Below are 1,126,161 nucleotides of genomic sequence, written 5' to 3'. Positions count from 1 at the left end.
TAGCAAAGATTACAATTTATATCAGGAATGTAAAAATAATGCAGAATCCCAAAGCCAATCAGGTCACTGTACAGTCATGGCACTCAGCATTACACCACATAGGCGGCTATAGAGACGTAACACCCATTGTAGTGTTGGACGACCGAATGACAATGTTTCCCCTGATAAACCCCCACATATTCTATTGGGGGGAAACGCATCAGGATAGGAACGAGGAGCACAAGAACAAGTTAAGTACAATACCTCTCTCTTATATACAGTTGAAACCTTGAAACCAGAAGTTTCCATCCACTATCTAAGAAGACTCATATACATGTTTTTCTCACTATCTGACATGAAATCAGAATAAACCTTTCACGTTTTAGGTCAATTAGGAACCAAAATTATTTCTATTTGTCAAATACCAGAATAATGAGACAGAGAGACAGAGAGAGAGAGAGAATGTTTTAAGGCATTTTTATTACTTTCTGCAAAGTCAAAAGTTTACATACATTTCATTAGTATTTGGTACCAAATAAAGCCCGCCTTAGTGTATGTAAACTTTTGACTTTACAGAAAGTAATAAAAATGCCTTAAAATATTCTCACTCTCTCATTATTCTGGCATTTGACAAATATAAATAATTTTGGTAATTCTAATTGACCTAAAACGGGAAAGGTTTATTCTGATTTCATGTCGGATAGTGATAAAAAATGCATATGTATCATTTTAGATAGTGTATGTAAAATCCTGGTTTCTATTGTATGTAGCATCGGGCTATTAACATTTATATGTAAGGTGTCAAACTGTAGGCATGTATTCCAGATTAAGGGGTACTTCTCACAGCAAGAATGCTAGCGAGATCGCTGCTGAGTCACAGGTTTTGTGACGCACCAGTGACCTCATCAGCGATCTTGCTGTATGTGACACTAAAGCCCGCTTTACATGCTGCAATGTATCTTACAATGTATCGGCGGGGTCACATCGTAAGTGACGCACATCCGGCATCATAAGGTACATTGCAGTGTGTAACAGCTACGTGCGATTGCGATTGAACGGTAAAACATTCATCGCACGCACATCGTTCATTCCTCATGAATTGAACGTCAGATTGTTCATCGTACCCGGGGTAGCGCACATCGCAGTGTGTGACACCCTGGGAACGATGAACAGATCTTACCTGCGTCCTGTGGCTTCCAGCCGGTAATGCGGAAGGAAGGAGGTGGGCGGGATGTTTACATCCTGCTCAGCTCCGCCCCTCCGCTTCTATTGGCCGGCTGCCGCGTGACATCGATGTGATGCCGAGCGTCCCTCCCACTCCAGGAAGTGGACGTTCGCTGCCCACATCCAGGTCGTATGAACGGGTAAGTACGTGTGACGGGGGTTAATCGTTTGGGCGACACGTTCAACAAATTGAACGTGCCACACATACGATGGGGGCGTTGCAAATCGCATACGATATCGTATGCAAAATTGCAACGTGTAAAGCTGGCTTAAGCAGCGACCTGGCCCATCCTGTGAAATCGCTGATCGTTACACACTGCTCTGGTTCATTTTTTGCCCGTTGCTCACCCGCTGTGAAGCACACATCGCTGTGTTTGACAGCGAGAGAACAACAAACTGAATGTGCAGGGAGCAGGGAGCCAGCTTCTGCGGATGCTAGTAACCACGATACACATCGGGTAACCAAGCAAAGGCTTTGCTTGGTTACCTGATCTTTACCTTGGTTACCAGCGTCCGCAGCTGCTAGAAGCCGGCTGCCTGCTCCCTCCACACGTAGCCAAGGTACACATCGGGTAACTAAGCGAAGCGCTTTGCTTAGTATCCCGATGTGTACCCTGGCTACGAGTGCAAGGAGCCAGCGCTAAGCGGTGTGTGTAACCAGTGTAAATATCGGGTAACCAAGCAAAGCATTTTGCTTAGTTACCCGATATTTACCTTGGTTACCAAGCGCAGCATCGTTTCCACGAGTCGCAGCTGGCTGGTGGCTGGTCACTGGTGAGATCTGCCTGATTGACAGCTCACCAGCGACCATGTAGCGACGCACCAGCGATCCTGACCAGGTCATATCGTGGTCGGAATTGCTGGTACGTCATTTAGTGAGATGATACCCTTACACTAGAAGCTATCTATTTAGTCAGAGGCAATCATTACCTATATACTATAATCCGGATACTATGTGTTACGAACCGGCACCGACATAGCCGCAAGCAGCCTGCTGCGGTTCCTGTTTCGCCCAGGCTGCCGTTGTTGGCCGTGCTTTGGGTCATCCAGTTGGCTGCTCCTTCCACCACGTCTAAGTGTGGAGAGGCGGTTAGTGCGCATGCGCGTGCCGATTTACCCCAGCCAGAGTCTAAGCCCGGTGTTTTGCCTAGTAAGCATGCTCAGCCTAATTGTGTTATTTCTGAGACTAAAGGCCGCTTTTTCGTGACCGATATCGCTAGCGTGGGTACCCGCCCCCATCGGTTGTGCGACATGGGAAATCGCTGCCCGTGGCACACAACATCGCCCAGACCCGTCACACTACTTACCTGCCCTGCAACGTGCACAGGTACTTGGACTTCGTGCTGTGTCTAAATTCTGGGATGTGCCTACTGAGCATGCTCAGGCAGATAGTCTGATTTCTGAGTCTGTTGTTCAGGCTACTGAGCATGCTCAGGCACTTAGTGCATCAGAGGCTCGGTCCGGTAAGGACCTCACTGAGCATGTCCATGAGGTGGCAGGCCCTGATAGGGCAGAGGATGTCAGGTGTCTTGATGATGTGGCCACTCCGGACTGGCTCACAGAGGCCCGCCCCTATGATCTGGCACCTCACCATTGGTCGTCAGACGATGACTGGTGAAATGTTTGGGGCGTGGCTGCCATGAGGTCATCAGTGACGTGGCGGTTCCGGATAGGCCGCTGGTGACGTCGCTGATGATATGGCACTCTGCTATTGGACCTTCGTGGTTCCAACCTGGGTTTGGGGCGGATCTAGGTTATAAAAGGGGCTCGAGACAACATGGAGGTGCGCAGTCTTCACTCATATTCACTTAGAATTCATGGGGGCATAAGCCTTGTTGGAAGCGGTAGGTAGGGCTAGGCGAATGGTGCCTGTCATGCCAAGATTCGTGGCTCAGCACATGAGGGTCAGGCGCCGTGCTTCCTTGCTACCGTTCCTGTTGTGCAACAGCAGTCCAGTGGTGTTAACTGGGCTGCGGCTGCTGCGTCATCTGTCCAGTTGTGCCTCCTACGCACACAGACAGCATACCTGCTGCGTCACCTGTCCGAGAGTGCCCTCTACGCACACGGACAATGCACCTGTTGCACCACCTGTTCGGTTGTGCCTCCTACGCGCATGGACAGCACACCTCAGGACCCCTGTGGAGTTAACAGGGTGTTCCAAGATTGGGTGTGTGAACATATTATCCTCCTTGGCTTCCCAGTCAACGCTACTGGTGTGATCCCTTGGCCTGACGTGTCCTCTACACACGTGGACATTCAAGTAGTGACCAGAAACGCTAATCGAAGGACCGCTCGGCCTGTCGTGTCTGACACACGTGGCCGACAGGGCGCTGTCGCAGCGGTCATCTCGGTCAACGCTACCTGGTCACCATCCAGCCTGACGTGTTCCCTGCACATGTGGTCGGGGTTGCGCCAATTCCACCGAAACGCTAACTGGGTTGTCGTCCGTTCTGACGTGTCTCTACACACGTGACCGGTTCCCTGGGTTATCTTAGAGCTATCCAGCTCTATAGTCTCCGCCTAACCCACAGGGTGCCAGCAGCTCCATTACCATCTGGAGCACGGTGGGACCCGACTGGTGATTGGAATATATACCCCCTGGTCCTAATCTGCCGGTTCCCCCGTAACACTATGGTATGACATTTGTCCTGGACAATTTGATTTACAACTATGAGACTGACCTGCACTTAGCACTTTAGGGTTTGGTGGTGTTTTTTTGTGAAGGGACTTCTTGTTAGGGTGTTTAGATGGCTAGTCGACGTTGAGCGGGGGCAGCAAAAAATATGGTGTTTACTTCCACTGTCAGGCAGGGATGTTTTGAGGGAAAGTAATAACTCCTTTTCTTCGGCCTCTGACCCTTTCTTCTTTGTGAAACCCTGCCATCATATCTAGCTTGCTTCATATATCCTGCAATACCCCCTTTTTAGAACATCGTTGTGCTTTACAAACTTTCATCAATTTTTCTCTGTTGTCCTCCTCCAGGGAGGTTATCTATAGTGTCATGGGTTGTAAACTTCTTGGTTATCTTGCATACCATGGACAACTGGACATCAAGATCTCTGGAGATGGACTTGTAACTTTGAGATTGTTGATATTTTTAAACAATTTTGGTTCTCAAGTCCTCAGACAGTTCTCTTCTCCTCTTTCTGTTCTCCATGCTTAATGTGGTACATACAGACACACAATGCAAAGACTGAATCAACTTCTCCCCTTTTATGGTTCAGTAAGTTTTTTTTAGCTATTCAATAATTAACAAATATTTATTACAACCATATACTTAAATATAAAACCATAGACAGAACAACATCATACAAAAGGGATTAGGTGTCAGTGAAGAACACATACCATAAAACATAAAATAGGGAAACACATTAAGGAACACAATAGGGGAAGAGAAGTACCAGTTCAAGTACAAAAAGGCCTATATAATTCCTAGATTTAACATGGCTTGGTTAACCAAGTCCTAAAATCAGGAGAGCTCCTAAAGGAAGACCAGGGTAACCAAGCCCTAATATATATATAATATAAGACAGCCAATGATCTGAAATTATTAGATTTTCCATCTGCATTAAAAAGTCTATAGATTCAGCCCACTCGGGCTCGGACTAGCCCACAGGGAAACAGGTGAGTCCCCCCGATGGGCCCCTGTGCAGAAATGAGCCACTTACCCCCAATATGAGCAATTTGGCCTCATTACATTAGATTCACAATGTACAGAAAAAACAGCATTTCATTATTAACTCAACAAACTTCCAGTGCATTATTACATAGAAGTACAGATACATGTGTGAATGAGGCTAATATAATATTTGAATGTAGCTGAACAGTGGGGCCCTAGAGTCAGTGTTATGGGTGGGCCCTTGACAGCTCATTCTGACACTAAACCCACTCCAGCTTAGAGGGGGAGTAGATGATCTCCAGTGTCAAGAGATGACTTGTCTCATTGCTGACAAAAATATTTAGAAGAGTCCTTTCTTGATGGACGAAATTGACATTGGAAGTACCGAAAGTAACACTGCTTCTAGAGAGTTCCGTAGTGTTATACCATAGAGTTTAATAGGTCAAAAGTCAAGTCTAAAAGTTGGTTAAAACCCAGATAGGCCCACCCAATATGAGTCATATTACCCACAGCTGAATCGCATCTCCAACAGTTATCAGATGTACCCAGGAACACGTGATGATTACGCGCTGGGGTTCTATACCACCTGGACAAGACCTTATAGTTCGTCTCTTGGATATGACAAGATATGGAGATCTTATGAGTGACGGTAAAGATTTTATCCCACTTGGTAGGAAAAACTGATCTTTTCAGCACCCGTTCCCACACACCCTGAAATGGAGCCAGGGTATTTAAGCTTTCTGCCTCCCTCAACAAACCACACAGCAGAGAAATACAGGATGGGTCATTTATATGGATACACCTAAATAAAATGGGAATGGTTGGTGATATCAACTTCCTGTTTGTGGCTCATTAGTATATGGGAGGGGAATTTTCAAGATGGGTGGTGACCATGGCGACCATTTTGAAGTTGGCCATTTTGGATCCAACTTTATTTTTTCCAATAGGAAGAGGGTCATGTAATACATCAATCTTATTGAGAATTTCACAAGAAAAACAATGGTGTGCTTGGTTGTATTATAACTTTATTCATTCATTGGTTATTTACAATTTTATGACCACTTATAAAATGTGTTCAAAGTGCTGTCCATTGTGTTGGATTGTCAATGCAACCCTCTTCTCCCACTCTTGACACACTGATAGCAACACTGCAGAAGAAATGCTTCCACAGGTTTCCAGTATCCGTTCTTTCAGATGCTGCACATCTTGTAGCTTCACAGCATAGACAATTGCCTTCAGATGACCCCAAAGATAAAAGTCTAAGGGGGTCAGATCGGGAGACCTTGGTTGCCATTCAACTGGCCCACGATGACCAATCCACTTTTCAGGACACTGTTTATGCTTGGACCTGACACCCATAATGTGATGGTGCACCTAAAAATTAGCTAACAATGATGGCAAAGGGAAATTTCCCTCCTAGGGCAACAGTATTAAAAGACTGCAATATGACTGGGGCCAAATTTTCCTTAAATAGCTTAAATAAAACTTAGGTGAAAATCCATCAGGACCTGGACTCTTACCTACTTGCAAATCCTTACTCACCCTTAAAATTTTGTTCAACTCAGGGAAGGACATAACCTTAGTGCAACCTGTGCGGTCACACAGGGGCCCGGGAGGAAAGTGGGCCCATTTTCATCACCAAAACATGTGAAATTGTGCATTATGAAAGCTATTGGGCTGCAAAGAGCCCATATACTTTTCAAGCACAGGGGCCCCTTTCTGTCTGTGTCCGCCAGTGATTCAACTGAAAGTTTTTTTGTAGATCCTGTGACTGATACTCGTCCATGGATGGGAGGCAAAGCCGTCCAAATATGCCATAATATCCTTGGTTTTATCTACTTCTCCAAAAGCGGATCCTCCAATGTTGCATAAGGCAGAATAATATGATCTAAATTCCTCCAAAATGTCCAAGGGAGAGTAAATCTGACCCTTCGAAGGAGAATTAATGTTCATTTTATGTGAAGGACATAGTCAAGGGTGGAGAGCTTGAGAATGCCACCTGACACATTTGTTGACATGTTCAAAATAACCCTTACAAATATTGTCACATAGGCAAAGGGATTTATCTAATCTAATATTTGGAGGATTTGTCTCTGTACATCAGAAATCTACGCCTTAACAGTATCAGAAGATCTGGCCTTATTAGTACTTTCCAACTGGGCCATAATAAACAAGTAGAGGAACGGAGAAGGATGACTAACAGGAAACAAACATGATCAACAAAGCAAACATGACAGACATAGGGAGACATTTGAAACTTCCATAAGCCATGATAAACTATTAACCCCTAGCAGGAGAAAAAAGGTCCGTATTAACAGGCCCCAATACCTAAGTGGGGTTGATGAAGCCAAGACAGAGTAAGCCTCCACAAGAGACCCATATTACTCATATATCCAAAATATGTATATGTGGCACCCCTGACCTGGTCAGGCACCACTGAGTACTGCACCCATGCTGGGGGCAGTACAATACAGGTAATCAAGAAGGCTGACCGAGGTGTGGCACAGGCGCATAGTAAACAGGCCTCCCACATGGACATTTGGTGGACCCCTGGGGAATCCAAGAGGGAGCATGGCCTCCATCTCCACTCAAGGGGTGTGGTAGAGAGCCTGGTTGCTAAGTTGCGTAGGCAGGCACAGTAGGGAGGAAGTAGTGAGCCAGTTAGTGAGTGCAGCTCAGGGAGAGCAGACACATGCAGCAGACCCTGGATTCTGGCACAATCTGACAGCGCACGTGCAGTAGCTACCGACGGGGGAGAACGGTCACCTGGGAGTGCCACCCAAAAACCACCCGAGGCTGGAGGCAAGCGGTGGCTGAGTAAGGGGACTGCCAGGGAGGTACCAGGCCCAAAGGGTAACAAGTCCCAGTGCAGAGATTTATTCAATTTTCTCCTGCCAAACCTGCCGGAGGGAGCACTTCAGACCCCCACCACAACACCACAGAGTCCGCAGCCACGTAGCAACGAGAGGGCCCATAGCTCACAAGAGGAAAGCAGCCGGAGTGACCTGGTCCAGGCTACAAGCAAACGGCCGAAAAGAGGGGAGAACAGGCAGCAGCAACTTCCCTGGGTGACCCCCGTAGGGACTTCAAGTCGGAGTCACCCCAAAAACATCAGGGCTAGAGAAGGTGAGTCGGTAGTCACCCTCACAGTCAGCCTAAAGGAATTCCTGGTTTCTCCTGGTTATTCCCAGCTACGCCCGGGTACTCACCCTGCCATCTCCTGTGAGTAAAAACCCTGAAAGACTGTCTGGACTGTGCCTGAGTCATTCTGCGACCTGTGGTTCCACACACCTACACAGGGCCCCGGGCCTTGCCTCACTCTCGGGAGGCCACTACATCTAGCTGCATCCAACATCAGCTGCAGGCGTCCCCTAATCTGCAGTGGCGGTCCCCTGACCGCAATACCGAGAGTGGCGTCACGAAACTACATATAAAGAAGCAACCTACCTGTGACCAGACCATCCCATGTGGAGTCCCTGAAGGTAATGCACCGATACAACACCTGGGCTGGGCTCCAGATATAGTATACCCAGCAGAACAGAGAGAGAATCAAGAAGAAAGAGAGAAAACAGAGAAAAGAAAAAATAAGAGCAGTAGAAAAAGGAAGTGGAAGTGACAATGGTAGAGTAGGTGCAATAAAGTACCAAATATTTCCTGATACAAATACTTAAACTAAACTCCTGGTCACCATCTATAGACATCAATAATGACCAAATTGAAGATCTAGTGACGGTAACAAATACAGATCAGTCATCCTGGAGAAGACATTGTCTTTAAGATGCCCATCATGGCGAGATAAGCATTGCAACTTTGGTGGGTGCACTGTCTCCCAATCAGCAAATGGGATCAATGGGGGTAGAGTATGAAGTGCCGGCCAAGATGGATCTGAGGCAAGTCGAAGGCAGATGGGGGACCTCCTGACTATCCTAAGTTCTTGAATACTGCAGAGCGTCCATTTTACTTTGCAATAAGTTGAAATAAGAACCCCCAGCTGTAGGAGATCCATTGGTCTTGAAGTAGCTGAGAAAGCGGTCATAAGGCTCTATGAAAGAAGTGTACGCCTGGTCAGATTTGTGAGAATAACAATGTCACAGCCTTCCAGTTGTATGTTCTTTTTAGCTCTTGCAGCTTGAAAGATGGCTTCCTCCTCCTTAAAAAAATGAATGTGGCACACATCACATGGTTTTGAGGCCACGGTGGATTTGGTTTCAAGATCTCTGTAAATTCTATCCATTTCATTAAGATAGTCATCCTTCCTCCGAAGTAAATTACAGAATAAAGTATTAATAGTTTTCTCCAGCATGCAGGAAAAGATTTCTTCAGACGGGCCACGAATACAGAGATTGTTTCATCTGTGATGGTTTTTTATGTCATCTAAATGTGTTAGAATGTCTGAGATCTGAGTGGTATGTTCAGATATAATAACATGTGAGTCCTCTATTTTATAATATAAGGACACTGTGTCAGACTATAGGTCAGACACTTGTGTAATGTCCTGTTTAACAGATCAAGGGCCCAAATCCCCGACCCCCACTGCCAATGGGTGAGTGGCTTGGACCACAGTCAGCTCAGATCCCGCATCAGAGAGTAGAGTCTCAGCGATGTGGTTTGGAGCCAGAGAAATGTGTGATGGTGTCTTCAGCCCTGAGGGAGCTGTTCTGTAGCGTAGGTAGCGAGAAACCTACTGCAGCTCAGGCCAGGAGTCGAGGATGTTCACTTCCTAACCATGGACATAGTTGTTACGGGGGGCTGTCTGATAACCTAAAGGAGTATCAGACAGTCAGGGTCCACCGTGCAAAGACTCTGCTGCAGACTATGGCAGAGTGCAATACCTCTGTTAACTCACAGAAGGATATAATAAGTAAGTAAAGCAATTCCTCCCTTACTTGGAGGGTGTGTGGAATGATCTCTGTTAATAATCACAGAGACAAAGGCAATGTGTGCGAAATGGCACCTACCTAGGTCCGCTCTTCTAGTGGTGCAAAAGAGACGAACAGCAGCGTAAGCCGCACAAAGCTCCTACCTGCGTTCGCTCCACTAGTGTGCGAGGACACGAACCACTAGATATGGCACCTGCCTAGGTCCGCTCTTCTAGTGGTGCAAAAGAGACGAACAGCAGCGTAAGCCGCACAAAGCTCCTACCTCTGTTTGCTCCCCTAGTGTGCGAGGATACGAACAACTGCCAGACGCAGTATAAGGAACGTTACCCTAGCGGCAACGTCCACCTACGAGTCGAACCACAAGGCCCAGCCAGACCATGTGCCTCAGGCACCTGCCTATGTCCGCTCCCCTAAGAGGTAAGGATACGGACAGCAGCCGAAGCTGTAAGGTATAAGAACGCTACCCTGCCGGTAGCGCTCACCTAGCATAGACAGAGGAATGCCTAGAGGAACGCGCACAGAGCGTCTACTCTTATGCATGAACCAAGTTATACGCACCCCGCAGATCCAACTTTGTAAAAACTTGAGCTCCTCTCAATCTGTCAAAGAGCTCCGTAAACTTGTTGGGCAGCGAGAGGTGAGGGAGGGTTGGAGTAGGCTTGGTGACTGACACCATTGCAGCCGCTCGAGCTACCACATCATCCATATCAGCAGCAAGAGCAGACTTCTCCAGAGCCCTCACTCTGGCATCAAGCTGCAGCATGAACTGACGTAGATGCTCTATCTCCGCCATGCCAGCCAGACCCTGGCGCAGTCTTACTGTTACGGGGGGACCGGCAGATTAGGACCAGGGGGTATATATCCTAATCGCCAGTCGGGGCCCACCGTGCTCCAGATGACAAAGGAGCTGCTGGCACCTGAGGGTTAGGCGGAGACTATAGAGCTGGATGGCTCTGAGATAACCCAGGAACTCTGGGAACCGGTCACGTGTGTTGGGACACGTCAGACCGGACGACAACCCGATTAGCGTTTTGGTGCACCTAGCGCTACACCAACCACGTGTGCAGGAAACACGTCAGGCCGGGTGGTAACCAGGTAGCGTTGACCGGAAGACCGCCACGAAAGCGCCCTGTCGGCCACGTGTGTAGGACACGTCAGGCCGAGCGGTCCTCCGATTAGCGTTTCTGGCCACCTCTCGACTGGCCACGTGTGTGTAGGACACGTCAGGCCAGATGGGTACACCAGTATCGTTGACCGGGAAGCCGAGGAAAATAAGGAACACCCTGTTAACTCCACAGGGGTCCTGGAGTACGCTGTCCGTGCGCGTACGGGGCACAACCGGACAGGTGGCGCAGCAGGTGCGTTGTCCGTGTGCGTAGGGGGCACAATCGGACAGGTGGCGCAGCAGGTGCGTTGTCCGTGTGCGTAGGAGGCACAATCGGACAGGTGACGCAACAGGTGCGTTGTCCGTGTGCGTAGGGGGCACAATCGGACAGGAAGCACAGCAGCCGCAGCCCAGTTAACGCCACTGGGCTGCTATAGCAAGACTGGAACGGCAGGAGGGAAGCACGGCGCCTGACCCTGATGTGCCGAGCCACGAATCTTGGCGTGACAGGCACCGTTCGCCTAACCCTACCTACCGCTTCCCAACATAGGCTTATGCCGCAATGAGGCTCTAACATGGAGGTGTGCTCTGACTGAGCAAATGTGAAGACTGCGCACCTCCATGTTGTCTCCAGCCCCTTTTATAACCTGGGTCCGCCCCAAACCCAGGGTGGAACCACCAAGGTCCAATAGCAGAGTGCCATGTCATCAGTGACGTCACATGCGACCTATCCGGAACCGCCACGTCATTGATGACCTCATGGCAGCCACAGGCTTAGAAAGCAGACTATCAGTTTGAGCATGCTCAGTAGGCACATCCCAGAACTTAGACACAGCACGAAGTCCAAGTACCTGTGCAAAGAGGCTGTTAGGGTTAATTGTGGGAGCATGCTCAGTAGCCTGAACTGAGGACTTAGTCTCAGACATAACACAAACAGGCTGAGCATGCTCACTAGGCAAAACACCGGGCTTAGACTCTGGCTGGGGTAAATCGGCACACGCATGCGCACTAGCCGCCTCTCCACACTTAGACGTGGTGGAAGGAACAGCCAACTGGACGACCCGAGGCACGGCCAAGAACGGCAGCCGGCGCCTGGGCGCAACAGGAACCGCAGCAGGCTGCTTGCGGCTATGGCGGCGCCGGTTCGTAACAATAGTAGTGTAGAATAGAAGAGAGGAAAAGTCTGTGGGAGTACAAAAAACCAAGGGACTTGCAGGATCTCTATCATGCCATCAGCAAGTCATGTCCTTCTCCCTTTTTTATCTGGTTTCAGGTGTGATTTTCATATTGCCCACACCTGTTACTTGCCACAGGTGAGATTTAGTGATGAGCGACCACCACCATGCTTGGGTGCTTGGTACTTGTAATGAGAAGTTGGATGCTCGCATTGGCATGACTTGATTGCTTGAGTATAATGGAAATCAATGGGGAACTCGAGCATTTTTCCAAAAATGTTTGAGTTCCCCATTGACATCCATTATGCTCAGGTACTCGAGTCGCCCCTATCCGATCATCAACTGCTTGTTACCAGTACCAAGCACCCAAGCATGGTAGTGTTCATTCATCACTAGTGAGTTTGGAACTGTGGAAAAATAAGCGCAATAGGGTCTTACCCTTATAGGCACAGGGCAACGGAAGGGGGAGCAAATATACTCACCAACTGCAGTTGTGAAAGTCACAACTACTGTAATCGTATGTAGAAAAGGATCAAGGCAGCGGCAACCCAGTGGCTGATAACAGAGAGATAATGGAAGAGGGTTTCTATACCGCGCCAAAGATCACAAGTCTGGATGTCAGATTAATGAGGCTTTATTAAATCATAGGTCTACGCATTTCAGGAGCTCTGCCCCCTTCCTCAGGACCATAGAATAGAATTTGAGATTTGATGTGGTCTATTCTATGGTGATTTGATGTGGTCTATTCTATGGTCCTGAGGAAGGGGGCAGAGCTCCTGAAACGCGTAGACTTATGAATTAATAAAGCCTCATTAATCTGACATCCAGACTTGTGATCTTTGGCGCGGTATAGAAACCCTCTTCCATTATCTCTCTGTTATCACTAGTGAGTTTGAAAGAGCACCACATGCTTGAAGTAAAGTTGTTTACCCACAATTTTGGAATGCTGCCAACAATTTTGTCTGTCCTATTTTTGGGATTTTGTGCAAAATTATGTCTAATTTGCCTTTTTTTTCCTGTTTTTTTTTGTGCTGCTCCAATACACAGAAACGAAATAAACGTGTATGACAAAACGTGCAATTGCAATAATTGTCCGGGAGAAATACTTCATTTTCTGGAACAATTGTAAGGGTGCCAACACTTTTAGCTAAGACTGTACATGCAAGTGTGCAGCCATATGGATCTCTGTATGGCAAAGTATTACAAAATCATGCTCCAAAAAGTTCCATTTGCCTAATGTAGAATCAGAGAGGGCCCATAGTGAACTGTGGAAGTGTATAGTTGCTGTTTATGGCTTTATAGAACTCAGAAATTGTAGCATTGAGCCCGTCATGACGCACCTATGCACCTCTACTTGATTGGAACTGTCATTCTGCGCTGACAAAAAGTACAGGTGCTCGGTGCATCAAGGCGGGGCCAAACATTTAAATCCACCTTCCCTCCTGCTTGTTTTCCCTCTATCTCCGCCCTTCCATCCTCTTTAATTTACAACTCTAGCTTCATAGAGCCAGAGAAAGGAGGAGATAGATGGGAAATCAGCGGGTAGGAAGGTGTATTTAAATGTTTCGTCACCATGATTCACCGAGCGCCTGTACTTGGTTTGAACAGTTATTATGTACTGAAACAATCCCTTTAAACAGCATTCTGTATTCTGCAGGCACTGTTTTAGGGTAATGGTGAAGTACACTAGTGGATTGCTCTATATTAATAAATTGCTCTATGTACAGTTATAGCTAAAACTTTTGGGACTGATACAAATTTTCTTTTTCGCCAAGTTTGCCGTTTTAGTGTTTTTAAATCTTTTAGTAATATGTTTCTATGGTTACTGAAGTACAATAATCATAATTTCATGAGTTTTTAAACATTTACTGACAGATACATCAAGATTCCGCTAAGATTGAATATTTACACTGTTCATCTTATTTGTCAAGACAGTTCGCCCTGGCAAATCTTGAATGATGACAACACATTCTTCCCTAATCAGTGCTTGGAGTTTATCACAATTCCTGTATTTTTGTTTGCCCACAGGTTAGTATTTATCACAGGTTGGGATTGAAATTTGTGGAGGTTAATGATCATGGACCCAAAATTGTCAATGTTTTTTTCAACAGTCACTTAGTTATTACTTGTGACATGGTCTCCAGCATGCTGGACATAGCATTGTTCATCTGCAAATTGTGCCTGTTTCATTGAGCGAAATTGTTCTTGGAGGAGGTTTACGTTCCTGTCAGTGTTCTTATGCAAAATTGAGAGTGATCCCACTTCATGGTTAAATGGAACCTGTCAACTAGAATATGCATTCTGACCTATCAGCAGACGCATGTGTGCCCTAATTACACCTCCCTACCCATCCCTGTTTTGTAAAATTGTACAATATGAAAGTAATAAAAAACGTTTTATTACCTTCATATTTCCTATGTAAATTAGAGAGCTTCTGGTCACAGGGGCGACGCCTTGCCCTATGGACGTCTGCATACTTTCCGTGGTATCACGCCCCTGTGGGCGTGATACCATGGAGTCACATGAGCGACGTCACCGTCACTCATTCTATCCTGCGCGCATTGTGGCAGGCTTCTTTTCCGGGTGTTCACGCGCCGGCCTCAGACACGCACTGCGCATGCGCAGTGCGCGTCTGAAACTGACAAGGAGAAACCGGAAGAGAAGCCTGCCACAATAGTAAGTGTAAATGTCCGCAGGCTAGCATGAGCGACGGTGACGTCGCTCATGTGACTCCATGGTATCACGCTCAAAGGGGCGTGATACCATGGAAAGTATGCAGGGGCAAGGCGCCGCCCCTGTGACCAGAAGCTCTCTAATTTACATAGGAAATATGAAGGTAATAAAATGTTTTTTATTACTTTCATATTATACAATTTTATAACACAGGGATGGGTAGGGAGGTGTAATTAGGGCACACATGCGTCTGCTGATAGGTCAGAACGCATATTCTAGGTGACAGGTTCCCTTTAAAAAGCAACTCCACTCATACGTGGTGACTGTTGTCATAATGCAAGACTCAAGGTAGTGCTCACATTTTCTTCTCTGGGCAATCATTCTTACAGATGTGCAAAACAGTGTAAACGGGATTTATCAGAAAAAAAAATACTTTATCTACATCCTCTGCAGTCCAATCCCTGTTCTTCCTGTAAAATGTCTGTCTGTCTTAAAGTTTTTTTGGAGAGAAGAGGCTTCTTTGCTGTCCTTCTTGACACCAGGCTTGCTTTGAAATGTCTTCACCTCACTGTGTGTGCAGCTGCACTAGCAGCACCTGCCTACCCTGCTGCCATTCCTGAGCAAGCTCTGCATGGATTTTAACTGATCTCGTAGCTTAATATTCTTAAGGAGACTGTCCTAGTGTGACGCCCTGGGCAAGCCAGGGGTCACAGGTCACAACACCACATGAACCCCACATTCCCTGCAGGTACATCAAGCTAACCCAAAATCCTTGTTGCCTTCCTCCAGGGGCTGATGTCCACACCAGGGGGTGGGCCAGGCAGTTGGCTCCGCCCACTGAGGAGTTCACAGCCCTGGAGGCGGGAGGAACCAGGCAGATAGAGTTTGGACAGGAAGAAGAACAGAGTTGAGTGAGGGAAGTGAAAGTAGAAGGAAGTGGTAGAGGAGCTTAGGAGAGAAGCTGAAGTAAAGTGAAAAGAAACAGTTTTGTAAAGCCTGAAGTTGGTCCAGGTGTGTGCCCCGGACAGTGAAAGCAAGGTCAGCAGACGGCGGTGAAAGTCTGCAGGGGAACTGCTCGGAGGTTGCTGGAAGGACCGCGGACGGGTGGTGACCCGGCGGTACCGGAGCAGTATACGAAGAACAGTCAGCACCAGGGCAGGGGCCTTTCGGATCCCGGCAAGGCTAGGAGTCGCCATAATTTGCCAAATCCGTCAGTGAAGGGGACGTCTGTCTCCTAACAACCAAGTCCCGATTGAAGGCAACAGCCCGACCGTGAAGGGGAGACACCGCCACCGCCAGGGCACCAGTTTCCCAGGGCCAGCGCCTGCGGGCAAGAGTAGAGCTCCTTCGGCCCAGCTTGAAGCCGAGGAGTGGGTAACCGGTGGGAACCCATCGCTACCAAAAGGACTTTACATAGGTGCAGGGAAGAGACCGTCACCGCTAACTGCAGGGAACATCAGCACCGTGAACCGTCCGAGGGACCCGTCCAACCAGCCGTTTGTTTACCGAGAACTGTGTCGTGTTTACTGGCTGAGTGAGTACCTCCATGCCGTGCGGCACAGCGCTGTCCCTGCGCCCCTGTACCTCTACAGGCCCCATCCCCGCCTGTTCGCCATCCCAATCCCATCACCGGGCCCCGGGAGCACCACAACCCCTACCCACGGAGGGCACATCAACAACTGGCTGCTCCATACCATCACTCCCGGGCTCCCCATACAGAGCAGCGGTGGTGTTAACAAATCACCACAACCGTGGGTGGCGTCACGGACAATAAACTATCCCAAAACACCAAATCCCCTTTCACTCACGGGCGAGGAGCGCCGCTAGAGTCCCCGGGATCCGGCCCATCGCTCGAGCCACCGAGCAGCAGCAGGCCGTAGCAGCCGCGGCAGCCGGACTCGAGCAGTGGGAGAGCGCGGCGTCCCCTCCTCCGCCCGCGACAACTTGGCGTCACGAACAGGATCTTACCACTCTGCCGTTGGGTAGAGGTGTGCCTTGTGACCGCCGGAGGCATTCGGCCGGAAAAATTCAGAAGTCGCCATCTTTGGCGCGAAAAGTTTCCGCTCGAGCGTCTTCTCGAGTAGTAGAGGCGCAAAGGCCAAAACCCCGCCCCGATAGAGGAGGGGCCGGAAAGAGGCTAAGGGGGACGGAAACAAGATGTCTGCGCCCGACAGAACCGCTGGAACCGCGGCCCTGTAATGAAAATGTGCCAGAAGCCCCGGCAGTGATTGTGCCAGACCCCGAGCCCGGGACCGTGGCATGGATGAAAGCCCGGGTGATTCAATTCCACCAACGTCAGCAGGATCAGATCTTCAGGATGATGGAGCAGTGGACCCATGAGGTGGAGATGCTGATTACAACTGCCCCGATGTACGAAGGGGGAAATGATGTAGCAGAGTCGACTGGTGACCCACGTCCCTATGTCCCACCAGGACCGGCCGCTGCGGCTGAGGGGCCCGGCCTAGTCTCGGCCTATGTATCACCCTCACCGTTACTTATGGGGCGCCTCAGTGTAAGCTCGCCTGATCTGCTGCTCCGTGCTACTGCAGAAGGATCCGATGTGCTGGATGCTGGAGGCCAGGAGGCTGCGGCAGCTGGCGGCAATCCGCCTGACGCAGAAACAAGAGGTGATGGCCCCAGCCCCGGGTCCGCTGCTGAGTTTGAAGAGGCAAGTGAGCGTTCCCGCTATGTAGGAGACCCCGTGGTTTTCCATACCCCGCGTACCGGTGGAAATGGGTACTGGGCACCCCTGTCACAGCAGGCATGTCAGTGCATGTTTGAGATGCTGGTGGAGGGGGAGGGATCCGCCTTCGCTGAAGACTCGGAGTAGCGGCAGCGGAGCACCGTTGCACCGTCCCCGTTGGGACCACCAGTGTGTTTGTTAAAAAGTTTAAAATGATGATAAGTAAATGGAACCGCACAGTCATCTGATTTACCGTGATTTGCAACCGGCCGTGGCCGGCACCGTTGTCCCCGTGGGGACCGTTTGAAAAGAGTTTGCATGAGGAACTGCTCATGGACAAGCCCGTGAACTTGCAGGGCAACCACAAACGTTAAGTGGCTTGTAAATAAGTTGTGTTACCGTTACCGTTTCCGCAATTGCCGCCTCCGGAGAGGCAGGTTGGAGGGAGGGCCCACAGCAGAGCAGGCTGGGGCCCAGCCACCACAGGAACCGGTGGCTACCCTCTGGAGGGGAAGGACAGATCCCGCTCGGGTAACTTGTGCTGGACTGGGGTCAAGGGGTGCTGCCTGGGCTTTAGGGGCAGCATCAGGGCCAGGTTGCTTGGGTGGGAGAGAGCGGAAACCGTAACCGTACACCGTTTGAAACCGTTTAAGAAATGTGCCTCCCGATGTGGGATGATGTCATAATTTGTAAATATGTTACCGTTTTCCTATCTTTTCAGAAAAACAAAAGGAAAATAAAACCGGTGTTGGACGGGCAGCCCGAGGACGTTCTGCGTTTTGCTAAGGGGGAATGTGACGCCCTGGGCAAGCCAGGGGTCACAGGTCACAACACCACATGAACCCCACATTCCCTGCAGGTACATCAAGCTAACCCAAAATCCTTGTTGCCTTCCTCCAGGGGCTGATGTCCACACCAGGGGGTGGGCCAGGCGGTTGGCTCCGCCCACCGAGGAGTTCACATCCCTGGAGGCGGGAGGAACCAGGCAGATAGAGTTTGGACAGGAAGAAGAACAGAGTTGAGTGAGGGAAGTGAAAGTAGAAGGCAAGGCTAGGAGTCGCCATAATTTGCCAAATCCGTCAGTGAAGGGGACGTCTATCTCCTAACAACCAAGTCCCGATTGAAGGCAACAGCCCGACTGTGAAGGGGAGACACCGCCACCGCCAGGGCACCAGTTTCCCAGGGCCAGCGCCTGCGGGCAAGAGTAGAGCTCCTTCGGCTCAGCTTGAAGCCGAGGAGCGGGTAACCGGTGGGAACCCATCGCTACCAAAAGGACTTTACATAGGTGCAGGGAAGAGACCGTCACCGCTAACTGCAGGGAACATCAGCACCGTGAACCGTCCGAGGGACCTGTCCAACCCGCCGTTTGTTTACCGAGAACTGTGTCGTGTTTACTGGCTGAGTGAGTACCTCCGTGCCGTGCGGCACAGTGCTGTCCCTGCGCCCCTGCACCTCTACAGGCCCCATCCCCGCCTGTTCGCCATCCCAATCCCATCACCGGGCCCCGGGAGCACCACAACCCCTACCCACGGAGGGCACATCAACAACTGGCTGCTCCATACCATCACTCCCGGGCTCCCCATACAGAGCAGCGGTGGTGTTAACAAATCACCACAACCGTGGGTGGCGTCACGGACAATAAACTATCCCAAAACACCAAATCCCTTTTCACTCACCGGCGAGGAGCGCCGCTCGAGTCCCCGGGATCCGGCCCATCGCTCGAGCCACCGAGCAGCAGCAGGCCGCAGCAGCTGCGGCAGCCGGACCCGAGCAGTGGGAGAGCGCGGCGTCCCCTCCTCCGCCCGCGACACTAGCACTTGCTGGACTTTCTTAGGCACCCACTGTAGCTTTCTTCACACCAGGGCTTAAATTGAGTGGGAATTAGAGATTTATAATTAAGTTAATTTTTTTGAAATTCATCTGACTCCTTTTCTTAGCAATCAGTTTATGCAACATTCCACTATGAAAACTCAAACAGCAAACTCTGAAAAACAAAATTTGTATCACTATGATGGTACTTCTTTCATTTGCAATAATTTTTAAATTATGGTGCTCAGAACTTCTTTAAGTTGTAATTCGATTAAAAAAATAGTTTTCAGACTGATCACTTTGTTTATTAAAGATTTTGCCACCATACAAATTGACGCACTACACACAACGAAGACACTGCATGTGTATAAGCCTTTACATTTACTTCCATGAGAGTTTCTTTAAAGGCTAATGCGGGCGTCACACGAGACGAGCTATCGCGCGATGCAACGTCGGGGTCACGGTTTTCGTGACACACATCTGGCATCGCTTGCGACGTCGTCTCGTGTGACACGTCCGAGCGACGCAGAATCGCTCACAAATCGTGAGTCGTGTACTCGTCGCTTATTTTTAAAAAACCTTACCTGCGTCCAGCGGCTCCCGCCGGCTATGCGGAAGGAAGGAGGTGGGCGGGATGTTTACGTCCCGCTCATCTCTACCCCTCCGCTTCTATTGGCCGTCCGCTGTGTGACGTCGCTGTGACGCCGAATGTCCCTCCCCCATCAGGAAGTGGATGTTCGCCGCCCACAGCGAGGTCGCTCAGCAGGTAAGTACGTGTGACGGGGGTTTAACGACTTTGTGCGCCACGGGCAACTAATTGCCCATGACCCACAAACGACGGGGGCGGGTATGATCGCTCGTACAATTGCACGATAGACCGTACCGTGTGAAACCCGCATAAGTTTTGATAGATGTATCTCACATGATTAATCCCTTATGCATTACACAATTCTGGCATATATTTGGGTTTTTTAAGTCTAAAAAGTGACAATTGGTGTTATGGCCACTGTTCAGTAACATATCCCATATTTTCGAAAACCACACAACAGTATACATGCAGATGATCCCTACACAAGTCAATGATTTATGCTTTTATAATAATCATGAACCTAGTCTTCAGTATCGTCTTTGACTTTCCTCAGCTGTCCCGGTATGGATCTTGAAATATGTCCTGATACATTTAATATCCTACCAAGTGTTTGTGGCTTCTGGTGAATGCTTTGGTGACAGCCCCAAATTGTGCATAACAGTGGCTTATCCAGCAGAGTTAGTAGCATAGTTTCCAACTGGTCTGGTATCCGGGGACAGGTCCACACGTGCTTCAAAGCTTTCATTGCTTCAAATGTGTTGCTTTTCAACTAGCAACAAACTAAATTGTTCCACTGACTCTCAATGCATTAATTCTCCTAGTTTTATATTTTTGAACTTGGTCCACATCATATGGATAATATTGATGCAGATTAGTGCGACCTGTACATATAGACTCCTTTGAGAGGAAGAAAACAGGGTCTCTAGTGCCAAATATTTGAGTCCGCAATCCTAAAAGCCAATATCAACCATTTCAACCCCTTCACGACCGGCCGATTTTGTGCTTTCCATTTTTTTCGCTATTCTTCTTCTGAAAGACATAACTTTTTTATTTTTCAGTCAATCTGGTCATGTGGAGGCTATTTTTTTGCGGAACGAGCGGTACTTTTAAAATGGAACCATGAGTTTTACCATATAGTGTAATGGAAAACGGCAAAAAAATTCCAAATGCGGAAAAATTGCAAAAAAGTGCGATTGCACTATTGTTTTTGAGATATTTTATTCACTGCGTTTACTAAATGGTAAAACTGATGTGTCACTGTGATGCCTGAGGTCAGTGCGAGTAAACACCAAACTTGAATAGGTTTACTTTTATCTAAGGGGTTAAAAAAAATTCAGAAGTGTGTCTGAAAAAAGTGATGTATGTATGTTTTGCGCCAAAGTGATGACTTATTTTTTGCATCTTGGGCTGACGTTTCTAATGGTACCAAAAGGAAGTCAGTTCAGTTCAGAGTAGTAAGTCAGGAGTGAAGTAGAAGTGGAGGAGCAAACTGACCGTGTCCGAGTGTGTGGCCCGGGCACTAAGAGCAAGGTTGGCAGACGGTGGTGGCCGTCTGCAGGAGAGGCAGATCAACGTGGAACCGTAGGACCGGGGACGGGCGGTGGCCCGCCGGTACCGAACCGGGGAACGAAATGAAGCCAGCACACAGAGGCAGGGCCTACGGACCCCGACCAGGCTTGGAGTCGCCATTAGAGGTCAAATCCATCAGTGACCGGAACCCCAGGGGTTTCCTAACAGCCAAGACCCGATTGAAGGCAACCGTCCAACCAACAGAAGGAAATACAGCTACCGCCACAGCTAGAGTTCCAAGGGCCAGAGCCTGCGGGCAAAAGGGCTCCTCCGGCACATATATACGCTGGGGAGCGGGTTACCGTTGGGAATTCATCGGGACCGAACATACACAAAGGTGCAGGGAAAGGCAGCCACCACTAACTGTCCAGGAGAAGCCACAGCAGCCGGCTGCGGGACCCGTCCATCCAGCCATTTGGTTTACCAGAGACTTTGCGTACCTTTGTGGCTGAGTGAATACTACCGTGCCGTCTGGCACCGCACTGTGCAGTCCAAGCGACCCTGCACCCATCCAACCCTGCCTCCCCGTCATCTCACCGGGCCCTGGGATCACCAACCCCTACCAACGGAGGGGGAAAACAACATCCCAGCTTCTCCCTGCCATCGCTCCCGGGATCCCCGTCACCAGCAGCGGTGGTGCCCAACCTCACCACAACCCGTGAGTGGCGTCACGGACCAAATCCCCAAACCAAACTACCCCCTTTCACTCACGGGCGAGGAGCGCCGCTCGAGTCCCTGGATCCGGCCCACCGCACGAGCCACCGAGCAGCCATCGCATCAGCGCCGGACCCGAGCGTTAGCGAGCGCAGCGGTGTCCTCCCCCCGCCCGCGACAATTGCATTTTGTGGAAGTATGCAGCGACCAAGAAACGGAATTTTGTCATTTGAAATTTTTTGACGCTACACCGTTTACCAATAAGATTAATTGATTTTATATTTTGATAGAGCGGGCATTTCCACGTGGCAATACCAAATGTGTGTATATTTTTTATTTTTTTAACCCTTTAATTTTCAATGGTGCAAAAGGGGGGGTGATTTGAACTAAGAGGTATGTTTATTTTTTTTTTTAATTTTTCAAAAAAAATGTAAAACTTTTTTTTTTATATTACTTGTACCCTTATGGGACTATAAGGATAAACAGTCTGATCGCTTATTCATTTCTCCCGATCAGAGCAGCACCACTCAGATCGGGAGAAATGGTCATCGCCTGTAAGCTGCAGTACTTGGCTGCTAATTAGAACAGGACCTTAGTCATGTAAGCTACAGGAGTCATCACATGCTACCATGATGACCACCGGATCCACGTGATCACGTCACGTGACTTCCTCTATCGGGCGGTGAGTAAACTTCTACCACGTTCGCCGTTAGCTGTCACATCTTGACAATGCCATTTAAGGTGTTAAAAGTTATGGGTGGATAGCAATTCCATTTGTACCTGCTAGGCACACATGTCAGCTGTACAAATCAGCTGACATGTGCGCGGATTCCCGCCTGCAGCCCGCAGCAGCAGGTGGGGATTAACACTATGACCGCTAGGACGTAACTTTACTGCGTGGTCATTAAGGGGTTAAAGGGAATCTGTCACCACATTTGACCTATCTAAACTATTAATACAAGCATACAGGTTATAGATTGCTAAAAAAAAACGTCATACATCATGTGGTTAAATCATCTTTTATCACTCTATGTACAGTAAATGTGGTCTTCCAGGCTATGGGGTGGATGGTGCCTGGAAGATAACTCCGCTTACAGAGATTATTTTAAATAGGAGGAGGTACCAGCATGATGTGTAATGGCCGCTCTCTGCTCCCCTAATTTTCCTGAAGAGCTGTGTGTGATTATAACTGACACATCTGCAGGTTCCTCTCAGCTTTAGCCTCCACCTCACAGGCAGACAGGGTTGCAATATTGTCACAATACAGCAAAGCTCAGAGCAGTGGCGTACCACCAATGGCAGCATTCCATGTGACTGCTATGGGACCCGTGAGCTGGTTGGAGCCGCCACTCCATGATGTACAAGCTCCTGTACTTGGTTTGAACAGTTATTCTGTGCTGACAAAGTCATTTTGAGGAGTATATCCGGGACGCTCAGTATCGGTGAAAAATGGCACCGGGAACAACAGGCAGGTAGGTAGCAATTACATACCTATTATTGCTTAGGCATTTTTTTTTAAGAAGTCACGAATATACCCTTTCAGATTGCCAGAATTCTCAATGTGGTGTAACTGACACAAGGTAAAGCGAAGCTGGGATTGCTGAGATGTTGCAGAGACACACTGCAGAACTGGATTTTGCATTGGTATCCCAAACTCTATTAGCACACTGAAATACGTATTTAAGACAAACACAGACAAAGAGACAGAGACAGACAGGGAAAGAGGCAGCCAGGGAAAGAGACAGCCAGGGAAAGAGACAGACAGGGAAAGAGACAGACAGGGAGAGAGACAGACATGGAGAGAGACAGACAGGGAGAGATACAGACAGGGAGAGATACAGAGTGAGACAGAGACAGAGAGAGACAGAGAGAGATAGACAGGGAAAGAGACAGCCAGGGAAAGAGACAGCCAGGGAAAGAGACAGCCAGGAAAAGAGACAGACAAGGGAAAGAGACAGAGAGAGACAGACAGAATGGGAGACAGACAGGGAAAGAGACAGAGAGAGACAGACAGGGAAAGAGACAGACAGGGGAAGAGACAGGTAGACAGGGAAGAGACAGACAGACAAAGAGAGAGAGAGTGACAGACAGGGAAAAAGCCAGACAAAGAAAGAGAGAGAGAGAGAGAGAGAGAGAGAGAGAGAGAGAGAGAAACAGACAGAATGGGAGACAGACAGAGACTGGGAGAGAAACAGAGAGACAGTTACTATCCCGGGCAACTCCGGGTCCTACATGTAGTAAATTATAAATAGGCAACAAACTAAGGCCACTTTCTTGACAGTACAATATGAAAACAGTTGCAACTTGAAACATGGGAAGTTGTGATTTTTTTTTTTATTGGCTATATGTTATAAAATCATTGGTGTCAATTCATCATGCTGGCATAGCGCATGCTTGTAGTACTCTGCACCAAATTCATTAAGAGGTGCATGTCACGTCCCCCTCCAATCACTGCACCAGAAATGCTAATCCAGACTAGAATAGAATTCTGGTGTTTACGACGTCATCACTTTTGATAAATTTAAAAGGTGAGACCACACTCCTGTCCCACCATGGCTCCATCCATTTTGAAGGAGCTGATTTAAACTGGAGTAAAAACACCAAATTCACAACATTTTTGAGGAACTCCCCGTTGTGCAAAAAAGTGTGTACTTTTCAAAGCTTTAATGTAGTTTTCAACTGTAAAACCTTTGATGAATCAGGCTCATTGTGTCACCTTATGTATTCACATTATGCCTTAAAATGCACTGTTTTGGGGAAATTACATAGTAATTAAGGCGTTTGCATGTTCTCCCCGTGTTTGTGTGGGTTTCCTCCAGGTTCCTCACATTCAAAAGACATAGTGATAGGGACTTGTGAGCCCCAATGGGGATAGTTGCCACGATGTGACTGTAGAAAAACGAGGGACAGAGGATCCTATGCTGTCACTCACTCTAGGGATCCCAAGGCTATCCCTAACCTCAGGGTTAATCCTAATGGTGGCAATGACTTAGTCAGGTGCATGGCTATGCTCCTGACCAGAACAAATCTGATTCTCCCATCCCATCAGGGAAGGAACAGGCAAGAGTGAGGTGTAAACACAGATAAAGACAGGCAGAGGGAAACTCAAAACTCTGACAGACTGCAAACTCACAGAAACAAACAATAAAAGACTCAGGAGAAAAACAAGAGCAGGAAGGTAGCAACAAAATGACAATAAGGGGTAACTCCATAACTTCACACAGCAATAAGTACTATAACCACCAGTTAGTCTGGATCACAACTCCTCACCTGACTAACTAGGATAAACTATAGCTGGCATAGAAAGGAGCTAGCTAGCATATATAGGAGAGGAGCAGATGTGATTGGCTTCCCCACAACATGTGATCAAAAGAGACTTGCAAGTAGACCAACAGAGATTAACTCTTGCTAGCCTGCCTCTGAACTTCTATTCTATTGGTCGATTCCTGAGTCTCCCTGCACTGATCACAGATATCAGAGAAGTTATCAGGCACAGCATCAGAATCTGTAGTCTGAGCAGGTCCCAATCGTGCCATGACAGTAGGCGATATTTTTAAAAACCTCGGTATTACAACAGTGATGATCACGCCTGTAAACCTCTATGGAATTAATAGCGCTATAAAAGTGAGTAAAATATAAAATACATCAGGTAACAATATACAACTTGCCCACATTGAGTTAATGTAGCTTTACTGATGGCCTCCAGAAATTGTAAAGGGGGTTAAGTCCTTGTAACACAGTTGGCAAAGAATTCTGAAAGCTTAAAACTGTTCAACCCAGAGTAAAGCAATATCTTATCAGATGTGGCCAAAGGTTGAAAGTGCAAAGGTACAATGATTAAACTGTTTGCATACAATATAAAGTGTTTAAACGCTATACTGGGGCAATATATGGGAATGTGAGGCCTCTGTACTTTATAGTATCATAGTTCATTACGTATCACATTTATCAAAACAAAAGGTTTCCTTGGAAAACCCCATCTTTCAGAATCTGATAGTGATAGCTAACATTATACTTAACAGATGACACAAATTCCTGATGAGGCAACTAATCATTTATCATGTTATCAAGTAACTAATCAGCAAATAGTAAAAATCTAAAGAGTAACAAAACTCACATTGAAGGGATTGTCAAGGCTATGGGCACTTTTGGCATTGCAAAATGATTTAGATAATAAAATTGACTACATTTCAGCTTCCAATTTTCATTTTCGCATTTATTTTCAGACCACCCACAGTATGCAGTTTGCAGGCAGATGCAAGTTTTAGACTTTTTCTCCTTTGAGAGTGTCTCTCCCAGTAATATAGGCTGGATAATAATAATATAATAATAAGTTTTATTTCTATAGCGCCAACATATTCCACAGCGCTTTACAATTAAGAGGGGACATGTACAGACAATATGAGACAATACAAAAAAACAAAATTAAGATACCAGGAGGAGTGAGGGCCCTGCTCGTAAGCTTACAGTCTATGAGGAAATAGGGGAGACACAAAAGGTGAATGGGGGGGAGAAAAGCTTGTCATATATGGTCCAGCCATCGATTTAATAGTGTATTCAAAAGCAGCTGCATGAACCCGTCGGTGAGAATTTATACAGGTACAGCGGACGAGAACTGGAAGTAAAGCTGGATGTGAGCTCTATGTGTCCAGCATGCTTCACTAACTATATATCAGCTCAGATTTTATCATTAACTTACATCATCTTTATGTGCTTTCCTCCTTTTCAATAATTTATTTTCTCTGCCCTCCCTGTGACTGTAAATGGTTTCCCTCCCTCTGCACGGTGGAGATATTTGTACTTTCTGCTACTTCTTACAGCGAGAAAATGGATAGGAGAGCATAGAGACCATTGAGACCCAAGAGCAGGAGCTCTGACAAATTTATAATAATTTTGCTAAGCATTCATTTTAATAAAGGATGAAATGGTAGAAAAAAAAATTTAAATGAAGACTATTTTAAAAGTTGCTTAAAGGGGTTGTTCACTGGTCAGACAACCATTCCTCAGAGTGTTTGCCTCCGTTAAAATAAAAACACTTGTACTCACCTCCGGTGCTGGTGCCATTCCTGCAGTGTCGGTACTCGCTGTCTCTGGGTTCATGTGACGTTGGCTTCACGTGCTGATTGGGCACAGGGCTCACCTGACGTAACAACATCACATGAGCCGAGCGAAGGCGAGTGCCGACACTGCTGGAACGGTTCCAACACCAAATGTAAGCATAAGGCTGGAATCACATTTATGTGTGTAAAATCGGTCCAAGTAGCAGGAAAAAAAGTCGGCGAATTTTAGTTCACTAGTCATCAGTGTGCTGTCAGTATGCTGTCAGTGTGCAATCGGTTTTTACCCTCAGCAGCTGCTACTCATGTAATGTTATGTACAGAAGCATTTACATTGTTCTCTGCTACATGCATGAAATCTATTGTGAAAAACGCATGTCACTAGGATGGTCCGTATGCACCCATAGACTTGCATTGGAAAGACTCGTGCGAGAAACTCACCAAAACGCAGCATGCTGCGATTTTTTTCTCAGTCCAATTTGGACTGAGAAAAAAATAGCAGATGGGAGCTGCCTCATTGATTAACATGTGTCCGAGTGCAATGCGAGATTTTCTCGCATTGCACTACTGCGAGAAAATCGCAAGTGAGAAGCCGGCCTAATTAGTGTCATTTTAACGAGGGCAAACACTAATTGTTAATGAGTTGTCCTGGTAGTGGACAATCCCTTTAAGCCCTATACGACCCATAATATGCTATGTACGTCATAAGTAGTGTTGAGCGAGTATTCATACTTGCTACACTCATAATGAGTACTGTATAATACTCGTGTATTCGTTCCGAACAGCATGTGCAATGGAAGTCAATGGGGAATACTTGCAATGTAACGAGTTACCTGAATTCCGCACTATTCGTTAGTCGCATGAATAGTACAGTATTCGGGTTACTCGTTACTTTGCACACGCTATTCGGAATGAATACGCAAGTATTAGATAGTTCTTGTTATGAGTATAGTGAGTCCAAGTAGTTAGGTATTCTCTCAACTGTACTCATGAGATGTCTTTCTGCGGCATCTTTCCCTGCAGATGAAGGCTGAATTATTCAACCTTTATCTGCTTCTAACAGCTGTGAGTGGAGTGGTGCTGTTAACCTGTTAAATGATGCTATCAATCTCTGAGAGCAGCATTTAACAGTCGCTGGCACGCTGCTCCTAGCCCTCATCAGTGTGACTGTGATGACTTGCCATGACAGCCAGGGGTCAATTGATGACTCCTGTGTCAGTCATCTCAGGACTCCTGTAAAAACTAGCCCGTTGCTGGTGTTCATAGGAGACTGTGATTTTTTTCTATATATATAGCAATGCTGTGGCACTGCTGTGTATAGGACAAGTGATAAGACTATTGCAGATTCAAGTCCCCTATGGGGTCTATTAAATAAATTACAAGATAGAAAAAAATGTTTAAAAATATTAAATAAAAATATATGAAAAGTTCAAATCAGCCACCTTCTACTACATTAAAAATTAACAAAACATTTTAAAAAAACCCACATATCTGGTATCGTTGCATTTGTAGAAGTCCGATCTATCAAAACGTGCATTTTCTTGGCGGTTCCAATAACAGAAAAAAATATAATAGACGATAAAAAAAATCTTATATATGCCAAATAATATAAATAAAAACATCAGCTTTGGTTCTCTGGGTGCAAAAATCAAGCCCTCACACAGCCCCATATCCCAAAAATGTAAAACATTATGTAAGGCCTCTGCCACACTCACGTGAAAATCATGCACGTGCCGAGAGACACATATTTCCCCTGCGTGTTGCGTGCAGGTAAGTACGTGTCTCTGGTACGTGCGGGCCACGTGTGTTCTACGTGTGCTGTCCGCGATAGCACACGTAGAACCGGTAATTTGCATACTCACGTGGTCCGCGCTGCTGTCCGTGGTGCTGATCCTCGGTCTCCAGCCCTGCTGTCTCCCCGCTGCTGCCAGGCAGTGAAGTGAATATTAAATGAGCATAATGAGCGGCGGTCGGCAGCAAGTGACAGCAGCGGCAGAGACAGGAGGGCTGGAGAAGGTGAGTAAATGGTTTTTTTTTTTTTTTCACTGACACGTGTGTTTTCTCCGGCGCGTGTCACACGGGACCGCATCCACACTACATCCGTGTGGTACGGGTGCGGGCCGTATGACACCCGCGCTGCCGGAGAAAACACTGACATGTCAGTGTTTAGAAAAACGCACACACATACAAACGCACACGGACACACATTCCGTGTGGTTTTACGTGTGTGTGCCTGCTACAATAGGGTAGCATTGCTGAACGTGTCTCTGTGCCGCCGGTACGTGCAAAAAATGGCAAACACGTCCTGGCGGCACGGATGTGTGTCGCAGGCCTAAAGTTGTGGCACAAACAAGATTTTTTTTTTTTTGAATGTCTGAATTTTTTTTTACTACTTTAAACAAAAACTAGTTTTATGGTAAATTGAAAGCTGTAAATAAAAAACAACAAAAAAAAAAAAGCAACTGCAGAATTTCACTTTTTTTGCTATTTTGCCACACTTGGATTTTTTTTCTCACTTACCATTGCATCATATGATAAAATGAATGGTGTCATTCAAAAGTACAACTTATCCCACATAAAACAGGCCCTCATATGGCGATATAAAAAAATCCCCATTTTTAAGGGGTTAAGTTTGTATTAAGGAAGCAAATGAACAATAGAAAAAAATCCAGCTAAGGCCTCTGCCACATTCACGTGAAAATCACGCACGTGCCGAGAGACACGTATTTTCCCTGCGTGTTGCGTGCAGGTAAGTACGTGTCTCGGGTACGTGCGGGCCACGTGTGTTCTACGTGTGCTATCCGCGATAGCACACGTAGAACCGGTAATTTACATACTCACCTGGTCCTTCCTGCTGTCCGCGCTGCTGTCCAAGGTGCTGATCCTCGGGCTCCAGCCCTCCCGTCTCCCCGCTGCTGCTGCTGCCAGGCAGTGAAGTGAATATTCTATGAGAATAATGAGCGGCGGTCGGCAGCAAGAGGCAGCAGCAGCAGAGACAGGAGGGCTGGAGAAGGTGAATTAATGTTTTTTTTTTTTTTTCACTGACACGTGTGTTTTCTCCGGCGCGTGTCACACGGGACCGCATCCACACTACACCCGTGTAGTACGGGTGCGGGCCGTGTGACACCCGTGCTGCCGGAGAAAAAACGGACATGTCAGCGCTTTGAAAAACGCACACACGTGCAAACGCACACGGACACTCGCTCCGTGTGGTTTTACGTGTGTGTGCCTGCTACCATAGGGTAGCATTGCTGTACGTGTCTCCGTGCCGCCGGTACGTGTAAAAAATGACAAACACGTACCGGAGGCACGGATGTGTGTCGCAGGCCTAAAGGTGTACATAGCCTTTAAGTTTCTTGAATCCAGTGTCATTTTGTGGACGGTCTTTCTCCAAATGCCGATTGATGGCTTTCTATGCATATAGAATATTTCAGGCAATGATTACGCTCTTTTCATTGGCATTAACGATGCAAGAAGAAACAAGCACTGACGGCAATGGATGATCAAGTAGCTAAACTGTCATTAACATCTTTTCGGCTTCTTCCATATCAGAATATAAAGACAGGAAAAGCCAGTGGAAAGAGCTATTCTTGGTGTAAAGGTAAAAGCCTGACGGGCCCCATTATAGAACAGGGAGAACTGTCAGGATTACACAGGATACATTTGAAAATTGGCACTGCTACCATTGCTCCATTATGACTTCAAATAATAGAATAAAGGCCCCGTTACGCACAACGACGGATCTAACGATATATCGCTGGAGTCACGGATTCACCTTATCGTCCATCGTTGACATGTCGGTCCTTTTTAAAAAATCGTTGACTGTTGAGGACGCAGGTTGTTCGTCGTTCCCGAGGCAGCACACATCGCTACATGTGACACCTCGAGAACGACGAACTACAGCTTACCTGCGGCTGCCGGCAATGAGGATGGAAGGGGGTGGGTGGGATGTTACAGCCGCTCATCTCCACCCCTCCGCTTCTATTGGGCGGCCGCTTAGTGATGCCGTTGTGACACCGCATGAACCGCCCCCTTAGAAAGGAGGCGGTTCCCCTGCAACAGCGACGTCGCTAGACAGGTAAGTCCGTGTGACGGCTCCAAACGATTTTGTGCGCCACGGGCAACGATTTGCCCACGACGCACAAATGATGGGGGCGGGTGCTTTCACCAGTGATATTGCTAGCGATATCGCTGTGTTTAACACCCCCTTAAGTCCTAAATCCCACTTGCAGTCAAACTCATCCAACCTTTATTGCAAATTAGGTTGATTAGACAAAAAATTCCACACTTAGAGCAAAAGTTTAACAATCCTCTATGAGGCCTAAAACACACTTCCGCAAAAAACCGTCCATGTGACACGGTCCGTTTTTCGGTCCGTATTCCGTTTTTGTGGGGTGTTTCTCCGGTGCGTATGGCATCCGTGTGATGGCGTATGCGAGCCGTGTGTGCGTGTGGAATGTCCGTATTGACATAAAATACGTACGTGTGCTGTCCGTTTATAAAGGCCCGCATTCTTACCCAATTAATGTTGTTAATCATTCATCATGAGATCCTGGTGTTATTGTTTGCCATCAATTGACCTGATAGATTGGTAACAAGTGTTTCAGATTTCGTGATTAAAAACGCACACGCACGAAACGTGCTGAACACGGACATACTCCGTATGCGGTCCGTGCAGGCATGGACCCATAGACTAAAGCGGGTCCGTGCCTGCGTGCTGCCGGCCAAAAACCGACATGTCGTCCGGGTAGAAAAGAGCACACACGTACTTACCACACGGACACACGTTCTGTGTGATTTTACGTACACACGGAGACCCATGTTATTCAATGGTAGATGGCACACACACGTAAAATCACACGGAACGTGTGTCCGTGTGGTAAGTACGTGTGTGCTCTTTTCTACCCGGACGACATGTCGGTTTTTGGCCGGCAGCACGCAGGCACGGACCCGCTTTAGTCTATGGGTCCATGCCTGCACGTACCGCACAAGGAGTATGTCCGTGTTCGGCACGTTTCGTGCGTGTGCGTTTTTACACTTGCAATCTTATTTTTTTTTTTTTTTTAAATTAAATTCAGTATACTTACCTTTTTTCTGCTGTTCTCAGTCATACTTACATTGGCGCTCAGTTTTTTTCTTCCCCCGGCTCATACCGCTCCCCGATCACCAGCGCGGCGAGGAACAGCTGTGCAGAGAATGCGCGGCAACAATTACTTTGAATATGCCGGCCGCTCATTAATCAATCTCGTATTCCCTGCTTTCCCCACCCACAGACGCCTGTGATTGGTTGCAGTCAGACACGCCCCCCACGCTGAGTGACAGCTGTCTCACTGCACCCAGTCACAGCAGCCGGTGGGCGTGTCTATACTGTGCAGTAAAATAAATAAATAAATAATTAAAAAAAACGGCGTGCGGTCCCCCCCAATTTTAATACCAGCCAGATAAAGCCATATGGCTGAAAGCTGGTATTCTCAGGATGGGGAGCCCCACGTTATGGGGAGCCCCCCAGCCTAACAATATCAGTCAGCAGCCGCCCAGAATTGCCGCATACATTATATGCGACAGTTCTGGGACTGTACCCGGCTCGTCCCGATTTGCCCTGGTGCGTTGGCAAATCAGGGTAATAAGGAGTTATTGGCAGCCCATAGCTGCCAATAAGTCCTAGATTAATCATGTCAGGCGTCTCCTCGAGATCCCTTCCATGATTAATCTGAAAATTACAGTAAATAAACACACACACCCGAAAAAATCCTTTATTAGAAAAAAAAACACAAACACATTCCCTGGTTCATCCAATCCGCTAGTCAGAAACCTGGGAGGAGGAGGGGCTAGTCCGTGGAGTTGACAGGAGATGGACATCTTGTCAGAAAGACGTTCAATTGAAAGGAGAAGGCTACACAAATTAGAGGCGCACATCCAAAATATATATGAAAATACTAGAATTTTATTAAATCCATGAAAACCACACGATTAAAAACATTAAAAACATACACAAAGTACAAAACGACCTCTGTATAATTTAGCCATGGCTACAAAAGCAGAGAACAATGTATAGAATTCAAATACAGTTCAAAGCAGGTGGATGATACAATTCAATCACAGATAATTAATAATAACCTAGTTCATAACAGTTGGTGGGATATAGCCTGAATTCAATAAGGGATAATACCATAATTATAGAATTTTCCCATATAAATTATTCCAACATCAAGTATCCATATATGTATTTATGTATATCTCAAATATAGAGGAATACACCCACATAACTATCACATATAAATAATTAAATCCACAATTGAAGATCATCAGACCAAAAAAAAAAAAAAATTGCTGTTAAATTTTTGTACATAACACAATCCTGTAATGGTATTAAGTTGCAAGGCAGAGTAGTTTGATAACCCAGGTAAGAGTATAATTACACAATATAATAATCGTGTGCCAACCACTGAGCTACCCAAAAAGGCGTTGCTACTGACGCAGAGCATAAGGAAAGGGTTAAGAAAAAAAAAAAAAAGAAAGACGTTCAGTCGCTCTAAGGCATTCAGTCAGAAGTTGACGTGCAGACAGAAAGTGTAAAGTGACTGATTGGGCTAAAAGATGTACGGTTGCCATGCATCAGTTCTGTTCTAGGAGATCAGAGATGAAATTGTGACGCCCCTGGACTAGTCAGGTCGTCACAGGGTACTGCACGCTCTTTATCTCCCAGTGCAGGACTCAACCCCCATGGTTCTGGCTTCCCAACTTGCAGCACTGCCTCCACCAGCATCTAAAAATCCTAATCACACCCTGTCAGGCACACCAGTGGGCTGCTAAGCTGGAATAGGGCCGCCCAGCTAGGAGGCAGGGTGGTGGGAGGTGACAAGTCAGTTCAGTGGTAGCCCTCAAGCTGTGAGGAGCTCAGGGAAGCTGGGAGTTGGAGCTCCCAGAGGAAAATATGGATTGGGTTGCAGACGGTGGTCTGGACCCGGAGGAGTCGGAGACCCGGTCGCGGGAGATTGGGACTGGGTGCTGGCTTTGTCTTGGAGGACGGTCGGCAGCTGCAGTCCAATAGCTGGTCTGGGGCTGAAAGCACGTCGGGGTACTGGACACTAAGTCGGGGAGAAGCTTCAAACAACCCGGCAATTAACCTGCGTCGGACAGGGCCTTTATGGACTGTTTCCACGAAGCTTAGAGATCAGGGGCACTAACGCAACGAGGGGGATAGGGCTTTCCAACCAAAGCAGCCCACTGAAATCCCAAGCGTGAGCTCCTGAGAGCAAGCTCCTCTGCTATCCATAGTAGGGAGCGGGGCCCTGAAAGCTCCAAGCTTACGAGCCACCTGAACACTTTCAAATTCTGTGCACGGAGGCAGGCTACAGACCACCAGGTAGTGCTGCAGGGGACGGAACCCAGATGAGCTCCCCCAAGAGGGCAGCGGTACCCAGAGACTTGGTTTACTACGTTGTCAGTGTCTGCTTTCCTTCTGAGTGAGTACCCGATTAACCCCTGCTACCAGCGAGCCTGCGCTCTCCCTGCAATCCATCCCACCATCCGGGGTCCCGGGGCCTTTCCCTACCCGTGGAGGGTAACATCATCTGTCTGCCCCACTCCATCGCCAACGGCAGTGGCGGTACTCCCTATTACCGCACACCACAGGTGGCATCACGAACTATCTAACTCCCCTGTAAATAGCCCACCAAGACGTTTCTGAGCGGCCCCGACCCCTGGGTCCGAAGACCCTCGAGTCACGAGTAGCATACCTCCCAACCGTCCCGGATACAGCGGGACTATCACGCTTTGCATTGTTTGTCCCGTTGCCACGGGTGGGACGGCCGTCTCCCGGGCTCCGCCCACCCACTCTCTCCCCGCCTCCCTGCTTTTCCCTCCTACCATCCTAACACGTGACGTGGCATAACAGAGAGGAGCGCGCTGCCCGAAACTAGTCTCTGTCTCTGTGCTGCTGCTAAGGTATGTAGAATCTCCCCAGCGCTGATTCCCCTCTCGGCCGGAGCCTGTCTGTGCGTGCGGCCGGCCGCCTCTCTGTGCGGTCGGCCGGCCGCCTCTCTGTGCGGTTGGCCGGCCGCCTCTCTCTGCGGGCGGATGGCCGCCTGTCTCTGCGGGCGGACGGCCGCCTCTCTGTGCGGGCGGCCCGCCGCCTCTCTGTGCGGGCGGCTGATCGCCTCTCTGTGCGGGCGGCCCGCCGCCTGTCTGTGAAGGCGACCGGCCGCCTCACTGTGCGGGCGACCGGCCGCCTCACTGTGGCTGCCTGCGTCTCCGTGCTGGAGGCCCGCTGGCTGCCTGCGTCTCCGTGCTGGAAGCCCGCCGGCTGCCTGCGTCTCCGTGCTTTGGGCCCACCAGCTGCCTGCCTCTCCGTGCTGGAGGCCCGCCGGCTGCCTGCCTCTCCGTGCTGCAGGCCCGCCGGCTGCCTGCCTCTCCGTGCTGGAGGCCCGCCAGCTGCCTGCCTCTCCGTGCTGGAGGCCCGCCGGCTGCCTGCGTGTCCCTGCTGGAGGCCCGCCGGCTGCCTGCATGTCCCTGCTGGAGGCCCGCCGGCTGCCTGCATGTCCATGCTGAATGGGTGTGGATGGGGAGTGGATATGGGCGTGACTATAAAATGGGTGTGGTTAGGGGGCGTGGCCTAAAAATTTGCCGCGACGCGCGTAGCGCACCGCAAACTTTGTCCCTCTTTTCCTTCTTTAAAAGTTGAGAGGTATGGAGTAGCGACACCCAGATCCGAGCAGTTCGACCACTGCTGGTGCGGGACTCGTCCGAGACAAAATCCCTTCTTCCATTAATGCTTTTGTTAAAAATAAAGAAGGATCATAGGGCATCATACCTACACATTTTTGGAGAAAGAGAACATGAATAATACTAACAAAAAATGAGAATGCATTCTACTTCTAGAAATCCTTTATGATTCATAAGTTGTCATTAGCAATGTAATGGGAGGAAGATGGCGTGCCCTTATAATCTCCGGTGACAATATTTAAGGATATATAAGACACACGATAGCCTTATGGCTAGTGAGAAGAATGTTAACAGCTGCCTGTTGGTGAAGGAACTCTTCTACCCTTGTGCAATTGGCTCTTTGCTACTGTAAGATAACAAAACAAAGCTTGCAGAAGAAAGGGAACGTTAACAGTATTGGGGTTTTCCACTTCAGGTCAAACTTTTGGAAAGTAGATAAGCTTTCTAAATACTAAAAGTGTGTAATATACACACTGTTAGCATTTTGTTCTGCTTGCCAGTTCAAGTGGTCATCATGTGACCACAAGAATGGGATTTGTATACTTGTGGCCATGTGCTTACTAGATTCTCATTTGCTTTTCTTAATAAAATATTATTTTTTATGTCTTAAAGGAATTTCCACCCAGGGTAAGCTTTTGACAAGTAGTGCAGCTTGCTGAATGTACACAATGTGTAATACAAGCACTATAAGTATTTGGCTCTGTTTGTCATTTTGAGAGACCAACACAATAAAAAAAAGTAGGCTATGTTAAAGTTTAAATCTACATAGAGTATATCAAAAATTACTTTACTCCTTAAAGGGGTGGTTCACTATTTAGCTTTACTAGCCACATCGATATAACGTTCAAAAGCAAGGCTTTTCTCAAATACCTTGTGTTGGTAATAGTGCCTCTCAGCGGTGCTATTGCAGTCCGCTCATCCTTATCGCGTGACCCCCGGGCTCTGTGACCTCTGAACTCCAGTGATGTCACGTCAACTTTCAGTTGACCCAACATCACCAAAGCCGGCCCCAGTCTCCGTGAGTTACTGGGCTGTGGGCAGAGTTTCACTGCTTGTTACAGCCCAGCATCTCATGCGCTCCCTCCTTTGCTGCAAAGCACCGCAAGCAGGAGCAATGCTGGGCTGTGATGAGCAATGATATGCTGCCCACAGCCCAGTCAGTCATGGACACTGGGTCTGGCCTCAGTGATGTTGGGTCAACTGGAAGTTGATGTGTGCCGTCCCCGCGACAGCCGACGGGCTGCTCAGACCCGGATCCGCAGTGGCTCGAGGGGTCTCCGGATCCGAGGCGGGGTCGCGCGACTACCTCGGAAATAAAAAGGGGAATTTTGTGTTTTGGGGTGGTGAATGGGATAATGTTTGTGACGCCACCCCGGTGCGTGGTAATGGGAGAGACCACCGCTGCTGTTGGGGATCCCGGTGACGATGTTGAAGCAGCAGGATGTTTTAACCCCTCCGTGGGTAGGGGGTTTGGTGTCCCGAGGCCCGGTGATGGAATGAAGTGGGGAACCCGTCGGGGTGAAGGGATATCGGGAACTCACACAGTCCAAAGTCACTGACGCTGACACCAGGTAAACCAAACTCTTGAATGCTCTGCTGCTCTTAGTCGAGCACGCCGGGTCCGTGCCCCTTTGGTGTTGCTAGTTGGTCTGAAGCCTTGTCCCTTGGCACTGTGTGTAACTTGGTGGATCCCTTTCGCCTAAGACTACTCGGGTCCCACTCACCTGCGTGGCTAGTGTGGAGCCCACCCGCGGTAGTCGCACCAGGGACATCATTCCGCCTTCAGGGATGCCACAGGGTCTTCACTTTGGTGTTTCTCTGGCAACAGGTATGTCAGGTTTATTTATATATGAGTCGTGACTCCACTCACGGTTTGCGGTCAGGGATATGGGTGACCGCCACTGAAGATTTAACGAGCATCTGGGGCTGATGGAGTCTGAAGTCGGATGGTGTGGCCTCCCATGAGTGAGGCGGGCCCCAGGGGCTCAGGTGTGTAGAACAATAGGTCCCAGAATAACTCAGTCTCAGTCCAAAATGTCTTTCAACGGATTTTTACTCACTTTTAGATGTTTTGTGAGGTACCCGGGCGATGCTGAGATTAAACCAGGTGAAACCAGGTATCCTTTAGGCCGGTCTAAGGGTAACCATTAACTCGCCTTCCTAGCACTTCTTGTTTCGGATAACCCCTGACTTGAAGTACCGTGGGGTTCATCCAGGGAAGTCGCTACTGCCTTTTCTACCCTTTTTGGACCGTTTGCCGGCAGCGAGGACCAAGGGAGATGGCCCCAGGCTTGATCCCCCTTATGGGCTCCCTCGTTGCTGCTGAGGCTCAGACTCTAGATGGTTGGTGAGGTACTTGTAGTTCCCCTCACTGGCAGGTTTAGCAGATCAATAAATAGACATCTACTCTAGGGACCTGTTCCCTGTGCATGCCTAGTCACCAGCAGTCCCCGTACTCGACCGACTCTCTTCAGGTGTCTTTCTGACTTACTCTCTGGTAACCGTTCTCGCCCGCTAATGGCTACTTCACGTGCAGGGTCTGACTAGTGTCTGCGCACACCTGCGGCTCCTATCAACCACTGCGCTCCACTCCCAGACTGGCTCTCCTCCTACTTTCCTGACAGCCTCTACAACTTTAGCTCCCAGCTCCTCCACTACACCCGTTGATGAGATGTGGAGGCAAGCCCCCTTTTGGGTCTGCCCAAGGGTCCCCTCTCAAGGTGTGGGAGACCTGGTTGCTATGTGTCTGTGCGTACACACCCTATTCCAGCCTTTAGGATTACCTGGAAGTACTGACCCAGCATGGGTGCAGTACTCAGTGGTGCCTGACCAGGTCAGGGGTGCCACATTCCCCCTTGGTTATCAACAGCACGTCCTCAGACTGCAAAGACAAGAAAAGAAAAAATACAACTTTTCCCACACAGGGGATATATATACATTTAAAACATACCAGGTACCATTCCACCACCACCCACAAGTCCTGGACCCACCCAGAAACTTCCAGGAGGCAGATCACCAGTCCCTTTGGTGACCAGGTCTGGGCCATCTGTATCCCAGACCATTCCTCCAATCTTCCTCTCCTGAGGATGGCGGTGTAGGGTAGGTCCCATAAACAGACGTGCCAGCTTCCGTGTGTTGAAGAGCAGGCCCCATAAACAGACATGCTCCCTGGTGGTGCAGAGCCATGCCCCATAAACAGGCACACTCTGGGATTGGTACCACTGAGGTAACTTTTTACACTGTGAGAGTTTGTGGTTATAGACAGTTCATAACCTGTGATCCATTGTTTTAAAGAGCACGTAACCAGGTGCTAAAGCATATTTTAAAAGGTTCTCGCAAAAGTCCTTGCAGGCACATTCTTGAACGTTACTTAACTTTCAGAAAAAAAACATTTTTAAACATTTTAAACTAAACAGATTCTCTATAAAGACATTTTAGACTTAAATAGATTTACGCCTAAACTGCTCTCACTCGCCGCCGCTCTCTGCGGGCTGGTCTCCGCATTACCATCATCAGCAGGCAACCAGGTGACATACATGCTGGGACTATATGCTACCAGTTCTTCCTCCCTGGCAGGGGGTGCTGCGACCTCCTCCGAATAGTGGGGGAACAGCAGCGCGGCCTCCTGGCCTCCCTCTCTCTCAGAGGGTGTGGCGACCTCCTCCGGTCGGTTGAGTGGCAGCTTGTTGATGAAGTACCTCTCCACCAGGTGTGCTGGGAACCGAGCATCCAGTTCTCTCTTTAACTGAGCCAGTTCTTTGTCCGCTTCAGGGCGGAGCGCAGGTGCTGGTTCCCCAGTCAGCGACTGGGGCGCTGTGACCGCCTCTGGTCTGGAGGTAGGAGCTGGTTCCCCAGTCAGCAACTGGGACGCTCGGACCACCTTTGGTCCGGGGGTAGGAGCTGAATCCCCAGTCAGCGATTGGGGTGCTGTGACCACCTCTGGTCTGGGGGTAGGAGCTGGATTCCCAGTCAGCGACTGCGGCGCTGTGACCGTCTCTGGTCGGGCAACTGGGACAGGAGGCGTTGCGGCCTGGTCTGGTCTGACCACGGGCGTCGCTTCAGGTGTTGCATCAGGTGTCGCACTGGACATCGCATCGGGCATCGCACCGGACATCGCACCGGACATTGCACCAGACATCGCACCAGACATCACATCTGGCATTGCACCGAACATCGCACCGGCTTCTACCAGGTGGAACAGGGGCCGTTTTGTACTCACTCAATTTCATGCTGGAGACATCTTGTAGCAGGGTCGCTATTGCTGACGATGACTCCAGTTGAGCATGGCAGCTCCTCCAGGCGGCCCTCGCTGCATCGACAACCGCAGGTTTCTAATTGCCATGATCATTCTCTTCCTCCAAGCGGCTACCTCTCACCTGCGCTGCTCTTCCATGCAATCGGCAATTCTTTCCACTTTTGCCTCCAGCTCCTCGGCAGCCATGGGCCTGGTCCAACCCTGCTCTCCCTTGTCACCATCCACTGACGCCATCTTGTCTCTCTCATTGCTCATAAGGTTCTGTTCAAGCTTTGATCTTAGTTTCGCGTTTGGTTATTCTCCTCCCACAGGACTGGGACGTCCCCACAGTCCCGGGACAGATCCGCCCCCATCTTCGCCTTTCACTATGTCAGAGCGCTCTTTCCATGCTTGGACAGACACTCTTCTCCGTGGGCGGTTACTTTTCTTCTGCGCGGGCTGCAGCTTTTAAAATCACGCGCTTTTAATGGCAACAAAATGGCGGCGGTTCAAATTTTTGGATCGGACCGCTGAGGCACACTGTCACCTGTCTAAACAGGTCTAGTCCTTGATCCTGTTCGTGACGCCAGATGAGGAGCCCACCTGCAGTAGTCGCCTCAGGGACATCATTCCGCCTTCAGGGACGCCACAGGGTCTTCACTTTGGTGTTTCTCTGGCAACAGGTATGTCAGGTTTATTTATATACTAACCACTAACGGTTTGCGGTCAGGGATATGGGTGACCGCCACTGCAGATTTAACGAGCATCTGGGGCTGATGGAGTCTGAAGTCGGATGGTGTGGTCTCCCGTGAGTGAGGCGGGCCCCAGGGGCTCGGCTGTGTAGAATAACAGGTCCCAGAATAACTCAGTCTCAGTCCAAAATGTCTTTCAATGGATTTTTACTCACTTTTAGATGTTTTGTGAGGTACCCGGGCGATGCTGAGATTAAACCAGGTGAAACCAGGTATCCTTTAGGCCGGTCTAAGGGTAACCATTAACTCACCTTCCTAGCACTTCTTGTTTCGGATAACCCCTGACTTGAAGTACCGTGGGGTTCATCCAGGGAAGTTGCTACTGCCTTTTCTCCCCTTTTTGGACCATTTGCCGGCAGCGTGGACCAAGGGAGATGGCCCCAGGCTCGATCCCCCTTATGGGCTCCCTCGTTGCTGCTGAGGCTCGAACTCTAGATGGTTGGTGAGGTACATTCTAAAATGCTGTATATAAGAGCCCAGGCCGGGGGTATAACATAAAGAACACTTTATATTACTTACCTAACGGTCGCTGCGGTGGGCCTTATGGGCGTCTCCGTTGTCCGCTGTCGGCGCCGCCTCTTTTGTCCATCTTTGTGCTCCTTCTTCTCTAGCCACGGTGCATGACGGGTCCGACGTCATACACACTCGCTTTCAGGATTCAGGTGCTGAGCAGGCGCACTTTGATCTGCCCTGAGCAGAGCAGATCAAAGTATTGTAGTGCGCCTGCTCAGGACCGGCGAGTGTGTATGACGCAGCCGCGTCATGCACCCAGGCTTCAGAAATAGGACGAAGAGGGCCGAAAGAGGCGGCACCGGACAACTGAGACGCCCATAAGGCCCACCGTAGCGACCGTTAGGTAAGTATTATGAAATGTTTTTTATGTTATACCCCCGGCCTGGGCTCTTATATACAGCATGTTAGAATGCTGTATATAAGAGCCCGGTGGTGGTGGGCACAGCTTATAGGCCAAAAAATGGTGACAGGTTCCCTTTAAACCACATCTTATAGGTGATTATCAGATTGGGAATGATCACTAATGAAAATTTAAAAATAAACAAACTGTTTTATGTGATATGTTAACCACAGCTATTTCACAAAAGTATTTATATGTTTACGTAGTTGTCCTCAGTGACAATGCCAGTCTGTATGCCCCAGTTATTTTGGATATGTGGACCTCATAAAAGGATTTACTCCTCACGCCATACTTTAAAAGCCAGGACAAAAGAGCAGATTTAAAAGCATCTCCTATTTTAGCAGATCTGGCACATCCATACTTTATATAGATGATCATTCGTTTAAATGTATGGCCAGATATGGCTTCATCTGGGATAACAGCAGATTACAATGGTTAGAAAATCTAGACACCGCTATAAACTGATGTCAGCTATTGTTTAAGAAGTTAATGTTCTACTTGAGAAAGAGACAAAACTATTGATTGGATTTGATACGCAAAGAAAAAAATTATATTAAAGGTTCATCTAAGTTTCTGTCTTTGCAATATTTCCTGTACTTTAGATCTTTCATATCATATAGTTCCCAAAAGTGTTGTGATAAGTTAGTTGTGCATATACTGATTGTTGTTGACTTTTTATTCTAATGTGTTTGTTATTACGTCGAGTAAGTCTAGTTTCACTTTACTCCTTTACGCTTTGTTTAACTTGGCAATATCACACTGGTTCAAGGTATTTTTACTTCCAAAAACAAATTTCATTTAAACTATAAATTCTGTTCTTTAGCGTAAGTGACCTACCAATAAAGAGCGGAATTTATAAAAAGCCCTATATTCTACATTAACATTTAAAATTATTTAAAAGGTGGTGTAGTGCCCCACGGGGCAGGTGTTTTAACCTACTTGTTGGCGGGTTGGGGGTGCAGATCCTCTGTCACGGGGTGGCCTGGCCCGGTTCCGTTGCCCCGAGGTGTACAGAATGGAGGGTTGGAGGGTGGTAGGGAGGATAGAGGTAGTAGGACCTGTTCTGATGTCATTCCCATGTGATCAGAAGAGGCGGGGCCTCAGCCAACATAGCTGATACCAATAAGTAACATTTTTCTATTGGCTGAGGCCTCGCCTCTTCTGGTCACATGGATATGACATCAGCACAGGTCCTTTTAGTCACAAAGTAAATTGATTCTATAATAGAATTAGCATAAATAACAGGGGTAGGGGGTAACTATGAACATCCACCCCAGCTATCAGCTGATCGGCAGCTGCTGTTAGTCAAAAAGCTGCTCATTTTACAAACTTTACTTGCTTGTGTTTCAAAACCTATACATCCGAGCTGACCACTAATGGTATGTAGAGAATCAGCCTGATAGTGCCAGTATAGCACTGGATTTAGGTTATATAGAAAAATCCTGGTGATTGGTGGGCTTTAAATCTTCTACCACACATGCTCATAGGCACCTGTTGTATCAACATTCTAGGATAGGATTTTGTTAGTGTGATAAGGCAGCAGCAATTTTTATTATGTCTATGGTGAATACCTCATTAGACAAAATTAATGATTTGCTAATCAAGGGTTATTAGGAATTTATTTATAATTATATTTTCTTTCTTTTTTTTTAATTCCTGGAGAACTCTTTAAGTACATTATGTTATGAAAGATACGTGTTTAAAATTGCAGTCCCATAACTGCATTTGACAGTATTAAAATTAGTTTGGATTTTGGTGGAAATGGTGACTTGAAAACACAAAACATCTTCATGACAGACTGCCCCTTACAAAAATCAATAGGGAACATGTCATCAAAATCGCTTAGTAATTGTATCTATACATAGAACAATGGTTGCACTCCCATGTAATATAAAGCACACTGGGCAGTCTCATGTATAAATCACAATGTGAATGATATGGAGTTACACCATATGCTTTATTCTTGTGTAACTTTATCCTTATTTCCGTATATTCACACTTGGCAGACTTGTAGAAACTTCTGCAACCATCCCGTTTATCTAAGTCGAGTTTACAAAAATCCATGTGAGATTTTCATGAAAAAAAAACAACTTTCAAATTTATAGAACATATTTTCAACTACAATAATATCTGCCAACACATCAACTCCAATAGGCTTAAAGAGGTTGTCCACTACTCTTACATTGATGGCCTATCCTTAGGATAGGTCATCAATGTCTGATCGCCTGGGGTCCGACACCCCTCACACCCGCAGATCAGCTTTTCTCAGTCCCAGTCGCAGCAGTAGGCAGCTGGAAATTCTCAGTTCTGGAGCTGCCCCATCTTCTGATAGCAGCAGAGGCCAAGCACTGCACAGCTTCCTCCTATTGATTTCAATAGGAGGCGGATGTGCAGTACCCAGCCGCGGCCACTATCGGTTGGCGGGGCAGCTCCAGAACTGAACATTCCCAACTGCCTAATGCGGCCACCAGCCACAGCTGATCATCCAGGTGCAGGGTGTCGGACCCGAGACGATCAGACATTGATGACCTATCCTAAGGATAGTCCATCAATGTAAAAGTAGAGGGCAACCTCTTTAATATCTGACATACAAAAGTGCTCATATTTGCTTATCAGTAGTAATATCTTTGTCATATAGATTTCCAGTTGAGGAGATAGAAAAGCATGAAAATAATGTAATATTAAAAACTATAATTGCACAAGCAACATTGTATAGCCAACCTACAACAGAAAGACAAACAGGCCTTAATGTCTGACAATCTCTAGGTAATGTTAAACCTCGAAGGCAGAAAGACACACCTCATATATTATTCATTTAACATGTCTGGGCTAGCTTAGTTTATGTAGCTTACAATATTGCAAAGTATCTTTACGACCATTTACCTAAGATGCTGTCATGGCAAAATTTGGAATCAGTTGCCCGGAGGATGGGAAAATATATCATACTATGTAATGGACTATTAACTCATTACAGTTAAAGAGCACAAATCATCAGGGTACAACTAAAGCTCATTCACATTTCAATTTTTCACGTACATGTTTTTTGTTTGTTTTTATTTGAATGTGAAAAATGGACCAATTTTCCTAGGTATTTTGGATAAGATTTTCATCCGAATTTTGTCGTTGGGTCAGATTCTACCAATAAAGTTTCATCGGTATTTGTAGTTTAAATGAAGAAACTGATGGAGGTCTCTCAAGCTTCTCCTATCAAACAGTAAGCAAAAAACAGGCAGCACTAGAATGCAACTAATATGCCATCATTATGCTAGCCGAGTTTTCATGGACCACGTAGATTTGCATAGGTGATTTTTATCCTTAACTAGGCTCAAAATCCGACATATATATATTTTTTTGTGGACACTCAGACCACTAACATAGTGGGCATGTAAACAGACTCATAGACTATAATGGATACATGTTCTAGTCATGAAAAACAAGCGCAGAACACATATATGAGAAAATTGGATGTATGAAAAGAGAATAAAGTTGAACCAAAATATTTACACAACATGATCTATTGGCCACGTCAGTAGTCTGTGGCTACCAGACCAATGCCCTGGGGATCTCCTATAGGCCAGCATTGCTTGCACCTCTTATGATTAGTAGGTCCGTAACATCATTGTTTAGTTCCTCTCCATCACTGACATATTACATTCCATGTGAATATTCATACCCTTTCTTTTTGACTGACCGATGATTTGTATTAAGAAAAATTGCCATGTGTTCTAGTTAGAGATGAGCGAACCTTCGGAGGTTCAGTTCACAGAGCACATTGGAACCTTAGACAAGTTTTTTTTTGTGACCCTGACTTGAACCGAACCCCAGTGGAACTCAGTAATTGGTTAGTTTGTAACTCCGCCCACATACAGCCAGCCATAAGTAGAACACTTCCTGGGCAGGGTGGGCAGGGTTTTTCAAATTTTATTTGCATGTGCACATTACATCTGATCGCGCTGATTTTACCCCCAGTGTGGAGCCAGGAGCCATTCAAACATTGCACGCAGCTCACACAGGGCTGAGCATCAATCATACCCAGGCACGGCGCTGCTCGCTTGAGTGGTGTGCACTCGTAACTCACTCAAATATCTAACCCAAACTCCATTTCTTTTGTTGGCTGTTTTTGAACCCAAACCTTAAACCTCAGGTTCGCTCATCTCTAGCCCTAGCTTGGTATGACTTACGAATCAAACTCCCCCATTCAAGTGATTGGTCCACTGAAAAAAATGGACTGCACATAAGGCCCCCTTCACACGTCCGTGAAAAACACGCACGTGTGTTACGGGCCGTTTTTCGGGTCCGTGTCCCGTTTTTGTGTCCGTTTTTATGGTCCGTGTGGCACCTGTGTGAATTGCGTATGCTAGCCTTGTTTGTGTGCAGAACGTCCGTATGTGCGTGTGGAATTAACGTGTATGTGTACGTGGAATGTCCGTGTAGAATGTCCGTGTGTGTGATGCACAATGTCGTTTATAAATGTCGGCTGACAGCAGACAGAGTTGCGCGATGAGAATGAACTCGGGTGAACTTCACCCGACTTCATCCTCATACCGCGGCTCTGTCTGTGTCGAGTACTGATTAGCGGTCACCTGTAAAGGATTCACCGGTGACCGCTAATCCCCCGAGTGACTGAAGTTTCCCCCCCTCTCTCATACTCACCGTTCCTTGATCTCCGGCGCAGCGCTGCACGGCATTCACACTGCTGCGGCGGCTTTTACTATTTTGAAAAAGCCGGCCGCCCATTAAACAATCTCCTATTCCCTGCTTTCCCCGCCCACCGGTGCCTATGATTGGTTACAGTGAGACACGCCCCCACGCTGAGTGACAGGTGTCACACTGCACCCAATCACAGCAGCCGGTGGGCGTGTCTATACTGTGCAGTAAAATAAATAAATAAATAATTAAAAAAAACGGCGTGCGGTTCCCCCCAATTTTAATGCCAGCCAGATAAAGCCATACGGCTGAAGGCTGGTATTCTCAGGATGGGGAGCTCCACGTTATGGGGAGCCCCCCACCCTAACAATATCAGTCAGCAGCCGCCCAGAATTGCCGCATACATTATATGCGACAGTTCTGGGGCTGTACCCGGCTCTTCCCGATTTGCCCTGGTGTTTTGGCAAATCGGGGTAATAAGGAGTTATTGGCAGCCCATAGCTGCCAATAAGTCCTAGATTAATCATGTCAGGCGTCTATGAGACACCCGCCATGATTAATCTGTAAATTACAGTAAATAAACACACACACACCAGAAAAAATCCTTTATTAGAAATAAAAACACACACATATACCCTGGTTCACCACTTTAATCAGCCCCGAAAAAGCCCTCCATGTCCGGCGTACTCCAGGATGGTCCAGCGTCGCATCCAGCGCTGCTGCATGGAGGTGACAGGAGCTGCAGAAAACACCGCCGCTCCGGTCACCTCCACGCAGCTAATGAAGACAGCCGTGCGATCAGCTGAGCTGTCACTGAGGTTACCCGCTGTCACTGGATAAAGGATTTTTTCTGGTGTGTGTGTGTTTATTTACTGTAATTTACAGATTAATCATGGAGGGTGTCTCATAGACGCCTGACATGATTAATCTAGGACTTATTGGCAGCTATGGGCTGCCAATAACTCCTTATTACCCCGATTTGCCAAAGCACCAGGGCAAATCGGGAAGAGCCGGGTACAGCCCCAGAACTGTCGCATATGATGTATGCGGCAATTCTGGGCGGCTGCTGACTGATATTGTTAGGGTGGGGGGCTCCCCATAACGTGGAGCTCCCCATCCTGAGAATACCAGCCTTCAGCCGTATGGCTTTATCTGGCTGGCATTAAAATTGGGGGGAACCGCACGCCGTTTTTTTTAATTATTTATTTATTTATTTTACTGCACAGTATAGACACGCCCACCGGCTGCTGTGATTGGGTGCAGTGTGACACCTGTCACTCAGCGTGGGGGCGTGTCTCACTGTAACCAATCATAGGCGCCGGTGGGCGGGGAAAGCAGGGAATACGAGATTGTTTAATGGGCGGCCGGCTTTTTCAAAATAGTAAAAGCCGCCGCAGCAGTGTGAATGCCGTGCAGCGCTGCGCCGGAGATCGGGGAACGGTAAGTATGAGAGAGGGGGGGAAACTGACCGACAGACTGTGAGAGAGGGACAGACAGACAGAGAGACCGACAGAGAGACTGACCGACGGACTCAGGGAGATTGACGGACATACACAGAAATAGAAAGAATAGCCGACATCACTAGAAATAAAAACACCAAACGGACACGGACTATAGGTAGATGCATACGTGTTTACTAACGTGTGTGCACATACCCATAGACTTTCATTGTGTCCACGTGTGCGTGCTCCGTGCAGATAACGGACATGCATCCGTGCCAAACGCAAACACATACGGATCTCGGACACGCACACACGGACATAATGAAATAACGGACGTGTGACCACAATCATAGATTAACATTGGTGCACGTTTGGCCGTGTCTCCGGTATATACGGAAACGGACCAAACACGCACGTGTATCACGGACGTGTGAAGGGGGCCTAAAGATGAGTGTAACGCCTGTGCCGGCATCCTTGCACTCCCCTATCCCCCTCCCCAAGCGTGGACATCGGTTCCCCCACCTGTCTAGGGATCCTGCGGGGTGGTCCCGTTCTTGTCCCATGCTGCAGTCTCATGGAGCGTTTGTACTCCTGACAGGCTCCAGGCCTCTGCCTGTAGGGCGCCCATGGGCACGCTCCTTTCTTAAAGGGCCAGCGTCCTCCTAACCCGGATGTACTTCCCAGGTCAGCTGGGAGGCTGTAGGTATTTAAGGCAACTCTGCTCTTTGAGAGTTGCCTGGGCAATGAGTTAGACTTAAACTCATTGCTGAAGTCAGGTTCACTAGCACAGTACTACTGACATTTATACATAATGCTAGCTTAGTTGCTGAAATATGTTTGCATTACAGAGTGCTGCTGCTGTATCACTTCCTGATGCTGCTACGAGCTGCCACACCGGCCACCTATCATGATACCTGCTACCTTGAAGTATCATCACCAGTTGCTGCCGTCCATCCATCCATCTATCTCGGATGAAATCTCTATACCAGCTGCTGCTGCAATCCTCTACCATAGATTGCTGCTCTCGTACCCCTGGAGCCAGCTGACGCAACACCAGTCTTCCTGAGTGGCGCCCAGACCAATACCTGCAGCGCAACACCTCCACCATCAGTAGCTCTGGAGAAGACCAGGCGCAGGTCCGTAGTCAAGCCCCTCTGGGTTTTCTGTGTGTTGCGGCCCAGTGGGTTCACTAACACCTCAGCTCACCCGATGAGCAAATAATGAGTTGGGGTAAACACATCATAATTTCTTTGCGCATGAGAGAAACAGATGACACATAGATGGTAAAAATACATACACTGACCAAAAACCTGCTGCGAACCTGCTTCACACTCGCATAAAATCCAAGGAAAAAAATTAAGGCCACGTGCACATGTTGAGTATTTGGTGAGTTTTTATCTTGGTATTTTTGGCCAAAACCAGGAGTGGGTGAAAAAAAATGCAGAAGTGATGACGTGTTTCTATTATATTTTTCCTTTGATTGTTTCACTCCTGGTTTTGACTTACAAACACTGAGGTTCAAAACTCACAAAATACTGAACGTGTGAACACGGCCAAAGGGTATAGCCTCAAATTTCTATAGCACAAAAAACAATGTGTGAGCCCATCCTTATTTGCACAACCATAAAGGGCCATCAAAAGGTAAAAAATATATATATATAAAAAAATACTACTCAGCTGACCACTCACTTCTCTGGGCCTCCACTCCACACTGTCACCCATTCAATCCTTGTCGCATGTTCTGATTCCCGCATGCCCCCGACACACATCTTCACATCCTAACCTTTCATGTGATAGTGCAGAACCCTCACAGGTCTCATCAGTGCTGAACATTCCGGCCTTGCGTGAGAGGCCTGGGGATTTCAGCATTCTGACCGGACGGGGTGACAGTGAGGAGCGGAGGGGACGAAAAGAGTTTTTTCGTTTTCTTTTTTTTTGCTTCTTCAGAGACCCCCAGAGCAAAACAATGACCATTAAACTTGTGGAGAATGACATCTCAGCGAACTGAATTTTCCTGGAAAATCTGTATAAACAGACAAATTTCAATTCTGCCGAATTTGCTCATTTCTTTCCTTTATGTTCTTCTGACCATTAAGACTTTTTAGCTCAAAAAGTTGAATGATACTGGGGGGAAATCTGGCATACATAAAATATCTCCAGGGGAAAACTGGAAAATATTTGCACACAAATTTTGTCCGAGTTTTTGAAAAATCACAATTGAGGAGTACGAAAACATCTGGAGAGTCCAAACCTCAACCCCAGTGTTAAAAAACAAAAAAACAGATGAACATAGGCGCAAAATGGAAAGGTGAATACGAAGCAAAACACACAAAACTAGCCAAAAGAAAAAGTGCAAAAGCAGTGATGAATCAACCCATAAATACTAATGTTATTTCACAAATTCATCTGGTATATATTTTGTTATATTGAATGCAGAGAAATATCGTTGGCAAATTTTCTTTAGAGAGAGAATTATTATTACATATTGTTGCACAAAAAAGCAAAAACAAATTGAAGAATAGAAGAAGAGACAGAAAGAAGTAAAGAGCCCCATATACTGGGGAGTTCAGGCTCTTCTATTGCAGCATAGGACATGGCCCTGCCTGCTGTATAGAGTAGCCGTATGTCTGTCCTCAAATGCACAGTAATGTACAGTGTCTCCTGGGACGATCCTTCATCAGGGAATATTAACAACTGTGAGGACAGACAGGGAAACATAACACAACATGGTCAGTGGAGACACATACCAGACATTGGCAGGCGCTGTCACTTCTTCAGCCTTTTCTGACACTTCTGATCCGGTACTTCAGCATTGCGTGGTCAGAGTTTGGAGGAATGTGGGAGGTAACAGGTGAACGTTCACCTGCGCCTGTGTGTATCCAGTGACATGGGGACATGGGGAGGGGAGGATAATGACAAGGGCGGAAGCTACGTCTACAGTTCTGCAGGTGATTCCACTACCAGCTCTGTTAGGCAGTCAGAAGAAAAGACAACAAAGAGTAACAAAGAGTAAAGCAGTTAGAAAAGAAATATGGGGGACAACAGTAAAAAAGAAAGGCATGGACAACACAAAAATATCAGAGGACTCAAGGAGAGGACAATCGCAAAATGAGAAATAGCCCTTCATTGAAAAACCTGCAAGTATATGAAAGAACATTGAACCTTTGGGTTAAATGCACACCAACCCAACAGACTTCTTCATAGAAACTCTCTCAGATCTCGAGACAAAATTGCTGCACATTCACTGCACCCTATGCATCGCAAGGTGTAGGCCGCAATGAATAGCAGACAAACATTGATATGCTGGACTCACATGAATATATGACAAAACGTCATTCTCATCCACGAGAGTAGGACGATTTTTTCTCACTTGTCATCAGTGTGCAATTTTTCTTAGCAGCTATTAGTGATTTACAGTCATTTACAGGAAGGACCATTTACAGTGTTCTCTACTACATGATAGGATTGTATCCAAAAAAACGGACGTCACTAGGATGGTCCATGTGCCGTCCGTGTGCCGTCTGTTTTTTTCTCGCACCCATTGACTTGTATTGGCGAGTCTCAGACTATTTCGGCAGCAAATCGCAGAATGTTGTGACTTTTCTCTCATCCAGAGTCTGCATGAGAAAAAAGCTGACCAGCTGCTCTGCCTCAATGAATAACATTGGTCCTAGTGCAATACGAGATTTTCTCGCATTGCACTCATCCGATTCATGCACTCATGTGAGCCTACCCATATGCTGAGGATCTGAAAATGTCAAATGTTCATTTACTTTTATACTACTACTACATTCGGTATCATTCAGACAAGTATGCAAAAATTGATATAAATGTCATCAGTGTATGATCTGTGTGTCATCAGTGTGTGGTCTTCTGTGTGTCATCTGTGTATGATCTGTGTGTTATCAGTGTGTGGTCTGTGTGTCTTCCATGTATGGTCTGTGTGTCATCCGTGTATGATCTTTGTATGGTCTGTGTGTCATCTGTGTATGATCTGTGTGTCACCCGTGTATGGTCTGTGTGTCATCAGTGTGTGGTCTGTGTGTCATCCGTGTATGTTCTGTGTGTTATCAGTGTGTGGTCTGTGTGTCTTCCGTGTATGGTCTGTGTGTCATCTGTGTATGATCTTTGTATGGTCTGTGTGTCACCCGTGTATGTTCTGTGTGTTATCAGTGTGTGGTCTGTGTGTCTTCCGTGTATGGTCTGTGTGTCATCTGTGTATGATCTTTGTATGGTCTGTGTGTCACCCGTGTATGGTCAGTGTGTCATCAGTGTGTGGTCTGTGTGTCACCCGTGTATGTTCTGTGTGTTATCAGTGTGTGGTCTGTGTGTCTTCCGTGTATGGTCTGTGTGTCATCTGTGTATGATCTTTGTATGGTCTGTGTGTCACCCGTGTATGTTCTGTGTGTTATCAGTGTGTGGTCTGTGTGTCTTCCGTGTATGGTCTGTGTGTCATCTGTGTATGATCTTTGTATGGTCTGTGTGTCACCCGTGTATGGTCAGTGTGTCATCAGTGTGTGGTCTGTGTGTCACCCGTGTATGGTCTGTGTGTCACCTGTGTATGATCTGTGTGTCACCCGTCTATGGTCTGTGTCATAAGTGTGTTGTCTGTGTGTCATCCGTGTAAGATCTGTGTGTCACCTGTGTATGGTCTGTGTGTCATCAGTGTGTGGTCTGTGTGTCATCCGTGTAAGATCTGTGTGTCACCCGTGTATGGTCTGTGTGTCATCAGTGTGTGGTCTGCGTGTCACCCGTGTATGGTCTGTGTGTCACCCGTCTATGGTCTGTGTGTCATCTGTGTATGATCTGTGTGTCACCCGTCTATGGTCTGTGTGTCATAAGTGTGTTGTCTGTGTATCACCCGTGTATGGTCTGTGTGTCATAAGTGTGTTGTCTGTGTATCACCCGTGTATGGTCTGTGTGTCATAAGTGTGTTGTCTGTGTATCACCCGTGTATGGTCTGTGTGTCATCTGTGTATGGTCTGTGTGTCATCCTTGTAAGATCTGTGTGTCACCCATGTATGGTCTGTGTGTCATCAGTGTGTGGTCTGTGTGTCATCCGTGTATGATCTGTGTGTCACCCGTGTATGGTCTGTGTGTCATCAGTGTGTGGTCTGTGTGTCATCCGTGTATGGTCTGTGTGTCATCAGTGTATGGTCTGTGTGTCATCAGTGTGTGGTCTGTGTGTCATCCGTGTATGATCTGTGTGTCACCCGTGTATGGTCTGTGTGTCATCAGTGTGTGGTCTGTGTGTCATCCGTGTATGGTCTGTGTGTCATCAGTGTATGGTCTGTGTGTCATCCGTGTATGGTCTGTGTGTCACCCGTGTATAGTCTGTGTCACCCGTGTATAGTCTGTGTCACCCGTGTATAGTCTGTGTGTCATCAGTGTATGGTCTGTGTCAGTTTTAACTATCAGTGTTGTTCACGCATGGATAAAGAAATAAGTAAATTAGACTATGTTCACATGCAGCGTTTTTTTAACTTTTTTATGCAAATGTTTTTTGGTTTTTTTGCAGTGTTTTTGAAGCATCTTTGGTGAATAAAACTAGCTTTATTAAACATGTTCTGTACACAAAACACACATATAATCTACTAGAAGGTGGCCCGATTCTAACGCATCGGGTATTCTAGAATTTACGTATTGTGTACCGTATTTTTCGGACTATAAGACGCACCGGACTATAAGACGCACCCTGGTTTTAGAGGAGGAAAATAGGAAAATAAAACTTTAAGCAAAAAAATGTGGTCATGACACACTGTTATGGGGCGAGGATTTGCTGCTGACACTGTTATGGGGGTAATGTCCCCAAATTCTCTACTAAGGTACCCCATCCTGGTAATGATCCTCCTGTCTTGTATATGATCCTGCTATAAACCCCCATCCTGCTCATATACCCCCATCCTGCTCATATACCAGCATCCTGCTCATATTCCCCCATCCTGTTCATATTCCCCCATCCTGCTCATATACTCCCATCCTGTTCATATACCCCCATCCTGTCATATACCAGCCATCCATCCTGCTCATATACTCCCATCCTGTTCATATACCCCCATCCTGTTCATATACCCCCCATCCATCCTGCTCATATACTCCCATCCTGTTCATATACCCCCATCCTGTTCATATACCCCCATCCATCCTGCTCATATACCCCCATCCTGTTCATATACCCCCATCCTGTTCATATACCCCCATCCATCCTGCTCATATACCCCCATCCTGTTCATATACCCCCATCCTGTTCATATACCCCCCATCCATCCTGCTCATATACTCCCATCCTGTTCATATACTCCCATCCTGTTCATATTCCCCCATCCATCCTGCTCATATACTGCCATCCTGTTCATATACCCCCCATCCATCCTGCTCATATACTCCCATCCTGTTCATATACTCCCATCCTGTTCATATACCCCCATCCTGCTCATATACCAGTATCCTGCTCATATACTGCCATCCTGTTCATATACCCCCATCCTGCTCATATACCAGTATCCTGCTCATATACTGCCATCCTGTTCATATACCCCCATCCTGTTCATATACCCCCCATCCATCCTGCTCATATACTGCCATCCTGTTCATATACCCCCATCCTGTTCATATACCCCCCATCCATCCTGCTCATATACTGCCATCCTGTTCATATACCCCCATCCTGTTCATATACTTCCATCCTGTTCATATACCCCCCATCCCTCCTGCTCATATACTCCCATCCTGCTATATGCCCCCATCGTGCTCAAATACCATCCTGGTATATGGCCTGTATCCTATAGCACAGAGAAAAAAAAACAAACGTTTATACTCACCTGTTCCTCACTCCCTGCAGCCGATCATCTTCCTCTCTGCACCACTGACCTGTGTGTGTGTATGTGGAGCCGTTCCCCTGCAGCACGCGATGTCTTCCTGTCTGTGCCGATCAGCTGATCAGCACAGATCAGCTGACCGGCACAGACAGGAAGACATCGCGTGTTGCGGGGGAACGGCTCCACACACGGGGACGGGTGAGTGTACTGATTCACTGCACCCCGTGCTGATTATGACGCACGGAGGGCAGTGAATACAGCCGCACATGATCACTCCAGGCTGTAATTGCCAGGGGTGATCATGTGGACCGGCTCTTTACTATGCGCGCGTCCCCGCTCGTCCTCCCGCCCACCTGTCAGCGCCGGCTTCTGCGCTGAGAAATGGGCGGGAGGATGGGCGTGCATATGTAATGAGCGGGCACACGTGGTCACAGCAGGCTGCTACAGCCTGCTCGTGCCCCCGATGACCCGCTCCACCGCAGCACCTCATTCCCCGCAGCCACAGTCAGACCATAAGACGCACCCCCAACTTTCCCCCAACATTTGGGGGAAAAAACGTGCGTCTTATGGTCCGAAAAATACGGTAGTTAATGTATGATTTTTGTTTTATTGTTTTATATATACAGTGCCTACAAGTAGTATTCAACCCCCTACAGATTTAGCAGGTTTGATAAGATGCAAATAAGTTAGAGCCTGCAAACTTCAAACAAGAGCAGGATTTATTAACAGATGTATAAATCTTACAAACCAACAAATTATGTTGCTCAGTTAAATTTTAATAAATTTTCAACATAAAAGTGTGGGTCAATTATTATTCAACCCCTAGGTTTAATATTTTGTGGAATAACCCTTGTTTGCAATTACAGCTAATCATCGTCTTTTATAAGACCTGATCAGGCCGGCTCAGGTCTCTGGAGTTATCTTGGCCCACTCCTCCATGCAGATCTTCTCCAAGTTATCTAGGTTCTTTGGGTGTCTCATGTGGACTTTAATCTTGAGCTCCTTCCACAAGTTTTCAATTGGGTTAAGGTCAGGAGACTGACTAGGCCACTGCAGCACCTTGATTTTTTCCCTCTTGAACCAGGCCTTGGTTTTCTTGGCTGTGTGCTTTGGGTCGTTGTCTTGTTGGAAGATGAAATGACGACCCATCTTAAGATCCTTGATGGAGGAGCGGAGGTTCTTGGCCAAAATCTCTAGGTAGGCCGTGCTATCCATCTTCCCATGGATGCGGACCAGATGGCCAGGCCCCTTGGCTGAGAAACAGCCCCACAGCATGATGCTGCCATTACCATGCTTGACTGTAGGGATGGTGTTCTTGGGGTCATATGCAGTGCCATCCAGTCTCCAAACGTCACGTGTGTGGTTGGCACCAAAGATCTCGATCTTCGTCTCATCAGACCAGAGAACCTTGAACCAGTCTATCTCAGAGTCCTCCAAGTGATCATGAGCAAACTGTAGACGAGCCTTGACATGACGCTTTGAAAGTAAAGGTACCTTACGGGCTCGTCTGGAACGGAGACCATTACGGTGGAGTACGTTACTTATGGTATTGACTGAAACCAATGTCCCCACTGCCATGAGATCTTCCCGGAGCTCCTTCCTTGTTGTCCTTGGGTTAGCCTTGACTCTTCGGACAAGCCTGGCCTTGGCACGGGAGGAAACTTTCAAAGGCTGTCCAGGCCGTGGAAGGCTAACAGTAGTTCCATAAGCCTTCCACTTCCGGATGATGCTCCCAACAGTGGAGACAGGTAGGCCCAACTCCTTGGAAAGGGTTTTGTACCCCTTGCCAGCCTTGTGACCCTCCACGATCTTGTCTCTGATGGCCTTGGAATGCTCCTTTGTCTTTCCCATGTTGACCAAGTATGAGTGCTGTTGACAAGTTTGGGGAGGGTCTTAATTAGTCAGAAAAGGCTGGAAAAAGAGATAATTAATCCAAACATGTGAAGCTCATTGTTCTTTGTGCCTGAAATACTTCTTAATACTTTAGGGGAACCAAACAGAATTCTGGTGGTTTGAGGGGTTGAATAATAAATGACCCTCTGAATAAACTTTTCACAATTTAAAAAAAAAAAAAAAAAGAAGAAATAACATTCTTTTTTGCTGCAGTGCATTTCACACTTCCAGGCTGATCTACAGTCCAAATGTCACAATGCCAAGTTAATTCCGAATGTGTAAACCTGCTAAATCTGCAGGGGGTTGAATACTACTTGTAGGCACTGTATATATATATATATAGATGTTGTGTGTAGTTGCCAGTGTTTGTGTAGGGTGCGGTAAATGTTCTGGGTGTTGTCTGGGTGTGGGGGTGTGTGAGAGCGGTGTTGTTTGTGTGTTGCGTTGTGTGTGTTGCGTTGTTTGTGGAGCGCTGTGTGTCTGCAGCGTTCTGTGTGTGTGGTGCTGTGGGTGTTGCGCGGTTTGTGTGGGTGTGGAGTGCGTTTGTGTGTTTTGGGGGGAGGTATGTTTTGTGCAGTGTGTGTGTTGCGTGGTATGTGCGTATATTTATGTATGCCGCGGTGTTTGTGTGTTGGGTGTTGTGTGTGTGCGGCGTTGTCTGTGAGTGTGGGTGGGTGTCTGTGTAGGGCGGTGTTTGTGGTTCCCAGTGTGTGTGTGGTGTGTTGTGCGGTGCGCGTGTGGCGGTGTGTGTTCTGGGGGGAGGGTTGCACCCCTCATCGTGCTCCATCCCCCATGCTGCGCACCTCCCATCGTGCTCCTTCCCCCATGCTGCGCACCTCCCATCGTGTTCAATCCCTCATGCTGCGCACCCCCCATCATGCTCCATCCCCCATGCTGCACACCCCCATCGTGCTCCATCCCCCATGCTGCGCACCCCCCATAGTGCTCCATCCCCCATGCTGCGCACCCCCCATCGTGCTCCATCCCCCATGCTGCGCACCCCCTATTGTACTCCATCCCCCATGCTGCGCACCCTCCATCGTGCTCCATCCCCCCTGCTGTGCACCTCCCATCGTGTTCCATCCCCCATGCTGCGCACCCCTCATCGTGCTCCATCCCCTATGCTGCACACCCCCCATTGTGCTTCATCCCCCATGCTGCGCACCCCCCATCGTGCTCCATCCGACATGCTGCGCACCCCTCATCGTGCTCCATCCGACATGCTGCGCACCCCCCATCGTGCTCCATCCCCCATGCTGCGCACCCCCCATCGTGCTCCATCCCCCATGCTGCGCACCCCCCATCGTGCTCCATCTCCCATGCTGCACACCCCCCATCGTGCTCCACCCCCCATGCTGCGCACCCCCCACCGTGCTACATCTCCCATGCTGCGCACCCCCCATCGTGCTCCATCCTCTATGCTGCACACCCCCCATCGTGCTCCATCCTTCATGCTGCACACCCCCCATCGTGCTCCATCCCCCATGCTGGGGCCGCCGAGGGCGGGTCCGAGCGTGGCAAGGTGTGCTGGGGCGGGGCTGAGCGGGCGAGGCGTCAGTGTATGCCGGCTCCCTGCACATGTGTACTGGTGTACGCTGGTAACCATGATACACATCGGGTAACTAAGGGAACCGGTTCCTATAGTTACGCGATGTGTATCATGGTTACCAGCATACACCGGTTCCGTCACGATCCAAGCATCGCAAGGTTATGTCCGCCGGGGGCGGGGCCGAGTGTGGAGCAAGACAGACAGACAGAATAAAGCAATTATATATATAGATACCCAAAAACACTGCTGTAAAACAAGTCAAAAAGGCTGCAACCTCTATGGTGAAAACTCAGAAAATGGGTGTATGTCTGAATGAGGTCTTTTGCTTAATTTTCTAGAATATCTATGGTGACAAGCCCACAGTAAAGTGTACATACACACGGCAGATTTGTGAATTGGGATCTGTGGGGGGTTCTGTAAAGGTTTCAGGAAGTTTAACAGCAAGAATAGTGCTTTATTTTTGCTTTAAAAAAAAATAAAGAAACCTCCAAACAGAAGTGTGAACAGAGCCTAAAGGCTACTTTACACACTGCGATATCTTTCCCGATATCGCTAGTGTGGGTACCCGCCCCCATCTGTTGCGCGACACGGGCATATCGCTGCCCGTGCCGCACAACATCGCCCAGAGCCGTCACACATACTTACCTGTCCGGCGATGTCGCTGTGACTGGCGAACCGCCTCCTTTCTAAGGGGGCGGTCCGTGCGGCGTCACAGCGACGTCACTGAAACGTCACTGAACCGCCGCCCAATAGCAGCGGAGGGGCGGAGATGAGCGGGACGTAACATCCCGCCCACCTCCTTCCTTCTGCATAGCGGCCGGGAGGCAGGTAAGGGGAGCTTCCTCGTTCCTGCGGCGTCACACGCAGCGATGTGTGCTGCCGCAGGAACGAGGAACAACTTCGTTACTACTGCAGTGACGATTTTTAAGAATGGACCCCCATGTCGCCGATTAGCGATTTTGCACGTTTTTGCAAAGATGCAAAATCGCTTATCGGTGTCACACGCAACGGCATCGCTAATGCGGCCGGATGTGCGTCACAAATTCCGTGACCCCAACGACTCCGCATTAGTGATGTCGCAGCGTGTAAAGCCCCCTTTAGACCCTTCAAGAGAAAACACGTCAGTCTGAACCAACAATCCATGAAGCAAATGCTCTTGCACCAAAACTAATTGGAGCAGGGCTGCAGATCGACTTGTTATTATGGTGAATTTTACTATCCGTGAGAAAGGTACCATTTTTTTTTTTGTTTTCTTTTAAGATTTCATCATTGTAGTATTCTCGTTATATCCATGCGGCATCCAGTATTTTCATTTTTATTTCACTGAAGAGATATACTTGTTCCCAAGCCGATAAAACAACCCCTGGAAGAATTATATTCAAATTATATGCAAATTCATCAAAAAATAATGGATCCCCATTGTATAGTCAACTCTGATCCGCAAACACGAATCAGAACAGAACCTGCCCTGAGTCTCACGGATCTCACACACGGAGCTGTGATATTCAGGGATGCGTGTCTAAAGTAAATCCATGAAAAAATCAGACAGCACAATGATATATCAGAACTGCAGGAGGGTCATACAGAACGGAGAACTCCAAGCACCTTAACCCCTTCACCCCAGACCAGTGGCGTAACTAGAGTTTGATGGGCCCTGGTGCAAACTTTGGACCGGGGCCCCCCTCCATGTACACAACACTTAGGGTACGGGATAATGATGCTGACACTTGGCTTTTACCCACAGCACCCAGGTTTCCCATGATCTAAAATCCCTCTATCAGCACCCAGCTTTCCCATGCTTTGTCATACCTCTTTCCCTCAGCACCCAGCTTTCCCATATCAGAACATGGGAAGGCTAGGTGCTGAGAGATGTATAGCAGATCATGGGAAAGCTGGGTGCTGAGAGATGTATAGCAGAGCATGGGAAAGCTGGGTGCTGAGAGATGTATAGCAGAGCATGGGAAAGCTGGGTGCTGAGAGATGTATAGCAGAGCATGGGAAAGAGCCCTTTTCCCTCAGCACAAAACATTCCCATCCCATACTTGTATCTTTTTCCTCCCTCATATATAGTTCTCCAAATACTATAATGGCCCCCACATAGCCTTCCATATAGTATAAAGTGTCCCACATAACCCTTTATATATTAGAATGCACCCCCATAGTCCTCCATGTATTATAATGCATTTCCCATAGTTCTCCATATTTTATACTGCACCACAGTCCCCCATGCTTTATAATGCACCCCCACAGACCATGTGTAAGGTAGCCTCCATAGTCCTCCATATATTATAATGTAGCCCCCATAGTCCTATATGTATTATAATGCAGCCCCATAGACCTCCATGTATAATGCGCTGCTATAGTCTATGTATAAGGTGTCCTTCATGTTTATTATGCAGTCCCATAGACCTCCATGTATCATGCAGCCAGCACCCCCAGGCCTCCATGTATTATGCAGCCAGGGCCTCCATGTGTCATGCAGCCAGCCCCACCAGGTGTCATGCAGCCAGCCCCACCAGGGCCTCCATGTGTCATGCAGCCAGCTCCCCCAGGGCCTCCCTGTGTCATGCAGCCAGCCCCCAGGGCCTCCATGTGTCATGCAGCCAGCCCCCCCAGGGCCTCCATGTGTCATGCAGCCAGCCCCCCCAGGCCCTCCATGTGTCATGCAGCAAGCCCCCCCAGGCCCTCCATGTGTCATGCAGCAAGCCCCCAGGACCTCCATGTGTCATGCAGCCAGCCCCCCCAGGACCTCCATGTGTCATGCAGCCAGCCCCCCCAGGGCCTCCATGTGTCATGCAGCCAGCCCCCCCAGGGCCTCCAGGTGTCATGCAGCCAGCCCCCCCCCAGGTGTCATGCAGCCAGCCCCCCCAGGGCCTCCATGTGTCATGCAGCCAGCCCCCCCAGGGCCTCCATGTGTCATGCAGCCAGCCCCCCCAGGGCCTCCATGTGTCATGCAGCCAGTCCCCCCAGGGCCTCCATGTGTCATGCAGCCAGCCCCCCCAGGGCCTCCATGTGTCATGCAGCCAGCCCCCCCAGGGTCTCCATGTGTCATGCAGCCAGTCCCCCCAGGGCCTCCATGTGTCATGCAGCCAGCCCCCCCAGGGCCTCCATGTGTCATGCAGCCAGCCCCCCCAGGGCCTCCATGTGTCATGCAGCCAGCCCCCCCAGGGCCTCCATGTGTCATGCAGCCAGCCCCCCCCCCCAGGTGTCATGCAGCCAGCCCCCCAGGGCCTCCATGTGTCATGCAGCCAGCCCCCCCCCCCAGGTGTCATGCAGCCAGCCCCCCCAGGGCCTCCATGTGTCATGCAGCCAGCCCCCCCAGGGCCTCCATGTGTCATGCAGCCAGCCCCCAGGGCTTCTATGTGTAATGCAGCCTGCCAGCCAGCCCCACCAGGGCCTCCATGTATCATGCAGGCAGCTTCCCCGGGCCTATATGTGTCATGCAGCCAGCAAAATAAAAAAACAAGTACCTCTCAGCTCCTTCTGACCCCTGCGACTGCGGTAGTTATGCCCCTGCCCCCATATGTCACACACCCTGCTCTCTATACAGCCTGCACTGCCATATCACACACACCCCCTGACCCACATATCTCACCCTGCCCGTACCCCAACTTACCCCTCTCAAACACTCTGCACCCTTCACATGCTTCTGTCACAGTCTGCAGCCCTCATATCCCACTCACCCTGCAGCCCCCACCCTCATGTCCCCTCTTTTCTCATTACCACTCATGTGTTCGAAGTATCATAGTTTTTAAGGTTGAAGGGAGACTCTAAGTCCATCTAGTTCAACCTGTAGCCTAACATGTTGATCCAGAGGAAGGCAAAAAAAACCCCAATGTGGCAAACAAGTTCCAATGGGGAAAAAATTTCCTTCCTGACTCCACATCCGGCAATCAGACTAGTTCCCTGGATCAATACCCTGTCATAAAATCTAATATACATAACTGGTAATATTACATTTTTCAAGAAAGGCGTCCAGGCTCTGCTTAAATGTTAGTAGTGAATCACTCATTACAACATCATGTGGCAGAGAGTTCCATAGTCTCACTGCTCGTACAGTAAAGAATCCTCGTCTGTGATTATGATTAAACCTTCTTTCCTCAAGACGTAGTGGATGCCCCCGTGTTCCAGTCGCAGGCCTTGGTGTAAAAAGATCTTTGGAAAGGTCTCTGTACTGTCCCCTCATATATTTATACATTGTGATTAGATCCCCCCTAAGCCTTCGTTTTTCCAAACTAAATAACCCCAAGTTTAATAACCTGTCTTGGTATTGCAGCCCACCCATTCCTCTAATAATCTTGGTGGCTCTTCTCTGAACCCTCTCCAGTTCAGCTATGTCCTTCTTATATATCGGTGACCAGAATTGTACACAGTATTCTAAGTGTGGTCGCACTAGTGACTTGTACAGAGGTAGAACTATATTTTTTTCATGAACACTTATACCTCTTTTAATACATCCCATTATTTTATTAGCCCTGGCAGCAGCTGCCTGACACTGTCCACTAAAGTGAAGTTTACCATCCACCAATACACCCAAGTCTTTTTCTGTGTCTGTTTTACCCAGTGTTCTACGATTAAGTACATAATCATAAATGTTATTTCCTCTACCCAAGTGCATGACCTTACATTTATCTACATTAAACTTCAATTGCCACTTCTCAGCCCAATCCTCCAATTTACATAAATCTCCCTGTAATATAAAATTATCCTCCTCTGTATTGATTACCCTGCAGAGTTTAGTATCATCTGCAAATATTGAAATTCTACTCCGCATGCCCCCAACAAGGTCATTTATAAATATGTTGAAAAGAAGTGGGCCCAATACTGACCCCTGTGGTACCCCACTATGAACTGAGACCCAGTCCGAGTACGTACCATTAATAACCACCCTTTGTTTCCTATCACTTAGCCAGTTTTTAACCCAGTTACACATATTTTCCCCTATCCCCATTATTCTCATTTTATGTACCAACCTTTTGTGTGGCACCGTATCAAAAGCTTTTGAAAAGTCCATATACACAACATCCACTGCATTTCCCTGGTCCAGACTTGAACTTACCTCTTCATAGAAGCTGATCAAATTAGTTTGACAGGATCGATCCCTCATAAACCCATGTTGATACTCTGTCATAAGGTTATTTTTCTTGAGTATCTTCTCCTGCTTTCTCCCCGGCATCCTGTGTCTCCTCCCACACAATCACATGGGCGTGACATCATCGCAGGTCCTGGTAGGGATGGTTTCCGTCTGCCGTGCAGGAGCACATCTCCTCTGCAGCAGGTCAGGAACGCCTGGTGGCCTCTCCAGGTCAGGGGCCCCTCTGCCCCCTGCAGACACTGGGCCCCCCTGACTCACAGGCCGGCCCCCTAACGGTCGCGCAGTCGGCCACTACACAGCGGCACTACACATAGGGGCCCGGCAGCCGGCTCTGCAGAGCGGCTGCCGGGCCCCTATAACCCTGCGGGCCCGGTCGCAGTGGCGACCTCTGCGACCGCGATCGTTACGCCCCTGCCCCAGACGACTTTTATGTTTTTCCATTTTCGTTTTTTCCTTTCTTCCAAGAGGCATAACTTTGTTTATTTTTTTTCTATCAATATAGTCTTATGAGGGCTTGTTTTTTGAAGGATGTGTTGTACTTTTGAATGACATACATTCATTTTACCATATAGTGTACTGGAAAACGGTAAAAAATTAGAAGTCTGCTGAAATTGCAAAAACAGTGCAATTTCACAATTGTTTTTTATTTACCATGTTGGCTTGTTGACTATATGGTAAAATTGACCTGGCAGGATGGCAATATGATTCCCCAGGTCAGTACGAGTTTGTAGATACCAAATATGTATACCTCTTTTTTTTTTCTTTTCTTTTTTTACCACCTACCCCTTTTACCACCATTTTTAATCTCCAGATTCTGGTCCTCATAGACTTATATGAGATCAATTTCGATCCAGATTTTTTTTAATCCAGTTTGGTCAGCCGGTCCAAGTTATCTACAGATTTCTCCAGTTCATCCTGAAGTTTTGAAATTTTTTAGATGTTGTATATGGTTTGTTTGTGACATTTTCAACCATGTTTCACAGGATCTTCTCATCAGTCTTCCTGTTCCACCACTTCCTGCAAAGTTCTTGACAATGTCACGAGTAACATTCTTCATATGGCTAGAGATGAGCGAACCCATAGAAGTTTGGTTTGACGGCTGCAGTCGAACTGAACCTCCATTGGTTCGAACTTGACCTGAACCGCAATATAAGTCACTGATTAGTGTGACGCCCCTGCACTATTGGGTCGTCACAGGGTATTGCACAATCTGTCCTCCCGTTCAATATCCACCTCCTTCTTGATTTTGGGTCCCTAACCATATGGTGTTGCCTACATCAGCTAATCAAATCCTAGATTCCCCCTGCACCACACCCACCAAACACACCAGTGGACGGCTTGAGTGGAATAGAGTCGCCCACCTGGGGGGTTGGAGAGGGGAGGTCAGGAGTATCAAGAGGGGAGAGTCGAGTTTAAGAAGTGAAAGTGAGAGGAGGTCAGAAGCAGGGCTCCTGGGAAGCGATCTAGATGGCAGACGGTGGTCTGGGCCTAGAGGAGCTGGACCCCCGGTCGCAGGGGATCGTGGCAAGGGGCACGGACCTGCCGAGGAGTACAGCCGGCGACCTTGCACCATCACTGGGCTGGGACCAGGGCACGCCGGGGTACGTGGACCCCAGGGCGGGGAGTAGCTTCAAGCAACCCGATAATTTACCTGAGAATGGAGTCTTCAAGAGCCGTTCCCACCCGTTGCAAAACCAGGGTACTAGCTCAATGAGGGGGATAGGACTTTCCCCTCAAAACGGTCCAGAAAATCCCAAGCGTGAACCCTGAGAGCAAGCTCCCACACTTAGCTATAGTGGGGAGCGGGACCCAGCAAGTTTCACACTACCGGACCACCAAAGAAGTAAACTTAGTGCTTAGTGCCAGGAGGCAGGTCACGCATCACCAGGCAGCACCATTAGGGACGGGACCCAAACTGAGCTCCCCTCAGTGGCAGCGGTGTCTAGAACTTTGGTTTATCCAGTTGTCAGTGTCAGCTTAATGGACTGAGTGAGTACGCAAGTGACCCTTTTGTATCCAACAGCACTCCCTGTTACACGTCGTGGCTCTCTTGTTGCAAGGAATGAGGTGGTCCCCCATTCCTTGTCGGCCACGAGCCCTACTGCTCAGCAGCACCAAAGGTCTGGGAGACTGTGCAGTCTGCAGGAGTTGCCTTCTCAGAGACACAGCAGAAGGGTGACACCTAGTGGTTCTCCCCTTGCAGGGAATGGAGCGGTCTCCCATCCCTTGCCTGCCACGAGCTCTCCTGCTCAGCATCATGGAGGCTCTGGGAAGTTGTGCAGTGTGCAAAGAATAGATGCTCAGGGAAGCAGCAAGACTTCCCATGTCTCTGCACATTGTGAAGCCGGGGATCCCGCCTTTATGACCCAGAGGCAGGAGGATGAGCATGTGCTCCACGTGACGTCTTCTGATTCGCTCACTGATATCACACGGCCCCATGACGAGGCTGGTGATGTGCTGAATCCTGACTGGCTGGGCCAGGACGTCACGAACCCTGATTGAGTCACGCCCGTCTCGCGCCCGCCCTTGGGTGGAGCTACACCTCCTTAAAAGCTCCCCCTGCCATCATGGCGGGGCGCGACCGTCCTTCTATGTTTGGATGTCTGGCAGCGTGCTGCCACGCCACTGCTCAGGCATTACTGTCTCTTGTGGGCTTGGCCCTTGCTGCTCCGGCAGTACCTCGTTTGCAGGCCGTGTTCCTGCCTTGCTGCTCCGGCAGTACCCCCGTCAACAGGCCGTGTTCCTGTCCCAGGTGAGCTCCTCAAGTCTCCATTGGACTCACCTGGTTATTGAAAGCACACGTGCGTGGGCACCTCTGTGCTACCCTCGTGCCATATTCTCGTGACTTCCACTGGCACACGTGCGTGGGCACCTCTGTGCTTCCCCGTGCAACAGGTACACCGAGCCGTGAGATCTGTGCCATACAACCCTCACGGGTTAGGGCAGATCGGTGTACATAGATCGTCTGTGACATTCCAGACGATCGCTAGCAGCAACCCGCTCACTCTTCACCCACCATAGCGGCGGTCCCTTACACCGCACAGTGGACCTTGACCGGCGGAAGCAGTCCATTTCCCATCTTGGCACGCTTCCCCGGGTCCCCCTCGTAACAACTCCCCCTCCCGATAACTGAGTCCTGGGATATTCCCCCTACCCGTGGAGGGTCACAACACTTGGCTGCCCCATTCCATCATCCCCGGGTACTCCCATCTGCAGCGGTGGTACTCCCAATTACCACAAACCATGGGTGGCGTCACAAACTCTAATACATCCCCTGTAAATACCGCCCTTCATTTGAGTAGCTGCATGACTCCCGGGTCCGGAAACCCTCGAGCCACCGTGGATCTGGATCGGAGCAGCTCAGCTGCTGCCACGGGGGCACACCTCAAATTCCTGGCGTCACGAACAGGATATGAGCAGGACCCACTTACCTGGGTGACGTGCGCCTTAAAAGTTGAAACCGAGAGTCAAAAGTCTCATTTCCCGCTAATTCCGCCATCTTCCACCATCTTTTGGCGCCCAAACTTCGTCTTCTCCACAAAAGCTTGCAAAGCAGAAGCCCCGCTCTTCGTCCTGAGAGTCATCCTGGAACCGGAAGTTCCCAAAGGGCCATAGCACCAAAGTCAGTGGTGGGCGAAAACCGAGGGGGCGTAACGGCATGTAGCAGCGGAAGAGAAGCAGAGACGCCAGGACTCTGCCATAATGTTCCTGGACCCCGCAGAGGAAAGATGGCGGTTGAGAGGAGCTGGTCACCGGAATGTGCTGTTCCCGGGACCGCGACCTGGATTGCGGAAGAGACAGAGCAGCTTTGCAGAAGGATGCAGACTCCTTAGAAGGATGCGGAGCAGTTCCTGTTCATATTGGACCACTGGAGAGAAGAGATGAGGAGCCTGGCGGTAGCCGTGCGAGCCCGTGAGATCGAAATCCCACGTGAATAGATAGTAAGCGGTTACCCAGTCCCTGACGATTACCCTAACCCGGCCGATGCGGCTGTGGGATCTGGTCCACCCCCGCTCCCAGCAAGCACTCCGCCGCCACCAACCCCGTCTTCGGCGGACGCCGAGCTACCTACTCCCACCATAGCAGCAGAACCTTCAGCCCCCGTTTATGAAGAAGCAGCTGCAAAACCCCCGGTTCCATCACCCGACCAGGTCACGACAGCGGTCACCCCGACACCTGCCAGACCAGACCCGGCCGCATCACCGGGCCCGTCCTTAGAGGCGGAGCACCCGGACTCTGCAACCTCGGCTGCGGAGCAGTCGGTTTCCTTGTTCACAATGGCGGAGGTGGAGCCTGGAGAGCTGCTGGTTCTGCCACCCATCCCAATGGCTGTTGGGGCCGCAAAAGCACAACTAAAGCCTATGCCAGCTAGGGAGCCAAGGCTGGACGCTGACGCCCCCTACTGGGAACGACACCAGCAAAAGCTGCGACCCGAGATGACAACCCAAGACCAGCGGCAACGGGACATTGTTGCCCGTGCCCGTAGAGAGAAGGAGCATTTGAGAAAGGCCACCTTACATATCAGAGGGCCGTGGCGCAAGGGCCATGTAAAGCGATTTGACCCCGAAAAAGGGTGGTGGTTCCTCTGGGAAGCAAACCTCTCAGAGGAGGTGTTTGTCGCTCGGAGAGAGATAGAGCAACATCTCCCGAGGGGACACTCGGGTCGTAACCTGGAGCCGGGAGAGGTGGTTACCTACACTCGGCATTGGAGTGAGCGGGGCTGGTATGCCCAAGATGTGAAGAGGCTCGCTATGGTTAACGAGCAGGTTCAACCAGCCGCCGCCGTTGATTACAAGCCTCCAAGCGAGCGGTACCTTTAATGTGAAAAGTATAAACTGTTAGGTATCTGCGTTTTCTTTTATTGTTGTTTTTTTTTTAACTATATTTTTATTTAAAATTTTCAATAACATATAACACTGGCATAAACGAATTCAGCATTGAAAATTCAATTCAAAAACATTACATTGTCCTGTTTGATCATCACAAGTTCTATACCAATTTTTAGAATCAATAACTGTAACATGGCAAGGTAAAGCAAAGGATAGCAGCGACCCCTTAACCCAACATACTTATCATTCCCCCCATTTAACCCTTGTGAACGTGGTAATGACATAGAATAAAGAAGTCCCACTCAAAATCGGTTATTTCCTCCTTGCCCACCTTGGTTCCTTTTAGTCACCTTTCGGCCTTTCCTCCCCCACCTCCAAGCCATCCAATGTACCCTTCAATTTTTCGGTATGATACCAGACTATGTCTTTGAAAGGTGACATATTCCTGACTATGTCCTCCCGAGTACAATAGGCCAATATGAATTTTTTTCCATTTGTTAAAGTGCTGTCGTATTCTATCCGCCCTCCTTTCTGCATCAAATCCTTCTATTTCAAGAATATGTGTGGCGCCCTGGACTAGCCAGGTCGTCACAGGTAACACACACCCCCACCCCCCACTAGACAGTACCATTAGCCAAACATAAAATCCTTGTTGCCTCCCTCCAGAGTCTGATGTCCACACCAGGTGGGGCGGAGCCAAGCGGTTGGCCCCACCCACCGAGGAGTTCACAGGCCTGGAGGCGGGAAAAGTGACAGATAGAGTTTGGAGTTTGAAGTGAGAGGAGTGAGCACTTGAGTGTCTGGGTTTGTGGCCTAGGCACCGACAACAAGGTTGGCAGACGGTGGTGGCTGTCTGCAGGAGTGGTGAAGCAACGCGGAACCGTAGGACCGGGGTCGGGCGTTGGCCCGCCATTACCGACCGGGGAGCGAAGTGAAGCCAGCACACACAGGCAGGGCCATCGGACCCCGACCAGGCTTGGAGCCGCCGACAATAGTCAAATCCGAGTGTGACCGGAACCCCAGGGGTTTCCTAACAGCCAAAGACCCGATAGAAGGCAACCGCCCACACCGTGAGGGTATACAGCTACCGCCTAAGGCTAGAGACCCAAGGGCCAGCGCCTGCGGGCAAACGGGATCCTCTGGCATCCATACACCGGGGAGCGGACTACTGTTGGGGATCCATCGTAGTCAAACAAGTACACTAAGGTGCAGGGAAAGACAGCCACCATCACCTGTCCGGGGAGAGACACTGCAGCCGGCTGCGGGACTCGTCCATCCAGCCGTTTGGTTCACCGAGGACTTTGTGCATCTCTTACTGAGTGAGTACACCCGTGCCATCCGGCACCGTGCCGCGCTGTCCCTGCAACCCTGCACCTCACCAACCCTGCCTCCCCGTCACACCACCGGGCCCCGGGACCACCGACCCCTACCTATGGAGGGGGAAAACAACATCCCAGCTGCTCCCTACCATCGCTCCCGGGATCCCCGTCACCAGCAGCGGTGGTGCCCATCTTCACCACAACCCGTGGGTGGCGTCACGGACTAAATCCCCCATACCAACCACCCTTTTCACTCACGGGCGAGGAGCGCCGCTCGAGTCCCCGGATCCGGCCCACCGCTCGAGCCACCGAGCAGCCGCAGCAGCGCCGGACCCGAGCGTTAGTGAGCGCGCAGCGGCGGTGTCCTCCCTGCCCGCGACAGATGCATGAGCTGACACAAGATCTCTTCAATCGTAGGGACCCTAGACTCCAACCATTTATTAAGTATCGCTCTCTTGGCTGCCAGAAGTATCACATGTATAAGTCTGGGTGGGTTAGTCATCTTCCCTTTAGTATCGTTCCCCTCCTCCCAATGGTGAAAAAGAGCGAACCCAGGTGAGAGCCGAACTTCAAGACCGCACAACTTTTGCATACAACTTTTGATATGTAACCATAATGGACTCAAATGGGGGCAGGACCACAACCCATGAAGGAGATCCGTTCCACTACTCTTACATTTAGGGCAAAACGTAAGCCTGTCTGGTTTTGTTGCTGATGGAGGGAGATTGAAACCATAAATTGCCTTGTGCATAATTCTGAATGTGGGTTTCTCGCCAATACTCATTTAAAATTGATTTACGAAGAGTATTCCACCCTCCCCTAATTTTTACCCCCATAGACGGGTCGTCAAATTTTCTTTTATTGTTTTACAAAGTTTGTTATTTTCCATATAGAAGTAATGTTATGAAACAAAAGCGTTTTACTCAACCAGGTTCAAATCATTAGAGAAAGTCATCTGATTGGGAAGACGATCGTATAATGTGTGTGTGACGCCCTGGCAAAACCAGGTAGTCACAGATACATCTAATCCTCCTTGGTAATATGATCCCACACTGGTACAGTTCTACAGACACACCCCTCCCCCCAGTGTAAGAGCTAAACTGAGCAGCAGGGGAGGGGCTGGTGCAGAGTGTGAGAGGAGAGGGAGCAGAACAGACCAGGGTGTGGAAGCTCCCGACTGCTGTGGAGTGTGGAGCGAGCTCCAGGAGTGTGGGAAGGAGCCAAGGTGGCCGGAGCAGGGTAGTGGCCCGCCAGCATAGTAATCAGGCTTCGGATTGTCGCTGTGGAGTGGGCTCCCCGTTCCAAGCTGAGGAGTTGAGGAGGCTTCCTAATGTAGTGGACAGAGAGAGAAAGGGCCCTGCGGTACCGGGTGTGGGATCTGAACACCCTTTGTACCAAAGGCTACGGACACCGGCAATTTCTGGTTAATCCCTGACTCTGTGTGAGTTTTCTTGCAAAGCAAACTGTGAGTAACAACATCCCCCGGTCCAACCGGGCACGCAGGTCTCAAACGGCCGCCCATCACCCTGCACTACAAAGCCCAACGGGTCCCGGGGCCACCATCCCTAGCCACGGAGGGGTTAACATCTCGCTGCATCACCATCGGCCCCCGGGTACCCTCATAACTGCAGCAGTGGTGTCCATCTTCACCACAACCCGTGGGTGGCGTCACGGAACATATGTGACGCCCTGGGCAAGCCAGGGGTCACAGGTCACAACACCACATGCACCCCACATTCCCTGCAGGAACACCAAGGTCAAAACACAAATCCTTGTTGCCTTGTTGCCTTCCTCCAGCCTTCCTCCAGGGGCTGGTGTCCACACCAGGGGGTGGGCCAGGCGGTTGGCTCCACCCACCGAGGAGTTCACAGCCCTGGAGGCGGGAAAACCAGGCAGTTTAGCTCAGGCAGAGCTTGAGTGAGGAGTAAGCAGATGAGTCTTAGAGTTGAAAGAGTGCGGAGTGAACAGTGGAGTTGTAGAAGAAAAGGAAAGTAGAGAAAGAGAAAAGTGACAGCAAGAAGCCTGAAGTTGGTCCGGGTGTGTGCCCCGGACTGAGACAGCAAGGTTGGCAGACGGCGGTGACCGTCTACAGGAGAGATTGCTCGGAGGTTGCCGAAAGGACTGTGGGCGGGTGGTGACCCGGCGGTACCGGAGCGGTATACAAAGAACAGTCTGCACCAGGGCAGGGGCCTTTCGGATCCCGGCAAGGCTAGGAGTCGCCATAATTTGCCAAATCCGTCAGTGAAGGGGACCACTGGGTCTCCCAACAACCAAGTCCCGATTGAAGGCAACAGTCCGACCGTTAAGGGGAGACACCGCCACCGCCAAGGCACCAGTTTCCCAGGGCCAGCGCCTGCGGGCAAGAAAGGGGCTCCTCCGGCTCACATCCAGGTCGGGGAGCGGGTTACCGGTGGGAATCCATCGCTACCAACAGACTATACATAGGTGCAGGGAAGAGACCGTCACCGCTAACTGCAGGGAACATCAGCACCGTAGCCGTCCGAGGGACCCGTCCAACCAGCCGTTTGTTTACCGAGAACTTTGTCATCATCTTTTGGCTGAGTGAGTACCTCCGTGCCGAGCGGCACAGCGCTGCCCCTGCACCTCCACAGGCCCCATAACCCGCCTGTCCACCATCCCAACCCCATCACTGGGCCCCAGGACTACCAATCCCCTACCCACGGAGGGGCAAATCAACAACTGGCTGCTCCATACCACCACTCCCGGGATCCCCAGCCAGAGCAGCGGTGGTGTCCACACAATCACCACAACCGTGGGTGGCGTCACGGACAATAAACTATCCCAACAACCAAACCCCTTTCACTCACGGGCGAGGAGCGCCGCTCGAGTCCCCGGGATCCGGCCCATCGCTCGAGCCACCTAGCAGCAGCAGGCCGCAGCCGCAGCCGGACACGAGCAGTGGGAGAGCGCAGCGTCCCCTCCTCCGCCCACGATAACTTGGCGTCACGAACAGGATCTTACCGCTCTGCCGTTGGGTAGAGGTGCGCCTTGTGACCGCCGGAGGTGTCCGGCCGAAAAATTTCAGAGGCCGCCATCTTTGGCGCGAAGAGTTCCCGCTTGAGCGTCTTCTCGAGTAGCAGAGGCGCGAAGGCCAAAACCCCGCCCCGATAGAGGAGGGGACGGAAAGAAGCTAAGGGGGACGGAATGGCGGCTGGCTGCATGTGAACGCAGCTATAAAAGCAGGGACGCCAGGACCCTGCAACCATCTTGTTCCTGGGAGAGACCGCCAGCAACATGTGGATGCCGTCTAGAAGCACCGTAGCCCCCGCGCCGGGAACCGCGGCGTGGGTGGAGATCCGGACCGCGCAGCTCTACCAGAGGCTGCAGGTCAAGATGCAGCTCCTCATGGAGGAGTGGGAGACCGACATGGCGGATGTCATAGCGGCCGTGCGGAGACGCGAGGAGGAAGCTGAGGAAGGGAGGGTGAGTGACCCACGCCCCGATGCCCTTGAAGGGCCGGTCATCGCAGCTGCGGGACCCGGTCCAGACTCTCTCCCCCTGCTGCCTCCCTCGCCACCCGTCCCGGAAGCCGTCACCCCACCACTAGGCCTGCTGCCACCGCAACCGGTAGCGATACCCAGCATGCCCGCCCCAGCGGGCTGACCTGCAGCCGGAGCCAGTAGCCGCCCGGAGATGTTGCCGTGGAAGGTCCCGAAGTCTGAACCGGAGGCATCCCCTGAGAAGTCCCCCGAGCCGGAGCTGATCACCTGTTCCGGTCCGAAGGCCCAACCGCGGAAAGCCCCTGTGCCCATCCCCCACACCTCGGCTGAGGTTGCGCCGGGTTGCCGCTGCAAGGTGGCGTCCAAGGCCAAGAAGCCGCGGGACCTGCCGCCCAGAACCCTAACAGTGGGCAGCGTCCAAAATGTCCCGCGGGGCCCGACCCGTGCGCCGGAGCTCGCAGCAGTGCCGTACTGGGACAGGGAGCCGGTACCGTTGGGCCTGGAGATTGAAGAGAGAGAAAGGAAGAAGGCGGAGCTGGTGGCCCGTGCAATCAGAGAAAAAGAGAATCTGAGACAAGCGACTTTCCGTGTCCGGGGCCCGCTGTATGAGGGGCAGGTGAGGCGGTTTGATGTCCGCCGGGGCTATGGATTTATATATGAACCGGGCCTGGAGGCCGAAGTGTTTATAGCCCGGCGGGATGTGAACGCTCATCTGCCAGAGGAGCACCCCGGTCGGAACCTGATGCCGGGTGACCTGGTCCAGCACACCCGGCACTGTGGGGAGAGGGGGTGGTTCGCCCTTGATGCAAAGTTGAGGGGCAACCAGGAGTCCCGTGTGGGCGCTGCACCTCCTCCCCCAGAAGAAGTCGAGGACTCTGAGTAGGGCAGCGGAACCCCGTTGTCCAGTCCCTGTTGGGACCAGAAAGTCTGTGTTTGAATTACTGTTTAAAAGTTTTGCAAATGATGACCGGTGGCTACCCTCTGGAGGGGAAGGACAGATCCCGCTCGGGTAACTTGGTGCAGGACTGGGGTCAAGGGGTGCTGCCTGTTTTCTTAGGGGCAGCATCAGGGCCAGGTTGCTTGGGTGGGAGAGAGCGGAGACCGTAACCGTTAACCGTTAAAACCGTAACGTTTAAGAAATGTGCCTCCCGATGTGGGATGATGTTTTTCTACTTGTATATATGTTACCGTTTTTTATCTTTTCCAGAAAAAAGAAAATAAAACCGGTGTTGGACGGGCAGCCCGAGGACGGTCTGCGTTTTGCTAAGGGGGAATGTGACGCCCTGGGCAAGCCAGGGGTCACAGGTCACAACACCACATGCACCCCACATTCCCTGCAGGAACACCAAGGTCAAAACACAAATCCTTGTTGCCTTCCTCCAGGGGCTGGTGTCCACACCAGGGGGTGGGCCAGGCGGTTGGCTCCACCCACCGAGGAGTTCACAGCCCTGGAGGCGGGAAAATCAGGCAGTTTAGCTCAGGCAGAGCTTGAGTGAGGAGTAAGCAGATGAGTCTTAGAGTTGAAAGAGTGAGGAGTGAACAGTGGAGTTGTAGAAGAAAAGGAAAGTAGAGAAAGAGAAAAGTGACAGCAAGAAGCCTGAAGTTGGTCCGGGTGTGTGCCCCGGACTGAGACAGCAAGGTTGGCAGACGGCGGTGACCGTCTACAGGAGAGATTGCTCGGAGGTTGCCGAAAGGACCGTGGGCGGGTGGTGACCCGGCGGTACCGGAGCGGTATACAAAGAACAGTCTGCACCAGGGCAGGGGCCTTTCGGATCCCGGCAAGGCTAGGAGTCGCCATATTTTGCCAAATCCGTCAGTGAAGGGGACCACTGGGTCTCCCAACAACCAAGTCCCGATTGAAGGCAACAGTCCGACCGTTAAGGGGAGACACCGCCACCGCCAAGGCACCAGTTTCCCAGGGCCAGCGCCTGCGGGCAAGAGAGGGGCTCCTCCGCCTCACATCCAGGTCGGGGAGCGGGTTACCGGTGGGAATCCATCGCTACCAACAGACTATACATAGGTACAGGGAAGAGACCGTCACCGCTAACTGCAGGGAACATCAGCACCGTAGCCATCCGAGGGACCCATCCAACCAGCCGTTTGTTTACCGAGAACTTTGTCATCATCTTTTGGCTGAGTGAGTACCTCCGTGCCGTGCGGTACAGCGCTGCCCCTGCGCCCCTGCACCTCCACAGGCCCCATAACCCGCCTGTCCACCATCCCAACCCCATCACTGGGCCCCGGGACCACCAATCTCCTACCCACGGAGGGGCAAATCAACAACTGGCTGCTCCATACCACCACTCCCGGGATCCCCAGCCAGAGCAGCGGTGGTGTCCACACAATCACCACAACCGTGGGTGGCGTCACGGACAATAAACTATCCCAACAACCAAACCCCTTTCACTCACGGGCGAGGAGCGCCGCTCGAGTCCCCGGAATCCGGCCCATCGCTCGAGCCACCGAGCAGCAGCAGGCCGCAGCCGCAGCGGCAGCCAGACCCGAGCAATGGGAGAGCGCAGCGTCCCCTCCTCCACCCGCGACACATAGACTACCAAAATCTCCCCTGTATATAATCACCTTTTTGTTGTGTTGCCTTGGATAACAGTCTGGGTCACGCCACCATGATACCCTCAGAAGTGACCCCTTGGCCCCGATCTGAGTACCCCCTATCCCTGGGCGACACACGTGCACCAGGTGCATGGACTTCGTTACATTTATGCACCAATGTTTAGTAGTGAAAATGGACCATCGTCATGGGACTAGTTATGACCAACACAACTTGTGTACTGTATATAGTTGCACCTCCTGTGCCCACCAGAGTCGTCTTTTGCAATACCTGGGACTTTAACCTGGTCACGGACCCACAAATAGGTATGCAGTGGGTCAGGTTGTTTGGGTGGCGGGTTGATGGGATCCGGGACGTGGGACTGGACTGTCGCAGGAAGAGGCTGCAACGGAGCAGGTTGAGCCTCCGCTACTAGCGTAACCGGTAGCATTCCACTGTTGAAATGATGAACTCTAAAGTTGTTGTAACGTTTAAGTGCAAAGCCTCCCTAATGTGGGATGAAACCTGTTAATAAAATGTTCTTCTTTCTATTTTACAGTTTTTTAAAAAAAAACAAAAAAATAACCTCTGATGTCGTCTAGCTCGAGGACGAGCTACGTTTATCCAAGGGGGAATGTGATGCCCCTGGACTATCGGGTCGTGACAGGGTATTGCACAATCTGCCCTCCCGTGCAGTATCCACCTCATTCTTGGTTTTGGGTTCTTAACTATATGGTGTTGCCTACATCAGCTAATCAAATCCTAGATACACCCTGCACCACACCCACCAAACACACCAGTGGACGGCTTGAGTGGAATAGAGTCGCCCACCTGGGGGGTTGCAGAGGGGATGTCAGGAGTGTCAAGAGGGGAGAGTCGAGTTTAAGAAGTGAAAGTGAGAGGAGGTCAGGAGCAGGGCTCCTGGGAAGCGATCTAGGTGGCAGATGGTGGTCTGGGCCTAGAGGAACTGGACCCCCAGTTGCAGGGGATCATGGCAAGGGGCATGGACCTGTCGAGGAGGCCAGCCGGCAGCCTTGCACCATCACTGGGCTGGGACCAGGGCACGCCGGGGTATGTGGACCCTAGGGCGGGGAGTAGCTTCAGCAACCCAATAATTTACCTGAGGAGAACGAAGTCTTCAAGAGCCGTTCCCACCCACTCCAAAATCGGGGTACTAGCGCAACCAGGGGGATAGGACTTTCCACTCAAAATGGTCCAGAATATCCCAAGCGTGAACCCTGAGAGCAAGCTCCCACACTTAACCATAGTGGGGAGCGGGACCCGGCAAGTTTCACACTACTGGGACCACCAAAGAAGTAAACTTAGTGCCAGGAGGCAGGTCACGGGTCACCAGGCAGCACCATTGGGGACGGGACCCGAACTGACCTCCCCTCAGCGGCAGTGGTGTCCAGAACTTTGGTTTATCCAGTTGTCGGTGTCAGCTTCATGGACTGAGTGAGTACGCAAGTGACCCCTTTGCATCCAACGGCACTCCCGCTCACCATAACCGAGTCCTGGGGCATTCCTCCTACCCGTGGGGGAACACACTTGGCTGCCCCGTTCCATCATCCCTGGGTACTCCCATCTGCAGCGGTGGTACTCCCAATTACCACAAACCACGGGTGGCGTGACGAACTCTAATACATCCCCTGTAAATACCCCCCTTCATTTGAGTAGCCGCACGACCCCCGGGTCCGGTGACCCTCGAGCCACCGCAGATCTGGATCCAAGCTGCTCGGCTGCTGCCGTGGGGGTGGCACATTAGTAGTTCAATTCTCCGTCCACATAGAGACAGCCATAAGTAGAATACTTTTGGGAAAGGGTGTTTTTTTCCATTTTTTGGGGGGTTGCATACTACATCTGATCGTTACCCCCAGTACCCGCCATTTAAACACTGCAAGTGGCTCTCACTGGGCTGAGCAACGAACGTTCCTGAGCACAGCGATGTTTGTGCTACTAGTGAGCATATGTAGCGTCCTAGGTATTTTAACCTACTCGTTACCTGGCCAGGGGTGCAGATCCTCTGTGTCATCACGGGGTGGCCTAGCCCAGTTCCGTTGCCCCGAGGTATACAGGAAGGAGGATTGAAGGGTGGTAGGGAGGATGGAGGTAGTAGTCGTGGGGTTAGAAAAGTCTATTAGGATTGTGACGCCATCTGTGGTACGCGGCCAGGAATGGGGGCAGCCGCAACAAGGTCTCTCACCGGGGCAGATGTCGGGTGCAGCCGGGATGGTGTCGCTCCCCACAGGCAGAGCGGGATTACCCCGGGGAGGATGGCAGGGGTGGTGGTAGTCCCCGTTGGTGCCTCAGCGCTGGGCGACGGCACTGGTATTGGAGAGGCAGAGTTAGGGGCTGCGGTTCCAGGTTTTTTTACCCACAAGTCTTTCAAGCGCTGCCCAGAGTACCTTTCCCTGCCACAATGGGCTCTAGCCGATCCCGCATCCATGAAAGGTCAAGTCTGGTGTGTGTGTCAGCCTGTGAGCCCTTTCCTCCTTTGATGCGCTAAGTATCGGACCCCCGTGGCGTGAAGCACTTGAGGGTCTCGGTGTCAGTAAAAGTATTCCGTTCTGTATGCTGATAGCGCGTTCTATTATGGGGCCGGTCCTCAACCCCGGATCCTATGTGCTATTTGCTGCAGACTCATGGGACGGGTCCGGTGAATTTTCGTAGCTGTTCCCCGTGACCCTTGTAGAGTTGGTAGACAACGTGAAGTATGCCTGCCCTAGGATTCTGTATCCTGTCAGTGCCAGTCCTGTGGAAGCAGCTGCCTTGCGATTGTGTTGAATGCCTTAGCCCAAAGAGCCGCTCGTGGCACGTCTGCTCTGCTCTGTGTCTGCAGCTGTTCTTCCCTGATGTAGTTGTGTTGTGTGTTCTGAGCTGTTGCCCCCAGCCGCTGCCATCGACTGGTTCACTGCTCTCACCAGGTCAACCCGCTCTTCCCACTGTGTGCTCTCTCTCCCCCTAGTGGTTGCTTCTCCCTTACCCTGAGTTCTCAGTCCAGTGGATCTGTAAACCCACCGCTGTATTGACCCCCTACTGTGATCCAACCCTGGCCTGGTCCCCATTGGGGAGGGCAACCCATTGACTGTATGTTTGTGCATGTGTAAACCGGCATCGACCTTCCTCGGACCCAGGATGAGTACTACACCCTAATGGGGGTGCAGTACCCTGTGGCGCCTGAATCCGCAGGGGTGCCACACATGCGTAAAGCATCCGAACTTCGAACTCAAACGATGTTTTTTTTTTTAAAGTCGATGTTCGGTTTGGAAAACGAACACCAAACATGGGGTTCACTTATCTCTAATAATGACATTTCGAACGGAGTCAAAGTCAGGATGCAAAGGCCCTTTACAAGATAGTCTTGTACCGTGTGTGGAAATAATAGTATTTCTAGTCTGCTCATGCAGATTTCTTATCCTTGTGAACAAGGAAAATATAAACAAAACCAGATGTATTTTACCATTAAAGCCACAATTCATAGAATAATTAGTCAAACACGCTGCATCCAAATTGCTGCGGATTTCATGCGGAATTTTTGAAGAAAACGTGCGAAATTCGAGCGTTATTCCTGCGGATTTCCCCCCCTGTATCTCCATAGTAGAAAGGCAGGAAATCCGGTGGAAAATTCGCATGAATAATTGACATGCAGTTCTTTGCGGCTGCGGGACATCCTCAGAACTGAAACATCACTCCCCATATCCCATAGGTAACATGGGGAGTGTCTGTACTTATGCAAACCTGCAGATTTATCTGAAAAATCTAGGAAATCAGCAGGTTTTCCACAGCAAAATCCACAGGTATTTTCTCCTGTGGGCACAGGGCCTTACAGTTTTCTGTGTTACTATGCAGTGCTGTATGACCAGTAGTGTTCTTTAGCAGTAATGCCAAATTGCTTCATCACATTCTAGCAGCTTTTTATGGCCTTTAAATGCAAATACTTTCTTTAAAATCATTAATTTTAATTTACTTGTTGACTTATTTTTATTCATTTTATATTACTTTAAAATAACATTTGAATTTTTCAGAACCAATAACTAAGTTTCCATAGAGTTAAGTTAAAAAAGCTCAATGTATGGTCATCCAAGGGGGATCGTTTCTCCTTGTGGAGAGTGCCAAGCCGGCCATGCAATGCCCCAATGGTCATCAAGAAATGAATTAATATTGAAACTTGAGGGATTGATTAGGTGGCCCTATGCTCAGTCAAGAGATTTTAAGCAGTAATTGTCATGATACTTCCTATCCCCAATAGCGAGATACTTTATTAATGCCTGCAGGCTGTGCACTAGATTCATAGATGTTTTCAGATCTCATTGTTAAGATGTCTGAAGAAGCAGACCAAGCTCTGCAAAAAGATGAGTGATGAATGTCAAGAGTGCTGCCTGTAATGCTAAGAGGTTAACCTTTAACTAGAGATTGTGGAATTCCCCTTTTCACGTCTTCTGGTATCGGCACAGCTGGGTAAGTATCTGTCAGTATTTTCTTTCACTGAAGGTGACATCACTGGTTTCACTGTAAAGTGATTGAAAGGTGAATAGAAAAACACTGGCTGCAATTTCTGTTACAATGTTGTGACTGCAGATTTCCTCGCCAAACCATGACATCCCCTTTAAAGTACACTTCTGAGGTCCCCCAAGTCTACCCTTTACACACAGCACTTGGGTATGAAGAGCCTAAACTGAGCTACTTCACCAAAAGGATTTATACCTGACTGGTCGGAGGGCTTTAATGTGATATTCCCGTGTATGAATTATTAAATTATTTTAAACATTTCTGGACCCCTGTCTTGAAGTTGAAATATACTACATTTCTCCCCAACATGTTTCACTGTTCCATGCCAGTCACCAGGGAATTGGAACAGAGACCTGATGTCATACCTATGTCCCAATCCCCTGATGAAACCACAAGAGCGGTGAAACATGTTGAAAAGACATTTATTATGTGTAATGTTATATATCATCACAAGGTGCTAGACAGTTTATACAGCTATAGGCAATATTCAGAACCATTCAGTAATTAACGCGTTAAGGAAGTTTTTTGGGCCATGCAAAAAAAATAGCAAATTAATCAAATATATGGAATCTTAACAGTGTGTAATAAGCTAACTATTAGAATTCACTATTTCACAGTCCCAGAAGTCATCAAGTGGCCATTCATGTGATTTGCGTACTTGCGATCATGTGATGGACACTTTCTCTTCCTTTTTTCTAAATGTTATTAACCTCTTTAATATGAAAAAAATAACAATAGAAATGAGTGCATTATTTTAATTTATTTTGTTTGACTACAATGTTATAGGTTTTATAGGTTTTACTATACATCTATATGTTGTGTGTGCAGCACAACAGAAGGTATATGTACCAAGATGGGCATATGATGAGGGTCATATATGCCAGGATAGGGATCATATATGTAGCGCCCCTGAACCCTTCAGGGCACTACTAGGTACTGCATTCTGGCACAGATGGAGGGCCTACTCCCAGGGACCTGGAAGCTCAATGCCAGTACCAATCAACACACATAACATCCCCAGTTCCCTCACCCAGACAGGGATGACTGACTAGTTGGGGAAACAATGGATGGCCACCCAGGGGTGGAGCCAGTCCAGTCCACTAGCCAACAGCCCGGGAGGAGGAGACAGACAACAGGTCAGTCAGTGGTGACAGTTTGAGGAGACGGACGTGTCTCGAGACGGGGTCATGTAACGGTGGCCTGACTGGTACAGGAGAGTGGTTGTCAGGGACGGTACGACGAGGTACCCCTGGAACCAAGGCACCGACTGGACACAGGACCTTAGGTTAGGTGAACGCTTCAAGCTGCCTGACAAATACCTGCACAGTGAGGTGACCTTCATGTACCTCAGTGAACCAAGAATCCGGGGGCACCAACAGTAGCGATTGAGCCAGGGATCAGAACAGAACACTGACCCTACAGGGTTCACACTGCCCGCCGTACGGACCAGAGCCGGACGACCAACAGGAGGGGACCCCCAGACGCTCCAAGCTACGGGGTTCCACAAAATGTCAGGTGCGGGGGAAAGAAGCCATCAGGGTACCACATCGGCATTGGGACTACAGGGACCAGGGGTCTGAACCAGCTGTCCGGCGTCTCCATCTGCTGTGAGTAAAACCAGAGTTGCACTGCATTCTCATCTCGTGGTATCCGTTCTTTCCACGCCGCACCCCATCATCTACACCCTGGGGCTCAGCCCTACTTGCGGAGAGTCCAACATCCCAGCTGCCATCACCACCAGTTCCAGTGGCCATAGACTGTGCAGCGGCGGCTCCAACTACTTAGCCACAACCTGCAAGTGGCGTCACGACATAAACTCTTTCATCTCCCCTGTATATATTGTAAATATACCCCTTTTAAAAGCTACCCCCAGGGTCATGAAACTGGGCAACGGCCATAGCACACCCTGACACAGCATCTCCGTACATATACGGCCCGGGACCGAGTACCCCATAGCCCTGGGGCAGCACATATATACCAGGATGGGGGACATATATACCAGCATGAGGGACATATATACCATGATGGACCAAAATGGGGGGACACATATTCCAGATTGGGGGACAGATATACCAGGATGGGGGCCATATATACCAGAATGGACCCAGGATGGTGATCATATTTACCAGGATGGGGGACATATATACCATGATGGGCCCAGAATGGGGGGACAGAAATTCCAAAATGGGGGACAGATATACCAGGATGGTGACATACAGTCAGGGCCAGAAATATTTGGACAGTGACACAAGTTTTGTTATTTTAGCTGTTTACAAAAACATGTTCAGAAATACAATTATATATAATATGGGCTGAAAGTGCACACTCCCAGCTGCAATATGAGAGTTTTCACATCCAAATCGGAGAAAGGGTTTAGGAATCATAGCTTTGTAATGCATAGCCTCCTCTTTTTCAAGGGACCAAAAGTAATTGGACAAGGGACTCTAAGGACTGCAATTAACTCTGAAGGCGTCTCCCTCGTTAACCTGTAATCAATGAAGTAGTTAAAAGGTCTGGGGTTGATTACAGGTGTGTGGTTTTGCATTTGGAAGCTGTTGCTGTGACCAGACAACATGCGGTCTAAGGAACTCTCAATTGAGGTGAAGCAGAACATCCTGAGGCTGAAAAAAAAGAAAAAATCCATCAGAGAGATAGCAGACATGCTTGGAGTAGCAAAATCAACAGTCGGGTACATTCTGAGAAAAAAGGAATTGACTGGTGAGCTTGGGAACTCAAAAAGGCCTGGGCGTCCACGGATGACAACAGTGGTGGATGATCGCCGCATACTTTCTTTGGTGAAGAAGAACCCGTTCACAACATCAACTTAAGTACAGAACACTCTCAGTGAAGTAGGTGTATCTGTCTCTAAGTCAACAGTAAAGAGAAGACTCCATGAAAGTAAATACAAAGGGTTCACATCTAGATGCAAACCATTCATCAATTCCAATAATAGACAGGCCAGAGTTAAATTTGCTGAAAAACACCTCATGAAGCCAGCTCAGTTCTGGAAAAGTATTCTATGGACAGATGAGACAAAGATCAACCTGTACCAGAATGATGGGAAGAAAAAAGTTTGGAGAAGAAAGGGAACGGCACATGATTCAAGGCACACCACATCCTCTGTAAAACATGGTGGAGGCAACGTAATGGCATGGACATGCATGGCTTTCAATGGCACTGGGTCACTTGTGTTTATTGATGACATAACAGCAGACAAGAGTAGCCGGATGAATTCTGAAGTGTACCGGGATATACTTTCAGCCCAGATTCAGCCAAATGCCGCAAAGTTGATCGGACGGCGCTTCATAGTACAGATGGACAATGACCCCAAGCATACAGCCAAAGCTACCCAGGAGTTCATGAGTGCAAAAAAGTGGAACATTCTGCAATGGCCAAGTCAATCACCAGATCTTAACCCAATTGAGCATGCATTTCACTTGCTCAAATCCAGACTTAAGACGGAAAGACCCACAAACAAGCAAGACCTGAAGGCTGCGGCTGTAAAGGCCTGGCAAAGCATTAAGAAGGAGGAAACCCAGCGTTTGGTGATGTCCATGGGTTCCAGACTTAAGGCAGTGATTGCCTCCAAAGGATTCGCAACAAAATATTGAAAATAAAAATATTTTGTTTGGGTTTGGTTTATTTGTCCAATTACTTTTGACCTCCTAAAATGTGGAGTGTTTGTAAAGAAATGTGTACAATTCCTACAATTTCTATCAGATATTTTTGTTCAAACCTTCAAATTAAACGTTACAATCTGCACTTGAATTCTGTTGTAGAGGTTTCATTTCAAATCCAATGTGGTGGCATGCAGAGCCCAACTCGCAAAAATTGTGTCACTGTCCAAATATTTCTGGACCTAACTGTATATACCAGAATGGACCCATGATGAGGATCATACATATCAGGATTAGGGACATATATACCAGAATTGGCCCAAGATGGGAGACATATATACCTGGAAGGGGCCTAAGAAGGAAAACATTAGTACAGAATTGGGTGACATTATCCGCATAACAGTGTCAGCAACAGATGCCCCCCATATCAGTGCATTACGACCACATTTTTTGCTTTACTTTTTGTTGTATTTTCCTCTTCAAAACCGAGGTGCATCTTATGGTCCAGTGCATCTTATAGCCCAAAAAATACGGTACTTTAGAAGAGCTGCTGTACTCAGTGATTTGCTGTAATGGTGATGTATGTGTGTCGCCCACTGCTCCCAGGGACATCTATCCACCTGCAGGGACGCCGCGGGGACTCCACTTGTTGGTATTTCTGGACACAGGTATGTCACGTTTATTTACATGGGAATCGTGACGCCACTCACGGTTTGCGGTCAGGGTTATGGGTGACCGCCACTGCAGGTTTAACAAGCGTCTGGGGCTGATGGAGTTTGCAGTCTGGTGGTGTGGCCTCCTATGAGTGAGGCTGGCCCCAGGGGCTTGGGTGTGTAGAAAAATAGGTTCCAGAATAACTCAGTCACAGTCCAAAGTGTCTTTCAACTCATTTACTCACTTTAGGATGTTTTTGTGAGGTAACCCGGCCGATGTTGAGATAAACCAGGAGGAACCAGGTATCCTTTAGGCTGGTCTAAGGGTAACCGTTAACTCACCTTCCTAGCACTTCTTGTTTCGGATAACCCCTGACTTGAAGTACCGTGGGATTTATCCAGGGAAGTCGCTGCTGCCTTTTCTCCCCATTTTGGCCCGTTTGCTGTCAGCATGCACCAAGGAAGATGGCTCCAGGCTCGATCCTCCTGTTCCCCGTGCGTGCCTAGTCACCAGGAGTCTCCGTAAACGACCAGCTGACTTCCTCAGCGTCTTTCTGTCCAACTATTGGTAACCGTTCTCCCCCGCCAACGGTTACTACACGTGCAGGGTCTGACTAGCGTGTCCGCACACGTCACTCTCCTTCTCCTTCTCACACTTTCTGCTTGCCACCCTTTCTGCTTGCCACACTTTCTGCACTTCTCCACTTCAGACTGACTAACTCCTCCTACTTTCCTTACAGTCACTGCCACCTTAGCTTCCAGCCCCTCCCCAACACCCTTAGATGAGATGTGGAGGAACACCCCCTATTGGGTCTGCCCAAGGGTCCCCTCTAAGGTGTGGGAGACCTGGTTGCTATGTGTCTGTGCGTACACACCCTATTCCAGCCTTTGGATTACCTGAAGGTACTGCCCCAGCATGGGTGCAGCACCCAGTGGCGCCTGACCAGAGCAGGGGCGCCACATATGCTGTAGTCGTGATCTGAGAGCATGAGTAACAGCTTTGTCTGTTATTTTATACTTATACAAGTCTGTGCTGTAATAGAAGTTTTTCCTGAAAAAATAACAAACATTTAAAATAAAGACATAGAGAAACTGAATTCAGCCAACAGTTACCGTATATACAGTAGGTAAACTGGGTGCTACAGCAGCATAATGACTAGAGTTGAGCGCGGTTCGTGGTTCGTGGTTCTCCAGTTCACGGCTCGAGTGATTTTGGGGGCTGTTCTAGGTCGAACTAGAACTCGAACTTTTTTGCAAAAGCTCGATAGTTCTAGATACGTTCGAGAACGGTTCTAGCAGCAAAAAAACAGCTAATTCCTAGCTGGCTTTCCGCTGTAATAGTGTAAGTCACTCTGTGACTCACACTATTTTTTTTTTTTCCTTGTCTTCCTTCCCTAAGCGCGCGCGTGTAGTGGGGCGGGCCAGCATGTCAGCCAATCCCAGACACACACACAGCTAAGTGGACTTTTAGCCAGAGAAGCAACGGCATGTGTGATAGGATGTCCATGTCACATGTCCCTGCATTATAAAAACGAGTATCTGCCCGTCCGGACGCCATTATCTCTTCTGCGTCCTTGGTGTCAGACATCACTGGCGCAGCTCCGTCCTGAGTCCTATCGCCGATACTGCTGTATGCGCTCCATACACAGCGCTGGACAGCTTAGGGATAGCACTTTCTATCAGTCCTTTTAAGGGCTCGTACCGGCAGAGTTTAACAGCTACACAAGATGACAGCGTCTGTGTAGCTAAGGTCAGGGATTTCCTCGCTGCATTTCCCCATTAGGAGGGAATAGAAAGGCAGGCTTCCTCTCCTCTACCCAGAGACCCACAACCCTGGCACTGTACCCTCCTGTCCTCTGCACACTCCAACTCATTATAACTAAGCCATTATACTAGCAAACACTGAGTGTACCTAGTGTCATCCTAAACGTGGCTATTGGACTTCTGTATAGTCCCAGTAGTGCACAGATATTTGCAGCACGTCTGCCTGCATTGCACACTCCAACTCATTATAACTAAGCCATTATACTAGCAAACACTGAGTGAACTTAGTGTCATCCTAAACGTGGCTGTTGGACTTCTGTATAGTCCCACTAGTGCAAAGATATTTGCAGCACGTCTGCCTGCATTGCACACTCCAACTAATTATAACTAAGCCATTATACTAGCAAACACTGAGTGTACCTAGTGTCATCCTAAACGTGGCTATTGGACTTCTGTATAGTCCTAGTAGTGCACAGATATTTACAGCACGTCTGCCTGCATTGCACACTCCAACTCATTATAACTAAGCCATTATACTAGCAAACACTGAGTGAACTTAGTGTCATCCTAAACGTGGCTATTGGACTTCTGTATAGTCCCACTAGTGCAAAGATATTTGCAGCACGTCTGCCTGCATTGCACACTCCAACTCATTATAACTAAGCCATTATACTAGCAATTTATGCTGCCAGTTTAAGGGCCGTAGTTGCATTGTCAGGGATATTTATTCTTTATTATTCTGCTGTTAATAAAGCTAGACCACTGCTGCAATCTACACCACCTCTCAATTTTTACTACCACATTTTCAGTGCACAATCTTGTCGCAATCAACATGAGTGGCAAAATGACAGATGCTGGTGGAAAGGGAAAGAGGCGTGGTGGAAAAGGAAAAAAAGGGTTTGTCCGTGGGGAAGGTGGCAAAGCTCCATTATCATCTGCTGAAGATAGACCATCTACCAGCAAAAGTAAGATGTCTACTACTTACCGTGGACAATCCGATGTGCTCCCTTTTTTACGGACACGAACAACAGGAACAAAGCTAGATGATGGCCAAAAAAGGAAAATGCTTGAATGGATCTCAAGTGGTCCAACAAGTGCCCTCTCAGCCACTTCAAGTACCGCATCCAAAAAACACCAGTCCTCTGAGTTGTCATCCCAATCAAACTTGCTTTATCCCAGCTCTGAAGTCTCCATCAGCCCTGCACAGTATGGTGGAACTGAGATGGCTGAGTCTGCAGAGCTGTTCAGTCACACTATAGCCTGGGAATCAGAGGTCTGCTCCCAAGTTACAGTGAGTACAGACCAGGAAATGGTCTGCAGTGATGCCCAGAACCTTTGTGACTCTGATTCAGGCCGTGAGGACCAAGTTTCTGAGCGTAATGTTGACCCTTTGTCACAAACTGTAACACCTGTGGTTATAGACAATGAGGAACATACTGATGACGATGAGACCCAGATACCAGATTGGGATGACAACTTAAATATTCGGTCAGGGCAAGAAGAGGCTCGGTCTGAGGGGGAGGGGAGTGCAAACACAACAATTGATGATGAAGTTCTAGATCCCACCTACTGTCAACCCCCAATCAGGCACTCGAGGAGGTCAACAGAGGCGGTGGAGGAGGATGCAACCGACGACGAAGTTACCTTGCGCCTTCCTGGACAGAGTCGGAGCACTGGTAGCATGTCTACAACTGCATCATCAGCCACCACTCTGCCTCTGAGCACTAGTCGGGGGGGCTCAGCAGGTCGCATGCCCTCTAAGCCTTGCCTAGCCTGGTCCTTTTTTGACATAGCAAAAGATCGCCCAAATTATGTGATGTGTAAAATTTGTCGTGATTCTCTTAGTAGAGGTCAAAACCTCAGCAGTTTGACAACTTCTTCCATGAATCGTCACATGAATAAATATCATAGGTCCCGGTGGGAAGCTCACCATGCTGCAATGCGGCCTAGATGAGCGAACCATCCACGGCCTGCCCCTTCCAGTGCATCCGCGCACTCTTCATCTTCTAGGACTGTGGGGACAGCTGTCACACCTGGTTTTCCACACACAACTTCCACCACTGTAACCGCAACAGGCAGTTTGCTTGGTAGGTCGTCAGTTGGTTTGGAAGGGGAAACAAGTGAGTGTGTACAGCTCTCTCAGACATCGATAGCACCAACGTTGGATGAAGGCAACATCATGTCTCTGCCTGCACTTTCCTCACAAACCTGCATTTTTCCAGGGACACCCTACTCAACACCGTCTACACACAGCAGCCAGATCTCTGTCCCTCAGATGTGGTCAAATAAAAGGCCATTTCCTGCGACCCATGACAAAGCTAAGAGGTTGACTATCCCTCTGTAAGCTCTTGGCTACCGAAATGCTGCCTTTCCGCCTAGTGGACACACAGGATTTTAGAGACCTTATGTCTGTCGCTGTGCCCCAGTACCAGATGCCTAGTCGCCACTACTTCTCTAAGAAAGGTGTGCCCGCGCTACACCAGCATGTCGCACACAACATCACCGCTTCCTTGAGAAACTCTGTGTGTGAACGGGTGCATTTCACCACCGATACTTGGACCAGTAAGCATGGACAGGGACGTTACATGTCGCTGACTGGGCACTGGGTAACTATGGTGATAGATGGTGAAGGGTCTGCTGCACAAGTCTTGCCGTCCCCACGACTTGTGTGTCAATCCTCTGTCTGTCCAAGTTCCGCCACTGCTTCTGCCTCCTCCACCTCATCTGGGTCCTCAAACAAAGAGAGGTAACCCTGGCACACTACTACTCCCAAAAAAAGAGACGTGTGTTGATATAATGCTGAATTTTATTTTGATTCAAATAGTTAAAAAATGTGTACACGTGATTCGTCCACAATAAGTCGACGTTTCGGCAGTATGCCTTCGTCAGACTGGACTTTTTTTATCTATGTACAATGAAAAATAACAATAATCAATATCATGCACATACAATCTTGACAAAAGAAAACATACTGTCCAACATAGAAGTAATAAACGAGGACAAAATACCTTATAGAAGATGCATTTAGTCATATGGTTACAACATAAGAAATATTCCGTAAGGACATTTAAGTCCAAACAAGGGTATATAAATCATCTAAGGATATAGAAATAGAACTTGGGTGCCTAACTATGGTGGTTACGTGATATGGTAGAGTTATTAGTGGAGCCGATCCTGCAGTAAGAGAGGAAGATATGAATTTAGGAAGAAAAAGAAAGAAGGAGGGAAGCAAAAGAAAAGAGAGAGCGAAAAAGGAGAAAGAATGTCAGGTTAGGGCAAAGAGAAGTATAACCATGTGATCATACAATAGAAGTGTAGGGAATATGGATTTGGAAGGAGGATAGCAACCTACGGAACTCACCAAGATTAGTATGTTGGAGAAAAAAAAAAAATCTGTAATAGGTAGATCCTATCGCCTAAGTGGCTTGAAAAAACTTTGAGCTGAAATAGAAAGCACGCATATCAACAACATGTGAGACATATTATCCTATAGGTTTAAGGTCACTATAATATATATATAAGGGGTATATTACTTGTGTGGAATCAAAAAGGCTATGCCACATGAATGGTGGCGTATATTTGAACTTACAGTAGGTGCCTCTCAGCGTGGGTATATAGGGTATACTAAATTAAAAAGGGTATATGTTTAACCGCCATAGGTGCAGTATCGCCATGTTGTCAATGATTTTATGAGGTCTGCGTCTATTGTGTGTGAGCATATCATAAGTGTTTCAAAGCTCAAACGTGGGGTTGATACCTAAAAGTAGTGACGTACTGGGGTGCTTTATGCACTGTAGCCTTTATGGGTCGTTTCTGCAATGGAGTTGCGCCACAGTGGTCTATGCTTGAGCAGAAATAAAAGAGAAATACGTCATATGTCATATGTATAGGTTTAGATTAACAGTTTGAGTATAAATAGGTACCTATGGGCTGTGTGGCAATATTAAATGGCTAGAATTAAACCTCAGCGAGATTGGTCAGCACAGTCCTGCCAATAAAAAAGAGATACGTCATATGTCATATGTATAGGCTTAGATTAACAATATGGGTATAGATAGGTACCTATGGGCTGTATGGTAATAATAAATGGCTAGAGTGAAACCTCAGCGAGATTAGTCAGTCAAATCCTGCCAAGATAGAGAGAAAAAAAAGGGCTATAACATATATTCTAACAAGTGAAATAGATGTAATAAGCCTCTGGTTACTATCCGGTTGTGACTGGTTACCTGCAGGTAGCAATAGGATGGGGTGATTATGTAGTCACATGGATATAATTATGTGCAGGCTTGTGCCTGCATCGCTCTGTATAGAAAAAGAAAAGAAGCAGGACATTCCCAAATAGTCAATCCTACATCAAGTGAGTAATCATGTATCAGTGATCAAGGGTAAGCAATGGTACTATTTACTTTACCAATAGATTACGGTCTGTATGTGCAATGTCACCGGTAGGACCGGGAAGGTAAATGACCGAATTCCTAGTGAAAGTAAGAAAGGTAAGAAAAGGAAGGTTATACAAGCAGTATGTAGTATGAGGAAAGAAGGAAAAGGAGTCGGCTACCATAACTCACCTGTGCTGCCGCGGGACGTGTGGGCTGGTGTGAGAATCCTGCAGTATGTGCAGTGTCTAGCGCTCCGGGGTTTAAGTAAGGAGTGTGGGCGTGTATCACTGACTCAGCTTCCTGTCTTTGGATACCGGAAGTCGGGGGTCCAGGGCGCACACCACGCTCACGCCGTGCGCGCCCCAGGCCCCGCCCCCCGCAAGTGCATCATGGATAGGTGTGGGCGTGTAGGTAACACCTGACTTCCTGTTACTGGAATACAGGAAGTCGGTGTGGTGGAACGCAAGCCGCGCATGCGCAGCCCACGCTCCAATCCACACACTCGCCGAGGCTTAGTGTAAGCTTATACCAAGTGCTGTTGACGTGAAACTAGCAAGATAAACAGTGCGTCAGTGTAAGTGAAAGCCGATCTTGGTTTCCAGAGTGCTAAATGATGCAGGGAGGAAGTGCAGCTATAAAACTGATGTGTCGGCCAGTGCTCAGGATCGGGATATCTTAGCGTTTCTGTAAAATAAAGGATATTGTGTCAATATTGGCATGAAACAATAAAACAACAGATGCATATCCATACATGTCATATCCAGAGGTGAAGAGGTTACAACAATAGTAAGAGATAAAATCATTCATATGACTCATTATACGTTCCTGAAATGTAATCTAAATATTTACCAGATTGACACAGAAGTGTCAAGAGGTCATGAATACAATCGTTGGAAGAGCCAACTGTTAACCATAAAGAGTGTTAATGAATTGTCTCATATTTCCGGTTTAAACCGTGGGGTTCTAGTGTATTCAGGGTATGGATCCACCTGGCCTCCCTATCAAGGAGGCTTTTAACTCTGTTGCCTCCTCTGCGTTTAATATCAACGTGGTCAATGACTTGAAACTTAAGGTGGGAAATACGGTGCCCAGTTGTCAGAAAATGATGGGGGATGGGCAACATGGAGTTGCCACATCTAATGTCAGACTTATGTCGACTAATGCGGTCCCGGACATGCTGGGTAGTCTCCCCAACATATCCGAGACCGCATGGACATTTGATGTAATAAACTACAAATGAGCTATCACATGTATAGAAACCCCTGACCTGGAAGATCTTGCCTGTTCTTGGGTGTGTGAATGTACTGCCCTTGGTTACGTTGGCACATTGTGCACATCCCAAACAGGGAAAAGTGCCTTTTTGTTGAGTATCAAGAAACACTTGACGTGGAACGATTTTGGATGAGCCAATGTCAGCACGTACCAGGTGATTTTGCAAGTTGGGGGATCTTTTTGAGCAAAAGAGCGGTGAGTTATGGAAAGCTTCTATTTTAGGGTATGCTGCCTTGAGGAGTGGCCAGTGTTGATATATGATTTTTTTGAGTAGGGGTTGAAATGGATGGTATGTGGTTACACATGTTACCCGATTTGATGTAATTGTTTTGTCAGATGTAGAACTTCTCATATCGGCCACTTCCCGCGGGTAACCCCTAAGCTGGAACTTGAGGCTCATTTCCTCATGTCTGGCCTTCCTAATGTCCGATTTAGTGACTAGTCTCTCGACCCGTGTGTGTTGTGATACTGGTAGAGCTCGTTTCACATGTCTTGGGTGATTACTGGTGTAAAAAAGGAGACTATTTTTGTCTGTAGATTTTGTGTAAATATCGGTGACCAGGAGACCCGTGTCGTCCTTAATCACCATGCAGTCAAGGAAATTGATCTGTTTAAGATCATGGTGGATGGTGAAGGTCAACCCTGGCATAAAACCGTTGAGGTCAGTGAAGAATTCAAGTAGACGATCCAAATCCCCATCCCATACCAAAAAAATGTCATCAATGTACCTTCGCCACATTAGGGCGTGCCTGTTGATGAGTGGGTTGGGGTGGACAAATCGATCCTCAAAGGAAGCCATAAAAATATTCGCGTAAGGGGGCGCCATGTTGGACCCCATGGCGGTCCCCTTCCGCTGCATGTAACATTGGTCTTCGAACATGAAATAGTTCTTCTCCAAGACAATATTAAGCAGATCAAGACAAAATTGTTTGTTGTTATTAGGAAGAGTAGTGTATTCATCTAAGAACCACCGAACCGCGTTGATACCTTCTTCATGAGCAATGCTTGTGTACAAGCTGTTCACGTCTAGAGTAACTAGGTATGCCCTAGTGGGAATATGGTGAAGGTCCTTGATTATGTCCAGAAAGTGTGTGGTGTCTTTTACATAGGAGGTAATGAGTGGTATGACAGGGGATAATATTTTTTCTATGGTTTGTGCTGGTGGAGAGAGTATGGAGTCAGTCGAGGCTACTATGGGTCTGCCAGGTGGACGGGTGAGGTTTTTATGTATTTTTGGTAGTGTATAGAATACAGGGATAGTGGGATGTAAGTTGGTAAGAAAATTTGCTAATTTCTGATCAATGGTTCCCATCTGCAAGTATTGTGCGGATACAGAACCTATCAGGGAAGATATTTTGGATGTTGGGTCCCTAGGGATTGGTTCATAGGTATTTGTATCTGCAAGTTGTTCTAGGATCTCTGTAACATAATACTCACGATCCAAGATAACTGTTGCCCCGCCCTTATCGGCTGGCTTAATAATAATATTTCTATTGTCTTTTAGACTCTTGATGGCCCTGGACTCCTCAATGCTCAAATTGTGTTTCAACTGAAAATTCCCTTTATGTATGTCATTGTTGAGGTTGTCAACATCTTTCGTGACTAATGAAATGAAGGTCTCTATCGGGTGATAGTGTCTAGGTGGCATGTAAGAACTGGTTACGGTTAGCCCAAGATCTTTAAGATTGAAGCAGGTGCTGTCGCCCTGTAAGGGCATCAGTCTGGTGTCACTGGCATCGAAATGCACCCTCAACCTCAAGGACCTAAAGAAGTGGTTTAATTCCTGTTCTACAAGAAAAGTATCATAACGCGAAGTGGGACAAAAGGATAATCCTTTTTGCAATACTACGTGTTCGGCGGGCGACAAGTTGTAGGAGGAAATATTGTAGACAAGGTTGGTGTTACCTGAGATCGTGTCCATATCCGGGCCTCTCTGTTGTTGGCGAATCTTTCCCTTCCCCTGCCTTGTCTTCTTATGGGTGGTCTGCGCTGGTCTAAAAAACTGGACGGCTGGCGAGTGGTTCCAAATTCTCCGTCTGAATCGCTGGTGGAGGCATAACCCCCATATCTGTAAGAGCGCTGGACATGGAAACTTTCCCCAGACCGCCATCTATAAACCAAGCCTCTAGCGTAGTCTTCTTGGTCACGAAGAAACTTGTGCCGTTTTTTAGTTTCTAAATTAGCACGAAAATTGGTTATGAGATCGTTAGCTTTGGCCTTCAGTTGGTCCAAATCCGATGCGGATAAAGATTGCTTGAGTTGTTTTTCAGTTGATTTAATCTTGTCGGATACTTGTTCAATTTCTTTCTGTAGAAATTCGATAGTCAAAGTAATAATATCTATGGAGCACTTGTTGAGTATTGCTTCGAACTTATCACAAAATAGGGGATTTTCGGAAAACAGGGAATAGGAGTCACACAGCTGAGGAGTTGTGGTCAGCTCTGCGGTCCGAGTTTAATAAATGGTTGTCTCCACTCAACCTGCAGCCTGGTAAGGCCGTGTGCGACAATGCTGCAAACCTGGGTGCGGCCCTTCACCTGGGCAAGGTGACACACGTGCCTTGTATGGCTCACGTGTTGAACCTTGTTGTCCAGCAATTCTTAACACACTATCCCGGCCTAGATGGCCTTCTGACCAGGGCACGAAAACTGTCTGCTCACTTCCGCCGTTCAACCGCCGCAGCTGAGCGACTTGCATCTCTCCAGAAGTCTATCGGCCTGCCGGTTCATCGCCTGAAATGCGATGTGGCGACACGCTGGAATTCGACTCTCCACGTTACAGCGACTGTGGCAGCACCGCCGAGCCCTGGTGCAATACGTCATGACATATAGCCTGGGCCAACGAGATGCAGAGGTGGGGCAGATCACCCTGATGGAGTGGTCTCAGATCAAGGACCTATGCACCCTTCTGCACAGTTTCGACATGGCGACGAATATGTTTAGCGCTGACAATGCCATTATCAGCATGACAATTCCAGTCATTTACATGCTGGAGCACACGCTAAACACTATTCGGAGTCAGGGGGTGGGACAACAGGAAGGGGAGGAACTACAGGAGGATTCATATGCGCAAGGGACAACAACATCACCAAGGTCCAGACGTTCATCATCACCAACGCAGCAGGCATGGGACCATGGGGGACAGGGATCAACAAGGGCGCATAGTAGCAGGCGAAATGTTGAGGAAGGTGAAGGAGAACATGAAGAAATGGAGGACGAACTGTCCATGGACATGGAAGACTCAGCAGATGAGGGAGACCTTGGTCAAATTTCAGTTGAAAGAGGTTGGGGGGAGATGTCAGAGGAAGAAAGAATGGGTAGCACCTCTATGCCACAAACACAGCGTGGACTTGGTCCGCATGGCTGCGCAAGACACATGAGTGCCTTCTTGTTGCACTACCTCCAACATGACCCTCGTATTGTCAAAATTAGAAGTGATGATGACTACTCGATTGCCACACTATTAGATCCCCGGTACAAGTCCAAATTTTGTGACATAATTCCAGCCATAGAAAGGGACGCACGTATGCAGGAGTATCAGCAGAAGCTGTTACTCGATCTTAGCTCGGCTTTTCCACCAAACAACCGTGCAGGTGCAGTGAGTGATTCTCCCAGTTGTAACTTGCCAAACATGGGACGGTCTCGTCATCTTCAACAGTCTACCCGTACCAGTAGGACCGTATCTGGTGCTGGTAACAGCAATTTTATGGAATCTTTTCATAATTTTTTTAGACCCTCCTTTGCAAGGCCACCAGAGACAACAAGTCTGACACATAGTCAATGGCTGGAGAGGATGATACAGGAGTATCTCCAAATGAACATCGATGCCATGACTTTGCAAATGGAGCCTTGCTCATTTTGGGCTTCAAATCTAGAAAAATGGCCAGAGCTCTCCAGTTACGCCTTGGAGATTTTGTCGTGTCCAGCTGCCAGCGTTGTCTCTGAACGTGTCTTCAGTGCTGCTGGGTGTGTGCTGACAGATAAGCGCACGCATCTGTCCAGTGACAATGTGGATAGACTAGCGTTCATCAAAATGAACAAGTCATGGATCCACCAGGAATTTACTACCCCTGTGTCATCCTGGGGAGAGTAAATGCTTGTGGATTTGTAATGTGCTTGATGCAAATCAAAACATCCTGTTTGCAACTAGGGCACAAGTGCTGCCACTGATAAGGTGTCTGTGTGGCCCAATTTTTTGAAAAAAGGGAGACTCCGCTTGGAGTAACCCTTACTTACATTGTTTTTAAAAGGAGCCAAGATGAACAAGTCATGGTTCAGCAAAGACTTTGCTACCTACCCCGGTGTCATCCTGGGGACGGTTAAGTATGGCGTATTTTTGAATGTGCTTGATGCAAATCTAGCTGTGAAGTGTACAACTGGGGCACAACTGCTGCCACTGAAGGGGTGGGTGTGTGTGGGGCCCAATTTTTGGAAAAAAGGGAGACTCTGCTTGGAGTAACCCTTGCTTACATTGTTTTTAAAAGAAGCCAAGATGAACAGAGCTGGGATCAGGAAAGACTTTGCTACCTACCCCGGTGTCATCCTGGGGACGGTTAAGTATGGCGTATTTTTGAATGTGCTTGATGCAAATCTAGCTGTGAAGTGTACAACTGGGGCACAACTGCTGCCACTGAATGGGTGGGTGTGTGTGGGGCCCAATTTTTTGAAAAAAAGGGAGACTCCGCTTGGAGTAACCCTTGATTGCTGTGTTTTTTTAAAATGATCCAAGATGAACAGAACTGGGATCAGGAAAGACTTTGCTACCTACCCTGGTGTCATCCTGGGGACGGTTAAGAATAGCGTATTTTTGAATGTGCTTGATGCAAATCAAAACATCCTGTTTGCAACTAGGGCACAAGTGCTGCCACTGATAAGGTGTCTGTGTGGCCCAATTTTTTGAAAAAAGGGAGACTCCGCTTGGAGTAACCCTTACTTACATTGTTTTTAAAAGGAGCCAAGATGAACAAGTCATGGTTCAGCAAAGACTTTTCTACCTACCCCGGTGTCATCCTGGGGACAGTTAAGTATGGCGTATTTTTGAATGTGCTTGATGCAAATCTAGCTGTGAAGTGTACAACTAGGGCACAAGTGCTGCCACTGAAGGGGTGTCTGTGTGGCCCAATTTTTGGAAAAAAGAGAGACTCCGCTTGGAGTCACCTTGCAGTGTTTTACATGATTTTAGAAGGGCATGCCATGCCTATATCTGTGTCTCGTCCTCTTTTTCCTCGTAACGCTGTTTTGTTTTCACATGAGAATTTGTCCTTGTCACTTTCCCATGTGTTTGTGTTGTGAGTTGTTTGTCCCCTTTTGGACACCTTTGAGGGTGTTTTCTAGGTGTTTTTATGTGTTTGTGATTGCCTGACATTGTTTCCTATGCAGTTTGAGTTCGGTTCGTCGAACGTTCGACGAACCGAACTCGAACGGGAGCTCCGTTCGGCGAACCGACCTCGAGCCGGACCGCGACCGGTTCGCTCATCTCTAATAATGACCCAAAGCACACATCCAAAGTACAAAAGAATGGTTAATTGGAGGTAAAAAACCCAACTTCTGGGTGCTTCCAATTAAAACTGTAAGTGAAGATGAAATGGCAAATGAGAAAAAAATATAAAAAAATGTTATTAAACTACAATGCATTTTGGCTATAAACAGCTTTCTTCATGTTTCTGTCCCAACAGAATTGTTAAGTAGGAAAAATTGGTAACTAATTAGCAAATTGTAGGAATATTAAAATATAATTGTCACGCTCCCCGGCTCCCCTGTCACGCTCTCCGGCTCCCCTGCCACGCTCCCCGGCTCCCCTGCCACGCTCCCTGGCTCCCCTGCCTCGCTCCCCGGCTCCTCTGCCAGGCGTCCCCCGCTCCACAGCCTCCATGCCCCATCACCTGCGGTCCCCAGGCAGCCCGGTCCCCGCTCCCGGCGCCCGTCGGCAACTCTGCTCCAGCCCGGCTCTCCTGCCTCCTGTTCACCGCTCCCTGCTCTGGCGTCTGGCACCCGGGCCTCGCGCATGCGCATTAGGGCGCGCGCGCGGTCATTGACCCTCTCTTAAAGGGCCAGTGTCCTCAAACAGGATATTGAAGAATCAGGTACAGGGTATATAGGGAGATCCTTTCCAAGTGGGCGGGGCCTGTTCTTCGTGTTTTGCTAAGCTAGGAGTCAGGTCTCCTTGTGTCTTGCGGTATACTTACCTATCTCTCTCCTAGAGCCGCTCCTGCCTCGCCAACCGGTCCTGACGATACCCGAACCCCGAACGGTGACGGTCTGCCATCCCGTCAGTCCCTACCATCTCCGATCCCTGTGGTGACCCGTCTTCTCGCTCCGTCGGTTCCGGACTCTGCCTGACGTCATCTCGGCCTCTGAACCTGAGCTCCGTCACCCGGACTACCTTCAGTGACTCCGTGGTCCCAGGGACTTCTACACTCCACACTTCTGAACGGACTGTCCTGCTACCCGTAGTGCTCCGGCTACCGGGCACCTTGCCTTCGGTGAGGTGTTCAGCCCAGTGGATTCACCTCCTGGGTCTGCCCGTCCACCTGGCCCTAACAGTAAGAACAGGCCATGGATCCCGCCGAAGCACTAGCGACCGAGCTGGGCACCTTGCAGCAGGAACTCGTACGACAGCGCGAGACCCAGTCCCGCATGCTGGCCTTCATGTCCTCGGTGGATACCCGCCTGCACACGCTGCAAGCATCTGCCACGTCCCTGGCATCTCAGGTTACTACTGCACAGTCCACGGCCACGGTTCCCGTGGCGGCTACCTCGGGAGCTTCTAAACTCCGCTTGGCCTCTCCACCCCGATATGCCGGAGATCCCAAGACCTGCAGAGGATTCTTAAACCAGTGCTCCCTCCATTTCAAGCAGCTTCCGCACCTGTTTGCCTCCGACCAAGCCAAGGTGGCGTTTGTGATGTCCCATCTAGAGGGTGAGGCACTGGCCTGGATGAACCCCTTGTGGAAGAAGGAGGACCCTGTGACCACTAACATCCAGGACTTCCTGCAGGCGTTTAGAACCATCTTTGACGAACCCGGATGTGCCGCCGCATCCGCCTCATCACTCCTCAGGCTACGTCAGGGGACCATGACGGTGGGGCAGTATGCCATCCGCTTCCGCACTTTGGCCTCAGAATTGGGGTCGAACAATGAAGCCCTCACCGCCGCCTTCTGGGAAGGACTCTCCAGCCGTATTAAGGACGAGCTGGCAGGCCGCGATGTTCCTTCCACCCTGGATGCCCTGATCGCACTAGCCACACGCGTGGACCTCAGATTCCAGGAACGATCCAAAGAGGTGTCCCATGAGAGACGTCCGATACGGCATTCCTCTCCTCCGCAGAAGCCCGCCGTCCTTCAGTCAGCGTCGTCTGGTGTCTCTGTCCACGAGCCCATGCAGATTGACCGTTTGCGGCAGTCCGAACAACGCCGAGCAGAACGGCTCGCCAAGGGCCTCTGCTTCTACTGCGGAGAGGGCACACACCTGCTACGTTCCTGTCCAGAGAGGCCGGGAAACTCCAAAGCCTAGGGTTGGTAGGAGAGGCCACCCTAGGTGCTGGGACTCTCTCAGACCTGGTTACGTGGACTGTTCAAGTGACAACGGGAGAGACGCGGTTCACGGCCGAGGCGTACCTCGATTCCGGGGCAGCAGGCAATTTCATCCAGCAGGCCACAGTGGACAAGTACCAGGTGCCTGTTACTCCACTCGACAAACCCCTCGTGATTGCCTCTGTGGATGGGAGACCCCTCTCTGACACCATCTCGTGGATCACCAAGCCGGTGGAACTACGTATCGGTGCCCTGCACACCGAGAACATCGCTCTCTACGTCCTCCCACACATGTCTCATCAAATCCTGCTGGGACTCCCCTGGTTACGAACACACGAACCGTCAGTCAGCTGGTGTACTGGTGAAATCACCCGATGGGGCTCCTCTTGCCACGAGAACTGTCTGAAGACTATACAGCCCATCCGACGACCTCCGGTTCCGGAGTCCCTACCGGGACTGCCCTCGGCCTATTGGTCCTTCGCGGACGTCTTTGATAAAAAGGAGTCAGAGGTACTGCCGCCACATCGTCCTTATGACTGTGCCATCGACCTACTCCCGGGAACTACACCACCTCGAGGACGGATATATCCTCTGTCTCCTGCTGAAACAAGGGCCATGTCTGCCTACATCACGGAGAACCTGGCAAGGGGATTCATTCGGAGATCCTCCTCTCCTGCTGGAGCAGGCTTCTTCTTCGTTAAGAAGAAAGAGGGCGACCTACGCCCATGCATTGACTACCGGGGATTGAACCAAATCACCGTGAAAAATAAATACCCCCTGCCGCTCATCCCCGAATTGTTTGATCGGCTTAGAGGAGCTCGTGTGTTTACCAAGTTGGATCTTCGGGGTGCCTACAACCTGGTCCGCATCCGCTCTGGGGACGAATGGAAGACCGCATTCAATACTCGCGATGGGCACTATGAATACTGTGTGATGCCCTTCGGCCTGTGTAACGCACCAGCAGTCTTTCAGGAATTGGTGAACGACGTGTTTCGGGACCTTCTCTACGTCTGTGTGGTGGTGTATCTTGATGACATCCTGGTCTTCTCTCCGGACCTCCAGACCCACAGAGAGAACGTGCAGCTGGTACTACAAAGACTGAGAGAGAATCGGCTGTACGCCAAGTACGAGAAGTGTGTCTTCGAGCAGTCTTCTCTTCCCTTCCTGGGTTACGTAATCTCCGATACCGGTCTGCAGATGGACCCGGAGAAGGTCTCTTCCATTCTCAATTGGCCCCCTCCTTCCGGACTGAAGGCAATCCAACGCTTTCTTGGATTCGCAAACTATTACCGTCAGTTCATCCCTCACTTCTCTGCCCTGACTGCACCTCTCTCCGCCTTGACCAAGAAGGGGGCTAATCCAAAGGACTGGTCACCTGCGGCCGACGCCGCGTTTGGCTCCCTGAAACAGGCATTTGCTTCTTCCCCTGTGCTCCACCGTCCTGAGTTAAACCGACAGTTCACCTTGGAGGAGGATGCCTCCTCCTCGGGAGCCGGAGCAGTGCTCATGCAGAAGTCCTCCTCCGGGAAGATGGTTACTTGCGGTTTCTACTCCAAGGGCTTCTCAGCGCCTGAACACAACTGCACCATCGGTGACCGAGAGCTATTAGCAGTCAAACTGGCTCTGGAGGAATGGCGCTACCTTCTGGAGGGAGCAGTGTACCCCGTGATCATTTATACGGACCACAAGAACCTGGAATACCTGCAGTCCGCTCAGCGACTGAACCCACAGCAAGCCAGGTGGTCCTTGTTCTTTGCCAGGTTCGATTTTCAGCTCCATTTTCGACCCGCGGACAAGAATGTGCGAGCAGATGCCTTGTCCAAGTCATTCATGCCCATGGAACAGGATGAGGAGACATCCCAGCCCATCATCTGCCCAAGTAAAATCATTCCGGTGGCTCCTGTCACCCTGGCCCAGATACCGCCCGGGAAGACCTATGTCTCTGAGACTGACAGGCAAAAAGTGTTGCACTGGGGCCATGCCTCAAAAATAGCCGGCCATGCTGGTCAGAAGAAAACATGGAGTACAATTGTACGTCACTAATGGTGGCCATCCCTTCGCACGGACGTCGCTTCCTTTGTCTCAGCCTGCTCCTCTTGTGCCAGGAACAAGACGCCCAAACACCTGCCATATGGTCGTCTTCTGCCTTTGCCTATACCCTCCATTCCGTGGCAACACATTGCAATGGACTTTATTACAGACTTGCCCCTGTCCTCCGGACACACAGTCATATGGGTCGTGGTGGATCGGTTCTCCAAAATGGCTCATTTCGTCCCTATGGCTGGACTGCCCTCTGCCCAGGAACTCGCTGACGCCTACATACAGCACATCTTCCGGTTGCATGGCTTTCCATCACACATTGTGTCCGACAGAGGAACTCAGTTTACCTCCCGCTTCTGGAGGGCCCTCTGCAAACATCTGGGAGTGGCTCTGGACTTTTCTTCAGCCTACCATCCTTAGTCGAATGGCCAAGTGGAACGAGTCAATCAGATCTTGACCTCCTTCTTACGTCACTACGTTAACGCCCATCACGACGACTGGTCCACGCTTCTTCCTTGGGCAGAATTCTCCCATAACCACCACGTCAGTGAGTCCTCCTCCAGCTCTCCCTTCCATGCCATTTACGGACTTCAGCCTTCCGTCCCTTTACCTGTATCCTCTTCCTCGGATGTCCCTGCTGCTGATGCTGTAGTCCGTGACTTTACAACAATTTGGGACTCTGTCAAGATGTCCCTTGGACGTGCTTCCCTGCGGATGAAGAGACACGCAGACAAGAGGCGTCTGGATCCTCCGTGTTTCTCTCCAGGAGATCTGGTCTGGCTTGCTTCCAAGTACGTCCGATTGAAACTACCATCATACATGCTGGGTCCTCGCTACATCGGGCCGTTTCAAGTCCTCAGCAAAATAAATGAGGTCTCCTACAAGCTGCAGCTCCCGGCCACGATGAGAATACCCAACTCCTTCCACGTCTCCATGCTCAAGCCGGTTGTCCTTGGTCCCCATGACATCTATGCGGTAAGGGATATCGTGGCCATGAAAACCGTACGGGGCCGACAGTTCTTCCTGGTGGACTGGGCAGGATATGGTCCTGAGGATAGGTCCTGGGAACCCCGGGAGAATGTGAGTACTCCCCTGATACGTGCCTTCCTGTCCCGGTTGCGGGGAGGCCGGCGTGGGGGAGGGGGTACTGTCACGCTCCCCGGCTCCCCTGCCACGCTCCCCGGCTCCCCTGCCACGCTCCCCGGCTCCCCTGCCTCGCTCCCCGGCTCCTCTGCCAGGCGTCCCCCGCTCCACAGCCTCCATGTCCCATCACCTGCGGTCCCCAGGCAGCCCGGTCCCCGCTCCCGGCGCCCGTCCGCAACTCTGCTCCAGCCCGGCTTTCCTGCCTCCTGTTCACCGCTCCCTGCTCTGGCTTCTGGCACCCGGGCCTCGCGCATGCGCATTAGGGCGCGCGCGCGGTCATTGACCCTCTCTTAAAGGGCCAGTGTCCTCAAACAGGATATTGAAGAATCAGGTACAGGGTATATAGGGAGATCCTTTCCAAGTGGGCGGGGCCTGTTCTGCTAAGCTAGGAGTCAGGTCTCCTTGTGTCTTGCGGTATACTTACCTATCTCTCTCCTAGAGCCGCTCCTGCCTTGCCAACCGGTCCTGACGATACCCGAACCCCGAACGGTGACGGTCTGCCATCCCGTCAGTCCCTACCATCTCCGATCCCTGTGGTGACCCGTCTTCTCGCTCCGTCGGTTCCGGACTCTGCCTGACGTCATCTCGGCCTCCGAACCTGAGCTCCGTCACCCGGACTACCTTCAGTGACTCCGTGGTCCCAGGGACTTCTACACTCCACACTTCTGAACGGACTGTCCTGCTACCCGTAGTGCTCCGGCTACCGGGCACCTTGCCTTCGGTGAGGTGTTCAGCCCAGTGGATCCACCTCCTGGATCTGCCCGTCCACCTGGCCCTAACAATAATCTTTCTTAGGTCGTTAAAAATAATATATTCTGGTCAAAGACCCAAACCGACACATATTACAAAATGACTCACCACCAAACCAACAATGTGACACAAAAACACACCAATATGTTATGCACGTAAGCCTATTCCACTGCAACCGCATTCACACCCTACTGGTTCATGTACAGACTAGTATCCCTAGCTGTGAAACACCCTAATGGTCCCTACATGGACCGGAATATCACAAGCTGCACCACTAAAATACCACAAGATGGTCATGTCTGCCTGAAAGTCCATTGACTTGTTTTTTGTACCTCTGAAGGAACCAGAGGGGGGTTTCTAAGCACTACAAACTGACATAGGGAAAGCGTGAAAAGATAGATGAGGACCCAAGGTGAGGAAACACAAAACATGTGCACAAGTGGACAAAGGAGAAATAATAAATGCAAGGGTACACTCCTTCCAACCTAACAGAAAACATAAGATAGATGTAGGACAAGCAAGTAAGGAAAAAAACAGAGAAAACAACAATGGTTTCTGCCTAAATCCCTTAACTGCTGGGCTAGAACCCCTTAGCAGTAATCCACATAGAAATGTAGACAGCAGAGAAGGCTGGAATTAGGAGAGTAAATAGCCCCACCTGGGATGTGATAGCACAGATACAATAAACAAGTGAGAACGCCTGATAACTGCAAATCAAATGAAGAGAAGCAAAGGTGAAATAATCATAAGCATTTGGACAGAGACTGACCAGGCTGTGGCTCAACAGGGAAGGAAACTCACCACTGAGCAAGAAGCCATCGGCTACAGTTCTGAGACTGAGGCATGACAGTACCACCCCTTCTACGAGGGACAACTGGACCCTCCCAAGCTCCCATTATCTGATGTAGCTGATGGAATTTTCTCACCAGGCGATCTGCCTGAAGACCGCCTGAATCAACCCAGGAGTCATTCTCAGGACCACAACCCTTCCACCTGACGAGATACCACAAAAGGCATCTGACCCGCTTAGAACTCACTGTACCTCATACTCCTGATCCTCTTCCAAATCCACCTCAATTGCATCTCGAGACCAGGTGTCCCTTCAATTTTTTTTAAAAGGGGAAAATGAAAGGACTTTTTTATCTTCCAAGTAATAGGGAGTTGAAGTTTAATTGTCACACTAATCAAAACTTCAATAATCCTGTAAGGAACTACAAATTTGAGGGCAAGACTCCTAGATGCCTCTTCAAGACATAGATTTTGCAGGATAACTACACAGACTCTCTCACCCTAAAGGCATGAGCCATCTTATGTCTGTGGCAGGCACCTTTGTTAGCCTGGTCACTAGTCAAGTGAGTACCGGGTCGCAACAGACTCTTGTTAGACAGGAGTAAACTTGCTGTTACCCGAAGAGAGATCTTAGTCCTGACACAGACTCTGCAATTCCGCACATATTCTTCAGTATCCTTATGTGCATTCTGCCACCAAAAAGATCTAGAAAGAAACCTCCACATGGTAAAAAATCCGGGTGCCTGCTAAAATAGAACCTTGTATTTCCCTAGGCAGATCTATTCGTAAAGTTACTGGACTGCTTTGACGGGGATAGAAGGAAGTTCTCAATTATTTTTGGCTCATGCAAATTGTATTTCACCACCATCCTTTCCACCACCATTTGTAAGAAAAAAAAATCACAGCTGCCATCAAGCCTGAGGTTTGTAATGGGGAGGGTCTATGATACCCCCATTACTAATCATGTAAGTAATAAGAAATAAACACAAAACAGATAGAAAAAGCCTTTATTTAAAAAATAACAAAAAAACTCTCTTTCTCCAATTTATTAACTCCAAAAGACCCCTGCAGGTCCAACGTAATCCACACTATGACCTCCCCTGATGACCTAGATCCTGAGGTTGCAGTGCACGGTCACATTAGTAATCTGGAATTGAGTTTAATGAGTTCATCTGAGATGAGTTCACCTGAGGTCACAGCTGGGGTACCATGGTACTTGCCATCTGTCAATCCTCCTCTATCTCGACTTAACCCTGTGCTACCTGATATCTAATCTACCACAGTCCAGCCCGCCTGATAGGTGAGACGACCCCAGCTCTGCTACATCGAGAACCTAGACTCCGCTAGCAGCATTTACAAGTTAAAACATATTTATAACAATCAAGACCATTTAATACAGTTAGTACAAATCATCTTTCGCAGTACAGGTAGACAACATAAATAGCATAAAACAATATAGGGACTTGACCACCTCTACAGTCAGACTGTAAACGATTACTGATCAGCTTGAACATAACCAATCCGCGGAGGTTTAACAGCTGAAGAGTATACAAACTCTGCCCTGCCCTTCACAATAGCCTCAGCCACTCATTGCTGCACCCTTCTACAAAGTAAGCATATCTTGTACTCTGTGGGCTAAATTATTACTTGGTTACAATTCCTTTATGACTTTTTTAAGCACGTAAAAGAAGACAAGTATTTCAAGCATTTTAATGGAATTTTACTACCTTTTTTCTGACGTTGTTTAATGCTTATGGAGGATACTCTAAAAAATGCCATATCCAGCGCATGCTGCGTTTTTTATAAATCACATATTACACCCAAAAGAAATATGGCAAAATTAGAGTTGAGCGAATCGGCTATAATCCGGGTCTGCCGGATCCGGATCGGGTTGCCGGCGAAGTCCGGATCCGATCCGGAATCCGCAGCTATGTAAATGAGTGGGGAGTCGGATCCGGGACCAGAGAGAGGGAGAGGGAGAGGGAGAGGGGTAAAGAGAGGGGGAGAAAGAGAGGGAGAGAGAGGGGGAGAGGGGGAGGGGGGAAGGGAGAGGGAGAGGGGGAGGGGGAGGGGGAGAGGGAGAGGGAGAGGTGGAGAGGGAGAGGGGGAGGGGGAGAGGGGGATGAGAGGGGAGAGAGGGAGGGGGAGGGGGAAGGGGAGAGGGTTAGGGGTAGAGGGAGAGGGGGAGGGGGAGAGGGAGAACCCGGATCCCGGGTAGTGGTCGGACTCGGATCGGAACCTCGAACCGGGCGTATCCGGATTTTTCAGATCCGGGTCCGCTCAACACTAGGCAAAATCCATATTCTATATAGAATTTTGAAAATTTCACCATGGAGATGGGCTATATGCCCACGCTGCATTTTTGCTGTATTTTTTCATGCAGATTTTAATCAATACTGCAAGAAAAAATGCATCCCAGCAGTCTATGAGAATCCTGACTTGCTGTGCACATATTGCAGATTTTTTTGCTTGTAGATTGTGGTGCAGAAAAAAATCTGCAAAATGTCAATTATTTCTGCGTTTTTTCCTGCGTCTAATATAATCCACTGCAGTGCTCGATCACTACAATCGATTATATCTGTTAGTGCTGCACTCGTAGTACTGACACTTCGCCTCACGCACCATGCATTCGTCAGAGACCTGATCACCAGGAAGAGGTCAGTGATTCCTCGCCCTACCTCCTGAATGCTGTGATCGCACTGATCACTACATTCAGTTGTTTAAACTACCGAGAGCGGCACGGGCAGTGAGAGCTGTAACATCAGCTGGGGTCCTGGCAGTGATCGCGGGGGTACAGCACAGGAACCCCCGAGATAGCCATGACTAAAAAACCATGAAAAACGAATGGGAAAACACATGGAAAAAATGCGCAAATGCAATATAAAAAAAGCATGTTTTTTTTTTCTGCTGCTTTTTTTCCTGCCAAAACATGCAGTTTTCTGCGTAGAAAATCTGCACACAAATCTGCCAAGTGGGCATATATCCTTAATGTAATCTCTGTAAGCACCAGTTTAGAAAAAAAATAACCACACAAAAGAAACCATAATATCACCCGTCAAAACACTCTCTATAAACAAACCATCGTTCACAAGCTCCCCTAAGATATTTGCTTTGCATACATTACTGTCATTTCCCCTTGATTCAAAGAAAAATGGGGTCTTTTTGGACCCACTGATTTGAGATCAGTATGTTCTCTGTATTGAGGTGTGCCTGACCATATGTTGGACCTTGCAATAATTAGGAATATTTCCAAGAAAGCAAAATGCTGAGAACATATTCTTCTTCTCCTCCAGAAGGGATCACACACTTTAGATACGGTAGTCTTTAAAGATTAGATAAATAGCAAAGATATTTATTCTGGCAACAAGACGACATTCATAGTTAGCAATGAATATGTAAAATTTGACTCACACCTGCTTTTGTGAATTTCATTTGTTTGTTCCATTTTTAGGAACAGGCAAATATAATTAATGTCCAAAATGGATCTATTGCATATTTGCTGCAATCAGAAGCAGAGGGAGCCATTAATTATTATGAGGACCGTCCCAGTTCTATTTGTCCGATTTTTTTAACACAAGAAAAAGCGCATCATGCAGAACTTTTTTATTCTAAAAACTGACACTTAAAAAATCCAAGATGAACCACAATGGGGCACCTCTGCTACCTATTGGATCAGTTATGTAGCACATCTGGTTGAAAGTGAACCTTTCACCAAATTTTTAATGTTGAACTGGACATACGATGTAATAGTGGCTGAAGAACAGAATAAAACTCAGACATATTGCACTGCAGAGATATTAGCAGTCAAAGTATTTGACACCTAATGAGTTAACTTTTATAAATCCAAGTGGGTGATATCAGATAGTTTTCACTTCCCCCTGTATACAATTAGGTCCAGAAATATTTGGACAGTGACACAATTTTCGCGAGTTGGGCTCTGCATGCCACCACATTGGATTTGAAATGAAACCTCTACAACAGAATTCAAGTGCAGATTGTAACGTTTAATTTGAAGGTTTGAACAAAAATATCTGATAGAAATTGTAGGAATTGTACACATTTCTTTACAAACACTCCACATTTTAGGAGGTCAAAAGTAATTGGACAAATAAACCAAACCCAAACAAAATATTTTTATTTTCAATATTTTGTTGCGAATCCTTTGGAGGCAATCACTGCCTTAAGTCTGGAACCGATGGACATCACCAAACGCTGGGTTTCCTCCTTCTTAATGCTTTGCCAGGCCTTTACAGCCGCAGCCTTCAGGTCTTGCTTGTTTGTGGGTCTTTCCGTCTTATGTCTGGATTTGAGCAAGTGAAATGCATGCTCAATTGGGTTAAGATCTGGTGATTGACTTGGCCATTGCAGAATGTTCCACTTTTTTGCACTCATGAACTCCTGGGTAGCTTTGGCTGTATGCTTGGGGTCATTGTCCATCTGTACTATGAAGCGCCGTCAGATCAACTTTGCGGCATTTGGCTGAATCTGGGCTGAAAGTATATCCCGGTACACTTCAGAATTCATCCGGCTACTCTTGTCTGCTGTTATGTCATCAATAAACACAAGTGACCCAGTGCCATTGAAAGCCATGCATGCCCATGCCATCACGTTGCCTCCACCATGTTTTACAGAGGATGTGGTGTGCTTTGGATCATGTGCCGTTCCCTTTCTTCTCCAAACTTTTTTCTTCCCATCATTCTGGTACAGGTTGATCTTTGTCTCATCTGTCCATAGAATACTTTTCCAGAACTGAGCTGGCTTCATGAGGTGTTTTTCAGCAAATTTAACTCTGGCCTGTCTATTTTTGGAATTGATGAATGGTTTGCATCTAGATGTGAACCCTTTGTATTTACTTTCATGGAGTCTTCTCTTTACTGTTGACTTAGAGACAGATACACCTACTTCACTGAGAGTGTTCTGGACTTAAGTTGATGTTGTGAACGGGTTCTTCTTCACCAAAGAAAGTATGCGGCGATCATCCACCACTGTTGTCATCCGTGGACGCCCAGGCCTTTTTGAGTTCCCAAGCTCACCAGTCAATTCCTTTTTTCTCAGAATGTACCCGACTGGTTTTTTTTCAGCCTCAGGATATTCTGCTTCACCTCAATTGAGAGTTCCTTAGACCGCATGTTGTCTGGTCACAGCAACAGCTTCCAAATGCAAAACCACACAACTGTAATCAACCCCAGACCTTTTAACTACTTCATTGATTACAGGTTAACGAGGGAGACGCCTTCAGAGTTAATTGCAGCCCTTAGAGTCCCTTGTCCAATTACTTTTGGTCCCTTGAAAAAGAGGAGGCTATGCATTACAGAGCTATGATTCCTAAACCCTTTCTCCGATTTGGATGTGAAAACTCTCATATTGCAGCTGGGAGTGTGCACTTTCAGCCCATATTATATATATAATTGTATTTCTGAACATGTTTTTGTAAACAGCTAAAATAACAAAACTTGTGTCACTGTCCAAATATTTCTGGACCTAACTGTAGTTACATAGTTACATAGGTTGAAAAAAGACATGGGCCCATCTAGTTCAACCTACCTCCTCCAATTATACATTTTGTCATTAAGTCATTTATAACCGACAATGTTGTGTGTACTGAGGAAATCATCCAGCCATTTTTTTTAAAGCTGTTATAATATCTGCTATTACTACCTCTTGTGGTAGGGCATTCCACAGTCTGACTGCTCTAACTGTAAAGAACCCTTTCCTATTTACTGTAGCTGCCAGAATTGCCTTTCTTCCACTCACAGTGAGTGTCCTCTGGTCCTTAGTATTGTCTTTGCGAGGAATAAGTCATGTGCCAGTCCTTTACATTGACCACACATGTATTTATACATATAAATGAGATCTCCTCTGAGACGTCTTTTTTCTAAGCTAAGCAAATCTAACTTTTTCAACCTGTCATCATATGGGAGGGCCTCCATTCCTTGTAGTAGTCTAGTTAGCCGCCTTTGAACTGACTCTAACTTCTGAATGTCCTTTTTAAAATGTGGAGCCCAAACCTGGATCCCATATTCCAGATGTGGCCTTACAAGTGATTTATAGAGGGGTAACAATACGTTGGGATCACAGGATCTAACCTGTTATTTTATACACCCTAAAATGTTGTTTGCTTTTGCAGCTGCTACTTGACACTGAGTACTGCTTCTCAGGTTACTTGTATCCAGAATCCTCAAGTCCTTCTCCTGTTCTGTAGTCCTGAGTTTACTTCCATTTATTGTATACGCAGCTATAGAATTACTTCATCCCAGGTGCCTTACTTGACATTTATCAACATTAAATATTATTTGCCAAATGTCTGCCCATTCTGAGATCTTATCCAGATCGTTTTGTAATATTGTACTATCAAGATTTAATATCCTACATAGTTTGGTGTCATCAGCAAAGACTGACACTTTACTATCAGTCCCATCCACAAGATCATTAATAAAGAGATTAGAAAAAAAATCGGTCCTAGCACAGATCCCTGAGGCATCCCACTGCTGACTATAGCTTAATTAGAGAATATACCATTTATGACTACACTATATTCCCGATCTTTTAGCCAATTCCTTACCAATCTGCTTACAGTTTCCCCTAATCATTGCGTATGGAACTTCAGTAAAATACTGTTATGTGGCACAGTATCAAATGCCTTTGCAAAGTCCAAAAAAATCACATTGGTTGCATTACCAATATCCAGATTTGCACTTACCTCCTCATAGAAACCCAACATGTTAGTTAGACATGACTTATCTATGACTAATCCATGCTAGTAATCAGTTAATATATTATTCTCTCTACATATCGTTGCATGTAATCTCTTATAATGCCCTCAAAAATCTTGCACACCACTGATGTCAGACTTACCAGATGGTAGTTGCTTGGATCCACCTTCTTACCTTTCTTAAATATCAGTACCACGTCAGTCCTTCTTCAATCCTGAGGTACCAACCCTGATACAAAAGAGTCTAAGAAGATAAGATACAGCGATCTGTCAATTACTGAGCTCAATTCCCTCAATATCCATGGATGAATGCCATCTGGCTCGGGGATTTGTCAATATTTAATTTACTCAGATGCAGGTGTACTTCTTCTTGTGTTAAATTAGTTACATCAGGGGAGACTTTTATTTTTGCCTTGTTGAGTGATCCCTGGAACAGTCAGTTCCTTAGTGAACACAAATTAAAAATGCCTGTTTAATATTTCAGCCTTTTCTTTGTCCTTTATAATTATCCTGTTATAATCTTTTATGGGGACGATACCATAATCTTTTTTTTACTTTTGCTATTGATGTATTTATAAAAATGTAGGGATTTATTTTAATGTCTGTGGCTATTATTGTTTCAGCAGCTAATTTTGCTTGCTTGATTTCTTTTTTACATTTCCTATTCAGAATTTTATACTGTACTTCTGAAATGCTATTTATATATTCACAGCCTTCAAGATTTTGAACGCCGTTTGTTTTTGTTTTATTATACTTTGTCCTGTCTTATTTATCCATAGTGGTTTCTTTTTATTCCTGGACATTTTATTAAAAGAGAGTATAAGTTTTTTCAAGACTCTAGTAGTATATCCTTAAACTCGCCCCATATGTATAGCTAATATGTATTCTCGGAACAAAATGAAAAAAAAAATATGTATGTATATTTGTTCCACTCTTCACAAAAAAAAGAACAAAAATTGGACACTCTTGACTTGATGACAACTCCTTTTTAACCCATTGAGGAACAGGCGGTTTTTCTTTTTTGCACGTTTGTCTTTTTCTTCCCTTATTCCAAGAGCCATAACTTTTATATTTTTCTGTCGATATAATCACGTGAGGGCTTTTTTTCGATGGATGAGTTGAACTTTTGATTGACATTGTAACGTACTGGAGGTGGATTCACGGGACCGTGCTCTGGACTCCCCCAGCGAGGCAACCAGGAGCTAACCACTATACAGGGACCGTCCGGTCACCCCACCAGAGGGCCTAGATGCACGGTAGCCGGAACACTAGGGGTACGGGGTCTGAGTCCTTCAAAGATCTGCACAGGGAAAGTCTATTAGTCCACAGGGAACCGTAGACAGGACGGATGTCCGGAACCAGGTTCAGGTGCTGAGAAGGAACAGCCGACGGGGTCCGGATCCAGCGAGAATAGCAGGCTGAGGTTACCAGGTGGAATCGGGGACCGGTGACGGGATCAGGCTGAGGGAAGATGGTGGGATCCACAACAGACAGTCACCGGGATGCTTCCTGGAGGATCAGCAATCTGGACCAGGTCAGGACGGCAGACGGGCTCTGTGGAAGAGACAGTATTATACGGGAGACAAGGCACAGAAAGACCTGAACACCTAGCTATGGAAACACGTTGTTCAGGCACCACCCATGTGTAACAGGAAGGCTTTTATACCCTGCACCTGCAATCAGCCACATCCTGTTCCAGGGATGTTGGCCCTATAAGACCAGGTGACTGAGCGCGCCCGCGCCCTAACGCATATGCGTGAAGCCTGGGAGCCAGAGGCAAGCACAGAAGGCCGGGGACAGGGCGCAGATGAACCGGGGACACAGAGACCGGATCAGTGGGTACAGAGCGGTGCCGGAACACCGGAAGCGTGACAGACACCTTCCATTTTATCATATGGTGTGATGGTAAGCAGGAAACAGCCAAAACAAAATTGAAATTCTGCAATTTTTTTATTTATAGCATTCACCTGCTACCTGGCAGTATGATTCTCCAGGTTGGCACGATTATTTATTCACCAACATGTATAATTTGTGATTTAATTAGGTGGTGAAAACAATTCTGAAATTTTGACAAAAAACATTTTGCTTGTGTTATGACTTTCTGAAAGCAGTAAAGTTTTACATTTTGGCGTTATGGAGCTGTGCAAGGGCTTGTTTTTTTGCGATCCAGTGTTTTTATTGATATTATTTTGTGGGGTATATATATATATATACAGTGCCTACAAGTAGTATTCAACCCCCTGCAGATTTAGCAGGTTTACACATTCGGAATTAACTTGGCATTGTGACATTTGGACTGTAGATCAGCCTGGAAGTGTGAAATGCACTGCAGCAAAAAAGAATGTTATTTCTTTTTTTATTTTTTTTTTTAAATTGTGAAAAGTTTATTCAGAGGGTCATTTGTTATTCAACCCCTCAAACCACCAGAATTCTGTTTGGTTCCACTAAAGTATTAAGAAATATTTCAGGCGCAAAGAACAATGAGCTTCACATGTTTGGATTAATTATCTTTTTACAGCCTTTTCTGACTAATTAAGACCCTCCCCAAACTTGTGAACAGCACTCATACTTGGTCAACATGGGAAAGACAAAGGAGCATTCCAAGGCCATCAGAGACAAGATCGTGGAGGGTCACAAGGCTGGCAAGGGGTACAAAACCCTTTCCAAGGAGTTGGGCCTACCTGTCTCCACTGTTGGGAGCATCATCCGGAAGTGGAAGGCTTATGGAACTACTGTTAGCCTTCCACGGCCTGGACAGCCTTTGAAAGTTTCCACCCGTGCCGAGGCCAGGCTTGTCCGAAGAGTCAAGGCTAACCCAAGGACAACAAGGAAGGAGCTCCGGGAAGATCTCATGGCAGTGGGGACATTGGTTTCAGTCAATACCATAAGTAACGTACTCCACCGCAATGGTCTCCGTTCCAGACGAGCCCGTAAGGTACCTTTACTTTCAAAGCGTCATGTCAAGGCTCGTCTACAGTTTGCTCATGATCACTTGGAGGACTCTGAGACAGACTGGTTCAAGGTTCTCTGGTCTGATGAGACCAAGATCGAGATCTTTGGTGCCAACCACACACGTGACATTTGGAGACTGGATGGCACTGCATACGACCCCAAGAATACCATCCCTACAATCAAGCATGGTGGTGGCAACATCATGCTGTGGGGCTGTTTCTCAGCCAAGGGGCCTGGCCATCTGGTCCGCATCCATGGGAAGATGGATAGCACGGCCTACCTGGAGATTTTGGCCAAGAACCTCCGCTCCTCCATCAAGGATCTTAAGATGGGTCGTCATTTCGTCTTCCAAAAAGACAACGACCCAAAGCACACAGCCAAGAAAACCAAGGCCTGGTTCAAGAGGGAAAAAATCAAGGTGTTGCAGTGGCCTAGTCAGTCTCCTGACCTTAACCCAATTGAAAACTTGTGGAAGGAGCTCAAGATTAAAGTCCACATGAGACACCCAAAGAACCTAGATAACTTGGAGAAGATCTGCATGGAGGAGTGGGCCAAGATAACTCCAGAGACCTGTGCCGGCCTGATCAGGTCTTATGAAAGATGAATATTAGCTGTAATTGCAAACAAGGGTTATTCCACAAAATATTAAACCTAGGGGTTGAATAATAATTGACCCACACTTTTATGTTGAAAATTTATTAAAATTTAACTGAGCAACATAACTTGTTGGTTTGTAAGATTTATGCATCTGTTAATAAATCCTGCTCTTGTTTGAAGTTTGCAGGCTCTAACTTATTTGCATCTTATCAATCCTGCTAAATCTGCAGGGGGTTGAATACTACTTGTTGGCACTGTATATATATATATATATATATATATATATAATGTTTTGATCTCCCGTTATGACATTTGTTACTGTGTTGTTGTGGTGGCCGAAAAATTGCAACTCTGGCGATTTGATTTTTTTCATGGGGCTGTGCGAGGATTTTTTGCACCTTGAGCGGATGTTTTTGCAGCTATCATTTTGGGTGGACGCAATGTTTTGATCACCTCTTATTGCAATGTTGCGGCAGCAAACACATAATTCTGACGTTTTGATGTTGTTTCTCATTACACTCTTTACCGATCGGATTCATTTACTTCATATTTTGATAGATCAGACTTTTACAAACTCATATATTACCATATATATGTATTTTACTTTCTTTTTTTAAAAAAAAAAAAATTTCTTCATTTTTATAAAAGTGGTTGATTTTAACATATTTTTTTCATAACTGTTTTAAAAATGTATACTTTTTTCTGTATTTAATTGACCCCTTAGGGAACTTAAACTTGCAATGGTCTGATCACTTGTTCTAAATACAGCAATGCCACAATATTGCACTGTACAGAAGAAGGCTACATTCCCATGACCATTCCGTTTTTTCGGTCTGCAAAAAACTGTCCTGTTTTCCCATGGATGCATCCGTGTGACATTTGTATGACAACAGCATCCGTCCCGTTCCATTTAGTATATGGTCCGTGTGACATCCATGTGACTTCTGTCTTATTTTGCGGACTGCAAAAAATGGAAGGAGAGTTTCATACAGTCCAGGGTATCTGACCAGATGCTGGTCCCCATATAAAATCAATGGGAACAGAATCTGGCGCAAAGGGGTAGGAGCAAGCGCTACATACTCACCAATCACCGGGGCGGCTGTCACACTGCTCCCGTGGCAGCTTTGTTCTTCCCAAGACGGCCGCTAATTAGGCTCATACATATTCACTCCTCCCCCATCTGTGATTAGTTACAGTCAGACGCGCCCCCATGCTGAGTGACAGGTGTCAGATTGCAACCAATCACAGTCGCCGGTGGGCGGGTCTATATCGTACAGTACAATAAATAAATAGTTTAAAAAAAATGGCGTGCGGTTCCTCCCAATTCTGATATCAGCCATGAGAAAACCTCACAGCTGCTGGCTGGTATTCTCAGGTTGGGGAGACCCACATTATTGGGAGTCCCCCAGCCTAAAAATATCAGTCAGCAGCTGGCCGGAATTGCCACATCCATTAGATGTCACAGTGCCGGGACTTTACCCGTCTCATCCCGTTACTCTACTGTGGTGGCAAATGGGGCAATATATGGGGTTGATACCAGCTGTGTAATGTCACCTGGCATCAAGTGGTGGTGATGTCACGGCATCTATCAGATACCCAATATTACTAACCCAGTCAGTAATAAAAAAAGAATAGACAACAAACAAATTTTTATTTGAAAAAACACTCCCCAAAACATTCCCTCTTTCACCAATTTATTGGAAAGAAAAAACAAATCCGGGTTCGGCGTAATTCAATAAGGGGGTCCCATGATAATCCATACTCACTGTCCCAGTCAATGAAGAACAAAATGTTCCCCATTGGCTGGGAGAGCAGTGCAGTAAGCTGAGCTAACATCAATAGGTCAGCCCAGGTCACTGCAGGGCATAACGAGTGCCAACGTCATGAGGTTAGCTAAGTACATTACCTGCGGTGAAGTCTGCTGCACTCCTGAAGTCAGCGCTCACCACTGACTTCCATTATCCGCCGCGTTCACAAGCGAAGTATCGCAAGCGGCTTGTGACGTCACCGCTAGTCACAGTCTCGGGCCGCCTGCGAGACTTGTGAGAACGTGGCGGGCATGGAAGTCAATGACGAGCGCTGACATCAGGAGTGCAGCGTACTTCATCATGCAGGTAATGAACTTTGCTAACCTCCTAATGTTGGCGCTCACCTTCCTTGCAGCTGCTGACACGCTACAGTGCAGGCAGATGCTGACACACTGCAGTGTGGGCAGATGCAGGCATACCAGTCCTACACAAAAGACATTGAAAAGATGGTCCTGTCAGTAGGTCCGCAATAAAACAGGAACTGAACAGGACAGACGGGACAGGCGATTGAATGAGCCCAAAATCACAGTTTCCTATGAACATCGACCACAGCCTGGTTTTCACAGTGGTACTGTGATGACAGACACAGGAGTCATCAGCTGATCCCTACCTGCCATGACAATGTGGCGCCCCTGACCTGGTCAGGCACCACTGAGTACTGCACCCATGCTGGGGACAGTACAATACAGGTAATCCAGAAGGCTGACCGAGGTGTGACTACACAGGCGCATAGTGACCAGGTCTCACACATGTACCTATGAGAGGACCCCTGGGGATCCCAGGAGGGGGAAAAGCCTTCACCTCCACTGGAATAGTGGAGGGGGCCAAAAGCCTCCATCTCCTCTCAAGGGGTGTGGTAAGAGAGCCTGGTTGCTAGGTGGCGTAGGCAGGCACAAAAGGGAAAAGAGAAGGAGGAGTAAACAGTCTGCAGCAGAGTGTGGAGGAGTGAAGAGCAGGAAAGTGAGGCTCTGACAGGAGCAGCAGTGAAGGTCCCAGATGTGAGCCGGTTCAGAGCAGAGTCCAGGGAGCTCCGAGGAGAGCTGACCCCTTCCCCTGGGCTGCTGTAGTCTGACAGCGTCCGCGCAGTGGCTACCGACGGGGGAGAACGGTCACCTAGGAGTGCTACCCGAAACCCATCTCCAGCTAGAGAGAGAGCACAGAGTGGGAAGTAAGGAGACTGCTAGGGAGAACCAGGCCCAAACGGGCGGCAGATCCCGGAGCGGGGATAGATCCACCTTTCCTTGCTAAACCTGCCGGTGTGGGGCCCTCAAAGCCCACACCACAACACCTAAAAGCCGCAGCCACGTAGCCACAGTTAGGGCCCACAGTTCACAGGAGGCAAGAAGCTGGAGTGATCTGGCCCAGGCAACAAGCACACGGCAAACGAAGGGGAGAGAGGCTTCAGCAACTTCCCTGGGTGACCCCCATAGGGACTAAAAGTCGGGGTCACCCCAAACCACCAAGGGCTAAGGAAGGCGAGTTGGTAGTCACCATCAGAAGTCAGCCTGAAGGATACCTGGTTCCCGCCTGGTTCATCCCAGCTACGCCCGGGTTACTCACCCTGCCACCTGAAGTGAGTAAAAACCCTGAAAGACATTCTGCCTGTGTGGAGTTATTCTGCGCCTTGTGGTTCTACGCACCTACACAGGGCCCTGGGGCTTGCCTCACTCTCAGGAGGCTATTCCAACTAACTGCACTCACCATCAGCCCCAGGCGTCCCTCAACCTGCAGTGGCGGTCCCTACTGGCCGCAATACTGAGAGTGGCGTCACGACAAGAAGAAGATCTCCTACCTGTGACCAGATCCAGCTGAGTGGAGTCCCTGAAGGTAATGCACCGACACAACACCTGTGGGGCTTCACATCTGGCGTCACGAACAGGATAAGGACTAGACCTGTTCAGACAGGTGACCATGTGCCTGGGCGGTCCGCTTGGAAAATTGGAAGCGCCGCCATATTGCCACCATGAAAAGCGCGCTGAAAAACAACAGCAGCCCGCGCTGGGAGAAGTTACCGCCCACGAAGGGGTGTGGCTACCCAGAGATCCCCTGCAGAGTTCTGACCTCGCTTGTGAAGAGAGCGGAGGCGTTCAGAGACGTCGGGACAGAAAGGGAGCCAGAAGCCTGCTGCTGGGAGAGGAGCTGCTGAAAGAGGCAGAGCGGAAACTGAACAGCTTGTTACTAGAGGCAACGACGAGTCCACTGCTGGGAAATCGTACAGAAGAGGGCGCAGAAGAAATGGCGTCTGACCGCAGAAACCCAGAACCGGGCTCCGCTGCCTGGTGGTATCGGGAGCTGGCCCAGTTGTGCGACCGACTGGAGACCCGGGTCGTGGAGCAGATCAGAGAAGAACGCATGGAACTTCTGGAGATGGCTGCCGCGGTTCAGGCCTATGAGGGGAGAGCCGCGCGCCGAGTGCCAGATCGGGCGGTGACGACTCAGACCCCGATGCTGCCACCGATGGGTGAGTCCAGTGATACCCCTGCCAGCGCGAGTGCCCCGACCCCTGCTGCCACGTCCGCGGTCCCTGAAGAGGCGTCCGGCGCGGCGACGCTGAAGCAGGCCGCAGCCACGCCAGGTGCGGCCCGCCAAGCCCAGGCCGCCGCAGCGATGCCCTGCTCGGCCCACCAAGACCCGGTCCCTGCAGCGATGCCCTGCCCGGCCCGCAAAGAACCGGCTGCCACCGCGACCCTCATCCACGCCGCAGGTGTGACGCTGACCCAGGCCGCCGCCTTGCTAGGCCCGGCCCGCCGAGACCCCACCGCAGCAGCAACGCTCGTCCGCGCCGCAAGTGAGGTGCTGAACCAGGCCGCAGCCCCGCCAGGTGCGGCCCGCCAAGCTCCGATCGCTGCAGCGACACCCAGCCCAGCCTGCACCGATCCCATCGCGACAGCGACGCCGATCCAGGCCGCCGCCATGCAGGGCGCGGCCCGCCAAGACCAGGCCGCCGCCATGTCAGGCGCGGCCCGCCAAGATAAGATGGCATCACCATTTACCCCGGCCTGCAAGGCCAGAGCAGACACCGCTCCCCAGTCCAAAGAGGTCCCTGCTGGAAAGCCCACGCTGGGGGAGGACCCCGCATACTGGCAGCTGAAGGCTGACATGGAGGCCAAGTTTCCACAATGGTTGGTGGACCAGTACATACTCCCTCCGCATACCCCCAAGACGACTCCTGCAGCAATCATGCCAAAGAGATCCCTGCCTGGGCCTGCTGAAGAAAGTCCATCCCCAGCACTGCCACCAAAGGAGTGCTCAGAAGAACTAAGGGGGAGGGGAGGCCAGGAAGCTGAGGAGCTGACTCAGGAGCCACCAGCAGTGGATCCATGCCCAGAGCCGGAGATGTTGCCATATTCTCGCTGGGATGAAGAGGAAGATTTATCCAGCAACCTCACCTGGGAGCCTGCCAGCAGTGAAGCAGCCACCCAGCAGAATCAAGCCCGCAAGACACGGCGCCGTAGCAGAAACCAGTTGTCACCTGCTCCGCCATCCCCAGAGCAGAGAGAAGTCACGGCCCGAGACCTAGAAGAAAAACGGTTCCTGAGAAGAGCCAAAGCACAGGTCAGAGGACCCCTTTGTAGAGGAATAGTGGAAGACTTTAGCCTGAAGTCAGGATACGGGTTCATCGTTGCACCTGGTATCAAAGAAGGCATTTTTGTCAATAGGAGAGACGTCAGAGCTAATTTGCCCAGAGGACATCCTGGAAGGAACCTGCGTACAGGAGACTCCGTACAATTTACAATGCATCAAGGAGAAAGAGGGTGGTATGCGCTAGATGTAGCACCATGTCCTAAAGAAGAAGAAAGGAAAGACAGCGATAAAGAAAGAAAAGACAAAGGACCTACTGACGAGACTACCACAGATGAAGAAAGAGATCGAGAAACCAACAGGTGCCGCAGCCCTACAGGCCCAAGCCCTGGTGAGGAGGAATCCACATAAAGTACAGAAAGAAGCCCAGTTTGACAAGTTTGAAGTTTTGCAACGTTTACAAGTTTAAGAATGTGCCCACATAAACTGATGTGAGAAATAAACCTTAAGGCTATGAACTGGCTATAGCCACAAACTCTCGCAGTGTAAATAGTTACACCAGAGGGCACCACCACCACCAGAGTCAGCCTGTTTAGGGGCTTGGCTCGTCTGCAACCAGGGGGCACGTCCGTATATAGGGCCTTGGCTTACCTGCAACCAGAGAGCATGCCTGTTGATGGGGCCTGGCTCTCCACCACAAAGAGGGTACCTGGTCAGCACCAACTGTGGAGGCCGCCTCTACATCCTGCCAGAAGAGGCTGAAGGCGCGGATCCACCAGGCCAGGTATTCACTGAAGACCACCAGCCCATGGAAGCCGCCTCTACATCCTGCCAGAAGTGGCTGAAGGCGCGGCCAACGTGAGAGGGTTTTGGGTGGGTTAACGGACTTGTGGGTGGAGGGTGGTGATGTATGGTACCTGGTGCTTTAAAAATGTTTTACATGTTTTAATGTTTTATGCATTTTAAAATGTTGTCTTGCAGCCCGAGGACGTGCTGGTGATAACTAAGGGGGAATGTGGCGCCCCTGACCTGGTCAGGCACCACTGAGTACTGCACCCATGCTGGGGACAGTACAATACAGGTAATCCAGAAGGCTGACCGAGGTGTGACTACACAGGCGCATAGTGACCAGGTCTCACACATGTACCTATGAGAGGACCCCTGGGGATCCCAGGAGGGGGAAAAGCCTTCACCTCCACTGGAATAGTGGAGGGGGCCAAAAGCCTCCATCTCCTCTCAAGGGGTGTGGTAAGAGAGCCTGGTTGCTAGGTGGCGTAGGCAGGCAAAAAAGGGAAAAGAGAAGGAGGAGTAAACAGTCTGCAGCAGAGTGTGGAGGAGTGAGGAGCAGGAAAGTGAGGCTCTGACAGGAGCAGCAGTGAAGGTCCCAGATGTGAGCCGGTTCAGAGCAGAGTCCAGGGAGCTCCGAGGAGAGCTGACCCCTTCCCCTGGGCTGCTGTAGTCTGACAGCGTCCGCGCAGTGGCTACCGACGGGGGAGAACGGTCACCTAGGAGTGCTACCCGAAACCCATCTCCAGCTAGAGAGAGAGCACAGAGTGGGAAGTAAGGAGACTGCTAGGGAGAACCAGGCCCAAACGGGCGGCAGATCCCGGAGCGGGGATAGATCCACCTTTCCTTGCTAAACCTGCCGGTGTGGGGCCCTCAAAGCCCACACCACAACACCTAAAAGCCGCAGCCACGTAGCCACAGTTAGGGCCCACAGTTCACAGGAGGCAAGAAGCTGGAGTGATCTGGCCCAGGCAACAAGCACACGGCAAACGAAGGGGAGAGAGGCTTCAGCAACTTCCCTGGGTGACCCCCATAGGGACTAAAAGTCGGGGTCACCCCAAACCACCAAGGGCTAAGGAAGGCGAGTTGGTAGTCACCATCAGAAGTCAGCCTGAAGGATACCTGGTTCCCGCCTGGTTCATCCCAGCTACGCCCGGGTTACTCACCCTGCCACCTGAAGTGAGTAAAAACCCTGAAAGACATTCTGCCTGTGTGGAGTTATTCTGCGCCTTGTGGTTCTACGCACCTACACAGGGCCCTGGGGCTTGCCTCACTCTCAGGAGGCTATTCCAACTAACTGCACTCACCATCAGCCCCAGGCGTCCCTCAACCTGCAGTGGCGGTCCCTACTGGCCGCAATACTGAGAGTGGCGTCACGACAAGAAGAAGATCTCCTACCTGTGACCAGATCCAGCTGAGTGGAGTCCCTGAAGGTAATGCACCGACACAACACCTGTGGGGCTTCACAACAACACATTGTGGACACGCTGATAAGAAGTCAGAACAGAGATTGTCAGCAGTATTTAACAGCCGTGGGTGAAAAACCAATCCACCCACACCTGTTAGAAGTGGATGAAGGATGAATAATTCAAGTCTCCCAGTCCCTAAATACGCTGACGTCCCGATGGTTCCTAGCTCCAATTGTTATGCACTCTCCTCTCCCCAAGCCCAGCAGGGACACCAATGCTGTTACCTTCTTATCCACCTGCTTGTCCTTGCAGGCATATGCTTATCGCATGGCCCTCTACTCTAGCGCATGGCCATCCATGAGTGTCTTGATCCCCTGTCCCCATGCATGGCCATCCTGATGCTGTGTGGTCCTCTGCTCACTTGCATGGCTACCCACGTGTTATGCTGACCCTGGTTCTACTCCATGGCTTCCCATGTGGGTTTCTTCCCCCAACTCCTGCTGAGGTCCCTAGGCTACAGGCCCTGCACATGCTGCACTGGATTTCCGACTCTTCAACCTAAGGTGCATGCTGCCTGCCTGTCCCTTTAAATGGAAGCACGCTCATTTTCCAATGGCGTCTCCAGCCTATTGATGGGAGGCACCAGGTATTTAAAGTTCCGTCCTCAGTTGGGAGGGGCCTGAGCAAATCACTAAGTTCCTAGCCTAGTCCTGTTGTGCTGGTTGGGTCAGACTGTTGCTCTGGTCAGCCTGTATCCAGCAACAGTCCTACCTGTAACCAGTTACCTGTGATCCTGGACCTGTCTAACCTCTACCTTACCTATCCATGTCTCTGTGTGCTGCCTTAGGTTCGATGCCTGTAGCTAAAGTCTGGTACCCGTACCTGTTCCCATTCCTGTCTGGTTCCTGTGTCTGTCTTATCTGACTTTTAGTACCCATCCAGTCCGTGGCTCCACTCTTGTCCTGCTGTTACCCTGCGCCGCTCAGCTACCACTGCCCCAACATAGTCCTGGGAGTGGCAGTATATGTCATGGGAATGTCATTGTGGTGGCCGTTGCCTGGTTCTGTGCCCTGGGCCCTTTTTGTAATGGGGTGTATTTACAGGGGATTTAGGTTAGTGTTCATATGTGACGCCACTTGCAGTGTTGCTGGTGGTAATTGCAGCCTGGATGGTATGCCCTCCGCAAGCAGGGCTGGGCCCCAGAGGATGGGTGATGTGATGGGTGTCGGAAGAAGGTAGTGTGACGACATGGACTCTCAAGGGTTAAAGTTTCTTAAAATTCAGCCAGACAGGATGATAGATTGTTTATAGACGGGGGATAAGTCCCTCATTGTTTTTACAAGACTCTTCTTGACTCATGTAATTGTGTTGGCCACTGAAAGCCAGATGTATTGTTTCTCAGACTTTTCCAGTAATCATTGTATTGTAGTTGTGTATTGCTAATGTGATTACCTTAGTAGCCATTGTCTAGTCGGTGACTCCCAGACTACATGTATACCCTCAGTCTTTCTGTGGACATCATTTGGATGAACATTGTCCATGCAGCTTGAGATTCATCCAATGGGAGAGGCGATCTTGTCCAACCAATCGATGAGGACGCAGTGTATCCAAATGGAAGGCTGTGGCTGTAAAAGGGATTTCTTTAAGCCACCAGGTGGTTGTTGATGGATGCTGATGGATCCAGTCTAAGCTCTTTGGAGCTGACTAGAGGATCAGGATATTTTATGGCTTCAATCTAGGGACTCCGGTTCCGGTTGGAGACCATATCCACAGCCTAGGGATTTCGACCCCGGCTGCCAGGATTAGATCATCATACCAGGACTACCTAAGGAGGACACTCAGGTTGGGACAATCCGGTCACCTGGCTACAGACTTTGCAGACCTCACACAGCTTCCTAAATCTGGCATTATTCCTTTCTCGGTGGGTGCCCGCCAAAAGCGGGGTGCTGCTGGATTGGAGTAAATAGCCCTGGAACCTCTGAGGCATGGACATTCTAAATCCCTGGTGAGCCAGCGGAAGGGTGCAGACTCTGTTGCCTGTTACATTTGTGTGTTTTGCTGGTTATGTGTTATGTGCCGTTAATTGTTTGGGGATCCAATAAAGTCTAATTGTTGTGATTCCCTCACCCTGTGTTGTCTGAGTAGTGTTACGCCCACGGTTAAGGAGGCCGGCGTTCAGTTGAGATGAGCCCTGAGCCACGCTGTCTTTCTAAAGGCGGCGGGTTTTAGTGGACGAGAGCACCCACTGAGCCCCGTGTCTCCACAGGTAGTCCACACAGAGGTATAGTGCAACTGGTTTTTACTCACAGCTGGTTGATGGTAACAGGTTACCCGAGGCCGGCTGGTTTCACCTCTAGGTCCCCTTCGTCCCAGTACCAGTTTAGTACTCTGGTACCTTCTTCCCCTGGACCTGTCTCTGGTAAATGGGTTCCCGTGGCGTAGAGCAACTCGGGGTCCCCGTCTGGTGGTTTGTCCACTTCTGTCCGCCTGACGGTAGCATGAACCCTGTAGGGTTGGAGTCTCTGGTCCTGTCCCCGGTTCTCCCTTTGCTACTGAGTCTTCGGATTCTTAGGGTCAGTGAGGTCCTTGATGGTCCCCTCGCTGTGCAGGTGTTAACAGGTCAGCTTGAAGTTCATTCCTGTCCTAGGGTCCTGTACCCCGTTGGTGCGTAGTTCCAGGAATACTCTACTGTACTCCACCGGCATCTACTCTCCTGGGTACCAGGTTACCATTAACCTGAGTCAGCACGTCCCTTCACGTCCACCTTCACTCTCTTACTCCTTAGACTCACTACTCTCCACATCCTACCCCTCTCACCTGGTCAACTAGTGGACTGGTTTGGCTCCACTTCTAGGCAGCCATCCATTGGTCCGACCCTAGCTATGTACCATTGTATGGGGGATTGTTGGGGAAAACTGGGATTACCTGAGTTTTCGGTGTTACCGGCACTGCTCTCCCAGGTTCCTAGGGTGTAAGCCCTGCATCCTTGTGGGGATGCAGAACCTTGTAGCACCCTGATGGCTTCAGGGGCGCTACATGAACTTGTATACTTACACTGTCTCCAGCACTGCTGTCATATTTACTTCCGGGAACGTAGTTAGTGCAGTGAATATTCACGAGGCAAAATGAGCGGGACCCGGAAGCAACAGCAGCACCAGAGACAGCAGCGGCTGAGACAGGTAAAGTATAAAAATCCATTTAATTTCAGTGAATGGGTGTCATCTGGAACTTGACAGACAGATGTCACACGGATAACATCAATGTGCGGTCCGTGTCACATCCGTGCTACTGGCCAAAAATGGACATGTCGTTGTGTGGTGCACACAGACATGCATGTGCTCCACATGGACACACTGCGTCAAAACATGGACGAGTGAGCAAACCCATTGGGTCTACATATGTCTGTGTCTCTGGTACGTGTGGAAATGGACACCACCTGTACCGAAAACATGGACATGTGAAGGAGGCCAAAGGCAGGGAGACGATTTTTGACCTGCATAGCACAACATAAGTCTGTAAGAGGTTAAGCATTAATTTCGTTTGTGTATTCCTAAAAACAGAACCGACAAATGGAAAAACCAAATGCAAATGTAACCTTATTGTATTTACCATATTGTGATATGTGAAGAACCCTTAGGCTGGGTTCACAAGACCGTATATTCTCCATCCGAGAAAAATTCCAGTCCAATTCTGCAATCAGACTCTGATCAAAGTTTGCTCAGAGTGGGATCCGTTTTTTTCATGGATGTGGAGAGGGAAAAAAAAGTTTAATCGGTGAAATTTGGATTGCATTTGGAGGTCATTCGAGTGTGATCCGATCTTTTTCAGACCCAATAAATTTGAATGGCCAAGTGCCATCTGACTCTCGGAAGCGAATCGTTCTTGCTGCAATTTTTTTCCTCCTACTAGTCTGTCTGAGGAAAAAAACGGAATAATATTGTCCTGAGTGTGATGTGATTTTTTAACGATTAGCACTAAGACTGAAAATACATCCGTCTGCACGAGCCCCTACTATAATGATATATCACTAGCTATAACAGCTGTCCTCATGCTGATCTCTAGCAGCGTCCTGAGGGCACTACTGTCATTGGGAAGTGTCGGTGATACTCTAGAAATCCTGCATTGTCCTGGGAAGGCAATTATTAAAATGTGTTTTACCTGAAGATGCTAACGTTGGGGATGTGGCGTACTGTATATACACGTATATGATACTGGTAAGAACAGAGATGTCTCGAATAACTAAGACCCATGGGAAATGTGTTGTACTTAGTTTCAGCTCTGCAAACACCGGCTCATATTTCTGCTGCCAGGAACATCATCATGCCTACCATTGGGAGGGACTCGCTGCACACAAGGAATGGTTATTTTGTTAACTCCTTGGTCAGTATATGGAGTATAGTATCCACTAAAACATGATTTTCTCTATGAAGTTTTACTATTTTTTTTGTAATGGAGTTTTGCCATATTAATCTCTGACAACCCACCATTAGGAGAACAGAGGTCCTCAGGTGATGAAACCCACTGACGTAGGAGGAGAATAGAAAGATGTGCATAGCTTTCTCCATATAGCTTTACACGAGTTATGGAAACACATCAGCAATCATACAATGTTAGAACACTTGTAACGTCCTGGAGATGGATTCACGGGACCGTGCACCGGACTTCCCTGGAGAGGCAGCCAAGAGCTAACCCCTATACAGGGACTGTCTGGTCACCCCACCAGAGGGCCTAAATGCACGGCAGCCGGAACACAGGGAGTACGAGGTACGGGTCCTTCAAAGATTGGCACGGGAGATGAGTAAGAGTCTCATGGTAACTGGAGGCAGGCCAACTAGCGGGAACCAGGTGCAGGTGCCGAGTAGTCCCAGCCAACGGGATCCGGATCCAGCGGGAAGTACAGGCTGCAGTATCCAGGTGAAGTCCAGGTGACGGGTTTCAAGCTGACGGGAGATGGCGGAATCCTCAGTAAACAGTTACCGGGACACTTCCTGGGAGATCGGCACTCAGGGACCAGGTCAGGACGGCAGACGGGCTCTGCGGAAGACACAGGGTTAATTGGGGTGCAAGGCACAGGAAGACCTGAACATCTAGCTCAGAGAACATGTTGATCAGGTATCGCCCACCAGAAAAGGGAAGTCTTATATACCCTGTACCTGTATCATGTCATATCCTGTTCCCGGGATGCTGGTCCTTTAAGACAAGGTGAGTGAGCGCGCACGCGCCCTAATGCGCATGTGCGAGGCCTGGGTGCCGGAGGCCAGTACAGGACGCTGTGATGGAGATGCAGGGGAGCCAGCCAGGGTGTCCTGGGTCGTAGGGAGACGCCGGGACCGGTGAGCGGGAGGCACGGAGGATGCAGAGGAGGGGAAGTGAGAAGAGGAGCCGCGGGCAGGAGAACCGGGGGCTGGAACGGTGAGTGGCAGGCGGCACCGTGGACCGGGAAGCGTGACAATACTCAACTATTTCCATAAATGTCGTAGACCAAAGTGATCAGAGCCATAAACATCTTTCAATTCATTCTTAGCTTAGATGTCCAGGAGACTATCAGAACAGACAATTAACTTCCAGGGTGCCCCACATTCTCGCTACTTTCTGTTCCTGCACTTATCTAAACTGAGGTCGATAACGGGGTACTTTGGGATTTTGTTATAGGGTCTATAAATGGGGCCTGGAGTTGTTAATGTTTCTACTTTTGGGTCTGTAAAGTGTGGTTTGGGGTCCTTATATATTCAAAAGGTCAGATTTGGGGTCTCAGTCTACACTGTGTGCAGAATTATTAGGCAAATGAGTATTTTGATCACATGATAATTGTTATACATGTTGTCCTACTCCTAGCTGTATAGGCTTGGGAGCCAACTACAAATTAAGTAAATCAGGTGATGTGCATCTCTGTAATGAGGAAGGGTGTGGTGTAATGACATCAACACCCTATATAAGGTGTGCTTAATTATTAGGTAACTTCCTTTCCTTTGGCAAAATCGGTCAGAAGAGAGATTTGACAAGCTCTGAAAAGTCCAAAATTGTGAGATGTCTTGCAGAGGGATGTAAACTTTTGAAGCGTGATCACCGAACAATCAAGCGTTTCATATCAAATAGCCAACAGGGTCACAAGAAGCGTGTTGGGCAAAAAAGGCGCACAATAACTGCCCATGAATTGAGGAAAATCAAGCGTGAAGCTACCAAGGTCTCATTTGCCACCAGTTTGGCCATATTTCAGAGCTGCAACGTTACTGGAGTATCACAAAGCAGAAAGTGTGCCATACTCAGGGACATGGCCAAGGTAAGTAAGGCTGAAAAACGACCACCTTTGAACAAGAAACATAAGATAAAACATCAAGACAGGGCCAAGAAATATCTTAAGACTGATTTTTCAAAGGTTTTATGGACTGTTGAAATGAGAGTGACTCTTGATGGGCCAGATGGATGGGCCAGAGGCTGGATCAGTAAAGGGCAGAGAGTTCCACTCCGACTCAGACGCCAGGAAGGTGGAGGTGGGGTACTGGTATGGGCTGGTATCATCAAAGATGAACTTGTGGGACCTTTTTGGGTTAAGGATGGAGTGAAGCTCAACTCCCAGACCTACTGCCAGTTTCTCGAAGACAACTTCTTCAAGCAGTGGTACAGGAAGAAGTCAGTAATTTTTTGGGGTTTTGTTTTTGCACGTCAGAAATGTTTATTTCTAAGTTTTGTGCAGTTATATTGGATTACCTGGTGAAAATAAACAAGTGAGATGGGAATATATTTGGTTTTTATTAAGTTGCCTAATAATTCTGCACAGTAATAGTTACCTGCACAAACAGATATCCTCCTAAGATAGCCAAATCTAAAAAAAAACCACTCCAACTTCCAAAAATATTAAGCTTTGATATTTATGAGTCTTTTGGGTTGATTGGGAACATAGTTGTTGATGAATAATAAAAAAAATCCCCTAAAATACAACTTGCCTAATAATTCTGGCCACAGTGTATTAATATTCAAGATTTATCTTCTCAAAAGTTGGTAAGTATGAAGCAAGTACTAAATCCCATTCAGGAAAAAATGTGGAAAATCAGATTGAACTCACCATTCGTACAACACATCTTTATTCAGAGTACATTAAAACTTCAGGGAGGACTGCATGGCAAGGATGCAGGGCGCACAGACACCAGCAATTTCATGTGCGTGTGAAGCACGCAAAACTGTTATTGTCTGCACGCCCTATGCCCTTGCCATGCAGTCCTGCCTGAAGTTTTAATGTAATCTGAATAAAGATGTGTTTTCTGGATGGTGAGTGCAATCTGATTTTCTACATTTTTTCATAAATGTCATATGACTTTTTTTCTATATGTGTTGCACCACATCCTCTTTTTTTCTACCATTTGTTTGTTTTTCTATGATACTGAATGCTTGGGTGGTGCCAGGGTTTTTTCTTTCTTACTTAAAGGAGTTGTCTGACATTAGCATTGCAAAGTGTGAGCAAAAGTAAGTGTGAGTAGAATTGTTTGTATTTAGTTGTTTAATTACTTAACATTTGTTTAGTGCTATCCCCATTAGAAAATGTGCTCCACTATTGCTAATGCGATCCAGTGTACATCTTGTCTCATGTATGCAGTCCTTGAAAAGCCGTTCGAGGGTGCATACTGTTGTTCGAGATGTGAGCAAGTTGCACATTTGGAAGCCCAGATACTGGATCTAAATGAGCAGCTGGCAACTCTGAGATGCATTAGCAATATGGAAAGGAGTTTGCTGCTCACTGAGCAGCAGCTTGCTGGGTCAGATGTGGGGGAGGATCGTAGTAGGGAGCGGCAGGACGGTGAGGTAGGTAGCTGGGTGACAGTTAGAAAGGGGGGTAAAGGGAAAAGTGCTAGGAAGGCTAGTCCTGAACTGACACACCCCAATAGGTTTGCAAACTTGGCAGATGAGGGGGATGTCATTACAGGGGTAGCATTGCTGCAGCAAGGCATGACCTCTGAACGCCAGAGGAGTGTCTGCTCCAGTAAGGGGGGGAATAGGAGTGCAGGGCAGGCAAGACAGGTACTGGTAGTGGGGGACTCAATTATTAGGGGGACAGATAGGGCAATCTGTCACAAAGACAGGGATCGCCGAACAGTGTGTTGTCTTCCTGGCGCTCGAGTTCGGCACATCGCTGATCGGGTTGACAGATTACTGGGAGGGGCTGGGGAGGACCCAGCGGTCATTGTACACATTGGCACAAATGACAAAGTTAGAGGTAGGTGGAAGGTCCTTAAAGATGATTTCAGGGAATTAGGTTGTAAGCTTAAAGCATGGACCTCAAAGGTGGTATTTTCGGAAATACTACCTGTGCCACGAGCCACACTAGAGAGGCAAAGGGAGATCAGGGAGGTTAACAGGTGGCTCAGGAATTGGTGTAGGAAAGAGGGTTTTGGGTTCCTGGAGAATTGGGCCAACTTTTCAGTTGGCTACAGATTCTATGCTAGGGATGGGCTGCATCTTAATGGGGAAGGTGCAGCTCTGCTGGGGCAGAAAATGGCTAGAAGGTTGGAGGAGTGTTTAAACTAGGAATGGGGGGCGAGGGTATTCACTTTATAGAAGGGGAATGTAGTGCAGATAGTGACCAGGGCACAAGTAATGAAATTGGGGGTGGTACGGGGGGAAGGGTTAGGACAGTTAATACAGTAAGCAGGAATACAGGTACAGAGTCATACGTAACGTGCATGTACACTAATGCCCGAAGCCTCACAAATAAGGTGGAGGAATTAGAATTAATATTGTTGGAAGAAAATTATGATATAGTGGGGATATCAGAGACATGGCTGGATGAGAGCTATGACTGGGCTGTTAATTTACAGGGTTATAGCCTATTCAGGAATGACCGTACAAATAAGCGAGGGGGAGGTGTGTGTCTATATGTAAAATCATCCTTAAAACCCATCCTGCGTGACAACATATGTGAGGGTACTGAGAATGTAGAGTCCCTATGGGTGGAGATAAGGGGGGGGAGAATGAATAATAAAATACTGATAGGGGTGTGTTATAAGACGCCGAATATTATGGAAGAGGTAGAGAATCTCCTCATAAAGCAAATTGATAAAGCAGCGAGTCTCGGAGAGGTAATTATTATGGGGGACTTTAACTATCCTGATATAAATTGGGGAACAGAAACTTGCAGTTCCAGCAAAGGAAATAGATTTTTGATAACAATGAAAGATAATTACCTTTCACAAATGGTACAGGACCCCACAAGAGGGGGAGCACTACTAGACCTTGTACTAACCAATAGGCCAGACCGCATATCAAATATACAAGTTGGGGGTTACTTGGGGAATAGTGATCACAAAATAATAAGTTTTCATGTATTCTTTAGTAAGATGTCTAGTAGAGGGGCTACAAGGACACTAAACTTCAGGAAAGCAAATTTTAAACGGTTGAGAGATGATCTTAGTGCAATAAACTGGGATGATGTACTAAGTAATAAAAGTACACAAAGCAAATGGGAGACTTTTATGAGCATCCTGAATAGGGCTTGTGCAGAAAATATACCCTATGGGAACAAACATGCTAGAAATAGGAGGAAACCCCTATGGCTAAATAGAGCTGTAAGGGAAGCAATAAAAGAAAAACAGAAAGCCTTAAAAGAATTAAAGAGGGTAGGTAGTGATGAGGCATTATATAATTATAGAAAATTAAATAAAATATGTAAAAAGCAAATTAAGTTAGCTAAGTTTGAGACAGAGAGACTCATTGCGAGAGAAAGTAAAAATAATCCTAAAATATTCTTTAACTACATAAACAGTAAAAAACTGAAAAGCGATAGTGTTGGCCCCCTTAAAAATAGTCTTGGTGAAATGGTGGAAGGGGATGAGGGTAAAGCCAACCTGCTGAATGACTTTTTTTCTACGGTTTTTATACAAGAAAATGCCATGGCAGATGACATGACCAGTGATACCATAAATTCACACTTGAATATTACCTGCTTAACCCAGCAGGAAGTACGCCGCCGCCTCGAAATCACTAAGGTTGACAAATCTCCGGGCCCGGATGGCATACACCCCAGAGTACTACAGGAATTGAGTTCTGTGATAGATAGACCATTATTTTTAATCTTCTCAGATTCCTTAATAACAGGGTCGGTACCGCAGGACTGGCGCATAGCAAATGTGGTGCCAATATTCAAAAAGGGGACAAAAACTGAGCCGGGAAATTATAGGCCAGTAAGTTTAACCTCTACGGTTGGTAAAATCCTTGAGGGTTTCTTGAGAGATGCTATATTGGAGTATCTCAAGAAAAATAACCTTATGACAGAGTATCAACATGGGTTTATGAGGGATCGATCCTGTCAAACTAATTTGATCAGCTTCTATGAAGAGGTAAGTTCAAGTCTGGACCAGGGAAATGCAGTGGATGTTGTGTATATGGACTTTTCAAAAGCTTTTGATACGGTGCCACACAAAAGGTTGGTACATAAAATGAGAATAATGGGGATAGGGGAAAATATGTGTAACTGGGTTAAAAACTGGCTAAGTGATAGGAAACAAAGGGTGGTTATTAATGGTACGTACTCGGACTGGGTCTCAGTTCATAGTGGGGTACCACAGGGGTCAGTATTGGGCCCACTTCTTTTCAACATATTTATAAATGACCTTGTTGGGGGCATGCGGAGTAGAATTTCAATATTTGCAGATGATACTAAACTCTGCAGGGTAATCAATACAGAGGAGGATAATTTTATATTACAGGGAGATTTATGTAAATTGGAGGATTGGGCTGAGAAGTGGCAATTGAAGTTTAATGTAGATAAATGTAAGGTCATGCACTTGGGTAGAGGAAATAACATTTATGATTATGTACTTAATCGTAGAACACTGGGTAAAACAGACACAGAAAAAGACTTGGGTGTATTGGTGGATGGTAAACTGTGTACAATTCTGGTCACCGATATATAAGAAGGACATAGCTGAACTGGAGAGGGTGCAGAGAAGAGCCACCAAGATTATTAGAGGAATGGGTGGGCTGCAATACCAAGACAGGTTATTAAACTTGGGGTTATTTAGTTTGGAAAAACGAAGGCTTAGGGGGGATCTAATCACAATGTATAAATATATGAGGGGACAGTACAGAGACCTTTCCAAAGATCTTTTTACACCAAGGCCTGCGACTGGAACACGGGGGCATCCACTACGTCTTGAGGAAAGAAGGTTTAATCATAATCACAGACGAGGATTCTTTACTGTACGAGCAGTGAGACTATGGAACTCTCTGCCACATGATGTTGTAATGAGTGATTCACTACTAACATTTAAGCAGAGCCTGGACGCCTTTCTTGAAAAATGTAATATTACCAGTTATGTATATTAGATTTTATGACAGGGTATTGATCCAGGGAACTAGTCTGATTGCCGGATGTGGAGTCAGGAAGGAAATTTTTTCCCCATTGGAACTTGTTTGCCACATTGGGGTTTTTTTGCCTTCCTCTGGATCAACATGTTAGCCTACAGGTTGAACTAGATGGACTTAGAGTCTCCCTTCAACCTTAAAAACTATGATACTATGATACTATGATACTATGATACTAGCTTACAAAAACATTTTGAGTTTATCTGTGCTGTATTGTCATATAAAACACCCCTACATTGTTATTTTTTGTTTTCTAACTTTTGTTCCTCTTGAATTATCCCTTTATTCTCTGCAGCTCTTTGTTTACGTTCAGCTCCAGCAAACCCGATAACTTCCTGTGCCAAACCTCACAGTCAGAGCTGGCACCGCTCAGCCTCAGTGTCCAGCCCCACCCCAGTGTCCAGCCTCGCCCCCTGCCCGCCCCCTGCACACACATTCCCTGTCAGTATTCTGCCCCAGCACCTGACCTGTTATCACTCTAGCAATGGAAATAACAGCCCCACATTGGGCTCTGCACCACACACACACACACACACACACATCGGGCTCTGCGCCCCACACCACATCAGGCTCTGCAACCCTCCCTCCGCCCACACACACATACACACACACACACACACTCACACACATGGCGCTCTGTACCGCCCCCCCCCCCCCATCGTTTTGTACCGACCCCTACCCCCATGGGGAACACATGTGGGCTACATTCACATGACCGTTCCGTTTTTGCGGTCCGCAAAAAACGATCCATTTTTTTCACGGATGCATCCGTGTGTCATCCGTGTGCTTTACGTTTTTTTTGCGGACCGCAAAAAACGGAGGCAGCAAGAAAGATAAATAGATGCGAAGATATAGAGATGAATAGATAGATATAGAGACAGAGAGATAGAGGGATGAATGAATGAATGAATAGAGAGATAGATAGATAGATGGATAGATAGATGGATGAGAAAGACATATATAATGTCCTACCCCCCTTCATATTCTAAGCTGGCACCCTTTAGTGACTTTCATGTGGCACTAAAGGGTGCTTAACCTTGTATTTAGCCAAAAAATAAATAATTAAAAAAAAAAAAACACGACGTGGGGTCCCCATATCTTTTGTAGCCAGCTAGAGTAAAGCAGACGGCTGCAGCCTGCAAACCACTGCTGGCAGCTTCACCTTGGCTGGTAATCCAAAACAGAGGGCACCCCACACTGTTATTTTAAATTAAATAAATAAATTAAAACAAAAAAACATGGGGTCCCCCCAAATTGGATCACCAGCCGAGGTAAAGCGGACAGCTGTGGTCTGGTATTCTCCGACTAGGGAGGTCCATTGTTATTGGACACTCCCCAGCCTAAAAATAGCAGGCCGCAGCCGGCCCAGAAGTGGTGCATCCATTAGATGTGCCAATCATGGTGCTTTTCCCCAACTCATCCCATGCCCTGGTGCGTGGCAAATGGGGTAATATATGGGGTTGATGCCAGATGTGTAATGTCACCTGGCATCAAGCCCTGGGGTTAGTGATGTCACGCGTCTATCAGATACCTGACATCACAAACCCAGTCATTAATAAAAAAAATAGACAACACAAAAAGTTTTGTTTGAAAAAACACTCCCCAAAACATTCCCTCTTTCACCAATTTATTGAAAAGAATAATCAAATCCGGGTCCGGCGTAATCCAATAAGGGAGTCACATGACGATCCATACCATAGTCAATGTCCCAGTCAATGAAGAGCAGAATGTTCCCCATTGGCTGGGAGAGTAATGCAGTGACCTGAGCTAACATCAATAGGTCAGCCCAGGTCACTGCAGGGGATGACAAGCGCTGCTGCCAGGAGGTTAGATGAGATCATTACCTGCTGTGACGATCTTCCCTTCACTCCTGTCAGCGCTGTCACTGACTTCTATGCCCGCCGTGTTCTCAGCAGTATAGCCCGTGACGTCACCGCTAGTGATGTGAGAATGCAGCGGGCATAGAAGGCAGTGAAAGCTCTGACAGGAGTGAAGGGAAGATCATCACAGCAGGTAATGATCTCATCTAACCTACTGGCAGCAGCGCTCGTCATCCCCGCGGCTGAGAAGCTGCTGATACTGCAATGAAGGCAGCCGCGGGGCAGGAACGGGATAAAGACTGCACGGGCACTCCTGCTATCCTGAGCAGGGGGCCCGGTACTGGCGGTGACACCGTGGGCGGGGAGAGTATGGGGTGCGAAGGAATGTGTGGGAGGGTGCAGGGAAGGGGGCGGAGACTACACGCACTGTAGCCGCCCAGCAGGGCGGCAACAAGCTGTTCCCAGATTTGCATGTCAACATGGTCCTGCCCATGTTGACATGAAATGACCGGAAGCAGCAAAATCGCAGCAGGAGCGGTCACATGACCACTCTGAGCCGGGGGAGAGGGGCTGACAGCAGGGCAGGTAAGTGCTCACTATCTATTTACCTGCCCCAATGTAGCCCAATAGGGTAATAATAAAAAAAAAGTCAAAATAAGCCAGATAACCCCTTTAAGTACTAAATTCCAAATGTCCCAGCTCATTGAGGATAATATCAGTCAAATGTTATTGGAATATTAAAACTTTATAATCCAGAAAAAAAAATTAAGAGTAATTTAACTCTGGTAATTTTTAAAAAATATTTTCTAGGTCCTTAAACTGCATATTGGTGAATCCGGGTCCTGAAATTCAATATAAATTTTTTAAAATACTTTATACTGAATCAGTTCTCATGAGTAAGTTAGGATCCTTGTATCCCCAATGATCGCTCAGAAGGGTTAGGCTACATATGCACGCTGCGTTTTTTGCCGCATTTTTTGGTGCAGTTTAAGGCCATATGTGCATGTTACGTTTTTTTCTTGCATTTGGTTGCGTTTTAAACTGCACTGTGTCATTGACAAAATGCATGCGTTTTGCTTCCCAGCAAAGTCTATGATAAATCAGAAATTCCTTGCGCACATTGCTTTTTTTAAAGCACCGTTTTGTTTGGCAAATATTTGTCAAAATCGTTGCCTAAAAAAAGCAGCATGTCACTTCTTCATTGCATTTTGTGAACATTTTCCACCCATTGAAATGAATGAAGTGTGTCAAAATGCAACCAAAATGTTTAGCTGTGCATTTGCACTGCCTTTTGGTTGCATTTTGGATCCGTGCTTGTCAACAAAAACACAGGTCACCAACTTTTCTCCATTCTCTCTCTCTCTGCTTCATTTTTTTTAAATCAGATACTTTTTTATTAAAACAGAATACATACAACAGAATAACAAATCGGCATCCAAATTAAATTTATCACATCTATTACCCCTTTAACTCCCCCTCCCGTCCCCTCCCCCACCCCGGCAGCAACACTTCTCCCCGATACTACATCCCATATAGTACACACTTATAATACCCTCCAACTGCAGTATAGCAACCATCCCGTTCACCCCTATGTGCAGGAGGAACAACTAGTAACACAAATAAAACAAAACACACACATCAGAGGTCTCAGACGGCTATCTCCGTCCCATATCAGTTTACTGGTCCATCACTCGTCCTATCCGCATTGCAGCCAAGGAGACCATAGCTTCTCAAACATTTTAACATTCCCCCTTCTTTCATACACTCCCTGTTCAAGCTGAAGAATACATTTCACCCCTTTAATGTACTCTCCCCTGGTCGGGGGGTCTTTTTTAATCCAGGACCTGGCGATTAGCTTTCTTGCCGCATACAGCAGCCTAGCAATGGCAATTTTCATAGTATTTTACACCCCAAGCTCCTCAACATATCCCAATAGGCATAGCACTGGTTCCCTGGGGAGGACACACCCATATGTTCTTCCTATCTTGTGGATAACCTTAGTCCAAAAGGAGACCAGTCTCGGACAAGACCACATCATGTGAAAAATACCTGCGTCAGATCCCTGACACCTTGGACACTCCGAATTCCTTTTCAACCCCATTTTAAACATCAGTAAGGGAGACCTATATACCCGGTGAATCACGTATAGGTGAGACAGTCTGGCTGGTTCGCTCATGGAAAGTTTAGGGACATACTCTAAGATACTCTCCCACACCTCCTCCGTTATCGGCCCAACTTCCTCCTCCCATTTAGATTTAGCTTTAATTGGGTAGTCTAAAAGAAAGGTATGTAATATATCTTTATACGTGCCAGAAATGATCCCTTTAGTGCTTCCTCCGCCCTTACACACATACTCCAGCACCAGGTCAGTCTGTATGGCCACACTTTGTTTAGCCGCTTGGGCTGCAATCGCATGTTTTAATTGACTGTAGTGGAGCCAGCCGGACGCCGGTAACTGAAACTCACTCTGTAACTGTGGGAACGATTTCACAATTCCTCCGTCCAATATCTGATGCATGTATATTACACCCTTGCGTCTCCACTCCTCAATATTCCCCATTTTCTGAATCTCCGGGAGATTACTGTTATCCCAGATAGGTGTAAACTTAGTTAACCGGGTCACCCCTCTCACCCTTTTCAGCCTATCCCAGGTCTTATTTATAAGTGCCATTGTAGGAGATGTTCTACCCAGGAGCCCCAGCGCACCATCCTCTAGTCCCATTACCAATGGACTTTTACCCACTATGTATTCCAGTACTTCTTTAATGCCCCCATCTTTCTCTCGATCAGACCAACCCCTGAGGTGTTGACATTGCGCCGCTATATAATACAATTCCGGATTTGGGATTGCTAGACCCCCCTCATCCTTCGGCCTTTGTAAGGTCTCTAATCGCACCCTAGGCTGCTTTTTACCCCACACCAGGTCCCTAAACAGCGAGTTTATCCCTTTAAATCTTTTCCTTGAAATACAAACAGGGGCATTGTGCAGTATGTATAGGAGTTTAGGCATTACTACCATCTTTAGTAAATTAACCCTTCCAACAACTGACAAATGTAGCTTGTTCCAGGCATCCACCTTGGCTCTCAATTTTTTAAGGAGAGGCCATAAGTTCACCTGTATGTATTTTTCTACTGGCAGAGATATCTGGATACCTAGATATTTAAATTCATCCACATTCTTCAATTTGTTAGCCCCAGTATCCTCATTTGTCCAGGCTACTTCCCCATCCACCTTAAAGAGGCTCGATTTAGACCAATTAATGGTCAGTCCCGAAACTTCTCCAAATTTCTCTATTATCTGCATGGCATGATCCAATGAGGCTGATGGATCCCCCAAGAAAAGTAATAAATCGTCAGCATAAAGAGCTATTTTCTCCTCTAAATGCCCATACTTAAATCCATGGATCTCCTTTGATTTCCTAATGGCCGCCGCCAGAGGCTCTATTGCAATAGCAAATAGGAGCGGCGATAGTGGGCAGCCCTGTCTCGTTCCCCGGTGCAACTCAAACGCTGAGGAGGTCATACCGTTAACTCTAACTTTAGCAGTAGGCCTATTATACAACAGCTGTACCCACTTTACAAACCGTGGGCCAAAACCCATATGCTGCAACACTTTCCACAGATACCCCCACTCAACACTATCGAACGCTTTCTGGGCATCTAGCGAAGCGATCACCCTCCGGCCAGGGTTGTCAGGCGGCAACTGTAGATTAAGGTACAATCTCCTGATATTAGCAGCTGTCGACCTATTGGCCATGAACCCTGATTGGTCCATATGTACAGTTAGGTCCAGAAATATTTGGACAGTGACACAAGTTTTGTTATTTTAGCTGTTTACAAAAACATGTTCAGAAATACAATTATATATATAATATGGGCTGAAAGTGCACACTCCCAGCTGCAATATGAGAGTTTTCACATCCAAATCGGAGAAAGGTTTTAGGAATCATAGCTCTGTAATGCATAGCCTCCTCTTTTTCAAGGGACCAAAAGTAATTGGACAAGGGACTCTAAGGGCTGCAATTAACTCTGAAGGTGTCTCCCTCGTTAACCTGTAATCAATGAAGTAGTTAAAAGGTCTGGGGTTGATTACAGGTGTGTGGTTTTGCATTTGGAAGCTGTTGCTGTGACCAGACAACATGCGGTCTAAGGAACTCTCAGTTGAGGTGAAGCAGAACATCCTGAGGCTGAAAAAAAAGAAAAAATCCATCAGAGAGATAGCAGACATGCTTGGAGTAGCAACATCAACAGTCGGGTACATTCTGAGAAAAAAGGAATTGACTGGTGAGCTTGGGAACTCAAAAAGGCCTGGGCGTCCACGGATGACAACAGTGGTGGATGATCGCCGCATACTTTCTTTGGTGAAGAAGAACCCGTTCACAACATCAACTGAAGTCCAGAACACTCTCAGTGAAGTAGGTGTATCTGTCTCTAAGTCAACAGTAAAGAGAAGACTCCATGAAAGTAAATACAAAGGGTTCACATCTAGATGCAAACCATTCATCAATTCCAAAAATAGACAGGCCAGAGTTAAATTTGCTGAAAAACACCTCATGAAGCCAGCTCAGTTCTGGAAAAGTATTCTATGGACAGATGAGACAAAGATCAACCTGTACCAGAATGATGGGAAGAAAAAAGTTTGCAGAAGAAAGGGAACGGCACATGATCCAAGGCACACCACATCCTCTGTAAAACATGGTGGAGGCAACGTGATGGCATGGGCATGCATGGCTTTCAATGGCACTGGGTCACTTGTGTTTATTGATGACATAACAGCAGACAAGAGTAGCCGGATGAATTCTGAAGTGTATCGGGATATACTTTCAGCCCAGATTCAGCCAAATGCTGCAAAGTTGATCGAACGTTGCTTCATAGTACAGATGGACAATGACCCCAAGCATACAGCCAAAGCTACCCAGGAGTTCATGAGTGCAAAAAAGTGGAACATTCTGCAATGGCCAAGTCAATCACCAGATCTTAACCCAATTGAGCATGCATTTCACTTGCTCAAATCCAGACTTAAGACGGAAAGACCCACAAACAAGCAAGACCTGAAGGCTGCGGCTGTAAAGGCCTTGCAAAGCATTAAGAAGGAGAAAACCCAGCGTTTGGTGATGTCCATGGGTTCCAGACTTAAGGCAGTGATTGCCTCCAAAGGATTCGCAACAAAATATTGAAAATAAAAATATTTTGTTTGGGTTTGGTTTATTTGTCCAATTACTTTTGACCTCCTAAAATGTGGAGTGTTTGTAAAGAAATGTGTACAATTCCTACAATTTCTATCAGATGTTTTTGTTCAAACCTTCAAATTAAACGTTACAATCTGCACTTGAATTCTGTTGTAGAGGTTTCATTTCAAATCCAATGTGGTGGCATGCAGAGCCCAACTCGCGAAAATTGTGTCACTGTCCAAATATTTCTGGACCTAACTGTATTAGGTTAGATATAACTCCAGTCAGCCGGTTTGACAACACCTTAGCCAGAAGCTTCACGTCCGCTGTTAATAACGAGATGGGTCTATATGAGTCTGGAAGCCTCGGACTTTTATCCTCCTTAGGAATTACTACTATTATTGCTTCTCTCATAGATTCAGGCAATATACCTTCCCCCTCCGCCACCTCAAAGACTTTCAATAGTTTGGGTAATAGGATTTCTTCTAACTGTTTATAAATTTCAACTGGTAGCCCGTCTGCTCCCGGTGCCTTGTCATTGCTCATGCCATGCAGAGCGCCCTCCAGTTCATCAATAGTAATAGGTGACTCCAGTTTATCTCTATCCACCACAGACAACACCGGAAGCTCACCTCGCTCAAGAAATGAGTCCACCTCTTCCACCCTCATCTCTCCAATAGAAGAATATAGCGTGCGATAGAAATCTTTAAAGACCCCAAGGATCTCCTCAACCTCAGTGACCTGTGTCCCCTCCACTGTGTCCATACCATGCACAAATGAGCTACACCTTTGAGCTGCAGCTATGACCGATAATAGATGACCAACTTTTTCTCCCTCCTCATAAAAATGCAATTTTTGGAATGCCTGCTTCCTTACCGCCTTCTCCAAAAGCATCTTATTAACCTGTTCATGCGCCTGCCTAAGATTTTGCTTCGCGTCCGTAGTAGTACTCCGGATTGCTTCCAGCTCTGCCTTATCTAAGGCCTCCAGGCTATTTTTCTCATCCTAAAAACACAAAAAAACTGAGCTGTAACAAATGTTCAATAAACATGCAACATTACAAGCATGTGAATTGCAGCCTCAAGACTAGAAAAAAACCAAGGAGAAAAATTGTAGGAAAAATACCCTGACTATAAATAAATAAATTGCAAGTGCTTAATAACAGGGTACTTAGTATATACATTTTTGCAAAAAGGTAAGAAGCTGTCTCACCTCGTCACGGTGTACCCATCTGAGACAGTCCCTAACCTACTAAAGTTAAAAACATATTCTGTACCTGACTTGTGTCATGTCCAAACTTCAATATGAATGGTAAAGTGGTCAGCTGGGTCCCAGATTAAATACACAGCAAAAAGTGAGAAGCAGGTAATTGTTCAGCCTCAGTATCAGGAGGGCTGCACCCCCAACTTGCATTAAAGCAAGATAACAGACAAAAAACACAAAAAAACTGAGCTGTAACAAATGTTCAATAAACATGCAACATTACAAGCATGTGATTTGCAGCCTCAAGACTAGAAAAAAACCAAGGAGAAAAATTGTAGGAAAAATACCCTGACTATAAATAAATAAATTGCAAGTGCTTAATAACAGGGTACTTAGTATATACATTTTTGCAAAAAGGTAAGAAGCTGTCTCACCTCGTCACGGTGTACCCATCTGAGACAGTCCCTAACCTACTAAAGTTAAAAACATATTCTGTACCTGACTTGTGTCATGTCCAAACTTCAATATGAATGGTAAAGTGGTCAGCTGGGTCCCAGATTAAATACACAGCAAAAAGTGAGAAGCAGGTAATTGTTCAGCCTCAGTATCAGGAGGGCTGCACCCCCAACTTGCATTAAAGCAAGATAACAGACAAAAAACACAAAAAAACTGAGCTGTAACAAATGTTCCATAAACATGCAACATTACAAGCATGTGAATTGCAGCCTCAAGACTAGAAAAAAACCAAGAAGAAAAATTGTAGGAAAAATACCCTGACTATAAATAAATAAATTGCAAGTGCTTAATAACAGGGTACTTAGTATATACATTTTTGCAAAAAGGTAAGAAGCTGTCTCACCTCGTCACGATGTACCCATCTGAGACAGTCCCTAACCTACTAAAGTTAAAGTTTTCTCATCCTGCCTCGTCTGTGTTTTACGTTTACAGATATCCCTGAACAGGAGCCCCCTGAGGTATGCCTTCATCGCATCCCATACCACCAGCGGACCAGTGCTACCCTCGTTGTGGATAAAGAAATCCCCAAGATCCCGTTCTATATTCCCCATATTAATATGACGGATCCATGCTGGATGAAGCTTCCACTCTCCCCTCCTTCCCCCTGTCAGGGTCCCCCGTCGTATGGACACTAGAATTGGGCTATGATCTGAAATCACTCTTGTCAGATATTGCATGTCGCCTATCATTGCATCCATCAGATCACTAGCTAGAGCCATGTCAATGCGGGACAGAGTGTTATGCGAAGCCAAATAACAAGAGAAGCAGGATACCCTCCCATTCCTCACTCGCCAGGCATCCACCATTCCAAGTTCCCCAATAAGAGTACCAAACGAAGTCATACAACTATCCTGGATACCTGGAGGTCTACTACTCCTATCCCAGTACAGATCTATCACATTATTGAAGTCCCCCACCAGTAAAAAAGGGATTACTCCCCCCTTCTCAGAGAATTCCCTCATCTCCCTTAGTTTGGTGCACTTATATGGAGGTGGTATATATATTGCAGCTATACACATGAGTCTGCCAAATATTTTACACTTGACGGCCACACACTGTCCATCTTTATCCACATACACTTCTATCTCTTCATATTCTCGACCACTCGACCACCGTGCGGAGCTGCCGCCCGACCACAGTGCGGAGCTGCCGCCCGACCACCGTGCGGAGCTGCCGCCCGACCACCGTGCGGAGCTGCCGCCCGACCACCGTGCGGAGCTGCCGCCCGACCACCGTGCGGAGCTGCCGCCCGACCACCGTGCGGAGCTGCCGCCTGACCTACACCCCACCTATTGTCTCCTCCCCATAATCCTATAGAATGTAAGCCCGCAAGGGTAGGGCCCTCTTCCCTCTGTACTAGTCTGTCTACTGTAACTTGTATACGTATTTTGTATGTAACCCCCTTCTCATGTACAGCACCATGGAATTAATGGTGCTCTATAAATAAATAATAATAATAATAAAATAATAATATTGCACAGAGTTATGGATCAGCAGTGATACACCCCTTGCATAGTTGGAAAAGGTGGAGTGATAGGCCTTCTGCACCCATCTCCTATTTAAAACATGTGTTGTCTCCTTTGTGAGATGCGTTTCTAGTAGACATATTACTGACGGGTTCTGGTCTTGAACATATTTAATTATTGCCGCTCTCCTAGACCTATCTGATAACCCTCTAATATTCCAACTCAACACCTTAATTCTATCCCCCATTATCCCACCCAGAAAAACCATCAAACCTTGTAGTATCTCCCCATGCTGCCTCCACCCTACCCCTTTCCCCCCCCCCCCCCTGCTCCCCTCCCCTCCTGCTCCCTACCACTTCCTGTTTTTGAGTACTCCCGTGAAGCATCGGGTTTTCCAAGCCTGGTCCATAATCCCTACTAAATTCCCCCCTACCTCCCTCGCCTTCCCCTCTTAGACACATTTTAAAACTCGTCCCTTTTCCAACAATTCTCCACTCCCACCCTGTCTATGTATAATCATATTCCACTCAACCAATATAACAGTAAAATGGCGAACAGTAATTAAACTGGAATCTGAAATTGTAAATACCACCACCGCGCCTAATTAGGCAGTCCCCATGTCCTGCGAAGCTCACATCAAACCCTTCGCATTCCCCCTGCATACTACCTCAATCCCAAAGGGAAGGAGGAAAAAGAAAAAAAAAAAAAAAGGGGGAGAAAAGGAAGAAAAAACAAGAAGGGTCTCCTGTAAGCTCCTAAGGATGTCGTAGAGCCTCAGCCGGCCTTCTCCAACACACTGCAGATTCAGACAGTCAGCTCATTCCTTCAAACGGATCCGCTTTTCGTTTGCGTCCAACCACTGCATGGCTTCCTCCGGAGTTGTAAAAAAGTGCACCTGCTCCAACGCCGTCACTCTTAGCTTTGCCGGGAACATCATTGAGTATTGCACCCCCATCTCTCGCAGGCGCCTCTTTACTCCTGTAAAAGTCATACGTAGCTTTTGAACAGAAATGGAGTAGTCCGGGTATATGGAAATTCTCTGGCCGTCAATCATAAGATCCTCCATGTCTCTTGCCTTTCGCAGTATAGTGTCCCTGTCTCTGTAGTTGAGGAGCTTGGCTAGCATAGTGCGAGGGCCCCTGCCTGCTGGTTGTGGCTGCATCGGGACTCTGTGTGCACGTTCCACGGCATAGAGCTTGGATAAGACATTAGCACCCATTTTCCCCCTGAGCCAGTCTTCTACATATTCAGTGGGGTTTCTTCCTTCCGCTTTCTCAGGGATGCCGACAATTCGGATGTTATTTCTTCTAGAGCGGTTCTCTAAATCATCATTTTTTGCCGTGATTTCAGCTATCTGCTGTGCAAATGTTTTTTCTCTCTCTCTCTGCTTCATACTTATTTGTCGGCCACTCATTAGGCTCATATCATATTCACTGCTTCCCCCGCCCACTGGCGCCTATGATTGGTTGCGCACAGATGCGCCCCCATGCTGAGTGACAGCTGTCTGACTGCAACCAATCATAGCCGCTGGTGGGTGGGTCTATATTGTACAGTACAATAAATAAATAATTTAAAAAAAATGTTGTGCAGTCCCCCTCAATTTTGATACCCAGCCAAGATAAAGTTCCACAGCTGGGGGCTGGTATTCTCAGGCTTGTGAGACCCACGTGTTTAGGAGCCCCCAGCCTAAAAATATCAGCCAGCAGCCTCCCGGAATTTACGCATTCATTAGATGCGGCAGCCCCAGGACTTTACCCGGCTCATCCCGATTGCCCTGGTGCGGTGGCAATCGGGGTAATAAGGAGTTAATGGCAGCCCATAGCTGCCACTAAGTCCTAGATTAGTCATGGCAGGCATCTAGCAATTGTGTTCCGTTTGGTCCCCCTGTTAGAGAAAAGCAAAAAGTTGAAGAAAAACAAAAAGAAGGAGGTTTCACCATCGTTTTTTGTTTAATTTCAAGTTTGGCCCATTGGACATGATAATCAGAAATGTGTTAAATAAAAATTGGCAAATCTTAGAAAGTGACCCTGCTTTAAAAGAAGTTACTCAATTTAGACCACTTGTCACATATCAGAGAAGCAACAATCTGAAAGATTTATTGGTAAAAAACAGGATCCAAGTCTTCAACTTGGTTAGAATGATTCTGCTCCTTGGGCAATTTTCAGTGCAGTAATTGCCGATTTTATAACTTACACATTACAGCAAATCCTTTGCAGATTGGATCCTTCACCCATTTTGTAAGGAAATTTATTTCTTGCAAAACAAAATTTGTAGTATTCACAATTTTTTGCCCATGCCGCCGTTACTATATTGGCAAAACTATTCATCCTCTATACGTTCTTTTCAAAGAACATTACAATTCTATTATGTCAGGAAAAGGTTCTCCAAAACTGATTGCCCATATACGGGATATTCATAATAGCAATCTTGATGTGATGAGTTGTGCTGGCCTCATAAGGGTTAATCTCCCTCCTCAAGGGGAATATTTACAGAAACTTTTGTTGAAAATGGAGGCCAGAGTAATAATTAAATACAAGGCACAAGGGAACCTAGGTTTAAATGACAGAAATGACCTGTCTGTTTTTTTTATAATTCATAAATTGCATTTCTATGAATATTTATTGTACCTCATGCTTGTATATCCGTTTCTTTTTTTTTCCCCCTCTTTTCATGTGCACTCCATGTTTTGTTTTTAATTGTAGCAGTGACTTAGACTGGGTGCACCTTCTTTTAGGAGATGGTTTCTGTCCAGCTGCATGGACCCGTAGAAGCGCACGCCTGCGCGAAACAGATGTAGTCCAGGGAGAGCTTTCACCCGGCCTCACCATTGCAGTTTTTATGCACACGGATCAATAAATAGTTTTTCACCTTTTTTGGCTGTGAAGCAGTGTCACATTTTTCTTCTTATAATTTTGCATTTCTGGATGAACTCTTCATGAAACGTGCACCTAAGGCCAAATTGGTAATATATATACTGTATGGAGGATCTGAGCCCCTTCTCCTGCTCCACCAGCATGTGAATAAGGTAACCTTAGGTTGTGCAGGACCGTGTCTTCCTTTGTGTTTATAAGTCCTAGATTAGTCAAGGCAGGCATCTATGAGACACCCTCCATCACTAATCTGTAAGTGAAGGTAAATAAACACGAACACCCAAAAATCCTTTATTTGAACTAAAAGACAAAAAACACCCTTTTTCACCACTTTATAACCCCCCCAAACACGCCTCTAGGTCTGACGTAATCCACACAAGGTCCAACAACGCTTCCAGCACTCCTACATCTGACACAGCGAGCGGCCATAGAGCTTGATTGCTCGCTGTGAGCTCCACGCAGCAACTGAAGTGAGTCGCGCTATCAGAGGTGACGTCACTCAGGTTAGCCACTGCCACAGCTGGAGTCCTCCACCTGTGACAGCAAATCACCCGAATGACTGAAGTGAGCCGTATGATCTGCGGTGCTGCCACTCAGGTGATTTCCAATCACAGCTGGAGTCCTTCACATGCGACCGCAAATCATGCCACGACACAGATAGAACCGAGAGATGAGAATGAACTCTGGTGAACCTCTGACATTACAACTAGGGGCCCTGCTCTACTGCCTGTGTCGGGCACTGACGTCACCCAAGTTCATTCTCATCACGCGGCTCTGTCTTTGTCGCTGTCAGCGGCCAGTCATGCTCTATGGTGCTGCTGAGACAGGACAGCGATGTAGCAGAGCTGAATCACTGTGGGACCGCACTGTCAAAAGCGCATTCAAAACGCATCCAAAATGCATGTGTTTTTGATGCGGGTTTTGTTTCGAACACAGTGTTTACAATTGTCAAAGTCTGCCAGAGGGTGCATTTTTTGTCAAATCAAGAACGCAGCATGCGGACATACCCTTATTGTCAGAAAGTTATCACTTTTGACTTCCCAGCAAAGTCTATGAGAATTCATATTTGCGGTGCGCACGTTGCAGTTTCTTTGTCTGTAGTTTATTTGTCACAAACTTCTGTCAAACTGCAGCATGTTCTTTCTTTCTGTGTTTTTTCCCTGCATTTCTCACTAATGATGGGAGGACTCGCAAATCAATCCCCCACCGACTCGGGGTCGGCAAGGGATTGATCCCTGGTATCTGGCCAGATGCTGGACTAGAATTTGGTGCAAAGGGGTAGGAGCAAGCGCTTCATACTTTCCGAGTCACCGGCGCGGCTGTCACACTGCTCCCACGGCTGCTCATTAAGTTCTTGGGCTGCTCATTAAGTTCATTGAATATGCACTGCTTTCTCCACTAATCGGTGTCTGTGATTGGTTGCAGTCAGACTCGCCCCCACGCTGAGTGACAGCCTGTCTGACGCTTCCAATCACAGACCCGGTCTGCGGGTCTATTGTACAGTAAAATAAATCAATAAGTTTGCGTAGGGTTCCCCCACATTAGTATACCCAGCACAGATAAAGCATATGGCAATAGGCTTCAGCCCCAAGCCATGCACTTATCTTGGCTGTATATCACAATAGGAAGAACCACATGCGGCTTTTTTTTTTATTATTATTTTAATAAATAATTTAGAAAAAACAGCGTACGGTCCCCCCACTTTTGATACCCAGCCAAGATAAAGCCAGACAGCTGGGGTCTGGTATTCTCAGTCTGGGGAGACCCATGGTTATTGGCAGCCCCCCAGCCTACAAAAAGCAGCCTGCAGCCGCCCAGGATTGTTGCATCCCAGCACTTTACCCTGCTCTTTCCAATAGCCCTGTTTGGCAGCAATTAGGGTAATAAGGGATTAATTGCAGCTCACAGCTGCCACTAAGCCCTGGATTAGTGATGGTTAGGCATCTATGATACCCTCATCACTAATCTGTTAGTGAAAAGAAATAAACAGAAATCTTGAAAAATCCTTTATTTTAAATAAAATAAATAAAAACAACAAAACACCCTCTTTCACCCTTTTATTAACCCCAAAACACCCAGGTCTGGCATAATCCACACAAGGTCCCATGACTATTCCAGTACTGGTACATCTAAATTCACAACAAGTGGCCATAGAACATGCCCATATGCTGTGAAGTTCAGACAGAGACAGAGTGAGTTGCGTGATGAGCAGTGAGGTCATTCAGGTTAGCCGCAGCCACAGCTGAAGGTTCCCACAGTCTTCCATCTGTCACTGCAGGTAACTTACCCACAGGTGACTTAAGTGACCTCACCTGAGTCCATTGAGGGGATAGGAGCAAATTTACTGAGTCTCTGGCGTGGCCGTTCATTCAGTTCTGGGTCTGCCCATTACCTTCATTGCATATGCACTGCTTTCCCCACCCACCGACATCTGTGATTGGTTGCAGTCAGACGCTCCCCCACCCTGAGTGGCAGCTTGACTGACTGCTTCCAATCAAAATATTTGGTGTAAAGTCCAACAGCTGGGGTCTGATATTCTCAGGCTGAGGAGACCCATGCTTATTGGGCCTCCTAGGCTAAAAATAGCAGCCTGCAGCCACCCAGGATTATCGCATCCATTAGATGCAACAATCCCAGCACTTTACCCACCTCTTTCCAATTTCACTGGTGCAGTGGCAATCTGGGTAATAAAAAAAAAAACCAAGACTGCTGGTACATATAAGGCACCAAAGTATTCTATACAATAAATCAAAAATAAATGCCATGGACCTTTGTTGTGCAAAAATGCATGTAAATATCTTTATTAGCAGTGGCAAAACAGCAACACACACTTAAAATAATTTAAAAATTGGAGCAACAGCTCATACAAATCTGGGTAATAAGGGGTTAATGTCATAAGAAGTTAATGCTCACAGCTGCCACTATGCCCTAGATTAGTAATGGGACGCGTCTATGAGACCCTCCCATTACTAATCTGTTATGCAAAAAAAGGTTTCGACACCGCTTCAGAGCATTTTTCTGCCAGGAGGTGCCAATTTGGTGCTGAAATGTCTGCACCAGATTTCAACCCCAAATTTGTACCTTCTGGCACAAAATAAGGGTTTTTTTGCATTTTTGGGCCAGGAGATGCAAATTTGGTGCTGAATTTTGTACACCATATTCATGCATCCAATCTACATCTCCTGGAAAAAAAAATGCGTTAAAACCGCACGCGTTATTATGCAGTAGTGATAATTTTTTTTTTTTGCCAGGAGGTGTAGATTGGGTGCAGGAATACGGTGTAAAAAAATCAGCATCAAATTTGTATCTCTTTGCAGAAAAACGCAGTTTTCTGTCAGGAGATGTATGTCTGTGAACCTGAGTTTACTGAGGTCCCATGAGGTCAGGTTACCTGTGGTCACAGGTGGAGGGCCATAAGAACCTCCAGCTGTGCCCGCAACTAATCTGAGTGACGTCATCGCTGATGGCGTGACTCATTAATTCTCTGCCAGAAGCTCAGAGCGGTCGGTCATGTTCCATGATCGCACTCAGTGACTGCAGACATGTAGCAGAGCTGGAGTCATTGTGGGACCTTGTTTGGATTATATCAACCTACAGAGGTGTTTTGGGGATGGCCTCCTCCTCTTTTCTCAAACTCCTCTCCTCTTCATCTATCTCGCTACCCAGGTCCTCAGCTGCAGGTGCCCCAGAGGTAGAGGGTAAAGTCATCACACCTCGGTCCCTCTCCCTTTGAGGTTGTTCCTGTCGCCTCACTCGTGAGGGGGGCATACTCTTACTCTTCACAGGACCCTTACTCTTTTCACCTCTGCTGGTACCTTCCCCCACCAACTCCTCAGCACCCTGTGGAGCTGTGGCAGGATGAAGGACCGCATTGGCGAAGGAGCGTGGGCAACGGCTAAACGGGTGACCCAGATTCCCACACAGGTTATACCAAATGGCCTTACACGTGGTGGCAAGATGGTCATGTGCCCCACACAGTGCACACTTCTGTACCTTACAAGCAACACTGAAGTGGCAGGGGCTGCTGCACTTGTGACAGACCGTCGGCTGCCCCTGATTGTGGATCAGGATCCGATCCCTCCCCAGGAACATTGAGGGAGGGATGTGGGCAACAGAGTTTCCCGAAACTTTCAACTTTACCATGAAAGTCCAGGCACCAGTCCAGAAACCAAATCGATCCCGCACTTTCTCGGGAACCTGGACCACCTCGCCATAGTGGCTGATCCAGGTCATGATGTCAACACAAGAAAGTAACATGTTAGCTATAATTACGGTCACTTTCTTAACTGTGTTCTGCCGAATAACTGCCTCTACCTTGATGGTACTCCATGCAGGGGTATTCTTGGCCAGCTCAAATCGAGACCAGAAGAGTTCCAAGCCCTCTGGAGTCATGAAACTGGCTTCAAAATGGTAGTGCCAAAAGGCTGGATAAAACCAGACAGGTTGTGACCTTTAACGCCCATTCCCGATTAAAGCTCAGCTATTTTGTCCCTGCAATTTCAGGGACATGCCTTATCGCTCAAGGTGGACCATCGGAAATGGACCATGTTCTTTGTGGCACTACCTCGCCTTGCTGTGGGGAGGGACCACACCATGGGTCCCTCCCATTTTATCTTGAAAGACTGACAAACCATGTCTCTTTATCCAAAAAGACAGGTCCACCACCCCCTCCCCTACTGTCAAGGTTTCCTATCCCCTCTTCAGGGCGCTCAGGAGACACTGTTGCAAATCACCGGCCCCAAAATCATCAGACAAAACCTCAGCTACTCTCCTTCCTCTCCCCCCGGCAGTGGCCACCGTGGCATACGTGCTAGCCCTTGGTGCAGGGCCAGAGTCCGCCACCAGGGGGGCAGTGGAGCCCACAACAGTCTCCCCCCCTCTCTCTCCTCCCTCTCTCTCTCTCCCCTCTCTCTCGAATTGTAATATTCAAAGCAGCCACAGTAGGAAGAAGTTCAATATCAATATCATTCATAACCTCAGCCACAACCCCTGATGTATTCACAAGCTTCATACCTGACGGGTCGGCCACTGCCGCCATTTCAACATTTATGGGGCTTGGCCCTTTACTCTCTCCCGTTCCCTCACCCCCACTGCAGACACCACCGGGCTCTGTGGGGAAGGAGGTGATGGGAAATTTTCCACACTGTTTATGTTGGGAGCGGGGGCCCGCACAGGGCCCTCCTTTTGGCCCTGCTTGACCTGCCGCTCCCCATCAGACATGTACCCCTGGCCTGCCGATAGACCCTGGGGCACATGCTTCCTAGGACTGGCACGAGAGGTGGTGGGCTCCGTGTCAGACACAGACATATATCTGTACGCCAATGTGGAGCCCTGGACAAGCCAGGACGTCACAGGTACTGCAACAACACACCCCACACCCCGGTTAGGCACATCAACCGCACACACAAAATCCTTGTTGCCTCCCTCCAAGGGCTGATGTCCACACCAGGTGGGGTGGAGCCAGGCGGTTGGCTCCTCCCACCGAGTTCACAGTCCTGGAGGCGGGAAAAGGGTTCAGTTCAGTTTGGAGTTGAGGAAGTAGTAGTGGAGGAGCTGACTGGCCGTGTCCGGGTACGTGGCCCGGGCACAGAAACAGCAAGGTTGGCAGACGGTGGTGACCGTCTGCAGGCGAGGCCGATTGACGCACAAACGTAAGGACCGGGGACGGCGAAGAGAGGCCAGCACCATTCGGCAGGGCCTGCGGACCTCGACCAGGCTTGGAGTCGCCGTTAAACCGGTCAAATCCGTCAGCGACGGAAACCTCTGGGGTTTCCCAGCAGAAAAGACCCGACTAAAGGCAACCGCTCAACCGTGAAGGGAAATACAGCTACCGCCACAGCTAGAGTTCCCAGGGCCAGCGCCTGCGGGCATAAGGGGCTCCTCCGGCAAATATACCGCTGGGGAGCGGGTTACCGGTGGGAAGCCATCGGGGCCGAGAACACAACACCGGTGCAGGGAGAGACAGTTACCGCCAACCTACCGGGAGTGACCGCCGCAGCCGTCTGTGGGACTCGTCCATCCAGCCGTTTGTTTTACCAGAGACTCCGTGTACATTACTGGCTGAGTAAGTACTACCGTGCCGTCTGGCACTGCGCTGCCCCCGCGACCCTGCACAAGGCCAAGCCCCGCAATCCACCTTCCAGTCAACAACTCCGGGCCCCGGGACTACCAAAATCCCCCTACCCACGGAGGGGAGAGAAACATCCCAGCTGCTCCCTGTCATCGCTCCCGGGATCCCCGCACAGAGCAGCGGTGGTGCCCCAACCTCACCACACACTGTGGGTGGCGTAACAAACCGACATCCCAAACCCCAACAGACCACCCCTTTCACTCACGGGCGATGAGCGCCGCTCGAGTCCCCGGATCCGACCCACCGATTGAGCCACTGAGCAGCAGCAGCCGGACCTGAGCCGCAAGCGCGGTCGAGCAGCGCACCCCCTGCCCGTGACACCACCACCTCCCGCATCCTCCTGGCCTGTTGTTTTAAAAAAAATTTCTCTTCCGGCCCTCATCTCCAAAACAAAATTATGATAACTCCACTGGGGACTTCAGGTGCTGCATCGGATCTCTCGTAATAGCCCATCCCCCTCAGAGGAGGATGAGCTATTTGTCTCCATGTCCTTCTCCCCTTCATGTGTCTCCTACCCTGGGCACACGGAGGTGTTGCTTCCAGGAACATTACAGTACAGTTTGTTTTTACTTTTGCCTTTATCCTTAGCGGGGTGAGTGGCGACTGCGGGAAGGTTGTCCTTCTCCTGGCCAGGTGTTTTCACCACGGGCACGGCAGTAGCCCCCCGGATCCCTGAACTGACACTTTCCACCAGCTCCCCCTGCTTACCGCTGCTAGTGGAAACCCACCCACTCACGCCAGCACAGCCTGTATTCTCGGCAGCACTGCTAGGCTGGGTTCCCCCTTCCCTGCAGGCGCCAACCTCACTGGCCTTAGCAGGGGGCATGGCGCCGGTTGTTGGAGCCATGCGGCTCCGTGGTTCACCTTCTATTGCAGCACCCCCCACCATCTGCGACGTCACCTCCGCCGACGCCACTTACAGTGATGTCACTTCTTCTAACGTCACTTCCGGTTTTGGGGATGTCACATGGAGGGCCGCCGCAATATTGCCATGTGGAGATGCAGCAGTATCTGGTGCTGCCACGGTTAATACACCTTCCCGTCCTGGACTCCCCGGCCGCTGCAATGACACAAGGAGTGGGGCCACCCCCGGCTGAGAAGCCAAAACAGACCCCCCCAGCCGAAGACCCCGAAGGGACTGTTACCGCACCTCTGGCCCCCGAGTTCACTGCCCTCATGGCTGCGAAGCGGTCATCGTTCTGAAGCTTCTCCATGAAGGATCCCCTCATGGAGAGCAACGACTGCCTCCAGTTCGGCCCGGAGGGCCCTGACCGTCGCACCATGTACTTCCCAGTATCGATTAGTGCAGTGGTCCCAGGAGAACCTGGCATTCTTCAACTGTTCCCGCAAATCCCACATTTGCCGCCCCGTTTCCTCAAACCTCCGGAAAATATGCCCAATCCTCTCGGCGTATGCTATGGTGTCCTCATCGGGGTCCAGGGCCCCCCAACACTCTTCCATGCTCAAAGCTGTAGTGGATGGTGAGAAATGGAGCCTGATAGTTAACAGTTCAAAACATTGTTACCCTTTTGCTTGTCACTGTATGTGGTCGAAAAATGCTTTCAAGTGTCCCCCCAGAGTGGATAGATGCTCAGCATGATGCAAAACACAAGGGCAATGACAGAAATGGAATAGAATGAAGGCCCTGGCAATAGGGAGAAGGGGCACCTCCTGCAGCTCACCTGAGTCTTTACCCTACATTAACTAACGCACCCATACGACTTCCTCACTCATTTCGCCATTATATGCCTAGGTCCTCGCTTGCCCTCAACTCACCCAGGCTAGTGAAAAAGCCAGCAAGAACAGTAGTCTCACCGCTGCAATAATACAACACAAGGTAAGGGAGAAAGTTAGAGAGAAAAATAGACACAAGAAGGAAAACACTCAAAATTCCTCCAATAAAGCTAAACACCACAGCTGCAATAATCCTGACTCCTCAGCTTCTTCCAGAGACAGGCACCTTCCATAGTAGTCAACATAGAAATCGAAATCTATAACCGGCGTCAGATTGTAAGACACGTGACATTTTATTCTTAAGGGGAGTGGTCACAAAAGAGCTACACCTGAAAATAAGGCTACTAAGGACAACCAGATAGGAAAGAGTCCTTATCTCCTACAGCACTAAAAGAAAGTAGATTTACTCAAATACAAGTTGTAGACCTGTGAACAATAAGTCATCGTGACCTTCTGGTGCCAGACTCGTCAGAAATCTCCCCAGAGTGGGACACACTCATAACATCCAAGCACAGTGCTATGCTAGGGAAGGAGCCACATATTGGAGTTCAGATTTTGCTGTCTGCCAGTGTAGCGCCCTGGAAAACCAGGTAGATGTACATGTAGGCCCCCGTATAACAAATATCCCACGAAGGGTTAAATCAACCGACCTGAAACCCTAGTCACCCCCCTCAGGGAAGGACGGACACACCAGTGGGCGGGAACAGGCGGATAGGGAACGCCCACCTAGGGGTCTGGAGAGCCCGGGGCGTGAAAACAGTCAATTAGGTGATAGTTGAAGTTTGGAGTGGAGGTGCAAGCTGACAGGTGCCAGGGTCGGAGCCCTGACACCTTGACTAGGTGGAAGATGGTAGCCAGAGTCTGCAGGAGATGGGACGACGGCTGCGGAGATCCGAGGTGGACCGGGACAGGGTTGGAGCCCGCCGGTACTGACACCGGAGAACCAACCCAGAAACCGTGTGCACAGAGAGGGTACTTGGACCCTGAAGCCAGGACCGGCACCGATGGCCTAGCTAATTAACCAATTGAGGGCACTATTTTAGGTCCTGTCCCAACCTAAGTCCCGAAAAGTAGACAACCACCCACAGAGAGGGATAGGGCAACCACCATAGCCCGTAGATCCCAACGGTCAGCGTCAGACGGGCACAGCTCTCAACCAAAGGACCGGGAGCGGACTCCCGTAGGAAGTCCTACCTACAACACACTGAGTGCAGAGGAGAGAGACTTTGACTACCAACCCGGGTGTGGAATCAGATACACCCGTCTGCGGCAGCCGGCCACCATCACCTTGGTTTACTACAGGACTTGTGTGCTTTATTTGACCGTGAGTAACATCCCTGGCCTGGCCGGGTGCGCCGGACCCCTGCACTCACTATCCTCAGCATAGAGACACTGGGCCCCGGGGACATCCATCCCTACCCATGGAGGGGTTAACATCCAGCTGCCAGCCTAACGTCACCGGGAGCCCCGCAACGGCAGCAGTGGTGCTACATCTCACCACACACCATGGGTAGCGTCACAGACATTTTACAACCAATCCCGTATAAATATGTCCCCCTTTTATTCGGAGTGTCCGCGTGACCCCCGGGTCCGGAGAACCCCTCGAGCCGCACCGTAGATTCGGATCCGAGCAGCACCGGCTGCTGGCATGGGGGCGGCACACCAGAAAAGCAGAGCCCCCATATGTGACCCCAATTTACAAACTATACACTCAATATTATCACACAGGTGTGTCACATAATTTTATACCATTGATTGTTGAAGAAAAAATATATACATTTATACCACAAAAGTTTAGTTTTAGCATTAGATTTTACCATTTAATACTGGGAAATTGGTAAAAATGGCACTAAAATTTGTCACATAATTTCTGACAAACATGGCGATACACAATATGTGGCTGTACTGTACTGCGTGGCCACAAGGTGAGACTTACAAGGGAAGGAGCACTATTTGACTCTTGAAGCACAGGTTTTCCTAAAATAGTTTGCAGACTCCATATACAGAGCCCCTACGAGCTAGAATACCAGAATCCCCCCCACCCTGCCCACCACCACCTAAAAGTGACCCCACTTTTTAAATTACACCTCTTTGAGAATTTATCTACAGCTGTAGTGACGATTTTGACTCCACAAGTGTTTCCCAGAATCAAGCAGCAATGGATCTTGCTGAGTAAAAATGGCAAATCTGTCATTGTGGTGCGCAGTACATTGTGCCCAGCTCGTGATTCAGGAGACATGCACCCCATAAATAAGCAGGCTCCCCCCACTACAGAAAAATCAAACATGGATGTGTGCCACCCCGATGATGACCAGGGTGCTCGGATCCGGGGTGGTCGTGGCTCGAGGGGTCTCGACCGATGCTCGGCGGACACTCAAAACTGGAGAAGGGGTTATTTACAGGGGAAGTGTTCGTGACGCCACCTGCGGGGTGCAGTAATGGGAGTACCGCCACTGCGGCAATAAGGACCGAGGCAGATGGTGGGGAGCAGCAAGGTGACAGTCCCTCTGCAGTTAGGTAAGGCCCCGGAGCTCGGGTGATGAGGAGATGTAAAAGGAAGTGTGCAGGGGCAGGCGGTGGTTAATGCACTGTATAGGCGGAGATAAATTGAGGCACACACTGTTCTCAAACAAGTCTCTGTGTACAGCTGCCGCTACCTGGAGCACGTCCCGGTCCCCGGTACCACCGGTGTCACTAGTAGGCCAGAACCTGCCTCCGTGCACTATTTTGTGTCTGTGTGGGTCCCTTTACCTTGAAGCTGTAAGGGCCAGTTCTTCAGTCTTGGGTGAAGTCTTGCTCCTAAGGGCTGGCACTTGGGACCTCAGTGGGTTGCTTTGTTTGGAAAACCCTGTCCCCTGCGTTGTGATGATGCCCTCAGTCTCGGAGCTCTAGGAAGGTCCCTGAAGTCCCTCTTCCTCTGCAGATTAATTGCCAGGACGATGAATCGGCTCCTGACCTAGGGTCCTGTACCCCGTCGTGCTCGGTACCGGTCAGTTCTGTTAGTTTCTGAACCCAGACACGGACTCCTCTGGTCCCGGACCACTGTCTGCAACCCAACTTCGGTCTTTCTAGCTCCCCGGGAGCTAACACTCCAGCTCCTCTCACTTTGAGAGCTGTCACTACTCTGACTTGGTCCCTCCCAGCAGTCTGCCTGACCCCTAGGTGGGTGGCCCTGTTCCAGCTAGACCAACCCACTGGTGTGTCTGACAGGTCATAGTGTGAGGTGTGGGATGGGGTTTGTGGTGCTGATGGAGGTGACACCGGCTTCTGGGAACCTGGAACCATGGGGGGTAGGTCCTGCACCCTGGGGGAAAAGGATGCAGTTCCCTGTAGCACCCTCATGTACTCAGGGGCCCTACAAATGATAAATGTGGTCACTGTGAGGCTCAGAAGGGAGGTGAGGGGTACATTTGGATTTTGGCACTCAGATTTTGCTGGATTTCTTTTGGGGGGAGCCATAGTGCTTTTCCAGAACTTTTCTGTTAACAGTAATTTGAAACCCGCCTATATTTCTATTGATAGATGATGCACCTGAGTAGGGACTTTGTATTTTTGTGTGGATTGAGTTGCAGCTTTTATTAAAACATTTTACATAAATGGATCATATTTACCCTGTACTCTACGCTGAGCGCTTGCATTGGGGATTCCATCTAAATCTCTTGACATGATATAGATGAAATCCCCGAGAAATCAATTCACTATATTGAGGCAGCAGAGTCTGGTCTCTGTTCGGCGGTATCTCTCTTTTCAGAGCATGCTATATGTGTTAAATAAACGGGCATCGCTAGATTATAGGCTAGAGAGAATCCAAAATTACTCTCTCTGCCTCATTATAGTGAATGTTCGGTCAGGGGCAGTGTCTGAATTAAGTATTTCACAGATTTACTTGTAAGTGCTTAACGTCGAGCATAGCAAAAATGTTTCCCAACCTTACGGCAATCTCTTGGAGAAAGAATGAACAAATCAATAGCAGGTCAGAAATTGCTTTTATTTCTTTTTTAAGCTATTCACCCTGTGGTATAAGTGACTAAATTGACTTTATTCTTTGGGTCGATGCAAGTACAGCAATACCAAATTTATATTGGGTTTTTTTATGTTTGACTACTATCAGGCACTAAGAAAAGATTTTATTAGAAAAAGTTTTGCATCATTATATTTTGAGAGCTATAATATTTCTATATTTATGCCTATAGAATCATGTGAGGGCTTATTTTTTGAGAAATGAGTTGACATTTTTATTAGTAGCAGTTTCGGGCACATAACATTTTTTGATCGCTTTCTATTCTGATTTTTTTGGAGGCAGAATTAACATGAAACAGCAATTCAGGAATTGTTTTAAGTTTTCACACTGTTCACTGTGTGGTAAAGGTGATAAGATGGCTTTATTCTTTAGGTCAGTATGACTACAGCGATATACACATTTATATTATTTTTTATGTTTTGCTGCTTTTACACAGTAAAAGCACCATTGAATAAATTGAGCAATAATAATAATAATAATAATAATAATAATAATAGAAACTATTTTAGAGAAAAAAGAATTGTTTTTTCATTGCTACGTTCTAAGAGCTATAAGTACTTTATTTTTCCTCTGACTGAGCTGAGTGAGGGCTTGTATTTGTGTGACAAGATGATGTTTTCAGTGATACCACTTTTATTCACATGCGACTGTTTGATCGCATGTCATTCAACTTTTTTTGTGTAGTATGATGAAAAAGTATAGCTTTTTACCAAGATATTTTATGGTGCTTACTTAAGGGGTTAAATAGTGTGCCAGTTTTATAGATAGGTCATTCCAGATGTGATGATACCAAATATGTGTGCTTTTATTGTTTATTTTTGTTTTTACATAAAGATATGTATTTCTTGGTATTTATTATATATATTTAATTTGTGTTCACTTTTTTAGTTAGTAATTATATGGGAATTTAACTTTTATTACTCTGATCACTGATGGTGTCATGTATAACAATGCACATGCATTATATCTTTCACTGTTACGCTGACATTACGCCTTTTAGACCATGCTCCTGGCATGATCTAACAGGTCACCATAGCTGGCATACCTGGAAGTCATTTTTTGACGTCGGATTGGGATTTCAACTATCGGCAGCACGCAGTTACATTGTGGGGCTGCCGATCCAGTGGGAGAAGGAGTGCACTCCCTCTCCCAGCCTACTAAATGCTACGATCACTATTCATTACTGCATTTAGATGGTTAAACAGCCAGGGGTGGCATGGGCACCACGCCTGCCTGTGACAGCAGGTGCTTGGCTATCACTTATGCTGAGCTCCTGGGAGCGATTGTGCAAATACAGCTTATATGCCCTCTTGATCGCCATGATCTACTTATACATCATAGGTAGGGAACCCCTCTCGACCATGACGTATAGATATGTAGTGAAGGGGTTAAGACATCTTTATTAAAATTTTATAGAATTTTGTTACTCTTTAAGAACCCTAGGATATAGTCTCATATAGATAAATACCCACGCATATACAGTTAGGTCCAGAAATATTTGGACAGTGACACAATTTTCGCGAGTTGGGCTCTGCATGCCACCACATTGGATTTGAAATGAAACCTCTACAACAGAATTCAAGTGCAGATTGTAACATTTAATTTGAAGGTTTGAACAAAAATATCGGATAGAAATTGTAGGAATTGTACACATTTCTTTACAAACACTCCACATTTTAGGAGGTCAAAAGTAATTGGACAAATAAACCAAACCCAAACAAAATATTTTTATTTTCAATATTTTGTTGCGAATCCTTTGGAGGCAATCACTGCCTTAAGTCTGGAACCCATGGACATCACCAAACGCTGGGTTTCCTCCTTCTAAATGCTTTGCCAGGCCTTTACAGCCGCAGCCTTCAGGTCTTGCTTGTTTGTGGGTCTTTCCGTCTTAAGTCTGGATTTGAGCAAGTGAAATGCATGCTCAATTGGGTTAAGATCTGGTGATTGACTTGGCCATTGCAGAATGTTCCACTTTTTAGCACTCATGAACTCCTGGGTAGCTTTGGCTGTATGCTTGGGGTCATTGTCCATCTGTACTATGATGCGCCGTCCGATCAACTTTGCGGCATTTGGCTGAATCTGGGCTGAAAGTATATCCCGATACACTTCAGAATTCATCCGGCTACTCTTGTCTGCTGTCATCAATAAACACAAGTGACCCAGTGCCATTGAAAGCCATGCATGCCCATGCCATCACGTTGCCTCCACCATGTTTTACATAGGATGTGGTGTGCCTTGGATCATGTGCCGTTCCCTTTCTTCTCCAAACTTTTTTCTTCCCATCATTCTGGTACAGGTTGATCTTTGTCTCATCTGTCCATAGAATACTTTTCCAGAACTGAGCTGGCTTCATGAGGTGTTTTTCAGCAAATTTAACTCTGGCCTGTCTATTTTTGGAATTGATGAATGGTTTGCATCTAGATGTGAACCCTTTGTATTTACTTTCATGGAGTCTTCTCTTTACTGTTAACTTAGAGACAGATACACCTACTTCACTGAGAGTGTTCTGGACTTCAGTTGATGTTGTGAACGGGTTCTTCTTCACCAAAGAAAGTATGTGATGATCATCCACCACTGTTGTCATCCGTGGACGCCCAGGCCTTTTTGAGTTCCCAAGCTCACCAGTCAATTCCTTTTTTCTCAGAATGTACCCGACTGTTGATTTTGCTACTCCAAGCATGTCTGCTATCTCTCTGATGGATTTTTTCTTTTTTTTCAGCCTCAGGATGTTCTGCTTCACCTCAATTGAGAGTTCCTTAGACCGCATGTTGTCTGGTCACAGCAACAGCTTCCAAATGCAAAACCACACACCTGTAATCAACCCGAGACCTTTTAACTACTTCATTGATTACAGGTTAACGAGGGAGACGCCTTCAGAGTTAATTGCAGCCCTTAGAGTCACTTGTCCAATTACTTTTGGTCCCTTGAAAAAGAGGAGGCTATGCATTACAGAGCTATGATTCCTAAACCCTTTCTCCGATTTGGATGTGAAAACTCTCATATTGCAGCTGGGAGTGTGCACTTTCAGACCATCTATATATATAATTGCCTTATTCTGTCTGTCTGTCTGTCATGCTCCAAAATTGTGTCACCGTGACATGTCCTTACGGTGACACAAAGCTGATTGGCCGCTGGGTTCGCCATGGCCCCGCCCCCCCATACGGATTGGCCTCTCGCCCCGGCTGCGCCCCCACACGGATTGGCCAGCCGCTCGCCCAGGCTCTGCCCCCCCCCACAGATTGGCCTCTCGCCCCGGCACCCTGCAGGCATTGGCAACTCGCCAACGCCACGCCCCGCCCCCCTCACGCAATACACGTTAGCTCTCGCCCCCCCCCCGCATTGCCCGAACTGACACGGTCACGGAGCCACGAATCCCAGGTGAGTACTGTACTCCCCACCCCTTTCCCCCCTCACCAACGGGAGCCCACATCAGCGTACGCCGCCGCCGTATGCTGGTGTTGGCTCCCGTGCGAGCGGGGGACGTGTTGCGCTGGTAACCATGCTTGCATAGTTACCAGTAAATCAAGGTCCTGCAGCGGCGGGACTTCCACACGCACAAACATAACAGCACACACACACGCATACACACACACGCATACACACACACATCAGATCGCACTCACTCTCACAAACACCTCACACACACCTCACATACACCTCACACACACCTCACACACACCTCACACACACATCGCATCCACATACTCACAGCATCCGGCGATATCGCTTGCTTCTCGGCCTCGATACTGTGCTGTTGTGATCTTCCAGGACCTGACGGAGGATCACATGGCCAGAGGCATGTGGTATGTCCGGATGTTGTGAGTATCAGCGCGTATGTGCGATATCGTCAGTGTCTGTGTGTGTGAGTGGATGCGATCGGGTGTGTGTGAGTGGATGCGATCGGGTGTGTGTGAGTGGATGCGATCGGGTGTGTGTGAGTGGATGCGATCGGGTGTGTGTGAGTGGATGCGATCGGGTGTGTGAGTGTCGGCAGAGGAGCACGGCGTGCTGGAGGAGGCTGGGAGCAGAGAGGCTGATCATGGGGAAGGCTGGGAGGAGAGAGGCTGATGATGGGGGAGGCTGGGAGGGGGAGGCTGATGCTGGGGGAGGCTGGGACGAGGGAGGCTGATGCTGGTGGAGGCTGATGCTTGGGGAGGCTGATGCTGGGGGAGGCTGGAAGGAGAGAGGCTAATGCTGGTGGAGGCTGATGCTTGGGGAGGCTGATGCTGGGGGAGACTGGGAGGGGAAGGCTGATGCTGAGGGAGGCTGGGAGGAAGGAGGCTGGGAGGAGAGAGGCTGATCCTGGGGAAGGCTGGGAACGGGAGGCTGATGCTGATGGAGGCTGGAAGGAGTGAGGCTGATGCTGGGGGAGGCTGGAAGGAAAGAGGCTGATGCTGGTGGAGGCTGATGCTTGGGGAGGCTGATGCTGGGGGAGACTGGGAGCAGAAGGCTGATGCTGAGGGAGGCTGGGAGGGGGAGGCTGGGAGGAAGGAGGCTGGGAGGAAGGAGGCTGGGAGGAGAGAGGCTGAACCTGGGGAAGGCTGGGAAGGGGAGGCTGATGCTGGGGGAGGCTGGAAGGAGAGAGGCTGATGCTGGTGGAGGCTGATGCTTGGGGAGGCTGATGCTGGGGGAGACTGGGAGCGGAAGGCTGATGCTGAGGGAGGCTGGGAGGAAGGAGGCTGGGAGGAGAGAGGCTGATCCTCGGGAAGGCTGGGAAGGGGAGGCTGATGCTGAGGGAAGCTGGAAGGAGAGAGGCTGATGCTGGGGGAGGCTGGAAGGAGAGAGGCTGAGGCTGGGAGGAGAGAGGCTGATGCTGGGGAAGGCTGATGCTGAGGGAGGCTGGGAGGGGAAAGCTGAGGCTGGGAGGACGGAGGCTGGGAGGAGAGAGGCTGATCCTGGGGAAGGCTGGGAGAGGGAGGCTGATGCTGGAGGAGGCTGGAAGGAAAGAGGCTGATGCTGGCGGAGGCTGATGCTGGGGGAGGCTGGAAGGAGAGAGTCTGATGCTGGTGGAGGCTGATGCTTGGGGAGGCTGGGAGAGGGAGGCTGATGCTGAGGGAGGCTGGGAGGAGGGAGGATGGGAGAGGTAGGCTGAGAGAAGAGAAGCTGATGCTGGGGGAGGCTGATGCTGGGGGAGGCTGGGAGAGGGAGGCTGATGCTGGGGGAGGGTGGGAGGAGGGAGGCTGGGAGGAGAGAGGCTGATGCTGGGGAAGGCTGGGAGGAGAGAGGCTGATGCTGGGGACAGAGAGGAGAGGCTGATGCTGGGAGGAGAGAGGCTCATGCTAGGATGAGAGAGGCTGATGCTGGGAGGAGAGAGGCTGATGCTGGGAGGAGAGAGGCTGATGCTGGGGGCAGAGAAGCTGATGCTGGGGGCAGAGAGGCTGATGCTGGTGCAGCATGGGGGATGGAGCACGATGGGGGGTGCGCAGCATCGGGGATGGAGCATGATGGGGGGGTGCGCAGCATCGGGGATGGAGCACGATGGGGAGTTCACAGCATGGGGGATGGAGCACGTTTGGGAGTGCGCAGCATGGCGGGTGGAGCACGTTTGGGAGTGCGCAGCATGGGAGATGGAGCACGATAGGGGGTGCGCAGCATAGGGGATGGAGCACGATGGGGAGTGCGCTGCATGGGGGATGGAGCACGATGGGGAGTGCGGAGTATGGCGGATGGAGCACGTTTGGGAGTGCGCAGCATGGCGGATGGAGCACGTTTGGGAGTGCGCAGCATGGCGGATGGAGCACGTTTGGGAGTGCGCAGCATGGCGGATGGAGCACGTTTGGGAGTGCGCAGCATGGGAGATGGAGCACGATGGGGGGTGCGCAGCATAGGGGATGGAGCACGATGGGGAGTGCGCTGCATGGGGGATGGAGCACGATGGGGAGTGCACTGCATGGGGGATGGAGCACGTTTGGGAGTGCGCACCTCCCCCCAAAACACACACACACACACACACACACACACGCGCGTGCACTGCACAACACACCACACACCACACATCACACACACACACACACACTGGGAACCACAAACAACTGCCCTACACAGACACCCACACACACAGACAACACTGCGCACACACAGCACCCAACACACAAACACCGCGGCACACACAAATATACGCACATACCGCACAACACACACATTGCACAAAACATACCTCCCCCCAAAACACACCACACACACACAAACCGCGCAACACACACACAACGCTACAGACACACAGCGCTCCACAAACAACGCAACACACGCAACACACATACAACACCGCTCTCACCCCCCGTCACACCCAGACAACACCCAGAACATGTACAGCCCCTACACAAACACTTGGTAACTACACACAACAACATCTATATATATATATATATATATATATATATATATAACAAAAATCATACATGAACTACACAATACGTAAATTCTAGAATACCCGATGCGTAGAATCGGGCCACCTTCTAGTATTATATATATAATTGTATTTCTGAACATGTTTTTGTAAACAGCTAAAATAACAAAACTTGTGTCACTGTCCAAATATTTCTGGCCCTGACTGTATGCATATCTGTGCAGATTTTGCAAATAGACTGTCTTTCGGGGTAAAGAATATTTTTAAGGTCTGTGCAGACATGCACATCCTTCTGGTGTTCTACTGCATTATCAGGTCACAGCTGCATCTTGGTAGCATGGCAGTTCCCTTGTGGGACCCCATGGGACCCCACCCTGAAAATGTTCAGTGATCATTGTGATTTTGTTACTTGTACCAGATTAAACTATTAGACCGGGGCCACACGGGGCACTACTGCGGTGCTCGCATGACACTCGGCTCGCGCTAGCAGCACAGCAGGAGCCGAGTGGCATGCTAGTATCCATGCGACTGAGGTCCGACTGTGCGAGCGGACCTCAGCTGCAGGGGGCGGGCCGGCGCTGCGGAGGAGCGGGGGCCGGCACGGAGGAGGGGAGGGAGGGATTTTTCTCCCTCTCTCCTCCGTAGCCGGCTATTGCGATTCTCACTCTGCACGGCGCGGTAGACCGGTGTACCGCGAGTGCAGTGCGATTTTTCTCTCGCCCCATTCAGTTGAATGGGTGCGAGAGAAAAGAGTCTCGCATTACAATCGCAGCATGCTGCGATTGTTTTCTCGGTCTGATCAGGGCTGAGAAATTAATCGCTCATGTGCGCTGACACACAGGCTAGAATTGGTCCGAGGGGAATGCGATGTTTTATCGCACTCCACTCGCACCGATTTTCTCGCTGTGTGGCTTAGGCCTTACAAGGATCTTAATAATTTGTTAAGCTATGCTAGGATTAAATGTGCTGACTGTACCAATCTCCCGACACTTCCAGCTTCATAACATCTTATGGGCCCAATTCATTACTGCATTTGCACTTTTTTGTGTCTACTTAATTGAACTTTTTGCTTGTTTTGCATATTCACCGCTTTCTTTGCATTTTTTTTTCTGATGGTTTAATGCACATTCTATTCCCCTTCCCCATACACACATTTTAGTGATGTGACTTTTTGCACAAAAAAGTTATAATAGACAGAAATAAAGAGCATTTTTTATTTTTACGCAAAATTTATGAACCAAATGTGCTAATTTGAAGGATTTGATGCAACAAAAAACATCAACGAATATCACAAAACAGAAAAAGATAAGGTTCTTTAACAAAAATTGCAAGAGATTAATTGGCTCAGTGTCAATTGGCTCTGCTACCTAGGTGGACCGAAGCCTACAAATTCACTACATTTCCCATAATGCCTTACTAGTGATGAGTGAGCACTACGATGCTCACTTGCTTGCTACTCGTAACGAGTTGTTAATGTTTGAATGGGTGCGACTTGAGTACCTGAGTATAATGGAAGTCAATGGGGAACTTGAGCATTTTCCTGAAGATTTTCTGGAAAAAAGCTCGAGTTCCCCATTCACTTTCATTATACTTGGTAGTGGCGACCATTCGAGGATTAACTACTCATACTGAGTATCGAGAACCAAAGCATGGCAGTGCTCGCGCATCACTATGCCTTACTCCTGTGACTTCTGCACTTTTGACGTTCGGCCTGTGCATGCTCCGCCCACTTCCAACACTTGCTCACTTGACATTTCAGCCAGATTATAGACACTAAGCCCCTCCCACTCCTGTCTGACACTGGGGTGATCTGTCTTCTTGTTACAGCCCTGCAGTGAGAAGTCCAGGATTGCATTTCCACGTAAAGGATACGCTCCTAGGAATTATAAGGCAACATTGCCACCTTGTGTAAGTAGTGTTTATTACATTTATTTTTTTTTTTTTCTTAGGTATATCTTATTTCTTTTTAGCATTTAAACAAAAGTAATGACTTCCTTCCTATAACCAGATTAAAGTACCAGGAGGGTGGCAACATATGACATACCAACTGCGGCAGGTATGCATAAAAAATATTTTATGGGTTAATCACTGAATCATTCCTCAACCCATAAAACCTTCACCATAAAACTATGATAATATATGAAACTATATAATATATGACACTGTATGAGAATCTATATGATTCAAAGATGTTGATCAACAGTGGCGACCCCAGGCTGAACAGAATCATTCAAGTGCCTGGAGAAGGCTGAAGGTGCAGTGCCTTGTAAAAACCCACCTTGGCATTTTTTGTGTTTTGCTTCCTCACAACCTGGAATTTCACTTTTTTTTGAGGGTTTGCATCATTTCATGTAAAGAACATGTCTACAACTGTGAACATTTGGTTTTCTTTTTATAATGAAGCACACAACAAATAGTACAAAATAGCGGAAAACTTCAGTGTGCATAACTATTCATTCCCCTAAAGTCAGTACTTTGTAGAACCTCCTTTTGTAGCCATAAGGCTATGTTCCCACGGGAGATTAAATCTGCGGATTTATCTGCGGAAAATCTGCAGATTTTCTGGATTTTCCAGATAAATCCGCAGGTTTCAGCATGTACAGACACTCCCCGTATTATCCTATGGGACATGGGGAGTGCTGTGTCCATGCTGTGGATACGTGCAGCTGCGGAACATGTTGCGGATGCCCCGCAGCCGCACATAATTGCATGTCAATTATTTCTACAGAATTACCTGCGGAAATCCCGGCCTTACATTATGGAGATAGAGGCCGGGACTTTCGCAGATAAGCCACACAAATGCCTGCAGGTTTACCACAGCTATTTCGCTGCACTACCGCAGCTAAAAATAGCTGCGGATTCCAGCGAGCAGCTGCGGGAAACCTGCAGATGTACATGCGGATATATCCGCAGGTACAAAGTCCCTTGGGCACATAACCTTACAGCTGCAACTCACTTTGGATAAGTCTCTATGAGCTTTCCACTTCTGGCCACTGGGATTTTTCCCCATTCCTCAAGGCAATGCTGCTCCAGCTCCTCTAAGTTAGATGTTTCCTCTGGTGAATAGTAATCTTCAAGTCTGACCAAAGATTCTCAATTAGATTAAGGTCTGGGCTTTGACTAGGCCACTCCAATACATTTACACATTTCCCCTTAAACTACTCAAGTGTTGCTTTAGTAGTTTGCTTTGGGTCATTGTCTTGTCGGAAGGTGAATCTCCATCCCAGTCTCAAATCACTGAAAGACTGAAACAGGTTTTGCTCAAGAATATCCCCATATTTGCACATTTTCTCTGTCAATTGTGTCCAAAAACATCCCCACAGCATGATGTTGCCTCCACCATGTTTCCTTGTGGGAATGGTGTTCTTGAAGCAGAGTGGAGAGTGTGGTGTGGAGCAAGGAATAAGCAGAAGACTGAGCAGGAGGAGGAAACCAAAGGTGACTAAAAATACAGATTGCAGCAGGGAGGGTCCAGTGAGGTAAACCGAGGGATCAGCGTCACCAGCAGCGGTGGTGCCCACCATCACCACAACCCCGTGGGTGGCGTCACAACTGACATCCCTCCACCAAACCTCCCCTTTTCACTCGTGGGCGAGGAGGCGCTGCTCGAGCCCCCAGGCCCGACCCCGTGCTCGAGCCACCGAGGAGCAGAAGCCCCGGACCCGAGCGCCAGAGATCCCACAGGCGAGCGGCGTGCCCCTCCAACCGCGACAACTTGGCGTCACGAACAGGATCCTACCCATCTACTTACCAGTAGAAGTGCGCCTTGCAGTCCCCGCCGGCGGTGTCCAGCCGAAAACTTTGAAATTCCGCCATCTTGGGCGCGAAAAGTTCCCGCTCGAGCCGTCTTCCCCGAGCCGGGAAGGCCGAGCGCGAAAAGTGAAGCCCCGCCCCCAAGAGAAGGAGGTGCCGGAGAGAACCAAGGGGGGTCGGAATGTGAGCGGTTCCCCATGTAACTGACGGGATAAAGGGCAGGGACGCCAGGACTTTGACATTCACCCGGTTCCTGGAAGCACAAGCGCAAGATGTCCGACCCGTCCGGCAACCCTGAGAGCCCGGAGCCCGTGCCAGGAACAGCGGCATGGGTGGAGGCCCGGACAGCGCAGATGTGCAGCCGCCTGCAAGCCCAAGTCCGGTTCCTGATGGAGCGATGGGCGGCCGAAATGCAGGAGGTGGCGGCGGCCGTGCGGAAATGCGAGGTGGAGGCAGAATTGGAGGAGCGGGTAAGCGACCCACGCCCCTGTGTCCCGGAGGGACCGGTCGCTGCGGCTGAGGGGCCCGGTCTGTGCCCGTTCGCCCTGCTGCCTCCCCAGCTAACCGTATCGGTCGTCGCTACCCCGCCGATCAGTCCGCTGCCCCCAACACCGGCAGTGGAGTCCAACTCGTCCGCCCCAGGTGAAAAGCCTGTAGGTGCTGCCCGCGGACGACCCTACAAACCACCCGCATCGATCCCGTTACCATGGAAGGTCCCTCGGGAGATGTCCGTCCGTGAGGAGAAGCCGCCGGTCCCGGAAGTGACCGCGCCTAAGAGAGTCCCGGCCCCGGCAGTCCGCCCGGCCGCGAATGTAGTGGAGGCCGCCAGCAGGAAGGCCCAGCAGGTGAGGCTCGCCGTCCATGAAACACACGCCTCGGCTGAGGCAACGCCGGGTCGCCGCTGTAAGGCAGCATCCCAGGCCGCGTCACCGCAGGACTTCCCAGAGAGGGTATCGGTCGTAGCCGATATGGGGTAGATCCGGCGGGGCCCGACCCGCGCGCAGCAGGGGTACGCAAATGCCCCCTTTTGGGATAGGCAGCTGGGCCGTGAGATTGCCGCCAGAGAGCAACGGAGAGCTGAAGTGCTGGCCCGCACAATCAAAGAGAAAGACAATCTCCGGAACGCTACATACCGGGTGCGGGGCCTGAACTACGAGGGCCAGGTCAGGCGGTTCGATCCCCAGAGGGGATACGGATTCATTTACGAGCCGGGCCTGGAGGCCGAAATCTTTGTAGCCTGCAGAGACGTAAATTCTTATCTCCCAACGGGCCACCCTGTCCGTGACCTGCAACTGGGTGACCTGGTAACATACACCCTACACTACGGGGAGAGGGGCTGGTTCACCCTTGATGTGAAGGAGAGAGGAAGCCGCAGTGTCCCTAGGCGGCCCCAGTCCCCTCCCCCACCGTTCCGTCCGGATATGGAGCTGGAGGAAGAGTACGATGAGGGCGACCTCAAGTAATCAGCAAAAGTCCCCGTTGGGACCTACAGTGTGGTAGCCCGTTGGCTATAAAGAGTTTGGCCCCCGTTGGGACCTTAAGTTACATGCTTGCCTTAAAAAGCCATGCCCACATGAGAAACTACTCATGAACACGGCCGAGAACTAGCAGGCCACCCACGAACTTGTGGGCTTGTAAATAATTGTGGGTTGGAGTCCCGTTGACCGCCTCCAGAGAGGCAGGTTGGAGGAGGGACCCGCAGCAGAGCAGGCTGGGGTCCGGTCACCACCAGGACCGGTGACCATCCTCCGGGGTCAGGGGTCTCCCTGGACGTGGGGCCCCCTGAATGACAGCCGGGTGCGAGATACCGTACCCGTTCCCGCTTGGGCAACCTGAACCAGGTTCTGTTTTCGGACTGGGGAAAAGGGGTGCTGCCCGCTTCTTAGGGGCAGCATCAAGGTTTAGGTTGTTTGGGTGGGGAAGTGGAAGAAATGGGACCCGTCCGTATTATTAAAAGTGTTTTTTTTATTAATGTTTGCAATGTTTAAGTGACATGCCTCCCATAAGGGAAAATTTGAAAAATGCATACTGTTTTGTTATTTATGTTTTTCCGAAAAATAAAACCGATGGTGGACGGGCAGCCCGCGGACGGTCTGCGTTTTACCAAGGGGGGGTGTGACGTCCTGGACCCCAGGGGTCACAGAATAACATCACATACACACCCCCTCCACTGGTCAGGAACAACCGTCAAACAAAAACCCTTGTTGCCTCCCTCCAGGGTCTGATGTCCACACCAGGTGGGGCGGACCAAGGCGGTTGGCCCCACCCACCGAGGAGTTCACAGGCCTGGAGGCGGGAAAAAGTCAGTTAAGTTGGAGTTGAAGTTGAAGTTGGAGTTGTGGAGTGGAAGTGGAGACTGTGTGTGTCTGGGTCGGAGCCCAGGCACCATCAGCAAGGTCGGCAGACGGTGGTGGCCGTCTGCAGGTGTTAGTGGAAGTATGCGGAACTGTAGGACCGGGGTCGGGCGGTGGCCCGCCGGTACCGAACCGGGGAGCGGATTGAAGCTAAGCACCAAGGCAGAGTACTCAGACCCCGACTAGGCTCGGAAGCCGCCGTAACGGTCAAATTCTCTGATTGCGGTCTGGACCTCAGGGGTTCATTCCCACCCAAGTCCCGTCAGAAAGCAACAGCCCAACCCGCCCGGATAAGAGCCACCACCAACGGCCAGAGATCCAAGGGCCAGCACCTGCGGGCAAAATGGGCTCTCCCGACACGTACAAGCCGTGGAGCGGACCACCCGTGGGAATCCATAGGGGTCTAACACTTACACATAGGTGCAGGGAACGACAGCCACCATCAACCCGTCTGGGGAGAGTGAAGATACCGCAGCCGACTGCGGGCCCCGTCCATCCAGCCATTTGGTTTACCAGAGACTCTGTCATTGACTACCTGAGTGAGTACACCAGTGCCATCCGGCACAGCGCTGCACCGTAACGCTGCCCCGCATCCGCGCTGCCTTCCCGCATCGGCACCTGCACCTATCCCCTAACACCTCAGCTGCTCCCCGCCATCGCTCCCGGGAACCCCCGTCACCAGCAGCGGTGGTTCCCACCATCACCACAACCCCGTGGGTGGCGTCACAACCGACATCCCACCACCAAACCTCCCCTTTTCACTCGTGGGCGAGGAGGCGCTGCTCGAGCCCCCGGGTCCGGCCGCGTGCTCGAGCCACCGAGGAGCAGAAGCCCCGGACCCGAGCACCAGAGATCCCCCAGGCGAGCGGGCGTGCCCAAAACCCCTCCGCCCGCGACACCACCGCCATCAGGACCGCTGGACGAACCGGGTAAAGCACCTGTAAATGACGCTAAGAAACAATGCACCATTTCCAGAGGCGGCTGTGGGCTGCGAAGAATCCCAGCCCCCAGCTGCCTGGTTTTACCTGACTGGCAATCAAAATACGACGATAGCCCAATCTTTTTTTTTAATTATTTTTATCAATAATTTAAAAAAAAATTAATGGGCTTCCCTGTATTTTGATTGCCAGCCAAGGTAAAGCCTGGCAGATGGGGGTGGCAGCCCGTAGCCGTCCGCTTTATCTGCGCTGAGAACCAAAAATACCGCGCAGTGCTGTCATTTTTTTAAATTATTTATTTTTACACTACTATACTGTATGTGTGAGGGACCCAACAGCCAATTTCAGATGCTGTCATGCAGATTGGGCATCTGTCATTGGCTGTTGGAGTAACCTGGAATCTGCCTATATATTCTAGATGCTACAGTGTATGGGCTGGTTTCAGGTTACTCCATCATCCAATCACAGACGCTCACTCTGTGATAGTGTCTGTGATTGTCTGTTATTTTAACAGTAAAATAAAACAACACAGAGAAAAACATTTTTTATTAGAAATAAAACAGAAGACATTTAGGACTCCATCTTTATTAGCCAAAAAAAACCCTGACGTAGTCCAAAGGCATGTGAGCAACTTCAGCTCTGCAACATCTGTGCAAGAAGACAAACACAGGTCTGTTCACACAGACTCAGCTGAGAGCTGTCAGAGACTTCGACTGAGTGCACAGCTGAGGCTTGCGTATGACTCCTGCAAGTCTCACATTGCTATCACCCAGCACAGCGCACACTCTCCTGACAGGAGCGCTTCAGCTGCATGGAAATACATGCAGCCAACCCGCTCCTATCAGGAGAGTGTGCGCCGTGCCGGTTGATACCGATGCGAGACTCGCACAGTGACAGTCGAAGTTCAATCACGTCCATGGCTCATGGAGTCGGGTGAACCCTGACGTCAACATGAACACGGCCAAGCAGTGCAGTGAACACCACCAGAAGTTAATGATCTGACCCGGAAGCAGAAGCAAGCTGGAGACAGAGTCTGCAGGATGTGTTGCAGGACCGGTAAGTATAATCATAATGTTCTTTACTAATGTGCTTTTTTTTTATAACCCCTGGACCCGAACTGTAACATGAGTTTCCCAGGAAAACTCGTGTTTGGGATGGTGTGCACGAACAATATGTGTTCGGTATGCACCCCGAACCTTACAGTTCGGGTTCGCCCATCACTAGTCTCTAGTAACTCTGCACGCAGAATCGCAAAGTGGAAACCAGACCCTAAGAAGCCGTCTTGCAGCCAAGAAGTACCACTGATTTCAGGTAACAGCTCCACACACACTCCACCTGTGACGCCTTGGCCTATCAGGTTATCACAGGGTATTGTGCAATCTGCCCTTCTGTGCAATATCCACCTCCTCCTTGGTTATGGGTCCCTAACCAATGATGTTGCCAAAACCAGCTAATCAAAATCCTAGGATCACTCTGCACCATACCCACCAGACACACCAGTGACGGCCTGAGTGGAATAGGGTCGCCCACTTGGGGGGTTGGTAAGGGGAGGTCAGGAGTGTCAGGAAAAGGCCAGTGTAGTATTGGAGGTGAAGGAGAGAGGAGGTCAGGAGCTGGGCACCTTGGAAGTACTAGGTAGCAGACGGTGGTCTGGGCCTGGTAGGAGCTGGACCCCCGGTCGCAGGGGATCGTGACAAGGGGCACGGCATTGTCGTGGGGGACAGCTGGCAGCCTTGTACCATCACCGGGCAGGGACCAGAGGACGACGGGGTACATGGACCCTAGCTCAGGGAGTAGCTTCAGGCAACCTGACAATTCACCCGACAAGAATGGAGCCTTCAAGATCCGCTCTCCACCTGCTCCAAAATCGGGGTATTAGCGCAACAAGGGGGATAGGACTTTCCACTAAAACGGTCCAGGAAATCCCAAGTGTGAACCCTGAGAGCAAGCTCCCTCAGTTAGCCACACTGGGGAGCGGGACCAGATTAGTTTCAAGCTATAGGGGCCAACTAGAAGAGTATGCAAAATTTGGATCAAGAAAGTCCCGGGAATATTGTAGTTTAACAAGATAAACAAAATATTCCCAATATTAAACAATTTTATTACAGTAAAATCCACACCATTGTGTAAAACAGAACCATGACCTAGTGGTCAAATACATATAAAATGTCAGAGACAAATACAATTAACAAAGTGGCAGTGGTTCACAGTTATCACTTTTGAGCATAGGACTTAACTTGTGGGCTGTAATTAATTATTCGCCAGAGATTTGATTCATGACAGTCCATACAGTCCAGATAATGAAATGTTATTGCTCTTCAGGTGTCCTTATAATAGGAGTAAACCATCAGCCTTCATACAATTCCACCTCAGTAACTCCACCTCGACGCGTTTCCCCACACAGTGAGTGTGGTTCATCAGGAGGCTATGAGGCAAATACACCATATCAACATGGAGATACAAATAAAGTGCATAGTTTGAGAACATTATCACAGTGGCATGAGAAGGATAGAATAAGAACCAGATATACAAAAAGTACTTGCCCAGAATGATATGAAAAATCAGGTGTGCAGGTCCATGGCGTCAGGAACAGGATCAGCGTGGTGCAGTTGATACTATGCGGATGACCACCACAGTCCAAGTGATCGCCATGGATCTGCACTACCATCTGTGGTATATATATACCATACATCATTCAATACACCTGGAGGCAAATCGGGCGTGTGCTCACAGAGCACCCAGTGCGCATGCCTGATACAGCGCGCGCCTACCGCGCGCTCCCGATGGAGGCCTATGAGGGTCAAATCACCCACCGGCCGTTTCCATCGGCACACTATGGGTTCCTGACTGCGCATGCCCCGTATCGCGCGCGCACCTCGCACGCGTCACACGGGAGCATGCACGTCAGACCCACTCGTCTATAGGAAAAAAGCCACCGCGCATGCGCACGGTCTCCATAGCAGCAGCGCCAGGCGTCATCAGAAATGACGATCACATGACCTGCTAAAGAAGAACATAGGTGCGCATGCGCGGTGCCCTTAATTTTAACCTTAGATGGATCTTGCAGCCACTGATACTATCGCTAAAACGGTGGCGCAGAATGGCTAATTTAAGCACCACCGAAAGATACCATCCTACTTAACACAAAATATGATATATAGATAATGCAGTCTTTGATTAGACATCATACAGTATTAAACCAAATACATATCTCATATCGCATAATACAATATAGAAAATGCAGTATTTAATTAGATTAGATATCGTACAGCATTACAGTATTATGACAGAAAGCGTAACATAGATACCCACTATACACATTCCATATTCACCACAGGGATCCCTAGGGCAAGCACATAACAGAAATCATTTTAATGATAATCATATCCATCAATATAGATACATCCCCCTAACATAAGAGGGTACTCTTCCAGAATAGGGCATAGTGGAATTTTTTAAAACAGTATAAACCCTGTCTATACTAAGTGGGGAGGAAGCAATTAAACGAAAGCTGTTCATTAAGCCCCCTTGGTGTAAGGGAGCCCACTCTAAATATCCATGCTGACTCCTTCTGTAGAAGAAGTCTGTCAAAGTCTCCACCTCTGGGACTAGGCTTTACTAGCTCTATCACAGAAAAACGAATATGAGCAACATCACCACAGTGGACCGTGTTAATGTGGCGAGAGATTGGTGTATCGCGTTCATTCCGAATATCGGACAGATGTTCCCCCACCCTCCTCCGGAGTTCTCTCAGTGTCTTGCCAACGTAGTCCATAGGACACGTGCAAGACGCTCTATAGACAACTCCGGAGGTCTTACAATTACTAAAGTCGCGCAGGTAAAAGGTTTTACCGGTGGCCGCACTCTTAAACCCTTTGCATTGTTCCATTGACCCACAATACTTGCAATTACCACACCGGAACATGCCAGTAATTTTTCTATCCAACCAAGTTCCTCTTGGTCTTGGTGCCTGGTACATACTATGAGACAGTCTATCGCCTAGGGACTGTCCCCGCCTATATGTAATACATGGTAATTTAGAGATATGTTTGGACAGATCGGGGTCGGCCCTCAAAATTCCCCAATGTTTTTTAATTACCGAAAATACTCTATCTGATTGAGTGTCAAAAGTACCAATAATACGTGTGATATTCAAGTTATCATCGCGTATCCTAGGTGTCATGAGCGAGTGTCTATTGGTACTTTGGGCATATGCATAAGACTGCTGTAAAATGCGTCTAGGGTAGCCACGTTCTAAAAACCGATCGAATAGATCCGCTGCCTGTTTTTCAAAATCATCCTCTCTGGAGCAATTCCTGCGAATTCGCAGGAATTGCCCCTTTGGGATCCCTCTTTTAAGAGGAAGAGGATGATGGCTATCCCATTTTAAGAGAGAGTTGGTTGCAGTGGGCTTCCGATGTGTAAGGGTCTGGATCTTGCCCTTCCCATCTTTAACTATTACTAAATCCAAAAAGGTAATGGAATTAAGATCACATGTATGGGTAAATCTAAGCCCTAAGGAGTTGTTATTAAGATCCCGAACAAATTGCTCAAACTCAAAAATGGACCCTGACCAGAGGATGAGGATGTCATCAATGTATCGGACCCAAAGTCCGATACATTGATGAGATTCCCCATCCTCCCCCCCAAATACCACCGTTTCCTCCCACCAACCCAGGAATAAATTAGCATAACTGGGGGCACAAGGGCTCCCCATAGCTGTACCCCTGAGCTGGTGGAAGTACTTGGTGTCAAATAAAAAATAATTGTGATGTAGTGTAAAGGACAGTAATTCTTCAATGAAATCACTGTGCCTCACACATTCAACGGCTCTGGTTCTTAGAAAATAATTCACTGCCTGTATACCTAGTCTATGGGGGATCGAGCTATAGAGTGCCTCAACATCGATGGAGGCCAGGATGGTATCTGGGCTAACACTCACATCCTCCAGGATTTGTAGTAGATGGGGAGTGTCCCGAACATAAGACGGGAGGGAGGTAACAAATGGACGTAGGACTTTGTCCACATAGATGCCAACATTTTGGGATAAGGAATTTATCCCTGCCACAATAGGCCTACCCCTAAGTGGCTCTAGGCCCTTGTGCACCTTAGGGAGTGCGTAAAAAACCGGGATCACCGGACACTGTGGTACTAGAAACTCATATTCGCTATCTGAGACCAAGCCAGAGGCCCTAGCTTTTCCCAGAATTGGAAGGAGGATATCAACATAGGTCTTTGTTGGGTCACCAGGTAACCTCTCATATGTCCCCCTATCCTTCAACAGAGAATAACACATGTCAAGGTATTTAGAGTGACTTAAGACAACAAGATTCCCGCCCTTATCGGACTTTTTTATAATCAAACCATCATTCTTCGATAGCTGATCAAGTGCCAGAGACTCCCCTTCTGTGAGATTAGAGTACAGACCAGGGGATGATTGAGGGATTTTCAACAGGTCCTCCTGCACAAGTTTGAGAAAAATGTCAACACTAGTGCAGTTATTGACCGGTGGAGATTTCTTACTCGGTCTCTTCAGACATGTGAATGGACCATCTCCCCTTCCCTTAGCATTATCCTTGAGGAGATCAGTGAGGGACTGAAAGCACTCAAAGTCCTCCTCCTGAATGCCCAAAGTCCTACACTGATCCCGTGTATTATATTCAAAGAAAAGCTTCCACTTCAGCTTTCTCCCAAATAGCTCCAGGTCTTTAACCCAGCTGAAGCAGTCAAAGCGGTTTGAGGGAATAAATCCCAAGCCCTTAGACAAAACCGCATAATCATTATTGGTGAGGGGGACGTCTGAGAGATTTATAATCCTCCCCTGGCCTGATGCGCTCTTGTACGTGGGTAGTAGCCTCCCAGATGTCTCTGCTCCAAAAAAGAACCAGATGAACCAGAAGGACCATGCGGTAACCCATGGTAACCAAAATGTCCACCCCTCCTCTTTTTTGATTTTCTTGGAGCTGGCCATAGATTTAGAGGTCGACTCCCTGTCTCCGGGGGGTTAGTACTCGTCCTTGATCTTTCCGAGTCAGATGCCTCAAGATCAGAAGATGATACTGACGATGGTTGTCTAGTGGGAGGTTGGAACACCTTGTCCTCCTTAAATTCTGCTAGATCCCTAATAAATTGAGAATGTTTCCGCTCTTTCAAATTATTTTGGAATCTTTCTATAGAAGTTTGTAATAGTCCTTCTCTTCTAATGAAGTCAGGATCGTTTTTAAGGCGTAAGATGTTATCAATACTTGTGTTGAGAATAATGGTCGATTCTGCAAATAATTTTTTCTCCTCCTCTAAAAGGAGGTTCATTAGCCTTAGGGAGGAAGCTATAGATTCCTTCCGCCACAGGGTTAAGAAATTCTCAGAGGCAGTCCTCGGGGAAGGATGGATGTTAATCCTTAATCCCCTAGGGACAATCTGGTGCTTAAGGTAGTTCTCCAAACCCTTTATTTCCCACCAGGATCGTATATTATTTTTATAGTTAGCAAATAATTCTTTAAATGAATCTTTAAGATTTGAACCTGTATTCCCTACAGAAAATTCATTAGTTGAGAATACTTGGTTCGCTTCCTCAGCCCAAGGTGCCGTATTAACAGGTCCTGACAAAAAACCTGCCATACTCTGGAATATATTAGTATGCAAAATTTGGATCAAGAAAGTCCCGGGAATATTGTAGTTTAACAAGATAAACAAAATATTCCCAATATTAAACAATTTTATTACAGTAAAATCCACACCATTGTGTAAAACAGAACCATGACCTAGTGGTCAAATACATATAAAATGTCAGAGACAAATACAATTAACAAAGTGGCAGTGGTTCACAGTTATCACTTTTGAGCATAGGACTTAACTTGTGGGCTGTAATTAATTATTCGCCAGAGATTTGATTCATGACAGTCCATACAGTCCAGATAATGAAATGTTATTGCTCTTCAGGTGTCCTTATAATAGGAGTAAACCATCAGCCTTCATACAATTCCACCTCAGTAACTCCACCTCGACGCGTTTCCCCACACAGTGAGTGTGGTTCATCAGGAGGCTATGAGGCAAATACACCATATCAACATGGAGATACAAATAAAGTGCATAGTTTGAGAACATTATCACAGTGGCATGAGAAGGATAGAATAAGAACCAGATATACAAAAAGTACTTGCCCAGAATGATATGAAAAATCAGGTGTGCAGGTCCATGGCGTCAGGAACAGGATCAGCGTGGTGCAGTTGATACTATGCGGATGACCACCACAGTCCAAGTGATCGCCATGGATCTGCACTACCATCTGTGGTATATATATACCATACATCATTCAATACACCTGGAGGCAAATCGGGCGTGTGCTCACAGAGCACCCAGTGCGCATGCCTGATACAGCGCGCGCCTACCGCGCGCTCCCGATGGAGGCCTATGAGGGTCAAATCACCCACCGGCCGTTTCCATCGGCACACTATGGGTTCCTGACTGCGCATGCCCCGTATCGCGCGCGCACCTCGCACGCGTCACATGGGAGCATGCACGTCAGACCCACTCGTCTATAGGAAAAAAGCCACCGCGCATGCGCACGGTCTCCATAGCAGCAGCGCCAGGCGTCATCAGAAATGACGATCACATGACCTGCTAAAGAAGAACATAGGTGCGCATGCGCGGTGCCCTTAATTTTAACCTTAGATGGATCTTGCAGCCACTGATACTATCGCTAAAACGGTGGCGCAGAATGGCTAATTTAAGCACCACCGAAAGATACCATCCTACTTAACACAAAATATGATATATAGATAATGCAGTCTTTGATTAGACATCATACAGTATTAAACCAAATACATATCTCATATCGCATAATACAATATAGAAAATGCAGTATTTAATTAGATTAGATATCGTACAGCATTACAGTATTATGACAGAAAGCGTAACATAGATACCCACTATACACATTCCATATTCACCACAGGGATCCCTAGGGCAAGCACATAACAGAAATCATTTTAATGATAATCATATCCATCAATATAGATACATCCCCCTAACATAAGAGGGTACTCTTCCAGAATAGGGCATAGTGGAATTTTTTAAAACAGTATAAACCCTGTCTATACTAAGTGGGGAGGAAGCAATTAAACGAAAGCTGTTCATTAAGCCCCCTTGGTGTAAGGGAGCCCACTCTAAATATCCATGCTGACTCCTTCTGTAGAAGAAGTCTGTCAAAGTCTCCACCTCTGGGACTAGGCTTTACTAGCTCTATCACAGAAAAACGAATATGAGCAACATCACCACAGTGGACCGTGTTAATGTGGCGAGAGATTGGTGTATCGCGTTCATTCCGAATATCGGACAGATGTTCCCCCACCCTCCTCCGGAGTTCTCTCAGTGTCTTGCCAACGTAGTCCATAGGACACGTGCAAGACGCTCTATAGACAACTCCGGAGGTCTTACAATTACTAAAGTCGCGCAGGTAAAAGGTTTTACCGGTGGCCGCACTCTTAAACCCTTTGCATTGTTCCATTGACCCACAATACTTGCAATTACCACACCGGAACATGCCAGTAATTTTTCTATCCAACCAAGTTCCTCTTGGTCTTGGTGCCTGGTACATACTATGAGACAGTCTATCGCCTAGGGACTGTCCCCGCCTATATGTAATACATGGTAATTTAGAGATATGTTTGGACAGATCGGGGTCGGCCCTCAAAATTCCCCAATGTTTTTTAATTACCGAAAATACTCTATCTGATTGAGTGTCAAAAGTACCAATAATACGTGTGATATTCAAGTTATCATCGCGTATCCTAGGTGTCATGAGCGAGTGTCTATTGGTACTTTGGGCATATGCATAAGACTGCTGTAAAATGCGTCTAGGGTAGCCACGTTCTAAAAACCGATCGAATAGATCCGCTGCCTGTTTTTCAAAATCATCCTCTCTGGAGCAATTCCTGCGAATTCGCAGGAATTGCCCCTTTGGGATCCCTCTTTTAAGAGGAAGAGGATGATGGCTATCCCATTTTAAGAGAGAGTTGGTTGCAGTGGGCTTCCGATGTGTAAGGGTCTGGATCTTGCCCTTCCCATCTTTAACTATTACTAAATCCAAAAAGGTAATGGAATTAAGATCACATGTATGGGTAAATCTAAGCCCTAAGGAGTTGTTATTAAGATCCCGAACAAATTGCTCAAACTCAAAAATGGACCCTGACCAGAGGATGAGGATGTCATCAATGTATCGGACCCAAAGTCCGATACATTGATGAGATTCCCCATCCTCCCCCCCAAATACCACCGTTTCCTCCCACCAACCCAGGAATAAATTAGCATAACTGGGGGCACAAGGGCTCCCCATAGCTGTACCCCTGAGCTGGTGGAAGTACTTGGTGTCAAATAAAAAATAATTGTGATGTAGTGTAAAGGACAGTAATTCTTCAATGAAATCACTGTGCCTCACACATTCAACGGCTCTGGTTCTTAGAAAATAATTCACTGCCTGTATACCTAGTCTATGGGGGATCGAGCTATAGAGTGCCTCAACATCGATGGAGGCCAGGATGGTATCTGGGCTAACACTCACATCCTCCAGGATTTGTAGTAGATGGGGAGTGTCCCGAACATAAGACGGGAGGGAGGTAACAAATGGACGTAGGACTTTGTCCACATAGATGCCAACATTTTGGGATAAGGAATTTATCCCTGCCACAATAGGCCTACCCCTAAGTGGCTCTAGGCCCTTGTGCACCTTAGGGAGTGCGTAAAAAACCGGGATCACCGGACACTGTGGTACTAGAAACTCATATTCGCTATCTGAGACCAAGCCAGAGGCCCTAGCTTTTCCCAGAATTGGAAGGAGGATATCAACATAGGTCTTTGTTGGGTCACCAGGTAACCTCTCATATGTCCCCCTATCCTTCAACAGAGAATAACACATGTCAAGGTATTTAGAGTGACTTAAGACAACAAGATTCCCGCCCTTATCGGACTTTTTTATAATCAAACCATCATTCTTCGATAGCTGATCAAGTGCCAGAGACTCCCCTTCTGTGAGATTAGAGTACAGACCAGGGGATGATTGAGGGATTTTCAACAGGTCCTCCTGCACAAGTTTGAGAAAAATGTCAACACTAGTGCAGTTATTGACCGGTGGAGATTTCTTACTCGGTCTCTTCAGACATGTGAATGGACCATCTCCCCTTCCCTTAGCATTATCCTTGAGGAGATCAGTGAGGGACTGAAAGCACTCAAAGTCCTCCTCCTGAATGCCCAAAGTCCTACACTGATCCCGTGTATTATATTCAAAGAAAAGCTTCCACTTCAGCTTTCTCCCAAATAGCTCCAGGTCTTTAACCCAGCTGAAGCAGTCAAAGCGGTTTGAGGGAATAAATCCCAAGCCCTTAGACAAAACCGCATAATCATTATTGGTGAGGGGGACGTCTGAGAGATTTATAATCCTCCCCTGGCCTGATGCGCTCTTGTACGTGGGTAGTAGCCTCCCAGATGTCTCTGCTCCAAAAAAGAACCAGATGAACCAGAAGGACCATGCGGTAACCCATGGTAACCAAAATGTCCACCCCTCCTCTTTTTTGATTTTCTTGGAGCTGGCCATAGATTTAGAGGTCGACTCCCTGTCTCCGGGGGGTTAGTACTCGTCCTTGATCTTTCCGAGTCAGATGCCTCAAGATCAGAAGATGATACTGACGATGGTTGTCTAGTGGGAGGTTGGAACACCTTGTCCTCCTTAAATTCTGCTAGATCCCTAATAAATTGAGAATGTTTCCGCTCTTTCAAATTATTTTGGAATCTTTCTATAGAAGTTTGTAATAGTCCTTCTCTTCTAATGAAGTCAGGATCGTTTTTAAGGCGTAAGATGTTATCAATACTTGTGTTGAGAATAATGGTCGATTCTGCAAATAATTTTTTCTCCTCCTCTAAAAGGAGGTTCATTAGCCTTAGGGAGGAAGCTATAGATTCCTTCCGCCACAGGGTTAAGAAATTCTCAGAGGCAGTCCTCGGGGAAGGATGGATGTTAATCCTTAATCCCCTAGGGACAATCTGGTGCTTAAGGTAGTTCTCCAAACCCTTTATTTCCCACCAGGATCGTATATTATTTTTATAGTTAGCAAATAATTCTTTAAATGAATCTTTAAGATTTGAACCTGTATTCCCTACAGAAAATTCATTAGTTGAGAATACTTGGTTCGCTTCCTCAGCCCAAGGTGCCGTATTAACAGGTCCTGACAAAAAACCTGCCATACTCTGGAATATATTAGTATGCAAAATTTGGATCAAGAAAGTCCCGGGAATATTGTAGTTTAACAAGATAAACAAAATATTCCCAATATTAAACAATTTTATTACAGTAAAATCCACACCATTGTGTAAAACAGAACCATGACCTAGTGGTCAAATACATATAAAATGTCAGAGACAAATACAATTAACAAAGTGGCAGTGGTTCACAGTTATCACTTTTGAGCATAGGACTTAACTTGTGGGCTGTAATTAATTATTCGCCAGAGATTTGATTCATGACAGTCCATACAGTCCAGATAATGAAATGTTATTGCTCTTCAGGTGTCCTTATAATAGGAGTAAACCATCAGCCTTCATACAATTCCACCTCAGTAACTCCACCTCGACGCGTTTCCCCACACAGTGAGTGTGGTTCATCAGGAGGCTATGAGGCAAATACACCATATCAACATGGAGATACAAATAAAGTGCATAGTTTGAGAACATTATCACAGTGGCATGAGAAGGATAGAATAAGAACCAGATATACAAAAAGTACTTGCCCAGAATGATATGAAAAATCAGGTGTGCAGGTCCATGGCGTCAGGAACAGGATCAGCGTGGTGCAGTTGATACTATGCGGATGACCACCACAGTCCAAGTGATCGCCATGGATCTGCACTACCATCTGTGGTATATATATACCATACATCATTCAATACACCTGGAGGCAAATCGGGCGTGTGCTCACAGAGCACCCAGTGCGCATGCCTGATACAGCGCGCGCCTACCGCGCGCTCCCGATGGAGGCCTATGAGGGTCAAATCACCCACCGGCCGTTTCCATCGGCACACTATGGGTTCCTGACTGCGCATGCCCCGTATCGCGCGCGCACCTCGCACGCGTCACACGGGAGCATGCACGTCAGACCCACTCGTCTATAGGAAAAAAGCCACCGCGCATGCGCACGGTCTCCATAGCAGCAGCGCCAGGCGTCATCAGAAATGACGATCACATGACCTGCTAAAGAAGAACATAGGTGCGCATGCGCGGTGCCCTTAATTTTAACCTTAGATGGATCTTGCAGCCACTGATACTATCGCTAAAACGGTGGCGCAGAATGGCTAATTTAAGCACCACCGAAAGATACCATCCTACTTAACACAAAATATGATATATAGATAATGCAGTCTTTGATTAGACATCATACAGTATTAAACCAAATACATATCTCATATCGCATAATACAATATAGAAAATGCAGTATTTAATTAGATTAGATATCGTACAGCATTACAGTATTATGACAGAAAGCGCAACATAGATACCCACTATACACATTCCATATTCACCACAGGGATCCCTAGGGCAAGCACATAACAGAAATCAATTTTTTTCCTATAGACGAGTGGGTCTGACGTGCATGCTCCCGTGTGACGCGTGCGAGGTGCGCGCGCGATACGGGGCATGCGCAGTCAGGAACCCATAGTGTGCCGATGGAAACGGCCGGTGGGTGATTTGACCCTCATAGGCCTCCATCGGGAGCGCGCGGTAGGCGCGCGCTGTATCAGGCATGCGCACTGGGTGCTCTGTGAGCACACGCCCGATTTGCCTCCAGGTGTATTGAATGATGTATGGTATATATATACCACAGATGGTAGTGCAGATCCATGGCGATCACTTGGACTGTGGTGGTCATCCGCATAGTATCAACTGCACCACGCTGATCCTGTTCCTGACGCCATGGACCTGCACACCTGATTTTTCATATCATTCTGGGCAAGTACTTTTTGTATATCTGGTTCTTATTCTATCCTTCTCATGCCACTGTGATAATGTTCTCAAACTATGCACTTTATTTGTATCTCCATGTTGATATGGTGTATTTGCCTCATAGCCTCCTGATGAACCACACTCACTGTGTGGGGAAACGCGTCGAGGTGGAGTTACTGAGGTGGAATTGTATGAAGGCTGATGGTTTACTCCTATTATAAGGACACCTGAAGAGCAATAACATTTCATTTTCTGGACTGTATGGACTGTCATGAATCAAATCTCTGGCGAATAATTAATTACAGCCCACAAGTTAAGTCCTATGCTCAAAAGTGATAACTGTGAACCACTGCCACTTTGTTAATTGTATTTGTCTCTGACATTTTATATGTATTTGACCACTAGGTCATGGTTCTGTTTTACACAATGGTGTGGATTTTACTGTAATAAAATTGTTTAATATTGGGAATATTTTGTTTATCTTGGCCAACTAGAAGAGAACAAGGTGCCAAGGGAAAGGTCACAGATCATCAGGCAACACCAGCAGAAACGGTACCCAAACGTGCTCCCCTCAGTGGCAGCGGTTTCCAGAACTTTGGTTCACTAAGGTGTCGGTGTCAGCTTTATGGACTGAGTGAGTACGCAAGTGACCCCTACCTCCCCAACGGTACGTCCCTTCCTATCACCGAGCCCCGGGGCATCTCCCCTACCCGTGGATGGGTCTAACACCTGGCTTACCACCTTAACGCAACTGGGCGCCCCACTGAATGGTTCCCTTTTCTCCCTGGGCCTCCTGATGAACCGGATTAGAGGGCGGAGAAACGCGTCGAGGCAGTGCAGATGCACTTTAATAAGGGAAGTTATCTTTTTTTGATATAATGATGATATTTTGTCATTGTAACTGAGATTGTATACTCGTATCATTCCAGGTTATTGGGATTGCCTTTTGCAAGTTAAACGCATTGTTTTTTGGTTTGGGTCTGGACCTGTATATGAGTTTGCAATCCTGTTCTTTGGAGTATTATTAATTGATATAGATGATAACAGGATTTTGCATTATTCATTCAAATTTGCCCTCTTTCTGTGATATTCTGAGGGTATGATAAGGCCAACCAATATTTTAGTGTTTTTTTGCATAGCCATCCTCATTTGTCCTTATATGGTAGGGAATGTATCAGGGTAAGCAAGGGATAGCCGCCGAGGAACGGGGGCACCCAGTTACGTTAAGGCGGTATCACCTCCGTTGGTAGGAAGGAGTCAGTTGAAGGTTATAATAGGGTAATTGTAATCCCCCCTGTGGTACTCCATACCTATTTTGTCCTCCATCATTGATTGTATATTTTTTATCCTCTGATTAGGATTGGCATCCCTGGTGTATATTTATACCACCCTGTGATAATTGGTGTACGGGTGAATCACTTGTGAATATTTTAAACAAGTATATAATTAAAGAGATATTTTAAAGGGATTTGTTTTTTCACTATATATACACTAGGGCAGCTGACCGGCGCTGCCGAATTGGAAGTGGAGACATGGACTGAGGAGGACCGGGTCTCGGTACACGCAATCTTTAAGAGACTGGGAGCTGCATTTGAGACCCGCACTGAGGCTGAGCTGAGAATGAAGTTCTATAGCTGCAAACAACGGCCCAAAGACAGCATTAGGGATTACGCCTAAGCGGTACTTTACACGTTGCGACATCGCTAGCATCGGCTAGCGATGCCAAGCGTGATAGTACCCTCCCCCGTCGCACATGCGATATGTGGTGATTGCTGCCGTAGCAAACATTATCGCTACGGCAGCTTCACATGCACATACCTGGTCGGCGACGTCGCTGTGACTGCCGAACTATCCCTCCTTCAAGTGGGGGGTGCGTTCGGCGTCACAGCGACGTCACCACGATGTCACTAATTGGCCGTCCAATAGAAGCGGAGGGGCGGAGATGAGTGGGACATAACATCCCGCCCACCTTCTCCCTTCCGCATTGCCGTCGGGACGCAGGTAAGGAGATGTTTGTCGCTCCTGCGGGTTTACACACAGCGATGTGTGGAGATGCAGGAACGACAAACAACATCATACCTGCAGTCGACCCGACATTATGGAAATGAACGTCGCTACACAGATCAACGATTTTTGACGCTTTTGTGATCGTTTATCGTCGCACCTAGGATTTACACTTTGCGATGTCGCTACCGGCGCCGGATGTGCGTCACTAACGACGTGACCCCGACGATATTTCGGAAGCGATGTCGCAACGTGTAAAGCCCCCCTTAAAGTTACAAGTGGCATTGCGGACCCTGAGATTGAGCAACGATATTGGAGAGCCAAAGGGGAACAAGATGCTGGTGGAGCAGTTCCTGCAAGGCTTAGGGTCAGTGGAGGACCGCAAGCGGCTCCGGCTGTTGGCCCTGGAACATCCTGCTTTGGACTTTGCTACCCTGAAAGAGCGGGCAATCAAAGCCCTGCTGGCCCCGGAGGCTTCTGACTCTCCACTCCCGTCTTGGCAAGCTGGTACATCCCCGTTACAAGTGAAGCCCCCTACCTTAGTACTGCCAGAGCCAGCTCCTCCAATGATACCCGGGAGCGGAACAAGTGATCTGTCTGCCCAAGTACAGCAACTGAGTAACGACGTCGCAAGGATTCTGGAGGCGATGCAGCTCAAGTCAAAGATCACCCCGTTCAGGGAAATCCAGCTGGCCGACTGCCCGGACGACGTCCCCTGGATGAGGAAGAGGACCCCGGCATAAAAAGGACGGAACAGTGACCGGTATGGACCACCTGTTTGTTATAAGTGTAATAAGACTGGCCACTACGCAAGAAGCTGTCCTTTAAACGGGCAACCCCTGGGGCCAAGGGCCAATCCCCAGGAATAAACTCCCAAGGCTCAGCAGACTAGCGAGAGCGGTATGTAGGGGGGCGGCCCATCGTTTCCATCACCCTGGATGGAATCCCGACCTCTGCACTCCTTGATACCGGCTCCCAGGTAACAACTACTCCCTATGTATTGTATAAGAAGTTTTGGCTTGACGATGAACTCACCCTGGCTGGACACAAAAATTGGGCGAAGCCCACGTCGTCTTTTTTTTTTTGTTTTTTTGTTTTTTTTTAATTATTTTATGAAATTCATGAAATAATTATAAAAAAAAGGGCTTCCCTATATTTCCCAGACAGGTACAAATAGGCAGCTGGGGGTTGGGAGCAGCCCATACCTGCCTGCTGTACCTGGCTAGTGTACAAAAATAGGGCGAAGCCCACATCCTTTTTTTTTTAGTTTTTGGGCAAAAAACTCAAAAAAATGGCTTGCCTGGATTTTCCATTGCCAGTGAAGGTAACACCAAGCAGTGGGGGTTAGCACCCAGTAGCTACTTGGGTTACCCTTAGCAATAGAAAATGCAGCTGGAGCCCATGCATTTTCTTTTACGTCTAACCCTAGTATTAGGGTTATGTGTTTGGGGTTTTTTTTTTTTATTTCTTAATGAAAGGAAAAAAAAATCGTCATGGCTTCACCCATCGAGCACTCGAGCACTTTACTGCTCATTCATCCCTACTCCTGACCACACAGCCAGCAGAACAAGTAATCAGATCAGCTGACTCCAGTATCGGCCGATAACTTGTTCTGTGTCCCGCTGCATCCTTCGCAGCGTGTGCGGGCTGTGAGGTCAGCTGAGTTTAGCCGGCACTGGAGTCAGCTGATCCCCACAGGTTAATTGGCTGTCTAACAGCCGCAAAACATGTGTGGTGGGTACTCAAGCATGGCGCTTAGGTACTCGCGATGCTCCATTGAGTAACAAATGTACCCAAGCACTTCAATGCTAGATCGAGTATTGAGCAGTGGAGAGCACGCTCGCTCAACCCCAAAGCTATGTAATAAAGGAAGATGATTCGGCAGACAAGCCACAAGTTCCATGGTCCCATGTGGTTAGTAGTAAGTTAGTGTTACCAAGCTACGAAAATTGGTCAAATTGTAATTTTTGCAATGTGGGCACTTTTTGTATGCCCCTGGCTACCATCTATTACAGATAGTAACAGATTCTCCTTAAAATATTTGGTCTGGACAGAATAAATATAAAGGGTTAATTGCAAGTTTGATGGCTAGAGCCATGTTTTACACTGCTACACTCTAACTTTAAAAACACACAAAATTGAAAGATCATTCATACACAATCTTTCATCACCCTGACCTTTTAAGCTTTGAAGTGTTTCCTTTGAAGATTTTTGAGGATTTCATGTCTTTTGGTGCAACAATGTAAAACAGTTTCATGTTCAACACTCAGAAGGTATCATTATGTTTTAACAGTTCAGCAAAGGTGAGGGAACATGGTGTTTAAATCATTTCACAAAAACATATTCCAGATGGATTGGTACAGTAAACGAAAATCATTGGGGAACTAGACATGGCAGGATATGAATGCTGTATTGTTCTTTTACTTTTTTTTTTAAAATGTTATTACTTTTTGGGTAAAGCACCTGTGCTGTTGTTAATTTATTAACAGTGCAGAAAAGAAACGTAAGATCAATGGGCGATACATAGCCTTCTGTAACAGGACAGATGTTCATAGAAGGAGTTATAAAGGGTGATGGCTGAACTGTTCGATAATACTTTAAAGGAAGTATCTTAGCGCACATTTACACATATAATTAGGGGTATGGCTAAATAGGCAATAAAACAAATACTTTTAGCCAATAAAAATTATGCTATTTTGCAGACATCTGATGTGCTAGTCTTAAAAAAATTAGCAAAAATAGCAGTTGCACTCAAGTAGAGGGAAAGAGAAAAAAAACAAATGAATGTATTTGGTAAACATTGGAATGTAAAAATGCATTACTGCAAAGAAAACATGAAACATTTAAAAAAAAAAAAAAAATTGAAAATTGGTCAAGTTTAATTGAGCCCAGTTACCATGCCAAGGTATAACTCTCAACTGGGTCGTAACCTAAATTTCTACCTCTTTTCATGTCATTCCTGACCTCTTTATAAGGGTTAAAGAAGAACATGCAAAAGGAAAATTAAAATACCTGAGGTCACTGGGAGGAGTGTGCAGACAAAGGACATGACTTTATAATACAAAATACAAGAATTGCTCGCACTTCCTAATCTTATAGTCTGAACTGGTGCAAACTGAACATAGCATACATTATTTTGTATTATGGAGTCATGTCTTTGTCTGCGCACTCCTCCCAGTGACCTCAGGTGTTTTAATTTTCCAGAGATGAATGTACTTTGTGCATATCAACCCAAGAACTAAAGCAAAAGACCTTGTGAAGATGCTGCCGGAAGCTGGAAATATTGTGTCATTAGCCACAGTGAAACCAGTACTGTATCAATATAAGCTGAAAAACCATTCTGCCAGGAAGAAGCTATTACTCCAAAAGTAACATAAAAAAGGCAGATTAATGTTTCCAAATGCACACAGGAACATAAACCTTAATTTTTGGAGACATGTCCTGTGGTCTGACTAAACTAAAATTGAACTGTTTGGGGGGGCGGGGCGATGTAGCCGACCAGAGAGGACGCATGGGAAGAGAGCTCCTATAATCCTGATCTTATCCTGGCAATTTACACCTGGTTACCTGATCCATTTACTCACTGACCTGCTGCTGTGACAGGAGACACCATCTGGAGGCTGCAGATTCCCACTGGAGCTATTCTCTGACTCCTGCACGGTGTTGCTGGATCTCCTGAGGCTGGAGAGTGGGGAGCAGCAGCCATCTTCCCTACAGCATGCATTTCCACAGTGAGCAGCAGAGCATGACTCCGGAGAGCAGTGAGGAGTGACAGATTTATGGCCAGAGGTGAAGACCCAGGAGTGGTGAGCACAGGGAGTTAATCCCTTAGCTGTGTAACTGGCAGTCAGTGAGCAGCAGGGGCCGGTGGTTGTGTGGGAGACTTTAACCCATAGAGTGCTGGAGGGTCTGGAGTGTGTGCCTTGAAAAACGGGCCCTGCAGATTTTTCCTGACACATGAAAACAAATAAGTGACACATATTGACGTCCCCACGCTGCGCAGGCCTGCATCATCCTGATAAATACACCCTGAGTGCTGTGCTGCCCTGGGACTCCCTTCATTCTTATTATCCACCATATAAGTGGCTGTTTTCCGTCTCTCTGGACTTGGTGAGGAAGTGGAGACAGACATATTACTAAATATACATTATAAAGGCACAGATTCAGACGCACAGGGGCACGATAAGAGAGGGGTGCAGAATCAGCAAATCCCCAGTGTATCAATATGAGCCCCCCTAAACAAAGTGGAGCTATTAACAAACTTAAGGAGTTCGCAAGGGGTGGTCAGGCAGATGCCCCTAAAGCCAAGAGAAATGCCACCCCAAAAGGTCAGGCACTATTGGATGACGGGTCAGAGGATAAAGATGATTTAACCCTGAGGCAGGTGTATGAACAGCTTCTACAAGCAATTTCTACAAGCAACAGCTCCCTCACAGGGAAGATTGAGCAGGTACATTCAGAGGTGGGCCTCCTGCGTCAGGACATGCAATCCCTGAGGGCCCGAACAGCGGAAGTCGAGATGCGAGTGTCTGAACTGGAGGATCAAACTGTAACACTCAAAACAAAAATGACAACAATGGCCGGATCGGCAAATGCATGGTGCCAGAAAGCAGACGATCTGGAGAACCGCATGCGTCGAAACAATATACGAATCATAGGACTGCCAGAGCACTCGGAAGGTCAGCATCCGGAACAATTCCTGGAGGAGTGGCTGAAATGTAATCTCGGAGATGAGTTCTCCTCGACATTTGCGGTGGAGAGGGCGCACAGAGTTCAATGAGGCCTCCTATTCCAGGCGCGCCACCTTGTCCCTTTTTAGCAAGGATGCTCAACTACAGAGATAGAGACACAGCACTCCGTCTGGCCCGACAGAAGAGCCCACTCAAGTTCAATAATGCTGCGCTCTCGATCTTTCCGGACTTTTTGGTGGACCTCCAGAAACAGAGGGCCCACTTCATGGAGGTGAAGAAGAAATTAAGGGAGCGGAACATCATCTACTCTATGCTGTACCCTGCCCGGCTCCGCATAGTGCATGAAGGGTCACCTCTGTTTTTTACTACACCTGCTAAGGCTGAGGACTGGCTACAGGTACACCCGAAACCTAAGGGGCAGAAGCCATGAGATTACTTTCCTAGGTGACATTTTCTGTGCCCCCTGGCGACCCTCTTATTTCATGGTTGCTTGAAGCCCCCTTTGGAGACAGATGGGACTTCCCCGTGCCTCGAGTGATGGAGGAATTGGCCAGGAATTGGTTCTTGTGAAATGGGAGCCCTATCTTGTGCACCCTTATACCACCTATACCAGGACACTGTATTCAGTGGTGGTATCCCCATTGATGTTTGAAACGTTTTACAGGACTTATCGGAAAGGTCCTGAAGTTCGATATTGGTTCTATATGTTTACAGCTGCAATTGCATTAACTTTATTTCTTTGCAGGGACAGGCTTATTACTGTTGGAGGGTTAACCACACTTACTTGCAGGGCAGAAAGCGTCTTATACCTGGGATCCTGGTTCTGTAAAAAGATCTATGTGATATGGGGTCAGAGCTAATATTTATGACCTGGAATGTCAGAGTCCTTAAATCGCCCAAAAAACGTATTAAGGTATTCTCCCAAATTAAGCAAGTCAAGGCCCAACTGGTGGTACTGGTAGAGACTCACCTCACACGGGACACAGCCTGACTAGTAAACAAACCGTGGGTACAATGGTCGGCACATGCGTTCCACACCAGTTACTCCAGGGGTGTCTCTCTATTGGTCCATAGACATATCCGTTGGGAAGTGAAGGTGGTGAGGCGTGACCCGGAGGGGCGATTTGTGCTTATATATGCGTCTATAAACTCTAGAGATTGTGTGCTATTATGTATGGGGGATTTTAATCTTGTGATGAATGAGGAGCAGGACAGGTTTCGGATGGATGGAGGGGGACAACATTCGGCCATACACTTGACTGATTTGCAGCAATGCGCGGAGGGAGGTGGGTGGATTGACCTTTGGCGACTCCGGCATCCTAACACCCGAGAATATACATGTCATTCTTCTACTAGACGCACGCTGTCCCGACTAGATTATATTTTTGGGTCGAGCAATATCGCAACCTGGGTGGATGACGTGGTACACAGGGTCAGGGGCATATCAGATCACAGCCCAGTGATTCTTACTATGAAGACTAACCAAGGTGTTGGTAAACCCTTTTGGAGGTTAAACCCCTTTTGGCTAAAAATAATGGATCAAAGTGATAGAACTCTGACCCAAATAGAGGATTTCCTGGAAGCCCACCCTAAACCCTGGAATATTAACTTGGTGTGGGACACCCTTAAAGCCTACCTTAGAGGGTGTTTGTCTTCAACCATAACATATCTTAAAAGAGTGACTAAAACTGAGGATGATATAGTAGAGGGGAGACTTAGGGGCTTAGAGGCAATATATATATCGGCCCCAACCGATGGAAATAGGGCGGCCTGGATGCAATCATATAGGTTATATATGCAGCACTCTGAGACCAAGTCCAAACGCAAATTGTTCTTTACCCGACAATAATATTTTGAGCTTGGAAATCAATCCAGTAAATTATTGGCACATATGGTTAGGCAACACAACACTTCAAATACAATATTGGGTATACGGAGGATGGATGGCTCAATAGCTACATCCCCTGAGGATATTTTAGAGTGCTTTTGTGAATACTATAAAACCCTATACACATCTAGAAATCCTCATGGAGTTCAAAGTTGCGTGACATATTTGTCGGATTTGGAGTTTCCCACTTTGAGTGAATCACAACGGGAGTCTCTGGAGGCGGACATCACACTGGATGAAGTGATTACTGCCATCTCGGATATGGCTAGGGGGAAATCCCCGGGTCCAGATGGCCTTCCCATAGAATTCTATAGTAAATATTGTGACGTATTGGCCCCGATTCTTTTAGAGGTTTTCTCACATTTTTCAGCCGGCGACTCTCTACCTGCCTCCTTGTACGAAGCACATATAGTCGTGCTGAGGAAGGAGGGTAAAGACCCACTAGACTGCGGTTCATACCGTCCTATATCCCTAGTTAACGTGGATTACAAGATCTTTACCAAAATACTGGCGTCCAGGCTTAATTCAGTCATATTGAGTATAGTTCATCCAGATCAAACCGGATTTATGCCTGGGAAAAACACCTCTATAAATATAAGACGGGTCCAGTCCATAGTGCAATATAGCACACTGGTCCAGGAGAACGAGTGGGCCTTGGCCTCGCTGGACACGGCCAAGGCATTTGACTCGTGTAGCGGGGTGGGGGTCCCCCAGGACCACAAAGACGCCGTGACTCAAATAGTCCGATCAAAACAGCTTTATTGTCCTCGCTGTACATGTAAATGGACCCGGAACACAGCCGGGTTATGCACCGTCCATACGGGTCCCCGTCACACAGGCACCCCTTGCCGTAGGAGACGGTCTTACGATGCCCCGTTCGGCTGTTCCAGGAGGGTCCACAAACTTATAATCGCTCCACGCAGGCCTGGAGCTTTTCCAGGCTTCCGGCTCTGCAGCTTACAGAGCAGACTCTAGTACAAGATCATAGTGGGAGTTTTAACCACTTTCTTCTCTCTCTGGCACCTGGTAGCAGACACCTCTAGCTGAGGTTCCTTCTTGGCCCCAGGGCCCTCTGCAGACCCCTGGGTCTGTGTCTCCTCCAGGAGAGGTTCAGCCTTACAGCCCTCGTCTGGCTGCACTCACCTCAGTCTGAATATCTGAGTCCTGTGCTCAACCTCCACACAGGATGCTCCATGCAGAGTTCTCGGCTCTGCTCTCACTCTCTCCAAACACACATTGCCAGTCTCCTATATCAAGCTGGCCACACCCACAGGTGGAGGTCTGTGAATCTCAGCCCTGCAGAGCACCTTGTGATTGTTAAAGGGAACCTGACCCTTATGTGTAGCAAGAAGCCTTTGTGGACTACAAGTCCCATAGCAACCTTTACCGTCTAGATATCGCAGATACCTTCTCCACTGTGACATATAGCGACCATTTACCACGTTGGTGGTCGCTACGTCACACTCGGTAGAATGGCCATTTTTATTTGCCTGCCTCCAGAGATTCGCCTTTGGGCCTAAATTCAGTAATTGGATTCATATGTTGTATAGGTCCCCGACAGCCAGGATACTAGTCAATGGTGCTATGTCTACACCCTTCACATTGAACCGGGGCACAAGACAGGGATGCCCTCTGTCTCCAGCATTGTTTGCACTAGTTATTGAAGCGTTGGCAATTAGAATCCGCTCTCATCCACAGATCACTGGAATCACTATAGCCGACCAAACAGATCAAATAGGATTGTATGCGGATGACATGGTTGTCTTCTTAGATCGAGTGCAAGAGACTCTACCGGTGGTTATAGACACAATAGATACATTTGGGGAGTTTTCGGGACTACGCATCAACTGGGATAAGTCGGCTTTGATGCCATTAATGCATGGGTCTGCAATTTCAATGGAGGGTAGGTCACCTTTGCAAGTGGTAACTAGCTTTAAATACCTGGGAATACACATACAGAAAGACCATACACTAGACCTGCAGACGAGTATAACCCCACTTCTGGAGCACGTTAAACTTAAATATAACTTGTGGAGCAAGCTACCCCTGTCAGTGGTTGGCAGAATAAATTTAATCAAAATAATATTACTTCCAAAGCTTAGTTATACACTACAACATAGTGCAGTATCAGTACCCAAATCCTTCTTCTCAATGTTGAACTCGCTTACTACCTCTTTCATATGGGGAAATCCAGACCCAAACTTCGGTTATCCATGTTACAGAGATCCAAAAGACTGGGAGGGATGGCTTTACCGGAGTTCTTCCTCTACTACCTCGCGGGACAGCTTAGGGCACTAGAGAGTTGGATGCCTGGATGTCAGCTGCCAAACTCTGAGAGTCACTTGGCACACGCGGCTGGGACTGATTGTTTAGTGGGTTTTCTGGAATCAGAAGGACTGAGAACACCACGGCAATTACCCCTCCTCAGGTTGGCAAGATTAGTCTGGCGACAAGCCAAGAGGGTGGTACACTTCGAAGGGGTGGTGGCGGAACTCCCATTATGGGGGAATAGCCACTTCCATACTCTGAGAGATCACCCCTCGGCGCAATTCTGGGCCACTCACAGCGTCAGTGCATTAGGTGATCTTTTTGTCCCGGGAACCACAACCATCAAGTCCTTTGAACAAGTCCAGATTGAATATAATGTCCCAAGATCACAATTCTTTAGATACCTGCAGATTCGCACAGCGATTCAATCCCACATACAGAAAATTGGAGTGAGGAAATTGATATCATCACTTCCTATGATAGGTATTCTAAAATCACAAGGACCTCGAGGCCTCATCTCTGCTATATATACTTACCTGATGTCAGTGGGGGTGGAGTCTGACCCCTTGCCAGCCCAGGATAGATGGAAATCTCTAATTCCCTCTCTACAGGGAGAGGAATGGGAAGAGATATTGGAATCTCCGACTGCGGTATCCTCTTCGGTTAATAATAGGTTGATTCAATGCTACATTGTCCACCAGGCATACCTTACTCCAACTCGATTATTTAGTATGGGCCGTTCTCGTACATCGGAGTGCCCGAGGTGTCATCTCTCAGGGGCAAATTTCATACATATGATTTGGAGCTGTCCCAATATATCTTCGTACTGGCGGGGAGTGACATCTCTGCTGACATCGATTGTGTCGATTCCTGTTTTGTGTGACCCTTTGATATGCCTGTTTGGGGTGGTGGAGGAAGAGTCCTGGGATCATTACATGACAATATTCCTCAGAGAGGCATTGTTTCTGGCTAGGAAATTAATAGCTCTGAGGTGGATGGGAGATTCGAATCCAACTGTGCGGTCCTGGGTTAAACTAGTCAATGCAACCATAGTCTATGAGCGGGTGGTATATTATAATAGGGGGTGCCCGGGAAAATTTAACAAAATCTGGGGTTTGTGGAATTCTTCTCCAGACACACTTGCGGAGGTTTGAGGGAGATTATGCGGATAATGGTGGTTCCCGTTAGATGTTGGGATATGAAACACTGTCCAATGGTATATTCAGATATATTAAAAATGATGCAATGTGGCTGTTGGTGTTCTTTCTTTCTTCCTTTCTCTATTCCTCTTTCTATCTTGTTTTCAAAATATGGTCATGCTGATAGTTAGAGCTGTTCTTATGCTCAATATAAAATTAGATATATATGCAAATGATAAGAAGTTTGGATAATAACATTGTTCTATCTTAAGTGCTAAAGATATTATGGACTTTATATGACTGTTTATTGTTATATTTAAATATTACTATCTATATACGGAGCTATCTTTATATGGCAAATGTCAGTTGTACCATGTTTGAAATTGTTAATAAAACTAAGTTAAAAAAAAAATTCAACTGTTTGACCATAATGACCATTGTTATGTTTGGAGGAAAAAGGGAGAAGCTTTGAAGCCTAAGAACACCATGCCAACTGTGAAAACAAATGGGTGGCAGTATCATGTTATGGGGTTGTTTTGCTGCAGGAGGGACTGGTGCACTTTACAAAATAGATGGCATCATGAGGAAAGAAGATTATGTAGCAATACTGAAACAACATCTCAAGACATCAATCAGGGACTTAAAACTTGTTTTAAAATAGGTTTACAAATAGACAATAACACAAAGCATACAGCCAAACTGGTTAGAAAGTGACTTAAGGATAACAAAGTCAATGTTTTGAAGTGGCCATCAGCAAGCCTTGATCTCAATCCTATAAAAAATTTATGGGCAAAGCTGAAAAGGCAGGTGCGAGCAAGGTGACCAACAAACATAGCTCAGTTACACCAGTTCTGTCAGGAGGAATGGGCCCAAATTCCTACCAACTATTGTGAGAAGCTTGTGGAAGGATATCCAACAAAACATTTGACTCAAGTCATATAGTTTAGTTTAAAGCCTGCTTTACACGTTACAATTACACATGCGATCTTGTATGCGATCGCACACGCCCCCATCGTATGTGCGGCATGTTCAATTTGTTGCCCGTGTCGCACAAACGATTAAATCCCGTCACACGTACTTACCTTCCATACAACCTTGTTGCGGGCGGCGAACATCCTCTTCCTGTAGTGGGAGGGATATTCGGCGTCACAGCGACGTCACACGGCAGCCGGCCAATAGAAGCGGAGGGGCGGAGATGAGCGGGACATAAACATAAACACCCACCTCCTTCCTTCCGCATTGCAGGCGGAACGCAGGTAAGATGTGTTCATCGTTCCCGTGGTGTCACACGGAGCGATGTGTGCTACCTCGGGAACAATGAACAACAGGATGTTCGATTTTTAGAATTTGAACGACGTGCATGTGATCAACGTGTTTTCGTACAATCGCAATCGCACGTAGGTTTCACACGCTACAACAACACTAACGATGCCGGATGTGCGTCACTTACGACGTGACCCCACCGACACATCGTTAGATTTATTGTAGCGTGTAAAGCCCGCTTATGGGCAATGGTACCAAATACTAGTGAAATGTATGTAAACTTTTGACTTTGCAAAAATTAATAAAAATCCCTTAAAACATTCTCTCTCATTATTCTGACATTTGGCAAACATAAATACTTTTGGTTCCTAATTGACCTAAAACAGGAAAGGTTTATTCTGATTTCATGTCAGATAGTTAGAAAAACAGATAGTAATAATAATAATCTTTATTTCTATAGTGCCAACATATTCTGCAGCGCTTTACAATTCAGAGGTTCATATACAAACAATCATAAGTAAAAGTTAAAGAAAATACAATAATTAAAGCAAAAATAATGACAACCCTGCTCGTAAGAGCTTACAATCTACAATGGCGTGAGGTGGGGGTGACAAGGTACAGGTGCCTATTTACAATTACGGTCCAGCCATCTCGAAGAAATGGGGGATAGATAAGACTGCATGAGCCAGTCATGAGCCAATCTTTATGATGCTTTTGGGTGCGGTGGAGTATGATGGAGAATTATGTTCTGAGAAGTAGTGGAGGGGCTCTATATGAATTGCCTTTGCTCAGGGAAGGTGATAGGCCAGCCTAAAGAGATGTGTTTTTAGGGAGCGTCTGAAGCTGTGAAATTTGTGGTTCGTCCTAGTTTCTTGGGGTACAGCATTCCAGAGGATTGGTGCAGCTCGGGAGAAGTCTTGGAGGTGGGAGGTGGTATATAAACTTCTGGTTTCAAGTGTATGTCTCCATCCTGCATCCCTCCTGGTATTTATGTCCCTATCCTGGTTTATTTGTCCACTTTCTGGTATATATGTCCTCCTGGTATATGTCTCCCCATCCTGGACCCCTCCTGGTATATATGGCCCCATCCTGCACCCCTCCTGGTATATATGTCACCCTCCTGGGGCCATCCTGGTATATGTGTCCCCATTCTGGTTTATACAGTCATGGCCAAACGTTTTGAGAATGCTACAAATATTAATTTTTACAAAGTCTACTGCTTACGTTTTTCTAATGGCAATTTGCATATACTCCAAAATGTCATAAAGAGTGATCAGCTTATCAGCAATTTTTGCAAAGTCAATATTGGCTAAGAAAATGAACTTTAACCCCCAAAACACATTTCAACATCATTGCATTCCTGCCTTAAAAGGAGCAGCTAAAATTGTTTTAGTGATAGTTCCATTAACACAGGTGTGGGTGTTGATGAGGACAGGGCTGGCGATCAATCAGTCATGATTAAGTAAGAATGACACCACTGGACACTTTAAAAGGAGGCTGGTGCTTGGTATCATTGTTTCTGTTCAGTTAACCATGGTTATCTTTAAAGAAACACGTGCAGCCATCATTGCTCTGCACAAAAATGGCCTAACAGGGAAGAGCTACAAAGATTGCACCTCAGTCAACAATCTATCACATCATCAAGAACTTCAAGGAGAGAGCTTCCATTGTTCCCAAAAAGGCTCGAGGGCGCCCAAGAAGGACCAGCAAATGCCAGGACCGTATCTTAAAACCTTTTCAGCTGCGGGATCGGACTACCAGCAGTGGCGAGCTAGCTCAGAAATGGCAGCAGGCTGGTGTGAGTGTGTTACGGGGGGACCGGCAGATTAGGACCAGGGGGTATATATCCTAATCGCCAGTCGGGGCCCACCGTGCTCCAGATGACAATGGAGCTGCTGGCACCTGAGGGTTAGGCGGAGACTATAGAGCTGGATGGCTCTGAGATAACACAGGAACTCTGGGAACCGGTCACGTGTGTTGGGACACGTCAGACCGGACGACAACCCGATTAGCGTTTTGGTGCACCTAGCGCTACACCAACCACGTGTGCAGGAAACACGTCAGGCCGGGTGGTAACCAGGTAGCGTTGACCGGAAGACCGCCACGAAAGCGCCCTGTCGGCCACGTGTGTAGGACACGTCAGGCCGAGCGGTCCTCCGATTAGCGTTTCTGGCCACCTCTCGACTGGCCACGTGTGTGTAGGACACGTCAGGCCAGATGGGTACACCAGTAGCGTTGACCGGGAAGCCGAGGAAAATAAGGAACACCCTGTTAACTCCACAGGGGTCCTGGAGTACGCTGTCTGTGCGCGTAGGGGGCACAACCGGACAGGTGGTGCAGCACGTGCGTTGTCCGTGTGCGTAGGGGGCACAATCGGACAGGTAGCGCAGCAGGTGCATTCTCCGTGTGCGTAGGGGGCACAATCAGACAGGTGGCACAACAGGTGCGTTGTCCGTGTGCGTAGGGGGCACAATCGGACAGGAAGCACAGCAGCCGCAGCCCAGTTAACGCCACTGGGCTGCTATAGCAAAACTGGAACGGCAGGAGGGAAGCACGGCGCCTGACCCTGATGTGCCGAGCCACGAATCTTGGCGTGACAGGCACCGTTCGCCTAACCCTACCTACCGCTTCCCAACATAGGCTTATGCCGCAATGAGGCTCTGACATGGAGGTGTGCTCTGACTGAGCAAATGGGAAGACTGCACACCTCCATGTTGTCTCCAGCCCCTTTTATAACCTGGGTCCGCCCCAAACCCAGGGTGGAACCACCAAGGTCCAATAGCAGAGTGCCATGTCATCAGTGACGTCACATGCGACCTATCCGGAACCGCCACGTCATTGATGACCTCATGGCAGCCACGCCCCAAACACTTCACCAGTCATCATCTGACGACCAATACTGAGGTGCCAGATCATAGGGGCGGGCCTTTGCGAGCCAGTCCGGAGTTGCCACGTCATCAGGACACCTGACACCCTCTGCCCTATCAGGGCCTGCCACCTCACGGACATGCTCAGTGAGGTCCTTACCGGACCTAGCCTCTGATGCACTAAGTGCCTGAGCATGCTCAGTAGCCTGAGCCACAGGCTTAGAAAGCAGACTATCAGTTTGAGCATGCTCAGTAGGCACATCCCAGAACTTAGACACAGCACCAAGTCCAAGTACCTGTGCAAAGAGGCTGTTAGGGTTAATTGTGGGAGCATGCTCAGTAGCCTGAACTGAGGACTTAGTCTCAGACATAACACAAACAGGCTGATCATGCTCACTAGGCAAAACACCGGGCTTAGACTCTGGCTGGGGTAAATCGGCGCACGCATGCGCACTAGCCGCCTCTCCACACTTAGACGTGGTGGAAGGAACAGCCAACTGGACGACCCGAGGCACGGCCAAGAACGGCAGCCGGCACCTGGGCGCAACAGGAACCGCAGCAGGCTGCTTGCGGCTATGGCGGCGCCGGTTCATAACAGTACCCCCCCTCTAGCGGCCCTCCCACTCGAATGGTCTATAGTCGCCACAGATACCACTGAGCGACGGGCGGAAGATGGAGACATGCAGTGGGAGCTACAAGACTCGCTCCGCGTAATCACCCCAGACGACCAGTCGATATGTGGGGAATGCCGCTTCAACCAAGGAATACCCAGCAGAATATCATCTGCACCCTTAGGGAGAACCAGAAATGAAATGGTCTCCCTATGCCCAGATGACATGGCAAGGGTAATGGGCATTGTCCGCTGGTGAATTACCTTGGGCAACAAGGACCCATCCACCACACGGACTCTCACTGGCCTTGGCATTTGCACCAGCGGGATGGCATGCCGCCAGGCAAAAGAGGAGGAGATGAAACTATCCCCAGCACCTGTGTCCACACTTGCCCTTGTGGACCATGTTGACCCCTTAAAGGAAATGGACGCGGGAAACGTCACCCTAATGGATGACGCAGAGTCCAGTCTACCTCCAGCTATGGTCACCAATCGTGGTCGCTTATCCTGACGCTTTGGGCAACGGTTGGCATAATGACCATACTGCCCACAAGCGAAACAGGAAATGCCCTTGCGACTCGAAGACCTAGCAACACCAACCCTAGAGATGTCCATAGGAACAGAGATGTCCTCTAAGGGAGGTGCAGTAGGAGAGACCACTACAGTGGCTGAACGACCCTCTGACCTGCGCTCCAGCTGACGTTCGGAGGTCCGCAGGTCAATGCGTGTAGCCAGAGTCATGAGGCCCTCAAGGGTAGTTGGTACCTCACGTGACGCTAATGCGTCCTTCACGTGCAAGGCTAATCCCCTCCAGAACAGTGGAATGAGAGTCCTCTCTGACCACCCCAGTTCTGCAGCAAGTGTCCGGAAACTCACAGCATATTGACTTGAGGAGGTACGCCCCTGCTCCAAAGTCAGTAGCTGTAGGGCCGAGTCGTGAGTGACCTGAGGCCCCAGGAACACTTGTCGCAAGGACTCCAAAAACACCTTAGAGTCCTGTACTACGGGGTCATTCCTCTCCCACAATGGTGTAGCCCACTCCAGTGCTCTATCAGAGAGCAAGGAGATGATAAACCCCACCTTCGACCTCTCTGTAGGAAACCGTGCAGCCAACAGCTCTAGATGGACTGAGCACTGGTTCACGAATCCCCTACATGCCTTGCTGTTCCCCGTAAACTTGTTGGGCAGCGAGAGGTGAGGGAGGGTAGGAGTAGGCTTGGTGACGGAAACCATTGCAGCCGCTTGAGCCACCACATCATCCATATCAGCAGCAAGAGCAGACTTCTCCAGAGACCTCACTCTGGCATCAAGCTGCAGCATGAACTGACGTAGCTGCTCCATCTCCGCCATGCCAGCCAGACCCTGGCGCAGTCTTACTGTTATGGGGGGACCGGCAGATTAGGACCAGGGGGCTCTGATGCACTAAGTGCCTGAGCATGCTCAGTAGCCTGAGCCACAGGCTTAGAAAGCAGACTATCAGTTTGAGCATGCTTAGTAGGCACATCCCAGAACTTAGACACAGCACCAAGTCCAAGTACCTGTGCAAAGAGGCTGTTAGGGTTAATTGTGGGAGCATGCTCAGTAGCCTGAACTGAGGACTTAGTCTCAGACATAACACAAACAGGCTGAGCATGCTCACTAGGCAAAACACCAGGCTTAGACTCTGGCTGGGGTAAATCGGCGCACGCATGCGCACTAGCCGCCTCTCCACACTTAGACGTGGTGGAAGGAACAGGCAACTGGACGACCCGAGGCACGGCCAAGAATGGCAGCCGGCACCTGGGCGCAACAGGAACCGCAGCAGGCTGCTTGCGGCTATGGCGGCGCCGGTTCGTAACAGAGTGCTTCTGCACGCACTGTGAGGCGGAGACTGCTTGAGCAAGGCCTGGTTTCAAGGAGGGCAGCAAAGAAGCCACTTCTCTCCAGAAAAAACATCAGGGACCGACTGATATTCTGCAAAAGGTACAGGGAGTGGACTGCTGAGGACTGGGGTAAAGTCATTTTCTCAGATGAATCCCCTTTTCGATTGTTTGGGACATCTGGAAAACAGCTTATTAGGAGAAGAAGAGGTGAGCGCTACCACCAGTCTTGTCTCATGCCAACTGTTAAGCATCCTGAAACGATTCATGTGTGGGGTTGCTTCTCAGCCAAGGGAATCGGCTCACTCACAGTCTTGCCTAAAAACACAGCCATGAATAAAGAATGGTACCAGAATGTCCTCCAAGAGCAACTTCTCCCAACTGTCCAAGAGCAGTTTGGCGCCCAACAATGCCTTTTCCAGCATGATGGAGCACCTTGCCATAAAGCAAAGGTGATCACTAAATGGCTCATGGAACAAAACATAGAGATTTTGGGTCCATGGCCAGGAAACTCCCCAGATCTTAATCCCATTGAGAACTTGTGGGCAATCAACCAACAAATTCTGGCAAAATGCAAGCATTGCTTATGCAAGAATGGACAGCTATCAGTCAGGATTTGATCCAGAAGTTGATTGAGAGCATGCCAGGGAGAATTGCAGAGGTCCTGAAGAAGAAGGGTCAACACTGCAAATATTGACTTGCTGCATTAACTCATTCTAACTGTCAATATAACCTTTTGGTACTAATAATATGATTGTAATTATATTTCTGTATGTGATGTAAACATCAGACAAACACAATTAAAAACCAGAGGGCAACAGATCAAGTGAAAATATAATTTTGGTGTCATTCTCAAAACTTTTGGCCATGACTGTATATTGTTAGGTCCTGATTAGAGTTGAGCGCGGTTTGCGGTTCGAGGTTCTCCAGTTCGCGGCTCGAGTGATTTTGGGGGCTGTTCTAGATCGAACTAGAACTCGAGCTTTTTGCTAAAGCTCGATAGTTCTAGATACGTTCGAGAACGGTTCTAGCAGCAAAAACACCAGCTAATTACTAGCTGGCTTTCCGCTGTAATAGTGTAAGTCACTCTGTGACTCACACTATTATGAAATTTCAGTGTATAGTGTGCGGGAACAGTGCATTCAGATCACTGCTGTATGGATAATGGCGATCGCCATTTTTTTTTTTTTCCCTTGTCTTCCTTCCCTAAGCGCGCGCGTGTAGTGGGGCGGGCCAGCATGTCAGCCAATCCCAGACACACACACAGCTAAGTGGACTTTTAGCCAGAGAAGCAACGGCATGTGTGATAGGATGTCCATGTCACATGTCCCTGCATTATAAAAACGGACATTTTCCTCCAGCACGCCATTATCTGCCTTCTGCGTCCTTGGTGTCAGTCACCGCTGGCGCAGCTCCTATCTCCGATACTGCTGTGTACGCTCTATACACAGCGCTGTACAGAAAAGGGATAGAAGTTTCTATCAGTCCTTTTAAGGGCTAATACCGGCAGGGTCAGAGCCATAGGTGACAGGTCCGTGAAAACAGAGTTTAACAGCTACACAAGATGACAGCGTCTGTGTAGCTAAGGTCAGGGATTTCCTCGCTGCATTTCCCCATTAGGAGGGATAGAAAGGCAGGCTTCCTTTCCTCTACCCAGAGACCCACAACCCTGCCACTGTACCCTCCTGCCCTCTGCACACTCAAACTCATTGTTACTAAGCCATTATACTAGCAAACACTGAGTGAACTTAGTGGCATCCTAAACGTGGCTGTTGGACTTCTGTATTGTCCCACTAGTGCAAAGATATTTGCAGCACGTCTGCCTGCATTGCACACTCAAACTCATTGTTACTAAGCCATTATACTAGCAAACACTGAGTGAACTTAGTGGCATCCTAAAAGTGGCTGTTGGACTTCTGTATTGTCACACTAGTGCAAAGATATTTGCAGCACGTCTGCCTGCATTGCACACTCAAACTCATTGTTACTAAGCCATTATACTAGCAAACACTGAGTGAACTTAGTGGCATCCTAAACGTGGCTGTTGTATTCCATTAGTGCCCCACTGGTGCCAAGCTATTTCTAGCACCTGTGCAGGACACCCTCCTGCTCTGTTTTTAATAAGCTATAATGATAGCAAAAAATGCTGCCATTTAGTGGCATACAAGAACTGGCTGTTGTATTTCATTATTGTCCCACTGGTGCCAAGCTATTTCTAGCACCTCTGCATGACACCCTCATGCACATTTTGCTACGCTAATTTTATAGCAAACTCAGGGAATTCCTTGCTGCATTTGATCATTCGGAGGGATAGAAAGTGAGGCTTCTTTTAGCTTTTCCTTCTGTTCATAGACAGCATCTCCAAGTCCACACCCGAAGAGTAATTTCTCCTCCACGTGTAAGTGTGGAGAGGCAGCTAGTGCGCATGCGTGTGCCGATTTACCCCAGCCGCAGCCTAACTACAGTGTTTTGCCTAGTGAGTACTCCCAAATGGCTTGCAGAGGCCCGCCCCTATGACTTGTCACCTCATTATTGATGGTCAGACGATGACTGGTGAGGTGTTTGTGTCGTGGCAGCCATGAGGTCATTATTGAAGTTGCGGTTCCAAATAGGACGCTAGTTATGCCACTCATGACGTGTCACTCTGCTTTTGTCTCCAGGAGGTGCATTGTGGTCCACCCTGGTTTGGGGTGGACCCAGGTTATAAAACTGGCTGGAGCCAACAAGGAGGTGCGCAGTCTTCTATTATGCTCCGAAATAGCACACCTCCATGTGTTGTACCCATTGCGGCTTTAGGCCAGAGGTAGGCAGGGATAGGGCGTCGATGCAGGCCGCCACCACAGTTGGTAACGCAGAACGGTTAAGACCAGCTCCTGTACTACAAGTCCTGCTTGTGCAGCCCAGTGGCATTAACAGGCCGGCTGCTGCTGATGCGCCTGCTGTCCACAGATGTGGCCCCAATGCACACGGTCAGCGTACTGAATGGCCCCTGTGATGTTAACAGGGAGTTCCTGGGCTGGGTGGGCGTGTGGACCCTGTGACGCTAACAGGGCTGCCAGTCTCCAGATCCGAGTGGCGTCTAACTCGGTTCAGGCAACTATTAGTTTCATAGCCACACAGATCTGTATCCTCCACCTAAGCTTCCAGTTGCCAACCTCTCCTTTTCCATCTGGGAGCACGGTGGACATTGACTGCCGATGGGGATATATACCTTTCTCTTTCTTTTCTTATTAATTTTCGTTATATAGCGGTAGCATAGTATATACCACCTTATCCAAATCTGCCAGTCCCACCGTAACAGATGGTGTTTCTTCATCAAATGTTACTTTTGCTTAACCACCAAATCCACGGACAAAAACTTTTTTCCCCTTTCCAACACAACTGTTCCCCTTTCCACCAGCATCTGTCCTTTTTCAACTCATTTGGTATATGACCAAAAGTGCAACTCTGCAGGGACACCGTACTCAATGCCATCTCAGCACAGCAGCCAGCCCTCTTTCCCTCAGATGTGGACAAGTAAAAGACCATTTCCTCCTATCCATGACAAAGCGTTGAGATTCACTCTGTGCAGCACTGGTGTTTACTGGAAAAGCAGATCTAAGAATCCGTACCACCTTCTGCAGATACTCCTGTATACATGCGTCCATTTCTATGGCAGGAATTATTTCGCCAAATTTTGTCTTGTACCGGGGATCTAACAGTGTGGCAACCCAGTAGTTAGCATTACTTCGAATTCGTACAATCCGAGGGTCATGTTGTAGGTAGTGCAGCAAGAAGGCGCTCATGTGTCTTGATCATCCAGGAGGACCAAGTCCTTGGTGTGTTGGTGGCAGAGAGGTGAGAATCGTGCCTCCTTCCTCTGCCCTCTCCCCCCAACCTCGCACAACCGAAATGTGAGCAAGCTCTCACTCATCTGCTGAGTCTTCCATGCCCATCGCCAGTTCGTCCTCTATTTCTTCATGGGCTCCTGCACCTTCCTCAACAATTTTTGCTGATACTATACGCCCTTGTTAATCCCTCTCCCCCACCATAACTGCCGCCTAGGTGCCGCTCACCGTCTGGACCTTGTAGATCTTATTATCCCTTCTGCATATGACTCCTCCTGTACTTCCTCCCCTTCCTCTTGGACCAACACCTGACTCCGAATAATGCTTACAGTGTGCTCCATCTTGTAGATGACCAGAATTGTCACGCTGAGAATGGCATCGCCAGTGCTAAACATCTGTAAACTGTGTAGAAGGGTGCATAGGTCCTTGATCTGACACCACTCCAGCAGCGTGATCTGCACCACCTCTGGATCAAGTTAGCCCAGGGTATACGTCAGACCGTATTTCAGCAGGGCTCTGCGGTGCTGCCACAGACGCTGCAACATGTGCAGATTCCAATTCCTGCGTGTCGGAACATCGCATTTCCAGCGTTTAACCGCCAGACCCTAAGACTTCAGGAGCGATGAAAGTTGTTGAGCTGCTGGGTGCGAAGGATGAAAGTGAGCACATAGCAGCGTGCCCGCTGCACAAGGCCATGTAGGCCGGGATGGTATTTTAAAAATTGCTGGAGAATCAGATTCAACACGTGAGCCATACAAGGCACGTGTGTCATTTTGCCCTGCCGAAGGGCCACATACAGGTTTGCATCATTGCCGCACACGGCTGTTAAGTCACCAACGTAGTCCACTCAATCAATTTGTACTCCGGTCGCCAGGTGACAACGTGTTCCTTTCGTGCATAGTGCTGATGATGGGAAAGGAGTCGATGCCAGCGGCGCAGGTGGACGCAGGTTATGGTCACCCACTGGGTTGCGTTACCTTGACAGATACAGAACCACAGGCTGAATGTAGGTGGTGGGTATCTCACAGATGAAGTACCATCATTCAGCTACAACCAATGGGAAGACATCACACCCTTTTTTAGGCCCCTCCTGTCTGCAGACCACTTCCAGACAAAGCTATGAACCTCTTGTTACTGTTACCCCCAGTTCAGTTTTATGATTTTGTGTGCTTGTTACCTGACTACTTTTCCTGCTTGCTGTTTATGTACCTCGTTGGCCGATCCGCATTTCACCTCTGCTTGTTTTCTGATTAAGTCCTGGCCATCCCATTCTGTTCCTCTTCCTCAATTAATGTTTTTGACCCTGCATGACTACTATTCTCTGGAACTGCAGCCTTCCACAGGTATTGATCAACTTGGGCCCTGTGTAATTCCAAATCACTGTATAGGGGTTAAAGGGTTTCAGGGTTCTGGGTGTCCAGCTTGGTGAGTGGCTTGCCTCTAGCCTATCCTTTACAGCCCATCTGAGTGTGTCGATCCAGGCAGGCGTTACACCGTGCCCTCTGCAGAAGGCCATGTAGGCCGGGATAGTGTTTTAAAAATTGCTGGACAACCAGGTTCAACACGTGAGCCATACAAGGCACGTGTGTCACAAGCCCTGAAGAAGGGCCGCAGACTGGTTTGCATCATTGTCGCACCCGACCTTCCCTGGCTGCTGGTTGAGTGGAGACAACCATTGATGAAACTCGGTCTCACTCTCCAGAGCTTACCATCCACAACTCCTCAGCGGTGTGACTCACATTTCCCAGACATTTCTAAGTAAAGAGTCGACCGCATCATGCTGTTGAGCTGTGCTGCCAGCATAGTAAGGAGGTGTGTGGGATTCCTTGGGCGCAGTTACAAGGAAGGGTGGCCTGACCACACAGGGTTTGGGCCGAGGTGGAGGACCCACACGAGGTTGAGGAGGCAGAAGCAGTGGAGGAACTTGTACATACAGAGGAAGGATTGACACACAAGTCGTGGGGACGGCAAGACTTGTACAGCAAACCCTTCTCCATCTCTCACCATAGTTACCCAGTGCCCAGTCAGCAACATGTAACTCCCCTGTCCATGCTTACTGGTCCAAGTATCTGTGGTGAAATGCACCCTGTCACACACAGAGTTTCTCAAGGAATTGGTGAGGTTGTGTGCGACCTGCTGTGGTAGCGCGGGCACGCCTTTCTTGGAGAAGGAGTGACGACTGGCCATCGGCTCTTGGGGCACTGCAATGGGCATAAGGTCTCGAAAATCCTCGGTCTCAAAAGGGTGTAAAGGCAGCCTTTCTGTTGCCGACAAGTTGCAGATGATGAAACTCAACCTCTTAGGCATGTCATGCCCTTCGAAAATCATGTAAAACACAGCGAGGGGACTCCAACCACAGTCTCCCTCGTTTCCACTAATTGGGCCACACACACACCCCACTTGACTGGCATCACTTGATCCCCCTTTTCAAAATTAAACAGATGCTTTGCATGAAGCACTCTCAAAAATACGCGTGCCTTTCGCCTCCCCTGGATGACCCAGGGGAAGAAAAGTCCTCTGAGAGCCATGACTTGTTCATCTTGGTTCTTTTACAAACACAGCGAGGGGACTCCAACCACAGTCTCCCCCGTTTCCACTAATTGGGCCACACACACCCCACTTGACTGGCATCACTTGATCCCCCTTTTCAAAATGAAACAGATGCTTTGCATGAAGCACTCTCAAAAATACGCATGCCTTTCGCCTCCCCTGGATGACCCAGGGGAAGAAAAGTCCTCTGAGAGCCATGACTTGTTCATCTTGGTTCTTTTACAAACACAGCGAGGGGACTCCAACCACAGTCTCCCTCGTTTCCACTAATTGGCCCACACACACCCCACTTGACTGGCATCAGTTGACCCCCCTTTTGAAAAAGAAAAAGATGCTTTGCATGAAGCACTCTCAAAAATACGCGTGCCTTTCACCTCCCCTGGATCACCCAGGGGAAGAAAAGTCCTCCGAGAGCCATGACTTGTTCATCTTGGTTCTTTTACAAACACAGCGAGGGGACTCCAACCACAGTCTCCCTCGTTTCCACTAATTGGGCCACACACATCCCACTTGACTGGCATCAGTTGACCCCCCTTTTCAAAATGAAAAAGATGCTTTGCATGAAGCACTCTCAAAAATACGCGTGCCTTTCGCCTCCCCTGGCTGACCCAGGGGAAGAAAAGTCCTCTGAGAGCCATGTCCACATTGTCAGTGGACAGACACGTGTGCTTATCTGCCAGCAGACCCCCAGCAGCACTGAAGACAGGTTCCGAGAGAACGCTGGCTGCAGGACACGACAAGATCCCCAAGGCGTACGTGGCAAGCTCAGGCAATTTATCCAGATTGGAATCCTAAAATGAGCAGGGCTCAAATTGCACAGTAATGGCATCGACGTTTCCTTGCATATACTCATATATCTGTGTGTCCTCCTCTTTTTCCTTGTCCAGCTCTTTTGTTTTCGCATGAGTATATGTCCTTGTCACTTTCCCATGTGTTTGTGTTGTGTTGTGAGTTGTTTGTCACCTTTTGGACACCTTTGAGGGTGTTTTCTAGGTGTTTTTATGTGTTTTTGATTGCCTGCCATTGTTTCCTATGCAGTTCGAGTTCGGTTCGTCGAACGTTCGACGAACCGAACTCGAACGAGACCTCCGTTCGGCGAACCGAACTCGAGCCGAACCGGGACCGGTTCGCTCATCTCTAGTCCTGATGGTGGATCCTCTGGGCCATGCACCGGACTCCTCCAGTGAGGCTACTCGGAGCTAACCCCTTTACAGGGACTGTCCGGTCACCCCACCAGAGGGCCTAGATGCACGGTAGCCGGAGCACTAGTGGTATAAGGTCAGCGTCCTGCAGGGGACTGGTAGCAAGACGTCTCTAGAGTCACAGAGTTCCTGGAGGCAATGCAGATTATGGAGACCAGGTTCGAGATCTGGATCCTGCTGGACGTAAGGGCCGAGATCACCAGGTTAAGTCGGGGATCGGAGACAGGTTCAGGCTGACGGCAGATGATGGGATTCACAGCTGACAGTCACCGGAGGACTTCCTGGGCAATCCGCAGTCAGTACCAGGTTAAGGTAGCAGGGCTGGCTCTGTGGAAGACACAAGATTAGAGAGAGGCAAGGCACTAGGAGAACACATTGAACAGGCGCACATGGAAAGGAGAGTCTTATATACTCTGCACCTGTCTCAGCCATAACCTGTTTCAGGAGTGCTGGGCCTGTAAGACAAGGTGAGTGGGCGCGGCCCCGCCCTATACACATGCATGTGCCTAAGAATCAGAGTCAGACTCAAGAGACCATGAACAGGACGCAGGAGAGCACGAGCGGGAGCGGTAGCCATGACCGGTGGGCAAGTGGACCGGATCAGTGGGTAAGGAGTGATGCTGTGACGGTGAGACTGGATCAGTGGGTAAGGAGCGGTGCCGTGATGGCGTGACCAGATCATGGGGTAAGGGGCGGTGCCGGGACGCCGGGAGCATGACATATATCCTTCTGATATATATGTCCCCTTCTGGGCTCTTCCTGGTATATGTCCACATCCTAGTTTATTTGTCCCCATCCTGGTATCTATTTCCCTTTCTGGGCCCCTCCTGGTATATATGTTCCCCTCCCTGGTTTATATGTACCCCTCTCAGGTATATTTGTCCTTTTCCTGGGCCCCTCCTAATATATATGTCTAACTCCTGGTGTATATATGTCCTCCTCCTGGTATATATGTACCTATCCTGGTAAATATGTCTTTGTTTTGTCTCAGACGCAAAAACAAACATCAGACGTAAAAAACAAACAAACAAAAAATGTACGCACCCTCCCCGGCTCCCATGTCTCGTAGTGTCCTCTCTGCATTGCGATGCATTTCAACTGGATGTGCAATCTCAGACACACACCCAGCTAAAGTAGGGACTGAGGTCAATGGTGCCCCACTCCAACACTATCTTGGCCTCTGCGATCGTCCCGCCCTGTCTTCAGCTCTTCCAAGGAGCACTTATCATTCCCCATCATGATCTCGCCACCTTCGTAATGCCCGCAGCAGTGTGATGAGGTTGCAGCGTCATGACCTCATCATGCTACTGCACGCTGGGCTGGGGGATGATGTGCCCTGCTCTTCCCCTGGCACTACCACATGACTAAATTGCATGTGATGCGCCTGAAGTGTTTCACATACAAATTAGCCATGTGTAGTGCGCACTCAGTCAAAGTGGCCAAAGCGACATGGCCAGTCATCTCTACTGCGGCCACATTTTCTGAAGGCTGCGGCTGTGACTAAAGCCCAGTCCAGACTCAATAAAAAGAAGTACTGTAAATAACCCGGACCCTGGCCAGACCCCCCTCTTCACCTGGTCCCATACACCAATAAGGGCACTCTGTCTTTCCTGGCCGTCAAGTGGTGGCTGCTCCAGCCTGTATTTATGTTAGGAACATTAATTTTAAAATCAAGGCCTGTAGCCTGACAAATCCTCTCAGCGTGTAATATATTCACTGTCAGGATCTGGTTTCTGGTTCCAGTGGTCATCACATGACCACTTGTATGATTTTAATACTTATGGTTATGTTCCAAGTAGCTTCTCTTTCTGCTTCTCTCAATCAAGCAGAGGCTGTAGTTTTTCACTGAACATTGAGAGAATGAGGAAGACCAGCTAGTCAGCATGTGACTATAAGTATGCAAATTGCTTATGAACGGTCAAATGATGACTGCACAAACCGCTTAAGTTCTGTATACAAAGGAATGTCAAGATGAATTTTTGATGCAATAAAACTTAAATTCACCTCTAACTCTGGGTAGCATCATTGGAATTCCATATGGTAAAAAATTCATATGTCCTTATAGTGTTTAAAGGCAAAATCTAGGGACTTTAATCTCTCGTTAAAGGCGTTTTCCAATCTTGGGGCTCAAGTCTGCAGTCATTGTATGTGACCTCAGATCTGTGAATGCTCACAGTGTGCATAGTGCACACTGTCAGGACTCTCCAGTGCCACCACTAGGGGCAGCCAATCATGTGACAGTAAGTATTCCATTTGCATATGTGTCGCCCAGGGAATGGGGTACTTGGTCCCGGGCAGTTTACTACTGGGGAATGTCCCTTTGGTGGCCGTTGCCCAGTCCTGTGCCCTGGGTGCTTTTTAATGGGGAGTATCTACACTGGAGATTAAAGTCATTGGTGTGACGCCACCTGCGGTTAATATGGGGAAACCGCTGCTGCTGGATTAGTTACCTCTAGGGTTGGTGGTAATGGCAGCTATGATGGAAGGCCCTCCGCAGGTAGGGCTGAGCCCGAGGAGTTGTATGGCAGAGTCTTTCGCCGTTAGTAATGGAGGCCACACCGTGGGTTGTAATTAACAGATTCTACTCACTCTTGACCCTCGGACGGCTTGTTCAGGTCTCTGTAGTTCCAGTGCCAGTTGATGACTCGGTTGCTCTGTCCCCGACACCCTCAACGTGGTTGAGTCCCAATTGCGTGGAGCAGTTTGGGGCCTGACTGTCCCTTCTTGTGGCAGTCTCCTTGTCCGTACGGCGGGCAGTGTGGACCCTGTAGGGCTGGTCTGTGTCCCGAACCCTGATCCTCGCTTTACTGCTGGTGCCCCCGGATCTGTGGGTCAGTGAGGTCCGTGGAGGTCCCCTCACTGTGCAGGTATTTGCCAGACCGTATAAAAACTGACATCTGACCTTGGGCCCTGTGCCCCATCGGTGCTCTGGTCCCAGTGGTACTCGGGTGTACCTGCCCTGGCGACCACTCTTCTGTGCCCCCGGGTCACCGCTACACGATCCAGCTCTAGGCACTTCTTAACACTTCCCTCTCTACTACTTCACTGACTGCTGTCCCCTCCCACCAGGCTGTCTAGTCCCCTGGTCTGGCTCTGCCCTCTAGGTGGCCATCCCCTTGTGTCCGACTAGCCAATTACCCCTGGTGTGGAGTGTAAGCTGGGATTTTGGTGTGTGTGGGTGTTGCTGACACTGGTGTTCCAGGTCCCGGGGGTAGGCCCTGCATCCTGGTGAGGATGCAGTATCTAGTAGTGACCTGAGTGGTTCAGGGGTGCTACACATACTTCTGGCCACATATCGACTAGATGTCTCCGGCCTCGCTCAATGCAAGTTGAAACATGCTGCTTATATGCAAATTGCTTACTTGTGTTCATGGGCCTGCCTACGCCCAGCACAGAAGAATCCTAACAGTGCACACACGGTGTGCTGTCAGGATTCACAAGTTTGGAGTCACAGAGTGGCTGCTGACTTTAACCCTAAGCTTGTCCAAACCCTTTAAGGCCTTCTTCAGATGTCAGTAATTTTTTTATATGCATTAAAAAGGTCCAATTTTCATTTTTTTTTATTTGTTTTTACCATCAGTGTTTCATCTGTGATTTAGTTCAAATGAAAAAATGAATAAATTGCAAATCGTCTTCTATCCACTAGAACAATGATTCCCAAAGTTTCTGACCTTCAGAGCCACATTCAGCTCTGATAGAAGGTTGCGAGCCACATTCTGCTTCTGTCGCGGGTGGGGAGGAGGGTGGCAACGCTGCGCTCTCCCACTGCTCGGGTCCGGCAGCCGCTGCTCTGCGGCTGCTGCTGCTGCTCGGTGGCTCCAGCGATGGGCCGGATCCCGGGGACTCGAGCGGCGCTCCTCGCCCATGAGTGAAAGTGGGGGGTTTGTTGTTTTGGTGGTGGGGGATTTGGTGATTGTCCGTGACGCCACCCACGGTTGTGGTGATTGCAGTGACACCACCGCTGCTCTGAACGGGGATCCCGGGAGCGGTGACTGGTCCCGGGGCCCGGTGATGGGGTAGGACAGGAAGTCAGGCGGGTTACGGGGCCTGATGAGGTGCAGGGACGCGGGGGCAGCGCTGTGCCGTACGGCACTGTGGTACTCACTCAGCCTGAGACGTTGACACAGTTCACGGTAAAACACACGGGTGGAAAGACGGTTCCCACGGACGGCTGCTGTTGCTTCTCCCCGGTAGTTAACGGTGACTGTCTCTTTCCCTGCACCTAGTACTGTTGTTGGTATCGATGGGTTGCCACCGGTAACCCGCTCCCCGGCTTGGATATGGGCCGGAGGAGCCCCTCTTTGCCCGCAGGCGCTGGCCCTGAGAAACTGGTGCCTTGGCGGTGGCGGTGTCTCTCCCACACGGTTGGACATTTGCCTTCAATCGGGACTTAGTTGTTTGGAAACCCGGAGGTCCCCTTCACTGACGGATTTGGCAAATTACGGCGACTCCAAGCCTTGCCGGGATCCGAAAGGCCCCTGCCAATGGTGCTGGCCTCACTTTGTGTACCGCTCTTGTACCGCCGGGCCACCACCCGTCCACGGTCCTTTCGGCAACTCTGATCGGCCACTCCTGCAGACGGTCACCGCCGTCTGCTAACCTTGCTGTCACTGTCCGGGGCACACACCCGGACGTTCTCAGTCAGTTTTTACTTGCTCTCCTGCCACTTTACTCCTCACACTTCCACTTCCCTAGCTTAACTGCTTGGTTTTCCCGCCTCCAGGACTGTGAACTCCTCGGTGGGTGGAGACCAACCGCCTGGCTCCACCCCCTGGTGTGAACATCAGCCCCTGGAGGGAGGCAACAAGGATTTCTGGTCTAGCTTTGGTGTACCTAACCGGGGTGTAGGGTGTGGTGATGTAGTTACCTGTGACCCCTGGCTTGCCCAGGGCGTCACACTTCCACCACACTCACAGTAGTAAGAAGAGAGGTAGGGGTGCTCCCTGTCTAAGGCAGTAAGAAAAAACAGTGAGCAAGCTATTATTATTATTATTTATTATTATTATAGCGCCATTTATTCCATGGCGCTTTACAAGTGAAAGAGGGTATACGTACAACAATCATTAACAGTACAAAACAGACTGGTATAGGGGGAGAGAGGACCCTGCCCACAAGGGCTCATAGTCTACAGGGAATGGGTAATGGTACAATAAGGAAGGACAGAGCTGGTTGCGCAGTGGTGTACTGGACTGAGGGTTATTGTAGGTTGTAGGCTTGTTGGAAGAGGTGGGTCTTGAGGTTCCTCTTGAAGCTTTCCTCAGTAGGTGAGAGTCTGATGTGCTGAGGTAGAGCATTCCAGAGTATGGGGGATGCACGGGAGAAATCTTGTACGCGATTGTGAGAAGAGGAGATAAGAGAGTAGCAGAGAAGGAGATCTTGTGAGGATCTGAGGTGCAGGTAGGTACCGGGAGACTAGGTCATAGATGTAGGGGGGAGACAGGTTGTGCATGGCTTTGTATGTAATTGTTAATGTTTTGAACTGGAGTCGTTGGGTGATGGGAAGCCAGTGAAGGGATTGGCAGAGTGGCGGGGCTGGGAAGTAGCGAGGGGAGAGGTGGATTAGGCAGGCCGCAGAGTTTAGGATAGATTGGAGGGGTGCAAGAGTGTTGGAAGGGAGGCCAGAGAGCAGGAGGTTGCAGTAGTCAAGGCGGGAGATGATGAGGGCATGCACTAATGTTTTTGCTGATTCTTGGTTAAGGAAAGCACGGATCCGGGAGATATTTTTGAGTTGTAATTGGCATGAGTTGAAGAGGGCTTGGATGTGTGGCTTGAAGGATAGAGCAGAGTCGAGGGTTACTCCAAGGCAACGTGCTTGTGAGACTGGGGAGAGTGAGCAACCATCAAGTTTGATGGAAAGGCTTGTTGGAGGATATGAGTGAGGAGGGGGAAAGACAATGAACTCTATTTTGTCCATGTTAAGTTTTAGGAATCGCGCAGAGAAAAAGGATGAAATAGCAGACAGACATTGTGGGATTTTGGTTAGTAGAGAGGTAATGTCAGGTCCAGAGAGGTAGATCTGTCAATCTGTTGATTTATCAAGCTAGTTGATAAAAGGGGCTCCCCTGAGTGTGTTGCATAATTTTCAGGTGCATCTGTGAGAAAGAAAAAGACCGATGGCACATCCTACTTTTCTAATGTGAACAGGTGCAAACTGAACATGGTAACAAAATGGACAGTTGTACTCTGTAGTGCTAAGATATGTGTAACAATGAATATGGGAATATAGACATGCATTACTGCTATGAAAAACATGTAAAAATTGAGATACTTAGCACACAAAAATGGCCAGTTTTATGTGAGCCCAACAGCCAACGGCAAGGCGACCTCATTTGTTTGGTCCCTGCCTACTCTAATGCCTCTCTTTGGATATAAAAAACCCTCCAATTTATGGGAAGACAGAAACCTGCAAATGAAGAATTAAAATCACCTATGGCTGAAGGGCAGGAGTGCTCAATCATAAGGTATGACCCTGTAATCAAAGAAAAAGACTGATGGCACATCCTACCTTTCTAATGTGAACAGGTGCAAACTGAACATGAAACATAGTAACAAAAGGAGACAGTTGCACTCTTTAGTGCTAAGATACTGTATGTGTAACAATGAATATGGGAATACACACTTCCATTACTGTAACTGCTCCTGCAGCCATTCAATCTTCTTCTGGGGCCACTCATTATTGCTAATCCATATGCCCTGCTTCTCCTGCCCACCAGCTATCCTGATGTCTGTGATTGGTTGCAGTTAGATGCGCCCCCTGCCTGTGTCACAGCGTCTGACTGCAACCAATCACAGACCCGGGTCTATATAATAGTGTAAAACGACATAAATTTAAAAAAAAATGTGCATAGGGTCCCCCCCATATTGTGATACACAGCACAGATAAAGCATACGGCTACAGGATGCAGTCCCCAGATGTGCGCTTATTTTGCCTGTGTATCAAAATAAGAGGATCCGCTTGCGACTTTTTTTAAAAAATTCTTTAAATAAATAATTAAAAAAATGATGTGCAGTCCCCCAATTTTGATAACCAGCCATGATAAAGCCTGACAGCTGGGGGCTGGTATTCTCAAGCTGAGGAAATCCATGCTTATTGCCCCCCAGCCTAAAAATAGCAGCATGCAGCTGCCCAGGGTTGCCGCATCCATTAGATGCGACAGTCTCGGCACTTTACCCGGCTCTTCCCGATTGTCCTGTTGTGGTGGCAGTCAGGGTAATAAGGGGTAAATGGCAGCCCACAGATACCACTAAGCTCTAGATTAGTAATGGTCGGCGTCTCTGAGACCCCCATAACTAATATGTAAATGAAAAGAAATAAACACAAACACCAAAAAAGTCCTTTATTTGATAGAAAATACTAAAATAACAGCCTCTTTCACCCCTTTATTAACCCTCAAAATACCCAGGTCTGACATTATCCACACAAAGTCTCACGAAGATCCCAGCTCTGCTACATCTGAAGTCACAGTGAGCAATCATAGAACAATGACCCCTGCTGTGAGCTTCAGGCAGAGAATGGATGAGCTGTGGTATCAGTGGTGACGTCACTCAGGTTAGTTGCAGTCACAGTGGGAGATTCCCATAGTCCTTCACCTGTGATCACAGGTACCTTGACCTCAGGTGACTTCATTAAACTCAGTGACCTGAGGTGAAGTTACCTGTGAACACAGTTGGAGGACTGTTTAAACCTCCCGCTTTGACTGCAAGTACCCTGAGTGACATCAAAGCTCATCACTGGGGCTCAGTTTCAGTCACAGTGTGCAGTCAGGTTGTATGGCCGCTCGCTGTGACTTCACATGTAGCAGGGCTGGAATCATTGTGGGGCCTCGTGTGGATTAGGTTGGACCTGGGTGTTTTGGGGGTTAATATAGGGGTGAAAGAGAGTGGGGTTTTGTATTTTATTTCAAATAAAGGATTTTTTGGGTATTTGTGCTCATTTTCGTTCACTCAAAGATTATAGATGCCTCCCATTTCTAATCTAGGCCTTAGTGGCAGCTGTGAGCTGTTATTAACCCCTTATTACCCAGATAGCCACCGCACTAGGGCAATAGGGAAGAGCCGGGTAAAGTGCCAGGACTGTCAGATCTAATGGATGTGGCAATTCCGGGTGACTGAAAGCTGCTATTATTAGGCTGGGGGGCCTAATAAGCATGGGTCTCCACAGCATGAGAATACCAGCCCCCCAACTGTCGGGCTTTATCTTGGCTGGGTATCAAAATTGGGGAGGACTGCATGCTATTTTTTAAAACTATTTATTTAAATGTTTGGGTTTGTTTTTTAAAAAAAAAACTCGCATGCAGTTCCTCTTATTTTGATACACAACCAAGATAAGCATATGGCTGGGGGCTGCACTCTGTAGCCGTATGCTTTATCTGTGCTAGGTATCATAATATGGCGCGACCCTATGCCAATTTTTTTATTTATTTATTTTTACTGCAATCTACAGTGACCAGTAGACAGGGTCTGTGATTGGTTGCAGTCAGACGCTGTGAAACAGGTTGGGAGCTTATCTGACTGCAACCAATCACAGATGTCAGGACGGCTGGTGGGCAGGGGAAGCAGTGAATGTGGATGAGCAATAATGAATGGCCCCAAAAGAAAAATTGAGCAGCCGCGGGAGCAGTTACAGCCACGCCGGAGCCTCGGTAAGTATGAACTGCTTGCTCCAATTCCCCTATCCCTTCTACCACGATTATTACGTCCTGGATTCTGGTCCCCATAGACTTATATGGGCACCGACATCCAGCCAGATATTCAGGATCATTTCTGGGCCGGAACCAGATTTTTTTTAATCCGGTTAGATCCGCCTGTCACGGTTATGTGCGAGTCCAACCACCACTAAAAATAAACCCAAGTTTATTGTTAAAAATTAAAACCAAATTAACTTTGGTTTATTTTAATATTGGTGGACAGAGCAATACATCATCATTTTTTTATTTTTTCCTTGGACCACTCATAGGAGTGATACCCAGAGCCCCCATTACCAGGATAATGACGGCCAAAGCTTTTTCCACAGAAAGCTCACTGAAGCAGTATATTTACATCCACATTCAGTATTCTCACATCAAGCACTCCGACCACACTATCACATCCACCTTCAAGCAACTCCCCTTACAAGTAGCATCATCCTGTCTCCAGTTCACCATAGCTAAGGGGAACCTGTCATGAGCAGTTCTGGGTGCATATTGCTAATCCCTGCCTAACTATCCCTGTATCTACCGTAGTAGCATACATAACAAGATCTTTAGAAAAAGTATTTCTAAAGGCCGGTTTACACACTACGACATCGCTAAAGCGATCTTTAAAGCGAATGTCTGCTTTCTTTTAAGGATCATTCAGTCAGCAAAAAATCACAGACATGTAAACTGCTCCATAGGCTATAATGGTTACATGTTCTATCCGAATGTAATGTTTGTTAATATTCCACATAAGGGCTTATTCTGACACAATCAATATTTACTATCTTTTTAAACTTTTTCATTAGTTAACATTTCCATTATTTGCAGGTAATGATCTCAGAAAGGTATAATATACCAAAGACATCTACAAAATGTCTAGACTTGTGAAATCAAAGGGCGTTGGGGATTCACACGTGGTTATTCATATGCATCAGATTTTCTGCAATTTAAAACCAGTTCCATGAATTTCGGCATCGCATAACCAGCGATAAATGTTTTATTGAATATTACGTTGAAGCTTACCATATTATGATCACCAGCGATCATAATATGGTAAGCTTCAACGTAATATTCAATAAAACATTTCAAAGGGGAAATGCTAAAACCTGGAATTTTAGGAAAGCTGATTTCAACAAATTAAGGCAAGAGCTTAAATGTGTAGATTGGGACAAAGTCATGGTAACTGGGGATACGGAACATACATGGGGAAAGTTTAAGCATATACTGCTAGAGTCCTGTAAAAAACTTATACCCTCTGGTAATAAAATGTCCAGGAATAAAAAGAAACCACTATGGATAAATAAGACTGTACAAAGTATAATAAAACAAAAACAAAGGGCATTTAAAATCTTGAAGGCTGAGAATACAGAAATAGCATTTCAGGAGTATAAAGATATCAATAGGAAATGCAAAAAAGGAATCAAACAAGCAAAACTAGCTACTGAAACAAAAATCGCCAATGACATTAAAATAAATCCCAAAATATTTTATAAATACATTAATGCCAAAAGGAAAACAAAGGATAGTATTGTCCCCTTAAAATATAATAACAAGTTAGTTATAGAGGACAAACAAAAGACTGAGATATTAAATAGGCATTTCTCATCTGTGTTCACCAAGGAACTGACTGTACCAGGGATCATTCAACCAGTCAAAAATCAAAGTTCACCACCCGATGTAATTAATTTAACACATGAAGAGGTACGCCTGCATCTGAGTAAATTAAACATTGACAAATCCCCAGGGTCAGATGGCATTCATCCACGAATATTGAGGGAATTGAGCTCCATAATCGACAGACCGCTGTATCGCATCTTTTTAGACTCGCTTGTAACAGGGTTGGTGCCTCAGGATTGGAGGATTGCTGATGTGGTACCGATACTTAAGAAAGGTAAGAGGGTAGATCCATGCAACTAACGTCCAGTAAGCCTGACATGAGTAGTATGCAAAGTTTTTGAGGGCATTTTAAGGGATGACATGCAAAAATATATTGCAGAAAATAATATAATAACTGACAGACAGCATGGATTCATGAAAGATAAGTCTTGTCTAACCAACCTGTTGGGGTTCTATGAGGGGGTAAGTGCAAACCTGGATATTGGTAATGCAGCTGATGTGATTTATTTGAACTTTGCAAAGGTATTTGATACTGTACCACATAATAGCCTTATATTAAAGCTCTAGAAGCAAGGACTAGGGGAAACTATATGCAACTGGGTAAGGAATTGGCTAAAAGATAGGAAACAAAGAGTAGTCATAAATGGTACATTCTCTAAATGGGCTATAGTCAGCAGTGAGGTGCCGCAGGGATCTGTGCTAGGACCAATTCTTTTTAATCTCTTTATTAATGACCTTGTGGATGGGATTGATAGTAAAGTGTCAGTCTTTGCTGATCACACCAAACTATGTAGGATATTAAAAACTGACCTTGATAGTACAATATTACAAAAAGATCTGGATAAGATGTCAGAATGGGCAGATACTTGGCAAATGAGATTTAATGTTGATAAATGTAAAGTAATGCACCTAGGACGGAGTAATCCTATATCTGCATATACATTAAATGGAAGTAAACTCGGGACTACAGAACAGGAGAAGGACTTGGGTATTCTCATTACAAATAAGCTGAGCAGCAGCACTCAATGTCAAGCAGCAGCTGCTAAAGCAAACAAGATTCTAGGGTGTATAAAAAGAGAGATTAGATCCCGTGATCCCAACGTATTGTTACCCCTCTATAAATCACTTGTAAGGTCACATCTGGAATATGGGAACCAGTTTTGGGCTCCACATTTTAAAAAGGACATTCAGAAGTAAGAGTCAGTTCAAAGGCGGGCAACTAGACTACTACAAGGAATGGAAGGCCTCCCATATGATGACAGGTTGAAAAAGTTAGATATGTTTAGCTTATAAAAAAGACGTCTCAGAGGAGATCTCATTTATATGTATAAATCCATGTGTGGTCAATATAAAGGACTGGCGCATGACTTATTTCTTCCAAAGACAATACTAAGGACCAGGGGGCACTCACTGCGAGTGGAAGAAAAGCGATTCCGACAGCTAAATAGGAAAGGGTTCTTTACAGTTAGAGCAGTCAGACTGTGGAATGCCCTACCACAAGAGGTTGTAATGGCAGATACTATAACAGCTTTTAAAAAAGGGCTGGATGATTTCCTCAGTACACAAAACATTGTTGGTTATAAATGACTTAGTGACCAAATGTAGAACTGGAGGAGGAAGGTTGAACTGGATGGGCCTAGGTCTTTTTTCAACCTAAGTAACTATGTAACTTATGTAACTATAAGAGGAGTTTGACAGTTTATTATTAAAGTGTGATTGTCATTACTTTTTAATGCCACTAGGTGGCAATGACACCTTAAAAAATTACAATATCCCTTTTTCTTCACATCTTTTATTTTTTATAAATACTTTTTTTTATAACTCATTTGACAAATTTAGTTATTTTGTTACATAAAAAAACATACAGCATAATAAGAACAACAAAGTTTTGCAGCCAAAGTTTTCCAGTGTGATTAGCCTCGTTAACATAAGAGCGGAACAGAGGTTGATTTAAGGAAATATATTGATATTTTCATAAATCACAAAGGAATGTCGCTGTAGATCCGTAATTGCACTTTTTGAAGTATCATATAATCTACATCACAGTAAACAGGTCACAAAAGAAAGTGCATTGGTGCATCAAATAGAACAAAAAAGACAACAACCTCCTGTGTATTAATGATGTATAATGGATTGGCAAAGTTTATCACAATGGCGTATACTGAGTCTTCAATTTGGTGTATCATGCATGAGTTTAAACTATTTAATACTATTTGTACCTTATAAGTAGGGCATGCCCCAAAAGGTTTTGTGGGTGTGCACAGAATCGTTTTTTTTGTACAAACACATAATACATTTGTTTAACCCTAGAATGCATACCTGGGGCCTTGCAGGCCTGCTAGATTACTGTTTTCTATGGTAGATGTCTATGGTTGCGCATTCTAGGGTTAAAAAACTCAATAAAAAAATGGAGCCGAAATTTGGCACAATGGCATCTGGAGGGTAAAATATCAGCACCTGGAGGAGCTCAAATGGGATTTAGTTTATAGTAGCATCTTTTTGGAGACCTGCTTCACCATATTACAGCAATGATCTAGTAACACCTTGTCTTTTGGAAGGGATATTGTGGAAATCAGTATGGAAAATGTTGCTACAAATAAATATTTACTTAGAACATTGTGTTGCCTTTGAAAATTATTGTCTCTTTAAAGTAAATCTGTCACTAAGTTTTTGCTACCTAATCTGAAAGCAGCATGTTGTAAAGGCAAAGATTCTGATCCCTGTGATGTGTCACTTACTGGGCTCTTTACTGTTGTTTTTATAAAATCACACTTTTATCAGCAGGAGATTATCACTACAGGACTAGTTAACCTCTTGCCAGGTTGTTCTCCACATTCATGAACTCTGAATAACCCCGTCCCACCACTGATTTGCAGCTTTCTGTGTAATGATTGTGTCCCGCTCTGGGGAGACCTCTGACGAGTCTGGGACTAGAAGGTCACAACACCTTATTGTTCAAATATCCACAACTTGTATTGAGTGAATCTACTTTCTTTTAGTCCTGTAGGGGTTAAGGACTCTTTCTTATCTTGCTGTCCTTTGTAGCCTTACTCTCAGGTGCAGCTCTTTGGTGACCACTCCCCTTTGATATAAAAAGTCATATGTCTTTCCATCTGACACCAGTTATAGTTTCTCATTCTATGTCGACCATTTTGGTAGGAGCTTGTTTCTGGAAAAAGCTGAAGAATTGTGACTATTGCAGCTGTGGTGTTTAGCTTAATTGGATGAGATTGAAGAGTGTTTCTTTTTGTGTCTATTTTCCCTTTGTCTGTATCCCTTATCTTGTGTTGTAATATTGCAGTGTTGAGACTAATGTTCTCACCAGCCTTCTCATTAGGAAGGGTGAGTTCAAGGCAAGCGAGGGCCTAGGCACATGACGGCGACAGGGGGAAGGACTTGTATAGGGACATTAGGGAGAGTAGAGTACAGACTCAGGTGAGTTGCAGGAGGTGACCCCTTTCCCCTCTCCCTATCACCAGGGCCTTCCTTCAATAGCATTTCCATTGTTACTGTTACCTTGTGCTACGCTGAATGCTGATTGTCTCTAGACTCTGGTGTGACATTGTGGCTATCCACAGTGTACACAGACAGCTGAATCAGTGATGTGGGCAGGGTTATACTGATGTCACCTTAGTTCAGACCGATGATTTCCATGCACCCATAGACTTGAATGGGTATGTGCCATTCAATTTACACAGCAAATCGCACTATGGTGCAGTTTTTGTTATCATGCCAAATCAACATGAGAAAGAAATATGTTGATCAGCACTGTGACAATGAACAACATTGATATGAGTTCTATCCGATAAAACATTGGATAGCGCTGTCAAAGGTGTGTCATGGTTGACAGACAACCCTGTGGTGTCCGGCTGCAGAAGATTGCTGTGTTTGGCTGCACACCCTGCTCCTTGATATTTCATCCTTTCGTTTGTGGTGTGAATGGAGCTTTGCGTGTCTTCTCTGTTAGGGCTTACTCCTTCCTCTTTAGGACCATTCGGAGATCTTTTCCTTTCAGCTGCTAATCATTATCCCTCAGCCTTTGTCATTTTCCCTTGGAATGTTGCTGGTGATAAAGTCTCTATACAGTTCTGATTGCAAGCCGTCGGCTTGTAATCATCTGGAGAAACGTTGTATGTTGCTGTTCCTCTCCCTAAGTAATCTTGGAGATAGGTTGTTTGTTTGCTTTCCCCTGTTTGTGTTCCCTGTGTGTTCGTTAGTGGGGTTGAGCACTTATTCCACCCGTTCATTACCTAGAGCCCAGCTCAGGGTCAGCCAGGGCCAGGTTTCCTGCTCGGCGCATAGGTACGGAACCTACAGTGCCTTGTGAAAGTATTCGGCCACCTTGAATTTTTAAACCTTTTCCCACATTTCAGGCTTCAAACATAAAGATAAACAATTTTAATGTTATGGTGAAGAATCAACAACAAGTGGGACACAATTGTGAAGGTGAACAATATTTATTGTTTATTTTAAATTTTTGTAAAAAAATAATAAACTGAAAATTGGGGCGTGCAATATTATTCGTCCCCGTTAGTTTCAGTGCAGCAAACTCACTCCAGAAGTTCATTGAGGATCTCTGAAAGATCCAATGTTGTCGTAAATGACTGATGATGATAAATATTATCCACCTGTGTGTAATCAAGTCTCCGTATAAATGCACCTGCCCTTTGATAGTCTCAGTGTTCTGTTTAAAGCACAAAAAGCATCATGAAGACCAAGGAACACAACAGGCAGGTCTGTGATACTTTTGTGGAGAAGTTTAAAGCCGGATTTGGTTGCAAAAAGATTTCCAAAACTTTAAACATCCCAAGAAGCACTCTGCAAGTGATCATATTGAAATGGGAGGAGTATCATGCCACTGCAAATCTACCAAGACCCGGATGTCCTTCAAAACTTTCATGTCAAACAAGAAAACTGATCTGAGATGCAGCCAAGAGTCCCATGATCACTCTGGATGAACTGCAGAAATCTACAGCTGAGGTGGGAGAGTCTGTCCATAGGACAACAATCAGTAGTACACTGCACAAATCTGGCTTTTATGGAAGAGTGGCAAGAAAAAAGCCATTTCTCAAAGATATCCATAAAAAGTGTCATTAAAAGCTTGCCACAAGCCGCCTGTGAGACACCAAACATGTGGAAGAAGGTGCTGTGGTCAAATGAAACCAAAATCGAACTTTTTGGGTGCAATGCCAAACGATATGTTTGATGTAAATGCAGCACAGCTCATCACCCTGAACACACCATCCCCACTGTCAAACATGGTGGTGGCAGCATCATGGTTTGGGCCTGATTTGCTTCAGCAGGGACAGGGAAGATGGTTAAAATTGAAGGGAAGATGGATGGAGCCAAATACAGGACCTTTCTTGAAGAAAACGTGTTGGAGTCTGCAAAAGGCCTGAGACTGGGACGGAGATTTGTCTTTCAAAAAGACAATGATCCAAAACATAAACCAAAATCTACAATGGAATGGTTCACAAATAAACGTATCCAGGTGTTTAGATTGACCAAGTCACAGTCCAGACCTGAATCCAATCAAGAATCTGTGGAAAGAGCTGAAAACTGCTGTTCACAAACGCTCTCCATCCAACCTCACTCAGCTCCAGCTGTTTGCAAAGGAAGAATGAGCAAGAATTTAAGTCTCTCGATGTGGAAAACTGATAGAGACATATCACAAGCGACTTTCAGCTTTAATCGCAGCAAAAGGTGGCGCTACAAAGTATTAACTTAAAGGTGCCGAATAATATTGCATGCCCCACTTTTCAGTTATTTATTTTTTATAAAAATTTAAAATAAGCAATAAATATCGTTCACCTTCACAATTGTGTCCCACTTGTTGATTCTTCAATTTATGTTTGAAGCCTGAAATGTGGTGAAAGGTTGAAAAATTCGAAGGGACCAAATACTTTCGCAAGGCACTGTATCTAGGGATGACAGTAGAGCCAGGGGCCAGTGGAAGGTTTTATTGGGGGTCACCATGTCCCTCTTCCCCTGGACACAGGGTTTTCCTCTTCCCTCCCCTCCCTTTTCGCTATTTTCTCGGTATTTCCCCATACCTAGAGTAACAAGCGCTCATCCAATGTATACGCTCATGGGAACAAGTCCTAAAATTGAAACTATACAGAAGACAAAATAGGGTATATGTTAGAAGCCATGGTTATGATTAGAGATGAGCGAACCGGTCCCGGTTCGGCTCGAGGTCGGTTCGCCGAACGGAGCTCCCGTTCGAGTTCGGCTCGTCGAACGTTCGACGAACCGAACTCGAACTGCATAGGAAACAATGGCAGGCAATCACAAACACAGAAAAACACCTAGAAAACACCCTCAAAGGTGTCCAAAAGGTGACAAACAACTCACAACACATGGGAAAGTGACAAGGACATATACTCATGTGAAAACAAAAGAGCTGGACAAGGAAAAAGAGGAGGACACACAGATATATGAGTATATGCAAGGAAACATCGATTCCATTATTGTGCAACTTGAGCCCTGCTCATTTTAGGCTTCCAATCTGGATAAATTGCCTGAGCTCGCCACGTACGCCTTGGGGATCTTGTCATGTCCTACAGCCAGCGTTCTCTCGGAACCTGTCTTCAGTGCTGCTGGTGGTCTGCTGGCAGATAAGCACACGCGTCTGTCCACTGACAATGTGGACATGGCTCTCAGAGGACTTTTCTTCCCCTGGGTCAGCCAGGGGACGGGAAAGGCACGCGTATTTTTGAGAGTGCTTCATGCAAAGCATCTTTTTCTTTGTCAAAAGGGGGCTCAACCGATGCCAGTCAAGTGGGGTGTGTGTGGCCCAGTTAGTGGCAACGAAGGAGACTGTGGTTGGAGTCCCCTCGCTGTGTCTCTAAAAGAACCAAGATGAACAAGTCATGGCTCTCAGAGGACTTTTCTTCCCCTGGGTCAGCCAGGGAACGGGAAAGGCACGCGTATTTTTGAGAGTGCTTCATGCAAAGCATCTTTTTCTTTTTCAAAAGGGGGCTCAACCGATGCCAGTCAAGTGGGGTGTGTGTGGCCCAGTTAGTGGAAACGAGGGAGACTGTGGTTGGAGTCCCCTCGCTGTGTCTCTAAAAGAACCAAGATGAACAAGTCATGGCTCTCAGAGGACTTTTCTTCCCCTGGGTCAGCCAGGGGACGGGAAAGGCACGCGTATTTTTGAGAGTGCTTCATGCAAAGCATCTTTTTCTTTTTCAAAAGGGGGCTCAACCGATGCCAGTCAAGTGGGGTGTGTGTGGCCCAGTTAGTGGAAACGAGGGAGACTGTGGTTGGAGTCCCCTCGCTGTGTCTCTAAAAGAACCAAGATGAACAAGTCATGGCTCTCAGAGGCCTTTTCTTCCCCTGGGTCAGCCAGGGGACGGGAAAGGCACGCGTATTTTTGAGAGTGCTTCATGCAAAGCATCTTTTTCTTTTTCAAAAGGGGGCTCAACCGATGCCAGTCAAGTGGGGTGTGTGTGGCCCAGTTAGTGGAAACGAGGGAGACTGTGGTTGGAGTCCCCTCGCTGTGTTTCTAAAAGACCCAAAATGAACAAATCATGGCTCTCAGAGGACTTTTCTTCCCCTGGGTCAGCCAGGGGACGGGAAAGGCACGCGTATTTTTGAGAGTGCTTCATGCAAAGCATCTTTTTCTTTTTCAAAAGGGGGCTCAACCGATGCCAGTCAAGTGGGGTGTGTGTGGCCCAGTTAGTGGAAACGAGGGAGACTGTGGTTGGAGTCCCCTCGCTGTGTTTCTAAAAGACCCAAAATGAACAAATCATGGCTCTCAGAGGACTTTTCTTCCCCTGGGTCAGCCAGGGGACGGGAAAGGCACGCGTATTTTTGAGAGTGCTTCATGCAAAGCATCTTTTTCTTTTTCAAAAGGGGGCTCAACCGATGCCAGTCAAGTGGGGTGTGTGTGGCCCAGTTAGTGGAAACGAGGGAGACTGTGGTTGGAGTCCCCTCGCTGTGTCTCTAAAAGAACCAAGATGAACAAATCATGGCTCTCAGAGGACTTTTCTTCCCCTGGGTCAGCCAGGGGACGGGAAAGGCACGCGTATTTTTGAGAGTGCTTCATGCAAAGCATCTTTTTCTTTTTCAAAAGGGGGCTCAACCGATGCCAGTCAAGTGGGGTCTGTGTGGCCCAGTTAGTGGAAACGAGGGAGACTGTGGTTGGAGTCCCCTCGCTGTGTTTCTAAAAGACCCAAAATGAACAAATCATGGCTCTCAGAGGACTTTTCTTCCCCTGGGTCAGCCAGGGGATGGGAAAGGCACACGTATTTTTGAGAGTGCTTCATGCAAAGCATCTTTTTCTTTTTCAAAAGGGGGCTCAACCGATGCCAGTCAAGTGGGGTGTGTGTGGCCCAGTTAGTGGAAACGAGGGAGACTGTGGTTGGAGTCCCCTCGCTGTGTTTCTAAAAGACCCAAAATGAACAAATCATGGCTCTCAGAGGACTTTTCTTCCCCTGGGTCAGCCAGGGGACGGGAAAGGCACGCGTATTTTTGAGAGTGCTTCATGCAAAGCATCTTTTTCTTTTTCAAAAGGGGGCTCAACCGATGCCAGTCAAGTGGGGTGTGTGTGGCCCAGTTAGTGGAAACGAGGGAGACTGTGGTTGGAGTCCCCTCGCTGTGTCTCTAAAAGAACCAAGATGAACAAGTCATGGCTCTCAGAGGACTTTTCTTCCCCTGGGTCAGCCAGGGGACGGGAAAGGCACGCGTATTTTTGAGAGTGCTTCATGCAAAGCATCTTTTTCTTTTTCAAAAGGGGGCTCAACCGATGCCAGTCAAGTGGGGTGTGTGTGGCCCAGTTAGTGGAAACGAGGGAGACTGTGGTTGGAGTCCCCTCGCTGTGTTTCTAAAAGACCCAAAATGAACAAATCATGGCTCTCAGAGGACTTTTCTTCCCCTGGGTCAGCCAGGGGACGGGAAAGGCACGCGTATTTTTGAGAGTGCTTCATGCAAAGCATCTTTTTCTTTTTCAAAAGGGGGCTCAACCGATGCCAGTCAAGTGGGGTGTGTGTGGCCCAGTTAGTGGAAACGAGGGAGACTGTGGTTGGAGTCCCCTCGCTGTGTTTCTAAAAGACCCAAAATGAACAAATCATGGCTCTCAGAGGACTTTTCTTCCCCTGGGTCAGCCAGGGGACGGGAAAGGCACGCATATTTTTGAGAGTGCTTCATGCAAAGCATCTTTTTCTTTTTCAAAAGGGGGCTCAACCGATGCCAGTCAAGTGGGGTGTGTGTGGCCCAGTTAGTGGAAACGAGGGAGACTGTGGTTGGAGTCCCCTCGCTGTGTTTCTAAAAGACCCAAAATGAACAAATCATGGCTCTCAGAGGACTTTTCTTCCCCTGGGTCAGCCAGGGGACGGGAAAGGCACGCGTATTTTTGAGAGTGCTTCATGCAAAGCATCTTTTTCTTTTTCAAAAGGGGGCTCAACCGATGCCAGTCAAGTGGGGTGTGTGTGGCCCAGTTAGTGGAAACGAGGGAGACTGTGGTTGGAGTCCCCTCGCTGTGTTTCTAAAAGACCCAAAATGAACAAATCATGGCTCTCAGAGGACTTTTCTTCCCCTGGGTCAGCCAGGGGACGGGAAAGGCACGCGTATTTTTGAGAGTGCTTCATGCAAAGCATCTTTTTCTTTTTCAAAAGGGGGCTCAACCGATGCCAGTCAAGTGGGGTGTGTGTGGCCCAGTTAGTGGAAACGAGGGAGACTGTGGTTGGAGTCCCCTCGCTGTGTTTCTAAAAGACCCAAAATGAACAAATCATGGCTCTCAGAGGACTTTTCTTCCCCTGGGTCAGCCAGGGGACGGGAAAGGCACGCGTATTTTTGAGAGTGCTTCATGCAAAGCATCTTTTTCTTTTTCAAAAGGGGGCTCAACCGATGCCAGTCAAGTGGGGTGTGTGTGGCCCAGTTAGTGGAAACGAGGGAGACTGTGGTTGGAGTCCCCTCGCTGTGTTTCTAAAAGACCCAAAATGAACAAATCATGGCTCTCAGAGGACTTTTCTTCCCCTGGGTCAGCCAGGGGACAGGAAAGGCACGCGTATTTTTGAGAGTGCTTCATGCAAAGCATCTTTTTCTTTTTCAAAAGGGGGCTCAACCGATGCCAGTCAAGTGGGGTGTGTGTGGCCCAGTTAGTGGAAACGAGGGAGACTGTGGTTGGAGTCCCCTCGCTGTGTTTCTAAAAGACCCAAAATGAACAAATCATGGCTCTCAGAGGACTTTTCTTCCCCTGGGTCAGCCAGGGGACGGGAAAGGCACGCGTATTTTTGAGAGTGCTTCATGCAAAGCATCTTTTTCTTTTTCAAAAGGGGGCTCAACCGATGCCAGTCAAGTGGGGTGTGTGTGGCCCAGTTAGTGGAAACGAGGGAGACTGTGGTTGGAGTCCCCTCGCTGTGTCTCTAAAAGAACCAAGATGAACAAGTCATGGCTCTCAGAGGACTTTTCTTCCCCTGGGTCAGCCAGGGGACGGGAAAGGCACGCGTATTTTTGAGAGTGCTTCATGCAAAGCATCTTTTTCTTTTTCAAAAGGGGGCTCAACCGATGCCAGTCAAGTGGGGTGTGTGTGGCCCAGTTAGTGGAAACGAGGGAGACTGTGGTTGGAGTCCCCTCGCTGTGTTTTACATGCTTTTAGAAGGGCATGACATGGCTTGGAGGTTGACTTTCATCATCTGCAAACTGTTGGCTACCAAAATGCTGCCTTTCCAACAAATGTGGTTATAGACAATGAGGAACATACTGATGAAGATGAGACGCAGATACCCGATTGGGATGACAACTTAAATATTCGGTCAGGGCAAGAAGAGGCTCTGTCTGAGGGGGAGGGGAGTGCAAACACAACAATTGATGATGAAGTCCTAGATCCCACCTACTGTCAACCCACAGTCAGACACTCGAGGAGGTCAACAGAGGCGGTGGAGGAGGATGCAACCGACGTCGAAGTAACCTTGCGCCTTCCTGGACACAGTCGGAGCACTGGTAGCACGTCTACAACTGCATCCTCAGCCAACACTCTGCCTCTGAGCATTATTCGGGGTGGATCAACAGGTCGCATGGCCTCTAAGCCTTGCCTAGCCTGGTCCTTTTTTGACATAAAAAAAGATCGCCCTAATTATGTGATCTGTAACATTTGGCATGGTTATCTTAGTAGAGGTCAAAACCTCAGCAGTTTGACAACTTCTTCCATGAATCGTCACATGAATAAATATCATATGGCCTGGTGGGAAGCTCACCGTGCTGCAATGCGGCCTAGCGGAGCCAACCATCCACCGCCTGCCCCTTCCAGTGCATCCGCGCGCTCGTCATCTTCTAGGACTGTGGGGACAGCTGTCACACCTGTTTTTCCACCCACAACTTCCACCACTGTAACCGCAACAGGCAGTTTGCTTGGTAGGTCGTCAGTTGGTTTGGAAGGGGAAACAAGTGATTGTGTACAGCTCTCTCAAACATCGATAGCACCAACGTTGGATGAAGGCAACATCATGTCTCCGCCTGCACTTTCCTCACAAACCTGCATTTTTCCAGGGACACCCTACTCAACACCGTCTACACACAGCAGCCAGATCTCTGTCCCTCAGATGTGGTCAAATAAAAGGCCACTTCCTGCGACCCATGACAAAGCTAAGAGGTTGACTCTATCCCTCTGTAAGCTGTTGGCTACCGAAATGCTGCCTTTCCGCCTAGTGGACACACAGGATTTTAGAGACCTTATGTCTGTCGCTGTGCCCCAGTACCAGATGCCTAGTCGCCACTACTTCTCTAAGAAAGGTGTGCCCGCGCTACACCAGCATGTCACACACAACATCACCACTTCCTTGAGAAACTCTGTGTGTGAACGGGTGCATTTCACCACCGATACTTGGACCAGTAAGCATGGACAGGGACGTTACATGTCGCTGACTGGCCACTGGGTAACTATGGTGATAGATGGTGAAGGGTCTGCTGCACAAGTCTTGCCGTCCACACGACTTGTGTGTCAATCCTCTGTCTGTCCAAGTTCCGCCACTGCTTCTGCATCCTCCACCTCATCTGGGTCCTCCACCTCTGCCCCAAGCCTGCCTGGTCAGGCCACCAGCGTTCTCACTGCACAGAAGGAATCACGCAACCCTCATTACTATGCTGGCAGCAGAGCGCAACGGCATCAGGCGGTCTTTAGCTTGACATGTCTTGGGAGTAAGAGTCACACAGCTGAGGAGTTGTGGTCAGCTCTGCGGTCCGAGTTTCATAAATGGTTGTCTCCACTCAACCTGCAGCCTGGTAAGGCCGTGTGCGACAATGCTGCAAACCTGGGTGCGGCACTTCGCCTGGGCAAGGTGACACACGTACCTTGTATGGCTCACGTGTTGAACCTTGTCGTCCAGCAATTTTTAACACACTATCCCGGCCTAGATGGCCTTCTGAACAGGGCACGAAAACTGTCTGCTCACTTCTGCCGTTCAAGCGCCGCAGCTGAGCGACTTGCATCGCTCCAGAAGTCTTTCGGCCTGCCGGTTCATCGCCTGAAATGCGATGTGGCGACACGCTGGAATTCAACTCTCCACATGTTACAGCGACTGTGGCAGCACCGCAGAGCCATGGTGCAATACGTCATGACGTATAGCCTGGGCCAACGAGATGCAGAGGTGGGGCAGATCACCCTGATGGAGTGATCTCAGATCAAGGACCTATGCACCCTTCTGCACAGTTTCGACATGGCGACGAATATGTTTAGCGCTGACAATGCCATTATCATCATGACGATTCCAGTCATTTACATGCTGGAGCACACGCTAAACACTATTCGGAGTCAGGGGGTGGGACAACAGGAAGGGGAGGAACTACAGGAGGATTCATATGCGCAAGACACAACAACATCACCAAGGTCCAGACGTTCATCATCACCAACGCGGCAGGCATGGGACCATGGGGGACAGGGATCAACAAGGGCGCATGGTAGCAGGAGAGATGTTGAGGAAGGTGCAGGAGGACATGAAGATATGGAGGACGAACTGTCCATGGACATGGAAGACTCAGCAGATGAGGGGGAGCTTGGTCAAATTTCAGTTGAAAGAGGTTGGGGGGAGATGTCAGAGGAAGAAAGAACGGTTAGCACCTCTATGCCACAAACACAGCGTGGACTTGGTCCGCATGGCTGCGCAAGACACATGAGTGCCTTCTTGTTGCACTACCTCCAACATGACACTCGTATTGTCAAAATTAGAAGTGATGATGACTACTAGCTTGCCACACTATTAGATCCCCGGTACAAGTCCAAATTTTGTGACATAATTCCACCCATAGAAAGGGACGCACGTATGCAGGAGTATCAGCAGAAGCTGTTACTCGATCTTAGCTCGGCTTTTCCACCAAACAACCGTGCAGGTGAAGGGAGTGATTCTTCCAGTTGGAACTTGACAAACATGGGACGGCCTCGTCATCTTCAACAGTCTACCCGTACCAGTAGGACCGGATCTGGTGCTGGTAACAGCAATTTTATGGAATCTTTTAATAATTTTTTTAGACCCTCCTTTGCAAGGCCACCAGAGACAACAAGTCTGACACATAGTCAACGGATGGAGAGGATGATACAGGAGTATCTCCAAATGAACATCGATGCAATGACTTTTCAAATGGAGCCTTGCTCCTTTTGGGCTTCAAATCTAGAAAAATATCCAGAGCTCTCCAGTTACGCCTTGAAGATTTTGTCGTGTCCAGCTGCCAGCGTTGTCTCTGAACGTGTCTTCAGTGCTGCTGGGTGTGTGCTGACAGATAAGCGCACGCGTCTGTCCAGTGACAATGTGGACAGACTGACGTTCATCAAAATGAACAAGTCATGGATCCAGAATGAATTTACTACCCCTGTGTCATCCTGGGGAGAGTAAATGCTTGTGGATTTGGAATGTGCTTGATGCAAATCAAAACATCCTGTTTGCAACTAGGGCACAAGTGCTGCCACTGAATGGGTGGGTGTGTGTGGGGCACAATTTTTGGAAAAAAGGGAGGCTCCGCTTGGAGTAACCCTTGCTTACATTGTTTTTAAAAGGAGACAAGATGACCAAGTCATGGTTCAGCAAAGACTTTATCTACCTACCCCGGTGTCATGCTGGGGACGGTTAATTATGGCGTATTTTTGAATGTGCTTGATGCAAATCAAAACATCCTGTTTGCAGCTATGGCACAAGTGCTGCCACTGATGGGGTGTCTGTGTGCCCAATTTTTGGAAAAAAGGTAGACTCCGCTTGGAGTAACCCTTGCTTGCTGTGTTTTTTAAAAATGATACAAGATGAACAGATCTGAAGGCAAGATGAAGGCAACATCATGTCTCCGCCTGCACTTTCCTCACAAACCTGCATTTTTCCAGGGACACCCTACTCAACACCGTCTACACACAGCAGCCAGATCTCTGTCCCTCAGATGTGGTCAAATAAAAGGCCACTTCCTGCGACCCATGACAAAGCTAAGAGGTTGACTCTATCCCTCTGTAAGCTGTTGGCTACCGAAATGCTGCCTTTCCGCATGGTGGACACACAGGATTTTAGAGACCTTATGTCTGTCACTGTGCCCCAGTACCAGATGCCCAGTCGCCACTACTTCTCTAAGACAGGTGTGCCTGCGCTACACCAGCATGTCGCACACAACATCACCGCTTCCTTGAGAAACTCTGTGTGTGAACAGGTGCATTTCACCACCGATACTTGGACCAGTAAGCATGGATAGGGACGTTACATGTCGCTGACTGGGCACTGGCAAACTATGGTGAGAGATGGAGAAGGGTCTGCTGTACAAGTCTTGCCGTCCCCACGAGTTGTTTCAATCCTTGTTCTGTATGTAGAAGTTAATACACTGCTTCTGCCTCTTCAACCTCGTGTGGGTCCTCCACCTTGGCGCAAACCCTGTGTGGTCAGGCCACCCTTCCTTGCAACTGCGCACAAGGACTACCACACACCTCTTTACTATGCTGGCAGCAGAGCTCAATGCCATCAGGCGGTCAAAGTTTTACTTTGAAATGTATGGGAAATGTGAGTCACACCGCTATTCCAGAGAATAGTAGTCAGGCAGGGTCAAAACATTAATTGAGGAACAGGAACAGAATGGGACGGCCATGACTTAATCAGAAAACAAGCAGAGGTGAAATGCGGATCGGCCAACAAGGTACATAAACAGCAAGCAGGAAAAGTAGTCAGGTAACAAGCACACAAAATCATAAAACTGAACTAGGGGTAAAATTAACCAGAGGTTCATAGCTATGTCTGGCAGTGGTCTGCAGACAGGATGGGCATAAAAAAGGGTGTGGTGTCTTCACATTGGTTGTAGCTGAATGATGGTATTTCATCTGTGAGATACCCACCAGCTACATTCAGCCAGAGATTCTGCATCTGTCAAGGTAATGCAGCCCAGTGGGTGAGCATAACCTGCGTCCACCTGCGCCGCTGGCATCGACTCCTCTCCCATCATCAGCACTATGCATGAAAGGAACACGTTGTCACCTGGCGACTGGAGTACAAATTGCCAGAGCGGACTCCGTTGGTGACTTAACAGCCGTGTGCGGCAATGATGCAAACCTGGCTGCGGGCCATCCTCAGGGCAATGTGACACACGTGCCTTGTATGGCTCACGTGTTGAATCTGATTCTCCAGCAATTTTTAAAACACCATCACGGCCTACATGGCCTTGTGCAGCGTGCACGCTCGCTATGTGCTCACTTCCATCGTGCGCACACAGCAGCTCCACAACTTTCATCACTCCGGAAGTCTTAGGGTCTGGCAGTTAAACGCCGGAAATGCGATGTTCCGACACGCAGGAATTGGAATCTGCACATGTTGCAGCGTGTGTGGCAGCACCGCAGAGCCCTGCTGAAATACGGTATGACATATAGCCTGGGATAACTTGATCAAGAGGTGGTGCAGATCACGCTGCTGGAGTGGTGTCAGATCAAGGACCTATGCACCCTGCTACACAGTTCACAAATGTCGACGAAGATGTTTAGCACTGGCAATGTCATTCTCAGCGTGACAATTCTGGTCATCTACATGATGGAGCACACTGTAATTATTATTCGGAGTCAGGTGTTGGGACAAGAGGAAGGGGAGGAAGTACAGGAGGAGTCATATGCGGAAGGGATAACAAGATCTACGAGGTCCAGATGGTCAGCGGCACCTATGCGGCAGTCATGGTGAGGGAGAGGGATTAACAAGGGCGCATAGTATCAGCAAAAAGTGTTGATGAAAGTGCAGGAGCCCATGAAGAAATGGAGGACGAACTGGCGATGGGCATGGAAGACTCAGCAGATGAGTGAGAGCTTGCTCACATTTCGGTTGTGCGAGGTTGTGGGTAGAGGGCAGAGGAAGGATGCACGATTCTCACCTCTCTGCCACCAACACACCAAGGACTTGGTCCTCCTGGATGCACAAGACACATGAGCGCCTTCTTGCTGCACTACCTACATAACCCTCGGATTGTATGAATTTGAAGTAATCCTGAATACTGGGTTGCCACACTGTTAGATCCCCGGTACAAGACAAAATTTGGCAAACTAATTCCTGCCATAGAAATAGACGCACGTATACAGGAGTATCTGCAGAATGTGGTACGCAATCTTAGATCTACTTTTCCACTAAACACCAGTGCTGCACAGAGTGAATCTCAACGCTTTGTCATGGATAGGAGGAAATGGTCTTTTACTTGTCCACATCTGAGGGACCGAGGGCTGGCTGCTGTGCTGAGATGGCGTTGAGTACGGTGTCCCTGCAGAGTTGCACTTTTGGTCATATACCAAAATGAGTTGAAAAAGGACAGATGCTGGTGGAAAGGGGAACAGGTGTGTTGGAAAGGGGAAAAAAGTTTTGGTCCGTGGATTTGGTGGTTAAGTAACTGTAACATTTGCTGAAGAAACAACATCTGTTACAGTGGGACTGGCAGATTTGGATAAAGTGGTATATAATCTGTGACCGCTATATAACGAAAATTAATAAGAAAAGAAAGGGAAAGGTATATATCCCCATCAGCAGTCAGTGTCCACCGTGCTCCCAGTTGGAAAAGGAGAGGTTGGCAACTTGAAGGTTTGGTGGAGGATACAGAGCTGTGTGGCTATGAAACTAATAGTAGCCTGAACCGAGTTAGACGCCATTCGGATCTGGAGACTGTGAGCCCTGTTAGCGTCACAGGGTCCACATGCCCACCCAGCCCAGGAACTCCCTGTTAACAACACAGGGGCCATTGAGTACGCTGACCGTGTGCGTAGGGGCCACACCTGTGGACAGCAGGCGCATCAGCAGCAGCAGGCCTGTTAATGCCACTGGGCTGCACAAGCAGGACTGGTAGGACAGGAGCTGGTCTTAACCGTTCTGCGTTACCAACTGTGGTGGTGGCCTGCATCGACACCCTATCCCTGCCTACCTCTGGCCTAAAGCCGCAATGGGTTCAACACATGGAGGTGTGCTCTTTCGGAGCATAATAGAAGACTGCGCACCTCCTTGTTGGCTCCAGCCCCTTTTATAACCTGGGTCCGCCCCAAACCAGGGTGAACCACAATGCACCTCCTGGAGACAAAAGTAGAGTGACACGTCATCAGTGGCATAACTAGCGTCCTATTTGGAAACGCAACTTCAATTATGACCTCATGGCTGCCATGACCCAAACACCTCACCAGTCATCGTCTGACCATCAATAATGCGGTGACAAGTCATAGGTGTGGGCCTCTGCAAGCCATTTGGGAGGACACCTGATGCCCTGTGGTCTATATGGGACCCCCACATCAGGGCCAGGGCCAAAGAGTTCATTATCGGACCTAGTCTCTGATGCAGGAAGTGCCTGAGCATGCTCAGTAGCATGAAATACAGTCTCTGAAAAAAAACTATCAGCTTTAGCATGGTGTCTAGGCACAAAACAGGACTTAGACCCGGCACGGAATGCAAGCACCTGTGCAAAGAGGCTTTTCACACTTAGTGTGGGAGCATGCGCTGTATCCCGAAAAGAAGACTTAGCGTCAGGAATAACACAGTCAGGCTGAGCATACTCACTACGCGAAACACTGTAATTATGCTGCAGCTGGGGTACATCGGCACACGCATGCGCACTAGCTGACTCTCCACACTTAGACGTGGAGGCGAAATTTGTCTTGGAGATGCTGTCTATGAACAGAAGGAAAAGCTAAAGGAAGCCTGACTTTCTATCCCTCCGAATTATGAAATGCAGCAATGAATTCCATGAGTTTGCTATAACATTAGCGTATCAAAATGTGCATGAGGGTGTGATGTAGAGGTGCTAGAAATAGCTTGTCACCAGTGGGGCACTAATGGAATACAACAGCCAGTTCTATGATGCCACTAAATGGCAGTATTTTGTGCTATCATTATAGCTTATTAAAAACAGAGCAGGAGGGTGTCATGCAGAGGTGCTGCACATAGATTTGCAGTAGTGTGAATAGACAAAAGTACAATAGCCGCGTTTAGGATACAACTAGGTACAGTGAGTGTTTGCTAGTATAATGGCTGAGTTTAAAAAAGTTAGAGTGTGCAATGCAGGCAGATGTGCTGCAAATATCGTTCCAATACTGTGAATAGACAAAAGTACAATAGCCACGTTTAGGATACAACTAGGTACAGTGAGTGTTTGCTAGTATAATGGCTGAGTTTAAAAAAGTTTGAGTGTGCAATGCAGGCAGACGTGCTGCAAATAACGTTCCAATACTGTGAATAGACAAAAGTACAATAGCCACGTTTAGGATACAACTAGGTACACTGAGTGTTTGCTAGTATAATGGCTGAGTTTAAAAAAGTTTGAGTGTGCAATGCAGGCAGACATGCTGCAAATATGTTTACAATAGTGTGAATAGACAAAAGTACAATAGCCACGTTTAGGATGCCACTAGGTACAGTGAGTGTTTGCTAGTAAAATTGCTTAGTTTAAAAAAGTTGGAGTGTGCAATGCAGGCAGACGTGCTCTGCAAATGTCTTTGCACTAGTGGGACTATAGCAAAGTCCAATAGCCACGTTTAGGATGCCACTAGGTACACTGAGTGTTTGCTAGTATAATGGCTTAGTTATAATGAGTTGGAGTGTGCAGAGGACAAGAGGGTACAGTGGCAGGATTGTGGTGCTCTGGGTAGAGGAATGGAAGCCTGCCTTTCTATTCCCTCCTAATGGTGAAATGCAGGGAGGAAATCCCTGACCTTGGCTACACAGACGCTGTTGCTGTTTGCAGGACCTGTCACCTATGGCTCTCTGACCCTGCTGGTTTGAGCCCTTAAAAGGACTGCTATAAAGTGCTCTCCCTAAGCTGTCTAACGCTGTGTATGCAGCGCATACAGCTGTATCGGCTATAGGACTCAGGAGGACGGAGCTGCGACAGTGATGTCTGACACCAAAGACGCAGAAGGCAGATAATGGCGTCCTGGAGAAAAATGTCCGTTTTTATAATGCAGGGACATGTGACATGGACATCCTATCACACATGCCGTTGCTTCTCTGGCTCAAAGTCCACTTAGCTGTGTGTGTGTCTGGGATTGGCTGACATGCTGGCCCGCCCCACAAGACGCGCGCGCTTAGGGAAGGAAGACAAGAAAAAAAAAAAAAAAAAATGGCGATCACCATTATACAAACAGCAGTGATCTGAAGGCGCTGTTCCCGCACAGTATACACTGAAATGTCATAATAGTGTGATTCACAGAGTGACTTACACTATTACAGCAGAAACCAAGCTATGATTTAGCTGTTTTTTTGCTGCTAGAACCGTTCTCGAACGTTTCTAGAACTATCGAGCTTTTGCAAAAAGCTCGAGTTCTAGTTCGATCTAGAACATGCCCCAAAATCACTCGAGCCTAGAACTGGAGAACCACGAACCACGAACCGCGCTCAACTCTAGTTATGATAGCTGCAATGAATTCATCCTCCAAAGATAGGGTGGGCAATATCAGTAATTCCAGATATAATATTTCAATGCCTTTATTGTTTGCTTCTCTTCCAGTGACGGAAGTTTGAGTTCTGCAGTTGTAACCTGTCACCATTTTATTTGTTTCACTGTTCCTCTGCGTGGCTGTCTCAGTTAGACCCCTCACATCTCCTTCTGAAGTCACTTAACACTTTCCACCAATAGAACCTGGTTCAGATGAAAGCAACTCAATTTTCAGCCTCAGAAATTTCTGCAAAAAATGTAGCTTGTGTTAATATATCCTTAAAGAAAAAATCACAGTTTCCCATGTTGCTTCTCACTTGCTCTTGATTCTGATGTCTCTGTTGTCTCTAAAAAGGTTTATGAAAAATAAGATGTGAGGCAGAATTAGGTTAGTATAGTAACACTAACAATACACTAATGCAATTGGTGCAAAAACGCAATAAATGATATTTAAGAAGTCTTAAACCTGTGGATTTAGTTGTGGTCAATGAAACTTCTGGTTGATTGTGTGGCGCCCCTGAGGCTTCCGTCGCCACAGGTCATTGCACCCCATCAGCGGTGTGATGCCCCATTCTGGGAGAGGAAGAGAGTGAACTCCGGTCCCCTGGTAAATCCACACTACACCCATTGCTAGGGACACACAGGACCAGGGAAAGTGGCAGGCAACCCTCCCATGCTGCATGCTGAGAGGGGCTGTAAGACCCATCCCTGCTCCCATAGGGTGGTAGCTTAGCAACTGGGGAGGTGGGAGGAGCCACCAGAGAGCAGATAGAGAAAGGAAGGTCAAGTTAGTTTCAGTTTACCTCAGGGAGTGAGAGAAGCAGCATGTAGCTGTGAAAGAGAAAGGAGGGAGGAGGAGGCCTGCTGGAGGCAGGCAAGGAGGAGAAAGAAAAGAAAGAAAGAAAGAAAGAAAGAAAGAAAGAAGGAAAGAAAGCTCCAAGTCAGACAGGAGCAGAGGAACTGAAAGAGACGCTTCCTGGTGAAGACCCTGGGACCCATAGGTCCAGGTGACACCACGTAGGAACAGAAGGAGTCGCAGGGCCGCGGGTAGTCCTGTAGGTACCACGAGCAGTCCTTGTTGGGTACCGAAGCCGAGGGCCCAGAGGCGCTACGAGTAGCTGCAGGCTGCGGTGGCCTGGTCCACATTGACATCGGTGGAGTGATTAAGCTGCGACAGGGGACGGTCCCTAGAGACTGGAGGAGTGCAAAGACAATCTCCAAACAGTAAAAACCGAGGCCCAGGGACGTTGCAAGCTCCCAGGGCCAGAACCCATAGCAGACCTTCAGAACAGGGGTAATCAGCCGACAGGTGACCCCCCAGCCTGGAGGCTGCGGTGGAGGCCAAGTCAGGTCCATCTCAACTAAGGCAAGGCTAGTGAAGACAGCAGAGAAGGAGACACTAAGAGAGAGGGTACCGGCTTTCACACTCTGAATCACCCAGAAGACAGAGGTCCCAGCAGTCCAAGGGTCCTGCCTGCCCTGACAAGAACTGTGAGTAAAGAACTTAAACTGCACCTCTGAAGTTGCCTCAGTTATTTCATCTGCATAGACATTTACAAGCACCAACTGTGCCCCGGGCATTGCTCCACCTGTGGGGAGCAGTACCATCATAGCTGCCATAATATCATCCCGGAGGCCTCACACAGCAGCGGCGGCTTATTAGCCGCATACCACAGGTGGCGTCACGAACACAACCATTAACAAGCAAGCCACATATTCTACTGACACCCACCAGGGCCACGGAGCCGGGCCCAGCCACCACTGACTACCACCGGACTAGTCCAGCCCGGCACCGAGTGTCCCATAGCCCTGGGGTGGGCGAGTCAACTTTTGGCGTCACGAACAGGATTTCGTGCCCGGTCTAACCGGGTACTGTGCGCCTGAAGAACCGTGTGACAGACTGTGTACTTTACTGAGAAACCGCCGCCATTAGCGCAGCTGAGAGCGGGAAGAAGGGGGGCGTGCAAGAAGAAAGGGCGCGAAGAGAAGCCCCGCCCCCTTGTCCAAGAAAAGCGCGCGAAGCGGTGCCCGCCATAGAAAGCGGAAGAAGAAGCTAAAAGGATGGACGCCGAGCAACGAGCGGCCAGAGGAGGAGTGGCCGAGCCGGGACACGCACCTCAGAACCGGGTTGTGTCCTGCGTCCTGGAGAGCGGAGAAGATCCAGCCGCCGCTGCAGAGCCGGGTAAAGAGAGTGACACCCCCAGCCGGCGGAGCCCGGATTGCCCGGTGGGGTTCCTGCCCGGTCCTCCTGCAGGCGCGCGTGCCACGACCGCAGCTCCGATACCAGCACCCTGCAGCAAGACAGCGACCACCAGAACACCGGAGATGCAACTGAGGGGTGAGTCATTTAATGCCCCTGCCGGCGCGAGAGCCCCAACCCCCGCTGCCATGCCCGCGGTCCCTGGAGAGACGCCCGACACGGCGACGCCGATCCGGGCCGCAGCTACGCCAGGTGCGGCCCGCCAAGATCTCACCGCAGCAGCGACTCCAACCCAGGCCGCCGCCATGCCAGGCGCGGCCCGCCAAGACAAGGAGGCAGCCCCAGAAGAGCCAGAGTGGCGCCGTATGGCTGGTAACCCCCTGCAAGCCAGCAGCCTCGCGCCAGCCAGTAACCCTATGCAAGCCAGCAGCACTACCTCAGAGCAGGCCCAGGCCGCAGCATCTTGCAGCAGGCCTGCTACAGCCACGCAGGAGACGCAGACTGTGCTGACCGCTGTCTACCTGCTGCCAGGTGGGGAGCCGGAGAAGAATCCCTACAAGTAAAGATGAAGAGATGCTGAACTGTAGATAGCCCCTGTCTGCCCCTCATTCTTTTCGAAGACGACACCCTTTCCTGCTGTGTTTTGCCCCTTATTCTTTTTAAAGACGTCACCCCCCATGTTATGTGCTACCGGGCCACTGAACTGGAATGTGGGCCCCGGTGGAAGTGTATGTGGCATGTCATACCAGGCCACTGGACTTAGTGGATGGTATGTTGTTTATGTGTCCTATGTAACCAGGCCATTGGACTTAATGGCTGGTTGATTATGTTATTATTATTATTATTATTTATTATTATAGCGCCATTTATTCCATGGCGCTTTACAAGTGAAAGAGGGTATACGTACAACAATCATTAACAGTACAAGACAGACTGGTATAGGAGGAGAGAGGACCCTGCCCGCGAGGGCTCACAGTCTACAGGGAATGGGTGATGGTACAATAGGTGAGGACAGAGCTGGTTGCGCAGTGGTGTCCTGGACTGAGGGCTATTGTAGGTTGTAGGCTTGTTGGAAGAGGTGGGTCTTGAGGTTCCTCTTGAAGCTTTCCACGGTAGGGGAGAGTCTGATGTGCTGAGGTAGAGCGTTCCAGAGTATGGGGGATGCACGGGAGAAATCTTGTACACGATTGTGGGAAGAGGAGATAAGAGAGGAGCAGAGAAGGAGATCTTGTGAGGATCTAAGGTTGCGTGCAGGTAGGTACTGGGAGACTAGGTCACAGATGTAGGGAGGAGACAGGTTGTGCATGGCTTTGTATGTCATGGTTAATGTTTTGAACTGGAGTCGTTGGGCGATGGGAAGCCAGTGAAGGGATTGGCAGAGTGGCGAGGCTGGGGAGTAGCGAGGGGAGAGGTGGATTAAGCGGGCTGCAGAGTTTAGGATAGATTGGAGGGGTGCAAGAGTGTTGGAAGGGAGGCCAGAGAGCAGGAGGTTGCAGTAGTCGAGGCGGGAGATGATGAGGGCATGCACTAATGTTTTTGCAGATTCTTGGTTAAGAAAAGCACGAATCCGGGAGATATTTTTGAGTTGTAATCGGCATGAGGTGAAGAGGGCTTGGATGTGTGGCTTGAAGGATAGAGCAGAGTCGAGGGTCACTCCAAGGCAACGAGCTTGTGAGACTGGGGTGAGTGAGCAACCATCAAGTTTGATGGAAAGGCTTGTTGGAGGAGATGAGTGAGGAGGAGGAAAGACAATGAACTCTGTTTTGTCCATGTTAAGCTTTAGGAATCGTGCAGAGAAGAAGGATGAAATAGCAGACAAACATTGTGGTATTTTGGTTAGTAGAGAGGTAATGTCAGGTCCAGAGAGGTAGATCTGTGTGTCATCGGCATAGAGATGATACTGGAAGCCGTGGGACTCTATGAGCTGTCCCAAGCCGAAGGTGTAGATGGAGAACAGCAGGGGTCCAAGAACTGAGCCTTGAGGGACACCGACAGATAGGGGGCGAGATGAGGAAGTGGTGTGAGAATGGGAGACGCTGAAAGTTCGGTCGGTTAAGTATGAGGAGATCCAAGATAGGGCCAAGTCTGTGATGCCCAGAGATGAGAGAATCTGTAGTAGGAGGGAATGGTCTACTGTGTCGAAGGCAGAAGACAGGTCCAGGAGGAGGAGGATAGAGTAGTGTCGCTTGGCTTTGGCAGTTAGTAGATCATTGGTGACTTTGGTTAGGGCAGTTTCGGTAGAATGATGTGGTCGGAAGCCAGATTGAAGCCGGTCAAAGAGGGAGCAGGAGGAGAGGTATGAGGACAATTCAAGATGGACATGCTGTTCCAGTAGTTTTGAGGCGTAGGGGAGAAGGGATATGGGGCGATAGTTTGACACAGAGGATGGGTCAAGGGAGGGCTTTTTGAGGATGGGTGTAATAGAGGCATGTTTAAAGCATGAAGGGAATACACCACTTGCTAGTGATAGGTTGAAGAGATGGGTTAGGGCTGGGATGAGGACTGCGGTGATGTTGGGGATGAGGTGCGATGGGAGCGGGTCCAGTGCACAGGTGGTTAGATGTGATCTTGAGAGTAGAGTGGAGAGATTGTTTTCTGTCATGGTGGAGAAGCTGGATTTGGAGGAAGAGGGATGAGTAGCTATGATGAGGGGCTGTGGTGATTGTGGGCCAAAGCTTGCTCTGATGTTGTCAATCTTCCGCTTGAAGAAAGAGGCAAAGTCTTCAGCTGAGATGAGAGGAGAGGGAGGTGGTGCCGGAGGACGGAGGAGAGAATTGAAAGTGTTGAATAGCTGTTTAGGGTTGTGAGAGAAAGAAGATATGAGGGATGAGAAGTAGGTTTGTTTTGCAGCAGTGAGTGTGGACTTGAAAGTGGTGAGGGACTCTTTATATGCAATGAAGTGCTCAGTGGAATGAGACCTCTTCCATCTGCGCTCAGCAATTCTGGAAGCCCGTCTAAGTTCTTTAGTCTGCCTTGTGTGCCAGGGTTGCCTGTTGATTGTGCGGGTTTTGGTGTGTGTGAGGGGGGCAGCTGATTCGAGAGCTGCAGAGATTGTAGTGTTGTATAAAGTTGCAGCGGCATCTGCATCGTGTAGAAATGCAATGTCTGTGAGGGGGAGAAGGGACTGAGAAAGGGCGTGTAAATCAATGTGTTTGATATTTCTTCGAGGGTGTGAAAATTTGTGGAGGGGGGGTTGGATACTTGGAGAAGAGAGGGAAGAGAATTTGAGTAGGTTGTGGTCAGACAGGGGGAGAGGCGAGTTAGAGAGGTTAGATAGGGAACAGAGGCGAGTGAAGATGAGGTCCAGCGTGTGGCCATCTTTGTGAGTAGCTGCAGAAGACCATTGGGTGAGGCTGAAGGAGGAAGTGAGTGTTAGAAGTTTGGAGACAGATGAGTGGGAAGTGTCAATGGGGATATTGAAATCACCCATGATGACGGTGGGGATGTCGGTGGAAAGGAAGTGTAGTAGCCAGGTGGTGAAATGGTCAAAAAAGGCAGTGGCTGGTCCTGGAGGGCGGTAAATGACAGCCAGCTGAAGGTTGGAGGGGGCGTAGATGCGTACGGAGTGCACCTCAAAAGAGGGGAGAGTAACAGAGGGTGGTAGTGGAATTGTTGTAAAGGAGCATTGGTCGGACAGGAGCAAACCAACTCCTCCACCATGCTTGTTACTGGGGCGGGGGGTGTGAGAGAGTTGGAGACCGCCATAAGAAAGTGCAGCAGGAGAGGCAGTGTCAGAGGGGGTGAGCCAGGTTTCTGTGATGGCGAGGAAGGAGAGTTTATTAGTGATGAACAGATCATGAATATAGGATAGTTTGTTGCAGACAGAGCGAGCGTTCCATAGAGCTCCTGTTAGTGGGACTGGGGGAGCGGGGGCTGGGTGAATGGGTATGAGGTTTGCGAGGTTGCGGAAATTTGTGTTAGGTTGTTGAAGAGGGTTTGAAGTGACAATAGGGATGTGGTGAGGAGGACCAGGATTTGAAGCAATATCCCCAGCAGTGAGGAGAAGCAGTGAGAGTGTTAGTAGGTGGGAGCAGGAGAGGCCATGAGATGGACGTGTGTATCTGGAGACACTGGGTGAAATGTGGAGGAAAATATCTGAGGGGAAGGTAAGATGGGTGGGGAGGATGGAGGGAGAGATGAATAGTTCATTACTGGCTTTAGGGATCAGAGGGAGCAGTAAAAAGTGAAGTATTATAGGGGAGAAAGTAAAGAAAAACACAAACATTGTTTACAGTGACTATGTATGCAGTTACCTTCCGGTCACTTCCGGCCCAATTCTGGCCTAATTCAATGCATCATACTTATATGGTGCATACTTGTCATGGTGCAGACGAAAAGTCTTGTGCAGACTTTTAATTGCCCCACTATATACACATACAAGTGCACTCAGCTGTGAAGGGGTGGGTTGCAAGACTAACCCCTTGATCACTCAAAAAAAAAAAAAAAAAAAAAAATAAAAAAAAATGCAGCTTAACATATGTCATTTTGTTTGATTGAAAGAAACGAACTGCCGGGCTACTGGACTTGTTGTAGCCAAAAATGTAATTAGTTGCACCTGTTGTGCCCCCTACCAGAATTATGGGGGATTTGCCAAACCGTGCAATGGACTGGAAGTGCACACTTAGAGTTTTCTTTATAAGAAGTTCGCAACGTTCACTGATATGTGCCTCCCATAAAGGGAAGAAATGTTTTATTGTTTTATGTTTTGCATAACAAAAATTTTGCAGTTTCTCCACATGTTTTTGTTGTTTTTCAGCCCGAGGACGTGCTGGGATTTGCTGTGGGGGAGTGTGGCGCCCCTGAGGCTTCCGTCGCCACAGGTCATTGCACCCCATCAGCGGTGTGATGCCCCATTCTGGGAGAGGAAGAGAGTGAACTCCGGTCCCCTGGTAAATCCACACTACACCCATTGCTAGGGACACACAGGACCAGGGAAAGTGGCAGGCAACCCTCCCATGCTGCATGCTGAGAGGGGCTGTAAGACCCATCCCTGCTCCCATAGGGTGGTAGCTTAGCAACTGGGGAGGTGGGAGGAGCCACCAGAGAGCAGATAGAGAAAGGAAGGTCAAGTTAGTTTCAGTTTACCTCAGGGAGTGAGAGAAGCAGCATGTAGCTGTGAAAGAGAAAGGAGGGAGGAGGAGGCCTGCTGGAGGCAGGCAAGGAGGAGAAAGAAAAGAAAGAAAGAAAGAAAGAAAGAAGGAAAGAAAGCTCCAAGTCAGACAGGAGCAGAGGAACTGAAAGAGACGCTTCCTGGTGAAGACCCTGGGACCCATAGGTCCAGGTGACACCACGTAGGAACAGAAGGAGTCGCAGGGCCGCGGGTAGTCCTGTAGGTACCACGAGCAGTCCTTGTTGGGTACCGAAGCCGAGGGCCCAGAGGCGCTACGAGTAGCTGCAGGCTGCGGTGGCCTGGTCCACATTGACATCGGTGGAGTGATTAAGCTGCGACAGGGGACGGTCCCTAGAGACTGGAGGAGTGCAAAGACAATCTCCAAACAGTAAAAACCGAGGCCCAGGGACGTTGCAAGCTCCCAGGGCCAGAACCCATAGCAGACCTTCAGAACAGGGGTAATCAGCCGACAGGTGACCCCCCAGCCTGGAGGCTGCGGTGGAGGCCAAGTCAGGTCCATCTCAACTAAGGCAAGGCTAGTGAAGACAGCAGAGAAGGAGACACTAAGAGAGAGGGTACCGGCTTTCACACTCTGAATCACCCAGAAGACAGAGGTCCCAGCAGTCCAAGGGTCCTGCCTGCCCTGACAAGAACTGTGAGTAAAGAACTTAAACTGCACCTCTGAAGTTGCCTCAGTTATTTCATCTGCATAAACATTTACAAGCACCAACTGTGCCCCGGGCATTGCTCCACCTGTGGGGAGCAGTACCATCATAGCTGCCATAATATCATCCCGGAGGCCTCACACAGCAGCGGCGGCTTATTAGCCGCATACCACAGGTGGCGTCACGAACACAACCATTAACAAGCAAGCCACATATTCTACTGACACCCACCAGGGCCACGGAGCCGGGCCCAGCCACCACTGACTACCACCGGACTAGTCCGGCCCGGCACCGAGTGTCCCATAGCCCTGGGGTGGGCGAGTCAATTGCAGTTTCTTATAGATGATAGTAGCTACTGCGACCGATCTCCTCTGCTATGGCATGCAGACTGGAGGGGAAGATGTTATAATGTGGGTTAGAGAAGGTAGTGTTTTAGTCTTTTAAGTTCATTTATCAGCAATGATATTCCAAACTTGTCAGGAATATTTTATTTTAAGTTTATGCAAATGTCCTAATAAACCATGCAGTGTTTAAAGTGGTTGTCTCATCTTGTTAAATGGGTAAAATTACAGGATTCTTGTAAAAACAAGCAGCTTTGCAATTTGCCTCTTATTAAAAATACTTTCTGTTCTCAAGAATGGAAGTATTTTTTAATTCTTTAGTTTACTGCTCATTGCTTAGGCTACTGTTCACTACAGTTGAGCGCGGTTCGCGGTTCGTGGTTCTCCAGTTCTAGGCTCGAGTGATTTTGGGGGCTGTTCGAGATCGAACTAGAACTCGAGCTTTTTTGCAAAAGCTCGATAGTTCTAGATACGTTCGAGAACGGTTCTAGCAGCAAAAAGCAGGGCTTTTTACAGCTACAGTGTGCAGGAGCCATCGCTGGCAGCCTGCCAGAAGCTGGTAACCAAGATAAACATCGGGTATCCAAGCAAAGCGCTTTGGTTAGTAACCCGATGTTTATCTTAGTTACGTGCAGAAAGCCCACACTTCCCCGCTCAGCTCACTCCGCCCCCTCCTGCCCGCGGCATGTACACATATACACACACACACACACACACACACACATGGTCCCGCTCGGCTTACCTGCGGTGATGAAGTCCCGCCATCCCGACCTCAGCGCTGTCACTGTCCTCCATGGCCGCCGCTTGTCACATCACCTCTCGCTTCCGACCCGAGACTGACTAGCGGTGACGTCACGGGCCTCTCGCGATATTTGGCTGTGAAGGCGGCGGTCATTGAACTCAGTGACAGGTGCTGTCAGTGTGCTGGAGATCAGCGCAGGTAATGTACCTCGCTGACAGCAGCACTTGTCATGCCCTGCAGTGACCTGGGCTGACCCATTGATGTTAGCTCAGGTCACTGCATTGGTCTCCCAGCCAATGGGGAACATCCTGCTCTTCATTGACTGGGACAGTGTGGATCGTCATGGCAACCCCTTGGATTACACCAGACCTGGATTTGTTTTTCATTCTAATAAATTGGTTAAAGAGGGAATGTTTTGGGGAGTGTTTTTTCAAATAAAAATGTGTTTGTCGTCTATTTTTTTTTATTACTGATTGGGTTGGTGATGTCGGGTATCTGATAGACGCCTGACCTCACCAACCCCAGGGCTTGATGCCAGGTGACATTACACATCTGGTATTAACCCCATATATTACCCCGTTTGCCACCGCACCAGGGCGCGGGATGAGCTGGGGCGAAGCACCAGGATTGGCGCATCTAATGGATGCGCCACTTCTGGGGCGGCTGCGGCCTGCTATTTTTAGGCTGGGGAGAGTCCAATAACCATGGACCTCCCTAGTCTGAGAATATCAGGCCCCAGCTGTCTGCTTTACCTTGGATGGTGATCCAATTTTGGGGGACCCCTACGTGTTTTTTTTTTAAAATTATTTATTTAATTTAAAATAACAGCGTGGGGTGCCCTCAGTTTTGGATTACCAGCCAAGGTGAGGTTGCCAGCTGTGGTCTGCAGGCTGCAGCCGTCTGCTTTACCCTAGCTGGCTACAAAACTAGGGGGAACCCTACGTCATTTTTTTTTTCATTTTTTTGGCTAAATACAAAGCTAAGCACCCCTTAGTGCCACATGAAAGGCACCAAAGGGTGCTCCACTTTTTCTCCATTTTTTCTCCACTTTTCTACATTTTTTCTCCACTTTTTCTACATTTTTTTCTCCATTTTTTCTCCATTTTTTCTCCACTTTTTCTCCACTTTTTCTCCACTTTTTCTCCACTTTTTTCTCCACTTTTTCTCCACTTTTTTCTCCACTTTTTATCCATTTTTTTCTCCACTTTTTCTCCACTTTTTCTCCACTTTTTCTCCGTTCTTTTTCTATGGTCGGTCTACCCATTAGCTCTGCCATGCATACTGTAGCTCTACACCTACTGCACATGTTACTTTATGATTGACATCTCTTTCGTACCAGAGCTGTCTAAGCCTACTCTGACCCCATATTTGTCATTACTATATTGTCCTTGTACTGTATTATGACATTTAAAAACAGGAGAAAACGAGTAGAGCTGCTTCACCAAAATATGTATTTTTATTATTATTCAACGTCTTAATTTATTTTTTATCAAAAAAGTGAATCCGAAAAAATACATATACACAATACATATGAGATCATAATGGTGGAAAAGTGAGAACAAGAGGAGGGATGTTAAAAAGACACAAAACATGACCTACAAGGATGCTTATGCAATCAAATATCAAAACAACCACGTAGTGGTCACATAGAAAGTATATCAAATGAAGTATACCAAGAGATTAACTGAGACACTTCTGCATGCCGTACTGGTTTTGTATAGAAACTCTTAGAAGAGATCATGTAAGCATGCAAGAGAGACTCAGGAGCTGCATATCAGTGTTTACAATTTTTGGTTTAAGGCAAAAGAGCACATATACGTGCCCTTATCCCAATAAGCAATATATGACCGCACCATAAGCAGACCAGGCTTATAAATAGTCCATTACCCGTATATATAAAAACGGAGGTTCTCAGCCAAGGTCTACTCAGGGCCGGTCATATACCAGTTAGATTGTTTACACATCATCTGAAGCTCACACATATGTATACTCAAACCATGCAGCATGTGATATTATAAATACAACTGGTGGTTGCAGAAGGATCTCTACCAAATATGATGTCCCACTTAGCCGATTAAATATCAGTGCTTTGGGTCAGCATTTAAACAGGAAAACTTCCCACGGCAAAAGGAGCATATAACTTGGCAGGATCCCCATACATACCACAAAGAAGTCTGCAATTGCAAAGTAACCTAGGAGGTCTATGAGGTGAGGAAGGGGTTAAGTCCCCCAAAGAACTCCAACGTACGTTTCACAGGTGACTGCTTGTGCGCCGTTGCTTCATCAGGGAGTGACTGATTATAACTCTCGGCTAGTTTAAATAGCCGCTCACCCAATACAAACAGCTGATTCCTATCAATGGATATCGCCGGCGCATGCGCGCATCGCGCCCACAGGATCCGAAAACCCCCACACGCCGTCATACCAATAGCGCATGCGCGGGTGCAGGGACGCGTCTCCATAGCACCCGCGCATGCGCACCAGTCATCCAAAGACGGCCGGGAGGAAGGCGGACCCGCAGCGCGACCCGCGCATGCGCACAACCATGATGGATCGAAAGACATGGAAACCAAATAATCCCAGGCACGGGTAATTCTGGCTATGTGATCGCATAAAGAAAAAAATTGCAAATATAATTATAAATGCGGTCACATGCAAACATGTGACATAGATAAAGATAAGTATACAGTAAATACGCCACACACGCCGTCCAGTGTCTGTATCCACTTAAGTGAGCCAAGAATCTTCAATATCACTTTTTTTGACAGGTGATTCATAATCATGCAGGATCAATGCTGTTATTTAAAAGGGACAAATACAAGGGAAAAAGGAAACATAATGAATAAAGAAGCACAATTAAAAACACATAAATAAAAAAGTAAAAAAGTGCTATATATCCATATCCCTAATCAGACAACAAGGAAGGACAAGACCCACATAGTGGGGTAATGTCAAAGAAAAGGGGCGAAGCTCAAAGCCTCATTGAGACCCGATGGGGTTATTGTATCCAACAACACCATCCATCGCGTCTCACGCTGGGCCAACCTTTTCTTAATATTGCCACCCCTAATCCCACCATGAATAACCTCAATCCCACGTATCAGTAGGGATTTTGGATCACATCCATGGTAGGCTTTGAAGTGGCGTGGGATGGTTTTTAAAGAAACACAGTCAGTCACGGTCTTAGCCGCAACAATGTCGCGCACATGCTCGCGGACACGGACGCGCAGTTCACGCGAGGTCAATCCTATGTAAATCAATGGGCACCCACAGACGGCATAATATATGACGTTTGAGGTGCCACAAGAGACGTAGTCCCTAATATGGAACTCGCGCGTCCCGTCTGATGACAAAAACACCGAGCTGCGAGCGACATTGCTGCATGCGAGACAATGACCACATGGGAAGCACCCAACCCGAGGGTTGGACAGACCCAAAAAGGTAGATACTGGTGGAACATAATGGCTTCTGACAAGCACATCGCGAAGATTAGCCGATCTCCTGGCTGTCATCAAGGGGTACTCGGACAAAGAGTCCTTCAAGGCGGGGTCGGATGTTAGGATAGACCAATGGCGATTCAGGATGGCACGAATATTATGCCATTCGTGATTAAAGGTGGTGATAAATCTAACCGCCGAATGTTCAGGTCTATCATTTTTCCTTGTCAATAGGAGTTGGGACCTTGGAGTGTTTTTGGCCCTAAGGTAACCCTTCTTAATACTGCGGTTGCTATAACCCCTTTCCTGGAACCGTGACTTAAGGTCAGCAGCCTGCTCCTCAAATTTTAAGTCTGATGAGCAAATTCTCTTCATTCTCAGGAACTGTCCGGTGGGGACAGCGCGAATAGTGGATAAGTTATGGGCAGACGAGGCATGAAGCAACGCATTCACAGATGTGCTTTTCCGAAACACATCCGTTTGAATCAAATTATTATGATCGACAGTAATTAAGATGTCTAAGAAGTCGATGCATTTGTTATGATATTTGTGCGTTAACTTGATATTAAACGGATTCATGCCCAGCCTGCCCACAAAAGTCTCAAGCTGCTCCGCCGTACCCTGCCACAAAATCAATAGATCGTCTATGTATCTGAGCCAGCACTGCACCTGGGATACGGCCTGGTCGCCCTCGTCGCCAAAAATGAATCTCTCCCAGTACCCTAGGAAGAGATTGGCGTACGAGGGCGCACAGGCCGCACCCATCGCAGTGCCGCGCTGCTGCAGATAGAATGAATCTTTAAAAGTGAAGAAATTGTGGGTGAGGATGAAGCGGAGCAGCTGGAGAATCAGATCACACATCGCGCTGTCCCGACCGGAGGTCCCAAGAAAGAATTGAGCAGCTGCCAACCCATCGTCATGGCGGATGCAGGTATACAATGATTCTACATCCGCCGTGACTAATAACATGTTAGGCTCCATGTAGATGCCATTGACCCTATTGAGCACGTCCGTCGTGTCTTTTAGATAGGAGGGAAGTGTTTCCACCAGTGGTTTTAAGTAGAAGTCAATAAACTTACATACTGGGTCACATAATCCCTCCAATCCAGACACGATCGGACGGCCCGGCGGGTCAAGGGCATCCTTATGAATTTTGGGGAGCAAGTATAAGGTGGGTACCTTAGGATATTTAACCAACAAGCCGTCCACAACCTTCCTTGTGACAAGACCCAAATCCAGTGCTCGCTCAAGGATCATTGAGAGCTCTCTAGAGAAGGAGTTTACAGGGTTAAAATCCAACTTTTTATACGTCTCTCTGTCTCTCAACTGACGAAAGGTTTCCCTTTCATATTTGATGGTAGGCCATATTACTATGTTTCCCCCCTTGTCAGCAGGTTTTATTACTACGTCCTTCCAGCTCTCTAGTTGTTTTAGAGCGGTTCTCTGTCGAGATGTAAGGTTGTCACTATGGCGCCTTGATGGCAACCCGGCAAGATCATTCACTACCAACCTTGTAAATATCTCGACAGAGGGACAAAGTGACAAGAGGGGAAACTTTGTAGATCTAGGTAAAATTGATGATGGAAACACACCTGTGCCGTCAGGGGGTTGTTGTTCCGATTGGAGTTCCTCTAAAATTGCCAGGGCTTCTCTCTCTTCCCGACTATCCAAGCCAAAAGTTGGCATCTGACGATTATGTAATTTCTTCAATACAAGCTTTCTAGAAAAAAGATGTAGATCCTTCATAGCTGTGAAGAAATTAAAGGCATTAGTCGGAGAGAAAGAGAGCCCCTTGGATAGAACCTCCATTTGCGCTCCCGACAGCACATGAGTGGATAAATTGATTACCTGAAGGGTACGGTTATCCCTCTTAGATGTCTTTGGTGGGGCTTGTTTAGTAGCTTTAAGTCGCGTCATTACCCCTGGGAGGGCAGGGTTCGAGCCCGAATTCATCCCATCCGTACCACCAGGGGCCGTTGTTTCGTCAGAAGAGAACCCAGATATTATAGACGCAGAACGTGACCGTGATCCTGATTTTGATCGAAATCTAGATCTGGATCTATATGATGGCTGTTGCCATCTATAGGTCTGATTAAGTTGTTGATCACGAAGATCACGTTGGAATTTTTTAATTTTAAACGCCTGTATCTCCTTCTCCATCTTACTGAGCTCCAAATCGATATCAGCGTTAAATTTGGAAAGCGCTTCAGACGATAACGAAGGTTTTATCGTAAGAAGAAGTTGTTCCATTTCTTTTTCCATATCGCTGATAGATGAGCTATTAAGCTCACTTAAAAGTTGTAAAAATCCTCTAGAGCAGGTGCTGGATAGTTCTTCCCATTTGTTCCTGAATGACTCATTCTCCACTGGGAAGGATGGAAAAACTTGTACCCGCAAGCCACGAGGGATCAGATTTCTTTGTATATACTTGTCAAGAAAAGCCCGGTTCCACCAGGTTTTGGTTCGCTTCCTCAGGAGATCCCTATATCGTATGACTGCCTCTTTCGTAGTGACATCACCACACACCTCCTCACCATTGGTGCCAACCTCCTCGAGTGCCACATTTAATTGTGTGAGCCACGCATTATCGCGGGCCCTGAAATCCATACTGTATAAAAGAAGGAAAACTGTGGAAACCACAGGAAAAAATGTTAGATACATAAGTCCAACAATATATGCAGACACACAGCAGTTATCCCTAGTGGGGACACTGCATTGTGTGCCAGAGCTACTCACAAGCAGATTCAAAAACAGGAGAAAACGAGTAGAGCTGCTTCACCAAAATATGTATTTTTATTATTATTCAACGTCTTAATTTATTTTTTATCAAAAAAGTGAATCCGAAAAAATACATATACACAATACATATGAGATCATAATGGTGGAAAAGTGAGAACAAGAGGAGGGATGTTAAAAAGACACAAAACATGACCTACAAGGATGCTTATGCAATCAAATATCAAAACAACCACGTAGTGGTCACATAGAAAGTATATCAAATGAAGTATACCAAGAGATTAACTGAGACACTTCTGCATGCCGTACTGGTTTTGTATAGAAACTCTTAGAAGAGATCATGTAAGCATGCAAGAGAGACTCAGGAGCTGCATATCAGTGTTTACAATTTTTGGTTTAAGGCAAAAGAGCACATATACGTGCCCTTATCCCAATAAGCAATATATGACCGCACCATAAGCAGACCAGGCTTATAAATAGTCCATTACCCGTATATATAAAAACGGAGGTTCTCAGCCAAGGTCTACTCAGGGCCGGTCATATACCAGTTAGATTGTTTACACATCATCTGAAGCTCACACATATGTATACTCAAACCATGCAGCATGTGATATTATAAATACAACTGGTGGTTGCAGAAGGATCTCTACCAAATATGATGTCCCACTTAGCCGATTAAATATCAGTGCTTTGGGTCAGCATTTAAACAGGAAAACTTCCCACGGCAAAAGGAGCATATAACTTGGCAGGATCCCCATACATACCACAAAGAAGTCTGCAATTGCAAAGTAACCTAGGAGGTCTATGAGGTGAGGAAGGGGTTAAGTCCCCCAAAGAACTCCAACGTACGTTTCACAGGTGACTGCTTGTGCGCCGTTGCTTCATCAGGGAGTGACTGATTATAACTCTCGGCTAGTTTAAATAGCCGCTCACCCAATACAAACAGCTGATTCCTATCAATGGATATCGCCGGCGCATGCGCGCATCGCGCCCACAGGATCCGAAAACCCCCACACGCCGTCATACCAATAGCGCATGCGCGGGTGCAGGGACGCGTCTCCATAGCACCCGCGCATGCGCACCAGTCATCCAAAGACGGCCGGGAGGAAGGCGGACCCGCAGCGCGACCCGCGCATGCGCACAACCATGATGGATCGAAAGACATGGAAACCAAATAATCCCAGGCACGGGTAATTCTGGCTATGTGATCGCATAAAGAAAAAAATTGCAAATATAATTATAAATGCGGTCACATGCAAACATGTGACATAGATAAAGATAAGTATACAGTAAATACGCCACACACGCCGTCCAGTGTCTGTATCCACTTAAGTGAGCCAAGAATCTTCAATATCACTTTTTTTGACAGGTGATTCATAATCATGCAGGATCAATGCTGTTATTTAAAAGGGACAAATACAAGGGAAAAAGGAAACATAATGAATAAAGAAGCACAATTAAAAACACATAAATAAAAAAGTAAAAAAGTGCTATATATCCATATCCCTAATCAGACAACAAGGAAGGACAAGACCCACATAGTGGGGTAATGTCAAAGAAAAGGGGCGAAGCTCAAAGCCTCATTGAGACCCGATGGGGTTATTGTATCCAACAACACCATCCATCGCGTCTCACGCTGGGCCAACCTTTTCTTAATATTGCCACCCCTAATCCCACCATGAATAACCTCAATCCCACGTATCAGTAGGGATTTTGGATCACATCCATGGTAGGCTTTGAAGTGGCGTGGGATGGTTTTTAAAGAAACACAGTCAGTCACGGTCTTAGCCGCAACAATGTCGCGCACATGCTCGCGGACACGGACGCGCAGTTCACGCGAGGTCAATCCTATGTAAATCAATGGGCACCCACAGACGGCATAATATATGACGTTTGAGGTGCCACAAGAGACGTAGTCCCTAATATGGAACTCGCGCGTCCCGTCTGATGACAAAAACACCGAGCTGCGAGCGACATTGCTGCATGCGAGACAATGACCACATGGGAAGCACCCAACCCGAGGGTTGGACAGACCCAAAAAGGTAGATACTGGTGGAACATAATGGCTTCTGACAAGCACATCGCGAAGATTAGCCGATCTCCTGGCTGTCATCAAGGGGTACTCGGACAAAGAGTCCTTCAAGGCGGGGTCGGATGTTAGGATAGACCAATGGCGATTCAGGATGGCACGAATATTATGCCATTCGTGATTAAAGGTGGTGATAAATCTAACCGCCGAATGTTCAGGTCTATCATTTTTCCTTGTCAATAGGAGTTGGGACCTTGGAGTGTTTTTGGCCCTAAGGTAACCCTTCTTAATACTGCGGTTGCTATAACCCCTTTCCTGGAACCGTGACTTAAGGTCAGCAGCCTGCTCCTCAAATTTTAAGTCTGATGAGCAAATTCTCTTCATTCTCAGGAACTGTCCGGTGGGGACAGCGCGAATAGTGGATAAGTTATGGGCAGACGAGGCATGAAGCAACGCATTCACAGATGTGCTTTTCCGAAACACATCCGTTTGAATCAAATTATTATGATCGACAGTAATTAAGATGTCTAAGAAGTCGATGCATTTGTTATGATATTTGTGCGTTAACTTGATATTAAACGGATTCATGCCCAGCCTGCCCACAAAAGTCTCAAGCTGCTCCGCCGTACCCTGCCACAAAATCAATAGATCGTCTATGTATCTGAGCCAGCACTGCACCTGGGATACGGCCTGGTCGCCCTCGTCGCCAAAAATGAATCTCTCCCAGTACCCTAGGAAGAGATTGGCGTACGAGGGCGCACAGGCCGCACCCATCGCAGTGCCGCGCTGCTGCAGATAGAATGAATCTTTAAAAGTGAAGAAATTGTGGGTGAGGATGAAGCGGAGCAGCTGGAGAATCAGATCACACATCGCGCTGTCCCGACCGGAGGTCCCAAGAAAGAATTGAGCAGCTGCCAACCCATCGTCATGGCGGATGCAGGTATACAATGATTCTACATCCGCCGTGACTAATAACATGTCAGGCTCCATGTAGATGCCATTGACCCTATTGAGCACGTCCGTCGTGTCTTTTAGATAGGAGGGAAGTGTTTCCACCAGTGGTTTTAGGTAGAAGTCAATAAACTTACATACTGGGTCACATAATCCCTCCAATCCAGACACGATCGGACGGCCCGGCGGGTCAAGGGCATCCTTATGAATTTTGGGGAGCAAGTATAAGGTGGGTACCTTAGGATATTTAACCAACAAGCCGTCCACAACCTTCCTTGTGACAAGACCCAAATCCAGTGCTCGCTCAAGGATCATTGAGAGCTCTCTAGAGAAGGAGTTTACAGGGTTAAAATCCAACTTTTTATACGTCTCTTTGTCTCTCAACTGACGAAAGGTTTCCCTTTCATATTTGATGGTAGGCCATATTACTATGTTTCCCCCCTTGTCAGCAGGTTTTATTACTACGTCCTTCCAGCTCTCTAGTTGTTTTAGAGCGGTTCTCTGTCGAGATGTAAGGTTGTCACTATGGCGCCTTGATGGCAACCCGGCAAGATCATTCACTACCAACCTTGTAAATATCTCGACAGAGGGACAAAGTGACAAGGGGGGAAACTTTGTAGATCTAGGTAAAATTGATGATGGAAACACACCTGTGCCGTCAGGGGGTTGTTGTTCCGATTGGAGTTCCTCTAAAATTGCCAGGGCTTCTCTCTCTTCCCGACTATCCAAGCCAAAAGTTGGCATCTGACGATTATGTAATTTCTTCAATACCAGCTTTCTAGAAAAAAGATGTAGATCCTTCATAGCTGTGAAGAAATTAAAGGCATTAGTCGGAGAGAAAGAGAGCCCCTTGGATAGAACCTCCATTTGCGCTCCCGACAGCACATGAGTGGATAAATTGATTACCTGAAGGGTACGGTTATCCCTCTTAGATGTCTTTGGTGGGGCTTGTTTAGTAGCTTTAAGTCGCGTCATTACCCCTGGGAGGGCAGGGTTCGAGCCCGAATTCATCCCATCCGTACCACCAGGGGCCGTTGTTTCGTCAGAAGAGAACCCAGATATTATAGACGCAGAACGTGACCGTGATCCTGATTTTGATCGAAATCTAGATCTGGATCTATATGATGGCTGTTGCCATCTATAGGTCTGATTAAGTTGTTGATCACGAAGATCACGTTGGAATTTTTTAATTTTAAACGCCTGTATCTCCTTCTCCATCTTACTGAGCTCCAAATCGATATCAGCGTTAAATTTGGAAAGCGCTTCAGACGATAACGAAGGTTTTATCGTAAGAAGAAGTTGTTCCATTTCTTTTTCCATATCGCTGATAGATGAGCTATTAAGCTCACTTAAAAGTTGTAAAAATCCTCTAGAGCAGGTGCTGGATAGTTCTTCCCATTTGTTCCTGAATGACTCATTCTCCACTGGGAAGGATGGAAAAACTTGTACCCGCAAGCCACGAGGGATCAGATTTCTTTGTATATACTTGTCAAGAAAAGCCCGGTTCCACCAGGTTTTGGTTCGCTTCCTCAGGAGATCCCTATATCGTATGACTGCCTCTTTCGTAGTGACATCACCACACACCTCCTCACCATTGGTGCCAACCTCCTCGAGTGCCACATTTAATTGTGTGAGCCACGCATTATCGCGGGCCCTGAAATCCATACTGTATAAAAGAAGGAAAACTGTGGAAACCACAGGAAAAAATGTTAGATACATAAGTCCAACAATATATGCAGACACACAGCAGTTATCCCTAGTGGGGACACTGCATTGTGTGCCAGAGCTACTCACAAGCAGATTCAAAAACAGGAGAAAACGAGTAGAGCTGCTTCACCAAAATATGTATTTTTATTATTATTCAACGTCTTAATTTATTTTTTATCAAAAAAGTGAATCCGAAAAAATACATATACACAATACATATGAGATCATAATGGTGGAAAAGTGAGAACAAGAGGAGGGATGTTAAAAAGACACAAAACATGACCTACAAGGATGCTTATGCAATCAAATATCAAAACAACCACGTAGTGGTCACATAGAAAGTATATCAAATGAAGTATACCAAGAGATTAACTGAGACACTTCTGCATGCCGTACTGGTTTTGTATAGAAACTCTTAGAAGAGATCATGTAAGCATGCAAGAGAGACTCAGGAGCTGCATATCAGTGTTTACAATTTTTGGTTTAAGGCAAAAGAGCACATATACGTGCCCTTATCCCAATAAGCAATATATGACCGCACCATAAGCAGACCAGGCTTATAAATAGTCCATTACCCGTATATATAAAAACGGAGGTTCTCAGCCAAGGTCTACTCAGGGCCGGTCATATACCAGTTAGATTGTTTACACATCATCTGAAGCTCACACATATGTATACTCAAACCATGCAGCATGTGATATTATAAATACAACTGGTGGTTGCAGAAGGATCTCTACCAAATATGATGTCCCACTTAGCCGATTAAATATCAGTGCTTTGGGTCAGCATTTAAACAGGAAAACTTCCCACGGCAAAAGGAGCATATAACTTGGCAGGATCCCCATACATACCACAAAGAAGTCTGCAATTGCAAAGTAACCTAGGAGGTCTATGAGGTGAGGAAGGGGTTAAGTCCCCCAAAGAACTCCAACGTACGTTTCACAGGTGACTGCTTGTGCGCCGTTGCTTCATCAGGGAGTGACTGATTATAACTCTCGGCTAGTTTAAATAGCCGCTCACCCAATACAAACAGCTGATTCCTATCAATGGATATCGCCGGCGCATGCGCGCATCGCGCCCACAGGATCCGAAAACCCCCACACGCCGTCATACCAATAGCGCATGCGCGGGTGCAGGGACGCGTCTCCATAGCACCCGCGCATGCGCACCAGTCATCCAAAGACGGCCGGGAGGAAGGCGGACCCGCAGCGCGACCCGCGCATGCGCACAACCATGATGGATCGAAAGACATGGAAACCAAATAATCCCAGGCACGGGTAATTCTGGCTATGTGATCGCATAAAGAAAAAAATTGCAAATATAATTATAAATGCGGTCACATGCAAACATGTGACATAGATAAAGATAAGTATACAGTAAATACGCCACACACGCCGTCCAGTGTCTGTATCCACTTAAGTGAGCCAAGAATCTTCAATATCACTTTTTTTGACAGGTGATTCATAATCATGCAGGATCAATGCTGTTATTTAAAAGGGACAAATACAAGGGAAAAAGGAAACATAATGAATAAAGAAGCACAATTAAAAACACATAAATAAAAAAGTAAAAAAGTGCTATATATCCATATCCCTAATCAGACAACAAGGAAGGACAAGACCCACATAGTGGGGTAATGTCAAAGAAAAGGGGCGAAGCTCAAAGCCTCATTGAGACCCGATGGGGTTATTGTATCCAACAACACCATCCATCGCGTCTCACGCTGGGCCAACCTTTTCTTAATATTGCCACCCCTAATCCCACCATGAATAACCTCAATCCCACGTATCAGTAGGGATTTTGGATCACATCCATGGTAGGCTTTGAAGTGGCGTGGGATGGTTTTTAAAGAAACACAGTCAGTCACGGTCTTAGCCGCAACAATGTCGCGCACATGCTCGCGGACACGGACGCGCAGTTCACGCGAGGTCAATCCTATGTAAATCAATGGGCACCCACAGACGGCATAATATATGACGTTTGAGGTGCCACAAGAGACGTAGTCCCTAATATGGAACTCGCGCGTCCCGTCTGATGACAAAAACACCGAGCTGCGAGCGACATTGCTGCATGCGAGACAATGACCACATGGGAAGCACCCAACCCGAGGGTTGGACAGACCCAAAAAGGTAGATACTGGTGGAACATAATGGCTTCTGACAAGCACATCGCGAAGATTAGCCGATCTCCTGGCTGTCATCAAGGGGTACTCGGACAAAGAGTCCTTCAAGGCGGGGTCGGATGTTAGGATAGACCAATGGCGATTCAGGATGGCACGAATATTATGTCATTCGTGATTAAAGGTGGTGATAAATCTAACCGCCGAATGTTCAGGTCTATCATTTTTCCTTGTCAATAGGAGTTGGGACCTTGGAGTGTTTTTGGCCCTAAGGTAACCCTTCTTAATACTGCGGTTGCTATAACCCCTTTCCTGGAACCGTGACTTAAGGTCAGCAGCCTGCTCCTCAAATTTTAAGTCTGATGAGCAAATTCTCTTCATTCTCAGGAACTGTCCGGTGGGGACAGCGCGAATAGTGGATAAGTTATGGGCAGACGAGGCATGAAGCAACGCATTCACAGATGTGCTTTTCCGAAACACATCCGTTTGAATCAAATTATTATGATCGACAGTAATTAAGATGTCTAAGAAGTCGATGCATTTGTTATGATATTTGTGCGTTAACTTGATATTAAACGGATTCATGCCCAGCCTGCCCACAAAAGTCTCAAGCTGCTCCGCCGTACCCTGCCACAAAATCAATAGATCGTCTATGTATCTGAGCCAGCACTGCACCTGGGATACGGCCTGGTCGCCCTCGTCGCCAAAAATGAATCTCTCCCAGTACCCTAGGAAGAGATTGGCGTACGAGGGCGCACAGGCCGCACCCATCGCAGTGCCGCGCTGCTGCAGATAGAATGAATCTTTAAAAGTGAAGAAATTGTGGGTGAGGATGAAGCGGAGCAGCTGGAGAATCAGATCACACATCGCGCTGTCCCGACCGGAGGTCCCAAGAAAGAATTGAGCAGCTGCCAACCCATCGTCATGGCGGATGCAGGTATACAATGATTCTACATCCGCCGTGACTAATAACATGTCAGGCTCCATGTAGATGCCATTGACCCTATTGAGCACGTCCGTCGTGTCTTTTAGATAGGAGGGAAGTGTTTCCACCAGTGGTTTTAGGTAGAAGTCAATAAACTTACATACTGGGTCACATAATCCCTCCAATCCAGACACGATCGGACGGCCCGGCGGGTCAAGGGCATCCTTATGAATTTTGGGGAGCAAGTATAAGGTGGGTACCTTAGGATATTTAACCAACAAGCCGTCCACAACCTTCCTTGTGACAAGACCCAAATCCAGTGCTCGCTCAAGGATCATTGAGAGCTCTCTAGAGAAGGAGTTTACAGGGTTAAAATCCAACTTTTTATACGTCTCTCTGTCTCTCAACTGACGAAAGGTTTCCCTTTCATATTTGATGGTAGGCCATATTACTATGTTTCCCCCCTTGTCAGCAGGTTTTATTACTACGTCCTTCCAGCTCTCTAGTTGTTTTAGAGCGGTTCTCTGTCGAGATGTAAGGTTGTCACTATGGCGCCTTGATGGCAACCCGGCAAGATCATTCACTACCAACCTTGTAAATATCTCGACAGAGGGACAAAGTGACAAGGGGGGAAACTTTGTAGATCTAGGTAAAATTGATGATGGAAACACACCTGTGCCGTCAGGGGGTTGTTGTTCCGATTGGAGTTCCTCTAAAATTGCCAGGGCTTCTCTCTCTTCCCGACTATCCAAGCCAAAAGTTGGCATCTGACGATTATGTAATTTCTTCAATACCAGCTTTCTAGAAAAAAGATGTAGATCCTTCATAGCTGTGAAGAAATTAAAGGCATTAGTCGGAGAGAAAGAGAGCCCCTTGGATAGAACCTCCATTTGCGCTCCCGACAGCACATGAGTGGATAAATTGATTACCTGAAGGGTACGGTTATCCCTCTTAGATGTCTTTGGTGGGGCTTGTTTAGTAGCTTTAAGTCGCGTCATTACCCCTGGGAGGGCAGGGTTCGAGCCCGAATTCATCCCATCCGTACCACCAGGGGCCGTTGTTTCGTCAGAAGAGAACCCAGATATTATAGACGCAGAACGTGACCGTGATCCTGATTTTGATCGAAATCTAGATCTGGATCTATATGATGGCTGTTGCCATCTATAGGTCTGATTAAGTTGTTGATCACGAAGATCACGTTGGAATTTTTTAATTTTAAACGCCTGTATCTCCTTCTCCATCTTACTGAGCTCCAAATCGATATCAGCGTTAAATTTGGAAAGCGCTTCAGACGATAACGAAGGTTTTATCGTAAGAAGAAGTTGTTCCATTTCTTTTTCCATATCGCTGATAGATGAGCTATTAAGCTCACTTAAAAGTTGTAAAAATCCTCTAGAGCAGGTGCTGGATAGTTCTTCCCATTTGTTCCTGAATGACTCATTCTCCACTGGGAAGGATGGAAAAACTTGTACCCGCAAGCCACGAGGGATCAGATTTCTTTGTATATACTTGTCAAGAAAAGCCCGGTTCCACCAGGTTTTGGTTCGCTTCCTCAGGAGATCCCTATATCGTATGACTGCCTCTTTCGTAGTGACATCACCACACACCTCCTCACCATTGGTGCCAACCTCCTCGAGTGCCACATTTAATTGTGTGAGCCACGCATTATCGCGGGCCCTGAAATCCATACTGTATAAAAGAAGGAAAACTGTGGAAACCACAGGAAAAAATGTTAGATACATAAGTCCAACAATATATGCAGACACACAGCAGTTATCCCTAGTGGGGACACTGCATTGTGTGCCAGAGCTACTCACAAGCAGATTCAAAAACAGGAGAAAACGAGTAGAGCTGCTTCACCAAAATATGTATTTTTATTATTATTCAACGTCTTAATTTATTTTTTATCAAAAAAGTGAATCCGAAAAAATACATATACACAATACATATGAGATCATAATGGTGGAAAAGTGAGAACAAGAGGAGGGATGTTAAAAAGACACAAAACATGACCTACAAGGATGCTTATGCAATCAAATATCAAAACAACCACGTAGTGGTCACATAGAAAGTATATCAAATGAAGTATACCAAGAGATTAACTGAGACACTTCTGCATGCCGTACTGGTTTTGTATAGAAACTCTTAGAAGAGATCATGTAAGCATGCAAGAGAGACTCAGGAGCTGCATATCAGTGTTTACAATTTTTGGTTTAAGGCAAAAGAGCACATATACGTGCCCTTATCCCAATAAGCAATATATGACCGCACCATAAGCAGACCAGGCTTATAAATAGTCCATTACCCGTATATATAAAAACGGAGGTTCTCAGCCAAGGTCTACTCAGGGCCGGTCATATACCAGTTAGATTGTTTACACATCATCTGAAGCTCACACATATGTATACTCAAACCATGCAGCATGTGATATTATAAATACAACTGGTGGTTGCAGAAGGATCTCTACCAAATATGATGTCCCACTTAGCCGATTAAATATCAGTGCTTTGGGTCAGCATTTAAACAGGAAAACTTCCCACGGCAAAAGGAGCATATAACTTGGCAGGATCCCCATACATACCACAAAGAAGTCTGCAATTGCAAAGTAACCTAGGAGGTCTATGAGGTGAGGAAGGGGTTAAGTCCCCCAAAGAACTCCAACGTACGTTTCACAGGTGACTGCTTGTGCGCCGTTGCTTCATCAGGGAGTGACTGATTATAACTCTCGGCTAGTTTAAATAGCCGCTCACCCAATACAAACAGCTGATTCCTATCAATGGATATCGCCGGCGCATGCGCGCATCGCGCCCACAGGATCCGAAAACCCCCACACGCCGTCATACCAATAGCGCATGCGCGGGTGCAGGGACGCGTCTCCATAGCACCCGCGCATGCGCACCAGTCATCCAAAGACGGCCGGGAGGAAGGCGGACCCGCAGCGCGACCCGCGCATGCGCACAACCATGATGGATCGAAAGACATGGAAACCAAATAATCCCAGGCACGGGTAATTCTGGCTATGTGATCGCATAAAGAAAAAAATTGCAAATATAATTATAAATGCGGTCACATGCAAACATGTGACATAGATAAAGATAAGTATACAGTAAATACGCCACACACGCCGTCCAGTGTCTGTATCCACTTAAGTGAGCCAAGAATCTTCAATATCACTTTTTTTGACAGGTGATTCATAATCATGCAGGATCAATGCTGTTATTTAAAAGGGACAAATACAAGGGAAAAAGGAAACATAATGAATAAAGAAGCACAATTAAAAACACATAAATAAAAAAGTAAAAAAGTGCTATATATCCATATCCCTAATCAGACAACAAGGAAGGACAAGACCCACATAGTGGGGTAATGTCAAAGAAAAGGGGCGAAGCTCAAAGCCTCATTGAGACCCGATGGGGTTATTGTATCCAACAACACCATCCATCGCGTCTCACGCTGGGCCAACCTTTTCTTAATATTGCCACCCCTAATCCCACCATGAATAACCTCAATCCCACGTATCAGTAGGGATTTTGGATCACATCCATGGTAGGCTTTGAAGTGGCGTGGGATGGTTTTTAAAGAAACACAGTCAGTCACGGTCTTAGCCGCAACAATGTCGCGCACATGCTCGCGGACACGGACGCGCAGTTCACGCGAGGTCAATCCTATGTAAATCAATGGGCACCCACAGACGGCATAATATATGACGTTTGAGGTGCCACAAGAGACGTAGTCCCTAATATGGAACTCGCGCGTCCCGTCTGATGACAAAAACACCGAGCTGCGAGCGACATTGCTGCATGCGAGACAATGACCACATGGGAAGCACCCAACCCGAGGGTTGGACAGACCCAAAAAGGTAGATACTGGTGGAACATAATGGCTTCTGACAAGCACATCGCGAAGATTAGCCGATCTCCTGGCTGTCATCAAGGGGTACTCGGACAAAGAGTCCTTCAAGGCGGGGTCGGATGTTAGGATAGACCAATGGCGATTCAGGATGGCACGAATATTATGCCATTCGTGATTAAAGGTGGTGATAAATCTAACCGCCGAATGTTCAGGTCTATCATTTTTCCTTGTCAATAGGAGTTGGGACCTTGGAGTGTTTTTGGCCCTAAGGTAACCCTTCTTAATACTGCGGTTGCTATAACCCCTTTCCTGGAACCGTGACTTAAGGTCAGCAGCCTGCTCCTCAAATTTTAAGTCTGATGAGCAAATTCTCTTCATTCTCAGGAACTGTCCGGTGGGGACAGCGCGAATAGTGGATAAGTTATGGGCAGACGAGGCATGAAGCAACGCATTCACAGATGTGCTTTTCCGAAACACATCCGTTTGAATCAAATTATTATTTGATTAAGTCACGGTTCCAGGAAAGGGGTTATAGCAACCGCATTATTAAGAAGGGTTACCTTAGGGCCAAAAACACTCCAAGGTCCCAACTCCTATTGACAAGGAAAAATGATAGACCTGAACATTCGGCGGTTAGATTTATCACCACCTTTAATCACGAATGGCATAATATTCGTGCCATCCTGAATCGCCATTGGTCTATCCTAACATCCGACCCCGCCTTGAAGGACTCTTTGTCCGAGTACCCCTTGATGACAGCCAGGAGATCGGCTAATCTTCGCGATGTGCTTGTCAGAAGCCGTATGTTCCACCAGTATCTACCTTTTTGGGTCTGTCCAACCCTCGGGTTGGGTGCTTCCCATGTGGTCATTGTCTCGCATGCAGCAATGTCGCTCGCAGCTCGGTGTTTTTGTCATCAGACGGGACGCGCGAGTTCCATATTAGGGACTACGTCTCTTGTGGCACCTCAAACGTCATATATTATGCCGTCTGTGGGTGCCCATTGATTTACATAGGATTGACCTCGCGTGAACTGCGCGTCCGTGTCCGCGAGCATGTGCGCGACATTGTTGCGGCTAAGACCGTGACTGACTGTGTTTCTTTAAAAACCATCCCACGCCACTTCAAAGCCTACCATGGATGTGATCCAAAATCCCTACTGATACGTGGGATTGAGGTTATTCATGGTGGGATTAGGGGTGGCAATATTAAGAAAAGGTTGGCCCAGCGTGAGACGTGATGGATGGTGTTGTTGGATACAATAACCCCATCGGGTCTCAATGAGGCTTTGAGCTTCGCCCCTTTTCTTTGACATTACCCCACTATGTGGGTCTTGTCCTTCCTTGTTGTCTGATTAGGGATATGGATATATAGCACTTTTTTACTTTTTTATTTATGTGTTTTTAATTGTGCTTCTTTATTCATTATGTTTCCTTTTTCCCTTGTATTTGTCCCTTTTAAATAACAGCATTGATCCTGCATGATTATGAATCACCTGTCAAAAAAAGTGATATTGAAGATTCTTGGCTCACTTAAGTGGATACAGACACTGGACGGCGTCTGTGGCGTATTTACTGTATACTTATCTTTATCTATGTCACATGTTTGCATGTGACCGCATTTATAATTATATTTGCAATTTTTTTCTTTATGCGATCACATAGCCAGAATTACCCGTGCCTGGGATTATTTGGTTTCCATGTCTTTCGATCCATCATGGTTGTGCGCATGCGCGGGTCGCGCTGCGGGTCCGCCTTCCTCCCGGCCGTCTTTGGATGACTGGTGCGCATGCGCGGGTGCTATGGAGACGCGTCCCTGCACCCGCGCATGCGCTATTGGTATGACGGCGTGTGGGGGTTTTCGGATCCTGTGGGCGCGATGCGCGCATGCGCCGGCGATATCCATTGATAGGAATCAGCTGTTTGTATTGGGTGAGCGGCTATTTAAACTAGCCGAGAGTTATAATCAGTCACTCCCTGATGAAGCAACGGCGCACAAGCAGTCACCTGTGAAACGTACGTTGGAGTTCTTTGGGGGACTTAACCCCTTCCTCACCTCATAGACCTCCTAGGTTACTTTGCAATTGCAGACTTCTTTGTGGTATGTATGGGGATCCTGCCAAGTTATATGCTCCTTTTGCCGTGGGAAGTTTTCCTGTTTAAATGCTGACCCAAAGCACTGATATTTAATCGGCTAAGTGGGACATCATATTTGGTAGAGATCCTTCTGCAACCACCAGTTGTACTTATAATATCACATGCTGCATGGTTTGAGTATACATATGTGTGAGCTTCAGATGATGTGTAAACAATCTAACTGGTATATGACCGGCCCTGAGTAGACCTTGGCTGAGAACCTCCGTTTTTATATATACGGGTAATGGACTATTTATAAGCCTGGTCTGCTTATGGTGCGGTCATATATTGCTTATTGGGATAAGGGCACGTATATGTGCTCTTTTGCCTTAAACCAAAAATTGTAAACACTGATATGCAGCTCCTGAGTCTCTCTTGCATGCTTACATGATCTCTTCTAAGAGTTTCTATACAAAACCAGTACGGCATGCAGAAGTGTCTCAGTTAATCTCTTGGTATACTCCGTTTGATATACTTTCTATGTGACCACTACGTGGTTGTTTTGATATTTGATTGCATAAGCATCCTTGTAGGTCATGTTTTGTGTCTTTTTAACATCCCTCCTCTTGTTCTCACTTTTCCACCATTATGATCTCATATGTATTGTGTATATGTATTTTTTCGGATTCACTTTTTTGATAAAAAATAAATTAAGACGTTGAATAATAATAAAAATACATATTTTGGTGAAGCAGCTCTACTCGTTTTCTCCTGTTTTTGAATCTGCTTGTGAGTAGCTCTGGCACACAATGCAGTGTCCCCACTAGGGATAACTGCTGTGTGTCTGCATATATTGTTGGACTTATGTATCTAACATTTTTTCCTGTGGTTTCCACAGTTTTCCTTCTTTTATACAGTATGGATTTCAGGGCCCGCGATAATGCGTGGCTCACACAATTAAATGTGGCACTCGAGGAGGTTGGCACCAATGGTGAGGAGGTGTGTGGTGATGTCACTACGAAAGAGGCAGTCATACGATATAGGGATCTCCTGAGGAAGCGAACCAAAACCTGGTGGAACCGGGCTTTTCTTGACAAGTATATACAAAGAAATCTGATCCCTCGTGGCTTGCGGGTACAAGTTTTTCCATCCTTCCCAGTGGAGAATGAGTCATTCAGGAACAAATGGGAAGAACTATCCAGCACCTGCTCTAGAGGATTTTTACAACTTTTAAGTGAGCTTAATAGCTCATCTATCAGCGATATGGAAAAAGAAATGGAACAACTTCTTCTTACGATAAAACCTTCGTTATCGTCTGAAGCGCTTTCCAAATTTAACGCTGATATCGATTTGGAGCTCAGTAAGATGGAGAAGGAGATACAGGCGTTTAAAATTAAAAAATTCCAACGTGATCTTCGTGATCAACAACTTAATCAGACCTATAGATGGCAACAGCCATCATATAGATCCAGATCTAGATTTCGATCAAAATCAGGATCACGGTCACGTTCTGCGTCTATAATATCTGGGTTCTCTTCTGACGAAACAACGGCCCCTGGTGGTACGGATGGGATGAATTCGGGCTCGAACCCTGCCCTCCCAGGGGTAATGACGCGACTTAAAGCTACTAAACAAGCCCCACCAAAGACATCTAAGAGGGATAACCGTACCCTTCAGGTAATCAATTTATCCACTCATGTGCTGTCGGGAGCGCAAATGGAGGTTCTATCCAAGGGGCTCTCTTTCTCTCCGACTAATGCCTTTAATTTCTTCACAGCTATGAAGGATCTACATCTTTTTTCTAGAAAGCTGGTATTGAAGAAATTACATAATCGTCAGATGCCAACTTTTGGCTTGGATAGTCGGGAAGAGAGAGAAGCCCTGGCAATTTTAGAGGAACTCCAATCGGAACAACAACCCCCTGACGGCACAGGTGTGTTTCCATCATCAATTTTACCTAGATCTACAAAGTTTCCCCCCTTGTCACTTTGTCCCTCTGTCGAGATATTTACAAGGTTGGTAGTGAATGATCTTGCCGGGTTGCCATCAAGGCGCCATAGTGACAACCTTACATCTCGACAGAGAACCGCTCTAAAACAACTAGAGAGCTGGAAGGACGTAGTAATAAAACCTGCTGACAAGGGGGGAAACATAGTAATATGGCCTACCATCAAATATGAAAGGGAAACCTTTCGTCAGTTGAGAGACAGAGAGACGTATAAAAAGTTGGATTTTAACCCTGTAAACTCCTTCTCTAGAGAGCTCTCAATGATCCTTGAGCGAGCACTGGATTTGGGTCTTGTCACAAGGAAGGTTGTGGACGGCTTGTTGGTTAAATATCCTAAGGTACCCACCTTATACTTGCTCCCCAAAATTCATAAGGATGCCCTTGACCCGCCGGGCCGTCCGATCGTGTCTGGATTGGAGGGATTATGTGACCCAGTATGTAAGTTTATTGACTTCTACTTAAAACCACTGGTGGAAACACTTCCCTCCTATCTAAAAGACACGACGGACGTGCTCAATAGGGTCAATGGCATCTACATGGAGCCTGACATGTTATTAGTCACGGCGGATGTAGAATCATTGTATACCTGCATCCGCCATGACGATGGGTTGGCAGCTGCTCAATTCTTTCTTGGGACCTCCGGTCGGGACAGCGCGATGTGTGATCTGATTCTCCAGCTGCTCCGCTTCATCCTCACCCACAATTTCTTCACTTTTAAAGATTCATTCTATCTGCAGCAGCGCGGCACTGCGATGGGTGCGGCCTGTGCGCCCTCGTACGCCAATCTCTTCCTAGGGTACTGGGAGAGATTCATTTTTGGCGACGAGGGCGACCAGGCCGTATCCCAGGTGCAGTGCTGGCTCAGATACATAGACGATCTATTGATTTTGTGGCAGGGTACGGCGGAGCAGCTTGAGACTTTTGTGGGCAGGCTGGGCATGAATCCGTTTAATATCAAGTTAACGCACAAATATCATAACAAATGCATCGACTTCTTAGACATCTTAATTACTGTCGATCATAATAATTTGATTCAAACGGATGTGTTTCGGAAAAGCACATCTGTGAATGCGTTGCTTCATGCCTCGTCTGCCCATAACTTATCCACTATTCGCGCTGTCCCCACCGGACAGTTCCTGAGAATGAAGAGAATTTGCTCATCAGACTTAAAATTTGAGGAGCAGGCTGCTGACCTTAAGTCACGGTTCCAGGAAAGGGGTTATAGCAACCGCAGTATTAAGAAGGGTTACCTTAGGGCCAAAAACACTCCAAGGTCCCAACTCCTATTGACAAGGAAAAATGATAGACCTGAACATTCGGCGGTTAGATTTATCACCACCTTTAATCACGAATGGCATAATATTCGTGCCATCCTGAATCGCCATTGGTCTATCCTAACATCCGACCCCGCCTTGAAGGACTCTTTGTCCGAGTACCCCTTGATGACAGCCAGGAGATCGGCTAATCTTCGCGATGTGCTTGTCAGAAGCCATTATGTTCCACCAGTATCTACCTTTTTGGGTCTGTCCAACCCTCGGGTTGGGTGCTTCCCATGTGGTCATTGTCTCGCATGCAGCAATGTCGCTCGCAGCTCGGTGTTTTTGTCATCAGACGGGACGCGCGAGTTCCATATTAGGGACTACGTCTCTTGTGGCACCTCAAACGTCATATATTATGCCGTCTGTGGGTGCCCATTGATTTACATAGGATTGACCTCGCGTGAACTGCGCGTCCGTGTCCGCGAGCATGTGCGCGACATTGTTGCGGCTAAGACCGTGACTGACTGTGTTTCTTTAAAAACCATCCCACGCCACTTCAAAGCCTACCATGGATGTGATCCAAAATCCCTACTGATACGTGGGATTGAGGTTATTCATGGTGGGATTAGGGGTGGCAATATTAAGAAAAGGTTGGCCCAGCGTGAGACGCGATGGATGGTGTTGTTGGATACAATAACCCCATCGGGTCTCAATGAGGCTTTGAGCTTCGCCCCTTTTCTTTGACATTACCCCACTATGTGGGTCTTGTCCTTCCTTGTTGTCTGATTAGGGATATGGATATATAGCACTTTTTTACTTTTTTATTTGTGTTTTTAATTGTGCTTCTTTATTCATTATGTTTCCTTTTTCCCTTGTATTTGTCCCTTTTAAATAACAGCATTGATCCTGCATGATTATGAATCACCTGTCAAAAAAAGTGATATTGAAGATTCTTGGCTCACTTAAGTGGATACAGACACTGGACGGCGTGTGTGGCGTATTTACTGTATACTTATCTTTATCTATGTCACATGTTTGCATGTGACCGCATTTCTAATTATATTTGCAATTTTTTTCTTTATGCGATCACATAGCCAGAATTACCCGTGCCTGGGATTATTTGGTTTCCATGTCTTTCGATCCATCATGGTTGTGCGCATGCGCGGGTCGCGCTGCGGGTCCGCCTTCCTCCCGGCCGTCTTTGGATGACTGGTGCGCATGCGCGGGTGCTATGGAGACGCGTCCCTGCACCCGCGCATGCGCTATTGGTATGACGGCGTGTGGGGGTTTTCGGATCCTGTGGGCGCGATGCGCGCATGCGCCGGCGATATCCATTGATAGGAATCAGCTGTTTGTATTGGGTCAGCGGCTATTTAAACTAGCCGAGAGTTATAATCAGTCACTCCCTGATGAAGCAACGGCGCACAAGCAGTCACCTGTGAAACGTACGTTGGAGTTCTTTGGGGGACTTAACCCCTTCCTCACCTCATAGACCTCCTAGGTTACTTTGCAATTGCAGACTTCTTTGTGGTATGTATGGGGATCCTGCCAAGTTATATGCTCCTTTTGCCGTGGGAAGTTTTCCTGTTTAAATGCTGACCCAAAGCACTGATATTTAATCGGCTAAGTGGGACATCATATTTGGTAGAGATCCTTCTGCAACCACCAGTTGTATTTATAATATCACATGCTGCATGGTTTGAGTATACATATGTGTGAGTTTCAGATGATGTGTAACAATCTAACTGGTATATGACCGGCCCTGAGTAGACCTTGGCTGAGAACCTCCGTTTTTATATATACGGGTAATGGACTATTTATAAGCCTGGTCTGCTTATGGTGCGGTCATATATTGCTTATTGGGATAAGGGCACGTATATGTGCTCTTTTGCCTTAAACCAAAAATTGTAAACACTGATATGCAGCTCCTGAGTCTCTCTTGCATGCTTACATGATCTCTTCTAAGAGTTTCTATACAAAACCAGTACGGCATGCAGAAGTGTCTCAGTTAATCTCTTGGTATACTTCATTTGATATACTTTCTATGTGACCACTACGTGGTTGTTTTGATATTTGATTGCATAAGCATCCTTGTAGGTCATGTTTTGTGTCTTTTTAACATCCCTCCTCTTGTTCTCACTTTTCCACCATTATGATCTCATATGTATTGTGTATATGTATTTTTTCGGATTCACTTTTTTGATAAAAAATAAATTAAGACGTTGAATAATAATAAAAATACATATTTTGGTGAAGCAGCTCTACTCGTTTTCTCCTGTTTTTGAATCTGCTTGTGAGTAGCTCTGGCACACAATGCAGTGTCCCCACTAGGGATAACTGCTGTGTGTCTGCATATATTGTTGGACTTATGTATCTAACATTTTTTCCTGTGGTTTCCACAGTTTTCCTTCTTTTATACAGTATGGATTTCAGGGCCCGCGATAATGCGTGGCTCACACAATTAAATGTGGCACTCGAGGAGGTTGGCACCAATGGTGAGGAGGTGTGTGGTGATGTCACTACGAAAGAGGCAGTCATACGATATAGGGATCTCCTGAGGAAGCGAACCAAAACCTGGTGGAACCGGGCTTTTCTTGACAAGTATATACAAAGAAATCTGATCCCTCGTGGCTTGCGGGTACAAGTTTTTCCATCCTTCCCAGTGGAGAATGAGTCATTCAGGAACAAATGGGAAGAACTATCCAGCACCTGCTCTAGAGGATTTTTACAACTTTTAAGTGAGCTTAATAGCTCATCTATCAGCGATATGGAAAAAGAAATGGAACAACTTCTTCTTACGATAAAACCTTCGTTATCGTCTGAAGCGCTTTCCAAATTTAACGCTGATCTCGATTTGGAGCTCAGTAAGATGGAGAAGGAGATACAGGCGTTTAAAATTAAAAAATTCCAACGTGATCTTCGTGATCAACAACTTAATCAGACCTATAGATGGCAACAGCCATCATATAGATCCAGATCTAGATTTCGATCAAAATCAGGATCACGGTCACGTTCTGCGTCTATAATATCTGGGTTCTCTTCTGACGAAACAACGGCCCCTGGTGGTACGGATGGGATGAATTCGGGCTCGAACCCTGCCCTCCCAGGGGTAATGACGCGACTTAAAGCTACTAAACAAGCCCCACCAAAGACATCTAAGAGGGATAACCGTACCCTTCAGGTAATCAATTTATCCACTCATGTGCTGTCGGGAGCGCAAATGGAGGTTCTATCCAAGGGGCTCTCTTTCTCTCCGACTAATGCCTTTAATTTCTTCACAGCTATGAAGGATCTACATCTTTTTTCTAGAAAGCTGGTATTGAAGAAATTACATAATCGTCAGATGCCAACTTTTGGCTTGGATAGTCGGGAAGAGAGAGAAGCCCTGGCAATTTTAGAGGAACTCCAATCGGAACAACAACCCCCTGACGGCACAGGTGTGTTTCCATCATCAATTTTACCTAGATCTACAAAGTTTCCCCCCTTGTCACTTTGTCCCTCTGTCGAGATATTTACAAGGTTGGTAGTGAATGATCTTGCCGGGTTGCCATCAAGGCGCCATAGTGACAACCTTACATCTCGACAGAGAACCGCTCTAAAACAACTAGAGAGCTGGAAGGACGTAGTAATAAAACCTGCTGACAAGGGGGGAAACATAGTAATATGGCCTACCATCAAATATGAAAGGGAAACCTTTCGTCAGTTGAGAGACAGAGAGACGTATAAAAAGATGGATTTTAACCCTGTAAACTCCTTCTCTAGAGAGCTCTCAATGATCCTTGAGCGAGCACTGGATTTGGGTCTTGTCACAAGGAAGGTTGTGGACGGCTTGTTGGTTAAATATCCTAAGGTACCCACCTTATACTTGCTCCCCAAAATTCATAAGGATGCCCTTGACCCGCCGGGCCGTCCGATCGTGTCTGGATTGGAGGGATTATGTGACCCAGTATGTAAGTTTATTGACTTCTACTTAAAACCACTGGTGGAAACACTTCCCTCCTATCTAAAAGACACGACGGACGTGCTCAATAGGGTCAATGGCATCTACATGGAGCCTGACATGTTATTAGTCACGGCGGATGTAGAATCATTGTATACCTGCATCCGCCATGACGATGGGTTGGCAGCTGCTCAATTCTTTCTTGGGACCTCCGGTCGGGACAGCGCGATGTGTGATCTGATTCTCCAGCTGCTCCGCTTCATCCTCACCCACAATTTCTTCACTTTTAAAGATTCATTCTATCTGCAGCAGCGCGGCACTGCGATGGGTGCGGCCTGTGCGCCCTCGTACGCCAATCTCTTCCTAGGGTACTGGGAGAGATTCATTTTTGGCGACGAGGGCGACCAGGCCGTATCCCAGGTGCAGTGCTGGCTCAGATACATAGACGATCTATTGATTTTGTGGCAGGGTACGGCGGAGCAGCTTGAGACTTTTGTGGGCAGGCTGGGCATGAATCCGTTTAATATCAAGTTAACGCACAAATATCATAACAAATGCATCGACTTCTTAGACATCTTAATTACTGTCGATCATAATAATTTGATTCAAACGGATGTGTTTCGGAAAAGCACATCTGTGAATGCGTTGCTTCATGCCTCGTCTGCCCATAACTTATCCACTATTCGCGCTGTCCCCACCGGACAGTTCCTGAGAATGAAGAGAATTTGCTCATCAGACTTAAAATTTGAGGAGCAGGCTGCTGACCTTAAGTCACGGTTCCAGGAAAGGGGTTATAGCAACCGCAGTATTAAGAAGGGTTACCTTAGGGCCAAAAACACTCCAAGGTCCCAACTCCTATTGACAAGGAAAAATGATAGACCTGAACATTCGGCGGTTAGATTTATCACCACCTTTAATCACGAATGGCATAATATTCGTGCCATCCTGAATCGCCATTGGTCTATCCTAACATCCGACCCCGCCTTGAAGGACTCTTTGTCCGAGTACCCCTTGATGACAGCCAGGAGATCGGCTAATCTTCGCGATGTGCTTGTCAGAAGCCATTATGTTCCACCAGTATCTACCTTTTTGGGTCTGTCCAACCCTCGGGTTGGGTGCTTCCCATGTGGTCATTGTCTCGCATGCAGCAATGTCGCTCGCAGCTCGGTGTTTTTGTCATCAGACGGGACGCGCGAGTTCCATATTAGGGACTACGTCTCTTGTGGCACCTCAAACGTCATATATTATGCCGTCTGTGGGTGCCCATTGATTTACATAGGATTGACCTCGCGTGAACTGCGCGTCCGTGTCCGCGAGCATGTGCGCGACATTGTTGCGGCTAAGACCGTGACTGACTGTGTTTCTTTAAAAACCATCCCACGCCACTTCAAAGCCTACCATGGATGTGATCCAAAATCCCTACTGATACGTGGGATTGAGATTATTCATGGTGGGATTAGGGGTGGCAATATTAAGAAAAGGTTGGCCCAGCGTGAGACGCGATGGATGGTGTTGTTGGATACAATAACCCCATCGGGTCTCAATGAGGCTTTGAGCTTCGCCCCTTTTCTTTGACATTACCCCACTATGTGGGTCTTGTCCTTCCTTGTTGTCTGATTAGGGATATGGATATATAGCACTTTTTTACTTTTTTATTTATGTGTTTTTAATTGTGCTTCTTTATTCATTATGTTTCCTTTTTCCCTTGTATTTGTCCCTTTTAAATAACAGCATTGATCCTGCATGATTATGAATCACCTGTCAAAAAAAGTGATATTGAAGATTCTTGGCTCACTTAAGTGGATACAGACACTGGACGGCGTGTGTGGCGTATTTACTGTATACTTATCTTTATCTATGTCACATGTTTGCATGTGACCGCATTTATAATTATATTTGCAATTTTTTTCTTTATGCGATCACATAGCCAGAATTACCCGTGCCTGGGATTATTTGGTTTCCATGTCTTTCGATCCATCATGGTTGTGCGCATGCGCGGGTCGCGCTGCGGGTCCGCCTTCCTCCCGGCCGTCTTTGGATGACTGGTGCGCATGCGCGGGTGCTATGGAGACGCGTCCCTGCACCCGCGCATGCGCTATTGGTATGACGGCGTGTGGGGGTTTTCGGATCCTGTGGGCGCGATGCGCGCATGCGCCGGCGATATCCATTGATAGGAATCAGCTGTTTGTATTGGGTGAGCGGCTATTTAAACTAGCCGAGAGTTATAATCAGTCACTCCCTGATGAAGCAACGGCGCACAAGCAGTCACCTGTGAAACGTACGTTGGAGTTCTTTGGGGGACTTAACCCCTTCCTCACCTCATAGACCTCCTAGGTTACTTTGCAATTGCAGACTTCTTTGTGGTATGTATGGGGATCCTGCCAAGTTATATGCTCCTTTTGCCGTGGGAAGTTTTCCTGTTTAAATGCTGACCCAAAGCACTGATATTTAATCGGCTAAGTGGGACATCATATTTGGTAGAGATCCTTCTGCAACCACCAGTTGTATTTATAATATCACATGCTGCATGGTTTGAGTATACATATGTGTGAGCTTCAGATGATGTGTAAACAATCTAACTGGTATATGACCGGCCCTGAGTAGACCTTGGCTGAGAACCTCCGTTTTTATATATACGGGTAATGGACTATTTATAAGCCTGGTCTGCTTATGGTGCGGTCATATATTGCTTATTGGGATAAGGGCACGTATATGTGCTCTTTTGCCTTAACCCCTTCACCCCCGGCCACTAAAACACCCTAATGACCGGGCCATTTTTTGCAATTCTGACCAGTGTCACTTTGACAGGTTATAACTCTGGAACGCTTCAACGGATCCTGGCGATTCTGAGATTGTTTTTTCGTGACATATTGTGCTTCATGTCAGTGGTAAATTTAGGCCGATATTTTTTGCGTTTATTTGTGAAAATTTAGGAAATTTGGCGAAAATTTTGAAAATTTCGCAATTTTCAAACTTTGAAAATTTATGCCCATAAATCTGTGAGATATGTCACACAAAATAGTTACTAAATAACATTTCCCACTTGTGTACTTTACATCAGCGCAATTTTCGAAACAAATTTTTTTTCCGTTAGGAAGTTAGAAGGGGTCAAAGGTCATCAGCAAATTCTCATTTTTCCAACAAAATTTACAAAATAATTTTTTTAGGGACCACATTACATTTGAGGTGACTTTGAGAGGCCTAGGTGACAGAAAATACCCAAAAGTGACCCCATTCTAAAAACTTCACCCCTCACACTGCTCAAAACCACATCCAATAAGTTTATTAACCCTTTAGGTGCTTCACAGGAACCAAAGCAATGTGGAAGGAAAAAATGAAAATTTTACTTTTTAACACAAAAATGTTACTTTAGCCATAAAATTTTCATTTTTACAAGGGAGAAAAGAGAAAGTACACAATACAATTTATTGTGCATGTTCTCCTGAGTACGCTGATACCCCATATGTGGTAAAAATCAATTGTTTGGGCGCACGGCAGAGCTCGGAAGGGAAGGAGCGCCATTTGAATTTTTGAACGCAAAATTAGCTGCACTCATTAGCAGACGCCATGTCGGGTTTGAAGACCCCCTGAGGTGCCTAACCAATGGAGCTCCCCCACAAGTGACCCCATTTTGGAAACTAGAGCCCTCAAATAATTTTTCTAGATGTTTGGTGAGCACTTTGAACCCCTGGGGGCTTCACATAAGTTTATAGCGTTGAGCCGTGAAAATAAAAAAAAATTTTTTTACCACAAAACGGTTGCTTCAACTAGGTAGCTTTTTTTTTCACAAGGGTAACAGGAAAAAATGCACCATAAAATGTATTGTGCATTTTCTCCTGAGTACGCAGATACCTCATATGTGGTGGAAATCAAATGTTTGGACACACAGCAGTGCTCGGAAGGCAAGGAGCGCCATTTGAATTTTTGAGTGCAAAATTAGCTGCACCTGTTAGCGGACGCCATGTCGGGTTTGAAGACCCCCTGAGGTGCCTAAACAATGGAGCTCCCCCACAAGTGACCCCATTTTGGAAACTAGAGCCCTCAAATAATTGTTCTAGATGTTTGATGAGCACTTTGAACACCTGGGGGCTTCACAGAAGTTTATAGCGTTGAGCCGTGAAAAGAAAAAAAATTTTTTTTACAACAAAACGGTTGCTTCAACTAGGTAGCTTTTTTTTTCACAAGGGTAACAGGAAAAAATGCACCATAAAATGTATTGTGCATTTTCTCCTGAATACGCAGATACCTCATATGTGGTGGAAATCAAATCTTTGGACACACGGCAGTGCTCGGAAGGCAAGGAGCGCCATTTGAATTTTTGAATGCAAAATTAGCTGCACTCATTAGCGGACGCCATGTGGGGTATGAAGACCCCCTGAGGTGCCTAAACAATGGAGCTCCCCCACAAGTCACCCCATTTTGGAAACTAGAGCCCTCAAATAATTTTTCTAGATGTTTGGTGAGCACTTTGAACACTTGGGGGCTTCACAGAAGTTTATAGCGTTGAGCCGTGAAAAGAAAAAAAATTTTTTTTACCACAAAACGGTTGCTTCAACTAGGTAGCTTTTTTTTTTACAAGGGTAACAGGAAAAAATGCACCATAAAATGTATTGTGCATTTTCTCCTGAGTACGCAGATACCTCATATGTGGTGGAAAGTAATTGTTTGGGCGCATGGCGGGGCTCAGAAGAGAAGGAGCGCCATTTGACAGCAAAATTGGTTGGAATCATTAGCGGACGCCATGTCACGTTTGGAGACCCCCTATGGTGCCTAAACAGTGGAGCTCCCCCACAAGTGACACCATTTTGGAAACTAGAGCCCTCAAATAATTTTTCTAGATGTTTGATGTGCACTTTGAACACCTGGGGGCTTCACAGAAGTTTATAGCGTTGAGCCGTGAAAAGAAAATTTTTTTTTTTACCACAAAACAGTTGCTTCAACTAGGTAGCTTTTTTTTTCACAAGGGTAACAGGAAAAAATGCACCATAAAATGTATTGTGCAATTTCTCCTGAGTACGCAGATACCTCATATGTGGTGGAAAGTAATTGTTTGGGCGCATGGCGGGGCTCAGAAGAGAAGGAGCGCCATTTGACAGCAAAATTGGTTTGAATCATTAGCGGACGCCATGTCACGTTTGGAGACCCCCTATGGTGCCTAAACAGTGGAGCTCCCCCACAAGTGACACCATTTTGGAAACTAGAGCCCTCAAATAATTTTTCTAGATGTTTGATGTGCACTTTGAACACCTGGGGGCTTCACAGAAGTTTATAGCGTTGAGCCGTGAAAAGAAAATTTTTTTTTTTTACCACAAAACGGTTGCTTCAACTAGGTAGCTTTTTTTTTCACAAGGGTAACAGGAAAAAATGCACCATAAAATGTATTGTGCATTTTCTCCTGAGTACGCAGATACCTCATATGTGGTGGAAAGTAATTGTTTGAGCGCATGGCGGGGCTCAGAAGAGAAGGAGCGCCATTTGACTTTTCAAACGCACAGACGCAGTGCACTGATCGGCCGCTGCAGGACGCACGGTCGGATGCGATAAAAAAAAGCGTCGGGGATACGTAAAAAAAAAAAAAAGTCACGCCAAAAATTGACCATGGATGCAGATCCGTTATGTGCATCCCTGATCAGCGCTTGGTGGGACGCACGGACGGATGCGATACAAAAAGCGTCGCAAATATGGAAAAAAGTCACGCCAAAAATTGACCATGGATGCCGATCCGTTATGTGCATCCCTGATCAGCGCTTGGCGGGACGCACGGATGGATGTGATACAAAAAGCGTCGGGGATACGGAAAAAAAAAAGTCACGCCAAAAATTGAGCAGGGATGCCGATCCGTTATCTGCATCCCTGATCAGCGCTTGGCGGGACGCACAGACGGATGCGATACAAAAAGCGTCGGGGATACGGAAAAAAAAGTCACGCCAAAAATTGAGCAGGGATGCCGATCCGTTATCTGCATCCCTGTTCAGCGCTTGGCGGGACGCACGGACGGATGCGATACAAAAAGCGTCGGGGATACGGAAAAAAAAAAAAAAGTCACGCCAAAAATTGAGCAGGGATGCCGATCCGTTATCTGCATCCCTGATCAGCGCTTGGCGGGACGCACGGACAGATGAGGTGTAAAAATGGACAGGGGATACGGAAAAAAAAAAAAAAGTTATACTCACAGTACCCAGAGGACTAGCAGGAGGATCACTGACCAGAAGAGCTGCAGAGGAACAGATGGCAGAGAGATGGACAGCTTTACAGGAGCAGCAGGCAGATCAGCAGAATGCCCAGGAAGGACCCAGCGATGGACGCAGATGTGATCAGGCCGGTGAAGACAGGTAAGAGGACGTCGGGGGAGAGCAGAGGGGGAGAGGGGGGGGGAGTGAGAGCAGAGAGGGGGGGGGGGAAGCAGAGGGGGAGGGGGTAGAGCAGAGGGGGAGACCGGAGAGGGAGCTGCAGAACAGAGATAATGGGGGAGGCAGTCAGATCGCGGGGGGAGCAGATCGGGATGTCGGGGGGGGGGGGGGGGGGGGTTGGGGGGAGCAGATCGCGGGGGGGGCACGGCAGGGGCTACCATGGCAGCGCGCAGGGGCACCACGGGAGCGCGCACGGGCTGGCTGCAAAGTGAGCACAGTACTCACGTGCAGCAGCGGTGACAGCTAGGGCGGCGGCGGCGGCAGCAGCGGCGGTGGCGTGGTACCACAAGTACCAGCCACTGCACGCTGCAGACATGTTGGGGGAGGGCTCGCAGGCCAGCACAGGCCTGGGGAGGGCGGCCACCGGCAAATCACACCGCCCCACTGCACACTGATTGGAGCGATTGCGCGTCATAGCACGATCGCTCCAATCAGTGCTGCAGGGGCTGGGGGCGGCATGTTTGAGGTCCACCTATGATATGCTGCAGCAGCTGCGGCATCTCATAGCTGGATCTCACAGGATCGCACTAATTCGGGCATTATTTTTGCCGAAATTAGTGCGATCGATGTGGTTGGCGGTTCAGATTTGAACAGCCAATCACATCGATCGTCGATAGGGGGTGGCGATGCCGCCCCCCCTAGGGTCAAGCAAAGGTCCCCTGCTGTAAGAAACAGCAGGGGACATCATTTGAAAGCCGTTGCTATGGCCACGGCAATCAAATGAAGTTTAGGCAGTAAAATTACGTCCCTGGTCGTTAAGTCACGTTAAAATAGGACGTAATTTTACTGCCCGCGGTCGTGAAGGGGTTAAACCAAAAATTGTAAACACCGATATGCAGCTCCTGAGTCTCTCTTGCATGCTTACATGATCTCTTCTAAGAGTTTCTATACAAAACCAGTACGGCATGCAGAAGTGTCTCAGTTAATCTCTTGGTATACTTCATTTGATATACTTTCTATGTGACCACTACGTGGTTGTTTTGATATTTGATTGCATAAGCATCCTTGTAGGTCATGTTTTGTGTCTTTTTAACATCCCTCCTCTTGTTCTCACTTTTCCACCATTATGATCTCATATGTATTGTGTATATGTATTTTTTCGGATTCACTTTTTTGATAAAAAATAAATTAAGACGTTGAATAATAATAAAAATACATATTTTGGTGAAGCAGCTCTACTCGTTTTCTCCTGTTTTTGAATCTGCTTGTGAGTAGCTCTGGCACACAATGCAGTGTCCCCACTAGGGATAACTGCTGTGTGTCTGCATATATTGTTGGACTTATGTATCTTGTATTATGACATTTGTATCATGTGTTTCATTTCTTGCTGTGTTGCAATTTTTTTGCTGCATCCCAATTGTACCTCTACATTGTTCGAGTTTATGTTATTGTTCTCTCACTCTTATGTGATACTGATTATTGTCATTTTTCATGATTACACGCAGATAAGTCCAATCTGACGAAGGCTCAGGCCGAAACGTCATTTGTAACTTGTTTTGGACAAAAACATATATGCTTATGAAAATTTTTTTTTTCTTAATACGGACCAATAAAGAGTGATTTTGCATTACTATCCGTTGTGACTTACTGACTTAGTCTGGGAGATTTAGAGTGCCGAGGTTACTCACTAATTTTATCTATTATTACCTCTGAGCACCTATATACCAGTGAGCAGAGCTTCCTTTACAGTAGTTCTCCTGATTAGGCATGCCCTTACCTCATGAGCAGGGCATTGCAGCTTTGGTAGCAACCATTACGACATGGACTCTGCTGCTGTGGACCCGAGAAGAGTGAGTGCAGATTCATTGCACCCACACTCCTCACATGAAGGGTCCGCACTCCTAGAAAATGGGGGATACGTTCCCTGAGTGTCTCCCCCCCATATTCTAGACGGTCCAGAGTCGTCGTGGGACCCCTTTATTTTTTTTCTTACAATAAATTGGTGAAAGAGGAAATGTTTTGGGGACTGTTTTTTCAAATAAATTTCTTTTGTCGATTTTTTTTTTTTTGTTAGTACTGGCAGTTTATGATGTTGGGTATCTAATAGACGCCATGACATCACAAACTGCTGGGCTTGATCTCAGGTGACTTTACAGCTAGTATCAACCCGATTTATTACCCCGTTTGCCACTGCACCAGGGCACGGGAGGAGCTGGGGTGAAGCGCCAGGATTGGCGCATCTAGTGTATGCGCCACGTCTGGGGTGCCTGCGGCCTGCTATTTTTAGGCTGTGAAGGCCCAATAACTATGGACCTTCCCACCATGAGAATACCAGACCACAGCTGTCCGCTTTACCTTGGCTGGTGATCCAATTTGGGGGGGACCCTACTTTTATTGTGTAATTATTAATATTTATAAAATAATTATAAAAAAGAGCCTGAGGGGACCTCCACATTGGATCCCCAACCACGGTAAAGCTGCCAGCTGTGGTTTTCAGGCTACAGCCGTCTGCTTTACCCTAGCTGGCTATCAAAAATGGGGGGACCCAACGTCATTTTTTTTTTAACTATTTTTTAGATAGAAAAAATTAATGGGCTTCCCTGTATTTTGATTGCCAACCAAGGTAACGGCAGGCAGATGGGGGTGGCAACCCATAGCTGTCTGCTTTATCTGCGCTAAGAATCAAAAATACCGTGGAGCGCTACGTCATTTTTGTAAAGATTTATTTTTACAGCACTGTGATGTCCAGCAATCAAAATACAGGGAAGCCCATTTTATTTTTAGTTATTTAAATAAATAATTAAAAAAAATATATATGGGCTCCCGCTGCATTTTTTGTATTGCTAGCTAAGGGTAATCCAAGCAGCTACTGGCTGCTAACCCCCACTGCTTGGTGTTACCTTCACTGGCAATGGAAAATCCAGGGAAGCATTTTTTATTTTTTTTGCCAAAAAACTACAAAAAAAAGGACGTGAGCTTCGCCATATTTTTGTATGCTAGCCAGGTATAGCAGGCAGGTGCTGGAAGAGTTGGATACAGCGCCAGAATATGGCGCTTCTATGAAAATGCCACTTTCTGAGGCGGCTGCAGACTGCAATTCGCAGCAGTGGGGCCCAGAAAGCTCAGGCCAACCTGTGCTGTGGATTCCAATCCCCAGCTGCCTAGTTGTACCTGGCTGGACACAAAAATGGGGCGAAGCCTACGTCATTTGTTTTCTAATTATTTCATGAAATTCATGAAATAATAAAAAAAGGGCTTCCCTTTATTTTTGGTTCCCAGCCGGGTACAAATAGGCAACTGGGGGTTGGGGGCAGCCATACCTGCCTGCTGTACCTGGCTAGCATGCAAAAATATGGCGAAGCCCACATAATTTTTTCAGGGGGCAAAAAACTTCTGCATACAGTCCTGGATGGAGTATGCTGAGCCTTGTAGTTCTGCAGCTGCTGTCTATCTGTATGGAGAAGAGCAGACAGCAGCTGCAGAACTACAAGGCTCAGCATACTCCATCCAGGACTGTATGCAGAATTTTTTTGCCCACCAAAAAAATGACGTGGGCTTCGCCATATTTTTGTATGCTAGCCAGGTACAGCAGGCAGCCACGGGCTGCCTCCAACCCCCAGTTGCCTATTTGTACCCGGCTGGGAACCAAAAATATAGGGAAGCCCGTTTTTTTAATTATTTCACTTATTTCATGAAATAATTAAAAAACAAATGACGTGGGCTTCGCCCCATTTTTGTGTCCAGCCGGGTACAACTAGGCAGCTGGGGATTGGAATCCGCAGCACAGGTTAGCCCGAGGTTTCTGGGCGCCACTGCTGCAGATTTCAGTCCGCAGCCGTCCCAGAAAATGGCGCTCTCATAGAAGCGCCATCATCTGGCGCTGTATCCAACTCTTCCAACAGCCCTGGAGCCGGGTGGCTTGTTGGCTAATCATGAGTTAATACTGGCTTTGTTTTACTAGCCAGTATTAAGCCAGAGATTCTTAATGTCAGGCACGTTTGACCCGGCCATTAAGAATCTCCAATAAAGGGTTAAAAAAAAGACACCACACAGAGAAAAAATACTTTAATAGAAATAAATACACAGACACATTAGAGACTCCATCTTTATTACCCCCTGTCAGCCCTCCACGATCCTGCTCTTCTGTCTTCTTTCTTTCTAGTGTAGTAGTAGTGACGATTGTAGTGAGGAAGGATGAGGTTCACCAGCTCATCACTTGGGGCTGGGGAACCTCATCCTCACTACAATCCTCACTACAATCGTGAAGCAGCCTGCAGCCTTCACTCCGTGAGTGATCAGTGCTGGCTGCTAGCGGTAACAGCGGTAACGCTGACAGACGCATTACCATAGCAATGGTGCTCTCGGAGCCGCGGTTAGCGGTGACGTCACCGCTAACTGCGTTGCTATGGCAACGGTGATCTCCGTTAATGACCGGCTGTGTCAGCCGGTCCCTAACGGAACGGGGAGTCGACCGTGTGCTAGAGCATGTCGCCGGTACACGGCGATACACATATGTGCACCGTGTACCGGAGAGATGCACTCGCGGGTCCTACATGACGCGTCATAGTCATGTGACCAGTCTGTAGCCAATGAGATAATAGCCACGTGACTGGTCACATGGCTATTTTGACGTCACGATAGGTCCTGCATCTCTGCTGGCAGTGCAGGTCACCAGGAGGATTAAGCGATCATCGGATGGAATAGCGGCAGGAGACAGAGTGCAGAAGGGATCGCGGGGACCGGTAAGTGTTATGGCAATGTTTATTAACTGTTTGTGTACATTTATAATGCATTTTTATGTGTTTGTGATTGCCTCCCATTATAGCCTATTGGTTCGCGTTCGGTTCGTCGAACGTTCGACGAACCGAACTCGAACGGGACCCCCGTTCGGCGAACCGACCTCGAGCCGAACCGCGACCGGTTCGCTCATCTCTACTGTTCACCTCTGCACAAAAAAAAAGTGACCAGCATCCACATACATTTTTTTTTAAGCTTTATTGGAGATTCATGTTAAAAACATGCGGTAAAACAAAACCATTAAGGTAACATGTCAGGAAGACGCGTTTCGGATGTCTTGCGTCCTTATTCATGGTCCCTACCACAATGAATGAGAAGCAGGTTTAAAAAAGACATTCACCGGATATGACATAGAAAAACCAGACCCATCTGGACATTCATTGTGGTAGGGACCATGAATAAGGACGCAAGACGTCCGAAACGCGTCTTCCTGACATGTTACCTTAATGGTTTTGTTTTACCGCATGTTTTCAACATGAATCTCCAATAAAGCTAAAGAAAAACTTTTACGTGGATGTGGAAGATGGCAACTTTTTTTTCTCGTGCTTATCTGGATTTGCCTCCCATTTTCCGTGCACTGTCCCAGGATTGAGTCTCCATTCAGTGGTGAGCTGTACTTTCTTTCTGTTCACCTCTTCAATCCATCAAAGATAGCTGGCTTCAAAGGCAAGGAGCAAACGTTTGTAAGCTATCTGCCATAGAACTTGAAAGTGTTGTTCGGATGTAAGGGGATCGCAGACAGAAGATACAAGCATCCAACACCCTACAGCAGAGCTGGGCAGAGTGCGGGCACGAGCCATATCCAGACCATTGGTTGTTTCAGTCTGGCCCATGGACCGAGACAGCCAATGTACTGAAAACAGCGGACCGTGTGCTGCACCATGCCCTCCCCCACTGCCCGTCTGCAGCTGCTGCTGCCCGTCGCACAATGTCACAGCTATGTGTCCAGGGTCCAGACAGTGGTGAACACATTGGTGGAGGACAATGCCACTGGTTCCATCTTCAGCAAACAGTGTGAGGCAGAGCAGACCAATGACATCACATGGTAATTTCTTGTGCTGTGCGGAAAGTCTGTGCATCAAAGGCCAGAGCAGAGCGCTGGGGTAACAGGAGCAAGGAGAGTATGTGGTGTTTTTTTCATCATGTTTATGGGATATTTGTGTGTATGTAAGAGGTCATGTGGGGACTCATAATGTATTTAAGGGTCTTTGTGGGGGCTCAGGAATGTACATAGGAGGCTATGTGGGGGTTCATAATGTATATAAGGGGCTATGTGGGGGCTCAGGAATGTATATAGGAGACTATGTGGGGTCTCATAATGTATATAGGAGGCTATGTGGGTGCCCATAAAGTATATAGTAGTCTATGTGGGAGCTCAGGATATATATAGGAGGTTATGTGGGGCCCATAATGTATTTGGGTGACTATGTTTGGCTCATACAGTATATAAAAAGATATGTGTTGGTTTTGAAATAAATATATATATATATATAAAAACTACCTTCTCACCCCCTGTGGGTGGTTATTTGTCCTTCCTCATTCTTGGGTCCTCTACCAGAGGCCTGGGAGTTTGAGGGTTCTGCGCAGGATCTTAGTTGTTCCCAGTGTAACGGGGTGCCAGGGGCGCCTCTGGGCTTGTAGTCGTGGCGCCTTCTGTCAGGCTTACCCCTGGCTCCGCCGTCACTATCGGGACGGGAGATGTCTTGGTGGGGCAGAGTGTGGTGGTGCAGATGTCGTCCGACGTATAAACACTCTCCAGGCATGGTTCGATGCAAATAAAAGACATTCTTTATTTCACAACTCTTTCCAAAAACCGGCAATTACAGATGACTTCACGTTCTTTTCTTAGCTGGGGAAAGCCTGCCCTGACGTCTCCTCCAGTGGGGATGTGCCCGGCTACTCTACTTCACCTGGCTCCCACTTATGGCTACCCACAGCCCGGACCCACACCGGGACTGCTTCGCACTATGAGGTTCCGCCCGCTCCTTTTCTCTCCGGCTTCCCTGTTTTTCCAGCTCCCTTCTTTCTTTCTTTCTTTCTGCCCACTCAGCTCCACACTCTGCCCCTGGCTGTTTCTTCTCTCCCATCCCGGACACAACTGACTTCAACACACACACACTTCTCTCTCTAAGCTGCCGGCTCCTCCTCTCTCCTGCCCTGTTTCTATGGGGACAGCCGTCCCACCCGGGCTCTAGGGGAAAACCCACTGCACAGTAAAAACATGTTTATTAATAACATCAACAGTAACTACCCCAGAGTGAGGTATCTTCAGGGGGAAACTGCACCTCCTTGTAAGGGGTCTGCCCACCCCTTACATTCCTCCCCTCTTTAAGCCTAAGCCTCCCGGCAAGGCATAAATCTAACACCACATGTAAAAACAAACAAAGTCATTTTAATAAAACTTCAAACATGTTCACCTTAGGGCACCCGCAAGGGCACACCAGTCCAGCGCCCGGAGTTCCTCCTGGAAGCTCCCGGTCTTAGTCGTGCCCGGAGGCCGTCGGCAGGCACTCCCGGTCTTAGTGGAGTTTCTGCCCGGAGGCTTTTGCAGCACTCCCGTCTTTGAAGGCAGGCACACGGACACTAAAGTCTTCCTTAACAACACGGAGGGAGCCCCTGGCTCAGTCCAGCATCAGGCTCCTTCCGGGCTCCGTAGCTTGAACAAAGGTTGCAACTGTGAAACTTTGCCGGCTCCGTAACAATGCCGGTATTCAACACAAACATGTCCATAACCTCCGGTTTTGTATCTTCAACCCCCGCAGGGGTGACGGTTTCACTGGGTCCCAGAAGAATCCCCACTCGTCTTCTTCTAGCTCCCGGGTAGGTTGCTCTTCCGGGGCCGGAACTGCTGTGTGAGTTGGAGGTCCCACCTCGACTGGCGGGGACACCTCCGGACACTGATATGTAGTTCCCAGGACTTTGCTTCCCGGCTGCAGCTGTGCCCTATAGGTGGCGCGGACTTCAGTCGAGGTCTCGCCGGTCGAGGCATCCCAGGTAGTGACCCAGGTTACTTTGGTGGGCCGCTCCGGTCCTTCTGGCACAGCCGGTAAAATAAGGGTAAGTCCTTCTGCGGCCGCAGTCTGCTTCGGCCGTCCTCTCCCCCGGCTGATTTCTACCAGCGCGCCCACTGCAGCATGCTGTTTTCTCGGGGTCTCCATCTTGCTCGGAGTTAGCGTTTTTGGTAAAGGCGTCGGGGTCAGTGGAGATGCTGGAGAAAGTGGAGGCGGGCCTACTTTTCCCGCTCTTGGGTATACTCCACCCCCAGTCTCACACATCAGGTCGACCCCTACGCGGCGGTTCTTCTTTTTCTCTGGAACACTGCCCACTTCCCATATCTTCCTTCGTGCCCTGGGACCAGCACCTCCCCTCTTTGGGCGGAGTACTCCGAACTTCTTTTTCGGCACCGGCCAGCCCCAGGCTCTCCTTTTGGCGCCAATTCTGCGCGCGCTTTCTGTGTCTTCACAGACAACGGCCATCTTGCCGCCATCTTGTGCCCGGTCCAACGCCTTAGGCACTTCTTCCTCTTCCCACCATGGGATCGGGACTCTTTTCCAATAATCTGGATCCAGTGTCCTCGGCATCACTTGATCTCCTTCTTCTTGGAGCGGGACCCCTTGCATATGATCCGGATCCTGCCGACTACGCCACATGAAACGGGGTGCCAGGGGCACCTCTGGGCTTGTAGTCGTGGCGCCTTCTGTCAGGCTTACCCCTGGCTCCGCCGTCACTATCGGGACGGGAGATGTCTTGGTGGGGCAGAGTGTGGTGGTGCAGATGTCGTCCGACGTATAAACAGTCTCCAGGCATGGTTCGATGCAAATAAAAGACATTCTTTATTTCACAACTCTTTCCAAAAACCGGCAGTTACAGATGACTTCACGTTCTTTTCTTAGCTGGGGAAAGCCTGCCCTGACGTCTCCTCCAGTGGGGATGTGCCCGGCTACTCTACTTCACCTGGCTCCCACTTATGGCTACCCACAGCCCGGACCCACACCGGGACTGCTTCGCACTATGAGGTTCCGCCCGCTCCTTTTCTCTCCGGCTTCCCTGTTCTTCCAGCTCCCTTCTTTCTTTCTTTCTTTCTGCCCACTCAGCTCCACACTCTGCCCCTGGCTGTTTCTTCTCTCCCGTCCCGGACACAACTGACTTCAACACACACACACTTCTCTCTCTAAGCTGCCGGCTCCTCCTCTCTCCTGCCCTGTTTCTATGGGGACAGCCGTCCCACCCGGGCTCTATGGGAAAACCCACTGCACAGTAAAAACATGTTTATTAATAACATCAACAGTAACTACCCCAGAGTGAGGTATCTTCAGGGGGAAACTGCACCTCCTTGTAAGGGGTCTGCCCACCCCTTACACCAGCACTGCGCTTTTCTGGACAGAGAGCTCAGATGTTGCTCCTGGAATCTGTTGCAGCCATTTTCCCAACTTAGGCTGCTTTCACACCTCCGGTTTTTGCTATGCGGCACAATCCGGCACTTTGCAGGAAAATCGCAACCGTTTTTTTTTTGCTGCCGGTTGCGATTTTCCTGCATAGACTTTAATTAGTGCCGCATTGGGCCGCATGGCCTTGCGTTCCGTCCGTTTTTTGCCGCATGCGGCAGATTTAGCCGATGCGGAGGCCAGATGGAACGTTGCCTGGCACGTTTTTTCGTGCGGCAAAAAAAAACGCATCGCGCCGCATTTGGCCGATGCGGCGCATTTTTCAATGCATGCCTATGGCGGCCGGATGCGGCGCGATGCGGCAATAACCGCATCCGGCCGCCGCATGCGGTTTTTGCCACTGCGCATGCTCAGTAGCATGCCGCAAGCGGCAAAAACCGGACTGGCCGCAAAGGAAAAACTTATGCAAAGGATGCGGTGTTTTCACCGCATCCGTTGCATAGCTTGCACAGCCGGATTGAGCCGCAGAGCTCAAGCCGGATGTGTGAAAGTAGCCTTAGGGGTCACTTCTCCAAGTGCTCCTATCAACATTAAAATCACTGTTACCTTCACCTTCCACATCTTCTTCAGTTGTTCTTTAAGGCCCTGTTATTTCTCCAGCTTCTTGTATTCCTTCTTTCTGATGTTACTGTCATTAGGCACTGCCACATCTATTATAATTGCTGTCTTCTGACCCTTGTCTACTATTACGATATCTGGTTGGTTAGCTACCACTTGCTTATGCGTCTGGATCTTGAAGTCCCACAGGATTTTAGCCCTTTCATTCTCCACCACTTTTTCTGGGGTCTCCCACCTGGATGTAGGGCGACTTAGCCCATATGCTGTACAGATATTCCTGTATACAATTCCCGCTACTTGGTTATGGCGTTCGGTGTACGCTGTTCCTGCTTGCATTTTGCATCCTGCCACTATATGTTGGATTGTTTCCATGGTTTCTTTACATAGTCTACACCTTGGGTCTTGTCTTGTGTGGTAGATCCCTGCTTCTATGGATCTGGTACTTAGTGCCTGCTCTTGTGCTGCTATGATTAGTGCCTCTGTGCTGTTCTGGAGTCCAGCTTTCTCCAGCCATTGGTAGGATTTCTTCATGTCAGCCACCTCCATTATCTGTCTATGGTACATCCCATGCAGCGGCTTGTCTTGCCATGGCACTTCATGTTCTTGTTCTTCCTTCCCGGACTGTTGTTGTTGCTGTCTTAGGCTCTCCCTCAGCCTCTCATCTTTTGGTGCCATTTTTCTGATGTATTCCTGGAAACTTCTTGTTTCATCCATGATGGTGACTTGGACACCTATCAAGCCTCGACCACCCTCCTTTCTGTTGGTATACAATCTTTGGGTGTTTGACTTGGGGTGGAGACCACCATGCATTGTGAGGAGCTTCTAGGTCTTCACATCTGTAGCTTCCATTTCTTCTTTTGTCCAGCACACTATGCCAGCAGGGTATCTGATAACTGGCAGAGCGTATGTATTAATGGCGCGGATATATATATGAGGTTATGTGGTGACTCAGAAATGTATATAGGAGGGTATGTGGGGCTCATAATATACTTAGAAGGCTATATGAAGGCTCATGCTTTATTTACAAGGCTTATGTGAGGCTTATACTGTATATAGGAGGCTATGTGGGGGCTCATACTGTACATATGATGCTATGTGAGGCTCATACTGTATATCAGGGGTGGTCGGGGGCCATTTGGAAATTTCTACCAACCTTCGAGGGCCACACAAAATTATCAATGTGAAAATGACTCTGCTATATTTGGTCAAACAATTAACTCACCGCTACTGTGGTGGCCGGAGCTGCTTGTCTTTGGTACGGCCATGATGTTTGGTGATACTAATCATGTTTCTTCTCACAGCTGCTTTTTCAAGTTTGTCTTGGTCTGGAGCACAGTCAACCCTTTGTGACAATAAGATTGGTAAAGCATATATATCACATAACAGACACTGTATATACATCACAGGAGACACTGGGACTGCTGTATATACATCATAGGAGACACAGGGGGCACATACATCATTGGAGAGCTGGGGGCATATATATTACATAGGAGACACTGGGAATGCTGTATATACATCATATAGGAGATTCTGGGACTGCTGTATATACATCACAGGAGATACTGTGATCACATACATCACCCAAGGGGCTGGAGACATGTATATGCCCCCAGCCCTTCTTGTTATGTATATGCCCCAGCATCTGCAATGTGATGTATAAGTCACAGGAGACGCTGGGAGCATACACATCACAGGAGACGCTGGGGGCATGTGTTGTGAATACATTTGAATTAGATTCCAGTTTGGGGCTCCCTCTTGTGGTCATAGCTGGCAGTGCAGTTGACTTGCTGAATGGGAATAGCTGAGGAGGATTGGCAATCAGGCCATTCGGATTGGGCCTATATAACTGAATAGTTTCCTCCTGTTCTTTGAGGTGCTCCATGTATCTCCTGTGTGCTAAGCACATTCTGAAACCATCCTTTTCTCTGTGTCTACCAGAACAACTCTCAGATAAGTTGGTCTTTGTACCTCTGCTTATGGTTTTTACTTTCTTGTTATTTTGCCTGTGTGGGATTCTTGGTGGAGTTGGATCATTCCCTGCTGGGCGTATCTGTGTACCTTGCTCCGTGTTCTGCTATGTATGGTGTTTTGTCATGCTTGGTACTAAATTCAGTCCTTCCTCTATATCAGTGTTTTTCTTGGATCTCAGTAACACCAGAGTACTGATATAGTGGGGGAGAGCCTGTGTAGGCTCAGTATTTTTCCATATCAGGCGTGCTGGTATTTACTAGGGTTATTACAGCTGCAGTCAGTGCTCTTTCCTATCCTTTCCTATGCAGATAGTTTGGTAGTTTGGGCCTTTGCTGAATTTATTCTCTAGCTACATGTTGTGTTTTCCTATATCACCATAGTCTTTACATGTGGTGGTCTATCTATATCATTGGGGACTGCTCCGAGGCAGATTAGTTTTTCTAATATTTCTCTCTGTAAGAATATTTAGTTCTCCGGCTGTGTCAAGGTAACCAGGTCATCGTAGGCACACCCCACGGCTACTTCTAGTTGTGTGTCAGTATTAGGTCTGCAGTCCGTTAGGTTCCAGCCACTCTGGTTATTTTTTGGGTTTACGAGTTTTTGTCCTTTTTCTGATCCTCATTGGTCACTGAATCATAACAGGCATGCACATCACAGAAGACGCTGGGGGCATGCACATCACAGGAGACGCTGGGGGCATGCACATCACAGGAGACACTGAGGGCATGCACATCACAAGAGACGCTGAGGGCATGCACATCACAAGAGACGCTTGGGGCACAGACATCCCAAGAGGAGGCACAGCTATATCACTGAGGGGAGGCACAGCTATATCACTGGGGGAGGCACAGCTATATCACTGGGGGGAGGCATAGCTATATCACTGGGGGGAGGCACAGCTATATCACTGGGGGAGGCACAGCTATATCACTGGAGGGATGTACAGCTATATCACTGGGGAGAGGCACAGCTATATCACTGGGGGAAGCACAGCTATATCACTGGAGGGATGTACAGCTATATCACTGGGGGGAGGCACATCTGTATCACTGGGGGGAGGCACAGCTACATCACTGGGGGAGGCACAGCTATATCACTGAAGGGGCACACAAACCTGAGGTGATACACAACATTGGGGGGCACACTGCACTGAGGGTTGCACGCAACTTGGAGAGGGGGTGGTGAACAGAACTGGGGGGTCCCACAAAGCACTGGACAGGGCACACTGTAGCAAAGGGCGGGAGCTGGACACACAACAGCGCCAGACTCACAGCACCGGAGAGCAGACGCCGGACACACAGCATCAAAGGGCAGAGGGCGGGCACAGAGCTTCAGAGACCAGAGGGCGGACACAGAGCTCCGACGGGCAGAGGGCGAGCACACGCCGCTGGAAGCTGTGAATCTGCTGTGGGACGGAAGCGCAGAGTGCTAAACCCACCCACAAAGTTAATCCTTGCCGCACCAGCACTGGCCAGTGGAAGAACCCATTGGTACCCACAAGCAGCGCATGTGGGGATTTAAAGGGCCGGCGGCCTGCAAGACTGCAGTGGTGGCTTGAACACTGCCGCCCCTGGGAATCTGCCTGGGGGCCGCAGAAAAGGTCATAGTGGGCTGCATACGGCCCGCGGGCCGAAGGTTCCCTACCCCTGCTGTATATAGAAGGCTATGTGGGGGCTCATGCTGTATTTAGGAGGCTATATGGAGCTCATAATGGATATAGGAGGCTATGTGGGGCTCAGAGACGTATATAGGAGTCCACCCTATCAACTCCCATGAATGTAAGGCCGATCCTCATGTCCTTGATTATTGTGGCGTGTTAGTTGTGTATCTCTCTTGTGGTTTATATCACCAACATGGTCTCCAATCCGTCTTCTAAATTCCCTCTTCGTCTTCCCTACATATTCCTTGTTACATGACCATGTGGCTTTATAAACAACACCTTTTAGCTTTACAATTTATGAAGCTTCTTATGGTGTAGATATGTCCTGTGACTCCACTTTGGAAGGTTTTACCCTTAGTGATATGAGTGCATGCTATTCATCCACCACATGCTATGATTCTAATATTAATATGAAATAACCATTACAATTAATATGTTAATATTAATATTGAGCAGAATTAATTTCAGCCTATTGGTTCGGCCCACCACCCTAGTGAAGATGTTCATGTGTCTCTGTCAGGAAAATTAATTGACTACCCCTGTCTCACAGTATGTACAAGCAAATGTCACCATCTGTTGGTTGCACCGTGCAGGCAGGAACTGAAGGAAAAGGTGTGTGTCCCTCAAGGAAAGAATTTGAATGAGACACCGGTTCAGGTAGCAGTTGTGGCACAGTTGTATAATATAAAAACCCAGGATGCTCAAGAAGGAGAGAAATTGGCGCCAAGACTTGAGAAGAGACAGATGTGTGGGCAGCGGTGTGTGAGCCAGACTGCCAGGACCCAACCACCACCTTTTCCCCCCTAGAAAGACACCACACCGTTCTTTATAAGTTAAATTGCTTTTATTTTCACTTATTCACTTTTGGAGAGGCATAGGGAAAAACACTCTCATCTTTTACTTTGGCATAAATTTTTGGTCGCAGCTTTCAAATTAGGCATTACCAGCCAACACCACGGGGTTTTGGGAAATTTTCCGCCACCGGCCGTCCGGTGCGGGTATTTCACCCCCATTTTTCCTACCCCTTCCGCTGCTGCGACTTAACCAGAAACACTCCACAAAACTCATAAAACCAAGGGGAGGGAGGGTGGGAAACTGGTCCGGGTCCAGGAACAGAGAGACCGGAAGCTGGGCAGCGCCGTGACATATATCTGGGAGGCGGGGCAAGAGCAGGTCATACCACAGGAGCGGGGGTATCTGGTGAGTGTCTTTTTAGGGGGAGAACCTCCTAAAAATTAGCATAGAGGGCCTGCAGTCAGGTGGCAGCATCTCAAATTTTGGCTGCAGTGCCCCTCAGACTGCCAGGACCCAACCACCACCTTTTCCCCCCTAGAAAGACACCACACCATTCTTTATAAGTTAAATTGCTTTTATTTTCACTTATTCACTTTTGGAGAGGCATAGGGAAAAACACTCTCATCTTTTACTTTGGCATAAATTTTTGGTCGCAGCTTTAAAATTAGGCATTACCAGCCAACACCACGGGGTTTTGGGAAATTTTCCGCCACCGGCCGTCCGGTGCGGGTATTTCACCACCATTTTTCCTACCCCTTCCGCCAAGGAGCAGCACAGCGCTAGCAAGCTGCGACCCCCCCCAAAACCACAGAACCTGAGCCATCTCCTCACCATTCTCACTGCCAAACCTCCGAAACAGCATCATTTAAGATGTTCTCGCTCCCTCATGGGGACAGCAAAGTTAATACCTTCCAGCTGGCGGTACCACACCAACAAATTTTTTTTTTTTTTTATATTTTACAGAATCAACTTAGGTAGGCACTGGTTGCCCGTGCGCCAAGGACAGCTCCGTAACACATCCTTCCTTAGATACGTTCCAATATGAGCTGAAAATCACCTCTGGCTGGCCCATCTTCCATTAGGAAAATAACAGGGAAAGTTGTACATCTCCGACCGGATGAGGGTACGGGGTGGAGCGCAGCTAGGTGGCAGGGGACCAGATCTGTGATGCCTACTTGGGTCGCCAAGTCAACTGTGGAGGGCGGCTCACCAATCCTGAACACCTCAGGTAGCGCACTCAGCTCAACCAGCTCCCGGCAACTTCTACAATCACATCCAGGTCAATGGAAACCAAGGACCAACCACCAGGGCGAGGATCAGCTTTTCCCGCTGCCCGAAAAGTATGGGCATGACCTAAGCTCGAACCCTAGGCCGACTTACATCTGAATAGGAAAACATTGTCAGAAAGGAAAAACTCTCGAAACCAGCAAAATTCTCTTAACCAGCAGATCCCCTTCCCCTTGGGGTTGATTTGGCAAAAACTCGCGTTTTTTTTTGTTTTTTTTTGTTTTTTTTTATTAATGCACAAATCTGGAACGTATGTAATGTTACGCTAGCCTATATGACAGTCAGTAGCCTCTTGCGCTTCTACTAGTGGCGGTTTATAAAACAAACTCGGTACGGACGTCCCTCAAAATGCATTTGCTTTGCCAACCCCATCCCATTGAAACCACGCTCATACACACTTGCCCCAAAGATTCAGCAGCACCCCAGTTCTGGGGGGGAAGGGAGGGGTGTTTACATCCCAGATACTGCAGCTGGCGCACCCACAATAAACAATCATCACCAAGTTACCGCCAAGAAATTGTCCGCCAAATATGTGAAAAAGTCTTCATGTTTAAAAGATGCTCCCCGTCACCCCTGTTCGTCTAAGGGCTATCACTAACACCTTAGGCATACCAACCAGGGGTGGGGGGAAAAGATCCCAAAACTGTGAGGGAAGACAGGCTTGGCTAGATAGACCTAGGCCTTTCTTCAGCCTGTGTGACTAAGCTTTAAGATCAAAACCACAATGGGCGTAACCACCCAGCCCGGTACCTTATTAGGTCGACAAACAGCCAGGAGTATTAGGCCTCCTGACATCCACCCACCTGCCGCTAATCCACTACCCATTCCATACCGTGGGTCCCACTAGGCCTTGGTCGCGCAGGTCCAGTTCCGCAACTGAAAAATTGCAAGGCAAAACCCCGTACCAGTTTGCTCACAACAGGAAAAAACGGTACCCGTTGGTGAAGTAGAATCACTAAATACTGCCGGTTATATATTAGCAAGGGATCGCTTGAAAATCATCATACTTTTCACCCGCCTGGTAAACCCCACTCGCTGCATACCTTACTATAGGCCCATCATGTCTGTGTTTTAACGAGAGGCCGGGTCATCGGCCTCCTTTCAATGGGAGTACCACTACGAATTTAAGGAATCAAAACCTTTGGACCTGCCAGCGGACGGAGTTAACGAGGATACCTGGGATTGGAAAAGCAATAGGGAGTAAACAATGCTATCACGGCAACTGGATACCTGGTATGACTTTAACCTTTCGTTGACTGATGCGCATTCTAAAAACCGAAAAGCCTAAACAGCCCACTACTGATGAGGGAAGTTGTAAACAGGTAGTTAGACGGTTTTTCCCCCGGGCTTGGTAAACCAACTGATAATACCACTTTTTTTTTTTTTTTTTAAAAAAAAAACCATTGTGTTGAAAACAAACCCAAACAGCCAGACCTGCTGCTGTTAAATACACCCCCCAGCGATTCAGCCGTTACTGCTCTTGAAGCGAATGTAGCCGTTGAAGCTTAAAGAAAAATTCAGATACACAATCAGTTCCTCCTTTTCAGGTGCCTGATTCCATGTAGCGGAAAATAAAGTTTAATCTTACCGCACCTAGGGTTGGACCAATGTACCGATACCAGGTAACGTGACCCTGCCACTTAGTCCTACACTGGAAGCCTAGGAAAGGCGCCTTGGAAACAATGACAGCAATAGAAATGACCTTAACCCCAAAGTTGAAGTTCATACCTATGGATCCGCAGGGGCCGAAAGATAAACCTCCATACGATGGGTAAAAGCCGATAATCGCTATGTCCATGCGGCAAAACCTTCCAAAACAAAAGTCAAACCCAAAGGGAGGGGCTTTTTTATATTTTTTTTTTTTTTTAAAAATTCATAATAGGTGCTTCAAATAATGAAGCTACTTGACACCCTCTATAGTCTAGTATTAGAATGATTGTTGTCTACTAACACATGGGAAAGCACTTGTCAGTTGTGCACACCTGAGACCTAAACTAAAATTGTGTATTTTTTTTTTTTTTTTTTGAGGCTATTTATGTGGACATAATTGCCCAGGAAATATTAGTGGGCATAATTATGCAATTACATAAAAATGCCAATTTTCGCATCTCACATGTTCATTTTCGTCTGTTAAACTGAAACTCCAACAAACACGAAAATGCATAGAAATACACTTTGCTATTACCATAAAGTTATCAGTGACAAACATAACTTACGCCTTTTCAACTGCAGCGCTAAGTTAGAGTGTATACCAAGGAGGGGTGATATCCTGTGAGCCCAACATTTTGTAACCCTCCTATAAATCACTTGACAGGCCACATCTAAAATCTGGGATCCAGTTTTGACTCGACTTTTTTTTTTTTTTTTTTTTGTTTGTTTGTTATCAAAAAGGCGGTGGGTGGACATTCTGAGATTAGTTGGTTCAAGGAGACAACTAGATTATTGCAAGGAATGGAGGAGGAGATCTCATTTTTATGCATAAATCGTGTGTGGTCACTATAAAGGACTGGAACATTACTTCCTCCTACCGCAGCTAAATGGGAAGGGTTCTTTACAGTAAGAGCAATCAGACTGCGGAATGCCGACCACAAGAGGTAGTAATAGCAGCTACTATAGCGCCTATTACGGCGGGTGTATGATTTCCTCAGTACACCTATGGTGTCGGTCACACATAACTTAATTACAGAATGTTGAATAGGGAGGAAAACCTGTTGCCTGGTGACATCACGTGACCCCCCCCCAGGGCGCTTATTCCACCCCACAATCCCACGTAATGGTACTTGCCACATTGTGCAGGATAAAAGGGGGCGGCCGGACTCCGGATGTTCCTGCCCAATTCCAACAGCACTCTGCTGTCCAGGCCAATGTACACTCAGATGCTCATCATCCCGCCGCGGGACCGCCCCGGGGCTTAGTCTGAAGAAAAAGGGTGTCTAAATCTACATGTGACTCATGACGCCCGGGGCCCCAACGCCCGTGCATATCCCCAGGTGAAGGGGACAGAGTCCGATCCAAGCCGCTACCCACAGAAGGGGAGGTGGGGGATTGTTCAAGTGACTGAGGGTTGTTCATCCTAAGGTGTCATGCTGACCCCTAAAGGGGAGGGGGGTGAAAATCACTGGCACTAGTGGAAGAGGTGGGGTATCAGCAGGTGGAGGCTATGCCACCTGCTGCAACTTCTCCCTGCAATACTGCAAATGCACATGTCTCAGCTTACCTCCCCCCTCACCCTGCACTGTTGAAGTGAGGCCTGACCACACCCCTTAATTCACCCCACTGGCCGGGATACCCAGATGACCCCTAGCTCCTTCATGACTAGCAGCTTTTTTTTTTTATTTATAATTTATTTATTTAATTTTTTTTATTTTTTTTATTTATAATTTATTTATTTAATTTATTTATTTATTTTTTATTTTTTATTTATTTATTTTTTTATAATTTATTTATTTAATTTATTTATTTATTTTTTTTTTTTTTTAACTTGTCTGGGGATACCAATAGGGGATGGGTGGATTCTGCTGACTTCTGCAGTCAGCACATACACCAATGCAGCACCTCCAATCTGAGCTGCATCAGAGGCTGCGCCCATCCGCAGCCTGCCCCCGCAATCTCCCCGCTCCCCTGTACAGGCTGTGACAGGGCAGCGGTGACAGGGCGGTGGAGGGAGCAGGGGCACGGGGTTTGTTACTCCCACAAGGCCGGCGGGTCCCCCGCTGCAGCGCTTCCACCTGCGCTGTATCAGGGACCGCGCCGGCTCACAGCCTGCACCCGCACCCCCCGCTGGCGGTGGCAGGGCGGCGGGTGGGCGGCGCCATAAGCAAAGAGCGCTTTCGCGCTCTTTTTCAAACTGAGGGGCGGGCTCCAGCTGACCGGCGGGCAGGTAGTTCACTCAGAACACCGCTCGCCGGCACACCTAGCTGGAGCCTCAGCAGAGAGGAAGCCGCTCACAACTAACAGCGCTGTGAGTAGGACGCTTCCTTCCCTGCTGATGGGGGATTTGTGACAGACGGCGAGCACAGGCGGACCGGCGGTCGGGTATTTCCCTGAGAACACCGCTTGCCGGCACATGTCACCTGTGCCTCAGCAGGGAGGGAGCCGCTCACAGCTAAAGCGCCGTGGGCAAAACTCTTCCCTCCCTGCTGATAGCTCTCTTACCGCCTTCCGAAGCGGGTACACGCCACCGGCCGCCCAAACAGGTCCGGGTCCAGGAACAGAGAGACCGGAAGCTGGGCAGCGCCGTGACATATATCTGGGAGGCGGGGCAAGAGCAGGTCATACCACAGGAGCGGGGGTATCTGGTGAGTGTCTTTTTAGGGGGAGAACCTCCTAAAAATTAGCATAGAGGGCCTGCAGTCAGGTGGCAGCATCTCAAATTTTGGCTGCAGTGCCCCTCAGTAGCCATTACTGCAGTAGAAGCACCTGAGAGTGATCCGAGGCCAGAGGTGAAGCTTCCAAGAACCAAATGACGAGAACCACACTTCGCAGGTCAAGCACTTGTAAGATGCCGACCCACTATATTATAAATGGCAGGCATGTACAACAGAAGTGGTGTAATCCTGGAGGTCCATTCTGGTTCTTGTAGTTCCATGTGTTTTGTTAAAGTATTCACAGGGCCAGGTTTACAGATAGCTGGAGAGATAGGTAGGTCTGGCTATCCACATACCTCCACCCATGGGTGTGTCTCAGATGTCTTAATGAGACAGTTTGTTTGGCACATGAAGAATCTACTGCAGGAAAGAGGGGATTTGTTTGACGTGACTGGGAATGAAGATAGAGCTATTAAAGCCTCTCTGGAGGGACCACGTGGAAGAAGAGAGGGTTCGCTTGGTGCTGACTGGGATCAGTGTATGAAGGACTACGATGCTCTGAATTTATGGACTTAAAACTCATGTGTGTTATGTACCACAAGTGCGATTTATGTAATATGTAATAAATCAGTTGAATTTTTAAAAAGTGCGTTCTTGTGTGCTACCTCTAAGACGCTGCCAACTGAGTGACCTCCATTATGTGAATAAGTGAATTGTCACACACCGAGGACCAAACGCTGAAATCTAGAGTTCACAGGTCAAGCACTGAAGACCAGACAATGAGAACCAGACTTCACAGATCAAGCACTGAAGATCAGACGCTGCTTACCGGATACAGACAATAGAAACTCTGAGTGAGTCAGATCGTTGCTTCCTGTTCAGACATACGGTACTAATTGAGGAATGTTACTAACTAGAATTGGTCTTATGATTTAGCAAATTGTACCATTGTTCCACTGAGCCCTGTGTGGCGATTAATTGTGCTATTTCTTGCTATAAAAACTTATCTAGTTAAGGGGAAGTGGTTACCAGTTGGAATGATACTGATACTTCCCTGACAGAGACCAGAATTAGGTTAATGCTAGATAATACCTGTTGATTAGTCTTTAAGGCTAGTTTCACACTTGCATTGAACGTCATCCGTTGCATTGCGTTGTGTGACGGATGCAACGGATGCGTTGCATATAATGGCACAACGGATGCAACGGATCGTACAAAACAACGGAAAACTTTTTTTTTTTTCCTTCTTTACAGTTTTACCAGCAGCAGACTATTGTGAACAATCAGCTGATCACCCGGCGGCCTGTCACATGCTGGCGGCCGGGCGCTCAGCTGATCGCTCTCACATGCCAGCGGCCGGGCGCTCAGCTGAACGCTCTCACATGCCGGTGGCCGGGCGCTCAGCTCAGCGCTCTCACATGCCGGCGGCCGGGCGCTCAGCTGAACGCTCTCACATGCCGGCTGCCGGGCGCTCAGCTGAGCACTCTTACATGCCGGCGGCCGAGCACTCAGCTGAGAGCTCTCACATGCCGGCTGCCGGGCGCTCAGCTGAACGTTCGGCCACCGAGAGACAAAATAAAGTTTCTGTGATTTAAAAAAAAAAAAAAAGATGAGCATACGCAGTGAAAAATAGAGGATTCTGCTGCTCAAAAAACGTTACATGCTGCATTCCTTCCGCCCGGCGGAAGCAATGCAGCGTCGGCCGGTGGAAGCAACGCAGGTACTTGTGGCACAATCCGTCATCCATACAAGTCTATGGGAAACAGCGGAATCCGTTAACGGATTCCGCTGTTTTCCAAAAGGGCGGATTGTGACTGAAGGTAATTAACGCAAGTGTGAAAGTACCCTAATAGCTGAATGTAAAGTGTCACATTTATGCTTTGTATATTACTGATTTTGTATTGATCTGCCTCTTGAAAGTCATTAAGGGTATGTGCACACATTGCGTTCTGGCGTGACAAATAAAACGCTGCGTTTTGGATACATTTTGAATACATTTTGACTGCAGAATTCATGCATTCTGGATGCTTGCTCTCCCATAGACAGAGAGGGAAAAGCATCCAAAACGCACAAAAGAAGTGACATGTTGCTTTTTAGAACAAAGCGATTTTGTCAAACATTTGGCATCCAAAATGCAGTGTTTCAAAACGCAACGTGCGCATGGAATTTGCTTAATTCTCATAGACTTTGCTGGGGACGCAGAACGCATGCGTTTACGCTGCAGTTCAAAAAGCTGCGTAAATGCATGTAAATACTCAACGTGCGCACTGACCCTTATATTCTTTCTGCATTATCTCTTATCATCCCTAACTTTTTATTTCTATAAATAAAATACCCATTGTGAGTCATCACTGAGTCGCCTTTATTGTGCTATTGCATTCTGGGCACATGTTCTAGACTTGGCATAGTCGGCAGGATGCAACATTAGAGCGCAGAAATACTGGACCAGTTAGTGACCGAGTTCACTATGGACAGCATTCCTCTGGAATGTCAAACAAACCACAGCAGCAGACGCAACGCAGATATCGCTGGATTAACACCCGCCTGGAAGATGAGAAGGTGTTTTTATTTTACATAAGTTCACTGCTGACTTTAAAGGGGTTGCCTAGCCTTGGGGTGCAAGTCTGCTGTCAAGCAACGTGACTGCAAACTTGTGAATCCTCACAGCGCTCAGTGTGCGTGCTGTCAGGATTCTCTGGTGCAGGGTGCAGGTGGTCATGTGACCACATATATGTAATTTACCACAGCCCCACTCAATATAAGTGAATTGAAGAAGGCCTAATGCATCTAGTTTGAATGAGGCTAGTAGTATGCAAACCTGTAACGTCTGCCTGAGACCACAGACTCACTATGGCTGTCATGGACAGACTAGAGGCTAGTGGCCCACTCAGCAGGATCCCAAGAACCCCGAAATCCTTTAACCCGTGTACAGGGATTTGGAATTACTAAAGGGTCCCGGAAATCGCTACCTATGGATGGCTGCTATTCAGAGAAGAGTAGTTGACAGGCAGGGTCACAACCAGCAGGTACAAAAAGGGACACAATTGGCAGGCAAGAGAGTAGTTAGGTAATCAGGCCAAGGTCAAACCGGAGATGGAAGCGAAGTACAAAAACAGCAGACAGCAGAGTTGTCAGAGAACAGGAAGAGGTCAAAACACAGGGATCAATAGTACAGAACAGGGTGTGAACCAGAGAAAAATCAAATTAAACAAAAACGTTCAGCTGCCATTAAGCAAACAACCTTTCCATCAGGGTGCGCGGAAGAAAGCAAAGGGAGGGCGGTCCACCTCCACAGGAAAATCCAAATACAAAGAAAAAAATCCAGCACCTGTAGTCCGATCTTCAATTTAAATAAAACATCCTTTTATTGGAAACATGTTAAAATATAAATAATAATAAAATATTTTTTTCTTTATATGTGAACCAGAGACACAGCAGTAATACCACAAGACTATATCTGGTGGGGACCAGCAAACTGAAGGAGGAATAAGAAGGGTGTAGTGCCTCCATTGGCCATGGCTGAAAGGTGGTAACTTCAGCTGGAAGGCACACGCCACCACAGTCAGCCAGTGGTACTACAGGTCCTAGTGAAACCCAGCTTAGTGGATAGGCGGAGCCTGCGACCACCAGAGCCACTGGTACTGACTCCTCCTCTATCACCAGCACTGACAACGGCGGGAATAGGGCAGCACCAGGTGATCAAAGCAGAAGTCGCAAGAGCGGACTCTGGTGGAGACGTGACAAAATCACATACTTGAAGTTATGACTACCTGTTCCCAGCGCAAGTACTGTGCTGTTCCAACATGTTTAATGTTATAACCACTGTTATTCAATGTGTGTTTTTCATGCTTGTCTTCTGCTGCCATCTACTGGTCAGACCTTTTCGGCTCCTCTGTTTCTTCTCATCCAGCCCATGGGAGTGTTTACTGTTCCTCTTACATCACATCCTGGCATCCATGCTCAGTTTCCAGCCTGCGATCGTGACAATCACACCCCTCATTTCAGCTGCAGAAAGCAAAGTCTTCTGACCTTAGTGGCCTCAGAAACAAACATCACAAGTTCACCACAATAACAGGAACTCGGTTCTCTGTACCTGTGCATGTTTTATGGAGAAAATAAACCACCGTTGTTCACCTCAGCGTGTGCACATTCTATCCATCATCTGGAGCATTATGGTCATGTGTGCCTCACCTATCGGAAAACGAAGGTAAGATTCTCACGACATCCCACAATTACACACCTTCAATCGCCTTTAAGTGGGGACAGAACAAGTACTGGAGAATCCTGACAGCATGCACACTGCGTGTTGTAAGGATTCACAAGTCTGCAGTCACATAGCGTGACTTTATATATAGAAAAATTCCGGCACACTAATAAAGTTTTTTTTAAAACGTTTCTATTTTTGCGTTACGCTTGTGAAGATGTCAAAAAAAAGTAATTTGTTCAAGTCCAACGTTACGACCACAATCTTTGGTCTTTATCAAGGACTATAATGTACAAAGAAACATAAAAGAACTTAGAAAAACAAAATATGAGTACAACAGGTAAATTGAACAGCATATACAATCGTAATGGTGTATAGCATATCCTCAATTATGAGGAAAGAAAATTAAGTACATACAGCGTGACTTTAGACTTGCTCTTCAAGGCATGACAACCCCTTGTAGAAGGTGTTGTCCAAGTAGTGGACAACCCCTATAAGAATCCCCAGCTCAACAATATGCTACCTAAAGATTGCGTAACATTAAAATGATGACACCTTCCTTTTTAGGAGGGCTTAGTTGCATGTGATAAGTTTGAACATTGAGGTTATTTTCTGTGTGCATAGATGTGCACTCATCTGCAAAACTCTTCCTCTAGAATACAACTCTCCTTGTTCTGTGCCCTATACTGTAAGTTATAGTGATGGGCAATCCGGCTCTATTTGGTGATCCAGCTCATTTTTCTGCTCTCACCAAAAAGAACAGGATCTTTTGTATCCTAAATATATCTTTATTAAATATGTGTTCACCTCATTTAATGTGCCGCCCCCGTGCCAGCAGCCGGCGCTGCTCGGATCCGGACCTGCTGCGTGGCTCAAGGGATCCTCCAGACTCGGGGGTCACGCGGTCACGCCGAATGAAAAGGGGGAACGTAGCTTTATGGCCTTGACCGTTTTTGGTTCGTGACGCCACCCACGGTGTGTGATGAAGTGGTACACCACCGCTGCTGTTGTGGGATACCCGGGGGAGATGTAATGGTAGCCGGATGTTAACCCCTCCGTGGGTAGGGATGGTTGCCGCGGGGCCCAGTGCAAGGTATGGCGATGGTAGGGGCTTGTGCACCCGGACATACCAGGGGATGTTTGGTTACTCACAAGTAAATGAATCACACGAGTCTTTTGGTAAACCAAGGTGCTGGTGGCCGGCCGCCGCGGCCGGTTGTAATCTGGTCCCCCACCCGGGCTGGTGGTCGCCGTCTCTTCCTCTGTACTGGTTGTGGTTGTGTGTTTGGACTCCCCGGTATGGAACACAGGAGTCCGCTCCCTGCTTGCTGTGTGCCTGAGGAGCCATGCCCGCTTACGCTGACACGTGGGATCTCTGGGCCCTGGCGGTTGCCCTATCCCTATCTGTGGGTGGTTGTCTGCTTTTGGGACTTTGGTTGGGACAGGACCTGTAATCCTGCCCTCAATCGGTGATTGGCTAGGCCGTTGGTTCCGGTACTGGCTTCAGGGTCCAAGTACCCCCTCTGTGCACGGTTTCCGGTCGGGTCTCCGGTGTCGGTACCGGCGGGCTCCAACCCTGCTCCGGTCCTCCTCGGATCTGCCGAGCCATCTTCCTGTCTCCTGCTGACGGAGACCACCGTCTGCCACCTAGCCAAGGTACCAGAGCTCCAACACTGGTACCGTTCAACTTGGACTTCTCCTCTGCTGGAGCTACACGTAGCTCCAGCCCACACTCCTCTCAACTTGAACTACAAAACTAATTGGTTTGTTTTCCCGCCCCGGGCTGTCTAGACCCCTAGGTGGGCGTTTCCTAATGCCTGGTCTCGCCCACTGGTGTGCCTGTCTTGCCCTCAGGGGGGGGGTGGCTAGGGTTTCAGGTCGGTTGTATGTGACCTAGGTGAGGGAAGGTGTTATGCGGGGGCCTATTGTGTGACTACCTGGTTTTGCCAGGGCGTCACATAAACACATTTTAAGATGACGGTAAAGCGGCTAAAACCCCACCCACCCATGGTAAAAACCACACCCATGTCAAGAACCACACCCACTTGCAGTTTGCCAATTACATTGATGAGTGGGTGGGATTTGGTTAGGCAGGATTTCGTCTGCCGAACACTGGAATTTTATGCCCAAAGCGAGAGCCATTAGGAGAATTTAGAGGCCCTCACTGGGGTGCCAGCTCCCATCATTCACAGCAGAGAGCCAGCTCTTTGTCTCTGATCATTCACGAACGACCCATCACTGGTAGGTTAAATACACGCTTTGAAGTTGCTAGTTCTGCATGTGCTTTATTGATGAGGCCAAAATAAAACAAACACATTCAATTTTTGATGGACTTTGTTTAAGTAAGGACTGTCAGCTTGTAAAAATGCAGTTCCCAAAGACACGGTCTCCTGTTGACAGGACTATATTTTATTGCATTTCCTTTTAAACATTGTCCAAAACGTCTGCTTATTTTTACTGTCAGGATCTGTTTTTATTAGTGTTGTTGGCAGTAACGCCTCCAAGATGACAAAGAAATCCAAAGTCCAAAACTTTCTTTCATTTACAGGGTAACCATGCTTCATACTTTCAAGTAACGTTTTAGAATAAGATCTTCTGTGTGTGTACATGCAGCAAGTAAAAGCTAAAAACTATAAAAATATTTCAATATGTGTCCAGGATTCACAATTTCTCTTTCTCTGTACAAACCAGTGACTGACTGTAAGACAATTGGTTGAAAATAAAGGCTTCCTCCTCACAAATAATCTTCAGCTCCAGTGATTGGCTGGGCCCTTGTAGTAGCTTTATTTTCTTTCTCTGAAACCAATTGAGTTTCCTTGGCTGTGTGTTTGGGATCATTGTTTGCTGAAATGTCCACCTTCATCTCATCTTTATCATCCTGGTAGACGGCAACAGATTTTTATCCATAATGTCTCAGTACATTTGTCCATTCACCCTTCCTTCCATTATATAAAGTTTACCAGAACTGTATGCTGAAAAACAGCCTCACACCATGATGTTCCCCCCTCCAAGACACCATGATGTTCCCATCTCCAATCTTCACTGTTAGCATGGTGTTTTGGGGTGATATGCAGTGCCTTTTGGCTTCCAAACATGGCATGTATTATGGCATCCAGAGAGTTCAATTTTGGTCTCTTCAGATTGGACTGTATTCTCCCAATATTTCACAGGTTTATCTAAATGTTGTTGACTAAACTTTAAACACACTTGAACATGCTTTTTGTTCAGCAACAGTCTTGTGTGGTGAGCATGCATACAGGCCATGGAGGTTGAGTGCATTACTTGTTGTTTTCTTTTAAACAATTGTACCTGCTGATTCTAAGTCTTTTTGTAGCTCTTCACAGGTGGTCCTTGTCTCTTTGATGACTCTTCTGGTGATTCTTTTCCCTCTTCTGTCTAAAATCTTGTGGGGAGCAACTGGTCATGGCCAGTTTATGGTAAAATGATGTTCTTTTCACTTCCAGACTATGTCCCCAACAGTGCTCACTGGAACATTCAGTAGTTTAGAAATTCTTCTGTAACCAATGCCATCAGTAGAACAATCAAAGTTCAGCTCACCCCTTTAGAAGGTATACTGAGTCCTCCTGCTGCTCGGAAAGGCAGGTACTGTCACCTGTAGCAATCATAAGAAGAGAAGGAAAATCCGGCTCTTCAGAGTGTATCAGCCACCACTCAGGATAAATTTCCAAATTGTTTATTGCTGTTCATTAAAAAGTGAAGCATGTACAATATCTCCATACAAAAACTTCCAGCATGTAGAAAAAATATTGACAGTGCTACCAGTTTCGGCTACATATTGTAGCCTTTGTCAAGACTTGAAGAGCCGGATTTTCCTTCTCTTCTTATGAATGCCATCAGTATGTTTTGCAACGATAAGCTTTTGAAGGTCTTGAAATAGCTCACTGGTTTTACCCATAATGAGATGTTTTTTATCTGGCACCTTGGTAATGAGAAACCTTTTTATAGGCCATCTGTTGAACCAGTTGATATTATTTTTCACTAAAGGCTACTTTACACACTGCGATATCGGTCCCGATATCGCTAGTGTGGGTAGCCGCCCCCATCTGTTGCGCGACACGGGCAAATCGCTGCCCGTGCCGCACAACATCGCCCAGACCGGTCACACATACATACCTGTCCGGCGACGTCGCTGTGACGGGCGAACCGCCTCCTTTCTAAGGGGGCGGTCCGTGCGGCGTCACAGCGACGTCACTGAACCACCGCCCAATAGCAGCGGAGGGGCGGAGCTGAGCGGGACGTAACATCCCGCCCACCTCCTTCCTTCTGCATAGCGGCCGGGAGGCAGGTAAGGGGAGCTTCCTCGTTCCTGCGGCGTCACACGCAGCGATGTGTGCTGCCGCAGGAACGAGGAACAACCTCGTTACTGCTGCAGTAACGAGATTTGAGAATGGACCCCCGTGTCGCCGATTAGCGATTTTGCACGTTTTTGCAACGATGCAAAATCGCTTATCGGTGTTACACGCAACGGCATCGCTAATGCGGCCGGATGTGCGTCACGAATTCCGTGACCCCAACGAGTTCGCATTAGCGATGTCGCAGCGTGTAAAGCCCGCTTAAGTGTCTGGATTGCTTTCTAATTACTGATAGATTTCAGCTGATGTTTTGATTGTCCATTGCATTTTGTATCTCTTTCTTCATTTGTTCAATACTTTTACCCTGTATCATTTCCCATTATTACTTTAATTTATGTACATGTATGGTATGGTTGATTCCTTTGCCTGTGTAGATTGGACGAGTTGTTACCAACATCCGTGGGGAAATTTATGTTAATAGCATCTTTATAATTATATTTACTTAGAAAACTAGTGATGTGTTCAATACTTATTTCACCCTGTATGTCCCGAATCAACTATGTATGGCACAAAAAAGATCTTTTATTGTACTCATAGACAGCACGGTCTGGTCCAATGGGCAAGTCTGGTCTAGATAATGCGCCTCTTTTCTTCCTTGCTTAGTCTGAATGACACGTCATCCACATAGTGTGCCCCATCACACTCCTGCGGAGGCGCATTTCTCTCCGGCCTGCCCAGGGTAGAGGAAAATATTGTTGTCATGATTGTGACTTCTGGCTCAGCTGGAGCTGAGCCTTTTTTTAGTTTCACTTCTAATGCAGGTCACATTAGGGCTTAATCCTTCCTGCCTCGTTCTGGAGTTCAGGCTGCATTATTAGGGCACTATTTCTCTTGGACTTCGCCAGTGATACTTCTGGCTCTGCTGTGTTCTGCTCTTGAGTGACCTGTTGTCTGCCCTGCCCCCTCCTGACCTCCGTGTTCACCTGACCTGTTAACCTCCTCTGTTGTCTGTTTCCATCAGTGTCTCTCCCGCTGTCTCCCTGTTCTTTCCTTATCTGTTTACCTTAATTCTGTCTTGTCTTCCCACTCCCCCTCGCTTCTAGGCTCTGATTTCCTGGCTACTGACTATTTGCTTCCCTCTGACAACATTTAGACTTTGCCCTTGTGTACTTACAAGACCTCATGTTGTGACACGGCTTTCTGACAATTCTACTGCCATCTGGTGGGCTTGACTAGTATTACCTCTGCTAGGGAATTCCCTGCTCATACGTTTCCTCCACTTTTACGCCCCCTAGTGGTTTACCAGCTAACTACCTTCTCAGATAGTTTCAGGAATCCTCTCAGTCCCACATTACTGCGCTGTACTGCTATTGTACATCTTAGAGTACAGCGTGACAACTGTAATGCTCATGCACCAGGAAAGGCAAAAGAGCGCTGATGACTAGAAGGTAAAGCAGTTGCTTTCGCATTATAGTGCCTTTTTCTGGAAAACATACATACAGCATACTAGAATACTGTAAAAGAGGGTTTATATGTGCTGGCTGTACTTTATATGGGAAAACCTGGTGACAGGTTCCCTTTAAGATAATCTATGTTTAGCCCAAGTAATGCTGCTGGGACATCAGGACTGAATTATATCTAAGGCGAACTAGCCTCCAACATCTCAAGTACTGAGGAGACCTCTATTATCCACTCACGCTGGAGGGTAGAACCTTGAACATAGGAAGAGATGAAGATTATTTGGGGAAAACCTGGTGACAGGTTGCGTTTAAAATCCTGTACAGGATATATTCATGCTCAGAAATAGCAATTTATGCACAAAAATCTCAGTTAAACAGGTTTACATACAAAGTAAACATTTTTGGATTATTTAATCTCCTCCATCAAATAATCTGGGTGAGATAAAAACTCCATCCAGTCTATATCCTGCCAAATGCTCATACTGATGCAACCAGCGTACTAATCTACAAATGTTGCTTTTTACATTGCTCTCAACAGTGAGACACTGTGGGCTGGCTGGATCTATCTGGAGGTGGATGTACTGTGCCAAAAGAAGCATGTGCCATGTTCTAAAAAGTCAATTTCTGTTGTCGTGAGTCAGAAGTCAGCCATATTAATGAGGGGCAGACGTCTCTTCCTTTGGATAATTGAAAACATTATTAAAAAAATATATATCAAATTAAGAATTTTTATCTTCCAGAAAAATAACACCAGGCTTTATTGATTTTACTGCCTTCGATTTAAGTTTGGAAATTAGATCTTTTATGGTAAATTGACTGTCCAATCTTAATGAAAGCCTGTCACCATGAAAATGCAGTTCAATCTGCATACATCATGTTATAGAGAAGGAGGAGCTGTGTAGATCGACAAAGTTTTGTGTGAAAAGATTCAGTTTTACACCATGATCACACTGATGTATACACTGATGAGCAAAAGGGTAACAATGTTTTAAACTTTTGACTTTTAGGCTCCATATCTCACCGTCCACAACAGCTTTGAATGTGAGACTACCTTCATTTTATAGACAATCATATTGGCTAGCTCATACATAAATTTGACTTGCAATTATTTAGCATATTATTAGTTATGCAGATTCTTGTCATGTCACTGCATTGTTACTGCTTTGAATCTAAAAATATAAATATAAATTCTTATTATTTTGTTAGTATTCTAAATCCACCTTTGTCTTTCAAATCTTGTCCCAGGTCTCTTCTACACATTCTCAATGTTAGTGCATACTGGTAGATTCACTTAGGTATTTATACAGCTTTTTCTTCAACTATATCCACAAGTGTGCAATTGAGTTGAGGTTTAGTAGCTATGGGTGCTAATCCAGCATTTCTACTCCATTGTCATTGAACCATTTCTTTGCCAATCTTGATGTACACTCCAATTCACCTGTTTCAAATCCTCTACTGTCAACTTTTCGTACTTTTTTGTAAAGTCAAGATGACGTTTCTGATGACAATATTGAAGTCAATGCTTCTTCTTATTTTTTTGGGCCAACATTTCAGACTTGTGTAATTTGAGCCACCCAGTGCACAGTGTTTACATGGACATCTATGATCTCACTATTACGAAGCATATGAGCCACCTCCACTACCATTTTGTACTGGCAGAACTGATAGACCTTGTGATGGCCTTGCTTACTCTTATATGTTGCCTGGACTTCCACCTCTTGGCTTTTGAATGGATAGATGGACTTCATTTCATATTCTTCTAACTGTCATGGTTCTCATGATGTAAATTGGGTATTAGGCTGGTTTCACACTACGTTTATTTAACATCCGTCCATAACATTTTTTTAGCGGAAAAACGGATCCAGTGCAATTGCGTTTTCACTTCAATGCATTTGCAATGGACTCGCGTTAACATGCGTTCACCTGCGTTTGCGTGCGTTATAGTGAGGATCCAGCGACTTGCAGTTTTTTAACATCTTTCAAAAACGCTACTTGTAGCGTTTTTGAGCTGCGTCCAAATACTGCATGTCACCGGATCCTGACTAAACAGCACGCAAACGCAGGTGAACGCTGGCGTGCTGATAGACAGGATCCTGCTTGCTCTACTGAGCATGCACAGAACCAGTCTCGCGTGATCTGTCTCTCCTCCTCCCTCCCTCACCCTCTTTATCTCTGTCTTTCCCCCTTCCTCCCCTCCCTCTCTCTCCCACCTGAGAGCTGCGGACACTCGTAACCAAGGTAAATATCGGGTAACCACTTCTCTTAGTTACCCGATGTTTACGTTGGTTACGTGTGCAGGCAGCCCTGCTCCTAGCAGCTGCAGACACTCGTAACCAAGATAAATATCGGGTATCCAAGCCCGATGTTTACCTTGGTTACCAGCGTCTGCAGCTGTCAGAAGCCGGCTCCCAGTCTAGTTCCCCTCACTCCCGATCACATGACTCCAATGCCCGCCCCTAAACATCCAGTGAAAGGATCCTGCAAAATAACAGATGCGTTTGCATGCGTTTTTTGCTGTAAAAGCAGGATCCGCTTTTGCAGCAAAAAAACGTTCCTGACGCATGTTAAATAAACGTAGTGTGAAACCAGCCTTAGCTGTATGAAGTTGTTTCTCTTTTCTTGGGAAATCTTCTTCATTGCTGCACTACTTCTTGATCTGAACAAGTGACCTTTTACATGGGAATCCAGCTATTAGGGAATGTGAGAACAGGTTGTATTTTGTAGTATATAGGAAGAAAAATATTTTTCCACCACCAGGAGCAAGTCAGTAACAATGTAGTGACAAGAAAATAATCTGCATAACTAACAAGTCAAATTTATGTATGAGATAGCCAAGATGATTGTCTACAAAATCAGGGGCAGACATATCATTGGTGCAACCTGTGTAGCCGTACAGGGGCCCAAGAGTTTGGGGGGGCCCATTTCTACTTCCAAAACTGGTGGAATTGTGAATTTTCATGAGTTATTGGCCTGGTTCATATACTGTTCTTGCACCAGTGCTCTTTTCTGTCTGTGTCCGCCAGTGTATAAAATGACGGTAGTCTCCCATTGGAAGCTGTAGTGGATAATGAGATATGGATCCTGTAAGTCAAAATTTCAAAACATTGTTGCCCTTTTGCTCGTCAGTGTAACATCTGATGCGAGAGAATCGGATGCGATATGCTAATGACACTCGGCTAAAACTCTGCTGCGAGCGTGAGCTGAGTGTCATTCACCGTGATCCGATCCAGTCGCATGTCAGAATCGTATCACAGGTGTGGAGATTAATCTCTCCATCTTCTGTACTTTTGAATGACACCACTTATTGTATTGAAAAACAGGAAAAAAAATTGCAACAAAGTGCAATTGCACAATTTTTTTGGGGGGTTTTTATTTACCGTGTTCACTATATGGTAAAACTGACCTGGCAGTAAGATTCCCTAGGTCAGATTGAGTACGTGTATACCAAACATGTATAGTTTTAAAGTTTTTGCATAGATGTGATGTTTTGATCACCTGTTATTGCATTTTAATGCAATGTTGCGGCGACCAAAAAAACGTAATTATGGAGTTTTGATTTTTTTTCTCTCGCTACGCCCTTTACTGATCAGATTAGTTGATTTGATATTTTAATAGATCAGCCATTTATGAATGTGGAGATACCAAATATGTGTTTTGTTTTTTTTTATTGTTTTATTTTCAATGGGGCAAAAGGGGGTGATTTAAACTCTTAATAATTTAAAACATTTTTAATATTTAAAAAAAAAAAAGTGCATTTTTTATTGATTTTACTAGTCCCTTTAGGGGACGTTATGCCTGGACTGTCCGATCGTTTCTGCTGATCAGGGAGATGCTTTAGCATCCCTCTGAAAAGCAGACATGCTGATCTCCTGTGAATGTCGTCCCTCTGCTGGTATTCCCAGGAAGTGAGTTGTGACAGCAACATGGATCATCAACTGACCTTGCACTGTAATGACAGCCCATTGGAGCCTCTTGATCACATAACAGGCCACTGATAGCAGTGTGGAACAGTTCAATCCCTGCTGGAGCACGTTAGATTGCGCTGTCACAGTTTGACACCACAATCTAATTAGTTAACAGGTGCAGGTGGATCTACAATCCACCCGCGCCTGTTAGCTGCACATATTTGCTGATCAGATCAGCAGACATGTGCAGGGAATAATGCGGGCTCATCGCGAGATGGGGCAGATATGACCCACGATGAATAGGTACGTCATAGGTCGTAAAGCGGTTAAACTTCTCGACAATGGAGTTAGGGTATATAGTGTCTTGAAAAAGTATTTATAACCGTGAACATTTTCACATTTTTCACATTACAACAACAAACTTGATTGTATTTTTTTGGTATTTTATGTGATATACTAACACTAAGTAGCAAGTATTTATGAAGTATAAAGGAAATAACACATGGTTTTTTAAATATTTAAAAAAAATCAAAATCATAAAATTCTTCTTTGCAAAATAGCTCCAGCTCATTGAGATTGGATGGAGACATCAATCAACAGCAATTGTCATGTCTAGCCACAGATTCTCAATGGGATTTACGTCTGGACTGTGATTGGGCCATTCACACACATGAATATGCTTTGATCTAAAACATCCATTGTTGCTCTCGCAGTATGATTAGTCATTGTCCTGCTGCAAGCTGAACCTACGCCTCAGTCTCAAGTCTTTTCCAGCCTCTAATGGGTTTTCATACAGGATTGCCCTGTATTTAGCTCCATCCATCTCCCCATCAACTCTGACCACCCTCCATGTATATGCTGAAGAAAAGCATCTCCACAGCATGATGATGTCAACACCACCACCATGTTTGATGGTGGGGATGGTGTTCTCAGTGTGATGTGCAGTATTAGTTTTCCATCACATGTAGCGTTTTGCCTTTAGCCCCCAAAAATCTACTTTGGTCTCATCTGACTTAATTCCTCACCTGTTTGGTGTGGTCCTTTGTTTTCATGATGCTGTTTGATCTCAAATGTTGTCAAACCTCTGAGGCCTTCACAGAAGAGATATGGTTATATTGAGAATACATTTTACACAGGTGGATACAATTTACTATTATTTTATTTATTTATTACTTATTAATTACTATTAATTTATTTATTAGGTGACTTCTAGAGGCAATTGGACACAAAGTATTTTATTTAGGGGTATCAGACTACAGGGGACTGAATACATATGAACATCACATTATATTTTTAAAATATTAACCTTGTATCATTTCCTTTACATGTCACAAATACTTTATCTTGATATATCACATAAAATCTCAATAACATACATTTAAGTTTGTTGATATAAAGGGAAATAATGTGCAAATATTCATGGGGTATGAATACTTTTTCAATGTACTTTATGCGAATAAAAAGCACATAATTTACCCTTAGATGGAATCATAGAAAATTTGTAAAGTTACTAAAGACAATCTGTCAGCAGATTTTTGTTATGTAATCTGAGAGCAGCATGAAGTGAAAAAGCTGATACACTGATTTAAGTGATGTCCATATATTGACATAGACACACACATAGAAACACAATTTCCTCCAGTCCATGTCCTCTTCAGCTCTTCCACAGAGCCCAGGGCCTGCAGTGACATCACAGTCACATGGTCGTGATGTCACCAAAGGTCCTAAAGTCTCGCAGAGTAAAAGACCCGTGGTGACATCACGGTCACATGAGCAATCACATGATCGTGATGTCACCAAAGTTCCTCAGGCAGTTTGTACAATGGCAACTGCCCTGATAATGCTATTATTAGTGCAGCTCCAGATATAAATGCTGGGGGGGCTCAAAGTGACTTGGGACCATGAGCAATTGCCCAGTTTACCCTGCTATAAAACTGGACCTGGTGCTGTTGTATCAGTGATTAACACTGTCAGATTAGGTGGCCACATGACATCTTTTCCAACCATCCCCACCACTGATAAGCAGCTTACAGTCAATAGACAATGTACACAGAAAGCTGTGGGGTGGGCAGGGTTAGCTATCTAAGCTAATGACAGATTCCCTTGAATACAAATATCACATTTCTATGCAACTGAAAGATTTTAATTCAAAACGAAATGCACTGAACACAGCATTTTGGGAGGGGTCTTTTTAATATTGGAAGTCTAGTTACTTGTGTTTCTTTCATATGGGCCAAATGATTACTACTGGTTGTCAAATTGTGAGCAGCCATATGCACTGTTGCATCTTATGGATTCCTATTGCTTTATTGATTTTAATTGATAAAGCCCTTAATTGTATTGTTTAGTGTCCAAAACCCATATTGCTTAACACAATTATAGATTTCCATGCACATTTTGACACAACCAATATTATTATTATTTATTAGAGATGAGCGAGCTCTACCATGCATTACTTGAGCATTTTTTCAGGAAATCTTCCAGAAAAATGCTTGACTCCCCCATTGTCTTCCATTATACTTGGGTGCTGGAGTCACACCCATCAGAGCATTGAACTGCTTTTAACCCCTTCACGACCAGCCAATTTTTCGCTTTCCATTTTTTTTTCGCCATTGTTCTTCTGAGAAACGTAACCTTTTTATTTTTCAGTCAATATGGTCATGTGAGGGCTCATTTTTTGCAGAATGAGCTGTACTTTTAAATGAAACCATAAGTTTTACCATATAGTCTACTGGAAAAAGGCAAAAAAATTCCAAATGCAGAAAAATTGCAAAAAAGTGCGATAGCACTATTCTTCTTGAGATATTTTATTCACGGTGTTCACTTTATGGTAAAACTGATGTGTGGGTGTGATGTCTCAGGTCAGTGCAAGTTCGTAGACACCAAATATGTATAGGTTTACTTTTATATAAGGGGTTAAAAAAAATCAGAAGTTTGTCCGAAAAAAGTGGCGCACGTTTTACGACATATTCCGTGACCCATAGCGTTCTCATTTTTTGGGATCTATGGCTCAGTGATGGCTTATTTTTTGCGTCTCGAGCTGACGTTTTTAATGGTACCATTTTTGCGCAGATGCTACGTTTTGATCGCCTGTTATTGCATTTTGCGCAAAAGTTGTGGCGACAAAAAAAAACGTCATTTTGGCGTTTGGAATTTTTTTGCCGCTACGCCGCTTACTGATCAGATTGTCACTGGATCCAGCGGTGGCCGCGATTAACCTCAGTGACACCTCAGCAGATCGCGCTACTCACCTCAGTTGCTGTGTGGAGGTGACCGGAGCGGCGGTGTCTGCTGCAGCTCCTGTCACCTTCATGCTGGAAGCGATGCAGGAGGTCCGTGGATTACGCCGGACATGGAGGGCTTTGTGGGGCTTATTAAATTGGTAATGAGGGAATTTGTTTGTGTTTTTTATTTCTAATAAATGATTTTTCAGGTGTGTGTGTGTTTATTTACTGTAACTTACAGATTAATCATGGAGGGTATCTCATAGACGCCTGACATGATTAATCTAGGATTTTGTGGCAGCTATGGGCTGCCATTAACTCCTTATTACCCCGATTTGCCAACGCACCAGGGTAAATCGGGAAGAGCCGGGTACAGTCCCAGAACTGTCGCATCTAATGTATGCGGCAATTCTGGGCGGCTGCTGGCTGATATTGTTAGGCTGGGGGACTCCCCATAACGTGGAGCTCCCCATCCTGAGAATACCAGCCTTCAGCCGTATGGCTTTATCTGGCTGGTATTAAAATTGGGGGGGACCGCACGCCATTTTTTTAAATTATTTATTTATTTATTTCACTGCACAGTATAGACACGCCCACCGGCTGCTGTGATTGGGTGCAGTGAGACACCTGTCACTCAGCTTGGGGGCGTGTCTCACTGCAACCAATCATAGGTGCCGGTGGGTGGGTAAAGCAGGGAATATGAGATTGTTTAATGAGCGGCCGGCTTTTTCAAAATAGTAAAAGCCGCCGCAGCAGTGAGAAAGCCGTGCAGCGCCGCGCCGGAGATCGGGGAACGGTGAGTATGAGAGAGGAGGGGAAAATAACCGACAGACTGTGAGAGAGGGACAGAGATAGTGACGGACCGACAGAGAGAGAATAGAGACCGAGAGGGAGAGACCGAGAGGGAGAGAATAGTGATTGACAGACATTGGGAGACATCACTCATTTCCAGTGTTTTAGGAAACATGCGAGAAATGTATTTAGAAAATCGGATGTCACTAGGATGGTGTGAGTGCCGTCCCGTGACATCCGATTATTTACACGCTCCCATAGATTTGCATTGGAGAGACTCGCAGTAGAAACTCGCAAAAAAGCAGCATGATGCGATTTTTTTCTCAGTCCGATTTGGACTGAGAAAAAAATCACAGATGAGAGCTGAATCATTCACTAACATGTGTCCGATTCCAATGCGAGATTTTCTCGTATTGCTCTACTGCGAGAAACTCGCAAGTGAGAAGCAGCCCTAACTGCTAGATCTGCAGAAGAGAAAGCATTGATTTTATCAAAATGACAGCAAACAGCTCAGTAAGTGACACATCGCTGGAATCAGAATCTCTGTCTCAACATTATACTGCTCTCAGATGGGGGAGCAAAAATCTGGTGACAGATTCCCTTTAAAGAGTACCGAGCTCTTGAGCATGGTAGTGCTTGCTAATCACTATTTATTATTGTGAAGATCTGAAGTTGTGGGTTGTAGTAATCACATAGGTAGGTTAACTATACAAGCATTTTTATTTCTTCCATATACGGTCCTACAGCAACCATAGTCCTTATGCTTTTCCAGACGATGGATACCAAGACTGTAGCATGTATATCTGTGACACCACTGGACTATCAGGTCGTCACAGGGTATTGCACAATCTGCCCTCCCGTGCAATATCCACCTCCTTCTTGGTTATGAGTCCTCAACTATATGGTGTTGCCTACAACAGCTAATAAAATCCTAGGTACACTCTGCACCACACCCACCATACACACCAGTGGACTGTCTGAGTGGAATAGGGTTGCCCACTTGGGGGGTTGGAGAGGGGAGGTTAGAAGTGTCAGGAGAGAGAAGTGTGTTGGAAGTGAAGGAGAGAGGAGGTCAGGAGCAGAGCTCCTAGGAAGCTATCTAGGTGGCGGATGGTGGTCTGGGCCTAGAGGAGCTGGACCCTGGGTTGCAGGGGATCGTGGCAAGGGGCACGGATCTGTCGAGGAGGACAGCCGGCAGCCTTGCACCATCACCGGGCTGGGACCAAGGCACAATGGGGTACATGGACCCTAGGTCAGGGAGTAGCTTCAGGCAACCTGACAATTTACCCGATGAGAACGGAGCCTTCAAGATCCACTCTCGACCAGCTCCAGAATCGGGGTACTAGCACAATGAGGGGGATAGGACTTTCCACTTAAAAAGATCCAGAAAATCCCAAGCCTGAACCCTGAGAGCAAGCTCCCACACTTAGCCATAGTGGGGAGCGGGACCCGTCCAGTTCCATACTACCAGGACCAACAGAGAAGTAAACTTCGTGCCAGGAGGCAGGTCACAGATCACCAGGAAGCACAATTGGGGACGGGACCGGAACTAAGCTCCCCTTAGCGGCAGTGGTATCCAGAACTTTGGTTTATCCAGTTGTCGGTGTCAGCTTAATGGACAGAGTACGCAAGTGACCCCCTTTGCATCCAACGGCACTCCCCTTCACCATCATCGAGCCCCGGGGTATTCTTCCCACTACCCATGGAGGGTCACAACACCTGGCTGCCCCACTCCATCGCCCCCGGGTACTCCCAACCGCAGCGGAGGTACTCCTAATTACCACAAACCACAGGTGGCGTCACGAACACTATAATTCTCCCTGTAAATACCCCCTTCATTTGAGTGGCCGCACGACCCCGGCGGCACATATCCAGGTCCTTCCAACAACAGTAGTCCTTATGCTTTCCCAGATGATGGATATCATGACTGTAGCACCAGCTGGCAACAAAAAATATATCTAAATATAGCAATAAATAATATACATGTAATAAATATATATATATATATATAATTTTTATGAATGGAGATTATTTGAGTGTTAATTTATGATGTTTTTGCTGACTTTTTCTGTTTTGGGATATTAAGGTATACTGCAGTACTCACTATCTCCGTCTGAGTAGTAATATAGTTTTTTGAGCCTTTACTTTTCAGAAGTCTTTTGGACCAGCAGATTATGTTCCTAAATGCTATATTGTGTTGCTAATAAAAAAAAGTGCCATTCATCTTTTTGACTTCTATGCAATCTTACCCCTCTGAAATATATGAACTGAGCTGCTGTACAAATCTTAAGAGGTTTTTAAATGCTTAATTGCCCAAACTCAGTCATTTTAGAGATAATCTTCCCAAATACTTATATTACAGTGAAATGTTTGGGGGGGGGGGGGGGTTCTAAGGAGGTAGGACATTCTATGATACTAAGATATCTTGTGATCCCTAGACTATTATGTATGAATGAGGTTGCATCCAGCATAGGGGATATCTGTTTGAGAACAAGCAAATCACAATATATTATCTAAGCAGTTTGGGATAAAAAAAAAAAAAGTATTAAGGGGAGCTTATCCCTCAACGGATCTTTAACAGTTTCCCCAGAGTCTTTAATGTTGATTCCCTGATTCATGCTGCCCAAACAGCAGCAGCGTGAATCAGCTAACGTTTTCCCTTTAAATATATTGATTTTGCCATTAGATGAAAATAAATATAGTTTATATAAATTATTTTAAATCTTGAATTTATGCATTTATTTGTTTATGTATAGGCAAAGTATCAGATTTACCTAATGACAAATAAAATAGATTTCATCTACAAATCTAGCTATTATTGGCTGCCACCATACTGATCATAACCATCTATATTTCTATTATTGTATCTGATTGCGCAATACACACTATATACATTACTCAAAGGATAACATAGACCTGAGAAGTATGTTGTATTTACTTTGAAAATCCATGTGAGAATGTCTGTATAATCCTTTATGAAATTGGAACTCATTTTCTACTGACCTAGTCTGACTGATAGCTCCTTAGAGGTACTTTGCACGCTGCGACATCGCTAACCGATTGTAGCGATGCCGAGCGCGATAGTCCCCGCCCCGTCACAGCAGTGCTATCTTGTGATAGCTGCCGCAGCGAACATTATCGCTACGGCAGCTTCACACGCACTTACCTGCCCTGCGACATCGCTCTGGCCGGTGACCCGCCTCCTTCCTAAGGGGGCGGGTCGTGCGACATCACAGCGATGTCACACGGCAGGCAGCCAATAGAAGCGGAGAGGCGGAGATGAGCGGGACGTAAACTTCCCGCCCACCTCCTTCCTTCCTCATTGCAGGCGGGATGCAGGTAAGGAGAAGTTCCTCGCTCCTGCGGCTTCACACACAGCGATGTGTTCTGCCACAGGAACGAGGAACAACATCGTACCTGTCGCTGCAGCTAAATTATGAAAATTACCGACACTACACAGATCACCGATTTTCAACGCTTTTGCGATCGTTTATCGGTGCTTCTAGGCTTTACACGTTGCGATGTCGTTACCGGCGCCAGATGTGCGTCACTTTCGATTTGACCCTGACGAGATCGCAGTAGCGATGTCGCAACGTGCAAAGTACCCCTTAGTGTCCCTCCGCTGCTGGGGTCTCACACTGCTCACATAAGCTGCAGCTGTCAGAGTGGGCGGGCACAGATTGAATACACTGGTACTCATAAGAAATCTCATTCTGTAACTGCTCATATTAATATCAGGATTAAATGGTGGTTCTGTTGTGGATTTTCAAAGTAAGTATTCTGGCCTCATTTGGTTTAAGAGATCAATTTAATAGTGTATATAGCTTGTATTGTGAAATCCAAAGTCAAATTTGCTTCAAAGCACCTATTTAATTGAATGGGACAGGAACCGGTTAGGTAAACAATGTAATTCCCCATTTCCTTTCGTCATCATGCATCTTAGAATTGGAAAGTAGTCGGAAATTGTTGAGATGTCATAAACATATTAGAATATAGATAGAGAATTCAAAAATATTAAAATAATTCTAAAATATTACATTTAAATAATTAATTAAATTAATACAAATTAATAAATTAATTATTAGAATTAAATAGTTAACATAATTCTAAAATATTAGAATTAAATAATTAAAAAAATATATAATTATTTAATTTTATTATTTTAATTATTTAATTTTAATAATTAAAATATTCACATTTAATTAATAATAATCAATAATAAAATTATTAGGATTACAGAGTTACAACAATTCTAAAATATTGAATTAAATAATTAAAATAATTAAATTATTAACAACAATATATGATAATTCAATTATTAACATTAAATAATTAAAAAAAATATTATAATCAAATAATTGAATTATGATTAAAACAATTCTAAAATATTATAATTAAATATTTCAAATAATTAAGTTAAATTATTAATACTAACATATAATTAAATTGTTAATTTAAATAATTAAATTTTAAATAGTAGAATTAAATACTGTAAATAATTTAATACAATTATTAATTAATAATGAAATTACTATAATTAAATAATTTAAATTCTAAAATATTTAAATATTTTAAATAAATATTAATACTCATACATAATTAAATTATTAGAATTAAATAATTAAAACAATTCTAAAATATTGAATTAAATAATAATAATAATAATGATAATAATATAATGAAATTAAAATAAAAACATTTAAAATAATTGTAAAATATAATTAAATTTAAATAATTAAATTACATTATTAATAATTAATAATTAAATTATTATAATGAAATAATTAAAACAATTATAATATATTAGAATGAAATATTTCAAATAATGGAATTCAATTATTAATACTAATATATAATAATTAATTTATTAGAATTAAATAATTTTAAAATATTGGAATTAAATAATTTAAATAATGTTATTAAACTATTTATTTATAATGACTAATTCAATTATTACATTAAATAATTAAAACAATTATAAAATATTATAATGAAATATTTAAAATAATTACATTGAATTATTAATACTAATATATAATAATTGAATTATTAGAATTAAATAATTCAAATAATTCTAAAATATTAGAATATCACTATAGTGAAAATATCCATTCTTCTATGGGCTCAAAAGCCACAAGGAAACCAGCACTCTATGTATGGCTGATGCTATCAGATGCCATATCATAAATGAAATTTTTCAATCTAATTATTACTTCATTTTAAACAATCTTATATTCATTCTCTAAGCTGATATTGTTTAGTTTTTCTTTAAAAAATATTAAAGTGAAATAATTCTGTTCTAGTATTCAATTCAATATTTTGGGGGTTTTTTCCCAATATGAATGTGCAATAGGTGATAAATGAATTCCTGTAAAATTTGCCCAAATAGTCCTGAATAAAAATTGAAAATATTGATGTGAATATTTCTTGCTAAATGTTTGAACATGACAATGGAACTGAGTGAGTTTCAGAATTTTTTGTTCTAGTGATAAAGAAACTGTTGTTACACTAAGTCAGAAGATGTCACTTGTCTGCGCAGGTAGCAGGTAGGTTCCTGATGCTTTATCACACAATTACATCAGAAACGGATCATGATTGTTTTGCTATTCTTTATAGCTTGGAAGAAAGTGCTATGGAGGTTGAGACAACCCACTAAAAATAAGTGCTTCAGAGTATGCTGGTGGAAGAGAAGGGCTTTTTTCTCTATGAAGTTTCAGTCTATCTTTGTGTGTGGTTGTGTCTCCTACTATTATTTCTACCAAAAAAAAAAACCAAACAACCAAAAATGCTACTACTGCTTAACTTGTCAATCAATATTTTCCATGCAAGTGCAGGTTCCTATACTTAGCACATGGCAGGGAACTCACCAGTCCATGCCAACTTGTTATCATATGCACATTTACAGCTTTATTTATTTTACCTTTTTAATTGTGTAAATGTTTTATTATAAATAGCGATAATTTTACTTTCATGAAATGCAAATATTTGGCTTCTGTGAGAAAGTATTTATTCTATGCTTCACAGATGGATTTGGCTTTCAACAGTTTTTGAGCCTAGGAACATAAACATAGGTTCATCTACACTGTAATGTTATTACTATGTAATGGTGTTTTCTCATCAATACCATTTATCACTTTATAACTATTTCTGAATCTCCTGTAGACTTGTAATGAGTGATAGCAGAATACAAGCTCCCAAAAACTATTGTCTGCAGCATATCACCAGTATTATAGACCTGTCTCATCTTCTGTGCGGGACTTCCCCTATGACTACTGCCCTTACGAGTGTCCTGGCGTTTCTCATTGACATCATCTTCCAAGGCCTTCTAAGAAACTCTTTGATACACTTCTGTGTCTGAGTATTAAGACTGCACTGCATCCAGTAAGGCTATGTTCACACAGTGCATCTTTTCTAACCACAAAGATGCAGCGTTTTTGACCCCCAAAACATACCAGCAGCAAAAACACATGCGTTTTTGATGCTTTTTTGCCACATTTTTACCGTATTTCCCCAATGCGGTTTTTAAGTCAAATCTATTGACTGAAAAGGCTCAAAAATGCTGGAAAAATGCAAAAAGAATTGGCATGCTGCATCTTCAAAAATGTAGCCAAGATGCAGACAAAAATACATGCTCAGTGTGGACAGCAAAGTTGAAATCTTATAGACTTTGCTGAGAGAAGGAAATGCATGCATTTAGGTGCATCTTTGTGACCTCAAAAATGCACCAAAAACGCAATAAATGATACACTGTGTGAGCATAGCCTTACCGTTTGTTTGGAGTTTGCCACCATCCAGTTTCTTCTATTGCTAGCTGTGAAGATCACCTAGGCAGGGTAACAACGCAAGTGTGTTTATTTCTTATTTCCATGGTCTTACAGCAACTTTGGGTAGATGGACAAAATGAGATGTCCCCACTTTATGAGATCTGAAACTGGGACTGATAGTTACACTTCCCCCGTACCAGGCGAAACCCACTGTCTCCCAACTTTTGGTTGGCCAACAGCTTTTGTATCTCCCTCCAGTATAATCTGTAGTCACAGCCTATGCTCCTTCAGATGACGGATACCATAACTGTGACATGTGTATGCTGCTCCAGGCAACAACAACAGTCCTTATGCTCCTCCAGGCAAGGGATATTACTACTGTAGCACATGTATCCAGCTCCAGTCATCAACAATAGTCTTTATGCTCCTCCAGAAGATGAATATCACAACTGTAGCATGTGTATCCAGTTCCAGCCGGCAACAATAGTCCTTATGATTAGAGGTGAGCCACCCTCCTAGCGTTCGAGTTTGGTTCGGTTCATCGAACAGAGGCTCTGTTCGACGAACCACTCGAACCCCATTGAAAACAATAGAAGGCAAACACAAACACATAAAAACACATTATACATGTACACATACAGTTAATAAACATTGCCATAACACTTACAGGTCCCTGCGACGCATCTTGCACTCTGTCTCCCGCCGCTTTTCCTTCCGATAATCACTGCGTCCTCCCGATAACCAGCACTGATGATAGGACCTATCGTGACATCAAAATAGCATGTAACCAGTCACGTGTCTATTATCTCATTGGCTACAGACTGGTCACATGGCTAGACGTCATGCTAGGTCCTGTCAGTGCATCTCTCCGGTACGCGGTGATCGTTCCAGCATCTCCGTGTACCAGCGAAATGCTCTGGCACATGGTCAGCTTCCCCGCTCCTGCATGTGGGCGCTCTTTACAGAGTCAGCCCACATGCAAGGACTGGATGCCACAACCGTTGAATAACGGAGATCACCGTTGCTTACCGTTACCTTCCTCCCATGCAGTGCTGTCTGATGTAGCAGAGCTGCATGGGTTGAAGGAAAAAGAAGACAGAAGACCATGGATCGTGGAGGGATGAGAGGAAGTAATAAACATGGAGTCTCTAATGTGTTTGTGTATTTATTTCTATTAAAGTATTTTTTCTCTGTGTCGTGTCTTTTTTTTAACCCTTTATTGGAGATTCTTAATGACCGGGTCAAACTTGCCTGACATTAAGAATCTCTGGCTTAATACTAGCTAGTAAAACAAAGCTAGTATTAACTCATTATTACCCAGCAAGCCACCCGGCTTCGGGGCTGCTGGAAGAGTTGGATATAGCGCCAGATGTTGGCGCTTCTATGAAAGCGCCATTTTCTGGGGCGGCTGCGGACTGCAATTCTCAGCAGAGGGGTCCAGAAAGCTCGGGCCAACCTGTGCTGCGGATTCCAATCCCCAGCTGCCTAGTTGTACCTGGCTGGACACAAAAATGGGGCGAAGCTGATGTTGATTTTTTTTAATTATTTCAGGAAATTCATGAAATAAAAAAAGGGCTTCCCTATTTTTTTTAGTTCCCAGCCGGGTACAAATAAGCAGCTGGGGGTTGGGGGCAGCCATACCTGCCTGCTGTACCTGGCTAGCATACAAAAATATGGCGAAGCCCACGTCATTTTTTTGGTGGGCAAAAAACTCCTGCATACAGTCCTGGATGGAGTATGCTGAGCCTTGTAGTTCTGCAGCTGCTGTCTGCTCTCTTGCATACACTAGTGAATGGAGCATGCTGAACCTTGTAGTTCTGTAGCTGCTGTCTGCTCTCCTCCATACAGACAGGCAGCAGACAGCAGCTGCAGAACTACAAGGATCAGCATACTCCATCCAGGACTGTATGTAGGAGTTTTTTGCCCCCCCCCCCCCCCCCAGAAAATGACATGGGCTTCGCCCAATTTTTGTGTCCAGCCAGGTACAACTAGGCAGCTGGTGATTGGAATCCGCAGCTCAGGGAGCGTAAGCTTTCTGGGCACCCCTGCTGCGAATTGCAGTCTGCAGCCGCCCCAGAAAATGGCGCTTTCATAGAAGCGCCATCTTCTGGTGCTGTATTTAACGCTTCCAGCTGCCCTGGTGATGGGTGGCTCGCTGGGTAATAATGGGGTTAGGGCTAGCTGTATGTTATCAACTGGCCCTAAGCCCGAAATTCATGGTGTCACGCCAATATTAGCCATGGTCACCATGAATTTCAAGTACAGATAAAAAAAAACACAACACACAGAAAAATATTTTTATTAAAAATAAAACACAACACAATTAGTGACTCCATCTTTATTGAAATAAAGAACCCCCCTCCGCAGTAATCCTGGGTCAAGGGTCCCGCGCCATCCAATCCAGATCCAATATCATCAGATCGGTTTGCTGGAAGGCAAAGCGATCAGATGATATGTCAGGTTCAAGGGCCTGAATCACATGACGCAGCAGCTAATTGTATAAACGGCTTTTATGCAATCAGCTGATGCATCAGTGCAAAAAAACCCCAAAACAAACTACACACTTCAGTGCAGACTCCTGTCCGACAGCATCAGCTGATAGTTTAGCCGGGCGGTAAAAGGCCGGCCTCACCGCTCCACTTATAGTGTCAGCTCATTCCGTCAGGTGACCGCATCAGCTGATCATCGCTAGGTCTGAGAGAGAGAGAGAAGAGAGAAAGAAGCTAGAGAAAAGAGAGAGAAAAGAGAGAGAAAAGAGAAGAGAGAGAGAGAAGAGAAGAGAGTGAGAGAGAAGAGAGAGATAAGAGAGAGAGAGAGGAGAGAAGAGAGGAGAGAGAGAGAGAGGAGAGGGAGAGAGAGGAGAGAGAGAAAAGGGAGAGAGGAGAGAGAGAGAAGAGAGAGGAGAGGGGAGAGAGAGAGAGAGAAGATAGAGATAGAGGAAAGAGAAGAGAAAGAAGTGGAGAGAAGAGAGAGAGGAATGAGAGAGAGGAGAGAGAGAGGAGAGAGAGAAAAAGAGAAAAAGAGAGACTGAGAGAGAGCGAAAGAGAAAGAGAGAGAAAAAGAGAGAGAGAGAAAGAGAAAGAGAGAGAAAGAGGGAGAGAGAGAAGAGAGAGAAGAGAGAGAGAAGAGAGAGAGGAGAGAGCAATGCAGCCTCATTCCGTGAACTGCTCCGATTTTAGAGGTCTGTCCCGCGGCTCACAGCTGATGTCCGGCTCCTCCCCTCAGTGCATAATTAAATAAATTATAATTAAATAATAATTATAATTTAAATAAATTCTTTACCGGGGCAGCCGGGACTTGGACTCGTGAACTAATGCTTCTTAGGCGAGAGCTCTAACCATTGAGCCACTGCTCTAATAAGAAACATAGGCAGATTTGGTAATCTTTAGCTTTAGATTCTATACTGCAGTAGAGAATCTAGAAGCAGATTGTTCAGCTGCAAGGATGGGTGGATGCGTGGATGAGTGAATGCGTGGATGGGTGGATGGGTGGATGCGTGGATGCGTGGGCAAACACCGGCAGTACCGCACTCATCACCGCAGGCACTACAACCACCATCATCACCGCAGGCACTACAACCCCCACCATCCTCCCCTCAGTGCATAATTAAATTAAATTAAATTATAAATAAATAATAATTATTATTTAAAAATAAATTAAATTCTTTCCCGGGGCGGCCAGGACTTGAACTAATGCTTCTTAGGCGAGAGCTCTAACCATTCAGCCACTGGCTCTAATGAGAAACATAGACAGATTTGGTAATCGTGATGTCTGCATTGCAGACTGAAGTCTCTGGTGACAGCACAATTCACTTCAGGTGCTACGTGGAGAGGACACAGCGCTCGTGTTCTACGGTACTCCCTGTCATCTTCATGTAGCAGAGCTGACAGTGTCGTGTGGATTACTTCGGACCTGGATTGTTGTTTGGGGATTAATAAAAAGGTAAATGAGGTGTTTTTTGTCTTATATTCCAAATAAAGGATTTTTCGCTGTGTGTGTTTCTTTACTTTAACTTACAGTTTAATCATGGAAGGTGTCCCGGGGAGATGCCTTATTACCCTTATTACCCTGATTGCCACCACACCAGGGCAATTCAGGATGAGCCAGGTAGAGTCCCGGGACTGTCGCATCTAATGGATGCAGCAAATCCGGGAGGCTGCTGGCTGATATTGTTAGGGTGGTGGGCTCCCCATAATGTGGTGCTCCCTATCCTGACAATGCCAGCCTCCAGCCGTGTGGCTTTATCCTGGCTGATATCAAATATGGGGGGAACCCCATTTTTTTTTTTGTTATTATTTATTTATTTATTTATTTATTGTACTGCACGATATAAACCCGCCCGCCGGCGGCTGTGATTGGTTGCAGTGAGACAGCTGTCACTCATCGTGGGGGCGTGTCTGACTGCAACCAATCATGGGCGCCGGTGGGCGGGGAAAGCACGGAATAACTAATTGAATAATGAAGCGGCAGCCATTTTCAAAAGAGGAAATGCCGCTGGAGATTTGAGACAGCCGTGCAGCGAGACGCCCGTGATCGGTGAGTAGGAAAGAGAGAGGGACTGTGCTGGGGACACAGGATGCATGCAGATACGAAAGGTGCGCTCATACTTACTATGAAAAGCCACACTTTTGGTGCTCGAACCGTTCTCGAACGTAACTCGAACTGCCAACCTTTTAGCAAATCGTTCGAGTTCGTCGAACAACTCGAACACCCCCCAAAATCACTCGAACATGAAATTGGCGAACGTCGAACATCGCTCATCTCTACTTATGATGGTTCCTCAAATCCAGATGATGCATATTTGTTCCATACATGGTCTTACAGCAACTATGGTCCTTATGCTCCTCCAGGCGACAGATACCATGACTGTAGCACATGTATCCTCCAGTAAGCAACAATAGTCTTTATGCTTCTCTAAAATAAAAATAAAAATACTATTATTCTCTACATAATGGATATCATTATTGTAGCTTGTGTATCCAGCTACAGCTTGTCTATGACTAAGGGCCACAATGGCCAGAAACGCGTAAGACGCTTTCTTTTTAAAGAAAAAATTTTTTTTGGATGTCATTCTGATGATTGGTATTTTAATAATTTTTCAATAAAATGAATTTTTAATTCACATCTATCTCGGACGTGTTGCTGGATCAGGAAAGGAATTTCCACCACTTGCTATCCAGCTACAGCCAGTAACAATAGTCCTTAAGATAGTTCCTCAATCCAGGTCATGGTTATCATGACCGTAGCACGTGTATCCAACTCCAAACTTTATAGTCCATTCATAGGCACCAGGACCTGGCCGCATCAACAGCTTCTTGTCCCTCCACGTCACAGCGTCAACTCCCTAACTAAATGTGTGGCTTATTGTTCTACCTCTCCTGGGATCAGCCCCTTGGATGGGCAGAAGTACTTATCACACCCACCCCCTTAGATATTATCTACATGAAGCTCAAAGTATTAAGGTTCTGGAAGCTCAGTCTCTGGCCCTATCTGCAGAATTGTGTATAAGGCTATGTGCGCACTTTCCATTTCCACCTGCATTTCAGGTGCTTTTTAGGTCCATTTTCAACTGCAGCGTTTTCATGCCAAAAGGCATGCGTTTTGATTTTCCAACAAAGTCTATGGAAAATGGGGATTTCTAGTCCGCACTTTGCGTTTCCATACGCAGCATTTAATTTGCATAATTTGTGGCAAAAAACATGCATTCAAAGAAGCAGCATGTCAATTGTTTTTGCCATTTGGGCTGCGTTTTGCTAACATTGAAGTCAATGAGAAGCAGGAAAAAGCAACCAAAATTCCAGCATTTTACCTGCTTTTTAGCTGCAGAAACAATGAGTTTTGGAATACTAAAACGCATGCTTTTCTGACATCAAAATAATGGAATAATATGTCCCTTTACACACACACATTTTTTCCCCTTATTTCATAGTGTTTGTATGTTAAAACTTTATTTTGTTATGTCTTTGTGTTGAAAACGCATCTGACTTTAGGCAATGAAAAAGCAAGTAAAAAGCGCTGAAAACGCATATTTACCGCATATTTACCACGTATTTACCGCGTTTTGATGGTCAAAAGCAACTTTGGCAAAAGCAATTTCTGCCAAAATATGCGTTTTGAACTGCAACTAAGGCGACACAAAGTGCTCACATAGCCTTAGAGAAGCTCCTGCAAAGAGGAAAAAAAGAATCAAAACTCCCCAGCAGATGCAGGACAATGAATCCTATTTTAGGCTTGATTACTTTAGAGTCCATGGCAGCCAACTAGGATGACACACTGTTACAACCCCTTCCTCCTTCAAATTGTGTAACTTAAACTGATGAGCAAGCAATTTCTAATAAAACACAACAACAAGATTGACACAACCGGCGCTCTGTGCTGTAATAGGTCCACTCCACGTCCATTGGTCCAATAATCTTTAGTCCATGCCCAGCTCTTCAGACTAATGTTTCCTCAGACTCTTGGGTAATCCATCTTTTGCTGTAAGCATAAAAAATTTGTACTTGAGTGTGTTCACATTATGCTACAATCTGCTGTGGATTTTAGAAGCTACACCTAAGTTCTTCTTCAGCTCTACCATTTTCCACTTCATCTGTCCGCCTCGTTTTGGGGCTTCCAGTGTGAACTGCCTTGCTTATATGCCTGTAATCCAGCGTAGCCTTTTGTCTGGGTCCTTACTGTTCCATGTGCCTTCCACCCTGCTGTTCAAATTCCCTGGGTCCATATGTCCAACTTGACCGGTGGCTTTTGAATTCACCTCAACAGGTGAGCTCTAACAACTAGATATGAAAGAAGCTTGTATTACTAATTGTAGCTTCCATTCAGAACAAAGGTGGCAATTGTAATAAGGCCTTGGCGCCTGAGGATGCAGAGAGGATGGGAAAAAAGAACTTCTGCCATATAACCAGTATTATAAATGGCACATAGTATCCTGTTTCCCTGAAAACAAGACCTATCCGAAAAAGAAGTCCTAGCATGATTTTTCAGGATTTTTGAGGATGCTTGAAATATAAGCGCTACTCCAAAAATAAGTCCTAGTTACTTTTTATAAAATAAAGTACATTTAAATAGTGTCCAGGCAGCTATACATGTAAAAATGTAAAATAAATTGACAATAGAATGCTGAAGGACAAATAGACCTTTCACTAAAGACACCCCCAAACAAATCACACTCAAAAGACCCCACGAGACCCAAAATAAGGGTTGGCAAGTGCCAGGATCTCACACACAGATCGGGTACTGCTAGCGTCATTGCACTCCTGAGCCCATTATATTAGAGCATTGTTTCTCAACTCCAGTCCTCAAGACCCACCAACAGATCATGTTTTCAGGTTTTCCTTGATATTAGACAGGGAATAATTCCATCACCTGTGCAACATTAAGGAAATCTGAAAGCCTGCTTGAGGAAAACCTGAAAACATAATCTGTTGGTGGGTCTTGAGGACTTGAGTTGAGAAACACTGTATTAGAGCATTGTGGCTGCTTCTGTTCACTAGTGGGAGCCAACTGATACAATTTGCTGTAGTGGAAAGCAGAAGAGAGCAGTTGGAACACCAAAGGACATGAGAGCATGTAACGTGCCTGTGACATGATTGACGCCAGCAAGACTACCCGATCTGTGTGTCAGAGATCGGCACTTGCGAACACTTATTGTTTTGTGTCTCGTGGGGTCTTTTGAGTGGGTTTCTTTTGCAGGTGTCTGCTTTTCTTAGTAAAGAGTCTATTTACCATTTACTACTGTAAAGTACCATACTAAAACAGATGAGCAAGAAATATACCATACTAGTATTTTGAGCCCCAGACAAGATAAGTACGAAAAGAAAGAGCTATTGCTTTGAGTTCAAGAAAGGAATTGTGACGGATTCTCAGGGAAAAAGTCTTACTGCTTTGTGCAAAGAGAAGCTGTTGGATATTCGAATGAGCCAAAAATGGCGAGCAGAGTATGATAACCTCAGTCAACAGGTTACAAGTAGAGATGAGCGGTGTTCGAAGCGAACCGTTCGCCAATTTCAAATTCGAGTTGTTTTGGGCAATGTTCGAGTCGTTCAACGAAGTCGAACGATTTGCTTCACGTTCGACAGTTCGAGTTAACGTTCGATAACGGTTCGATCATCAAAAGCGTGGCTTTTCACAGTAAGGCAATGTGCGCACATTGTGTATTTGCATGCGTCCTGCGTCCCCAGCACAATCCCTCTCTCTTTCCTACTCACCAATCAGCTGCATGGCTGTCACAAAGCTCCGGCGGCTTTTTCCTCTTTTGAAAATGGCTGCCACTCATTATTCAATCTGGTATTCCCTACTTTCCCCGCCCACCGGCGCCCATGATTGGTTGCAGTCAGACATGCCCCCACGCTGAGTGACAGCTGTCTCACTGCAACCAATCACAGCCGCCGGCGGGCGGGTCTATATCGTGCAGTAAAATAAATAATTAAAAAAAACAAACCTGCGGTTCCCCCCCAATTTTGATACCAGCCAAGATAAAGCCACACGGCTGGAGGCTGGTATTGTCAGGATGGGGAGCGCCACGTTATGGGGAGCACACCACCTTAACAATATCAGCCAGTAGCCGCCCAGAATTGCCGCATCCATTAGATGCAACAGTCCCGGGACTCTACTCGGCTCATCCCGAATTGCCCTGGGGGCAATCGGGGTAATAAGGAGTTAAATGGAAGCTTATAGCTGCCACTAAGTCTTAAGCCTGCTTTACACGAGACGATAGATTGTGCGATAGCACAATCGATCGTACCCGCCCCCATCGTTTTTGCATCACGGGCAATTAGTTGCCATTGGCGCACAAACTCGTTTACCCCCCGTCACACATACTTACCTTCCGGACGACCTCGCTGTGGGCGACGAACGTCCACTTCTTGGAGTGGGCGGGACGTTCGGCGTCACAGCGACGTCACACGGCAGGCGGCCAATAGAAGCGGAGGGGCGGAGATGAGCGGGATGTAAACATCCCGCCCACCTCCTTCCTTCCATTAAGCTGTCGGGTGCCGCGGGAGGCAGGTAATGCTGCTGTTCATCGTTCCTGTGGTGTCACACGGAGCAACGTGTGATGCCACGTCAACGATGAACAACCTCCGCCATTTTAATTAAACAATTTTATGAAACCTAGCGACGAGTCCACGACTCACGATTTGTGAGCGTTACTGCGTCGCTAGGAGGTGTCACACGAGACGATGTCGTGCGGTATGCCGGATGTGCGTCACGAAAACCGTGACCCCGACGACATATCGCACAATCTATCGCCTCGTGTAAAGCCCGCTTTAGGTTAATCATGGCAGGCGTCTCCCCGAGATACCTTCCATGATTAACCTGTAAGTGAAACTAAATAAACACACAACGACATATCCTTTATTTGGAATAAAAGACAAAAAAACCCCTCTCTTACCACTTTATTAATCCCCAAACACCCATCCAGGTCCGAAGTAATCCACACGACGCTTTCAGCTCTGCTACATCAAGCTAACAGGGAGCGCCGTAGAACACGACCGCTCTGTGTCAGCTCCACGCAGAAACTGAAGTGAGCCACGCTGTCACCGGAGACTTCACTCAGGTAGTGCTTGCGTGTGTGTGGGAAAGATGATGGGTGCGGTAGTGCTTGCGTGTGTGGTGATGATGATAAGTGCGGTAGTGCTAGGGTGTTTGCGGTGATGATGATAGGTGCGGTAGTGCTTGCGCGTGTGCGGGGATGATGATGGGTGCGGTAGTGCTTGCGTGTGTGTGGTGATAATGAAGGGTGCGGTAGTGCCGGGGTGTGTGCAGGGATGATGATGAGTGCGGTAGTGTTTGCGTGTGTGTGGTGATGATGAGTGCGGTAGTGCCTGCGTGTGTGTGGGGATGATACCGATCAGATGATATTGGATCTGGATTGGACATCGCGGGACCCTAGACCCAGGACTACAGCGGAGGGGGGTTCTTTAGTTCAAACAAGATGGAGTCACTAATTGTGTTGTGTTTTATTTCTAAAAAAAATATTTTTCTGTGTGTTGTTTTTTTTATCTTTACTAGAAATTCATGGTGGCCATGTCTATTTTGGTGTGACACCATGAATTTCGGGCTTAGTACCATCTGAGAATACAAAGCTGGTATTAACCCCTTTATTAACCAGCGAGCCACCGCCATCACGGCCACTGGACGAGCCGGATAAAGTGCCTGGAAATGGCAGTAAGAAACAATGCGCCATTTCTAAGGGTGGCTGTGGGCTGCTGAGAATCCCAGCCCCGGCTGCCTGGCTTTACCTGACTGGCGATCAAAAAACGGCGGGAGCCCACGCATTTTTTTTTTAACTATTTTTTTAAATAAAAAAAAATAAATGGGCTTCCCTGTATTTTGATTGCCAGCCAAGGTAACGCCAGTCAGATGGGGCGGCAACCAGTAGCTGTCTGCTTTATCTGCGCTGAGAATCAAAAATACCGTGGAGCGCTACGTCATTATTTTTAATGATTTCTTTTTACAGTACTGTGATGTCCAGCAATCAAAATACAGGGAAGCCCTTTTGTTTTTAGCTATTTAATTAAATAATTAAAAAACAAATACGTGGGCTCTCACTGCATTTTTTGTATTGATAGCTAAGGGTAATCCATGCAGCTACTGGCTGCTAACCCCACCTGCTTGGCGTTACCTTCACTGGCAATGGAAAATCCAGGGAAGCATTTTTTTTTTTAAAGTTTTTTGCCAAAAAACTAAAAAAAAAACAAAAAAAAAATGGGCTTCGCCATATTTTTGTATGCTAGCCAGGTACAGCAGGCAGGTACGGCTGCCCCCAACCCCCAGCTGCCTATTTGTACCCGTCTGGGAATTAAAAATATAGGGAAGCCCTTTTTTTAATTATTTCATGAATTTCATGAAATAATAAAAAAAAACAAAACGACAATGTAATGCCTGATTGGAGCCACAGACTCAGACTGGCTGTAAGGGGAGTCTAGAGAAAAGCCGCTCACAAAGCAGGACCCCAAGAACTCTGCAACCCTTTAACCTCTATACAGGAATTTGGAATTACACAGAGCTCCAGAGATCACTACCTGTGGTAGGCTGTAGTCCGTGGTCGTCAGGCAGGGTCAAAAACCAGGAGATGCAAAACAGGAACCGAATCGGCAGGCAAGGGCGTAGTGAGGAGACAAAGCAGAGGTCAAATCCGGAACTGGCAGCAAGGTACAAAAACAGCAGGCAGAAGGGTAGTCAAAAAACAAGCAAAGGTCAGCGCACAGGAATCAACATACAAACAGCACATGAGCCAGGAGTACAGAACCATCTCTGGCAGTGGTCATGTGACAGGAGGGGAAATAAGAAGGATGTGGTGTCTTCCCATTGGCTGCAGGTGAATGTTGGCAGCTTCAGCTAGAAGACACACACGCCACCTACAGTCAGCCAGTGGTACTGCAGGTTCCAGGGTAACCCAGCCTAGTGGATGAGCGGAGCCTGTGCTCCGCAGAGCCACGAGCACCGACTCCTCTCCCATCACCAGCACTATCCATGGTGGGAACATGGCGTCGTCTGGCGATCGGAGCAGAAGTCGCAGGAGCGGGCTCCGGTGGGGACGTGACAGACATGGACTTTGCCCCATTTTTTTGTCCAGCCAGGTACAACTAGGCAGCTGGGGATTGGAATCCTCAGCACAGGTTGGCCCAAGCTTTCTGGGCCCCTCCGCTGTGAAGTGCAGTCAGCAGCCGCCCCAGAAAATGGCACTTTCATAGAAGCGTCATCATCTGGCGCTGTATCAAACTCTTCCAGCAGCCCTGATGTCGGGTGGCTCGCTGGGTAATAAAGGGTTAATACTAGCTTTGTTTTACTAGCTAGTATTAAGCCAGAGATTCTTATTGTCAGGCAAGTTTGACTCGGCCATTAAGAATCTCCAATAAAGGGTTAAAAAAAAGACACAACACAGAGAAAAAATACTTTAATAGAAATAAATACACAGACACACTTAGAGACTCCATGTTTATTACTCCCTCTCACCCCTCCACGATCCTGGTCTTCTGTCTTCTTTCTCCTTCAACCCATGCAGGTCTCCTACATCAGACAGCACTGCATGGGAGGAAGACGCTGCTGCTTCTGTGCAGTCTAATCACTCAGTGAGTGAGCAGAGGCTGCGGATTGGTAAGCGGGGATGTCACCGCTGCCACCATTGCAATAGTAACCTGACAGGCGGGTTACTATAGCAACGGTGATCTCCGATCACCTGATTCCCGGCGCTCCTATTCACCAGCTGGGGCATCCAGTCCCTGCATGTGGGCTGACTCTGTAAAGAGCGCCGACATGCAGGAAAGGGGAGCCAAGCATGTGCCCAAGCATCTCGCCGGTACACAGAGATGCTCAAACGAGCACCTTGTACCGGAGAAATGCACTGACAGGACCTATCATGACGTCATAGCCATGTGACCAGTCTGTATCCAATGAGATAATAGACACATGACTGGTCACATGCTATGACGTCACGGAAGGTCCTATCATCAGTGCTGGTTACCGGGAGGGCACAGCGATGATCGGAAGGAGAAGCGGCGGGAGACAGAGTCTGCAGGACGCGTCGCGGGACCTGTAAGTATAATGGCAATGTTTATTAACTGTATGTGTGTGGTGTATATGTATAATGTGTTTGTATGGGTTTGTTTGCCTGCCATTGTTTTCAATGGGTTCGAAGGTGTTCGTCGAACGTTCGACGAACGTTCGACGAACCGAACTCGAATACTAGGGGGGTGGCTCATCTCTAGTTACAAGGGAAACACTAACAAGCGCAAGTGTGGAACAGGCTGACAAAACTTATTTCCTGAGATGGAAGACATGATCTGTGAATGGGTTTCTGACGGGAGAGCAAAGCTTTTGGTTTGGCTTTGGTCATGACTATATTTGAATAAATTTTCTTTTTTGTTTTTTTTTTGTTTAAACAGTAAATGTGATATTTATGAAAACTTTATGTATAAAATTGAAAATATTCCTCTGGTAGGTCTGACAAGGTATTTAATACGTGGTCACCCTGGATTATGTTCCGGGACTCCCCGGACATAGCTGTATGGCTGAACTCATAGAGGTTGAATAGCTTGACTCTCCTCATCAGTAGAACTTCTTTTTAGAAGGTCTTGTGTTGTCTTAGATTGAGGTGGTCATCCAGACGAGACTCTACTTCTTTCCTTTTTTTTTCTTCTCCCTTTACCTTTCTATCTACATTTTCCCTTCCGTTTTTCTGTTCTTCCCCTTCCCTTTTTTTTAATTTTCCTATTTGTCTAATAATGTGTTTTTTGTATAAAGTTCTGCAAATTTAGCACGAAACTGTTGATGTGGAAGTTGTCTAATATTTGGATATGGATATTCAGTTCATCTGTGTTGCCAGTCGCTACTTATGGATAGTATAGATGGAAGAGTAGTCAGACAAGCCGGGGTCAAGAAACAGGAGGACACGTCAGGACACTGGGAGTAAGCAGAAACGCAGTCAAGTCACAGGCCTAGGTCAGAATTCCAGGAGAGTATGTATTAGATTCAGGGAGCAGACAGAGACGTGATCAGGTAACGGTCTGGGGTCAAAAGGCAAAGATCAGAACACTAACAGAGACACAAGCCAACAGCACACTGCAGAACCAGAAAATACAACTGGCAATGTCCTGGGCGAGCATGCTCAGTAAAGAAGCCTGAGCAATTACCAGGAAGGTGGGACACCTGAGTAATCAGCACCAACATGGAATCCTGTGTTGTCAAACACACTGCTAGCTTAGTAACACAGGAAAGTGCATCACAGCATCTCCAAAGGCAATATGCTCTGCACAGAGGAATTGTGACAATATCATTATGATCATTCTAAACAAATGTCTCCTCCGAATGGTAGAAAATGCTAGAGAAAAATAGTAATTGCAAATAATGTAAATGTCTGATGATAGTTTAATTCTGAAATTTGGATCCAACGTTTATGATTGAAAATTCTGTATGTTTCAGCCTTTATTAGTTGATTATGCAGCTGATTATCATTGTGGCAGAATATTGACAGATTAGCAGGAACATTATATAAATTATTAGATAACTAAAGAAACAGCAATTACCAAACAGATCATTATTATTGCTGACAGTGGGTGAGACCTGATATATAAGTGTATATTTCATGTGACATATTTGTCAGCCTGACAGCAGGTCATAGATTATTACTAAAGTCTATAAACTCTAGTACAACTAAGAGAACAAACAAATGGATCGTTCATTGAATCAAGTCTATTAATCCAATCCTCAAATGACAGACTGAAGCTAAAGTATCTTCTGTTAGACACATTTGGAGCAGAGCCAGCACAGCTAAAAAGATGTAGAATGTATGGACAAAAGTATTGGGACAACCACACATTATATCTACTGGAGCTTTCATGACATCGCATCCTAAATCCATAAACATTATTATGACGTTGGTGTCCACTTTACAGAAAAAAAACCAGCTTCCAATCTCCTTGAAAGGCTTTCTAAAAGATTTTGGAGTGTTTGTGGGATTTTTTTGTGGATGAGCATTTGTGAGGTCAGACACTGATGTTGGATGAGAGCTGCGGGGCTCATAATTTGTGTTCTAGTTCACCCCAAAGATGTTTAACCTTTGTCAGGCTGCATAATTTTGCCAAAATTTCTCGACCCCTTATCTCGGAAGGGGGTGGAGATATTTTATTGAAATTTGGCCAATATATTCTGGACCAAAACTGCTGAGATGTCACGAAATTTCAGCCCTCTGCGGCTTTTCGAAAAGAAAAAAAATTGTTGCAATTTAAAAAGGGAATAGTTACAATTGTACCTATTCAGCCGGACGAAGGTTAAATTCTCCAACATCAAACTGACCCAATCAAGCCTTAATGGACCGTGCTTTATTGTAACCCCCGTAAGGGCATCCTCGCACTAACCCACTTCGTCCTCCCGGTAGGGCCGCTGGCGTACTCTCCCTTTTCCTCCTGCTGGCTCTGAGGGCCTGCCCAACGAGCACAGGTTTCTCAGGAGCGTGCTTAGGGAGCACTTCTATCTTCTGTTAAAGGGCCAGCTTACCCTAACATGAAAGTGCCTAGCAGCCTACGCGTGAGAGGCACAGGGTACTTAAGGCATTCTCCTCCTACGAGAGGTACCCGAGCAATGTGATCATCCTGTTTGAAACACAATGCTAATTGTCAGGTCCCGTTTCCCTTTCCCTGTATCCATTATCTGTGCTTGCTAACCTGTATCTGCCTGAACCTGCCATACCTGTCATTACCTGTGAGTCGCCCAGGGATGGGGGTACTTGGTCCTGGGCGGTTACAAATGGGGAATGGCACTTCTGGTGGCCGTTGCCTGGTCCCGTGCCCTGGGGACGCTTAATAAAAAGGTGTATTTACAGGGGATGTATAGTTAATGTTCATGTGACGCCACCTGCGGTAGTGCGGCAAGGGAATAGGTGCCGCTGCTGCTTATGAGGGACTGTGGCTGATGGAATCAGCAGCAAGTGTGTTAACCCCCTCCACAGGTAGGGTAAACCCCAGTGTCCTCTAGGTGTTGGAGGAGGTGAATTGTGCAGGCACAGTCTATGAGACCTCTTGGTGCTGGATGAGGTACACAGTGCAGGAAACAGGGACACACACTGCTGGTTACCATGGTGCTGAATGAGGAGCAGGCTGAAAGGAATCCACACAGGCAAAGTTCGAGTGAAACAGGGAGTCTTTACTGACGATTTTACTCACACGTTACACTCCCCTCGTGCTAGGGACAGATTCCTGGTTCCCTTTGTCCCGACTCTGTCTGTGTAGACTGGCTATGGCCCTTTCTGTGCACTTCTCTTGCACAGCTCTGTCAGAGTCCCTTGCAGACCCCGCAGCCATCTTCCTCTCCCCTGGGCACCGTGCGATAGATCCTCAGGCCTCGCACGAAGACCTGACACCCAGCCAGGTGCCCTCCTCCCTCCTTCTCCTCACTCCGTCTCTATCTCTGTCTGGACTCGTCTGGTTTTCTCCACCCCCTAACTCCTCACTCCAACTCCTCCCCTTCCCTCTCATGGACCTCACTACAGGAGGGATGAATTTACACCTCACACCGAAAACGATATCAAGGTAATTATATTAAACCAGAAACCAAAACTCGAAATTACCTAAAAACAATTTTTATTACATATATGCCACAAACACGGTACACATATTAAAATAAATAATGAGAAGAAAGGTGAGAATTAATGCACTCTACTCCTCACCCTTCCTGTCATACAGGGTCGGCGTCCTAAAGTTTACTGACGCCCCCATTCCTCATCGACTTGAGCCCTATACAGGCCCTCCACTCGCACTAAAAGAACACCGTGTGCCCTAATTTAGAAGTGGGTAAGGTGATACACCCAAGAACAGACCCATACGGACAGTATGTGACATTCAATTTCAGTCAACAATAACTTTCTGTCAATAGATGTCATAAATTTATGGGGGAGGTTCTGACTCAGTCGACTATTAGTCAAGAGGAAAAAATAAAGGATCATAAAAACTATTGTTGCATTTGTCCAGGATGTACCCTACGCGTTTCGCCCTTTTAATCAATAGGGCTCATCATGGGTATGGCAGCATAGATCCTTGACATTTATAGCACAGCTACAACCAGTAGTAGTGGATCAATACCAAAGAATTTTACTGTCAGTAAAAAACTCCTCCAGGAATAAGACCAAGATAAATTATCTTTTTTAGATAGGACCGAGGGTATGTGTATATCCCTCACCATATCTGGGGGCAATCCCGAGGTCCAAGCACAATCATATATGCAGCTGAAGTCTGGTCTCAATCAGGGTGGATGTCTTCACACCTGAGGACACATCCCGCAGTGCAGGCTCATATGCATGTGTGATAATACATATGTCCACAGGAACAATATCCCTCAGGAAAATCCTGATCCTGGAAGAGGCAAAACACCTCCGCAATGCCTGGTTAGTTGGTATCACCTGGGTAGCGATGTGTAACCGGTACGGGTGTCTGCCTGGCAAATGGGTAACTGTGTCGTAGAGCAACTGGGGGTCCCCGTTCGGTGGTTTGTCCACTTCTGTTCGACTGACGGTAGCGTGAACCCTGTGGGGTCTGGTCCTGTCTCCGGTTCTTCCTTTGCTACTGACTCTTCGGATTTTTAGGGTCAGCGAGGTCCTTGTTGGTCCCCTTGCTGTGCAGGTGTTAACAGGGCAGCTTGGAACTCTTTCCTGTGCTACGGTCCTGTACCCCATCGGTGCGTAGTTCTGGGAGTACTCCACTGGCAACTACCCTCCTCGGTACCAGGTTACTGTTACCCCGGGTCAGAACGTCTTCTCACGTCCATCTTCACTCTCAGACTTTCTCTGACTCTGTGTTTGCTCCCTTTCACTGCAGACTCCCTTATCACTACTGTCTTCCTGTGTTCTGACTCTTCCCAGTCTGCCCCTCTCACCTGGTCAACTAGTGGACTGGTGTGGCTCCACCTCTAGGTGGCCATCCTTTGGTCCGACCCTAGCTGTGTACCATTGTATGGGGGATGTTGGGGAAAAACTGGCATTACCTGGGTTTTTGTTGTTACCGTCACTGTTCTCCTAGGGCCCTAGGAGGTAGGCCTTGCATCCTTGTGGGGATGCAGAACCTTGTAGCACCCTGATGGCTTCAGGGGCACTACATACTCTCTGCATGAGCCTGAACCAGCCGTCCAGACTTCACCAGCTGTTCTTTCTAAACCTGAGCTTGTTCCTGCATCCTTGACCTCTGAGCTCAGCTGTCGCAGTTCCAGGATACGCCCTCAAGTAGTACCTGGTGGCTACCTATCCTGACCATCAGAGGCTCTAGTGAAGACAAGGTTGTCTTTTAGTTACGACCCTCCAGGTTGACCTGGTGCATGACACAGTGGGTCCACACCCACCAATGTAACATTTATGCACTGGGGTTTAGTCAAGCTGGAACAGGAAAGAGTCTTCCCTGAACTGTTCCCACAAAGTTTGAGGCTACAATTATCCAAACTGTATAGGTACGCTGAAGCATTTCCCTTCACTGGAACACTAAAAGGTGAAGGGGGTTGGTGAACTCATGAAAAAAAAACCAAGAGCATTATTCCTCTTCCAACAAACTTTACAGTTGGCATAGTGCAGCAAAGGTAAGTAATGTTCTCCTGTCATTCACCAAACCAGATTCGTCTATTAGATGTGTGGCTTATCACTCAACAGAACATATTTTCACTGCTTCAATGTCCAGCTGCTTTACACCACTCCATCCAACTCTTGACATTGTGCTTGGTGATGTAAGGCTTGCATTCAGCTGCCCGTCCATAGACACCCATGCCATGAAGCTCCCAGGTGCATAGTTTTAGTTGTGATGTTAATATCTTAGGAAGTTTGGATTCTGCAGTTATGGAGTCAGCAGAGCATTGGTGACTTTATGCACTATGCCCATCAGCACTTCACAAGTCCACTGTAACTTTACATTATCTGCCACATCCTGGTTGAATTGCTGTGGAAGTATGGAATAAATTTCATGAACTACAGTGGCATTCTATTACAACACCACAATCGAATTCAGTTATATCTTTACAACAATGAACGTTTGTACAAATGTTGTAAAGTTGAACTGCATTGCTATGTGGGTGATTATATGCACCTGTGGTAATGGGACTGAATGAAAAACCTGAATGAAATAATTTAGACGTGTCCCAATTAGAGATGAATGGACCCATTGAATTCCAGATTCACCAGGTTCAGCTGGACTTTATACAGTGTGTCTACCCATATCCTGTCCACCGCCATTAATTTGAGAACGGTGGCAGCTATAGGCATAGAAGTGGTGTCTAGGTATAGTAAAGTAGCCATGCGCTACGCAATGAAACGGCCTATTGCACCCCCTGGTGGAAAACAACGGAGTTAGCATTTTTATCTCGAAAATGGAACGAGATAGAGAAAAAAAATTGAATTACAAAGTTGTAGGGCATCATCAATTCAATACGAATCAACACCTTGCATACAGAAATGCTATGATTAGAATGTGTAAAACTCACAAGGCTGCGGACGTGAAGCGATACCTCATGGAGACCTTCCTACAAGTCATTGGATATGGTGGCTGCATGGAGTGGCCTCCACGCTCACCTGACCTGACCCAATTGGGCTTCTTTCTGTGAGGTCACATCAAACAGCAGGTGTATGCGACCCCTCCATCAACATTGCAGGACCTACGACAACGTATCACAGATGCTTGTGCAAATGTGTCACCTACCATATTGCACAACGTGCAGCAAGATACAGTATGCTGTCCAGAGTCCAGATGTGCATTGCAGCGGACGGTGGCTACTTTGAGCATCAAAGTTAAATGAGCGCCATATGCGTGACCAGCATTCAATGTTTTGGGCTGGTCATGGGTTTCATATCATAGCATTTCTGTATGCAAGGTGTCGATTCATATTGAATTGATGATGCCCTACAATTTTTTAATTCACTTTTTTCTCTATCTCGTTCCGTTTTCAAGATAAAAATGCTAACTCCGTTGTTTTCCACCAGGTGGCGCAAAAGGTGGTTTCATTGCATAGCGCATGGATACTTTACTATACCTAGACACCACTTCTATGCCTATAGTTGCTGCCGTTCTCAAGTTAATGGTGGTGTACAGGATATGGGTGGACACACTGTATAAAGTTCTGTTTGGGACCTGGACTTGACCTGAAGTTGATCCCGGTGCCTAAACACCATTGTAAGTCAATGATTGGGCAGTTCAGCTCTCCATTCACATACAGCCAGCCATAAACAGAGCATTTTTGGGGGAGGGCGGGATTTTTTTTTGGACATCCCCAGTGAGAGCCATTCAGAGACTGCAAATGGCTCACACTGGGCTGAGCACCGAGCGTACATGAGCACAACGATGCTCAACTGAATTGTTAGCTTATGTAACGCTCCTGAATTCTGAACTCGGACACTGAGTTTTCTAAAATTCTGTGATCGGTACGAACCCCAAAGTGGTTCGATCATCTCTATTTCCAATACTTTTGTTTATGTAGTTTACTCTAGAGAGTTATTGGGAATAAAGAATAATCTGCAACAAGTAATCCATCACCAAAAATCATATGTAATTAGGATTTATTTTCCCAGGAGTATGATTATTAGTTTCGTCTTAGTTGTGTATCTAGGTACCCTCTCCAGAATAGAGTGCATTTTTGGCTTCATCCCTGGCGCCCGGTACACATACCCTGCAAGCTGCCTGAGCTACACCCTGTGTGCACCAAATATACAAAATCAATTTATAAAACATGCAGAAAATGTAACATGTGTTTTAGAAATTTAGCACATGTTTGTAACAATTAAGACTCAACTAAAACATGCAGAAGTGGAAGACAAATGATTTGTAAATAGGGAGCTCGCGCCCCTGACATTCCATCACTAAGTCTCCATTACTAGCGTCTGCTATATTTCGGGTGAGGCTATTCCATTCTAGCCTATAGTTGCGGCAAAAAAAATTGTCTTCCTTATGAATCAACCATGTAGTGTTCAACTTTCATAGATACATTGCAATTCTTATCATAGGAAACTGTATTTAGTCTTGTACATTTTATTCGCTGCTGATGTATAATAATGAATTTTAAGTGGATGACGATACAAATGAAACAATCGTCTGTTTCTTCTGGATGAAAATCGAGCAATTTTTTTATACAGTTGTGTGAACTGCCTGACTGTGAATGACAATCCTCATCCAAATTCACATCTGCATGTTTTTTCTCATTATCTGACTTAAAATCAGAATAAACCTTAACCGTTTTAGGTCAATTAGGAACCAAAATAATTTATATGTACCAAATGCCAGAATAATGAGAATGTTTTAAGGCATTTTTATTACTTTTTGCAGTAAAAAGTTCCCATACATTTCATTAGTATTTGGTACCATTGCCCTTAAACTGTATGACTTGGGTCAAATGTTTTGTATCTCCTTCCACAAGCTTCTCACAATGGTTGGTTGGAATTTGGGCTCATTCCTTCTTACAGAAATGGGGTAACTGAGCCATGTTTGTTGGTCGCCTTCCTCACACTTGCCTTTTCAGCTTTGCCTATAAATTTTCAATAGGATTGAGATCAGGGCTTTGTGATGGCCACTCCAAAAAAGTGACTTTGTTATCCTTAAGCCATTTTGTAACCAGTTTGGCAGTATGCTTTGGGTCATTGTCCATTTGGAAAACCTATTTCCGCCCAAGTTTTAAGTTCCTGGCTGATGTCTTAAGATGTTGCTTCAGTATTGTCACAATCTTCTTTCCTCATGATGCCATCTATTTTGTGAAGTGCACCAGTCCCTCCTACAGCAAAACAACCCTACAACATGATGCTGCCACCCCCCGTGTTTCACAGTTGGGATAGTGTTCTTAGGCTTGAAAGCTTTCCCCTTTTACCTCCAAATGTAACAATGGTCATTTTGGCCAAACAGTGTAATTTTAGTTTCATCAGACCACAGGACGTCTCCAAAAATTAAGGTCTGTGTTCATATGTGTATTTGCAAACATTATTTTGCTTTTTTTTCTGTTTCTTTTGGAGTAATGGCCTTTTCCTGACACAGCAACCTTTCAGCCCATGTTTATACTGTACTTGTTTCACTGAGGATAAAGACACAATCTTACCAGCTTCTGCCAGCATCTTCACAAGGTCTTTTGCTTCTGTTCTTGGGTTGATATGTACATGTCTGACCAAAGCACGTTCATCTCTGGTACACAGAGCCTGTCTCCGTTCCGAGGGGTATGATAGCTGGATATTCCCATCTTGTTTGTACTTGCGTGTAATTCTTTGTACAGATTAACGAGGCACCTTTAAGTAAATTACAGATGCAAATTACAATGAAGAAACTAACAGTGGCAGAGTGGTACAGGGGGAGCTTACAGTATACATTCTACATTACATTCTTACAAAGTCACATATTATAATACTAACCAGAGGTAAATGCTTGGCAAATGAGATTTAATGTTGCTAAATGTAAAGTAATGCACCTAGGACAGAGTAATCCTATTTCTGCATATACATTAAATGGAAGTAAACTCGGGACTACAGAACAGGAGAAGGACTTGGGTATTCTGATTACAAATAAGCTGAGCAGCAGCACTCAATGTCAGGCAGCAGCTGCAAAAGCAAACAAGATTTTAGGGTGTATAAAAAAATAGATCGCAACGTTCTGTTACCTGTTGTGAATGTCATCTGAGTGGGTGCTCGTGTGGAGCTCGCTCTGGTGGCCAGGAATGGTAATGAAGGTGAGTTTGAATCTGTGATTCAGACAGGTGATGGAATTAATTGGGAATCCAGGAAATCCTATTGCAGATCAGCCTAGTTTATTTAGGAGAGCATTTTGTGCCTGGCGGTCGCCGGTGATAGATGTTCCTGCCTGCTTCTGAAGATGGCTGGGAGTTTTCCCATCTGGTTTTTCCCATTTTTTTGATGCCTAAATCTACGCCAGATAAGTTTACTGTTTCTGTGCTTAATTGCTGGATTTGTACTTAAGGGTGTTTCTGCATATTGCATTTGGTTCTGTGTTTGGTTTCTTGCATATCTGTCTTTCTGCTTTTGTGAGCAGGGCAGTTCTTCCAGCAAGAAAGGGAGCTTGCTCTCTATTCATGTTTGGATTATTTGCACTTTAGAATATTATTTGTTCTGTGATTTTGTTTCTTCCCATTATATTTGCAGTTCGGTTTGAAGTGTCTGGCACAAGAGTACCTGATGTAGTCGGGGAGGGTCCGTGTGTTCTCAGTATTTTTGATTATCAGGAGATTGGTATTTTTTGCAGGGTTTTTTGCTGGCCACTATCAGTTATCTGTCCTGTCCTATCTAGTAAGTTGGGCCTCACCTTTGCTGATCTATATTTTCTATCTGTGTATTGTGTTTTCATACATCACTGTTGTTGCATGTTTGGGGCTTGCTATTTCTTTGGGGACTGCTCCGAGGCTAGTTAGGATTCCTCATTTCTATGTTTGAGGTTTAGCAAGTTTCTCAAGCAGTGACGAGGTGTCTAGGTGTGTTAGGACATCCCACTGCTACTTCTATTGTTGTCTGATAGAAACTGAGCTGACCGCAATCACCTAACTACTCTTGTGGTTTTGTTTTTTCCTTATTAATGGGATTTTTCGTGATCATCCACGGTTACCAGATCATAACAGTTATCCCTCTATAAATCACTTGTAAGGTCACATCTGGAATATGGGATCCAGTTTGGGGCTCCGCATTTTAAACAGGTTATCAGAAGTTAGACTCAGCTCAAAGGCAGGTAACTAGATTATTACAAGGAATAGAAGGTCTCTCCTATGATGAGAGTTTAGAAAAGTTGGATTTGTTTAGCTTAAAAAACATGTCTCAGAAGAGATCTCATTTATATGTATAAATACATGTTTAGTCACTACAAAGAACTGGCACATGACTTATTCTTCCAAAGACAATACTAAGGACCAGAGGGCATTCCCTGGGAGTGGAAGAAAGACGATTTTGGCAGGTAAATAGGAAAGGGTTCTTTACAGTTAGAGTACTCAGACTGTGGAATGCCCTACCACAAGAGGTAGTAATGGCAGATACTATATTAGCTTTTAAAATACGTCTCAGCACACATAACATTGTTGGTTATTATAGATAATTAATTGACAAAGTAGGTCTAATGGTGAATTTGAACTAGCTGGACCTAGGTCTTTTTTCAACCTTTGTAACTATGTGAAGGGGAAGTTCAGATGCCCAGTCAGCCCAACGCATGTGTCGTGCAATTTGCTTCACCTGGGTCAAGATGAAGCATGTTGTGTGAAACGTGCATTGGGCCAGCTGCGTATGTTGGTAAGTACAAAAAAAATCTTTCTTTTTAACTTTATGGCATTGAAGTTTGACTACATAAAATATTCTGCCTTTTTAGTTCTGTGCATTGTGCTCAGTGAATAAGCATATAAGGATACAATATGCTTTGTGGTGACCAAATATGCTTTGCACACATTTGCCTCTATTATCAGAGTGTGATGAGAACAGGTCACCATGCATTCTGAGACAAAAGAAAATATATTATTCAAATATATTCTGCTTACACCTCATGGAGACCAGAGACCTCTCTTTTGATTCTGTCAATGCCTTATGAATATTATATAGTAAAACACTCCGAAGCCAACAGCACAGAAAAACAAGTACCATGATTTGGTATGAGTAATATGAAGTATGACTTTACAACTAATTTTAGGAACAGTATAGCAAGACCCTGACCTGCAAATGACTTTTCGGGTAGATATTTTCTTTTAATCCTACAGAGGTTGTCTAGGGCTGAAATATTGATTACCAATCCTATTGGAGTGAATTGGATCTGAGCTGCAGTACTAAAGAAAAACCACTACAATGTATACAGTGCTGTGGTGTTCTGATTCACTGGTGCTAATTACTGGTGTTGGACCCGCATTGATGTAATATTAAAGGGGTGGTCTGATACCTAGAATGTCCTTTATAAATATCTATGGTAATTTGCTTAATTATAATATACCCTACACTTCTACCTTACAGAGGAGCAGGGCTAGTCTAGGGTCATAATAGGGACATTAATTAGTGACTTCCCAGGTTTAGTCATCAGGGGGTAGTAATAGAAGTAGGGTGAGTGACGCCAGCACCGTCCCACAGTATCTATCACCACCCTCAAATGAACCATCATCAGAAGGTGACGATAGAAGCAAAGGGAGTGACACCAGTTTTGCCCCTGATGACAATTTGAGGGCAGTGATAGACGCTTGGGACCGGTGCTGCTGTCACTCATCCTGTGTTACGGGTGTGTCACAGGTGACAGACAGTTCTGTAGTGTCCGGCAATAGAAGGTCACAGCGTTTGGCTGCATAAAGTGCTCATTGACTTTCTATTATTCCTGCTGTCAGTATTCATTGTACTAGGTATTTCCCCTGCTTGGTTTTCATCCTTTTCCCTTTAGGAACCAGCGGAGCTCCTCTTCCCTTCAGCTGTTATCATCTGTATTCCCCTTAAGATTTCCCTGGACTTGTGCTGGTGATATTCAGTTCCTTCACAAGCTCTGGACGCAAGCAAGCAGCTTGCCCTCATCTGTAGGATCGTTGCTGCTCTTTACTGAACTTCTTACTGAGTCGTCTAGAGATAAGTTGTTTGCTGTTTTCCCATGTTTCTAAATTTCTGTGTGTCCTTTAGTGCCTAGTAGGGTTGACGAAGAGCTCATCTCATCCGCTCTCTACCTAGGGCCCAGATCAGGGTCAGCCTAGGGTCAGGTATCCGGCTTGGCTCATGGGTGCAGAACCCACCTAGGGCAGTGAGGTAACCCAGTGCCCAGCAGTAGGCTTGGTCAGGGTTCACCATCTCACCCTTCCCTAGAGACAGGGTTTCCCTTCCCCTTCACCGTTCGCTTGGTACTCCCCTGTACCTAGTGTGACATGCTGCTTCTATCACACTGTCCTTTCACATTTCTGAGTAAAAGAAACACTTGAAACCAATTCAACAATTAGTGTGAAGAACCATTTACACTTGCCAATATATGTTATGTTTCAGTTGCGTTCTTCCTAACCCTTATAGAATACTGCAACATAATCACAATGGTTTACAAAAAACCATAAATAGCTTTTTAACCAGTTCAAAACTGGCCTATTTATCCCCATTCCTGACCAGACACATTTTTGTTTTTTTCCCAAATATGCAGTTTAAAAAACTGTGCAATGTTTTTTCATTCAGATATTCAAGACAGTAATTTTGCATCTTTTTCGTCATGATACATGAGGCTTCGTTTCTATATCACTGTCATATTCTTGTCACAGAAAGGTTTTTACAAACATCGCTGACTGTCATGGCGCCATCGGGATCTGTTCAGACTACAGATTCAGAAACTCCACCTGATATCTTTTCTGATGTCTGTTATCAGTGTAGGCAGATTTGGGCATCGACCCATAGATTGGTGGTTCATAGGCAGAGTTAAGGTATGTGCCCATGATCAGGACTCACTTTGTCCTGAACGCAGCGTGTCCTGACCTGCGGGGCCGTGCGTCTCCTTCGCAGGTGAACGCAGGAGACCGCAGCTGCTCGTACCCACAATCAGGGTTTGGTGTGCTGCGGTCTCTCGCTTGTGTTCTCCCTACGGAGGACACATGCAATTCCACAGCAAACAGTTGACATGCTGCGGTATGGAAATCCGCACCACAGGTCAGTGTTTGCTGTGGAAAAAACAAGCACAGTGGCACGGGATTCTAGAAATCCCATCCACTATGCTTGTACTGTACACCGCAGCGTTTTGGACACAGCTGAAGCAGGCTGCATCTAAAACACTGCAAACACTGATCGTGGGCATGCACCCTTAATCTCTACTAGTCTGCTTGTGAGTCTCCTTTGATCACATGTTGTGGAGGAGCCAATCACTTCTGCTCCCCTTATATATGCTGGATAGAGCTTTCCTTCTATGCCAGCTATAGTTTATCTTAGCTGGTCTGGTGAGGTGTTGTGATCCAGACTAACTGGTGATTGTAGTACTTTTGCTGTATGTGGTTGTGGAATTAACCCTTGTCTTTTTGTTGTTACCTTCCTGCTTTTTTCTTGAGTTTCTCATTGTTGATTCCTGTGTGTCTGCAGTGTGTTAGAATTTTGGTTTTCTCCTGTATGTCTTTATCTGTGTTTCCATCTCACTACTGCCTGTCTTCCTTCTCTGGTGGAAGGGGGGAATAAGATAAGTTCTAGCCAGAAGCATAGCCAGGCATATGACTCTGGCATCTACACCATCCGGAGTAACCCTGAGGTTACAGATAGCCTAGGGACCCATAGCATAATGTACAGTATTGGAGCCCCTGACCCTTGCTTTCCTACAGTTACATTCTCTCTTTTTTTACTGATACCAGGTGATAACAATAGGAAAATAAGAATATATAATATTTTAGTTTTCCAGTTTTTTATGACCACAAAGGACCACTAAAATACATTTAAAAATGTGTTCCTTATTCAACAATAATTATTTTGTATATATTGGACAGGTTTTTTTTTTTACAGGGACGAGGCTAGTAACAGTGATTTAAATTGATAGTGGCATGTTTATTTTATTTGGATTTATTTATTTTATTTTTATTTTATACATTAAGCCCACTATAAGGCCATGGCCATGAAAGAACTTTGGGCTGTGGGAGATATTTCAATATCTTATTTTATTTTTATTTATATCCCTAAAGGCTGCTTTACACACATCGACATCGCTAGCGATGTCGCTGGTGAAAGCACCCACCCCCGTCGGTTGTGCGTCACGGGCAAATCGCTGCCCGTGGCGCACAACATTGCTAGGACCCGTCACACGTACTTACCTGCCTAGCGACGTCGCTGTGGCCAGCAAACCGCCTCCTTTCTAAGGGGGTGGTTCGTGCAACGTCACAGCGACGTCACACGGCAGCCGTCCAATAGAAGCAGAGGGGCCGAAAGAAAGTGACGCCCACCTCGTTGCCGGAGGACGCAGGTACGGTGTTGTTCCTCTTTCCTGGGGTGTCACACGTAGCAATGTGTGCTGCCTCAGGAACGACGAACAACCTGTGTCCTGCAACAGCAACGATATTTGGGATTAGAACGTATCAACGATCAACAATTAGGTGAGTAATTTTGATCGTTAGCGGTCGTTTGTACGTTTCACACGCAACAACGTCGCTAAGACGCCGGATGTGCGTCACGAATTCCTTGACCCCAACGACATCTCGTTAGCGATGTCGTTGCATGTAACGCGGCCTTTAGAATTGGGGCTGGTACATTAGCCCCAGTTACAGTGGAAATGCAGACTGCTAGCAGCACTGCAGATTTATCTGGGTCTCCTATGACCCAGCAGCTCCTGCTTATTTTCCATACACAGGGAGAGATCACATGGCCACAAAGTATGGAGGAGGAAGCACTGTCAGTGATTCCTATTACTGCATACATAGTGCTTATTTAGTGCTGTGTATACAACAATGGAGAAAGCACAGAGAGTGTCCTTTCTCTATGGGTACTCCCCACCCCACAGCTACACGGTCATACGTATCTGCACTAATTTGAAGTGACGTTTAGAATGTATAGGAGTGGGACCGCCCAAACGTTTAATGTCTATGGGGGTCCAGAAGCAGTTAACCTTTGTTCTATGGAAATTGGTCTGTGGCAGAACGCCCCTGTGCATGAAAATAATATTCATCGCTTGGTCTCCAATATTTCATCATAGAGCTCTTCCTAATGCTTCTTGTGAACCTTAAAATGCATTATCTGTGGCCCCAACATTCAATCCAAAAGAAAATAGGAAGCTACTGTGAAGCTGAGCAGTCCTCATCTTTAGCCTTTGTGGCCAGCACCTACCATCTGATGCAGATTATTCTGTCTTCACCGTCGTATACCCGCTCATGTCACCTATTAGTAACACACGGCTTAGCTGAAAAGCATTCAGAAAGGTCAACCTCATCCATGGTACAAGCTGGAGCTGTCATCCTGACACAATATCTCTGATAATGGCTTTAAACCTTGAGACATCTTCAAGAAATTTACATCATCTCGGTGTATCTAAGCTGCTGTGAGTCCAATTAGAGAACTTTTCCTCCTACCCTCCGCGTGGAAGCAAATGTTTATGAGCCTCTTACAAAAATTAGGAAGCGATCAGATGGTTTATAATATTGCCATCAAGGAATATTTAGATCATGTGCAACTTTTAGACAAATCACGTAAGTGAGGAAAATAGAAGAATAAAATCCTTTTTTTGATTTTTCTTAAGGTGCTAAGGAGCACGAAGACATAGGGTACAAGATTCATCAATGCTATTATGCCAGAATGCCGGCGTATAGAGCATTGGAAAGACGGAAAGCTTCGATGCAGGCTAAAATGTAGAGACTTTTGGCATTCTCACACCATTTTCCCCCAAGTGCAACAAAGTTGGCAGAGCTGGGGCAGAATGGGGCACGGCAACCCCAGATCATCAAATTCAGAACACGCAGTGGCATTTGCAATGCCACAAATCTTACTCCAGTCCCTGACAAGGGGAGACGCCTAAGGAGGCACATGCCATGTTTCAGATGCTCCTGATTGTTTGCTTCATAATGAATCTGAAGCATCTGACTCTTGCACGTCCCTTAAGAGGACCAACCACCAGGATTTTCATATATAAACTAAAGCCAGTGCTATACTGGCGCTATCATGCTGATTCTATACATACCTTTAGTTGTGAGATCGGATATATACTTTCTGAAATATAGGCAAGTAAAGTTTGTGAAATGACTGTTATTTGATTGATAGCAGCTGGTGAATATCTAATAGGTGGGTTGGGTTTTGCTAGGTATTCCCGCCCCTGTCTGCCTGTCCTTCCTCCCTCCTTCCTCCTCCTGTGATAAGAGATATAGGGGAGGAAGGACAAGGGGGAGGAAGGACAGGCAGCACACAGGGGCGGGAATAACTAGCAAAACCCGACCCACCTATTAGATATTCTGTAGCTGCAATCTATCAAGTAGCAGTTTATTTTAGAAACTTTATTTTACAAATTTTACAAAAAATGATTTCTTGATATCTGTGATCCAATGTCTTATTCCAGACAAATCCATTTTATTCTTATAGGCAAATGAGCTGTTAAGACCTATGGGCCTCCCTGAGAATCTGCCTCCAGAACTTATTGCAAATGAGGGGGTGTTACCAGTGTGAGACATGTAATGACCAACAATCTGCTCTCCTCATCTACATGTTGCCTAGGAGACCGACCACCACTGCTGTGTAGCCTGTGAGCTGTGTGGTGAATCTGGCCGTGATTAGGAGGTCACAGCGCGGAGATCCTGGCCAGCTTCCACCAATGCCAGAAAGCGCTGCAGAGATCCAGGCCAGCTTCCACCAATGCCAGAAAGCGCTGCAGAGATCCAGGCCAGCTTCCACCAGTGCCGGAAAGCGCTGCAGGTGCCCTGTTGTCCAGCAGCGGTGGTCGGTGTCTAAGACAACAAAAAAAGTGTTAGTATCTCAAGAACGGCTGTAAATTCTAATGAGCAGTAAATTGCAGAATTGCTTGTATGTATAAGCGCGATCCACAGGATCCATTCTGGAGATCGGAGTGATCCTTTAGTACTGATCCCTTCATCCTCATTGGTAATATGTGATTATACAGACATATCACTGTGATGTGTAGCTGGTGTTACTTGGTGCCTGTGATCACATTGCACACTCCTCTTACACTGTGCACAGCCATCCTCCAGTGTTCCTGCTTCTGTCACCAGTGTAGTGTGAGTGCACACCGTCCTCTCTCCATACACAGCGCACTCACACTCTTCACCATCTCCACTCACTCTCCCGGATTGCTGGGTGTTCAGCACCAAGACAAAGGCGGCAGAGGAGCCGCGCACGGACAGCACCCGGACCCGCCTCCACAACAACCCCCTCCCATGCACATGGAGCTGTCACTGCACGGCCCCGCCCATCGCGGCTCGCCATCCAATCAGCGTACTACATAGCCACAGCCCAATGCTACGCCTCATTTCAGGAACCAATCGGAGCAAAGCTCAGGAACAGGTCAACCAATCCCCGTCAGGGCTGCCTCCCCGGGATCGCCCAGCTGTGCCCGGCTACCTCATGCGGTGCTGGGTTGGCTGCCACTTTCACACATCGGAGTCTCCGGCATTCTAGTGACACCGCGCACTGCCCACTGAGGAGCCCGGGGAATGGAAGTTGTACGGCTGTGAGAGCCATGGCAGAGGGGCCAGACGGGGCGTGTGAGCTGTGCCCGGAGCATGGCCGGGGCAGGGAACGGAGGAGCGGGGTGACCGAGCTCAGCCTGATGGAAGCAGCCAAGGCGGCCCCCAGGAGGAGCAGCATCATCAAGGTGAGTGCCCGCGGGACTGGCACAGCACTGCACCGTCCCTGACAGCTCCTAATAGGGTCTGCCGGGTGTGCTGGGGGTATAGTCCCTGCGCTGTCTGCCAGGACTGGGATATAGCTGTATACGGCGGTAGTCAGGGTAACTGTGCACTGCCCTCACCCAGCACACTGTAAGGTGGGCACTGCTGGGCATGATGGGGGTATAGTCCCTACTAGTGTATAGCTGTATCTATATATATATATGACAGTAGTCAGGGTAACTGTGCACTGCCCTCACCCAGCACAGTGTAAACTGGGCATGATGGGGGTTGTAGTCCCTACTAGTGTATAGCTGTATATATATATGGCAGTAGTCAGGGTAACTGTGCAGTGGCACTGCCCTCACCCATCACAATGTCAGCTGTGCTCTGCTGGGCATGATGGGCGTAGTAGTCCCTTCTCTGTCTGCCAATGCTGGCAGGGATATGCTGTATACAGTGACTTCTCACAACTTCTGATTGAAAATGGCACAATAACAAATACCACCATACCCCCTAATATTATTACACCCCCTGTAGTGCAGATTAGGGAGGTGCCAGCCCCAGACACCCAGGATCTGCTTACAGAGCAGTGACATTTGTCCCTCTTGGTCAGCGGGCACCGGTGTGCCAGACTTACTTTATCTAGTGACAGCGTGATACATCTGACTATTGATAACAAGGAGAGGAAAGCCTTCACTATTGGCCCTATGGGTGGGCACAGCACATGGCATGGTGCAGGGGTTTTCAAATAAAATTATGACTATTGAACCGGCTGGTCTCATGGATGGCTTATTGAAGGGATGAATTGATTGGTGCCCGGTCTGGCTGGTATAACAGTTCATGCCACGTATTGGACGTCGCCCCATAGCTGTGTGCACTATGCTGCTAGGATTGGCAGAAGTAAGTCGGCAACTTAAGAGTCCAATGCCAACTTCTGTGCCCTGTATGTGGTGCACCCCTAAGAAAGGTGTCCACTTTTCTGCTTGATTGAGCTCAACCCTTCTGAGAGACATGGAGACCCCCTGTGTGTGGTGTCAGTTGGCAGTGCCAGCCCCTTTACTGACTGCAAGCGACAACCCCAGAGGTATTGTTATTAGTCTGCCACCTGTATTGTCTGGGAGGGCACATGTGCTGAAACCTGGGGGCCAGCGAGGCGGCCTTAGTCTGGGGTAGGTTCAAGGCCATGGAAGAGAACCACATGGGGCAAGGAAAGTTACCTGCTCCGCTGCCTTTTCTGAATATAGGGGTCACTGCTGGATACTGATTGGCCTCTGTGCACACTGCCAGCCCCAGTACTGAGTGACCAGACGCCCAATGCCACATCCAGTCTCATCCTCACTTAGAAAATTGTGCGATTTAATTACTTGGTAGTGTGAAAAAAAGATTTTCCTCGATTCTACAGGTTTCCAAACTTCTGTACTCATCATCATTAGTGTAACCTAAAAAGTGTGTATACAAGATTACTGATATCCATGACTAGTGGTGAGCGAGCACTACCATGATCAGGTGCTCCATACTTGTAGCCAGAAGTTGGATGGGCGAGAGTCGAGTACCCGAGTATAATGGAAGTCAATGGGAAACTCAAGCATTTTTCTGGGAAACCTCCTGGATAAATACTAGAGTTCCCCCATGACTTTGATTATATTGGGGTACTCGAGTTGCGCCCATTCAACTGCTTGTTATGAGTACGGAGCACCCGAGCATGGAAGTGCATGCTCATCACTATTAATGACGCTGTCCAGGTGTTAAAGTGCTAGGTGTAAGGTGCATATATATAATATTTATTTATTTTCAATACTTCTCAGTGACCCCTTGTCTTTATTGCAGTGATCACACGCTGGGCACTCACATGACCTCTGCAGCCAATCACTGTCCTCGGCAGTGCATGGCAAACAGGAAAATGCTGGGGAAGTAATAGGCTGCTGCAGTCATGTGGATATATGGCACATATTGGCTACAGCACAGTCAAAAAAATGTGCATCGGCATTGGAGTGATGGGTAAAGTAAGGGGTATTTTTAAAATCTTGGATAAACCCTTTAAATCTCTGATTAACCCCTTTAAGGTAGAATTTAGACTAGATAGATAGGTAGATTCAGAATCTGTTATTGGCAGCCGGGGTCTGGACAGTTTCCGCTCTTTGGTGCTTTGATGTTTTTTGTCCTCCTCTAGATCAGCGAGGATTTGTAAAATGGGTGAACTTTGAATTTAGATCTATTCTTTTTTTCAATCCACTTTGTAATATGTTCTGTGTCAGCCTGGAAGCGCCACTCTATGTTTGGCATCCAGCTTGCCCCTCTGGGGGTGGCTGTACAGGGTGGCACTGCCGGCTCGGTGACACACAGTGCATGCATTACATGTGATTGGAAGATTAGCATTATGTGCAGCCGTTCATAGGCTTCTGAGGATAATGATTCATGACTTACTATTGATGGGAACCCCCTTTTAAAGACTTGGCTGGCTCTTCCCTTTAACCATGGGTGGTCCATAGCAGTGTGGTGATCTGTACTCTGCTAGTATGATTTATCCCGTATTGCAGTGATTACAGCCTTATTGCGCCATCTGTTTTGGAACTATAACTCCCAACTGGTCTTGTCTGTTGCTGAAACGTCAACACCACTTATATAAGTTGTAGTTTCACAACAATCAACGAGCCATGGGGCGCAGGCCACTGGTATAAGGCAGGTGATACATTCCTAATAGGCCACGGATTCAGTTGTATAAAGACATAAGCCTAGAATACAATGGCATCTGCACATCAGCCGGAGACGTCTTCTGCTCCTATTCTACCACCTGTTGAAATGTTTTCTGGGTTTCACATTAAATAGTTTTTTTCACCACTATGGTATTGATGACGTGTTCAGGAGGTAATCAATATCAGATCAGCGGAGGTTTGACCCCGGCACCACCACCAGATTGCTTACATACCGGGGAGCAAAGCACAGCCAATGTACAGGGCTGCACCGCACAGCTGCCTCCCACCCCCGGGTACCGCAGACAGTGCCCACCAGTGTAATAGTGATGACTTTTCCTAAAAAAGAGTTCATCACTATCATAGTAGTGGGAGACCACGTTATCTTTGTGCGGGCGTTTTCACCAGCCATTTACATATGCTGCCAGTATTGCAGTGCATACCTTTACACTGAATGTGAATACCAGGTTTAGATCTGTTTAATTCTTAGTTTTATTTATAATACTGTGTAAAGCAAAATATGTTTCTATTTGTTGCAACAACAAAAAAAAAAAAGTGTTATGGGCTTTCTGCAAGCGGTAATATAGTGAGTATATATTGTGAGGTTCAGTGGTGCCAGAAACCTGAAGCATATAGCATGTAATGCACACAGCATACATATATGCAGCATACACGCAGTAATGCACACGGCATACACACAGCATATATTAATATATGCAGCATACACACAATGATGCACACAGCATATAGCATACACGTAGTATTGCATACATGCAGCATATAGCATCAATGCAATAATACACGCAGCATATAGCATCCACAAAGCTTACACACAGCATACGTGCAGCATACACACATCTTACGTGCAGCATACACGCAGCATACACACAGCTTACGTGCAGCATACACGCAGCATACACACAGCTTACGTGCAGCATACACACAGCTTATGTGCAGCATACACACAGCTTATGTGCAGCATACACACACAGCTTACGTGCAGCATACACACAGCTTACGTGCAGCATACACACAGCATACGTGCAGCATACACAAAGCTTACGTGCAGCATACACACAGCATACCTAGCTGTGCCATAGTTGTGCTGCTATCTTTCGGCATCTACAACAGTTTTCAAGTTTTGTATCAAACGTTTTCAAAGTTGTTGGTGATGTATCCAGATGTGTCTGCAGTGTCCTCGTCCTCGCAATCTCTGCTTTATCAACTCGACTCTTTACATGCTTATTTTAAAGGAGGCATCTTGTCACCAACATTTAGCATCTCTTCGCAGAATAGGCGTTGGATGTCTGATCAGGGGGGTCTGATTGGTGGATCCCTCATTGATCCCAAAACACAAGTCCCTTCCCCATATTGGAACAGTATTTTGCATACGTAACCTCTCCTCCATTCGCCCCTATAGGTCTGTGGTTGTGTGGCTGTGTATGTCAGCTGTTCACATACAGTATTCAGGGTGACAGCGGTGAAGCATGAACAGAACTGAACCATTCACTCGTGGGACTCAGGACCCCCTTTCTCAGGATTGTGAGGCTCCTATCAGCAGAAAGCCACCCCCGTCTGATCATATACATATTATCTATCCTGTGGATATGTTGATTGGGGGATAATACCTTTAATGATATATGGAAGGTTAAGGAGACAAGTGAATTGAGCAGTATATTTAGATTTGGCGTGGACCGTTCCTGGTGGTGAGACCCTGACATGTTATATTCTGGGTCGTTTGAGCCGTTGGCCAGACAGCTTCCAGTTGCACTTGTCTCCCCAGTACTTCTGCAGTGTACGGTGATGGTGCCGGGCATCCTAGCTTGTCATAGTTAGGTTCTATTGTGAGCTGTGCCCTTGGTCTTCTGTTACAAGTGCCAACTTTATGAGCACAAATGTGATTGACTTGTGACCCCTATATGTTCACACTTGTACAGCGTTCCCTGCGGCTGTTCGGTGGTGGAGAGCAGCTACAGGCGCTCCCTTGTTTACTCGTAGCCTGTACAAGGCTGTATACATGGAGCTGTGTGAGCTCCGAGGACGAGCTCAGGGGCCGCAGCTTAGTGCCTGAGGTCACGTACTACAGAACCCAATCGCTGCACAAAACCACGTACAAATCCAGGATTTATTTTGATGGTATCAGTTTGAGCAGTTTGGGATATATACAGTATATATAGTATGTTTATGACATTACTGGAAGTCATATATGTGATATACAGCGTTTACAAGGGCTAGACACTTCTGTTAATTGGCCTTTCTAGTGCGTGTATAAAAGCTGTAGGACGTGACATTAGTTGGAGATGTTAAGGAACAATTTACATTGTTTATATTTTCTAGGCCAATCTGCAGCAGAAGCCCTCCGGAGTAAGATGTGCCCCCTTGTCGCGTGTTGGCCGGCCTGTGATACCCCCATCAGTTATGAGCAGACAGTGGTGTGTTGTACCAGAGGACACTTGTCCATAGCTGCTATCTGTCATCACAGCTCAGCTCCAGTAATTGATCTGCACTCACCTGTGGACAGATGTGCTGCTCATTTTAGAAGTAAAGGCCCCGTTAGGCTAGTTTCACACTTGCGTTGGACAGCTTCCGTTGCTATCCGCAGCCTTGATGAATTACGGTAACCGTTACATGCCTCACAGACTTCTATTAGCTACAGATAGCAACGGATGGTCTTGCATTGCATCCGTCCCGCAGCGCATCAGTTCTTTTGACGCTGACCGACAGTGAGCGTCGGGCGGATGGAACGCTGCATGTAGCGTTTTTCTGCACTTGGCGGAGTGTCAAAAAAACGCAACCTGCAGGAATCCGTCAGCGTCCGTTGTTTTTATAATGGACACCTATGGTGGCGGATTCCGTTAGAATCCGTCATTTGACGGATTCCGTTAACGCAGCTGTCTTTACACAACTGCGCATGCTCAGATGTGTAAAGTCAAGGAAAAAAACCTACAACGGATTGCGTTATTTTCTACGATTTGTAGCATGCGTTGTGCCACTATATGCAACGCATCCGTTGCATGCGTCACACAACGCAATGCTACGGATCCCGTCCAACGCCAGTGTGAAACTAGACTTACAGGCAACGACATCGCTAATGAGATGTCGTTGGGGGGTCATGGAATTCGTGACGCACATCCGGCCTCGTTAGCGACATCGTTGCATGTGACACAACGAACGACCGTTAACGGTGGAAAATACTCACCTAATCGTCCATCGTTGACATGTCGTTCCTTTTCAAAAAATCGTTGCTGGTTCAGGACACAGGTTGTTCGTCATTCCCGAGGCAGCACACATCGCTATGTGTGACACCTAGGGAACGATGAACTACAACTTGCCTGAGGCCGCCGGCAATGAGGAAGGAGGGAGGTTGGCGTTTGTCCCGCTCATCTCCGCCCCTCCACTTCTATTGGCCGGCAGCTTAGTGACGCCGCTGTGACGCTGCACAAACCGCCCCCTTAGAAAGGAGGTGGTTCGCCGGTAACAGCGACGTCGCTCACCAGGTAAGTCCGTGTGACGGGTCCGAGCGATATTGTGCGCTGCGGGCAGCGATTTGCCCGTGACGCACAACCGACGGGGGCGGGTACGCACGCTAGCGATATCGCTGTGTGTAACAGGGCCTTAAAGCTGATATATTTTCTCACCCTGGCCAACCTCCTTTACTAATTCTGGACATGTCAAATGCAAAATGCAGGTTCATTTTGCAGGTGGCATGTTATAGAGCAGACTGGTACAGTGCATTGTGGAAAGTATGCAGTGTAAGGCCTCATTCAGACATATGTGTTATATCTGTTTTTTCACCATTACATCATGTACCCAATATAATCTACGGTGCAAATTCACGTCTGTGTTTTCCTGCAGCATGGATGACAAGGGCCAATACAAGTCTATGGGTCCGTGAAAAACACGTACAGCACTCGGATGACATGTGTTGTACGTATTTATCATTGAAAAGTATAGGAAAAGCTTTGTAATTCATTTATTTATTGATCCATCCATGAAAAACACTGATGACAAAACCAGACACACGGACCGGACACATGACACACTGACGACACCGATACCAGTTTTTCACTTACACTTTTAAAGGAAAGCTGCCGTGTGGAAAAATGCTATTAACCTACAGATATGGGATTAATCAGTAGGTTAATAGCATTCTGAACCTGCCCAATTCCTGCACTCAGAGCCCTGCTGCTGAGAGGAAATGAACTTTGTTTCCTCCCAGCAGCATTCTGGTTTCAGTCACCCAGGCGTTGCAGGTGTGGGTTCAGTCACCGCTCTGTGTATGGAGAGCAGCGGCTGTAACCACACCCCCCGCACTGACTGGCAGCTGACACCGCAATAGCGGAAGCTATCAGTCAGTACAGGAGGCACGGTTACAGTCACCACTCTCCATATACAGAGCTGGGACTGAACCCGCATCGGCACCAGCCCTGTGACTAAACGCTTCCGGGAAGATTAAAGTTCATTTCCTCCCGGCAGCGGGGTTTAATTTGCCGGCATCGGGCAGGTTCAGAATGCTATTAACCTGCAGATTAACCCCATATCTGCAGGTTAATAGCATTTTTCCATGTGACAGGTTCCCTTTAATACGGATATGTGAATGAGGCCTAAAGCGGGCTTTACACGCTGTGACATCGCTAGCGATAGCACCCGCCCACATCGGTGTTGCGCGTCACGGGGTGATCGCTGCCGTAGCGAACAATATCGCTACAACAGCATCACACACAATTATCTGTTCACCGACGTCGCTGTGGCCGCCGAACAATCTCTCCTTTAAGGGGGAGGTTCGTGCGGCGTCACTAAGCAGCCATCCAATAGAAGCGGAGGGGCGGAGATGAGCGGCCGGAACATCCTGCCCACCTCCTTCCTTCCTCATTGCCGGCCGCCGCGGGTACGATGTTGTTCCTCGCTCCTGCGGTGTCACACGTAGCGATGTGGGCTGCCGCAGGAACGACAAACAACCTGCGTTCCAAACGAGGAACAATTTTTTAAAAATGAACGACATGTACACGACGAACGATTTGACACCTTTTTGCGATCGTTACTGATCGCAAAAAGGTGTCACACACAACGGCATCGCTTTCGAGGCCGGATGTGGCGTCACCAACACCGTGACCCCGACGATATCTTGTTAGCGATATCGTAGTGTGTAAATGGGCCTTAACTGTGGGTATAACTAGTAAGGGCATGTGCACACTAAGTATTTACTGCAAACGTTTCTGCTTTAGAAATGTATCTTTTGGCAGGAAATATGCCGCATAAGAAAAAAAAAAGATTTTTGTGTGTGCTTTTCCTAGTTATTAGAATGGGTGAAAAACGCTGCAAAAATTGTAAAAGAAATTACTGTACATCCTGCACACTGAAACTGCTTTAAATCTGCAAGGAAAAGTAAGCAGTGTGTGCATGAGGCTTCAGAAATCTCACTCTTCTGGATTGAAATGAGGTTTATTGTACTAACAGAAAATGTGCAATCCGCATTTAAACATAATTTGACCGGTGCAAAAGTATGGGCACCCTTATCAATTTCTTGATTTAAACACTCCTAACTACTTTTTACTGACTTACTAAAGCACTAAATTGGTTTTGTAACCTCATTGAGCTTTGAACTTCATAGGCAGGTGTATCCAATCATGAGAAAAGGTATTTAAGGTGGCCACTTGTAAGTTGTTCTATTTGAATCTCCTATGAAGAGTGGCATCATGGGCTCCACAAAACAACTCTCAAATGATCTGAAAACAAAGATTATTCAACATAGTTGTTCAGGGGAAGGATACAAAAAGTTGTCTCAGAGATTTAAACTGTCAGTTTCCACTGTGAGGAACATAGTAAGGAAATGGAAGAACACCGGTACAGTTCTTGTTAAGCCCAGAAGTGGCAGACCAAGAAAAATATCAGAAAGACAGAGAAGAAGAATGGTGATAACAGTCCAGGACAATCCACAGACCACCTCCAAAGACCTGCAGCATCATCTTGCTGCAGATGGTGTCAATGTGCATCGGTCAACAATACAGCGCACGTTGCACAAGGAGAAGCTGTATGGGAGAGTGATGTGAAAGAAGCCGTTTCAGCAAGCACGCCACAAACAGAGTCGCCTGAGGTATGCAAAAGCACATTTGGACAAACCAGTTACATTTTGGAAGAAGGTCCTGTGGACTGATGAAACAAAGATTGAGTTGTTTGGTCATACAAAAAGGCGTTATGCATGGAGGCAAAAAAACACAGCATTCCAAGAAAAGCACTTGCTACCCACAGTAAAATTTGGTGGAGGTTCCATCATGCTTTGGGGCTGTGTGGCCAATGGCGGCACCAGGAATCTTGTTAAAGTTGAGGGTCGCATGGATTCAACTCAGTATCAGCAGATTCTTGACAATAATGTACAAGAATCAGTGACGAAGTTGAAGTTACGCAGGGGATGGATATTTCAGCAAGACAATGATCCAAAACACCGCTCCAAATGTACTCAGGCATTCATGCAGAGGAACAATTACAATGTTCTGGAATGGCCATCCCAGTCCCCAGACCTGAATATCATTGAATATCTGTGGGATGATTTGAAGCATGCTGTCCATGCTCGGCGACCATCAAACTTAACTGAACTGGAATTGTTTTGTAAACAGGAATGGTCAAATATACCTTCATCCAGGATCCAGGAACTCATTAAAAGCTACAGGACGCGACTAGAGGCTGTTATTTTTGCAAAAGGAGGATCTACAAAATATTCAATAATATTTAATAATAAATAAATAAGCAAAAATAATAATAAAATATTCAAAAATGCTCCACAGTCGGTACATGGAGACATATGAAATGAACCGAGGGGAAACATACCTGTTTGTTCTCTAGTACTTCTCCCCTCGGCATCTCACTAATATATATATATATATCTATATCTATATCTATCTATATCTATATCATCTATCTATATATCTAATATATATTATATACACATATATTTCATTCATGCATTCATTCATTGTAACTCAGGTTTATCGCGTCGTGACGGCAGAATGCTTACAGAATGGATTCAATGTGATGGGTCGCTTTAAAGAACGTGTAAGCAAAGTTGCTGCAGACTCAGTGTTGTAGGATATATCTGTCCAGTGTATACTGTAGTAGGTTTCTTGTTTTTTATCACTCCTGGAGAGTCCTGTAAGCAGCTAGGACAGCTGTGCAATATACCGCCAGTACAATGGCTATACCAGTACTAGTATGTGCATTGCACGTGTATAAAGGCTGTAAGACGTTAGTCGGAGTTGTAAGAAAAGAATTTTCATCATTTTTTTTTTGTTTGGCTCTTAGACCACAAAATAATCAGATCAGGACAGATCCACTCACACTAAACCCAATAAGATTAGCTGTCAGGTATGTGAGCGCTATTAAATGAATCAATAGCAGCTTTAGCGCTTGCTGTCATTGCCCCCATGAGTAGAATATCAACAGAAGAAAAAAGACAGGTATTTTGCCGCGCTTGAAGACCATGGTCTTCAAGCGCGGCAAAATACCTGTCTTTTTTCTTCTGTTGATATTCTACTTGTGCAACAGGGCTGCTGCTGGACCTTTTTGGCGCTCACGTTATGCTGTTAAAGGAGTTGTGACTGGCACAACTCGATCAGGTGAGTGCATCTGTGGCGCCCCTGACCTGGTCAGGCACCACTGAGTACTGCACCCATGCTGGGGACAGTACAATACAGGTAATCCAGAAGGCTGACCGGGGTGTGGAACACAGGCGCATAGTGATCAGGTCTCACACATGTACCCATGAGAGGACCCCTGGGGATCCCAGGAGGGGGAAAAGCCTTCACCTTCACTGGAATAGTGGAGGGGGCCAAAAGCCTCCATCTCCTCTCAAGGGGTGTGGTAAGAGAGTCTGGTTGCTAGGTGGCGTAGGCAGGCACAAAAGGGAAAAGAGAAGGAGGAGTAAACAGTCTAGAGTCTGCAGCAGAGTGTGGAGGAGTGAGGAGCAGGAAAGTGAAGCTCAGACAGGAGCAGCAGTGAAGGTCCCAGATGTGAGCCGGTTCAGAGCAGAGTCCAGGGAGCTCCGAGGAGCTGACCCCTTCCCCTGGGCTGCTGGAGTCTGACAGCGTCCGCGCAGTGGCTACCGACGGGGGAGAACGGTCAACTAGGAGTGCTACCCGAAACCCATCTCAGCTAGAGAGAAGAGCACGGAGTGGGAAGTAAGGAGACTGCTGGAGAGTACCAGGCCCAAACGGGCGGCAGATCCCGAAGCGGAGATAGATCCAGCTTTCTTTTGCTAAACCTGCCGGTGTGGGGCTCTCAAAGCCCACGCCACAACACCACAAAAGCCGCAGCCACGTAGCCACAGTTAGGGCCCATAGGTCACAGGAGGCAAGCAGCTGGAGTGGCCTGGCCCAGGCGACAAGCACACGGCGAACGAAGGGGAGAGAGGCTGCAGCATCTTCCCTGGGTGACCCCCATAGGGACTCAAAGTCGGGGTCACCCCAAACCACCAAGGGCTAAGGAAGGCGAGTTGGTAGTCACCCTCATAAAGTCAGCCTGAAGGATACCTGGTTCCCACCTGGTTCATCTCAGCTACGCCCGGGCTACTCACCCTGCCATCAAATGTGAGTAAAGCCCTTGAAAGACAGTTCTGCCTGTGTGAGTCATTCTGCGACTTGTAGTACTACGCATCTACACTGGACCCTGGGGCATGCCTCACTCTCAGGAGGCTACTACATCTGACTGCACATATCATCAGCCCCAGGCACCCCTAACCTGCAGTGGCGGTCCCCACTGACCGCAATACTGAGAGTGGCGTCACGACAAGAAGAAGATCTCCTACCTGTGACAAGAACCAGCTACGTGGAGTCCCTGAAGGTAATGCACCGACACAACACCTGTGGGGCTTCACATCTGGCGTCACGAACAGGATAAGGACTAGACCTGTTCAGACAGGTGACCATGTGCCTGGGCGGTCCGCTTGGAAAATTGGAAGCGCCGCCATCTTGCCACCATGAAAAGCGCGCCGAAAAACAACAGCAGCCCGCGCTGGGAGAAGTTACCGCCCACGAAGAGGTGTGGCTACCCAGAGATCCCCTGCAGAGTTCTGACCTTGCCAGCTATGAGAGTGGAAGCGTCCAGGGACGTCGGGACAGAAAGGGAGCCAGAAGCCTGCTGCTGGGAGAGGAGCTGCTGAAAGAGGCAGAGCGGAAACTGAACAGCTTGCTACTAGAGGCAACGGCGAGTCCACAGCTGGAGAGTCGTGCAGAAGAGGGCGCAGAAGAAATGGCGTCTGACCGCAGAAACCCAGAACCGGGCTCCGCTGCCTGGTGGTATCGGGAGCTGGCCCAGTTCTGCGACCGACTGGAGACCCGGGTCGTGGAGCAGATCCGAGAAGAACGCATGGAACTTCTGGAGATGGCTGCCGCGGTTCAGGCCTATGAGAGGGGAACCGCACGACGAGTGCCAGACCGGACGGCGACGACTCAGACCCCGATGCTGCCACCGATGGGTGAGTCCAGTATTACCCCTGCCGGCCCGGATGCCCCGACCCCTGCTGCCACGCCCGCGGTTCCTGAAGAGGCGCCCGGCGCGGCGACGCTGAGCCAGGCCGCAGCCACGCCAGGTGCGGCCCGCCAAGCCCAGGCCGCCGCAGCGATGCCCTGCTCGGCCCGCCAAGACCCGGCCGCCGCAGCGATGCCCTGCTCGGCCCGCCAAGCCCCGGCCGCCGCAGCGATGCCCTGCTCGGCCCGCCAAGCCCCGGCCGCCGCAGCGATGCCCTGCTCGGCCCACCAAGACCCGGTCCCTGCAGCGACGCCCAGCCCAGCCTGCACAGATCCCATCACAGCTGCGACGCCGATCCAGGCCGCCGCCATACAGGGCGCGGCCCGCCAAGACCAGGCCGCCGCCAAACAGGGCGCGGCCCGCCAAGACCAGGCCGCCGCCATGCCGGGCGCGGCCCGCCAAGACCAGGCCGCCGCCATGCCGGGCGCGGCCCGCCAAGACCAGGCCGCCGCCATACAGGGCGCGGCCCGCAAAGAGATTGCATCACCATTTACCCCGGCCTGCAAGGCCAGAGCAGACACCGCTCCCCAGTCCAAAGAGGTCCCTGCTAGGAAGTCCCTGATAGGAGAGGACCCCGAATACTGGAAGCTGAAGGCTGACCTAGAGGCCCAGTTCCCACAAGAGATGGTGGATCGGTATCTGCTCCCTCCGCACACCCCCAAGAGGGTTCCGGCAACCCCTGCAGCAACCACGCCAAAGAGTCCCCCGCCTGGGCCTGCTGAAGAAAGCCCATCCCCAGCACTGCCACCAAAGGAGTGCCAAGAAGAACTAAGGGGGAGAGGAGGCCAGGAAGCTGAGGAGCTGACTCCGGAGCCACCGGCAGTGGAGCAATACTCAGAGCCGGAGATGTTACCCTATTCCCGTTGGGATGAGGAGGACTTGACACCGTCTGCTGATGAAGACCAGCCCAGAAACCTCACCTGGGGCCCTGCAGGCATTGAGGTAACAGCCCAGCAGAACCCAGCCCGCAAGACAAGGCGTCGCAACAGAGCAACGCTGTCCCCTGCACCACAGTCTCCAGAGCAGAGAGAAGTCACAGCCAGAGACCTACAGGAGAAAAGGTTACTGAGAAGGTCCAAAGCCCAGGTCAGAGGACCCCTTTGCAGAGGAGTAGTAGAGGACTTTAACTTGAAAAGCGGATATGGCTTTATTGTAGCCCCTGGTATCAAAGAAGGGATATTTGTCAACAGAAGAGATGTGAGCGCTCATCTGCCTAGAGGACACCCTGGCAGAAACCTAAAGATGGGGGATTCAGTACAATTCACTATGCATGAAGGCGAAAGAGGACTGTACGCGCTTGACGTAGCACTATGTACCAGCAAACCTTACAGCCACCCCATGCTACAGGAAAAAGACAGAGATACAGAAACAGATGCAGCAAAGGAAACAGATGAAGATCAAGAAAGCAAAGACAAGGAACCTACAGATGAAACTACCTCAGACGACGACAAAGACCAAGAAAGCAACAGGTGCCGCAGCCCTACAGGCCCAAGCCCTGGTGAAATGGATGAGTAAAGTAAAGAAAGAAGTTATCAGTTAAAGTTTTGAAAAAGTTTGTTTTGCAACGTTCTCAAGTTCAAGTAATGTGCCCACAAAAACTATTGTGAGAAATAAACCTTAAGGCTATGAACTGGCTATAGCCACAAACTCTCGCAGTGTAAATAGTTACACCAAAAGGGCACCACCACCACCAGAGTCAGCCTGTTTAGGGGCTTGGCTCGTCTGCAACCAGGAGGAGCCCGTCCGTATATAGGGCCTTGGCTCACCTGCGACCAGAGAGCATGCCTGTTTATGGGGCCTGGCTCTCCACCACAAAGAGGGTACCTGGTCAGCACCAACTGTGGAGGCCGCCTCTGCATCCTGCCAGAAGAGGCTGAAGGCGCGGATCCACCAGGCCAGGTATACCCTGAAACCACCAGCCCATGAAAGCCGCCTCTACATCCTGCCAGAAGTGGCTGAAGTCGCGGCCAACGTGAAAGGGTTTTGGGTGGGTTAACGGACTTGTGGGTGGAGGGTGGTGATGTATGGTACCTGGTGCTTTTAAAAATGTTTTACATGTTTTAATGTTTTATGCATTTTAAAATGTTGTCTTGCAGCCCGAGGACGTGCTGGTGATAACTAAGGGGGAATGTGGCGCCCCTGACCTGGTCAGGCACCACTGAGTACTGCACCCATGCTGGGGACAGTACAATACAGGTAATCCAGAAGGCTGACCGGGGTGTGGAACACAGGCGCATAGTGATCAGGTCTCACACATGTACCCATGAGAGGACCCCTGGGGATCCCAGGAGGGGGAAAAGCCTTCACCTTCACTGGAATAGTGGAGGGGGCCAAAAGCCTCCATCTCCTCTCAAGGGGTGTGGTAAGAGAGTCTGGTTGCTAGGTGGCGTAGGCAGGCACAAAAGGGAAAAGAGAAGGAGGAGTAAACAGTCTAGAGTCTGCAGCAGAGTGTGGAGGAGTGAGGAGCAGGAAAGTGAAGCTCAGACAGGAGCAGCAGTGAAGGTCCCAGATGTGAGCCGGTTCAGAGCAGAGTCCAGGGAGCTCCGAGGAGCTGACCCCTTCCCCTGGGCTGCTGGAGTCTGACAGCGTCCGCGCAGTGGCTACCGACGGGGGAGAACGGTCAACTAGGAGTGCTACCCGAAACCCATCTCAGCTAGAGAGAAGAGCACGGAGTGGGAAGTAAGGAGACTGCTGGAGAGTACCAGGCCCAAACGGGCGGCAGATCCCGAAGCGGAGATAGATCCAGCTTTCTTTTGCTAAACCTGCCGGTGTGGGGCTCTCAAAGCCCACGCCACAACACCACAAAAGCCGCAGCCACGTAGCCACAGTTAGGGCCCATAGGTCACAGGAGGCAAGCAGCTGGAGTGGCCTGGCCCAGGCGACAAGCACACGGCGAACGAAGGGGAGAGAGGCTGCAGCATCTTCCCTGGGTGACCCCCATAGGGACTCAAAGTCGGGGTCACCCCAAACCACCAAGGGCTAAGGAAGGCGAGTTGGTAGTCACCCTCATAAAGTCAGCCTGAAGGATACCTGGTTCCCACCTGGTTCATCTCAGCTACGCCCGGGCTACTCACCCTGCCATCAAATGTGAGTAAAGCCCTTGAAAGACAGTTCTGCCTGTGTGAGTCATTCTGCGACTTGTAGTACTACGCATCTACACTGGACCCTGGGGCATGCCTCACTCTCAGGAGGCTACTACATCTGACTGCACATATCATCAGCCCCAGGCACCCCTAACCTGCAGTGGCGGTCCCCACTGACCGCAATACTGAGAGTGGCGTCACGACAAGAAGAAGATCTCCTACCTGTGACAAGAACCAGCTACGTGGAGTCCCTGAAGGTAATGCACCGACACAACACCTGTGGGGCTTCACACATCACTTTTACATGATCTTTCCCACCCAATATATCGGGTAAGACCCTATTGCGCCTTCTCTTTCCTATTTAGATTGCCCCCATGAGGGCAGTAAACATTAGTGTAGGGTTAGCGGGGCCAGCAATGACCTTGCACTTCTGCAGCTGAGGACGTGGACAGATCTGCTCCGAGATGTTCTACACATGAGCTCTGGGTACTGAATTGGGCACAATATTATGATGGCCGTATTGTTTTAGTGTAAACCTGATTCTTACATACAAATAACAGGGACCCCCTGGGGACATATGTATCATATCCAGGCCTGTTGTGGACATGTCTTTGTTTTCCATGGCTGGTGGCTCGGTGATCTGCCTAGGAGCAGCTGATTTCTATGGGGTAGAGATGTATGAGACACCCCGGTGGCAGATGGAGAAATGGGAGCTGTCACATGCTCAGCTCTGTTGTTCCAATTGTTATCGGAAGTAAATATGATGGTGATCATTTTCCTTTCTGGCACACTTGGGAATAGTCGGGGTTAAATGTAAGTGGCTTCTCAGGATATCGCTGGCAGGAACCCCAGGGCCCGATAGATCTCTCCACAATCTGAAATGACTGGGCAAGTTCCAGCAAAGTGCTACAAGATTGTTGTTATTGGATCCAGGAATAGAAAGGCACAGCAGACTATGTGGAGGTGTATGGCTTTGTCAAAGCCCTCTCTGCTTCCATCGTTCCTCCCCCAGCCTCACCACCACCCTCTTCCTTCCAAAGCCTTTGCTTTCTCTGCACCCCTGGAGATTACAGCTGCTGATGGCTGCAAACGAGCTGTTATTTTCCTGATTACCATTATTATTTTCATACATTTATTTGCATACTCTCTGTTCCATATAGTGAGAGCCGCGGTTAACCCTTTCCTGCTTGGCTGTGCCTTGCTTGGCGCTGAGTTCTGATCTCCTCCGGAATCAGTGCCGTTCTCCGATGCCTGGCACGCAGGGGGTTAAGAGGCTTTTGTTTGGTGACCAAGATATTATCGGGTTTTCGGCGTGGTCCCCGGCAGCTTTTCCTTGCTGCTAATTGAATCCTTGTGTAGTACTGTAAAATCCTATAGAATTAGAGATCAGAGTCGCAGACATTTTTACATGTCTCTTTCCTGAAGGAACATTTTGTCACTTTTAGGGTCACTGCTAAATTTATTCCCACACTACAAGAGGCAGAAATATGTATCTCCAGGAAGCTCTAGTTCATTTTGACATTAAAAAGAGATTTTCCTGATAATTCATACTGCTGAGGCCATTGTGGACACATCAGTTATTTTCCTGAGCGGTCAATGTTTTCCTATTCATTAGGACACATTTCTTACACAGTAATCATGACGGTCATGAGATTTACAGTATATAGGTTAGACAAGTTTATCTCAACAGAAACGCTCTATCAGTCCCATAGACAATGAATGGGCAGAAGAGGGTCTGCACCTGCATTCAAGACCTGTTCTGCAGAGTCCTCTTCCCGGATTCCAGAGAACGGGAACAGGATGGTGGGTCTATTTGATTGGAACTTGCTAAAAACACCCAGATACTTGCCTATGATGCTTCCACATTTTTGAATGTTTCACCTTGGTCACTAACTGGCCCAAGACATGACATTCCTTCAGATGTAGAAGTGACAGCACCCAAGCGCTCTCTTCTTGCTGAGAGGGAACACCACGGCTGCAACCAGTTAGTGTCATGATGACTTTGGGATAGCGGGGAACTGGGGCTCCTAAGCTGTCCCTCAAGCTAGGGGACGCTATGCTATTCCAAACCTCAGGGATACTTCTGATGGTGGAGAGGCCTGAGTCTCCTTCCTGGCCCTGCTCCTGACCAGTCCTGCTCTGATTCCCCCTAGGAAGGGATGAGACAGGAGTGTGTTGAAACCACAGAAAAAGACAGACAAGGGAAAAAAAAATTCTGTCACACAGCATGCATACACAAAGGTAAAGACAAGAGATTCAAGAGAAAACAAGAGCAGGAAGGCAGTACAAAACAAGCTAAAAGCACAGCTAAGCACAACTTTCACTAAAGACAGTCTCGACACCACACCTCACTGACCAACAGAGAATAAACTATAGCTGGCATGGGTAGAAGGATTCCAACAGTATAATAGGAGGGGAACAGATGTGATAGGTCTCCCCACAACATGTGATTAAAGAAGCAAACAGACTAGCAGGGTAACTGTTGCTAGCCTGCCTATGAATCAGCACACAGCAGGTTGATGCCCGAGTCTGCCTGTGTTGATCCCAGACACTAGAGAAACCATTGGGCTGAGTGTCAGAACCTGCAATCTAAACAGAGCCCAATGCCGCCATGACAGTCGGCGAAGTTTGTGCAAAACTCAGTATGAAAGTTATTGGGAGGATGGAGATCGGCCGAGGATATGGCCAACAGTGCAGAGGACCACCTGAATCTGAATAGTACTACCCAACATTGATAATTGCCTCTCATCAATAGTATTTTTTTTACAACCGATCAACCAATGCCAAACCAGTACCATGATTCTTTTCCTTAAAGGTTTATGGGCATCAAAGGCAACAACATTTCTCCATGAAAGATTCAATCTAAACATTAATTTAAGGTGACTGGTAGCTAATATCTGTCATTGTGTTCAGGTTAGGGATATGTTTTCCTTAGGAAACCTCCTACTAGAAGAAATGAGAAGGCTGCAGCAGCATCTCCACTCAGTGTCTGAAACTCATGCTGTGAACCTGAAAGGTGAGCATGAGAGTCAGCTGATTGATCAGACCTCTCTCCATTGCATGAACCCTGTAAAGAAAGTCTTTAATTGAAAGGTGTGAGCCACCGAGTATAGTCAACACGATCCCGTTTCCAAGGTGGTAATTGTTGCTTTCATAAATTGAGGTAATCTGCCAGGATAAAGATCTAATAGTATAATTTGTGGGCGAGGGTATCTCTCCTCTTTTATTTAGCAATGACTGTTCTATAGGCAAAGTTCCTTCCAACGCTCCACTTGAAAATTTGCTGTATAGATATATCTTTTAGCTTGGTGGATGAACACATTTTTACTGATTGATGACCGTGACCTAAAAAAAAATCACAGAATACTATTAATTGCTGTCTCCCCTGAGACTAAAATGAATAATTTTATATATCCATACTGCTTACATAGCACTAACATATATTTTGCAGTAGTGTACAATCAGTGGCATAGCTAGAGTGGTTCCCGGGACCTAGTTTTCTCTGGACAAGGTATTTAAGGGCTTAAGCGGGCTTTACACGCTGCGACATCGCTAATGCGGAGTCGTTGGGGTCACGGAATTTGTGACGCACATCCGGCCGCATTAGCGATGCCGTTGCGTGTGACACCGATAAGCGATTTTGCATCGTTGCAAAAACGTGCAAAATCGCTAATCGGCGACACGGGGGTCCATTCTCAAAAATCGTTACTGCAGCAGTAACGAAGTTGTTCCTCGTTCCTGCGGCAGCACACATCGCTGCGTGTGACGCCGCAGGAACGAGGAAGCTCCCCTTACCTGCCTCCCGGCCGCTATGCGGAAGGAAGGAGGTGGGCGGGATGTTACGTCCCGCTCATCCCCGCCCCTCCGCTGCTATTGGGCGGCGGTTCAGTGACGCTTCAGTGACGTTGCTGTGACGCCGCACGGACCGCCCCCTTAGAAAGGAGGCGGTTCGCCCGTCACAGCGACGTCGCCGGACAGGTAAGTATGTGTGACGGCTGTTGTGCGACACGGGCAGCGATTTGCCCGTGTCGCGCAACAGATGGGGGCGGGTACCCACACTAGCGATATCGGGACCGATATCGCAGTGTGTAAAGTAGCCTTTAGTCATCAAGTTGAACCTCTGACCTGTGTGGCGAAAATCCTGGCTACGGAGTCCAAGTTATATAGGGAATTGTTTTCTATATTTTTGATATTCAAGTTATGATAGGCACACACAATATAATTTATCACACAAAAGCTAATTTACTAAGAAAACTATGGGCATATTTTTGGTGAGCGTGAGGAAAATGGAGTAGTTGGAGTTCACCTCCCAAATCATAGGGAGAACATAAAATTTCATACAGATATCAACTTGAATTTATGGTGAAGCCAGGACCCCAGTGCTGCAGGGCGACAATGCCAATCACTGTGTAATACATTTACAGAATAGTATTACATATTACACATGCAAGAAAGAAGGGATCACGTTTTTTTACAAACCTTGAAGTTGTGGAGCTCCAAGATATTCTGTCTAAAAAATAAATGTCTACAAAACTTTATGGAGGTAGGACAGGGAACTACATTATTGAAGTTAGGTTTAACAGCCTGTTTAAGATTATTATGTTAGTATTTTGTAAATTCACCTTTGGCTTTCAACACTGCCTGAATCCTACTTGGCATGCTGTCTATCAGACACAAGCATATCTCTACCGAAATCTGATCACATGTCTCTTCTACATGTTCCCAATATTGGTGCATAGTCATCAACACACTTGGGTATGTATACAGCATATTCTTCAACTCTCCCCACAAGCGTTCAATTGCGTTGAGATCTGGGGACTGTGGGGGGCCAATCCAGCACCTCTACTTCATTGTCATTGAAGCATTTCTTCACCAATCTCTACGTATGGTTCAGGTCATTGTTTTGCTAGAACACTATGTCATCTTTTTCATACCCATATTCCTCGAGTGTACAGAGTAACTCATTTTGTAGTATACGCATATACAGTATAACTCAGAATTGAGACCACTATTGATTCTGGTCAAGTATCCTTTTGGCTGTTTAAATAACCTTGTATCATCAGGCTTCCTGCACTGAACTTGATAGTTCCTTCAATTTCTTGATCTGTTAGCCCCTTTTCTCCTTATTTTTTCCAGACCCATTCGCACCCATGAGAGCCTAGTCAATTAACTTTTGTCTCATTACTTCAAATCACTCACTTCCAATCTTCTAATGTCCACTTTTCCTACTTTTTTGCAAACTTTAGCAGATGCTTCTTATGATGAAATTGAAGTTAAGGCTTTTTCATCTTTTTTCCGGCCACCATTCCATACTTTTGTAATGTGCATCACACAGTGTTTGGATGGACGTTTGTGATCTTTTACAAAGTATACAAGCCACCTCCACTACCATGTTTGTCGTGCCAGAACTGATAGACCTTGTGACGAGCCGACTTGTTGACTTGGATATTTTGCCTGGACGGTCACCTCTTGGATTTTGAATGGTTCGACGGACTTCACTTTGTATTCTTCCAGCTTTCATGGCACTCACATGATGCAGTTTGGCAATTTTCTTGGCCAAGAGATAGCTATTGATGAGCTAGATCAGGGGTGGGCAATTAATTTTCCTATGGGGCCGCATGAGAAGTTGGGATGGTTTTAGAGGGCCGGACTAATATAATTAACTCGGTTCTACTAATATATATATATATATATATATATATATATATATATATATATATATATACACACACACACACGTACTGTGTGTGTATATAATATATACACATACACACAATGTATACATACACACACAATCCCCATATACTACATCACTACACCCACCACATACTACACCTGTAATATACATCCCTATACACTACACCTCTATATACTATACCACTATATACTACACCCCTATATACACCTGTATTATACTACACCACTACACCACTATATACACCTGTAATATACTACATCACTATATACACCTGTAATATACTACACCACTATATACACCTGTAATATACTACATCACTACACCACTATATACACCTGTGTTATACTACACCACTATATACACCTGTAATATACTACACCACTATATACACCTGTATTATACTACACCACTATATACACTTGTATTATACTACACCACTACACACCTATATACGCCTGTAATATACTACACCACTACACCACTATATACACCTGTAATATACTACACCACTATATACACCTGTAATATACTACATCACTACACCACTATATACACTTGTATTATACTACACCACTACACACCTGTATACGCCTGTAATATACTACACCACTACACCACTATATACACCTGTAATATACTACACCACTATATACACCTGTAATATACTACATCACTACACCACTATATACACGTGTTATACTACACCACTATATACACCTGTATTATACTACACCACTATATACACCTGTATTATACTACACCACTATATACACCTGTATTATACTACACCACTATATACACCTGTAATATACTACATCACTACACCACTATATACACTTGTATTATACTACACCACTATATAGTTCACCACTACACCCCCTGCCCCCCCATATACCACACCTGTAAAACTACTTTCCCATATACTGCACCCCTACACCCCAAATATTTGTCAACAGTAAACACCCCCCCCCATTGCCCCCGCAGGTTACTAGTAACCACTCACCTGTCTTCTTATTGTCCCCTCCTCAGGCTCCTCCGTACGTTCCCCTCGCTGAGCGGCTTCTCTTTCAGATGCCCAGGCTGCGCCGACGCTGTATTCCTAGGCGCCGCTGCTTCTCTCCGTGCGGCCCCGAATGTTGCAGCTTCTTCTCCTGCCGGGCGGGAACTTTTCAAATGACACACGCGCGCCGTACTGACGATATCAGGGCGCGCGTGTGTCACAGAGAAAAGCTGCCGAAGGGAACAGAGGAGAGATTCCTGCGTTCCACTGCCTGCACTGACTGTGCGGAGCTGCAGCCAGGATCTGTCCTCTGTTTCCTACCTGGCACGCAGCGTGTGATGAGGGCAATCTGACCACGGGCCTCCCGGAGCCTGGAGCTCCGGACAACAGGTCAGATTGCCCTCATCAGTGACCGGACAGCAAGGACGCCCGGAGCCAGGCGGGCCGGTCACAGAGAGTAGGCGGGCCGGATGTGGCCCGCGGGCCGCCCCTTGCCCAGGTCTGAGCCAGATGATGCTGTTTCTCTTTTTTTGGGAAATCTTCTTCATGATTGCTCCTCAATTCGAACCAGTGACCTTTCGCTTGAGAATCAACCTAATAACACAGTGAGCTATTAGGGAATGTGAGAACATGTTGTAATTTGTAGTATACAGGAAGACATTTTTTTCCAAACACCAAGAGCAAAACAGCAACAATGCAGTGAGATGACAAGAATTTGCAAACTAATCATATGCTAAGTAGTTGCAAGTCAAATTTATCTATGAAATAACTAAGATGATTGTATATAAAATGAAGGAAGTCTCACGCTCAAGGCTGTAGTGGATGGTGAGATATGGAGCCTGAAAGTCAAACTAATGTGTACTACCTTACACTTATGTGTATGTGTCGCCAGGGGTTAAGGGGATACCCAGAACCGGGCCAAGGGGTTGCTTCTGGAAAGGGGATCACGGTGTCGTGGCCCGGTCCGTGCTCCCTGGTTCCACAATAAAAAGGGGGGTTATGTTCGTGACGCCACCCGTGGAATGTGATCAGAGATGACCACCGCTGCTGCAGAACCTCCGGGGTGATGGAAGGCATCTTGAGATGGGACGGCTCCCCACGGGTAGAGCCTTTTCCCCGGGGCAGTGTGTTAGTCTATGGGGGGAGTGCAGGACACGAGCACAATAAACAGGCAGACTCACGGTTTTGCAGTTTCTTTGTCCTTTACTGTAGATGGCATTCAGCAGAGTACTGTCCACGGAGTCTGTGAGGGGTTCAGGGCTTCTCCCACCCAGCCGGGCCGTTTTGGCTTCCTTGCCTGCACTGTGTGTCTGTGGCCCCGCTGCTGAGTGAACTATGCAGCTGGCTCTGCTCTGCTCTGCTCCTAGGTACCGACCTGACAGGCAACTCGAGTCCTTACTAGTATGTTCCTGAACTCTGCGTTTGTTGCTTGTGTCTGTGGTACAGGTGAAAGATCTGGAATCTTCACTTCTCTGGTGGTAACTGTGCAGCATGTAACCTGCAGTCTCGGATCCAGCATCCGTTCTGTGTGCTCCACTGGGGATGAGCTCAGCAATGCTCTGCCTCCCAGGAATGTTCTCTGTGTAATCTGTCTCCTTTCCTCAGACCCTCAGCTAGGCCTGGAATTGGTCAGTGGATCCTGAGGTGAGCTAAAGCCAGCTTCCAACCTGCAGAGATCTTGTCTCCTCAGTGCTCTGCACTGAACTTCCAAACTGAAACTACTTCTGACCATTTCCTCCCCCCCCCAGCAGAATGTACAGGGAAGCAGCTTGGTCTCCCCCTTCTGGCCAGGAGGTCTTGGTGTTGTGTGTGGGGAGTTAACCCTTTGTGTGGCAACCCTGGGGTGCCACATTCCCCCTTAGTGAAGAACAGTACTCCGGGACTGTGAAACAAACAAACAAGTTATCACAACAATTATATATATACAGAGTCTCAAAAGGAAAAAATACAAAAACCTTAAAGCTCAAAAAGAGTCCAAAATGTTCAAAAATATATAAGTGTTCATACAGTATAGTCTCTGTAGGTACTGGGCTTTTGGTCTTAACGTTGCAATTAAATAAACATTTCAATCAACAAACACTTCTTAAAGGTGTCTCTACTCTGGTCGTAAGTGCAGTAGGCCTCACGGCCCTCGGGCCACCAACATGTGATCAAGTTGTAACTCTCCGTGCTGCCACCTTACACCACTCTTCTCTCACCTTTACTGTACACTAAACTGTTACGGTTTTTCATATAAACATTATAACATATGTACATTTTATATGCAATTCCACATTAGTCTTTATATCTTGCTGGTATCTGACCCTGAGTACTACGCTGTGACCTGCGTACTGCTGTTGTACTGGGTGTACTTAGCATAATGGTGTGGGTGGAAGTGTACCTATTTGGTGTTTCTGGTACTTGTGAGGATGGGGGGCTGACTGTAGGACTGGCAAGCTCACTGGGACCAGGAATCTGTTCTTCCTCTACGGTTTCGACTTCCAGTTCTTCTTGTCTTGAGACTTCTTGTGGAATGGGTTCTGATTGTGGTTCCACCACTTGAGGGAAGGCGATCATTGGGACTACTACTGCTCCATAGTAATTTGGCCATGTTTTTGGGAAATCTCCTAAGACTGTATGGAACACATCTTCTTCCTTCTTGACAGGTTGTACCTGTATGGGTAAGGTGACTTCTGGTGTCTTCAGGGTTTCAGGACACGGTTTGAGTTGATCTCTTGACACGACAGCTGATGTCCTTCCTTCATCCTTACTGATGAGACACACTTTGGGATTATCCATACTTGATGGTAAGACTGTATATGGGGTGGTTTCCCACTGATTATCCAATTTGTTTGTGCGTCGTTTCCTCTTGAGAACTTGGTCACCAGGTTGCAATGGGGTTGCTAGAGCATGCTGGTTGAAGTTTCTCTCCTGTCTTCCCCTAGCTTGTTGGAGACTTTTCTCTACGCACTCTTGTACTTGGCGATACTGCTGCTGACGTAGGGTATCCCAATTGGATTCTTGAACTTCTGCATCTGGCTTCAGAATTCCCATATCTAAATCAATTGGCAGTTTACCGGGCCTTGCACGCATGAGGTAAGCGGGGGTGCAGTTTGTAGAACTCACCGGGACATGATTGTACAAGTCCACCAAGTCTGGCAATTTCTCTGGCCATTGATTTCTTTCTGACTCTGGTAAGGTCTTCAACAGGTCAATCACAATATGGTTCATCTTCTCACATAAGCCATTTGTTTGGGGATGGTATGCTGTTGTGCGGATCTTTTTACAGCCATACATGTTGCAGAATTCTTGGAAAATCTGTGATTCAAAAGCTGGACCTTGATCTGCAAGGACTTGTTCTGGGTAACCATGGGGTCTGCAAAAGTACGTCTGGAATGCTTTAGCTGCTGTTCTAGCTGTAAGGTCTTTCACGGGTACCACCACTAAGAAGCGTGAGTAATGGTCCACGATGGTTAAGGCATAGACATAGCCGGACCGGCTTGGTGACAACTTGACGTGGTCTAATGCGACTAGCTCGAGTGGTTGCTTGGTTACTATGGACTGGAGTGGAGCTCTCTGGTTCTGTTGATCCTTTCTTCTGAGGTTGCACGGTCCGCATTTTCTACACCAATCTTCAATTGATTTTCTCATGCCAACCCAGTAGAATCTTTCTCTTAAGAGCACTTCCAACTTTTTCCAACCAAAATGACCAGCACCGTTGTGGTAAGCTTCCAGAACCATCTTGACATCTCTCTTGGGCACGATGATCTGCCAGACCAACTCATGTGTTTTTGGATTGGTGTGCCTTCTACAGAGCTTCCCTTGGTACAGGAACAATTTACCTCTCTCCTTCCAGAGATGTTGCGTCTCAGCTGGGGCATTCTGATTAGGGTAAGCACCTTGTTGTGTAAGCAGTTCTTTCACTAGCTTCACAGCTGGATCGCTGTCTTGTGTGTCAGCCCATCCGTGGTGTGCTAATGGGTTGAGAGTTGCCTGCTGTTGTTTTTGGTAGACACTCGGTTGATACTGTCCCACCTTAGGACGGTGAAAGGCCGGCAGCTCAATTTCTTCCAGACCCTCCGGTTCCTCTTCCACGTTCCCCGAGTGTGGCATCCGGGATAAGGCATCTGCATTCCCATTCTTGTGGCCTGCCCTGTACTTGATGACAAAGTTGTAGTTTGACAGTCGGGCTATCCACCGCTGTTCCAGTGCACCTAGTTTTGCAGAGTCCAGGTGGGTCAACGGATTGTTGTCAGTAAAGATGGTAAATTCTGCAGCTGCCAGGTAGTGTTTGAAACGCTCTGTTACAGCCCAAACTACTGCCAGTAGTTCTAACTTGAAGGAGCTGTTATTCTCTGGGTTTCTTTCTGTAGGCCGGAGCTTCCTGCTTGCAAAAGCAATAACTTTCTCCTTGCCTTCCTGCTTTTGAGACAATACTGCTCCCAGTCCTACGTTGCTGGCATCCGTATACAAAATGAAGGGTTGATGGTAATCTGGATATGCCAGGATCTCTTCTCCTGTCAGTGCCCACTTCAACTTCTTAAAGGACTCTTCTCTCTCATCACTCCACTGGAAAGGAGGATTTCGGGCTGCAGACTTCTTTGACTGTCCTACCAGGATGTCTTGTAGGGGAGCTGCTAGCTTCGTGAACCCTTTTATAAATCTTCTATAGTAGCCTACCAGTCCCAGGAATTGCCTCACCTCTTTCACGCTGGTGGGTCTCGGCCAATCTCTGATCATGGTAACTTTTTCAGGATCTGGTGCTACCCCTTCTGAGCTCACGACATGTCCCAGGTACTGTACCCTTGGCTTTAGAAGGTGACACTTGGATGGCTTGATTTTCATGCCGTATCCGGATAAGGCTTCAAACACTTCTGCCAGGTCTTGTAGATGCTGTTCATAGGTCTTGGAGTAGACTATGACGTCATCCAGGTACAGGAGGACAGTTTCAAAGTTCTTATGTCCTAGGCAGCACTCCATCAGTCGCTGGAAGGTTCCAGGTGCGTTGCAGAGTCCAAACGGCATACAATTGAACTCACAGAGGCCCATCGGCGTGGTGAATGCTGTCTTCTCCTTATCAGCCTCTGCCACAGGAACCTGCCAATACCCACTAGTCAGATCTAGGGTGGAAAAGTAAGTAGCGGATTTTAATGCAGCCAATGACTCTTCTATCCTAGGTAATGGGTATGCATCCTTGTGTGTAATGCGGTTGATCCGTCTGTAGTCTACACACATCCTCATGGTCCCATCTTTTTTCTTAACTAGCACTAGTGGGGCTGCCCAGGGGCTACAACTGTCTCTTATTACCCCTGCTTCTTTCATTCCTTTGAGCATGTCTTTGGCGCATTGGTAGTGAGCCGGTGGTACTGGTCTATACCTCTCCTTTATGGGTGGATGGTTACCTGTGGGTATAGTGTGCTCTACCCCTTTGATCTGTCCAAAGTCTAATGGGTGTTTGCTGAATATTTGTTCATATTCTTTCACTACCCTGTATACTCCATGCTTTTGATGGGAGGGTGTAGAATCGGTGCCTACATGTAGCTTTTGGCACCAATCCTCCAGCTTTCCCTCTGAGCCATTGTCTTCCGCCTGATCTGACGGCTTCAAGGGCTCAACGGTGGTGATGGCGTTGTTATCAACCGTATATAGCTTAGCCATGGTAGCATACTTAGGTAGGGTGACCTCATCTTCCCCACAATTTAGAAGGCGTATTGGCACTCTTCCCCTGTGTACCTCAACTATTCCTCTGGCCGTCAGTACAGTTGGCCTACTGTCTGAGTACACGGGTTCTACCAGGGCCTGATAGTCTCGCCCTCTGATGCCTATTGCGGCTCTACACCAGACCAGCATTTCTGTTTTGGGAGGAATTACAATAGGTATTGGGTCACTTACCCTTGCACTGCCAATTTCACCTCCTGACATTTCTACCTGCTGCTTCAGCATCAAGGCTTTAATTTCCTTCTGCAGGAGTCTCTGTTGCCCAGGTTTGGCAGTCTCGACGATCTGCTGCAAGACAGTAATTACCTCTGCAAAACAATTTTCAATTACATTCATTCCTAGCAGCATAGTTGGTTCACGTTCTCGTCGGTCAACATCAACAATGATAATACCCTGATTCTGCAATTCTACTCTCCCAATCTTAATGGTCATTTCTCTGAAACCAACCTGTGGTACTAATTCACCATTGCTAGCCCATATATTCAATGCAACATTAGATGGACCACTGCTAACGTCTGAATCAGCCCAGTACCTCTTATAAAGGACATGCGGAATTGATGATATTTGGGAACCAGTGTCCAGCAAGGCGTTGAGCGGAATGCCATCCAGCACGATGGGGATGACTGGACGTCCCCCCACATACTTGTCGTGCCAGGGTGAAGGACCTTGAGAGTTCATTCCTGAGGAGCGGCCCGCCTCCCCAGGGGATCCCCATTTAAAGCACATTCACGGGCAAAGTGACCTGGCTCATTGCAACGGCGGCAAATGGGCTGTCCATCCGGCTGGTAGCGGTCGCTGGGTCGTCCTCTCGTCGCTTGGTATCTCCTAGGCCTCATCCATGGGACATCCTCCTTGCTGGTCGCCAGCTCAATCTTGGGTGCAGACTTGGATCCACGCAGCTCCTGGACGATTCTAGCCATGGAAGCAACAGTGTCTGTAAGGGCTTCAAGCTTTTGATGTAGAGCCTCATTAGTGATGGGCTCCAGGTGGTTAGCAGCAGCCGCTGACATGGCCGAAGTCACCGGTACTACTGGCTGCTGGGGTGCCACAGTAAGGTGTTGAACAGAGTCTATACCCTGTGGCTCCTCCACCTGCTGGAGGCGGATGGCTCTATCCTTTAGCTGGGCAAATGTTAGTCCTGGATCCTGGATCACCATCATGCTCAGTTGTCCCCGGTGGGAAGGGGATGAGAGTCCATCCAGGAATTGGTCTACCAGCAGCTTATCTGCTCCAGGGGCTAAGGCAGGTTCTGCTAATTTAAGTGCTCTGAGCGCCTCCTGTAAGTTTAAGGCAAAGTCTCTTGCGCTCTCTCTAGGTTTTTGCTTGCATCCAAAGAACCTCATTTTAGCCCGGCTGCCAGCAGTGGATTCAAAAGCTGCTTTTAGTCCAGCTATTATATGCTCTACAGTGTCCTTTGCATCGTCCGGCCAGGATGTAGCCTCCCGCTGGGCATTGCCAGTTAACTGTCCCATAAGCATACCAACACGCTGAGCTTCTGTCAGGGGGTACATGCTGTAGTAGATTTTTAGCTTTCCGATAAAGTCATTAAGTGTGTTGGGCTCACCTGAGTACTGCGGCAGCCACACTGCACCCGGGGTGTACGGCATCAGGAACGGCATGATAGGTGCCGCTGCACCGCCGGGTACAACAGCGTCTCCCTGCTGCGACATCTTTGCGCCCCCTTAGTTAATTTCACCAGTCTTCTTGACAGCAAGCCTGGGACACTTTTTTGCGTTTTCGTTCGGGTCGCAGCACCGAGCGCACCTCCTCTGCAAGCGGTGGGCGGAGTCTTAGTTTAGGCGCGATGTTTTCCCGCGCGTAGCAGGTAATGGCGTGATTAAAGATGGCGCCTGGAAAATTTTACCAATGATGTTTTTGGATTTTTCCAGGTATCTTTGCAAAGTTTAAAGTCCGTTCTTTGTTGCAACAATTCACACTGCAAGTCTTTTATGCGATGCAATAAGTCTTTACAGGCACACGTCACCCGGGTTGCAGCCGGGTCCAGTCCGCATCCTGTTCGTGACGCCAAAGTTGTGTCGCCAGGGGTTAAGGGGATACCCAGAACCGGGCCAAGGGGTTGCTTCTGGAAAGGGGATCACAGTGTCGTGGCCCGGTCCGTGCTCCCTGGTTCCACAATAAAAAGGGGGGTTATGTTCGTGACGCCACCCGTGGAATGTGATCAGAGATGACCACCGCTGCTGCAGAACCTCCGGGGTGATGGAAGGCAGCTTGAGATGGGACGGCTCCCCACGGGTAGAGCCTTTTCCCCGGGGCAGTGTGTTAGTCTATGGGGGGAGTGCAGGACACGAGCACAATAAACAGGCAGACTCACGGTTTTGCAGTTTCTTTGTCCTTTACTGTAGATGGCATTCAGCAGAGTACTGTCCACGGAGTCTGTGAGGGGTTCAGGGCTTCTCCCACCCAGCCGGGCCGTTTTGGCTTCCTTGCCTGCACTGTGTGTCTGTGGCCCCGCTGCTGAGTGAACTATGCAGCTGGCTCTGCTCTGCTCTGCTCCTAGGTACCGACCTGACAGGCAACTCGAGTCCTTACTAGTATGTTCCTGAACTCTGCGTTTGTTGCTTGTGTCTGTGGTACAGGTGAAAGATCTGGAATCTTCACTTCTCTGGTGGTAACTGTGCAGCATGTAACCTGCAGTCTCGGATCCAGCATCCGTTCTGTGTGCTCCACTGGGGATGAGCTCAGCAATGCTCTGCCTCCCAGGAATGTTCTCTGTGTAATCTGTCTCCTTTCCTCAGACCCTCAGCTAGGCCTGGAATTGGTCAGTGGATCCTGAGGTGAGCTAAAGCCAGCTTCCAACCTGCAGAGATCTTGTCTCCTCAGTGCTCTGCACTGAACTTCCAAACTGAAACTACTTCTGACCATTTCCTCCCCCCCCAGCAGAATGTACAGGGAAGCAGCTTGGTCTCCCCCTTCTGGCCAGGAGGTCTTGGTGTTGTGTGTGGGGAGTTAACCCTTTGTGTGGCAACCCTGGGGTGCCACATGTACTACCCTACACCCTTATGCTTTATGTGTACTACCTTAGGCTTATGTGTACTACCTTAAGCCTGCTTTACACGCTGCAATATATCTTACAATGTGTCGGCGGGGTCACGTCGTAAGTGACGCACATCCGGCATTGTAAGTTACATTGCAGTGTGTGACAGGTACGTGCGATTGCGATTGAACGTTAAAACGTTCATCGCATACACATCGTACCTGTCTCTAGAATTGCACGTCAGATTGTTCATCGTAACCGGGGTAGCACACATCGCAGTGTGTGACACCCCGGGAACGATGAACAGATCTTACCTGCGTCCTGCGGCTCCCGGACCAGAATGCGGAAGGAAGGAGGTGGGCGGGATGTTTACGTCCCGCTCAGCTCCGCCCCTCCGCTTCTATTGGCCGGCTGCTGCGTGACGTCGCTGTGACGCCGAACGTCCCTCCCACTCCAGGAAGTGGACGTTCGCCGCCCACATTGAGGTCGTATGGAAGGTAAGTACGTGTGACGGGGGTTAATCGTTTGTTTGGCACATTCAACAAAATGAACATGCCACACATACGATGGGGGCATTGCAAATCGCATACGATATCGTATGCGAAATTGCAACGTGTAAAGCAGGCTTAAGGCTTATGTGTACTACCTTTTTCTTATCTATACTACCCTATGCTTATCTGTACTACCTTATGCTTATGTGAACAATCCTACACTAATGTGTACTACCTTACACTTATATGTATTACCTTACTCCTATCTGTACTACCCTATTGTTGTCTGTACTACCCTACGCTTATGTGTACTACCTTGCACTTATCTGTACTACCCTACGCTTATCTGTACTACCCTACGCTTATCTGTACTGCCCTACACTTATGTGTACTACCTTATACCTATATGTACTACCTTATACTCATATGTACTACCCTATGTTTATGTGTACTACCTTGCACTTATCTGTACTACTCTACACTTATCTGTACTACCCTACGCTTATCTGTACTACCCTACGCTTATGTGTACTAACCTATACTTGTGTGTAGTACCCTACGCTCATGTGTACTACCCTATGCTTATAGGACAAGAACAAAGGACAAGAGGCGATCAAATAGGTCTATTTATTTTTTATTAATAATAAAAGTGCGGACAGGTGAGGGGAGTCAAACCCGGTATACATCACTACAGTTATCATGCACCAATTGTGCAAGGCATTATATAGAGTCAAGGTTGTGAACACATATGTACCCTCAAAAATACAATCTGCCTAGGGTATGAAATATTTATTCATCAAATATCCCTTACTGATTTACTGGACTCACTCATCCATACATGCACACACAAAGAGTACAATATTATAGATACAGTGGAGGCCACATGAACTACTCCAAGCTCAAACATGGACCACGTGCCCAGAGGATAAAGTATGAGACCACCATCCATGAATCGCTATGTCAAAAGGACATCAATGTCCATAAAGTACAATATAAATCTTAATATGCACATGGTGACCATATGTAGTAAAAGGATCACGTAAATGATTCCAGATACAAGACATGGAGCAGTCCATGGAATGATGGCCCAATCACTTATTTAGTGGGCAAAAATAACATGCTCAGCAAAAAATACATGCTCAGCAAAAAATAGAACTTCCATATAATACTGAGAAAATAGTGGTTACAATGACCAAATGCTCAATATCCATAAAACACATGAACTACTCCAGGCTCAAAACATGGAACACGTGCCCAGAGAATATGAGACCATTCTCCATAGATCACTATATCGAAAAGGCATCAATGTCCATTGATTACAATATAAATCTTAATTATCCATTATATGTATATGGTGACCATAAAAAGATCACATAAGTGGTTCCAGGTACAGAACATGGAGCGGTCCATGAAATGATGGCACAAACATACAGAATATCCTTCATCCACAAATACAGTGTACGGAGGATAAGGTATATTGGATAAGGGCACTATTCATATATTGGTGAGCAAAAATTCCATGCTCAGCAACGGAGTGGAACTTCCATATAGTACTGAAATAGTGATGGTTACAAAGAACAGTGCTCAATATCCATACAATGCAGGAGTTATAACTCCAATAATCCTCACATGCACACAAGCGGATTCAAGAATTGTATATAATGGAAATACCACATGGGTTTTTCCAAGCTTGGGTCATAGAACACATGACAATCCATGGATTCGTAGAAATATAATATCCACCATTCACTCATGTGGTGCACAGGGCACGAGCACCGCCCAGAACCAATTGTGCAGAAGACAGGTACATATGATAAACAACAATTCAAGACTTACATGTTACTCAGAGATGGCAATAACTGCAGTGGAATGCGCCCAATGCGCATTTCGGTGTAAACCTTCGTCAGGTTTACACCGAAATGCGCATTGGGCGCATTCCACTGCAGTTATTGCCATCTCTGAGTAACATGTAAGTCTTGAATTGTTGTTTATCATATGTACCTGTCTTCTGCACAATTGGTTCTGGGCGGTGCTCGTGCCCTGTGCACCACATGAGTGAATGGTGGATATTATATTTCTACGAATCCATGGATTGTCATGTGTTCTATGACCCAAGCTTGGAAAAACCCATGTGGTATTTCCATTATATACAATTCTTGAATCCGCTTGTGTGCATGTGAGGATTATTGGAGTTATAACTCCTGCATTGTATGGATATTGAGCACTGTTCTTTGTAACCATCACTATTTCAGTACTATATGGAAGTTCCACTCCGTTGCTGAGCATGGAATTTTTGCTCACCAATATATGAATAGTGCCCTTATCCTATATACCTTATCCTCCGTACACTGTATTTGTGGATGAAGGATATTCTGTATGTTTGTGCCATCATTTCATGGACTGCTCCATGTTCTGTACCTGGAACCACTTATGTGATCTTTTTATGGTCACCATATACATATAATGGATAATTAAGATTTATATTGTAATCAATGGACATTGATGCCTTTTCGATATAGTGATCTATGGAGAATGGTCTCATATTCTCTGGGCACGTGTTCCATGTTTTGAGCCTGGAGTAGTTCATGTGTTTTATGGATATTGAGCATTTGGTCATTGTAACCACTATTTTCTCAGTATTATATGGAAGTTCTATTTTTTGCTGAGCATGTATTTTTTGCTGAGCATGTTATTTTTGCCCACTAAATAAGTGATTGGGCCATCATTCCATGGACTGCTCCATGTCTTGTATCTGGAATCATTTACGTGATCCTTTTACTACATATGGTCACCATGTGCATATTAAGATTTATATTGTACTTTATGGACATTGATGTCCTTTTGACATAGCGATTCATGGATGGTGGTCTCATACTTTATCCTCTGAGCACGTGGTCCATGTTTGAGCTTGGAGTAGTTCATGTGGCCTCCACTGTATCTATAATATTGTACTCTTTGTGTGTGCATGTATGGATGAGTGAGTCCAGTAAATCAGTAAGGGATATTTGATGAATAAATATTTCATACCCTAGGCAGATTGTATTTTTGAGGGTACATATGTGTTCACAACCTTGACTCTATATAATGCCTTGCACAATTGGTGCATGATAACTGTAGTGATGTATACCGGGTTTGACTCCCCTCACCTGTCCGCACTTTTATTATTAATAAAAAATAAATAGACCTATTTGATCGCCTCTTGTCCTTTGTTCTTGTCCTATTGTAATAGCGATTTGGTCTTATATTGTGGTCCTTATTCTGCATAATATATTACATTGTGCTGACTATTTATTATCGTTATGCAGAATCTATGTATGCCATTTCTTACTCTACCCTATGCTTATGTGTACTACCTATCCATTCATATGGTACCACATATCCTCCCTTATTGTGATTAGTTGGGCCTCAACTCATAAAATATTTATTGCCTATAATTTATGGGTGATGAATGCTATTGGTTGTCTATCCCTCTGAGTCTACTTTTTATTTAGGTCAAAGGCATTTTTCATTATCACTAAAACAATTCTTTACAAAAGGATGAGATTCACATTTCCTCTAAACTACATTACCTAAGGTGCTTTGATTTGGCATCGGAGGAATCAATCAGATGTAAGGTTCTCTGATTTGCTGTCGATATTATGAATTTTCTATGAAGAAGACATTCTCATACTGCATGCGAGCTCTTTGTACCCACAGCTGAATGGCTTTCTGACTCTTATATTCTCTTCATTGAAACACGTCAGCTAGAACTTAATAGGATCGTCTTCCATAAATGCATAGGTTAAAGCTATTCCCCTGCTGCTTCATGCTGTAGGGTGGGCTGGTGAACATTACCTTGTTGGTCAGAACCCCTGACAAGCCATTGTTATCTATGTTACTACTGTAGAAAGGAAAGACAGAGTGAAGAAAAGATGTCTGTCTATATTTTATCCAATTAGCCTTGGCTTCCCTGCGGGTGGAAATAAGTCTGATTTATATGTCTCCGGAGTGGCTCTACAAGTGATGCACTCCAGAGCGGCTGTGAGCGAAGGAAGCAGAACTAGACTTTTGTAAACAGAAGAGGCCTCTCCGAGAAACTCTTTCCCCTCTTAGGAAGCTGCTGTCACCATACCTGAGGAGCCAGTGATATGCCACCTACATGCCAACTACATTATTCCTGTAACGGCTGCCATACTTATAAATATCCTGCTACAATTTAGTATCAATTAATGATGTGCACACTTCTAAACAAATCTTACTGTAAATCTGCCAGAGAACTGAAGGTCATAAAGTGTTCTGGTTTCCATATGTATCATAAAGCGTTCCTGGAAGCTGTGTGAGCGGGTTCCCCTGGCTAAGGCAAATGTACTACACCAGGTCTCCAGACTATTGCTGTGACCGGAATTTCCTATCTTCACAGCTCTGCTCTTTACGGTTATCTGGATCATGGAGATCTTTGATCTATGTAGATTTGGAGATTATATGAAGGTGTGTCCACACAAGCAAAGGCATATTGAGATATAGCAATTCTGTAGATCTTTAAAGATGACCAGCTTTTGCTCTTATTTTATTCCTGGTGCTCCCCTGAGTATTTCAGTTTATTTTTTTTCTAAAATCCACCACACAGTTCCAGAGAGATGGAGTTGTTCATTTAGTGGGGGCGTAACTCGAAGGATTCTTAGGGACGGTTCTTTAGGCTGCTATGTATTATTACCCTGTGAGCCACATCACTGGTAAACACCATAAAAATTAGCACCTAAAAAAGGCCCACATCCTACCGCTCGGCTCTGCCCCCCTCCCAAAAAAACCTCACTGGCATCTCTTAACTCACTGACACGTTCTCTTTAAATGAGTTGTCCACCTCCTTCTTTTTATTTAAAAATGGGCCAATGTGGTCTGCAAATTAAAAAAAAAATATAATCCCTTACTGTCTTCCCCATCGGTTTTCCTCGCTTCCTCATTCAGGAAGTGAAATTAAGGAGATCTACAGGGCCCAAATGTCATGATGACTATGGGATAGCGGGGAGTCGGGGCTCCTAAGCTGACCCTCAAGCTAAGGGACCCTATGCTATTCCTAACTCAGGGATACTTATGATGGTGGTGAGGCCTGAGTCTCCTTCCTGGCCCTGCTCCTGACCAGTCCTGATCTGATTCCTCCTCCCCATGGGAGGGATGGGACAGGAGTGTATTGAAAGTCACAGATAAAGACAGACAAGGGAAAAACCAAACCACTGTCACACAGCATGCACTAACAAAGGTAAAGGCAATAAGAGATTAAGGGGTAAAAAGAAGAGCAGGAGGGAAGTACAAAACAACAGGGGTACACTCCACAACTGCTCCAAGCAATAGGCACAACTTAAGTTCAACTTTCACCAGAGAGTCTGGGATACCACACTTCACAGACCAACATAGAATAATCTATAGTTGGCATGGGTAGAAGGATTGAACCAGCATAAATAGGAGTGTAGCAGTTGTGATAGGTCTCCCTATCACATTTGATGAAAGGAGCAAGCAGACTAACAGTGTTTGACACTTGCTAGCCTGCCTATGAATTAACACACAGCAGGTTGATGCTTGAGTCTGCCTGTGTTGATCCCAGACGCAAGAGTGTTAGAGTCTGCAATCTAAACAGAGTCCAATGCCGCCATGGCAGTCGGCGAAGTTTGTGAAAACCTCCATGTGACAACAAGGGCCGACGTGCCAAGGAAACATGGGGGCCAGTATGTATCTTCATTTATTCCATGTATGTATAATTCTTATTTTTTATAATTCTGTTTTGGGTTTTTGTGTGTGTGTTTGTAAAATTTGACATGGCACCAAAATGGTTAAAATGTAATTTCTGCTTAGGGCAAGTTCACAAAGAGCTTTTTTCACACAAATTTCTGCTCATATTCCAGGCACCCCCACCCCCACATGAGTTCAATAAGAAATCTGTATTTCTGTATGGCTGTGTACTTGAAAACCTCTTCTTCAATTACCTAAGGTGCTTTGATGAGACACTTATTGAAGCAGATTCTGAGAAAAATTGAACTAGGGCTAATATGTGTACAAATCCACAGAAGAAATCCGAGGTAGATTTCTAATTTGCATTGTCAAATCAGCAGCTAATTTTTCCAACTTCTTCAAAAAGCTCAGTGTAAAAAGCTCTAAGGCAGTGATGGCTAACCTTTTGAGATTGGTGTTTCAAAATTCGTTAAAAAAAAAAACTGAGCAAAACTCGGGTACTGTGTCACTTCTCGAAAAACACCTCCACACCTTTAGATGGGACCCTTGGGCAGTCCCTGGAGGGGTCTGGCCTTCAAATCTTGTCAAGGGGTGTAGTGGAGGGGCTGGGAGCTAAACTGCAGAGGCTGTCAGGAAATGAGTGGAGCGAGACAGTCTGATAGTGGAGCGCGGCGGTTGCTAGGCAGAGACGCGCGCTCACACTAGTCAGACCCTGCACGTGGAGTAGCCGTTAGCGGGGGAGAACGGTTACCAGTCTGTCAGTCAAGTAAGGGGACTGCCGGTGACTAGGCACATACGGGGAACAGGTCCCTAGGGTAGACTCAAGTTTAACTATCTGCTAAACCTGTCGGTGAGGGGAACTAGAAGTACCTCACCAACCATACAGAGTCCGAGCCTCAGCAGCAACGCAGGGACCCATAAGGAGACCGAGCCAGAAGCCATCTCACCTGGTCCACGCTGCCGGCAAACGGTCCAAAAAGGGAGAAAAGGCAGTAGCAACTCCCTGGATAGACCCCCACGGTACTTCAGGTCAGGGGGTTATCCAAACACAGAAGTGCTAGGAAGGTGAGTTAATGGTTACCCTCAGACCGGCTTGAAGGATACCTGGTTTCACCTGGTTTATTGAACACATCGCCCGGGTCAGCTCACAGACCATCAAAAAGTGAGTAAAAAGCATTTGAAAGACTTTCTGGACTGAAACTGAGTTATTTCTGGACCCGTTATCCTACTCACCTGAGCCCCTGGGGCCAGTCTCACTCATGGGAGGCCACACCATCCGACTGCAGACCCCATCAGCCCCAGACGCTCGTTAAATTTGTAGTGGCGGTCATCCATATCCCTGACCGCAAGCCGTGAATGGCGTCACGGCACATGTATACAAAACCGACATACCTGTTGCCATATACAGAAGAAGACCCTGTGGCGTCCCTGAAGCTGGATTGGGTGACACACAGCCATACCGTAATGCTGCCCGGCGCCCGCCTACAATGGCACCTGTCTTCATGCTCCACTCCTGAAGGTTGGAAAAAGGTGTGTTACGTAGTGCGTGGTATGTAAGCACGCCTCACTCAGGACAGTGATTAAAGGTACAGAACACAAATTACCGGCAGCCGCATCCCGATCTATAAGACAAGTAGCGGTTGCCGGTAATTTAACTAGAACAGCATGTGCACCCCCCTGGGCCGGTCATTTTGGAGCAGTTTAGCCGAACCTGCAGTTCTAGTTAAATCACCGCCAACCGCGGCTTGTCTTATAGATCGGGATTTGGCCGCCTGCCAATGCCGAGCAAAAATGGCTCGGCGTGTCACCTCTAACACGCGTGCTATAGGTTAGCCATCACTGCTCTAAGCCGTCATTCAGACAGCAATGAATTTACTCATACGTAAAATTGACCGTTCCTCAGAGCTTTGGATCTGAGTTTCATTTGCTCCGGTTTTCCCATCAGTGTGTCATCAGTAGTTTTCACAGATGGAAAAATCAGAAATAAATTACAAAGCTTTTCCTATACATTACAGTGTTAGTCATTGGCTGCACACGGGCTGTACACTGCTGCCATCCGTGTGCTGTCCGCGATCTTCACAGAACCAGAGACCTCTATTGCTACTTTTTATCTGTGGCGCTGATCAAAAACGGACATCTCTCTGTGACATTTACACTCATACACGGACCACAAAAAAACCCTGAACAACCTCTTAGACTATAACGGGTACATGTTGTATCTGTGAAAATCACGACTAGAACAACAAACATGAAAACCAGACGTCTAAATGAGGCCTGAGGCTGTATTCACACATACCGTACATGTGCACTTTACCATCTATGAGAAAAGAATCGTTCTTTCTTCAGATGTCATCCTAGTTGCAGCCTGATCTCTTTTTTTTTCAGGCTCTAGTCCCCCTACATCATGCAGCTCTCCGATTACATAGCGAAAACCTGCTGACAAATTCCCTTTAAACAATAATTAATTTTCTGATGATGCATTGCCTTTAAGGAAAGCTTATGTGCTTACTGCATATTGTGTGTGTGTATAAACTAGCTGCTGATTATTGGTGTCTCCAGGCCTCCATAATTGTATTATTTAAAGTGTTTTCAGTGTTTGAGATATGGAGTTCATCATAAGAAAAACTCTTCTACTCTAAACAATTTAAAATTGTATTGAGCTTCCGCTCAGACGGCCGTAGATTCTCTCATGCCTGAGAATCGGATCGATTATGCTAAAGACAATCTGATCAAACTTTGATGAGAGTGTCAGCTTAGGCTAGTGTGCCGCCCTGGCAAAACCAGGGTGTCACAGAGGTTTGCATCCATCTTTCTGGTGTAGATCTCACTCTCCTTTGGGGAGTTTCTAACACAGTGACACACAACACCAGTAAGCGGAGCTCAGAGGTCTAAAGAGTCTGGGAGGAAACTATATAGGGAGTTTCCAGTTTGCAGTGAGCAGTCAGTCTGCAGCAGGTGTAGAGTCTGGAAGGAGCTCCTGTGTGGAGCTTGGGAAGAGGGGCAGTAAGGGCCTCAGGAATAGGCAAGCCGCTTGTGGGACCCGAAGTGGACCGGGACAGGGTAGTGGCCCCCCGGTGCCGACAGTTGGGACCCAGTCCGGACCTGTGCACGGAGCAGACACAGACTTCAGGCAGGAGAGGAGCACCTGTAGTACACCCCTGAGTGAGGGGCCCATCCTCACAGCAGCCAAGGGAACCAGTTACCAGCAATTTGGTTTACAAAAGACTCTGTTTACTGACCCTCCACATCAATACAACCACATCCAGCACCAAGACAACCCGAGCTGTGAGTGTACTATGCCCTGCAATCCCTGCCACCATCACAACTCCCAACTGGGCCCCGGGGCTACAACTCCCCTACCCGTGCAGGGGATCCCACCTTACTGCCCCTCTCCATCAGTCCCGGGCACGTTCGCCAGAGGCAGCGGCGGTGCCACCATCTCATCACCGCAACCCACGGGTGGCGTCACAGACATTCCCCTGTAAATATCCCCTTTTTCACTTGTGGGCAGTGGACCGCTGCTCGAGCCCGGGTCTGGTTCCCACTCGTGCCACAGTAAAGCCCCGGATCCGAGCATCCCCGAGAAGCCCCTTAGCTACCGTCTGGCCCTCGCCCGCAACACTAGTTTCACACATCATTCTTTTCGCCGGTTTGGCAGATCCAGCGCACTACAGTACAATGGCAGCGCGATAAGCTCCGGTCATATGCTGTCATGTGACCGGAGCATGTGAAGTGTACTGTGTACACTGTACTGTAGTGCGCCGGATCCACCAAACTGGCGAAAAGAACGATGTGTGAAACTAGCCTTAAGGCTGCATTACACACAACGATATTGCTAACGATCTCGTTAGCGATGTGACATGCCAGATCGTAGATACGATTTGCCGAGATCGCACATAGGTCGTTTTTGTAGCGCCGGTCACAAAACGACCTATGTGCAATCTCGGCAAATGGTAGCTACGATCTGGCGTGTCACATCGCTATCGAGATCGTTAGCGATATCGTTGTGTGTAAAGCAGCCTTCAGTGTGATTCTCTCAGATGACAGAATGAGAGCACACTTTCGGGAGAAGGAGAACAAACTTTCTCCAGCTTCTCCATTTTTACGAGTCCTCAGAAATCGGACTGAACTCATCTAAGCCGAGTGCAATCCGATGACTTCCACGCACCCATAGACTTCAATAGATGGGCGCCGTCTGATTTGTGCGGTCACTTGCTGTATGCTGTGCTTTTTTTTTCTCATTCCAAATCGGCAAGAGAATAAAAACACTGATCGGCACTGCTGTATAGTGTTACATGGGTGCTATCATAGGTGCTATCCGGTAACCCATCGGATAGCACTCATCTCAGTTATACACTTGTCTAAGCACAGCCTCAAAAAAATCTGAAAACATTTTGAGACCTTTTTAATAAGAAAGCAAAATAATCTTCAGATCTGTGTGCAACTGTACCCTGCCATCACTTTATAAATGTGGACAAAACAGTCAAAGATGACCCATCGTTTCTCGAAATAGTTTTGTCTTAGTCAACACTTGTCTTCCAGTAGTAATTCTGGAGCAGGTTTTCCTAGATCTCTCTACGTTGCATTGTTCCTCTTAAAAATGGATGAATAAACGATAACTGGCCGCTACCATTTGAAACTGTCCAATAAGAAATGAGAGTTTATGGACACACCCATAAAGGCACCTGCATAAAGATAGATATGTAGATTTGGGCCATAATCTGCACCAAATCTGCATCAAAAACGCACTGTGCGCACACAGCCCAAGAGATCATGTATCGGAGCTAAATCTAAAGTTACAGAATCTCTATGGCTGTCTAAAAGATTCCTTTCAGTTTCTGTATCAGGAAAGGGGGCGATGGCAGAATTTAGTGGTAATTTTGCCCTGGACCCCACTTGGCTCACGAATGAATGGACTGCATGTGTGCGAGTCCTGCAACATGAATCCATGTAAGTGTATTGGACGGTGCCGCCACCGCTGCTGCCTGCACACTGGTTGGCTATGCAGTGTAAAACTTTGTTTAGCGATGCAGCCCCCAATAAATCACTACAGACCCTTTACTCTGAGGATCATGGGGGTCCCAGCAGTCGGACTTTCACCATTCAGGAAGTGTCTGTGCATTTTGGTCTCATGCCATCACTTTCCGTCATAGGAATGCCCCTTTAGCAGTTCTGTTACATTTTATCCTTACTAAGTTATGGGTACAGCTTTTATTGAGGCAGTATAACAAAGGGTTAATTATATTAAGCCATCAAAACATTAATATATAGAAAAGCCACAAGCCTCTTCTGTGTATCCTGAGCCGCGTCTGTAAGCAGATCTATAATCTCCAGTGCTAATCTTGTTTTAATATTTCTTGGCCGCAGCATCGTGATTACACACTTCTAACTCATGACATTTTTTTTATCTCCTGATTTATAAGAGCAATCTGTAGTAACACATTAATATTCTTTTTTTTTTTAGCACATATATGTTGCAACATATAATTATGGAATAAGCCTAGATAAGAAGCAGAAGAATACAGAAATCCTGTACCTGAAGGAAATATACAATTAGGTCAACCCAAAAATGTCTACATGATACTATTATGGATTGTTGGGAAGTGTAAGTTGGCCAGGGACAATAGGGAAAGCAAAAACATTCTGTAGAGGAGAGGTAAGGTTTGGGAAGAGAAGGACTTGGGGACCGGCCAGTGGTCTTCCATTTTGGTGGGGAAGAGATAGGGAAAACACTGGGGATGTCCATACTAAATTCTAGGTGTACCATGCCTCCTACCCCTTATGGAAGAGGCTGTGGAAGACGGCAAGAGCTGTTTTTCATGCTCGAAAAAAAACCTCATGGTCGAAATGTCGCACATGGATTAAAGAAAACATTTTTTCACCAAAACACCCCAGAGGAGCTGTCCTTTACCACTTTGCTGTTAAAGGGGTTGTCTGACCTTGCGGTACAAGTCTGCAGTAACTCTATGTGACTCAGGCTTATAAGTCCTCACAGCTCACAGTTTTCTCCGCTACTTGGAGTGGGTGGCCTCATGACCACTAGTATGTGATTTGCATACACACGGTCACACGCCAACTAGACATGCGCGGCTTCACTAAATTCACTTGTATACATCTAGTCGAATGTAGTCAGAAGTAAGCAAGTTGCACACTGCAGTCACAGGACCACCTGCAACCGTCACTGAGGCCCTCTTCAGACGTCCATGATAAAAACGCAAGTTTTCACAGTTCATGTTGAAGGTGCATATGTCCATTCGTGTCCCGTGATTTTGACACACGTGTTCTCCGTGCACTATCCGTGAGATCAGGAACTTTTAACTCACCTCTCCCCAGTGCTGCTGTTTCCAGCGCTGCTGCTGCTTCCGGGTCCAGTACAGTGAATGAGCATAATGAGCGGGCCTGGAAGCAAGTGACAGCAGTGCTAAAGACAGATGAGTATAATTTTTTTTTTTTAATTTCAAAGACAGGTGTTTTCTCCGGTACATGTCACACGCATCACATCAATGTGCGGACCGTGTGACATCAGTGCTAAACACACGGACATGCGTGTGCACCACATGGACACATGTCCTTGAACAAACACTGATGTGTGAGCAGTGCACAATGTGAGGAGTCACAAGTCTGCAGTCACATAGTGTGACTGCAGACTTGTACCCCAAGGCTAGGCAACCCCTTTAACTTTTTGGATTGACAAACATCACTGTAGTTATTCAATAATAAAATGAATTATCAAAAATACAAATTGCTTTATAATTGTGCACACAGTGTATTGAGCGTCTTCCCAGCACAAAACCCCTGAATGGTCAGGTTACCTTACTTAAAATCTTCTCTTTTTTTGTTTTTTAATCCTTAAAGGGGTGGTTCACCCATATTTTTTATTGTCTAGTTTGATATTATATTGAGAAACAATGTTTGTCTCAAATACCTTGTGTTGGCGATAGTGCCTGTGAGCGGCGATATTGCAGACTGCTGTTCCGCGCTCCGGTGACGTCACGTCAAGTTCCACGCACGTCACATCCCTGCGGCCGCTGCAATCTTCCTGACTCACTGAGCTGTGGGCGGTGTTTCACCGCTCGTCACAGCCCATCTGCTCCCTGCTCCTTCACAGTAGAACGCTGCAAGTAGGAGACGCGCTGTGCTGTGACAAGGGGTGAAACACTGCTCACAGCTCAGTGAGTCAGGAAGACTGCAGCCGGCTGCAGGGATGTGACGTGTGCAGCACTTGACGTGACATCACCGGAGAGGGGAACACCAGTCTGCAATAGTGCCTCTCACAGGCACTATTGCCAACACAAGGTATTTTAGAGAAACATTGTTTCTCAATATAATATCGAACTAGACAATAAAAAATATGGGTGAACCACCCCTTTAAGCATTTAAAAGATGCTCAAAACCCTGAACAGCAAATAATTTCTCCATAGAAATGAATAGGGAGATTCTTTTAAACGATTTCTAATGTTTTGTTCTGGAAAAAGAAAAATTGTAGTGTGCACATATCCTTAAAGTGTGTTCCAGTCCAGAAAAATGGTTGATTGGCAGCACCCACAAATAACAGAGCGTGAACCCCTTAAGAAACACATTCAGCGTTTGACCTTGATTAAGGTTTCGGAAGCTTCCAGATGAGCAAACGCATGAAATGTTCTCTGGAAAATTTTAAAGCGTAAAGACTGATTTCATAAAAGTGAAAATAACCATTGGAACTGTCAAAATAATGGCGGTATTATTGTACGCCTCTGCGCTAGCATTGAAGCACATCAGTTGTGATTGTACACTACAATTTCCTTCTTTTTATTGTAATGTGAACTTGCGCTGCCCTTACACTTCACATCCATCTAGGGAATTATACAGACAATGTCATTCTGTGAGACATTTATTATATTGACCCAATCAGTACAGTACGGCTGTCAGCACGGATTATGTACTGCTGTCATGTGCTGTTTAGAATACAGTAACAATGCCTCCGACGCTGCCCTCTCCATGCTGCGTCCTGGGCACATTTTCAGCCAGGATAGAACTGCCCTTTTTATATATTCCGGTGTAAATTGAGTGAAATGGAGCCCAAGATATTTAGTTCTCATCATGTGCAGTATATACGCCAGCTACAGCTGCTGCTTGTGTTAACGGGAATCCGCTAGTAGGATTTTGCTATGTAATCTGAGAGCAGCATGATGTTGGACCTGAGACCCTGATTCCAGTGATGTGTCACTTACTAGGCTGTGTGTTGCTGTTTTAGAGCTTATCACTACAGGACTAGGCGTCTCGTGCCTCCTAGTCCTCCCGTTCTGTATAACCTTGCTCACGACACTATTATCAGCTTTCTGTCAGTATACACAGTAAGACCGGCAAAGTTGCAGAATCCATAAGAACGAAAGGCACTCACCAAAACTTGCTGTAATGGGAATTTATTTCCACACTACAGGTTGCGGCAGTGAGGGAGGGGGGTGCACGGAGCACGTGGGACGACGGCCGTTTCGCTCTGATCTCTGGCGCTTCAGTGAGTCCACCTCCTAAGACCGGAGTCACATTTGCAATTGACTCATGTGTGACTCACGCGAACCTCGCAGTGCATTACCCGACACGGCCTACTACTCTCTGGATAGGAGCGTCTCAGCTGCATAGAAATACATGAAGCTGACCCACTCCTGTCCAGAGAGCAGCTGTTGGGTGATGCACTGCGAGACTCTCATGAGTCACGCGCTGGTCAATTGCAAGTGTGACTCCAGCCTAAGCTGCTAATCAGTTGTGTGGTAAAGCTTATACAGAACTCAGGATTTTGAGATCTGCTACATCTGCAGCATGTAAAACAATAATTGTATCAAAATGACATCATGCAGACCAGCAAGTGACACATCACTGGAATCAGGGTCTCAGCCTCAACATCATGCTGCTCTAAGATTACATAGCAAAAACCTGCTAATGAGTCTCTGGATTGTGTAACATAACCCTTTTTCTTATTGCATTGGTAAACCTGCCATTGTAGTTTCCTAAAATGCATGCTGATTGTGAAGGAAATTTGCCAGTTAAGGCGCCGCTCACATCATTGGTATTTTGCCGTAAAGCTGGATCCGTTACAAATGGGTTTCAGTTCCATTCTTTTCCAATGGATTCACGGCAAGATGTGGTCACATTCGGTTGTGTATGATGCACGCAACCACATCTTGCCACGATTCCATTGGGAATGAGTGGAACTGATACGCATTTGGAACGGATCCGGCTTTGCGGCAAAATACTGCTGATGTTAGTGGCGCCTAAGACCAAACCTGCAGTATTTGGACCTTCCCTCTTTATCGCTACCCTAAAGGGGGGGTTTACATGCGATATCGCTAGCGAGCGTACCCGCCCCCGTCGGTTGTGTGTCACGGGCAAATCGCTGCCCGTGGCGCACAACATCGTTAACACCCATCACACTATACTTACCTGCCTAGCGACGTCGCTGTGGCCGGCGAACCGCCTCCTTTCTAAGGGGGTGGTTTGTGCGGCGTCATAGCGGCGTCACTAAGCGGACGCCCAATAGAAGCGTAGGGGCGGAGATGAGCGGCCGGAACATCCCACCCACCTCCTTCCTTCCTCATTGCGGGCGACCGCAGGTACGATGTTGTTCCTCGTTCCTGCGGTGTCACACATAGCGATGTGTTTTGCCGCAGGAACGACAAACAACCTGCGTCCTGCAACAACAACGATAATCGGGATAGGAACGACTGGACAACGATCAATGATATGGTGAGTATTTTTAATTGTTAACAGTCGTTCCTGCGGTGTCACACGCAACAGCGTCGCTAACGAGGCCGGATGTGCGTCACGAATTCCGTGACACCAACAACATCTCGTTAGTGATGTCGTTGCGTGTAAAGCCCGCTTAAGACTTGGGCGACTACATCTCCGGCTGAACTGGGCCACAAAGGAAACGCTACAGGAGGGTAGTATGCTTACTCCATATCAATTGCTTGCATGAACGCTCATAGGTCACGTTAACGAGTAGGTGAGTAGAGACTTTTAATGAAAGATATCATTTTGGCACTGCATTGTACGTGCACTGTATGAAGGTACGGTATGCTATTGTATGGCAGTATTACTTGACTACTGTTTGATCAGATTAATTGGGGGAACATCCTTGCACATACACCTATAGAAATCGCATGAACATGAGTTGAATATGTATAACGTTCTGTGTATGGACTAAATGAAGGACAAAGTTAAATAGTGAATGTAGAAATGGTCTAAAGAGAATAATTCCTATGAGGACGTTACACGGAAAAAGACATTTTCTAAATTGCAGTCACGTTGTTGGGATCATTATCTGATTAAAGTGTGTCTATGATGTCCTTGGCGTTATCACACATATGAATGGGCTGACGTATGATCGCTCGTGGGATTACGCATTGTGAATTCCTCGCAGGTCTGGGGATTAGGTATTATTTTCTACCAGTCAGGTGTGCTGCATGTCAGTACTGGCCGCTGACTTCTTCGGAAAACTATGTCAGGTATTAGTGGTGAGGTGAAGCCTGCCGGGCATTGCTTTTTTTTGGCACAGTACCTGCAGACGGAGCGCTGTGCACGGAGCTGCTATGTGACGGCTGAGTGCTGCGCTCACTCTATTCTCGCTCTTCCACAGATTCCAGCTGATCTGTTACTGCTGATCGTCCATCCATCTGTAATGTTACTTATTGGTGTAGTATCCAGTGACATTTAAATACATCATTACTTGCATTTTTATCTTTGAAGATTTCTTAAAATACGTTTTAGTTTAGCTGATATTAATTGTATTTCCTCCGGCTAGCCTATCTGATTCCTGAACCCCCCCCTCCCCGAATTTATTACCTCAGGTTCCAGCAGAGAATAGGTCTTGGTTCTCTTGCTATCAAGGGTATTTTCACATTATCACATTCCCCCCAATAACTATTTGCAGCAGATCCACAAGAATGTACAGGGAAGTCCAAAAAAACAGAAAGGGTATCCGCTCCCTGTGTGTAGAGAGGCGGAATCCAAGGCACAAACCATACATTCCAATGAAAATCCAAAAATGTATCTGACGTGCCCACGGGATCTGAGGGGTTACTCGTCACCAGGCCAGTGTAGGGGGGTTTGGGATGTCACAGCAGCCAGGCCCGGTTCCGTGACCCCGGCGGTGTCAGTAAAGATGGAGGGGTTATTTACAGGGGAGGATGGAGTTTGTATTCGTGATGCCAGCTGTGGTTTGCGGTTAATATAGGAGCCGCCGCTGTGGGAGGTATCCTCAGGCCCCAGGGGTGTTGAGAGTAGTAGTCTCCTGATGCCGCGCAGGTAGGGCGCAGGAAGGATTGGATGACACAGAGGTTGCAGTCAAAGTTCTTTACTCATTGTCGTATCACCGCGACTGTGCCGGACTCCACCGTCATGGGCTCCAGCCGATCCCGGATAGTTCGAAGGTCAGAACCAGTGCTTCTTTCTGTGAGTCATTCCTACTTGCGCTGTGTTGTGTGAGTCCTTATATTGGCTCCGTTCCTGTCCTGTATGGCAGGCAGCGCGAGTCCTTTACTGGTGCCGCTCTTTTGTCATGGCTCCTGGCTCTAGTATACTGCTGTGCCCCGGGCACTTTGTGTGGGCCAGAAAACTTGCAATCTCCTGTCCGGCAGATTGTGCTGGCGGGACCTGAAGTACCCACCCAGCCTAGGGTTCCGCACCCTGTTTTGTGCGCTCGGTCCTGAGGGAGCTATGGCACAGCTCTCTCCTCAGCGACTGTATTCTCTCCACTCCTCACTTGTTCCCTGTCCCTGACTGAATGAATGTGCATGTGTCGCCTTACTCCCCATTGACTAGCTCCACCCCCCGATTGATGAACTAGTGGGCAGGAGGTCTCATACCTTGTGGTAGCCATCCCAGTGCCCTACCCTAGCCCAGTCCCAGTGGGAGGGCAACTGACTGTGTGTTGTGTGGATTGTGGTGTTTACTGGCAATGACCTCCTCCGTACCTGGGATGAATACTGCACCTCTGTTGAGGTGTAGTACCCTGTGGTGACTGAAGCCTCAAGGGTGCCACATATCTTTAGGCCAGCCACATGGATAAAGCATAAAATCTTTATTAAATACTGAATAAAAGCATGTTGTAGCAGAGTAACATCATAAAATGAGGTACAGAGCCTAGACTGTTCAAGTGGTTACTACACTCTTAAGGGGGATTTACATGCTGCGATATCGTTAACGATTTATCGTCGGGTCACGGTGTTTGTGACGCACATCCGGCGTCGTTAGCGACATCGCAGCATGTGAGACCTATGAGCGACCTTAAATGATCGCAAAAGAGACAAAAATCGTTGGTTTTGGAGAGGTCGTCCAAACACCAAAAATTGTTGTCTCGTACGTAGCGATGTTGTTCGTCATTCCTGCAGCACCACACATCGCTGTGTGTGACACCGCAGGAGCGAGGAACATCTCCTTACCTGCCTCCACCGGCAATGAGGAAGGAAGGAGTTGGCGGGATGTTACGTCCCGCTCATCTCTGCCCCTCCGCTTCTATTGGCCGGCGGCTTAGTGACGCCGCAGTGATGCCGCTATGACGCCGAACGCACCTCTCCCTTGAAGGAGGAATTGTTCGGCGGTCACAGCGGCATCGCTGACAAGGTATGTGCGTGTGACGCTGCCGTAACGATAATGTTCGCTACGGCAGCGATCAAATGTCGCACGGAGGCGGGTGCTATCGCGCTCGACATCGCTAGCGATGTCGCAGCGTGTAAAGCACCCTTTAATCATGGAGTATGATGACTAAGAGTGGGGTAACCGTTTGAAACGCGTAGGCTCTGTACCTCATTTGTTGAATAAAAACGTGTTGTAACAGAGTAACATCTCCAAATGAGGTTACCCTGCTCTTAATTATAGTGTATAATGATTAGAAGTGGGGTAACCTCTTGAAACGCATAGGTTATCTTCCTCAGTTTGTGATGCTCCTCAGTTACATGTTTTTACTCAATATTTAATAAACAAAATGTTATGCTTTATCCATGTGGCTGGAATAAATATAAATTTTGGGTATCTACAGGGAAGTTACCGGCCGCAGATTTGCACCAAATGGTGCTGACCTTGCTGCCTATTTCCTTGCATACTTGAAAAGAAAAAAAAAGCACACCCTGCCTCTGGTGTATCCGGCAGAGTTTCCATGATGGTCTCTGTCCAGCCGGCAGTTGTGTTTCATCCCACGTGACGATTGCAACCATTGATTAGCTATTGTGGTCATGTAGGTCGAATCATCACCACAAGAAGTCGGGGTGCACAGAGAACGACATAGAGATATTATCTGGACAAAAGATGGCATCACATTTGTCATTGGTTTTATTTTACTTTTATTCTTGACTTGTAGATTTATTTCACTGTGGCAAAATCACAAAAATGGGCTTTATTGTGGATTTTGACCTTGACGTTGACTTCACAATCTGCAATATTTGTGTAGCATCTGAACAAGCCCCAAAGATGGAGGCGAAAGCGCTGGTGTCATGAATCATCACAGGACAGGTTAACACGAACCTCTGTCTCCTGTCCTGATGAGCTGGGGTCCTGACTGTAAGAGCTCGTGGACAATTATTTGTCAACACAGGAGCCATGTCTTTATTAGAGATGAGCGGTTCTGTCGAGGTTCGGTTCGCTGGCAGCAAACGAGACAAGTCTCCACAGGTCAAGCTTGATCCGAACCCCAGATCATGTCACTGATTGGCAGTTGGAGTGTCTGCCCACCTACAGCCAGCCATAAGCAGATCACTTCCGGGGGAAGGTGGGCAGGCTTTTTCAAACTTTTTTGTTTTGTTGCACACTCAACAAGGCTCGTACAGCCTGTGCACACAGCGATACTCGTGCAAGTTTTGCTTACACGTACAGCATCCAAACCCCGAACCCAAACCTTGATTTTTAAATTTGGTGTTCGGTTCGAAAACCAAACCTAAGGTTCACTTATCTCTAGTCTTTAGTGCGAAGAACCGACCTAATTCATGGAGAAAGGCTTTTCTAATCTGAGTGGCATCCACTCCTCTGCCTGCTCCAATATACAGCTCAGGCGCAGAGACGTAATATGGCCGTGTGTATGAATCATTAAGGAGGACTTATGAGCTCTCCTGAGAGGTCTCCTTTGTTTCCCAAAAATGTCTTAATTTCCTAAGAAGTAATGATTCCGGAACATCTTGCCTTACAGCGCTACATTATGTCGTTTTAATGGTTCACTTTTTCCGTTTGGAAATGTATGAAGCTGGCTGTCACCAGTCTTGTGAAAGTAACATTGTCTCGAAAAATTCTACATACATTTTCAGGAGGAATAACACAGTGATTCTGGTACGTTTGTGCTAGTTTTTATACGTACCAGAATCACTGACATACGCAGACCCATTAAAATCAATACGTCTGCGCACACATCATTGATTTTTCACTGACTGTGTCTCTGTGCGGCGTACATGTGTGTCCGTGATTGCTGCACGGAGACATGTCGTTTTTTTTCTGGCATCACTGATGTCCTACAGACCACGCTATGGTGTGATCCGTGAAACACGTACCAGAAAAACACGGACATTGAAAATAAAAAAAACATTTTTAACTCCCCCTTTCCAGCGCTGCTTGTCTCCGGCTGCTTATTCTCATGCATATTCATGTATGGAGCCACAGCCGACCTGGAAGTAGCTGCAGCGGGGGTGGAAACACAGCAGAGCCTAAAGGGGGCTTTACACGCTACGATATCGTTAATGTTTTATCGTCGGGGTCACGTTGTTAGTGACGCACATCCGGCGTCATTAATGATATCGCAGCGTGTGACACGTACCTGCGACCTTAAGCGACCTCAAAAATGGTGAAAATCGTTCACCATGGAGAGGTCGTCCCAAACTCAAAAATCGGTAAGGGTTGTTTATCCAGGTGGTTCATCGCTTCTGCGGCAGCACACATCGCTGTGTGTGACACTGCAGGAGCGAGGACCGTCTCCTTACCTGCCACCGGCCGCAATGCGGAAGAAAGAGGTGGGCGGGATGTTTACATCACGCTCAGCTCCGCCCCTCCGCTTTGATTGGCCGGGTGCTTAGTGACGTCGCGGTGACGTCGCTGTGATGCCGAACGTCCCTCCCCCTTGAGGGAGGGATTGTTCGGCAGTCACAGAGACGACGACGACCAGGTAAGTGCATGCGATGCTGCCGTAGCGATAATGTTCGCTGCGGCAGCGATCACACGATTTCGCTTGCACGACGGGGCGGGTGCTTACACGCTCGATATCGCTAGCAATTGGTAGCAATATCGCTACCGTGTAAAGCCACCTTTAGACTTCAGCACCACTGACAGCAGGAGCAGGGACAGGTGAGTATAAGTCCATGTGCAATCACGGATAACAGATTACATCTCACTGATTGCACATGGACAACACACGTGTGCCGTGAATCATGGCACACAGAGGGACATATGCGTTTTTTTACATGTCAGTGAAAAACGTCTGTGTTTTTCATTGAGGTGTGAAACAGGCCTAAAGAAGTTGTTACATAGTTACATATAGTTACTTAGGTTGAAAAAAGACCTAGGTCCATCTAGTTCAACCTTCCTCCACCAGTTCTACATTTAGTCACTAAGTCATTTATAACCAACAATGTTGTGTGTACTGAGGAAATCATCCAGCCCTTTTTTAAAAGCTGTTATAGTGTCTGCCATTACTACCTCTTGTGGTAGTGTATTCCACAGTCTGACCGCTCTAACTGTAAAGAACCCTTTCCTATTTAGGTGTCGGAATCGCTTTTCTTCCACTCGCAGTGAGTGCCCCCTGGTCCTTAGTATTGTTTTTGGAAGATATAAGTCATGTGCCAGTCCTTTATATTGACCACACATGTATTTATACATATAAATGAGATCTCCTCTGAGACGTCTTTTTTCTAAGCTAAACATATCTAACTTTTTCAACCTGCCATCATATGGGAGGCCTTCCATTCCTTGTAATAGTCTAGTTGCCCGCCTTTGAACTGACTCTAACTTCTGAATGTCCTTTTTAAAATGTGGAGCCCAAAACTGGATCCCGTATTCCAGATGTGGTCTTACAAGTGATTTATAGAGGGGTAACAATACGTTGGGATCACGGGATCTAATCTCTCTTTTTATACACCCTAAAATCTTGTTTGCTTTAGCAGCTGCTGCTTGACATTGAGTGCTGCTGATCAGCTTATTTGTAATGAGAATACCCAAGTCCTTCTCCTGTTCTGTAGTCCCGAGTTTACTTCCATTTAATGTATACGCAGCTATAGGATTACTCCGTCCTAGGTGCATTACTTTACATTTATCAACATTAAATCTCATTTGCCAAGTATCTGCCCATTCTGACATCTTATCCAGATCTTTTTGTAATATTGTACTATCCAGGTCAGTTTTTAATATCCTACATAGTTTGGTGTCATCGGCAAAGACTGACACTGTACTATCAATCCCATCCACAAGGTCATTAATAAAGAGAGTAAAAAGAATCGGTCCAAGCACAGATCCCTGCGGCACCCCACTGCTGACTATAGCCCATTTAGAGAATGTACCATTTATGACTACTCTTTGTTTCCTATCTCTTAGCCAATTCCTTACCCAGTTGCATATTGTGTCCCCTAGTCCTTGCTTCTGGAGCTTTAGTATAAGGCTATTATGTGGTACAGTATCAAATGCCTTTGCAAAGTCCAAATAAATCACATCAGCTGCATTACCAATATCCAGGTTTGAACTTACCCCCTCATAGAACCCCAACAGGTTGGTTAGACACGACTTATCTTTCATGAATCCATGCTGTTTGTCAGTTATCATATTATTTTCTGCAATATATTTTTGCATGTCATCCCTTAAAATGCCCTCAAAAACTTTGCATACTACTGATGTCAGGCTTACTGGACGGTAGTTGCCTGGATCTACCCTCTTACCTTTCTTAAATATCGGTACCACATCAGCAATCCTCCAATCCTGAGGCACCAACCCCGTTACAAGTGAGTCTAAAAAGATGAGATACAGTGGTCTGTCGATTACGGAGCTCAATTCCCTCAATATTCGTGGATGAATGCCATCTGGCCCTGGGGATTTGTCAATGTTTAATTTACTCAGACGTAGGCGTACTTCATCTTGTGTTAAATTAATTATATCGGGTGGTGGACTTTGATTTTTCACTTGTTGAATGATCCCTGGTACAGTCAGTTCCTTGGTGAATACAGATGAGAAATGCCTATTTAATATCTCAGTCTTTTGTTTGTCCTCTATAACTAACTTGTTATTATATTTTAAGGGTCCGATACTATCCTTTGTTTTCCTTTTGGCATTAATGTATTTATAAAAGATTTTGGGATTTATTTTAATGTCATTGGCGATTTTTGTTTCAGTAGCTAGTTTTGCTTGTTTGATTTCTTTTTTGCATTGCCTATTGATATCTTTATACTCCTGCAATGCTATTTCTGTATTCTCAGCCTTTAAGATTTTAAACGCCCTTTGTTTTTGTTTTATTATACTTTGTACAGTCTTATTTATCCATAGTGGTTTCTTTTTATTCCTGGACATTTTATTACCAGAGGGTATACGTTTTTTACAGGACTCTAGTAGTATATCCTTAAACTTACCCCATTTATGTTCGGTATCCCCAGTTACCATGACTTTGCCCCAATCTACACATTTAAGCTCTTCCCTTAATTTGTTGAAATCAGCTTTCCTAAAATTCCAGGTTTTAGCATTCCCCCTTTGAAATGTTCTATTGAATATTACTTTGAAGCTTACCATATTATGATCGCTGGTGCCCAAGTGCTCCCGGACCTGTAGATCTGAAATTGTATCCGGTCTATTTGACAGGACCAGATCTAGCAAATTATCTCCCCTGGTCGGTTCATCTACCATCTGAGAGAGGAAATTGTCTTGAATAGTAGATAAGAACTTACAGCTTTTAGCAGAACCAGAAGATTCTATGTCCCACTGTATGTCTGGATAGTTGAAATCCCCCATAATAAGAACCCGATTATTATTATTAGCTGCCTTTTCAATTTGTTCCAGCATTTCACCCTGTATTTGTTCAGGTATGTTAGGAGGCTTATAGCAAACTCCAATTAGCATTTTTCCATTATTCCCCTCCCCATGTACATTTACCCATACTGACTCTACATTGTTGCTGTTCCCCTCAATGTCATCATACAACACAGGTTTTAGGTTAGATTTGATAAATATACACACCCCACCACCTTTTTGGCCTTTCCTGTCCTTCCTAAATGTACTATAACCCTGTATGTTTGTCACCCAGTCATGGCTTTCATCCAGCCAGGTTTCCGTAATGCCCCCCACATCATAATCCATGGTTGACATAAGAGTCTCCAATTCATTCATTTTGTTTGCAAGACTTCTTGCATTTGCCAGTAGACATTTAATCCTATTAACACCTTTATTACTCCTAGCCTCCCTACGTTCCTTGTATGTCCCATCCCCCCCTAATCCTTCATTGACCCCTACCGTTTCCCTGTCTCTATCTGCTCTATCTATCCCCTTATTTGCTCCACTACCCTCCCTCCCCCCCCGATCCTAGTTTAAAAGCTCCTCCATCCGTCTGACCATTTTCTCCCCCAGCACAGCTGCACCTTCCCCATTGAGGTGCAGCCCGTCCCTACCGTAGAGCCTGTAGCCGACTGAGAAGTCGGCCCAGTTCTCCATGAACCCGAACCCTTCCTTCCTGCACCAATTTCTAAGCCACATATTTATCTCCCTAAGCTCCCGCTGTCTTTCTAGTGACGCTCGTGGCACCGGTAGTATTTCTGAAAACACCACCTTGGAGGTCCTGGACTTCAGCTTCTCTCCTAGTTCCCTGTAATCATTTTTAAGGACCTTCCACCTGCCTCTAACTTTGTTCTTGAATAATAAATTTATATGTGCAGATTTAAAAAAAATGTACCAAAAATGTTATATTCACACATGGCAGGTTTATAGCTAGAAATCCGTTCTTTATGACAAGGTTCACACGCAGCACTACTTGGCAGTAAAACACTGATCAATACACAGGTTTTGCTGAGTATTTTTAGGGTGAATTACACGTGATTTATCTGGAATACATGTTTAATAGAGTTATCATTCACCAAAAACGTTTAACAAAACTTAGCAAATCCTGTTTGCTGCATTTTTACACTTTCTGATTTCTTTCTATGGGTGAAAAAGGCTGTAAAAACACTAAAAGAATTGATACTCTGCAGATTTAAAATACGCTGCAGTTTTCTAATTTGGTAAAGGAGAAAAAAGCAAGGCCAAGAGATTTCTGAAATCTCATAGCTTTTGCTGGTACTGTAAAAAGGCAGATTATTTTCTGCAGAAAGAAACGTAGCAAAAAATGCTGCATGTGAACACAGTTTATCACTGATTCGGGATTTTTTGGGCAGCATACACAATGGTTCCTGTAAGTTCTACTTAGGCCCCTTTCACACATCAGTGTTTTGCCATCAGTCACTATCCATTTTCTCGACGAATCGACGGATCTGTCGCAGAATTGTGGTTAAACTGATGTAATGTATCTGTTTTTTCAACGGATCCGACTAGCTGGGGGCTACATAATAATTGGAGCATGCTCAGTTAAAAAAAATCGGAATCCGTCACTAGATTCCGTCATTTGATGGATGACGACGGATCCTGCGCCCATAGGCTTCCATTCTACCAATCGACGAACAGCGACTGATCCGTCACTGTACGTTTTTTCGACGTACACAAAAAACGTTACTGTGAACGTCGTCTCCGTCCGATGGACAAACATTATTTGACGGATCCGTCAAACAATGGATGAAACGTGAGGCCAGCCGTCGCAATGCGTCGCTAATACAAGTCAATGAGAAAAAAAATGGATCCAGCGGCATCAGTCGCTGGATCCATTTTTTTCCAAATTCAATGGATTGTGACTGACGGCAAAAAACTGATGCGTGAAAGGAGCCTAAGATGAATGGGATAGTTGCCGAAATCAGCAGAACAAACCTGGCACGTGTGACTACACCGACAATAAGCAGACTTGTCAGGAGTGGTGACAGGTCCTGTTCAGATCTGAAACAACTGTATCCTCTCACTGGGGAACACTAGGTTCCAGTAACACTGACAGCAGAGACATTGAGAACCAGGGGCGTAAATACCATAGGAGCAGGACCTGGGCTACCAACCGTCCGGAAATTCCAGGGCAGTCCGGAGAAATAGGGAACTTTTTTGCCCGGTCCTTGAAAAAAAGATTTAAGGCGACTGATTTTTTTATTTTTTTTTTTTAAACTTATGTGTTATTTTGATTGTAATTATCATCGCTTTACAGTGAATGCAGCTGATCTTTCCATATTAGAATTATGGGCTGTAGACGTGGGACACTTATAATGATTTATGGTGATTTTCCAATGTGTCCAGAAGAAATATCATCTATCCGTGATTTTTTGATAAGACGTTCAGAAAAAGATAAAACCTCAAGTTGGCCACTTTGTGCAGGGTTTGCAATCACACCTGGGCCCTGAAGCCTGGGGGGCCCAAAACCCATTTGACCAATATAAAAAGACTGATACTATTATAGACTTGCAATAATTGGGGGCTCTGTTGGAGGTTTTGCATTGGGGCTCCTGAGTTTCAAGTTATCTACAAGAGGCTGCTGATCGGTCTTTGGCTTTACCCAGAAAGAAATGAGATAGGATGATGAAACTTTACATTTATTCCACATACTCTCCACTGATGTCAACCCTCTTCTTACATCAGTAGTCCAAGTTCTGTAAGCCTAGCAAAAAAGGATTTCAGTTGTGCCTCAAACCAGGCATCTGTAGCAGCCATGGCATCAGAAATGGTGTGATATTTGGTACCCTTGACGTTTTTCTTGAGGTTTGGGAACATGATTGTCGGAGGGAGCTAGATCTGGTGAATAAGGTGGGGGGGAGGTTAACCAGCTGGAAGCCCATCTCTGCCAGTTTTGTCGTGGTCGCTTGTGCAGTGTGAGTGGAGGCACTGTCTTGCAGGAACAAGATTCCTTTGGACGACTTGCCGCGCCTTTTGGCCTTCAGAGCTGCCTTTAATTGGTCCAGATGTTCAATGTAATACCTTACATTGATGGTGGAACCCTTTTGAAGGCGGTCCACTAGCAGCACGCCCTCTTTATCCCAGAACACAGACGCCATCACCTTAGTGGCTGATTTTTGCACCCTGAACTTCTTTGGACGAGGAGAACCACTGTGCCTCCACTCTTATGACTGCTCCTTGTTTTCTGATGTACGCGTACTGATGAAAACTGTGTTGAAATAAAGAAGAAATGATATGAAAGAGACGGACTCTGCTCACGATTCCTTTTTGCTCCCTGACATACGCCTTTAAAGGTATAAAGTATATGCTAAAAATATTTATATATTCTCATTGTAAAAAATGTATAATGCACTGTACTTACTGTATGCAGCTGGTGTTTGTGGCTTCTTATACAGTGAAGTTATGTCAGAGAATACAGTCCTGACAGATATGTATGGCTCCATAGATATATATATGGATCGAGATCTGAGAAATTTCAATTTAAGGAGGACCTGTCACCAGGTTAAAAGTTGACAGTTTTTGCTCTTGTTTTATTCCCACTTTTCCCCTGAGCATAGCAGTGTTTGTATCTTTAAAGTCTGGCTTACAGTTCCAGAGATACGGACCATTGTATTTTGTACTGACTTTTCTGGCCTGTATGAAGGAGGCGGAGTTAACAGAGTAATTATTTAGAGCCACCTAAGGACTCGCCCCTTTTGTAAAAACTAACACTGAATAAAAAGGCCCATATCTCTGGAACTGTATGGCGGATTCTAAAAAAAGAAAAAGCACCATACTCAGGGGAGTAGCGGGAATCAAGATACATGAATGTATAAAGATTCACATATTAGATTTAGACATGTAGTATGATACTAAGGTGCAATGGTCAGTAAGCATTCCTGGTTATAACTGTTGTTCCCAAGCTAATGGCAGTGGAGATGGAGTACAATTATAGGCTTCATTACATCTTGGCATATCTGCAGCTATTTAGTACACAGCACGTCCTTCTGCGCAGGCTGCTCCTCTGAAGACCTGTTTTTCAGTTTATTTCTATAAGCAATTATTCCCCTGTGTGAACAAGAGCTTAAATTGGGTACTTCTTGGCTAATTAGTTGTGAGGAGCAGATTGTAAGCGGCAGCGCGTTCTGTGGATTTATCTCGTAGACGCTTTCTGCTGGTCCTTGCCTGTGGCATCCGCGGCTGTTACTGAACGAGCTGCTGATTAAATTAGGATGCAAACATCCTCAGCACTAGCCCCATCCACTAATGAGAAAGTAATATTTTATGTTTGTGTGTAAACCTGCTTCTTTGAATTGGTCATTTTATCACGTGTTACAATGAGCTGGAATAGTCAGTTTCCTGCGTTTTGGGGCTGTGTTTTGTTACATACTGTACATAAAGACAGCCATGTATGAGGCTTCACAGGACAAGATGAATGTTTTGATGGACTGTGGCGTTAAAGATGATCTGTCAGCGCTCCTGACATGCCTGTCTTAGGAAATACTTGTATTCCCCAAGAAATAACAATTGTAGAGCATATTTTCCTAGAACTCTGCAAGTTACTCGATTCTTTCTAGAGTTGTATAAATGAAAAGACAACTGGATACAACTATTTCCTGTGTCACGGTGCACTGCGCACATTAAAGCGCACCAATCACCAGGATTTTCCTACCGTATATGACCTAAAGCCAGTGCTACACTGGCACTATGAGGCTGATTCTACACTTACCTTTAGTTGTCAGCTAGGATGTAACGTATTAGAAACACAAGCAAGTACAGTTTGTAAATTGAGCAGCTTTTTGATTGGCAGCAGCTGCCGATCAGCTGTTAGCTGTTGTGGATATTCTTAGTGATTCCCACCCCTGCCTGTTGTTCCTCCCCCTATATGTTATTTATGCTAATTCTATTATAGAAACATTTTACTAAGTAGCTAGAAGGACCTTTGCTGATGTCAGACCCATGTGACCAGAAGGGGTGAGGCTTCAGCCAACAAAAAAATGTTGCTTTCTGGTATCGGCCATGTTGGCTGAGGCCCCAACCCGGGTATCACATCAGCAAAGTTCCTTCTAGCCACTTAGTAAAACGCTTCTATTCTAGAATTAGCATAAATAACAGATAGGGGAGGAACAACAGGCAGGAGGTGGAAATCAGTATGAAAACCCACAAGTTTAATCTGCCCAATTCCAGTCTTGCTGAAGCATTCACAGATCATCACCGATCCTCCACCAAATTTCACAGTGGGTGTAAGACACTGTGGCTTGTACACCTCTCCAGGTCTGCGTCTAACCATTAGACGACCAGGTGTTGGGCAAAACTGAAAATTAGACTCATCAGAGAAGATTAGCTTACTCTAAAAATTGGGCTGGAATTGGGCAGATTAAACTTTGCAAAGGACATATAAATCAAGCCGCATACAAGGTTATCCTGGAAAAACAGTTGCTTTCTTCTGCTCAGGCAATGTTCCCCAACTCTGAGGGCTGTTTTTTCCAGCAGGACAATGCGCCATACTACACAGCCAGGTCAATCAATATGTGGATGAAGGACCACCACATCAAAACCCTGTCATGGCCAGCCCAATCACCAGACCTGAACCCTATTGAAAACCTCTGTAATGTAATCAACAGGAAGATGGATAGTCACAAGTCATCAACTTAAATGTTTGCACCAGGAGTGACATAAGGTCACCCAAAATCAGTGTGAAAGACTGGAGGAAAGCATGCCAAGACGCATGAAAGCAGTGATTAAAAATCACGGTTATTCCACAAAATATTGATTTCTGAACTCTTTAAGAGATAAACATTATTAGTATTGTTGTTTCTAAATGATTATGAACTGGTTTTCTTTGCATTATATGAGGTCTGAAAGCAGTGAATTTTTTTTGTTATTTTGACCGTTTCTCACTTTCAAAAAAAAATGCGAAATTTTATTGCTTGGATATTCGGAGACATGTCAGTAGTTTATAGAATAAAAGAACAATTTACATTTTACTCAAAAATTCAAAAATATACCTATAAAGAGAAAAATCTGAAAATTTTGCAGTGGTCTCTTAATTTTTGCTAGAGCTGTGTGTGTGTGTGTGTGTGTGTGTGTGTGTGTGTGTATATATAGGTGGATGCCTGTGTATATATTTCCGTATTTATGAGTCTGGATTATTTACCTCATCTAAACTATCACATTAGGTAGATGATCTCTCAGGTTTAGTGTGTTCAGTATATTTTATTATCTGTTTTGTTGTTTTGCAATCTTGAATCCTGGCAGTGAGTAGATAACCATCACCTAGTAACTTCACATACATTTTTGTATAAAACTTCTGTCGGTTAGTGTCAAAACATGTTTTTGCGGAAATGGCACACTATTACGGCACATGTGCTTGAATTTAGTTGCTGATTAAAATGTATAAAGGGAATCTGTCAGCAGATTCATACTGCCCCAGCCACAGGCTACATAAAACAGCCACAGATGCCCTCATTACAAAGAGCTTCATCCACTTGGAGGCTTTCCTATGGCTCCTCTATGCTCGGCTCAGCTTGGTTCATGGGTCTCTGCCTATTTAGGTATAATGTGAATCGAGTTGCCCAAAAATTAACCCCTAAAAAACACATGCAAGTATAGTTGAACTGTACAAATGAAAATCTCTTTTTTTTGCCACTTAAGAAATTACTTACATACATATATTTTCTGGTGTTTTTTTTAGTGCTTCAAAGGGAATTTGTCACTAAGATCAAGCCTACCCCCTCCCCACCCCAATCTGCATATAAATCTTCCATACATCCACCTTTATATCTTCTATCTGTTGCTGCATTCCCAGATATGTGGTGTTATGTGCTCTAGGCATGACAGAGCACGTCCTGAGCCTTTGCTTCCCCTCCCAGCACCAACCTCTTTAGCTTGATTGACAGCACCCTGTCTGATTTCCTTGCCTGATGTCACACAGGCAGTGAGCTGTCAATCAAGCTAAAGAGGTCGGTGCTGGGAGGGGAGGCGAGGTCAGGAAGCAGAGGCTCAGAAAGGGCTCTGTTCACGCTCAGAGCACTTAATTTTAACTCTTCATTTGCGTATTAATGAAACCACTAAGTACTCTGGGAAGCAACTCTGCAGCAACAGATATAAGATGTAAATGTGTTGATGAATTTTCATTTCAAAGACCTGCAGGTCCATATTTGTGGTTGGGGGGGGGGGGATAGAGGTGGATGATGAAAGATTCCCTTTAAAGTCATTAGATTATGATAAATGTGTCTGTCTTCTAGAAATAGTGCCACTTCTGGCCACAGTTCATGTTTGATATTGCAGCTCTTCTCTATAAAACCGTGCACATGGGATGGGGTTATTTCTGCAGCATTCACATGGTTCAGTAAACCCCATTGAGATAATTGGGTGAGTTGCAGACATTTCTACAACCCATTTTGCCCTGTGTGAACTCGTCCTTAAAGGTTTGCCGCATGAAAAGCATTGTGATGATATAAGGCTAAGATGCCCATCCTGAAAACAAAGGGGACACAGCTCTGATACAGTGGTGCTTCCCCTGCCATGTTTTTCCCACTAGTGTCCCAACTACCCACAGTGCAGGATACTATACAGCAGGGTTCTATACAAATGAGTAGGTCCGACTGCAGTGCCCTGCACAGCCACCCTGCCAGGGGGGCGCCATTCAGCAGGAAAAAACAGAATGGTATCTATGCATCACTGCACCAGTGTGGTAATCGCTTCCTTCCCAAGTTTTATTGTCAGACCCAAACCGTCTATGAATTGATAGCATAACCTAGCAATATGCCATTATTTTTACTGAGAGTGGAAAACCCCTTTATGGGAAACTGTGTAGAAAACACTGCTTTTTAGCTTACGTTTATACATGCACTTTGTTTTCTTCCACTATCTTCTCATAACTACTGCAAAAAAAGCCCTAAAGAGTAAAGAGCTGATAATTGCTGGATCTGGGGTGGATGCTGCTTTGTAACCCGGTCTGATATTCTATTGTTTTCCATTCTCACAAGGAATGTTCCGAAATCAGTTTCCCCATAATGAGGATTCTGCTTTCCAGACCCACCCAGCGCAGAGCGAGAAACATTTCCTCCCTGGAAACAACCGAGGCTGATACAATTCTGATTAGAATTGAAACGTCTCCATGTTTAAGCACGGCCGTCTCGGTTTCCTGCTCTGTATTCGGGAACACATCCCTGTGTTTTTCTTTTCCATATCCGTTTAGTGGAGTCCTGGGGTAAAGTGCTTCCTTCCCTCTGTTTTGGGCACGGACACTTTCTTTGCTAACATGCCCAATTAGCCAGAACGTCCCCAGCTTCTCTCGTACCAGATTCACTTTCTGTTATATCAGTGATGTTTTTTTATCTTTTATGATTTTTCTTACTGCGGCCGACCCCGTCACGTTGGGTGATTGATACTGTTGTAGTGCTTCATAAAAAGACTGTGAACTTGAGTTAATACATTGGATCCGGATCCTAAGATGTCAGTAGTTAAAAGGAACTTGTCACCAGTTTTTTGCCCTATAAGCTGCGGCCAGCACCAGTGGGCTCTTATATACAGCATGTTAGAATGTTATATATAAGAGCCCAGGCCACTGCGTAAAACATAAAAAACACTTTAATAGTCACCTAAACCGGTCACTGCTGTGGATGTGACTCAAATAGGCGTCTCCGTTCTCCAGGGCCGGCGCCTCCTCTTTCGGCCATCTTCGTCCTCCTTCTGAAGCCTTTGTGCATGATGCGTCTACGTCATACACACTCGCCGGTCCTGCGCAGGTGCACTATACTGGGATCAAAGTGCGCCTGCTCAGGACCTGAATGCCGGCGAGTGTGTATGACGTCAGACACGTCATGCATCGCAACTTCAGAAGATGGAGGACAAAAATGGCCGAAAGAGGAAGCACCGGCACCGGCCATCTTTGTCCTCCATCTACTAAAGCCGCGGTACATGACACGTCCGACGTCATACACACTTGCCAGCATTCAGGTCCTGAGCAGGCACACTTTGATCAAAGTATTGTAGTGTGCCTGCGCGGGACCGGTGAGTGTGTATGACGTAGGACGCGTCATGCACACAGGCTTCAGAAGGAGGACGAAAATGGCCAAAAGAGGAGGCGCCGGCACTGGAGGACGATGACGCCCATTTGAGCCACATCCGCAGTGACCGGTTTAGGTGAGTATTGTAAAGTCATTTTTATGTTCTACACAGCGGCCTGGACTCTTATACACAGTATGTTAGAATGTTATATATAAGAGCCCACTGGTGATGGCCGCAGCTTATAGGGCAAAAAACTGGTGACAGGTTCCCTTTAAGACAGTTGAGAAAAATGTTAAAACTTGCAGAGAATGAAGATCTATATAATCTACATGGCGACAGCACATTGGAATCTCCGTCTAATCTCAGTTTCTCCCAGATCTATCAAGATGTATTTTTCTTGTTGGCTCAGTTCACACTTGGGCCATGGTTCTGCTCCAGAGGGATTCTGTTGCTTCTGATGGACAGAGCGTGTTAACCCCTTCACATCTACAGTATAGGCTATGTTCACTTGTTGCTTTTTTTGCTGCTTTTTTTTCTGCAGTCAAAATCTGCTCTCTTGTTAGGGGTGCTTCACACACAGCGAGCTCGCTGCCGAGATCGCTGCTGAGTCACGCTTTTTGTGACGCAGCAGTGACCTCATTAGCGATCTCGCTGTGTGTGACACTGAGCAGCGATCTGGCCCCTGCTGCGAGATCGCTGCTCGTTACACACAGCCCTGGTTCGTTTTCTTCAAAGGCGCTCTCCCACTGTGACACACAGATCGCTGTGTGTGACAGCGAGAGAGCGACAAATGAAGCGAGCAGGGAGCAGGAGCCGGCGTCTGGCAGCTGCGGTAAGCTGTATCCAAGATAAACATCGGGTAACCAAGGTGGTTACCCGATATTTACCTTAGTTACCAGCCTCTGCAGCTCTCACACTGCCTGTGCTGCCGGCTCCGGCTCTCTGCACATGTAGCTGCTGTACACATCGGGTTAATTAACCCGATGTGTACAGCAGCTAGGAGAGCAAGGAGCCAGCGCTAAGCAGTGTGCGCGGCTCCCTGCTCTCTGCACATGTAGCTGCATTACACATCGGGTTAATTAACCCGATGTGTACTGTAGCTAGGAGAGCAAGGAGCCAGCGCTCAGTGTGCGCGGCTCCCTGCTCCCTGCACACACAGCTAAGCGGTGTGCGCTGGTAACTAATGTAAACATCGGGTAACCATACCCGATGTTTACCTTAGTTACCAGTGTCCGCAGCTTCCAGACGGCGGCTCCGTGCAAGCGCAGCCTCGCTTGCACGTAGCTGCTGGCTGGGGGCTGTTCACTGGTCGCTGGTGAGATCTGCCTGTTTGACAGCTCACCAGCGACCATGTAGCGATGCAGCAGCGATCCTGACCAGGTCGGATCGCTGCTGCATCGCTAAGTGTGAAGGTACCCTTAGTAAAGAAGCCACTTACAAAAAAAACTGATTTTGCTGCAGATTATTTGTGTCATTTGTTTACTGTAATTGTTTACTATAGTTTTATTCACCAAAAACACATGGTTGCCTTTTTTGCAGTGTCTTTGCACTTCCTCATTGCTTTGTATGGTGAAAAAAACTGCAAAAACACTGAAAGATTTGATATAGTACAGCTTAAAAAAAACCCCAAAAACAGCTTTTAATTATAAAATAATTCTGCAAAAAGTATGTGTGAACATAGCCATAAGACTAAGTTCACATGTCCAGTAATCAGCCGCTAAAATAGACCCAGCAGCAATCCATTGGCAAAAAAGTTCTGCAAACTCAACTTTTTTTTGTCCGTTTAAAAAAAACCTGATTTCAACTGGATCCATTTTTCATAACATTAAAGTCTATGGAAAATAATTTTCAACTGAAAGAATAATGGATGGCTAATTAACTGATACGTTTTCTATAGCCTCCAATGTAAGAAAAATGTATCTAGTTGAAATCTGCTTTTTTTTAGACAACGGATTGCTGCTGGATCCATCCTAATGGATGATTACTGGACATGTGAACCTGTCAGTGTTTCAACTATATCAAGGACACTGTCAAGAAAGTGAGGATATCATTGTTTGCATCTCTGCCCTCCTTAAACTTGGGTCATATGGACATAGATAGAGGAGAGCCTGTCATTGGTGCAGTAACATTTAGAGGATTTGCCAGGGAATTAAAGGATTATTCCCATCTCCAAGATCCTGTCCCAATATGTAGTAGGTGTAATAAGAATAATAAGTCCCCATGCGCACGCTGCGTTTTTTGCCGCTTTTACGGGTCAGTTTGTGGCACAAAACTGCATGTAATTCCTTCTCCAGCAATATCTATGAGATTTCAGTCTTGCTATGCCCACGTTGCTTTCTTTTTATTTTTTTTATTTTTGGCTGTGTTTTTCTGGTGACCACACAAATGCAGTATGTTAATTCTTTTTGCATTTTTCCCTGTGTTTTTCACAAATTGGTGATAAAAAAAATGCATTAAAAAGGCATGGAAAATGCATCAGAAGCACATGCGTTTTTGGATGCGTTTTTGTGAACACAAAACTGCAGCATGCAAACATACCCTAAAATTTGCAACTACCTCCACTTAGAAATGTAGTATAGGTTTCCTAATATAGCAATGTCTCTTACCTCATGTGCAGGGCATTGCAGCTTAGGTATCCATGGTTACGACCACAGGCAACTAACTTTCACTGTATGAGTGGATGTAACCATGTATACCTAACCTGTAATGCCCTGCACATGAGGTAAGAAACATGGCTTATATCAGGAGAACTATACTACATTTCTAATTGGAGGTATCTGCTGATATTATTATTACGCCTAGTACATATTAGGTTAGGATCTTGGAGATGGAAATACTCTTAAGTGTACTTAAGAGGAAGCTGCCAATAAAAACTAGATGACATCTTTATTATTTACTGACATTTGATGGTGATACATAAACTTGTAGGGAACAAAATAAAAATCAGTAAATGTCAAATATTGTTCTTATCCAAAAGATCTTGTGACTTAGAGGCCATTCCCATGAATAATGATTGACATGTGAATGAATTCTCGCTCGTTCAATAAACAGCTGTTTTTGCATCAGAGCCGCTGCAGTAAGATCATCGCCGCTCTCTTCTGGATTGTACACTGGATGGTAGAGGCGCCTCCTCTTCTGTGGAACCTGCAGATAGACAAAGCTCGGTGGTACACAGTATTGTTCTGCTTATGTGTCCTGTCACGGAGCACAATGTAGCAGAGTTGCTAATGTTTTTCCCCATTCTTATGTTCCCTTTACATTGTTGAGAAAATGAATATGTGCTGGAGAAGAGAGCCCTTGTTATAGTCTTGGAGACGTTTCTCCCAGTTGTTGGGGATGGAAAAGACGTGCAACACAAGAAATAATAATAGTGCTCATGTTTTGCATTTTTAAGGTCAGTCCTTGTTTTCTATCAGAATTTATCTAATCATAAATGTTAGTTATTTGCTGCACGATGTTCCTATTATTTGCATTGACATTCTGAGATCCTGGACTGATTAGTTATACACCATATTATCTTTAAACTTGTAAAAATTAAAGACCCATCTAGGCAATCCGATAGTGGGAAAATGAGCATTCGTAAGAATATTTGTTACTGATCTGTCCATAGTGGAAGTCACCACTGAGCAAAGCGCTTATTTATCAAGAGATCAAATTGCTCATATCCATTTAACAATTACTGTTATCAGTAGCTTAAAGCGGTATTCCCATCTCCAAGATCCTAGCCAAATATGTGGCAGGTGTGATAATATTAACAAATACCTACCTCCAATTACAAATGTAGTATAGTTTTCCTGATTTAACTATGTCTCTTGCCTCATGTGCAGGGCATTGTAGCTTAGGTATCCATGGTTACGACCACTCATATAGCACAATTAGATACTCATGGTTGTAACTAAGCTGCAATGCCCTGCACATGAGGCAAGACACATGGCTATATCAGGAGAACTCTACTACATGTCTAATTGGAGGGATTTGCTAAAATTCTTCTTCTTCCTCTTCCTTCTCTTCCTCTTCCTTCTCTTCCTCTTCCTTCTCTTCCTCTTCCTTCTCTTCCTCTTCCTTCTTCCTCCTCTTCCTCTTCCTCTCCCTCTTCCCTCTTCCTCTCCCTCTTCCTTCTTCCTCCTCTTCCTCTTCCTTCTTCCTCTTCCTTCCTCCTCTTCCTTCTTCCTCTTCCTTCTTCCTCTTCCTTCTTCCTCCTCTTCCTTCTTCCTCCTCTTCCTTCTTCCTCCTCTTCCTTCTTCCTCCTCTTCCTCTCCCTCTTCCCTCTTCCTCTCCCTCTTCCTTCCTCTCCCTCTTCCCTCTTCCTTCTTCCTCTTCCTTCTTCCTCTTCCTTCTTCCTCTTCCTTCTTCATCTTCCTTCTTCATCTTCCTTCTTCCTCCTCTTCCTCTTCCTTCGTCCTCTTCCTTCTTCCTTCTTCCTCTTCCTTCTTCCTCCTCTTCCTTCTTCCTCCTCTTCCTTCTTCCTCCTCTTCCTTCTTCCTTCTTCCTCATCTTCATTCTTCCTTCTTCCTCCTCTTCATTCTTCCTTCTTCCTCCTCTTCATTCTTCCTCCTCTTCCTTCTTCCTTCTTCCTCCTCTTCCTTCTTCCTTCTTCCTCCTCTTCCTTCTTCCTTCTTCCTCCTCTTCCTTCTTCCTCCTCTTCCTTCTTCCTCCTCTTCCTTCTTCCTCCTCTTCCTTCTTCCTCCTCTTCCTTCTTCCTCCTCTTCCTTCTTCCTCCTCTTCCTTCTTCCTCCTCTTCCTTCTTCCTCCTCTTCGTTCTTCCTTCTTCCTCCTCTTCCTTCTTCCTCCTCTTCCTTCTTCCTTCTTCCTCCTCTTCCTTCTTCCTTCTTCCTCCTCTTCCTTCTTCCTCCTCTTCCTTCTTCCTCCTCTTCCTTCTTCCTCCTCTTCCTTCTTCCTCCTCTTCCTTCTTCCTCCTCTTCCTTCTTCCTCCTCTTCCTTCTTCCTCCTCTTCCTTCTTCCTCCTCTTCCTTCTTCCTCCTCTTCGTTCTTCCTTCTTCCTCCTCTTCCTTCTTCCTCCTCTTCCTTCTTCCTTCTTCCTCCTCTTCCTTCTTCCTCCTCTTCCTTCTTCCTCTTCCTTCTTCTTCCTCTTCCTTCTTCCTCCTCTTCCTTCTTCCTCCTCTTCCTTCTTCCTCCTTTTCCTTCTTCCTCCTTTTCCTTCTTCTTCCTCTTCCTTCTTCCTCTTCCTTCTTCCTCTTCCTTCCTCCTCCTCTTCCATCATATTTGGATAGGTTCTTGGCGTTGGGTATACCCCTTTACGTCTATTTTACCATGAGTGATTGGTGAATTTTTTATGTTGCAGATTTTCTTCACTGATTAGGGTTTTTTTACATATGTTTTTATTGCATTTATCACATTTTTGTTTCTTTTTCCTATGTCATATTCTAAACAAAGCTGTTTTTTTATTTTTGATGCGTCCTGGTATTTTGCTTGACAAAACTTTATTGACATAGTCATGTGCGGATTACATGTGTTTTCCATGTTTTCCAATGTGGAAACGCACTTAGGCTATGTGCCCACGGGCGCTCGTACCTGCGGATGTATCCGCAGGTACGAGCGCATGTTTCCCACAGCTGCCCGCCGGCGTCCGCAGCTATTTTTAGCTGCTAGATTACAGCGGAATAGCTGCGGGAAACATGCGGAGATTCATGCGGCTTACCTGCGGACGTCTCGGCCTGTCATCTCCATAGTGGAGGTCCGGGACATCTGCAGGTAATTCCGCATGAATAATTGACATGCAATTATACATGCGGATGCCTACATCCGCAGCATGTTCGGCATCCGCACTTTCCGCAGCGTGGACACAGCACTCCCCATGTCCCATAGGATAACATGGGGAGTGCCTGTACATGATAAAACCTGCGGATTTATCTGGAAAATCCAGAAAAATCCGCAGGTTTTCCGCAGAAAAATCCGCACAAACAGGCTCCCGTGGGCACATAGCCTAAAAATACAAATGTATATTTTACCTGTGGAATTTCTGCATTTCATTCACTTTCATGTTGAAAATCTGCAGATAAAGCTCAGTGTATCTGCAAGAGAAATTGACTTGTTGCAGATTTTAAGAACGCGCGCTGCGTAAAACAAATGTTGGGCAGTCGTGATGTGATAAATGTATAATCTCTTGGGGTTTGACCATTGTAATCTCACCTAATCCTGAGAATTCGAGTCCCAAAGTCGAATATGTGAATGAAACACGTGTATGTCCACCACTCAATTTTCTTCTATGGGGTTGATGAGACATCCATCTCCATTAGGTCCATAGAAATGAGTGGAGCAGTAGTCACACACGTGCATCACCATTCACACTGGAGACTTTGGAGGGTTTCAGTAGCTACGCCTGTCCCATTCTGTCATGATAGGTTTGGGGAAATACCAAGTGAAGGAAAGGGAAGGGAAACCCTGTTTCTAGGGAAGGGGAAGATGGTGACCCTTGACCAAGCCTACCGCTGGGCCTTGGGTTCCCTCACCGTCCTAGATAGGTACCACACCTATACACCAAGCCGGATAGCTGACCCTGATCCGGACCCCAGGTAGGGAGCGAATGAGATGACCCCTTTGTCAACCCCACTAGGCACTAAAGAAGACACAGGGATAACAAATAGGGGAAAAGTGACCAAACAACTTATCTCTAGTTGTCTCAGGGAGAGAAGCTGCACCAACTACCAAGATCTTCCTGATGTATGCAAGCCGCCTGGTTGCACTGAAGCCTTGTTAAAGATGTATCAAATATCACCATCATCAAGTAATAGGAAGTGAAGGTATATATAGACAAGGAAAGTACTGATGAACAGCAGCTGACAGGCTGAACAATGCCCCAGGGTCCTAAAGGGAAAAGGCTGAAAAACAAGCAGGAAAGATAGGTCAGAGAGCTGTTTGTGCAGCCAAACACTGTGACCTTCTATAGCCCATATATGTAATATTCAGCTCACTGTGTATGAACCTAGTCCTTTTAGCGTCTTCCCTGGAGCACGGCCAGACACTGCCACAACCAAAAATAATCCAAAAAAGCAAAAGGAATCCAGCTCTTCAGGTGAAAAATACTTCAGGTTAACTTCAACATGCAGGCAAAACAGCATGACCAGCGCAAGTCATGCTTTCTGTCTTGCCTGCATGTTGAAATAAACCTGAAATCTTTTTCACCTGAAGAGCTGGATTCCTTTTGCTTTTTTGGACCTTCTATAGCCGGACACCACAGGACTGTGTCACTTGTGACACACCGATGACTCATTTCGTCTCTCCATTGGACGTGATGGGGAAGAGGCTGGCTTATGTAATGAAATGAGCCTGTCAGCCAGCCCCTTTCACATGCAGCACTAATGATATTGCCAACACATGATACTCTCTAATATTCGATCAAAGCCCAAAATGGACCTGCTGAGAACAATGCTGATATCTGGAGATTGGGGCATTCTACCTAATTCAAGTTTTACATTTGATATTTTAAAAACCTCTAAAGACCAACCCCTTTAATTGGCTATATGAAGTTTTTGACATTGTTATTTTAAACTTTGTAAAGTCCTTGGAGCAGGTATACATCTTTGCCTAACATTTTGTCATGTGCTGATCCTCGGTGTTGCACCATGAGCCTGTATAGTATGACATGGCGTGCAGGAATTTGGAGAAGGGTAATACCAGCAAATAAATAAATAATTAGATGTATACAGCAGAATGATTCTCAAGTAAACCTGATTCAACAAATTGCTTTACAGCAAGCGGCATCTCATTACTGAGAAGTAAATGAATCTTCTCCTTCTTTGTGATGGAGGCGCTGCCTCTTCTTTACGATGTCCACGGTTCTGGGGTGAGGTGGCCTCATATTTCCGCTGTGACGTCGGCCCGTACAGAGCAGAGGTTGGTGCTTGCTCACCCTGCTGCGGGTCATTATCTCATTACTTCTTATGGTATGTATATCCAGAAGCTTATCCAGAAGTAGCACAGTGGTGACCTAGTGAGGAAAGTCAGATTTAATTAACTTGTCTTGTGAGGGTTAGAAATGAATCTACAAGAAGAAATGATTGATTCTACAATCCAGACACTGGGCAATCATAAGTCGCCCACCCGCTCACAGCACAAAATGTGCCCCAGTGCATTAGATTGGATAATAAAGTTGAAAGGGTCATTAAATATTTTAGAAATTCTAGTAAAAGCTTATTTTTATTGCAGAACCTAAATGAAGTGTTATTTGGTATAAAGGTTGTTTTATCCTTACCCAATTGTTTATCGCATATTGATTTTATAAGTTCAAAATGTCAGATATGGGGTCCAAGAATGAGTACCCCCCTTCCGCCACCACTAGTGCTCGGAATGAGGGCACCTAGTCACCCTAGTGAACATGCATACACATTGTTAACTAACAGACAATGGGGAACAGCCCTATATATGGTGCTATAGCAAAAGATGCCTGATTCAAGATTGGATTGGGGTCCCACCGATAAAGCACTGATGACTTATTAACCAAGGACAAGCAGCTTGTATGTTCTCCCTGTGTTTGCGTGGGATTCCTCTAGGTTCTCCGGTTTCCTCCCATACTCTTGTGAACCCCAATGGGAACAGTGTTGCTGATGTAAGTAAAGTGCTGTGGAATATGTTGGCGCTAGATAAAAATAAAGATTATTATTATTATATTAATTGTATAAACCATTACTATGGGGACCACTATGGGTAAACTTTCCAATTCTTGATGATGGCCACTCCTAATTCTATTATTAGTATAAATTAAAGGGGACCTGTTACCAGGTAAAAATTGGTCAGTTTTTGTTTTTTTTTTTATTTTCGCTACTCCCCTAAATAGTCCATTTTTGCTTTTTTGTTTTTAAAAATCCATCCTATGGTTCCAGAGATACAAGCCTTTTTATTTATCGATAATTCTTATAGTCTTTGGTAAGCAGGCGTGGCTCAGACAACTTTTCTGATGGCTTGACTTTAGGCTGCTCTGTATTATCACCCTGGGAGTAGTGGGAATAAAATAAGAGCAAAACTGTCCACTTTTGACCCGGCAACATGTTCTCTTTAAATAGGAGCTACAAGTGAGCCTGCACACTCAGTTTTAAATAGCCTGTAATAGGGAACGGCCATGCATGTGTAGCTACTGCTCCTCGGGTGCAAGTTCTCAGAATAGATCAGGATCACACTGAACAACCCACCTTAACTAACAACCTAAAAAGTGAAGAACGTGCAAATAGCATGCAAATCGGAAAGGGATACTTGGTAGTAAACCTCCTTGTATTTACACATTGCAAATGGGAGCAGAGCTGTCTCTTCATCACTTATCAGTGGTCAGAAGTAGAGTTGATCGGACGGCCAATAATCCAGTACCGGCGTATCACTGCCAGATTTAAAAAAAAGTCTGATCCACTCCAGAATCCGGTGCCCATATAAGTCAATGGGGACCGGAATCCGGAAGTTAAACACATTTATGGAGGGGCTCGGGGGATAGGAGCGAGCGCGGCATACTCACCGACGCGCTGTCATGGCGGCACACTCCTTCCGGGTCATGCTGTTACTTTCCGGAGCTGACAATTCAATATTCATTGTTTTCCCCGCCCACCGGCGCATGTTGGTTGCAGCTAGACGCGCCCCCACTCTGAGTGGCAGCGTGGCAGCTAACTGCAACTAATCACAGGCGCCAGGACGGCCGGTGGGCGGGTAAAGTAGTACAGTCTGTCGGTCAGTTCACGGTGGTAAAAATAAGCACTCGGCAACACAGTTATAGTGCGCGGCTGCAGCCCCAGCTGTCGCGCTTTATCTGCTCTGTGTATACAGTGACCAGAGTCACACGTGCGAGGCTTTGCCGGGTGCCGCCATGGCAGACTCGCGTGAGCCCCTCGCATGTGTAATTCCGGTGAAAGTAAAAAAAAAACAAAAAAAAAACTACGTGCAGTCCCCCTGATTTTCATCCCCAGCCAAGATAACGCCGGCCGGGGGCTGGTATATCCTCAGCCCGCAGCCGCCCGGTATTACCGCATCTATTAGATGTGACCATACCGGTGTGCGCTACTGGCTCTTCCTGCAGGCGTGATGCGGTGCCAGTCGGGGTAATAGCAGGGGTTAATAGCGGCGCACGGCTGCTACTAAACCCTAGCTTTGTGTGATGGTACAGGCGTCTATCAGATACCTGCATCACACAAACCTGTAAGTGACAGTAAATAAACACAGACACAGAGAAAAATCCTTTATTTGAAATAAAGTACAAAACACACCCTGCTTCACCTCTTTATTAAGCCCCAACACCCTGCAGCTCCGACGTAATCCACAGGAGAAGTTCCACACCGACACATCCAGCACTGCTACATGTCAGAGCGAGCAGCTATAGAGCACGGCTGCTCGCTCTGAGTGCAGCCTATTACTGAGCCGCGATAAGCGATGACCGCGGCAGAGACTGTCACAGGCTGGGGGGCGCGTCAGCCTGCAACCAATCACAGCTGAGAGGACGGCCGGTGGGCGGGGAAAACACGGAAAACTGTGTGATTGCGTGCACAGCACAGGTAGTGAAAGCGCGACCCAGAAGCAGTGTGCCACCATGACACCGAGTCTCGGTAAGTATGAAACGCTCATTTATTTATTGTTTTTTTCTTTTTTATTAATTGCCAATTACGGATTGTCCATCCAGAATCCCGCACTCGGGTCCGGCCCGGGGATAGCGCTGAAACCGCGCGGATCCGGACGTTTACAGTCCGGGTCCGCTCAACACTAGTCAGAAGCACTCTCTACGTGTAACAGAGGCACAGAGCAGGCAGGGTAGCGTATATGCACAGAAAGGTGGTAGTGCCCTTGGCAAGCAAAGAGAAAACTACTTATTCTGTAATTTGCACATGAAAAGTACCCTCTAGATCAGGGGTCGCCAACCAGTGGCTTGTAGGCCTGTGATGTGTGGCTTGTGACTGTCTGCTAGCTTGGTGCATATGCACCAGGTTTTGCAAACTGCTATGAAGAGCAGGTCTCCAAATGGTGACATTTGTGAGTAGACCCACATGGAAGAGCACATCTGAATGGAGGTAGGAACCCCTGGATATTGGTATACTGCCTTGATGTGGCAAATTCTGTGGAAAAGCTTTGGCTGTTATTATAATGGCAGCTCTGAGTGTCATTCCTGTGAGGGGCGGGAGCTAAATGTGGCTTGCGACCCTCTCTGAGCTGAGTGTGGCTCTCAAGGTCAGAAAGGTTGGGGACCACTGATCTAGATTATAGGTAGATTCCATAGGAACACCTAGAAGACCTTCTGTGCTGTTTGTTAAACTTGCTGTAGTAATGTTTGTGATTGTAATGCCGCTTCCTACCACATCTAATGTTCAGAAGATCATTTCATGGGTGATACGACTGTTACAGCCTTGGTGCTTGCTGATAATGTGAGAATTACCGGTAATACGAGACGTCTGTACTACCCGTATAGCCTATAGGCAGACTGCCCACCAGACAATTCTCAGTTTTTGTAGTGGTCACTTAATTACTGTACTATAGTAATATTTTGTGATGAATTGTTTTTGATGGACTGTTCTAGGGGGGCTTTCATATATTACAGTCACAGAAGCAGCTCTACTCACTGATGACTGCCATGTTAGATGAATCTGTATATCTATGTAGATTGGGTTCTTTCTTTTCTGTTTCCTCACAATCCATTCACTGCAGAATTCTACTTTATGTCCAGGAACTTACAGGCCGCGTTCACATGTTCAGTATTTGATGAGGTTTTTTTTTTTACCTCAGTATTTGTAAGACAAAACCAGGAGTGAAACAATCAGAGGAAAAGTATAATAGAAACACGTCACCACATCTGTATTTATCACCCACTCCTGGTTTTGGCCTATAAATACTGAGGTAAAAAACTCACCAAATACTCAGCATGTGCTTTGTGGTCTTAAGGTATGTGCCCATGACTTCTTTTTCAATTGGATTTCACCTGAGAAGTGCCAAAAAGAATGAATGCATAGCAATGTGAAAATGACTTGCTGTGCTTACATTCGCTCTTTTGTAAACTCCCTTATCTGCTCCAGTCTTTGAAAGCCGTGAAGTGGTTACAAGAAGCGGTCGTTCTATTGTTGTAAAAGGAATTTAAAAATTAAAATAAAAAAACAAAAACGCCAGCGTTAAAGATTCTGAAAAAAAACTTAAGCAAAGAAGCTTAAGGGAGAACACCACGGCCGTTTTCCTGAAGTGTCTTCTGTTTCAAAATCTAAATGAGTACACCGGTACCTCCAAGATGTAGAGTGCATGTATCCTAACTCTTGTAATCTTCATGGTTCAGGAATGGAATGAAAGATTAGCCGTAGAAACTGCTCAAATAGAAAGAGTATTAGATCTCATTCACATATTAGTATTTTTGATCACTATTTTATCAGCATTTTCCAAAACCAGGAGTGTCTCCAGAACACAGAACAGGCGTCAATCTTTCAGTTATACTTTTTCTCTGTAAGTTCCACTCCTGGCTTTGGCATACAAACACTGATGAAAAATACTAGGGTATGAGCGAGGCCTGAGAGATGAGCGGATCGAGTTTCAGAGAATCGAGTTTGAGTCAAATTTTCTGAAGTTAACAGTTTCACGTGAATGTGAACATTTTAAGTTTCAGTTTGTGGGTCACCCAAAAAAAGAAAAAAAAGCTCAGCACTATTTCTCACACTGCTGAAGCATCAGCGAGCGGGCGAACAGAACTGTGCATTGCTTCATAGCTGCCCCATAATGCCTGTAGTTGTTACATCTAGCGGATTATCACACCTTTTACAGTGGTGGTCAAGACCTGGGTCATCACAGATCAGCAGGTTCTGCTGGGGCAGAGTAATTTTTAAAGTCATTGGCTAAGTCTCTATCTCCTCAGTAAAGTGTAAGCTCTTATGATTAGCGGGGGCCTTTCTCTCTCTTTCTCACCTGTAACTTGTAGAATTTTATAGGCAGCAGGATCCTCTCTTTATCGCCTGTGAAGTGTAAGCTCTTCTGGTCAGTAGGCTCCTCTGTCTCCGGTAGATTGTAAGCTCTTATGGTCAGCGGATTCTTCTCTGTTTCTCCTTTTGAGTGTAAGCTCTTATAATCAGCAGGGTCCTCTCTCTCTTGCCAGGAGAGTGTAAGTTCTTATGGTCAGTGAGGTCCTCTCACTCTTCTTTAGAGTGTAAGCTCTTATGATCAGCAGGGTCTTGTCTATCTTCTGTGAAGTGTAAGCTCTTATGGTTAGAGAGGTCCTCTTTTCTGTAGAGTGGGCGCTCTTATGATCAGCAGAGTTCTCCCTCTCTTCTGTAGTGTGTCAGCTCTTGTAGTCAGTGGGGTCCTCTCTCTCTCGTGCTCTCTCTCTCTCTTCTGCAGAGTGTGAGCTCTTATGATCAGCGGGGTCCTCTCTATCTTCTGCAGTTTCTAAGTTCTTATGGTCAGTGGGTCCCCTTTCTTTTCTGTATTGTGTAAGCTCTTTTGTTCAGCAGGGTCCTCTCTCTCTGTCTTCTGCAGAGTGTAAGCTCTTATGATCAGCAGGGTCTTCTCTCTATCTTCTGTAGTGTGTAAGCTCTTATGATCAGTGGGGTCCTCTTTTCTGTAGTATGTAAGCTCTTATGGTCAGCCGTGTCATCTTTCTCTCTTTCACTTCTGCATACAAAGTATCAGCTCTTATGATCAGCGAGGTCCTCTCTCTTTATTTTCTGTTGTGGGTAAGTTCTTCTGGTCAGCGGGGACCACTCTTCTTTCTCTTCTGTAGAGTGTAAGCTCTTATGATCAGCAGTGTCCTCTCCACCTTATTGTAGAGTGTGAGCTTTTATGGTCTGCTCGGTCTTCTCTCTCCTCTCCTCCACATGTATTTTATGGACTTTTACAAGTCTTCCGGTATTGAATTTAATTTTTGGGGAAACTTCGACAAAGTCAATGAATTAGGCTTTCAAAGGATTAGTTCATCTCTAACGAGTATACTTATTTCCTTTAGAAGATTTGACAAATAAAAGCCACAGAACAGATTTGAATAGGGGGCACATTGGCAAAAGTAATCTGAGTAACACCTCATTTTTTTTTTTTACTATTGATCCTCTTGCAGTTAACATGCTGTAGGCAAATCCTCATAATCTCTGTTTCCACCCAACATTATGAGAGCTCATGTACACATTGTGTTTTTGTTCTATAGATTTATAATATGGCATCAGTAGGCCAGTACTGAACTTCAAAGTACCTACATTTTACACTGGTACATAGATGTTCTTTTTACAGATTGTATTTAATCTACCTGAAAATATGTGCCCTGGAGTATTGTGTACCTTAATGTGGAGGCACATGGGAGCCTATTGGTCTACATTTGCATTTTCTAGCTTTATAGATTGTAAGATGGTGAGCAGGGCCCTCGCTCCTTCTGTAGCTGTTGAACCATGTGTTACTTTGTAATGTATTTAATTTCTGAGCATGTCCCCATTGGCACTATGTAAATAAACTTATTTTTATTAATTATGAGTTCCGCTATATACCAGATCTAATCTTCCTAAGATCATTTCATCATCCTTAAAGCTTACTTATAAAGTATAAATGCTTCCACAATATGGTATACAACAGGACATGGCACATTTTTTTCAGCAAGAAAAACTTAATATGAAATTGGAGTGGCACTGATGTGCAAAAATACAGGGCATACATGAGCTCTAACACGAGAGTTGAAAAATATAGATGGCTGCTAAAAGTTACAATGAGGATGTGTTGGTGACGAAGATCCATTTACAAGTAATCCTTATCCATTAATCTGAATAGGAGCTTAGCTGGCGTTCTCAGCCCCTAAATAGTGTGCGCAGCAGTGCTGTTCCGCACTGTACACCATTTACATCTAGGACCACTAAATAGCGTGTGGAACTGTGCTGTTCCGTACTGTACACCATTTATATCTGGGAACACTAAATAGCATGCAGAGCTATGCTGTTCCATGCGGTACACCAATTATATCTGGGACCACTAATTAGCGTGCAGAGCTGTGCTGTTCCGTACTGTACACCATTTCTATCTGAGACCACTAAATAGCATGCGGAGCTGTGCTGTTCTGTGCTGTACACCAATTATATCTGGGACCACTAAATAGCATGCGGAGCTGTGCTGTTCTGTGCTGTACATCATTTATATCTGGGATTACTAAATAGTGTGTGGAACTGTGCTGTTCCGTGGTGTACACCATTTGCATGTGGGACCACTAAATAGTGTTCGGAGCTGTGCTATTCTACACTGTACACCATTTACATCTGGCTGCTGTCGGCGCTTATAATAGCTGATTGGTACAGGTGCTGGGTGTCGAATCCCACTCATTAGATACTGCTGCATCTTTTAAGGATACATCATCAATATCAAAGTAGTGGAAATCCTTTAAAGTTAATATTATTGAAATTCCTTACTTAAACAGTAGAAGCATTTTGATAATTTGTCCATTTTACTATAGCCTGGAGTTTGTGCCCCATTGACTGACATAGTAATGATACATTTCCATGGGAAGAGTGAATTCACATGTGACACTGTGGAGTCGGAGTCGTGGAGTCTGAGTCGGAGTCAGAGCTCATTTTGGTGGAGTCGGAGTCGGTATAAAATGCACCGACTCCGACTCCTAAAATATATAATAAATTGGGGACAGTAGTGCAATGCAGAATGTGCTGAATATTTTACTAAATAATAACATTTATTATAATGCTTATATTTAAGTGAAAAATGTATTGTAGTACAATGTGAACATTAGACATTTCATTTATGATACAATAATCAAGATATTTAGAACATAAAATATATTTATTGGAATACAACTTTAGAACACAAAAAACTAATAAATTGTAAATATGTAATTCAATATGTAATATATATACACACACACAAGATATATATCTAGTCTACTGTATATTACATAGTGTATTACATATTTACAATTTATTACAGTTTGTGTTCTAAAGTTGTATCCAATAAATATATTTTATGTTCTATCCAAATATATTGATTATTGTATCATAAAAATTATTAAATGTCTGATGTTCACATACACATGTTCATGTATTACAATAAATTTTTCACCTAACTATAAGCAATATATGTAGGAGTCGGAGTCAGTGCAAGAGAAATTGAGGAGTCTGAGTCAAAGGTTTGGTTTACCGACTCCACAGCCCTGTGTGACAGATTTAAATTCAGTGACGGTTTTAGTGATCTGAATGGAATTTATTAAACCCCATTGAGATGAATGGAATGTATTTTGAGTCATTGAGGTGCCATGTATATACATATCCTAACATAAAGTCATATGAGATTCCCCATAACCCGGCTTCAATAATCAGAACTTTCCAGCTACTAGATGTAGGATTTCTGAGAATAGCACTGTATCAAGAAACATATTTTTGTAATTTCCAAATTTACAGGTTTACAAAAATTTGAACTGTTGCCATGGCTATAATGCTAGAAATAGCACTTATTACACAGGTATGAAGAATTTGGGTTTATATTTTTTTTCAAATCCAATGACTGATTCCTATGCTGTCTTCTATTGATAACTATTTCGTATGGATTTTACACAATAAGCACGTGAAATAACATACAAGCTAAATGAACAACAAAAATCTTTATTGTAGCCAAAAATATATACAATATTATATATAAAAATTAATTGAACATTCATTTTTCAACTTCATTGGCAATTAATTATTGCTCCTTCTCCCTTTCTCTTCAAATGTCTCTTTGATCTCTTTTCTCTTATAGAAGGCCTGTGGCTCTTCTCTGTGAAGCATCCAGCAGTAGTCGCCCATCATGTTCACGTTCCATATACCTTGGTATCGTTCCATCTCCTTGATATCCTGACAAAACTTTTCTCTTTGCTCTTCGCTAACAGCACTAAGAATTTCAGATATGTAGTCAGAATGGGAAAAGGAACTTCAAAATCATCAGATAACTCAAGGCTTTGAAAAATGTCAGCATGTTCTCCACAATGGACTTAAATTTTGGATCATTGTTGTTACCTACAAACTTCTTCACAACTTCTTTAAAAAAAAACCCAAGCCCTTTTTCTCAACAGCTTTCATTTTTGTTTCAAACATGACGTCCTTCGTGAGTTTCTGAACATTCGAACCCATAAAAATACATTCCTTCATATTTGCTTCGGACAGTCTCTGAAACTTAGTACACAGGTACTTGAAAGTCTCTCTTTCTGTAAGTAGATCTTTCACAAACTGCTTCATCACTCCAAGTTGAACATGGAGTGGTGGCAGGAGAAGTTTAGTAGGATTAACTAAAATTTCCTCAAGTGTGTTCTGAGTCCTGGTTGCAAAGATGTTCTTGTTAGCCAACTTTTTTGGCTGGGGTGAGTAATCCTATCCCTGCTGTCAAATTCACAGTAAAAGCAAGGGTACTTTGTGTATCCTTCTTTCTGTTCAAGGAGCAAAGAGAGAACTTTCAGATTACCACATATTGACCGTCCTTGATCCTCATAGTTAAGTTTCTTGAGAATAAACTCTAAATTCTCATAACTTTCCTTCAACTGCACAGAATGTCCTACAGGCACTGAAGTACACTTGCTGCTATTGAGCGGTAGCACATTTCAGACTTTTTTGGATCAGTCAAAGTCTCCACTCGCTCATATTGTACTCAATGTTACATTTTTCCATCAGCCAGGGAACATCACCGCAATACACTAGAGTACCGTCTTGAGAAAAGTATTGAAGCAATTGTTTATCTCTGCTACTGTACCATGGACAACAGGTACCAGGCGCTAGCAGGTTCTTTTCCTTTAGTCTAGAGCGTAAAGGTTTTAGAGAATGTTTAGGAAGGCTCAAGTCTCTGACTAAATCATTTAATTTGAGCTGTGAAAAAACCTGTCGCTCGTTGGGCCTATGGAGTCAGTGTTTGGGAAAAAACTGAACCTGATGGAATTTTTTGCGATATTTTTACTGAATTCAGCTATCAAAAGTATATAAAATTCACCTTTTTTTTAAACCGTTTCAGCCTTGCGGACCTGTGTTATTAGCGGTTTGGTTGTCTTGATGTGCTGTGGGGCTATTGGGAAGGAAAGGTTTTCTGGCTGCTGTGTATCACTGCAGTAATGCAGTCATCAATCAGATCGGAAATGAATTTATAGAAAGCATAATCCAACTGATGTCCAAATTATCAAAATCCGGACTCATTAGACAACATTGTTTTCAGGAGAAACCCATCAGCTTCAGGCAATTCAGCTTCTGTACATTTAATGACTCCTCTGCCTTCTGACATGTTGTCTCACTCCCCTGCTGTATCAGGTATATATTATAGAAAATCTCTTTTATTTGTGGAATATTGTTAAAATATGGTTTTGTTAATAGTTGTATTAGTAAAGCCAAGACATAGTCCCCGAATCATTACCTGGTGAGCAAGTCATCCGGTAAGTTTGCATAATCGGACAATAATTTCGCAGTCAGGCCATGTCTCACGTGGACAGGATACTCCTACTTTCCTGGCCCATGCAGACCTAGGAATACCAGCAGGAACTAGTGCCAAAAAGATCTTGAAGCAGGTAAGAGCTGGGAGATAGACACAGCGACCCATTGTCTGAGGCTGTAAGGTGCCATTTAGACGGGCTGATCGCGGCAATTATCCAATGCCAATTTGGAAACATACAAGATGTAGGTAGTCATGTAATGTTCAGTTTAGACAGGCCAAATATGATTATGTGCAAAAAGAGCATCATTTTATCAGCACCATATGCCCTGTTTACACAGGACGATGTGCTATCAAGAACAATGATTTATGAGGCCTCATTCAGACATGTGATTTTTCTCATACGCAAAAATACGGACCGTTGGTCACCGATATTTTTGATCTGGTTTCATCAGTGTGTCACTTTTTATAATCGCTATTTCATTTTTCATTGATGATACCCTCCCCAACCCACAAAACTTCAAAGCTTCCCTAGCCATTACAATGTTAATCATGGGCAGCTAACAGATGGCATCCATGTGCTGTCTGTGATTTTCATGGACCAGTAGACTTGTATGGGTAATTTGGATACATGTCTTGGTTCAATAATGGACAAGTCTTTGCAAAAAAACCCCTACAGTTGTTAACACTCCCATATGTGTACATGTTCTATCTGCAGAAACATAGACTAAACCAGTACCCGATTTATGGACGTGTGAATGAGGCGTAGTCTTGCTCACTCACTTCTATACTGTAAACTTGTGGCACCTTGAATATAATATAGCGTAGAGGGCTATGCCTCCTTCAAGAGAAATCACAAATCTGAAGGAGGCATAGCCTCCGAAACGCGTAGAATAAAGTCACCTTCAATTAATTTCTGCCTGATCCATGTACTTGGCAGCGCGGTGTTAACCCCTTCACTTCTACATCCACGCTATATCTACTCTACAGGTTTTTTGGCTTTGACTGATTACAACCCACCAAGGCGAGCAATTCCCTGATTGTCATCATTCTATCCCACAAGCAGTTTTTTTCTGTTGAATATAATAAAAGAATACAAACTGCAACCTCTGAAAAAAACACTGCCACACACAGGGGCCCCTGAAAAAAATAGAAATCTTCACTGTGCCCCTAAATTGAATGATACTGTACCTTACAATGAAGCCTAATATACACTGACTTCCCAAAAAATATTTTTATTCTATAGTTGTGTTCCAGTTCTGAGCACCGAGGAATACCATCAAAAATGTATGATCACAATCTTATATATATATATATATATATATATATATATATATAAAAAAAAGGTGCTATAGTAAATAAATGCATTTACTCGCTACTAGGGTGACATCAGCGGCATTACTTGTGACCTCAATTTTTCCCTTTGAGTGAAAACTCAGTTGATTTCGGATAATCCCATGGATTCCTATAATGGAGGAGTTCTTTCAATTGACCTGTATCTTTATTCCTTGTTGTTAAAAAAAAAAAAAAAAGGGTTGCACACATTCAGTATTTTTTTTACCTTTTTGTAAGCCAAAACCAGTAGTGGGACAGAGGAAAAGTATAATAGAAACGTGTCCCCATTTTTGGCTTTAGCTTACAAATCCTGAGGTAAAATCTCACCAAATCCTGAAATAAAATCTCACCATATACTGAGGTAAAATCTCACCAAATCCTGAAATAAAATCTCACCATATACTGAGGTAAAATCTCATGAAATCCCGAGGTAAAATCTCATCAAATGTTGAACGTGTACACCAGGCCTAAAGGCTACTTTACACGCTGCGATATCGGTACCGATATCGCTAGCGTGGGTACCCGCCCCCATCTGTTGTGCAACATGGGCAAATCGCTGCCCGTGCCGCACAACATCGCCCAGACATGTCACACATACTTACCTGCCCGGCAACGTCGCGGTGACCGGCGAACCGCCTCCTTTCTAGGGGGGCGTTCGTTCAGCGTCACAGCTGCGTCACTGAACCGCCGCCCAATAGAAGCGGAGGGGCGGAGATGAGCAGGACGAACATCCCGCCCACCTCCTTTCCTCCGCATTGCGGCCGGGAGGCAGGTAAGGAGAGCTTCCTCGTTCCTGCGGTGTCACACGGAGCGATGTGTGCTGCTGCAGGAACGAGGAACAACCTAGTTACTGCTGCAGTAACGATTTTATTTTTGAGAGTGGACCCCCATGTCACCGATGAGCGATTTTGCACGTTTTTGCAACAATTCAAAATCGCTCATAGGTGTCACACGCAACGGCATCGCTAATGCGGCCGGATGTGCGTCACCAATTCCGTGACCCCAACGAGTTCGCATTAGCGATGTCGTAGTGTGTAAAGCCCCCTTCAGGGTCTTTTACTTGGAAAGATAAATTGGTGAAACAAGCTCAGTTTTATAATATAAGCAAGTTATTCCCTCAGACCATATTGGCTGTCATATTTCCCTGTCAGTGATAACCACTGTGGTATATAGTGATATGGATATCATTGTCATAAAGGTGCAGGAAAGCTGCATGTGGCAGAGGGTGAAACGCCACCAATATCTACTGTATATATTGACGTGTTCTTGATCTCAACCCTGCAGCTCTTGGCAGTTTACCCTGATGATATATTTTACAGTTTCTTAAAATCTTACACTTTACTAGTGCTTTAATATGCAGCGGATTTTTCGCAATTGAGCAATGGAAAATCTGCTTTGTTTTTGCTCCTTGGCCTTAATGTTGTGGAGACATGCATTCATATGTTACCGTAATCAATATGTTTTTCCTCCTCTCATGCTGTTTTGATTACAGATGTACCGCCGACAGACGATCATTTTTAGGTCAACATAAAAAATGTGGTTACCGATAAATGATCAATTTGTTGATTGACGTTCGCTCGGGGCATATTTTTACACTGGACAATGACTGGAGACGGTCACTAACTTCAGATGTGAAAACAGTCAGAGCAGTCAGACTGTGAAATGCCCTACCACAAGAGGTAGTAATGGCAGACACTATAACAGCTTTTAAAAAAGGGCTGGATGATTTCCTCAGTACAAACAACATTGTTGGTTACTGACTTAAGCGGGCTTTACACGCTACGATATATCTAACGAGATGTTGGCGGGGTCACGACGTAAGTGACGCACATCCGGCATTGTTAGTGATATCGTAGCGTGTGACAGCTATGAACGAGCAGAAATACTCACCTTCTCGTTCATCGTTTACACGTCGATCATTTTCTAAAAATCGAACGTCCTGTTGTTCATTGTTCCCGAGGCAGCACACATTGCTCCGTGTGACACCCCGGGAATGATGAACTGCAGCTTACCTGCATCCTGCCGGCAATGCAGAAGGAAGGAGGTGGGCGGGATGTTTACGTCCCGCTCATCTCCACCCCTCCGCTTCTATTGGCCGGCCGTTGTGTGACGTCGCTGTGACGCCGAACGTCCCTCCCCCTTCAGGAAGTGGATGTTCGCCGCCCACAGCGAGGTCGTTTAGAAGGTAAGTACATGTGACGGGGGGGTTACTGCATTGTGCGACACGGGCAACAAATTGCCTGTGCCGCACAAACGATGGGGGGGCGGGTGCAATCGCAAATGCAATTGCACAATTAATTGAAGCATGTAAAGCAGCCTTTAGGGACAAAATGTAGAATTGGTGGAGGAAGGTTGAACAAGATGGACTTAGGTCTTTTTTCAAATTATGTAACTTCCTTATTGACAATATGACAGAAATGTTACTGACACTCACAAGTGACCAAATGTCACTGGCGATTCATTGCTCCACCATTGCTGCTGTGGAAATCAGTGACTCAAAATTGTGCCTACAGAATTAGGCTGTGTTCACACGAGTGATGAGTCTCACTTCTGAGAGAGTCTGATCGATTATGGAAATGACACTCTACCCAAACTCTGATCTATGTTTGAGCCAAGTGTCATTTACTATGATTCTATTCTCTTGCATGATGGAATCAGCGCAGATGAGGAGAAGATGGAGAACTTAATTTCTCCATTTTATCCATTGTTTTTGTCCGTTATAAATTGGACTGCACTTGGATGACATCCAAGTGCAGTTGCAGTCCGATGATTTCTACTCACCCATTAACTTAACTGGGTGCGCACCATCTAATATATGCTGCCTCTCGCAGCATGAGAACCCCCCCCCACTGATTGGCACTGCCCCATAGCCTAACACTGAGCCAAGTGCTTTCTGATAGACCTCGTCTGATGTATGCCCTTACAGCCATGCACATTAATCTGTTGCGAATGTCATGACTTACCTGACATTACAGAATGTAAGAAGCTGTCTGTACCATTTTGCTGATAAGGAGAGTATAGAAAGCATGCTGAACAGGTAAACAACCAATTTCAGAAAGCTGCTTTTTAACTATTTCTTGTGTTGCTCGCTTTTTCGCTGCGCTGTGGCTTCCCATATGCGGCTCTCACTGCTTTGGATGCAGGTGGCGGAGCAAACATTGATTTGTTTAAGTGAGGCTGAAGTCAGCTTTGTCCTCCGGGCACGTTTCATTTTACAGCTCTGAGTCTGCATGCCGGTACATCGCTCTAATCGAAGAATCTGTGCGACCTGCAGCTTCTGAATACTTACAAGGTGCAGAATAGTCACGTCACATATTGAACAGGTTTGGTGCAAATGTAGCAGTGTAAATCTAGACCAAAGATTTACATTCTCACGATGAGTTTTCGGGAAGTTTTTGACACTGTATTTTCGTTGATCAATAAATGGCAGCATCTTAGGGTCCACCATGAGTTTTACTAACATTTTTGATGCTGTGTACTTTCGCTGCATCAAAAAATGCAGCGTTTTACAGGGCAAGGAAAGTGGATGTGATTTAGTGGAAATCTCATGTCCACTGTGCTTCTTTTTTACTTTGCGTAAACTGACGTGGTGCGTTTTTCCAAGCCACAGAATGTTAATTTCTCCTGCAGGTACGCTGAGTTTTTGGTGTGGAATTGCTCCTTAAATTTTTATTAGTTGCCAAAATTCCCCAGGTAAAAAAGCATATGCATTTTTGGTGCATTTACGCTACAGAAACACATAAAAAATGCAAGTGATCTACACATAATGATGTCAATATTACTAAGCTTCAAAAACAGAACAACCTTATTTACAGAATGACACAACAGAGACAAAAACGCTTTGTTAAAAATGCACACAAAAAGGCAATTAAAAAATGCAAGTAAACTAAGGTGCAGACATGGGTCACACAGAGACAATAGACAATGCCACACAGAGTCTATAGAAGTCTAAAGGCCACTTTACACACAGAGATTGATCTGTGGCTGATCTGTGGCTGATCTGTGGCTGATCTGTGGCTGATCTGTGGCTGATCTGTGGCTGATCTGTGGCTGATCTGTGGCTGATCTGTGGCTGATCTGTGGCTGATCTGTGGCTGATCTGTGGCTGCAGTGAAATTGTGGACAATCAGTGCCAGGTTTGTGGCTGTGTACAAATGGAACAATATGATGATTTCACTGCAACCACAGATCTGCCTAAGATTTATCTGTGTGTAAAGTGGCCTTAACAGTGCAAAATGAAAATGTTTATTGAAATCTGATAATAAAAATTACTTTTGGCCAAAAATACTTGCATTGACGAAAGAATAAAAATGTCCCCCAAGATGGGAAAACCCCTTTAAAACACTGGGAAATTACTTTTTCTTAATTAAAATCCGCAGCCTCTGGCAGAATACCGCACCCGCGGCAAAAACGCGGTAAAACCGCACCCAAGTTTTTGCTGCGGTTTGCCGCGGTTTTTCCGCTGGTTGATCCCTGCAGTTTTTTACCATTATATATGGCAAAAGCCGCAGGTACCTGTGGAAACTAAGTGACATGATCATTCTTTTTGCTGCAGAAATTCTGCAGCAAAAACCAGTAGGCAAAAAAACGCAGTGTGCGCACAGGATTTTTTTTTTCCCATAGGTTTTGCTGGGGAAGGACTGCTGAAAGGTTATGAACATTTTTTATTTCCTTTATGGTCCTGGAAGGTTTTTTCTTCTAAAATATGCAAAAAATGTTCTGACTAAAAAACACTCTCATTTATTGCCTGCTGTATTTAGGCTATGTGCGCACGTTGCGTTTTTTTCAGCGCAGAAAAAAAAGCACCTTCTGGCAGAGGGGACAATTGTAAACAATGCGTTTTTTTTAAAAAAGCATCAAAAACGCATGCGTTTTTCATGCGTTTTCCATGCGTTTTCTTCAGGTGCGTTTTTGACCACATGATCCAGTGACACGGCGTGTAGTACACAGTGCCAGCCTTCCTGCAGAGATGTGAGTGTTGCACACAGGAGAACGCAGCTGCCCATGCCCACGTTTTGGGTTCAGGCTGCTGTGGACTTTAGCTCTATTCTAGCTGCAGAGAACACTCTTGTCTTCGCAGCATAAATTGACATGCTGAGGCTCGGGAAGCTGTACCACAGGTCAGTTTATGCTGCAGAGAAAAGAAGCACAGTGGGCATGGGATTTCTAAAAATCCTTCCACTGTGCTTCTACTGCACAACGCAGCGTTATGGACGCAGGGAAAACACTCTGCGCCCAAAACGCTGCAAACCCTGATTGTGGGCACATAGCCAAAAATGCGTCAATGGATGTCAAACATATATATAACGTCCCAACCCCCCGCATATTCTAAGCTGGCGTCCTTTAGTGCCTTTCATGTGGCACTAAAGGGTGCCTAGCCTTGTATTTAGCCCAAAAAAAAAATTAAAAATTAAAACAAATGACGTGGGTGCCCCCTATTTTTGATAGCCAGTTAGGGTAAAGCAGACAGCTGTAGCCCGAAAACCACAGCTGACAGCTTCATCTTGTCTGGTGATCAATTTGGAGGGCTCCCCAAGCTGTTTTTTTTTTTTTTAATTATTTATAAATAATTAAAAAAAACAAAGAAACGTAGGGTCCCCCCAAATTAGATCACCAGCCAAGGTGAAGCCGACAGCTGGGGTCTGGTATTCTCAGGTTGGGAAGATCCATGGTTATTGGACTCTTCCCAGTCTAAAAATAGCAGGCCGCAGCCGCCCCAGAAGTGGTGCATCCATTAGATGTGCCAATCCTGGCGCTTCGCCCAAACTCATCCTGTTGCCCTGGTGCGGTGGCAAACTGGGTAAGATATGGGGTTGATGCCAGATGTGTAATGTCACCTGGCATCAAGCCAAGCAATTAGTGATGTCACAGCGTCTATTTGATACCAGACATAACTAATTGACAGTAATAGCAAAAAAAAAAAATTATTTGAAAATACACTCCCCAAAACATTCCCTCTTTCACCAATTTATTGAAAAGAAAAACAAAAAATCGGGTCCCTGTAATCCATTTTGGACGTCCCACGTTGACTCTGGACCTTCTGGACTGTGGGGGGCACGCTCAGGGAACGTATCCCCCATTTTCTAGACGTGCAGACCCTCCATTTGAGGAGAGTGGGTGCAAAGTATCTGCACCCACCCTCCCCGGGTCACAGCTGCAGAGTGCGAGCAGCCAGCGTCTAGCAAAGCAGGAAGCTGAGCTGTCAGCTGCTCTGCACATGTGACCAGCGTCTGCTGTGAAGGAGGAGGGGGCCGCGGAGGATCAGCGCTGTGACAGGTACGGAGGTTACCGGGGGACACCGGGCGGGAATAGGGGGTGACCTGGCAGGGCCTGGGGAGCAGTTTTCTGTCGCATGTGTTATGGCACATGCGACAGAAACAGGGCAGTAGGGCGGCCGGTGTGCTGCTGTGCGCACGGCCGTCTTGGATTTTCGGGAGGGGGTTGGGGGTTGGGGGTCGGGGCGGGCACTTTGGCAACTCCGGCTTTCCTGAACTCTGCCAGGAAGTGAGGTCAACAGGAAACCTCTTGACCTCACTTCCAGGTAAAAATGCCTGCGTTCTGTATGCCGATAAAGCATGCGGACCGCAACAAAAATGCAGCGAACTTCGGTGTAGCTGCGTTCTGACCTAGATCATTGATTTCAATGGGTGGCGAACGCAGCTACAACGCACAAAAGAAGTGACCTGTTGCTTCTTTTTCCGCACCGATTTTGGGCATCCAAAACGCTGCGTTTAGAAACGCAGCGTGCGCATTGATTTTTCGGCTTTCTCATAGACTTTGCTGGGGAAGCTGAACGCATGCAATTTGGCTCGAAACGCTGCGGTTCTAAACGCAGCGTTTCCGCGGGAAAAAACACAACGTGTGCACATAGCCTTAGAAAAGAATGCCCCAAAAATGAGACGTGTGAAATAAGCTTGTTCTTACTGCAATTTATTTATTTCTCCTCTGAATGTTGAGTCGTGCGGTTACAGTTTAACTCCCGTCAGCAGGTTTTACATGTGTGGTTTATCTGTTTTTCGGTTGAGAAGCCCAAGCTTAAATTTCTTTGACTATCATTAAAATTGTATTGCTCCTGACACTTGACCGGTAGATGACTATCATTGACGTTCAAAGGAAGCAAAGCTACTCGGTGGTAACATCGGCGCATAGAGGAGAGTTCTCTGCTAAGACGACAAGTGAGATTGTCCTGTACTGTTCAGTAGGATAATGTTACTACTGACACCTGCAAGGTAAGAAAATTTTGAGTGCCAGTTCAGTAAAAATGCTGCACTTAAGCAATACGAAAGGTAAAAAACTAACATTTACACAGCATAAAAGCCCCTGGCAGATGTTTTTTAGGTTTTAGGTTTTACGGCACCTGGGGCAAGAATTCAGTTTAGCGCCCCCCACAAACAGGTTGAGTAATCATTATGTGACTGGTTATTCAAATGCAATTTGCACACTTTTAGTCACATGCCGACGAGCTGCTCTTCCTAATTCTTTCAAAATTCAGTGGAAAGCTACAGCCCTGCATCATAGAGAGACGCAAGAAGAACAGCTAGATGTCACAGGATCGTAAGTCTAAAAATCGCATATGAGTCCATGTGATGACTGCTGGATGAGCTGAATCCTTAGTACTCGTTCACACCATCGTATAACATGAGCGAGTGGAGCAGTGCTAATAAGCGGATTTTTAAGTAGTGAGTAACCCGAAAGCCATACTATTCGCTACTTGTACGAAAAGTACGGCTTTCGGGTTACTCTCTACTTAGCGAGTATTTCCCATTGACTTACATTGTGCTCGCTACTCGTAACGAATATGCGAGTAGCGGACATTACTCGCTAACAGCCTAGCGAGTACGAATAGTTAACTACTCGCTCAACAATATGTACATTATATTTACAAAAAAAAAAACATTCTGTCAGACTCAGAATCTCAGATTGGTACTGTTTCTCCAATTTCTGCACTGTCTTTCCTGGCTGTCACATATTGTTGGGTCACATTGACGTCAGAGTGGACTTCTACTGTGATGAAATACTTAGAGGTCACATGACCCGCTACATTGATGGGGCTACACCAGACTGGAACCAATGAAGTTACTTACCACTAGGGATCTGAATGATGTGGCCACTGATTGGCTGCCAGGTAAGGAGTCACTGGTGGTTTGTGACTTCATTACTTATGGTATTGCAGAGCCTATAGGGTGCAGAGGTGATTATGGCTTTTTTTTCATTGTTTACCATTATGGCTCCCCAATTGCAGATTTAGCATTTGAGTGGAGAACCCTTTTAGATTGCAGTTCTGTATTCACCTACAGTTAGGTCCAGAAATATTTGGACAGTGACACAATTTTCGCGAGTTGGGCTCTGCATGCCACCACATTGGATTTGAAATGAAACCTCTACAACAGAATTCAAGTGCAGATTGTAACGTTTAATTTGAAGGTTTGAACAAAAATATCTGATAGAAATTGTAGGAATTATACACATTTCTTTACAAACACTCCACATTTTAGGAGGTCAAAAGTAATTGGACAAATAAACCAAACCCAAACAAAATATTTTTATTTTCAATATTTTGTTGCGAATCCTTTGGAGGCAATCACTGCCTTAAGTCTGGAACCCATGGACATCACCAAACGCTGGGTTTCCTCCTTCTTAATGCTTTGCCAGGCCTTTACAGCCGCAGCCTTCAGGTCTTGCTTGTTTGTGGGTCTTTCCGTCTTAAGTCTGGATTAGAGCAAGTGAAATGCATGCTCAATCGGGTTAAGATCTGGTGATTGACTTGGCCATTGCAGAAGGTTCCACTTTTTTGCACTCATGAACTCCTGGGTAGCTTTGGCTGTATGCTTGGGGTCATTGTCCATCTGTACTATGAAGCGCCGTCCGATCAACTTTGCGGCATTTGGCTGAATCTGGGCTTAAAGTATATCCCGGTACACTTCAGAATTCATCTGGCTACTCTCGTCTGCTGTTATGTCATCAATAAACACAAGTGACCCAGTGCCATTGAAAGCCATGCATGCCCATGCCATCACGTTGCCTCCACCATGTTTTACAGAGGATGTGGTGTGCCTTGGATCATGTGCCGTTCCCTTTCTTCTCCAAACTTTTTTCTTCCCATCATTCTGGTACAGGTTGATCTTTGTCTCATCTGTCCATAGAATACTTTTCCAGAACTGAGCTGGCTTCATGAGGTGTTTTTCAGCAAATTTAACTCTGGCCTGTCTATTTTTGGAATTGATGAATGGTTTGCATCTAGATGTGAACCCTTTGTATTTACTTTCATGGAGTCTTCTCTTTACTGTTGACTTAGAGACAGATACACCTACTTCACTGAGAGTGTTCTGGACTTCAGTTGATGTTGTTGTGAACGGGTTCTTCTTCACCAAAGAAAGTATGCGACGATCATCCACCACTGTTGTCATCCGTGGACGCCCAGGCCTTTTTGAGTTCCCAAGCTCAGCAGTCAATTCCTTTTTTCTCAGAATGTACCCGACTGTTGATTCTGCTACTCCAAGCATGTCTGCTATCTCTCTGATGGATTTTTTCTTTTTTTTTCAGCCTCAGGATGTTCTGCTTCACCTCAATTGAGAGTTCCTTAGACCGCATGTTGTCTGGTCACAGCAACAGCTTCCAAATGCAAAACCACACACCTGTAATCAACCCCAGACCTTTTAACTACTTCATTGATTACAGGTTAACGAGGGAGACGCCTTCAGAGTTAATTGCAGCCCTTAGAGTCCCTTGTCCAATTACTTTTGGTCCCTTGAAAAAGAGGAGGCTATGCATTACAGAGCTATGATTCCTAAACCCTTTCTCCGATTTGGATGTGTAAACTCTCATATTGCAGCTGGGAGTGTGCACTTTCAGCCCATCTATATATATAATTGCCTTATTCTGTCTGTCTGTCTGTCTGTCATACTCCAAAATTGTGTCCTTACGGTGACACAAAGCTGATTGGCCGCTGGGCTCGCCATGGCCCCGCCCCCCCACACGGATTGGCCTCTCGCCCCGGCTCTCTGCAGGCCCCACCCCCCTCACGGAATGCACGCTCGCTCTGGCCGAACTGACACGGAGCTCCGACTCCCAGGTGAGTACACACACACACATCAGATCACACTCACTCTCACACATCACATCCACACACTCACAATATCCTGGGATATCGCTTGTTTCTACACCGGCTCCGTCACGATCCCAGCAGCGCCAGACATAACCTTGCGCTGCTGGGATCTTGACGGAGGCCGTGAACGCTGGTAACCATTATACACATCGGGTAACTAAGGTCCCTTAGTTACCCGATGTGTATCATAGGTACCAGCTTACACCGGCTCCCAGTACACATGTGCAGGGAGCCGGCATTATACTCCTCTCCCCCCAGGACTACTCCTCCTATTACAGTCCTCCTATTATACTCCTCTCTGAGTATAATAGGAGAACTATTATAGCATGGGGGATGTAGCACGATGGGGGGTGCGCAGCATGGGGGATGTAGCACGATGGGGAGTGCGCAGCATGGGGGATGTAGCACGATGGGGAGTGCGCAGCATGGGGGATGTAGCACGATGGGGAGTGCGCAGCATGGGGGATGTTGCACGATGGGGAGTGCGCAGCATGGCGGATGGAGCACGATGGCGGGTGCGCAGCATGGGGGATGGAGCACGATGGGGAGTGCGCAGAATGGGGGATGTAGTACGATGGGGGATGTAGTACGATGGGGGATGTAGCACGATGGGGGATGTATCACGATGGGGGGTGCGCAGCATGGGGGATGTAGCACGATGGGGAGTGCGCAGCATGGGGGATGTAGCACGATGGGGAGTGCGCAGCATGGCGGATGGAGCACGATGGGGGTGCGCAGCATGGGGGATGTAGCACGATGGGGGGTGCGCAGCATGGGGGATGGAGCATGATGGGGAGTGCGCAGCATGGGGGATGGAGCATGATGGGGAGTGCGCAGCATGGAGGATGGAGCACGATGGGGAGTGCGCAGCATGGGGGATGGAGCACGATGGGGGGTGCGCAGCATGGGGGATGGAGCACGATGGGGAATGCGCAGCATAGGGGATGGAGCACGATGGGGAGTGCGCAGCATGGGGGATGGAGCACGATGGGGAATGCGCAGCATAGGGGATGGAGCACGATGGGAGGTGCACACCTCCCCCCAACACACACACACACACACACACACACACTGGGAACCACAAACACCGCCATACACAGACACCCACACACACAGACAACGCTGCACACACACAACACCCAACACACAAACACCGCGGCATACATAAATATACGCACATACCGCACAACACACACATTGCACAAAACATACCTCCCCCCAAAACACACCACACCCACACAAACCGCGCAACACACACACACAACGCGACAGACACACAGCGCTCCACAAACAACGCAACACACATACAACACCGCTCTCACCCCCCGCCACACCCAGACAACACCCAGAACATGTACAGCGCCCTACACAAACACTTGGTAACTACACACAACAACATCTATATATATATATATATATATATATATATATATCTATATCAAAAATCATACATGAACTACACAATACGTAAATTCTAGAATACCCGATGCGTAGAATCAGGCCACCTTCTAGTATTATATATATAATTGTATTTCTGAACATGTTTTTGTAAACAGCTAAAATAACAAAACTTGTGTCACTGTCCAAATATTTCTGGACCTAACTGTATGTGTACACAGCTATCTCCAGCGATGTCATAGTCCATGAATGAAGTGGTGGTACGCATGCTCAACCTCTGCTCCATTCTGATGAGGCTCTGCAGAGCCTTGTTCTTGGGATTAATCATTCCCAGTATCCAGTCCCGAGTCACCAGGAAGTTATCCACATCCTATGAATTGGAGATAACATACAACTTTTGGAACCCCGGCTGCTCCTTGGTGGTACAAAAGTGGGTCTTGTTAGAAGACTTGAGAAGAAAGGGTTGATCTCGGCAGGCATTGTTGCTGCTCTTTAATAGTTGAGATCTCAACTTTCTGTGGGGAGGGTCTTTATGTATCTCCGCTCTCTCATGTCTGCTAAAATTGACACCATTTTTTTCAAATTTTTTTTAGAAATATTCCTTTTTAATTTTGGATAATTACTGTTTGTATTATTAATAAAATTATTTTAACTTATACTCTTTGTATTATTATTTATGATTCTGTTTTAAAAAAATAGAGACTGCATTAAAAATACCGGAAATGAAAGATTCTATTAGAGCTTGTGCAGCTGCTTCTCTATATTTCTTTCTGTTATTTTTTTATGCACCGCACAAATAGAAATCAGTCCGATGTGACTACAGTATCCGTCGTAGCCTTTCCCTCCAGCCATGAAAGAGTTAGATTACAACGCTCCCGGCACGATGAAACCCGAGCAGCGACTAATTATGACTTATAAATGGCCTATACATAATTTATGGGTGTTGTTCAAACATAGCGGTTTTGTCAAGTAAACAAGACGGTAATGAATTGCACACTCTGCCGTGCCAGGCATCGTTATGTAATGTGATGAAAAACTATCCTCTTTCTCCAGGTCCCAAGACGACATGTAGGTCAGCAGACAGCTAATAGACGGCTTGTTCTGAGGATTAGCTCTAAGACCCAGAGAAAGCGAAGTCACTTGTTCTGTGGACATGTAGGGGCGTCAGATTGGAGGGCTCATACATTTTACTTTAGATATACCGGAAAGTCACTAATTGCTAAGTACAAACTGTTATTTATTCTGCCTGATAAGTACATTCATCATTTTTATTTTTTTAGAGGGTTGGAGGAGGTTCATTGAAAACATTTTCCAAATTTCTGCCGCCAGTTATCAAATTTTTTATTATATTTTATTTTAGATAATTTTAATTATTTGAAGAGAGTAATATTAGTATATTTGAAAGAGATGTAGTTATTTTTATTGTTTTTTTTTTTTTTTTTACTTTTGCATTTGTCTTTTGTCCACCATGTCTCCTAAGCGAGGCTGAGTTCTCATGTCCTGTAATCATCCGTGAGACCGGATCCTGCAGAGATCCGTTGGGAAAAAAGTTCTGCAGACACAAAAATTTGTCAGTTTTTAAATAACTGATGTCTACCGGATCCATTTTTTTTTAACATTGGAGTCTATGGAGAACACATCTGTTAAAGGGAACCAAACATCAGGATTTTCGTGTATAAGCTGCAGCCAGTGCAGTACTGGCACTATCAGGCACAGTGTGTACATACCATCAGGGGGCAGCTCGGGTGTTTAGGCAGTGAAATACAACTTTATAAAGTTTGAAATTTCGTGCACTTTTTGATTGACGTGTGCACCTCTGCAGATAATGTCTGGGCGGGTTATGCAGGAGTTCCCCGCCCCCCCACCAGCCTGTTCCTCCCTCTCTCCTGATGTCCGGGCGGGTTATGCACGTGTTCCCCGCCCCCCCGCGCCGCCTGTTCCTCCCTCCCTCCCTCTGGCTGTATGTAAATATCTAATCTTCAGAAACATGGCGCCGGAGTGGGCCTCTGCGCATAGCGCTTATCTCCGGCGCCATGTTTCTGAAGCCCCCGCATTACACAACTTGGTGTCTGAGAGGGCGGCGCATGCGCCCTCCTTTCTTCACAGCCCGTTGTGACCGCGGGAGCGCGCGCGATTAGAACAGGACAGAACAGCTGACCGGAGGACGCGATTACCTGCTGCTCCTGTATCGTGCCGCCCCAGGACACCGGGCCAACACACCAGCCGGTGTGACATCGCTGTGGCGCCGCCCTCTCAGACACCAAGTTGTGTAATGCGGGGGCTTCAGAAACATGGCGCCGGAGATAAGCGCTATGCGCAGAGGCCCACTCCGGCGCCATGTTTCTGAAGATTAGATATTTACATACAGCCAGAGGGAGGGAGGGAGGAACAGGCGGGGGGCGGGGAACACGTGCATAACCCGCCCGGACATCAGGAGAGAGGGAGGAACAGGCTGGTGGGGGGGCGGGGAACTCCTGCATAACCCGCCCAGACATTATCTGCAGAGGTGCACACGTCAATCAAAAAGTGCACGAAATTTCAAACTTTATAAAGTTGTATTTCACTGCCTAAACACCCGAGCTGATCCCTGATGGTATGTACAGCCTGTGCATGATAGTGCCAGTACTGCACTGGCTGCAGCTTATACACCAAAATCCTGATGTTTGGTTCCCTTTAACGGATTACTGTTTAGTCATCCATTATTCTTGCATTTTAAATGGACCCTTTTTTTTCTCAGGATACTTTACAAATGGAAGATAAATAGCAGTCCGTTAACAGATACTTTCTCCATAGACTCCAATGTTAAAAAAAAAAAAAAAAAAAATGGACCTGGCAGGATCCATTCTAAAGGATGGTTACAGGACATGTGAACTCAGCCTGATGTTACTGTTGCTATATTAAAGATATTGACCACTGCCAGGTATGACTGGGACACATTTAAGATGGACAGCAACGAACTGAAAGTTGTAAAGGACTTCAACCTACTCAGATTAATAATCACTCAAAATGCAGCGACAACATCAGAATTAATAGGAGAATAGCTAGGGGCAAGTCACTGGACAAGGTCCTCAAATCAAGGAACTTTTCACTGGTGATGAAGGCAAGACTCGTAGTCAGGTCTATTCTGTAGTCACATATGGATGCAAAACTAGGACAATAAAGAAACAAAACAGAAGAAGAAGAAGCAATGCCTTCAAAATCTGTCGCTGGAGAAGAATGCTGCCAATATCATGGATGGCAAGAAGAACAAACAAATCAATTTTGGAACAAATCAAGCCAGACATGTCATTCAAACCAAGGATAACTAAGCAATGACTTGCCTATTATGGACACATCATATGAAGCGAGCAATCATTGGAGAATAACATCATGGTCGAAAAAATAGAAGAAACAAGATGAAGAGGAATACCAGCAACCCCATAGCTTAATACAGTTAAGAAAATAGTGGAGAAAACCCTGGTAGACCTATCTAAGCTGTACAAGAGCAATCTTCCTAGAGAATGTTCATCCATCAAGTAGCCATAGCTCAAGATTGAGATGAAGGCCGTTAAAAAAAATAAATGAAAAAATTGCTATGTTGATGCATATTTTTTCTTTAAGACGAGGGGTTGATTTGGCGGGTCCTGAAGACTGAACGTCACCTTTTTGTAATGATGTAACTTTGTTTTTATACTCTTTGTTTTATATTCTAAAGCTTTATATCTTAACTAGAAGGTGGCCCGATTCTACGCATCGGGTATTCTAGAATTTACGTATTGTGTAGTTCATGTATGATTTTTGTTATATATATATATAGAGATGTTGTTGTGTGTAGTTACCAAGTGTTTGTGTAGGCGCTGTACATGTTCTGGGTGTTGTCTGGGTGTGACGGGGGGTGAGAGCGGTGTTGTATGTGTGTTGCGTGTGTTGCGTTGTTTGTGGAGCGCTGTGTGTCTGTAGCGTTGTGTGTGTGTGTTGCGCGGTTTGTGTGTGTGTGGTGTGTTTTGGGGGGAGGTATGTTTTGTGCAATGTGTGTGTTGTGCGGTATGTGCGTATATTTGTGTGTGCCGCGGTGTTTGTGTGTTGCGTGTTGTGTGTGTGCAGCGTTGTCTGTGTGTGTGGGTGTCTGTGTAGGGCAGTTGTTTGTGGTTCCCAGTGTGTGTGTGTGTGTGTGGTGTGTTGTGCAGTGCGCGCGCGCGTGTGTGTGTGTGTGTGTGTGTGTGTGTGTGTGTGCATCAGCCTCTCTTCTCTCAGCCTACCTCTCCCAGCCTCCCTCCTCCCAGCCTCCCTCAGCATCAGCCTCCCTCTCCCAGCCTCCCCAAGCATCAGCCTCCACCAGCATCAGCTTCTCTCCTTCCAGCCTCCCCCAGCATCAGCCTCCGACAGCATCAGCCTCCCTCTCCCAGCCTTCCCCAGGATCAGCCTCTCTCCTCCCAGCCTCCGTCCTCCCAGCCTTCCCCAGCATCAGCTTTCCCCTCCCAGCCTCCCTCAGCATCAGCCTTCCCCAGCATCAGCCTCTCTCCTCCCAGCCTCAGCCTCTCTCCTTCCAGCCTCCCCCAGCATCAGCCTCTCTCCTTCCAGCTTCCCTCAGCATCAGCCTCCCCTTCCCAGCCTTCCCCAGGATCAGCCTCTCTCCTCCCAGCCTCCTTCCTCCCAGCCTCCCCCTCCCAGCCTCCCTCAGGATCAGCCTTCCGCTCCCAGTCTCCCCCAGCATCAGCCTCCCCATGCATCAGCCTCCAGCAGCATCAGCCTCTCTCCTTCCAGCCTCCCCCAGCATCAGCCTCCCCTTCCCAGCCTTCCCCAGGATCAGCCTCTCTCCTCCCAGCCTCCTTCCTCCCAGCCTCCCTCAGCATCAGCCTTCCGCTCCCAGTCTCCCCCAGCATCAGCCTCCCCAAGCATCAGCCTCCACCAGCATCAGCCTCTCTCCTTCCAGCCTCCCCCAGCATCAGCCTCTCTCCTTCCAGCCTCCCTCAGCATCAGCCTCCCGTTCCCAGCCTTCCCCAGGATCAGCCTCTCTCCTCCCAGCCTCCTTCCTCCCAGCCTCCCTCAGCATCAGCCTTCCCCTCCCAGTCTCCCCCAGCATCAGCCTCCCCAAGCATCAGCCTCCACCAGCATTAGCCTCTCTCCTTCCAGCCTCCCCCAGCATCAGCCTCCCCAAGCATCAGCCTCCACCAGCATCAGCCTCCCTCGTCCCAGCCTCCCCCTCCCAGCCTCCCCCAGCATCAGCCTCTCTCCTCCCAGCCTTCCCCATGATCAGCCTCTCTGCTCACAGCCTCCTCCAGCACGCCGTGCTCCTCTGCCGACACTCACACACCCGATCGCATCCACTCACACACACCCGATCGCATCCACTCACACACACCCGATCGCATCCACTCACACACACCCGATCGCATCCACTCACACACACAGACACTGATGATATCGCACATACGCGCTTATACTCACAACATCCGGGGATATCACATGCTTCTGGCCATGTGATCCTCCCGCAGGTCCTGGAAGCTCACAACAGCACAGTATCGCCGCCGAGAAGCAAGCGATATCCCAGGATGTTGTGAGTATGTGGATGCGATGTGTGTGTGAGAGTGAGTGTGATCTGATTTGTGTGTGTGTATGTGTGTGTGTGTTGTTATGTGTCTGTATTTTCCGCCGCTGCAGGACCTTGATGTGTGGATGCGATGTGATGTGTGTGTGAGGTGTGTGTGAGAGTGAGTGTGAGCCGGTGTACACTGGTAACTATGATACACATCGGGTAACTAAGGGACCTTAGTTACCCGATGTGTATAATGGTTACCAGCTTTCACGGCCTCCGTCAAGATCCCAGCATCGCAAGGTTATGTCTGGCGCTGCTGGGATCCTGACGGAGCCGGTGTAGAAGCAAGCGATATCCCAGCATGTTGTGAGTGTGTGGATGTGATGTGTGAGAGTGAGTGTGAGAGTGAGTGTGATCTGATGTGTGTGTGTACTCACCTGGGAGTCGCGGCTCCGTGTCAGTTGGGCCAGAGCGAGCGTGCATTGCGTGAGGGGGGCGGGGCCTGCAGAGAGCCGGGGCGAGAGGCCAATCTGTGTGGGGGGGCGGGGCCATGGCGAGCCCAGCGGCCAATCAGCTTTGTGTCACCGTAAGGGGACAATTTCGGAGCATGACAGACAGACAGATAGACAGACAGACAGACAGACAGACAGAATAAGGCAATTATATATATAGATAGGAGAGCCTGTGAGGAGCCTGATAGCTGCTAAACCAACTAAGGCCTAAGCCACACGGCGAGAAAAACAGTGCGAGTGGAGTGCGATAAAACATTGCATTCCCCTCGGACCAATTCTAGCCTGTGTGTCAGCACACATGGGCGATTATTTTCTCAGCCCTAATCGGACTGAGAAAACAATCGCAGCATGCTGCGATTGTAAGCTGAGTCTCTTTCTCTCGCACCCATTCAAGTGAATGGGGCGAGAGAAAAATCGCACTGCACTCGCGGTACACCGGTGTACCGCTAGTGCAGAGCGAGAATGGCAATAGCCGGCTACGGAGGAGAGGGGGAGATAAATCCCTCCCTCCCCTCCTGAGTGCCGGCCCGCCCCCCGCAGCTGAGGTCTGCTCGCACGAACGGACCTCAGTTGCAAGGACACACGCATGACACTCGGCTCTGCTGTACTGCCAGCACGAGCCGAGTCTCATGCAAGTGGATCGCAGTAGTCCCCGTGTGGCCCCAGCCTAACAGTACTCGGTAGTGAAGAAAACAAGTGCAAATTTACTTTTGTGCCATATATTTTATATATGTATATTTGACGCCATAGGCCTGAGACACACGGCATGAAAATCGGAGCGAGTGGAATGCGATAAAACATCGCATTCCACTCGGACCAATATTAGCCTGTGTGTCAGCACCCATGAGAGATTATTTTCTCAGCCCTAATTGGACTGAGAAAACAATCGCAGCATGCTGCGACTGTAATGCGATCCTAGTTTCTCTCACACCCATTCAAGTCTATGGGGCAAGAGAAAAAGCACACTGCACTCGCAGAACACCGGTGTACCGCGAGTGCAGGGCGAGAATGGTAATAGCCGGCTACGTTGGAGAGAGGGAGATAAATCCCTCCCCTCTTCAGCACTCCCCTCCTCAGAGCCGGCCTGCCCCCCGCAGATGAGGTCCGATCACATGGTCGGACCTCAGTCGCAGTGACACTCGCATGACACTCTGCTCCTGCTGTGCTGCCAGCGTGAGCTAAGTATCATGCAAGGATCGCAGTAGTCCCCCGTGTGGCCCCGGCCATACTGTTAGCATTGTAGACAAACAATCTTTGATGTATTATCAAAATGAGCTTGCAAGGATGGTCCCAATTTTGTCAGATGCTTGGCTCCTTGACACCGTCTGAAACTAACTTTTGAGTGGTCAAATCAAGGGCAAGTGGAAGGTTTCCTAGAGAGCTGTAGCAGGGCCATATTTACCATTAGGCACCCGTGGTCCCGTGCCTAGGGCGGCAGGATGCAGGGGGCGGCACCTTCTAGCAGTAAAAAAAAAAAAAAAATTTTTTTTTTTTACACATTCATTAAATCCGCTGTATTTTCGGAGGGGGGAGGGGGGAGAGGCGCACCTTTATTTATTTGTATCCACGTCAATTAAGACGCGAATGCAGACAAACTGCAGCGGCCGGGCACAGAGAGCTGATTGACCCCGGAACTGCCGGCGCCTGCACTTCCGGGGTCACAGGCGCGCCAATCAGCTCCTTCCTGAGGCTGATGCTGGGGGAGGCTGATGCTGGGGGAGGCTGGGAGGAGGGAGGCTGATGCTGGGGGAGGCTGATGCTGGGGGAGGCTGGGAGGAGAGAGGCTGATGCTGAGGGAGGCTGATGCTGGGGGAGGCTGGGAGGAGAGAGGCTGATGCTGGGGGAGGCTGGTGCTGGGGGAGGATGATGCTGGGGGAGGCTGGGAGGAGATAGGCTGATGCTGGGGGAGGCTGGGAGGAGGGAGCCTGATGCTGAGGGAGGCTGGGAGGGGGGAGGCTGGGAGGAGAGAGGCTGATGCTGGGGGAGGCTGGGAGGAGGGAGCCTGATGCTGAGGGAGGCTGGGAGGGGGGAGGCTGGGAGGAGAGAGGCTGATGCTGGGGGAGGCTGGGAGGAGAGAGGCTGATGCTGGGGGAGGCTGGGAGGGGGAGGCTTGGAGGAGGGAGGCTGATGCTGAGGGAGGCTGATGCTGGGAGAGGCTGATGCTTCGGGAGGCTCGGAGGAGAGAGGCTGATGCTGAGGCAGGCTGATGCTGGGGGAGACTGGGAGGAGAGAGGCTGATGCTGGGGAGGCTGATGCTGGGGGAGGCTGGGAGGAGGGAGGCTGATGCTGGGGGAGGCTGGGAGGAGGGAGGCTGATGCTGAGGGAGGCTGGGAGGGGGAAGGCTGGGAGGAGGGAGGCTGATGCTGAGGGAGGCAGATGCTGGGGGAGGCTGGGAGGAAAGAGGCTGATGCTGAGGGAGGCTGATGCTGGGAGAGGCTGATGCTGCAGGAGGCTCGGAGGAGAGAGGCTGATGCTGAGGGAGGCTGATGCTGGGGGAGGCTGGGAGGAGAGAGGCTGATGCTGGGGGAGGCTGGGAGGAGGGAGGCTGATGCTGAGGGAGGCTGATGCTGGGGGAAGCTGGGAGGAGAGAGGCTGATGCTGGGGGAGGCTGGGAGGAAAGAGGCTGATGTTGAGGAAGGCTGATGCTGGGAGAGGCTGATGCTGCGGGAGGCTCGGAGGAGAGAGGCTGATGCTGAGGGAGGCTGATGCTGGGGGAGGCTGGGAGGAGAGAGGCTGATGCTGGGGGAGGCTAGGAGGGGGAGGCTTTTGCTGGGGGAGGCTGGGAGGGGGGAGGCTGATGCTGGGGGAGGCTTGGAGGAGGGAGCCTGATGCTGTAGGAGGCTGATGCTGGGGGAGGCTGGGAGGAGAGAGGCTGATGCTGGGGGAGGTTGATGCTGGGGGAGGCTGGGGGAGAGAGGTTGATGCTGGGGGAGAGGCTGCTGGTGAAGGCGGGGGAGAGCGACTGCTGCTGGGGGAATGGGAGAGAGGGGCCAATCCTAGAGACAGAGGACAAGGGTTGAGGGATAGTGCAATGACAAAATCGATGGCGGGGGAGTGTAAGGACTCCGAATGAGAGGGGGGCAGCATTGGGAGCTCATTATGGAGAAGGGGCAGCATGTGTGGGCTCAGTATGGAGTGGAGCAATGTAGGGGAGTCAATATCAAGAGTGGGGTAGTGTGTGTGTGTGTGTGTGTGTGTGTGTGTGTGTGTGTGGGAGGGGTGTCTCAGCATAAGCGTTAGTGTGGTGGTCTTAGGATGAGTGGGGCAGCATGGAGGTGTCATTATGAAAAAGAGGAAGGCAGCATTAGGAGCTCATGGAGAGGGGCAGCATGCATGGGACATTGTGAGGAGGGAACAGCATGCATGGGAAACTGTGAGGAGGGAGCAGCATGCATGGGACACTGTGAGGAGGGGGCAGCATGCATGGGACACTGTGAGGAGGGGACAGCATGCATGGGACATTGTGAGGAGGGGGCAGCATGCATGGGACATTGTGAGGACGGGGAAGCATGCATGGGACATTGTGAGGAGGGGGAAGCACGCATGGGACATTATGAGGAGGGGGAAGCACGCATGGGACATTGTGAGGAGGGGGCAGCACGCATGGGACATTGTGAGGAGGGGGCAGCATGCATGGGACATTGTGAGGAGGGGGCAGCATGCATGGGAAACTGTGAGGAGGAAGCAGCATGCATGGGACATTGGGAGGAGGGGCAACATGCATGGGACATTGTGAGGAGGGGGCAGCATGCATGGGACACTGTGAGGAGGGGGCAGCATGCATGGGACATTATGAGGAGGGGGCAGCATGCATGGGACATTGTGAGGAGGGAGCAGCATGCATGGGACACTGTGAGGAGGGGGCAGCATGCATGGTACATGGGGAGGAGGGGGCAGAATGCATGGGACATTGTGAGGAGGGGGCAGCATGCATGAGACATTGTGAGGAGGGGGCAGCATGCATGGGACACTGTGAGGAGGGGTCAGCATGCATGGGACATTGTGAGGAGGGGGCAGCATGCATGGGACACTGTGAGGAAGGGGCAGCATGCATGGGACATTGGGAGGAGGGGGCAGCATGCATGGGACATTGTGAGGAGGGGGCAGCATGCATGGGACATTGTGAGGAAGGGGCAGCATGCATGGGACATTGGGAGGAGGGGGAAGCATGCATGGGACATTGTGAGGAGGGGGCAGCATGCATGGGACATTGTGAGGAGGGGGAAGCATGCATGGGACATTGGGAGGAGGGGGCAGCATGCATGGGACATTGTGAGGAGGGGGCAGCATGCATGGGACATTGGGAGGAGGGGGCAGCATGCATGGGACATTGTGAGGAAGGGGCAGCATGCATGGGACATTGTGAGGAGGGGGCAGCATGATGTGAGGTCAATGTGCAGATCATATTTCATAATTGAGGAAGGTGTGGTGGGTATATTTTATAAGGGAGGGCAGTGTGTAGTTTATTAGGCGCAGTGTGACAGTCACAGTATATAAGTGGGGACGGTTTGGTGGGAATATTTTATTTTATACTCATGCTATGTTTTGATGTGCCTGTGGTGATCCCCATTGGGGGGGGGGGTTAGTGCCCTTCGTTTCTCATTGATACTTTTTCAAGTGTTTTACAGAGTAGATCTGCCTTAAACAGATGTCGTGTGCGAAAACTCAGTGTTACGTTGTCAATAAGGGGCGCGGCCACTTAAAGTGCCTAGGGCAGCACGAAGGCAAAATACAGCCCTGAGCTGTAGCACTTAAAGGGTTTGGGGCTGTCCTCAGAGTTTTTGCAAGTGCTTTCACACAATAGATAACAAACAGATGGCAAATTGACAAACGTCAATTCTAGACGTAAAATGGATGATTTTTGCATACGCTAGTGTGACCCAAGCCTTACTCTGCTTCCCAGTGCCATTAATAGTGACTGCTATAAATTACATTGCATTTAAGGGGCCAGATTGGTGTTCCGTCCAATGCAATTTTGGGGTGCCTATTGGTTGTTGGGGCCTGCTTGAGGCCTGTCTTTTGTTGATAGGTACAATACACTGTTTAATAGAAATGTTGAATTATATTATACAGTATTACCGATCAAGCTTGTAGAACTTCAAGTCACCAAGTGGGGGCTGAAATGAAAAGAACAATCAAGTTTTAATAATTATTTTTTTTTAAAAATATTAGAAAAATGTAAAAAATACATATTTTTTTTTCTCCATTCAAAATCATTTATTTCTTTTAAAAGGTGCACATAATTGATATTACTGTTATGACTTGTTTAATAAAACTATCATCTTATTTAATCCATCATTGGAAACAATAAAAAATAAATAGAAGCACCAGCATTGCTGGGTTTTTTTTGGTCACCTTACAACCAAAAATGTACAGAAAATTGATCAGAATATTGTTTATTCCACAAAATAGTACCCCACCCCCTAAAATTTTCTTCATACGGTTCGGTCAATTAAAAAACTAAAACAAATTATCAGGCCGTTAGAATATGGAAGAAAACATACTATATTCTTTTATTATGCAAAAATAGCAAAAAATTGAAATGTAAACAAAAGAAAATAAACATATTACGGTAATTTGGTATTGCTGTAATCGTGCTGATCTGGTAAGGAAACGTATTTTATTTGTCATTTTTTATTTATTTTTCTCCGTTTTTCTAAGAATGAGGTAAAGGGTATTTATCATTTTGATTTATTTTTTTGTAAATGTTTTACATACTTGATCTGCCAGTGATGGAGTCCAGAGGCTGGGCTTTCCACTGATCGTTCTAAACGCGTCTGTAAGTTGTAGCGCTCAACATCCTCATAAGCGTGTGCACAGATCTGTTTATGGGCGCCATTGAATTTCCATCAGATCGTACTGTTCTCTGTGTACAGGCTCATAGGTTTTCTAATACTACTCTATGCCCGCACTCCTACAAAAGCTGACTGTGGCTCCTGCAGAAGTGTGCGGATCGTGGGAGAGTTTTGAGTGATCTGTAGGGTCTCAAGACCCGGACCAAGCAGATTTTTAAGTGGTTTCATGTGGATGGGCATTAAGGTACTGATTAGTGAGAGTCTGGTGATCTGTCCATGACGAACCCCCACTGATCTATAAGTTATCACCTGTCCATAGATGTTTTCATCAGACAACCTCTTTAACTCTTATCTGGTACTATTAAACAAAAAGTCACTAGTTGTACCAATCTGCATGGAGTCACATTGACCCCATGGTACCAGACAAAGGTTAAGCATGTAAAACACAAACAGTTGAACCTTGGATAAAGAGTAACTTGGTTTGAGAGCGGTTTGCAAGACAAGCAAAGCTTTTTAAAAATTTGTAACTTGGTTTAAGAACAATGCTTTGCAATAAGAGCAAATACTCACCGTGCACACTTCCGGTTCTGTCCTTTCACCGCGCTCTGACCCGCTCTGGAGGTAACTTTCTGTACATATGTACTGTATACAGTATACCATTGTAAAGTACAGTATATACTATACAACATGTCCATCAATTTGCATTTGTGGATATAGTATTGTACTTTCTTTCTGCTAACCAGTACAGCACATTGCTTGTACTATAATCTAATTGCCTGTGCAGTATTCCTACCCCACATTTGGCTTAGTTCTGCCCTTATTTTGAGGAGAATAGTTTTGGGGTGTGTATGGTACTAGAATTAAGATTGTCATCTTTTATACATTATTTTTTCTCTCTGTAGTGGTCCTCCCGCACACCAACAATTCTGTTGTAAGCTAATGTGCAGTTTAATTTTTTTATTTGTTTTTTTACTGTACTGTACAGTATTTTGTATTAGTGTAGTGTAATAATGTTATATGAATACAGTACATTATATTGTATTACTGTAATAAGTTTGTATAAATACAGTAAATATTTTTGGGTTGTGGAACGAATTGTCTGTGTTTCAATTATTTCCTATGGGAAAATTCGCTTTGATATAAGAGTAACTTGGTTTAAGAGCAAACTCCTGGAACCAATTATGCTCGTAATCCAAGGTTCCACTGTATTTTAAAATGATAGTCACCATAAGAATAAGTTTTGCATTGAGAATTACATTGCATCTCACAAACACAAGCCATCTATGGCTGCTTTGATAGTAAAATATAAAACTTCAAGTGAGTGGAAGAACGCTGGCCTATCCTAGAAGTAATCCCAAAGATTTTAAAAGGTTTGATAACTCTTTAATTGGTCAAAAGAGTAACATACTTAAAGGGCTATTCCCTTCTTCATAAATGGCTATGGTTGGACAGTCTTTGTAAATACAAGTAAGTTTGCAATGTACAGCTACATTTTTCAGCTGGTTTTGAGATATTGACACTTTCTTTGTTTATAGCTCATTTCCTTGGAGACCAACTACCATTGCTAGACAGCAGAACATTTCCAGTGCTTACCAGCTCTTTTATATTGAGCTTGTAAGCATTGTTTTGAAGCTGGAGAGAAGTGTGCTGATACTTCCTAGTCCCGGCCAGCTTGGACATAGTGTTTACAAGCTAGACAGTCACCGTGGTCGGTCTCCCAGGCAACAAACTGCAAACAAAAGAAAAGTGTGAATGTCTTAAAATTGGCTGCAAGTTTTAATAAGCAGTAAATTGTAAAGGTGCTTGTACTTACAAGCAGTATCTGGCAATATTGATGAAGATGGAAATAACTCTTTTAAAATATGGGGTTTGGGTGTTGCACTACAAATGTTTTCAAAAAGCACTTTAATATATTTATGACAGGAAATTGGAGAAAAACATTGATAAATCTGCCTCATTGATTAATAGAACCTTTTAAAATGACTGATTAATGATTACTACAGTGTAGAGGTGGCCTGAAAGTGACATCTATTCTTTCAAGAGTTCAGTCAAACTGAAGATGTTTAACAGCCCAGTGGCATCACTGGAGACAGCCTGGTATACTCCTCACATGGAAAATCTTTGGAATAAAAGTTAGAAGCCTAGTAAGCAATCATTAATACAGTGGAGAATTGCTCTTCATGCTTCATGTTGTGGTCAGTGCCTTTTCCATTGTGCATCATTCGCCGAAATCTGTTCTCTATGATCTCTTTTGTATAACAAAGTAAGCACTTAACTGCTGAAAGCTTCTGCCTGAGGACATGAGGCTCAGCTTACAACAGCAAGCATAGCATGAAATCTATCTGTAAGGCCTTCAAGGAAAAATGGCATGCTTCTAGTGCAGCAGATCAAAAGTGAATGTAGCACATCCAGCTCTGTAAACCATGGGTGGTTATTCTGCACAATTGTCTACGGAACATGAGTGACACATCCGCAGCTAACATGTCTCCTTGTGGAGAACGCCAAGCTGGTGTTTAGAGAATAATAGGCCATGCAATGCTCCTCTGGGAAATAATATATTGACGTACCCACTTAAGGGACAAAGAGGACTTGAGCTCTAGCACCACCCATTGGTTGTATCAATCCTAAAAGTTAATATCGACCCTTTAACAAGCCTTGCCATATGACACATGTTTCAGGTTGTTTATCCCTCCTCAGTGCAAAGCAGGAAGTCTGATTTGGCTGGATGAGAGGCCTCTGTCTCTGTCCTAAGTTATGTGGAAAGGCTCATTAAAGGGTTGATATTGACTTTTAGGATTGCTACATCCAGTAAATGGTTATTTAGTTCTAGTCCTCTTCCTCTCTGAAGAGGTGATATGCAAATCCAGAACTTCTACACCACTCTAACAACAAAACTGAATGTATTGTGGAAGCAACATTTACAGGACCTTAACGTGAAATGTTTTAAAATAGGTGATATTACTATAGTTTTAATGTTTACACCAAAATTGAAGGAATAATATATCAGAGAAACAATGTCCCACCAGATGTACAGTAATATGCTACATTTCAGGAAATTGACTTGATAGAGAAGATGCTTGGTAGGAAAGGGTCACATCTGTATCAAATCCTAATCTCAACGCTGACTATGCTGACCAAGAATCAGTGACGTAAAGAAGAGAGAAAATAGAATAAATGAGAGAAAGGAGACAAAGGAAAAGTAAAAATAGAGAAAGGAGATGAACTAATCCTTTGCTAAATAAGCCCTCATCTGGGTCATCCACATCAATATGCTGTCTTTTATAGCAAATGATTCCCAGATTTGTTTCATAGTATGACATTTTCAGGACATCATCTGACTAGTGAAAATATCTGAATATTGGTCAGTGGCTGATATTCCCATCTTTGGAGAGCTTTTCTCCTAGGGACATGCCTAATGAGTTTGATCCATGAAGCCACTGGTCATAGTGGACACACAGGCATTGAACCAGCAGGCTAGGAGACACGTGGTACAACGAGGACTTGGATAGTCTGCTATACTGGACAGCAGGCAATCAGGCAATGCATTATACGCTGGAAGCCAAAGAACTAGGAGAGTAGAAGACTTTTGCAGCACTGAATTAAAGAGAAGCAGATGCAGGAAATGCGAACAGACTCAACAGTTCAGGTGTCGGGAAACAATGTCATGGAGGTAAGCCAGGCCAATTGTGAAACCCAACGTGGAGCACAGCAAAGGACGACAGCCATAGGGGAAAGGGTTGGAGCCCTTTCAGCCTAGACAGATGCGTAACTTTTGTTTATATGTTATGTTAATGGGTTCTCTAGTTCAGAAAACCCATTTTTACATGCTAGATAAGGGAAATTGAAGTTAATAAAGTCAGTGATATGTTTAGGATTTTCAAGATCTTGACCTTCAGGCTGGTGTCAGTCTTTGACATAGAACTTGCCTTGGAAGAAGGGATTGAGCCTTCAAGTATATGTAATTATAATGAATAGATTTTCTGAAATGTTTTATATTGTCATATTTCCCAAGTAAAAAAAAATACATTTTCAGAGTTAAAAAACACTCATATACACACCTGTCAGTAAGTTGTCTCATAGTACAAGCAACCATTCCTTTAAGATTCTATTCCTACTAAAGACATTTTAGACATATCCTATGCATTTCATAAATGTCTGATCAGTGAAGACTCCCAACCACTAAGATACATACCAATCACAAAAATAGTGTACTCTGTTGATTATTACAGCCTAGAGCTTAAGGGAGGAAAGATTTGAAGAGTCTCCATTATAGTCTATGGGACATAGAGAAACAGCTGAGAAGTATCAAAATACTTATATAGTGCTACACTAATGAAAGAGAGATTCCCTGAACGCCTCTTCCCCTCCGCCACTGTAATGTAATAAGCAGTGACAACACCATTCTCCTGAATGGTAAGGGCCCTAGAAGTCATTTTTGTGTTTGTCAATTATGGTTCACTCACATGAGTGTATAACACGGCTGAGTGCTATCCGATGTTTATGCACTCTGCTCAGTGTTATACTATGGGGCAGGCAATTTTTTTTCTCATGCCCATTTGGCATGGGAAAATAATTACAGCATGCTGTGAGTGTCTCCACAAATCAGATTACGCACAAGTCTATGGGTGCGTGTGAAACATCGTACTGCACTAATGCCATCTGACATTAATCTCTCCATATTCGCTGCACCTGTGCTCCGATTCTCACATGTGAGAGAATCGGATTATAGTGAATGATACTCAGCTCACAGTCACAGCACATGACACTCTGCTCCCGCTCGCAGCAGATGATGCTTTGCTCCCGCTCGCAGCAGATGACACTCTGTTCCCGCTCGCAGTAGATGACACCCTGTCCTGCTCGCAGTAGATGACACTGGTCACGCTCGCAGCAGATGACACTCTGCGAATACTCGGAAAAGATCCACTCGACTCATGCTCGCAACAGATGACACTCAGCTCTAGCTTCCAGGAGATGACACTGGGCTCACACTCACAGCAGATGACACTTCGCTCACACTTGCAGCAGATGACACTCGGCTCACGCTCGCAGCAGATGGCACTTGGCTCATGCAGCAGATGACACTGGACTCACGCTTGCAGCAGATGGCACTTGGCTCATGCAGCAGATGACACTGGGCTCATGCTCGCAGCAGATGACACTGGGCTCACGCTTGCAGCAGATGGCACTTGGCTCATGCTCGCAGCAGATGACACTTGGCTCACGCTTGCAGCAGATGACACTTGGCTCACGCTTGCAGCAGATGACACTGGGCTCACGCTTGCAGCAGATGACACTGGGCTCACGCTTGCAGCAGATGACACTTGGCTCACGCTCGCAGCAGATGACACTTGGCTCACGCTCGCAGCAGATGGCACTGGGCTCACGCTCGCAGCAGATGACACTGGACTCACGCTCGCAGCAGATGTGTCATGATTGACTCCTGGCTCAGCTGGAGCTGAGCCTTTTTTTAGTTTCACTTCTAATGCAGGTCACGTTAGGGGTTAATCCTTCCTGCCTCGTTCTGGAGGTCAGGCTGCTTTATTAGGGCACTGTTTCTCTTGGACTTTGCCAGTGATATTTCTGGCTCTGCTGTGTTCTGCTCTTTAGTGACCTGTTGTCTGCCCTGCCCCCTCCTGACCTCCGTGTTCACCTGACCTGTTAACCTCCTCTGTTGTCTGTTTCCATCAGTGTCTCTCCCGCTGTCTCCCTGTTCGTTCCTTATCTGTTTACCTTAATTCTGTCTTGTCTTCCCACTCCCCCTCGCTTCTAGGCTCTGATTTCCCGGCTACTGACTATTTGCTTCCCTCTGACTACGTTTAGACTTTGCCCTTGTGTACTTACAAGACCTCATGTTGTGACACGGCTTTCTGACGATTCTACTGCCATCTGGTGGGCTTGACTAGTATTACCTCTGCTAGGGAATTCCCTGCTCATACGTTTCCTCCACTTTTACGCCCCCTAGTGGTTTACCAGCTAACTACCTTCTTAGATAGTTTCAGGAATCCTTTCAGTCCCACATTACTGCGCTGTACTGCTATTGTACATCTTAGAGTACAGCGTGACAAGATGACACTGGACTCACGCTCGCAGCAGATGACACTGGACTCACGCTCGCAGCAGATGACACTGGGCTCACGCTCGCAGCAGATGACACTGGGCTCACGCTCGCAGCAGATGACACTGGGCTCACGCTCGCAGCAGATGACACTGGGCTCACGCTCGCAGCAGATGACACTGGGCTCACGCTCGCAGCAGATGACACTGGGCTCACGCTCGCAGCAGATGACACTGGACTCACTCTCGCAGCAGATGACACTCGGCTCACGCTCGCAGCAGAAGACACTGGGCTCACGCTCGCAGCAGATGACACTGGACTCACGCTCGCAGCAGATGACACTGGACTCACGCTCGCAGAAGATGACACTGGACTCGCGCTCGCAGCAGATGACACTGGGCTCACGCTCGCAGCAGATGACACTGGGCTCACGCTCGCAGCAGGTGACACTGGGCTCGCGCTCGCAGCAGGTGACACTAGGCTCACGCTCGCAGCAGGTGACACTGGGCTCACGCTCGCAGCAGGTGACACTGGGCTCACGCTCTCAGCAGATGACACTCGGCTCAGGCTCTCAGCAGATGACACTCGGCTGACGCTCCCACCAGGTGACACTCGACTCGTGCTTGCACCAGATGACACTTGACTCGTGCTCGCAGCAGATGATGCTTGGCTCATGCTCGCAGCAGAGATTGAGACGAGCATCATTAGCAAATCGCACCAATTCGCTCATCAGATGCTATATACCTCTATGACCCGGCCTTACAATGAGCATTTTTCATGATAAAGTTCTAGGGATGAAACCAATTAATATTTTTATTCCCATGTCATATGAATTCAAATTATACATTGTATTAGTATGTAATTTGTCTGTGAAGAAGCAGGAAATTACTGTAATCAAATAGGTACCTTGGTTTACAAGGTGAACGTTTCTGGTAAGGGAATATCAGTAAATGAATATTCAACCGGAAAGCTATTGGGACGATGCATAAAATGAATACATACACTGTATGCAGACTAAATATAGAGTGATACATTCCCAGAGGAGGGGGCAGGCTGTAATACTAATAATAGTACTACTGTAAAGACTGTCTCCTGCTCCAGGTACCTGACAGGTATAAGGATTTGTGAGAAGACTCCGTAGGTGATCAGTAATATTTAGTGATCATTTTAGTATAAAGTTTATTAAGAGATATGTCCTCTGGATGGTGATGATGTTACATAAGCGCTATGTGTTCTGCATTCGCTCATTGCTTCTCATCTTATTGTAGTTGTCATAATCTCCTATCCACTGAAAAGAAGGCTGCTAGCTGGCCTTTGTTAAAGTACTAGCTCCTCTTTTAATGTAACATTACAGCTAAGCAGGAGCTGAATCTCCCTCCCTCCCCAGCTCATCATATTCTCCAGAAGATCATTTTCTTCCCAGGAATAGAATAGTACAGATCATTAATCTCTGTCTAGAGCAGCTCTGTCCACTGCCGCTGATGAAGTCATCAATGCTCTGAATATCTTAGTATTACCAGCCTTTGTGGTCACCAAATAGTCAACCCAAACCACTTGAGGTTTGGCTAAGCAGAAAAGAACATACAGTATGCCCGTACATACAAAGGATAGCCATAGACATTGTTTGTACTGGTATTCTTCTCTGAAGCCACACTTGGTACCTTTTTTTCTTTTCCAGAGCCATATAGTAATACTTGTTTGTTGCTAATTTTATTCCACCATTAGGACGGCCATCAGAAACCGACTGAGGTGCGGAGGAGTTAAGGCGGCGTTACACGCTACAATTTATCTGACGATATGTCGTCGGGGTCACAGTTTTCGTGACGCACATCCGTCATCATTAGCGACGTCGTTGCGTGTGACAGCTACGTGCGACTCTGAACGACCGCAAATAGGTTGAAAATCGTTGATCGTTGACACATCGTTCACTTTCAAAATATTGTTCATCGTTTGGATCGCAGCAGACATATTGCTACGTTTAACACCCTGCCAACGACTAACAACATCCACACAACTGCCTTGGGCAAACAATATATCGCTGAATGATGTTGCGTCGCTTGTTAAATCGTTATTTGTGACCACTAATAAACCACCTATGTGCAATCTCGGCAAATCGTAACTACGATCTGGGCATGTCACATCGCTAATGAGATCGTCCGATAAATCGTAGCGTGTAACGGGGCCTTTAGTGAATTGGATAAAATGGGGGAAATTTAAGATTTTACAACAGCTGTTTCTACAATATTAAAGGGTTGATTAATGTATAATAAGTTTTTTCACTCTTGGAATCTTTGTTTCAGAGCTGAACAGCTTACTATAAAATAAGGCATTCTGTTCTGGGCGTATGGACTCGACTCTACTACAGCCCGTCAATGGCGGTAGCGGTTAGTCACTACTTTGGCCAGCGATTGGCTGCAGTAATCACATACCTGTCTGGCATGTGATCGGTAGTGAATGTGTTAAGGAAAAATGCTCCTGTGCTGAGATAATCTTATATATGTGTCCCTGCTATGTACTGTACAATGGCAGTGTCTGAGCGGACAGGAACATAATCTGAGGAAGGCAAGGGAGGACATAAAAAAGAGAATATGCAGACAGGACAGAACAGGATTGGAGATGCTCTTTTCATGTCTAAAAACAGGCAGAGAAAGGTTTTACCTCACAGAAAGAATCAAGTGTGATCACATACTGTTCTGTTTGCATACTTTTTTACCTCCTCCCCGGCCCTGGAGCTGTGCTATGATACAACCACTCCTAGGCAGGGGAAGAAACAAAAGAGAGTATACAGAAAGTACAGCATTGAATCATAGCGGATTCTTTTTGTGAGATGATGCATTTCCCGACCTGATTTTTTTAAAAAATGTTTTACTTCAAAGAAAGAATCATTTGTGATCCTGTGCTGTAATGTTTCTATACTTTATTACTTCCTCCCCTGCCCAGGAGATGTGTTATGATCAGACCATGTCCCTGTCCCTGATTGATTGTTCTCAGGGAGAGAAACAACATTATAATCTTGTTGTGATATCTTTTAATGGGTAGAAAGATTATAATTTTGTTTCTCACTGAGAACAATCAATCATTTTTCAACTGACTAACGCAGTATTCAGACCTTTTCTCTTGTAACTAACCCTGTATGGTCAGACACGGCTATTACACAGCACTTATCAGGGACACATACAGTGCCTTGCGAAAGTATTCGGCCCCCTTGATTTTTTTTTTTCAACCTTTTCCCACATTTAAGGCTTCAAACATAAAGATAAAAATGTACATTTTATGGTGAAGAATCAACAAGTGGGACACAATTGTGAAGGTGAATAAAATAAGCAATTAATTTCAAACTTTTTATAAAAAATAAATAACTGAAAATTGGGGCGTGCAATATTATTCGCCCCCTTTAAGTAAATACTTTGTAGCACCACGTTTTGCTGTGATTACAGCTACAAGTCGCTTGGGGTATGTGTCTATCAGTTTTGCACATCGAGACACTGAAATTCTTACCCATTCTTCCTTTGCAGACAGCTGGAGCTGAGTGAGGTTGGATGGACAGCGTTTGTGAACAGCAGTTTTCAGCTCTTTCCACAGATTCTCGATTGGATTCAGGTCTGGACTGTGACTTGGCCATTCTTATACCTGGATACGTTTATTTGTGAACCATTCAATTGTAGATTTTGCTTTATGTTTTGGATCATTGTCTTGTTGGAAGACAAATCTCCGTGCCAGTCTCAGGTCTTTTGCAGACTGCAACAGGTTTTCTTCAAGAATGGTCCTGTATTTGGCTCCATCCATCTTCCCATCAATTTTAACTATCTTCCCTGTCCTTGCTGAAGAAAAACAGGCCCAAACCATGATGCAGCCACCACCATGTTTGACAGTGGGCATGGTGTGTTCAGGGTGATGAGCTGTGTTGCTTTTACGCCAAACATATCATTTGGCATTGTGCCCAAAAAGTTCGATTTTGGTTTAATCTGACCAGAGCTCCTTCTTCCACATGTTTGGTGTCTCATAGGCGGCTTGTGGCAAGCTTTTAATGACACTTTTTATGGATATCTTTGAGAAATGGCTTTCTCCTTGCCACTCTTCCAAAAAAGCCAGATTTGTGCAGTGTACGACTGATTGTTGTCCTATGGACAGACTCTCCCACCTCAGCTGTAGATTTCTGCAGCTCATCCAGAGTGATCATGGGCCTCTTTGCTGCATCTCTGATCAGTCTTCTCCTTGTTTGAGATGAAAGTTTGGATGGACGGCCGGGTCTTGGTAGATTTGCAGTGGTATGATACTCCTTCCATTTCAATATAATCGCTTGCACAGTGCTTCTTGGGATGTTTAAAGTTTTGGAAATCTTTTTGTAACCAAATCCGGCTTTAAACGTCTCCACAACAGTATCACGGACCTGCCTGTTGTGTTCCTTGGTCTTCATGATGGTCTCAGTGTTCTGTTTAAAGCACAGAGAATATCAAAGGGCAGGTGTATTTATACGGAGACTTGATTATACACAGGTGGCTTATATTTATCATCATCAGTCATTTAGGACAACCTTGGATCTTTCAGAGATCCTCAATGAACGACTGGAGTGAGTTTTCTGCACTGAAAGTAAAGGAGATGAATAATATTGCACGCCCCACTTTTCAGTTATTAATTTTTTAAAAAAGTTTAAAATAAGCAATAAATTTCATTCAACTTCACAATTGTGTCCCATTTGTTGTTGATTCTTCACCATAAAATTTACATTTTTATCTTTATGTTTGAAGCCTGAAATGTGGGAAAAGGTTGAACAAATCAAGGCAGCTGAATACTTTCACAAGGCACTGTATAGAAGATTATCTTAGCACAGGACTTTTTTTTTTTTTTAAACAAATTCAATTGTGAAAATTATTTATTATTCCAAGATCTATTAGTTAAAATGAACTTTTATTGTAGGGACTTTAAATCTACCTTTCTGTGCCCTTATATATTATATGTATCATTCTGACACAAATCATGTTTTTCACTTACAGTGCTTTCAGCAGTGCCCTCTATTATGTAGATACTTTAGCGAGCGAATGGATTAATTTTGTAATATCCTATGAAATCCCATCCTGATTGTGTTTTTTGATTTCCGGTGTTTTGTAGCAGATTGCTAAGCTGTTGCTCGCTCGCTGGCACATTATTAAATCAAACATTGATACAATTGTGTTAATCTATTCTAAAGACGTTGCGGACCCTTATCTTTTAGTCTTGCATGGAAACCCTGCAGACTCTTACAGGAAAAGGTTCAATAATTTATCCCAGCAGCCATAGGACTCGTTGGTAAGCAGAGATGTGAAAGAATAAATGACATAAACATAATAAGAATTTACAAGTTATGCTGAATCTCTTACAATTAAAGTATATACAGTACAGACCAAAAGTTTGGACACACCTTCTCATCTCTAGAACAACTGTTAAGAGGAGACTTTGTGCAGCAGGCCTTCATGGTAAAATAGCTGCTGGGAAACCACTGCTAAGGACAGGCAACAAGCAGAAGAGACTTGTTTGTGCTAAAGAACACAAGGAATGGACATTAGACCAGTGGAAATCTGTGCTTTGGTCTGATGAGTCCAAATTTGAGATCTTTGGATCCAACCACCGTGTCTTTGTAGAAAAGGTGAACGGATGGACTCTACATGCCTGGTTCCCACCGTGAAGCATGGAGGAGGAGGTGTGATGGTGTGGGGGTGCTTTGCTGATGACATTGTTGAGGATTTATTCAAAATTGAAGGCATACAGAACTAGCATGGCTACCACAGCATCTTGCAGCGGCATGCTATCCCATCCGGTATGCGTTTAGTTGGACCATCATTTATTTTTCAACAGGACAATGACCCCAAACACACCTCCAGGCTGTGTAAGGGCTATTTGACTAAGCAGGAGAGTGATGGGGTGCTACGCCAGATGACGTGGTCTCCACAGTCATCAGACCTGAACCCAATCGAGATGATTTGGGGTGAGCTGGACCGCAGAGTGAAGGCAAAAGGGCCATCAAGTCTAAGCATCTCTGGGAACTCCTTCAAGACTGTTGGAAAACCATTTCCGATGACTACCTCTTGAAGCTCATCAAGAGAATGCCAAGAGTGTGCAAAGCAGTAATCAAAGCAAAAGGTAGCTACTTTGAAGAACCTAGAATATAAGACATATTTTCAGTTGTTTCACACTATTTTAAGTATTTCATTCCACATGTTTTAATTCATAGTTTTGATGTCTTCAATGTGAATCTACAATTTTCAGAGTCCTGAAAATAAAGAAAACTCTTTGAATGAGAAGGTATGTCCAAACTCTTGGTCTGTACTGTATACTGTGTATAGCCTTGATTACAGATGAATGGTCAACATGAAACTTGTTCTCCCAACAAAAGTATAAATCTGATGGCGGGAAACACTACTGTGGTGCAGAGCCATCCAGAATGTAACCACCAGACCTCACATACAAAGATCTCGGCATCTGAGTCCACAATGCCAGCTTTGAAGCTTTTCTTACCATCATGTTTTTTTTTTTTTTTATTAACCTAATGCATCTACTAAGAAATACAAGATGACTTATCAATGAGATAGTAAGAATTCCTTAAAGTTGACTTTCTACAGCTCCCATGCAGACCTATTCGTCTTCATGGTAACTGACCACAAGCAAACGCTGTGTTGTCATGGATGTGTCACGGGTGACTAACATTTATGTGGTTTCTGGCAATAGAAGGTCACAGTGTTTGGCTGCCATCTTGCTTGAACTAGTGCTGGTGATATTATTCAGTTCTTTCAAGCCCTGGGTGAAAGCAGGTGGCTTGTACTTATCTATGGTATCATTGCTGAAACTTTGCTGAACTCCTGCTTGAGTCACCTGTGGATAAGTAGTTCAAGCATTTTCCCCTGTGTGTCCTTCTTGTTGTCTTTTTTAGTGTTTAGTGGGGTTGACAAAGAGCTCATCCCACCCGTTCCCTATTTAGGGTCCATCACTAGGGATACCTAGGGACAGGTATCCGGCTTGGTGCATAGGTGTAGAACATATCTAGGGGGTGAGGGAACCCAGGGACCAGCTGTAGGTTTGGTCAGGGGTCACCATCTCTCCCTTCCCTAGACGCAGGGTTCCCCTTCCCTTTCATCTTTCGCTAGGTAGTCCCCGGTACCAAGCGTGACATGTGTACTCTGGTTCTGCAGACGCACTTCCTCCCATTTGCCTGCTACATTTTTTTTAACCCACCAAATATACGCTCAGATAAAATAGGCATTGGGTGGATATGGGGAAACTTACTTTGTTGTTTGTAAACATAACAAGCCACCGGAGAAATCTTCATTTTGCCAGGACAACCCCTTTAAGGCTGACATTGATAAGCCAAACTGCATATGATACAACACTATTGGGATTGTGTAGATCAGTTTTACATCATGTAATTGGCTGATTTATGTGACTATTATCACAACTGATTTTCAACAATGGGTCGATCAGTATTGATTTTTCCTTTGCCTGTATACATAATGATATTTGTGCACTAATTTGTAAAGGATGGCTTTTATGTCCCCATATCAGTAAGGGAATGCGTATAGACAGATTGATAATTCACTGGCTAATAACTAGCGGTCGCTTCTGTGGTTTCACAGATGTTGTTTAACCAGACCAGCTTAGCGTTGTGGGTGACTGGCTCTTCATACAGAGACCACATGTGTATGGAGTTTTATTGGCAACGCTCCTTGCGAAAAATGCAAATTTCACTGATGCAAACTGATGAAGATGGCTACTCTGTAAGTCAATGTCTGTTGCTTTAAAATTAATTTCACCTAGGTTTTTGTTACCCCATGTGAGAGCAGCATGATGAAGAAGCAGAGACCTTGATTCTAGCAATGTCCCTTACTCAGCTGCTTGTTGTAATTTTGATAAAATTACTGCCTTCTCTGCTGAAGATCTAAATGCCGAACCCTGTATAACTCCGCCCACACCACTGATTGGCAGCTTTCTGCCTATGGACAGTTGTGAGGCAAATCCCGGGATATGAAGATGAATTATGACTCCAGTCATAATCCCTCATCACTCCCTGGCAGTGCCCCCTCCCTTCTTGTTCTCAGTGTTCCACTTACACCTCCATGGCCATGTCCTGTGATATGGAAATGAGGTGGTGTGGGAACAATGGACACAGGATGACTCCCTGCCGTCACCCTGTAACAAGAGTTGTATCTCATTAGCAAGGCTATGGAAATAGCCAGACAGAACGACTCCAGTAAAAAATGGTTCATATCTCGCAAGCCATATTTCCGATAATTATGGCAACCATAAAAATGGTGTCTCCGCATGCGGACGATGCCGGCACACCCTTTTTATGGGAGCAGGACATTGGGAAATGCCCCAGGCGTGATATCAGCCAATGGGGAACTGGCAGACAGGTCATGAGTCCCCTCGTTCTGTAGCTAAATTCATAACTGTCACAATGAGAGCATTGGCGTCCGCCTACGACGCTCCCAGGCAAAGTTATGGCCCATATTCCATGTTGTGGATTGTCCATAACTCAAGCCAGGGGTGGAGCAGTGCTTCCCTGTGAGGTCACTAAGGTAGGAGGGGACCTGGATCTGCCCAGGTTGATAACCCTACTTCGGCCATTTTCCAGTGTTCTTTTCGCTGGGGGCACGTGTAGGAAACATCTGTGGGAAGGATCCTAGAAACCTGGGTACAGCGCCCCCCTGTGGCCAGACGCAACAAGGTAACTGCTGGAACTGTGTATGCCTGTTTGTAACCCATGCTTTGATTGTAACTGTACTCTGACATATGTATATTCTGTAGATTCCCTATTGTATATATTGTAGTTTCTAGTGTGCTTTAGGCTGATTAAATTATATAATTAATCTTGGGCTGTTCTGTTATCTCGATCTTGAATCCCACGTCTGTGTGTTCGGCTAATAGTTACCGTAAATCGGTTGGTGGCAGCGAATTGTGCCAAGGATTATTGTGGGGAGGCCAGTGAGATTCGGGGAGATTTTATATATTCCGCCCGCGGAAGTCGGGGGAATATATACCTTACTCTCACCGGGGACCCTTCAATAATCGGCATTAGTAGTATAGCGGCCTCCTTGCTTATTGTCGGGCAATTCCATAATTGGCCTGACTATAAGAGGGGCGCTAGAGAGCGCGTCACGTGCTCTGTCTGTCGGTCGGGAGGTATAAAGGAGGGGTGACCCCCACTTGTTACCCCCCGATTGTGACGTACTGGTAGCCAGCGCGGGGGATTTCTGAGTGACCCCCCCGGTGGTTTGTGACATATTGGTGGCATAGCGGTGGGATCGAGATAATAGTGTGTGTGAGTGTGAGACCCATACTCCCAGACACTAAAGACTGCCTGCAGCAGCTGTGGCTGCTGGGGTCTTCAGACTAGCTCAACACTAGAGTGTCAGAGTGCAGATACTGTAAGGTGTGTGGAGGCATCAGGTGTCAGTTCTGTGTCAGTGACCAAAAGTCTGCAAGAATGGCTGATGGCACCAGGAGCAGAGCTATGCAACTGGCCAATGCTAAGGCAGGAGCCGAAGAGAGGGAGGACGGTGCTGTGGACAGCAATGAGGAGGTTGCCCACGAGTCCTCCAGGAGCTCGACGCCAGAAAACCGTTCTGCCGAGGACATTGCACAACCTGGCACTGCTGGACAAGATGAGGAGGAGCTCACCCAAGGTTCCTCAACGAGCCAGATGCCAGCCCTCCGCTCTGAAAGGGACAGTGAATCGCCTAGCTCTGCAGCGTGCCGCAGATCACCACGTGCCATTCCACCGAGCCTGGGAGGCTCGGATAGCCTTCTTCAAATGGCTATGGCCCTTCTCCAGGCTGGAGACCAGAAGGGCTACAAGGAACTCCTGGCAGAGCGCAGGGCAGAGCGGCAGGCAGCGCGTGACGCTGAGGCTGCGGAGCGGCACGCAGAGCGTGAGGCTGCGGAGCGAGAGCGGCAGGCAGCGCGTGAAGAGCGAGAGCGAGAGCGACAGGCAGACCGTGACTACCAGCTGCAGCTAGCTCAGCTCCGGCCCTCATCAGCCACACGTGACCTTCGAGACACCAAACTTCCAAAGGTCCGTGTTGAGGACTTCCCAGTGCTGGAGAAGGATGGAGACTTGGACTCTTTCTTGACTGCTTTTGAACGGACTTGCTTGCAGCACCATCTGGACAAGGACCAGTGGGCCAAATACCTGACCCCCCGTTTAAGGGGTAAGGCCCTGGATATCCTTGGGGACTTGCCTGCTGAGGCAGATCAGGGCTACGACACCATCAAGCGGGCCCTGATCCAACAGTACAACCTCACTCCGGAGTCCTACCGCAAGAAGTTCCGGAGCCTACAGAAGGGACCAAAGGACTCCTGGGCTGACCACCGGCGGGCACTTGCCCGAGCTGCCGACCACTGGACCCAAGGCCTGCAGCTTTTCACCGGACCGGAGATCCTGGACTTGTTCATCACGGAGCAACTCTTGTGGAACTGCCCTGAGGATCTCCGCCAGTTCATCCGAGACCAGAAGCCAAAGGGGTCCACGGCTACAGCTGCCCTTGCCGATGACTACACCAACAACCGGGCCCCTGAGGCCAGGAGAGCGGCCACCAGCAGCACCTGGAGAGGGGGTAAGATGAATTCTGCGACTGCCCCACCTGCCCCTAGACTGCAGGGGGTGTCCCCCTCAACTCCCCTCCCCAGGCCCGTGGCGGAACCAAGACGGTGCCACCAGTGCAACCTACCTGGACACTTCAAGGCCATGTGCCCTCAGCGTCCCAAGGCCCCGGCTCCGTCCCCGTCCCAAGGGCCGCCCAAGGTGTATTGTGTGGGTGGGGGTGGTGGTAGGTCCCTGGACAGCTTCCAACCTGTCACCGTCGGCCGGTCTGTGACCATAGGACTGCGAGACAGCGCCTCGGAGGTGACTCTGGTGCGGCCTGAGATGGTGTCCCCCCAAGACTTGATCCCTGGAAAAACCCTCGCTGTCTCCGGGATTGGAGGCACTGACCCGGCGCTGCCTGTTGCTGACATTTATGTGGACTGGGGCGCAGGGCGAGGGGTGAGGGAGGTGGGGGTAACTGATCGGATCCCTGCAAACGTGCTACTTGGGACAGATTTGGGGCAGATAACCTCCCAGTTCGGGCCCCAACCAAGGGCTGAACCTTCAGCCAGTACTGACATGACTCCTGACAATGTTAATGTGTTATCTATGAATGATGTAAGGGAGGAGGGAGTGAACTCTGATATTTCGGCTTGCACAGACACCATAGACACACACGCAGCTGCAGCTGTGACAGGAGGGGAGGGGGTCAGAGAAAGGTGTGACAATGCCTCTACAAGTAACCAGCCTGTGAGCTGGGATCTGTTGCCCTCTGCAGGGATAAGCAGAGAGCAGGGTGCTGCAGGGGGAGGACCAGTGTGTGGGGTGGGGGCCACCACAGCAAATGTGGGGTCCCCAGAGATTTCACAGCGGGGTTCTGTTGCTGCAGGAGGGGAACAGGCAGGTGAGATTGGGGCCGGTCCAGGAGCGGAAGTGCTCCCAGGTAAGATCTCGGTGCATGGTTCCCCCACAACCGGGGTGTCAGGAAGCCAGGTAGGTCTGCCTGAACCGGCGACTTGGTCAGGAACGGAGGAGGAGCAGGCACGACCCACGGTCGCAGCGGCTGTGGCCGCTGTCACCCGCAGTGGGAGTGCTGGAAGCCAAGGGGCCTCCCGGAGGTCCGATAGCTCTTCCCCTTCTGACCAAGTGGCAGCCGAGTCAGGTGGAGGCCAGGACACAGGTCCCGGGGTACTGACTGAAGATGTGACAGTCTCGTCGATTCTGGCCACATCTAGTCAGGGGTTTCAGGCAGCGTTAGAAGCTGACGACAGCCTGAAAGCTCTTAAGGAGCAGGCGGCACAGCCTCCCTCGGACTCGGACCCGGAGCGAGTGGTCTGGGACCAAGGACGGCTGTACCGGGCCACGGTCCAGCAGGGTTCACCGGAGGCGTGGCCCAGGGACCGACAGTTGGTGGTACCCTATCCGTTCCAGACGGAGTTGTTGCGGATCGCACATGAGATTCCGATGGCCGGACACCTAGGGATCGCTAAGACCAAGGCCAGGTTAAACCAGCATTTCTACTGGCCAAAGATGGGGGCCGATGTGGCTGCCTACTGCCGTTCGTGTGAAACCTGTCAGAGAGTGGGGAAGGCGGGGCCACGCCCCAAAGCCCCACTGGTATCTCTGCCAATCATCGATGAGCCTTTCAGGAGGGTGGCTGTGGATCTGGTCGGCCCGCTGGCCATCCCCAGCAGCTCCGGGAAACGCTTCATACTGACGGTAGTGGACTATGCCACCCGGTACCCAGAAGCAGTGGCCTTGTCGTCCATTCGGGCTGACAAGGTGGCCACCGCATTGCTGGAGATTTTCTCCCGAGTGGGTTTTCCCCAGGAAATGCTCACTGACCGGGGGACCCAATTCATGTCCCAGCTGATGGAGGCCCTCTGTAAGCAAGTCCAGGTGCGACATCTGGTGGCCAGCCCGTACCATCCACAGACTAATGGCCTGTGCGAGCGGTTCAATGGCACCTTAAAGCAGATGCTTAAGATGTTGGTCGACTCCCATGGGCGTGACTGGGAGCGGTATCTCCCACACCTGTTATTTGCTTACCGGGAGGTTCCACAGGCCTCAACAGGATTCTCACCGTTTGAGCTCCTGTACGGGCGACGTGTGCGGGGCCCCCTGGCTCTGGTGAAAGAGGCTTGGGAAGGGGATTTGGCCACCCCTGGAGTGTCGGTTATCGAGTATGTCATGCGCTTCCGGGACAAAATGCAGGCCTTGACGCAACTGGTACACGACAATATGGCTCAAGCCCAGGCCGATCAGAAGCGTTGGTACGACCAGAACGCTTGTGAGAGGACCTACCAAGTGGGTCAAAAGGTGTGGGTACTGGTCCCCGTACCACAGGACAAGCTTCAGGCAGCCTGGGAAGGCCCATACCTCGTGTACCAGCAGCTCAACCCTGTAACGTACCTGGTCACCCTGGACCCTGCCCGTGGAAGGCGGAAGCCCTTCCATGTGAACATGATGAAGGCACATCATGAGCGGGAGGCATGTGCGCTCCCCGTGTGCAACCTGCCCGAGGAGGGAGAAGCGGAAACCCTCTTGGATATGCTAGCCCAGGTTAGGGCAGGCGGATCCATTGAGGATGTGGAGGTTGGCCACCAGCTCTTGGAAGACCAACGGTCCCAGCTGTGGGCCACCCTCCTCCCCTTCCGGGGGTTGTTTACCAACCAGCCCGGAAGGACTGACTTGGCTGTCCATCACGTGGACACTGGGGATCATCCCCCGATCCGGCGTTCAGCATATCGGGTCTCCCTGGAGGTGCAGCAACACATGCGCCAGGAGATTGACGAGATGCTGAAGCTGGGGGTGATCGAGGCATCCAACAGCGCTTGGGCCTCGCCTGTAGTCCTCGTCCCTAAGAAGGACCGAACCACTCGGTTCTGCGTGGACTACAGGGGGCTCAATGCGGTCACGGTCGCCGATGCGTACCCAATGCCACGCATCGATGACCTGCTCGATCAGTTGGCCGGGGCTCAGTACCTGACCATCATGGATCTGAGCCGGGGATATTGGCAGATCCCCCTGACTCGCAAGGCCAGGGAACGCTCTGCCTTTATTACCCCATTTGGACTGTACGAGTCCACGGTGATGCCATTCGGGATGAGGAATGCCCCTGCCACTTTCCAGCGGATGGTCAACACCCTGCTCAAGGGACTTGAAGGGTACGCGGCCGCGTACCTGGATGACATTGCCGTCTTCAGTCCCACCTGGGAGGACCACCTAGAGCATCTAGCCCAGGTGCTCAGGCGGATCCACCGGGCAGGTTTGACCATCAAGCCGGGAAAGTGTCAGCTGGCCATGAGCGAGGTCCAGTACCTCGGTCACCGGGTAGGTGGGAGAACACTGAAGCCCGAGCCTGAGAAAGTGGAAGCCATCGCATCCTGGCCCACCCCCAGGACCAAGAAGCAGGTGATGTCCTTCTTGGGGACCGCTGGGTACTATAGGAGGTTTGTTCCATGCTATAGTAGCCTGGCAAAGCCCTTGACGGACCTCACCAAGAAGAAGCTGCCCTCTGCAGTCGATTGGACAATGGACTGCGAGACAGCCTTCCGGGCCCTAAAGGACGCCCTGTCCAGCCCGCCCGTGCTACAGGCAGCCGACTTCACGCGGCCGTTTGTAGTACAGACCGACGCCAGTGACTTCGGCCTCGGTGCGGTGCTCAGCCAGGTGGACTCTGCGAGCCAAGAGCACCCAGTCTTGTACCTGAGCAGGAAGCTGTTACCAAGGGAAGTTGCCTATTCCACGATGGAGAAGGAGTGCCTGGCCATAGTGTGGGCCCTGCAGCGTCTGCAACCCTATCTATACGGGCGCCACTTCATCGTGGAGACGGACCACAATCCCCTCAGCTGGTTGCACACCGTCTCTGGGACGAATGGGCGATTGTTGCGATGGAGCCTTGCGCTCCAGCAATACAACTTCACCATTCGCCACAAAAGGGGCCGTGACCACGGTAACGCAGACGGGCTGTCCCGACAAGGAGAGGTCGCGGACGGGCGCACGGGGGAACACCGGAGTGTGCTGCCCCCTAGCGCCCTCAAAAGGGGGGAGGTGTGAGGCAAATCCCGGGATATGAAGATGAATTATGACTCCAGTCATAATCCCTCATCACTCCCTGGCAGTGCCCCCTCCCTTCTTGTTCTCAGTGTTCCACTTACACCTCCATGGCCATGTCCTGTGATATGGAAATGAGGTGGTGTGGGAACAATGGACACAGGATGACTCCCTGCCGTCACCCTGTAACAAGAGTTGTATCTCATTAGCAAGGCTATGGAAATAGCCAGACAGAACGACTCCAGTAAAAAATGGTTCATATCTCGCAAGCCATATTTCCGATAAATATGGCAACCATAAAAATGGTGTCTCCGCATGCGGACGATGCCGGCACACCCTTTTTATGGGAGCAGGACATTGGGAAATGCCCCAGGCGTGATATCAGCCAATGGGGAACTGGCAGACAGGTCATGAGTCCCCTCGTTCTGTAGCTAAATTCATAACTGTCACAATGAGAGCATTGGCGTCCGCCTACGACGCTCCCAGGCAAAGTTATGGCCCATATTCCATGTTGTGGATTGTCCATAACTCAAGCCAGGGGTGGAGCAGTGCTTCCCTGTGAGGTCACTAAGGTAGGAGGGGACCTGGATCTGCCCAGGTTGATAACCCTACTTCGGCCATTTTCCAGTGTTCTTTTCGCTGGGGGCACGTGTAGGAAACATCTGTGGGAAGGATCCTAGAAACCTGGGTACAGCGCCCCCCTGTGGCCAGACGCAACAAGGTAACTGCTGGAACTGTGTATGCCTGTTTGTAACCCATGCTTTGATTGTAACTGTACTCTGACATATGTATATTCTGTAGATTCCCTATTGTATATATTGTAGTTTCTAGTGTGCTTTAGGCTGATTAAATTATATAATTAATCTTGGGCTGTTCTGTTATCTCGATCTTGAATCCCACGTCTGTGTGTTCGGCTAATAGTTACCGTAAATCGGTTGGTGGCAGCGAATTGTGCCAAGGATTATTGTGGGGAGGCCAGTGAGATTCGGGGAGATTTTATATATTCCGCCCGCGGAGGTCGGGGGAATATATACCTTACTCTCACCGGGGACCCTTCAATAATCGGCATTAGTAGTATAGCGGCCTCCTTGCTTATTGTCGGGCAATTCCATAATTGGCCTGACTATAAGAGGGGCGCTAGAGAGCGCGTCACGTGCTCTGTCTGTCGGTCGGGAGGTATAAAGGAGGGGTGACCCCCACTTGTTACCCCCCGATTGTGACGTACTGGTAGCCAGCGCGGGGGATTTCTGAGTGACCCCCCCGGTGGTTTGTGACAACAGTGTACACAGAAAGCTGTCAGTCATTGGTGGGGCTCAGTTATGGAGAGCTCAAAAATATGGAGGACTACATGGCATCAGGTTTAATAGTCTTCTAGTGATAAAATCATAGTTTTATGAGCAGATGATTACTACAGCATGCAGCCCAGTAAGTGACACATCGTTAAGTCAGGTTCTCTGCCCATATATCATTCTTCACTTAGATTAGGTGACAAAAACCTGGTGATGGTTTCCCTTAGGAAGCCCTGTAACATAACATTGACTATTATCCCAAGACTAATTCCAAGGGAATTTTAAGGGCTCCGACATTACAGAGTAGCAACCTCTAAAATAAGTAGTGATAGTGAGATAGTTATCTTGCATTCTGGCTGAGAGTTAATTAGCAGATCGAATTACAAGTAATAATAATTCAGTAGTCAAAATGTTTGCCTATTTCGTAAATCTCTCTGATGGTTATTCATACTGGTTCAAAGAAAAACGTAAAGGAAGGACTAAAAATTCCTGTGCATTTTTTCCATTTTTGAACACATGGTCCATTTTATGAGATAACTTTAGATTATTCTTTGCTGAGCTTGCAGTAAATTCTTTTATTGGCAGTGGACCATAAGAGGTGATGAAAGTGCCCTTTCCAAGTTGTAAAATGATGCTTAGGCGGGCTTTGCACACTACGACATCGCAGGCCGATGCTGCGATGCCGAGAGCGATAGTGCCCGCCCCCGTCGCAGCAGCGATATGTGGTGATAGCTGGCGTAGCGAACGTTATCGCTACGCCAGCTTCACACACACACTCACCTGCCGTGCGACGTCCCTGTGGCCGGCGACCCGCCTCCTTGTTAAGGGGGCGGGTCGTGAGGCGTCACTGCGACGTCACACGGTAGGCGGCCAATCAGAGCGGAGGGGCGGAGATGAGCAGGATATAAACATCCTGCCCACCTCCTTCCTTCCGCATATCCTACGGAAGCCGCAGTGAGGCCGGTAGGAGATGTTCCTCGCTCCTGCGACTTCACACACAGCGATGTGTGCTGCCGCAGGAGCGAGGAACAACATCGGACCATTGCGTCAGCGTAATTATGGATTACGCCGACGCTGTACCGATGATACGATTACGACGCTTTTGCGCTCGTTAATCGTATCATCCAGGCTTTACACACTGCGATGTCGCATGCGATGCTGGATGTGCGTCACTTTCAATTTGACCCCACCGATATCGCACCTGCGATGTCGCAGTGTGCAAAGTGCCCCTTAGGCTCTGTGCCCACGATCAGTGTTTGTAACGTTTTGGATGTAGTGTGTTTTTCGCTGCGTCCAGAACGCTGCATTGTACAGTACAAGCATAGTGGATGGGATTTCTAGAAATCCTGTGCCCACTGTGCTTGTTTTTTCTGCAGCAAATACTGATCTGCGGTGCAGCTTTCCATCGTAGCATGTAAATAGTTTGCTGTGGATTCGCATGCGTCCTCTTTAGGGAGAACACAAGCGAGAGACTGCAGCACACGGAACCCTGATCGTGAGTACGAGCAGCTGTGGTCTCCTGCGTTCTGCTGTGGAGGAGACTCGCAGCTCCGCCGTTCAGGACCCGCTGCGTCCAGGACACAGTGAGTCCTGATCGTGGGCTCCTACCCTTAGGAGTATGACATATCTTCCTACACAGCTCAGGTGCAGGTTCACTTTAGTTTCATGTAAATGCTTGCAATCATGAAGGAAGGTACCGGCTCTGGGCCGCATGGGCTCTGCATATGATACAATCCATATGTGGATGTGACTTAGGGTGGGATGCATGACACTTTCTGGTTTCTTCAGGCCAGTGTCCATCACCCCGCTTCAGTCGCCATTATGGACACTCAATAACTCGCATAACACCAGAGTTCACTTGGCCAATCAGAATAATTCACTTTTATTTTCACACCATCATGACAGACATAGCCTTTCTTTCCTTCCTTTCCGTGAGAGATCCTCAACCTGCCCCCCCCCTTACTCCCGCTATCTTGGATCTTGTCCTCAAGCTTTGAGGTCTGTGTCTCCTTCCCCCTAACTCCATTATCCTATGTCCAATTTTGGGACCCAACTGCTCTCTAGCCAGACCGGACTACTCTCAAATCCCGTAAGGGTGAGCTTTAGGCTCCGGATCTCTGGCATGTCAGGGTTCCCTGACTGGAACTAGCACCGAGACCATGTCCTCTCACACTTTAACACATTCTGTACTGGTCCTCTCTCGAGCCTTCACGCCTGTTCTCTTTCTCGCCATATGCCACTCCTCCCTTCCACTACCTTAACCCTATCTTATCTAACATCTAATCTAAAATCGACTTGCCCTAGATGGCAGACTTTGGCCGAAACATATATATTTTATAATATTTAACAGTCTAGAAAACATAGTACAAATACACGATGGGGCGCAGCTCCCCTACTACAATCATACAGTGACTCTACCGGATTTGGCTATTTAATAGCTGCTAGATAGGCCTCTGCATAGATCAAAATAGAAGTTCAGACAAGAGACTTTTCGCCGCTCAACTGCACAGCTGGCTCTGCTCCCTGTGGATTATGTTATATTAATACCACTCTAACCGCATTTGCTGATTGCTCCATATATTGTCTGCAGGATCAATGACGGATATTGCATAACTTCTGGAGAAAAAATAGTTTTTTAAAAGGAAATTAAACTACGACTAGCTGTCATAAATACCATATTTTCCGAGGTCAGATAGATGACATTTATATTGTGCATACCAGTTGAAGTGTTTCGGAGGCCCATGTACTGGCAGAACGTATGCTAACCATTAACCTGGGCTGTGGTGGAGCCTTATGAGATCAGGTAGATTTGGTGCATTTATGTTTGTTGTCATCCTGTCATTAGCAGCTTGTAATGAGCAGCAACATTAATCCATGTGTCTGGATTTCTGTTTTGTTAAATCTTCTTCTCTCTTCTACATTGCTGGGGTGTTAGGTATCTAAATTTGTAACTCACTAATTATAGGTGAAGTCTTTTCTTTGCTATCTTCGGACACCTGCTCCACTTTTCTGATTTTAGAATGTGCACGTTATCTTCATTACACTTCTGTTTGATCATTCTGAACATTGGAAGTATTATGGCTCGGTATTCATCTGCACATTGTATGACTGTGTGGGTATTATCTTCTAAAAAAAAATAGTCTTGTTGGCCAAGAATGAATTAAGATTTTTCTAGTTTAGAGTTTAGATCAGGGTCAGGTAAACTGCTGCTGACTTTAAAGAGGTAGGAGATTTATTTATTTTTACTGGATTTAGTGGCAAAAGCGGGCTTTACATGCTACAATATATCTAATGAGATGTCGGCGGGGTCACATCGTAAGTGACGCACATCCGGCATCGTTAGTGATATCGTAGCGTGTGACAGCTATGAACGAGCAGAAATACTCATCTTCTCATTCATTGCTGACACGTCACTCATTTCCTAAAAATCGCACGTCCGGTTGTTCATCGTACCCGGGGCAGCACACATCGCTCCATGTGACACCCCGGGAACGATGAACTGCAGCTTACCTGCGGACACCGGCAATGCTGAAGGAAGGAGGTGGGCGGGATGTTTACGTCCCGGTCATCTCCTCCCTTCCGCATCTATTGGCCGGCCGCTGTGTGATGTCGCTGTGACGCCGAATGTCCCTCCCCCTTCAGGAAGTGGATGTTCGCCGCCCACAGCGAGGTCGTTTGGAAGGTAAGTACGTGTGACGGGGGTTACAGGATTGTGCGACACAAATGATGAGGGCGGGTGCAATCGCAAATGCGATCGCACAATTAATTGTAATGTGTAAAGCAGGCTTTAGGAATAAGAACGCAATAAAAGTCAACTAGACAGCATCCCAAAAAGTTGACATGCAAACACAAATTTTTAAGCACTTTCGCAACCTGCTTCTTTGGTTTTAGGCAGCTTGAAATATTCTAATGACATTTTCTCAAGCATGAATGCCTTAGGGTAGGGGGTTCCCAGCCTGTGACTAGGGAGACACATGTGGCTCAGAGGATCATGATGTGTGGAGCGTGGCTGTCTGCCCGCTTTTTGCATTAGCACCAGATTTAGCAAGCCATGCTATGAAGAGAAGGTCTGCAGATGGTGACTTTTGTGAGTAGCTCCACACAGAAGAGCAGATCTGGATTCGCATATACCAGCCTTGAGGGTTTCAAGATAAATGAAGCATGGCAGGCTGGAGATAGGAGAGGTGACAAAGCTGGATGTGACCGTATCATGGGAGTACTGGATGCGAGTGTACTGAATGGTAGTGTTGAGTGAGTAGTTAGCGAGTACTGTCTGCTACTCGCATATTCGTTATGCGTAGCGGGCACAATGTAAGTCAGTGGGAAATGCTCGCTAAGTAGCGAGTAACCCGAAAGCCATACTAATCGCTACTCGCACAAAAAGTATGGCTTCCGGGTTACTCGCTACTTAGCGAGTATTTACCATTGACTTACATTGCGCCCGCTACTCGTAACGAATATGCGAATAGCGGACAGTACTTGCTAACAGCATAGCGAGTACGAATAGTTAACTACTCGCTCAACACTACTGAATGGTGGTAAGGCTGGAACCCCTAGATATAAGTATACTGCCTTTGTGTGATTTCTGTGAGGAAGCTTTGGCTGTCATTATAATGGGGGCTTTTTGTGTCACTAAAATGATGTGAAGTCTTGAGTAGCTAATCACTGCTATACCTAGTAGAAACCAAATAGAAGGTTAAATAAAAAAAAAAAATCATATGGATGTACCTATGTAGCAAGATAGGGAATGAACTCCACGCGTATCACCTCCACAAGTTAAAGCTTCCTCAGGGGCAATACGTATTATTTGATTTTTCTTTTTGATTCTACTCCACTTGAATTTTTATGCATATTTCTCTTATTTAAATTGATACATTTTTATAAACACATGGAACAATTTGGCTAGTACCTTTCATCTCTTGTATTTAACACCTTTTTTTACACATTTACATTTTGACCCTTGTCATTTGTGTTTAAATAGGGGGACTTTAGCTTTATTACAGGCCGATCCTGAGATCATTATTTTCTTGCCTTTTAGGCTTTTATATGTTTTTTTATTTTTATCACTTACATGTGTTCACAGTCATCCTCGGAGATCTTTCTAAAGACCAATTCAAAGTTTGAGAATCATAAATAAGATTTGCCTTGGAGAGTCATATGGCATTTGGGAGAGAATATTCTGTGGAGGAGAGAGGCTTCGGATGTTTACAGCCATTCACTTATTTTGTTAGTATTTATTTAACATTTTCCCAATCCGGCGAACAGAAGGTACTGAATACTTTAAACATAATTTCATCCAAAAGTCCAGAACTATTCAATAAAGTGAAAAACAATTTAGCCCAAAAATGAAATATTCACATCTCGCGCAATAAAATAAAGCTTTTGGCATTAATCTGATTTTCTTCCGCAATATTATTATAGACGTTAAATTGTAATTCGTTCTTTTGTAAAACGTTATATTGCAGAAACTAAATCAATACTAAAAAAATGTGCAAATGACAGAGTGAAGTTTTTTTTTTTAAATTTGTGAAATAGTATAAAAAGATAATGTAGAGTTTCTAAGGCCATTCCGTGTACCATCAATTCAGCTTTACTTTATGACATTTACATGAAAAAATGATGGCTGCAGTCCAGCAGAATGATTGGTCATAATTATCCACACATGTATGCCATCACAATGGATCCATTAAAGTTTCCTATATGACTATATTCATTTTTTGCACAATTTGAGTTAGATCAAGCATTTAGTTTATTGTCTGTTAGTCTCTATAAGGAAATCCAGCAACTCAAAATAGGTGACAGACTTTGTGTAAGGCCGGTTTCACACATCCGGCTTTTTGCCGTTTTGCCGGATGCGGCGCTCTCCCGTACAGTTAATACAGTACAATGACAGCGCAACAAGCGCCGGTCACATGCTGTCATGTGACCGGCGCATGTGACCCGGAAGTTACAGCGCTGTCATTGTACTGTATTAACTGTACGGGAGAGCGCCGCATCCGGCAAAACGGCAAAAAGCCGGATGTGTGAAACCGGCCTAAGCCATTCTATTTACCATGCTCTCAGCCTTAGGGTATGTTCACGCGTTCAGGAACCCCTTGCGTCCTCAATGCGGAGGGTTCTGACCTGCGGGGCCACGAGTCTCCTCCGCAGGAGACCGCAGCTCACCGTGCCCACGATCAGGGTTCGGGCCACTGCGGTCTTTCTCTCTTTTCTCCTGCGGAGAGGGCTTGCAGCTCCACAGCAAAGAATTGGCATGCTTTTGGCTCTGGAAGCAGCACCACAGGTCAGTTTACGCTGCGGGCAGTACACGCACAGTGGGCATGGTATTTCTAGAAATCTCATCCACTGTGTTTGTACTGTACAATGCAGCATTTTGAATGCAGCTGAAACATCCTGCGTCTGAAACGTTGTGACCCCTGATCGTGGCCACGTATCCTAATATAGGGATCTTTACTGCAAGGGCCAGGAATTGTGTCCACAGTATGGCGCCTATCCAGTCGTCAGAGTTGAAAGGAATGCGATTAAAAGCCTGTCAAAACTGAAGGGACAAAATCATGACCAAGAAATGGTTGGGTTTAAGCCCAGGTGGTCATGCTTAAATGTAAGGCAGATAAAGCTGTCAGTGTTCAAGGGTCATATTTGCACCACATTAGTATGGGATTTACAATAACTGGAGAAGACAGTTTCCCAGTAGTTTGCATGGGAGAATAGATTTTCAGGTCCATTTGCCAGGTCTGTTGGCCTTCCTGCCTCCTCTATTGGTTAGCTCAGCTGTCATAACTAGTGATGAGCGAGCTTGCTCGCCACTGCTCATTACTTGTTCGAGCTTCGAGGTGCTCAGGTACTCGCGGAGTTTGGCTGAGTATCACAGGTGCTCAGATATTTTGTCCATAAAACAATGGCCACAGTGCTTAGGCTTGCTTCACTGCATGATGTGTGCAGACACCCCAGGGAGAGCCAGTCGCAGTCTCTGAATGGCTCTACTGGGGGATAAAACAGCATTCTCGGTCATAGTGGGACAATAAAAAAAAAGCCTGCCCTCCTTCCGGAAATGCTCTGTTTATGGCTGGCTGTTTGTGGACGGAGACCCGAACAGACCAATCATTGAGTTTCCATAATGCTCGTAACTTGCGTTGAGTTCCTCTGAGTGTCTGACCAGCTCGAATTGAGTAATGAGCATTTTAGTGCTCGTTCATCAGTAGATGTAAGGTCTTGTGAGCATCATCCCGCAATGATGACGTTGTGCCATCTTGGCTAATCAAAAGATGAGTTGGGAATGATGGGAGGCAAGAAGATTCGCATGCCTTCCCTCACAGATCACAGACCTGGACTGGAGTCTTACAAATCGTTTCTCCCATCTGTACCCAGTAGTTCTTTAAATGGTTACGTGTTAGAACTATAGTGATCAGTGAGTATTGAATATTGAGTCTTTTCTTCTTTTACACCAGTCTGAGCCCTTTTCAAACCATTAAATCAGCTGGGCAACCTATTTAAGATAAACTTTCTTAACAGGAATATAGGACCGTCATACACATAATATATCCCATGTCCAAATAATCTGTGGGTTGACAGATTTTTCTGCTGACTTGGCCAAGTGTATTTGTTTGTTTTTTTTCAATGTAGAGATGGATTCAACTGCTGTCAGACGCAGAGGACTGGATATTTTGAAATCCAATGTGCTTGATACATCTTTCCCCAAACAGCTGTCTATGGGTGACATTGGGCAGGCCCCTATACACATTCATCATTGGCAAATCCTGACAAAATGGGCGTGTTTGTCCTACTTTTCTGTTATGTGAATAGCCAGATATACTATCCACAAGTATGAATTTCAAAACAACAAAAATGTGGTAAAATTCATTGACCCTCCTCTGAAGGCTTGAAGTTATTTTCTAGACATTTGATTAGTTATATCAACTTTCTGGTATGAAGATTTTGAAGAAAATCATCCATTTGTTAGATATTGGATTTAACTAAACTTAAAGGAAACCTGTCACCTACTCACCTGTGGGGCAGTCTGGTCCAGTCCAAAGGGCGTCGCTGGTCTTGACTTGGCACCTCCTCTATCCTTGCGATCACCGTCCTCCTTCCCTGCTTTGTGTGGCTGACACGTCCTCCGTCATCCACACAGAGTCCTCCGTTGCTCTCCTGCGCAAGCACACTTTTCTCAGCCCTCAAGTATTGTAGCGTGGATGCATGAGTGGTCTTTGACATTTCCCTGCGCCTGCGCATTATAGTGCTTTGCTCTGCCCGCGGTAGGGCAGAGAAAAGTGTTCATGCGCAGGAACACAACGGAGGATGTTTGGATGACGTAGAACATGTCATCCACACAAAGCAAGACGGAGGACAGCGCAAGGATAGAGTAGGCGCTGGACCGAGACCAGCGACACCTATTGGACCTGACCGCCCTGCAGGTGAGTAGGTGACAGGTTCCTTTCAAAAACTCATATTATGGTAGTTTGAGTCAGGTTAGTTATAAGAGTTGTCTGAGATTTTTTTTTTTATTGATCCTTGGGAATAGGTCAATCACTATGTGATCGGTGGAAGTGCTCATCCTAAAGATAGACGAGCAATATAAAAGACAAACCTCTTTAGGGTTTGCTCACACTAGCTAAAAACTGATTGCACTTGGACTCCTGTTATTCAATGAAGCAGAGCAGATCTGTAATTTTTTTCTCAGCTGTATTCTACCTGAGGAAAAAATCACAGCGTGTTGCGCGTCAATGCGTAAATGGGACGAGACTCGCCTAATCAGATGCCACATGGTCCTTTCTTGTGGCTTCCATTCTTTTATGGATACATTACCATTCTACCACATAGGACACTCTAAAAGGTCCCGTAAATGACTGTAAATGAATAATAGCGAGTGAGAAAAAAAAACGGATTGAATATGGAGAGTACACAGATGACAAGTTAGAAAAATATTGTCCTAATTTTCTGCATGAATTTTTTTTTTTAATAGTCTAATGTATGCGTATTCTTAATATGAAGTAGCATAAAATTGTTTTAACGGGCGATCAATAGACATGCCTTTCCATCATTATGTGTAATAAATGACATGAGGCATCCCTTGTTCATTTTTCTATGATACCTGCTGAGATGACATTTGGGCCACTCATGTGTAGTGCTCTTCATTTTTAATAAAGTAGAACGCAGTGATAACGCTATCCTACCATATCTCTCATGGGCTGCTGGTGCACAGAGGTCATGATTATCGATTCATCTCCTTCCCATCCTCGCACTCCATGACTCTTCACTAGAAGCTAATTACATCTACACTTTTCAAGCAGATGATAATTAAAAACACTCTTCATGCAGAAAGGTTTTGCATGCATAATCAGAGGTTTCACTATGTAGATCTGCATTTAAATCTGACCTTTCTGCTTTATAAGGTTCGAACGGATGTGCAAATATTCTCCCTCATACATTTGTAAGTGGTTTTCAGTGGGTAAGTCTTGCATGTGAGATGATGGAATCCAGCGCATGCATATATAAAAGACTGTCAGATAAAGTGATACACTGGTGTCTCTTACAGCCATCTATCTTTTGGCAACAAACTCAATGGACATTAGTTTATAAATGAAAAAGCTGCCAAATTAAAAACCGTTCATTCTAGTTGTGTGCCTCATTGGTAATCCCAGTAGTCATTGGTGTTCTCCCCTGTTTTCAAAGTTCTAATGTCTATATTAAATCCTACCAGCTCGATTTTGGAATGTAAAGTAATATCATGACTGTATTTGCTTTGCAATGCAAAATAAATTGATACCTTTGGTAACGAGATTCGCCTTGTTGTTCTTTGAATCTTTCTGCTAATTAGATTTGGGTGCACAGGGGCCGGACTGTACACTGGGTCTTCTCCTCCCTGCCTGTGATTCCCCGGCTACTCCTCCTGCCTCTGGATTGTGAATTACCTTCCTGCTCTATTTGAATTCTCAACAGGGACCTGTAATTCAAGGACTGAGGAAGACAGAGAGACAAAAATCACAGAAAGGGGGGGAAGATCCAGTGTATCGTCAAACCCCTGTGCACCCAAATTTAATTAGCATAAAACTTCAACTGCTCATTAAAGAGCCACAAATAGGATTTCTTTACCACAGGTATCGATTTAATCAGTATTACAGAGCAACCACAGTCAAGTCTTGACTTTATATTACAAAATGGTGCTGACAGGTTCTCTTTATGTCCAGTTTATGAATAGATAATCCATATGGAAGCATTATTAAGTATATTTTTTTTTTAAAAAGTACCCTTCCGTAGATATCGCTATTGATCACAAGATGTTCTTTCTCTTGCCATCCACTCCCAGATTTATTCACATATAAGATCACCACTGATGGTGCCGGTCTGAGTTACAGTTGTGCTGCGCATGTGATGCGCCCATGCGCTTCTTCTACTGGGATACCGCGGTGGCCTACCCGACTCTGTGACCTCGGTGGTGTCAATAAAGATGGGGATGATGGGAGTAGTTATTCATGACGCCACCTGTGGTATGCGGCCAGTTATTAGCCGCCGCTGCGGGAAGTCTTTCTTCTGGGGCAGATGGTGATGCAGCTTGGGTGTTGCAGCTCTCCACAGGTCAAGCTAGGCCCCAGGGAGGATGGGAGTAGTAGTCACCTATGGCGCAGGGTCGCGATGGTGAGGGTGCCGGTAATGATGGGACGACACTGAGGGCGCAGTTCAAGTTCCTTTTTACTCACTGGTCTCACTCTGCCCTTGGAGTGCCGTGTCCTGCTAGGATGGGCCACAGCCGATCCCGGATACTTTGGAGGTCAAGGTCGGCGTTTCCTTCTTCGTCTCCTTTCAATAGTTTCCCTCCACCCCAGCTCCTGGGCCGTGGAATGGGTCACGGTTGCCTGCTGCACTCCCTGCTAAATAACTGCTCGTTGTGTGTGAAATGGCTTCTAACTTCCACAGTTGGTGCCCCGCCTCCCGGGTTGCTGAACTAGTGGGCAAGAGGTCCCATACCTCATGATGGCCACCCCAACACCTACCCTAACCCAGTCCCATTAGAAGAGCTCCTGTGTTATGTATTGGATGTGTTGGTGGTGGTTTACCGGTGATGACCTCCTCCGTATCCAAGATGAATACTGCACCCCGGTTGAGGTGCAGTACCCTGGGGTGCCACACATGCGCTGATTCTTCGGATCAGTCAATAATTGCACAACCAGTACAGATGGACCTCAGACCAACTCTAAATTGGGACAACAATGCTGACACCTTTCAAGCCTGTGCAAGGCATGATGGGATTTTCAAGCAGCATATTATTGGAAATAGGTGATATAAAAGCAGGCATCACCTGATCAGGAGCAGTATCTACAGAAAGGTACTTTTTTTTTCTTCTGGTAATTAGGAAAATACATCTTTAGCTAGGATGGTAATTTAGGAATAACATTTTTAGGATTGGAAAACCCCTTTAATGTTTAGCTATCGTTTTTTCATCTAATACTTGTTCTGAAATCATTGATGTCACTTCTATAAAGACAGACCATTAAATTATTTGGGGGCCTATACTTATTTATGTTCAATCTGTTTTTATTGTAAACATTATATTGTACATATACAGCATGTAAAACTGAATATCTAACATGTCAAACATTTTATAAATTGCATAGTAAAGAAATCAGGTTTTCTCAATCTTTCTCAATTTGACCGAATAATGAACACTTTTCATCGATAAACCTCAATAAACATCTTCAGATTGGATTCCAGTGAGAACCCAGGAAAAGGAAAGAAGAAGAAACAAAAAAACAAAAAAAAAGAAAAAAAGGGGAGAAGGGAGGAAACTTAGAGGGGGAAGGTAGATAGCAGTGTGAGTAAGCTAGGAAGATGAAGGAAGACACACAAGGGAAAGGGGGGGGGGGTTTGATTTGATTAGGTTGGGGGGGGCTCCCTCTATCGTCTGAGAATCAGGTGATACTACATCCTTGTCCAGTTCATCCCTGTCCATGCTTTACTCCACCAATCTAATAAAATGTCATGGCTCCATCAAAACAGTTTAACAAAATCTGAAGAATCTTTAAATAGGATCCATTCTCCCCAGGTCCTGCAAAATGTATCTCTAGTACCCGCAGTGGGGGAACTATACTTATTTAAAGGGATCTTACGTGACTTAGAGAGGTTGGCCACTACTTTATCATTGATAGGTCATCAAGGTCTGATTGGCTGGGGTCCGACACTACGCATCACAGCCGATGAGCTGTCTTGACCCCTTTGGCAGCTGGCGCCCGGAAATGCTCAGTTCCGGAACTGCCCCATAAAGTGATAGAAGCCATGGACGGGTACTGCACATCCACCTACCATTTAATCAATAGAAGGCATTTGTGCAGTACTCGGCCACAGCTGCTATCAGGAGATGGCTCCAGAACTGAACATTTCTGTCTGCCTGCTGCCACTACCAACATAAAAAACAGCTGATCTGCGCGGTGTCGGACCCCCAACGATCAAACATTGATGACCTATCCTAAGGATAGGCTATCAGTATAAAACTAGTGGCCAATCTTTTTAAGACTTGATAAGCTATCCTTTGAATGGAGATCGGTAGGGTTCCAACACCCTGTATCTCCACCAGTCAGCTGAAAACAGAAAATACAGCAGCTGCATACATTTCTCTCTGACCACTGCTGTTTTTTTCAGGTGTATGAGAGATAAAGTTCAGTACTCAGCAGCAACAACTAAGCAATGTTCGGAGCTGGGATGTTGCACCCTATACATGGTTTCTTTATGGCCACTGGTGGAGTGGAGGTCAGCTGATCGGTGGGGTGCTGGGTTTCATACTCCCATTGTTCTTCCATTGATGACCTATCCCTACTCGTTTGGTTATTGGTTCTGGAAAAGCACTGTAGTATGGCGTGATACAGTATCTTAGTGCGGATGCCATGATTGGCAGCTCCAATGGAAAACAGTGTCTGAGGCTGCTGACGGCTCCAGGAGATGAGGCGCCATTTTTATTTTAACTTTCACTATTTATATATCGGTTTATAACATATATCTCAGGAGGAGTTGCATATGAGTGGATTAATACGTTGAAGATCTGTGTAGACATCCTTTCATTCATGTGAATGGGATATTTTGGCGGCAAGCACGTGGATTTCTGCAAGTGCCATTTAAATAATAGAACAGTTACAGAAATCTGTTCCACAAAATCTGCCACGTGTGAATCCACTCTATTCAGTCACACACTTGAAATGCATTATAATGTTTTGCCTACATAGGGTTAAAGCATGAAGTATGGAACATTTGTATTCCGTCTACCTGTCACGCTTGCATGATCCGCTTGGTTACCTAAATATATCCGCTATAAACAAGCTTTAGTGTTTTATGAAAAATGCTGCCAGGTATCAAAATTCATTATAATGCAATTAACCCAGGTGATCTTTGAGTGTAGCCGGTATATGAACAGTAATGTGGATATTTCTGCTGCTTTTATAAGGTCAAACACTAATTTTAAGCAAAAAGCTCCTATCTGAAGTGTATGTTAGCTGTAGGATTGCAGGTATTCTGTTACCATAACCAAATGAAGTTACATGGTCACAGGCGCTGGTCTTGTGTCTTGTGCTATAGTCACAGATATAGGTAAAGTGTGCATATTCACATTCTATTAAAGGGGTTTTCCACTTTATAGAGGATTTGCCAGCAGAATATTCGATCCCTAACTAAAAGTATGAGTGTAAAGTTCATTTAGTACTTATTGCATTCACACTTTTCTAGTAATATTTTGTTGGGGAATTTTTGGGAAATCTATTTTTGAAGTTTTTTGTTTTTTTTTCCAAGTTCATCAGCGCGGGCACTCCACTCACAAGCTCTGTGTACTTTGCTGCTCACCGCCTACGTTTGGTGGTTGATTCACAAGTTGCTCTTCTTTGTGACCTATCTTCCCTGTGAAAGCACTGGCAGTGCCTGCATTAATTTTAAACGAATGTGCGGCGCCTGCACAGTGAGCTCCTGATGAGTAACAAAGTGCTTAAAGGGAATCTGTCACCAGTTTTTAAACATCTAATCTGAGAGCAGCATAACGTAGTGGCAGAGATCCTGATTTCAGTGATGTGTCACTTACTGGGCTGCTTAGTGTAGTATTGATAAAATAACTGTTTAATCAGCAGTAGATTATCATTAGAGGACTACATGGTGAGCTGCCAGGTAGTGCAGCATATTTATTGGCTCTGTATAACTGCTAGATCTGCAGCAGAGAAAACATTGATTTTATCAAAATGACAGCAAACAGCTCAGTAACTGACACATCGCTGGAATCAGAGTCTCTGTCTCTATTTCATGCTGCTCTCAGATGGGGGCGCAAAAACCTGGTAACATATTCCCTTAAAAGGGAATCTGTCTCTACTCTGAGCTTTTTAAACTGTTAATATTGGCAGACAGGTTATAGAATGCTGAAAAAAATCATTAGATGCCTTGTGGAAAAATCATCTTTTATCACTTTATGCAAATTAGATCTTCCAGGCTAAGGGGCGGATGCTGCCTAGAAGATAACTCCACCTCCAAAGGTTATCTATATATATAATTGCCTTATTCTGTCTGTCTGTCTGTCTGTCTTGCTCCAAAATTGTGTCCTTACGGTGACACAAAGCTGATTGGCCGCTGGGCTCGCCATGGCCCCGTCCCCCCTCACGGATTGGACGCTCGCCTCGGCTCCGCCCCCCCCACGGATTGGTCGCTCGCCTCGGCCTGGCCCCGCCCTCCGCATGGATTGCCCGCTCGCCTCGGCCCTCCGCATGGATTGCCCGCTCGCCTCGGCCCTCCGCACGCATCGCCAGACATAACCTTGCGCTGCTGGGATCGTGACGGAGCCGGTGTACGCTGGTAACCATTATCCACATCGGGTAACTAAGGTCCCTTGGTTACCCGATAGGTATCATAGTTACCAGTGTACACCGGCTCCTTCACGATCCCAGCAGCGCCAGACATAACCTTGCGATGCTGGGATCGTGACGGAGCCGGTGAACGCTGGTAACCATTATACACATCGGGTAACTAAGGTCCCTTGGTTACCCGATGTGTATCATAGTTACCAGTGTACACCGGCTCCTTCACGATCCCAGCAGCGCCAGACATAACCTTGCGATGCTGGGATCGTGACGGAGCCGGTGTACGCTGGTAACCATTATACACATCGGGTAATTAAGGTCCCTTGGTTACCCGATGGGTATCATAGTTACCAGTGTACACCGGCTCCTTCACGATCCCAGCAGCGCCAGACATAACCTTGCGATGCTGGGATCGTGACGGAGCCGGTGTACGCTGGTAACCATTATACACATCGGGTAACTAAGGTCTCTTGGTTACCCGATGTGTATCATAGTTACCAGTGTACACCGGCTCCTTCACGATCCCAGCAGCGCCAGACATAACCTTGCGATGCTGGGATCGTGACGGAGCCGGTGAACGCTGGTAACCATTATACACATCGGGTAACTAAGGTCCCTTAGTTAGCCGATGTGTATCATAGTTACCAGCATACACCGGATCCCGGTACACATGTGCAGGGAGCCGGCATTATACTCCTCTCCCCCCAGGACTACTCCTCCTATTATAGTCCTCCTAATATACTCCTCTCTGAGTATAATAGGAGAACTATTATAGCATGGGGGATGTAGCACGATGGGGTGCACAGCATGGGGGATGGAGCACGATGGGGAGTGTGCAGCATGGGGGATGGAGCACGATGGGGGGTGCGCAGCATGGGGGATGGAGCACGATGGGGGGTGCGCAGCATGGGGGATGGAGCACGATGGGGGGTGCGCAGCATGGGGGATGGAGCACGATGGGGGTGCGCAGCATGGGGGATGGAGCACGATGGGGAGTGCGCAGCATGGGGGATGGAGCACGATGGGGAGTGTGCAGCATGGGGGATGGAGCACGATGGGGGGTGCGCAGCATGGGGGATGGAGCACGATGGGGGGTGCGCAGCATGGGGGATGGAGCACGATGGGGAGTGCGCAGCATGGGGGATGGATCACGATGGGGGGTGCGCAGCATCGGGGATGGAGCACGATGGGGAGTGCGCAGTATGGGGGATGGAGCACGATGGGGGGTGCGCAGCATCGGGGATGGAGCACGATGGGGAATGCGCAGCATAGGGGATGGAGCACGATGGGAGCTGGGCAGCATGGGGGATGGAGCACGATGGGGGGTGTGCAGCATGGGGTATGGGGCACGATGGGGGATGCGCAACATGGGGGATGGAGCACGATGGGAGGTGCACACCTCCCCCCAACACACACAACACACCACACACACACTGGGAACCTCAAACACCGCCCTACACAGACAACCACACACACAGACAACGCCGCACACACACAACACCCAACACACAAACACCGCAGCATACATAAATATACGCACATACCGCACAACACACACATTGCACAAAACATACCTCCCCCCAAAACACACCACACACACACAACGCGACAGACACACAGCGCTCCACAAACAACGCAACACACGCAACACACATACAACACCGCTCTCACCTCCCGCCACACCCAGACAACACCCAGAACATGTACAGCGCCCTACACAAACACTTGGTAACTACACACAACAACATCTATATATATATATATATATATATATATATATATATATATATATATAGCAAAAATCATACATGAACTACACAATACGTAAATTCTAGAATACCCGATGCGTAGAATCGGGCCACCTTCTAGTTTTAAATAAAAGTGGTGTTACCAGTGTGAGATAAGTAACTGACACAGAACAGGAGACATTATATCTGTCTTCTTTCAAACACATTTTTGCACCTCTCTTAGCTCTCCTTCAATGCAACAATATTACAACTCTGCCTGCAAGCTGGAGGCTGAGGCCTATCACACATGGCGAGAAAAACAGTGCGAGTGGAATGCGATAAAAAAAATCGCATTCCACTCGGACCAATCTTACTCTATGGGGTAGCTTTCATGAGCGATTATTTTCTCAGCCCTAATCGGACCAAGAAAACAGCCGCAGCATGCTGCGAGTGCAATGCGATTCTGTGCCACTCACACCCATACAAGTCTATGGGGCAAGAGAAACATCGCACTGCACTCGCATTACACTGTTGTAACACGAGTGGAGTGTGATTATCGCTATAGCCGGCAACTGAGGAGATAGGGAGATAAATCTCTCCCTCTCCTCTCCAGCACTGACCCTCCCCTCCGCAGCGCTGGCCCTCCCCTTTGCAGCGCTGGCCTTTCCCTCTGCAGCGCCGGCTCCCCCCTCCGCAACTGTGGTCTGATCGCACGATTGAACCACAGTCGCATGACACGCGCATGACACTCTGCTCCCGCTGTACTGCGAGCGTGTGCTAAGTGTCATGCGAGCACTCGCACAAATCCCCGTGTGGCCTCAGCCTGAAGCTGAGAGAAACCTGGAGAAGTGTCAGTTATAATCACACACAGCTCTGCAGTGAGAGCAGAGAGCGGCCATCATACAGGTAAGGCTGCTTTCACACTACGTTTTTTTAACATGCGTCCTGAACGTTTTTTTAACGCAAAAACGGATCCAGTGCAAATGCGTTTTCATTTCAATGCATTTGCAATGGACTCGCGTCAACATGCGTTCACCTGCGTTTGCGTGCGTTATAGTGAGGATCCAGCGACTTGCAGTTTTTTAACTTTTTTCAAAAACGCTACTTGTAGAGTTTTTGAGCTGCCTCCAAATACTGCATATTGCTGGATCCTGACTAAACAGCATGCAAACGCATGTGAACGCTGGCATGCTGATAGACAGGATCCTGCTTGCTCTACTGAGCATGCCCAGAAACCAGCCTGGTGTGATCAGTCTCTCTCTCCCCCTCCCTCTCTCCCCTGCCTGAGAGCTGCGGAGGCTCGTAAGGTAAACATCAGGTAACTTGCTTGGATACCCGATGTTTACCTTGGTTACGTGTGCAGGGAGCCCGGCTCCTAGCAGCTGCAGACGCTCGTAACAAAAGTAAATATCGGGTATCCAAGCAAGTTACCCGATTTTTACCTTGGTTACGTGTGCAGGGAGCCCGGCTCCTAGCAGCTGCAGACACTCGTAACCAAGGTAAATATCTGGTATCCAAGCAAGTTACCCGATGTTTACCTTGGTTACGAGCCTCGGCAGCTGTCAGATGCCGGCTCCCAGTCTCACGTTCAGTTCCCCTCACTCCCGATCACATGACTTCAATGCCCGCCCATAAACTTCAAGTGACAGGATCCTGCAACATAACACATGCATTTGCATGCGTTTTTCTTTGCAAAAACAGGATCCGCTTTTGCAGCAAAAAACGTTCATGACGCATGCTAAAAAAACGTAGCGTGAAAGCAGCCTAACACCTCTTTTATTTAAAATAATCTCTGGAGTTATCTTCCAGGCAGCATCCGCCCCATAGCCTGGAAGAGCTCATTTACATAAAGTGATTAAAGATGATTTATCCACAACAAGGCATCTGATGTGAGACATACAGGTATGGCTATTTCAGCCTGTATTCCCATATTAACAGTTTAAAAAGGTCAAAGTGGTGACAGATTACCTTTTAATAACATTTTCAAATGTTGACGCTGGGATGCCAAGTTCTTTGGAGGAAATCTTGCACACTTTCGACTGCTTGTGCTTGGTGATAATAACATTTCTGGTCTGCTCACACAGCTCTTGTCTTTATCATTGTGAATAAGCACAATTTCTTACAGTTTAGTCTGATGGTTTTGTTTTTTTTGCCAAACTGAACAAAAGGTGCCATTAATCATGTCCTGGCATTGGTTTCAATTTTGCATCATTTTCTCTGCCAAGTTTGTGTTTTCGTATGTTTATGTTTTGTATAAAATATTAGAGTGTCTATTTGTCCAAGCAATTTCACTAAACACTGTATGTCCGGTGATATTTTACATGGTGTACTTATGTCGCGGGCGGGGAGGAGGGTGTCAGCACACCGCGCTCACCCCTTCTGCTCGGGTCCGGCAGCTGCTCAGTGGTGGCTCGAGCCGTGGGCCGGATCCCGGGGTTTCTCGAGCGACACTCCTCGCCCGTGAGTGAAAGGGGGGTTTGTGGTTGGGTGTGGGGATTGTTATAGTTCGTGACGCCACCCACGGTTGTGGTGATTTCACCACCGCTGCTCTGTACGGGGCTCCCGGGGATGGTGATGCGGAGCAGCCAGGTGTTGTGTTGCCCCTCCGTGGGTAGGGGTTGGTGATCCCGGGGCCCGATGATGGGGAAGTAGGTGCGGGGCCTGATGGGCGCAGGGACGCGGGGCAGCGCTGTGCCTTGCGGCACTGTGGTACTCACTCAGCCTGAGACACGGACACAGTTTGTACGGTAAACCAAACGGCTGGTAGGACGGTCCCACAGACGGCTGCACCTGCATTCCTGGTAGGTGACGGTGATGTCCCTCTTCCTTGCACCTATGTTTGACTTGTGGTAGCGGTGGATTCCCTCCGGTTACCCGCTCCCCGACTGCAATCTGGGCCGGAGGAGCTCTACACTTTGCCCGCAGGCGCTGGCCCTGAGAAACTGGTGCCTTGGCGGTGGCGGTGTCTCTCTGCTTCAGGTTGGGCTGTTGCCTTCAATCGGGACTTGGTTGTTGGGGGATCTGCGTCCCCGCAGACGGATTCGGCAAATTTGGCGACTCCTAGCCTTGCCGGGGTCCGAGAGGCCCCTGCCCTGGTGCTGACTGTCCTTCGGAACACTGCTCCAGACCACCGGGCACACAGCCAACGGGGTCCTTCCAGGAACTTCCAAACGTCCCCCTCCAGACAGTCACCGCCGTCGCTGACCTTGCTGATCAGGCCCTCCACAAAGCTGGACCCTTCAGGCTTTATTTCTCTTCTGTCACTTCACTTGCTTTCCTCCTTTTCCACTTTCACTTTCACTTTCTTAACTCCTCTACTTAACTCAACTTCACTCTTGCCCTGCCCGGGCTACTCTGCCTGGTTACTTCCTGCCTCCAGAGTTGTGAGCTCCTCGGTGGGCGGAGCCAACCGCCTGGCCCACCCCCTGGTGTGCATCATCAAACTCCTGGAGGAAGGCAACAAGGATTTCTGGTTAGCATAGATGTGCCTACCTGGAGTGTGGGGTGTGGTGGTGTTGTGACCCGTGTCCCCTGGCTTGCCCAGGGCGACACACTTAATACTCTGAATGTCGTGTAGGTAGTAGGTCAAAGTCGTGGAGATACGCCCATCACGATTGTTAATAACACTCTCTCCTATGGCGCTCCGTGGACACATTGCACTGTTTCCTTAGGTGACATCCGTGTCTGATCTTTAATTTTAATTCTCTGCAGTGTGTGTCCGCTGTCTGAACAGCTCAGCCACATTTATTTATTTTTTTTTGTAATTACTCACCACCACTGTAAAGCGCTACATATCCAGACCATGCTACCTGCCGACTTAATGTCTGACACATGAAGGAGCATACTTAGTTGTCATGACAACCATTCCCTCGAGCATAAAGTAAAAAAAAAGCCTTCCATAGAGCATTCTTATCAAGGGACCTAAGAAAGTGAAAGTGAGGAGCAAACAAATACAATCAATTAAATGACTATAAGGAAGATGGATGGACAGATAGTTATGTTTTTAAAAAAGAACATCATTGACCTACATAACGCGGTTGGGCCACAGATGTCATCTGTTAGTACTGTGTTGGTTTAGGCCAGATCCCTAGGTTAATTTGGCAGTCTGGTTTCATGTTTCAGTCTCCTGTTCACATGTCTGTGATAAAAACAGACGTTTTTCACAGACTGTGTTGAAGATGTGTATGGCCACCCGTGTACCGTGATTTTGGCACACATGCATTCTCCGTGTGCTATCCGTGATAGCACATGAATATTAGGATATTTTTACTCACCTGTCCCTGGCGCAGCTGTTTCCAGCGCTGCTGCTTCCTGATCTGCGGTGTAGTGAATATTCATGAGCTTAATGAGTGGGCTTGGAAGCAAGTGACAGCAGCGTCGAAGATAGCAGGGCTGGAGACAAGTGAGCATAGAAAATATTTTATTTCAAAGACACATGTTTTCTCTGGTACGTGATGTACTGATCACATCATTGTGTGATCCATGGGACATCAGTGCTGCCGGATAAAAACAGACTTATTTCTGTGCAAAATACATGGACACACGTCTGTGAAAAAGCACAAATGTGTGTGCAGAGCCATTGATTTTAATGGGTCTACGTGTGTCCATGTCTCCGGTTCGTATGAAAACGGACGTCATACGTACCGGAATCACGGGCGTGTGAAAGAGGTCTGTCATTTAATCAATTATTTACACCCACCCTGTATCCAAACACTGAATAGGACCTACAAGGGTTATGTCACCCATGCCTCTAGCAGACAATGGTTTTCAGTCCAGCATACGCCAAGAGAACATTCTTATGGCATCTGCTGTGTAAATAGGGACCCTATGGATATATTTGGAATGGGTGTTAGGAGCTTTTTCATTGTGCAAGGAGACCTGTGCAGAGCCATTCATGGTGCACATCTCAAAAAAATATTTCTAAAAGCTATAGAGTTAAGGGGGCTTTACACGCTACGATATTGTTAATGTTTTATCGTCGGGGTCACGTTGTTAGTGACGCACATCCGGCGTCATTAATGATATCGCAGCGTGTGACACTTACCAGCGACCTTAAGCGACCTCAAAAATGGTGAAAATCGTTCACCATGGAGAGGTCGTCCCAAAACCAAAAATCGGTAATGGTTGATTATCGATGTTGTTCGTCGCTCCTGCGACAGCACACATCGCTGTGTGTGACACCGCAGGAGCGAGGAACGTCTCCTTACCTGCCGCCAGCCGCAATACGGAAGGAAGGAGGTGGGCGGGATGTTACGTCCCGCTCATCTCCGCCCCTGCGCTTTGATTGGCCGGCCGCTTAGTGACGTCGCGGTGACGTCGCTGTGATATCGAACGTCCCTCCCCCTTGAGGGAGGGATTGTTCGATAGTCACAGCGATGCCGTCGACCAGGTAAGTGTTTGTGACGCTGCCGTAGCGATAATGTTCGCTTCGGCAGCAATCACACAAAATCGCATGCACAACGGGGGCGGGTGCTTTTGCATACGATATCGCTAGCAATTGCTAGCGATATCGTAGCGTGTAAAGCCCACTTTAGGTGTAACAAAGATATAAAACAGAAAAAAAAAAAAAAGGTTCACGCATGCCTTATATTGTATTTGCATTTTAGTAAGCCAAGCTCAGTATAGGTGGGTCTCCTAAATAATGATAATGGGAAGTTGGTCACTGAGGATCAAGAAAGGGCCGAATTACTAAGTGGGTTCTTCATCACTCTATGTACCAAGGAAGAGAGAAGGTTACATGTGGTGTGTCCCAGTGCCCTTAATATATTCTTTTGGTTAAATGTAGATTTGGTTCAAGTTAAGTTAAATAACATGAACAAGGCCCCGATCCCAGAAGGGCTGCATCATAAAGAGGTTTTCCCCACCAAGAAAGTTAATTTTAAAATTAATTGTAATCAATTGATCTTGGAATATTATTAACTTCCACAATTGGATGTGTTTAATAAAACTGTTCGTGTGCTGAGATAATCTTATATATGTGTCCCTGATCATAACACAGCGCCTGGGCAGGGAACGACGCAAAAGAGAAAATACAGAGAGCACAGCACGGGATCACAGCTGATTCTTTTTGTGAGGTAAAACATTTCCCTGCCTGTTTTTTTAAAAAAAAATGTTTTACCTCAAAGAAAGAATAATTTGCGATCTCATACTGTAATGTCTGTATACTTTTTACTTCCTCCCCAGCCCAGGAGATGTGGTGTATGATCAGACCATGTCTCTGTATGGTCACACATGGCCATTACACAGTACATAGCAGGGACACATATATAAGATTATAACCTTATGCAGTATATGTATCCTTGCTGTGTAATTATCTCAGAGCAGGATTTTTTTTAATCATATCCAGTTGTGGAAATTATTATTATTCAAAGATGTATTGTTTAAAATTAACTTTATACTGAGTTCCTTTAAAGGGGATTTCCCATGAAGAGTTATTGCTTGAACTGTACCAAGCGACTGGCACAAAGCTAATGTGATACCTATTTTCAAACAGGGTTCCAGGTGATTCCAGGGTAATTATAGACCACTAGAAGGTGGCCCGATTCTACGCATCGGGTATTCTAGAATTTACGTATTATGTAGTTCATGTATGATTTTTGTTATAGATATATAGATGTTGTTGTGTGTAGTTACCAAGTGTTTGTGTAGGCGCTGTACATGTTCTGGGTGTGGCGGGGGGTGAGAGCGGTGTTGTATGTGTGTTGCGTTGTTTGTGGAGCGCTGTGTGTCTGTCGCGTTGTGTGTGTGTGTGTGTGTGTGTGTTGCGCGGTTTGTGTGGGTGTGGTGTGTTTTGGGGGGAGGTGTGCACCTCCCATCGTGCTCCATCCCCCATGCTGCGCACCCCCCATCATGCCCCAACCCCTATGCTGCGCATTCCTCATCGTGCTCCATCCCCCATGCTGCGCACCCCCCATCGTGCTCCATCCCCCATGCTGCGCACTCCCCATCGTGCTCCATCCTCCATGCTGCGCACTCCCCATCGTGCTCCATCCTCCATGCTGCGCACTCCCCATCATGCTCCATCCCCCATGCTGCGCACCCCCCATCGTGCTACATCCCCCATGCTGCGCACCCCCCATCGTGCTACATCCCCCATGCTGCACACTCCCCATCGTGCTACATCCCCCATGCTGCGCACCCCCCATCGTGCTACATCCCCCATCGTGCTACATCCCCCATCGTGCTCCATCCGCCATGCTGCACACTCCCCATCGTGCTACATCCGCCATGCTGCGCACTCCCCATCGTGCTACATCCCCCATGCTGCGCACCCCCCATCGTGCTCCATCCCCCATGCTGCGCACTCCCCATCGTGCTCCATCCTCCATGCTGCGCACCCCCCATCGTGCTACATCCCCCATGCTATAATAGTTCTCCTATTATACTCAGAGAGGAGTATAATAGGAGGACTGTAATAGGAGGAGTAGTCCTGGGGGGAGAGGAGTATAATGCCGGCTCCCTGCACATGTGTACCGGGAGCCGGTGTACACTGGTAACTATGATACACATCGGGTAACCAAGGGACCTTAGTTACCCGATGTGTATAATGGTTAACAGCGTTCACGGGCTCCGTCAAGATCCCAGCATCGCAAGGTTATGTCTGGCGCTGCTGGGATCGTGACGGAGCCGGTGTAGAAGCAAGCGATATCCCAGGATGTTGTGAGTGTGTGGATGTGATGTGTGAGGTGTGTGTGAGAGTGAGTGTGATCTGATGTGTGAGTGTGTACTCACCTGGGAGTCGGAGCTCCGTGTCAGTTGGGCCAGAGCGAGCGTGCATTGCGTGAGGGGGCGGGGCCTGCAGAGAGCCGGGGCGAGAGGCCAATCCGTGTGGGGGGGCGGGGCCATGGCGAGCCCAGCGGCCAATCAGCTTTGTGTCACCGTAAGGACACAATTTTGGAGCATGACAGACAGACAGACAGACAGACAGAATAAGGCAATTATATATATAGATTACGCTTAATATCCATCAGAATGTCTGAGGGTCCTTGTAAGGGACTATGTATTGGAGTGTGTGGTAGTAAATAATACAGTGGAACCTTGGTTAACGAGAACAATCCGTTCTGGGAGTGTGCTTGTTAACCAAGTTACTCGTTTAGCAAAGCAAGATTTCCCATAGGAAATCATTGCAATGCAGACAATTCGTTCCACAACTTGTTAAATGTCCCATCCTGGTCCCCTATTGTGCGATTCCACACTCGTACAAACACGCACAAACACGCACATATTATGCTCACCTTACCTTCCGCTCCATCGATGGTCTCCTGGATCTTGTAGTTCACCGGTACAGGATGTGCATCGGGTAACCATCGCGACGAGGGAGGAACTTCCGCTGCCAGAGCGCTGACGTTAAAGGCAGGAGCCGCTTGCCTCTGATATGCCAGTGCGCTGCCTATCGAGTAGCGGCTGACAGCGGAGGAACCATCGTTGCGATACACATCCTGTAGCGGAACTACAAGAACCATGAGGCCGGCGATGGAACTGAAGGTAAGGTGAGCATAATGTGTGTGTGTGTGCAGGCTTGCGTGTTTGTTTGTGTGTGTTTGCGTGTGTTTGTGCGTACTTGTGTGTGTTTGTGTGGACTGCAAGAGCGGGTTAGAGTGCGGTGGATGTAGAGAACCGGAAGTGTGTGCGGTGAGTATTTTGCTCGAACAGCAAAGCATGCTCGTAAACTGAATTACAAATTTACAGCAAGCTTTGCTTGTTAAGCGAAATGCTAACTGGGTTACTCGTTAAGCGAGGTTCCACTGTACTATGAGTGATAGCCAGCATTGCTTTACTAAGGACCGAAGTTGCCAAACTAACCTGAATAGTTTTTATGAAGTGGTGCGTAGAAATCTGAATATAAGGGTTAATGACAATACTGTTATTGGACTTTGCAAAGGCGTTTCACACTGTCCCACATAATGTGTGAAGTTGGATCTATATGTTAGGAAAGTAAGGTTTGTAATTGGATCGAAAACTGTCTCAGAGACTGCACCCAGAGAGTTATGGTTCGGTTGTAACTTGTGTACTTGAAGGTTTAGAGCTGGGTCCGCTATTATTCAATATTTTTATTAATGATATAGAAGAATGGATTAATAGTATTTCTATTTTTGCAAATGATATAAGCTATGTATTGTGGTGATGTCTAGGGAAGATGTTCATAAGTTGCAGGCTGACTTAGACAAACTGTTTGGGCATCCACTTTACACATGATATTCAAGGAGGATAAATGTAAAGTTATATACATGGTCAATAAACCTACAGTCACCACTGGTTTTAGGGAGAGTATAAATAAGAAATTGTGTCTTCAGGGATGAAGTAGACAAACTCTAGTGCTACCTATTGGAAGAAGCAATCCTAAAAGTCAAAGTTGACCCTTTAACGAGTCTTGTCATATGACTTAGGATTTATGCCGGATCAAAACATCAATTTGCAGACACTGTGTTTCGGGGTGATTGCCCCTCGTCAGTGCGAAGTATGAGATCTGATTTCGCTGTATGAGAAGCTAGGACGGGGTCTAAGGGGAAAACGTTTCTCCTTGTGGAGGAGAGTCACTTGTAGAGAAGGATCTAAGTGGAACTGGAAAAAGTGCAAAGAAAAGCAACAAACAGATAAGGGGTGTGGAGGATCTTGGTTTTGAGGAAAGATTAAAAGAATTTAATTTCTTAACTCTTGATAAGCAACGATTAAGAAGGAATATTATCTTGTACAAGTACATAAATGGTCCATACAAAAATATGGTCAAAAGCTGTTGTAAAACCCAATCAAAAGACAGAAGTCATTCCCTCCATCAGGAGAAAAAAAGGTTTAATCTCCAGAGGACACAAGGCTTGTTCTACAGATGGAACCTTTGATTGTTTCAAACAGGGCTTAGATGTTGGGGGGGGGGAAATATAAATACTTATGTACATGTATAACATTTTTGTTTGTTCTCTTTATTGTCACAGTTGAATATTTGCTCTTTAGGGCAGACTGGATTGTTCATTATGGTTGTACTTCTACCCCTTCCCTTTTTGATTTCCCATGCCTCCTTTGAACTTAATGATGGACTGTATTTTTGTTCCTCAACTGTACTATGTAACTATTTTTAGTAAATCTCTATGAATGTTGTGTCTGATTTCTCCATATTTACTCGAATATTATTCTCTGACACTATAGTATGATTAGTATCTAATATTACTGTGGGTGTATTTGTAGACGGATCCAGTGCCTCTAGGGATGTGTTTTGAATGTTGGCTTGAGTGATTAAACGTCAATCTTTGATAGGTTCCTTTTCGGTTGCGAATGTACTATGGACCTTTAAATTCAGTAAATCATTCAGCATATTTCAAATTTATATTTACCCTTGTGCTGATTGGTCTTTTTCAGGCCATGATGAGTCATTTAGAAAGCAATATATTATGGATACTAAACTGATAAACAGATATGATTGCTATGTAACAAAGCAGTATGTGGAGAACTTACCATCACACTTGTTGGACATCCCATTCCAAATCCATGCATTTTTATAATAAGTTGGGCCTCCTGTAACTGCTTCTGTTATTTCCAGAATACCTTCCAAAAGATTTAAGCGTATATACAATATCTTGGAAATTGTGCCAAAAGATAATTTTAATTTGTGGGGACAGGCACTGATGACACTTGGAATCGTCATTCATCCAGTTTATTCCACAGGAGATAGATGGATGAGGTTGAGGTTAGGGATCTGTGCAGTCTGCTTTATATCAACCTCTCCAATCTTTAAGGACCTTGTTTTGTGCATAAATGCAGAGCCAAGCTCGAACATAAAAGGGCTTTCCCCACACTGATCCCACAAAGATGGAAGCTTATAATTTTCTAAATTGAGGAAAGAAAGAAAAATCTGCCTCACCGTGGGATGTGTAATGAAACCACTCAAATCCAACCCCATTTCAAAGAGCTTCCGTTGTTGGTGTTTAGAGTTGAGCAACTTAATTTGTAGGACCCTAACCAGAGGCTACTCTGTTGGTCCATGACCTTCAAACAATACCTCTCTGAATCTCCTCCTACCCAATGGCCTACTTACCAACATGTATGTGTAACATAATCATTGCGCCGATCACATTGCACCAGCCCTATTAATCACACGAAGTGCTGGAGATGTCGGCAGGCACAAGATAGTTTACAATGATCTGGCTCATGGTCCTGCTAATTTTTTTTTCTCTTTTTGTGGTTTTTAGTGCTATATCACTCACCAGCCCCTCTCTGTTAGTTCGGGTATTCTACAACTTCATTGTTAAACTGTTGTTGCTCCGTGTCACTTCCACTTCACAGTGAAAATTCAAAGATTGACTTGTGGTGCAGTCTTTAAAGTCACTGAACTGTCCTGGACAATCCATATTACTACCAATGTTAGACAATGGCTGTGTGCTTGATCTTATGATCCCAATTACAATGGGTATGGTTGAAACATCAAAAATCAATTGAAGAGTTTCCACTTACTTTTGGTCTTATAATTCGCAGTTAACCGGGACCGGTGGATCTAACCGGATTTTTAAAAAATTCTGGCCCGGAATAGATCCAGGATATCTGGCCGGACGTCGGTCCCCATATGAACCTATGAGGCCCAGAATCTGGCAATTAAAAATGGTGGTAGAAGGGATAAAGAGAAAGGAACAAGCGTGCTATACTTACTGAGTCTCCAGCGCAGCTGTAACTGCTTTCTGGCCGCTCATTCACTTTTGGGGCCCCTCATTATCTTCATTGCATATGCACTGCTTTCCCTCCCCAATGGCAACTGTCATTGGATGCAGTCAGACGCGCCCCCAGCCTGAGTGCCAGCGTGTCAGCTGACTGCTTCAATATCCGGAATTCTCTGAGAATTCCGGGCCTAGGTCCGGCACTCGGGTGTGTTAGTTGCAGTCCGGGTCTGCCCATCACTACTTATAGTACATCTAATCACAAACTAGGGATCATCTGCCAGTTGGCTTGACAGGTCTGTTTTTATAAAAACTTTTTTTACTCTTTATTTTTACTATGAAAGGGATATGTTCCTATCCAGTCTGTCAATGGTTAATTCATTAATACCTTTCTAGGAGAAATAACACGGGAACAGAGTAACGGCACAATTTAACGTTATAAAAAAATATGGTGCAGAACATCTTATTTCTTGGGAATTTCCATGTGTCTTTCTTTAGTTACTTAAACTGCTTTATTTGTACAAATTGAGATATCTTGAGTAATTCAGTTATCATAGTCTCAATGTCTGAAGACTAGTAGACTCCTTTAGACTGCAAATCATCAGGAAGTGCTTAAAATTGTAATAATTAGATCAGGATATTGCTTTGTGTACATAGAAATGCTCAAAGGTCTTGGAATATAAGAATATTTCCATGAAAATACAATCAGTAGTGTGCACCAATTTGATTTTTCCTTGTGCCTTTTTACCATGAAAATAAGATTTAAACTTCATTGCAATATAGAATAGTACCCACATGTAAGGATGAGTTTTACCTCCCGCAACAGTTGGGAGCTAGAATTGAACTAAATAAATAAAATAAAGCAAATTGCCGAATTGTACGCACTATGCATTGATAATTGATGGGAGATCTGTGTGGTAAGAAAATCATTGATTCCTAGAATAAAGGGTGCGTTTACACAGGCCAATAATTGGAATGAGCTTGTGAAATGCTGAGCAGAGCACATTTGTAGTACATTCATGGCCTTACTTGGTGTCCTAACTAGCACTTGAGAGTAGCACTGAAGAGTGCAGATCAATTCGCCAGATTCCAGGACATCAGACTAGTCAGTAGTCTCCGGACACTGGATGGGAGGCTTGCTTAATCGCTTACCCTCCGGAATCCCCAATTTGGCTTTCGATTAGCTGGGCTGGCGCAGTATCATCTGTATGTCACACAACAATGATGACATCTCACCAGCCCGGTTAATCAACGGGCATCCTGGAAGGTAACAGATTGGCGAGCCTACTGTTCAGCGGCCAGAAACTACCAGTCTGGCCAATGGCCCCAAATCCCACAACGCAATCCGAACATCTCTAGTCAAGAGATTTGGGTGTATTACCCAACCCTGAAGTTCTATGGACTCTTTCCTGGTTTGTTGAATCCCAACTTAAGTTAAATCTCAGCTAAAGCCTTGCTGTGAACTCACTTTTGTTCACTTCCTAGTTTTGTATTTGGCTGACAAGAACTTGAAGCTATCTTCTTCTGTTCTCGATTTACATCTTCAGAGTACAGGCACATACGTGACCCCTGTTATAAACCAAGAACAGAAAACATGCTTTTTGTTACCTAGCTATAGCCTCAGCCTGCAGAGTAATAATCTTCAAATAGGGCTTTAGCACATGCATATGTTTATGGAGACCAAAAGATCAACTCTTACACTACGCATCATAAACCATGTCTGGCTTTGAGGATCAGGTTCTGTTTCGCAAGGGGCCATCTATGGGCACTTGCCTCTTGTGTCTAATAGAAAAATCTGGCCTGATTTTATTTCAGTCCCCATTTTCTGCTCATATTAGGAGGCCTATGTCTGTTTTTTTCTGTGTCAGATATAGGCTAGTGTCAGTGCAGAACATGATAGTTGTTAGAAACCTCAGAACTCGTGTAAAATTGGCACAGGACTTGTCAGTGACTGCATATACTCACTGATGCCGGGTGACAGCGCTGTAAAGGGTCTTTATCTTTGTAAATCTGTGCTGCTGCTTTATGCCTGGGAAGGCGAAGCAGAGAGAGATGTCATTGCTATCTCCTGGCTCTCTGTGCTGTGCTTTCAGCCAGTATATATGGTACATTTAATCACACTCACACAGCATTTCCCATTCTAAACATCACAGGACTAAGACCACTTTGAGGACCGGCACTGCTTCAGTATTTCCATTCGCACACATTATGTGAAGTCAGTTGATAGAGTAGCTTTCTGAACTGTTAAATAGTGAATGGAAAAAACAGAGATGTCTTCCAGTATTAGGTGATATCACCCAAATAAAGCCTTAAAGGGTTTACCCATGAGCAAAGTACATTTTAATCAATTAATCTTGTAAGAATAATAAGTTCCACAGTTGGATGTATTATAAAAAAAATTTCTTATGTTGAGAAACGTTTGGGGTCACGCAGACAATTTTGTCTTTTCCATGAAAAATCATACTTTTATTTATCAAATGAGTTGCATAATGAATGGAAAATATAGTCCAGACATTGACTAGGTTAGAAATAATGATTTTTACTTGAAATAATAATTTTCTCCTTCAAACTTTGCTTTCATCAAAGAATGCTCCCTTTGCAGCAATTCCAGCTTTGCAGACCTTTGGCTGTTAATTTGCTGAGGTAATCTGGAGATATTTCACCCCATGCTTCCCCCCTCCCATAAGTTGGATTGGCTTGATGGGCACTTTTTGCGTACCATACGGTCAAGCTGCTCCCACAGCTCAATAGGGTTGAGATCTGGTGACTGAGTTGGCCACTTCATTACAGTATAAACATAGCAACAAAAAGAGGAAAATATCCTCCAAAAATGAAGTATTACTTACAGCAAGATGGGTTGCAGTGTGTACATCGCCCTGGCTAAAAACTAGTACTCTAGCAGAATACAGCTAAACCCCCTCTAAAGTGGAAGCGTCACAGGTGCAGGAGGAGCAAATCAGACACACACCTCCATGGAATGGAGGAGGGCGATTGCTAGATGATAAAACTGCACACTAGTGGCTTGCATAGAGCGCTGTTCACATATGCAGATAACACAGTCACAAACCCACAGCCTATTAGGTGACGCCCATACTATTAGATCAGGCGGGCTGCCAAGCCGTACCCCACTGTGTATCATGCACGGACAGACACTCTACAGTGCAAGGCCCAGCAGAAAGTGGCCTGGCTGTATCCTGTCCAAAAAAATAAATATGAGGTTTTTGTTGGTATTTATGGCCATAAAAACGTACGCCTACAACCCGCGTCACGGAACCTCATGCTTGTGGGTCCCTACACTAAATATAAACATAGCAACAAAAAGAGGAAAATATCCTCCAAAAATGAAGTATTACTTACAGCAAGATGGGCTGCAGTGTGTACATCGCCCTGGCCAAAAGCTAGTACTCTAGCAGGATACAGCTAAACCTCCACTAAAGTGGAAGCGTCACAGGTGCAGGAGGAGCAAATCACACACACACCTCCATGGAATGGAGGAGGGCGATTGCTAGATGATAAAACTGCACACTAGTGGCTTGCATAGAGCGCTGTTCACATATGCAGATAACACAGTCACAAACCCGCAGCCTATTAGGTGACGCCCATACTATTAGATCAGGCGGGCTGCCAAGCCGTACCCCACTGTGTATCATGCAAGTAATACTTCATTTTTGTAGGATATTTTCCTCTTTTTGTTGCTATGTTTATATTTAGTGTAGGGACCCACAAGCATGAGGTTCCGTGACGCGGGTTGTAGGCTTACGTTTTTATGGCCATAAATACCAAGAAAAACCTCATATTTATTTTTTTGGACAGGATACAACCAGGCCACTTTCTGTTGGGCCTTGCACTGTACAGTGTCTGTCCGTGCATGATACACAGTGGGGTATGGCTTGGCAGCCCGCCTGATCTAATAGTATGGGCGTCACCTAATAGGCTGCGGGTTTGTGACTGTGTTATCTGCATATGTGAACAGCGCTCTATGCAAGCCACTAGTGTGCAGTTTTATCATCTAGCAATCGCCCTCCTCCATTCCATGGAGGTGTGTGTGTGATTTGCTCCTCCTGCACCTGTGACGCTTCCACTTTAGTGGGGGTTTAGCTGTATCCTGCTAGAGTACTGGTTTTTGGCCAGGACGATGTACACACTGCAGCCCATCTTGCTGTAAGTACCACTCCATTACAGATAGAATACCAGCTGCCTGCTTCTTCCCTACATAGTTCATGCATAATTTGGAGGTGTGCTTTGCGTCATTGTCTTGTTGTAGGATGAAATTGTCTCGAATCAAGCGCTGTCCACACGGTATGGCATGGCGTTGCAAAATGGAGTGATAGCCTTCCTTATCCAAAATCCCTTTTACCTTGTACAAATCTCCCACTTTGCCAGCACCAAAGCAACTCCAGACCATCACATTACCTCCACCATGCTTGACAGATGGCATCAGACATTCTTCCAGCATCTTTTCAGTAGTTCTGCGTCTCACAAATGTCCTTCTGTGTGATCCAAACACCTCAAACTTCGATTTGTCTGTCCATAACACTTTTTTCCAATCTTCCTCTGTGCAATGTCTGTGTTCTTTTGCCCATATTAATCTTTTCCTTTTATTAGCCAGTCTCAGATATGGATTTTTCTTTGCCACTCTGCCCTGAACACCAGCATCCCGGAGTCGCCTCTTCACTGTAGACGTTGACACTGGTGTTTTGCGGGTACTAGTTAATAAAGCTGCCATTTGAGGACCTGTGAAGTGTCGATTTCTCAAACTAGAGACTCTAATGTACTAAAGAACAAGAATAGACTGTTGAGTTTCACATGAAAGTTCTCTTTTTCTGGCCATTTTGAGAGTTTAATGGAACCAGCAAATGTAATGCTCAAGATTCTCAAATAGCTCAAGGAAGGTCAATTTTATAGCTTCGCTAATCAGTAAAACTGTTTTCAGCTGTGCTAACATACTTGCACAAGGGTTTTCAAGGGATTTCTAAACATCCATTAGGATTCTAACACAGTTACTAACACAATGTACCATTAGAACACTGGAAAGGTGGTTGTTGGAAATGGTACTTGTCACAAACCACCGGGGGGGTCACTCAGAAATCCCCCGCGCTGGCTACCAGTACGTCACAATCGGGGGGTAACAAGTGGGGGTCACCCCTCCTTTATACCTCCCGACCGACAGACAGAGCACGTGACGCGCTCTCTAGCGCCCCTCTTATAGTCAGGCCAATTATGGAATTGCCCGACAATAAGCAAGGAGGCCGCTATACTACTTATGCCGATTATTGAAGGGTCCCCGGTGAGAGTAGGGTATATATTCCCCCGACCTCCGCGGGCGGAATATATAAAATCTCCCCGAATCTCACTGGCCTCCCCACAATAATCCTTGGCACAAACTCGCTGCCACCAACCGCTTCACGGTAACTATTAGCCGAACACACAGACGTGGGATTCGAGATCGAGATAACAGAACAGCCCAAGATTAATTATATAATTTAATCAGCCTAAAGCACACTAGAAACTACAATATATACAATAGGGAATCTACAGAATATACATATGTCAGAGTACAGTTACAGATAAAGCATGGTTTACAACAGGTATGCAATTCAATCAGTTACCTTGTGCGTCTGGCCACAGGGGGGCGCTGTAGACCAGGTTTCTAGGAACTCCCGCAGATGTTTCCTGCACGTGCCCCCAGCGAAAGAACACTGGAAAATGGCCGAAGTAGGGTTATCAACCTGGACAAATCCAGGTCCCCTCCTACCTTCGTGACCTCAGAGGGAGCACTGCTCCACCCCTGGCTGGAGTTATGGACAAAATCCACAACATGGAATATGGCCATAACTTGGCCTGGGAGCGTCGTAGGCGGACGCCAATGCTCTCATTGTGACAGTTATGAATTTAGCTACAGAATGAGAGGTTTCATGACTTGTCTACTAGTTCCACATTGGCTGATATCACGCCTGGGGTATTTCCCAAGCTCCCGCTCCCATAAAAAAGGTGTGCCAGCATCGTCCGCATGCGAAAACACCATTTTTATGGTTGCCGTATTTATCGGAAATATGGCTTGCGAGATATGAACCATTTTTTACTGGAGTCGTTCTGTCTGGCTAGTTCCAGAGCCTTATAATGAGATACAACTCTTGTTACAGGGTGACGGCAGGGAGTCATCCTGTGTCCTTTGTTCCCACATCACCTAATTTCCATATCACAGGAGATGGCCATGGGATGGGTTGCTAAACAAGTTGTGTGAAGGAAAGGGGGGGTGACACCAGGAGAGGGCTTCCTGACATAACTTGAATATCATGATTTATCGTCATATCTCCGGATTTACCTCACACCTCCCCCCTTTTGAGGGCGCTAGGGGGCAGCACACTCCGGTGTTCCCCCGTGCACCCGTCCGCGACCTCTCCTTGTCGGGACAGCCCGTCTGCGTTACCGTGGTCACGGCCCCTTTTGTGGCGAATGGTGAAGTTGTATTGCTGGAGCGCAAGGCTCCATCGCAACAGTCGCCCATTCGTCCCAGAGACGGTGTGCAACCAGCTGAGGGGGTTGTGGTCCGTCTCCACGATGAAGTGGCGCCCGTATAGATAGGGTTGCAGACGCTGCAGGGCCCACACTATGGCCAGGCACTCCTTCTCCATTGTGGAATAGGCCACTTCCCTCGGTAACAGCTTCCTGCTCAGGTACAAGACTGGGTGCTCTTGGCTCGCAGAGTCCACCTGGCTGAGCACCGCACCGAGGCCGAAGTCACTGGCGTCGGTCTGTACTACAAACGGCCGCGTGAAGTCGGCTGCCTGTAGCACGGGCGGGCTGGACAGGGCGTCCTTTAGGGCCCGGAAGGCTGTCTCGCAGTCCATTGTCCAATCGACTGCAGAGGGCAGCTTCTTCTTGGTGAGGTCCGTCAGGGGCTTTGCCAGGCTACTATAGCATGGAACAAACCTCCTATAGTACCCAGCGGTCCCCAAGAAGGACATCACCTGCTTCTTGGTCCTGGGGGTGGGCCAGGATGCGATGGCCTCCACTTTCTCAGGCTCGGGCTTCAGTGTTCCCCCGCCTACCCGGTGACCGAGGTACTGGACCTCGCTCATGGCCAGCTGACACTTGCCCGGCTTGATGGTCAAACCTGCCCGGTGGACCCGCCTGAGCACCTGTGCTAGATGCTCTAGGTGATCTTCCCAGGTGGGACTGAAGACGGCAATGTCATCCAGGTACGCGGCCGCGTACCCTTCAAGTCCCTTGAGCAGGGTGTTGACCATCCGCTGGAAAGTGGCAGGGGCATTCCTCATCCCGAATGGCATCACCGTGGACTCGTACAGTCCAAATGGGGTAATAAAGGCAGAGCGTTCCCTGGCCTTGCGAGTCAGGGGGATCTGCCAATATCCCCGGCTCAGGTCCATGATGGTCAGGTACTGAGCCCCGGCCAACTGATCGAGCAGGTCATCGATGCGTGGCATTGGGTACGCATCGGCGACCGTGACAGCATTGAGCCCCCTGTAGTCCACGCAGAACCGAGTGGTTCGGTCCTTCTTAGGGACGAGGACTACAGGCGAGGCCCAAGCGCTGTTGGATGCCTGGATCACCCCCAGCTTCAGCATCTCGTCAATCTCCTGGCGCATGTGTTGCTGCACCTCCAGGGAGACCCGATATGCTGAACGCCGGATCGGGGGATGATCCCCAGTGTCCACGTGATGGACAGCCAAGTCAGTCCTTCCGGGCTGGTTGGTAAACAATCCCCGGAAGGGGTGTAGGGTGGCCCACAGCTGGGACCGTTGGTCCTCCAAGAGCTGGTGGCCAACCTCCACATCCTCAATGGATCCACCTGCCCTAACCTGGGCTAGCATATCCAAGAGGGTTTCCGCTTCTCCCTCCTCGGGCAGGTTGCACACGGGGAGCGCACATGCCTCCCGCTCATGATGTGCCTTCATCATGTTCACATGGAAGGGCTTCCGCCTTCCACGGGCAGGGTCCAGGGTGACCAGGTACGTCACAGGGTTGAGCTGCTGGTACACGAGGTATGGGCCTTCCCAGGCTGCCTGAAGCTTGTCCTGTGGTACGGGGACCAGTACCCACACCTTTTGACCCACTTGGTAGGTCCTCTCACAAGCGTTCTGGTCGTACCAACGCTTCTGATCGGCCTGGGCTTGAGCCATATTGTCGTGTACCAGTTGCGTCAAGGCCTGCATTTTGTCCCGGAAGCGCATGACATACTCGATAACCGACACTCCAGGGGTGGCCAAATCCCCTTCCCAAGCCTCTTTCACCAGAGCCAGGGGGCCCCGCACACGTCGCCCGTACAGGAGCTCAAACGGTGAGAATCCTGTTGAGGCCTGTGGAACCTCCCGGTAAGCAAATAACAGGTGTGGGAGATACCGCTCCCAGTCACGCCCATGGGAGTCGACCAACATCTTAAGCATCTGCTTTAAGGTGCCATTGAACCGCTCGCACAGGCCATTAGTCTGTGGATGGTACGGGCTGGCCACCAGATGTCGCACCTGGACCTGCTTACAGAGGGCCTCCATCAGCTGGGACATGAATTGGGTCCCCCGGTCAGTGAGCATTTCCTGGGGAAAACCCACTCGGGAGAAAATCTCCAGCAATGCGGTGGCCACCTTGTCAGCCCGAATGGACGACAAGGCCACTGCTTCTGGGTACCGGGTGGCATAGTCCACTACCGTCAGTATGAAGCGTTTCCCGGAGCTGCTGGGGATGGCCAGCGGGCCGACCAGATCCACAGCCACCCTCCTGAAAGGCTCATCGATGATTGGCAGAGATACTAGTGGGGCTTTGGGGTGTGGCCCCGCCTTCCCCACTCTCTGACAGGTTTCACACGAACGGCAGTAGGCAGCCACATCGGCCCCCATTTTTGGCCAGTAGAAATGCTGGTTTAACCTGGCCTTGGTCTTAGCGATCCCTAGGTGTCCGGCCATCGGAATCTCATGTGCGATCCGCAACAACTCCGTCCGGAACGGATAGGGTACCACCAACTGTCGGTCCCTGGGCCACGCCTCCGGTGAACCCTGCTGGACCGTGGCCCGGTACAGCCGTCCTTGGTCCCAGACCACTCGCTCCGGGTCCGAGTCCGAGGGAGGCTGGGCCGCCTGCTCCTTAAGAGCTTTCAGGCTGTCGTCAGCTTCTAACGCTGCCTGAAACCCCTGACTAGATGTGGCCAGAATCGACGAGACTGTCACATCTTCGGTCAGTACCCCGGGACCTGTGTCCTGGCCTCCACCTGACTCGGCTGCCACTTGGTCAGAAGGGGAAGAGCTATCGGACCTCCGGGAGGCCCCTTGGCTTCCAGCACTCCCACTGCGGGTGACAGCGGCCACAGCCGCTGCGACCGTGGGTCGTGCCTGCTCCTCCTCCGTTCCTGACCAAGTCGCCGGTTCAGGCAGACCTACCTGGCTTCCTGACACCCCGGTTGTGGGGGAACCATGCACCGAGATCTTACCTGGGAGCACTTCCGCTCCTGGACCGGCCCCAATCTCACCTGCCTGTTCCCCTCCTGCAGCAACAGAACCCCGCTGTGAAATCTCTGGGGACCCCACATTTGCTGTGGTAGCCCCCACCCCACACACTGGTCCTCCCCCTGCAGCACCCTGCTCTCTGCTTATCCCTGCAGAGGGCAACAGATCCCAGCTCACAGGCTGATTACTTGTAGAGGCATTGTCACACCTTTCTCTGACCCCCTCCCCTGTCACAGCTGCAGCTGTGTGTGTGTCTATGGTGTCTATGCAAGCAGAAATATCAGAGTTCACTCCCTCCTCCCTTACATCATTCATAGATAACACATTAACATTGTCCGGAGGCATGTCAGTACTGGCTGAAGGTTCAGCCCTTGGTTGGGGCCCAAACTGGGAGGTTATCTGCCCCAAATCTGTCCCAAGTAGCACGTTTGCGGGGATCCGATCAGTTACCCCCACCTCCCTCACCCCTCGCCCTGCGCCCCAGTCCACATAAATGTCAGCAACAGGCAGCGCCGGGTCAATGCCTCCAATCCCGGAGACAGCGAGGGTTTTTCCAGGGATCAAGTCTTGGGGGGACACCATCTCAGGCCGCACCAGAGTCACCTCCGAGGCGCTGTCTCGCAGTCCTATGGTCACAGACCGGCCGACGGTGACAGGTTGGAAGCTGTCCAGGGACCTACCACCACCCCCACCCACACAATACACCTTGGGCGGCCCTTGGGACGGGGACGGAGCCGGGGCCTTGGGACGCTGAGGGCACATGGCCTTGAAGTGTCCAGGTAGGTTGCACTGGTGGCACCGTCTTGGTTCTGCCACGGGCCTGGAGAGGGGAGTTGAGGGGGACACCCCCTGCAGTCTAGGGGCAGGTGGGGCAGTCGCAGAATTCATCTTACCCCCTCTCCAGGTGCTGCTGGTGGCTGCTCTCCTGGCTTCAGGAGCCCGATTGTTGGTGTAGTCATCGGCCAGGGCAGCTGTAGCCGTGGACCCCTTTGGCTTCTGGTCTCGGATGAACTGGCGGAGATCCTCAGGGCAGTTCCACAAGAGTTGCTCCGTGATGAACAAGTCCAGGATCTCCGGTCCGGTGGAAAGCTGCAGGCCTTGGGTCCAGTGGTCGGCAGCTCGGGCAAGTGCCCGCCTGTGGTCAGCCCAGGAGTCCTTTGGTCCCTTCTGTAGGCTCCGGAACTTCTTGCGGTAGGACTCTGGGGTGAGGTTGTACTGTTGGATCAGGGCCCGCTTGATGGTGTCGTAGCCCTGATCTGCCTCAGCAGGCAAGTCCCCAAGGATATCCAGGGCCTTACCCCTTAAACGGGGGGTCAGGTATTTGGCCCACTGCTCCTTGTCCAGATGGTGCTGCAAGCAAGTCCGTTCAAAAGCAGTCAAGAAAGAGTCCAAGTCTCCATCCTTCTCCAGCACTGGGAAGTCCTCAACACGGACCTTTGGAAGTTTGGTGTCTTGAAGGTCACGTGTGGCTGATGAGGGCCGGAGCTGAGCTAGCTGCAGCTGGTGGTCACGGTCTGCCTGTTGCCGTCGCTCCGCAGCCTCACGCTCTGCCTGGCGCTCTTCACGCGCTGCCTGCCGCTCTGCCCTGCGCTCTGCCAGGAGTTCCTTGTAGCCCTCCTGGTCTCCAGCCTGGAGAAGGGCCATAGCCATTTGAAGAAGGCTATCCGAGCCTCCCAGGCTCGGTGGAATGGCACGTGGTGATCTGCGGCCCGCTGCGGAGCCTGGTGATTCACTGTCCATTGCAGAGCGGAGGGCTGGCATCTGGCTCGTTGAGGACCCTTGGGCGAGCTCCTCCTCATTTTGTCCAGCAGTGCCAGGTTGTGCGATGTCCTCTGCAGAGCTGTTCTCTGGCGTCGGGCTCTTGGAGGGCTCGTGGACAACCTCCTCATCGTCTCTGGCCTGAGCATCGGCCATTCCTTTGGCTTTGCTCCTGGTGCTCTCAGCCATTCTTGCAGACTTTGGTCACTGACACAGAACTGACACCTGATGCCTCCACACACCTTACAGTATCTGCACTCTGACACTCTAGTGTTGAGCTAGTCTGAAGACCCCAGCAGCCACAGCTGCTGCAGGCAGTCTTTAGTGTCTGGGAGTATGGGTCTCACACTCACACACACTATTATCTCGATCCCACCGCTATGCCACCAATATGTCACAAACCACCGGGGGGGTCACTCAGAAATCCCCCGCGCTGGCTACCAGTACGTCACAATCGGGGGGTAACAAGTGGGGGTCACCCCTCCTTTATACCTCCCGACCGACAGACAGAGCACGTGACGCGCTCTCTAGCGCCCCTCTTATAGTCAGGCCAATTATGGAATTGCCCGACAATAAGCAAGGAGGCCGCTATACTACTTATGCCGATTATTGAAGGGTCCCCGGTGAGAGTAGGGTATATATTCCCCCGACCTCCGCGGGCGGAATATATAAAATCTCCCCGAATCTCACTGGCCTCCCCACAATAATCCTTGGCACAAACTCGCTGCCACCAACCGCTTCACGGTAACTATTAGCCGAACACACAGACGTGGGATTCAAGATCGAGATAACAGAACAGCCCAAGATTAATTATATAATTTAATCAGCCTAAAGCACACTAGAAACTACAATATATACAATAGGGAATCTACAGAATATACATATGTCAGAGTACAGTTACAGATAAAGCATGGTTTACAACAGGTATGCAATTCAATCAGTTACCTTGTGCGTCTGGCCACAGGGGGGCGCTGTAGACCAGGTTTCTAGGAACTCCCGCAGATGTTTCCTGCACGTGCCCCCAGCGAAAGAACACTGGAAAATGGCCGAAGTAGGGTTATCAACCTGGACAAATCCAGGTCCCCTCCTACCTTCGTGACCTCAGAGGGAGCACTGCTCCACCCCTGGCTGGAGTTATGGACAAAATCCACAACATGGAATATGGCCATAACTTGGCCTGGGAGCGTCGTAGGCGGACGCCAATGCTCTCATTGTGACAGTTATGAATTTAGCTACAGAATGAGAGGTTTCATGACTTGTCTACTAGTTCCACATTGGCTGATATCACGCCTGGGGTATTTCCCAAGCTCCCGCTCCCATAAAAAAGGTGTGCCAGCATCGTCCGCATGCGAAAACACCATTTTTATGGTTGCCGTATTTATCGGAAATATGGCTTGCAAGATATGAACCATTTTTTACTGGAGTCTTTCTGTCTGGCTAGTTCCAGAGCCTTATAATGAGATACAACTCTTGTTACAGGGTGACGGCAGGGAGTCATCCTGTGTCCTTTGTTCCCACATCACCTAATTTCCATATCACAGGAGATGGCCATGGGATGGGTTGCTAAACAAGTTGTGTGAAGGAAAGGGGGGGTGACACCAGGAGAGGGCTTCCTGACATAACTTGAATATCATGATTTATCGTCATATCTCCGGATTTACCTCACAGTACTCTATACACCTATGTAGATATTGCATTAAAAAACAGATGTTTGAAGCTAGAATAGTCATTTTCCACATTAACAAGGTATAGAGTGTATTTCTGTTTAATTTAATGTTAGCTTCATTGGAAAAGAATGAGCTTTTCTTTCAGAAATAAGGAAATATCGAAGTGACCCTAAACCTTTGAACTGCAGTGTATAAGTCCCTGCTAAGTACTGTGTACAGGCCGTGTCTGACCGTAGAGGAACATGGTCTGATCATACCACATCTCCTGGACAGGGGAGAAAACAAGAAAGTATACAGACCACATTAAAACACAAATTATTCTTTCTTTGAGGTAACACATTTTTAAAAAAAACAGGCTAGGAAAACTTTACCTCACAATAAGAATCAGCTGTGATCCCGTGCTCTGCTATCTGTATACTCTTTTGCGTCCTCCCTGGCTCAGGAGACTTGGTGTGATCAGACCTTGTCTCTGTATGGTTAGACGCGGCCATTACACAGTGAATAGCTAGGACACATATATAAGTTTATCTCAGCACAGAAACAATTTTTTTAAACACATCCAATTGTATAAATTATTATTTCAAAATCTATTCATTAAAATCAACTATAAAGTTAACTTACTTTGTGGGAAAACGTATTTCCGTACCTATACTGTACAGTGGGTACGGAAAGTATTCAGACCCCTTTAAAATTTTCACTCTTTGTTTCATTGCAGTCATTTGGTAAATTCAAAAAAGTTATTTTTTTTTCTCATTAATATATACTCTGCTCCCCATCCCTCATCTTGCCAGAGAAAAAAAAGCAAAAATGTAAAATTTTTTGCAAATTTATCAAACAAAAACTGAATCATCACATGGTCATAAGTATTCAGACCCTTTGCTCAGTATTGAGTAGAAGCACCTTTTGAGCTAGTACAGCCATGAGTCTTCTTGGGAATGATGCAACAAGTTTTTCACACCCGGATTTAGGGATCTTCTGCCATTTTTCCTTGCAGATCCTCTTCAGTTCCGTCAGGTTGGATGATGAACGTTTGTGGACAGCTATTTTAAGGTTTCTACAGAGATGCTCAATTGGCTGAATTGGAGCGGAGGTGAATTGGAGCGGAGGTGAATTGGAGCGGAGGTGAATTGGAGCGGAGGTGAATAGGAGCGGAGGTGAATAGGAGCGGAGGTGAATAGGAGCTGAGGTGAATTGGAGCTGAGGTGAATTGGAGCTGAGGTGAATAGGAGCTGTGGTGAATTGGAGCAGAGGTGAATTGGAGCTGAGGTGAATTGGAGCTGAGGTGAATTGGAGCGGAGGTGAATAGGAGCGGAGGTGAATAGGAGCGGAGGTGAATAGGAGCGGAGGTGAATTGGAGCGGAGGTGAATTGGAGCGGAGGTGAATAGGAGCTGAGGTGAATTGGAGCTGAGGTGAATTGGAGCGGAGGTGAATAGGAGCGGAGGTGAATTGGAGCGGAGGTGAATAGGAGCGGAGGTGAATAGGAGCGGAGGTGAATAGGAGCTGAGGTGAATTGGAGCTGAGGTGAATTGGAGCTGAGGTGAATAGGAGCTGTGGTGAATTGGAGCAGAGGTGAATTGGAGCTGAGGTGAATTGGAGCTGAGGTGAATTGGAGCGGAGGTGAATAGGAGCGGAGGTGAATAGGAGCGGAGGTGAATAGGAGCGGAGGTGAATTGGAGCGGAGGTGAATTGGAGCGGAGGTGAATAGGAGCTGAGGTGAATTGGAGCTGAGGTGAATTGGAGCGGAGGTGAATAGGAGCGGAGGTGAATAGGAGCGGAGGTGAATAGGAGCGGAGGTGAATTGGAGCGGAGGTGAATTGGAGCGGAGGTGAATTGGAGCGGAGGTGAATTGGAGCGGAGGTGAATTGGAGCGGAGGTGAATAGGAGCGGAGGTGAATAGGAGCGGAGGTGAATAGGAGCGGAGGTGAATAGGAGCGGAGGTGAATAGGAGCGGAGGTGAATTGGAGCGGAGGTGAATTGGAGCGGAGGTGAATTGGAGCGGAGGTGAATTGGAGCGGAGGTGAATAGGAGCGGAGGTGAATTGGAGCGGAGGTGAATTGGAGCGGAGGTGAATAGGAGCGGAGGTGAATAGGAGCGGAGGTGAATAGGAGCGGAGGTGAATAGGAGCGGAGGTGAATAGGAGCGGAGGTGAATAGGAGCGGATGTACTCGACATCATTCACTACACATTGGACCAAGCTGTGCTGTGCAGCTCCATACAGTGTTTGCATCCCACCATTCCTGGAGCTAACAAAAGCTGATCATTGAGGGGTCGGACTCACACTCACCTGATATGGATGAACTTTATCTCATTTTATGGTAGAATGTGTCATGATCAGTAGGTACAGTGTCATTCATGAACCACAGGCCATAATAAGAGGTTGCAATGTGATAACGGAACAGAAGATGTCACCAATTACTGCCGAATTTTGTTTCCTTTCCTCTTTATATGACATATTTTTTACTCCTGTTTCTGACTTCCACATATTAAAAATGTACCATATTTGTCTTCCAAATAAGTCCACAATCAAGCTCATAAAGCTCAATATGGAGGCATAAAAAGTAAACTGCATAGAGCGACAGAGAAATAATATATTCTGGGTTTTGCCCAGTGTGGTGTGAGGTTATCTGGCACTGAGTCCAAGGCGAAGCGTGGGGGATAACGTGTGTTTTATCTTCTCTGCACCCTCATCACCTTTAAGGGCACAGTTCTGTGCTATTGGCCTTGAAGAAAGATAGATTTTGGAGTCGGTGTTTTTATCTCACTGAATAGCGCAGATGGCGTGTGGGAAAACAAGAAAAACATCTAAATGCCAAAAAAAAAGAAAAAATGTCTTGTAAATAACTGCAGTTCACAGGCTTTGCTACACTCTAAATGGGAAACTTCAGATAGTCTTCCTCCTGGAGATGGATTCATTATCATTACCTTTTCTCTATCTTGAATGTTGCAGGTTTTTAAGAAAAGGACACAATAACTCTGTCCGAGCAGTGTCACTGTATTCATATTATATAACCCACCAGCTGCATCACTGTGCTTCCCAATGTAAAGAGTCACTAACATTAACGTACACTGTATATATGAGGAAACATTATACACACACACACCACACACAGTGTATATATACATGTGTGTGTATATATATATATATATATATATAAAAAATACTGTTTAATAGGGTTTATGAAGGGGGAGATTTATCAAACCTGGTGTAAAGTGAAACTGACTCAGTTGCCCTTAACAACCAATCAGATTCCACTATTAATTCTTCAAAGATGTTTGTAAAATGAGAGGTGGAATCTGATTGGTTGCAAATGGTAACTGAGTCATTTTCACTTTACACCATGTTTGATAAATCTCCCCCTTCACAAGCCTATTACACATACTGTCCACCTACTTTTGGACCACCCTGTATGTGTGTGTGTATATATATATATATATATATATATATATATATTATATATATATATTATATATATATGTATATGTATATATATATATAATATATATAGGGATAGTAACTGTCTCTCTCCCAGTCTCTGTCTGTGTGTCGCTGTCTGTCTCTCTGTCTGTCTCTTTCCTTGTCTGTCTGTGTCTGTCTCTAACTATTTCTATCTCTCTGTATTTGTATCAGTCTATCGGTCTCCAGCCCTGTGTCTGTCTCTGTGTGTGTCTATCGGTCTCTTTCCCAGTCTGTCTCTTTTCCATCTGTCTTGGTCTGTCTCTTTCCAGGTCTGTCTCTTTCCAGGTCTGTCTCTTTCCAGGTCTGTCTCTTTCCAGGTCTGTCTCTTTCCAGCTCTGTCTCTTTCCCGGGCTGTCTCTTTCCCGGGCTGTCTCTTTCCCGGGCTGTCTCTTTCCCGGGCTGTCTCTTTCCCGGGCTGTCTCTTTCCCGGGCTGTCTCTTTCCAGAGCTGTCTCTTTCCAGGGCTGTCTCTTTTCAGGGCTTTCTCTTTGCCCGTCTGTCTCTTTGCCCGTCTCTTTCCAGGGCTGTCTCTTTCCAGGGCTGTTTCTTTCCCCGTCTGTCTGTCTGTCTTTTTCTGTCTCTCTATCCATCTCTCCACCGACATCATATAACCTCACGCATAAGCTTCAACTAACAATTTATTTTGTTCCTATAGCAACCACTGACAGTTGCTATTAATAACCTATAGCTCCCATCTCCATTCAGTTTAATGGCGGTAAGATTTTAGAGACTAACTGTAAAGCTCGGGGTTAAATTTTTCTTTCAAAACATAGTCTACGACGCTCCCTGGGTCACATGAGGCGTCTAAGCAAAATATCGTGATTGTAAATGCGACGGTGCGGATTCCTTTAGCGGACACACACACACACACACACACTCAGCCTTATATATTAGATATATATATATATATATATATATATATACTGTATATATATATATATATATTCATAACAAGAGAGCACTGGGCACCGCTACATCTCCCAAACGTTCACAATCCTGCAGACAGTATGGGTGCACAATCCCAGAATTAGTCCAGACCATAGATCCACTTAGTAGAAAGAAGGGCAGCAACCACCAGGCTTCTGTGCAAGAGAATTTTTTATTTTTCTTAGTAGAGCAGGTACATCAAGGTAGCAGGGAGGTGAGGAGGGGCAAACGTCGTCCTCCGTCCTCCCAGCACAGCCCGCAGCCCCAGCACAGCCCGCAGTACAGTGCACTGCCCACAGTAAGCCCACAGCATCTCCTGGGCCCCCTCTCCACCTCCCTTGGTAAGCTACATTTGAATTACAAGACGCACCCTCAATTTTCCTCCCAAATTCGTGGGCGAAAAAGTGCGTTTTATAATACAAAAAATACAGTGTGTGTGTGTGTGTGTTTGTGTGTGTGTGTGTGTGTATGTATGTATGTATGTGTATATATATATATATATATATATAATATATAAAATCACCCCTACTTTTCCCATTCAAAAATGAAGAGATTCGAAAAATCTATTTTGTCATGTCCAAAAAAATTTGATCTATGATTATATAAAATCGTGTAAACCCTATGTTAAATGCTCAAAAGAAGAAATATCAGACGGCCCGCTGCACTTTCTTAATTGAATGATATTTTTTTTCCTTCATTGCATATGTACTCCAAAATGTTTGAAAATATCAGCTGAGGGTGCAAAAAAAGACCTCAGACAGCTCCATCGATGGAAAAATGTAAAAGTTACGTTCTAAGGCTATGTTCACACACTGCGTTTTTTACCTACGTTTTTGGTCCGTTTTTGCTGCAGAAATCTCTTGAGAAATTCTTGTAACCTTTCTGCAGACATTCCCCAGCAAAACCTATGGCAAAAAAAATTAGCTGTGCGCATACTGTGTTTTTTTCTTAAGAAAATTCTTTCAGTAGATTTTCTTAAGAAAAAGAATGAGCATGTCACTTCTTTTCTGTAGCTAACTGCGTTATTTGCCATAGATAATTGGCACAATAACGCAGGGAGCAACCAGCGGTAAAAACGCACCAAAAACGCATCGAAAACGCGGCAAAAACGCAGGTGCGTTTTTGGTGGGTTTTTTAATGCAGGTGCACTAATCCTTCACTCTTAAGAAATTTCTTAAGAAATTTCTTAAGAAAAATCATTTTTCTAGTGTGAACATAGCCTTAAGCCCACTTTACACGCTACAATAAATCTTACGATGTGTCGGCGGGGTCACGTCGTAAGTGATGCACATCCGGCATCGTAAGTATGATTGTAGCATGTAAAACCTCCGTGCAATTGTGATTGAACGAAAATCCGTTCATCGCATGCACGTCATTCGTTCCTCAAAAAATGAACGTGAGGTTGTGCAATGTTCCCGAGGCAGCACACATTGCAGTGTGTGACACCCCGGGAACATTGAACGACAGATTACCTTCATCCGCGGCTCCCGCCGGCAATGCGGAAGGAAGAAGGTGGGCGGGATGTTTACGTCCCGCTCATCTCCGCCCCTCCGCTTCTATTGGCCGGCAGCCGCCGAACGTCCCTCCCACTCCAGGAAGTGGACGTTCGCCTCCCACATTGAGGTCGTATGGTAGGTAAGTACGTGTGACGGGGGTGAATCGTCTGTGCGGCACATTCAGCAAATTGAACGTGCTGCACATACGATGGGGGCGTTGCAATTCGCATACGATATTGTATGCGAAATTGAAACGTGTAAAGCAGGCTTTAGAAAATGGTGACAAACAATTGTTTGAGGTCTGGTTTTTTTTTACGAATTTCACAATTTTTTTCACCATTAAAATTGCCATAATCGTACTGACCTTGAGAATCATATTGCCAGATAATTTTTACCAGAAAATAAACTGTTAAAAAGACAAAATTGAGGAGATTTTTTTGTTTCAAGTTCACCTCACTTGGAATTTTTTCCCGTTTTTTTCCAGTACGCTGTATATATGTATGATTTCAATCAAAACTACAACTCCAAAAATTTGAAACAAGGTGTGGATAAAACTAGAGGGCAAATTGAAAAATTCCCTCATCATTAAAGGATTATACACCTGTGACAATGGCTGAATGAAAAACTGGAGTTCAATGATTAAGAGATGTGTCCCAATACTTTTGTCCTTGGCTGTAAATGTCAAGAGGGCTAATGATCATTTAGTGCATCCGCCAACACCAGGGGGCGGATATAGCGGTCACACGCAGGCCACTATGTGGTGTTGAAATACACCTGTTCATGGTTTCTTTTGAGATCTGAGCGCTATTGCTTTGCTTTACTTGCAGCTTGTGGACTATTAAAGGGACAGTGCTATCCATATGATGATGTGAACGCAGCACATTTGATCTGGCTGATTTGAGTGTGCGGTGTCCAACATATGACATGGCTTTTTTACAGGAAAAATCATATAAGAGGTAATATCGTTACTGAGCACTCTATTAGATAAGAGCAAGTCATATTATCAGTATTGTCACTGTTGTGGGATGTGCCGCGGGAGAACAAAGTGGTAATTAATATTCTGTCTGCAGTAATTACAGCAGCTGTAACTGTTCTAATATTAGTAGTGACAAAGACATGAAAGCAAGAAGATTAGCAATGTTCTGCAAACTTTATACTGGGCGGTTAAGGACGTATCACATTAAAGAGGACATGTCACTTGCTAAAAAGTAGCCAGATTTTTTTCTTATTTGATTCTTGCTGCTCCCCTGCTGAATATTCCATATTTAGTTTATTGTAAATCCGCCATACAGTTTCTGAGATATGGGCTTATTTATTTAATTGTAAGTTTTCTTGTGTTTACTAATGGGCTGGTGCTTATAGGCTAACAATACAGAGATACACCCCTAGGGAGTCCTGTGAGCTGTGCCCCCTTGTGGAGACCAGAAAATTAGCACTAGATAAAAAGACCCATATCTCTGGAACAGCCTGTCAAAGCTTATACCATATGCCACACTCTGCAACAAATTAGTCTGCATGGCTGTTGTCCCAGAAGGAAGCCTCTTCTAAAGATGATGCACCAGAAACCTGGAAACAGTTTGCTGCAGACGAAGGACATAGATTACTGGAACCAGGTTCTGTGGTCTGATAAGACCAATGTAAACATATTTAGTTCAGATGGATTCGAGTGTGTGTGGTGGCAACCAGATGAGAAGTCCAAAGACAAGTGTGTCTTGCCCACAGTCAAGCATAGTGGTGGGAGTGTCATGGTTTGAGGCTGCATAAGTGCTGGCGGCTGTGGGGAGCTACAGTTCATTGAGGGAACCATGAATGCCAACATGTACTGTGTTATCCTGAAGCAATCCAACGTAACGACACCAAACACACCTCCAAGACGACCACTGCCTTGCTAAAGAAAATGAGGGTAAAGGTGCTGGACTGGCCAAGCATTTCTCCAGACCTAAATATTAGTGAGCATCTGTGGAGCCTCCTCAAATGAAGGTGGAGGAGTGCAAGGTCTCTAACATCCACCAGATCCGTGATATCTTCATGGATGGAAAAGGATCCAGTGTCATTCTGGTCTCTTTCAATCTAGACTCATCCTCATTTAAATGGACATTTTTTTTCCTTTTAGCATCTGAGGGGTTTATGCTTCTTTTGCAAGTTTGCTTGGAGGCATTCCCTCAGGTGCTCTAAGTTACTAATTAGGCTGGGTCTTTAAAAGGTCCAGCATCCTTCACACAGCGCTGGCTATTTTCTCTCCTCAGTTTACAGAGACAGCCTGTGTGTGCGGTCGTACCTTTTTCCAGTTCCAGTAGCCTTCTGCAGGCAAGGAGTAGTTTGCAGAAGCGATTGTAGTTTTGGTTATTTCTATTTTATTTTTGGTGTTGTCCCATGGAGGCGTCCCGCTGACCAGGTAGGGAGTCTCTAGACCAGGGTCCGGGTAGGAGCCAAGGACAGGTCGGAGGGTCACACCTCGCTACTGTCAATTGTATCCATGGCTTGAGGGCAAGTCAGGAAACTCTAGCGTATAGGGTAAGAGTAGTCCCCTGTCCCTGGGTAGCAGCCTTACTCATGACATCCAGTGTGAAGCTCTAGTGAAGAGAGTGCTTGAAAATAATGGTGGCCACACAAAACATTGACAATTTGGGCACAATTTCTCCTTTTTCACTTAGAAATGTACGCACTTTTGTTGCCAGCAGTTTAGACATTAATGGCTGTGTGTTGAGTTATTTAGAGGGCACCAAATTTACCCTGGTATACAAGCCACTGACTACTGTACATTATATCAAAGTGTCAGATCTTCAGAGTTGTCCCATGAAAATATATAATAAAATATTTCCAAAAAATGTGAGGGGTGTACTCACTTATGTGATCTGTTGTATAGTTTCACCTTTCCTGAAAAGTATACAGATATAATAATTGCATAAATTATCATTTTTCAACAAATAGTCATTACCTGAACCACAATATTTATTTATCCAATGTAAAACATGATTTAACAATGTTAGAAGCCTTTACGGCATTTTGGCAGTTTTGTTTGTGAATTAATTTCAGTCATTATTTGGCTATATACATTACATTTATGGCTAATTGTAGTCGGTGCACTACTTTCTAGATTACTTTTCCTTTTGCTTCTCGGATTGATCTGTTTTCACCATTCTATATTTCCTTTCTAATTCTTTAAGTAAAGATGGCTGCCCTCGGTTACTATGACAGTGCTATAATTAGGTGCTCAGTCATATAATATCCTGAATAAGGTATAACCTGTTAGAAAATTATATTGTGCTTCATAGGATATATTTGCCCTTTTAAAAAAAAAAAAAAAATCAAAACACCGTTGTGCTCACGGCAATTTTTTGGTGTAATTTTTTTTGAAAAGCTGCCAAATTTGTACGCAAAATTGCTTAAAACTGTTGCGACCTTTAGCACTTTCATGCCAGTCTTGGTCTGCTTCACTAAAGTAGGCACAGCATGGGCGGAATGGGGTGGAACGACACCTGCCAAATTCATCAGCAGTTATACCACTCAGGCACACATCACTGATTAGATACAGTTAGGTCCAGAAATATTTGGACAGTGACACAATTTTCGCGAGTTGGGCTCTGCATGCCACCACATTGGATTTGAAATGAAACCTCTACAACAGAATTCAAGTGCAGATTGTAACGTTTAATTTGAAGGTTAGAACAAAAATATCTGATAGAAATTGTAGGAATTGTACACATTTCTTTACAAACACTCCACATTTTAGGAGGTCAAAAGTAATTGGACAAATAAACCAGACCCAAACAAAATATTTTTATTTTCAATATTTTGTTGCGAATCCTTTGGAGGCAATCACTGCCTTAAGTCTGGAACCCATGGACATCACCAAACGCTCGGTTTCCTCCTTCTTAATGCTTTGCCAGGCCTTTACAGCCGCAGCCTTCAGGTCTTGCTTGTTTGTGGGTCTTTCCGTCTTAAGCCTGGATTTAAGCAAGTGAAATGCATGCTCAATTGGGTTAAGATCTGGTGATTGACTTGGCCATTGCAGAATGTTCCACTTTTTTGCACTCATGAACTCCTGGGTAGCTTTGGCTGTATGCTTGGGGTCATTGTCCATCTGTACTATGAAGCGCCGTCCGATCAACTTTGCGGCATTTGGCTGAATCTGGGCTGAAAGTATATCCCGGTACACTTCAGAATTCATCCGGCTACTCTTGTCTGCTGTTATGTCATCAATAAACACAAGTGACCCAGTGCCATTGAAAGCCATGCATGCCCATGCCATCACGTTGCCTCCACCATGTTTTACAGAGGATGTGGTGTGCCTTGGATCATGTGCCGTTCCCTTTCTTCTCCAAACTTTTTTCTTCCCATCATTCTGGTACAGGTTGATCTTTGTCTCATCTGTCCATAGAATACTTTTCCAGAACTGAGCTGGCTTCATGAGGTGTTTTTCAGCAAATTTAACTCTGGCCTGTCTATTTTTGGAATTGATGAATGGTTTGCATCTAGATGTGAACCCTTTGTATTTACTTTCATGGAGTCTTCTCTTTACTGTTGACTTAGAGACAGATACACCTACTTCACTGAGAGTGTTCTGGACTTCAGTTGATGTTGTGAATGGGTTCTTCTTCACCAAAGAAAGTATGCGGTGATCATCCACCACTGTTGTCATCCGTGGACGCCCAGGCCTTTTTGAGTTCCCAAGCTCACCAGTCAAATCCTTTTTTCTCAGAATGTACCCGACTGTTGATTTTGCTACTCCAAGCATGTCTGCTATCTCTCTGATGGATTTTTTCTTTTTTTCAGCCTCAGGATGTTCTGCTTCACCTCAATTGAGAGTTCCTTAGACCGCATGTTGTCTGGTCACAGCAACAGCTTCCAAATGCAAAACCACACACCTGTAATCAACCCCAGACCTTTTAACTACTTCATTGATTACAGGTTAACGAGGGAGACGCCTTCAGAGTTAATTGCAGCCCTTAGAGTCCCTTGTCCAATTACTTTTGGTCCCTTGAAAAAGAGGAGGCTATGCATTACAGAGCTATGATTCCTAAACCCTTTCTCTGATTTGGATGTGAAAACTCTCATATTGCAGCTGGGAGTGTGCACTTTCAACCCATATTATATATATAATTGTATTTCTGAACATGTTTTTGTAAACAGCTAAAATAACAAAACTTGTGTCACTGTCCAAATATTTCTGGCCCTGACTGTATGCCAGATTCATTACATGGCGCGTGCCTCTTAATGGATTTAGCACATTTTACCCAACCACACCCCTGGTCCAGTGAAGAAAAGTCTGCAGTTACTCTGCCAAATCATGGCTGTGTGCGATATGCTCACTGTTATGATTTCATTGAATTCCCTGTGTGGATGACCATCCTTGTAGTAGTCTCATCCAGCTTCTCTCAATAGATAAGAATAGACAAAAGCCAGATAAGACAAGATGGCATGTGATCACAACTATTGAAATCTCATATATGTAACTGCTCACCGGCACAGGGAATACAGAGAAATCATGACAGTGTGAATAGTACACATGATTTGGCAGTCTACAATAACATAGAATGACTGCAGAGTTTTGTTCTAAGACTAGAAAACTCTTTAAAGGGAACCTGTCAGGTGCAATATGCAGCCAGAGCCACAAACAGTTCTGGGTGAATATTGCTAATCCCTGCCTAAAGGCCCCGTCACACTAAGCAACATCGCTAGCAACATCGCCGCTAACGAACAACTTTTGTGACGTTGCTAGCGATGTTGCTGTGTGTGACATCCAGCAACAACCTGGCCCCTGCTGTGAGGTCGTTGGTTGTTGCTGAATGTCCTGGGCCATTTTTTAGTTGTTGCTGTCCCGCTGTGAAGCACAGATCGCTGTGTGTGACAGCGAGACAGCAACAACTAAATGTGCAGGCAGCAGGAGCCGGCTTCTGCAGAGGCTGGTAACCAATGTAAACATCGGGTAACCAAGAAGCCCTGTCCTTGGTTACCCGATATTTACCTTCGATACCAGCCTCCGCCTCTCTCACTGCCTGTGCTGCCGGCTCCTGCTCTGTACACATGTAGCTGCAGGACACATCGGGTTAATTAACCTGATGTGTGCTGTAAGTAGGAGAGCAAGGAGCCAGCGCTAAGCATTGTGCGCTGCTCCCTGCTCTGTGCACATTTAGCTGCAGCACACATCAGGTAATTAACCCCATGTGTGCTGTAAGTAGGAGAGCAGGGAGCCAGCGCTCAGTGTGCGCTGCTCCCTGCTCTCTGCACGTGCAGCTCCGTGCGGTGGTAACCAAGGTAAATATCGGGTTGGTTACCGATATTTACCTTAGTTACCAAGCGCAGCATCTTCCACGCGGCGCTGGGGGCTGGTCACTGGTGAGCTCACCAGCAACTCGTGTAGCCACGCTCCAGCGATCCCTGCCAGGTCAGGTTGCTGGTGGGATCGCTGGAGCGTCGCAGTGTGACAGCTCACCAGCAACCTCCTAGCAACTTACCAGCGATCCCTATCGTTGTTGGGATCGCTGGTAAGTTGCTTAGTGTGACGGTACCTTAACTGTCCCTGCATCTAGTAGCATAGATAAAGAGGTCTTTAGAAAATGTTTTTCTAAAGCTCTTTTATCATATGCTAATGAGCGCAGGGACTAGTCGCAAGGGCGTTGGTGCTTGCGCTCATTCCACCCTCTTAGCATGTTAGTACTTCCACAGGGGCGTGCTAACATGCTATAAAATTCAGCATCACTAGCGGTGACGTGTGTACCTCGGTCTGCTGATCTGAATGCCCTGTACATCCGGTCAAGCGCAGTATGAAGCCGGGTGTACGTGTCCCGGCTTCACAGAGGTATAGTGAGCATGACCAGAAGTGTCGGGACTTCTGATCAGCGGTGAAAGGTATGTGCGTCACCGCTGGTGATGCGTTGAATAGTATGTTAGTAGGTCCCTGTGGGTGTGCTGCCATGCTGAGAGGGCGGAATGAGAGCAGGAACTAACGTACTTGCAACTAGTCCCTGCGCTCATTAGCATATCATAAAGGATCTTTAGAAATACTTTTTCTTAAAATCTCGCTATCTATTCTATGCTAGTGTATACAGGGACAGTTAGGCAGGAATTAGCAATATGTACCCAGAACTGCGCGTGGCTCTGAGTGCATATTGCACCTGACAGGTTCCCTTTTAGGCTAAGTTCACACTTCAGTTGTTTTGCATCAGTCACAATCCGTAGCCTTGAGGAATTACGGAATCCTGCAAAATATTTTGCAGGAATCCTGTATTTCCCCATAGACTTCTATTAGTGACGGATTGCGACTGATGACCCTGCGTTGCATCCGCTGCGTCGCGGTCCGTCGTTTTTGACTGACCGCCGAGCGGGGACCAACGCAGAATGTAACGTTTTTCGGGCCGTCAAAATTAACGCGCCGCGCAGGAATCCGTCGCCATCCGCCACACTTGCAATGTATGTCTATGGTGCTGGATTCCGTCGTAATCCGTCTTACGACGGAATCCAGCGCTGGATTCCGCCATGCTCTACTGAGCATGCCCAACATGTTTGGCACGCCCACTGGGCTGTCCCAAACACAGACGGATCATGACTGATGCGTCAAAAAACGGACGCACAGCGGATGTAACGGACGCAACTGATCCGTGTTTTCACAGGATTCCTGTGAAAGGAATCCTGTGAAAAACACATCAGTTGCATCAGTTGACATCTAAAAAACAACTGATCCGTTGCTGACGGACCTGACGGATTGAAAACAACTGAAGTGTGAACTTAGCCTAAAGTGTAACCGTTGTATTAATTTTCATTTCATAAGTCAATAGTATACTCGAAAATAATAAACTTTAAAATATATCTTATTAGAGAGAGCTGCTTCTTTTTCTGATCGTTCATTCTCATTCATGAAAGTTGGTAATTTCATGAATAAAGGACTCCACTGTGAACTTATACTGATGGATATAGACATTAATGGCTAGATAAACTTTTGCTCAAAATTCGCTCTATTATTCATTTGCTTCTAAATAGTTTGAACTAAAAACATTCTACTATTTTGACATGTAGCTGAAAGCAGTATCGGACTCAGCAGCCAAGGGCCCACCAGTAACACTGACTCTGGGGGCCACTGTTCAGCTACATGCAGATATTACATTAGCATCATTCACACATTCATCTGTACTTCTATGTAATAATGCACAGGGTATTTGTTGAGTGAATGATGAGCTGCTGCTTTTTTTCTGTACATAGTGAATTATGTAATGGGGCCAAATACTGCCCATATTGGGGGGTAAATGGCTCACTCCAGCATAGGGGCCCACCGGGGAATTCTCCTGTTCACTTGTGGGCCAGTGGAAGCCTGGCTGAAAGTTACAAAACTGATACAAATCTGTCAGTGCTTCTGCCCCTGGTTCTGATGATTATTACTTTCACCCTACCTCTTCTCAGTGTAAGGCCGGTTTCAGACGTCCGTGTTTAATCAGGTACAAGTCACACGCATGGTTATGGTCATACGTGTGTTACACGTGTGACATCTCTGTTTGCATACGTCTGACACATACCGGAGAAAACACGTGTCTGTAAAATAAAAAGATTTTCTATATTCACCTGTATCCAGCGCTGTTTTCTTTGGCTCTGCTGCCTCCCGCTCCTGACCGCGGCTCATTATATTAATCGATTATTCACCCAATGAGGAGCTGGAGCATCATCGGGGACTTCAGTGCTGGGGACTGCATCGCCGGTGACAGGTGAGTAGACAGCAAGCAGTGTGTGTGCAATGATGTTCAGGAGGTCATTGAAGTTCTTAATGAACTCTGATGACACCCCCGCGCTACAGCGGGTGTCAGGACAGTGACTTTACAGGTTCATCAGAGTTCATTGGGAACTCTGATGAGTTCCCGATGCTGTCCCGCGATGCTCCGACTTCCAGGTCCTCACTGCATGCGCACACACACACACACACACACACACACACACACACACACACACACACACACACCACAAACATGGATACACTGAGCACATATACACACATAGCAGACACACATGGATACACTGAGCACATACAGTTAGGTCCAGAAATATTTGGACAGTGACACAAGTTTTGTTATTTTAGCTGTTTACAAAAACATGTTCAGAAATACAATTATATATATAATATGGGCTGAAAGTGCACACTCCCAGCTGCAATATGAGAGTTTTCACATCCAAATCGGAGAAAGGGTTTAGGAATCATAGCTCTGTAATGCATAGCCTCCTCTTTTTCAAGGAACCAAAAGTAATTGGACAAGGGACTCTAAGGGCTGCAATTAACTCTGAAGGCGTCTCCCTCGTTAACTTGTAATCAATGAAGTAGTTAAAAGGTCTGGGGTTGATTACAGGTGTGTGGTTTTGCATTTGGAAGCTGTTGCTGTGACGAGACAACATGCGGTCTAAGGAACTCTCAATTGAGGTGAAGCAGCACATTCTGAGGCTGAAAAAAAAGAAAAAATCCATCAGAGAGATAGCAGACATGCTTGGAGTAGCAAAATCAACAGTCGGGTACATTTTGAGAAAAAAGGAATTGACTGGTGAGCTTGGGAACTCAAAAAGGCCTGGGCGTCCACGGATGACAACAGTGGTGGATGATCGCCGCTTACTTTCTTTGGTGAAGAAGAACCCGTTCACAACATCAACTGAAGTCCAGAACACTCTCAGTGAAGTAGGTGTATCTGTCTCTAAGTCAACAGTAAAGAGAAGACTCCATGAAAGTAAATACAAAGGGTTCACATCTAGATGCAAACCATTCATCAATTCCAAAAATAGACAGGTCAGAGTTAAATTTGCTGAAAAACACCTCATGAAGCCAGCTCAGTTCTGGAAAAGTATTCTATGGACAGATGAGACAAAGATCAACCTGTACCAGAATGATGGGAAGAAAAAAGTTTGGAGAAGAAAGGGAACGGCACATGATCCAAGGCACACCACATCCTCTGTAAAACATGGTGGAGGCAACGTGATGGCATGGGCATGCATGGCTTTCAATGGCACTGGGTCACTTGTGTTTATTGATGACATAACAGCAGACAAGAGTAGCCGGATGAATTCTGAAGTGTACCGGGATATACTTTCAGCCCAGATTCAGCCAAATGCCGCAAAGTTGATCGGACGGCGCTTCGTAGTACAGATGGACAATGACCCCAAGCATACAGCCAAAGCTACCCAGGAGTTCATGAGTGCAAAAAAGTGGAACATTCTGCAATGGCCAAGTCAATCACCAGATCTTAACCCAATTGAGCATGCATTTCACTTGCTCAAATCCAGACTTAAGACGGAAAGACAAAACAACAAACAAGCAAGACCTGAAGGCTGCGGCTGTAAAGGCCTGGCAAAGCATTAAGAAGGAGGAAACCGAGCGTTTGGTGATGTCCATGGGTTCCAGACTTAAGGCAGTGATTGCCTCCAAAGGATTCGCAACAAAATATTGAAAATAAAAATATTTTATTTGGGTTTGGTTTATTTGTCTAATTACTTTTGACCTCCTAAAATGTGGAGTGTTTGTAAAGAAATGTGTACAATTCCTACAATTTCTATCAGATATTTTTGTTCAAACCTTCAAATTAAACGTTACAATCTGCACTTGAATTCTGTTGTAGAGGTTTCATTTCAAATCCAATGTGGTGGCATGCAGAGCCCAACTCGCGAAAATTGTGTCACTGTCCAAATATTTCTGGACCTAACTGTATACACACATAGCAGACACACATGGATACACTGAGCACATATACACACAGCAGACACACATGGATACACTGAGCACATACACACACACACAGCGCGCATGCATGTATACACTGAACACAGACACACACACATGTCTTCACACACACTACTGAATACTCACCTGTCCCCAGCGATGCGGTCCCCAACACTGAAGTCCCAAGCGCTGCTCCTGTTTCCAGCCCCTCAGTGGAGTGAATATTCAGTGAGTATAATGAGCGGGGCGGTCAGGATCGGGAGGCAGCAGAGATGAAGAAAACAGCGCTAGATACAGGTGAATATAGAAAATCGTTTTATTTCAAAGACCCGTGTTTTCTCCGGTACATGTCACAGTAATGTCACACGGATCACATCGGTGTGCGATCTGTGTGACACCCGTGCTGCTGGCAGAAAACGAACATGTCTCCGTGTGTGCGTGCAGGTTCATGAGGGGTCACACGGTCCGTGTGAAAACACGACTGTGTGAGTAACAGTATAGAATAACATGGGCACGTGAAATAAAGTAGTAAACTAGTGCAGGCTGCAATTTTTTTACGTGTTCAGATGGAATATTCATGAAAAAAAATCGTCATCTGAACAGCCTTATTGAATAACATGGGATCGAAAGTCTGTTCGTGTGAACATAGCCTTAGGGGTACTTCTCACATAGCGAGATTGCTGCTGAGTCACAGGTTTTGTGATGTACCAGTGACCTCATTAGCGATCTCGCTGTGTGTGACACTAAGCAGCGACCTGGCCCCTGCTGTGAAATCGCTGATCGTTACACACTGTTCTGGTTCATTTTTTTGCTTGTTGGTCTCCCGCAGGGCAACACGCATCGGCGTGTTTGACTGCGGGAGACCAACAAGCACCGACTCTGTGTAAGCAGCGTACGCTGGTAACCAGGGTAAATATAAGGTAACTAAGTAAAGCGCTTTGCTTAGTAACCTGATGTGTACCCTAGCTACGTATACAGGGAGCCAGCACTGGCAGCCTGTAAGCGGTGTATGCTGGTAACCAGGGTAAATATCGGGTAACCAAGCAAGGCACTTTGCTTAGTTACCCGATATTTACCCTGGTTACCAAGCGCAGCATCGTTACACGAGTCGCTGATGGCATATGGCTGGTTGCTGGTCGCTGGTGAGATCTGCATGATTGACAGCTCACCAGTGACCATGTAGCGACGCACCAACGATCGCTGCCAGGTCGCTAAGTGTGACCCTAGCCTTAGAGTTAGCAGCAGGAAGTGGGGTTTACAGAAATCAAAACTGTGTGGAAAGAGGAGATGGCATCTGCAGTCAGAGAAAACTTACTGGAGAAAAGCAGGATAAGACCTAAAATGGAAATTAGTGCAGGATAGAAGCTGTACTGAATCGAAAGCTTATGAAGACAGAAGCAACTTTGCTGTTTTACTTGCAATGCTGGATTTACATGCTCTGGCCAGAATGAGACCAAAAAGGAGTCAATATTTTGGTTGATTACAGATAAAAACAATGGTGAAAGGGTTGTCTGGAACTATTTTACTATGTGCCTAACAACTAATAGGCAGGTAGTTGCCAAATGCCTGTTCTGCGCAGTGTAGATCTCTGACACCACAGAGTGGTCATAGACCACTCCTGCCAGCGGTTCTGACACTTCCAACAGAGCAGCAACTCTTCCACTCTACTGTTTCTGGGGCCGTACTGCCGATGTCATGCTTATTAACTGCCTAAGGCCTGTTTCACACGTCAGTGAAAAACAGACGTTTTTCACTGACGTGTTAAAAACGCATATGTCCCTCCGTGGGTTATCCATGTGCTATCTGTAATCTGTGATAGCACATGGAGCTAAACTCACCATTCTCTGTTCCTGCTGTCCGTGGTGCTGAACTCTTCATCTATGCTGTGTTTACGGCTGCCACTGACCCCCACTGCAGCTACTTCTGGGTCACGGTGCCGTGCATAAATGCATATGCTGGCATGACCATAGTTAGCCGGCCTGGAAGCAGCAGAGAGCAGCGGCTGAAAACAGTGGAGAAGGTGAGTATAAAAAGCTTTTTATTTTCAATGTACGTGTTTTTCTGGTACAAGTTTCACTAGTCACACCATAGTGTAATCCGTGGGATATCGGTGATGCCAGAAAAATCGGACATGTCTCCGCGCAGAAATCACGGACACGCGTGTACGCCGCACGGACACACGGTCAGTGAAAAATCACTGATGTGTGCGCAGACCCATTGATTATGTCTGTGATTCTGGTAGGTATAAAAACGGTAACATACGTACCAGAATCACTGACGTCGGAAAAAGTACCAACTGCAGAGAGCAAATCAGCATCTGCAGCCATGCCCCGTGGACAGAGTAGCCTGCAAGAGGAAGAGCTTCTCTGTTCACATGAAACAACAACATTGCCAACAGGAGCAATCTGTCACCACCATAGTTCTAAAATTAATTTAATGGCCTTGCAGTTTATTGCTGTAAAGCAGAAAAACTTGCATCCGTTACCAATAAATTAGCTTTCTGCTTAAGTCAATTTTAAAACCACCCAAATTTGCATGGCAGTCCGGTGTGTGCAGCATTGTGGTGGCACATCTGCCACAATGTATCAACCAGACAAATTTATTTTCTATTATTTAAAGGGAATTTGTCAGCAGTTTTTTGCTGTGTGATGGGAGGACAGCTTTTTGGGGTTAAATCACTGAATTCAGGGATGTGTCAGTTATTTGTCTTTGTGCTGTTGTTTTCATACAAAAATGTAATCTTTGTTTTTTGCATATGTTTCCATACAGTCAAAGTATTATCACCAGGTGAATTATCACTGCCAAAACTACATTGCATGTGAGCTCTGGTCCGATCATGCCACCCCCTCTGATAAGCAGCTCACTGTCAATCAACTATGTACTGTACATAGAGAGCCTGGTTGTCACACAGAATTTTGCACAAATTTCTCCCACTGTGACGGTGGCATTGGAATCTGTTCAAATTGCAGAATCTGACACTCCATTCAATGTTTTTTCTGGTGGTTTGGATCAACACTGGCTGACTCGAGCGTTGACCTGCGGTGTGCTGATTGATAGGCAGGCTAGCAAGAGTTAATCCATGCTAGTCTGCTCGCTCCTTTAATCACATGTGGGGAGACCTATCACATCTGCTCTCTTACTATTTATAATGTTGGAATCCCTCTACCCATGCCAGCTAAAGTTTTTTCTGTGTTGGTCTATGAGGTGTGGTGTCCCAGACTCTCTATTGAAAGTTGTGCTTTGTTGTACTTATTGCTTGGAGGGGTTGTGGAGTGTGCCCCTGTTTTGTACTTCCTTCCTGCTCTTCTTTTCCTCCTGAAACTCTTAGGCTATGTGCGCACGTTGCGTAAATCCTTTGTAGCGCAGCGTAACTGCATGCGTCCTGCGTCCCCTGCACAGTCTATGGAGATTGTGCAAGGCCGTGCGCACGTGGCGTTTTAGAGCGCAGCGCTTCGGCTACTGCCGAAGCGCTGCGCAAAAAGAAGTGACATGTCACTTCTTCCGTGCGCTTTGCCGGCAGCTCCTGCTCTGTCTATGGGAGGAGGTGCAGGCAGAGTGCATGGAATCGGCTTCACTACGGACATTTCTGCAGCGATTTAAAGCGCACATGTGCTCTTCAGATCGCTGCAGAAATTTCTGCAGTGAACTGCACAACGTGCGCACATAGCCTTATTGTGTGTGCGTGCAGTGTGACAGAGTTTTGATTTTTCCCTTGTCTATCTTTGTCTGTGGTTTCATCACACTCCGGTCCCGTCCCTCCTTGGGGCAGTGGGAATGAGATCAGGGCTGGTTAGGCCAGGAAGGAAGGAGACTCAGGCCTCTCGACCATTAGGAGTATCCCTGTGATTAGGGATAGCATGGGGCCCCCTAGCTTGAGGGATAACTCAAGAGCTCCTGTTCTCTGCTATACCAAAGTCATTGTGACACTGGGGTGGGCAGGGTTAGCTTTTTGAGCTCTGCTACATGTAAGAATTCTGATTATATCACAACTGCTACACCCAGTAAACAGTATACATCGTTGGATTCAGGGTCTTTTTTTCTACATTATGCTGCTCTCAGATGAGGTAGGCTAGGTTCACATTTCCGTTGTTTTGCATCAGTCACATGCGTTGCTTGACACATGTGACTGATGCGTTGTACAACGGATGACAAAGAACAGAAATCATTGTCGGACTCCGTTGTGTGCGGGGGGCAGAGCGCGAGGGGGCGGAGCCGAGCGGGGCCGTGGCGCTGAGGACATCAGTGCCGCGGGGACTGCAGGGCTGGGGACAAGTGAGTGTGTGAGTGTGTGTACACATGCGGAGTGCGGGAGGGGGCGGAGCAGAGCGGGGAAGTGTCGGCCTCCGTGCACACGTATCCAGGGTAAATATCGGGTAACTAAAAGCAAAGCACTTTTTGCTTGGTTACCCGATATTTATCTTGGATACCAGCGTACACCGCTTAGTGCTGGCTCCTTGCACACGTAACCACTGTAAATATCGGGTAACTAACCAAAGCGCATTGCTTGGTTACCTGATGTGTATCCTGGTTACGGGTGCAGGGAGCCAGAGAGAGCATGCGCAGCAAAATCCTACGGATTGCGCTGCTCAAAAACCGTTACAGGCTGCATTGCTCCCGCTCGGCGGTCAGTTAAAAAACGTCTGACCGCGACGCAGCGGATGCAACGCAGCATCATCAGTCGCAATCCGTCACTAATAGAAGTCTATGGGCAAAAACTGGATTCCTGCAAAATATTTTGCAGGATACCGTAATTCCTCAAGGCGACGGATTGTGACTGATGCAAAACAACGGAAGTGTGAACCTAGCCGTAGTAAAAACCTGGTGACAGATTGTCTTTAAAGCAATGACACAGTTGCCCCAGGTGAGGTATAGTATGTTTTTGCAGGAAACAACAACAGATAATCCAGAAGGATAACAGATCGCTGATTTCTCCCACTTTATTGTACTTTACAATAAACACGTACAAAGCGTTTGGCACGCTGCGGCTAGTAGTTGTGAATCTGGAGCTGCTATTACTGTGCTGTTTAGTGTTTTGAAGCCTTGCAATAGTCTGGGTGGCTAGCGTTGCCAGGCTGCAGACGCCTGAAGATAATTATGGAGGTGACAGTTTGCTGTTAGGAGCTGTCAGGCAGATGTGACATTGAGTCTTTTAATTTTGTTAATGGCTGATTGTAAAGGAACTCAAATTTCCACTGCTCTGCAGGTTAAGTGAGTCTCATACAATCCCCAAACCTCACGATCTTAACCTTTGCAGTACCAGCATGTTTTACGGCAGTTATTATACGCAATTGGGCGGCACGGTGGCTCAGTGGTTAGCACTGCAGTCTTGCAGCGCTGGGGTCCTGGGTTCGAATCCCACCAAGGACAACATCTGCAAGGAGTTTGTATGTTCTCCCCGTGTTTGCGTGGGTTTCCTACGGGTTCTCCGATTTCCTCCCACACTCCAAAAAAGACATACAAATAGGGAATTTAGATTGTGAGCCCCAATGGGGACAGTGTTCCTGATGTATGTGAAGCGCTGCGGAATATGTTAGCTCTATATAAAAATAACGATTTATTTTATTTATTTTAATACAATGGTCCCTAGGATTCACTGAACTACGGTAGATCAAATACTTTACAGATATAGAAGAAGAATACCACAAGAGGAAAAAATAAGTGACTTGAGATTCAGGGACATCATGCTAAAAGGAAAAAAAAAAAAAATGAAACAATTTCTAAAACAACTAAAGAAAAGCGCATTTGTGTGTACAATCCCCACCGATCTTGCACTGATGGTCTTTGTTTGCAAGCTGCCCACAATGAAGTGCCAAACCAGCATATGCTACATATACTACATCCAATTAGTGGCATCAGCCCTGCCCTCCACTTATTGGCATCATGAAGAAGTGGTGGCACATTGTGGCTTGTGAAACGCTCAGCTCTGGAGAGCTGAATAGTCCTTTAGGGGCCAAGATTCTCCTGATCCCCTTCCTCAGGCTCCTTCCACCAGATATGTGTCTTTTATACTTTTGCTATAAATGTCTCAATGAGAATATATGAGAATATTATTACATTTGATCGTGGCCCATTGAATTAGTAAAATCTGATAATGTGACGCTCAGATCCAAGAAGGATTTTGTACCCCTGCAACATTGAACATTGACTATATCAGTATCACATGTAAAATGACTAAATAGTTGTCATATAATGGTGTTTAGCGCAGTAATAAGAAAAAAAGAGGGCGTAAAACTGGGTCCAGGGAACTTATATTACTGGCTTTGCAGGGTCAGGAGGCAATAGTGTAATTTAGGAGCTGCAAATAATGACATTGACACATAACATTTTGGCAGTATCCAGTAATTCTGCTGGATCTCCCACATAGTTTCCTACACACAGCAGGAGCCCTCACACAGCATCCTATACACAGCAGGAGCCCCCACACAGCCTCCTATACACAGCAGGAGCCCCCACACAGCCTCCTACACACAGCAGGAGCCCCCACACAGCCTCCTACACACAGCAGAAGCCCCCACACAGCCTCCTATACACAGCAGGAGCCCCCACACAGCCTCCTATACACAGCAGGAGCCCCCACACAGCCTCCTACACACAGCAGGAGCCCCCACACAGCCTCCTATACACAGCAGGAGCCCCCACACAGCCTCCTATACACAGCAGGAGCCCCCACACAGCCTCCTACACACAGCAGGAGCCCTCACACAGCCTCCTATACACAGCAGGAGCCCCCACACAGCCTCCTACACACAGCAGGAGCCCTCACACAGCCTCCTACACACAGCAGGAGCCCTCACACAGCCTCCTATACAAAGCAGGAGCCCCTACACAGCCTCCTATACACAGCAGGAGCCCCCACACAGCCTCCTACACACAGCAGGAGCCCTCACACAGCCTCCTACACACAGCAGGAGCCCTCACACAGCCTCCTATACAAAGCAGGAGCCCCCACACAGCCTCCTATACAAAGCAGGAACCCCCACACAGCCTCCTATACACAGCAGGAGCCCTCACACAGCCTCCTACACACAGCAGGAGCCCAAACACAGCCTCCTATACACAGCAGGTGCCCCCACACAGCCTCCTATACACAGCAGGAGCCCCCACACAGCCTCCTATACACAGCAGGAGCCCCCACACAGCCTCCTACACACAGCAGGAGCCCTCACACAGCCTCCTATACAAAGCAGGAGCCCCCACACAGCCTCCTATACACAGCAGGAGCCCCCACACAGCCTCCTATACACAGCAGGAGCCCTCACACAGCCTCCTATACAAAGCAGGAGCCCCCACACAGCCTCCTATACACAGCAGGAGCCCCCACACAGCCTCCTACACACAGCAGGAGCCCTCACACAGCCTCCTACACACAGCAGGAGACCTCACACAGCCTCCTATACAAAGCAGGAGCCCCCACACAGCCTCCTATACAAAGCAGGAACCCCCACACAGCCTCCTATACACAGCAGGAGCCCTCACACAGCCTCCTACACACAGCAGGAGCCCCCACACAGCCTCCTATACACAGCAGGAGCTCTCACACAGCCTCCTATACACAGAAGGGGCCCCCCCACAGCCTCCTATACACAGCAGGAGCCTCCACACAGCCTCGTACACACAGCAGGAGCCCCCACACAGCCTCCTATACACAGCAGGAGCCCTCACACAGCCTCCTACACACAGCAGGAGCCCCCACACAGCCTCCTACACACAGCAGGAGCCCCCACACAGCCTCCTACACACAGCAGGAGCCCCCACACAGCCTCCTACGCAAAGCAGGAGCCCTCACACAGCCTCCTACACACAGCAGGAGCCCCCACACAGCCTCCTAAACACAACAGGAGCCCCCACACGGCCTCCTATGCAAAGCAGGAGCCCTCACACAGCCTGCAATACACAGCAGGAGCCCTGACACAGCATCCAATACACAACATGAGGCCCCACACAGCCTCCTATGCACAGCTTGAGCACCCACACAGCCTCCAATACACAGCAGACGCCCCCGCACAGCCTACTATATACAGCATGAGTCCCCACACAGCTTCCTATACACAGCAGGAGCCACTTCCAAACCTTTAACACACAGCAGCAGCCTCCTACACAAGTTTATTCTCTAAGTTTGATACTTGTGTTTTTAACTAGTAATAACATGTAAAATATGTTTAGATAACTATGCTATTGTATGGAGGGAGGGGGGCCCCACACACATTCCTTGCACGGGAGACCTCTGTAGTCTGTGCCCAACTCTGATTAGAATAATGCAGTGGTGATTTTCTCATCTTAAAAAATTTATTGAAATAAAATCCAACAACAGTGATCGGTATTACCTACCCAAATGTCAATGTTTCAATAACTTGTCATGTGGCCTTGAGCATCAATTACAGATAACGACGTATCATGCAGCTCACAAGTGGAGTTATTGTCTGCTGAGGCATGACATTCTACACTTCTTGAAGGACAGCCCTCAGATCATTGAGGTTCTGGGGTACAGAGTTACTGCCTCTACACGGTGATCTCCTCTCAGCTGATTTCATAGGTTTTCTATAGGATTCAGGTCTGGAGAATATGCAGGACACTCCATTTGAGTTGCCCCAGTCTCCAGCAGCCGTTCCCCAATGATGTGACCTCGATAAGCTGGAGCATTGTCATCCATGAACATGAAACTAAACCTGTGTTATTCATGCAGAGGCACAATCACTGGATTACTGATGTTATTCCAGTAGTAGGGGCTTGTCACTGTATCATTAACACAGTATAGGGCAGTTCCGTATTCTACACACACCTTCCCACACTGTAATACCACAACCACCACCAAAGGTTCGTCTGGTGACAACAGTGGTTGATGCATGGAAGTGTCAGTGCTGCGAGTGCGGCACTGGCAGATATAATCCATCATCAAGCACTGTAGTGGATATATCAGATGCAGGAAAAAATGCAGAAAGAATTGACATGCTGCAGATTATTTGAGCCCCAAAATCTGAAAGGAACAAATCTGCAGCATGTGCCCCGCAAGTCAGGATTCTCATAGACTTTGCTGGGATTCATTTTTCCTTACAGTATTGATTAACATTTGCAAGAAAAAACGCAATAAAAACGCAGCGTGGGCACACTGCCTTAAACTGTTAAAATATGTTCAGAAGCCTGAATATGTGACAAGTCGTGTTTACATAGAAATCCTTATGTTGATTCTTTTGAGCGTATTCTGCTAGATTTTTCAGGCAGTTTCTGCTGTGGAATCTGCCTGAAAAAGACAGCGTGCACGTACCCTTTGGATGTTGGGATTTAGTCTGATTATTCTGAATCTGGGCTGTTCTAATAGGCACTGCTATTGAGGTCACTGGGGATGAAAACTTGCACATAATCTTGACAACACTGAATCTACAACATCTGATTTTGCAAAGACATAAATAAAAATACATTGTGATTTATGTAATGCCTCTTTGACCTTATTTTGTCTTAAAGGGAACCAACCAGCAGGATTTTCATATATAAAGTAAAGCCAGCGCTATTCTGGTGCTGGGATGCTGAATGTAAGCATAGCTTTTGTTCTGAGATTGGAGGTTTTATTTCAGAAATATGTGCAAGTAAAGTTCCAGCAATGCACTGCCATGTGATTGTCAGGTGCAACAGGAAGGGAGTATGTGGGTCGGGTTTTGCTATCTATTGCCGCCCCTGTCTGCCTCCCAGGCCTTGGTAGATGCTAGAAAGTATAGGCTCCTTCCAGGTGTGAGTCTTTTCTGTCATGTGATAGGGGCGTGTTTGAAATGCAGCCCATACAGTCAAGCATCTACCAAGGCCAGGGAGGCAGACATCGGTGGGAATAGATAGCAAAACCCGACAAACATATTCCCTTCCTGTTGCACCTGTCAATCAAATAGCAGTTCATTGCTGTAATTTTACAGTATATTTACTTTATATTTTTGAAATAAAACATCCAATTTCAGAACAAACAGTATGCTTAGAATCAGCATCCTAGCGCCAGTATAGCACTGGCTTTACTTTATATATGAAAATCCTGATGGTTGGTTCTCTTTAACTCAATGCTTTTTGGTCCTAGACTTTTACCTCGCTTCATTGTAAATTTAATGCACAGGGTTAAAGCTCCTGCAATCTAAGGCTGAGTTCACATGTCCTGTAGTTATCTGTTAGCACGGATCCGTCAGAGATCTGTTGGTAAAGTTTTGCGGACACAACTTTTTTGTCCATTCTTAAATAACTGATTTCTGCCTGATCCCTTTTTTTAACATGGGAGTCTATGGAGGGCGGATCCGTTAACGGATTGATATTTAGTCATCCATTATTCTTGCATTTGTAATGGACCATTGTTTTCTTACAAGATCCGTTAATTATGGAAGATGAATAGCAATATGTTAACAGATCCATTCTCCATAGACTCTCATGTTAACAAAATGGATTTTACATAAATCAGTTTCCCAACATATCTCTGTAGGATCCATTCTAACAGATGATTACAGGACATGTGAACTTACCCTAACAAGAGCAGATTCGATCCCTGACTGTCAGACATAGCCAAGGACATTAGGGAGAAGACAGAAGTGGTTTATCACAGCTGCTGTCTTCTCCTTCGCTGGCAACATAGCATTCAGCAAGCAGATGCTTCTATAGGATGTTGCAAGCAAATGATGGCAGGGTTTCTGCCCTACATAGTAGAGCTGCTGGGTCCTAGCAGGCCAAAATCCGCTCTGCCATTTGCTTATATCACTCCAGTGGACTGTGTTTTCCTGGAACTTGGACTTTTACGGATGCCCAAGTTACAGCAGATAAAATGAGCAATACATAAATATATATATATATATATATATATATATATATATATATATATATATATATGTGTGTTCCTTGGAGATTTTTATCTCTGTTTTAGTAAACAGATTTTTGTAAAAAAAATACAATAAAAAAAAATGCTAATAGTAATATTTTTGGTGGAGAATGTCTATAAAAGGGTACAGTTCCACTTGCGTATAACTTCCGATGTGAGACCATCGGAAGCGGTATGGTAATGACCCTCTGCTGTGGGTGTCAGCCGAGGGTCATGCGACTGTGATGTGATCTTGCGATTGCATTACAGGTGCAGAGAAGAGGGAGGGAGCACTTTCTCCCCATCTCCTCCTGCTTGTCTCTGCGTATATCGGACTGCACTTGGATGACATGCGAGTGCAGTGCAATGTCTCACATGCTCCCATAGACCTGTATGGGGGTGCGTGAGCCGAGACTCGCTGCCAAACGCAGCTTGCTGCGATCCATTCCGCATGCCACTATGTCATGAGAACTCAATCGCAGATGGATGCTGCCCCATAGTTTTGCACTAGAGTGAGAGCAATCCGATGTTTTATCAGATTGCACTCACTAGTGCAAAACCTAAGTGAATCCAAGCCTTAAATGTGATATATTTCCTGCTTTGTATAATTCCAAACTGTTTTATTTCTGTTTTCCGCATTTTTTTTTTTTTTGCTAAAAAATGAAGCTCCTACAAATAATTGTCAAAATGGTGTTTTCTTGAGCACCTTTAATGGCACAGAAATTGTTGTTGGATGAAGTTCTGGTGACTGATATCACGGACCTGTGGTGAGAATTACACCTTTTTGTAACTTCTAGCAGCTTTACTATAATGAATTCCTAATTTGTGCGATGGCTCAGAATAATGTCTGATTCTTCGTCTGTTCCATGTGACAGTGTGAAATTCTACGCTGATGTTTCAGTTTGGACAGTGCAGTGTAATATGTCTGGTATTTTTTTTCTAGGTTGATTTACAATTAAATGCTGGTTATACTTACATATACCATTTTATACTTATACAACATTTCTAATAACAGATTTATTTTTACAAAATCTCCAATACGTAGTTTATGTAGAGCTTGTGCAAATCCAGTGGCTATGTCAGAACGGCATTCATGGGACCTCATTTGGCAGGCTGGATACTCAATAAAGAGCAGTGGGTGCTGCAGGTAAGAGTCGGGGTGCAGGTCTCCCATCCACTGGCCACAGAATACTGATGTGGCTGCTGTACGGGGTCCTGGAGTCAATTCGCACCATTTCTAGTGATAATTAAAATAAATTACAATTCATCTTGGGATAACAAATGTTTGGCTTTATGAACCAAATTCCCTATTGCAGCTGGTTTGACATGTAAAGTAAAAACCTTTGTTTAGTAACTTGAAGGGGCAGCGGTGACCGTGTTGTTGGCGAGCTATATTCTTCTCTTTGATACCCCAGCAGGACCATGTTATTAGCATTCATAAGTTGTAAGTGGAAAGGAATGGCTTTACATCCTAGCTGTTATTGAAGTTTTCACTGCATAGTTTTACTTTTCATTGTTTTTGGATGTCTTGACTCTATTTTTTTATTTTAGGTATGTTTAAAGGGAACCTCTCAGGTCCAGTATGCACCCAGAACTATGCGCACTAGATCTCTCTGAAGCCGGGACGCATCCACCCGACTTCCTAGTGCCTGTGACCGGAAGTGCTGAAACGTCTGATCATTCACACTGAGCCTAAGCCCGGCATCTGAGGCGGTGACAACGGACACAGGTACGTGCATCACCGCTGATGATGCTGGGCAATGGGCATTGAATATGATGTTAGCACGCCCCTATGGGCGTTCTAACATACTAAGGGGGAGGACTAGTCAGGGATATAACGCCCTTGCCTCTAGTCCCCGCGCTCATTAACATATCATAAAAGATCTTTAGAAATACTTTTCCTAAAGATCTCTTTATCTATACTAGTGTATAGAGGTATGGTTAGGCAGGGATTAGCAATATGCACATAGAACTGCTTGTGGTGCTGGGTGCATATTGTACCTGACAGGTTCCCTTTAAATGAAAACAAATACAATCAATTAAGGAGGACCTGTCTTGTGCTCAAAAAAGTTAAGTTAAATACCTTGTTAAAATAATGCCCGAGTTCCCTTGATTCTGCCGCTACTTATTATTTTGTTCTGGTCACTTCATGGCAGAAATATTCATATTTGTTGAATTTGGGGTGCAGTAGCTTGCAGTGTCTTTAGAGTCTTCTCTGGGGGCGTGCGCTTTCACACCTTTTATTCAGGTGTCGCCAATCAACTCAGCAGCCTATGAGACTCCTAGTGCAGTGATTGGTAGCATCTGAGTGGGAGGGGTGAAATGTCACACCCCCAGAGAAGACTCTGAAGACACTGCAAGCAGGAATTTCACATACTGTGCTCCAATAGTAATAGATATGAATATCTCTGCAATGGAGTGATGCAGCTTTTAACCCCTTAACGACTGCCGATACGCCTTTTAACGGCGGTAAATAAGGGTACTTCTTCCGATCCGCCGCTCTTATGGCGGTCGGAAAAAAGGGTATAGCGCCCCCCAGAGTCAGAAAATCTCCGGGATTTCAGCTACCGGGGGTAGCTGACACCCTGGAGATCATGATTCGGGCCGGTTTTTCCGGTCCCCAGTCACGTGATCACCGCTATACACCGTACACCGATGATCATGTTACAGTAAATGACAGCGCCGGTAAAAAATGATTTATCTCCCACCTGGCATGATCAAACATGTCAGATGGGAGATAAATCTCTTCCCCGGTCCTCTCCGGTCCCCCGGTGTCGCCAAAGTGCCCCCCCTCCCCCCAACCCCCTCCCGAAAATCCAACATGGCCGCGCGCACAGCAGCGCACCGGCCGCATTTACCCTTTTCCTCTGATTTCTGTTGCATGTGCCATGCCACATGTGACAGTGTTAAAAATATACTCTTAAATATATTTTTCTTCAAATACGTAAAAGCGCATGAAAGAAAGAACTTCAAAAATGTAAAAAATAAATGTATTTTATCTATTTAAAAATGGTTGCCAGGGTTCAGTTACAGAAAGGAAAAAATAATATACTTCATTAGCTTACGGAAAAGAGTTCATTTAGTCCATACTGATCAATAGAAAATCTTCATCCATCTCTCCTTGGATTCTGAATGGCAAGGCAGGGGTGATATACCCTAGGCTGGACAGCATGTGTTCATTTTGCAGCCTGGAAGCATTCTGACGACGTGCAGGAGCCGCAATAGCCCCCTCCATCCTGTGTTATATGACAACTGTTCAAACCATATAGGGAAATTGCTGCTGGACGCATGTCACATGGTGTAATCTCTAAAAGCTTCTAGATATATATATATATCCTTCCATGTCAGCACTTATGTATATTCAATATGAATATTTTAATATTTATTCCTTATAAGAACTTTATTAATAAACTATGCCCTCCAACATAAACAGAACTGTGAACATATATGTCCTACTATAAAATGTTTGATAACCAGATGTATTAATTTTAATGTTTTTACAGACAGAAAACTGCTCCCCAGGCCCTGCCAGGTCACCCCCTCATAGCTCCCCGGTGTCTCCCGGTGTTCCCCGTACCTTTTACAGCCTTCATCCACCGCGATCCCTCCTCCTTCACAGTGCACACTGGTCACATGTGCAGAGCAGCTGACAGCCAGCTTCCTGTGTTCAGAGAGAACTGCTGTGGAGCTGCGCTGGCTGCATGGACTCTGCTGCTGTGACCCGGGGAGAGTGGGTGCAATGTCATTGCACCCACTCTCCTCAAATGGAGGGTCTGCACTCCTAGAAAATGGGGGATACGTTTTATTACGGTCAATTAGTATCAGATAGACACCGTGACATCACTAATTGCTGGGCTTGATACCAGGTTACATTACACATCTGGTATCAACCCCATTTATTACCCCGTTTGCCACCGCACCAGGGCAACGGGATGAGTTATGGCGAAGCGCCAGGATTGGCACATCTAATGGATGCCCCACTTCTGGGGCGGCTGCAGCCTGCTATTTTTAGGCTGGGAAGAGTCCAATAATCATGGCTCTTCCCACCTTGAGAATACCAGACCCCAGCTGTCAGGTTCACCTTGGCTGGTGATCTAATTTGGGGGGACCCCACGTTTGTTTGTTTTTTAATTATTTATTTATAAATAATTAAAAAAAAAACAGCTTGGGGAGCCCTCCAAATTGATCACCAGACAAGATGAAGCTGTCAGCTGGTTTTTGCAGGCTACAGCTGTCTGCTTTACCCTAGCTGGCTATCAAAAATGAGTGGGAACCCACGTCATTTATTTTAATTTTTTTTCTTTGGGGCTAAATACAAGGCTAGGCACCCTTTAGTGCCACATGAAAGGCACTAAAGGGCGCCAGCTTAGAATATGCAGGGGGTGGGACGTTGTATATATGTTTGACATCTATCCATTCATGCATTGTAGCATTTTAGGCTGTGTGCCCACAATCAGGGTTTGCAGCATTTTGGGCGCAGAGTGTTTTCCCTGCATCCATAACGCTGCGTCGTGCAGTACAAGCACAGTGGAAGGATTTTTAGAAATCTCATGCTCACTGTGCTTCTTTTCTCCGCAGCATAAACCGACCTGTGGTGCAGCTTCCCGAGCCTCAGCATGTCAATTTATGCTGCGGAGACAAGAGTGTTCTCTACAGGTAGAATAGAGCTGAAGTCCACAGCAGCCTGAACCCAAATCGTGGGCATGGGCAGCTGCGTTCTCCCGTGGACAACAATCACATCTCTGCAGGAAGGCTGACACTGTGTACTAGACGCCGTGTCGCTGGATCATGGCCACATAGCCTAACAGTGAGAATATTGTTGCTACAGCAACATTTTTGTGAAGTACCTGTGGATTAAAAATGCTTCCTACTGAATAAAATCCTTTAGGGGTCCAGTTTCCAAAATGGGGTCACTTGTGGGGGGTTTCTGATGTGTAGGTACCCAAGAGGCCCTGCTAATGTGACATGGTGCCCGCAATTTATTTCAACTTTTCCAAAATTCAAATGGTGCTCTTTCCATTCCAAGCTTTCCCATTTATCCAAACAGAGGTTTTTGGCCACATGTGGGGTATCCCTGCGCTCACAAGAAATTGAATAACAACCTGTGAAGTCCACGTTTTGTTGTTGCCTCTTGAAAAAGTGAGAAATGTGATGCTAAATCAACATTTTTGTGGAAAAAATGAAAATTTTCAATATGGCAACCTAAGCTTATCAAATTCTGTGAAGTATTCGTGGATTCAAAATGCTCAATATACACCTAGATAAAAGCCTTGAGGTGTCTTGTTTCCAGAATGGGGTCACTTGTGGAGGACCTCCACTGTTTAGGCACCTAAGGGGCTTTCCAAATGAGACATAGCGCCGGCTAATTATTCCAGCCAATTGTTCAGTCAAATAGCACTTTTTCCCTTCTGAGCCCTGCTGTGCACCCAAAGAGTTGATTTCCACCACACATAAGGTATCAGCATATTCAGGAGGGACGGGGTCACTTGTGGGGGACTTCCACTGTTTAGGCACCTCAGGGGCTCTCCTAATGCAACATGGCGTCCGCTATTGATTCCAGCCAATTTTGCAGTCAAATGGCACTCCTTCCCTTCCGAGCCCTACCGTGTGCCCATACAGTTGATTTCCACCACATATAAGATATCACCAAACTCAGGAGAAATTGCACAATAAATTTCATGGTGATTTTTTTCCTCTTACCCTTGTTAAATAAAGCTACATGGTTGAAGTAACAATTTTGTGGTAAAATTGTATTTTTTTATTTTCATGGCTCAATGTTATAAACTTTTGTGAAGCACCTGGGGGTTCAGGGTACTCACCAAACATTTAGATAAATTCCTTGAGAGGCCTAGTTTCCAATATGGGGTCACTTGTGGTGTTTTTTTGCTGTTTACATGCCTTAGAGGTCCTACAAATGCGACATGGTGCTCGCAATCTTTTTCAGCCAAATTTCCTTTCCAAAATTCAAATATTGCTCCTTTCGTTCCAAGCCCTCCCATTTGTCCAAAGGTAGGTTTCAGACCACATGTGAGGTAACATTGCGCTCATAAAAAAGTGGGTAACAAACATTTGGGTAAAATTTTTGGAATTACCTCTTGAAAAAGTGTGAAAATTGATGCTAAAGCAACATTTTTGAGGAAAAAAAATGACAATTTTCAATATAACAACGTAACGTTATCAAAATCTGTGAAGTACCTGTGGGTCCAAAATGCTCACTATACCCCTCGATAGAAGCCTTAAGGGGTCTAGTTTCCAAAATGGGGTCACTTGAGGGTGGTTTCTGCTGTTTAGGTACCTTAGGCCGGTTTCACACATCCGGCTTTTTGCCATTTTGCCGGATCTGGCACTCTCCCGTACAGATAATACAGTACAATGACAGCGCTGTAACTTCCGGGTCACATGCGCCGGTCACATGACAGCATGTGACCGGCGCTTGTTGCTCTGTCATTGTACTGTATTAACTGTACGGGAGAGCGCCGGATCCGGCAAAACGGCAAAAAGCCGGATGTGTGAAACCGGCCTTAGGGGATCTGTAAATGCAACATGGTGCCCGCAATCTGTTTCAGACAAATTTGCTTTCCAAAACTCAAATATTGCTCCTTTCGTTCCAAGCCCTCCCATTTGCCCAAACAAAGGTTTCTGACCACATGTGGGGTATCGGCGCGCTCATAAGAAAGTGGATCCAAAGTTTGAGGTCCAAGTTTTGTTGTTACCTCTTGAAAAAGTAAGAAAATTAGTGCTAAAGCAACATTTTTAGGTAAAATGTTAATTTTTTTTTTTTTTCATTCGACATTAGTTTAGTTCCTGTGAAGCACCTGAAGGGTTAATAAACTTCTTTGATGTGACTTTGAGTACCTTGAGGGGTGCAGATTTTAGAATGGTGTTTTGGGTATTTTCTGTCACCCAGGCCTCTCAAAGTCACTTCAAATGTGATGTGGTCCCCAAAAAAATGGTTTTGTAAATTTTGTTGAAAAAATGGGAAATTGCTGATGAACTTTGAACCCTTCTAACTTCCGAACCCCAAAACATTTTGTTTAAAAAATTGTGCTGATGTAAAGTAGACATGTGAGAAATGTAATTTATTAACTATTTTGTAGGACATAACTCTTTGGTTTATGGGCATAAAAATTAAAAGTTTGAAAATTGCAAAATTTTAAATTTTTTTTGTCAAATTTCAGATTTTTTTCACAAATAAAATAAAAAAATATCATCCTAAATTTACCTCTAACATGAAGCCCAATATGTCACGAAAAAATAATCCCAGAATCACCGAGATTCATTGAAGCGTTCCAGAGTTATAACCTTATAAAGTGACACTGGTCAAAATTACAAAAAATGGCCTGGGCATTAAGTACAAAACTGGCTTCGTCCTTAAGGGGTTAAAAGGAAAAGAGGGCAGAATGGGAGGAACTCTGGATTATTATTTTTTTATTTTTTTTTACAAGAGAAAGTGACAGGTCCTCTGTGGAGAAATCCAGTCCTGGTATGGTTTTACATTGAGCATTGTCTTTATGAGAAATTCGTACATCTAATTCTATGTTTAGATTTCTTATGGACCCAAAGAAAGAAGCACCTGTAACCGTCTGGCAGATGAGCTCTGGGAGAACAGAATAATTGCAAACTGTTTCTTGCAAGTGTGCTCCAGTTTGCCCTGGAGATGCTGTTTCATTTTTAATGCTGGAAATTTCAAAATAAGGCTTGAAATTTCTAATGCAAAACTAGTATAGAAAAAAATCAATGTAAATGGGCATGTTTTGTGTTATCACTTTTATTTAACACTCACCAAGTTTATCTTAATCTTTCACATCAAGTCTTCTAAAGAGACCTCTCAGCAAGTCCCTGACATCAAGCGTGTATGCCTAAAAAAAAGAGGTGTGCTGCTAGAAGCTTGTTGGATATCAGCTGCCAGTGATTGACCAAGACTAATATTTGTGTAATGCTTGCAGGGCGGCGAGCAAGGGGTAAGTGGATACACTGGACCACAGGCATCGGTCACTGACTTAAAGGAGCGTACCTGAACGGCTACTGAGTCTTCGCTAAAGCTACAGGAGATGGAAATAGGCTACCATGCTGGTAGGTAGCTGACAAAGGCAGCCCCAGGGGATCATGGTTCCCTGGCAGCTGGCGTTACAGGTATATACACAAATAGTCTATGATGTTAGGAGAAGCAGCAGTATCGTAGGTTTAGCTGAGACGGGTAGTTGTGGCAGCAGTAGCCGAGATAGGTAGTTGCAGCAGCAGTGGCCGGTAACGTAGGAGCTGCCGGTGTGGATAATTGCAGCAGTAGTAGGCATGGATAGTTGCAGTAGCACCGGAGTCGTCATGCACTGGAACACAGAAGAGCATCAGTAATATAGCACACAGTGCAATAACAGCAGCAATACAAAGGGACCTAAGAACTTGCAATGTTAGTAAAACATTGCCCAGGCACCTCCCTTAAGGGGGAGAATGCCTTAAATACCTGATGCCTCTCGGCCATAGACTGAGAGGTACTTCTTTGTTAGGTTGTACTAGCTCTTTAAGAAAGAGGGCGTATCTGCGTGCTCGAAGGACACTCCCAGGAGACCTGTGTAGCATGCACAGGCCCCGTCAGTCTGTGGCAGGAACTGGGGATGGAGCAGTTACCGTTGGACGACCGGGAAGGTGAGAGTGCCAATGTCCCCGCCTGGGAAGAGGGGCAGGACAGTGCAGGGACGTCGGTACGAGTGTTATAATTTTCCTGATTTCGACCAAGAAAGGACATTCTGCTCAGGAGGCTTCCATAGAAGTAGTTCTCAATCTTCCTAAATAACTAATGAAATCTTTCAAAAATCCCAACAGGGAATTTTACATTCGAGAAGCTCACTGTGTTGCCACAAACCGCTTTTTATTATTCTTCACCAAGATCTGCTACCTGCCTTGCTTGCTTTCCTTACTGTAAGGAGTATTGGTCACAACATGGTTAAATATAGAAAAAGGTCAATTCATTTTTTGTGGTTTTGCATTTTTTGTTACTTAATTTTTGTCTTGTAGTCAATGTTGACCCTTTTTTCGCCAATTATTTTTAACTAGTGCACACAGTTTGATGAATTTTGTTCAAAGTTATATATATAGTTTTTCTTTTACTTTTCTTTTGTGCATTTTAAAGACCCAAAAGTCCCACAATCCTTTTAAATGTCATACATTAGTCTTTTAACTGTTCAAAAATAAAATTAGACAGATTTTGTACTAAAGTAGATGACTGTAGTGAAATTACTCAAAAATTTTACAACATTTTGAAAAATAGCAAATGATAAATTAAGGTAACACATCTGGCTAATGAAAACCATTCCTGCTATGCCAAACAAATAAACTAAACAGATAAATCCAAGTATAGTGAGCCTTAAAAGGGCCCAAATTAATCAATGAACAAAACAGAAACAATAAAAGTCACCTTTAGAACCATTTTTACTCTACAATAGAGGTGCAAAGACAATGATGACTAGGGGCCATAATGTCCATTTGACAGATCTGTTTAGTTCTCCTTCAAACCTATATTTAAATCAGTCTACCAATGATAATTCTTGTCTTTTGGGTGTATAGACATTGCTGTACACTTGTTGTAGGGCAAGAATATGGTTGAATAGATCCAAAAATATTTTCTGTTGTCTAGTTTGTCCAGGTTCTAAGGGACATGGTAAAATGGAGGACCCATAATTACAAAACGGTTTAGTTTTTAACATTTAAAAAGTCTTACATGTAGAGATAAGGAAATATATTTGAGTGGCAGTGAATTTTACTTGAATATTACAAAAATCTGCATTCTCCAAAATGCAGATTTGCTTTGTAATTTGCTTCTGAGTGGATTCAGCAAAATGGCGTCTGCTGGCTATCATTTTTCTGGATTGTAAAGGGCGATCAAGAGGTGAAAGAACAACAAAAAATCTTTATACTTTACTTACTGTTCAGTTCTTCAGTCCCCTTGGTCCTCACCGTCACCCGTCTGGCCCTTGTTGCATGTTCCGATCGCTGTCACTCACATGTGCACATAAGATCACATAATGATGTCATGACCTTTTTGACCCGTGTGCAGAAACCACCTATTCCTCATCAGAGCCCGAAGTTACAGTCTAGAGCAGGGGTCCCCAACTCCAGTCCTCAAGGGCCTCCAACAGTGCATGTTTTCAGGATTTCTTTAGTATTGCACATGTGATGATTCCAACACCCATGCAATGCTAAGAAAATCCTGAAAACCTGCACTGTTGGCAGCCCTTGAGGAATGGAGTATGGGATCCCTGGTCTAGAGTAAGTGGCCTAGTAATTTCAGCACGAGCAGCTGGTGATAAGATGTGGGAGGACCAAAGAGATGATGCTGAGGAACAGAGTAGAGAGGTGGGAAGGGAACCCAGAGGTGTAAGATGAGTATAGGGATTTTTTTTTACTTTTTACATCTTATGTTTATTATGCTATGGGGTAGAAATCAATGGACTTAAAAATTGAAGTGTGGCACTATAGATACAGGTTTTGGAGGAGACTTTCATTTGACTAATCTCCTTATCTGTATTTCACGGCTCATCAGATATTGACTTATAGTGACAATACACTAGAGCAGGAATTCCTTTTGGAAACCTATTCAATTCTATTCTTCTAGAAGCCTATGGAGTCAGTGTTTGTGAAAAACTGTATGTGATGGAATTTTTAGTTATTGAAAGTACCGTGTTTTTCAATTTAAAAGAGGCACTGGATTGTAAGACGCACCCCAAATTTAGAGATATAAAACGTTAAAAAAAATGGGGTCCGTGTTATACTCCAGTGTTGTCTTACCAGAGGGGGTCGGTAGCGGTGGTGGAGTGGAGTCACAGGAAGCGGGGGCAGTGCTGGTGGGGTCTGTACTAGCAGCGGAAGCTGTGTGGAGCAGGCCTGTGCAGCAGGTGAACCAGATGCTCTGTCGGCGGTCCTGTCTTCAAAGAAATAGCGCCCGGAACACAGAGAGGCATCTGGCCACCTGCCCTCACAGAGAGGCAGCCCCCGTAGTCCTATTTGTATTATAATGCAGCCCCCATAGTCCATAGTCTATCATATTGTATTATTTACCCCATAGTCCTCCATGTATTAAAATGCAGCCCCTTATTCCATATATAGGGTAACCCCATTAGTCCTCCATATAATGCAGCCCCATAGTCCTACATGTATTATAATGCAGCCCTATAGTCCTTTATATTGTATTATGCAGTCCACATAGTCCTCCATGTATAATCCACCGCCATAGGCCTCTGGCCACCGTGTATTCACTGGTTAACAAAACAAACCACACAAAAAACAAGTACTTACCTCTGCTTTCTTTGTTCCCCGTTGCTTCAGTCAGGGAGTCCTCCTGTCCTGTACTCTGCATGTCTCAGCAGCCACTAACCAAGCCGGTCACGCCCACTAACCTGGAAGGAGCCCATGCATTCTATGCTTAACCGCCTCAGCACAGCAGGCGCATAGTAGTGACATCACCGCGCTCTGAGCGCAGGTACACAAGGGGAGAACGAGAAAGAATGGAGCAGAGTGCTCTGCTCTGCTCCATTGCTCCATTCTTCTTCATTGCTGTATATGATGACTGGCGATGGGGCCCGTGCTGCCGCTGGCACTGGGCCTCCCTGACTCGTGGGCCCCTTAGCGGCCGCGTATCCTGCTGTTACAGCACAGCTCCTCTTAGTGAGAGAAGCTAGCTGCTTCTCTGCAAGGCGGGCGCCAGGTCCCAAACCCTGCTGGACCCGATTGCGATCTTTATAACCGTGGATGTTACGCCACTGCACTACACTATTAATATTTTCAATCCAGGTTACAAGTACACACTTGAATGTCCCACATATTGAAGACACATGTGTCCAACATACTATGGCTGGTGTTACGTGAAATGATGCACAGCAGGGGCTGATTCATGTAACTGCCCCACAGGTTGGAGGCCGAAATCATCTGCTGCTCATAAATACAGATACAATTGTAGAGCATTGCTCATGTATTACTGCTCAATGCACCTATATAGGTGACGTCCATGGATTTTCTGTCATTTGTACAGGGATAACTTAAAACATATACCTATATAAATGATTATATCCATGTCTTATAACCTGATGCCTGAATATGCAAATGTGTTAACTATTTACTGTATTACATAGTTGTGCTAGGAGGATTGAAGTATACGAGAACTGTGATTCATGAACTGGAAAAAAACACATTATTGATGGTAAATCTTTAATAAAATTGTTACATTTTATATTTATGCGGAAAGACTTCTTTTCCTATTGTTCAAACCTGCATGCAAGTGGAGTTAGCATATAGTAAATTAAAATATGGAAATCTGGAAATGGCTTCTATTATGGATAATGTTTGTTTAGGGCACTGGTTACACACATGTAGTGCACAGTGTCCGGCTTACAGCCTGTTACTGAAGCCCATTCTATTAGATCAGATGGACTGCCCAGCTCTCTATCATTACACTCTACCGGGGCAGACACCCAGAGTTTCAAAGCCAACATAGATGTAATTGGCGGCATTCTGCATAAAAATGAGGTATTAGTTGATATTGGCCAAAATATGCAAGCTCACAACCCACTTCAAGGGTCCTCATTGTTTTGTGAGTCTCCATACTAAAATTGAAAGCAAAGCCACAGAAAAAGAATTTGCTCAAATTTCATAAATTCAATATAGCAAAAAAAGGGCAACAGTATTTACCTGCCCAGGTCACAGAATCTAATGCAGTAATAGGATGCAGCAGCCCCTTTGCCCCTTCATGATAAAAGTGGAGGCAACACAAGTGCAAAATACTAATGAGACCACCACTTACAATCTACCAATTCATAGCGGAGGTGACCAAGATAGATGGGCTTGGCTGCATCCTGCATGAAAAGAGCGAGAACGTGCAAAATTGGTAGATATTTTGGCCAAAATACACAAGCTCGCAACCCACGTCAAGGGTCCTCATTATCTTGCGAGTCCCTACCTAAAATTAAAAGCAAAGCCACAGAAAAAGGAATTAAAATTCCCCAAAAGCTCAAGTTCAACAGAGCAAAATAAATAAATTTTCTGTGGCTTTGTTTTTAATTCTCCCTTAAAGGCGTTTTCTTGCAAACAAAGTTCATTTTAATCAATAGATCGTGGAATAATAAGTTCCACAATTCGATGCGCTTAAAGAAAATGTTCCTGTGCTGAGATAACCTTATATGTGTCCCTGCTGTGTACTGTGTTAATGGCCGTGTCTGACCGTACGGGGACATGGTCTGAACATACGTATCACAGCTTCTGGGCAGGGCAGGCAATAAGAGTATAAAAAGATTACAGAACAAGATCACAGCTGTTATGATGCAGAGAACACAAAAGATCTTGCAAAAATCCCATAAAAAGGTAGTTGATGATACACAAGAGTTGTTGGAAACTTAGCTGGCTGCAATCCACTGACTACACAAACACAACTAGAAGTAGCGGTGGAGCGTTCCTAACAAACCTAGACGCCTCGTCACCGCAGGAAAACTAACTAACCTCAAAGATGAAATGAGGAATTCTGACTTGCCTCAGAGCAGCCCCAATGGAAAGTCAAAAGCCCCCAACATATAACGACAGTGATATAAGAAAAAACAACACACAGATGGTAGATATAGAAATAAGCAAAGTGAGGCTCTGCTAGCTAGATGCAAAAGTATATGATAGAGTGCTGGTTGCAGCCAGTAAAAACCCTGAAAAATACCAACACCTGATAATCAAAAATTCCCTTAAAGATCACACGATTTTTCCACCCACTAAATCAGGAACTCTTGTGCAAATACATTAAATAACATGAGATACAAAAATAAAAAACTCCTGATAAAACAGGGATTAAAAATTCCTTCTTGCTGGGAAGAAAACCTAAAGGGAAAGGCAAAAAGCCAAAAGGCTGGAGGACAAAATGCAGGACATCTTCACATGAAGTAGAAACAATGATCATCGGCAAAGGTTAGACATAGCCTGCCTTACTATATCGTCCCAGGCTGGACTCCATAGGATACCTGAAACAGCAATCATCTCCCACACCTGTCTGAGCGACAGATGCAGAATCAGATTCACTACCAGCAGTAGCCACCAGAGGGAGTCCAGAAACACTCCCGGGAACAGCACCATCTCTGATGATATTCACAATACACAGCTGTTTCTTTTTGAGGTAAAAATTTTCCTGCCTGATTTTAAAATGTTTTACCTCAATGAAAAAGCAACTTGTGATCCTGTGCTGTAATGTCTTTATACTTTTTTACTTCCGACCCCACCCAGGAGATGTGGTATGATCAGATCATGTTCCTGTATGGTAAGACATGGGCATTACATAGTACATAGCAGGGGCACATATATAAGATTATCTCAGCACAGGAACATTTCTTTTTAAACACATTCAATTGTGGAACCTATTATTATTCCAATGTCTATTGATTAAAATTAACTTTAAAATTAAGTTTGCTCATGCGAAAACCCCTTTAACTAACTAAAGCTTTTTTCCCCCTAAAAGTTGGGATCTGTCTAAGGCAGTCAGCTCAAAAAGGCTTCATGGGATAGACTTGGAGCAAAACACTCCATTTCTGCTGGTCCCAAAGGAACCCCGGCCTACAGATTTTAATCTCGATACAGGGACAGTTTCATAGTTTTAAGGTTGAAAGACTCAAGTCCATAAAATTCAACCTAAAAGCTAATGTGTTGATCCAGAGGAAGACAAAAAACCCATATTAGGGGAAAAATTCCTTCCCGACTCCACATATGGCGGCAATCAGACTAGTTCCCTGGATCAATGTCCCATAACAAAATCTAGTACCAATAACCTTCAGTTTTATAATATTCACAAAAGGCACATAGGCCCACCATGAATTGTTTTTTCAGGATTACAAGATCATGTGGCTGACAGTTCCATAGTCTCATTGTGCACACTGTAAATATGTGCCATCTAAATTCCTTTAGAGAAAAGGAAATTAGGAGCTTGATGCTAGATTTTTTTAAATAACCCTAATTAAAAAATAAGCAAACAGCTATTTTCCTAAATGTTAAGGTCTGTCTAAGGCCATCAGCTCAAAAAGACTTCCTCGGACAGACTTTACCCAAGCTACTTTATTCTGCAGATTCCAAAGGATCCCTGCCCTTCACTCTTACACCCCTGTACAAGCATAGAAAGTACACAACAGGCCCAGGGTTACATCTACAGAGTAGCTGCTGACCAGAGGTTTCTTTTTATTTACTAAATTGGTGAACAAGGGCGTGTGTGGGAATCTTTATTCAAATAAACTATCTTTTATCTGTGTGTGTTTTTTAACTCTACAATTTCCGGGTTAGCAATGGGGGTATCTGATAGACGCCTATCTGTTACTAACCACCCCTGAGCTTGATGCAAGATGTCAATTCACAGCTGACATCAATCCCAAAAGTATTATCCCGATTGTCACTGCACAAGGGCAATTGGGAAAAGCTGAACAAAGCGCTAGAATTGGTGCATATAAAGGATGCTGCTATTTTTAGGCTGAGGAGGTTCAAATAATTATGGACCTTCCCTGCCTACTAATACCAGCTCCAAGCTGTCTGCTTTAGCTTTTAGCTTGGCTGGTTATCAAAAATATTGGGATCACACTCCGTTTTTAATATTTATTTAAATAAATAATGAAAAAAAACAGAGTTGGCTGTCCTCTTTTTTTGATAACCAGCCAAGGTAAAGCACTTAGCCAATATAATACCAAAATAATATTAGAACTTGTGAAATATTTTATTCCGGTACCTTGGAATTTAGTATAAGATATAACATATCTGTTGCTAATAACACTGAAAGGTATTTTACTTCAGTACTTAAGACAGACAATGTCTCCAACAACAGACAAGGAGAATAGACAAGATCACCAGAAAGCTCTTAAAGGGAATGTGAGGCAAATCCCGGGATATGAAGATGAATTATGACTCCAGTCATAATCCCTCATCACTCCCTGGCAGTGCCCCCTCCCTTCTTGTTCTCAGTGTTCCACTTACACCTCCATGGCCATGTCCTGTGATATGGAAATTAGGTGGTGTGGGAACAATGGACACAGGATGACTCCCTGCCGTCACCCTGTAGTAGGAGCTGCTATCTAATTAGCAAGGCTCTGGAAGTAGCCAGACAGAACGACTCCAGTAAAAAATGGTTCATATCTCGCAAGCCATATTTCCGATAAATATGGCAACCATAAAAATGGTGTCTCCGCATGCGGACGATGCCGGCACACCCTTTTTATGGGAGCAGGACATTGGGAAATGCCCCAGGCGTGATATCAGCCAATGGGGAACTGGCAGACAGGTCATGAGTCCCCTCGTTCTGTAGCTAAATTCATAACTGTCACAATGAGAGCGTTGGCGTCCGCCTACGACGCTCCCAGGCAAAGTTATGGCCCATATTCCATGTTGGGATATTGTCCATAACTCAAGCCAGGGGTGGAGCAGTGCTCCCTGTGAGGTCACGAAGGTAGGAGGGGACCTGGATGTGCCCAGGTTGATAACCCTACTTCGGCCATTTTCCAGTGTTCTTTCGCTGGGGGCACGTGTAGGAAACATCTGTGGGAAGGATCCTAGAAACCTGGGTACAGCGCCCCCCTGTGGCCAGACGCAACAAGGTAACTGCTGGAACTGTGTATGCCTGTTTGTAACCCATGCTTTGATTGTAACTGTACTCTGACATATGTATATTCTGTAGATTCCCTATTGTATATATTGTAGTTCTAGTGTGCTTTAGGCTGATTAAATTATATAATTAATCTTGGGCTGTTCTGTTATCTCGATCTTGAATCCCACGTCTGTGTGTTCGGCTAATAGTTACCGTGAAGCGGTTGGTGGCAGCGAGTTGTGCCAAGGATTATTGTGGGGAGGCCAGTGAGATTCGGGAAGATATTATATATTCCGCCCGCGGAGGTCGGGGGAATATATACCCTACTCTCACCGGGGACCCTTCAATAATCGGCATAAGTAGTATAGCGGCCTCCTTGCTTATTGTCGGGCAATTCCATAATTGGCCTGACTATAAGAGGGGCGCTAGAGAGCGCGTCACGTGCTCTGTCGGTCGGGAGGTATAAAGGAGGGGTGACCCCCACTTGTTACCCCCCGATTGTGACGTACTGGTAGCCAGCGCGGGGGATTTCTGAGTGACCCCCCCGGTGGTTTGTGACATATTGGTGGCATAGCGGTGGGATCGAGATAATAGTGTGTGTGAGTGTGAGACCCATACTCCCAGACACTAAAGACTGCCTGCAGCAGCTGTGGCTGCTGGGGTCTTCAGACTAGCTCAACACTAGAGTGTCAGAGTGCAGATACTGTAAGGTGTGTGGAGGCATCAGGTGTCAGTTCCGTGTCAGTGACCAAAAGTCTGCAAGAATGGCTGATGGCACCAGGAGCAGAGCTATGCAACTGGCCAATGCTAAGGCAGGAGCCGAGGAGAGGGAGGACGGTGCTGTGGACAGCAATGAGGAGGTTGCCCATGAGTCCTCCAGGAGCTCGACGCCAGAAAACAGCTCTGCAGAGGACATTGCACAACCTGGCACTGCTGGACAAGATGAGGAGCAGCTCACCCAAGGGTCCTCAACGAGCCAGATGCCAGCCCTCCGCTCTGAAAGGGACAGTGAATCGCCTAGCTCTGCAGCGTGCCGCAGATCACCACGTGCCATTCCACCGAGCCTGGGAGGCTCGGATAGCCTTCTTCAAATGGCTATGGCCCTTCTCCAGGCTGGAGACCAGAAGGGCTACAAGGAACTCCTGGCAGAGCGCAGGGCAGAGCGGCAGGCAGCGCGTGACGCTGAGGCTGCGGAGCGGCACGCAGAGCGTGAGGCTGCGGAGCGAGAGCGGCAGGCAGCGCGTGAAGAGCGAGAGCGAGAGCGACAGGCAGACCGTGACTACCAGCTGCAGCTAGCTCAGCTCCGGCCCTCATCAGCCACACGTGACCTTCGAGACACCAAACTTCCGAAGGTCCGTGTTGAGGACTTCCCAGTGCTGGAGAAGGATGGAGACTTGTACTCTTTCTTGACTGCTTTTGAACGGACTTGCTTGCAGCACCATCTGGACAAGGACCAGTGGGCCAAATACCTGACCCCCCGTTTAAGGGGTAAGGCCCTGGATATCCTTGGGGACTTGCCTGCTGGGGCAGATCAGGGCTACGACACCATCAAGCGGGCCCTGATCCAACAGTACAACCTCACTCCAGAGTCCTACCGCAAGAAGTTCCGGAGCCTACAGAAGGGACCAAAGGACTCCTGGGCTGAACACCGGCGGGCACTTGCCCGAGCTGCCGACCACTGGACCCAAGGCCTGCAGCTTTCCACCGGACCGGAGATCCTGGACTTGGTCATCACGGAGCAACTCTTGTGGAACTGCCCTGAGGATCTCCGCCAGTTCATCCGAGACCAGAAGCCAAAGGGGTCCACGGCTACAGCTGCCCTGGCCGATGACTACACCAACAATCGGGCTCCTGAAGCCAGGAGAGCAGCCACCAGCAGCACCTGGAGAGGGGGTAAGATGAATTCTGCGACTGCCCCACCTGCCCCTAGACTGCAGGGGGTGTCCCCCTCAACTCCCCTCTCCAGGCCCGTGGCAGAGCCAAGACGGTGCCACCAGTGCAACCTACCTGGACACTTCAAGGCCATGTGCCCTCAGCGTCCCAAGGCCCCGGCTCCGTCCCCGTCCCAAGGGCCGCCCAAGGTGTATTGTGTGGGTGGGGGTGGTGGTAGGTCCCTGGACAGCTTCCAACCTGTCACCGTCGGCCGGTCTGTGACCATAGGACTGCGAGACAGCGCCTCGGAGGTGACTCTGGTGCGGCCTGAGATGGTGTCCCCCCAAGACTTGATCCCTGGAAAAACCCTCGCTGTCTCCGGGATTGGAGGCACTGACCCGGCGCTGCCTGTTGCTGACATTTATGTGGACTGGGGCGCAGGGCGAGGGGTGAGGGAGGTGGGGGTAACTGATCGGATCCCTGCAAACGTGCTACTTGGGACAGATTTGGGGCAGATAACCTCCCAGTTTGGGCCCCAACCAAGGGCTGAACCTTCAGCCAGTACTGACATGCCTCCGGACAATGTTAATGTGTTATCTATGAATGATGTAAGGGAGGAGGGAGTGAACTCTGATATTTCTGCTTGCACAGACACCATAGACACACACGCAGCTGCAGCTGTGACAGGAGGGGAGGGGGTCAGAGAAAGGTGTGACAATGCCTCTACAAGTAACCAGCCTGTGAGCTGGGATCTGTTGCCCTCTGCAGGGATAAGCAGAGAGCAGGGTGCTGCAGGGGGAGGACCAGTGTGTGGGGTGGGGGCTACCACAGCAAATGTGGGGTCCCCAGAGATTTCACAGCGGGGTTCTGTTGCTGCAGGAGGGGAACAGGCAGGTGAGATTGGGGCCGGTCCAGGAGCGGAAGTGCTCCCAGGTAAGATCTCGGTGCATGGTTCCCCCACAACCGGGGTGTCAGGAAGCCAGGTAGGTCTGCCTGAACCGGCGACTTGGTCAGGAACGGAGGAGGAGCAGGCACGACCCACGGTCGCAGCGGCTGTGGCCGCTGTCACCCGCAGTGGGAGTGCTGGAAGCCAAGGGGCCTCCCGGAGGTCCGATAGCTCTTCCCCTTCTGACCAAGTGGCAGCCGAGTCAGGTGGAGGCCAGGACACAGGTCCCGGGGTACTGACTGAAGATGTGACAGTCTCGTCGATTCTGGCCACATCTAGTCAGGGGTTTCAGGCAGCGTTAGAAGCTGACGACAGCCTGAAAGCTCTTAAGGAGCAGGCGGCACAGCCTCCCTCGGACTCGGACCCGGAGCGAGTGGTCTGGGACCAAGGACGGCTGTACCGGGCCACGGTCCAGCAGGGTTCACCGGAGGCGTGGCCCAGGGACCGACAGTTGGTGGTACCCTATCCGTTCCGGACGGAGTTGTTGCGGATCGCACATGAGATTCCGATGGCCGGACACCTAGGGATCGCTAAGACCAAGGCCAGGTTAAACCAGCATTTCTACTGGCCAAAAATGGGGGCCGATGTGGCTGCCTACTGCCGTTCGTGTGAAACCTGTCAGAGAGTGGGGAAGGCGGGGCCACGCCCCAAAGCCCCACTGGTATCTCTGCCAATCATCGATGAGCCTTTCAGGAGGGTGGCTGTGGATCTGGTCGGCCCGCTGGCCATCCCCAGCAGCTCCGGGAAACGCTTCATACTGACGGTAGTGGACTATGCCACCCGGTACCCAGAAGCAGTGGCCTTGTCGTCCATTCGGGCTGACAAGGTGGCCACCGCATTGCTGGAGATTTTCTCCCGAGTGGGTTTTCCCCAGGAAATGCTCACTGACCGGGGGACCCAATTCATGTCCCAGCTGATGGAGGCCCTCTGTAAGCAAGTCCAGGTGCGACATCTGGTGGCCAGCCCGTACCATCCACAGACTAATGGCCTGTGCGAGCGGTTCAATGGCACCTTAAAGCAGATGCTTAAGATGTTGGTCGACTCCCTTGGGCGTGACTGGGAGCGGTATCTCCCACACCTGTTATTTGCTTACCGGGAGGTTCCACAGGCCTCAACAGGATTCTCACCGTTTGAGCTCCTGTACGGGCGACGTGTGCGGGGCCCCCTGGCTCTGGTGAAAGAGGCTTGGGAAGGGGATTTGGCCACCCCTGGAGTGTCGGTTATCGAGTATGTCATGCGCTTCCGGGACAAAATGCAGGCCTTGACGCAACTGGTACACGACAATATGGCTCAAGCCCAGGCCGATCAGAAGCGTTGGTACGACCAGAACGCTTGTGAGAGGACCTACCAAGTGGGTCAAGAGGTGTGGGTACTGGTCCCCGTACCACAGGACAAGCTTCAGGCAGCCTGGGAAGGCCCATACCTCGTGTACCAGCAGCTCAACCCTGTGACGTACCTGGTCACCCTGGACCCTGCCCGTGGAAGGCGGAAGCCCTTCCATGTGAACATGATGAAGGCACATCAGGAGCGGGAGGCATGTGCGCTCCCCGTGTGCAACCTGCCCGAGGAGGGAGAAGCGGAAACCCTCTTGGATATGCTAGCCCAGGTTAGGGCAGGCGGATCCATTGAGGATGTGGAGGTTGGCCACCAGCTCTTGGAGGACCAACGGTCCCAGCTGTGGGCCACCCTACACCCCTTCCGGGGGTTGTTTACCAACCAGCCCGGAAGGACTGACTTGGCTGTCCATCACGTGGACACTGGGGATCATCCCCCGATCCGGCGTTCAGCATATCGGGTCTCCCTGGAGGTGCAGCAACACATGCGCCAGGAGATTGACGAGATGCTGAAGCTGGGGGTGATCCAGGCATCCAACAGCGCTTGGGCCTCGCCTGTAGTCCTCGTCCCTAAGAAGGACCGAACCACTCGGTTCTGCGTGGACTACAGGGGGCTCAATGCGGTCACGGTCGCCGATGCGTACCCAATGCCACGCATCGATGACCTGCTCGATCAGTTGGCCGGGGCTCAGTACCTGACCATCATGGATCTGAGCCGGGGATATTGGCAGATCCCCCTGACTCGCAAGGCCAGGGAACGCTCTGCCTTTATTACCCCATTTGGACTGTACGAGTCCACGGTGATGCCATTCGGGATGAGGAATGCCCCTGCCACTTTCCAGCGGATGGTCAACACCCTGCTCAAGGGACTTGAAGGGTACGCGGCCGCGTACCTAGATGACATTGCCGTCTTCAGTCCCACCTGGGAGGACCACCTAGAGCATCTAGCACAGGTGCTCAGGCGGATCCACCGGGCAGGTTTGACCATCAAGCCGGGAAAGTGTCAGCTGGCCATGAGCGAGGTCCAGTACCTCGGTCACCGGGTAGGTGGGAGAACACTTAAGCCCGAGCCTGAGAAAGTGGAAGCCATCGCATCCTGGCCCACCCCCAGGACCAAGAAGCAGGTGATGTCCTTCTTGGGGACCGCTGGGTACTATAGGAGGTTTGTTCCATGCTATAGTAGCCTGGCAAAGCCCTTGACGGACCTCACCAAGAAGAAGCTGCCCTCTGCAGTCGATTGGACAATGGACTGCGAGACAGCCTTCCGGGCCCTAAAGGACGCCCTGTCCAGCCCGCCCGTGCTACAGGCAGCCGACTTCACGCGGCCGTTTGTAGTACAGACCGACGCCAGTGACTTCGGCCTCGGTGCGGTGCTCAGCCAGGTGGACTCTGCGAGCCAAGAGCACCCAGTCTTGTACCTGAGCAGGAAGCTGTTACCAAGGGAAGTTGCCTATTCCACGATGGAGAAGGAGTGCCTGGCCATAGTGTGGGCCCTGCAGCGTCTGCAACCCTATCTATACGGGCGCCACTTCATCGTGGAGACGGACCACAATCCCCTCAGCTGGTTGCACACCGTCTCTGGGACGAATGGGCGATTGTTGCGATGGAGCCTTGCGCTCCAGCAATACAACTTCACCATTCGCCACAAAAAGGGCCGTGACCACGGTAACGCAGACGGGCTGTCCCGACAAGGAGAGGTCGCGGACGGGCGCACGGGGGAACACCGGAGTGTGCTGCCCCCTAGCGCCCTCAAAAGGGGGGAGGTGTGAGGCAAATCCCGGGATATGAAGATGAATTATGACTCCAGTCATAATCCCTCATCACTCCCTGGCAGTGCCCCCTCCCTTCTTGTTCTCAGTGTTCCACTTACACCTCCATGGCCATGTCCTGTGATATGGAAATTAGGTGGTGTGGGAACAATGGACACAGGATGACTCCCTGCCGTCACCCTGTAGTAGGAGCTGCTATCTAATTAGCAAGGCTCTGGAAGTAGCCAGACAGAACGACTCCAGTAAAAAATGGTTCATATCTCGCAAGCCATATTTCCGATAAATATGGCAACCATAAAAATGGTGTCTCCGCATGCGGACGATGCCGGCACACCCTTTTTATGGGAGCAGGACATTGGGAAATGCCCCAGGCGTGATATCAGCCAATGGGGAACTGGCAGACAGGTCATGAGTCCCCTCGTTCTGTAGCTAAATTCATAACTGTCACAATGAGAGCGTTGGCGTCCGCCTACGACGCTCCCAGGCAAAGTTATGGCCCATATTCCATGTTGGGATATTGTCCATAACTCAAGCCAGGGGTGGAGCAGTGCTCCCTGTGAGGTCACGAAGGTAGGAGGGGACCTGGATGTGCCCAGGTTGATAACCCTACTTCGGCCATTTTCCAGTGTTCTTTCGCTGGGGGCACGTGTAGGAAACATCTGTGGGAAGGATCCTAGAAACCTGGGTACAGCGCCCCCCTGTGGCCAGACGCAACAAGGTAACTGCTGGAACTGTGTATGCCTGTTTGTAACCCATGCTTTGATTGTAACTGTACTCTGACATATGTATATTCTGTAGATTCCCTATTGTATATATTGTGGTTCTAGTGTGCTTTAGGCTGATTAAATTATATAATTAATCTTGGGCTGTTCTGTTATCTCGATCTTGAATCCCACGTCTGTGTGTTCGGCTAATAGTTACCGTGAAGCGGTTGGTGGCAGCGAGTTGTGCCAAGGATTATTGTGGGGAGGCCAGTGAGATTCGGGAAGATATTATATATTCCGCCCGCGGAGGTCGGGGGAATATATACCCTACTCTCACCGGGGACCCTTCAATAATCGGCATAAGTAGTATAGCGGCCTCCTTGCTTATTGTCGGGCAATTCCATAATTGGCCTGACTATAAGAGGGGCGCTAGAGAGCGCGTCACGTGCTCTGTCGGTCGGGAGGTATAAAGGAGGGGTGACCCCCACTTGTTACCCCCCGATTGTGACGTACTGGTAGCCAGCGCGGGGGATTTCTGAGTGACCCCCCCGGTGGTTTGTGACAGGGAACCTGTCAGCAGAAATGTCCCCTAAAACCTAACAGATTCCCCCTCTGCAGCTCCTGGGCTGCATTCTATAAAGGTCCCTGTTATGATTGTGCCCACTTTCTGACCGAAAAAAAGTGTTTATAAAGTTGTACCTTTTTGGCTTCTGATTCTGTAAATCCGTCACGGGGGCGGGCTGCCTGATGGCCGTTATTCTGCCCCCTGGTCCTGTATGCCGCCCCCATCGCTGATTTCAATACTTCTGGACGCCGCCCACTGCTCCAGCCATCCCCGCGCATGCCCAGTGCCCATCTCTCGGGGATGAGCACTGTGCCCAGCGTCACCGCTGGTGACGTGCACGCAGGGTTAAGATTATGGGCGGTGCTGTGATGTTTATTCCTAAGCAACCGCCCATAATCGCGGGACCGCGCTTTCGGTGTAGTCACTGCTCCGCGCTCTTCCCATCTATTTCCTGCCTCGGGGCAAGATGGGAAGGAGGCGAAGTGAGGTCAGCAGCAGCGCGCTTGCGCAGAAAGAAGCAGGCCGAGGGGGAAAGCGCGGTCCCGCGATTATGGGCGGTTGCTTAGGAATAAACATCACAGCACCGCCCATAATCTTAACCCTGCGTGCACGTCACCAGCGGTGACGCTGGGCACAGTGCTCATCCCCGAGAGATGGGCACTGGGCATGCGCGGGGATGGCTGGAGCAGTGGGCGGCGTCCAGAAGTATTGAAATCAGCGATGGGGGCGGCATACAGGACCAGGGGGCAGAATAACGGCCATCAGGCAGCCCGCCCCCGTGACGGATTTACAGAATCAGAAGCCAAAAAGGTACAACTTTATAAACACTTTTTTTCGGTCAGAAAGTGGGCACAATCATAACAGGGACCTTTATAGAATGCAGCCCAGGAGCTGCAGAGGGGGAATCTGTTAGGTTTTAGGGGACATTTCTGCTGACAGGTTCCCTTTAAAGATCTTTAGTTATTTTGCATATTTTCCACTGCATCCTGTACATGAGTCTCCCCAGGAGCTGAGTTACAGGTAAAGGGCACAAGAGCTGAACTGGGTGAGCACTAGGACCCAGGAGCTCTGCTCTGCCAGGCAGGAGTCCATTCATAGAGTAACTGTGGCGCTTCTACAGTTGGTGCTCAAGTTGGATCCAAACCCATAATGTAGAGACAAAGATACTTGACACTCCATTGTTATGAAGAAGATTTCCCATTGTTATTATTATAAAGGTTTTTGCCATCCAAAATAAATGTTTTGTCACACCTTGACCTTCATCAGTAGGGATTTCCAGGAGACCTCTCAGTAAAACAGCACGATGGTGCAGCGTCCACCGCACGCCTTGTAGTAAGGCACCTTAGTTTTACACAGGTGTCGCCTTGAAATCCGTACTGATAAAGATCCAGTTGTTATTGAAACGTTTATTTTGGATTGCAAACAGTTCTAATAACAATTGGAAATCCTCATACTATAGCAGTGCCAGGTATGTTTGTCTCTACATTACAGGCAGGTAACCATGTGGTCTAATAGAAGCATCGGCTCTGCTCACCAATGTAGTGCCTGCAAAAGAGGAGATAACCGTGTCCTTGCCTCAGGGTCTCTGTGTGCCTGCAGCTGACAGCAGTGAGAAGCAGATAGAAGGGGACTCAGAGAAGGCAGCAAAACGGAGCACACAGGCGGCGCTGCTCTGAAATTAAATAAATCTGGGAGAGCACAAGACTATGATATAGCGTGCGCTCTCTGCACAACAAAGTGAGAGGCAGACAGAGGGGATGTGGCCTGATACAAGAGGGGGCGTGGCCTGATACAAGAGGGGGGGCGTAGCCTGATACAAGAGGGGGTGTAGCCTGATACAACAGGGGACGTGGCCTGATACAACAGGGGAGGTAGCCTGAGACAAGAGGGGGGCATAGCCTGAGACAAGAGGGGGGCATAGCCTGAGACAAGAGGGGGGCGTAGCCTGAGACAAGAGGGGGCGTTCCGGCTGCTTCTCACTGCAGTGCAGGAGAAGTAAGCTCACGGCTGAGACAGCGGGGCAGAGGCTCAAAATAGGGACTGTCCCACTGTATTTGGGATGGCTGGGAGCTATGATTTACACTGCAAAAGTGGTGTAAGATAGGACTGAAATGGACTCCAGTTTTTGACTGTCGTACATTTCTTGTGGCTAAGTATGGAAGCTTAACGAGGTTGTTCCCTTTCGGTAAATGAATGCCCCTTGGTGCAGGTTATTGTAAAGAAACAATCTGGTGTACTGACACTCCTCTCCTAGTCCTCCGGCAATTCTCCACAGATTCTCCTGGCGTCTGGCATTACCTATGATCCTGATGTCATGTCAACACCGCAGCAGCCCGCTGATGTGCTCAGATGGAATGCCCCTTTCAGAGCCACTGAGCGCACTGATTGGCTGCTGCATTGTCGATGAGGCGTCAGCGCCATAGGCAATACCAGACACTGGTAACAATGATGGTGTCGCCGGGGAAGAAGAGTCATGTTTGTTTGTTTTGTTATTCATTTACTGAAAGGGAACAACCCTTTTAAGGGAATCTGTCACCAGGTATTTGCTACTTAATCTGAGAGCAGCATAATGTAGAGACAGAGACGCTGATTCCAGTGATGTGCCACGGTTTTCTTTGCTGCAGTTCTAGCAGTTATTTTAATGAGCAGTTTTATATTCTGCCCACATCACTGATAGGCAGCTTTGTGCCCATATCCCATATATACAGAAAGCTGTCAATCAGTTTGGGGGCAGGGTTATATAGAGATCATAAATATGCTGGACTACCTGGCAGCACACCAAGTAGTCCTGTAAGTAATTATAATCTACTGCTGATTAAACAGTGATTTTTATCGAAACTACACTAAGCAGCCTAGTAAGTTACACATCGCTGGAATCAGGATCTCTGCCCTTATGTTATGCTGCTTTCAGATTAGATGTCAAAAACATGGTGACAGATTTCCTCTAAAGGTTGAGTCAAATTCATTAAGAGTTGCACAATTTTTAATGAATTTGGTGCATTTTACTCCAATGGGCGCTTCATCAAGGTTAGCATAGCAAAGCATAAGCCTTGATAAAACGGTCACTAAAGGGTTGCATGACATTAGCAGATACAGAGCAGGAGGGGGGTAAATGTGACGCCCTGGGCAAGCCAGGGGTCACAGGTAATGACATCACCACACCCTACACCCTGGTTAGGTACACCTAAGCTAGACCTGAAATCCTTGCTGCCTTCCCCAGGGGCTGATGTCCACACCAGGGGGTGGAGCCAGGCGGTTGGTCTCCACCCACCAAGGAGTTCACAGTCCTGGAGGCAGGAAAACACAGGCAGATTAGTTTGAGTCTTTGAGAGTTGAAAGTGTGAGGAGTGAAGTAGAAGGAGGGAAAGTAGTGAAAGAGAAAAGTGACAGTTTGGAAAGCCTGAAGTTGGTCCGGGTGTGTGCCCCGGACTGAGACAGCAAGGTTAGCAGACGGCGGTGACTGTCTGCACTGGAGGCTGATCGGAGTTGCCATGAGGACCGTGGACGGGTGGTGGCCCGGCGGTACCGGACCGGTACACAAAGAGAAGCCAGCACCATTGGCAGGAGCCTTTCGGATCCCGGCAAGACTAGGAGTTGCCGTGAATTTGCCAAATCTGTCAGTGAAGGGGACCACCGGGTCTCCCAACAAAAAAGTCCCGATTGAAGGCAACAGTCCAACCGTGAAGGAGAGACACCGCCACCGCCAAGGCACCAGTTTCTCAGGGCCAGCGCCTGCGGGCAAAGAGAGCTCCTCCGGCCCATATCCAAGTCGGGGAGCGGGTAACCGGTGGGAACCCATCGCTACCAACATTGAACTTAGGTGCAGGGAAAAGAGACAGTCACCGCTAACTACCGGGGAAAAGCAACAGCAGCCATCCGTGGGAACCGGCTTTCCAGCCGTGTGTTTTACCGAGAACTGTGTCAACGTCTCAGGCTGAGTGAGTACCACCGTGCCGTGCGGCACAGCGCTGCCCCCGCGACCCTTTACCTCACCAGGCCCCACACCTGGCCTGCCATCCATCCCTACCCCATCACCGGGCCCCAGGACAACCAACCCCCCTACCCACGGAGGGGAGAACTAACATCTAGCTGCTCCATACCATCACTCCCGGGATCCCCATACAGAGCAGCGGTGGTGTCCACACAATCACCACAACCGTGGGTGGCATCATGGACAATAAATCCCCAAAACCAATCCCCTTTTCACTCACGGGCGAGGAGCGCCGCTCGAGTCCCCGGGATCTGGCACATCGCTCGAGCCACCGAGCAGCAGAGGCCGCAGCAGCAGCGGCAGCCGGACCCGAGCAGAGGGAGAGTGCGGCGTCCCCTCCTCCGCCCGCGACATATACGATACCAGGTTCTCATGATGCTCACAGTCCTGGGTCGTCTTCCATCGGCTTGTTTATTTCTTCATTCTGGTGACAATGTGGCATTCTTATCCTTTTCCTATCCCCAAAGGCAATAAAGGCGCAGGGTTCCAGGCTTTATATTCCAACAGCTCCATTTTCTTCTTTCTTTCTGGCATAGTTTAGCTTTATCCTCCTGCTCCTAAAGTATGAAGTGATGAATGGCTGTAGATCTCACAGGAATGGTTCTGATACCCTTTGATCTTTGTGATATCACAAAGTGATGACATAGGCAAGTGGGCGTGGCCCCTTTATGTAGTCTTCGGATGTGGTCAGATGCAATTTGCATATTATATAATGCTATAAACCTCTGATGTCACCACAACGAGACCAGACATGAACATTGCATTCCGGGCTCGGCCGTTATCGACATCTGAACCATCCATGACTGATGTCGGCGTTCTGCTTTGTAACTAGAGAAGAAAACAGAAGACTTTGCTCATTCACTTTTTATAGAACTATCAGTGGTTCCCTCAATTCACAGCTCTAGAGCCATACCTCTCAACTTTTAAAGAAAGGAAAGGGGGACAAAGCGCGTCGCAGCAAATTTTTAGGCTAACCCCTAACCACACATTCAGCAATGCCAATCACATTATAAACAGATTCATTTCTAACAAGTAATAAATTAAAATATAAATGCAAACTTGACCGTGTTTCTTTTAAATTAGAATATTTTAAACTACAAAATTCTATTTTAAAGCAGATCTGTCACCTAAATCTTTACTTTACAAAACTGCAGACTTCATGACAAATCCTCTCTATTAGATGAAATATCTTTAATAATATTGTGCTTTTGGTTAATGGGAGGAATTAGTGAATTAGTGAAGAATATGTTCTGCATGTCTGGTCTGCTGAAAGCATGAAAAGCATTACCCTCACCTCTCTCCACAGCGCACTATAAAGCTGGGTGTACGTGTCGCAGCTTCAGAGGGGTCTAGTGCGCATGACTGGAAGTGTCGCGACTTCTGATCATGCACACTGACCCTACAGCCAGCGTTCTGAGGCGATGACAACAGATACAGGTACATGTGTCACCGCTGATGACGCTGGGCCATGTGCATTGAATAGCATGTTAGCACCCCCCCTGTGGGTGTGCTATCATGCTAAGAGGGCAGAATGAGCACAGGAAGTAACACCCTTGCGACTAGTCGCTGATCTCATTAGCATAAGATAAAAGATCTTTAGAAATACTTTTTCTAAAGATCTCTTTATCTATGCTAGTGTATACAGGGACGGTTAGGCACGGATTAGAAATATGCACCCAGATTCCGCTCTTGGTTCTGGGTAATATTGCACCTGACAGGTTCACTTTAGGCCCCCTTCACACATCCATGTCTCCGGTACGTGTTTGGTCCATTTCCTCACGTGTCGGAGACACGGGCACACGTAGACCCATTAAAATAAATAGATTTGCGCTCACGTGCGTGTTTTTCCATGGACCGTGTGTACGTGTGGAGCATACGTGTGACTGTGCTCCACATGTAGACATATCCGTTTTTCTCCGGGATCACTGGTGTCACACGGACCGCACAGATGTGATCTGTGTGACACGCACCAAAGAAAACCACATTTCTGTGAAATATAATGAATTTATACACTCCCCTTCTCCAGCTCTGCTGTCTCTGCCGCTGCTGTCACTTGCTTACAACCCCCCCTCATTATGCTCATCGCATATTCACGCCACTGCGGGCGGAAGCAGCACGGACCACGGACAGCAACGCCAGGGACAGGTTAGAGCAGAAAGTTCCTGTTCTCTGTGTGTTATCACGGATAGCACACGGAGAACACACATGTGCCATAAACACGGCACACGGAGGACAATACGCACCTTTGACACTGTTAGGGTGAACTCTTAATCAGAGATCACTTGTTGCCTACTGCCTGGCCTAATTGGTGTGGACCAAGTGCATGCATAAAGAATTCACACCAGACACAGTCGCATGTGAAATCTCTTCTTGATCACAGTAAAAATGGCAGCCGAAAGAGAGCAGGGCAAATCATGCGGCCTCTTGATGTAGGCTACGGCCTACACAAGTTCAGATATGCCCGTTTAGTGGGACAGTTCATGAGCTAGCCAATGGGGAGATCTGTGTTGCTGTTGATGGGCGGGTCTGACTTCAGTGGATGAATCCATGGTGATGGGAGGGATGTCATCTGGTGGATCCATGCTGATGGTTTGGTCTGTGATGTCATCGGGGGCCATCTTGGGTTCTTCTGAAAACTGACTGGCTTATGTATAGAGAATTGATTTAATTGAACACACTTCTCAGAGTGCTCTATGTCCAGAGGTTAATTAAGTATTTCATCTTATGGCTCTCCTCAACAACACGTCCGTGAAAAGTACGTGATTTTCATGGATGTGTGAAAGAGGCCTTAAGGAGGGAGGAATGTGAAAAGTAGAGTGATTTTCTATGTTTGTAATCCTGGAAGTGGTACATGACTTTTTCTAGCCTGCCAGCTTCTGTGAGAATGCTTTTTATTTCCTACTTTTCTTATTAGGCTGGCCTCCTAATACTTTTTTCTCTTGCAGTATGCTGCCAGCTAGGAACAATGTCCCAATACCAAGGAGAATATATATATATATATATGGCCATGTGTGTTTGTGTGTGTACATATGTATATTTATGTATGTGTGTGTGTACAGTTATATGAAAAAGTTTGGGCACCCCTATTAATGTTAACCTTTTTTCTTTATAACAAATTGGGTTTTTGCAACAGCTATTTCAGTTTCATATATCTAATAACTGATGGACTGAGTAATATTTCTGGATTGAAATAAGGTTTATTGTACTAACAGAAAATGTGCAATCCGCATTTAAACAAAATTTGACCGGTGCAAAAGTATGGGCACCCTTATCAATTTTTTGATTTGAACACTCCTAACTACTTTTTACTGACTTACTAAAGCACTAAATTGGTTTTGTAACATCATTGAGCTTTGAACTTCATAGGCAGGTGTATCCAATCATGAGAAAAGGTATTTAAGGTGGCCACTTGCAAGTTGTTCTCCTATTTGAATCTCCTATGAAGAGTGGCATCATGGGCTCCTCAAAACAACTCTCAAATGATCTGAAAACAAAGATTATTCAACATAGTTGTTCAGGGGAAGGATACAAAAAGTTGTCTCAGAGATTTAAACTGTCAGTTTCCACTGTGCGGAACATAGTAAGGAAATGTAAGAACACAGGTACAGTTCTTGTTAAGCCAAGAAGTGGCAGGCCAAGAAAAATATCAGAAAGGCAGAGACGAAGAATGGTGAGAACAGTCAAGGACAATCCACAGACCACCTCCAACGACCTGCAGCATCATCTTGCTGCAGATGGTGTCAATGTGCATCGGTCAACAATACAGCGCACGTTGCACAAGGAGAAGCTGTATGGAAGAGTGATGCGAAAGAAGCCGTTTCTGCAAGCACGCCACAAACAGTCGCCTGAGGTATGCAAAAGCACATTTGGACAAGCCAGTTACATTTTGGAAGAAGGTCCTGTGGACTGATCAAACAAAGATTGAGTTGTTTGGTCATACAAAAAGGCGTTATGCATGGAGGCAAAAAAACACGGCATTCCAAGAAAAGCACTTGCTACCCACAGTAAAATTTGGTTGAGGTTCCATCATGCTTTGGGGCTGTGTGGCCAATGCCAGCACCGGGAATCTTGTTAAAGTTGAGGGTCGCATGGATTCAACTCAGTATCAGCAGATTCTTGACAATAATGTGCAAGAATCAGTGATGAAGTTGCAGTTACGCAGGGGATGGTTATTTCAGCAAAACAATGATCCAAAACACCGCTCCAAATCTACTCAGGCATTCATGCAGAGGAACAATTACAATGTTCTGGAATGGCCATCCCAGTCCCCAGACCTGAATATCATTGAAAATCTGTGGGACGATTTGAAGCATGCTGTCCATGCTCGGCGACCATCAAATTTAACTGAACTGGAATTGTTTTGTAAACAGGAATAGTCAAATATACCTTCATCCAGGATCCAGGAACTCATTAAAAGCTACAGGACGCGACTAGAGGCTGTTATTTTTGCATAAGGAGGATCTACAAAATAATGTCACTTTTATGTTGAGGTGCCCATACTTTTGCACTGGTCAAATTATGTTTAAATGCGGATTGCACATTTTCTGTTGGTACAATAAACCTCATTTCAATCCAGAAATATTACTCAGTCCATCAGTTATTAGATATATGAAATTGAAATAGCTGTTGCAAAAACATAAATTGTTATAAAGAAAAAAGGTTAACATTAATAGGGGTGCCCAAACTTTTTCATATGACTGTATATGTGTATATATATATATATATATATCTCAAATTTGTTTAAATATTAGCGTTTCTATGTAACAATTTCACTTATCTGCATTGTCGAGTTGCAGCAAGGTGTCTGCTCTGACCTTATAAGAGACCGACCAGGAGCCCCCTCTAGTGGTATATAGCAGGGGTGGGGAACCTCCGGCCCGCGGGCCGCATGCGGCCCGCCATGACCTTTTATGCGGCCCCCGGGCACATTCCCGGGGGCTGCAGTGCTGGGGCCGCCAGCCCTTTAAATGACCACATGCACTGTTTGGGAGAACCAATGGGCTCTCCCGCTGTCCAGTAGCGTAATCAGCGGTGTGTGCCCTCCCCTGGAGGAGACACTGGGGACATACACAACACAGGAGGGGCTGTGGGCATTTACATCACAGGAGGGGCTGGGAGCATATATAGCTCCTCATGTGATGTATGTGCCTCCAGTGTCTCCTGTGTTGTGTATATGCAGCAGTCCCAGCGTTTCCTTTCTGTGGTGTATACGTCAGTCCCAGCGTTTCCTTTCTGTTGTGTATACGTCAGTCCCAGCGTTTCCTTTCTGTTGTGTATACGTCAGTCCCAGCGTTTTCAATGTGATGTATATGCCCCCAGCCCCTCCAGTGATGTATGTGCCTTCAGTGACTCCTGTAATGTATATAGAGCAGTCCCAGTGTCTCCTATGTGTTGTGTGTGCCTCCACTGTCTCCTATGTGTTGTGTGTGCCTCCAGCGTCTCCTATGTGTTGTGTGTGCCTCCAGTGTCTCCTATGTGTTGTGTGTGCCTCCAGTGTCTCCTATGTGTTGTGCGTGCCTCCAGTGTCTCCTATGTGTTGTGCGTGCCTCCAGTGTCTCCTATGTGTTGTGCGTGCCTCCAGCGTCTCCTATGTGTTGTGCGTGCTTCCAGCGTCTCCTATGTGTTGTGCGTGCCTCCAGCGTCTCCTATGTGTTGTGCGTGCCTCCAGCGTCTCCTATGTGTTGTGCGTGCCTCCAGCATCTCCTATGTGTTGTGCGTGCTTCCAGCGTCTCCTATGTGTTGTGCGTGCCTCCAGCGTCTCCTATGTGTTGTGCGTGCCTCCAGCGTCTCCTATGTGTTGTGCGTGCCTCCAGCGTCTCCTATGTGTTGTGCGTGCCTCCAGCGTCTCCTATGTGTTGTGCGTGCCTCCAGCGTCTCCTATGTGTTGTGCGTGCCTCCAGCGTCTCCTATGTGTTGTGTGTGCCTCCAGCGTCTTCTATGTGTTGTGCGTGCCTCCAGCGTCTCCTATGTGTTGTGTGTGCCTCCAGTGTCTCCTATGTGTTGTGTGTGCCTCCAGCGTCTCCTATGTGTTGTGTGTGCCTCCAGCGTCTCCTATGTGTTGTGTGTGCCTCCAGCGTCTCCTATGTGTTGTGTGTTCCTCCAGTGTCTCCTATGTGTTGTGCGTGCCTCCAGCATCTCCTATGTGTTGTGCGTGCTTCCAGCGTCTCCTATGTGTTGTGCGTGCCTCCAGCGTCTCCTATGTGTTGTGCGTGCCTCCAGCGTCTCCTATGTGTTGTGCGTGCCTCCAGCGTCTCCTATGTGTTGTGCGTGCCTCCAGCGTCTCCTATGTGTTGTGCGTGCCTCCAGCGTCTCCTATGTGTTGTGTGTGCCTCCAGCGTCTCCTATGTGTTGTGCGTGCCTCCAGCGTCTCCTATGTGTTGTGTGTGCCTCCAGCGTCTCCTATGTGTTGTGTGTGCCTCCAGCGTCTCCTATGTGTTGTGTGTGCCTCCAGTGTCTCCTATGTGTTGTGTGTGCCTCCAGTGTCTCCTATGTGTTGTGCGTGCCTCCAGTGTCTCCTATGTGTTGTGCATGCCTCCAGCGTCTCCTATGTGTTGTGCGTGCCTCCAGCGTCTCCTATGTGTTGTGTGTGCCTCCAGCGTCTCCTATGTGTTGTATGTGCCTCCAGTGTCTCCTATGTGTTGTGTGTGCCTCCGGCGTCTCCTATGTGTTGTGTGTGCCTCCAGCGTCTCCTATGTGTTGTGCGTGCCTCCAGCGTCTCCTATGTGTTGTGCGTGCCTCCAGCGTCTCCTATGTGTTGTGCGTGCCTCCAGCGTCTCCTATGTGTTGTGCGTGCCTCCAGCGTCTCCTATGTGTTGTGTGTGCCTCCAGCGTCTCCTATGTGTTGTGTGTGCCACCAGCGTCTCCTATGTGATGTATATGATTTAGCAAATATTATTATCACAAAGAGTTGACTGCGCTTCAGATCGAGACAGAAAAGCAGTTGTGAGAAGAAACATGATTAGTATCATCCAACATCACAGCCGCACCAAAGAGAAGCCGCTTCGGCCGCCACAGTAGGGGTGAGTTAATTGTTTGACCAAATATAGCCGGGTAATTTTCACATTGAAAATTTTGTGCGGCCCCCGAAGGTTGGTAGAAATTTCCAAATGGCCCCCGGCTGAAAAAAGGTCCCCCACCCCTGGTATATAGGGACTGCGGCAAAGGATTGTGGGAGTTTTCATGTGTATAAAAGGTCGCAATTAACAGCAATTTTGGTGGATAGTTGTTAGATCTTGCTTTCTGTTTATGTTGTGTGGAGCTGCAACACCCTATGGATAAAATTTATATTGTAGAGAATATGGATTTTTTACCTGATGTTATTTGAGGAACAGAATTTTCTTAAAGGGAGCCTGTCAGGTCCAATATGCACCCTGAACCACGAGCAGTTCTGGGTGCATATTACTAATCCCTGCCTAACCGTCCCTGTATACACTAGCATAGATAAAGAGATCTTTAGAAAAAGTATTTCTAAAGATCTTTTATCGTATGCTAATGAGGAGGGGACAAGTCTCCTGAGCGTAAGTCCCCTTGCTAGTCACCCCCATTAGCATGTTAGTACACCCATGTGGGTGTGCCAACATGCTACTGAATGTTCAGCGTCAGGATGATCTCACCTCTCCGCCGCCATCGTGTTCAACGCTGGATTTCGGCTCAGTGCATGACCCCGGAGATTCGGTCATGTGCACTATGAAGCTGGGTGTACGCGTCCTGACTTCAAACTGAAGTAGTGCGCATGACCGAAACTCCGGGGTCATGCGCACTGAGCTGAAATTCATGGAAGCGGAGAGGTGAGATCATCCTGTGATGCTACGTATTCAGTAGCATGTTGGCACACCTACAGGGCCATACTAGCATGCTAATGGAGCTGACTAGCCAGGGGAACTAACTCTCAGGTCAAGTCCGAGTCCAGAACAGAACATTATCCAAAGTCCGGCTGAACCAGCCAAACCGAACTTCAACAGGTCGCTCATCTCTAATCCCTATCACTTTTGAACACTTCCTTATAAAAACCAGTGTAAATTAAAAAAATGTGAAGGGCTTGATCTGTGACATCCAGCAGGTAAATGCTTTCATTGCATAACTTGCAATAGTTAAATGGTAGTCATAATTCAGGTGGTCACTATGACCAGCATCTGTCTTTTTTGTTGCACTAGCTTCATGTGACATATGATATGATATAGGGTACTTCTGCTACATGGATTAGGGCTTCTTTACGTGTTTTTCTAGTCTTGTTATGTGTCACCCCTGTATTCTTGCCTGCGTCTGAAATGTGTCACTCATTCCTTCTGTGGAGTAAAATGAGCTCTTTTCACAGCTGCAATGTCACCTTCTCCTAAGAGCCTCTTAACGGTTTTGTCAGTGGAGTTATCAGAGAAATCATTCTGTCAGAGCCGTGTTATTAGCTGTCACCCAGAGGTGCCCCGTACTGAAGGCTCCACCTGGGTGAGCGGACAACCTTCAAATGTATTTCTGTCCCTAAAATACCGTTAGAATATGGTAGAGTAACATTATTCTAAGTGCAGTCCCTCTGCAGAAAGATCAGAGGGTATCATCTGCATAACCTAAAAAAGCAATCTGGACATTTGGTTCAGTTGTATACCCGTTTCTAGGAAGCTTTCCAGTTTTCCCAGTGTCCTGATGGACGCCTTCTGACGTTTGGTAGCTTGGATGTATAGCTTTACATTCACCTTTTAGTGGTCAGAATGCTACATAACATGTAGAGGTACCCGCTGTTCTCCAGCTTTTCTACAAACAAATATTCTGTATCTCACTTTCAAGGGGAATCTGTCAGCAGGTTTTTACTATGTAAGCTGAACAGAGCATGCTGCAAGGGTTAACACACACACAGTCTGATCTTTTGTCACAGTCTGATCTTTTGTTTAGTTGCTATGATTGTTTAAGAGCAGAATCCTCATCATTACAGGACTAGAAACTCCTGTGCAGAGACGTCCGACAGGCCCCCTTCCCTGATTGACACCGTACTATCAATGTGCAATCTCTATAGAGAGCCTGGTATGAGCGGCGACGGCTCCATGCTATGACAACCTAAAAATTCAGATTGTGTCAGAACGGCTGCACCCAGTAATCTAGACAATACACTGTTGAATTCTGGGTCTCTTTTGCCTATGTTATGCTACTCTCAGATGAGGTAGCGAAAACCTGCTGACAGATTCCCTATAATGACAGGGTTCAGTTCCCTGAAATGTAACACATAAAAGCTTATTGATAACTAGTTGTATCGTGTTGATCAGGCAGGTAAGTGTAGCGAAGCGCTCTATTCATGATATTGACTCGCTCTGCATTAAGATATTGTGATTGATTTTGTACTCTGTCTAGTGAACTGTATATGAATCACATCGTTATATTTTCTTGAATGCAATGATTTTTGCATTAGGCTGTAGGTCAGATTACACTGTATTAATGGCTTTTACATGATTAAGATATCAACAATGTAACCTTAGGATAAGTTATCAATATCAGATAGGTAAGGGCCCAGCACCACTAATTCTGGGTTCACACACAACGACAACGACGTCACTGTTAGGTCACCCTTTCCTGTGACGTAACAGCGACCTTACATGATCGCTAGTTAGCTGTCAAACATGTAATTTTAAGCAGCGACGGAGCAGCGATCATAGCGACCTCGACGGTTGTTCGGACGTGTCACACGCGTCGCTGTGCGACGACTCAGACCTTAATAGAGGCGTGGTGTTTACCCCTAGACATGTTTTGCGTTGCCTCTTTTCACGCCCCTCTGTCCCGATTGGTGATCGCTACAGCGCCTTTGCATTGCCTTTTTCACGCCCCTCTGTTCCGATTGGTGATCACTACAGTGGCGCCTGATTGGGTGACCGTGCCAAACAAAGGAAGACACAAAGAACAAAACACTAGCGACACCAGACAGAGACTCTACAAACAAACAAAGAATGGAACTTAAAGAATGAAATCACTGTAACGCCTTCGGCAAGTTACCCAATCGGAACGCTGCTATGACCACCAATCTGAGTCATGGGGGCGTTGTAAAATACACCACAAAAACACGCCCTTGTCCTGCCTTCAGTCCTACGTCACTGCCTTCAGTGTCGTCGTGACCGTTCGCTGCTGTGGTGTCAAACACAAGGATGCATGTGGCGCAGCGGGATAGCAGCGATCAAAAAATGGCCTGGAATATTCAAGAGCGAGCAGCGATCTCGCAGCAGGGGTCTGATCGTTATGTGTCACACACAGCAACGTCGCTGTTGAGGTCGTTGCTACGTCACAGAAAATGGCGACTTAGCAGCGATGTCGTTGTCGTCGTCGCTGTGTGTGACACCACCTTAACCTTTAAAGGAATCTTGTTACCTGAGTTATGTTGCCCAAACAACAGGCAGCATGGATGCTCAGATATTTCACAGAAAATATACTCTAAATATCTGGCTATTCCAAGAGCTGTTGCATGTGATTGGCAAGTCTCTCGGATAGCAAGAGATCTGGTAATGAGAGGAGCTCTACCTGCTGATATTGGTTCATGGCACTGCACCCAAATCTGAGAACAGGACAGATCACTATTTCGTCCTATACGTGGTATTTCAGGAGGGGCATTAGTTTGCACATCTGCTTCAAGCATGCCGGAAAACAATACATCCAAACTGCTGGGCCTAAAATCACGACTGGCCAAATAGCTATCGCAGGACCTGGTGTCATGTAATGCTATAAGGCTTTTATTGTATATCAGTTTCTGTTAATTTATAAAGCTGTATATCCCCTCTCTAATGTGGTTATGCAAAAAAACAATACATTATCACTTCAGATAGGCAAGCCTTTTGATAGGTTGTGATAGTCAACTTGATGACCACACTCAGACATGTATAGCATATACCGCTCGTGACGGACCATCACAAAATCATGTTTGTATTTTATTTATTTTTTTTTAAAGCTGGGAATCTTGCACTCCACATCTCACGATACGAGTAGAGATGGAAGAATTGATTCACAGGACCCCGATCCAACAGCCAGGTGTCACAATTCTATTGTGCAGAACATTCTGTATTGTTCCTGCTGTGCTCTCTTGCAGAGCCGGTATATGTTGCCTATGGTGCAGAGCATTTTGCAGGATGAATGCTCTGCTGGTTGTTTCACAGCACTGGTTTTCATGCTGGTCCTGGGTGGTGTCCTCTCGCAGATGCTTTTTGTTCTCGTTCCTGGTGATTGCTCTGCTTCTTTAGGGAGCATGTTAGCTCAGGATGCCGCCAGTCGTACTACCTGTTTACAGTAGTGCTGTTAGCTCCCATGGTGATCAGTGTTCAGATCTTGGTCTCTCGACTACGGACTGCTGTTTATTCATCTCTGCCTGTCCTCCCCTGTTTCTGTTGTGACTTCCTGGCTTCTGATCTCTGACTTCCTCCTGACCACATCCTCACCTGCTCCCTGTATCTTGTATGGAACCCTGATCTTTGGCTTGTACCTCAACCTTGTCTCTGTCTGCCCCCCGTTTACTGTTGTGCCCTCCTGGTTTAGGATCCCAACCTGTCTGACTACCTTTCCATTTACGGCATACTAGTAGTGTCTAGTGCCACCTTGTGACAGTCATCACACCAGATCAGTAATCTGTGACGATTGGATGGGAGGCCTGCAAGTCTCCTTATCTCCTGCCATTCCCCGCTCTTCTAATTTTTCTTGTGTGTGTCATGGTGCAATGATGATGCCAAGTTGGGAATGTCAGGATGTACGGAGATTCTCATGTTTTCTTCTCCCAGCGGTCACGGATTTCTGGTCAGGCTGATGGACCAAAGTCCAGCAAATCAATTCTTCTATCTCTAGTTGAGTGCGAACAAGAATGATGACGATAGTGTACAATACACTGAGCAATGCAGAATAAATCCAGCACAAGTACAGTTTGTGACTGTTTTATTGTTGCTTTTATTAAATTTTAGTCTTCTTGGATGGCAGGAGAGTTGGAGCTGAGCCATCTGATAACCACAATATCTTTATAATGAGAGATTTGACAGATCACTGCGAGCGCTATCTTTTTATTGTCTTTGTGTACATGATGCTTTTATGTTGCAGTGTTATTGCCTTCAGAATATAGTGTCGAGCTGTCAATCACATGCGAACGTTGAGTCCCACAATTATCCTATCCCGTACCCCATTGCTTCCTACAGTTTTGTTTGACATCACTATTCTAGATCTCTGAATGGTCACTTAAAATCATTGTTGATTGAAAGATTTAATATTATGTGTAAGAAGTCATTTTATTCCATATAAAAGCTTACAATCTGTAAGGAAACCTTCATGGAAATCCTTTACAAAGGGCGCTTGTTAATTAAAAGTAATTTTTCCATAATTAAGGTAAAACTCTTGTTAATCGTAGAGATCATGGGGAGAGGAAGTGTGACCTCCGGCAGCTCACATTGCACCTCTATCCATGCGCTAGTTTAGCAGCTCTCAGTATGAAAGGGATGTCCTTATTTTTTTTACAATGCCGGCAGACGTATCCATATATAGATGAGGAAATGTTATCAAGCTCTCGCTGTGCCCCAAAGAATAATTTTTTTTTATTTTTTTGTAATGCTGCTTTCTCTAAAATTTGTATCTATGAAATGGTCTATGCTTTTCACACAAGTCTTAAAGTATAAGTTGTTGTATATTCAACCGGAAATGTTTTTTTAGGCAATGTTCAGGGGTGTATTCAGGTGATGCAGAGTGAATTTGTAAGTTAAATGATAGAAAGTGGCCAACCTCTGGAGAAAAACATCTAAAATATCAACACTTATACTCACCTCCGGTGCCAGTGCCGTCCGAGAGGTTTTGGCACTGCCTCTCCCAGGGATTGCGTGACATTGTTACGTGACATGATCATTGTGGCTTCACTCTCCTTCCTAGAGATGTAATTAACATGCAGAGGAAGTGAAAGAACAGCCACAGTTCTCACTTCCTTCAGATGTCTGATTTCTCTGAAGGAGGGGAAAGTGAAGCCAGCGCTGATTGGCTGCAGGGATCACGTGACATAATAATGTCACACGATCCCCAGGAGAGGCAGTGCTGACACTGCTGGAATGGAGCCAGAATGGAGAGGAGTATAGTTGTTGCTTTACTAGGGGCAAACATGCTGATTGAGAAGGGGTTAGCAAAGTATTTTTACATCATGTTTATGTCCGGGAGCTTATGCATTGCTTACGTAGGGTAGAGATGGCACGAGGACATACTTTACATAGAAAAGAAGCCAGGCATTGAGAGTCTCTGGGCAATGTCCTGAAACCATGGGTAGACTCTTATAGATTTTATGTGAATGCTATTCAGAAACATTTAGAGAAAAACAAGTGCTTGGCCTCTATCCAAAACCAAATCAGTTCCATGGATGCCCCATCTCAGAATCTACAAGACATAAAGGATAGCCTATCAAATTTTTGCCAGCTACTATAGGATGACATTAGAGGTCTTGTGGAGTTAAAGGTAACCTGCCACCAGATTTGGGCCCTATAAGCTGCGGCCACCACCAGTGGGCTCTTGTATACAGCATTCTAACATGCTGTATATAAGAGCCCAGGCCGCTGTGTAGAACATAAAAAACACTTTGTAATACTCACCTAGGGGGTCGGGTTGCAGCAAACTGGTCAGATGGGTGGCGCTGTACTCCTTTTTCGGCCATCTTTGTCCTCCTTCTTTTGAAGCCAGCATCCATGACGTGTCCTACGTCATACACCCTTGCAAGCAATGAAGTCCCGTGCAGGCGCACTTTGATCTGCCCTGAGCAGGGTAGATCAAAGTATTTAGTGCACCTGCGCAGGACCTCAATACCGGCCCGTGTGCATGACGTATGGCGCATCCTGCACCCAGGCTTCAGAATAAGGAGGACAAAGATGGCCAAAATAGGAGGCGCTGAGCCCAGAGAACGGCGCCAACTATCTGACCAGTTTGCACCACGCACAAAACTTAACAAAAATACACATATTTAGTATCGCTGTGTTTGTAAAAGTCTGATCTATAAAATATTAAATTAATCTGATCGGTAAACAGTATAACGAGAAAAACAATTAAAACCCCAGAATTGCAGTTCTTTCGCTGCCACAGCAACAGAAAAAAAAAAATAACAGGCAACCAAAACATCGCATATACCTCAAAATAAACTCAATAAAAACATTGAGTTCCTGCGCATGAACACTACAATACTTTGATCTGCCGTGCTCAGGGCACATCAAAGTGCGCCTGCGCAGGACCTCAATGTCGGCCTGTGTGTATGACATCAGACGTGTCATGCACCCAGCCTTTAGAAGAAGGAGGACAAAGATGACCAAAAGAGCAGGCGCCGGATCCGGAGAATGGAGACACCCATCCGACCAGTCTGCACCGCACCAACCGTTTAGGTGAGTAATATCAAGTGATTTTTACATTCTACACAGCGGCCTGGGCTCTTATATACAGTATGTTAGAATGCTGTATATAAGAGCCCAGTGGTGGGGGCCGCAGCTTATAGTCACCAAATCTGATGACAGGTTTCCTTTAACACTTCAACAGATTAGAGCTGAGGCAAAGGGAAGAGACCTACAAAAAATTCTCTATGCACCATATATAAACATGCAAAAGTTAATTAAAGGCAATCTGTCACCAGAGACACTGATTCCAATGATTTGTCACTTATCTGGACTGCTTGGTGTAGGTTTTATAAAATCACTGTTTTCTTTGCTGCAGATCTATTAGTTTTCTGAATGCTGAGTTCTGTATTACTCTGCCCACACCACTGATTGGCAGCTTTCTGACAATGACAATGAGACAACTAGTCCTTTAGTGATAATCTCCTGCTGATAAAACACTGATTTTTTTGACACTATATTTACTGTGATTTTATTAAAACTACACTAAGCAGATCAGTAAGTGATATATCATTGGAATCAGGATGTCTGCCCCTAGATCATGCTGCTCTCCGATTACATAGCAAAAACCTGCTGACATATTTCCTTTAAAGCAGAAGTGATGTTGAGGATGAAGAGGGCAATGATTTTTATGATATTGTATCCAAATTATAAGGCCTCGCTCATGTGATCATATAAATAGGATGAGTGCAATACGAGAAAATAATGCATTACCCTCGGATCAATGTTATTCAATAAGGCAGATCTGCAATTTTTTTTTCATCTCCTGTACTCAGGATGAGAAAAATTCACAGCATGGTGCGAGTATATATAGGTAAATGGAACGAGACTTGCCAATGCAAATGTATGCATGTGAGAAAAAGAATAAACGGCACACACACCAGCCATATGCTGTCCGTTTTGTACAAATACATTACCATTCTGTAGCATAAAACACTGTAAATGATTGTAGAATAATAGATGCTAAGCAAAAAAACACATTGCATAAGGATGTCATATGGATGATTGTCATACTCTCATGACAAATGGAACACCAAACGGATGTCACTCGTCCTACTCTTCTGGATGGAAATCAGACCATTTTTTTTTTTTTTTACACACTCATGTGACCCCAGCCGCCTAACACAATAGGACAATAAGCAATCAACTAAAAGAAAGTGACAGCATCCAAATGCTGTAAGTGCACAGATAATTCACATACTTTATTCTTCCAACATAAAAAGTGTAATGTGTTTTACACTCCCAGGGGTCTCATGTTGAAGTAAAGTACGTCTACAATCTATCTGGATGTTGTCATCTTATATACATTCATATTTTTAATATTACCGTGTTTCTCTGAAAATAAGACACTGTCTTAAATTATTTTTTGCACTAGGGGTTATTTTCGGGGTAGGGCTTATTCTCGGGGAAAGTTTACCCCCCCAAAAAAGCAGACCCCCCGTAACTGGGAGAATCATACTTATACTTACCAGAACCCGGACGTCGGCGTGACTCCCAGTGTTATGGACAAGATTATGAGTATATAAGAGTTATATGGAGAATGGAGATATCCATAAAGAACAGGATTTAAGATGGTGTTTGAACTGTACCACACATATCTCTTGGCATAGGACTCAGACAGACAGAGTCTTGTGACAAGTGAATCATGCTGACATTGCTTAATATAAATGAGGAACCAAGCACATTACAGTAAATTGTATATCACAGAATAAGCTGTTCTACTTTATCCAATAGGAGACGTGTTACGTATTCTTGGCACCTAGCCAAGAATACCCTTTAAATGTTTGTACAACTTCCGGAATAAATCAGTCTTACTTTCTATTCATATCTGAGTACGGCTCTAGTGTGAGTGAAAGAGAGTGGTATGCATGCTACCACGAGTGACTCATAATTTGGACTGCAGACAGTTTAAGAGGGATGCATGACTGAATGGCATCAACCTAAATTAAGGCTTTATCACCAGGTCTTCTTGCAATCTTCGGCGGGCGCTATCAGCAGATATGCTCCCACAGCAGCCTTCACCTGCTTCTGGCCAACACACACATCAGATCACACAAACATCAGATCACACACCCATCAGATCACACACACAATCACACATCAGATCACACACACACAACAGATCACAAACACACACTCACCACCGATACCGATTGCTTCCGGCCTGCAGGGGAAGATGGGATGCAGTGCAGTGGAGCACAAACACCTGCAGTGGAATGCATCCACCGCAGTATGTGTGAGTGTGTGTGTGTTCTGATGTCTGTGGGTGTGCAATCTGGTGCACGCGATCTGATGTGGGTGTGCAATCTAATGTGTTTGGGTGTGAAATCTAATGTGTGTGGGTGTGCGATCTGATGTGTATGGGTGTGCGTTCCACTGCAGGTCCTCCCATCCGGCGTCTGGTAAGTAAGTTCTCTCTTTTGGGGGTATTGGCTTTATAAAATGAATTGTCCTACTGTATTCTTTAACTTTTTTAGCTGCATGGACACTTCATTATTGAACCGCGACTAGGGCTTATTTTTGGGGTAGGGTTTACATTTAAGCCTTAGGCCGAAAATGCTGAAAATTCCTGCTAGGGCTTATTTTCGGGGTAGGGCTTATTTTTGAAAAAATATGGTAGTAATATCTACTGTTCTTCCCCCAAAATAAGGCAGGGTCATATTTTATTTTTGGCTCCAAAACTTATTTTCAGGGGATGGCTTATATTTTGTATTGGTGTCAGTGATTGGGTTGCCCGTTAATGGAAAATTAATATTCACTCCCATCTCCTGCTCACCCCTCTGTGCCTATGTTAGTGATTGGAACGTATGGTAATTCAAATAAATATTTACCCGCTTCCCCTACCTATAATCCCGCCCACCCCTCTGTGCCAACATCAGTAATTTTCAGACTGTCATATTACTCTTTTGAGGATCACATCTCAATGCCTGGACTGGCTGGTGGATCTCCTGACCCGAGCATGGCAGCATGTATTTCTATGCAGCTGTCAAACTCAGATCAGGAGAGCCACCAGCTAGTCTGAGCATTGCAAAGCGATGCTCGGGCAATAATATGACAGTCTGACCAAATCACTGATGCCGATGCAGTGGGGTTGGTGGAATTATGGGCAGGGGAAGGAGGAAGGGGAAGGAGGGTGAATATTTACTTTCCATTATCACGCGTTCTAATCATTGATGCCACTGCAGAGGGATAGGCAGGCTTATGGGTTTGGATGGGGTGACTATTCATTTTCCATTAACTAGCCAGCATGTGACAACAGATTCCTGGGGCTTGCACTAACATAACGGGGCAACGTACTTCAATAAAAGTTACATATCCTGAAAATTTTGCTATTATAGTATGATAGGAATTACTTTATATTTTAAGCATACGCCAAAAAGGCTGAACAATGCTTCTAGGGTTTATTTTTGGAGAAGGACTTATTTTTGGGAAAAGAAAGCAATGTGAAATACAAATGTACAATTGGAAAAAAATGATTATAGAGCACAGCAGAGATACATAGCTGCCAAACACATCCTACGCAGCTTATATCAATGGAAGAACACAAAAAAATGTTACTGTTTGGATTTCCTTCTTTTTGAAAACCCATTGGGTGATCGGCCGGCTCCATAGACATTGTATAGTTGGCAGAATCTGCTAGAATTTTTAAAATAGGAAACTTTACGGCTTTGGCATAGTGAAGATGAGTGTATGGATTTGTTTTTAACAAGTAAGACCTTTTTTGCTTCATTAACTTAGCTCCAAAAATAGAGATTTTCAGGTTGCCAGTAGATTACGGTACTTTTTCTTTTTCAAGACTTGATATCTCATTTTGCTGCTATGTTGGTGTTTTAAGGCTAGTTTCACACTTGCGTTGAATGGCATCCGTTGCATTGCGTTGTGTGACAGATGCAACGGATGTGCTGCATATAGTGGCACAACGGATTCTATGGATGCTGCAAAACAACGGAATCCGTTTTGATTTTTTTTTTTTTTTTTTTACCGGCGGCAGACTATTGTGAATGATCAGCTGATCGCTCCCAGTAGCCGGCCGCCGGGTGATCAGCTGATCGCTCCCAGTAGCCGGGCGCCGGGTGATCAGCTGAGCGCTCCCAGTAGCCGGCCGCCAGGTGATCAGCTGAGCGCTCCCAGTAGCTGGCCGCCGGGTGATCAACTGATCGCTCCCAGTAGCCGGCCGTCGGGTGATCAGCTGATCGCTCCCAGCGCCGGGTGATTAGCTGATTGCTCACAGCACGGGGGGGTGGTAAACTGAACACTCCCAGTGCCGGGTGATCAGCTGATCGCTCCCAGCGCCGGGTGATCTGCTGATCGCTCCTAGCGCCGGGTGATCAGCCGATCGCTCCCAGCACAGGGGGTAAACTGATCACTCCCAGTGCCGGGTGATCAGCTGATCGCTCCCAGCGCCGGGTGATCAGCTGATCGCTCCCAGTGCCAGGTGATCAGCTGATCGCTCAGCCGCCGAGAATGTGTGCGTGGGGCGGAGTGCGGAGTGGGTGGAGCCGAGCGGGGCGATGGCGCTGAGGATAGGTGAGTGTATGTGTGTGTGTGTGTGTGTGTATATATATATATATATATATATATATATATATATATATATATACACACAGTTAGGTCCAGAAATATTTGGACAGTGACACAATTTTCGCGAGTTGGGCTCTGCATGCCACCACATTGGATTTGAAATGAAATCTCTACAACAGAATTCAAGTGCAGATTGTAACGTTTAATTTGAAGGTTTGAACAAAAATATCTGATAGAAATTGTAGGAATTGTACACATTTCTTTACAAACACTCCACATTTTAGGAGGTCAAAAGTAATTGGACAAATAAACCAAACCCAAACAAAATATTTTTATTTTCAATATTTTGTTGCGAATCCTTTGGAGGCAATCACTGCCTTAAGTCTGGAACCCATGGACATCACCAAACGCTGGGTTTCCTCCTTCTTAATGCTTTGCCAGGGCTTTACAGCCGCAGCCTTCAGGTCTTGCTTGTTTGTGGGTCTTTCCGTCTTAAGTCTGGATTTGAGCAAGTGAAATGCATGCTCAATTGAGTTAAGATCTGGTGATTGACTTGGCCATTGCAGAATGTTCCACTTTTTTGCACTCATGAACTCCTGGGTAGCTTTGGCTGTATGCTTGGGGTCATGGTGCATCTGTACTATGAAGCGCCGTCCGATCAACTTTGCGGCATTTGGCTGAATCTGGGCTGAAAGTATATCCCGGTACACTTCAGAATTCATCCGGGTACTCTTGTCTGCTGTTATGTCATCAATAAACACAAGTGACCCAGTGCCATTGAAAGCCATGCATGCCCATGCCATCACGTTGCCTCCACCATGTTTTACAGAGGATGTGGTGTGCCTTGGATCATGTGCCGTTCCCTTTCTTCTCCAAACTTTTTTCTTCCCATCATTCTGGTACAGGTTGATCTTTGACTCATCTGTCCATAGAATACTTTTCCAGAACTGAGCTGGCTTCATGAGGTGTTTTTCAGCAAAATTAACTCTGGCCTGTCTATTTTTGGAATTGATGAATAGTTTGCATCTAGATGTGAACCCTTTGTATTTACTTTCATGGAGTCTTCTCTTTACTGTTGACTTAGAGACAGATACACCTACTTCACTGAGAGTGTTCTGGACTTCAGTTGATGTTGTGAATGGGTTCTTCTTCACCAAAGAAAGTATGCGGCGATCAACCACCACTGTTGTCATCCGTGGACGCCCAGGCCTTTTTGAGTTCCCAAGCTCACCAGTCAATTCCTTTTTTCTCAGAATGTACCCGACTGTTGATTTTGCTACTCCAAGCATGTCTGCTATCTCTCTGATGGATTTTTTCTTTTTTTTTCAGCCTCAGGATGTTCTGCTTCACCTCAATTGAGAGTTCCTTAGACCGCATGTTGTCTGGTCACAGCAACAGCTCCCAAATGCAAAACCACACACCTGTAATCAACCCCAGACCTTTTAACTACTTCATTGATTATAGGTTAACGAGGGAGACGCCTTCAGAGTTAATTTCAGCCCTTAGAGTCCCTTGTCCAATTACTTTTGGTCCCTTGAAAAAGAGGAGGCTATGCATTACAGAGCTATGATTCCTAAACCCTTTCTCCGATTTGGATGTGAAAACTCTCATATTGCAGCTGGGAGTGTGCACTTTCAGCCCATATTATATATATAATTGTATTTCTGAACATGTTTTTGTAAACAGCTAAAATAACAAAACTTGTGTCACTGTCCAAATATTTCTGGACCTAACTGTATATATATATATATATATATATATATATATATATACATACATACATACATACATACATACATACATACATACATACATACATACATGCGGAGTGGAGTGCGGGAGGGGGCGGAGCCGAGCGGGGAAGTGTCGGGCTCCCTGCACACGTGTCCAGGGTAAATATTGGGTAAAGCACTTTCCTTGGTTACCTGATATTTATCTTGGTTACGGGTGCAGGGAGCCAGAGAGAGCATGCACAGTGAAATCCTAAGGATTCCGCTGCTCAAAAAACCGTTACATGTTGCGTTCCTCCCGCTGGGCGGAAGCAACGGAGCGTCGCCCAGCGGAAGCAACGCAAGTCCTTTTGGCACAATCCGTCATCCATACAAGTCTATGGGAAACAGCGGAATCTGTTAACGGATTCCGCTGTTTTCCAAAAGGGCGGATTGTGATGGAAGGAAAACAACGCAAGTGTGAAAGTACCCTAACAATGGAAAACAAAACCAGAATCAAGCAATGTTTCTTTCCCGGGCCCTGTGTGTACAGAACATGTCTTTTTGATGTTTCTCTCACTTTCCCAAACAGAAATAAAACTTAATTATTGATGTTTTACAGAGATATTCCAGAAGCAGAACACAAAATATTGTAAAGCTGCAATTCACATGAAATTTTAATTGCAATAGTGTCTGGCAAAACTAGCAACTCTTGACAAACCCCTAGGGTATATGGACATCATAGAGGGGGTCTCCTTTCTACAAGACAGAACATAGACCTGCTATCCATGGGCAGATCCAGATCTGGTGGACAGGAGCTGCCCCAGTGTTGCATGAATAGCCATTCATGTTAATGAATGACTGACCCTGAACCAAAGAATCCTTAAAAGGATTATCTCTGGTAAGACAACTCCTATAAGTGGAACTATCAATGATTTAGTGTCTAAACAACTTTTGATACCGTCATAAGGCCACGTCTCACTAAGCAACATCGCTAGCAACATCGCTGCTGAGGCACGACTTTTGTGACGTAACAGCGATGTTGCTAGCGATGTTGCTGTGTGTGACATCCAGCAACAACCTGGCCCCTGCTGTGAGGTCGCCGGTTGTTGCTGAATGTCCTGGACCATTTTTTAGTTGTTGCTCTCCCGCTGTGAAGCACAGATCACTGTGTGTGACAGCGAGAGAGCAACAACTAAATGTGCAGGCAGCAGGAGCCGGCTTCTGCGGACGCTGGTAACCAAGGTAAATATCGGGTAACCAAGAAGCCCTTTCCTTGGTTACCTGATATTTACCTTCGTTACCAGCATCCGCCGCTCTCACACTGTCAGTGCCGGCTCCCTGCTCACATAGCCAGATTACACATCGGGTAAGTAACCCGATGTGTACTCTGGCTAGGAGTGCAGTGAGCCAGCGCTAAGCGGTGTGCGCTGGTAACCAAGGTAAATATCGGGTTGGTTACCTGATATTTACCTTAGTTACCAAGCGCAGCATCGCTTCCACGCGGCGCTGCTGGCTGGGGGCTGGTCACTGGTTGCTGGTGAGATCTGCCTGTTTGACAGCTCACCAGCAACCCATGTAGCGACGCTCCAGCGATCCCTGCCAGGTCAGGTTGCTGGTGGGATCGCTGGAGCGTCGCTTAGTGTGACGGTACCTTTACTGCATATAGGCTTTGTCAACATAGCTGTATGGCTGATACATTTGCATCAAGAGCTGAATTGCTTTATTATAGACATATTAGAAATTCACAATATAGTTATATAGATCCCAACTTCGACATTTGAAAAGTTCCTTATGATTTTAAAGGGAACCTGTCATGTTGTGCATGCCGTCCAGGCTGTGGAGAGCATGTAGAAAAGAAATTCAGAATAAAATAGAGGATTGTTGAAAAAGATTCAGTATAACTTATCATTTATTCATTGAAATATCTGGTGTTTGTAGGCATAAAAGCCCAACTAGTGATTGACAGCTATGTCTGCATACACAGTTATACAAAGAAGATTGTCAATCAGCTGTTAAGATCTATGGGACGGCCAAAGATCTCCCTGAGAATCTGCCTCCAGAGTTTATTTTAAATTAAAGGAGACGATACCAGTGTGAGACATGTAAATCTGAAGAGAAGACTGTTAGTCATTACATATCTGTAAAGGCCACTTTACACGCAACAACATCGCTAACGAGATGTCGTTGGGGTCACAGAATTTGTGACGCACATCCGGCCTTGTTAGTGATGTCGTTGCGTGTGACACGTACAAGCGACCCCTAACGATCAAAAAAAAACCTAATTGTTGATCGTTGACACGTCGTTCTAATCCCAAATATCGTTGCTGCTTTTGGACGCAGGTTGTTCGTCGCTCCTGAGGCAGCACACATCGCTACGTGTGACACCCCAGGAACAAGGAACAGCACCGTACCTGCGTCCTCCGGCAACGAGGTGGGCGTGACTTCCATGCGGCTGCTCTCCGCCCCTCCACTTCTATTGGACGGCTGCCGTGTGACATCGCTGTGACGCCGCACAAACCGCCCCCTTAGAAAAGAGGCTGTTCGCCGGCCACAGCGACGTCGCTAGGAAGGTAAGTTGGTGTGACGGGTACTAGCGATATTGTGCGCCACGGGCAGCGATTTGCCCGTGACGCACAAATAACGGGGGCGGGTGCGATCGGCAGCAACATCGCTAGTGATGTCACTTCGTGTAAAGTGGCCTTTACTGTTAACACCCCCTTCTATTTAAAATAATCTCTGGAAGCAGATTCTCAGGTAGATCAGTGTTTTGCCCATAGATCTTAACAGCTCATATACAATACAGACCAAAAGTTTGGACACAACTTCTCATTCAAAGAATTTTCTTTATTTTCATAACTCTGAAAATTTTAGATTCACATTGAAGGCATCAAAACTATGAATTATCACATGTTGAATGAAATACTTAACAAAAAAGTGTGAAACAACTAAAAATATGTCTTATATTCTAGGTTCTTCAAAGTAGCCACCTTTTGCTTTGATTACTGTTTTAGTGGATGCAGTAAACTTTTGTCAATGTTGTGGTTGCTGGTCATCTGACATAATGTCAGTAGTTGCATTAAAAACTTCAATTCAGCACAGAGGAAGATGATACTGCCACATAATATCAGAGCAGAATTTATTTGGAGACTGGATGAAAAGAGTATTTGGGTCCGTTTGAAAGGGAACCTATCATGTTAGATAACACTATAAACCATTGTTGTAACTAGAGTTCGATGTGCCCCGTTGCAAAATTTGAATCTGCATGGGCCTTACCTGGAATATATGTTCCCATCCTGGACCCCTCCCTGTTTATATGTTCCCCTTCTGGTACATATGCTCCTATCCTGGTATATATACTGTATATAATAAATAATAATACAAAATAATAATAATAAAAAAGTATATATGTCACCATCCTGGGCCCTTTCTGGTATACATGTCCCCATTCTGATAAATATGTCCCCTTCCTGATATATATTGTCACCATTCTGTCTCTAACGCACAAACCCCACCCCCCCATTGTACTCACCCTCCCCAGCTTTCTCATTGAGCAGTGTCCTCCTCTGTAACCACTGCGCTGGCCACAGCTGACATTGGCGTTCATGCTATAGCAACACATGACGTCACTGTCATGATCTACCCTAGGTCACGGGGACGCCAATGTCTGTTGCCAGTCACTGTTTGGCTGGCAGCTTGTATTGCAGTGCCTAGACCTAACGGGTGTCTGCGCCACAATGTGTTTCAGCTGGATGTATGCCCTCACACAAATCCAGCTGAAGAAGGTGCTTGGATCGGCAGGCCTCGAACGCCCGGGGCCCGGTCACAGCAGTCGTGACACCTGCAACTGCAATTGTTCCGCCCCTGCTATTAACCTCAGATATAGGGTTAATCTGCAGATTAATAGTTCAAATTCCACCAAGGACAACATCTCAAAGAAGTTTGTATGTTCTACCTCATTTGCGTTTGTTTCCTCTGGGTTCTCCGGTTTTCCTCCCACACAGCCAAACACATACTGATAGGGAACCTAGATTGTGAATCCCAATGAGGATCATGATAATCCAGTATGTAAAGTGCTGTGGAATGAATAGTGAGAAAAATAAACCATAAATAAATATTGTTATGTAGGTGCCTGGCTGCCATACTGAAAGCGTGGCTTCGGAGAAAAAAAAGAACTTTATTCCTCCTGGGAGCCGCCGGCATTCAGTCATACTGGCGTGCCAGCACAGCTTTTGTCACCACTCACAGCGCTGCACAGCAGCTGTAACCATGCCTGGTACTTAGACTGACAGCCGACTCTGCAGAGCATTAGCATAGAGCAGGCTATCAGTCAGTGCCAGGGGCCGGTTACAGCTGACACTCACATCGCTGTAATGTACATTATTGATTTTTGTTCTTGAAGGAGTCATACAGCTCCGAAACGCGTCGAACAACAAATTCAGATGTCTTATTCTGCATTGATCTTAAGCGATCTTCTTTTGGCAGCGCAGATTAACCCTTTTCTTCCATGTCCTCCATTGCTGTGAGCAGTGACAGAAGCTTTTCTGGGACACCGGTATGACTGAAAGCCGGTGGCTCCCAGGAGGAATAAAATTGTTTTCTCCTCAGAGCCACACTTTCAGTATGGCAGCCAGGCACCTACATAACACTATTAACCTGCAGATTAACCCCATATCTGTAGGTAAAGAGCATTATCCAACGTTAGAGGTTTCTTTTAAGTGTAAAGGACTTTTTTTTCATGTTATAATATTTTTTATTATCTTAAAAATAATAAAATCTTAATATCCAGTTCAAAATCATTACACCTATAGCATCTTGCGTCAGATCTCCCGTCCATCTGTTTTTATAAAATACACATAAAACAAACATCTTTTCATTTTCTGACCCAACAGCTTTTCTTTTCTGCAAACCTTAAATCAACATGTAGTAACGTGCAGAACACTGTAAAAATGAGTAATTGTTTCTGTGCGGAGCTCAGACCTCCTGTCAGGATGAATATATTCAGATGCCCTCAAGAATCTGCAGCGGTCTTTACCTGAATTGTTTGGGTCATATAACTGTCTGATGCTGTTCTATGAATCCTTGTTATGAAGCATGTTTGTCGGCAGTGATCCTGACAAAACTTAAAGGGGTTGTTCACATTTGGAAACAATATTTATATTTTTTTTTACTCAATTGCATCCATTTTGGATTCTATGCAAAAAACGTAACCTGCAATAGGTATACCACATAAAGATGAGCGTAGCGCCCTGTCAATGTCCTCTCAGTACGTCCTTCATGCATCATTCAGTGCATGTGGTATATGAAATGTCCTTTCTGCTGTTTTCTCTGCCAAGATCGGAGGGGATCTTAGTGCTAGGAGTCATCATGATTGTTAATTGTAGGGTGGAGGGCACATTATTAAGACTTGGATATATAATAACTCTTATTTCATCAACGAAGTTCAACTTTGAATATTTTTGCTTAATTTGTAACTCTTGTTTTGAATTTTTATTTAATCAATCAATAATGCACATAAAAATAAGCATCTTTGTAATATATCTTATCAGATAAATCCGCTTCTTTCGCCTCTTGGACTGATACTTCGTTCTCAAAATTCTCATTTCCTTGGTAAAATCTGTCTTCAGTGAATACAGATTTTACCCAGGAATTAAACATTTTGAGAAGAATCAGTCCAGGAGGAGAATTAAGCTGATTTCTATGATAACATATATTACAAAGTTGCTTATTTTTATGTGCTCTATTGACTTACTAAATAAAAATTCAAACGATGGTTACACTTTAAGCAAAAAGATTTCAAAGACTCTGGTTCATCGATAATCCATGGCAAAGTTCCTTGTCTAACACTCGAATACCAGTAATCTGAGTGCCTGGCATGATTAGCATGATGTCACGACCACACGTCATGACTTGCAAATACCAACATGGATGCTGGACTAAGGTCCTACAAATCTTTTTGCCCAACTCTACAACCTTCTCTACAGTTTTAAAGAGGACCAAACACCAGGATTTCCCTATATAAATTAAAGCCAGTGCTATACTGGCGCTATCATGCTGATGCTAAACATGCCTTTAGTTGTGAGATTGGATGTATACTTTCTGAAATACAGGCAAGTAAAGTTTGTGAAATGTACTGTTATTTGATTGATAGAAGCTACAGAATATCTAATACGTGAGTTGGGTTAGTTATACCCACCCCTGTCTGCTGCCTGTCCTTCCTCCCTCGTGTCCTTTTTCCCTACTTCCTCCCTCTATAATAACAGAAACAGGGGGAGGAAGGACAGGCAGACAGACAGGGGCAGGAATGACTAGCAAAACCTGACCCACCTATTAGATATTTTGTAGCTGCTATCAATCAAATAACAGTGCATGTCACAAACTAAACTTGCCTGTATTTCAGAAAGTATACATCCGATCTCACAACTAAAGGTATGTATAGAATCAGCATGATAACACCAGTATAGCACTGGCTTTACTTTATATATGAAAATCCTGGTGGTTGGTCCTCTTTAAGACAAGATCAAGCCCAAATATTTGTGGTGCTGGTGCAGGTGTTGATTTAGGCCTCATATACAGTACCTAAGTTAGCTCAGTGCATGGAGCCTCCACAATATGTGTGCTGCCATTTGGAGCTACAGTGTGGCCCCATGCTTCTAGAGTAGAATACCTTGGTAATTTGATGTGCCATGAAACATGCCATGATTCTTCACCTCTCAGCACCCCCAATACAGTGTTAACCATAGGCCAGAGATATCATCTCTCTGCAGTCCTTCTCTTTTTGTCCTTAGGTGAATACACAGTGTAAAAATAAATCTTGCATACAAATAGAAAATTGAATATAGTTCCTACGTGATTCAGACCAAAAAAGTCCCTAATACTGGAATTAGTTACTTTTTTCTTTAGTCTGAAACGCGTAGGCACTACATTATGTTTGGATTTATTGGGCCTGCCAATTTTTACATTAGAAAAAAATTCAAAAACTTTAATTTCATAATAATGAATTGGCTGGAAAATCTTTTATTATGCAATCTTTGGCCACAAGCGGCAGGTGTGGCATTTCCGTGCTGAGAATTACTGAAACCTCACCTAAGATGAGCTGGACTACACCAATAAGCAGGCTGGCGCTCTCCTCCGCACTGCTGGATTGTGTGCACCTGACTTCATCAGTGATGTGCCATACAGTACACGTGACCGCTGCAGGCAGTCACTGACCTCAGAGGTATACCGCAATATACCCAGCTCTGTATTTAGTCTCCTCTAGTATTCTATTGGTTATGGGTGTTATATAATAATAGTAATGAATATCCAACATTTGAGGTGAAATTCTCTTATTTTGCACAATATTTATGGATTCGCTGTACATACAGTATTTTAATAATGGAACTATTCATTATAATGTCAGAGCAGAATTTATTCAGACCTGAACAATGTTGTTACTTCTCATGATTACTAAAATGTCATCCCGAAACTTCATGGGGGTCACATTTTACATTGTATGCAATTTGTACTGTAAAAATGAAAGCAATTTTTTCTTTCCCTTTATTCATGTTAGAGAACAGGAGGGCAAAGAATGATTAGTAGTAGCAAAATGACTGTATCCCAGGCTGAGATAATCTATGTCTATACCATAGAAAAACCTTAGTTATACTGAGTTTTATTCAGAAGTGAATGGCCATTCCCATTACACTCAGAGGAAGGGGGCATATACAGATTTATATACTTTTGAGTAGATTCTTTATTTTTTTTTGCCCACAACTTCAAGCTCTGTTTTGGACAGAAGTAGGGTAAAACCTTATTCAAACGTTGGGTTTTTTTTCACAGAAAATAAAAAAATGTCATTATCTGGGGGCGGTGTTGGTGTCACTCACATTGCTTCTATCTCTGCCTCCTGATGACCATTCGTTTGAAGGCAGTGATAGAGCTGTGGGGCGGCACTGCTGTCACTCACTGCGTCTATCTCCGTTGCCTAACATCTTTTTTCACAATTATAAACTGCAGCAACAGAGATATAAGCAGAGTGCCGGCGCTGCACTTGCCTATTTCACGGCTTCTATCACCTTGGATTCAGGACACCTTCAGTGGCCGATGAAGCAAGAAACTGTAGTAAGTAACTGCAGCACTGGCCTCGTTGACATCCAGTTCCATGAGTGGTGATAGATGCTGCGGAGAAGCAAGTGCAGCCCCAGCCTCCTGTGACATCATGTCTCAGGCTCCACTAAAAGGAAACATCACAGGAAATGAAGTAAAAACACATTTAGGGATTAGCTAGATTGGGAGAAGTGTTCAGTATTGTATAATAAAGTGATTAGGGTGTAAAGATAGATTTTTAGAAAGGACATTTTATGTACTGAACCACCCCTTTAAAGGGAACCTGTCACCATATTTGAGGCCTATAACCTGCGGCCACCACCAGTGGGCTCGTATATACAGAATTGTAACATGCTGTATATAAGAGCCGAGGCCGCTGTATACAACATAAAAATCACTTTAAATATTCTCCTAAAACGGTCGCTGCGGTGGAATTGGTTCCATATGGACGTCTTCGTTCTCCAGTGCCGGCGCCTCCTCTTTCTGACATCTTTGTTGTCCTTCTTCTGAAGCCGCGGTGCATGATGCGTCCTACGTCATCCACACTCGCTGACATTGAGGCCCTGTGCAGGCGCACTTTGATCTGCCCTGAGCACAACAGATCAAAGTATTGTAGTGCGCATGTGTGAGACCGGCTAGTGTGTATGACGTAGGATTAAGATGCGTCATGCACCCAGGCTTCAGAAGGAGGACGAAGATGGCTGAAAGAGGAGGCGCTGGCACCGGACAACTAAGACGCCATATGGCCCAACTCCACAACAGCGACCATTTAGGTGAGTATTATAAAGTGATTTTTACGTTCTACACAGCGGCCTGGGCTCTTATATACAGCATGTTACAATTCTGTATATACGAGCCCACTGGTGGTGGGCGCAGGTGCGGAGTCTGAGTCGGAGCTCATTTTGGTGGAGTCGGAGTCGGTATAAAATGCACCGACTCAGACTCCTAAAATATAGAATAAATTGGGGACAGTAGTGCAATGCAGAGTGTGATGAAAATTTTTTCATAGGAATTTGGGAAACTTATGAAATGTCCTATAAATGGCGGTTCTATTCCTGATCTAAGGCTGAATTCACACACAGCGTTTTTGGGCGTTTTTTGAGGATACGTTTTTCAGCTGCAAAAGCAGAATCAGCTTTTTAAAAAACCGCATCACCTGAAAGGTGTTTGAGCTCATAAATAATGCTTTCAATAGCAAAAGCAGATTAGAAAAAGGCCACACCAACTGACTGCTCATTCTTTGTGAGGATCCTCACAAAACGCTGTGTCTGAATGTCCTATCTTTTCACCCATTGCCTTTGCTGGGATTTCCAGAGTCACTGCATTTCACTGAATTTTTTTACCATCAATGTTCGATATGTTTGTGACAAGAAAGAAATTGTTAGTAAGACACTGGCAGTAAAAGATAGTAAAACTCATCACACCGGCCAGTTTCGGCCTTAGTGGAAAAAGTTCTGCAAGATTAGGAACGCAAAAAAGAACAGGTTCTAGCTATTGTAACGAACAATGCTTCAAACATAAGTACAATTAAACTGATGAATGAGAGTAATGAACAACAGCTAGAAGAAAATTTAGGATTTAGTATGTGTGAGATGGAGCCACAGCGCTGTTCATGTAACTAAGGAACAAACAGGTATTACAACAGAAGAACAGCAAAATGATACTTTAGGATTAGATGATCTTGTTGAAGCTGCTTCAAAACACTTTCATATTCATCACATGCGCTGTGTTGTACACGCTGCAGCTGGCAATAAGAGTCTGCAAGAGGGACCCCGGTTTCACACATCCGTCTTTTCGCCAGTTTGGCGGATGCGGCGCACTCCAGTACAGTGTATACAGTACAGTGGCAGCGCGACAAACGACGGTCACATGCTTTCATGTGACCAGAGCATGTGACCCGGATGTTGTGGCGCTGTATCGTACTGTACTGGCGTGCGCCACATCCGCCAAACCGGCGAAAAGCCGGATGTGTGAAACTGGGCGGACATGCTGGAAATCTGGAAAAGTGAGGAAGTTGGTTATTGCTGCTGGAACCCCTAAAATTGATTCCATCTTGAAGAGACGTGCTGGGAAAGGGGCAATTGTTGATCAAGCCACTCGGTGAGGCAGCACTTATTTAATGACTGAGCGATTGCTTGAACTAAAATAATTTCTTATAGATATGGTGAACCCTCAAGTAACCTTAAATGAAGGTCAATGGACACAGGTGGCTGAATTGAAGGAATTACTTAATCACCCATTTACAGTGACTAAAAAATTACAAGCTGAGGATTTAACGCCTGGCATTTTTCATAAGGGAGTGGAAGAACTTGCTACTTTGTCTGTCCCAAAGAGGAGGTTTAATTGCAGATGGCATTTCTGCTTCAATGAAACGGAGAGAGACACAGCTATTGGAAAACAAAATTCTTCTGGCAGCTGTTTATGTGGACCCAAGTCATTGTATACTGCTTGATGATCAACAGCTTACTAAAGGAAAAGGAGCTTTGAGTGAGGTAGCAGTTAGGATTAGCGGCTACAGGACTGCCAGGTGCAAGAGGACTTGGCGCCTGACAGTGCTACTGCTGCCATATCTTCATCCTCATCAGATGAGGAGTTTAACTTTGACAAGTATTTGGATGACATGGAGCAGCAAAGCATTGCCGCAAGGAAAAAGATTTCACTCCGTCTCCTATAGAAGCAGATTGACCAGATTTTAGTAAAATTTTTCACTTACTCTCAAGGAAATAGAAAAATTCATCCGTTCATCAAAACTGACTGTGTATTAGGCAATTCCTTTATACCCAGAAATTGTTAGAGATGTTACCCATGTGGTTACGGCTTTGCCTCCAACACAAGTTAGTGTAGAGAGGTTGTTCTCTAGCCTTAAAATTATTAGGTCAGATTTGAAGTCATCTGCGAAGGAGGATCTGATGGAAGCAATTCTATTTCTTACAACAAATTCATAGACTACACAAATGTTATTTAGTATGATTTTGTTGAAAACTGTTTTTTGCCATTTACATAGTGTATTACATAGTGTTATATATAACACTAACACTATGTAATACACTATGTAAGTGGCAAAAAACAGTTTTCAACAAAAACATTCTAAATAATATTTAGTATATTGCTTATATGTAAGTGAAAAATGTATTGTAGTACAATGTGAACATCAGACATTTAATCATTTTTATGGTACAATAATCAAGATATTTAGATAGAACATAAAATATATTTATTGGAATACAACTTTCGAACATAAAAAACTGTAATAAATTGTAAATATGTAATACAATATGTAAATATATATTATACATGCACACACAAGATATATATATATATATATATATATATACACTGTATATATTACATATTGTATAATATATTTACAACTTATTACAGTTTTTTGTGTTCTAAAGTTGTATTCCAATAAATATATTTTATGTTCTATCTAAATATCTTGATTATTGTATCATAAAAATGATTAAATTTCTGATGTTCACATTGTACTACAATACATTTTTCACTTAACTATAAGCAATATACAGTCATATGAAAAAGTTTGGGCACCCCTATTAATGTTAACCTTTTTTCTTTATAACTATTTGGGTTTTTGCAACAGCTATTTCAGTTTCATATATCTAATAACTGATGGACTGAATAATATTTCTGGATTGAAATGAGGTTTATTGTACTAACAGAAAAAGTGCAATCCGCATTTAAACAAAATTTGACCGGTGCAAAAGTATGGGCACCCTTATCAATTTCTTGATTTGAACACTCCTAACTACTTTTTACTGACTTACTAAAGCACTAAATTGGTTTTGTAACCTCATTGAGCTTTGAACTTCATAGGCAGGTGTATCCAATCATGAGAAAAGGTATTTAAGGTGGCCACTTGCAAGTTGTTCTCCTATTTGAATCTCCTATGAAGAGTGGCATCATGGGCTCCTCAAAACAACTCTCAAATGATCTGAAAACAAAGATTATTCAGCATAGTTGTTCAGGGGAAGGATACAAAAAGTTGTCTCAGAGATTTAAACTGTCAGTTTCCACTGTGAGGAACATAGCAAGGAAATGGAAGAACACAGGTACAGTTCTTGTTAAGCCCAGAAGAGGCAGGCCAAGAAAAATATCAGAAAGGCAGAGAAGAAGAATGGTGAGAACAGTCAAGGACAATCCACAGACCACCTCCAAAGACCTGCAGCTTCATCTTGCTGCAGATGGTGTCACTGTGCATTGGTCAACAATACAGCGCACTTCGCACAAGGAGAAGCTGTATGGGAGAGTGATGCGAAAGAAGCCGTTTCTGTAAGCACGCCACAAACAGAGTCACCTGAGGTATGCAAAAGCACATTTGGACAAGCCAGTTACATTTTGGAAGAAGGTCCTGTGGACTGATGAAACAAAGATTGAGTTGTTTGGTCATACAAACAGGCGTTATGCATGGAGGCAAAAAAACACGGCATTCCAAGAAAAGCACTTGCTACCCACAGTAAAATTTGGTGAAGGTTCCATCATGCTTTGGGGCTGTGTAGCCAATGCCAGCACCGGGAATCTTGTTAAAGTTGAGGGTGGCATGGATTCAACTCAGTATCAGCAGATTCTTGACAATAATGTGCAAGAATCAGTGACGAAGTTGAAGTTACGCAGGGGATGGATATTTCAGCAAGACAATGATCCAAAACACTGCTCCAAATCTACTCAGGCATTCATGCAGAGGAACAATTACAATGTTCTGGAATGGCCATCCCAGTCCCCAGACCTGAATATCATTGAACATCTGTGGGATGATTTGAAGCGTTCTGTCCATGCTCGGCGACCATCAAACTTAACTGAACTGGAATTGTTTTGTAAACAGGAATGGTCAAATCTACCTTCATCCAGGATCCAGGAACTCATTAAAAGCTACAGGAAGCGACTAGAGGCTGTTATTTTTGCAAAAGGAGGATCTACAAAATATTAATGTCACTTTTATGTTGAGGTGCCCATACTTTTGCACCGTTCAAATTTTGTTTAATTGCAGATTGCACATTTTCTGTTAGTACAAAAAACCTCATTTCAATCCAGAAATATTACTCAGTCCATCAGTTATTAGATATATGAAACTGAAATAGCTGTTGCAAAAACCCAAATTGTTATAAAGAAAAAAGGTTAACATTAATAGGGGTGCCCAAACTTTTTCATATGACTGTATGTAGGAGTCGGAGTCATGGAGTCGGAGCAAGGGAAATTGAGGAGTCGGAGTCGAAGGTTTGGCTTACCGACTCCACAGCCCTGGTTATAGGCCCCAAATCTGCTGACCGGTTCCCTTTAAGCATTGCCCCTAATGAAATGCAATGTGAATGCACCCTATTATTGCATTTAATGGTGTTACATGAAAATTAATTAACTCCTATGTGAGGTCCAACAGGAACGATTAATATAGGAAAATTGTATATATGTCCCCAGGCGATTGTTTAACTTGATGAACAAATCCGAAGTAACTACCGAATGTGAAACCTTTATTGATCAATGTCAATAGATACAAGAATTCATACTGCAACATCGAAAGCTGTTTTAAAGCTACTGATGCTGATGCTTTTCACAAAATGGACAGTGGTCATCCACCCTGTCCTTCTGGTGCCAAATAAAAGATTGTAGCCAGGAAGTGTTAAAGGTTAATCACCAGCGTTTATTGCAGCAACACAATGTAACCCTGGAGAGAAGCCTTTTTGCTGGATTATGTTTGCACACCTCTGCAGTTGTGGAGTTTATGGTCCTGAAGTGCATCACTTACTATAAACAGAATTTCTCTTATGAGATATTAGGTAGATCAGATGGGAAATAAGCTCGTCTTCATTAGATGTGGATATCTGGAATGTCTAGGACAAAGAAATGTGCCTCATTGTTTTCTTTGACAGTATTTTATTGAAAGCTTGTGTTATTTATTTATTATATTCAATGCTTTCCTGCATTTCTCACAGTACTTCCCTTGCAGAGCTCTTGCCATGTGCATTTTATGTAAAATTTTAATTAGCGATATCTTCCATGGATCTTGGGGAATAATGATCTAATAGGGATATTTTCACTGCCAAATAATTGTTAAAGGGAACCTTTCTCCCAGCATTGTAACCTGAGGCCACGCACCATCATATGAGGATCTTTTTGGGCTCAAGAACCTGGGTGTAGCTTCCCCTGAACTCACAATAGTTATGCCCCCATTGTGACCTACAAAAATGCTGTTTGCTTATAGTAAAAATAGCATTACATCATGTTAAGCTAGTGTACTGAAGCAGTGGCTAAAGGGAGAAAATGAACTTATTTTCTCCCTGCAGTCATTTGCTTTCAGTCATAGGGGCAGTGTAGGGGCCTTCAGCAGTCACTGCTTTTTACACAATTTCCCCTGTACCTTGATAGATAGCCAGCTGTGCAGCATATGTGTGCTGATCAGGCTGTCAGGCAAAGTAAAGGAGAATAAAACTTCATTTTCCCTCTGTAGCTGCTGTTTGAGCTAGACTGCCAAAGATGATTAATACACTGTTACCTGTAGATTACCACTATATCATCAGATAAATTGCATTTTTGTAATTAACATGTTCACTTTAAAGCGGGCTTTACACGCTATGATATATCTAACGATGTGTCAGTGGGGTCACGTCGTAAGTGACGCACATCCGTCATCGTTAGTGATATCGTAGAGTGTGAAACCTACGTGCAATTCAGATTGTACGCAAAAACGTTGATCACATACACGTCGTTCATTTTCTAAAAATTGAACGTCCGGTTGTTCAATGTTCCCGAGGCAGCACACATCGCAGTGTGTGACACCCCGGGACCGATTAACACAGCTTACCTGCGTCCCGCCGGCAATGCTGAATGAAGGAGGTGGGTGGGATGTTTACGTCCCGCTCTTCTCCGCCCCTCTACTTCTATTGGCTGGCCGCTGTGTGACACCGAACGTCCCTCCCCCTTCAGGAAGTGGATGTTCGCCGCCCACAGTGAGGTCGTATGGAAGGTAAGTAAGTGTGACGGGGGGTTACAACATTGTGCAACACGGGCAACAAATTGCCCGTGCCGCACAAACGATGGGAGCGGGTGCGATCGCACATTTAATTGAAACGTGTAAAGCAGCCTTAACACTTTAACGTTCACAACTCATTGTCCGCTATAATTGTGTAATATGAATGGGGTGAGCGACCAAACGCTGTGTCTGAAAATGCTTGTTCTACATGCGTGAAGTCATTTGGTTGAGCAAAAAAAATCATTGTTTTTCGTTCATTCTTTGTGCAATGAATTGTAGATTGGTTGGTCCTTAAACGATCTGGCTTTAGAAAAAGAGGAGTGAACACAGGGAAAGATGATCACTTGATCACTTTATTACACGATTCTCTTCCAGTGAAAACAGTTGTCTACCATTGTTCGGTTTGATTCAATCGTATTATTTATCACTGAAACTTAAAGCACCCTAAGGCGGGCTTTGCACATTGCGACATCGCAAGCCGATGCTGCGATGTCACACGCGATAGTCACCGCCCCCGTCGTAGGTACAATATCTTGTGATAGCTGGCGTAGCGAAAATTATGGCTACGCCAGCTTCACATGCACTCACCTGCCCTGCGAACGTCGCTCTGGCCGGCGACCCGCCTCCTTCCTAAGGGGGCGGGTCGTGCGGCGTCATAGCGACGTCACACGGCAGGCGGCCAATAGCGGCGGAGGGGCGGAGATGAGCAGGATGTAAACATCCCGCCCACCTCCTTCCTTCCGTATAGCCGCCGGCGGCAGGTAAGGTGAAGTCCCTCGCTCCTGCGGCTTCATACACAGCGATGTGTGCTGCCGCAGGAATGAGGAACAGCATCGTACCTGTCGCTGCAGCATAATTATGGAAAAGTCGGAGAATGCACCGATGATACGATAACGACGCTTTTGCGCTCGTTCATCGTATCATCTAGCATTTACACACTACGATGTCAAAAGTGACGCCGGATGTGCGTCACTTTCGATTTGACCCCACCAACATCGCACGCCCTAAGACATCCAAAATACACATGAATTCCCTTTAAAGGAAATCTGTCACCAGGTTTTGCTATGTTGTCTAAGAGCAGCAAGATGTAGTTACAGAGGCCCTTATTCCAGTTATGTGTTACTTATTGGGCTGCTCGATATGGTTTTGATAAAATTACAGTTCATCTATTAAAGATCTATCAGTTATGCGAATTTTGAGCTTTGAATAAACCCCACCCACACCACTGATTGGCAGCTTTCTGTATATGTGACCCATACAGTTATGGAGGTGGGGTTATACAGTGCAAGAGGACTACATGGCTCAAGACAACTAGTCCTGTAGTGATAATCTCCTGCTGATAAAACACTTATTTTATTGAAAGAACAACACGCAGCCTAGCAAATGACACATCACTGGAATCAGTGTCTCTGCCACTATATCAACTGATCCCAGATTACATAGCAAAAACCTGCTGATGGGATTCCCTTTAATATTCCCTTTAGTATATGAAGTTACCAGTGTATAAGAGATCTGCAGTGCATAAGATTTCTACTGTAAGAATATCTGTGTAAATTAGATACCGGTATGTATTGTCTGTATTACATTTTGCAAGTTGATTTCTGCTGAAAGCCCATTGAAACTCAGCCGTACCCCAAAAAAGAGTGGAGCAGCAGATTGAATAAACGGAGTCACGCCATAACTCCTGACCTTTAAAGATTTCACACAGCTGTGGTAGTAGAGCAGAACTATTCCCACCGGAGCCGCACTGTCATCTTCACTCCGGAGCCAGTGCCTGAGAAAGCCCAGATTCTTACTTCCTGCGCTTGCTGAAATTGAAAAAAATCCCTAGTGTTGTCATTACTATAAAATACATAATTTCAGCTTGAGACAGCTATTAGGAAGAAAATACCTAAAAACTAAAAATACCCTGGAATATAAGACTAGGTAGGCACCCGGCTCTGGATAGCAGTTCTTGTGGATCCCTATAGTCACATGGAAGTTGGTGCTAAAAGGAAAAACCTTTACTTTAAACCTATCTCCAATATATATGCCGGAGAACTGACACTGCTGATTTCAAAACTCTGAATGAATTATATATATATATATATACGGTATGATCCAGGCAACGGTGTAACTTATACTGGAAAATATGACATACAATGCGTGTATTTAATTCATGATCACTAATGGTAGACAAGATAGAAAAAATATACCGTATTTTCGTTTTATAAGACACATCGTATTATAAGATCCACCCAAATTTAGAGATAAAAAAGGAAAAAAAATAAAAATGGTGTCCGTCTTATACTCTGGTGGTGTCTTACTGGAGCGGGGGCGGCAGCAGTGGTGGAGCGGGGTCACGTGAGTCAGGGGCGGTGCTGAAGTAGGGCAATGCTGCAGGCACTGCGGTGGGGGCTATGCTAGCTGCGGAGGCTGTAGTGGCTGCGGGTGCTGTTGCCTTTGTCCCAAATGCTCTGTAGGCAGTGTGGGCTTCAAAGAATTGGCACCTGGAGTCAGCGAGTGGGCAGACTGAGCTCTCGACTCAATGACAAATCGAGATCTCATCTGCTCACGTGCCACCTCCAGGCACCATTTTCCTTAAGCCTGCTGCTGGGAGATTTATCGGCCGGAAGCGGCGAGTGCGCAGATGAGATCTTGAGCTGAGAGCTCCAACTGTGCAGGCGCTGACTCCGGGCACCATTATTTGAAGCCCACACCGCCAACGGAGCATCTGTGACACCCGCCGCACCACCCTGCTGCACACAGCCAGCACGGCGCCTGCAGCCAGCACTGCACCCACCACAGCCAGCACAGCCCCCACCGCAGCCAGCGGAGCACCCCACAGCCAGCACAGTGCCTATTCTATGCACCCCAAATTTTTCGGAGGAAAAGTGTGTCTTATAATTTGAAAAATATGGTATATATGTGTGCATATTTATATTCTTTTCCGTTTTGTGCTGCTTTGCTCCATTGCAGGGATATTCATGTATATATTGCTTTTAGAGCACAGTATGTGAAATCTCTGCTTGTTATACAACTTGATGTTTAGCGTCTTCTATAGAGGCTGCCAGTTACAGTGATACAGCTTGGCAGTTGTTCTAGTAGTTTCAGACATGGCCAAGATGTAATGGACAGTGCCTGAGAGGGGAGAGGGAACTCTCTTCAGAGAAAGCTATGAAGAAGCGTCCAGTTGAACTTGAAGCAGAGATTTCACATACAGCACTCCAAAAGCAAGAAATGTGAATATCTCTGCAATGGAGTGATGCAGAGCAAAACGGAAAAAAGCAGCAGATCTTTTTCTTTTTTTTTTTTTTGTTTGGGAGCAATTGAAAGGTCCTTTTTTATATATGTTAAAAAATTATTCTAATAGTGTAGTATCACAGCTAAAGCTTATTGGCCAGACGGGAAGTTTTATTGATGCACATTATCATCTTCATTAAGATTCAGTGTTTAGGAGACTCATATTATGAGCGTACATAACACAACACTTGCCTTTATGCCTTTATACTTTTATATGCAGAAGTCAAATTGTGAAAACTTATGGTAAAATCTATAGATCCTCTGGGTGCTGGAAATATATTGATACTGACTAGTTTATATTGTATACAGAGAATATCTTCTCAGGTAGATTGTGCTGGGAATGCTTTACTTATGGCCATAGTACATAATCCTGTAGATAAGAAGAAGGAAGATCAATGTAAATGTGACGTTTTATGGCTTTCAGAAAATGGACCAGATGGTTGTCGTCATTTGTCGTGATCAATCTAGAGCAATTTGTGTCATATTGTGATGCGGCTCTGCGGGTCAGGCCTTTATCCCATGGCCTTTCATATCAGTCTGCATCCATCCACGCAGCCTGTGTACAATCCGCTCTAATGTGCCCACCTTCTCTGCGAAATTATATCTACCGGGCAGTGATTTGTGTAGTAGAGAAAAGCATTTGCTTTGTGTGTGCCCAGCACAGTGGAGCGGTGTGAATGCACCATTGTCCTGCACCATATTACCACCCTCCGAATGGATGGAAGTGTGAACCTACCTTTTCATTTTGCTGTAGTTCTTTTTTAGAAAATCAGTCTTGGAGTTAGTGCAATTACCTCTTAGTGCAGAAATAGCACAATAATGACATTATTCATGACATCTCACACGTAGAGATAATAGCAAAGTCTCTTGTTGTTTCCTATCATTTTGTATTTGCTTTCTTCAGTTTTGGTAAAAAAATCCGCAGTCACGTGGACCAAGTTAAGACTCATCCAGATGTCAGTTTTTGGCTAACGACTACTGTCTGTGTTTTTTAAGATTAGTGCTCACACCCATAATAGTCCATGGGGCTGTTCACATGACCAATTTTTGTTTTTCTTGGTCAGTGTTGTCTAAACAAAAGCATTGGGACAAGTCTGATATTGTAGGACTACTGCATCCTCCTGCTCTGTGGCCTCCCCTCTAAGGCTATGTGCGCACGTTGCGTAACTGCATGCGTTCTGCGTCCCCTGCACAATCTATGGAGATTGTGCAGGAGACGTGCGCACGTGGCGTATTAGAGCGCAGCGCTTCGGCTGCTGCCCGAAGCGCGCGTTCTAAGAAGTGACATGTCACTTCTTTCCTGCGCTCTGCATGCAGCTCCTGCTCTGTCTATGGGAGGAGCTGCAGTCAGAGCGCATGGAATCGTCTTTTTTTTTTCATTACGGACTGTTTCTGCAGCGATTTGAAGCGCACATGTGCTGTTCAAATCGCTGCAGAAATTTCTGCAGGGATAGTACGCAACGTGCGCACATAGCCTAACAGTTTCGCACCCCTCTAATCGCTTCGCACCCCTCTAATCTATCCTAAACTCTGCAGCCTGATTAATCCACCTCTCCCCTAGCTATTCCCCAGCCTCGCCACTCTGCCAATCCCTTCACTGGCTTCCGATTGCCCAAAGACTCAATTTCAAAACACTAACCATGACATACAAAGCCATCCGCAACCTGTCTCCTCCATACATGTGTGACCTAGTCTCCCGGTACCTACCTGCACGCAACCTCCATCTTCTCAAGGCCTCTTTCTCTACTCCCTTTTTATCTCCCCTTCCCACAATCGCATACAAGATTTCTCCTGTGCTTCCCCTATACTCTGGAACGCTCTACCCCAATATATCAGACTCTCACCTACTGTGGAACCTTCAAAAGGAACCTGAATAACCACCTCTACTGACAAGTCTACGAACTACAGTAACCCTAAAAGGTACTTTACACGCTGCGATATCGGTACCGATATCACTAGCAAGAGTACCCGCTGCCCGTGGCGCACAACATCGCTTACACCCATCACACGTACATACCTGCCCTGCGACGTCGCTCTGGCCGGCGAACCGCCTCCTTTCTAAGGGGGCGGTTCGTGCGGCGTCACAGCGACAGCACATGGCAGCCGTCCAATAGAAGCGGAGGGGCGGAGATGAGCGGGACGTAACATCCCACCCACATCCTTCCTTCCGCATTGCCGGTGGACGCAGGTAAGGAGGTGTTCGTTGTTCCTGCGGTGTCACACATAGCGATGTGTGCTGCCGCAGGAACGACAAACATCGTACCTGCAGCAGCAACGATATTAAGGAAATGAACGTCGTGTCAACGAGCAACGATTTTTCACATTTTTGCGCTCGTTGATCGTCGCTCATTGATGTCACACGCTGTGATGTTGCTAACGACGCCGGATGTGCGTCACTAACGACGTGACACCGACGATATATCGCTAGCAATGTCGCAGCATGTAAAGCACCCTTTAGTCTATCATAACGTTGCATGACCAGCGCTACCCTCACCTACTGTATCCTCACTCATCCCCTGTAGACTGTGAGCCCTCGCTGTACCAGTCTATGCTTTGAATTGTTCATGATTATTGTACTTGTCTTTGTATGCCCCTTTTTCACATGTAAAGCATCATAGAATAAATGGCGCTATATTGAGCCATGAGTGGGACCAAACTGGCCAATGCAAGTCCATAGATCCTTGAGAAGTTCCTACATTACTCGGTTGCTATCTGTGCTATCTGTGTGGTGTCAGTTTTTCACTGACTGTTTAATAGGAGAAACTTGGCAAACCTCCATCAATTTTTTTTCTTTCATCCAAGAAAACCTTTTGAAACTCTGATGATAAGAATTGACATTGACCAAATAGTGATGCAACTCCGATCCAAAACACTAATTTAACTTTGACCTTTTTTTGCCAATGAGAAAAATCACTGACGTTCGATGTGGGCCGTTAGTAGGCCAAGATTCAGGATAAGGGCTCATTTACATGTTCATTTTTTACACATATTGTAAGTGCGATCCGTGGTTTTATCGGATCGTACTTGTACCTATCATAGCGGATGAACTGCGGCAATATGTCTGAATTTTTTCAGAGTGTCTGATGAAAATCGGAAATTCAGGTCTTTGGTTCTGTGGAAAAATTGGACAGCATTCAGATGCTGTTTTTCAAGGACTGCTAAATAGGATATGGTAGAGAAACTTTTTTTTTATTTCTTATCCAAGAAAAACTAATGGAACTCTGACCAAACTTTGAGAATGACTAAACTCAGATAAATCAAAATCATTGCTAAAACGCAAACCAATTTTCTCATATGAGAAAATCATTATCGTGTGACGTCAAACAGGTTAATTAATTTTCTTTTATTTTTGCATATATTTTTAAAAAATATTTATTTTTTTAAAACTTTACTTTATCTTGTAGTACCCATAGGGTACTGAAACCTGCAATTATTTGATCCCTTGTAGTATACACAATAATACCACAGTATTGTTGAGAAACATATCTGGTTGTGATCATACAGCCAGTATCAGATGACAGGTTCACTTTAACAAACACCTCAGTACACAGCTGATAACACAAGACTCACAATCACAACAGGTGATGCCACAGCTGACCCTGCTCTCCCTCCCTTCACAATAACATTTTCACATGCTCATTAAATGCTTCAATACAAAAGATAGGGTCAGGATACGACCATGGTGGCTAGGTACATATGTTATTTCCTAAAACACTAGGAAGTTAATGTCAAAGTACCAGTGCAGATATTGCGAGATTTCTTCTTTTTAGACAAATTGTGACGTAAAAAAATGCCCTATAGTTTTTAAAAATATATTTAACACAAAAACCTGAAACAAACATTAGGCTGTTTTCTGATGACACAATATATTTAATCCACGCTGATACTGGAATTTGGGCATAATAGGGAGTCTCACAAATCTACTCTGTGTGTAAATGTAATTAATGATAGCAGTCAGTCACTTAGTAGGACTCAAAGACCCACAATGTTAAGTACTTTTTGCTATTGGATGCCCAGCATACAGTTAGGTCCAGAAATATTTGGACAGTGACACAATTTTCACGAGTTGGGCTCTGCATGCCACCACATTGGATTTGAAATGAAATCTCTACAACAGAATTGAAGTGCACATAGTAACGTTTAATTTGAAGGTTTGAACAAAAATATCTGATAGAAATTGTAGGAATTGTACACATTTCTTTACAAACACTCCACATTTTAGAAGGTCAAAAGTAATTGGACAAATAAACCAAACCCAAACAAAATATTTTTATTTTCAATATTTTGTTGCGAATCCTTTGGAGGCAATCACTGCCTTAAGTCTGGAACCCATGGACATCACCAAACGCTGGGTTTCCTCCTTCTTAATGCTTTGCCAGGCCTTTACAGCCGCAGCCTTCAGGTCTTGCTTGTTTGTGGGTCTTTCCGTCTTAAGTCTGGATTTGAGCAAGTGAAATGCATGCTCAATTGGGTTAAGATCTGGTGATTGACTTGGCCATTGCAGAATGTTCCACTTTTTTGCACTCATGAACTCCTGGGTAGCTTTGGCTGTATGCTTGGGGTCATTGTCCATCTGTACTATGAAGCGCCGTCCGATCAACTTTGCGGCATTTGGCTGAATCTGGGCTGAAAGTATATCCCGGTACACTTCAGAATTCATCCGGCTACTCTTGTCTGCTGTTATGTCATCAATAAACACAAGTGACCCAGTGCCATTGAAAGCCATGCATGCCCATGCCATCACGTTGCCTCCACCATGTTTTACAGAGGATGTGGTGTGCCTTGGATCATGTGCCGTTCCCTTTCTTCTCCAAACTTTTTTCTTCCCATCATTCTGGTACAGGTTGATCTTTGTCTCATCTGTCCATAGAATACTTTTCCAGAACTGAGCTGGCTTCATGAGGTGTTTTTCAGCAAATTTAACTCTGGCCTGTCTATTTTTGGAATTGATGAATGGTTTGCATCTAGATGTGAACCCTTTGTATTTACTTTCATGGAGTCTTCTCTTTACTGTTGACTTAGAGACAGGTTCCCCCAGTTCACTGAGAGTGTTCTGGACTTCAGTTGATGTTGTGAATGGGTTCTTCTTCACCAAAGAAAGTATGCGGCGATCATCCACCACTGTTGTCATCCGTGGACGCCCAGGCCTTTTTGAGTTCCCAAGCTCACCAGTCAATTCCTTTTTTCTCAGAATGTACCCAACTGTTGATTTTGCTACTCCATGCATGTCTGCTATCTCTCTGATGGATTTTTTCTTTTTTTTCAGCCTCAGGATGTTCTGCTTCACCTCAATTGAGAGTTCCTTAGACCGCATGTTGTCTGGTCACAGCAACAGCTTCCAAATGCAAAACCACACACCTGTAATCAACCCCAGACCTTTTAACTACTTCATTGATTACAGGTTAACGAGGGAGACGCCTTCAGAGTTAATTACAGCCCTTAGAGTCCCTTGTCCAATTACTTTTGGTCCCTTGAAAAAGAGGAGGCTATGCATTACAGAGCTATGATTCCTAAACCCTTTCTCCGATTTGGATGTGAGAACTCTCATATTGCAGCTGGGAGTGTGCACTTTCAGCCCATATTATATATATAATTGTATTTCTGAACATGTTTTTGTAAACAGCTAAAATAACAAAACTTGTGTCACTGTCCAAATATTTCTGGACCTAACTGTATAAGCCACTCCCCTGAGGAACCTCGTTTGCATGAAGATTTGCCCTTGGAGTTACGTAAAAGACACACAGTGTTATGGTTTGGCGAATTGCAGAGAATAATGATGTCAAATTGCAACCCGGATTTCACCATGCAAAGATAGAATCTGCTGCTAGTAGCCCAAAGAGGTAGATGGACGAGACAGCAGGACGTAAACCCGGGTGTATTCCCAAAGCACTGTGTTGTCGGCACACAGTGATGATGGAACACTAGGTGCAGCCTCTGTTAATCTTACAGAGGATAATAACAACTGTAGGAGCCTCTGTTGACCTCACAGAGACTATGTATAACTCCGAATATGAGAGAAGACAAATTGGCAGTCCTCTAACAGTGCTACTGATTGGAAGAGAAGAGGAAATTCAAGATGCCATTCAACCGTTCTAGGTGAGCCCCGTCCCTACACTCAGAAACCCTGTGCTTAACCAGCAGCAATGGAGTATAGTAGGAATATGACACACTTAACCAGTGTGCATATATAGCCTAGAACTTGCAGTAGTGTTGGTAACAACCTGCTTATGTGTGCAGTCAATAAGGATAGCCTGAACATAGTAGTATGTGTTCTTGCTGCTGCGATGGCGGACAGCCTTACACCCACACACACACCAACATGAAATGACAATTCGCACCCATGTGCGCCAGCGGGAAGTTTAAATAAACTTAGCTCCTCCCCAAACACTCACAACCAGTCAACGATAACGTCACCCGTGGGCCAATTCAGCAGTGCCACGTCAACAGGCCTGCTGACGTCAGACCACCAATGCGACGCTGCCACTTCATGCACATGTGCACTTGTACGGGCTCTGCACTAAAGCGGGCTTTACACGCTGCGATCGTACCCGCCCCCATCGTTTGTGCGACACGGGCAAATCGCTGCCCGTGCCGCACAACCTCGCTTACACCCGTCACACGGACTTACCTGCCCAGCGACGTCGCTCTGGCCGGCGAACCGCCTCCTTTCTAAGGGGGCGGTTCGTGTGGCATCACAGCGACATCACACGGCAGGCGTCCAATAGAAGCGGAGGGGCGGAGATGAGTGGGACGTAACATCCTGCCCACCTCCTTCCTTCCGCATTGCCGGTGGAGGTAGGTAAGGAGATGTTCGTCGCTCCTGCGGTGTCACACACAGCGATGTATGCTGCTGCAGGAACGACAAACAACATCGTTAATAAGCAGAAAACGATTTTTGTTTCAGAACAACCTCTCCACGGCAAACGATTTTGACCGCTTTTGCGATCGTTTAAGGTCGCTCATAAGTGTCACACACTGCGATATCGTTAATGAAGCCGGATGTGCGTCACAAACACCGTGACCCCGACAATAATTCATTAACAATATCGTAGCGTGTAAAGCCCGCTTTAAGGCCGCTTTACACGCTGTGATATCGTTACCGATATCACTAGCATGGGTACCCGCCCCCATCGTTTGTGTGACACTGGCAAATCGCTGCCCATGGCGCACAAAATCGCTCAGACCCATCACACTACTTACCTGCCTAGCGATATCGCTGTGACTGGCGAACCGCCTCCTTTCTAAGGGAGCGGTTCGTTTGCGTCACAGCGATGTCACTAAGCGACCGCCCAATAGAAGCGGAGGGGCGGAGATGAGCGGGACGTAACATCCCGCCCACTTCCTTCCTTCCGCATTGCTGGTGGAGGCAGGTAAGAAGATGTTCATCGCTCCTGCGGTGTCACATGTAGCGTTGTGTGATGCCGCAGGGACAACGAACAACATCGTACAAGCTGCAGCAATGATAATTGGGAATAGGGGGGCATGTCACTGATTAGCGATTTTGCATGTTTTTGAGATGATTTAAAATCTCTCATAGGTGTCACATGCAACGACATCGCTAATGCGGCCGGATGTACGTCACAAATTCCGTGACCCCAACGAGATCGCTTGAGCGATGTTGTAGCGTGTAAAGCGGCCTTTAAGGCTGCTTTACACCAGACAATCTATTGTGCGATAGATCGTCGGGGTCACGGTTTTTGTGACGCACATATGGCATCGCTGGCGATGCCGGCCTGTGTGACACCTCCTAACGACGCAGTATCGCTCACAAATCGTGAGTCGTGTACTGGTCGCTAGGTTCCATAATATCGTTTAATTTAGTTGTTCATCGTTTCCGTGGTAGCACACGTCGCTCCGTGTGATACCCCGGGAACGATGAACAGCAGCTCACCTGCATCACGCGGCCGCCGCCGGCTATGTGAAAGAAGGAGGTGGGCGGGATGTTTACGTCCCGCTCATCTCCGCCCCTCCGCTTCCATTGGCTGGCGGCCGTGTGACGTCGCTGTGACGCCGAACGTCCCTCCCACTCCAGGAAGTGGACGTTCGCCTCCCACAGCGTGGTCACACGAGAGGTAAGTACGTGTGACGGGGGTTACCGACTTTGTGCGATACGGGCAGCGATTTGCCCGTGACGCAAAAAGGACGGGGGCGGGTACGATCGATTGTGAAATTGCACAATCGGTCGTACCGTGTAACGCAGCCTTTAGGCTCAGCAGCCAAAGCACCTCCTACTCGTGTAGGCACCATGGAGCCTTCTTGGGACTTAGCTGCAGAACACCAAGTAAGTAAGCGCTCATCATGCGGGCATTCTAAGCACCGGGACCGGCGCCTCGGCTGAGCAGCAGTCTCAGCAGCCGTCTCAGAATGGGAGACCTCAGCATCCAAGATTACCTGGGATCTATCCCATGAAGAAGGGACATCCTGATGCATAACACACAGACTCCATACTTTTCTGCCCTGGGTCTTAAAACTGAGCACTTTCGTTAATTTTTACTTAACAGGTTCCCTTTTAAGAAGTTTTAAATTGTATTATATGAACTATGGCCTGCTTCCCTTCATGTAGTATTCATAATGCCTTAATATTGCATTTGAATTACTCAGTAGCTGGAGTGGTGCTTCTGATCTAAAGTCCTGGTCTTATACTCCTTATCCAGCACCTTCACCTTATTTTTTGCTGCCTTTCTGATCCTGCAGCGTCTTTTTGTGGGGTAACAGTTGCAATTGCTCAACGCAAATCTATGATAGCCAGAACAAGGCTCTCAGAGACTTACCTTAAAGGGAACCTGTCATCAGAAATTTCGCCCAAAAGCTAAAAGATTCCCCCTCTGCAGCTCCTGGGCTGCATTCTAGGAAGGTCCCTGTTGCTATTGTGCCCCATGTGAGACCAAAATAAAGCCTTTATAAAGTTCTACCTTTTTGTATGCAGCTTCTGTAAATCCGTCACGGGGGCGTGCTCTCTGCCGTCCGTTATTCTGCCTCCTGGTCCTGTATGCCGCCCCCCATCGCTCCTTTCCATATCTGATGCACCGCCCACTGCTCCAGCCATCCCCGTGCATGCCCAGTGCCAGTCTCACAGGACTGAGCACTGTGACTGCTGGTGACGTGTGCGCAGGCAAGTGATTATGGACGGGACTGTGACTGTTATCAGCAAGTACCCGGCCATAATCTCTTGAGCGCGCAAATCTCTCCAGCATTCACACTGAGCTCAGTGTAGATGCTAGACTGTATGGGCTGCTTCCAGGGATGACGTCCCTTTGTCATGTGATAGGGGCGTGTTCGAAATACTATCACGTGACAAAGGGACGTCATTCCTGGAAGCAGCCCATACAGTCTAGCATCTACACTGAGCACAGTGTGAATGCTGGAGAGATTTGCGCGCTCAAGAGATTATGGCCGGGTACTTGCTGATAACAGTCACAGTCCCGTCCATAATCACTTGCCTACGCACACGTCACCAGCGGTCAAACTGCTCAGTCCTGTGAGACTGGCACTGGGCATGCGCGGGGATGGCTGGAGCAGTGGGCGGTGCATCAGATATGGAAAGGAGCGATGGGGGGCGGCATACAGGACCAGGAGGCAGAATAACGGACGGCAGAGAGCACGCCCCCGTGACGGATTTACAGAAGCTGCATACAAAAAGGTAGAACTTTATAAAGGCTTTATTTTGGTCTCACATGGGGCACAATAACAACAGGGACCTTCCTAGAATGCAGCCCAGGAGCTGCAGAGGGGGAATCTTTTAGCTTTTGGGCGAAATTTCTGATGACAGGTTCCCTTTAAAAGTGACCTTGCTTTATGAAACACTGGAAATATCCGGCCGATCATAAAGTGCTGGAGACCATTGGTAGTGGCGGCAGTAGAGGGTGAAGATGGCGGCGGGTAAGTATAAGACATTGTGCAGGGAACTTGGATTAGAAGCACCACTTCAACAGTAAAATAAAAAAACACCGGAGTGGCTTTAAAGATAAAAAAAATGGAAAACAAATTCTTAAAGACCAGGCGTCTGCAGTTTGGAAATGCTCTAAATATTACACTGAGATGTATCTGTTACCATAGATACACAGCAATTATTAGTTCTAGTAAAATTTACACAAATTAGACATTTTAATTGATGCTGTGGAGTTTGGCAAATGTGGCGTGAAAGTTTCCAAGAAGCCAAATAATTGAATGTTTAGGAAAGGAAAGAAAATGTTACCCTAAAATAACATCATTAACATCTATTAATTATGAAATGTTAACATTGTGGATTTGTTTTATAGTCATGACTCCTTCATAAGTGATGTCTCTCCCCATAGGTGAGTCTGCTGAGACACATGGAGCCCGATACAGCTAGACTGGCGGTGTTCATGCTGGTCTTGATGAGAATGCTAGAAGTTGCTCCAAACTGATGCAACTTTTCAAAGCTTTTTAAGTCAGAATATTGGCATTAAAAGTTAATCAGGATCTTAGTAATTACTACATTGCTTGATATATGGATTCAGATTGGAACATTTCTAATTTCAAATTTGGAAATTGCGTCATTGCATTGCCCAAAACAAACTTAGCAATGATTTCTGCCATTTACTACAACTTTCTTTACTACTTAAGTAAAAAGGTGCATACAGTATTTTAAGTAGGTCCTAACGGTCTTAAAAAAAAAAAAAAAAAGTTGTCACACAAATACATTTCTTTTTTTTACCATGTCCTAGATTGTTATTTTACTGTATATGGACAATGATAGAAAAAATTTAAAAGGAACCTGTCAGGTGCAATATGCACCCAGAAGCACGAGCAGTTCTGGGTGCATATTACTAATCCCTGCACCTGTCCCTGCATACAGCAGCATAGATAAAGAGATCTATAGAAAAAGTATTTTTAAAGATCTTTTACCGTATGCTAATGAGCGAGAAGTTTCGGTCTTGCACACTATGAAGCCAGGTGTATGTATGAAGTGGAGAGGTGAGATCATGCCTCTGATGCTGCACATTCATTAGCATGTTAGCACACCCACAGGGGTGTACTAACATTCTAATGGAGCTGACTAGACAGGGAAATAACAACCAGGGGACTAGTCCCCTCGCTCATTAGCATACAATAAATGATCTTTAGAAATACTTTTTCTAAAGATCTCTTTATCTATGCTAGTGTATACAGGGACGGTTAGGCAGGGATTAGCAATATGCACTCAGAACTGCTCCTGGTTCTGGGTGCATATTGGACCTGACAGTTTCCCTTTAAAGCACCATGCCAGCAGTTTTTGTTTTTTTTCGACGTTGGAGTAGCACTTAAAATTTAACCCCCTGTCATATACTCACTTTTCGGCGTTTTCATGCTTTTCGGTGCCTCCCTAGCTCCGCGGCGCCATCTTGTTACTGTAACTACAGACTGGCTGTAAGTCAGAAGTTATGTTACAAGTAGAGATGAGCAAACCCGTGGTTTAGATTTCGAACCGAACACCAAATTTAAAAGTCAAGGTTTGGGTCGGATGCTTTTTTGTGAACAAAACTCACACAAGCAAAGCTATGCTCTAGTACGCTTAGTGCTCTGCCCTGTGCGAGCCGCTTGCAGTGTTTGAACAGCGCACACTGGGGGTAACAACCGCATGATCACATGTACAGTCATGGACAAAAGTTTTGAGAATGACACCAAAATGATATTTTCACATGATCTGTTGCCCTCTGGTTTTTAATTGTGTTTATCTGATGTTTACATCACATACAGAAATATAATTGCAATCATATTATGAGTACCAAAAGGTTATATTGACAGTTAGAATGAGTTAATGCAGCAAGTCAATATTTGCAGTGTTGACCCTTCTTCTTCAGGACCTCTGCAATTCTCCCTGGCATGCTCTCAATCAACTTCTGGATCAAATACTGACTGATAGCTGTCCATTCTTGCATAAGAAATCCTTGCATTTTGCCACAATTTTGTTGTTTTTTGGTTGTCTACCCGTCTCTTGATGATTGCCCACAAGTTCTCAATGGGATTAAGATCTGGGGAGTTTCCAGGCCATGGACCCAAAATCTCTATGTTTTGCTCCATGAGCCATTTAGTGATCACCTTTGCTTTATGGCAAGGTGCTCCATCATGCTGGAAAAGGCATTGTTGGGCGCCAAACTGCTCTTGGACAGTTGGGAGAAGTTGCTCTTGGAGGACATTCTGGTACCATTCTTTATTCATGGGTGTGTTTTTAGGCAAGACTGTGAGTGAGCCGATTCCCTTGGCTGAGAAGCAACCCCACACATGAATCGTTTCAGGATGCTTAACAGTTGGCATGAGACAAGACTGGTGGTAGCGCTCACCTCTTCTTCTCCTAATAAGCTTTTTTCCAGATGTCCCAAACAATCGAAAAGGGGATTTATCTGAGAAAATGACTTTACCCCAGTCCTCAGCAGTCCACTCCCTGTACCTTTTGCAGAATATCAGTCGGTCCCTGATGTTTTTTCTGGAGAGAAGTGGCTTCTTTGCTGCCCTCCTTGAAACCAGGCCTTGCTCAAAGAGTCTCCGCCTCACAGTGCGTGCAGAAGCACTCACACCAGCCTGCTGCCATTGCTGAGCTAGCTCGGCACTGCTGGTAGTCCGATCCCGCAGCTGAAACAGTTTTAAGATACGGTCCTGGCGTTTGCTGGTCCTTCTTGGGCGCCCTGGAGCCTTTTTGGCAACAATGCAAGCTCTCTCCTTGAAGTTCTTGATGATGCGATAAATTGTTGACTGAGGTGCAATCTTTGTAGCTGCGATACTCTTCCCTGTTAGGCCATTTTTGTGCAGAGCAATGATGGCTGCATGTGTTTCTTTAGAGATAACCATGGTTAACTGAAGAGAAACAATGATACCAAGCACCAGACTCCTTTTAAAGTGTCCAGTGGTGTCATTCTTACTTAATCATGACTGCTTGATCGCCAGCCCTGTCCTCATCAACACCCACACCTGTGTTAATGGAACAATCACTAAAACAATGTTAGCTGTTCCTTTTAAGGCAGGAATGCAATGATGTTGAAATGTGTTTTGGGGGTTAAAGTTCATTTTCTTAGCCAATATTGACTTTGCAAGTAATTGCTGTTAAGCTGATCACTCTTTATGACATTCTGGAGTATATGCAAATTGCCATTAGAAAAACGTAAGCAGTAGACTTTGTAAAAATTAATATTTGTAGCATTCTCAAAAATTTTGGCCATGACTGTAGTGTGCAACAAAAAAAAAGTTTGAAAAAGCCAGCCCACCCTCCTCCGGAAGTGATCTGCTTATGGCTGCATAAGTGGGCGGAGACTCAAACTGCCAATCAGTGACTTGATCTGGGGTTCGGGTCAAGCTCAAGCCTGTGGAGCTAGGCTCATTTGCTGCCAGCGAACCGAACCTCAAAGGAACTGCTCATCTCTAGTCACAAGCTCCCAATGCATCTCTATGAGAACCAGAAAGAGGCTCTCATACACTTATATTTATTTGTGACCTATAGCAGTCCAAGAAACACTGGAGCTGCCGCCAGGCCACAACTCTCAGGAGACCGACAGGAGTGACGGCAATAGAAGATGAAGCAGCCAGAGGGTGAGTATAATACAGGGGTCAGGGGGCATAAAAAAAACTATGCAGTGGTTTTTAAAAATCAAACACCATTTTTAAAAAGTTTTTTTAAAAGTTCAAAATGAAAGCAGCTTATTTTTTATGTTGATGTCTTTAAGAAGGTAATATTTCCTTTCACATGAGACATGGATTTTTATTTATTAGGCAATAATTATATAACTAGAAGGTGGCCCGATTCTACGCATCGGGTATTCTAGAATGTACGTATTGTGTAGTTCATGTATGATTTTTGTTATATATATATATATATATATATATATATATGTTGTGTGTAGTTACCAAGTGTTTGTGTAGGCGCTGTACATGTTCTGGGTGTTGTCTGGGTGTGACGGGGGTGAGAGCGGTGTTGTATGTGTGTTGCGTTGTTTGTGGAGCGCTGTGTGTCTGTAGCGTTGTGTGTTGCGCGGTTTGTGTGTGTGTGGTGTGTTTTGGGGGTAGGTATGTTTTGTGCAATGTGTGTGTTGTGCGGTATGTGCGTATATTTGTGTGTGCCGCGGTGTTTGTGTGTTGGGTGTTGTGTGTGTATGCGCCCTTGGAGAAAGCCACGGCGAAACGCGTCAGGGTGTGAATGGTGAGGCTATAATCTAATTTGGCACTGTGTATGATATTTCTTTAGCAGGCATGTCTTTTGATGTTATTGTCTTCTGATTGTTAGGGCTTTTATTGTAAGCCCCCTTCTATACCATCTTATTACCTTTAACATTTCTGCTTATTTAATACCATCTAATCACAGTTGCTAAAATACATCTTACAACCTGTATCCTTCTTTGTAAAAAACATGTTATGGGAATATGGAATGTTCTGTCATGAATTAACATTATTGGAATTATTATTATAACTGACAGACTCCTGCTGTAATTAACTATTGGTGTCTTTGGTTGACACATCTTTCTATAATCCTTTTTGCTGTACTACCTTTTAAAAATTTTTTAATAACAATAAAATTTATATATTTCTACATACTTTTTTGTGTTTCTTTCTGGGTAGTAGTTTAGGTTTAAATTTCTGCCACTGTGTTGCTACCTGGTTATACTGGCATGTGTACTGGCTTGTTTTGGTTGGTGGCCAAATTGTAGGTTAATAGTGTTGTGTGTGTGCAGCGTTGTCTGTGTGTGTAGGTGTCTGTGTAGGGCAGTTGTTTGTGGTTCCCAGTGTGTGTGTGTGGTGTGTTGTGCAGTGCGTGTGTGTGTGTGGTGTGTTGTGCACTTCCCATCGTGCTCCATCCCCCATGCAGCGCACTCCCCATCGTGCTCCATCTCCCATGCTGCGCACTTCCCATCGTGCTCCATCCGCCATGCTGCGCACTCCCAAACGTGCACCATCCGCCATGCTGCGCACTCCCAAACGTGCACCATCCGCCATGCTGCGCACTCCCAAACGTGCACCATCCGCCATGCTGCGCACTCCCAAACGTGCACCATCCGCCATGCTGCGCACTCCCAAACGTGCTCCATCCGCCAGGCTGCGCACTCCCAAACGTGCTCCATCCGCCATGCTTCGCACTCCCAAACGTGCTCCATCCGCCATGCTGCGCACTCCCAAACGTGCTCCATCCGCCATGCTGCGCACTCCCAAACGTGCTCCATCCGCCATGCTGCGCACTCCCAAACGTGCTCCATCCGCCATGCTGCGCACTCCCAAACGTGCTCCATCCGCCATGCTGCGCACTCCCAAACGTGCTCCATCCGCCATGCTGCGCACTCCCAAACGTGCTCCATCCGCCATGCTGCGCACTCCCAAACGTGCTCCATCCGCCATGCTGCGCACTCCCAAACATGCTCCATCCGCCATGCTGCGCACTCCCAAACGTGCTCCATCCGCCATGCTGCGCACTCCCAAACGTGCTCCATTCCCCATGCTGCGCACTCCCAAACGTGCTCTATCCCCCATGCTGCGCACCCCCCATTGTAATCCATCCCCCATGCTGCACCAGCATCAGCCTCTCTACCCGCAGCATCAGCCCCTCTCTGTCCCCAGCCTCAGCCCCTCTCTGTCCCCAGCCTCAGCCCCTCTCTGTCCCCAGCCTCAGCCCCTCTCTGTCCCCAGCCTCAGCCCCTCTCTGTCCCCAGCCTCAGCCCCTCTCTGTCCCCAGCCTCAGCCCCTCTCTGTCCCCAGCCTCAGCCCCTCTCTGTCCCCAGCCTCAGCCCCTCTCTGTCCCCAGCCTCAGCCCCTCGCATCCACTCACACACACCCGATCGCATCCACTCACACACACCCGATCGCATCCACTCACACACACCCGATCGCATCCACTCACACACACCCGATCGCATCCACTCACACACACCCGATCGCATCCACTCACACACACCCGATCGCATCCACTCACAGACACTGACGATATCGCACATACGCGCTGATACTCACAACATCCGGACATACCACATGCCTCTGGCCATGTGATCCTCCGTCAGGTCCTGGAAGATCACAACAGCACAGTATCGAGGCCGAGAAGCAAGCGATATCGCCGGATGCTGTGAGTATGTGGATGCGATGTGTGTGTGAGGTGTGTGAGGTGTGTAAGGTGTGTGTGAGGTGTTTGTGAGAGTGAGTGCGATCTGATGTGTGTGTGTATGCGTGTGTGTGTGCTGTTATGTTTGTGCGTGTGGAAGTCGCGCCGCTGCAGGACCTTGATTTACTGGTAACTATGCAAGCATGGTTACCAGCGCAACACGTCCCCCGCTCGCACGGGAGCCCACACCAGCATACGGCGGCGGCGTACGCTGATGTGGGCTCCCGTTGGGGAGGGGGGAAAGGGGGGGGGAGTACAGTACTCACCTGGGATTCGTGGCTCCGTGACCGTGTCAGTTCGGGCAATGCGGGGGGGGGGCAGAGCTAACGTCTATTGCGTGAGGGGGGCGGGGCGTGGCGTGGGCGAGTTGCCAATGCCTGCAGGGTGCCGGGGCGAGAGGCCAATCCGTGTGGGGGCGGGGCCATGGCGAACCCAGCGGCCAATCAGCTTTGTGTCACCGTAAGGACATGTCACGGTGACACTGTCACCGTGACACAATTTTGGAGCATGACAGACAGACAGACAGACAGAATAAGGCAATTATATATATAGATATTATTTGTAGAAATAGAGAAGCTTCTAATACAATCTACACTGTTGCCTTATAGCACAATTCACGCTCTTGTACAACAGTCTGAAGTGTTCTTGTCTGCTCGCTTTATTTTTAGCTTTGTCCCCTTCTCCGCTTCATCCTTTTACTTACCATAATTTTAATAGAATGACAGTTTCCTGCCATTGATTGCAATATGAATGTGTCTGGGAAGGAGATTCAATTACTGGCAGCTGATTGGTCACCGTCATTGTATTGATTGACAGCTACACCAACATTAATTTAGGACATAGACAGCCAATAACACTGCACATGTCATATTTCATTATGATTTCAGTTAGATCTATTAATTTCCATCCAGAGATGTAAATTAAATCAGATGCAACAATCTTATGACTGGCTCTTCCATCAGACAGTTTTTGATGTAAATATAAAATGCAATAGAGTTGGAGTGACAGAGACATCAGATCTACCAAAGATCTTCAGCCTAAAGGCCCCGTTACACGCAACGACATCACTAACGAGATGTCGTTGGGGTCACGGAATTCGTGACGCACATCTGGCCTCGTTAGCGACGTTGTTGCGTGTGACACCTACGAGTGACCGCTAACGATCCGAATACTCACCAAAATAGTTGATTGTGGACACGTCGTTCATTTTTCAAATATCGTTGCTCGTTTGGTACGCAGGTTGTTCGTCGTTCCTGAGGCAGCACACATCACTATGTGTGACGCCCCGGAAAGGACGAACAACAGCATTCCTGCGTCCTCCCACAATGAGGTGGGTGTGACGTTAATGCAGCTGTTCTCCGCCCCTCCGCTTCTATTGGTGGGCCGCTGTGTGACGCCGCACGAACCACCCCCTTAGAAAAGAGGCTGTTTGCCGGCCACAGCAACGTCGTTAGGAAGGTAAGTTCGTGTGATGCGTCCAACCGATATTTTTCGCCACAGGCAGCGATTTGCCCGTAACGCACAAACGACGGGGGCGGGTGCGATCGCTAGCAATGTCGCTGCATGTAAAGTGACCTTTACTTGCATATCAAAAAAAAAAGAAATGAGCCGAAGCATTAAGTTATACATGCAGCGTATAAAAGCATGTTCACACTGTGGCCATTTAACAGACAAAATCTCGGTTGAAACAAAATTAGCATATACCCTGCAGTAAGTAAATAGTAATCGTGCATATAAATAACATAAAATACTTAGTATATATCCAATAGAGAAGAAATTGGGTTTCAGCCACGCTAAAGCACAGGATTCAATCTTGTAAAAGAATTCCTTTATTTGAAGTACAAGTGTATGCATTTCAGAAAGATATCCATCTCCTTCCTCAGGACATTCAAGAGTTTTCCTATAGTGATAATCTCTTGGTGATATATGACTTATCAAAACTACACAAAGCAGCCTAGTAAGTACCACATTGCTGAAATTATCACAAACTTCACCAGTACCTCCAAGAATGAGACAAGTGTGAACAGGTACATGCTAAACCAACTAGTCAATCTAACAAAAAGAATATGGCTGCACTCTGAAATACTATAATATGTAATAATTGAAGATATGAAATTAGAATTGCATTACTGATATAGAAACTTTGTTAAAAAAATGAGTGCATAAATTTGCCAATTCAAGATAGCCCAACAGCCAGTGACAAGGCGTATCCCTTTGTTGGAATCCTAGCCTGAAATGCCTCACCCTGGGCTGTAAGCCTACAATTTTAAGGGCAGGAAGGTTCCAGCTATAATTAAAAACGTTCTAGGCTCACGGGAGGAGTGCTTAGTTCTACTGTCAGGTAAAACAGGCAGGTACAGTGTTTTTCCAAAAATAAGCCGTCCCCAAAAATAAGCCCTAGCAGGGATTTTCAGCATTTTTGGAGCAAGGCTTAAATATATTCTCTACCCCGAAAATAAGCCCTAGTCGCGGTTCAATAATGAAGTGTCCATGCAGCTGAAAAAGTTAAAGATACTGCAGGACACATTATTATAGACAGCGGGCACCCCGCAATCATACTCACAAGATGCAAGGGTAGAGGACCTGCAGTGATCGCACCCCCGCACACATCCGATCTCACACACACACACACACAATCAGATCGCACACACACACATCGCATCACACACACACTCACGACATCCAGCGACACCGATTTCTTCTGGCTGGCAGAATCCTGGGAGGCTGTGTAATGGAGTGCAAGGACCTGCCGCAATGCTTCCTTACAGGACCTGCGTGCTGGACATGTGACTTCCTCCCATCATTCCCTGCAGCACCCACCGGAAGTCACATGGAGGACCTGGGAGCTACGCAGATGCCCGCGTCTGGTAAGTATGGGTCTCCTGGGAAGTGGGGGCCTGGGGGGGGTCTGCTTTGTTTTTGGGAAGGGGGGGTAAACTTACCTTCAACCATGTTTCTCCAAAAATAAGACCTCCTCCAAAAATAAGCCCTAGTGCTTTTTTTGGGGGACAAAAGAAGTATAAGACAATGTCTTATTTTTGGAAAAACATGGTAGTTAGCAATATATGTATGCAGCTGATAGTTTTGCTGCATGTTCAAATCAATTCCATGAATGTCTTGAATGTCTGCAGAATTTTTATAAGGGTCAGCAGATCTATCAGAGGAATGCCATGTAAGCTTATGTCAGACTGCGGTAAAGCGAAACGTGCATCAGATGTACAACCCGAGTGTGAACAGCCCCCAAAAATAACATCCTGATTGGGACTATTGTGAGCAGGAGTCCAGGAGCGAGGCTTGGAAATTTTTGATTAATTTCTGTATATTGAGATTATAGGAAGTTTGAATTGTTGCAAATAGGACAAAGATACACAAGCGAGAGGAAGGAAGGAGCAGGCAGCCAGGAAGTCTGCCTGGGAACAGTGGATGCTGAATATTTCACCAGCTGGGTAACAGAAACATTTCTTTTCTCAGGCTTGTCCTGCATGGTGTACACATGAACTAATGAATTAGGCGGAGAAGGGCGACATCCTGTAGAAAGCTGAGCACTTTCTGATGTGTAAATTGCTGGCTCTAAAATACATTTAATTAAATTCTATGTGACCGCAGTAGTATACTGACCTGTGTCCTTATACTGATGTGATCCTTACACACGAAAAGAGCTGTTTGTGGATGGAGTACTAACCACTTATTGTGACTTCTTATGTAGAATGTGTGGCTTCAATACTGAGTTTTGTTGTTTTGTTTTTTTTTCCCATTAAATTCTATAATTTTTGGTTGACAATAAAAAAACCCAAAATGCAATAGAAATTCCATTCATTCAGACTTTTTTTTGTTACTGCTTGCCAAGTGACACACCTTATCCACCTTATCCCTATGCTCATATGCAGGGGCATGGTAAATGTACGAGTGATGCTTGGCTCCAGCAAGAATTTATGAATATGAATTTTTTTTATTATTTAACACTAGAACTACTGGACTCGTGACACCTATTTAGAAATACATAGTGCAAAGTAGTCAAAATGACTACCTCAGTAGTTCTAGTGTTAATCTTACCATTCAGTTGAGTTTATGGCTTGAAGGGGAGTCTGCCACCCCCAAAATGCCAACTAAACTGCATGAAGATTTATATAGGGGACATAGCCGCTATAAAATCATACCAGGCATATATATTGTTTAACTTTACATTTTTTCTGCAAATATTCTTTTACTTAATTTTCAATTTAGGGCACTTAAGTACACCATTTGCATGGATTATGCCTTGGTGCCCTGTTATGAAATAAAAAAAAACTTACAACACTTCATAACAGACAAGTGTGAACAGGTGCAAACTATACTCTAATAAATAAACAGCTGCACTCTGAGACGCTAAGGTATGCAAACATTGAAAACAGGAATTTGAACATGCATTACTGCTAAGGAAATACATTTAAAAATGGAGAAATCACATAAAAAAGGATAGTTTTGTGTGAGCCCAGCAGCCAGTGTCAAGGCGTATCAGTGCCCTGTTATGTCCTTTTGTAGATTAAAGCCGGTTAATTACGATGATAGTTCCCCAGTGGTAAGAGGAAGTGCTATCATATAACTGGTTTGTGTGTCAGTGCTTGGACACTGACACTGAAAAAGCTCAGCGGGGTGCTCCAAGTGTCAGTGTGGGCTTGCACACAATGTGTTTACAGGTGCACTGTGGTTCATGCTTGTCTGCGGCCATTGCTTAATGTACCCAGAAGTGTAGTGAGTGGCTTCAGTGATAAGGGTAGGGTGTTGTTACCGGTGCTTGTGGTCTGTTCACTTCAACGGCGACTCCTCGTCACAGGAAGCTGCTTGAGCAGAAGCCAAGGGCAGGCTGAGACCAGGCATAATCAGAGCATGCTCGCTGCCACATAGTGTGTGCGCCCGACATTGACACTTGGAGTGTGCCACTACAACCCTCCAGTGTCAAAGTACAGACCTGCGCTCTCTTTTTAGACATTGTTCTCTCTTGGGTTTAACATGCAAATAGGAATGATGCACCAAGGCATGGGCCATGTCATGGGTGCAGTGCAGCTCCCTCATTTGCATAGTAAATATATGTAGATTTTTTTTTTAATTTAGGGTAAACTGTATATGCCTGGTGTGATTTTTTTTTTTTTTTTTTTTTATAGGGTTTATGTCCTATATATAGTGGAGCCTTGGTTAACGAGAACAATCCGTTCTGGGACTGTGCTTGTTAACCAAGTTACGCTTTCAGCAAAGCAAGATTTCCCATAGGAAATAATTTGCAATGCAGACAATTCATTCCACAACTTGTTAACTGTCCATTCCTGGTCCCCTATTGTGCCATTCCATACACGCACAAACACGCACATATTATGCTCACCTTACCTTCCGTTCCATCACCGGCCTCCTGGAACTTGCAGTTTGCCGGTACAGGATGTGTATCAGGTAACCATCGCGACGAGGAAGGCACTTCTGCTGCCAGAGCGCTGACGTCAAAGCCAGGAGCCGCTTGCCTCTGATTGGTCAGCGCGCTGCCTTTGAATAGTGGCTGACAGTGGAAGTTCCTCCCTCGTCGTGATGGCTGCCGATACACATCCTGTACTGGAAAACTGCAAGTCCCAGGAGGCCGGCGATGGAACGGAAGGTAAGGTGAGCATAATATGTGTGTGTGCGTGCGTGCGTGCATGCGTGTGTGTTTGTATGGACTGCAAGAGTGGGTTAGAGCGCAGTGGATGTATGGAACCGGAAGTGTGTGCGGTGAGTATTTTGCTCGTTCAGCAAAGCTTGCTCGTAAACTGAGTTACAAATTTACAGCAAGCTTTGTTCGGTAAGCAAAGTGCTCGCTAACTGGGTTACTCGTTAAGCGAGGTTCCACTGTATAAGCGTTTGTGGTGCTCAACCCCTTCTCGACAAGCGCTGTACATGTACGGTACAAGTCAAAAGCAGGTGTTTAGAGCAGGCTCGCGGGGTGCCAGGATCTGCATCTAACAATTGTTAGTTTGATAACCTGTTAAATCTCGCTATCAAACTCCTTTAACATGTGCACCAATCTTAGCATTTATCAGAAGTGATTGTGGTCGCTGATGAGTAGCTATGACGGAAGGGGACCAGCTGAGGACTTTCCTGCCTTTGGCCGGGGTTCAAAGGTGACTGATTTTCACTATGTACAGCAATTCTATGGCATTGCTGTATATAGCACAAGTAGCCAGGAAATTGCAGGTGATAGTCCACATAGGGGAATAATAAAAACACTGAAAAGTAAAAAAAAAATAGTTTAAAAAAAAAAAACCAAGAAAGTTCAAATCACACCTCCCTTTTGCCCCCATTAAAACTAATGCTAATAAAAAATAAACATATGCAGTATCGCTGCATTCAGAAAAGTCCGGTCTATCAAAATATAAATCTGATTGGTAAACTAACATATAGGGGGGTTTTTGTCATTGCGATACCACAAAAATGCTATAACAAACGATAAAAATGTCATATCTATCACAAAATTATATCAATAAAAACATAATCTCTCCCCGCAAAAAATAAGCAATTACAAAGCTCGATCAACCCAAAAAATGTATATGTTACATAACTTGGAAAATGGCGACACAACCCTCAAATTTATTTAGCAAACTTCTAATATTTTTTTCACCCCTAAAATAATACAAAAAAACTGTTCGGAATCGCCGGAATCGTACTGATGAGGAGAATCTTATTGAGAAGTAATCTTTACCACAAAATGTAAACCGTTAAATCAATTCCCCAGAATTGTGGGTTTTTTCACAATTTCTCCTCCTTTGGATTTTTTTCCTTGTTTTACAGTGCAACTTTTTCTGCAAAAAAGTAAGCCCTCGTATGTCTGTGTGGACAGAAAAGTAAAAATCAGTTATGGCTCTTGGAAGAAGGGGAAGAAAAAAACGTAAAACGTAAATTGGCCTTGTCGTGAAGGGGTTAACACGCGTTTTGGGAGTGACAGAATGCTTTATATATACATATTCGAAGCACACCTTTACTGATCTGATTGAGTTTTCTCAGTAATAGAAACCAGTGGTCGTCCAAGATAATAGAACTAGTCAACCTTATCTGCCATAACTAGAACACATCATCAATTTGCCTCGTTTTCCCCTTTGATATATTTCACATTTGTAGATATTTGAGGGTTTTTTCCGTTGGGAACCTTACCAGACAATAACCTCTGCTCTTGTGTTTTCCCGTTATTGCTTCGCGCCATAAAGTATATGAATCACTTATCCAGACGGGAGTGAAACCCTAAGGCAGGAGGCAGTGTGTCCCCACGATCCGCACAAGTGCTGTGTGACCATTTGAACTCATTCTTAAGAAATTCTTGTAAAGTGATTGCAAGACAAACCGCACGCACTTGTTGTTGGGTGATATCACAAGTCACAGACCTGTCTCCAGCCATCACTATCATACTCACAGCCCAAGAACAACTCCATTTGCATTACTTGTGTTGGAACATATGACTTGTTTCTGAACTTTTCACAATCGTTAAATCGACCCCAATTGTTTGTGTATCTTCACATATTTCTGTAATTTCACATATACGGTCATCACCCCAGGTGGGAACTTATTCCCTCTGTCCTGTTTTTTGGTCCTTTAAAGGGGGGTTGTCTACTAGTTGTAAAAATGTCTCCAAAATACCATATGCTCCCATTTGAAATAAAAATAACAGATTCTCATCTCCGACACCGGTGGCGTTCCAGCAACTGATTTCCCATGGTTCGTGTGACATTGGCTGCAGTGATGACTTAGTGACTTAGTATAACAGTCAGCTGCCACTTATGGTCATACATTCAGAACAATGTCCAATATCCTAAGAAAGTCTGAGAAGTGCAGACAATTTACAGCTCTGATTGGATGAAGGGCTCAATTAGCATAAAAATGTCACGTTAACCCCAGGAGACCCGCTGCTGACATAGCTAGAGATGGTGCAGGAGTGGAGCACCTGTATGTTTAGTTTACACTATCTTTTAAGAAGGAGTTGTCCTTTACGTTTACAAGTTATGGACAATCCCTTTAAATGTATTGTATAAGGCAAGGAGATTTATTGTTTCAGCAGTCTCACATAGGGCAGCATTTGTATTAAAAAAAAAGAGCTAGAGGGTGGACACTTACAACAGTTTTCTGTGGCTTGTGACAATTTGCGGACAATTGGTTTGTTGGCAGTCTGCGCCTCCAACACATCATGGCAGTTTCTGTGTCAGTCCCTCAACGTGCACTCATGGTACTGGGCATCCCTCTCATGATCACTTGTCTTTGACAGCAACATCCTGGTATATCACCTGGCAGTTTTTACATACTTGCGGCCTAACGTTCTTTGCTATTGCATCGCAGCCCCTCACACATAGGCAAAAATGCCCCCTGTAGCACACTAGTGCCCCCAACCCTCTGTAGCACACTAGTGCCCCCAACCCTCTGTAGCACATCAATGCCCTCTGTAGCACACCACTTCCTCCAGCCCATTGTAGTACACCAGTCCCCCAACCCCCTGTAGCACACCAATGCCCCAGCCCTCTGTAGCACAATAATACCCGCTATAGCACACCAGGCCCCCCCAGCCCCCTCTAACACACCCCTGCTGCCAGCAGTGTAGCACATCAGTGCCCCCAGCCCTTTGTAGCACAATAATGCACCCTGTAGCACACAAGTCCGCCCAGCCCCCTGTAGTACACCAGTTTCTCCAGTCCCATGTAGCACACAAGTACCACAAGCCCTCTGTAGCACACCAGTGCACCTAGCCCCCTCTAGCACACCAGTGCACCCAGCCCCCCTCTAGCACACCAGTGCACCCAGCCCCCTCTAGCACACCAGTGCACCCAGCCTCCTCTAGCACACCAGTGCACCCAGCCCCCTCTAGCACACCAGTGCACCCAGCCCCCTCTAGCACACCAGTTCCCCCAACCCTCTGTAGCACACCAGTGCAACAGCCCTCTGTAGCACACCAGTTCCCCAAGCCCTCTGTAGCACACCAGTTCCCCCAGCCCTCTGTAGCACACCAGTTCCCCCAGCCCTCTGTAGCACACCTGTGCACCCAGCCCTCTGTAGCACACCTGTGCACCCAGCCCTCTGTAGCACACCAGTTCCCCCAGCCCTCTGTAGCACACCTGTGCACCCAGCCCTCTGTAGCACACCAGTTCACCTGTAACACACCAGTCTCCCTAGCCCTCTGTAGTACACCAGTGTACCCAGCCCTCTGTAGCACCCCAGTTCCCCCTGTAGCACACGAGTGCCCCCAGCCCTCTGTAGCACACCAGTCTCCCTAGCCCCTTGTAGCACACCAGTCTCCCTAGCCCCTTGTAGTACACCAGTCTCCCTAGCCCCTTGTAGTACACCAGTCTCCCCAGCCCTCTGTAGCACACCAGTCTCCCCAGCCCCTTGTAGTACACCAGTCTCCCCAGCCCTCTGTAGCAAACCAATCTTGGAATAATAATATGGCCTTTCAAAGTAAGATCGTTCTTTAAACTGCAGGGATTCAGAGTAAATTGTGTAGGGCCGCAGTAATGGAGCTAGTGTATGCTGTGTGCTGCCCGCGGCTCAGGCAGCATGAGTCTTCTGCCAGTTTCCCTTTTACCGTTATTTGATACAAATTTCCTTTGTTTTATAACAGTCCCTTTTTACAGAAGTACTGTGTACATACTGTGTGAATTAAAAACTGTTCCCTCTCTATTTTCAGATTATTTCTATGACTACGTGGAGTGTTTCAGTTAGTTACAATCTGTTAGTCAATTACCATTCATGCAGTTCCCTTTTATTTCCATAAAATCTATTTTGTTAGACTTCTGAATAGAGGAAGCTGGAAGGAAATTTACCTGCCATGCAGTGTGTGTATATCTACGTATGAGTAATGAATTAATTTATCATTGTAGTGATATACTTGGCATCTATTACCACTGTTCATAGTTCAGGACAGTTAATTTAATCATGTACCTACCAGGCTTGTAATAGTGTGTAGATGATCATGTGTTAATTGCTAAGAATCAGTGAATAGCAGCAAAACTCTCATATATGTCCTTCAATGTTGCAGAAGGAAAGATCCAAAATTTGTCTAGTGGAATGTCATAAATCATATCTGTAGTTGGGATCTAGATCGATGCTGTGCCTTGTTCTTAAAGCTAACCTGTCACCAGAATTTTCCCTTATGAGCTGCGGCCACCACCAGTGAGCCCTTATATACAGGACTCCAAAATATTGTATATAAGAGCCCAGACTGTTCTGTAGAATGTAAAAAACACCTTTCTAATACTCACCTAGGGGGTGGTCCGGTCCAATGGGTGTCGCTGATCTCTCTCTGGCGCCTCCTCCATCTTGTGTGATCATCGTCCTCCTGCCCAGCCCTGTGTGCATGACGCGTCCTATGTCATTTACACAGAGTCCTCCATTGCGCTCCTGCGCATGTGCACTGTGATCTGCCCTGCTGAAGGCAGCACAAAGTACTGTAGTGCGCAGGCGTGAGGAAAGATCAAAGACCACCCTCACATGTACACTACAGCACTTTGATCTATTTTATGCTTGTACATGCTTGACTAGCACTCCTCCTATTTCCACTTTTTGTTATTTAGGTGGTGCCTACCCCTGACCTATATGCGGATCAGTATTATTGTACTGTATGATTCATTATTCAATGGCCTGAAACAATATTGTTATTCTTCGTGTACTATTAAAACTAGACCTTGGTTCCATCGATAAAACATACAGTTCATGGATACAGAATAAATTGGTTATTGGTAGTGATGAGCAAGCATTAGCATACTCGGGTTCTTGGTACTCGTTAGGTTGCTTGGATGCTTGGATAGGCACAACTTTAGTTTAATGTCAATGGGGAACTCAAGCATTTTACTGGACTATCTTCCAGAAAAATGCTTGTTTAGCACCCCTGAAGCCATCAGGGAGCTACAAGGTACTGCATCCCCACCGGGATGCATGGCCTACCCCCTAGGGGCCCAGAAAACCAGTGCCCGTACCACACAAACACTCCAGGTAATCCCTGTTTTTCCCCAATCATCCCCCATAGAATGGTACAAGGCTAGGGTCAGACCAATGGATGGCCCCCTAGAGTTGGAGCTACTCCAGTCCACTAGACAACCAGGTGGGAGAGGCAGACAGTGGACAGACAGTGTAGCAGTGGAAGTGAAAGTGAGCCGAAGGACTGACCGGAGTGAACAGTCACCTGAGGGCCCAGGCGGTTAGTTGCCAGTGGAGTACATGGGAGTACTCCCAGAACTACGCACCAATGGGGTACAGAATCCTAGGTCAGGCAAAATCTCCAGGCAGACTTGATAAAATCTGCACAGTGAGGGGACCATCAAGGACCTCACTGATCTTCATGTTCGGGACTCAGTAGCAAAAGGAGAATCGGGGACAGAACCAGAGACTCCAACCCCACAGGGTTCACGCTACTGTCATACGGACTGCTGAAGAAGACAACCAGGAGGGGACCCCCAGCTGCTCTACGCCACGGGGACCCACTAGCCAAAGACAGGTGCATGGGGAAAGAAGCCACCAGGTCACTAAACCGGCACTGGGACTAAGGGGACCTGCGGTTAAGACCAGCCAGCCTCGGGTGACCAGTTACCACCAGAAAGTGAGTAAAGAACCATTTGCACTGAAACCCTTGTGTGGCCTACCTTCTTCCGACACCCGTCAAATCACCTATGCGGAGGACCTAGTATCCAGGCTGCCACTAACACCATCCCCAGTAGTGAACATTGTGCAGCAGTGGCTCCATCCACATAGCCGTAACACCGCAAGTGGCGTCACCTATAAACTTTATTCAAAAAATCTCCTTCAAATATCCCCTTTTCAAAAAGCACACAGGGCACGGAACTGGGCACCCGCCACCAAAGTGACATTCCCCAGTTGTACACCGCCTGGGACCGAGTACCCCATAACCCTGGGTGACACACTTGAGTTCCCCATTGACTTCCATTGTACTCGAATACCCGAGTCACGCCCATGAGAGCATGCAACTGCTTGTTACCAGTACCAAAAACACAAGCATGGTAATGCTCGCTCATCACTACCAATGACCAGTCATTTATGATTATAAATACTATTAGGTGGTTCATAAAAATGGCAGCAAAACTTGCTCATCACTAGTTATTGGGTAGTGTGCCACCGTCCCTGCCAGCGTTGCTGGTGCTGCACATTGATAAAACTGGTATTTCTAATAGATGAACGACTACAAAATTTTCGGAACACCCTGCCCTTGTCTCAGTGGTAATTTCCAGGAAGGTATTTTACATTTTAACCCTACATAGATGTTTTCTTTATAGCCGATGCGTGTACTTCATGCTTTTTTCAGTATTGTTATTTTATGTCCTTGTACACCTAAATGAATGGGAATTTACCACCGGCTGAGGTTCGGTTTGAAGAGGAAGAAATAAATAAATATATTTGATTCATTGTACAAGAGAGAAAGAAATGTGGGTCAGGGGTTGTGGGAAAACATATTCTTGGTTTGTACAATTATTTTAATGTTCTCATTATGACTTCCTGTTGTTGAGGATACCATCTTTATTTACAGCCATTGTCGTAGCAATTATAGTTTGGCCAAATCAAAGGGAATTGGGTCATTTCCAATTTAGCCGTTCTCTTAGTCCACATATCACTGCAGCAGCACAACATGGTCCATCAGGCACATGCCGAGTGCGGGGAGGCTTTCCTCCGAGAAGTCTTGGATGCCGCTCTTGTAGCCAAGAAGCCTTTGAAATATTTATCTTCACCACATGTTCTATGAAAACAGAGATGAGAGGTCGCGTAGTGGCTATTTCATCGGACAGATATGTGACGCAGCTATAAGCTTGTAAATTTAATCTGTGCCCAAGCTGGGGAAATCGATTCACCCCTGATTCAATTGGGATTGATTTTTGCTGGAGGCTCGAGCAAGTTGTCTTCGTTTGTTTGTATAGAGCATATACGATGTGCAAATTAAAGCACCAGACAGTGATTTTGATCCATTGCTTTATCTTTTTAAATTATTTTTCTTTTTTATAGATTAATTTTCAAATTAACACATGATGAAAAGAGCAGGCTGCACCAACTTGTAATTTTCTGTACAAACACGATAACACAACAGATCAGTCAACACGTGGAGTTATCGCACGCGGGAAACTCATTAACTGCACACTGCACTAAAAGCTGTGTCTTTAGTGATAAGTACATATAGGACTTGATTCATCATTTCATATTTTTTTTCAGTCTCCTTTTTTTGTTGTTTGTGTTTTTTTGCTTCATCATATTCCAAATCAAAACTGCTGTTTCATTTTGTCTTTACCTTTTTGGCAACTTTTTTACTATGAAAAGTCACGTGATACGTAGCTACATTTACACAAAAATTTCAGACGTACATAAAATCAGTCTGGGGTGGACTGGAATACATGTGCAAAAAACGTTTTGAATTGATACAGATAATATGAAAAAAAACTTTAAAACACTCATTTTATTAGATAAACCTAAAATATGTCCCACACAAGACAAAAAAAATATATATACAAGATAAACAATTAAAGAGCACAGGTGATAGGAGGGGGAAAAAATAGATTGCACCATTCAATATATCCTCCCTCCTGAACACTACCTGACAGCAGAGGTCCGCACCCTAAAATTAGATATGGCGCCCCCACTCACCGTTGACTGTTCCTAATCTGCCCTATCTATCCCTCACAGATACAGTCAGAATAAAGTACCAGTTCTTATAATACAAAGTGAGCAAATGTAAAAAAAGTGCCAACAGTACTAGTTCGTTGTTGGTAGCACTGTCAAGCATGGTGGAGGGAGTGTCACGGTTTTTGGCTATATAACTGCTGCCGGCTGTGGGGAGTTAGTTTATTAAGGAACCATGAATGACAACATGTACTGTGACATATTGACGTAGAGCAGGATCCCCTCCCTTCAGAAACTGGGCCGAGAGCAGTATTTCAACATGATAACTACTCTAAACACACTTCCAAGATGTCCACTGCCTTGCTAAAGAAACTGAGGGTAAAAGTGCTGGACTGGCCAAGCATGTCTCCAGACCTAAACCCTATTGATCATCTGTGGAGCATCTGCAAATGGAAGGTGGAGGAATGCAAGGTCTCCAACATCCCCCAGTCTATGATGTCATCATGGAGGATGGAAGAGGATCCAGCGGGTCCTTTGAAACTCTAGTGAACTCTATGGCCAATAGCATTAAGGCCGTGCTTGATAATAATGGTTGCCAAAATACTGACACTTTGGACACAATTTGGCCATTTTCAATTAGGGGTGTTGCTTGTTTGGATTGGATCATTCATGCAGGACATTAAATCACTGTTAGTGGTAGGACATAGCCCCCTGTAACGAAGAGATGTGCAGCCAACAATATGCATGCTGTACCGGGTCAGAATCATTTTATTAATGATCATTCTGTCCTATACAATTTGCACGGATCCTTTGTGAATGGGTCATAAACAAGCACTGATCGATTTGTATATCGACCATTGGTGCTCATTAATGAGGAGAAATTTGAGTGTCTAAATGCATCATTACTGATGATTACGCGCTTCAGTCACACAGGTATAATGAAGATGATGACTGTTCAGTCTCCTGAATATATGCTTTTAATATATTAACTCATTTAGGAAAATACTGTATATATATATATAAAAAAAAAAAAAAGAAGCCGAACTGCAGATAACTGTATGATGTACACTCATGTGGGGTGAAGGGATAAAACAATGTTAAACTGCAGAATGAATATTACCCAATATATATGTATAATGTGTATGTGTGTGTGTGTGTGTATATATATATATATATATATATATATATATATATATAATATATATATTTATTTATATATATTATTTATATATATATATATTTATTTATTTATTTATTTATATATTAGTGCATTATGTAAAAAAAAAAAAAACTGCAGAGTTAATAATTATAAATAAATATTTTTTCTATTCCTCACCCCATAAAGTTATAAATATTAGTAAAAATTTATATTTATCCCAATAAAGAGTCGTGAAAAAATGAACATGCGCATCCCCCAAATGGCAAATTTCTATAAAATGTCATTGAAAATATTTTTTAAAAAATAGTTCTTCGGAGGGAGTACTCAAAAATGCTTTAGGTCTTCCAGAAAACATTTTTTAAACTATTAATAATTGAAATATTAATTCATAAAATATCTAAAAATCTAGATCAATTTGTAAAACTTTAAATAATAGTGTTTCTTAAAAAAAAAAAAAAAAAAAAAAAAAAAAAGACGGTCTTTTATTATTTTTTGCTCCAAAGATGTGTTACCCCTTTTTTCAGGGGATGTCTTATTTTTCTATGAACAACAATCTAGTGTGCTGGGGTGACTAGCAGGACTATCCATTTCATGTGTGAGAGCCGGGCACTTACCAACCTTTTGGGTCTCATGGGATCTTTTTAGTATGATTATTTTTGGTGTGTCTGCTTTTTTTTTTTGGTTAAGGGTCTATCTGTTCTGCTGCATTCTATTGTCAATTGATTTTACTTTTTTACATGTACAGATACCTGGACACTATTTAACACTAAAACTACTGAGGTAGTCATTTTGACTACTTTGCACCATGTATTTCTATATAGGTGTCACGAGTCCAGTAGTTCTAGTGTTAAGTTGACTTATTTTTGGAGTCTGGTTCAGTCATTCTCAAAAATCATGAAAAATCATGCTAGTGCTTTTTTTTTAGGGTAGGTCTTATTTTCAGGGAAACAGGGTATTAATATTAAAGAGGTTGTCCACTACTTTAACATTAAGCTATCCTTAGGATAGGTCATCAATGTCTCATCGGTGGGGTTCGACAGCCGGCACCCCCACCAATCAGCTGTTCTCGGTGGCAGCCAGAACTGCTCAGTTACAGAGTTGCACAGCACAGCTCCGTCAACTGTATAGTTGCCACGGCCGGGTACTGCACAACCGCCCCTATACAAATCAATAGGAGGCGGATGTGCAGTACTTAGCTGTAGCCACTATTTCGTTGATGGAGCTGTTCTTTCCTCTGATGCCAAGAACATCTGATCAGTGGGGGTGCCAGGTATCGCTCTCCCGGCTGATCAGACATTGATGACCTATCCTAAGGTTGGCCATCAATGTTAAAGTAGTGGCCAACCTCTTAAAAACAACTTGTACAATAAGGATAGCTTTTATATTTACTGAAAACTAAAAAGTGTTTTAAAACAGCCAAGAGCAATGGACAAATTACTGCTTCTTTTTTCTTTCTCCCCTCCCCTAAAAAAATAATAAAAGATAATAAATAGGTTACAGGTATCCCAAAATGACCACATTGTAAAATATAACTCTTCATGCAGAATACAAGTACTCATACAACTACATCAATGGGAAAGTACTTCAAGGTCTAATTACGCCTGGTTGTAAAAGGCCGGCTGTGTTTTATGAAAGTTTTATGCTCTTTCACAACAAATTAAAGTTGCAGTTTAGTTTAGAAACATTGTCCTGTGTGAATTTACAGCTTTCATGAAGGACGTTGCCAAATAATCAGCCGTGTGTGGGGAGAAGGTTCTTTTCTTCTGATCTGTCACCTGCTGCTGTGTGAACTTCCCGCAACATGACCTTGAGTCCAGATCAGGAATATTTTATTTAAAATATATCCAAACTTGCTGAAAGATGAAAATACACAAGTAGAATCTGTCGTCCGTCATCTGATATGAAAATTGTAAACTTTCCCAGCAATCTACTTCAGTTATTGTTCTACTGAAAAGCTGAGAATAACCTGTGAATCACTGATATTAGACTGCTGCCGGCTGACCTTTTATATTATTGCAGAAATGAAGTTCTGATGTATGCAATGTCTTATTACTGATCTTTTAAAGGAGATTTCTGGCATTTTAAAATTGAGGATTTATCTTTCAGATAGCTCATCAATATCAGATCAATTGGGGGGTCTTAATCCCAGCAGTGTCTCTGTACTGAAGGAGATTTGGTGCTCGAAGGGGAACCTATGCCCCAATCTCATGTCTTGCAGAATCTAAAGCCCACTTTCCACGCTGCAATGTATCTTACAATGTGCCGGCGGGGTCACCTCGTAAGTGGCACAAATCTGGCATCGTAAGGTACATTGTAGTATGTAACAGCTACGTGCGATTGTGATTGAACGTTAAAATGTTCATCGCATACACATCGTACCTTTCTCTAGAATTGAACATCAGATTGTTCATCGTACCCGGGGGGTAGCACACATTGCAGTGTGTGACACCCCGGGAACGATGAACAGATCTTACCTGCGTCCTGCGGCTCCCGGCCCACAATGGGGAAGGAAGGAGGTGGGCGGGATGTTTACGTCCCACTCAGCTCCGCCCCTCTGCTTCTATTGGCTGGCTGCCGCGTGACGTCGATGTGATGCCGAACGTCCCTCCCACTCCAGGAAGTGGACGTTCGCCGCCCACATCGAGGTCGTATGGAAGGTAAGTACGTGTGACGGGGGTTAATCGTTTGTGCGGCACGTTCAACAAATTGAACATGCCGCACATGCGATGGGGGTGTTGCAAATCGCATACGATATCATATGCGAAATTGCAACGTGTAAAGCAGGCTTTACAGATTTTCCTCCAGGATTGTCCTGTATTTAGCTCCTTCCATCTTCTCATTAACTCTGACCAGCTTCCCTCTCCCTGCTCAAGAAAAGCATCTCCATAGCATGATGCTGACACCACCACCATGTTTGACGGTGGGGATGGTGTTTTCAGGTTGATGTTCAATGTTAATTTTCCACCACAGTTTTATTTGGTCTCATCTGACCAGAGCACCTTCTTCCACTTGAAATGTAGGGGGCACAGCTAGCATGTGGAAGAAGTGGATGCTTTTCCTCAGCAGGGAAAGTAATGCTGGTCAGTGTTGATGGGAAGATGGATGGAGCTAAATGCAGGGCAATCCTGGAAGAAAACCTGTTAAAGGCTATAAACGACTTGAGACTGGTGTCTAGGTTTCCCTTCCAGCAGGACAACAACCCTAAACATACTGCCACGTACTGGGCTGAATACAAATGCACGTAACAATTTTCATATTTATAGTTAAAATATTTAGAAAGTCATATATCATTTCCTTAACACTTTACAAATTCTTGCTACTTATGTTCTTATATCACATAAAATGACAATAAAATACATTTAAGTTTGTTGATATAATGTGAAAAAATGGGGATAATTCATGGGGTCTGAATACTTTTTCAAGGTCCTGTAAGACAAAAAACTATATTGGTCTCATGCGTTCTCAAAACATTATTCCAATAACCTTATGTCTTATCCAGGGGATCTTTAGCAAACTGTAGATGAGGAGCAGTGTTCTTTTTGGAGAGCATTGGCCTTATCATTAGATGCCTACCGTGCACGCCAATGTCGTTCAGTGTTCTCTTGACAGTGGACTCATGAACATTAACATTACCTAATGTGAGAGTGGTCTTTAGAGGTTACTATGGGTTAATCTAAGACCTCGCGGACTGTTATACACTTTCCTCTTGGAGTGATTTTTGGTGGATTACCACTTCTGGGGATGGTAATAATGGTCTTAACGTCCACTATTGGTATAACATCTGTCTGACTATAGATTAGTGGAGCCCAAACTCTCCAAATGTGATTTTATAACCTTTTCTTGACTGAGGAGCATCAACAACTCTTTTTCTGAAGTTCTCAGAAATCTCTTTGTTTGTGCTGCAGACGTGTTGTGAAGATTAGATTTTGATAGATTCCTCTTCTCTAAATAAAACAGGTCACCCACTCACAACTGAATACTAATTAACTGCATGACAGTTTTGTAATTATAGAGGATTGCATAAGTTGCTGATGCTTGAGGGGGTCCAATGAACCTTCTTTCCACATAAAAGTAGAGCAAAGCTATGGATGAAATGGGATTTTGGAGGGTCATGAAGTGACTGGAACTTTTAATTTAATTATTTTTTTTAAATCTGAAATCATACTTTACGCCCCTGGGCTTCCCTCTTACATCCCTGATGTCTTGAACAAATTTGTAATAAAAAATGTTTTCTCTTCTAAGGACAGGTATACATGGAGAACCCTATGTTCCACAATTGCTTCGGATCATTAGTATTAGTGTTGTTTGTGAAAAGCACATTGTTGAATGGTTATTCAGCTTGGAGCAAATAAATGAACAACACAAACATATACTCAATGGAAATCATTATATACAAGGTATAACATAAGGTATATGTGTGCAACTATTTTGATACCACTGCAGACAGCCTTTAATTTGCTTAGAAGAATTACATTTCAAAAGAAAGCAGCACCAATGTCAAAAATGTCCAATTTTAAAGAAGGAGCTCAGTTTGAAAAATTTTTGAAATCCTAGAGAGCTGCAACATAGAACATCAAATAAAACAGTCCCGCATGCAGCACTATATAGGTAGTTGGCGATGCGGAAATGGTTATATTGGATTATGTGCGTACAGCTGTTGACTTATCTTCAAAAGAAGCAAAACAGTTGGATCCAATTCACACTCCAGTAGAGAGTTGGCACAGGTGAAAAGGCCTACTATCCCCTGTTGCATCTTAAACTTTACTCACAAATGCCTCCTCCTCATACTTGACTTAAAGGAAGAGTGAGAAGGAATCCCATAGTGATGCACCGCAAGGTATTTCTTATCACAAAAGGATTTTAGTATACTTACAGAATACTTCTTTACAACATATTTTAAAAAAAAATCACAAACACAGTGAGATCAACTGCCTGACTCTAAACGGGGATTTACACGCAGCGATATCGCTTGCGATCGCACCCGCCCCCATTGTTTGTGCGTCATGGGCAAATCGCTGCCTGTGGCGAACAAAATCGCTAGTACGCGTCACACATACTTACCTTCCTAACAACGTCACTGTGGCCGGCGAACAACCTTTTTTCTAAGGGGGCGGTTTGTGCGCCGTCACAGCGACGTCACAAAGCAGGCAGGCAATAGAAGCGGAGGGGCGGAGAGCAGCCGCATGAAGGACACTCCCACCTCGTTGCCGGAGGACGCAGGAACGCAGTTGTCCGTCGTTCCTGGGGTGTCACACGTAGCGATGTGTGCTGCCTCAGGAACGACGAACAACCTGCGTCCCAAAACATCAACGATATTTGGAAAATGAACGACGTACCAACGATCAACGATGTGGTGAGTATTTTTGATCGTTGCGGTCGCTCGTACGTGTCACACGCAATGACGTCGCTAACGAGACCGGATGTGCGTCACTAATTCCGTGACCCCCAACGACATCTCGTTAGCGATGTCGTTGCGTGTCAAGTGGCCTTTCGAGTTGTGTGGTTGACCTCACTGTGTTTGTGATTTTATAAGTTATATTTTAATGCAACATCCTGTAAAAAAATATTTTGTGATAAGAAAACACTGTGGTTTCTCACTTTTGGAGAATGTGTTGCTTCTCTTTTTTGTTTTAGGACAGGTGTAGAGACGGGACATTTGTCACTGGAGTTAAAGAGGACCTTTCACCAGTTTTTGCATGTTAAAGTGGCAATATAGTAAAATAGTGTCTGGAGAGCGGAGTATAACATATAATATATCTATTTTTTATTTTTCATCTCCGTTGTAAATATATTACCTTGTAAACCTTACATTCTGATTTATGCTATAAAATAGTGGGTGTCAGCAGAGAATTATCTCTGGGGGGATTTACTTTTTCCCCTGTATAATATTGACAAAGTCTAACCAGGAGCTGACATGCAAGACAGAAAAAATTAGGCTTAAAACAGGCTTTCTCTTGTGAGTCTCTGCTTTCCTCCATTTTTCTACACTTCCAGCTTTCATCTTGAGGAAGTCGGTGTTGTGATAAGGGGAGTACAGCAGAGCTGAGTGTAATTACAAATACTTCCAGCTCTCATCTCACAGCTACATTTGATCTGCTGTATTTCCAATCCTTCAATATTGACTACCTTGAGGTGAAAGTTGAAGGTGTTTGTATTGACACTCAGCTCTGCTTTACTCCCCCTCTCCTTACACTGACTGCTTTGAGATGAAAGTTGGAGGTGTTTGTAATGACACACAGATCTGCTTTAATCTACACAGGAGGTGTAAAGTTTACTGAGCAGAGTAGCTGTGTGTGCAATTACATGTCCTACAGGAGAAATGCTGTGCTAAGCTTCTTCAGGCATTTTCTTTTTATGTTTACATATACAGTCAGGGCCAGAAATATTTGGACAGTGACACAAGTTTTGTTATTTTAGCTGTTTACAAAAACATGTTCAGAAATACAATTATATATATAATATGGGCTGAAAGTGCACACTCCCAGCTGCAATATGAGAGTTTTCACATCCAAATCGGAGAAAGGGTTTAGGAATCATAGCTCTGTAATGCATAGCCTCCTCTTTTTCAAGGGACCAAAAGTAATTGGACAAGGGACTCTAAGGGCTGAAATTAACTCTGAAGGCGTCTCCCTCGTTAACCTGTAATCAATGAAGTAGTTAAAAGGTCTGGGGTTGATTACAGGTGTGTGGTTTTGCATTTGGAAGCTGTTGCTGTGACCAGACAACATGCGGTCTAAGGAACTCTCAATTGAGGTGAAGCAGAACAGCCTGAGGCTGAAAAAAAAGAAAAAATCCATCAGAGAGATAGCAGACATGCTTGGAGTAGCAAAATCAACAGTCGGGTACATTCTGAGAAAAAAGAAATTGACTGGTGAGCTTGGGAACTCAAAAAGGCCTGGGCGTCCACGGATGACAACAGTGGTGGATGATCGCCGCATACTTTCTTTGGTGAAGAAGAACCCATTCACAACATCAACTGAAGTCCAGAACACTCTCAGTGAAGTAGGTGTATCTGTCTCTAAGTCAACAGTAAAGAGAAGACTCCATGAATGTAAATACAAAGGGTTCACATCTAGATGCAAACCATTCATCAATTCCAAAAATAGACAGGCCAGAGTTAAATTTGCTGAAAAACACCTCATGAAGCCAGCTCAGTTCTGGAAAAGTATTCTATGGACAGATGAGACAAAGATCAACCTGTACCAGAATGATGGGAAGAAAAAAGTTTGGAGAAGAAAGGGAACGGCACATGATCCAAGGCACACCACATCCTCTGTAAAACATGGTGGAGGCAACGTGATGGCATGGGCATGCATGGCTTTCAATGGCACTGGGTCACTTGTGTTTATTGATGACATAACAGCAGACAAGAGTAGCCGGATGAATTCTGAAGTGTACCGGGATATACTTTCAGCCCAGATTCAGCCAAATGCCGCAAAGTTGATCGGACGGCGCTTCATAGTACAGATGGACAATGACCCCAAGCATACAGCCAAAGCTACCCAGGAGTTCATGAGTGCAAAAAAGTGGAACATTCTGCAATGGCCAAGTCAATCACCAGATCTTAACCCAATTGAGCATGCATTTCACTTGCTCAAATCCAGACTTAAGACGGAAAGACCCACAAACAAGCAAGACCTGAAGGCTGCGGCTGTAAAGGCCTGGCAAAGCATTAAGAAGGAGGAAACCCAGCGTTTGGTGATGTCCATGGGTTCCAGACTTAAGGCAGTGATTGCCTCCAAAGGATTCGCAACAAAATATTGAAAATAAAAATATTTTGTTTGGGTTTGGTTTATTTGTCCAATTACTTTTGACCTCCTAAAATGTGGAGTGTTTGTAAAGAAATGTGTACAATTCCTACAATTTCTATCAGATATTTTTGTTCAAACCTTCAAATTAAACGTTACAATCTGCACTTGAATTCTGTTGTAGAGGTTTCATTTCAAATCCAATGTGGTGGCATGCAGAGCCCAACTCGCGAAAATTGTGTCACTGTCCAAATATTTCTGGACCTAACTGTATATGGCTCCAGATAAGAATCTCTGCTAACGCCATCTTGAGCATGGCATAGATTTTATTCTAAACTTTACAAACTATAATGGAGATGAGAATTTAAAAAATAAAATCTGTTTTTCTGTGAGGATGTGAGAACCAAGCAGATCTACGTATTATAGCTGATGTGCACTGTCTTCTTATTGTGACTCTTCTGCAGAAGGACAACGACTGCCTTGTGCAAACCATAGTATAATTTATTAAGAATACAGGTCATCTGATGGCTGTCCAGAACAGGGCATTAGTTTACTTTCATGCTTTCCACAGAGCAGGTAGTTACAATGTTATTGAATATGTCCGTATATGTCAAGAGTTTGCGTATCATCACAATGATTTTCGGCCTATTTATGTGCTTCAGGGAACTCCTACGTCTCGCTTGTGGCTAAGACTGGTCCAGGCAAGAAGATGTCACTTCTCATTACTCTCGTTACTGTAATTAGGAGGCTGCTATAGATTCCTATACCACAAAGCCCGGAGCTGTAACTCCGCATGTTAACATCTGTTAGTTTGACCTCTGTAGGGGTGAAATGACTACATTTGACAGCATCTCCTCTCAGGCTTCCCTTAGAATCCTCGTTTATAGAAGTGATTCTTATAGGAATACTTATTCTCTTTCCATTAGAGCCAAAATTAAGACTTTTTAATGTAAATAACTCAAAACATATTGGACAAAGTATGTAACTTAAAGAAATCAATGAAAAATAAAGTCTCAGAATTGTATGAAAATATATATATTTGATTAAGAAATCAATTCACTTTGCTCCTCATTGAAACCCCATAGTCTGTCTTCATTGACATCTTTGAGGACATATCATGTCATCCCTCTTGTGTAGCCTAAAATGGTCTTGCTCAAAAGCTTATATAAGCTTGGAACTTTGTATTGTATGTTGCTTCTTACAGTAATGACATCTTGCAGTCTTTTGTGACCTTTAGTTTATTATCTGATAAAGCTTCCTATTGCTCTTGTCAACTAGCCTACAATGTGTCTGCTAGAGCTCTTCTAACTACGCCTCCATGATGCTGAGGTCCGGAGACTAATGGCTACGCCAGAACCCTTTACACCACTTTGTATCCAGGAAACTTGTGGTCCTGCAGAAATTGTTTGTGGCTTTTTCTTGGTACGTGTGTCTGAAATCTACAGTATCTCTGTCTACCTGATCGATGTTTCATATTAAGTTTGAACATAAATTGGCATTTTCAAATTGTTGATGTTGGACTGACGTTGAACTGCTTTTGCCCTCAAATCTCTTGAAAGTCCTTTTACTTTCCCTCAGTAAAGGTGGCTTTACACACTGCAACATCGCAAACGACATCGCTGTAACGTCACCGGTTTTGTGACGTAATAGCGACCTCCCCAGCGACATTGCAGTGTGTGAAACACATCAGCGACCTGGCCCCTGCTGTGAGGTTGCTGATCGCTACAAATCGTTCAGGACCATTCTTTGGTCCTTTGTTTCCCGCTGTGCAGCATGCATCGCTAGAAAGTCTCAGTGTGTAAAGGGGACTTTACAGCGACTTCGTTAGCGACTTACCTTTCAAAAAGCTGCTTTACAACGTCCCCAATGACTAGCTAGGTCGTTCTGCAGGTCCAGATCGCTGTTGCGTCGTTGGCCAGGTCTTGCTGTTTGACAGCTCACCAGCGACTTTGTAGCGATCCCGGCCAGGTTGGGATCGCTGGTGGGATCGCTAGAAAGTCTCAGTGTGTAAAGGGGCCTTAACCAGCAAATCAGTGTTTATTGGGTGCAGCTAAGTGAGAAGGGGTTTGGAAATGTAAATAAAAATACTGTATCTAAAGAGAAGCCAAATTATAATCTAGCATGAACTATTGTGATAAATTTGACTCATGTAGTCTGATTTTAACCAGAATTTAGTAATTTTTCCCCAGTAACTATTTATGAAAACTAATTGCAATTACAAAAGACACAGAATCCAACTTGCTCTGTGTCAGTATGAGCAATATGAGTGTTTTTTGTAGTCCAAACATTTAATTTGTTACTCTTATGTTTATGAAATTGTTAGTTAGTTACACAGTATGAAAATATGCAAATAAGCAAATTCACAATTACTTGCTTTTTCTATCGTTGTTTTCATTCTATGAGAGTTTTTATTATTATTTAGAGCTTGTTGCCAAGGAGACCGGGCTCCAGAGCCTGACATGCACAGTAGCTACATTCCAGGCTGAAGGAGTTAACTCATAGGATCCTAGCCATCTCTCCCCAGCCTATTACTTTTTATACAACAGTTAGACAGTGCTGCTCACCAGCCCACCTTGGATTACCTCTTTCTTTCAGCTCCTGATCTGGAGCTGCAATCAGTCCTGAAAAATCCAACTTTCTCTCCAATAATCAGTCTACCCCAAGCAGTTGTTTTTTTTTTTACTCCCTGCTCTCTTTCCTCATTAGCTGATAAGATACTCTTTTTTTCAAACACACTGTTATATGAAAATATAGAGATTACAGTGTAGACCTTACAACAAGCACACTGACAAAACCTGAATGTGTCACAGTAGCACAGACTATGCTGCTCAACTAGAACTGCCAAAGAGGAGTGTCGCCCCTCAGCAACAAGAAAGTGCGGAGACTGGGGAGCTGTGTGCACCTAAAGACGCATATTGAGAGTAACCATTTAAGGATATGTAAAATTTTGATCTCTGGTATCAATGTGAGATCAAGCTGTTATTTTGATAAGGTGCACTTCCCTGTTGATGTTTTGCTTCACTTTACTTGTATTCCTTAATTAACAAATGGTGTTTTAAATAATTAGTTATATTGTCTGCACAGCTCCCCTGTCCATGCAATGGCTACTGATGGAGGAGCGTGTGACCACCTCTAGCTGAAATCAGCTTTCTTATGCTAAATATTTTTCTATAGTAGGAGGCTGATGGACAGGTCTGGACACTTTGTTCCATCACTTGTCATTTTGACAGCAGAGCTGTGAAGTCTGTAAAGAAGCTAGACTATATTATATATTTTATGTGCCACAAATGAGCTAGCCCAAAAATGTATTAAAATAAAGATAAGATAAGTTGGTCAATCCCTCAGGTGCAATATGCACACAGAACCACGAGCAGTTCTGGGTACATATTGCTAATCCCTGCCTAACCGTCCTTGCATATATAAACTAGCATATATAAAGAGATCTTTAGAAAAAGTATTTCTAAAGATCCTTCATGATATGCTAATGAGCACAGGGACTAGTCGCAAAGGCGTTAGTTCCTGTGCTCCTTCTACCCTCTTAGCATGTTAGTATGCCCACAGGGGAGTGCTAACATGCTATTCAATGCCCATTGCCCAGTGTCATCCCCAGCGGTGACACACGTACCTATCCGTTGCTGCAGCCTCAGACGCCGGTCAGTGCGCATGATCAGAAGTTCCCGGCACTTTCGGTTATGTGCACTAGACCTCACTGAAGCTGGGACTTGTACACCCGGCTTTATAGTGCACATGACCGGAAGTAGCAGGGACTTCTGATCATGCGCACTGACCGGCGTCTGAGGCTGCAGCAACAGACAGGTACGCTTGTAACCGCTGGGGATGACACTGGGCAATGGGCATTGAATTGCATGTGAGTACGCCCCTGTGGCATACTAACATACTAAGAGGGTGGAAGGAGCACAGGAACTAACGCCTTTGCGACTAGTCACTGACTTCATTAGCATATCATAAAGGATCTTTAGAAATACTTTTTCTAAATATCACTTTATCTATGCTACTAGATGCAGGAACGGTTAGGCAGGGATTAGTAATATGCACCCAGAACTGCTTGTGGTCCTAGGTGCATCTTGCACCTGACAGGTTCCCTTTAATTACTGAGTCCAACACAGAAACCTAAATGACCTGATCAGTGACCTACAGGGGTAGGTTTTGTATTGGCTGTCTCCAAAGTATAACACTTAAAGAATAACTTTCATCTTAATTTTAATTTCATAAATTGATAGTACCCATAAAAATAAGCAACTTTGTAATATATCTTATATGAGAAGTCTGCTTTTCTCTCCCTGTACTGATATTTCACTATCATTTCATTGTTAAAATTTGTATTCAAAGAAAACAGATTTTACCCATTACTAAGATTGGAGATAACAATTGGTGTTTATAAAATTCTAATTGTCTCTCCAGGACTGGAGACAAACTCTAGCGCAGCGCCACCTATTGGAAGTAGCGATCCTAAAAGTTAAATGTGGATTTTTAACAACCCTTTACATATAACTTAGGATATATATGCCAGATCAGAATCCCAATTTGCAGACACAGTGTTTTGGGGTGCTTGCCCCTCGTCAGTCTCCATAAGGAGAATAGTGTTCCCTGTGATCCCCACATAGCTTTCTCATGAGCCAGATCAGACACCCCATACTTTGCACTGACAAGGGGCAAGCACCCCGAAACACCGTGTCTGCAAATTGGGATTCTGACCTGGCATATATATCCTAAGTTATATGTAAAGGGTTGTTAAAAATCCACATTTAACTTTTAGGATCGCTACTACCAATAGGTGGCGCTGCGCTAGAGTTTGTCTCCAGTCCTGGAGAGACAATTTGAATATTTTGTAGAGGGGCGTGGCAGCTATAAGTCCCCTTACTTGAAAGCAGCCAGACTGGCTTGCAAAGTCTCCATAAGGAGAATAGTGTTCCCCGTGATCCCTATAAAATTCTATGAAGAATGGAGGAACTAGAAACAGACAAACATTCTGCTGCAAGTTCTCCTGAAACTACAGCTGCTGTTCTCCATAGAACTTCATGTACACCAATTGTCATCTCCTCTCTTAAACGTGCATAAACCTGTACATATTATGCAAGCTGCGCTAAGGTATCGCAAGATCGGTCATTCTAAGATCCCTCACAATAATTAACCAGATCTAACTTCCTAACTTTTATACCCTGTAGTATTATAGTAGTATAACAAAAATAATTACTAACACTCAAAAAATGTCAGATTTAACCCAACTGTTACAAAAATTTGATGGCCACCTGTCTCATTAATAATTGTATATTCCTTTCCACCTGAAAAAAAATTGCAGCTAGGCTCTGATTGGCCCTTATGGGCAACTTCACTTTTCTGTCCCCATTAGTGATGGGTGAGCACTATCATGCTCTGGTGCTCGGTACTCTTGACGAGCAGTTGGACACTCGGATGGGCGTGAATCAAGTACCTTAGTATAATGGAAGTCAATGGGAAACTCGAGCATTTTTCTGGGAAATCTCTCATCACTAGTGGCAGTAAGTTAGTTGCTAATAGTCATAACCATTTCTGTCTGCATTTACCTAATCAGGAGAACTATATTACATTTCTAATTGGAGTCTAATTCAGTCAGACACTGATACGAGTGCAACTCGTTTACTGAGTATAATCAAACTCAATAGGGAACTCAAGCATTTTTCTGAAAAATCTTCAAAAATGCTTGAGTTCCACATTGACTTCCATTATACTTAGTATATGAATCTAGCCCATCCGAGTGTACAACCTGCTGATTACCGGAGCTGCTCGCTCATCATCACCAGTCCCTATCTGTGTCATGGTTCTCTCCCTGTTTTTTTTAGAGACTAGTGACAGGTTTAGGAATGTAGCCTCTCATTTCCATCTGGAACTCTGTTTCCTTTCTTTTGGTGCTTAATTAGTTAAGGCCGCTTTACACGCAACGACATAGCTAACGAGATGTTGTTGGGGTCACGGAATTCATGACGCACATCCAGCCTCGTTAGCGATGTCGTTGCGTATGACACTTATAAGCGACCGCTAGCGATCCCAAATACTCACCAAATCATTGATCGTTGACACATCGTTCATTTTCAAAATATCGTTGCTGATGCTGGACGCAGGTTGTTCGTCGTTCCTGAGGCAGCACACATCACTACGTGTGACACCCCGGGAACGACGAACAACAGTGTTCCTGCGTCCTCCGGCAACGAGGTGGGAGTGACGTGAATGCGGCTGCTCTCCGCCCCTCCACTTCTATTGGTGGCCCGCTAATTGACGTCGCTGTGACGCTGCACAAACCGCCCCCTTAAAAAAGAGGTTGTTCGCTGGTCACAGCGACGTCGCTAGGAAGTATGTGTGATGAGTCCTAGCGATATTGTTTGCAACGGGCAGCGATTTGCCCATGACGCACAATTGACGGGCGCGGGTACGATCGCTAGCGACGTCGCTAGCGATGTCGCAGCTTGTAAAGCAGCCTTTACTGTCAGTTTTGTTGCCAGCAGCTCATTGCAGTGCATGTCAGCTGCAGTTGCTTTGTAGCCACGCCCCTTTAGGTTTAAGTCGTGGGGGTTCCCTGCATTCCTTGCTGATACAATCCATTTGTATTCTGGCCACCTTGGTGGAAGGTTTTGCTGAGGAATTGACTCAAAGTTGGACTTTATCCTTTTTGTTCCTTTCTCCCCTCTTTGTCTTACCTACCCTTGTGTTGTATTAGTGTAGCAGTGGGACTTGCGATCCTCACCCATCAGCTCACTAGCCAGGGTGTCTACAGGTCCCTTAGAGCCACAGGTCTCCAGCTCGGCAACAGGTTGAGAGAACCTGTATAGGGACTGGCTAGGACAGGGGTGGGGAACCTCCGGCCCGCGGGCCGTATGTGGCCCACGACGACTTTTCCTGCGGCCCCCGAGCTGATTCCCGTGGACTGCAGTGCTGGAGTAGCAGCCGCATCTTGCTGGCTGCTGGCCCTTTAAAACCCCACACAGCGCGTTCAATGCTGATCGCTGCATTTCCTATACCTGAAAGACTACATCCCCACGCTGGCACTGCCTACGTGAGGACGTACTTTGTAGGTGGGGTCGGCGTGAGGAGCGCTAAAATCAAACAGGAGAGGATTGACTGCCAATCATCCCCCAGGTCTGTTCCCGGTGGCAGCTCCCTGTTCCCGGCGGCGGCTCCCTGTGCCCGACGGCGGCTCCCTGTGTCCGGCGGCGGCTCCCTGTGCCCGGCGGCGGCACCCTGTTCCCGGCGGCGGCTCTCTGTACCCGGCGGCGGCTCTCTGTACCCGGCTGTGGCTCCCTGTGTGTCAGGTTTCCAGGTTTTCCAGTTCTCTTTTGAATGAGCTTGCCCTCAGTTAACATGGAGTTTTAAGGTTCTGTTGCCCTACTTCCTGTCCAGCTGCTTAAAAGGCCGCCTCTCAGCCCAGTCCAGTGCCTGAGTATACTGCTTGCTGTGTGCTCCTGCTTTGCTGCTGCTAATCCTGATTGCTTTTGGATCCTCCTAAAGACTACCGACCGACTCTGGACCTTACCCGGTTTCTCAAGCTGTGCCTGGACTCCGTCTGCCATCTTCGGTCAGCACTCTGCCCGGTTCTCTCTGGTTCGTAACCACTCTGGACAATCATCCCGTACGGACACTCCTGGACTTTTACCGCTTGCCCCTTGTGTCCCGGCTGCTGCGCATTTAGGCCTTCCGGGGTGATTGCCGGACAGTCCCTGTATAGGGGTTCGCTCTGGTGGTCTCCCTGGGGGAGTCCGGTGCGTGGCCCCGGGAATTCCCTCCGCTCCGTTTCGGGAAGGTATTGTGTGTATTTGTATTGCTGTGTTTGTTCCGTTGTTATCTACCGTGGTTACAGATTATAAAACATCTTGTATCAAAAACTCGTCTCTGCTGATCATTGCCCTACGCTATCGAAATCCTCAGAACATATAATATAATACCGTCCTCCCCTGATTCTGGCTCACTGACTCACAGCAGATTGCAGATCGCACACACGCGCATACACACACACACACACACACACACACACACACACTACACTACACTACACTACACGTCACATCACATTCAGCACTTCCGGCTGCAGGGAATGATGGGAGGAAGTCACGTGTGTCCGTAGGTTCTGTTGCGGAAGGTCCTTGCACTCCACCGCACTGCCTCTCAGGATTCTGCCGGCGAGAAGAAATCGGTGTCGCTGGATTTGGTGAGTATGTGTGCGATCCGATGTGTGTGTGATTCGATGTTTGTGTGTGTGATTTGATGTTTGTGTGTGAGATCTGATTGCGTGTGTGTGTGTGAGATCGGATGTGTGCGGGGGTGCGATCACTACAGGTCCTCTGCTCGGCGTCTGGAGATAATGATTACAGGGTGTCCGCTGCCTATAATGAAGTGTCCTGCAATATCTGTAACTTTTTTAGCTGCACGGACACTTTATTATTGATCCGCGACTAGGGCTTATTTTCGGGGAAGGGCTTATATTTAAGCCTTGCTCCAAAAATGCTGAAAATCCCTGCTAGGGCTTATTTTTGGAGGAGGTCTTATTTTTGGAAAAACACGGTATGTACTCATACCGACCTGGAGAATCATACTGCCAGGTCAATTTTATGGTAAAATGAACTGTGTGAATAAAAACAAACAAAAAACTATTGCACAACTTCCTTTGTTTTGCTATTTCGCCACACTTGACATTTTTTTCCCGCTTACCATTACATAATATGATAAAATGGTGTCAATCAAAAGTGTAACTCATCCTGCAAAACAAGCCTTCACACGGCTATAGCAATGGAAAATTAAAAATGTTATGGTTCTTGGAAAAAAAACAAAAGTGCAAAAATGAAAATTTCCCTTTAGGGGTTAAAGCACAATTCCAGCAGATTTTTTTTTCAGCGCTGGAGTGGTATTTTAGATCTTAGTTCCCTGCCCTCGGTTTTATAATCACCCTATGGTGTTTAGTGCTTTTTCGATGTTGCTCCGGTCTTGTGGCACCATCTTGTGACTGTAACTTCTAAGGGCCCCTTCACATTGCGTTTTTTCCTACGCTCCGTGTGTTCCAATCGGAGCCTGCAAATTGTTTTTTGGATGCATGCGCTGATGGGGCCATTGACTATAATGGAGCACACGGAGTCAGCATGTGCTGTGTCTTGCGCCATTTTCGGGCGTATGCGCTTTCTGTGGGTAGACACCTAGACGTAGTAGGCTGCATCTGGGTGTCCGCCTACAAAAAGCATATACGCCTGAAAATGGCGCAAGACGAAGCACACGCTGACTCCGTGTGCTCCATTATAGTCAATGGCCCTGTCAGCGCATATGTCCGAAACCCGTTTTGCTGGGGGTTCAGATGGAAGCTCCGACAGGACCAGTGAACGTAGGTAAAAACGCAATGTGAAAGCGGCCTACCTGACCGGAAATCAGAAGTTACATCACAACCTCTCAATAAAAGTCTATGAGAACCAGAACAAGACTCTCATAGACTTGTATTTAGTTGCCTCCATAAAACACTGGAGCTGATGTCAGGTCAGAAATCGCTGGAGGCTGACAGAGGAGCGATGACTATAGAAGATGAAGACCCTGCAGGGTGAGTATAATGAAAGGGCAGGGGACTTGCACCACTCTAGCGGTGAAATGAAAAAACAAGCAAACACTGTAGCTATGTTTTAACTTGATGCCTGAAGATTGGAGTACATTTTCCTGCTGACAGATTCCCCATTCTCCATTCTGAGATAATAAATGTAACATTCCCGAATCTTACCTAAATAGCACTATCCATTCTGAAAATGCGGAACGTCTCAGTAGGTAGATAATCTGAGAACTGTACCCATGTCGGGAGAACGAGGTGGATCCCGGAAGTTTTGCCAATTTTCAGCAGAATTAATGAAAGACCAGATCAATTTAATAATCGTTTTCTCATAAATGTTAACTTTAACTTTTTAAGCCAGAATTAATCTATTGGTACCACCAATGTGTTAAATTTCAAACAGAAAAATCCTTTACAAATCTTTTGTTAATTCAAGGAAATGTAAAATAAATACAGAATAAATACTTAATGTATAGATAAGAGCATGCAGTAGTGTATACGTAGCTTCTGTAAAGCTCCATTAGCTGAGAATGTCTTAACAAAGCTTTTTAAGGAGGACCTGTCACCTAAACTGACGTGTCGTCTTCACTGATCTCATGAAATAATGATGGATCATCTCTTAGAAATCTGCACTGTGCCATTCCTCCTCAACAACCCCTTTAATTATTTTTGTTATCAGTGGTTTTAAGAATGATCATCCCTCTCTTATGTTAACCACAAGCAATTCTTCCTTTTTTTGGTGAAGGATGAGGTGACAGCGGCTTTTGAGCTTCTTAGTAGATGGGTGTTCTTGGAGAAACAGGACAGACTAAGTGTGTTATTTGTCAAACAAACTGCCTTTCTCTGTCGATTTAGCCACACGATCTCAGCCGTGGAAAGTCATATCCAGTAATGAATGAGCAATTTACAGGCAGCTATGTGTGACATGTTATCCTCCCCGGCAGATTCACAGATAAAAACTGGGTCTTCAAATGGAATGTGTCATCAAAAAATGACCTCAAATTGTTTATATCTAGTTCTTTGGTAAAAATATACTGTTTATGTATGTATTATGTATGTTATGTATGTAATATATAAAGATATAGTTGCTAACTACCTGCTTGTTCTATCCGGCACCGGATCGGAGCGGTCATGGACCTCTCCTTCTGGTGATTCTGATGCATCACGTCAACAGTGCAGCTCTTCCTCTTCTCAGCTGCTCTGCTGATGGACATGATTGCCAATGTAATGTTGATAGCTAGTTGATGACACAGTGGGGAACCAGCTATCAATCAGCATGACATCAGCAGTCATGCCCCATCAACAAAGCAAAAGAGAAGCTGCTTATCTGCTATAAAAGGGAGGTTGTAGAAGACCACATCATATCACAAGTTATACACCATGGCAATACTGAGCACGTGGTAGTTATACTGCGTCAGTAAGGTTTCACTAGTTAAATATTTCAAAGCACACTGGGGTTCAAGAAGTGCTATTCAAGCTCTTGTTAAGAAGCACCAAGAAATGAACACCATTGAGGACTGTTGTCATGTCTCAACTCTAGGGCTCCATCTGGTGACCTTTGGTTGTGTGATGTTTCCCTCTATGTTGGACCACAGCCTGTTTTGTGTTGGTCCAACTTCTGTTAGTTCTCTTGTCTTTCCTTTTATGTGCTTTTCTGTTTTAATATATTCAGGTGTGTTCTCACTTCCTCACTTTTTTGCCTTATCACTTCTTCGGAGGGTCTATTTGTACTCACAATATTCATGCTTTCACTGCTGGCTATGTTCCAAGGTTGATGAAAGTTTGGAGTTCCAGCTTTTCAGTTTAGGATAATCTCGTTTGCTTTTTCCTGTGGTTTGTTTGTATGTTTCTATTTCCAGCATTCTCCCATTCTGTCTCTTTTAGGATTTGGAGCAGTTCCACTTATTCCATATGTGTTTTAGGTTTCTTTTACTTTCTGCCATCTTCTCTGTACGACTGTGTGAGTACGACTTTAACCCTGCGTCTCACCCTCTGCATGCATGCACTTCATTTATGGTCATTGGTGTTTTGTGTTACACTTGGTTTATAGTTCAGGGTAGGGTGCAGTTAAGGACACTCGGGGTCAGCCGACATTGAGTGGGGACGGCATTAAGTAAATTTAGGATGCCAACCTCCACGGACAGACAGGGACAAAACAGGTTCAGGTTTAGGGTACTTTTAGCCTTTTAGGGGCCTGTGATTACATCTCTCCTGATTGTTCATTCCAGTGCCATTTTATTGAAGACACTGCAGAGGCGACAGTGAATGCCCAGATTATTATTTTTTTTTATCAGCACATGCTCCCCCACTTATAGTCATCTCCACAGTATCCTCAGTAATACAGCGCTGGAAATCGTGGTACGCGCATGCGCTGATTCTGGCGCCATTTCATTAAGGACCGCATTAGAATAGCAATGCACACACGCCACCAGCAGTGGTAATGTTGAAGTCGCAAAATTTAACAAAGAAAAGGAGGCAAGACAGGGAGAGGAATCATCACAGAGGACCTGACCCACAAAGTCCTGCCATGATGCTCAAGCAACTGCACCAAAGATGTCATTTTTGAAGGTTTGAAGAAGGAATATTCTGCAATCAAACCTCGGTTTTCTTATCTAATGGTATCATTTTAATCCACATCCTCACGCCATTATGGCACTGTGTCTAGTTTATAGGGCAAAAACCTGGTGGTTTGTCCCTTTAAATACTTGGGGTTTTTTTTGTGGTGCCATCATTCCCAAGCATTCAATGTCTCCCATATCTGACACAGAAAGCAACTACTCTGCTACATTGTTTCAATTCCCAGCACAAGATACAATTGCAACTAAGAGAAAATCCATTTTCTGTGTACCAAGGGGACATCTGGTCAAGATTACTCTCTTTCCCATAAGTGGAAATGAACAGCTTGGGCCTGAAGAATTATGGGCTGCAGCAAAAGTATTATTAGAATCACATTATTATGATACCACTATATAGACCACAAGTAGTAAAACATGTTTAATGATATTGTTTTGTATGGATTTTCAGATTTAAATAGACAATCGTTTACTACCAGATCAATATACCCATTTGTGCTTTTCATTTCTTTGTCTCATTGACCTTAGGTGCTACGAAAACGATAGCAATAGATCTATGGTGTTGTTATTAATGTAATAGAAAAACTGACTTTCATTTTTCTTTTGTAAAAAAAAATAAAAAAATCTGTATGGTAAAAAAGAATAATAGAAATCTTGCGGTTTTCACACTGGTCAATTGGACTATATTTTAGACTCGAGCTTCCTATTCTTTTCTGAAGACTTTTCAGAAGTCTTACCATGTCTTTCCAAAAAACAAGACACTGTCTTATACTTTTTGCCCCCCAAAAAAGCACTAGGGCTTATTTTTGGAGGAGGTCTTATTCTTGGAGAAACATGGTTGGGGGGTAACTTTACCTCCCTAAAAGCAGACCCCCCCACTTCCCAGGAGACTCATACTTACCAGACCCGGACGTCTGCATGGCTTCCAGGTCCTCCCTGTGATCTCTGGTGGGTGCTGCACACCGTCCTCCTCTTCATCTGGCCGACACTCACACACAGCAGATCACATACACATCAGATGACAGACAGAAGACTCACCACTCACTCACTCACCACATCCAGCATTAAAGAATGCTTCCGGCCGCAGGAATGATGGGAGGAAGTCACGTGTCGCAGGTCTTGTAATCAAGCATTGCATCATGTCCTTGCGTTTCACTGCACTGCCTCTCAGTATTCTGCCGGCGAAAAGAAATCAGTGTCGCTGGATGTGGTAAGTGTGTGTGTGATCCGATGTGTTTGTGTGTGATCTGATGTTTATGGGTGTGTGATCTGATGTTTATGTGTGTGAGATCTGATTGTGTGTGTGTGTGTGTGAGAGATCACTGCAGTTCCTCCCATTCTGGGTCTGATGAGAATGATTGCAGGGTGTCTGCTGTTTATAATGAAGTGTCCTGCAATATCTTTTACTTTTTTTAGCTGCATGGACACTTCACTATTGAACCGTGGCTAGGGCTTATTTTCGGAGGAGGGCTTATATTTAAGCCTTGCTCCTAAAATGCTGAAAATGCCTGCTAGGGCTTATTTTTGGGGGACCTCTTATTTTTGGAAAAACACGGTATTATCATCACAGGCAGGATTATTATGACAGTTAACACCTTTATACAACTGATGACACAGGATACATCATTCACAATAGTTTATGCTGATGTTCCGCCTGATCCTCCTTCATTCACAATTACTTTTGAACACGCTCATTAGGTGCATCAATAATAAAATATAAGGTTTAGGTCACTCTGTTGCTGCTAATAGAAAAACAAAAAGAGAGTACTTATCAGTCACACCACCAAAGAAAATCTAGTCCTGGTAGAAAGAAAGATTTTATGGAGATAAGATCAGCTGGTCAGAGAAGTGTAATCCGAAAAGGAGGGTTTACTCCAGTAATCCACTTGAATAAAAAACGTATGAGAAAGGATCACAGTTGATCAAAAACGCGTCATCTGCTCTTATCTTTATTAAACATTTTTCTGTCCATTATGATCTTAATTGTTATATGAAATTCATACGTTTTTACTCAAGTGGATTGCTGGAGCACACCTTCCGTTTTGGATATTGCTACTAATGTAAATGTGAAAGAATAGAAAATATGAATCAATTCCCCAATCACAAATGGCCAAAGTGAGAAATGCAAGATTTCTTTTTTCGTTATATAGCTACTTAGGTTGAAAAAAGACCTAGGTCCATCTAGTTCAACCTTCCTCCACCAGTTCTACATTTGGTCGCTAAGTCATTTATAACCAACAATGTTGTGTGTACTGAGGAAATCATCCAGCCCTTTTTTAAAAGCTGTTATAGTATCTGCCATCACTACCTCTTGTGGTCGGCATTCCACAGTCTGACTGCTCTAACTGTAAAGAACCCTTTCCTATTTAGCTGTCGGAATCGCTTTTCTTCAACTCGCAGTCTATGCCCCCTGGTCCTTAGTATGGTCTTTGGAAGAAATAAGTCATGTGCCAGTCCTTTATATTGACCACACGTATATTTATACAAATAAATGAGATCTCCTCTGAGACGTCTTTTTTCTAAGCTAAACATATCTAACTTTTTCAACCTGTCATCATATGGGAGGCCTTCCATTCCTTGTAGTAGTCTAGTTAGCCGCCTTTGAACTGACTCTAACTTCTGAATGTCCTTTTTAAAATGTGGAGCCCAAAACTGGATCCCATATTCCAGATGTGGCCTTACAAGTGATTTATAGAGGGGTAACAATACATTGGGATCACTGGATCTAATCTCTCTTTTTATACACCCTAAAATCATGTTTGCTTTAGCAGCTGCTGCTTGACATTGAGTGCTGCTGCTCAGCTTATTTGTAACGGAATACCCAAGTCCTTCTCCTGTTCTGTAGTCCCGAGTTTACTTCCATTTAATGTATATGCAGCTATAGGATTACTCCGTCCTAGGTGCATTACTTTACATTTATCAACATTAAATCTCATTTGCCAAGTATCTGCCCATTCCGACATCTTATCCAGATCTTTTTGTAATATTGTACTATCGAGGTCAGTTTTTAATATCCTACATAGTTTAGTGTCATCAGCAAAGACTGACACTTTACTATCAATCCCATCCACAAGCTAATTAATAAAAAGATTAAAAAGAATCGGTCCTAGCACAGATCCCTGCGGCACCCCACTGCTGACTATAGCCCATTTAGAGAATGTACCATTTATGACTACTCTTTGTTTCCTATCTTTTAGCCAATTCCTTACCCAGTTGCATATTGTGTCCCCTAGTCCTTGCTTCTGGAGCTTTAGTATAAGGCTATCATGTGGTACAGTATCAAATGCCTTTGCAAAGTCCAAATAAATCACATCAGCTGCATTACCAATATCCAGGTTTGAACCTACCCCCTCATAGAACCCCAACAGGTTGGTTAGACACGACTTATCTTTCATGAATCCATGCTGGTTGTCATTATTACCGTATTTTTCGGACTATAAGACGCACCGGACCATAAGACGCACCCTGGTTTTAGAGAAGGAAAATAGGAAAATAACATTTTAAGCAAAAAATGTGGTCATGATTCTCCTGCCTTGTATATAATCCCCATATCCTTATATTTATTTTTTATATATATATATATATATATATATATATATATATATATATATATATATATATATAAAATGTGTGTGTATGTATGTATGTATGTATGTGTGTGTGTGTGTGTGTGTGTGTGTCCCTCATCCTGCTATATGTGCCTCATCCTGCTATAGGTCTCTCATCCTGCTATAGGTCCCCCATCATCCTGCTATATGTCCCCCATCATCCTGCTATATGTGCCCCATCATCCTGCTCATATGTGCCCCATTATCCTGCTCATATTTGCCCCATCATCCTGCTCACTTGTGCCCCATCATCCTGCTCATATGTGCCCCATCATCCTGCTCACATGTGCCCCATCATCCTGCTCACATGTGCCCCATCATCCTGCTCACATGTGCCCCATCATCCTGCTCACATGTGCCCCATCATCCTGCTCACATGTGCCCCATCATCCTGCTCACATGTGCCCCATCATCCTGCTCACATGTGCCCCATCATCCTGCTCACATTTGCCCCATCATCCTGCTCATATTTGCCCCATCATCCTGCTCATATGTGCCCCATCATCCTGTGGAACACACACAAAAAAAATAAAATAAACATTTATATTCACCTTTCCTCGCAACACGCAGCGTCGCTCCTCCTCCGTCTGTGCCGGCAGCGCTGTGTGGAGCCGGCCACGCTCCCTGCTGCACCGCGATCTCCTTCTGTCTGTGCCGGCGATGCTGTGTGGACACGTGCGCACAGCGATGACATCATCGCTGTGAGCCCCGTTAGTCTCTACACAGCGCGGCCGGCAATCAGGAGGACATCGCGGTGCTGCGGGGAACGGTGAGTAATGTGCACTGATTCACTGCACCCCGCGCTGATGATAATGCGCGGGGAGCAGTGAATACAGCCGCACATGATCACTCCTGGCTGTAGTTGCCAGGGGTGATCACGGCTGGCTGTTTACTTCGCGCGCGTCCCCGCTCATCACCCCGCCCACCTGTCAGCGCTGAGAGATGGGCGGGAGGATGGGCGTGCATATGTAATGAGCGGGCCCACGTGGTCACGGCAGGCGCTGCTGCTGCCTGCTCGTGCCCCCGATGACCCAATCCACCGCAGCACCCTCATTCCCCGCAGCCATGCCTTACATTCAGACCATTAGACGCACCCCCTACTTTCCCCCAACATTTGGGGGGAAAAAAGTGCGTCTTATGGTCCGAAAAATACGGTATATTCTTTTCTGCAATATATTTTTGCATGTCATCCCTTAAAATGCCCTCAAAAACTTTGCATACTACTGATGTCAGGCTTAATGGTATGAAAAAAAAAATGACCAAATGTTTTTTTAGAAAATAACTATAAAAACTGCTGAGACATTCCCTTTAATAAACAAGTTACATAAACAACTTGGTGACCTCCTGCAATATTTTATTTGCTCAGAACCTGCTGGTAATGTAATAAGCTGTTATGATGACGACTTTTTTCTGTAGTCTTAATGTAAAATTGAAATTTGTTATTTATTAATTAATTTATGGATTTATATGTTTAGTGATCAAAGCTCATTGGAGATGCTGTGCCAAATGGAACATTGAAATGTGTTTCCATTAGTCTAATCAAATATGTCACATCTGAAAGCGATCAGACTTTGAAGTGTTTATCACACGGGATGAACCCTATCTACATGGAAATACAATATTAATTAGCATAGCATGCGATGAAATGCATAATTATAAAGTAAATGTTTATCAGTTCAATATAATTTTACATTTAATGAGTATTTTACCCAAAATATACAAAAAATAATTACCAATAAATCTAAATCTTTTCCACTAAATTCCACTAAACATCATAACATAGCACAATGGTTGGCAGATGTCCTAGCCATCGCTTGGCCTCGGAATGGCATGGCAATCATCAGGACCACACAGTTGTCATCTCTGGGCACCGATGAGGTTGAAGAGTGATACTCCTCCCTCTGGTAACCATTTAGATGCCGCTGTCTGTTTTGACAGCAGCATCAAGTTAATAACACTGTTCTACAGCCAAGTTGGTTCAGAGACAAAAACCGTTGAACTCAATTAATTTTGTGCAGTTGAAATTTAATATGATGCTTACATTTCCTCATTGGCTCTAGTTTTCAACATCCAGAGGAGGGTGTAATTACTTATAACACCTTTCATGCAGGATTATAGAAAAATTGCATCTTTATTATTTCATCTTTATTACATTGTTAGTAACTAGACTATTACATCAGCTATTTAGTCTAATGAGCCTTCAGTATTCTATCATCTTAGGTTGACCACTCAAAAAAACCCAACTCAACTCCGATGATGTATTCCTAATTATAGTCATCTACTTTTATAAGTGCTCTCTGTTTAGGATATACAGTTTAACATTTCTTAGCTTAGTTTCTTAGCATGTTGACATGTTTCTATATGTTGTTTCAGATATGCCTTGTTTTTGCATTAACCCCTTCATGACCGGCCGATTTTTCGCTTTCCGATTTTTTTTGTTCGCTATTCTTTTTCTGAGATACGTAAATTTTTTTATTTTTCAGTCAATTTATTTTTCAGTCAATATGGTCATGTGAGGGCTCATTTTTTGCGGAACGAGCTGTACTTTTAAATGAAACCATCAGTTTTACCATATAGTGTACTGGAAAACGGCAAAAAAATTCCAAATGCAGAAAAATTGCAAAAAAAGTGTGATAGCACTATGGTTTTTGAGATATTTTATTCACTGTGTTCACTATATGGTAAAACTGATGCATGGGTGTGATGCCTCAGGTCAGTGCGAGTTCGTAGGCACCAAACATGTATAGGTTTACTGTTATATAAGGGGTTAAAAAAAAACGGAAGTTTGTCCGAAAAAAGTCGCGCACGTTTTACGCCATATTCCATGACCCGTAGCGTTCTCATATTTCGGGATCTATGGCTCAAAGACAGCTTATTTTTTGTGTCTCGAGCTGACGTTTTTAACGGTACCATTTTTGCGCAGATGCTACGTTTTGATCGCCTCTTATTGCATTTTGTGCAAAAGTTGTGGCGACAAAAAAAACGTCGTTTTGGCGTTTGGAATTTTTTTGCCGCTACGCCGTATACTGATCAGATTAATTGATTTTATATTTTGATAGATCGGACGTTTCTGAACGCGGCGATACCAAATGTGTGTATATTTTTTATTTTTTTAACCCTTTAATTTTCAATGGGGCGAATGGGGGGTGATTTGAACTTTTAGGTGTTTTTGTTTTTTTTTAACTTTTTAAAACTTTTTTAACTTTTTTTTTTTATTTTACTAGTCCCCCTAGGGGGCTATTGCAATCAGCAATCCGATCGCTCTGCAGTATCAGCTACAAGGCTGTAAACAGCAGATACGCTCTCTTTATCTTTTGCTGTGCCGCTGGCACAGCGAAAGTGAAAGCAAGTCAGGTGTAGTACAGGAGTCATCACATGACCCTGTGCTACCATGACAACTATCGGAAGTCACGTGATCGCGTCACGTGACTTCCGGTATCGGGCGGTAAGTAAACGTTTACCGCGATCGCGCTTATAATGGCGCTGTCATATATTGACAGCGCCATATAAGGGGTTAAACGGCACGAGCAGATAACGATTCTGCTCGTGCCTAGCAGGCACACATCTCAGCTGTGAAAATCAGCTGAGATGTGTGCCGATCGCAGCATGATGCTGCTGGCAGACCGCGGGCAGTAACGTTATGACCGCTAGGACGTAATTTTACGGCCCGCGGTCGTTAAGGGGTTAATAAAGCGGATAGTTTTAAGGCCATGTCTCACTAAGCGGCATCGCTAGCGACATCACTACTGAGTCACGGTTTTTGTGACACACCAGCGATCTTGCTAGCGATGTCGCTGTGTGTGAGACATCCAGCAATGACCTGGCCCCTGCTATGAGGTCGCCGGTCGTTGCTGAATGTCCTGGACCATTTTTTGGTCCTTGCTCTCCCGCTGTGAAGCACACATCGCTGTGTTTGACAGTGAGAGAGCAACGATCTGAATGTGCAGGGAGCAGGGAGCCGGCTTCTGCGGACGCTGGTAACCAAGGTACACATCGGGTAACCAAGCAAAGGCTTTGCTTGGTTACCCGATATTTACCTTGGTTACCAGCGTCCGCTGCTTCTAGAAGCCGACTCCCTGCTCCCTGCACACGTAGCCAAGGTATACATCGGGTAACTATAAGCAAAGCGCTTTGCTTAGCAACCCGATGTGTACAATTGTTACGAAGCACAGCGTCGTTACACGAGTGGCTGGTGGCTGATCTCTGATCGCTGTGGAGATCTGCCTGATTGACAGCTCACCAGCGACCATGTAGCGATGCTCCAGCGATCCCTGCCAGGTCAGATCGCTGGTGGAATCGCTGGAGCATCGCTAAGTGTGACGGTACCTTTAGCTACATATGCGGAGAAGTCACTTTTGCGTCACACCGACAAACCTGGACTACCACAATAAGGAAAGCCTACAACCTGTAGTTTGGCTGCAGAATAAGAGATCAAGACAAGAGTTGGGCTCTACACATATGCTGCAACAGATGTGCATCACATCTTACCTAGTGGTTGCATGGGAAGAGGCAATCTTTTCCTTTTGCAGACCCAATGATCTGGAGGGAGCCAACCAATCACACTACCAATTGCTATTTCTGTATGGTGGCCCCAATTAGGAAAGGAGTTTCAAGGAAGAGATGTAATTTACTACATACAGAAAAACTGCTGGTTCCAAAAGCACCAGAAACCTTTTTAATCGAGTCAAGGGAGGATGAAGAGGGCGCTTGGTGTCATGAAGAATCTTCTCACGATCCAGACTTTGTCACCAACCTCAACTGAATCACACATTATAACACAAAGTGAACTGAATGATTTTGTTAGAGATTTGGATCTGCCCAAGGTTAAGGCCAAGCTCTTAGATTCCGGCTACAGTGGTGAAATCTTCTAGTAGGCGATGTTCAGATTTCTTTAGTTCCACAAACGTGATAATGACCTTGTCCAATACTTCTTCATGGAGGGCAATCTCATGGCATGCCTTGTCAACAGTTTAACGGAATCTCTGAAGAGAAGTCATAATCCAGAGTAATGAAGTCTCTTCATCAATTCGACCAAAATAAGCCTAAAAGCCGTCTTGTTGCATAATGGCAATGTGCAACCTCAAACTCCAGTTGGTTCTGCAGACTAAATGAAAGAAATCTATGACAACATGAAAGAGATATTGAGGTGCCTGAACTATGACTAACATCTGTGACCCCTCTGTGGTGACGTAAAGGTGGTTGCGCTCTTGGTTTCCAGGATGGATACACAAAATACTGCTGCTTTCTGTGTGAGTGGGATAGTCGTGCAAGAGACCATCACTACAATAAGAGACTGGCCTATCTGACATTCACTGCAGCCAGGGTGTAAAAATGTCCTGCATCCAGCACTTGTTGACCCTATAAGATTTGTTACCACTATTGCTTATGAAGTTGGGCTAATGAAAAACTTTGTAATTGCTATGGATAAAAATGCAAAAACATTCAAGTATCTCATTGATACATTTCCAAAGTTGAGTGAAGCAAAGATAATGAAAGGAGTCTTTATTGAACCTCAGATTCATAAGGTTTTTCAAGATGTAGAGTTTCTCCATTTGTTGCAGGGCAAGGAAAAGGCTACATGGGTAGCATTTGCATTTGTGCTGACTAATTTTTGCGGAAACTCAAGAGCAAATAACTATAAAGAGTTGGAGGAAAATCTCAAAACATATAAGAATCTTGGCTGTAACGTGGCCTTAAAGATTAATTTCTTCCATTCACATCTAGACTTTTTTCCACCAAGCTGCAGAGCAATGAGCAACAAGCACGGTTAGAGATTTCACCAAGATATTGCAGTTATGGAGAAAAGATATCTAGGAAGATGGAATCCATCAATGCTCGCAGGATACTATTGGACAATTGTAAGAGATGAGCCGATGCAGAAGTACAAGAGACAAGCAAAAAAGAGTTGTTACTGAATGAGGACCAAATTTTGTAGTGCAATTTCTGTAACTTTATAATGGGATTCCACACGTTTTAGTTATTTGAATTGTTGCTAAGTTTCCTCTCAGTAAATATCAGAAAATAAAATATTCTACATCTTTATATTTGCAAAAAATAATAGTGTTTCAAAGTACTGAAATTTTTATGCAATAATTATATGTAGGAGTAAAAGGAAAACTCATATCATATAAAGAAGCAACTAAAATTTTCATTATCAGATTTGAATTTAGGAGGTGAAAATCATTGAGAAATGGCTCATTTCATGTAGAAAACAATATGTAGAACAATTAATTGGTGCCAACACCAATCCTAACCAATGCAGCAGGATGTCAGCTGTAGTATACAGCTTACACCTTTTACATTTTCACCCATCATGGGATGCTGTTCTCATATCTTAGGTCAGTAAAAAGATGTATGGGGTTCTCTAGGAGTAGGAAAGAAAACCACATGCTTATTGGCTCCTGTCCTAGGAAAGGTTTTAGGACTGTTTAGGACTTTACGACTGTTCTAAGACAGGTTTATGTTAGTGTAATAGGAAGGCAGGTATTTACATTTTAGAGTGATTACCTCCCTAGACAAAACTATTGTAATTTGCTAATTAAATATATTTAGGAATTTCTTTATAATGACATTTTCATTAATTATTTATTCTTAACTATTCTCATAGAAAGCCTTGAAGAGGGTTTTTTTATGGTTCAATAAGTTTCTGTTTAGTTAATTAACAAATACCTTAAACAATCATATAGAAAAAATGAAAAAAAAAATTACTTTATGATATATTAAATAGAAAACCAAAGACAGAACAATGTCAAACAAACAGGATCGGGGAGTAGAGAAGAAAAACATAACATAAAACATAAAATAGGAAAACATATTAAGGAACACAGTAGTAGAAGAAAAGTACCAGCTCAAGTACAAAAAGGCTTATTTCATTATTAGCGTTAATATGAATTGGATAATCAAGTCCCAAAGTCAGGAGAGCTCCTAAATGAAGAGTAGGGTAACCAAACTCTCATATATTCATAACCATAAGAATAGAGCCAATCATCTGAAATTATTAGATCTTCTATCCATATAAACAAGTCCAAAGATTTAACCCACTCCAGCTTAGAAGGGGGAGTAGTTAATCTCGAGTGGCTAGAGATGACTTGTCTCATTGCTGTAAAAAATATTCAGAATTATCCTTTCTTGATGGACTAAATTGACATTGGAAGTACCGAAAGTAACACTGCTTCTGGAGAGTTCTGTAGTGTTGTACCAAAGAGTTTATTAAAGAGGTCAAAAATGGAGTTCCAACATTTATTAATACCCAAACAGAACCTCCAAATATGAGTCATATCACCCACAGCTGAATCACATCTCCAACTCGTATCAGAGGTATTAGGGAACACAAGATGAATACACTTGAGGGTCCTATACCAACTGGATAAGATCTTATAGTTTGTCTCTTAGATATGACAAGATATTGAGATCTTATTAGTATGGGTAAAGATCGTATCACATTTGGCAGGAGAAAATTATCTATTGATTTCTGTCTCCACGTCCCCCAAAATGGAGCCAGGGTATTTAAGCAGCAGAGAAACACAATGGGAAGGAACTTCATCTTTGATACAAAGCTTTTTAAACTTCGTTAAGGGTCAAACCATGTGGGATAAAATGGAAGAGATTAGATATGTGACCATACGCCATGACTGTAAGAGCTAGCAGGTGATATTAGGTTGTCAATAGGATTCAAGCCTGGTGCCAAGGTAACATGTCTAATTTGAGTGACTGTATTTTCAACAAATCCAACACATCTAAAAGTATTTTGCGTATCTCATATGAGCGGAGACTAAAGGCCACTTTACACACAGCAACAGCACTAGCGATGTCACTGGGGAAATCACTCATCCCCGTCGGTTGTGCATCACGGGCAAATCGCTGCCTGTGGCGCACAATATCGCTTACACCTGTCTCACATACTTACCTGCCTAGCGACGTCGCTGTGGCCGGCGAACCACCTCCTTTCTAAGGGGGCGGTTCGTTCGGCGTCACAGCGGCGTCACTAAGCGGCCGCCCAATAGAACATCCCGCCCACCTCCTTCCTTCCTCATTGGCGGCGGCCGCAGGTACGGTGATGTTCCTTGTTCCTGCAGTGTCACACCTAGTGATGTGTGCTGCCGCCGAAACGACGAATAACCTGCGTCCTGCAACAGCAACGATATTCGCGAAAGGAACGACGTGTCAACGATTAGGTAAGTAATTTTGATCGTTAACGGTCGTTCCTGCGTTTCACACACAACGACGTTGCTAACAAGGCCGAATGTGCGTCACGAAATCCGTGACCCCAATGACATCTCATTAGCAATGTCGTTGCTTGTAAAGCCCGCAATAGGATCAGGTATAGAAGAGATATTATACTTCTGGATTACCCAATCCCAAATAAGTATGGGAGTTAGATATGGGTTGACAAAAATGACACTCCGGAACCCAGGGCCCTTCCCACCTAGAGAAGTCTAACTAACAGGATAGGATTCATAGACTCCTCCAGCACATTCCATATTTTATAGGAGGGATTTATAATTATATTCAAAATACAATTAATCATGAAAGCTTTTTGATATAGCACAAAATCTTGAACACCTAGCCCTCCTCTTGCCATGGACCACGGTAATAGTAAGTATGAAAGCCTGAACCTCAAAGTGTCCCAATTAAACCTGGAAAGTAAAGATTTAAGTCTTAGAAAAAAAGATATGGGTAGGTTGAAGGGGATGGTCTGGAAGAGTTAAAGGATTCCTGGTAAGCTATCCATCTTCAGAACGTTAACCCTACCGAACCATGAAACCGAGTGTCTGGACCAGTTCAATAAGTACTTCCCAATATTACGGACAAGAGGTAAGATATTAAGAGAGTATAATTGAGTTGAATCAGACAGGATAGTGATCCCTAAATATTTAATGTGATCATTCTGCCATTAGAAGGGAAATATAGAACTAAGGTGCAAGGCCTCAGCCCTTGATATATTTATATTAGAGTTCGCCGATTTAGAAATATTCACTTTAAGATTAGATAAAAATGAAAAATGTTTAAATTTCGCTAATATCACTGGAATGGAAATCCTAGGAAAAGTGACATAAAATAGAAGGTCATCCACGAAGATAGACATCTTACGCATTTTATTACCTATTGAAATCCACAAAATGTTAGGATTAGCTCTAATTGCGTTGGCCGGGGCCTCCATAACCAAGATATAAAGAAGAGGCGACAAAGGACAACCCTGATGGATACTATTATGTATGGTAAAGGGTCAGGAAAGACTACTATTGACCCTGACCTCAGCCATAGGAGAAGTACAAAAGGCCCATAATGCGAATATCGTATTGCTGCCCAAAAATTATTTTTCAGTGTCGCCCCTAGGAAATCCCATCTCTCCCTATCCAAAGCTTTCTCAGCATCTCTAGACATTAGGCGAGATGGGATTCCCCTAGAGCGCACACTCTAAATGGTCACGGTATTAATTTTGTTGTCATTGACTTCCCTGCCGGGAACAAAACCCACCTATTCTTTATGTATTCTATCTGGGATTAAGGGTTGCAACCTGAGAGCCAGCATTTTGGAATATAGCTTTTTGAGGTATGTTAATTAATGAAATTGGTCGGAAGCTATTACACTGAGTGTGATCTCTGCCATCCTTAGGGATAACTCTAATATGAGCTAACAATGATTGCTTGAGAAATTTCCCACCTAGGGCAATAGAGTTAATAGACTGCATTAAGACTGGGGCCAAGTGTTCCTTAAATAACTTGAAAAACCTAGCTGAAATGCCGTCAGGACGTGGACTCTTGCCTACTTTCAGATTCTTAATCCCCACCAAAACTCTCTTTCCAGATCCTGTGATTGACATTCATCCAGGGAGGTAAGAGAAAAGCCTTCCAAATTTGCCATAATATCCTTGGTTTTATCTACCTCCCCCAAACCGGATCCTCCAAAAGTTGCAGAAGACAATCTAAATTCCTCCAAAATGTCACAGGGAAAGTAAACCTGACCGTTTGAAGAAGAATTGCTCATAATATGTGACGTACATAATCGAGGGTGGAGAGTTTGAGTAAAGCTGACAAATCCGTTGCCATATTCAAAATAACACTTATGAATTTTGTCACACAGACAAGGGGATGTATGAGCTAATATTTGAAAGATTTGTCTCTGTACATTGGAAATCTCCCTCTTAACAGTATCAGAAGATCTGGCCATTTTGGTATTTTCCAAATGGGCAAGAGAAGCAAGCAATGTCTTAAGATCTTGTGATTTTTCTTTTTTATTCTGAAATCATGAGCTATGAAAATACCTCTCAAGACGCATTTAAATGCCTCACATTTAATAGTAGGGCTGGTGGAATCATCTTTGTGATTGGCAACAAATGTGGCTATGGGTTCCTCAACCTCTTTGATGCATAATTAAGTTCACAGGAGATGATCATTAAAGGGACTTTGTCACCCTTTCAGGGTTTTTTTTAGTTATTAATATGGTGGCATAAAGGTGAAATTAGCCATACCTGTATGCGTCCTGGATGATGGGTCGTTTTGAAAAAAATCTTTATCTTCTATCTTCCGGACTATGGGGCGAGCGCTGCACAGAAGACTGCCCCCGGTCTTCATTATACAGGATTCTTCCTCCCCTTCTCTCCAGTTTGCTTGTGACATCAGGTTTGCAGCCGGAAATCCCTCAGCTGCGTATTCTGCCATGCTGTCTCTCCCCTGCACTGTGAAGTTGCAGTGAGTCCGTGGCACTTGTGTACATCAAATTTAAAGGCTGCCCATGGAAGGGCACAGTCTTCAATTTTGATGTGCGCAGTCGTCGGGGCGACAAGGTTAGTACTAGTACCCCTTTAGCAAATATCACAGCTTGTAAATGATTTTTCATTGCTTCATTCTCTGGAAAAGGCTTCCAATTCTGTGAGATTCCTTGGTTGTCTTGCATGCATTGCTCTTTGGAGGTCTAGCCACAGATTTTCAGTGATGTTCAGATCAGAGGTCTGTGAGAGCAATTGTAAAACCTTCAGCTTGTGCCTTTTGAGGTAGTCTATTGTGGATTTTGAGTGACATATGTTTGGGATCATTATCCATTTGTAGAAGACATCCTCCTTTTCAACTTCAGCTTTTTTACACAAGGTGTTATGTTTGCATCAAGATATTATTGAAATTTAATTTAATCCATTCTTCCCTCTTCATGAAATATTCCCAATTCCATTGGCAGGAACACAACCCCGAAGCATGATTGATCCACCCCTATGCTTAATGGTTGCCAATATGTTCTTTAATCCGGCATTGAGTTCAATGACTTTACCTAAGGTGAAGTCACTAAGTTCAATGAGTTCAACTCAGGTCAGTTCCATACTGAGTTCCCTGAGAAGTCAGTGTTCGGGGTCCGTGTGCACGTGCCCGCAGCATCACCTACCCTGCCTACTGGGACCCTCTGAGCCGCTTCACCACCGCCACTCCCCTCTGGTGAGTATGGCTCTCACGGAATTACATTTTAAAATATGTGGCTTTCATAGCTTTCTCAGTCAAAAAGGTTCCTGACCCCCCATCTATAGGCATCAATAATGGCCGAATTGTACATCTAGTGACTGTCACATATACACATCAGTCATCCTGGAGAAGACATCATGTCTCTGAGGTGTCCATCACTATGAGATAAGCATTGCACCTTTGTGGCTACACGGTCTCCCAATCGGAGTGTGGGATCAATGGGAGCAGGGCACAAAGTGCTGGCTAATCTGGCAGCTAGATCTGAAGGTAGATAGGAGGGCTGGGAGATCACCCAAGTTCTTGAATACTGCAGAACACTCATCTTTCTTTGCCAGTAGTTATAATTGGAACCCCCATCGGTAGGTGATCCCTTGGTCTCGAAATAAGGCTGTATGAAGTTGAAGTTATGCCTGGCCAAATATGGGAGAATAACAATGTCACAGCCTTCCAGTTGTAAGTTCATTTTAGTTTATGCAGCTTACAAGATGGCTTCTTTCTCTTTGTAATAATGAATGGCACACAACGTTACGTGTTCTTGAAGTCACAGCGGATTTGAGACCAAAAACTCAGTGAATTCTATCTATTTCAATAAAATAGTTCTTCTTCCTTCCAAGTAAATCACAGAATAAAATATTAACAGGTTTCTCCAGCAAATGGTAAAAGATTTTTTCAGATAGGTCATAAATACGTTTGATTGTTTCATCTGTGATGGTTTTCTGTCATCTAAATGTGTTAGAATGTCTGAGGTCTGAGTGATATGTTTAGATATAATATCATGGATGGAGGGTGAGAGTAAAGAGAGACCGCACTCTTGTCCGCTGTGAAGGATTTCTTTTATTCAAACACGTGCAAGGTGGAAAGCCGGAGACACACTGTGAGCTGGCTCCTCTGAAATGGACGACCTGTGGAAGCCCAATTTGTGGGCGAAACGGCCGTCGTCCATTTCAGAGGAGCCAGCTCACAGTGTGTCTCCGGCTTTCCACCTTGCACGTGTTTGAATAAAAGAAATCCTTCACAGCGGACAAGAGTGCGGTCTCTCTTTACTCTCACCCTCCATCCATGGATTTTGTTCTATGACGAGCACCCCGCTTTTGGATTAATGGACCTTCCAGGCTCTCCACCCAGACACAGGCACAGGCGGTACCGCAGACGATACTGCAGGTAACTTGCGGTGGTGCAGGACTTAATTTCCTCTCTTGTCTTATTAGATATAATATCACGCTGGTCCTCTATTCTCTGACATAAGGATGCTGTGTCAGACTCTAGGTCATCCACTCTTTTGCCCACTCGCGTGATGTCCTGTTTTAGAGAATCAAGGGCCCTGGCCTGAGTCTACTCTAACCTACTAAACATGGCCTTCAGGTCCTGCTTTGTGGAGATAGAGCTGAGATGTTCTCTCCAATCCCACTCATCCCCAGAGAGCTGGGAAAGGGAGTCGTCAGTGAGTAGTGCAACCTCAACCTCGCTATTGAGGGGTGGGTGCATGGCACCACAGTCAGCTCAGAGCCCGGGTCAGAGATCGAAGACTCAGCTATGCGGTTTGGAGCCAGAGACATGTTTGATGGTGTCTCCGGCTCTGAGGGAGCTGGTCTATGAGGTAGGTAGCTGGAGATACCTTCTTTTGATGTCACTGAGCTCGGGCCATGAGACAAGGATGTTCTCCACATTAAGCTTTGTTAGTTGGATAATTAGGTAGGTACAGTATAAAAATGCCATGCTTGTAAGGTTTACAATCCCCAATAAGGGAAATGCCAAAGCATGTACTGAACAAATGTGTCCGAGTCTGAAACACACAGTATAGAAAAGATTAAATAGAAATTTAGACAGTTTGACAGAAAAAATTGGAGCTCAAAGACTAAATGAGGTAATGGGGTTGTCATACAGAAAAACGTATCCATGGTTTTTGAGCAAAATAACCTGCTCCGAAGTAATATTCTGTCCATGACCCTGAGGGCAAGCCCAAGCAAGCATTTTCTTTTAGAGCAAGGCTGGAAATAGTGAAACATTTTCACTCTAAGCAACAAAACCAGCCTTCCTGTGGAGAGGCGACATATACCCTACAAGATGAAGTGATTAGTAATGTCCTGTACATACGGTATTGGATTAGAGTTTTTCAATTTTCTGCCTGTTTACAAAGAATTTGACTGCTTTACTGTGGAGCTATGTTCAGTCTATTAATGGAGGCTTATGGTAGCTTAATGATAGCTGCCAAGGTAATTGAAAGCTGTAAGGAGTTTGTTGCTGTGGACAACCAATTATGATCCCAAACTACTAAGTTGATTAAGATGATAGGTCTCAGTTCTCCGAGGAAACAGCAATATTTATTCTAGTTTGCAAGTGCTGAACATATGGAAAGAAACGTGGCTTCCTCACTGAGAACTACATATCTGTATCTACCTCTATTGTGGAGTAACTGTCACTTCAATTAACTTTTTTTTTTAAAGGGAACCTGTTGGGTGCAATATGCACCCAGAACCACGAACAGTTTTGGGTGAATCTTGCTAATCCCTGCCTAGCAGTCCCAGCGTAGAGTAGTATAGATAAAGAGATATTTAGAAAAAGTATTTCTAAAGAGCCTTTATCATATGCTAATAAGGCCAGCGACTAGTCGCAAAGTCGTTATTTCCCTTGGCTAGTCAGCCTCCTTAGCATGTAATCACACTCCTGTGGGCGTGCTAACAAGCTAATGAATGCACAGCGTCAGAGGCATGGTCGCTCGCCTCTCTGCTGCCACCACTGTTTTTTGGCTCAGTGCATATGAATAGAAGTCCTTTGAGACTTCTGATCATGTGCACTGAGCCGAAAACCAGCCTCTGCCGCGGTGGCATGAGAGAGGCGAGAGTAACCATACCTCTGACGCTGTGCATTCATTAGCTTGTTAGCACGCCCACAGGAGTGTGATTACATGCTAAGGAGGCTGACTAGCCAAGGGAATTAACAACTTTGCGTCTAGTCGCTGGCCTTATTAGCATATGATAAAGGATCTTTAGAAATAATTTTTATAAAGATCTCTTTATCTATACCACTGTACTCTGGGACACCAAACATGTATTTATACATAAAAATGAGATCTCCTCTGAGACTTCTTTTTTCTAAGCTAAAAAAATACAACTTTTTCAACCTCTCATCATATGGGAGGCCTCCATTCCTTGTAGTAGTCTAGTTAACCACTTAGGATGAGGCCACACGGGGATTACTGTGATCACCTCGCATGACACTTGGCTCACGCTGGCAGTACATCAGAGCCGAGTGCCATGAGAGTATCCCTGCGACTGAGGTCCGACCGTGCGTGCGGACCTCAGCTGCGGGGACGGGCCGGCATTGAGGAGGGGAGGGAGGGATTTATCTCCCTCTCTCTTCCGTAGCCGACTATTGCCATTCTCGCACTGCACTCGCGGTACACCGGTGTATGCGAGTGCAGTGTGATTCTTCTCTCGCCCCAAACACTTGAATGGGTGCGAGAGAAAGAGTCTCACATTACAATCGCAGCATGCTGCGATTGTCTTCTCGGTCCGATTAGGGCTGAGAAAATAATAGCTCATGTGTGCTGACACACAGGCTAATATTGGTGAGAGTGGAATGCGATTTTTTTTATTGCACTCCACTCGCACCGATCTTCATGCCGTGTGGCTTAGGCCTTATGAACTGACTCTAACTTCTGAATGTCCTTTTTAAAATATGGAGTCCAAAACTGGATCCCATATTCCAGATGTGGCCTTACAAGTGATTTATAGAGGGGTAACAGAGACGTAATTATTATGGGGGACTTTAACTATCCTGATATAAATTGGGGAACAGAAACTTGCAGTTCCAGCAAAGGAAATAGATTTTTGATAACAATGAAAGATAATTACCTTTCACAAATGGTACAGGACCCCACAAGAGGGGGAGCACTACTAGACCTTGTACTAACCAATAGGCCAGACCGCATATCAAATATACAAGTTGGGGGTTACTTGGGGAATAGTGATCACAAAATAATAAGTTTTCATGTATTCTTTAGTAAGATGTCTAGTAGAGGGGCTACAAGGACACTAAACTTCAGGAAAGCAAATTTTAAACGGTTGAGAGATGATCTTAGTGCAATAAACTGGGATGATGTACTAAGTAATAAAAGTACACAAAGCAAATGGGAGACTTTTATGAGCATCCTGAATAGGGCTTGTGCAGAAAATATACCCTATGGGAACAAACATGCTAGAAATAGGAGGAAACCCCTATGGCTAAATAGAGCTGTAAGGGAAGCAATAAAAGAAAAACAGAAAGCCTTAAAAGAATTAAAGAGGGTAGGTAGTGATGAGGCATTATATAATTATAGAAAATTAAATAAAATATGTAAAAAGCAAATTAAGTTAGCTAAGTTTGAGACAGAGAGACTCATTGCGAGAGAAAGTAAAAATAATCCTAAAATATTCTTTAACTACATAAACAGTAAAAAACTGAAAAGCGATAGTGTTGGCCCCCTTAAAAATAGTCTTGGTGAAATGGTGGAAGGGGATGAGGGTAAAGCCAACCTGCTGAATGACTTTTTTTCTACGGTTTTTATACAAGAAAATGCCATGGCAGATGACATGACCAGTGATACCATAAATTCACACTTGAATATTACCTGCTTAACCCAGCAGGAAGTACGCCGCCGCCTCGAAATCACTAAGGTTGACAAATCTCCGGGCCCGGATGGCATACACCCCAGAGTACTACAGGAATTGAGTTCTGTGATAGATAGACCATTATTTTTAATCTTCTCAGATTCCTTAATAACAGGGTCGGTACCGCAGGACTGGCGCATAGCAAATGTAGTGCCAATATTCAAAAAGGGGACAAAAACTGAGCCGGGAAATTATAGGCCGGTAAGTTTAACCTCTACGGTTGGTAAAATCCTTGAGGGTTTCTTGAGAGATGCTATACTGGAGTATCTCAAGAAAAATAACCTTATGACAGAGTATCAACATGGGTTTATGAGGGATCGATCCTGTCAAACTAATTTGATCAGCTTCTATGAAGAGGTAAGTTCAAGTCTGGACCAGGGAAATGCAGTGGATGTTGTGTATATGGACTTTTCAAAAGCTTTTGATACGGTGCCACACAAAAGGTTGGTACATAAAATGAGAATAATGGGGATAGGGGAAAATATGTGTAACTGGGTTAAAAACTGGCTAAGTGATAGGAAACAAAGGGTGGTTATTAATGGTACGTACTCGGACTGGGTCTCAGTTCATAGTGGGGTACCACAGGGGTCAGTATTGGGCCCACTTCTTTTCAACATATTTATAAATGACCTTGTTGGGGGTATGCGGAGTAGAATTTCAATATTTGCAGATGATACTAAACTCTGCAGGGTAATCAATACAGAGGAGGATAATTTTATATTACAGGGAGATTTATGTAAATTGGAGGATTGGGCTGAGAAGTGGCAATTGAAGTTTAATGTAGATAAATGTAAGGTCATGCACTTGGGAAGAGGAAATAACATTTATGATTATGTACTTAATCGTAGAACACTGGGTAAAACAGACACAGAAAAAGACTTGGGTGTATTGGTGGATGGTAAACTTCACTTTAGTGGACAGTGTCAGGCAGCTGCTGCCAGGGCTAATAAAATAATGGGATGTATTAAAAGAGGTATAAGTGTTCATGAAAAAAATATAGTTCTACCTCTGTACAAGTCACTAGTGCGACCACACTTAGAATACTGTGTACAATTCTGGTCACCGATATATAAGAAGGACATAGCTGAACTGGAGAGGGTGCAGAGAAGAGCCACCAAGATTATTAGAGGAATGGGTGGGCTGCAATACCAAGACAGGTTATTAAACTTGGGGTTATTTAGTTTGGAAAAACGAAGGCTTAGGGGGGATCTAATCACAATGTATAAATATATGAGGGGACAGTACAGAGACCTTTCCAAAGATCTTTTTACACCAAGGCCTGCGACTGGAACACGGGGGCATCCACTACGTCTTGAGGAAAGAAGGTTTAATCATAATCACAGACGAGGATTCTTTACTGTACGAGCAGTGAGACTATGGAGCTCTCTGCCGCATGATGTTGTAATGAGTGATTCACTACTAACATTTAAGCAGAGCCTGGACGCCTTTCTTGAAAAATATAATATTACCAGTTATGTATATTAGATTTTATGACAGGGTATTGATCCAGGGAACTAGTCTGATTGCCGGATGTGGAGTCAGGAAGGAAATTTTTTCCCCATTGGAACTTGTTTGCCACATTGGGGTTTTTTTTGCCTTCCTCTGGATCAACATGTTAGGCTACAGGTTGAACTAGATGGACTTAGAGTCTCCCTTCAACCTTAAAAACTATGATACTATGATACTATGAACAATACGTTGGGATCATGGGATCTAATCTCTCTTTTTATACACCCTAAAATCTTGTTTCCTTTTGCAGCTGCTGCTTGACATTGAGTGCTGCTGCTCAGCTTATTTATAATCAGAATACCCAAGTCCTTCTCCTGTTCTGTAGTCCCGAGTTTACTTCCATTTAATGTATATGCAGTTATAGGATTACTCCATCCTAGGAGCATTACTCTACATTTATCAACATTAAATCTCATTTGCCAAGTATCTGCCCATTCCGACATCTTATCCAGATCGTTTTGTAATATTGTACTATCAAGGTCCGTTTTAATATCCTACATAGTTTTGGTGTTCTTAGGAAAAACAGACACTTTACACTCAATCCCATCCACAAGGTCATTAATAAAGAGATTAAAAAGTATCAGTTCTACCACAGATCCCTGTGATACAAAAATGTGCTTGTTACATACAGTGTCCACCTGTCATTAACTTGAGAACGGCGGCAGCTATAGGCATAGAAGTGGTGTCAAGGTATAGTAAAGTAGCCATGTGCTACGCAATAAAACCACCTATAGCGCCACCTGGTGGAAAACAACGGCGTTAGCATTTTTAAGTTGTAGGGCATCATCAATTCAATACGAATCGACACCTTGCATACAGAAATGCTATGATTAGAACGTGTAAAACTCACAAGGCTGCGGACGTGAAGCGATACCTCATGGAGACCTTCCTACAAGTCATCGGGTATGGTGGTTGCGTGGAGTGGCCTCCACGCTCACCTGACCTGACCCCATTGGACTTCTTTCTGTGAGGTCACATCAAACAGCAGGTGTATGTGACCCCTCTACCAACATTGCAGGACCTACGACGACGTATCACTGATGCTTGTGCAAACGTGTCACCTACCATATTGCACAACGTGCAGCAAGATACAGTATGCTGTCCAGAGTCTAGATGTGCATTGCAGCTGACGGTGGCCACTTTGAGCATCAAAGTTAAATGAGCGCCATATGCGTGACCAGCATTCAATGTTTGGGGGGGGGGGGTCATGGGTTTCATATCATAGCATTTCTGTATGCAAGGTGTTGATTCGTATTGAATTGATGATGCCCTGAAACTTTGTAATTCACTTTTTTTCTCTATCTTGTTCCGTTTTCGAGATAAAAATGCTAACTCCGTTGTTTTCCACCAGGTGACGCTATAGGTGGTTTCATTGCGTAGTGCATGGCTACTTTACTATACCTAGACACCACTTCTATGCCTATAGCTGCCGTCGTTCTCGAGTTAATGGCAGTGGACAGGATATGGGTGGACACACTGTATACTGCATACTTCTACCTAATGTTCATGTGCATTTCTAGAGGGTGCAGGTACACCCCAAAAAAAAAACAGAGAAGAACACCAAAGAAATCTGGGAGCCATGGGTTGGAATGCATAGTATTTTGATGATGCTGTTCTCCTTTTAAGTGGTACGTGGAGTTTTGCTTTTGACCCCTGATCAAGACTCTGAGGGATCAGTCTTGGCATCTGTGCATTAAGACATTATTGCGGCAGATTCGCTTTAGGAGGACACACAGCACAAGAATCAGCTTACTGTAACCTGGGTTTGAACTTTGCTATTTCATGGCTCAGTGCTTTGCAGTGATGTGGCCTCATATTTTCACACACTAGATGAGAATGTAGATTTCTGCTGGGGCTTCCAGACAGAACTTAAGAGGATCTGTATCACTGCGCCGATCCTCAGAAGTGCATTGCTACTGTATCAACATCCAGACCTCCCATTGATAAACATTTTATTCTCCTGATCTGCGATCCTGAGAGGAATGTGTCAGTGATGTAAAGACCCAGAGTAGAAGGAAAGTCTTCATTCTGTGCAACAGTTTAGTTTATACTCTATTAGGCCTCTTTTACACAGCAGTTTTTTTGCATCAGTCACAATCCGTTTTGTGACTGATGCGATGGCTACGTCGCAGATTGTGGTAAAACTGATGCAACGGATCCTGTAAAAAAACCGGATCCGTCGTATCAGTTTTTCCTGACCAGCAGTGATTTACAACATTTCTGGGCATGCTCGGTTATAAAAAATGTAATCTGTCGACGGATCCTGCACCATAGGCTTCCATTACAACAAACGACAGATGGCGACAGATCCATCGTGGTCCGTTTTTTTCGATGCACACAAAAAATGTTACTATGGACGTTGTCTCCATCACATTTGTCAACAGATCCGTCGTACAACGGATGTAATGTGAGGCCGTCCATCGCTAATACAAGTCAATGACACAAAAACGGATCCAGCACTGGATCCATTTTTTTCACATTTTGACGGATTGTGACTGTTGGCAAAAAACAGATGCGTGAAAGGGGCCTTAGGGGTTGTCAAAACCAACCCGATACACTTTAGGTTTGTTGAATGCTGCCGATGTTGCCAGTTCACTAGCCAAATTTTTGTACGCAGAAGCCACAGACTAGGTATGAGCAAAACCTGTGTTTCGTCACGGTGCAAAATAGTGATATAAATGGTTATGGTTTTGCCTATATCTTATTGTCACTCACAGACTGTATTTATTCTTATTTTATCCTGTTTTACTTTTTACCTCTTTGACAGCTTATTACATTTAATTTACAAAAATCTAACATAAAACCTCAATATTTGACACTCAGTTTATTTGTATTACACAGAAATATCTGCACATTTGAAAACAATTTTATGTTCTTCCCTGTTCTCGTTGATGCTCCTTTTCTTCTTCGTCAATCATTCATGCATATTCAGTAGCCAATTGCATACAAACAACTGATGTACAGTGCCAGGTGGAAAATCATGCAAACTCGCAAATGCTATGTAAAGGAGGCTCCGACCGGATTCAGATTGTTGAGTGCAGTATTTCAAAGCACAAATCATTGAGGTACAACACCACTCAATCAAAACCTCATTCCCGTTTTTAAGTGGCATCCATGACCCTCAGACATCTTGTGGATCTGCCATAGTAATTGTTCTTTGTGGGGATACCAGCTTTAGTTTTTTACTGAATGTACCATTCCTTTTAGAAGTTTTCAGCTTGTTCTGATAGTTTTTGACAAATCAGTGGCTTTTAGTTTAGATTACAGCATGGAAATCCCACAACAGTTTTGTTTGTGGCACCAATGAAACCTTTGCATAAATACTTTAAAAGCTGATGTCTAGATGATAGTAAGGCTAACATCACATTTTTATATCTGCAAAAAGATGTTGTAGGCGTGAGACATATGCTTTCAAAACATCAGCAAAAGAGTACAAACCTCAACCTACAATTGACTAAGTTTAGATGTATTTGTGTATCATAAGCCAGATCAGATACCCATACTGTGCACTGACGAGGGGCAATCACCCCAAAACACTGTGTCTGCAAATTTGGATTCTGATCTGTTATTAAATCCTACGTGTTATGAAAAGGCTAGTTTAAAAAGCTGCTTTTGACTTTTAGGATTGCTATCTCCAATAGGTGGCGCTAGAGTTTGTCTCCTTCCACACTGGAAGGACAATTTGTCTAACATATGTAAGACGTCCATCCATACTCACATATGTTTTTTTAATGAAAAAAAAAGGATCTTTTTTTTGGGGGGGGGGGGGTAACTAGCAAGCACTGGTGTAGACAGCCCCAACACTTCTCTTGATTTCAGCGTTCACTCTGTGGGAAGGTGCAGTGGAGGAAACCTTTTTCCCAATCATATTCATTAAAAACATATATTTTAAAAAGATTGAAATATACTTATACACATTTCAATATGTCCCCAACTGAGAATAGTTGACAAAAAGTATATACTCTAGTTTTCAGACTATAAAACGCAAAAACAAATGCATAAAAATGTGGTCATTATGCTCTATTATTGGGGGATCTCCCCCATCCTTGTATATAAGATTCCCATCCTGGTATGTATGTCCCTAATACTGGTATATATGATCCACATCATGGGCTCATCCTGGTTTATATGTTCCCCATCCCCGCACAAAAAAACAAACAAAAACAATTCCACTCACCTTCCATCCACTTCCCTGATGCATGGCGTCCTTTTCTGATTCCAGCAACTGACTTTGACGTGTAAATACCATGCGCCCCCAGTCGCATGTTGACATCAGCTGCTGGCTAATCCACAATGAACATTCACTCTCTTCATGCCCGGGATTATGGGCGTGGGGAGTAGTGAATATTCATTTACTTTAATATCAGTACACGTGATTGCCCCAGTCACTGCTGTAAACCTGCAGCTGGGGTGATCAGTGTGTCCGCTATTGAATGAGTATTCACTGCACCCCTTGCCCATAATCCTGTCCACCTCTCGACACCGGCTTCAGTGTCGGGATTATGGGAGTTGGGAGCAGTGAATATTCATTTACTTTAATAGTGGACACACGTGTTCTCCCCAGCCGCCGGCCTACAGCAGTGGTGAATCTGCTCCTGCCTCTTGTGACCTGCTCCACCGCCACCGCCTCTCGACAGCAAGCCAGGCACATCCAGACTAAAAAACGCACCCCCCACTTTCCTCCCAGAATTCTGCGTCTTTTTGTGCTAAAAATATGTACTTCTCTCATCTTTTTTATTTCTGGGGAGAACAGATATAAACATGGTCAAATACATTAAGCTGTACTTAAAAAAAAACCAAAAAACAAACAAAAAGGCACACTATACAACGTAAACCTGACAAAACAGTTAAATGAGCATTTCTTTTTTATTACATCTTGATCATTTTAGTCTGAATAAGGTGCCATATAAGTTGGAATACTTTTTTTCTTGCAAATCAGCCGTATTCGCCTGGTGGAATGTACTGTATAAATGTGGACCTAGCCTAAGCTGGCAACTTTTTCCAGAAATGGGAGCCATGGTGCTCTTCTTCCCAATACCCCAGTGGGTTCAAAAACAACCAACCATGTGCCATTAATTGGATGTTTGTTTTGGATTAGTAGAGTAGAAGAATTTTGGACACAGGAGGTGAACACCCAGGAGAATTCATCTTTCAATTCGGAATAAAAGATCACTGAGTATTATTTGCTATGAGAAATTATATCCCTCCATCTATCACTGACATGTTGTGTACGTTTCCTCAAAAAGCATGCTGATCTCTTTATAATCTGTTTTTATGCAATGAAGATAAAATGTTAACCAAACCATTTTTCCTATGTAAGGAAAATCCTCCAGACAGCTAAAAGCCTGAGAATTTATAGCTACTGCTAGATTTAAAGATAAACTGTAGTCAGAGTTTGACCAGGAACACACTACAATGGGCTTCTAGAGCCTAACGCAGGTCTTATTGGTCTTTCTTTTTGTAGCTCTTGTATAATTTCACGTCCAACAAATGTTTTGGATTCAGTGAAGCAAATTAGTTGACCTCCAGATCATATCATCAAAATAATCCATTAGATAAGGTATTCATAGTAGAAAGATTTGGTGAAATGTGTTTGAACTTGTTGTCCATGCAGGTCTTTGTCAGGAGAAATGTTTTCAGTTGCTAAAGGGAATCTGTCAGGATTTTCCATCTCAAACTATATGTGCATGTAGCTCTTTCAAAGAAAAGTCCAGCAATACCTTTACATGTCCGGTTCGTTCCTCCCTTACTAAGAAAGTTACACTGCATAGAGGTGGTCAGTCAAGCAGGAGGAGGCGGCGTTTGTGGAGGAATAGAGCTGGAGTGACAGAGGCTTCAGATCTACAAATACCTCTTCAAACTCATTTAGATATCAATTCAAATGCAGATTTCTCATTAACTCCTTCAGCCACGGGCGTTTTTCCGTTTTGGTTTTTTTTCCTCTCTTTCTTCCGAGAGCTGTAACTTTTTCATTTTTCTGTCAATCTTGCCATATAAGGGCTTGTTGTTTGCGGGACGAGCTGTACTTTTACATGAAACCATGAGATTGACCATATAGTGTACTGGAAAACAGCAAAAAAAACCTTCAAGTGTGTAAAAACTGCAAAAAAATACACAATAGTCTTTGGCGTATTTTATTGACCGTATTCACTATATGATAAAACAGATGTGTTGGTGTGATGTTTCAGGTCGGTACGAGTTTGTAGACACCAAACATATATAGGTTTACTTTTATCTAAGGGGTTAAAAAAATTAAGAAGTTTGTCCGAAAAAAGTGGCGCACTTTTGCGCCATATTCTGAAATCCATAGCGTTCTCATTTTTATATTATATATATATATATATATATATATATATATATATATATATATATATATATATATATATATACACACTGTATGTGTATATATATATTGTCAGCTATCTTTATAAGTCAGCTATCTTTCTAATATTATTACAATATTTATGGCACTAACCTTATTGCTGCATTGTCTCCATTAATTCTTGTTTACTGCTTGTTCACGGTGGTGCAAATTCAGTGACTACAAGAATTATAGCACATGTTAGATAGAATTAGAGCAGGAGCATAAGTGATAATTAATGGGTAATGTACTGCTGCAGGTCTGTAACCTTACTCTGTTCTCTATACCTCACAACTTTTAATTAACTGATAAAACTGTAATAGATATTCCACATCATTTATTTCAAATGCCTTAAAAATGGATTGTCTGCTTGTTATGGCCTTTAAATGAAATGTTCCTACATATTTTAGTAAAAGCATTGCAAATTATTTCTATTTTTGTTTTACTTAACTATACATAGGATGCATGACATAGTGTGTAGCACTTTGGGTAAGGCAAGTTTTGCTCCTCCCAATCATGTGATGATTCTCCCTGTATTCACAAAGTATTATTGCCCCTTAGATCCTCCTTGAAAAGTAATGATGCCGACTAAGTGCCTTTTCCAAAAGTAATAATGCCAACTTTGCTCCATCTTTCTCAAAGAATAAAGTTTTAGTGAGCTGGCACAGGCAAAATTGCAGTGTTGTCATTGTGCCTCCTGTGCCGTGATGTAGGCTGTAGGCTTACAGCAGCCTTCGCCTTTCCTCTATACCAGGAGAACCAACTTTATTGATGTCCTGTTGAAATTGGTGCTCACCCCTGGACATACGGGGCACTTAGATGTCCGCTGCAGCATGTGCACTGTCTACGATGGTATCAATGCCACTGCTATTTTCCCCTTTTTACAAAATTATGTGCCTCCTAGAATGTTGTGCCCAAGGCAGCTGCCCCTTGACTTCATCCCATTGCATGAGGTACAATATTTGGTGACCGTATCAAGTTAACATCACCTCTTTAGTGTATTTTGATTCTTATAGAATTTTTTTATTTTTTTTTTCTGTAGGACCCTGCAAACCAAAAACCTGGCAGAAAAAAAACGGTATCCTTCAGCAGCATGCCCTCAGAGAAGAAAATAAGCAGTGCCAGCGATTGCATCAGCTTCATGCAAGGGGGTTGTGAATTAAAGAAAGTGCGTCCAAACTCTCGAATCTACAGTCGCTTTTTTACCCTTGACGCTGATGTACAGGCTTTACGTTGGGAACCTTCTAAAAAGGACCCTGAAAAGGCGAAGTTGGACATCTCTGCCATTAAAGAAATACGACTTGGCAAAAACACAGAGACATTCAGGAACAATGGACTGGCAGACCAAATTTGTGAGGACAGTGCATTTTCAATAATTCATGGGGAGAATTATGAATCTTTAGACCTGGTGGCTAATTCAGCTGATGTGGCCAATATTTGGGTCTCAGGTCTAAGATACTTAGTCTCTCATAGTAAACAACCACTGGATTTGGTAGAAGGTGGGCAAAATACACCTAGATTCACCTGGTTAAAATCTATCTTTGATGCTGCAGATGTGGATGGAAATGGCATTATGTTAGAAGATACAGCAGTTGAACTGATCAAACAGCTCTCTCCTGCTATTAAAGAAACAAAGGTTAGGTTAAAATTTAAAGAAATCCAAAAGAGCAAAGAAAAACTTACCACCCGAGTGACCAAAGAAGAATTCTGTGAAGCATTTAGTGAACTATGTACAAGACCCGAGGTGTATTTTCTTCTTGTACAAATTTCCAAAAATAAAGAGTACCTAGATGCAAATGATCTGCTATTGTTCTTAGAGTCCGAGCAAGGGATGACTCAGGTAACAGAAGATATGTGCTTGGACATAATACAAAAGTATGAGCTTACTCAAGAAGGACGCTTGAATGGTTTTCTGACCATTGATGGTTTTACGAAGTATCTTTTGTCCCAGGAATGTGATATATTTGATCCTGTCCATAAAAAGGTTAGCCAAGACATGACACAACCATTGTCACACTATTATATCAATGCCTCGCACAACACATACTTAATTGAAGACCAATTTAGAGGTCCAGCAGATATTAATGGATATGTGAGGGCGCTAAAAATGGCTTGCAGAAGCATTGAACTTGATGTCAGTGATGGACCAGATAACGAGCCAATCATTTGCAACCGAAATAGCATGACCTCACCGTTAGCCTTTCGAAATGTTATTGAAGTAGTTAACAAATATGCCTTTATCTCCTCTGAGTATCCTCTTATACTTTGCATTGGCAACCACTGCTCTGTACAGCAACAAAAAGTAATGGTGCAACATATCAAGAAGATCTTTGGGAGTAAACTCTACACGGAAATGCCTTTGCCAGCAGACTCCTACCTTCCATCTCCTGAAAAACTTAAGAAAAAGATAATTGTAAAAGGTAAAAAGCTGCCATCAAATTTTGACCTTTTAGAAGGAGAAGTTACCGATGAAGATGAAGAGGCTGAAATGTCTCGAAGAATGTCAGAAGATTATTTTGGAGAACAAAGATTAATCAAACTTTGTAGAGAACTATCAGATTTGGTATCAATTTGCAAATCAGTGCAATACAAAGATTTTGACGTCACCATGAAAAACCAAAGTTATGGTGAAATATGTTCTTTTAGCGAGAGCCAAGCTAGTCGGATTGCTAACGAGTATCCAGAAGACTTTGTAAACTATAATAAAAAGTTTTTAACAAGGGTTTATCCAAGTCCAATGAGAATAGACTCAAGTAATATGAATCCACAAGATTATTGGAATTGTGGTTGTCAGGTTGTGGCTATGAATTTTCAGACTCCAGGCCCAATGATGGATCTCAATATTGGCTGGTTTCTTCAAAACGGTGGTTGTGGATATATCCTTCGACCATCCATCATGCGTGACCAGGTGTCATATTTTAGTGCAAACACTAAAGGTGTTGTACCTGGTGTCTCCCCTCAGGTTCTTCACATCAAAATCATCAGTGGACAGAACTTCCCTAAGCCAAAAGGAGCATGTGCAAAAGGGGACGTCATTGACCCATATGTATGTATTGAAATTCATGGCATTCCCGCTGATTGTTCAGAACAAAGAACTAAAACAATGCAGCAAAATGGAGACAACCCGATTTTTGATGAGAGCTTTGAATTTCAGGTAAACCTCCCAGAGTTAGCCATGGTGCGTTTTATGGTTCTTGATGATGACTATATTGGAGATGAATTTATTGGCCAATATACTACTCCCATTGAGTGTTTACAGCCTGGATATAGACATGTGCCGCTACGCTCTTTTGTTGGAGACACAATGGAGCATGCTAAACTGTTTGTTCACATTGCAATTACCAGCAGAGCAGGAGGGGGAAAAGCTCAAAAACGTGGATTATCTGCAAGGATAGGGAAAAAAGCCAGGGAGTATACAATGCTAAGAAACACTGGCCTTAAAGTTTTGGATGACATCTTTAAACCTGCTGTTCATCCTCTGAGGGAAGCCACTGATGTTAGAGAAAATATGCAGGTAAGCTATGCTTATGGTGCTTAGTTCATTTGTTTGATTCATTAAAGACTACCTTTCACCATTTTTTTTCACATTATAAATAATGTAATATTTATTCACTTATATAGCGCGATTAATTCCACAGCGCTTTACATACATCAGCAACACTGTCCCGATTGAGGCTCACAATATAAGGTCCCTATCAGTATATGTTTGTAACTGGCCACTTCATGATAAAGTGGTTGAAGATCTGAATAATATGTATTTTTTTATTTTTTTTTAATTCTCATCTTTGTTGTGGAGACAGAAGCTTGTAAGGTTTATATTCTAATGTCCACTATACACAAGTGGATGTTAGCAGAGATTCTTCTCAATCATAAACAGTGTCATGCAGGGAAAAAATTGGAAACGCCCCCAGAGAAGGTCAGAACCAGCTTTTTTAGTGAGCGTAAGTGCTCGTGCGCACTTTTCTTTTTTTTTTTTTGCGTTTCCACTGGGTTTTAAGCTGCAGCGTCACATTTTCAAAATGCATGCGTTCTGCTTCCCCAGCAAAGTCTATGAGAATCATGCAAAATCCGTGCACACGTTGCTTTTTTGAACGCAGCCTTTTGAAAGTCAAAAATTTGACAAAATCTCTGCGTTTAAAAATGCAGCATGTCAATTCTTTTGAGCGTTTTGGCAGCGTTCTATTGAAACCAATGAGTTGTTAAAAAACGCTACCAAAATTTTTGTTGCGATCCGCATGGTTATTTGATATAACAAATACAGGTCTTTCTCTCTCTCTCTCTCTCTGTCGGTCGGTCTCTCTCTATCTCTATGTCTATCTCTCTCTCTGTCTATGTCGGTCTCTCCTTCCCACACCCTCTCTCATACTCACCGATCCACGATAATCGGCGCGGCGCTGCACGGTGTTCACACTGTGGTGACTTCTCCAATTTTGAAAATGCCGGCCGCTCATTATTCCATCTCGTATTCCCTGCTTCCCGCGCCCACCAGTGCCTATGATTGGTTGCAGTCAGACACGCCCCCAGTGACAGCTGTCTCACTGCAACCAATCACAGCTGCCGTGCAGTAAAAAAAAAAAAATTAAAAAAAAAAACGTGAGGTCCCCCCCAATTTTGAAACTAGCCAGGGTAAAGCCACATGGCTGAAGGCTGGTATTCTCAGGATGGGGAGCTCCATGTTATGGGGAGCATCCTAGCCTAACAATATCAGCCATCAGCCGCCCGGAATTGCCGCATCCATTAGATGCGACAGTCCCGGGACTCTACCCATCTCATCCCAAATTGCCCTGGTGCGGTGACATTCAGGGTAATAAGGAGTTAATGGCAGCAGCCCATAGCTGCCACTAAGTCCTAGGTTAATCATGGCAGGCATCTCCCCAAGATACCTTCCATGATTAACCTGTAAGTTAAAGAAATTAAACACACACATCCAAAAAATCCTTTATTTGGAATAAAAGACAAAAAAAACACCCTCTTTCACCACTTTATTAATCCCCAAATACCCCTTCAGGTCCGACATAATCCACATGAGGTCCCACGACGCTTTCAGCTCTGCTACATGAAGCTGACAGCGAGCGGCCACAGACCACGACCGCTCTCTGTCAGCTCCACGCAGCAACTGAAGTGAGACGCACGATCAGCGATGACGTCACACAGGTTACCCACAGCCACAGCTGGAGTCCTCCACCTGAGAGCGGTGGCCGTGGGTCACCTGAGTGATGGCACCGCTGATCGCGCTGCTCACTTCAGTCACTCAGGGGATTTGCGGTCACCGGTGAGTCCTTCACGAGTGACCACTAATCAGGACGCGACACACAGACAGAGCCTCGGGATGACAATGAAGTCGGCTGAAGTTCATGCGAGTTCATTCTCATCGCCCGGCTCTGTCTGTGTCGGCTGTCAGCGGGCATGTATAAGAGCTGAATTGCCGGGGGACTGCACTGGCAAAAATGCATTCAAAACGCGTGTAAAATGCATCCAAAATACATGCGTTTTGGATGCATTCTTTTTGTGAAAACGCAGTGTTAAGTCTGCCAGCGGGTGCGCTTTTTTCTGCACTGGTCAGGACACAGTGTGTGCACGAGCCCTAAAACTGACTTTCTAGCCAGGTCACACTGAGATCTCACTGCTGACACCTACTGTCATTTTAAGAGCAGGCAGAGTAGATCAGAGATTTGTGTCATTACAAATACAACTCTCCATCTATCCCAAACATACTGCTCTTCTCTCTCTAATTGTCACAGATAATGTACAGAGGTGTATGTAATGACACACAGTTCTGCTCTCCTCTTTCTGCACTTGTAATCACAGTGGTTGCCAGCAGTGAGATCTGTGTGACCTGGTAGGAAAGCAGAGCTGTGTGTCATTACAGACACAGCTCTGCATTATCTGTAATTAAAAGTGGTGGGAGGAGAGTAGACTATATGCCTGGGATAGATGCAGAGTGGTGTATATCAATCGTAGTGGAAATTGGCATATAAACTTTACAAGCCAATATCTCCGCAAGGATAATTAGAAATAAAAAATATGTTCTATTCAGATCACCAGTCACTTTATTATGATGTGAAAAAAATGGTGAAAAGGTTTTTTTAATAGACATTTTCTGAGAAAACAAAAAATAAGACCAAATGTAGAGAATGTGATAAAAAAGAGCACTTACATTCACCTGCTGAATCCCACAATACACCTGCACTGCCATTCCACTGTTCCCCATTGGTCTTCGCTGACTTGGCTGCTCTTGATGACGTATTAATTTATCATATGTCTTTGTAGCTTATCACTGCCCTCAGCATCTATGGCATGAGACTCTGAGGCCAGTGATTGGCTCCAGCATTCATATGGGTATATTGACACCATAGAGACCACTGGAGCATCATAGTGTGGCCCAGAATTATTTTCTCACTTTGTCACATTTCCTACTTTTGGTCAAAATTCGTTCTCCATTTAAACAAAAACACAAAACTCTAATTACAATCTCAATTATTATTCTTCCTTTTTCTTATGGGAGTCATCACTTTGGTTTTCTCTCAATTTTTTATGTAGTCTAGGTTACAATAAGGCTACTCTCACACTTGCGTTGAACGGCATCCATTACATTGCGTTGTGTGACAAATGCAACGGATGGGTTGCATATAGTGGCACAACGGATTCAACGGATCGTACAAAATAACGCAATCCGTTATAGTTTTTTTTTTTCTTGACTTTACACATCTGGGCATGCGCAGTTGTGTAAAGACGCTTGCGTTAACGGAATCCATCAAATGACGGATTCTAACGGAATCCGCCACCATAGGCATCCATTATAACAACAACGGACGCCGACGGAATCCTGCAGGTTGCGTTTTTTTGACACTCCACCAAGCGCAGAAAAACGTTACATGCAGCATTCCATCCGCCAGGCAGATGCAACGCAGCATCGACTGACGGATGCAACGCAAGGCCATCCGTTGGTATCCGTAGCTAATAGAAGTCTATGAGGAATAAAATGGTTTCCTGCAACGGTTACCGTAATTCCTCAAGGCGGTGGATAACAACGGTTGCCATTCAACGCAAGTGTGAAAGCAGCCTAAGGGATTCTAAAGGGTGCTTTACACACTGCAATATCGCTAACGATTTATCATCGGGGCCACGGTGTTTGTGACGCACATCCGGTGTCGTTAGCGACACACGTACGAGCGACCTTCTACGATCGCAAAAGTGGTAAAAATCGTTGGTGTTGGAGAGGTCGTCCAAAAAAAAATATTGTTGTCTGGTGAGTAGCGATGTTGTTCGTCGTTCCTGCGGCACCAGACATCGCTATGTGTGACACCGCAGGAGTGACGAACATCTCCTTAACCTTTGTCCGGCTGAATAGGTACAATTGTAACTATTCTGTTTTAAAATTGCAATACATTTTTTTTTCCAAAAGCCGTAGAGGGCTGAAATTTCATGACATCTCTGCAGTTTTGGTCCAGAATATATTGGCCAAATTTCAACAAAATATCTCCACCCTCTTCCGAGATAAGGGGTCGCTGTTAACGTTCTAAAATTATGCAGCCTGACGAAGGTTAATAGCGTCCACCGGCTATACGGAAGGAGGTGGGCGGGATGTTACGTCCCGCTCATCTCCGCCCCTCCGCTTCTATTGGCCGGCCACTTAGTGACGCCGCAGTGACGTCGCTATGACGCCAAACGCACCTCCCCCTTGAGGGAGGGATTGTTCGGCGGTTACAGCGACGTCGCTGACAAGGTATGTGCGTGTGACGCTGCTGTAGCGATAATGTTCGCTATGGCAGCGATCAACACATATCACACATACGACGGGGGCGGGTGCTATCGCTCGCGACATCGCTAGCAATAGCTAGCGATGTCGCAGCGTGTAACGCATACTTAAGTCCCAGTGCCATGTTTTCTTAGCTCATCTTAGCCCTTTAAAGTCAATAACAGACCTATCAATGCAATAATTGCGAATACACTTGTTCGTATTAATAGTTAATATAAAACGGAAAAACTCTTAAAAGCTATTATACATTTTCTCTCATTTTCACTGTTGCTCCATTTACATAAACTTTGAAAGCAGTTGATTTATAATTGTGCCAGAGATCGAAACATGATGATCAATAATACTGGCATTAATAATCAAGAGTTGAAGCCAGTTACACTGCCCCTGCAGTGAGCACAACAATTAGTATGAAAAAGCGGTGAAATAAACTACCAATTTTAGTCGTAATAATTGACAATAGTAAACACAGTATAAACACATATTTAATTAAAGGGGAGTTCTCGCTGGGTCAAAAGTGGCCAATGTTTCTCTTAATATTTACTTGATGCTCCTCATATTATTTTTTTTTTTTTTTTAAATCCACAATATGGTTCCAGAGATATCGGTCTTCTAATTTTGTTCACCCAATATGTTAATTTTGATTTTATTTCACAATGGGGCTGTACTCACAGGATAATTATGCAGAACAGAATAAAGACTTCGACCCCAGAGAGTCCTGTTCACTGCGCCTTTCAATAAAGAGCATAAAAATTTACATTTTAAGCTCACTAAGTAAGAGAACCTATATCATTGGAACAATATGGTGGATTAAAAAAACAGGGCAAAAACTTGAATATTTAAAGAGGACCAACCACCAGGATTTTCCTATATAAACTAAAGCCAGTGCTATACTGGCGCTATCATGCTGATTCTATACATACCTTTAGTTGTGAGATCAGATGTATAGTTTCTGAAATACAGGCAAGTAAATTGTGTGAAATGCACTGTTATTTGATGAGAAGTGCAACAGACTATCTAATAGAAGAGTCGGGTTTTGTTAGTTATTCCCGCCCCTGTCTGCTGCCTGTCCTTCCTCCCCCTGTCCTTTCTCCCTCTTTCGTCCCCCTGTAATAACAGAGACAGGAGGAGGAAGGACAGGGAGGCAGACAGGGGCAGAAATAACTAGCAAAACCCGACCCACCTATTAGATATTCTGTAGCACCTGTCAATCAATTAACAGTGAATTTCACAATCTTTACTTGCCTATACTTCAGAAAGTATACATCTGATCTCACAACTAAAGGTATGTATAGAATCAGCATGATAGTGCCAGTATGGCACTGGCTTTCGTTTATATAGGAAAATCCTGGTGGTTGGTCCTCTATAAAAGGAGCAACAGGATTAAAGTAAGAGCAAAAAATGACCACATTTGAATTGAAGACTGGTCCTCTTTATTGTAAGTTTTTATGTAAACTAGTGCTAGTCAAATCCTTAAGTATTGCACCCAGAAATCTACTTTTTGTATCTAACTTTTTGGATTGTTCTCTAATAATGATGCATTGTTGAGTCACTAAAAATGACGACTAGATTGGTAACATGTTATTTAAGAATGGAACCAGGTAAAGATGTAGACTGAATCCACTCACAATTATACCTGTACAACTTTAGTTTTAGATTCAGCTTTCGGAATTATTTAAATAACAATCCCCTAATTTGGGGTGATTATCCAAAATAAATTCTCTTCATCCTTTGGAGCAATCCAGTGATAGACATACTGAGATGTGGGGTTCCAAATGTTTTGGGACATGATTTTGCAACACTTACTAATATATTATCACAAACAGAGCAGCTCTCCTAACCACAAAATAGCATCTGATGGAGGATCATGTGACCAGAGAGGCCCATCAGCTTCTGGCCTCAGTTGGTGGAGGCTTATGGACAGCTCTGGTCATATGATCCTCCATCAATAGCCATTTTCTAGTCCAGAGAGAGGCAAGCAGCACTAAAAAGTGCTATGTATACTAATATATTAGTAAGTGCCACAAAATCATTCATAAAGATCAAATGACCAACCCCTTTAATTCCTAAAGCTTTAGCATGAAGGTTTATGTGAAAATCCCCACGTCCCAGCATGTATGTATATCATCATATTTCTTAAAAGGCAATCACCCAGAAATAATGGATTGTCATTCAGACAATTCCAAAAAGTGAAATAAAAAAAAAATAAAGGCAAATTTGACAAACTCTTAAAGTAAATATTATTCTAGTTAAATCACCGTGGAATTATTTTACAAACTAAAAGACTAGCTTTGTGAAATACAAGAACAGTGGTTTGTCAGGGTTAAATAGTGTGTGGTGTTTGTTCTTGTGTTGATTTTTTTTCCTATTTGTTCCACTCTAGAATGCGCTAGTGTCCCTAAAGGAACTTTGTGGACTCCCTACCAGCTCCAGCCTCAAACAGTGTATGCTGTCCTTCGTGTCACGACTTGTGAATAGTGACAGCACTCCATCTGTGAACCTCATCATGAAGGACAGTTACCCTTATTTGGAATCTTTAGGAACAATACCCGATGTTCAGAAAAAACTGCTCAATTCTTATGAAACGGTTAGTTCCGAACTATATTGTATACATCTTGTTTAGGCCGGAGTTCCACTTGCATATGACACACGCGAGTCTCGCATCGCATCACCCGGCACGATCACACACTCTCCTGACACGAGCGCCTTAGTTGCATAGGAATTCATGCAGATGACCCGCTCCTGTCAGGAGAGTGCGGCCGTGCCGGGTGATGCGATGCGAGACTCGCGTGTGTCATACATAAGTGAAACTCCGGCCTTACTCTCACTTACATCTTTCATTAATACTTTGCATAATTTGTAGGACCGATGTTCAGAAAAAAAAAACATGGACACATAAGCTTAGTCTAATGGAAACTCATGGAAATTGAAGCACTCTAATAAGCAAAAACACAAATGCAAAAACATAACAATGTTTACATTACAACATTTTATTCAACAACTAAAACAAGAAGAGTGAGATCCCTGCTCACAAGAGCTTACAATCTGCACACTACTTCTGCACAAGTATTGATCACTACATTGTAGACAGGTTCCCTGCAGTCTCTCTCATTTTTTGTTTTGACTTTCTGTCAAGCTTTGAAATAGTCTTTTTGTCTCTTTCTCACATATATTGCTGTACATGACAGCTGACATGCTTCGGTAATGGTACCAATTAGAACTGATTAACCCCATAAATACCACTGTCAATGATTGACAGAAGTATTTAAGTGGTCAAAAGGGGCTTAAAAGATCCCCATTGATGAGATAGACCCCACCACGATTAAAACCAAGGGGGCCGGTTGAAAGTCATATGTTTGTGGCGCCCCTGAGGCTTCAGTCGCCACAGAGGTACTGCACCTCAGCCAGAGGTGTGGTTTCCATCCAGAGTACGGAAGAGGTCATCCACCGGTATGTACACAAAACACAGAACACCTCAATTATCAGCTCTCCACCGGGTCAGGGTTAGTGCTTGGTTCCATTAATTCTACGTATAGCCACCACTGGTGATGGTTCCTCCCTCCCCCTAATCCGACAGTTCCTGGGGGTAAAGTCTAGTGAGTTGGGAGACTGTAGTGTTAGGAAGTCGTGAAGGAGCAGTGGAGGAGTCAAGACCTGTGGTCTGGAGCTAGTGCAGCTTGACCCAGGTGCAAGACAGAAAGGGTCCTAGAGACCACGGGAAGTGCGCCATACTCCCATGGCCTCATTCCACATACAGTATCGGAGTGGAAGGACTTGGCCGCAGAATGGGTACTGGTCCCTAGACTAGAGGAGAAAAACCAATGTGCCCCGCTAGTAAAACCAGAGGCTAAGGACACATCTAGTACCGAAGCCAAACCCGCACACGAATCCGCTGGAAGGTGACCACATAGGACCAAAGGGAGTAGGCCGATAGGCTCCCTTTGTGAAGGATCTGCTCAGGGCAGTGTGTGCATAGGCGCAGGACAGGAGGGCGAGAAGTCAGCGCAGGAAGACGACCAGGGAAGGTACATAAGAAAGGTGCACCAGACTTGACCTCCAAACTACCCGGGATCAACTGGAGCCCATCACAGTGGAACCCAGCACTCCGAAGGCGGTCACTGACTAGTCGTGTTACCTTGGAACCTGCTACAGTGAGTAAAAACCTTGAGACTGCATCCCTGTGTCGCTCCGTTATTCGCCTGCGCCTCCGGCTCTGCACCCCCGCCATCGCCTACTGCCAACTCTCCCATCCGTCCTGGGGCTCAGTTCTGCCTGTGGAAAGCTATACCAACCAAGCTGCGTCACCATCTGCCCCAGAGGTCCCCATCCCACAGCGGCGGCACCTAACTTGCTGCATACCACAGGTGGCGTCACAAACTACCATCCCCATCATCTCTACTTTGTCTGACACCGCTGGGGTCGCGAAACCGGCCCTTGCCACCGCGGTGTCCCAGAAACAGAACTGCAGCCCAGTAACGAGTTCTCCACGGCCCCGGTGTGGGCGTGTCATTCACCGCAGGGTTCAGTGGCCTTTTAGATATTGTTATAATAGGAAGGTCTAACAGGCTGTGTCAGTGAATCACTGATAGGTCTAAGCCATTGCAGTACAAGAGTACAGCAGTGCACGAGACCAATGATTAAAAGTAAAAAATATTCATATCCTACAGTGGGTCTAGCTGAAAATGCAAAAAAAAATTTAACATAATGTGAAAAAGTCAAAAAACACAATAATCAAAAGAAAATGGTACAAATGAAAATGTCAAACTGTCGCGCAAAAAACAAGCAGTAATACGGCTCATTTGGCAAATAAATTAAAAAGGTTACAGCTCTCCTATTAAGTCGATGCACAAATAAAATATTTTTTAAAAATATTATTCCTAGTGTGAAAAAGTAGCAAAGCATAAAAAATGGTATAAATCTGGTGTCACTATAATCGTACTGACCCCAAGAATAAATCAATCTTATAATTTTTACTGCACCATGAACCTCATGAAAAAATATAAATACAGTACAGATAGTGTCTTGAAAAAAATACAGTATTCATATCCTGTGCACTTTTCCACATTTTTTCACGTTACACCCACAAACTTAAATGTATTTTGTTGGCATTTTATATGATATTCCACCACTAAGTAGCAGGTATTACTGAAATGTAAAGGAAATGATATATGGTTTTCTCAATATTTTATAAAAATATAAATCTGTAAATTTGTGACGTGCATTTGTATTCAGCGGCTCTGAGTCAATACTTTGTAGGACCACCTTTCTCTGCAATTACTGCTGCAAGTCTTTTGGGGGATGTCTGTACTAGCTTTGCACATCTAGAGGCTGAAATAATTGTCCATTCTTCTTTGCCAAGAAGCTCGTGCTCAGTAAGATTGGATGAAGGCATCTGTGAGCAGCAATTTTCAAGTCTTGTCACAGATTTTTAGTTGGATTTATGACTGGACTATAACTGAGCCATTCACACACATGAATATGCTTTTATCTAAACCATCCATTGTAGCTCTGGCAGTATGTTTAGAGTCATTGTCCTGTTGGAAGGTGAACCTACTCTACAGTCTCAATTCTTTTGCAGCCTCTAAGAGGTTTTCCTCTAGGATTGTCCTGTATTTAGCTCCATCCATCTTCCCATCAATTCTGACCAGCTTCCCTGTCTCTACTGAATAAAAGCATCTCCACAGCATGATGCTACCACCACCATGTTTGACGGTGGTAATGGTGTTTGTAGGGTGATGTGCAGTGTTAGTTTTTCACTACACATAGTGTTTTGCCTTACGCCTCAAAAATTCTACTTTGATCTCATCTGACCAGAGCACCTTCTTTCACATGCTAGTTATGTCCACTACATGGCACAATGCAATATACTTTAGGGATGACTTTTTCAGTCATTTTCTTATGACTATAGACTATATAGGAAAGAAAAATGTCTAAAATAATTAAAAAAAGAAAATTCACCAAATTAATGCTTGAATTGGATAGAATTCATGGTACTAAATAAGGTCACAACAAAGGCTTGTCCCCTATTTGGAGAGGGATGAACTATTCTTAGGATAGGTCATTAATATCAGATAGAGGGTGGGTTTGACACCTGGCACCCCCACTGATTAGCTTGCTGTAGCATTGGTGGAGGCTAGATGTAGACAGTATATGGGACGAGCATACACTGCTCCATACTCTGTGTAATGCAGTTAGGGAGTTATGGTAGTGCTAGGTGGGGATGGATATGGGATAAATGTATGGAAGTAGGTGTGAGTGTATGGCCACAACCGGCTTGTCAGATTCTGCCTGGGAGTATCCATATCACACACTTGCAGCCAGGAGATTGCCGTTCCAGGCTCTGACACCGGAGAATCCGCACAGTGCATGAGATGTGAGGATTCACAAGTCACATAGAATGACATAAAGGGACTGCAGATCTGTGCATTTAGACCGGACAACCACTTTAATGACTGATCCCAAGGATAATTAATCAAAATGTAAGTAGTGAGCAAGTCCCTTAAACTCTCAGGTTTCTTACCCTTAGTTTAGCTTCCAAATAATTTATGAATTCACAGCAATAACCTAATAAATCTCTAAGTTTCTATGTATATGATATTGATCTTCAAAGAAAACTTGGGATATTGAGGTCTCTGAGAAAAAAAAAAAGCCAGTAATGACGGCTGAAATTTGAAAGGTCTAATCTGCAGCTGTTCTATTACCGATCGCCCCCGAAAAAATCAATGCATATCTGTCTTGAATAAGAAAAACTCTTTTGACAATAAATGAATACATTTCACTTCCCTGCTGTGTAAAGGTTCCTTATGTCTGAAATAGTTACAATGATTTTTCTCTGATTATTAAACATTGTACCATTTATTTATTTACTCAATATTTATATTCCTTCTATATCCAGCACTATCATATTCCAACGCAGTTTACATTCATTACCATCACTATCCCCACAATTTAAACCACATGTCTTTGGAGAGCGGAAAGAAATCGAAGTCCCCTGAAGAACCCCCAACTAACAGGGCCTAATCGGAGCCCCCTGAGAAACCCCCCACAAACAGGGCCTAATCGAAACCCCTGAGGAACCCCCCACAAACAGGACCTAATCAGAGCCTCCTGAGGAACTCCCCACAAACAGGGCCTAACTAGAGCCCCCTGAGGAACCCCCCATAAACAGGGCCTTGAACCCAGTACCCTAGCGCTACAAAGCAGCAGTGACCACTGAGCCATTGTGCAGTCCAATATACAGTGCCTACAAGTAGTATTCAACCCCCTGCAGATTTAGCAGGTTTACACATTCGGAATTAACTTGGCATTGTGACATTTGGACTGTAGATCAGCCTGGAAGTGTGAAATGCACTGCTGCAAAAAAGAATGTTATTTCTTTTTTTATTTTTTTTTTAAATTGTGAAAAGTTTATTCAGAGGGTCATTTATTATTCAACCCCTCAAACCACCAGAATTCTGTTTGGTTCCCCTAAAGTATTAAGAAGTATTTCAGGCACAAAGAACAATGAGCTTCACATGTTTGGATTAATTATCTCTTTTTCCAGCCTTTTCTGACTAATTAAGACCCTCCCCAAACTTGTGAACAGCACTCATACTTGGTCAACATGGGAAAGACAAAGGAGCATTCCAAGGCCATCAGAGACAAGATCGTGGATGGTCACAAGGCTGGCAAGGGGTACAAAACCCTTTCCAAGGAGTTGGGCCTACCTGTCTCCACTGTTGGGAGCACCACCCGGAAGTGGAAGGCTTATGGAACTACTGTTAGCCTTCCACAGCCTGGACAGCCTTTGAAAGTTTCCACCCGTGCCGAGGCCAGGCTTGTCCGAAGAGTCAAGGCTAACCCAAGGACAACAAGGAAGGAGCTCCGGGAAGATCTCATGGCAGTGGGGACATTGGTTTCAGTCAATACCATAAGTAACGTACTCCACCGCAATGGTCTCCGTTCCAGATGAGCCCGTAAGGTATCTTTACTTTCAAAGCGTCATGTCAAGGCTCGTCTACAGTTTACTCATGATCACTTGGAGGACTCTGAGACAGACTGGTTCAAGGTTCTCTGGTCTGATGAGACCAAGATCGAGATCTTTGGTGCCAACCACACACATCACGTTTGGAGACTGGATGGCACTGCATACGACCCCAAGAATACCATCCCTACAGTCAAGCATGGTGGTGGCAGCATCATGCTGTGGGGCTGTTTCTCAGCCAAGGGGCCTGGCCATCTGGTCCGCATCCATGGGAAGATGGATAGCACGGCCTACCTGGAGATTTTGGCCAAGAACCTCCGCTCCTCCATCAAGGATCTTAAGATGGGTCGTCATTTCATCTTCCAACAAGACAACGACCTAAAGCACACAGCCAAGAAAACCAAGGCCTGGTTCAAGAGGGAAAAAATCAAGGTGTTGCAGTGGCCTAGTCAGTCTCCTGACCTTAACCCAATTGAAATCTTGTGGTAAGGAGCTCAAGATTAAAGTCCACATGAGACACCCAAAGAACCTAGATAACTTGGAGAAGATCTGCATGGAGGAGTGGGCCAAGATAACTCCAGAGACCTGTGCCGGCCTGATCAGGTCTTATAAAAGACAATTATTAGCTGTAATTGCAAACAAGGGTTATTCCACAAAATATTAAACCTAGGAGTTGAATAATAATTGACCCACACTTTTATGTTGAAAATTTATTAAAATTTAACTGAGCAACATAACTTGTTGGTTTGTAAGATTTATGCATCTGTTAATAAATCCTGCTTTTGTTTGAAGTTTGCAGGCTCTAACTTATTTGCATCTTATCAAACCTGCTAAATCTGCAGGGGGTTGAATACTACTTGTAGGCACTGTATACTTTGCATTTCTTGTATAGCACCTGCATACTCCGCTGCTCTTTACAGAAGGCTATGTGCCCATGGGAGATTAAACCTGCGGATTTATCTGCGGAAAATCCGTGGATTTTCCAGATAAATCCGCAGGTTTCAGCATATACAGACACTCCCCATGTTATCCTATGGGGCATAGGGAGTGCTGTGTCCATGCTGTGGATACGTGTGGCTGCGGAACATGCTGTGAATGTCCCGCAGCCACACGTAATTGCATGTCAATTATTTCTGCGGAATTACCTTCGGAAATCCCGGCCCTCCACTATGGAGATAGAGGCCGGGACATGCGCAGGTAAGTCGTATGAACGCCCGCAGGTTTACCGCAGCTCAGCTATTTCGCTGTACTATAGCAGCTAAAAATAGCTGCGGATTCCGGCGAGCAGCTGCGGGAAACTCTCGTGGGCACATAGCCTTAGTTGCCTTTATTGAATGAGCTAGTTAGTAAAGGTGTGTTCGCACTTGAATCCACAGTTGCAAATCTGCACGAAACACCAAGATGCTGATTTGCTTACAGAAAAAAAGCAGACATCGAAAATAAAAAATGAAAAATATTACTATACCCACCCTGGTGATTCAGACTTTTCTTTGACTGGTTTCCAAATGTTTTTGGTACAAACAAGCCTCTAACAATGTTTTATCCCATGAGGCCATTGCAGCCTCAGATACCCAACAGTGCTCACTGGGCACTAGAGTCATCTCAGGAGACTGGACCAGGTGATACAGAGACTGGTGGGGGACCAGATGTGATGGGTTTTAAATTTAATGTCATTTTTTTAACTCTTAAAATCCAAGTTTTTTGGGAAGCGGTGAGGGAGTGTTTCAGCCTGCAGATTCTGCTGTAGACACACAGGTACCTTGCAGCAAAATCTGCAACAATTCTACTATGGGGTACTTTGCACGTTGCGACATCGCTAGCATCGGCTAGTGATGCCGAGCGCAATAGTACCCGCCCCCGTCGCACATGCGATATCTTGTGATAGCTGCCGTAGTGAACATTATCGCTACGCCAGCTTCACACGCACTTACCTGCCCTGCGACGTCGCTCTGGCCGGCAACCCACCTCCTTCCTAAGGGGGCGGGTAATGCGGGGTCACAGCGACGTCACATGGCAGGCGGCCAATAGAAGCGGAGGGGCGGAGATGAGCGTGACGTAAACATCCCGCCTACCTTCTTCCTTCCACATTGGCGGTGGAGGCAGGTAAGGAGATGTTCCTCGCTCCTGCGGCTTCATACACAGCAATGTGTGCTGCCACAGGAATGAGGAACAACATCATATCTCCTATTGGTGCGACATTATGAAAATGTCCGACGCTACACAGATCACCGATTTACGACGCTTTTACGATCGTTTATCGGCACATTTAAGCTTTACACGTTGCGACGTCGTTACTGGCGCCGGATGTGCGTCACTTTCGATTTGACCCCGACGATATTGCAGTAGCGATGTCGCAACGTGCAAAGTACCCCTTAGACTTTCCCAGTGGATTCACTTGATAACGTTAGTGGATTCACTTGATAACGTTTACAACAAATCCTTAACCATTCCACTGCATAAAATAGTAAGCATTCTGTGGGATTTTAAATTTTACATCACTTGTCGATTTTCAAGCAGATATTTTTTGTAGTGTGCAGATAAGATTTGTTAGGGTTATATTCACAGAATTTTTTGGAGCAGATCTGCCCCCAAAATCCTTGTCATGAACCACTTCAGTAATGGTTGGAAAATTCTTCCTACTTATTTCTATGAGAAATCCACATTGCTGTTCAATTGAAGAGATTTCTGACAGTTTTTTGTTTTTTTTTACTGCAAAGATTTTGAAAAACACCTGGTGGAGTAAAAAAGTGCATGGCATGGCTTTGAAGAAGAAATTATTGAAATCCTTTCCTAGTTATGCAATGCAAAAAACTCTATTAAAACCAAGAAATGCTTCGAGAAAGAAAAATGCTTTCCAAAATTGAGAATTTTCTGAAGTGCCTTAAGCTTGAAAAATTTGTTTTTGGACCCCTCACAACCTCTGTATGAACATAGCCAATCATGACCATGAGTAACTGTTATGTGAGGCGGCTCATGTGGTGGTGGTGGTGGATCATCTAAGCCCGCTGGTCACGTGGGTGCCAACACATCAGTCAGATGGAGCTAATGGAGGATGGACACAAAAAAAATGCAAAAATAACACTGTAATAAAGTCCAGGGATTAACAAACAGATAACAGATGTCAAGCAAAATTACAGAACATAATCGAACAGTATGGGCAGTGTCACAGGTGTGTCACACTTGTGCTGTAGTTTCCGGCTGTATAAGGGCTGCTCTCTGACTTTCCCTTTTTTTTTGCTTGGGGTTTATCCCTCTCTCTTTAGGACCCTGCAAATTTCATCTGTCAATCTTCAGCACTTCTCTCTGTGTCTTTAAATACCATCATTCCCCCTAAGGCTATGTGCGCACGTTGCGTAATTACATGCAGTTACGAAGCGCTTTGTAGCGCAGCGTAACTGCATGCGTCCTGCGTCCCCTGCATAATCTATGGGGATTGTGTAGGGGCCATGCGCGCGTGGCGTCTTAGAGCGCAGCACTTCGGCTGCTGCCCGAAGCGCGCGTTCTAAGAAGTGACATGTCACTTCTTTCGTGCGCTTTGCCGGCAGCCCCTGCTCTGTCTATGGCAGGAGCTGCATGCAGAGCGCACGTTCTCTGCCGGAACCATGCGCTTCAGAATGGAGCTTTTCAGCTGCGCTCTGAAGCGCACCTTTTAGGTGCAGTGCAGAGCGCACACGTGCGCACATAGCCTTAAGGTACCGTCACACTAAGCAACTTACCAGCGATTCCAACAACGATAGGGATCGCTGGTAAGTTGCTAGGAGGTTGCTGGTGAGATGTCACACTGCGACGCTCCAGCGATCCCACCAGCAACCTGACCTGGCAGGGATCGCTGGAGCGTGGCTACACGAGTTGCTGGTGAGCTCACCAGCAACCAGTGACAAGCCCCCAGCGCCGCGTGGAAGATGCTGCGCTTGGTAACTAAGGTAAATATCGGTAAGCAACCCGATATTTACCTTGGTTACCACCGCACGGAGCTACACGTGCAGAGAGCAGGGAGCAGCGCACACTGAGCGCTGGCTCCTTGCTCTCCTAGCTACAGCACACATCGGGTTAATTACCCGATGTATGCTGCAGCTAAATGTGCACAGAGCAGGGAGCAGCGCACACCGCTTAGCGCTGGCTCCTTGCTCTCCTAGTTACAGCACACATCGGGTTAATTACCCGATGTGTGCTGCAGCTAAATGTGCACAGAGCAGGGAGCAGCACACAATGCTTAGCGCTGGCTCCCTGCTCTCCTACTTACAGCACACATCGGGTTAATTAACCCGATGTGTCCTGCAGCTACATGTGCACAGAGCAGGAGCCGGCACTGACAGTGAGAGCGGAGGAGGCTGGTATCAAAGGTAAATATCGGGTAACCAAGGACAGGGCTTCTTGGTTACCCGATGTTTACATTGGTTACCAGCCTCTGCAGAAGCCGGCTCCTGCTGCCTGCACATTTAGTTGTTGCTGTCTCGCTGTCACACACAGCGATCTGTGCTTCACAGCAGGACAGCAACAACTAAAAAATGGCCCAGGACATTCAGCAACAACCAACGACCTCACAGCAGGGGCCAGGTTGTTGCTGGATGTCACACACAGCAACATCGCTAGCAACGTCACAAAAGTTGTTCGTTAGCAGCGATGTTGCTAGCGATGTTGCTTAGTGTGACGGGGCCTTTACTCTTTGCTGGTGATAGATCGAATACCCTTAACAAATCTTCAGTGCAAGCAGTCTGCTTCTATTCATCTGGAGAACCTATCTTATTGTTGCAGTTCCTCTCCTTGAGTCATCTGGAGATAAGTTATTTGTTTACTTTCCCCTGTGTGTTTAACCTGTGCGATCTTTAGAGCTTAGTCTAGTTGACTAAAGGTACCATCACACTAAAGCGACGCTCCAGCGATCCCACCAGCAACCTGACCTGGCAGGGATCGCTGGAGCGTTGCTACACTGGTTGCTGGTGAGCTGTCACACAGGCAGATCTCACCAGCAACCAGTGACCAGCCCCCAGCCAGCAGCGACGCGTGGAAGCATGCTGCGCTTGGTAACTAAGGTAAATATTGGGTAACCAACCTGATATTTACCTTGGTTACCAGCGCACACCGCTTAGCGCTGGCTCCCGGCACTCCTAGCCAGAGTACACATCAGGTTAATTACCCGATGTGTACTCTGCTACGTGGCAGGTAGCAGGGAGCCGGCTTCTGCGGACGCTGGTAACCAAGAAGCCCTTACCTTGGTTAACCGATATTTACCTTCGTTACCAGCGTCCGCCGCTCTCACGCTGCCAGTGCCGGCTCCCTGTTCCTTGCACTCCTAGCCACAGTACACATTGGGTTAATTACCCGATGTGTACTCCGGCTACGTGTGCAGAGAGCAGGGAGCCGGCACTGACAGCGTGAGAGCGGCGGACGCTGGTAACGAAGGTAAATATCGGGTAACCAAGGTAAGGGCTTCTTGGTTACCCGATGTTTACCGTGGTTACCAGCGTCCGCAGAAGCCGGCTGCCTGCACATTCAGTTGTTGCTCTCTCGCTGTCACACACAGCGATGTGCGTTTCACAGCAGGAGAGCAACAACTAAAAAATCGTCCAGGACATTCAGCAACAACCAGCGACCTCACAGCAGGGGCCAGGTTTTTGCTGGATGTCACACAGAGCGACATCACTAGCAACATCGCTGCTACGTCACAAAAGTCGTGCCTCAGCAGCGATGTTGCTAGCAATGTTGCTTAGTGTGACGTGGCCTTAAGCGCTCATCCCATCCATTCCCTATCTACGGCCTATTTCAGGGTCAGGTCTCTGGCTCAGCACATAGGTATGGAACCTATCTAGGTTGGTGAGGTAATCTAGGGGCCAGCGGTAGGCTTGGGCAAAGCTCACCATCTCCCCTTTCCATAGACACAGGGTTTCTTTCCCCTCCCCTTTCACCATTCACTTGGTACTTCCCCGTACTCAGCATGACAGGCAGATGGCAGTGTAACCAAAGACCTGGAACAGATTGGAAAGTAACAGAAGACCACAGAAACATAGCAGGAATACAGATGACTATAGACAGGTAACAAGGTTGCTGGAGGCCACTGGCAGACAGATAACAGAGTGACTGGAGGCTGCTGGTAGGTCGGTAACAAGATGACTGGAGAGCACTGGCAGGCAGGAAAGAGAGTTACTGACCACAGGCAGAAGGCAGATGACTTTCAGGAGTAGCAGGGAAGTCTGACGACCTCAGAAGCTGCACAACACCAAAGGCGGGCACGAGACAGAAGGTCTAAGACCTGGGGCAGATTGCTGACATGACTCCAGAGTTCACAGAAGCCATGATGAAGTACAATAAACAGACTCCAGCGCAGTCCCTCAGCTCCACAAGAAATTTTAGTCTTCAACAATACTGTACCAGGGCCCAGGTGGGAGACCAGGGAGCCCCTAAATAGGCCAAAGCAGTTCATCAAATCGAAACATACCAGGCTACTTACAAAGATTCACAAGGAGTGGAGTCCAAACCAGGGACAGGAACATAACACTAAGGCTATGTTCATATTGCATTTTACGCTCACGTCAGTGGCTCCATCGGAGTTTATATCTAAGGGGTTTGTACATATAGGCTGATGGGACCATTGACTAAAGCAGACAGATTCAGTGTGTGTTTTGTAGGACATAATGTTCTGCCAAATTTGCCGGTTATAGCTGGGGTTTAAGACATGTTTGACTGCATCTTGGAACCAAATATAAAAAGATGTCAAAAATGCCAACAGAGGACAGTGATTCCGTCTGCCTCATTACAGTCAATGGCCCCATCAACACGTGTGCCCGAATCTCGTTTTCCAAGGTAAACCATGATGTGAATCTAGCCTAACAGTACTACAAGACTAACCGCAGCTAATATCATATATGTTCCTTTTAAGTAGAATTTGAAAAAGATCAAATAAGGAAAGTCTGCAGAAAATAAGGGGTGATTTTTGAGTTTTCCTGCTGGGACTTTGTCGCAAACATGAAATATACATTATTATCCTCAGCATTGTTCTAGGATTTCCAGAGGACCATTGTCATTGTAAACCTGTGTTACCTAGCTCAGCAGTAAATTATCTTGTAACTGCCCTTCAAATACATGTCCCTGTTATCATGAGTCATTCTAGACATTTAATAACAATGAATGTAGGTCTATACAAGCCTAAAATTGATTTCTGCACAGCCTGAGTGGTAGCCAATTATTAGAAGGTCTGGGCAGTGGGATTTTATAAAAGGCTGCTTAGAACACCATTTCTTCTTATTTCTTATTACTGAGACGTGTCAGTTTTTTTGCTTGGCAAATGTAATCAGGACGCTGTGCCGCAGGCCTATTATGATTCCTTTTACCATCAAATCCATTCTTAAAGCACATGAATAGTTTTTCTTCAAAATGTCCTGTCTTCTTTTTGGGTATTCAGTTTTTCAGTTGCCATTGACTGGCATGGTCATTATTATGTCTGTGATTGCGCCAATTCTTCCTTGTCATATTCCTTATTCCTCCCCTTAAACATCTCAGTTTATAATTGTATTTTCCAATGAATCTGGTCTTTTCGTAATTTTATGTAGTCTTTTGTGATTTTTGTGAAAGGCTGAATCCTTCTCATACCAAATTCATCATTACTTTTTTTGTCCTGCCTCTTCATTTATCTGCTTTCACATGCATAGACTGAGTAATCCTATATACAGTTAAAACTAGAAGTTTACATACACTATCTAAAAAGACATATCTGCATGTTTTTCTCACTATATGACATGAAATCAGAATTAACCTTTCCAATTTTAGGTCAATTAGGAACCAAAATTCTTTATATTTGCCAAATGCCATAATGAGAGAGAGAGGGCAAATGTTTTAAGGCATTTTTATTACTTTCTGCAATGTCAAAAATGTACATACACTTAGAGTACCATGCCGTTAAATAACATGGGACAGCCCATATGATGATGTCATGACTTTGGAAGCTTCTGATAAGTTAATTGACAACATCTGAGTTAGAGACACACTTGTGGATGTGTCGCGGGCGGAGGAGGGGACGCCACGGTCTCCCACTGCTCGGGTCCGGCTGCCGCTGCGACTGCTGCGGCCTGCTGCTGCTGCTCGGTGGCTCGAGCGATGGGCCGGATCCCGGGGACTCGAGCGGCGCTCCTCGCCCGTGAGTGAAAGGGGATTGGGATTTGGGATAGTTTATTGTCCGTGACGCCACCCACGGTTGTGGTGATTAAGTGGACACCACCGCTGCTCTGTCTGGGGATCTCGGGAGTGGTGGTATGGAGCAGCCAGTTGTTGGTTTGCCCCTCCGTGGGTAGGGGTGTTGGTGATCCCGGGGCCCAGTGATGGGGTTGGTATGGTAGACAGGCGGGTATGGGGCCTGTGGAGGTGCAGGGGCGCAGGGACAGCGCTGTGCCGCACGGCACGGAGGTACTCACTCAGCCAGTAAACACGACACAGTTCTCGGGAAACAAACGGCTGGTTGGACGGGTCCCTTGGACGGCTTACGGTGCTGCGGTTCCCTGCAGTTAGCTGTGACGGTCTCTTCCCTGCACCTATGTAAAGTCTTTTTGGTAGCGATGGGTTCCCACCGGTTACCCACTCCTCGGCTTCAATCTGGGCCGAAGGAGCCCTACTTTGCCCGCAGGCGCTGGCCCTGGGAAACTGGTGCCCTGGCGGTGGCGGTGTCTCCCCTTCACGGTCAGACTGTTGCCTTCAATCGGGACTTGGTTGTTAGGAGACAGAGGTCCCCTTCACTGACGGATTTGGCAAATTATGGCGACTCCTAGCCTTGCCGGGATCCGAAAGGCCCCTACCCTGGTGCTGACTGTTCTTCGTATACTGCTCCGGTACCGCCGGGTCACCACCCGTCCGCGGTCCTTCCAGCAACCTTCAAGCAGTCCCCCTGCAGACTATCACCGCCGTCTGCTGACCTTGCTGTCTCAGTCCGGGGCACACACCCGGACTAACTTCAGGCTTGCTTAACTGTTCCTTTTCTGTCACTACTCTTAAGCTCCTCTACCACTTCACCTCCTTCTACTTTCACTTCCTAAACTTAACTGCCTGGTTCTTCCCGCCTCCAGGCCTCCAGGGCTGTGAACTCCTCGGTGGGCGGAGCCAACCACCTGGCCCACCCCCTGGTGTGGACATCAGCCCCTGGAGGAAGGCAACAAGGATTTTAGGTTAGCCTTGGTGTACCTGCAAGGAATGGGGGGTGCATGTGATGTTGTGACCTGTGACCCCTGGCTTGCCCAGGGCGTCACAGATGTATTTTAATTCACACTATAAACACTGCTTTTTTTGTATAGCATCATGTGAAAGTCAAAAGAAATCAGCCAAGATCTCAGGAAGAGAATTTTGGACTTGTACAATTCTGGTTCATCCTTGGGTGCAATTTCAATATACCTGAAGATGCCTTGTTCATCTGTACAAACAATTATACGCAAGAACAAACAATATAGGAATGTACAGCCATCATACCGCTAAGGAAGAAGATAATGTATGTGTACCAGAGATTAATGTGATTTGGTCAGACATATCCACATGACCCTAGAACAAAAGCACAAGACCTTGTAAAGATGTTGGTGGAAGCTGGTAAGATTGTGTCATTATCCACAGTGAAACCAGTACTGTATTAACATGGGCTGAAAGACCACTCCGACATGAAGAAGCCATTGCTCAAAAAGAAACATAAAGCCAGATTAATGTTTGCAAATGCATACAGGAATAAAGACCTTAATTTTTGGAGACATGTACCAAATACTAATGAAATGTATGGAAACTTTTGACTTTGCAGAAAGTAATAAAAATACCTTACAACATTCTCTCTCTCTCATTAGTCTGGCATTTGGTAAATATAAATTTTGGTACAACCTAAAACGGGAAAGGTTTATTCTAATTTTATGTCAGATAGTGAGAAAAGCCATGCATATGTGTCTTTTTAGTGTACGTAAACTTCTGGTTTCAACTGTATTTATATATTAATATTTTAGGTCTTATGTGCTTAAACCAACAACTTCCCCTATGGACAGTAATTATTGGAGGCTAAAATCATTGCTAATTTATGTCATCAGTTAATGGGTGTCTGACCTCCTGCTCTTATATGACTCTAAGAATGACGAGAAATGAAGTGTCCCCATCATTATTCTTTGCCTGCACTTTGGCCCTCAGACATCTATCTCTGCAGGGGATAGCCAAGAACATATGAGTAGTAAGGTAAATGGCGTACACACCAAACAGGTAGGATTAGGTGCACAGTGGTAGAGATAATCCAATAGTAGGAGACGATACCATGGCACTCAGTAAATAAAGTTTATTTTTGAAAATCAAAGCAACATGATATATCTGTATTAGAAATTGACTAACATTTTGGAGCACATGACCTTTTTCATGGCATTAACATATGTGTGGCTGAAAGTGCTGCTGGAGACTCACTACATCAGCACTGCATCCCGTTTATTCCCAAGATTTAAGAATTTCCACTCATCACTGATAATAATGGCATATCGCAATGATAGCATTTCCTACGTCTTTTATAGACTACTTGCCAAGTGTTCACTGGGCATTTCTTTTTCAGGTATGCTTTTGTGCCGCCCCCGTGCCAGCAGCCGATGCTGCTTGGATCCGGATCTACGGTATGGCTCAAGGGGTCCTCCGGACCCGGGGGTCGTGCGGACACTCCGAATAAAAGGGGGACGTATTTATACGGGATTGGTTGTAAAATGTCTGTGATGCCACCCACGGTGTGTGGTGAGATGTAGCCAGAATCTACAGAATCTGCGCTTGCATTACATATTTGCAAGACACCACTTTCATTTGCCCTAGTGCTTCAGTGCACTTTACTCTTCACCCTACAGTCACCCATCAGACAGCGACTTGATAAAGACCCGGTGGGTTGAAATGTCGTTGGATGTTTGCTTTTCCTTGCTTCTCCACGTTTTCATTAAATTTTGTTCACATTTACTACCAAACGAGTGCAGTGAATTCATTAACTTATGACTTCTGGGTATTGCCCCCCTTTTCACTAGCACCATCTTCTACTCAGTCTGAGTGCAGACCATTTATTTCTTATTAAGCAGCATAACATCAGCAGTGATGCCCTGTCAAAAATGGAGCTCAGAAAAGAAACTGCTCTGTTGATGAGACATCAATGAAAGCCAAAGAATAGGCTGCAGGATCAGTCTGTGACCACTCTGAGCTGGCATAGATCAGTGCCATTCAGGTAGTTAGCAACTACCTGCCTGAAAGTTCTTAGCCCTATGCAAAGACCCAGAGAACTCCTTTAAGGAAAGGTAATTGTGCTATCCAGGAATGGATGGGATTGGTTCCTCATGAAGAACAAGGCATCAAAACTTACATCAAAACTTACTTGTTATTAAAGTAGGAATTCTGCATTTTTCCTTTAAGTGGCTACAAATTAGCCGGTAAGCCTGTGCACCGCGAACAGCTTGGTCCGGTAAATAAGCATGTTGTATCATAGTATCATAGTATCATAGTATCATAGTTTTTAAGGTTGAAGGGAGACTCTAAGTCCATCTAGTTCAACCTGTAGCCTAACATGTTGATCCAGAGGAAGGCAAAAAAACCCCCAATGTGGCAAACAAGTTCCAATGGGGAAAAAATTTCCTTCCTGACTCTACATCCGGCAATCAGACTAGTTCCCTGGATCAATACCCTGTCATAAAATCTAATATACATAACTGGTAATATTACATTTTTCAAGAAAGGCGTCCAGGCTCTGCTTAAATGTTAGTAGTGAATCACTCATTACAACATCATGTGGCAGAGAGTTCCATAGTCTCACTGCTCGTACAGTAAAGAATCCTCGTCTGTGATTATGATTAAACCTTCTTTCCTCAAGACGTAGTGGATGCCCCCGTGTTCCAGTCGCAGGCCTTGGTGTAAAAAGATCTTTGGAAAGGTCTCTGTACTGTCCCCTCATATATTTATACATTGTGATTAGATCCCCCCTAAGCCTTCGTTTTTCCAAACTAAATAACCCCAAGTTTAATAACCTGTCTTGGTATTGCAGCCCACCCATTCCTCTAATAATCTTGGTGGCTCTTCTCTGCACCCTCTCCAGTTCAGCTATGTCCTTCTTATATATCGGTGACCAGAATTGTACACAGTATTCTAAGTGTGGTCGCACTAGTGACTTGTACAGAGGTAGAACTATATTTTTTTCATGAACACTTATACCTCTTTTAATACATCCCATTATTTTATTAGCCCTGGCAGAAGCTGCCTGACACTGTCCACTAAAGTGAAGTTTACCATCCACCAATACACCCAAGTCTTTTTCTGTGTCTGTTTTACCCAGTGTTCTACGATTAAGTACATAATCATAAATGTTATTTCCTCTACCCAAGTGCATGACCTTACATTTATCTACATTAAACTTCAATTGCCACTTCTCAGCCCAATCCTCCAATTTACATAAATCTCCCTGTAATATAAAATTATCCTCCTCTGTATTGATTACCCTGCAGAGTTTAGTATCATCTGCAAATATTGAAATTCTACTCCGCATGCCCCCAACAAGGTCATTTATAAATATGTTGAAAAGAAGTGGGCCCAATACTGATTGTGCTGTGTGTTGTGCTTAGCTACAATTCTTATTACTCCTTTTATCTTCATGAATGGACTGTGATTATCAAAATTGTACAAAGAAAGATGGGGGGAGGAAACAGGATCTTCAATTATTTCTGAGTTGCTGCTGAGAACGGTAAAAATGATATTCAACTTGAAGTGTGCCATTCTCTGTGCACCCATATACCTGCTGTAATTGGGTCTGCATCATTTATAGCCGCACATCTCTGTATCATTTATTTGCTTCCATTGAGGGCAAACTAATTGTTGTGTCAATGCCAAACAAGGCAAGACTTGGAAATAGCTGTGACGTTCTTCTCATCCCATTCAGCTAAAAATACTGTATATGATGGTCTCTTCTCCGCTCTGTAAACACACATCACACATGCAGGGCAGCCAGCGTGAGCCGATGACAGCTATGTAATGAGTGTGTTATCCATGCTGTCCATATTACACTAACAGAGAGTTGCAAATAGGTCACTTCCAGGATGCTGGCTGCCGGTGGGATGCATTGCGGTCTTAGAATATGAACGTTAATATAGAACAACTACTGGAAAACACTACAGTGGGTTTATGAAAGGAGCAAAAGTTTATTTTCCTGACTTAATTTTCTAAAATGCATAATACAAAGGGATAATCATAATCTGAATGTGTTTACTACAGTAAACTAAGGGGAATTATCTCTCCATTGAGTCATCTGCAAACATAGAGCAGTCTGCCCTGTTAAAGGGAATGTATCATCCAATTTAATAATGTACAAGAGAACTATTGGGGAAATGTTATCAATTTGCAGAATTTTTCAGGAGATAAAACATCTAAAAGATGTCTGGGCTTCTCCATTTGTAGTGAAAGTTCATGCTAAAATGATAAATATCTTTTTGATCTTTTTTTGTCTAGTGAACACAATATAACATTACAATAAGTATAAATACATAAGATTCATCACAAGAGCATTTTTGTTTTTTTTTAACTTTCTCGTAAACTTCCATACTTTGTCTATATCAGGGGACGCCAACCTGTGGCTCGTAGGCCCATAATGTGTGACTCGTAGCTGTCTTCCAGCTTGGTGCATAAGCACCATGTCTAGCCAACAGCTATGAAGAGCAGGTCTCCAGATGGTGACTTTTGTGAGTAACCCTACATAAAAGGAAAGATCTAGATGAGAGCCATGTAGGAAACCCTGGATCTTGGTATTCTGCCTAAGTGTAAATTCTGTGGAAAAACTTTGGCTATCATTGTACTGGTAAGGGGGTCTCTGAGTGTCACTACTGTGAGGAGGGTGGAAACTGGATGTGGCTCGCGAGTCTCTCTCAGAGCTGGATGTTTCTTGCAACCCTCTCTGAGTGCTGTGTGTCACTCGAGACCCTCTCTGAGTTGGATGTGGCTCGAGATCGTCTCTCAGAACTGGATGTGGCTTGTGACACTTTCACAGCTGGATGTGGCATGTGACCCTCTCTCACAGCTGGGTTTGGCTTGCGACCCTCTCTCAGAGCTGGATGTGGCTTGCGACACTCTCTCATAGCTGGATGTCGCTTGCAACCCTCTCTCAGAGCTGGATGTGGCTTGAGAGCCTCTCTCAGAACTGGATGTGGCATGTGACACACAGCTGGATGTGGCTCGCAACCCTCTCTGAGCTGGATGTGGCTCGAGACTCTCTCTCAGAACTGGATGTGCCATGTGACACTTTCTCAAAGCTGGATGTGTCTTGCAACCCTCTCTTTCAGCTGGATGAGGCCCGCAACCCTCTCACAGCTGGATGTGGCCCGCAACCTTCTCTCACAGCTGGATGTGGCCCGTAACCTTCTCTCACAGCTGGATGTGGCCCGCAACCCTCTCTCACAGCTGGATGTGGCCCGCAACCCTCTCTCACAGCCTCATGTGGCTCGCGACCCTTTCTCAGAACTGAATGTGGCTTGCGACCCTATCTCAGAGCTGAATGTGGCCCCGCGGCCTTCTCTTGGAGCTGGATGTGGCTCACGACCCTCTTAGAACTGAATGTGGGTCGTGACACTCTCTCACAGCTGAATGTGGCTTGCGACCCTCTCAGAGCTGTATTTGGCTCGCCACCCTCTCCCAGAGCCAAATGTGTCTCTCATGATCAGAAAGGTTGGAGACCTTTGGTTTATATAGACAGTGCAGCAAGGTGTGTGTATACTAACAGGTTTTTTGGACAGACATTCATGATTTGGAATCCATGTCCTCTTTGACATATGTGAAGACTCAATATCCTTGACCATCAGTGCATCTGACATACATGCTGTTATAAATCAAGACAAGTTGGAATATCTGCTTATGCCCTCGATTAATGGACACGTTGCATGTCATGTCAGAAATGTTCCTGAGATACACAGGAGTTAAGCTAATAATCCTATAAATACATGAGTATATTTCATAGCGTAACACAAGCATTTCTCGATGCCAGCATTGCTTTTCAGAAACCTCTATATAACAACAATGCTACTAGCACATAATGATTTTCCTAGCGTGCCATGGGTCATTAACATTGTTAGACTGCGCTGGGTTTTATTTGGAAAATAATAAATTGTTTTCATTATTTTGCCAGCAAAATGATTTTCACACTCATTGTACAATAGAAAACTCACATTCTATTAGCTGTGCACTCCACTGTGATTGCAAACAGACATTTACCTCTTGGTATTATAGCTCCATGTGCATCGATAACAGTATAAAGGAAAACTCCTGAGCATGCTGTAATGGTTAAATGATTGTGGGGTTCTGCAGCCTAAACAACCCCCCTGCAAGGGAACAAAATTATCAGCATAGGAAATAAGTAAACAGGATCAGACATCGAAATGAAAACTAAACTTTCTCCGAACACAGATGCCTACAGAATTACCAGCTGAAAATCTAAACACTAAATAGAAATTAAAGGAGTATTCCCACTAACAAAGATCATTTTAATCAATAGATCTTGGAATAATATGTTCCACAATTGGATGTGTTTATCTCAGCACAGGAACATTTTTTTTTTTTTAATCTTATACATGTGTCCTGCTATGTACTGTGTAATGGCTGTGTCTGACCAGGAACATGGTCTGATCATACAACATCTCCTGAGCCAGAGGAGGACTCAAACGAGTATAAAGACATTACAGCATGGTATTATAGTTGATTATTTTTGTGAGGTAAAGCATTTCCCTGTCTGTTTTTTAAAAAATGTTTTACCTCAAAGAATGATTTGTGATCCCATGCTGTCATGTCTGTTTACTTTCTCCCCTGCCCAGGAGATGTGGTATAATCAGACAATGTGCTTGTATTGTCAGACACGGCCATTACACAGTAAATAGTAGGGGCACATATAGTGACAAGCAAAATGGTAACATTGTTTTGAACTTCTGACCTTCAGACTCCATATCTCACCATCCACTACAGCTTCAAATGTGAGACTACCTTAATTTTATAGACAATCATCTTGGCTATCTCATACATAAATTTGACTTGCAAATTTTTACCATATGATTAGTTATACAGACCCTTGTCATATCACTGCATTGTTATTGTTTTGCTTCTTAAAGTCTAAATTTATTTTTTTATTAATTTGTTAGTATTTTGTAAATCCATCTTTGGCTTTCAACACTGCCTGAATCCTTCAGGGCATGCTGTCTATCCAATTCAAGCATGTCACAACTGAAATTTGATCCCAGTTCTCTTCTGCACGTTCCCAATGTTGGTGCATACTGGTCGACTCTCTTGGGAATGTATACAGCTTTTCCGTCAACTTTATCCACAAGTGTTGGATTGGATTGAGGTTTGGGAAATGTAGGAGCCAATCCAGCACCTCTTCTTCTTTTTCATTGAACCATTTCTTCGGCAACTTTAACTTTTGCTTTGGATCATTTGTTTGCTGGAACACTATGTCATCCTTTTCAAACCCATAGTACTCAAGTGTATGAAGTCACTCGACTTGTAGTATAACGCGCATCCTTTTCAAGTACTCAAAACCTTTTACTGTGAAACAGCTCCATATTATCAGGCTTCCTCAACCAAACTTGACAGTTCCTTAAATTTTTTGATCCATTAGACTTTTTTTTTTTTTTTTCCCCTGTTTCTTCCAGGCCCATTGCCACCTATCAGAGCCTAGTCTATTGACTTTCGTTTCATCGCTACAAATCACCCGTTTCCAATCTTCTACCATCCACTCTTTGAACGTCTTTGCAAACTCGAGCCAGCACTTCTTATGATAATATTGAAGTAGAGGCTTTTTCACCTTTTTTCAAGCCACCATTGCAGACTTGTGTCACGTGCGTCGCATGGTGCTTGCATGGCATCTGTAATATCACCTTTATGAAGAATACGAGCCACCTCCACTGCCGTGTTTGTCATAGCAGAACTGATAGACCTTGTGATGAGCCGAATTCTTGACTCCGATATTGTGCCTGCACATCCACCTGTTCACATTTGAATGGATTAACTGACTTAATTGTGTATTCCTCCAACTGTCATGACACTCACATGATACAGTTTGGCCATTTTCTTGGCCGAAAGACTGCTGTCGATCAGCTGGATGATGTTGTATCTCTTTTCTTGGGAAATCTTCTCCATGGCTGCTTCTTGATTCAAACCAGTGAACTTTCATTTGGTATCAACCTAATAACAAACTGAGCTATCAGGGAATGTGAGAACTGGTTGTAATTTGGGGTAAACAGGAAACAATTTGTTTCAAACACCGAGATCAAAACCGTAGCAATGCAATAACATGAAAATAATATGGATAATTAATCATATGCTAAATAGTTGCAAGTCAAATTTATGTATGAGATAGCCAAGATGATGGTCTATAAAATAAAGGTAACTTCACGCTCAAAAATGTAGTGGATAGTGAGATATAGAGCCTGAAAGTCAAACGTTAAAAACATTGTTACCTTTTTGCTTGTCACTGTATATAAGATTATCTCAGCACAGAAACATTTTTTACCACATCCAATGGTAGAACTCATTATTATTACAAGATCTATTGAATAAAATTAACTTTTTTCTTGGGAAAAAACCATTAGGCCCCAATTTGTCAAGACCGGTGACTTTTTTTTTTTGCCCGTAAAGATGAGGGGGGGCTTGGTGGACTCAGGCGCTCCTAATTCATAGAGGTCCATGCCTACTAAGGCAACCATTATTTAGCTGGGGATGACCTACTTTATTATCTTAGAATTTTATCAGGAAATTGCAGTATTGGCAGTTCCATTAAATTAGTGAGGTTTTATTTTTTGAGTAAATATTGGGAGTCCTCTGCCTACTGGAGAACAAAGGGACAGAGGTCACAGTAGCTTTCTTTCCAGACTGCTGCACTAAGTACTTGCTGTGTATACAAATGCAGTAAAGTTCCAGTTAAATGGGGCAAAGTCCTACTTTCCTGTACAGTGATACTCCAAGCCAGGGAAGCACACCATTGCTCTAATCTGTAATGGGGCTGCAGGATTAGTTTGGTCTCATTCAAATATCTTTTTTTGTCAAATGGGTACTTTTCCATTATTGCCTATAGGCTTTTATAAATATACAGATACAGAGACATGACCAATTTTGATCCAATTTGAGGAGCAAAATGACCCATTCAATGCAATAATTCCTTGAGGATGGACAGGACACCAATGCCATCCATATGGCATCCTAGTGCTATGCATGTTTTACTGCCTGCTGGTAGAGGTAGCTTGGAAACCACCTTTTTTATTGATTTGCATATGAAAAAATATAAATGCTACACTTATGGTAATATATGACACATCAATCATAAGTACCGTAGATGAAAATCTGATCCAGCACCTAAAAAAATACCAGTCAATTTATCGTGCATATAAAAATAATGGACTTCTAATGTAGACCCCCCCACCAATTCAGCCATCATTCAGTGATGGAAAATCCTCACTCTATGCCCTCACTCACTTTAGTAACTTTAATAGGTGTTTTGACAAGATCTTAAAGGGACTCTGTGATCAGATTTCTGCAATGTAACCGGAAGATTGCATGCTGAAAGTGTTAAAACAGAGATTCCAGCCCTGCCTCAGTTTTTTTTTTTCTTTACCTGCAATGTTAGCTTAAGCCTGTTATCTTTATCTTTATTGGGTCTCAGCAGCCAGTGGAGTTGTAGTCCAACTCCGCCCCCTCTGTCTATGGAAATGTGCACTGAAAGCCTGGTGTGAACGGGGGGGGGGGGGGGGGGGGGGGAGGGGGGGCAGCTCTCACAGCTCTGATATATGGAAAGTCTTAAATCTTTCACTGTGTCAGAGCGGCTGCACCCACTAATCTGAGTGATACATCATTAGATTCAGAATCTCTTTGCCTACAACACGCTGCTCTTAGATTAGGTAGCAAAAACTTGCTGACAGATTCCTTTTAACTAAACAAAAAAAATAAAGGAAAAATATGGCATTGCAGAATACGTGCCATAAAAGTAAAAAGACAGAAAATGTTGTGCATGATATTTGTCATTCATTTTAACCTTCACCTGTTCAATAACAGAAATCAGAAGGAAACTGTTGACAGCTCTTCAGTATCGGATTTATGAAAAGTAAAATAAAAATAGGAAAAGAGAAACTTTAATTTCGTGCCAGTCGGATCTCATTTAGACTGCCAGCAGGAGACTTTACGCATGTCAGCAGATTTATAATTGTTAGGCATTTTGCCAATCATTTTGCTTATTTGTGTGCTGTCTCTATATGTTCTTCTTTGAGCTCTAGGGTTGATTTAGAATAATAGGAATATATCTCATGGAAATTCATTCTTTCCTTTCATACAAGTGTACCATCTAGCTGAAAGCAGAGTAATTATGTTATATAAACCAACATCGAAGAGAAGTCTTGGACATATTACACTTGTCTAATCTCAATGGAATTTGCTGGGTCTGTGAATGGATTTTTGCTCTGTAGCATTTTTACTTACTGACTCACTCCAGCGACTTCAGAATTGGTCTTCAGATAAATTTTGCTGTTCTCCATTAATATGGATTTAGATCGATTATAAGGATGCAGTGTCAAGAAAGAAGTGCCTCTGCCTCTAAACTTGTTCCCACCAACTTGTTTAGGTTTATTTTGATGTTGCAGGGCTGGAGAAAAGCCTGGATAGCCCTTGTGATGTTTTTTGATCCCTGTCATTTATTCGGCAGCCGGGTGCATCCATCCATTGATAGATTTAGGGAACTAGTTGCTGTAATTATACCATCAAGTTTCTTCTTATTAGTAATGATGGGCGAATAGTAACTATTCGGATATGGATTTTTCGTAACAAATCCCTAAGTACTAATTTGGTGCTTGTCATGAATAACAAACCTAATGCAAGTGTCATGCGATGTTTGGTTCCATACTCATTAGGTGTCACAGCAGCGTCGGGCTCTGTTCACACTGCAGAGCCTGACAGGAAACCTGATGTCTCCTAGTTGTTTAGCCAGAGCTGGACGTCGGCTGTTTCGTGTGCACTGTTCCTCAGTCCTGCAGGAGTGAATTTCTGCTGACCTGGGAAACTCTTCTAGGAGCTCAGGTTGCTAAGTACCAATCACAGCCTTCTCCTTCCTATATAAGATTCTGGATTCTGGTGCTCAGTGCCAAAGATAGCACCAGCTTGTGCAGTGATACCGGTCTTATTGTGGTGATCCAATTTTGGTGATCTGTGGTGTGCTTATTGTGTGGTGTGAAAGTTTCCAGATTTTCTTTTTACTTCTTCCCTTTTATGTTATTGTCCCCTGTGCACGTATAGTAGCTCCTTTGTATTTGATTGCCGTGTGTACGAGTTTAGAACTTTCCCTGTCTGTGTTTAGTTGTGGGGATTGTGACTACAGTCCCGACTCACCCCTGGGGTGGAGGAGGGGGAGGGGAGGTATTCCAGTGCTTGGACAGGAGTTAGGGTCACACTGGCGACTCAGACCTCATTATCATGAAGCATACCTCTGCACTAAGGGACAGCGGATGGTCCCCAGACTGAGGGTGAGCTTAGGTGTCCCTGTCCAGTCATCCATCCCTGTGACATCAAGTCAATGGGGAACCCATGCATTTTTCTCGTACTCTGAATTCGGTTAGCATTATACAAACTCAAATAGTTACTATTTGTCCATCACTAGTTATTAGTGCTCCCACCCATATATTTTTTTTTTACCCTGCACAGTAGCACTTCTCACCACCCGGGTACCACTGCACAGTCCTATTCATTTGGATAATTCTCCATAGATTACATAGCATGGCAACGAGCCTGTGGATTATTAATTCTAATGCGGGCGTCACATGAGACGATATATTGTGCGATATGTCGGCGTGGTCACGTCGTAAGTGACGCACATCCGGCATCGTTTGATATATCGTAGCGTGTGACAGCTACAAGCGACGGTGAACGAGCAAAAATACTCACCTTATCGTTGCTCATTTTCAAAAAGTTGTTTCTTCTTCTGTGCGCCGATTGTTCATCGTACCCAGGGTAGCACACATCGCTCCGTGTGACACCCCGGGAACGATGAACACAGCTTACCTGCGTCCCGCCGGCTATGCGGAAGGAAGGAGGTGGGCGGGATGTTTACGTCCCGCTCATCTCCGCCCCTCTGCTTCTATTGGCCGGCCGCTGTGTGACGTCGCTGTGACGCCGAACATCCCACCCCCTTCAGGAAGTGGATGTTCGCCGCCCACAGCGACGTCACTCAGCAGGTAAGTGCATGTGACGGGGGTTCAACGACTTTGTGCGCCACGGGCAACTAATTGCCCGTGACGCACAAACGACGGGGCCGGGTACGATCGCTCGTACGATCACACTATAGATCATATCGTGTGACGCCCGCATGAGGATGAGGCCTTAGCAATTGGATGCCCACCAATCTGAAAGGGATGGACTATATTCCTGATACATCATACATTTATGTGAAAATAAGCTTTCAATTTATGACCCAATTTAACTTCTCAAGGCTATCCAGAAATTTTGAAAGCAAGCTGTATATTTGTGCATAAATAAAGTAGTGTACGCCTGACTTTATGTTCTCAAATATAATATGATGTCTATTGTGTAATTTGTATACTACATCACTCAGATTTTTTAAACTGTTTTTGCAGTTGCATAGCTGAAGCATGGTTTTAACAGAGCAGCTGCCATCCCAACTTATTTTTGTAAACTTGTTAATATTAATCGGAGTTTCCAACCCTTTAAACATAGATACATCTGATAATTAAATCGTCTTCAATATCCCACATTTCATATGCCCTCCTACAGAGTTTGAATATATTATACATGGCAGAGAGAATTCTAATTCTTTTTTATTAAGATGTTGGCCTAAATGACACATTTCCATATTTGAGCAGAGCACTTTTTGCTCAGTTTTGTGCGCAGAGAAGTAGCAGTACAAATACAAAGTTAAAAATTACAAAAATTAACAGATTTATCCTTCTTAGGCTATGTTCACATGTGCATCTTTTTTGTCAGGGCATCTTGAGTGCATGTTAAAATGCACCAAAAACGCACCGCAGCAAAAATGCATCAAAACGCAATGCGTTTTTACCGCGTTTTTGATGAATTTTTACCATGTTTTCCCCAATGGGTTTTTTAAGTCAAATTTATTGACTGGAAAGGCTCAAAAATGCGGCAAAAACGCAAAAAGAATTGACATGCTGCATCTTGAAAAACGCAGCCAACAAAAGATGCCCAGTGTGGACAGCATTATTGAAATCTCATAGACTTTGTTAGGAGAAGAAAATGCATGCATTTAGGTGCATCTTTGTGACCTCAAAAACGCACAAAAAATGCAGCATAAGGTGCCCTGTGTGAACTTAGCATTATGGTATGTCCACACAATGAGAATTTGGATGCAGAAATCTGTGTACAATTTGTTATTATAATAATAATAATAGTGCCATTTATTCCATGGTGCTTTACATGTGAAAAGGAATACACATAATTAAAACAAGTACAATAATCATGAACAATACAAGGCACAGACAGGTACAGGAGAGAGGACAATGCCTGCAAGGGCTCACAGTCTACAAGTTATGGGTGAGGATACAGTAGTTGAGGGTAGAGCTGGTCGTGCGGTGGTAAAGTGGAACCATAGAGGAGTCTATGCCGTTCTTGAGGTCGAGCTCGGGTTGGATAAATCCCTTTTTCTAGGACTTCTAGCTAAATTTTAAAGTGGTTTATAGACTAAAATATGTTGAGGAGCAAAAACCAAGCGATCCTATCCTCAGAAGAGGGAGAGAGGGGCGATGATCTAGCAACAGAAATAAGGTCCTATTGATTTATAGGTGTCTGACATAAATGAAGATAAGCTGCAATTCCAGACACAACCCAAAAAGAGGTGTGGCGTTGTCTTGGGAAGAAAGGCCACTAATAACACTTATGTAAATTCATGATTCATGTGACTCTAGAAAGTTTAGTCCATATGGATTAGAGCACGTTTGGCCATCACTGTTTCCACAGGCAGGAGTTCACTCACGTGCAGTATCACACCATTCACACACAGGACACCGGACCCCCCTTCTCATCATACTTCAGTCCCTAGAACTGAGTGTCCTAAAGCCCCATGCGGAGTAGGACACACGTGTGACCACCAATCTCATTGGTGAATGGTGCAGTGTTCACTCATGAGCACTACCACTCCATTGACATAGGGGACACTAGACCCCTTGTTCTCATGATTGGTGAGGGTCCAAATGCTCCGATCCATAGATTGAGTGTCCTAAAGTCCCATGTGGAGTAGGAGTGCACGTGTTATTTTATCGGGGGCAATCATGCTGATTGAGAAGAAGTTGTCTAAGTAGTGTACAACCCCTTTAATGCCTATATATTTAGAATAGGATGTCAGAAAAGCTTTTGTAGGTTTAGTATTTAGGTGATTCAATACTTTATCCATATTGTGTGTATATTTATTGTATTTATTCATTAAAAAACTGTTTGCATTGCAAATTACCAAAATATTCAGCTGTGTAGGATTCTGTGCCTAAAACCACAGAGAATCTGTCCAACAGTAACGATGTGATTTTTTTTTCTTTTATCCCCAATTCACTTGCCATGAAAAAAAGCTGAAAAAAATAATGAGCATCCCATGAATATTATAATTGACTGAATCATTTTTTTTCTGCAGATTATATACTAAAAACTGCAGGTTAGCTGTGCTGTAATGGAACTAAACTATATGTAAATCTTCATGGAAATTTGTGGCAGAAATCTTACATTTTTCAGATTGTTTGTACATATAAAATCCATGGCAGATTTGCGCCTGACAATATAATGGGGCCTTATTATTTCACCTATGTCTGTACTGAAACAGTCAGTTGCATTTAGGGTAAGGAGCTCCATAAATGCCTGCAAAAATCCCTAAAAAAAACCCTTGAAAAACCCTTCTTTTTCATTTTTATTGAAATACTCGTGCTCTACACAATAAAATATTGAAAGGAATCTGTCATCAGGTTTTTGCTGTGGAATCTGTTAGCATCATGATGTATGGGCTGAGACCCTTATTCTAGGGTCGTATCACTCACTGGTCTACTTGAAGTTTTTATAGAATATTTAATTTGTCTGATGTAGTGCTCAGTGCTCAGAATGCGGAGCTGCGTATAACCCGGCCCACACAACCCGATTGGCATCTTCCTGTGAATTGTTAGAAAGCTGCTAATCAGTTGTGGAGGGCAGGATTACATTGATTAACCTGCAGGTATCCTCTAGTGATAATATTCTGCTGATAAAATACTGATTGTATTAAAAGTAAAGCACACAGCCCAAAAACTGATATAATCCTGTATTTAGGCTCTCAGCCCTCACGTTATGCTGTAGTTCTGCAGCACAGTCTCCAGCTCACTTGTTGACAGAAAGGCGAATTTACATTAGTAGGAACTCCATGTAGAAAAATAAAGTGGTGCTCACTCAAAAGAATAAAAAAGAAAAAGAGCGGCACCCACCTTAATAATATTCACACTTTTTATTTAATTTCCTATAAAATGGGTCAGCGGTCGGATATAGGCCAAACAATGACGATGGCCGTTTCATACCTACAGGCTAGCCAGGACCTGTGGAAGTGCCTGTAGGTACGAAACTTCCGTCGTCTTTTTTTGGCCTATATCCGACCGCTGACCCATTCTATATGATATGAAATAAAGTGTGAATGCTATTAAGGTGAGTGCCACTCTTTTTCTTCCTTTTTATCATATTATTCTCAGATAAAATAGTAGCAAAAAACTGCTGACAGATTGAGTGTCATCGAGAAGAACCAACATTATTTCCTTATTCCGCATCTTCCTTCTATCTTTGGCTTGTATTTGTATATCACTATAAATTACTACTCGTCCTAATCACGATTGTATCCTATCACTATACGGAGTGGGTGAAATCTCTGCCGGAGCTGCTTTTAGAGGCACCCGCGCCTTTAGATCCTCCTGTGGAGTGCAGAACCATTTGATTTTTCAAAAGAACAAGCACTCCTAGCAATGATGCTTCTTGGAATATTCCATGGAAGTCTGTTCTATTATCATTTTGTTTTTTAATGTAAATATTTTACCATTATATCTAATATAATATAGAAAAGTCCATTTTAGTTGATAAAATATGTGTTTCCTGACATTAGGTAGTAGGTAGGGCACTTAAGGGTGCTTTACACGCTGCAATATCGCAAAAGATGGAAAAATCGGTGGTCATGGAGAGGTCTTCCTAAAACAAAATATCGTTTTCTGCACAGTAGTGATGTGGTTCGTTGCTTCTGCGGCACCACACATCACTGTGTGGGACACCACAGGAGCGACAACCATCACCTTACCTCCGTCCACTGGAAAAGGAGGAAGGAAGGGGGTAGACAGCATGTTCCGACCACTCATCTCCTCCCCTCCTTTTCTATTGGGCGGGGGTTCAGTGATGCTGCTGTGACGTCGCTGTGACGCTGAACGAACTGCCCCCTTAGAAAGGAGGCGGTTCGCCGGTCACAGCGATGTCGCAGAGCAGGTATGTGCGTGTGACACTGCTGTAGCGATTATGTTGGCTACGGCAGCGGTCACCACATATCGGCCGTACAAGGGGGGCGGGTGCTATCATGCTCGACATCGCTAGCAATTGCCCGCTTTAGTTGCTGCAGACATGCCAAAGACTGCTATTATGATGATTAAGTCTCATATTTCAGAATCTTGTCTTTCCATTGTAAACTCATTGTACACGGCAAGTTTTATGCATAAATGTTTAGGTGTGACGTGAACATAGACTTTTGGGGGGTCTTTACTTGTGATTTTATTTATAACAGAACTACCTAGTCGCTCATTACAGAATGTTATTTGGACACTTCTCTGTCTAATTATACAGTGTGGTGTGGGGGAGTAACAAGTAGAATTGAGACCCCATCAAAAAAGTTTAAATGATGCCCCCACTCTACGATATTAAATTCAGCAGCATTTTCAGAATATGAATGTTTAGGATTATTTTGGTCTTACTAATACAAAGGGATAATGCAAAGAGTGATATTACGGCACAAGTATTATGCACACAGTGATGTCCTAGTACAGGGATGATGCTCAAAGGGATTCATAGTATAGGTATAAAGCACACATTGATGTCATATCATGTACATGTATGTAACCTCACAGCAACATGTAACCTCACTTTTGGCATTTTCACTCTTTTTTTGTTTAGCTCTGACAAAGTGTTCGGATCTGGGGCGAAACAGGTGGTGGTGGTAGAAGAACCCTGCTTGTCAAATAGGAGAAATAAACACATAAATGCATAATTTTCTGGTTTCAAGGGGTTGTCCGAGCTAAACGACAAGTCTGCAGTCACTCTGTGACTGCAGACTTGTAAATCCTCACATCACTGCCAATGTATGTAAAGCGCTGTGGAATTAATAGCGCTATATAAATGAATAAAATTATTATTATTATTATTAATTATCACTGTATGCTGTGAGGGTTCTCTGTTGTTAGAGTCAGGAATGGTGGTCACGTGGCCGCAAATATGCAATATGCCAGACTAGACTGATTCTGGCCTCACACAATACACTTACATGGTGAGTGCCGGAAACAGCCTAGTCAGATTGTGGCCTGGAGTATATATATCGTATACTTGCTGTCACGTGACCGCCACGCCTGGTTCTGACACTAGAGAATCCTTACAGTCCACAGTGTGCGCAATGTGAGGGTTCACAAGTCTGCAGTCACAGAGTGAGACAGAGTGTGACTACAGACTTATGGATTTAGACCGCACAATCTCTTTAAGGCACTAGAGATACAGCACGAATAATACAAAATACAATTGATGCAGATAAATGATAATGTGGGGTCTGAGTTTAGTTCTCATATTCATAAAATACAAAAAAGACAGTTTGCACTCTGAAATGCTAAAGTATGAAAACTATGAATGTGTAAATATAGACCTGCATTACTGCTAAGGGAAATCTAAGAAAAATGAGATATTTAGTACATATCAACAGCCATTTGTATATCTGCCCAGTTACCACATCACGGCATATCTTGTAACTGGGTACCTACTCTATGTTGAAGCCTCTTTCTGGGTTAAATAACTTCCTGTGTATGGGCAAGTAGGAGCCTGCTATATAGGATAAACTCACCTGTGGCAAGTGGGAGAGGGTTGTATAGTGAGAAGGTATGACCCTCTTGAATATAGACAAAAAGACTGACAGCACTCACCAAACTGAAGTGTGAAGAGGTGTCGTCAGTCTTTTTGTCTAGGTTAATGGGGGTTATAACTTCTCACCGTACACCCCTCCCCCACGTGCCATAGGTTATTTTATCCTATATAGCAGGTTCCTACTTGCCCATACACAGTAGGTTTTTAAACCCAGAGAGAGGCTTCAACATAGAGCAGGTACCCAGTTACGAGATATGCTGTGACGTGGCAACTGGGCAGATATACAAACGGCCGTTTCGATATGCTAAATATCTCATTTTTCTTAGATTTCACTTAGCAGTAATGCAGGTCCATGTTCACACATTCATAGTTTTCATACTTTAGCATTTCAGAGTACAAACTGTCTTTTTTTTTGTATTTTATGTCATGTTCAGTTATGCACCTGTTCACACTTCAGTTTGTTGAGTGCAGTCAGTCTTTTTGTCTATATTCATTCAGCACCTCATGCAGTCCTCCTTATACTTTAGATGGCCGATACCTATCCTTTCAGATTTCTCATAGATATGGACGCTTCAAGTATGCATGAGTTTTCATGGGGAAAAGAAAATTAACTTCTGCCAGGCACTGCTGACAGTGGGAGTAAAGGAAACCTGATCCTTCTTTTGCCCAAACCCTTTAATGAACATGGTCTGCAGATCATTATGAGATTGGCTAACTTTGACAACATTTGTGTAGCATGATAGGGCACTCTCATATTGAAATAAAAATGTCCTCCTTAATTATTGAAGCCCATAGTAACTGCTGTGCCTGCCACCTTGGTAGTTATTCCCATGTTGTGGAGCCCATGTCTAAAGGTATCTAGTTGGGCCAGAATACTTTGGTGAAGTGGACTTTTAGTTTTTTGGGGTTTTTTGCTGCTTTTTTTTAATATAATAACCAAATAGGATTCAAAAATTATATACAACTTGTGAGCCGGATCCATCTTTTGAGGTTTATTGGAATTTGCACCAAGACCCTCCTTTTCAGTTTACCGACTGTTTTGGAAAGCATACTGTATAAAAGATCTATCTTTAGACGGTTCATAGATGTATCCAGATTGGTGAAATTGAAAGGATCACTTACACAGAAAGAATTGGAAGATGGAACTTGTTCAACAAAGATGAGTGAATATCAGACTAGAGAACATATTTCTAGACTAGACTTTTATTATTTTACTACTGAAGGAGATGGAAGAAAAGGATCTATCCGCGCTGCCAGAAGAAGATCACTGAAGATCAACAGAGATTAAGACATCAGATTTTAATGTTCTACGCTTTTCGGAGCTGAAAACCCCTTCTTCAGGAACAAAAATCAATAATGTACAATTATTTTTGTTCCTGAAGAAGGTGTTTTACTGCTCTGAAATGCGTAGAATAATAAAATCCGATGTCTTAATCACCGTTGATCTTCAGTGATCTTCTGGCAGCGTGGATAGATCCTTTTCTTCCATCTCCTCCAACGCCATCTTCCTGGGTTCTGCAGCAGCCTTCCTCAACACGTGGTTATAATGGTTGTGTCTTTAACAGAACCGCACCAGGTTAGTACAGCTTTAAAATTATTTCTGGTACCACTGGGTAAGACACCATTTGCGTCACTTTTCTTTGTCATTTCAGTTTCATGACATATTATTTTACTACTGGTATTTAGCTACAAGGAATAAATTGGACATATGGACTTTATTTGATCCTAGGAACTTATCTGACATCTCAGACTCTGTGGAATCAAAAAATGTTTTTCCCAAGGGTTTTATACGACCTTCCTATGGACCAAATAGCTTAGTCAGAGTAAAGTTATCTATTTGCAGTTTTTTGAGTTTTTATGTGATTGCATCATCACACATTTTTTACAGAAGATGAAAGTCATGAATTCTGTTCACCATCTCATCGGAGTAATTCCAGCCTTTAATGTCGTAACTCACTTTATAGTTTGACCAGTTCACTTGTTACATTATTAATGGACAGACAACTGTAATCACAGCTAAATGTAGAACCAGTGGAGGGAAATCAATCCAAAAGATATGATCTCATGTCAAGGAGCCTGAAAGCTTAGACTTTTTCTTAAGTCCTGTAAGTATAGAGTAACCAATCACCTTTGGTACCACTCAAACATTGTCTTTAAAGAAAATCTGTGGTGGCATTCTAAGGGGCACTTTGCACACTATGACATCGCAGGTGCGATGTCGGAGGGGTCATGTCGAAAATGACGCACTTCCGGCGTCGCACTCGACATCGTAGTGTGTAAATCCTAGATGATACGATTAACGAGCGCAAAATCGTCGTAATCGTATCATCGGTGTAGTTTCTGGGAATTCCATAATTACGCGACTGCGACAGGTATGATGTAGTTCCTCGTTCCTGTGGCAGCAGACATCGCTGTGTGTGAAGCCGCAGGAGCGAGGAACATCTACCTGCGTCCTGCAGCTCACGCCGGCAATGCGGAAGGACAGAGGTGGGCGGGATGTTTACGTCCCGCTCATCTCCACCCCTCCGCTTCTATTGGCCGCCTGCCGTGTGACGTCGCTATGACGCCGCACGACCCGCCCCCTTAATAAGGAGGCGGGTCGCCGGCCAGATCGACGTCGCAAGGCAGCTGAGTGCATTTGAAGCTGCCGTAGTGATAATGTTCGCTACGGCTGTTATCACAAGATATCGCAGCTGCGACGGGGGCGGGTACTATCATGCTCGGCATCGCAAGCATCGGCTTGCGATGTCGTTGTGTGCAAAGTGCCCCTAAGTGTTATGGGCTCACCTAGTGAGGTGGATTCTCTCAGCCGTAGTTCAGAGTGTGACGCACAAATCAGGAGTTGGACTTTCTGCGCATGGATCAACGAGGCCAGTGCAACAAGGAATGTAGATCAGCAATCACCTGGAAGTACTAGATGCTGCTGAGCCGGATGTGTGGATAGCTAAGAATCAGCAGAGATGGTTAGGCAACTAATACTGATAACTTTCTATCAGAAATGCCATTACACAGAGGAATAGCAGAGATTTATAGGCAAATCTTGCTGACTGAAGTGCAGTTACTCAAGGAAATAGAAGGGATGTATAGGCAAATCGGTATCTTTCTGGCAGAGACTAGTTACTTATCACATACCTTGATAGCAGAGCCGTAGGTATGAACAACATCAAGAATACATGACAGAAGTTGCAAATCTGGAATCTTGATTTAGCAGAGTTTAAGAAGCTGGACTGAACTTAGTAGTAAACATTTGTTGCTGTATAGAAACACATGGTGAGAAAATTAGATATCTGTCTGGAGCTAAAAGTGAAGATAAACTCCTGACAAACACATGGTAGCAGAGTACTATACTACCTGAATACTCAGGCACTGTATAGCCACCTGAGCCGGCATTAAAAGGCTTTGAGTAATGGCATCAGAGGTACTTAGTTATCGTAGTACCCTGGTGAGGTTTTGCCATATGAGAAGAAAATGAGCCTGATTTTGGAACTTGGACAGCTGAGTAACACTAAGAAGCTTTATATCCATATTGTTCTAGAAAATGGTGGCAATCTTCTGACACATATCTATGATATACCAGAATATACTGTATATTTTAGTTACATCTACCCATTGGAGTGAGTATTCACTTTACAGTATGTCTAATTCTACATCTGTATTTCTAAAAATGTAGTATGTAATTAGTCATGTAGAAGGAAGTATAGTGAGATGCTTCAAATGACTACAGTCTCCTTCCTTTTATATCGGTCTTTGTCACATCTATTGTATACTCCACTAATGTATGTTCTTTCTAAATCACTGGTTGCATAAGGTGTATGATGCATACTTAGGCCCTGATTCATCAAGAGAGACACACCTCTTAAAGGGATTTTCTTACATACAAAGTTCATTTTAATCAACAGATCTAGGAATAAAAAGAAGTTCCAAAATTGGTTGTGTTAAAAAAAAAAAATGTGCCTGCGCTGAGATAATCTTATAAATATATATGCTATGTACTGCGTAATGGCTATGTCTGACTGTACAGGAACATGGTCTGATCATACCACAGCTCCTGAGCAGGGTAAGAAGTAAAAAAGGATACAGACAGGTCATCATGAGATCGCATCTAATTCTTCCTGTGATGTAAAACATTTCCGTGACTGTTTTTAAGCAATGTTTTACCTTACAGAAATAGCTGCTGTCTGATGCTGTCCTATCTGTATATTCTCTTTTGCTTCCTCCCCTACCTAGGAGCTGTGGGATGTTCAGACTTTGCCTCTGCATGGTCAGACACAGCCATTACACAGTGCATAGCAGAGGCACTTTTCCTGGGCAGGAGAGGAAGTAAAATAGTATACAGACATTAGAGCATGGAATTGCAAATAATTCTTACTTTGAAGTAAAATATTTTTTAAAACAGGCAGGGAAATGTTTTACCTCACAAAAAGAATCAGCTGTGATCCCGTGCTGTAGCATCTTCCTACCCTGCCCAGGAGCTGTGGTATGATCAGACCATATCCCTGTATGGTCAGACACGGCCATTACACAGCACATTGCAGGGACACATATATAAGATTATCTCAGCATAGGATTATTTGTTTTAACACATCGAATTATGGAACTTATTATTATTCCAAGATCTATTGACTAAGATGAACTTTGTGGGACAACCCCTTTAATGAATCAAGAGTGTCTAACCAGTGGTGTGCAGCTCTGTGGACTGTGATATAAATTTTACTCTGCGGAAAGTTTTCTGGTATAAGGTATAGCACAGCACATGAATTAGATGAACTGTAGCATCACGCCCTTGCTGAACCCCCATCCCGTCCCAGCTCTGATCATCTTAGTGGAACTGGGAGAAACTTGCGTGAAAACACCAAAAGTCGCGAAACTTTTTCACAATCCCAAGTTGCACCAAAATTTTGCAATTTTTCAAAGCAGTTTACTCCAGAATTCTGGCACAATTGCTTTGATAAATGGTGGCTTTAATATGTTCACCTGAAAATGAAGGAGTAAAATGTAATTTGAAACAGTTTGTAATACATTTGGCTGTTGCTATCCCAATGGTCAAGAACCCCTCATACATCTTGCTTAATTTCTCGAAGATTACCTTCCATAAGGATTTAACAGTTTTTATATTTGTTTGTTGTTACAGATGATACAAGAAAGTCGGTCTTTGATCGAGGCAGCAGATGTAATCCATGAGAAGATATTGCAGTGTCAGAAAACAGGTATGACCCAATTTTTTTAAAATTTATTTTCATACAAAACAAAAACTATTATGCTTAACCCCTTCCCGACCATGGACGGAAAGATCCGTCATGGTGCCCTGGGCCTTAAAGACCAAGGACGGATCTTTCCGTCATGGCGGAATCACGGCACCGGAGCCTCCGGTGATAGCAATTGGGTAACACAAACCGCAGATTCGGGGAGGAGGGGACCTGTACCTGACCTCAGGAGGGGTGGTGCCTCCTCCCCGGACCTACGGAGGCTGTGATTGGCTGACGAACGCAGCTCAACCAATCACATCCACTGTAATGTTCCAGCCATTTAAAGTGACTGAAACATTGAAATCCAGCCCTGGCCAGTGCAGCTATAGCACTGGCCATTGGCTGGAGCTGGGTGACCTCACTGGATCACCCTCCCCCAGCTCCAGTAGCGCTGATTGGAGAGATCGGCCTTGTGACCGATCTCTCCAATCACAGTGGACCTGTTGCCGGTGACCGCCCCCATCAGCTTCACTTGTCGGCCCTGCAGCACGCCAGCACAGTGAGTGTATACAGTGCAATGGCAGGGCGACAAGATCCGGTCCCATGCTGTTATGTGACCGGAGCATGGGACCTGGAAGTTGCCGCGCTGCCATTGCACTGTATGAAACCGGCGAAAAGCCTCCCAATCCGCCGACGCCGCTGCCCTCCGCGATCTGCCACCTGTCTCCCCGATATGCTGCCCGCACCCCCACCCCTCGTATCTGCTGCCCGCACCCTCACCCCCACACCTCCCGATCCGCCGCCGCCCTCCATCTGCCACAGTGCCACCGCTCCCCCCGATCTGCTGCTCGGCTCCTTTCCCTCGTGATCGGCTGCTCGTCCCCTCACCTCCGTGATGTGCTGCCAGCCCCCTCCACTCGAGATCGGCTGCCCGCTTCCTCCTCACTTATGTGCTGCCCGGCCCCGCCCCCTCTCCTCCGTTATGTGCTGCCCGGCCCCGCCCCCTCTCCTCCGTTATGTGCTGCGCGCCCCCTCTCCTCCGTTATGTGCTGCCCGGCCCCGCCCCCTCTCCTCCGTTATGTGCTGCGCGCCCCCTCTCCTCCGTTATGTGCTGCGCGCCCCCTCTCCGTTATGTGCTGCCTGCCCCCTCCCCTCCGTTATATGCTGCGCGCCCCCTCTCCTCCGTTATGTGCTGCTCGCCCCCTCACCTCCGTTATGTGATGCCCGCTCCACCCCACCTCTCACCCCCGTGATCGGCTACCCGCCCCCTCCCCTGTCACCACCGTGATGTGCGCCCCCTCCCCTGTCACCCCCGTGATGTGCGCTCCCTCGCCTGTCACCCCCGTGATGTGCGCTCCCTCGCCTGTCACCCCCGTGATCTGTGCTCCCTCCCCTGTCACCCCCGTGATCTGTGCTCCCTCCCCTGTCACCCCCGTGATCTGTGCTCCCTCCCCTGTCACCCCCGTGATCTGTGCTCCCTCACCTGTCACCCCCGTGATCTGTGCTCCCTCACCTGTCACCCCCGTGATGTGTGCTCTCTCACCTGTCACCCCCGTGATGTGTTCTCCCTCACGTGTCACCCCTGTGATCTGTGCTCCCTCCCCTGTCACCCCCGTGATGTGTGCTCCCTCCCCTGTCACCCCCGTGATGTGTGCTCCCTCACCTGTCACCCCCGTGATGTCTGCTCCCTCCCCTGTCACCCCCGTGATGTGTGCTCCCTCCCCTGTCACCCCTGTGATGTGTGCTCCTTTCACCTGTCACCCCCGTGATGTGTGCTCCCTCCCCTGTCACCCCCGTGATGTGTGCTCCCTCCCCTGTCACCCCCGTGATGTGTGCTCCCTCCCCTGTCACCCCCGTGATGTGTGCTCCCTCCCCTGTCACCCCCGTGATGTGTGCTCCCTCCCCTGTCATCCTCGTGATGTGTGCTCCCTCCCCTGTCACCCCCGTGATTTGTGCTCCCTCCCCTGTCACCCCCGTGATGTGTGCTCCCTCCCCTGTCACCCCCGTGATCTGTGCTCCCTCACCTGTCACCCCCATGATCTGCTGTCCGTTCTCCCTCACCTCTCACCCCCGTGATCTGTGCTCTGCTCACCTGTCTCCTCCGTGACCTGCCCTGCGCTCCCTCTCCCACCTCTCACCCTCCCCGATCTGCTGCCTCCTTCATCTCCTGTGATCCAGCTGCCTAGATCCATCCTGTAGGGTAACTATCCCCAATCTCACCTCCCACTCCCCTTCCCACCCATCCCTCCCATCCCCCCATCTCCCCCATCCCCCCATTCCCCCTTCCCCCATCCTCTGCCGCTCCTGCATCCACTGCGCCCTCTCCCATCCGCCCCCACCCTATCCCAGCCGCCTCCACCCTATCCCAGCCGCCTCCGTCTCACAATCACAGATGCTCCCTTTATATGCCACTGCCCACCCATCTGCCGCCCCCCCCATCTGCCGCTGTTCTGATCCATCCTGTAAGTATTGTTTGTGGCTCTTCTCTAACTATCCCCAATCACATCTCCCACGCCCTCTCCCCCCCCTCCTCCCCCACCTGCTTGCCGCCAAGTGCTGATCAGGTACGTAATTGTTGCTCTAGTTTTTGCTTTTTTTGTGCACCCTAAATAAAAAAAAAAAAACAAAACAAAACTTGAACAATTAGGTACCTGATCAGCAATCGTCCTGCAGTCGTACTCAACTTTGGACAGGACTTCTTTTTTCCATCCCACCTAGTCCCCCCCCCCCTTTTTTGCAGAACATTCGTGCGAGCGCCCTGTTTTTTTTTTCTATGCCATGGGGGTCTAGTTTCCAAAATGGGGTCACATGTGGGGGAACTTTACTGTTTCGGCACCTCAGGGGCTCTCCTAACACAACATGGAATACGCTAATTATCCCAGACAATTTTGCGTTGGAAACGTCAAATGACGCTCCTTGCCTTCCGAGCCCTGTTGTGCGCCCAAACATTTGATTTCCACCACATATGAGGTGTCTGTGTACTCAGGAGAAATTGCACAATACATTTTATGGTGCAATTTTTCCTGATACCCTTATGAAAAAACAGCTACCTGGTTGAAGTAACAATTTTGTGGTAAAAAATCCTTTTTTTATTTTTACGGCTCAACTCTATTAACTTTTGTGAAGCCCCCAGAGGATCAAAGTGCTCAATAAACATCTAGATAAATTCCATGAGGGGTCTAGTTTCCAAAATGGGGTCACATGTGGGGGAGCTCCACTGTTTCGGCACCTCAGGGGCTCTCCAAACGCAACATGGTGCAGCTAACGATTCCAGCTAATTTTCTGTTCAAAAAAGTCAAATGGCGCTCCTTCCCTTCCGAGTCCTGCCGTGTGCCCAAACAGTGGTTTTTCGCCACATATGAGGTATCTGCGTGCTCAGTAGAAATTGCCCAACAAATTTTGGGGGTTCATTTAATCCTGCTACCCTTGTGAATATGCAATATTTGAGGCTAAATTAACATTTTTGTTGCAAAAAGTAAAATGTTCATTTTTTCCTTCCACATTGCTTTAGTCACTGTGAAGCACCTGAAGGGTTAATAACCTTCTTGAATATGGTTTTGAGTAGCCTGAGGGGTGCCATTTTTGGAATGGTGTCACTTTTGGGTGTTTTTGTCATGTAGACCTTTCAAAATCGCTTCAAATGTGATGTGGTCCCTAAAAAAAGTGGCTTTGTAAATTTTGTTGTAAAAATGAGAAATTTCTCATAAACTTTGAACCCCTATAATTTCCTTAAATATTTTTTTTTTTTCCCAAATTTGTTCTGATGTAAAGTAGACCTGTGGGAAATGTTATTTATTAATTATTTTGTGTCATATGTCTCGGTTTTAGAGCATAAAAATTAAAAGTTTGAAAATTACCAAATTTTCGTGAAATTTCTGTTTTTTTCACAAAGAAACGCAAAAAATATCGGCCTAAATTTACCACTAACATGAAGCCCAATATGTCATGAAAAAACAGTCTCAGAATCACCGGGATCCGTTGAAGCGTTCTAGAGTTATAACCTCATAAAGTGACACTGGTCAAAATTGCAAAAAATGTCCTGGTCTTTAGGGTCAAACTAGGCTTGGGGCTGAAGGGGTTAAAGGGGTTGTCCAGTCTAAAATGACAAGTCTGCAGTCACGCCATGTGATTATAGACTTGTGAATCCTCATAACGCACACACTGTGTGCTGTGTGAATTCTCCAGTCTCAGAGCTGGGAACGGCGGTCACATAGGCCGCAAGTATACGATATACATACTCCCGACCAAAATCCGACTAGATGAGTGCAGCCTCCCTCAAAGTAAATGTATTGAGCGAGGTTGTGCTCATCTAGTCAAATTTTGGCTCCCCTTGGAACCAACGCCACACAGGGTGGCAGGACCCTAGGGAAGATCATACGTCACGTTGGTTTTCCAGAATCTGCCTGAACGGGGAAAGTTTCAAGCTTCCCTGACCACACAGCTCCCGACAGCACAGTGCCATATAGGATCTGGGTCCTCGCTTCAAGCCGGACCCACATCGGAACCATGGGACCTGCAGATAGGGACAAGAGTACATGTAGTGAAACCCAGGGTCCCCTCGTAGCTTCAAGCCAGGGGATACACAGACATGCGTTACAAGGAGAAACTCACCGAACACCAAACCGGACTGATCTCTAAAGGAATTCAAGTTCAACGGAGCCCATCATAGCAAGTGACCGGTATTACCTGGGTGAGCGACATCGTACAAAAGTGAGTAAACAACCTGGAACTGCAGCCATAGACTCTGACTCTTTATTACCCGTACTGCCGCTCCGAGCTGCCATTACTACTGCCCTCATCATCCTCCCCGGGGCCCGCTCTACTTGTGGAGAGCGATACCATCCCTGGCTGCTACTACCATCTGCCCTGGAGGACAGGGACAGCAGCGGCGAGCCATTCCCTGGCCGCATACCACAGGTGGCGTCACAACAAACACCTCGCAACTACCCCCAACATCTCTCCCCTGCTATCCTCTGTACGCATTTAAGGCAACGGAGCCGGGCTAGGCCACCCGTGACGACGACAGTCAACGGCTCAGCGACGAGTAGGTTAAATGCACCTGCCCCGTGGGGCTTCATATGTATATCACATGTACTCGTGGCTATGTGGCTGCAGTTCCCAGCTCTGACACCGGAGAATCCTCACAGTGCAAAGCGCGCACGTTTTGATGATTCACAAGTCTGCAGTCACATGGGGGAACTGCAGACTTGTCATTTTAAGGTACCGTCACACTAAGCAACTTACCAGCGATCCCAACAACGATAGGGATCGCTGGTAAGTTGCTAGGAGGTTGCTGGTGAGCTGTCACACTGCGACGCTCCAGCGATCCCACCAGCAACCTGACCTGGCAGGGATCGCTGGAGCGTGGCTACACGAGTTGCTGGTGAGCTCACCAGCAACCAGTGACCAGCCCCCAGCACCGCGTGGAAGATGCTGCGCTTGGTAACTAAGGTAAATATCGGTAACCAACCCGATATTTACCTTGGTTACCATCGCACGGAGCTACACGTGCAGATAGCAGGGAGCAGCGCACACCGCTTAGCGCTGGCTCCTTGGTCTCCTAGCTACAGCACACATCGGGTTAATTACCCGATGTATGCTGCAGCTAAATGTGCACAGAGCAGGGAGCAGCGCACAATGCTTAGCGCTGGCTCCCTGCTCTCCTACTTACAGCACACATCAGGTTAATTAACCCGATGTGTCCTGCAGCTAGCTACATGTGCACAGAGCAGGAGCCGGCAGCACAGGCAGTGAGAGCGGCTGAGGCTGGTATCGAAGGTAAATATCGGGTAACCAAGGACAGGGCTTCTTGGTTACCCGATGTTTACATTGGTTACCAGCCTCTGCAGAAGCCGGCTCCTGCTGCCTGCACATTTAGTTGTTGCTGTCTCGCTGTCACACACAGCGATCTGTGCTTCACAGCAGAACAGCAACAACTAAAAAATGGCCCAGGACATTCAGCAACAACCAACGACCTCACAGCAGGGGCCAGGTTGTTTCTGGATGTCACACACAGCAACATCGCTAGCAACGTCACAAAAGTTGTTCGTTAGCAGCGATGTTGCTAGCGATGTTGCTTAGTGTGCCGGGGCCTTTAGACCAGACATCCCCTTTTAGTTTTTTGCATACAGAGCCAGATTAAAGATAGAAATAAGTACAGTAAATTATAAAGACTGATAAAGCTTACACTGCATGAGTCTGTCTTGTGTTTTTTTTTTCTCTTGAAGTCAGGTTAAGGCCAGAGTCACACTATCGTAGAGCATTCGATGTGATATGCTAACAAACTACAGTCATATGAAAAAGTTTGGGCACCCCTATTAATGTTAACCTTTTTTCTTTATAACAATTTAGTTTTTTTGCAACAGCTATTTCAGTTTCATATATCTAATAACTGATTGACTGAGTAATATTTCTGGATTGAAATGAGGTTTATTGTACTAACAGAAAATGTGCAATCTGCATTTAAACAAAATTTGATCGCTGCAAAAGTATAGGCACCCTTATCAATTTCTTGATTTGAACACTCCTAACTACTTTTTACTGACTTACTAAAGCACTAAATTGGTTTTGTAACCTCATTGAGCTTTGAACTTCATAGGCAGGTGTATACAATCATGAGAAAAGGTATTTAAGGTGGCCACTTGCAAGTTGTTCTCCTATTTGAATCTCCTATGAAGAGTGGCATCATGGGCTCCTCAAAACAACTCTCAACTGATCTGAAAACAAATATTATTCAACATAGTTGTTCAGGGGAAGGATACAAAAAGTTGTCTCAGAGATTTAAACTGTCAGTTTCCACTGTGAGGAACATAGTAAGGAAATGGAAGAACACAGGTACAGTTCTTGTTAAGCCCAGAAGTGGCAGGCCAAGAAAAATATCAGAAAGGCAGAGAAGAAGAATGGTGAGAACAGTCAATGACAATCCACAGACCACCTCCAAAGACCTGCAGCATCATCTTGCTGCAGATGGTGTCAATGTGCATTGGTCAACAATACAGCGCACTTTGCACAAGGAGAAGCTGTATGGGAGAGTGATGCGAAAGAAGCCGTTTCTGCAAGCACACCACAAACAGAGTCGCCTGAGGTATGCAAAAGCACATTTTGGACAAGCCAGTTACATTTTGGAAGAAGGTCCTGTGGACTGATGAAACAAAGATTGAGTTGTTTGGTCATACAAAAAGGCATTATGCATGGAGGCAAAAAAACGACATTCCAAGAAAAGCACTTGCTACCCACAGTAAAATTTGGTGGCCAATGCTTTGGGGCTGTGTGGCCAATGCCGGCACCGGGAATCTTGTTAAAGTTGAGGGTCGCATGGATTCAACTCAGTATCAGCAGATTTTTGACAATAATATGCAAGAATCAGTGACGAAGTTCAAGTTACGCAGGGGATGGATATTTCAACAAGACAATGATCCAAAACACCGCTCCAAATCTACTCAGGCATTCATGCAGAGGAACAATTACAATATTCTGGAATGGGGATCCCAGTCCCCAGACCTGAATATCATTGAACATCTGTGGGATGATTTGAAGCGTGCTGCCCATGCTCGGTGACCATCAAACTTAACTGAATTGGAATTGTTTTGTAAACAGGAATGGTCAAATATACCTTCATCCAGGATCCAGGAACTCATTAAAAGCTACAGGAAGCGACTAGAGGCTGGTATTTTTGCAAAAGGAGGATCTACAGAATATTAATGTCACTTTTATGTTGAGGTGCCCATACTTTTGCACCGGTCAAATTTTGTTTAAATGCGGATTGCACATTTTCTGTTAGTACAATAAACCTCATTTCAATCCAGAAATATTACTCAGTCCATCAGTTATTAGATATATGAAACTGAAATAGCTGCTGCAAAAACCCAATTTGTTATAAAGAAAAAAGGTTAACATTAATAGGGGTGCCCAAACTTTTTCATATGACTGTATGTCGAAGGGGTCACGCAGACATCCCTTTGTTGGTCATGGACCTGTCAATCTGTGACAAAACCGCACCTTGCAGCCCCACCCTGACATTTGAGCCTCGCAATACAACCTTGTCACTTCCGCCAATTTATGAATTGGCAGTTTTCCCCATATCTTCACCTCTGAGTGTCCCATGAGGAAGTTATGACCATCATATTTCTAGTCATGGTTTGATCTATCCATGGATAGGAAACACAATGTGTCTGTTGGCTTCCCTCAGAGAGTTATTAATTATGGACTGATGCACACGCCTAACAATTTAGGGAAAATATGTGTGACATGCGTCTCACTGTCAGGAAGCCGGAAATATGCCTGCCCTATTTGTGGGAGCGAAGCTCTCCACAATATTTGCACTTTTTTCCCGTAGCCATACTAACTACAAAATGTCTTTGATGTTTTCTTGAATCTTGCAGTTTCCCATCCACTCCTCTAGCTGAATTACTTTGTCAGCAGGGGGGCTTGCTCTAGTTAGAGCATCTTTCTTAGTCTTAATTGGCTTTTGTCTCCTGTTGTTTGGTGACCAGATCTGGGTGATTTCTCCTTGCTGCAGGGTAGGATGTGTGTCATTAGTATGAGGAATATGGCAGTCACTGCCACTTTTCATATTGACACTCTGCTCAAACTCTGCTGTGAGCGCTCATACGCTCTCGCATATGAGAATTGTATCCCAGGTGAGCCGAAGAGGAAGAAATTAGTTTCTCCATCTTCTCCATTGCCTGACTCGACGTATAACGAGCTGCACTCGGATGATGTCAGTGCAATTAGATGTTTCACGCTCTCCCATAGACTTCTATGGGTGCACATAATTTGAGACATGATGCTACTTTTACTCAGTCTGTTTAGAGATGGGAAAAAAACGGGCAGATCTGACCTGCATCATTGAATAACATTGGTTCCAGTGCGTATACGATTTTCTCACATTGACATATATATAATACTGAGGAGTGCAATGTGAGTGAGCACTAAGGCTGTGTTCACCTTCACAACCAATTTTATTTTATTGTTTGAGTCTAAAAAATCTACAATTAAAATTGAATAAAGTTTGCAAATAGTCTTAATTAAAAATGTCCTATTTTTGGGGTTTTTAGATTTTGTGCACAACTATGTGTGTCCATGGTAAAGGACTACAAATAATCTCTGTACAGTGTAATCTTGTAATCATATTGCAGTTCCTTATAATTTGCTAACATATATTTTATTAAGCAAGAAGGGCACAGATGAAGTAAGACATGGCTGCCGGGTTATTTGTGGTCAGTTATAATGAAAACACATAGTCCTGCCAGGTCTTGGAGCCATAGATGAAAAATAATCACATACTTTTGTTTAATCAAGACTATTTCATATGTTACATGGGTATTTTACTATGGATTTGAAGGTTGCTGTAAAAAATGATCAGCAACCTCTGATTTCTAATCTACAGTTTCATAATGTGAAGGTGGTTTTGAAAATGTGTTATATTGTGTTATATGATTGGTAATTTGGTGCAAATTTTCAGTTCAGTGGAAACTAGCAATTAAAATCTGCTACGAATCCTCTGTATGAATACGGCCTTAATAATTCCATCAGACGTAAGATAAATGACACGTTCATGTTTTTTCCATTTTTATTGCTCGATAAATACTTTTAATGCAAAATAAATAAATATGAATAGCAAATTATCTTAATCATTTTGTCATTGGATATGATAATTTAATTTCACGCATTGTTTTAATTTGTAAGATTTGTCCATAATTCGTATTGGCACGTTATCCTACAATGTCATAAAAACAACAAAAACATGAAAGAACCTAATTAATAAGAAATATAAGATCTCTTGGATGTAGAGTGTCTAGACAACACAGTTCTTTTGTCTAGCTCCACAAATAGTGTATGGTTCTCCCCTGTAGACTTCCCTTTCTTGTTTTTGCTTTACGTAGGGATGGAATTTCACGAGGAACTGCATAGTCTGGGGACAAAGGAAGGGCTGAAAGGCAGAAAACTGAGCAAAGCTATAGAAAGCTTCGCCTGGAACATCACAGTGCTGAAGGTAAGTGCAGCACTAATTGGCACATTCTCTGGTATAAACCCCAGATTGGCATTTAAATGGTGACTGCCTTTAAAAAAAACAAACAAAAAAAAACCTTGGGGTTATCTAAGGCTTAATGCAATGACCGACACAATTGGCAATTACTTCTAAACCCACAATTTCATTTTCAGACAGAAATATCACTCCAAAAGTTCAGACTCTAGGTTTCTCCCTTTTAACTTTCTCTGCCCCTTTTCAAGTATAATCCATTTCTAGCACCAATAGAGATTACAAAAAGTATGTGTATATAGAGGAGCGGGGAAGGGAGAGAGGGTAAAGAAAGTTCTAGCTCCTTTAGTGCTGGTAGAATTCTGATAAAGAGGAACAGCGAAGTTAAAAAAATATGGATGGCTAATTTCAGAGCATGGGACTAGGGACTGTTACTGGACAAAGACTGTTGTGTGCACTAAAACAGTTTAACCTGTGGAAGATGGGGCCTCAAGATCATGCCTTTACTGTACTTTTCATAGGTATGCCTTAAGAAATGTGAAATGCTAGTTACAAAGCTATTGTTGTCTAAATTCATGGATATACAGTCATGGCCGAAAGTGTAGGCACTCCTGAAACTGTTCCAGAAATTGAAGTATTTCTCCAAGAAAATGATTGCAATTACACATGTTTTGTTATACACATATTTATTTCCTTTGGGGTTTTTTTGTGTTGTTTCAATATACACAAAGAAAAAAAAGGCAAACTGGACATAATTTTACATAAAACCCCCAAAATGGACAGAACAAAATTGTTGGCACCTTTCCAAAATTATAGGTAAACAACTTTGTTTTAAGCATGTGATTCTTGTTCACACTCACCTGTAGCAAGTAACAGTTGTGGGCAATATGATAATCATACTTGAAACCAGATAAAAAGGAGAGAAGTTGTTCACACTCACCTGTAGCAAGTAACAGTTGTGGGCAATATGATAATCATACTTGAAACCAGATAAAAAGGAGAGACGTTGACTTAATTTTTGCTTTGTGTGTCTGTGTGTGCCACACTAAGCATGGAGAACAGAAAGAAGGGAAGAAAACTGTCTGAGGACTTGAGAACCAAAGTTGTTAAAAAAATATTAACAATCTCATGGTTACAAGTCCATCTTCAGAGAGCTTGATGTTCCTTTATTCATAGTTTGCAACGTAATCAAGACGTTTACAATCCATGGCACTGTCACTGTATCTAATCTCACTAGATGTGGGCGTCAGAGTAAAATTGATGAAAGACTACAACGCAGGATAGTCCAGATGGTGAATAAGGAGCTCCAGTCAAGTTCCAAAGAAATTCAAGCTACCCTGCAGCCTCAGGGTGCATCAGTGTCAGCACGAACTATCTGTCAACATTTGAATGAAATGAAATTAAATGCTATGGCAGAGGATTCAGGAGGACACCACTGTTGACACAGATACACTGCTAGACTGCAGATTGCCAAAATATATGTGAATAAGCCAAAATTCTTCTGCAAAAGCATCTTGTGGACAGTTGAGACCAAGATAGAGCTTTTTGCTCAAGCACATCATTCTACAGTTTACCGAAAGTGGAAGGAGGTTGACAAAGAAGAGAACACAGTACCTAAAGTCAAACATGGTGGAGGTTCAAATATGTTTTGGGGTTGTTTTGTTGCCTCTACTACTGGTTGCCTTTATTGTGTGCAAGGCATCATGACATTTTAAGATTACCAAATGATTTTGGGTCTCCATGTAATACCCAGTGTCAGAAAGCTGGGTTTGCGTCCTAGGTCATGGGTCTTCCAGCAGGACAATGACCCCAAACATACTTCAATAAGCACCAGAAATGGATGGAAACAAAGCACTGGACAGTTCTTAAAAGGCAGTACTGGGTCCAGATCTAAATCCCATTGAACACATATGGAGAGATCTTAAAATTGCTATTGAGAGAAGTGGCCTTCAAATATGAGCTATCTGGACCAGTTTGCAAAAGATGAGTCTGAAATTTCAGTTGAGAGGTGTAAGAAGCTTGTTGATGGTTATAGGAAGTAATTGATTGAAGTTATTTATTCCAAAGGTTGTGCAACCAAATATTCAGCTGAGGGTGTCAACAACTTTGTCCCTGCCATTTTTGAGGTTTTGTTTGAAATTATGTCAAATTTTTCTCTTTTTCTTAGTTTTTTTTTTGTTGTTCCAATACACGCACAAGAAATAAACAGTTGTAAAACAAAACATGTATAAGTGTAATAATTTTCTGGGATAAATGCTTCATTATCTGGAACAGTTTCAAAGGTGTCAACACTTTTTGCCATGAGCCAGGTAATTTGACTGCTTTTTGTCATCTGGAGGAAGAATACTCCGTCCCTGTTTAGTACCATGCTTTTTGTTTTCCAATATCCAAAGGTAATCTATTGTTAGCCCGCAAGAAGTGGGATGGAAATTGGTCCAAGGGTTATTAAAAAAAAAACAAGGATGCGAAAATATCTTTGGCCTTTCTATCTTACATGACAAAATAGGGCACAATACTAGTTAGACCATTTTAATCTCGTGGGGCTCTCTTTATTCTGTGTACACTACTATCTACATTTATACCTTTGTAGAGAATTAAATACATTTTCTATCAGAGTTCCATGAATATTTTCTTCATATCCCGTAAAGTATGAGTTGGTGGGATGAAGTTACCTATCTACCAGCATGTCTAGCAGATCATCACTTTAATGGGGTTGAGCCTGTTGGTGTTTGCACCATTGTTTGCCAAGTCACTGGAAGGCTATGGTACCTCATTATATACTCAATATGCAGCCATGATTATGCCAATAAAAATACATTAATTTATCTATATTGAACTAGTATCCATTAGACATCCTTAAAGCCATGGAACATATCATGCATGTGCGCATACAGACAGAAGAGGTCCTCTGGGGAAGAACAGTATATGGGGCATTTGTAGTCCACCAGCTTATTTTAATGCACAATTCCACCAGTTTTGGAGATGAAAGCGGACCCTTTTACCTCTTGGGTCCCTGTGCACAGGTTGCACCAATAGTATGTCCGCCCCTGCTGTCATCAGATTCATACTGCCCGAACCCCAGGCAGCATGAATAAGACACCGGCTGTGCAGCCAGGTACTGTGTATACATATAGGATGATATACAGTATTAGGGTACCGTCTCACTAAACGACGTACCAGCGATTCCGACCACGATCTGATCTGGTCAGGATCGCTGATGCGTCGCTACATGGTCGCTGGTGAGCTGTCAATCAGGCAGATCTCACCAGCGACCAGTGACCAGCCACCATCGACTTGTGGAAACGATGCTGCGCTTTGTAACCAAGGTAAATATCGGGTAAGTAAGCAAAATGCTTTGCTTGGTTACCCGATATTTACCCTGGTTACTAGCGCACACTGCTTAGCGCTGGCTCCCAGCACTCGTAACCATGGTACACATCGGGTTACTAAGCAAAGCGCTTCGCTTAGTTACCCGATGTGTACTCTGGCTACGTGTGCAGGGAGCCAGTACTGGCAGCCTGAGAGCGGCTATGCTAGTAACCAAGGTAAATATTGGGTAACCAAGCAAAGCGCTTTGCTTAGTTACCTGATGTGTACCTTGGCTACCAGCGTCCGCAGCTGTCAGAAGCCGGCTCCCTGCTCCCTGCACATTCAGATCGTTGCTCTCTCGCTGTCAAACACAGCGATGTGTGCTTCACAGCAGGAGAACAATGAGCAAAAAATGAACCAGAGCAGTGTGTAACAAGCAGCGATTTCACAGCAGGGGCCAGGTCGCTGCTTAGTGTCACACATAGCGAGATCGCTGATGAGGTCACTGGTACGTCACAAACCCTGTGACTCAGCAGCGATCTTGCTAGCAATCTCGCTATGTGAGAAGTAGCCCTAAGACATATTTTCTCAATAGTAATCAGATCTAACTTGCTTTGCTAATTACAGCCACTGATTACAATTCTCTGAGAAAACATTACTCCGATCCGTAATCCTTTCAGTATTTAAGCCTCTTAGTAAAATAGCACATTTCAATCTCTTCACCTGATGTGTTTTTAATATTGACTTTAAATGGAAAAATCCGATTTAGGAAATTTAACAAAATAACACAAGTGCCAAACTTTTGGGATTCTCAATTGCATGAAGCGCACAGTGACCAATATATAAATAGTGAACAAGAATGTTGGTGGGTTGGTATAAAAATACCTTAAAAACTACGTGAAATGAGGAGGAGCTGTCTGTGACGGGGTGTATAGCAGAGCAAGGAGAGACAACAGGCCGAGGATGATCCAGCAGGTTTACTAAGGAATACAGGAACAGCACACGACAAGTCCAAATAAAACAGATTCGGGGGCACCTCCCGATAATCCAAAGTGCCAGATCATGACGTAATAGTCCTTTTCAGAGTCCCAGAAATCCCACACAATCCACTGGACGGCGAGATCTGTCCGCAGAATCAGATCTCGCTCCCTTCCTCTTCAACACTCAGCTCCCAACTGCACTTAGAAACAGGAGTGTATTGTCTGAGCTCGTGGGCCCGCCCCTCAAGGGTAGGGGTCTATGCAATGGTTGGGCCCACTAGAAGATTCTAGAAGGTTGGCTCCGAGATGTCTACAGGTTTGTGTAGTTGGCGTTATCCACTGCTTACGAAACAATGGGAAGTTCCCCTGGCTGTGTGGGCAAGAGATAATTGCATTATGGGCCCAGAGACACAGGAGATGGGGGGAAGGTATGGTTACTTACATCCCAAGACATTTCAAAGTGTTCAGTAAGTACAACCAAAGGAAAGTTACATCACATCCTGACATAGTATTACAGCAAATACAGTGAGAAGGTAAAATACATCACATGGCATCTTATACAAAAAATATGGGATGAAGAAAAGCACATACATCATGACACTGTCCAACAAAACAAACATTTGTTCCATTGTTTGTTTGAATTGGTATAATGTTGTATGAAGGGGTTGACCAACATTTATACACAGCACTCATCACATTCTCTAAGAGAAAGCTTTATATTGTTTCAAACACTGTGTGGAAGTAGAATACCCAGGACGGCAACAGGGTGCTAAAATCACATCAAATTTCATTTAAAAAAATAAAGTGTTCTGGTTAGAGTTGAGCGAATACCTACAGTAACTATTTGTACTCACCATACTCATAACAAGTACTGTATAATACTTGCGTATTCATTACGAAGAGCATGTGCAAGGCAAGTCGATGGGGAAAAAGTCGCATTGTAACGAGTAACCCGAATTCCGCACTATTCACTACTTGCACGAATAGTACAGCATTTGGGTTACTCATTACTTTGCGAGTTTTTCCCCATTGACTTGCATTGCACACGCTATTTGGAATGAGTACGCGAGTATTAGACAGTACTCATGAGTATAGCAAGTACAAATAGTTAGGTACTCGCTCAACTCTAGTTCTAATCTGTCAGCTGACATCAGATTACATGCTGCTCATAGAAGTATATGGAGTGGGAAGTGTGAAGAGGGGGTAGCAGCTGCATTAGAGAGGGTGACTCACACAGAGTTGGATCCTCGGCTTCTCTGCTCATTACCCCTGTAGATTGTCCTCCATGCAGCTTCTGAGGGTGTGCTATATAGAGTTAGAGGAGAATTATCTCCTTTCTCTGTGTACTTTGTATGGGATTCTTCATAGCAACTACACTACGTACACACCATTGTTTTTATCATTTGTATTTTTGATTATTCATTTTACTATTGAGCAACCACATAGCTGTCTGTCAAAGCTAAAGGTTAATATTCCTGAAAGCTTAATATTTAGGAACATAAAAGTGAGGTTTTGTCTTTCTTAGGAAAATATCCATGTATATAAAATTATTGGACAATTATTCTTTGCAGAAATATTAAGCAGGACAGCAATATTGCGCATCAGGGTCACCATATGCGAAAAAAAAATTAAAATTTAACTTTTAATTAATTTATTCATAAAAATGAGGATAATCCTCACTAATAAAAGGACAAACAATACAAATAAGGTTTGGCCCCTCCTACTTTTTCAAGGGTTCAATGCAAACCATAAACAAGCTAGTACCGCTATACAAGGTGGAACTTTTCTCACCCATAAACCAGGTGCCACTTTCAGAAAGTCCACTGATAAGTAAAGAAATGGATTTATCTCACCAAATTCTGATATACCACATATTAGATTCGAATGGGTTCAGGCATCCTCCTGTCGGAACCTCATGATTAAGAAAATGTACCTCCCAACGCGTTTCGTTAGAAAAGCAAACTCACCAGGGGAGCTTATAATTGTGGCAATTGCATCTCAGGTCTCATTAAAAATGAGTCCAAAAATTCATCATATGCTGAAACAAAACATATACAAAATAGCAATAAGTATCAGCATGTCAATGGTTAATCACACACTCATATGTGGAGAAACTCACCAATAAACATAGACTCAATAAGGAGTCATGTATGCGGTAAATCCAATTCAGGTCCCATAAGCCATGGACCTCACTCCCAATGGCATGCTGAAATACATTTATAGATAAATAAACACCAGCATGTCTGGACGATTTATTCCATGACAGCATACAAACATAGCAGGGGAACTCACCACGTGGCAGGAGCGGCCGTGCTTATCGCTCTAACAAGAGAGCCACCGCAGACTGTCAGGGTTTAAATGTTCCCACCCTGCACCAGCGTGTGACGTGGTTTCCGCCCATCCCGGTCACATGACCGCAGATGAGCACACCACGTCATGATGTTTACACCGTAGCCGTGGTAATGTGCGCCTCCCCTCAGCAAGTCATGTGACATCACGTCACACAAACAAGGAAGACAGCCCGATATTAAACTGCAGGCACACAGTATCATTCCGGTTTGTATGCAAATTCAGAGAATCGTCCAATCCTCCAGCATTGATTCACAAGTAATCACTAGGAGGGTATTGCTTGTACAGAAAAGAAACTGCTCATAACTCAGTGATTAAACCCGCTTATTTTGAACAGTCGGTTTCACCAGTGTATATCACAAGCAGTGTAAAGGTGATTGCATACCATACTCAAAAGGTCACAGCCATACCACCACAATAATCAAAGACATGCTCGTGGAGAACAGTAGCCCCACTTTAGGAGGATGTCACCCAGAAATATGGGGACCTCAAAATAGCTCAAAATCAATATTATGCTCAAGGGTTAAAATAGCAAAGGGGTTAATATTAATAGTCAGATTAATAGTCAGATTAAAAAACACCTACTGAAAGGCTAGCAATTAATTATGTCCATATCGATCACAGCAAACCTCTAGTCCCTACAGGGTTCATCAGGAGTGGAGTCACCGTAAAACCGGTCAAATCCATTAGCGAAGGGAATCTCCGGGGTTTCCCAGCAGTCAAGACCCGATTGAAGGCAACCGCTCAAACCGTGAAGGGAAATACAGTCACCGCCAAGGCTACAGTTCCCAGGGCCAGAGCCTGCGGGCAAAAGGGGCTCCCTCAGCCTCCATCCAAGCTGGGGAGCGGGTTACCGGTGGGAAGCCACCAGAACCGAGAACATAACACAGGTGCAGGGAAAGGCGGTCACCGCCAACCTACCGGGAGAAGACCCACCGCAGCCATCTGTGGGACCCGTCCATCCCGCCGTTTGTTTTACCGGAGACTTTGCATTCATCATTGGCTGAGTGAGTGCCACCGTGCCGTGCGGCACCGCGCTGCCCCCGCGACCCTGCACCTCACCAGGCCCCGTAACCCACCTGCCATTCCTCCCTCACCGGGCCCCGGGACAACCAACGCCCCTACCCACGGAGGGGAAAATCAACATCCAAGCTGCTCCCTGTCATCGCTCCCGGGATCCCCGTCCAGAGCAGCGGTGGTGTCACAACCTCACCACAACCGTAGGTGGCGTCACGGACAATAAATCCCCAAAACCACTCCCCTTTTCACTCACGGGCGAGGAGCGCCGCTCGAGTCCCCGGATCCGGCCCACCGCTCGAGCCACCGAGCAGCAAGCGAAGCAGCAGCAGCGCCGGACCCGAGCGTGGTGAGCGCAGCGTCCCCTCCCCGCCCGCGACATTAACCAGTTCAGGACTGCTGTAAATATACGTCAGCGCTTGCTGGTCAGTGGTCAAGAGGCGATCGTGACCCCTTGCATGCCTCAATCAATGGGGTTCCGGAATGGTAGTTCTGCCCGGCGACATCATCGGGATCTCATTGGATTAGGCCCAGGTTATGGTTAACCCTTTGTGATTTTCTATGTGCCATAATCAATAGCGATCACGGCACATAGATGTTACAGAGGAGCAGTGTGCTCCTTCTTTTACCTCTCTAGCTCCTCTGTGACATAATCACGGGGGAGCCAAGGGTTGCCATGGCAGCTGGTGGTCACATGATGGCCTTCGGGACTGCCATGTACGGTGGCCTGTCAGACCCAGCCTGCAGCAAAGTCTGACAGCAGGCAATCTGCAGCCTGACACTAGTTTAATGCATTGCTATGCTGCTGTATGGCAAGGAATTATACCGGCGATAAGACTAAGAAAAGTGAAAGTCCCATATAGGGTCTAAGTAAAAAAGTAAAAAAAAAAGTTAAAAAAAAAACCCTTCCAAAATGTAAAATAAACATCACAAAAAAGTAAAAAAATTATACCAAAAATACATTTATTTATGTAAAAACAAAAATAAACAAAAGTACATGTATTTGGTATGGCCACATCTGGCCCAACCTGATCTATAAAACTGTTACACTATTTAATCCCTTTAGTGAACAGTTGATAAAAAATGCGGCAAAAAATGCTTTTTCATCATACTGCAGAAATAAAGTGAAATAAAATGCAATCAAAAAGTTGAATATAAACAAAAATATTACAGAAAACTACATCTTGTCCCGCAAAAAAACAAGTTGCCACCCAGCTCCATCGGGAAAAATAAAAAAAGTTATAGCTCTGAGAATACAGCAATGCCCCCCAAAATTATTTTTTTCTAAAAGAAAAAAAAAATTATTATCTAAAAATATCGAAACATAAAAAAATGATATAAATGTGGTATCACTGTAACCGTACTGACCTGAAAAATAACCCTGTGTTGTTACTTTCACCAAACAGTGAACGGCATAAAAAAAAAATCGCAAAAACAGTTCCTGAATTGCTGGTGCTGGTTCTACCTACCAAAGATGAGAATGAAATACAATTCAAAACTGTATGTGCCCGAAAATAGTACCAATAGAAATAGATATTGTCTTAATTTTACTACTACAATGAAGAACAATATGTCCTGAACAAACAATTTCAGAATCACCGGAATCTTTTGAAGCGTTCCAGAGTTATTACCTGTCAAAGTGTCACTGGTCAGAAATGAAAAAATTGGCCCGGTCACAAATTCAAATACAGACTTTGGCGCAAAAGGGTTTAAGTGAGAATAATAACCAGACAACTCAAAACATACAAAACACATTTCAAAAAAGATCAGTAACCAACATAGCCATCCTTCTGTTCAATAACATTCATAAGCTACATCCATGGAGTCTGTCAGTTTCTTAATGTGTTGATGATCACCTTTTTGGGTAGCACCAACCTCAACCTCAGCCTCCCAAACCCTGTTCAGTTAGGTGACTGTTTCCTTCACTGTAAATCTCCTATTTAAGAAGGGCCTACAAGTTCTCACTGTCTTTTAGGTCAGGTGATTTAGGGGCCCTGTCATTATTTTTTCATGTTTAAGGCCTTTACTTGCTAGTGAAGCAGTGTAGACTTCAAAGAATGAGATGGAGAATTGTCATGCATAAAAATCATGGTTTTCTAGCAAAACTTTAGACGTTTTCCTGCACCACTGTTTAAAGAAAGTGTCTTCTTACAACTGGCAGTAGATTTGGAGTTGAGTTTAGGTCCATCTTCAACCCAAAAAGATCCATCTAGCTTATTTTTAATAATACCAGCTGATAGAAATCAGCTGGTATGATATGTTTCACTGAGATGTGAAACCCAGTAAGAAGGCTCCAGCACTGATAGCGCTCAGAGGGTTTTTAGTAAGCCTGTTTATTTGGTCCGGGTTTTAGGAACGACTGCAGGGGCTTTTCGGGACTGGTCGTTCCCATCCTCTAATTCAGGAGGCACAGCTGATGTAGAAGGCAAGCTGAGCTGCTCCAGAGGGGTCTGTGTATGGAGGGGTGGAAAGACCTGCATGTGTTGGTTAGTCTTGGTCTGGGACTGACCAAGAAAAGCAGTTATTTATCTGAACGAGTGAGGCCGTAATACTGTATAAACTATTTTATTGGTTCCTACATTTATGCCGGAGAAAGGCTCTTCATTTCTTTTATGCTGAAAGTTTATGAACTTCAGTAAAACTTCTTGTTTGCACCAAGCTACCTCTTTGCCTATCACGCCCCAATTTGTTAGCAAACTCAAGAATCCCTATGTGAGACTTGTAACAATTTTTTACTTTTCAGAGTCATTTAATTCTTTTTTTCTGCCAATTTTGCTTGAGGAAATCAAGTTGCGTAGTAATTCTTGACAGCTTGATGAAGGGTGGTAATATCTGGAGGCCGCATACTCCCTCATTACACAAATGCTCATCACCTGTTCTCCTTCATCCAATAAACATATGAGTTTATACAGTTTGCAGTTGGTAAACAGGGGTGTGCTAACATGCTATTCAATGTCCATTGCCCAGCGTCATCATCGGCACTGACGCGTTTACCTGTGTCTGTTGCACCGCCTGAGAACGCCGGGCATAGAGTCTGTGCGCATGATCAGAGGTGTCATGCTCAGTAGACCTCTCTGAAGCTGGGACGCGTACAACCGGCTTCATAGTGTGCATGACCGTAAGTGCGGTGACTTCTGATCATCCGCACTGACCCAAAGCCTGCCATTCTGAGGTGGTACAAGGGCCATAGGTATGCATGTCATGGCTGATGTTGAATCTGGACAGTGGGCATTGAGTAGCATGTTAGCACGCCCCTGTTGGGGGCTTCATTCCCTGCTACTATTGTGATGTGATCGTAGGACGCCGATGGGTTATCATGACGGCCAGGGATCAGCTGATGACCCAGTGCCTGTCTGCACGATCCTCTTGTGAATGCTGGCTGTGAGCCGACATTCATAAAATAGTAATTTCTGCTATACAGAGCAGCGCTGATGAACTGCTCTGCACAGCACAAGTGATCGGATGATCGTAGCTTCACGTCCCCTAATGGGATTAGTAAATACAATCAGAAGTGAAAAAAACAATTATTTAAATTTATGAAAAAAATTAAAAAACACAAGTCTAAATCACCACATTGACAATAAAACAAAAAATAAATAAAAATACACACTTTTGGTATTGCTGTATTCAGACATGTCCAATCTTTGAAAATATAAAATAAATTCATATGATTGGTAAACAGAGCAATGAAAACAAATGTAGAAACACCAGAATTGCATTTTTTTTTTACTGTCGCAACATTGAAATACAATGGAGTAAAAGGCGATCCAAACATTGTATCTATCCAAAACTATCAGTGCATACATCAGCTCAGGGTGCAAGAAAACAAGCCCTCACACAGCCACAGATCCCGAGAAATAAAAAATGTTACTAGTGTTGGGACATGGCGTAAAGATAAAATTCTTAGAAATTCCCACATTTTTTTCACCATTTAAATAAAAAAAAAAAAACTGTATATGTTTGATATCTGCATACTAGTACTGACCTGGATAATTATATTTTCAGGTCCGTTTACCATGTTATGAATATGGTAAATAAACCCCCACAAAACAATTTTGGAATTGCACTTTTGTTTGCAGTTTCACCATACTTATAATTTTTTTTCCCATTTTCCAGTACACTACATGGTAAAATGAATACTGTCATTCAAAAGTACAAACTCGTCCCGCAAAAAACAAGCCCTCATAGAGCTATATTTTTGGAAAAATTGAAAAGTTATGGCTTTTGGAGAAGGGTAGTATAAAGCAAATAAATTGAAAATGGTCATGGCGTGAAGGGGTAAAAGCTCTATAACAAAGAGCATATAAGCCATGCACTCCTTGCCTAGGAGACCGGCCACCACTTATTCACTGCAAGGTTGGCTGGTAGCCTAAGCAATAAGCAGCAAACAGTAAAAGTAGAAATCCCTCCATTCTTGAGAACAGAGAGGATATTTAATAATGAGCAAGTTTCATAGTTGTTTTTCCAAACATTTGCAATTTTACCATATATGATGGTGTAAGCCCCTTCAAGATTTGGAGCTCACTTATATTAGTACAGAAGCATTTTTGGGGTAATAAATTAATTTCTAGTGCAAGGCAAAAATGTAATACACAAAGTTAGTAACCCCAGACGTACAGTATGTAATATTAGATAAGATGTATGCATGATATACCCTGACAGATGTGGAATATAGCAGTTAACACCGACCTTATGTCCTTCTTTTTTTGGAAAGCTTAACTACATACAAATGTAGGAAACAGACCAAAGAATATTGGCAAGCACTAGTCACAATTTCATATATAGTTTTGACATTTTAATTAAAGTAATGTTCTTAAATTGCTTTAATTACCGTAGTTAGACAACATGAAAATAAGCAAGTTTGCAGTTGACTTGCTTTTTTTACCTGCTGTCATTCTCCTGTAATGAGAGATTTTATATTTTGGGCGATAGAATTCATTTCCATGGAGCCCAGCCTCTAGAGCCAGGCCAAGTGTGTGCAGTATTTACATTCCAGGAGATACGTTAACTTTTAACATCCTAGCCACCTCTCTTCAGCACATTCATTTCTATACAGCAGTTCCTGGTCACCTCCCTCCCCATCTCTTTCCCTCTCTTGCAAAATCACCAGCCTGCCTGATTGTTTCAGATTAGGTGTAATCACTGCTCTCTGCTTGCCCTCTCTGGAGCTTTGTGCTTGTCCATATGCCTTGTTATCTCTATGTTTAATCATAGCAAGAAGGCCTGCGGAGACACCATCACATTTTTCTCAACGCTGGCAGGAAACTAGCCAGGTCTTTCACCGGGAAGGAACAACCACGGGAAGGGCAGTCTCCAGTCAAGGAGACCACCTATGCCAAAACATGGTATCCATCCACAGACAGCCATTTTGGGGTATTTGCCCCTCATCAGTGTGGAGTAGGAATCTGGCTAATGGGGAATATCCCAAAATGGCTGTCTGTGGATGGATACCATGTTTGGCATAGGTGGTCTCCTTGACTGGAGACTGCCCTTCCCGTGGTTGTTCCTTCCCGGTGAAAGACCTGGCTAGTTTCCTGCCAGCGTTGAGAAACATGTGATGGTGTCTCTGCAGGCCTTCTTGCTTTGAATATTTCCCAGGGGGCATTGCTCTAGAATCATTGCGTTGAGAAACACGTGATGGTGTCTCCGCAGTGGTGGATGTTGATCTCCCTAAGGTCAACCATCCTTGCTCACATAGTCTTTTACTAGGCAATGCTCCCACTAGCCAGATTCCTACTCCACACTGATGAGGGGCAAATACCCCGAAATGGCTGTCTGTGGATGGATACCATGTTTAGCATAGGTGGTCTCCTTGACTGGAGACTGCCCTTCCCGTGGTTGTTCCTTCCCGGTGAAAGACCTGGCTAGTTTCCTGCCAGCGTTGAGAAACATGTGATTGTGTCTCCGCAGGCCTTCTTGCTTTGAATATTTCCCAGGGGGCATTGCTCTAGAATCATTGCGTTGAGAAACACGTGATGGTGTCTCCGCAGTGGTGGATGTTGATCTCCCTAAGGTCAACCATCCTTGCTCACATATGTGTAATCATAGTCAGGGCCGTATTTACCATTAGGCATCCGTGGTCCCGTGCCTGGGGCGCCACGTTGCGGGGGGGCGGCACTTTCTGGCTGCAAAAAAAAATTTTTTTTTTCTTTACATCTTCTCCCCCTGCGGACAGTCTATTAAATTCGCTGTGTTTTTGGAGGGGGAGGGGGAGAGAAGAAACTGTGGGCGCCGCCGGGCACAGGGAACTGATTGACCCCGGAAGTGCCGGCGCCTGCACTTCCGGGGTCAGAGGGGCGCCAATCAGCTCCGTGCTGCTGTGGCATCCAATGCTGCAGATGCCGCGGAGGACAGTACACTCACCGGAGCCAGCAGCAGCAGGAGGATGACGGATGCTGTAGGAGGAGCGGCAGCAGCAAGAGGAGGCGGGAGGCACAAGAGCAGGTAACCGCTGGCAGAGTTCCAGTGCTGTGAAGTGAGGATTGTGGGGGAGGGGCAGGCAGGCTACAATGTGAGTATAGTGGACGAGGGACAGGCAGAGGCTGCAATGTGAGTATAGTGGACGAGGGACAGGCAGAGGCTGCAATGTGAGGATAGTGGACGAGGGACAGGCAGAGGCTGCAATGTGAGGATAGTGGACGAGGGGCAGGCAGAGGCTGCAATGTGAGGATAGTGGGGGAGGGGCAAGCAGAGGCTCCAATGTGAGGATCGTGGGGGAGGGGCAGGCAGAGGCTGATACTGGGGGGAGGCTGGAGGCAGGCAGAGGCTGATACTGGGGGGAGGCTGGAGGCAGGCAGAGGCTGATACTGGGGGGAGGCTGGAGGCAGGCAGAGGCTGATACTGGGGGGAGGCTGGAGGAAGGCAGAGGCTGATACTGGGGGGAGGCTGGAGGCAGGCAGAGGCTGATACTGGGGGGAGGCTGGAGGCAGGCAGAGGCTGATACTGGGGGGAGGCTGAGGCTGAGGGAAGAGAGAGGCTGAGGGAAGAGAGAGGCTGAGGCTGAGGGAAGAGAGAGGCTGAGGGAAGAGAGAGGCTGAGGCTGGGGGAGAGAGGCTGAGGCTGGGGGAGAGAGGATGAGGCTGGGGGAGAGAGGCTGATGCTGGCGAAGGCTGAGGGAGAGAGGCTGATGCTGGGGGAAGCTGGTGGGAGAGAGGCTGATGCTGGGGGAGGCTGGGTGGAGAGAGGCTGATGCTGGCGGAGGCTGGGGGTAGAGAGGCTGATGCTGGTGGAGGCTGGGGGGAGAGAGGCTGATGCTGGCGGAGGTTGGGGGGAGAGAGGCTGATGCTGGGGGAGGCTGGCAGGAGAGAGGCTGATGCTGGGGAAGGCTGGCGGGAGAGAGGCTGATGCTGGGGGAAGCTGGCGGGAGAGAGGCTTATGCTGGGGGAAGCTGGCGGGAGGGAGGCTGATGCTGGGGGAAGCTGGCGGGAGGGAGGCTGATCCTGGGGGAAGCTGGCAGGAGAGAGGCTGATGCTGGGGGAAGCTGGCGGGAGAGAGGCTGATGCTGGGGAAGCTGGCGGGAGAGAGGCTGAAGCTGGCGGAGGCTGGTGGGAGAGACTGATGCTGGCGGAGGCTGGCTGGAGAGAGACTGGTGCTGGAGGAGGCTGTGTGGAGAGAGGCTGATGCTGGTGGAGGATGGGGGGAGAGGCTGATGCTGGCGGAGACTGGGGAGTGAGGCTGATGCTGGGGGAGTGAGGCTGATGCTGGGGGAGTGAGGCTGATGCTGGGGGAGTGAGGCTGATGCTGGGTTAGAGAGGCTGATGCTGGGTTAGAGAGGCTGATGCTGAGGGAGAGAGGCTGATGCTGGGGGAGAGAGGCTGATGCTGAGGGAAGAGAGGCTGAGGCTGGTGGGAGAGAGGCTGATGCTGGGGGAGGCTGGTGGGAGAGAGGCTGATGCTGGGGGAGAGGCTGCTGCTGGAGGCGGGGGGGAGAGAGGCTGGTGGAGTGGGAGAGAGGGGCTAATGCTAGAGACGGGACAAGGGTTGAGGGATAGTGCAATGACAAAATCGATTGGTGGGGGGGAATGTAAGGACTCAGAATGAGAGGGGGGCAGCATTAGATGCTCATGGAGAGGGGCAGCATGCATGGGACATTGTGAGGAGGGGGCAGCATGCATGAGACATTGAGGAGGGGGCAGCATGCATGGGACACTGTGAGGAGAGGGCAGCATGCATGGGACACTGTGAGGAGGGGGCAGCATGCATGGGACACTGTGAGGAGGGGGCAGCATGCATGGGACACTGTGAGGAAGGGGCAGCATGCATGGGACATTGAGGAGGGAGCAGCATGCATGGGACATTGTGAGGAGGGGGAAGCATGCATGCATGGGACATTGTGAGGAGGGGGCAGCATGTATGGGACATTGAGGAGGGAGCAGCATGCATAGGACATTGTGAGAAGGGGGAAGCACGTATGGGACATTGAGGAGGGAGCAGCATGCATAGGACATTGTGAGGAGGGGGAAGCATGCATGGGACATTGTGAGGAGGGGGAAGCATGCATGGGACATTGTGAGGAGGGAGCAGCATACATGGGACATTGTGAGGAGGGAGCAGCATGCATGGGACATTGTGAGGAGGGAGCAGCATGCATGGGACATTGTGAGGAGGGGGCAGTATGCATGGGACATTGTGAGGAGGGGGCAGTATGCATGGGACATTGTGAGGAGGGGGCAGCATGCATGGGACATTGTGAGGAGGGGCAGCATGCATGGGACATTGAGGAGGGAGCAGCATGCATGGGACATTGTGAGGAGGGAGCAGCATGCATGGGACATTGTTAGGAGGGAGCAGCATGCATGGGACATTGTGAGGAGGGAGCAGCATGCATGGGACATTGTGAGGAGGGGGCAGTATGCATGGGACATTGTGAGGAGGGGGCAGTATGCATGGGACATTGTGAGGAGGGGGCAGCATGCATGGGACATTGTGAGGAGGGGCAGCATGCATGGGACATTGAGGAGGGAGCAGCATGCATGGGACATTGTGAGGAGGGGAAAGCATGCATGGGATATTGTGAGGAGGGGGCAGCATGTATTGGACATTGAGGAGGGAGCAGCATGCATGGGACACTGTGAGGAGGGGGAAGCATGCATGGGACATTGTGCGGAGGGAGCAGCATGCATGGGACATTGTGAGGAGGGAGCAGCATGCATGGGACATTGTGAGGAGGGAGCAGCATGCATGGGACATTGTGAGGAGGGGGCAGCATGCATGGGACATTGTGAGGAGGGGCAGCATGCATGGGACATTGAGGAGGGAGCAGCATGCATGGGACATTGTTAGGAGGGAGCAGCATGCATGGGACATTGTGAGGAGGGAGCAGCATGCATGGGACATTGTGAGGAGGGGGCAGTATGCATGGGACATTGTGAGGAGGGGGCAGTATGCATGGGACATTGTGAGGAGGGGGCAGCATGCATGGGACATTGTGAGGAGGGGCAGCATGCATGGGACATTGAGGAGGGAGCAGCATGCATGGGACATTGTGAGGAGGGGAAAGCATGCATGGGACATTGTGAGGAGGGGGCAGCATGTATTGGACATTGAGGAGGGAGCAGCATGCATGGGACACTGTGAGGAGGGGGAAGCATGCATGGGACATTGTGAGGAGGGAGCAGCATGCATGGGACATTGTGCGGAGGGAGCAGCATGCATGGGACATTGTGAGGAGGGAGCAGCATGCATGGGACATTGTGAGGAGGGAGCAGCATGCATGGGACATTGTGAGGAGGGGGCAGCATGCATGGGACATTGTGAGGAGGGGGCAGTATGCATGGGACATTGTCCTCACATCATGCTGCTCCCTCCTCACAATGTCCCATGCATGCTGCTCCCTCCTCACAATGTCCCATGCATGCTGCTCCCTCCTCACAATGTCCCATGCATGCTGCTCCCTCCGCACAATGTCCCATGCATGCTGCTCCCTCCTCACAATGTCCCATGCATGCACCACATGCTATGTTTTGATGTGCCTGTGGTGATCCCCATTGAGGGGGGGTTAGTGCCCTTCGTTTCTCATTCATACTTTTTAAAGTGTTTTACAGCGTAGATCTGCCTTTAATCAGATGTTGTGTGCGAAAACTCAGTTTTATGTTGTCACTAAGGGGCGCGACCACTTAAAGTGCCTAGGGCAGCATGAAGGCAAAATACAGCCCTGATCATAGTGATAGCAGAAGTGTAGACGCAAAACAAAGCATTGGTAGCTGAATTTGTTACAGCAGAACTCGTGCTGAGCTTAATATTTCTACTTATACTATAGTTTTACTCTTCACCGTATCTGTTACTCAATTAGTAGCACCTGCCCCCGCTAGAAACCAGGAAGTAAGGAAACTGCACTGCTCTTAATTGCTCAGGAGACAACTTGAGAATTCCCCTTTAATGCCAGTGACATACAAAATGTATATTTTAGTGTGATATCGTCTCCACTAGGATAATGCTTTATTTTCCCATGTTTCTGGGACATGTGGTCAGATCAGCACCCTGCTTCTTTTATTGTGGAGGGGTACAAAGCCTGTAGCCAATTCAGTTGCTTGTCCAAATATAGCCTTTTCCTCAAAGCAAGGTTTATTGCCTGAAACTACAGACAGAGTTAGAATCCTTCTCACTTATCACTGCCATTTCTGCAGACTTGGCCAAGTCATGGAAGTTATCCAATACTAATAAACATCTGCCAGTTAAAAATAAACTATCATGACTAATGATAAATTGTCCTGTACCCTAGCAGATAAAGATGAAAATTATTTGAAGAAACATAAGGATTCATGGATTGCATAATTACGTACTATTCAACATGTTTGATAGATGGCTCTCATTTCACTGCCTTGACCTAAAAGCAGCTCTTTTACATTTGTTTTCTGATTTCTCCTTTTTTCTATTTCTTGGTTCGACTTTTTCTTTCTAAAGGGAATTTGTCACGAGATTTTCCTAATATAAACTAAAACCACCATCTTTCAATGTGCATGCTCCAGCGCTGACTTCACTTCCTGTTAATAGGCACTGGCACATTACTGGACTTTTCTATGGCCTTGGTGTATATTTACAGTGCGTTGCGAAAGTATTCACACCCCCCCCCCCCCCTTAACGTTTTCAACCTTTTCCCACATTTCAGGCTTCAAACATAAAGATGAAGGTTTTAATGTTATGGTGAAGAATCAACAACAAATAGGACACAATTGTGAAGGTGAACAATATTTATTGCTTATTTTTAAAACTGAAAATTGGGGCGTGCAATATTATTCATCCCCTTTTACTTTCAGTGCAGCAAACTCACTCCAGAAGTTCATTGAGGATCTCTGAATGATCCATTGTTGTCCTAAATGACTGATGATGAAAAATATAATCCACCTATGTGTAATCAAGTCTCCGTATAAATGCACCTGCTCTGTGATAGTCTCAGTGTTCTGTTTAAAGCACAGAGAGCATCATGAAGACCAAGCTGGATTTGGTTGCAAAAAGATTTCCAAAACTTTAAACATCCCAAGAAGCACTGTGCAAGCGATCATATTGAAATGGAAGGAGTATCATACCACTGCAAATCTACCAAGACCCGGCCGTCCCTCAAAAATGTCATGTCAAACAAGGAGAAGACTAATCAGAGATACAGCCAAGAGGCACTCACTGGATGAACTGCAGAGATCTACAGCTGAGGTGGGAGAGTCTGTCCATAGGACAACAATCAGTTGTACACTGCACAAATCTGGCCTTTATGGAAGAGTGGCAAGAAGAAAGCCATTTCTCAAAGATATCCATAAAAAGTGTCATTTAAAGTTTTCCACAAGCTACCTGGGAGACACACCAAACATGTGGAAGAAGGTGCTCTGGTTAGATGAAACCAAAATCGAACTTGTTGGGCACAATGCCAAACGATATGTTTGGCGTAAAAGCAACACAGCTCATCACCCTGAACACACCATCCCCACTGTCAAACGTGGTGGTGGTTGCAGCATCATTATTTTTACCTGCTCTCCTTCAGCAGGGACAGGGAAGATGGTTAAAAATGATGGGAAGATGGATGGAGCCAAATACAGGACCATTCTTGAAGAAAACCTGTTGGAGTCTGCAAAAGACCTGAGACTAGGAAGGAGATTTGTCTTCCAACAAGACAATGATCCCAAACAAGCAAAATCTACTATGGAATGGTTCACAAATAAACGTATACAGGTGTTAGAATGGCCAAGTCAAAGTCCAGACCTGAATCCAATCGAGAATCTATGAAGAGAGCTGAAAACTGCTGTTCACAAACGCCGTCCATCCAACCTCACTGAGCTCCAGCTGTTTGTAAAGGAAGAATGGGCAAGAATTTCAGTCTCTCGATGTGCAAAACTGATAGACACATACCCCAAGTGACTTGCAGCTGTAATCACAGCAAAAGGTGGCACTACAAAGTATTAACTTAAATGGGATGAATAATATTGCACGCCCCAATTTTCAGTATTTTATAAAAATTTAAAATTAGCAATAAATATCGTTCATCTTCACAATTGTGTCCCACTTGTTGATTCTTTACCATATAATTTAACATTTTTATCTTTATGTTTGAAGCCTGAAATGTGGGAAAAGGTTGAAAGATTCAAGGGGGCCGAATACTTTCGCAAGTCACTGTATATGTACATAGAGCCACTTTGTGCTCAGCCTATTCTATGGGATACCATACTGCAAAATAATTCCACATGTGGACTAATGATTGCAATCAAAATGTTTTTGTTTTTTTTGTATACCCAAAAAAGTAATTTTCCTAACAAGTTCAATCAAGACCATGTTTGAAAAATGATTACATTCCAATGAAAGTCTTAGGAGCAAAGCTGAGGTTTAGGCTGCAAAATTCTAATTAGAAAGTATTCAACAGGTAATATTGAATTGAAAAAAAAAAATATTGAATTGAAAAAAGAAAAACGGGTTTCATGCCGCACTAAAAACCACAGATGCTGAGTATATTAAAAATGTCTCTTTTATTTCACAGTTCTACGCGTTTCAGAGACATGTCCGTCTCCTTCTTCAGGAAAGAGAAATCATACTGACACAGAAGGCCATTCTGTGTCAGTATGACTTCTTTTTTCCTGAAGAAGGAGACAGACATGTCTCTGAAACGCGTAGAACTGTGAAATAAAAGAGACATATTTAATATACTCAGCATCTGTGGTTTTTGGCGCAGCATGAAACCCGTTTTTCCTTTTTCAACTATATACCATATACTTGTATGGGGCCGCTGCTGAACTCCCTTGCACTTACAAATGTTCATAAGGGGTTGTGACTAGCACAACCTCATCAGGTAAGTGAAATACTCTTTATTTATTTCTACCCTCATAACGGGTAAGACCCTATTGCGCCTTTTTCTCCCATCTACAGCAGTTAAAGTCAATGGGACCACATGGAAGAGAAATGTCACAAGACCTGAGGAAGAAAATATATATTTTTTTTAATAAGAAAGGTGAAAACTTCATTACTGTAAAACTGTATACTATAGGAAACGTTATACAAAAATGTAATACAGATAGAACTGCAACCATCTCACAGAGAAGTCCAGGCCGAACACAGAAGTTAACACCAGGAAAGTCTTCTGATGTGAAGTATTGAAGAAAATCGACATGCAAGTTCACTGCAGTAAGCTAATGAAGTAGAAAGCAAAATTGAGCTGAGTGTTTCCCGTGACACAATATCAAAAAAGTCCGTGGAGCCTCTGTTAGGAGTCTTGACACAGAAACTACTGCATGGCTAGCCACTCCTTGGCTAGGTCCTTCCCGGAGGGATATCTGGCTAGTTTCTGTGTCGAGACTAATAACAAAGGCTCCACGGACTTTTTTGATTTGCATATTTCCCAGGGGGCAATGCACCTCGGATTCCACTGTCTTGCGTGCCCTCGTTGACTGCTGGCAGTGTTTTCTCTGGCTGGTCTCCCCGAGATCAGTGATTGTTTTGTCCGTGACACAATATGGCATACACTGCAGAAGAAGGCAGAATAAAGGCATGGAGGGTGTGGTCCACGAAGAATGTCTCTACTAGAGCTCCATATACAAAAATAGCCTTCTACAATTTGCCAGGGCCCATGCTGAAAAATATTAAGACAACTGGGACTTTATACTCTGCAGTGATGAGACCAAGATACATGTTTATTTAACTGATAACTTAAAGGTAAGGAATACAAAGAAAAATGCCGGTGCCTACTGCGAAATATGGCGCTGGCAGTGAGATAGAGGATATAAAAGAGGATTTTTACAAAACGGCCCATTATCCAAGAGGCACACAGGTATGGGTAATTTTACCTTTATGCCACCTGTATGCCTATATTAATAACAAAAAAAATGCAAAAGGGTGACAGATTCCCTTTCAACATCATCAGCAACATATGATATGGGGAAGCTGACGACTTGCAGCTTCTCCTGAAAGGAAGTTCCAGGAGGTTTCTAGAAAAGGGGGAGACCTGCAAGACTGGGCACGTTTTTGCCACAGAAGGCTAAGTTCACATTTCCGCTAAAATGTATCAGTCTTAATCTGCTGCTACGGTAAACAACGCTATCCATTTAGCGGATTCCGTTGTGTCCCCTAGACTTGCATTAGTGGCGGATTGCGACTGATGACCCTGTGTTGCGTCTGCTGCGTCGCGGTCCGTCGTTTTTTGACTGACCGCTGGGCGGGGAGCAACACAATGTAACGTTTTTCTGGCCGTCAAAATTGATGCACCATGCAGGAATCCGTCGCAGTCCGTCACGCTTGTAATGTATGTCCATGGTGCTGGATTCCGTCGTAATCCGTCTTACGACGGAATCCAGCGCTGGATTCCGTCATGCTCTACTGAGCATGCCCAGCAGGTTTGGCACACCCACTGGGCTGTCCCAAACACAAACGGATCATGACTGATTCGTCAAAAAACGGACGCATAGTGGATGCAACGGACGCAGCGGATCAGTTTTTTCACAGGATTCCTGTGAAAGGAATCCTGTGAAAAACACATCCGTTGCATCAGTTGACAACTTAAAAACGACTGATCCGTTGCTGACGGACCTGACAGATTTAAAACAACGGAAGTGTGAACCTAGCCGAAGCCAGAAAGGAACATGAAATTGACACACAGCCCCAGCTTCCACAGGCATGGAGCAGGCTAGAGCAGGGCATAGATGGAACTTGGCCCAACAGAAAGTAGAATGGCTTTGTAACTGAATATTCAGCAAGATACTTGGTATATCACAACTTTTAAACTCTGTAAACCAAAACCAGGAGTAGATTAAAGAGGTGGAATATTTCCATTATAGGTTATTACTGTTTATGGTCCACTTGAGGTTTTGGCTAAGAATTATTGACCATTTTGCTTCTCTGTACAAATGGCCTGAAAATTGTTTGGTTTCTAAATATTAATATATATGTTTGCAAAAAGGTAAAGACCTTTATTATAAAGTTGAGCAATAAGACTTGCAGGGCTTTGGTGTAGCAACCACATCAGTAGTCCATGCCCCACAGACAAAAGCCTTATGAACCGCCGATTACACAAGTCAACAGCAAAATTGGTCCACACATGAAAACAGTTGGACTCAACTAATTTTGGGGTGCTGAAAATGAAAATGATCCTTACATTTTGAAACTGGCTCTAGTTTTTATGATACAGGGGTGTGTTGATATTTCTCACAGCCTTAGATACAACACTAGGCAAGTAATACATCATCAGCCTTGCGTCATCAGTTTTCCACCATCCAACTGACTAATGGATTGCTTCATCAATATTGCATCATCTCCAAATGACTAATAAATGGAGTCATCAGTATTTCATCATCTCTAAATGATGCTAGATGCCAATGAAAGAAAGATGTTGCAATCCTAATTAGACTTGCATCACACAACTCTATAAAAGGCGCATGTTCTTCCTCTATTAGTCACACAGCATTTTCAGTGGTCGACTAATATCATCGTTCAGCTATTTAGTGAGCCTCAGACTTGCATTAATGAAGCAGATAATTTCTGCTATATTTTTGCTGAGGTGACTTTTGGGTCACAGAAGCAAAACTTGACTCATATGGTTAAGTAAGCCTACAACCTGTATTTGGGTTGCAAAATAGGAGATCAGAACAACGATCAGGATCAGTGCCTCTGTGGTGACTTAAAGGTGGTTGCCCTCGTGCTTGGTCTCTAGGTTGGTTACACAATGGTACTGTTGTTCCCTATGTGAATGGGACAGTCGAACAAGACAAGAAAACTACAAGAAAGGAGACTGGCCCCTCGGAAATGCACTTCAACCTGTGACTAAAAATGTTCTTCATCCAGCACTTGTTGAACCACATAAAATTCTGTTTACCTCCATTGCATATCAAGTTGGGTCTCATGAAGAACTTTGTAAAGGCAATCGACAAAAATGCAGAAGCATTCAAATATATAATTTGTAAATTTCCAAGGTTGAGGGAAGCAAAGATAAAGGAAAGCGTCTTCATTGGTCCTCAGATTTGTGTGCTTCTGCAAGATGAGGAGTTTCACCGTTTCATACGTGACAAGGAAAAGGCTGCATGGGAAACATTTCCTTGGAAACACCAAGTCAGACAACTATAAAGAGCTGGTGGAAAATCTTCTTCAGGCGTATCATAATCTAGGCTGCAACATGTCATTAAAGAGTCATCTCTTGAATTCGCATCTAGACTTCTTTGCACCAAACTGCAGAGCAGTGAGTGATGAGCATGGTGAGCTATTTCACCAGGAAATTGCGACTATGGGAAAAAAGATATCAGGGTAATTGGAACCTTCAATGCTTGCAGACTACTGTTGTACAATCACAAATACATCATATAATCCAATGCTTGAATACAAGAGACACGTAAAAAGGAGCCGAGTATCCAGTGACTAAGGGCATATTTTGTACTGTGCAATAACGTATATTAATAGTTAAAATTATAATTGTTCAAAGTGCTTAGACATGTGAATTAATTATATAGTAGATTTAAATACACATGAGTTTCCTCTGATTATATCTAATACAGTACAATTTGTTTGACAATACATGTGCAGTTTTATATTTGTAGAAGTAATAACTACATGTTATGATTATTTATTAATTTATGTAACAGTAAAATGCAGACTCTTCATTTTCATGGAAATTAGAGCCAAATAAGTTTTCCTTGTCATATTTAAATTCAGCACATCAAAATCATTAAGAAATGGCTAATTTGATTTCTGACCCAGACAGCTTTTGAAATTTTGTTGCCTAATGTTACCTGCATATTCCCTACTTCTCATCTGATTAATTAGCTACTGCATTTTCATGTGTCCTCCACGTTTCAGGACATGCTAATCAGAACAGTTGCTGAGGGATGCCGCAGGTAGTTGGAAGTTTTGTTTGATGGACCAGGGTCTTGAAAATCTTTTTGCTCAACTCTACTTATCTGTCCAGCATAAAGGGGGCTTTACACGCAATGACATATCTAACGATATGTCGTCGGGGTCACAGAATTCGTTACGCACATCCGGCGTAGTTAGCGACGTCGTTGCGTGTAATAGCTCTGAGCGATCAAAAGTACTCACCTTATCGTTGATTGTTGACACATCATTCATTTTCAAAATCTCGTTGGTCATTGTGGACGTAGGTTGATCGTCGTTCCTGAGGCAGCACACATCGCTACGTGTGACACCCCGGGCACGACGAACAACAGCTTACCTGCGTCCTCCGGCAACGAGGTGGGCATGTCGATAATGCGGCTGCTCTCCGCCCCTCTGCTTCTATTGGACGCCTGCCGTGTGACGTCGCTGTGACGCCGCACAGACCGCCCCCTTAGAAAAGATACTAGAGGTGGGGAGACAAAAAGGCGCAATAGGGTCTTACTCGGTATACCAGGGGTAATAGGAAGAAATAGGTACACTCACCTGATGGGGTTGTGCCAGTCACAACTTCTTAAAGCGCATGTGAGTGTCCGCGTGGTTCAAGCAGCGGCCCCGTGAATACGTGGTAAAAATATATATAGAAAGAAACCGGGTCTATGCCGCGCTTAAAAACCACTGAGGCAGAACTAATTAAAATTTCTTTTTATTACAGCATTCCAACGCGTTTCAGAGACAGGACCGTCTCCTTCTTCAGGGAAAAAGAAATTCTTTCTTTTCTCCTGAAGAAGGAGACGGTCCTGTCTCGCGTTGGAAAACACGTCAGGAAAATGCGTTCCTGAAACGCGTTGGAATGCTGTAATAAAAAGAAATTTTAATTAGTTTTGCCTCAGTGGTTTTTAAGCGCGGCATAGACTCGGTTTCTCTCTATATATATTTTTACCCCTTAGAAAAGAGGCGGTTCGCCGGCTACAGCGACGTCGCTGGGAAGGTAAGCCAGTGTGATGGGGCCTAGCGATATTGTGCGCCAAGGCAGCGATTTGCCCGTGACGCACAAACAACGGGGGTGGGTGCTTTCACGAGCGACATCGCTAGCGATGTCGCTGCGTGTAAAGCAGCCTTAAGAAGCTGGCATCTTTTTCATTTTGTTTGGAGAAGCGGTATCCCATTTTTGCATAATTTCCGGCACATTGGTGTTTTTTCCCCATAACAGTTAATAGTTTGGAGACTACTGACTTGGGAGTGCCACAAGTTGCCTACAGGCATGTTTCATTTGGGTGCAGTTGACATTGACCTTCTGTGGCATATTGTCAGTGAAGTGTGATGGCGTTCCTCAGCCAGCCACAGCTAATGTGACCCAGCTTGTCCCCCGTACGGAGAGTCCATGCTGTGTGTCTGCATGCATCCTTGTGATAAGAAAGATGCAGCTGGAGAAGAAATGTGATTCTCTTATATGGAAATCCGAGTACCATAAAAGAATGAGCTTTTTTTAAATGAAATCCATCTTTTTTCTTTCTTTACATTAACCCATATTCATGCCAAGGTGCCCAGCTACATTTTTCGATAGGTTTTTTCTTAAGCTATACTTTTGTGCAGTATTGGGTTTCTGAAAGATAAGGAACTTGTGGCACTTGATGCATTAAATATTTAGAGGCTGAACATCTATGTTTAGTCAGTGCGTGATGGCTTTTTTATATTTATAGAACACATATGTCTTACTCTGTGAGATTCTAGCGCACATTTCTAGGCCAGACATATGTCTTCCTGTCAAAGAAAGGGTTAAGCATAAATCATATTTAATTTAGGAGCTTTCTGCAGTAAGTAGCGGGAGATCACCCAGAAAGACCAACAGAAAGCAGGGTATTGTATTCTCTGAGCAAAGCCTTAGCTCACCATCAGCACCATTGTTCTGTGTGAGTGGAGGACAAGGAGATATAGTTCTGACACAGTGCTCGCTTCACAAAACTCTGTCCCCAATTGCATCAAATAGCCATGGCCTGGACAATTGAATAAAACATGTATTAACCCATTATTTATCTTTTCAGAATACCTTATGAATGCAGTGGCATGTCATTGACACCATATGAGTATATACATGCATATACCATGTTCCACTTTATAAAAATGTCCCATTGGGATCTTATGTATTCTACGATTTTAGGTCGTGATCGGCAAGTTTAAAATAAATCAAAGTCCACAGAATTACTCATCTCAGAGTTACCCACAAAAGGCAGATATTGGTTTATTCAACTCCTATGATTCCATCCGTCCACTTAAAATCCAGCAGAATGAATAGCTGTCATTTATATAATGCAATATTCATACTGTACAGTTACCTTAAAGAAAACAGTCCAATCCTTTTGTAGTCCTGTATGGAGTACCAAATTTATCGTCCTCCTGAAACTTCTGTACGGATTAGCCTATGTTTCTCTGTTCAGCTAGCACCAAATAGCTGAGACTATCTTCATACTTTTGATATGTATTGAAAGTTTCTATAATAAAAAAAATGTAATCTGACAGCAGCAAGGATATAGGGACGTAGGGACAGAAACACTGAATCCAGGGAAGTGGGTGCTGGGTGCAATAGTTGTGTTAAAATCACAGGTTTCTTTACAGCAGATCTAGCACAGCTGAATTGTTGAGCTGTGTATAACCCCACCCACACCACTGATTGGCAATTTTTTGCATACACTGTATATTGACAGAAAACTGCTATAATCAGTGGTGGGGGAAGGGGCATGGTTAGATCTGGAGGCTACTGACACCTAGTCCTTATAATCTGCTGATAAAACAGTGATTTTATTGAAACAGCAAAACACAACCAAGTACAGATCTGCGCAAAGTACAGCCATGTGGTCCTTTAGACAAACGTTTGCGGTGACGCCTTGTGGGGATGGTGGTGGCAGTAGTGCTGAATGCTTAGTAGGTGAATAAAAACTCCCCTATTTTAAAGACAGGCGCACTTGTTCCTTTCCGTTCAGTCCTCCTATCAGGTTAATAAGAGATGGGAAATCCAGATATTGTTGTGCGCTTGTCCTCCGCATGAAGGAATACTCAAAAGACTAAAGGGGGCTTTACATGCTACGACATCGCTAATGCGAACTCGTTGGGGTCACGGAATTGGTGACGCACATCCAGCCGCATTAGCGATGCCGTTGCGTGTGACACCTATGAGCGATTTTGCATCGTCGCAAAAACGTGCAAAATCGCTCATCGGTGACATGGGGGTCCATTCTCAAAAATCGTTACTGCAGCAGTAACGAAGTTGTTCCTGCGGCAGCACACATCGCTGCGTGTGACACCGCAGGAACGAGGAACCTCTCCTTACCTGCCTCCCGGCCGCTATGTGGAAGGAAGGAGGTGGGCGGAATGTTACGTCCCACTCATCTTCGCCCCTCCGCTTCTATTGGACGGCGGTTCAGTGACGCAGCTGTGATGTCGCTGTGACGCTGAACGAACCACCCCCTTAGAAAGGAGTTATAAAAGAGTCGGTTCGCAGGTCACAGTGACGTCGCCGGGCAGGGAAGTAGTGTGACGGGTCTGGGCGATGTTGTGTGGCACGGGCAGAGATTTGCCCGTTTCGCACAACAGATGGGAGCGGGTACCCACGCTAGCGATATCGGTACCGATATTGCAGCATGTAAAGCGGCCTTTACTTTAAAAAGTAATTCCTCTTTTGGCAAATTCTATGATTTTCAGCTCAGGGCAAGAGCCTTCATTAGGTGAGTACACAATGCAAGCACTGAGCAAAGCTTAAAGGCTGCTTTACACGCAGCGACAGCGCTAGCGATGTCGCTCGTGAAACCATCCGCCCCCATCGTTTGTGCGTCACGGGCAAATCGCTGCCCGTGGCGTACAAAATCGCTAGTACCCGTCACACATACTTAACTTCCTAGCGACGTCGCTCTGGCCGGTGAACAGCCTCTTTTCTAAGGGGCCGGTTTGTGCGGCGTCACAGCGATGTCACACGGCAGGCGACCAATAGAAGCAGAGGGGCGGAGAGCAGCCGCATGAAAGTCACGCCCACCTCGTTGCCGGAGGACACAGGTACGGTGTTGGTCGTCGTTTCTGGGGTGTCACGCGTAGCGATGTGTGCTGCCTCAGGAACGATGAACAACCTGCATCCAAAATCAGCAACGACATTTGGGAAATGGTCGACGTGTCAACAAGCAACGATTTGGTGAGTATTTTACATCGTTAGCAGTCGCTCGTACATGTAACACGCAACGACGTCGCTAACGAGGCCGGATGTGCGTTACGAATTCTGTGACCCCAAATACATCTCGTTAGTGATGTCGTTGCATGTCAAGCCCCCTTAATTTATTGTTTTAGTGGTAAAACTTGAACTCTGTAACAGTCACCCTTATCATGTGCTGGTGTCATGTGATAATATGGTATAAATTAATAATTAAATACACACATAGTTTAATTATATAAATAAGGAAAGACTGGAACACCAATATGTGTGAACTAGGTTCTAGCTTAAAAAACACATAACTATAATAAAGTGAAAAAGCTACACACTAAACACTGTGTTATAAGGAATTATAGGAAAAGCATTACTGCTATAGGAATTTAAGAACAATGAAAAATACTTTTGACTAACTGGAAAAATGGAAAACATGAGAAATGGAAATTGCATAACTGCTGAGAATATTTGAAATAAAAGAGATATTTAGCAAAAGTATGTAAGTTATGTGTTTTTTAAGCTAGCACCTAGTTCACACCTATTGGTGTTCCAAACATGTTTGTGGAGAAAAAATCCAGCATCTCGTCCGGTTGAAGTATATATAAAATTAACTTTATTCCATATTCTTTAAAAAATTCCAAAAAAGGAGGAAGTCATAAAACCACACAAGGTGCACTTTTGTAGAAGACGCTTATGTGTTTCGGACTACATGTCCTTACTCATAGCTTAAGCGGGCTTTACACGCTGCAACATCACTAATGCGGAGTCGTTGGGGTCACGGAATTCGTGACGCACATCCGGCCGCATTAGCGATGCCGTTGCATGTGACACCGATAAGCGATTTTGCATCGTTGCAAAAACGTGCAAAATCGCTAATCGGCGACATGGGGGTCCATTCTCAAATCTCGTTACTGCATTAGTAACGAGGTTGTTCCTCGTTCCTGCGGCAGCACACATCGCTGCGTGTGACGCCGCAGGAACGAGGAAGCTCCCCTTACCTGCCTCCCGGCCGCTATGAGGAAGGAAGGAGGTGGGCGGGATGTTACGTCCCGCTCAGCTCCGCCCCTCCGCTGCTACTGGGCGGCGGTTCAGTGACGTCGCTGTGACGCCGCACGGACCGCCCCCTTAGAAAGGAGGCGGTTCGCCCGTCACAGCGACGTCGCCGGACAGGTAAGTATGTGTGACGGCTGTTGTGCGACACGGGCAGCGATTTGCCCGTGTCGCGCAACAGATGGGGGCGGGTACCCACACTAGCGATATCGGGACCGATATCGCAGTGTGTAAAGTAGCCTTTACTTGTTCTCATGTGAGAACCCCTTTTAATACTGGCTATGAGGGCAAATGAGGTAACAGGAAATAGCAGTAACAAAGTTACATATGTCTTATTTTATACAAAACTCTTTTTACATGCAATTTTTGATAATTTGTGATTCTTTTCATGAAAATACTTAATCAAATATCATACACTACAGACGACTTTTTCAATAATTTCCATATATGCCAATAACAGTCTACAATCATGTGTTTTGTTTTTTATTTTTTTTTTGTCTCTCCAAATAATACAAAAAATAACGTGTGACAATGACTTTCAATGATGAAATGATTGTAGACTGTTATTGGCATATATGGAAATTATTGAAAAAGTAGTCTGTAGTGTATGATATTTGATTAAGTATTTTGATGAAATTACTCACAAAATATTATCAAAAATTACATGTAAAAAAGAGTTATGTATAAAATAAGACATATGTAACTTTGTTACTGCTATTTTCTGTTACCTCATTTCCCCTCATAGCCAATATTAAAAGGGGTTCTCACATGAGAACAAGTAAGCTATGAGTAAGGACATGTAGTCCGAAACACGTAAGCATCTTCTACAAAAGTGCACCTTGTATATGGTTTTATGACTTCTCCCTTTTTTGGAATTTTTTAAAGAATATGGAATAAAGTTGATTTTATTTACACTTCAACCGGACAAGATGCTGGATTTTTTTCTCCACAAACGTCCTTTGGATTGCCTGGTATCCTTCCTTGCACCGCCCGGTCTTAATTGGACTCAGAGAACCACATGAAAGGAGACGGGGTGAGCTGATAAAAAAAAGCACTGGTGTTCCAGACAGTCTTTCCTTAGTAGTATTCAGTTATTTCTGTCTGAGAACCCCGCCCGACTGCCATGCTCTGTTCACCACCATATATAGCCAGGAGCCTATCTGCCCAAACCTGCAGATTTTAATCGCACATATCGAGGCATTTATGGTTAGGTTCCCGGATAAGAAGAGATTACCTTGTCGTGTGATCCGGGCACAATTGCATTGATCAATACTTTTGCTAAATATCTCTTTTATTTCAAATATTCTCAGCAGTTATGCAATTTCCATTTTTCATTTTTTCCATTTTTCCATTTAGTCAAAAGAATTTTTCATTGTTCTTATATTCCTATAGCAGTAATGCTTTTCATATAACTCTTTATAACATAGTGTTTAGTGTGCAGCTTTTTCACTTTATTATAGTTCAAATATACAGTATGTGTATATATATATATATATATATATACTGCATATTTGTATATCTGTATGTATGCATGTACGTACGTTCATGCATACATGCAGTGGAACCTTGGATTACGATTAGTGATGGGTGGACCCGCAGATACCTGCGATCGGCGGTTCCGGCGGGGTTTAAAAAAAAAACAACAACCTGGTTTGGGCCCTGAATTGATCTCGGATATCTGGCTGGATGCTGTTCCCCATATCAATTTTTGGGAACCCAAATCAGGTGCTTAAAAATAGTGGTAGAAGGGGGATTGGAACAAGTGCTTCATACATACCAGTCTCCACGAAGCTGCACACTGCTTCCGGGGCTACTCACTCCATTTCCAGGGCCACTCATTATCTTTATGCATAGTCACTGCTTCAACCGCTGACCGACAGTCCCCGCATCTCTGATTGGTTGCTATCAGACAGCACCCCCAGGCTGCGTGACAGCATGTCTGACTGCTTTCAATCACACATGCTGTCTGCATCTATATTGCTATAAAAATAAATAAAACATTTTTCATGGAGTCCTGTCATATTATGATACCCAGGACAGATAAAGCATATGGTTACAGGCTGTAGCCCCCAGCCCTGTGGCTTTCTTGGCTGTAAAACAAAATTAGAGGTACTGCAAGTGGCTTTTTTTTAGTAAATATTTTTAAAAAATGGCATGCAGTCCCCCACAATTTTGATACCTAGGCATAATAAGGCCGACAGCTATGAGCTCGTTTTCTCAGGCTGAGGAGACTCATTTTATTGGGCTAACCAGCCTAAAAATAGCAGGTCACTCAGTTCAATGAGGTCACTTGAGGTCAGGTTACCTGCGATCACAGCTGGAGGACCGTGGGAACCTACAGCTGCGACTGCAAATAACCTGAGAGACATCACCACTCAACTATGCGGCTCATTCTCTGCCTGAAGCCCACAGTGGGCAGTCATGTTCTATGCCTACACGCTGTCACTTCAGATGTAGTAGAGCTTGAATTGTTGTGGGACATCGTGGGAATTACGTTGGACCTGGGTGTTTTGGAGGGTTAATAAAGGTGTGAAAGAGGCTGGGGTTTTTTTTTGTATTTTATTTCAATTAAAGGATTTTTTCGGTGTTTGTGTTTATTTTTTTTCATTTACAGATTAGTAATTGGGGGATCTCATAGATGCCTCCCATTATCCCATTACTAATCTAGGGATTAGTGGCAGCTGAGAGCTGTCATGAACTCCCTTATTACCCTGATTGCCACCGCACCAGGGCAATCTGGATGTTCCGGGTAAAGTTCTGAGATGTTTGCATCTAATGAATGCAACAATTTTGGGTGTCTGCATGCTGTTATTTTTAGACTAGAGGGAATACCAGCCCCCAGCTGTCAGGCTTTATCTTGGCTGGGTATCAAAATTAGGGGATTGTATGTTGTTTTTTTTACATTATTTATTTAAATAACTTAAAAAAAAAAAAAAGTCGCATGCGGTCCCTCCTATTTTGATACACAGCCAAGATAAGCACATGGCTAGGGACTACAGCCTGTAGCCGTATGCTTTATATGTGCTGGGTATCATAATATGGAGGAACCCTTCACCAAATCTTTTATTTATTTATTTTTATACCACGATACTGACCCGGAGACAGCGCCTGTGATTTGTTGCAGGCAGACACACGCTGGGGGGGAGCGTATGACTGCAACCAATCAGTCAGTACAGCAAGTGGGCAGGGAAAGTTGTGCATATGCAGTGAAGGTAATGGGCGGCCACGGGAGCAGTTACAGGCGCGTCGGAGCCTCGGCCAGTATGAAGTGCTCGTTTCATTCTTGTTTTCTTTATTTTTCCTTTATTTTTATTTCCTGAGTTGCCTTTTGACTTTTACAGTCCGGGTCCACCCATCACTAGTACTAATTAGTTATAAAAATAAGATAAAATTGAGGTAATAATATGCTTACGCTCTATAAGTGTCATCTGAAGAAAGGTCATGATTGTAGCAATATTTTCTTCCTTTGCTGAAATTTCTTACAGTTAGGATATGTGCGCACATTGTATATTTGGTTGCAGAAATGTCTACACTATTTTTGCATCCCTTGACAGGAAAAATGCAGCTCAAAAACACTTGTAAACAATACATAACATATATGCAGAAAAAAATATTATATAATTTGTGCAACAAAACAAATTCATGCAAACAAAATACATGCACCAGAATAACAGTTGCAATGATGTATTTTAATATGAGGGGCTGCTGATAAGTGTTAAGCTTTACCCAGAAAGAAACAAGATAGAATGATGAAACATTCCATTATTCCATATACTCTCCACTGATGTCACCACACTTCTTACATCGGTATTCCAAGTTCTGTAAGCCTATAAAAAAAGGATTTCGGTTGTGCCTCAAACCAGGCATCCGTAGCAGCCATGGCATCAGAAATGGTGTGAAATTTGGAACCCTTGAGGTGTTTCTTCAGGTTTGGAAACAGATGATAGTCGGAAGGAGCTAGGTCTGGTGAATAAGGTGGGTCGTCAACCAGCTGGAAGCCCAGCTCTGCCAGTTTTGCCGTGGTCACTTGTGCAGTGAGCGGAGGCGTTGTCTTGCAGGAACAAGTTTTCTTTTGAAAGCTTGCCGCGCCTTTTGGCCTTCAGAGCTGGCTTCAATTGTGTTTTTCTTTAAAAAATAAGGAAATATCTAAGTGACCCTAAACTTTTGAACTGTAGAGTAAGTCTGTATGGGGGCCATGTAGCAGATAGAATACTGTTCAAGGGAGTTGTATGAGGTTGTGTGGGGACATCAGTTTGCATGGGGGGTTGTGTAACAGACAAAATACTGTCCAAGGGGGTTGTGTGGGGACATCATTCTGTGTGGGGTGCTGTGTGGGGACAAAATGCTGTGTGGGACATAACACCGTGTAAAGGGGCTGTGTGGAGGCATAATACTATGGAAGAGGGCTGTGTGGGGACACAATACTGTGCAAGGGGGCTGTGTGGGGGCATAATACTATGGAAGGGGGCCGTGTGGATGTAATACTGTGTAAGTGGGCTGTATGAGGACATAATGCTGTGTAGGAGGCTGGTGTGGGGACAATACTGTGCAAGAAGGCTGTGTGTGTTCTTATTACTGGGCAAGAGGGCTGTGTGGGGACAGTTCTTTGTGGGGGGCTGTTTGGGGACATCATACCTATGTAAGGGGGATTTGTGGGGACATTATGCTGCATGGGGAGCTTTTTGCTGCCATACTGAGTGAAGCATTATCATACTGTTTTAAGGGCTATGTGGGGATATCATACTATGTGGAGGGACTGTGGGGCCATGCTATTGTTTTGGGATCTGTAGATCAAGATAAAATGTCTGAATAACAGGAGCAGAAATAATTTCTTGGTTTACGTACATTTTATAAAAAGCAGGCAGTAAATCATATGGTTCGAGTTAGCTTTTACAAGTAAGATTACACCTTACAATAAGCCCTTTTGTAACATGTATTAACAATAGTAGCGAGTCACTATACTTAATTATTCTCAATTTTAAGTGCTAAAAACTACTATAAAAAAAAATAATGAGCAGAATTAAGATAAGACCTGTTGGTTCACCCCCCCCCCTCTCCCTCACAACAGTCACAGTCTCTCATGTGGCCCTTTGGGAAAATGAATTGCCCACCCCTTACTTAGTAAGTGACACATCGTTAGAATCGGGGGTCTGACCCTTACATCATGCTGTTCTCAGATTACATTGTAAAAACCCGCTGACCGATTCCCTTTAAAGTCACAATTTCTAATGAACACCTTGCCCATTACTAATATATATGGTGAATAGTCTAATTTAGAGAAGAACAGATTTTGAGCTCATTATAGTATTTTTTTTAATACGTTTTATAAGTCTGCCATTGATTAAAGAGGATTTGTCAGCTCACCTTATAGAACACTATAGGAAAAACAATTATATTCCTCATGAGATAATGCATTGTGCCGTTCCTCCTTAATTCCTGCTAGAAATGTATGAATATATTTGTCAACTGATGGAGTTTAAAGCCACACACCGCTATCTGGTAAAACCCAGTTGTCAATCTAATATATAAAGCTCAGTGTATGTATGTGTGTATATATGTGTGTGTGTGTATGTCCGCTAAAGGAATCTGCACCGTCGCATTTACAATCAGGAAATTTTGCAGACACCCCATGTGACCCAGGGAACGTCATAGACTATGTTTTGACGGGAAAATTTAACCCCGCACTTTACAGTTATCCACAAAAATCCTGCCTTCATTTAACTGAATGGAGGTGGGAGCTACTGGCTATTAATAGCAACTGTCAGTGGTTGCTATAGGAACAAAATAAACTGTTAGTATAAGAAGCTTATGTGTGAGGTAATATGATGTCGGTGGTGAGACAGCCCTGGAAAGAGATAGCCTGGCAAAGAGACAGACCAGGAAAGAGACAGACCTGGAAAGAGACAGACCTGGAAAGAGACAGACCTGGGAAGAGACAGACCTGGGAAGAGACAGACGGGGAAAGAGAGAGACAGACAGACACACACACACACACACACACACAGACAAACACAGAGATAGAGCGAGACAGACAGAGATAGAGATAGAGACAGATAGACTGATACAAATATAGACAGAGATATGGAAACAGACAGACAGACATAGACACAGACAGACAAAGAAAGACATAGACAGAGAGACAGACAGCGACACACATACAGAGACTGGGAGAGAGATAGAGAGACAGTTACTATCCCGGGCAACGGCCGGGTACTACAGTTAGTTTATGAATAATACAAAAGTAGCATAAACACAAAGTTTCAAGAAAAGATGCTCCAAAATTGCATTTTCATTGTAAATGCAACTATGTACTAAAACAGCCAAGTCTGGAGTAGTAAAGGGTGTTCTCTAATGCGTGCATTTAATTCTTGTTCAAAACATTTTGATTTTTTAAAGATATGGCAGAGGTTTTGATTATATCCATTTTCAGAGACCCCCACCAATCTTATCTTTCTCCCCTGGTATGTAATTGTGCTTGCAATCAGTTTGCGTATCAGAAAACTAATTAAAGAGCTCATCAGGCATAAAATTTTACAGATAATTTGAGAGGCCCTCCCTAGACAGTACGCAGTGTGTAAGGTTTGCCAGTGTGCTCCTAATCCTCTAGAAAATCTCACAGATTTATCTGATAACTTCCGAGTTTTAATTTTCTGCGTATAACATGCAATAGAGGTTGACCAAAATTATTAAATGTGTAAAATTGCAACTTTGCCATTTATTTCTTATTAAAAAGCCTAACCATTTGTAAGAATGGAGTGATCTTTACTTATATAGTGTAAAACTCATTGCCTAAGGTACTGACTAGTGATGGGCGAACCAGAACTGTAAAGTTTGGGGTCCGTACCGAACACATAGTGTTTGTGCACACGGTCCCGAGCATGAATTTTCTGGGAAACTCATGTTACAGTTCGAGTCCAGTTTGCGTCCAGGGGCTGTAAAAAAGCACATCGTTAAAAAACATTATGATTACGCTTACCGGTCTCGCAACGCGCCTTGCAGACCCGCTCAGCTGCTGTCTCTCAGCCGTTTCTGATTCCGGGTCCGATCATTAACTTCCGGTGGTACTCACTGCACTGCTTGTCACTCGGCAGTCTTCGGCTTTTTTCGGCTGTGTTCGCTGTGACGTCAGAGTTTACCCAAGTCCATGGTTCAGCCATGGACTCAATTGAACTTTGATTGTCACTGTCAGTGTCAGCCTGTTCTTGCTCTGTAGAGACGCTTCTAGAGTGATGAAGCAGACGCATCTAGAGTGATGAAGCAGAGTTGACATTGCTTTCCCTGATGGCGGTGGCACGCTGGGTAATAAAGGGGTTAGGGCCAGCTTTGTATTATTAGCTGGTACTAAGCCCGAAATTTATGGTGTCATGCCAAATTAGACATTGCCACCATGAATTTCTAGTCAACAGTAAAAAATTTTGTGTTGTGTTTTTTCTTCTTACTGTTTACTAGAAATTCATGGTGGCCATGTCTAATTTGGCGTGAATGTTTTTTATTAGAAGAGAGGGAGAGGGAGAGCAATGTCAGTTCTGCTTCATCGCTCTGTACGGATAAGCATCTCAACAGAGTGAGAAGCAGGCTGACAGTGATAGTCAAAGTTCAATCGAATCCATGGCTAAGCCTGACATCACCGCAAACATGCCCAAAAAAAGCCAAAGGCTGCCGAGTGACAAGCAGTGCAGTGAATACCACCAGAAGTTAATGATCGGACCCAGAAGCAGAAGCAACCTGGAGACCGTGGCTTAGCGGGTCTGCAGGACGCGCCGCAGGACCGATAAGTATTTACAACAATATTTGCAATGTAGCGACAACAAAAAAAAACGGAATCCTGTTGTTTTGATTTTTTTTCTTATTATGCTCTTTACAAATCAGATTAATTTATTGTACAATTTTATAGATCACCTGCAGCGATGCCAAATGTGTATTTTTTATTGTTTTGTTTTTAATGGGGCAAAAAGGGGTTGATTTGAAATGTTTTTTGTGTTTTTATTTTTTCAGATTTTTTAAAACTTTATTACATTTTTTATTGTTTTTACTAGTCCCCATGCGATTGTCTGATCACTTCTGCTGTACAGAGCGGTGCATCAGCACCGCTCTGTACAGCAGTAATGTTGTCTTCCTCTGAACACCAACATTCAGCCGACATTCACAGTAACTACATCATGACAGTGACAGGAGTCACCAGCTGACCCCTGGCTGTCATGACAACCACTTGGCTGATCAGATCAGCCGACATACGGTGAGGAACGCGACCTTGGATGTACCATTACGGCCAAGGTCGTAAAGGGGTTAAAAAAGCACTCCCATCAAAGTTTGTATGATCTTAATATATTTAACTCATTATATATAGCACTGTGTACTTAAAATTGCTCACTTCTACCAAGTTAATTCTTCTGTTTTCCTCCAGGTCTATGACATCATGTAATTAAAAACAGACTAGCTGATTCCTTCTAAGCTATATGTAGAAACAGGAAGTGTCTTTTCTCTGCATAAATCATCATTAGAAGTACAAATCTAGGTCCTTGAAAACACTTTCTAGTTCTTATGATGGCTCATGCAGGGAAAAAGAGACTTACTGGCTATATAAACCTAATAGAAAATAGAAGAATTAACTGGGTAGAAGGGCAAAATGAGCAATTGTCAGTTTACAGGGCTCTATAATGTGATTTTTTTGCAATATTGTAAGAGGACAAATACTTTGATGGGGTGCTTCTTTAAATAATAATACAAAATGTGCAGTCCATTTCGTAATCAGATTCAAAATTACATTAAACTCCTAAAACATTAGATGCAAAGAACATAAAGCATTTACTAACGGGAAACATAATTGTGGTTTCTCACATAATTTGCATCCAGAAAAAAAATTGTGGCATTACTTTGTAGAGGCTAAAATCAACAGCAATTTACGAGTGCAGCTCTGGAAAATCACAGAACGAAGTGTGGTTTGTTATTATGTGCTTTTATATTTCCAGGAGGATAATGATGGCGAAGTGTAACAATAAGTAATCTAGCTCATTTTATGCTGGAGTTAAAATAACAGTGTGGCAAATAGTGACATATATTCATAGCATGGAGAGTAAACACAGACTCAGCATAGAGTCATTGTAATAATTATCACTGTAAAACATCATGAATAAAGGTAATGGCTTTATCCCTTGTGCATAGGCTGCTAAGAATATTGTGTATTTAAAATTAGCGTGTGCCTCTGAGCAGGAACCTATTTTCTCCAATTCATATGTAATGTCACTTTCACTGCTCTAGAAATATTATTTTTTAATTTTAGTTTCTGAAGGGTTTGCATCTTTAAAGTCAATATCCATTCCTGACTTTCACTGTAGAGCATATTTTAGACTTTTTTATGATTTGTTTTCAAATATGTAGATAAGAATAATAGGTCTGCTAATTTTTTTTTGTTAATTTACGTTGTATAATTGAAAATGGACCATCATTTTATTTGTCAAAAAAGTGACTATAGATGTTAGAAGGTCACATCTCTAGAATGCGGTGATTGGACGGGATGGTCCTGTTCATGGGAGACCCTGGAAAAGAATTTCAACTTATGTTGGAATAGTTATGGCCAAGCACATATGAGAACTGTAAGAGGAGTGGAAACAAGACCTCTGGAAGACCTGGTCTGTTTATTAGAGAAGCAATCCCATGAATATTTTTTTTATATATTAAATCTTTGTATATGTGAATGTAGTGTGATTGTACAAATATACTCACCTACCACCACTTCCTCCAGGATCCAGCATTGTTCTGCTCCTCTTTTCAGTGACATCTTTACTATGCAGGCTATCTGGGACACACTGTGCTCTGCTTGACCTGGAAGTGACTTTTATAGTCTATGAAGGGCAAGGCTGCCACGCTGACATTTTAATAGAGACTTGTGGCTCACGCATAGGCTGGTTTCAGGCGTCCGTGTTTAATCAGGTACCAGTTATAACCATGTCATAACCATGGTTATGGTCATACGTGTGTCATACGTGTGTTACACGTGTGACATCCGTGTTTGCACACGTGTGACACGTACCGGGTAAAACACGTGTCTGTAATGAAAAGATGTTCTATATTTACCTGTATCCAGCGATGCTGTCTCCGGCTCTGCTGCGTCCCGCTCCTGATCCCCGCTCATTATTTTCATTGATTATTCACTGCCTGAGGATCTGGAAGCCGGAGCATCGCGGGGACAGGCTGGGTACAGCACAGCCGAGGACAGCACCCACGGGGACATCACCGGGGACATCGCCGGTGACAGGTGAGTATACAGCAGTTTGTGCAGTGACATCCAGGGACTCATCAGGGTTCCCAATGAACTCTCATGAACCCCTGGAAGTCACCGTCGTGACACTCGCTGTAACGCAGTTGTCGCAGGGGTGTCATCAGGAGGTCATCAGAGTTCATTGGGAAATCTGATGACCTCTTGGACGTCCCTGCACACACTGCTGGCAGGATACTCACCTGTCACTAGCGATGTCCCCAGTGATGCTGTCCTCGGCGGTGCTGTCCTCGACGGTGCTGTCTCCTGCGCTGTCACCGCGATGCCCCTGCTCCCAGCTGCTCACTGCGGTGAATAATCAATGAAAATAATGAGCTGGGGTCAGCAGCAGGAGGCAGCAGAGCCAGAGACAGCATCGCTGGAACAGGTAAATATAGAAAATCTTTTTATTTAAAAACCTGTGTTTTCTCCGGTACGTGTCACACTGATGTCACATGGATCACATCCGTGTGCGATCCGTGTGACACCCGTGCTGCTGGAGAAAAAACGGGCACGTCTCCGAGTGAAATAGTAGGGCCATACGGTCCGTGTGAAATAGCAGGGTCACACGATCCGTGTGAAAGCACGGCCGTATGAGAGTACACAATAGGGTAACATGGGTATGTGTGACATCCGTGTTAAAAACGGATGTCACACGTACCTAAAACACGGACGTCTGAAACCAGCCATAAAGTGTGGAGTGAACCAACTAGACTGAAGTGCAATGATGTCATTGGAAGAGGAGCAGAACAGCCCTGGATGACGGAAGCGGCAGTGAGTTCATTAATACACTTATACTACAAAACATGCACATATACACAGATTTAATAAAAAAAAAAATATTCAAGAGAGCGCTTGTTTAACCCCCTCCTAGCATATGACATAATTGTACATCATGAATGGTAAGGTGTTCCCACAAATTTACGTACAGTTACGTCTTGGCGATTATGCATGAGCATAATCTATGCATCCATGATCGCTGCTGAGAGCTTGGCTTAATTGATAGCCAAACTTCGGCTCTTACAACAAGGGTTCGTGCCCACACCACCCCTAGCTGTTTATCCTTCTAAATGAAACAATCAATTTTGATTTCAGCATTTAAAAGGCTAAGAGAGGGGGGTAACTACCTCTTTCACTCGATTGACACCCCATAACATGATCAAGGGGTTCCAATCTTTGTCAGGGCAGCCGAAGATCAAATACTGACACTCCAGGTCTATCAGCTGAGGTGGCTTGTTAGACCATGCAAGCAGCATGGTCTAAAAGGCGTTCTGAAACTGTTACACTGACAGCCCTAATGCTTTTCAATTAAAGCACTAATTAGATACGTAAAATGTAAAGTCCCATAAAGGAACTAAGTAGAAAAGCTACATTTTTTAATAAAAATATTAAAAAACACAAAATAAACAACAACAAAAATTGTCAAGAAATATTACAACAATAAATATGCAGATTTATGTAAATACAAAATTAAATGAAAAAAAGACACATTTACTATCACCACATCACTAGATATATTCATTCAGGGGTGTAGTTTGTAAAATGGGAGTCACTCATAGAGGGTGGTGCTATTCTGGCACCTCAGGTGCTCTGCCAATGTGACATGGCACCCGCAAACCATAGCAGCAAAATCCTCACTTTAATATGGTGCTCCTTACCTTCTGAGCTTTTCACTGTTGCTGAAAACTAGTTTCCAACTACATATGTGGTATTGGCGTACTCAGGAGATATTGTGTAGGAAATTATGTGGCCTACTCTTTCCTATTAGCCATTTTGAAAATTAAAAACTTGAGGCTATAACAATATTTTAATGATAAAATGTCATTATTTTTTCCTCACTGCCCAATATTGTAAAATATTGTGACATACCTGTGTTGTCAATATGCTCACTGGACCCCTTAATGAATTCATTGGAGGGTTTGGTGTGAGCTTTGCCTGAAAAAAAAATTCTGACCACATGTAGGGTAATGGTGTACTCAGGAGAAATGATGTAACAAATTATGTGGTCTGTTTTCTGCTAATAGCCCCTCTAAAAATAAAGAAAACTTGGCACTAAAACAACATAGGTGAAAAATAAAAACTATTTTTTTCATTTCCACAGCCGAATGTTACACAATTCTTTGAATCATCTGTGGGTTCCTAAACAGGTGTAGGTTCCAAAATGGGGGTCAACTGTGGGGGTTTTCTCCTGTTTTGGCACTTTAGGAGCTCTTCAAATGCGATATGGCATCCACAATCTATTCCTGCCATATATGTACTCGAAAAGTTAAATAGTGCTCTTTCTCTTCTACTGTGCACCCATACAATAGTTTTCCCTTGCATATGAGGCATCGGTGTACTTAGGAGAAAATAAATCATCCAATGTGTTGGGCAATTACCTCTTACCCTTGTGAAATTGAAAATTTGGGGGCGAAAACAACATTTTTTGGGAAAAATATAATATTTCATTTCTATGATCTAATGCTTTAAATTGCTGTAAAGAACCTCTGGGTTCAAGATACAGACCACACCCTTAGATAAATTCCTTGAGGTGGAGTTTTCCAAATGGGGTCACTTGTGAGTTTTTTTTTCTGCTGTTTTGGCATCTTGAGGGCTCTTCAAATGTAACATGATATCTGCAATGCATTCTGGCCAAATCATCACTTAATCAGTCAAATAGTGCTCTTTTCCTTTTGAGCCCTGATGCCCAAACCGTAGTATTCCCCCACATAAGAGGCACCAGCGTACTCAAGAGAAATTGCCCACCAAATTGAGTGGTTTATTTTATTCTGTTACCTTGTGAAATTGAAAAATGTGGAACTAAAGCAATATTTTTTGTAGAAAAAAAAGTAATTTTTCATTTTCACTGTCCGATGCTTTAAAATGTGCTGAAGCACCTGAGTTTTCAAGATGCCCGCCACATCACTAGATAAATTCCTTGATGGGTATAATTTATATCTAGTGGCTTTTCAAATTTAATATGGCATCTGTAGCTTATTCCAGCCAGAACTCCATTCAATAAGTAAATAGTGTTCCTTCCCTTCCAAGCCCTCCTGTGCCCAAACAGTAGTTTTCTCCCCCATGTGGGGCATTGGCATACTCAACAGAAATTCCAACTTTTAACACTTCTAGCTTCATAACAAAAAAAATCTATTTAAAAAATTATGCTGACATAAAGCAGACATGTGGTAAATGTTATTAGTTATTTCGTGTGATATAACTGTTTTGAGGACATAAAAATTCAAGGTGCATAAAATAAAATTTCAAATTTTTGATATTTACATAAACGCACATCATATTGACCTAAACTTACTAAATTCATGAAGTACAATGTGTTCCGAAAAAAAAATAAATTCTAATAATCAATGGGATTCGTTGAAGCTTTCCAGAGTTATTGCTACATAAACTGCCATTGGTAAGAATTGAAAACTTTGACCTGTTGAGGAAGGGGAAAATAGGCTTTGGTGTGAAGGGGTTAAGAAACCTGAGAAAGCATTTGTTTGACACTTAGTGGAGGGGAAGATGATATAATTTGGTACTTATGAGAACTTAAAAATTAAAGAAGAATGTATGGCTTAGAAAAAAATTAGAACTCTGTAAGTCGGGGCCTAGCACATGAGAATTTGAGGATACGATGGTCTAGCACATATCCGAACTAAGATGTGCATTGTATGAAACAAGTTTTGAAAAGTATGGAAAGAAAACATAGCTGCTATTTAATCAGCACTATACATTTCCAGACTATTTAGAGGGAACCTGTCAGGTGTAATATGCACCCAGAACCGCAAGCAGTTCTGGGTGCATATTGCTAATCCCTACCTGTAGTAGCATATATAAAGAGATCTTTAGAAAAATTATTTGTAAACAACCTTCATTATATGCTAATGAGGCCAGCGACTGGTCACAAGGGCGTTAGTTCCCTTGGCTAGTCGGCCCCCTTAGCATGTAATCACACCCAAGTGGGCATACTAACATGCTAATGAATGCACAGAGTGAGAGGCATGGTCACGTTCACCTCTGCTGCCAATGCACCCGACGCTGGATTTCGGCTCATGATACCTCAGACTTGCGGTCATGCGCGTCCCGGATTCAAACTGGTGTAGTGCACATGACCGGAAGTGCCTGGGATTTCTGATCATGCTCACTGACCCTAAGCTCGGCGTTCTGAGGCGGTACAACCGACACAGGTACGTGCATCACTGCTGATGATAACACTGTGTAGTGGGCATTGAATAGCATGTTAGTACACCCCTTTGGGCATGCTACCATGCTAAGAGGGCGGAATGGGCGCAGGAACTAACACCTTTGTGACTAGTCCCGGCGCTCATTAGCATATCATAAAATATCTTTAGATATACTTTTTCTACTTTTTCTAAAGATCCCTTTATCTATGATACTAGATACAGGGACGGTTACGCAGGGATTAGCAAAATGCACCCTGAACTGCTCATGGTTGGTACATTGCACCTAACAGGTTAACAATGAATTTCTATTTGCATAAAAGCATCAAAAGTTCAACAATATAAGCTCTATATCCATTAATTAGTAGGAATGTAAAACTCTTCAGTAAATCAATAAGGTGAAATATATTTTTTAGCAATACTTGTAACCTGCTAATTAGTTGATCCTCTGGTACATTCTTGAAACAGGCTTGATTGCCACAATTAGCAGTATAAGCCTGGATAAGTAGCAAAAGTGCCTGCTTATATGTCTACCCCGACCTATGAAGCATCAGATGGCAAAACTTCAAACTCAGCTAAGCCAGGAAAACGAATAGTCTTTCAAATAACCTTAGCCTCTCCTAGGTTACAAATCAATGCGTATTTGTGTGCACACTTTGCCCTGATAGGGCCGCCACCAGGGGGCGACAAACGGGACACTAGTCCGGGGCCCCAACAGAAGGGGGGCCCCTTCACGCTTCACTTATTGGCTTACAAACCAGGGGTGGAGTCTCAAGGGGGCCCCAAAATTATGCCAGTCAGGGGCCCTGAAATTCCTAGTGGCAGCCCTGGCCCTGACCATGACGGAACATGTTTTCTTATGTTATGCATATGTTGTCGAGATTCCAAATTCTCCTTTCTAAAGTTTGCATTTTTTGATCATTAGGGTAGTCAAATTATCACTATAGGATTTCTCTAAAGTTTACCAAGCACAATATCGTCACCTAAGTCTCATCTTTGTAATTTCTTAGTAGTCCTACTACAGTGGACAACCACAGTTATCTAAATCATATTCCATTGCCGCAAAGTGTACATGAGCCAGCCTAAAACTGTCTGATTCCTGGCCCTCCCTTCAAGAGCCATTGAACACCTACAAAAGAGGAGCTCCTCACTTCAATGTGGTTCTGAAGAGTAGAATACCTCCGTAATATGGCATGTCATTCAGCATGTTATGATTATATTTTTCAAGAACTCTCTAAATCTACATAACAAAACAATTTTTGTCCCTTTGTGTAATATTGGAGGTACAGTGTTGGGCCATAGTTTATGAACACCTAGCTGTTGTGAACACATTTGGACTGGGTTCTGGTTTGGGACTCCCTCTTGTGGCCAGTGCTGGTAGTTGAGTTGGTCTGCTTAACAGAAGCCAGACAGCTGATGATGATTGGAAATCCGATTCTTCAGACTGGGCCTATGTAACTGAGCAGTTTTCTCTTGGTCTGGGCTGGTGATTAATGTTGCTTCCTGTGGTGCTGTGCATATTCTGAAGCCTGCTCTATCTTCTGTCTCCACCTGAACTCCTAACAGGTAAGTTTGGTCTTTGTACCTCTGCTGGTTTTGTTTCCATTTTTCTGTTGTTATATTGGAGGTATTAAGATTGGTCTCCTGATTTTGCTTGTGGAGTCCTGGGTGGAGTTGGATCATTCCCTGATGGGAATGTCTGTGTACCTTGCTCCATATTCTGCAGTGTATTTGTGTTTTGTCATGCTTGGTATTAATGTTAGTCCTTCTTTTATATTAGTGTTTTGCTTGGATCCCAGTAACACCAGAGTACTGATATAGTGGGGGAGAGGCTGTGTGGTCGCAGCTTTTTTCTTATCAGGTGTGTTGTTTTTTTCTAGAGTATTGCGCGGCTGCAGACAGTGCTCTTTTCTGTCCTTTCCTATATAGATAGTTTGGGCCTCATCTTTGCTGAATCTATTTTCTACCTGTGTACTGTGTTTCATCTTGTCTCCCCGGTTTTATAAGTTTGGGGGCTATCTACAGTGCCTACAAGTAGTATTCAACCCCCTGCAGATTTAGCAGGTTTACACATTCGGAATTAACTTGGCATTGTGACATTTGGGCTGTAGATCAGCCTGGAAGTGTGAAATGCACTGCAGCAAAAAAGAATGTTATTTCTTTTTTTTTTTTTTTTCTTTTTTAAATTGTGAAAAGTTTATTCAGAGGGTCATTTATTATTCAACCCCTCAAACCACCAGAATTCTGTTTGGTTCCCCTAAAGTATTAAGAAGTATTTCAGGCACAAAGAACAATGAGCTTCACATGTTTGGATTAATTATCTCTTTTTCCAGCCTTTTCTGACTAATTAAGACCCTCCCCAAACTTGTGAACAGCACTCATACTTGGTCAACATGGGAAAGACAAAGGAGCATTAAAAAGGCTATCAGAGACAAGATCGTGGAGGGTCACAAGGCTGGCAAGGGGTACAAAACCCTTTCCAAGGAGTTGGGCCTACCTGTCTCCACTGTTGGGAGCATCATCCGGAAGTGGAAGGCTTATGGAACTACTGTTAGCCTTCCACGGCCTGGACAGCCTTTGAAAGTTTCCACCCGTGCCGAGGCCAGGCTTGTCCGAAGAGTCAAGGCTAACCCTAGGACAACAAGGAAGGAGGTCCGGGAAGATCTCATGGCAGTGGGGACATTGGTTTCAGTCAATACCATAAGTAACGTACTCCACCGCAATGGTCTCCGTTCCAGACGAGCCCGTAAGGTACCTTTTACTTTCAAAGCGTCATGTCAAGGCTCGTCTACAGTTTGCTCATGATCACTTGGAGGACTCTGAGACAGACTGGTTTAAGGTTCTCTGGTCTGATGAGACCAAGATCGAGATCTTTGGTGCCAACCACACACGTGACGTTTGGAGACTGGATGGCACTGCATACGACCCCAAGAATACCGTCCCTACAGTCAAGCATGGTGGTGGCAGCATCATGCTGTGGGGCTGTTTCTCAGCCAAGGGGCCTGGCCATCTGGTCCGCATCCATGGGAAGATGGATAGCACGGCCTACCTGGAGATTTTGGCCAAGAACCTCCGCTCCTCCATCAAGGATCTTAAGATGGGTCGTCATTTCATCTTCCAACAAGACAACGACCCAAAGCACACAGCCAAGAAAACCAAGGCCTGGTTCAAGAGGGAAAAAATCAAGGTGTTGCAGTGGCCTAGTCAGTCTCCTGACCTTAACCCAATTGAAAACTTGTGGAAGGAGCTCAAGATTAAAGTCCACATGAGACACCCAAAGAACCTAGATAACTTGGAGAAGATCTGCATGGAGGAGTGGGCCAAGATAACTCCAGAGACCTGTGCCGGCCTGATCAGGTCTTATAAAAGACGATTATTAGCTGTAATTGCAAACAAGGGTTATTCCACAAAATATTAAACCTAGGGGTTGAATAATAATTGACCCACACTTTTATGTTGAAAATTTATTAAAATTTAACTGAACAACATAACTTGTTGGTTTGTAAGATTTATGCATCTGTTAATAAATCCTGCTCTTGTTTGAAGTTTGCAGGCTCTAACTTATTTGCATCTTATCAAACCTGCTAAATCTGCAGGGGGTTGAATACTACTTGTAGGCACTGTATATCTTTGAGGAACTGCTCCGAGGCAGATTAGCTTTTCGTGTTTTTCTCCCTTTAGGAAGAATTAGTTCTCCGGATGTGTCGAGACGACTAGGTCATCGTAGGCTCGTCCCACAGTTACTTCTAGTTGTGTGGTCAGTGTGAGGTCTGCAGTCAGCTGAGTTTCCAACCACTCTGGTGACACTCTGGATTTCCTATTTTTTGCCTTTTTTTGTTGATCCTCCTCGGTCACTGAATCATAACACCTAGCTCTGTGCGTGGGATCACTTTACCTCTACAGTCTTGAACAGATTGAGACTACAGAGAGGAACATGCATCCCTTTTCCCTTGGAGATCCCTACCTTACTCTAGGCAATAGTGAATTGCAAGCAATGGTAGAAGTTTGCTTTTAAAATGTATCTTCTAAGTTGGAGTAGTTTTCATCGTCACCCAAAAGGAATTAAAGCACCACTACAGCATTTTTTTATATTTCAGTGCTGGAGTGGTGCTTTAAATGTAAATCCCCTGTCTTATACTCACCTGCTGCCCATTGCTCTGGTTTGTTTCTAGCGATTTGTTACTTGCCGGCAGCTCCAATTTTTTATGGCAGTCACAAATCAATACAAGTCTTTGAGAGTGTTGTTCTGGCTCTCATAGACTTGTGGTGAGCGCTTGTGTTGTAACTTCTGACTTCCGGACAATCAAACGATATGGACACAAGAGCGTGCTGCGGGACGAGAGTGACGCTGAAAGAGGATGAACTCCAGTGCTGGAAAAAAGAATGCTGGAGTGGTGCTTTAAGGGAAGCAGTAAGAGACGTTTATCACTGTTACATAATTCATTGATATCTTGTCTTTCTTCATGATAATGGACACTGTAACCTTGCATTGATGCTGTCATAAATAGTTCTTCGCCTGTGTTCATGCACAGTGCAAATTAAGTTTATTTTCAGTTTCCTTAGGTGTCACTTTCAATCATTGTTTCTTTATAGTAAGTAGAGATGACGCACAATAGAAAGTTCCTATTCATGTATTGAGGCAAGTATATTAATGGAACACTTAAGTGAAAAGAACATAGCTGCAAGAACTTTGTCCTGCATTATGGTAAATGTGCAATTATTTTTTTTTTTCTAAATGTTTCCGAACGATGTTATGTATTTGGATAAAGAATGGAAATTTAATTAACACTTCAAGCTGTTTAGCCAAGGGTTTTGAATTAAATATGCAATTAGATATTTTCTCTGCTCTTCATACATGACTTGGAAGATGTGCAAAATTGAATTAAATAAAAATGTGTTTTAAATAAAAAACAATGAGCTTTTAAGTAAGTAATGTGATTGTAAATGCCAAAATTGTCCTAACTGGACACTTCATTTTTTGCCTCCTCCTTTTTAACATGTGGCATAATCCAAAATTACAGATAAAATTCTGCTTATTATTGTTTTCAAATTTACAGTGATGAGAATAACTAAGTGCACTCCTTTTGAATTCTTTGGTTTTAGATTTTAGAACATCATAAAAATGTCTGGTCTTTTTAGAAAAAAAAATTAATTAATTTTTCAAGTAAATACAACCTCAAATGAACAACAGCTAGTGATGAGCGAGCATCAATGCGTTCATGTACTCATGGAGCTCACCCGAGTATCACAAGTGCTGAGATATTTAGTCGTGAATCAACAAGGACAACACACAATCTCACTTCACTGCTTGATGTGTGCAGATACCTCAGAGCCTTTCACAGTCTCTGAATGGCTCTCCCAGAGGATAAAACAAGTTTCTAAGACGTATTGTGACCCCAAAAGCCCCTCCTTTCCACCAGAAAATGCTCTTATCATGCTTGGCTGTATGTGGGCGGAGACCTGAACAGGCCAATCATTGACTTTCCATAATGCTTGTCCCTGCATCTAGTAACATAGATAAAGAGATCTTTAGAAAACGTATTTGTACAAATCCTTTATAATATGCTAATGAACACAGGGACTAGTCACAAGGGCGTTAGTTTCTGCGCTCATTCCACACTCTTAGCATGATAGCATGCCCACAGGGGCATGCTATTCAATGCCCATTGCCCAGTGTCATCAGCTGTGTCCGTTGTCACCGCTTCAGAACACCGGGCTTAGGGTCAGTGCGTATGATCAGAATGCTTGGCGCTTCCAGTCATGCGCACTATGAAGCTGGGTCTACGCATCCTGGCTTCTGAGAGATCTAGCGCGAATGACCTGAAGTGCCGGACTTTATGTATGAGATAGCCAAGATGATTGTCAAGAAAATGTAGGTAGTCTCACATTCAAAGCTGTAATGTATGGTGAGGTATGGAGCCTGAAAGTCAAAAGGACAAAACACTTAAAAAAAAAAAAAAAAAAAAGTCATTGATTAAATCAGTCTTTAAATGCCATAAAGAAATTAAAAAATGTATTTATTTTTTAGGTTGCAGCTTTGTCACAACTCCTCCAACTGATGCAACAGTAATCGAAGCATTTTCTTTATGTCTTTGGTATCAATAAACTTGTCTTCACACCAAAAAATAGCCCTCACACAGCTCCATTCTCTTGCTCATGTTCATGTTGTGGGCATTGTACATATTCTGTGCAATGTTACACATACATATCCATATGACAAAGCCACTGGTACTCTGTCTCATGCCTCTGTATCAACGTATCCCCTAGAAATATTGCATGATAGGTTGTTGTGCAATACTGCGTGGAAACGTTTTTACCCTAGTTTAAATATTGAGGCTCTGTACCAATTTTTACTGATGTTATGAAATTTGCTTTATTCTTAAAGAAGAGGCGGTTCAGCCGGACTTTATAAAAAGTTCTGTTTTTGACCGTGACTTGACCTGAACTTCATTTGAAGTCACTGATTGGGAAGTTTGGGTCTCTGCTCACATGCAACCAGCCATAAACAGATCACTTCCGGGGTGAGGATTGGCATTTTTTTTTCATTATTTTTTTGCTGTACACTACATCTGATAACACTGATTTTACCCCCAGTGTGCCCCATTGAAACACTGCAAGCAGCTCGCACAGGGCTGAGAAATGAGCGTACCCGAGCACAGCGATGCTCCCACTAGTGGTTTGCACATGTAATGCACCCGAACACTGAACCCAAACTCTGTTTTTTTAAAAAGTCTGTGTTCGGTACAAACTTTGAACAGTGAACCACGGGTTCTCTCTTCTCTAATCAAGAGATCTGGCAGTTTGTCTTTATTGTATAGATTAATAAAAAAATTAAAGCAATTTCTAGTAAAAAAAAAGTTTTTTTTTTAGTTTTGACACCCTTTTGAAAAAAGCCTCAAAACATTCACATGATAAAATAAAATTAAATAGCAATGACAATTTGTATATACATCAACAGTATAAGTGAAGAGAAGAAACTTTGTAATATAATTTATTAGAGACCTATGTTTGTTTCATCTCTTATTGGTCACTTCTTGTCTCCTATACTGATCCGTTACTCTCAAAAACTGCTCAAATCTGTCAGAAATTTGTATCCAGTGGTGCCGTATGGCCACGTGCACATGATGAGTAGTCGAGGAGTTTTTACACTCAGTATTTGTAGCCAAAACCAGGAGTGGAACAATCAAAGAAAAAGTATAATAGAAACACGTCACCACGTCTGTATTATTCACCCACTCCTGGTTTTGGCTACAAACACAGAGGTAAAAACTGACCAAACACTGTATGTGTGAACATGGCCTAAAAGTCTATGGAGAGGAGAAAGGGGGAGTAGCAGGAGGGAGCCAAAAACAGAAAGCGAAAAAGCAAAAAGTGAAACGACCCAGGTTTCTAATTACAGAGGGAAGAACTGGTAAAAATTCCAGGTGCAAGTAATACAGTATATTGACCATAAATAGTGTTATTCCTCATGTACATGCTTATGAAAGAGTATATTTACTATCAGATTTAAAAAATTAGACACTACTTCCTATTCAATCCCCTTTCCGGGGCGAATGCTCTGGTGGTCCATCTGGTCCCCACTTACAAGCTCCCATCAGAGGCCTGGAGTTGGCCATGACAGTATAATTATAATTGTATACATGAACTTCCAATAGGCAAGTAGTAGTCACCCCTGCAATTTCTGTTATATAACTGACACTATAAACACTGGCATCACATTTTAGTAATAACAACCTATATTTCTCTAGGTTACTCAACTGTAGCCATTATTCCCCCTAATCCCACACACATACGCAGCCTTTGGATTTTCACCCTTAAGTTATTACTAAACAAAACACAAAGGGTGTTTTCATTCCCTTTCGCTCTTGTTTGAAATAAATGATTGTCTGTCGCAACCTAAGACTCTATATATAACATGATTTTGCTGCCTACTCTTTAGAAATAATATAGATTTATCCTAAAGCCTGTAATCCGTTTTTAGCTGAAGCTGAGTCTTTGCACAGAGCAGTCAGTGCGTCGTACCAGATGGATGTTTGCTGAGAACGAAGGAAAGCTGAATTAACACAAAAATGTGAAATATTTATCAAATAATGGGATCATGTTATTCCTTAAAGGAGGGTTTCCCTATTATTATACTAAGGATTCTTCATCAATATCAGGTTGGTGGGGGGCAGAAACCAGCACCACTATTGATCAGACATTCTCAGCTCTAGCGTTAGCCAGATGTATACACTTACAGAGCTGATCTGTAGTACCTGGCAAAAGCCACCAACCAGTTGGTGGAGATGATCTGTGGAGCTTCCCAACTCTTTACAGTCAGATGCCACCTACCTATCTGATATTGATGACTTATATTTAAATATCCTAGTAGTGAAATATCTCTTTACAGTGAGTCCGCCAGCACTGAGTGACTGTTCAAACCAAGTACCGGCACTCAGGGCATCATAACAGGAACCAATCTCTAAAATACACCTTCCCACCTGCATGTTTTCCTCTATCTCCAACCTCCCCTGTTCTTTGATTGACAGTTACGGCTTCATAGAGAAAGAGAAGGGCATAGATGGAGGGGAAACAAGCAGGTGGGAAGGTGGATTTATGTTTATAGCCCCTCTTTGATGCACTGAGCACCTGCACTTGGTTTGAACAGTCAGTCCGTGCTGACAGAGTCCCTTTTAAATCAATTAATATTGTGTGAACAAAATATATTCCTTCTATGCCATTGGAACGCCAAATTAATACGATTTGTTTTTACGAGCGCTCGGGAAATCATTGCAGCACACATGCTTTGTCGTGTACATAAAGTTTCTGCTTTCTTACATCAGGTGACCAATTTATAGTGTACCTCAAACAAAGAAATAACTCCTTTGAACTATACAGCAATAAGAGCCTCAGGGGTGTGTGTAGAAATGTGAAACTTCCCCGCCCATTAGTGTTGGCTCAGCCCTATGACATCATTCACTTATTAGAGGAGATGGTTTCTTTAAGACAATATGGATTCTATGTTCTCAGAATTGTAAATTGCACAAATAAAAATGTATATTTGTATATTTTATTTAGTGACCCATAACATTGCCTGCCATAGTTAGTATTCGCATTACATTGCCAGCAACATTTACTATATGGATAACAGGTTCGAGGGAAAGTGCAAGCAAATTCAGATATAACATCTACATGAAGGCCTATGCCTAGGCACCATATAGTTCCAAACACATAGGCTCCAGGAAAGTGTTAGCCATGGAGACTCCCTTTATTATATCAATCGCAGAGCCTACATACAGTGCCATTTATGTCACTCAAACCACTAAGCTTCATATCAGTGATAGTCACAATGCCCCATAGAGTGTCAAATCCCCACAAGACCCAAATATAAAGTTACAGGCACTAAACTTCCAGAGCCTGCCTCAGAGCTTTCATTCACTAAGATAATAATCTTAACTATTATTATAGCGCTATTAATTGCATGGCAGTTTTCATATGAAAAGGGGCAATATTAATCATGAATAATACAAGGCACAGACGGGTACAGGAGGAGAGAGGACCCTGCCCACGAGGGCTCACAGTCTACAGGGAATGGGTGAGGATACAGTAGGTGAGGGTGGAGATGGCCATGCTGCGTTATAGTGGACTGAGGGTTACTGCAGGTTGTAGGCTCGTCAAAAGCTAGATATGAAGGAGACGAACGCAATAGAGTCTTATCTGTGAAGATGATGAAATATATACGTAGGCAAATGGTTACTGGATGGGTTGTGTGGGACACAACAACTAAAATTACATAAATGATGGCTGCAGCAGCCCCAACAGCATGGAAAGGTAGACAATGAAAGATGGGTTAACACCGCACTGCCATTATAGAAGATGAATGTAGATTCCTGAGAAAGTGATTTATTCAACATTTTTCAGAGTGGATATCCTTCAGGATAATCACGTGAATGTCCTGCAGAAGGAATATCCACTCCGAAATGCGTTGAATTAATAATTAACATTGCCAGGAATCTGCATTTAACTTCTATAATGGCAGCACGGCTTTTAACCCTTCTTCTTGCATTGTCTGTTTTTCCAGAGCTTGCATTAAAAGCCACATAATCCTCAGTCCTCATTGTGTCCCCTTCTCTTCACCCTGGTAGAATTTTTTTCCCCATTGCCTGCCACCTAAGCATCTTTTTCAGTTAAAGAGCCCATATTAATTGCCAGTGAGCTCTTATTATAAACCGCATTTATTAATTGCCAGTGAGCTCCTATTACAAACCGCACTTATTAATTTCCAGTGAGCTCCTATTACAAACCATGCCATCGGGCTGCCGAGGCTAACACAGAAAATAATTCAGCCTTACAGAATCCTTTTTATCACATTGTTTCTGCATGTAACAGAAAGAGCATAAAGCCTTGTGCGCTGAATACAGTCTCTATCTGGCCCCTCTTTTTTGACTAAACCCATTATCACCTTTACGATCCACTGGCTTGGTTGGACTGTCATATTAGGTTGCCTATAGGGAATGGATAGATGGGGAAATAATTTTTAAATACATTTCTATATGATATGATTCTACTCTGTAGAATTCACATAAATGGTTCTATTCAGCGGTTGTCTATAAGGATAAAAAAACATTACTGCTCGTTTGTTAACTTCCCATATCCATGATAAATGTAAATTGGACTCCTTTTAGATTTTGTTCTCTGACTTAAGAATGTTTAAATATTAGGTTTAAGAATGTGATGGACGATTAAGGGCTATGTAATGTTAGCAAATTATCGCATGTCCTAAAATAGCCTTTGCTTTGTGCGATTCCATTTGTATGCCTTTGAGCGTAGATTGTGTTTGAATGGCGTCATCAGGCAGTCGCCCAAGGGTCCTAACTGGATTATTTTGGTAATGATTCCTGCCTGGGAGACACACGTTTAAAAGAGAACATGGGAGTCTGTATCTCTTTTGAACTAAAATAATTCCTCTGTGCCTGTATGTACCTCTGTTATGTAGCTACAGCTGTATCTCTGCAACCACAATAAACCAGAACTGTTTTATTCCTAATAGAAATTCTCATTCGTGTTTTGGATCTGATTTTCACTAGTCTTTGGTCAGTGTTTCAGTTTTTACCATCAATATTTCATCAGTAATATTCTATTATTTAAAATAGATGCAAAACTTCGCCTACCCACAACGATGTTAGAAGCACAGCACGCAAATGTTAATGTGTGGGGTGGGTGATTTTTCATAGACCCATAGACTTGTATGGGTAACTTTAATTTGTTACACAGATCAAAAACAGATATGTCCCCATGTTTGGTTTTTTTTTGTTTTTTTTTTGTGGGTACACTGTCCACAACCCCCCCCCCTCCCACCCAGAAATCTGTAAACAGCATCATAGACTATAAGGAGTACGTAATCAAAGAGACAGATAAAAGCAGTGTTATTCCCACAGTATTAACCCCTTAATGACCTGGGATGTATAAATGTCCTAGGTCTCCCTCCCTTTGATGTAGACTCATGCGGTGCAGATAACATGCACGGGTGGATTAGAGATCCACCTGTGCCTGTTAACCCCTTAAATCGCTCTGTCAAACTCTGACAGCGTGATTTAATGCGCTCCGTCAGGGATCGCGCTGTTCCTCGCCGCCATCAGTTGGCCAGTGATGCGATCACGGGGCGCCAATGGGTTGTCATGACAGCACGGGATTGGTTGATGAACTCTGTCGCTGTCATGACTCACTTTGTGTGAATGCCCGGCAGTGCTGGGCATTCACACGAATGTGCTGAAGCATCGCTCTGATCGCCAGAAGCGATCGTACACTGCAAGTAAAATCAATATAAAATGTGAAAAAAAGTTTTTAAAATATAAAAAAAGGTAAAAGTTAAAATCAGCCTTATTGCCCCACTTGAAAATAAAACAATAAAAAATACACATACAGTGGAACCTTGGATTACGAGCATAATTGGTTCCGGAAGTGCGCTCTTAAACTAAGTTACTCTTATATCAAAGCGAATTTTCCAATACTAAATAATTGAAACACAGATAATTCGTTCCACAAACCAAAAATATTTACTGTACTGTATATATAGAAACTTATTACAGTAATACAAAATAATGTACTGTATTCATATAAAATTATTACAGTACACTAATACAAAGTACTGTACAGTACAGTAAAAGCATATAAAGTAAATTAAACTGCATGTTAGCATATAATAGAATTGTTGGTGTGCGGGAGGTACCGTACAAGCAATGTGCTGTACTGGTAATTAATAAGAAAGTACAATACTGTATCCACAAATGCAAACTGATAAATATACCATATAGTATATACTGTACTGTACAATGGTATACTGTATACAGTACATATGTACAGAAAGTTACCTCTAGAGCGGGTCAGAGCGTGGTGAAGGGGCTGAACTAGAAGTGCGCATGGTGAGTATTTGCTCTTATTGCAAAGCATTGCTCTTTAACCAAGTTAGGATAGGATACTGTGGAAAAACAAAGCGCAATAGGGTCTTACCCCAAAAATGGAAGGGGGTAAAAAGGAGTATCACACTCACCTCTGATGGTTGTGCCAGTCACAACCACTATATAAGCATGTAAGAATCCGGGTCCAGGCAGCAGCCCCAAGGAAAGCTGATAACAGAGAGTAATAGAGGAAGGGTCTAAAATCCGCGCCAAGGACTCAATGGATCCAATGAAGAGATTAATGCTTCTTTTAATATCATGCACAGGTCTACGCGTTTCAGGAGTCGCAGCTCCCTTCTTCAGGACAACAGGCAGTAAAACATCAAATCTCAGAGATTTGATGTTTTACTGCCTGTTGTCCTGAAGAAGGGAGCTGCGACTCCTGAAACGCGTAGACCTGTGCATGATATTAAAAGAAGCATTAATCTCTTCATTGGATCCATTGAGTCCTTGGCGCGGATTTTAGACCCTTCCTCTATTACTCTCTGTTATCAGCTTTAACCAAGTTAGAAATTTTTAGAAAGCTTTGCTTGTCTTGCAAAACGCTCTCAAACCAAGTTACTCTTAATCCAAGGTTCAACTGTATTTGGTATTGCCGGTTTCAGAAATGCCCTATCTATAAAAATATAAAATCAGTTAATCTGATTGGTACACTGCGTAGTGAGGAAAAAATCAAAACAACAGAATTGCATTTTTTTGGTCTCCGCAATATTGCATTAAAATGTAGTAACAGGCAATCGAAACACCATATCTACACAAGAATGGTATGATTAAAAATGTGAGCTCAAGACGAAAAATAATAAGCCATCACTGAGCCTCAGATCCCGAAACATGAGGACGCCAAGGGTCTTGGAAATAGGTGACAAAAGCGCAATTTTTTTTTTTTTTTTTTTTTTTTTTACAAGCTTCTGAATTTTTTTTCACTACTTAGATAAAAGGAAAACTATACATGTTTGGTATCTACAACCTTGTGCTGAGCTGGGGAATCATATTTCCCCATCGTTTTTATCATACAGTGAACATGGTAAATAAAAAAAAACAAAAAACAATTGTGCAGTTGCTCTTCTTTTGCAATTTCACTGCACTTGTAATTTTTTTCCCGTTTTCCAGTACAATATGGGGGCAGAATAATTTTGCTCTTTAAATAAAAAATAAATTTAAAAAATACTACTGGTCTTGAATAGTGGGGGGTATGAAAGTTGAGCTACGGTTATCTTATTCTGTATGGATATGTGCATATGTTCAGTATTTGCAGAAGAGAAATCTGCTGCAAATACTGTTGTTGGCAAGAAGAATGCTGAGTAAAATACGTCCTTTTTTTATGCTTTTTTTTACATTTGTGTTTTTTGGGGTTTTTTTTAGTTGTGGCTTTTCCTAACCTTTGGAATTAGTGAAAAACGCTGCAAAAACTCTGAAAGAACTGGCATTCTTCAGATTTTAAACTCCGCAAGGAAAAAAAATCAGCACTCTGTGCATGAGATTTCAGGAATGTTATTAATTTTGCTAGTACTGGGAAATGCTTCAGTTCTTGTGACAAAACGGCAATGGACAAAATGCAGCAAACATGCAGCAAATAATTAACATTTGCACATACCCTTAGGTGTAAAATTTCATAAACTCTAGCAAAAATGTTTCAGTGTACAGATGAGTACTACGTTACTTTTCCTCTTGGCTCAACCATATCCTAAGATATGGTGCGAGGAGATCATCTTTGGAAGAGTAGATTTTGCAATATTGGACTTCTTAACAAATTTTCTGTGTAGTCAAATGTGGACACATTTTATCTAGAAATGAGCAGACGCGTTCAGTTCGGCGGATGAAGCCAGACCGGTGTCACACTTGTGAGTGCCTCGCGTGTATCTCGCGCGAGTCTCGCAGTGCATCACCCGGCACGGACTCACACTCTCCTCACAGGAGCGTCTCAGCTGCATAGAAATGTTTGCAACCGACCCTCTCCTGTGAGGAGAGTGTGAGTCCGTGCCGGGTGATGCACTGCGAGACTCGCGCGAGAAACACGCGAGGCAATCACAAGTGTGACACCGGCCTAAAGTTCGCTTTGGGACCCGGACTGGACCTGGAAGTCACTAATTGGGCAGTTCGGGTCTCCACCCACATACAGCCAGCCATAAACAGATCACTTCCAGGGGAGGGTGGGCAGAGTTTTTCCATTTTTTTTTGTTGGAGTGCACACTCCATCTGATCACGCTGTTGTTACCCCCAGTGTGAGCCAATCAAACACTGCAAGCGGCTCACACTGGGCTGAGCACCGAACGTACCCGAGCACAATGATGCTCGTGTGAGTGATTTGAAAATGTAAAGCACCCGATCTCCAAACTTGAATTCTGTTTTTGTTGTAAAGTCTGCGTTTGGTCCAAACACCGAACCTCAGGTTCCCTCATCTCTAATTTTATCCTGTTATGACATTACACTCTTTTAGTATATTTTACACTAATTTAAATAATTCATGTTAACTCTTTCCAAAGTGGGAAGGAATTTCACGTTGCTTTTGTTGTCTCCGGCTAATGTTGGTGCTGGCACCAATTTTTTTCTTTACTAGTATAATGTTTGCTAAGTACCTGGAGAAGCAGAGCCGTAAAGTGAGGCAGGAAAGAACAACAATGGAAAGAGATTGTGCATTTCATACTCATAATACAAAAGCTGATAGCTTGTAATCACTTGTATGGTTCCTTGATGCCTTCTTCACACATTTGTGGTCAGCTATTCTGTCTGATAAGAGTGAAATATTAATTCTAGGCAATAGCAGCTATAATTTCTCTCTTTTTAACAGAAACTTGCCCTACATCAGGAAACTTTTCTATTAGGATGTACCCCCCAAAAAACCCATGTTGTAACCACACCACACCTAACTGTATAGCTACGTGCCTACGATCAGGACCCGCTGCGTCCTAGATGCAGCGGGTCATGACCTGCGGGGCCGCGAGTTTCCTCCGTAGGAGACCGCAGCTGCTCGTGCCCACGATCCAAGCTCGGCAAGTTGCAGTCTCTCTCTTCTGTTCTCCGACTCCGCAGCAAACAACGTACGTGCTACGGCACGGAAAGTCTTACTGCTAGTGGTAATTAGGTCCTAAAAGTCTATTTGATAGCAAAAAAATGGGAAAATAAATCTACATATTATACATGCGCTAAACATCATAATATTAATTATACAAGTGATTAAATTGAGAATGGAGTTATTGAATTATGCATTAATGATGTGATCCTGATAAGAACTGGTTGACCTGGTGATTTACCTCCAAATGGTCAAGGCAGGGCTTTGGATGTGTCAAAGGGGGTGCAGAACTCAACCCAGAAAAATTGTGCCACAAGCCTCATGATGATCTAGAACAGGGGTGGGGAACCTCCGACCCGCGGGCCGTATACGGCCCGTGACGACTTTTTATGCGGCCCCCGTGCACATTCCCGGGGACCATTGTGCTTTGGTGGCAGCCGCGCTTTTCCCGGCTGCCGGCCCTTTAAATCCCACTGCCTGATGCCCTGTGGGTAGATGCTAGAATGTACGGGCTCTCTCCAGATCCTGACTTCCAGGACCTGACTGCAGCCCATACATTCTAGGCTTATCCCCGGCCTGTGTGCTCTGGTGGGCGGGTAAGCAGCACGCTGCGATAAAGTCACACAGAAGAGCTGCAGCAGGTTTACCAGCCTCCCGAAACTGTGCTGTGTGTGTGTGACTCTCCCTCCCCCTCACTGCGAGTACTCAACCCATCGCTGCCCCCCCCCGCTCAGTGCTGGGTACCCCCTCGTACTGTGTGTACCCCCCAATGCTGTATGTACCCCCCAATGCTGTGTGTACCCCCTCGTGCTGTGTACCCCCTCGTGCTGTATGTACCCCCCAATGCTGTGTGTACCCCCTTGTGCTGTATGTACCCCCTAGTGCAGTGAGTACCCCCTAGTACAGTGAGTACCCCCTAATGCTGTGTGTACCCCTTAATGCTGTGTGTACCCCTTAATGCTGTGTGTACCCCTTAATGCTGTGTGTACCCCCTCGTGCTGTGTACCCCCTCGTGCTGTGTACCCCCTCGTGCTGTGTACCCCCTAGTGCTGTGTACCCCCTCGTGCTGTGTGTACCCCCTCGTGCTGTGTGTACCCCCTCATGCTGTGTACCCCCTCATGCTGTGTGTACCCCCTCATGCTGTGTACCTCCTAGTACAGTGTGTACCCCCCAGTGCTGTATGTACCCCCCAATGCTGTGTGTACCCCCTCGTGCTGTATGTACCCCCCAATGCTGTGTGTACCCCCTCGTGCTATGTACCCCCTAGTGCAGTGTGTACCCCCTAGTGCAGTGAGTACCCCCTAATGCTGTGTGTACCCCCTTATGCTGTGTGTACCCCTTAATGCTGTGTGTACCCCCTCGTGCTGTGTACCCCCTAGTGCTGTGTACCCCCTCGTGCTGTGTGTACCCCCTCGTGCTGTGTGTACCCCCTCATGCTGTGTACCTCCTAGTACAGTGTGTACCCCCCAGTGCTGTGTACCCCCAGGTGCTGTGTGTACCCCCTAGTGCTGTGTGTACCCCCTAATGCTGTGTACACCCCAGTGCTGTGTACCCCCTCAGCGCGGTGTAACCCCTCACTGCTGTCCGTGCCCCCCCTAGTGCTGTCTGTACCCCCTGGGTGATGTCTATGCCCCCCCACCAGTGCTGTCCGCACCACCTAATGCTGTCCATGCTGCCACCAGTGCTGTCCATGCCACGGTGAGTGCTGCCTGTGCCCCCCTTATGCTGTCCATGCTCCCCAGTGCTGTGTGCCACCCCTCAGTGCTCTTAACTCGCTACTGCTGTCTGTACCCTCCCACTGCTTTCTATGCTCCCCAGTCCGTGCTCTCCTATTGATGTCTATGTTCCCCCAGACCTGTCTGTCTCCCTAATGCTGCCACCCAGTGCAGTCCGTGCTGCCACCCAGTGCAGTCCGTGCTGCCACCCAGTGCAGTGCATGCTGCCACCCAGTGCAGTCCGTGCTGCCACCCAGTGCAGTGCGTGCTGCCACCCAGTGCTGTGCGTGTCCCCAGTCATGTCTGTGCCACCGCCAGGACTGTCCATGCCCCCTACTGATGTATATGCCCCAGCCCCTCCTGTGATGTATATGCCCCAGCCCCTCCTGTGATGTATATGCCCCAGCCCCTCCTGTGATGTATATGCCCCAGCCCCTCCTGTGATGTATATGCCCCAGCCCCTCCTGTGATGTATATGCCTCAGCCCCTCCTGTGATGTATATGCCCCAGCCCCTCCTGTGATGTATATACCCCAGCCCCTCCTGTGATGTATATGCCCCAGCCCCTCCTGTGATGTATATGCCCCAGCCCCTCCTGTGATGTATATGCCCCAGCCCCTCCTGTGATGTATATGCCCCAGCCCCTCCTGTGATGTGTACTCCCAGTGTCTCCTGTAATTTATGCGCCCTGGCCCCTCCTGTGATGTGTATTCCCCCAGCATCTCCAGACAGAGACAAACCTGGAAAAGCAGCTGTGAGAAACAAGATGATCAATATCACCGAACATTACAATCGCACCAAAGAGAAGCAGCTCCGGCCACCACAATAGGGGTGAGTCAATTAATCGTTTGACCAAATATAGCAGGGTTATTTTTCAGGTTGATAATGTTGTGCGGCCCCCAAAGGTTAGTAGGAAATTCCAAATGGCCCCCGGCAGTAAAAAGGTTCCCCACCCCTGATCTAGAACAAAAAGGAAATAGTAAACAATGAGTTGTTCAAAGCTCCTTTCCAGGCAAGGGTTAATGATCAGGAGCGCAAACACTGACCTCAGAGCTGATCTAATAATTTGGCAGTGGTAATTGTCATCTCTTCTGAGGAAACATGCTTCTAATTTGTGCCTCTTATCTTTGGCCAGCTAGTAAAATACAATGTTATAGTCTCTTGGCACCGCCATGTGCTAACAACTACTTGGGACTGAAATATTCAATGCTGGTCAAAGCAATTCAAATTTGCTCTGTGCTTATTTATTTTACTTTTTTTTTAAAATTTGCCTAGTTGAAATCTGGCTCTATAAAGCAAAGAGACACCAATTATTCTCAAGTTAATAGTCTGTGTTTTATACATGGGATTTTTCTTTACAAGAGATAGTGATTAAATGTGCAAAGTTCCCCATTCATCAGTTCAGAAAATAAAAAGACCACAGTAAACCAAAAATCCCAAAATCTCTCATACATGTTACAGAACTTCTAGTAAAAATCAAGCATAAAAAATAAAACAAAAAAACATGAAAAATGGAAAAAAAAGTCAGAGGGAAGCCAGGTGGATCACTTTGAGGAAATACAATATCTACATGTAGAAATACTTCACAACTAGAGATGGGCAGACTCGCAGATAACCGGGACCGGCAGTTCTTTTTTTTTTTTTTTTTTTTAAAAAATCCAGATCCGGTCTGGAATCCGGTTCTCATATAAGTCTATGGAGAACAGAATCCGGAGATTAAAAATGGTGGTAAACGGGATAGGTGAATGGAAGCAAGCGCACTGTACTTTCCAAGGCTCTGGCATGGCTGTACGCTGCTCCCATGCATTGCATTCGCTTCCTGGATCTCTAATTACTGCTCATGCATATGCACTGCTTTCCTGCCCACCGGCGCCTGTGATTGGTTGCAGTCAGATGCACCCCCTCCCTGAGTGGCAGTGTGGCAGCTTACTGTAACCAATTACAGGTGCCAGGACAGTTGGCGGGCGGGGAAAGCAGTGTAACTGAAGGAGCCCATACACTCTAGCAGCTACCGTGAGCCTAGAATGTACAGGCTCATTCCAGGTATGATGTAGTTTGTCACATGATGGGGGGGTGTGTTCAGAATGCAGCCCAATGTTTTCCAGACAGAATAAATATTCTTCTTCTAAGTCCACGTGGGCATGGAGTTGTTTATAATAGAAGCGGGGTTTTGGGGGTAAGACCCCTACATGGGGAATGAGCAGATGTCTGCGCACGTGATGTTTCCTCCTCTGCTCATCCTGAGCATCCTGATTCATGAACCAGAAGGCTCAGGATGAGCAGATCTCTGCGCCTGCAATGTTTCCTCCTGTCGACTATAATCATGCAAGGGGGGGTGTGCGGGGAGGTGCAAAGTCTACCCTTGCCTAATTATAGTGGACAGGAGGAAACATTACGTGCTGGGGCACATCTGACTGCAACCACTCACTGACGCCAGGACAGCCAGTGAGCGGGGAAAGCAGTGTACATGGATGAGCAATGATGAGTGACCCAGGGAGGTCATAGGAGCAGTGTACATCTGCTCCGGAGCAGTTTACATCTGCGACGGAGCCTTGGTAAGTAGGAAGTATGAAGTGCTCACTTCATTCTTATTTTCTTTATTTTTTTTAATTTCTCGAGTGCCGGATCAAACACCCGAGATCCCAGGTCCAGCACCCTGGCACCTTTAAAACAGGTCGGATCCAGACTTTTGCAGTCCAAGTCCATCCATCACTATTCACAACACATAAAATTTCCACAAAGGTATTAAACTGATTGTCCATTACTAGGATAACCCCTTCTGACACACAATTGACAAGTGACAATTATAATACTGTACATGGAAAATGTGATTATTTTGGGAAAAAAAAACATATTTCTATATCATATCACCTTCAGGCGATCATGTCTATGTTAAACAACTGTGAAGATTAAGTGTATAACTGGCACTTAAGAAGCTTACAGTGTATAAATTATTGACAAGGGTAATCTATTTTTAATGTGAAGTTATAGTTTAAGGGGAATCTGTCAGCAGATTTTTGCTATGTAAACTGAAGACAGCATGCTGAAAGGGTTAAAACAAAGAATTCAGGGATGCCTCTCGTCAATATCTGAGCTGTTTTCTACCTACAATGTTTGTTTTATCTTCAGGACCTTATCATTGTGGGACCACATGACCTTGTGCCAAACAGTCCCTCATAATAATTAGATATACTATTAGTGCACTCACACTTTTTATTATTATTATTATTATTATTATTTAATTATCTAATTATCTAGACCTCTGATTGTTCAACAGGTCAATATACTTATTAATATATTTATTTAATTTTTTGTACGTGCACTTTTGTGAAATTTTGACCAATTCATCCTGTGCACATAAATGATGTATTCATAACTGATTCTCAGGTCTACAGCTTCTATACAATTGCACTTTACTTTACATAATTATGTTCTTCCCATCTGGCTTTGCATAGATATTTTATAAGCACCTCATTGTAATTATATTCAATCAAAAAACTTTTTTCACGCACAACCTTTGTTTTTTTTCTTTTGCTGGTATATATACAGTGGTTATACAAAATTATACACACCCCTGTTAAAATTTATACCAAGAGAAATAATTTAAGAACCTTTTCCTCTGTTAATATCACCCCTTTGTACAATTCAATTGATAAACAAACTGAAATCTTTTCTGATAGAAAATTAAAAATAAAGAACTGATATAATGTGATTGCATGAATAAGCACACCATTAAACTAATTCTTTGTTGAATCACCCTTTGACTTTATGACAGCATTCAGTTTTTTTGGGTAGTAATCTTAACGGCACATCTAGAATGTAGAATGCTTATGTCAACAGTGTTCTACGCTCATGGGAAAGCAAAATGGTGGAGTCTAATGCAATAGTCACAGCAACTGAGCACAGAGGAGTGATAACATGCTTGTTTCTGCAAAGAAAGTCCGCAAAGGATATTCATGGTGATATGTAGCAGGCATTCGGGAATCAATGCCCTTCATATTCCACAGTTAAGAACTGGGTTGCTAAATTTAAAACGGGCCACTTCAGCACTAATGATGAGGAACGGCCAGAACGACCAAGAGTGGTTGTTGTTCCGGAGATCGTCAATGTTGTGCACAACCTCATACTGGAGAATCGACGAATTTCAGCTAAAGCAATAGCAGACATCATGGGGATTTCCTGTGAACGTGATTGTGTCATTATCCATAGATATTTGGTCATGAGGAAGCTATCTGCAAAGTGGGTCCCCAAATGTTTGACAACAGATCAGAGAAGCATGCAAGTGAAAACTTCCCGGTCAATTTGTCAGTGTTTCCGGACTGATAAGAACTTCCTGGATTGACTGGTCACTATGGATGAGACCTGGATTTATTTGTATGACCCTGAAAACAAGGAGCAGTCAAAAGAGTGGAGGCACAGTGGTTATCCTCATCCAAAGAAGTTAAGGGTGCAAAAATCAGCCACTAAGGTGATGGCATCTGTGTTCTGGGATAAGGAGGGTGTGCTGCTAGTTGACTACCTTCAAAAGGGTTCCACTATCAATGCAAGTGTTCCAGTATCAATGCAAGGTATTACATTGAACTTTTGGATCAATTGAAGGCAGCTCTGAAAGCCAAATGGCGCAGCAAGCTGTCCAAAGGAATCTTGTTCCTGCAAGATGCCTCCCCTCACGCTGCACAATTGATGACGACAAAACTGGTAGAGCTCGGCTTCCAGCTGGTTGACCACCCACCTTATTCACCAGATCTAGCTCCCTCCAACTATCGTCTGTTTCCAAACCTGCAGAAACACCTCAAGGGTACCAAATTTCACACCATTTCTGATGCATTGGCTGCTACAGATGCCTTGTTTTAGGCACAACCAAAATCCTTCTTTTTGCTAGGCTTACAGAACTTGAAATACCAATGTAAGAAGTGTGTTGACATCAGTGGAGAGTATGTGGAATAAATGTAAAGTTTCATCATCCTATCTCGTTTCTTTCTGGGTAAAGCCAAAGACTTAGTAGCAGCCCCTCGTAATAGTGCTACAAATATGTTTGATTGTGAGGGTATCTCCTGTGCACAGCATCCTCTTCAGGTGTGGGCTCTGGCTGGGTCAAGTCTAAAACTTTGACCTTCTTCTGGCAAATTCATTTTATGCTAGTTTGGAGAAATGCTTAGAGTCACGGTCATGCTAAAAGGTGAAATTCCTCTTCAACTTCAGATTTTTAGCAGGTGTCTGAAGGTTTTGATTTAGAATTGAATGATATTTTGAACTGTACGGAATTCCTTCCACCGCTTCTAAAGCCTCAGTTCCAGCTGCTCAAAAACAGTCTCAAAGCATATTGCTATGTCCACCATGCTTTCTTCTGAACTGGTGTTCTTTTGCTGATGTGCAATATTGTAATTGCGCCAAACACAACTTTTAGAATTATAGCCAAAATGTTCAATCTTGGTCTTGTCAGATAATAAAACATTTTTTAATTTGCTTTTGGCAGGATTGATGTAGGTTTTGGCAAAATGTAGACAGGCGTATATGTTCTTCTTTGTAAGAAGAGGCTCCCGTATTGTGTTATTAAACAGCCATACATATGAAGAATACAGGAGATTGTTGTCACATGCTGTAAACAACCAATACTTTTGCCAGAAATTCCTGCAGCTCCTTTCATTTTGCTGTAGGCCTCCCAGACCAATTTTCTTCTTACCTTGTCATCAATTTTTGAGGAACTTCCAGTTCTAGGTAATATCACTGTTGTGTAAAATTGAAGCCACTTGTTGATGACTGTCTTCACATTGTTCCTTGATATATCTAATGCCTTGGAAATTTTTTGGCCCTGAGTACTGACTAATAACTTTCAAGAATGAGATTCCTTTGCTGTGTTGTAAGCTGATTACAGACCATGGCTTTTGCTATAAAATGCAACTAAGAAAATATTAGGAAAATTGTTTTAGAATTTTTATGTATAATGTTTATTCACTGCTGGTATATAGTTGTGTGTGGTTTATTTTCTGGTATTAAATATTTAAGCTAGAGGACAATTTGAAATGTTAATTCTGTGTTGATTTTTTCCTAATGGTTTTTTAAGGCACTGTGGGTGTCAAGTTAATGCTTGTCTCAGGCAGAAGAAAAGCTGGAATCAGTTTCGGTGTAAAACTAAGATATTTTATATCCCCGGCCCCGCTCGCCACATGGATTGGCCACTCGCCCCGGCCCTCCGCACGCATCGCCAGACATAACCTTGCGCTGCTGGGATCGTGACGGAGCCGGTGAACGCTGGTAACCATTATACACATCAGGTAACTAAGGTCCCTTAATTACCCGATGTGTATCATAGTTACCAGTGTACACCGGCTCCGTCACGATCCCAGCAGCGCCAGACATAACCTTGCGATGCTGGGATCTTGACGGAGCCGGTGAACGCTGGTAACCATTATACACATCGGGTAACTAAGGTCCCTTAGTTACCCGATGTGTATCATAGTTACCAGTGTACACCGGCTCCGTCACGATCCCAGCAGCGCCAGACATAACCTTGCGCTGCTGGGATCTTGACGGAGCCGGTGAACGCTGGTAACCATTATACACATTGGGTAACTAAGGTTCCTTAGTTACCCGATGTGTATCATAGTTACCAGTGTACACCGGCTCCGTCACGATCCCAGCAGCGCCAGACATAACCTTGCGATGCTGGGATCTTGACGGAGCCGGTGAACGCTGGTAACCATTATACACATCGGGTAACTAAGGTCCCTTAATTACCCGATGTGTATCATAGTTACCAGTGTACACCGGCTCCGTCACGATCCCAGCAGCGCCAGACATAACCTTGCGATGCTGGGATCTTGACGGAGCCGGTGAACGCTGGTAACCATTATACACATCGGGTAACTAAGGTCCCTTAGTTACCCGATGTGTATCATAGTTACCAGTGTACACCGGCTCCGTCACGATCCCAGCAGCGCCAGACATAACCTTGCGATGCTGGGATCTTGACGGAGCCGGTGAACGCTGGTAACCATTATACACATTGGGTAACTAAGGTTCCTTAGTTACCCGATGTGTATCATAGTTACCAGTGTACACCGGCTCCGTCACGATCCCAGCAGCGCCAGACATAACCTTGCGATGCTGGGATCTTGACGGAGCCGGTGAACGCTGGTAACCATTATACACATCGGGTAACTAAGGTCCCTTAGTTACCCGATGTGTATCATAGTTACCAGTGTACACCGGCTCCGTCACGATCCCAGCAGCGCCAGACATAACCTTGCGATGCTGGGATCTTGACGGAGCCGGTGAACGCTGGTAACCATTATACACATCGGGTAACTAAGGTCCCTTAGTTACCCGATGTGTATCATAGTTACCAGTGTACACCAGCTCCGTCACGATCCCAGCAGCGCCAGACATAACCTTGCGATGCTGGGATCTTGACGGAGCCGGTGAACGCTGGTAACCATTATACACATCGGGTAACTAAGGTCCCTTAGTTACCCGATGTGTATCATAGTTACCAGCGTACACCGGCTCCCGGTACACATGTGCAGGGAGCCAGCATTATACTCCTCTCCCCCTAGGACTACTCCTCCTATTATAGTCCTCCTATTATACTCCTCTCTGAGTATAATAGGAGAACTATTATAGCATGGGGGATGGAGCACAATGGGGTGCGCAGCATGGGGGATGTAGCACGATGGGGGGTGCGCAGCATGGGGGATGGAGCACGATGGGGAGTGCGCAGCATGGAGGATGGAGCACGATGGGGAGTGCGCAGCATGGGGGATGGAGCACGATGGGGGTTGCGCAGCTTCAGGGATGGAGCACGATGGGGAATGCGCAGCATAGGGGATGGAGCACGATGGGGGGGTGGGCAGCATGGGGGATGGAGCACGATGGGGGGTGCGCAGCATGGGGGATGGGGTGCGCAGCATGGGGGATGGAGCACGATGGGAGGTGCACACCTCCCCCCAACACACACAGACAACACACCACACACACACTGGGAACCACAAACACCGCCATACACAGACACCCACACACCCAGACAACGCCGCACACACACAACACCCAACACACAAACACCGCGGCATACATAAATATACGCACATACCGCACAACACACACATTGCACAAAACATACCTCCCCCCAAAACACACCACACCCACACAAACCGCGCAACACACACACACACACACACAACGCTACAGACACACAGCGCTCCACAAACAACGCAACACACGCAACACACATACAACACCGCTCTCACCCCCCGCCACACCCAGACAACACCCAGAACATGTACAGCGCCCTACACAAACACTTGGTAACTACACACAACAACATCTATATATATATATAACAAAAATCATACATGAACTACACAATACGTAAATTCTAGAATACCCGATGCGTAGAATCGGGCCACCTTCTAGTATATGTATATATATATGTATATATATATACATATACTGTGTCTGTATGTATATATATATATATATATATATTTATCTGTGTATGTGTATATATATATATACACATATATACTGTGTATGTATGTATATATGTATATATATGTATATATATATATGTATATATACATATATACTGTGTATGTGTGTATATATATATATATATATATATATATATATATTAACTACACAATCCCAAATTAAATGCTCTTTAACAAGACGTGGTATAACATAGAATTACTGAACTTTTTTTTCCTTCATTTTTAGGGCCAGGGAGATTTACTGAAGAACGCCAAAAATGAAGCAATTGAGAACATGAGACAAATCCAGCAGGCTTGTCTATCCAGTGGTCTAAGCAAAGTTTCAAGTACGGCACCTGATGCAAAATCCAAAAGAGGTCTAGCAGCAATTGAAGAGAAAGATACCGGGGAAGAAAATGGCCGTTTGTGAGGAAGGAAATCTGCTTTGACACTTGGCCTACCAGAGTTGGTGTCAGGGGTCGAAGGGTAGTCAGATATTCACCAGTTTAGAAACATTCCAAACCGAAATAGTGGCATTTATTGTGGTTACTGTTTCAACCTCACCTTCACAACTATGCCTACAATTTTTTGTAATAGTGAATGAATGTGTGAAGAGGATTTTTTAACACTGACCACAAAGGCTTGAAATTAAGATTTCCAATTGTGCCATTTAGTATCCATTATATTTATAGTACCATGCAGGGTCATTTTAGCAAACAAAGATTGGTCCCTATTATGAAGCTTTGAGGCCTCTCAGCAATGTACTGATTACCAAGGACACTATATATTTACACAGTGAAAGAAAAGGTATTCTCTCTGTTCCTTGTGATGTATTGGTTTGGAATAGCAGAGATTAGTTAGTAATTTATGGGTTTTACAGTGAGTAAAATCCAGAGACTGCTCATATGAACCCAAAATAACCCAGGGTTTGGTTTTCTGAAGATACCTGGAAAAAGAAACCAAGCACCCATTGTGCTTTTAACACTGGCTATTTTATGAGAAAAAAGACTATTTCTGTTAAGATATTCAGCCTTTGACTCTTTAGTTTATTACATATTTTCACCTTTAAGTAATTTAACATTTTAACATTTTACCTTTTTAACAGCTAGTATGAAGATCTCTACAGGAGATAAACTTTCAGTTCTGTATTATCTGAATTATGTAATGTTCCTCAATTTAACAAAGTGTATTTGTTAGTTGCTTAGGTACATAGTTAGCCCATATGAAACAGCAGTACCATGCTTACCTGAATGCAATAATACACATGACTTATATATAGAGAGCTGCTCAACCTAGTTCTATGAGCCACAGAGGGCATCTCAGTGTAATGGTAATTCCAGGATGTCATTTATGTAATCCCATTTTATTAGAAGTGTTTCTCGAAAAATTGGATACCATACTGCTGCGGTGACAAAATAATTTCAATACTGTTGATTTTTACTGAATAAGGACTGACGTGTTATGCACAGACCATTGAAATGAATGTGTTTTGCTGAGCGTTTATGCGTTTTCTGAGAAAGGGGGTAAGATACTGCCAGACAGCTCTGGAAGCTACTTATGTCCTGGAAGACTAAGGGGCCCAGCATCCGAATTCAAACTGCCCGACCCTTATCCTCCTTGAATCTTCCCTCAGAGAAGAGTTGGAGGACCACATATACTTTAGACGGTTGCCTCATCTGGCCTATAATTTCAGTGTGTTCGAGGTCTAGTAGGATTTTTCATTAAAAAGGGGCCTTACAAAATGAGGCAACCCAACCAAAGGACTTTAAATTGCAATGGCATAATTGATGTGAATAGCACTAGTGTTTTTTCATACTGCCTCTAAAATTAATACTGCACAGTTTGAACCAAAAGGTGGTTAAAAGGTTGACGCATTGGGGTTTTTCATAGATAGGGGTGTTATAGACAACACTGTACTTCCATCGCAAATTTGTGCTTAGAGCTACATTCTCCCATAACCTTCACAATGGAGAACTATAGAGGAAATCTACCCAGGCTAAGAGCTACCAAATGATGATAAAAAGTATTTGTGGAGAATAACTACAAGTAAGATATGGGAGACAAGATCATCCAGCTCAAATATATAGCTTCTTCTTCATTGCTTGAAAAATTCTTATACGTGGGACATCAAGTATTTATTCGAAAACGCTATTGTAGCGTGTGCATCAATGCGTTTCTGGTGTGCATCCACCTTTAATCATGAATAAGGGTGGATGCACATCAGAAACGCATTGATGCACATGCTATATAGCCATTTTCATGTAAATACTTGATGTCCTCTGTATAAGAATTTTTTAAGCAGTAAAGAAGAAGTTATTCATTTGAGCTAGACCATCTTGTCTAAGTCATCATTGACCAGTCCATGTGCGAGCTCTGAACAAAAGGTGGACAACAGTAATGGTGAGCTGGATTTTTCTATGTATGACAAGTAAGATATCTTTCACTTCTTAACAATTGCAGCTTACATACAAAATCTTCACGGATGTGTTGCGCCTATGATTTTCAACTTAGATTCTTGTGAAGACGAGCCTGTAATCATTAATATTTAAATGCTTACAATTCATTGTGCACGATAACTGTATAATGTAAATGGGGAAGTGACTAAATGAGATGTCCAAAAATGCTCATTCATCGTGCACTAAATTGTTCATGAGAACGGTAAAATTATCGTTGATCACTCATTAATTGTGCAATGGAAATAGAAATTGTTTGCTCCTTCCTGAGTGAATACAGTAAATGACGTTTAATTGAGCAATTAAACGATCGAAAATGAACAACCTATTCACACGATTATACTGAAATGTAAAAACTTGTCTGAAACAAATAATGTTTTGCTGATCATAATGATCGTTTACATGGTTATCGTCTCACCGGAGTGGGCCTTTTGTTTGTTGGTTATTTTACAAAGTACAAACCAACCTTTATAATTATGATAATTATTATTTCTATAGTGCCCACGTATTCTGATGCACTTTGCAATTCAGAGGGTACACACAATTGAGTATTGCTCCATGTGAAGGATCAGTTATGACTGCTAAGTTGGCATGCAGTTTAAATTACAGTAGCACACAGCACAAGTACGTAATTACTTCTATGTAAGAACCTGTTGTCAGTCCCACAATTTTATATACATTTTTCATCTTTCCAGAGCATAGTTAATAAATGTAAGAGAGCGGTGTGTGCCCCACTGCTTGGATCCCCAGCTATTACTGGAGCGTAAGGGCCCATTTACACACAACAATATCACTAATGATATGTTGTCGCGGTCACGGAATTCGTGACGCACATCTGGCTTCGTTAGCGACATCGTTGCATGTAACAGCTCTGAACAAGTGTTAACGATCAAAAATACTCACCAAATTGTTGATCGTTGACATGTCGTTCATTTTCAAAATCTCGTTAGTCATTGTGGACGTAGGTTGTTCGTTGTTCCTGAGGCAGCACACATCGCTACGTGTGACACCCCAGGAACGATGACCAACAGCTTACCTGCGTCCTCTGGCAACGCGGTGGGCATGTCGTTAATGCGGCTGGTCTCCGCCCCTCTACTTCTATTGGTCGGTCGCTGTGTGACATCGCTGTGATGGTGCACGGACCTCCCCCTTAACAAAGAGGTTGTTCGCTGCCCACAGCGACGTCGCTAGGAAGGTAAGTATGTGTGACGGGTGTTAGCGATATTGTGCGCCACAGGCAGCGATTTGCCCGTGACGCACAAACGTTGGGGTCGGGTACGCTTGCTAGCGATATCGCTAGCGATATCGTAGCGTGTAAATGGGCCTTTAGTCGCAACTCCTATTTCCATTTCACATCACAATGTCAATGAGAAGGAAATGTGGAACCACCATTTAGGACCCGCCTTATATGGGAGCCCTAGTAATAATACAGTTGTGAATAGGTGATTTTTTTTTTCCATATGAAAACCCTTTAAGTTATGTTTTAAAAATAATATGGCTTACCGGAGCGGCGCTTGGGGAGCAAGGTCATAGGAGGCAGGGGCGGCGATATTGAGGGCTCAGAGGAGCAGTGGAGCAGCAGCTCAGGAGGATCACAGGATGAGGTGTCTCGGCGCCGAGTGCATTGATCTGACTGCGGGCTCCATTGAATTGCCCGTAGTTGACTTTAACTTCAAGAAAACTGCTCCGGAGGCAGCGTGTGCACAGATTGATGCGATGGACTTCAAGAAAATAGTTATGGAGTCCTATATCTGCAGACGCCACCTCTGCGGCTGTTTTCTTGAAATCCATCTCTTCAACCGCAGCCGGTTCAACGGAGCCCACAGTCAGATCAATGGCACCCGCTGCCAAGACACCCCATCCTGTGACCCTCCTGAGTCGCTCCACTACAGTGACACCGCCGCAGTATGCCGGAAGATCAATGGCACCCACTGCAGCCGCGACACCCCCGAGCCCACAGCATCGCTGACCCTGCCTTCTGTGACCTTCCTAAGCCGCTCCACCACCGCCGCTCCCACCTGGTGAGCATTAGGATTAACACTAGAACTACTGCACTCGTGACACCTATATAGAAATACATGGTGCAAAGTAGTCAAAATGACTGCCTCAGTAGTTCTAGTGTTAAGACGCACTAGAGTTATAAGATGGACCCTCATTTTAACATTAAAAAGTATTTTTTCCTATTTTCCTTCTATAAATTTGGGGTGCGTCTTATAATTCAGTGCATCTTATAAAACGAAAAAATACGGTATTCCTCATAAGTTCCTAGAAAATTATACAAAAACTCTCATGTCTTCAAAAATGCCACTCTAAGTTCACACATCATGTTTTGTCATTTAATTGCAGCAGCCGGTGTGTACCGCCACGTCAGTTCCCTGTACAATCATCTTAATTTAATCTTGCAGGGACACATCTGTGTCACCTGAAAATCCATGTGGCCATTACAATCGACCATATAGTCTTGCAAGTGGAGCAGCTGTTTCCCTGGAAGATTAAGTGATTGTGAAGGGGAAATAGACTGTTGCAGTTGAAAGCCACCGCATGACCACTGTGTGTGAACACAACCATACACTGCCTAACCTTTAATAATAAATTAATCCCGATGCAGTTTAAGAAGGGCAAATGAATCCCACAATGCTCCAAATTACTAAGACATGCAAAATCTTTTTTGGAATATTATTATTATTATTTATTATTATAGCACCATTTATTTCATGGCACTTTACGAGTGAAAGAGGGTATACGTACAACAATCATTAACCGTACAAAACAGATTGGTATAGGAGGAGCGAGGACCCTGCCCGCGAGGGCTCACAGTCTACAGGGAATGGGAATATCTACATTTTATAAATAATAAAGGAAAAAGATGCAAAATTAGTACATCCCAACGAGACCCCAGATTCCTAAAATTAAAAAGAACATATGGATAACTGCACAAAATTGTAACAATAAATATAACATTAAACTTTTCTTGGTGTGCTATCTAAGAGAGCCAGATGATAACGCGTAATATTATGTAATGCACAATGTAGGAAGAGTGAATGTTCTAAAAATATAACAATATGTAGTGTACAATATTTTTAGGGACAATTTAACTCTATGCTCCAGGACTGCTGCCACTGCAAAAATAGAAAATCACATATTATTCCATGTGTTTTCTAGATATTGTAAAAACTTTTGTGCTGCCTGTTCTTTCTAGGTTCTTACAGGAGGTCCCAATGTATTTTTGGCATTGCCATGGTCAAATGTTGCAGATTGTGACGCTGCACAGACATCTGCCATTGGGTGCATGTAAGCTCCACACATGGTATCAAAAAAGTATAGAAATGTCAACTAAAATTGTAAAAAAAATATATATTATTTATACATGATCCCCTTTTTCTCAAAACTTGTATTCTACTGGTGATTATTATTGTACAATTTTGTGATGGTCCAATACAGTCATGTTCTAGGCAAAGTGTTTATTGCCTTCATGTATGTCTGAAAGAGTACATGACATAGATTGAGGTAAAACAATATGGTGCTCACCCTATCCACATGGTATAGAAGAAGCTAAATATCTACAGTCTAGAGTATATGGATCCCTTGTTGGCTTACATGGTTACACTGTCCAAACATTTCTCTGATCTAGCATTTCTGAAATTAAAACTTTTTTTTATTATGAATCCAAATACAACATGTTATAAAGTTTGGTCATAAAAAATAAGTCTATGCTTCATCTAGCACTTTTATTCATTTCAAACACAAGGGGTTTTTCTTCTTTGTTCTCTGAATCAATGTTTTGTTCACCATGTCCTCAGATCTGGTATTGGGCATAAAACAGTGTATGGCAAAACATCTAACTTTTTGAAAAGTATCTTTATCCATTCCATCCAGAGCGCCAGACTCCTGCCTATCCTTAGAAATTACATTACAATTGAAAAAAATACTCAGTTTCTTTTAGTATTTTTCAAAGCGAGAAATATATTTGGGTAACACCAGGGTATTCATAAGATAAATAAATGGTGCTCATCCTCTTCTTAAATTGAGAGGTAGTGTTTCTTCCTCTGGAGAGTCACTCTCCCAAACAATAGACATTACCCCTTAAAGGCCTGTTCTGCAGCCAAATCAGACCTTTTGTTTTACACTGAAAAAGGGCAAACTTCTTGAAACACATTTGCAAATAGTGAGTCAGGTTTGGTTTTTATCTGAAGTCATGTGACAAGGCTCTTTAAAGGATCACTATTGGCTTTTAGGATTGCCACTTCCAATAGTTGGCACTAGAGTTCAAGTTCTCTTCCTATAAGAACACAATTTGCTTCTTAAATTAAATATGCTATCGGGGTAGGGAACTAATGGCAATGTTTTTCCCTTACCTCATGACTGGTGCAACCCCCAGATAATTTTTCAAATTGATTTTGTGTAATTGGAAATTTTTGTTTCTGCATTACTGATCTTTCAGATAAAGAGGTTGTAACACACTTAGTCTGAAGGCAAATTTTAAGGTTAATGTGGTCCTAATAATTTCCTACTGATAGAGGTCAAGCTGTGAAACCATGCCACTGAATAACATGTGTTTATTATTAGAGGTCTTCTCCAAAATAGTATTGATAGTTTGTAGATTGTACCAGATTTGTGCTCACGATAGGGATTAGTCACCTGTAGATGGACCATCTTCTGATGACTTCATGGGGGATCTCTTGTTGTCATTGTAAAGTGCCAGGTGGATGGGCTGCATAAGCTTTCTGTATTCTAGAAAAGTTTAGGACAAAGTAGATGAACTCCATAGTCTGTTACCCTGTATCCTATGGACAGTTGTGCTCTTGGACCTTTACTTGGTAGATCAGTTGATGGGTATTCTAATGGCATAAAACTCAGTCTTGAACGTTTGTTTGATAATGCAGCCATGTGTATACAGTACAGCGTTCTTCTCTGATGTAAACCTGTCATCGTATTAGAATTTATTGTGAGTAGTTCTAGCTCCTGCCTCTGACTACCGACATCACTTTGGTACTTTCTTGAGTGTAATATTAATGTGCTCGTTCAACTATTATGATACTAGGAGGAAGAAACGTAACCAAGCCTGAGTTTCAAACCAAATTCCTTTCACGCAATGGGAGGATAGTAAATGTTTATTACTGCTTGTGAGTTTTGCCTTATTACATTAGAAGGATATACAGATTCAATATTTTGTCTTAGTGGGAACAGGACCTACTTGAAACTCAGAGCGTAGACTTCTTACCTGGCTTCAGAAGAGTTCTCGGGGCTGTGTGTTCTCTAAGCAAGATAAAATACAAATCTATTTATTGAAGAGCACGGCTTTTATTTTGAAAAGCTACCTTTTTAATGTATTTGATTAAGAGAGATATAATGTGCTAACTTTCTGAACTGAAGTGATTATTTAATATTTTGTTCTGATTTTTTGTTTTGGTTTGTTCATCTTTGTGTTAATCCCCTTGTATCCTTGAAGGTCTGCTTAACATTAAACAGATTTCTTGGCAATGATGGGGTTAATTTATTCTTAAAGGATATGACATCTTCAGGCACAATTTTATTTTTACTTAAATTCATCTACATTTGGCTAAAAATAATTTCTTGCAATGGGGGTTCATTAAAAGTTGGTCTTCTAAACCCTTTGTGATCAAGTCAACTTACAGTGTAGCCACCAATGGACAATGCAACACCGAGAGAAGCCAAAAAAAGTGAGGAAACCCAATGTCAAAAATGATTTTTAGCCAACAATAGGTGAAAAAAGAAAAAAGCTCTTGAAGGAGCCCATATCCTTTATATTTGTTTTAATGATTAACACTAACATGTTATTTTGCACATTACTGAGAAATAAAACTATCAACAAAATAAAATATATCGTACTGTTGTGTCAGTTTTTCAAGTCTTCTATTGATGGTTTGTGATGATCGATGGGTATCAACTGGGGCATGGATTTCATTACAGAAGTACACTACGGGCTGAGAACCACAAGACTGGATGGCCAGGATCACGATAATAATGATTGAAAACCGCACTGCATACTATAGTATGTTGATATTCACATATAGCATCCCACTGGGTCTTCGGAGACTTGTACAATCACCAAGTACACCGACCACCTACAGCAAAGCAAGAACTTGTTATACTGCATGTTAGTATACTGATATTCTGAGGTCTGATGTTATTCCTTTTAATTAAAATTTTAAGACACCCTTTAAAGCCTATACCAAATGTTGTCAAATGTTTAGGTAAAATTACTAGTAATGTAGCAAATACAGTGTCAGGTCTATAAGCATATGATTAGAACATCTACCGTAATTGCAATTAAAATTATTCCCCCCCCCATGCAAATTAGATTTCTTATCAAAATTTACAAATTTTCTGTGGTTTACAATAAACAGCACAGATTCACCATAAAATGTCATTTTCAATAACTCCTGCAGACTCAGTTATTTAAGACAAGCGTCATTAGTTTTTATTAGAGTACCATGTTACTGTTATAACCTGCAGAAAATGGGCTGCTCTATTCCTCATGAGTAGAGATTACTGGACCCATTGAATTTTGGGTTCAGCAGGTTCAGCTGGACTTTAGATGAAGTTCAGTACCAGACCCAGACTTGACCTGAACCCCATTGGAAGTCACTGTTTGGGCAGTTTGGCTCTCCGCTCACATACAGCCAGCCATTAGCAGAGCACATCTGGGGAGGGAGGGCTTTTTTTGTATACACTACATCCAATAACGTTGTTTTACCCTCAAAGAGAGACATTCAAAGACTGCAAGCAACCAAGCGGCATGCACTGAGTCAAGCACCGAGCATAGCAGAGCAGACCAATGCTCGCTCGAGTGTATAGCATACGTAAAGCACCCAAACTCAGATTTATTTTTTTTATAAAGTCTGTGTTCAGTACAAACACTGAGGTTTACTGATTGATCTTGCTCATCTCCACTCATGAGCAATGGCTTCCAGTTCACTAATATCCTTGTGTTAAGTATATGGTTCAAAAAGTTAAAAGAAGACATTATTGCCTTGCACAAGGAAAAATATACAAAAAGATGCAAAGGCAATGAATATTCCTATAGATACAGTTGGATGCAGAGTTTGCAAGTAAAAGGTTAAATTAACACTTGGCTACACTACCAGGATGTGGCACATAGAAGAAGCTACCACTAGATTCCTGAGGAGGCAGGTAGAAAAAACACTTAAGTGAGTACAAAAGACCTGCAGCAAGATCTAGTGACAGCAGTTTCAGCTTGCACAGTAAGGCGTAGAGTAGATGCTGAAAGTTCTCATATCTGAACCTCTTTTGATCCAAACAAAACATTGACTCAAAACCATATAAATAAGCCACAGACGTTTGAGGATTCTGCACTGGGGAGCAATGAAACAACACTGGTGTTTTCCAGGTCTTTTGATCAACGGTATGCCAAGAAGAGGAAGACTGAAACATATGCGGTATAGAACACCACGCCTACAATGAAGCATGCTGGTGGCTTGGTGATTTCTACAGTGAATCATGGCAGTGAGTTAGTGATGCTCTGGGGCTGCTTTGATTCCACTGGCATTGTAAACCTACTATGTGTCAGGTGGATTCAATGAAGTATTAGAAAATCCTTGGATAAGACATCCCATGTTCTGTGATGAAAATAAATCTTGGCTATTAGACCTTCTAACAAGACTGAACCTAAACATATCACAAAGTCCACCATGGTTTGGTTACAGAAAATGTCTTGGAGGATGCTGGAGTGGCCATTAGAAATCTATAAAAACTGACCAGCACCTCCAAACAGAATAAGACAAATATGAACAGGTGCAAGCCAAGACAACTAGTCAATATAAGCAAGAAAATACAGCAGCAATCTAAAATTCTGTAATATGTAAACATTGAATATATGAAATTGGAATTGCATTACTGCTATAAAAACTATGTTAAAAAATTAGGTACCTACTGTACAAAATGCCCAATTCCTGAGAGCCCAACAGCCAGCGACATTACAGTCGCTCTCAATGATCATAAGTCTAGGGAAAAAAATCAACACTAATCAGAAAATATTGCGACAAAAGAAGCCAATATGGTAAAAAACACATATATAAGCCTTCAAAGTTTGGACTGATGGTAATATAAAGCAACATAAAAAAAGAAATGTGACATCAATCCTCATAAGGAGATAGCATAAACATATGTTGATAATTTTTTGGAAAGGAGGATGTGGAGCGAACACTCTATATGGGTCATTGTGGACTTCGGGTGTACACGCCACATCATCCTTTCCCGGGCATGGTTGGTCTAATATGTGCCTTTATTCCATTTTCTTATGAGGGTTGATGTCATATTTGTTGCCTCTAATAGTATAGCCATAATTTTATCACAACTTATAGGGGACCACATTTTGCTGTGGATACTTAGGCGGGCTTTGCACGTTACGACATCGCAAGCCGATGCTGCGATGTCGCACGCGATAGTCCCCGCCCCTGTCGCAGCAGCGATATCTTGTGATTCCTGGCGTAGCGAACATTATCGCTACGCCAGCTTCACATGCACTCACCCGTCCTGTGACGTCGCTGTGGCCGGCGTCCCGCCTCCTTCCTAAGGGGGCGGGTCGTACAACATCACAGCGACTTCACACGGCAGGCAGCCAATCAAAGCGGAGGGGCGGAGATGAGCAGGATGTAAACATCCCGCCCACCTCCTTCCTTCCGTATAGCCGCCGGCGGCAGGTAAGGTGATGTTCCTCGCTCCTGCGGCTTCATACACAGCGATGTGTGCTACCGCAGGAACGAGGAACAACATCGTACCTGTCGCGGCAGTGTAATTATGAAAAAGTCGGAGCTTACATCGATGATACGATAATGACGCTTTTGTGCTCGTTAATCGTATCATCTAGGATTTACACACTACGATGTCGAAAGTGACGCCGGATGTGCGTCACTTTCGATTTGACCCCACCGACATCACACGTGCGATGCCACCCTTAGTCTAAAAGAGGCAAAGGAAAACAAGGACGGAATAGGACCGTTAATCCATGATGCCAGTCCTTGCCTGCCTGATATTAGGATTCAGTCATTGAAGCTCCAGCACAAAATAGATGATCTATTCATATCTTCATTTATCTGATATTTGTATCTTGTTTTACTGTAATGAGCTGTGTATCCATGAGGTCATATATTTGTAGCAGACACCATGTTGACAGGTGAGGTGTGCTGGGCCACCCATTCAAGCTGAATACAATTGGATCTGCTATGCAAATTACATTCACTGCTCAATGTGATACACTCTTAGCATAAAGTGACACCTATCAAGGTGAAGAATGCTACATCTGTTAAACGCTAAGTTCAGAAGCTAAAAAGAGAAATCTTAAAAAAAAAAAAAAAAGAAGAGAAATTGAAGAATTTTGGGCCTGTGTCATCAAGACCTGCGTTGCTCCCACCAGTCTTGATAAGGGGCTGCACTGGAATTAGAAGCTCCTGATTCATTTAAGGGAATCTGTCACTAGGTTTTTCCCATATAAACTGCGGCCATCACTACTGAGCCCTTATATTCAGCATTGTATAACACAACATAACACACAAAAAAGACCTTTCATTATACTCACCTGTGAGGCAGTCTGATTCAATAGGCGTCACTGGTTTTGAATCTGTGACTCCTCTCTGCTTGCGATCGCTATCCTTTTTCCCTGCTTGATGTGAATGATGTGTCTCACGTCACCCACACAGTGTCCTCCATTGTGCTCTTGCACAATTCTCTCTGCCCTGGTGAGGGCAGAGCAAAGCACTGTAATGCGCTGGTGCGGGGAAAGGTCAAAGAACGCATGCGTACTACAATACTTTGCTCTGCCCTGCTAAGGGAATAAAGTAGTGCACATGTGTGACGCCCTGGCCTATCAGGTCCTCACAGGGTATTGTGCAATCTTCCCTTCTGTGCAATATCCACCTCCTCCTTGGTTAAGGGTCCTTAACCTTTGGTGTTGCCAAGAGCAAGCCAATCAAAATCCTAGGAACACTCTGCACCACACCCACCAGACACACCAGTGGACGGCCTGAGAGGAAAAGGGTCGCCCACTTGGGGGGTTGGGTAAGGGGAGATCAGGAGTAGGCCAGTGTATTGTTGGAGGTGAAAGTGAGAGGAGGTCAGGAGCTGGGCTCCTTGGAACTACTAGGTGGCAGACGTTGGTCTGGGCCTGGTTGGAGCTGGACCCTGATTGCAGGGGATCGTGACAAGGGGCACGGACTGTGGAGGAGGACAGCCGGCGGCCTTGTGCCATCACCGGGCAGGGGCCAAGGCACAACGGGGTACGTAGACCTTAGGTCGGGAAGTAGCTTCAGGCGTCCTGATAATTTACCCGACGAGGACGGAGCCTTCAAGATCCGTTCTCCACCTACTCCAAAATCGGGGTACTAGCGCAACAAGGGGGATTGGACTTTCCACCCATACGGTCCAGAAAATCCCAAGCGTGAACCCTGAGAGCAAGCTCACCCAGTTAGCCACACTGGGGAGCGGGACCCGATTAGTTTCAGACTAAAGGGACCAACTAGAAGACAAGATGCCAAGGCATAGGTCACAGACTAACAGGCAACACCAATGGGCATGGGATCCAGGTGTGCTCCCTCCCAGCACCAGCGGTGTCCAGAACTTTGGTTTACCACAGTTGTCGGTGTCAGCGTTATTGGACTGAGTAAGTACACTAGTGACCCTTTCCGTCCCAAAGGCACACCCCGTCCACATCACCGAATCCCGAGGCATTCCCCCTACCCGTGGAGGGGTTAAACACCTGGCTGCCCACACCATCGCCACCAGGTACTCCCAATCGCAGCGGTGGTACTCCATCTTACCACGCACCACGGGTGGCGTCACGAACTTTCCACACCACCCCTGTAAATACACCCCCTTAATTGAGTGGCCACGTGACCCTCGAGTCTGGAGTTCCCTCGGGCCACCGCGGATCTGGATCCAAGCAGCCTGGCTGCTAGCACGGGGTACACCTTGGAAACTTTGGCGTCACAAACAGGATCCGAGCAGGACCCACTTTTCTGGGTAACGTGTGCCTTGAGGACTGAAAACCGCATGTCAAAATCCCTTTTCCCGCCAATTCCACCATCTTCCATCATCTTTTCGCGTCAAAACGCCATCTTCCCCGTGAAAACGCGCGAAGCAGAAGCCCCGCCTTTTGTCCTGAGTGTGAGGCCAGAACCGGAAGTTAGCAGAGGGCCACAGTGCGCGAAGAAGTGCTGAGTGAAAACCGAGGTGGCGTGCCAGAATGTAACTACAGCGGAAGAGAAGCAGGGACTCCAGGACTCTGCCATAATGTTCATGGACAGCGCAGAGTCAAGATGGCAGAAAGGCGCGGCTGTTCATCAGAGGCTCCCGGAGCAGGTCCGTGGATGGAGACGCGGAGGATGGCAGCGGCGGTCCAAGCCCATGAGAATGAAGCCCCACGCGGGGAGCGGGTAAGCGGTCACTCAGTCCCAGTTGATTTCCCAAATCCGGCCGATGTGGCTGTGGGATCCGGGCCATCCCCGCTCACGGCAGGCACTCGTTCACCTCCGCCTCCTGCTAGGGATGATCCTGTGGCGCAGCCCGTAACACCGGCAGCGGATCCTTCAAACCCTAATGTAAATGACCAGTCCGTGGCTTCTGATCAAATTGACCCGGTTACCGTGGACTCGGAACTGGAGACGATGGAAGAAGGTGATTCAGGTTCCAGTACCCCAGAAGCTGCATGGGTGCCATGTTATGGAGGAAACAGCCGTAGGATGATACTGTCGTCACTGGCACAGATGGCATTGGAGATCATGGAGATGGAAGCAGAGTCCACTTCAGATGAGGAGATCTCAGTTGATACGATGGAAGAAGTGCCCATCTGCTGTCGCTGTGGTTTACCAGGGCAGTTTGCAAGAATGTGTCTAGGAGGTGCCCAACGCTAAAGGGACCAGAACCTGCATGTTTTAAAGTTTTGTGTGGACTGTCATCTTTGTTGAACGTTCTCCAGTGTTTGGTGGAGGAGGCTGTCCGGGACCAGCTGAGGGGTTCCTGATGGAAGGTGACAGACAAGTTCTTCTACAAGTAGACTGTGCCCTCCTTGTTGAACCTTTTTCCACTCTTTGTTCTAGGGAAAAGGCCACCAGGGCCTTGGATGGTGCAGTGTAGACAGCATCAGGAGGCCCCGGAGGGGGTTGGCGCAAGGGGCAACGGCTACCAGGTTGCTCAGGACTTCTACAGAGTCGTCTAACACAACGCCTGGGACCTTAACCTGGTCATGGACCCACCATAGGTATGCAGCGGGTCAGGTTGTGTGAGTGGCGAGTTAACGGGATCTGGGACATTGGGACTGGACTGTTGTGGGTAGAGGCTGCAACAGAGCAGGTTGAGTCTCCGCTACCGGTACTGAAACCGGTAGTGTCCCACCGTTGAAGAGATGAACTCTTGAAAAGTGTTAGTAACATTTTAGTGACAAGCCTCCCCTGCGAGGGATGTATGTGTAAATAAAAATGTTAATTTTTCTTACTTTTTTCTATAGTTTAAAAATAAATAAATAAATAAACCTCTATGTCCTGTAGCTCGGGGACAAGCTACGTTTAACCAAGGGGGAATCTGATGCCCTGGCCTATCAGGTTGTCACAGGGTATTGTACAATCTGCCTTTCTGTACTATATCCACCTCCTCCTTGGTTAAAGGTCCCTAACCTTTGGTGTTGCCAAGAACAAGCTAATCAAAGTCCTAGGAACACTCTGCACCACACCCACCAGACACACCAGTGGACGGCCTGAGTGGAATAGGGTCGCCCACTTAGGGGGTTGGTTAAGGGGAGGTCAGGAGTGTCAGGAGTAGGCCAGTGTAGTGTTGGAGATGAAAGAGAGAGGAGGTCAGGAGCTGGGCTCCTTGGAACTACTCTGTGGCAGACGGTCTGGGTCTGGTAGGAGCTGGACCCCGGTCGCAGGGGATCATGACAAGGGGCACGGACTGTCGAGGAGGACAGCCGGCGGCCTTGTGCCATCACCGGGCAGGGGCCAAGGCACAACGGGGTACGTAGACCTTAGGTCGGGAAGTAGCTTCAGGCATCCTGATAATTTACCCGACGAGGACGGAGCCTTCAAGATCCGTTCTGCACCCGCTCCAAAATTGGGGTACTAGCGCAACAAGGGGGATAGGACTTTCCACCCATACAGTCCAGAAAATCCCAAGCGTGAACCCTGAGAGCAAACTCACCCAGTTAGCCATACTGGGGAGCGGGACCTGATTAGTTTCACCCTAAAGGGACCAACTAGAAGACAAGATGCCAAGGCAAAGATCACAGACTAACAGGCAACACCAACGGGCACGGGATCCAGGCGTGCTCCCTCCCAGCGGCAGCGGTGTCCAGAACTTTGGTTTACCACAGTTGTCGGTGTCAGCGTTATTGGACTGAGTGAGTACACTAGTGACCCTTACCATCCCAAAGTCATACCCCGTCCACATCACCGAGTCTCGGGGCGTTCCCCTTACTCGTGGAGGGGTTAAACACCTGGCTGCCCACACCATCGCCACCGGGTACTCCCAATCACAGCGGTGGTACTCAATCTTACCACGCACCACGGGTGGCGTCACTAACTTTCCACACCACTCCCTGTAAATACACCCCTTTATTCGAGTGGCCGCGCGACCCCCGGGTCCGGAGTCCCCTTGGGCCACTGCAGATCCTGGATCCGAGCAGCCTGGCTGCTGGCACAGTGGCGGTACACATGCGCAGGAGCACAATGACAGACTCTGTGTGAATGAAGTAGGACGCATCATCCACACGGAGCTGGAAAGGAAAACAGCCGTGCAACCACTTGTCATGAATTTTTTGAAGGGGGCTGTCCTGCTTCAGCTCTGCCCACTTTGTTTTAGTTGCATAAAAATTGCTCCATAAATCACAGAAGTTAAGTACACGGTTGTATTTCACCAAAGTTTGATGACTTTTCAAAGCTTTTCACGAAACAATTCTGGGGTAAACGTTTTGGTGAATTGGACCCAAAGTATATTACAATGTTACATACCTTTACAGGAATCAAAATGTAATAATAATAACCTTTATTGTCATTGCTTTCTACGTATACATAAAAGCTAATAATTACTGTTACATACAAGTGAATATGTGCAACTTGTAAAACGCCTAAATGGATCATGTCATGAGTAAAGACCTGCTAAATCATATTTTCTTAAACACATTTTTTAAGAGCTTTTGGTGATTCTTAAAAAATCTTGCAGTTTGTGAAATGGGCCGCAGTGCTTCATTATAGAAAGATGCTTCCTGCTCTTTAGAAATCAGCACTTATCTCGTTTTACCTTCAGGTACCTAAATATAGATAGCAGAGTATCCACCTTTCATGATATTTGGTGGTCTGGTCATAACTTACCTCCCACCACCCCCCAAAAAATCGCAACTGCACAGACCACAGAGCACATGGAAAAACCAGTGAACATCTAAACTACATGTTCCTCTGTCATTGTGACTGCTGGATAACATAATTGTGAATGTTATTAGCAGCTTGATCAAGTGACAACTGCTATAATCATGGACAAAATCTACGATCACACAATGTATTTATTTAGCCAGTGAAAAATATCTTCGCCTTTTTGGCCGATTCTGTTTCCTGATGCGGAGCCGTCTTACTCACCAGCACGTGCTAAGTCCTGCACATCATTAATACATTAGGTCATGTAGCAGGAGTTATTAAAATCCTGCCAGCAACCACTGTGAAGAAGGAAGACACAATGTGACAAGAAACATAACGAGCGGATTACATCATTGGGCACTGAGTTTATACAACTGCATTATTTCTGACCCCGTTGTGCATGTATATTACATTGTAGTTATTACAAAAGTCTGGGAAATTGTCAAAAAATGTTACCATGGGATAATAGATGGAGATTAAGTCACTGTTGATGAAGCAAAACACTATCCTAGAATGAGCCGCAAGAAAAATAAAAAATAACATGAAAAACAATACATAGACAAAAGCCGCCTATTTTCAAACATAACGTACCTATATTATTTGCAATAATTAGAACCGCATAGCGGTATATAATCTTTTCTGTTTAAACCTGCTTTTATTTTCTAGTTGTAGATTTTTTTTATTCCGTTTTCAGTGTTTCTCTATTGTTTATGGAGGAGGAGTCCCTGTTGCCTGAGTTGCTAACAGCTTTTACAGACCTGCTTTACACCAACCATAAAGACCATAGACGTCAATATATTAGTTTACTGTCCATTATCAAAATTGCATGATATCAGTAATTTATTTTTTTTTGCTATGAATACTGCTCCGGAAAATGAAAAAAAAAAGAAATATAAAAATCACATGTTAAAAAAATATACACCATAAAACCTTGACTTAAACAATAATCACTCTTTTTAACCTTTTTTTAATTGAGACATACTGTATAGCAGTAAGTAAAGATATAAGTAACACTTAAGGCTGCTTTACATGCAGTGACATCGCTAGCGATGTCGGTGGTGAAAGCACCCGCCCCCGTCGGTTGTGCGTCACGGGCAAATCGCTGCTCGTGGCTCACAACATCACTAGTACCCGTCACATGTACTTACCTGCCTAGCGACGTTGCTGTGGCCGGCGAACCACCTACTTTCTAAGGGGGCGGTTCGTTCGGTGTCACAGTGGCGTCACTAAGCGGACGCCCAATAGCAGCGGAGGGGCAGACATGAGCGGGCCGAACATACCGCCCACCTCCTTCCTTCCTCATTGCGGGAGGCCGCAGGTACGGTGATGTTCCTCGTTCCTGCGGTGTCACACATAGCGATGTATGCTGCCGCAGAAACGACAAATAACCTGTGTCCTACAACAGCAACGACATTTGGGATTAGAACGATGCATCAACAATTAGGTGAGTAATTTTGATCGTTAACAGTCGTTCATGCGTTTCACACGCAACAACGTCGCTAACGAGGCCAGATATCCGTCACAAATTACGTGACCCAATCGACATCTCGTTAGCGATGTCGTTGCGTGTAAAGCCCCCTTCATCGTTTTTAACATCAATCTCAGTCCTAAATCAAATCTGCAAAATATGTCTTATATCTTATATGACATCGGGCTGCTAAGATATGTAAAATCAGTTTCATAGTGTGTTCACGTATGGAACATGGTGTAAAGTTCAAGAGGTATGGTAAAGGCTCAATAGGGATTTCCTAGTCAAGGACATTTAAGATAAGAGCTTTGACTTCACCTCATAATGGCTGAATAATTGGATACACACAAAAAAAAATGTAGAATACAGTTTCATGAATCCATTACATCTCTAGCAATCAGATGGTATGGCTGAGATACGTTTATGAAATAGATACATGATACCATAAGCAATTTATATTGGCTCTCCCTATAAAAACAGCAGGTGGAAGTCTGAAGAGTGTTGAGCAAAATTTCTGATCTGGAATTTGACACTTATGTTGCCAATCCCAAGCAAGAGAAAAAAATGCAAGCCCATAAAGTTAAAAACCATTTTATTAAATGATATTACATCACAAAATCTACACGATATAGTAATAATAAGACATAACAAGTATTTAAAAGAAATAGGGTACACCTGGCACTTCAATATACAAAATGCTTGAAATGGCATGCAAGTGTCACAGTCATCGCTGTAGGATATTAGTGACAGGCTCAGGTTCGGAGTTTCTACTGTACTATCTGAGATTATACACATTAAATATGTTTTTTACTTTTGGCACACATGGGGTTAATGTCAGTTTTCTTGCCAGCAGCAAGCTCATTGCCTCTGGTCTGGTGTATCCGCTGATAACCACTCCCAACATTCATAAATACCCCCTGCTCCCAACAGAGGGTGCCAGATATTAAGAATTCTTTCTAGAGCTCGGTCTGGAGCGTGAAGGAGGTGTTTTCTGCTGCTGCTGTCTGCTGTTGTTTGGTGTGGAAGTAATCCCATTGTATAGTTACTTACTCCTTACCTTATTTACCTCCTGGGCACCTTTTGTGGTCCCCTTGGTGTTTGTTTTTGGTGTGCATGTGCATAGTGTATTCAATAGGAAAGAAAAATATGAAACAGTGAAAAGACCTATTTCATTAAATCAATTTGATTGACAAATACTTTTTTTTAAAATAGGACATAGTGTATTCAATAGTAAAAAAATTACAGTTAGTAGGTCAATGGGGAGGATACAAAAAATGTGATGACACAGATAACAAATGAGACAAAAAAACTAATAAATGGGGTAACCATAAATGAATATAATGCTGCAAAATTGTGCAAATTAGCAGGGAGTGTAAAGCATCCACATTTGCATATCTAGATCTAGGTCAACACTGACCTCTGAGGAAGCCAATGCAAAACGCGCGTTGGGGGGGCCTGTACACATGCTGACATTGAGCATTTAAAGCACTTTTAATGGGTAAGCACTAGCCACTTTATTTGATGCTGTGATACTTATTTTTACGACACCCACTCAGTCTCTACTATTTGTTTCTGTCTGTACTTCTTTAAACATCCGCTCTAGTGTTTCTCCTATTAATTTAGAGGTGAGACCACTCTATAACTATTGTGAGATCCTAGATTTTGATATGTACATTTGGATGCCTTATATACTGCCTGCTAATTTGCACAATTTTGCAGCATCATTCTTGTTGCCCCATTTATTAATTTTTTGTCTCAGTTGTCATCTGTATTGTCACATTTTTTGTATTACCACTGTCGACCTACTAATTATATTTATATTTTTTTACTATTGAATACACTGTCCTATTTTTAATAATTATTTTTCAATAAAGCTAATTTAATTAAATAGAGTCTTGATGGTGTACAAGGCACCAAATTCAATAAGCGATACACGCCACTTATCGAACCTGGTGCATCTTATAAGTGCCCTGCCCATAAATGCTACTGCAGTCAGGAAGTGGAGTAATGTTTCTGGCATACAAAACGCCGTCACTTTTAATGAATCGGTTGGGCAGCTGTGCCATGCCCCATCCCAACTCTGCCCATTTTGGTGGTATTGGCTCAAACTAAAAATCCAAAAGTCGCAGACTTTTTTGCAATTTTGCATTTCTCAAACATTTTGTGATTTTTCAAAGCCTCTACACCAGTTTTCTGGCAAAAAAGTTTCGATAAATCGGCCTCATAATCTTTGCGTGAGCATGGCCATAAATTTGTAGGAGGAATTCTAGAAGTTCAATGATCAGATACTTCAGAATTTTACGGGGAATGCAAAAATTCTCCAAACCAGACTTGCAAGGAGCACTGACAGCTCCTCTTTATTAACACTTTATCAACAATCCCCAATATAACTACTGCAATGTAGCTTTAAAGGGAACCTGTCACCATTTTTTGGCCTAGAAGCTGCAGCCACCACCACCGGGCTCTTATATACAGCATTCTAACATGCTGTATATAAGAGCCCAGGCCGCTGTGAGAACATAAAAAATTATAATACTTACCTAACGGTCGCGCGGTTGGCCTTATGGCCAACGAGGAATGGGGGCATCGTATAAATAAGGATGTACTCCATTGATAGGCAGGGACAGTCCTTGTGAGGGTATTAATAAGGACATTTCTAATTGATTGATTCCCCTCGAGTCTTGATTGATTTCCAAAAAGAGGTGTACATATTTCTTATACCTTCCATCCCTCAAGAGTCTAAAGTATAGTGATTTAGACAACCTTTTTAAGGTTTCACTGTGTATGTCTTCTTGTTTGTCTTTGTGTGAAAATTTTAAAGAGATATAAATAAAAAGATATATTTTAATATAAATTGAAAAAGCAGGTTAAATCAGATCAAAGTATTGTAGTGCGCCTGTGCAGGACCGGCAAGTGTGTATGACGTAGACGCGTCATGCACACAGGCTTCAGAAAGAGGACGAAGATGGCCGAAAGAGGAGGCGCCGGCACCAGAGAAAGGAGACACCCATAAGGCCAACCACGCGACCGTTAGGTAAGTATTATAAAGTGTTTTTTATGTTCTCACAGCGGCCTGGGCTCTTATATACAGCATTCTAACATGCTGTATATAAGAGCCCGGTGGTGGTGGCTGCAGCTTAGACGCCAAAAAAGTGGTGACAGCTCCTTTTACATGTTGGGCACTTCGTAGGTGTTTTCGATGTAATCATGAAAAACTGGATCATCTGGCCAAGTGTTGGAGCATCTCTTCTGTATTTTAATGACAGGTCAGTTTGTATTTGTCTTCTTTCATTTTACAGCAGGGTTACGCATGTGACATTCGGAGGCCCAGCATGTATCTGGAGCAGGAGCTTACAGGATGCAGGGATTTCTTGTTGTCCCATGATAGCTGTCCCACTTACCTGCTTGTTCAATGTATTTTCCTGGACTGTAAGAGGGATGTTCCTTTAAAAATAGATTTTCTGCTAATGTAATTTATCTGAATGAGAGTGACTCACTGAAAAGAATAATTGAGAGGTACAGTAATATGCAGCAAGCAAACATTTATTTCTTTTCAACCACATTAAAGCATCAACACAATTTTCACTTGTTGCTGAAGTCAAGCAGTCAAAATACACAGGATCTTGAGAAGTTAGTATGTTATTTATTTGTCACTTAATTTCTTTGTTACCATATGAAAAGTAAACTATATTTGTTTTGTGAGCAAAATGGAATATTTACATTTAGGGATTATTTATAAAGGGACAACAAACCTGGAATATGTAAGACTGTTCACAGCTGCGTTTTGTTTTTTTGTGGAAAGTCCTAATGCTTTACTGATGCTATCATTTCCAGTAAAGAAATAAATAAAGGAATAAAGGCTAAAAAGGGCAAATTAAGTTACTCCCCAAGGGAAGAAGGAAAATAAGGCATTGAGAAATCTAATATATAAAGCTGTGTGTATGTATGTACAGTATGTGTGTATATCCACTAAAGGAATGCGCACCGTCGCATTTACAATCACGAAATTTTGCACAGACACCCCATGTGACACAGGGAACGTCGTAGACTATGTTTTGACAGGAAAATTTAACCCCAGACAGAGAGACAAAGACAGATGGGGAAAGAGACAGACCTTGATAAAGACAGATGGGGAAGAAAGAGAGAAATAGAGACAGACAAGGAAAGAGACAGGCAGAGATAGGCAGACAGATAAAGAGACAAACAGGAAAAGACACAAAGAGATGGACAAAGACAGACAGTGAAAGAGACAGGAAAAGAGACGGGGGGGACAGATGGGGAAAGAGACAGACATGGGAAGTGATAGATGGGGAAAGAAACAGAGAGATAGAGACAGACAAAGAAAGAAAGAGACAGACAGACCGGGAAAAAGAAAGACTAGGCAAGAGACAGATGGGGAAAGAGGCCTGGAAAGAGAAAAACCTGGAAAGAAAGAGACAGACAGACGGGGAAAGAGGCAGACGGGGAAAGAGGCAGACGGGGAAAGAGGCAGACGGGGAAAGAGGCAGACGGGGAAAGAGTCAGACGGGGAAAGAGACAGATGGGGAAAGAGACAGACCTGGAAAGAAACAGACGGGGAAAGAGAGAGACAGACACACACATAGAGACAGACAGAGATAGAGAGAGACAGACAGTCACAGAGATAGAGACAGACTGATACAAATACAGACATAGAGATAGAAACAGACAGACACAGACAGACAAGGAAAGAGTCAGACAGACAAGCGACACACAGACAGAGACACAGACAGTGACAGACAGAGACATATACACAGACAGACAATGAAAGAGACAGACAGAGAGACAGACAGACAGTGACACACAGACAGAGACTGGGAGAAAGACAGAGAGACAGTTACTATCCCGGGCAATGCCTGAGTACTACAGCTAGTAAGAAATATTTCTTTGCTGAGTAATTTAATTTGTTTTGCCCCTGTTTAGTATTACTTTTTATTTATTTTCCTCTATTTTTAATCCTTATTTTTTTCTAGTCATTTTCATTTGTGTTTGGTCACCTTTTCTTTATATTTTTATCATATAAAACGATAAAACTTCAAGGGGGAGGGACGTTCGGCATCACAGCGACGTCACCGAAACGTCACTAAGCGTCCGGCCAATCAAAGTGGAGGGACGGAGATGAGCGGGACGTAACATCCCGCCCACCTCCTTCCTTCCTCATTGCGGCCGGCGGCAGGTAAGGAGACGTTCCTCGCTCATGCGGTGTCACACATAGCGATGTGTGCTGCCGCTTGAGCGATGAACCACAACGCTAAACAACCCTTACCGATTTTTTACTTTGGGACGACCTCTCCATGGTGAACGATTTTCACCATTTTTGAGGTCGCCTAAGGTCGCTGGTAAGTATTACATGCTGCGATATCGTTAATGACGCCGGATGTGCGTCACTAACAACTTGACCCCGGCGACCAAACATTAACGATATCGTAGTGTGTAAAGCCCCCTTTAAACTGTAATATTGGGTCACATGTTTTGGATCTCCTTCCACAAGCTTCTCACAATAGTTGTTAGAAATGAGGGACCATTCCTCCTGCTAGTTATTCCCCTGTCTGCCTGCCTATCCTTCCTCTCTCTGTATCTGTTATTTATGCTAATTACAGTATATCACAGATTTACTAAATCTATTCACTAAGGTGGCGTCGGAGTTGGCGCCGGTGCATAGGTAATGTCTCTGGCGCCATCTTTGTTAAGACAGTGTAACATTATCTTATTGTTTTGTGGCCTTTGCGAGGGTGGCACATGCTCTGCTTTTGTTATGACCTCATGCACCACCCCTGCATAGTCACAAAACAATAGGATCATGCCAAAATGTCTTCACAAAGATGGTGCTGGAGATAAGCACTATGCGCAGGCGCCAACTCCGACGCCATCTTAGTGAAGAGATTTAGTAAGTCTGTAATATACTGTAATTGTCATAAATATCAGAGGCTGGGGGGGACAGGCTGACAAACAAGGCGGGAATACCTAGCAAAACCCAACCCACCTATTAGATATTCTGTTGCACCTCTCATCAAGTAACAGTGCATTTCACTAACTTTACTTGCCTGTATTTCAGAAAGTATATATCCAATCTCACAACTAAAGGTATGTATAGAATAAGCATGATAGCGCCAGTATAGCACTGGCTTTAGTTTATATATGAAAATCCTGGTGGTTGATCCTCTTTAACTGTTCATAATATCAGTTATTCTGATCAGGGGTGCCCAAACGTTTGCATGTCACGGTATCAGTGGGTTTGAAAATGACAGACTGTCACTCAAGGACCCACATAAAATCTAAATCTGCAAGCTAAGAAATTGATTAGAAGAAAAAATTAACTAGATAATTAGTCCAGCATGACATCTTGGTTTTATTTCTAAACGTGGAATGGGGTTAGTGTAATTTTTGCAAGTTGTGTCGTGACATTCTTTTATTGCAATACATAACTGTGTACATATAGTAGCTCTATTTATTAGATGATTGTATGTATCATTCATAACAAAAAGAGTAGCAAGCATTAGATTGCAAATACTTTAATATTAATGTTTAATGGGTATTAGTCAACAGCAGAGAATACATTCATTGCACATTCTAACAGCAGGAGATCATTGTACTCACTAGAAAGGTTGCCTGGTATTATTATCATAATGAAGAACTCAAGAACTCTAGATTATGTACACTTCATATAAGTACAATTATACGCTATCGACATAATTAAGAGTGAAATTACTAGTCTATGCCACTCAGGGGAGCTTTTGAACTATTATCCAGGATGAATGGATGGCAGGAGAAGCTAACCAGGAGGTAATAGTGCAAGATTGTATCAGTAATTATGTTTTTATGTCTATTTTCATGCGCACACACATGGCACTTTGAACTGTTTACATTGAAATTACATATGTATTCCCAAGTGTAAATGAAATATGCATTTTTCTATATAAATTCTATATTTCAAATTTTTCCATTTAAGTCAATTAAAAAAAAAAAAATCATATAAGTGATGGTGCAATCTCATAAAAGTCATTCCAAAGAATGGTCCAATAGCTCTACAAAATAAGCGATTCATAAAATGCCAGATGTCCATGGAAATTCCATCATTTTAATTCCATTTTATTTCAATGCAGGTGTAATTTACAGGGGTGTCCTGTCAGGGCATCTGCGCCATGTTCCCCATTAGTTTAGAATACTTAGAAGCTGTATTGTGACTGGTTGTTATTGCAAGAAAGAGAGATATTTTAGGCAGTTCTGATGCTAAGATCCATTTATGCTTTTGTATAGATAACAAAGAGTCAGATGCAGAGAGATATTTGCTAAATTCCCAAAGATTTCTAAAGCTACTTATAGCCCCAAACAACATAAGTCATTAACACGGCTATAGGAATAAAACCTTGTCTTGCTTTTGTGGTGCCCCTGAGGCTTCAGTCGCCACAGGGTACTGCACCTTACTTAAGGTGCGGTACTCATCCTGGATCCAGAGGAGGTCGGTACTGATTCCACAACACACCAACTCATACACACAACCAAGTTGGCCTCCCCACTGGGGACCGGCTAAGTTGAGTCTTAAGGCAGTCACCAAACATGGGGGCTGACACCCACTAGCGACAGTAGACTGAGAGAGGAATAGCCACCAGGGGGAGTGAGGAGCAACACAACAGTTAGGAGTTCTCCAGCAGGAGAGGAAGAGAGGAGTTGGGTTTTACCAGTGGTTCTGGTGGAATGCAGGAGACATTTCGGTCGCTGAGGGGAGAGCTTCATTGCTACCTTGGGACCAGTGCAGTGCAGGGTGCAGATTCCTAGGGTGGATTATACTTCAGGCTGTCCACCAAAATCTGCAGGCCAGGGGGATTTCCCTTACAGTTCCTGGAGCACAGTGCTATATAGCATCCAGGTCGTGTCCAAGGCAGGCCCCACAATGGACCCATGGCACCTGCATACGGGACGGGAGTAAACACTTTTTCAAGAACAGAGATCCCCAAGAAGCTCCAAGCCACGGGGATCCAACACCAAGGAGGAAGGGCCCACCGTCCACTGTACCGGTCCTGACCTCCAACGAATTCGGGATCGGCTGCAGCCCATCACGGCGGTGACTGGCATATTCCAGGTAAACTCAGGACTGTGTATAAAGAGACCCTGTACCCGCAGAGACTGTGTCCGCCTTTCCTTGTTGGTGCTGTTGCCCCACGCTTTGGCGTCCGCAATTACTACTCCCCTCAGCATCCTCCCCGGGGCCCGCTCCACCTGTGGGGAGTAGAAACATCTTAGCTGCTACTACCATCAGCCCTTGAGGACAGCGACAGCATCGGTGGCTAATCCTTGGCCAGGTGGCGTCACAAAACAATTCTCCACCATCATCACCATGATCACCCCCTACCCCTTCTTTTATTGTACACCTCGTGGCCACGAAACCAGGCAGAAAGGGCCACCCGTGACATCTACAGATCTGACATCACCGAGCCTGGCGACGAGTAGTTAACCCCTTGCCCCATGGGTACTACACTTTCAAACAGTTTATCTTTATAAATGCAAAAACTGAATGACTACAATGATACATATAAAATATACAGTGAACTAAATAATTATTTGATCCCTTGCTGATTTTGTAAGTTTGCCCACTGACAAAGACATGAACAGTCTATAATTTTAAGGGTAGGTTAATTTTAACAGTGTGAGAAAGAATATCACAAATAAAATCCAGAAAATCAAATTATATACATTATATACATTTATTTGCATTTTGCAGAGAGAAATAAGTATTTGATGCCTCTGGCAAACAAGACTTAATACTTGGTGACAAAACCATTGTTGGCAAGCACAGCTGTCAGACGTTTTTTGTAATTGATGATGAGGTTTGCGCACATGTCAGGAGGAATTTTGGTCCACTCCTCTTTGCAGATCATCTATAAATCATTAAGATTTAGAGGCTGTTGCTTGGCAATTCAGAGCTTCAGCTCCCTTCATAGGTTTTCCACGGGACTGAGGTTTAGAGACTGGCTAGGCCACTTCATGGCCTTAATGTGCTTCTTTTTCAGCTACTCCTTTGTTGCCTTGGCTGTATGTTTTTCATCATTGTCATGCTGGAAGCCCAGCCACGATCCATTTTTAATGTCCTGGTGAAGGGAAGGAGGTTGTCACTCAGGACTTTACGTTACATGGCTCCATGTATTGTCCAATTGATGTGGTGAAGAGTCATGTGCCCTAAGCAGAGAAACACCCCCAAAACATAATGTTTCCACCTCCATGCTTGACAGTGGGGACGGTGTTATTTGGGTCATAGGCAGCATTTCTCTTCCTCCAAACACGGCAAGTTAAGTTAATGCCAAAGAGCTCAATTTTGGTCTCATAACAACTGGGGAGAAGAAAGCTCATGCATAATGGACGCGCAAACCGCAAAGTGAGACCATAATACTGGAATTGTAAGTAGAAAAATATGAAATTTATTGAACAAACCCAACACACACAATGTACTAAAATCACTTAAAACCATGAAACATCAAAATCCCACATCTCTCATGCTGGTAATAGGGGGTACCGCCCTGTACAACCATTCAGTGTGCAATATGTAAGCAGATTTTAATCAGAAAGTACATTATGCGCATAAGGTAATCCCTATACATACATGAAAACTCATAGAATCTGAGTGACCGGGAGCAGACCTAATAGGCAGTCCCCAATGTTAGGCTGAATAAACCACTGTGTGGAGCCCCCAATGTGGTAAAAGGAGGATACCTGCATGTGACACAAGACAAAGATGGAGGGGTGTAGGGGGTAACCAATAACCACAACATATGGTATATTATTCAAAATTGAAAGGCATGAAACATAGCTCTATATAAAACAAGAGAAGGTATACAGGACAACCAATGACTACACATATGATATATCATTCAGTTGAAGCATAAAGAAAAATATATTCTGTATATATATATAGTATGCAGTTCCATTGGAGATAACCACAACACATTATATGCCATAGAGAATTGGTGCCCAAAAATCCCCCATGGTGTACATGCAGATACCTAACACAGGACTGACAGGCTCACGGTCTGAGAGGGAGCTGAGCGCTCGGCAGAGCCCAGCAAGGAGAGAGAGATGTGGGGAGAAGCCCCACGCGTATCGCTGGCAAGCAGCTTCGTCAGGGGAGAGTGTCACTACAGGGCGGTACCCCCTATTACCAGCATGAGAGATGTGGGATTTTGATGTTTCATGGTTTTAAGTGATTTTAGTACATTGTGTGTGTTGGGTTTGTTCAATAAATTTCATATTTTTCTACTTACAATTCCAGTATTATGGTCTCACTTTGCGGTTTGCGCGTCCATTATGCATGAGCTTTCTTCTCCCCAGTTGTTGTCTGTTTATTCATGCAGGACGCAGCATCCCTGTTGTTGATTACTTGCAACATTAGCTGTGCACCCAGAATCTTTATGTTTCAATTTTGGTCTCATATGACCACAGCACCTTCTCCCAATCACTCTCAGAATCATCCAGGTGTTCATTGGCAAACTTCAGACGGGCCAGCTCCACATGTGCCTTTTTGAGCAGTGGGACTTTGCGGGCACTGCAGGATTTGAATCCATTACAGCGTAATATGTTACTAATAGTTTTTTTGGTGACAGTGGTGCCAGCTGCCTTGAGATCATTAACAAGTTCCTCCGTGTAGTTTTAGGCTGATCTCTCACCTTCCTCATGATCCTGGTTACCCCACGAGGTGAGATTTTGCATGGAGCTCCAGATCGATGTCGATTGACACTCATTTTGTATTTCTTCCCTTTTCTTACTATTGCACCAATGTGGCGCCCTGGACTAGCCAGGTAGCCACAAACATAACATCACACACACCCCCTCCCCTGGATAGTTTACATCAGTCAAAAAAAATCCTTGTTGCCTCCCTCCAGGGTCTGATGTCCACACCAGGTGGGGCGGAGCCAGGCGGTTGGCCCCACCCACCGAGGAGTTCACAGGCCTGGAGGCGGGAAAAGTGACAGATTCGAGTTGGAGTTGAAAGTGAGAGGACAGAAACTGTTGGTGTCTGCGTTGGAGCCTAGGCACTGTCAGGAAGGTTGGCAGACTGTGGTGGCCGTCTGCAGGAGGTGGTGCAAGTCAGCAAAACCGTAGGACCGGGGACGGGCGGTGGCCCGCCGATACCGAGCCGGGGAGCAGATTTTCATCAGCACAAAGGCAGGGCCATCGGACCCCGACTAGGCTTGGAGCCGCCGACAACGGTCAAATCCGAGAGTGACCGGAACCCCAGGGGTTTCCTAACACCCAAGACCCGACAGAAGGCAACAGTCCACACCGTGAGGATACACAGCCACCGCCATAGGCTAGAGATCCAAGGGCCAGCGCCTGCGGGCAAAACGGGCTCGTTCGATACATACACGCCGGGGAGCGGACTACCATTGGGAAACCATCGGAGTCAACACATTCTACAAAGGTGCAGGGAAAGACAGCCATAATCAACCTATACGGGGAGAACAAAGACACTGCAGCTGGCTGCGGAACCCGTCCATCCAGCCGTTTGGTTTACCAGAGACTCTGTGAATCTGTGCCTGAGTGAGTACAACAGTGCCATCCGGCACTGCGCCGCACTGCCTCCGCAGCCCTGCACCCCAGCTACCCTGCCTCCCCGTATCACCACCGGGCCCTGGGATCACCAACCCCTACCCACGGAGGGGGAACCAACATCCTAGCTGCTCCCTGCCATCACTCCCGGGATCCCCATCACCAGCAGAGGTGGTGCCCACTATCACCACGACCCATGGGTGGCGTCACGGACTATCTCCCAAAACAAACCACCCCCTTTTCACTCGTGGGCGAGGAGCGCTGCTCGAGTCCCCGGGTCTGGCCCACCGCTCGAGCCACCGAGCAGCAGCAGCAGCCGCGGACCCGAGTGTAGCGAGCGCGGCCCCTCCGCCCGCGACACCAACATTTGTCTCCTTCTCATCCAGTGTCTTACTTATGGTTTTGTAGCCCATTCCAGCCTTGTGCAAGTCTATGATCTTGTCCCAAACATTCTTAGAAAGCTTTTGGTCTTGCTCATGTTGTAAAGGTTAGAGTCTGACTGATTAATTAAGTCTGTACAGGAGTCTTTTATACAGGTGACAATTTAAGACAGCTGTCTTTAATGCAGGTAACGAGTTGATTAGGAGCGTCTAACTGGTCTGTAGGAGCCAGAACTCTTAATGGTTAGTAGGGGATCAAAGAGTGGCGTAACTAGAGTTTGATGGGCCCCAGTGCAAAGTTTGGAGCTGCCCCCTCCCCCCCAACTGTACACCGACACTCAGGGTACAGGATAATGACGCTGACACTCGGGGCACGGGATAGTATGGCTGACACCGGGTTCTTTCCCTCAGCATCCAGGTTTGCCATGATCTGAAATCTCTTTTTCTATCAGCACCCAGCTTTCCTATGTTCTGATATCTTATCCTGAGCACCCACCTTCCCCATGCTCTGATATACATCTTTCTCTCAGTACCCATCCTTCCCATGATATCAGAGCATGGGAAAGCTAGGTGCTGAGGGAAAGAGCCTCAAAACTTTACCATCCCATGCTTGTAGCTTAGTCCCCCTTCGTATATAGCTCTCCAAATACTATATTGGCCCTCACATACCATTCCATATAGTATAATGGGTCCCACATAACCCTTCATATATTAGAATGCACCCCCATTGTCCTCCATGTATTATAATTCATCCGATAGTCCTCCATATATTATAATGCAGCCCCCATAGTCCTGCATGTTTTATAATACACCCCCCATAGTCCTCCATATATTTTAATGCAGCTCCATAGTCCTGAATGTTTTATAATGCACCCCATAGTCCTTTATATTGTAGTATGCAGCCCCAATACCATTTAATGTACTCTATAGGCCTTCATGTACTATAATGCAAATGACTTGGCCTCCATATATTATAATGCAGCCCCATTGTCCTCCATGTTTTCTAAGGCAGCCCCATAGTCCTCCATATTGTATTATGCAGTACACATAGCGTTTAATGCACACCCATAGTCCTCTATATATTATAATGCAGCTCCATAGTCTTTAATGTTTTATAATGCACCCCATAGTCCTTCATATACAGCCCCAAAATCAATTAATGCACCCCTTATACCTCCAAGTATTATAATGCTTCTCCAAAGTATGTATAAGGTGTCTTTCATATTGTATTATAAAGCCCCCATACCGTGTAATGCTCCCCCATAGGACTCTGGCCACCGTGTACTCACGGATTAAAAAAAAACAAAAAAAACAACAAATCCTCCAGGGGCGGACGTGAACACTGAGAGCAAAGGGACCCTGTGCAAGAATTGACCATTCTGCCCTCCTGAACCCTTCCCACACCTCCCCCCTGCTTCCTGGGGTCTTCCATTTTACCATTTTAAGTTTTGTTGTGCTGATCATCTTGGACTAGGAAAAAATAAAATCAGAGTTACTCATTCTTCTCACCTGGTCCAGTGATGTCTCTGCTGCTCCGTCTATGTTTACAGGCTGCAGTAATAAAGTCACACATGACCACTTTAGCTAATCACAGGGCTCCACAACTGACGCTATCCACCGTGGCGTGACGGCTGAGCTCAGGGATTGGCTCCAGCAGTCACATGTTTTAGCAAAGAGGAATTGCTGATTCTGAGGATAAACACACACACACACACACACACACACGTACATATACTATGTAAACACAAACACATTATATATATATACAGTGCCTACAAATAGTATTCAACCCCCTGCAGATTTAGCTGGTTTACACATTCGGAATTAACTTGGCATTGTGACATTTGGACTGTAGATCAGCCTGGAAGTGTGAAATGCACTGCAGCAAAAAAGAATGGTATTTCTTTTTTTATTTTTTTTTTAAATTGTGAAAAGTTTATTCAGAGGGTCATTTATTATTCAACCCCTCAGACCACAAGAATTCTGTTTGGTTCCCCTAAAGTATTAAGAAGTATTTCAGGCACAAAGAACAATGAGCTTCACATGTTTGGATTAATTATCTCCTTTTCCAGCCTTTTCTGACTAATTAAGACCCTCCCCAAACTTGTGAACAGCACTCATACTTGGTCAACATGGGAAAGACAAAGGAGCATTCCAAGGCCATCAGAGACAAGATCGTGGAGGGTCACAAGGCTGGCAAGGGGTACAAAACCCTTTCCAAGGAGTTGGGGCTACCTGTTTCCACTGTTGGGAGCATCATCCGGAAGTGGAAGGCTTATAGAACTACTGTTAGCCTTCCACGGCCTGGACAGCCTTTGAAAGTTTCCACCCGTGCCGAGGCCAGGCTTGTCCGAAGAGTCAAGGCTAACCCAAGGACAACAAGGAAGGAGCTCCAGGAAGATCTCATGGCAGTGGGGACATTGGTTTCAGTCAATACCATAAGTAACGTACTCCACCGCAATGGTCTCCGTTCCAGACGAGCCCGTAAGGTACCTTTACTTTCAAAGCCTCATGTCAAGGCTCGTCTACAGTTTGCTCATGATCACTTGGAGGACTCTGAGACAGACTGGTTCAAGGTTCTCTGGTCTGATGAGACCAAGATCGAGATCTTTGGTGCCAACCACACACGTGACGTTTGGAGACTGGATGGCACTGCATACGACCCCAAGAATACCATCCCTACAGTCAAGCATGGTGGTGGCAGCATCATGCTGTGGGGCAGTTTCTCAGCCAAGGGGCCTGGCCATCTGGTCCGCATCCATGGGAAGATGGATAGCACGGCCTACCTGGAGATTTTGGCCAAGAACCTGCGCTCCTCCATCAAGGATCTTAACATGGGTCGTCATTTCATCTTCCAACAAGACAACGACCCAAAGCACACAGCCAAGAAAACCAAGGCCTGGTTCAAGAGGGAAAAAATCAAGGTGTTGCAGTGGCCTAGTCAGTCTCCTGACCTTAACCCAATTGAAAACTTGTGGAAGGAGCTCAAGATTAAAGTCCACATGAGACACCAAAAGAACCTAGATAACTTGGAGAAGATCTGCATGGAGGAGTGGGCCAAGATAACTCCAGAGACCTGTGCCGGCCTGATCAGGTCTTATAAAAGGCAATTATTAGCTGTAATTGCAAACAAGGGTTATTCCACAAAATATTAAACCTAGGGGTTGAATAATAATTGACCCACACTTTTATGTTGAAAATTTATTAAAATTTAACTGAGCAACATAACTTGTTGGTTTGTAAGATTTATGCATCTGTTAATAAATCCTGCTCTTGTTTGAAGTTTGCAGGCTCTAACTTATTTGCATCTTATCAAACCTGCTAAATCTGCAGGGGGTTGAATACTACTTGTAGGCACTGTACAGTACAGACCAGAAGTTTGGACACACCTTCTCATTCAAAGAGTTTTCTTTATTTTCATTACTCTGAAAATTGTAGATTCACATTGAAGGTATCAAAACTATGAATTAACACATGTGGAATGAAATACTTAACAAAAAAGTGTGAAACAACTGAAAATATGTCTTATATTCTAGGTTCTTCAAAGTAGCCACCTTTTGCTTTGATTACTGCTTTGCACAATCTTGGCATTCTCTTGATTAGCTTCAAGAGGTAGTCACTGGAAATGGTTTTCACTTCACAGGTGTGCCCTGTCAGGTTTAACAAGTGGGATTTCTTGCCTTATCAATGGGGTTGGGACCATCAGTTGTGTTGTGCATAAGTCTGGTGGATACACAGCTGATAGACCTACTGAATAGACTGTTAGAATTTGTTTTATGGCAAGAAAAAAGCTGCTAAGTAAAGAAAAACGAGTGGCCATCATTACTTTAAGAAATAAAGGTCAGTCAGTCCAAAAAATTGGGAAAACTTTGAAAGTGTCCCCAAATGCAGTGGCAAAAACCATCAAACGCTACAAAGAAACTGGCTCACATGATGACTGCCCCAGGAAAGGAAGACCAAGAGTCACCTCTGCTGCAGAGGATAAGTTTATCCGAGTCACTAGCCTCTGAAATCGCAGGTTAACAGCAGCTTAGATTAGAGACCAGGTCCATGCCACACAGAGTTTTAGCAGCATACACATCTCTAGAACAACTGTTAAGAGGAGACTTTGTGCAGCAGGCCTTCATGGTAAAATAGCTGCTAGGAAACCACTGCTAAGGACAGGCAACAAGCAGAAGAGACTTGTTTGGGCTAAAGAACACAAGGAATGGACATTAGACCAGTGGAAATCTATGCTTTAGTCTGATGAGTCCAAATTTGAGATCTTTGGATCCAACCACCGTGTCTTTGTGCGACGCAGAAAAGGTGAACGGGTGGACTCTACATGCCTGGTTCCCACCGTGAAGCATGGAGGAGGAGGTGTGATGGTGTGGGGGTGCTTTGCTGGTGACATAGTTGGGGATTTGTTCAAAATTGAAGGCATACTGAACCAGCATGGCTACCACAGCATCTTGCAGTGGCATGCTATTCCATCTGATTTGCGTTTAGTTAGACCATCATTTATTTTTCAACAGGACAATGACCCCAAACACACCTCCAGGTTGTGTAAGGGCTATTTGACTAAGAAGGAGAGTGATGGGGTGCTACGCCAGATGACGTGGCCTCCACAGTCACCAGACCTGAACCCAATCGAGATGGTTTGGGGTGAGCTAGACCACAGAGTGAAGGCAAAAGGGTCAACAAGTGCTAAGCATCTCTGGGAACTCCTTCAAGACTGTTGGAAGACCATTTCCGGTGACTACTTCTTGAAGATCATCAAGAGAATGCCAAGAGTGTGCAAAGTAGTAATCAAAGCAAAAGGTGGCTACTTTGAAGAACCTAGAATATAAGACATATAGTTGTTTCACACTTTTTTTGTTAAGTACTTAATTCCACATGTGTTAATTCATAGTTTTGATGCCTTTAATGTGAATCTACAATTTTCAGAGTCATGAAAATAAAGAAAACTCTTTGAATGAGAAGGTGTGTCCAAACCTTTGTTCTGTACTGTATGTATATGTATATATATATATATATATATATGTTTGTATATATATATATATATATATATATATATATATACCCCCCACACACAAGCACATACTGTATACACATACTATTTATGCACAGAGATACATATACTGTATGCACACTTTCATATACACACACACACACACACACACTTATATACAGTACAAGCAACATAGGTATGTGTGTAAAAGGAAACAGACAGATCCAATAAGTATATATACTCACCTCTGTTGCTTCATAAATTACTGATGACCTGTGGAGATTTTCTTGCTCTTCCTCTCCTGCTGTGGATGGGGAGCGGCCTCCATCTTCCTGCTGTTCCCTCAGCTCTGACGTCCACTCCTGCGGAAATCAGCTGCTCCTCTTTAGCTGCGGCCTCCATCTTCTCCCCTGGCTCTTAGCAGGGAAGAGTATCCTGCAGAGCAGATCTGCACGGGAACATAGGAGGGTCTCTTACTGGTTCTGGGGCTGATCGGCAATCAGCAGTTTTCTGGTGAGTGGGTTGGACCCCAGACATATATAATACTTATTACGTGCATTAGTTGCAAGGGCCCCCTCCCCTCGGTGCCACGATACAACAATTGCACAGGCTGAATGTGTGGAGTCCTCACCTCTCCTTGTTGCCCTGTTGCTCTGGTCAGCTTCCTCCCGTCCTGTACTCTGTTGTTTCATCTCCGCAACGCACAGTGATGACGTCACCATGCTCTGCAAGTGCAGGCACAAGGGGAGAATGAAGAAAAATAGAGCGGAGTGCTCCTCTCCATTTTTCACCATTGCTGTGTGTGATGATGGGTGAGAGGGGCCCGGTTCTCTTCGCCGCCGCTGACACCGGGCCCCCCTGACTCATGGGTACATAGCGACAGCGTGATCTGCCACTGAACAATGCAGTCCCTCTCTTAGAGAGAGGAGGCGGCTGCTGATCTGCAGGGCGGGCCCCTAACCCTGCGGGCCCGATCACTATGGCAACCCCTGCGACCACGGTAGTTATGCCCCTGGGATAAAATACTTATTTCTCTCTTCAATATGCAAAATAAATTTATATAATTTATACAATGTGATTTTTTGGATTTTATTTTTGATATTCTCCTCACTGTAAAATTAACATACTCTTAAAATTATAGACTGTTCATGTCTTTGTCAGAAGGCAAACTTACAAAATCAGCAAGGGATCAAATAATTATTTCTTTCACTGTACTTGGCTTGTGCTATAGTACCACATTGTCTTCTTCCAATGAGACAGCCATTGTGCTAAGGGGCATAACGATCACGATCTCAGAGGGTGTGACCACAACAGGTCCCGCGCGGTAGAGGGGCCCACTGTTATTTGTGCCTATTTCAGCTTGATTTGTGCGTGAGGACGCACATTCAGCTGACATGTATTGTGGTGCAGAGACCCGCCAGGTCCCTTTGCTCTAATACACACCACTGGCCAATTAGAAGACGGCAGTTGACGTCGGGGTGCCAGTCATAGTTACATAGCAGTGAGTCATGCATTGACCATAGTAGGCATGCCAATGTCAGCTGCTGGCTCCTGCGCTGGCTAAAGAAGAGGGAAAAAACAAGGATAAAAAGTGGAAAAACGTCCGCGCTGCTGTGCCAATAAAGAGTTAAATCCAAATAACTCTTTATTGGCACAGCAGCGCGGACGTTTTTCCACTTTTTATCCTTATTTTTTTCTTGCTTCTGCCTTTGGCACGTGAAGTCTGCAGCAGCTGATACATGCTTTAATACTGGTTTTGTGTCACACAACCATCTCAGGTGAGTGGTTTTCATTAACTCTTAAGGGTGCTTTACACGCTGCGACACCGGTAACAATATATCGTCGTGGTCACGTCGTTAGTGACACACATCCAGCGCCGTTACCGACATCGCAGCGTGTGACACCAATGAGCGACGATCAACGATCGCAAAATCGTTCAAAAACGATGATCGTTGACACGTCGCTCATTTCCTTAATGTCATTGCTGCTGCCGGAACGATGTTGTTCGTCGTTCCTGTGGCAGCACACATCGCTGTGTGTGACACCGCAGGAACGACGAACATCTCCTTACCTGCGTCCACCGGCAATGAGGAAGGAAGGAGGTGGGCGGGATGTTACATCCCGCTCATCTCCGCCCTCCGCTTTATTGGCCGGCCGCTAAGTGATGTCGCAGTGACGTCGCTATGACGCTGAACGCACCTCCCCCTTGAGAGAGGGATTGTTCGGCGGTCACAGCGATGTCGCTGACCAGGTATGTGCGTGTGACGCTGCTGTAGCGATAATGTTTGCTACGGCAGCGATTACCAAATGTCACACGAGCGACGGGGCAGGTGCTGTCGCGCATGACATCGCTAGCAATCGCTAGCGATCTCGCAGCGTGTAAAGCACCCTTTACTGTTGTTATCCTGGTAAGACCCTATATGCGCTTTTTATATCCACAGTTTTTTTTTTTTATAATTTTTGGCTACAGAAGAGGACATGGTGCATTGTGGGAAGGTGGGAATTTTTTTTATTTTATTTTACAAATTAACAGCAGAATGAGGAACATATATATCAGCAAGGCTCCCAGGATGGTAGACATCTATACTAGGAGGCGGGCCAAGATGGGGGACATATATTCCCGAAAGGCACCCAGGATGTGGACATATATACCAGAAATGCACCTAGGTTGGGGCCATATATACTTGGAAGGGGCCCAGGATGGGGGACATACAGTCATGGCTGAAAGTGTTGACAGCCTTGAAATTGTTCTAGAAAATTAAATATTTCTACCAGAAATTTATTGCAATTACATATGTATTGTTATACATGTTTATTTCCATTTTGTGTATTTGAACAACACAAAAAAAGGAATAAAGACAAATTGAACATAATTTCTCCAAAAAACCCTCCACATATGGGACGGAAAAAATTGTTGTCACTTTCAAGTTAATATTTGGTTGCACACCATTTGGAATACAGAACTGCAATTAACCGCTTCCTATAAACATCAAGAAGCTTCTTACACCTCTCAACTGGAGTTTTGGACTCTTCTTTTACACTCTGCTCCAGGTCTCTCATATTTGAAGGGTGCCTTCAAACAACAGCAATTTAAGATGCACAGGTGTTCAGTGGGATTTAGATCTGAACTCCATACGGGCCACTTCAGAACTCTCCAGTACTTTGTTCCATCCATTTCTGGGAGTTTCTTGAAGAATGTCTGTGGTCATTGATCTGCTGTTAAGGCATTACCTAAGATGCAGACCCAGCTTTCTGACACTGGGCACTACATTGCGACCCAAAATCTTTGGTAATCTTTAGATTTCATGATGCCTTGCACACAGTCAAGTGGCAGCAGAACAACCCCAAAACATCTTTGAACCTTGAGATCATTAACAAGTTCCTTCGTGTAGTTTTAGGCTGATCTCTCACCTTCCTCATGATCCTGGTTACCCCACGAGGTGAGATTTTGCATGGAGCTCCAGATCGATGTCGATTGACACTCATTTTGTATTTCTTCCCTTTTCTTACTATTGCACCAATGTGGCGCCCTGGACTAGCCAGGTAGCCACAAACATAACATCACACACACCCCCTCCCCTGGATAGTTTACATCAGTCAAAAAAAATCCTTGTTGCCTCCCTCCAGGGTCTGATGTCCACACCAGGTGGGGCGGAGCCAGGCGGTTGGCCCCACCCACCGAGGAGTTCACAGGCCTGGAGGCGGGAAAAGTGACAGATTCGAGTTGGAGTTGAAAGTGAGAGGACAGAAACTGTTGGTGTCTGAGTTGGAGCCTAGGCACTGTCAGGAAGGTTGGCAGACTGTGGTGGCCGTCTGCAGGAGGTGGTGCAAGTCAGCAAAACCGTAGGACCGGGGGCGGGTGGTGGCCCGCCGGTACCGAGCCGGGGAGCAGATTTGCATCAGCACAAAGGCAGGGCCATCGGACCCCGACTAGGCTTGGAGCCGCCGACAACGGTCAAATCCGAGAGTGACCGGAACCCCAGGGGTTTCCTAACACCCAAGACCCGACAAAAGGCAACAGTCCACACCGTGAGGATACACAGCCACCGCCATAGGCTAGAGATCCAAGGGCCAGCGCCTGCGGGCAAAACGGGCTCGTTCGATACATACACGCCGGGGAGCGGACTACCGTTGGGAAACCATTGGAGTCAACACATTCTACAAAGGTGCAGGGAAAGACAGCCATAATCAACCTGTACGGGGAGAACAAAGACACTGCAGCTGGCTGCGGAACCCGTCCATCCAGCCGTTTGGTTTACCAGAGACTCTGTGAATCTGTGCCTGAGTGAGTACAACAGTGCCATCCGGCACTGCGCCGCACTGCCTCCGCAGCCCTGCACCCCAGCTACCCTGCCTCCCCGTATCACCACCGGGCCCCGGGATCACCAACCCCTACCCACGGAGGGGGAACCAACATCCTAGCTGCTCCCTGCCATCACTCCCGGGATCCCCGTCACCAGCAGAGGTGGTGCCCACTATCACCACGACCCATGGGTGGTGTCACGGACTATCTCCCAAAACAAACCAACCCCTTTTCACTCGTGGGCGAGGAGCGCTGCTCGAGTCCCCGGGTTTGGCCCACCGCTCAAGCCACCGAGCAGCAGCAGCAGCCGCGGACCCGAGTGTAGCGAGCGCGGCCCCTCCGCCCGCGACACCAACATTTGTCTCCTTCTCATCCAGTGTCTTACTTATGGTTTTGTAGCCCATTCCAGCCTTGTGCAAGTCTATGATCTTGTCCCAAACATTCTTAGAAAGCTTTTAGTCTTGCTCATGTTGTAAAGGTTAGAGTCTGACTGATTAATTAAGTCTGTACAGGAGTCTTTTATACAGGTGACAATTTAAGACAGCTGTCTTTAATGCAGGTAACGAGTTGATTAGGAGCGTCTAACTGGTCTGTAGGAGCCAGAACTCTTAATGGTTAGTAGGGGATCAAAGAGTGGCGTAACTAGAGTTTGATGGGCCCCAGTGCAAAGTTTGGAGCTGCCCCCTCCCCCCCAACTGTACACCGACACTCAGGGTACAGGATAATGACGCTGACACTCGGGGCACGGGATAGTATGGCTGACACTGGGTTCTTTCCCTCAGCATCCAGGTTTGCCATGATCTGAAATCTTTTTTTCTATCAGCACCCAGCTTTCCTATGTTCTGATATCTTATCCTGAGCACCCACCTTCCCCATGCTCTGATATACATCTTTCTCTCAGTACCCATCCTTCCCATGATATCAGAGCATGGGAAAGCTAGGTGCTGAGGGAAAGAGCCTCAAAACTTTACCATCCCATGCTTGTAGCTTAGTCCCCCTTCGTATATAGCTCTCCAAATACTATATTGGCCCTCACATACCATTCCATATAGTATAATGGGTCCCACATAACCCTTCATATATTAGAATGCACCCCCATTGTCCTCCATGTATTATAATTCATCCGATAGTCCTCCATATATTATAATGCAGCCCCCATAGTCCTGCATGTTTTATAATGCACCCCCCATAGTCCTCCATATATTATAATGCAGCTCCATAGTCCTGAATGTTTTATAATGCACCCCATAGTCCTTTATAGTGTAGTATGCAGCCCCAATACCATTTAATGTACTCTATAGGCCTTCATGTACTATAATGCAAATGCATTGGCCTCCATATATTATAATGCAGCCCCATTGTCCTCCATTTTTTCTAAGGCAGCCCCATAGTCCTCCATATTGTATTATGCAGTACACATACCGTTTAATGCACACCCATAGTCCTCTATATATTATAATGCAGCTCCATAGTCTTTAATGTTTTATAATGCACCCCATAGTCAACAGTGGGGTCCTCCTGGGTGTCCTGCCATACCTTTTCATTTCATTCAAATGTCGTCGGATAATTGCACTGACAGTGATGCCCCTCAGCCTGCAGGACTGCTTGAATTTCTTTGGAACTTGTTTGGGGCTGCTTATCCACCATCCCCATTATCCTGCGTTGCAACCATTTATTAATTTTTCTCTGCCGTCCACATCCAGGAAGATTAGCTACAGTGCCATGCGTTGTAAATTTCTTGGCTATGTTGTGCACCATCTACAAAGTAACATTAATATCTCAGGAGATGGACTTATAATCTTGAGATTGTTGATATTTTTCAACAATTTTGGTTCTCAAGTCCTCAGACAGTTCTCTTCTCTTTCTTTTATCTGTTCTCCATACTTAGTATGGCCTACACAGAGACCCAGTGCAAAGATTGAGTCAACTTCTCCCCTTTTTATCTGGTTTCAGGTGTGATTGTCATATTGCCCACACCTCTTACTTGCCATAGGTGAGTTTGAAGAAACATCAGATGCTTGAAACAAAGTTGTTTACACACAAATTTGTAACAGTGCCAACAATTTTGTCAGGATAATTTTTGGAGTTTTTAGTGACATTATATTCAATTTTTTTTCTCTTTTTTTAGTTGTTCCAATACACACAAAATAAACACGTGTATAACAAAACGTGTAATTGTAATAATTTTCTGAGAGAAATAGTTCATTTTCTAGAACAATTTCGAGGGTGCCAACATTTTTGGCCATGAATATATATACTTGGAAGGGACCCCAGGATGGGGGACATTAACAAAGTATGGGGGACATTACTATGTAATTGGGGGGCAACAAGTATGTCTTTATAGGATGTAGAATGCAACAAGGGCCTATACATCTGACAAACATGCAGGACGAGGGCAGGTCCAAATCTTGCATTAAGGCACATAGGACTCTAGTTACATCACTGATTGTGCTTATATAGAGTCTGTAAGAGTACGGCCTGAGGATGTGCTGGTGCTAGTGTGACGCCCTGGCCTATCAGGTCGTCACAGGTTATTGTGCAATCTGCCCTCCTGTGCAATATCCACCTCCTCCTTGGTTAGGGGTCCCTAACCAATGGTGTTGCCAAAACCAGCTAATCAATATCCTAGGAACACTCTGCACCACACCCACCAGACACACCAGTGGATGGCCTGAGTGAAATAGGGTCACCCACTTGGGGGGTTGGTTAAGGGGAGGTCAGAAGTGTCAGGAAAAAGGCAGAGTAGTGTTGGAGGTGAAGGAGAGAGGAGGTAAGTAGCCGGGCTCCTTGGAAGTACAAGGTAGCAGACGTTGGTTTGGGCCTGGTAGGAGCTGGAACCCCGGTCGCAGGGGATCGTGACAAGGGGCACGGTATTGTTGTGGAGGACAGCTGGCGGCCTTGTACCATCACCGGGCTGGGGCTAGGGCACAACGGGGTACGTGGACCCTAGGTCAGGGATTAGCTTCAGGCAACCTGACAATTCACCCGACGAGAACGGAGCCTTCAAGATCCGCTCTCCTCCCGCTCCAAAATCGGGGTACTAGCGCAACGAGGGGGATAGGACTTTCCACTAAAACGGTCCAGAAAATCCCAATCGTGAACCATGAGAGCAAGCTCCCTTAGTTAGCCATACTGGGGAGCGTGACCCGATTAGTTTCAAGTAATAGGAGCCAACTAGAAGAAAACACGGTGCCAAGGGAAAGGTCACAGATTAACAGGCAACACCAGCAGAAACAGGACCCAGACGTGCTCCCTCTCAGCGGCATCGGTGTCCAGAACTTTGGTTTACTAAGTTGTCGGTGTCAGCTTTATGGACTGAGTGAGTACGCAAGTGACCCCTACCTCCCCAACGGCATGTCCTGTCACCATCACCAAGTCCCGGGGCATCCCCCCTACTAGTGGAGGGGTTAAACACCTGGCTGCCCACTACATCGCCACCGGGTACTCCCAGCTGCAGCGGTGGTACTCCACCTTACCACACACCATGGGTGGCGTCACGAACTATTCAATACACCATCCCCTGTAAATATTCCACCCCCTTTTATTTGAGTGGCCGCACGACCCGCGGGTCCAGACGCCCCTCGATCCACCGCGGGTCCGAATCCGAGCAGCCCCAGCTGCTGATGTGGGGGCGGTACACTAGAGTCAGTGAAAAATGATGACTGACAATCTAGAAATCATGGAAAAGGAGAAAATAGGAAAGTTTATGGAGAGTTTGGAGAATAAGCGAGGATATTCTGTTCCCTGTTGCAACTTGGTGAAGGTAACTTGGAGGATAGTATTTCTGTTGCTTTTTTGTTGCTGTTCAAGGGTGAAATGGAGTAAATTCTATAAGAGGTAGTGGGGATCTTGTGTCCACAACACATAATACGCATATTCGCTGTGTTGGGCAGAAAAAAAAGTTGAGCTCTTAGTGCCGCACCAGTCACTTATTGGTCTGGTATTGTTATGTGGTTGCTTATAGTGTGAGATTACTCTGAAGTTATTATTTATTATTATAGTGCCATTTATTCCACGGCACTTTACAAGTGAAAAAGGTATACATAACAAACAAGTACAACAATCATGAACATTACAAAAACAGACTGATACAGAAGGAGAGAGGACCCTGCACGCGCGGGCTCCCAGTCTACAGGGAATCGGTGAGAGTACAATGGGTGAGGACAGAGCTGGTTGCTCAGTGGTGTAGTCAGTAGCTAACTGTCAATAGAGCAGGCCACGCCACTGCTATGGGGCCTGTGAGCTGGAATGGCCTGCAGTATCAACTTTGGCATTGGGCCCCCCACCCAGGATCACACTTTCAAATGTATCAACATTGAAGCTGTCCATAGATTTGAAAGCAATGATGAGAAAGAGCACAGCGTGCCCTCTCATCATTGTGCAGAGATCAGACAGCGAGCGAACCAGGCACAAGAGTGGGGAGGGGACCGAGGAAAGGTGAGTATGCAGTGTAGGCTACTATCCGACTATCCGTGGGCTGAGCTAGGGCAGGGGGCCCCAGGCTGGGTTACGGCAGGGGGGGCCCAGGCAGCTCCACCAGTGGCTGTGCTGGGGCCACCTGTGTCTATGTTGGCCAGGGATGCACTGTGCCTGCAATTGTTCGTGTGCTGCCCTGGTAGTGTTACAGTGCCGTGTCTGCTTACTGTGATGTCACACAGTGCACCCTGGACTGAAGCTTCCGGCCGGGGAGGATCTATAATGGAGCCTGCAGGTTGGACTGGAGACAAGCCGGGGGAAGGTAAAAGCTTCCCTAATACGTGTGTATGTTTGTGTATATTTATATGTCTGTTTGTATAAATGAGTATATATCTGTGTACGTGTGTGTGTGTATGTACAGTATATGCCTATGTATCTATGTATTTGTGCCTGTATTTGTGTTCTTTGTGCATGTATGTACCTACGTATGTGTCCCCATACACATTCACCACATACATACACCACATACCGTGTGTGCAGGTTTGTGCCTGTGTGTCTATGTATGTGTTCGTGTCTGTGCATGAGTGCGTGCATGTGTCTACATATGTGTGTGTGTCTGTGCATGTGTTTGCCTGTCTGGATGTCTTCATATGTGTGAATGTGTTTGTGTGCATACATGTTCGTGTTTAAGTGTGCCTGCGTCTGTCTGCGTGGTTATATACAGTATGTGTGCGTGCCTGTGTGAAAATGTGCATGTGTCTGTCTACGTGCACCTGTCTGCATGTGTGTACAATTTTCTGCGTTGTTGCGTGTCTATGTGTCTGCAAATGTGTACGTGTGCTTGTGTGTGTCAGCATGTCTGTACATTTGTCTGCGTGTCTCTGTATGTAAGCGTACATATGTGTATGAGCGCATTTCTGTGTCTACATATGTTTATCTGTCTTCATGTCTGGGTGCATGTCTTCATGTGTGTTCATGCCTGTGTGTTTACGTACACTACAGTTCAAAAGTTTAGGGTCACTTAGATATTTCCTTATTTTTGAAAGGAAAGCACATTTTTATTTCAATGAAGTTAACATTAAACAGAAATTCACTCTATACATTATTAATGTAGTAAATTACTGTTCTAGCTTCAAACGTCTGCTTTCTAATGCAATATCTACATAGATGTATAGAGGCTCATTTCCAACAACCACTACTCCAGTGTTCTAATGGAACATTATCTTTGCTAACTGTGTTAGAAGGCTAATGGATGTTTAAAAATCCCTTGAAAACCCTTGTGCAAGTATGTTAGCACAGCTGAAAACAGTTTTGCTGATTAGTCCTGCCAGCCACCAATGCAGAACAGGACCCTGCCTCTTCCACAGGCCTATGTGCATAGATTTACCTCTTTCCCCTGGGAGTTCTCCCCACTACAACGATATTATCACATGTCCCATTGCATTCAAAAAAGGTTATACCTTTCCATTATATGAACCATTTAAGGAAAACCAGGTACCACAATATATACAAGGCAGATTCTTAACCTGTAAGAGCAATCTCACATATTTTCCTTACTACACTTCTACGCTAAGCAGGCCACAGATGCACATACCCTAACAGTGTGCAAAGTACTGTAAGTATTGACATGTTTACGCTTCCTATGAGTGACACTATGTGTGAAAAGAACTGTGAGAGCACTAGGACCCAGAGGTTTCCTTCTTGAAAGTGGTGAGGGCCAGGGAGTGAGAAAGGAGACTTTCAGAAAAAAAAAAGCCCGGGAAACTGCAGACAAGAGCATTCTGGAGTATTGCAGAGAGCTGAAGGTTTTGTGGAGAGCTATACTAGCTGAGGTGGAGGTCGGATGCTGATCAGGCCAATCGGCCTGAACTGATAGAAGTAAAGAAGACTAATTCCATGAGAGGGAAGGAGGTGGATGCTTTCCAGGCGAAGAAGGGACTTTTTACAGACCCCTGAGGAGAAGGCATCCAGTATAAGGACTGATTCCTGAATTCTGTAAAACTGAGAGTGATCTTTTGACTGAGGGCTATAAGAGCCTTGCAGCAAACAAATCACGGACTCTTTTTGTGCATGGTGTGGAAAACTTGAAAAAAAAATTCCAAGTACGGTGAAATTGCAAAAAAAGTGCAATTCCATGATGGCTTTGGAGGCATCTTATTCACTGTGTTCACTACTGCATATGGTAAACCTGATGTGTTAGTATGATGCCTGATGTCGGTACGAGTTCATAAATACCAAACATGTATATTTTTACTTTTATCTAAGGGGTGAAAAAAAAATTCAGAAGTTTGTCCAAAAAAGAACTGCGCTTTTGGCTCCATTTTCTGTGACTGGTAAGGCCACTTTACACATAGAGATAAATCTTTGGCAGATCTGTGGTTGCAGTGAAATTGTGGACAATCAGTGCCAGGTTTGTGGCTGTGTACAAATGGAACAATATGTCCATGATTTCACTGCAACCACAGATCTGTCAAAGATTTATCTCTGTGTCTAAAGTGGCCTGTAGCGTTTTAATTTTTCAGCTTCTGGGGCTTAACCCCTTAACGACCTTTGACGTACTGAGTACGTCATGGTGACATGGTGCTAAACGACCCATGACGTACTCAGTACGTCATGGTGAAATTTGTTTAATTAAACGGTAGATTCGGGAAGGAGGGGACCTCTGCCTGACCTCAGGAGGGGTGGTGCCTCCTCCCCGAACCTACAGAGGCTGTGATTGGCTGACGAACGCCACTCAGCCAATTACAGCCACTGTAATGTTCCAGCCATTGAAAATGGCTGGAACATTGAAATCCAGCCCTGATCAGTGCTGCTGTAGCACTGGCCATTGGCTGGAGCTGGGTGATCGATGCTTCACCCGCCCCCAGCTCTGATTGGAGAGACCGGTCTTGTGACCGCTCTCTCCAATCAATGTGGATCTGCGGCCTGTGACCGTCCCTGGAAGCCGAGGAGAGCGGTAAGTTGCTGTCCCCACCGCCCGCCCCTGTTCCCGATCGCCCCGCCGCTGCTCCCGATCCACCGCTGTCCCCGCCGCTGTCTCCGATCGCCCCGCCGCTGCTCCCGATCCACCGCTGTCCCCGCCGCTGCTCCCGATCCACCGCTGTCCCCGGCGCCACGCTCCTGATCCACCGCTGTCCCCGGCGCCATGCTCCCGCTCCACCGCTGTCCCCGCCGCTGCTCCCGATGCACCGCTGTCCCCGCCGCTGCTCCCGATGCACCGCTGTCCCCGCCGCTGCTCCCGATGCACCGCTGTCCCCGCCGCTGCTCCCGATGCACCGCTGTCCCCGCCGCTGCTCCCGATGCACCGCTGTCCCCGCCGCTGCTCCCGATGCACCGCTGTCCCCGCCGCTGCTCCCGATGCACCGCTGTCCCCGACGCTGCTCCCGATGCACCGCTGTCCCCGCCACTGCTCCCGATGCACTGCTGTCCCCGGCGCCATGCTCTCGATGCACCGCTGTCCCCGGCGCCATGCTCCCGATCCACCGTTGTCCCCGGCGCCACGCTCCCGATCCACCGTTGTCCTCGGCGCCATGCTCCCGCTCCACCGCTGTCTCCGCCGCCGCTCCCGATCCACCGCTGTCCCCGGCGCCATGCTCCCGCTCCACCGCTGTCTCCGCCGCCGCTCCCGATCCACCGCTGTCCCCGGCGCCATGCTCCCGCTCCACTGCTGTCTCCGCCGCCGCTCCCGATCCACCGCTGTCCCCGGTGCCATGCTCCCGATGCACTGCTGTCCCCGGCGCCATGCTCCCGATCCACCGCTGTCCCCGGCGCCACGCTCCCGATCCACCGTTGTCCCCGGCGCCATGCTCCCGCTCCACCGCTGTCTCTGCCGCCGCTCCCGATCCACCGCTGTCCCCGGCGCCATGCTCCCGATCCACCGTTGTCCCCGGCGCCATGCTCCCGCTCCACCGCTGTCTCTGCCGCCGCTCCCGATCCACCGCTGTCCCCGGCGCCATGCTCCCGCTCCACCGCTGTCCCCGCCGCCGCTCCCGATCCACCGCTGTCCCCGGCGCCATGCACCCGCTCCACCGCTGTCCCCGCCGCCGCTCCCGATCCACCGCTGTCCCCGCCGCCATGCTCGCCACTGTCCCCGCCGCCGTCGCACCCACCTTTTTCAGCCGCTGCTGCCCCCGAATCGGCCCCCACTGTTCCCGATCGGCGGCCGCCGCCTCCTCCTCCTTCATCGGCTGCCCCTTCTCCATCGCCACACCTCCTATCCCTCCATGTGCTGCAAGCCACCCTCCCCCCACGTGGGGGGAGGGTGGCTTGCAGCACATGTGGGGGGAGGGTGGCTGGCTTGCAGCACATGTGGGGGGAGGGTGGCTGGCTTGCAGCACATGTGGGGGGAGGGTGGCTGACTTGCAGCACATGTGCTGCAAGCCACCCTCCCCCCACATGTGCTGCAAGCCAGCCACCCCCCACATGTGCTGCAAGCCAGCCACCCCCCACATGTGCTGCAAGCCACCCTCCCCCCACATGTGCTGCAAGCCACCCTCCCCCTACATGTGCTGCAAGCCACCCTCCCCCCGGGGCCTCCCCTCCTCTATGTGCCATCTCTCTCTCCCATCAGACTCTGCCCCCCTCCCCGATCTGCTGCCTGCTCTCTCCCATTTTCCATCTACTGCCCCCTCTCACCCTCCTCGATCTGTTGCCTCCTTCATCTGCTGCCTCTTCTGTCTGCTGTGATCCTGCTGCCTAGATCCATCCTGTAAGGTAGGTATCCCCATCTCACCTCCCCCCCCCCATCCTCTGCCGCTCCTCCATCCGCTGCGCCATTTCCCATCCATCCGCTGCGCCATTTCCCATCATCCATCCGCTGCGCCCTTTCCCATCCTCTGCCGCTCCTCCATCCGCTGCGCCATTTCCCATCCATCCGCTGCGCCCTTTCCCATCTTCCATCCGCTGCGCCCTTTCTCATCTGCCGCCCCGCCCTCTCGCATCGCATTATCCAGCGCAGTTGCTCGCTTCCAGACTGTAGTGGATGATGCGATGCGAGACTCGTGCATTGCTCTCACGTTTGGCACTGGTCTTAGTGGCAGGCGCTCATTTTTTTTTTTTTTTACTGATGTCTGTAATTTTTATTTCGCCAAACTAATTTTTTTTGTATGGGGGGGTCTAGTTTCCAAAATGGGATCACATGTGGGGGAGCTCCATTGTTTAGGCACCTCAGGGGGTCTCCAAATGAAACATGGCGTCTGCTAATAATTCCAATCAATTTTACTGTGAAATGGCGCTCCTTCTCTTCTGAGCCCTGCCGTACGCCCAAACAATTGATTTCCACCACATATGAGGTATCGTCGTACTCAGGAGAAATTGCACAATACATTTTATGGTGCATTTTTTCCTGATACCCTTGTGGAAAAAAAAGCTACCTGTTTGAAAAAACTATTTTGTGGTAAAAAAAAGAATAAAATATTTTCACCGCTGAACATTACAAACGTTTGTGAAGCCTCCAGGGGTTCAAAGTGCTCACTAAACAGCTAGATAAATTCCATGAGGGGTCTAGTTTCCAAAATGGGGTCAATTGTGGGGGAGCTCCATTGTTTAGGCACTTCAGGGGGGTCTCCAAACGCAACATGGCGTCCGCTAATAATTCCAACCAATTTTGCTGTGAAATGGCGCTCCTTGCCTTCCGAGTCCTGCCGTGCGCCCAAACATTTGATTTCCACCACATATGAGGTATCTGCGTACTCAGGAGAAAATGCACAATACATTTTATGGTGCATTTTTTCCTGATACCCTTGTGATAAAAAAAACTACCTGGTTGAAGCAACAGTTTTGTGGTAAAAAATTTTTTTTTTTCTTTTCACGGCTCAACGTTATAAACTTCTGTGAAGCCCCCAGGGGTTCAAAGTGCACATCAAACATCTAGAAAAAATATTTGAGGGCTCTAGTTTCCAAAATGGGGTCACTTATGGGGGAGCTCAATTGTTTAGGCACCTCGGGGAGTCTTCAAACCCGACATGGCGTCCGCTAATGAGTGCAGCTAATTTTGCACTCAAAAATTCAAATGGCGCTCCTTGCCTTCCGAGTCCTGCTGTGTGCCCAAACATTTGATTACCACCACATATGGGGTATCTGCGTACTCAGGAGAAAATGCACAATACATTTTATGGTGCATTTTTTCCTGATACCCTTGTGATAAAAAAAGCTACCTGGTTGAAGCAACAGTTTTGTGGTAAAAAAATGTATTTTTCTTTTCACGGCTCAACGTTATCAACTTCTGTGAAGCCCCCAGGGGTTCAAAGTGCACATCAAACATCTAGAAAAAATATTTGAGGGCTCTAGTTTCCAAAATGGGGTCATTTGTGGGGGAACTCCATTGTTTAGGCACCTCAGGGAGTCTTCAAACCCGACATGGTGTCCGCTAATGAGTGCAGCTAATTTGGCACTCAAAAATTCAAATGGCGCTCCTTGTCTTCCGAGTCCTGCTGTGTGCCCAAACATTTGATTTCCACCACATATGGGGTATCTGCGTACTCAGGAGAAAATGCACGATACATTTTATGATACATTTTTTCCTGATACCCTTGTGAAAATACTAATTTTTATGGCTAAAGTAACATTTTTGTGTTAAAAAAGTAAAATTTTCATTTTTTCGTCTACATTGCTTTGGTTGCTGTGAAGCTCCTAAAGGGTTAATAAACTTCTTGGATGTGGTTTTGAGCAGAGTGAGGGGTGCAGATTTTAGAATTGGGTCACTTTTGGGTATTTTCTGTCGCCTAGGTTTCTCAAATCACTCCAAATGTGATGTGGTACCTAAAAAATTTTTTTTTGTAAATTTTGTTGGAAAAATGAGAAATTGGTGATGAACTTTGAACCCTTCTAACTTCCTAACGGAATTTTTTTTTTTTTCAAAAATTGCGCTGGTGTAAAGTAGACATGTGGGAAATGTTATTTAGAAACTATTTTGTGTGACATATCTCTCAGATTTATGGGCATAAAATTTCAAATTTTGAAAATTCCAAAATTTTCAAAATTTTCGCCAAATTTCCGAAATTTTCACAAATAAACGCAAAACATATCGGCCTAAATTTACCACTGACATGAAGTACAATATGTCACGAAAAAACAATCTCAGAATCGCCAGGATCCGTTGAAGTGTTCCAGAGTTATAACCTGTCAAAGTGACACTGGTCAAAATTGCAAAAAATGGCCGGGTCTTTAAGGTGAAAACAGGCTGGGGGCTGAAGGGGTTAATGATGGCTTTTCTGTAGATGCGCTGTTTTAATTGCCTGTGCATTATAGTACAATGTAGCAGCGACCAAAAAAACGTAATTTTGTCATTTGGAAATGTTTTCACGATACGCCATTTACCAATTATATTATTTGATTTTATATTTTGATCGGGCGTTTCTGAAAGCGGCGATGCCAAATCTGTGTATATCTTATTTTTTTATTCTTTAATTTTCTAAGGTTCTAATGGGGGGATTTGAACGTTTAGGGTTTTTTTATGACATTTTTTTCCATTTTTTACAACTATTTCACTAGGGGGACTTTATGGATCAGCAGTCTGATTGCTTGTGCATTTCTGTTGATCAGAGCTGCAGAACTCTGATCAGAATAAATGCTGTGTTCCTCTATGAGCCACCGCGCTGTCGGCTCTTACAAGAACTACGTCATGGTCGCATCAAGGGTCATCAGATGATCCCAAGCTACCATGACAACCATCGTCAACCCGTGATCATGTCACAGGGCTGCCAATGGCGGCGGAGAATGGTGTGATCCCCGCCACAACCATTTAAATTGCGCAATCACATTTTGACAGTGCGATCTAAGTGGCAAATAGGCACGAGTGGATTGCGGATCTACCCACACCTGTTAGCCCCACATGTCTGCTGATCAAATCAGCAGCCATGTGCGGTGATCACTACAGGTTCACGACCAGTACATCATTTGTTGTGAAGGGGTTAACGTGGGTTGGGTGCAGAAGCTGCTTACTGTTTGCAGTTACTATTCTTATTAATAAATCACATAATTCTAGAGAATGCTCAGATTTTTTTCCAAGCGGACCCAAGGTCTGTGTGGAAGATCGTCTATATGTACCAGCACATAATCTACAATTAGTCTGTGTGCTGTCCGTGTGCTGTTTGTTGGATACATGAACTGCACACAGGCTACAAATACATTTGTATGATGTGAGCATAAACTAGGATGGCTTAATTGAAATAAATGGAGCAAAACCAACCAAAGCCTGTGAACAAGTGTAGTACTGTTTCTGAAAATAAAATGCAGCTATATTTATTTTATTACTGGATAACCCATTTTATTCAATTGGAAAACATAATTTTGTTATTTTTACCTTTATTACATCAGTTTGTGTTCTTGCATTTACTTGCCCTGGTTGGCATAGCATCCTTTTACTTGTAATTATTGAGTTGCAGCACCATCTACTGGACATTAAAATGAAATATATAACATTTTAAACAACCATGTATCAAATTTACCATAGGAAATACTATGAAATGAAAAACTAGTAACCAAGTGAAAAAATATCACCTTATATAATAATAATAATAATAATAATATGAAGAAGAAGAAGAAGAATTTTATTTACATAGCGCCAACATATTCCACAGAACTTCACAATTAAGCGGGGACATGTACAGACAATAAAGACATTACAAAGTAACAGAGGAGGCGTAAGGGCCCTGTTCATAAGCTTACCCTCTATCAGGAAATGAGGGGAAGCAATAGGTAAAAAGTGCTTGTCAGGTCTGGTCCAGCCATCATTATAATAAATAGGGATTTACATTTGAATCTAGTTGAAACATGTAAGCTTCACTTTATCTGGATATTTGCACTTTGGATTTTACTTTACACTAGCTGAAGTACCCGACGTTGCCCAGAATAGTAACTAAGTGTCTCTGTCTCTGCCACTCTGTCTGTGTCTCTCTCTGTCTGTGGTAAAATATATCATATAAGAAAACGGGTATATGCCGCGCTAAAAAAACACTGATGTCAGGAGGATAATGAAGCAATCTCTTTTTTATTTCAGCAATCCAACGCATTTCAGAGACAAGGACCGTCTCCTTCTTCAGGGAAAAAAGAAATCATCATCAGTTGATTTCTTTTTTCACTGAAGAAGGAGACGGTCCTTGTCTCTGAAACGCGTTGGATTGCTGAAATAAAAAAGAGATTGCTTCATTATCCTGACATCAGTGTTTTTTTTAGCGCGGCATATACCCTTTTTCTTATATGATATATTTTACCACGTTTTACACGGGGCCGCTGCTTGGACCACGCGGACACTCACATGCTTGCTAAGGAGTTGTGACTGGCACAACCCGATCAGGTGAGTGTATCTCTCTTTTCTCCTAACGATAAATACCGGGTAAGACTCTATTGCGCCTTCTGTCTCCCCATCTCCAGTAGTCTCTCTGTCTGTGTCAGTCTCTCCACCGAAATCATATTACCTCACACATGAGCTTTTTATACTAAGAATGTCCTTCGTTGCCTATTGCAACCAAACAGAGCTCCTATTAACAACCTGTAGCTCCCAGTTCCATTTACTTGAATGTAAGCAGGTTTTTTGGCGAATAACTAAAGCGCGGGGTTAAATTTTCCCCTCAAAACATAGTTTATGACATTCCCTGAGTCACATGAGGCGGCTGTGAAAACATTTGTGATTCTAAATGCGACGGTGTGGATTCCTTTAGCGGACATGCACACACTCAGCTTTATATATTAGGTTAGAAATAAAGTAATAAAAAGTTTTATCTTTATGCTTGACTACAGTGCCTTTTGGACTTATAATACAGTCATATGAAAAAGTTTGGGCACCCCTATTAATGTTAACATTTTTTCTTTATAACAATTTGGGTTTTTGCAACAGCTATTTCAGTTTTGTATGTCTAATAACTGATGGACTGAGTAATATTTCTGGATTGAAATGAGGTTTATTGTACTAACAGAAAATGTGCAATCTGCATTTAAACAAAATTTGACCGGTGCAAAAGTATGGGCACCTCAACATAAAAGTGACATTAATATTTTGTAGATCCTCCTTTTGCAAAAATACCAGCCTCTAGTCGCTTCCTGTAGCTTTTAATGAGTTCCTGGATCCTGGATGAAGGTATATTTGACCATTCCTGTTTACAAAACATTTCCAGTTCAGTTAAATTTGATGGTCGCCAAGCATGGACAGCTTGCTTCAAATCCCACAGATTTTCAATGATATTCAGGTCTGGGGACTGGGATGGCCATTCCAGAACATTGTAATTGTTCCTCTGCATGAATGCCTGAGTAGATTTGGAGCGGTGTTTTGGATCATTGTCTTGCTGAAATATCCATCCCCTGTGTAACTTCAACTTCGTCACTGATTCTTGCACATTATTGTCAAGAATCTGCTGATACTGAGTTGAATCCATGCGACCCTCAACTTTAACAAGATTCCCAGTGCCGGCATTGGCCACACAGCCCCAAAGCATGATGGAACCTCCACCAAATTTTACTGTGGGTAGCAAGTGCTTTTCTTGGAATGCTGTGGGTTTTTTTTGCCTCCATGCATAACACCTTTTTGTATGACCAAACAACTCAATCTTTGTTTCATCAGTTTACAGGACCTTCTTCCAAAATGTAACTGGCTTGTCCAAATGTGCTTTTGTATACCTCAGGTGACTCTATTTGTGGCGTGCTTGCAGAAACGGCTTCTTTCGCATCACTCTCCCATACAGCTTCTCCTTGTGCAACGTGCGCTGTATTGTTGAACGATGCACATTGACACCATCTGCAGCAAGATGATGCTGCAGGTCTTTGGAGGTGGTCTGTGGATTGTCCTTGACTGTTATCACCATTCTTCTTCTCTGCCTTTCTGATATTTTTCTTGGCCTGACACTTCTGGGCTTAACAAGAACTGTACCTGTGTTCTTCCATTTCCTTACTATGTTCCTCACAGTGGAAACTGACAGTTTAAATCTCTGAGACAACTTTTTGTATCCTTCCCCTGAACAACTATCTTGAATAATATTTGTTTTCAGATCATTTGAGAGTTGTTTTGAGGAGCCAATGATGCCACTCTTCATAGGAGATTCAAGTAGGAGAACAACTTGCAAGTGGCCACCTTAAATACCTTTTCTCATGATTGGATACACCTGCCTATGAAGTTCAAAGCTCAATGAGGTTACAAAACCAATTTAGTGCTTTAGTAAGTCAGTAAAAAGTAGTTAGGAGTGTTCAAATCAAGAAATTGATAAGGGTGCCCATACTTTTGCACCGGTCAAATTTTGTTTAAATGCGGATTGCACATTTTTTGTTAGTACAATAAACCTCATTTCAATCCAGAAATATTACTCAGTCCATCAGTTATTAGATATATGAAACTGAAATAGCTGTTGCAAAAACCCAAATTGTTATAAAGAAAAAAGGTTAACATTAATAGGGGTGCCCAAACTTTTTTATATGACTGTATAAAACTGCACGAGCCAGTCATCAGACAGACTCTAAGTACAGTTACCAAGTACTATTGGGTGCATGGAAGATATGGATACAAATGAATAGGAGTGATCAGATTCTGAAAAAAAGTAGAACAAGTGAACAGGGAAGCATTAGTGTTATGGTCGGGAGACTGCTGACATATCCGCAAATATCCCATTGAATAATAACGTCCTTCCCTATTCAGGGATTGAGGCCACCTAAAAACCATAAACTGCTTCCCCAAGGGTCCAGGAGTAAAAACTTGGTAAATCCCAAAACTAGAGCACAAGAGTGGTTGGAAACTAACGGGCGGCACCCCCTGAGTACATATACACAACTAGAAGTAGCGATGGAGCATGCCTACTCTACCTAGACACCTCGTCAGCGCCTAAGAATGTAGTTAGCCTCAAAGATGAGGAATGGAATTCTAACTTGCCTCAGAGCAGCTGACACGCCCGCACCGGGGCCGTGGGATACTCGTTACCGGGCAGCGGATCTGTTTCTGGGATGCCGTGGTGGCAAGGCTCAGTGTCGTTTAATAGAAAGGGGATATTTACAGGGGATGATAGTAGTTTGTGACGCCACCTGTGGTGTGGCGGTTGGGAGTAGTAGTAGGTGATGATGGGTGTGCGGGGCCGGAGGCGCAGGTGAATAACGGAGCGACACAGGGATGCAGTGTCAAGGGTTTTACTCACAGTAGCTGGTTCCAAGGTAAGACGACTAGTCAGTGACTGCCTTTGGAGTGCTGGGTTCCACTGTGATGGGCTCCAGTCGATCCCGGGTAGTTCGGAGGTCAAGACCAGTTCACCCTTCCCTTTTCCTTCCCTTGTCATTTTCCTGCACTGACTTCTCGCCCGCCTGTCCCGCGCCTATGCACTCAGTGCCCTGAGCCGGTGTCCACAGACCCTGTCGCGTGGCTTGAAGCTCTATCCCTTGGTCCTATGTGGTCACCTTCCAGCGGATTCATGTGCAGAATTGGCTTTGGTACTAGATGTGTCCTTAGCCTCCGGTTTTACTAGATGAGCACATTGGTTCTTCTCCTCTAGTCTAGGGACTGGATTCCTGTGTGCGGCCAAGTCCCAACACTCCAATATGTCATATGTTAAACAAGGCCACGGGAGTATGGCGCTTGTCCCGTGGGCTCTAGGACCCCTTCTCACTTGTGCCTGGGCCGAGCTGCACCAGCTTCAGACCACAGATCTTCACTCCTCCACTGCTCCTTCGACTGTCTGACTTTCTACAGTGTGGTCCTGTGACGCCCTAGCCTATCAAGTCGTCACAGGGTATTGTGCAATCTGCCCTTCTGCACAGTATCCACCCTCCTTGGTTACAGATCCTGGTCTTTTGGTGTTGCTAACAGCTTAGCCAGTCAAAATCCTAGGAACACTTTACACCGAACGCACCAGACACACCTTTGGGGGAGCCTGAAGGGAATAGGGCCACCCACATGGGGGTGGGAGAGGTGAGAAAGTGACAAAAAAAAGTGAAACAGGAGTGAAAGGAGTAGGAGGTAGAAAGTGACTCTCCGAGAGGGAGAGGTCACTGGTCCGGAGCAGGGCTCCTGGAGTTTACTAGGTGGCAGACGTTGGTCTCAGCCTGGTAGGAGCTGGAACCCGGGTCACAGGGGACTGTGTCAAGGGGCACGGACTGCCGAGGAGGGCAGCCGGCGGCCTTGAGCCATCATCGGGCAGGGGCCAGGGCACAACGGGGTATGTGGACCCTAGGCCAGGAAGTAGCTTCACGCGTCACGGTAATTTACCCGACAGGCTTGAAGACATCAAGAGTCTTCCCCAACCCGCTCCAAAATCGGGGTACTAACGCACCGATGTGATAGGACTTTCCCAAATACAGTCTAAGGCTATGTGCGCACGTTGCGTAAATACATGCAGTTACGCTGCGCTTTGTAGCGCAGCGTAACTGCATGCGTCCTGCGTCCCCTGCACAGTCTATGGAGATTGTGCAGGGGCCGTGCGCACGTGGCGTTTTAGAGCGCAGCGCTTCGGCTGCTGCCGAAGCGCTGCGTTCTAAAAAGTGACATGTCACTTCTTCCGTGCGCTTTGCTGGCAGCTCCTGCTCTGTCTATGGCAGGAGCTGCAGGCAGAGCGCATGGAATCGGCTTTTTTTTTTCACTACGGACATTTCTGCAGCGATTTAAAGCGCACATATGCTCTTCAGATCGCTGCAGAAATTTCTGCAGTGAAGTATGCAACATGCGCACATAGCCTAAAGAAATCCTACGCGTGAACCCTGAAAGCAAGCTCACTTTGTTAGCCATACATGTTATGATCCGGAACCATGGAAGATCACAATAGATCATTGGCAAAAAGGTGACAAGAGCATTGGCAACTAATCTGGCCGCCATCCCCTCACTAACCATCAACACTAGAAGTAGCTGAGGGGTGAACTAACATCCTATGCACCGCAAACCCAGCAGGAGAACTAGCTATCCTAAAGGAAGGAAGGATGAATAACTCTCTGCCTCAGAAATAGACCGCAAAAAGTAGAGCAAGCCCCCCACATTCAAAGACTACAGTGATATAGGAAAACACAATACACAGAAGGATGATAGGATTAGCAAAGGTGAGGCCCCACTGACTAAATAGGAAAGGATAGGAAAGGGGCTGATGGTAGCCAGAGAAAAACCCTACAAAACCCAAATACCTGATAGTACAAAAAAGTCCTCAGATCGCACGATCTGCACTCCGTCCTATATCAGGCACTCTTGTCAAACCAATGAACAGAAAAAAGGAACATTACAAATTCAAGAAGCAACAAACACATGGACTTCTAGGAGCAAAACTCCAAACATAGCTGTAGGGAGCTTCCCAGCTAAGGAACAGAGAGGGAAGATTCCTGCATGCAAGTAAACTGACAATAACCACAATAATTGACAACCCAGATAAGAACAAAAGAACAAAAACAACATAAGAAAGAACGAAGCACTTATCTGAGGTAGATGTGGTCAGAAGCAAGATGAAAAGGCTGGGAAGGTACAGGACAATGATAACTGGCTCAGACTGCCAGCAGACCAAGGATTAAATAGGCAGAGAGTTAGCAATGGAAATGCCCATTGCTCCAGCCCACCTGGTCTCTGTCCAAACCATTCCTGGCCACAAGAGGGAGCTTCACAGCAGAAAAAGCATAACTGACATTCACAACACATACGTTTGAGCGGGACCAGAAAAGTTTCAAGCTTGAGGGTCTAACTAGTGAAAAGGTGCCACGGAAAAGGCCACAGGCTAACAGCAACACCAAGGGCATGGATCCCAGCATGCTCCCTCCAGGCTGCAGTGGTGCTCAGAATTCTGGTTTACAAGCTGTCGATGTCATTACTCCTGGACTGAGTGAGTACGCTGAAAAACCCTTTTCCTCCACCCAACAGCACCCCAAACGCCACCACCCAACGAGCCCCAGGGCACAAACCCCATACCAACGGAGGGGTTAAACATCCTGCTGCTACACCATCGCCACCGGGCTCCCCCAACAGCAGCAGTGGTCTCCTACATTACCACACACCGTGGGTGGCATCAGGAACTTTCAATCCCCCTGTAAATATCCCCCTTTTTCTGAGTGGCCGCACGACCCCCGGGTCTGGAGACCTCTCAAGCCAATGCGGATCTGGATCAGAGCAGCCAGGCTGCTGGCACGGGGGCGGCACACCTCAGATTTTTTGGCATCACGAACAGGATACGAGCAGGACCCACTTACCTGGGTGATGTGTGCCTTGAAAGCCGAAGACTGCAGGTCCAAAGTCCTTTTCCCGCCAATTCCGCCATTGTCCGCCATCTTTTCGCGCCAAAAATCTGTCTTCATTGAAAAAGCGCACAAAGGCTAAGCCCCGCCCTTCGTCTTCCTTGTGAGGCCGGAACCGGAAGTTCCCAGAGGGCCACGGTCAGTGAGAGAGTGCTGCAAAAAGACCAAGGGGGCGGGCCAGAATGTGTTACTAGCGGAAGTGGAGCAGGGACGCCAGAACTCTGTGACAACATTACTGGGAGACGCAATGGCAAGATGGGGAGCGAGACTGGTCCTCAGAACGTGCTGTCCCTGGGACCGCGACATGGATAGAAGAGGAAACGGAACAGCTGTGCAGGAGAATGCGGATGCAGTTCCTGTTCATTCTGAATCATTGGAGGGAAGAGATGAGGAGCCTGGCGGTGGTGGTGTGAGCCCATGAGATTGAAATCCCACGTGAAGAGAGGGTAAGCGGTTGCCCAGTCCCTATTGATTGCCCAAATCTGGCCACAGCGGCTGAGGGATCCAGACCGTCCCTGCTCGTGGTGAGCGCTCCACCATCAACTACCCCATCCTCGGCGGACGCCGAGCTGCCCACACTAACCCCGGCAGCGGAACCTTCAGTGTATCTACAGGAAGCTCCAGCTGCAGAGATCCAGACCACAACCCTCCTTCCAGTCACGGCAGTGATTATCCAGACACCGGCCAGACCAGACCCGGCCACATCACCGGGCCCGTCCTCAGAGGCAAAGTACCCGGACCCTGGAACTCCGGCTGCGGAGCAGTCAGTTCATCAGTTTACACCAGCAGGAGCGGAACCAAGATGTCCACCCGGTCCGTAACCGCGCGGCATCCCGACGGCTGTTGGGGCCGTGGAAGTTTACTTACCATCTGTGCCAGAAACCGAAGCACAGCTTATCGCCGACCCCCGCAATGGGAGAATGCACGGGCGATGGCTGCTTCAATTCCTTACAAAAGCGGTAGCCAAAGAGCGACGGCGGAGAAGAATTGCTGCTCAGGAGCTTCTGAGTGGAATTGCCATCTGGGTCCGGGATCCATGGAATGGCGGCCCGGCGCAGCGCTGTACCCTGGAAACACCGCTAGCACAGATTGATCGTGATTGCCCGTTGCAGTAATGCAGCGCCCAAGAGTGTTGAAAAAATGTTACAGTACCAGTAGTTGTGATGCTAAAAAATTGTTAGGTATCGGTGCTTTAGTTTGTTATTTTTCATAGTTTGTTATTTTCCATATAGAAAATGTTAGTAAATAAGTACCTAATCAACCAGTTTTAATGAAAAGAGTGAACGTTTTCAGATTTGCAAGTAAATTGTTGAAAAGTGTACAACCGGTACATGGACTTCGTTTAAGTTTTTATGCATAAGTAAATATGGACCAGTCTCAGGACTGGAGTGACCGACACGAACTTGTGTTTTGTATAATAGTTGCACTTCTTGTGCCAACCAGAGTCGTCTAAAAGACAACACCTGGGACCTTCATTCGGTCACAGACCCACCATAGGTTTCCAGGGGGAACAGATTGTTTGGGTGGTGGGTTATTGGGATCCGGGATGTTGGGACTGGACTGTCGCAGGAAGGGGCTGCAATGGAGTAGGTTGAGCCTCCGTTACCATAGAAACTGGTAGCGTCCCACGGTTGGGCGACGAACTCTTAACAATTTTAGTAACGTTTAAGTAGAAGTGCCAACCCTATGAGGGATGGAACCCGTTAATAAAAATGCATAATGTTAAAATGTTCCTTTTTTCCCTTACAGTTAAAAACAAAAATAAACCTCTGGTGTCCTGTGGCTCGGGGACGAGCTACGTTTACCAAGGGGGAATGTGATGCCTATGCCTATCAGGTCGTCAGAGGGTATTGTGCAATATGCCCTTCTGCACAGTATGTACTCCTCCTTGCTCCTTGGTTACGGATCCTGGTCCTTTGGTGTTACTAACAGCTTAGCCAGTCAAAATCCTAGGAACACTTTACACTGAACCCACCAGACACACCATTGGGGGGCCTGAAGGGAATAGGGCCACCCACATGGGGTTTGGTAGGGAGAAGTGAGAAAGGGACAAAAAAAGTGAAACAGGAGTGAAATGAGTAGGAGGTGGAAAGTGACTCTCCGAGAGGGAGAGGTCACTGGTCCGGAGCAGGGCTCCTGGAGTTTACCAGGTGGCAGATGTTGGTCTGGGCCTGGTAGGAGCTGGAACACCGGTTGCAGAGAATCGCGTCAAGGGGCACGAACTGCCGAGGAGGGCAGCCAGCGGCCTTGAGCCATCACCGGGCAGGGGCCAGGGCACGATGAGGTACGTGGACCCTAGGCCGGGAAGTAGCTTCACGCATCCCAGTAATTTACCCGACGGGGGTGAAGACTTCAAGGTTCATCCCCAACCTGCTCCAAAATCGGGGTACTAGCGCACCGATGGGATAGGACTTTCCCAAATACAATCTAAAGAAATCCTACGCGTGAACCCTGAGAGCAAGCTCACTTTGTTAGCCATACGGGTGAGAGGGACCCGAAAAGTTTCAAGCTAGAGGGTCCAACTAGTGAGAAGGTGCCACGCAAAAGGCCACAGGCTAACAACAACACCAAGGGCACGGATCCCAGCATGCTCCCTCCAGGCTGCAGTGGTGCTCAGAATTCTGGTTTACAAGCTGTCGGTGTCATTACTCCTGGACTGAGTGAGTATGCTGAAAAGCTCCTTTTCCTCCACCCAACGGCACCCCAAACACCAACACCCAACGGGCCCTGCGGCACAAACCCCCTACCCATGGAGGGGTTAAACATCCTGCTGCTACACCATCGCCACCGGGCTCACCCAACAGCAGCGGTGGTCTCCTACATTACCACACACCGTGGGTGGCGTCACGAACTTTCAATCCACCTCTAAATATCCCCCTTTTTCTGAGTGGCCAGACGACCCCTGGGTCCGGAGACCTTTCGAGCCACCGCAAATCCGGATCCGAGCAGCCCGGCTGCTGGCACGGGGGTGGCACACTCCCACTAACTAAACTCCACCGCCCAGCCTGGCCTCGGGTTCATCAAACCCTTACCATGGTCTGTTGAGATGTCGCTAAGTGAGAGTATTGTGTGTTTTGTGTGCATACCGGTGGCTGACCTTTTCCTTACCCAGGATGGGGCACCACATCTCTGGCTGGGATGCAGTATCCCTGTGGCAAATGAAGCCTCAGGGGCGCTACACAGCCACAAAGGGATAGTGAAAACCCCCAACATATACTGGCGATGATATAAGAAGTAAACAATAGACAGTTGGTTAGGAAAAGACTTGAGCAAAGAGAGACCCTGCTAACTAAGACACAAAAGGATAGGATAGATCACTGGGTGCAGCCACTAAAACCCTAATATTTGCCAACTCCTGATGACCAAAATTCCCTTAGGATCACATGATCCTCCTCCTACTACATCAGGGAACTCTTGTGCAGGACACCAGACAGGATTAGCATACAAAGAAATTATTACAAAAATGGCTTAGTAGTAACTGCCATAGGCAGAAAAATATTCAAAGTTCAACAGGACTAACAATGAGCAGTCCTATTGGAGCAGTATAATAAGTACAGCAAAAGTAAATATGCAAAAAGATAGAAAAAAGCCTTCACTAGATTCTCAGCAATGTTCCTATGTTAAAGATCATCAGAGAAAACACAATGGAACATAAACACATATTTGAGTGAAAAAATGCAGAACCATGTTCAGACAGAGCGAGAAAAAAAACTTAACATTGCATTTTTTCACTGAGAATAGTTTCCATAGCATTTCAAAAGCAATTGAAAAACATTGCACACAAGTGAAAAATGCATGAAAACCATTCAGTCACACTGAAAAAAACAAAGTACTTATCACAGGAAAAATACAAAAATTGCTTAAAAAAATAAGCAGAAAAAACAGCAGCAGACAGCACAGATCTTCAAGCAAAAAACAAGCTGGTAAAAATGGCCAGCGGGTCACAGGCACATGGACAAAATGACAGGAGGATCTGGTGTTCAAGACATGTTCACTGGAGCAGAAAGACATAGGATTCGTTATCACCGCAACTGTTAAAGGGAAAATCCCTTCCTATATTCACCAAGAGCGGAAATGATTGGCCCACTGCAATTAGTGCTAGACCCTGCACCTATCTTAGTGACAAGCAAAAGAACCCGACACACTTCCAGCTTTGGCCACTAGAGAGAGCCCAGGAACATCTTCAGGAAGAATCTCCGCCTCTTCATAACCAGAATCAGCCAGACCAACAGAAACACCATCCATGACACATTAGCTACTGATGTAAGTTGATAAGAGTGTCTAAAGAAATTTGTTTTTTAAAGCATGAAAATGTGGGAGTTAGGTATTAACCCGAGCAAGTGCATTCCAGAAAACTGATGCAGCAAGAGAGAAGTCTTGGAGATGGAAGTAGAGTAAATTCAGAAGAAGGAGCCTTGCCGCGCTATCACCACAGAGATTCCATGTCTTTATTATTTATACACAGGTCAATACATGATTATTTATGTCCTTGCCTTTTGTCCTGAGGAAGGAGGCTACGACCTCCGAAACGTGTTGACCTGTGCATAAATAATAAAGACATGTAATAATTTTTTACATCCTGGTGTGGTGATAGCGTGGCAAGATACTCGGTTCCTTCTCCTAAATTTATTCTACTCTGCTCAAGGCTGCAGCTGTTCACCTGTATATGATGCTGATATAGGAGTTGTTACTTGCACAACTTCTCTAGGTGAGATCCTCACTATTATTAACTAATTGTGTTATCTGGTGAGAGCCTATCGCGCTTCTCCTCCATAGTTCTATCTTCTATAACCTACATCTTGGAGATGGAAGTGGGAGGTTCGAATTATAGAGAACATTAGTCTTACATCAGTTGCAAAATGGAGAGCACGGGTAAGGTTATAGACAGAGAGGAGGGTGGAAATGTAACTTTGAGCACCAAAGTTAAATGAGCGGCATATGCGTGACCAGCACTCAATGTTTTGGGAAGGTGGGGTCATGGGTTTCATATCATAGCATTTCCGTGTATAAGGTATCGATTTGCATTGAATTGATGATGGCCTACAACTTTTTCTCTATCTCGTTCCATTTTCGAGATAAAAATGCTAACTCCGTTGCTTTTCCACCAGGTGGCGCTATAGGTGGTTTCATTGCGTAGCACATGGCTACTTTACTATACCTAGACACCACTTCTATGCCTATAGCTGCCGCCGTTCTCAAGTTAATGGCGGTGGACAGGATATGGGTGGACACACTGTGTATGTATATATATATATATATATATATATATATATATATAGTACAGACCAAAAGTTTGGACACACCTTCTCATCTCTAGAACAATTGTTAAGAGGAGACTTTGTGCACCAGGCCTTCATGGTAAAATAACTGCTAAGTAACCACTGCTAAGGACAGACAACAGATCACAGAGAGTAAAGGAGGAAGGTGTTCACTTGCTGCGCCAAAGAGATCACTCCAGCAGATGTTCAGATTAATGTCACTTTATTAATCATATGGGTCAACGCGTTTCCGGAGCCTCTGCCCCCTTGCAGCCAACGTCTGGTCTTCAGCTTCTTTGAAGGGTTCTACTTTGGGTTTCACGCTCTTTGTTCTTACCGGCAGCAACGGGAAAAGGTTTTGGTTGGCATTTGGTTTGGTTGCTTCCTCTGCTGACCTGGTATGGTGGCATCGGTGGTCGCTGCATGGTGTTACTCCGGCCACATTCACTGTGCTGTGGCTCATACACTGTGATCACAACCAAGACCCTCATATTCAGTTTTGTATGTGCACTCTATATCTTCCCCCTGTAGGTGACCTTTTCCCGTTGCTGCCGGTAAGAACAAAGAGCGTGAAACCCAAAGTAGAACCCTTCAAAGAAGCTGAAGACCAGACGTTGGCTGCAAGGGGGCAGAGGCTCCGGAAACGCGTTGACCCATATGATTAATAAAGTGACATTAATCTGAACATCTGCTGGAGTGATCTCTTTGGCGCAGCAAGTGAACACCTTCCTCCTTTACTCTCTGTGATCTGCTGTCTGCTGGTGGCTGCTGCCTGGGATCCGCAATACATGCGTTTATAGTAGTTGTGACTTTCACAACTACATTTGGTGAGTATTCTTACTCCCCCCTCCCCACCCCGTACATATTGGGGTAAAACCCTATTTGCGCTTGGTTTTTCCACAGTCCTCTCCACAAGGACAGACAACAAGCAGAAGGGACTTGTTTGGGCTAAAGAACACAAGGAATGCACATTAGACCAGTGGACATCTGTGCTTTGGTCTGATGAGTCCAAATTTGATATCTTTGGATCCAACCACCGTGTCTTTGTAGAAAAGGTGAACGGATGGACTCTACATGCCTGGTTCCCACCGTGAAGCATGGAGGAGGAGGTGTGATGTTGTGGGGGTGCTTTGCTGGTGACACTATTTTGGATTTATTCAAAATTGAAGGCATACAGAACCAGCATGGCTACCACAGCATCTTGCAGCGGCGTGCTATTCCGTCCGGATTGCGTTTAGTTGGACCATCATTTATTTTTCAACAGGACAATGACCCCAAACACACCTCCAGGCTGTGTGAGGGCTATTTGACTAAGAAGGAGAGTGATGAGGTGCTACGCCAGATGACCTGGCCTCCACAGTCACCAGACCTGAACCCAATCGAGATGGTTTGGGGTGAGCTGGACAGCAGAGTGAAGGCAAAAGGGCCAACAAGTGCTAAGCATCTCTGGGAACTCCTTCAAGACTGTTGGAAAACCAATTCCGGTGACTACCTCTTGAAGCTCATCAAGAGAATGCCAAGAGTGTGCAAAGTAGTAATCAAAGCAAAAGGTGGCTACTTTGAAGAACCTAGAATATAAGACAAATTTTCAGTTGTTTCACACTATTTTAAGTATTTCATTCCACATGTTTTAATTCATAGTTTTGATGCCTTCAATGTGAATCTACAATTTTCAGAGTCCTGAAAATAAAGAAAACTCTTTGATTGAGAAGGTGTTTCCAAACTTTTGATCTGTACTATATATAGAAATATATATATATATATATATATATATATATATATATATATATATATATATGTATATATTTATATATATATATATATATATATTTATATATACATACACTGTATATAATATAGTATAGTGGCCCATAGCTTCCTGTATACAGCATAATGGTCCATACAGCCTCTGTGCAAAGTATATTATCCACACAACCCCATATATACAGGATAATGTCCCCACAGCCCACTATATACTGTACAGGATAATGTGGCAAAGCAGAGAGTTAGGTCCTGCACCACCGCAAGTTACCTGCGGTATCGCCTGTGCCCAAATGGAGAGCCTGGGAAAACCAAAGATCCAGGAGCGGGGTGCCTGTCACAAGGAGAAGTCCATGGATGATAGGGTGAGAGTATAAAGAAACTGCACTCTGTCCGCTGTGCTGGATGTCATTTATTCAAAACACGTGCAGGGTGGAGGGCTGGAAACGCACTGTGAGCTGGCTCCTCTAAGATGGACGACGGCCGTTTCGCCCACAAATTGGGCTTCCATGGGTCCACATGTGGAGCTACGGCTACACCCCTTTTTTAAGGAGCGCTCACAGATTGCCACAGGCCCACATAAAAACAATGGGAGATTGTGCATATACAGTTAGGTCCAGAAATATTTGGACAGTGACACAATTTTCGCGAGTTGGGCTCTGCATGCCACCACATTGGATTTGAAATGAAACCTCTACAACAGAATTCAAGTGCAGATTGTAACGTTTAATTTGAAGGTTTGAACAAACATATCTGATAGAAATTGTAGGAATTGTACACATTTCTTTACAAACACTTCACATTTTAGGAGGTCAAAAGTAATTGGACAAATAAACCAAACCCAAACAAAATATTTTTATTTTCAATATTTTGTTGCGAATCCTTTGGAGGCAATCACTGCCTTAAGTCTGGAACCCATGGACATCACCAAACGCTGGGTTTCCTCCTTCTTAATGCTTTGCCAGGCCTTTACAGCCGCAGCCTTCAGCTCTGGCTTGTTTGTGGGTCTTTCCGTCTTAAGTCTGGATTTGAGCAAGTGAAATGCATGCTCAATTGGGTTAAGATCTGGTGATTGACTTGGCCATTGCAGAATGTTCCACTTTTTTGCACCCATGAACTCCTGGGTAGCTTTGGCTGTATGCTTGGGGTCATTGTCCATCTGTACTATGAAGCGCCATCCGATCAACTTTGCGGCATTTGGCTGAATCTGGGCTGAAAGTATATCCCGGTACACTTCAGAATTCATCCGGCTACTCTTGTCTGCTGTTATGTCATCAATAAACACAAGTGACCCAGTGCCATTGAAAGCCATGCATGCCCATGCCATCACGTTGCCTCCACCATGTTTTACAGAGGATGTGGTGTGCCTTGGATCATGTGCCGTTCCCTTTCTTCTCCTAACTTTTTTCTTCCCATCATTCTGGTACAGGTTGATCTTTGTCTCATCTGTCCATAGAATACTTTTCCAGAACTGAGCTGGCTTCATGAGGTGTTTTTCAGCAAATTTAACTCTGGCCTGTCTATTTTTGGAATTGATGAATGGTTTGCATCTAGATGTGAACCCTTTGTATTTACTTTCATGGAGTCTTCTCTTTACTGTTGACTTAGAGACAGATACACCTACTTCACTGAGAGTGTTCTGGACTTCAGTTGATGTTGTGAACGGGTTCTTCTTCACCAAAGAAAGTATGCGGCGATCATCCACCACTGTTGTCATCCGTGGACGCCCAGGCCTTTTTGAGTTCCCAAGCTCACCAGTCAATTCCTTTTTTTCTCAGAATGTACCCGACTGTTGATTTTGCTACTCCAAGCATGTCTGCTATCTCTCTGATGGATTTTTTCTTTTTTTTCAGCCTCAGGATGTTCTGCTTCACCTCAATTGAGAGTTCCTTAGACCGCATGTTGTCTGGTCACAGCAACAGCTTCCAAATGCAAAACCACACACCTGTAATCAACCCCAGACCTTTTAACTACTTCATTGATTACAGGTTAACGAGGGAGACGCCTTCAGAGTTAATTGCAGCCCTTAGAGTCCCTTGTCCAATTACTTTTGGTCCCTTGAAAAAGAGGAGGCTATGCATTACAGAGCTATGATTCCTAAACCCTTTCTCCGATTTGGATGTGAAAACTCTCATATTGCAGCTGGGAGTGTGCACTTTCAGCCCATATTATATATATATAATTGTATTTCTGAACATGTTTTTGTAAACAGCTAAAATAACAAAACTTGTGTCACTGTCCAAATATTTCTGGACCTAACTGTACATAATCATAAAATATAAACATGCAATACATATAATAAAAATACAAACATGTTTATGATGATCAAATAAATATAAAAACAGACAACCATTGTACTTGGAATCATGATTTTACAGAAACACCGTTAGATCAACCCGATCGTTCAATCCTTGTGGACCTTGCGCCCCATAATTAATAATTAACTTGTCCTCTTCTTGCAGTAAAAGTTTGTGTAGGTCACCCCCCTCTGAAGGGAAAGAGACCTTCTTTAGGCCGGCAAAACGCAGGACGTCGGGGTCACTATCATGCTGCTCCTGAATATGTGAAATTAATCTGGGAGAACCTTTTCCTAATGTTACTGAATTGTAATGTTCCCTGAACCGTATATATAGGCATCTGATTGTTTTGCCTATGTAGAACCTGCCGCACGGACAAAGAACTACATAGACCACAAACTTCGTCTTGCATGATATGAACTGATGGACCGTGTGCATATGCGAGCCCACCTGTAAGGAACGGCCACTCAAGTGAAGGTTGCACAAACGACAGTGGCCACACCGGTAATTACCCGGTGGGCAACATCTGTCTAACCAAGTCACTGGGCTAGTAAGTCTGTTCCTCACAAGTTTGTCTCTCAAATTACCACATCGTCTGAATGATACTAAAGGATTGAAAATTGTCCTTTCAGATAAGGCAGAATCCTTCTCCAGGATGTGCCAATTTTTACAAAGCGCATTCCTGATGGCATGTTCCAAAGGTCCAAATTTAAAGTTGAAAACAAACCTATTCAAGTTACCAACATCTTTCTTGGTGCGATTCCTACGGACAGACGTGGCACTGTACGAATTGGCTCTCTCACAGGCCGAATCTACAAGTTTTTTGGGATAACCTCTTTGTTGTAACCTAATTTTCAACTCCTGAGATTGTTGAAAAAAAGATTCCTCTGAACTGTTTGCCCTGCGTACTCTCAGGAATTGGCTATAGGGCAAACCTGTCTTAGTGTGGAGCGGGTGAGCACTTTGGTAATGCAGAAGGGAATTAGATGCTGTAGGTTTTCTGAACAACCGAGTATGGACGTCACCATCTCTGATGGAGATCTCAATATCTAAAAAATTGAGGGTATCGCCACCAAACGAGGAAGTGAAAGACATATTCATTGTGTTACAGGTGTTAAGATATGCCACGAAGTCAACGAAAAGAGCCTCAGCGCCAGCCCACACAATGAATATGTCGTCCACATACCTCAAATAGTGGCGAATATGTCTCAAAAAAGGGTTGGTGTCAGAAAAATCATATTTGCATTCGAAGGAGCCCAAAAATATATTGGCCATGGCACAAGAGACAGGGGTACCCATAGCGGTACCCCTGCACTGCAAGTACCAACGGTCCAAAAACATAAAAGCGTTCTTAGACAGAACAAAATCAAGGGCTTCCTCAACGAAATTACAAAAAAAGAGCATCTTTTCCCGTCTGTGCCACCATCTCTCTAACAGTCTGTATTCCTAGTTTTTGGGGGATACGGGTATACAGACTCTCCACATCAATTGAGGTCAAAGAAAAGCCCTCCTGCCACGTCATACCTTTTAGCAGTGTCAAAAAGTCACTGCTGTCTTTTACATAAGAGGGGATATGACCCATAATTGGTCTTAAGAGCCAATCCAGATAGTGCGACAAAGGCTCCGTGAGAGAGCCAATGCCAGCCACTATTGGACAGCCCGGTGGATTATCCCTACTCTTATGTATTTTCGGTATGCAATACCAGTGGGGCTTAGTGGGAAAGGGAGGAATCAATTTATCAGCCTGTGAACGAGACAAAAACCCCAGTCCCACATATCTGTCCAACAACCGCACCAAAGATTTCTTAAAATCCTGAATAGGATTAGAAAGAAGAGGAACATACGTAGATCTGTCCGCCAACTGTCTGTTACACTCTTGGATATAATCATGCCTAGCTAGGAGGACCACGTTGCCCCCCTTATCAGCCTCCCGGAACACCGTGTCCTCCCAGCTCTGCATGATACGTATCACAGATTGCTCATTCTCACTTAAATTCTGAGTCGGTTTGGCATACAATAAAGATTCCACGTCTTTCAAGACCGCCTCCTGATATAAATCTATCAAATTTCCTGGCACAGTGGGGGGATAGAAGTCAGATTTAACCCCTTTAGTAAATCTCTCCAAAATTGGAACGGTATTATTATCCACTGTGTCAGTTATCTGATGCGGTTCGTTCAAACTGAGCAAGAACTCAGCATCTTGAACAATATCAGAATTAAAGGCCCCTGTAACATCAAACCGGGAAACAGCCACACTACATGGAATATGCCCGGCCGGAACTGCTCCTGACACATCAGGTGCTGTTTGGAAATGTTTATACAGGTGAATCTTCCTAATGGCCTTAAACAGGTCAATCTTAAATTCAGCGAAATCAAAATTTTCTGGAATGCAGAATTTGAAGTCCTTGGTTAATACAGAAACCATATCAGGAGTGAGGGTATGGGATGTCAGGTTGATAATCGTATCAGTTGAGAGACAAGAATCTGGTTGAAAACCTAATTCCTCCAAGTCACAGACTTTCTCTTGCGACCCTTGCTTCTTGTGCCTCTTCCTACCCCCCTGTCGGGTACGTCTCCTAAAGGGGCGGTAGGTCTGGCAACATGAGAGATCGCCCCAGAGGGGCCTGAAACCACGTCCTCGGATCCACTGGATTCCGAGTCTGTGGTCCAGTACCCCCTGTTGGAGCCAAAATTACCTCTCTTTTTTATATGGGCTCTCTGTCTATAATTACGTGCCCCATCTTTGGTCCAACAGAAAATCTGTTTCTTTTCATAATCTTTCTTATCTCTCAGGAATTTCTCCCTTTTTCTATGTTTAATCTCTGTCTGTACGATTACCAACCGTTTATCCAATCTCTGACAAAAAACATTCCAATCATCAACAGACATCCGTGCCCGGGTGTCTTGTTTCAATATGTCTAATTCAGCAGTCAAGGCAGCATAATTCTCTTTGTTTTTGTCCAAAACTAAGTGCAGTAATTTATTTGAACACTCTAATTGAATGTTTTCCCACTGCACAGTAAACGTGGGATCCTCCTGAAAATGGGAAAGAGTCTTTATATTACGGAGTCCACGTGGCACACGGTCACAATCAATATACGATTGAAGGGATTGGATAGTCCAGAACAGTCTGACTTCTTTTTCTGTCAGAGTCTGTATTTGAAATTCCAGTGTTTTCACACCCAAGACCTCAGTGTCCTTTTTAAAATTGCAATCTCCGAAAAAGGAGCCAGCATCAGCACGTCCAGCTAATAAGCCCGTAGTAGTGGATGGTAAATCACCACTGCTCTCCATAACTTCCATGGCACGGAATAATCAATAATCAAGCTAAATAAACCGCTAATAACACCAATGTCCTGGTAACATCTAGCAGTGTGCAACAAGGACCAAAGGCAACAACAGTACAATATGGCAAAGCAGAGCGTTAGGTCCTGCACCACCGCAAGTTACCTGCGGTATCGCCTGCGGTATCGCCTGTGCCCAAATGGAGAGCCTGGGAAAACCAAAGATCCGGGAGCGGGGTGCCCGTCACAAGGAGAAGTCCATGGATGATAGGGTGAGAGTATAAAGAAACCGCACTCTGTCCGCTGTGCTGGATGTCATTTATTCAAAACACGTGCAGGGTGGAGGGCTGGAAGCGCACTGTGAGCTGGCTCCTCAAAGACGGACGACGGCCGTTTCGCCTACAAATTGGGCTTCCACGGGTCCACATGTGGAGCTACGGCTACACCCCTTTTAAAGGAGCGCTCACAGATTGCCACAGGCCCACATAAAAACAATGGGAGATTGTGCATATACATAATCATAAAATATAAACATGCAATACATATAATAAAAATACAAACATGTTTATGATGATCAAATAAATATAAAAACAGACAACCAATGTACTTGGAATCGTGATTTTACAGAAACACCGTTAGATCAACCCGATCGTTCAATCCTTGTGGACCTTGCGCCCCATAATTAATAATTAACTTGGCCTCTTCTTGCAGTAAAAGTTGGCACAGGCGATACCGCAGGTAACTTGCGGTGGTGCAGGACCTAACTCTCTGCTTTGCCATATTGTACTGTTGTTGCCTTTGGTCCTTGTTGCACACTGCTAGATGTTACCAGGACATTGGTGTTATTAGCGGTTTATTTAGCTTGATTATTGATTATTCCGTGCCATGGAAGTTATGGAGAGCAGTGGTGATTTACCATCCACTACTACGGGCTTATTAGCTGGACGTGTTGATGCTGGCTCCTTTTTCGGAGATTGCAATTTTAAAAAGGACACTGAGGTCTTGGGTGTGAAAACACTGGAATTTCAAATACAGACTCTGGCAGAAAAAGAAGTCAGACTGTTCTGGACTATCCAATCCCTTCAATCGTATATTGATTGTGACCGTGTGCCACGTGGACTCCGTATTATAAAGACTTTTTCCCATTTTCAGGAGGATCCCACGTTTACTGTTCAGTGGGAAAACATTCAATTAGAGTGTTCAAAAAAATTGCTGCACTTAGTTTTGGACAAAAACAAAGAGAATTATGCTGCCTTGACTGCTGAATTAGACATATTGAAACAAGACACCCGGGCACGGATGTCTGTTGATGATTGGAATGTTTTTTTGTCAGAGATTGGATAAACGGTTGGTAATCGTACAGACAGAGATTAAACATAGAAAAAGGGAGAAATTCCTGAGAGATAAGAAAGATTATGAAAAGAAACAGATTTTCTGTTGGACCAAAGATGGGGCACGTAATTATAGACAGAGAGCCCATATAAAAAAGAGAGGTAATTTTGGCTCCAAAAGGGGGTACTGGACCACAGACTCGGAATCCAGTGGATCCGAGGACGTGGTTTCAGGCCTCTCTGGGACGATCTCTCATGTTGCCAGACCTACCGCCCCTTTAGGAGACGTACCCGACGGGGGGGTAGGAAGAGGCACAAGAAGCAAGGGTCGCAAGAGATAGTCTGTGACTTGGAGGAATTAGGTTTTCAACCAGATTCTTGTCTCTCAACTGATACGATTATCAACCTGACATCCTATACCCTCACTCCTGATATGGTTTCTGTATTAACCAAGGGCTTCAAATTCTGCATTCCAGAAAATCTTGATTTCGCTGAATTTAAGATTGACCTGTTTAAGGCCATTAGGAAGATTCACCTGTATAAACATTTCCAAACAGCACCTGATGTGTCAGGAGCAGTTCCGGCCGGGCATATTCCATGTAGTGTGGCTGTTTCCCGGTTTGATGTTACAGGGGCCTTTAACCACTTCACCCCCGGCCACTAAAACACCCTAATGACCGGGCCATTTTTTGCAATTCTGACCAGTGTCACTTTGACAGGTTATAACTCTGGAACGCTTCAACGGATCCTGGCGATTCTGAGATTTTTTTTCGTGACATATTGTACTTCATGTCAGTGGTAAATTTAAACCGATAATTTTTGCGTTTATTTATTTGTGAAAATTTAGGAAATTTTGCAAAAATTTTGAAAATTTCGCAATTTTCAAACTTTGAAAATTTATGCCCATAAATCTGAGAGATATGTCACACAAAATAGTTACTAAATAAACTTTCCCACATGTCTACTTTACATCAGCGCAATTTTCGAAACAAATTTTTTTTTCGTTAGGAAGTTAGAAGGGGTCAAAGGTCATCAGCGATTTCTCATTTTTCCAACAAAATTTAGAAAATAAGTTTTTTTTAGGGACCACATCACATTTGAGGTGACTTTGAGAGGCCGAGGTGACAGAAAATACCCAAAAGTGACCCCATTCTAAAAACTGCACCCCTCACTCTGCTCAAAACCACATCCAAAAAGTTTATTAACCCTTTAGGTGCTTCACAGGAACCAAAGCAATGTGGAAGGAAAAAATGAAAATTTTACTTTTTAACACAAAAATGTTACTTTAGCCATAAAATTTTCATTTTCACAAGGGAGAAAAGAGAAGGTACACCATACAATTTATTGTGCATTTTCTCCTGAGTACGCTGATACCCCATATATGGTAAAAATCAATTGTTTGGGCGCACAGCGGAGCTCGGAAGGGAAGGCGCGCCATTTGAATTTTTGAACGCAAAATTAGCTGCACTCATTAGCGGACGCCATGTCGGGTTTGAAGACCCCCTGAGGTGCCTAAACAATGGAGCTCCCCCACAAGTGACCCCATTTTGGAAACTAGAGTCCTCAAATAATTTTTCTAGATGTTTGGTGAGCACTTTGAACACCTGGGGGCTTCACAGAAGTTTATAATGTTGAGCCGTGAAAAGAAATTTTTTTTTTTTTACCACAAAATGGTTGCTTCAACTAGGTAGCTTTTTTTTCCACAAGGCTATCAGGAAAAAGTGCACCATAAAACGTATTGTGCATTTTCTCCTGAGTACGCAGATACCTCATATGTGGTGGAAATCAAATGTTTGGACACACGACAGTGCTCGGAAGGCAAGGAGCGCCATTTGAATTTTTGAGTGCAAAATTAGCTGCACTCATTAGCGGACGCCATGTCGGGTTTGAAGACCCCCTGAGGTGCCTAAACAATGGAGCTCCCCTACAAGTGACCCCATTTTGGAAACTAGAGCCCTCAAATATTTTTTCTAGATGTTTGGTGAGCACTTTGAACACCTGGGAGCTTCACAGAAGTTTAGAACGTTGAGCTGTGAAAAGAAAAAAAATTTTTTTTACCACAAAACTGTTGCTTCAACTAGGTAGCTTTTTTTTTCACAAGGGTATCAGCAAAAATTCACCATAAAATTTATAGTGCATTTTTTCCTGAGTACGGAGATACCTCATATGTGGTGGAAAGTAATTGTTTGGGCGCATGGCGGGGCTCAGAAGAGAAGGAGCGCCATTTGACAGCAAAATTGGTTGGAATCATTAGCGGACGCCATGTCACGTTTTGGAGACCCCCTATGGTGCCTAAACAGTGGAGCTCCCCCACAAGTGACCCCATTTTGGAAACTAGACCCCTCAAGGAGTTTATCTAGATGTTTAGCGAGCCCCAAGGGGCACCACAGAAGTTGATCATGTTGAGCCATAAATACAATTTTTTTTTTTTCATTACAAAACTGTTACTTGAACCAGGTAGCTTTTTTCACAAGGGTATCAGTAAAAAATGCACCATAAAACGTATTGTGCAATTTCTCCTGAGTACGCAGATACCTCATATGTGGTGGAAAGTAATTGTTTGGGCGCATGGCGGGGTTCAGAAGAGAAGGAGCGCCATTTGACAGCAAAATTGGTTGTAATCATTAGCGGACGCCATGTCACGTTTGGAGACCCCCTATGGTGCCTAAACAGTGGAGCTCCCCCACAAATTACCCCATTTCGGAACTAGACCCCTCAAGGAATTTATCTAGATGTTTGGTGAGCCCCTTGTACCCTCAGGGGCTCCATAGAAGTTGATAACGTTGAACCGTGAAAATTATTATTTTTTTTTAACCACAAAATTTTTGTATCAACCAGGTAGCTTTTTTTTTTTACAACGGTATCAGGAAAAACTGCACCATAAAATGTATTGTGCAATTTTTCCTCAGTACGCAGATACCTCATATGTGGTGGAAAGTAATTGTTTGGGCGCACGGCGGGGCTCAGAAGAGAAGGAACGCCATTTAACTTTTCAAACACACAGACGCGGTGCACTGATCGGCCGCTGCAGGATGCACGGTCGGATGAGATACAAAAAGCGTTGGGGATACGGAAAAAAAAAAAGGTCACGCCAAAAATTGAGCAGGGATGCAGATCCGTTATGTGCATCCCTGATCAGCGCTTGGCGGGACGCACGGACGGATGCGATACAAAAAGCGTCGCAAATACGTAAAAAAGTCACGCCAAAAATTGAGCAGGGATGCCGATCCGTTATCTGCATCCCTGATCAGCACTCGGCGGGACGCACGGACGGATGCGATACAAAAAGCGTCGTGAATACGGAAAAAAGTCACGCCAAAAACTGACCACGGATGCAGATCCGTTATCTGCATCCCTGATCAGCGCTCGGCGGGACGCACAGACGGACGCGATACAAAAAGCATCGCAAATACGTAAAAAAGTCACGCCAAAAATTGAGCAGGGATGCCGATCCGTTATCTGCATCCCTGATCAGCGCTCGGCGGGACGCACGGACGGATGCGATACAAAAAGCGTCGTGAATACGGAAAAAAGTCACGCCAAAAACTGACCACGGATGCAGATCCGTTATCTGCATCCCTGATCAGCGCTCAGCGGGACGCACGGACGTATGTGATACAAAAAGCGTCGCAAATACGGAAAAAAGTCACGCCAAAAATTGAGCAGGGATGCCGATCCGTTATCTGCATCCCTGATCAGCGCTCGGCGGGACGCACGGACGGATGCGATACAAAAAGCGTCGTGAATACGGAAAAAAGTCACGCCAAAAACTGACTACGGATGCAGATCCGTTATCTGCATCCCTGATCAGCGCTCGGCGGGACGCACAGACGGATGCGATACAAAAAGCGTCGCAAATACGGAAAAAAGTCACGCCAAAAATTGAGCAGGGATGCCGATCCGTTATCTGCATCCGTGATCAGCGCTTGGCGGGACGCACGGACAGATGAGGTGTAAAAATGGACAGGATACAAGAAAAAAAAAAAAAAAAAAAGTTATACTCACAGTACCAAGAGGATCACTGACCAGAAGAGCTGGACAGGAACAAGAAGGCAGTGAGATGGACAGCTTTACAGGAGCAGCAGGCAGGACGTTGGACAGATCAGCAGAAGGATCCAGCGATAGAGGCAAATGTGATCGGGCCAGTGAAGACCTCGGACGACCCATGAAGGCAGGTAAGAGGACGTCGGGGGGGGCAGAAGGGGATGGGGGGGATGGGGAGAGGGGGGGCAGATGGGGTGGGGGGCAGAGGGAGAGCAGAGGGGGCGGAGAAGCAAAGGCAGAAGGAAGGAACCTTGGAAGCAGAATAGAGATGACAGAGGAGGCAGGAAGATCGCGTGGGGAGCAGATCGGGATGCCGGGGGGCAGATCGGGGCGTAGGGGGGCAGATCGGGGCGTAGGGGGGCAGATCGAGGGGGGCACGGGCAGGGGCCTTCACGGGAGCGCGCAGGGGCCTTCACGGGAGCGCGCAGGGGCCATCGCCGGAGCGCAATACTTACCATTGGAGCAGGCGCGGTGACAGCAGAGGCGGCGTTTGCGGCGGCAGCAGCGGTGGCGTGGTACCAAAAGTACCAGCCACTCCACGCTGCAGACATGTTGGGGGAGGGTCCCCAGACCAGGACAGGCCTGGGGAGGGCGGCCACCCGCAGATCAGACCGCCCCTCTGCACACTGATTGGAGCGATTGCGCGTCATAGCACGATCGCTCCAATCAGTGCTGCAGGGGCTGGGGGCGACATGTTTGAAGTCCACCTATGATATGCTGCAGCAGCTGCGGCATCTCATAGCTGGATCTCACAGTCTCGCACTAATTCCGGCATTATTTTTGCCGAAATTAGTGCGAACGATGTGGTTGGCGGTTCAGATTTGAACAGCCAATCACATCGATCGCCTATGGGGGGTGGCGATGCCACCCCCCCTGGGGTCAAGCAAAGGTCCCCTGCTGTAAGAAACAGCAGGGGACATCATTTGAAAGCCGTTGCTATGGTCACGGCAATCAAATGAAGTTTAGGCAGTAAAATTACGTCCATGGTCGTTAAGTCACGTTAAAATAGGACGTAATTTTGCTGCCCGCGGTCGTGAAGGGGTTAATTCTGATATTGTTCAAGATGCTGAGTTCTTGCTCAGTTTGAACGAACCGCATCAGATAACTGACACAGTGGATAATAATACCGTTCCAATTTTGGAGAGATTTACTAAAGGGGTTAAATCTGACTTCTATCCCCCCACTGTGCCAGGAAATTTGATAGATTTATATCAGGAGGCGGTCTTGAAAGACGTGGAATTTTTATTGTATGCCAAACCGACTCAGAATTTAAGTGAGAATGAGCAATCTGCGATACGTATCATGCAGAGCTGGGAGGACACGGTGTTCCGGGAGGCTGATAAGGGGGGCAACGTGGTCCTCTTAGCTAGGCATGATTATATCCAAGAGTGTAACAGACAGTTGGCGGACAGATCTACGTATGTTCCTCTTCTTTCTAATCCTATTCAGGATTTTAAGAAATCTTTGGTGCGGTTGTTGGACAGATATGTGGGACTGGGGTTTTTGTCTCGTTCACAGGCTGATAAATTGATTCCTCCCTTTCCCACTAAGCCCCACTGGTATTGCATACCGAAAATACATAAGAGTAGGGATAATCCACCGGGCCGTCCAATAGTGGGTGGCATTGGCTCTCTCACGGAGCCTTTGTCGCACTATCTGGATTGGCTCTTAAGACCAATTATGGGTCATATCCCCTCTTATGTAAAAGACAGCAGTGACTTTTTGACACTGCTAAAAGGTATGACGTGGCAGGAGGGCTTTTCTTTGACCTCAATTGATGTGGAGAGTCTGTATACCCGTATCCCCCAAAAACTAGGAATACAGACTGTTAGAGAGATGGTGGCACAGACGGGAAAAGATGCTCTTTTTTGTAATTTCGTTGAGGAAGCCCTTGATTTTGTTCTGTCTAAGAACGCTTTTATGTTTTTGGATCGTTGGTACTTGCAGTTCAGGGGTACCGCTATGGGTACCCCTGTCTCTTGTGCCATGGCCAATATATTTTTGGGCTCCTTCGAATGCAAATATGATTTTTCTGACACCAACCCTTTTTTGAGACATATTCGCCACTATTTGAGGTATGTGGACGACATATTCATTGTGTGGGCTGGCACTGAGGCTCTTTTCGTTGACTTCGTGGCATATCTTAACACCTGTAACACAATGAATATGTCTTTCACTTCCTCGTTTGGTGGCGATACCCTCAATTTTTTAGATATTGAGGTCTCCATCAGAGATGGTGACATCCATACTCGGTTGTTCAGAAAACCTACAGCATCTAATTCCCTTCTTCATTACCAAAGTGCTCACCCGCTCCACACTAAGACAGGTTTGCCCTATAGCCAATTCCTGAGAGTACGTAGGGCAAACAGTTCAGAGGAATCTTTTTTTCAACAATCTCAGGAGTTGAAAATTAGGTTACAACAAAGAGGTTATCCCAAAAAACTTGTAGATTCGGCCTGTGAGAGAGCCAATTCGTACAGTGCCACGTCTGTCCGTAGGAATCGCACCAAGAAAGATGTTGGTAACTTGAATAGGTTTGTTTTCAACTTTAAATTTGGACCTTTGGAACATGCCATCAGGAATGCGCTTTGTAAAAATTGGCACATCCTGGAGAAGGATTCTGCCTTATCTGAAAGGACAAATTCCAATCCTTTAGTATCATTCAGACGATGCGGTAATTTGCGAGACAAACTTGTGAGGAACAGACTTAATAGCCCAGTGACTTGGTTAGACAGATGTTGCCCACCGGGTAATTACCGGTGTGGCCACTGTCGTTTTTGCAACCTTCACTTGAGTGGCCGTTCCTTACAGGTGGGCTCGCATATGCACACGGTCCATCAGTTCATATCATGCAAGACGAAGTTTGTGGTCTATGTAGTTCTTTGTCCGTGCGGCAGGTTCTACATAGGCAAAACAATCAGATGCCTATATATACGGTTCAGGGAACATTACAATTCAGTAACATCAGGAAAAGGTTCTCCCAGATTAATTTCACATATTCAGGAGCAGCATGATAGTGACCCCGACGTCCTGCGTTTTGCCGGCCTAAAGAAGGTCTCTTTCCCTTCTAAGGGGGGTGACCTACACAAACTTTTACTGCAAGAAGAGGCCTAATTAATTATTAATTATGGGGCACAAGGTCCACAAGGATTGAACGATCGGGTTGATCTAACGGTGTTTCTGTAAAATCATGATTCCAAGTACATTGGTTGTCTGTTTTTATATTTATTTGATCATCATAAACATGTTTGTATTTTTATTATATGTATTGCATGTTTATATTTTATGATTATGTATATGCACAATCTCCCATTGTTTTTATGTGGGCCTGTGGCAATCTGTGAGCGCTCCTTTAAAAGGGGTGTAGCCGTAGCTCCACATGTGGACCTGTGGAAGCCCAATTTGTGGGCCAAACGGCCGTCGTCCATCTTAGAGGAGCCAGCTCACAGTGCGCCTCCAGCCCTCCACCCTGCACGTGTTTTGAATAAATGACATCCAGCACAGCGGACAGAGTGCGGTTTCTTTATACTCTCACCCTATCATCCATGTACAGGATAATATACCCAAAGCTCCCTTTATACAGTATGGGGCCTCCACAGCCCCCTATATAAAGTATAATGACCTCACAGCTCAATATATACCGTGTGAGTGTAGGAGGGGTCAAGGCTACACCACCTTGTAGAAGTGGCAGGCACCCAGAAAGGTTTATTATATGTATTCATTTGTATTGTGTATTTTGGTAAATGGCCACCAGGTGAATGGCGAGGTTGCCTATGGACTGCTTTCCTGACACCCTTATGTAGGAAGGGGTTAAGTAAAAGGAGGGGGTCAGGGTATAAATATGACAGGATGTAGGAGGAGAGCAGGAGAGTCCCCAGTAGAAAAAAAGAGAGAAGCCCAAAATATTCATTGATTGAAGATCCTAATGGGTACTTTGCACGCTGCGACATCGCTAGCCGATGCTAGCGATGCCGAGCGCGATAGTACCCGCCCCCGTCGCACATGCGATATCTTGTGATACACGCACTTACCTGCCCTGCGACGTCGCTCTGGCCGGCGACCCGCCTCCTTCCTAATGGGGCAGGTCGTGTGGCGTCACAGCAACGTCACACGGCAGGCGTCCAATAGAAGCGGAGGGGCGGAGATGAGCGGGGCGTAAACATCCCGCCCATCTCCTTACTTCCGCATAGCCGGTGGAGGCAGGTAAGGAGATGTTCCTCGCTTTTGTGGCTTCACACACAGCGAAGTGTGCTGCCGCAGGAACGAGGAACAACACCGTATCTCCTATTGGTGCGACATTATGAAAATGTCTGACGTTACACAGATCACCGATTTATGACGCTTTTGCGATCGTTTATCGGCGCATCTAGGCTTTACACGTTGCGACGTTGTTACTGGCAACGGATGTGCGTCACTTTCGATTTGACCCCGACGATATCGCAGTAGCGATGTCGCAGCGTGCAAAGTACCCCTAAGGGTCAACCCTTTGACAACTGACATGCGGGTTTCTGCCCATTAGAGGACTGTTGTAACTGCGCCCCTAGAAGAGGGGTTGAGTCTGTTCGGTCAGGGTGGTGTCCGTCTTTCTTGGATTGAAAAACCCAACTAATTTCCCTGCAAGACCGAGGGTCAGTGGGCTCTTAAAGGAGAAAAGTAGGTCCTGGCCTGAAGCATGGGCAGAGGAGTGCTGTAAACCCCTTCAATAGTGCAAGCTAATCCCTGTGGGTGGGCCGGAGAAACTAAAGGGCTTATTGAATCTGCTAGTGCACTGTGACATCAGACAGGAGAATGAGGGGCTAGAAGTATCCGAAGGAACTCAGGTGCCAGGAAAGTGATTGGCCCTTAAATTTAATTATGGAACTGAGTTTGGAGGCAAGCCTGTCGGGACCAGAAGGGGTGCCTGTGTTATGCAAATTGAAAATATCCCTGTAACAAAAGCAAGTAAAGTTCTGCTGTTTAAAAGAAGTACATCTGTGTCTGATTCATTGACTCAGTGGAAGAATGGACTGTGGCGAAAGTATCCTTGCAATGGAGTGGCGACCGGGACGCAAAGGGTTACCAAACAGCTGCTCTGCGTCCTGGCAATCTCTGTATGCACGACTACTACTACCTCCCCAAGCCGCCGTCCTACATGATGTCTCCTATATCGTCATATATACTGTACGATGACCCTAAAAGCTACTTATATACAGTGTAATGGCCCCACAGCCCATTATATATATGATGTGGCCCAAAGCTTCCTGTACATAGTATTATGTCGACTCAACTCCATGTATACAGTATGATGGCCTCCAGAGTCCCCTACAGAGGGATTAATACCCATCACACCTCACTGTATACAATATGGCACTGAACACAGCTCCGTGTACAAAGTATGATGGTTTCCACAGCAACCTATATACAGAATTATGCCCCCAACACAGGGCCGCCATCAGGGCATTACTACAGTGACTGGTGTACTGGGCTCGGTGAAGAGAGGGGGCCCGGCCAGGCCCAGAGTAATTACTTAGCTTTGTTAAGCCCCCTCTTCATCGGGCCCCAGTCACAGCCGCAGCAAATGGGCACCCGGCCGTGTAGTTTCAGTCACTGCACACATGGCTAAATTGCAAGCGAAGCCCTTCTAAGGCATCACATGCAAATTAGCCATGTGGCTGGAAGCAAGGCAGTGGAGCAGAGCAGGGAGGCAGCGCATCATCCCGCAGCCCAATGTGATGAGGTCATCACTCTGCACCTCATCACAGTGCTGTGGGCAACGTGAAGGTGACGAGGAGATGGCAACCAGCGGGGAAAGGTAGGCGCTTGGTGAGCTGAACATCGCTGTGGATGGTGGTGGGGGGTTGCCCCTGCCTTGCTTTAGCTCAGGGGTTGGAACTGTGGCCCTGCAATTACTTTTTCTGCAGCCCCCGGGCAGATTCCCGGGTACAGCAGTGCTCGGGTGCTTACACATACAAATGTGGTCAGGACTTACTGTTTGGGTGGGTTTAGCTGTGTGCCTGGAGTCCGCCCTCCGATGTTGTGTGCCCGCTCTTAAAGTGATGTCTAGCCCCCCCACAGGCTGTATGCAGCCCCCTCCAGTGTTGTTTATCACCCCCAGTATTGCGTTCCCTCTAATGTGGTGTACCATCTCCAGTGATGTTTGCCCCCCTAGTGATGTCTGTGCTCCGCAATTGCTGTCTGTGCCACCCAGTGCTGTCTGTGCCTCCCTAGTAATGGCTGTGATCCGCAATTGCTATCTGTGCCACCCAGTGCTGTCTGTGCCTCCCTAGTGATGGCTGTGCCCCCCCAGTGATGTTTGTGCACCCCCCAGTGATGTCTGTGAGTCCTCCCTAGTGATGTCTGTGTGCCCCTCTAGTGATGTCAGCGCGCCCCCCCAGTGATGTCTGCGCGCCCCCCTAGTGATGTCTGCGCGCCCCCCTAGTGATGTCTGCGCACCCCCCCTAGTGATGTCTGCGTGCCCCCCCCTAATTATGTCTGTAATGTATTTTGTCGAGGGAAATACTTCTTGAACAACTTCAAGGGTGCTAACACTTTTGGCCATGTGTGTTTGTGTGTGTACATATGTATATTTATGTATGTGTGTGTGTGTACAGTCATATGAAAAAGTTTGGGCACCCCTATTAATGTTAACCTTTTTTCTTTATAACAATTTGGGTTTTTGCAACAGCTATTTCAGTTTCATAGATCTAATAACTGATGGACTGAGTAATATTTCTGGATTGAAATGAGGTTTATTGTACTAACAAAAAATGTGCAATCCGCATTTAACCCCTTCACGACCGGCCGATTTTTCGCTTTCCGTTTTTTTTTTTCGCCATTCTTTTTCTGAGAGACGTAACTTTTTTATTTTTCAGTCAATATGGTCATGTGAGGGCTCATTTTTTGCGGAACGAGCTGTACTTTTAAATGAAACCATCAGTTTTACCATATTGTGTACTAGAAAATGGCAAAAAAATTCCAAATGCTGAAAAATTGCAAAAAAAGTGCGATAGCACTATGGTTTTTGAGATATTTTATTCACTGTGTTCACTATATGGTAAAACTGATGTGTGGGTGTGATGCCTCAGGTCAGTGCGAGTTCGTAGACACCAAACATGTATAGGTTTACTTTTATATGAGGGGTTAAAAAAAAATCGGAAGTTTGTCCGAAAAAAGTGGCGCACGTTTTACGCCATATTCCGTGACCTGTAGCGTTCTCATTTTTCGGGATCTTAGGCTCAATGACGGCTTATTTTTTGCGTCTCGAGCTGACGTTTTTAACGGTACCATTTTTGCGCAGATGCTACGTTTTGATCGCCTCTTATTGCATTTTGCGCAAAAGTGGTGGCGACAAAAAAATGTCGTTTTGGCGTTTGGAATTTTTTTGCCGCTACGCCGTTTACTGATCAGATTAATTGATTTTATATTTTGATAGATCGGGCGTTTCTGAACGCGGCGATACCAAATGTGTGTATATTTTTTATTTTTTTAACCCTTTAATTTTCAATGGGGCGAATGGGGGTGATTTGAACTTTTAGGTTTTTTTATTTTTTTTTAATTTTTTAAAACTTATTTTTTTACTTTTTTTTTTATTTTACTAGTCCCCCTAGGGGGCTATTGCGATCAGCATTCCGATCGCTCTGCAGTATCTGCTGATCACAGCTGGAAGGCTGTAAACAGCAGATACGCTTTCTTTCTCTTTTGCTGTGCCCCGGGCACAGCGAAAGTGAAACCAATTCATGTGTAGTACAGGAGTCATCACATGACCCTGTGCTACCATGACAACTATCGGGAGTCACGTGATCGCGTCACGTGACTTCCGGTTTCGGCGGTAAGTAAAACTTTACCGCGATCGCGCTTATAATGGCGCTGTCATGTATTGACAGCGCCATATAAGGGGTTAATCGGCACGAGCAGATAACGATTCTGCTCGTGCCTAGCAGGCACACATCTCAGCTGTGAAAATCAGCTGAGATGTGTGCCGTTCGCGGCATGCTGCCGCCGGAGTACCGCGGGCAGTAAGATTATGTCATTTAGGACGTAATTTTACGGCCCGCGGTCGTTAAGGGGTTAAACAAAATTTGACCGGTGCAAAAGTATGGGCACCCTTATCAATTTCTTGATTTGAACACTCCTAACTACTTCTTACTGACTTACTAAAGCACTAAATTGGTTTTGTAACCTCATTGAGCTTTGAACTTCATAGGCAGGTGTATCCAATCATGAGAAAAGGTATTTAAGGTGGCCACTTGCAAGTTGTTCTCCTATTTGAATCTCCTATGAAGAGTGGCATCATTGGCTCCTCAAAACAACTCTCAAATGATCTGAAAACAAAGATTATTCAACATAGTTGTTCAGGGGAAGGATACAAAAAGTTGTCTCAGAGATTTAAACTGTCAGTTTCCACTGTGAGGAACATAGTAAGGAAATGGAAGAACACAGGTACAGTTCTTGTTAAGCCCAGAAGTGTCAGGCCAAGAAAAATATCAGAAAGGCAGAGAAGAAGAATGGTGATAACAGTCAAGGACAATCCACAGACCACCTCCAAAGACCTGCAGCATCATCTTGCTGCAGATGGTGTCAATGTGCATCGGTCAACAAGTGATGCGAAAGAAGCCGTTTCTGCAAGCACGCCACAAACAGAGTCACCTGAGGTATGCAAAAGCACATTTGGACAAGCCAGGTACATTTTGGAAGAAGGTCCTGTGGACTGATGAAACAAAGATTGAGTTGTTTGGTCATACAAAAAGGTGTTATGCATGGAGGCAAAAAAACACAGCATTCCAAGAAAAGCACTTGCTACCCACAGTAAAATTTGGTGGAGGTTCCATCATGCTTTGGGGCTGTGTGGCCAATGCCGGCACAGGGAATCTTGTTAAAGTTGAGGGTCGCATGGATTCAACTCAGTATCAGCAGATTCTTGACAATAATGTGCAAGAATCAGTGACGAAGTTGAAGTTACGCAGGGGATGGATATTTCAGCAAGACAATGATCCAAAACACCGCTCCAAATCTACTCAGGCATTCATGCAGAGGAATAATTACAATGTTCTGGAATGGCCATCCCAGTCCCCAGACCTGAATATCATTGAAAATCTGTGGGATGATTTGAAGCGTGCTGTCCATGCTCAGCGACCATCAAATTTAACTGAACTGGAAACGTTTTGTAAACAGGAATGGTCAAATATACCTTCATCCAGGATCCAGGAACTCATTAAAAGCTACAGGAAGCGACTAGAGGCTGTTATTTTTGCAAAAGGAGGATCTACAAAATATTAATGTCACTTTTATGTTGAGGTGCCCATACTTTTGCACCGGTCAAATTTTGTTTAAATGCAGATTGCACATTTTCTGTTAGTACAATAAACCTCATTTCAATCCAGAAATATTACTGAGTCCATCAGTTATTAGATATATGAAACTGAAATAGCTGTTGCAAAAACCCAAATTGTTATAAAGAAAAAAGGTTAACATTAATAGGGGTGCCCAAACTTTTTCATATGACTGTATATATATATATTGTGAGACAGGGATTACAGCTCAGCTGGGATCTTTGCTTTGGTCCAAGCGAGTGGCTATGGATTCACAGATGACAGCGGCAGACTGGCAGGTTCCACACAAATACAGCCACTGCCGTGTTTATTGTGTACACTTATCTCTCAGTGTTACACATTCAAAAAAACAGGGAAATAAATGTCTAAGGCCGTCTGGCCACTAACTAACAACAGAATGCTAACTACAAAATAAACCTATGTAACAAACAAAACAGTATTCTCTTACTGTATCGGTTCCTCAGCACAGCAAGTGGAGGTATTGAGTCCCAGCACCAACAGCCATGAGCCTGTACTGCTCTCCTCAGCAGTCTCTTTGTACTGAATGCCTCCTGATTATTTCAGCTCATCCAATGAGCAATCAAAACCTGGATTGAATGTGGAGAAGGGAGCAACGAGTCCCACTGCCATTCCTACTGATTACTTCAGGAAAAACCGAGCCCAAATTACACTGAAATAAACAGGCTTCAGTGACTAACTTATTGCTGAGCCAGATATAACTTTCCCAGCTTTTCACAACCCATTTGCATGGGCTGACTGCTCCACAGTCAGTACATGGAGGCATATGAAATGAACCAAGGGGAAACATACCTGTTCTCTAGTACTTCTCCCCTCGGCATCTCACATACCCCCCACCTCTGTTCGAGCCCGTCGGGTCGGACACAATGACTCGCCAAGCAGTGCGTTCTAGACAACGCGTCTGCGTTCCCATGCGCCTTGCCTGCTCTGTGCTCCACTGAAAATTTAAAATTTTGTAACACCAAGAACCATCGTGTCACCTGCGCATTGCCCTCTTTTGCCTGGGACATCCATGTCAGGGGTGAATGGCCTGTCACGAGCCTAAATCGGCGTCCTAGTAAATAATAGCGCAGGGTTTCCAGGTTTTCACAGCTAAGGCTTCTCGCTCAACCACACTGTATTTTTGTTCTGCCTCCGTAAGTTTTCTGCTTAGATAGCCCACTGGGTGTTCCTCGCCGTTCACTTCTTGTGAAAACACCGTGCCGAGGCCAACACCAGAGGCATCTGTTTGAACAATAAACTCACATTTAAAGGTTGGGGTAACCAATAGAGTTGAGCGCGGTTCCTAGTTTTCCAGTTCACGGTTCGAGTGTTTTAGGGGGGTGTTCTAGATAGAACTAGAACTCGAGCTTTTTGCTAAAAGCTCGATAGTTCTAGTTACATTCGAGAACGGTTCTAGCAGCAAAAAGCCAAGCTAATTAGTAGCTGGCTTTTCGCTGTAATAGTGTAAGTCACTCTGTGACTCACACTGTTATGAAATTTCAGCGTATAGTGTGCGGGGACTGCGCGTTCAGATCACTGCTGCTGGGATAATGGCGATCGTCATTTTTTTTTTTTTCTTGTCTTCCTTCCCTAAGCGCGCGTGTAGTGGGATGGGCCAGCATGTCAGCCAATCCCAGACACACACACAGCTAAGTGGACTTTTTGCCAGAGAAGCAACGGCATGTGTGATAGGATTTCCATGTCACATGTCCCTGCATTATAAATACGGGCATCTGCCCGTTTGGACGCCATTATCTGCCTTCTGCGTCTGGGTGTTAGTCACCGCTGGCACAGCTCCTGTCTCCGATACTGCTGTGTACGCTCTATACACAGCGCTATACAGAATAGGGATAGAAGTTTCTTTCAGCCCTTGTAAGGGCTAATTTCAGCAGGCTCAGAGCCATAGGTGACAGTCAGTTCCATGGAAAGATATTAACAGCTACAGATAACAGCGACAGGGACTTCCTCGCTGCATTTCACCATTAGGAGGGATAGTGAGGCTTCCTTTCCTCTACACTAACCCACAACCCGGCCACTGTACCCTCCTGCCCTTTGCACACTCAAGCTCATTGTTACTAAGCCATTATACTAGCAAACACTGAGGAAACTTAGTGGCATCCTAAAAGTGGCTGTTGGACTTCATTAGTGTCCCACTGGTGCAAAGAGTTTTGCAGCACCTCTGCATTGCACACTCAAACTCAATTTTACTAAGCTATTATACTAGCAAACACTGAGGAAACTTAGTGGCATCCTAAAAGTGGCTGTTGGACTTCATTAGTGTCCCACTGGTGCAAAGATATTTGCAGCACCTCTGCATTGCACACTCAAACTCATTGTTACTAAGCCATTATACTAGCAAACACTGAGGAAACTTAGTGGCATCCTAAAAGTGGCTGTTGGACTTCATTAGTGTCCCACTGGTGCAAAGAGTTTTGCAGCACCTCTGCATTGCACACTCCAACTCAATTTTACTAAGCTATTATACTAGCAAACACTGAGGAAACTTAGTGGCATCCTAAAAGTGGCTGTTGGACTTCATTAGTGTCCCACTGGTGCAAAGATATTTGCAGCACCTCTGCATTGCACACTCAAACTCATTGTTACTAAGCCATTATACTAGCAAACACTGAGGAAACTTAGTGGCATCCTAAAAGTGGCTGTTGGACTTCATTAGTGTCCCACTGGTGCAAAGAGTTTTGCAGCACCTCTGCATTGCACACTCAAACTCAATTTTACTAAGCTATTATACTAGCAAACACTGAGGAAACTTAGTGGCATCCTAAAAGTGACTGTTGGACTTCATTAGTGTCCCACTTGTGCAAAAATATTTGCAGCACCTCTGCATTGCACACTCAAACTCATTGTTACAAAGCCATTATAATACCAAACACTGAGGAAACTTAGTGGCATCCTAAAAGTGGCTGTTGGACTTCATTAGTGTCCAACTGGTGCAAAGATATTTGCAGCACCTCTACATTGCACACTCAAACTCATTTTTACTAAGCTATTATACTAGAAAACACTGAGGAAACTTAGTGGCATCCTAAAAGTGGCTGTTGGACTTCATTAGTGTCCAACTGGTGCAAAGATATTTGCAGCACCTCTGCATTGCACACTCAAACTCATTGTTACTAAGCTATTATACTAGCAAACACTGAGGAAACTTAGTGGCATCCTAAAAGTGGCTGTTGGACTTCATTAGTGTCCCACTGGTGCAAAGATATTTGCAGCACCTCTGCATTGCACACTCAAACTCATTTTTACTAAGCTATTATACTAGCAAACACTGAGGAAAATTAATGGCATCTTAAAAGTGGCTGTTGGACTTCATTAGTGTCCCACTGGTGCAAAGATATTTGCAGCACCTCTGCATTGCACACTCAAACTCATTTTTACTAAGCTATTAGAATAGCAAACTGTGCTGCCAGTTTAAGAGCCATAGTTGCATTGTCTGGGATAGTTATTGTTGTTTATTCTGCTGTCAATAAAGGTAGACCAACGCTGCAATCTACACCGCCTCTCAATTTTTACTAACACATTTTAAGTGCGCAACCTTGTCGCAATATAAATGAGTGGCAAAATGACAGATGCTGGTGGAAAGGGGAACAGGCGTGTTGGAAAAGGAAAAAAAGTTTGTGTCTGTGGGGAAGGTGGCAAAGCTCCATTAACATCTGCTGAAGATAGGCCATCTTCCAGCAAAAGTAAGATGTCTACTACTTTCCGTGGACAATCAGATGTGCTCCCTTTTTTACGAACACGAACAACTGGAACAAAGATAGATGATGGCCAAAAAAAGAAAATGCTTGAATGGATTTCAAGAGGTCCAACAAGTGCCCTCTCCGCCACCTCAACTACCGCATCCAAAAAACACCAGTCCTCTGAGTTGTCATCCCAATCACACTTGCTTTCTCCCAGCTCTCAAGTCTTCATCCGCCCTGCACAGTATGGTGGAACAGAGATGGCTGAGTCTGCAGAGCTGTTCAGTCACACTATAGCCTGGGAATCAGAGGTCTGCTCCCAAGCTACAGTGAGTACAGACCAGGAAATGGTCTGCAATGATGCCCAGAACCTTTGTGACTCAGATTCAGGCCGTGATAACCAAGCTTCTGAGCATAATGTTGACCCTTATTCACAAACTGAAACACCTGTTGTAATAGACAATGAGGAACATACTGATGACGATGAGACACAGATACCAGATTGGGATGACAACTTAAATATTCGTTCAGGGCAATAGGAGGCTCGGTCTGAGGGTGAGGAGAGTGCAAACACAACACTTGATGAGGAACTTCTAGATCCCACCTACTGTCAACCCACAGTCAGGCACTCGAGGAGGTCAACAGAGGCGGTAGAGGAGGATGCTACTGATGACAAAGTTACCTTGCGCCTTCCTAGACAGAGGAGGAGTACTAGTAGCACATCTACAACTGCATCCTCAGCCACCACTCTGCCTCTGAGCACTAGTCGGGGTTGCTCAGCAGGTCGCATGCCCTCTAAGCCTTGCCTAGCCTGGTCCTTTTTTGACCTTGCAAAGGATCGCCCAAATCATGTGATCTGTAAAATTTGTCGGGAATCTGTTAGTAGAGGCAAAAACTTCAGCAGTTTGACAACTTCTTCCATGAATCGTCACATGAATAAATATCATATGTCCCGGTGGGAAGCTCACCGTGCTGCAATGCGGCCTAGCGGAGCGGACCATCCACCGCCTGCCCCTTCCAGTGCATCCGCGCGCTCTTCATCTTTTAGGACTGTGGGGACAGCTGTCACACCTGGTTTTCCACGCACAACTTCCACGACTGTAACCGCAACAGGCAGTTTGCGTGGTAGGTCTTTAGTTGGTTTCGAAGGGGAAACAAGTGCGTGTGTCCAGCTCTCTCAGACATCGATAGCATCAACGTTGGATGAAGGCAACATCATGTCTACGCCTGCACTTTCCTCACAAACCTGCATTTTTTCAGGGACACCCTACTCACCACCGTCTACACACAGCAGCCAGATCTCTGTCCCTCAGATGTGGACAAATAAAAGGCCATTTCCTGCAACCCATGACAAAGCTAAGAGGTTGACTTTATCCCTCTGTAAGCTCTTGGCTACCGAAATGCTGCCTTTCCGCCTGGTGGACACACAGGATTTTAGAGACCTTTTGTCTGTCACTGTGCCCCAGTACCAGATGCCCAGTCGCCACTACTTCTCTAAGAAAGGTGTGCCTGCGCTACACAAGCATGTCGCACACAACATCACCTTTCCTTGAGAAACTCTGTGTGTGAACGGGTGCATTTCACAACCGATACTTGGACCAGTAAGCATGGACAGGGACGTTACATGTCGCTGACTGGGCACTGGGTAACTATGGTGATAGATGGTGAAGGGTCTGCTGCACAAGTCTTGCCATCCCCACGAATTGGGCATCAATCCTCTGTCTGTCCAAGTTCCTCCACAGCTTCTGCGTCCTCAACCTCGTCTGGGTCCTCCACCTCCGCCCCAAGCCTGCCTGGTCAGGCCACCAGCGTTGGAGCTGTGCATAAGGAATCACGCACCCCTCATTACTATGCTGGCAGCAAAGCGCAACGGCATCAGGCGGTCTTTGTCTTGAAATGTCTTGGAACTAAGAGTCACACAGCGGCTGAGTTGTGGGCAGCTCTGGAGACTGACTTTGGTAAATGGTTGTCTCCACTCAACCTGCAGCCTGGTAAGGCTGTGTGAGACAATGCTGCAAACCTGGGTGCGGTCCTTCACCTGGGCAAGGTGAGACACGTGCCTTGTATGGCTCGCGTGTTGAACCTTGTTGTCCAGCAATTTTTAACACACTATCCTGGCCTAGATGGCCTTCTGAACAGGGCACAAAAACTGTCTGCTCACTTCCGCCGTTCAAGCGCCACAGCTGAGCGACTTGCATCGCTACAGAAGTCTTTCGGCCTGCCGGTTCATCGCTTGAAATGCGATGTGCCGACACGCTGGAATTCGACTCTCCACATGTTACAGCAACTGTGGCAGCACCGCCGAGCCCTGGTGCAATACGTCATGACGTATAGCCTGGGCCAACGAGATGCAGAGGTGGGGCAGATCACCCTGATGGAGTGGTCTCAGATCAAAGACCTATGCACCCTTCTGCACAGTTTCGACATGGCGACGAATATGTTTAGCGCTGACAATGCCATTATCAGCATGACAATTCCAGTCATTTACATGCTGGAGCACATGCTAAACACTATTTGTAGTCAGGGGGTGGGACAACAGGAAGGGGAGGAACTACAGGAGGATTCATATGTGCAAGGGACAACAACATTATCAAGGTCCAGACGTTCATCATCACCAAGGCGGCAGGCATGGGACCATGGGGGACAGGGATCAACAAGGGCGCATGGTAGCAGGCGAAGTGTTGAGGAAGGTGCAGGAGAACATGAAGAAATGGAGGGCGAACTGTCCATGGACATGGAAGACTCAGCGGATGAGGGAGACCTTGGTCAAATTTCAGTTGAAAGAGGTTGGGGGGAGATGTCAGAAGAAGATAGAACGGTTAGCACCTCTATGCCACAAACACAGCGTGGACTTAGTCCGCATGGCTGCGCAAGACACATGAGCGCCTTTTTGCTGCACTACCTCCAACATGACCCTCGTATTGTCAAAATTAGAAGTGATGATGACTACTGGCTTGCCACACTATTAGATCCCCAGTACAAGTCCAAATTTTGTGACATAATTCCAGCTATAGAAAGGGACGCACGTATGCAGGAGTATCAGCAAAAGCTGTTACTCGATCTTAACTCGGCTTTTCCACCAAACAACCGTAGTGCACGGAGTGAATCTCCCAGTTGTAACTTGACAAACATGGGACGGTCTCGTCATCTTCAACAGTTTACCCGTACCAGCAGCACCGTATCTGGTGCTGGTAACAGCAATTTTATTGAATGTTTTCATAATTTTTTTAGACCATCCTTTGCAAGGCCACCAGAGACAACAAGTCTGACACATAGTCAACGGCTGGAGAGGATGATACAGGAGTATCTCCAAATGAACATCGATGCCATGACTTTGCAAATGGAGCCTTGCTCATTTTGGGCTTCAAATCTTGAAAAATGGCCTGAGCTCTCCACTTACGCCTTGGAGATCTTGTCGTGTCCAGCTGCCAGCGTTGTCTCTGAACGTGTCTTCAGTGCTGCTGGGTGTGTGCTGACAGATAAGCGCACACATCTATCCAGTGACAATGTGGACAGACTAACGTTCATCAAAATGAACAAGTCATGGATCCACAAGGAATTTACTACCCCTGTGTCATCATGGGGAGAGTAAATGCTTGTGGATTTGGAATGTGCTCGATGCAAATCTACCTGTGAAGTGTACAACTGGGGCACAAGTGCTGCCACTGAAGGGGTGGGTGTCTGTCTGGCCCAATTTTTGGACAAAAGGGAGACTCCGCTTGGAGTAACCCTTGCTTGCAGTGTTTCTATAAATGATCCAAGATGAACAGATCTGAGATCAACAAAGACTTAGCTACCTACCCCGGTGTCATCCTGGGGACGGTTAAGGATGGCGTATTTTTAAATGTGCTTGATGCAAATCTACCTGTGAAGTGTACAACTGGGGCACAAGTGCTGCCACTGAAGGGATGGGTGTCTGTGTGGCCCAATTTTTGGAAAAAAGGGAGACTCCGCTTGAAGTAACCCTTGCTTGCAGTGTTTCTAAAAATGATCCAAGATGAACAAGTCATGGTTCAGCAAAGACTTAGCTACCTACCCCGGTGTCATCCTGGGGACGGTTAAGGATGGCGTATTTTTGAATGTGCTTGATGCAAATCTACTTGTGAAGTGTACAACTGGGGCACAAATGCTGCCACTGAAGGGGTGGGTGTCTGTGTGGCCCAATTTTTGGAAATAAGGGAGACTCTGCTTGGAGTCACCTTGAGGTGTTTTACATCATTTTAGAAGGGCATGCCATGCCTATATCTGTGTCTCCTCTTTTTCCTTGTCCAGCTCTTTTGTTTTCGCATGAGTATATGTCCTTGTCACTTTCCCATGTGTTTGTGTTGTGTTGTGAGTTGTTTGCCACCTTTTGGACACCTTTGAGGGTGTTTTCTAGGTGTTTTTATGTGTTTGTGATTGCCTCCCATTGTTTCCTATGTGGTTCGAGCGGTTTGCCGAACCGGTTCGCCGAACCAAAGGCGAACCGAGCTAGAGCCGAACTGTGACCGGTTCGCTCATCTTTAGTAACCAACACTGGTTGGTCACATAAAGCCTTTTTCAACCGTTGAAAGGCATCCTCTGCTTCTGCGTTCCACTTTATTGAGACAGAGGTTGACTCCTTGGTAAGGTCCGTGAGTGGGGCTGCGATGGTAGCAAAATTTTTGATGAACCGCCGGTAATAACCAACAATCCCCAAAAAGGCTCTGACCTGTCTTTTGGTGACCTGTTGTGGCCAATTTTGAATGGCGTCCACTTTTTTAGCCTGAGGTTTTATAACTCCCCTACCAATGATGTATCCCAGATAGCGAGCTTTTTCCAACCCCAATGTACACTTCTTGGAATTTGTAGTCAACCCGGCAGCCCTTAGAGAGTCCAAGACAGCTTGCACCTTTGGCAAATGAGTTTCCCAGTTATCACTGAAGATAATGATATCGTCCAAATATGCGGATGCATACTGGACATGGGGCTTTAGGACAATATCCATTAGTCGTTGGAAGGTAGCTGGGGCTCCATGCAAACCAAATGGCATATCTCGGTACTGGAACAATCCCTGTGGCGTAACAAAGGCAGTTTTCTCTTTGGCCGAGTCAGTAAGGGGAATCTGCCAATAACCTTTTGTTAAGACAATAGTGGATATGTATCTGGCTGAACCTAGTCTCTCTATAAGTTCATCAACTCTTGGCATGGGGTAGGCATCGAATTTCGATACCTCATTTAACGTGCGAAAATCATTACAAAACTGTATAGTCCCATCGGGCTTGGGCACCAGCACAATAGGACTAGCCCACTCACTCCGGGACTCCTCAATAACCTTGAGCACCAGCATTTTCTTTACTTCCTGGGCAATGGCTTGTCTCCAAGCCTCAGGAATTCGATACGGTTTTAACCATACTCGTGTCTGACGGTCGGTGACAATGTCGTGTTTAATTAGGTGAGTACGGCCAGGTAGTTCTGAAAAAATGTCTGCATTTCTCTGTCCGAACTCCTTGGTTTCTTGTATTTGGGTCTTGGATAGCGTGTCTGCAATACCCACCTCTGGTGGTACTATCTGGGGGTCACTTACCTCAGATGTTGGTGCCACTCGAGGCCCACTATCAAGGGTAGTTTCCACTACCAGACTCTCTCTCTCCCGCCAGGACTTAAGCAAGTTTATGTGCTAGATTTGTTGGGGTTTTCTCTTGTCTGGTTGGTGTACCTTATAATTCACTTCATCTATTCTTTCCAGTACCTTGTATGGTCCCTGCCATTTTGCAAGAAATCTATGTTCTACAGTAGGTACCAAGACTAACACTCGATCCCCGGGTTGAAAAACTCGTGTTTTAGCCGCCCGGTTGTACACCCTGCTTTGGGCGTGTTGTGCGCGCTCCAAACATTCTTTGACTATGGGCATAACTGCCACAATTCTGTCCTGCATGAGTGTTATATGTTCAACTACACTGCGGCAAGTAGTCACCTCTTTCTCCCAAGTCTCCTTGGCAATATCCAACAGGCCTCTGGGACACCGCCCATAGACCAATTCAAAAGGTGAAAAGTCCATGGAGGATTGGGGTACCTCTCGTATGGCGAACAAGAGATATGGCAGGAGAGCATCCCAATCCCTCCCGTCCTTATCCACCTTCCTTTTTAACATCCCCTTTAGGGTTTTATTAAAGCACTCAACCAGACCGTCAGTCTGAGGGTGATACACTGAGGTACGCAGGTGGGAGATTTTTAGTAATTTACATAGATCTTTGAGTATATGAGACATAAAGGGGTTCCCCTGATCCGTAAGTATCTCTTTCAGAATGTCTGTGCGAGAAAACATGTTAAAAAGCTCCTTTGAAATTGCTTTTGCATTGGCATTCCGTAAGGGTACAGCCTCCAGATAACGGGTGGCGTAATCCAGTACCACCAAAATGTATTGATGACCTCTGGCAGATTTAACTAATGGACCGACTATATCCATTGCTATCCTCTCAAAGGGCACCTCTATTATTGGCAAGGGTACCAAGGGGCTTCTAAAATGTGTCATAGGCGCAGTCAATTGGCATGTAGGACAGGACTGACAGTACTGAGTTACATCTCCCACCAGACCCGGCCAATAGAAACGTTGCAGGATACGGTCTTTTGTCTTTTCTCTAGCCAAGTGGCCCCCAAGGGATGTTTATGTGCCAGGTCTAAAACCACCTGACGAAAGGATTTGGGTACCACTAGCTGTTCCACCACCACTCCTTGCATCTTGTCAATGTGGTACAGCATGCCCTGTTGCACTGCCACATGTGGAAACTCATTTTGAGCCCCTGGGTACACTGGGTTTCCCTCAGAGACCTTCACATTTTCCCATGCACTTGTTAAAGTAGGATCTTGGTGTTGAGCGGTCCCGAAATTATCACGGGCCACCTCAAGACCTGGCATCTCTATAACATCCTCTAGCGTGTCCGCCTCGCCTGCAAACACAGCCAGAGGAGAGTCTACAGATTCTGGAGCTACCCCTCTGGTGCGTCCCCCATCATCTTGCTCCAGTGGCTCAGGGGCTAACCCCAGGGTATCGTTCACCAGTTTTTCTTCAACCGGGGTGTTCACGCCATTTTTAACGTTCCACAAGTCCCAGAATAAGGGAAAGTCTCTCCCCAGGATTACACTATGCAACATACAGTCATATGAAAAAGTTTGGGCACCCCTATTAATATTAACCTATTTTCTTTATAACAATTTGGGATTTTGCAACAGCTATTTCAGTTTCATATATCTAATAACTGATGGACTGAGTAATATTTCCGGATTGAAATGAGGTTTATTGTACTAACAGAAAATGTGCAATTCGCATTTAAACAAAATTTGACCGGTGCAAAAGTATGGGCACCTCAACATAAAAGTGACATTAATATTTTGTAGATCCTCCTTTTGCAAAAATAACAGCCTCTAGTCGCTTCCTGTAGCTTTTAATGAGTTCCTGGATCCTGGATGAAGGTATATTTGACCATTCCTGTTTACAAAACATTTCCAATTCAGTTAAATTAATTAATTAATTAAGTATGGGCGCCGGCTGCGTCTGGTCCCCCACGGTTCGGTGGTCTTTGCCTTTCTCCTGCACCGTGTAGTGTATGTGTAGACTGCCTGCGCTTCAGCGACGGGAGTCCGCTCCCCGGCTTTGTATATGTCGGAGGAGCCCATTTGCCCGCAGACGCAGGCCCGTGGGATCTCTCTGCCTGTGCGGTGGCTTTCTATCCCCCTCAGTGGGCTGTTGTCTTCAGTCGGGACTTGGGTGGAAAAGGACCTATAGTCCAGACCGCAATCAGTGAATTAACTCAGTCCAGTGGATTATGGACCTCGTTTCAGGGTCTGAGTACCCCCTGTGTGCTCCGGTTTCCAGTCGGTTCCCCGGGTCAGTAGCGGCAGGCCACTACCCTGTCCCGGTCCACCACAGTTCCACCAAGCCGTCTTCCCGGCTCCTGAAGGCTAGGCCACCATATGCCTCCTAGCCAAGGTACCAGGGCTCCGATCCCAGCACCTGTCAGTCTCCTTCACTCCTCACTCACTGACACTGATCTCTGAACTCTCTGTGTTTCCTGCCTCAGACCCTCTGAACTCCTCGGTGGGCGTGGCCAACCGCCTGGTTTCGCCCCCCTGGTGTGTCCATCAAGCTCTGAGCGAGGTGAGTAGGGTTTATGGTTTGGCTGGTGTTACCTTGTGTGGGACTGGTGTTGTGCGGGGCGCTATCTGTGACTACCTGGCTAGTCCAGGGCGTCACACGAATATTGCGTGCATCTTAATAGTCATGTTTTATGAAACGTCTGTTCAAGTGTTGCTTTTGCTGGAGAATACGTGCTGGCCGTGTAGCAGAGCCGGAGCAGTGTAGCGGTCAACGCCATCTAGCGGCCGAGAGATTAAACGGTTTAATTAAAGATTGCATTTTATTATAATGTGTATTTTATAGTAACGTAAAGTATCCATTATGTGTGATTAATGTATTAACTGTGTAATGTAGAGTATAAGATTGTTTGCTAGATAAGGATTATAGTAAGTGAAGTGTAGCCGTCTGAGGCAGCTTTTGGAAGTGAGCAACAGCAGAGACAAGAACGGGGTCAAGTAGAGGCGTAGGCTCAGCAGATGGAAGGCTAATGCCAGTGGCACAGGCTAGGCAGACGAAGTACCCCAGGGAACAGTGTCAGCAGAATGAAATAGGAGTATCAATGTCTGTCAAAAAGATTGAAGAACAAATAAACCGTTCCATTTTGTTTTGCGCTGCCCTGCCACGTCAACGACGATGGGGAGGTGGACGTTCCTTGGAAGACCGAAGTAAGTGTTGCACCTGTGATGCCCTGGCGCCGCCAGGTGGTCACAGAAGTGTACGACACCCTACATAACACCTTCCCACACCAGGTTCCATCAGCCACAAAATCCTAGCCACCCCCCTCAGGGTAGGAAGGACACACCAGTGGGCAGGACCAGGCAGATTGGGAGCGCCCACCTAGGGGTCTTGAGGATCCGGGGGAGGGAACAAGTCAGTTTTCTAGTTGGAGTTTGAAGTTGGAGGTCAAGTGGAGAGGAGTGACAGTGACAGACTGTCCAGAGGAAAGCTGAGCCTAGTGGAAGGTAGACAGGGTAGTGGCCCTGGTCTACTGGCTAGGTAGCAAGCAGTGGACCATGTCCAAAGGTGACGGGAGTCCAGTCGCGGGAAATCCAAAGTGGACCGGGGCAGGGTTGGAGCCTGCCGGTACCGACAGCGGAGATCCAGTCTGGAAATCGTGCACAGGCGGGGTACCTGGACACTAGTTAGAAGACGGTTGCAAGCCCCTTCTCTAATTCACCAGGCCGGGATTACAGCAAGGTTACAGGCCTTGCTCCAGAAGTGTTAGCCCAGATACAGCGAAACGGCAGCCCACCGCAGGGGATAGGGTATCCGCAAACACCCACTGAAATCCCAAGGGTCAGTTTTCACGGGCACATCTCCCAACCAGAAGATACCGGGAGTGGACTTCCCCGTTCCATACGAAGTTGTCCAGAAGTGAGAAAAAGTTCAAAGTGCCGGAGGAAGGGATATCGGTACCCCAGCCGGGTGTGGGACCCGAGTACACCCGAACGCGGCAGCCGGCCACTGACACCTTGGTTTACTAATAGACTCGAGTACAATTATTCAACAGTGAGTACACCAACATCCCCCGGTCCGGCCCGGCGCCACCTCCGGCCCAAATCGCTCCCCGTATCCTGGACATTGAGCCCCGGGGCATCCACCCCTACCCACGGAGGGGTTAACATCCAGCTGCCATCTCATCATCCCCGGGTGCTCCCCAACAGCAGTGGTGGTACACCAAATTACCACACACTGTGGGTGGCATCACGAAGTATCTACAGCAATCCCTGTACATATACATCCTTTTTTATTTGAGTGTCCGCACGACTCCCGGGTCCGGAAACCCCTCGAGCCACTGCGGATCCGGATCCGAGCAGCAAGCCCGACTGCTGACGTGGGGGCGGCACACACCCACTCTCTGGGTCAGATCACAGACAAAGGTTCAATTTGGTGAAGTAGAGCGGAGCCAAATCAGCCTGGCATTTGCTTCCCTCTTCAACAGCTCTCATAGCTTCCTATATACAATGCAGGTCACCAAAATCTCCCTATTCAAAGTGTAATGGCCCTACATGCCCTATACATAGAATAATGGTCCACACAGCTTCCCTATGAACAGTATGATAGCCAACACAGCTTCCCATATACAGCATAATGGACCCCACAGCTCCTTTTAAACAGTATGATGGCCCCAACAGCCCCCTATATACAGTATGGTTGTCCTACATGTTGTTATATACAATAGAATGGTTCCCACAGTCACCTATATATAATATGTACATATTGATAGCTGGAGATTGGTGTGGAGACTATGCCATGAAAAGACCTTCAAGGAGAAATGGCCCACCAGTCCTATTCTCATGATTATAGAGTGAGGCGGGATAATGTACGGCAGCCTCACCACTCTAGTCTCATTCCGACTATACTAGCAGCTTGGTAATTAATTGATTAATTAATGTGTCAATATAATGCCAGACTGCAAGTTGCTTGTTACTGCGAGCTGCCTGCATTGTTATGCTACCATACCCTGAATCATCAAGGACTTGTCTGCCATCGACCACATCTTTGTTGTTCTTATTTGATAATTTCTTAGGGAATTACCAGCAATAGATCTTGATAATTTGCTTGTCTAATTACATTCAGCATGACTGAACATTCCTCAGACAACCATTAATAACCATTGATAGCAGCTAAGGTGTGTGCACATGGCTCTCATACTAGATAATGAATAAATTAAGTTGTTTTGAAAATGTTGTTTCCATTTTTTTCATTATTTGCATATTGTTAACATGTCTATCTGTGACGCCTTGGACTAGTCAGGTCATCCCAGGTAGTCCCATGCACACACTCCCCCTCCCTAAAAAGGTGACAGCAGCCAAACTTAAAAACCTTGTCACCACCCTCCAGGTTTGATGTCCACACCAGGGGGGTGGAGCCAGGTGGTTGGCTCCACCAACTGAGGAGTTCACAGGCCTGGAGGCGGGAAGAAGACACAAGTTCTAGTTCAAGAGAGTAGTTGACAGTGAAGGCGAGAGGTCGAGTTCAAGGGCAGACCTGTGACCAGGCCTGCCAATAGTCAGGTGGCTGGGTTGGAGCCCAGTCACCTCTGGCAAGGAGGCAGACGGTGGTGGCCGCCTGCAGGAGCTGGGATTACAGCCGGTGGAACCGTAGGGACCAGGGTCGGGCGGTAGCCCGCTGGTACCGAACCGGGGAACCGATTACAAACCGGATCAACAGGAGGGGTACTCAGACCCAGACGAAGCCCCGAACCGACAGGGCCGAGTCAAATCAATTGATTGAGGACTGGACTTAAGGACCTTTCCCACACAAAACCCGTTAGAAGACAACAGCCCAATACAAAATTGTTGGTAGCCTCTACTTTATACTTGGTTACACGCCCTTTGGAATAAATAACTGCAATCAATCATTTTCTATAACCATCAACAAGCTTCTTACTTCTCACAACTGAAATTTTGGACAACTCTTCCTTTGCAAACTGGTCTAGGTCTCCCAACCACAATTTAAAAATCTCTTTACAGGTGTTGAATGAGATTTAGATCTGAATTCGTTGCTGCCATTTCAGAACTCCAAAGTGCTTTGTTCCGTCTATTTCTGGGGGCTTCTTGAAGTATGTTTGGGGTCATTGTCCTGCTGAAAGACCCATGACCTAGAACACAAAACCAGCTTTCTGACACTGAACACTACATTGCCTCCAAATCCTTTGGTAATCTTCAGATTTCATGATGCCTTGCACACAGTGAAGGCACCTAGTGCCAGAAGCAGCAAAACAACCCCAAAACTTCTTTGAGCCTCCACCATATTTGACTATAGGTACTATGTTCTTTTCTTTGTAGGCCTCATTTTATTTTTGGTAAACAGTAGAACGATGTGCTTTACCACAAAGCTCTATCTTGGTCTCATCTGTCCACAAGACACTTTCCCAGAAGGATTTTGGCATTCTCACTGTCATGATTCCTATGTGCAGAACATTCTGTATTGTTCTGCTATGCTCTCCTGTAGAGCCAGCATATTTTTGCTTATGGTACAGAGCATTTTGCAGGATGAATGCTCTGCTGGTTGTTTCACAGCACTGGGTTTCATGCTGGTCCTGGGAGGTGCTCTTGCAGATGCTTCTTGTTCCTAGTTCTGCTTCAATAAGGAGCGTGTTAGCTCAGGATGCCACCAGTTGTACTTCCTGTTTACAGTTGTGCTGTTGGCTCCCATGGTGGTCAGTGTTCTGGTCTTGGTCTCTCGTCTCCGGACTGTTGTTTATCCATCTCTGCCTGTCCTCCCGTTTCTGTTATGAATTCCCAGCTTCTGACCTCGGACTTCCTCCTGACCACGTCCCCACCTGCTCCCTTTATTTTGTATGTGCTCTCCTGGAACCCTGGCCTTCGGCTTGTATCTTGACCTCATCTCTGTCTGCCCCCATGTACTGTCATGCCCTCCTGGTTTGTGATCTCGGCCTGTCTTACTACCTCTAAATTTACTGTATACAAGTGTGTCTAGCACCAATTTGTGACAGTCATCACACTCACGTATATTTTGGCAAACTATAGCCTAGCTTTTTTATGTATCTGTGTCAGCAGTGGGGTCCTCCTGGGTATCCTGCCATAGTGTTTTGTTTCCTTCAAATGTTGCTGACACTGAGACACCCTGAGCCAGCAGGACATCTTGAATTTCTTTGGAACTTAATTGGGGCTGCATATCCATCATCCAGGCTATCCTACGTTGCAACCTTTCATCATTTTTTCTCTGTCCCCCACATCCAGGGAGATTAGTGACTATGCCATAGGTTGTAAACATCTTGATTATGTTGCACATCATGGACAAAAGAACATCAAGATCTCTGGAGAAGGACTTGAAAATTTGAGATTGTTGATATTTTTCAACAATTTTGGTTCTTAAGTCCTCCTTTTGTTTTCCATGTTTAGTGTGGTACACACAATTGCAAAGCTTGAGTCAACTTCTCTCTTTTTTATCTAATGTCAGGTGTGATTGTCATATTGCCCACACCTCTAATTTGCTACAGGTGAGTTTGAACGAGCATTGCATGCTTGAAGCAAGGTTGTTTACCCACAATTTTTGGAAAGGTGCATCAATTTAGTCAGCCCATTTTGGGGGTTTTGTGTGAAATCATTATGTCCAATTTGTCTTTTTTCCATGTTTTTTCCTTTTGTGTTGTTCCAATACACACAAAGGAATTATACATATGTATCACAAAACGTGTGTAACTGCAGTCATTCCTGGGATGAATACTTAATTTTCTGGAAAACTATCAATGTTGCCAACACTTTCGGCCATGACTGTGCAATATTGTATGTTATATACTCCATCATATAATGACCTGATATTTTTACAATGCTTCTAGTTCTGGTAAAGACGTATTGTAGCTAGACTGAACTTTTGTACATCTTCATATATGTATATATAACTGTGTTATTATTTACTTATTAATTGTATTACTTCTTTATTCCTTCTTTTACAATAGTCAAATATCTAAAAATAAGGTCTGAGAGAATTTAGTTTTCAGTTACTAAAATACTGTTAACATTCTAATAGAGAATTTATTCTTATGCACACACTGTACAGATGTGATTTAAAATTGACATTTAATGCATAATATTACATTAAGATGAATAACGTAATGTATTAATTGTCAATGTAATGATTGCTACATCTGAATAAGTGACATGAATTGATTCTGTAGACCAGTTCTTGTCATGCTTTCCTGTTTTCCACTTCTTTTTTCAATTTCTTGATGTTTATTCGAATGTCATTTTTAATGATATCCAGCCAAGGCCTCTGGTCCAATCCCAGTAGCATCTATTTTTCTAATGATTTTCCCCCATCACATGTTCAAAATAAACCAAATAAAAAATAAATCAAAATAGATGGTAGTCTGGTGATCTTGCCCTTCCAGGGACAATTTTGTGTTAATATTATGAACACCATCTTTATTGATGACCCCAACTGTCCATGGGATCAATTTTTCTGTCTGCTTTTGTTAGTATCTACATCTTATATTCATAAATCGCAATAAGTGACATAAACACATATGTAAAAAGATGGTTTGGTGTTACTGCATGCATACTCTATTCCTACCACTAGATGTCACTGTAGCCCTTCTATAGATTTGAAGACTTACACGGAACTTGTCTGATCATGCTACAAATGAAGTTCAGAGAACAATTGCAATCATCCAATACACTGCATTAATATTACAAATTAGAGAACATTTTATTGTATTAAATTGTATTATATAACAACCATTGTATAACAAGTGCTGACTGGAAGCAAAGATGATATAATTCAGCTATTTCATCCTTATTTTTAAAACTTAACATGGACAAAACTGAATTCATTGTCTTTCCTCCTCCTCTCTCAGCCATCCCAACAAGCAAATCTATCAAAGTTGATGGCTGCTCCCTTTCCCCAGTCTCACAAGCTCATTGCCTTGGAGTAACCCTCGACTTTGCTCTATCCTTCAGGCCACACATCCAAGCCTTCTTCACCTCCTACCGACTACAACTCAAAAAAATCTACCGGAATCATGCATTCCTTAACTAAGAATCAGCAAAAACACTTGTTCACGCCCTCATCATCTTTTGCCTCGACTACTGCAACCTCCTGCTCTATGGCCTCCCTTCAAACACTCTTGCACCCCTCCAATCTATCTAAACTTTGTGGCCTGATTAATCCACCTCTCCCCTCGCTACTCCCCAGCCTCGCCACTCTGCCAATCCCTTCACTGGCTTCCCATCGCCCAACGACTCCAGTTCAAAACATTAACAATGACATACAAAGCCATGCACAACCTGTCTCCCCCCTACATCTGTGACCTAGTCTCCTGATACCTACCTGCACGCAACCTCAGATCCTCACAAGATTTCCTTATCTACTCCTCTATTATCTCCTCTTCCCACAATCACATACAAGATTTCTCCCGTGCCTCCCCCATACTCTGGAGCTCTCTACGCCAGCATATCAGATTCTCACCTACCGTGGAAAGCTTCAAAAGGAACCTACCTCTTCCGACAAGCCTATGACCTGCAATAACCCTCAGTCCACTATAGCACCGTACCAACTGCTCTACCCTCACCCACTGTATCCTCACCCATCCTCTGCAGACTGTGAGCGCTCGCGGGCAGGGACCTCTCTCCTCCTGTAACAGTCTGTTCATGATTGTTCAGGATTATTGTACTTGTTTTTATGTATACACTTTTCACATGGAATAAATGGCGCTATAATACTATACTACATGCAATATTTCATATTACATTATATTTATTCATAGAGGGTGTGTGTATTTTATTTCAAATAAAGAATTTTTTGGTATACAGAATGTCTTTTATTTCTTTTAACTTACAGGATTAGTAATTGGGGGTCTCATAGATGCCTTCCATTACTAATCTAGGGCTTGATGGCAGCTGGCAAATCACAACTGTCATTAGCTCTTTATATTACCCTGATTCCCTTCACGCAATCGGGATGAGCTGGATAAAGCCATCTAATGGATGTGACAATTCTGGGCAGCTGTTGGTTGGTACTTTTAGGCTTGGGGGGCCAGTATTCATGGCATCTCCCATCCTGATAATACTAGCCCTCACCTGTCTGCTTTACAGTGCCTGGAGATCAAAGGTTGGGTTGACACAATGTCTTTTTTTTCCCCTCTATTTTGATATCCAGCCACGAAAAAGCTCATAGGTGGGGGCTGCGGCCTGCTGCTGATATTTATCCACGCTGGTGGGAGGCTAAGTCAAAATATGTCGGGAGCCTACGTATTTTCTTTTATTATTTATTTATTTATTTTTACACTACCATACAGCACAATGAGTGCAATCAGTCACAGATGTGAACACAGGGTGGGAGGTGGGGAGGCATGTATAGGAGTCTGCAACCAATCACAGACACTGGAGTGGGTGGGGAAGCAGTTAATATTTATGAATCTTAATTAGCGGGCCTGGAAGAGAGTCAAACTGCAGGGTGAACCTCTGGGAAACACCGGAAAACATGTATATGTATAACTATCATGCTCTTACTACCATTTAACTTCCATTTGGAGCTCCCTAGCGCTTTCTACGGCCATTTCACAGCCCCGAAGGTCTTGTCTCCATTGACTTGTATGGGGTTTGTTGTCCGGAGTTAAGTTTGGCATCAAGTTCGCTCACCGATTCTGATTTATTTTTTTTCCAGTGCTGGTTTGGCAATTATCCAATTATCCATGGATTCACTCATCACTAGTAAGTACAATTAGAGTGATGTAAAACTTGCATTGATTTTTTTTTTTTTAAGTGGAGTTATAAACATTCAGAAGTAGCATGGAAAGCTGGTAATTTTGTAAATTTAAGACATACTGTACATATAGAAAATGTATTCTGAGCCCTAATAGGGACAGTCATGATGATTACTTTAATGTGAATTCATGAGGCTATGTGGGTGAGTAAAATAAAATAAAAATAGTATATACAAGGAGGTTAGATACAACAGTTTTTTTTTTTATTGCATTTTTTGGGGAGGTGTGCTGAATGAAAAAGCACATTTCTTGCATTTTGAATATTTTTCTCTTTGCAGTGTACTAGAGATGGGTGAATAGTCATATTCGGGTTTGTATTCCTTGTGATAAATAATTTCTATTATTTGTGTATTTGTACTAATAAGAACCTAATGCAAGTTAATGGGGAATTTGAATAATTTTCTGGAGGACCTTGGAAGTATGTCTGGGAGGAATGTAAAAATATTGCAATGGATGGAAAAGTGCCGAAACTAAATGGGAACAGCACAAGGAAACTGCCTCAATGCATTTCTCACATACTTTGTTTCTGGGAATAATGTTGTCAGAGTATTACGGGGGTTAAAGCAGGAGAATTATACTTACAGTTCCCCGCAGCTGTCACACTGCTTCCTGGTTCGAGCATTAAAGTTCATGAATATGCGCTGCTTCCCCAGCCCATCTGCTGTGACAGTGTCTTTGTGTGATGGTGGAATATGGGGTGTTGTGTATAATTTTATGTAGGTTTGTTTTTTAGGGGTGGTGCTCTGTCCATTCTGTGTATTCCTTGTGTATACATTGTACTGTTTGCAGGTTAATCACCCCCTGCCCGGCTTTTGTCCCTAAGTCTGAGGGAGGAGGGCCTGGAATCCAACCAAACTCTCTGTTTACCTGGGGATTATTCAGTCTGTCTGACAACTTCAAGAGAGAAACAGGAAGATTCATCCTCTGTGGGAGAAGCTGAGGCTCCCCAGAGAGATCTGGATATTTATCGCTTACTAGACTATATCCGTGTTTCTGGACTATTTTACCCTCTGTATGGTGGATTATTTGATGGACATTCTGGATTGCATGGAATAAATATTCTTTGGATTGTTTAATCATCTCTTGCTCTGTTGATTGTGTGATAATGGAGAAGGACCCCATGACAATTGGTGGCAGAAGTAGGATCAACAGAGTGCAGCCCAATGGAGATCCACTCACAGAATGATTACAGAAACTGGACCGCATCCAGTCTACAGGAGAGAGAGAGAGATCTGGGCCTGAGCTAACAGGGACTGAGTAAAGAGACCTTAATTGATCTACTGGTGGGTGTGAGCCAGACCCCCTCCTCCCAGATGTCTAACGGACAAGCACTGGAGATGGAGATCTCTGCCCCAAAAAGCCAGTAGTTGGTGTGGTATGAAGAAGAGATGGCGGTTCTGGACCCAGGTGTATCTCAGGAGTAGCACAGTGGAGATAAGAAGCAATGGAGTTTGGCAGAGGGAGTACTATGAGTTGGAGTGTAAACCCAGCGATCCGGGAGCCTGTACGAATCTCCCGGGTGGACTTCAAGCCATTTGATGAGGCTTCCGGAGATGTGGAGGGGTTCTTCAAGGACTTTAAGCAGCAGTGTGTACCTGGCTAGATGCTTTTGTTAGTGGGAGTCCTGAATGGAAGCCTGGCAGAGGCTTATTGCACCATTGACCCACAGCAGGACCGGGATTACAATATTGTAAAACAGACTATCCTGGATCATCATGCGATCACCCCAGACACACATAGAGCACAGTTCCGAGACCTCCCATGTATCATGGGGGGATGATTTAGGATGTATGCCCATAAGATGTCCCAGGCATGTCGGAGATGGCTGGAAGCGGAAAATGCCTTCACTGTGGAATACATTATACAGGTATTTCTTATAGAACGATTTCTTTACTAGTGTCCCTCAGAAATACGGGAATGGGTCAGAGCATGCATGCCATGCACCTTGGATAGAGCTGCAGCCCTGACTGATGAGACCCTTACTATATGACCGCAATGGATGAGGCTTCTGGGCAATAATCCACATCCTGCTCCTGCGCCCCGGCCCCCTCCAGTTATAGCTGCCCCAACCCCAGCTGCAAACCGATGACAACCACGTCTCACAATCCTAGGCTGCAACAGTTCCGACCATACCCTGGGGAATCACAGAGGAGATTTTATGGGTGCGGTCAATCTGGGCAACTGCAATCCAGTTGTCCTGCAAGGACTCAGAGGGACCCCCACGCACCTCCACCTTGTCTGGTGCATTTTTGTGCATTCCGACTAGCCTGAGGAAGAGGTACCACCACCTCCACTGGAATGCACCACTGAGCCCTGCCCCTGTTGGAGTGTATGGGCTCAGGCCTGTGTCCAGAGGTTCTCCTACTGGCTTTTCCAGAATGCACATTGGAAGAAGTACGACGCAGCGCATATGTTATTGTACCGCCCTGAGAGGGGCCTGGCCACTTCTTCCGCTTGCTCGGGCCGAGCCGCTCGAGGTCTGGGCTCGGATTGTCGGTGGCACGAGCGCCTCCGGACCGGGGGCCACGTCGCTCTGTTGAGGGGGGGAGGCAGAAAGGTGGTGGTGGTGCGGGCCGAGGCGCGCAACCGGGCGGGCCGCGCTGTTGTCCTACGGGTCGTGACGCCACCCACGGGTCGTGGTGATGGGATGCACCACCGCTGCGGCTGGAGTGAAGTCGGGCTCATCCGGGATCGGTGTTGCGGCCGCAGCCTAGATGTTAGCACCTCTGTGGGTAGGGGCGGTGTGTCCCGGGGCCCGGTGGTGAGGGGGGCGCTGGCGACGGTGTTGTTGTCGGGGTGCAGGGTGCCGTGCTGCGGTGCAGTGTCATGCCCGGATGGCACTGGTGTACTCACGATTAATTCACACTCAGAGTCACTGGTAAACCAAAGTTCGGGTATGGTCGGGTCCCACAGCCGGTTGCTTGTGTCCCCTGTGAGGTTGATGGTGGTCCCTTTCCCTTGCACCTCTAATGTGGTTTTTCGGCTCCCCTGCCTGGACAGTGGTAGCCCGCTCCCCAGCGTTGAGCTGCCGGAGGAGCGCTCGGTTGCCCGCAGGCGCTGGCCCGTCGGGTGTTTGGCCCTTGGCGGTGGCACTCACGTGGAATCGGTGGGCTTTTGCCTTCTTTCGGGACTTTGGGTGTGGATGAACCCATGAGGTCCAGCCAGCAATCAGTCAATTTGCCTAGACTCAGTGGTTTCTATGCTAGGATGGGGTCTGAGTACCCGGTTTCTGGTGCTCCGGTAAACACAGTTGACTCCCCGGTTCAGGGCCGGCGGGCTCCAACCCAGGCCCGGACCCTATGGTTCCGCCGGTTGCTGTACCGGTACTCCTGCAGACAGCCGCCACCGTCTGCCTGCCTGACGTTTCCAAGGGGCCCAGGCTCCTACCCGGGTCCCTGACAGCTTCTCTCCTTTTCACCTCCTGTCACTGTCACTCCCTACAACTGTTCTCCTTCAACTCTAAACTTAACTCAACTCATTTCCTGCCTCAGGCCAGTAGTCTCCTCGGTGGGCATGCCTTTCCGCCTGACTCCACCCACCTGGTGTGCCCTACTGGCCCTGAGGGAGGCATCAGGTCTCCCTTTTGGGTGACGGGTGTGTCCTCACAGGGGATGGGAGTGTGTGTAATGTGGTAGGTGTTGTTACCTGTGACCCCTGGGGTCCAGGGTGTCACATTATCAATGTGGGCAGCCTAGGCATTTGAAAAACACTTGCCCTGCTGGTCGATTGAAGAATGACCTTGCACCAAATCGACCTGTTCATTCTCTACAGTCAAATACAATGGGGGAAGAGTTCTCACTCCTTCAAGTTGACTTGCCGAATGACTCAGACACTCATAGTCGGCCACTAGGGGTTTATGGGGTGCGAGTCCCAGCCCCGAGTTCCTCTTATCATCAAAGTCAGCACTTACAGGAGGTTGTGCTGTATAAACAGAAAGTCATTGGATTTTGTGACTCTGGGGCATTTATCACATTAGCTGATCCCCAGGTGGTTCGGCCAGAGGCGATACATCATGGACCAGGGATTGTCATTGAATTGGCTGGAGGACAAAGGAGGAATATCCCAAAGGTAACTGTAGGTCTGGACTTTGGCTTTGGGGTCAAGCAATATATTGTTGGGGTCATCATAAGCGGCCTACCTGCAGATATTCTCATAGGAAATTATGTGGGAGATCTACAATGCCGATTTGTGGGTGCATGAAACACAGTTTAAGTGAAGGAGGACACAAAGGGAAGCTTGTCCTTCCAACCTTACCGCTGTATATAATATCAGCCTGAAGTCACCCAGAATTGTAGCATCCATTAGATGCGCCAATTTCGGCACGTTACCCAGCTCATCCTGATTATCCTGGTGTGGTGGCAATCAGGGTAATATAAAGGGATTAATGACAGCTGTGAATTGTCAAAAAATGACAGCTGTCATCAAGCCGTAAGTTATTAATGGGGAGGGGTCTATGAGGCCCTCCTATTACTAACATTATAAGTAAAAATAAACACAAAACAAAGAGAAAAGTCCTTTATTTAAAAAAACAAAAACACCCTTTTTTCCAATTTATTTACCCAAAAAACACCCCTGCAGGTCTGAAGTAATCCACAGACATGACATCCCACAATGATCCCGCCTCTGCCACATCTGAGGTTGCAGTGCATGATCACATTATGAAACACAACTGAGCACTGCTTCATTAGAGATAAACTGACAGAGCCGCAGCTGTGAGAGCTGACATCACAGCTGGGATTCCCATGGCACCTAACAGGGTTAGTAATAGGCGGTCTCATAGACAATCCCCATTACTAACCTTGGCCTTGCTGACAGCTGTCATTTTTTAAAAAATTCACAGCTGTCATTAGCCCTTTAAATGACCCCGATTACCACCACCCCAAGGCAATCGGGATGAGCTGTGGGGTTCCGGGAGTAAGGATGTGACCTTGTATTTTGGGTCCGTCGGGGAACCTGGAGGTATCTTCCAAGGGTCTAGACCTTGTAGCTCACCTCGGGACGGGCTTTCAGGAGTCCGGGGATTAGACGGCTATCGAAGTAGTGTACCTGAACGAACCAAGGGAAGTTGAGTGACTAGAAGCCGTCCGAGGCAGCGAAAGGACCACAGTTAGCTAGAAAGAAAGAAAGGGGAATCTGGAGGACTAGGTCCCAGATAGCAGGATAGGCCAAGATTGAGTTCCCCGAAAGAAAGTGATAGTAGAACTGTATAAGGGTGGCTATGTCTGTCATGAAGGTGGACCATCTAATAAACCGTTTACTGTTGTTTTGCCAAGAGTTCTCTAGTGTACTATGTCTCTCTGCTATGTCTATAACAGCGACCATCTGCAGGACAAAGGGCGTTGCCCTGAAGTAGACAGTAAGGGTACTTTGCACGTTGCGACATCGCTACTGCGATATTGTTGCCACATGTAAAGCCTAGATGCGCCGATAAACGATCACAAAAGCGTCGTAAATCGGTGATCTGTGTAGCGTCAGTCATTTTCATAATGTCGTACCAATAGGAGATACGATGTTGTTCCTCGTTCCTGCGGCAGCACACATTGCTGTGTGTGAAGCCGCAGGAGCGAGGAACATCTCCTTACCTGCGTCCACCGGCTATGCGTAAGGAAGGAGGTGGGCGGGATGTTTACGTCTCGCTCATCTCCGCCCCTCCGCTTCTATGGGCCGCCTGCCGTGGGACATTGCAGTGACGCCGCACGACCCGCCCCCTTAGGAAGGAGGCGGGTTGCCAGCCAGAGCGACGTCGCAGGGCAGGTAAGTGTGTGTGAAGCTGCCATAGCGATAATGTTCGCTACGGCAGCTATCACAAGATTTCGCATGTGCGACGGGGGCGGGTACTATCGCGCTCGGCATCGCTAGCATCGGCTACCAATGTCGCAGCGTGCAAAGTACCCCTAAGTGTTGCACACCCTGCCCAAAACCGTTTACTAGCACTGGTTCTCTCCAGCGAAGGAGTGCGGAGCCCTCAAGGCATGACGTCCACACTTTCCTTCATATTCCTGTACTAACAGTGGTACTGATCTTGTAGTAATCCATAACGTGCTTCATGTTAAAACTGAAAAATTCTCAAAATTTAGTTTTGAGATTATGAGAAGGATTGAGTTGAATTTCTGCTTCAAAAACTCAGTGTAAATTGGGTGTGTTCACACATTATTTTTTATTAAATTTTTTAGTAGAAACTGAGCCCAAATTCTCTAAGGTCTTCTCAAATACTCAAAATATGGTTCTACTGATGAATTAAAGAGATTGTCCACTACTTTTACATTGATGGCCTATCATTAGGATAAGCTAATAATTTGTGGGAGGCAGTCTGGGCATCTATAAGCATGGTAAACAGGGACAGATGTGGACCGTCCTTGTAAGGGTGGGAGTTTATGGGAACTAGGGCAAGGTGATCGGAATCCAAGACCTTGATGCCCACCTTTAACTCCGCCTGATGACTGTGCTGTAAAGTACAGGAAAAATCCCTGGATGGGTGAGATACTGTCACGCTCCCCGGTCCCCGTGCTGCGCTCCCCGGTCCCCGTGCTGTGCCCTCCGGTTCCTGTGGCATGCTCCCCGGTTCCCGATGACGCGCTCCGCTCACCACTCCCGCTCCCGGTTCTCCTGCTCCTTCTCCCTCGCCAGGATCATCCAGGCGGTCCCGCTCCAGGCGCCCCTCTGCATCGCAGGACACCCTGCCCGGCACTCCTGCTTCCTTGGCGCCGCTTCCTTCCCTGGTATCTGGCACTCAGGCCTCGCGCATGCGCATTAGGGCGCGCGCGCGGTCATTGACCCTTTCTTAAAGGGCCAGCGTCCAGAAACAGGATATTGGCTTGCAGGTACTGGGTATAAGAGGACTCTTATTCCAGGTGGGCGGGGCCTGTTCTACGTGTTTAGTAAGCTAGGAGTTCAGGTCCCCCTTTGCCTTATCTGGTATTAACCCTTGTTTGTCTCGTAGAGCCCGTCCTGTCACGCCATCCGGTCCTAACCACGACTGCTGCGTAATTCCTGTCGGGGATTGTTGGCTGAGGACTCCACCATCATCTTCAGTCCAGACCCGGTTCCGATCCCCAATGCCACGTGGTGACCTCCGTCCTCTCGTCCAGTTGGATCCGGTTCCACCTGTCATCTCCACCCGGCACAGGAACCAAAGCCTTGTTGTTGGGACTACCATCTGGACCCTTGTGACCTCAGGGACATCTGCCTTCCTCCTTCCAGAACGGACTGTGCCCACACAGCTAGTGCTTCGGCTACCGTGCATCAAGGCCCTCTGACGGGGTGACCGGACAGTCCCTGTATAGGGGTTAGCTCCGGGTTGCTCCGCTGGAGGAGTCCGGTGCACGGCCCAGCGGTTCCACCACCAGAACCTTTCAGATACTTCCCATTCTATATTTTTTGTCTTTAATTAATATTTTTGAGGGACACTTATGATGGCCTAAGTGATTTGGACCACTGTCTATTCAAATGTTATTTATTCCCTCTATGATGTAGACAAAAATATAGTTTTTTCATGTATGAATAATTGATCACATACCTTTGAGGATGGCAATTAATGTATATGGGGTGTAACTGCCACTCAAGATAGGTGGTTATTGCACACACTTTTTAGAGCTCTGTGTTTCTGTGAGGTTTTTTTACATGTTTGGGTTTTTCAAAAAAATTTTTAAACAAATTATTAAGAGTTAAGTTTTATCCTATTGCTCACCTTGGTGCTATAGCTTGTTATAATTGTAATAGGTAATAGTCTAGTGTGACACCCTAGCAAAACCAGGTAGTCACAGTTAGGCCCCCAAATTGCACCGTTCCCTCATTAGGCAACACAGAGCCAACCAGAAAACCCTAGTCACCCCCCTTAGGGAAAGATAGACACACCAATGGGCGTGACCAGGCGGTTGGAACACGCCCACCCAGGGGTCTAGACAGCCCGGGGCGGGAAAACAGTGAGTCAAGTGGAGTTGAGTGTTGAAGTTCAGTTTGGAGAGGAGTGTGGGCTGGAGCTAAGGGTAGCTCCAGCAGAGAGTTCAAGTTGAACGGTACCAGGGTAGGAGCCCTGGTGCCACTGGCTTGGAGGCAGACGGTGGTCTCCGTCAGCAGGAGATGGGAAGACGGCTCGGCAGAACCGAGGTGGACCGGGACAGGGTTGTAGCCCACTGGTACCGACACGGGGAACTGACCCAGAAACCGTAGCACAAAGGGGGGTACTCTGACCCTGAAGCCAGAAACTGGAAACAAGCGGACTGGTTAATTAACCGATTGAGGCCCGGACTATAGATCCTGTCCCACCCAAAGTCCCTCATAGAAGCCAACAGCCCACTGATTAGGGATAAGAGGTCACCGCCAGGGCCGATAGATCCCACAGACCAGCGTCTGCGGGCACGGCTCCTTAGGCCACATCCAGCCGGAAACGGACTCCTGTGTTTCACACCAGGAAAGTCCACCTTACACAAAGAAGTGCAGGAACAGGATAGAGACCACCAGCTGGGTGGGAGACCTGAACGCAACCGGCCACGGCACTGGCCACCATCACCTTGGTTTACCAGAGACTTGTGTGTTTTACTAACAGTGAGTACACCAGCACCTCCTGTGGTCGCCATCCCCTGCACCGAGCAACCGGGTCCCGGGGCCACCATCCCTGCCCACGTAGGGATTAACAACTTGCTGCACAACATCTCCCCCGGGTGCCCCATAACTGCAGCGGTGGTGTCCCACCTCACCACACACCGTGGGTGGCGTCACAAACTTATTACGGCCCAGCCCGTATATCAACGTCCCCCCATTTATTCGGCATGTCCGAGAGACCCCCGGGTCTGGAGACCCTCAAGCCACCACCCCTGAAGGCCCGGACCCGAGCAGCGTTGGCTACTGGCATGGGGCGGCACACTAGGAGCATCAAATTGGTGTACCATTGCTCCATTAGCCTATTATTAGGATAGATCAACAATGTCTGATTGGTCGTGGTCCAACACCCGGCACCCCCAGTTATCAGCTACTCGCACTGCCGGCGGTGGCAGCAGGTGGCTGGTCATGCTCAGTCAATTGATAGTGGTCATGGCGGGGTACTGAAAATCCACCTCTTATTGATTTGAATAGGAGGCGGATGTGCACTACCCGGCCGTGGCTGCTATCAGAAGATGGAGCAGATCTGGAATTGAGCATTTCTGGCCCCCTGCTGCCGCCACCGGCATAAAAAAAAACAACTGATTGCCAGGGGTGTAGGACCTCGGCCGATCAGACATTAATGACCTATCCTAAGGATAGACCATGAATGTTAAAGTAGTGGATAACCTCGTTAATGTAAGTACCCTTTACATTTTTTTACAGCCCTTCGGATTGGTTCAGTATAACAATGTGGCTCTTGTGCTAAACAATGTTGTGCACCCCTGCATTAGAGGACTAATCTAACCTGCTGCCATATTGTTCTCTGTGTTTATTAACTACTAGATCTGTAGCAGGTAAACCAGGGATTTTTATCAATTGTTGAGCAAGCAGCCCATTAATGGATACATCACTGGAATAATGGTCTCTGATCCTACAAGTCGCTCTCAGATGAGGTAGCAGATTTCCTTAAATAATGTATACAGAGTGTATTCTGAAATTTAGTGATCTGTCTTAAAGCTTATTCATACAAGATAAGGCCTCCGACACACTCACGTGAAAATCATGCACGTGCCGCGAGACGTATTTCCCCTGCGTGTTGCGTGTAGGTAAGTACGTGTCTCTGGTACGTGCGCGCCACGTGTGTTCTCCGTGTGCTATCTGCGATAACACACGGAGAACCGGTAATTTGCATACTCACGTGGTCCTTCCTGCTGTCCGCGCTGCTGTCTGTGGTGCTGATCTTCGGCTCCAGCCCTGCCATCCCCCCACTGCTGCTGCTGCCGGCCGCAGTGAAGTGAATATTAAATGAGTATAATTAGCAGTGGTCGGCAGCAAGTGACAGCAGCGGCAAAGACAGGAGGGCTGGAGAAGGTGAGTAAAGATTTTTTTTTTTTTACTCTGACATGTGTGTTTTCTCCGGCGCGTGTCACGTGGGACCGCATCCACACTACATCCGTGTGGTACGGGTGCGGGCCGTGTGACACCCGTGCTGCCGGAGCAACACAGCCATGTCTGTGTTTTTAACACACGGAGACATGTAAATACGGAACGGACACACGTTCCGTTCCAAAATACTAACGTGTCTCTTAACCATAGGGATTACCTAGGTCCCTGTGTGCACGTGTCTCCAGTCCGTGTAAAAAAATGACACACATGGACCGGCGGACACGTGAGTGTGTCGGAGGCCTAAGGTTTGATAGAGTCATAAGTCAGTTTGTAAATCATGTACAAATATAACCCATGACACCAGTATAAAAAAGCTTTATTGACACAAACCTGAGGATTCATATTTCTACAAATGCCGCTACTGCTGCTGATGTGAGAGCCATTTAGTGGTTGCTATAAAAACTCTATATTAATATATGCATACTATACATCAATGCATTTGCAAAACAACAACCAGTATTTACACAAATCAAGACCTAGATATAATTCAGTTTTCTTGCTGTTAAGTTATTAAGAATGCAATATACAGTAGGAAGATTTATACTATTGTAATGTATATTCATTAACCTTTTTTTTAGTATTTCCTCTATAAAGAATCTGATTCTGTCTACAGTGGCAGACAGCAGGGAGTGTTATGGAATTTTACCTTTACATACCGCAACATTAAGAACAGAAGGATAGATGAGGAAGCCAGGAAGACGAATCCAGCGTTGAGCTGATACTTTGGATGTAACATATTTTCACTGATGCGTGTTTACTAATTCTAAGTCTGTAAGGCTACGTTCCCACGATCAGTATTGAGATTTTGACGCTGAAGAATTTTTGCACCAAGTCTGCAATTTTTATTGGCTTGCATTTTTGCCTTGCCCTTTTTGTGCATTTTTTGTTACATGAGTTTGTGATGCATTTTTGTCTCAATAAAGTTGGTTGAAACACAGGCAGCAGAACAAACAGAAAATTGTCCAAAGCAAAGAGTCCAACATCACAATACACAAGCAATCATAAAAATATAGCTAGAGAGATACTAGAAATATATTATACTAGCTGTACTACCCGGCTTCGCCCGGGTTAATAACTGCTGTTAACAAAATAGAATGTATTAACAAAAATGTATTCTGCACCCAAAAACCACAAAACAAATAGATAGAAATGTAATTATAAAAAGGCAAAAACTAAGCTAATGGAAGCATTTCACAACATATATTTCAACACCACAGATATTCCACACAGATTTAACTAAATTGGCCAAGTAATGTGCGCCGTCTGTCTCTTTCCAGATCTGTCTCTTTCCACGTCTGTCTCTGTCTGTCTCTTTCCCCATCTGTCTCTTTCCAGGTCTGTCTCTTTCCAGGTCTGTCTCTTTCCAGGTCTGCCTCTTTCCTCGTCTGCCTCTTTCCTCGTCTGCCTCTTTCCCCGTCTGTCTCTTTCCCCGTCTGTCTCTTTCCCCATCTATCTCTTTCCCTGTATGTCTCTGTCTGTCTCTTTCCCCATCTGTTTCTTTCCCCATCTGTTTCTTTCCCCATCTGTTTCTTTCCCCGTCTGTCTCTTTTCCCGTCTGTCTCTTTCTCCGTCTGTCTCTTTTTCTGTCTGCCTGTCTCTGTCTGTCTCTTTCTTTGTCTGTCTCTATCTCTCTGTTTCTTTCCCATCTGTCTCTTTCCAGGTCTGTCTCTTTCCCAGGTCTGTCTCTTTCCCCATCTGTCTCCCCATCTCTTTGTCTGTGTCTTTTCCTGTCTGTCTCTTTCCCTGTCTGCCAGTCTTTGTCTGTCTCTATTTCTCTGTCTCTTTCCCCATCTGTCTCTATCAAGGTCTGTGTCTTTCCCCATCTATCTTTGTCTGTCTCTCTGGCTGTCTCCTCCTTCCCTGTCTCTGTCCCTGTCTGCATGTCTGTCTGTCTCTTTCCCCATCTGTCTCTTTCCAGTTCTGTCTCTTTCCAGGTCTGTCTCTGTCTGTCTCTTTCCCCGTCTGTCTCTGTCTGTCTTTTTCACCATCTGTCTCTTTCTGTCTCTTTCATTGTTTGTCTCTGTCTGTCTCTTTCCCTGTCTGTCTCTATCTCTCTGTCTCTTTCCCTGTCTGTCTCTGTCTGTCTCTCTCTCTGTCTGTCTCTCTCTGTCTCTCTCTATCCGTCTCCCCACTGACATCTTATTACCTCACATATAAGCTTCTTATACTATGAATGTCTTTTGTTCCTATAGCAACCAATCACAGTTCCTACTAATAACCTGTAGTTCCAGGCTCCATTTACTTTAATCAAGGCATGTTTTTAGGATAGTAACTGTAAAGCGCAGGGTTAAATTTTCCTGTCAAAACATAGTCTACGGTGTTCCCTGGGTCACATGAGGTGTCTGTGCAAAATTTTGTGATTGTAAATGCGACGGTGCGGATACACTTTTCGTATCACTTTTTCCCATTATGTAGATAGGGGCAAAATTGATTGGTAAATTGGAACGCGCGGGGTTAACATTTCGCCTCACAACATAGCCTATTACACTCTTGGGGTCCAGACGTGTGAGTGTGCAAAATTTTGTGGCTGTAGCTGTGACGGTGAAGATGGCAATCCCGGACATACACACATACACACACACATTCAGCTTTATATATTAGATAGAATAGATAGACAGATAATTATCCTGCAGCTATATAATGTCACAACCCTCTACATATTACACATGTGCACCCTTTAGTGCCTTTCATGTGGAAATAAATGGTGTTTAGCCTGGTTTAACCTAATAAATAAATAATTAGACAAACAGCATGGAGTCCCCCTAGTTCTCGTAACCAGCAAAGGTAAAGCAGAGAGCTGGGAGCTCATATTATCAGGTTGGGAAAGTCCATGGATATTGGACCCTTCCCAGCCTAAAAATACGAGCGCACAGCCACCCTAGAAGTGGCACATCACATTGGATGCTCTAATTTTCGTCCTTTGCTGTGGCTTTTCCCAATTGCCCTGGTGCGGTGGCAATTCTGGTAATGGCTTATGGGATTGATGTCAGCTCTGTAGTGTCAGCTGTAATCAAGCCCTGGTGTTAGTAATGGAGAGGCATCTTTCAGACACCCCCATTACTAACCCAGTAAGTAGGTAAAAAGAGGAAAAACACACACAAATAAATATTTTATTTGAAAAAACACTCCCCAACTGTTTCCCTGGTTTACCAATTTATTTAAAAAAAAACCCATGCAGATTCCACGTAGTCCAGGGATTCTAACTTAATCCAGGGAATCTGATATAGTCCTCAAATGGAAACCTATAATACATAAAAAGAGAGAACTAAAAACAAGAGACTGTCCCTCGTTCACCAATTTATTAGAAAGCAAAGTTCTCAGGCCTGATGTAGTCCAGCAGTTCCCATGGCATCCTTCGATTACTTAGATCAAAGGCTATGGAGCCTCAGAACAAGGCTCAGAATGAGGCTCAAAAGCCTTTGAGCAGCCGCCAGTCACAGCTCACGCCGCGCACTGCACTGATGAACGGTGACGTTGGGAACATCAGTGTCCTGGGTCTAGCTATATAGTTATATATTTGTTTGTATCTATATATGTGTGTTTATTGTATTGGGCTGTTGCACTCTTTGCTTTGGTCAACTTTCTTTTGTTTTTCTATGTTTCAACCAATATTACTGATACTTCATCTGTTTTGTTTAGATGAATTTTTTTGGTGCATTTACGCTACATAAACGCACAAAAAACACACATGATTTTCCGCATCTAATGCAAGTCTATGGGGAATTTCCTCCCTGAAAATTCAGCGTACCTGCAAGATAAATGGATAAGCTGAGTCTCGAGAACCCGCACAGCAGATGAGTTTACGCAGCATAGAAAAGAAGCACAGTAGACATAAGATTTCTATTAATTCCCTCCACTTTGCTTGTACTGGAAAACGCCGCGTTTTTTACTCCACAAAAACACACAGGGTCCAAAACGCGAGTAACACTGATCGTGGGCACGTACCCTAAGTTTAAGTAAACAAAATTTTTAGCACAAAATATTACTTTGTTATACTAAGTTGGACAGTGCATAATAGCTTTTTTTTACTACAATGTTCAATATTATCCCATTTATCATTTCCTAATAACTTAAATTCAGCTAAACTAAAACTATGCAGTCTCAGAAATCGTTTTTAGCAACAATTTAGAAATTATACAGTTGTCACATCCTTTGATTTCTCAATCTTAGAGGCTTGGATCGAGCAGACAGACCCTCTGCCGCCATGCTGTTGTTAATGGTAATTAAAAGAAAAATAGTAGAAAGCCTCCTTCTAAAACCTCCTGTGATTTTAATAAACATTGGTAATCATCATTATAACTTCAGACCAGGAATTCTCTGCTTCATGTGCTGCTTCGACCCACAACATTCCTTCCAGAAAGCTGCAAAATCGTAGCTAATTATTACTTGTGCGATACGTGTAGATACAATACTGAGTGTGAACCTCTCCGAGCCAAAGTTAAAACACTGTCAGACAAAATAATTGCACCATTTGAAATGAGAAAACATTAATCTCTCACTGTCTATAGCTACATACACATGATACATACATTGCTAAAAATAATAGTGCGATGGAGTATTGCGAAGGCAATGAATCATATCTGCTCCTATTCTATTAAGGCTTCCAATACATACAGGCATATAAACAGTATTTCTCGACTTTGCGAAAATCAGGGCATCTGAGAAACCACATAAGTATAAGGAGCACCAAAAACAAAACGCGATTCAATTATAATTTAAAAATACAGAAAATATTGGTAAAATTTAGGTTTCTGACACTTATTTTTTAAATAACTGCCTAAAGAAACAGGAAAATAATCAAAAATTTGAAGCATCAGAATGGAATAAATTATCACGTTTCATCACATTCGAGAATGTTGTTTCAATCACCGCTAAAGATATATCTTTGTAAAAGAAAGCATGTAGAAAAATATATTGAATTCTGTTCTACATTTTATTGTGCCTATGACTAGAAATGGCCAGACATGGCCAGCGAATTGGCACTTCTCCTTGGGATATCATCTGGATGTCAGAATTGATACAATATTGATACAATATTGCATTATGCAAAACGTATATTTGTTTTCATGGTGCCTTAAAATATAAGCTTGTTGTTTTAACTGGAAATACATGTTATGTCTTTTAACAACTTTTGGACTGCTCATAAACGTCCAGGTGGTCCACATTCTACTCGAATGTGATGTCCTGCAAGGTAGAGCAACTGCACACAAATCGTTCAGCTGTGGTAGCAGAGAGTCGGCTGTCAGACATAGCCAAGCCCCCCCCCCAAAGAGAAGATATATATGATCTATGACAAAGGAAAAAATGTCCAGCTCACCGTTGGTATCACTAGGAGGCAGTTTGGAGCACGGAGACACTCCAGCCAGGACTTCCACAATAATCCACAAACACTCCAGCTTTACAAATATTATTCATTAACATTCTTCCAATAACAGCATTGTCCAAGTATCAGTAGGTAATTATCCACGCATTTCAGATGTCGCAGTATCTTTAGTCATGACTAAGGATGCTGTGACATCTGAAATGCGTGGGTAGTTAAGTTCTGATACTTGGACAATACTGTTATTGGAAGAATTTTAATGATAGATGATTTATTACTGTCTCTACCTTCCCTATTGATATACACACAGATCTGAACAAGTGCTGTATGTAATAGGAAGTGCTAATGACGCTTCCTGCTCCTGACCTAGCGGTCATGTGATTGATGGATGTAGGTAGGGAGCAGGAGCTAATGGGTCATAGGAGACCTAGTCAGCTCAGCTGTGCACCTAGGACGCTGGACCTCCACTGTAACTGGGAAAAGTATACTAGCCCCAGTTGTGGGGAAAATCAGATAAAATAAAGTATTAAAATGCTGAAATGCAACCTATAGGTCTTTTATAATCTTATGGGAAGCACAACAATATATGAATTAAATGGGGATAAAAAAATATCTATTTATCTATCTGTAAATCAATAACTAGTAGGTAAAAAAAATAAAAAGCCACTGTCAATCCAAGTTGTTACTAGTCCTGCCCCATTGTAAAAAAATATATTGTATGCAATATATACAAAGATTTGTTATAGAAAGGGAAACACATTTTTAAATGTCTGTATTTTAAATGTATTTTAATAGTTCTTTGTGGACATAAAAAAGAAGAGGAAAATAAAAGAAAAAAAAAGTGAAAAGCAACACAGATTTCCTTCATTTTTTCACCAATATCACCCAATATTAGCAAAAATAATTAAAAAGTTAGTTTAAAAAGAACATTAAAATGATGCCACATGTATCACAAAAAAAGGGTGCAAAATTAATTTGGATATCAAAAATTTTTTTTACAGCAGCTCTCTAAACCACATATATGAAAAAACATTAAAATGTGCCTGGTCAAGAACGTGGGTAAATGTCTCGGTCCAGAACTAGATAATAATAATAATAATAGCAGTAATTTGTTCTTTAGTTATGAATTATCAATTATGAATTGATAAAAATGTTAATAATATTGCACTTTCTATCTGGTACTATCTTTTGTTATATTTGTACGAATCCACTACAGATTTGTGCGATATTTTATCAGACACCATACGACAGAAAAATTCTTCCTTGAATGTCTCTGAAGTATAAAGTTTTATTCCTGTTCTGTCTGTGTTGTTGTCGGATAATAGTGAGTGTAATGATCCAGTCTGTCAATCCATAAGATGAATTAAAATAATCCTATTTATGACATCTATATACCATGCTAGTATGTTATATAATATCAAAATGATTAACTATCAACAATCCTCTGTCTCTTAACAGTCTTCCTAAGAAATGAATGTCAGATGTTATGTATTAATATTGTACAATTATTTTTAAACGACAAAGTTCAGGAAGACTGTATGTGCTTAAATATGCAACCTTTTGTGATGTATTTTTATTAGGAATTTTATGTATTTTTATTAGGAATCTAAAATTAAGTTTTTTGCTTTTTTTACACTCTTGTAAATGTTTTTACACATAGACTTATACTTTATATATATATATATATATATATATATATATATATATATATATATATATATATATCCATATCTATATCTATATATATATATTTATATATATTTATAATATTGGTGTTTTCTAATTTAGAAGAAGACTCTCTAGATCTCTGACTTCTACCTCTGCACCTCTTGTACTACAAGTATGTATATACTTATTTATAAAATTAAAAAAAATAAATTAATTCTACATTCTGCTTACGTGTCATTTGCTCATTATAGTTGTTAATTTATTTACTGTATACTGACATCATTTGTTTACATTTTTTTCAATTCCCCTTAATAATAGGTGCACTGTACACTGTATGATGAAAAGTAATAATTGTATAAACCCATAAAGGAAAGAGAACATGCCAAAAATGTAGACAAAATAAAAACTTGCAGAAATTCTAGAACAGGACCGCAATGGAAAGAGTTGAATAAAACTTCACATCATCTTTTTCATTAAAAATAGTATGAATGAGGCATAGGCAAAATGCGTTGGTTGTCTTCTTCTCCAGTATGGCTTCCATTTTTTCTAATTGTCTGGCTGCACAATTATTTTTAATGAAGAAATAAATGTGACGTTTAATTCTATTCCTTCTCCCATTGTTTTTTAATCCCTGGAAGTTTTTATTTTGTCTACACTCCATATACCCCACCAAGGTTCTCTCAAAGCGATCTACAAGGATCCGGATTTTGGTCAATAAGGTGAGCTGACACTGACTTCTGATTTTTGTCTATGCCAAAAATGTATTTATATTTGTCGTGTGTGACATGCATTGAAGACTATAGCAAATGTGTGTCATACGACCAGTTACATTCTGTACATATGGAAACATATTCGATGTGTTGCAGTCTCAGTATGTTGCAGGTTGCAATGTTACTTTTATAGGAAATGATTACATCCATTATTCCAATGTGTCACTTTAATTTCAGTGTTACGCTACCCATATCCCAATGTAGCCTTAGGCGCGCTTCACATCAGCAGTATTCTACCGCAATGCCGGATCTGGCACAAATGCGTTTCACTTCATTGCATTTCCTATGGACTTGCGGCAAGTTCCGGTCACATGCGATTGTGTGCGTCATACACAACCGCATGTGACCAGAACTTACCGCGAGTCCATAGGAAATGCATTGAAGTGAAACGCATTTGTGCCGGATCCGGCATTGCGGCAGAATACCGCTGATGTGAAGCCCGCCTTAGACTATCACAAAGTTACCAAAGTGCAGTTAGTGGAAAATCGTCATTGATTTTGATTTCCTCAAGGGTAAAACAAAAGGTGTGCACATGTGTATCAGGCATACACTTTCCAAAAGGATGCAGTGTGAACTGTGTACTGATATGCCCAGTTCATATTTTGTCCAACCTGTGAAATAATTTTAAGCCCCTCTCTCCTTCCCAATTGGAAATCAAACTGCAGGACCGCATACACATGAGATGAGTGTTGCCCGAAAGATGCTACATCAGCCGTCTCTCCCATACACAGGAACACTTGTTCGGCTCCTGTTCTCTATATTCATTTTTTTGTCTTGTTTTTTGTAACAAATAGGAGGTTCATGAATTTTGCACACAATAAAAAAAATCCTCTTTATTTTTTGTCCTTATCCTTTTTGTTCTGACTTTTTAATGCGAAGAGGTGTGTTCCGCTAAAATGTAAAATTTGCACAAAATTTCAGATGTATACAAAATCACTCCAGGAAGGATCTGGAGTTCAGATGCACAAAAATATTGTAAAATTCTGAAAACCCCAATCCATGATTACAATGATAAACATAAAAAAACCCAGATAAACACATATAAAATAACATCACTATTTCACTCCGTATGGATTTCTTAAAAAAACCCTAAAATAACAGCTACTATTTAATAATATAAAAACGAATGAGAAATAGCAGCGCTCAAAACTCCGAGTGGAATTTGGTCTTTTATCAATCCGAACTGGTGTTTGTTTATTTGTAAATAAAAACACTTTTTATTTACTTTAAAGGGGTTACGCATCTCATTCATTTATGGAATTACTAAGGAGAAAAGTTTTCCCCTGAGACCCCAGTAGAGCTTTTCACAGGAGAAAAATGTTTCCCCTGAGACCCCAGTAGAGCTTCTCACAGGAGAAATGTTTTCCCCTGAGACTCCAGTAGAGCTTCTCACAGGAGAAATTTTTGCCCTGAGACCCCAGTAGAGCTTCTCACAGGAGAAAAGTTTTCCCCTGAGACTCCAGTAGAGCTTCTCACAGGAGAAATTTTTGCCCTGAGACCCCAGTAGAGCTTCTCACAGGAGAAAAGTTTTCCCCTGAGACCCCAGTAGAGCTTCTCACAGGAGAATTTTTTTCCCTGAGACCCCAGTAGAGCTTCTCACAGGAGAAGCGTTTTCCCCTGAGACCCCAGTAGAGCTTCTCACAGGAGAAAAGTTTTCCCCTGAGACCCCAGTAGAGCTTCTCATAATTTGAATATTTCCCAGAGGAGCATTGCAGCTGTAAGACTCCTCACCACTGACAGCCAGATTGGTTTGTCAGTCTCCGCAAGGAGAAACGTTTTCCCCTTAGACCCCAGTAGAGCTTCTCATTCAGCCAGATCAGATCTTGTACTTTGCACTGACAAGGGACAATCATCTCGAAAAACTGTGTCTGCAAATTGAGAATCTGATCTGGCATAAATCCTAGATCATATGAAAAGGCTCGTTGGAGAGTCACTTTTGTCTTTTAGGATTGCTACTTCCAATAGGTGGAAGGTGGTGCTAGAGTTTGTCTCCTTCCTCCCTGAAGAGACAATTTGGAATTACTAAAAGATAATCATGGTTCCCTAATGCCTGCACCCAGTTAATGATTATAAATGGTTCCTTTATCAATCTATCTATCCAAAAAGAAAGGCAGCACTACAGCTTCATAAAACTCCAGACTGTATGGACTTAAACATTATTCCCATATAGTCCCCAACTTTTGCATTGCTTCCTTTGTTTCTCTTAAACTGTAAAACCGGGATCTTGAGCCTTGAATCCATGTCAGAAATCACACAACGCTACTCCATTTTTTATTTTATCATCAATCAATGTAAAAATACAAAAACAAATATTAAAAGTGAAATAATGCATCAATGTGGATAATGGCACTAGTACTAGCCTCAAGGAACTGGTGTCATGATCCACTTAAAGAGTAACCATTGTTTTAGTTTTCCTTTTGTTCCAGAAATCAATACAACACATGAAAATATGAAACTTTGCAATATATCTTATTGGAGAAATTCGATTCTTTCCGTGAACTGATCATTCAGTCTACAAATTATGAATTCACTGGTAAAACCTGTCTTCAATGAACACTGATTTTCCCATTGGCAAACTGAAATAGATGACAGCTGGTGCTCAGAGAATTCTATTGTTTTAGGAGAACTTGCAGCAGAATATCTGTGTCTGCCTCTATCTCCTCCCTCAAGAGATTTTTAAAAGCACCAACTGTCAAAATAGTAAGGAGAAAATCTGTCTTTACTGAATTCAAATTTTACTCATGATTTAAGAGAAAGGAACAGTACAGGAAGAGAAAGGAGCCTATTTTTCTGATAAGATACATGCAAAAATGTTCTTCTTTTCATGTGTGCTATATATTTCTGAAATAAAAACTAAAATACTAGCTAGTCTTTAATAATATAAAAATAAATAAAAAATAGCTGCACTCCGAACTCAAAGTGGAATTCTGTCTATCTATCTATCTATCTATCTCTCTGATGTGTTGGAGCAATTAAAATTTATTTTTTGCACACGGATTCAAATTGTCATACAACTATATAAATGAAATTGTAATATTATTATAATGCTATTTTGTAAGTATTTCTTTTAAACAAGTGTTGTAAGTAATTATCACAATTATATATCATTCAGTGCGCTGTTTAATTTGATAGAACACTATAAATATAAAGAATACTCCATGATAAATGTTTCATTTTGTTTTACAACTAGGTATTAAAAAATAGCAGAAATTATCTTTTTTTTATTATTCAAAAGTGCAGCTGCTTTTCTATTTAATTATAGGTATCCGACAGGCGCATTTCTACCTTAATACGTTTATCTCTGAAGTCTGAAAATTGCTCCTTTTTAAAACTGACAATAGCACGGTGTGTTTCCACAAGAGAAAGACAAATTATACAAAATCATTGCTTTAAATATATTTAAATGGCCAGGAAGAAGTCCAAATTGCAAAGTTTCATGATGTATTTTTTTCTTAACTTTCATAACATTTTGTGTAATTTCCTAAGGTAAGGAGATCTATGGGCTACAGAAATTAACGATTGTAAGGTCTAAGAAGTTCTCAAGATAGGGGCCACCTGTTTCTTGATAACCAATATCAGTGATAAAATAAAATAAAGCCTGTATTAGAGAATCCATTTGGCCAATATCTGAACAGTGCAATATATTTTAAAAAAAAATAGAAATATATAACTTTTAAGATTTAACTTTTTGGAATATTTACTAAATATATTTTTTAAACGCCTTGTGGAATCCATGGTTTACAACTACTATAGTTACTCCTGCTCTTTAACAGTAAGGCCATGTGCCCACGGGAGCTTTTTTGCTGCGGAGTTTGCCGCAGAAAACCTGCGTATTTATCTGGATTTTCCAGATAAATCCGCAGGTTCTAGCATGTACAGGCACTCCCCATGTTACCCTATGGGACATGGGGAGTGTCTGTGTCCACGCTGCGGAAAGTGCGGCTGTGGAATCTCCTGCGGAGATCCCTCAGCCGCACCTAACTGCATGTCAATTATTCATGCGGATTTACTTGCGGAGATCCCGGCCCTCCGCTATGGAGATAGAGGCCAGGACGTCCGCAGGTAAATCGCGTGAATCTCCGCATGTTTCCCCGCAGCTATTCCGCTGGAAACTCGCAGCTAAAAATAGCTGCGGATGCCGGCGGGCAGCTGCGGGAAACATGCGGCCGTACCTGCGAATGTACCCGCAGGTACGAGCGTCCCGTAGGCACATGGCCTTAATCTGAAAAAAAATTAAATGGGTTGTCTGAGACTTTAACTTTGATGGCCTATCCTTAGGAAAAGAGAGTTCAGTTCCTTTAAACTAAGGGGTACTTTACATGCTGCGACATCGCTAGCATTTGCTAGCGATGTCGAGCGCGATTGTACCCACCCCCGTCGCATGGCCAATATGTGGTGATCGCTGCCGTAGCGAACATTATCGCTACGGCAGCATCACACGCACATACCTGCTCTGCGACGTCGCTGTGACTGGCGAACTGCCTCCTTTCTAAGGGGGCGGTTCGTTCAGCATCACAGCGAAGTCACAGCAGCGGCACTGAACCGCAGCCCAATAGAAAAGGAGGGGAGGAGATGAGCAGCGGAACATGCTGCCCACCTCCTTCCTTCCTCCTTTTTCGGATGATGGAGGTAAGGAGATGTTTGTCGTTCCAGCGGCATCACATATAGCGATGTGTGCTGCCACAAGACCGACAAACAACATCGTACCTTCAGCAGCACCGATATTGTGGAAACGTGTCAACGTGGAAACGTGTCAACGAGCAACGATTTTGCACATTTTTGTGCTCGTTGATCGTCGCTCATTTGTGTTACACGCTGCGATGTTGCTACCGGCGGCGGATGTGCGTCACTAACGACGTGACCCCGACGATATATCGGCAGCGATGTCGCAGCGTGTAAAGTACTCCTAAGTGCTTGTGTCACGCTAAGTATGAGGAAGTACCAAGCGAACAGTGAAAGGGAAGGCAAACCCTGTGTCTAGGGAAAGGGGAAATGTTGACAAGAGGGACACACAGGGGGAAAATGTATGAATTCCTTATCCACAGATAACACAGGTAGAAGCTCAGCAAAGTTTTCAGCAATGACACCACAGAGGAGTACAAGCCACCTGCTTTGCAACCAAGGCTTGAATGAACTGAAAAATATCACCAGCACCAGTCAAAGGAAGGAAGGGGTATTTAAGCACCAATAGAATACTGATGGTCAGCAGCTGGGTAGAAGGCTAGCTCCTGCTGGATTAAAAAGGGGAGAGATGATTCCAGCAGAAAATGTACCTATACCAATTGTGAGGGAAATCCTGAGATATGATGAGAATTATGACATTTAGTCATGTCAGTCAGCTACTCCATGATGTCACCCCCTCCCTTCCTGCTGCTTGGAGACCTAGCAAATGTAAAACTCAGCAACTGGGAAGGTGTCAAATCCAATTACACTGCCAAGCCAGAGGAAGACCTTCCTGGGGGGATATGTCCATTCATCAAGGGAGTGGGTGGGAAACTGGAAAACCTTGAGAAGCTTCAAAGGGATCCAGGACCCTCTTTCCCAGCAGGAGTTCATATTTCTGACTCCGCAACATCATACACAGTTATGATATTACTGTGCATCTGAGCCATACACCCACTACATCGTTAAAATTGGGACTCCAAGCTGCATCTCTGCATACCCTCGAATTCTTTGTCGCTCCCTGGGGCAGCGAGATACAGAGAACTGCGAGTAGGAGTCCGGTAGAGGAGTCATGCTTGGACTCAATAGGCAGAGGGGACACAGATGGATCTGATGACACCAGAACCGTCCCGATCAGACCTCCAGTACGGAGTTGCGGATCATATTCACTTTGGGATATTATTTTAGACTCAGGACAGGGGTGGGGCAGTACACCCCTGCGAGGTCACCAGGTGGGAGGGGACATGGATTGTAGTCAGTTTGATAAAGACAATGTGGACATTCTTGGCTTGTCTTAACTCAGGGGTCATGCGTACTATACACATGTGAGGAAGTCCATGAAACCCTGGTCAAACGGCGCCCCCTGTGGTCAGACGCATAAGGTAACTGCTTGATCTGACTCTTTTTGTGACCACGTCTTATCTGTAAATGTACTCTGACATATATATATCCCCTTAACAACCGCGGGTAGTAAAATTACGTCCTAAATGTCATAATGTTACTGCCCGCGGTCCTCCGGCGGCAGCATGCTGCGATCGGCGCACATCTCAGCTGATTTTCACAGCTGAGATGTGTGCTTGCTAGGCACGAGCAGAATCGTTATCTGCTCATGCCGATTAACCCCTTAAATGGCGCTGTCAATACGTGACAGCGCCATTATAAGCGCGATCGAGGTAAATTTTTACTTACCGCCCGATACCGGAAGTCACGTGATGCGATCACGTGACTTCCGATAGTTGTCATGGTAGCACAGGGTCATGTGATGACTCCTGTACTACACATGACTTGCTTTCACTTTCGCTGTACCAGCGGCACAGCAAAAGAGAAAGAGAGCGTATCTGCTGTGATCAGCAGATAGTGCAGAGCGATCGGAATGCTAATCACAATAGCCCCCTAGGGGGACTAGTAAAATAAAAAAAAAAAGTTAAAAAAGTTTTAAAAAATTAAAAAAAAAACAAAAAAACCTAAAAGTTCAAATCACCCCCCATTCGCCCCATTGAAAATGAAAGGGTTAAAAAAATAAAAAACATACACACTTTTGGTATCGCCGCGTTCAGAAACGCCCGATCTATCAAAATATAAAATCAGTTAATCTGGTGTAGCGGCAAAAAAATTCCAAACGTCAAAACGACGTTTTTTTGTCGCCACAACTTTTGCGCAAAATGCAATAAGAGGCGATCAAAACGTAGCATCTGCGCAAAAATGGTACCGTTAAAAACGTCAGCTCGAGACGCAAAAATAAGCCATCACTGAGCCATAGATCCCGAAAAATGAGAACACTACGGGTCACGGAATATGGCGTAAAATGTGCGCCACTTTTTTCGGACAAACTTCCGATTTTTTTTAACCCCTTATATAAAAGTAAACCTATACATGTTTGGTGTCTACGAACTCGCACTGACCTGAGGCATCACACCCACACATCAGTTTTACCATATAGTGAACACAGTGAATAAAATATCTCAAAAACCATAGTGCTATCGCACTTTTTTTGCAATTTTTCTGCATTTGGAATTTTTTTGCCGTTTTCCAGTACACTATATGGTAAAACTGATGGTTTCATTTAAAAGTATAGCAAGTTCCACAAAAAATGAGCCCTCACATGACCATATTGACTAAAAAATAAAAACGTTACGTCTCACAGAAAAAGAATGGCGAAAAAAAAAACGGAAAGCAAAAAATCGGCCATTCGTGAAGGGGATATATATATTCTGTAAATTCCATATTGTATATATTGTAGTATCTAGTGTGCTCTTATGGCGATTACAGATATATAATTTAATCTTGGGCTGTTCTGTTATCTCGATACTGAATTCCACGTCTGTGAGCTCGGCATAAAAGTTATCGTAATCGATTGGTGGCAGCGAGTTTATGCCAAGGATCATTGTGGGGCAACCAGTGAGATCTGGGGAGGATTAGATATATTCCACTCGCAGAAGTATATATATTCCTTACTCTCACGGGGAACCCTTCAATCATCGGCATAGTAGAATAGCGGCCTCCTTGCTTATTGTCAGGCAATTCCATAATTGACCTGACTATAAGAGGGGCGCTAGAGAGCGAGTCACGTGCTCTTCCTCCTCTCTTTTCCTGACACCAATGAATACTGACAGCAGGAACAATGGAAAGTCAGGGAGCATTCTGCACAGTCAAACATTGTGACCTTCTATGGTCAGAAACCACATGACTGTCTGTCGCCCGTGACCCACCTGTGACAGCCTGTAGGCCAATAGGAGACCAGAGTCCACAGGTGCTCACACGCGGAAATCCTTTTCCTGAATCGGGCAACACAAACTAACGGGGAGATCAAATCACTTCTGAGTCCTTTACTCAGGCATTTGACTTTATTGATCCCATAATGCATCACGGGGAGCTTAGGTTTTGTTTAACCCCTTTCTTGGGCACAGACTTTCAAATATGCAACAGGTTGGGCAGATGGAGAATTGTGGAGAGGAGAGGGGAATGTTTGGACGAACTGATGTGCCTGCCAGATAAAAAGGTTTTTGTAACATTTGTTTGAGTCCTTTCTTTGGGCACAGTCTTTCAAATGTTACAAAACCCTTTTGACCCAGCAGGCACATTGGGTTATCCGAACGATCCCCCCTCCCCTCCACAACACTCCATCTGCCTGACCTTTCGGATGCTTTCAAGTCTTCATGTCGCTCCCCTGCTCCAACAAAGGTCATCCGTGGTAAGTTCCAGTCCATTAGGGGCAGAGTCCATAAAGGGGCTGTTAGAATCCATGTGCATTAGACCACAATCTATGGATGAGGGAGAGTCCAATGCAAAGAGTGTAGTATCCACTTGCAGGTTACTGTCACTCAGTTCAACAGGGGAGTGTACAACAGTGCGTAAAACAAATGGGGAGGGGAAAACACAACCTCTTTGGCTGTTTGCAGCCACCACAGAAAGCCCTCGGTAAGATCCATTGGGGATTTGTGCAACTATCCACGCAGACACTTTGATTCAGCACAACAGGAACAGCTCCTGCAGTTAACAGACATCTGTTTTCCCTCAATCTTCTTTTGGCTTTCACAAGTCTTCTGCAAGCCGTTTGGAACCAACAGCCCTTTCCCATAGCATGCCAGGACCGTAGAAGGAGTTTGGGGTGTCAGCATAGATCAATTCTTTCCACAGGACACTAATCACTGACCATTAAAGAGGACTACTCCGCTTGAGAAAACCCCATGTATGCCCTTTTCATATCAACCTTCAGGGAGAGACAGATGTCCCTGTGCTGCCGCACCGCATTCCATATACACCCAGTGGTGAGTCCTAAATTCCCAGATGTAATCATGGCCCCGATGTGGTTTGTCCTGGATGTATGTCGCCTGGGGACCAGGGGGTACTCAGATCCGGGCCATGAGGTCACTTCTGTGGGAATCACGGTGGCGTGACCCGGTCTGTGATCCCAGGCTCCACAGTAAAAAGGGGTTAGATAAGGGAGATTGTCCGTGACGCCACCCACGGTTGTGGTGAGGTTGTGACACCACCGCTGCTCTGGACGGGGATCCCGGGAGCGATGACAGGAAGCAGCGTAGCTGTTATGTCCCCTCCGTGGGTAGGGGGGTTGGTGGTCCCGGGGCCCGTGGAGGGTTTTGGAGCTGGCAGGCGGGTTACGGGGCCTGGAGAGGTGCAGGGTCGCGGGGGCAGCGCTGTGCCACACGGCACGGTGGTACTCACTCAGCCAGTAATGATGACACAGTTCTCGGTAAAACACACGGCTGGATGGACGGGTCCCACAGGCGGCTGCAGTGTTTTTCCCCTGACCCCAGGTTGGTAATGTAAGTCCTCTCTTTCACCTCCGAGCACGCTCCTCCTGCAATCCGGTTTCCAGCTGGCTCCCCGATTCAGTACCGGTGGGCCACCGCCCAGCCCCGGCTACCTACAGTTCCACCAACTGTCTTCCCGGCTCTCGCAGACGGCCACTACCGTCTGCCTCACTCTCTGCACGGGGGCCTTAGGCTCCAACCTAGGCCCCTGTCTGCTTCTGTCTCCCTGCAGACCTTCTCTTTCCTGCTCTCCCTGGACTTGACTGCCCCTGTTTCCTGCCTCAGACCAGCCAAACTCCTGGGTGGGCGTCTCCATCTCCTGACTCCACCCACCTCGTGTGTCTGTCTGAGCCCGAGGAAGATCTCACTGGAGATGTCTGCTGTGAACTGCTGGGGGTGGGGGTGGGGGTGTGTTGTTACCTGTGGCCCCTGGCTTGTCCAGGGCGCCACAGATGACCACCCACTTATGGCTGTCACGCTCCCTGGGTCCCGGCGCCGCCTGTCACTCACCGCTCCGGTCCCCGGTCCTCCTGCCCACGACTGTGCTTCTCGCTCCCCCTCCTGTGCGTCCTCCGTGCCTCCCGTCCGCCAGTCACGGCGTCCTGCTGCGACCCGGAATTCTCTGCCTGGCTCCCCTGCATCTCCTTCACCCTCCTCTCTGCTTCCTGCACTGGTCTTCAGCACTCGGGCCTCGCGCATGCACATTAGGGCGCACGCGCTCACTCACCTCTTCTTAAAGGGCCAGCGTCCCGGGAACAGGATATGGATGATTTCAGGTACAGGGTATATAAGACTTCCTTTTTCATGTGGGCGGTGCCTGTTCAACATTTTTCCATAGCTAGGTATTCAGGTCCCTCTGTGCCTTGTCTCCCGAATAACACTGTCTCTTCCGCAGAGCCCGTCTTCCGTCCTGACCTGGTCCAGATTGCTGATTCCCCAGGAAGTGTCCTGGTGACTGTCTGCTGTGGATCCCGCCATCTTCCGTCAGCCTGATCCCGTCACCGGTCCCTGATTCCACCTGGTAACTTCAGCCTGCACATCTCCCTGGATCCGGACCCCGTCTGCTGTTCCTACTCGGCACCTGAACCCGTTTCCAGACATCCGTTCTGTCTACGGTTCCCTGTGGACTAATAGACTTTTCCTGTGCAGACTTCTGAAGGACTCAGACTCCGTACCCCTAGTGTTCCGGCTACCGTGTATCTAGGCCCTCTGGAGGGGTGATCGGACAGTCCCTGTATAGGGGTTAGCTCCGGGTTGCCTCTCTGGGGGAGTCCAGTGCACGGCCCCGTGAATCCACCTCCAGGACATTACCATGGCCAAGTTCAGGATTTTGACATAGGCGACGTAGCTAGTTTTCCTTCCATCTGGGCTTGAACTCATTTTGTTTCAGGTTCTTCTAGACTCAGGCCTCCAGCTCATGTATGAATTACTGAACTTGGACTCAATAGTCCTCCACTCTTAGCAATGCAGCAGAATAAGGCAGTATCTCCATGCATTATCCCAAGGCAAGTGTGCAGAGGTTCCCTGCCGAGCAACCAGCTTCTTCCTGGTACTCCCTTTCTTGCTGCTCACCTTTAGGCTTTCTGCATTGCAGTTCCACCCTTTACAAGGTGTGGTCTCTTGTGGTTCTCCATCCCATTTCTTTGCAGTCTCCACCCATTCTCTGCTGTCAATCTTTAATGAATGGCCTTCTTCCTCCAACCTGCCCTTGGGGGTTGGGCACATGGACAAACGTAGGCTTGGACTCTCCTCTTAATGGCGGAACATTTGGGGGCTAGACAGGCTTTTGTGATATTGCACTCCTTCGATGCCCATGAAGGGCAGCGCTTCTTTTTCATACTGTGTCACTGTCCATCATTCCACTCTTCACATGCTTTGCCTCCTCAAATTGCAGAACGGTCACTGTCTTCACTGCAGCTCAAGCTTCCTCTGCTTCTTGCTGTTCTCTTGAAGCAAAGCCCAATCCTGCAGACTACCCAAGTTGTGAGGGTGGTCTGGGGTGGTAGTCATGGTCAAGGCTCAGTTGTTGGATACCCATCCACCCCCACAGGATGGGGATATTGTGTTTGGTGGTTGTGTGACCTGGCTGGGTGCGAGGGTCTGTGTTGTGCAGGTCATGCATCTTGAGTGGCTGCATGTCGCCAAAGACTCGGGTGACCTATGTCCTTCCCACAGTAAAGAGAGAGAATGAGCCACAAAGCTATCTTTTAATGTATCTTTTAGTTCAAACCAAATGAATTTACAAGTGTGGCAGCAAGCACATATCTTTAGTACAGCTTCTTCATTGTACATCTTAAAATAAATAACAATAAAGTTTTGCAAATAAAGTTCTTTACCTATCAAACTACCTTCACTTTCCTTTTCTTTAGAGGATCTCCAAGGGGTCTATGAACTATGGTAATGAATGAGCCATATGTTCTTAGGCTCTCTGTAGAGGGAGGCTTTCATCGCCGGAAGAGGCAAAGGCTATAGTTCCAGCAAAGATCCTTCGCATACTGGCAAAATTTTGGGTCCCCTTGAGACTTTGCCCAAGCTCCACCCCATCCCCACCTCATCTTAGCTCCGCCTCCACTCCTCAAACCTTCTACAGTCCCACAGTCCACTCTGGAAAAACTCCTTCTGTATGTCACTCCCTCCCCTAAAGTGGTCTGAGTAGTAATCATGTGAACAATCATTCAGATGCGATTTTTATACATAGGGTCATGTGATGAAGAACTGCTCTTCCTAATTCTCTCAATTGTCAGATGACCGTAAGTATGAAAACCACATATGAGTGAAGTGGTCATGTGATGACTGCTGGAACCAGCAAGTAGAGCCAAATCCTGACAGTGAGTATATTACACCCTGTTAGGATTAGGCATGCTACACAGCTTAATTTTATAATTAAAGGGCTTGTCCAGGTTTGAGATAAATGTCTGCAGTCACTTTAGATGACTGCAGGCTTCTGAATTCTCACAGTGCCTGCACTGCACACTTTTAGGATTCTCTAGTGCAAATGATGAGATTGGACGGTCATATCAGTGATTTATATACTTCTGGCCATATTCTGACTAGACGTGTCCCGCCTCACTCAATTCATTTTGATTGATCAAGGCCATGCATCTCTAGTCGGCATGTGATTGCATGTATCTAAATAGCATACTTGTGTTTTTTTTACCTCTCACTCTTACCACCGGCACCAGAGAATCCTGACAGTGTGCATGGTGTGAGAACTCAGATGTCTGCAGTCACACAGAGTGACACAGAGTGACTACAGACTCATCACAAACTTGGGATAGCCCCTTTAATGCTCCTAACTTTAAAAAAACATAGTAACCCTTAAATTGGCAGATGGCACAATGCTTTATCAACATAGCCCTGTATAATGTAATCTTACAAGTTCTGAACTAGTACATTTGTACAGGATCAGGACTTTTACCCACACAGGAATGCATCAACCGAGAGCCACCAGAGATACAGAAATACATCACTAAAGCCCCCATCAGTACTGAAAACACAGAATCAAAACGCTCTTCAGTGCAGAAACAGAGCATCACAACTCTCATCAGTACAGAGATACATCACCAGAACCACCAAAGGTACAGAAATATATCACCAGAACCCCCATAGGTACAGAAATACATCACCAGAACCATCATAGGTACAGAAACAAAGCATTAAGATGCCCATCAGTAAAAAAAATACATCACTAGAACCATCATAGGTACAGAAACAAAGCATTAGAACTCTCATCAGTACAGAAATACATCACTAGAACCACCATAGGTACAGAAATACATCACAGAAACACGATAGGTACAGAAATACATCACCAGAACCACCATAGGTACAGAAACAAAGCCTCAAAATGCTCATCAGTACAGAAATTCATCATCAGAACCATTATAGGTACAGAAATACATCCATGTAACCTCTATCAATACAGAAACAGCATCAAAACTCTCATCAGAACAGGAATACATCACAAGAATTGATACAAGGGCCATCAATTGTAATGTCAGGTCAGCCCTATATATATATATATATATATATATATATATATATATATATATGTATTACATGACCCTAAACTTCCGGTATGTCCTTAACAATGGTAAGAAGATACTAGGAGTTGTAGTTAGCAATCATTGTCAGACCATACAGGAACCACAGTACTGTTGAGAATTAGTCAGTATCACAGATAAATATTTACATACAGGTACCTTATACATGACATTGTCTCTGAAGAGTCGTTCTTTTTCTTTCTTTATCTTGTCCAGTTGCCACAGTGACTTTTCATGATCACAGCTTGTCTCTGCAGACTTTCATCTTCTCCACTTATCTGCAGCGCATTCTGACACAATGCCTGAAAAATAAGAGTGTCATTATAATGTTCCTGAATAAAATGATCTGCTCTATACTGTACTCCTGAATAAATAATTTCCCCTCACTGTGTTCCCTGCACAAAATAGGACGCACACATAGTCCCTCTTATAGTACGTGACCCTCACACTGCCCTCTCCTTTCCATACTGTGCCCTCTCTTCACACTCCTCTACACTGTGTTCTCCTATATTGCTCAGTCTCTATACTGTTCCCTCTCATCAAACTCCCCCCTTCTCGCCATACTGTCCCCTCTTTGCTGTGGCCTCACACTATCCCCAATGAAGTCCTTTCTACAATCCACCCCCACCCACAAAACCCAGTCGTGTCTGCATCCATCTCACCCCCTCCCTACTCTGTCTTTATTGTGTGCCATTTTTCTCATCCCATATTGTTTCATAATGACCTCCATAGTCATCACCTACTTGCTTCCCATACTATGTCTGCACCCATCCCCCTCCTCATACTGTGTCCGTACCCATCCCCCTCATTCATTCTGTGTCCACACTCATGACTCTTACTCCTCATACTGCGTCCAAACCCAACCCCCCCTCTTATATTATGTCTACACTCATCTCCCCACTCCTAATACTGTGTCTGCACCCATCCCCCCTCTTCTCATACTGGGTCTGCACACATCCCCCCTCCCTCCTCATACTGTGTCTGCACCCTTTCCCCCTCTCATGCTTTGTCTGTACCCATCCCTCCCTCATTCCTCATACTGTGTCCATACCCATCCGCCTCTCACTCCTCATACTATCTGCACCCATCTCCTCTTACTTCCCATACTGTGTCCGCATCCATCTCCCCTCACTCCTCAGTGTCTCCGCACCCATCCCCCCTCTCTCCCCATAGTGTGTCCGCACCCATTCCCTTCCCTCCTCAGTGTGTCCGCACCCATCCCTCCTCACTTCCCATACTATGTCTGCACCCATCCCAACTCTCCTCATGATTTGTCTGCACCCATCCCTCACAACTTTCATACTGTTTTCACACCCATTTCCCCTCACTTCCTTCCCATACTATGTCCGCAGCTAACCCCACACTTTCCATACGGTGTCCGCACCTATCCCCCTCACTTTTCATACTGTATCTACACCCATCCTTCCCTCATGCTCCCCATATTGTGTCTTTAAATTAAACCCATAGCTCCCCATACTCCCCCCTCCATTCAATCCCCATACTGTTTCTACACTTATTACCCCCTTGCTCCCCATTCTGGGTTCCACATACGCACCCCCTCCCCTAATTACAATCAATCTTAGGTGTTTTCAGCTCCATTGAAGCATTTTCCACCAGCTTTGTGAGTGCTTTTGCCTTTGGAGTGACGTCAGCAGAGTGATCAGCTGACTGGATCACACTGCTGACGTCGCCAGGTCAGGGCTTGTACTGGTGTCTAACAGACGCTAGTACAGCTAATCCCTGGGAGCTGACGCTGCAGATTCTGTGAGCCGCGGTCAGCTTGACAGCAGGTCACAGAATGTCCCACTCTCGGTCAGCCGCTGGGGAGACACCGCCGACCCCCGCATCAGGCGCCTCGTGACAGACGCGCCTGCCTGCCTCCTCTATGTATGGCTCTGGCCCTGCCCCCCTGACCCTGGGGTCCGGTGAGTACAAGAATGAAAGAGAAGGGTCCTGGGATGCCAGCGTGTCAAGGGCCCCCGAGTGCTTCTTCTCACCAGGTGCGACCTCCGACGCTTATCAAGCTGAAGAAAGGCAGGGGCTCTGGTCGGCAGCCCCCCCTCCATCGCTCTGCACCACGGACTCGGTCTGCAGTTTAGCACATGGTTAATTTGCATGCTCGCCTTCGCATGCAAATTAACCATGTATAGTAGCCGAAGCGACACTACCGGAACATTCTGCTGCGGCTGTGACTGGGGCACGGTGAAGAGGGGGGCTCGGCCGGCCCTGGGCTTAGTAAAGCTAAGTAATTACCCCAGACCCGGCCAGGCCCCCTTCTTCCCAAGGCCCCCTACACCAGTCACGGTTGTAATGTCCTGATGGCGGCCCTGTGAACACCTTTGCTTCAGACCCGAGTGGTTCCGTTCCTCCTTAGACCCCTCTATCTTCAGGATAAGGACACCAGATGAGTTGGTATAAACAGAGCATGCTTTACTAAGCATACAACTTTGGTACATGAGACACACGGCAGCACACTTTGTCTTAAATTCTGTACAGCACAGAGGCACATTCTTAGCGGTTTCCAGGTATGGCATTCTACTTGTGTACATTCAATGGATGGGACAAATGGGGTCAATATAGATGCCAGCAATAGATGTGAAATATGCTGCTAAATAAAATCCATATAGATCAGCCAAGGTAGAAAAGATAAATTAAAACATGACCTTTACCAGTGGCGGCTGCTGCGTCACCTGTCCAGTTGTGCCTCCTAAACACACGGACAGCATACCTGCTGCGTCACCTGTCCGAGAGTGCCCTCTACGCACATGGACAACGCACCTGTTGCGCCACCTGTCTGGTTGTGCCTCCTACGCGCACGGACAGCATATACCCCAGGACCCCTGTGGAGTTAACAGGGTGTTCCAGGATTGGGTGTGTTAACCTATTATCCTCCTTGGCTTCCCAGTCTATGCTACTGGTGTGATCCCTTGGCCTGACGTGTCCTCTACACACGTGGCCATTCGAGTAGTGACCAGAAATGCTAATCAAAGGACCGCTCGGCCTGTCGTGTCTGACACACGTGGCCAACAGGGCGCTGTCGCAGCGGTCTTCTCGGTCAGCGCTACCTGGTCACCATCTGGTCTGACGTGTTCCCTGCACACGTGGTCGGGGTTGCACCAATTCCACCGACACGCTAACTGGGTTGTCATCCGGTCTGACGTGTCACTACACACGTGACCGGTTCCCAGGTCTCCTGGGTTATCTCTGAGTCATCAGCTCTATAGTCTCCGCCTAACCCACAGGATGCCAGCAGCTCCATTACCATCTGGAGCACGGTGGGCCCCGACTGGCGATTGGGATATATACCCCCTGGTCCTAATCTGCCGGTTCCCCCGTAACAGTTGGTGCCTCAGGATTGGAGGATTGCTGATATGTTACCGATATTTAAGAAAGGTAAGATGGTAAATCCAGGCAACTACCGCCCAGTAAGCCTGACATCAGTAGTATGCAAAGTTTTTGAGGGCATTTTAAGGGATGACATGCAAAAATATATTGCAGAAAATAATATAATAACTGACAAACAGCATGGATTCATGAAAGATAAGTCGTGTCTAACCAACCTGTTGGAGTTCTATGAGGAGGTAAGTACAAATCTGGATATTGGTAATGCAGCTGATGTGATTTATTTGGACTTTGCAAAGGCATTTGATACTGTACCACATAATAGCCTTATACTAAAGCTCCAGAAGCAAATGTGCCACCCCCGTGCCAGCAGCCTGCCGCTGCTTGGGTCTGGACCTTCCGGTGGGTGGCTCGAGGGTCTCCAGACCCGCGGGATCCCGCGGACACTCCGAATGAAAAGAGTCGGGAGGTGGTGGACGTATATGTACAGGCCATGCTAGGTTCTGACGCCACCCACGGTATGTGGTGATATTGGACACCACCGCTGCAGTTACGGGGCACCCGGGGGAGATGTTGTGCAGCAAGTTGTTAACCCCTCTGTGGGCAGGGATGGTGACCCCGGGACCCGTTGGGGTTGGTGGTGCAGGGAGATGGGCAACCGCAGGGTACTGGTGTACTCACTATTAAGAAAACACATGAGTCTCTGGTAAACCAAGGTGATGGTGGTCGGTGTCCGCAGCCGGCTGCGTTCTGGTTCCCCCACCCGGCTGGTGGTCTCTTTATTTCTCTTGCACCTTTTTTAGAATGGTGGACTGCCTGTGCTTGCAACTTCAGGAGTCCGCTCCCGGCTGAATGTGGCCTAAGGAGCCCTTGCCCACAGATGCTGGCCCGTGGGATCTCTGAGCCCTGGAGGTGGCCTGTTATCCCCCTCGGTGGGCTGTTGCCTTCAATTGGGACTTTGGGTTGGACAGGACCTTTAGTCCTGGCCGCAATCAATTAATTAACCAGTTCCAGTAGCTTCTGGACCTAGCTTCAGGGTCTGAGTATCCCCCTGTGTGCTTCGGTTTCTGAGTCTGTTCCCCGGGTCGGTCCCGGCGGGCTACAACCCTGTTCTGGTCCACCTCAGTTGCACCGAGCCGTCTTCCAGGCTCCTGCAGACGGAGACCGGCGTCTGCCTCCTTGCCAAAGGCACCAGGGCTGCTACCCTGGTACCTGTCAGTTTTCCTTCAGGCCTCATACACAGGCCTAACCTCCATTTGAACTCTACAAATCATCTGACTTTTCCCCGCCCCGAGTTGTCTAAAACTCCTAGGTGTGCGTCTTCCAACCACCTGGTTCCGCAACCTGGTGTGTCTATCAAGCCCTAAGGGGGTGACTAGGGTTTTAAGGTTGGCTGATGTCACCTGTGAGGGACGGGTGTTGTGTGGGGCCCTATTTGTGACTACCTGGCCCGGTCAGGACGTCACACAAGGACTAGGAGAAACTATATGCTACTGGGTAAGGAGTTGGCTAAAAGATAGGAAACAAAGAGTAGTCATAAATGGTACATTCTCTAAATGGGCTATAGTCAGCAGTGGGGACCGCAAGGATCTGTGCTAGGACCGATTCTCTTTATTAATGACCTTGTGGATGGGATTGATAGTAAAGTGTCAAGCGGGCTTTACACGCTACGACATCGCTAGCAATTGCTAGCGATATCGAGCGTGTAAGCACCCGCCCTTGTCGTGGATGCGATATCGTGTGATCGCTGCTGCAGGGAACATTATCGCTACGGCAGCATCACACGCACTTACCTGGTCGTCGTCATTGCTGTGATTGTTGAAAAATTCCTCCCTCAAGGGGGAGGGCCGTTCGGCATCACAGCGACGTCACCGCGACGTCACTAAGCGGCCGGCCAATCAAAGCGGAGGGGCGGAGATGAGCGAGACGTAACATCCCACCCACCTCCTTCTTTCCGCATTGTGGCCGGTGGCAGGTAAGGAGACGTTCCTCGCTCCTGCGGTGTCACACACAGCGATGTGTGCTGCCGCAGGAGCGATGAACCACATCGATAATCAACCATTACCGATTTTTGGTTTTGGGACGACCTCTCCATGGTGAACGATTTTCACCATTTTTGAGGTCGCTTAAGGTCGCTGGTAAGTATCACACGCTGCGATATCGTTAATGACGCCGGATGTGCGTCACTAACAACGTGACCATGACGATAAAACATTAACGATATCGTAGCGTGTAAAGTCTCCTTTAGTCTTTGAAGACACCAAACTATGTAGGATATTAAAAACTGACCTTGGATAGTACAATATTACAAAAAGATCTGGATAAGATGTCAGAATAGGCAGATACTTGGCAATTGAAATTGAATGTTGATAAATGTAAAGTAATACACCTAGGACGGATTAATCCTATAGCTGCGTATACATTAAATGGAAGTAAATTCAGGACTACAGAACAGGAGAAAGACTTGAGTATTCTCATTACAAATAAGCTGAGCAGCAGCACTCAATGTCAGCAGCTGCTAAAGCAGACAAGATTTTAGGGTGTATAAAAAGAGAGATTAGATCCCGTGATCCCAACGTATTGTTACCCCTCTATAAATCACTTGTAAGGCCACATCTGGAATATGGGATCCAGTTTTGGGCTCCACATTTTAAAAAGGACATTCAGAAGTTAGTTCAAAGGCGGGCAACTAGACTACTACAAGGAATGGAAGGCCTCCCATATGATGACAGGTTGAAAAAATTAGATATGTTTAGCTTAGAAAAAAAGACGTCTCAGAGGAGATCTCATTTATATGTATAAATACATGTGTGGTCAATATAAAGGACTGGCACATGACTTATTTCTTCCAAAGACAATACTAAGGACCAGGGGGCACTCACTGCGAGTGGAAGAAAAGCGATCCCGACAGCTAAATAGGAAATGGTTCCTTACAGTTAGAGCAGTCAGACTGTGGAATGTTCTACCACAAGAGGTTATAATGGCAGATACTATAACAGCTTTTAAAAAAGGGCTGGACGATTTACTCAGTACACACAACATTGTTGGTTATAACTGACTTAGTGACCAAATGTAGAATTGGTGGAGGAAGGTTGAACTAAATGGACCTAGGTCTTTTTTTCAATCTAAGTAACTATGTAACTATGTAGCTATGTACCCGTTGTGATGTGTTTCCAGAGGATGATAAGGTTGATACCGTACCAATTAAAAGTCCTTTTATATAAAAATTATTATTATTTATTATTATTGTAGCACCATTTATTCCATGGCGCTTTACATGTGAAAAGGGTTAAACATAGTAGGGACACGTACAATAATCATAAACAAAACAAGGCACAAACTGGTACAGTAGGAGGGAGGACCCTGCCTGTGAGGGCTCACAGTCTACAAGGTATTGGTGAGGATACAGTAGGTGAGGGTAGAGATGGTCGTGCGGCGCTATATCAGACTGAGGGTTACTGCAGGTTGTAGACTTGTCGGAAGAGGTGGGTCTTCAGGTTCCTTTTGAAGCTTGTCAAGGTAGGGAAGAGTCTGATATGTTGTGGCAGAGCATTTCAGAGCATGGGGAATGCACGGGAGAAATCTTGGATGCGATGGTGAGAAGAGGAGATGAGAGGGGAGTAAAAGAGGAGATCTTGTGAGGATTATGGGTAAGTACCGGGAGACTAGGTCACAGATGTAGGAAGGAGACAGGTTGTGGATGGCTTTGTAGGTCATGGTTAGGGTTTTGAACTTGAGTCATTCGGCAATGTCGGGGAGTAGCGGGGGAAACAGGTGGATTAGTCAGGCAGCATAATTTAGAATAGATTGTAGGGGTGCCAGACTGTTAGTAGGGAGGCCACAGAGCAGGAGGTTGCAATAGTCCAGGCTGCAGATAATAAGGGCATGCACTAAGGTTTTTGCAACTTCGTGGGAAGGGAAAGTACGAATCTGGGAAATATTGTTGAGTTGGAGGTGGCAGGAGGTGAAGAGGGCTTGGATGTGTGGCTTGAAAGAGAGATCAGAGTCTAGAGTTACTCCAGGCAGCAAGCACGTGGGACTTGGGAATGTGAGCAGCCATTGACATTGATGGATAGGTCAGTTGGGGGCATTGAGTGAGGAGGAGGAAAGAAAATAAATTCTGTTTTGTCCATGTTCAGTTTTAGAAATCGAGCAGAGGAAAAGGATGATATAGCAGACAGACACTGTGGAATTCTGGTTAGTAAGGAGGTGAAGTCAGGTCCAAAGAGATAGATCTGTGTATCATCAGCGTAGAGGTGATACTGAAAGGGACTCTATGAGCTGTCCAAGGCCGAAGGTGTAGATGGAGAACAGCAGGGGTCCTAAAACTGAACCTTGGGGGACACCGACTGATAGGAGGTGAGATGAGGAAATGGTGTGAGTGTGGGAGACGTTGAAAGTTCGGTCAGTTAGGTATGAGACGATCCAAGATAGAGACAAGTCTGTGATGCCCATAGACGAGAAAATTTGTAGTGGAAGTGAGTGGTCTACTGTCTCAAAGGCAGAGGACAGGTTCAGGAGAAGGAGGACAGAGTAGTGTCTCTTGGCTTTGATGGTTAGTAGGCACTGGTGGCTTTAGTTAGGGCAGTTTCAGTAGAATGATGTGGTCAGAAACCAGATTGTAACCAGTCAAAGAGGGAGCAGGAAGAGAGGTTTGAGGACAGTTCAGGTTGGACATGCTGTTCCAGTAGTTTTGAGGCATCGGGGAGAAGTGGTATGGGGTGAAAGTTTGACACAAAGAAAGGGTCAAGGGAGGACATTTTGAGGATGAGTGTGATGGAGGCATGTTTAAAGCATGAAGGGAATACACCAGTTGTTAGTGATAGGTTGAAGAGATGGTTTAGAGCTGGGATGAAGACTGTGGTGAGATTGGGGATGAGGTGGCATGGGAGTGGGTCAAGCAGACAGGTGGTGAGCTGTGATCTTTAGAGTAGAGTGGAAAGATGATCTTTTGTCATGGTGTAGAAGCTGGATTTAGTAGTTGTGAGGAGGGGCTGTGGTGATTGTTGCTCTGATGTTGTCAATCTTCTGCTTAAAGAAAGAGGCAAAGTCTTCAGCTGAGATGAGAGGGGAAGGAGGTGGCGCTGGAGGATGGAGGATAGAGTTGAAGGTGTTGAATAGCTATTTAGGGTTGTGAGTTAGAGAGAATATGAGGGATGAGAAGGTTTGTTTTGCAGTAGTGAATGCAGATTTGAAAGTAGTGAGGGACTGTTTGTATGTGACGAAGTGCTCAGTGGAATGAGACCTCTTCCATCTGCACTCAGCAATTCTGGAAGCCCATCTCAATTCTTTAGTCTGTCTTGTGTGCCAGGGTTGCCTGTTGTTTGTGCGGGTTTTGATATGTGTGAGGGGGGCGGCCAATTCGAGAGCTGCAGAGATGGTGGTGTTATATAAAGTGGCAGCAGCATCTGCATCATGTAAAGAAGCAATGTCTGCAAGGGGGAGAACAGACTCAGAAAGTGATTGTAAATCAAGGTGTTTGATATTTCTGCAAGGGTGTGAAAGTTTGAGGAGAGGAAGTTGGGTACTTGGAGAAGAGAGGGAAGAGAATGTTAGTAGGTTGTGGTCAAACAGCGGGAGTGGTGAGTTTCTGAGGTCGGATAGGGAGCAGAGGTGAGTGAAGATGAGGTCAAGCGTCTGGCCATCTTTGTGAGTAGCTGCAGAGGACCATTGGGTGAGTCTGAGGAGGAAGTGAGTGTTAGAAGTTTGGAGACAGATGAGTGGGAAGTGTCAATGGGGATGATAAAGTCACCCATGATGTGATGGTGGGGATGTCGGTGGAAAGGAAGTGAAGTACTCTGGTGGTGAAGTGGTCGAGAAAGCTGGTGGCTGGCCCAGGGAGGGCCATAAATGACAGCCAGTTGGAGGTTTGAGGGGGAGTAGATGCGGATGGAGTGCACTTTAAAAGAGGGGAGAGTAACGGAGGTTAGCAGTGGCAGTAGGGTGAAGAAGCATTTGTCTGACAGGAGAAAACCAACTCCTCCACCATGTTTGTTACAGAGGCGGGGGGTGTGAGACAGATAGAAACCACCATAAGAAAGTGCAGCAGGAGAAGCTGTGTCAGAGGGGGTGACCCAGGGTTCAGTGATGCCGAGGAAGGAGTTTATTAGTGATGAAAAGATCATGAATGTAGGAAGGTTTATTGCAGACAGAGCGAGCGTTCCATAGAGCTCCTGTTAAAGGGACTGGAGGAGCAGGGGCTGGGTGAATGGGTATAAGGTTAGAAGGGTTTCAATAATTTGTCATAGATTGTGGATGGCAGTTAGAAGAGACTGTGGGGATGTGATGTGATGAGGAGGACCAGGATTTGGAGAGGTATCATCAGCAGTGAGGAGAAGTAGTGAGCGTGTTAGCAAGTGGGAGCAGGAGCAGCTATGAGGTGATCGTGTGTGTCTGGAGTCACAGAGTGTTATATGGAGAAAAAGATCTGAGGAGATGGTGAGATGAGTGGGAAGGATGGAGGGAGAAATGACCAGGTCATTACTGGGTTTAGGGATCAGACTGATAAGTAGAAAGTAAAGTATTTTTGGGGTGGAAAGTAAGAGAAACACAAACATTATTTAAAGTGACTATGTATCCAGTTACCTTCCGGTCCAATTCTGGCCTCATTCATTATTGCACACTTATAGATCCACACTTAGGGATACACACACCGACAATGTCTCAGCTGACAATGTGGGCAAAATATATAGTGTTAGAAAAGGACTCAGGTGGATCACAGAAGGGAGGAGCTGGTACTCATCCTGATTACTTATATCAAAGCTGGGCCAGATGTAGGATAGTATATGCAGAGTTAACAAGGAGGTCATAAAGAAAAGTGAGAAGCGGGGGTCATGGAGTAGTCAGTTAGACATACCAGATAGAGCAAAATGCAGGACACACAAGGGAAGGCAGATCATGGGAAAGATGAGTAGTTGTCACACATACCAGATATAGGAAAATGAAACCAAGTGTCACCTGATTTGCATGTGGTCGGCCTCCTGAGATGGAGGAATCTGACTGCAGCAGTGAACAAGTGAGTACCACGCTTCATACACAATTATTGGGGACACCACTTTTTCTGTATCATACCAAAACATGATACTGCAGTGAAAACTTGCCCACGAATACCACTCTCTGGCACCCTAGAAATGTGTTTCACTGGGCCCCGCCCACTACCACAGACAGTGATTCCATACAAAGGCTGCTCCTTGAGCAGTAACTTTCTTCCCATGTTTATGGCTAGGCAGATCCTTTCTCTCTTGCAAGATCCCGTTCCACTCCCTGTTAATTCTGGCTTCACTTCCTTTGAAGACTACTCGCCAATGGGTTGCGCCCACTTGCTCCTGCTTTCACTTCTGTCGCAAACTACATTTTCTCATGGTTTTGATTCTGTTTCAGTGCAGTTTTCTGCCAGCAGCTGCAAATTTGGTGCTGAAATGTCTGCACCAGATTTCAGCATCAAATTTGCATCTCCTGGCAGAAAACTGCACTGTAATAGCGTCAAAACCGTTTTGATGAATTTTCTGACCAAGAGATTCAGATTTGGTGCTGAAATTTTTACACCATATTCCTGCACCCAATCTACACCACCTGGCAAAAAAAAATAAAAAATCGCATCACTATCACATTAAAACCGCATGGAGTTTTGATGCGTTTTTTTTGCCAGGAAGTGTAGATTGGATGCATGTATAAAGAATAAAAAAAATTTCAGCACCAAATCTGCATCTCTTGGCAAAAAATGCGGGTTTCTGTCTGGAGATGCTGGTCTGTGAACTCAGTGACCTCACCTGAGGTCAGGTTACCTGTGGTCACAGGTGAAGGATTGTGGGAACCTCCAGCTGTGACCGCAAATAACCTGAGTGACATTACCGCTCATTGAGCGGCTCAGTCTCTGCCTGAAGCCTAAAGCAGGTGATCATGTTCTGTGCCCGCACACTGTTACTTTAGATGTAGCAGAGTTGGAATCATCGTGCGACCTCATGTGGCTTACGTCAGACCTGGGTGTTTTGGGGGCTAATAAAGGGTTGGAAGAGGGTGTTTTTTGTATTTTATTTCAAATAAAGGATTTTTTCGATGTTTGTGTTTATATCTTTTTATTCATAGACGCCTCCCATTATTATTCTAGAGCTTAGTGGATTATTAAACTCTTATTACCCCAATTGCCACCATACCAGTGCAATTAGTCGGGCATAAATGCAACAATCCTGGGTGGCTACAGGGTGCTATTTTTAGGCTGGGGGGTCAAAAAGGATTAGTCTCCTCAGCCTGAGAATACCAGCCCCAACTGTCAGCTTTATCGTGGCTGGGTATCAAAATGGGGGACTGCACGCTGTTTTTTTTTAAATATTTAAGTAATTTTAAAAAAGCCACATGCGGTCCTTCTTAATTCGATACACAGCCAAGATAAGTACACGGGTGGGTGCAGCCTGTAGCCATAAGGCTTTACCTGTGCTGGGTATCATAATATGGGGGGACCCTCTGCCAGTTTTGTTATTTATTTATGTATTTATTTTTACAGCAATAAAGATGCACACACACATCGACTCTGATAGAAAGCAGTTAGACACACTGTCACACTGCAACCAATCAAAGATGCAGGGGCTACCGGTGGGCAGGGAAAGCAGTGGATATGTATGAGGTTATTTACAAGGCAGATGGTGAATGGGGAATATGCCACGCTGCCATGCAGAAAAAACAATCTAGATGAAGATCAAAGTGATGTTATTTTCAACGTATTTCAGCGAAACATATCACCTTCATCAAGGAAAAAAAATCACAGATTATGTGTGATTTTTTTTCTGATGAAAGCGAGAGGTTTCACTGAAACGTGTTGAAAATAGAATCACTTTCATCTGCATCTGGATCATTTTTTCTGCGCTTCAGAGCGGCCTATTGCCCATTCACCACCAGCATTGTACATTGTCCAGGGGTGTTGCAGCAACTGCTTGATGCTTATCAAGTAGTTGTTACTCACAGAACTACCGCAGATAAGCCTATTATCTTTCTTTCCCATCTACCTTTAACATAGATAAGACCCTATTGCATTCCTATTTTTTTCCAGATTTTATCTGCTATACAGTATATGAGGTTAATGAGTGGCCCCGGAAGTAACGTTAGAGCTGTGCTGGAGGCAATCCCCCTATCCCTTCTACCACCATTTTTAAGCTCCTCTTTTGTCTCACCATAGACTTATATGGGGACAGGTGTCCGGCGAGATATCCAGGATCATTTCTGGGCCCGAACCGTTTTTTTTTTTTTAAAAACCCGGTTGGACCCGCTGTTCCCGGTATCTGCGAGTCAACCCATCACTAGTTAAAACACTCTTCAGTTGTTCCATTTCACATTACAGCAAACTTCAATGGTTCTATTTCATGTTACAACACACTTCTATGGTTCCATATCCCTCACTGGGCTCGTACAACCTTCAGAGTCCATTCTCTCACACACCTGCAGCTCCATATCCTGTACTTCTGCACTAGGAATAGGTTCAGGTACCTCACTGACTACTGTATTCAAGCCTCTTGCCCCAAAAATTTCAGGAGTTTCTGCGGTAGAAAACTGGACTGACTCTGTATTTCTTGGAATGTAGTGTCTTCATTAGCACTACTAGCAGCCTTTGCTCTCTCGGTTTTGGGCTAACTGACTCTTACTTCCAGTGATTCCTTGTCTCCTACCCTATATAGAAGGAGTCTTTCTGGTACCATCTTAACCCTAATCAGGGTTGACAAAAATGCATATGATGCGAGGGTCATGAGAAAGGCAGCGGGACATAAAGTCAGCCATGTGTGCCAGACCCTCAACAGGCAAGACTTTCCTGTCCACACCAATAGGATGACCCTCCATCGCCTCTTCCTCCTCTTCCTTTTCAGCCCATCCATGCTGAATAGACAGGATGAATCTGATGTGGGTATTACCCTCTGTAGCACAGGCAACCATCTCCTGTTCCTCATCCTCCTCAGCCTCCTGCTAGTCATTATCACCCAATCCGCACTGATGAGGCTGGGTTGGGTAGTATCACCCTGTGCTATTTCTTCCTCCATCTCCACCTGGTCCGCATGCAAAGCCTCCTCTTTATTTGTGAGCAGCGAGCATTTGAATAGACACAGAAGAGAGATGGTTACTCTGATTATGGCATCATCGCCGCTCAACATCTTGATTAATTCCTCAACGTTTTGTAGAATCTCACAGATATCAGATATCCATACCCACTTGTTAGTTCCTAGGTGCGCCAGCTGGGCGTAATACCAACAGACCGTTGTAGCTGGTGTTCAACTACTTTCATCTGCTGCTCACAAAGCCTTGCCAACATGTGCAATGTGGAGTTCCAGCACATGGGCATGTTGCACACCAGTTGGTGAGCTGGCACTTGCAAGCCCTGCTGCAGGACTGCCAGATCAGCGGCTGCTGTAGTTGATTTGCGAAAATGAGTGCACACATGGCATACCTTCACAAGTAGCTCAGGGAAATCTGGGTATGTTTGTAGTAACTGCTGAATCACTACGTTGAGCATATAGACCATATATAGTTACACTGCACACTCAAATGTCAATAAATGATGATTTTATTCAGAATCAAAAAAGCCAAGCAAAGGAATAGAACTTCTTTGGGGTAAACAAGTAATCTCTGACGTTTCGGCCTATGGCCTTATTCACAGAGTTAACTATCCCCAATGGTTTATAGTTCCAAAGAATATAGCTGTAGCTATAGGTTTGGGTGGAACAATTAGACAATAGGGTCATGTATGCCAATGGCATGTAGTCAGAGCCTATGTGGATGCTGGCACTCCCGTGCCTTAGCTGTGTGTGAAGGCCTTGTGTGGGACCTTCCCCATCACTAGCACCTCATCCCCCTATTAGTGTGCACGCCTTTCTTTCTATCATTGAGCATATAGACCACACATGGTACATGTGTGAGCTTGCCAAGCTTTAGAGCTGCCGCCAGGTTACAGTTATTATTTGTCAAGGGTGTGTCACACTTGACAGTCAGTCCTGTGGTGTTTGGCTGTAGAAGGTTACAGCGTTTGGCTACACAAACTGCTCCATCATATTCTCTTCTTCTCTGCTGGGGGTTAATCCCTTTCCCTTTAGGAACCTGCGGATTTCCTCACCTTTCAGCTGTTAATTATCAGCACGTCCCTTGGTGTCCTTAAATACTCTCATTCCCCCTTGGTCTTTGCTGGTGATAGAGTTAAAAACCTACGCAGGCCTTGAATGCAAGCAGTCGGCTTGTACCCATCTGAAGAAACATTGTTGTTCGTTGCTGTACCTCTCCCTGAGTCATCCTGAAGATAAGTTGTTCATGTGCCGGTGTCTTTGATTGGCTGCTCTCACAGCAGCAGTTTTGTCCCCTAATGGAGTGTAAAAATAAATAAATAAATAAATGAATGAACGGTACCCCATATATAGATACCCAATACAGATAAAGCATACGGCTTAAAGCTGAAGCCCTCAGCCATGTATGTTGTCTTGGCTGTGTGGCAAAATAATAGGGACCCCATATGGCTTTTTTTTAAAACATTTATATAATTTTTATTTTAAAAAGCATTCTATCCCCCAAATTTTGATACCCAAGCATGATACAGCCAACAGTTTGGGGCTGGTATTATAAGGCTGGAGAGGCATATAGTTATAGCCCCCCCCCCCGCCCACAGCCACCCAGAGTTATCGCATCCATTAGATGCAACAATCTAGGTGCTTTACCAGGCTCATCCTGATTGCCCTGGTGTATGGCAATCAGGGTAATATATGAGTTTTTATGACAGCTCACAGCTGCCACTAAGCCCTAGATTAGTAATGGGGGAGAGGGAATCTATGAGACCCCCATTACTAATTATGCAATTAAAAAGAAATAAACACAAAAGACTAGAGATGAGCCACCCCCCTAGTGTTTGAGTTCGGTTCGTCGAACGGCAGGTGTGTTCGTCGAACGTTCAACGAACGTTTTATGAACACCTTTGAACCCCATTGAAAACAATGGCAGGCAAACACAAATACATACAAATGTGATGCCCCGTGCTCTGCAGCAGTCAAGCCGCTCAGGTCCGGACCTTCAGTGGGTGGCTCGAGGGTCTCCGGACCCGGGGGGGGATCCTACGGTCACTCCGATCAAAAAGGGGTTGGCGGTTTGGGGACGTAGGTGTACGGCCAGAGCCAAGTTTAAGTTCGTGACACCACCCACGGGATGTGGTGAAGGTGGACACCACCACTGCAGTTACGGGGCACCCGGGGGAGATGTTGCGCAGCAAGTTGTTAACCCCTCCGTGGGTAGGGATGGTGGCCCTGGGACCCGTTGGGGGAGTTGGGCGGTGCAGGGAGTTGGGCGGTGCAGGGAGATGGGCGGCCGGAGGGCACTGATGTACTCAATATTAGTAAACACACGAGTCTCTGGTAAACCAAGTTGATGGTGGTGGGTGCCCGCAGACGGCTGCAGTCTGGTCCCCCACCCGTTGGTGGTCTCTGCCTTTCTCCTGCACCTGTTTTGTGATGGTGGACTACCTGAACTTGCAACTTCAGAAGTCTGCTCCCCGGCTTGTGGTTGCCTGAGGAGCCCTTTGCACGCAGATGCTGGCCCATGGGATCTCTCTGCCGTGGCGGTGGCTTTCTATCTCCCTCGTTGGGCTGTTGCCTTCAGTCGGGACTTTGGGTGGGACAAAACCTATAGTCCTGGCCGCAATCAGTTAATTAGCTAGCCCACAGTAGCTTCTGGACCTAGCTTCAGGGTCTGAGTACCCTCCTTTGTGCTCCGGTTTCTGAATCGGTTCCTCGGGTCGGTACCAGTGGGCCACTACCCTGTCCCAGTCCACCTTGGTTCCACTGAGCCGTCTTCCTGGCTCCTGCAGACAGAGGCCTCCATCTGCCTCCTAGCCAGCTGTACCAGGGATCCTACAATGGAACCTGTCAGTCTGCTACAGGCCTGTCACACAGGCCTGACCTCCTCCACTGAACTCTCAAAATGATCTGCTGTCTTTTCCCGCCTCAGGCCATCCGAACTCCTTGGGCGTGGGCTTTAAATGTTTGGCTGCTGTCACCTTGTTAGGGGACAGGTGTAGTGCGCGGCCCTAACTGTGACTACCTGGCTGGCCAGGGCGTCACACAGACACATAGAAAACACAAAAAAAAAGGTTCAGCTTACCAGCGTAGAAGCCGCAGCACAAATCAGGAGGTGCACGGATCGTTCCAGATGAGCCAGTTCTGGTATGAAGTACGTATACACAAAGTAAACTTCTTCTACAGTGTCCAAAAGTGAAACTACTCAGAAGTCCTTATAGGGCAAGGACATGTGACATACACAGCCAATGACACATGCCCTTGCTTGTGTGCAAAAAATGCACTTTGCTGTGTGTGTGTGTGTGTGTATGTGTGTGATTGGATGACAGCCTGCACCGCCCCACTGTACGGTTAGGAAAAAAAATGGAGATCGCCATTATTTCAGGAACCCCGGCCCCCCCCCCCCCGCACACTATACACTGAATTTGGATATTGTTATTAACATTATGCACATTGCGTAGTGTCCATGCGTATAATTCTGCAGCGATTTGGCAGCACATGTGAATGTATTGTGACTGCAGAATTGATGCAGAATGTATGCGCGCTGGATGCTTGCTCTGCCATTCAGCTCGGCTCCATGCCCGCTGACAGCAGACACAGACAGTCGTGCGATGAGAATGAACTCGGATGAACTTCACCCGACTTCATTGTCATTCTGCGGCTCTGTCTGTGTCGCAGCCTGATTTGCGGTCACCGGTGAAGGACGTACCGGTGACCGCAAATTCCCTGAGTGACTGAAGTGAGCCGCGTACATTGGTGCCGTCACTGCAGTTACCAGCCTCCTACTCCCCACACACACCGGCCTCCATCATCCCCGCACACACTGCTCCCCGTCATTCCCACCCACACCGGCCTCCATCATCCCCGCACACAACGCCCCCGTCATCCTCACACACACCGGCCTCCATCATCCCCGCACACAACGGCCCCATCATCCCCGCACACACTGGCCTCCATCAGCTATAAGCTGCCATTTAACTCCTTATTACCTCGATTGCCACCACACCGGGGCACTTCGGGATGAGCCGGGTAGAGTCCCGGGACTGTCGCATCTAATGGGCTCCCCATAACGTGGCGCTCCCCATCCTGACAATACCAGCCTCCAGCCGTGTGGCTTTATCTTGGCTGGTATCAAAATTGGGGTACCACAGTTTTTTTTTCTAGTTATTTATTTATTTATTTTACTGCACGATATAGACCCGCCCACCGGCAGCTGTGATTAGTTGCAGTGAGACAGCTGTCACTCAGCGTGGGGGCGTGTCTGACTGCAACCAATCATGAGCGATGGTGGACGGGGAAAGCAGGGAATACAAGATTGATTAATGAGCGGCAGCCATTTTCAAAAAATCCGTTCATCGCATGCACATCGTTCATTTCTCAAAGATTGAACGTGCGATTGTGCAATGTTCCCAAGGCAGCACACATCGCAGTGTGTGACACCCCGGGAACATTGAACGACCGCTTACCTCCATCCGCAGCTCCCGCCGACAATGCGGAAGGAGGAGGTGGGCGGGATGTTTACGTCCCGCTAATCTCCGCTCCTCTGCTTCTATTGGCCGGCTGCCGCGTGACGTCGCTGTGACGCCGAACGCCCCTCCCACTCCAGGAAGTGGATGTTCGCCGCCCACAGCGAGGTCGTATGGACGGGTAAGTACGTGTGACAGCTTTTAATCGATTGTGCGGCACGGTCAAAAAATTGAACGTGCCGCACATACGATGGGGGCGGGTCACATTGCATACGATATCGTATGCGAAATTGAAAGGTGTAAAGCAGGCTTTAGTTTCTGGGATTTTCTGATAATATCCAGCAACTTTGTCCAGCCATTGAAGAGAAGTGAACTAAAATTCTATAGACCACAATCAAAAACCTGATCAACTCTATGCTAAGGAGATGAGTTGCACTGTAAGAGGCGAATGGTGGTTACAGTAGACACTGTCTGGTTTACTGACCCCCATGGATCCCCCAATACTCTAAAACTCCACATTTTAGAGTCCCCTTTTATTGTGGAAAGACTAAGGCACATATGCAATAAGCATGGTGTCTAATTAGCATCTTGATATGCCACACCTGTAAGTTGGATGGACTATCTCCGCAAAGGGAAAGTGCTCACTTCACTAACACAGATTTATACAAAATTTGAACAAATGTGTTGCGTTTATATTTTTGTTCAGTGTGGCTCTAGCCTAGTGAGGTTGGATGGAGAGCATCTGTGAGCAGCAATTTTAAGTCTTGACACAAACTCTAAATGGAATTTAGGTCTGGACTGTGACTGTGCATTCAAACATATGATCGTGCTTTGATGTGAACCATTCCAATGTAATTCTTTTGCAGCCTCTAAAGGGATTTCCTCCAAGATTGCCCTGTAATTAGCTTCATATATCTTCTCATCAACACTGACCAGCTTCCCTGTCTCTGCTGAAGAAAAGTATATCTGTGCAGCCCCCACAACAGCCGACGGGCTGCTCGGATCCGGATCCGCAGTGGCTTGAGGGGTCTCCGGACCCGAGGCGGGGTCGCGCGGCCACTCAAAATTAAAAAGGGGGGACGTATTTACAAGAGGTCAAAAATATAGTTTGTGACGCCACCCACGGGTTGTGGTAATGTGGGATACCACCACTGCTGTGTTTGGGGGAGCGCCCGGGAGCGATGGGATAGCAGCTTGTGATGTTAACCCCTCCGTGGGCAGGGGGAAGGTATCCCGGGGCTCGGTAGTGGAAAGATGGGGACCCGTCGGGAGGAGAGGGGCACCACGTACTCACACAGTCCAGAGATTCTGACACCGACAACGGGTAAACCAAAGTCCTGAATGCCGTGCAGATGTTGTTGGAGCACGCTGGGTCCGTGCCCTTTTGGCATTGCTGGTTGGTCTGAAGCCTTGTCCCTTGGCACTGTGTTTTCTCTTTGTGGATCCCTTTTGCCTGAAACTACTCGGGTCCCGCTTACCCGTGTGGCTGACGGAGTGAGCTTGCTCTCAGGGTTCACGCTTGGATTTTCTGCACGGTTTTGGGAAGTCCTGTACCCCTCGTTGCGCTAGTACCCCGATTTTGGAGCGGGTGGAGAACGGCTCATAAAGACTCCATCCTCGTCGGGTAAATTACTGGGCTGCGTGAAGCTACTTCCCAGCCTAGGGTCCGTGTACCCTGTCATGCCCTGGCCCCTGCCCGGTTGAAGCACAAGGCCGCCGAATTGCCCTCCGTGGCAGTACTGTGCCCCTTGCCACTACCCCCTGCGACCGGGGTTCCAGCTCCTTCCAGGCTAGGCCAACATCTGGCACCTGGGGTGGGTACAGGAGCCCAGCTCCGTAGTGTGACCTTTCACTGTCACTGCTGCACTCGAACTCTCTCTACACACTGACACTTCTGGCCCTCCTTCTACCTTCCCTCCATCTGGGCGGCCCTATTCCCCTCAGGCTTCCCAATGGGTGTCTGGTGGGTGTGGTGCAGAGGGTTCCTCAGGATTTGTATATACCTGTTTTTAGCAACACCAAAGGGAAAGGACCCGTAACCAAGGAGGAGCAGGTACCATGCAGAAGGGCAGATTGCACAGCACCCTTGTGACGACCTAATAGGCCAGGGTGTCATATATCCACAGCATGATGCTGCCACCACCATGTGTGATGGTGGAGATGGTGTTTTTTGGGTGATGTGAAGTGTTAGCTTTCTACCATATGTAGCGTCTTGCACTTAGCCCAAACTGTTCCACTTTGATTAGGTATGACCACAGCACCTTCTTCCACATAGCAGCTGTGTCCCCCACTAAGATTTTTTTTTTTTTAAACTACAAACAAGACTTGTATAAAGGCAAGTGTTGTAGAGTATACCATTAATAGTTGTCCTGTGGACAGATTCTCCCACCTGAGCTGTGGATCTCTGCAGCTCCTTCAGACTGACCATTGGCCTTTTGGCTGTTTCTCTAATTGTTGTTCTCCTTGTTTGGGATGTCTACTTAGGTGGATGGTCATGTCTTGGTAGATTTAGGCTATGTGCGCACTAGTGCGTTTTACCCGCGGAATTACCCGCGGATTTTCCGCGGAAATTTCTTGAGAAATGTCTGCAATCTTTGTGCAGACATTTCCCAGCAAATCCTACGTGAAAAGAAAATAGCTGTGCGCACACTGCGGATTTTTCTCAAGAAATTTCCTTGAGAAGAATTTCTTGAAAAAATTTCTTGAGAAAATGAGCATGTCAATTCTTTTCCGCAGGTACCCTGCGGATTTCGGCAGTACAGCCTGCAAAATCCGCAGGGAACAACCTGTGGGAAAATCGCGGCAAATTCGCGGCTAATCCGCGGCAAATCCGCATGCGGATTTGGTGCAGATTTTTTCCGGAGGTCCAGAAATCTTCCACTCCCAGAAGTTTCTCAAGAAATTTTCTTGAGAAACTTCACAGTTCTAGTGCGCACATAGCCTTACAGTTGTGCAACACTCCTTTCATTTTTGGATGATCGATGGAACACTGCTCTGTGAGATGTTCAGAGCGTGGGCTATTTTTGTTATAACCTAACTCTGCTTTACTCTTCAACTTTATCTTTCACCTGTCTGATGTATTCACTGGTTTTCATGATGCTGTTTGATTGCTAATGTTCTCAAACAAACTTCTGAGGTCTTCAGAGAACAGCTGTAGATACACTAAAGATAAATTACACATTTGTCACTAAAGATTTTAGACTACAGGGGGCTAAATACAAATGTACAGCACGATTTTTAGATTAATATTTTTAAAATATTTAGAAAACTATCAATAATTTACTTTACACATCAAAAATACTTTCTACTTTGTGTTGCGATATTATATAAAACCCCAATAAAAAGATTTAAGTTTGTGGATGTAACATGTAATAATGTGGAAAAATTAATGGGGTATGAATACTTTTTCAAGGCACTGTAAATACATGAAAGATGTGGCTATATTTCTGTAATGGAAAAATAGCGAAGCCAATCAACAAGCTTTATTGCATAAGCAGGATGACTGTACTCTACTGTGAGCAATAATGAAAAAAAAGGAAAAATAATGTGGGTTCCCACCTATTTTTAATAAGCAGCACAGGTAAAAGAGACAGCTGTGGGCTATAACCCTCAGCTATTTGCTTTACCTTGGCTAGTTTCAAATATAGAGGGAATTCCATGACATTTTTTTTTAATTATTTATTTAAATAATTAAAATAAACAATATGGGCTTCCACCTATTTTTCATAACCAGCCTTGGTTAAGCAGACAGCTGGGGGCTGGTAGTATCAGGCTAGTAAGAGCCATGGTTACTTGGCCCTTACCTGCCTAAAAAGAGCAGTCCGCAGCTGCCCCAGTAGTGGTGCATACATTAGATGAACGTCATAGGGCATTACACTTCAGATTATATCAGAACTTCCAGGATTTCTTTTGAATTACTAAATTGATGGATGAGGGAGTATGGGGGAGTATTTATTCAAATAACAGTCACAAAAAGGAAATAGGTTTGGCACTACTTATATGCAGTTACATCTCAAAAGAGTCAACATGGAAACACACTGGTGGATGTACGTGGTGCTTATACTTCATGCCGTTTTCAAAATAGTTAATAAATAAAAAGATAAAAAACAAAGAAGCACTCACCATCCATATGACCAGAATTTATTGATCAGTCTTTAAAACAAATCACAGGAGGAGCAGGAGCCTAGCAGATGGACAACAGCTGTTTCAAGTACAGCACACACTCTAACAGGTCCCTTCAACCTGTTGAAGTGTGTGCTGTACACAAAATAGCTCTTGTCCTTTGCTATGCTCCTGCTCCTCCCATTAAATCCTGGATTTATGGATGGTGAGTGCTACTTCATTTTTCATCTTTTTATTAATTTATTCACATACACTCTTTCAAAGTGTCTGTGACAAATGTAACTCTACACTTGCTGGGTTAGTTATTTGGGTGTCTGATAGACGCCTCTCCATTACTAAACTCTGAGCTTGATGCCCGCTGTCAATTCACAGCTGACATCAGCCTCAAAAGTATTATCCCGATTGCCATTGCAACAGGGCAATCAGGAAGAACCAGGAAAAACGCCAATATTGGCACATCTAATGGATGTGGCACTTCTTAGATGGCTGCAGGCTGCTATTTTTAGACTGTGAAGGGCCAAATAACCATGGACTTTCCCAGACTGATAGTACCAGCCCCCAGCTGTCTGCTTTACCTTGGCTGGTTATGAAAAATAGGGGGGACCCTACACCATTTTTTTTAAAATATTTAAATAAATAATTTTTAAAAAATGTACTGGGATCCCCTCTATTTTTGATAGCCAACCAAGGTAAAGTAGACACTTGAGGGTTGCAGTCCACATATCTCTGCTTTACCAGCCCTGTTTTTCAAAAGTAAGTAGATCCAACTCCATTTTATTCCCTATCCACATTTTTGCAGGGCAATTGTTATTTTACTTCCTTTTGCTGACCCCTTGCCCTTACTACAACCATTTTAGAGCCATTTTACCGCAACAATGTTCGGGTCCCAATTGACTTATTTAGGGCTCGGGTCCATGGTGAAGTTTGACTCAAGCCCAGATCCCGAACCGAACTTTTAACTAAAGTCCGATCCCGGTGAACCTGAACTTCCATAAGTATGCTAATCCCTATCTAAGTCACATAATTGGGTAGGCAGGTCACAGATGCTGTCCTGTGATGATAACATGCTGGGAAATGGAGCCTTGCCTTCCCCAAAATATTGCATGGTGTGGTGCATGGATTATTATCTCTAAATCGTCTGGTAGTGAAGTTTCAAAAGCTCTGAGGTCAACAGTGCCCTATATACAGTGGGATAGTATGACTATAACTGAAATCTTCACAAATGGAAACATGAAGGAATGTGGAGGATGTGGAATGGATTGCTGATATTTAGGAAGAAGTAAAGTTTGTTGTCAATTTATTTACCTTTTGGTGATGTGATGATGCAATGTTAAAAAGTAATCATTGTTTTAATTTTCGTTATTTCATAATTCAATAGTACACATGAAAATAATACGTTTTGTAATATATCTTATTAGAAAAGTCTTATTTCTTTTTTATCTGATTAATCATTTTAAAAATTCTCAATTCACAAACGCTCGGGAAAATGCTTTTATGCCCAAAAAAGAAAAATATATTCTAAAAATGGTACATTTATTGGCTAGCCCCCCAAATTATGTTTGCAAGCTTTGTGGCTTACAGGAGGTAGGCAATTTGAGCAGCATGTCATCATATGTTTTCTGATGACATGGTACTCAAGTCACCTAACCGCTGCAGCCAGTCACAAACTACAACTTTCCTGCTGGTGGTACAACAGTGATGTCTTCCCTTCCCGTGTCAGCATAAGCCTCTGATTTACCTGCATTGGATCCATGCACCTGCCAATAGGTGAAATTGATATAGTTGGTTATTTTTTTTAAAATTGGTCATTGTATATTAATGACTGTATTGAAGCTCCCCTTTACATTTCTGCTCTCCAAGGTCAATATTTGGTAAGGACATTTTTTTTATATATATATTTTTGTGAAATGATATTAGGAGAAGCTGCCACTAAGTTACGTGCATGTGTTGTCTTTTTCAGGCAGGTGAACCCACCAAGTTGTAAAAGAGCAATATGCGTCAGGAAATACTGCCATTTTGTTTTCCTGAAACACCATATTTATTATTTTCTTGGCTGTTTCCTCAGCACTTTTCACATTTTTTGACTGCCATTGGTGTATTTGAGCACTTTTCCAGAATTTTGTATTGTCTGTATTACTAGCGACTTCTCATCTCTATTTTAACTATATTAAGCAATGAGGCAACACTCAGACAGATGAATAGGAGTATTGCGGGCATCTTTTAAAGCATGACTCCAGCATTTTTTAAAATTTCCCACTGAAGTGGTGCTTTAAATCTAAGTCCCCTGCCCACTGTCTTATACACACCCTCCGGCATCTTCATCTGTTTTCACCGCTACTCCCATTGATCTCCAGCACTTTCTGATCCGCTGGCAGTTTCAGTATTTCATTGAAGGAGTCGGAGGCCACAAATCAATACAAGTCTATGAAAGTCTCGTTCTGGCTCTCAAAGAGTTGTATTGAGAGCTTGTGATGTAATTTCTGACTTATGGCCAATCAGAAGTTATAGCCATGAGATGGAGGCGTGGGACTTTACCGAAGTCGAAAAAAGATGAAAACACTGGAGGGTAAGTATAAGGCTATGTGCGTACGTTGCGTAATTACATGCAGTTACGCTGCGCTTTGTAGCGCAGCGTAACTGCATGCGTCCTGCGTCCCCTGCATAATCTATGAAGATTATGCAGGAGCCATGCGCACGTGGTGTATTAGAGGGTAGCGCTTTGGCTACTGCCCAAAGCGCGCGTTCTAAGAAGTGACATGTCACTTCTTTCCTGCGCTTTGCCTGCAGCCCCCGCTCTGTCTATGGCAGGAGCTGCAGGCAGAGCGCATGGAATCGGCTTTTTTTTTTCACTACTGACATTTTCTGCAGCGATTTGAAGCGCACGTGTGCTCTTCAGATTGCTGCAGAGATTTCTGCAGGGACAGAATGCTATGTGCGCACATAGCCTTACACCAGGGGCTGGAGACTTGGGTTTAAAGCATCATTACAAAACTGAAAGAAAATCCCCAAACGCTTTAGCCTTCCCATTGACTTCAATTATAAATTATAGAGAGTCATCAGAGCATAAAATACCTAAACAATGGTCTATCACTTCTTTAAACCGCTTGTTGTGTTTGGAAATCTGAAGTGGTTAAAAGATGGTCAAAAGCCTGAACAGATGGACAATAGGTTGTTTTAACATAGAAAGGCATGTATTCAATGTCTTAAGCATTTCCTTAGTACCTTTTTAAGTTAAAAAAGAACAAAGAAACCAAAAGCCGCAGCTAATCCAAAAGAAGGGGTACAGTACATATAAACCAGAAGAGACAAAAAACCTGATACAAAATATAACCTTTAATTAATACAATTAAAAGGTATAGGGATTCTCCTCAAAGCACCTTTATCCTGGCTACCACCCGGATGTGATATCTCTCGTCCTGGACATCGATTTAACTGTACCCTTATGAACCCTGTGTCATCCCACTGGTGGAAACGCATCGGGATGACATTCTTGATGAGGAGCCTGACCTCGGACCTCTTTGCCAGATGAGTGACAACCTTACTATTGATGGCATATTAATGCTTGGTCATTATTAATCTGATTTTTAATTTTCATTGATTTTTGTGGTGCACCTTTTTGTGTAGTACAGGGTTTAATAGGGATTTATAGGGTCTCCCATTGGTGCATGGGGGCGCCACAACCCTTGGGCATCATAGCCTCCATTGCTAGGTAGGGACACATTGAGGGCTCATCAGGGTCACTTTGTCCCTCCCTATTTGTTTGGTATTGTTAGTTCCTCCCTTTTCACTACACTAGTGTTTTCATTTGGTAAATAGTTGTTTATACCTTTTAAATGTATTAATTAAAGGTTGTAGTTTATATGGGGTTTTTTCCTCTTCTGGTTTATATGCTTTTTTGCTTTTTTAAGCTTTCAGAGTGAAAGCCACCTAAATAAGATGTAATATGCACATACCTAAAGAGTGACTCAAACTTTTACATGAAGTACAAGAGTGCAATAGACCCTTTAGCACACTAAAGCTAGTGGAAATATACAGCTCATCATATCAATAAGATATACACACAATATACATATAACTTATTACGATAATTTTACAATAAAATATAAAACACCAAAGGGTGTATTATTTTTGCAGTGTATGTCCTACAGCATATTAAGGCCGTTTGGAAAGCATTTATCAGTAATAGGTAAAGGAAGATATTTAAAAACTTTTTTTTAAGTTATTTTCCAGAATAAATGGAATCCAGTCGATATATTATGCACTATAACGATGCATAAAAATATCTCTAATCCCATTTTCGATTCAATCCTCCCATATAAAGCCCTGCCGCTCTTAGCCATGATATTAATATCCCAAGCTGGTTATTGTAGACTTCGGTTTAACAAAACACATCAGGGGGCGCAATTTCCTGTGTACTCTCTCTTTGGACGCCTATGGGCTGCATTAATTATCAAGGTGCAATTTTCAAAGGCCCCCTTTAAAAGTCCTCACACATTAGCTGAAATTGGTAAAATTATGGCCAGCTTGCGGTCAAACTGAGATTTGTCACAAACGAATTAATTTTTTTTCTTATAAAAGAAATACTGGTATATTTCTACACCCAACTCATCTTCAACGTCTTCTCTTCTTCTTTCTATTGCCTGTATTCTTAAACAAAAAGGAATACTTTAGAACAGAAGTTGTAAGAGCAAATGCAATCACAAAATAGCTGGATGTCTTTGTCTATAGGAAGAACATAGTAATTTCTTATGGCCTACCACAGGGTGTCAACCTTTACCTCTACTACCCTCTCGCATTTCGGATGGCCAAGCTGATTATCTAAAACAGAAAATTAGCACACAATGGCTATACTCTGCGATATCCCTTATGCAACTAATGGCAAAGCTTGTTAATTGGTTGTAAATGCCAGCTGGGTGCCATGATAATACTTTAGAAATAAGCAGGTATTCTGATAATTACAGCAATCTTCATCTATAAAAGCTTAAGCAGATGAAGAACAGGGGGCTGGCTGAAAACCAAGATTTACCCTGCTGCACTCACATTAAAAAAACAAGAAAGAAAAAACATATAGACAATAATGCTACAAAACAATTATATGGCAGGAAGCAGAAGAGATGGTGAAATTTCAGAAAACTGTAACAGGGAATGTAATAACTAGCTATGGAAAAATGGCCCATTTACATCTGCGTATAATTAAATAGTGGGGTAGGCAATGCGACTTTTTAAAGTATCATGCCTGTTTTTTTTTTATTTCTTTTGTTTTCTGCCTTGTTATCTTTCTGCTAATCAACAGATGATAATAACTTTTTAGAGTTTAGTGGAAGATTTAAATCATAAATACACAATGCAGATTGTCATGATTGGGGACTAACAAAAGAGTCATATATGAACATGGAGGAAAGTAGGCAGCACATAACTGTCTATAGATTTTGCAGTTTCAGTAAATATAGAGAAAAGTTATAATTTACTTTTAAATATTGTCTATCATCCATAAATTATTGTATCATGCAGAGACAAGTAATCTTATCTATAACAAGTATTCCTTCAAGATGACCTTTAAAGCCACACATTATTTTTCATTGTTCTATGAGTATTTCAAGTGCCATAACTTTTGCATTTTTTTTCTATTTCTTTTTTCGATGTTGCCATGTGAGAGCTTTTTTTTGTGTCGGATAAGATGTATTTGTCATTGCCACTCTTTTGGGGTGCATATAATTTTCTTTAACTTTTAATAGTTCTAGATGCAAATAATAGTATAAAAAAGCAATTTTGCCATTGTGTTTTTAATTTCAATGTTAAGGCATTCACAATGTGGCAGAAATAAATATATTTGCATTTGCACCTTATTACGTTTCTATAATAGCTGTTTAATTAGGTGTTAAACTACAGACAATTGAATACATAAAAGTGAGTAACATGATGGTTAATTAACTGAGGGATTACAGATAATAAGGGTGGGTCTAGTGATTTATTCATGAACAGTTGGTGGTCCCCGGGATCTATTCATGTATTTATGAAGGTTTTGGTGATGTATTCATGTAATGATGGTGACTGCGGTGATGTATTCATGTACTGAGGGTGGTTTTGGTGATGTATTTCTGTGCTGATGGTGGTTCTGATGATGTATGTCTACTGATGGTGACTCTTGTGATGCATTTCTTTACTGCAGATAGTTCTGGTGATGTATTTGTGTTGTGATGGTGGTTATGGGGATGTATATCTGTACTGATGAGGGTTGTGATACTGTGTTTCTGTACTGATTGGGTTCTAGTGATGTATTTTTGTACTGATTGTGGCTGTGGTGATGTTTTTCTGTACTGACTATGGTTCTGGTGATGTATTTCTATTCTTTTATTAGATCTGATCCTGTACAGGTGTAATAATACATAACGTATAAGATTACATGATACATGGCTATGATAAAGTGTTGTGCCATCTGACAAGTTAAGGGTTACTATGTTTTTATTTATGTTAAGAGCATTAAAGGCTATGTGCAAGTTTGTAATGAAAGTCTGCAGTTATTGTATGGGACTGCAGACCTCTGAATTCTCACAGCATACACACTGCATGCTATCAGGATTCTTTGGTGCTGACGGTGAGAGCGGGAGGTCATGAAACCGTAAATATGCGATTTGCATACATGTGGTCACATGCTGGCTAGACATGTGCTGCCCAACATTTTATTCTGCTCTGCAGCCATTTTTAAATTCTGTGTCCAGTGTGTACGTCAGCATTAATGAGGGGCATGTAGGCAAAAGCTAAGAGGCGTTTTCATGAGACTCTGTGTGCTTGCCATATGTTACTCCAGTCACAGTTCTGGCATTATATACACAGCAACTTTCGATGAATTTGTCAGGTGGGCGTTGCTATTCCCAGTCCTGTTTCAGCTCCAGATGATGGCCAAAGGTGGTGTGAAAAAGTCAAAAGTCGCAATTTTTCAACGTTTTAAAATATTTCAAGCCAGAATTCTGGCATAAAAACTTGTTGAATCAGAGCCAATGTTATATAAATGTTATTTTAACTCTATTTAGAACTTTTGAAAATATAGACTGTCACTTCTGCTGTATTGCCAGAAATACCCAGCATGACACTATTCAGAAATTAACGAATGTCAATAAATGTTTAGATAAAATACATGTAAGAAACATTTCTTCCCATTTGTCTCATTAAAATCAAAATTTAAATCACAACAGATTAAATATTTTTGAAAATTCCAAATTTAATAAAGGATGAAACATCAAAAAAACATTCAGTTTGATAGATTTGTTTTCTTTTGAAAGTCTAACAGTTTTTAGGGCACAAATATCACAATATTCCAGCAGGTAAGGGGTTTATGTTTTATCTGTTTATATAGTGTATGATGTCTCACAAACTGCCTGGCTTCACAATATTTTTATGACTTTATTAATTAAACGTTTTCCAACAAGCTAGCTGTGCCATTTCTTATCATCAAGGGTTCCATTACTTTTTAATGGTGTGAGACCAAATTACCTTTCTACCAGCACGCAATTTTAGAAGTGTCGTTAGGAGAGGAAATGCACCTGGTGGAATAACTAATAGAAGCAACTTCTGTTTTTTTGGGGGTATATGGAAGGAAATGTATGCTGAAGGATTATTGACATGAGTAAGATTTCAGGTGTCTTTTATGTCAAAAGATTTCTTATTATTAAACAATTAAATAGGCAATCAACTGATTCCATGCAAATTTGTCCTCATTTGTCCCCTTCTGTTCTCCATCCATGCAGATTTAGTAGAAGCAATCACATCACTTGTATGGTATGGATTTTTCAGTTAAATATATATCTGCAATTAATCTTAACTCTACTTTTTTGTTATTCCTGCTCATACTTTGCAGGAAAATGTGCCTAAGGCTATGTCCGCACGTTGCGTCGGAGTACCTGCAGTTTATTCTGCATGTTTTCCTTCCCTTGGTTTTTGACCAAATGGCTTTTGACCATTTTTTTGTGCAAAAAACGCATGCGTTTTTACCGCGTTTTTAGTGCGTTTTTAGCGCTTTTTACCTGCGTTTTCACCTGCGTTTCTGCAGATGCGTTTTTGTGATCAAGACACTGAGAAATAAAGTTGAATTAGTCAAAAAGAATGAAAAAAGATAAAAAAAGTATAAAATTAACTTTTAATAAAACTATATGGGAAATTATCATTTTTAATGAGAAAATAGTGGTTATGCACATTTTATCAGAAAAATAGGTGAAGTTTCTAATTTTTTAACATTTAAATTTTCGGTTATTATGTGTGTGTAAAGGAACATTAGAACCCATTAAATTTTGTCCAGAAAAGCATGCATTTCTGGAGCCAAAAACGCAGTGGAAAAGCAGGTAAAAAGCATGAAAAACGCAGGAATTGTGATTTTGGTTGCGTTTTGCCATTTCTCATTGACTCCAATGTTAAGGAAACGCTGCAGAAATGGCAAAAACAACTGACATGCTGCTTCTTTTTCAGCATGGTTTTTGACCACAAATATGCAAATTAAACGCTGCAGAAAAAAAAGCAAAGTGCAGACAGGATTTCTGCTTTTCCCATAGACTTTGCTGGCAATCAAAAACGCATGCGTTTTAGCGCAAAAACGCTGCTGCTAAAAACGCTGCAGAAACGCAGAAAAAAACGCAACGTGCGAACATAGCCTTATCCATTGTAGACATTGAATAGAAGTGGGCTCTGCCTTTTTGTGTTTGCAGAATGAGTCCCTCCATCTGAAATCCATAAAGTCGGCCATGATAGCTATTATAGATTCTTCTTATTTCAAATAATGTGACTAAAGTGTAAATTTACTGCTTCTTCACAGGGCCGATTTTAATTTTTGCACTTTTCCTTTTCCAAGAACCAAAACTTTTATTTCCGTTGACATTGTCACATGAGAGCTTGTATTTTTTGCAGGAAGAGTTAAAATTTTGAATGACAGAATTCACTTTACCATATAATATATATGGGAAAAAAAATTCCAAATGGGTAAAATGGTGAAAAATGCAATTTCACAACTGTTTTTTGAGTTTTGTTTTTATGTCGTGCTCTAAAAGTCACCTGCAAACATGATTTTTCAAGTCAGTACTATTAAAAAAACAAACTTTTAAAGGTTATTTTAAATATTTTAGCTATTGAAGAAATTCTAAACCATGTACAGCCTTGCACAAATTGTCTGCTGGCAATTCACTCCTTCATGCCCAGAGCTGCCACCCCAAACACGTTGTCAATAATATACCCACTGGGGAATTTTTTAGAGCTAAACGTTGTTGTACAGCTGAGGCTGCTTTTGGGGCTGAGTGTGATCGAATTGCCAGCAGATTCAAAAACAGAGGTTACCTAGTTCAATTATAAAAAAAGCCATGGACAAAACCAATGAAAAAAGCAGAGATCAGTATTTGATGAAAAAAAACCTTTCCTGAAAAAACATCCTCCAATTCGGTAGTCTTTTCTACTAAATTTAGCAAAGATTATTTTTCTATAGTTAACATTGTAAAAAATGTTTTGCCCATTTTGACTATTGATAATACCTTAAAAAATATTCTAGGGGATCGTGTAAAGTTTGTTTCCAAAAGAAACCGCACCATAGGTTCGATTTTGTCTCCCAGTGACCACTTGAACAAAATTTCTCAAAATAAAAATAACAATGCAAGAACGTGGCTTTCCACTTCTGGGTCCTGCAAGTGTGGACACAAATTATGTGGTTTGTGCAAACACATGTACAATACAAATTTTTTTTTTCTTGTACATCAAAAAAAGAATTTAATATTAAAACCTTTATCAATTGTGGACCCAGTGGGGTAATTTATTTGATTAGCTGCACCTCCTGTGATGTACAATATGTAGGTAGCACAAATTGGACATTAAGACGCAGCATTTCTGAACATCTCTATTATAAAAAAAACGTCAGTAGCAGAAGCCCATCAGGTGCCTCCTAGCACTTTATCAATGTGCACAGTGGCAATATGGACTCCTTCAGAGTCAATGCTATTGAACAGATTTTTTTACCTAAGAGAGGAGGAAATCCTGTGTCTATATTGCATTTAACCCCTTCAGCCCCGGGGCACTTTCCATTTTTGCGTTTTTGTTTTTTGCTCCCCTTCTTCCGAGAGCCGTAAGTTTTTTATTTTTCCTTCAATCTTGCCATATGAGGGCTTGTTTTTTGCGGGACAAGTTGTACTTTTAAATGAAACCATACGTTTTACCATATGGTGTACTGGAAAACAGCAAAAAAATTCCAAATGCGGAAAAATTGCAAAAAAAGTGTGATGGCACAATAGTTTTTGGGATGTTTTATTCACGGTGTTCACTATATGGTAAAACTGATGTGTGGGTATGATACCTGAGGTTGGTGCGAGTTTGTAGACACCAAACATGTATAGGTTTACTTGTATCTAAGGGGTTAAAAAAATTCACAAGTTTGTCCAATAAAAGTGGCGCATGTTTTGCGCCATTTTCCGAAACACGTAGCGTTCTTATTTTTTGGGATCTATGGCTCACCAGTGACGGCTTATTTTTTGCGTCTCGAGCTGACGTTTCTAATGGTACCATTTTTGCGCATATGCTACGTTTTGATCGCCTGTTATTGCATTTTGCGTAAAACCTGCGGCGACCAAAAAACGTAATTTTGGCGTTTGGAATTTTTTTGCCACTACGCCGTTTACAAATCAGATTAATTGATTTTATATTTTGATAGATCGGGCATTTCTGAACGCGGCGATACCAAATATGTGTATATTTATTTATTTTTTAACCCTTTAATTTTCAATGGGGGGAAAGGGGGGTGATTTGAACTTTTAGGTTTTTTTATTTTTTATTTTTTAAAACTTTTTTTTTTATCTTACTAGTCCCCCTAGGGGGCTATAGCGATCAGCAATCCGATCGCTATTATCTATCTGCTGATCACAGCTATGCAGCTGTAAACAGCAGATACAGTCACTTTCTTTTTCCCTCTGCTCCGTGCCGAGGGAAAACGAAAGTGAAACATCATAGCTGCAGGCGTCATCACATGGCCCTGTGCTACGATGGCAACCACCGATAGTCACGTGATCGCGCACGTGACTTCCGGTGGGGGTGGCGGTAAGTAAAAAACATGGCCGCGCGCATTTAGATCTTGCTGCCAGACTTTGGCAGCAAGATTTAAGGGGTTAATGGCCGCGGGTGGAAGCGATTCCACCTGCGGCTAGCAGGCACACATGTCAGCTGTTGAAAACAGCTGATATGTGTGCCGACCGCCGTTGCCTGCCCGCGGCAGGGGGCAGGGTTTAACGGGACACGCTCCAAGACGGATATATCCGTCCATGGTCGTGAAGGGGTTAAAAGAGGCAAAATGGATCTTTGACTTAGGCACTAGGATGCCCTTTGGGTTAAATTTGAGAAACAAACTGAATAATATTTATTAAAATTGATCATTTGTGGTTCTCTAAAGTGTTTTTTTTCAGACCTTTCAGGTTTCTGTCTAAATTGTATAGTGATCAATCAGTCTTTATTCCACATATGTGTTGTGCTTGTTGCATGTTTAGCCAATGTAATCAGCTGTCCAGGTGATTGGTTGTCACATGTTTCTTTTGGCTATAAAACATTTGTGTGATCACTCATGATGTTAGATGACTAAGGACATACACTGTCCGAAACACGTCTTCCTTTCCATTCATGTGAATTGGTTTTATCGCTTTTAACCTTGTTGAAATAAAAGTCGAAGTTTTTATTTTACTAGACGCAGTTGCTGGATTTTCATTACCAGCCTTGCACAGAACTATTTTGTTCATTTGCTTCCTAAATACAAAGTTAAGTAAGATATTAAATAGTCTTCATTAAAAATTATCTACATTCTTGCTGCAACTGTAAAGTCATGTGGGGCGGTAGTTGAGGATAAGGGAGTGACTCCAGGTGCCCTACCACAGTACGTGAAATACTTGTAATAAGATAAATTCGGCGCTCAAAATGCGGTTTAGCTTGAATATTTATTTTAGGCAATCAAAATTCAATTTGACGTTTCGGCCATAAACATTTAGCCTTCTTCAGAAGTAACTGCCAAAATAGAACAGATAGAATATAACCATTTATGGATAAACATAATGCTGCATATCTCAGTTAAATAGTAACAATGTCACCAGCAAAGACAAAGGGAAAAGTAACCACATTGCGTTATATGTAAAAAAAAAGAAGTGTACATATGTACAAAACAATGAAATTATATGCGGGTCAAGGCAGGTAAAATACATCATGATGTAACGTACGACAAAAAAGGGAAAGAAAAAACATATCAGCATAAAACAGGATCACAAAGAGCAAATGGTAATATAGCAGAACCATGGGTAAAGAATATGTAATGGGAAATGAAAGCGGAAAATTGTAATGATGTGAACTTACACAGTGAGAACAGTATAGTGGTGTGGAAATGATAAAAGGCTGCCAGCTTACAAATAGGGGTATTGTGGAGATAAATGGATATGAGAGTAACAATGATGATGAGTGAGGATTAAGTGTAGCTGCAACCATAATAAAGAGGAGAATAGGTAGTCGGACAGTGAAAACAAAGGGTAAATGGAGTTAGGTGGAATCACATAACGAAGGTGAGACAGCAATAAGTGAATGGATCATTCCTGATTGCATAGATGTACAGAGATTCCGAGTATAGGCGCCAGGAGAGGTGACAGGCGTCGCAAAGGAATCATGCTCAAGTTTACAGGTGGATGCCATCTTTATAGGCGTCTGGCAGGGGTCAAAGTTTATGAGGGGCGGGGCCATGCTGAGCCATGCTTGGCAACGGAGTGACTGCAGGGTAGGGCGGTCGTGCTTGTGAGGGCAGTGCGATGACCCGTGTGGGCGAAGTCAAGCCGCACTGTTCAAGGCTCTGGGAGTGTTGTGGGAGATGACATGCATATAGGCAGCACTGAGTGGAGGAATCATATCACCCAGCTAACTAAAATAAATAGTTAAGCTAATCTGCAATTTGAGTGACGCGTTTATCCTATTATTGCTATAGTGTTCGAGTTCGGTTCAGTTTGTCGAACGGCAGGTGTGTTCGACGAACGTTCGACGAACACTTTCGAACACCTTCGAACACCATTGAACACAATGGCAGGCAAACACAAACACATACAAACATGCACAAACACGAACGCACACACACATGTAATGCTCACCTTACCCTCCGTTCCATCGCCGGCCTACTGGGACTTGCAGTTTGCCGGTACAAGATGTGTATTGGGTAACCATCGCGACCGATGCCGGAACTTCCGCTAACAGAGCGCTGACGTCAAAGGCAAGAGCCGCTTGCCTCTGATTGGCCAGCGCGCTGCTTTTGAGTAGCGTCTGACAAAGGAAGTTCCTCTCTCATCGTGATGGTTACCCGATACACATCCTGTAGCGGCGAACTACGTGTATCGGGTAACCATCGCGACGAGGGAGGAACTTCCTCTGTCAGACGCTACTCAAAGGCAGTGCGCTGGCCAGTCAGAGGCAAGCGTCTCCTGCCTTTGACGTCAGGCAGTGGAAGTTCCGGCATCGGTCGCAATGGTTACCTGATACACATCTTGTACCGGCAAATTCCAAGTACCAGGAGGCAGGAGATGGAACAGAAGGTAAGGTGAGCATAATATGTGTGTGTGCGTGTATGTTTGTGTGTGTTTGTGTGTGTTTGTGTGTGTTTGTGCATGTGTGGAATCGCACAATAGGGGACCAGGATGGGACATTTAACAAGTTGTGGAAGGAATTGTCTGCATTGCAATGATTTCCTATGGGAAATCTTGCTTTGCTAAACGAGTAACTTGGTTAGCAAGAACACTCCCAGAATGGATTGTTCTCGTTAACAAGGGTTCTACTGTATTAACATTGAATGACAGTATTACCGTGAAAAGCCAGTTACGCTTTTGGTGATCGAACTGTTATCGAACATAACTTCGAACTGTCGAACTTGAAGCTAATTGTTCGCGTTCGTCAAACGACTCGAACATCGCTTAAGACAGGTCGAATTTGAGATTGGCGAACAGTTCGATTCGAACACTGCTCATTTCTAGTCATGGACCCCTAGTCGAGCAACGGTTCAACTAGATCAGCAGTGACATGTTTGTTTTCCCTACAGGAAATACCTAGTCCTGGCTCGGTGTATGGAATTCGGCTGTGTTGGCTGGGAATCCATGTAGACCGCACACTGCCGCTGATTTTGGCTTGCTTGGATCGGATCATGACTCACACACACAAGGAGACCAACTGTTCACTTTAAACCAGAAATCTTTACTGAACCGTTCATTGCCGTTCACAACTTTACACTCCAGATAGTGGACACATATCTTCCAGTATGTTACATATTCCCTTTGCATGAATAGACACAGTTCAACTTCCTGCTGGGTTGCATGCAATCTAACTGGGCGGATGAGTCCCAGTGCAACTCAGTCCAGCAATACAGTGTACACCATGATAGTCGTCTTTGCTTCCTGCAGTCCCACATCATCTGGTCTCCTTAGAGGTCTCATAATGGCCAGAGTATAGCTTTGCACACTCTTAAGTATAGCGGAACACCACTCGGTTGGCTGAGAACGTCACACTCCAGTAGAGGTTAACCCGGTACCTTGACGGTTAAGGGGCCTGGCCACTAGAGTTCCGCACCAAAAGAAGTCATCTAGTACCTTGATCAAGGGACCTGCATGTAAAGATTCCTTCCTCCAGCTTCTATAGCCTGGAACCACTCTGTCTGAGCATCGACCTCTAGTTACAACTCTGTTAACACCCTATGTCTTCTTCCTCTCTCTCAATTCACATTATCTTGCCTTGTGTCTCCTTCACTCATTTGCCACGAACCCCGCACTGTATGCGACCTTTTTGATCGACTGACTATATGTCTGTCACGTTCGCTCACTAAGCCTTTAGTGACTCCTTCTAGAATGAACCGTCCTCCTAGGGTGGGCTAGTTCCATCACTTAACTGTTTCTTTCCCTGAGGTCTGTTGCTGGGTAGACAAACTTTTACCTCCATTTCTATATCTTACACATTATAAATGAATTAAGCGCTGATGTCTGAGCATTTGGTGTTTATGCACAGTTAAGGACTAATGTAGTGATCAATCACCATAAAACATAAATCATATAAAGATAAAGTGCATGGCAGTCCAAACAATTGATAAAAATAATTTTATTATCCATTAATATTAAAAATGAAAATAAGGGTAGTGTTCACAAATAGCCAGTAGTTGGCACCGCACTGCCATAATTACTGGCACATAGTAGTCAATACTAACGTTCTGTACAATATCTATTACAAATAACTAGTCAATTAATAAAACATATGGTATAGATAGAGCAGTAAGCTAGTTGCCGCCAATATATTCAGTCAAATTAGAGTAATACAGGGCATGGCATAAAGATAATTACCAGTATTAGGAGTGTGGTGCCACTTCCCTGATGGGCGTTTCGGCGCTGTGCCATCTTCTGGGGGAGCCATTTATCAAACTGTTTACCTTTTGAAAAATATTACAAATTGGTCAGAGCTCTTGCTCCTGATGTCCCTCTGCTTCTTCCTCCCTTCTTCTAGTATAAAATATGGCATCACAGTGGTGGAGGGGTTTGGGCACAGATTTCCAGCAAGGACAGGAGAGAAAGGATATCAGGGAGGGCATAGAAAGCAAGCTGTAGAAAAGGAGAAATGCATTTAAAGCAGAAAATAAATGCATGACAGAAGCTGTGTTAATATATGAGCAATGAATACAGCAGCATAAATTACTAAATGATAAAGATACTCTCAGAAGAGAAAAATCTGAAATTAGTTTTAAGGTGTAAGAGGGTGACTAGGCCCATGTGCCCCTGCCCTGAAGATATAGATCGCTGTTGAATTGTGATAATGTGAACTGTATTAGTGTATGCAATGTATGTGTATAAAGCAGTGTTTCCCAAACTCCAGTCCTCATGGCCCCCAACAAGTCATGTTTTCAGGATTTCCTTATTATTGAACAGGTGATAGAATCAGTATCAAGGCATCACCTGTGCTATATTAAGGAAATCCTGAAAACATGACCTGTTGGGGGTCGTGACTGAGGACTGGAGTTTGGGAACCACTGGTATAAAGTGTAAGTGTGGCCATCTAGTGGCCACGTTTAGGTACTGCTCCCTGGTAAAGAGAATAGGTTCTGCCTAGTGTCAAGAGGCCTTAGGCAGGGAATAGTTAAATTCTGTTGGTCGCCCACAGGAGGAGGAGCCTGCTGCAGGATACAGCCTGACTCCGTTCATGTTCATACTTGAATAAAGGATCGGCACTCCAAATCTTCTGAAGTTTATAAGGTTTTATTCCATATACAGGCGTAAATGCAGGCGCAAATAACGTGAGCCTTTTTTGAAACACATAGATGTGCTTGAAAAAGGCTCACTAAAAGACGAAATGCGTAATTTACACCTGTATTTTGCCTATATGGAATAAATTCTTATAAAGTTCAGAAGATTTGGAGTGCCAGTGCTTTATACAAATTTATATATTGTGGATGCCTTCCTTTGACACTTGCACCTTGGATTGTGTGCCGCCTGGAACATTTGTTTCTGGATATTCCATTCATGTTTAGTCAGTAGTAGTTAGGGTGTGGAAAACTGTACTAGTGGGTAGTATGGCAAGTAGGAGGTGTGCATGGGCATCAGATAACTTAGGTCAAATTAAGTGTGTGTTTGTGACGTCACTGACTGGACCCTCAGGGTAAAACCGGGAACAGAGAACGCGGGAAGGACTCCAATTAGGGACAGGTAGAAGACCACCTCCGTTCCACAGTTGTGCGTACCAGGCCCGACCTCTAAAGAACTTTCCCAGTCAGTGGATTTACTCCAGCGGTGCTATTCCTTAAGTGAAGGCTTGACATAGACCTAGGAGAAGAATACGGCACTGAAACCACGGTGGACAAGATGAGTCCGAAGGCAGTCAACACCGTTATAGAGAACGGATCCCTGTGGGTGGAATGAGACCCTGGCCAGTGAGGACTACATGACTTTATCATGTGCACAGTGGTGTCAGGCAGTAAGGAGGAGGACGGACAAACAGCAGCAGTAGTGTACCACCCTGGGGCTCGGCTGGCAGCCGAGCCGCTCGGATCCGGGCTCGTCGGTGGGTGGCTCGAGCACCTCAGGACCTGGGGGTCATGTCGCTCTGAAGGGAAGCTGGCGCTACGTGAGGGGGGTGGTCTTCGGTGGGGAGGTTCACGGCCGGGGCCTTGGTGTTTAGGGATTTAAGTTCGTGACGCCACCCACGGGTTGTGATCAGTGTGGACACCACCGCTGCCGTTAACTTGGCTCCCGGGGATGGTATTGTGCAGCCTGGTGTTGACTCCTCCGTGGACAAGGGGTGATGGTCCCGGGGGCCCGGTGGTTGCAAGGTGCGGGCGTGTTAGTGCGGTGCGGTGCGCGGCCCGAGGGCACTGTTGTACTCACTATGATAGATACACCGGAGTCTCTGGTAAACCAAAAAGATGGTGGTCGGTGCCCGCAGCCGGCTGCGTCTGGTCCCCCACCCAGTTTGGTGGTTCCCGCCTTTCTCCTGCATCTCGTTTTGTAGATTTTGACTGCCTATCCCTCAGTGACGGTAGTCCGTTCCCCGGCTTTGTGTGTGTCGGGAGGGCCTGTTTGCCCGCAGACGCTGGCCCGTGGGATCTCTCTGCCTGAGCGGTGGCTTTCTATCCCCCTCGTTGGGCTGTTGTCTTCAGTCGGGACTTGGGTGGGAAAGAACCTAAGATCCAGACCCCAATCAGTGAATTCGACTCGGTCCAGTGGCTTCTGGGCCTCGTTCTGAGTGTGAGTACCCCTCCTGGTGCTCCGGTTTCCAGTCGGTTCCCTGGTTCGGTACCGGCGGGCCACTATCCTGTCCCGGTCCCCTACGGTTCCACCAGCCATCTTCCCGGCTCCTGCAGGAGGCAACCACCATCTGCCTCCTGGCCACAGGGTATCCGGGCTACGACCCATATCCATGACAGACGTTTACTCTTTCTAACTCCTCTCCTTTCCAACTACTCCACTCTCCTCTCCCTCCTAACAGATCTGTTGTGTTTTCCCGTCTCAGGCTATCCGAACTCCTCAAACCAAGAGAAACAGGGGAAAAGTAGTCATGGGTCACACATAGGACCGCAAAGTCAATAATTCTATATGTACAACTTCTTTTGCAAAAATATAAACACATTTTTTATTTAAATACAATAAACAGCAAAAGAAGTGACAGTACAGCAGCATCATCAAAAGATTTTACAGAAAACAATGATCAGGCTTAAATTGTGTCACTGATGTGAAACACGGATCCACGTACCATATAGGGAGTAGTATAAAAACATGGCCGATGATGACTCCTATATGCACCTGTATAACGAATGCATACTTGCCCCACACATAACCACATAACATGTACAAAATCAGGGGACACTACAATATGTGTCCTAACATGCAGGGCTCTAGTTCAGCTGGCATCTGTCTTTAACATCAGAGAGTAAAACTTACTTTGATAATTATAATTGCTGCTTAATCATTTAAATTCTGCTATCAATCACTGCATTTCAATAAAAGGTACAGACGCACAGACATCTATCAGCTTCCAGTGATAGGAATGTGGGGTGCAGATGAGTTATCATGGCAGCAGGGCACCGACTACAAAACCCCATGGCTGCCTTCTTTATACTCCAGTGAAGTCCTGCTCCATAGAAAGCAATTTTGCCGATATACTGCAATAAAGTCATAATGCAGTATAGAAAACAAATACGTCATCACAAGTTCTAACGCCCTAGGGGAAAAAAAATACAATAAAAAGCATACAAGGATATGTAAAAAATATAAAACAATTCAAATGACTTCCCATTTCTTACATTAAACATAAAGAAATTTGCAAAAGAAGTATATTTGATATTGTCGTAAACCAATTAACCTGAACAGTAAAGAGAAAAAAATTAAAAACACCAGAATTGCATTTTTTTCCCTGAGTGCATCACTTCTCTCAAAAATGCAATATAAAGCTAACAAATAAAAAATTCTGCTGACCATTCATTCACTCCCATAGCTCTATCAACAGAAAAAGAAAAACTTTATTGATCTCGGAAAAAGGTGACGCTAGCTGATTTTTTTTATTTTTACAACTTTATGAATTTTCTTTAAAGGGAATTTGTTAGCAGGTTTTTGCTGTCTAATCTATGAGCTTCTTGATGTAGGAGAAGAGAGACAGAAAAGGGCGTACTGCCCACAGTGCAGAATACATGGCTGCTGTAGAGCCCCTGAGTCAAGGGGGCCCGATGCCAGGCTCCTCACCCCCACCTGTCATCATACAGATACCAAGGGAGAGGAGTAGGCCATCTAAGCAAATACAAGAAACTAAATGAAAGTATGGTGGGCATTGCAAAAGGTAGCCTGTAATGCAGGAAGAGGGGAGTGCTGACCAATGAAAGCTTCCCCATCACACCAATTAGAGCATTAACTGGCTGGTAACGATGTACTTCTGCACGGCGCTCCCAAATGGTGAGTGCTCATTTGTAATGATAGTGGGCCCGGCCACACAGCACAAACCACAATAGTGGAGGATGCACAGTATCACTTACAATATGTCTCCTGCTGCCTCCACCGTCCACTTCTTACTCTGGGAAGCTCACATGCTTCAGGTCAGAGCAGAGGATGGGGAGGAGGGCTCACTAGATGTGACGCCCTGGCCTATCAGGTCGTCACAGGATATTGTGCAATCTGCACTCCTGTGCAATATCCACCTCCTCCTTGGTTACGGGTCCATAACCAATGGTGTTGCCAAAACCAGCTAATCAAAATCCTAGGAACACTCTACACCACACCCACCAGACACACCAGTGGACGGCCTGAGTGGAATAGGGTTGCCCATGTGGGAGGGTGGTTAAGGGGAGGTCAGGAGTGTCAGGAGTAGGCCAGTATAGTGTTGGAAGGGAAGGAGAGAGGAGGTCAGGAGCTGGGCTCCTTGGAAGTACTAGGTTGCAGACGTTGGTCTGGGCCTGGTAGGAGCTGGACCCTTGGTCGCAGGGGATCGTGACAAGGGGCACGGCATTGTCGTGGAGGACAGCCGGCGGCCTTGTACCATCACCGGGCTGGGACCAGGGCACGACGGGGTACGTGGATCCTAGGTCAGGGAGTAGCTTCAGGCAACCTGACAATTCACCCGACGAGAAAGGAGCCTTCAAGATCCGCTCTCCACCCGCTTCAAAATTGGGGTAATAGCGCAACGAGGGGGATAGGATTTTGCATACATACGGTCTAGAAAAACCCAAGTGTGAACCCTGAGAGCAAGCTCCCTCAGTTAGCCACACTGGGCAGCGGGACCTGACTAGTTTCAAGCTACAGGGGCCAACTAGGAAGAGAACAAGGTGCCAAGGGAAAGGTCACAGATCGACAGGCAACACCAGCAGAAACGGGACCCAAACGTGCTCCCCTCAGTGGCAACGGTGTCCAGAACTTTGGTTTACTAAGTTGTCGGTGCATCCCCCCTACCCATTGAGGGGTTAAACACCTGGCTGCCCACTACATTGCCCCAGCTGCAGCGGTGGTACTCCACCTTACCACACACCATGTGTGGCGTCACGAACTGTAAATATACCGTCCCCTGTAAATATCCCTTTAATTGGAGTGGCCGCACAACCCCTGGGTCCGGACGCCCTTCGAGCCACCGTGGATCCGGATCCAAGCAGCTCGGCTGCTGACGCAGGGCAGTTGCAGGAAGCTGTTATCAGTCCTGTGTTCGTGCTGTGTCTGCCCCCTCCAAAGTGGTTTCTGCAGCCCCTATTTAGCTTATTCCTGAACTATGTGGTCAACCTCCACGGCTCACCTGGGATTGTGATGGAGCTACATATAGAATACTGCAGAGTAAGGAGACTGAATACCTACTATTTCTATCATAAAAGAGTAGTATTTGAGTTCTGTTTCTCTGTGTATGTGTGTGTATTCATATATGTATGTGTCATGCTGAAAAGTGTTTGCACCCTTGGAAGTATTCCACAAAACAAAGTATTGTTCTCAGAAAATTATTACATTTACACATGTTTTATCATACACATGTTTATTTATTTTGTGTGTATTGGAACAACACAAAAAAATACAGATAAAAAGGCAAATTGGACATAATTTCACCCAAAACCCCCCAAATGGGCTTGACAAACTTGTTGACACCTTTCCCAAATTGTGGGTAAACAACTTGTTTCAAGCATGTGATGCTCGTTAAAACTCACATGTGCCAAGTAACAGGTGTGGGCAATATGAACATCCCACCTGAAACCAGATAAAAAGGGGAGAAGTTGACACAATCTTTGCATTATGTGTCTGTGCGTGCCACACTAAGCATGGAGAACAGAAAAAGAAGAGAACTGTCAAAGGGCTTGAGAATCAGATTTGTTGAAAAATATCAACAATTTTAAATTTACCAAGTCCATCTCCATCTTAATGTTCCTTTGTCCACGGTGTGCAACATAAGCAAGACGTTTACAACCCATGACACTGTAGCTAATCTCCCTGGAAATGGGTGGCAGAGAAAAACTGATGAAAGTTTCTGACACAGGATAGTCTGGCTGTTGAATAAGCAGCCCCAATCAAGATCCAAAGAAATTCAAAGTGTCCTGCAGGCTCAGGGTGCATTAGAGAGCACAATCTATCCTTCAACATGAAAGGGAGCAGTTGAAGCAGTAGGATGATTCAGCTAACATCCTATAGTGTCTGCAAAGAAACACCGCAATGTGCTGGGTGAAAATAGTAAGAACAGAAGATAATACCAGTAAAGAGGAACTAAAGAATGAGATGTGTGTTTCCTTGAGGGAAGAGTTTGGAGGTGACACTGGATAATGTGACAGTTGTCTCACAGTTGCAAAATAGAAAAAGGCCTGGACGGGCCAAGAGGAGATGGCACCAGAATCTCAGACTTCTATTCCAGGAAGGTCATGAGGCAGTGAAGCTGGCTTACAACCTCATCGCCACAAAAGGGTCCTAGAGCGGTCAGAGAAGGGATACGCTGAGAGGAAGATCTTTGACCCAAAATGAGGGGAAGATCCATGACCTAAGCTGAGAGGAAGATCCATGACCCGAGCTGAGAGTAAGATCGATGATCTAAGCGGAGAGGAAGATCCACAGCCTGAGCTGAGAGGAAGATGAGTGACTTAAGCTAATCAGAAGACCCTGACCCATGTCAGTAGAAGCCCGTGACCCGCGCCAGTAGAAGCTGTGACCACCGTCAGTAGAATCCTATTGTCATTAGTGTGTCCTGCCCAGGGGAGATCTCAGGCGAATATGGAATCTGAAGATCACAATGCCTTAGTGCTTGCACACCCACTACTGGTATTTGAATAACATCTACTTGCTTGTAGTACTGTAAGGGTTAAGCACTCTTTCCTGTCTGGCTGCTCTCTGTAGCTTTAATCGCAGGTGCAGTTCTTTTGCTACTGTGACGCCCCTGACCTCTACAGGGTGTCACAGAGAACTGCACTCCTTTCTCTTATAGTGCAGAACTCAGAGAGTGAGGAGCGGAGGGAGTTGTAGCTCCCTGAGAGACATTGGTTAGGTCGCAGATGGTGGTCTGGGACCGGAGGAGTCGGAGACCTAGTCGCAGGGTATTGGAGAAGGGTGCCCAGACATAATTTTGGAGAACGGTTGGCACCGGAAAATCCAGTAACTGGACTGGTACCGATCACAGCAGGGTCCAGGACCCTGGATCAGGGAGTAGCTTCACGCAACTTGGTAATTCAACTGTGGAGGATAGTCTCTTTATGAACGTTCCCCTGGAGCTAAATCGAAGGCACCAACACAATGATGGGGATAGGGCTTTCCAGCTTATGCAGCTTACAGAAATCCCAAATGTCAGCCATCGAGAGCACAGCTTCCCTATTTAAATATAGGGAGCGGGGCCCCGACAGCTTTTGGCCGAGGGGTCACTCAGAAACATCTATCTACATGTGCATGGAGGCAGGCTCCATTCCACCAGACAATACTAGTGGGGACAGATTCCCGTACGAGCTCCCCACAGTGTCAGCGGCACCCAAAGACTTGGTTTACTTCTTTGTCAGAGTCTGCTTCATGGTTGCACCAACATCCACACAGTCTGAGTGAGTACACTGCTCTCCCTGCATCATGCCTGCCCCACAGCCTGCACCACGCCATCCTCTCACCTATCCTCAGGAGTCCCGGGGTCTCCCCTACCCATGGAGAGAACATCACCTGGCTGCCCCGCTCCATCTCCCCCGGGTACTCCCATCGGCAGTGGCGGTACTCCCCTTACCACGAACAACAGGTGGCGTCACGAACTCCCCTCGTAATTATCTCCCTTTTTACACTTCGAAGTGGCCGCAAGCCCCGGGTCCGGAGACCCTCGAGCCACAGCAACCCCAGGTCTGAGCAGTTCGACTGCTGCAGGGGTGGTACAATACCACTCCCTTTCACTATATAAAGTCACGTGTCTTATCATCTGACGTCAGTAATAGAATCTTAATCCTCATTTCTATGTGATCCACTTTGGAATGAGCCAGGCTCTGGAAGAAGCTTTAGTTTCATCTCATTTGCAGCTGTGGTGTAAGCTGCATTGTAGCTGCTTGGAGTGTTTTTCCTTTTTGTGTCTATTTCCCCTGTCTATGTTCTTACCCTTGTGTTTTTTATTGCAAAGGTGAGACTAGTGCTCTCACCATCCTGCTCACTAGCCAGGGTGAGTTTAGGGCAAGCACGTTTTTAGGCACATGCTCAGTGACAGGGGGAAATAACATGTATAAGGACATGCAGGTTTTGACTCAGATCCCCTCTCCCTAGCACCAGAGCCTTCCATTGTATTGTGGCCGCAATGTATCCTGTGTATTGCAGGACCTGCTGAGGGTTTTCCTAGTGCTTGGCAAAATCCCACTTGTCACTTCATGACACTTGCCCCAGTAGAAGACTGTGACATGAGCCACTTGAAGACCCTGACTTGCGCCAATAGAAGACAATAATTAGCGCCAGTAGAAGACTATGACCTACACCAGAAGAAGACTGTGATCAGGGACTCAAATTCCAGTTGAGAGGTGTAAGAAGCTTGTTAATGGTTATAGGAATTGATTGATTGCAGTTTTTTTTATTCCAAAGGGTGTGCAACCAAATATTAAGTTGAGGGTACCAACAATTGTGTCCAGCCCATTTTTGGAGTTTTGTGTAAAATTATGTCCAATTTGCCTTTTTTTCTCTGTATGTTTTGTGTTGATCCAATAAACACAAAGGAAATATACATATGTATAACAAAATAAGTGTAACTGCAATAATTTTCTGGGAGAAATACTTCATTTTTTGGATTAATTTCAAGGGTACCAAATCTATCCACCATGACTGTATATGTGTGTATATATATTTGTATGTATATGTATGCATGTGTGTACTGTCTATCTGTGTATATACATGTCTGTGTATTTATGTGTGTATTTCCATATATGTTTTTTGGTTCTTGTGTTGTAATTGTATATTGTAATGACAGTGAATAGTAGAAGCAACTTGGTTCTTTAATGGGTTATTCACCAAAAATCAAGTTTATCCCGGATCCATAGGATAGGGAATAACTTGCTGATCTCTGGAAATTCGACTGTTGTGTCCCCCATAGATTCAGAGAACAAGGCTTTGCAGTCCTGTCCTGAATGGAGCAGAGTTGTGCATGCTTGACCTCGATCATTACATTATCTATAGAACGTCTGAGCACTAAGCTCTGCTATATCCATCAGTTCCATAGACAATAGATAGAGCAGAAGTTGAGCATGTGCACCTCCAATCCATTAATGTATGAGCTTCAGAGTCCCATTCTAAGGATCACTGGGGCTCCCAATGGTCAGGCCCCAACAATCACTAATATATCCCCTATCTTTGGGATCAGGGATAACTTACGTTTTTGGGGAATAACTAGAGATGAGCGATATTCATAATCGCTATACTTGTAACAAGTACTTTGTAATACTCGCGTATTACTTTCGAATAGCGGTACAATGCAAGTCAATGGGAACTGCGAGTATTTTTCTGCTTCATACTCACCGAACACCAGGGCGGCTGTCACACTGCTCCCATGGCCTCTCATTTTTCTTCTCGGGCCACTCAATAGCCTCATTACATATGCACTGGTTCCCCCAACCACTGGCGTCTGTGCTGTGATTGGTTGAAGTCAGACAAGCCCCCACGCTGAGTGACAGCGTGTCTGAGGCTTCCAATAACAGGTGCCAGTGGGCAGGTCTATATCGCTGATCGCGCGGCTTACTTCAATCGAAGCATCGATATCACAGTGAGCAGTCATGTTCTATGGTGCTCTCTGTGATCTTCATATGTAGCAGTGCTTGAAGCATTGTGGGATCTCTTGTGGATTACTTCGGACCTGCAGGATGTTTTTGGGGTTAAAAAAGTGGTGAAAGAGAGTGTTTCTTTTTCTTTTATTTCAAATAAATAATTTTTCCAATGTTTATATTTATTAAATTTTACTTACAGATTAGTTAAGCGGGTGTCATAGACGCCTGTCATCACTAATCTAGAGCTTAGTGACAGCTGTGGGCTGTTAGTAACCTCTCCTAATACCCAGATTGCCACCGCATCAGGGCAATCGGGAAAAGCTGGATAAAGAGCTGGGCTTATCACATCTAACAGATGCAACAATCCCGGGCGGCTGCAAGTTGCTATTCTTAGCCTGGAGGGTGGCCTAATAACCGTAGGACTCCCCAGGCTGAGAATACCAGCCCCCAGCTGTTGGGCTTTATCATGGCTGACAATCAAAATTAGGGGGGACCGCACGCTGTTTTTTTAAATTATTTATTTAAATAATTTAAAAAAAGAAAGCCACATGCGGTTCCTTTTACTTTGATACACAACCAAGATAAGCACACGGCTGGGGGCTGCAGCCTGTACCCAGCTTTATCTGTGCTCGTGTCAATACAGGGGAGACCCTATGCCAATTGTTTTATTTATTTATTTTATAGCACGATACAGACCGTGAGACAGCGCCTGTGATTCCAACCAATCAACAGATGCTGTCTGGGGGTTGGGTAGGCCTTCAACCAATCAGATACGCTAGTGGGCGGGAAAGCAGTGAATATTCATTAAAGATAATTGTTGGGCCCGGAAGTAATGCTGCAGCCGTGGGGACTCTGTAAGAATGTACTGCTTTAACCCTTTTGCTTCCTTTTTTTTTACTTGACATGGCTGTAATGGCCAATACTTGACATGGCTGTAATGGGCAGGGAGAGGATGCATGGCCAGCCAATCATCTTAATGCCAAAACCAAGATGGCTGCAGCATTACTGTGAATAGTTTAGAAGTAGAGCATGATTAGTGGCTGCAAACCTGCTGCGTGGGACATACGAATATCGCGAGGTGAGTACACAAAGATTCGCAATGTAACGAGTAACCTGAATACCGTGATATCTGTGCGAGTAGCGAACAGTAACGATTACACTCGCTTCTCACTAGTAATAACCCTTTTATACTAAATGGCCTCTGTCTAGCGCTTACACCAGGATGCATATGTTAAACAGTTGCCTGCTATTGATGCCATAGAGTGGTTTGCAGCATCCACTGTAACAAAGTTGTAAATGTTTAGGTACAGTATGTCTTTTACAGGATACCTACTGTTGTACGATGTATTGAGTCGTGCAGCCTCTAACACTATTCCATAATTTTATAAGCATGCAGCGGTGATATCCTCTTCTCAAACAATTTATTGAAACAAAATCCAATAATAGTGATGGGTATACCCCCTCAAAAATGTCATGGGGCTTTGAGCCTCAGTTACAGCTGCACAATAAAGTCTCATGCTGTTTACAAGTCGATATATTGTCTGCTGAAGCACTCTTCTTGAAGGGCGCTCTCAGATCATTAAAGAAGTTGTCCAGTTACCAAAACTGATTTTTTTTTTCTGATAAATCTTGCTAATATGTGCCCCTCAACACATCTATTATGTTTTTTCAGCAAAATTACCTTTCATTGTGCACTAGCAGCACATGCTCATTGCTGGCTCCAGCTCTGATGGGGTTAATCTCTCCTCTGACTTCCTGTGTTCAGTTCCTACAAGTCCCAGAATTCTTTGTGGCTCTAGGGCGGTGTCTGGCTTATCTAACACACCCATTGTGTCTAATACACCCACTCTGCTCCCACCCAAACCCTCCTCCCTGCCTCTTCCCAGTGGATGTGCACTGAGATCAATCATACAGAGACAGCAGCAGCTCTACACAGCCAGGGGAAGAAAGTGTGTGTGCACGTATATACAGTGTGTGCGCGTATATACAGTGTGTGTGTGCGTATATACAGTGTGTGTGTGTATATACAGTGTGTGAGTGAGTGTGTATGTGTGTGTGTATCATACTCACCTGTCTGCAGGGTCCCGGTGCCATGCCTGCTTCCAGCCCCTGTCCCGGTCCCGCCGCTCCGGCTGTGTGCAGTCTCCCCGGGGCACGCACGAAGCTTGCAGGACCTGGCCGTGGATCACCTGATGCAGTCACCTGACGCATCAGCTGATCGTAGTCTCGCCGGCTTTTTCTTGCCCGGCCGGCTATCAGCTGATCCTGCCGTCAGGGGACTTCATCAGCTGATTACCGGCAGCTGCTGCAGTGATGGGACAGGATCAGACTCTCATCCGATCGCTGCAGGAGCTGCCGGTAATCAGCACAGACGTGAGTATTTATTTATTTTTATTTTTTTTTTGCACTGATGCTTCAGCTGATTGTATAATCGGCTTTTATACAATCAGCTGATGTGTGATGGGATTCACGTAGTTTAACCTGACACATCATCTGATCGCTTTGCCTTCCAGCAAACCGATCAGATGATATTGGATCCGGATTGGACGTCGCGGGACCCTAACCCAGGATTACTGCGGAGGGGGGTTTATTTCAATAAAGATGGAGTCACTAATTGTGTTGTGTTTTATTTCTAATAAAAATATTTTTCTGTGTGTTGTGTTTTTTTTTTTTTTTTTATCATTACTAGAAATTCATGGTGGCCATGTCTAATATTGGCGTGACACCATGAATTTCGGGCTTAGGGCTAGCTGATAATATACAGCTAGCCCTAACTCCATTATTACCCGGCTAGCCACCCGGCATCAGGGCAGCTGGAAGAGTTGGATACAGCGCCAGAAGATGGCGCTTCTATGAAAGCGCCATTTTCTGGGGTGGCTGCGGACTGCAATTCGCAGTGGGGGTGCCCAGAAAGCTTGGGCACTCTTCACTGTGGATTCCAATCCCCAGCTGCCTAGTTGTACCCGGCTGGACACCAAAATTAGGCGAAGCTCACGTCATTTTTTTTAAAATTATTTCATGAAATTCATGAAATAATTAAAAAAAAAAAAGGGCTTCTCTATATTTTTGGTTCCCAGCCGGGTACAACTAGGCAGCTGGGGGTTGGGGGCAGCCCTACCTGCCTGCTGTACCCGGCTAGCATACAAAAATATGGCGAAGCCCACGTCATTTTTTTTTTCTTTTTGGGTAAAAAACTGCATACAGTCCTGGATGGAGGATTCTGAGCCTTGTAGTTCTGCAGCTGCTGTCTGCTCTCCTGCATACAATGAACATTTTGAATAAGGAAATGACATCAGACCTTTTTTATTTTTTTCATCAACAATCTTTAATGGCATTGCGCACTGATTAAAAACGCAGTGAGCAAAAACGCAGCAAAAAAGGCACCAAATCGCGGCAAAAACGTGACATGCAGCATCGCAGGTGACAGAGCAGAGCAAGTTGGTGACATGCTCTGCTCTGACACATAGTGTGCTGCATGTCACTGTATCCACTCTGGGACTTGTTGTGCAGGTGACCGGATGATACATGTCACTAACTGCCCCACTCTGTGATTTCTGCTGCATAGTACCAACTGTATACACTCTCACCTGCACAACAAGTCCCATAGTGGAGACAGTTAGTGACATGTAGCATCCAGTCACCTGCACAACAAGTCCGATAGTGGAGACAGTTAGTGACATGTAGCATCCGGTCACCTGCACTACAAGTGCCAGAGTGGAGAAAGATAGTGACATGCAGCACACTATGTGTCAGAGCAGAGCATGTCACTGTCTCCACTCCGCTGACCTCACAGCCCGTACACGCTGCGATGGATGCAGGGGGACACAGAACAAGTAATCGGCCGACACTGGAGTCATCTGATTACTTGGTATGAATTGAGCAGTAAAATGCTCTGGTGCTCGATGGGCGAAGCCCATGCCGATTTTTTTTTAAAAAAAATTCATTAAAAATAAAAAAACAAAAAAATCACATTGTTTGTGGGCTCCCGCTGCATTTTCTGTTGCTAAGGGTAACCAAAGCAGCTACTGGCTGCTAGCCCCCGCTGCTTGGTGTTACTTTCACTGGCAATAGAAATGCAGGGAAGCATTTTTTTTTTTATAAAGGTTTTTCCCTGAAAACGTTTTTAAGAAAATGATGTGGGCTTCGCCATATTTTTGTATGCTAGCCAGGTACAGCAGGCAGCTACGGGCTGCCCCCAACCCCCAGCTGCCTAGTTGTACCCGGCTGGGAACCAAAAATATAGAGAAGCCCCTTTTTTTTTTTATTTCATGAATTTCATGAAATAATTAAAAAAAATGACATGGGCTTTGCCGAATTTTTGAGTCCAGCCAGGTACAACTAGGCAGCTGGGGATTGGAATCCGCAGTGAAGGGTGCCCAAACTTTCTGGGCCCCCCGCTGCGAATTGCAGTCCACAGCCGCCCCAGAAAATGGCGCTTTCATAGAAGCGCCATCTTCTGGCGCTGTATCCAACTCTTCCAGTGGCCCTGGTGGCAGGTGGCACGCTGGGTAATAAGGGGTTAATACCAGCTATGTTTTACCCGCTGGTATAAAGCCCGAGATTCTTAATGTCAGGCCAAGGTTGACCTGGCCATTAAGAATCTCCAATAAAGGGTTTAAAAAAAAAAGACCACACAGAGAAAAATACTTTATTAGAAATAAATACACAGACACAGTAGGGACTCCATGTTTATTACTCCCTCTCACCCCTCCACGATGGAGAGATTTCTGTACTGACCATGCCAGGAGAGAGCGAGGGAAAAGAGAGAGAGCGAGGGGGGGGGGAAAGAAAGCGAGCGGGGGGAGGAAAAGAGAGCGAGCGGGGGGGAGAACAGAGCGAGCGGGGGGGAGAACAGAGCGAGGGGGGGGAAGAGAGCGAGGGGGGAGGAAAAAAGAGCGAGGGGGGAGGAAAAGAGAGCGAGGGGGGAGGAAAAGAGAGCGAGGGGGGAGGAAAAGAAAGTGAGGGGGGGAGGAAAAGAGAGCGAGGGGGGAGGAAAAGAGAGCGAGGGGGGAGGAAAAGAAAGCGAGGGGGGGAGGAAAAGAGAGCGAGGGGGGAGGAAAAGAGAGCGAGGGGGGAGGAAAAGAAAGCGAGGGGGGAGGAAAAGAGAGCGAGGGGGTAGGAAAAGAGAGCGAGGGAGGAGGAAAAGAGAGCGAGGGGGGAGGAAAAGAGAGCGCAGGGGGGAGGAAAAGAGAGCGAGGGGGGAGGAAAAGAGAGCGAGGGGGGAGGAAAAGAGAGCGCGGGGGGAGGAAAAGAGAGCGCAGGGGGGAGGAAAAGAGAGCGCAGGGGGGAGGAAAAGAGAGCGCAGGGGGGAGGAAAAGAGAGCGCAGGGGGGAGGAAAAGAGAGCGCGGGGGGAGGAAAAGAGAGCAAGGGGGGAAGAGAGCGAGGGAAAAGAGAGGGGAGAGGAGAGAGGGATAAGAGGGGGGCAGAGAAGAGGGGGAAGAGGGGAGGGGGAGAAGAGTGGGGGGAGAGAAGAAAGTGGGGAAAGAACAGGGGGGGGGCAGAGGTGCTCTGTCACCAACTGTCTCCACTCTGTTACTTGTGGTGCAGGTGACAGAGTGCAGACAGTTGGTCCCATGCAGCAGGACAGATGGCAGAGCACAGCGGTGACATGCCTGTCAGTGTCTTGCTGCTGGGAGGAGCAGATGATCACGCTGCCCGACACCGGTCGCTCTCCTGACATCGCAGCAGAGCGGGCGGGTGGACAGTGTGATCACATACTTACGTGCAGGGGGGGATTCAGCTGAAGACCCCCCCCTGTACTGCACACTGGCGCCCCGTGCCTCACCATCTGCAGGACGCTAGCCGGCTCCACACAAACGTCCTCCGGATCCTCCCCTCGATGCTGAGCTGTGACGTGCGGTAGTCACCGCCCACAGCCCTGTCACTCAATCTGAGTGGCGCTGGCATCCTGTGACGTACCCGTCTTGTTTGAGAGCCCGGAAATGCCGGGACGTCAGAGGATGCCGGCGGCCACAGCTCCAGGGGGTCATGTGACCGGCACTGAGCGTGCAGGATAGCGCCGCTCAGTGCCAGAACTGGAAACAGAAGCCAATGGAGAAGACGCCTAGAAAGGTAAGTAGAGCTCATACAGAAAATAAAAAAAAGGTTATGGCGGACAGAGTTATGAGCCTCAATATGGCGACTCAGCTGATTCCATAGATTTTCTATGGGATTCAGGTCTGGAGAAAGTGCAGGCCACTCAATTTGTGAAACCCCAGTCTCCAGTAGCCATTTCATAATGATATGACCTCGATAACCTGGAGCATTGTCGTACATGACCTTAGATTGTATTGTTCATGCATAGGCACAATGACTGGATTATTGATGTTATTCAAGCACTTGGGACTTGTCACTGTACCATTCACAAATTGGAGGGCAGTTCTGTATTGACTAGACACACCTGCACACACTGTAACACCACCACCACCACCAAAGGCTCATCTGGTGACAACAGTGGCTGATATATAGCCCTCTCCTTGATGTTTTGAACATCATTGGCGGCCATCATTTCTTCTCAGTATGGATCAACTTTCATCAGTGAACAGCACTGAGACACACTGGTTCCTTATCCAGCAAGACGATGACGTTTGTGCCTGGTAATGTCGTCAGCTACCCTTGCAGGTCGTCTAACACACAGACCACAGTGGTGTAAATGTGACGCCCTGGCAAAACCAGGTTGTTACAGAGCCTGCATACATCTACCAAAGTGCAGGCCATTCTCCTCCTTGGCACCAACACAGTCCCACATAGATATACACCAGCCAATCAGGCCCTACTCACCCCCTCCCCAGGAATATGGGAGGGGTAGAGGAGAGCTTGAGAAATGACAAAGCAGAGTTTAGTTTCAGTTGAGCTGTAGTCAGTGAAGAGCTGACAGGAGGGAGTTGGAGCTCCCTGGAGAAGTTAGTAGTCGGGGTTGGAGCCGTAGACTACCGGACTAGGTGGCAGTGAGGGCCATAGGCACGGAGATCCAGTCACGGGGAACCTGAGGCCGACCGGGACAGGGTTGTAGCCCGCCGGTGCCGAGAGAGAGGGGATCCGGTCCAGAGGCCGTTCAAGCGGACTAGTCCAGACAAGAAAGAGACAGAGAGTGTGGAAGAAAGGGCCCCTGGCTGTATATCTGGGTAGACACCGAAGACACCCGCCAAAGGTGACCGGCCATTGGCAATTTGGTTTACAATACAGACTCTGCGTTTACTCACCATCCAGATCAGTACAGCTTCATCCAGCACCACAACTACCAACTGTAAGTTTCCTACTTCCTGCCTCTTAAAGACTGCTCCCTACAATACCTTACAATACCCTGGGCCCCGGGACAACACCTTCCGTACTCATGGAGGGGATACCATCTCGCTGCCCCCACACCATCGGTCCCGGGCCTCTGTCCCCAGAGGTAGCGGCGGTGCCAACATCCTTCACCGCAACTCACGGGTGGCATCACAGACAATCCCCTGTAAATATCCCCTTTTCACTCGTGGTCGACGGACGGCTGCGCGAGCCCCGGATCCGGCTGCCACTCGAGCCACAGCCATTGCCCGGATCAGAGTGACTCGAGCGCCCCCCCGGTTGGGATCTGTCCCCCGCCCGCAACATAAATGGTTTTGAATGGTCTAATGTGATGCTTGGTTGCCTCTTACCTCACTTAAATGTGTCTGGAGTAATGTGACATTCATTATCTGGTTCCAAATGGCATTGTTCATAATGAAGCAGTCAATGAGTGTGGGTTGTGGCCAAAGTATGTCGACTTTCTTTAACTCTTCCAGTCTCTCTGTAACTCTGTTGCAACGTACTGATGACAATTTGTGACACTGAGCTCAGTGGCCACTTCTGTCTAAGAACAACCTGCCTGAAGTCTTATAATGGTTGATGAACTGTTCACTGTCATTTTGGTTTCATGATGTCCAAATGTGAACAGCATGATGAGGACGACTGTTTAGATACCAATTGTAATTGAATCCCTACATTTATTGGGCAATTCATAGATCAAACACCTGTCATGAATTTTGCCATTAAGCTCCTTGTTAGAGGACAGGAAGTTGAGCAAAAAGTACTTAAACATTGAACAGTTGGACAAGTGCATTCAAAAGTTGAAGAAGGGCACAATAGATTCACCTGAAAAGGTTAGAGTACATTATAGAATCAACCTGAAATTTCACCCGGAAGCCAAATATCTTTGTCAGATGACTGTAAGTAAAAGTGTAAGGAGGTGAACAGGCTGTTATGTTCCCCTCTGAAGACACCAATCGTATAGTTGTAATGTGAATTGTAATGTTTAAATGGATTTACCGGACATAGGCAAAGATAGAGTTAATTTTTGCCTGCATTCTGTTGTGCATTGCCATGTGAAATGTATTGTGTTTCTGTATAGTGTATGCTGCAATAGAGTTAAGTATAGCAGTGTTATAGGAATATATAGTGTATATGAAGAAGTGTTGTGAAATACAGCAGAGTACAAGGGAGCAAGAGCAGCAACCCCAATTTTCTGTAGTGTGCCGGGAGCAAGAAAATTCAACACTCACGCATGGCTACCGGCCTGAGTCAGGTAACAGAACCAGCAGAGCTGAATACTAACGGATATGTCTATATCTATCTCAATTAAACAATGCTGTAGAAACAGAAAGCGCACAGAGGGTCTTATCCAATTGTCAGGACAGGCAGATCTTCTTTCTCTCAGACAATATTTACAGAGGCATCCCAGCCTCTGCATACTGACCATGTGTCAAACAAACAGACTCCATTATAACAAAATGGGACACAGCCATTGGTGAAGGTATGTGAATAGGCAGACACGACCTCATGAGTCTCTTAGAACTACAGGTCCCAAACTCACCATCCTACAATCCGTCCCCCTGCCTAAAACTGTCAGGCTTGGCACCTTTCACAACCTAACCAGAGAGTCTTCTCTGTCAACTTTGAGCTTCAGCCCTGACACAGTCTGTCTTTATCACCAAACTGTTTATAGTTACTGATGCCATCTCTGCTTCCTGCATTCCACCTCAAAGGTGAGTACTTTTTTTTAAACCTCCCCCACCATGACTGCCAGCTATGGTTAGTATGGTAGGGAGATTCCCTTACACTAGAATCTACTGTCTGGTATGACTCTGAGTTATCCAGTACGGTACAGGGGCTACTATATGGGTCCTTCAGCATCAAGCTGACACAAGGTTTGATACTGTCAGATCCTCCGTATTCTCGTTTTTCAGATCTACTATGGTGTCACGCTCCCCGGGCCCTCGGCTCCCCTTCCCGGGTCCCCTGCCGCGCTCCCCGGCTCACCTGCCACGCTCCCCGCGTCCCAGTCCCTTGTGCCCGTCCTTCCTGGGCTTCCTGGCCGCCGATCCCGGCGCCCGACGGCCTCCCAGGCCCTGCTCGGCTCCCCTGCGTCCTCCTCTCAGCCTCCTTCCCTGGCTTCTGGCACCCGGGCCGCGCGCACGCGCATTAGGGCGCGCGCGCGGTCACTGACCCTTTCTTAAAGGGCCAGCGCCCATTAACAGGAAATGAGGTTAGACAGGTACGGGGTATAAAGGGGGTTCTTGTCCAAGGGGGCGGGGCCTGATCTTCGTGTTCCCTGAGCTAGGAGTCAGGTCTCCTGGTGTTACTGTGCTCGTACTCACCTATCTCTCTTTGTAGAGCCGTGCCTGCTTCGCCACCCAGTCTGCCGTATCCTGAAACCCGAACGCTGTCCATCTGCCATCCTGACAGTCCGCACCACCTCGGATCCCTGCGGTGACCCGTCTTCTTGCTCCCAAGGTTCCGGACCCCGCCTGACATCATCTCGGCTTCCGAACCTGAGCTGCGTCACCCGGACTACCACCCGTAACTCCGTAGTCCCAGGGACTTCTCCGCTATACCTGTGTGCAAGGACTGCTCTGCTGTTTCTAGTGCTCCAGCTGCCGGACTCTTTGCTACCATCTAGGAGTTCGGTCCAGTGGATCCACCTCCTGGGCCTGCCCGTACACCTGGCCCTGACAGTAAGATCAGGCCATGGATCCCGCTGCAGCACTATTGGCCCTGCAAGAGGAACTCCAACGCCAGCGTGAAGTCCAGACCCGCATGCTGCAATTTATGACCTCCGTGGACACTCGCCTGTACACATTACAAGCATCAATGACGCCTGCAGCACCCAGGTCTCCCACTAGGCAATCCACGGCTCCCGCACCAGTGGCAGCCGCGTCGGATGCTTCCCGACTCCGTTTGGCGTCACCTCCTCGTTATGCTGGAGATCCCAAGACCTGCAGGGGCTTCATAAACCAATGCTCCCTTCACTTCACGCAGCTGCCCCATCTGTTCGCCTCCGACCAAGCCAAGGTCGCCTTTATAATGTCTCACCTGGAGGGCGAGGCACTGGCGTGGATGAACCCCTTGTGGGAGAAGGAGGACCCCATGACCAAGGATCTTCAAGAGTTCCTGCAGGCCTTTCGCAGTACCTTTGACGAGCCGGGACGCGCCTCTGCGTCTGCTTCATCACTTCTCCGCCTACGTCAAGGAACACTGACGGTGGGCCAATACGCCATCCGTTTCCGCACTTTGGCTTCTGAACTCGGGTGGAATAATGAGGCCCTGACAGCCGCCTTCTGGGAAGGACTGTCAAGTCGCATCAAAGATGAGTTGGCGGGTCGTGACATGCCCTCCACCCTAGATGCCCTGATTGCCCTAGCCACGCGAGTGGACATTCGTTTTCAGGAGCGCTCCAAAGAGCTGGTTCGTGAGCGACGTGCGGTACGGCACTCCTCTCCGCCACAGAAGTCCTCTGTGCCACAGTCATCTACAGCTGGGATTCCTGTCCACGAACCCATGCAGGTTGATCGAGTACGACAGTCTGACCAACGTCGAGCAGAGCGGCTCGCCAAGGGCCTCTGCTTTTACTGCGGAGGGGACACACATCTCCTACGCTCCTGTCCGGAAAGGCCGGGAAACTCCAAAGCCTAGGGTTGGTAGGAGAGGCCACCCTAGGTGCTGGGACTCTCTCCGACCCAGTTATGTGGACGGTACAAGTATCAACAGGAGAGACGCGCTTCACGGCTGAGGCATACCTCGACTCCGGAGCAGCAGGCAATTTTATCCAGCAGGCCACGGTGGACAAATACCAGCTGCCTGTTACTCTACTCGAGAAGCCCCTACTGATTGCCTCGGTGGATGGGAGACCCCTCTCTGATACCATCTCCTGGATCACGAAGCCGGTGGAACTGCGTATCGGTGCTCTGCACACCGAGAACATCGCTCTCTACGTCCTTCCACACATGTCCCACCAAGTCCTGCTGGGACTTCCTTGGTTGCGAACTCACGAACCCTCAGTCAACTGGGGTACTGGCGAAATCACCCGTTGGGGCTCTGCCTGTCATGAGAGATGTCTACAGTCTATACAACCAGTCCGACGACCTCCGGTTCCTGAGAACCTACCGGGTCTGCCCTCGGCCTATTGGTCCTTCACGGACGTTTTTGACAAGAAGGAGTCTGAGGTACTTCCGCCACACCGTCCCTACGATTGCGCCATCGACCTGCTCCCAGGAACAACACCACCTCGAGGACGGATATATCCGTTGTCTCCAGCCGAAACCAGGGCCATGTCCACCTACATCATGGAAAGCCTGGCAAAGGGATTCATCCGGAGATCCTCCTCTCCTGCGGGAGCAGGCTTCTTCTTCGTTAAGAAGAAAGAGGGTGACCTTCGCCCATGCATTGACTACCGGGGCTTGAATCAGATTACTATAAAAAACAAGTACCCCCTACCGCTCATCCCCGAACTGTTCGATCGGCTCAGAGGAGCCCGTGTGTTCACCAAACTGGATCTTCGGGGTGCCTACAACCTAGTTCGTATCCGCTCTGGGGACGAATGGAAGACCGCGTTTAATACTCGCGATGGGCACTATGAATACTGTGTGATGCCCTTCGGTCTGTGTAACGCTCCTGCCGTATTCCAAGAACTGGTGAACGACATTTTCCGGGACCTCCTCTACGTATGTGTAGTAGTTTATCTGGATGACATTCTTGTTTTCTCTCCGGACCTCCAGACCCACAGAGAGAACGTAAAGCTGGTTCTACAAAGACTGAGAGAGAATCGTCTCTACGCCAAATATGAGAAGTGCGTCTTTGAGCAGTCTTCTCTTCCTTTCCTGGGATACATCATCTCGGGGACTGGGCTGCAGATGGATCCCAAGAAGGTCTCCGCCATTCTCAACTGGCCTCCCCCTTCTGGACTGAAGGCAATCCAACGGTTCCTGGGATTTGCCAACTACTACCGCCAGTTTATTCCTCACTTCTCCGCCCTGACTGCTCCTCTCTCCGCTCTGACCAAAAAGGAGGCTAATCCAAAGGACTGGTCACCTGCGGCCGACGCCGCATTTTGCTCCCTGAAGCGAGCATTCGCCTCCTCTCCTGTACTCCACCGACCAGAGTTAAACCGCCAGTTCACCTTAGAGGTGGATGCTTCCTCCTCAGGAGCCGGAGCAGTGCTCATGCAAAAATCCTCCTCCGGGAAGATGGTGACTTGCGGTTTCTTCTCTAAAAGCTTCTCAGCACCTGAACGTAATTACACCATCGGTGACCGAGAGCTATTAGCGGTCAAACTGGCTCTGGAGGAGTGGCGCTACCTCCTGGAAGGAGCAGTGTACCCCGTGATTATCTACACGGACCACAGGAACCTGGAATACCTGCGGTCCGCTCAGCGACTGAACCCACGGCAAGCCAGGTGGTCCTTATTCTTTGCCAGGTTTGACTTCCAGCTTCATTTCCGACCCGCGGACAAGAATATACGCGCTGATGCCTTGTCTAGGTCTCTCATGCCCCTGGAGCAGGAGGAAGAGACTATCCAACCTATCATCTCTCCTAACAAGATTGTTCCGGTGGCTCCTGTCACTCTGGCCCAGATACCACCCGGGAAGACCTATGTCTCTGAGACCGACAGGGAAAAAGTGTTACACTGGGGTCATGCCTCGAAAACAGCCGGCCATGCAGGCCAGAAGAGAACATGGGGTGCGATTGTACGCCATTACTGGTGGCCATCCCTTCGCACGGACATTGCCGCCTTTGTCTCTGCCTGCCCCTCTTGTGCCAGGAACAAGACGCCCAAACACCTGCCCTATGGCCGTCTTCTGCCTCTGCCGATACCCTCAGTTCCATGGCAACACATAGCGATGGACTTTATTACGGACTTGCCAGTATCCTCCGGACACACAGTCATATGGGTCGTGGTGGATCGGTTCTCCAAAATGGCTCACTTCGTCCCTATGCCCGGACTGCCCTCTGCTCAGGAACTCGCGGAAGCCTATATACAACACATCTTTCGCTTACATGGCTTTCCTTCCCACATCGTGTCCGACAGAGGAACTCAGTTCACCTCCCGCTTCTGGAGGGCTCTCTGCAAACATCTGGGAGTGACTCTGGACTTTTCTTCCGCTTACCATCCTCAGTCTAATGGCCAAGTGGAGAGGGTCAATCAAATCTTGACATCCTTCTTACGTCACTATGTCAACGCCCATCACGACGACTGGTCCACGCTTCTGCCTTGGGCTGAGTTCTCCCATAACCACCACGTCAGTGAGTCGTCCTCCAAATCTCCCTTCCATGTCGTTTACGGACTACAGCCTTCCGTCCCGTTGCCTATATCCCCTTCTTCGGATGTCCCTGCTGCTGATACTGTAGCCCGTGACTTCGCTACCATTTGGGACTCTGTCAAGGCGTCCCTTGGGCGCGCTTCCCAGCGGATGAAGAAACACGCTGACAAAAGGCGTCTAGACCCTCCGTGTTTCTCTCCTGGTGACCTGGTCTGGCTTGCTTCCCAGTACATCCGACTGAAGATTCCTTCCTACAAGCTGGGTCCTCGCTACATCGGGCCGTTTAAGGTCCTCAGCAAGATCAATGAGGTCTCCTACAAACTGAAGCTTCCGGCCACGATGAGAATACCCAACTCCTTCCACGTCTCTCTCCTCAAGCCGGTGTTCCTTGGTCCCTTCTCCGCTGCTGCCAGCCCGGCTCCTCCTCCTATTGCTGAGGACGACATCTACGCGGTAAGAGATATCGTGGCCATGAAGACTGTTCGTGGCCGGCAGTTCTTCCTGGTGGACTGGGAGGGGTATGGTCCTGAGGATAGATCCTGGGAACCCAGGGAGAATGTGGGCACTCCTCTGATCCGTGCCTTCATGTCTCGGTTGCGGGGAGGGGGGCGTGGGGGGGGGGGGGTACTGTCACGCTCCCCGGGCCCTCGGCTCCCCTTCCCGGGTCCCCTGCCCCGCTCCCCGGCTCACCTGCCACGCTCCCCGCGTCCCAGTCCCTTGTGCCCGTCCTTCCTGGGCTTCCTGGCCGCCGATCCCGGCGCCCGACGGCCTCCCAGGCCCTGCTCGGCTCCCCTGCGTCCTCCTCTCAGCCTCCTTCCCTGGCTTTTGGCACCCGGGCCGCGCGCACGCGCATTAGGGCGCGCGCGCGGTCACTGACCCTTTCTTAAAGGGCCAGCGCCCATTAACAGGAAATGAGGTTAGACAGGTACGGGGTATAAAGGGGGTTCTTGTCCAAGGGGGCGGGGCCTGATCTTCGTGTTCCCTGAGCTAGGAGTCAGGTCTCCTGGTGTTACTGTGCTCGTACTAACCTATCTCTCTTTGTAGAGCCGTGCCTGCTTCGCCACCCAGTCTGCCGTATCCTGAAACCCGAACGCTGTCCATCTGCCATCCTGACAGTCCGCACCACCTCGGATCCCTGCGGTGACCCGTCTTCTTGCTCCCAAGGTTCCGGACCCCGCCTGACATCATCTCGGCTTCCGAACCTGAGCTGCGTCACCCGGACTACCACCCGTAACTCCGTAGTCCCAGGGACTTCTCCGCTATACCTGTGTGCAAGGACTGCTCTGCTGTTTCTAGTGCTCCAGCTGCCGGACTCTTTGCTACCATCTAGGAGTTCGGTCCAGTGGATCCACCTCCTGGGCCTGCCCGTACACCTGGCCCTGACATATGGCCTCTTCTTCCAGGGCATCCTTGGCTGTCTCTCTGTCAGCGAATTTTCCTATTAAGTAAATAAGTACATGCTACATGCTTTTATAGTTTTCTTAAATCCTTCATGCTCCATATCACTTACACAAGCTTCTCTCAAGTCTACCAGAACATCTTTGACTAGTCTCTTGTAACAAACACCATCAGAACCACTCAGCTCTACCACTGGATCCTTAATATTGTATCCGTGAAAAGTTTCAGTATGGATTTCTTTTCCTTCACTGCCATTGGACACTTACAGTAATTATCAGCAGGTTCAGTCAAGCTCTCTGTTCCTGAGGAAACCTTTGGTTCAGTCTTTGCTTTTTCATTGGCCCTTTCCACTTCTGCAGCTACAGCTTTCTATTGGGTCTCTGCAGCATCACCACAAGTCTCTGCAGTATCACCTTAGCTTTCTTGAACTCTACAGTGTCAACTTTAACATTCTCTTGGGTCTCTGGAGCTTCGGAGGATCTCTTACACGTCATCTTCTCAGCTTCAGCTTTTCCGGGGTTCTCAATATTTTACTTTTCAAATTTCTCTACTTTTTCTGTCATACCCCTCAGTGCAGTGCTCTTTTCCATCCAGAGTTTTAGCGCTGTTTCAATTGTCAGCACCAATTGGAACAATGGTCTGCTAACCTTCTTCCATCGGTGCTCTCCAGGGTTTCATCTCCTACAGCGCTCTCATCACCTTTATGCTCAGAATTTGTAGAGGACCCCAACACTGCATCCTCGGTCGACTCTTTTCCCATCATTTCATTCTGCTGATTCCTGTCTTTACAATATTTTTTCCTCAGATCCTCTTTCTCTTGCAGCACATTGTTGTCTGTCTCTAAACTAATGGTTGTGACTGACAACGTGACTACCTTCGCAAGGCATATTCAGAAGGTGCAGCTTGTTCCACCTTTTTGCTCCTGTTATGTCTCTGGTGTCAGGAGGATGATTTACCCTTTTTACTCAGCTCTTCTTTATTGCTCTCTCTATCCACTTAATTAGAGTCACAGTATACATCGGAGTCATCGTCACTCCCCCTGGACCTTGATGAGCTGGAACATTGTCGTCCATGAAGATGAACTTAGGTTGTACTGTTCATGCAGAGGCACAATGCTTCCTCGGTTGACTTTTTTCCCACAATTTCATTCTGCTGACTTCTGTCATTACAACGTGTTTTTAGCAGCTCCTCTTTCACTTGCAGCACATTGTTGTCAGCCTTTAAAACAGCGGTTGTGATTGACAATGTGACTACCACCGCAAGGCATCCAGCCTTCCTTGCATATTCAGAAGATGCAGCTTGTTCTACCTTTTGGCGCCTTTTGTGTCTCTGGCGTCAGAAGTAGAGTTGAGCGATGTTCGATGTTCGAGATTCGCCAATTTCATATTCGAGTGATTTTGGGGGTGCTCGAGATCGAACTCGAACGCGAGCTTTTTGCTAAAAGCTCGATAGCTCGAGTTACGTTCGTTAACGGTTCGATCAGCAAAAAGCCTAGCTAGTTACTAGCTGGCTTTTCACTGTAATAGTGTGAGTCACTGTGATTCACGCTATTATCAAATTTCAGCGTAGGCTGTGAATGTCATATGTCCTTGCCTTATAAAATACGGCCATTTTCCCTGTCGCCGCCATTATCTGCTTTCTGCGTGTGGGTGACAGTCACCGCTCACGCCGCTGCCGCCGATCCTGCTGTGTGCGCTATAGACATAGTGCAAGCTACACAGCGCTGTAGGCATTAGGGACTGATGGTTATTTCAGCCCTTTTCAGGGCTGATTTCCAGCCATAGCTGCTAGGCAGGTCAGTGCAAATGCTGTATACAGCTTTAGATAACAGCGTCTGTGTACCTCAGCTCAGGGAATTCCTTGCTGCATTTCATCATTAGGAGGGATAGAAAGTGAGGCTTCCTTTCCTGTCCTGGTACCCACAGAACCCGGGCACTGTACCCACCTGCCCAGTTTTGCCACGCTATTTTATTTGCCCAAAGAGCTGTCACTTTTTCTGCCATCCTAAAAGTGTCTGGAATATTAAGTTAGTGTTCCTTTCCTGTCCACTGACCCACAGAACCCGGGCACTCTACCCACCTGCCCAGTTTTGCCACGCTATTTTATTTTCCCAAAGAGCTGACACTTTTTCTGCCATCCTAAAAGTGTCTGGAATACTAAGTTAGTGTTCCTTTCCTATAAATGCAAACAGTTGCAAACTGAAAAAGCCAAAAATGTACTAGGGAAAATATGGCACTGCATTACTGCAAAAGAGAGATATTTAGTTTATGTATTGGCCAATGCATGTAAGCCCGGAACCAAACGGCAAGGTATATCTCTGTAATCCGAGAACCTAACTTAAATGCCACTATCTAGGTTAAAAACATCCATATCTGGGAAAAATGCCACTATTTGGACTGCAAACCTCCATGTATGGGCAGCTAGGCTCCTGCTATAATGGTTATGAACAGCCAGGTCTTAGGGCGGAAAGCCCAGTCAGAAAGAGACTCACTAGAAATATCAAAAAACTGACCCACACATCCAACAAATGTGAACAGGTGCTAACTGAAAAAACATAGTAACTATAAAATCAAACAGTTGCACACTGAAAAAGCCAAAAATGTACTAGGCAAAATATGGCACTGCATTACTGCAAAAGAGAGATATTTAGTTTATGTATTGGCCAATGCATGTAAGCCCGGAAACCAAACGGCAAGGTATATCTCTGTAATCCGGGAAACTAACTTAAAGAAGTTGTCCAGTTACCAAAACTGATTTTTTTTTTCTGATAAATCTTGCTAATATGTGCACATCTATTATGTTTTTTCAGCAAAATTAGGTTTTATTGTGCACTAGCAGCACATGCTCATTGCTGGCTCCAGCTCTGATGGGGTTAATCTCTCCTCTGACTTCCTGTGTTCAGTTCCTACAAGTTCCAGAATTCTTTGTGGCTCTAGGGCGGTGTCTAGCTTATCTAACACACCCCCCTCAGCTCTCCACACAAAGCCTCCTCTCTGCCTCTTCCCTGTGTGGATGAGAGAAATCACAGAGACATCCGAAGCTGCCAGCTCTGCACACAACCAGGGGAAGAAAGTGTGTGTGAGTGTGTGTTTGTGAGTGTGAGTGTGTGTGTGTGTGTTTTTGTGAGTGTTTGTGTGTGTTTGTGTGTGAGTGTGAGTGTGTGTGAGTTTGTGAGTGTTTGTGTGTGTGTGTGTGTTTTTGTGAGTGTTTGTGTGTGTTTGTGAGTGTTTGTGTGTGAGTGTGAGTGTGTGTGTGTGAGTGTGTGTGTGTGTGAGTGAGTGTGTGTGTGTGAGTGTGTGTGTGTGCACAGAAATTATGATTATTAGCCGGCGCAACATGTGAAAAAAATAATTGGGGAAAAAAAAGTGACGGTGTGATGAGATTGCTTTTTTCCCTCTTGCCTAGTCTGTGTGTCGTCCGTATCATCCGCAAACCGCATATGACCGGATCCTGTGGATTAAATGTGCAACGCATGCAACCGTTATTTTACCGGATCCTTCTGCAGCGGGACACAGAATTTATCGGCCGGCGCTGGAGTCAGCTGACTCCTGATCTCACAGCCCGCACACGCTGCAATGGCTGCAGGTGGGCTCATTCACATGACCGTTCCGTTTGTCCTGGTCAGTTCCTGTTTTTTTGCGGCCCCACGGACAGGACCATCTTTTCAATGTCTTTTGTGTAGGATCGGATGGTACACGGTAGCACTTCCATGTGCATCCGATCCTACAAAAAAAAAACCACATCGGATGCCGTATGTCCGCTCCGTTATTATGGAACATGTCCTATTCTGTTCCGTAATAACGAACCGTGACTCAATACAAGTCAATGGGTCCGCAAAATTCCCGGAAGCAACACGGAAGCACTTCCATGTGACTTCCGTTGGGTGCCCGTGCAGTCAGTGTCCTGCTCCAGCCCCAGCCCCGCGGCTGCCCGCTCAGCAGCGGCCCGCACTGCAGTGTCAGCAGCCGCGGGGATGACAAGCACTACCGTCAGGAGATTAGTAAGTTCATTACATACGGTGATGAAGTCCTGCCCTCCTGACATCAGCGGTCGTCACTGCCTTCTATGCCCGCCGCTTGTCACATCACCTCTCGCTGTCGACCCGAGACTGTGACTAGTGGTAACGTCACGGGCCGCTCGCGATACTTTGTTTGTGAAGGCGGCGGTCATTGAACTCGGTGACAGCGCTGCTGTCAGGAGTTCAGCGATCATTGCAGGTAATATACCTCGCTAACCTCCTGATAGCAGCACTCGTCATGCCCTGCAATGACCTGGGCTGACCTATTGATGTTAGCTCAGGTCACTGCACGGCTCTCCCAGCAAATAGGGAACATTCTGTTCTTCATTGACTGGGACATTGACTATGGTATGGATCATCGTTTGACCCCCTTGTATTACACCAGACCTGGATTTGTTTTTCTTTCTAATAAATTAGTGAAAGAGGGAATGTGTTGGGGAGTGTTTTTTCAAATAAAAATGTGTTTGTTGTCTATTTTTTTTTTTTTTTTATTACTGCCTGGGTTGGTGATGTCGGGTATCTGATACACGCCTGACATCACTAACTCCAGGGCTTGATGCCAGGTGACATTACACATCTGGTATTAACCCCATATATTACCCCGTTTGCCACCGCACCAGGGCAACGGGATGAGCTGGCGCGAAGCACCAGGACTGGCACATCTAATGGATGCGCTACTTCTGGGGCGGCTGCAGCCTGCTATTTTTAGGCTGGGGAGTGTCCAATAACGGTGAACCTCCCTAGTCTGAGAATACCAGACCACAGCTGTCCGCTTTACCTTGGCTGGTGATCCAATTTCTGGGGACCCCGTGTTTTTTGTTTTAAATTATTTAGTTAATTTAAAATAACAGTGTGGGGGGGCCTCTGTTTTGGATTACCAGCCAAGGTGAAGCTGCCAGCTGTGGTTTGCAGGCTGCAGCCGTTTGCTTTACCGTAGCTGGCTACAAAAGATAGGGGGACCGCATGTCATTTTTTTTTTATTTATTTATTTTTTGGCTAAATACAAGACTAAGCACCTTAGTGCCACATGACAGTCACAAAAGGGTGCCAGCTTAGAATATGCAGGGGGTAAGACATTATATATGTATTTCTTATCTATCTATCTATCTATCCAGCCCTCTATTCATTCATTCATTCATCCCTCTATCTATCTATCCATCTTTATATCTACTCATCTATTTATTTTTCTTGCTGCTTCCGTTTTTTGCGGTCCGCAAAAAAACCCGGAAGGCACGCAGATGTCACACGGATGCCACTAGGATGCATCCGTGAAACAAAAGGACCATTTTTTGTGGCCCGCAAAAACGGAACGGTCATGTGAATGTAGCCTTAACAGCAGTCGCTGCCTGCTGCCGATCACATGTGACCGTGTGCGGGCTGTGTGTGCGGGCTGTGTGTACAGGAGTTCAGCTGAGTTCAGATCAGCTGACTCAAGTGTCGGCCGATCAGGCTGGGGCCACACGGGGATTACTGCAATCCCCTCGCATTACACTCGGCTCACGCTCAGTACAGCAGAGCTGAGTGTCATGCGTGTGTCCCTGCGACTGAGGTCCGACTGTGCGAGCAGACCTCAGATGCGGGGGGCGGTCCGCCACTCGAGGGGTGGGCCAGCACTGAGGAGTGGTGGGAAGGATTTCTCTCCCTCTCTCCTCCGTAGTCCACCAATGTACTGCAAGTGCAGTGCGATTTTTCTCTCACCACATACACTTGAATGGGTAAAAGAGAGAGTCTTGCATTACAGTTGTAGCATGCTGCGATTGTTTTCTCGGTCCAATTAGGGCGGAGAAAATAATCACTCATGTGCGCTAACACACAGGCTAATATTGGTCCGAGTGGAATGCGATGTTTGATCGCACTCCACTCGCACTGTTTTTCTCACCGTGTGGCTTAGACCTTACTTGTTCTATGTCCCCCTGCATCCATCGCAGTGTGTGCAGGCTGGAGTTCAGCTGAGTTCAGATCAGCTGACTCCAGTGCTGGACTGAACTCCGCTGACCTCACAGCCCGTACACGCTGCAATGGATGCAGGGGGACACAGAACAAGTAATCGGCCGACACTGGAGTCATCTGATTACTTGGGATGAATTGAGCAGTAAAATGCTCTGGTGCTCGATGGGCGAAGCCCATGTCGATTTTTTTTTTAAAAAAATTCACTAAAAAAACCCAAACAAACAAAAAATCACATTGTTTGTGGGCTCCCGCTGCATTTTCTATTGCTAAGGGTAACCCAAGCAGCTACTGGCTGCTAGCCCCCGCTGCTTGGTGTTACTTTCACTGGCAATAGAAATCCAGGGAAGCATTTTTTTTTTATAAAGGTTTTTGCCTGAAAACTTTTTTAAAAAAATGACGTGGGCTTCGCCATATTTTTGTATGCTAGCCAGGTACAGCAGGCAGCTACGGGCTGCCCCCAACCCTCAGCTGCCTATTTGTACCCGGCTGGAAACCAAAAATATAGAGAAGCCCTTTTTTTTTTTTATTTCATGAATTTCATGAAATAATTAAAAAAAAAAAAAAATGACATGGGCTTCGCCGAATTTTTGAGTCCAGCCAGGTACAACTAGGCAGCTGGTGATTGGAATCCGCAGTGAAGGGTGCCCAAACTTTCTGGGCCCCCCGCTGCGAATTGCAGTCCACAGCCGCCCCAGAAAATGGCGCTTTCATAGAAGCGCCATCTCCTGGCGCTGTATCCAACTCTTCCAGTGACCCTGGTGGCAGGTGGCACGCTGGGTAATAAGGGGTTAATACCAGCTATGTTTTACCAGCTGGTATAAAGCCCGAGATTCTTAATGTCAGGCCAAGTTTGACCTGGCCATTAAGAATCTCCAATAAAGGGTTTAAAAAAAAAGACCACACAGAGAAAAATACTTTATTAGAAATAAATACACAGACACAGTAGGGACTCCATGTTTATTACTCCCTCTCACCCCTCCATGCCAGGAGAGAGCGAGGGAAAAGAGAGAGAGCGAGGGGGGAGGAAAAGAGGGCGGGGGGGGAGGAAAAGAGAGCGGGGGGAGGAAAAGAGAGCGGGGGGAGGAAAAGAGAGCGCGGGGGGGAGGAAAAGAGAGCGAGGGGGGCAGGAAAAGAGAGCGCGGGGGGAAGGAAAAGAGAGCGAGTGGGGGAGGAAAAGAGAGCGAGGGGCGGAGGAAAAGAGAGCAAGGGGGGGAGGAAAAGAGAGCGAGGGGGGGAGGAAAAGAGAGCGAGGGGGGGAGGAAAAGAGAGCGAGGGGGGAGGGAAAGAGAGTGCGGGGGGGAGGAAAAGAGAGCGAGGGGGGGGAAGAGAGCGAGGGGGGAAGAGAGCGAGGGAAAAGAGAGGGGAGAGGAGAGAGGGATAAGAGGGGGGCAGAGAAGAGGGGGAAGAGGGGAGGGGGAGAAGAGTGGGGGGAGAGAAGAGAGTGGGGAAAGAACGGGGGGGGCAGAGGTGCTCTGTCACCAACTGTCTCCACTCTGTGACTTGTGGTGCAGGTGACAGAGTGCAGACAGTTGGCCCCATGCAGCAGGACAGATGGCAGAGCACAGCGGTGACATGCCTGTCAGTGTCTTGCTGCTGGGAGGAGCAGATGATCACACTGCCCGACACCGGCCACTCTCCTGACATCGCAGCAGAGCGGGCGGGTGGACAGTGTGATCACATACTTACGTGCAGGGGGGGATTCAGCTGAAGAACCCCCCCCCCCTGTACTGCACACTGGCGCCCCGTGCCTCACCATCTGCAGGACGCCGGCTCCACACTGACGTCCTCCGGATCCTCCCCTCGATACTGGGCTGTGATGTGCGGTAGTCACCGCCCACAGCCCTGTCACTCAATCTGAGTGGTGCCAGCCTCCTCTGACGTACCCGTCTTGTTTGAGAGCCCGGAAATGCCGGGACGTCAGAGGATGCTGGTAGCCACAGCTCCAGGGGGTCATGTGACCGGCACTGAGCGTGCAGGATAGCGCCGCTCAGTGCCAGAACTGGAAACAGAAGACAATGGAGAAAACGCCTAGAAAGGTAAGTAGAACTCCTACAGAAAATAAAAAAAATGGGTGAACCACCCCTTTAAATGCCACTATCTAGGTTAAAAACATCCATATCTGGGAAAAATGCCACTATTTGGACTGCAAACCTCCATGTATGGGCAGCTAGGCTCCTGCTATAATGGTTATGAACAGCCAGGTCTTAGGGCGGAGTGCTCAGTCAGAAAGAGACTCACTAGAAATATCAAAAAATGTTTTTAACTTTAGTAGGTTAGGGACTGTCTCAGATGGGTACACCGTGAAGAGGTGAGACAGCTTCTTACCTTTTTGCAAAAATGTATATACTAAGTACCCTGTTATTAAGCACTTGCAATTCATTTATTTATAGTCAGGGTATTTTTCCTACAATTTTTTTCCTTGTTTTTTTTCTAGTCTTGAGGCTGCAATTCACATGCTTGTAATGTTGCATGTTTATTGAACATTTGTTACAGCTCAGTTTTTTGGTGTTTTTTGTCTGTTATCTTGCTTTAATGCAAGTTGGGGGTGCAGCCCTCCTGATACTGAGGCTGAACAATTACCTGCTTCTCACTTTTTGCTGTGTATTTAATCTGGGACCCAGCTGACCACTTTACCATTCATATTGAAGTTTTGACATGACACAAGTCAGGTACAGAATATGTTTTTAACTTTAGTAGGATAGGGACTGTCTCAGATGGGTACACCATGACGAGGTGAGACAGCTTCTTACCTTTTTGCAAAAATGTATATACTAAGTACCCTGTTATTAAGCACTTGCAATTTATTTATTTATAGTCAGGGTATTTTTCCTACAATTTTTCTCCTTGTTTTTTTTCTAGTCTTGAGGCTGCAATTCAAATGCTTGTAATGTTGCATGTTTATTGAACATTTGTTACAGCTCAGTTTTTTGGTGTTTTTTATAAAATCAAACAGTTGCACACTGAAAAAGCCAAAAATGTACTAGGGAAAATATGGCACTGCATTACTGCAAAAGAGAGATATTTAGTTTATGTATTGGCCAATGCATGTAAGCCCGGAAACAAAACGGCAAGGTATATCTCTGTAATCCGGGAACCTAACTTAAATGCCACTATCTAGGTTAAAAACATCCATATCTGGGAAAAATGCCACTATTTGGACTGCAAACCTCCATGTATGGGCAGCTAGGCTCCTGCTATAATGGTTATGAACAGCTAGGTCTTAGGGTGGAGTGCCCAGTCAGAAAGAGACTCACTAGAAATATCAAAAAACTGACCCGCACATCCGCACATGACAGTCCCCTGAAAAAGTCATCACACGAAACACGTGTTGGGACTATCCCCATGTGTGCCTGCATGCTCCTCTACATTAAGTTTGTAAGCTCCTTGGTTTTGTGCTGTGCTCACTTGATATTCTCTTCTAGTTGGTACGCTGACTTACCCAGTGGTATACTTGTGACGGGAGTGTACAACAGAGCAAAGGATGGACGAGGCCGAGGGACGATCCAACAGGTTTATTCACAAGAACACTGGAACAGCACACGATAAGTCCACGTAAAACAGATTCGGGGACCCTTCCCGACAATCCTCGGACCGGATAACAAAGCAATCGTCCTTACAGTAGTCCAAAGAGTTCCACACAATCCCACGGGCCGCCACACAGGCCTAGCTCCGTCCGTGTCCACAGCCACCCAGGCTGGGAGCTCCTTCTTCCCTTAGTTTCAGCTCACTCTGAAGTTACAAAAAGGGAAATGCATTGTCTGTGCTCCTTGACCAGCCCACCATGTTCAGGGGGTAGGGGTCACACATCCTATCATCAATGGTTTGGTCCATCACAGGGCTCAGATATGTCTGCCAGCCACAGTAGATGAAGGAATCCCCTGCTGTGCAGCACAATGACTATTCCTTCACTGGCCAATGCAATTACAGACTAGATACACAACTCTGGATAGAAGACGACAGGCTATTTACATAATCACATTAGATGCCAAGACTACAATTGTATGAGAGAGACACATTGAGACCAGTAGCTCCCCCAAGAAAATACATGAATTACAACTAATACAACCAGGGAAATATACATATCATGACATAGTATCACAGCATATACAGTGAGAGGGTAAATTACATCTTCACAATCCCTCCCCCTCCCAACTTGTGTACGTACTAGGGACCTCTACAGGTCACTGGTTAAGTACACACAGGCAGAGCGTTACTTACATGTGGCTTCATGCAGCCACGAATTGGCATCGTAGCTCTCCCACATCATTGCCCAGGAGAACAGCTGCAGGCAGACCACCCATCACCCCAACCACACATCGCCTGACCCCAAAACCAAAGTTCAGATCCACAGTGGCTGTGGGAATAGTCCTCCATTGTCTACCGGCCAGTTCAATGACAATCCCAGGTTCTCTATGGATTGCCTCAGGCCGAACCACTCGGGGATCAGCCAGTGTGAGGGAAGCACCCGAGTAACAAAATCCAACAAGTCTCTGTCCATCCAGCACAACCTCCTGCAAGTGCTTACCTTGATGAGCAGAAGTCGTCATAACTGCGGGTCGCACCCCGTAAACTCCTGGTGGTGCAACATGGGGGGCTGAGTCGCTAGGCCAGTCCTCACATAGCGGTGCCACATCTTCCTCCATGGCACTGGGCTGTAAATAATTAACAATCCGATTGGGTGCAGGATCAGTCCTCATTTGAACAGCTGGGCAGGAGACTTGCCGATGCCCTGGCTGTCCACATTGATAGCATCTGAGCTGGGTCTCCCTCCATCCAAGGCATCCTCTTGGGTAAGGGGTAGGGGAACTTGGAGGCCGGCTCCCACCTGAAGGTGCTGTAGAGGTTTGAGGATGATTCCTCCATGGGCTGGCTGGGCATGAGGCCTGCAAATGTCCGGGATGCCTACAAACATAACACCTGCGCTCTGTTACTTCCTCTCCCCGGCGTATTCCAGAAAGTGCAGTAGAAGCAACTGGAGGCACATTAACATGGGTATCAACATGTGGTGGCTTAGAGGAACGGGGAACAATGGGGACAGAATAACTGGGGGCATCCGGTGTTGTGGAGCTGTTAGGCGTCTCTCCATCCTCCAACAGAACCCTCCACTGAGGCTTGATAGTGAGCACCTCATCAGCTAGAGAAGCAGCTTCCTCCACTGTCGCTGGTTTTCTCTCACGCACCCATTCCCGGATCACAGCGGGGCACTGGGCAAAGAATTGTTCTTTTAGGATGACCTGGAGAAAGGTCTCCCAAGTTAAGGCCCCCTCTCCCTCCAGCCAGCGATGGCACACTTGTTTCAGTCTGTGGGCAAACATCTTGAAAGACACTTCTCCATCACAGGCTAATGTACGGAACTTAGTCCTATAAGTATCTGGGGTCACGGCATAATGTTCAAAGAATAGTCTGTTTTATCTCCCCATACTCACAATTCAACTGAGGGTCCATAGCTCTATAGGCGTCGGCAGCTCCACCCTCCAAGAGGCCCACCAGGTGTCTGACTCGCTCTCTTTCTGGGACTTCCATTAATTGGCACTGATGCTCAAAGTCCTGAAAGAAGCCCTCAATGTCACCTGCAGCTTCATTAAATGGCTTAAAGTCCTTGTGGGACACTCTGTAGAATTCCCTCATAGTGGGTGCTGTGGGTACAGTTTGTCTGGAGCCTCTAGTTGCTTCCACAGCAAATCTCCTCTCCAGCAATGCTGCCCTCTCCTGAGCTCTACGTATAGCCTCCCTCTTATCTTCTATGGTGGCCTCATCTCCAAGCAGTGTCATCTCCTCCTCATACCACACAACCCATTGACTTTTTTGGGTATTTACCTCCAGCTCCCGTCTTTCTTCCGTTTGCTGTGAGGATCCTTCCTCCACGTCATTTTGCGAGCAGACTCCTTCTAGCGCCTCAATCAGCTGCTCCTTGGAGAGTCCTTTGAAACGAACTCCTACTTCATGGGCCTTTGATTGCAGGCTCCCCAAAGTCCAGGTCTTGTACTCTGCAGTGCTGGTTCCTGATGTTGAGCCATTGTCCTCCATTCCTTCTGCTCTGATCCCAGCGCTGCCAACCAGTTTGTGACGGGAGTGTACAACAGAGCAAAGGATGGACGAGGCCGAGGGATGATCCAACAGGTTTATTCACAAGAACACTGGAACAGCACACGATAAGTCCACGTAAAACAGATTCGGGGGCCCTTCCCGACAATCCTCGGACCGGATAACAAAGCAATCGTCCTTACAGTAGTCCAAAGAGTTCCACACAATCCCACGGGCCGCCACACAGGCCTAGCTCCGTCCGTGTCCATAGCCACCCAGGCTGGGAGCTCCTTCTTCCCTTAGTTTCAGCTCACTCTGAAGTTACAAAAAGGGAAATGCATTGTCTGTGCTCCTTGACCAGCCCACTATGTTCAGGGGGTAGGAGTCACACATCCTATCATCAATGGTTTGGTCCATCACAGGGCTCCAATATGTCTGCCAGCCACAGTAGATGAAGGGATCCCCTGCTGTGCAGCACAATGACTATTCCTTCACTGGCCAATGCAATTACAGACTAGATACACAACTCTGGATAGAAGACGACAGGCTATTTACATAATCACATTAGATGCAAGACTACAATTGTATGAGAGAGACACATTGAGACCAGTAGCTCCCCCAAGAAAATACATGAATTACAACTAATACAACCAGGGAAATATACATATCATGACATAGTATCACAGCATATACAGTGAGAGGGTAAATTACATCTTCACAATACTCCCTCCGGGCTTTTACCTGGGGGTATTTATTTACTCTAATCTCCAGCACGTACCACACCAGAGAGCTATTGACATTTACTCCTAACATCTTTTTTGCATGCAGCCGCATATGGGGAACTATTCACCCTTGCTGTCTTGGATACCTTTTTGTATACCTTTTGTATTATGCATGCCCTGTATCATAGATTGTCTGATCAATTAAAAATGTACTTTTTATCTGCACATTGGTGCTTATGATTGTTTATTGATTCTGACTATGGGGCATGTGGTTATTCTGGCAAAATGAAAGACTTCCATTCCTCTTGTATATACACCTGTTCACATTTGTTGGATGTGCGGGTCAGTTTTTTGATATTTCCAGTGTTCCTTTCCTGTCCACTGACCCACAGAACCCGGGCACTGTACCCACCTGCCCAGTTTTGCCACGCTATTTTATTTGCCCAAAGAGCTGACACTTTTTCTGCCATCCTAAAAGTGTCTGGAATACGAAGTTAGTGTTCCTTTTCTGTCCACTGACCCACAGAACCCGGGCACTGTAACCACCTGCCCAGTTTTGCAACACTAATTTATTTGCCCAAAGAGCTGACACTTTTTCTGCCATCCTAGAAGTGTCTGGAAAACTAAGTTAGTGTTCTTTTCGTGTCCACTGACCCACAGAACCCGGGCACTGTACTCAACTGCACACTTTTGCCACGCTATTTTATTTGCCCAAAGAGCTGACACTTTTTCTGCCATCCTAAAAGTATCTGGAATACTAAGTTAGTGTTCCTTTCCTGTCCACTGACCCACAGAACTCAGGCACTGTACCCACCTGCACACTTTTGCCACGCTATTTTATTTGCAAACTGTGCTGCCACTGTTAGGGGCATACAAAAATTGTCTGTGATAGTCAGTGTTGGTTCTTCAGCTGTCTATAAAGCTAGACCACCTCTGCATTGTACACACCTGTCCATTTTTGATACACAATTCTAATTGCAAACTGTGCTGCCACTGTTAGGGGCATACTCACATTGACTGGGCTAGTCAGTGTTGGTTCTTCAGCTGTTAATAAAGCTAGACCACCTCTGCATTGTACACACCTGTCCATTTTTGATACGCAATTCTAATTGCAAACTGTGCTGCCACTGTTAGGGGCATACTAAAATTGTCTGGGATAGTCAGTGTTGGTTCTTCAGCTGTAAATAAAGCTAGACCACCTCTGCAATCTACACCACCTCTCAATTTTTGCATCCACATTTTAAGTGGCCAATCTTGTTGCTAACAAAATGAGTGGCAAAAGGACAGATGCTGGTGGAAAGAGGAACAGGCATGTTGGAAAAGGAAAAAAAGTTTGTGCCCGTGGGGAAGGTGGGAAAGCTACATTTACATCTGCTGAAGATAGGCCATCTTGCAGCAAAAGTAAGATGTCTACTACTTTCCGTGGACAATCCGATGTTCTTCCTTGTTTACGGACCCGAACAACTGTAACAAAGGTAGATGATGCACAAAAAAAGAACATGCTTGAATGGATCTCAAGTGCTCCAACAAGTGCCCTCTCATCCACCTCAACTTCAACATCCAAAAAACAACAGTCCTCTGAGTTGTCATCCTAATCACACTTGCTTTCTCCCAGCTCTTAAGTCTCCACCCACCCCCTGCACAGTATTGTGTAACAGAGATGGCTGAGTCTGCAGAGCTGTTTAGTCACACTAGTCAGTCACACAAGCTACAGTGAGTACAGACCAGGAAATGGTCTGCAGTGATGACCAGAAGCTTTGTGTCTCAGATTCTGGCCCTGATGACCAAGTTTTTGAGCATTATGTATACCCTCATTCCAAAACTGTAACACCTGTTGGTGGAGACAATGAGGAACATACTGATGACGATGAGACGCAGATACCTGATTGGGATTACAACTTAACTATTCAGTCAGGGAAGGACGAGGTTAGGTTTGAGGGCGAGGGGAGTGCAAACACAACGCTTGATGATGAAGTTCTAGATCCCACTTACTGTTAACCCACAGTCAGGCACTTGAGGAGGTCACCAGAGGCAGTGGAGGAGGATGCAACTGACGACGAAGTTACCTTGCGCCTTCCTGGACAGAGTCGGAGTACTGGAAGCACGTCTACAACTGCATCCTCAGCCACAACTCTGCCTCTGAGCACAAGTTTAGGGGGGCTCTGCAGGTCACATGGCCTCTAAGCCTTGCCTAGCCTGGTCCTTTTTAGACCTTGCAAAGGATCGCCCAAATCATGTGATCTGTAAAATTTGTCGGCAATCTATAAGTAGAGGCTAAAAACTCACCAGTTTGACAACGTCTTCCATGAATTGTCAACACCGTTTGCCCCTTCAAGTTCCTCCGCGCGCTATTCATCGTCTATGACTGTGGGGACAGCTGTCACAACTGGTTTTCCACGCAGACATTCCACCACTTTAACCGCAACAGGCAGTTTGCTTGGTAGGTCGTCAGTTGGTTTGGAAGGGGAAACAAGTACTGGTGTACAGCTCTCTCAGATATCGAGAGCACCAACTTTGGATGAAGGCAACATCATGTCTCCGTCTGCACTTTCCCCACAGACCTGCATTTTTCCAGGGACACCCTACTCACCACCGTCTCCACACAGCAGCCAGATCTCTGTCCCTCAGATGTGGACAAATAAAAGGCCATTTCCTCCGAGCCATGACAAAGCTAAGAGGTTGACTTTATCCCTCTGTAAGCTCTTGGCTACCGAAATGCTGCCTTTCCGCCTGGTGGACACAGAGGATTTTCGAGACCTTATGTCCGTCGCAGTGCCCTAGTACCAGATGCCCCCTCGCCACTACTTCTCCAAGAAAGGTGTGCCTGCGCTACACCAGCATGTCGCACACAACATTACCGCTTCCTTGAGAAACTCTGTGTGTGACCAGGTGCATTTCACCACCGATACTTGGACCAGTAAGCATGGATAGGGGCATTACATGTCGCTGACTGGGCACTGGGTAACTATGGTGATAGATGGAGAAGGGTCTGCTGAACAAGTCTTGCCGTCACCAAGACTTGTGCGTCAATCCTCTGTATGTCGAAGTTCCTCCACTGCTTCTGCCTCCTTAACCTTGTCTGGGTCCTGCACCTCCGCCCCAAGCCTGCCTGGTCAGGCCACCTGCGCTGTAACTGCGCACAAGGAATCCCACACACCTCTTTACTATGCTGGCAGCAGAGCTTAATGGCATCAGGCGGTCTTTACCTTGAAATGTCTTGGAAATAAGAGTCACAAAGCGGATGAGTTGTGGTCAGCTCTGCGGTCCGAGTTTCGTAAATGGTTGTCTCCACTCAACCTGCAGCCAGGGAAGGCCGTGTGCGACAATGCTGCAAACCTGGGTGCGGCCCGTTGCTGGGGCAAGGTGACACACGTGCCTTGTATGCTCACGTGTTGAACCTTGTTGTCCAGCAATTTTTAACCCACTATCCCGGCCTAGATGGGCTTCTGCACAGTGCACGGTCACTCTCTGCTCACTTCCGCTGTTCAACCGCCACAGCTGACCGACTCGCATCGCTCCAGAAGTCTTTCGGCTTGCTGGTTCATCGCCTGAAATGCGATGTATCGACATGCTGGAATTCGACTCTCCATATGTTACAGCGACTGTGGCAGCACCGCCGAGCCCTGGTGCAATACGTAATGACGTATAGCCTGGGCCAACGAGATGCAGAGGTGGGGCAGATCACACTGATGGAGTGGTCTCAGATCAAGGACCTATGCACCCTTCTGCACAGTTTCGACATGGCGACGAATATGTTTAGCGCTGACAATGCCATTATCAGCATGAGAATTCCAGTGATTTACATGCTGGAGCACACGCTAAACACTATTCGGAGTCAGGGGGTGGGACAACAGGAAGGGGAGGAAGTACAGGAGGATTCATATGCGCAAGGGATACCAACATCTACAAGGTCCAGACGTTCATCATCACCAAGGCGGCAGGCATGGGACGGTGGGGGAGAGAGATTAACAAGGGCGCATGGTAGCAGCCGAAATGTTGAGAAAGGTGCAGGAGACCATGAAGAAATGGAGGACGAACTCTCGATGGACATGGAAGACTAAGCAGATGAGGGAGACCTTGGTCAAATTTCAGTTGAACGAGGTTGGGGGGAGATGTCAGAGGAAGAAAGCACGGTTAACACCTCTACGCCACAAACACAGCGAGGACTTAATCCGCATGGATGCGCAAAACACATGAGCGCCTTCTTGCTGCACTACCTACAACATGACCCTCAGATTGTCAAAATTAAAAGTGATGATGACTACTGGGTTGCCACACTATTAGATCCCCGGTACAAGTCCAAATTTGGTGAAATAATTCCAGCCATAGAAAGGGACGCACGTATGCAGTAGTATCAGCAGAAGCTGTTACTCAATCTTAGCTCGGCTTTTCCACCAAACACCAGTGGTGCACGGCGTGAATCTCCCAGTTGTAACTTGCCAAGCATGGGACTGTCTTGTCATTATCAGTCAAACCGTACCAGCAACACCGTATCTGGTGCTGGTAACAGCAATGTTATGAAATCATTTCATAATTTTTTTAAACCATCCAATGCAAGGCCACAAGAGACAAGAAGTCTGACACATAGTCAACGGCTGGAGAGGATGATACAGGAGTATCTCCAAATGAACATCGATTCCATGACTTTGAAACTGGAGCCTTGCTCATTTTGGGCTTCAAAACTTGAAAAATGGTCTGAGCTCGTCACTTACGCCTTGGAGATCTTGTTGTGTCCCGCAGCCAGCGTTGTCTCTGAACGTGTCTTCAGTGCTGCTGGGTGTGTGCTGACAGATAAGCGCATGCGTCTGTCCAGTGACAATGTGGACAGACTAACGTTCATCAAGATGAACAAGTCATGGATCTGCAAGGACTTTACTACCCCTGTGTCATCCTGGGGAGAGTAAAGGCTGGCGTGTTTTTGACAGTGCTTGATACAAATCAACCTGTCCAGTTGGGCAGAAGTGATGCCACTGAAGTGGTGTCTGTGGGGCCCAATGTTTGGAAAAAAGGGAGACTCCGCTTGGAGTCCCCTTGCTGTGTTTTTAAAAAGGATCCAAGATGAAAAAATCATAGATCAGCAAAGACTTTGCTACCTACCCCGGTGTCATCCTGGGGACAGTTAAGGCTGGCATATTTTTGAATGTGCTTGATGCAAATGTACCTGTGACGTGTACAACTGGGGCACAAGTGCTGCCACTAAAGTGGTGTCTGTGGGGCCCAATTTTTGGAAAAAAGGGAGTCTCCGCTTGGAGTCCCCTTGCTGTGTTTTTAAAAATGAGCCAAGATGAACAAGTCATGGTTAAGCAAAGACTTTGATACCTACCCCGGTGTCATCCCGGGGACAGTTAAGGCTGCCGTATTTTTGAATGTGCTTGATGCAAATGTACCTGTGAAGTGTTCAACTGGGGCACAAGGGCAGCCACTGAAGTGATGTCTGTGGGGCCCAATTTTTGGAAAAAAGGGAGACTCCGCTTGGAGTCCCCTTGCTGTGTTTTACATGATTTTAGAAGGGCATGCCATGCCTATATCTGTGACTCCTCCTCTTTTTCCTCATTCAGCTGTTTTGTTTTCGCATGAGTATTTGACCTTGTCACTTTCCCATGTGTTTGTGTTGTCTTGTGAGTTGTTTGTCACCTTTTGGACACCTTTGAAGGTGTTTTGTATGTGTTTTTATGTGTTTGTGATTGCCTCCCATTGTTTTCTGTGGGGTTTGAGAGGTTCGTTGAATGGCTCACTGAACCGAACTCGAACGCGGGCTTCATTTGACGAACCGAACCGAACTCGAGCCTCTAGAGGTTGGCTCATCTCTAGTCAGGAGGAGGATTTACCCTTCTTACTCAGCTCTTCTTTACTGCACTTTCTTTTCATTTTATTAGAGTCACAGTATACATTGGAGTCATTGTCACTTCCCCTAGTATGCTGAACAAATATATCCCCACTCAAATCAGTGTCAGCCCCCTTTTATGCAGCTACCCTGTTTCTAATGGTCATACTATTAGTTGCCTCTTTACCAGTCCAATCGCTAAGTTGGGCAGACCCACCATTTTCTTTTGTCATCCCTAACCTGGGACTGTCAAGTTTAGGAGGCACTAGCACCGGCTTATTACATAACAACATACACAAAGCCTCAGCCTACCATAATTTGATAGGGTAAGTCCGGGACTACACCAACATCATAGTTCCTTCTCCCCTCGACCGTCTTAATGAACACTCTAGCCATTAGATATTCTTTAGTGTCCCCATGAATACAATTGACTTGGATCTTCATTTCGGGCATCATGAACATATTGAGCATGGGCCTCATGAGGGTCACCCAGCTCCACGCGTCCAAAAGTCAAGTCAAAATTTCTCCATTTACCTCCACGCAACACAATTGTGACTCTTCATTGGATGGACAGTGTACACTGCAGGTCGGGCATGCATAGCACGCACCTTACAGTCCTCGTCTATGGTCCATTTGCTCACTATTTAGGGGACTGTTTTGAACCTGAACATTTTCGGCAGATTATTTGCTCAAATGAGTCCATGGGCACTACGGCAGCTGCCTTTTTTGATTTGGGATGCTCCACCCCCTTTTGGGTAACCGCCCCTTGGGGATCTCCCTGGGTAACCTGTGTCTGTACTGGCACCACATGGGATTGCACAAACTGGTCTATTATTGCCTTATCTAGATGCTCAATCAGCAACTCCTGTCACTATCACAGCTCCCGCTGGCATACTGACTATGTGTCAAACTAACAGACTACATTATAACAAAATGGGACACATCAAATGAATCTCTTAGTGCTAGAGGTTGCAGACTCACCATGTTACAATATATGAAATCATTATTATATATATAGATTTTTTGGGTGGGAATTAGAACTTTTAATATGGGGCCCTACAATTTTAATGGAGCCTGATTACAGTAATGTGTCACTTACTAGGCTGTGTATTGCTAATTTAATGTAAATTCCCTTAGCCTCTCTGTCTACCTTACTCAGAGGAGAACTATACAGGAGAATACAGAGGTATGTGGCCCTGGAAGCTTTGAGGGCATGAATATTCAAATTGCTGGTGAGCCATCGGAAGGGTGAGACTCTGTTGCCTGTTACAATGTGTGATTGTGTGATTTGCATGGTTTTGTGTTATGTGCCTTTGACTGTTGGGGATCCAATAAAGTGTAATTATTATGGTTCCTGCACCTCGTGTTGTCTGAGTAGTGTTCTGCCCACTTGTAAGGAGTTTGGGCATTCAGGTGGGATGAGCTCTGGTCCATGTGGTATTTCTAAAGGCGGCTGGGCCAGCGGGCGAGTGCACACACTGACACCCATGTCTCCACAATACTGACATTTAAAATCATGTTGCCATATCAAGTATACTGAAAGCTGTAAAAACAAAACCCAATAAACAATGGTAGGATTACATTTCTGTTGACTATTTGGTGGAACTTGGAGTTTTTCCCCCTCATTTTACAGTACATTTTATAGTAAAGTGAACAGTGTTTTTTAAAACTCCAACTCATCTTGCAAAAAGCAATGCCTGATACTGTTAAGTTGATGGAAAATTAAAGAAGTTATGGCTCTTAAAGAAAAATAAACTAAAGCACAAAAACAGATATTAACCTCAGTGGGAAGGAGTTAAGAAACACAACTCAGAGGACAGAGTAATTCAGTAAACTGGCGCTTCAGCTTAGTGAACATGTATTAACAACAAGGGTACTAAAATAAATGCCCTTGACTTCACATATAGCCCTTAGAAGCACTTTATTTTATGTACTCATTCTTTGTAATTATATAGCCCTTAATTCCGTCTCAATACTTGTAAATTCTTCTCTTATAGATTAAATTTGTAGCTTCAACAGTGCAATCTATATTACATTTTGGATGGTGAGTCTTTGAAGTGGACACTTTTTGGAGTGTTGCAGTATTTTTTAGGTGGTAATTATTTTATTATTTTGTCTCAAGACTGTAATTTTAATTCTCCTTAAGATCTGGTTGGAATAAATAAACTCTTACTGTTAGCACTTATAAATGAAGGATTATAGCACTCACATCCATAATTTTCAGGTGGAAATGTGTTCTAAAGGTTGGTTCAAAAGGCGCACTAGACTATTAAAGATAATTAAAAGCAAAATATTATTACCTCAAGAAGATGTTTATCTCTCAATGAGTCACTGTGGGGTCTTTTGGCTCAAATGTGCTTACAGTAAATAGATCATACCTTGCAGAATCCATGATGCCCCGGAGATCCCAACAGTTTGCACAACTACTCCCTTAATAGCCATAATAGCTCATACTTAAATTCTGGTTGCGTTCATCAAATTTTAAGGGCACAAAGGACAGAAAACTTTAAAGTTAGAATTAATAGCAAAATTCTTTCTAAAAATTCTCATAATTCTTTATAAAGTACACACATTACGAATGTGCAGTTGCGTTGGACACATCTTGTTCAAAAAGTTAATAGATTGTTTGTTTGCTTGTTTGTTTGAAGTCTCTGAAATGCTTTAATTTAAAATAAATATTATAAGCTGAAAAATCATTCATCCAGCTTAATGGTGTTATATTTAAAGGGATTGTCCACTATGTGGACAACCCATTCTCAATCAGTATATTTCCCCCTTGTAAAATAGGAACACCTATAGTCACCTTCAGTGCAGGCGCCATTCTAGTAGAGCTGGCACTGGCTCTGCTCTCATTTCAATGCTATTTTATGAGTTGATCAGGAACCAAATGTAACTGGAACTTTTACTTCGCTGCTGTATAAGTGACATAAATTCAAAAGTGCTAGATTCTAGGTGGGTTTATTCAGTGCGTTTTCAAGTGTCTCCCCACTGCTTCATCAGGAAATCCACCGATTTAACAGGCAATGACAGTGATACACTTTTTATATAGCAGCAAATTTTAAAAAAGAGCACCAAACAGACACATGACAGTGAGTTTAAAGGGTTAAAGGAGGGGCTAGCGTGTTCATTGTCTGATATAAAATTAAAAACTTCTTATATAGCTTATTAGGTAAAAAAAAGAGGAAGAGTAAAAGAACCAAGCTGAAAGTCACAAAGAAAAACAGCTCAGGACAGAGTAACGAAGATGAAGAGAAGAGAGAAATAAACAGAAGATGTCTGTTAACATTGAAGTGGACTAGAACCCACTAATGATGATATATGTGTAAGACATCTGAAATCTTACATCGTGTACTACATGGGAAACTTGGGGAAATGTGTAGCTAAAGATTAATCAACAGGGTTGAAGCCATATGTAAAATATAATAAAATAAAGTTAGAAGGTAAAAGTGTCAATTTTTATATAAGATATAATTAGGTATAATAAAATATTCAAGAATATTTACCGTATTTTTAGGATTCTAAGATCCACTTTTCCTCCCAAAAATTTGGGAGGAAAATGAAGGATGCATCTTAGAATCCGAATGTAGCTTACCGGAGTGGTGGTGAAGAGAGGTCGCAGGAGGCAGGGGTAATGCTGTGTGTTGTGGCCATTGCTCTGTGCCGGGTCTGTGCAGCGTTGCTCTGTGCGGCTCAGCTCTGTGCGGTGGGTGGTGAAGTATGGGCCATTCGGAAGATGTTGGCGGTGAGGGCTTCAAACAATGGTGCCCAGAGTTGGCACGTGTACAGATGGAGCTCTCGGCTCAAGATCTCATCTGCACATGCACCATTGTGCAGATGAGATCTTGGCTTGTCATTGAGCCGATAACTCAATTTGCGCATGCACTGACTCCAGCTGCCATTTCTTTGAAGCCCGCACCGCCAACATATTCAGAATGGTCTGTGCCTCACTGCCCGCAGCAAGCACCAGTACAGAGCAGCACCCGCTACCCCAGCACAGAGCCATTGCCCACAGTGTGTATCTGGGCCCCCCTCTGCACCGCCCGCAGCATCGCCGTACTCCATCACCTCCCTGCCTCCTGTGACCCCTGCTCCACCACTGCTGTCACCCCTCCTCCCCGGTAAGACACTACTGGATTATAAAGCGGACCTCACATTTTTTTTACCTTTTTTTCCATAAATTTTGGGTACGTCTTATAATCCAGTGCGTCTTATAAAACGAAAAATACGGTATATGAATATCTATATCTCTAGAGAAGGTATAACTTTTTTTTTATATAAAATTAGTTTACTGAAAATATACATTAAAAGAATGTATGCATTTTTATGTCAAAAATGTATAGTTGGAACACAGAAAATAGTGTGAAAATAATGTTACTATGCACCTATTTAATGAAAGGGATCCTGTAGAATTGAACGCGTAATATGATAAAGTGAACACTGTGTTCTTGGACTGAACATTAACCTGTGTTCTATGTGAGAAATGATGAATTACATTAAAGTGATGAATTTACAAAAATATTAAATATATATTTTTCTAATTGTATTAATAATTCATGTTTCAAAAACTTGAAGTGTGAAAAAATAATTTAATGAATGAATGAAAAATGAATTAAAGAAAATAGTGAGAGAAACAAAACTATGGAAGCAAGTGAGAGTGAAATATTTGGGGTGTGAGGTCTCTGAAGGGTCAACAGGGTTCAGTGAACAGGGAAAGTGATGGTGAGGAGAAGCAATTGTGATGCCCTGGACACCCCAGGGGTCACAGGTCATTACACTCACCACATACACCCCCACCCCAGTAAGGTACCAACAGTCAACCAAAAGACCTGATTGCCTCCCTCAGAGTCAGACAGGCACACCAGGTGGGCGGAGTCAGGTGGAAAGACATGCCCTCCAAGGAGTCTGCTGGCCTGAGGCAGGAAAAACACAAACAGAAAAGTTAGGAGAGGGAAGTTTGAGGAGAGAGAGGAGCTCAGTTCTGTGTGGGGCCTGGGTTGGAGCCTAGGACCCCAGATCAGTCAGGCGGTAGTGGCCGCCTGCAGGAGACCGGGAATACGACCAGTGGAACTGTACGTGACCGGGACAGGGTAGTGGCCCGCCGGAACCGAACCGGGGAGCTAACTGGATACTGGAGCACCAGGCAGGGTTCTCAGACCCCGAACTAGGCTATAAGCCACCACCATAGTCAAATCAACTGATTGCGGTCTGGACCTCAGGGGTTCATTCCCACTTAAGTCCCGATTGAAGGCAACAGCCCAACCCGTCCGGATAGTAGCCACCGCCAGAGGCCAGAGATCCACGGGCCAGTGTCTGCGGGCAAACTGGCTCCTACGACACATACACACCGGGGAGCGGGCTACCAGTGCCCAGGCACGGTAGCCAAGATCACATACAGGTGCAGGAGAAAGGCGGACATTACCAACCTATCTGGAGAAACTGCAGCCGGCTGCGGGCCCCGTTCATCACCCCATTTGGTTTACCAGTGACTCTGCGTGGTTTAACCGTGAGTACACCAGTGCCATCAGGCACCACACCGCGCTGCACCAAAATACTGCCCTTGCACCCCGGCCCTCACTACCAGGCCCCGGGACCAACATCCCCTACCCACGGAGGAGTCAACACCTAGCTGCGCCCCCTACACCGCTCCCGGGATTCCCCGCACCTTTACCGCAGCGGTGGTGCCCACCATCACCACAACCCGTGGGTGGTGTCACGAACTTTACAACACAACCACCCCACAACCCCTGCGTGCACTGCCACTAAACCCTTCCAGAGCGACGTGACCCCCGCTCGGGTCCGGGCTCGTGTGTGTTGGTGGCTCGAGCGCCTCCATACCCGAGCGGCTCGGTGGTCGCAGCCGAGGCCGCGGGGCGGTACACAATGCGGGAGCCACAGAGAGAAAAGCAGACCATGTAAGATGCTGTGGAAAGAAGTGAAATTGAAGAGAGTAAGATCGTAATTTTGTGAAGGCTCTGAAGTATCAACAGAGAATGCTATTTGATTTGATTCCTGTAGCCAATTTGCAGCCACTTCACTCTTCAATCTATAACGAGTAGGGTGGATGTGACCAATGGCAGAATCCATGCCCGATATGCTACAGAAATGGGGGATCCTGCTCGGTGGGTGCCATTGCAAAAGGCATGTTGCCACTTGACATCGCAGGCCAGCAACAGAGATAAGTGAGGAGGACCAGAGTCCATACTTAACTTTACTGAAAAAAATGATGAGATATATACATCAGATAGCAGGCACAATACTTAATTAATTCATCCTCTGCACTGTCATGATCCAGGACCGGTATTCCCCACTCCAGAGTTTCCCAGACCAGGCCTGGTCATGTCAGGGGTTAACTCCCATCAGCCTCGTTCTGGTTCCAGGAGACACTATATCTGGGTGCTGCACCAGAATTCCAATGCTGGTTACAGTTTTGCTCTGCAGCCTGTGACTGCCTCTGGTGAGATTTCCTGTTTGATCTGACCATGCACTTACCTGTACCCTCCCACTTTCATCCATTGTCCCAGTTCATGACTTCCCTCTTCTGTCATTTGTTTATCCATCCTGGTTCATCCTCCGTCCCGTGTTTGTGTCTCATCTCCCTCCGGTCTTGTTTTCTGTTCCCTGTACCCTTTGTGTTTTTCTCTGCATACCTGATCTTCTGGCATCCGAAATCGGTTCTGTTTTCTGACAAGATCTTGATCCTCCCTCTGCAGTGACTTGACTTCTCAGCTAGACCCTGACTGTTTGACTACTCTATTGCCTCTTGGTTGTTTGCCTACGAACTGCCTACTGAAGTTACTCTGCTGTACTTCAACCTGCTTTCTGTTACAGTGTTACTTTGACTCTCCTTCACTACTCTGCTGCCACCTAGTGGGGAAAATGCTGTACTACTTCTTACCAGTCCTTTGTACAGCGTGAGATGCACAATCCAGAGACAGAAACTTCAGAGTTACACGTGGCAATACATCAATTCCATTACATGCTCCATTAGAGCTGCAAACCACTGTCACAATCTCCATCTTCCTCTGTGAGTGCCTCATGGGTCGAGGTGTGTCACTACAACTGCTCATGGTTCTATAAACTGGCCATTTAATGAGCTAAGTTTCTCATTTTAAAAAAATATATTTTCAGTAGCAGTAATGCAGTTTGCAAATTCCTATATGCAGTATTTTCATATCTTAGCGTTTCAGAGTGCAGCTGTGTATTGTTTTAGAAGTATATTGCATTTTCAGTTTGCACCTGTTTACATTCGTCTGTTTGGATGTGCTGGTCAATTTTTTATTTCTTAATGTTGGGTATAGTAATGTATAAGATGTATCAATGTTATGGGCACCGTTAGAGAGCAGACAGGTACAAGGGAACAAGATCAGCAATCCCAATTTTCTGTAGTGTGTCGGGGCACTGAAAATGAAGTACTCACCCACAGCTACCGCTATAAGCCACATACAAGTGACATAGTCGGCAGGAGTCCCTTGTATGAAGGAGATGTGTAAGAGGTAACCCGTGGCGCAAATTAAGTGGTGTCTCAAATTGAGCAAGATGGTGGCCAAACACTTAAACACTAAGATGGCGACAGCTCATGGTCTGAACAGAATAAGGTCAGCCCATTGGAGCAATGGCTTGAAAGAAGGTATGCCTGGCAGCTTTGACTCGACCCAAGAGAGTCTACCCTGATGTGCAGACCTGTCCCAGGATGAGAGGTTCACGCTGGACAAGAGCACAGTTCAAAGCAAAGTGTGACCTGACAGGTGGGGAATAGTGAGTGTAAGAGGCTTGGCCAAAGGAAGTGTCGCTGAGATAGATGCGTGATGCAGCGGAAGCATTAGCAGGCCAGCCCTGGAAAAGGCGGAGCTGAATAAACAGGAAATGCACAGGGACTCATAGACTGGTACTATTTTCCCTGCAGCGTGTGAATAGAGAGGAGCTGATGGAGAGATCTCGAGACAATGGCACACAGAGACAGGGAAGCAAGAGCACAGTCTGCATGGTAAATGGGGAGCTCAAAGCTCTACGAGTTGACGGTTTCAAGGGTGGCAGGAAGAGAGGGGCTATCTGGCTGAGAGTATAGGTGGGCCGCAAAGTGATAAGGAGGAGGGGCTAAATCAACATCTCCTGGGAAGTAGAATCTCAGACACCAGTTTGGGCCTAACCTGCTGCAAGTGGGTAATCTATCTCAGTCTCTTTTGAAACCACTGGAACCTCTATTACCATATGCACTGCTTCCTCACTCACCCTTTGTAACAGTGTCTTTGATTTGTTGCAGCCCTGCTTCCCCTGCCCACCCTCTGTGATGGCATCTGTGATAAGTTGCTCTCACTCTAGCTGTCTGGGTCACCAAAGTGGAGTGTAAAAATGTACAAATAATTGGAAAAATTAGCGCAGGGCCCCACATATTTTGATACTCAGCACAGATAAAGCAGACAACTACAGTCTGCAGTCCCCAGCTGTGCGAGTTATCTTGGCTGTGTACCAAAATATGAGGAACTCTGCTGTTTTTTTTTTTTTTAGATTATTGCAATAAAAAATTAAAAAAATGGTCTGAGGTCCTCCCAATTTTGATACCCCACCAAGATTAAGCGGACAGCTTGGAGCTGGTATTTTCAGGCTTGGGAGGCCCATGGTTATTGCACCCACCCTAGATTAAAAATACCTGCCTGCAGCCACCCTAGAATTATCACATCCAATAGATGCACCAATTCTGGCAGTTTACCCGGCTCATCTCTATTGCCTTGGTGCGGTGGAAATTGGAGTAATATAAGGGATTAATGACAGCTATGAATTCTCAAAAAATGCCAGCTGCCATCAAGGCCAAGGTTAGTAATGGGGAGTGGTCTATGAGACCCCCATTACTAACCCTGTAAGTCAAAAGAAATAAACACAAGCACAGAGAAAAATCCTTTATTTAAAAAAATAACAAAAAACACCCTCTTTCTCCAATATATTAACCCCCAAAACACACTTGCTGGTCTGACAATCCACACACATGACGTCTCATGATGATTCCGACTCTGCCACATCTGAGGCTGCAGTGCATGGTCACACTAGAAAATGTGACCGATCACTGCGGCATCAGGGACCCACTGACAGAGCCGCAGCTGTGAGAGCAATGACATCAGTGAGTTCACCTGACATGACAGCTGGGCTTCACACAGTACTCTAATTGGGACGTCAGGTAAACTGACCTGAGGTGAATTCAGTGAACTCTGACCTCACCTTAGGTCATCACCAGATTAGGCGATGTGTACATATTGAGTAATTGGTTGCAGACATTTCTACACCTAATCTGCAGCTCCTGACAACACAGCGCATGCTGTTTTAGTGCAGTTTTATACCAGGAGATGCAGATTTGGTGCAGGAATTCCTTCAACCAAATACTGAACGTGTGTACAAAGTCAAAACTGGTAATCTGGCATTGAGTTCAATGAATTCACCTGAGATCACAGCTGGGGTTCCCATGATATCATCAAAATGCCTACTGTTTTAGTGTGGGTATTTGCTATAAGATGCAAATTTTTGTGCAGAAATGTTTGCAACCAAATACTTAATGTGTACAACATGCCAAATCCGGTAATCTGACATTGAATTCAATGACTTCCCATGCTACCCCAGCTGTGATCTCAGGTGAACTGACCTGACGTGAGCTCATTAAACTCAGTGACCTCACCTCCGGATTACCGGATTAGATGATGTGAACACATTGAGTATTTGGTTGCACCAAATCTGTGGCTCCCAGCAAAAAAAACCGCACTGAAACTGTAGAGCCCCTGAGACCCTCAGGGCACTACAGGGAACTGCATCCTCTTGAGGATGCAGGACCTACCCCCTGGGACCTGGAGTACCAGTGACTTTTCCACCAAAACACAATCTAAATCCCAGTTTTCCTCTCCACACTGGGCATAGAGGGATAACCACGTAAGGGGATGGTCGCCATGGGAACGAGTCCCTGGGTATAGCCAGGCTGGTGGGAGGGGTCAGTCAGTCAGTGGTGAGAAGAGAATTGAGTATCACACAGGAGAGGTGTCCGGATGCGCCTGAGCTGGGTCCGTGTAACGGTGACCCCGGGGGCACAGGAGAGAGGTCGCCGGGATGGGTACCGAGATACCGCTGGGACCGGAGCATGCACGGGCACAGGGCCCTAGGTCAAGCGCAAGTTTTACACTGTTTGGCAAATACCTGCCCGGTGAGGACACCTTCACGGACTTCACTGAACCAAATAATCTGGGGGCATCAGTAGTAAACTAGGATTGAGGTCCGGACACTTATCTCCCTGCAGGGTCCACATTGCCCGCCATACGGAGAAGGAGACTGTACCCCACAAAGGACAGTCGGGGTCCCCAAACGCTCCACGCTACGGGGACTCAATCTACATAGAGTGCCGGGGACAGAGCAACCTGGGTCACTACATTGGCACTGGTCCTCCGGGGACCTGAATCAGCAACCCCTGGGTCCGCAGTGAGTAGAGACTGTTAAAGACAACCTAGTGTGGTCTCCATTATTTCCCTTCTTCATCTCCCAGGCACAGCCCTACCTGTGGAGGGCCTACCATCACAGCTGCCACTACCACCAGCACAAACCAGGCGGTTTATTCATCCCTAACCGCAACCCGCAAGTGGCGTCACATGACAAAAACTCTTATCTCCCCTGTAAATACCCCCCATTAACAAAAGGTGTTGTGTCGACAGAACTCAAGTTCTGGCGTGAATATCTTTGAAACCTCATATTGTGTTGCATCACGCAGCTCTATGTGGCGCCACTGGAGCTTCAGTCGCCACAGGGTACTGAAGCTTATTTAGGCTGCAGTATTCATCTCGGGTAAGAAGGGAGTTAATCACCGGTGTTTCCACATTTACACTTTCATACAGCTTAGGAGCCTTCTCACTAGGAAGCTGGAGTAGGGTAGGCGGGGGGGGGTGGCCATCACGAGGCATGGGACTTTCCCGGTCACTAGGACAACCACCTGAGAGCGGGTTCCACTTGGGGTAGAAGTAGGAGCCACCTGGACACTAAGTCTAGCCATGCTGCGACTTCAGCTAAGGTGACACGACACCACTCTCTTCTTTCTTTCTTTCACAGGGCCTGAGGCTTGAAGCAGGACGCTCAGCCCGGGATCCTCCCTACTAGAGGGGCAACTCCACCGGTCGGGGCCTGTTCTGGGCCCCGGGCTGCCACTGGTCGGGGCCTGTTCTGGGCCCCGGGCTGCCACCGGTCGGGGCCTGTTCTGGGCCCCGGGCTGCCACCGGTCGGGGCCTGTTCTGGGCCCCAGGCTGCCACCGGTCGGGGCCTGTTCTGGGTCCCGGGCTGCCACCGGTCGGGGCCTGTTCTGAGCCCCAGGCTGCCACCGGTCGGGGCCTATTCTGGGCCCCGGGCTGCCACTGGTCGGGGCCTGTTCTGGGCCCCGGGCTGCCACCGGTCGGGGCCTGTTCTGGGCCCCGGGCTGCCACCGGTCGGGGCCTGTTCTGGGCCCCAGACTGCCACCGGTCGGGGCCTGTTCTGGGCCCCGGGCTGCCACCGGTCGGGGCCTGTTCTGGGCCCCGGGCTGCCACCGGTCGGGGCCTGTTCTGGGCCCCGGGCTGCCACCGGTCGGGGCCTGTTCTGGGCCCCGGGCTGCCACCGGTCAGGGCCTGTTCTGGGCCCCGGGCTGCCACCGGTCGGGGCCTGTTCTGGCACCCCGAAAAGTGCGCGAACAGAGCCTCTATTGCTGAAGACGAGTGCTACCTACCTGGGGAACCAGGCAGAAACAGAAGGAAAGATCCTGTCAATTAAAATAGAGGACCAGGATGATCCAGACACTGAACCTGTAACACCGGAGCTGGACTCACAGCCTTGCACTTTTGGAGAGGAGTGGGCATCGCGGTGCTCAGAGGACGCATCCCTGTTGAGTGTCGCTGGGGATAGACTCTGTGATTTTTCAAAAGTATGCTCCCCACCGAGACTCTCCTGCTGTGCCCTCGGGCCCACCAGGGTTCCTAGGGAGTGCAGCGTTGGCATTATAAACCCTTTTCCCCGTGATGAAGGAAGACTGAGGTAATTGTGATCCAGCCTCTGCAGAGTGTCTTACCGGACAGGCGCTCTGAAGCAATTCCTGAGGAGAAACCCATTTTTGACACCATAGACATCCTCATACCGGTTTGCCGTTGTTGTGGTAAAGCAGGACACTTTGCAAGAGGATGTCTCACGAGTGTCCTTAACCGGTGGGCCGGGACCGGTCCTCCAGCACCACCAGCAGCCAAGCAAGAATAACTGTTTTTCATATGCAAAATGTTCATGTTTTATTGCATCATGATACTGATGACCGGTAACTGGTGAAAATATATGAAACTGTTTATTTATGGTGCCTCCCATAAAGCAAAGAATGTTATTCTGTTTATTGCATACTAAAAATGCGGTGTACTAGCTTTGTTTGGTTGCAGCCCGGGAGTTCTACTATTTGCAGTGGGGGAATGTGGCCCCCCTGAGGCTTCAGTCGCCACAGGGTACCGCAGTTCATTTAAGCTGCAGTATTCATCTCGGCTAAGGAGGGGGTTAATCACCGGTGTTTCCATATTTACACTTAGGAGCCTTCTCACTGGGGAGCTGGACTAGGGTAGGCGGGGGGTGGCCATCACGAGGCATGGGACTTTCCCGGTCACTATAACAACCACCTGGGGGGCGGGTTCCACTTGGGGTAGAAGTAGGAGCCACCTGGACCCTAAGCGAGTCTAGTCACGCTGGGACTTCAGTTCTGGCGACACGACACCACTCTCTTCTCTTTTTCTTTCACGAGGACGTGAAATAAGACGTGCAATAAGAATAATTTATTAAATGTAAAAAGTATTATACAGGACTGAAAACAGCAGAGGATGGGGAGAAAACACAAGGATCCTGTGAACCACAAAATAAAAGATGTTAGATCAATTATAAAGTGCCTGAGTGCTGGGTACAAGAATATATAGACTAAAACAAATATCTTCGGGCATGCGCACTTGTGTGTTATGCTTGACCTTGCGGTGGATCTGTGCCTGTGTTCCCGGCTCCATTGGCTTCCGGTTATGTGACCGCTGTCACATGATCGTGTAACAGGTCCTTAAAAGGGCAACTTGATGAACACCGCACTCATTCCCTCCCGGAAGAAGCGGTTTTCATACTGCGAAATGGCCGTCGGAGATCCCCTCCTGGATTTGCTCCCCTGAACCACCTCTGCACTATCAGTAAGCCCCACTTAGGTCTACGCATATGACTTTTGTTGTGGTAGTGGTCATCATCACTTGATATGTCGCGGGCGGGGAGGACGCCGCCGCTGCTGGTCGCTCGCTGACGCTCGGGTCCGGCGCTGCTGCGGCTGCTGCTCGGTGGCTCGAGCGGTGGGCCGGATCCGGGGACTCGAGTGGTGCTCCTCGCCCGTGAGTGAAAGGGGTGGTTGGCTTGGGGGATTTAGTCCGTGACGCCACTCACGGGTTGTGGTGAAGATGGGCACCACCGCTGCTGGTGACGGGGATTCCGGGAGCGATGGTAGGGAGCAGCTGGGATGTTGTTTTCCCCCTCCGTGGGTAGGGGTCGGTGGTCCCGGGGCCCGGTGGTGTGACGGGGAGGCAGGGTTGGTGAGGTGCAGGGTTGCAGGGACAGCGCACGGGTGTACTCACTCGGTAAGAGATGCACAAAGTCCTCGATAAACCAAACGGCTGGATGGACGGGTCCCACAGCCGGCTGCAGTGTCTCTCCCCGGACAGGTGATGGCGGCTGTCTTTCCCTGCACCTTGATGTACTTGATTGACTACGATGGATCCCCAACGGTAGTCGGCTCCCCGGTGTATGGATGCCGGAGGAGCCCGTTTGCCCGCAGGCGCTGGCCCTTGGGTCTCTAGCCTTAGACGGTAGCTGTATACCCTCACGGTGTGGGCAGTTGCCTTCTATCGGGTCTTTGGTTGTTAGGAAACCCCTGGGGTTCCGGTCACACTCGGATTTGACTATTGTCAGCGGCTCCAAGCCTGGTCGGGGTCCGATGGCCCTGCCTGTGTGTGCTGGCTTCGCTTCGCTCCCCGGTCGGTACCGGCAGGCCAACGCCCGACCCCGGTCCTACGGTTCCGCGTTGCTTCACCACTCCTGCAGATGGCCACAACCATCTGCCAACCTTGCTGTCAGTGACTGGGCCACAAACCCAGACACTCAAGTGTTTACTCCTCACTCTTCAAACTCCAACACTCAACTCCAACTACTAACTGACACTTTATCCCGCCTCCAGGCCTGTGAACTCCTCGGTGGGTGGGGCCAACCACTTGGCTCTGCCCCACCTGGTGTGGACATCAGACCCTGGAGGGAGGCAACAAGGGTTTTGTGTTCGGCTAATGTTACTGTCTGGTGGGGGTGGGGGTGTTTGAGTGTTACCTGTGATGACCTGGCTAGTCCAGGGCGCCACAGATACTTATTACTTTATACACACAGGTGTATTAAACTGTGACTTTTCTACCTGCTATAATTCATATCTATAGTTAATATCTTATGTGACCTCTGCGAGAATCTTACCTCAAATGCATTTTTCTCACTCTTTATATTTGTTGCTTGCCCAGCTCTTTACTTTTTGGTACTCTTTTGAGACCCCCTGGGTACTGGTTCCTTTAACCAATCTAATACTTTGGGGCATTGTTATCATCGTGACTTCTTGACTATATATAATATTCTATCTTGATTGCAATGTTTTGCTCTCTGATTCCAGTATTTATGTATTCTAAGGACACTTTTTATGCATTTTTGTACCTTGATGTCATAGATAAATATTTTTTTGGCCTATATATTTTTGTACCCAGCACTCAGGCACGTTATAATTGATCGACCATCTTTTATTCTGTGGTTTATGGGATCCTTGTTTTTTCTCCCCATCCTCTGCTGTTTTCAGTCCTGTATAATACTTTTTACATTTAATGAATTATTCTTATTGCACGTATTGGCTCAGTTTAGGATTATCTAACAGTTTTAAATAAAAAAAAGCAGTGATATACTAGGTAAGTCCACTAAATCATTAGCAGCATAGTCATAAAACTTCCTTAGGGCTCCAACACACATCCGTTAAAACCATGCACGTGTGATACGGGCCGTTTTTCGGGTCCGTTTTCCGTTTTTAGGTCCGTGTTTATGGTATGTGTGGCCAGCGTGTGTATCCCGTATGCTAACCGTATGTGCGTGTGGAATGTCCGTGTGTGCGTGAGTGAAATTACTGACGTGTGTGTGTTGTCCGTGTGAAATGTACGTGTGTGATGCAAAATGTCGTTACTACATGTCGGAAGACAGAGTAGCGGGATGAGAATGAACTCGGGTGAACTTCACCTGACTTCATTGTCATGCCGCAGCTCTGTCTGTGCCGTGTACTGATTAGCGGTCACCTGTGAAGGATTCACCGGTGACCGCTAATCCCCCGAGTGACTGAAGTGTCCCCCCCTCTCTCATACTCACCGATCCCCGATCACCGGCGCTGCACGGCGTTCACACTGCTCCCGCGGCTTTTTCTAATTTGAAAAAGTCGGCCGCTCATTAAACAATCTCGTATTCCCTGCTTTCCCCGCCCACTGGCGCCTATGATTGGTTGCAGTGAGACACGCCCCCACGCTGAGTGACAGGTGTCTCATTGCACCCAATCACAGCAGCCGGGGGGCATGTCACTATGGAGTATAGAAATAAATAAATAAATTATTTAAAAAAAACGGCGTGCGGTTCCCCCTATTTTAATACCAGCCAGATAAAGCCATACGGCTGAAGAATGGTATTCTCAGGATGGGGAGCCCCACGTTATGGGGAGCCCCCCAGCCTAACAATATCAGTCAGCAGCCGCCCAGAATTGCCGCATACATTAGATGCGACAGTTCTGGGACTGTACCCGGCTCTTCCCGATTTGCCCTGGTGCGTTGGCAAATCGGGGTAATAAGGAGTTATTGGCAGCCCATAGCTGCCAATAAGTCCAAGATTAATCATGTCAGGCGTCTCCACGAGATACCTTCCATGATTAATCTGTAAGAGACATTTAAAAAACACACACCCGAAAAAATCCTTTATTAGAAATAAAAAACACTAACAAAGTTGTCACGCTTCCCGGTCCCCGTGCCCCGCTCTCCGGTCCCCGTGGTCCGCTCCCCGCTTCCCGGCGGCGTCCCCGGCTCACCACTCCGGTCCCGGTCTCCTCTTCCTCGCCTGCGCCCTCCATGCGTCCAGATGCCCGCTCCTGGCGCTCCTCTGCGACGTGGGACACTCAGCCGGGCACCCCTGCTTCCTCTGCACCGCTCCCTGGACTGGCTTCTGGCACACGGGCCTCGCGCATGCGCATTAGGGCGCGTGCGGTCATTGCCCCTTTCTTAAAGGGCCAGCACCTAGAAACAGGAAATTGCATAGACAGGTACAGGGTATATTAGGATTCTCTTTCCTGGTGGGCGGGGCCTGTTCTACGTGTTTAGTAAGCTAGGAGTTCAGGTCCCCGTATTGCTGTGTCCTGTATTAACCCCTGTCTGTCTCGCAGAGCCTGTCCTGCCACGCCAGCCGCTCCGAACCACGTCCGTGCCAGTACCCTGACGGTGACTTCGGCGGATGTTCCACCACCTCTGCAGCTTCGCCAGTCTCCAGTCCCTGGCTCCGTTTGGTGACCTGTCCCATCGCTCAGCAGGTTCCGGATCCCGCCTGACCCTACAACCCAGCCTCGGACCCTGAGCCTCGTCACCCGGACTTCCGTCTAGAATTCCGTGTTCTCAGCGACATCTACCTTCTAGCTCCCCTACGGACTGTCTTGCTACCAATAGTGCTTCGGCTGCCGTGCATCAAGACCCTCTGGCGGGGTGACCGGCCTGGCTGCCTCCCCAAGGGAACCCGGTGTACGGTCCAGTGTTTCCACCACCCGGACGTAACAGCTAGAACAGGCCATGGATCCCGCCGAAGCACTAGCGGCCCAGCTGGGCACCTTGCAGCAGGAACTCGTACGACAGCGCGAGACCCAGTCCCGCATGCTGGCCTTCATGTCCTCGGTGGATACCTGCATGAACACGCTACAAGCAACTGCCACGTCCTTGGCATCTCAGGCTTCTACTGCACAGTCCACGGCCGCAGTTCCCGTGGCAGCCTCCTCGGATACTTCCAAACTTCGTTTGGCCTCACCACCCCGGTACGCCGGAGATCCCAAGACCTGCAGGGGATTCATAAATCAGTGCTCCCTCCATTTCAAGCTGCTGCCGCACCTTTTTGCCTCTGACCAAGCCAAGGTCGCGTTCGTGATGTCCCATCTAGAGGGAGAGGCACTGGCCTGGATGAACCCCTTGTGGGAGAAGGAGGATCCGGTAACCACCAACATCCAGGAATTCCTGCAGGCTTTTCGTAGCACCTTTGACGAGCCCGGACGCGCCTCCGCGTCCGCCTTAACGCTCCTCAAGCTACGTCAGGGGACTCTGATGGTGGGCCAATATGCTATCCGCTTCCGCACCTTGGCCTCGGAATTAGAGTGGAACAATGAGGCCCTAACTGCCGCCTTCTGGGAGGGACTCTCGGGTCGTATTAAAGATGAGCTGGCTGGTCGTTACGTGCCTTCCACCCTGGATGCCCTGATCGCTCTAGCGACTCGAGTGGATCTTCGCTTTCAGGAACGATCCAAAGAGGTGTCCCGCGAGAGGCGTCCGATACAGCACTCCTCCCCACCACTGAAGTCCGTCGCTCCTCAGTCGGCGTCACCTGGCGCGTCTACCTACGAGCCCATGCAGATTGACCGTCTGAGGCAGTCTGAGCAACGCAGAGCAGAACGACTAGCAAAGGGTCTCTGCTTCTACTGCGGTGACGGCACACACCTGCTACGCTCTTGTCCCGAGAAGCCGGGAAACTCCAAAGCCTAGGCTTGGTAGGAGAGGCCACCCTAGGTGCTGGGACTCTCTCAGACTCCGTGACATGGACTGTTCAAGTGACTACAGAAGAGACCCGGTTCACGGCAGAGGCATATCTCGATTCCGGAGCAGCAGGCAACTTCATCCAGCAGGCCACGGTGGATAAGTACCGGGTGCCTGTTCTCCCACTAGAAAAACCGCTGGTGATCGCCTCTGTAGATGGGAGACCCCTCTCTGACACTGTCTCGCTGATCACCAAGCCTGTGGAATTACGGATCGGTGCCCTGCACACCGAAAATATCACCTTCTACGTCCTCCCGCGCATGTCTCATCAGATCCTGCTGGGACTCCCATGGTTACGGGCACACGAACCCTCGGTCAGCTGGAGTACAGGTGAAATTACCCGATGGGGCTCCTCGTGTCACGAGAGATGTCTGAAATCCTTACAGCCCATCCGACGACCTCCAGTCCCAGAGTCTCTACCAGGACTGCCTTCTGCCTACTGGTCCTTCACGGACGTGTTTGATAAAAAGGAGTCAGAGGTACTACCGCCTCATCGTCCTTACGACTGTGCCATCGACTTACTGCCGGGAACTACGCCTCCTAGAGGAAGGATATACCCCTTGTCCCCTGCTGAAACACGAGCCATGTCTGCCTATATCACCGAGAGCCTGGCAAAGGGGTTCATTCGAAGATCTTCGTCCCCTGCCGGAGCAGGTTTTTTCTTCGTCAAGAAGAAGGAGGGTGATCTGCGCCCTTGCATTGACTACCGGGGATTAAACCAGATCACCGTAAAAAACAAATACCCTCTGCCACTTATCCCCGAACTATTCGATCGGCTCCAAGGAGCTCGTGTATTCACCAAGTTGGACCTCCGTGGGGCCTATAACCTGGTTCGCATTCGCTCTGGAGATGAATGGAAGACCGCATTCAACACTCGGGATGGGCACTACGAGTATTGTGTCATGCCCTTTGGTCTGTGTAATGCTCCGGCAGTCTTCCAAGAATTGGTGAACGACGTGTTCAGAGATCTCCTCTATGTCTGTGTCGTGGTATATCTGGATGACATCCTGGTCTTCTCTCCGGACCTACAGACCCACAGAGAGAACATGCAGCTAGTACTCCAAAGGCTTAGAGAGAACCGTCTGTACGCCAAGTACGAGAAGTGCGTCTTTGAAAAGTCGACCCTTCCCTTCCTGGGTTATGTAATCTCGGACACTGGCCTGCAGATGGACCCAGAGAAAGTGTCTGCCATCCTCAACTGGCCTCCTCCTTCCGGACTGAAGGCTATCCAATGCTTCCTTGGCTTTGCAAACTATTATCGTCAATTCATCCCGCACTTCTCTGCCCTGACTGCGCCTCTCTCTGCCTTGACTAAGAAGGGAGCTAATCCTAAGGACTGGCCACCGGCGGCCGATGCCGCGTTCTGCTCTTTGAAACAGGCGTTTGCTTCTTCCCCGGTTCTCCATCGCCCTGAATTGAACCGACAGTTCACGTTAGAGGTGGATGCCTCCTCCTCAGGAGCCGGGGCAGTGTTGATGCAGAAATCCTCCTCCGGGAAGATGGTCACTTGCGGATTCTTCTCCAAGAGCTTCTCGGCACCCGAACGCAACTACACCATCGGGGATCGGGAGCTACTGGCCATTAAGCTGGCCTTGGAGGAATGGCGCTACCTCTTGGAGGGAGCAGTATACCCTGTGATCATCTACACGGACCACAAGAATCTGGAGTACCTGCGGTCAGCCCAAAGACTGAACCCGCGACAAGCCCGCTGGTCCTTGTTTTTCGCTCGATTTGATTTCCAACTCCTTTTTCGGCCTGCGGATAAGAACGTGCGGGCAGACGCTTTGTCCAGGTCCTTCGTGCCCATAGAGCTGGAGGAGGAGACGTTCCAGCCCATCATCAGCCCCAGTAAAGTCATTCCGGTGGCTCCTGTCGCTCTGACTCAGATAACCCCTGGGAAAACCTATATCTCAGATACTGACAGACAGAGAGTCCTGCAATGGGGCCATGCCTCGAAGATCGCTGGCCATGCGGGTCAGAAGAAGACTTGGAGTACGATTGTCCGTCACTATTGGTGGCCGTCCCTCCGTAAAGACGTCGCAACCTTCGTCTCAGCCTGTCCATCCTGTGCCCGGAACAAGACACCCAAGCACCTACCATATGGACGTCTTCTGCCTCTGCCCATTCCTTCCGTTCCGTGGCAACATATTGCAATGGACTTCATTACGGACTTACCCTTATCCTCCGGACACACGGTCATATGGGTTGTGGTGGACCGTTTCTCAAAGATGGATCACTTCGTTCCCATGGCCGGGCTGCCCTCTGCCCAGGAGCTATCTGACTCCTTCATACAACACATATTCCGATTGCATGGCTTTCCAGCACACATTGTGTCCGACAGAGGAACTCAGTTTACCTCGCGCTTCTGGAGGGCTCTCTGCAAACATCTCGGAGTATCCTTGGACTTTTCTTCGGCCTACTATCCTCAGTCGAATGGCCAAGTGGAACGGGTCAATCAGATCCTGACCTCCTTCCTGCGCCACTACGTCAACATCCATCATGACGATTGGTCCACGCTCCTACCTTGGGCTGAATTCTCCCACAACCAACACATCAGCGAGACCACCTCCAGCTCTCCCTTCCAGGTCGTTTACGGACTTCAGCCTTCTGTCCCGTTGCCAGTATCCTTGGCTTCCGATGTCCCCGCAGCAGATGCTCTGGTCCAGGACTTCTCAGCTATATGGAACTCTGTCAAGTCTTCCCTAGAACGTGCTTCTTTGCGGATGAAGAGACATGCGGACAAGAGGCGCCTGGATCCTCCGTGTTTCTCCCCAGGTGATCTGGTCTGGCTTGCATCCAAATATGTCCGATTAAGGTTACCGTCATACAAGTTGGGTCCTCGTTACATCGGGCCGTTTAAAGTCATCAGCAAGATCAATGCAGTCTCCTACAGGCTGCAGCTCCCGGGCACGATGCGGATACCCAACTCCTTCCATGTCTCCTTACTCAAGCCTGTCGTCCTTGGTCCCTTCTCCGCTGCTGCCAGTCCTGCTCCTCCTCCCATCGCTGACGATGACATCTATGCGGTAAGGGATATCGTGGCCATGAAGACCGTACGAGGTCGGCAATACTTCCTGGTGGACTGGGCGGGTTATGGTCCCGAGGATAGGTCCTGGGAGCCCCGGGAGAATGTTGGCACTCCTCTGATTCGTGCTTTCCTGTCCCGGTTGCGGGGAGGGGGGTGTGGGGGAGGGGGTACTGTCACGCTTCCCAGTCCCCGTGCCCCGCTCTCCGGTCCCCGTGGTCCACTCCCCGCTTCCCGGCGGCGTGCCCGGCTCACCACTCCGGTCCCGGTCTCCTCTTCCTCGCCTGCGCCCTCCATGCGTCCAGCTCCCCGCTCCCAGCGCTCCTCTGCGACGTGGGACACTCATCCGGGCACCCCTGCTTCCTCTGCACCGCTCCCTGGACTGACTTCTGGCACATGGGCCTCGCGCTTGCGCATTAGGGCGCGCGCACCGTCATTGACCCTTTCTTAAAGAGCCAGCACCTAGAAACAGGAAATTGCATAGACAGGTACAGGGTATATTAGGATTCTCTTTCCTGGTGAGCGGGGCCTGTTCTACGTGTTTAGTAAGCTAGGAGTTCAGGTCCCCGTATTGCTGTGTCCTGTATTAACCCCTGTCTGTCTCGCAGAGCCTGTCCTGCTACGCCAGCCGCTCTGAACCACGTCCGTGCCAGTACCCTGACGGTGACTTTGGCGGATGTTCCACCACCTCTGCAGCTTCGCCAGTCTCCGAGCCCTGGCTCTGTTTGGTGACCTGTCCCATCGCTCAGCAGGTTCCGGATCCCGCCTGACCCTACAACCCGGCCTCGGACCCTGAGCCTCGTCATCCGGACTACCGTCTAGAATTCCGTGTTCTCAGCGACATCTACCTTCCAGCTCCCCTACGGACTGTCTTGCTACCAATAGTGCTTCGGCTGCCGTGCATCAAGACCCTCTGGCGGGGTGACCGGCCTGGCTGCCTCCCCAAGGGAACCCGGTGTATGGTCCAGTGTTTACACCACCCGGACATAACAGCTAGAACAGGCCATGGATCCCGCCGAAGCACTAGCGGCCCAGCTGGGCACCTTGCAGCAGGAACTCGTACGACAGCGCGAGACCCAGTCCCGCATGCTGGCCTTCATGTCCTCGGTGGATACCTGCCTGAACACACTACAAGCAACTGCCACATCCTTGGCATCTCAGGCTTCTACTGCACAGTCCACGGCCGCAGTTCCCGTGGCAGCCTCCTCGGATACTTCCAAACTTCGTTTGGCCTCACCACCCCGGTACGCCGGAGATCCCAAGACCTGCAGGGGATTCATAAATCAGTGCTCCCTCCATTTCAAGCTGCTGCCGCACCTTTTTTGCCTCTGACCAAGCCAAGGTCGCGTTCGTGATGTCCCATCTAGAGGGAGAGGCACTGGCCTGGATGAACCCCTTGTGGGAGAAGGAGGATCCGGTAACCACCAACATCCAGGAATACCTGCAGGCTTTTCGTAGCACCTTTGACGAGCCCGGACGCGCCTCCGCGTCCGCCTCAACGCTCCTCAAGCTACGTCAGGGGACTCTGACGGTGGGCTAATATGCTATCCGCTTCCGCACCTTGGCCTCGGAATTAGGGTGGAACAATGAGGCCCTAACTGCCGCCTTCTGGGAGGGACTCTCGGGTCGTATTAAAGATGAGCTGGCTGGTCGTTACGTGCCTTCCACCCTGGATGCCCTGATCGCTCTAGCGACTCGAGTGGATCTTCGCTTTCAGGAACGATCCAAAGAGGTGTCCCGCGAGAGGCGTCCGATACAGCACTCCTCCCCACCACTGAAGTCCGTCGCTCCCCAGTCGGCGTCACCTGGCGCGTCTACCTACGAGCCCATGCAGATTGACCGCCTGAGGCAGTCTGAGCAACGCAGAGCAGAACGACTAGCAAAGGGTCTCTGCTTCTACTGCGGTGACGGCACACACCTGCTACGCTCTTGTCCCGAGAAGCCGGGAAACTCCAAAGCCTAGGCTTGGTAGGAGAGGCCACCCTAGGTGCTGGGACTCTCTCAGACTCCGTGAGATGGACTGTTCAAGTGACTACAGAAGAGACCCGGTTCACGGCAGAGGCATATCTCGATTCCGGAGCAGCAGGCAACTTCATCCAGCAGGCCACGGTGGATAAGTACCGGGTGCCTGTTCTCCCACTAGAAAAAACGCTGGTGATCGCCTCTGTAGATGGGAGACCCCTCTCTGACACCGTCTCGCTGATCACCAAGCCTGTGGAATTACGGATCGGTGCCCTGCACACTGAAAATATCACCTTCTACGTCCTCCCGCGCATGTCTCATCAGATCCTGCTGGGACTCCCATGGTTACGGGCACACGAACCCTCGGTCAGCTGGAGTACAGGTGAAATTACCCGATGGGGCTCCTCGTGTCACGAGAGATGTCTGAAATCCTTACAGCCCATCCGACGACCTCCGGTCCCAGAGTCTCTACCAGGACTGCCTTCTGCCTACTGGTCCTTCACGGACGTGTTTGATAAAAAGGAGTCAGAGGTACTACCGCCTCATCGTCCTTACGACTGTGCCATCGACTTACTGCCGGGAACTACGCCTCCTAGAGGAAGGATATACCCCTTGTCCCCTGCTGAAACACGAGCCATGTCTGCCTATATCACCGAGAGCCTGGCAAAGGGGTTCATTCGGAGATCTTCGTCCCCTGCCGGAGCAGGTTTTTTCTTCGTCAAGAAGAAGGAGGGTGATCTGCGCCCTTGCATTGACTACCGGGGATTAAACCAGATCACCGTAAAAAACAAATACCCTCTGCCACTTATCCCCGAACTATTCGATCGGCTCAGAGGAGCTCGTGTATTCACCAAGTTGGACCTCCGTGGGCCCTATAACCTGGTTCGCATTCGCTCTGGAGATGAATGGAAGACCGCATTCAACACTCGGGATGGGCACTACGAGTATTGTGTCATGCCCTTTGGTCTGTGTAATGCTCCGGCAGTCTTCCAAGAATTGGTGAACGACGTGTTCAGAGATCTCCTCTATGTCTGTGTCGTGGTATATCTGGATGACATCCTGGTCTTCTCTCCGGACCTACAGACCCACAGAGAGAACATGCAGCTAGTACTCCAAAGGCTTAGAGAGAACCGTCTGTACGCCAAGTACGAGAAGTGCGTCTTTGAAAAGTCGTCCCTTCCCTTCCTGGGTTATGTAATCTCGGACACTGGCCTGCAGATGGACCCAGAGAAAGTGTCTGCCATCCTCAACTGGCCTCCTCCTTCCGGACTGAAGGCTATCCAATGCTTCCTTGGCTTTGCAAACTATTATCGTCAATTCATCCCGCACTTCTCTGCCCTGACTGCGCCTCTCTCTGCCTTGACTAAGAAGGGAGCTAATCCTAAGGACTGGCCACCGGCGGCCGATGCCGCGTTCTGCTCTTTGAAACAGGCGTTTGCTTCTTCCCCGGTTCTCCATCGCCCTGAATTGAACCGACAGTTCACGTTAGAGGTGGATGCCTCCTCCTCAGGAGCCGGGGCAGTGTTGATGCAGAAATCCTCCTCCGGGAAGATGGTCACTTGCGGATTCTTCTCCAAGAGCTTCTCGGCACCCGAACGCAACTACACCATCGGGGATCGGGAGCTACTGGCCATTAAGCTGGCCTTGGAGGAATGGCGCTACCTCTTGGAGGGAGCAGTATACCCTGTGATCATCTACACGGACCACAAGAATCTGGAGTACCTGCGGTCAGCCCAAAGACTGAACCCGCGACAAGCCCGCTGGTCCTTGTTTTTCGCTCGATTTGATTTCCAACTCCTTTTTCGGCCTGCGGATAAGAACGTGCGGGCAGACGCTTTGTCCAGGTCCTTCGTGCCCGTAGAGCTGGAGGAGGAGACGTTCCAGCCCATCATCAGCCCCAGTAAAGTCATTCCGGTGGCTCCTGTCGCTCTGACTCAGATAACCCCTGGGAAAACCTATATCTCAGATACTGACAGACAGAGAGTCCTGCAATGGGGCCATGCCTCGAAGATCGCTGGCCATGCGGGTCAGAAGAAGACTTGGAGTACGATTGTCCGTCACTATTGGTGGCCGTCCCTCCGTAAAGACGTCGCAACCTTCGTCTCAGCCTATCCATCCTGTGCCCGGAACAAGACACCCAAGCACCTACCATATGGACGTCTTCTGCCTCTGCCCATTCCTTCCGTTCCGTGGCAACATATTGCAATGGACTTCATTACGGACTTACCCTTATCCTCCGAACACACGGTCATATGGGTTGTGGTGGACCGTTTCTCAAAGATGGCTCACTTCGTTCCCATGGCCGGGCTGCCCTCTGCCCAGGAGCTAGCTGACTCCTTCATACAACACATATTCCGATTGCATGGCTTTCCAGCACACATTGTGTCCGACAGAGGAACTCAGTTTACCTCGCGCTTCTGGAGGGCTCTCTGCAAACATCTGGGAGTATCCTTGGACTTTTCTTCGGCCTACCATCCTCAGTCGAATGGCCAAGTGGAACGGGTCAATCAGATCCTGACCTCCTTCCTGCGCCACAACGTCAACATCCATCATGACGATTGGTCCACGCTCCTACCTTGGGCTGAATTCTCCCACAACCAACACATCAGCGAGACCACCTCCAGCTCTCCCTTCCAGGTCGTTTACGGACTTCAGCCTTCTGTCCCGTTGCCAGTATCCTCGGCTTTCGATGTCCCCGCAGCAGATGCTCTGGTCCAGGACTTCTCAGCTATATGGAACTCTGTCAAGTCTTCCCTAGAACGTGCTTCTTTGCGGATGAAGAGACATGCGGACAAGAGGCGCCTGGATCCTCCGTGTTTCTCCCCAGGTGATCTGGTCTGGCTTGCATCCAAATATGTCCGATTAAGGTTACCGTCATACAAGTTGGGTCCTCGTTACATCGGGCCGTTTAAAGTCATCAGCAAGATCAATGCAGTCTCCTACAGGCTGCAGCTCCCGGACACGATGCGGATACCCAACTCCTTCCATGTCTCCTTACTCAAGCCTGTCGTCCTTGGTCCCTTCTCCGCTGCTGCCAGTCCTGCTCCTCCTCCCATCGCTGACGATGACATCTATGCGGTAAGGGATATCGTGGCCATGAAGACCGTACGAGGTCGGCAATACTTCCTGGTGGACTGGGCGGGTTATGGTCCCGAGGATAGGTCCTGGGAGCCCCGGGAGAATGTTGGCACTCCTCTGATTCATGCTTTCCTGTCCCGGTTGCGGGGAGGGGTGTGTGGGGGAGGGGGTACTGTCACGCTTCCCGGTCCCCATGCCCCGCTCTCCGGTCCCCGTGGTCCACTCCCCGCTTCCCGGCGGCGTCCCCGGCTCACCACTCTGGTCCCGGTCTCCTCTTCCTCGCCTGCGCCCTCCATGCGTCCAGCTCCCCGCTCCCAGCGCTCCTCTGCGACGTGGGACACTCAGCCGGGCACCCCTGCTTCCTCTGCACCACTCCCTGGACTGACTTCTGGCACACGGGCCTCGCGCTTGCGCATTAGGGCGCGCGCACGGTCATTGACCCTTTCTTAAAGGGCCAGCACCTAGAAACAGGAAATTGCATAGACAGGTACAGGGTATATTAGGATTCTCTTTCCTGGTGAGCGGGGCCTGTTCTACGTGTTTAGTAAGCTAGGAGTTCAGGTCCCCGTATTACTGTGTCCTGTATTAACCCCTGTCTGTCTCGTAGAGCCTGTCCTGCCACGCCAGCCGCTCCGAACCACATCCGTGCCAGTACCCTGACGGTGACTTCGGCGGATGTTCCACCACCTCTGCAGCTCCGCCAGTCTCCGAGCCCTGGCTCTGTTTGGTGACCTGTCCCATCGCTCAGCAGGTTCCGGATCCCGCCTGACCCTACAACCCGGCCTCGGACCCTGAGCCACGTCACCCAGACTACCGTCTAGAATTCCATGTTCTCAGCGACATCTACCTTCCAGCTCCCCTACGGACTGTCTTGCTACCAATAGTGCTTCAGCTGCCGTGCATCAAGACCCTCTGGCGGGGTGACCGGCCTGGCTGCCTCCCCAAAGGAACCCGGTGTATGGTCCAGTGTTTCCACCACCCGGACGTAACAAAAGTCCCTCATCACCAATTTATTAACCCCGACAAACCCTCCATGTCCGGTGTAATCCACAGTCCTCCAACGTCGCTTCCAGCTCTGCTTCATGTAGGTGACAGGAGCAGCAGAAGACACCACCGCTCCTGTCAGCTCCCCGCAGCAAATGAGGTGAGTAGCGGCAAATGAGCTGACACTGAGGTTACCCGCAGCCACGCTGGATCCAGCGGTGGCCGCGAGTTACCTGACTGACAGCAGCTGATCGCGCTACTCCCCTCATTTGTTGCGTGGAGGTGACAGGAGCGGCGGTGTATTCTGCTGCTCCTATCACCTGCATGTAGCCGAGCTGGAAGCGACGCTGGAGGACTGTGGATTACGCCGGACATGGAGGGTTTGTCGGGGTTAATAAATTGGTGATGATGGACTTTGTTAGTCTTTTTTATTTCTAATAAAGGATTTTTTCGGTTGTGTGTTTTTTAAATGTCACTTACAGATTAATCATGGAAGGTGTCTCGTGGAGTAGCCTGACATGATTAATCTAGGACTTATTGGCAGCTATGGGCTGCCAATAACTCCTTATTACCCCGATTTGCCAACGCACCAGGGCAAATCGGGAAGAGCCGGGTACAGTCCCAGAACTGTCGCATATAATGTATGCGGCAATTCTGGGCGGCTGCTGACTGATATTGTTGGGCTGGGGGGCTCCCCATAACTTGGGGCTCCCCATCCTGAGAATACCATTCTTCAGCCGTATGGCTTTATCTGGCTGGTATTAAAATGGGGGGAACCGCACGCCGTTTTTTTTTAATTATTTATTTATTTATTTTACTGCACAGTATAGACACGCCCACCGGCTGCTGTGATTGGGTGCAGTGAGACAGCTGTCACTCAGCGTGGTGGGCGTGTGTGACTGCAACCAATCATAGGCGCCGGTGGGCGGGTAAAGCAGGGAATATGAGATTGATTAATGAGCGGCCGTCTTTTTCAAAATAGTAAAAGCCGCCGAAGTTTTTATAACAGCAGTGCAGCGCCGCGCCGGAGATCGGGGAACGGTAAGTATGAGAGAAGGGGGGAACTGACCGACAGACAGCGAGAGGGACAGATAAGACAGAGAGACCGACCGACAGACATAGAGACCGACCGACGGACTGAGGGAGAGAACGAAGCAGAAAAAGAAAAAAGACCGACATCACATGAAAAAAGCACAAAACGTACAGGGAGCAAACAGAGATGCGTCCCTGTCACTCGGACGTGCGCACAGACCCATTGACTTTCATTGGGTCCGTGCTGCGTGTTGCGTGCAGAAAACGGACATGCTGCCGTGCAAAACGCACATAGGTACGGATCACGGACACGGACAAACGGACATGCATCAAAAACGCATGTGGAGCTTTTATCATACAATAACATTGGTGCACGTTTGGCCGTGTCTCCAGTATACACGGAAACGGACCAAACACGCACGTGATTCACGGATGTGTGTTTCAGGCCTTAAAGAGGATCTGTCACCAGGTTTTTAATACCTAATCTGAAAGCAGCATAACGTAGGGGGCAGAGACCCTGATTTCAGCGATGTGTCACTTACTGGGCTGCTTAGTTTAGCTTTGATAAATTCACTGATTAATCAGCAGTAGATTATCATTAGAGAACTACTTGGCGCGGTGCAGGTAGTCCAACATATTCATGAGCTCTGTATAACTGCTAGATATACAGCACAGAAAACATTGATTTTATCAAAATGACAGCAAACAGCTCAGTAAGGGGTACTTTGCACACTACGACATCACAAACCGATGCTGCGATGCCGAGTGCGATAGTCCCCGCCCCTGTCGCAGCTGCGATATGTGGTGATAGCTGGCGTAGCAAAAATTATCGCTACGCCAGCTTCACATGCACTCACCTTGCCCTGCGACGTCGCTCTGGGAAGCGACCTGCTTCCTTATTAAGGGGGCAGGCCGTGCTGCGTCATAGCGAAGTCACATGGCAGGCGGCCAATAGAAGCGGAGAGGTGGAGATGAGCGGGACGTAAACATCCCGCCCACCTCCTTCCTTCCGCATAGCCGACAGGAGCCGCGGTGAAGGAGGTAGGAGATGTTCCTCACTCCTGCGACTTCACACACAGCGATGTGTGCTGCCGCAGGAACGAGGAACAACATCGGACCGTCGCAGCAAGGTAATTATGGTTTTCGCCAACGCTACACTGATACGATTACGACGCTTTTGCGCTCGTTAATCGTATCATCTAGGCTTTACACACTATGATGTCGAGAGCGACGCCGGAAGTGCGTCACTTTTGACATGACCCCACCGACATCGCACCTGCGATGTCGTAGTGTGCAAAGTACCCCTAAGTGACACATCGCTGGAATCAGGGTCTCTGCCCTACATTATGCTGCTCTCAGATGGGGGAGCAAAAACCTGGTGACAGATTTCCTTTAAGTTACACTAACTTTAATACCATACTATGCTTTTCTATACCATACTATAAAGAAAACCCAAGATGAAGATAATATGAACATCTACCCTGCTGTAACCAAATAAAAGCTGCATTTCATTTTTTTTGTTTTTCTTATATGATACTATGATATACTATACATGTGCTGTTTGCAGAATACTCAGAATATTTGTATGAGTTGCCTTTTCACACTGCTCCTCTACATCCTGCTTGTAAGAGATGAAAGTGAAAAACCTATCACAAGCAGGAGGCAGAGGTGACAAACTGATCATCAAATATGATACACTGAGACGTTGTAGAGTCAGGGTAGAGCAATTCAATGTCACTGATTTATCACTTGCTGCCATTAGAATGGACTCAGAATAAAGCAACTATTTTTTCAATGAAACTGCAGCGTAAATCAGCGGCATTCTGTTAATTATATACACTGCTCAAAAAATTAAAGAGAACACTTAACCAACGAAACATAACTCCAACTTAATCAAACTTCTGTGAAATCAAACTATCCACTTAGGAAGCAACACTGATTGACAATCAATTTCACATGCTGTTGTGTAAAGCGGGCTTTACACGCTGCGATAACGTTAATTAATTATCGTCGGGGTCACGTCTTTAGTAGAGTTGAGCGCGGTTCGTGGTTCGAGGTTCTCCAGTTCGGGGCTCGAGTGATTTTGGGGGCTGTTCGAGATCGAACTAGAACTCGAGCTTTTTGCAAAAGCTCGATAGTTCTAGATACGTTCGAGAACGGTTCTAGCAGCAAAAAGCAGGGCTTTTTACAGCTACAGTGTGCAGGAGCCATCGCTGGCAGCCTGCCAGAAGCTGGTAACCAAGATAAACATCGGGTATCCAAGCAAAGCGCTTTGGTTAGTAACCCGATGTTTATCTGAGTTACGTGCAGGAAGCCCACACTTCCCCGCTCAGCTCGCTCCTCCCCCTCCTGCCCGCGGCATGTACACATACATACACACACACACACACACACACACACACGCACCCCGCCCCCCGCTCGGCTTACCTGCGGTGATGAAGTCCCGCCATCCCGACCTCAGCGCTGTCACTGTCCTCCATGGCCGCCGCTTGTCACATCACCTCTCGCTTCCGATCCGAGACTGACTAGCGGTGACGTCACGGGCCTCTCGCGATACTTGGTGTGAAGGCGCCGGTCATTGAACTCAGTGACAGGGGCTGTCAGCAATGCTGGAGATCAGCGCAGGTAATGTACCTCGCTGACAGCAGCACTTGTCATCCCCTGCAGTGACCTGGGCTGACCTATTGATGTTAGCTCAGGTCACTGCATTGCTCTCCCAGCCAATGGGGAACATCCTGCTCTTCATTGACTGGGACAGTGTGGATCGTCATGGCAACCCCTTGGATTACACCAGACCTGGATTTGTTTTTCATTCTAATAAATTGGTTAAAGAGGGAATGTTTTGGGGAGTGTTTTTTCAAATAAAAATGTGTTTGTCGTCTATTTTTTTTTATTACTGACTGGGTTGGTGATGTCGGATATCTGATAGACGCCTGACCTCACCAACCCCAGGGCCTGATGCCAGGTGACTTACACATCTGGTATTAACCCCATATATTACCCCGTTTGCCACCGCACCAGGGCGCGGGATGAGCTGGGGCGAAGCACCAGGATTGGCGCATCTAATGTATGCGCCACTTCTGGGGCGGCTGCGGCCTGCTATTTTTAGGCTGGGGAGAGTCCAATAACCATGGACCTCCCTAGTCTGAAAATATCAGGCCCCAGCTGTCTGCTTTACCTTGGCTGGTGATCCAATTTTGGGGGACCCCTACGTGTTTTTTTTTAAAATTATTTATTTAATTTAAAATAACAGCGTGGGGTGCCCTCAGTTTTGAATTACCAGCCAAGGTGAGGTTGCCAGCTGTGGTCTGCAGGCTGCAGCCGTCTGCTTTACCCTAGCTTGCTACAAAACTAGGGGGAACCCTACGTCATTTTTTTTTTCATTTTTTTGGCTAAATACAAAGCTAAGCACCCCTTAGTGCCACATGAAAGGCACCAAAGGGTGCTCCACTTTTTCTCCATTTTTCTCCACTTTTTCTACATTTTTTCTCCACTTTTTCTCCACTTTTTCTCCACTTTTTCTCCACTTTTTCTCCACTTTTTCTCCACTTATTCTCCACTTTTTCTCCACTTATTCTCCACTTTTTTCTCCACTTTTTCTCCACTTTTTCTCCACTTATTCTCCACTTTTTCTCCACTTATTCTCCACTTTTTTCTCCACTTTTTCTCCACTTTTTCTCCACTTTTTCTCCACTTATTCTCCACTTTTTCTCCACTTTTTCTCCACTTTTTTCTCCACTTTTTCTCCACTTTTTCTCCATTTTTTTTCCACTTTTTCTCCACTTTTTCTCCACTTTTTCTCCATTTTTTCTCCACTTTTTCTCCACTTTTTTTCCACTTTTTCTCCACTTTTTCTCCATTTTTTTCTCCACTTTTTCTCCACTTTTTCTCCACTTTTTCTCCACTTTTTCTCCACTTTTTCTCCACTTATTCTCCACTTTTTCTCCACTTATTCTCCACTTTTTTCTCCACTTTTTCTCCACTTTTTCTCCATTTTTTTTCCACTTTTTCTCCACTTTTTCTCCACTTTTTCTCCACTTTTTCTCCACTTTTTCTCCACTTATTCACCACTTATTCTCCACTTTTTCTCCACTTATTCTCCACTTTTTTCTCCACTTTTTCTCCATTTTTTTCCACTTTTTCTCCACTTTTTCTCCACTTTTTCTCCACTTTTTCTCCACGTATTCTCCACTTATTCTCCACTTTTTCTCCACTTATTCTCCACTTTTTTCTCCACTTTTTCTCCACTTTTTCTCCATTTTTTTTCCACTTTTTCTCCACTTTTTCTCCACTTTTTCTCCACTTATTCTCCACTTTTTCTCCACTTTTTCTCCACTTATTCTCCACTTTTTCTCCACTTATTCTCCACTTTTTTCTCCACTTTTTCTCCACTTTTTCTCCATTTTTTTTCCACTTTTTCTCCACTTTTTCTCCACTTTTTCTCCATTTTTTCTCCACTTTTTCTCCACTTTTTCTCCACTTTTTCTCCATTTTTTTCCACTTTTTCTCCACTTTTTCTCCATTTTTTTTCCACTTTTTCTCCACTTTTTCTCCACTTTTTCTCCACTTTTTCTCCATTTTTTTTCCACTTTTTCTCCACTTTTTCTCCACTTTTTCTCCATTTTTTCTCCACTTTTTCTCCACTTTTTCTCCACGTATTCTCCACTTATTCTCCACTTTTTCTCCACTTATTCTCCACTTTTTTCTCCACTTTTTCTCCACTTTTTCTCCATTTTTTTTCCACTTTTTCTCCACTTTTTCTCCACTTTTTCTCCACTTATTCTCCACTTTTTCTCCACTTTTTCTCCACTTATTCTCCACTTATTCTCCACTTTTTCTCCACTTATTCTCCACTTTTTTCCACTTTTTCTCCACTTTTTCTCCACTTTTTCTCCACTTATTCTCCACTTTTTTCTCCACTTTTTCTCCATTTTTTCTCCACTTTTTCTCCACAAATTTTTTTTTTCTTAATACGGACCAATAAAGAGTGATTTTGCATTACTATCTGTTGTGACTTACTGACTTAGTCTGGGAGATTTAGATTTATTACCTCTGAGCACCTATATACCAGTGAGCAGAGCTTCCTCTACAGTAGTTCTCCTGATTAGGCATGTCCATACCTCATGAGCAGGGCATTGCAGCTTTGGTAGCAACCATTACGACATGGACTCTGCTGCTGTGGACTCGAGAAGAGTGAGTGCAGATTCATTGCACCCACACTCCTCACATGAAGGGTCCGCACTCCTAGAAAATGGGGGATACGTTCCCTGAGTGTCTCCCCCCCATATTCTAGACGGTCCAGAGTCGTCGTGGGACCCCTTTATTTTTTTTCTTACAATAAATTGGTGAAAGAGGAAATGTTTTGGGGACTGTTTTTTCAAATAAATTTCTTTTGTCGATTTTTTTTTTTTTGTTAGTACTGACAGTTTATGATGTTGAGTATCTAATAGACGCCATGACATCACAAACTGCTGGGCTTGATCTCAGGTTACTTTACAGCTAGTATCAACCCGATTTATTACCCCGTTTGCCACTGCACCAGGGCACGGGATGAGCTGGGGTGAAGCGCCAGGATTGGCGCATCTAGTGGATGCGCCACGTCTGGGGTGCCTGCGGCCTGCTATTTTTAGGCTGTGAAGGCCCAATAACTATGGACCTTCCCACCCTGAGAATACCAGACCACAGCTGTCCGCTTTACCTTGGCTGGTGATCCAATTTGGGGGGACCCTACTTTTATTGTGTAATTATTAATATTTATACAATAATTATAAAAAAGAGCCTGAGGGGACCTCCACATTGGATCCCCAGCCACGGTAAAGCTGCCAGCTGTGGTTTTCAGGCTACAGCCGTCTGCTTTACCCTAGCTGGCTATCAAAAATGGGGGGACCCAACGTCATTTTTTTTTTTAACTATTTTTTAAATAGAAAAAATTAATGGGCTTCCCTGTATTTTGATTGCCAACCAAGATAATGGCAGGCAGATGGGGGTGGCAACCCATAGCTGTCTGCTTTATCTGCGCTGAGAATCAAAAATACCGCGGAGCGCTACGTCATTTTTTTAAAGATTTATTTTTACAGCACTGTGATGTCCAGCAATCAAAATACAGGGAAGCCCATTTTATTTTTAGTTATTTAAATAAATAATTAAAAAAAATATATATGGGCTCCCGCTGCATTTTTTGTATTGCTAGCTAAGGGTAATCCAAGCAGCTACTGGCTGCTAACCCCCACTGCTTGGTGTTATCTTCACTGGCAATGGAAAATCCAGGGAAGCATTTTTTATTTTTTTTGCCAAAAGACTACAAAAAAAGGACGTGAGCTTCGCCATATTTTTGTATGCTAGCCAGGTATAGCAGGCAGGTGCTGGAAGAGTTGGATACAGCGCCAGAATATGGCGCTTCTATGAAAATGCCATTTTCTGAGGCGGCTGCAGACTGCAATTCGCAGCAGTGGGGCCCAGAAAGCTCAGGCCAACCTGTGCTGCGGATTCCAATCCCCAGCTGCCTAGTTGTACCTGGCTGGACACAAAAATGGGGCGAAGCCTACGTCATTTGTTTTCTAATTATTTCATGAAATTCATGAAATAATAAAAAAAGGTCTTCCCTTTATTTTTGGTTCCCAGCCGGGTACAAATAGGCAACTGGGGGTTGGGGGCAGCCGTACCTGCCTGCTGTACCTGGCTAGCATACAAAAATATGGCGAAGCCCACATAATTTTTTCAGGGGGCAAAAAACTTCTGCATACAGTCCTGGATGGAGTATGCTGAGCCTTGTAGTTCTGCAGCTGCTGTCTATCTGTATGGAGAAGAGCAGACAGCAGCTGCAGAACTACAAGGCTCAGCATACTCCATCCAGGACTGTATGCAGAATTTTTTTGCCCACCAAAAAAATGACGTGGGCTTCGCCATATTTTTGTATGCTAGCCAGGTACAGCAGGCAGCCACGGGCTGCCTCCAACCCCCAGTTGCCTATTTGTACCCGGCTGGGAACCAAAAATATAGGGAAGCCAGTTTTTTTTAATTATTTCACTTAGTTCATGAAATAATTAAAAAACAAATGACGTGGGCTTCGACCCATTTTTGTGTCCAGCCGGGTACAACTAGGCAGCTGGGGATTGGAATCCGCAGCACAGGTTAGCCCGAGGTTTCTGGGCGCCTCTGCTGCGAATTGCAGTCTGCAGCCGCCCCAGAAAATGGCGCTCTCATAGAAGCGCCATCATCTGGCGCTGTATCCAACTCTTCCAACAGCCCTGGAGCCGGGTGGCTTGTTGGGTAATCATGAGTTAATACTGGCTTTGTTTTACTAGCCAGTATTAAGCCAGAGATTCTTAATGTCAGGCACGTTTGACCCGGCCATTAAGAATCTCCAATAAAGGGTTAAAAAAAAGACACCACACAGAGAAAAAATACTTTAATAGAAATAAATACACAGACACATTAGAGACTCCATCTTTATTACCCCCTGTCAGCCCTCCACGATCCTGCTCTTCTGTCTTCTTTCTGTCTAGTGTAGTAGTAGTGACGATTGTAGTGAGGATGAGGTTCACCAGCCCATCACTTGGGGCTGGGGCATCTCATCCTCACTACAATCATCACTAGTGTAGTAGTAGTGACGATTGTAGTGAGGAAGGATGAGGTGCACCAGCTCATCACTTGGGGCTGGGGAACCTCATCCTCACTACAATCCTCACTAGTGTAGTAGTAGTGACGATTGTAGTGAGGAAGGATGAGATTCACCAGCTCATCACTTGGGGCTGGGGAACCTCATCCTCACTACAATCCTCACTACAATCGGGAAGCAGCGTGCAGCCTTCACTCCGTGAGTGATCAGTGCTGGCTGTCAGCGGTAACAGCGGTAACGCTGACAGACGCGTTACCATAGCAACGGTGCTCTCGGAGCCGCGGTTAGCGGTGACGTCACCGCTAACTGCGTTGCTATGGCAACGGTGATCTCCGTTAATGACCGGCTGTGTCAGCCGGTCCCTAACGGAACGGGGAGTCGACCGTGTGCTAGAGCATGTCGCTGGTACACGGCGATACACATATGTGCACCGTGTACCGGAGAGATGCACTCGCAGGTCCTACATGACGTGTCATAGTCATGTGACCAGTCTGTAGCCAATGAGATAATAGCCACGTGACTGGTCACATGGCTATTTTGACGTCACGATAGGTCCTGCATCTCTGCTGGCAGTGCAGGTCACCGGGAGGATTAAGCGATCATCGGATGGAATAGCGGCAGGAGACAGAGTGCAGAAGGGATCGCGGGGACCGGTAAGTGTTATGGCAATGTTTATTAACTGTTTGTGTACATTTATAATGCATTTTTATGTGTTTGTGATTGCCTCCCATTATAGCCTATTGACTCGAGTTCGGTTCGTCGAACGTTCGACGAGCCGAACTCGAACGGGACCCCCGTTCGGCGAACCGGCCTCGAGCCGAACCGGGACCGGTTCGCTCATCTCTAGTCTTTAGTGACGCACATCCAGCGTCATTAACGATATCGCAGTGTGTGACACGTTCGAGCGATCTTAAACGATCGCAAAAGCGGCCAAAAACGTTTGCCGCGGAGAGGTCGTCCTGAAACAAAAAAATCATTCTGTGCATGTTAGCAATGTTGTTCGTCGTTCCTGCGGCATCACACATAGCTGTGTGTGACACCGAAGGAGCGGCAAACATCTCCTTCCCTGCCTCCACCGGCAATGCGGAAGGAAGGAGGTGGGCGGGATGTTACGTCCCGCTTATCTCCGCCCCTCCACTTCTATTGGATGCCTGCCGTGTGACGCTATGACGCCGCACGAACCGCCCCCTAAGAAATGGGGCGGTTCACCGGCCAGAGCGACGTCGCAGGGCATGTAAGTGCATGTGACGGGGACTAACGAGGTTGTGCTTGACGGGCAGCGATTTATGTTGCACAACCGACGGGGGCGGGTACGATTGCTTGCGATCTCGCTAGCGAGATCGCAGTGTGTAAAGCCCGCTTTAGGCTAGTTTCACACTTGCGTTCAGCGCATTCCGTCACTATGGAGAATAGCGCAGTCCGTTAACGCACTGCGCTATTCTCCATAGACTTGTATGGACGACGCACTGTAATGCAAGTGTCTGCGTTGCATCCGCTGGACAACGCAGCGTTGTTATTTTGATGCTGCGTCGGGCGGATGGAACGCTGCATGTAGCGTTTTTCTGCACTCGGCGGAGTCTCAAAAAAATGCAACCTGCAGGAATCCGTTAGGCGTCCGTTGTTTTTATAATGGACGCCAATGGTGGCGGATTCCGTTAGAATGCGTCATTTGACGGATTCCGTTAACGCAGCTGTCTTACACAACTGCGCATGCTCAGATGTGTAAAGACAAGGAAAAAAAACTACAATGGATTGCGTTATTTTGTACGATCTGTAGCATGAGTTGTGCCACTATATGCAACGCATCCATTGCATGCGTCACACAACGCAATGCTACGGATCCCGTCCAACGCAAGTGTGAAACTAGCCTAAGTGTAAATGGAATAGACATCAGATGGAAATTATTGGCAATTATCAAGACACACTCAGTACCAATGCTTTCTGGCTGATGTTTGGTCACTGTTGAATGTTGGTTGTGCTTTCACACTCGTGTTAGCATGAAAAACACTCTATAACCTACACAAGGGGCACAGGTAGTGCAGCTCATCCAGGATGGCCATCAATGAGAGCTGTGGCAAGAAGGTTTGCTGTGTCTGTCAGCGTAATGTCCAGAGGATGGAGGCGCTACCAAGAGACGGACCAGTACACCAGGATACGAGGATGGGGCCATAAGAGTTCAACAACCCAGCAGCAGGACTGCTACCTCCGCCTTTGTGCAAGGAGGGACAGGAGGAGCACTGCCACAGCCCTGCAAAATGACCTCCAGCAGGCCACAAATGTGCATGTGTCTGCACAAACGGTTAGAAACAAACTCCATGATGACATAAGGGCCCGATGTTTACAGATGGGGGTTGTGCTCTCTGCCCAACACCGTGCCGGACGCTTGGCATTTGCCACAGAACACCAGGATTGGCAAATTTGCCACTGGTGCCCTGTGTTCTTCATGAATGAAAGCAGGTTTACACTGAGCACATGTGACAGACGTGACAGAGTCTGGAGACGCCGTGGAGAGCGATCTGCTGCCTGCAACATCCTTCAGCATGTTTGGCACTGGGTCAGTAATGGTGTGGGGTGGCATTTCTTTGGAGGGTCGTACAGCCCTCCATGTGCTCGCTAGAGGTAGCCTGACTGCCATTAGGTACCAAGATGAGATCCTCAGACCCCATGTCAGAACATATACTGGTGTGATTGGCCTTGGGTTCCTTCTAATGCAGCACAATACCAGACCTCATGTGGCTGTAGTGTGTCAGCAGTTCCTGCAAGATGAAGGCATTGAAGCTATGGACTGGCCCGCCCGTTCCCCAGACCTGAATCCGATTGAGCATATCTAGGACATCATGTCTCGCTCCATCCACCAACGTCACGTTGCACTACAGACTGTCCAGGAGTTGGCAGATGCTTTAGTCTAGGTCTGGGAGGAGATGCCTCAGGACACCATTCGCAACCTCATCAGGAGCATGCCCAGGCATTGTAGGGAGGTCATACAGGCTTGTGGAAGCCACACACAATACTGAGCCTCAGTTTGACTTGTTTCCATTTTAATTTTGTCTTGTTTTGATTTTCATTTTAACTTGTTTCCACTTTCATTTTTTGTGTGTCTTCAAATCCAGGCCTCAACTGGTTAAAACATTTGATTTCCATTGATGATTTTTGTGTGATTTTGTTGTCAGCACATTCAACTTTGTACAGAACAAAGTATTCAATGAGAATATTTCATTCATTCAGATCTAGGATGTCTTATTTGAGTGTTACCTTTAATTTTTTGAGCAGTGTACTTCATTAGGGGAACTATATCAAAATGGGGAAAAGGAAAACATATGACAGACAACCCAAAAATGGCATGTCAACTAAAACAGGAATAGGCAAGAGCTTTCACATAATTGTTTAATATTAGCCATAAGGTTATCCATAAGGTTACTTTGGGTATAGCTGTTTTCTATAGAGATTTTATGGAGCGTTATTGCATTTGTGAATGACATAACTACTTAGGGGCACTTTGCACACTACGACATCGCAGCTGCGATGTCGGTGGGGTCAAATTGAAACTGACGCACATCCGGCGTCGCAGGCGATATCGTAGTGTGTAAAGCCTTTTTGATACGATTAACGAGCGCAAAATTGTCGTAATCGTATCATCGGTGTAGCGTCGGTCATTTCCATAATTTGGAAATGACCGATGTTACGATGTTGTTCCTCATTCCAGCAGCAGCACACATCGCTGTGTGTGAAGCCGCAGGAGCGAGGAACATGTCCTACCTGCGTCCTGCGGCTCATGCCGGCTATGCTGAAGGATGGAGGTGGGCAGGATGTTTACGTCACGCTCATCTCCGCCCCTCCGCTTCTATTGGCCGCCTGCCGTGTGATGTCGCAGTGACGCCGCACGACCCGCTTCCTTAATAAGGAGGCGGGTCGCCGGCCAGAGCGACGTCGCAGGGCAGGTGAGTGCATGTGAAGCTGCCGTAGCGATAATGTTCGCTACGGCAGCTATCACCATGATATCACAGATGCGACGGGGGCGGGGACTATCGCGCTCGGCATCGCAAGCATCGGCTTGCGATGTCGTAGTGTGCAATGTGCCCCTTAGGCATCACCCCTGGCTCAGAATATATGCTAAAAAACATCATTTACTACATTTGATATTCCTAAAGGGAATCTGTCACCAGGTTTGTGCTCCCCCATATGAGAGCAGCATAATGTAGAGACAAAGACCATGATTCCAGTGATGTGTCACTTACTGAGCTGTTTGCTGTCATTTTGATAAAATCAATGTTTTCTCTGCTGCATATCTATCATAGTGCTCATACATATGCTGGACTACCTGGTAGCACGCCAAGTAATCCTCTAATGATAATCTACTGATGATTAAAGGGAACCTGTCAGGTGCAATATGCACCCAGAACCACAAGCAGTTCTGGGTGCATATTTCTAATCCCTGCCTAACTGGCCCGGTTTCTAGTAGCATAGATTATAAAAAGTATTTCTAAAGGTCTTTTACCATATGCTAATGAGCTAGGCAACTAGTCTCCTGGGCGTTAGTTCCCCGGGCAGTCGGCTCCATTAGCATGTTGTGTTGCCGCATGACTCCGGAGTTTGGGTCATGTGCACTATGAAGCCGGGTGTACACGTCCTGGCTTCAAACTGAAGTAGTGCTCATGACCCAAACTCCAGGGACATGTGCACTGAGCCGAAATCCCCCGTCAGACGCAATTGTGACAGAGAGGTGAGTGAGATCATCTTGTGACGCTGCACATTTAATAGCATGTTAGCACATAGGTGGGCGGACTAACATGCTAATGGCGCCGACTAGCCAGGGGAACTAACGTCCAGGGGACTAGTCGCCTCTCTCATTAGCATACAGTATAAGATCTTTAGAAATACTTTTTCTAACAATCTCTTTATCTATGCTAGTGTATACAGGGACCTTTAGGCAAGGATTAGCAATATGCACCCAGAACTGCTCGTGGTTCTGGGTGCATATTAGACCTGACAGGTTCCCTTTAGGCCTGCGACACACATCCGTGCCGCCGGCACGTGTTTGTCATTTTTTGCACGTACCGGCGGCACGGAGACACGTTCAGCAATGCTATCCTATTGTAGCAGGCACACACACGTAAAACCACACGGAACGTGTGTCCGTGTGCGTTTGTACGTGTGTGCGTTTTTCTACACGCTGACATGTCAGTGTTTTCTCTGGCAGCACGGGTGTCACACGGCCCGCACCCGTACCACACGGGTGTAGTGTGGATGCGGTCCCGTGTGACACGCGCCGGAGAAAACACACGTCTCAGAGAAAAAAAAATAAATCTTAACTCACCTTCTCCAGCCCCCCTGTCTCTGCCGCTGCTGTCACTTAATGCCGACCACCGCTCATTATTCTCATTTAATATTCACTTCACTGCGGCCGGAAGCAGCAGCAGCGGGGAGACGGGAGGGCTGGAGACCGAAGATCAGCACCACGAACAGCAGCGCGGACCATGTGAGTATGCAAATTACTGGTTCTACGTGTGCTATCGCGGATAGCATGCGGAGAACACATGTGGCCCACACGTACCAGAGACACGTACTTACCTGCACGCAACACATAGGGGAAATACGTGTCTCTCGGCACGTGCGTAATTTTCACGTGAGTGTGTCGGAGGCCTTAAACAGTGATTTTTATCAAAACTACACTAAGCAGCCCAGTAAGTGACACACTACTGGAATCAGGGTCTCTGCCCCTACATTATGCTGTTCTCCCATTAGGTGACAAAAACCTGGTGACAGATTCTCTTTAATTCTTACTATTGATAAAATATTTTTTTAATAAAAGCGATAATTTAAGTGTTCACCAATCCTTATCAGACCCCCACCAAGATAACAGAGCTGCCATCCTGCCCTTGTTCATAAGTCCCATAAATCCCTTATCTACTGTAGCTATAAAAAAAAGTTACCCAGACAAAAACAAAATGCTTTGCGTCTTCAGCTTTTCAAGGAGAACCAAACAACTTCCACTTTGCTTTTTATTATTCTTCATTTAAGTATTATTTTTTAATTGCAGTGTATTAAACATAAAATCTGGTACAATCTTTAAAAATAAATAGGACCTAACTATAAATGGGCCCTGTTGTGTTTTTATCTTTGACAAGCAAGTAATTGCTTCTCAAATTTATCAGTTTGTTTATGCAAAAGCCATTTGCCAAGCCTAGCTCAAAAAGCATCAATTTCATCATTATCATCTTATTAATTTAGCCTAGCTATAACACAGCTGATTATTTCTGAGTAATACGCTCTGCAACACATCATGTGTGGCAGAACCATCTGTACAGTACCTATTTAATAAATAAACCCTCGGCTAAATGTCTCTGTTTATTGAGAACTAATGTTTATAGAAAATATAATGGTTTCCCATAAATAACTCGGCTTCATCAACCTGCATATGAATCAGTGCACAGAATGCTGACATCATCACCTTTTCACTAGCAGAGAAAGCGATATTACCCCAAAGAGCCATTGAGTCAATATTAAGGCATTAAAACTGCAATGAAGGCATATTAATGCTGAAAACGTCAATCCTGGCAGTAGAATTGCCACAATGGACACATTTTATAACTCCTAGCATACTTAGACTTTATGGTTTATTTTTTTTTTTCCTTTTTTTCTTTGACGCCTAGCCCTTAATGTTGTTCCTCCTCTCTAAAAATATATATACATAACAAAAAAAAAAGAAAATTGCTGATTGTCAGCGCTTGTTAAACAAAAATAATCAAATTGCTTATTCTAATTGCTCACTGTTCACACAAAGCAAACTTGCAGTCAGCAGAGAGACAGAGGGTGGGGGTCAGCGTACTACAATAATGCAGAATTATTGTTTTCAGTATATAATGCGTTGTATGTTGCATCAAGAATATTATTTTTGAAGGGATATTGTAATATGTCTGTATAAAAGACAAGGGACTTGACTTGTTATACTTGTTATAAAATCTTATTCAAACAAGCTGCAATGATGCATAGGCAACGAGGAAAATCATGTCAAGCTATATGGAATAAAAATGATTTTAATGGCTGTTTGAAAAATAAAGTAGAACTGTTTCATTTTTATTCTATGCGACTGTTCTTACAACTTTTCTTGTTGATGACCTTGTAGTAGCCAAATCACCAATTTGCGTCTAATTCATCAATTTTATGAATTAATGAATTGTAAGCAGCTTGTTATTTTTTGCCAGAATAATATATATTACAGTTTAACCACACTGTTAAATATCACCCTATGAAGGTGTGCCGCCCCCGTGTCTGCAGCTGGGCTGCTTGGATCCGGATCTGCGGTGGCTCGAGGGGTCTCCGGACCCGGGGGTCGTGCGGCCACTCAAATGAAGGGGGTATTTACAGGGGATTGTGTTGGAGTTCGTGACGCCACCCGTGGTGCACAGTAACTGGTTTGAATACCGCCGCTGCCGTTGGGGAGTACCCGGGGTGATGACGGGGACAGCCAGGTGTTGTGACCCTCCACGGGTAGGGGGAATGCCCCGGGACTTGGTGATGGTGTTTGGGGAGTGCCGTGGGGAGTGAAGGGGGTCACTTTCATACTCAGTCCATAAAGCTGACACCGACAACTGGATAAACCACAGTTCTGGATACCGCTACAACTGAGGGGAGCTAGTTCGGGTCCCGTCCCCAATGGTGCTTCCTGGTGATCCGTGACCTGCCTCCTGGCACTAAGTTTACTTCTCTGTTGGTCCTGGTAGTATGGAACTAGTCAGGTCCCACTCCCCACTATAGCTAACTGTGGGAGCTTGCTCTCAGGGTTCACGCTTGGGATTTTCTGGACCGTTTTAGTGGAAAGTGCTATCCCCTTCGTTGCGCTAGTACCCCGATTTTGGAGCAGGTGGACAGTGGATCTTGAAGGCTCCGTTCTCGTCGGGTAAATTGATAAGTTGCATGAAGCTAGTCCCTGACCTAGGGTCCACGTACCCCGTCGTGCCCTGGTCCCAGCCCGGTGATGGTGCAAGGTCACCGGCTGTCCTCCTCAACATTTTTGTGCCCCTTGCCATGATCCCCTGCAACCAGGGGTACAGCTCCTCTAGGCCCAGACCACCGTCTGCTACCTAGACAGTTCCTAGGAGCCCTGCTCCTGACCTCCTCTCTCCTTCACTTCCAAACTACTTCTCCCTACTCCTGACACTCCTGACCTCCCCTAACCAACCCCCAAAGTGGGCGACCCTATTCCACTCAGGCCGTCCACTGGTGTGTCTGGTGGGTGTGGTGCAGAGTGTACCTAGGATTTTATTAGCTGTTGTAGGCAACACCATATAGTTGGGGACCCATGACCAAGAAGGATGTGGATATTGCACGGGAGGGCAGATTGGGCGGCACGGTGGCTCAGTGGCTAGCACTGCAGTCTTGCAGCGCTGGGGTCCTGGGTTCAAATCCCACCAAGGGCACCAACTGCAAGGAGTTTGTATGTTCTCCCCGTGTTTGCGTGGGTTTCCTCCGGGTACTCCGGTTTCCTCCCACATTCTAAAGACATACAGATAGGGACTCTAGATTGTGAGCCCCAATGGGGACAGTGTTGCCAATGTATGTAAAGTGCTATGGAATTAATGGCGCTATATAAATGAATAAAATTATTATTATTATTATTATTATTATTATTATTGTACAATACCCTGTGATGACCTGATAGTCCAGGGGCGTCCCGAAGGTTTAGTGGACAAATAATATAGTGTCCATACACGACAGAATACTGGCAGGGTGGAGATGGGAACAATGCACTCTGTGTTGTGTCTCAACTGCGAGTGTTATCCCTAAATTGACTCAGCTGCTCTGAACACTGAGGATATATGAGATAAGTCTACTACCCCTGATGAATCCTTTTGGCAAGGGGGAAACACGTTGCGTATTCTGTCTAGACTTGACTAATATCAATGCCTCATCACTGTGCCGGAACTGCTGCCTCCCCACTGTTCCGGAACTGCTGCCTCACCACCGTGCCGGAACTGCTGCCTCACCACTGTGCCGGAATTGCTGCCTCACCACCGTGCCGGAACTGCTGCCTCACCACCATGCCGGAACTGCTGCCTCATCACCATGCCAGAACTGCTGCCTCATCACGATGCCAGAACTGCTGCCTCATCACGATGCCAGAACTGCTGCCTCACCACTGTGCCAGAACTGCTGCCTCACCACCATGCCGAAACTCCTGCCCGACTAACACCCCACCTACTGTCTCCTCCCCAATATACTATAGAATGTAAGCCCACAAGGGCAGGGTCCTCTTTCTCCTGTACCAGTCTGTCTACTGTAACTTGTATATGTATTCTGTACTACGGTAGCTATAGTACCTGGGCATTGCCCGGGATAGTAACTGTCTCTCTGTCTCTCTGCCAGTGTCTGTCCCTGTCTGTCTCTGTGTGTCTGTCTCTGTGTGTCTCTGTCTCTCTGTGTGTCTGTCTCTTTGTCTGTCTCTTTACCTGTCTGTACCTGTGTGTCTGTCTCTCTGTCTCTTTCCCTGTCTGTTTCTTTCCCTGTCTGTCTCTTTCCCTGTCTGTGTGTCTGTCTTTCTCCATGTGTGTCTCTGTCTCTATCCATGTGTGTTTCTGTCTCTAGCCATGTCTTTCTGTGTCTATCTCTCTGTCTGTCTCTGTATCAGTCTCTCTGTCTGTCTCTCTCTCTCTGTGTCTGTCTCTCTCTCTGTGTCTCTCTCTCTCTATCTCTGTGTCTATCTCTATCTTTGTGTCTGTCTCTATCTCTGTGTCTGTCTCTGTCTCTGTGTCTGTCTGTCTCTATCTCTATCTCTGTGTCTGTCTGTCTGTCTCTTTCCCCATCTGTCTCTTTCCCCATCTGTCTCTTTCCCCGTCTGTCTCTTTCCCCGTCTGTCTCTTTCCCCATCTGTCTGTTTCTCTGTCTGTCTCTTTCCCTGCCTGTCTGTGTCTTTCTGCCTCTGTCTCTTTGACTGTCTGTCTCTCTCTGTCTCTTTCCCTGTCTGTCTGCCTCTGTCTCTTTGACTGTATGTCTCTCGAAGTCTCTTTCCCTGTCTCTCTCTGTCTGTCTGTCTCTTTCCCTGTCTGTCTGTGTCTGTCTGCCTCTGTCTCTTTGACTGTCTGTCTGCCTCTGTCTCTTTGACTGTCTGTCTCTCTCTGTCTCTTTCCCTGTCTCTATCCCTGTCTGTCTCTGTCTCTCTCTGTCTATTTCCCTGTTTGCCTCTGTCTCTCTGTCTCTTTCCCTGTCTGCCTCTTACTCTGTCTGTGCCTATGTCTGTCTCTTTCTGTCTCTATCCATCTCCCCACCGACATCATATTACCTCACACAGAAGCTTCTTATACTATGAATGTCTTTCATTCCTATAGCACCCAATCAGAGCTGCTATTAATAACCTCTGGTTTCCAGCTCCATTGACTTTAATGGAGGCAAGTTTTTTTGGAGAGTAACTGTAAAGCGCGTGGTTAAATTTTCCAATGAAAACATAGTCTATGACGTTCCCTGAGTCACATGAGGCGTCTGTGCAAAATTTCGTGATTGTAAATTGACGGTGCGGATTCCTTTAGCGGACATAGATACATACATACACACATACATACATTCAGCTTTATATATTAGATGTAACCCCTTCTCATGTATAGCACCATGGAATCAATGGTGCTCTGTAAATAAATTAATGATACTACTACTACTACTAATAATAAAAATAATAATAATAATAATAAAAAATATGTTTTTTGAACCCAGTTGGACGGGATGATGGCATGCATTTATTCGTCTGATGATACATATGAATTTTTTGTATTGCTTATTTTGTCACAATCTTCTTGCCTAATGGTTTAGTTTGCCTGGTTGTATAGCATCATTAGGGACTCTAAGGCGGGCTTTGCACGTTGCGACATCGCAAGCCGATGCTGTGATGTCGCACGCGATAGTCCCCGCCCCCGTCGCAGCAGCGATATTTTGTGATTCCTGGCGTAGCGAACATTATCGCTACGCCAGCTTCACATGCACTCACCTGTCCTGCGACGTCGCTCTGGCCGGCGTCCCGCCTCCTTCCTAAGGGGGCGGGTCGTACAACGTCAGAGCGACGTCACACGGCAGGCGGCCAATCAAAGCGGAGGGGCGGAGATGAGCGGGATGTAAACATCCCATCCACCTTCTTCCTTCCGTATAGCCGCCGGCGGCAGGTAAGGTGATGTTCCTCGCTCCTGCGGCTTCATACACAGCGATGTGTGCTGCTGCAGGAACGAGGAACAACATTGTACCTGTCGCGGCAGCGTAATTTTGAAAAAGTCGGAGCCTACACCGATGATACGATAATGACGCTTTTGCGCTCGTTAATCGTATCATCTAGGATTTACACACTACGATGTCGAAAGTGACGCCGTATGTGCATCACTTTCGATGTGACCCCACCGACATCGCACGTGCGATGTTGCAACATGTAAACCCGCCCTAAGGGAGAGCCTACGAGGAATGGGTGCACCTTTTACATTAGAGTGTTATTACTCCGTGAGCAGGTAGGGCTGACTAGGGATTTTTTCATCCTATTGTATCATCCTGTGTTTGAATATTTTTCTGGAATTTGGTAGGTGTGTTTATAGTTCTATATCTAAGTGTCTTGTCAAGTATTTGGCTTGGCAAAAATAATAATTCTTTTATATGTTAGTCTTTGGGTATTTACTGTGCTTTCTATTTGTTCTGGTACCCTAGTATAACCTTCTTTAGTCTTATAAAAAGGCAATTAACAGTGCTCAGTGTACATTCAAATAGAAACTCTGTCTTACAATAGACTGCACGGAGCTCATAGTGGAGCCATGGGTAAAGTGACCCATGACTCACTTTGTAGGGCAACAAGGGGTTAACTTTTAGGAGGAGAAGAAAGTGTTGGCTCTGTGAGGGGGGTCAAAAGTTTAGGGGCTTTGGTATAAGAATTAGGGGAGTGGTTTCAGTTTTGAAGTGGGTATATAGGGTCAGAAAGGGTTGGGTGGAGACTACCATAGTGATGCATGTGGCCACCAGAAAAAATAACTCTGTGGCGACTGAAGCCTCAGGGGCACCACACTCCTTGTGATAACAGGTCTGTATTCATACAGGTTTCCAAACTATGGCTTCAGGGTCCAATTGTTTGAAGAGGCTGAAAATGGCAGGCAGAGTCCTTCTCCTAAGTGGGAAGCCAGGCGATGCTCAAGACAACCTGCCTTGTCTGTTGTTATGGTACAGCTGCAGAGCTCACAGTTCTCTCTCATGGAGCTGCAAAGCCTTTAGCGCGCACCCTACAGTACAGTTTACTCCTCCCTTCTTCTCCATCTTGCTCAGCCAATCCGTTATGTCCTGTGCTGCTGCTCCTCCTCTCCCCGATTTCCAAGGCAATGCAGATAAGTGGGGAGTAATGTCATTAACTGAAAGACACCGTCTATTCCTATTTGTCTCAGTTCCTGTACACCATGGTCTCCATGAAGGGGTTACATATACATATACATAAATTTATACCATCCTAATGTTATAATTTAATAATAAAAGTTATATTTTAAAAACTTTACACTTTATTCAAACACTTTTTCCCCTTCTCCTTCCTTTTTTAATAGTATATGACTTTTCTTGTTGCTCATGCTGGTGTCCAAAACAGAGGCATGGTTCGTGCCTGGGATACCTGCAGTGCAAAACCTACAGCTGGTAAGCTGCTCTTTGTATTTTTTTTTTTTACTAATTTGCATTTGTGAATATCTGCAGATAGTGTGGTTATCAACAACCAAATAAGAATCAAACAGTGGAGCAGAATACTTTCATTAATTTACAGGAACCAAGTGAAATGTAAGAGTAAAGGCTGCTTTACACGTTACGACCGATTGTGCAATTTCACAATCGATCGTACCCGCCCCCGTCCTTTTTGTGTCATGGGCAAATCGCTGCCCATGGCGCACACAGTCGGTAACCCCCCGTCACACCTACTTACCTCCCGTCCGACCTCGCTGTGGGCGGCGAACATCCACTCTCTGGAGTGGGAGGGACGTTCGGCGTCACAGCGACGTCACACGGCTGCCGGCCAATAGAAGCGGAGGGGCGGAGATGAGCAGGATGTAAACATCCCGCCCACCTCCTTCCTTCCACATAGCCGGCGAGAGCCGCGGGTCGCAGGTAAGCGATGTTCATCGTTCCCGGGGTGTCACACGGAGCGGCGTGTGCTACCCCGGGAACGATGAACAATTAAATTAAACAATATTATGAAACCTAGCGACCAGTACACGACTCACGATTTGTGAGCGATACTGCGTCGCTAGGAGGTGTCACGCAGGCCGGCATCGCAAGCGATGCTGGATGTGCGTCACAAAAATCGTGACCCCGACGATCTATCGCACGATAGATCTTCTGGTGTAAAGCAGCCTTTAGGGTTAAAAAGTTAAAGATTCTCAGTTGTAGGCTGTACAAAGATCATTTAGCTTGCACTGGTCTTTTAAAAGCAAAGTGCATCACTATAGTGACCGAACCGAAGCAGTGAACAAAATTGGTAGTCAAGAGATTGGTAGATGGACAATTGCTCTGACCTTCAAAGCACTGGTCTATTAGATATGTCACTATCAGGGGCTCAATTTATTAATCAAAAAAATACTTGAAGTTCCGATGTAATCCAATGGTGTAAATTCCCATGATATCCATCAAATCCTATGGAGCCTCTTTCTGAGAATGAGACTACATACGTCCCTCCTGGTCATTGGCAGGCACAGAATTTCTCATGAGCCTGAAAAATTCCCCACCTGCAGCAAAACGCAAGTGACCTGTGGAGCCTCGTTCTCAGAATGTCCTGAGAACGAGTCTCCATAGGTCACTATTGGTCAGCTGCAGGTGGGGAATTTTCCATAAGCATGAGAAATTCTGTACCTGCCACTGACTGCAAGTGACCTACAGTATGTAGCCTAAAGACCCCGTTACACGCAACGACATATCTAACGATATGTCGTCGGGGTCACGGAATTCGTGACACACATCTGGCGTCGTTAGCGACGTCGTTCCGTGTAACAGCTAAGAGCAAGTGTTAACGATCAAATATACTCACCTAATCGTTGAGTATTGACACGTCGTTCATTTTCAAAATCTCGTTGGTCGTTGTGGACGTAAGTTGTTCGTCGTTCCTGAGGCAGCACACATCGCTACGTGTGACACCCCGGGAACGACGAACAACAGCTTACCTGCGTCCTCCGGCAATGAGGTGGGCATGTCGATAATGCGGCTGGTCTCTGCCCCTCCGCTTCTATTGGTCGGCCGCTGTGTGACGTCGTTGTGACGGCGCACGCATCTCCCCCTTAACAATGAGGTTGTTCGCCGCCCACAGCGACGTCGCTAGTTAGGTAAGTATGTGTGACGGGTGTTAGCGATATTGTGCGCCACGAGCAGCGATTTGCCCGTGACGCACAAACGACGGGAGCGGGTACGCTTGCTAGCGATATCGCTAACGATATCGCTAACGATATCGTAGCATGTAAAGCCCCCTTTATTCTCAGAACGAGCCTCCATTGGTCACTCCTGGTCACTGGCAGGTACAGAATTTGTCATGCTTACACTAAAAAATCTTTATTTCAAATAAAATACAAAAAAACCCTTCTGCTCTAATTTACGAGTATTAATCATTTTTGTGTTTTTTTTGCCAAGAGATGCAGATTTGGTGCTTGAATTTATACACCAAATTACTACACCAATACTGCATCTCCTGACAAAAAAAACGCATCCAACGCGATGCAATTTTGATGTGATTTTTACCTAAGAGATTCAGATTTGGTGCAGGAATTTGGTGTATAAATTTCAGCACCAAATCTGGATTTCTTTTCACAAAAACACACAAAAATGGTTTTAACTCCATTTTGGTGCGGTTTTATGCCTGGAGATGGAAATTTGTTGCAGAAATCTGGTGCAGACATTTCAACATCAAATTTGCATCACCCACTGAAATGGGGCCAAAACTATTTTTGTGCATGTTTTTTGCCAAAAGATGCAGATTTGGTGCTGAAATTTATGCATCAAATTCCTGCACCAAATCTGCATCTACTGGCAAAAAGCCTTGCATCAAAATGTTTTGTGGCAGTATTGATGCAGGTTTTTTGTCACAAGATGCAGATTTCGTGCAGGCATTGATTTATAAATTTCAGCGCCAAATCTGCACCTCCTGGCAAAAAAATGCATTTTAGGTGCAGTTTTCTGCAAAACCGCATCAATACCGCATTAAAACCGCATCAATTTTTCAAGCTTTTGTTACCGGAAGGTGCAGATATGGTGCAGGATTTTGGTGAAGATATTCCGGCACCAAATCTGCATCTCTTGTAGAAAAAAAAAATCATTGTTTTCTGCCAGGAGATGCAGGTCTGATTGAACTCAGTTCACCTCAGGTGAGGTCACTGAGTTCAATCAGCTCACCTGAGATCAGTTTACTTGTGTTCACAGGTGGGGTACCATGGTGTTCTTTAACCGTTCCCTCGACCAGCATTTCTTAACAAATGACAGCTGTCATTAACCCCTTATATCACCCCGATTGCCAAAACACCAGGTATGAGCTGGGTAAAGTGCCAGGATTGTCGCATCTAACGCGAAAATCTTGGGCGGCTGCAGGCTGCTATTTTTAGATTGGGGGGGAAATAACCATGGGCTTCCCCAGCCTGAGAATAAGAGTCCCCAGCTGTTGGCTTTGTCTTGGCTGAGTATCAAAATTGGGAGGACTGCATTTTTTTTTAAATATAATTTAAAAATGCTGCATGGGGTCCATTGCATTTTAATACACAGCCAAGATGAAGTGCATGGCTGGGGGCTGCAGCCTGTAGCTGTCTGCTTCATCTGCACTGGGTATCACAATATGGGGGACCCTACACCAATTTTTTTATTTATTTGTTTTTACACTCCATTAGGGACCCAGACAGCATCTGTGTGGAGAACCAATCAGAGATTCCACTACACCAGCAGTCTTACTGCAACCAATCACAGACACTGTCACAGATGGTGGGCAGGGAAAGCAATGAATATGTATTGTATGTAATTAGTGGACCCGGAAGCAGTGTGGGAGCCAAGTGAGTGGACACTGGTAAGTAATCCCCTCATCAAACCCCTCCCCCTCATCATACAGCAGCACTATCCTACTCAAAGTCATATTAAGATAGAAGAAAAGCTTTAGTGCAACCGCGAACAGTTACCGAACAAAGCCAAGATTGCACATTTTTAAGAAAAGTGTTTGGTTTATAAACATAAATCTGAAGGGCAAGGCTCATGCCAAATTTGAGATTGGCAAACCTTTTTTGAACAAGTTTGCTCATCTCTAGTTAGTAATGGGGGTGTCTGATAGATGCCTCTCCACTACTAACCCTGGGCTTGATGCCAATTTTCAATTCAGAGCTAACATACACCCCAAAAATATTACCCTGATTGCAATTGCCCCATGGCAATCAGAAGGAGTCTGAAAAACAGCCAAAATTGGCACATCTAATGCAGGGTTCCCCAACTCCAGTTTCCAAGGTCCACCAACAGTGCATGTTTTCAAGATTTCCTTAGTATTGCACAGATAATAAATTAATCACCTGTACAGGTGATGATTCTAGCACCTGTGCAAGGAAATCCTGAAAACATGCAGTGTTGGTGGCCCTTGAGGAGTGGAGTTGGGGAACACTAATCTAATGGATGCGCTTCTTTTGGAGCAGCTGCAATCTACTATTTTTAGGCTGGGAAGGGCCAAATAATTATGGGCCTTACGAGCCTGATGATACCAGCCTCCAGCTCTCTGTTGTATCAAAAAAAGGGGGGACCCCATGTAAATTTCTTGAAATTTATTTATTTTGTTGGCAGCAGCATATAGGCATCTTCCCGATGCCGAAGGCTTGTTGACTGACTACATTGCGGGGACTTCCATGAGAAGTCCATCGTCAAGTTCAAGCGTCGTACACCTTGTGCCTGGTGCAAACCCTGAACTTTACTGTTCTGGTTTGCTCATCCCTAATGATGACACTACTGTAATTATCCTCAACTACCCTTGCAAAGTAGGGTGACTAGTGATGGGTGAGCTCTAAAATGCATGGATACTTTTTACTCAAACGGCACGCCGGGAAATACATTGTCAGTTGGGAGCAACAGCCTCAGAGTCCACAAGCCTAATTGGAAACATTTCCAGGGCAAGCAATTAGGTTATGCAAGCACGTTGTATCCTGTGTTCTTTCTTCATCTCCAAAAGGTCCACATGCAAAGCTTCCTCTTTAATTATGAGCAGCGAGCTTTTGAGTTGACACAGAAGAGGGATGTTTATGCTGATTATGACATCATAGCCGATGGTTGATTCCTCAAAGTTTTGTCAATTTAGTGAGGGCAGGTTCTAAAAATTAGTAGTAAGGGAAGACTGCTGGCCCTCTAAAAATTATGAGAGAGGGACAACTGGTGGCTCTCTAAAAATTGAGTGAGGGCTGGCTGCTGGTTGTGTAAAAATTATGAGGGAGGGCTGGCTGCTGGCCCTCTAAAAAGGAGCTGAACCTCTAAAAATTATGAGCAAGTGCTATCATGACTATCTGGATATAGTGGAGGAGAAGGACAATAATAATAAAAAACTTGAACTGTATACCCTTTTTAGGGTGGGAAGGGGTCTAGGGGAATACATCAGAAAAAAAAAATTTGAATTGGCTATGCTCTTTTGATGTCATCCACTGGGTTGAAAAATAAGTGCCAATCCAGGCCTTGTTCATTTGAGAACAGTCAGCCTGTGAGCATTTTAATTTGACAGGAGGATGCACCAATTAGTTATTATTTCCCTGGTAGAACTAAAAACCCATAGAAACCAAACTTAAGCAGGGAGGCAGCAGGGAGGGAGCAGTGACTGTGGCCTTAGAGCCTCAGATTTACCTCAACTCCGTGTAAAAAAGAATAAACATGCATTTATACAATGGGAGGAAGTCCTAAATGCACATCTTGTGTGAATAAGTGGACATTGGACTTGCGTTCTTTCTTCCGGAATGGGTTGCAGAAGTTCCTTCCCCATGGTTCCTGAATTTTCATTAGCATAGGTCTCCAAAGAGAAAAACATTTTTTCGAAAGCCCTGCTTTAATCTATTTGAAGTGACAGGGCTGCCTGATGCCCCGAGCTGGCACAGGAGGAACTGTCACCCACCTTAGCTGGAGCAAAACCGGAGTCAGATGTCTGAAGGTCCTTGTTGTGTCACTTGTACACTGAGTAGTGGCTTCCAGGACACCTTGGCCAAAGAAGTCCCACTCTTTCTAAATGTAATTGTTTTCTGAGGCCCTACTCTACGTGTGTTTAAGAGTGTATTTGACTTCCTCCTTATAATTTTCAGCAGCCCTTGCACATAGTGCATACACTTTACCAGTCCAGGAGCCCCACTCCTTTTAAGTGGGGATTTTTTTTTTAGAGGGTATCCTCTACGTGTATTCCAGGCTGTATTGCAATCCCTCCTTTCCATTTTTGACAGGCCTTGCACTTAGTGCATAGGTTTCACCAGTCTAGAAGTCCTACGCCTTACAAATGGGAAAAAAATGTGAGAAATCTGATGCATACAATTCTTTTTTTCCTGACTGACATAGAAAAATGCTGCATTTTTGAAAGAAGAAGCACATCAATGTGACACACCAACGGGGCCTCAGGGCTACTCATCACCGGGCCAGTGGTATTTGGGATTGCTGTGAATGACCTGACCTGGCTCCGTGGCCCCATCGGTGTCAATAAAGGGTGCAAGGTGACTGGTATAGGGGAGGATGTGGGTTTGCTTTGCAGCGCCACCTGTGGTATGCAGCAAACGATCAGCCGCCGCTGCAAGATGTTGTTCTCCTCTGGGGCGGATGGTAACACAGCTCAGATAGTCCATCTCCCCACAGGCAGAGCTAGGCCCCCAGGGAAAACGATGGTGGGGGGTAGCGGCCATTAGAGCCAGAGACCGGGGCGAAGGAACCATCAATGACGGAATGACACAAGGACTGCGGACAAAGTTCTTTTACTCACTGTCAGGTCATCACCTTTGGAGTACCGGTTTCCGCTGTAATGGGCCCCAGCTGATCCCGGATGATTCAGAGGCCACCACCAGTGTTATGAAGCTGTGAGACCTTCCTTTCTTGCGCTTTGTAATGTGGATCCCCATGGGATGAAGCTACTTAGGGCCCCCAGTGTTCTTGGGTTTAGTTCCTGTCCCGTGCGCAGGCAGCACGAATCACATGTGCAGCTGACTGAGGTCTTGACTCATAACTCTATGTGCTACTGTGCCCTGGGATCTTTGTGGTGGGCAATGAGGCATGAAATCTCCCTTCCCTGCAGATTCTGATGGCGCAACATGGAGTGTAAGCCATGCTAGGGGTCTGCACCTTGACTTCGCCGGTCCTGAAGGGGCTGTTCGGCTCATCCCTCGGCTAACGTGTTAGTCCTCTCTACAGCTCACCCGGTAAACTCCTGCTTCTTCCAGTCTGTCCAGTCCTAACTAAGGAAGCTTTGAAGCACTCTCCTTAGCTGCCGTATTTTTGCGAGTCCGTGGACGATATGGTACTCTTGTCCTTCTCCCTCCAAGGAAGATCTAAAGCACTCTCCTTGGATGGTCTTTCTGGAGAAGCTCCAAAGCACTCTTCCCAGCGACTGTCTTGCTCCAGTTCCCAGACTATTCTGAAATAAAAGTCTGCGTATTCCTCACTTCCCTCATTCTGCCCCCACCTTCCTGATGACTCACTGGTGGCTGGGAAAAACACGTTATTATGGTGACCACCTTTAGTTCAGTTCCAGTGACTGACTGCTAAGCAGTGTGTTGTGTAACTGCTGACTCACTTCCTGGCTGTGTTGTGTAAGTGAAAGCCAGTGGTTGACCTCTTCCTTACCCGGGATGAGTATTGCACCTTAAGTCAGATGCAATACCCTGTGGCGACTGAGCCTCAGGGGCACCACAAGTGCTTTCAGCTTTTTGCAGCATTTTTTCACAATTGAAAGCAATGAGAGTGCAAAAACGCTATGTGTGAACATAACCTAAGGGGTGGAGGATGCATTTTTTTCTCTAGGTAAATTTGCCTTATATACAAGTTACTATACAGGAAAGAATGTTTCCTAACATTTTTTTCTGTTAAAGCCATATTCTCTTAGGTTTAAAATGTTTTATTGTCAGTTCGTAAATGTGGTGTAATACTCTGACAACATTGTTCCCAGCATCGACCTGGGAGTCAGAGATGTGGTCAGGCATTGTTCCCATTCCATTTTATGGTGTTTCCATCCATTTCAGTGATTTTCAGGCCCCCTAAGACTTCTGGGGCTGGCGGGGGGTGGAGGGGTGCAAGGAAAAATGATTGCGTTTGCCATTTATTTCCATTATGCTTGTTACTCAAGATGAACACTCGAACATTACAAATTGCTTGTGTCTAGTACCGAGCACCCGAGCATTTTAGTGCTCACCCTCCACTAATAAAATGCATTAGATTTATCATTACAAATGAGGCACTTTGATGAATTTTGTGTATTTTAGGACTGTTTTGTCTAATAGCCCACATGCAGATGAGAGACTAGCAGTTTGAAATGGGCCATAACAAAAAATTGTTGGCTCCCTAGGTGAAATTAATCAATGTTAATTTTGACCAATGAATCGATGTTATCATTCACATAATTGATCAGCCATGTTACCTTTTTTGCTGATCATAAGCACTTTCTGTATTATTAGATGAAACAATACAATGTCTCCAATGCAGTCTTATATGTGATTTTTCTACCTACCTGATTAGTAAACCTACACCTTTGTGTCATTTTTATCAATCAATTTTGTAACATTTTTGCAGTGTGGCAATGTGCATCGTTTTGCTGAAAAAAGTCACTGTCTGCCTCCAGTTTTTCTATAACCTGCCTGCTCCTTTTGAAAACCAGCATTGACCTATCATTCACAGACTGGAGGCAGATAGAGGGATAGGTGAATCACAGACAGGGAGGACAAGACCCAGTTTGCAGTCCGACCCCTGTGCACCTAAATCTAATCAGCAGAAGATTTCAAATGGTGATTAAAGAAGAACCATAAAGCAGATTTCTTCACCATCACCAAAGGCATCAATGTAATCAGTATTACATCACCATTACAGACAAGTCTGTACTTTACATTTTTACAGTACAAATTCGTGCTGACAGGTTCTCTTTAATGTTATAGCTTATCGAAAGTATTGCCGTACTACATATAATATCTGAACAATAAAAAAACAGAATGAGTTTATTTTTAAGGAAGAGTGAAACATACATTTTTCTTTCTATTTGAGACCGACAACTGGGATCCTATTATTCTTCAGGTCAGTGTAGCAGTAAGCCTGTAACAATTACATGTCTAATTTACATAATATAGATATATTTACTTTGAAAATTGTTTCTGTGCTATATGCCATCTCTTAGCAAAAGTAAAAACAGTTTCAAATGAGTGTTACATATTTAATTAGAAAAGATGCAATACAAGAAACCAATGAAAGCCATGTCAATAAAGTGGATAAAATGTATCTCTTCATTGACAGGCAAACTCAACTACTCTATTCTTGTGGTGCATTTAGACTTTCAACCTGTGATGTTCAAATTGTCTCTTCAGGGAGGAAGAAGACGAACTCTAGTGACACCTAGACATGGTGTTTCGGGATGATTGCCCCTTCTTATAAAGCCAGATCAGATCTCATACTTTGCACTGATGAGGGACAATAATCCCGAAACACTGTGTCTGCAAATTGAGGTTCTGGTCTAGCATAAATCCAAGGTCATGAAAAGGCCTGTTAAAGAGCCACTTTTGACTTTTAGGATTGCTACTTCCAATAGGTGGCACTAAAGTTCGTCTCCTTCCTCCCTGAAGAGACAATTTGAATATTTCTGAGGGGAGCATTGCAGCTATAAGACTCCTCACCACTGACAGCCAGACTGGTTTGTCAGTCTCCTCAAGGAGAAAGGTTCTCCCCTTATACCTTTGATGTTAAATGACAGCAAGTTGGTTTCATTGGAGCTGGTTAGCGAGTGTTTTATAGCCTTAGACAAGCTGACTGCTCTTTGTCCACACAGAACTATTATTAAATGGAATCTGGTACCGGGTTTTTGCTGCCTAATATGAGAGCAATATACTGTTATGCCCTGGGTAGCATATATTACATACTGCACTGCTTTGTGTACTCTTTATAAGCTCATTTATTAGCAGGAGATTATCAGTAGGGAATTACTTGGCCTGCTGCTAGGTAGTTTTACCACACCCCTTTCACTGATTGGCAGGTTTCTGCTTATGCACAATGTAGACAGAAAGCTGCCAATCAGTGGTGTGGATAGGGTTATACAGAGCCCAGTATTCAGAGAACTTGGAAATCTGCAACACATAAAACACATAAAAAGTGCAGTACCCAGTAAAGTAAGCAATACATCACTGGAATCAGGCTCTCTGTCCCTACATTAAGCTGCTCTCAGAAAGGCAACAACATTCTGTTACTAGATTACTCTTAACAGGATTATTTTGTGTGCATAGACTGAAATTGTTCTTGAGAGCACATGCCAACTTTACACAAGATGATGTGCTTCCGAGATCGATGATTTTTAAGAAAGCTTAAAAACAATTTCCCCCAACAAATTAGTATTTTTCTCATTGTCAGGTGACAGACAGCTTGTTTACAATGGTCGATTAATGGGAAACAAGCATTCCTAGGAATCCTTGTTGCCAATCATTACCCAGTGTAAATGCACCCTTAGGAGGAGTGTAAGGCCACTTTACACACAGAGATAAATTTGCGGCAGATCTGTGGTTGCAGTGAAATTGTGGACAATCAGTGCCAGGTTTGTGGCTGTGTACACATGGAACAATATGTCCATGATTTCACTGCAACCACAGATCTGCCAAAGATTTATCTCTGTGTGTGACGGGGCCTTAACAATTGCAACCAGGCCTGGGGGTACTGGGGCCAGCTGACTCCAGTGCCTTCTTCAGCTGTATGTGCGTCCAAGTACACACATCCAACTCAAATGTATTGTGATGCAGGGGCAACCAGATTTCTATACTTCAATACAAACCGCCAGTCAAACAGAGGCCGGCAGCTGACATTGGTGTCACTAGCAAGGGAACATATAAACCAGGTGGGGCCCAGGATGTGGACACATATGTGTTTTTTCTTGCGTTCGAGACAGAACAGAGACATATAGCAGAATGTGGACATACATACCGGGAGGGGAACATATATACTAGGAGGTGCCCAGGATGGTGACATATATACCAGGATGGTGACATGTATAGCAGGATGGGGACATATATACCAGTATGCGGACATGTATGGTAGGATGGGGGCATATATGCCAGGAAGGGGCATAGGATAAGGACATATGAAATAGGATGGTGACGAAAAGATCTGCATTTTTTTTTAAACGTGTGGTTACTTCTGTCTGGTTGTTGTGATGGCATTTTCCTGGTGAGTAATTGAAAGTACATGAAGTTGTCATCATGCAAGACCTAAATTTTATCCAAAATATAGGTAGTATCATTTAATTAAAGACAACTGACGGCCAAATGTTTTGCATGTACTATTTATTGATCACAAAAACAACATAGAGAGTAATTCATTGCTTACAATGCCATAACTTAGTATTTTGTAGCATAACCTCTTGCTTTAATTACTGCACCATACTGAAGGGGCATTGAAGTCACTAGGGTCTTCAAAACATCTTGAGGGATCTTGCTCCATTCTATTTGCAAATCTGCAAACAATTCATTTTTATTGCTTTAGGTATGGGCATCAACTCCTCATCCTAACTAATCCCAAAGGTGCTCTATAGGGTTAAAATCAGGAATTGGCTTGGTCAATGCAACTAGAGATGAGCAAACCTTTCAAAGTTCAGTTCGCCGAGCCTTACTGAACAAACGCTATATATGCCAATTCCAAAACAGAAAAAATATGTTTTACAGTGCAGCCCCACTGTTTTGGCATAGCCATTAGCTTCTTAGCTTTCTAAGTTATTGACATAAGAAATATTGAGGTGGATGAGAGACAGGTATAGGGGATGGTGCTCCCACACTCCTGACAGCACAGAGAAGACACAACTTGGAGACCCATCTTGGAGTCTTGATATTTAAAAACATTTCAGGCAGACAGCAGGACAGTGGCAACAATTGCCCCCCCCCCCCCATTTCCTCATAGTGTCTTTGCACAGCAGTGAGGTATGGTCCCAGCAACATACAGAATGTGGCCTGGCATTTCAACTTTAAAAATAAAAAGGGATGAGTGACAGGATTAGGCCTCTTGCTCCCACACCTCTGCCAGTAGAGACAAGATACAGCTTGGAGATCCATATTGTAATCTTGAGATGTAAAAACATTTCAGACAGACATCATGATTGTGGCATCATTTGCTCCCCCCTATTTCTCCATAGTATCTTTGCACAGCAGGTAGGTATGATCCATGCAACACACAGGATGTGGCCTGGTATTTCAATTTTAAAAATAAAAAGAGGGATGAGTGACAGGATTAGGCATTTTGCTCCCACACCTCTGCCAGTACAAACAAGATACAGCTTGGAGACCCATATTGGAGTGTTGAGATTTAAAACCATTTCAGGCAGACAGCAGGACAGTAGCATCAATTGCCCCTCCCCCATTTCCCCATAAGGTCTTTACAGATAATACATAATGTCTTATGTACAGTAGTGAAGTATGGTACATGCAACACACAGGATGTGGCCTGGCATATCTATTTTAAAAATATAAAGGGATGAGTGACAGAATTAGGCCTCTTGCTACCACACCTCTGCCACTACAGACAAGATCTGCTTTTGTGAATCAGTGAAGAGTAAAGTTTTTGGCAGGCTACAAACTATTAATTTTGACATGAAAATTAATAATAATGATCTAAAACAACAAAATATCCAACATTGGGTATTTTATTTTATCAATATTTAATTTTTTTACAGTTAAATTCATAAATGTAAAGAAGTATTTATTTTGTATTGGTAATTAAAGCATATGGAATCTCTATTACTGGCTCATTCTGCAGCTAGCAATAGAAAATTTAACACTGGCTATAGAAGACAAACATTGCAATAATGAAACCTATTTTTAAAAATATATATTTTTTAGTGTGGCGCCCTGGACAAGCCAGGTCGTCACAGGTACTACACCAACACACCCTACACCCCGGCTAGGCACACCTAAGTCAAACACAAATCCTTGTTGCCTTCCTCCAGGGGCTGATGTCCACACCAGGGGGTGGGCCAGGCGGTTGGTCCCGCCCACCGAGGAGTTCACAGTCCTGGAGGAGGGAAGAGTTCAGTTGCGTTTTGGAGAGGGAAGTGGTAGAAGAGGAGACTGACCGTGTCCGGGTGTGTGGCCCGGGCACCCAGCAAGGTTGGCAGACGGTGGTGACCGTATGCAGGAGAGGCTGATTGGAGTGAACCGTACGGACCGGGGACGGGCGGTGGCCCGCCGGTACCGGATCGGGGAGTGAAGAGAAGCCAGCACCATTCGGCAGGGCCTACGGACCCCGACCAGGCTAGGAGTCACCGTAAAACCGGTCAAATCCGTTAGCGAAGGGAACCTCCGGGGTTTCCCAGCAGTCAAGACCCAATTGAAGGCAACAGCTCCCACCGTAGAGGGAAACACAGTCACCGCCAAGGCTACAGTTCCCAGGGCCAGAGCCTGCGGGCAAAAGTGGCTCCCTCAGCATCCATCCAAGCTGGGGAGCAGGTTACCGGTGGGAAGCCATTGGAACCGTAAACACAACACAGGTGCAGGGAAAGGCAGTCACCATCAACCTACCGGGAGGAGAACAACCGCAGCCACCTGTGGGACCCGTCCATCCAGCCGTTTGTTTGACCAGAGACTCTGTGTGAATTACTGGCTGAGTGAGTACCACCATGCCGTGTGGCACAGCACTGCCCCCGCAACCCTGCACCTCACCAGGCCCCGTAACCCGCCTGCCATCCCTAAAACCCTCACCGGGGCCCCGGGACAACCAACCCCCCTACCCACGGAGGGGAGAACCAACATCCAAGCTGCTCCCTGTCATCACTCCCGGGATCCCCGTCCAGAGCAGCGGTGGTGTCACAACTTCACCACAACCGTGGGTGGCATCACGGACAATATCCCCAAACCACACACCAACCCCCCTTTCACTCATGGGCGAGGAACGCCGCTCGAGTCCCCAGGATCCGGCCCACCGCTCGAGCCACCACCGAGCAGCAGCAGCCGGCCCCGAGCAGTGGGTGAGCGCAGCGTCCCCTCCTCCGCCCGCGACAACTTGGCGTCACGAACAGGATCTTACCGCTCTGCTGTCTGGTAGAGGTGCGCCTTGTGACCGCCGGAGGTGTCCGGCTGAAAATTTGGAGAAGCCCCCATTTTGGGCGCGAAAAGTCCCCGCTCGAGCGTCTTCCCGAGTAGTGGAGGCGCGAAAGCTGAAACCCCGCCCCTGTAGAGGAGGAGCCGGAAAAAGACTAAGGGGGGACGGATGGCATCTGGCCGCATGTAGCCCGCGGCTATAAAAGCGGGGACGCCAGGACCCTGCGGCCATCTTTTTGTTCCTGGAAGAGGCCGCTGCAGCGATGCATCATCCGTCCCGCAGCACCGTAGCCCCCGCGTCCCCTCCTCCGCCCGCGACATTAGCATCTTGGCATTTATTTTATTAATATGGATGTTGAGCCACCCATACAATATTCATATGGTTTGAGCTGTGATATGATGCAGGTATTATTTGTACAAATATATGTGTTTTTCATCTTATTTTTTATCTTTTTCATCTTATTTTTCACATTTGTGTATGTTGCTCGCCACTCACCATCTGCATCGGTGTCTCGATTTGCATCTGAGGGTAGGACCCCTGCATTTTGAAGTAATTTCCGGTTATGTCCTAGAGGGCTTTACCACTCCTATTGGGTCTACCCTGGTTGGTGAAACATAATGCTGTAGTGGATTGGCAATACAGTGAAATTGTGGAGTGGGGAAATTACTGTCTTGAAAATTGCCTGAACACTTCTCTGTCTGCTGTCTCTACTGGAACCTTACCGGCATTTTTGTGTGGTTTTGGGATGTATTTTCAGAGAGGGGATGTCAGAATTTGCCTCCACATCACGTATATGACTGTCCAATTAATCTGCTTTATAGCACCAAATTTCTCAAGTCCAGACTGTATAATTTTTCTGGCCCAGAGAGACAAGCTATGAAAGATTACATTGCTGAGAGTCTGGAGAAGGGACGTATCAGACCTTCCTCTTCGTGGTGGCAGGGTTCTTCTTCATTAAGAAGAAGGATGGGGTGTCTGCCCTTGTTTGGATTTTCAGGAATTGAATGAGATTAGCATCCAATACCCATATCCTCTTCCTCTGATTCCGGATCTATTCAACCAGATTGGTGGAGCTAAATGATTCTCCAAGTTGGACTTGAGGGGGCTTACAATCTGGTTAGAGTCAGAGAAGGGGATGGATGGAAAATGTCTTTCAATAAACCTGAGGGGCACTTTGAGAGTCTAGTCATGCTATTTGGCCTCACTAATGCTGTGACGCCCTGGCCTATCAGGTCGTCACAGCGTATTGTGCAATCTGGCCTTCTGCACAGTATCCACCCTCCTTGGTTAACGGATCACAGTCCTTTGGTGTTGTTAATAGCTTGTCAATCAAAATCCTAGGAACATTTCCCACTTGAACCTACCCGACACACCATTGGGAGGCCTGAAGGGAATAGAACCGCCCATTTGGGGGGTTGGTGAGGGGAAAGTGAGGAAAGTGTCAGTTCAGTAGAGTTCAGAGAGTTGAGTGGAGGGAGTAGAGGAGAGCTCCTCGATACTAGGTGGCAGACCTTGGTCTGGGCCTGGTAGGAGCTGGAACCCGGTCACAGGGGATAGTGTCAAGGGGCACGGACTGCCGAGGAGGGCAGCCAGCGGCCTTGAGCTATCACCGGGCAGGGGCCAGGGCACGACTGGGTACGTGGACCCCAGGCCGGAAAGTAGTTTCATGCGTTCCGGTAATTTACCCAATGGGGGTGAAGACTTCAAGTGTCATCCCCAACCCACTCCAAAATTGGGGTACTAGCGCACCGATGGGATAGGACTTTCCCACTACAGTCCAAAGAAATCCTACGCGTGAACCCTGAGAGCAAGCTCACTCAGTTAGCCATACGGGTGAGCGGGACCCGGAGAGTTTCATGCCAACAGGTCCAATTGAGACTAAGGTGCCAGGAAGAGGGCCACAAACCAACAACAACACCAGGGGCACGGATCCAGGCATGCTCCCCTTGGATTACAGTGGTGCTCGCAACTTTGGTTTACAAGCTGTCAGTGTGATTATTCTGGGACTTAGTGAGTACCTTGAAAACCTCTACACCTATCTCCCCAACGGCACCCGAACACCTTTCTACACCAACGAGCCCCGGGACACGAACCCCCTACCCACGAAGGGGTTAAACATCAGGCTGCCACACCATCGTCACCGGGCTCCCCAACGGCAGCGGTGGTCCCTCACATTACCATGCACCGTGGGTGGTGTCACGAACTTTCCAAAATCCCCCTGTACATATCTCCCCCTTCTCTTTTAATCGAGTGGACGCACGACCCCCGTGTCCGGAGACCCCTCGAACCACCGCGGACCCGGATTCGAGTGGCGGCAGCAGCCCTGCTGCTCACCCGGGGGCGGTACAATGCCTCTGCCATTTTCCAGCATTTTGTGAATATTTTTCACAATTTGGAGGGCAGATTTTTGGTGATTTATTTGGACGATATCTTGATCTACTCACCCAATATGGAGACACACCTGGTACATATTAAACAGGTAATACAGATCTTAAGAGGTAACAAACTGGAGAAGTGTGTTTTTTCTGTCCAAGAGGTGCAATTTTTGGGTACCTCTTGTTAGCTTCGGGTTTCCGGATGGATCCAGAGAAGTTCCGTGCAGTACTTGACTGGGATTGTCCAGGGAACCTGTTTCTGCCAGAAATGTATTCAGAATTATTCGGTAATTGTAAGGCATGTCACTGACATGACAAAAGAGGGGTTGAATTTCTCTAAATGGTCTGACTCTGCCCAACAGGTTTTTTTTTTCTTTAAAGAATTTTTTTTACACAGCACCTATCAGTGACCTTATTGTTTCAGAGCCTTATATTGCAGAGGTTGATGTATCGGAGGTAGGGCTTGGGGCTGTGTAGTCACTAGGTCCATCTCCTGGTATATGGCGTTCATGTGCTTTCTTTTCCAGTAAATTGTCTTCAGCTGAGAGAAACTATGATGTTGGCAATAGAGAACTTTTGGTGATTAAGTTAGCCTTCTAGAAATGACATCATTGGCTTGAGGTGGCAGTGCATCCCATTACTGTAATCACAGATCATAAAAACATGTCATATCTGTAGTCTACCAAATTTCTCAATCCTAGGCAGGCTAGATGGTCTTTGATTTTTACCAGGTTTGACTGTCACTTACCATTCAGGGATTAAAAACATCAAAGCAGATGCATTATAACGTAGCTTCCCTGGTAGTAATGATCATATGAACCCTTAACCCACTTTTCAGAAAGGAGTGGTCGTCCAGTGCCCATAACTGGAGGGGGAGGTATTGAAGGTTCAGGGGGATGCCCCGGAATCTTGCCCTTCAGGCAAGTTATTTGTGCCATCCTAATTTGAGCCGAAAAATAATTGGAGAACATCACAATACTGTACTTACAGGTCACTCAAGTGATAAATCTACCTCAGACCTCCTTTCTCGTCGGTTTTGGTGGCCGAGGTTGCATCAAGATGTGGTTGACTGTGTCTTCTTGCAGTATTTGCGCACGTTCCAAGGAAACACATACTCCTCCGGCGGTATCTCTCCTGCCATTGGCTATCCCTAATGGACCATGCACACATTTATTCATGGATTTCACTACTGACCTATGTTTGTCTTTGGGAAAGACTATGGTTTTAGTAGTTGTGGATAGGTTAAGTAAGATGGTACATGGGGGCGTGGCCAGCAGGCAGCATGAGCGGTCGCATCTGAGAGCAGCTCCGCAGTCCAATGCTGATAAATACTATTAATCCTGCCGAAATTGGTGCCTAAATACACCTCCGGATTACCTGTGGTGCGGTGAGCATTCTGATCGGTACCATGAGCAGAGGTCGCAGCGCAGCGGCGGCTGAAAAGCTGAAGAAGTTTGTTCGGGACTCCCAGCAAGATGGCGCCGGCAAGCAGGCAGAGCGGGAATCCAGTGAGGCGGAGGAGGAGGAGAGCATGGAGGACGGATCCAAGGAACCGCAGGAGCTAACCTTGCAGCAAGTTACTTCGCAGTTACTTGCGGCGATCCAGGATTCAAAAGTGTCGCTGACGGGCAAAATCGAGGAGGTTAAGATTGATGTGGGACTCCTCCGGCTGGACCTGCAAAATCTGAGAGAGCGGGTAAAGGAGACGGAGCAGCGGATCTCCACGCTGGAAGACGACGCAAGAGCGACGCCGGGCAGATTGTCCTCTTTGGAGAGCGCGGCAAATAACTGGGCGCAAAGGGCTGACGATCTGGAAAACCGCCTGCGTCGCAATAATTTAAGAATTCTGGGGATGCCGGAGAGGGCAGAAGGGAGCGACCCATGTAAGTTCATGGAAACATGGCTCTCTGAAACTTTCCCTGATGCGACGCTGTCAGCGGCATTCGCTATAGAAAGAGCCCACCGGGTACCGGCCAGACCTCTTCCCCCGGGAGCGCAGCCTAGACCTCTCCTGGCCCGACTGTTGAGCAGCAGGGATAGAGATGCGATCCTTGGTGCGGCGCGACGCAAAGGCCCGATCCTACATAATAATGCTCCCATACTGATTTTTCCTGACTTCTCTGCGTCTCTCCAGAAAACGAGAGCATCCTTCATTCAGGTGAAAAAACGCCTTAGAGATTACCATATTGCTTATTCCATGATCTTCCCGGCTCGTCTCAGAGTGGTTTATCAAGAGCGATCCTTGTTCTTTACATCTCCTGTGGAGGCGGATGACTGGATCAATACACTGAAGAGGAAGCGCTGATGCGTTACAGCCATGAGCGACGCCGAGAGGATCGCTGTTGTGATGGCATCGCGGTTCTGATTGTTTATTTCATCTCCTTTGGATTGAGGTCGGTGATACGATTCCTTTTTCTGGGACGCCTGAAATCGCTGTTGCGATAGTTTTAGGATCATCCTATGCAGATATTCGGCGTCCCACGATATTGAAGGCGCGATATATTTTTGTTCCTCCATCCCTCCTACCATGCGAGTGGAGCGATGTTCGGGATCGCAGTTGCGTCTGCGTCCTGCTCCTTTGGTTCCAGTTTGTGGAGAAATTGACGATTCCATCAGGATGCGCTGGTGCGCTTGCGACCCTCGGAAGCATGTGAGTTACTGGATGTGTTTATTATTGGCCTTCCATTGTGCCGGTTTCCAGGTTGGCCCCCCCCTCAAGGCTGGGCAGCTGGAGGTGGTGCCTCTGAGTGGGTCGGGACCTGAGCTCACGGCGATTATTACTAAGCCCTGTTTGAGTTCTGGAATACTCGTCGCTGGTGGGACCGGATTGAACTGTCTTCAGGCGGGACATGTGCCAGAACGCTGCTGCGGCGCCATGACCACTGTCATGCGATCTTGAATTATCCTGCATCTTGCGATCCAAAAGGGGACTTTACTCCGGGTTTGCAGTATTTGGCAACGCACTTAAGTTCAGGATGCTGAATTCTGTCTTTAGAGCTATACTAAGGTTTTTTGGGGTCACCATACATGATAGTCACTTATAATTTGAGATTGCCTGCAAATTCTCCTTCCATTTCCTTTACATTCCTCTCTCTTCTTCCCCCCTCTCAGTCTCACTTACTTGTTTAATCCCTCAGCCCCTTTATCTCATCCTCATACCCATCTCTGCTATTCTATTCCTATCTACCTCTAAGTCTTCTTTGCTGTTTTCTCCAATCTCCCTCCTCAACCTCCCTCTCTCTTCTTCAGTTTCCACCCAGTATGCCCTCCGTTACCTCTCTTCTTCTTATATTTCTATATTCCCTCCTCCTCACACTCTCTCTTCTTCCGCCCATCTTAATTTCTTTCCTCTTTCTTCTCTTCCCTTACCCCTTTCTCTCTTCCTTACCCCCCCTTTTTTTTTTTTCTCTCTTTACTACTCTCCTTCTCTTCTCTCTTCTCTTTCTCTCTTCCCATATTTCTTTGCCTACTCACTCTGGGTTCTCTTACCTACGTACGATTAAAGGTTATGTTGCAGGATAACTCAATACGTTGGACTGCAGGAGAAGCTTAAGTCCTTGTTTGAGGACACCCCCGTACCAAGTACACCATCTTGCCACGTTGGTTCACCCTGGTCGTTACTAGGGACACCCTCTCCTGGTCACACTACTGGATCAGTTCTTTCGGCTGTGTGTTTGCAACCGATAGTTTGTATTTAAGGGTACGTTTGCCCAAGTTCTACTGTGGGTTAAGTTTTTGACATTTCCCTATTAATTCAGTACGAGATACATTTCAATGGCTTTAAGCTTGATGACATGGAATGTTAGGGGGCTGGGCACATCCAGGAAACGGGCGGCAGTATTTGCACATATCAAAAAATCCAAAGCTCAGATTGTATGTTTACAAGAGACCCATTTGTTGTTGGAAACCACGAGAGTGCTCCAGAAGCCTTGGGTTCAATGGTCAGCTCACTCTGTTCATTCCTCATATTCGAGGGGAGTATCGGTACTAGTCCATAAAGCATTGCGGTGGGACCTGGGCAAGATTATAAAGGATAATGATGGGAGGTATGTGTTTATCCAGGCTCACATCGATGGGATCATGATAGTGATCTTGGCCATATACATCCCCCCTGCGATGGGAATCTCAATTTTGTATGAAGCGGCTAAGTTTGCCTCACAATTCCCACAAGCCTTGGTGCTCTGCATGGGGGACTTCAATTTGATTAGTAACACAGGGCTGGATAGATTCAACACCCGACAGGTCCCGATCTCCCCCACGATGCAAACTAGACTGAGTGCATTCCTACAGGAGGTGGGGTGGTGTGACATGTGGCGGTTTTTTAACCCAGTACTGAGAGAATACACATGTTATACCCCAGGGAAAAACTCATTGTCTAGAATTGATTACATCTGTGGAAATGAAAGAGTCTGTGCCCATATACAATCGGTGTGTCATCTACCCAGATCAGTATCAGACCAGTCTCCGGTATTTGTCAGCATTAAGTGGGAGGGTTGTAAGTCTCGTAAAGTGTCACGGAAGATTAACCCTTGGTGGCTGTCACTCTTTGGTACCAATGATAGGATTCCTGATCAGCTCAGGGCATACACCGAGACGAACTCCGTGGAAGAGAATCACTCGGCCTACTGGGACGCGCTTAAGGCGTATTTGAGGGGATGCTGTCACTCTTCTATCTCTTATGTCAAGAAACAGGCGGCCAGAGAGGAGGAGGAATTGGCCACTCAAAATAGAATGCTTGAACATAGATTTACCTCAGACCCTTCTGAAGGAAACAGATTCCAGTGGCTACAGGCTGGGAGGAAATATCTTTTGTTCCTGCAGGATAAGGCTAAGAGGCATGTCTTCTTCATGAACCAGAGATATTTTGAGCAAGGGAACCAATCTAGTAGTTTACTAGCGTTCCTGGTGCGCCAATCCACTAGCTCACCTGCGGTCCTTAAGATCAGAGACTCCGGTGGCGAATCAATCACCTCCGTCACTGGCATCCTGAAGGTGTTTCTGGACTTCTATAGGAACCTATATGAGTCCAGGCTGGCTGTGTCAAGGGAGGAGATCACTGAATACTTGCGGGATCTGGAGCTTCCCAGATTGACTTTGGCCCAGAGGTCGGCCTTGGATGAGCCCATTAGCATGGAAGAAATGGTGGAGGCGATGGGAGCCCTCAATAGGGGTAAGGCGTCTGGCCCAGACGGACTCCCGATTGAGATATTCGACAAGTATAGGGGGGAGCTGGTTCCAACTCTCCTGGAGACGGCTGAGGCTTCGTTCCGCAGGGGACGGTTGCCTGATTCCTTCTATGAGGCAACCATCGTGCTACTATTGAAACCAGATAAGGATCCACTGGATTGTGGCTCATACAGACCGATCTCTTTGTTGAACTCTGATTACAAAATTCTTACCAAAATTCTAGCAACTAGACTCAATAAAGTGATCTCCTCCATAATACATGAGGATCAGTCTGGATTAATTCCGGGTAGAAGTACCTCGGATAATCTGAGGAGGGCACAGGTGATTCTGCAGATGGGCACCAAGTTAGAGGAGGATTGGGCTTTGGTCTCCTTGGATGCGGCCAAGGCCTTTGACTCTATAGAATGGCCATACCTGCTGGAGGTACTGCGGGCATTTGGTTTCGGCAACGATTTTATTAGATGGATTGAGATTATTTATAAAGCCCCAACGGCTAACATTCAGGTGGGAGGCGGAGTATCGGAAACCTTCCATTTGGGGAGGGGAACTAGGCAGGGATGTCCTCTATCCCCTCTTCTGTTCGCCCTCGCCATGGAACCGTTGGCAGTGCGCATTCGGACGGACCCAATCTACCGGGGAGTGAGACATCGTAAGGGGGATGAACGTTTGTCTCTGTATGCAGACGACCTGTTATTGTTTGCTTCTGATCCGGATTCCTCCATTCCTAGAGCCGTAGAGTTAATCGACCGATTCGGGGAGTTCTCGGGCCTGTCAATAAATTGGTCAAAATCGTACCTTCTCTTCCTATCCCGGGACAGGGAGGAAATGATGAATACCCACATATGTAGAGTTCCAGTGGTGGATCATTTTAAATACCTGGGGATTATATTGACGGGAAACCCTTCGGAGATGATAGCAAGAAACATTGCCCCCTTATTATCACACCTCGGGGAGAAATTTAATAGATGGAGCCAACTCCCGCTCTCAGTGGCGGGAAGGATTAATCTCCTTAAAATGATAGTGCAACCAAAGTGTCTTTACATAACCCAACATGTATTCGTACAGATTCCCCGCTCTTTCTTTCGGTCCCTGGAATCTTTGATGATCACCTTTGTCTGGGGTCCTTCCAGATCAAGGGTCCAGTTGGCCAAATTGCAGAGACCCAAGGACATGGGGGGTATGGCCCTTCCTGATCTGTACTTATACTATTTGGCCGGACAATTGAAATATTTGGGACATTGGACACTTCCTGGGGTGAGGGGTTCTCCGGAGGGTCTTCTGGCAGAGTTCACAGGTATGGATCTCCTATGGCCATTGTTGACGGACCACAAGAGGGCTCCTGAGGGTCGTGTCCTCCCAATACACAAACTGGGGGCCAGGGTCTGGAGGGAGGCTAAAACCATTTTTGGTTTCCATGATATGCCAACTGAGATACCAATATGGGATAACCTGGACCTTCCACACTTTTGTGGGCTGCCGGGGTTTGGCGAATGGAGGAATCGAGGAATAGTCTTCTTGGGATCACTGGTCCGGGATGGTGATCTCCGCCCCTTTGCGCAGCTGCGTGCAGAATTTGATTTGCCGGAATCTCATGGGTTTCAGTATCTCCAGATTAGGCACGCCTTTCGGGCTCAGTTCTCTGGTCGTGGGATTAGATTCTCTTCCTTTCCAGTCATTGGAATTATCAGATCACAGGGCCCTGGAGGCCTCATTTCCAAACTGTATTCCTCCCTTATCCGGGCCAAGGCCATGAACAGTCCTCTTTCTGTCCGGGAGAGGTGGAGTGTCAGGATCCCTGAAATTGATGATGTAGTGTGGGACGACATTGTCGAATCCCACACGCTAGTCTCTCCTGCAGTCAATAATAGATTGATTCAGTTATACATAATACACCAAAGTTATATGACTCCTCAAAGATTGAACAAGATGAAAAAGGCGAATAATCTGGTGGGGGTGGGTTGTCCAAGATGCGGGAGAGACGGTGCTGATTTCTGGCACATGATATGGGATTGCCGGGTCATTCTCTCCTATTGGAGCGAGGTTGTAACGATTCTATCCACTATACTTCAGAAAGGAGTTGCTCTGTGCCCAATTCTGTGTCTGTTTGGGGTGGTGGACGTACGCTCCTGGTCCCAAAATGAAAATTTGCTAATAAAAAAGGTATTATTTTTGGCCCGGAAGGGCATTATACTAAACTGGATGGGCATCCACCCTCCAACTAGAGCCTCATGGATTGCGTTGGTAAATGCTATAATTCCGTCAGAACACTATGTTTATAAGATAAGGGGATCATTAAATAAATTTGACAAAATATGGGGTAGATGGATGGGCTCGCCCTTGACCGGAGGATCGCCCGGCTCCCTAGCTGATAGCCTACAGTCGGTACTGGCGTGATAGTAACTAATGGTATTCTGATGGGTGGAAAGGAGAAATACGTGGTTTATGATATAATGTATTGGGGATATTACGAGACCTCTGTAATCTGGGTTGCGCTTCTCTTATTGAGGTGGGCTTTTCGCCCCAGAATGGATATGTTTCATGAACTGACACCTCTGCAATGATTAATGTGCTAAGGCCAGATTGAATGTAATAGTTGTGGATTTAATTGATGTTGCTTTATTACTATGCTTATCAAACAGTATACGTGTATACTTGTAAAGTACAAATTGCTGACTTATCCTATAATGTAATGTCTTACTTAACCTTCAATAAAACGAGTTTAAAAAAAAAAAAAAAAAAAAAAAAGTAAGATGGTACATTTCATTGTGTTACCGGCACTTCATAACACCAAGACTCTTGCTCAGGTGTTTATCAATGAGAATGTGAAGCTTCACGGGATTCCTTCCAATGTGATCTCAGATCGGGGAACCCAGTTTGTTTCCAAAATTTGAAAAGCATTTTGTGCTCGACTGGTATTGCAGTTGTCTTTCTCTTCTTCCTTCCATCCTCTGTTGAATGGTCAGACCTTGCACATAAATCATAATTTGTAAACTTACCTTAGGTGCTTTGTCTCCAAGAACCAGGAGGATTGGGCATCTTATTTGAAATTTGCTTGAAACAATCATCACCAGGAGTCTACTGGCAAGTCACTATTCTTTGGTGCATATGCTTTTTATCTGCAATTTGGTACCTTTAATGATAAAGGGGCTTCGGGAGTCTCTGAGGAGGAACGTTTGCCTCGTCACTTTCTTCTGTATGGTAAGGGGTTCAGAGTAATTTGAAGCTCATGGGAGACAGATACAAATGTCTGGCTGACAAATATTGCTTGCCAGGTCTGGACCTAAGTGTGAATGACTATTTGTGGTCATCTACCTACTAGGAATATTAAGTTGAAGATTCCTTGCTGGAAACTGGGACCTAGGTTTATTGGTCCCTATTAAGTAACCGCCATCATTAACCCAGTAGCATTTCATCTGGAGTTACCTTAGGCTCTTAGGATCCACAATGTGTTCCACAGGTTACTGCTCAAAAAGTATGTGGTACCTTTGGAGCCGTCCCTCTTGCCTCCGGCCACAATAGTGGTTGATGGTAACTTAGAATTTCAAATAGCTAAGATTGTTGATTCTCGTTTTTTACGCCGTTCCCTTCAATACTTGGTGCACTGGGAGGGTTACGGTCCAGAAGAAAGGATGTAGGTTCCAACATGGGACATGAACACCACAACGTTGGTTCTTTCATTTCATGCTTCCCATCTGGTAAACCTGGTCCAGAGTGTTGGGAGACTACTCGTAGAAGGGGGGTATGGGTGTCTCATGCTTCACAGACAGTCCTGTAGTTTCCGGCTGTAGAAGGTCACAGTGTTTGGCAACACAAGCTGTTCTGACTTCCACTTTTTTCCCACTTGGGGTTTAACCCTTTCTCTTCAGGACCCTGAAGATTATCTCACCTTTTCAGCTATTTTCGTCAGCACTTCCCTTTGTGTCTTTAAATACCCTCATTCCCCCTTTTTCTGTGCTGGTAATATGTCTAATACACTTAACAAGTCTTCAGTGCAAGCAGTCTGCTTACATTCACCTGGAGAAATGTTGTTGTTGTTGCAGTTCCTCTCCCTGAGTCATCTGGAGATGTTTATTTTGATATTTTGCACTGTGTGGTCTTTAGATTAGTGGAATTGACTAAGCACTCATCCCATTTGTTCCCTATCTAGAGTGTATTTCAGGGTCAGCCAGGGTCAGGTATCCTGCTCAGCCTGAACCTATCTGGCATTGTAAGGGAAGCCCTGGCCCACCAGTAGGTTTCGTCAGCAGTCACCATCTCCCCATTCCCCAGACACAGGGTTTCTTTCTGGAAGAAAAGCAAGATAACTGTCAATCTTACTCGGTCTGGGACTACATGCAAGATCTCACCTTGTGGGGACAGTGTGATTCTGAGAAAGGTCAGAAATCAGCCTAAAACTACATGGGAGGACCTGCTCAATGACCTGAAGAGAACTGGGACCACTGTCATGGAATCCTGCAGGGCAAGCAAGGTCTCTCTGCTCATGCAAGCACATGTCCAATTCCATTTAAAGTTCGCCAATGACCATCTGGATGATCCAGAGGAGGCATAGTAGAATGTCATGTGGTTAGAAGAGACCAAAATAGAACCTTTTGAATATCAACTCCACTTGCCGTGATTGGAGAAAAAAGGAAGATGAGTACAACCCCAAGAACTCTAACTGTGAAGTATGGGTGTGGAAACATCATACTTTCACGGTTCTTTTCTGCAAAGGGGAAAGGACAAATGCACCATATTGAAGAGAGGATGGATGGGGTCATGCTTCGCAAGATTTTTGCCAACAACTTCCTTATCTCAGTAACAGCACTGCAGATGGATTCGTGGCTGGGTCTTCCAGCTTGACAATAACTGGAAACACACAGCCAGGGCAAGTAAGTAGTGGCTCCACATGAAGCATTCCATGATCCTGGAGTGGCCTAGCCAGTCTCCAGACCTGAACCCAATAGAAAATCTTTGGAGGGAAATTAAACTAAATGTTGCCCAGCGACAGCTCCGAAACCTGACAGATCCTTAAAAGATCTATATAGAAGAGTGGTCCAAAATCCCTGCTTCAATTTGTGCAAAAGAGGTCAAGAACTACAGGAAACATCTGACGTCTGTAATTGCAAAGGTTTCTTTACCAAATATTAAGTTCTGTTTTTCTATTGTATCAAATACTTATTACATGAAATACAATGCAAATTAATTATTTAAAAATAAGATAATGTGATTTTCTGGATTTTTTTTATTCTGTCTGTCACTGTTGAAGTGTTCCTAAGATAAAACCTTTGTAGGTGGGAAAAATGGTAAAATCGGCAATGAATCAAATATTTATTTTCCTCACTGTATATATGCCTAAATCCTAAAAAAAAATCATTTAAAAGAGGTTTCAGTAAAAATCTTACAAAATTCTAATATTCTCACATGATCAACTAGTAATGGCCCCTGGGCAGTCATCAATTTTCTCTGGTCTGTAATCTAGGCATTATGCACATAATTAAGCAATTTTTCTATATTGATCTTTAATCCTTTGTATAGCATGGTTATAGATTGTAAAAAGCAAAGTAATACACAAAGGATTTTTTTTTGTTTCTTAGAATATAAACATCTTGATCTTCTAATTGTTCTGTGGTCCTAAAAACAATAATTCATTTTACGTTTTTACAACAAAATGTGTGTTACTTGTCACACCTCTCATTATTAATCTGCTTGAGGTGTCACTTCGTAATTGCATTAATGCACTGACAATATAATTGATTCATTATAAATAGGTACTTTTCTTGACCTGTTTTGTTAGTAAGGGGTTAACTAGGTCACTACATATCTGCACACAGGGGCACATGGGAAGCTTTAGAGCAGCTGGTGGAATTTAGTAGCATTCTGCTCCAGTGCCCTTGTGTTCTAGGGCTTGAAATTGATTTTCTTCTCTTGGCACATGGAGAGCCTGACTTAGCTCTGTGTCCCCAAATCCTGCACCATAGACAGTACACATATAAACATATACTAGTATCTAGACCCTACTATGATTACTGCAATCATGTTAACCACTCATTCTGGCAAAAAAACAAACAAAAAACACTTAAGGTAACACGTATGGTACTTATCCAGATCAGCAGGGGCTAGCTTGCAATTTTTTTCCTGGGGCACATGCAAAGAAGTAATCCTCGAGTTGCGGCCACTCACCTTTAGGCTGGAGTCACACTTGCGAGAGACTCACGCGAGTCTCACATCGCATCACCCGGCATGGCCACACACTCTTCTGACAGGAGTGGGTCAGCTGCATGTATTTCTATGCAGCTGAGATGCTCCTGTCCAGAGAGCTGCAGGCCATGTCGGGTGATGTGATGCAAGACTTGCATGAGTCTCACACAAGTGTGACTCCGGCCTTAGCCAGTTTATCTCTGCTTTCTACATTATAGCAACAGATGTAACATGCCTTCAAAATAACGATTTTTTTTTTTGTATATACACAGAACAAAAATATAAAACCAACACTTTTGTTTCTGCTCTCATTCTTCATGAGCTGAACTCAAAGATCTAAGACTTTTTCTATGTACACAAAAAGCTTTCTCTCTCAAATATTGTTTACAAATTTGTCTAAATCTGTGCGCGCTTCTCCATTGCCGAGATAATCGATCTACCTGACAGTTGTGGCATGATAAGATGCTGATTAGATAGCATGATTATTACAAAGGTGTGCCTTAAGGCCCAGTCACACACAACGACTTACCAGCGATCTCGAAAACGATGCTACCTGATAGTGTGACGCCCTGGGCAAGCCAGGGGTCACAGGTCACAACATAACATGCACCCCACATTCCCGGCAGGTACACCTAGGCTAACCTAAAATCCTTGTTGCCTTCCTCCAGGGGCTGATGTCCACACCAGGGGGTGGGCCAGGCGGTTGGCTCCGCCCACCAAGGAGTTCACAGCCCTGGAGGCGGGAAAACCAGGCAGATCTGAGAAAGTTGAAGTTGAAGTCAGACTAGAGTCTGAGGAGCAGATCAGTTTGAGGGAGTGAAGTAGAAGGAAGTGGTAAAGGAGGACAGTAAGAGTGGCGACAGAAAAGGAACAGTTAAGAAAGCCTGAAGTTGGTCCGGGTGTGTGCCCCGGACTGAGACAGCAAGGTCAGCAGACGGTGGTGATAGTTTGCAGGGGTACTGCTTGGAGGTTGCTGGAAGGACCGCGGACGGGTGGTGACCCGGCGGTACCGGAGCAGTATACGAAGAACAGTCAGCACCAGGGCAGGGGCCTTTCGGATCCCGGCAAGGCTAGGAGTCGCCATAATTTGCCAAATCCGTCAGTGAAGGGGACCTCTGTCTCCTAACAACCAAGTCCCAATTGAAGGCAACAGTCCGACCGTTAAGGGGAGACACTGCCACCGCCAAGGCACCAGTTTCCCAGGGCCAGCGCCTGCGGGCAAGAGAGGGGCTCCTCCGGCTCATGTCCAGGTCGGGGAGCGGGTAACCGGTGGGAACCCATCACTACCAAAAAGACTTTACATAGGTGCAGGGAAGAGACCGTCACCGCTAACTGCAGGGAACATCAGCACCGTAACCGTCCGAGGGACCCGTCCAACCAGCCGTTTGTTTACCGAGAACTGTGTCGTGTTTACTGGCTGAGTAAGTACCTCCGTGCCGTGCGGCACAGTGCTGCCCCTGCGCCCCTGCACCTCCACAGGCCCCATACCCGCCTGTCCACCATACCAACCCCATCACTGGGCCCCGGGACCACCAAACCCCCTACCCACGGAGGGGCAAATCAACAACTGGCTGCTCCATACCATCACTCCCGGGCTCCCCAGACAGAGCAGCGGTGGTGTCCACTTAATCACCACAACCGTGGGTGGCGTCACGGACAATAAACTATCCCAAAACCCAATCCCCTTTCACTCACGGGCGAGGAGCGCCGCTCGAGTCCCCGGGATCCGGCCCATCGCTCGAGCCACCGAGCAGCAGCAGCAGGCCGCAGCAGCCTCAGCGGCAGCAGGACCCGAGCAGTGGGAGAGCGTGGCGTCCCCTCCTCCGCCCGCGACAATAGGGATTGCAGGTAAGTCGCTGGGAGGTCGCAGGTGAGATGTCACACAGTCAGACCTTATCAGCCATGCAGGAACAATACAGGTCGCAGTAGCGACCTGTATAACGATCTCACCAGTGACTGTGACCCTGTCACACAGTGTCAAACACAGCGATGTGTCCAGCCCAGCAGGACATCACCTTTGAAGAAAATGGCCTGGACCATTCTGCAACGACTAGAGATCTCACAGCAGGGGCTTGATCGCTGGTAGGTGTCACACATAACAAGATCGCTAACGGGATCGCTAATGCGCCACAGAAACCGTGACTCAGCTGCGATCTCGCTAGCGATCTCGTTATGTGTGACGGTACCTTAGGCTGGGCAGAATAAAAGGCCACCCTAAAATGTGCAGTTTTACAGTATTGGCTTGGTCAGTAGACCAGTCAGTATCTGGTGTGACCACCATTTGCCTCACACAGTGCATAGAGTTTATCAGGTTTGTTGATAGTGGCCTATGGTGACAGCCATCAGACAGAGCACTGACGAATAAACAGGTCACCATGCACAGCTGCTGGAGAAGCGGCCCAGGGGGCATTTACTCCCCTTCCCCCTGGTTGAACCCACCTCTGAAGACCAAACTTATTCATATATTGAAAATATAAAACATCCCGTATAAATATAATTGGCAGCTTTCCCACGAATGTTCCTTTTTGGAATTTGCATTGAATAGCGTTGCATCTGCAAGCGAGGAAAAAGCTTTTCATTCACAACAGCATTTTAGGTGACAAATGAAGCTGTAAATGCTAAGAGTTAATAGGCTATAGGCAGAAATAAATATTTACAGAAAAAGGAAAGTGTGTGTGATGAATAAAAGGTTAGTTGTCATGGCCAGTGTTGTCATTTTCACTCTGTCACCGTTGTCCACCTGCCTGTGCAAAAATAACATGAAACTTGAGGGTCTCCTATATACAGTGTGTCCACCCATATCCTGTCCACCGCTATTAACTTGAGAATAGTGGCAGCTATAGGCATAGAAGTGGTGTCTAGGTATGGTAAAGTATCCATGCGCTACGCAATGAAACCACCTATAGCACCACCTGGTGGAAAACAACGGAGTTAGCATTTTTATCTCGAAAATGGAACGATATAGAGAAAAAAAGTGAATTACAAAGTTGTAGGGCATCATCAATTCAATACGAATCGACACCTTGCATACAGAAGTGCTATGATTAGAACGTTTAAAACTCACAACGTTCTGGACGTGAAGCGATACCTCATGGAGACCTTCCTACAAGTCATTGGGTATGGTGGCGGCGTGGAGTGGCCTACACGCTCACCTGAGCTGACCCCATTGGACCTCTTTCTGTGAGGTCACATCAAACAGCAGGTGTATGCGACCCCTCCACCAACATTGCAGGACCTACGACGACGTATCACAGATGCTTGTGCAAACGTGTCACCTACCCATATTGTACAACGTGCAGCAAGATATAGTATGCTGTCCAGAGTCCAGATGTGCATTGCAGCTGACGGTGGCCACTTTGAGCATCAAAGTTAAATGAGCGCCATATGCGTGACCAGCATTCAATGTTTTGGGGGGGTCATGGGTTTCATATCTTAGCATTTCTGTATGCAAGGTGTCGATTCATATTGAATTGATGATGCCCTAAAACTTTGTAATTCACTATTTTTTTCTATCTTGTTCCGTTTTCGAGATAAAAATGCTAATTTTGTTGGTTTCCACCAGGTGGCGCTATAGGTGGTTTCATTGCGTAGCGCATGACTACTTTACTATACCTAGACACCACTTCTATGCCTATAGCTGCCGCTGTTCTCAAGTTAATGGCGGTGAACAGGATATGGGTGGACACACTTTATATAATTCCATGTACATATACATGCAAACATATATAAATACATTACATATGCAGTTACACATATTTACAGACATACAAATACAAACATAAACAGACACAGGTGTTGCTTTTATATCCCAACACTGGAG

The 1,126,161-nt window shown here is 45.8% G+C and overlaps 1 protein-coding gene across 1 annotated transcript; it reads left to right on the top strand.

The window, feature by feature from the left end:
* The first annotated feature begins 357,822 nt into the window (after positions 1–357,822).
* Positions 357,823–830,622, top strand: PLCL1 (phospholipase C like 1 (inactive)). Its single transcript, XM_075317594.1, has 6 exons — positions 357,823–358,068; positions 701,334–703,805; positions 710,431–710,634; positions 748,229–748,304; positions 758,168–758,277; positions 828,736–830,622. Exons 1-6 carry the CDS (start codon positions 357,934–357,936, stop codon positions 828,916–828,918), a joined length of 3,180 nt encoding a protein of 1,059 aa, XP_075173709.1. The 5' UTR covers positions 357,823–357,933; the 3' UTR covers positions 828,919–830,622.
* The last annotated feature ends 295,539 nt before the right edge of the window (positions 830,623–1,126,161 follow it).

This window comes from Anomaloglossus baeobatrachus, chromosome 7, assembly GCF_048569485.1.
Source record: "Anomaloglossus baeobatrachus isolate aAnoBae1 chromosome 7, aAnoBae1.hap1, whole genome shotgun sequence".
In the NCBI taxonomy this organism is placed as follows: Eukaryota; Metazoa; Chordata; class Amphibia; order Anura; family Aromobatidae; genus Anomaloglossus; species Anomaloglossus baeobatrachus.
This window is presented reverse-complemented; position numbering and strand designations above follow the sequence as displayed.

Excerpts from the sequence above, each read along its gene's own strand:
- PLCL1 (XM_075317594.1), top strand. The coding sequence starts at position 357,934 with ATGGCAGAGGGGCCAGACGGGGCGTGTGAGCTGTGCCCGGAGCATGGC. Across the intron at positions 703,806-710,430 it reads ATGTTAGAGAAAATATGCAG|AATGCGCTAGTGTCCCTAAA; the intron begins GTAAGCTATGCT and ends GTTCCACTCTAG. Across the intron at positions 710,635-748,228 it reads TGCTCAATTCTTATGAAACG|ATGATACAAGAAAGTCGGTC; the intron begins GTTAGTTCCGAA and ends TTGTTGTTACAG.